General features: G+C 35.5%; 1 protein-coding gene, 3 long non-coding RNA genes and 1 pseudogene across 8 annotated transcripts; 2 read left to right on the top strand and 3 right to left on the bottom strand.

Moving 5' to 3' along the window:
* Positions 1 to 49,739: 49,739 nt before the first annotated feature.
* NUDT12 (nudix hydrolase 12) lies at positions 49,740 to 65,032 on the bottom strand. Of its 3 annotated transcripts, none has more exons than XM_001504597.5 (7): positions 64,630 to 65,032; positions 61,608 to 61,814; positions 60,203 to 60,789; positions 57,024 to 57,191; positions 55,518 to 55,631; positions 53,116 to 53,315; positions 49,740 to 52,130 (listed from the first exon to the last, which is right to left on the bottom strand). In XM_001504597.5, the coding sequence occupies exons 2-7, from the start codon at positions 61,811 to 61,813 to the stop codon at positions 52,020 to 52,022; spliced, it is 1,386 nt and encodes a 461-aa protein (XP_001504647.1). In that variant the 5' UTR covers position 61,814; positions 64,630 to 65,032; the 3' UTR covers positions 49,740 to 52,019. The 3 variants fall into 3 exon arrangements, with proteins under 3 accessions (XP_001504647.1, XP_005599574.1, XP_005599573.1); XM_005599517.4 differs by having other exon boundaries at positions 61,608 to 61,818; positions 64,695 to 64,826; XM_005599516.4 differs by having other exon boundaries at positions 61,608 to 61,818; positions 64,630 to 64,761.
* On the top strand, positions 64,769 to 849,138 carry LOC111767863 (uncharacterized). Of its 3 annotated transcripts, XR_011425154.1 has the most exons (7): positions 64,796 to 64,880; positions 143,399 to 143,498; positions 144,278 to 144,344; positions 296,549 to 296,648; positions 530,822 to 530,896; positions 604,208 to 604,287; positions 843,189 to 847,107. It is a non-coding gene; the product is annotated as an uncharacterized lncRNA (long non-coding RNA). The 3 variants fall into 3 exon arrangements; XR_011425153.1 differs by lacking the exon at positions 144,278 to 144,344 and having other exon boundaries at positions 64,769 to 64,880; positions 843,189 to 849,138; XR_011425155.1 differs by lacking the exons at positions 64,796 to 64,880; positions 143,399 to 143,498; positions 144,278 to 144,344 and adding an exon at positions 280,635 to 280,747.
* LOC138917324 (dematin pseudogene) lies at positions 349,686 to 350,718 on the bottom strand (annotated as a pseudogene).
* LOC138917325 (uncharacterized) lies at positions 417,538 to 420,609 on the top strand. The gene is made up of 2 exons (XR_011425156.1): positions 417,538 to 419,849; positions 420,023 to 420,609. It is a non-coding gene; the product is annotated as an uncharacterized lncRNA (long non-coding RNA).
* LOC111767861 (uncharacterized) lies at positions 672,701 to 682,614 on the bottom strand. Its single transcript, XR_002799763.2, has 2 exons — positions 682,532 to 682,614; positions 672,701 to 676,655 (listed from the first exon to the last, which is right to left on the bottom strand). It is a non-coding gene; the product is annotated as an uncharacterized lncRNA (long non-coding RNA).
* Positions 849,139 to 949,782: the final 100,644 nt, after the last annotated feature.

Genomic DNA, 949,782 nt, shown 5'->3' with positions numbered 1-949,782 from the left:
TTGTTACCCCAGGAAGAAACTCCATAACCAGTGGCACTCTCTATTTCCCAACCCCTCAGCTCTAGGTAACCATTAACCTATTTTCTGTCTCTATGGACTCGCCTATAGTGAACATTGCATATGTATGAAATCATACAATATGTGATCCTTTGTGTTTCGCTTCATTCACTTAGCAAAATATTTTCAAGATTCATCCACATTGTAGCATGTACTACATTCCTTTAAATTGCCAAATACACATTTTATTGTAAGGATATAGTACATTTTGTTTATCCATTCATTAGTGGATGGGAATTTGCGTTGCTTCCACTTTTTGGACAAATAATGCTGCCATGAAAATTTATGTACAAGTGTTTTTGTGGACATATGTTTTTATTTGTCTTTAGTATATACCTGGGAGTGGAATTGCTGAGTCAAATGGGAAGTCCATGTTTCACTTTTTGAGGAATGGTCAGACTGTTTTCCAAAGTAGCTACACCATTTTACACTCCCATCAGCAACGCATGAATGTCCTGGATTTCTCCAAATTCTTGCCAGTATTTGTTGTTTCTGACTTTTTGGTTGCAGCCATCCTTGTGGGTATGGAGTGGTATCTCATTGTGGTTTTCATTTGCATTTCTCTGATGACTGCTGAAGTTGAACTTTTTTTTATGTGCTTATTGGCTCTTTGTGTATCTTCTTTGGAAAAATGTCTACTCAAATCCTTTGCTCATTTAAAGTTGAGTTATTTATCTTTGTATGATTGAGTTATGAAAGTGAAAATGATTCTTGTTTGTAGAGGGATTCTTTCTGTAGTGTAACCCTTCTTGATAGTCCATTTTTTTGGTTTTAGCTTTAATTACAGAGGGTACTCACTACATTCCTCTATTTTGTAATGCAACTTACAAATGTTCCCTTTATCTGCTGATTACAGTGGGAGTTTGAGGCATTAGGACTTCTTGGAGGAGGCAGATATTTCAAGGTGACCCTGAAATATACCACACAGACAGTTGCCCTTCTGGAGACTGCTCTTGGGAGCAGATGGAAGTGTTATGTGCTACATTGTACAGGAAAGATTGAGGTGGTAGGAAAACAAGACCATGATTTTTTAAGTTGTTTCCTCAAAATGATACTTGACTGCACAGTTCTGTGTTTATTATAAAGAGCTGAATGCTGAGCTACTCCATCCTTTCACGCATATTTACATATAATGCAGAATCTGAAAACCTTATAATTAAAAAAGGGTCCTTTTCATTTTAAAAGAATTATACTATAACAGTAGCATTTTAAATTCTAGAGCTTCCAGAAAGATGGGTCTGTCCATAATTTCCTCTATGGCTTGCCCTTCCCTAAATGTATAGTTTTCTTTTCAAGTTTGCTTGGTATCAAAGTTGGAACATCTGTTTCTTTTGTATATGCCAACAGATCTCACAAGCATTTAGACTTTCATAGAAAATGTTCATGCAAATGTCAGCCGGGTGTGGGCAATTAGTTATGTAAGCTACAAGCAAGCTCCCTCTCTGTATACTTATGGATAATCATTTCCATCCCACCTACAGGTCTCCCTGCTTTATCTTTTTATCTCCAGTGTGTAATTAAGCCTCTCTAGTGCATCCAGAACAATGTTTCGTGGTGTGAATGAGATTCTCAGAAGTGCTGAAAATATATGTAATTTTAAAGTCCCTCAACCCCTCATTTAGTAGATTTGACCAGACAATGGATTTCAGAGGTTGCTCTTCAGCATTGAGGAATACATTTAAAAAAAAGAGAAGTAGACTCAGCAGCTACATGAATCTCTGCCAGGGCAGCACTTTCTGATGTTGAATAAAATCCTAGGTTAACTATGTATTGTACCATTTCTGCAACAGTAGAGATGCTTCAGCTTTTCCTATTACAAAACCTCAGGGCCTCCTAGATACAAAGTCATTTGCAATGGGAACATTTTGATTTGTTTCACATTTGAATAGATGAGATACAGTTAACTATCTCAGTGGAATAGTTGCAAAGGTATCAGAAATTAAAGAAATCATAACATTTTATTCAACTGCATTTAGTTACTCAATCTAGAAAGAGAGGCATGAAAAGTGTGTCAAGGTTTTGGATATTCTGCAAAAATCTGCTGAATTTATAAAGTCAGTTCTGTTTGATTTTTAAAGGGTAGTCATTTTTATTTTTCTCACGAATTCTTGTATTTCTTTGTTTAAGACCAATCTTATGAAGTCAGAGGTAGAAAGAGGAGACTAGGGAAACGGGAAAGAGGACAGGGAGAGAGAAAATAGAGAGAGGAGGAGAGGGGAGAGGAGAAAGTGCAGTGGGAAGGTGTGAAAAATCCATGAATACATTCCCCATGAATAAACATTTATTTCCTTAAAGCCAGATGTCTTTTAAAAACGTAACAAAAAAGTCAGAAGCCACTTTATGATAACAAGTGGCCTGTCTGTGTGTCTATACAGAAATAACTAAGCCCACAATTGCTTTTTGTTCATGTTAATTTGAAGAACACTAGAGGCCAAGTAAGATTGATGCTGGACAAAATCTGCAATCTTTCTCTTTTGTCACCTGATTTCTATTGCCACCTTCCTCTTCTGTTCTTTCCCTACTTGTTTGGGGTCCACTCTTGTACCCTCAAATCCCACCAACATTTGGGTAAACTCTCCCTCTTTCCTAAACCCAATTAAGGGAATTATTTGCTTAAGAGTCATTTACATATTTGATTAGCTGATTAAACTGTAATTGAAATTATTCACATCAAAGTAAAAATATATCCAAGCATTTACATTTTAATATCTAATTATAGAATAAAAGGCTTTTTCCCTGGAGGAAAGAATTTTCAGCTTAATAACTTGGTCCTTTGCTTCCTTATAAATCTTTTAGAATTGAAATTTTTTTTACCAAAAAAACCCCAAAAACAAACCCAAAACCAACTAGTCTACTAGAATTTTAATTAGGATTACATCTATAAATCAATTTAAGGAAGATTTGACATCTTTAAATATTAAGATTTACAAATGACGCACATGTTTTTCCTGTCGTTAATTTAGGTATTCTTTAATTTCTTTCTATATTTTGTCATTTTCAAAGTAGTATTCATCATATCTTTATTAGAATAATTCCTAACAATTTGCTTTTTTTTTTTCCTTCCCAAGGCCTTTCTGTTCCATATCCTAAGTGGAAATCTTAGATCTACACTGCTCAGATATACCTTCAAGAGAAGCTGCTGTGAGGATTGCAATAGAGTGAAAGCCTTCAACTGCCACACTTTATGATCATCTCACCTCAGATTGAGGCTACATTCTCCCCATGAAGTCACTGCTTCCAGCCAGTGACTGGATTTGGAGGGAGTACTGCAGCCAGGCCATTTCTGGTCAATGCAGGACTTCTCTAATGGACACCCGGTGCTCTGGGGCTTCCTATCAGACTGCCTCAGGATTTCTCAGAGCTACACTGCAGTTTGGGTTCTTCCTACCCAATCCCGCTTCCTTCCCTCTCTCCTTTCACAGGTCCCAGACCTACACTGTGGTCTGATGGCTCTTCTGCCTGCTTATGCTCTCTTTCCTTGGTCTCTTATAGTGATTTCCTCCAATCTTCTGCACATCTATTTTTCTATTGGTGTCTATTTCTCAGACTCTAGGAACTAAGAAAAAAGAATTCCTTTTATTACCTGAAAAAATTTGGCACCTGTTCCTAGTTTACTAATATTTTTGCAAGTCATAAGAAGGTGGAAGGACTGGCCTTCAATTGGAAAAGAAGGAACAGGTAAACATTTGAGTACATTTGAAGGTGTAGAGGTGGGATTTCTGATGAATAGAAAATAGAGATGGCAACTAGTGAAGAAGATAATTCGTGCTTGCACACCTGAGGCAGACTCAAGCTAGGAGAGGAGAGAAACTCTAGATTGGATAAGAATTCAGAAATTTTGTTTATTATACTATACTACCCTGTAATTCTATTATTGTTGCACTGTCCCAGACTTTTAATGACAAAACAATAGTGCTTTCATTGTCTAAGAGAGACCTCAAAAAATTAGAATTCATCCCAGAACTCACCCAGAGCAGAGAAAAATGGGTCTGCAAGCTTGACTTAATGGAGAGTATTGAGAAAAAGTAATTTTACATAATACCCTGACTGAATCCTGCTCAATCATAAACAGATATCTGAGACAATGTCAGTTCAACTGTATAGCTAAGAAGAGTTGATGTGATTTTTAGTCTATTGAATATTTTTCTTAACACTTGAGAATAAACTAGGTCAAATCAAGTCATGAAAAATTCAAAGGCAATTCTTTGATAAGAATAATAGGATTTTTAAAGAACATGACTAGATGGAAGTAATATTTCATCAAGAAGAGACAAAACACCACTTTTATGTACACTATGTGATGTTTTGTTCGTCTGTGTGATATTGTTTATCACTCACTGGGTGCAGTGTCATTGTGTCGGTATGACTCGAGGCTGAGAGGTTGTACAATTCCTTGAGGTCCTTTCACATCTTCTCCATCTCTTCTCCATTACGTGGCAGCTTGGGGAAGGTAAAGAAGCATTACACCACCCTCAGGTCCAGGGTGGGCCCCGGTTTCCTAGTAACTCAGTGCCATTTGCCTTGCATTTGGCTTAAATGAAACAGCTCACAGTGTCCCCAGGGACATGGAAACATGAGGACATTTGAGGATGGAAGTCAGCCCTCTCCCTCTTTAGGACTCTGATATGTGATGGGAAAGCTAGAACTGCTGAGATTGTTTTGGATCCAAATGGGAAGCTCGTAACACCAAGAAAGTCTAGGTCAAGGAGCTAGAAGAAATCATGCCTTTGATGAAATAATCGAGCTGTGGAAACAAATCAAACACCTGTGCTATCTCAGAACCTCTAACTTTTGTGAGTCAATCAATCCCCCTTGTTACTTAAACCATTTTGAGTCAGATTTCTTATTAGTTGCAACAGAGAGTCCTAACTGATGTAAGTCATAGGGAAAGAACTCTAGTTCCAGAGGTAGAAATTCTGAGATCTGAATCACAGAGTTGCCATGATTTAGCTGTACAACCTTAGACAAGTTGTTTAACCAGTTTAAGCCTTAAGAGATTCATCCATCAAAGGGGAGTGATAATATCAAGTTTCAAGTTGTGTTGTATAGATTACATGGGAGAACATATATAAAGCCTTGCTTATAATAGGTATTCAATGAATGTTTCTTTCCTCTCTGTGACATCACATGGCTTTTATATTTAAAGTAAATTTAATTTCTACTTGATATTATAAATAAGTAAGCAAATTTCTTTCTTCAAAAACATCAATGAGTGTGAAGTAGATATCCAGGTTACTTACTACTTAGATATTCCCCTCATGCTTAAAGAGACTAAACCTCCACGTTACACAAAATCTGCGCCATTGATCACCTGGTGTAAGTGATAACCTGCAAGAAGAATTTTCCTTAGAACAGGTCCAGAAATGTATAACTTCACTTCCTTGCTGCACCAGGAGTATCCCACAGTCTATCTAGGTACTCAGTATTTCTTTCCTCTATGCCCAGGCACTTGAGAATTGATTAGAAAATTCCATTCACGTAAAAAGTTGGTGGTTCTTTGGGCACACTGTTTCCTATCCACTGTCACCCAAGACCATGAAATGCTGGGCTAGGAGGCAGTAATTACATCTGCTGCAGCTGTCACCCCTTTGGCCCTTACCAGAGCCGAGTAGTCTCCACTTCTTTACGCTATGAGAGCAGACTCCCAATGGAATCACAGAACATGCAACGGAGGAACACTTGAATGATGACAAACAAAGGAAAATGACTGTGACCCTGGATGATAATGGTGCCAGAGAAGGGATTAGGGCACCAGAGCAAAGCAGGAGGGGTTATAGTCCTTCTGAGTGGTACTTCTCCCTTCCTCTCTGCCTCATGCTGCCCCAGTCTACAGGTACCGAGGGCTCTTGCAGTCACTCAACAAGCATTTTGGGGGCGTCAACTCTGTTGCTTTTGGGACACTGCACAAAGTATTGAAGATAAAATGATGGATAAGATACAGTTTCTGTCCTTGGGGAACTCACAGTCCAGAGGGGGATTACAAAGTAATTCAGAAACCTCCTCGTGGCCCTGGCCTCCCTCTGTGATAACCTTATTAGGCCTCCCCTAATGCACCATGCTGGGTGTGGATGTCTTTATCTGATATTCCACCAACCTTAGTGTTCTTGCTTCAAGGTTTTTCAGAACATTGATCTCACATTATTCTCATGTTACAGATCAGAGAGCAAAGGATCTAACTTTCATTAGGCACCTACTAATTCCCAATTTGCTTGTTAGGAAATAAGGAAATCTGAGAAGCTGTAAGGAAACAATTTAGAGGGAATGGAACTCCTCCTGGAAACTATGAAATCCTAATAAATTGGCAGCTGTCTATTCATTCAGAAGACCCGTCTTATCTCCAGAATTTGAGCCCTATTTCCATAGGTGAGGGTAGGGCTCTTCTTCTTCGGAAGACCAATGCCCTGCATATACCAGAGGAGTACATTCTAACAGGAAAGCATGGTCTTGTAAAAAATATTTGATCATGATGTAGGCACTTATCAATCAACATAAGTTTTTGAAATACTGAGATTTAGAAATTGCTTCTATTGTGTATGTGTGCTCTACAGGACTATGATATTGAGGGCTTTTTAGTATAGTGTGCAAGACTTGAGATAGCTGTTCTGGTCTGAATTAATGCCTCTAGAGTGAGACAACTTACTAGCATCCACTTCAGTTACCACGATTGGTTTGGAGAATTGAATTCGGAATCCCCAGGGATAATCGCCAGTTCCTTTGAATAGCCTCACAGTTCGTTCACGAACTAAAGAGAAAGCAAAGAAGACACATTTTTGAGTTAATCTTTAGATACCACAAATATAATTATAAAAGTAGCTAGTATTTATTGCTTGTTTATTACATGCCAGGCCTAATAAAAATGTTTTAATCACTTTACAAATATTATCTAATTGAATCTTCACAACAGCGTATTCTTTTTTGGAGAGGAGAAAACTGAAGCACAGGGAGGTTAAACAACTCGCCTGAGTCACGTGGTGAGTACCTTGGGGTGGTGCTTAGTACCCCAAGGCAGCATGACTCCCAAAGTCAGCTGAGCTTTACAGGTCTGAGTCACTCACATCCGAAAACAATGGGACATTTATTATAAGGTTATATAGGGAAATAAGTAAACAGAATCCTCAGCCGTACGTTTAGGTCTTACAGGAACCCAGGAGAGCCTGAACAACTGAGCTCTGAGAAAAAACAGGAACAGTTGAGCCTTGCAGAAATTGTAACTATAAGGACGTACTGGATTGAAAGTGGAGAGTTCCAGAGACTTCACAATAAGAATTCACGGGTTTTTATATTAGTCTAGCTATCTTTAATTAATGTGGCCCAGCTATTTCTCAGTTTGCTTTTCCATGTGTCTTCTTCCTTTTCCTCCTGGTACCTTCACACAGTCTTTTCTGTAGATATATGCATAGATACATGTGTGGGGGAGTGTGTATGTATGTATGTGTGTGTGTATTTCTTTCTCATAGCTTCTGCTTACTGGTAAGTTTGGCTTATTCATAACTTCAGCTCACTCATGGCTCTCTTGACTTTTCTATACCTCAAGATATTTTAACTTCTATGCCCACTACTAAGGGCATGTTCCCAGTTTGAATTCCTGAAAGAGAATCTCACAGGTTGAAACCATCTCTGCTTATAACTCTTTGGGCTATTATTCTTCAGAGGTGAGAAAAGAGCAGGATTTCAAGGCAGAAAACATGTCTCGGCAAGACTGTTCCTTTTTGTGGAAGGACAATTTCCATAAAGGGAGATGCAGACATCAGAGGCATTTTGTCTTTTACAGTATATTTACATCACCTTTTTTATTTAGAAACAAATATGAATCATACTAGAGTACAAAAATGAAATAAAACATCTGAAGTGCTTCGGTGATCCCAGGAGGATCCATTTTTAAATGCTGACAAAGTCATCCAATGAAGAATTATAACAAAAGGCTTCAAAATATTTAGTATTTGGTTGTATTTAAGGTCAAGTTCACCAGAGAAAAGTACTAACCTGGGAGAATTAATCTTCTCCCAACAATTAGATTGGCATACTTTCTTGGTCGAATTTTTTCTTCTATATGTTAATGAATATCTAAAAGTGGTAAAGAATAAATCACAGTAAAGTATAATGATAAACTTCCTGAGCTCCAGAAGTGAATTCTTCGTAATAGGGCTACTATTACGTCTCTGAGAAAAAAATCAGGTAATTACTTATAAAATAAGAATTCTGATCTATTAATAAGGGTAGAGTAAATTAACACCTTAAAATTACAATTTAATAGAATCTCTTTTCATTAAAAAATAAGAATACATTAGAATTTATGGGTAATATATTTTACTAGTTTTCAACTTTTCTTTTATATTTTTATATATCACTTCTCATTTCTCAGATAGATTCAGATCTTCTCCAGGTTGGAGATCAAGGGCATTTCTTCTTTACAGGGTTACATCCTCTTTAAGTCCACCTTCAAAGGCTGTTACAGAATGCCTAATGGAGGCAAAATATGGATAGAACTAGAAGCAATGAAGAAGTCAAAGGAACTCTTGAGAACTTAAAATGATAGAAAGCAATTGCATTTTGAGTGGGGAAAGACCTTAGTCCAGCTTCCCTCTTGATGAGAAATCTCTTCCTCGCCATCTCTGACAGATGATCTGGGGGGGTCCCTGATCTTTGGAGAGATATTATTGTAAGTTTACATTATATTTTGCAGACTTTGTAAGATTTGCCATTATTTCATTAAATTTTCTTCCAGCTGTTCTGAGGTATATCAGTCTTCTTTATAAAGTTTTCTATAAGTTACAAAGACAGAAAAAGACTAGGCAATCTGTCCAAAGATGCTTGGATGTGACCATGTCTTTGGTCAGCTAGGGAACAAAAGTATCTGATAAAAACAAGGAAACAAGCATCTCTGTCTTGAACCATCCAGTGTAGCCTAATAGCAAAAGTCATTCATTCACACACATTTACTGAGTCCCTAGATGTGCCTAGATCTATGTGCCTAGACATTTTCCTACGTACTAGGACTGTAGTGTGAAGACGGAAAAGAGACTTTTTCTCATGGAGTTTACGTGCTAGACATTGGCTGCCAAAATCGTCAAACAATGAAAGAGAGGAAGGATAAAGTCCCTTCATGTGGATTCTTGAAGGAACGTATGCCTTTCCTAAACGTCTGAAGAAAACACACTCTTTTTCTGCTGTTGAAAAGACTATCAGAAAAGCCTACCAAAGCTGCCAGAAAGGTATTATTGTATTCCAGCCAGAAAATTCTGTGCTCTGCTCTATTCTATGCTTCTGGGAAGATCTCTGTCATTTGTTAATACAATTCCCCTTTTGGCAGTCATTTTCTATGACTGTTTGGACTGCCGCTTACTGGATCTCAGTGTAATTTAAGGGACAGAACTGGGAAATTCAAAGACACAGAGGTGAAGATATTAACAGTCTGCAAAAGGGTGGTAGCTAATCAGGGCAAAAAAAGAAAATCAGAAATCTTATTTCTGACCTCTGTGGAAATCAGTTCTAACATCTCCACTTGTCAAAACTTCTTGCTCCCTCTAGGTTACTCTCTTGATACTATCTTCTGCTTTTGACAGATTGATTATCCAACAGATATTTGTTTAATGGAGTATTTTTACTGTGTTGATTCAAATCAAATCATGTTTGTTGTTTTGTTTTCCTATTACATGAGACTGTTAAGATAGCTATTACTTTCAAGGCTGTGGTGGTTATTGTTTTTTTTTCAGTCAGGAAAATTGAATGTCAACAATGTGTATGAAAGTATAAACAATTTAATAAAGCCTCTAAGTGGTGAGCTCAACTGTAGTGCTCTCCTGTGGGAGAAGAGACAATCAAAATGTTTTGCAACATGTTCCCCTCCCATTCTGAAGACAATTTTCTCATATTTTAAGATTTATAGTCCTGGTTTCCCTTGCCACTGTCTGGTGGATAATCTATGAGTGCCACACAGCTGCTGAGAAGCCACAAATGAATGTCATTGTCTTTTCAGAGACTGTGTGGGCACATCGTCAAGTAATTTATGCCCCCAAATAACACTTCCTTGGAATCATCTTGTTAGATGTAAAGGTTCAAATGAAGGGTAAATATTTCCATAAATATAATACGACTCAGACATTGAAAATATCCTAAAAGTTTCTTGTAACTCCAGCAATACTCTTTTGTAGAGATGCAAACTTTTGTTTACCTATTTCTCCAACTTATAGAAGAGCTCTTTTAGGAGATTAAGGATTAGATTTTGTTTTTAAAGTGTAAAATTTATTCTCACAAAATACATGCTGGTAGATATAAATTAGTATTAAAATATCTTTAAAATGTCATTAGGTTAATAAAGATATTTTTCAGTTTAAAAATTATTCATTTGCCTCCAACTCACCTGTCCTCTCAGTCTTCATCTTCTTATATCGATCTCTCAATATCATATAGTTGAGAACATATGCCTCTGGTATACATAACACTTCAAGTCTTAATAACAATAAGAAAGAACAACTAGCACATTCTTGAACTGACGTTCAGTCCAATAAATAGTATCACGAAACTCACTTGCAATATTTAAACATGTTTTTGTGTGTATATATATACATATATATAAAATATGTGTGCATATGTGTGCACGCATGTTATGTGTGTGTATGTATACATATATATGTGATATACAGCAAAATTGAACAAATGTTCTCTTTTTTGTTTTAACCAAAGCGAATAATAGTGAAATCAACCAAATGCTTGTTCTTTGATAACAATAAACTGTTGCAGAAATGGTGATAATTGTGCTTTCCTATGGATAGTATACATCAGGTGTTCGCCAAGGTACTGTGAGGGAGGAATTGCATTTTATTCATCTGATGTTCTCAGCTGCCTGTCACAAACGGTCAATAAATATTTATCAATTTAGTACATATAGTATATAATAATAATTGTTTATAATTTATATAAAATATGTATGAATTGCACAGATATATATGTGAATAAATATTTAATATTCAGCCAAAAGTTTCATAAAATGCAGAAAAATAAGGGTGAGAGAATTAGTCAAGATGGAAAGAAATAGCCCATTATAATTTTCATGTATATAATTTCATTTTTTATAAGACTGTAAGATAGGCAGAGAGATAATAACAGTAAATACTAAGTGACTTTTCTAAGGTCACATAGCTGGTAAACTACTGAACAGTACTGAAATCCAGGCTTTTTTATTCATTCATTCCATAGCATGCATTGGCTTCCTATGATGAAGCAGGTACTGTCCTAGGTGCTTGGAACACATCCATGAACCAATAGACAGAGACCCTAACCCTAAAAATCGTACTTTTAGCCTAATGTCCTTTTCTTACACCATCCCATTACTCAAATAAAAGTTAAATAGAAAAAATTTTGTTTTTTTTTAAAAAAGCTTATTCCTAGATCCTCATCATCTATTTTACGTTTCAAAAGTTCCACTCTGAATTCTTTAAGTTTTAGATTCAGAGTCCCATGCTTACTTTTCAGTGAATGGTTAAGCTTAATCCATTCATATTATGATGTGACTCTAAATCTGCAAAACACAAACTTTGTATTGTCTTATGCATGTGTACAGGAACTCATTTAGATTTACAACTTTTCTTCATTAAAATCCTTCAATGTTGACGATTTCATATTTATAAGAAAAAATTAAGAAAGGCTCTATTTTACTCTACAGATAAGACAAATGATGATCGTATATTTAACAATTAATCTTGTCCATATAAATGGGATTAAGATAAAAATAAGTACATTTTGACGCCTGTACTGAAAATGTTAAGTAGCCCTTTGTGGAATCTGTCATACTCATACCTGTCACTTCTCTCTGTATATCTTTACAACTTCCTCTAGTGCCTGAACCATAGTAGGCATGAAGTTTCTTAATGAGTGATTGTATAATTAATTTAAAACATTATTTTCAACCTGAATCTTTGCTTGCTTGAGTTAAATTGCCTACTATTCATCAAGGTCATTTATTTATATCAATAAAACAGAAGTTTACAAAAGCTCTACACCTTAAATTTTGTAGCAAAGATTGTAGTGAAATAATAATTTCACATGCTGAAACTTGTAATTCAGGTTTTTTTTAATCATTAAGTTGTATCTGCATTGGAGAAATATACATAGTTTTAGTAAACTAAAGATTAATCTCATAAAAAACATTATGAAACCATTAGAATACTATGAAGTTTGAAAAAAACATAAAAATACTTACACGATTAAATGAAAGTATAATTATTAAATAATTATATTATTACATGTAAAAAGCAGGTTATAAAATCTTATATAACAAACTATATGCATGATAATATCAAATGCATATTTCACATATATTTAAAAACAGGATTAGACCTACGTATAATAAAAGACAATGCAGAAACAACAAAATGGTTATATTTCAGTATTGGAACAATAAATGATAAGTGGTTACTTGTTTATATTCTCCAGTGCATTTTAAAAAAATAGTAAGTATTTTTTACTCATAGAATGAAAAAGACTTTTGACACTTCCTATATTAATCTTTATTCTAACTTTGAAATTACTATTCTATGTTTGAATGAGCTCTTAAGACAGAGCTCTGTCTTTCAGATTCTTTTACAATATTAAGAAATACATTATACATGTGTATATATGGGAACATTTCTTCCAAACGCTCCACCCAGTGTGTAAGTTTGCCAATCAGAGACTTGCCTGGAGCCTGGCTACAGGTTCTCTAAGGCATATTGGTTTTACCATAATTGCAGAGTCCTTACCAGCTACTGGTCGGGGTTTTTTACTAAGACATCTGGGACTGTCCTCAGGATTCCCATCATCCCCTCGAAAAACCCATGCAGCTGAATGGAAATTCTCCGTGTAGAATCCTTTTTCTTCAATATCAACTCGAAAGCCAAAATCCACAGAACAGCCATCTTCTGAGGTGACTGAGAAGCAGAAAAGGTGATAACATGAATTATGCTCTGGAAAGAACGAAGACACAGACATGCTGATGGTCAGGGTGAGAAAGCAGCCCCATGTGTGTAGGGGCGAAGTCTACACCAAAGGCAGAGTGTCATTCTTGAAAATAGGTAGCTAAGTTTGTTAGACAATTCTCTTAGGAAGAACTTATGCAGTCTTAAAATACCATAAATAAAACAGACATGGTGGAGGGCCTATGCTGTGGGCGTCAGGACACTAGAGACGGCACTATGAATCCTTTTGTTGGAAAAACATGGAAAAAATAATTGTTTTTAAAACTTGTATGTTAGTGTTTAGGGGTCAAGAGGAAGGCACGTAAGACAGAACTACCTTTAGAATCCCTTCCCAAATTCCCATCACAAGGAAAAAAAAATCACTATTGTCTTTCTGTGCTTCAAAGAAGGTACTCCGAAAACATACTGTACATTTCTAGAAAACTCACTATGGTCCTACATGTAGAATAAAACATACAGAGAGGCAAATAAAGTTTTATTCATAGCAGTTTAGGGTTTTCTGTGTATTTGGTAGTCTCCTAGATAGTGTGGAAGGCTGTGCCAGTTAAGGAAATGAGACTGCATTTCTGTATTAGCTTCCAAGCATTTCTTTATGGTCCTGTTTAGGCAGCTGAAACCTGAATAAAGTAAAAGTCACTCCCGAAGTCTTTTAGTCTTTCAAAGGTGCAGAATTAGGAAGCACTATTTCATAACCAAAATACAATTTCAAGAAAAGCACAAATCTTTTACTTGCATTTTTCAACTATCATGAAGAGGGTAGAGTTCACAGACCACAGAATGCTTCTTGGAACAACAACGACAAAACCCCTGTCTTTCAATTTCTTCTCACATACTACAGTTGCTCCCATCCTTTCTCTCAAAAATTGTAGGTAAACCCTTTTCCTTCCCTCCCTCACCCTGTCCAGCAGTGATCAGCTGGACATCTGCTGCAGGTCAGTCAGTTATATAAAGCCCTGGGCAGGATGGTTCTTCTGCTCTCACCGATTTTCTCTGAGAATTATTCCTAGTGGTCCTTGTCCTCACCCCTACATTTCCACTGCTGCTCTCCTAGGACTGGGCTGAAAAGCATAAATGTTAGCCATTGTCCTGACACAAGATAGATGCAACAAAAGGTTTCCAGCTCATACATTTATTTAACTTGTGTAGAAATGGTTAGAGATGGTATGTTGACAAAGCATGCAATAGCACAGTCTCTTGCAGGCGGACAAGAATAAACTCCAAATATCTTTAATACCTGTTCTTGTAGTTTTTATTTTGTATACAAATGAGATTTCTTTAGTCAGTTGCTACTAATCCACAGTTTAAACAGTTTCAGGTGCATTCGCTGATTTATTACTCATTTATTGAGTTAAATTAATTTAAAATAATTGTTCTGTCATAAGCAAGATGTAGTTTTAGGCACAATGGCATAGAAAGATGAGTTAAATACCGGACTCGTGATGAAGTAAGAGAACTCAGAGGAAGGAAAGAGTGATTCTAGCCGTAGGTAAGATTAAAGGAAGACTATCATTAGACTGGACCTTGAGGAGCAGGCAAAATTTCCACGGGAAGAAGAAGTTGTGGATTGGTAGATAAACATGATGTAGACAAATGGCTTGCCGTGGGGAAGGAGGTACTGGAAATAGTAAACCACATTGATTGAATAAATACAATTATGTGAAAATAAAGGGGATGACTTATGAGAATATTACAAAATGATAAAGTTGGAATGTAAATGGTATTAGAATTTTATGGAACATCTCGTTTATTGCAATAAAAATGATGAAAACTTCAGAATAGAATACTTTAACTCAGGATATAGGATGCCTTCTTCCATGCATCATATTTCAAAATCCCTTAAGTATTTTTGCATTCATTTTTTGAATAAGTCTGAGTATGACAATTGACTTTAAATGGTAGGGAAACTAAACCAAAAAAATTATAATAACTTATAGAGCTTTCAGCCTAAATCAAAACTGCTTCCTACATACTACTTGCTAAAGTTACAGGAGCCATAAAGGATTTTAAAGTATTAAAGTATCTTCCTTTTTTGATTTATTTCCTATAACGTTGGCCTCAAATATTCAGTTACATTTTAATATTTATGAATATAATGTACACAGATTCCAGGGCCTGCAGAATTATCTTTATCTTTTTTCCTGAGCAGTAGCTGTCCTTGTTGGATATGTAACCATCCCCCTATCATGCAAAGGTCTGAGGGCGGGCCTTTAAATTAGAGTGATCTTTGTTTTTATCAGCATGCGTGAGGCTATTAAAACAGCTCACTTATTTACAAACAGATTTGATTATGTGGATGAGCAGTTCTCTGCTCATTCAGTTACCAAGACAGAGCTAATCAACATACTCTTTACATAAACTGAGACATAAAATGTGTGTTAAAATCCAATGAAGCAGCAAGTCACACACCTGCTGCAGCTTTGAGCTTCTAGAATTCTCCACAACTGCCCCCGTGGAACTTTGAGCCAAATAGAAAACAAATCCAAATGCGTCTTTGTCACCAAAACTTTGCACAAAATTTGGCTTGGTAGATGAGCCTTTTAATAAATGAAACTTCAAAACAGAACAAGCTCTTAAATATGCTTGGTATTACTGAAAATGCATTTGCACTTCTTTGCTTTTGAAAAATGTAAATACTTCCCCTTTTTTGACTTTAGAATCAAAAAGATAAAATACTCAGCTCAGTTTCAGGTGTCTGTAGAGACATTTTCATATCTCTTTCATTCAACTGTATTATTTGAGAACAAAAAAAGGTCGTATCTAATGAAGTGAGACTGCGTTTGGACTTTCCCAGAGAGACCAGGATCAGATTTGAATGGTCCAACCAGAGATTGCGAGGTATGGTGTTCAAGAGCATAGACTCTGGGTCAGGCTGTCTGGGTTTGAAACCCATCTCCACTGCTGATTATAGCTAAGTGACATTGGGCAAGTCACTTATCCTCTCCGAGGCTCAGATTCCTCATTTGGTAAAGTGAGGATGAAAATATGCTATTCAAATCATAGTATTGTTGGGAGATTTAAGAAGCTAATATATTATCTAGGTTAGCATAGTAAGCACAACTGTTGGCTCTTATCATTAGGAACCAGAGTGCTTTTGCCTGCCTGCCTGCCTTTTTCTCTTTCTCTCTCTCTGTCTCTCTCCAAATCCCCCTTTCTTATTTCCTTGCAAACCAATATTTGGAAAATACATTTCCATAATAATTTTTATAGCTGAATGAAATAAGAGAAATGCTATCAAGTATCCTCACCCAATTAGACCCAAATTCTTGCCACATCTGTTTGTGATACAGGAGCCATTCGAGATTATAAAAATCAGAGCTCCATTTTGCAGGCCCTTCTGACTTCAGTTTACAGGCTTCAAGTTATTTACCTGGTGTGCCTTAGTCAGCATCCCCCAAAGCCTAGATGGATTGATCAACTGTGTCCACATCCATAAATATGTCATTCCTAATGTCTTTTCCAGTTATTATGTAGGAAGTCAGAGATGAGTGAGATTAACAGACTGAGAAACACCAGCTGTAACGATGCTCGATAAAGCTGTCAGGTTTTAAGTCATGGATTAGTAGCATATCCTGACTCTATAAATGAGATAAAATTTAAACCACACATTAAACAATGCTAGCTCCAGTAGCTCTTAGAGAATTGCAGTCTCTTCTGAAAAGTTTCAGAAGAAATACAACATGCCTTCTAAGTGTCTGTGACTGAAAATAAAATGGCAGACAGTTCAATTCCCTCATGTCTGATGTGAAACAAATTGTTAGTATGTTTTCATTCAAAACAGAATTCACTCCAAATAAAACACAATCATTGTTTTAATTAAAATTATTATGGCCTGAATTTGAATTTATATAAATTATACAGCTGATTCCTGTGTTTTTTCGAGTGGGTACTGGTAATGTTTAACAAGTGACTCTCCAAAAGGAAAAAAAACCCCTGATTTGTAGTGTTTGCCTGTTTCCATAGTATAAATATTTCCACCATGGACAACTTCAAGCTACCAACCTGATGTTACTGAATTGCAGTTAGAAAAAAAATGTGCACAGTTAGCTATAGTGAACCATTGCGAGCTGATTCCAGCACACCTATGGCTGCTTCTTTTTATCACGCAATGCAGAGCAGACATCAATGTGTAAGAGCAGTAGCAGTGGAGGATTCGTCCATAAAACAAAGGAGGAAATAGACTTGGACTAGAAGGGTCCGGGGAGCTGAAAGACACAACGAACTAAAAGGATTTGGTCCTTTCGTATTAGCAGAAACTGAAAACTAGAGAAAACAGTCCCTTTCTCTCTGGCATATGAAGATTATCTGTGGCTAATCAAACTAACCAAAGTCTCCATTCAATGTAATTTCTTAGTTTAGAGCAATCACAAATTGTTCCAGGTAATAGTGGAAGCTATCGCTATGTGTTATAAATTTGTATTAATACATGTCAAGTTTTTGTTTCTGTTTTTCTCATTTATAACCAAATTGGTTTTCCCTCAGCTTCCTCCTTCTTAGCTTTTAAGATGGGTAGATTCTGATTACTGAAGTGTTAGTTGCTTATTGAACACCTTGATAATTTTGGTTATACTGATTTAGAGGTAGGAACAGCAGTTGAATTTTCTGCTATAACAGAGAGGTTTTTCAAGGGTCCAAGGAAAAACTCAGAAAGGAGAAAATAGAACTCGATGAATATGGGTAGTAAATGAGGGAAGCAATGCTATAAAAGGGCCTCCTTGGGTGACGACAGGGCAACATAGGGACCTTCAAAGTAGAGTGGTATCTAGAGGGGATTTCAAGTTGTTTGTGGCAGGGTATGTGACATAAACCTTCCCCTCTGTCTCTCTTTTGATGTCTTCAGGAGATTCTGTCTTTCTCACTATTGCTTTTGTATGAGTGTATTCCTTGGGGGACCTGGAAGGTTAGGGTCAGTGGAACTTGTACCTGATTTACACGCATAATACCAGATTTGTATTCTTAGGTGAAAAGAAATAAAATTTCCAAAGACTGCGAGTTTATCAAACAAAAGACCAAGAAAAACATGAATGTCAGTTCAAGAATACTACTGTCTAGGAAATCCAATTTAGAGGAACCATCTTAGTGAAATTTTGGCAATTTATTCATCTCAAGACTAGGGAAGATTCGAGCACACTGAGAACAAAGCCTTTATCCTCTTTTACAGCTGAGGACCAAAACCACCTACTCCCATATATCTTACTGTCTAAATTAACATGACCTCATTCCACAGTCTTTATTAACACAACTTTACTCTCCAGAGACTCTTGACCAGGCAAATACCTTTATTGTTCATTACAGGAACTTACCTCCAAACACCATTGACTCTTCAATAGAAAGCGCCAACAGACAGTTCATTTCCTTAGTCTCTTTGAAACCCTCAAAATCCTCACCTTGCCATTTGTGTAAGTCCTAACCTGTTAAGTCATGATCCTTATTCAGTCCTAATCCAGTCCTAGCTCTCACACTGGAAAACCTGCTTTAAACCAAATTTTTAATACTCAATAAAATTGGACTTTGCCTTTCCCCCTCTGAAGCACCACCACAGCTCTGTTGAGGGAGTGTCCTCCCTTATCTCTGTAAGCAATAAACAGTTCTGTCTTATCAATATATATTGTTGCTGGTATTTGATCATTATAATATGAGAACAGAGCACTGGTGTATCATAAGGTTGTGGCATGAAATAGATGGCATGCTCAAATGAGTAATTAGAGGAGAGTTTAATAAAAACACTATTTACAGTATGGACAGAACTTAAGAAAATCAAGTGTGATAGAGTGGGATCAAGACCAGTCCATCTAAGATTAAAACAATAAGGGAAAGAAGCAGGTATCAGTTACCAGAACCCAGAGCCGGAGAAGGCAGCCTAGAGAGGGCTGCTTTACAGGAGTGTAGCTGTAGGGACACAACCAGCCCTTGACACACCACAGGGAGAGATCTGGGGCAATAATACCAGGACCTCAGTCTCCTTTCTCCCTCCAGACTTCTGTTCATCTTTCCTATTTGTTAAACCCGAGAGGCCAGGGGGCAAATTAGACCCTTGATGTAGTCCACAGAGGTGAGACTCCTGGGGCAGAGAGTAAGGTGGGGAAGGGTGGAAAAGGAAGCTAGAGGGGCAAACGGAAGCTATTTGCAGACGTGGGTTCAAGAGAGTAGAGTAAGCACAAACCCAGTCTCCCATTTTGATAAGAATGCTAGAAAATATATATGTGGATAGGTCCCAATTCCTGCAGCGTCTTTTATTTCATGAACACTGTGATAAGTTCAATTACATATACATAGAAGCAGGAATAGAGCTGAAATTTTCTGCATAATAAAGGAGAGAGGCATTTTCAAAGTCAAGAGGAAAATCAGGAAGGAGATAGAGGGTATGTGCATGTAGTATAGTGTGTGTTTTAAGATCTACAGATGTGTGTGAAAGCGCGAAGGGAATTCTCAGTACTCCGGTGACTACAAAATACCTGAAATCCAGAATCAAGCTGTAAGCCACAGAGTGAAATCACAGTAGAGGATAAGTATGAGAAAGTTTTTTTTTTCTTTTCTACTGAAACATATCTGACACAAAATTGTGTAAATTTATGGTGCACAGCGTGTTAATTTGATATTTATATGCTGTAATATGACTGCCATTGTAGTGATAATTAGTACCTCTATCACGTTACATAATTACCCTTTCTTTTTAGTGGTTGGAATAATTAAGTTCTAGTCTCTTAGCAAGTTTGATGATTATAATACAATATTGTTCTCCGTATTCACTGTAGGGTGCATTTTATCTCCAGGACTTATTTCCTACTTGTTGCAAGTTGGTACCCTTTAACAACATATGTCCTAGCTCCCTACTCCCCATGCCCTTGTAACTACCATTTTACTCTCTGTTTGTATGAGTCTGGCTTTTCTAGCTTCCACATCTAAGTGATATGATGCAGTACTTGTCTTTCTCTGTCTGACTTATCCATGAGAAAGTTTTGATGCAGGATGGTAGGAGCATCAAGAATGAGAACCCAGGAGATAGAGAGGCCCCAGGTGTAAACAACAGGGTGATCACCTGGAGGACCATGGCAGAAACAGCAGGTTGTTTGATGTCTTCACACCCCTCACTTTGAACTCCACTATGAGTTAAGCAGCAGCAATGATTGTACCTGCCTCTAGCCAAGAAAAAAAAGATTGAGGATGGAGGACACCCAGATGGGATATGGAATATCCTGTGCAGTGGTAAGTCATTTACTGCAACCTGAAGCATTCTTACCCTGAATCCAGCAAAAACCTTAGTGGATGCTTCATTACCTGCCCAGGTAGGGTGCTCCATTGGAGGCATCAGGTGAACAGGGAATTTGAAGCAAAGAATGAGCACCCAGTCAAGAATCAAAGCATTTGGGAAAAGCAAACACTGTGGAAGAAGGACAACAAACTCACCACGTGTGAAATGTGCACTGAGGAAACAGTTGACACAGCAATTAGATTAAAACTTTATATAATACACTTAATGTTCTCAGAGGTACAAAAAATAAAGTTCGATAAAAAAGAACCACTTAGGGATCTTTGAAATTAAAAATAGAATTGATGGCATAAAAAAGTTAAAAAAAATAGGCTAAAGAGAAGGAAGCGTTTAGATGTAGAATGAATTGCTGAGCTGAAAGAGCTAAAGAATTCTCTCAGAATGTAGCACAAATTGATGAACAGATGCAAAGTACAAAGAGAAAGTTAAGACATACGGAGGATAGATCCAAAATTTAAATGTCTGTCTAAAAGGGGTGCCAGCAGGAGACAATAGAAGAGGAGAAAGGAAAGCAATATTTGAAGAAATCGTATCTGAGAACTTACGAGACTTTAAGAAAGATATGAATCATCAGCATGTAATAGCCCGTGGGATGCCAAACGTGAAAATATATTTAAAATGTACACACTGAGATACATAATAGAAAAATTTTAGAATACCAAGAATAAAGAGGAAATCCTAGGAGCTAACAGAGACAAAAGTTGGATTAATTGGATTAATAACAAAAGTTGTAGAATGAGGTTGTATTCAGACCTCTCATCAGCGCCACTGGTTACAGGAAGATCACGAATCGATAATTTTCTTTCTTCAATAATTTGAACCTAAAATTCTATACCAAACTATGCCAAACTATCATTCAGAATTAAGAGAGAAGTGAATACATTTCCAGATATATAAGGACTCAGTTGACCTCCAAAGAATCTCTCTGAAAAAATTATTAGAGGATTACTATAGTAAGAAGAAAAAGAAAAAAAATCTTCTTGGGAGTAATTGGTGGAAAAAGCAACAATGAGGAAAAATTAATGAAATATACTAAGTATTGATTATTAGAATATTTTTTTAAAACTCTGAGCCAAATTCTAGATTATATCAATACAGAAACTGATAAGGGGAAGGGAGAATAGGAGTGGAAGAAAATGAACATTATAACAAAATGTGAAATAGTGGGAATATTTTGTTGGAAGTCTAATATAAGAAAAGTATTCTCCAGGGAGGTATTTCAAAAGTCCATGATCAATACAGCACTAATAAAACAACCCTATACAGTAGTATATAAATAAACGAGAATAAAAATGTAAGATTCCAGATTCTGAGTCCATGCTGCCACATAGGACGAAGCAACTGGAGGAATTAGACATTCAAGGGACAAGAATGAAAACTATAGGACAAAATGGAAGATTTAAACTGTGTTCTTCACTCTTCTCATTATTGTAAGACTGCTGTGGTGGGTAATATAGTACAGTATTTAATTATTTAGATTACTTACAATTTGCCCACACATTTATAGCTACATTCAATCCCTAATCTGTGCCAGCTCTCTAACTCACTCTGGATAAATTATACTACTGCTTTCATGAATTGTACTGTGTCATTCCATCAGCTTGTCTGCAGGACATAACCTAGGACACTCTCTATTGTCTCTATCATAAAGACATCATTCCCTGAATCACAACTCTTTTGGGTTCCTGGACCCAATTCCAACATGTGTTGTGGGGAAGTTTCCCTACACCAACAACAAGCAATTCTCTGGATGCTAGCTGGGTGCCTACAATTCAATTCAATTCTCATACTACCTAGAGATAGCATCAGATTCCACAGTTTAAGAGTTGGGTCCTACAAGACTGTCTCTCTTCCTCCCATGTCAGACGACAGTCTGAAGTCCGGGTGCTTCTAACCTGTGCTTCTGACTGACTCTACAGACTGGAGCTTCCACCAACCCCCTCTGACTCTGAATGCCAATCGAATGTCCAGGTTGTTACTCGTACTTCTGATCTACTGGCTAGGTTCCAAGGACCCTCTCCTTGGGTTCGTTCGATTAATTTGCTAGCGCGGCTCACAGAACTCAGAGAAACATTTTACCTACTAGATCATTGGTTTATCATACAAACATTTAACTCAGGAGCTGCTAGATGGAAGAGATGCATGGGGTGAGCTATAGGGAAAGGGCATGGAGCGTCCATGCCCTCTCCTAGCACAGCACTCTCCCCCAAATCTCCACATGTTCACCAACCCAGCTCTCTGAACCCCAACCACTTGGGTTTTTACGGAGGCTTCATTACATAGGCATGATTGATTAAATCACTGGCCACTGACGATTGATTCAACCTCTTTCCCCTCCCTCCTCCCTTGGAGATGGGGCTGAAAATTCCAACCCTTGAATCACCCAGCTGGTTCTCCTGGCAATCAGCCTCACCCTAGGTTACCTAGGGGCTTTCCAAAAGTAACCTCATTAACATAAGAAAAGACACCTTTGCTGCTCTCATCACAGGAAATTCAGAGGCTTTTAGGCGCTGTGAGCCAGGAACCCATAGATGAAGACCAAATAGATATTTCTTATAAATCACAATACCACAACTACACTTTCTTTTTCTCTTTTTCTCTTTTTTGCTCAGGATTCAATATCAATGCTTTTCCTGAACAACCGGTTTGTTTTTGTAAATAATATGCAAATTACAGATGTCTATTAATCGAGTGTCTCCTAAAAACTTCAGCTGTTAGAATTTTAGGGCCAGATTAGTGATGGTATGTGCTAATGTCCCCCTCTATTTTTTTTCACCCATATTATCCCTTCAGTTGGATTTCCTCACTGATGACTTACCTTCCATTCTCAGTTGATTGATTGTGGGACTGAGGTATAATCTGATTTAATAACACCCCTTCAACAGCAAGAGCAACACTATCTCACTAAAGTACACATCCATAACACTTTCTCACTTCAGAAATGCTAAAACAAAAAGAAAATTCTTTCTCATAATCAAACATATTAATCTTATCTTTTCACATTATACATTATTTTTGTAAGCCAACTCAAATTCTTTGAAGTAGGACACAAATTTAATTCAGCAAAGAACCCTATAGTTGGTTATTTCAGTTTCTGAAGAGAACAGTAGCCGTAGTAGACATTGCATGTTTTGAAGGAGGTAATTTACCAAGTTGGGATTCCTTAGTGGATAATAAAGAGTTGATTATCCCCAAAATATCTTTCATATAAAAGAATATAATCACCATATTGCCATGTTTAAACAACAGGTTTTATATTCTGGAGATAAGAGGGAGGAGACCTGGTTAAGCTTCAGTAAATTGTTGCCTTTGCTCTGGGTTTTGGAAAAGAGGGTGATTGTGTGATTGTCTACTCACCGGATCCTTCAGTAATGTTGCTGGCAAATGAACTTCCCCCTGCTGAGCTGCATCTTTTCCCATCTTTGAATTGCTGCCTCCTCCTGGCCCACTGGTCTATTGCTTCTTCTTGAGAACCATCACTGGACCTCGTACCTCCTGGAACCAATTCCTGGGATAACTTGCGGAGGCTGTTTATTTCCCAATTCCAATCTAGGTTAAACCACATTGAGTACGAGAGTGAGACAACATTTCAAGATAGAATTTCAAACATTTCAGCCTCTGAAACAGAATCACGGTAGACTAGAACTAGAATAATTTCATTCAACTCCTTCATGCTTCACTTTCTAAGCTTGTATTACTTTAAAAACATGAGTCACATAGGTTGAAAAATAGATTTGCATAGGGAAGCGGGGGATCACCATGCATTGCCTCAATTGAATTCAATTCAACAGATATTCCTTGGGCACCAGCAGTATGCCTGATACTATATTAGTTAGTGTGGAGGAGCAAAGTGCAAATAAATTGTTAAATATGTCCCCTGAATTCTCAGTAAGAAGACAAGATATTATTGTCTGAATTATTATCTGACAATAAGTTTATTATTGAATTCAAGTCCTTTACAGTTTGACTTCTATTAATCACAAAAATACAAATTTCATGATAATTTTCTTGCTGCACGTGTTGGTTTAAAATGCAAAAAGAGAAAAAAAAAGCCAAAATGCATGAAGGCTTCACTATTTTGATATTTGAATAAATAACAACTTGAAATACTTTATATACTTCCAAACTGCTGATTCTGTCATTATAAGCTGTGAGACCGTGTATTAATTAGAAGAAAGAAAATTACAAATAAACTAATTGCAATACAAGAAAACTTAAAAAATAACTGATAGAGTGAAGTAAAAGAAAACCCAAATAGCAGAGTACATAATACCTAGAACGTAATTTGATAGGTTAGAATTGGTTAAGATTTTACTTGCTTTTCCTTTTTGATACTATACAAAAGGCAAGCAATATCAATTTAAAAAGAGACCAAATCTTAACCTTTACTTTTATTCTATTCCCAGGAGCAAATGAGTTTTTCAATGAAATTTGGTCTTTGTAAATTAAAATCTAATTTATCAGTATCACAGTTTGCTCTCAGAACTATTTAAATAATAAATGAGATATATCCATGAATAAGTTATCTTCCTTATTTTTATATATAATTATTAATGATCCATTTGCATAACAATTTAAATCACTTGTCAGGGCCAAAGACACAGGAAGGGGGAATAGTCATTATCCAATTCCTCTGATTTTCCATAACTGCTGTTGACTCCTGCCTCTTCCCTAGGAAGTAAGAGGGTGACAGAAAAATAACATTCATTCTATAATATTTACTGTTCACTTTCGATATACTAATTTTCACTGTGCTGGTTACTGGGGCTACAGCTATGAACAAGATGACTTTTTGCCCTCCGGAATTTGACAGAGTGGTGGAACTCTTAAAAAATGCTACAGAACTGGCCTCTGGCCCTTTTCTCCAATTCTTACTCTCTTTCCACTATTTGCTGAGATTGAGAGTCTAGGTTGACTCTGAAGGTATTTATGAGAAGTATTTTTTTAATGTCAAATATTTTACATTTTATGTTTAAAAACAATTCTTTTCGGAAATTTCTGGAGACAAAAAGAAGCCCTTTGAGCCTAGGAAAGTGTGTGTGATGGAAAAATGACCCTGTGATACGGTGGGAAAAGTTTTCCTCCAGGAACTTACGTACTCAAATGAGAAAGTATGTGCCCTATGGTACGTAGAGAAGTGTGACTTGAGAACCACTGTGTTATCCACTGAGCACAAAGCATCTCTCCCATTGTCTTACTTGGTATTTGTAGAATCTCAGGTTTGCAAAAATATAGAAGCTAATTAGGTTCAACCACGCTCTACATGCTTAAAACACTACGAGATTTTTATCAAGTAGTCATTCAATCTAAGCTTGAACACTTCCCAGACTCAAGTTTACTACTTATTGACTACCTGAAATAGCATAATCCTTGAATACTTCAAGCTGATAGAAAATTTTTACTTGGTGAAGTGAATTTATATCTCAATAACCTTCATTAACGTGTGAGCCTCTCCCTCATTCCATGGATACCCAAAAGACGTTATCGAGCTTGTCTAGGAATCAGGCAATTTTCTTGAGGCTGGAATAGAGACACTCAAGTATCTTGAAGGACTCCATATAAATACACACTGTCATTTTGTAGGGACAATACGCTCATCCATTAAAAAACATTGTAATCTTTTATCAAGCATGAGCGTGAAAGTAGAAATCTACCACTGTGAAAGCAAAAGGGGGCCCTGGGAAGTGAGCTGGAGACCAAGGAGGAGATGATACAGATCTGGGAGGAGCACTGCTGGAAGAAAGCACGGACACTCCAGCTGGAACCTGGACCCTGGACCTTGGACTTGCTCATCTACTGAGAAATGTCGAAATGGGCAGGAGTGTGGAAAGTTCCCAATTTCACTAGAAGTCAGCTTGTTGGAAATTATCTCAACAGTTGTATTTTTCCATAAGAAAGGAACGATTTTTTAATTCATTTTTTTATCCCTAGTGCTTGGCATAGACCTTGGGGCCACAAATCTCAGAGCTGCAGCCTTCTACACCTTTTTGCCTTGGTGTGGGCTTTTGGAGTCACTCCTTCCTTAGGGGCACAGGGAAATGAAATATCTTAGACACTGCACTTAAGTTTTGTGTCATATTACATATAAAGGGCTATGTAATTATAAATATTTCTATGCCATGTAAAATATCATTTAATCTTTCTCATTATCTGTCTTTCTCTCAGAGTAGCCTAGTTTCGGTTTCCTCATTAAAATTTTTTATGATATAAAATTTCTGGTCCTTTGGCAGAGAAATTAAAGATATATTTCAATCCACTTACAGCTAAATAAATGAGGCCCTGAGAAAACTCCTTACCCAAGAATGTACAGACCTGACCTAGTAGGGGAAGAACGCAGAATTTAGTTTTAAGAGGTTCAGACTGGTATCCTTTCCTTTACACCGCTGGCTCTCGTACCTCCTGCCACATGCCCATCCTCACCCTTCTTGCTTATCTAGTTCAGAGGTCATAGATTGTTTAGTCTTCATTGTGTATTAAAAGTCATATAGTCTAGAGATTTATATATATGAAGTATCCAGATCTCTCGCTATCTTGAAAAATCAGAAGGCCTGGCTGCAGTGGACCTGCATACTCATTCCCCCAGGACAGTGCTCCCTCTAGTTCACTAATGCTCTATTATAATTTCTCACAGGCAGCCTGCTTTGCTCATTTACATTACCTGCCCGGCCCCTGTAGGCAGTCCAGATTGTGACCTCTAATCTAGATAATTCCCAAGCACACACACAGGTGGAAGGAACTACGTAAATGTTACAGTCAGTGCTCATGTCAGGGATTCCTAGTCTGAGGTGCATGGACAGACTTTGAGGAGCTTGGGGATCCCTTTGAGGATATAGGCATATGCCTATATCAAATTTATAATTTGAACCAGTACAAAGATGTCTCAGTTCCTCAAAGCAATCTACACCCTGAAAAGATGACAAAAATCCTGGTCTGAGGTATCAGTAGTATAATGACAACGGTATTGAATAAAGAATAAAAACACGCATAGCTCTAGGAGAGTCAAACCCATGCAAACATTTATAGATTCAAATATCTTTCAAGACAAACATTTTAACTTCTGAGCCATTTTCCAGTTTTTGTATTGGAACAGAGTTTTCCACAAAGAAACCTGATGTGACTTCCCTGAATTCATTCTTTCATTTGACAAAAATTCGTTGAGTGCCCACTCTACAGAACAGGCACTGTTCTGGTGATGTGGCTATAGTAATGATCATCGAGAAAAACCCCATGCCCTCAGGACTACATTCTAGTGGAAGAAGATGGAACAAATAGAGTAGTAAAATATAATGCATATTAGAAGATGAAAAGTACTATGTATAAAAGTAAAACATGGGAAAAGGGATAGAGTAAGCCTTGGCTGGAATGGAGAGGCTCAGATTGCAATTTTAAATTGAGTGGTCTGAGAAGGCTCACTGATAAGATGCCAAGTGAGCAAATACTTGAAGGAATGAGAGTGAACCATGTTGATATAGAGGGGAAGAGGAGTCCAGGTAGTGGGAACAGCCCAAGCAAAAAATCTGATGTGGAATCTTGCCTGGAAGGTTCTAGCAACTCAGGAAGTCAATGTGGTTGGACCAGAATGATCAGGGGAAGAGGAGTAAAGAGGTGAGGGAAAGAGTTGTGGGAAGAGCCTTCTGATGAACCATGATAATACAGGTAACTGGTAGCTGGAATTGTTCATCAAAGGGGACAATTTCAAAGCCTGCTGAAGTGCAATATCAGCTTTGGGAGGATTCGGACGTGAATTATTGATTTTCTTAAGCAAATATGCCTTGCTGGAAGAGGCAGTCCAGGGAACAGCATGTCCTTGGGGGAAGGAGAGGCAGCCTGGGAGGGATATTCATCCAGGTGAGCGCATGTCTGCTCTGGAAGACACAGCGCTCTTGCTGCAGGTCTGCCTCTTGCAGACTTAGATAATTATGGACTGAAGCAAATGTTGGGATTAATGCCATTGATCCTGGTACCTGGAGGTATGTTGACATTAGGAAGCAGTTGCTGTGACTGATGGATCTTTGCTTTAGGGTGTTCATCTTAAGCAGGTGGCTGTATAGCTTTTGCATTGTTTTAAGGCATTAATTCTCTATAAATTTCATATTTTATGCCAACACTTACGTAATTGATTCTGCTTTTTGTATATTATTTCTATTTGCAAATTTTACTGTTTCTATTAAAAAATTAGGTATAGAACAACAACAAAGAAAAGATATCTTCTTGATTAGGTTTCATCATTCCAAATCTCATTTCTGGACACGTTAGAAATGTTACTGGCAGTTTGGAAGAAAGTTTTTACTTGTTCAAGATGTATTTTAATATGCAATATGGGATAATGCTAACATTATATGTAAATCATTTTGGACTTATTGAGGAAGAACAACAAGGGACCTCTATGAAGTGACTGAAATGATATCACGTAGATCCAAGATTGAAGGCAGATAGGCAGTATTAGGTACTTAGGAAAGAGCTTCCATCTTAGCCCTCTTGAGGTCTGGAGAGCTTCTGGGTTCTGTCAATAGTCTGAGGAGGGCCAACCAATGCACAAGGGAGGTCAGAGGTCTGCTTGAGGTCAGAGAGCCCATGCGAGGCTCAGGCAGGATTAGCCTTGGCCATTTCTGTTTTCTGTCGTTTGCTTTAATTATTATTCCACATGGCCTCCCGAAACATGGCCACCATGTTTCTGCAATACCTCAGCAAGGCTGAAAACCACAATTTTATCATAAACATATTCTTCCTATTCTTCTAAACATGCTTAGCTTGCAAGAAGGAAAGAAATGGTGGATTATTTAAGAGTGGCAATAGGCTAATGTTTCCTACAAAATTGATTTGGCAATATATCAACCTTTTAAAGAGAAATTGATTTTTTTTTTACTTTATATTAAACTGCAGGCTTGGCGAGTTAGTTATGCACTATTTATGGGTGGGGTAGGTGATAATGGAGAGAAGCAGGCTGATATATGCTTGCCCATATTCATCTAACTCTAAAATACTCAATACACCTTTGGCAATGAAAAAAAAATCCCAAGCAATAAAAAAAAGCCCTCACATTAAGACTTTCCAAAGCTGAAACGTGTAAAAATAATGAAAGTTAAAGATTCTCTATAGCTCACTATACCTTTCAAAGCCTTCTGCTTCTGAGGCGAGAGCAATATGTCTATTTGGTGATAGGAAGTTTCCTTTGGGTCATTTTTATCTCCTTCAGAATTTGGCTTTGTTGATGCAATCCTTTGGTTCTCTGCAGCCTCCTGTTTAAAACTGGTTAGTGCAAGGCTTATTTCATCTTGGTTACCATATTGGTCTGCATCATTGGTCAGTGTTTTCTCTGTAAGAAACAGGTTATCTGTAGCACACACTGCAGCGCTGAACTCAGCAGGGTTCAGAAAGTCCACTTGAGAACAGACTTCATCATGATTCTCATCGGATAGGTCTTCAAAATCTCTGTGGCATGCATTCTTTACCATTGGCATTATCTGGAATTTGTCTTTTTCAACATTTCCCAGAGAGCTGGGTGGCTCCTTAGGGTTTTTCATTCCCATGGGACAATTAGAGTAAACTGTGTCTTTATCATTTTGAATAATTAATCTCTGCTCTAACTCATAAGTTATTAAGGTCATGACTGGCACTTTTGTTTTGCTGGTGGCTGCTGTCTCTGGATAACTTGCCTGGGGCTCTGTATGACCCCATTCCTCAGTGCTGTGGCTATCATGATTGAGTGGGCTGCCAGCAGAGTGGCTGCGAGAGGATGCAGGGCTGAGAGTTGCACACGGTGGACTCTTCATTTCCAATAGTTGCGGTGCTTTTGCACAAGAGTCAGTGTGTAAAGTGGCCTTGTTAGAGTCTCTGTCAGTCACCTCAACACGCTCCTCCTCATAACCTTTCAAATATTCAGCACAGTGCTTAAAGGACAATGTGTCCCTAGGAGTTTCCTTAGGTTCTGAGTGTCTGGTGGCCCAGTGGGATGGGCTGAGTGAGGTGGAAGACTTCAGAGCATTTTGACTGGAAGGAAAAGATGAAGAATTTGAGTTCTCACAGCAATGTGCAGATGGCATTTTGCTGCCTTTGCAATAAACGTTGGCTGCCTTGTCTCCCATGAGCTGCACACTCAGAGAAGATGAACAAAAGGAGGAGCCTTTGCCGTCTTGAACTGGGACGATGTCAGTAATGGTATTCGGCAAATTATTTATTCCTTCTGTGCTTTGCTGTATATATGAGTCTGATGTAATATTTTCTGGTATATCAAAGATGAGTTTTTTCTCTCTATCCATATCCTTGGAATCCTCAAAAGGAATTTTACTTAAGTCTGTATCAATTAAACTTGTGGTCTTCAGGGTATCTTGTGAAGTAGGAAGAATGTTGCTGAGAATAGCCTCAGAATCAGAGAAGTGTTTCTTTTTGGGGGTGTTCTGACTAATTTTAAAGTCGTTCTGGTGAGAGATGGCAGATTCTACCTCACAGTCATCCCAGACTGAAGATAGTGTGTCTGGCTTATTCTTCTCCCCCTCAGGGGTTGAGCATAAAGAAACCGCAACTGTATCAACATTTTCCTCCTTCTGGACAGCAAACACAAAAGGAGGAGAGACATGCAAACTGTCTGAACTCTGACGCTTGTTTTCAAGCTGCCACTTTTCAGGGTGCCTAATATCTGACTGTGCAGAAAACCTGGAACATTCTTTAGTAGTATGATCGGAGGAAATGTTTCTGCATTTAGCTATTTTCCCCCTTCTTTTAGAATGAATTATATTAATTAATATATTCTGTTTCTTACTCACATATTTCACTTTAATTTCTTTTCCTACAATACTTACTTTCAGGGAGGGGCTCTCAGTTCTGGCAATTTCTCCTTTGGATTTAGATGGCACCTCAGCTTTTAGTTCTTCTACCCGCATATTCTTGTATTTAGAAGAGCAGCTTCTAGAAACAGAGCATCTCTGAATGTGTCTGACAGAGTAACGCTGGTAACATTTTGGACATCTCTTTTTTGTTGGGAACTGCGTTCCTGTTTTACAGAAAAATTTATTCTTGATTTCTATTTGCACATTGAAAGCCCCACATTTCACTTCTGTAATAATTTTGCCTTTTGCTGGTTTAAAGGCTTCTACTGTGTTTGAGAAATCCTGCAGTGTAATTTTTCCTGATAACGATTCTTCACAGTCATTAAACATGACCACTGGTAAGACTTTCTCTAGTTGATGAGAAATAGATGAAGAAGGATCATCATTCTCCTTCTCCCTATTTATTTTGCTGTCAGCTGGAAGTTGTTTCTTATCTTTAGGGAGAAAAGGGGAATAATGCTTTCCATTCATAGAAGCAGATGTACGCTCATCTCTATTTTCCTTAGATTTCCCTAACGTCCCGGTCTGATGAAACACAGGCTTCGAGGTGTCTCCTTTTACTTCTTTTTCAAGATCTTTTATATTTTTTTGGCATGCTTGATTAGCAGGCTGACGTTCACCTAAAGAAGCAAAAAAAAAAAAGTTTTCTGTGTTCATTTAGAGAGCAGATGTTTCAAATTCTAGGATGAAATTTAATGCATATCCTTTGTAAGTATTTTGAGTATGTTCTTCACTCATTTCTAGTATGTCAAGGTATTCTCCATAAAAAGTCATTTCTACTAAATATTTTAAATAATTGTCTTAGAACGCAGAATATCACCTGGTAGTTTTAGGAAGTAAGAATCTAATTAAATTTTACTCTGAAACAGAGTCTTCCAAAATGGATGTAATCAAAATTTCAGAGCAAATTTATGTAAATATATTTTAAGAGACTTCTCGATAAAAAGCCATGACAAGGTATTTGAGCACTGCATTATAACACAGCAGGCTAAGTCAATCTTGATCTAACTAGAGATGGTACAACAAATAAAGATATGGGTAAAGAGGATAGAACAGACCTCAGTATGGCTTCCTGAGAGTCTTTTAAACAGGTCCAATAGTTTCCTTTGCCCAGGCTAAGGGCTTTTTATAGGGCAGAGAAGGTGTCCTAGTGTTGCCAGATCCTCTCATTTTTCAGGAGAGAACTAGAGTCAAGATTTATTATATTGTGAAATCTCCTAATTTGTAAAGATTGGCTCACATTTTAAAAAACCTCTATAGATGGAAGCCAGCATATTTAGGGACCAGCTTTGGCCCAAGCACTGCCAGCTTGTACCCTTTACTCCTCTGGTTTATAATGTTGGAATATTTTGCTTGAGAAATTCGTGAACTTAAGCACGAGGTACCAAATCTTGTGTAAAAAATAGTGGACAAAATATAAAGATCTCAAATGATGTTTTAAACTACATCTGAAAGAGAGTTTTTGGAAAGGAAAAGAAAGAAGAATGGGCAACAAATAAATAATGATGCCATGGAAATCCATGAACCAGGTGTCCAAAAGGATATTTTTAATAAGTTGATAAGCTAAAAATTGGAAAAGATTATTTATAATTATTTTAAATTTTCTTAATTTAAATATAAAAATATTTATATATATTTATGTATTTTTAATATAAAATACTTAAATAAATACCTCTATAAAGAGTAAATAAATAAATTCTCTTCAACCAGAAAAATTAAAACATGCTACCAAAATTTGGCTAGAGGTGGCATAAAAATATGGGGTGCAGAAAAATAATTGCTGTTCAGAATCAAATAAAGCATCATAGGTTTAGGAATTATTACTTCCCAACTTCAGGAGAGGTATACAGACTTCTGATCTATAGTTCTGATCTGATCTGAAGTTCCTTGGAGAGTCTACTCCTTCCCATTTGTCTCGCTTCTAATCTGAGGGAATGGCTTTCCTCATGGGAAGTACTGAAACGGTTTCCAGCGGGCCTGGTCACAGTCTGAGAGCTGGAATGTGGAAGTCATGGGAGAAAACACATGGAGACATCTCTCTCTAAAGCTCATTTACAATACAGTATGTACATTACAGAAGTTTATAAACTGATAGGCTGCCTTCCAGAAGTGCAGATTACAATTTATTCTTAAAATAACATCCCTGGGCTGGCCTGATGGCATAGTGATTAAGTTCAAGTGCTCCGCTTCGCTGGCCTGGGATTTGCAGGTTTGGATCCTCGGCGCCGAACTAGCACCACTCATCAAGCCACACTGTCGGGGCATCCCACGTAAAATAGAGGAAGATTGCCACAGATGTCAGCTCAGCAACAATCTTCCTCAAACAAAAAGAGGAAGATTGGCAACAGATGTTAGCTCAGGGCCAATATTCCTCACAAAAATTAAAAAAAAAAAATAGCATCCCCATGCCAAGAACAGTTCAGTTTATAGCCATTTTCAATTTTATAATTTTACAGTTTATAGCCTCTTTCAATTGACTACACTACAATTTCTGAAAGTAAGAAGATATAAGTGAGATAGTTACATAATAATGCATTGATAACAGATTCTAAGAATAGGAGTCTTAATAGCCTTTGCCTGAATATGTGAATATTTAAATTTTTATTATTCACAATACATATCATTAATAATTAATGCAGAAGCGTATATAAAATAACAATTAACCAAACTTCTAAATTACTCTATAATATTTATATGCATTTATCTTCCTACTTTTATAGACATTCCTGTAATAAACTACAAAGTACATAAGCTGGGTAATTCATTTTATACATACTTATAAAAACAATGAATTGGACTTACAAACCATGGGATCCAAGATTTTCCATTTTTTATAGACTTTTCTTCTTTTCCTCCTCATTTTGGGGATCTGAGGGTCTGCAGCTTTCACTGTCCTTTGAAAGCATCAAATTTGAAATTATTTTCCACTTAGAATTTAGGCTTGGTAAAATTAGTAACTCAATGCATTTGCCAACTTGATAGCATAGGGTCCTTCTCTGGTATCCCACAGTGTTTTCCTTTGAATACAATTTTATTATCATAATTATGTTTTCCTTTCCCATTTAATTCCGCTCCAACTATTTAGTGCATTATTATATACCGGGTGAACATTCAAATACACATTTTTTCCATACGTGTAGACATTTAAAATGCAGGCCATAAAATCATATTCTGTTTAGTTGATTACTTTTATATTCCAATTTTTCTTAGCCTAATAGAAATATCTAATTTTTTTGAGAAGTTGACCTAAATTCAATATCATCACATTTGTAGCCCTACTAAATTAAGTAGGGTAGGAACATGGTTTGCCCTCACTACATTCATCATATACACTATATTTAAATATTTTAAGATCGAATGCACACTATATATTATTTGCAGAAGAATCAATTATTTGTAGATCAAATTAATTCTTTACCTTTATTGTGAAATAAAGGGGCATTTTCCCTGTTGATGTCTTAACTAACAGAAAATATTGGGGGAGATATTTAGGGAGAAGGCAGCCCTGTAACTCCCCATATATCCCCTCAAGGAGACACCCACCTGTGCTTAGAGCTAAGCCTGATTCAATTGCTTTATTTTTAGAGGATTAAACTGTCTGCAAAGAGGTTGGCCCTGTGGCCCAGTGGTTAAGTTCACGCGCTCTGCTTCGGGGCCCAGGGTTTCACCCGTTCGGATCCTGGCGCGGACCTAGCGCTACTCATCAGGCCACACTGAGGCAGCGTCCCACATGCCACAACTAGAAGGACCCACAACTAAAAATATACAACTATGTACTGGGGGGGCTTTGGGGAAAAAAGGGAAAAATAAAGTAAAATCTTTGAAAAGAAAAAACTGTCTGCAAAGATGCAAAGAGAAATAGCTTCCCACCGAAGCCATCATTTTGAGTGTATTTGGCCAGGCTGTGCCTTTGGATACCTCAGCAAAGAAGCTCAACTTTTATCTGTTTTACACGTAACTCCGATAAAATGGGGCTGCTTTGTGGCCAGTTTTGGAAAAAATTTATTTAAACTCTTCTTAACTCATCTTTCTCCTCAAAATCCCCTATATCATAGCATGTGCTCATTTCAAACCCCTTTATCTCCATGAACTCTCAGTTTCATAACTTTCCGAAAATTCTTGTTCCTTAGGCCACCTTTCTTATATAGAGCAATTGACACTCCTTTGGCATCTTCCAATTCTCCTTTCTATTCTCTCCCCCAATAGGCACAATTAAGTTTCTATGGCTGACTAAGCAAGCAATAATCCTTTCTTCTTAGAAGACCAATGTGGGGGTGGGGTTGGGGAGAGGATTACAAACACATAATTAAAATCTTTCTATTTTTTAATCCCTGTCTTACACATATTGGATTTTCTAATTTAAAAAATGCTTCAAAAGCACTTTACTAGGTTATTGATTATTTCTCTACGGTCCCAGATAGTTTCAACAGCAAAATGTAGCCTGCTGCACTGAGTGTAGTGGACAGTACTCTGGGCTTTGACTCAGATCTGAGCTGTGGTCTGGCTCTCCTGCTTACTAGGAAGGTTGTGTAAGGCTGAGTTTCCTTTGCCTTTAGGATGGAAATGATCACAAATTCCGCCTTACAGAGTTGTCTTCAAGAAACACACCGGTATTTTATTATAAATGGTTCTAGTCAAATGACAGCTATCATTCTTAACCTTGTATTAGAGCATATATGCATATCTGTTAGAATACACACATAATTAGAGTCGAATAGTGCCTGACATTGGGAGAATATCCATCACATCAGAGCTGCAAGTGAGTGCTTACAAAAAGTTGATCAAACCGTAAACTCTTTTTTTATGCTGAAGAAGATTTACCCTGAGCTAACATCTGTGCCAAACTTCCTCTATTTTGTATGTGGTTGGCGGCAACATGTCTTGAAGGAGTTGTCTATATATTCTGACTCTACTTTCTCTCCTCATATCCTTTTTGAAACCCACTCCAAACAATCTATTTTCTATATCATTCCACTGAGAGCACTCTTGCCCCAGTCACTCGTGACATCCATATTGCCAAAGCCAATAGTCACTTCTTTGTAGTCATCTTATTCAACTTTCAGCAGATAATGACACAAATGATCACTCCATTCCTCTTGAAACTATTCCTTCCTTTCAATTCCATAGTGTCACAGTCTCTCCAGATCTTTGTCTTGCTCCACTGGCCATTCCCTCTTAGATGCTTTTTCTGGATCTTCCCTTGCTCAATCTCTAATAATTGGCATCTCCAGAGTTCCTTTTGCTTCTTCATCAACTCTCTCTCTAGGAAATCTCACTTATTTCCAGGGATTTTAAATAATCTATGCAGCTGATTCTAAAATTCATAATTTCACTCCTGACTTCCCCCTCACCCCTAAAGTCCAGACTTAAATATTCAACTACCAAATTGAGATATCTACTTGGATGTCCAACTGGAATTTCAAATCATTGTCCCCAAGTGACTCTTGATGTCCTCTGCCTTCTCTAATTCTTTACTCCTCCGAATCTTTCCAATCTCAATCAACAGCTTCAACACCCGCCCAGCTCAAATCAAACATCTAGAAATCATTCTTGACTTTTCTCTTTAACTTACTTTTCTCATCAAACCCATGAGCAAGTTTGCCCTTCTCTATTTCTAAGTATCTCATCCTTAATAGGTCCATTCATTTTCTTCTCCATTGCTACCACTGCACTCTAAGCTTCCCCCTCTCTGTGTATACATATGTGTATATGTATATATATGTAGTCCAGATTTTAAAAATACATGTTACATACAAATTACATATATATTCATAATAACTATATATACTTTAAATGTAAAATATATATTTTTAAAATCTAGACTACTGCAATAGCTTTCTAACTGTTCTTCTTACTTCTATATTTATATTCTTTATTTACATTGCAGCCAGATTTTTGAAATATGTAAATTAAACCATGTCATATCATTGATTAAAATCCTCTAATGGCTTCTCATTCCACTTTGAAAAAAATTCTAAGTACTTTAGTTTTTTTTTTTACACATGTGCATAAAGTATAATTTTATCTACAAGTAAAATACATCACCACTAGACCTTGGGATATACATTAAGGTACCCATTCCACTACAGGTTTCCTGGATTTATGTTTTTCATAAATGTTTATTTGTTCTGTGCAAAATTGGCAATAAAGTCCAGGAAACTTACCATGATTGCTATTATATATCAGCTGAATCCTATCACATTTGAGACCTTTATATTGGATTTCACAGATCTTTTTCTAACTGGACTTTGACTCATTACTATAATTCACATAAGAATGATGAAACTGTAAACAGGAAATGCTAACAATATCTTTCCACGGCAGAATTACATAGTGACATCATTATTCTAAGAAAACTTTTAGACCGTAAAGATTTTTTTAAAAGGCATTGTTGGAAAATTTTACTGGTGCTACTTTTCTGACAAATTACTTAAGAATTATCTATTGTACTGCTAAACTGAGACGTTTCCCTTGCAACATTCAAAGGGAATGTTCTATTACCAAGAAGAAGAGAGAAATTCATAAAAGGCTGGATAATGATCACTATTAAAATTCTAGAAGGAGACTAAATATGTAATAAGTTCAAAAGGTTAAATGCTTAACTTCCAGGTAGCAGACTGTCTAATACTCTTTTTAATGCCCACTGCCTCCAGTTTTTTTGTAGAATTTGAAAGCAATCTTAGCGTATTTCTTATGACTACATTTTCTTGATTTTAACACAAAGCCCATGTTCTCTGTACTAAATGTTTAAAGGAAATTTATACATGTAAAACAAGTTATGAAAAGTTCACGTTTAAAAATATTCAAATAGAAGAAAACTCTAAAATTTCTATTTACTTTTGAAAGTATGTTTAAAGTGTACCAACTTGTCTTCTACTGTCATTCTTGATTTTGAATAGCATGGATTTTAAACTATATTCTTTTGTTCGTAGGTTTAAAAAAATATGTAAAGCATAGGAAGAGTTATGCTGGAAAACAGCTGTTTCAATCATGCCCATATATCACTTGAGACTTGCACTCAACTTCTATGCAGCTGCAAGATGAAACTTTACAAACTGGGTTGCTGGGCAGTAGTTCTTAAGGAATAGTTTGCTAAAGAGCTTTAGTTAAGACCATTTAAATGTGTCTCAGTGCTATTTTAAGTTGTTGTTCACAGTTTTACTTCCTTCTCTCTGTTGAAAACATTGAAGAGTAAATGTATTTATAGACATTCAAACGGATAAAATATTAGGATCTATTAGGGCAAAATTTTACAATAGAAACATCCAAATTTCACATCCAATGAACCCAACTTTTCCTTTCCCCAAACATACAATGGGCAGGTTGCTGAAGCTCATAGAGAGTATTCATGTCACGTGCAAAAGAGACTTGGTGATAATTGGAGCATAAATCTGTTAAGGTCTTGAGTTCAGAAGAATAGATATAAAAGAACCTCCATAATAATATAATTATCTTTAAACATAAGGTTTGTTGGAATGCCATCCCCATGTTTGACCCATAATTGATCAAACATAATTTAGTGGATGAGGGTAATCCTTGGAGAGCAAGAAGCTCACCCTATACAAGCTAAATCAGAATCTCTGTAGAAATGAAATGAAAATAGCAAAGAGCATTGTGTGGAATTTATTAGTGTTATTATTACTATTATTATTAATGTTTTAAAAACTGGCTAAGGAAAAATTTATATTAGTGAACCAAAAAAAATTGAGCTCAGTATTTAATAAAGTTTGATACATTAAGTGATACCAGTAAAGGAAGGGAAGGATGAACTAAAAATGAAAATCCCTTACACTTCCAACAGTGACTACCCTCTGTTTGACTGAGGATAGACAGGTATGAGGTCATCTAACTAAGTCCCTCACTTCTCCTTAGAGGAAACAGAGATGCAGAGAATTGCCCAAGGAACCGTAGTGCTGAGATGCTGCTTCACTTCTTTCTCCACCATGGCAAGACTCTGAGAGGGAAGAATTTTTTTTTTTTTTTTTTTTAAAGATTTTATTTTTTCCTTTTTCTCCCCCAAGCCCCCCGGTACATAGTTGTGTATTCTCCGTCGTGGGTTCTTCTAGTTGTGGCATGTGGGACGCTGCCTCAGCGTGGTCTGATGAGCAGTGCCATGTCCGCGCCCAGGATTCGAACTGACGAAACACTGGGCCGCCTGCAGCAGAGCGCGCGAACCTAACCACTCGGCCACGGGGCCAGCCCCTGGGGAAGAATTTTTTACTTAAGATTTTTGAAAGATTGTTATTGCTTTACTGTGTTCAGGGTAGAGACTTTTTCCTGACATGCTTCAGGAACTCTCCCTTTTGTCTTTCACTTTCTTAGAGAATGATTCTGGTGAAAGGAGTTGAATTATAACTGGGAAAATCCAGTAGATAGACGTAGCCTTAAGAATTTGGTGCTCTGTGATGTGGGGCTCAAGGTTCTGAGCTGGATTTAATGTAAAAATGTAAATATAATGTAAACTTCAAGGAGTTCACAGTTTAGCACAGAGATTCTCAAACTTGAGAGTGCTAAAGAATCACTGAGCAACTTGCTAAAAATGTAGATTTGGGGCCTCATTTTAGAAATTCAGATTCTGAGGTGGGGCCCAGGAATATGCACTTCTAATAAGCACCCATCCTCCCACTCCCTTATACCCACACCATGTAATTATCATTCAGAAACTCTGTTGGAGAGGATACAACTGCATAGGTGGAATGGAACCTCGTTCAGAAAAGATTTTAGGTTAGGGCAGTCCTGAGGAAACTTGTAAAGAATTCATTTTCACTTTATTCTACCTCATTTCCCTCCTCTCCCAATTGGTATACACTAAGATTTCAATTTTTTATTTTAAGCACAGATTCTCTTCCTTTCTATATCAGCAAGTATCTAGGAAGAAAACTCCTTAAGAGATCACTTTTTATTTTCTCTCAGCCTGGTGTAAAGAGGATCTACCCAAATTGGGTCCTAAGTCCATCTTAGGTGTTAACTCCCCAATATCCTTCTTTCATCTTGTGCTAACCATGACTTGTGATAAAAATCTAGCAAGTTGGATTACCAGGCCAGGGCCACTACGGTAAGAAGATGTCATGTTTTATTTTTGATTGCTTGTCTCCCATGTTCATGTCTGGCTTCTCAAAGTCAAAGAGTTCCTATATTTTGGTTTTGACTTCACCTCTAAGAGCTGAAATGGTTGGCAAGCACATGGGAGATTACAGCATAGTGGAAGTATTCAGAAGGCGTGTGCTTGGCAGGGTGAATGAGGCACCTGGACCTTTATCTTCCTATTTATGATGGTGCATCCATCAGCTCATCTCCTTAGAGCTCCAGTATTTGTAGGGCATTGTTCTTTATGAAGCATCTCTAGTGAGAATATCTTCCTGGGAATGAACCAGACTCCTGGCTGCTCCATAGATAACCTGACTTGAGCTAACAGAGCTTCAAAGAAAATTTACTTTGGGGCCCAGCAAAGGTAGATAAAACACCCTGGTGTATATAGCCTTAGATTATCCGAGGCTCCTGAGGAATTACTGGACACGTGGGCCAAAATGTAGGACCCACAAAGGCAAAGATTTTGTCTGTCTTATACTTTGATGTGTATCTATTCCATATGTGAGGAAGAACATAGTAGTTAATAAACATTTGTTGCATGAATGAACGAATACAACTTGTTCTGTGGTTTCTCAACGTCAGTCATTTGTCTACTACCTTCATGATTTTTGCTGCTCCTGTGAAATATCTGTGCTGTTGCTTGCTTTAGTTTTTTGATTCATTATTTACTTTAGCTTCATGTTAGACAATAATATTTGTGAAATTCTGGGTTGTAACTAATTCACATTAAAGCAAAAACAAATAACTAATAAAATAAAATATCATCATCTTGTACCACGCAGAACCATTTTGTGTACCAGCAGTGGTAGGTGTCTCACTTTAGAAGGTATAGTCATACTCTATGTGCTTTTATCATGACATTATTAGACTAGAAATCCCTGAAGAAGTCTATTTTGTTTTGCTTCATTTCCTCTTTGGCTTTAGAATGACTAGTAGAGTGTAAGTTTAGCTAATCCCACATGCAGAATGATGCATGAATTAAATATCACTATATGAGTAGGAATCACCCTATTCAACTATAATTAGAATCCTAGCTACTCTTAAGTCTTTTTTCAATTGCTAAGTCTGAGAAATCTTTAATTATGGTTTTCTCCTACTCTGACCTTGACTGGCCCAGGGACTTTCGGAATCTATCTTGAGAAACCCATTTCCATTCACTCAGTCCCATGTGACCCTTTACATTATTCCTCTTTGGCTAATTATACTGTCTGCAACTAGACAAGAGGTGATGACTTCATTTCAACACATATATTTTGAATAATAAAAAGTTTTCTAAGAAGGTGTATGTCCATTAAGATGAAGAAAGAGGAAAAATAAAGCATATATGTGCACTTAAATATGTCATTAGTTACCTTGTAAAAGCTAGCAAAACAATAGGCACAACAAGCTAATTGAATAGATCTCAGGGACTACATTTTCTCTGCTCAAGACTTTCCCTACATATTAATTAAATGAATAATGCCTTTGAGTTTTCTAATGAGGAATGCTGTCTCCTTTTTCTCTTACTGAAGTGGAGCCACACTACTTCAATAACTACGTTACAGAAGAGCTATGCTTCTCTGAAGACTTAATAATCGCTGAATTATCACCTGTCGATGGGCTTAAATGACATCCTCTTAATTTTGAAGCATTCAACCTTAAACCTCAGTTTGAAGTAGTATTTGAATATACTGTCTTGATTTTCATACAGAAACTTCTGTGTGTAATTCCCCCAAAACATGACATCCCTGTGATTCTTTCAATGAGGCTGTGTCTTATTCTCCAGCGGCAGATCTCATCAATTCTGCTGACACCAGAGAGGTTTTGATTGCTCAAAATAGAACTTGCATAACATCTTTATTCCTTTCCATCCTAGAACCAAGGAATACTGATAGATAACTACACTGCTAAATTCTAAACAGTAAGAAAAATCTAAAATAAATATTTAAAATAAACACTCAAAATACTTCCAACCCCTTAAGCAAAGCTGTGCAAAGCAAACAATGACCGTAGGTTAACCCTACTTCTTCAAGTCAGACAGAAGAAAGTAACAAACATGTTATTTCAAATGTTTCAGTAGAAATGTTATCATCAGCTACTTATTAAGGGCCAACTTTTTATTCTTAGCAATAGTTAGGGCACTCTGGGCAACGTGAAATCTCATTACTTGTTTAGAATTAATAATTCAAGTTAACTTGAATTACCTTGAAATAATTTGTGTTACTTTTGAAAAAAATAATTTGGTAAGAATATTAATGCTGGGGGCTGGCCCCGTGGCCGAGTGGTTAAGTTCGCGCGCTCCGCTGCAGGCGGCCCAGTGTTTCGTCGGTTCGAATCCTGGGCGCGGACATGGCACTGCTCGTCAGACCACGCTGAGGCAGCGTCCCACATGCCACAACTAGAGGAACCCACAACGAAGAATACACAACTATGTACCGGGGGGCTTTGGGGAGAAAAAGGGGAAAAAAAAAATAATATTAATGTAAACAAGATATAAGGGTTTCAAAGAGACTTCAATCCTAAGATTTAGAGGAGATATCTTCTCCAATAATTTTAGAATCACCATTATTGAATATTTTCTACATTCGCTTATTCACTAAATACATTTCTCTATCTTAATCCAAACTAACGCCTGTTTTTGAAAGCAATAAAAAGGGATTTATTTTAAAATGCTCTATGTTTGATATTTTCTGCTGACCTTCCTTTTACATAACTTGAGCTACTGACTATGCTGTATTTTTGCCCATTGTCATAAAAGTGTGTAAATTGCAATCTGGCCAATGATGAGGGAAAGAAAAATTATGCTTAGAATTAATCTGCCAGGTTAATTTAATCACTTTATGACTGGGTTTATATTGGGCAGATGACCAATGCTAACATTCCCTTCTATCTCTCAGATTCACTGAGTTCTGGGCAGTCTCATGAGATGTGGGTAATATGGTACATTTTGCATTGTGAGTGCATATCTTCACAAGTCAGATTACATTTGTAATTTTCAGTCTGCTTTCTGCAAAAATAATCAGGAACTAGTCAATGAAAGAGGCATGACAGCTGATGAGAGAGCTGATAATTTGACCCATCACAGTTAAACTACTGGTGTGTCATTTTAAAGACTTATTTGAAAATTTGGTTATTGAATGATTCTCTCCCCAGAGGAAAGATACCAAAAATACCTAATGTGCATCCTAATTATAAGTTAATCACATGGTTACTACAGATTTCTTTGAGAAGTTAAATAGCTTCACATTAAAAAAAGTGAATTGCTGGCAACTAAGGAAAAATCTAAAAAAAACGTAAACAACAAAGATTTATTTTTCAGTTTACTTTCTAAATACAGGATTTTAGGATACTTATTCAACATTATGGTAATCTGACACTAGAATAAAAGCACTGTGGGAGACTGGAATTGGCCACCCCAAGACTTGTCTCTTTGGCATGAGAATTATTTTGGGCTGGTTACTTTCAGAAACTGTAGACAGGAAAGAAACTGAAAAGCAGAATTTACTTACCGTTTGTTAAGAGTCATTTACATTGTAAAGGAAATCTCCATCTGTAAAGGTGTCTCCCTGTCTGTACAGGAAGAAGGGGGATGACCTTATCTCTAGAAATTCTTATCAATGCAGAAGGCAAGGACTTAAATCTGCATAATAACCTGACCCCTGTTTACTGTACTTGTCTGGTAATCTCCTGTAACTGGCTGCCCCCACCCCCAACATGCTCCTTTGCCTTTAGCTGAAGATGACATTTAAGGTGGTGGCTTCGGCCATTTTGGTGAGTTGCTCAGGTTGCCCGAGCCCCTCCCATGTATACATGTTATAAAGCTTAGTTTAATTTTCTCCTGTTATTCTGTCTCATGTGAATTTAATTCATTCTCCAGCCGGAAGAACCCAGAGCAGGTAGAGGAAATGTCTTCCTCCCCTATGGCAGTAACATTTAAATTCTGGGAGGAGAAAAGGAGATTAAAAATTAGTATTTAAATTATAAGTGAAAGTGAGGAAGGTAAGAAGGAGTGGCTGAATTCTTAACTGCTAGAGGAATCTTGGCTTGTACATATCTATTGCCATCAAAATCTTGGAACATATTATTTAAAGAACAGCTGACAGTGCAATTGCGAATACACTATATTGCAAAGTTTGATTTGGGACAACTTACAAAAAAGGTATCAGCCAGACTATTTTGTCTATAAAATTGGTCTAAATCTTGGAGTAATTGCAATCTTGTTACAGAAAAAATTTTAGTCCTCAATGTCTTCTTTCTTGAGATCAGATCATAATGTTTTGGGTGATTAATATATTTAAAAAAAAATTAAATATAAACATTCATGTAAGTAAAATTAAATATAAAATTAAGAAGAAATATTCTACTAACTAAACCAGATGAGAAAATCATTTTGAGGATTAGTAAATTTAATGCTACAAAGGAAACAAAGCAGAATATAGGAATTCAAAACAAGGACTACAGCTTTGAAATGAAACTGACCCTCCTTGAATTCAGAATGAATTCCAATTATGCTTAGAAGCCTAGCTTGTCAATTGCATTTTCCTTGCTTTCCAAATGCACAATTTATTTCAAATAACCAAATTAGGATACGGATGGTGGCTATTCAAATGTGCATATGATGTCTTTCTTAGCATAAATAAAAGAGGCCTAAATGCATTGACCATTTAGAATTTTTTTGGATGTATCCATTCTCTCTATCTGGTAACAGAGAAAGTTACAAACAGCTGTTGAATTTTTGACGGGGAAAAAAATACGCTGTTCAATTTTATACATATGTAACATTCAAATAATTTCCACTTTGCTATTATCCTTTGCCAAGCAACTAATTTAGGACAGCAAGGATTAAAATAGAGAATACTGCATTCAAAACAGCAAAAAAAAAGCCCCCCAAAACCAGAAAACATATAATCAGCTCACCTGCATAGAGCCTTCATAAATTCCTCAGCTCTGAAGGAGACAGGGATAAAATGCAAATATGTATTTTGAAAGGCAAGAAAATGAAGTAAAGACTTGAATACTTCCTCTTGTTCTATTTGGGATTTATCTGGGTTGTCTAAATCCAAAATCTGATTAGCATATTTAATCTCATGCAGTGTCAGGAACGATCTACCATCCTTTAATCAGTTTATTATCTGTTTTAACCAGTCCTAACAGTCTGTTTATATCCAAATATACTTTCAGTGAACAATCATGCACTGTGTGCTTCTGTGGCTTAGGAGCTTGGATTGGGGCATCTATGAAACACAGCCATGATGTTCATGCGGTGCAGATGAAGTGGAAGAGACCCAAACAAAAATGAAAACTTAAATGATCTAGTTTGGCTTTTTATCAGGTAATTCATTTATCTTTGTGTGGTAGATACAGGGGCAGAAGCAGTGTGGTGTATGGTGTGGTGGAAGTTATACACTTTGATTAGGAAGATTTACAGAGTCCCATTTCCACATCCTATGTTGACCTTGGGAAAATCACTTAACTTCTCTTAGACTCAAGGTGCTCACTTGTAAAACTGGGATAAATAATATAGGCCATGATTTAGAATTTTTAAAATCCTATGAAATACGTAAATGAGTATACAGTTTAAAAGTACAGTTTAGAATCTTTAAATAAATGGTAGGTTTCCATTTAAACCAGAAGCATATGATATTGGTCATAATTATTCAGGTGATCCTCAATGAATGTTATTAATGCATAACAAAATTTAAAGGTTTGTCTGTAGTTTTTTGTAAGAACACAAATTATGGTATATGAGGGGTTAGAAGAAAGGAAAGTGATGAGAGTTGAAAGTGGAGAGGCAAAGTGCTATGCTAAGTAAATTGGACTTTATCTTTTGTCCAAAGGGGAGTCTTTTCAAAGAATTTTAAGTAAGGGAAAAGACTAGATAAGATTATTCCTTGGCTGCAGTGTGAAGAATGAATTGAGAGTAAAACTTAAAGTAGGAAGACCAATTTAGGAAGCTGACATGGAAACCAGGTGAGTGGCCTGAAGTAGGATGGTGGCAGTGGAGAGAGACAGAAAGGTAGATAGAGATAGGAAGATAGAAATACTGAGACTCAAGAAGTATTAAGAAGTAAACAAGTAAAAGGGATAGAATTTGGAGATGGCTTTCGGGGGGATAGGGTGAGGGACAAAGTAGACAAATTAAGGATAATAAAACCCGAAGTTCCATGTTGGGCAATTGTTAAGACTACTGAAGTACGGATATAGAAGCAGGAACATGATTGGGAGAAAAGATAATTTAATTTTACACATGTAGTATTCGGGATTCTCTGAGACGTCCAAGTAGGTATGTTTAACAGACAACTGGAGATAGAATAGGGAACAGAATAGTAGTGAAGGTCCTACAGAAATGTGCAGAGTAATGAGAAGGTTTCCAACCTGAAAAATGACCAAAATTGAAGGGATTGAAAGAGGAAATTGAGACTGGAAGTGCTTTTGCCAATGTAGCATTATTAAGAAACTTCTACAAGATAGCTCTGGTTTAAGCGGAAAGATGAAAAGATTTGGAGTGAAATACTTGGGTTCAAGCTTTGGCTTTCCTATTTATAAACAAAGTGACTTTGAGAAAGTTAACCCCTCTTAGCCAACTGTAAAATGGGGATAATGATATTAATATGCATTTCATAGGATTGTTTAAGGATAAAATGAAATAATAATTGTCAACATTCTATATATAAAGTCCTGTGTAAATATTATTAGTATTATGAGAATAAGCTAACCAAAGAGTTATTTCCTTAGGAGCTTGATGTAAATAGGTATCCATACATAATTCTCAGAAATATATTGCAAAGAACAGGAAAAAATCTTTTACAAAGTCCAGAAATCTAAATTTGAATTAAATTTATAATTAGTACTGATGTTAGATGTATTGAACAAGGAGAACGCATATACTCTTTTCATGGTGTAAAACAAAACAAAGCATTTTATGTGATAAATATATCATAATAGAAGGAAAAATATGTTTATTATTCATGAGGATGTATGAAATGGGTAGGAACTAAAGAAAAAGATCAGTATGAGAAACCTGGTAATTTGTATAAAATGAGTATTCTTCTGAAACAATCATTATTAGATACCTCTACAGCCATGAAGACTTTGAGGTATACATAGATACGGGCAATGTTTTCTCCTGTCATCCTTGACAGTGCCTCCCAGAACACGCAGAGTTCTACTGGCTTCCCACTCACGGCTACATTCCTGCTGAAGCCCTGACTACGTCAGGACCAACACAGCCCGAGGTCTGAATTCGTGCACATGGTTGAGGCATCTTTTCTTTGGAGTTCCAAATCCTCCAAACTTTCTGGCACCAGAGTAGGCAAACTTGTTTCATAAATACAAGTAAATCCAGCAAAAAAGCAAAATAACTCTTAGCAAGTAAAGCTGTTGGATAAATGGCATTTTAAATAGTTTTTGCCTCCACTGACAGAGACGACTACAGCTCACTGCTATCTGAAAGCAGTAATAAATATTTACAAGGTACTCTACCGAGGCATTCAAAATATCACACTGCTCCAAATAGACTACAATTCTAGGCTAGAGTAAAATGGGCAGGATAAGAAGTAAACAAAAATAAACTTCAGACTAGATCACTTGTCCACTGACTGTTCCAAAATAGATAACGAGTACCATTTTCAACTTCTACTCCCGGTTGGACCTTCCACATTACTAAAAATGAAACTACCTCACAAGTTAAGTGGTTAGAAGAATGATCTTAATCCACAGAGGTGAGAAACGAAGAGTTGGTTTGGGACAGTTCCCAAGAGCCCAGGAATGGAGAGCCAGGACATTTTTTCATTCTTTATGCTGCAGCTTGTCTCTTATCAGACTTCTAGTTAGAAAGAAAAATATTTCCATTAGCAGAGAGGCTTTTTTTCTTTTTTTTAACTTAAAATCTGTTTTAAAATTTCACAGCCACCCCCACTATTCTATAGAGCATCCTTAAAACGGGAATTGTGAAAAGGAGAAATATCCATTGTCCAATGTGATAGTGCTGTCTGCTTAGCAATAAATGTAGTATTCTTGAAGGAATAAAGAAAAGTTGAAAGGGCTACTTACACCAATGAGTACAATTATATGTGGATATCCTTCAGTGAAAATAGAATGAGGAATGTGCCTTTAGCCCAATTAATATGTCCAAATGTTCATTTTTATAGTTGAAATCGTTGTCCCCAAACACTAAGATAATTTAGGCTGCTGAATACCATTTTTCCTATACCATCCTTATTACTCAAATAACTTTTCTTTCGACCATTTCCACTTTGGACAGATAAAATGAATTATTTGAAAACCTATAAACTGCACTCCCTCCTTCAGAAGGGATGCTGTTTTGAACGCTGAGTGTCCCGGGAAGAAAAAGGACAAGGTGTAGTGCAGAAAAAAAATCACTTTCAGCACTGAGTTTATTTTCACAAGCAACGCCCTTCCAGTTCTCTCCTAACCAACGAGACTCTTTTTGAAGAGGTGGGATTTTGGCAACATCATTATCTCCATCTCCTCAAAATACACCCTGTGTCTGTGTTCCTCACCAGCCCCGCTGGTATCAAAGGTCCCAAGCAGTTGGCCCTCTTAGTGAGCAACCTCGCCCATCTGCACTGAAGCCAAACTCTCCTGCCCTCCTTTTCCAAACATTTGCAAGTGCTTCTGCTTTGCCTCAAGACCTAGATCTTTTACATTTGTAAACAGGTACTAATTTTGCACTTTGGATTACTTTGTCCTACATATTTTGCTGCTAGAGAAGACTGGCCCTTTTAAGTGCAGCACATACATAATTTCACTCAACACCCACATCTCCCACCTTGCACACATATATCCAGAACCCAACAACTGGTTCTCACCCGTAATAAAATCTGCATTGGGGAAATTTTATTCTAAATAATTAATGGATTTATTTTATAGAATATTTTCACCTAATATTTTGCTATATACATATCAGCAACACAGTTCTAAGACCAGCTGTCTACTGTTGTTATATGAGATTTGACTGAGTTTATTTGGCTTATTAATGAACTTATACTTTCTCCCTCCATCTCATGGTCTCACCCTCTGTTATTCCATTCTTTTCTATCTTCACCCAAATCCCTAAGCTGATCTTTGAAGGAGTCATTCAACATTTTTCCAGCCAAATGAAATATGTGGGCTTCTAATTCTTCCAGTCCTTCCATGAACAGAAAACAAGCAAAAAATTCAAAATGCAAAGATTGGTAATATTAGACAAGTAATAAGAATACACATTAGACTAGATATATAAGTTTAAATCTGAAGATAAAAAATTTATTGACTACATATACGTATGCGTATATATGTCTGTGTGTGTGTGTATATACATACACATATATATGCCTGTATGTGTGTATGTATGTATACATACACAGATATATATACGACCCATAAGAGATTTAAATAAAAAATTTAAGTCTTCCAAATATATTTGGCAACTTTTAAAAAGGCTTTCGTACTTTTTGCTTACATGCTATTAATTCTAAACAGGCAACGATGATTAAAATTTAGCTTTTTCCATTTTTCAGAAGGTATTTGTCAAAACATATTAAAAAACACACAATACACAAAACAGAAATAGATAAATATTTTAATGTATTGTTACCTTCATTTCCATTAGAATACATTCATGACACTTGAACTTCTACCATTTCTTGGCTAATCCTTCTATTTACATGTAGCTATTCACCTCTCAGAGGTTAGCAATTTAAGAATAATTATTAAAACAATAATTTATTTAGATACTGATTTTCCCTGAGTACAGGACTAAATACCCAGAACTAAATTTATAACTACACTTTGTTGATATTTTATATTTTACTTTGCTATCCTAACATCATGGAAACCTGGAATTTTATGATGTAATCTTAGAATCTGTAAGTATTAAAAGTACATTTCGGGGGGCCAGCCCAGTGGCGTAGCAGTTAAGTTCGTGCATTCCACTTTGGTGGCCCGGGGTTTGCTGGTTCGGATTCTGGGTGTGGACTTACATACCGCTTATCAAGCCATGCTGTGGCAGGCATCCTGCAAATAGAGTAGAGTAAGATGGGCACAGATGTCAGCTCAGGGCCAATCTTCCTAAGCAAGAGGAGGATTGGCTGCGGCTGTTAGCTCAGGGCTAACCTTCCTCAAAAAAAAAAAAAAAGTACATTTGGAGTAAAACTGAACCTCAAGTCATTATACCTTATAATAATCAAGGTATGTAATTTTCTATATACCTATGTAGTTCAAATTTTATTATGTATCTAAACGTCCTGTGTAAATCTTAATTTTGTCTAAAGTGCTGTTATCAATCACTAAGAAAATCATTATTCATTAATAAAATGAAGTTTTATTTAAGAAAGTTACCTTATTAAATTAAATGAATTTTAGTACTTAAAATTTTAATTAACAATAATTAGTAAATTAAATTTATTTTTCTTATCATCCCTTATTTTAATTTATTCTATGTATACTTTTAGTAATAGTTTCTATTTCCTATTAGAGGGAGAATCCTGGCCTGGGTTTATAATTAAGTTACTTAATTGTAATAACAATTAATTGTAATAACAATTTTAAGTTGTAACCGTGTAACTTCATCAATTAATTAATCAATTGATTCACTTTAACAGATTGAATTAAGTAAATTCAACTTTCAGGATTTCCTTTTCCTTATCAATAAAAGAAGGGCAGTGAACTGCGTATATTATCTAAGGTCTCTTCCAGTTCTAACATACAATAGTAAAGAGCCAAATTATACAAATTTACATACTTATAGACTCTTTTCAAAAAAATTTCAAAACGGTCTTGTAAAATATCACAGTTCGACGTTGCAAAATTGTAAACTATTACAATTACTTTCTCTAGAATCTTACTGACTCAGTTCTAAGATACATTTATTCTATAAAGCCTTCTTAAAATGTCTTGAAATAAGGCCAAAAATAAGATTCTGTATTTGAGTTTAACAAGTATTATTAGTAATGATGATTATACGATTTTTTGCTGATGCAGATATACCCCTTATCACAAAATGACCTAAAGCCAGTGTTTTTATTAAATATGTAACTCTATCTGGAATTTACTTAATATCTGACCTTTGAGGAGAATTCTTTTCAAAATGTTTTAATTTCAGTGAAAAAGCAGAGAATCCTGATTTGTCTTAAGAACAACTTTGAGTACAACTAACAGATAAATAGACATATTAATTACTTTTAGGCTTAAGGAGGTAGCCCCAGACGTATGCTCTCTTTCCACGAGGGCATGGTATTCTGATCACTAGTAGAGTTGTTAAAATAGAACATTCTCAACACTGATCAAAACAGACTAGTAGCAACATTGTAAGAGTACCACCAATAGAACACTGGAACCAAGAGAAAAAGGTGGACTACAATGGGAAGATGAGCAAAAATCAGCTACTGACAACTGAAAGGACCTTTATGATAATGAAAAGACTAAAAATAAAGCTCAAAATTCATTCAAATAATTTTGTCTCATTTCTCAAAAAAGAACTTATTGATTGGTCTAATGCTTAAAAGAGGTGCTAAAATTTAGGTTTGTTCCCATTTTTAGAACATGCCTCTTTACAATATGATTCCTCTTATTAGAAATATGGTTTTGTGAGATAAAATTGTAGAGCATGACCAAAAGAAAAATGTTTGAAAAAGATTAAGATTTAACAAAATCTGAGGCAATGCTGTAATTTATAAAAAATATGAATTCTGTGGTTAAGATGGAAAGCACGCTTTGAAAATATTTCAAAAACCCAATATGATATTTTGTGTTGTGACATTCTAAAGAGCACTGAACACTTCTAATCTCACTTGAGGAATAAATGGTATTAGAAATCAGTTAATACTCAAAGTCTGGTTATTTGACTTAGAGGTTGGGGTTCATTCCAATCCAGTGTTTGATTAACTGATGGGCAATAGCTCGGCTGGGCGGCACGAAGAATGCCTGCTGCTTCCCTTTGGTCAGAACATCCACAACCTAAAATATATCATAATAAAACGTATTAGGATTTCAACACTGTCATACTTAAATATTAAATACTATGTCTATGCTTCCACAATTCAGCGAACAAGTGATGACTTTTACAGTGAATAACAACAGTAGAAAGTGACAACATCCATATTCAACATGCAAAATTTAGCACAATATTTTTAGTGGCTTCAATGAGCTGGTGATTCAATTTTTAAAATATTCCAGAAAGGCATATTCTCTTTTGAATATAAGGCTATGAAAAAGCAAAGTATATGTTCCACACTTATTTTCAGAGTGAAGTCATCTTCTGGGACAGGTTCTCTTTTGTAAAATTCTGAAAAAAAAATCTCATTTCTACTTTTTGAGGTAGAACATAAAAGAAAACTAATCTTGTTTAGGCAAAGTCAGAAAGGATTTCATGTCTTCCACTACTGTAGTGTATCCATTTGTTTTTTATAAAATACTTTGGGTCATGCAAAACACAGACAAGTAATTTATCTTTCATTATATTACTTAAGGGAGACATTTTCACAAGTTCTTTTGAGTATTTCTTTGTTATACAGTTTGTCATTCTTGTCCTTAAGTACATTTTAAAATGAACAAGAACTTTTCAAAAAATTTTAAGCATTTTTACTGATATTTTTGGAGATCTACTTGTTTAATGCTATAAACTAATATACAAAATATCTAAGAATAATATTCCTGTTTCTCATTTATGAAATAATGTTTACCTCTTTTAAGACCACTGAAAGCTATCATTAATCTGAAGGAACAGCATTTGCAATTAGAAAATGGCAGAGAATCGCCATTACTAGAAAACTCTCACAGAATGGAGTTAACATAGGACACACCAATTACATTGTAATCCATGCATGATGAGAGGGCCATAGCCATTCATTCAACTTGTTGAAAACACGCATCCTTGCTGCATGCCCAAACCAATACAGTCAGAGAACAATCAATAGAAGAAGGAAATTAAATTGAACTTTACCTGTTCTCTAGTGAACCAGCGGGCGTCCTCTATTTCATTCTTGTCAACTTTAATTTCTGTAGACACTGCCACAGCTAAGCAACCAATCATTAAGGAGGAGGGCATTGGCCATGGTTGACAAGAGACATACTGAACATGGCCAACTTTGACTCCACTTTCCTCTTCTACCTCTCTCCGAACAGCATCTTCTATTGTCTCCCCTAATCAAACAGGGCAAAAGAACAAGTAGCTGGTGAACATGGCCTGGACATTTTGTGTTCTGAATGGTTCACAGATTTAGAAATCACTTTGGACAGAAACCCAATTCAAAGAATCAGAAAGCAAAAGCCTAAAACTAGATTGGAATTCAAGAAAACATTATTTCTTCAAGTATATGACAACATACAGAATCAAAATGCCAAGAAAGTTTTCATTTCTTAAAGATCTAGTTACATTTAAAAAATTATGACATCTAAAACTATCCAGAACCTACTACTGGCTGAACACTACGCAAACACTTTATATATTATCTCATTTATGTATTATCACTAGTTATAAATGATCACTACATGATTTTTATAACTGGTTAGCCTTTTTCTTACTAAAATCTTAAAACTTTTCTTATGTTGTCAAATAACTCTTTTCAAAAGAGTTAAAAATCATATAACACTAAAAGTTTAAAAATCACATGAAACACTTCTTTCTAAATGATTATTTTCCTCTAGATGACTGTTGACTGAGCTATGATAAAATAAAGTGATGCTTAGAATGTACTTTATATTTCTGATTTGTTGAAATTGAGAATTAGAACAGAGGAAATATTTTCTAAGTTAAGTTTATCTGGCAGGTTAGAAATATTTTGCTATTTAAACATAGCTATTTCAAATAGATTGATATATTTCCTATATTAAAATTAACAACTTAGGTTCATCAAAAAAAAATACAGCGAAAAGGCAAGTCACAGACTAGCATAAGATATTTGTAAGACCATAACTAAAGATTAGAATACAATACATATTAAAGAAAGTCTTAAAATCAGTAAGAAAAAATGATAATCAAAACAAAAGTAAGCAAATATAAACATGTAAAATTCAGAGAAAAAGAAAATTGGATGCTCCATCAGCAGGGAAATGAAAATGAAAACTACGATGACATACTATTTCATACCCATCAGAATGGCAAATTAAAACTAGTCTAAAAATCCTAATGTGGTGAAGATGTGGAATAACAGAACATTTCATGTACTGCTAGAAGTAGTGTAAATTGGCAGGGGCACTTCAGAGAGCAACTTGGAATATCTAGGAAAGGTTAAGATGCTCATATCCTATGAGCTACAATTCCCTCAGGCATATGCCCTAGATAACTATTGCAAATGTGCACAAGGAGTAGTATAAGAATACTCTTTGCAGTGTTGTCTGTAATATTAACAGCTTTGAAATAAACTAAATGTCCAACAGCAGAATGGATAAATGAATTACAGAATATTCATAAATGGAATGCTTCACAGTAGTTAAAAAAAAACGACCTAGAGCACCTAGAGGTAGCACAGTGATTAAGAGCATGGACTCAGAGCCAAATCACCCACGTCTGAATCCTTGCCCTATTAGTCACCAGGTGTTTTATCTTAGATAAGTTATTCAGCCACTGTGCGTTAGTGCCCTACCTGTAAAACTGCTGTAATAGCAGCTACTTTATAAAGCTGTGTGAGGATCATATGATTTAATACATGGAAAGCCTCTGGAACAGAGTGTGGCACTACATATGTTTACTATTATTATTTATAATGTGGATTAATATTGGCAGTTGAGATTGAACATGTATTAATTAGATAGATTCATTCATGTTCTTCACAAATATTTACTAAACTCCTACTACATGTGAAGCACTGCTCTAAGGGCTTGGCATACAGCAATGAATAAAACAAAGTCCCTGCGCTTATGGAACTTCTTTTCTGGCACCAGCAGATAATAAAGAAATAAGTACATAGACACATAAATTGGTAACATACATACACACGTCTCACATCAGGTAGTGATGAGTGCTGTAGGGCAAAATCAGGCAGGACAACAGGGACTGTGAATGCAGCGCACGGGGCTAACTAATGCATTTGGGGCTATCGGGGAAGGCCTCTTTCAAGAGGTGAGTTGAGTCTAGTACAGAAGGAAGTGAGGTACAAATCATGCAGATACCTTGGGTAAGAGCAATATATGAAAGACATATGAAAGAGCAAATACTGAATTTTTAAAACAAAATTATTCCACTAGTAAAAACAAAAATTCTATCATTTAAAACACACAGAAAATATTTTAAAATATTCCAGTTTTATAACATGATAATTTATCACAGATGATTTCTCAAATGCTAACTAAAATTTTTATTTGGAAATTATAAATTATTATAAAAATTATTAAGACAAGGCTTACCAGGTTCAATAAATCCAGCAAGGCAAGTAAACATGCCTGGGGGAAATCTTTTCTGCCTGCCTAAAAGACATTTGGTCCCATCTGGATGAATAACTTGCATGATTACAACTGGATCTGTTAAAAAAATAAAAGATGTATGAATGACAGAAAAAAATAATTTAGACTCATTGTGTAAAGTCACTGTCTAGTAGGATAATAAAAAGGTGTACCTCTGCAAGAAGACGACTTTTGTCTAGTTACAAGAGATTGTTTCTTTTGGCCTGATGATAGAGTATTTCACGGAAATTGCATAGAATACTGTCATTAAACTAAAGGAAGATCATTCTTGTCCTGCTTCTTGTCTTAATAGCAACATTTATTGTGTACTTATGGTATGCTAGGCATATTCTTATTTTTTAATTAGAAAAGAGTTTGAGTAGGTAACATATGGCACAGAAAAAATTCGAAGTTTACCATTGTAAATGTAGTGAAATTTCCCTCTCCCTTCCATCCCAATCCTTAACAAAAAGTTTTTAAAAGCTAATGTGGCTCTATGATTAAGTTTAAGCCATTAAAAAATAAAATTTAGAGGCTGGCCCCATGGCTGAATGGTTAAGTTCACACACTCCACCTCGGCGGCCCAGGGTTTTGCCAGTTTGGATCCTGGGCATGGAGGCGGTACCGCTCATCAAGCCATGCTGAGGCAGCGTCCCACATAGCCCAACCAGAAGGACCTACAACTAGAATATACAACTATGTACTGGGGGACTTTGGGGAGAAGAAAAAGGAAAGAAAAAAAAAGAAGATTGGCAACAGATGTTAGCTCAAGTGCCAATCTTTAAAAAGTAAATAAATAAATAAATAAGTAAAATTTAAATTAAATAACAATTCATCTCTCTAGAAGTCACTAATCTAGCAAATTCTCCTCACCATGTCATGATTGAAAACCAGGAATCAAATGTAAAAGGTTCCTGAGCAGCAAAAAAGCATGTCACTAAGCTGGGCAGTATACTCCCAGGAGGTCTCCTCAGGTGTTGCTGAATCTATGTATTCTTTTTTTCACACAGTTTTAAAGGGCTAGGTTATCAGATTTCCAAACCCACAGCCGACTCAAAGCAGCAATTAGAAGGAGGAAAGAAGGCATGGGCAGACACCTACAGTAATGAGAAGCCAGCTCCAGGCTGCACTGCTTTGCTGATGCCTCAAACAGGCACTGAATTGTTGGGGCACTTTTTCAGTGCGCACTAAGCGGACCCAGACTGGTGGGCTTTTGAAATCACGTATCGCAACACATCAAATTCATACTGATTAACCCAGAGTCAAGAAATGGCGAATTATGTACAATGTCCTTTACTTAAAAGTCATGAAAGTACGTCACACTTTAATACTTACAGTCTTAATGGTTAAATTAAACATGGTTTAAAAAAAAGGTAAACCCTTCAACAACTCAAAATCTTGTCTTTCCAGAATGTCTTATTCCCTAAGATTTCAGATGGCTGAGATTTCACTGTGAAAGAAAAGGCTTACCAACTCTCGGATATGATGTATTGTGAACGCCATGGAGGCTGGGGCAATTTTCTTTCAAGCATGCTCTTTTATAGCCACCTTCTTGAATTTTAGTTGCACTTCCACAGGTTGGGCAGAACTTATATCGACTGTGCCAGGCAAGAACAGATCTCGCTTGAGCCACAACCCCTTTAAGAGAAGCACAAAAAGTTTTAATTCTGTGAAAAATTGTAAACAAATTAATACATAAGTAAAATATTCTTAAGTCATAATAAGACATACACTGTATTTTCTGAATCGCTGTGTCATGAAGGGATTTAGTATTTCTATTTTTATGATGTGTATATTTCTTTTAAAGTGAAATATTTAATTCTACAGATAAATGAAAATTATATTTAACTTTAAATATAACTGTCATATAAGACAGATAAGTAACATCCATCTTACACACTATATTGGGTCAGGCTTTTACTATAGGTGATTTTTAAATTTTGGCTATACAAGGTTCTAGTGTATGGTGACTTTACAATAGTGACTTTTATAAAAATACATTTCAAAGGGAGTTCCTAACTTAGACTTGGACTATAAAAGAAATACTACTAGGAAACTGTAGGAACCCATCTCTGTTTTCCTTGGTGACTAAGCCAAGTCACCATGGACCATATCCTGTTGAAAACTAGAAACTGAATCGAGTATTAAAAAAATACTGTATTTGGGGCCTGGCCCCGTGGCTGAGTGGTTAAGTTTGCGCGGTCTGCTGCAGCGGCCCAGGGTTTCGCTGGTTTGAATCCTGGGTGCAGACATGGCACCGCTCGTCAGGCCACGCTGAGGCGGTGTCCCACATGCCACAACTAGAAGGACCTGCCACTAAGATATACAACTATGTACCAGGAAAAAAAGGAAAAAAAGAAAAAAAAAAAGATTGGCAACAGTTGTTAGCTCAGGTGCCAATCTTTAAAAAAAAAAAAAAAATACAACATTCACGGTTAACTTTGTTTATGAAAAAAATGCCTAACAGAATAAATCTTGGAATATAGACACTTTGGCTAGAGCCTTGACTCTGCTACTTCAAAAACGAATACGGCCTAACCAGAAATATTACAATTGAGGCAACAAGACTAGAAATGCTACATTCCAAATGCCTGACAAACCTGCTCTCCCTAAAATACTTTATTTGGTTTAAAGATTTTCCAAATAAACAAAATAATAATAAACAATAAGAACAAAAGCAACGTTTTAAACTGGGAAAAATGAAACTAATAAACCATAAATAAAAACAAATTTAACACTGAAATTCAGTGAACCACAGGCAACATTAAATATCTGCCTGCTGTGTTACCTTGTAATATGTAATTTACAGGAAGGTATCTACATTATTTGAGTATCATTACAATAAGAAAAGCTAACATTTATTGAGTCCTTACTATGTGACGAGCACCACGCAAAGATCTTTCTATACATTATCTTATTTAATGTTTAGAGCAACCCTATGATGTAGGTACTATTATTATCCTCATTTTCGGGAGGAGACAACTCAGACACAGAGAGGTTAAGTAATAGTGTGAGGTTACACACCAAGTGAGTAAAAGAGCCTGTTTCCTTTCTAGTGAAAAAAACAAAAAAGATATCCTTTCGATCTTAAAATTATAAAGAAACAAATTTTTTTTAAAAAGTGCGATGTTTTCTTCACAGATGTGAAGAATAAAACCACCACCCCAGACTATGGGAGGAGGTCTAAGTAGTCTCTGGAAGGGCCTCCGCGTCACCCAAGGGAAGGTGGACGCTGACAAGAGATCCCTTCCTCACCTCCTGTTAACCCTTCAATCTACATAACCCAGCTTCTGTTCCTTCCACTCCACTGACACGCCTCTTGTCCAATTCATCAACAGCTTCATATTACCAAAACCAAAGATTCTTTTAAAAAGAACCTTTGTCTTCATCTTGCTCAAATTCTCACCAGCATTCAACACATTGGGCCACTACCTCCAAGAAATACTGTGCTCTCTTGGTTTCCATGAGCACACTCTCCTGTTTTCCTCCTGCCTTATGGCCACACTGTCAACATCACCTTTGACAGCTCCTCCGCTTCTACCTCATCTCTAAATTTAGGGGCATTCAGGTATGATTGTGAGGCTCCCTTTCTTGCTTGCTCTCAACTCTAAGTAATCTCAGCAGTTTCCTGGGATTTAAATATCACTTTTGTGTTGATGACTCCCATACGGTATCTCCAGTTCAGACCTCTCTGTGTTCCAGATTCTAATATCCCTCTCTAACATGCCCAAAACTAAAATCTTGATTTATTTACTTCAAGTCTGTCCTGCTTCTCTTGTTTTACCCATTTTCCCATATTATCTTATCAAGAAATAGTATCACTATCTAACAAATTACTACAGTCTCAAACCTAGCAGTCATCTTGATTTCTTCCTTTAGTTTTATATACCCCATACCCAAGTACTGCCGATTTTCTCTCCAAAATATGTCTTGAATGTACGCCCTTCTCTCCATTTCTACTATTATCAGTTTAATTCTGATCAGAGTCCAAATTACTATCTTCTCTCTTATAACAGTCTCAATCTACTGATTAAGCCCTATCAGTTCTACCTCCAGAACATCTCCAACTCTCCCTTTCTCTCCACCCCACTAATCCAGGCCATTGCAATCTCTTACCGTAATCTGTAACCCTTAACAAGACTCTTGACTTCCACACTTAATTACCTACAATTCATGATCTACAAAGCAGCCAGAGCGAGCGCTTTTGTCTTTGATTTTTTTTAAAAAAATAGGTCAGGGTACAACATTTAAATGGAATTTAGAAGAAAACCCCTGATTTCTTACCATGGCATTTAAGGCCCCAGATGAAATGACTAACCAGCAACAGAAAACAAAACAGTCAAGGTCTTTGCCATCAAGCTCAGCACACAGCAGGTACTCAATGATTATTCACCGAAGAATCAAATGAAATCAGCATGCATAAGGGTTAATTCTGGGGAAACTAATCTTGGCTGATTAAAACTGCTGTAACTGCCCAGGAGACTAGTTTTCTAGGGTGAGAACTTAAGGAAGTTTCTAATGAAGATAGCCTAATTTCATGGCTTACTGGAAAAAGCGTGCTTCCTAGAAACTGCAGATACATATTAACTCCAACCAAGTTTCAAAAACCAGATTATCATCAATACAAGTAAACAGTGTTCACTTCTTACCAGCTTCTTTTTCTTTCAATTGCAGAAGAGCTGGCATTGGAGGATGAAGAAAATAGCAATTTTCATTTCTTTGCTTAAATTCTTCGGCAGCAACAGGATCTATAGCTAGAGCAAACCAGGCAACCAACCCATCTTCTCCTCCTGGGACTTCCCCAACATAATTAAGTAACTCTTTCTTCATTTCAAGTTCTACTCCAAGGAAAATCAAGGTGATGTTCTCGGGTTGAGCCAAATAATCCTTTATATCTGTGTAGTTCAGCTGACAAAGCCTGACTTCCGGCTGCTGGGAACTTTCTTTATTGCCACCTAAAGTGACCAAGGGATTTAAATCCGAGAAAAGGATATAAACTGTGGCTGGATGGCTTTCTTTAGCTAGTAGCCAGTCAGAATTATTTCTTTTTTCACTTTTGCGGTCCAGTAGCGTCCTGCTAAAATAATTCTCACATTCTTCCACGTCATTGGTTAGGAACCAAGGCCTCTTCCCACCTTTAGCATTAGCTAGTAAGTTAGCTATATGCTTATAACCCCAAAATTTAGCAATATCCAGTGCAGTCTGCCTTGATTTATTGACAATGGATCTGTCGCACCTACAGTTGGAAGGAAAAATAAAATAGGAAACAAAACGTTTTCTTCAGTATTTATTATAAGAAAATACTTCCAGATGCACATTATAGCCCCTCTATTTAATGATTACATAGATTTATTTTTTCTTTTTTTATTTTCTTTAAAGATTGGCACCTGAGCTAAAAACTGTTGTCAATCTGTTTTTTTTTCTTCTTCTTCTCCCCAAAGCCCCCAGTACATAGTTGTGTATTCTAGTTGTGAGTGCCTCTGGTTGTGCTATGTGGGACACCACCTCAGCATGACCTGATGAGCTGTGCCAGGTCGGCGCCCAGGATTCAAAAGGCTAAAGCAGAGCTCGGGAACTTAAGCACTCGGCCACAGGGCCAGCCCCGATTTATTTTCTTTTAGTACATAATTTACTAATGAGTAGGTTAAAAAAATAATCACAAATGATGAAAAGTTAGAGATAGTGGATATTTAAAATTCCTGGAGAATTATAAAATAAAAAACCAGTAAGTTTTATGTTCTATAAGATATTAAAATCTTACAGGAGATTCTTGGTAGGTAGAGTGCATAGATTTACATTTTCTATTTGGAAGAAAAATATTAGACTAACTCATAAACTTGCTTTGCTATTGAGTATGAAGGATTAATTCCTCAATAAAAATAACTCAAAGTTTTTAGTTAGAAATTATCCTACATTTTTATATAACAAACTGATCAATGAGTTATTTATAACTCCAATGATATAAATACAGCTACAAGAAAAATTTAAACGGACATATGTAATTCAGAAATTAAACCACACAACCCTTCAGGTGGTACAGCCTAAAATATTTACCCTTTCTCAAGTAGAAATTGGACAACATGTGGGTGCCCATTCCTTGCAGCATACATTAAAGCCGTCCAGCCATTTTCAGAAGTTTCATTGAGAAGAGATGGAGAAAGACTTAGTATTCCTGTTAACCTGGCAATATCTCCTTCTGCAGCTGAACAGTGAAATTGGGAAATTATTTCTTGCTTTGGACTTCCTTTAATAGAAGACATTCTTCCTTAAAAAAGGAAAATACAAAAAAACTCAACTGTGGTTGTTTTTTGTATCAATGACTGAACATTACCTGAGTGCTGATATAATTAGAGTAACAGTTATGGTTTCTCAAGCAATATACTCTTCGAAAGGCAATTAGTAGTCAATTGTAATAAGAGCATACATTTCAAAATTGTTATCAGTTGAGAATTTTAAACATAATTCAACATGGGGGATGTACAAAATAATGTATAAAGAGTTTTGGTAATACAGATGGAGGGCTGGATCCCTGGGAGAGGGAGTTAGGTAAAAGGCATTACAAAGAAGGGGTATTTGAGGTAGACCAGAAGGACTTCCATATGGACCAGAGACATGAGAGGGGTTAAGGCACAAAGAAGTGAAGGCAAAAGTTTTTAGCAGATGACAAGCAGTATTCTCTTAGATCCTGTGGTACCAGAAACAGGTCCCTGCCCTCAGGCAAATTATGATCTTATAGCTAATTATTCAAAAACTAAGTTTCACATAAAAACAATAGATTGCTTTACCTTGTACAACTAATTCTGCAATCTATCTGGGATTGACTTTTGTTCACAATGTGAAGCAGGGGTCAAGACACATCTTTATCCCATTGGACAATCCATATGATTTCGTACCATTCTTGAAATTAGTTTGTGTCCCATTGCACTGCGGTATTATTCTTGTCATAAATCAGATGACTATATATTTTGGATCTATTATTGGACAATGCTCTACTGGTCTCTTCATCTATTCTTGAATCACAGGTTTTTAAACCCTTAACTTTCTTTGTCTGCGTTGCCACTCTGTTGTTTTAGTAAGAAAAAAAATACAGAAAATAATTGTCCCATATCTCTTAATAAATGTTGCCTAATCATGAACTGAATGCGGTAGGGCACAAACTGAGCTGTTCTTTCGTGGAAATGGTTCATGTTTCAGTTGTCTATGAACTTCTCAAAGTACTTTTTTGAAGGTATGAATTTTTTTCTAAGAAATGCTATTAAGAAAAGATTTGGAATTCTAAAGGTTTTTACCATTGTAAGTAATAAGCTATTTAGGCTAAAATGAAAGAAAGGTTATAATCCATAATATTTGACAGCTGTTATCTCTAGGGTTCTGACACTGCAATTTGGCTCATCAATTTTATAGCAGGAGTAGTATGAACAAAATTTAGGGAAAAAGTGGGTGAAAGAGATTAACTTTCTTATTTGTATCTATTCACTTTCCCTGTTTGTATCTTTCTGCTACTTGTAAATAGGTGAAAACCACCCACGGGAAAGGAAATACTTGGATAAAATCTAATACTGAAAATTGGTTTACAACTTAAATTAGTTAAGAGTGACTTCTATATTAGAAAACACTTTTTAATTTCTTTTGATTTATTCTAGAATTTACCTCAGCCCTCTCTTCATACCTTCACTACTCTCTTCAGATTTCTAAAGGCTTTAAAAACATTATAACGAACAAAAGCTACAACTTTTCAGGACTTTTGTAGCACTGCTGTATACTGACTCATGTACGGTCTCCCTTTCCAGTGGCCTTTCCCTTAAATTTATTTTCCACAAAATCTTATCATACAGGGTCTTCAGCTAGGCTTACTTTAAGCAATATTTCACTGTCTCATGTTCTGAAGTCATGGTCACTTCCTCACCCTCCAGTGGGGAAGGCCACTCCAGGTGACTGCAAAACTGTCCTCCAAAAATACAGTCCCATTCAGTAGCCCCCGTGCAATGCTTATGCATACAGTGTTCTCAGGAGAAAGGAAGCGGAAGACCTACACTTCTCCCCTTAGCTTTCTCAGCAGAAAAGCCATGTAGAAACAGATCATTACTCATTCCAGAGAAGCATATGCAGTCTTAAATCTAGCTCTACTGCTTGATGTACTTTTTCATTTCTCACTGACAGGTCCTCACGTAGGTGAGGATTTGAAGGCGGGATGGGGTGATTCAGTTAGCTAAATGCTGCCCTTGCTTTCCAATAAGAGTATGGACTATTCCGAGACGTCTAAATGACCTTAGAATCTTAGGTTTAAAGGGTACTAGATTTTAACCAAATCAGTATCCACTTTTACCAATGTGTAACCTGGGGCACGTGACTTGTCCGTGGCTCAAGAGGGACAGGGCAGACCTCACAAATGGCTCTGTCACTGAGGTCACGGACTATTATTTAATGAATCCACTTCCTTGGCACAAGATGGCCATTTAACCAATCAGCGTCATCCATGCACGGTCCCTCGAAATGCTCAAGTGCCTTGAGATAGTTTGTTTTCTTGCCACTATTGTGGTAGTCCTTTTTTATTTTTTCTGGTAAGGAGGATTGGCCCTGAGCTAACATCCGTTGCCAATCTTCCTCTTTTTGCTCCAGGAAGATTGTCCCTGACCTAACATCTGTGCCAATCCTCCTCTATCTTCTATGTGGGACGCCACAGCGTGGCTTGACGAGCGGTGTCACGGCCACCCACGGGATGCGAACTCTTGAACCACGGCCACGCAAGCCGAGCGCGCGAACTTAGCTAAGCCACCGGGCTGGCCGCACAGGAGTCCTCCTTTTAAGGTGACCACACCAAAGTAGCACTTCCTTTCCTTCATCTCAAAGAAAGGGCTGGAAACGCCACCAGCAGCACGATCTGCTGCTCCCTCCACCCCTCCCGGGAGTTCGGCCCCTCGGCCACCGCTCCCGCGCCTGCACCTGCACCGAGCGCGAGGTTGCGCCACACCACCCAGCAGGGCCGGACAGCGCGGGGACAAAAGAGCACTGACAACTGGTCACCGGCCCCAGACAGGCACCTGAGGCCGACCAAGTCGCTGCTGCTGCTACTAACCCAAAAGTGACCCGAGCAGAGGAAACCACGAAGCAGTCGAAGCACTGTGAAAACCCCACACTCACTCTTCCCGGCGCCGGATGAAGCCTTCCTGACTTCCGGCAGAGGGCTGGTGTCCTCGCAGGGTTTTATGGGAGATGTAGTTTGAAGGTCACAGGGCGCGCGCGACCGGAGAAGGGGTGGGGCTTGGGGTTGAAGACCTTCGGAGCCCGGGCAGGAGGTCCCTGCTACGAAGGACCGGCTTGCTGGCGGTGAGTGGAGGGCTAGTTTTCCTTCTGGGTGAGATGGAGATGTGTAGAGTGTGGTGCTGAAGATGGAAAACTGTAGGTCTTTGGAAACAGTTTTAAGTTTTCTAGTTTTTCACACCCAGCCCCCCAACTTTCTCTCAGGTCAAGTCCGATACAATGGAGTGTTCTAAGCATTCTTTCATGTTGAATAAACCTGGAATGTTGGCTGGACCAAGTCATTCCAGTATGTGATCTTAAACAAGTTTTTGGCTTCTGAACCTCAATCTCTAGTGTGAAAAATGGTACCATGTATTGATGCCTACCTCATTCAGTAGTCCTTTCAAAAGTTTGTAAAGTAGTCTTCCTTATCTGCAGTTTCCTTTCCACGGTTTCAGTTACCTGTGGTCGTCCATAGTCCAAAAATATTAAATAGAAAATTCCAGAAATAAACAATTCATAAGTTTAAAATTGCAGGCTTTTGGGCAGCCCGTGATGAAGTCTCACGCTGTCCTTCTGGCCGGGAATGTGGATCATCCCTTTTATCCAGCATTTCCATGCTGCATACACTACCTGCCTAGTTAGTTACTTAGTAGCCATGTGGGTTATTCCAGGCATCGGATCGACTTCCAGGTATCACAGTACTTGTCTTCAAATAACCCTTATTTCATTTAATAATAGCCCCAAAGTGCAAGAGTAGTGATGCTGGCATTTCAGATATGCCAAAGAAAAGCTGTAAAGTACTTTCAGCTTTACCTCACCTGGAGGTTAAAGTTCTGGACTTAATAAGGAATGAAAAAAAATCTTATGCTGAGGTTGCTACCATCTGTGGTAACTTTTATTACAGTATACTGTTGTAATTCTTTTATTTTATTATTAGTAGTCATTAATCTCTTACTGTGCCTCATTTATAAATTAAACTTTGTCATAGGTATGTATGTATAGGAAAAAACATTTTATGTATAGGGTTCAGTGCTATCCTAGATTTAAGGCATCCGCTGGGGATCTGGAACGTATCCCTGCAGATAAGGGGGAACTATGTACCAAGCCCACCCCACCTCCCTGGATTGTTGTGAGGTTTCAAGGGGATGATTCATGCAGAGCTCTCAGGACAGTGCGCAGTCTAGGCTAGTACCCACATGTGTTGTGGCTGTTGTCTTTTTATTTCATTTCCTGCACTCTCGTGCTCCAAAACCTGCAGAAGTTATGTGAGCCTGAGATTTCAAAGCAAGGTGTTGTCAGTCTTCTAATGTCCAGATTTTTTTTTTTTTTACTAAACTGCCTCTTGGGCAATCAGCGACAATTAAGGAGTTTATTCAGGTTGACCGTTGCTTCCTGCCCAGATTTTAGGCGTTGAAAGCTGCTGCTTCTCACAGTGAAGTTGTGTATACCCTTCGACATTGTACTTTCAAAACTGCTTTTTCTAGCTTTGTCTCATGCTTCCTTCTGTGAGTAGTTGCCTTCAGTCTTTAATGATTTCAGTGATCAGGAGGTAAGAAATACTAAATTTTAGTTAACTCACTTGGAATACCCAATCTGTGTATTCAAACATAAAGTAAATAGATTAGTATAATGAACACTCCTATATTAATCATCTAGCATAAACAATTATTAATATATAGTCTTCCTCCCAGCCCTTTGGATTTTTTTAAGTAAATTCCAGACACCATATTATTTTATTGATAAATATTTAAGAATAAGCTTTTAGGAATTATGAATATATATCTGTAATATATAAGTTTTAAGTTTATTTTATTTTATTTTTTTGAGGAAGATTAGCCCTCAGCTAACTACTGCCAATCCTCCTTTTTTTGCTGAGGAAGACTGGCCCTGAGCTAAGCTAACATCCGTGCCCATCTTCCTCTACTCTATATGTGGGATGCCTACCACAGCATGGCTTTTGTCAAGCAGTGCCACATCCGCACCCGGGATCCGAAGCAGCGAACCCTGGGCTGCTGAAAAGTGGAACGTGCGAACTTGACCGCTGAGCTACCGGGCCGGCCCCATCTGTAATATAAAAGTTTTATAATATATATAATATATTATAAAATATATAAATGTCAATATAATATAATATAAAACTTCTTTTAAAAAGAATGCAACTACAGTATCATTAATACCACTAAAATTTTAACAATAATTCTGTTATATCATAAAAGAGACATTCAATATCAGATTTAATTGTCTCGTAAATTTTATTTTATGTTTTACAGTTGATTTGCTCAGATTGGGACCTAAACAAAGTCTCGGCATTACATTTCTTGTTTTTTACTCTATAGGTTCTTTTCTGATTTTTCTTGCCATTTATTTGTTAAAAAACAATGATCATTTGCACTGTAGAATTTTCCACATTCTGAATTTTGCATAGGAATTGTATTCCTATGGTGTCTTTTCCCTGTATTTCTTGTAAACTGGTAGTTAAATCTACAGGATTATTCAAATTGTTTTTTTTTATCTTTTGGCAAAAAGACTTCATGTGTGTTATTATTTATTACCTATTGTATTACATTGAGGTATACACTGTCTGATTGTCTCTCTTCTTGTCATATAATAATTGGTTATCGGGTTCGGATAATGTCAACCTGGTAAAGTTTGTGATAAACATCATAAATTTTCCCATCAACTTTTCACCTAATAGTTTTAGCAGCCACTAATGATTATTGTCTGTGTCTGTTGTTTCATTTAGAGTTGCAAAATGGTGATATTCTAATTTGATCATTCATTCTACATTTACTAACAGAAATTCTTTTATAATAAAGAATTATCTGTACAGTTTATACATGAAGAGTAGGATAAATGTGCAGTTTTTCTTTTTAAATTAAGGTGTACTTTTTTTTGGTGAGCAAGATTGGCCCTGAGATAACATCTGTTGCCAATCTTCCTCTCTTTTTTTCTTCCTCCCCGAAGCCCCAGTACATAGTTGTATATCACAGTTGCAAGTCCTTCTAGTTCCTCTATGTGGGATGCTGCTACAGCATGGCTTGATGAGTGGTGTGTAGGCCTGCACCCAGGATCCAAACCAGTGAACCCCCGGCTTCCGAAGTGGAGAGTGTGAACTTAACCATTATGCCACTGGGCCGGCTTCAGATTTTTCTCTTTTATTTCCTAGTTTTTAGAATAATGAGTTAGTTCTCTGATAGCCTTCAAGATTAAAGTATATTTGTGAGTTCATGGATGTTAACATTTTTAATATATTTCATGTCATTGAAGATATTATTTAAAAAATATTTTTATAATATTTATTTTTATAATTTATATATTTATATATTTATAATATTTATAAATATTTTATAAATATTTATAATATTTATAAATATTTTATAAATATTTATAATATTTATAATATTTATTTTGCTGCTTAAATTATTTCTTCTTTGGCCAGTGGGAACCCCCTCAAGTGGGCTCCTGAGTTCTTTTGACCAAGCTACTGTAGTGTTTAATAGTTTACTTCCTTTATGGCATGAGAAAATATTTTAGACAAATCTTGTAAATATTCTGCACAGAACTGGAATCAGCCTTTTCACCAAGGAGCCTTGGTTCCTTTTAGTAAGAAGTGGTATTTAGATACCATAGTCTTTGTACTCAGGGTGCTCATTGCTAATGGGTTACTGAGTATTTCTCTGCATGTAATCCTCTCCTAGGAAAATTGAACAGGTACAGAGACTATTCAATAGGAGATTACATTCCAAGGACAATAATGGTGCCAACATAGATATTAATACCATAATGTTTTCATTTTATTATTTTTCCATTTAGAAACTTAAAGATTCCTCAATCCTACAAGAAAAAGTTAAAACTCTTTAGCCTAGTATTAGATACCTTCCTTAATATAGACCCAACATATATTTTTAGCTATAGTTTCCCAAGAATATCTTATATAAACTGTGTCTCTGATCTAGCCAAACTGGCTTATAACTGACCTAGGATATCTTTTATGCTTTCCTACCTCAATACTTACGCTCATGGCACTTTTCCTAACTTAAATGCCTTCCCTTAACCAAATACTACCCATCTCTCAAGGCCCAGCTCATGTCCCTCTTCTACTGGGTCTTATAGATCACTCCTGTCCATATGATTATCAGTTTACCACTAGTATCCCATTGTTCTTGCCACTTCAGTGTATTCTGGCCCTTCTTCCAATTGCTAGCAACTGTATTTCTTTGTCCGAGGCCTTTTTCTTGTCACCAGATCCCCTTTGCTCTCCTGCTCAGCAGACCAGCAGTGTCAGACAATTAATATTCCTGGGAGCAGCTAATGACTGGCATGAATTGGTATATAAATACCTAAGCCTTTCTCACCCTTTCACTACACTGGTACACTCTTCTAGATTGGCTGCCATATTTCCCTAGTGGGAGTAGCTTCTTTTTATCTACTGGGACATTTGATTAATAATTAACCTTCTATTGCCTGCCTTCCCTTCCTGGCTCATTTCCTCCTCCCCTGCCTTTGTTTTCTCCTAGATAACCAATTGCATGTGAATCCTTGTCTCAAGATTTTCTTATGGGCAAACCTTAACTAAGACAAGGGTTTTTTCCTTCCTTTCAATTCATAACCTCTATTATATAGTAGTTAGCCTCCACTGCATAGCTTGGGAGAATCATTAACCATTATCAAATAAATAAATCCCTATTACTACTTATTCTAGAACACACCATATTCTATTGTGTGTATGAGAATCAAATGTTATTGCAAATCAATGCATGGAATTTGGATTGATTGCCCTTGAGTTGAATAACTTGGAATTCAGATTTGAAAACACCATTTCTTGTCTGCTCATCCGTAGCATCATTTTACAAAATTTATCCTTCACTATTACCAGCCCTCTAAGACCTCTTGGACTTCCTGTTGTACTCTTTAGTTTTAGCTACTCTGGAAAGTTACTCTCTACCTTTTTAGGTGCCCTGCACATGAACGTTGTGTATAACAACATAGATATTTCTTAAGGCAGAAATATGCCAATGGTGTCCTGCAAATTTAGTGAATACCCATCCAGTCATTTTTCCCTCAACCAGATAGAAACTTGATTCTGTGGACAATATATAAATAAAAGTTTCTGTAGATAATTTTACATGGTAATTAATCTTATACTATGTGGAGACATATCTTATTGTTGCTACACATTGCTTTTAAATTGTTTATTAATTAACATTTCTTATATTTTTGCCTTTTTCTCTAATAGATTGTAATTTTCGTAAGTGAAGAGAGTCTGATTTAAAAAAAATCTTCTACAATAATAGCTGCTTTTCTTTTACATGTAAGGCACTTACTAAAAGTTGGTGTTGATAATGATGAAGTATGCTGGGAAGTATGCTTTAACTCTGCACACTTCAGAGGTAGATTCAATAAAAGTGAGGGTGTCTTGCTTGAACTCTATATAAGGTCCTTGATTTAAGATAATTTCACATGTAACTGCAGATGGGGCGTTTCTAATTTGCATACATCAAACACAGATTCTGCGTTCTTGAATACACCAAGTTTGCTCTGGACTTTGAACTAACTGTTCCTTCCTTTAAAAATACTCTTCCCTTAGATTTTCTAGTTGCAAGCTCCTTCTTGCCATTCATGTGTCACTCAAATGTCACCTTTTTAGAGGGCTTCCCTGGTCACGCAGTTTACGGTAGCTCTTCTACTCATATTTTCTTATTTCTGGCATTCTTGTTTTTGATATTTCTTGTTTCTGATGTTTATTTATTATATTTTCCTATTGGAATGTATACTACATGAGAAGGTCCTTGTTTATCTCATTTACTACTGTTTTCCCAAGACCTGGAATTTTGATTGGCTTATAGAAAATATTCAGTGAATATTTACTGATGTTAAATAAATGACGGTTTTCATATTTAGTCAAATATATTTTTGATGTTGCTACCATACTTTGATAATTAGAACTTCTCAAATAACATAAGCAGGCATGCATCTGACCTTCTGTGGGTTATGTTTATTTGTGTGTTTACAGAATTTAGGAAAATAATATCTGGTTGTTCCCTTCAAGGAGCTATTGTCTAATGAAGTAAAATAGATGATAAACAATCATATGTTCCATGATAGAGTGAAAGCAAAGTGGAGAGCACGTGGGTACCCAAGCTATACCTACAGGACAGGTTTAGAAAAGATATAGTGGAGGCTTAAAGTGCTTAACCGTGTCTTATTCTCCCCTCCTTCCAGATCTTCTGGGAAGGGGATATGGACCAGGCTCTTCCCAGCTGTGCATGGTCTTGTGACTAGTTCTAGCTGACACACTGGACAGAAGTGGTGCTCTTCTGGGCCAGGGCAGTTACGAGATGGTACATTGCCCTCCGGATCTTTATTACCCTGTTATGGCAATCTGGGTATGCTTTTTTTAATTACCGTGTTATTACAATCTGGGTATGGTCTGTTAAGATGACCAAGTTACAAGGAGATAGGACTGGCATTTGCCCTTGGGAGGGAGCTGCTGTGGAGAGCTGCCAGACTTGCAGTGGACTTTGTATGAGTGAGAAATAACTTTTTGGTCTTTTTCTTGTCACCAGAGCCCACTTTGCATTAGATACATTTTGATGTAAACCTCTGAGATTTTGGGGCTAAATTGCTAATTCACCATAACAGTATATTCTGAGTCACACAGAAAACAGTGAGGAGGTGACCCCTGAACTGAGTTTTGAAGGTCTGGGAACAATGAAAGGACAAACTCTGTTTGTCATGGGCTCTTCCTTTCCCTTTTGCCGTGGTAGAGCCTGGTACCTTAAAAGAGTAGGAACAAACTTAGAGATAAAAGTAGGTTAGTACTCCAGATTCTAATAAGGTAGTAGAGTCTACTAAGTTTCAGATATGTCAGAAAAGCACACCATAAAATCCTGATATTCAAGGGCCCTAGTAGACAGAGTACAGACAGTGTTCTGTTAGCAATCCCCAAATTGTCTGATTCAAGGCCTCTTGTGCTCACTCTGCTTTTGCAAATACATTTCCCATTACTGAAAATGACCATGTAATAGCAGTTGGCAGAGATGACCAAAATAAAACACTTTATTTACCCTTTGAGATGTGTACACCCAGAAATGCTTTTAATCTTTAAATGCACTTATTTATGATTTTTATGGGTACCAAGCCACTTTTGTTGGGTTTAATGGTAATTTCATCTGTCTTAGGATTTTCAAAAACAATTTTCAGAGTTTTTCACTCTTGAAAGTATATGGAAATGACTGTATTTTTCAAACAAACATCAATTTAGTTTATGTATTTTATAAAGAATTCCCAAACAGCAGTTTGTTCTTATTTACAAATCATCTCTCCCGTTTTGCCGTACGGGTTGTGTTTTATGAAGCAGCAAACATGGTGAGAGGAGGAGTCTGTCTGATCAGAGGCAGAATTAACATTGCTTGAAAGAGCAGCATTCTTTCTGTATTCTCAAGTTAATTGATGCAATAATTTAATCATTGAGCCGCTGCTCACATTTCATGTTTAAGTCACTTAAGGGTGATTTTTTTTTTTCTTTTTTAGAATGTCCAGGCTGATGAGGATTTCAGTGGATTTGTAGCATTTAAAAATGTCCTCAAAACTGCAGCGTGCTCTCTGTCAGATTCTGTATTCAGTTTTAGTTTAGTTATTTTGAAGCTATCAGATGAAAAAAAGTCTAGATTTAATATTCTGCAACAGGTTTTCCTATCACCATGCTAAAGCCCAGAGGAGCACAATGTATCTTTTTAGTCTTAGTCTTCTATTTTTCCTTAGGATATTTTTGACCCCAGATACTTTTTCCTTTAAATTTGACTGAGCTGTGATCATGGCTGTGACCTCTAGCCTTGAAAGAAGAGGAGTTATGCCTCTCAGGAGCGATGCCTCGGGCACTTTGCAAGTCAGCTGGCAGGGATTATTTCCCAGGCTGTGAAGCGATGACCTTCTGCAGAGAGTGAATGTCTGCAGTGCACATACGTTCCTTCAGCCGTGATTGAGAGCCTTAGGTTTGTTACCTGTTCTATGAATCAGAGTCCATTCTGTCTCTATAGAGGACGGGTAATTTAGTGCTGTATTTAAAGCCACATGTTATGTGCTCACATGTCAGTTAATTTACTGTTGGAGGTGAATATATTCTGTTTTTGAGCCCCATATAGGGTTAGTTCAGAAGTAAATCTGGAATTTTTAGAATGAAACACTGGGATGACTTTACGATGATTAGAGGGCACCTTAGCTGTTATTTCTAAACGAAGTACCCTAACAGTGCTCTGTCAGCTGTCCCCAACTTGTCTGATTTCAATATCCCAGAGAGTATTTCTGTTGCCTCCTAAGCTATCATTACAACAATAATATAATGCTGATTGCTACGATATTCTCAGAATATGTTAAAAAGAGGAATGAAATTTAGGATGATTAATAAACATTTTTTGAATCTGTGGGATGGCATTTTGTTTTTATTCTCTGAACTGAACTGTCAATCTGAATCCAGTAAACTTCTCGAGTTTTGAAAAATTACAAGAATATTCCATCTCTCTCTTTTTATTCCAGAGTATTTATACATTTTCAAAGATAAAAACTGATTTTCAGCATTAGATGTGATGATTTTTTAACATTAATGTTATAAATGCTTTACATATTTCAAGTTCTTGTGAAAAATCCTTGAGAATCCATTTAACTGCCACTATACTGTCTAGCCAGGTCCAATATAAATCTGACCGACAGAATTGTGGGAAAGCTAGAGTAATTTAAGTGAGGAGCTATGCCACTGAAGGCCATGTGAAATACTTAGAAAGCCATGATAAGGAACTATTACAGAATGCCACTAGGGATATCTCATATAATATTCCATTTTGTTATAGTTAAAAAGTTATCTGCTCTGGGTGAAAACGTTTCCAATTTAAATCATGGGGAACTTTCCTGGCAACAGGACCATCAATGTGATACTTATGTAGGACCAGGCACTTTGATCTGAAATAAAATTTGAACAGAATTCATTCATTCATTCAAAAATAAATAAGGAGTTCTTAAAATATTGATGGAGAATAGTATTTGAAGGTACTAATCAACTTTTATTATCAAATGTTCCTTTTCCAGAGTTTAAACTTCATGAAGGTCCATTGTGCAAAATATATCTAATTTGGTTAAATCCAACTGTTTAAACTCCAATAGGTAAAACATAACTTACCTAAGTTGTATCTCACCATTCATTCTCCTTTGCTTGGTTTCCAGTTTTCTTAGCAAAGGAAATCTGTACTATATTAAGATGCAGATTTATTTAGAAGTCTCTGGCCCACCGAATCTGGTAAAACAGAAACACGATACTATCTGTTCCATCACCAGTATAATGGCATGGGATAATCACATACTGATCTTGGCATCTTAGCTTATCAGCCGGTACCCTCTCTCCCATCTTCCGTGATCAAGATTTTAATTTAGCTTACCTGGGAGAAACTAGAGTGATTATAGCTGGGAGAGTGATTATATTGCTTTTCAAATGTTGGTCCTAGTCATGAAATCAGATTATAATTTCATCTTTGAGTTTTAATGATCTCAAAGAGGATAATTGTACATTATAACTTGATTTGTAAGCCTATTTTTGGAAGGATGTATAAATTATCTTTGTGAAATTGTGTAGGACCAAAATGTAATAAATGATGTAAGTCAAACTGATTTATAGTTTATAATCTTTTTTCCTTACAAGCAGCCTCTACCTCCTCCTTAGATTCCCACTGTGCCGCCATTATTGTTTAAGACCTTCTCGCTGGGATTACTACAGTGGCTTCATAACTGCTTTACTTGTCTCAGATCTCATCTTCTAATTTACCTCCTAGCATATAGCCAGAGTGATCTTTTAAAATCCATTGTTCTTCGTTTGCTTAAAATTCTTTATTATTGTGCATCACCTTCAGGATAATATAGAATATGAGGTTCTTTCTCTTTTTTTAATGGCAATACTATTAATTAAAAATTTTGGAGGACGTATATTCAGTATATATTCATTTATAAATTATACACATGTACAGGGTTTAAAATACTAAAATATTATGTATATTATATAATATGTATAAAAATATAATTTTGAAAAAGGGAGGTAGTAAGTATAATTGTAAAAGAAGTTCTAATATTTTCTTCCCGTATTCTTGTATTTGTCTTATGCAGCCTTTGGTGTATACACTCAACTTTGAAGAACTCTATCACCCCCCTATTTGCTACATACCCTAGACCCATAACTAAATACTTACAGGAGCTGTGGCATGTTAACTCCTATTTCTTCTATTAGAAGTACCTACCTCATTCCACCCCCTCAGCCAGGCAGCCTCTTCTTGAGTTATTCCTACTTGATTTTCAAAACTATGTTCATATGTCACCATCTCAGGGAAATCAAATTATATCCCTTTTCTGCTTCCAGAGCACTCAGATAAACTTTTCTCATTCTATTTTATAGTATAGATATTTATTTTTTTTCCTGTTGCTCAAAAGATTAGGAGCTCCTTTGGGGAACAACTATCTTGTTCATCTTTGCATCCTTAGAGGCAACCATAATGTCTAACATGTGTTATGCCCTCAATAGAAGTTAAATGAATTCATGAATGAATCAGGAAGGAAGGGAGGAAGGGAGGGAGGGAGAAAGAGAGAGAGAGGACAGGAGGGAGGAATTAGCAGCTGTGTTCAAGATAAAACAGTCTGTTACTGGTAGAGGAGATTTTAATCCACATCTCCATGGCTCCCTTATGGTCAATGGTAAATATTAAGAGAAGGTAATTTTGCATTATTTTTAGATGAGAAATTCTGTTTATTATATATCACTATCAAATATAAATATTGCTATGTAAATGTTCTCTGTTTTTCTCTAGGTCTTAAATAGTCACCTGGTAACCTTTTCCTACTGAAAGCTTCATTTCTGTCCTTTAGAAAAAAATATTCTTTTATGTAATGCCATAGTACCAGTAGAGGTATATAAAATATTGAAGTGCTTAAAGTTTCTTTTGAAATGAGTGTGAGGATAGAGCGAATCATAGGAAGCAGGTTATGGATAAGGATAATGTATTTTGATGATATTCAAATTCATTCAGCAAAGACCAAATAAGTCAGAGCAGATTTGCTGGTTCATCAGTTGTGCTTCTTCTGCATCCTTATTAGTAAACTGTAACACATTTTACAAAGACCCATCATTTCCCACAGGGCACAGCTCTAGGTTAAGCCTAAAAAGCAACTTTCATTATAGATTGTTCAGTGAAAGTGGAGTGAAGCAATTACAGTATCTCTCTGAAGAGGTGTATTGGCCAAACACTCTCTTTTGGAATAGTGCATTATACTGGATTAGTTATTTAATACTTTGGCTATTATTAAAACTTGGAAATGTGCGTAGAGTGCCCTCTTGGGCTTATTGATATTGTTAGAAAAGCAACAGATATATTCTGGCGGGGGGACAAAAAGATCCTCACCAAGCCTCTTAAAAGCTAAAATGTAGTAATTTCTCAATTGTTTTAGCTTTATGTAGTTTACGGTGCCTAGGAAAGTTGTTTTGAGAATTTACAGAAACTGATATTTATCCATTTGACTCACTGTAGTAATCGTTATTCTGTGACACACTGATATAACCAAATTTCTGTTCTGTTGATGACTTGTCTTTGAGCAAATTTAAATGTAAAAATATGGAGGCTCTTCTTTTATATTTACTCTGTCTGAATTTTCTCATTTGAAAAATTGGAATAAAATGCATAAGGTCTCCTTTTTTTGTAATGGACCAATCATAAAATCCGGGCTCATTTTAAGCAAATTAGTTCTTCTAAGGATAGTCTCCTTGGAAACAGTTGACTCTTTTCTCCTAGAAGTAATAATTGATTTTTGTCACCTTTCTTTGATATTGGGATTAGGATATTTTCTTTTTTATTCCTTTAAATTTAAAAGCTCTGAGTTATTTGAATATGTCAAATTTAAGTTATTAATCGAATCTTGTGATTCTTTCTTGAAGGTTTTGAATATAATTCAAATTTGGAAAAACATTTTTTCCAACTGTTGAATGATTTCTCAAATCAAAGGTTGAAATTTCTCTTTTTAAATGGCCTATCTTTATAAAAGTAATAGCTTCCAATAAATTGTCATTAGCATTCAAATCTCAATCTAAGATGTGTTTCTTTCACTAAGTATTTGCAGAGAGTTGTTATACATTTACACAGGTTATTCCATGGACCTGTTTTTTTTCTTCACATTGTTATCTTTACATATTCATTCTTACAAAGATATGATAGGTACCTGCTAGATATACAATTTGGGGTGTCTTCTTGTGGAGTACTGCGCTGTATCTAAGATCTGTTCTAGATGTTATAGCTGTTATTTGTAGTGTTACAGTTACTATACATTTATTTGTTCCTGATCTTGGGTTTGCCAACTTTACCTTTTCATTACCAAGGGCATAACCTAGCTCACAGATTAAAATTTCTCAGCCCTGTTATCGGAACAAAAATGAACTTCTCAAAGTTGACTCATCAATAACAATGAAATAAATAAATTGTAGCATTGGAAGTAATGGATTTAGATAAACAACATCTATATTAGTTGATGTATTTACATGATTTCTACCAATATGAAACTTCAGTAATTCAAGTGAATGGGATTATTTAAAAGACATACTTAATACGTACTAATGAAATAGTAGTTTATTATTTTCTTGGCACAGCTACATTTAATTTATTCCCCAAATTCTTTTTGCTTCACTCATATCAGTATGATAACATTTGGTTGACATGGAATTTTAATACTGCCTTCCTGTGTTCAAAACCTGACTCTGCTACTTCAGAGCTGTGTGACTTTGGGCAAGTTATTGATCTGTGCCTCAGTTTTCTTATCTGAATAGTGGACTAATAGAATAGAACTAATAGAACTTCCTCCTGGAATTAAAGGATTAATTGAGTGAATACATGTAAAAATATTGGCATATGTGATTTAAAACACATTGGGGTTATTTCTTAATATCTTTGTTGTTAAAGCCATTAAACTATTTTTGTTCTTAAATGGAGACTTTATCAAATGACCACTTAGAATAAAAAAGTGAATTGCATGAGAAAATTATCTCATTAATACAATTTATTGTGGTTCTAATGATGGGGTTAGTGGAGAAGAAGAAGTAATCTCCAACATTACAGGATTCTTCAGCAATTTAATCTTCATACTAAGGTTTGTGGAAACTACATGTAATCATCTATTTTGCTTCTTCTATTGTGACCAGTGGCCCTTTTTTTTAGGTTAGGGGTGGCATTATATCATTATTTGGTTTCTACTCTACGCAGTAGGCATAGATTATTATCCTCATTTTTTTTAAGCCTCTCTTGTGGCTTAGAGAGATTGAATAACTTCCCTAAGGTCACACAGCTAATCTTACTGGCAGAATGTATAGAATTAGCCTCATATTTAATCTTATGTTTTTTTGATAACTATTTCCAGTTTTCAAAACTCTCTATTAAATTCTGACATATATTTTTCGGAAAAAGATACTTGAAACAAAAACAAACTTAATATCTGGATCACATAAGACTTAAGGCCATTGGTGTATAAAATGATCAAGAAAATAGGAGTGGTGTTAACAACTGATTTTGGTTTGTACTATTTGGAAGAATGAAAACCCTTGATATGAGGTTGTTTTCATAATATAGAAGTAGAATATAAAATTTCTTAAGAACTTTTTCTCAATTGATATATTGTTTTGAGAAGTCTTATATTCAGTTTTTAGTAAAGTACAGATGCTAAAATTAGAATATCTTTGAAATATATTTTAAGAGGAAATATGTCTTTTAGATAAATCTGTTACCAATTCTTAGAAACATGAAGGAAGTAGTAAATCCATCCTTTGGTAAGTAAAATGTATAAAGATCCTTAAAATCATCAACAGTGGGATAGCTTGAAAACTAGAAGAACTTATTTGAAATAGAAGCTAATTAGCAATATAAACAAACTTGAGAATTAAATATTTACTTTCTTCGCCATTGGCTTTATTTATAATGAGAATCTATTTGAGATCTGTACCAGTCAGCTTTTGCCAGGTTATATCATGGTACCAACCAACTCTTAAATTTCAGTGACTTATAACAATATAGGTTTATTTTTTGTTCATGTTACAAGTCTATTGCAGGTTGAAATGTAACGCATCCTCACGTTATTGTAGCACCTCACTTTGCTGTTCTTTCTTATGTGGTCAGAGAGAAAGGAAAGCCTCTGTGAAACTGCAAGATGGCATTCAAGTTCCTGCTTGGCAATGGCCTAAGTCACTTGGGCTTACTTTGGATTGGCCAAAGCAAGTCATATGGCCAAGCCTGAAATTGTGTGGTAGGAAATATGTTTCTTTCATAAAGTCACTAGAGAGGAAGATAAGGAGGAGGAGTGAATATTTTGAAGAAACAAAACAATTTATCACAGGTGCCATCATAATTCCTAGGTGTGAACTCTGCTCAAGATAAATATTGCAGTTTTCTGTGGAGGATGCTTAGCTCTAAAATTGTATTTCATGAGCAATATCTACATCTTTCAGTTTTTTTTTTAATGTGGGCTGGGGTTCTAATTTTGTTGTTGTTGTTGTATCAAAAATTTCCTTGCATCTTCTGTGCCAACATATTGTTGGAGTCAAGGCTTTAGGCTTTAAGAAACCATCTCACAGCAAACTAGTGTGAGTGCAACTAGGGAAGGGGACTATATGAAAATATGAGGCTATCATGGAGCCCTTGGGCAGGAAGTGCTGCTGGGCTCCTGTGGGACTGGAAAGCTGACAGGCATTACTCCATCTCTCTCTTTCTGTGTTTTCTTCTCTTTTTCTGTACATGTCTTTCCTTATTTTCTCTTTGCATATGGGCAATTCTCTTGTTTTTCCATGCATTTTGTACTCAATGGCAGCCCCATAGCTCTTGAGCATACGTGTTGCCACTTCAAAAAACATCAGAAACTGGACTATCCTTTCTGAATCTCAATTCTGGACTCCCAGTGGAGAGAAGTCCTGCCAGTAGGCTCTGACCGGCTGGGGTCATGGAATTGATATCTCTGTGGGTAGGGGAGGTGGGAAGGGAAACCACAGAAAGAGGGTTGGACAGACAACGCAAAAGCTGTCTGTTATGCAAATGTTAGATTTCTTGGTAAAAAATAAGCAGCTTTAAAATGATTTTTTTCTTTTTAATAATAAAATCCTTATGAATATGTTTTAAAGAAGTTCTCAGTTTTGATTTTTTTACTGTCTGATGGACAGAGAAATGGAAGCACACTGATAAAGCTTTCAAGGCAACTAACAGGTCAGTTTTGAAGCTGTTAAATTGTAAAAGAAAAAAGTATTGGGTGTATTCATATTCTTTTATACACTTTGTTCCTGCCTTACCCGAGAGGCAGTGTGAGGTCAGTGCTCCAACTACATGACTAGCTGTCTCCCATAAGACCCACCGCCACTGTCTATCATGCTTCTCTAGAATGGGGAGAAAAAAGAAAGCCTCAATATTCTTTAAAAAAAGCATTTCAACCTTTCTTTAAAGACTTTAAAATGCATATTAAATTTGTCTTCTATAATTTCAATGTTCTCTTAAATTCTGTGAAGTTTGGTTGCACTGGTAAAGCAGATTAAATGTCAGTGCATATATTTTTTTCTCCAAATTTTTATTTAGAAAGTTTGTAAACCTAAGAAAGGTAGAAAGGATAGAAAAATTATTTCCCATATAACCTTCAACTGGATTCACCAATTTTTGCCACAGTTGCTTACATCTCCTTACATGTTTGTTGATGTCTTCCTTCATTTATTAGACATGGTTTACTCAATTAAAAAGGAAATCACTTAATTTCTCCTGGAAGAACCTAATCACTTTCACTTTTTTTTGGTGTTGCTTCCCCCCCTTTATGTCATCTAAATAATGCTCTTGTAAAAAATATACCTCAATCAAATATGAATAACCAAAAAGGCTCAGGGGCCTTTTCAGTCACCTATTGTGCTCCTCTTTTATAGTAAGAGGCTGTACTACGATATGGATATAACTTTACCTGTTGCCAGAAAAAAACGTTATCAGTGGCTTGCGTACAAATTGTCTTTAAAATCTGTGTTGATGCTTGTTTTCTAGACCAATTTGCTCATGCTATTCTATTTATTTTTACTTCTATTTCTATATGCTGAAAAATGATTTAGAGTAAACAGCAGGTGGCAGTGCTAGCAAAGGTTGTGACTTTTGGTATGCAATCAGCTTGGATAGGACTGTATCTTTCAAATCTACATGAGTAATACAATTAGTAAGGAACCTTTAAATAGAAACCTATATTTATTGCCAATTAATTTTATTTCAAGAATTATTTTAGGAATCAGTTGAAAATTGTAAGATAAATGTATTTAAAAATACTGGTTTAGAGATTGAATTTGGTTTTAATTGTGGGACCAAATAACTGGGAAAAGCCAGCTTGTTTTTGCTTATTCTATAACAAGAAAGAAAGTCAACACTTACAGTAGAAAGATTAGGTAATTTGAATCCTGTTAAAATTTGCAGGAAAGATGTCACAGCAACATCATTTATTTCTATTGATGAAAAGGTGGTTAGTTTGAAATTCTGTGGCTAACTTCAGGAAAGCTTTTATAAAGCTAAAATACTCTGGTTCAACAGGGTAGCAAATTTTAGAAAGCCTAAATTGCTCTGGGCATTTGTGGAAATAATTTAAAATATCCTTTTTAGTTATAATTTGTTTCATAGACCATAATTTTGTTGCTTTTCTCTTCTTTCATTTTAAAGAAAAGGAACCTAAAAAATAATTTTTTGTTTTCATTGTGGTATTCTATTTGGTTTTTCACAATTTTTGTGTCATTTTACTAGAAACAATGAAGACTTGAGGATGATGTATCAAAAACTGTTTAATGCTTCTTGGATTTTAATAGATCTATGTGTGTATTTGAATAACTTACATATTGCTTATTTAAACATTCATATGTTTATGTGTTCATGTGTCATCTAGGCATTAGCCAACAGCTGATTAATTTATTTCTGTTATTAATCTAATTTAACTTATTAAGAACTCGGAACACTTAAAATTACAATAGAATTGAGAAATCATGTAGTTTAATGGAGTCATTGCTCAGATGAAGAAACTGGGGCCCAAGAGATTCATTGAAGGAGACTTTAGTGGTAGGGAAAGATCTTGTTACATTGGTTCCTGCTTCTCAGGCAGACGTAGGAGCAACTCAGTTGCAAATTATTTTATTTACTTACATTCTCTAGACTCCTGCATTTCTTTTTGCTGGGGTGGTGGGGGACTGTCATCCACTAGGTCCTATATTTTATTTTGAAGAAAATGATTTTAGCAAATATTCCGTCTCCTCCAAGAAGCACATATTTTAGCCACTTAATTGACTGAATAGTTGACTTCATGACCCCATTTGCTTGGTGTGTAATTATAATTAGACGAGTCTTTCTGAACTCTAGTTTCAGTGCTTTTTGAGAAATATCCTATGTAGTGACAGCTATTATTATCCCTACATTTTAAGACTAAGTGAAAAAAAATGACAAAATATTTAAATTGCGTTAAGATAAAAGAGTAAGTCATCAGGAGATTTGAGTAGGACAAAAGGACTCTTAGGTATAATCGCTGGATCCCCAAGGACCAGTTTCTTTCCATGAAAAATAAACAGAACCAAACTTTAAATTTTTCTCCCAAGATTACGTTAAAACTAGGAAATGAGATGAAAAGATTCTGTACATTGTGTGTGGGATAAATCATTTTGAAATAGAAACACATTATCTATTCTCAATAAAATATCAATGATTTATTGAAGTTATTAGTTGTCAACCACAATTTTTTGTACTTTTGAAGTTTAGTTATGATTCAATTCTTATTACCCCTTTTAAAACCCAGTATTTATGTACCTTTTTTTTTAAGGTTAGGCAAATCACTGTTTCTTGAAAATTCTCCGGTCAAGTGCATAGCCTAGTGAAAGTGCCTTAAAAATAGAACTTTATCAAGTTTGGCCTGTGGTAATCTATGTTTTAAATTACAGCACAACTCATTCCAAATCAATATAATGAATTGATTTGTAAACGTTTCAGGCAGGACTGCTTTCTTTGGATTTTGTCTATTGAATGTGCACTGCAGTTAAAGCATCTTTTTTTTCCTGCATAATTAAGTCTATGTTCTTGGTCTTTCACTGAGTTTAAACTGAGTTTGAAATGTATGTTAAGGCAAAATTATGCATATCCATTATTCTTAGTTTTATAAATCTTGAAGCATTTTTCTCCCTTTTGTGAGAAATAGAAAATAAAGGCAAATGGCCTGAACTTCAGTTCTCAGTTCTTAGGAGATTTTATTTCTGTAAAAATATTGAACTTACCGCCCCAAAATACCTAAATTGCCTGAATGCACAGTAAAATTCTTTATTTTTGTAGCCATCATTATGTTTAAATTATGGTATATGAGAAAGAATAAGGAGGAACAAGATAGTGGTTTAAATTTTGAGAACTCTGAAAAGATTTTGAGTTAATATATAAATGGAAAGAGCTATAGGGAAAGATCAATTCAACTAACAGTTATTGAGCACGTGCAACAGTGGTTTCTATGTTCCAGGCACTGGGTTAGTCACTTTATAGCTATATTTCGGTTTCAAACAATCCTGAAAGGTGTTTTATTCCTCATTTGCATATAAGGAAACTGGAAATTTAAGTGATTGACCCTAGGATTAAAACACAGGTCTCCACAATGATGTTTTAGACTCCAGAAGCATCATGTTTATTTGGCACCTACTAGTTTTCAGGTACTAGGGATATAAAAATGAATCAATTCAGTTTCTGCCTTCAAGAAAGTCATGCGGTGGTCTATTGGAAAAGATAGCCATTCAAACAAGTAATTTATATTACCGTATGCTAAGTCCCAATACATAATGATGTACTACAGTAAGGAAGGGAGTTATTTCTGATGGAGGGAGCTAAATGTATAATCACTGAGATATGAAAAGTTATAGCGCTGAAGAAATGAAAAGTAGTGTCCTGTGGCTGATTTTTAAGGATTTGGAATTTTAGGCTAAGTAGTTTAGGACCCCTGGGTTACTCTGCTTTCAAACAACCCCGTTGCTGGTGTCCTAAATGGTTGTTGGTGCTAGTGGATTTAATTGCTTTATATCTTTGAGTGTGCAATTAAATGATCAGACTTTTGTGGGACACATGAGACTTCTGTAGGACAGGGTACATTTGAACACAAGTTTTTACAATGCTGATTAACAGAGCATATTCAGGTTTTTGTTTTTGTTTTTTTTTTTAAAGATTTTATTTTTTCCTTTTTCTCCCCAAAGCCCCCTGGTACATAGTTGTGTATTCTTCATTGTGGGTTCCTCTAGTTGTGGCATGTGGGACGCTGCCTCAGCGTGGTCTGACGAGCAGTGCCATGTCCGCGCCCAGGATTCGAACCGACGAAACACTGGGCCGCCTGCAGCGGAGCGCGCGAACTTAACCACTCGGCCACGGGGCCAGCCCCCATATTCAGGTTTTTGAAAAATGCACGTACTTATAAAGTAGACTCCAGTTGTCAATGATTGTTATTGTGAAAGAGTGCATACAACAGAAGCTATTGGTAGTGTTCATTTGGCAACTTCATATCAGATTTTTCAGTGTTTATGTAATACGAACAAGGTATTTTAAACGATATGTATGATTGCATTGTAAGAGAGATGACTTGCAGGATTTTAGATTCTTTCAAAGTATAATTGTAAATAAAGAATATTTTGGGGGCTGACAAAAGCCTTAATTTTCTGAAGTATATAGTTGCTGTCAGCACATCTGCCACACTGATTGAATTACATATAGGAAACCTATGGATTGATACCTTGCAGGCTTTGGTAATCTTTTTGTAAGTGCTGTTATCTACTCTGAGAGATAATTACATTTTTCAGATGGACCACCCAAAGTTTTATTTTTTAAATTTCATTTGTAACCTGGGAATTGATACAAGCTTTAAATATTTGGAGCATTAGCCTATATAATATCTGACTTCAGATTGCTGAAATTGTATTTTCCATCTCTGCAAATGTTATTTAGTTATGGGATTTCTTGCAATCTTGGTTAGTGCTCTTTTATGCCCTTATTAACAGTAGTTATGTTTTGAAACCAAAGTTATTGATTTATAGATATATGTATAGGTTCTGAAGTACTTTTATGACAAAAATATGAATGTATGTAAGTTAGGAATTTAAAATCATATAATGCTCAAATTATACTTCTCTTCATGTTAAAAATATCTTAAAATGTGTAGCAGTCACCCTGGAAAGAAAAAAAATATGGAAAGGTAACAATTCTTCTCTTAGACACTTTACCCAGTAGTTCTTCTACCAGATGTACAGTTGGAATAGTTGTTTCTCTTCACCACAAAGCAGATATCCTTATCGCTGGCGGCAACACGAATTCAGAAATAAAGCTAATCACTAAAACTTTTCACATTTTTCCTAAATGTTTTCTAAACATGAAACTATGACAAATATGAAGACGGAGATTTTAAGTCAGGAAAGGAATAAGTAGTCCTTTTTATTGAGGGTGTCAAATTAAATATAGAAAGGTAACAGTTGATCACTAGTTTTTTTTAAGATCTCTAGGTTTAAAGGACCTTAATGTTTCTGAGACACATATGAGTCAATTAAACTATGAAGTGTGTGTGTGTGTGTGTGTGTTTAGTCTTGCTATTGCCACTTCTTAATGAAGGGCGCCACGTTTCTGCTGTTATTTTTAGGATATTGTCCTAAGTTAGAAGTCATTTTCATGCTTTGTATAAACAGACCCTAACAGATTCTAAGTTGATTTCATAATGTCAGTATCAGGAAATAAGAACTGTGATACCTAATGATGGGCTTACTGTTGAATTGTTTTGTCCCGAGGAGGCAGAATCTTAAATTCTTATCAGCTTAATGTGTTAGACAGAATTGGAAAGTATGGAGTGTTTCCTAATTATTATCCTAGTACCTCAACTCTATATACTTCTGTTTTCTCAACAGTGTGAAGAATTGTGAGCTTCAATTAATATTTGGGATTATGAAATCACAGATTTAAAGGTGTAAAGTGTGTAAATGTCATTATTCTAATAAAAATTCAAATTTACAAGATGAAACCTTTGAGTAGCCTTAAATAAATTATTCCCAATAAAGCAAATCCTAAGATGACCATAAGGGGGTGCAAAGGTATTGTAGAAAAGATCAAACCCAATTCCTAGAATGAGAAGTGACTGAGAGAAGTGTATCTTTGTAACCATGAAATATTTAACATTTCAGAAAACATTCAAAGCTTCCAGAACATTTCGTTAGTCATGACATGAGTGTATGCTCAACTGAGTATAAGCTCACTTTTCTTGATTTATTCTGAATGAACAAGTTGTTACTATGCTGTTTTTTCAAAAGCTTAAATAGGATCAAATGAGTAAATCAGTTTTAAAAGGGGGATGTAATTGTGGTTGCTACTATTGAAACAACTGAATATAGGATTTTTTAAATCATAAATTACCATTTTAGAGAAATCTAGATTCCAAGTTTTATACTATCTGTAAAGATGGATTTTTGATTAGGGAAAGGAAGTTAATTCTTAGAACAAGAGGCTTTGGGAAAATTTGAGAAAGAAAGACAAAAATACTATGAAATGTCTTCTAAATATAAAACACAAAGTTCCTATCTATTTCTTAATTTGGATCTTAAAATTATTTTCTACTGTAGAGGATGTAATTTTGTGGAACATATCTGTAGGCTGATTCTAGTGGATTATTTGTTCTTTTGCAAATTTTAAGAAACAAACCCTTTCTAAACAAAACAAGTAACCTAAAATTAAATTTAAACATTAATAGGTTAATTGACAGAAAGAATAAGCAACATGCCTCTTACAGAGCAGTTATTACAAATTTTCATTGCATGGTCTTAGCTGGACAATTAGATGAGATCAAATTTTTTTCAAAGTAATATCTTTAGTTTGTGTTTTGTGATAACCTTAGAAGAAATTGAGAACTGTATCTCCTGTTATAACTGAGAAGAAATAAAAATAAAAGATTCTTAGACATTTAGTTTTAAGGCTATATCTGAAAGAACTGCTTTAGAAATAATCTCTTTGGTGATTTCATGTTAGCTTTTCAAAATAAAATCAGCTTTTGAAGTGAAATCTTACAGGAGGTGTTAAGTCAGTGGAAACATTTTTTGTTGTTGTTTTAGGATGTCAGCTACTAAGAGATGCTCCAAAGCTCACAGCATTCCTCATCTTTTTCCCCCTTAAGATCTTAGAACAATAGGAGGCCCCTAAAAGGCACCATCTTCCTTTCTTTGTGATGACCATCCTCCACAAGAACTGAATTAAGGGAAGATGTGGTAACATGGTCTTTTACATTGCTGAGTATGTAGGAATCAGATTCTTGGAATTTGCTCATCTAGGCAGATATCTAGATTTTAGCCCTAGCTATCTAATAGTAGCAGCATCTCTATTTATACTTCTACAGATTTTTATTACAGGCAAAATTTTGTAAAGAGTTTTTGGAGTGATAAAATGACAATCATTGAATGCCGTAGACTTATTTATGAATGTTAGAAATTATCATTGAGGTCTGGGGCTAATCGGGCTCATTCTCCAACCTCGCAGTTTCTAGTTAAGATCAAGAAGGTGGTCAATTTAGAGAAGAAAATTAATGCCGTTGCTGAACTCTCAAAAATGTATTTCAGTAATGATTGGGAAGACCTGCTAAGATTCATACCCATCTGAAGAATTAACGAAAGACAACATGAACCTCAGCTGTACAAAATAAGCCAATAGGATTCTAGACATAGGTAATTATACTTTGAATAAAAAAGAAAACAAAGATAGTAATCCATATTTTTCATACCTGAAGGAGAGAAAGGTCTATGCATATTGTGAGGGGCAGTACCTAGTCATCTCACAAAAACCTAAAGGAGAGAAGAAACAAATATTTTAGCCCTAGTCCATTTATTTAGCATTCAGTTACTATATGCGAGGCATTGGCCTACCTTTTGCTATTTTAAGATTAATCAGTTCTTAATACTTGGAGTTTTAAAGAGATGAATTTATCTTTCCCTTAGATTCTATGTCTACTCAGAAGACATCAGATATCCTAGTACTTTTAATGAACATTCCAGTCACCCTGCAGTAATTTCTGGACGGTACAGACTTGGATATAAGTGAATTGTGAAAAGCAGTTATGCCTTCTAATTTAGTGTTGATATGGGTCTTTTGTGGCTCATTATACTGCATTGGTATTCTTCATAGTAGACAATTAATTTTGTAGCACAACTGGACAGAGTTGGTGCTACTTTGATGTTTAATGTCAGGGTGGCAGAGAGTTACATTTAAAAAAGAACAATTGGCATATTGGAAATAGTGTGTAGAAGGAATTGTTTTATATTGTAAGTATAGCTAATGTTTCATTCTTTTCCCCCCTTTCTCATAAGGCGCTAAGGACAGCAAAAGGTTTTTAAATTCATTCCTCAACCTGTGGTAAGAACTCCATGCTATCCTTCAAAGACAGTTTGATATTTATCTTCTTTTAAAGGTCTCAAGGGAAGGAAAATCTATAAGCTACCTTGGTGACCCGTCTTAGTGTGGAACAGCCCTCATACATTTATACAAGAAAGAACGAAAAAAATTCCAGTTTGACATAAAAAATCATCATTCATAATGGGTTACTCTGAGAATGAGGGGACAACTGCATATTTCTTCTCTTCTGTTGTGGAGGAGATGAATGACCTCTCACAGCTTAACTTTACCCTGTGTTCTGCCTGAAAATCAGCATGATCCTGGGAATGTTAAATGCAAGGAGATCAAGAACAGCTCTCAAGCAATGTAGGTAATTTTGGGAAAATGAGAGGTTGAGGGAAACTCCTGGATATTCATCCTCCCCTTCTTCCACTTTTTTTTTTCTTAATTCATAGCTTTCTTTCTGTCTGTCCTCTGGTCACATCTCTTTCTCCCAGCTCATTTTCTCCTAAGCTCCTTTCAGTGAACACAAGCTTAGGTCATGACAGGTCATGACATTCAGGTACAGAACTCTCTGAGGCACCGTAACAGAAAGAAGGTTAAAAAAAACAAAGCTGACAAAGTGAATGAGGCTGGGCTGGACCTAAAATCTAGAATGTTCTTCTCAACTCTAACTCAGAGGCTAATGCCCCGGGGGTAGAGTGGACTGGTGGTGGGTGAAGGGAATATATATTGAAGAAGCATGGAAAATAGACTCCTGGCCCTCTGTAACATTACGGTCCTGCTCTGTTAGGTCTCAGATAATCTATGTTCCCCTGGCGACACACATCATAATTTGGAACTTTAAAGAAGACAAGAAAAAGCAACCAAAGCAGGAATTATATTTTAATAAGATGATCATTTTGGACTACTCCCTCCAGAGATGATCTATTCAGAAGTTTTGTGGATATGATGCTATTTTAATGAAATCCTCCCACATGAGAAATGCATCATATTACACGTAATCAAACTGAAAATGTTTCCATTGGATATTACATCAGTGTTCCGTGATCTGCTCTGATTCCAGATGAAATTTAGGGTGTTGACTACAGACTATGAAGTCCAAACTTACTTTGATCCTGATTGCTTTATTCTTTCCTGTGGTGGTACATTGTAAATTTAGCCTTCTGGGGCATTCTAGCTGCTAGTTTTCAGATTACATGGATGGAAATTAGAGAATAAAACTCGTTTTAGATGCATGTGTCCTTGCTTAGGGAATTAGCTCTCTTTGCCGAGGAGAGAAAGGGGCAGAGTGAACTTAAAAATATTGTAAACAGCATCTATTGACATTGGGCTTCCTTTGAGAAGGAAGTTTTATTTCAAAATGCTAAATATTTAAATTATTTAAAATAACTAATTGCTTTGAAATCTCAAGTATTGTTTTGCATGTATAATCTTGGACTTAAGTTGTATGGAGTTAAATTTATGTTATAAAATAATGCAATTCTGGCTTAGGGCTAGAGGTGTGTTATAGCCTGAATGTTTGTATCCCCTCTAAATTCGTACATTGAGGCCCTAGCCCTGAATGTGATGGTATTTGGAGGTGGGGTCTTTGGAAAGTAATTAGGTTAGATGAGTTCATAAGGGTGGGGCTATTATGATGGATTACTGTCCTTCTAAGAGGAAGAGAGACTGGAGCTCTTTCTCTCTCTCTGCCATGTGAGATATCATCAAGAAGGCAGCTTCCTACAAGCCAGAAAGAGGGCTCTCACCAGGAACCAAACCTGCCAGCACCTTGATCTTGGACTTCTTAGCCTCCACAACTTTGAGAAGTAAATGTCTGTTATTTAAGCCACCCAGTTTATGGTATTCTGTTTTAGCAGCCTGAGTTGACTAAGACAGGATGGGAATATCAAAATGATTCTAAGATGTAAAATATTACTCCCTTACCTTATTTAATTGTTGAATCTTCTAGCTACCTTTAATAAATCCCTTGCTGCCACATACTTACCCTGGTGGCTTCAGAAAGTATCCATTCCTCAAATCTGTGTTTTGCAATTTTGCCTGTTTTCCATTATACAGTCAAAATTTTATGTCATTTATTTATTGATACTTCCCCCTCCCTCATTACTCATATTCAAATCATCACCAATTCTCACACCAATCCCCAAATACATTTTGATTCTAACCTTTTTATTGTATCTACCCCAGTCCAATGTACCATAATCTCTTGCCTTGATGATTGTAGAAGTCTCCTATTTGGACCTCTACTTTCACTCTAGCTCTGCTCCAATAAATTTTATTCACAGTGGTCAGCATCATATCTTTTTTAAATTAATAGATTTATTTTTTAAAGCAATTACACCTTTATAGAAAAATTGAATGGAAAGTACAGAGAGTTTCCGTAAACCTCCCTGACTCCAACAGTTTCCTCTATTATTAACATCTTGCATTTTTGTGCTACACTTGTTGCAATTGATGAGCCATAGTTGATACATTATTAATAACTAAAATCCATAGTTTATATTGAGGTTCACTGTTTGTGTTATACATTCTATAGGTTTTGGTGAATGTATAATGACGTGTATCTACCATTAGAGTATCATACAGAGCAGTGTCACTGCTCTAAAAATCCTCTGTGTTCTGCTAATTCATGCCTCCCTCCCCCTACTCTCTGGCAACCACTGATCTCACACCCCTCTCCATTCACTAACCTGAGAATGAAAGTCTGATATTTTAACACATTGTTTTGTAATTTATCTGTTTATACTATTAACAATATCAGAATTGATTTGTTTTACATCATAAACTCCTAGAGAAGTGGGTTTTTTTTCTTTTAGATTAAACTATTTTGAGGATTTGAAGGAGACTCACCCTGTAATCACTGATATCCATGTATCATATAGTTTCATGGAAAATTTCCGTGGCTTCATGGGCACTCTGAAGCGATGCTCAGAACCCCTGTCCTAAAGAGAGAGCGATTTCTGCCTAGTTCTTGGTATCATGTGGAATAAAGGACTAATTAAATATCCTTCAATAGTAACTAAAATTAATGTGCAAAAACTAAAAGTTTACACCATCCTCCTGTCTGGGGAAAACAAAAATAGTAGAAAGAAAGCTCTGATGGTTATAAAGAAACAGATTTTAGAACAAATTTGATGCACGTATTTTTTTCTCTGGTGTCTAGGGGTTATTCTGCCAGAGGTTTGAGTTTTTAAGATTGCTCAAACACTCATAGGTTGTAAAAAGTAGTTCTCATTCTGTGTTAGTGAAAGCTGTTTCAGTCTGTGCTGCTTCTCATTTGCAGTTTTTCTCTTTTTCCCTATCACTGTTCTAATTCCTTTAACCTATTCAGTTTTTCTAATAAATTATTCCTTCTCCAAATATGAGATTATGTTTGTAAAAAGAATAATATTTACTGCTAAGATACTTGAATTCATTGGAATAGTAGGACTGCAGATCTAAGAAAACCCTTATATGATAAACGCTAATTTCCGTTTCTTGCCCCTCTCCACCATGACCCCAACAGGGTCCACAGCAGATTGGTGAGAGGTTCAGAGCTCCATTGCCCCTCCCACAGCCAATTCCAATTCTCTTTTTAGACTTTGCAAAGGAGGCATGAGGGCTCCATGGACTCCTGGATTTCAGTAAGACCTCCCAGCTCTGTGTGTTCCCGATAAGTCTGCCTCCCTAACACAGGCTTAAGGGAAGGAAGCCCAGAGAGCTCAGACCTCTTGCTGGTAAGACAATCACTCTTCATTCACCTCATTGCTACACCTACTGGAGACAATAACCTTCAAAAAATGCCATATTTAGAACTGCTATGTTAGAACTGCTTACCCTTCTTTTTTTTTTGCTGAGAAAGGTTTGCCCTGAGCTAACATCTGTGCCAGTCTTCCTCTATTTTGTATGTGGGTCGCTGCCACAGCATGGCTGCCAACCAGTGGTGTAAGTCCATGCTTGGGAACCGAACCCAGACTGGTGAAGCAGAGCACACCAAACTTAACTATTAGGCCACGGGGCCAGCTCCTCTGCTTACCCTTCTAAAAAAATCGTTGGGACAAATCCTGTTATGCTTTACAATCCTGTTAATCTAAGTCACCTTCAGAAGCTCCCAAATCTCAGTTTATAGATTATCACCAGGGCTCATGCTGCATAAGCCTCAGATATCCCCTAATATGACCACGTCATTTGTTCCCACTCCATACTCCAGACTCTTTCACTGTGCTCTTATAGTTTGTCATCAAAATCTGAAATCTTTGATGTCTTTAACTCTTACCTTATCATTCCCTTCACCCTTTTTCTTTAGCTGAAACCTGGTCTCCTTGAGGATATTGATTCTCTTCTAGTTCTCTCTGCTGTTGGCTGTTTGTATATCTCAGATCCCATGTATAATGCGGCCTGGAGATGAGATAGGTGTCCTCATTCTGTTTCATTGTCCCTTCTAGACCACTGTATTTCCCCGCTCCCTCCAAAAGACACGATCCTCTGAAGTATATCTTTTCTTGCTAATATACAAACCTCCCCCCTCATTCTTTGAAGATTTGAGCATTTAGATCACTCTCTTCATTCTTGGTGACTTCAGTATTCATGTGGATTTTCACACTCAACACCTCCAAACTCTTTGACCTCACTTTCCCTGACCACACTATTGTCCATGTCATTTTCTGTACTTTTTCATTAACAAGAGTTGCCCCATCTTCAAAATACTGACTCCAAGCATTCCACTGTTCAACCACTTGTATTAGTTTACTGTTGCTGCTATAATGATCTTAGTGGCTTAAATAACACAGTGTTTTATCTTACAGTTCTGGAGGTAAGAAGTCCAAAATGGGTCTTACAGGCTAAAATTAGGATATCAGCAGAGCAGCGTTCCTTCTGGAGTCTTTAGGGGAGAATATGTTTCCTTGTCTTTTCCAGATTCTAGAGGCTGTCTCTTTCTTGGCTTGTGACTCCTTTCCTTTTCCAAACCAGAAGCATAGCATCTTCAAATCTCTCTCTGACTTTGACCCTCTGTTTCTATCATCACATCTCCTTTCTCTGTCTCTGATTCTCCTGCATTCCAGTTGTTTTAAGGGCCCTCATGATTATATTGGGCCCACCTGGATAATCCAGATGAGTCTGTTTTCAATGGAAATAGGTAATAACTAACATCTGTCAAATATATGAAACATAAATCAAATTGTGTCTACTTCAACATCGGAGCATTCTTCCCTATTGTCAGTCAGAAGTGTAGAATAGTAATTTGAATGTTGGAATCCAAACAAAAAAGTAGAATGGTTAAAGAAATCATAAAATAGGGAAAAGGATGAGTTTCTTCTTTACAGCGTGTTATAAAGAATCAAACAAATTTTTGTTTGAAAAAAAATTCTTTTGCATCCTGTCTGAGTTCAAGTGGATTGAAAAACTGAAAGCGTGATAAGATATTCCCTTTTGAAGGATGTGATGAAATTTGGTTCTGTTAACAATGGTTAGAGAAATGCTGCTAAACAAGAAAAGAGTTTACTTGAAGTCTCAGAATGAAAGATGCAACAGATATTCACTGTTCCTCTTTTCTGATAATAGACACATGTTTTCTTTTCGGGACTGTCCCCTCTCCTATTTGCAGTCCATGTGATTCAGATAGGTCTGATCGCTCTTCCAGCTCCAGAAGACTTCACAAGGATCAGGCTTGAAAGATCACTGTATTCCTTATTCCTGGCCACAGTCACTGGTACAGGGATGAGCTCGACCCAAACTGTCTTGCTCAATATTAATGCCAGGACTTCAGCTGGAACTCTTGGAACGAAGTGTGCATTTTAGCTGGGGTTGATTGACTTGGTAGAACAGAAGACTGTGGCTGCCAGTGGTCATCTTGCTGGAGACAGGCCAACTCACTGAAAATCAATACTACAAAAACTAATTTTCTGAAATTAAATTTCCCAAATGAAAATTAGCTGTTTGACAAATCTACCAGTTTAACAAAATCTTATTTCTTTTAACTACTTACAAAGATTACCATAATTTATTCTTGGTGGAATGCTTTTAAAAACTTTTGAAGATTCTTAGTTTTTATTTCTCTTTATATGAACATTTTTAAAGAATGTTATAGTTTGTGAATTCTAAGGATTATGGGGTGATTTGTTCTTCTTAAAATATTTATTTCCTATTTAGAAAATAATATTTCATCAATAACAGCATTTCATGTGAATTTTTTTCAATTCCTGTTTACTTCAAATGTTTTTAATGTCATTTTTTGTATCATCAACATTTTAGCATTGTTAAGATTCCTTTGTCAATTTTCCATTGTGGTGTTTAAACCTTATAAGTTAAGGTTTCTAAAAAGTGATATAAAATTTAATATTTGGTGTGATTTTTCCTCTTGCTTTCTAGCTACTTTTAGTTTTAAACATGTCATTTTTTAGATTTTTAGCCAATTTCTATTTTGATCCTCCAAATTTTTATATTTTTGTTTTACATGTGCCAAATATGACATAGTAGTCATATGGTACATTACAGTAAAAATAGTATTTGCTTCTTAGTATCCTAATTTCCCTAGCACTGCTTTGAATAACTTTATCATTTTAAGTCAAATCTCTTAGCAAATTATTTACAAGTTCATATCTTCAATTGTTTATTATGAGAAGCCAGAATAACTTTTCATGTCTTTTGAATGATTTTTTATGTCATATTCCCGCTACCTTTAGGCATTTTTAGCTTTCTTGTACCAATGCCTGAGATGGCATATGAGCTTACTTTATTTCTAGCAATTGTTTACAAAATTTCAGCAAAGAAATTGTCGTTAGACAAGTTTATTTTCACAGAACTGATTTTGGAAAAAGATTTTTGGTGAAAAGACCTAAAAATCCTCTTTCTGCCACAGAGGAGAGACTTGTTAAAAATGAATTTAATGCAGAACTGAGAGATCGAGACAGATTGCTGACAACATCATTTGAACACCTGGATCCTACTGTGCTTAAACATAGAGGTTGATATTGGGTATCAGGGATGCAAACTGTGAGCTAGAGATTAGCATATAGAAAGTATACTGGGATCAACACCTGTGGAAGAGAAGTGAGGGAAACTGATTGGGCAGAGGGAGAAGCTGGGTTGTGTTGCAGTCTCAACAAGGACTACAGACAATCTCACCCTTTCTGGTGACTGGAATGACTTGATCCAGCTCAACTCTTTTCCTAGCATCACGATACCAGGAAACTGAATTGTGATCAGAAGGTTGCATGGGAAACATTTAATGAGAACAAGAGGAAGTAAAGCTTTAGGAATCCTGCACAGTGGAAGACTTCTCTCTGGTGACTGTTCATGTCTCTTCGAGATGGGTCTTTCTCCTAAGGAATGTGTTGCACAGAATCGCAGTACCAGTTCTACCTCTGACATCCCCATATTTCTAGTTTCATTATTCATTATAAGTTTTTCATAACAAAATTTAATTTCTCTTATTTTCTAATTCTTCTAGAAGTTCATTACCAGAACCTCCATGAATTACAGTTTCCATGTAGCTTTTATTGCCTTTGACTATTAAACTAAACTTATGTTATCTCAAGGATAAATGAGTGTAGAAACATTTTTATTGCACAGGAATTAGCTGTTTGTGGGAGAGGGATCTTCAAATAGGGCTGTACTTGTATCTCACATAAAGTGGGGCCTGTTTTCACTTGCCTTGAAGCCCAAGTCTGCATGGTATCGGATACCAAGACACTTCCATGTTTCTCTGAAAATCTTGAAGAATATAGGTCCTTATAATAGGTTTGTGAAGGAGATACAGAGAAATTTTACACAATGCGTCACAGAGGAAACTTCCGAATATTTTCTGAGTACACCTCTCCAACTGCCCAAACTTTCTCATACACTTAACTATTGTTTATTGAGTGGTTATTCAGTTCCAGACACTATGCTAGGTGCTGTGGAAACAGTGGTAAACAAGACAGAAAAATTTCTTGAGTATTTGGAACTTACTAGAATTAGGGGAGAGAAGAGACAATAAACAAGTAAACATGATACAAGACAAACAAAAGCATTTCAATTAGTGATAAGTAATATGCAAAAAATAGAATAAAGTAATGAATAGAGAGTGGAAAGAGGGAGCCACTTTAGATCGTGTGATCAGAAAAGGCCTCCCTGGGTGGCATTTGAGCTAAAAACTGAATAATGAGAGATTTGGCTATGTAAAAGGTCATGGGAAAGAGAATTCTAGGCAAAGGAAATAAGTAAGAGATGATGGTGGAGGGGTAGGTAGGAGCCTAATCATACATGCCATAATAAACAATAATAAGATGCTTGTCAGGGGGCAAAGGAAGAGGCAGGGAGACAGGATAGCCATTGTAGTAAGCCAGGAGAGAGGATGGTGGCTCAAATTTGTGGGCTATCAGAGAGGATGGTGAGAAGAGGTAGAATTAAGATATATTTTGAAGACGCAATTATAGAACTTGTTGGTAATTGACATAATGCTAGGGAAGGTAGTAGTGAGGAAAAGAGAAGAATCAGGGATGATACATTTCCTTCTTTCTATCTTCAAGCAATCTCCTGGTAAGATGGTGGTCTTTTGCCTTCTCCATGTCTGCCCCTGTCATGTTTAGTAATGGACCCCCATCCGGGTGCCCTCTTCAGAGACACTCTTTGGAAAGAAAAGTTCATCTTTTGCTCTGCCTGCCTTATTTTTGTGAAGCAGGCCTATTAGAATTTTGATGACTATATGTTTCCATCTTGAAAATACCATGTTATATTTGCCTGCCTTTGTTCTTGCTGTTACTCCTTGCTATAGACTGAATGTTTGTGTCCACCCAAAATTCATATGTTAAATCCTAACACCCATTGTGATGGTATTTTGAGTTGAGGCCTTTGGGAGGTGATTAGGTCATGAGAGTGGAACCTGCATGAATGGGATTAGTGCCCTTGTGAAAGAGATCCCAGAGAGCTCCCTGGACCCTTCCACCATCTGAGGACCCAGCAAGAAGACGGCTATCTGTGAACCAGGGAGCAGGCTCTCACCAGACACCAAATCTTCCAGCTCCTTAATCTTGGGCTTCTTACCATCCAGAACTGTGAGAAATAAATGTTTGTTGTTTGAGCCACTCAGTCTATAGTATTTTTGTTATAACATCCTGAATGGACTAAGACTCTCCTGCCTTAAATTGTTTGACCTGTATCTCTGGCCTTCTCCAACCCTCTCCAAGCTCTGGAAAGACAATTTTATCCTTCAAATATTAACTTCTTTCTTTAGTTTTCCCCACTTTCACTAGAGGAATTAATTTGTGCTTCTAAATATTTTTCTATCTAATTCTAATATTTTATTAGAGCACTTTCCACATTATATTTTCATTGTTTAAATTTTTCTCTCTCCTGTTAGAATGCGAGCTCTTTAAAGGTATGAAAAATGCCATTTTTTCATCCTTGTGTTCTTAACACGGAACCTGGCACATTATAGTCTCTGATTAAATGTTTGATCAATTAAAGACACAAGAATTACTTCTTGTTCTGTTTCAATCAATTTTACTTGTAACTACTTACTGAAATAATAAAAAATATTATCAAATAGCACTAAAGTGCCATTCTTTACCAAAGCAGTTATTTTATGTTTAATGTTCATTTAAAGGGATATTTAAAAATTTGCATTATGTATTTCCAGCCTCCAAATTTCTTTGCCTTACTATATTCAATGGATGGCTCAAAAAGTTAAACTTTGTGTACTGTGTGGAAACAGGTAGATATTAATTGACTTCTAGCCTTTTGCCCTGGTCCTACTAATATCAGTTCTTAAAAGCTTCAGCCCTGTGGTATTTGATGGAAACTTGTTAACATTACAATTGCAGTGTTGCGGCATGAACTCTTCTTAAGGGTGTAAGAGTGGAACAGTTGGGCTTTTTTCCAGGAACATCTTGTTTCTAAAAATCAACTGGTCCTCTGTTGCCTTAAGTCCGTAGGTAGAGATGCTGATGGTGAGAGTGATGTTATGGGTGAAGGGTGACCAGAGATTTTAGATTCAGATTCATCTCCTGAAGACATGTATATTTTTTCTGACTTTGGAAGATGTATCTGTTCTTGCTTTTAAGCAAAAGCACTGGAGGAGAGAAACAATTTGATGATTCAAATTAAAAAGGGGAAAGGCACTAGTGTGTGTCATGTTTTGGCAGTAAGGAACGGAAGGATAAATACACCTTGCACATTTTCCAAGCTGGTAATTGTGCTAACTTGAAGTTGAACTGAGAGAAAGCGTTAATTGATAGAATATGTTTAAAAAGCAATAAATTGTTAGCAGGGCCAAATAAGCATTTTTTTATGTTAATCGTTGAAGGGAAGCCAAAATAATTATATTTTTGACCAAGACTAGAGCTGAGAATTGTGCCACTATCACCAGCATCTAAAGAAATGTGTAAATTGTAGTATGTCTGTGATTATATTTGAGTCTCAAGCAGCTTACCATTGATACATATTGGAAATAGCATGATATTAGCTCAGCTCATCTTAACGTGAAAATCTCTTAACAAAACTTCCTCTCCAGCCTGGTTTCTTTGCAGCAAAAGTCCTCAAAAGAGTTATCTGCACTTCCAGTCTCCAATTCCTCTCTTTGTATTTCTCTACATTCAGTCTTCTCAGGCTTTTGCCATTCCACATCCCACCAAAATTGCTCTCATCAAGGTCAACAAAGACCCTCAAACTGCTAACGCCAATTCTCAGTCCTCATCTTACTCAACCTATTAGCAGCGTTCTACACAAGTCGATAATTCCTTTTTCCTGAAAATTCTTTCTTCACTTAGCTCCCAGGACACCACACTCTCCCGGATTTCTTTCTACATTACTACTGTCTCTTCTTTCTCTCCTCACTTTTGGTTTGTCTTATTTATCCTGACCTTTCAGTGTTGCTTTGGCCCGGGTCTCAGACTTTGGACCCCTTCTCTCTCTCTCTTTACTACATTGGTGATCTCATTGGCCTCATGGCTTAAATCTCATCCATATCTTGACAGTTACCAAATTTATATCTTTGGCCTAGACCTCTCCCCTGTTTGCAGAATCATATATCCAGCTGACTATTTGACAGCTCCGTTTAGATGTCTAATAGATATTTCAAAATTAATATGTGCAAAAAAGGATTCTTACTCTTGTACTCCCCCAAATTTGCTTCACTCACAGTCTCCCCCATATTAGTTAATGATGACACCCCTTTTCTAATTGTTCAGCTCTCACAGCTTATATCCAATCTGTCAGAATATGCATTGACTCTACCTTCTAAGTAAAACCAGAATTTTGCCACTGCTCACAATATTCTTTGCTACTAACTGGGTCCAACCTACTACCATCCCTCATTGGAATTGTTGTAATGGTTTCCTAACTGGTCTCTCGTGTTCCATACCTGCCCCACTTCAGTATCTTCTCAAATAACAATCTGAATAGTCTTGTTAAAATGTAACCCAGATTATATCACTCTTCCACTCAAAACCCACCAAGGGCCCTCTATTCTTTTCAGAGTCAAAGCAAAAGCACTTACAGTATATTATGTATTAGTCAATAGAGATGAGTAATTGTGACAGAGACTTTATGACCCACAAAGCCTAAAATTTTTACTATCTGGCTTTTTACCTAAAAGTGTTTGCCAACCCCTGTACTACAGAGTTGCTGTCACCCTATCTGCTTTAGGTATGGCTATTTTACATCAAGCTGATATTCAGAAAATATTTTCCTATTTCCTATGACACTATTAAAACTCGTGGGCTGTCTTAAGAGTTGCAGATTAAGCTAATTCTTGAACAGACTCCTGAGGTTTAATATCATTTTCAAAAATCATACATTGTTTTGATTTCTAGGCACATATCTTCATTTCCTAGAAGTATTGTTTTTCAGAATAAAGTTATTTCCTTAAGTACGTGAATTCAATAAAGGTTTATTTTTAATATATATTTTGGAAGTGTAACATTTTCTTTGCACATTCTCTATTGCCCTCCTTTTCTAACAAGCAATTATTCCTTCTTTCCCCCCGACCTCAGTTTCACTGATTCACCCGCCCATGTGGCAATTTAAAATAGTGCCAAGGAAAGATGCTTGTCCCTGTCTTGAATCTGTCAAGCTGTTAACTAGTTTCTTCTCAGGTGTCTGCTGAAGATCAAGCAGGTTTTCAACAAATGTGTTTCAGGGACTATTTGGCTAGTTTTTCATCATCATTTTCAGCTACAAAAGTGTCCGGACAAGAGGAGGTAGTATTTTTGCTCTTTGTGCTCTAAATATTATTTTACCAAATTGTCATCTTTACACATATTACTAACTTCACATTTATTTGGCACAGGCAGCAGGGCCCACAGAATAATTTATGATCTAAAGGCAGCCCATAATAGCAGAATTTCTGCTGGTGCTTAGAAATTAATTCAGAAATCACTGTCTGTAGCGTAATGATTTACCATTGTTTTTGAACCATGTTGTGGAACCTAAGAATATTAATTAAGAATTACGGCATAAGGCCAAATGGAATCTGGTGAAGTTTCATATTGCAGTAAAACAGCCTGTTATCAAAGTATTTTAAATATAATAAACATTTTCACATTTTCAGATCAAGTTGTGAGTGATAGTACGTAATGTACTCTGAGGGTTTGATTCACACCAAAGCTACATAATTAGTCTACAATTTGGATAGTCTAATAGATGAATATGTTCCCTTTTTATGAATTTTTTAGAAATTAAGAAGAATAATTCACCAAGTTAGAAGCACTTGAATGGATTTAAAATTGAAGTGAGATTTAAAAGGAAGATTTTATAAATCAGGTCAAGAGTGGTGGTTTTTAAAAGTTGGATTGAGTTGAAAAACATTGGTAAACAATTGAAAATAGATCAGAATGAGGAAGTGAAGATTCATAGGATGTTTGAAAAATATGGTTTGTCTCAGGTACAGTGCATCACTGAAGGCTCAAAAACTTTCTCCCCAGGCAGTTATCAGAAAATCCCTACTGGAAGTGATGATGCTGATGAGAATGGTCATTAACATTTTACAGCACTTTCCAGTCGATAATGCCGTTTCTCAAAATGAAGCTCATTTGATTTTCACAAGGTCTCTATAAGGTATCTTCATTTCCCGAACTCCTTTATTTATCATTGCCTATACTTCTATCAGTGGTTGTTTATTAGGGATGTATGTCCAAGCCACCTGGGATGCTAATTCAGGAAGTGGGTCTGGGATTAGGCCAGACTCCTTTTCTAATCTTCTCCATTTTAACACGCACCACCAGGATCAGCTTGTATGAAACATTTTATATGCTGTTTTGCATATATTTGTGTTCAAGTTTGGTTTTCCCAGCTAGGTAACAGTTATTAAATGAATAATAGGGCTAATCAAAACAAAACAGATCTGTAAAATAGGATTCTTAGAAAGTAAAACTTGATATTAAAATTTTACAAAAAACTTCCATTTGTCCAGAGTTTAATTCAATTCAGTTAATTTGACAACTTTTAAAAAAGTACTATGTATTAAGTGTTGCAAAGCTTCCAAGCTGAGTAAAACATGGTCCTTGTCCTCAAAGAACTGGCAATGTGAAATGTGAGATAAAAAAAGCAGAATCTAATCACAAAAGGAAATTCTTAGGTTAATTGAGAATTATTACAGTTACCATAAAGAGGCTATCAGTGGCTGAAGAAGTAAGAATGCAGTATAATATACCTGATACCCAAAACCCACTGTATGACTTACAATATCCTTTGGATGCCTATTGAAGAAGTATGAGCTCTCCCTCTCCTCTAATGTGCTAGAAATCTGGAGAGCCTGTCTTTTGTGGGAGAGAACCAGACACACTAAATATGGGAAAATAAAATAGCATCCAAGGACAGTGCAGATTGCAAAGAAGGGAAGGCCTGAGGCAGGTTTAAGTAGCCAATTCGGGGACAGAAAACTAGAAAAACAAGTTAATAGAAAATGGGAGAAAACTGGGGATTAATTCTGGATCTCAGAATCGTATGGCTTTGCTCAGGTTTCTGTGTAGTCCCAGGAAATGTTTGCAGGCAATATTCTATGTGCATATAAAGGGGCTGTGACAGATGGACAACTCAGAAATAACTGCAAAAATATTAGGGAATGTTATAGTTATTTGGATGCATAATAAATAAAGTTAGTTTTCTACATAGAGAAAGAAATTCCTGAAGTGCAAACTGTACTTCAGTGTCAAAATTCTTTCTCTTTCTTTTCTTAGTAATTAATTCAGGAGGGGTAGATACTGTACAGCTGTGTATCACTAAGACCCACATGATGATATTGTCTACTTTTACCATCTAACAAAAGCTTGTCAAGCAATTTTTTTTTCCTAGTGAAGAAATCTCTGTCAGCTTTGCTAAAACATAGATTTACTGTCTCGCGTTGTTCTTTCAGGCTTTCACTTTATAAGGCTACATGTGTTTTCAATCCTAACAGGAAACCGTTTTTGTTATTATCTTTCTGGATAAGTGGCTCCCTTTACTTTCACTTATGGCCTGAGGTGGATTGGGCCAACATTAGACTTGTGCTCTTTTGAGGCAAATACAATTTGTAGAGAAAGGTGGAATCATAGCTTGATGGCGAATGACTAGATAGGCAGTGTGCTTTTGAAAGTGGTTAGCCTTTCTGCTATATGTAATGGGTATCAGGATTGATCCTTTCAGTCCGTAGTTAGTGAGTATTTGTTATAGACCAGGTAGTATTTTAGATGTTAGCCGTATAGTGGTGAACAAGACAGGCCAGGATTCCAAGCTAAACGAGTTGGTTAAACAGGTCAACAGGCACATGAACAAGGTAATGATAATTGCTAAAAGAAAACAGTACAAACTGATGGGGGAAAAGTGATGTGGGGTGGAGTCAGGTGGTAGCTCAGGCTGACTGGTCAGGGAGTCTCTCCAAGGAGGAGACATTTAAGAATTGAATGACAAGGACAGTGGCATGTGAGAAAGGTCTGGGGGTCTGAATGTTCCCAGCACAGGGAACCAAACTACAGTAAATCAACAGCTGGATAGAAGGAACAAGACTATGCATATGAAGAAACTGGTTGGGCATTTCCCAGCGTTGACTCTGTAGAGATGTCCATGTGAGCCATCTTTAACAAAGGTCTGTGAGCCGTTAACTAAGTCTTATTACCTGACAGTCTTACCACTATCTCTCGAAAATGTTACCCTTAACTCTGAAAACAAAGACAATTGTCGACTGTCAAAAGCCAAATAAATAATTAATATTGTTCTTACATTTATACCCTTTTCATTTTCTAGGACAAAAAAAACTCTAGTGGCAAGTGAGGGCACTGCTTATTAAATCCCAAGGAAACAATAAAGACCACTGCTAATCTGGCACTTTTTAGGAGTCATCCCCAAAATTAAGAATCCTAGTAGCAGTTGTTATGTTTGCAGTTCTTTCTTTGCACTCTTTGGCAGTTAGGTAAAGAACAGAAATGTCATCTTATCCATTGCAGATTCTGAGCATACCCTGATAGATGAGAAGCCTTAAGGTAAAAAACGTTCAGATCTGGTATTGTGGCTTATATAGATGAAATTGAGGGCACTGGGTACTAACCAAGAATTTAAGTGCAGTATAGAAATATGTATTAATCCAGTCATCAATTCTTTATTTAAAAAATAAATGAGTTATTATCTGTGAGACACTTTGTCAGATTTATGTACATACATGTGTGTGTGTGTATATACATATGTAATTTTAAATATATATAATTTCTCGCACACATACACCCAATTCTTTTTAGTTCTTTCCACTTTGCAAAGCAGTATTGCCCTAGTTTGATAGATGAGGAAACTGAAGTTCAAACCTCTTAAATGACTTGAACATGTTGATAGCACAAAACTAGGATTTGAGCACAGCTATTTCTGACTCCAAAGCCCATCCTTTTTCATTATGCCATGCTGGATTTGGAAATTTTGATAAAAATGAGGACTTTTATTTATTTATTTGTTTTTTCTGCTAACCAGATGAAAAGTATAAATAAGTTACAAGGGGAGAAAATTTGTTTAATCTACTTAGACAACAAGCAATTTTCCAGACCTCTGGAAATGTTTAGTCACATAAAATTGACACCCAGAAAGCAAAACAATTTTGTAATATATAAAATTATATTTTATGTTATTGAAGAATTGCCAAGTAGTTAATGGAAAGTTTATTAATCTTGTATAATTATTGTAGAATGTAAAATTAATGAATGTTTATGAGCACCCCCAATATTTCAGGATGTACTGAGCAAAATTCTTTATAACTCTTGTCTCCTTTAATCCTGCTCCATTTTACAGACAAGGAACCTGAAGTAAAGAGAATTTAAGTAACTTATGCAAGTGAGAGAGCTGGACTCTCATGGCTCATAAGCACAAACCTGCCATATTACTCTCACCTCCAGCAAGTTTGCAGTTTGAAAGTATCAACATTTTTTTATAAATAAAAAGAATAATTATGATCTTTCACTCTTTCAGATAGGACTTCTTTTTACCTGGGTCTAAGTAGTGAGATTTATCCTGGATGTGATAAAATCTAGAGTCTTCTTTTGCATATGTAAACTTTGATAAACCTTATATATCACTTTTTACCCCTTTCCCAGGAAATTTTGGAAGATTTCAGGCCATTAGTATCATTTATAGTTAACTGAAGCTTATTATGAAGAAGTCTTGAAGATTAAATGCTTTTCTTATTATTTGTCATCCAACCTACTGTGTATTGTACTGGAGCAAAGTATTAGCAGTTGGGGGATAATCGAACCACTGGTTGTTTGACAAAGACAAATTCCTGTACAAGGACTTGCAGTTTAGAATGAACTTCATCTCTAATACTGCTGCTGATTGATTTATCAGTGGGATGGGCTTCCCATTCACAGTGCAGCAGAATAAGTCCTCTGGTGGGGATGGTGGTAGCCACAGTTTTGAAACTGTGAGATAATTCATCACTGTGATTTAAACTTTCAAAATTATTAATTTTCATTTCTACGACTGGAAATGTTTTACTTTAATTAAAAACTTTCAGTCCCCAGCAGATCTCGTATGCCTAGATTCGCTAATCTATGTATGTACTCAGTTCATGACTTTAAATTTCGTCCATTATTGCAACTTGTATCCTCAGCGTCTAGATCAGTGGTCACCAAGAAAGCTAGCCACTAAATGTGACTGACTTAGTATAACTCACATAGCATGTCATAACAACGTGAGTCAGCATATCACTTTCAGATACAGGTAGCACGTTAAAAAGAAATTTCCCAAACAAGTCTCATGAACTAAGAAATCAATGTTTTTTTTGGGAAGAAATATTTGGATAAGGAAACAAAGCCACAGTAATCAACACTGGTTTTATTTAAGTAAAATGAATGCCCCATTATATAGAAAGAATATTTTCAATCTTGTCCAAGAGGTAAATGAGAAATGGTGTTTCACTGTCAAGTTGTATCTTGCACATTTGATGGAAAATTACTGAAGAGAAGCAGTCATATTTCAGTCTCAAACCTTTTAGAAAGTGAGAGCAGTTTCTCCCCCTGGAATTGTTATTGTGAAAAAACAGGCTAGCTTGTACCTCGGGGGTGCTTGATTTCAAGTCCAAGTTTGTACTGGACCTTCAGCAAGGTGTTGGACTGTAAGAGGATGTGGTGGTTTGATAGAAGGTAGTTTATAAGTCTGATCCTTAAAAGCCCATGACATTCTATGGAGAATTCTGTTCTGATTTCTCTCTGGTAAGAAGTGTATGGGGATCATTGTTAGACACTCCAAGTTATTAATAAACAAAATAAATATGAGACAATTACTACCTAATGGAAACATTTCCTGAGCGTCTCTGGTATGGGGTATCTTTGGCATGTTTAAATTTGTTGGCAAAAAAAAAAAAAGGAAAAATCTATCATAGATATATTGACACTCATGATAAGTTTGGCAGAGTATAATCATACTTAATTATCTTGGAGTATAGCTACTCTAGTCATATTGTTTTCAGAAATAAGATAAGAGTAAGACCAATTATAATAAGAAGACCCAAGGTTCCTGGGATTTTTTTTTTTCCACTGGTTAAGATTTCAGGGAAATCTCAATTTATCTGATTTAATGTCTGTGAGAAAGTAGTTTCCAGCCTACAACTAGTTCTAAGACAGACTTTTTGTTGCTTTACAAAATTCTCAGTCTTTTGCAATCTCTAATTACTGCGTTGCTGACATGAGAATGAAGATCTATAGTGATCACAGCATATGTCCTAGGCATGCTTACTTTGGCAGACCCTGATCCTTACTATATCAAATTTTAATTCTAATGCACCTATTTGAATGCAACATGTGAAACTGATTTTTTGATGTAAAACTTTAAGATAATTTTATTTTAAAAGAATAAATTATTTCTTTTGTTCTTGAGATTTTTTTTTTTTATATTTGTATATGTTTTGGGGAGGAATTGACATACATTTTTGTGGACATTATTTGAAATTTTTTTTTTTAACTTTTGGAGCCAATGCATATAATTTTGGGGGAGGGGAGGCACCCTGGGAAAACTCATAGATCCTAGGTTTTGTGTTTGTAATACCTAATGTAAAAAAAATGCGCCGATTTTGCAATGCTGGTTTAAACTATTGCAGTTCTCTGCAGAGATCTAAGACAGCCATTGCAAAGCTAGTTTCATGGTTCTTATGGCAAAGTTGAGAAGTGTTTGCTTCCACTTTTGTAGGAAGTAATCTTGAAATGCTTGGGCTTCTTGAGACAAAATGCTGTCACCTTGAGGATAGTGTAACTGACAGAATCACTGTTGCAAATCCCAGGTGAAACTGCTACTCAATATGGAACAAGTATTGCTCGAATACCAGTTTTTCAATCTAACAGATAAAATGATCATTGGTTAGTGACACACACACAAACACGTACAAATATATAACCTTTTTAAGATGACCATATTGTATACCTTTATTAAAAGGAGATGGAAGCCCGCCCTACCCCCACCTACACTGTAGACTCTGCAGATTAGAAAAAAAAAGGTTGAACCTTGTGGATCAAAGATGAGGCAGGAGATATAAAATGGATTAAAGTTAAAATGAAGATAAATTCCTGAAAGCAAACAAAGGCATGAGAAAATGCAAAAAGCTTTCAAGGTTAAATAGAGTGATAATCTCAAAAGCCAAATGAATTTAAAGTTCTATTCGGTTTTATCACAACCTTTCACAAATAAGACCTTAAAGAGATTCCTGGGTAAATATGATGAGCTGCTGCAGTAGTTCACTGCAGGAATACCATATCTGCCATCTAATTGCCTCTTTCTTACAGTGTTTCCCCTGTGTAAAACAGTCTCAGCTTGAGAACATTTTAATGAATTATTGATATTTGGGTCATCTCAATACAACGTGTGTTCAAATCATTGGCTCTGTCAAATGTAGGCACCATTTGTTAATTCGAGAAAGAATATTTAACTTGTCTGAAAGTGGTTAACACCCAAGCAGAGAGTTCTGTGCCAGTGTGGCTGGGTTTTGTGTTTAATGTCTCCATAGAAGAGCATGTTTTACTGTGGCATTAGCTGAAGGTTTTCTTTTTCTTCCCATTAATCTTTTCCTGCCTACTTGGTGAGGGCTTTTAGATCACTGATGACCTGGTCACTCAGGGACTTGCCAGCCAGCAGTTGACCAGTATGTGTCTTTTGTTTTGTATTCCGGGTGATCTGGTGGGTCATCAGGTTAGTGCCCAACTGTATTAGAAATCATAGCTGTAGGTAAAATCACAGTGAGCCTTTAAAGGCCTATAAAATGGGTGAAAAGCCATTTGATCACATGTAATGTTTAGGAAATACCCTGACAGAAGTTTGGCTGTTTGAAAAATGACAAGTACATATACTACAACTAACCCTGGCCACTGACCCATATTTTATGTCGATGCTGAGTATTTCCAGTTTACAGCAATGCTGAATTTGATTTTTTACAACCTAGAATAATTGGGAAGGGGATTACAATAAAGGTAGTAAAGAACATCTTCATTTGACTGCTGACATTTTTTGGAAGGTCACACAGTTCTTGTGGTTTCAGAAATAAAGTATGTATTGTGCTGGCATTGTTTGACTATTTTCTAGTAGAAAATATACCATGTGGGAAATAGTTAAAGAATATTGTGGATAAGAAAAATATCATATCTGAAGTTAGAGTTTGTGAAAACTACAATGAGTAATTTAATTATTCAAGAGCTGAGAACATGAACCCTGTTTTCAAGTGGAATGCAGAGTTATTAACATGAAGAATGAAGGAAAGTAATTCGTGTTAAAATGATAGTTAAAGTTCAGGACAGCAGAAATTCAAGGAAGACAGGCTATTTAGGCATCTCATTATTTGTGAGAAATGCCTAAACCTTTGAAAATAGAACACTGAAGTGAAGATGTAAATCTAGAGAAGATATGAGTAGATATGGGGTCCATGATTATCTTTTTGATATGGGGGTTGAGCCAGACAGTTGGTAGGTAATGGTGACTGCTAGCCCATGGTGGAGCCAGGTGGGAAGCAGTGTGGCCAGACGACTGGATAAGTCTTGCTCTGAGTAAAACACGATAGAGACTTACTGTGGGTGGGAAAGGGGAGGGAGAGCTCAGATAAGATTGTCAATAACAACAATAATACTGAATTCTGGATCATTTAGAAGTGGCGTGGGTTTGGGCTTATGAAATTCTGGATAATTTACAACAGTGTTTCCCAGAGACCTACTTGGTTGCCTGGAGGTACTTGAGAGAATTTTGGAAGGTATGGGCACAGAATTAAAAAACGCTGAGCCACATACAAAGAGAGGCACTCTCTTTGCAATTTTTTTTTCTAATTAGAATAAGAAGGAAAAAAAAAGCCTCAGTGTGGTGCTAATGTGTCCTTAATAGCTCACTAACACTTGGTGATCTCCCTGTTTAATAATTGGAAAGCATGCTTTGGCAAACAACGGCATCTAGCTAGAAGTTTGTGAATTTTTTTTATTACATACGATACTGATTTTTCATTCACAATAGAGGTAGAAAATTTTTTAAAGTAAACTCATTTAAGTAAAAATAATGACTCCATTTAAACTAAGATATTACATATATAAGAGTCTAGGTGTTATAGAGATAAGATACAAGTCATGATGTGCAAATGAGGGCAGTTTGGTCAACATTGGTGTAGAGAGATGCTTCAGGCCCTCTATTATTTCTGAGAGATTCTGGAATGTTTGGCAAAGCAGCACAAGCCAAAGCTTTCCTGTGTACTTCTACCTTCTTAGTGATCAGAAGAACTCTATTCCTTGGGAAGGGATATAAAACTCCTCTTGTCCAACACTAGGGAAAACAATCACATAGTTACAGTGGAAGCTTGGATACACCATTGCTGAAATAAAAAGGAAACTTAAAACTATTTTCACCTTCAGACACTCATACTTTGTGTATGTACAAATTAGCTTGCAATAGTAATGTTTATAATAAGAAAATGGAGAAAACAATGGCTTTTCTATTGACTTTTTTTAACATATGCATTTAAAAATAGAATATATTTGGTAATAGTTTAAGAAAATAATAGCTAAAATTTAGAGTCTTAAACAAAAATCATAGTCTTGAATAAATCATAGCATAAGCATTTGTCAAAAATATTCCATCGAGGGGGCAGTGATTATTGAGTGATCTGGGCTGGTATCTAAGAATCCAGAAATGGGATGTGTTTGGCAGGAGTTAGTTTCCGTGGTCTGACTCTTGTTTGCACTTTTCTTACCAGACCAGGGTCATCTAAGAAATTAACACTCAGCAAGTTATATGACTTTTCAGCAAGTAGCTAACTCATAAATTTTGAAGTTGCCACTTAAGTAGACAGTGAATGTAAATGGATTATTTTATGGAGACTTTGAGGCCTCTAATAACTTTCTGTAAAGATTCTTTGATATATTAAGAGAGCTTTTTGCACAGTTGATTTATTTACTGCATGCTCTTATCCTCTGCACCATGAGCATTAAAAAAATGCCATGGGTGCTAACTAAATCTAGAAGTGGCTGTGTTGAGTATGGTATGGAAAAAAAACTGAGTTGGATGACAAACATATAAGAATATTAAAACGAAATATTTCTATATTCACTGGGCTCTGCTGGTAACAGATTGATTGAAAGCGGATCTCAACAGGTTATAAAGTAGTATTAGCTATTTTCAGGTCCACCTCCAACCCTGAAATTGCTTTCTCTTCTATACACTTTGCTTTTTTTTCCTCCTAAACATTCTTTACCCATTTTTTTCTGTATTTCAGTTAGTGGTATATGCATCTGTCTTTTTTGATAGGTTTTTAAGCTCTGTATCTTATATACCTTATTCAACTCCCAAGATGTTACTGATAGTAGCCTTTCAATCAATGCTTTTTGAATTAAATCTTGAAAGCTGCTTAGCCTGCATCAGGAAATGAGCAGACTGCCTAGAGCCTGAGATGCCATTCTAGTTTTTCTTCTTGCTACCTGAGCAGCAGTGACCTTGGAAAAATTACTCAATCTCCATAAGACTTAGTTTCTCCACCTGTAAATTGGGGCAATAATAGTACCCGTCTCTTAGAGTTACTGTAAAGATTGCATGAAATAATTTATGTCAAGACTTAGAACAATGCCTAGAGCCATATATATATAGGAAGGGAGTCAATACATTTTAGATATTTAATTTTGATGATGATATCCCAGTACTTTTTTCAGAGACTACTTAAAAGAATTATAGATTGCGCTAGTGGAAAGAAAACTGTACCGAAATCCAGGAATCTAATTTCCATCTTATTTCTATTGGTATTTGTGTAAACTTAGCCTGACCAAGAAGATTTCCTCAGCTTGTTTCCTCATTTATAAATAAAGATATTTGGGCTTGATGTCTCTAAAACTCCTTCCAGTTTAAAAGTTTTATGACTGTTATTCTGTTTGTTCTGAATGGAAGGGAATTTAAAAAATACAAGTTGATAAATTAACTTTTAGGGGGATATTGCATAATCTATATATGATAGATTGTACTTGATTGAAAGTTGAAAAATACTAAAGTCTTATTGAGATCACTATAATTAAATGTTTTTAATCTATATAAATCTCATTTAAATAAGTGAAAGTAAGGTGCATGCTTATTTTATATAATTTAACATTTTTATCTGCTTAGCAAAAGTTGAAGCTGAACAAATGATTTATCAGATGAAGTTATTAAACCAGATATTAGTACAACTGAATACAATGCCATACAAATTTAATGGATGTGTCATTTTCCCAGACAGTTTAGCTAATGCTTTGGTGCCTTCTTTGGATCCATTATGGTTCTGTCTGGATGATTGCTGAATAGTTGAGTTGTTCTTTTGGAGTTCTTGCCTTGACTCAGGTTCCAAGGAAAATTGACATTTAAATCTTGGTGACTGGAAAGTGGAAATGACTCATTCCACTGGGTTGTCCCTGAAACCCTAGATTAGAAGAGATTACCTTGGATCTTTCCTGGTTCTGAATCACATCACATGACTGATTAAATATTCTTTTTATTCCAAATACCTAGCAACTATAACCCTCTTCTTTCCCTTCTAGAGGTGGAATTTTTAAATGATAACATGTAGTGCTGTCATTCCTTCGACCCCATTTATCTTCCAACCCATTGCAATCTGATTTCTCCCTTGCCAATTCATTGAAACTCCTTTGGCAAAGGATAACAACTTCAAAAATGTTAAGTCCCACAGATATTTTTATCCTTTTTTTCTTTACTGTATTCTTTAGACACTATTGCTACATTCTTCTTCTCTAAACTTTCTTTAAGCAAGTATATTTCTATTGTTCTGTGTCATCATTCTTACCTTGTTTTCCTTTCTCACTGATTGGTCCTTATTTGAGACTTTTCATTGTCTTTTGTCCCTTAATTTTATTGTTTCTCACATACTCAACTCAAAAGATTCTGTGAGCTCTACATTCAAAACATATTCAGAATCCTGCCGTTTCTTATTAACACTGTAAACTACCATCATTCTCTCATGAATTGATGGTACAGCCTCCTAAAAAAGAACAGCCTCTGTTTTTGCCCCATAGAGTAGATTTTCTAGACGATAGCCATAGCAGGTTTTTTACAACATGAATCATATTACTTTTCCAATCTAAACTTCTGCTGGCTTTCGATATTATTCAAAGTAAAAGTCCATATAATGAAGTCTATGGCCATAAAGGCTCTACTTGATCTGGCCCCTTGTTATCTCTCTAACATCACTTCCTTCCACTCTCTCCAGTGTTCTTTATTCATACTGACCCCTTGTTGTTCCTCAAACAATCCAAGCACATTCTTAATTCAAGGCCTTTGCGTTTGCTGTTTCTTCTTCCTGAAAAGCTCTGTCCTGAGATTCATATTACTCACTTTATCACTTAGTTTAGATCTCTGCTGAAAAAGTACCTTAAAAGTGAAGCACTTCCTGACCATGCTAAATAAAATAACAGTGCTCTCCCTCCTCCTTCCTTACTTGATTTTTCTCCATTGTGATTATCTTCATCTTATTATACTATTGATGGCTGCCGAATATTTAGTCTTGACTTTTCTACTAAGCTTTCTGATAATCATTTCTACTTAATAGTCCCACAGACGCCTTGAATGCACATGTCCAAAATTCAGGCACATATTATGTGCTAGAAATATCCAACTTCTTGTAACCTGAACAAAACTTTTGGCATCATGCTTCTATGCAATTACACATACTATTTTCACACCTGTAACCCTCTCTTCACCTGCTAATTCCTACTTGTGCTGCAAGATCAGACTTCATTTCTTCTTGTAGCCTTCTATTAGCATGATTCCCACTCTTAGAGTGGTTAATTGTTCCTCCTCTCTGTTTCGGTAAAACTTTGAGCTTATCTTTAACCACTGTATGTGTTGAATTATAACAATATCATCCCTTTAATTATCTTTTTCCTGTAATAAACTGCAATCTCCTTAAGGAAAGAGATTGTGTTCTACATATCTTTCTATTCCTAGTGCTTTAATATTGCCAGCATAGAAGGCACTTAAGGAATGTTTGTTAAACTGATCAGAGCCAATGTTCCTTAGGGGATGACAGAATGTTAGTCTAGTAGCTGAAGAGGGCAGAAGAGAGGAGAATAGGGAGAAAGGAACTTTGTGACCTAACCAGATTTGTTACCAAGATTAATCTTTATGCAGCTCCAAAAAATTGAGGGCTTGGGGACTGGAGTAGGGCAAAGGAGTGGAATAGGACTGACATGAAACTTCTACCACTGGCTACAGATGCGTTTGAAGAGAGGAAAGATAATAAAGATAGGACAACAGAGACTTATTCCCTTAGCAGTTTCACAGTACAGTGCCAGGTAGTTGACCCAGCTTTTGCAGTCCTGTTGGGTTGTGGCAGAGGGATAAATTACACAACAGTGAATTCTTAGACCTAGAGACATCTTTCTAACAGAACAAAAATAGAGAACAATCTCATGTTCCAGAAAAACTCTATGAATAAACAGTATGAATACCAAACTTAGTATATTTTCAATATATAGATAATTGGATAATAGATTTCCTTTGATTCATGGCTGTTTCCTTATCCTTTTCTGCCTAATGACAAATAAAAAGATGTCTCTTTGAGGCTTAGAATAGATAATTCAGTGGTTGATGTTTCTATAGCTAGTAATTACAGATTCAAAATAGAAATCTGCTTCTGACTCCAAATATTTGCCTTTTCTTTAATTTCTTGCTTCTTCAGAAAGAAGTGAGTCCAAAGACATGAATTCAAGTGCTGGCTTCCTTCTTACTATGAGTTACTTAACTTTTCTTGGACTCAGTTTTCTGTTCCTTGAAATGAGTGTAACAATAGTTGTTCTACCTAGCTCCCAGGGTTGTTTGAGGTTTCAATGAAAACACAAGTGCTTTATGGAGATACTGTTTTTAAGACCACCATAAATATAGGAGACTATCTTATTGGTATAAAGTCAACTTCATTTAAAATTATATTATTTGATTTTTGGTGTATTACAATTACAAATAATATTTAATTTATTCAAGTTAATGTTATTTTGTTATTGTTACTTCCTGAACAACTAATATGCTTGATAAATTGATTATGACTAAATTGGAGCCTTTCTCTAAGACAGTGTCCTCAGAATCCACACTCAAAAGCCAATTAGAGATGAGCACATGTTTTCTTGTTTCTGCTGACGGCTTACACCTCCTGAATGAATTCCAAGAAGGAATCATGTTATATTGATTTCCTCTTTATAGCAGGTTGGTGTATAGTCAAGTTGGAATGTATGTGTGATTGTATGAATTAATAATATTTGTTAGAGGAAGCAGATATATCTTTATAATAAGTACTTTGCAAAAGATTTTTTTGTGGAAAATTGTTTTAAGGTCCTGACTAGGATATTAAGTGAATATTTCATATGGTCATTCATTTATTCATTCAGTAAATATGTATTGAGTGCCTATTAAGTGCCAATGTTCCAGGCAACTGAAAATATCAATGAATAAAACAGATAGAGATTCTAGCTCCTGAGGACTTTTTTTCAGTAGGGGGAGACAGACATTAAACAATAAATATAATAAATGAGCATATTACATTGTATCCTAGAAGGTGAAAATTACTTTGGGGAAAAGAAGTAGAGCAGGGTAACAGGGATCCAGAGGCTGAACTTATTCATTCATTCAGCTAATTAATGAGTATTTACTAAGTACAACTACAAATAAGGTAATTTCATACTGTACTAGCAGTACTTAGAGAAATCCAAAATCTAGCTTGAAAAAAATCAGCAAAGGTCATGATGTTATGGGGAAATGAGGCTAACTGACAGATTGCCAGTGGGTGTGTGAATTATTCCGACATGCAAGTAACATAATTTGACGTTATCTAGTAAATTTAAAATGCACAAATATTTCACCCACTTCTGTGAATCTATCAGTTATAAGGATGGAAAAGGAAAAGTATCAGTGTCTAAGGATGTATAAGGACGTTTATTCCAGCATTATTTGTTGTTGCAAAAGAAGAGGAGGAAAGGAGGTGATTGGGTACCAGAGACCTCAGGCCATAGCACAGCTGAATCAGAAGATGAGCAAGCAACTCAGTATTACCACACATTTACTGATAACCACGTCCATGAAATTTCATGGATAACACCGGAGAAAACAGACTTAAAGAACAAGTAGAATTCTAAGTAAGTATAATTGATATCCTTAAAGAGATAAAAGAAGCTAATGCAGCCATAAAACAGTCACATGGTGAAGAGAAAAAACAAACAATTAATCAATTAGAGATCATCAAAATAAAAAGCCCAATAAATGGGCTAAATAGTAGAATAATCATAGATGAAGATTTAATTAGTGATTGAGATGACTGAACAAAGGCATTCACCTAGAATTCAGCAGAAAAGATGAAAAGATGAAAAGTATAAAAAAAAATTCACGTAGGTTAAAAAATTTCTATATCCATTTTAAGTATTTCCAGGAGGAGAAAACATTGCATGACAGTACCTGTGTACCTGTATACTCTCAGATATTGGTTATTATTAATTTAAAAATATTTTGCAAATCCAATACGTTAAAAATTATTAATGATATTTAATATGCATTTATATGACAACTGGTGAGGTTGAGCATCATTTTCTCTATGGAGTAGATACATGCATATTTATGTATGTATGTATGTGTATTTTTTTGTCTATTATCTATTCATGACCTTTGACTTTTTTCTATTAAATTAGTGCTTTTTCTTGTGATACATAAATCTTTCTATGTAAGGGCTAATTATTCTTTGCCAGTCATATAAACTGCAATATATTATCTTAGTCTGTTATTTAAAAAAATTAGTTGTGATATATTTTGTCTTTGAGAAGACTTTTTTCCTATTTATTCATATACGTCAATATTTTCTTTTGCGTTTTCTGGATCTTATGACTATCTTAAGAAGTATTCCCTTTTGCCTAACCTTTCAAACTAAACTATGTTTCATTTGACTCCTTTATAGTTTTCTTTTTCAGCTTTCGATCTTATTTGATCTTTATTTAGATCTTATTTAGATCAATTTGAAATTTATGTTTAGTTAGCATATGAATCAGATATTCAATTCTTTTCTCATATTAGGCATGTGTGTATGTGCATGAGTATAAAAATGTGAGTTGTCTATTTGGTTCCATTGATCTCTTTACTTATTTCTCTGTTAGTACCATACTATTTTAGTTACCAAAGCTTTATATGTATAATTGGTAGAGAAAATGAATCCATATTGTTCTTCTTTTCCAAACTTATCTTTGCTATTCTTCTATATTTACTCTCTCTAGAAAAACTTTTGAATCTACTTGTCAAGTTTCTATATGAAGTGTGCCTTTTTGTTTTAAAATAAAACACATCCATAAAACCACAAAAAAAGAATATGTAGCTTAATGAATTAATATAACGTGAACACCATTGTAGCTGTCACCTGAGTTAGGAAATGGAATTTTGCCTACCATCCTAGAATCCATCCATGTGCCCTATCCCAGTTCGAATGGCCCCAGTAGTAGCCACTATTTTGATTTTTATGCTAATCACTTCTTTGAATTTCTTTATTAGTTTATCACCTGCATCCCTAACCGTCTTGCACATTGTTTGAATATTGGCTGTGCCTTTTTTATCTTTAAATATACAGTTTCTCCCTGTATCTATTTTTTCTTTGGAATTGATTTGTTGAAGAACCTTGATCATTTAACCTACAGAGTTTCCAAGTCTCGATTTGTAATTTCATACTCATAGTGCTATACTATTCAACATATTCTTCTGTCCTCTGACTTCTTGCAAATTGGCAGCTGGTTCCAAAGACTTAATAGGTTTGATCCCTTTTGCAAACCTGTTGGTGATGGTGGCTTTTTATCAGGAGACACAAAATATCTGGTTTTCTCTCAATTCCTCTCTCTCTCTCACTTTCTCTCTCTGCATCTCTTATCATAATGTTAGCAACCATTCATGCTAATGCCTTGATCAATCAATTCATGAGGGGTCAGAAAATGGTGATATTCTAAGTCTGGTATTTTATTCTCATTTGTCAGCTGGAATATTTTTATGAAGAGATACTTCTCCTCATCTATTTTGTGCTTATCCAGTGGTACAATTCATATAAGGAAGACAGAAGAGACACTTAATTATTTCCCTTAATTTACCAGTTTCCAAGATTTTGAATTGATTTCCAATCATCCTCTGGAGGCCCATTGGCTTTTTTGCCGTATCATTATGAACTCATAGATTTAAATGTGTTTTAGACTCATAGATAACAGAGAACAAATTGGTGGTTGCCAAAGGGAAGTGGGGTAGGGGGAAAGGCAAAATAGGTGAAGGGGATAAGAGGTATAAACTTCCAGTCATAAAATAAATAAGCCATAAGGATGTAATGTACAGCATAGGGAATATAGTCAACAATATTGTAATAACTTTGTATGATGACAGATGGTTACTAGTTTTATCAGAGTGATTATTTGTAATGTAAATAAATGTCAAATCACTATGTTGTACACCTGAAAGTAATAGAATATCGTATGTCAACTATACATCAATTAAAAAAATGTGTTTTGGTATGTTTCAGTCCGTTGGCATTATTATCTTATTGGAGCTCAAATTTCTCATTTTTGCCAGTGGGAGCCTCTTCCATTTGGCTCCTAAGTGTTTTGACAGGACTGTAGTAGTTTTTGATTGCTTACTTTCTCTCTGGTATGACAAGATTTTCCAGGTTTATCTTATATATTTCCTGTCTCAATCCTAGAATCGGCCTTTTCCCAAGAAACCAAACCCTGGATTATTTAGTGAAAAGTTAGATTTCAAGATTAAAATCTGGATGTTAGGGATGCTTATTTGTCTTGCACTGGTTATTGTTTCTAGGCATTTTAATAAAATTAAATATGTAGGTAGAGGTGAGAACACGTAAAATATATATCTTTAAATATATATATATCCAAAGATAATATCCTTCATGAGTTTATATTGATATTTTCAAATCAATTTAAGTACTACAGGATTTTTACTTACCCTCCCCTCAAGGACATAGGGAGATGATAGAATTAGAATTATGCCATAATTTCTTATTTTATTTATTCCAAATTACACATACAGCAGTCTTAGAATGACAATACTAATATGACCACTATCAATATGATTATGGACATAGTTATAAGTGATTTTTGCATATGCTATCCTCATTCCTTGCTCATTTTATTAGTGGTTGTACTATATCTAGAAGGTCTGAGTATATAAAAATTACATACTATATTCTTTTCGTTTTAACTTAATGCACTTAGTTTTAGTTCTAAGTGTAGTTATAAACATAATGCTCACCATCAGTGCTTATGTTGATATTTCTCTAGTCATTTTGGTTGTCAGAATTCTTCCCCTAGTAGATTCCTCAGGAAGTGCTCATGAGAGTGTTCTTGAATTCTTGAATGTTGATAATAGTTTTGTCTTATGCCCTTTATATTTGAAAGTCAGTTTTGCTGTATATGAAATCCTTGACACACATATTCTGTCATTGAGATTCTCAAATATATTATTCCATTTTTTTCTGGCATAAAGCATTGCTGTCAAAGTCTGATGGTAATCTATTTTCCTTATAAGATAAATACCTTAAAAATATGCCCCCAATTTCTTTTTCCTTTAAAATACAGTCATTTTACTAGACTATACTTTAGATATAGTGGTTCTGAGTCTCAATTGTCAGGTACATGTGTGCTCTTTTAATATACAGTTTCAAAATTTTAATTCAAGAAGGTTTTCTTGAATGCTAGTTTTTAGTATTTGTTCTAGCCCCTTGCTTTTTATTTATTTATTTATTTTTACTTCAGGGACTCCTGCGATCTATATCTTGAATTGTCTTTCCAAGGCAATATCTTGAGTATTTTATCTCTTAAATGTTTGTCACTTCCTTCCTTCTAAGCAATTTTTGTCTTTTCTTTTTCAAAATTTCTAAGGTATAATTTACATAAAGTAAAATTCACCCATTTTAGTGTACGGTCCCATGGATTTTAAGAAATGCATAAAGTCTTGTAAGTGTCACCACAACCAAGATATAGAAATAGTTCCAGCACTTTCATTCCCCAAATTCTTCTGACTCCTCTGTAGTTGAGAATTTCCCCCACACCAATCCCTGGCAGCTACTGATTTATTTTCTGTCTCTATAGTTTTGCATTTACAAGAATGTTATATAAATGGAATCATATAGTATGTAGCTTTTTGAATTCTTTCACTTAGTGAAATACATTTAAGATGCATCCATGTCATTGCATTTATCATAGTTTGTTCTTTTATTGCTGATTGCTGAGTAATCTTCCAGCATGTGGTTGTACTACATTTTGCTTCTTCATTCCTCATTTGAGAGGCATTTGGGTTGTTTCTAGTTTTAGGTAATTATGAATAAACCTGCTATAATAATTTGTGTATGGGGTTTTTGTGTGAACTAAGTTTTTATTTCACTTGAGTAAATATATAGGAATGGGATTGCTAGTTGATATGGTGAGTGATGTTGAGAAAGGCATCTGCAACTAGAAAGAATGAAGCTGATGTGAGGAAGGAGGAAGAGCTGAGTAACCTCATGGTGTTAAGTTCTTCGTCTTATTTTTTCCTAAGATCCAGATGCTTCTTTGTTTTTCCCATAACTTTATGTCCAGTTATTTTTTGGATTCCATAAAATAAACTAATGTCCTTTGGATAATTCATTTTTGTTCCTTTAGGTAGTTCTAAATAGATTTCTGATATGTGCAACCAAAGTAAGACTTGTATTATAGCAGCCTTTAATTGAGCCCTTAGAGGGAGCTAGCCACTGTGCTAAACCCTTAAAATGCATTTTACAATTTATGTGCTGGGATTATCCAGCCTTGTACATTGGTTGCAATGAAAATTTAACTCATTGTTATGAAAAAGAGAAAAGAGGAAAAATGAGAATAAATAACCTTGTGTGGAACTGATGTGTTTGCTAAAGGGTTATAAACATGCTGTCAAGCATGCCAATGCATTTCTTGTTTTGGAGAAATATACTTTTCATTACAAATGACTTTATTGTTTAATACAGGCATTTTAATGTTGACAAGTTAAGTCTACTTCGCACAAAAGAATAAGCCACATTGCTATGAATTCACACATGCAAATGTAGATTGCTTCCTTAGTGTATATATTAATAAATAAAATATTCATGAACTGAAGCCTTAAAATGAGAGATTTAACACCACAATGGCTGAAGCACTTTGCTATTTCCATTAGTTCTAACAATATTCAGCTTTCTGGTTCCCTTTGGAACAGATTTTTAAAATATAAATGATATAAAAGACCCCCAAATATGACCATAACCTTTGTTGAATAATTTGAGATATTTTGCTAACCCTTACATTTTGGGATGAATGCTCTCTTTTCTTGAATCGTTTTATAGGGACACATATAGCTACCATATGAGTGGTCCAGATGCAATGTGCTGCTGGAGTTGAGAAGTGGGAGAGGTCAATTTCTGGGGTGGAGGCATAGGGAAGGCTTTGTGGAGAAGGTGGTACTGGAATGGGGCCTTATAAGTTATTTGTGTCCAGAGATGATTGACACTAATAGGAATCATTAAATTAATATGTATGTAATGTACTAAACTGGAGTTCAGGTAAAAAATTCACCGTCAAAAAAGTAATTAAATTTCTTTTTCACAGTATTTTGAACATATAGTTGAAATCAGTAAATCCATATGGCTAAATTCGTGACTAATTATTAAAAGAAAATCATCCCTTCTTTGGTTCTATCTCCTGTCATTGCTATTGGAGAAGGCAATTTCTAGAATAAAATTATTCTATTATCTAATTCATGATGGAATATTTTTATTATATTTAGCCCAAATTCTATATTGTATCTTTATTTGTAGTTGATTGACATGAATTCTAGCAAGAGAATTATTATAAAATTTTCATAATCTCCTGGAAAAATAATAGGTCATTAAAGATGAACGTTATTTATTCATTAGAGATCAAAAACAATGTGGTCACTCAGTAAAATATACTTGTAGACTTAAAAATGACTCAAATGGCTTTTTAGGGTAATAAAACAATCCTAAATGCCATAAAATCTCAAAATTTTCAAATCAATTTTTGAAAATCTCAATTGAAAATCTCAATTTTCAAAACAGGAAAAATCATCATGGCACTTAAAAGCAATAGAAAAAATAATATATAGCCTATTTGTAATTGATTACAGTGAGACCTCTGACATTTCTGTGTACTGAGGGGCTGGTTCATGGAGTCATTGCTAAGCAGGGAAGTGTTGCTGCTTATGAAACATTTAAGAAATAATGGTTCATATTTGGCGTAAATTCTGAATTAATCTCTTGAGTACTTATCTGCTATATAGCATTATCTATACTGATGTGCTGATACATAGGGATCACTATAGAAACTTGTGAATAGAAGTTTTCTAAATGTTTACAAGATTTGATTGCCTTAATGCAAAAGAAACCCCAAACATTTGCTAACAATGTTTGTATGTGCTTTAGTAAATGGGGTATTATATATGTGGTACCGTGTTAACTATCACAGAAATGAATTTAATCCACTCTGCAAATTGTATTTAGTAGCGCAATAGACCACATGCTTTGAAATGATGTGCAATCATTGATTGATTCCCTTAGTCTTCAGATACATCAATAGGACATGTGGTGGTCCCAGACTCTGGGCAGGTCAGCCTCTTCCACTTTATCCAGCACACAATGTAAATTCCAGTTTTTATATATGCCATGCCAATAAAAAGGTTGGGAAACCCTGAAAGCAGCATTTATGGAGTAGCAATTATGTGGAAGATATTGGCCTAAGGACTAAAAGTGATTTAAAAACAAATAACAAGATACTTTATGCTTTTAAAGTGTTTAAAATCCAATGTAAGAGGGATATGTGTTGAATTTTTAAAAAGTCACAAACTCAGATTTGTTGTTTCTGTTTAAATGAACTTGCATGTTTTCCAAGCCCCCATTTCTACCATGATGAAGAACAATCTTGCCAAATCAAGGTAACTTCCAGTTTAAAGCTGTATCTTCTGGAAAAACTTAGGCAACTTCAAGGCTCCTTTCCTGCTCCTCTTCCCTAGAATGATCTAGGTTCTTGGGTGCTTCCATATCTTCCTGACATTTGAGGGAGAGAATATGTCTGGGATTCCTATCTGCTGGGTTCACTGCTAGAATAACTTGCCATCTGTTCTCTCAGTGTCGGCAAAGTGCAGTGATTATTTTGGGAAGCTCAATCTGTGCTGTAAGACCACCCCCCCCCCCCTCCTCATCCTCTTAACCTTCAGGGATGCCATATCTTAATTTTCACCTTACCTCTGTGACTCACTTTGGCAGGAGAGTTTTTTCGGATTCTCTCTATATCACACAAGATTCAAAGAAGGATGGTGGAGTGGGCATGAATCTCAAGATACTTCTCTGTCTAGATCAGCCCTGTTGTAATTTATACTCAAAAGCAGTGGCTCTATGTTGGCGAGCATCACACTACTAGGCTGCCTCTCTCCAAAATCCAGACAAGAAATGGAGCTTTTTCTGCTTTCATAGTCTCATAAAAGTTTGATGGTTTCTACAGACTTCACTTCTCTGGGTTTTAAATCTTCAGTGGGAAAAGGAAGAGCAAGGTATCACAGTTTAACAGTTGCTTATAGTTTCCCTCCCCCAAGCCTCTCCAAGCTCTCTCTCTCACTCCACACATGCACACACACACAAAGGTTCTGGACAACTGGACTTACATAAGCATATTCCTCCCAATGCCCAAAAGTGGTTTATAGTCTAAACTGGTATGTTTCACATTTTCTTGGTAGAAACCCTTTGTGAGAAATACATTTTCTACCAACCCCAGAAATTACATGTTTACCTTACTCTTACTAATTACATTGCATTCTATTCTATTTCATTGAAAAAAGAAAAAGCTAGTCTACACCTAGGATATTGGTTTTATGACCTAATTTTTGGGCCTTGACCCGCAATTTGAAAAGCAATGCTATAAACCTTTGCTCTGAGTCCCTCCTTGCTCTTGATAAACAAAGCCAGATTTTTAGAATTCTGGTAGACATCTTCCCTTTTCAAGTGTCTGGGTCTTGCAAATGGAAAGAGCTTTGACCTTCAGGCCAATATCTATGCTATATGCTTAAAAAATCCATTTGAATTATTTATTTTGGTCTATATCCCACTCTCCACCTTTGAGAAGTATTTCTGAGTCTATGGGCAGGGAATAGTAAGAAAAATGAGGGGAAGAATCTACAAATTTTATCCTACTACATATAAATCAGGACAGAGAACCACAGAATCTTAAAACACCACAGAAACTTAGATTAATTGTCCCAACCAAGCAGTTCACAGAGGACTCTAATATTCAGGGGGATTATCTAACTTGTCCAAGGCCACTGAACTTTTTAGAGCCCAAACTCAAACCCTTGGCTCTTGGCTGTCAGGTCACCATTCTTTCTACTTAACACTATTCAGCCTCTCCTTAAAATTAGAAAATTGGTTAAATGAAAGTACATATAAAGTACTAACATGGAGTGGGGACTGATTTGCACCGTTTGCTTAATAATTGTTAGCTCTTTTTTCTCTTCTTGACCTTAATGGGTCTGAGGTTGTAGCATTTGCTGTGTCTGATGCAATTCCTAATTTTCTATATCCTCTCTCTCTTTCTCTGGTTTCTTTCACAATTAGGGTGCTGAGGGAAATGTGGAGAATACTGCTTATATTTTTGTGGGGTCACTTTTAAGCCTTGGCATTAGGGAGGCTGACAACTCATGTGCCATAAGACAAACTTTTGGGAATTAAACTGATTGTCACTTGCTCTTTGGTTGACTTACTCAGTAGTATAAAACCATCCTCCACTTCAACTCTTCTTAAAGAAAACATATTTCATACACTGACATAACATATCTGGACAGTTCTGATGATCTACATCAGGGATCAGCAAAAAGAGGTTTGTTAAAAAAATATGAATCTAGAAAAAGCACGTCAACAACCCTTTTTGAAAGTGATTTATCAATATGTGTCAAAGATCTTTGAAATACAAGCCAGTGTTTATCTCAGAGTTACGTCTAATAACAAAATACTATACTGGCTACAACTTAAATATCAGAAGTAGTAAATGATTAAGTAGATTGTGGTACTTGTGCAAAATAAATTATTATATAACTCTGAAATATGAGATTGGTGATCAGTGTCCGTGATGATAGGGAATGTTTGTGTTTTAAAAGGTTTTATGAAGACATATAAAATTGCATCCTCAGTATGAGATTACCTATGTAAAAACAATTGTACAGAAAAAGATTAGAAGGCAATAGATCAAGATATAATAGTGGTTATCTTTGGAAGATGGACTTACAGTGATTGTACTTTTTCTTTTCCCTTCTGAATCTTAATTTTTTCTTCAATTATCATTCATTACACATACTTAGAAAAAAACAAATAATTTAAAAGAACTATTTCACAAATATGAAATATTGGTTTAAAATGTTGGAAGCAGAAAAAAATCTCAGATTTTAGCTTTTAAGGTTTTTAGGTTGTGTTTGATTATAATGTTCAAAGAAGCTTCATGAGTTGGGGCATCAGTGCAGTTTTTCAGATGGAACGTCCTGAGATGTAACATCAGTGAATCGCAGCCACTGTTAGTAACATGCAATATGAAAAGAGAAGATGTTGAATGGAAAGAATGTCAATCTTTAAACAACAGGTGGAGTTATTATTTAGCATTTTGAGCGGGCTGGAGTGTTTATCTCCTGCTGCTATTTATAATTTAGGACTTTTGTTATTTGATCCAGAATACAGGAACAACTTGAAAAGAGGAGAAATGAATAGCTTCTCTACCTCCTCTCTGAGGAAGTTACCTGCAATCAATCCTGCTAGAATGAGCAGCAGCTACAAATGGGTCTGCTTTCTTGAATTCACCGGCTGTACCCACAATCCATGCTGCAGTAGTTGAAGCAATCTTCGTTTCAAGATATTGATTTCCTATGGAATTGTCATTTGAAATGATGGATCTACAGTTGGGTTGGGACCTGGAGGAAAGATGGTTGTGTTTGTGTTGCTGGCTTGAATCTTGACAGGCTTTGTCCTCCACACAAAGGACAAAAGGAAAGAAAAGAAATTATTGAAGTTGGGAGAAAGATTAAAGAAAATGCTTTAATCATCTTCCAGTTTTATAGGCCAATTTTGAATACTTAGGATGGGGTTATTTATGAGTCCATCATTTCACAGTAGTTGAATATTTTTGATTGTTCCTAAAGCCAAAGTAGTAAGACTTACGGTTGTGTACTTTTCAACAGGGATTCAAAAAGTTTTACTTTTTGGCTAGTGTATTCATTTTTAGTAATTTTCCATTTCTCAGAGGAGTTCTGAAGTCTGATCTTTGGATCACAGTGCTAACAGTCCTTTCCTCATAGGTCAGATTTCCTGTAACCTTCTATTTAAGAAGGCCCTGATTCCTGATTGTTTCCTTCTGTCCTGAGTTATTGCACCTCACTCCCTTCTTCCCACCCTCCCTTCTGTTATCTTCTTTTATGTAATATGAATTTCATGTAATATGAATCTTCTTTGATGTAATATGTCATTGCTTTTTTCTGCCACACTTTGAGGCAAGTTATTCCATTCTTTCTTTTATTCTTTTGTCATTTGTCTTTCCTTTATGTTTTATTTTTTACTTCCGAAACAACCCAATCTCAGTGGTTTGGGGTTCATTAATCAGACTGATTATTTGTTTGACATGAATCCCTTTCCTGTTATTCTAGATAGGCCCAAATATATTAATTTATCCTTTTATTTTCTTAGATTTTAGAGAATAGTTCATGCTGCAAACTGTGTACATGAGATTGTATATGCTCATGTATTAAAGTGTGTGATATACAAAAACATTAAGTTCATGCAGCAATTAATGAATACCTATCATTAATGAAGGCAGTATTCTTCATAAATAAATTTTACAACAACGAAAACTTAGCTTTATTATTAGATCATACATTCTAAACCATTTTCTACTGAAAAATTTCTCTAAAAAAATCTCTAATTTCTCTACCTACATGAAGTATAATAAACCAAATTAACTCACTTATAAGTGGATGGAACATCATCAGTGTATACTATATAATAGATACTCTTAGGAGTTTTTGGGTCATTGGGTCATTATCTCCTTGGGCTAAATGACCACTGTGATTCTTTGTTGTAGCATTTAATATATATAGTGATTTTTTGATATTGCATTATATATATTTATTTTATATATATATCTTTAATTAACTGACTTTTCTGGCTATCGTAAATATGTACTTCCTCTCGTCTCAGATTTTCTGCTTTTAATCTGTTATGGAGTAGAAAAATCATATCTGTATTTAACAGAATTCTGTCTGAAGTAGGAATAGTCACTAGGTGGTATCTGAAAACACAGATTTTGTAATGTAATAGTGTGAGCTTTTAGTACACAGCTTTTGACCTCTATTTTTGCTGTCTTGAGCTCTTTAGTAAGACACTTTATTTCCTGATTCTTGTTAGGATTGAAGAAATTTGAAGTTGTTGGGCAAGTGTGATGTTGAAATATTTGACTGTGTCTAAACAATGTCCATATTAATGGGTAGATCGACTATCAAAATGTTGTGAGGATTAAATGTATCCTATATAGGAGCATTTGATATATGATGATCACATAGTGTGTGTGTGCGTATGTGTGTATGTGTGTGTGAGAGAGAAAAAGAAAGAGAGAGAGAGAGAAACCATTCTCCCAGGAAGGAATTGACTAAAAAGAGGTGGCTTAAAACTTGTTTGGTACCCATCTCTAGCATATTTCACCAATATGATTCACAATTTCCAGCACTACTGTCAGGCAAACACTGTCTCACCTTTATCTTTGTTTTGTTTAGGACACATTCCCTACATTGCTTTTATTTAGAGAATATATTTAGCTTAAATGATGGACTAGGATATGTATATGTGGATGAATGTAAGGTGAAGTAGAGCATAAATACATCCAATTGGAGCTGTGATTCTTCTGATTCCAGTATTAAACTGAATTTCTAGAACACTAAAAAAAAGGAGAATTCATTTGGCAGATGCTTGCTGATGATAACCTGTTATCAGAGCAAAATCTTATTGAGTAATTAAAACCGTACTTTCAAACTAGAGTAATCCTTCCAATTTGGGCACAAACACATACTAGTGCTCATTTTAGACTTCAAACCAGTAAAACCTTAATTAATCAGAAGTCAATACATTAAGAACATAAATCGAATAGGTTTCAATAGTAAAATAATTTCTACTCTATAATAAAAAAATAAAAGCCTAATATATTTTTTAAAGATTCTTCAGTAACAAGTCAAATTTAAAAAAGAAAAGGATTGTTTTTTGGGAAACTCTCCTAAAAACTAGGAGAAAAGCTAGGGTTCTTCATCGTTCCATTTCTGGTGGAGTACTGTTAACTGACTTTTTACTGTAACAGTATTTTTAAGGAAGAAATCTTTACTCCTTCAGTACAGTAGGCCTGTATGCATCCTTTAAATTCTTACAAATCAAATTCTGATTAGACATACTTAAAAAAATGTGTCTGATATGCATTTTCTATATAAATGGAAGGATTTTTATGTTAGTCTTTTTTGTGCATGTGCATTATTAATGGGAAATCAATGTTGTTTGTAAAACCATTTTACTTAGATCATCACGTTTATTTTAACAAAGTAAGTAGATTCTATTTGATGTTCAGTGAAACAGGCTAAATTATGTTGCCGGATATTTATCATAAATACATACCATTTCTCACTCATCATTGTTTAGACAAACATGCATTTCTGACATTTATCTATCTTATTTACCAGTCATTGCTATTTATATTAGTAGTCAATGCTATTTCCTATTTAACTTTGGTATGATCACTATGCAAGTATAATTTTGAGCTCAGCCACCTGTTTACACATTTTGTCATGTGGCAAACAAAACCCTTTCTAGAGTAGGTATTTCAAGGGAGAGAGGCAATAGTATAAGTGAGACATTTGGCAATCTTAACCCTAAAGCAGACTTAAATAGATTTTTACATACTGTTAGCCTGCATAAATTCCTGAGGATGCCTCTTGGTAGGCAGTATAATTGAGATGCTGGTGAGTATGAATGGAGTAGCAGGTCCATTATTGATAACGCTGAATCTAAGCTCTTAACTTATAAATATTGAAAATGTGTTAACATGTATTGATGTTTGATCATGAACTCAGGGGCAGTGAATACATAAAGAAGGCACTGAATACATAATAAATGAAGGAGCTACAACTCTGCTGTTACATTTATGATGTACTTTCATATGGACTTTTTCCTTTTTTAACTTGGAGAGTGTTCTTTCTTGTCAAATTTTTGGAAAAGAACTATGAAATTTTCTAGTGCATGGGTTTGCAAACTTCAACGGTTTACAGAAAAATCTGATAGTAAGCTTCTCAGTGAGTGTGGTGTGTGAGGGATTCTAGTGATCAAAGTTTAGTCTTATTACCCATGTTATTTGCCAGGTTAACATCAGGAATCCATTTTGGACATTGATTTCAATGAGCTGTTAGATGAATGTCATTTCAGTGAATGATCTAAATCTGGATAAAGCCCCCAAGTCAAATGTTTTGTCTCTTATTTAGCAATAAAAGATGTATGAAAAGAATAATTTCCTTTGAGAAGATAAAATCTTTGTGGTGGTAGGCTCTGGTATAAAATAGTCATCTTTTCCTGAATTAATAATAATCTGAAAGTATAAAGGAGGTGAAATTTTAGTAAGCAAAAATAATTAAGAATATATATTTGCCAATAAAAACTTATATCTAGTACCTTTTTTATGGGTGGGCTGAGGGAAAAGCTATTAGATCAAGCTTTTGGTGGTAGGATGAGAGTTTTGACCAAGGTTTTGTCTTCCTATCATTGAAAAGAGTTCTCTGAGTATGTGTTTCTAACAATATGGGTAATCAGAAATTTGGAAAAGAAAAGAAAAGGCTAGTCATGCAGGATGTCAGGAAAGGGCATGAGCAAGCATAAGACAAAAAGAATACACACAAAAAAGACCCCTAATGGGATGAATACCCAGCTTGTCACAAAAATGCTTAATGATGGAGTAAAGATAAATTTGTCAGTTTCTCATATGTTGAATATTCATAATATAGTCTATGCAGCTGTATCTTAGAATGCCATTTCCTTTTTTTTTTTTTAAACATAAAGCAGATTATTCTACTAGTTTATTCTCAGGAACTGCATTGTGTACCTTACGTGCTTAAGTGAACTATTGTAAGACAGCACTTTAAATGGTATTTTGTTATTCTCAGTATGTTCTTTTAATTGAGGTCACATTGGTTTATAAAATTGGTGATAAATTTCATTTGTACATTATTATTTTTCTGTCACCATATGTATGTGCCCCTTTACCCCTTATGCCCACCCCCCCCCCCCAACCCCCTTCCCCTCTGGTAACCAGTAGTCTGATCTCTTTGTCCGTGTATTTGTTTATCTTCCACATATGAGTGAAATCATACAGTGTTTGACTTTCTCTGTCTGGCTTATCTTGCTTAACATAATACCCTCAAATTCCATTGATGTTGTTGCAAATGGGATGATTTTTGTCTTTTTTCATGACTGAGTAGTAGTCCATTGTATATATATACCACATCTTCTTTATCCATTCATCAGTCGATGGGAACTTGGGTTGCTTCCACATCTTAGCTATTCTGAATAATGCTACGAAGAACATAGGGGTGCATAAGTCTCTTTGAACTGTTGATTTCAAGTTCTTTGGAGAAATACCCAGTAGTGGAATAGCTGGGTCGTATGGTATTTCGATTTTTAATTGTTTGAGAAATCTCCATACTGTTTTCAATAGCTGCTGCCCCAATTTGTATTCCCACCAGCAGTGTATGAGGGGTCCCTTTTCTCCACCACTTTTTCAACATTTGTTATTTTTTGTCTTGGTGATTATAGCCATTCTAACAGGTATAAGGTTTTATCTCAACGTAGTTTTGAGTTACATTTCCCTGATGACTGGTGATGTTGGACATCTTTCATTTGCCTGTGGCTATCTGTATATCTTCTTTGGAAAAATGTGTGTTCAGATCCTCAGCCCATTTTTTGATTCGGTTGTTTGTTTTTCTGTTGTTGAGTTGTGTGAATTCTTTTATATATTTTGGAGCTTAACCCTTTGTCAGATACATGATTTGTAAATATTTTCTTCCACTTGCTGGATTGTCTTTTCATTTTGTTCATGGTTCCTTTGCCTTGCCAAAGCTTTTTAGTTTGATGATGTCCCATTTGTTTATTTTTTCATTTGTTTCCCTTGCCTGAGTAGACATGGTATTTGAAAAGATCCTTCTAAGACTGATGTCAAAGAGCGTACTGCCTATATTTTCTTCCAGGAGCTTTATGGTTTCCAAGTCTTACATTCAAGTCTTTAATCCATTTTGAGTTAATTTTTGTGTATAGTGAAAGATAATGATCTAGTTTCATTCTTTTGCAAGTGGCTTTACAGTGTTCCCAACAGTATTTATTGAAGAGACTTTCCTTTCTTGGCTCTGAATTTTCCTCTTAGGACCACTTTTGCTGCATCCCATATGAGTGGGTCTGGTGTATTTTCATTTTCATTTGTCTCCATATATTCTTTGATTTCTCCTTTAATTTCTTCAATGATCCATTTGTTTGTTCAGTAGCCTGTTGTTTAGTCCACTTATTTGTGACTTTCCCAGCTTTTTTATTGTAGTTGATTTCTAGTTTCATAGCATTGTGGTCAGAAAAGGTGCTTGATATGATTTCGGTCCTCTTAAACTTATTGAGGCTTGCCCTGTTTCCCAAGATATGGTCTATCTTTGAGAATGTTCCATGTGCACTTGAGAAGAATGTGCAGTCTGCTAATTTGGGCTGGAGTGTTCTATTTATATCTATTAAGTCCATCTGGTCCAGTTTTTTGTTTAGTTTCACTGTTTCCTTGTTGACTTTCTGTCTGGTTGATCTATCCATTGATGAAAGTGGGCTGTTAAGTTCCCCTACTATTGTTGTGTTGCTATTAATGTCTCTTTTTAGGTCAATTAGTAGTTGCTTTATGTACTTTGGTGCCCCTGTGTTAGGTGCATATATATTTAGAAGTGTTATGTCATCATGGTGGAGTTTCCCTTTATCATTATATACTTCCCCTCTTTGTCTCTCATTGTCTTTTTTATCTTGAAGTCTACTTTGTCTGAGATAAGTATGGCAACATTTGCTTTCTTTTGTTTGCCATTAGCTGGCAGTATCACCTTCCATCCCTTCACTCTAAGCCTGTGTTTGTCTTTAGAGCTGAGATGTGTTTCCTGGAGGCAGCATATTGTTGTGTCTTATTTTTTAATCCATCCAGCCACTCTGTGTCTTTTGACTGGGGAATTCAATACATTTACATTTAGAGTGATTATTGATATATGAGGGCTAAATCCTGGGATTTTGTCTCTTGTTATTTGGTTGTTCTATATGTCTCTTGTTTCTCATCCTGTGTATTTCAGACTGCCAATTTAGTTTGGCGGCTCTCTATGATGGTTTTCTCATTATCATTTGTGTCTCTGCTCTGATTTTTTGTTTAGTGGTTACCATGAGGTTTGTGTAAAAGATCTTATAGATGAGATAGTCCATTTTCTGGTAGCCTCTTTTCCCCTTAGTCTAAGCAGTTTCCATACCTTTCCTCTTTCCCTTCTAAGTTGTTGTTACAACTTATTCCATTTTGTGTTAGGAGTTTGTGGTTAAAATGAAGTGATTATATTTATTTTTTATGTTTTCCTTCCCTTTATCTTTAGAGTTATAATTAAGTGTTTGTTAATCGGTTCTGATAGAGAGTTGCAATTTTCTGATTTTGTCTGCCTATTTAGTTCATTGCTCAAGGCTTTGTAACACCTTAGTTTTTTTTTTTTTCCCAGGTATCAGAGCCTCCTTGATCATGTCTTATAGGGTGGATCTTCTGCTGATGACCTCCCTTAACTTTTGTTTATCTGGGAAAGTTTTTGTTTCCCCATCATATTGGAAGGATATTTTTGTTGGATATAGTGTTCTTGGCTGAAAGTTTTTGCCTTTCAGATTTTTGAAAATGTCATTCTACTCTCTCCTAGCCTGTAAAGTTTCTGCTGAGAAATCTGCTGAAAATCTGATAGGTGCTCCTTTGTAGGTTATTTTCTTCTGTCTTGCCACCCTTAATATTTTTTGTTTTTTATTGCCTTTTGCAGTTTTACTAATACATGACTTGGAGAAGGTCTTTTTACATTGATGTAGTTAGGAGTTTTATTGGCTTCATTTACATGTAGTTCCAGCTCCTTCTCCAAATTTGGGAAATTCTCAGCTGTTATTTCTTTGAAGAAGCTCTCTGCTCCTTTCTCCCTCCCTTCTCCTCCTAGAATACCTATAGTCCTTATGCTGCATTTCTTAATTGATTTGGCTATTTCTCTGAAAATTTCTTCATTTCTTTTTAATCTTAGTTCTTCCTCCTCCTCCATCTGAAGCATTTCTATATTCCTGTCCTCTAGGTTGCTAATTCTATCCTCCATAAATCAGCTCTGTTATTTAAGGACTCCAGATTTTTCTTTATCTCATTCATTGTATTTTTCATCTCCAACTTTTCTGACTGGTTTTTCTTTATTGTTTCAATCTCTGTTGTGAAGAATTCCCTCCATATTAATTTTGATCCTGATTTCATTGAATTGTCTTTCTGAGTTCTCCTGTAACTCATTGAGTTTTTTTTTATGATAGCTATTTTGAATTTTCTGTCATTTAGATTGCAGAATTCTGTGCCTTCAGGATTGATTTCTGGGTGTTTGTCTTTTTCCTTCTGGTCTGAAGTATTAATATATTTCTTAATAGTACTTGATGGAGTGGATTTGTGTCATCGCATAGTGATAGTATCTGGTCACGGGTTCCACCTGCTGCCACTGAGATGGGGAGCAGAACTGTATATTCTGAGCCTGCCATGATCCCTGTCAGCTGTGCCTGTCCAAGCCTGGGCCACTCCTTGAGACAGCAGTGGTCCTCTGGGCTCTCCCACTGAATTGGAAAGCAATCACTTGGGGGCTCAGGACTGCCACCGCCTACTCCCACAGTCCCGCCAAGATACACAGCCCCTTTGGGGCTGCAGTGGTACTATGGGCATTTTTGGCAGCTGGAAGCTCATTTTCCTGGGTGTGCAGATCCACTGCTGTCTCCTACTAGGTTGCACCAGCTGTTGTGCTTGTTGAGTGAGGTGTCCCCACTGGGTCTGAGCCAGAGCCACTCCCTGGGACCATGGTGGGAATGTGGGCTCTCCCACTGGTCCAGAGAGCAGTCGCATGGGGGCTCAGGGCTGCTGCTGTCTGCTCCCACAGTCCTGCCAAGACGTGCTACCTTTTTCAGGACTGCAGTGGTTCTATGGGTGTTTGTGACAGTTTGAAGCTCACTTGCCTTGGTGTGTAGATCTGCCACTGTCTACTCCTAGGTCATACCAGCCAGTGTGCTTGGTGGGCGGGGCCTCCTCGCTGGGTCTGAGCCTGAGCTGCTCCCTGTGGACTGTGTGGCACTGTGGGCTCTCCCATCAGGTGGAGAAGTGATCACATGGGGGCTTAGGGCTGCTGTCACCTGTTCCCGCAGTTGCACCAAGGCTTGCTCCCACCCTTGAGGCTGCAGCTGTGCTGAGTGCTCCAGCCAGGAGAGCATTTGCATGCATGCACAGGGCTGCTGGGAGGCTGGAGAGTGCTCATCTATCTACCACCTCTCCGGGGGACAGTCCATCTACCTTCATATGTATAGCTGTGCGGGTCTCTCAGATTCCTGGTGTGCTCTGTGGGCATCCTCCACTGATGAATGAGTGTCCATTTAGTTGTAGTTAGAAGTGGGAGAGACAAAGGGAACAGCTCACTCTGCCATGTTGCTGACATCCTCAGTACTTTTTGTTTCCTACCTTGTGATCAGATTTATGGTACATAGGTTATGTATTTTTTTTTGAAATAAGCAAAATATTATATGAAAATGGGCATTTCTCTAGTTGGTACTCAGGCATTCTGATTGATATTAAGTGTTAAATAAAACTGATGCCATATTTAAAGCATATATGCACATATACATTGAGGTATGAACATTATTCATGATCACTTATTATTAAGGAAAATGATCTTAATTATTTGTCTAGTATGTTTCATAGGTTAATGCAAACTCTAATCATATCCCCTTAGACTCAATCACATGTGTGATTCGAGTTTTACAAAGCTGTAACTTGGAAGTAATATTTATATCTTATTGGAGTTTGTCATCTTATATCTCAAACTATTTTAAATCATCATTTTAAACTTTTAAAGTAATTATTAAAAATATAAAAAAGATTTATGTAATACCTGCCTCCAGAAATGAATTTAAGATGAAACTCATGACGCTTAAGCATAGAGGCCCCACCAGCACAGGTTCCTTTCAATCTCAGCATATTCTTCTCCCTGGATGTAGAGAGGAAATGTGGATTATGCTCTAGGTGGTGTTCCTGGGACTGTGAATGATTCTTGGTCACCAACATGTCCATGTCTACTCACGTTCCTGGTGAAAACCTGACCCTGATGGATCTTATTGTTCACCCAGACCTTAACTTTGACTCTGAAGGAGAAGATCTGAACAAATGTTATTCTCTCCCTGCCTGGACTGGAACTCTAAAGGTCTTGATTTTTGGTCACTTGTTCCCTCCCCCAATCAGGACCAGGTCACAAGGGGCAGAGAAGACCTGGCCAACTCCATTGGGTAAGTCCAAGGAGGACACAGCCAAGTCTATGGAGTAAGGCATACCCTGTGAGATCAGAGTGCTCAGATTCTCCAAGAGCTTGCCCACAGTGACCATAAAACTCCATAAAACTGTGGTTTATAGTGAACATAAAACAATATAGTAAATGTAAAACAACATAAAAAAACATACAAAACCCCCTGTGTGCTGAAGCTGGAAAAATCCTTCTAAGCTGTCAGTAACACAAAACAAATATCTATCAACCATTCCAGAGGAAAGACTGAATTATCTTTTTATTTAAAATGATATTCAAATCATTGCATAAAGAAGCAGAGAGAATGAACTAAAAAATGTAAGGAAAAAACTATTATAGAAGCATTATAGAAATAGTAATTAATGATAAAAATGATATGTTATTTTCTTGGATTTTGTTATGTTCATGGTATTTTTCAGCTTTTTAAAACTTTGAAATTTGTTATGACTCCCTTCCTCATTCTAAATATCTACTCACTTTCACATCTACTTTTGTAGATTAAATTTCCATTAAATTCCATTAAATTTCCATTGACTATATAGGTAATGATGACTTTTTCTACTAATATTTGTCACATACAAGTACATAGTTACTATCAACTATTTTTCACTTACTTATCATGCCATTAGTAGTGGGTTGAATGATGGCCTCCAAAAAGATATGTCCATGTTCTAATCCCTAATATCTGTGAATGCTACCTTATTTGGAAAATGGGTTTTTGCAACTGTAGTTAAGTTGATGATCTTGAAATGAGGCCATCCTCAATTTTCCAGATAGGCCCTAAATCCAATGACAAGAGAAACACGGAGAAGACAGAGGAAAGAGGAGGAGGCAATGTGACCATGGAGCAGACCACGGAGGAGGGGTGATGGGTACATAAGCCAAGGAAGGCCAGTAGCCACCAAAAGTTGGAAAAGGCAAAGAACCTAATCTCCCCTAAAGCCTTCAGAAGGAGACTGGCCATACTGACACTTTGATTTTGGACTTCCAGTTCTCAGAACTGGGAGAGAATAAACTTCTGTTGTTTTACGCCACCTGATTTGTGGTAATTTGTTACAGCAGCCACAGAAGATGAATACGCCTCTCACTTTATCACAAACGTCTTGTAATGTTATCATCAACGCACATTTTATTGTAGCAAAAACAAATGACCAGAAATTAGGTAAAGGAGGTGGCAATGGGGGCCAAGAGGAAGAAACAGAAGAAAAAATTTTGAAGACAGAGCAAAATTAGAAATTTATATTCATGAAACAGACAATTCAGATACGGTTTTCCTCTTCCTTTTGAATTTTGTCTGATATTGCGGTTTATTTTTTTCTATCTGTAGTGGGGAGAGAGTTAAAGAATAGACTTTATCAACCCTTGGTTGTGAATTAGAAAACAGGCAAGGATCACTACGGCAGTTCCAGGACCACAGTCGCAGAAGTTAAGAAGAGACAGTAACAAATCTTTTGAAACTTTTTAATTCCACAAGGATACAAATTATGTTTTAGCCTTATCAATAATCACCTAAGACTCATCTTTTTCTTAAATACAGGCTCAAAAGTATATCATTATAATAAGAGACTGTGAATTTTCTTTTGTCCTAGGTGGAGTATATTAATGCTACTGTTTACCTGAGTATATAAAGATCTTGTTTTTGTTCTTTTACATTGTATTTTAGAAAAATATTCACTTAAGTTAACTAACTTAAGTATGTTTTTACTTCTTTAGTTATACAAATGTTTTAATATAAACATACATAAGATGTAAATACTCATAACCTAATAGGTGAACAAGTTTTTTCATTAAATAGGGACAGTGATCTATACTTAAGAATTAAAGTAGTGTGACTATTAGAAAAGAGATATCAGTCATTTAAATGCATCTTAGGAAATATACTGAACTAATGTATATAGAAAGATTGTTTCAATTTCATCCAAGAAAATAATTCAACCTTTTATATTTAACAATGGCTTGCTATTTTGATGTTTCCATCTATTAAATTTTCATCTATCATCTTTGGAAAGTGTAGTCATTTTTCTTAAAAATTGATAAGCAACTCATGAATTGCATCTATTGAAAATCAGACTCATTGTTCTTTGTAAGAATAGAGATTATGTTCAATGTTATATTTAAAAAATCAGATTAAGTAGGAAGGATTGCTTTTTCTATCTTGTTTTGTGTTAGAGGACATTTTTTCTAAGGGGAATTTAATGTATTTTATAAATATTGGCCCAGTTTATATTGGTAGTCTCTGTCCATTGGAAAGACAGGTGGGAGATAAGGGGTTCTTTTCTTTTAGATTAATCTCCCCTTTTGCCCCATCCCAGTCTATCCTCTGAATCCAATTCTACTTATAAAAACTATAAATTGCTTCTCATTGTCCTCAAGGTAAGTGTGAGTTAACATTCATACATAAGGGTTAATTGACTCCTGCTACTGCCTCCCCTCTCCATCCTCTATCATTTTATATTCAAATTATACCGAACTTTAAGCCATGCTATTCTACATCTCTGTACATTTTTACAAGTATGGAGGGATTCTAAGTGAGATGCAAACATAATTTAATTTGTTTGGAAAACTGGTGAATTGGGCACTTTTTCTGTTCATTCAGAGCACTTTTGGAAGAACTTATCCTGAGGGAAAAAGAAAGATGAGTGTATTGTAATAAGTGAACCTTGGCCACAGAAGTGAAGAGCCAACCTTGAGTTCGACATGTTGCCCATCACTTGTTCAGCTCTCTCTTGGGCACATATCTGAAACCTGTTGGGCGCATGTCTGAAAGCTATGGAGACTAAGTAGGAGAGAGAGATAAAAATAGTTGTAAAGCACAGTTTCCCTGAAATCTATGTAAAACATTAGGACCCCAGCATCATTGCTTTGTGAATCTTCTCCCTGAGTGGAACAAAACAGAACTCCTACTGGGCTTTGCCATAGAACTCCCTAAACCTTGGATTATAAGAAGGTCCAGTGATAGCCTCCTGGGAAGTGTTGTTCCTGGGGTAGTATACTCTCTGCATCTGTTGATGCCAAAGAGACGATTCTAGGAACATACCTTTTCGTAAGTCCACATAAGGCACTTTGTGGGATCTCAGAAATATCTAGTTGTGGTGGTGTTGGTGTTGGAATTGGCAGGAAATGGACATTCTGAATTAATTTGTTGTTATGTGCTGTCAAGTTGGCTTTGACTCCTGGCAACGCTATGAATAAGTGATGTCCACGATGTGCTGTCCTCAACAGTTCTACTTCTTTAAACTCTTGCCTGTGGCTTCCTTTATGGAGTCAGTCCATCTCGTATTTTGTCTTCCTCTCTTCCTGCTGCCTTCCACTTTTCCCAGCATTACTGTCTTTTCCAAAGAATCCTGCCTTCTTTTAATGTGCCCAAAGGAGGACAGCCTCAGTTATATCATTTTTGCCTCCAGCGATAGCTGAGGCTTAATTTGCTCTAGGACCCACTTGTTCATGTTTCTGGCAGCCCAGGGTATCCATAGAGCTCTCTTCCAACACCATATTTCAAATGAATCCATTTTTTTTCCCATCAGCCTCCTTCACTGTCCAGGCTGCACACACGTGCATAGTAATTGGGAATACGAGAGTGTGGATAATCTCAACCTTTGTCTCTAATGACACTTCCTTACACTTGATGATCTTTCCTAATTCCTTCATTGCTGCCTTCCAAGTCTCCATCTTCTCTTGATTTCTTGGCTGCAGTATCCATTTAAGTTGATGACTGAACCAAGGAAAACAAAATCTTTAACAATTTCAATGTCTTCATAGTCCATGTTAAAGCTGTGTAGTTCTGTGGTCCTGATTTTTGTCTTCTTGATGTTCAAATGCGGTCCTGCTTTGGCACTTTCATCTTTCACTTTTGTCAGAAACTATTTCAAGTCATTGCTGCTTTCTGCTAGTAGGATGGTGTCATCTGCATATCTTAGATTGTTGATATTTCTTTCACCAGTTTTGACTCCTCCTTCTTCTGAGTCTAGCTCAGTTTTTTGTGTGATATGTTCTACGTACAGATTAAAGAGATAGAGAGATAAAATGCATGCTTGTCTGACACCTTTGGCTGGAGGAAACCAGTCTGTCTCTGCATATTCTGTCCTGACAGTGGCTTCTTGTCCACATCGCAGGTTACGCATCAAGACAATCAAGTGCTGAGGTCCGCCCATTTCTTTGGGAGCAGCCCGGAGCTTTTCATGATCCACGCAGTCAAAGGCTTTGCTGTAGTCTATAAAACAGGCTAACTTTCTTCTGAAATTCTTTGGAGCACTCCAGTAGCCAATGAATAATCACAATTAGATCTTGTGAGCCTCTCCCGTTTTGAAATCCACCCTGGACATCAGGCTTTTCTTGCTCCATATAAGTGACAAATAAAAATGGCAAGCAATAGGATATATTGGAGAATATGAGGAAGCCATTTGGTATAAACCTAGTTTGGCTTGACCTTGTCTTTCCAAAAGGGCCTGTGGCCGTTGAGCATGCATTGTATATCTGCTTTAGATTTTCCCTATGGCAAGAACAAAGGCCCTTGAGGTAAAGGTGCAATTTCCCTGCCCCTCCCAATCTTGGAGTCTCCTTAAGGATTAAGCATCTTTCCTTAGGCTAGGAACTGATTGCTGCACTCACCTGTGACCGCCCAGCTCCAGACAATAGACTTGCCTCCTGCTATGCCCACCAAGATAGCAGACCCACTACCTGCTGTGTCCATCAAGTGCTGTGCCGACAGGGCAATCTTGTGACTGTTGTGGGAGGGACATTTCAATCATATGTGAAACACCCTGTTTGGGGGTATATAACCACTCTGTACACCCCACTTCTTCGGTGCCCTTTCTTCCTTTGGGAAGAAAGGCCCCGGGCCATGGTCCTCAGATTTCAGCTCAGAATAAACTCACCCAAATTTTCATTTACAGATTGGTTATGGATTATTTTCGTCGACATAAGGTAAAACCCTGTGTTGCAGCATCTTGAGCATCTCTTTACTTAGCATGGGAAATCAGAGCAATGGTCCTATAGTTACTGCACTCCTTGGCATCTCCTTTCTTAAGAATTGGGATGTATATTGAACATTTCTAGTCTGTAGGCCATTGTTTTGTTTTTCATATTTATTGGCATATTCTTGTTAGGATTTTGACAAATTCAGTCTCTGTGGCTTCAAATAATTCTTTCAATACCCCATCTACTCCTGATAACTTATTTCTTCCCAGTATTTTCAGGGCAGCTTTCGTTTCACTTTCTAGAATTGTGGGTCTTCCTCATAGGAATCTTCTTCAAAGCAATGTCATCCTTTTGTCTCTTCTGTATAGATCTTCAGAATGCTGTTTCCCCCTTCCCTTTATTTTCTCTATCAGATCAGATAGTGTGCTTCTCTCTTGGTCGTCCAGCATTCCTAATCTAAGTTAAAATTTCCCTTTGATTTCTTAAATCTTCTGAAAGAAACTTCTTGTTCCTTCTTTTTCATTGTTTTCTTTTATCTCTTTGATTGGCTATTATAGTGGTTCTCTTTATCTCTACATGATAGTTGTGGAAAAACTGTGTTCAGAATTCTAACCTTACTTTTGTCACTTTTTACTTTTGCTTTTCATCTGTCCTTAGCAATTTTTGGTGTTTCTTCTGTCATCCATCTCAATTTTTCTTTTCTTTTTACTTCAGGCGTTGTCTTTCACATTCTTCCTTAATATTTCTGGGTTTCAGTTCATAGTTCTTCTGGTTCTTGGTCAATTAAATTTAACAATACAAATCTGCTTTTTACGTGAACTTTATATTCATTGGGAATTTTGTTTATGTTATATTTTGGCACTACAGTTCTTTTAGTGCTCTTCTTCAACTTTACTCTGATATTTGATATTAACAGTTTGTGGTCAGCACCACAATCTGCTCCTGGTCTTGTTTTGGCAGAGGGAATGCAGCTTCTCCATCTCCTGCATTAATGAATGGAATCTGAATTAATAGATTGAGAAGAGTTGCTAGAAAATTGAAACTGTTACTATAAATGTGACTTTTTATCAGTCAAGGTCCAGTCAGAAGACAGAAATCAAATTGATATTTTGAACAGGGCACTTTAATATAAATAATTATTACTTAGGCAAAAGGTGGTAAAGGGTAAAAGAAAACTTGAAGGTGCAACAGAGGTAGCAATTGCAGAAGACAGCTACCCTCTCTGTGACTGTGGGGTAAGTGGACCAGGAAGGAATTTAGGAATTTAGAGGAAGACCTCCTTAAGACTGAGATTAGACCTTAGCGGCGAGGGCATAGCTGCCCCAAGAATACACGGTTTGCCCCTGGAGTGAAGTACCCTGGTGCCTCCTCACAGGACCCTGAGACTGGCCTAGAGGTAGTGAATGCTGCAGAGAACTCTGTGGCAGTTGCTGTGCCCCAAGATTATCCCAGTCTCCTCCCTGCCACGTCTAAGCAGAAAAAAAGCGGAAGAAAAACTGTCACTTCGTCTTCTAGAGTTCCAGCCCCCTTAGCGCCCCCTATTGGCCAGCTGGCAAAAGAGACATAGTTTTTAGAGTCCTGGCTTTAGGATCTTAAAGTAGAGAAGGAAGTGGGGGTGTTTGGAACTAAGAGGCAATAGACGAATAACTGGTATACACTCATTTTTCCCGGAGACTGATGCCTGAGGAAAGAGAGGCACACATTTGGTCCAGGTCATTCCCAAATTCTACAATTTTATAAGGTCACCTTTCATACAATATCTGAATCCATGTTGCAGAACTTCTGTTTCTTCCCCAAGTACTTCAGACAATTCCTGTGGAGAGTTTATTATTTTCCCTGTTACCAGGCATTTCTTCTATTGCACGGTTGCATTGGTTCTCTAAGAGATCACCTCAGGTCATCTAATATCCTTTGTCTATACTTCTACAGTTTTCTCTGGACCACTTCTCTTCCCAAATAGACACATTTACTTCCTAGGGCACAGTTTACTCAAGACTGTTGTATTTAACAGACTTCACTGGAGACTTGGGTCTTTGAGGGGGGCCAAGAAATAGCACCTTATTCCCCACCCAGGTTATAAATAAACTGAGAAATAAGATAAAGGAGTCTCAGATGGAGGCAAAAATAAAGGTTAAGGTGGAGGTCATGGGCCTGTTAACAGACCCACAGAATTGAGCAGAATTTCCCACTACTAACAGATTGAGTGTTATCAGGCCTGGCATCCCCCATGGAAGCCTGACCAAGTTGAACTTTTGTCATGAAGGAGCTCTTCCAGTGGAGGACAAGTCGGAGAAGTGCTAAGCATTCTGGTTTATTCTTTGTAAACCTACCTATTTCAGGGAAGTCACTCTATCTGTGTCTCTGTGAGTAGAGACAGCAAAAGGCCAGAAATGTCACACTATTTCACCTCCTACATCACAGAAGAAAGTGTCAAGAGTAGGGAAAAAACACTCTTACCTATAACATATAGGTGAGAACAGGTTCTAACTTATAACTAGTATGAGACAGGATTGTACCGGATCCATTAACTACTGCCTTCAGAGGGCTACCCATTGGTTATCTCTTTTCAGCCTGTTCTGCTGCCATTTTGCATCAGATGGACTTAGCTGTTTCATATGCCCTTTTCCCATTTGCCCCACCATGTTCCAGGGTCTTCATGTGAGGTTGGCAGACAAGACAAAGGAAACAAACAAACAAACAAACAAATCAGTTAACATATAGTCTTCTTTTTTTCCCTTAAATATTTGTTTTGGGCAAAAAAAATTGTTTCTCAGTTCTCAAAGTAAAATGAAGAGCACAGTCTCTTCTTATGACTGGGTCTTTCAGAGAGAACTAGTAAAGTAAAAAAAAATTATCCCTCCTTTTCTTTCCTCCCACATATACCCTTAGACCTAAAAAGGGAGAAGAGGGGCAAAACTTTCACCACTCCACGTGCAGGTGACAGAGATGAAGCTATGGCAGGAGAGAAGGGTGGTTCTCATCAGTTCTTGCAAAGGAAGCAGTTCCATCAGCAGGTTGTAGCAGAAACAACAGCCACAGAATAGAAGTGAGCCCGTATTTTGTTATCTCTTGCTGTCCTGGAGAGAGGATCAGAGCAGGTATCATTTTGTGATCCTAACTAGGCATAATTAGGGCTCTTTTGGAGAGTGGCCTGGTGCTCAAGGGCTAAGAGATTCATGTACAAAAATAACCAATCCTCTCAAATCACATCACTAGCCAAATCATAATATAATAATTAATAAAAAGCATTTATGCCTAAATTCAGGCTACCCTACTATTAAAATTTTTCTTTATCTTATTTATAAATTAGGACCTACAGTCATCAACTGGTTTAGAGGAGAGTGTCTTGAAAAAAGAAAAACAGGTAAATGATGGAGGCCCTGGATGCAAAGGTACATTTTTTTTAGGGAATACTAGCAAATACTCTAAAGAAGAACTTTCTTCATAGTCACCATTTTACTATATATATATATCTATATATCTCCTCATTCTTATTAAATTGGGCATTCCAGGATATAACTTTGCTCCATCTTTATACAAAAAAAGCTCATGAAAATTCCTTCCCACCAAACAGAAGAATGTTATCGTTGGTGGTAATATCAGGACTCTAATTTAGTAACTTTGGAATCGTAAAACTTCATTGGATTTTGTTTTTAATTTATTTCTCTCTTTCTCTTTCTTTTAAAGGCTTCAGAGATCTCCGATCCTTTGGAGATTCCAGTGTCTTCCTTGCTTACACATTCCCTCTCACCTCTGTAGACAGAAAGCTTCTGAAGCACGTGTAGAGGTCAGTAGCAGATCAATTCTAACCCAGTCTTCTTTGAAAGCAAGTCCTGGAGGGCTCTTCATTGTACATGGGGTTTGTTTTGTTTTTAATTACCCAGATCAGATGTCACTTCATTCAGAAAAGGCTTTCCCACCCACCTCACTCAAGCTCCATATGGATTTGGTGATAATCTCCTCTGGGCTACCTCCATATTTTGCATGTGCTTCTGTTCCTGCAGTTGTCCACTGTCTCCCTATTAAGAGTTTCTCATGAGTTCTGGTATTCCAAGTGCCTAACACTATGCCTGGCACATATTAGGTACTTAATAAATTGTTGAATGAGTAGATACATTGAATGCTACTTTAAGGCCAGGACTATTTCTTCAAACATTACCTCAGTTAGGAAGTAGACATTTCCCCTCTTTAATAATCTTTATCTACTTTAGCTCCTATATTCCCCTTCTCAGATAGTCAAACCTTGATTTCCTCTTCTCAGTAGGCCCTATTCTGGAGCTGGTTTTGTTTTCTCCTTTCAGCTTCCTCTTGTTCCAAACTTAATTATTCGATATCCTAATCAATACAGTTTTGCTAAGTGAATGAATCTTACCTGATATACTCATTTATGTTGTTATATTAATGGCTAAATATATGTATCTTCCACTTCTATTTAAATGTTACCAAATTATGAAATTTCACTAGAAATTAAGTTTTTTAACTCAAAGATTTAACTCTATCATGGGAGGATTTTAGTCCCTGTGGTGGGCTTGCAGATCAGATTTTTGATGAGGGGATATTTTTCAGGTGTCCTCCCAAATCACATCTCCTAACTTCCTACAGTGACAGTCCTTCCAGAACTACCTCCAAACAAGTAAGTTGCTTTGGGCTCTAAGGGTACTCCAGGATAGGTAATGGCTCTCTGAAGAGAGGCCCATATGCTCCATTTTTGTCTCCTAACTCACTTCACTACTCCCATCTACATATGAGAATCCTTACATTTATCATGGAATATCACTGAACAGGAAAAGATTAGTGGTAACGGTTGCTGGAAAAGCCAGTCCAAAGCAATCATCAAGAAAGACTGCACTTTATGTTCTTTTTTGTTTTGCTTTATAATAACCCACAAAAAAATCAAACTAAAGTGAGGAAAGAATCTTGGCATAATACATTGTAGGCTGAGATCTACTGGTTTCACGCAGATTTCAGCTTTGTGCACTGAAAGAAGTAATTGGTTAAGAACTCTGTAGGCCTGCAGCAGTTATTGCCTCCCATTAAACAGTAGTACAGTTAACTAACTTATTCGCTAGTGGTTCAGTAAAACTGGGAATACAAATATGTGTCTATAAACCTACAAAACTTTCTCATCATTACTCTGTTGTGTTCACTAACTAGCTCTGAATTCCACCAATGCTCTGAGTGGTAAACACAACCTTTTTATTCTTTCATTTTATCGAAGGAGGAAACTAGCAAACACTGGTTAGAGAAATAGGGTCACCCTAGGAAAGTGGCAGTGCCATGTTGGGACAAGGCTTTTACAACTATTTAGTCCCTCTCTTCTGAAGAAAAGGAAGGAAAATCAGAAGCTCCATGTTCAAGTTCAAACACCAAAAGTTTTGCAAGGGGATCAAATATGTGATGAAGAGAAAGATTTTGAGACTATTACTGCCTTTTAAATAAAGAAAAATAAGTGAAAAAAAAGCTAAGATCTACTGGTTTCACACAGAAATCAGCTTTGTGCCCTGGAAGAAGTAATTGGTGGAGGAGAACTCTAGAGCCCTGAGGCACTTATTGCATTCCCATTAAATAACAGTACAGTTAACTAACATTAATTAGTGGGGTTTTCTTGAGTCCAAATTTTTATCTGTTAAACCTTGATTAAATTTAACAGAGCAAACACAGTCTTTTAACACTTGACCCACGTGAATGGAAGAGAACTTAGCATCAAATGACTAGGGGATGAGAATAACCACCCAGGCTTGTGAGCATCCCTTTGTAGGCAGATCTCACCATTGGGGTCTCCCGCCCCTCAGTCTGTGTATTGCTCTGGCGAGGACCAAGGTGAACCTCCACATTCTGTTATGCCTGAGATCCCACTGGTCAGAATTTCTTCCTCCTTAGTACATTTTTATGGCCCTAGTTTCTCTATTTTTATCCAGATTCCAGCAACTAGGTCCTTGAAGAACTTTTTCTGGAATTGATCATATTCTTTCTGTTTTAATGGCATACAAAACAGAAAAATTTTCCTCTTAGAAATTGCCTGACTCAATCTTATCACTCTGCACATTAGGCAATTGGAGAAGTTAAGCGGTTTTCTGTTTACATAGGTTGCTGAGACCAGAAGCCAGGTTTTGACTGAGATGGACCAGAGCCAGCACTTTTGTCTGCCTCTTGGTCCATTCATCTTTCCTTTACATCTTGCATTTTCTGACTAAAACCTGGAGTAAGTGGCTCCCTTGGTATCTGAGAATGCAGAAATCATTGAGATGCTCTTGGAAGTCTTTAGAGCTTACTTCCTTGGCAAAGGGAAAAATGAAGCTAAGTCTGATTGCTTATTTTTAAGTATTTACTAAATGGATTCTTGGCTGTGGGCATTGAAAAATATAAAACCATAATGGAGACCATAGCACACAACTTGGCATATTATATATTTATTTGAAAAAGAAAACAATGAAATTATTTACAAAGCTCAGAATAGCTATATTTGCTTAGCTGCAACTTGGAAGTGTTGCTAAAATTTGAGAGCATTTAAAAAATTTTCAACACATATTAAACAGGAACCAACAAAGTGTCAGGCACTGTGTTAAGTGCCTAAGATGCAATGATAAACTATGGACATGAGTCCTGCCTTCATTGCACTTACTGTCTAGTGAGGGATATAGGTAAGTAAGTGGGTAAGTAAGATATAGTGTGAAAATGAGCATCATAGGTGAAGTACAAGGCATGTGAGTACTTAGCAAGGGCATCTCTGGGGAGTCTGGCAAGTTTTGCTGGTAAAAGTGATATTTAAGCTGAGAAGTAAGGGATGAAGAGAAGTTAACCCAGTAAAAACAGGAGTTGGGTGGGGATGGATAAGTGTTGTAGGTAGAGGGAGTAGCAATTGGAAAAGTTCCAAATTAAAAGAGAAAATAATTTTTCAGGAACTGAGAGAAGTTCAGAATTGCTAAAATATGCCTCCTATAAACTTTCCTGTGCTATTTCTTTCTTTTTTAAAAAATTGTTTTATTGAGGTCATATTAGTTTGTAATATTGTGTAATTTCAGCTGTACATTGTTATATATCGGTTTCAATATAGACTGCATTGTGCTCCCACCAATAGTTTAGTTTTTATCCGTCACCATAAATATGTGCCCCTTTACTCCTTTCGTCTTCCCCTCTACTCGCTTCCCTCTCTGGTCAACCACTAATCTGTTCTCCTTATCCATGTATTTGTTTATCTTCCACAAATGAGTGAAATCACATGGTGTTTGTCTTTCTCTGTCTGGCTTATTTTGCCTAATGTAATATCCTCAGGTCCATCCAGGTTGTTGCAAATGGGACAATTTTGTCTGTTTTTATGGCTGAGTAGTATTCCATTGTGTGTGTGTGTGTGTATATATATATATATATATATATATATATATACCACATCTCCTTTGTCCATTCATCAGTCGATGGGCACGTGGGTTGCTTCCACATCTTGTCTATTGTGAATAATGCTGAAATGAACATAAGGGTGCATAAATCTCGATGTATTGTTGATTTCATGTTCTTTGGAAAAATACCCAGTGCTGGGATAGCTGGATTGTATGGTATTTCTATTTTTAACTTTTGAGAAATCTTCATACTATTTTCCATGGTGGCTGCCCAGTTTACATTCCCACCAGCAGTGTATGAGGGTTCCCTTTTCTCCATGTCCTCTTCAACATTTGTTATTTTTTGTCTTGTTAATTGCAGCCATTCTGACAGGTGTAAGGTGATATCTCATTGTAGTTTTGATTTGCATTTCCATAATAATTAGTGATGTTGAACATCTTTTCATGTGCCTGTTGGCCATCTGTATATCTTTTTGGGAAAATATCTCTTTGGATCCTCTGCCCATTTTTTTATCAGGTTGTTTGTTTTTTTGTTGTTGAGTTGTTTGATTTCTTTATATATTTTGGAAACTAACCCCTTGTCAGATAGACGATTTGCAAATATTTTCTCCAAGTTGGTGGGTTGTCTTTTCATTTTGTTCATGGTTTCCTTTGTTTTGCAGAAGCTTTTTAGTCTGGTGTAGTCTCATGTGTTTATTTTTTCTTTTGTTTCCCTTGCCTGAGTAGACGTGATATCTGAAAAGATTCTGCTAAGACTGATGTCGGAGTATCCTGCCTATATTTTCTTCTAGGAGTTTTATAGTTTCAGGTCTTACATTCAAGACTTTAATCTATTTTGAGTTAGTTTTTGTGGATGGTATAAGATAATGGTCTACTTTTGTTCTTTTGGAAGTAGCTTTACAGTTTTCCCAACAGCATTTATTGAAGAGACTTTCCTTTCTCCATTGTATGTTTTTGGCTCCTCTGTTGAAGATTAGTTGTCCATAGATGTGTGGTTTTATTTCTGGGCTTTCAATTCTGTTCTGTTGATCTGTGTGTCTGTTTATGTGCCAGTACCATGCTGTTTTGATTGCTGTAGCTTTGTAGTATATTTTGAAGTCAGGGATTGGGATGCCTCTGGCTTTGTTCTTTTTACTCGGGATTGCTTTGGCTATTTGGGGTCTTTTGTTGTTCCATATAAATTTTAGAATTCACTGTTCTAGAAATTCATTAGGATTCTGATTGGGATTGCATTGAATCTGCAGATTGCTGTAGGTAATGTGGACATTTTAACTATGTTTGTTTTTCCAATCTGTGAGCAAGGAATGTTTTTTCGTTTCTTTATGTCTTCTTTGATTTATTTCCATGATATCTTATAGTTTTCAGCTCTTTCATCTCTTGGTTAAATTTATTCCTAGATATTTTATTCTTTTTGTTGTGATTGTAAATGGGTTTGTATTCTTGACTTCTCTTTCTGCTAGTTCACTATTATTGTATAGAAATGCCACTGATTTTTGTAGGTTGATTTTGTACTCTGCAACTTTGCTGTAGTTGTTGATTATTTCTTATAGAATTCTGATGGATTCTTTAGGGTTTTCTATATGGAGAATCATGGTGTCCATGAACAGCTGAGTTTTACTTCTTCCTTTCCAGTTTGGATACATTTGATTTCTTTTTCTTGCCTAATTGCTCTGGCCAAAATCTCCAGTACTATGTTGAATAAGAGTGGTGAGAGTGGGCACCCTTGTCTTGTTCCTGTTCTCAGAGAGATGGCTTTCAGTTTTTCACCATTAAATATGATTTTGGCTGTGAATTTGTCATATATGGCCTTTCTTATGTTGAGTTACTTTCCTTCTATACCCATTTTATTGAGAGTTTTTATCATAAATGGCTGTTGGATCTTGTCAAATGCTTTCTCTGCATCTATTGAGATGATCATGTGATTCTCATTTTGTTAATGTGGTCTATCACATTGATCGATTTGCAGATGTTGAACCATCCCTGTGTCCACAGTATAAATCCCACTTGATCATGGTGTATGATCCTTTTAATGTATTTGGTTTGCCAATATTTTGTTGAGGATTTTTGCATCTATGTTCATCAGTGACATTGGCCTGTAATTTTCCTTCTTTGTGTTGTTCTTGCTGATTTTGGTATGGGGGTAATATTGGCCTCATAGAATGAGTTAGGAAGCATTTCGTCTTCTTCAACTTTTTGGAATAGTTTGGGAAGGATATATATTAAATCTTCTTTGAATGTTTGGTAGAATTCTCCAGAGAAACCATCTGGTCCAGGACTTTTGTTTTTTAGGGGGTTTTTGATTACTGTTTTAATTTCTTTACTTGTGACTGGTCTATTCAGATTATCTATTTTTTCTTGATTCAGTTTTGGAAGGTTGTATGAATCTAAGAATATATCCATTTCTTCTAGGTTTTCCAATTTGTTGACATAGTTTTTCACCATATTCTCTTATAGACCTTTGTATTTCTGTGGTATCCATTGTAATTTCTCCTCTTTCATTTCTAATTTTATCTATTTGAGCCTTTTCTCTCTTTTCTTAGTGAGTCAGGCTAAGGTTTTGTCAATTTTGTTTATCTTCTTGGAGAACCAGTTCTTAGTTTCATTGATCCTTTCTACTGTTTTTTACTTCTCTATTTCATTTATTTCTGTGCTAATTTTTATTTTTCTCCTTCTTCTGACTTTGGGCTTTGTTCTTTTCCTAGTTCTGTTAGGTGTAGATTAAGATTTCTTACTTGAGATTTTTGTTTGTTTGTTGAGGTAGGCCTGAATGGCTATAAATTTTCCTCTTAGTACCACTTTTGCTGTATCCCATTAGAGTTGGTATGTTTTGTTTTCATTTTCATTTGTTTACAGGTACTTTTTGATTTCTCCTTTGACTTCTTCATTGATCCATTGGTTGTTCAGTAGCGTGTTGTTTAGTCCACGTATTCGTGATTTCCCAGTTTTTTTTATTGTAGTTGATTTCTAGTTTCATAGCATTGTGGTCTTAGAAGGTGCTTGATATGATTTAAATCTTCTTAAATTTATTGAGGCTTGCCCTGTTTCCCACCATATGGTCTATCTTTGAGAATGTTCCATATGCACTTGAGAAGAATGTGTATTTTGCTGTTTTTGGATGAAATGTTCTATATATACCTATTAAGTCTATCTGGTCTGTTATTTCACTTAAGGTTGTGGTTTCCTTGTTGACTTTCTATCTGGCTGATCTATCCATTGATGCAAGTGGAGTGTTGAAGTTCCCTACTATTGTTGTGTTGCTGTCAGTTTCTCCTTTTAGTTCTGTTAGTACTTACTTTATATACTTTGTTACTCCTTTGTTAAATTCATATATATTCATAAGTGTTATATCCTCCTGGTGAAATGTCCCTTTTATCATTATATAATGCCTCTCTTTTTCTCTCATTGTCCTTTTTTATCTTGAAGTCTGTTTGTCTAAGTATGGCAACACCTACTTTCTTTTGCTTGCCATTCGCTTGGAGTATCGTCTTCCATCTCTTCACTCTGAGCCCATGTTTGTCTTTAGAGCTGATTCTTGGGTCTTTTTTTTTAATCTGTCCAGCCAACCTGTGCCTTTTGATTGGAGAATTCAATCCATTTACATTTATGGTGATTATTAATATATGAGGGCTTGATACTGCCATTTTTTTCTCTTGTTTTCCAGTTCTATATTTACATTGTTTCTCTTGCTTTGTATTTCTGAGTGCCTTTTCAGTTTGGTGGTTTTTTGAGTTTTCTCTTTTTTAGTGAATTGTGGCTCTGCTCTGATTTTTTGTTTATTGGTTACTGTGAGGTTTGTATGAAAGATCTTGTAGATGAGATAGTTCATTTTCTGATATCCTCTTATCTCCATTAGCCTAAGCAGGTTCCATTCCTTTCCTCTTCTCCTTCTGAATTATTGTTTTCACAAATTATTCTGTTTTGTGTAGTGTTTGTGGCTAAATTGAAGTGTTTATAGCTTTTTTGATGCTTTATTTCCCTTTATCTTATATGTTATAATTAAGTGTTTGCTAACTTATTCTGATATAGAGCTGCAATTTTCTGATTTTTTTCTGTCTGTTTGTCTCGTTGCTCAAAGCTTTGTAAACTTTTGTGTTTTTGTTTCATCATTTCTTGTAAGGGAGGTCTAGTGGCAATGAACTCCTTCAGCATTTGTTTATCTGGGAAAGCTTTTATTTCTCTATCATATCTGAAGGATAGTTTTTCTGGATAGAGTATTCTTGGCTGAAAGTTTTTGTCTTTCAGAATTTTGAGTACATCATTGCATTCTCTCCTAGGTTGTAAGGTTTCTGCTGAGGAATCCACTGAAAGCATCAGAGGAGTTCCTTTGTAGATTATTTTCTTCTGTCTTGCTGCCCTTAATATTTTTTCTTTGTCATTGACTTTTGCTAGTTTTACTATTATATGCCTTGGAGAAGGTGTTTTTGCGTTGATGTAGTTAGGCGTTCTATTGGCTTCATGTACTTGTAAGTCCAGTTCTTTGCCCAGGTTTGGGAAGTTCTCAGCTATTAGTTTTCTGAAAAAGCTCTCTACTCCTTACTCCATCCTTTCTCTTCTGGAATACCTGTAATCCTTAGATTGCTTTTCCTAATTGAGTTGGATATTTCTCAAAGAATTTCTTCATTTTTTAAAAAATCTTAGTTTTCTCTCTTCCTCCACCTGAAGCATTTCTATATTTCTATCCTCTAATTCACTAATTCTGTTCTCCCTAATATCAGGTGTAATTTTTATGGTTTCTAGATTATTTTTTGTCTCATTAATTGTGTTCTTCATATCTAGAATTTTTGTTTGTTTTTTAAAGCTTCAATCTCTTTGGTGAAGTGTTTCTTCTGCTCATGGATTTTATTCCTGAGCTCATTTAACTATCTTCCTGAGTTTTCTTGTAACTTTGTTGATCCTCTTTATGACAACTAGTTTGAATTCTCTGTCATTTAGATTGTAAACTTCCATGACTTCAAGATTGGTTTCTGGAGACTTGTCATTTTACTTCTGCTCTGAAGTGTTACTGTAGGTTTTCATGGCGTTTAATGAACTGATCCTTTGCTGGAGCATTTGTGGTAGTATCAAGTTGCAGATTCCATCTGCGACTGCTGGGGGTGGGATAGGAGCTGTGTTTTCTGACCCCACCCTCCCTGTTTGGTCTAGTTTTGCCAGTACGGCTGCACTGAATTTGCATGGCCTGGCTGCACTCACTTGGTGGGTTGCACTCATGGGTGGGGCCTTGGCACTCAGTGGGCAGGTCAGGTCGTGTGCCACAGATGGGGCCTCTGTGCTCTGTGGATGGGCTGCTCTTATGTGGGTAGGGCAGCTGTGCTTGGCAGGGAACTGGCTGAGCTGCTGCACTAGGTGGGAGGGGCAGTTTCTTTCATGTAGGCCAGTGCTGCACTTGGGCTTGTGGGCAGTTTGGCTGAGGTACAGCACTAGGTGGAAAGGGTGTCTATGTGGGGGCTGAGCCACTGCTACTAGGTGGGAGCATTCCTATGGGTGGCACCGCTGTGTCACAGTGGGCGGTCTTTCAGGCCAGGCTACCACTCCAAAAGTGTACATGTGCAGGCTGGGCTCCCTCCGCTTCCACTTAACATTCACGCTGGGCTACTATGTGAGGCTCTTAGACCTATAGCTCTGCCACTGGGGAGGGGAAGGGGTGCACTCACCTAGTTCCACTGCTTCCTGGGGTTTCAGTCCACCCACCTTCAGATGTATGTGTGGATCTCTCAGGCATCCTGTTGTTCTGTATGGAATCCTCTGTTTGTTAATAAATGTCTGTTTACTTTAACTTGAGGGGAGAGACAAAGGGAACAGCTCACTTCGCCATGGTGCTGATGTCACTCCTTCCTGTGGATATTTCAATGGTAAACCTGCAACATTATTTTTTCTAGGGCACATATTGTTTAGCAAATGAGTGCTTTTTCTAGACCTGGAAATTTAGGAAATAATTTTGACTCCTTTTTATTTTTTAAAGAAGGAGAAGAATACTAATCAAACATATTGATTATTATTCCACTCGATGTGTGTGACTGCATGTGGGAGTGTTGCACCTAGGAGGATATACCATGCTTTTACATAACTTGAAGTCTGTGAATCATGAAAAATGGATAACTTCTGTTTCCTGCATTGCTGGCGGTTGTCACTTGTAACTTAGAATGCAAACGTTGTGCTCAAAAGCCTTGTGTGACTTGTCATATACAGTTGTTAATGTGTTCCCAACTCCTGGCTCTCCTAAACTTTATTTTGTATATTTTATACCTTTCTTGTTTACATACAGCATCTCAAAATCGTACTTTAATGCATGGAAGTTTCTGAGAATTCTGTCACACTGGACAATTGTACTTGACGACTGAAAGAGTAATGAAAGACACATAGGAAATGATTGTTACTAACTTATGCCTATTTGAAGTAAACTGATGATGAAAAATCTTCCTGTTTACATTTCTCTGCACTGAAACATCTTGCTCCCTTCCAGAACAGCTGATGCTTATGTATTAGGTCATTCAATATTAAAGTGAATCTGAAGATTCCTAATGCACAAATATGTTCTAATAATATATAATAATTGTTGGCAATTATAATCATCAGCATTATTAACAATATTAATAGCTAAAATTTGTGTCATGTTACTTTATATCAATACTGTGCTAAATGTTTCATGTTTGTTATTTCATTTAATCTGCATCACATTCTTATGAAGCATTATCAGCATTATTGTTTTCTGTCTCTTACAGTTAAGGAAATTGAGGCATAAAGAGGTTATATACCTTGCCCCAAATCACAGAACTAATTCATGGGGAGGAAGAATTTGAATCTAGGTTGTCTGTCTTCACAGCTCACTGTGTACCTGATAGACTCTATCACTGAAGATAGTGGTGTCATAAAAGTCTGCAAAAAGAGTAAATTAGCAGCATGCTCAAGAAACCAGTTGTGTTTAGTTTAAAGGATGACATTAGTTTAAAGGATAAGTTTCTTTGGCATGATGAACTATCTTCTTATGGGTATTTTCAGGATATTTAGTAGGTTAAAATTAACTTGCAGTTCTTGTGGATGCTAATAAGCTGCCCTGTTTACCTTTAAGCTGAACTTTACAAACGGTATTGTACCTTTATAACCTTGACATTTATTAGGGCTTGAAAAGTGCTGTTCACTCCTTGAGAAAAGAGAGTAAATGTAGTCCTAGTTAGAGTCCTTTGAAAAAAAAATCAATGCTATATGTGTGCATTGTTTGAGTGGTTTTTTATGGTATACCAAGCACTTTTGGATTACTTTATTTTGTTCTTACAGCTCTCTAAGAGGGATAGGATAGGTATTATTGCCTCATTGTGCTGATTAGGAAATGATTCTCAGTGAGTGAGGGATGAACAAGAACCAGGACATGGAACTCTATGATCTTCTCTATAAGCAATTTGGAAGAAAAATAGATTGAGGAAATTTCATAGGGAATAATATGTAAGGATATAAAGTCAGCTCCCCATAGGGTAAGCTGGAATGTGACATTGCCTTTTGACTGCTTAACATTGCCAAATGTGACTTGGTTGATAACCTCATTGCAGACAGTGAAATTCCTGATTATCACAACTTATAAATATGGCACATGGCTTCTTTGCTGGCCCCTATTTTTGTGTCAGTGGAAGATGGGGTGCTTTACGGACTTTACTTCTCCTCCTTTGCCCTACACTGATGCTACCACAGAGGGAGGACCGATGTTTCTAGAGAGTGGCTTTATAAACCCTAAGGAAAACTTGGGAAGCTCCTTCATTTCTTGCAGAGAAAACACATTGACTGTCTTGGCAAGGATTTAAAAAGAATTTGTTATTTTGGTAAATAAAGCTAAAGTAAATTTTCTTTTTTAGAACCCATTGTAAACTCCATTCCACCAACTTGCCCACATATTCAAATTCTTGCTAAAATTTGTATTCAAAGAATCTGTGCTATGTTTTAGAAAATTTGGCTCTTGGACAAAATTTTCCATGTTGCATTATAGAAATAAGAATGAGAGAAATGGCAAAATAATTGAGTTGAAAGTGTAGGTTTTTGTAAATAATGGTTAAGAACTGGAAGCAAAGACATATTGACGGAGGTCGTGGTAATAGCACCAAGAAGCCAACAATGTTAGCCTAAAGCAAATATCTGAGGTGCCAGGGCATAGAGGTATGAGGACAAGTAGGGTTCAATGAAAAAGCAAAAATCAATGTATTTTAGCCAAGCAGATGCCAACTTGATAATATCTTTTTGATTAAAATAGTGTTAACAGTGGTTTTACAATGATCACACCTTATGGGAACTTTGTGATCTTTAAATGTGATAAAAAAGAATTTCCTTAAAGAAATACTTCATTGTTGGGCAACTACCTGTAGTCAGAATCCTGGGGAGAAAAATTGCCTGTTGTCTTGACTAAAACATCTAGCTTGATGCAGACCAGGAAGGCACTGCAATCCTAACAACCTGAAGAAAGTAAAATGACATGAAGGCTGATGGACTGATCTAAGGCTCCTTTAGAAAGAGAGATTGAGGTCCACTCAGGGCAAAGACTTCATGACTCTGGTAAGGCGGTCCAGTCTCTCTGCTTCAGAAATGTGGACCTTAATCAAATCTGTTATAAATGGGTTTAGCTCAACTCTAGTTTATGTAGTTACCCTTAGCACTATCTAGCAGGGGCCTGCCACAGACTAGCTCTGTGACCTTGGACTAATACTTAACCTCACTGGATCTTTTTCTATAGCACAATCAATACACTTCCTGTTCTTTTCCAGTCTTCACAGGATGCCTGGGAACAAATAACATAGTAAATGTCCTGTTGTTTTGAGTTTTTCAGAGGAAAGACACATTGTGTACTAGAAATTATTGCTATTATTAAAGTTAATGAATATTATTAGTGGTACATTGGGATAAACAACACTGGCAGTCAAGATTTGAGTAGCTCTTAGCTAAAAATCAAAAAAGAGTTCAGCTTAAATGTTATGTGGGTTCCACTGGAGCAAATACAAGGTTCAGGTATAATAAATTTTTTCTAGGAAGTGTGTTGAACCATAGGTTTATTTAGGACCCCCAAAAACATTTTCTTAGATGTTTTTTTAAATTGGAGTTGGAAGGTGCTCACGTACCAGATAAGATCTGTTAGATGAGATTTACTCAATTCATTGATGGCTCACTGGCTTCAATTTTTGATTCTGCTCCATGCATGTACCCTCTCACCTTCTAGCTTCCTCCATACATAACTATGAAAAAATTATAAAAGCAGTTCATTGAACAGTCTCAACTCAGCAACATACAAACCTGTAGTGCTCAGTTTTTTCCAATATCTTATGAGCAGTTTTTTTCTGTTCCACTACCCATTGATAAAGCTGGGGAGTAAAGCTTGATCTTTATAGTAGTAGTATCTCAAGACATTCAGGTAACTTTTTCAGGTCCTGTTAATATTTATTATGGTCAATTTCTACCTTTAGTGAAGGGGTAGTGGCCTGTATTCTCTTTCACCTGCGTTTGCTGAAGCCTGGAGTATAGGTAAGGATCAACTATTCATATGAGAGACTGCATGCTATTTGTGAGAAATTTGGGGCACCACTACGGCTGGCCATTGCCTCTTCTCCATCTAACACCAGCTGTCTCATAAGATTTGGTGCAGCTGGTCTCCAAATGCTGGCGGCTTGGTTTGGCACTTGAGATGGGCTTTGGTACCTTGGAGGAATTCTCTCTATAGCCCCCTAACTTCAGAAATTCTATGGGGACAGTTCTGCCTCTTTTTCCTCAACACCTCTAACAGATGGGCCCTGTGTGGGCTTCTGTGGGGACCACCCAGCCTTGCCTGAGATTACTTCTGCAACCTGCTCTAGGCCCTTACAAAGTTTCAGAGCCCCTGTCATAGAGGCTCAGCTCAGGAAAAATTGAAGAGAGCAATCTTTGCCCTATTGCCAATTGTTTGCAAGTCCTGGTGCTCATCAAACAGCCAACTGTATAATGAGCTGCCTGTGAGATGTCTACCTACTTCCACAAAGGAGAGAAGGGAAAGCAGGAAATGTGAATGCCCTACAAATGCTCTCCTTCTATTTTTTTCTCCATGGAAGCCTCCATAGCCTTTTTATTTTTTGGTGGCAAAATTTTGGTTTCATTGGGCAATCCTAATGCCAGGTAATTGATATAGAGATTCCTCCACATCCCTATATGATTCTTGAGTGGATCTGAATCTTTTAGAAATGAGTTTTAAGAGCTGTTTTCATCTGTACTGTTTAATTAGACGAAACAACATAAATATTTCATGGTAAATGAAATCTTTGTCCTATTATAAAAGATGCCAAGACAGAAAAAGTCTAGGCTAATCAATTCTGAATTATATGTATATGTATATGTGTGTATGTTTGTGTTCCTTACCACAAATCGGAAATGTAGACATTGTTTTTCACTTTACTGATGTGAAACCTGAGTCTCAGAGAAGTTGTCGCATACCTAATAAAAGGCAAAGGAGATGTTCAAGCTGAGATTTGGCTAACTTCAAATTCTATATTCTTTCTGCTAGAGAAAACTACCTCTTAGGCTGCCATTTTCTTGGTTGGCCGGCATTTAAACTCTATTTCTAAATATGAGAATTGCCTTTTCCTTATGCGTCTCAGAAAGGGTATATCCACCTCCCATTATAGAGAGTGAAAATATTAGATACTCACTTTCCTAGCCTCCCTTGCAGCTAAGACAAGGACATGTGACCTAAGTGCTACCAAGTCAGATGTGCTCATCCCAGAATAGGGGGTGCTTTGAGGAGTTCTCTCTTGTCTGCAGTAGCAGTTGCATTCCTGGGTTGAATCTCAGTGGTAGCCGGAGCAGTGCTGCTGGTGGCTGTGTCCAGTGTTCAGGGCTAGCAATCCTGGGAGTGCAAGGTGCAAAGTTCAGTGCCCTGAGATGAGAGCCATGGTGTTCTGATCCACCAGGCCAGCAGCCATATTTGAGGCATTATTCGTGGCTGTGTAGGCGTGCCTTTGCTTCTCCATCTTTTCCAATGAGTCCGAGATCTGTCTAGTATTCTTTTCATAAATCTGTTTTTGTTTAAATCAGCCAGGGTTGTTTTCATTTTGTTGCAGGTTCCAATCAACAGCCTTTTGAATCATTTTAATCATTTTTCTTCTATGTTTGATTTGTCTTTCTGGGTTTGGGTCTATGGAGTTTGTCAGAGACCTTGGTAATATTACTGTTGGATATGTTTTTCAAAGTGCTGTCCATTGTTTTCTTACAAACTGTGATTTTTAGGATTTAAAGAATATGATTGCTGCAACATACCTGGCAATATGCAAGAGCGTAAATGAGTTTCTTGTAACTTAACTGGCGTGGACTTTGAAACTTGTGAAAAGAGATGCAAAATAAACATTTCAAGTGGTTAATTTAGGGAAGTGATGCCCTTCAGTTGCCATCTGCCTAGCAACACCTGCTCAGTTCAAGAGTTAACTCACGTGAAGCCTTTCTGCTCTCTCCATTCCTTCTCCCTTTCCTAACTGACCAATCTCTTTTTTGAGTTTACCTTTACATTCTGCTTTAGCACTTTATTTTATCTCTCTTTGTTTCTTTCCTTTTTGTTTTTGTTGTTGGTAAGCTCATTCCTAACACACATGTACACACATATTAGATTCAATGGCTTCTTAAGGGCAGATACTTCATTTTCAGTGTTCTCATCAAAATCAAGCCCAATGCCTGGAACAGAGTCGGAAATCAGTGAATATTTATTTAAAGAAAATAATGAATACTGTAAATTCTGGTATGGTTAATTTCCCTTAAATTTCACCTTTGCTTAAGTCAAATTTTCAAGAGAGGTTTCGCTACGTGATTTATGTAATTTTTCATTAAACATTCATGATTTATTTGGCTTTTTCCAAGACCGCTAGTTCCTTCTTAACGCCATCCTTTCCTCATTCTGTCCCACCACCCACCCCTTTCATGTAAACCCACATATAACTCCTACACAACAAGGTGGCCCGGGATTCATGACTATTGTTTTAACTTTAAAAATCTCCTCTGAAAAACCATGGTATTAATGTCAGCACATTTTAAACTACCTCACATTTTCGCTTTCTCTGGCCTCATTCCTTTGTGGCTACTTTCAATCCATTAAGACTTAGGAGAAGGTTTTTGATTGCTTAGTGACACATGGTTTGTGTTGGTTATATTCAACATTTTAAGTATAATTTGGGAAACAGAGAAGTTTAGATTGGACTTAGACATGCCTTTAACTTTATATGCTTAGAGCCTACCTCCTAAAGTTCTGAGGTACAGTCATTATCCTAGTCTACAGTGTAAAACTCTATTTGTGTTATCTGTCTCAGATTTCTGAATTTCATGCTGCGAAATATGGGGGTTCCATTTTGTAGCACTCCCTTTCTAGAACCTACTCTTTATTTTCAAAGAGAACAAGGATTATAGTGGAAGAAAAGAATGAGGATAATAATGGCTCCATTTTTACAAGCACCCTGTCAGGTTTTTGTGATGTAACCTCTGTCAATTTAAGTAAAGGCAGGTGAGAAAGACCCAGGGGCTCCAGCCACACAAGGCTGCCCTACATGTCCCTACTGTTCTATCTAACCCTAACTCTCTCCTAGTCTTTTCAAAAGGAGAAAAGAAAAGGACATGAATAGTTCCTGTCTGTTGTACTGCAGACTAGATAGAATATATCAAAGAGAAAATTATACGTCTGGGATTTGGAAAACATTCATTATAACTGATCATAGAACAAATTGACATGGACTGGTGCAATGTGCTGGCCTTACGGTAGATTTAAATATGTAGAACAAAGGCAAGGACAAGCAGTAGTGTGACCTTGATTTCCAGTCAATTTCTTTAAATATCCTTTTAAGATTTATACTACATTTTGGGCTTAAAAAACATACTAGCTGAGATCCTTCTCTAAAAAGAAACTATGTTAAGTGTCACATTGTATAAAAAGATACCTTCAAGGGACTTTTAGTTTAGTAAGGGAAGAGGTGTCAAAGAAATATAGCAAATTATAATACAATGTAAGATATAATAGCAATCATCTTATAGTGAGTAATTACCCTGTGCCTTAAACTGTTCTAGTTGCCATACCAATAGGACCTCATTTAATTTTCATGACAAACCCATTATTATCTGCACTTTACAAAGAAGGAAACCGAGGCACAGAGGTTAGGTAACTTGCCCAAGGCCACACAGTGCATGAATGATGGAACAGAATTCAAACCCAGATAGTTTGGCTGCAGAGCAGGTGTACTCATGAACCTACTGATTTAGATAGTAATAAGAGATGGTATAAGGCAGTGTGCATTAAGTGAGTGTGCATTCAGAGGTGGCAAAATGATGGCTTGGCCTAAATCTGTCCCTTAGGTATTTGGGCCATACTCTGCCTGCATGTTGTTTAGAAAAGTTTCTGTGTATTTTTAAAAATTTTTAATTGATTGCCAGTACTTAAAAACTGAGGGATTTTACATAAATATTCAGATTCTGGCTTTCCTGATAACTCAGAAGATTTGGATATCTTTTCCTCATTCTTATGAGGAACATTGCCTGCAGCTGAGTAGCTGCTGTTCACTTTAAAAGTGGCATCATTCTTCAGTTTGACTTAGTCCCCACCACTCCCTTTTATATTCCCACACTAATGTTGTGTGCCAGCTGCCGTTTGTCATCCTGCTTTCATAGTTTGTCTTTTGTGTGTGTGTGGTAGAGTTAGGAGGAAAATTATTTCTTGTACTTATGTCAATATCATGTGTGAGCAAGATGAGAAACATACATAAGTACCAAGCATTTACACTTATTCACTCACTCCTGTTACCTGTTGGGTTTGTAAACCCGAGGCTGTAAACTCTGTAGGCTATAAGACAAGGCTCACTCGGATAGGAAAACTGCTAAAAATGAAAATGGAATTTACTTGAGTCTTAGAGAGTGGACAGGATTTTTATAGGCAGAATAAAGTGTGTTATGGAAGGTAGGAAGGTTAAATGGGTAAAAGTCAAACTGCAATTCGTATAAAAAATAAACTCAGTAGCAAAACAAGCATTACTCAGTTTTTGACTGGAGTGATTTGTGATGGGTTTGGTGGCTTCTGAGGTTGAAATGAATGGAATGCATAAACAAATCTGAGTATGTTTTAATGGAAGGACCAATCATGTCTTCTCTTTCTCTCTACCTTTTGTCTCTAAGACAGACAGACACACATGTGCATACACACACGTGCACACACACACCACGCATACTCAGATATACACACATACACACAAACATACAAATATGCACACATACATATGCTCGCACACATACACATGTACACACAATTTTTCCCTTTGAATTGTTCAATGGCTTTAGGTGACAGGATGAGACATAATGTTGATGCAATTGCCACAGTAAATGAATTACTAGGCTATAATTGCATCAAAAGTTTCAGGTAACAGCATTAGAGGTGTTATTTTCCTTCAGGTAGACTCTTACGGCATCCACAGGATCACAGAACCTGTAGGGACTAAGGGATGAGCCATGCATGCCTTACAGATAGAATCAGCAGGTGACCATGTCCATGTGGTTACCAGCCAGTCCAGGTCTGGCTTTCCAAATTCCCTGGCAAGGCCTTCTTTGTCATCTTCTCTCCGCTAGCCCTGAGTGCAGCCTCCCCCAACCCTGTTCCAGATGGAAAAAGGAAAGTATTAAAAGATATGCTTTTAAATAGGTTATTACCTGGCATCTTTCAGGATAATAAAGAACAATTTCAGTACTGTGCTTGAGCGCATTTGACTGAAGGCCCTTCATGCACAGTGAGCCTCACTGAGCATCAGTTAGCTACACTTCACTGTACTAGAGATAGTTCTCAAGGCAGGAGTCCATTCCAGTTTATCTTATGCCAAGAAAATGAGTATTTCCTAAACTCCAGAGGCACAATTTCCTTTTTTTATATATTCTATCTTGAAAGAAAATATCGCTTCCAAACAAAAAGCAAATATTTAAATCTCCCCCTCACTTTTCCCCATCCCTATCTTTAAAAGATTAGATATCAGAGCAAAATAATTTGTGATAACTGTACAAATTCTTAAAATATACCCTGGCTAAGCTACTTCTGTTCAATACATAAAATATTTCTTATAAACTGCTTGAAGCAAAATAGGAATTTCACAGGTATTAAGTCTGTTTTTCTCTCTTCACGTAACTGCTGATTTCACACGTGTAGATTTGGGGCCCATGAATGACAAAAATTACTGTCCTGCAGGTGCATAATAATAAATAAACATTAAAGGTTAAAAGTATATTCAGGGCACATACAAAACCAAGATTTTAGAACCAAGAAGTGTCATAGCATTTGCTGCAGTGGAAAGGACAGAGACTTTTTGTTTTTTTGTCCTGTGGACGCTAGTTTCCATCTGTAAGGGACCCCCTTCCTTGCCCCCTCCTTCCCTCCTTCCTTTCTTTCTTTCTTCATTTGTCCCTTCTTTTCTTTGTAAATTGAACACCTACTCTATGCCAGTTTCTGTTTTTAACACCAGAAGTTTAGTTTCTTGTAGTTCTGGAGTTTAGAAGCCCAAGATCAAGGTATTGGAAGGTTTAGTTTCTGCTGAGGGCTTTCTCCTTGGCTGACAAGACAGGTGTCTTCTTGCTGTGTGCTCACATGGTCTTTCCTCTGTGAACATGTGTCACTGGTGACTCCTCCTTTTCTTCTAAGGACACCAGTCTTATTGGATTAGGGCACCAACCTTATAATCTCGTTTAACCTTAATTACTTCTTAAAGGCTCTATCTCCAAATACAGCCACATCTAAGGTACGGGGGGTTAGGACTTCAACATATGAACAGGGGTGGGGGAGGAAACACAATTCAATCCATATCACACCCTAATACAAGGTCTCTATTTTGGAGTGGCGTATAGTATAATAGAGGGAGAAAGAGAAGGAAACAAAAGTATGAATCCCTTGACCAAGGATAAATCACTTTACCTCTTAACTTCTCAGCGTTTTTTCTGTAAATAATGGATTGGGTAAATAATATTTAGGATTCCTTTCAGCTCTGATAGTTTATGATTTCAAGTCTGTGTCTTAACACAGACCTGAAACACAGGGTGAAATAAATAGGGAGAATGGGAAGGGAGCAAGACTTGGCAGTGGGGAGAGTAGCAACTGAATGGTAACTTCTCCTTCCCCAGAGGTCGCTGGTCTGACCATGATCATTTCCCTTCAGTTTTCTTAGAATGGTTCCCCATCTCCCATGTATTTCAGTTGGTGATTTTTATTAGTCAGTCACCCACCCACTTTGAATTCTGAAAGAGTAAACTAACATTTAATAAATTCTAAAAACAACCAAACAAGCAAAAACCTCTCTCCTTGGAGTTGGACATTTTGTTGCCTGAATTTAGGCACTGCATGCCTGAAAGAATTCCAAAAACATGTGCCACCAATCAATAATGTAATTTCCCGCACACCATAATGTTGAATGAATGCAAAGGAAACCCTTAGTGTTGCATATTCAGTGACATGTATATGGCTTGTTTTCATAAATTGTGATTCTTCTTTTTGAAAATGAATTTCCCTTTTTCCTTTTACCTTTTATCCAGTGTGAAGTAATTTAAAAATCCATTAACACATATTGCCATGTTAATTGGATGATATTCTTCAAGGTCAAGAAACTATCAATAGATATCGAATAGTGACTATAAATAAACTCATCACAGTAATTAGATTTGTCAATTAAAATTGGGAACAGATAACTCTTTATGACTGGATTAAAGGTGGATCACTTTGGGAAAATAATTTTGCTCAACATAATAGACGAAGATTGGATGGTGATTTCATATGCAAGTTTGACCCCATGAACAAAATAAGCTAATTTTTTAAATATCAGCAGATTTAGAAACTCCTGGAAGTGTGGATATTGCTGAATTTTTTCTAAAAATATTAAAAAAAAATTAAAACCAAGGGAAAACTCCAACATAATATTTACCACGAAGACACTCTAATAACAAGATCTAACATTTATTAAGAACTTAGTCTGTGCCAGCCTACGTACTAAAATTTTAATGCATTATTTCCTTTATTCCTCATAAAAACCAAATGAGGTATGTAATTATCTTCTTTCTGCAGGTGAAACTTTTCCAAGGTCATTCATACTACTAATAAGTGCCAGAGCTGGATTAAAATTTAGGTCCATCTGACTCCAAGCCCAACACTCTTGTCACCTCTCTGCATGTGCATGACTAGATAAATATTTTAGTTAGTTTCACTTTGTTCATTATTCTCTCTGAGTGAGAAGGTTTCTGGTGAAGAAAAATGTTAACTCTTGGTGTTTTTAGCTTTAGTAAATTTGGAAAAGTTATTCTGAAAATTACATCACATAATGTATTGCATAGTACTTCACTTTTTGATCTGGAAATTCTACAGTTTATAGAAGTTTGTGGCCACTACTTGCATTAGATTTTGTTGCTGACACAGAGCTATATGTTTTTCCACGTGTTCTCTGTTTATCAGGGGTCCAAATTGCATAGTAACTTTAACATCACTGGTCTGGGGATGTCAAGTGTTCCATGCATGGAAGAGAGGTGTGACTGTCAATTCTTGCTGCTGCTAATCTGATATATTCACTCAGCAAATAATCACTGAATGCCAATCATGTGCCAACACCTGGTCTAGATGCTGCCAAAATTCACTGGACTCAAAGAATTTATTTTCTGGGGGTGGAAAGGAAGAACCAGCATGTAATCTCAGATCTGTCTGACCCCAAAGTGCACACTTTACCAGTAAGCTATTCTGCCTTTTCATATCTGTTGGATCGCTTTTTCTTTTTCACATAAAACAAACACATTTGGCGTATGCGGGGTGAATTTTTGAGGGGTGTGTAGAATAGGAGGGTAACAGATGAGAGTAACACACTAAGCTCTGTCTAAGTTTATTAAAGTGTCACAGTAACTCCTGACATCTGAGAGCATGATACAGTAAGGCGTGGTTCATACTTTCTGATTGTTGCCAAAAAATGTCTGGAGTTTGTGATGTGCCAGTTCGCCAAGGGAAGTAGCCCCCAGGAACTTCTGTGGTGAGTGAGGGTTCATTAGAGAGTAGCTGTCAATGCTGAAAAGCAATTTGAGTGCCTAATTTGTATTTATTATTTTAATAAGTATTGTTATTGACTATTCACTATATTTTAGGCTCTAGATAATAGACATAAGCAAAGATTTGGGGGAACTTCACAATGGGGCGTATATAGAAAATATCAAATATTTTGACCTGGTTAAAATATTGATTGGAAGTGTAACTGAAAATAAGGCTGAAGAGAATAGAATGTGTGCTGTGCTGAATGACTTTTGATCTCATGGCAAGAAATGTGAACTTTCTTCCATGCTTCTCAAACTGGGGAACAGACATCTCAGGGAATATGGATTGTTGTTAAGTGGTACAGAGGCCAATATGTAATACCAAACTTTTCTTGATTACCCTGAGGAAAAAGACCTAAAATTAAAAATACTAAACATGGATAAATTACAAGGAAGCGTGCAAAGTCTATATGCATTTTTAATTTTTATTGGAATATAATATACATAGGGAAAGTGAACATATGTGTAGTGATGGTAAATTTTCACTGAAGACAACCAATATCCCATCAAGAAATAGAAATCACCAGCACCCCCAAACCCCTGTGCACCTTTCCAATCTCTACCTCCTTCCACTAAGAGTAAGCATTGTCTCTTGACTTCTAAAAGCACAGATTACTTTCATCTGTTTCTGAGCTTTATAGACATGGAAACATATAGTGTGTGCTTTTCGTGTCTGGCTTCTTTCACTCTCCTTGCTGTAAAGTGTTCATTGTGTGAATGTACTACATTTTGTTTATACATTCTGCTCTTGATGAGCATTTGGGTAGTTGATGGTTTTTGACTGCTACGAAGAGGTATGATATGACATAAAACTCTGTCTTTTCATGAACATAGGCGTGTATTTCTAAGAGCAAGTTGCTGGGTCATAGTTTGTATATGTTTAGCTTTAAAAGACGCAGTTTTCCAAAGTGGTTGTGCAATTTATACTCACACTAGCGGTATATTAGAGTTTTGGTTACTCCAGATTCTTGATAAAATTTTCCATCTTTTTAATTTTAGTCATTCTAGTGATTATGTAGTGATACTTGATTGTGATTTTAGTTTGCATTTCCCTAATGAAAAATTTTCACAATTTTTTTGTTACTTATATATTCTCTTTGGTTAAGTGTTCACTTTTTGTCCACTTTTTAATTAGATTTGCCTGTTTTTGTTTTTTTTCTTACTGATTTGTAGAAGTTCATTATATATTCTAGATACTAGCCCTTTGTCAAATATCTATATTGCAAATATCTTCTCTCAGACCATGTGGTGACATATATATATATTTATTACGTATTTAGCTAATACGTAAGACTTGAGTGAAATTCTGCTCACAAGAGGTCACTTTGGGTTATGCCATAGTCAAAGGGCATAACTTAGGTATTTGCTCTACTACCACATAAGAATACAGGTCCCTAGCCCTGTCCTGGCCTCCAGTGCCCTATCCTTGATGTGAGAACCAGAAAGGTTTGAGAAGCAATGAACCATGCTAGATCCGTAATGTTTGCTAATACACATCATTGCCTCAGGAATATTACAGAATTTAGGATGAAGAGTTATATTTAATAGATATCAGAAGATTAAATTAGTATTTGTAAAGATGAGTTGCATGTGTAATTGAATTAAATGTCATATTTTAGGAAACTTAGGTAGTTCTCACTAAAAGGAAGAAATAGTTTTTAGAAAACTGTGTCCTTTTTGTTAGTAGGCACATGACATGTTTGTACAGTTATGAGCAGCATAACGATGTTTCACTCAATGATGAACTGTATATACAATGGTGGTCCCATAAGATTAGTACCATATAGCCTACGTGTGTAGTAGGCTATACCATCTAGGTTTGTGTAAGTACACTCTATGATCACACGACGATGAAATCGCCTAATGACACATTTCTCAAAATGTATCCCCATTGTTGAGCAATGCATGACTGTAATCCTAGAATGACAGCATCAATACTGTTATGCTGATCCCAGCCATGAAAGTTGTGTAATATGTTGGCCCACATCTGTTTGTACACAGCGTAAGTACCTTTCTCTTTGTTACTCTCCTTCACTGTTTATGTAAATATATGTATCAGTTAGGAATGCATTCTGCTATAAATAGCAGTTTAAACCCATGAGGGCTTATTGGTTTCATGAAAGAAAAAATTTGGGAGTGAGGAGTCCAGAGCTGGTACAGCAGCTCAAGGAAGTCATCACTCTGCTCTCTTTAGTGTGTAGGGCTTTGTCCTCATACTTACTGACTCAGGGTCACAAGATGGCTGCTGAACCTACAGGGAGAGAATATGTTTTCCGGAGGAAGAAGCCAGAGAGCAAAAGAACTAGTAGGCTACTTCCTAGCAGGCTTTGCCTTTGTATTGAAAATCTCTAGGGGCTTCTGCCTACTTCTTACGGCCTGAGCTCTTATGTATCACCACATCTGGCTCCAAAACAAGCTGAAAAATGGAATGTTTTGGTTTTCTAGCTGCAACAGTAAGGAAGTCAAGAACAAAGAGGCCTGTGAAAGGGACATAGTCCACAGAATAGGCCACAGAACCTTCTCATCGCTCCCTTTTTCTTTACATATTTTCTTTTAAGTGTTTGCTATCATTATGAAAGTATTGGAGGCTTGTTAAGAATATTTGAGAAACAGCAAAGAACAAAAAATTGTCTGTCATTTTAACATCCTAAACTGGTCACTGTAAATATTTTGGCTGGCATCTTCTAGTCACTTCAGAAAGCAACTTCGGGGTGCTCAGCATACTCATTGGTGTTGGGGAAGTCAGTGCTCACAGGCATTCTCAGTGGACAGAGGTAGGTAATACACACACACATGCACACATGATACATTTATATTTATTTCTACATGTACATATATATTATGAAATCAGTGAATCCTCATTGATATACTTAATTCCAATCCCACATCATTCCAGTTGTCTTTTTTCCCATGTTTGTTAGCCCTTTCTATACAGTGAGAAACTTGGTTCCTTTTATCCTAGCCATAGTTACTTATTTGATCAATCTCTCTGTAACCAGTCTGCTGTCTTACCACTTTCTTCTCCCACCCCTCTGGATACCTTCCTAACTCTACTCAGCCTCCTATACCATGTGCCAGGTGACCTCCTCTTCCTGCTTGAGCTCAGACGGCTATGCTAGGCTTCCCATCTGCTCCCACTCCCTTCCTGCTTCCTAGAGGATGCCCCTTCCCAGCCGTAATTGCTCCATCTTCTTACTGGCCCAACAGACCTCCATGCTGGCACGCTCCCTGCTTGGCCCTATCTGTTAGTTTTTGGACTGAATTTTATAGGAAAAGAAACTATCCTGGGTTTTCTCCTACCTAGCACATCTCAGGTTTGAGCAAAAAATTCTAGGGCGGTTCACCTCCACGTGATGGTATCTTAATTGGTTATACTGATTCCTAACAAAGTCTAGCAGTCATCTTTATGCTACATGAGTCTCTTCATCCTCATTCAGACAGAGCTAGAATTCCCTTCCAAGGACTTTGGTTTTGTGCCAACCGGGTGACACATGGGCTCTGGCCCCCATTCTCTTCCCACACAGTCCTTCTCCCTCTTCCCATTCTGCCACCCAAACATGATACAACTCCAGCCCTTACAACTTTTAAGCAAGATAAGAAGCTGCTTGTTTCCCTTACCATCCAGTCATCCACCCATTGAATAAATATTTACTTTTACTGAGTACCTATTATGTGACAGGTGCTGTTCTAGGTGCTAGAATTCAGCAGTCAACAAAGTAAAAGCCCTGACTCATTAAGTTTACATTCTCATTTAAATTTTAGCAAGTAAATATACAGCATGTGGGATGTTGTTTAGGGCTGAGGAGAAAAACAAAGGAAAGCCAGGGGTATAGGGACCGATGGGGGAAGCTCACTGTTCTGTTTAGGCTGGTCAGGGAAGACTTTACTGAAAACCTAGTATTTGATCAGAGACCTCAAGAAAGTAAATAAATAAATAAACAACAACAAAACAAAGCTGTTTCTATATGGTAAAGAAGTTCTTGGCATAGAGATAGTATTTAAAGCCACAAGAATGAAAAGAACAACAGGGAATTGCACTCCAAATTTTAAAGGTCAGGGCAGTGAGGAGAGACTAAGAAGGAATCTCTAGCGATACAGGAAACCAAGATAAAGTGGCATCCTAGAAACCAGTTAGAGAAAGTGTTTTAGAAATGAGGAAGTGTTAACTGTGTAAAATGATACTGAAAGGCTGAGTAAAACAAGGTCTGAGAATTGACGATTCCATTTAGCTACATAAAAGGTATACTTTATGAGAGTGTTTCAAGGTCATCAAGTGGGCTCAAAGATTAATGGGGTATACAGTATGTATGGAACAGCCCTTTCGAGGAGTTTTGCTCTGAAGAAGAGCAAATAAATGGAGTAAAGGGAATTTTGGGGTTTTGTTATTATTATTATTTGTTTTTAAGATAGGAGAAAGCTTATATGTGTATTCATTGGAATGATTTGGTAAAAAGCAAGAAATGGGGGCTGGCCCAGTGGCGCAGCGGTTAAGTTCGCACGTTCTGCTTCGGCAGCCCAGGGTTCGCCGGTTCGGATCCTGGGTGCGGACATGGCACTGCTTGGCACGCCATGCTGTGGTAGGCATCCCACATATAAAGTAGAGGAAGATGGGCACGGATGTTACCTCAGGGCCAGGCTTCCTCAGCAAAAAAGAGGACAACTGGCAGTGGTTAGCTCAGAGCTAATCTTCCTCAAAAAAAAAAAAAAAAAAAGCAAGAAATGATGATGCAAGAGAGAAAAGATTTGCTAGAGCAATGTCCTGGATTAGGCCAGAGAGGATAGGGTCTTAAGAGAAATGGTGGGGGTGGGGGAGAGATGGAAGTTGTTGCCACAACTAGACGCATTTCATCCATAGTGAAGGATGAAAGATAGAGTTCATGTGTATAGATGCAGAGGGTTGAATGATGTGATGATAGGAAGATAGAAACATTCTCTTGTGATTACTTCTGTGAAATAATAGTTTTCTGTGAAATAAGAAACAAACTTATAGCTTAAAATGAAAAAAGGAAGGAGGAAGTGCTAAAGGTTTGAGGAGAAAAAAGACTGACTCTCTCTCCTGTCTACTAAACAACCTATACCAACCACCCCCTGGCCCATGTTAATAGAAAAGCATAGGGAACTATGCACTGTTTGCTAATTATCCACACCACTGCTCCCTTACATAATCAAGAGTTGACTGTATGTTCCAGAAAGACTGGCAAAGGACTGGCTTATTACTTTCACCTTGAAGATAGTTTTCAAAAATAACTCAGCTCACAAATATGTTATATACTCTCTCTCCCTCCCCATCCCAATCATTTCCTAATTATAACCATATCACTTTAGTGCTTTCTCTGACTTTACTCCGGACATAAGCGTCCTTCTAAAACAAATACAAAGTTCCTCACACATGCATTCATTTGGGAATCAAGAGGAGAGGAAAATTACTCGCTGTCCTTTAGTCCTTCCAATTCATTTTCTTTAACTCTCATCTTTATCTCCTTAGTCCCTTAACCCTTTTAATTTAAGTAGTGGTCTGATAACTATGCCATCAAATTTTAAAGACTGGAAATATATTAGAAAATGTAAATGATACCATAACATATAACCTGCAGTAGTGAAGTGAGTAATTGTTATTTTCATGATATCATATTGAGATACAACAATAAAGCAGTTTACATCTGTGACTGTTTCCAACATGCGAACTAAGAAGCGTGTTCCTGCTTATCTGGGGAAGAGGAATGAAAGAACGAGGAGGATTGAGGGAGCTGTCCTTGGGTGTTTCTGAAACCTCTAAACTTAGGAGGTGTATCATGTTTGGGTGGCAGAATGGGAAGAGGCAGAAGGACTGTGTGGGAAGAGAATGGGGGCCAGAGCCCATGTGTCACCCAGTTGGCACAAAACCAAAGTCCTTGGAAGGGAATTCTAGCTCTGTCTGAGTGAGGATGAAGTGATTCATGTAGCATAAAGATGGCTGCTAGACTTTGTTAGGCATCAGTATAACCAATTAAGATACCATCACAGGGAGGTGAACCGCCCTAGAATTTTTTGCTCAAACCTGAGATGTGCTAGATAGGAGAAACCCCAGAACTGACTAGCTCCATGAATTCTTGAAGTCTATGTGTCACAAACTATAACTGCTTCAATAATGTGTTGTTTTTTTTAAGATAGGGGACTAATGTTCTTTTCTGAAGAAATGTTTTTGGCTTACAAAGAGAGGCAACAGAAAAAAAATAACACATTATGTATATGAAAATCACCAGCTGCAATGTGATGAAAATAAGGCAATGAGATTTTTAAATTAAAAATATTCTAATTTCAAACCTCCTGTCTCCTACTATTAAAGAAGTTCTCTAAGGCAACAAGATATAGCTATAAATGCTCGAAATCTCTTTTAATCTTAACTCTACTGCAGAACTAATGGAATAGCAAAATAGAGAATTACTTATGTTCTCATTACTTCTGTTTCTTTATTTGTATATTGAGGATGCTGGACAGGAGTAGAGTTAGCAAATATATTTCATCCTCTGTGCCAACTGTGATCGATTGGTAAGGGCAGCCTAGAGTGCTGTGTGGATAAGCATTAGAGACCACACCTAGGCTCAGAAAAAAGAAAGCTGAAATTGATTGGTGCTGTCTGCCTTGGGTTTAGGAAAGATGAATGGCAGCATGTGTGCATTGTATCTTTGCTATGCTCTACTATACAGCCTCGAAGATATTTTTCAGTTCTAAAATTCTATGATTGAGAATGCCTAGAATGTTCTGTATAGTCTTTGCAATAAAGGCAATGGTAAGATTTTATATGTAAGATATTAAAACATTATTTTTAGTGTACATTTTTGGAGAATCTGAATATGTTTGATAACCATTTCTTCTAAAGGTACTGGGATTTGTGTATTACTTATATTATTTTTACATTGTGTGCTGAGTACAACATGATAAATGTGTACAAACAACATATAGAAATAGTGATATTTTGCCATAAAAAATTCAAGTTAGCATTGATGAATATAATTCACCTAGATCAGGTTTTAGTTTAATTTAAAATTATCTTGCAGTTTTACCCACTGGCTTTGCCTCATAATAAACCCATGGGAAATACTATTTTAGCATCCAGGAGATGAAGCATTTCCAATCTTTCTAAATTACTATAGAAACTTCTAGAGCTGAGTGATGCTGTCTAGGGTAAAATATAAGGGTGACACATAAGGGAGAATATTTAGAGATAATTTAGCTTTAAACTTGGAAGCTTTATTATGGTGCAAACATGGTATGCTTCAATTTTATTTCTTAGATCATTTCTTCCCTGTCCCCCACCCCCAAGATGTCATATAAAAGAAATTGGAAATCTTGGGTCAAGTATATGGATCTGATGTAATTTAATCTATTTTTCAAAGAAAGTAACAAAGTATGTTACAATTATGTAACTGGCTGAAAAATACCCTTCTGCTTGGAATATTTTTAGTGCCAGTAACCTAAGTGATCACAGGAAAGAATGTCAGTTTGTAGAAGTAAGCATGTGTTCTTCATGTAACTGTTAAATGTGTCTTACTCATCTTCAAACCTGGCACTCTAGTTCTTACAATTTTTTAATGGAAATAATTTAATAGGACTTTCAATAAATGTCCTTTGAAATACATTATTCCATGTATAATCCTGGAGTTATTTGGGGTGTTTGGATGATCTTAACTCATTTTCTCAAATTTCTGATCTTTAATATATAGTCAAGGGATTTTTTTTTTTTAGAACGGGAAAAGGACATTTAGAAATCATCTAATTCAATCCTCTCATTTTCCTTTCCTCCTCTTTCTTTTACTTTATATTTGATATGATTTCTATATTCATCTTGGTCATTTGCTTTTATTTTCGTTTTCCCATCTGTCTGGTCTTTCTCTTATTATTTTAGAACAAATACATTGAAACGAGCCAGATCCTGCTTTCTAGCTGAAGCTTAGTGTCAGCCAAACACCTGGTTCAAAGTGATATGTCTGTTAAATTAATGGAACAGTAGTTTGCTTTCACACCCTGACTAAATTGTCTGATTTTAGTCCGGACTGAGTTGATGGTTTTCCACTCAGACTATCCGCTTTAGTCCTTTTAGTGAGCTGATTTGATTGAGTTTGTTTTGCCTGCATCAGCTGTAGTCTCTAATTGCCTCAAGGTGTCTATGGTGTGCAAGCAGCTCAAGGGCTGGAGTTTTTTGTTTTCTGTTTTTTACAAAGCAGTCATCTCCCGCTGGCATGGTCCACACTGTGTTCATCTTTCTTTCAGCTTCTCGGACAGTGCTTTTTACCCAGTAGGCTCTCAGTATTTGGATTGTTAATCTCTCTATATTGTTTTAAACCATTTACTTGAAGTATAGGTTAAGAGATTTTACCATAAATTAGGACCTCACCTATATGGTTCTGATATGAATTCCTCTGGAGTCTTAATTGAATCACTGATTGTTCTCCTCAGCTTTTTCAAAGTCTTCCCAAACTTTGGCCATCTTTGAAGACCTCATGTCATGGGGACTTCATCTGGTATTTGAAATTCTTTTGAGAGTTGCAAATACCCCATTCTTCATTTTTAAAATTTACTGAAACAGAAAAATAATTTTTTTTTTAAAGATTTTATTTTTTCCTTTTTCTCCCCAAAGCCCCCCAGTACATAGTTGTATATTCTTCGTTGTGGGTCCTTCTAGTTGTGGCATGTGGGACGCTGCCTCAGCGTGGTTTGATGAGCAGTGCCATGTCCGCGCCCAGGATTCGAACCAACGAAACACTGGGCCGCCTGCAGCGGAGCGCGCGAACTTAACCACTCGGCCACGGGGCCAGCCCCCAGAAAAATTATTTTTTCATTGAGTATTACTCGTATGCTTATAGATGGAAATTTCTGAAAAAAGGGTACCTTAGGCAGATGTAGCTAATTAAACCCCAAATCTCCTTTTGTCAATGATGAACAACTACAGAGGAAAGACGAGAATGGTGGTATTTAAGAACACTGAACATGCAGAAGTGGGAATCTTGTAGTCACCATAGAAAATTCAAAACTAGATGTAGACAAGCCTCTTCATTTTGCATGTGAGGAAATGAAGTCGAAGAAAGATCAAGTGAGTTGTTCAAGATGCACACTTGTTAGTGACTGAAGGATCCTCAGACTCCTTTTCCAGGGCTGTTTTGATTCCACTGTCCTGGGAGGTAAATGATAAAGTTTCTCAGATGTTCACACTTCTCCATCTTTATGCCTGCGCTTTCTTCTGTCTAGAGTAAATCATAAATGACCAGGGCCCTGTAAACCTTTCCTGAAACAATTGTAAGAGAACTAGTGAAAAGTGCTGCTGAGCTGGGGGTAATTAAGTGTGGGAGACTGGGTAAGGGTGAGTAGTAAGTGGTTAAACATGGAATACTTCATACATCATGTTTATCTAATATTGTCAAAGTTTTTTTAAAAAAAACACCAAGTTGCTTGGGCTTTTACAGCGAAGGCTAACCATCCCATACCCATCATCACTCCCCAGCAATTGTTTTCTTCCTTATTCTGTTATACAGAAGTGCATTCCAATTTAGGGTACTTTAACTGTCAGAAATATCAGAAAGAGCTTTTGCACTTTAAGCAATCTTCCCAAACCCCTCTCCAGTAGACACATAGTGAGAGCAATTTTGAAGCAATCCCCGCTTTGCCTTCCTGTTGCCCTTTCACCCCAGATGTAGCTTTCAGCTAATTAGCTCTTCCTGACATCATGATGAGAGTTATACGGTGCTCTACCTACAGAGGTAAATTGGGGGAGGTCACACAACTCTATCCTTGCTGGGATTTATTTAAAAACCATATTTTGTTTAGTTACTTGACACCTAACATTTCAGTTGCCCAAGTGCTCACAATTTCAAGGTTCCAATGAACTGAAACTTACCATTTTAACTTTAGGTCAGCTTCCTTACTCTGTTTCTGCCTCTTATCCTTAGGTATCACCAGCCCCAAGTTGTAATGAAATCCTTTTTTATTTTGCTTTTTAAAAATTTGAAGAAATATTGAATGTCAGGGTAGAATCACTGGACTTATTTCTATGGGCACGTTACTTAAAGATTAAAAGGCAATGAAAGAACAATGACTCCCTCAATATTTTTAGCATACAGTGTGCTTTGGAAGGCAGCAAATAAGAGGGCTGTGCTCTGCTAGACCTTCAGAGAGGAATGAAGCCAATTAATGTACAATTACCGGCAGCCGTGCTTTATTTGAAGGGTCTTTTACAGTGAAACTTTTTAACAGGATAATTGTAGACATCTGCTTCATGTACCTTAGCAGCGACATAGCCAGTATTTGTTAAGATCTTCTGAGCTTTTACAGCTTTACACAAAAGGACATATTGGCAATTCCGTTTTCTATATAATAGGTAGACTATGCAAAATACTGAGCTAGAATTCAGCATTGTTGTAGAAATGCTCAATGTCACCAGAGCGATTGACTTGTTCCACCTGGCTTTCAGACATTTGGAGAAGCAGAACATATGTACCTTAATTGCAAAATGTAGGCTTAATGAACGTGCACGCGTTATGTTATACCAAATGCAACAATTGACATGATGGCAAGCTACTTAAGAACATGTCACAATGTTTGGTTTTTAAGAGGTTTGCCTTTGGCAATGTTTCAGAGAAGAGTATGTTCCTTATATTTGCAGTCCTGAGAGCCAATAATAAAGCGTTCAGCATATGAAGCTGGTATTTATTTTAAATTGCTATGTCAATATTTTTGTTTAAAAGCAGGTTTGATTCCCTGTGTGGACTTTGTTGAAGCCTTCTATCACTGCATTTTATTTTAGTTTGATTTAGCTTCTTTTCCCCCTGATTTTGTGTTTTGCAGAATGGCTTGCATGAAAGCCTTCTGATTGGGTTGGGGGAATAAAGTTGCTATGTGAATTTCAAAGCCCAGAAAATGTAAAAAGGAGCAAACACTTGCTGAAGGCATCAGAGAAGTGACTGCAATCAAGCAGTGTTGGTTCTGTGACCTTGAAGCTTTCCAGAATAGCTACTACATTTGGAAAAATGGAAGGCTTGGATTCAAATGCCTCAAGATGACCTCATCACCAGCAGCCCCCTTCCTCCTACTGAGATATCTCTAGGCTTTATGCCAATGTTTAGTCCGTTAGTAGGAATCCAGAAAATCAAGCTTTTGTTTTCAAAAATACAAAATAAAGGCAGCCATTATGAAATATTGCATAACTGATTTAATCCTAATGTGATGTCAAAACACATTTCCCCAGCAGTTGAGAGAATGCTTTATCTACCAGAGATACAATTGCTTTGTGGTTCCAGCTGCTCTTCCAATAAATTGTTGGGCAGTGCTGTTCATGAACTCTCACAATTCTCCATCCCAGGCACATTTCTGTGGGGTAATTAAAACGGCCTTTTTATAACAGCGGTATGAAACAGTATGCATCATCTGTACACACTGAGCTGAAAAAATATTGTATTCATAAATTAAATTGGACATTTTGAAAGGTTAACGCAAAACGCTACTTTGCTGTTGGTAATCAATAAGGAAGAAAGGATTTCAGGTAATTAAAATCTGTGAAGTGAACATTTCTCATTTGGAACCTATTAAAAAGAATATAAGCAGACAGAGGCAAGAGATAAATATGGAAAACAAGTGCTTCAAAATTTTTGTTATATGTTGGCAAGAGAATGTAACAGCATATATTCTGAGGTCTGAAATAATATAATGTTATTACAGATAATATAACAAATTATACAGTCTATGTAATGTACATTACTTAATTTAAGCATTAGGTTGAGATTTTAAAATATGACTATTCTGTATTTTGGGCTCCATTTAGCTATTGTGTAGGTCTTCCTTACTCAAAGTTTGACCCAGCATGCAGCATGGGTGCTTGTTAGAAATGCAGAATTTAAGGCCCATCCCTGACCAACTGAAGAAGAATCTGCAATTTAACGGGATCTCCAGGTGATTTCTGTGCACATTAAAGTTTGAGAACATGGCTTTGGGTGATTATCCAATAGTAAGGTGGGTTTCTTCTTAAAAATTCATGTTCATATTTTTAGGTCCAAATCGGTAGTGTTTTCTTGGCTAAATATGAGGATCATAACTGACTCTACAGAGATTATTCTAGAGCACCTGACTTCCCACAATGTTCCAACTAAGGAAAACACTCACTGAGAGTGGAGCCAGACCCCATGCCCAGCATAACTTGCCTCTGGGCCCTTGTTGACACAACTTTTCTTTCTGTCTAATGGCAATGATCTTTCTTCTTTCTTTGCCATTTGCCTTTCAAAATTTGATCTCTGGTTTCATTATAGTTCCCTTTACTTAGACTTTAGAAATCACCTCAGTGGAATGTTTCTGATTCCTTTGTTGGAATATTCTTAGCTCTTTAGAATTTTTCCAGAATTCTGACCCTGGCTGTAGATTCTAGACTTTGAAATATATGAATTCTTGACCTTCTGTGATGATTAATTTTCTGTGTCAGCTTGACTGGGCTAAGGGTTACCAGATAGCTGGTAAAATATTACTTCTGGGTGTGTCTGTGAGGGTGCTTCTGGAAGAGATTAGCACTTGGTTCAGTGCACTGAGTAAAGCAGATGGCCTTCCCCAATGTGGTGGACATTGTCCAGGCCACTGAGGGCCCAAGTAGAGCAAAAACGCAGAGGAAGGGTGAATTCACTTTCTCTTCTTGAGCTGAGACATCTATCTACTCCTGCTGGTGGACATCAGACATCAGCTCCTTGTTCTTGGGCTTTGGGACTCAGACTGGGACTTACACTGTCAGCACCCCCTGACTCAGGTGAGTCAGTCCTTAGATTGATTTCCTTCCTGTGATTCCTGCTACCCTCATTTAACCTTCTCAAGCAAACAGCTTCTGCTAGATACAGTATGCTAGAATAAAAAAATTATTTTGCTTTCTCTTCAGTTTTCATATAGCTCTTAGAACACTGAAGTAGCATATACTTCATTTTAGTTTTGATATGGAGTTGCAAAGATATATTGTTTTTATGATAGAAGAAACTTTTTTTTTAAGGATTAAAATATATGGTTGTGGCTTCTGGAATATATATATATATATATATATATATATATATATATAATTATTTTTTCCAATAAAGAGTAAGGCCCTGTGCTGTGCACTGTGCAGTGTAAGAATGAATTATAAAAGACATGGTCTAGAGCACCTGGTGCATATAACTGTAATATAGGGAGTCCAGTATATAAGTGCTATGAAAATAGAAGTGACAAGAAGGGCATGAGGTGCTCAGAGTAGAAAGAAATCACAAATCACATCTGGCTGATATTCAGGGAGAAGCTCAAAGAAGAGGCAGTATCTGAATAGAACTGAAATGGGAGAGGGAAATGGTATTCCAAGTCCAGGGCATAGTAAGGGCACAGATGCTAAAACAGATTTATATAAGATGTACCCAGAACCATAATGGACATTTAGGTGAAGCTGAATATATGTGAAAGCAAATGGTGGGAGACAGAGGAATCTGAACACAATGTGCTAAGCATATGAACTGGATCTCTGGAAGGAGCATAATTGTTAGTGACAAAAATGGGAGAAAAGTAGTGTGGTAGAGAGAAAGGACACAAAGTTCAGCAACTTTGTGCCTGAATGCCTGACTACTAAAGACTGGCTATGAAAAGGTCACACTTAGCAATGAAGGAATGTATATGAAAGCTTTGTCAGTCTGAGTAAGATTTCTCATCCAGAAGCAAAAGGGATATATTAGAAATTAATGGCACTGTCAAGAGTTGGGCAGCCACATAGTTCATAGACAAAATAATACATGTGTCATGTGTTTGCCAAATAGATTGGAAATCCAGTAAACCCACTGATCAAATTTGCAGCTCAGGACAGAAGAAACAAAGTGATTGGTTCTCATGAATTAGAAAAGAACAGGTGAGACAGGTGAATGGAGAATAGGTGATGGAGGAAGCACTGACCCAGGACTTAAGACAGGAACTACAGTATAAATTCTTTTTTTTTTAAATTTTATTTTATAAATTCTGTCCTAATTCACTGTGGGACTTTTGTCAAGTCACTTCAACTTCCTGAGTGTCAGCGTCCTCATCTGTAAAATGAGAGCAACGTCTAGTCCTGGCCAATGTGGATACATTTTGCCTAATTTTCTAGTTCTTTTGAAAATCACAATGAACAAACAAATTTCTGTTGGGAGACTGTGCCAACCTATGCAATAAGGTGGGCAATTTAAGTTTCTTTCTGAATATCAAGATAATAAAAATTTTGTTGAATCTACATTCCAGATCTTGATCCACATGGAACCATTGTTGGATACTCAGGTAGTAGTAGCAGAAGTACAGAGTTTGAGAAGAAGTACCTGTGAGCCTAAGACCCATGTTCACTGCCATTTGACCACTGGACTGCTGGAGGAATCAGAGGAAGGCAGGGATTGGAAGCTATGACTGCCAACATCCCAAGGTGGTTCTGTAGAATAGGACATGACGTTGGGCCTTCAACAAAAATATTCCACCCCTAGTTTATGCCTGAGTCTGTGATGCTTAAACTTCAAGTTGTATGTTTTTGGGGTTCATCATTGTGGAAGATCTTGCAACAATTTGTTTTGTTCCTGCATGTGACACAGTCAGTTTATCCATGCAGGGAATGTCTGCCAATCAAGTAATATATCTCAATGGAATATTTAAAAAATTCTGGTGGCTGTAATCGTTTCTCATGTCAATTGTCTGCACAGTCTATCCTGGAAAGAAAACTGCAAAAATAGAAAAAGGCATATTTTCAGAAAATTTTTCACAATTAATGCCAAGTGAATAAAATTCCTGGATGTTAAATGTCAGGGAAAAGACAATGCTAACTTGACCGCCTTTAATTTTCATATGGAAGCTTGTGAAGTTTGGATAGGATAAAGAGAAAAGCACCTTTTATTCCCAAAGGCTTTTTAAACCTGCCTTTAGTAGGCACTGTGTGTCTTCTTTTTGTAATCTCAGGTTTTATAGTCTCCTTTATCAATTGTGAGAGGTGAGGAAGGCTAGTTTATATCTTTCAGAAGGGACACCTAGGTCAACAGGTTGAAAGAACTTTGAAAGTTATTTGTATCTTTGCCAGTCGCTGCATTGTGTGAGAATCACAGTAGCTAGTGTGTAAACTACCTTTGAATAAGAGGCAGAAAATGGAATTTATCAGGGGACAATGCCCTTTGTTTAGAAGGAGCAACAAAAGATGAATAAAAGGACACAGTCAGTCTTCTGTGTTTAGTGTCCCATTTCTCCAGATAAAAAACGGGATAATATTCAATCTTGATCGTGCACAGAGGCCTTTGGTACTTTAAGGAGATGGAGGAAGAAGGGAAATGAAAAAGAAATAAAGCAACCAATATGTTCTTGAACTGTGACTTCTAGCAGCTGCATTTGAAAAACAACCATTAGATTTTGTGGGTATATCTGTGAGGCTTATCCATTATGTGTGCAAACACAATCTGATTAGTATTTGTTATAAGCTCGTCTTGTCTGCTTTTATTACAGACATCACCTTCAGATGTGGGGCCACTGCCGCTATTAAATCAGGAATATTTAGCTATTATTTGTAATAAATGTCAGCAGGGCTGAACTGAAGCCAGCAGGAAATGTTCAGGGCAGAAAACACACTGACATTCATTCATGCAAATTTGTACCACTGGTAGAATTAATCATAAAGAGGGAGGGTAGAGCATACTATGCATTTATATTACTGGTTTGGCAAATTCTCCTTCTTCCCGAATATGAGAGTTATAATGAACAGAAAGCAATCTGCTGACAAATAGTCCCATGTGAAGTGCAGGCAGCAAGATTAACTTTCCAAAGCAGGCATGTCTGGGTTTATGGTGGACCACCTCTCCTTCTCTCCACACCACCCATTCCCTCTGAGGCAGCTTTGTGGTGTCCTTTTTCTTCTTTAAAAGACATCTAGATTCAGCATGCACATAACTCTTACCTCTTAAAATCACAGGGACACTCTAAGGAACATTGCATGCATATTGCTGAGTGTTGGACCAGACTTACCTTATTATAAATCAGGGTGCTTATGTTACAGTGGGAAGATATGGTGATAGGAACTGGGCTGTTGACTATTAGGAAATTGTAGTTTACCAAAAAGGAGAGAATTTAAATCCTTTTTAATCTGCCTCTGTGTACAGTGAGGTGAAACAAGCCATACAACTGAATAATTTAATCTCCTCACAGAAGATTGTGATCACCATTATCAAACATTGCTATTGCTTGCAGTGAACGTCAAGGACTGTCATTTAATTCTATGAGTAAAGTTAACACCAGAAAAGAATTAGAGCACTTATTTTTTAAGGAAGGTGAGAAAAATACCAGATGAAAGCATGCTTTTAAATTTTTCTCATTTTCTCATGGCATGAAATTATCATTCACTGGGAAACAAAAACTGCTGAAAGCAGCTGACATAAAAATTATAGGTGACTTCAAAGACATTAATTATTCTTATAGTGTTTTAGTCCTATGATTTGAATAAAAAACATGGAAAACGAGATAAAAATATGCTTGATAAAGTTAACACAAAAATGCTTTTAAAAATTGTATACTGATATTGATCAAAATTAAGAAAGAGTCTTCTAAAATGTTTCATATTATCATGGAAGTCAGTTCAAAGTAATACTTTTCTAAAACTGTCATTTTTCCCCACTGCTTTGAATCATGCACATATTTATAGAATGCATATAAGCTAAAGCACTTTTCTTACTAATTCTAATCCCTGATCTGATCATATTTCTTGCATTATTTTTCTTAGTGCAGGTTTTAGGAGAGAGCTTGTCCAAGTCAACTGGAAAGGGACATTTCTGTTGATTAAGCGAAAGATGTACTGACTAAGTATAGTAACTGAATTGAATAACTTATGCTAGAATTAGGGAGATCAGTAGTGGCATCAGGGTGAGGGGTAGAATGTGTTTTCACCTGTGGGATGTCTGCAATACTAATGGAGAAAACCAGAAAAGCTGATGAAGCATTGCCGCTTCATGACTTTTCAAAGCTGAGCTACTTTCTTTCACAATGTCCTTATGGTATAATTATTGATTCCTTGTCTCATTCTACAGAGAATTTGTAGGAATTATGAAAACATATTAAAAACGTAAGTGGATAAAAGAGGTATAAATTAATGGCAACAGTTAACATCTATTTTTAAGGAAAGTCAAGATAAGGGGAATTTTACGTTACAGATACACAGACTATTTGGCCTTATATAGTTTCTAAAGCTGAGTCAAGATTTTGGCTGTGGGCTTCCTGGTGGCCAAAGAGAAAGAGCAATATGATTTTTATGTGATTAGAATTGTTAGAAGGAAGAGGAAGTATTAGTAATATGACGCAGGCAGACTCTGGTGGCCCTGTGATTCGTGCCTCCTGGTATTCATGCCCTTGTATAAATCCTTCCTTTTGAGTATGGGCAGGATCCGAGACTTCTAACTAAGAGTATAGCAAAGGTGACAGGACATGCATGATTTTGTGTGAATGATTACATCACATAAGATTATACCACTCATCTTGCTAGAACTCTCAAATTCTCTCCCTTGCTGGCTTTGAAAAAGCAAGATGCCATATTTTGAGGCGTCATATGGGGAAAGGCAATGGCAAGGGGAAGGTAGCCTCCAGCAGATAGCCAGCAAGGACTAAGGCCCTGATTCTGGCAGCACAAGGAACTGAACGCTTCCAACAATCACACAAGTGGATTATTTCCCTTTCAAGCCTCAGATGAGACTGCAGCCCTGGCTGACACCTGTCTTGAAGCCCTATGAGCCTCTGAAATAGAAGACCCAGCTAAGTCATTCCTGGACTCTTCACCCACTCCTGAAATCGTGAAATAAGTGTGTCTTGTTAAGAGCAGTCAGTTTGTGATAATATTGTTGTGGAGCAATTGATAACTTGTGCATAAATATAAGGAGAAATTTTCTTCAGTTTCTCTGCTGAGTCCTAAAACCATTCTTCATTTTTAATTTATCTTTGAGATCCAAGAATTTTTTTTTCTCCCACATCAAAATGCCTGCCTCCCTTCCTCCTCTTACAAGCTTGATCCCTTTGTTCTCTAAAGACGGTTACTTTGTTTCCCTATGTCTTCTCCCTTTTCCATCTTGAGATGGTTCTCTTCTCTCTACCCTCAAAGAAAAATGAATGTCCTATCTCAGGAGAGATTACTTATTGTTTCCTCTTCCTTGTTCTAAAAGATTTTGATGCTGCTTTAAAAAATAAGCATAGTACGATTTATATAGTGAAAGTATTACAAAGATTTTTATAAGGGAGATAATAAAATAGAAAACATTTATTATGTGTCAGGCTGTGTTTTAAGTGCATACATGTTACATCATTTTACATTAATAAAAATCATTGTTTTTCATGAAAGAATTGAAACACACAGAGGTTAAATAACTTTCTTAAGGTCACACATTTGTTAGGTGCAAATTGGAATCTAATTCCAAGGTATTTGGTTTCAGAATCTGTACATTTAACAACTATGCTTTCTGGCCTCTTAAAGGCCATTAATAGGAGAAGACAGCTATTAGAGTGGGTGTGATTGGATATGAACTGAGTCTAAGTTTCCTGGTGGTACTTGCAAAAGATGAAATGTGCTGTCATTTAATTTTCATTGTGTAAGAATACATTTATGGAATGAGCAATGAGTCAACCTCCATATCATAAAAGGAGATTCAAAGAGTTATTTTTGAAGCCACCTCTAGCTTCCCAGTTGGACATATTGCCCAAATCACCTCCTCATCAGGAGGCTCATTTCAGTGCCAATTGATCTGAACTTTATTTAAGAAGGCAGCATTTTCCTTCGCCTTGATTATTTTCCTTGAAACTTCAAGTTTAAGCAACATGACCAACTGATGTGTCTTTCAGAATAAATCACCTTTGGCTTCCTGTAGCCATTCTCTACCTTTCCTTCCTTGATTATGGAAGTTTTGTATAGTATGATGGTTAATTTTATGTTTCAACTTGACTGGGCTTCAGTGCTCAGACATGTGGTCAAACATTATTCTGGATGTTTCTGTGAGGGGATGAGATTAATATTTCAATCTATGGACTTTGAATAAAGCAGATTGCCCTCCCTAATGTGGGTGGGCCTTATCCAATCAATTGAGGGCCTGAATAGAATAAAATACCTCACCTCAGCAAGAGGGAATTCTGCCAGCAGAAAGCCTTTGGACTTGATCTGCAGTATCAGCTCTTCCTGAATCTCCATCTTGGGCCCATCCTGCAGATTTTGGAATTGCCAGCCTCCATAATCATGTGAGCCTATTCCTTAAATAAATCTCTTTCTACATGCACATGCACACACAGACACATACATTCCTAATGGTTCTGTTTGTCAGGAGAACCCTAACTAATATAGTAGTCATGTGCTTCAGGGGAGGTTGGTCCTCCTTTCAGCCATAGGAGATGAAAATGAAATGTTAGAGGAATTCCACAGGGGACATTTTGGGAAATGTTTCCTCAATGATAAAAGGATATACAAAGAGGAAACCCTCTCTTTTATTACTCTGAACTTAATTGGCTGGTGATACACCAGGACCAATGCTGGTCAGTTTGGGATGAGAGGAGAGGGTAGCCAAAGAAACCAAGGCAATATGCTTAGGATGGCAAAGCAGGAAGCTGAGAGATTCTAGTTGCTTGAGATATCATTGAGCTGCTGCATTAACCAACCTAAGAACCCTGAGTTCAGAACTTATTGACATGCAAGATAATAAATATCTATATTGTTTAATCAGTTCTAGTGGGGTACTAATTTTATTTGCTGCTAAAAATGTACTAATGGAGAGGCTGGCCTGGTGGCGTAATGGTTAAGTTCACACACTCCGCTTTGGTGGCCTGGGGTTCAGAGGTTCAGATGCCGGGCATAGACCTAGTACTGCTTGTCAAGCCATGCTGTGGTGGCGTCCCAAATAAAATAGAGGAAGGAGGTTCGGACCCCAGGCATGGACCTAGCACTGCTTGTCAAGTCACGCTGTGGTGGCGTCCCAAATAAAATAGAGGAAGATTGGCTCAGATGTTAGCTCAGCAACAATCTTCCTCGGCAAAAAGAGGAGGATTGGCAACACATGTTAGCTCAGGGCCAATCTTCCTCACACACACACACAAAACTATGTGCTAATGGATGTTGTTGACCACAATGTAAGTCTTTAGAGAGTTGAACAAATTGACTCTGTGTAATTATTAGATATTGATTACCAAATTGAGTTCAACTTCATAAGAATACAGGGTCCAGGCAGTTAATATATTTGGTTGAATAATAGGGAGTGGTGGGGACTGTGAGGTACCCAAAGAAAGTATAATATGCTGAAAGGGGCAGCTGCTCAGCTCCTATGAATCGCTACCACTTGAAAATGCAATCCTGGTAGGTTTTTCGAATTTTTGAGAGAATCTGAAAATCTGCATTTTTTTCTTTGAAATCTCCCAATTTTTGAATGTTTATAATTAATTTAATTTATAAAAAATAAAACATGAGTGGGCCAAACAATTAAGCTTAGCCTGCCAGAGTCCATTGATAAGCTTGTAGTTTGCAATTTCTGACATAAAAAGTGGGAAGCCAGGGGCTGGCCCTGTGGCCAAGTGGTTAAGTTCACGCTCTCCGCTGCAGGCGGCCCAGTGTTTCATTGGTTCGAATCCTGGGCGTGGACATGGCACTGCTCATCAAACCACGCTAAGGCAGCGTCCCACATGCCACAACTAGAAGGACCCACAACGAAGAATATACAACTATGTACCGCGGGGCTTTGGGGAGGAAAAAAATAAAATCTTTAAAAAAAATGTGGGAAGCCAAATATAATGGTTTCTTGTTTCATTTTATGGTATTGTATTTAATGTTTACCTCTCCTTCCTTGTACTACATAGGTAGCAGGACTAATGATCTCTTAAGGTTGTTCCTGGATAGTGATAATAAGACCACATTACCTGAATACAAGAGAATGCTTATCTTCTCATTTGCTTTAATTTAAAGCATTGTAAAGCAATTATGATATAAAGTTTAAAAGACAGAAAGAATGTAGAACTCATTTTCTTCTACTATCACTTAAATTGATGATATCTATTCATCAAGACACCATTTCCTCTACAGATATTTTCTTTTCCTATTTTCAGTTTGTTTTGGAACATGATTGCTGAATTAACAACACAGTCCATCTAAATTTTAAATTCCAATCAGATGAATACACAAGAATTCCTATGCAGGGTCCAAAATCATTTACTTGACACTGGGAAAATTATTTAAGCTGTTGAAAGCTATTTTTTCCCTTCAGCAAAATATGAAAGTTGAGACTGAAAATCAGTAACATTCTTTTCAATTTTAAGATATAATGATTCTTAGTTTATGGCCATAGCACACAAATTACATTTTTGGAAGAGCTGATGATAGTGTCTTTGTAACATTATTCTCTAGATCAAGAATATTACCTTTTAAATAACTTTGTAATGGGGTCAATCTGTGAATCTACCTAAACCCTTAAACTTTTTCAGAGTTCCAATTTGAATAGCATTTTGAGGATAATGAGTTCCATGTGTTCTGTAATCAACAGATAATGAGGTACTTCTTTTATTTGTTCCCAAGTATGGATTTTAAAAATAAACCACAAACAAAAAAATATTTACATAACTTGTTCGCATAGGTGGGACTATATCACCCATTCATAATTTCTTTGCGTAACTAAAAAAACCTCATTAAGCCTCTAAAAGTATAATAAAATGAATGTAGTGATGTTGCTGTTATTCACTGCAGTGATGAGAAAAAAATCACAGCCACAACATCATGCCAGCATGGTATCATTTATCAAAAGATGACTTACACTTTCTCATTGGGCCAGCCCTGTGGCCAAGTGGTTAAAGTTCCATGTGCTCAGCTTTGGTTGCCCAGGTTTGCAGGTTCAGATCCCAGGCGGGGGACCTGCTCCACTCATCAGCCATGCTTTGAAGCCATCCCTCATACAAAAAGCAGAGGAAGACTGGCAGACTGGCACAGATGTTAGCTCAGAGCTAATCTTACTCAAGCGGAAAAAAAAAAAAAAAAAGAGGAAGATTGACAATGGATGTTATCTCAGGGTGAATCTTTCTCACCCAAAAAAAAAGAGGTAACTTACACTTTCTCAAGGTGACAGATTCCCCAAGCACACTCCAAAGGCATTCTGAATTTTCCTTTTAATTTGCTTGTATCTCTTTTCAGGCTCCTGGCTAATTATGCCAAATTCTATGTATCAATCTTCTATGTGAATAGAACAAATATATGTTAAATAGAATAGAAGTTTCATATTGAATGTGTACGCAGAATTCAATAACAAATATGACCTAACTCCTTAGGGAAGGAGAATGAAACCGAGATGCTTCCAACATTGAACCTCTGTGTTCACAATGAATTGAAATAATCGAGTCTTCATCAGATATAGAGTTCTCACTTGCTTGAGAAAATTCTTATTATGTAGAGACTTTGTTGCCCTCCACTTGACATTCTACGTGTTTAATGACCATTCATGGAAAATAGAATTTTTAAGGAAACATTGCTCCAAGTTGGTTTATTTTGAGGTTGAAATATTTTAAAATGTTATCCTCTTTTGAAGTTACCTTTTGCTTTATACAGGATTAGGTGATTTTTAGAGGTCCTGAAAACGGTAGCAGTAGGAGTTTTTGTGTTTGTTAAATCTAAGTTAAAAGCTCCCACATTTGATTCCTCAGTTGGCAATTCTAAACTAGAGCATTTATGTTTGTTAAAAATTGATTTGTTTGTAAAAATTGATAACATGGCTAAAGAGTTGATTTATTTTTGTTTGTCCTCAACCATTCTAATGAAAAGGAATGACTGTGAAGTGCTTTTGTGAAATTCTTATAGTGCATCCACTTAATATTTTTGGCAGCTGTGATTTTCAGGTTATTTGAATATGACCTAGTGATCCCATATGACCGTGATCTCAGGTCCTTAAATCTCCTCCAGTCGAGGTAGGAAATATGTCAGAACTCATTAAGAGGTTACTTGCACACTATATTGATTTTTATAAATTGCTTTTGAAATTATAGTGGGCAGCATGACATGCATAATTGTCACTGAGATCAGGTAACATTTGGATGAAATTAATACATTTTGCTAGTAGTTATCGTCACAGCTGTTCTCTGATTCTGTGCCATGAGTAACTGTCCTTTGGTAAATTATTTAAAATACAAATCTTTGCCTTCGTTCTAATTGAAGGTATATGTTGAGTAAATTGTGCTCATTGTTATGTTATAGATGTGTTCTTGATGCCTAACAAACTGTGATCTTTCCCAGGCATTGCTGGAGAATCTGACCTGTGTAGATGATGGAACTCTGCTCCCTGATTTGACTGTTTAGGAAACAGGGGAAAATGTTAGTAATTAAAAAGAGGAGCAGAAGCTGAAAGATGTCGTGAGATAGAATTAGAACCTTGAGTGATGATCACAAGCCAGAGTTCTGAGGGGGCAGAACTGTGAGTAAGCAGAAGTTATGAAGAGGAGAAAAGATTGCATATCTGTCTCTAGTTGCATGAATGGCAACCGTGAAGCATGTCATTGGCAAGTAACCAAGTGAAGGTAATGCCAGAACACTAGTGTAAAGATTCTACCGTGTTACAAAGTTTCTATCCTTCTGGGAGGTAGATTGTCCTGGGTTTCGGTAGCCATGTATCCTTACTTCTTGTTCTTCAAGTTCACTTCTTGTTATATGAGATAAGTCAAGTTTGTCTCTATTTCTTGACATACAATGAAAATTATTCATTTTTTTTCCCAGCAGCAGAACCAATTCTTTAAGTGAAATATTTTTTAGGTCCCTAATATTTTAAAGCCTGATGGGGAGCTAAAGTGCCTCTCACGCTCTTCCCTTTGTTTTCCCTCTTCCCTATTGTCACCTGCTGAGACAGTTCTGTAGATTCTAGTTCCCTCTTCCAATAGTTTAAAACCAGCTAATCTGGACTAAAGACAGAGGTAAATCCATAAACAAGTGATGAAAGGAACAGGGTGACCCAGATAAGCAGAAGCATTTATTTCTGTGGGTTTGGATCATTATTCTATCGTGATTCCAGTCATAATTCTTTGGCTGTGGGACCTCTTCTCTTACTCTCATTCCTCCCATGATCTCACAAAATATCACAAAATTGTGTTCAGATATAAGCTTGATAGCTCCAGCCTCAACCACATTCCTGAACTCTGGACTCCTCTGTCCAACTGCCTACCAGTTATGCCCTTTGTGTGGCTAATAGTGAGCTCATAAAGTAGTGGGAAAAATGAAGTTATTACACAAAGCAGTTGTGTAATTATACTTAAGAGAAACTATGTTCTAGCAGCAGGTAATGTAAATATGTTGGATCTGGTAATTTGACTAAAGCAAAGTCTCATCAGACATTATGTTAAATTAATATTAATTTTACTTTATTGCTTTTATAGCTTCAATCATATTTAATTCATATGTTTCTGCTTTTATATTTATGTAAGGAGTTTATATCTGGATTTATGTTTTAAATATTTAAATTACCATAAACACAATAGAAATTATTACTGGTAATGTACAATGCTTTCTTTTCCTTTAAAATAAAAAGTGTCTGAGAGAACTACTGACTGATACCATTTTTATTTGCTGTTAACATTATTTATGTTCTTCACAGAGTGGCCTTTTATCTGCAAGTATCCTAATAGCAAAATGATTTTTTTTAATTAGACACTTTTATAATGGGAGCTGTATATTTTTGCTAAATGAAGCAAGATAAATTGATGAGGCCTTTTTTGATGTGTCAAAGTGGAAAAGCACTATTTAAACCAATTGAAGTATACAAAGATATTCCTTACATCCACTCTATTTTTAACTCTTACTATGTCTTTGAAGGTAAAGGTTATGATTAGAGTGTTTGTTGGGAGTCATTTAGTAACACGAATAAAAAGCTAAAAGGTTAATTTTTGAGAAAGCATCAAATGTCAAAGCTTCAAAATATGTCGATTTGCTAAAAATATTTGGTTTACTTACTGCTGGATTTTCTTTTAGGAATATATGCTTTTGTTGATACCAAGAGACATATTAGTTTACCTTTCTTTCCCCCTCCCTCTAATAATTGTTGTTTATGGCAAAAGGGTGGAAATTATGTGTAATTGGAGAAAGCTAAAAGTGAAGTAGAGAGGAACCAAGGAAATTATAAAATAAAATAGAATTTCATTGAGACTGATGAAAAAAATAAAACTTCCTCCGCAACTAGTGTTGCCTTTATCACCTGCGAGATTAGTAAAATAATCTCCAAAATTAAACTCAGAAGAAGTGTTTCTGCTGTTGCATTTTATGTAATTGTGGGGAGGTTGTTTATGGACAAATAAGACTTCTTAAGCAGCAGCTGTGTGTAAGAGACTATGAACAACACTTCATACCTTATTTTACTCTCACAAAAGTCTTCAAGGTCTGTGTTATTACCCTTGTTGTGCAGACTATGAAGCAGAGGTGCCAAGTAGTTAAATAATGTGCCCTGAGTCAGACAATGTGTAGTGGACTTAGGTTTCAAACTCAGATTTTTCTGGCTTCCAAATTCATGCTGTTGCCCTTGCATCTCTTTGATAAAAAGGAGAAAGATGTGTAAATCAATATACTAGTCGGCTGTTATTTCTAACACTAGTGTTAATCTTACTACTAGACTGGACTCCTTCCTTCATTTCTCCAGGCTAAAGCATTCGATCCCATTGGGTCATGATTATCAACACCAAAAGGCAATTCCAATATTCACTTTTGGGATCCCTGTGAACTCTCCAGTTATCGAAAAAAGATGATGATATGTGTCCCTTAAATGATTAAGTGGGAATTGGAGAACATAATATTTCCCCCTGCAGCCATTTATCACTGGCTTCCTAGAAACTTAGGGTCAAATTTAGTACACATTTGTTGTAACTAGTTCATATTCCTGGTTAAAAAAAATGCTTTCTCATCTTTGAAAAGTTTTTTATTTCTCTTCTGACATCTATTTTTATTGTTCTGTACTCATATGTACATTTTTTGGTAATATTCTTACAATTTAGACTGTCTCTAATTCCTTTTTAGAACATATATTCTCTTTCCAATGAATAATATAGCACTATCTTGTGTCAAATAAAAATAAAGGATAATTTAGTTATTGAATCTATGAGACCAACGAGAATTATGACTAGAGAAATAATTTATTGAGTGTGTTAGTGAAATTTATCATTGTCTTACCATACTTCCTATGTAACAATACTGCCTTTCAAAAAGTTGCCTGCAAGGGATCACCTTTGTAAACTTTCTTTGGAATATTACTTTCTAGCTGCTTTAAAAATGTAAAATGGCAAACCACAGAATTGTGTATGTTTAAAAGTTGATCTTTACAACTAAGAGGAAATAGTGGCTTTTGACTTAGTTATTCATTCCACACAGCAGTGGACGGGTGGTTATTGTACAACACCGAACATTCTGGGGCGAGATTTGCTGTAATAACACAAACCAACAGGTTTAAACCTCAGAAATGACCTTTTAAAGGGCAGGCATTCAATTTTGACAAAAATGATCAACAGCAGGCTGGAGGGTAAAATATAAAAATTTTAAACTCTACAATTAGGCTGCTTATTTAAAAACACAGGATGAGAGGCACAGATGGTTCATAGTAACAAAAGCAAACAAATAAAAGGCTAAAAACAGAAGTATAACATTAGCAATGGCAAGAGATGAACTACTTTAACCGACTGGCTCTAAAATATGTATCTCTTCATCAATCAGTGTTTATTGGGCATTGGAGGTAAAGTACAGTGTAAGTCTTTGCTTTAAAGAAATTTACCAGCTAATAAAGGTGATAGAACTTACATCAGTTATATAAATCTATGTGCAAATGAAATTTCACCCTATAAAATTATTTGTACAGAGATATTAAACAAGTTTTGAAAAAATAAAAAAAATCTCATGCATGAATAGATACAAATACAGAAGTAAATTGCTACGCTTCTGTATGTTCCAAGAGCTACACTCTGTCAATCCATTCTTCTGGCAAATTATATAAAACTAAAGTATGGAAAAGTGATACTTGTTTCTGAGAGTAATCACTACATTCAAATGATCAAAATTAGAGTCAGATAACACTTATGAACCATCTACTGTCTGCATGATACTTCGTTAAAAGCTACGTGGGAGTGAGAAGATGGTGGTTTGGATGGGGGCATATTCATAAGAAATAATAAGAATGGTCTTTATCTTTTTTGAGTGGAGTGGTTTGAGATTGTAGATATGGCTGGGATAAAAATAGAAGTGAAAGTGACTGTTAGTGTTGTGTTTCATAAACTAGTCCTCATTCCCTTTTCCACCCTTGCTTCATGGTCTTGTTCCTCCTTTCTGTTTTTAAAAATCCGTCTTCTTTTCTTGTATTTCCCAGATGCTTACACAGTGAGCCCAAAGTGGTTTGAGTGGAGGAAGTATATGGTTGGATTGCTTATGGAGCAGCATTTCAGTTTTTCTTTTCTCTTGGCCGCAATTCTTGACTCGGTTCTTAGTCACAGTGGATCTGCCTTTGAAACTGTTTTTGGCTTTGTGTGGAAAGCGGAATTTGATTCTTGTGCTTGTCTAAAGGCTTGGAATTCTTGATTTTTCCTAATTTGAGAGTGTGAGCAAGGGAAGAGAAGAGGCCTCCTCAAATGCCAACTAACACTAAACTTTGGTTTTATGAATGCCCTAGGCATTTGATTGTTGTCCTTCATACTTTCTGTGACAGCATGTAAGGCTGTCAATAGGAAGCTAATCTATTTGATCTCTTGAATAAAGTGAACGGTTTTAAGGACACCTGCTTATATGGAACACTATTCTGTATCAAATTGCTTTTATTAACTATTTTATAGATTGAAAAACTGAGTAGCACAGAAAGTTTAGTGACTTTCCAGCACTGCTCAGCAAGTCATTGTCAAGATAATGTAGACTTCTGAAACTGAATGTAAAGCCTAACGATCGGGTAATTGTGTATGTGCATTTTTTTGCCTAGACCTCTTATGGGCTCCATTATATTTTCTGTGGTTGCTTGTTTCTTTCAGCTGGCCACACTTCAAAAGCACCAGCTCTCAGAAGCAGTATCTCTGGGAGTGGCACCATTGGCAGAATCTGGCTCATCATTGACCTGGAGACCCCGGCTCTGTATAGCAGCCCATCCAGGCAAACGTGCCTGTGGTTGACCCACAAAATGCACTCACTCTGTGAGGGGCAATATTCATCTGATTGAATGACTTGAATGGGCCAGGGTTAGTTATGTCTGCACAGAAATCTACGCTGTATTTTTCTTTTTCAAAGCTATGAACTCCACTTGTCAGAATAAAGAATTTTTTTTTTTTTGCAAGATTTCTCTCTGTCTCTGACTTCTCACGTTTCTTCTCTGCTACATTAGCCCTGAATGAGCTGTAAATGGGATAATGTGGAGCATGGGAAGGATAAGATGTTCAATGGGGACAAGGCAGGGAGGGCAATCCTTTTCATAGTTGATCTTCTAATGACTTGTTCAGTCTTCCAGGTGGCCAGCCCCGTCATCAGTACTAGCACTTTAGACAGTGTATCCTTCCAGCTGCTAGTATCTTTGTCATACCTACTGTTGCATTCAGTGCCACTCTGACAGGGCAATGTTGGCAGAATTTTTCTAACCTCAGGTACAAAAGCAAAGAAAAACAGTTAAATGATAAATGGATCAGAGCCATTTCTTATCTCCCCTTGGAAGGAAATACATTTTTTTTTTCTTTTTCCTCAGACAAATGAGGGTGAATTAAGACAGGCTTGTTGTGGGTAAAGAGATGAATCAAAGAATTTCCTTATGTTTCAATCAATACTAAGTGCTTTGACATATGTTTTCCACTGGGAGGGAGGAACTGGGGTTGTCATAGAGTAATTAGAAGCTGGTGCGCTGAGCATTGTATATGCCCTTCAACCAAATACCACAGGTAGTTAAGCCTTTTTGTGTGTCTCTGTGGCAGGGATCCTCCTTTCTGGCGGTGATGGAGAAGTGTCTGCAGATGTTTTCTGCAGATGTCTCCCAGTGGGGACTCCCTCTTACTGACTGCTTTTTCTTGTCACCTGCTTCCTTTCTTCATTCCCATATCTATCCATTTCCTCACAGTGAACTTTTTGCTGCTATGCTTGTGTGTCTCACACCTGCATCCTACATCCCTTGACTCTGACTTAGCTCTGTCCCTTCTTCCTTACATCTGCAACCTGGCAAGAAGGCCACCTGTTCTTTTCCAGATCTCTTGTCAAAACTCACTTTTGGGAGACATTTTCAGTACATTACCACAATAAGTGCATTTCTAAAGATTAACAGTTGGATATTCAAAAGAAGGAAAAATGTATACATACACAAACACGTAATAAAAATAGTGTCTTATCTCTAATTTAAATTATCCATTAAATGTGAACTATATGCTACATTTAATGCATTCATTTATTTAATATTCACTGACTAAAAGGGCCCACAAGGCTAGATTTAGGAAGAAATTTGCCTGACCTGCAATGAAATAGTACATGGAAAACTAAATAAATAGGTTACTAAAGATCAAAAGTTGGTCCATCAAGGGGCTGGCCCCGTGGCCGAGTGGTTAAGTTCGCTCATTCCACTGCAGGCGGCCCAGTGTTTCGTTGGTTCGAATCCTGGGCGCGGACATGGCACTGCTCATCAAGCCACGGTGAGGCAGCGTCCCACATGCCACAACTAGAAGGACCCACAACGAAGAATATACAACTATGTACGGGGGGCTTTGGGGAGAAAAAGGAAAAAATAAAATCTTAAAAAAAAAAAAAAAGTTGGTCCATCAATATTGAAGCTATATTTTTTGTCAACTAATATGATTACCATTAGACACATTACTATTATACTAGAATAGTATAGCAAGAATAGAAAAGTCTAATAAAAACTGTTAAACAGAGAAGGTATCTTGTCAATGATTGGTGTTTTAAAAGTTCTATGCAAAGATAATATATACGGTATTTTAAATTTGTTTAAATCCCCTGAAAAATTATTTTCCTTTTACTTCTTTGTGCTTCTAGTATTTCTGCTTTAGGTTTTTCTGCAAAACTTCTTGTTTTCCCATTCATTGTTCTCATAATAATGCTAACCTCTATCCCTATACTCATACACTTTCAGTCGAATTGTACAGGCCCAGAGTTTTAAATAAATTTTTTAGAAGTTGTAATTTTTATTAGTTCTTGTAGTCAATGATAATCTGGATAAGTATTATATATTGTCTTTATTCTTTTAGTAGATGACGTATAGTTAAGACTGATAAAGAACCTTGGGGCATGTTTATCTGTAATTGTTTGCATATCCTATCTTTCCATCTCTCTAACTAGTTTTGGAGCCTAAAAAGATGGGAAAAATATAGAGCTTGCTAAAGACAAGAGAAGCACACACTGTGCTGGAACACAAGAATTTGTACAGATGTGGAGAATGTGTTCCAGTCTAGTTCTCACAATTGAGAATCGATTCTTTAAAAAAAAAAAAGGCAATCCAAAAGTGTGTCATCAGCTTCTTAGTGGAAGCAGAGAAGATGAAATGGAAGGAGTAGAATAGAGGATAAAAATAAGTGCCAAACTTGGAAGCATTGAAAGAATTCCCTAAGGGTATTTTTTCTTTCTGTTAATTCTCATTTTTGTTGGGAGAATTTATCTTCTTAAAAGCAATAAACTGATCCTTTTGGCTCTAATTTCTATCCTGGGTAAAATTTACAACCATGAATGAAAATCAGAATTGTTTAGAAATATTCCAAGTGAGGAAGAGTTCTTTTGGTACTTGTATTTTTCTGTTAGGATGTGTTTGGGGAATGTCTGAATTTACGAATATCCTGTGGATATCCTGTGGATATCTAACCATTTTCTTTGCCATGATATTTGACAGTATGTTTCTGAAGATATCTGTAAACCTGCCTTTTTGATACCTAAGGACAGAGAGAAGCAAAGATGATTTATAATAATGTTCTGTACCCAGGGTTTTTTATTTTGGACAAATACTTAACTACATAATTGGGTGACTTCATTTAGGGAGGAGAAATTAGCGCATTTTATAAAAAAAAAATATTCCAAGGGCAAAGTTTTAATGAAAATTCATTAAAACATTTTAAAAAGTACTTTAAAACATGTTTTTTAAAAAAGGTACTTTAAAAGTCCTTTGGTGGAAATGTGCTCATTTTCAGACACAGAAGCCTCTCTGGCGTCATTACATGAACACTAAAGGACCATCAGAGACACTCAAACTACCAAGGGGAGCAGAGACTTGAGCTGAATAAAGTGAATAAGTTTCTCCACTGTAGAGTAAATTTTTCTTTTAATCAGAACTTTTTCTGCTTTCTTAGCTAGTAAAACAAAGTTTCAAAGTTTGTCTCTCCCATGAGTTCCTTTACATGGGTTCCCCTCAACCCCCTTTCATTCTTTCACTCTAAGGGAATAGTAACTATATACTTTCATATATCAGTAGTTTTCCACATTTATGCTCAAAACCAGCTTTGGATATGACACAATAAAAGAATAAATATTGATGAACATATATTAGCATATATCATTACAGCTCAGATGGAAAATAATCATTGTGTAATGTGTCATTGTGATAAATATTTTCCTCTAAATATTTTCCTCAACATATTTTCACAGGAAAAGAAACCAACTGTATAATTATTTGCAGAAAAGGAAGGAAAGAAGGACTCTAGATATGAAGAAGGATTTACTTGGAGTGAATAGTCAGGGGACTCTAGTCAAAGATCACTTTATGATTCAATAATGTTTGAACAATAATTCAATAATGATTGAACAGGATAGTGCAAAATGGGAAGGATTAACACAAATGGCCTGTAACCCATTTCTCTCATGATAACTGATTATCAGAATATCAGAAAAGTTGATTCTTTCCCAGTGAAAGGAGGCAAGCAACCCAGTTCAATATCATTGTAAATATGCTGGTAACTCTCCTGATATTGCTAGTGGGAGAGTCCTTATCTATGGAATGCGCATAGTACGATTGCTGATGGTAAACAAATCTAGAATCTGTGGATTTATGAGACATCCTCTCTAGGATCGCATCTATTATGATGGGCCAGAAAGTTTGTCAGATACACAAAGGAAGGGTTTGTAGAACCATGTGGGATATCCCAGAACTCTCCCCTCGTTGTCTTTGCCTCTTGATTCTGGGTAAGATCTCTGATTCATGTGAGTCTGATTTGACAATCTAAACCTTTATGTTAGCTCAAAAATAGCTTCCAGTTATTAAATAACTAAATTGGACAGCATACAGTAATTTTACATACATTATCTCATTGGATTGTCACAAGAACCAAATCATTGCCCTCATTTTACAGAGGACATAACTGAAGCTCAAAGGTTACTAATTTGCCTTAAATTACACAAGTTAGTAAGTGGTAGAGCCTGGCACCATCCTAGGCCCCCCTGGGGGCAAATGAAAATATAAAACCTGGTCTCTGTTTTCCCACAGTAATGCTCCATGCTCCATGCAAATGGTGTTCCTTGTTCCTGCAAATAACACATCATACTTTTACTAAAAATAAGCACGAGTCTGAGGGTTGCAGCAGTAGAGGAAAGTCTATTTAAATCTGTATATAAAAAGTCTTGTTAAGGAGGGGATTTAACTGAAGAGGAGACTGAGAAGACTTTGTAATTTCAGGGAATTTGAGGGAATCTGAAGATTGAGTTAACTAGGATAAAGGCTAACAAAAGAGCAGCCAACTTGACTTATATTCTGAGATGTGTGAGGGGCTAGAAGTGTTTAAATGGATGTTAGAAATCATTTCATGGCATCTACTCTGTAGCGATGTAATTATCAGTCTACAAAATCAGGTGTGCTGGAAATGTAACTTTACTTTTTATTACTTATTTTAGCCTCCTCCAAGCCTCCTTTTTACTGGGTAATAGAAATCTAAGTCAATACACAGGTCTCATCCTTTCCCTAAAGTGAGTCTAAGTACTAGGGGTCTTTGAAGAGCCCAGGCAGTGTATTGAGATTGCAGCGTGCTTTGGTGCTTGATATCCGCTGAGCTGTACATCATCTCATTGAGTCCGTGGTCTTTGCATCTTTTTTCATGTCCTTGCTGTACCTGTGTCATCTCTTGATTTTGGCTAATAGGCCCCTTAGGTCTGCTGAGTCCCCATTCTATGTTTGTTTTTTTCCTGCATCATCCTGGTGGACAGCAGAAACTGCAGGGTTGTTTGAGGCCCATTCTCCTCAACTCACCATGCAGCCTCTGCTCCCGTGTCATGTCTGGTGTGCAGAAAAATTCTGAGTTCTTCTCACCTCTCTGGGGTCTACTGGGAAGTGAAGTAGTTTCCCTGTAATCTGGAATTCCCCACAACTCTTTGGAATTGTTTCCCCCCCTCTAATCTATCTATCTGGTCCCAGATAAGGGCATGATTAGTGCACAGGTGACTTTTTTAGGGACACTTCAGTGTCTAAGCTCTCTTTGCTTCTCCTCTTTGATGGAAATAGAAAGCTTTACTTTTATCTTCTATATTCTTTATATCCTTGAAGCCCCCTACACTTTAGGTTTTTGACACTTAGAAGCTTATTCTATGTTCTTCTGTATTTTTAAACTTTTCATAGATGTCAAGCGTTTAACTGCCCAAATGGGAGAAATTTTAAGAAGTAACATGAAATAGAAGAAATGTCATAATCACTTAGTATTCTCTCACCACCTCTCCTGTACAGATGAGAAATAAGAGCTGTGGAGATGAAAAAAAGGAGTGAAATCAAGAACAGAGCCAAGACTAGTAGGCAGGTAGTTCAACTTTTCTTCCTTCCGTGATGCCATAGACTCACTTAAACTCCAAGGACAAGAGAGAAATGTTATAGCAACGCTAACAATAATGGCTAACTTTTATTTATGGCTTACTCTGTTGGGAACTCCTCTAATAAGTATTTATGAACTATCTCATGGGATGCTCACAACAGCTCCAGGAGGTATATATATTTTCTTCATTTTACAGATGAGGGAACTGAGGTGCAAAGAGAAACAGTGATGTGCACAACGAGAGGCAATAACTGCTACTTGCTATGATATTACACTACACTGGTTAGATAGACGATGTGGTTCTACTAGTTATATGTTGCTTCCTAACAAATTTCTCTGAAACTTAACAGGTAAAAATCAATAAACATCTTACACAGTTTCTGTTTGTTAGAGATTTGAGAGCAACGCAGCGTGGTGGTTCTGGCTAAGGGTTTTTCATCAAATTGCAGTTATGGTGTAGTCTTGGTCTACAGTCACCTGAAGGCTTGACTGGGACTGATGAATCTGCTTCCAGGGGGGGTCAGTCACATGCCTGGTAAGTCTGTTCTGGCTGCTGGCGGGAGGCCTCGGTTCTTTGCCACATGGACTTCTCCACAGAGCCGCCTGAGTTTCCTCATGACATGGTGGTTGGCTTCCAGAGAGAGTGATGAGAGGGGGAGAGGAGGAGAGAGGGAGAGAGAAGCTGCAAAACCTTTTGTGCCCTAGACTTGGAAGTCGCTCTCTATTAACTTCTGTCATATTTGTTTGTTAATTTGTTAATTTCATTTCACTTGTTAGAAGTGAATCACTCATTCCAGCTCATATTCAGGGGCAGGGCAATTAGTCTCTACCTTTTGAGGGGAGGAGTGTCAAATAATGTGTAGGCATATTTTAAAATCACCACAATGGGCATTCCACATTCATCATGAATATTGTCATTTAGTCCAATGTGACTTCTAACTTGCTTTTTACAAATATGTGTAAACAAATATTCTCATCATAAGGAAACACATCCAAGCCCTTATTAGGAAGAATGTTTTATGTACGATTGAATCTGCTCAGAGCTTGTGCTAGTATTATGGTATAAATAAAACAATCATAGCTTTAATGTTTACTTTCTTGTACTTAGGAAGCAAATTTTTAATTTATAAAGATAACTGATTTTCTATGCTTTTATTTGTTGCTATCTTTGATGTGTTTTCCATTTTTCCCCTTGGTATCTTGAAGTCAGTCTCTTGGTACATTCATCATCCTTGAGTTATATTCCTAGGTAAGATGCGGTTTATAGGCTACAGCTCTGCACATGTGGGTTCAAATCCCAGCCTCATCACTTATGAGTTTTGTGATCTTGGATATGTTAATAGTTTAAGTTTCAACTTCCTCATCTGTAAAATGGGGCTAATAATAGTGCACATGTCATATAGTTGTGATGATTAAATGACATAATTCCATGTAAATTTTTCAGCACAGTGCTTAATATATAAATGTTCAATATAGTTTTTTTGTGTTGTTATTTTTCTAATTATGTCGTAACAGAACTTGCTTGATACCTGCCAAAAGGAACACTGAAATTGCTTTTTTAAAAAAAAATATTTGACTAACAAATGATGAGACCACCAATATCTTTCTCATGGGTGTCACAGTATTTAAAAAGTGCCCCTCTTTACAAATGAAGCTTTAAACCAATCATTATCAAGTATCTGATTTTCAATAATTTATCCATATTCCCATAGGATCAGACCAAATGACTTAATTGATTCCAGTATTTCCTTTTAAGGTCAGTTGGTTAATGACAGCAAAACACTTAATTGTGGTAGAGTCACAGGTCAAACTTCCCAGCTCACTCCAGTTTTACTGAGACTTTGCCTTTTGTTTCCTCTTTTCAGCCTTGTTCTTTGTTAAGTCAGATCTCAGATGACAGTGTTGTCAATCACTGTGGCAACACTTACTCTATATGCCCAATAATATGCTTAGAAAATCATGTACATTCTTTCATGATATGGTTCTGTAGCTGTTTTCATTGTACATGATAAGCAAAGAAATATGCAAGTCTCTGTGCTGAGAAGTGGAATATTCCAAGACATGGAATTGACTCTCTTTCTTAAATTCAGGAACTATTCAAAGTTCTTAATTCTCAGGCTTTTTAAGACTACAATTCGAATGAATCTCAGGAAAAGTAAATAATTTAGTTATCTGAATTCATATAAGTGTGCACTATCCTCTCATTATGAACATCATCACTGTTTAGTGATAACATTGGAATATTCTGTTTTATGGAAAGTAATGAATCATTTGGCTATCTATGAAGGCAGGCCATGATAGATGTGATAGTCCACAGAAGATTCTGTCAGGTAATTTGACTTCAATTTACCTAGACTAGCCCAGTTCAATGCTTAAAACTGTGTATCTCTTCCACATATAAATGGGTATTATTGTACAAGGTAGGCTATGCAACTTTTTTCCATACAGCTTATTTTTCCAGGGAAAGCAGTGAGAGGGAAGAAGACTTTTAAAAACTTTTTCTTTTGGTTGTTTAATAGAAACTGTTAATTCTGGTTGTGCATCAGAATCATCTATGGGGCTTTAAAAAAATCCAGATGTCAAGGCTTCACCATAGACTTAATGAGTTAGAAAAATAAGGATGGGGAACAGAGATGTACAAATTTAAAAATCTCCATCAGTAATTTTAATGCATTCTTAGATTTAACAGTCATCACATATGCTGAAATTTTGTTGGGAAAATATATCAGCAGTCATTTTGCAATTTTATTTTTACTAAAAGCATAGATTAGGATTTGATACAATATTCAGTACACAGTAAACAAGCTGTGTCATGGGTAGCGATTTTGAACAGAGCTTCAAAGCCAGTGTTGAAGGAAATAAGGCAGTTATAACAGGATACCTCTCTGTTCCTATAACTTGGGTGAGAGGAATTCCTGGGAAAAGCTCTACTTTTAGAGGAAATCTAATAAACCAATTCTGAGCTGCATTTCAATTTTATTTTTGACAAACTGATTAGCAAAGTTTTTTTATGTTCAATTTTATAGACTTCATTGACTTGTCATTCAAAAATAAGGTTGGATATGATTGCATTTTTGTGAGGATTTAAACTTTCTGTTTAAATTAACCTTATACAAAAATAAGGTTGTATATGACTTAATTTTTGTGATAATTTGAATTTTCTGTTTAGAATCTATTGGATTCTATAATATTGCATAGGTCGTTTGCTAATTTCAAGGTTTAAAATCTCAGAATGAATAATCTGTTACATTAATTTTACTTTCATTGTAAATTCCTTGAGGATAGTTACTGGGTTTGCTTACAACTCTGTATCTAGTTATGTTTATTTTGCTCGTTATTTTGTCTCTATCTGCAGTGTTTAGCACAGTGCCTGGAACCTGGCTGGAGGTTAATATCTATTGAATGAGTAAATTCCCTAAATTTGTCCAGTTTTTACTCTGTTACTCTACTTCTTTTGCCTGATAGAAATGTGTGACATGTTTTATTATAGTAGCTTTTTTTTTTTTTTAAATGCCTGCTGTGACCGTGTAGTTACTTCTGGAGCGTGAAGAAACATACCCACTGAGAGCTGAGTTCCCCACTTGCTCCCTTTGCTACTTCATGTGACAACACCTCTCTGAGATGTAGTTTTAAGCATTGCACTTGATATGTTAGTCAGTTTGTGTTCAAGAGCTGGACAAATTCTTTTAAACTGTCACCATCCTGCTCTTCACGATACAATTAGCAATTTTGCACTTATATTTTCTGGTGCCAGGATGCATATATGTTGCTCTGGAAAAACATCTTGCATTACATGAAAGACAGTCTGGGAGAACTAAATGTGTGTGAAGTGAATAATAGTGACAATAAAAATTATTTTTGGAAAGATTCTCTTCAAAAATGAGTTTTCCAACAGAAATGACACTTGTGTTCCTCAGCAGTATTATATTTGTAGCTATAATTTTAAGTGATTTTTTTGTTTTTGAGGAAGATTAGCCTTGAGCTAACATCTGCTGCCAATCCTTCTGTTTTTGCTGAGGAAGACTGGCCCTGAGTTGACATCCATGCCCCTCTTCCTCTACTTTATATGTGGGATGCCTGCCACAGCATGCCTTGCCAAACAGTGCGTAGGTCTGCACCCAGGATCCGAACAGGCAAACCCCAGGCCGCCGAAGCGGAATGTGTGAAGTTAACTCCTGTGCTACCAGGCTGGCCCCAATTTTAACTGATTTTTGCATAGTTTGTCATATTTAATATCATATTTAATTCTAAAACAACCAGAGATAAACTTGAAACTTTATACTTGAAAGATTAAACAATAAAGTATTGTGATTTTTCTTAGGACAGTTAATAGTTTTAATATCTACCATTTACTGAACAATTGCTACGCATCAAAAGCTCTGCTGATTGGTTTATATATATCACCTCATTTAATCCTCACAGCAACCCATAAAAGTCTGTATTGTGAATGGAGTAACTGAGGTGCAGAGTAATGAGCTTAGTAGTCGGTTGAAGACCAGACTATAAATGGCAAAGTAAGTGTCTGAATTTGACCTCAAGTCCATTGGAGTTGAAAGTTCTTGTTTTTCACTACACTAACATGGTCCTGGGGTTTGACTGCAACTTTCAGAACAATGAATTCATTTTCCCCATTATATCATGCTTTGTCTTTATCACAGCTTCTATAGATGCCAAATCAGTGAAGACCACGTAAATGTGCTGGCCACATTTATAAACTGTAAATTTGTTTTAGTTTAACTAAATATAGCATTATAAAACTTATATAGTAATGAGTTGTGTAATGAAGTAAATAAATAAATAATTTGATTGCATTTTATTGTTTTACCGCTTTCTAGCTTGCAAAACAGTAGCTTGACTATTGTTTACATTGAGATGTGTTGTTTTATAAACTATAATTCTCAGAGGACAGATATTCACTCTAACCAAATAGTATCTTTCCTCTAACCTAAGCATTCCATTATTCACAGGTGTATTCTAAAGAAATCCTTTTGTGTTATGGTGATATGAGTAGCTAGTGCATTAGAAAATCCACAGAAGAGCATAGCTGTGGAAAGGCTACATAGGCTGGTTTTGAGAAAATCTCTCTCTTTTTTCTTTTTTTTTACCAGTCCTCACATTTGCTCCTTTCTGTTGCATGGCTGGATTTGCAGGGCTTCTGTAAATGTGCTGTTTCTCTTTGTCCAATTTACTGGCCAGATGACTGTGTCATAAAACCACCATCACCACCACCACTCCTGCTACTAATTAGCACCCCGTTTGTCAGCTTCAGTCTAGTGGTGAGGACTTGAGTGGTTATAAATACTGTAATGCCTTTTCACCTGTGAAAGTAGCTCTTCCAAAGACAAAGAAGAAAGCACAGCAGGCAGGAAGCCTGCATTATTGCCACCTGAGCTGTTTCTTTCTCTGGACAATTTCAAGCTTTAACATGTGTTCTGAACACTACATTTATTAAACTAAATAACAAAATACATTCATCTGTATATAATAGTCCTCCTGGGGGATACAGAATGGGATTTCCCTCTTTTTAAGGAAAGTGAAACACAGTTGACAGAGTCTTGTAGCTGTTTAATGTCAAGAAAAGCAGCCTGGGAAGTAGGAGAGGAACTTATTAACAAAGATTTTTTTCCCCTCTTTGACCGCAGTATGACTGCTGCTGAGGATATGCGTATGTGTGTTCTCCTACAATTTTTAATTACTGGGTTTAATTGTTGGCAGGTGGGTAAGAGTTCTGTTACATGTAATGTTTAATTGTTTATCCTTTGCTCTTTGTTAGAAATTGAATGCATTAGTTTGAAAATGAGACTCAAGAGGTCTGTTGTGGTAATGTGTTCCTTTCCCTGCTAGAGGACAAAATAAACTCAGATTATAAAGTTCTAATTCTTGAAAGGTCAAAAACTTTCCTCACAAATGGAAATCACATGACTACCAATGAACTTATAGGTCACCACTTAACGTTCTTAATAAAAGTAAAAAATGACAGGAAAATATGGCCGTTTTTAGATAGGTATAAAAGATCATTCTGAAAGCAACATAGCATCAATAAATATTCCAACTTTTCTCTCTCCCTTTATCACAGTTATGACTTAGACTTTTCTTTTTCTCTCACTGTCCTCTTTTTCCTCCAAGTCTCCAAAAGACTTCATTTAGATTCTGGATGTACTGTCTCTATTCACAAGGTTCTCACTTAGCACTCTCATGCCCTAAACCCTCAATCATCTCTAGATCCTAACCTCTAGCAGGCTGCAGAGCTCAAAGGAAGTGGCTTGGCTTTTAGTAAAGGGACTGGAGGAGTGGAAAAGTCTAAAGGGTTTCAGAGGAGTAAGAATAAACTGGTTATAGGTGTATAGAGGAAGTCCAGTGAAAGATGTGATTCTAGGTTATGAATGGTGGTGAAGTGGTGAAAGTAGTGGAAGATAGCACTTAAATGGGAGCAGAAGGCTAGGAGAGAAGTGTGGAGCATAGGCCTTATGCAAGATGAGAAATAAGATATTTGGTGAACACTGGAAGAAAACATACTCTGAGGATGTTGGTGAAGTATTTGAAATGAGGGAAAGAAGGAAAAGGATGTTCAGTATTGATTGGTCTTGTACCTACATTAATGATGTCCTTAGTGTGCCCCAGGTGACTATCACATGATCCACAGATACACTGTTTCTCATTGTGACTCACATATGATCATACATTTATGGCACATACATGACTGTTGGCTCACCTGTTCAGTATATAAGTGACAAATGGGAGCTTGACCCTTTGTAAAAGCATACCTGTGGTGTGAAATGCAACAGAAATATTGAGTGGTATGAATTGCTACTTTCAGTTTGACAAAAACAGTCTTTTATTTAGCCAAGTTAGGCAAGTGGTATAAGAACTTCTAACTATGGGTTTTATGAATCCGATGGAGAGATCAAGTTCGCCTGCAATAGACTTATTTATATCGGTGATTTGGATTGCTAACCTGTTGTAAAATGGCTTTTTGTTGTTGTTGTTGTTATTTATAGATGCAGGAAAAATCTTAGATCATCTACCCAGACCTTTCTCTTTTAGACCAACACTAACCATTAATTCACATTCTCACATAGTTCCTCCTGTTCAGTTTGAAATGACTCACACTCATTCTTTTGGTATCTACCTTCAGATCTTTAAAGAGCATCTGTGTATTGTACTTCAATTTAAGACATTATTTATTGAATTTTCGTTAAGAATAGTGAGGAATTAGTCCTATTTCACCTACTTTACATGTACATTTCCCTCCCTCCATACTCCCAAAATATTATAGTATAAGTTTGGGCAGATCAAAATTAAGTATAATAAAGTAAATGCTATTCATAACTGAGCCACATAGTATACTCTTATTACTCTTCCTTTCTTATACAAAAGTGGGAAGGAGAAAGCTGAGAATATTGAGTGAACAGCACTCTTGACTATCCTAAGTGGGTTTGGAATTCTAAGTTAAAGAGAATTATATCAGAAATTTGAAGGCATTGTCCTACTAAATTTGCTTTCCATTATTTCTTCGAGGTTGTCCAAAGCTCTTTAAATACTTGATACTTTGTTTATTACTTTTTCCTCCTCTCTGGAAGCCTATGGAATCTTCTCTTTATCTCCTGCATTCTGAACTTTCACAGTGATGTGTTTCAATTAGCAGGTCCCATTTCAACTGGAAATTCATATTCTTCATTTCAGGAAAAATTGCTTGATATATTTCTGTAATGATTTTCTCCCTTCTGATCTTCCGAAATTCCTATTATTTGGGTAGTAATGATAGTTTTTTGAGGTTTTCCTTACCTAATATGATTTGTTTCTTTCAAGGTGATGTAAAAAATATATGATATTGGGGCTGCCTGGTTGGTGTAGTGGTTAAGTTTGCACACTCCGCTTTGGCAGCCCGGAGTTTGCTGGTTCGGATCCCAGGCATGGACGTGTGCACTGCTCATCATGCCATGCTGTGGTGGTGTCCCAAATACAAAATAGAGGAAGATTGCCAGAGTTGTTAGCTCAGTGACAATCTTCCTCAAGCAAAAAGAGGAAGATTAGCAACGGATGGTTAGCTCAGGGACAATCTTCCTCACACACACACAAAGATATTACTCTCCTTCATGTTAAAGACTTCCCTGAGTCTGTTCACAACAGAAATGTCTGTTCACATTTCAAGGCACTAAAATGCTGATTGGAAATTCTGAATATTTAGATGGGGCTCATCAATTTTACACCTTACTCTAAGATGGCCAGACTGGGCTGGTTTCTCCAGGAACCCCTAAAACCAATATCTTTAGGTCTTTCCGCATGGGATGACCAGACTCCCAAGATAGGTATCATCCAACCCCCTTCCTGGAGGGTGTCGCCCTGGCTGCTACTATTCTGGGACCTAGATGAGAGAGGATTCCTGGAGGTGAGGAGTAGAGCAGAATTTTGTATTCACTTATTGCTCCCGTTTTCCCCATATAGTCTTGCTTTCAACCGGGCCTGTATACTCTGGGCCCAAAGATTCTTTTTTTTAACCTTCTGTGAAAATAAACTTTCAATCTTTTGCAGGGATGGGGAAAGGCAGTCCTTTGGCTACACAGAGTGGGAGAGAGGGAAGGTGTCTGTGGGCTCTACCTGCTTCTAATACAGATTTTCAACTGCCCTTTCTTTCTTTAGTTCTTCCTTCACCCCACTTTGAGAGGTAACTAACTAGGGGCTCCAATTCTGACTTTTTGTAGGTTTTTCATGTAATTGTTTCTTTCCTTTCTCTGTGGCCAGTTTAGGATTCAGGTTTCTCATAACTCAATTACAACTTATCCATCTACATTCCAGCTTCAAAATGTTGTTGCTGCTGTCTTCTCTCTTTGTATTTCTTTGTTTTTTCCTTCTGAGTTTATGCCTTTAAATTCACTTTATTATCCATTTAATGGGGTTTAAGGAGGGAGCAAGAGGAAAAGCAAGTAATCAATCTGAGAGCTTTACTTAAGTTGAACATTGTTCTTTTAATAGTACTATTCCTTTTTGAAATGCTTATTTTTCTCTCAATTGGGCCTATATTTGATATATTGTTCCTAGAATATTCATGTAAACATTCCCTCCTACACTGGACAGTAAGGACAAAAATCTCAAAAAAGTTGCAAATGCAGCTGAACCTCTATATAACTCTGCTTATGGAATGTCCACTTAACCTGAAACTTTTACTCTGGATATATGTGTTTTATATGTTTTGACCCACTACATTGTTTGGAATGGCATTAAAAGGCAAGGTGAGTTGGTTTTAAGACGGCTGTGACAAAGCTAAGAAATCTAACACAATTCTTCTCATATACAAAAACAAGCATGCTGAAGTGTTAATTGCCAAGAACTCAAGAAGAAAAATAGTTTAGATCTTCAACATTGTGGCATGAGTAGCACCCATAGGATACACAAATAAGTAATAACACGTTATTTTTGAAATGAGATTTTATTTAACGAATGCCAACAAAAATTTAATCTCTGTATTTCATTGAAGAAATGTTTCATCCACTTGAATACATAAGGTGTTTTTTTCCTTCTTAGTTTGTGGCTCTAAAAATATTTACAGATGTTAGAACAACTACCAGTGTAATAAATTATGACACACACTAATTAGAATTGCAGTGAGTATTTAAAAGGGAAAAGAATGTACAAATACCTTTAAGGTATTAAATTGCTCAAAAAAGGTCTTCTTCTTATCCCCAAATGCATGTAGAACTTCATGAAATGCTTCCTAAAGTTATTGTCTATTTGGTTACCTTGGAGAGAAACTTGTGAGTAATTAAAACAAGGCATTTCCTATTTCTCTGCAAGATATTTCTCCATCATGGCTGGTGTTATTAAATAGCTCATGCTTGTGTGTGATGTGTGTGTGTGAGAATTAATGATACTTGAGAGATTAGAGACTGTTCAAAGACATAAAAGAAACAAACTCTCAGGAATTGATCTTAAAACAGCCAGGAAACTCTTGATACTGATGTTTTCAAGAATTACTTTCAGCATTTTAGAGTTCTGAGCCAATATATCTACACAGAAAAACAATCAGTCTCTGAATTTGGTTCTCTGTGGCCATACCCTCAGTCTACTTCATTCAAGAGAATAAAATGTTTCTTTGTTGATCCAGATGGATTAATAGGAGTTACCTAGAGCAGCATTCTGCTTAAGACAATCTCAATATGAAAAGAGCTTGATTTAATTTTTCAGAAGTTTTTCTATTTAGTAATGCCTGTTTTTGTGAAGAAGATTGTCCCTGAGCTAACACCTGTGCCAATCTTCCTCCATTTCTCTTGTATGTGGGACACTACCACAGCATGGCCTGATGAGTAGTGTGTAGGTCCATGCCTGGGATCTGAACCTGGGAGTCACAGGTCTCTGAAGTGGAGCACATGAACTTAACCACTACACCGCCAGGCTGGCCCCATGTAATGCCTTTTTATGCATGGATGGAATCCAGTTAGGACTCCAGAAAAGATTTGATGTACAATATTTGGAATATAGTGGGGACTGAGACAGACAAGCAATTATTCCCTCACTTATCAAGGAATCATTTACCTAGCACATCCTCTGTATGGGTCACGATAGAGAACCAAGAAGTGAAAAAGTTAGGCTTGTAGGTTGCTGACATACATGCCCACGTACTAAAGCTCATGAGCTATATTCATAGAAAAGCTCCTTAGATCCTTTTATAGCAATTGTTCAAGTTTCTATTATAAAAATCCAATAGGTTATTTTCTGATTACCCTGTCTCTACTGTTTCAAAAATATTTTAAAAGAAGGGGATAGGGAGGTAGAGAGCTAGATGTAGGCCAGCTGAGAGGACGCTGACAGTCCGCAGATGAGGGAGGATAAAGGCTGAGAAACCTCTGTGATCCCTGAGGGCAGCACTGTACACCGCAGAGTACTGATGGTTATATGATAACAATAACAATGGTAATGGTGATGATGGTAGTCATTGGAATGGCTTTAATTTCTGAGGGGTTTCTATGCTCTAGGATTTGCTTTATGTAAACTTTCATACTTGATCCTTAAGATAAATCTATGGAATATGTATTATTGTTTTCCCCACATTGTAAATGATGTAACAGAGGTACAGAGAAGTTAAGTCATTTACATAAGGTCACACAGTTAAATGAGGCAGAGACAGGATGTGCACCCTTACAGCTATGTTATATTCTACTAAATGGCTTTCATTTGAGGGCTCTGAGTCATCAAGAAAATATTAAATTGTGTTCAGCATTTTTGGTTAAGAAGGTAGAGAATACTGTAGCATGATTAAAGGGATAAGTGTCAGTTTTCTAGAAGAAGACTCATTCTCTTTTATCTAAATGCAAGTGTATGTAAGGGAGAACTAAACAAGGCCTGGTGACAAACTGCTCAAGGATAGGGAGGAAAAGGTTGATGTGTATTTATTATGGCTCTAGTCAAATCAGAGGGGTCTGATGAATAACATTGGGGATGCCTGAGACAAGGGTGGATACTGCTGCATAGCTATCAGGGGCTGTTATTGAGGATTTATTTGAGGATAGCAAAGACTTACAAAATTGTGCAAGGGAGTTGTTTGTAAAAGGAAAAACAATCTTGTAAGCATAGATGAATTGGAATAAAATTCAAATGTAGGAAGAAAGATGGAACAATGTAATCTCTACCATTGAGTACAGACAGTGACACTATTTCTTCGTTCTCCTGTGAATGCATAATGTCTTGAGTAATTAAAGAAAAAAATAGTCGATGTACCCTATCAGCTGTACCCTATCAGTCTCCATCGTGAGGGTGGGTTTGCTTATGACTAGAAAAACGCATAAAGTAGTGCTATCTCAGCTTCAAAAGTAGGACTAATCTTCTTTGACATAATCGACTTTTATCAAGTTCAAAAATAATCAGTGACTTATTAGATGAAACTTGGTGCATGTGAATCAAGATGTTCCTGATTGTTAACAACTCAGATGACAGACGTGTTAAGTTGAACAGATCATGAAAAATTAGAAAAGTCAACAAAAGCTAGAATTAAGTCAACCAGGAGTGACTACTTGCAAATATATTAATGACCAAAAATTAACAATACATGTATAATTTGAAAAAGCGTGGCTTGGAAGAAATGTGGCTGCAGATTACTTGACAGAGAGTACTATAAAGAGAAATAAGAATCCTAAACCTAAACCTGAACTATATACATGAGTTTATACCCTACAAGATTATTAAAAGTTGTTAATTTAGTTCTATTTCTGATGGTTTCATTGATGAAGTTAAACCAGAATTGGAAAAAGACCCTAGTCAAATGTTCAAATAAATACCAAAATCATGATTGAACTAGAAACACAAAAGAGCAATGTTAAAATTCTTAAGTATTTGAACTTCCTAAAACATTTTTTAAAAGTTTAGTATGCGTCTTTTTCATGACAATAATTTAAATGATGATTTTAAAAAATGATTTAGTCTTCCAGAATGGAATATAGAAAACTTAAAGTCAGCTCTTAAAGGTAGTTGCATGTTCCATTTTTTTAACATGTTGTAGGATGACATTTAGACAACCTTTCTTTCATATTTCATACATTTTCCTCACTGTGTTGCTATGTACTTTCCCTTTATATGCTATGTTATGGTAGAGACTATTGGTTTTAATGCTCTCAAGTTGAATTTTGGTAAGTTATCTTCATAAATAGGCCAAATTCATAAAAGACTTGATTTATACATTTTCTAAACAACATATGACATTATGTAATTACATCTTAAGTAACTTAATACATAAACAGTGTGATTCTATAGAGTCTTTAGTAACACAAAATACCAGAAAACAATACCATAAAATTTCATTGAAATCTATAGTTTAGTTTGGTTCTAAGTGTCTTAAGCCCAGAATTCATTTTATGGTAAATAGACTTGAGATATTATTTTTGAGAGAAATTTAGACATACTTAATGGTATCCTAAATAGTATCCAAAGTTTGAAAACAGGTACTTGAATTTTGAGAGATGTCGAAGTAAGTAATAACATACAATATTTATACCCACACTTATACACAAATCCCATCATCTCATACTACTTATTTTGTGACAAATGATTTATTTGTACTGGGCATGTTTATCATGTACAACTCTGACAAAAACTATACAAAGTAGGAAGTGATTAGAGGAGCAGTTTCTGTTTTTTTCTTTGAAGAATTTTTAGGAGGAAGTAGGGTGATAGTACATAGAAAGGTTCCTGTTATTTTTGGTAAAGTTGGATCTGAAAACAAATGTATATGCTGGATTTAGAACATATATACGTTGAACATTTGGATTTAGAAATAACATAGATTATGTCCTTATCATAGATGATAATAGAGTTATTAGAGTTGTAGTTCTCAGTTTCGTTTAATCCGTGCTCATCCTTCTTTCCATATCCCCTATTTATAGTGATAAAATTCTTCCTCTGGTCCCCTAGATTCTGATACCCTTCTTTCTCCTCCAATCTAGCTTGAGAAACACTAATTTAGAACGTGACTCTGAAAACAGTGACTGAGTTTTTGTTTTGGGAACCACCTTTCCCTCTTTTAGTCTATACTGTTTGATTGAGCTGATTCCAATTTAACCTAGAGAATCGGGAGTGGCTCATATGGATTTTTTTTTATACCTGGCTGCAGTTCAGAGATTATTACATGAAGAAAGTAGGTACATAAGATTCAATTCCAGGAAGACATTTGGCATGAACTAGTATGAAGAAATCCTTTTTATTTATTTGTTTGTTTATTTATTTATTTAGTGGGATTGCTTTCTGTGAGGATAATGCAAGGCTGGAAATGTCAGTACTTACAATACAGAGAGGTCATGCTTAAAATACAGCCATCACAAAGCAAAGCTGTGCCAAGAGATAGAAAATGATGGAATACTGATCATATTGTTTGAGCCTCTAGGTCCAACTATGCCTGAAGCTAGCATTTCCTCTGAAATTTTCAGTCCTAGATAATAGCAAATTAATGCCTTCCTTTTTTTTTCTTTGCTTTCATGAATTGAGTTGGCTTTCTGTCCGTTCTAAGCAAAAGCATCTTGACGAATACAGAAATGACTCGTGGAGATATGCATATTCCACTAATTAATTCTTTACCTGTCTATTTGTCACATACATATAAAATGCAATATAATTTTCCTCCAGCTTGTTACCTCTTATCCACAAGCTCTCAAGAACCATGGATACTGATTATATATTCAGTAACCATGTTATAAATTATTCTTGGAGCACAAACAATTATTTTCTTCAGATTGGCTGCTAACAATCCTGTCCTCTTAAACCAGTGTAGTTAGCTTGTTATCTTGTTTACCTGCAGCCCCTTTATCATTGAAACTGACACTATTCTTTTGTGCTCAGTTTATATTTCACCTCTTAATTCATGGTATAGCTGTGGCTTGGATATTTTGTTCCCTGTTCTCTCTGTTTAATGCAACTGGGTTTCTGTTTTTGAGGCGTTATGTGACTTTAGCTCCCTTTCCTTTCTCATGTTTGCTATATCCCTCACAACTAACCCTTACCTTACACCTTTGTCACAGCTGCTCTTTAGGTGGTCCCCTCCCTCCTTTTTCTTTTTCTGTCCACCAGTCTTAGAGTATCTTTCAGGAGATACATGTATGAAAGGAGTTTTGTAGACTAGATATGTTTGGATTTCCTAGTACAGTGTGTCAGCACATAGTAGGCATTCAATAAATGTTTATTGAATTGGTATAAACTTACCTTACTAATACAGCATTCTGGAGTTCTAAGAAAATTAATGCTGTTTTATAGCTGCCTGATTTATGCCCAGAGAGCAGATTAGACAGCGAGATAAGTGAGTTTATTAATCTTACCTTCAACATATAGTTAATTTTGATGATGTCTCTTAATCACTTGCTGCTTTTTGGAAGGTACTAGCAGGCCTGTCTCTCTTTTTAGTGAGGTTAAGTCTTCCTACAAATGCTCTAATTGCTGAGCAATGAGACTTCAAATGGTGGTAAGCAATAGTTTATCTTTCAGTACAAGTTCGTTATTATTTCATCCATTTTTTTAAAGGTTATCAGACCCCAGGGTGATTATTAGGAACAAAAGGTGGCTGTACCTTTGGCGTTGTAACATTGCTGCACTCTGTGTCTGCGATCCTCTCCCACGCCCGTTGACCAGGTTCTGCCCTCACGGAGACCTCTAATGGCCCAGCCCCTCACTTCCCTCAGCCAGAATTCCCTCTGACTGTGCTTGCATTCTGGCTTGATTAGAACTTTTATCAGTCACCTTTCTACAGTTCTAATGCCCTAGATTGCCTTGTACCTTTAACCTATAGTCAGATCTGTTGTGTCTGGATCAACCCCTGACCAATTTATCCTTTTTTATGCTCCCAGGCTATAGAATATCTATAGAGAGTCACTAGAATCTGTTGATTTGACTCACTGTGGCCTCTAATTTACTTTTTAACTCACTGTGAATAGCAAGATATGTTATTCATATATCAGTTTTCTAGTAATAGTTTTTCTAAATTTCTGATTGCTTCAAGCCTTTAATCTCATTTCACCAGCCCCGATCTTGTCAGATAATCTTACCCACTGTTTCACAAAAAGGATAGAGGCTGTAACTTTCATCACAACTTTGCCCATCTTCCTTCTGCACTACTTACAAGTACCCTTCATTGATATTCATCTTTTTTCCTTGCTTTCTTTCATGTCTGAGGAAGATTTGCACTATAGGGCTAGTCATAATCCATTTGCTCCCCAAAGACCCTGCTCACTCATTATTTTCTTGATCCACAGCATCCTCAATCTTTCCATCTCCAAACTTTTCTTCCCTGAAACCTGTAAAATGTACAAAGTTCTCACGTCCCTTTCACCATTGCCAAAATTTTGGATTCAGAATTAAGAACCATTGTCTCTTCATAATTATGTACTCTAACTTGAAGCCACTGTTTATTTAGCTTTGCTGTCTTTATTCTACTGAAATCCTTTCCTTAAATTCACTGACAGGATCCTAATTGCCAAATCCAATAATTTTTTCTCCATTTTTACTCTCTGAACATTTGACATTGTTATCTTGTCATTAAAATTCTTTCTCGCTTTGCTACAACATCCTGAGAATCTCATTTTTCTTAGCAGTAGACTCTTCCTGCAACTCCTTGCTCCCATATCTACTTTGTTTTCACCTTACATCTGCTTGGAGACCTTATAAAGTGTTATGAGGGTCATCTTGTACAATACTGCTTGATTATGACACGATGATGCTTGAAAACCAGGATAAACACCACAGCTTGGCAGTCAAGGGCAGCAATCTTGGTCTCACTTACCTTTCCTACCTATCTTAGCTGCTACCCCATCCCAACAGGGATCCTATGCTCCATCCAAACTAATTTGCTCACTTTGCTAAAATAGTTTCCATGCTTAAAATGCCTTCTCTTCTTTTCACCACCTAAAGTTTCTACGACTGGGAAAAGATACTCTTGGAAGCTACCACAAAGCTTTTGCTAAAATTTTCAAGCATCTGTGAAGAACAGAAGCATTAACTCATTCCTGCGTGCTTTGAAAGATCTCCTTCCTTTGATGGGGAAAGCTAACATTCAATGACTTCTAGATGAGATACCCACAGTATATTGGTCTATGCTGTTGAATAGTGTGCTTTGACTGAGCTAGGTTTAGGGATCGCCTGAATGAAAAGCTAGTCTCTGCTCAAAAGGCCTTACAGCTAGCCTGTACATTAAGGCATTAAGCCTACGTTTTGCTCATATCTGAAAGCTTTAACTGGTTTGAATGTGGTTCCCTTTTTTTTTTTTTTTAAATTAAAGTACTCCTACTCATGGGAGCCAAGTAGATGTTTATTAGTATTCTTAAAATCATGGAAAGTTCTTCTTTTTTACCAAAATCAGAGATGCTTTTGGCTCAATATATGAAATTTAATTATTTTCCGTGATGTATTGCCACTTATCCAACTCTAGAATATAGAAAAATCCACTTTAGTGAGTTTATAATTACTTTATGACTTATTTACTAAATCAAAATCATGTCCCTTCTTATTTATAGGTTTTCAACAAAAGAATCCTGTATGCTGAAAAGAATATATCTTAGATATATGTTTACTATATTGTCTGATGAAAACACAAGCAAACACAGAATCCCTCAAATGAAGAACGTTTACCCAAATGCATTACCCTCTTTCTCCATCTTTAATAGATTATTATTTGTTTCAGGTGTTTGCTAGGTTAAATATGTAATATTACATCATGGCATCATAATCATGGAGAAATAGTAACACTCACTTTTTGTGTGTAGCAGACACCAGACATTTGTTATAAATGCCAGTGGCTTGCAAACTTTGGTTTACAATATGTATGCACTGTCGTTTATGAGTTCCTCCAAATATTGTATAGTTTACAATCATCACTAAAATGACTGCAGTGAATAGCAAGACAAATTTAATTTTTTTCCTTATAATTCAGCTACACTTCTTTGTGAAGAATCTTTCTTAATTTATCTGCTGGCTTCAAATGGTTTAAAATACTATTTTTGATACTATCGTATTTTATATACAATAAAGCAGCTGTCAAATTTTCTTGCATCTTCAGGCTACACGAGGATATAAAGAATATATGTTGTATATATAGGATATATTATATGTGCACAGAAGTTGCTTTCTCTTATATTACTCTTAAGGAAATTGTTGAGATTAGTTTTAAATGAACTACATCTTCCCAAGGAATAGTTTTATAATCCTAGTTTATTTTGTAACAATATATTAAGACACTTTCCATAATAACCCAGAAAGAAACAAAGCTTGAAGAGTTATAGAATGGATCCTACAGAATCTGAAGTATGAGTTCTTCTTACTTCATACTGTTTTGAGGCTGATGTGCAGTAGTGTATGAGTCACAAAACTTCTTCATGGTTTGGCTTCTTTAGCCCCTCCGGAGTGAGATATTTGTGGGGATAGTGAAGTCACATCTGCCACCAAAATCTTCCACTGGTGTCCATTCTAAGATTGCGAATAGTTGTTATTATGGTTGGAGTTGGATTTGGAAGACATATGCATTTTTTTGGCTTTTATTAAGTCTAAAGTTCCAATACTTATGCCTTCTTTATCAGCCAGTAGTCCTCTGGGGTGTAAATTTGACTTCAAAAATAGTTTGGTGCAGGAGTGAGGCAAAGCCTTTATGTACTGCCATAGTGACTCTTGCCTGGGCGTCTCTGTCTCACCAGAGATCTGATTGCCTGCCTCGCATCCTACAAAAAAACACTTTTTTATTTATTTTCAACTGAGAGTCAATTTCCCTTGATATGGAGCTCCTTTGGACAACAAGTCCTCTGACCTGAGCCCTAATGTCATTTCTTATACGTTAGGGATCTAATGAGACATTTCTACTATATTTGAGAAATCCCTAGAACATAAAATCTTTGACTTTACTATTTCTCCTGATAGGAACATAATGAGAATACATGATTGAAAAGGCTGATCTAGTCTTTGAAATGTCTAAATATATACAGAGGGGAGATAAGAAAATGGTTTTCAGGGCACATTCTCCACTCTCCTTTGTGCACTTAACCAACTCAGAATAGCTGACACTCACAGAACATGCTGTCCTCTGCCCAGGACCTGCTAAACACGCAGGGCTAACAGGCAACTAACCTGCTCTACTGTCTGGTGTGTTTGTACAGTTCCACTACCAGTTGGCTTATATGCTTACTACAGTGTAGTCCCAAACCGATTGTGTCAATTATTAATATCATTATGTAATTTACTTGATAATCTATGAGTTAATGTAGTGTGAGTGTGAAAAGAGAGTTGTTTCCATGATTACTAATTAGAATGTTCTGGAAAGGCTTGATAAAGGTGAATTACTAAAAATACTATGTTTGCTGTCAAATTAGGTGTGACCAAGCCAAATATAAAAATTTGGAAGAAAAGTTATTAAAGTGTAGAGATTTGTTTTTTGATAGCAGTTTAAAATTCTTGCTTAAAAGACACTAAGTAGAAATTGTATATAATAATTTATATGTATGGTTAGTGAAAGAATGAAAATGGAGAATTACAATCGACAGATACATACATTTGTGAAGAAAAGACCTTGTCCTACCTCAAAAATATTATTTAATGAGTATGCTTTATTTTTCACATAAAAGATTTAAGATACTATGTACATTTCCTTTGATTTCCTACTTTTGCAATTATCTGACTAATCACTGTTCTAGATAACACAAGACCCTATCTACTGTAAACACTTTAGTCCAAGTAATTGTCTTTTGCTGCTTATTTTAAATAAGAATCCCCAAATCCCCACAGTAGGAAGCAGGTTTCTTGCTTGGTCGAGTTGAATTTCCTTAGCTTACTATGCTCCTCTGAATTTAGCTTCTAGTGCCTTGCCAGCATCTTCTCCCACCTCTTTCCCATATATCTGAAAGTATAGCCACAACTGACTTTTCACTAATCATGTCATAGACTTTATACCCCTGATCACACTGCTTGGTATTCCATCAGCCTCCCACCCAGCTGATCCATCAGCTTTGTTCACTAGCAAAGTCCTCCTGAAATATTCACCTCCTCTGTGTCATCATCCCAGCAGGGAACTTCCTTAGTCTTACAGGAGGACTCTGTTTTAGCATTTATCACTCATGTTGCAACATGATTTTTTTATGCAGCATTTGTCTCAACCAGAGTCTAAGCTCCTTAAAGGGTGAGAAACCATGTATTGATTGTTTCTGTATGCCCAAATCCTAGCAAATACTAGGTATTCAGTAAATGTGTGTAGAATGAAGTAACAAAGAGATAGAATTTGTTTCAAATTGAACTAAAACTAGAATCTTCAGAGAATAAAGTCTCCCTCAGAAGATAGTGAAGTCACTTGTCTTTCCAATTTAAGCTACCTTTTCTCTCTCTCACTCTCTTTTTTTTTTTTTTTACCACATTCTTGAATTTATTGTCTCAACTTCTATACCTCTCATTAATCCTAAACCGATTGTATTTCAATTTCAGCCCCCACAAATTTATGGGAGATTTTTAAGAAGATGGTAAACAACTACTGACAGGGAATTCTAGAAGGAATTAAACTATCAGATGGTGGGGTTTGACCAGATTAAATTTAAGGCTCCCTCTTGCCCTGATATTCTGTGAGTTATCTTTCAGCAGGTATTAGTTCCCTCACAAATTTATGGTGCCCTTCACATTTCACCATATGGGCTGTCATCTATTCTACTCTGTAACCATGACTTTCTTATGGAACCTCTCTTTCATCATCTAATTAGTGAAAAACAAGAGAAAGTGGGTGAAGTGCCCACTTACCATGCTACTTGCCTCTTAACAAATCCGTAGCCAAGGGGATGGGCTCTGCAGAATTGGAACTTTGTCCTGGCAGATGGCTGGGCTTATTTACATATCTCCACATGGTACTCTCTGTTGTCTGAGATTAGCAGAATGATAAAACTCTGTGTGTGTGTGTGTGTGTGTGTGTGTGTGTGTGTGTGTATGAGAGAGAGAGACAGAGAGAGAGAGAGCGCACTACAAATAATAAGGAACAAAATGTAGTAAATCAAACATCTATAAAGTCAAACAGGACAGAGGCTAGAAACAGACGAACACTTTCAAAACTTAAAGGGTATGTGGGCTAGAAACACAGTTATATCTTTTAACTGCGCAAAATTGCATTTCATTTCAAGTTCTTGTCAAACAAAGCTACATATATCAGACACTTAAAAGAAAAACTGACATTAGCACCAGCTGTTGGATGAAGGCATGTGACCATCTTCCTTAAGTTTAGCTGTTAGCATTGTCTGTAGCCTGCAGTTAGCTGTGACTGATTCAAGTTTATGTCCTTGAATTAGAGAGTGAAGCACTCTGGTAGGTAAAATTAATTGATGAAATTTAGGTATATGATTTAATGCACCAAAAATGAGTCACATGGAAGACAGAAATTAATATATATTCATAACAAAATTACCCCTTGGCTCATTGACAGCAGGGAGCAAAATAATTCTGGGATCGAAAGGAATTCAGGTTAGAGCTAAGGGACTTAGCCAGTTGCACAATTACCTTGTGGCCTGAAGGGGCCAGTGTCTTGCCCTAGGCAACGCTATCACTCTCAAGTATTCCAAAGCCCTAAACAATTCACTCAATTCCCTTCCAAAATTGTATGCATAGATGATAATCCAGGGGAACTGGGGAGCTCCAGATGCCCTGTTATTAATATTTAGCATACAATATTTCATTCATAAAGTAATGACTTTGGTTCCTTGGAACCTTAGCAGTGAACTAAAACAAATGTGACTACACTTTATAATAAGTGACAAATCTCTCCTTGCTCCCTTTTGGTAGTCATTGTGATATCATTAATCAGGGCTGAACTCCTGATAATAAATCTTGATGTTCCTGAGAATGCGAAAATGCATTATTCCTCTGTTGTCCAGTATTTTGTATGCCACACTCTTTGTTAAAAACAACTAGAAGGTTCTAGGAAAAGCGTTTAGTTTCAATTCAGCTATTCAACTATTTCATTTTTGAGACTATCATGATTACCTTGGGATCTCATTAAGAACTGTGAAAATTGCTTTGTCATTTGTCTACTGTCCCTGAAAGGGAAATAAAATTCTTTCTTTTTGATTTCAAACTTGTAGTCTAGGATTGTTTGTTTTTTAAATCTATGTATTATGAATATGCATATTTGCCTGTTCTAGTATCCATTGCAGATGATGGACATAAAAAGGGAGAAAAAAAATTATGTCCATTTGATCCACTTCCTAATGGCAACATTATCCATCTGTTCTTAATAGTCTGTAATCAGCCCTATTTATTTTTGATTTTTTTTCCTAAAAGAAATTGACAAAGACAAAATAAAAGATTCATTTAGGATTTGAAAAAAGTAGCTTTCTCATCATGAATCTCTACTAGATCAAATTTGTACCATGTCACAGATCACATCATGAAAGCAATATCAAAATTAAAATAATACTCATACAATCTGCAATCAAAGCAGGAACAGTTGGCATTTGATGTCTCACACTCATGTTTTCCAAATGTGTTTTTAAAATTAAAGTAATAGTAATATCTACTTACTAAAAAAGTAAGATGTGTTTATGAAATAAGGCTTAAAATGAGTTTTCTCCTCTACCACAACGCAGATCCTGTTCCTAGAGGAATTACATTTAACTCTTTCAACTGTTTTATTCCTGATATTCACTCTATATTTCCAGATTAAATGGTTTTAATGTGTATATTCTTTTTCTTCTCATATTGTCCCAACACAGCTCACAATGATTAAATTAATATTCAGTTTTTTTCATTAATGATTATATAAATAATCTTAACTGATGTGTCAAGTAGCACACTTGTATACTCTACTCACTTTTCCATTGTTGTACACTTTTTTGGTTTTCCTAGAATTGAAAGTTGCCTCACTTTTTTTCATCTTCTTTTGAATTGTCACTAATTTCTTCCAAATTCTTTATTGGAACTGCGAAACACTTCCTGGCACCTTTTTCTGCATGGTAAAATATATCAAATAATGTATCAGTTTCTTTTTTATTTTTAAATCAGGAGACATCTGAGTTGGAGCCCTCCCAGGCTTGCTGTATGTACATTGTGACTTGTACCGCACAACTCCAGGATATGCATTTACACAGGCTATGATGTGAATAGCAGACCGTACCCCCACTCTAACCAAGTTGTACAATGTAGTAGCCATGAGCTCTCTTGTACACCTTATCTATGTGTTACAAACTTCTCCAGTCGTTGTTCTCCAGGCCTGATGCACAACTGTTGTCCTGGGTCTTCTCTTTACCATTATAATGAATAATCCCTTCATCTCTCTCTGTGCTCTGTTTCCTGTTTCCTAGATTTTAGACTTTCTTCATTCTTGGTTTTCTACCTCGTTTTAGTGGAGTTCTTCTCTAGTAGATTTCAGGAAAGCATCCAAAGGATGTAAAGCTTGCATGTTTAACAATATTTCACAATTGCTTGATACTTTGCTTGGTTATAAAATTGTAGTTTGAAATGTTTTCCTCAGAATTTTAATGCATTTCCCCCACTGATGTTGAGGGTTGCTGTGTCATGGTGTGTCTCGATCCTTTGTGTATAATCTTTTTGTTTTTTTGAAAGCTCTTTCCCCACGGTTTTAGAATTGTATGGTAGTGTGCCTTAGTGAGGGTTTTTCAATTCATTGTTCATAGTATTCAGTAGTCCCTTTCAATGTGGTAACTAACCTTCAGTTGTGGGAAATATTATTTCTTATGTAGCTTTTTCCTGCCTTTTTTGTTCTTTTTACCTAGAACACTTGTTAGATAAGTATTTGACTTCTTGTTCTGACCTTGTTTTCTTGTCTTTTGTTCCTATTTTCCAACTCTCTTTTTTTGGTATTTTTTAAAATTCCTCTTCCCACAAGGAACACTCAATTAAATCTTTCAGACTTTCTGTTAAAATTTGTATTTTAGTTATTCTATTCTAACATTTCCATGTTCTCTTTCTGTTCTTTATATCCCATTTTAAAAAACTAGACCATTTTTTGTTTTGAGGATGAAGTAGCTTCTCAAATAATGTTTTTTAAATCTCATTACATTGTCTCTGTTTTGCCAAGTTCCTTTTACCTGTTGTCTCTTTTTCAGGGTGGGATCTCTTTCCAAATCTCTGCGTTCTTGGCAACCATTCAAATTTAGGAGTGAGAACTAACAAATCTGATGGGAAACTTTATGGTGTGTCTGTGGAGTAGGTGACATTTATAAAAAGTGAGTCTAACAGAGATCCAGAAGATTCATTGTGGGACCCTTGAATGTCTTATTGGCCTTTTCTCTGATCGTTTTCTCCAGAGATTAATTCATTCTGCTTCTAGAGTGTCTGGCTGCTAGCATAATGAGAGTTTAAGTGGGAGAGAGTGCTGGAAACCCATTGTTCAGTACATAGAATTTAAGTTTACTCTCCTTAACCCTGCCTTCCCCATATTTTTAGCCTCTCTGGTCAATTTATTTAAAGACTAAAGCTCTCCATCTCTTTCCAAAGATAGTAATTTCCTGATTGTCTAAGGGTAGGAATCTGGGCCTGAGGAGAAGATTGTCTAAAGGGAGAGTTGTTCTGATACACACTTCTGGCTTTTAGTCTGCCAATCACCAAATTCTCCTCTTGCAGAGGCTTTCCTGAGGCTATCCAGAATTTTTCAGCATAAACTGGCTTCATCTCACTGGTGGGCCCCACTGCATATGCTGACATTTTCATATTCTCCACACAATTAAATATGTTACAACTCATTCACTTCCTTTCCATATCCTAACATTTGTTGACATATATTGCCCACTGTTGTTTCCTCATTTTATTTTCCTTTCAGTTTAAAATTCTTTATTATCTTGTTATCATCATTTGGTTGGGGTTCAGAAGAGAGTAAACATAAATATATATGTAAAATCTGCCATGTTGAACAGGAAATTCTTGAATAGAATTTTCTGTATCAAAGAAATTGCTGTACTGAAAATACCTCTGTAGTTATATAGAGAGTATTTTCACTGTGCTAAAAATCCTCTGTGCTATTCATCTGTCCCCTTCTAAACCCCTGGTAACCACTGATCTTTTTACAGATATTACAGAATATCACACAATTGGAGTCATACAATTTGTAGCCTTGTCAGATTGACTTCTTTCACTTAATAATATGCATTTAAGCTTCCTTCATATCTTTTCATGGCTTGATAGCTCATTTCTTTTTAGCACTGAATAATTTTCCATTGTCTGGATGGACCAAAGTTTATTTATCCATTCACTACTGAGGGGCATCTTGATTGCCAGGATTGCCAAGGGAAAGTGGTTGTGAGGAAAAATAACCCAGAAGGGAGTTATTGGAGCATGCTCAGTTCCTTCTCCTAAACTCATCAGTTTGATAAAGTAGTGGCAATGGCCACATAGTGTTGTAAACTTGGAAGTCTATGGAAATGTGAGGAATGAGACAGAAAATTATCCCTTAATAGTTTTTACTGAAGGCAGGAACAAGACAGTGATTCCCACATTATACCCATTGTTCGGTATTGTATTGGAGGTCCTGGACAATGGACTAAGCTTTGATGAATGCATTTTGATAAATACGTTTATCAAAAATAAATGAAGTTTAAGGAACTGAAAGAAAGAGACAAAGTTAATTTCTTATTTACAGATAATATAATAATTTAAATGCAAAATCAGGAAAAATATATAAGGTGTTAGAAGCATTGGGAGAATTCCACAAAGTTGCTGGATATAACATCAACATTTGAAAAAAATGGAAGAAAATTATAAAAAGGCATAAAAGAAACTTGAAAAATGGAGAAATGTATTATGTTTATTGATGAAAATACGAATTTTATAAAGGTGACAATTTTCTTTCAAATCACTGTATACATTCAATGCAGTTCCAGTTGCAATTTGAAAATAATTTTTTCTATGGAAATTTACAAACTGATTTAAAAATACATGTGGGAGAGTAATGGCCCAATGATAGTTCAATAAGGAAATATAATAATATGGAGATTGGTTGATAAAACAGACCAGGAACTCAGAAGCAGATTCATTGTTAAATGGAAGCTTGATGTACTTAACATGAAATAGAGGAGGAAGGGCAGATTACTGAATAAATGATGTTAATACAATTGGCTTCCATGTGAAAAAGAAACATTACTACACCATAAACAAAAATATATAAGTTATAGAAATAATGTAAAACAAAATTTTAAAGCAATTAGAAGAGTTGGGAGGTTGGTGTCAAGATGGTGGCTTAGGTGGACTCTCAACTTACCTCCTCCCACAAGCACAACCAAGTTACAACAATTCTTGGAATGATTACCCCTGAGAGAGAACTGAAAACTGGATAAAAAGAACCCCTGCAACAAGGGACAGTCCTGACTGAGGTGGAAGAGGCAGAAATTCCTTTCTGGCGAGAAAGAAAAAGCCACCTTCATGAGCCACAAAGCTTCACAGCCAGCCAGGAGCAATCCTAAAGTGTGCAGCCTTCCCTGGAGGAGCAGGGGACCGCAGGGTGGGGGGAACACTACCACTATAATCATCCTTTGGACTCAGCACAACTGAGACGAGTGTCATAATATCTGGCTTTGCTGGCTATTAACTATAATGGGGAGTACCCCTAGAAAAGCTATCAGACATAAGGGGCAAAAAGCCAGCTCTTAAAGGGCCCTTGCACAAATTCACCCATTTCAGGAATGCAACATAAAATAACAAGAAAGAAAAGTGCACAGTCCTTTGATGAAATGAGACTCCTTTGATAGGCTCTGAGTATTTGTGAGTGGTGAGACTTCTCCAGGGACTAAGACATTGGCGGCAGCCATTGTTGTGACTTAGTAGGGGCCTGCTGACACAGATGCTGGCAGATGCCATTGGAGTTCTTCCCCTCACCTGTTATCCCAAGGTCTGCCCCACACTAGGGCTGATTTAATACAGCTCAGCCAAGACAGGCAGCCCACTCTAGGGACTGGCCTCACCCAACAACAAGCCTTTGGGCAAGTTATCGGCCTGCATAGACTGGGTGCCTGGATCCTCTGCAAGCAGGTGAGTGAGTCTGCCTCTGTGGGGCAGGGCATGTGTAAGGAGTGGGTGGAGTGTTTCAGGCGTTGATGGAGTGTGTGGAGAGCCTTTGCAGTGAGGTGCCTGGGTCCACTTCAGGGGGTCAGGATGTGTGCATGGGCCAGGACTGTGTTGACAGTGTGTATGCACCTGTGGGCCCTGGGGCTTATCAGCAGCAGAAGATCTGTACTTCTCAAACAGCCACATAGGGGAATATCCCCACCTACCAAAACCTAAAACAATTGGGTGCTTCCATGGCTGGGGCCAGCCCCATTCAGCAGCAGTCCTGAGAGAGCTGACAACAGCCTTTCAGGCCAGAGGACTACAGCGATTGTAAACCTCTGAGCGTAGCAACCAGCCACGCTAGGGACATACTTACTTAACAGAAAAACTGCAATAGGAATGTGCTATTAGATCTTGCAGGCAACTGTGCTGGGGCTCCTCAAACCTGATAAAGTGACTGAAGGGTCCGTAGCAGCCACACACAGCTAAGTATTACAACCAGCTGGCCAGGGGGACAGCCTGGCCTCCCTGGGCACCTGCAGCATGAGCAACCCTGCCACAACAGAAGGACACGTGTAGCCTATGCAGGAGTCACTCCTGGAACATTTGGAATTAGTGACTAAAGGGATGCACACTGCTGGGCTTCATAAGGCATCTTATACATAAGGCCACTTCTCCAACATCACAAGACATAGCTGACCCACCTAATACATAGATAGAAGCACAAAGAAAGAGGAAAAGTGAGAAGGCAAAGGAATGCGTTCCAAGCAAGGGAACAGGACAAAACCCCAGACAAAGAACTAAATGAAACAGAAATAAACAATCTACCTGACAAAGCATTCAAGGAAAAAGTCATAAGGATGCTCACTGATCTTGGGAGAAGAATGGATCAACACAGTGAGAGTATCAACAAAGAACTGGAAAATATATTTAAACAAACAATGAGAAATGAAGAATACCATACTGGAAATGAAAAATTCACGAGAGGGACTCAATACAGAGTAGATAATACAGAATAACAGATCAGCGAGCTGGATGAAAGACTAGAGGAAATCACCCAAGCTGAACAGATAAAAGAAAAAAGAATTAAAAATAACAGGAACAGTTTAAGGGAACTCTGAGACAAGATCAAGCACACTAACATTTGTATTATAGGTGTCCCAGAAAGAGAAGAGAGAAAAAAAGGGGCAGAGAATCTATTTGAAGAAATAATTCCTGAAAACTTTCCTAACCTAAGGAAGGAAAGAGACATCGAAGTACAGGAAGCACAAGAGCACCCAACAAGATAAACCTAAAGAGGCCCACACCAAGATACATTATAATTAAAATGTTCAAAATTAAAGACAGAGAATCCTAAAAGCTGCAAGGGAAAGGCAACAAGTGACATACAAAGGAAACCCCATAAGGCTATCAGCTGACTTCTCAGCAGAAACCTTACAGGCTAGAAGGGAGTGGCATGATATATTCAAGTGTTGAAAGGAAAAAATCTACAGCTGAGATTGCTCTACCCAAGGAAGTTATCATTCAGAATGACAGGAGAGATAAAGAGTTTCCCAGACATAAAAATTAAATAAGTTTAGGGGGCCGGCCTGGTGGCACAGCGGTTAAGTTCGCACGTTCCGCTTCTCGGCGGCCCGGGGTTCGCTGGTTCGGATCCCGGGTGCGGACATGGCACTGCTTGGCAGCCATGCTGTGGTAGGCGTCCCACATATAAACTAGAGGAGGATGGGCACGGATGTTAGCTCAGAGCCAGGCTTCCTCAGCAAAAAGAGGAGGACTGGCAGTAGTTAGCTGAGAGCTAATCTTCCTCAAAACAAAACAAAACAAAACAAAACAAAAACTGTTAGAACTAATAAATTCAGTAAAAAAAAAAAATTTAAATAAGTTTATCACCAAGAAACCAGTTTTAAAATAAATACTAAGGAGCCTTATTTAAGTGGGAAAGAGAAGACCACAAATAGGAATAAGAAAATTATTGGGGAAAAAAAGGCAATAAAATCACTGGTAAATGCAAAAATTCAGTAAAGGTAGCACATCAACCACCTATGAAGATAACATGAAGGACAAAAGAAAAAATTACTAAAATTACCTATTTCAATGATAAGAGGGTAATGGATACACACACACACACAAAGAGGTTAGATATGATAACCAAAAATGTAAAATCTGGGAGGAGGCAAGTAAAGGAGTGGAGCTTTTAGAAAGAAGTCAAACTAAAGATACGATCAACTCAATATAGATTGCTATATATGTAGATTATTGTGTATGAAGCCCATGGTAATCACAAACCAAAAATCTATAATAAATACACAAATAATTATGAGAAAGGAACCCAAACAAAATACTAAAGGAAGCCTTCAAACCACAAGGGAAGAGAGCAAGAGAAGAAGAAAAGAACAGAGAAGAACTATTAAAACACCCAGAAAAAAAGTAACAAAATGGCAATAAGTACATATTTATCAATAGCTACTTTAAATATCAATGGACTAAATGCTCCAATCAAAAGGCCAATACGGTAGCCAATTGGATGAAAAAACAAGACCCATTTATATATACTGCATACAAGAGACACACTTCAGACCTAAAGACACAAACGGAAAGTGAAGGGATGGTAAAAGATACTCCATGTACCTGGCAGAGAAAAGAAAGCTGGGGTAGCAAACCTTATATCAGACAAAATAGACTTTAAAACAAAAACTGTAACAAGAGACAAAGAAGGCCACTACATAATGATAAAGGGAAGATTCCAGCAACAGGATATAACCTTGTAAATATCTATGCACCCAACATAGGAGCACATACTTATATAAAGCAATTATTAACAGACATGAAAGGAGAAATAGATGGTAACATAACAATAGTAGGGGACTTTAACACTCCACTTACACCAATGGATAGATTGTCCAAACAGGAGATCTTAAATGACACATTAGACCAGATGGACTTAGTAGATATATAAAGAACATTGCATCCAAAAACCACAGAATACACATTCTTTTCAAATGCACATGGAGCATTCTCCAGGATTGATCACAGATTAGGCCACAAAACAAGTATCAATACATTTAAGAAGATTGAAATAATACCAAGCATCTTTTCTGACCATAAAGGTATGAAAGTAGAAATCAACTACAGGAAGAAAATCAGGAAAGCCACTAATATGTGGAGATTACACAAAATTCTACTGAACAATGATTGGGTCAATGAAGAAATCAAAGGAGAAATCAAACAATACCTGGAGACAAATGAAAATGAAAATATGACATGCCAGTATGTCTAGGTTATAGCAAAAGGGTCTAAGAGGGAAGTTTACAGAAATACAGGCCTACTTCAACAAACAAGAAAATTCCCAAGTAAGCAATCTAACAGTGCACCTAAAAGAACTGGAAATAAAGAACAAACAAAGCCAAAATCAGTAGAAGTAAGGAAATAATAAAAATCAGAGCAGAAGTAAATGAAATAGAGACTAAAAAAAAAACATAGGAAAAAATCAATGAAACCAAGAGCTGGTTCTTTGAAAAGATAAACAAAATTGACATACCTTTAGCTAGGCTAACTGAGAAAAAAAGAGAGAAAGCTCAAATAAATGTAATCAGAAATGAAAGAGGAGAAATTGCAATGGACACCTCAGAAATACAAAAGATTACAGGAGAATACCATAAAAAGCTATATGCCAACAAATTGGATAAGCTTGAAGAAATGGATAAATTCTTAGAATCATCCAACCTTCCAAAACTGAATCAAGAAGAAATAGAGAATTTGAATAGACAAATCACCAGTAAGGAGATTGAAACAGTAATCAAAAACTTCCCAAGAAATAAAAGTCCAGGACCAGATGGTTTCCCTGGTGAATTCTACCAAACATTCAAAGAGTCAATACCTATCCTTCTCAAACTCTTCCAAAAAATTGAAGAGGAGAGGAAGCTTCCCAACTTATTCTAGGAAGCCAACAATGATACCCTGATACCAAAAACAGACAAGGACAACACAAAAAAAGAAAATTACAGGCCACTATCACTGATGAACATTGATGCAAAAATCTTGAACCAAATACTAGCAAATTGAATATAACAATACATTAAAAAGATCATACACCATGATCACGTGGGATTTATTTCAGGGATTCACAGATGGTTCAACATTCGCAAATCAATCGACGTGATACACCACATTAACAAAATGAATAAAAATCACATGATCATCTCACTAAATGCAGAGAAAGCATTTGACAAGATGTAGCATCCATTTATGCTAAAGACTCTGAACAAAATGAGTATAGAAGGAAAATACCTCAACGTAATACAGGCTATATATGACAAACCCATAGCTAATATCATTCTCAATGGAGAAAAACTGAAAGCTATCCCTCTAAAAACAGAAACCAGACAAAGATGCCCACTTTCATCATTCTTATTTAACATAGTATTAGAAGTCTTAGCCAGAGAAATCAGGCAAGAAAAAGAAATAAAGGGATCCAAATTGGAAAGGGAAAGTGAAACTGTCACTATTTGCGGATGACATGATTTTATACATAGAAAACCCTAAAGAATCCACTAAAAAGCTTTTAGAAATAATAAATGAATACTGTCATGTTGCAGGATACAAAATCAACATACAAAAATCAGTTGCATTTCTATACACGAACAACGAAGTAGCAGAAAGAGAAATTAAAAATACGATCTCATTTACAATTGCAACAAAAAGAATAAAATACCTAGCAATGGACTTAATCAAAGAGGTGAAAGATCTGTACAAAGAGGTGAAAGATCTGTACACTGAAAGCTATAAAACACTGTTGAAAGAAATTGAAGAAGACACAAAGAAATGGCAAGATATTCTGTGCTCTTGGGTTGGAAGAATTAACATAGTTAAAATGTCCATACTTCCTAAAGCAAGCTTTATTCCATGCAATCCCTATCAAAGTTCCAACACTTTTCACAAAAATAGAACAAAAATCCTAAAATTTATATGGAATAACAAAAGACCCCCAATAGCCAAAGAAGTCCTGAGAACAAAGAACAAAGCTGGAGGTATCACACTCCCTGATTTCAAAATATACTACAAAGCTATAGTAACCAAAACAGCATGGTATTGGCACAGAAACAGACACAAAGAGCAGTGGAACAGAATCAAGAGCCCAGAAATAAACCCATACGTCTATGGACTAATTTTCGACAAGGGAGCTAAGATGGAGAAAGGAAAGTCTCTTCAATAAATGATATTGGGAAAACTTGACAGCCACATGCAAAAGAATGAAAGTAGACCATTATCTTACACCATACACAAAAATTCACTCAAAATGGATTACATACTTGAATGTAAGACCTAGAACCACTAAACTTCTAAAAGAAAACATAGGCAGTACATTCTTCAACATCAGTCTTAGCAGCATATTTTCAAGTACCACGTCTGACGAGGCAAGGGAAACAATAGAAAAAATAAACAAATGGGACTACTTCAAACTAAAAAGCTTCTCCACAGCAAAAGAAGCCATCAGCAAAACGAAAAGACAACCTAACAGTTGGGAGAATGTATCTGCAAACCATATATCTCATAAAGGGTTAATATCCAAAATATACAAAGAACTAATACATCTCAACAACAAAAAAACTAACAACTCAATTAAAAAATAAGCAAACGATCTGAACAGACATTTAGCCAAAGAAGATATACAGATGGCCAACAGGCACATAAAAATATGTTCAACGTCATTAACTATCAGGGAAATGCAAATCAAAACTACAATGAGATATCACCTCATTCTGGTCAGAATGTCTATAATTAATAAGATAGGAAACAACAAGTGTTGGAGAGGATGTGGAGAGAAGGGAACACTCATACACTGCTGGTGGGAGTGCAAACTATGCAGACACTATGGAAAACAGTATGGAGGTTCCTCAAAAAATTAAGAATTGATCTACCATATCATCCAGCTATTCTACTGCTGGGTATTTATCCAAAGAACATGAAAACACGAATTCATAAAGATACCTGTACCCCTATGTTCATTGCAGCATCATTCACAATAGCCAAGACTTGGAAGCAACCTCGGCGCCCATCAAGAGACGAATGGATAAAGAAAATGTGGTACATATACACAATGTACTACTACTCAGCCGTAAGAAATGATGAAATCTGGCCATTTGTGACAACATGGATGGACCTTGAGGTTATTTTGCTGAGTGAAATTAGTTACAGGGAGAAAGTCAAATACCATATGACCTCACTCATAAGTAGAAGAGAAAAACAATGACAAACAAACATAGAAACAGAGATTGGCTTGATGGTTACCAGAGGGTAAGGTGGGGCAGGAGGAGGGTGAAAGGGGTGCTGAGGCACATGTGTGTGGTGATGGATTGTAATCAGTCTTTTGGTGGTGAAAATGATGTAATCTGCACAGAAATTGAAATATATAACGATGTACACCTGAAACATATAATGTTATAAACCAATATTACAGCAATAAATAAAATAAAAAAAGATGAAAAAAGAGACTATGGGAGGATATTGTTATCTTTTTTGTAGGAAAATATTTCTTAAACAAGACATTTAAAATCATCAAACAGAGGAAACTTGATAAGTATGTCTATTTCTAAATTTTAATATTCTGAGAATACGTTTTCAACATATATGACAAAAGATTACGATCAAAGTTTTATGGATTTTAGTGGGAACCTGAATCCCTTGAAAATTGTACAAAATTGCACAATTGTGTTCACAGGCATCCATATAGTGTTTTTTCAGTCTATAAAATGGGTGTGTGACACCCAAAATTAATTATAACAATCACTATTTTAGGCAACCTATGCTAAACTATGTGCACGCGCGCACATACACACACTCAGGAGAGCAAGAGAGAAGACTTTAACATATTTGCTTCCCCAATACTAACGTTTTTGACACTTGTCTTGGCTCTTCCACTGCCCTTGGTTTTCAGACATTTATACCAGTCTCCTTCTCATGAAGAATTGATTGTTTTTAAAGGTGTAGCTGTTAATGATAGTCTAGGAAAGACATCCATTTCCCTCAGTTTTGCACCAGGGTTATAGTGAGGTCAATCCCTCTGAGAATCAGAAATTAGGAGCAGCTGCTATACCTAATAGCCTGAGTACTCTACCTAGATCTGGGGAAGGATCCCTGGGAAGAAGAAAGAATTGGTTCCCAGGGGCATTTGGAGTGAGCTTTATTCTCCAGGGTTGTCACATTTAGCAAATAAAAATACAGAAAGCTCAGTTAAATTCAAATTTCTTATGAAATTCAAAAACAATGAATACTTTTTAGTATAAGTGTATCTATGAAATATTTTTAACATACTTATCCTAAAACCTTGTGATTTATCTGAAATTCAGATTTGACTGGTGTGATGCATTTTATTGAGCAACCCTATTCTTCTCTGGTGCGAAGGTTCTCAGCATTGCCCACACCTAAGTAACTTGGGTAAGACTCAGGTCTCCATTTTATAAAATGTAAATAGGAATTTTATTAATATTGTTCACTGATCCATAAAATGCCTCAACCCTGGATGCCTATGTTAGATTTATTGCAAAAGACCAAAATCACTCATCATTCGTTGTTTACTTTCCCAGATGATTCCAAACCAAAAAAAAAAAAGGGCATGATTTAGTTCACCAAGATTACCAAGAGTATTCAAATCATTTAAAAGTATAATTTGAATCGTTTCTAAAATACCAAGAACCATAGATTCACAGATTTTCTTTGAGAATTTCTTCTCGAAGAGATTCTCTTTTCTCACCTTTAGTCCTCACATCCCCACACATCCATGCTATTATTATCTACAAGTCTGTTGTTTGACTTTCAAGTTTTATATTCCAAATACATTTTAGGTGTGCATTATGCAGAACATCAGGGAACTAATACATAAAAGCAAAGCTTACGAAGATCTAGTCAAAATTAAAGAATTTAAACAGACAATACATTTCAAGCACAAGAAATTTAAGGTTCCTTCCAAATTTATGATCTTTGATCCAAGGCATTTTAGAACATTGACTCAAATTATAATTTATAAGTGATTAGATTGTTTTTGGCAATCTTGGTGTTCTACAGCGGTTTTATGTTTTCAAATCATCTCTGAGGGTGAACTTATGAATAACGAATAATTTAGATCTTTTGAATTTAATTACTGCAGGAGTCCAGGGTGGATGTATTTTCTGGGCCAATGAGAAATATGAATAATACAGTGGCTTGAGGTGAATTCTAGTAATTATCATTTCGCAATTCAAAGTATAAATTTAAGAATAGATGTTGTGGTAGATAGAATAATGGTTCGCCAGAGATGCCTGTGTCCTAATACATGGAAACTTTGAATATGTCATGTTACATGGCAAGGAGGAATTAAGGGTACAGAGGGAGTAAAAGTTGAGAATCAGTTAACCTTAAAATAAAGAGATTACCTTGGATTATCTAGTGGGCCCGATGTAATCACAGGACTCCTTTAAACTTTAAGAAAGAAGCAGAAAGGGATTCAGAGTTATAGAGAGATTTGAAAATGCTATGCTGTTGGGTTTAAAGATGGAGAAAGAGGCTGTAAGTCAAGTAATGGAGGCAGCCTATAGAAGCTAGAGAAGGAAAGGAAATGGATTCTCCCCTAAAGCCTCCAAAAAGAATACACCCCACTCAGTGTCCTGGTTTTAGCCCTATGAGACCTTTTTTGGTTTCTGACCTCCAGAACTTAAAGATAATAAATTTGTGCTCTTTGAAGCCATTATGTTTCTGTTTATTTTCTACGGCGGTAGTAGGGAACCAACACAGACATATAATTCATATAACACAAAAGATTTTCAGTTCTTAGGCTAAAGCTTCTCTCTTCTAAGGTAGTGCAGTGGATTGGTATGTTTACTTTTTAGCCACCATTTATTGGGGCTTACTCTATGTGAGTACTTTGCTAAATGCTTTACATATTTCGCATATTTCATTTTTTCCCCAACCAATTAGGTCAGTTATTATTATGCTCTTTTCATGGATAAAGATACTGAGCCTCAGAGAGGTGAATTAATTTGCCCATCTTTGAAAAGTGAAATAGATCTATCTGAATTTAAAAGCTCTTAAGTATTATATTATACTTCATCTTCATTAGTGCAAATAGCTGATGTGTGAAATGCACATATTTAAGACAAGTAAGTACATTTTTTAGGGAGAAGGAATAAACTATTCTCAAGGGTAGGAAGATAATAGAAGAACTTTGGGTTAAGAAAAGTTTGCCTATATCATTTATAATATTATAATCTGAGTAGACATTTCTAAAGAGACATTTTACATGATTCCTGGCATGCTAGTACTGAAAGAGAGAGATGTTTTACATGGGTTGAAATTGTGACTTTTCTTGCTTCAGGCTAATGTTGGCATTTTGTTATACATTTAAAAAAATTGATATTAATTCAAGTTGTGACCTTATGTTGTACTTTTGGTTTTGATAAAAATATGAGTCATGAACATGACCCTGGATATAAGATTGTTGGGGGAGAAATCGATGAATGATCTAAGCAGTTCACAGACGTAACCCGTATACTGGCCTAAATGAAACGAAACTTACTTTTGCCCAGCCTTAACTATATTATCAGGGCTTGCTAATGGAACAAAAGATGTGGGAGAATCTGCTTTGCTAGTTAATTCTAAAATTCTTTGATACTGTTTTTTTTTAATTTGTTTTATTCCATTCAAATTCATTTTAAAACAATCAGAAACCATGAATAGAATGTCTTCTATGTTATTCTTTGCCTTATCTCCTATTTGAATGTAATTCCTTGAGTTCTGGGGATATGTCTCACCAACACTTTATTCCTAGACAGAGAACATAGTGGACTCATGGTTAATGATAAATAAGTGTATGCAGTAATCAGATAAAGTTTATGTTACTTGTAACTGATATTTCAGAAAGTGTTCAGATTCTGGGGAAAAAAAAGAATTGACTGAAAAATAAGAAAGGCAGTTAAATTGCTCTGATAGACATCTTTTTTTTTTCTTTTTACTTTTCTCTTTTTTAAATTAAATATTGTGACATTTTATTTCTCTTTCTTATATCAAAACTGATGTTTTGTATCTGATAGGTGATGTCTCTAGCTGTACCAGAGATTTCAAGAACCTTTTGTTTTCCAATTGTGAAGCCCAAATGTGTTTCTTCCATTTCACTGAAAGAAAATCTGAGCCAATCTGGCTGAAGCAAACTGGCTCACCTTACTGAAAAGTCTAGGGTACAGATGAATTCACTGGCTGAAACATTATCATGAGAATTTGACTTTCATCTTTTAGCTCTGTTTCTACTGTGTTGGCTTGATTCCTCCAGGAGCATCAAATTCATATTGTCATAAAATCACTTTCAGGAGAACGAGAACCTGCTTCCTAGGTTTGAGTTCTGTTGCCATAACTGGTTTAATGTGGATCTTGTGCCCTCCCAGAACCAATCCGGTGGTTGAGCAGTGGAAATCCTAATTAGCTAAGCATAAGTTATGCATTTCATTTGTGAGGATAGACACAGCCTCAATAGATCCAGATGGAATGAGAGCACAGGCATAATTACCACAAAAAGTGGGGATGGATGCTGGGTTACAAAACCAACAAAGCATCACTAGGTCTCATTTTCCTTGACCTTGCTTTACAACCAAAGTGTGAGGAAAACAGTTACACTTAGTTATTTTGACAAATGGTACTGGGCACTCTCTTTACCTGGTTAAGATGAGTTGAGTTGAGTGTTTCCACTGAGGACTGTGGAAGTGACTTGACCTTTGTAAGAGTAAAAGTAACACCAGTGACATCAACTCAGATGAAACTTATTCTCCATAAACAAGTGTGAAGTTGCTGAACAGTGCCTATTCTAAAAGCAGATTACAATGAAAGATGACACACAGAAGAATTAAAGTAGCTGTTAATTTTAGATTCTTGCTAGTTTTAGTTACAATAAAGAATTTAATTAACTTTGGTTAGGTAGATAGCAGAAGAGAACATCTGCTTTCTTGATCTACAGGGAGTTGAAATCAAAGTTTTGAGCCATTAAAATAGAAGGGTTGGGAATCCCGATTGAACTTTATAGCAGATGAACAAATGCAAGAATATTACTTTTCTAAAACTACCTAGGTGACTAGCTCGAGTTTTTTTGGACTAGTTTAATGGCAGAGTGGGTTTGTAATTAATCGGGTGAAACCCTAAACATGTTCAGCTTTATATAAAAGTGCCATGTCTTTTAAAATTATGAGTAACCTTCTTAGAAAAATATTTGAGGGAATCAAGTTTAGAATTTAGGTGACCAAGTATATTTACTCACTGAAGTGAACTTTTAATCAATTTCTTTTAAATGACAATGTGATTAGGATCCAGGGAAATGAATCTCATTTACCACTCACATTATCCTACTAATTGAAGTCAAATGAGTAAGACTCATGCACCGCCTTTGGTGCTCTGATGTGTATAGTTCTCTGCTTTGGTTTCTAATCCACAGAACTCATTGATGTGGCACTATGATGTGCTGAGAGCTCAGCTAGCTAACAGAAAAGTGGTACACAACGTATAAGACACTCCTCTGAAATCCAGTTTGATGAAAGATAGTGTTTAAGGCTTCCTGAGTGAATTACAGCCTGGCAAGATACTGTTATAAAAGCAGTGAAACCATTAGCATAGACAGTAGAGATGCTAGGCTGGAATGCTTTTATATGCCAATTTAATGTTTGTGATTATGTTACACAGATTCAGTCCTTCATAAACCCATTTCTATGGCAACAGGGAAATGTTGAAAGCCCACAGCATATAACTAAGACTTTTAAAAATTCTGACTAGTCTAAAGAATATGTTATCTTCTTTTAATGCACAAATTTGAGAAATTGAAAATTACTGAATAACACATGAAGCAGAAGATCTGACATCTTATAGTTAAGCCTGCTGAAAGCCTTATTTGATAGCTTATTAAATGCAGCTGGTATATTTAAAAGTAAGACTAGAGGGGAAAAAAAGAGATGAGTCTGTAAAATGCTTTTAGACCAAATAAGCCTTGAGCACTTTGGTGATAGTAAGGAAATGCTGCCAATATTCCTGCTGGAATTTACTTTTAGGATTCCCTTACAGTTTTTGAATGGGATATTGTGAGATGCAGCACAGAGATTTCACTAACAAATAAATAAACAGAAGATAACCCATGGAAACTTTTAATAATCTGATAGCCTTGTAAACGCTTTCTTCAGAAATTAACTTTGGGGACTTTGGCATTTATTTTTTTATAACAAGGGTGAATCGATTATTGAATGGTTGAAAGCACACAATGCATATTGATCTGTTCATGCATAGCCACTTTCTCCCAGCAGGCCTCTTGCTGCCTGCAACATATTTTTAAATAGGATTACCACTCATTAAATTACAATGACCTGAAGCAATGGTCAACGAAAATGAAATTGCCTTGGTTCATCATGGTTTGGAGCATTGCCATGGACTCTCAGTGGCTTGCTTTCCCTGGTGGAAGTCAACCTGAAGAATATACATGGATGACTGCTTCAATGTCTAGAATTTCACCAAGCAAAACCCTAAATTTTGTGCCTATGACTGAAACCTAAATATGGCCAAAGTTTTATATCAAAATAACAAATAGTTTTGAGGAATCTTTATTAAAAAGATACATATTTTTAATCAAATTGCTGATATTTTGCGTAGCCATCTATGGGCTACTGATGCAAATGATTAGAGTTTAATTTTACTCAATATTGGAATGCTGATGAATACAAGACCAGTATTCTTGCTATAAAAATAGAGCCTATTTTGTAATATAGACTATATAAGGCAATCTTTTATAAAACAAAGTAACTGTCTTCCTTGATTTTATAAGCTAAGGGAAATTTTTTCCTTTTATTTATTTATTTTTTAAATGGCAGAGGAAGTGTATAGGCAATCACCTTAAAAGAATGGCCCAGGATATTAATGGAAGTATCTGGATTAGATGATCATAGCAGGATAAGAAGAGGTATAATGTGAACATATTAAAATTTTCCCAAAAGTTACATATTATTCATGTAATCATTCTTGACCATTGGAAAGAAAGTTTATAAGGGCTTTATTTCTCTCTTCCTGTCTACATGTTATTATCTATGATTTAACCTATATTTACACTTCACAGTCTATCTCATGATTTCTACCTTCTTAATCCATTTGCTGATATGTGGGCACTTGGTATATGTATCAAATCTTTCTCTGAGAAATCCAAGGCCCAGGTTATGATAAAAATTTTGAGGGTCCAAGACCCTCATTCAGATGTCTTGTAACTCCATATCTGTCAGGCCTCCCCATTATACATTTTTATGCATTGAGGATTTACTCTTGGTAGAAAGATCATGTAATCTCTTCATTTCTTCTGAGAAATTGAGCAAGTTCCAAAAGCTCCTGTGATAAAGTCTCAGGACCATAAGGTCACTCACAAGGTCTGAATTTGCTTTCCTTTTGGGTATAATGTAATGTAGCTACTGTTTATACTTCCAGAACCACATTTAGTTCCAGGTGTTCTGTCTCTCTGAAGTTCCATTTCTTGCCTGAAGTCTTCATTCTGGTGTGACTCTGACTCCTTTATGCCTAGTTGAACTATTTTGACTCCTTGGAGACTCGGCAACTTCGCTATTTGGTTAAGCCCCTGGGGCTCTGGACTGGAATGGCTACCACCTTAGAGTTCTTTGATACCACACTGGTAACCTTACTTATCCAGGCATGGTCTTAGTGTTTGCATATTGTCTCTGTATCCATACTATTTGTTTACACTCAGAATGAGCCTCACTTTCTTCTGGGAGATCCATAATGGGACCTTTACCTCCCCACTGACTATTCTATATAGAGTGGCAACATCTCTCTCCACTGCTTCCAGTATTCCCTACTATGTTACTTTTCTTTGATTTCCTCTATAGCACTTCTCATTTGACGCACTATACACCTAACTCTATATTTACTTATTGTTGGTTTCCTTCCACCTGAGTTCCTTTAAGAGAGACTTTGTTAACTGTGGTTTCTTTTGTGCCTAGAACGTCACCTGATGTAAGTGCTAAGTAAATATTAGTTGAGTGACTGATAAATAGCGTGAAGAGCAGAGTTCTGAGGGTTAACAACCCCATCACAGTCTCATCTATGCCGTTAGGAACATTCCTCGACAATGAGATTGCCCTCAACTGTGATTCATTGATCTTTGAAGAAGCTATAAAAATGGGAGACCAAACTGCATTCTTGAAATTTATAAAAATGTTGTCTTATGATAAATTTAGCTTTTCATGGTGTACTTGTTGACCTCTTCTGATAATTTAGATCTGGATAAATAGATATTTTCTGTCTTCCAAAGAAACAAGAAAAGGTGGACGGTGAAAACTGATTTCTAAGGAGAAGGATATTGTCCTTTTGGAGAGTAATGTGAGCTAACATAGGTCAGTAAGAGTCTGTGTAATAGTTTTGCTTTATTCCTAATGCTAAACTAAGCTATTTAGTACAACACTATTGTTCAATAGCGCAACTATTGTTTGGGCACAAAATATCAATGGGTTTTGACCTTGATAGTGTAATTTTTGGAGAACTTAGAGGTATTTTCACCATAAGTCCCAGTTAGAAACCACCCCCTGATGGTGGGTCCCTTACAGACTCTCTGTTGAGGAAATAAATAACATGGACACTTATGAGAAAGAACTATCACCACAAAAAGTAGATCATTGCTCAATCAGGATGAATTTAAGGATGGGAATTTAAAATGCAACAAGTAATGTCAGTTGTTTAGGAATAGTTGGTCAAATGAAACATTCAGTCTCACTTGAACGATTTTAGATTATGTCATGATTTCATCTCAAAAATTAAATATTGCCAACCCCTGTGAATTTTAAAGTCTAGTAAATAAACCAAAATTAATAAATAAGAGGATAACTAAGCTGATTAAAGTATAAAAAGATGTTAGAAAGTGAAAGTTTACTTGGGGATGTGAACAGATGGAGGCTCCAGAAAACACTTGGAATTGACGATCCTTCCTCTATGCTGCTTGTCATTTCATTCTAGAAATTATACTGCTGCTCTTCTTGGAATTCTTCCCTCCCTGATTTTCTTATCCAAATCTTATCCATATGGAGGGTTTTTTCCCCCAGGAAAACTTCTCTGTCAGAATTTACACTGAGAAATCTTTTCTGTAAAATATGGGAGACGTTATATTTACATATCACACCTCTAAACCGTGGTTGTGTCATTCCTCAGTAGGATTTTAAGAAACTATGGGGCAAGGACCACGGCGGCTTTTCTTCCTCCTCTTTTTCTCCTTCTCCTCCTCTACCTTCTCCTCCTCCTCCTCAATTTTATTCTCCTTCCTCTATTTCATTTGACTGCTGGCCCAATGATAGATTTGAGTATGTTTTTTATTTTAAGATGCTTAATACAGTTTGGGAACATGTGGTACAGTTGAAAGGTTTGGAGTGAGACAGACTTGGCTTTTAATTAATTTTCTGCCACTTACTAGTTCTTTGACCTTTGGCTAGTTTCTTCTCTTTATTTTTCAGTGACCTCTTTTAAATGAGTTACCTTTTAGTGTCATTGTGAAAATTAAACTTGATAACATACTCAACCTGTCTGACATATAGAATGTACTCAACCATGTCCTATCTCTTCTTCTTGTCTTTATTTTACTCATTTGACTTTGTGATAACCCTAATTATTTGTTTGGGTCATGAAAACTTGTATGGAGATTCTAAATGAGAATTTTCTGTCTGATCAGAAAAACATCTCTAGGTGCCACCTAGAGGTGTTTGAGGAAGTAGAAGATAAAAAGAAACATTTAGTCAAGGAAATGGTCATTTGAGGGGTATCAAGTAATTTTCTTTTTTTCCAGTTTCCTAACTTTTCTTTCTTCCTCTCTTCCTTCCATCTTTCCTTCATTCTTGCCTTGCCTCCTTTCAAAAGCATAACATCTATATCTAGAAAAAAAAAAAGCAATTTAACGCTTTAATATAGTGATTTATAAAGCAGATATAGGACTACAAGTGTAATTCAATTTTATGACATCTCAGACAAAAAAAAAAGTATTCATCACTTCAGTCCTTCCTTTAGTTTGACAAACAGGAGTCAGTATGCACATAAGAAATTCTTTTAATTGAAAAAGTATATTCTCCAGAAATTCTGGGCTGTGAATTTGAGACTATCCCTGCCTCTGATTAGGAGCATCTTGCTATCATCTCAAATTTTTATCTAATTCTCATAGTTCAACTTGATGTTTTTTTCCTATGTTTCCCACTGATGATCTATGTTTCTGATAATGTACAATATTAACTTCAATTTTCCTAAACTGAATCTAGTTTTATTTCTTGCCCATATTTCTTTTCAGTTGGGTCCATTTGTCCAGCTTCTCTGTCCTTACTGAAATTTATAACGTCGTCCAATTTATTATGAACTGAAAATTTCATAGTCTTTCTTCCAAACCATTACTGATGGTGTTAAATGAGACAGATTTGTTCTCAGTCCTTCAATCACTTCTCCAGTGGGCTCTATTTTCGCTATTATTTACCTTTGTTTGTAGCCCTGAAGTTTTTATTCTGTTATAATATTTTTATGGATGTCCATTTAAATTAATTTTTGAGTAAAATTTTATGATACACAAAGTATTACCAGGTTCAGAATGAATTGTCTATAGTACTTCCTTTACTATTTTTTCTTTTTCTTAACTGAGTTAATGATAGGTTACAATCTTGTGTGATTTCTGTTGTACATTAATGTTTGTCATTCTTGTTGTAGGTGCACCATTTCACCCTTTGTGCCCACCCCACACCCCACCTTTCCCCTGGTAGCAACTAATCTGTTCTCTTTGTCCACATTTTTAAATTCCTCATGTGAGTGGGGTCATACAGAGATTATCCTTCTCTAACTGGCTTATTTCACTTAACAAAATTCCCTCAAGGCCCATCCATGTTGTTGCAAATGGGATGATTTTGTTCTGTTTTGCAGCTGAGTAGTATTCCATTGTATATATATACCACATCTTCTTTATCCATTCATCTGTTGATGGGCATTTAGGTTGCTTCCATGTCTTGGCTATTGTAAATAATGCTGCAGTGAACATTGGGGTGCATAGGACTTTTGGAATTGCTGACTTCTAGCTCTTTGGATAGATACCCAGTAGTGGAATGGCTGGATCATATGGTAGTTCTATTTTTAATTTTTTGAGGCATCTCCATACTGTTTTCCATAGTGGCTGCACCAGTTTGCATTCCCACCAGCAGTGTATGAGGGTTCCATTCTCTCCACAACCTCTCCAACATTTGTTGCTATTAGATTTAGATATTTTTGTCATTCTAATGGGTGTAAGGTGATATCTTAGTGTAGTTTTGATTTGCATTTCCCTGATGATCAGCGATGATGAGCATCTTTTCATGTGCCTATTGGCCATCCATATATCTTCTTTGGAGAAATGTCTGTTCATGTCTCCAGCCCATTTTTTGATCGGGTTGTTTGAGTTTTTGTTGTTGAGTTGTGAGAGCTCTTTATATATTATGGATATTAAGCCTTTGTCAGATATATGACTTGCAAATATTTTTTCCCAGTTAGTGGGTTGTTTTTTGTTTGTTTCAATCCTGTTTTCATTTGTCTTGAAGAAGCTCTTTAGTCTGATGAAGTCCCATTTGTTTATTCTTTCTATTGTTTCCCTTCTCTGAGAAGACATGGTGTCTGAAAAGGTCCTTTTAATACTGATACCAAAGAGTGTACTGCCTATGTTTTCTTCTAGAAGCCTTATGGTTTCAGGTCTCACCCTTAGGTCTTTGATCCATTTTGAGTTTATTTTGGTGAATGGTGAAAAAGATGGTCAATTTTCATTCTTTTACATATGGCTTTCCAGTTTTCCCAGCACCATTTGTTGAAAAGACTTTCTTTTCTCCATTGTATGCCCTCAGCTCCTTTGTTGAAGATAAGCTGTCCATAGATGTGTGGTTTTATTTCTGGGCTTTCAATTCTGTTCCATTGATCTGTGCACCGGTTTTTGTACCAGTACTATGCTGTTTTGATTACTGTAGCTTTGTAGTATGTTTTGAAGTCAGGGATTGTGATGCCTCCTATTTTGTTCTTTTTTCTCAGGATTCCTTTAGCAATTCGGGGTCTTTTGTTGCCCCATATGAATTTTAGGATTCTTTGTTCTAATTCTGTAAAGAATGTCATTGGGATTCTGATTGGGATAGCTTTGAATCTGTAGATTGCTTTAGGTAGAATGGACATTTTAACTATGTTTATTCTTCCAATCCATGTACATGGACTGTCTTCCCATCTCCTTATGTCGTCATCCAATTCTCTCAGAAAGGCCTTGTAATTTTCATTATATAGGTCCTTCACTTCCTTAGTTAAATTTACCCCAAGGTATTTTATTCTTTTTGTTGCGATTGTGAATGGTATTGTGTTCTTGAGTTCTTTTTCTGTTAGTTCGTTATTAGAGTATAGAAATGCTACTGATTTATGCAAATTGATTTTATACCCTGCAACTTTGCTGTAGTTGTTGATTACTTCTAACAGTTTTCCAATGGATTCTTTGGGGTTTTCTATATATAAGATCATGTCGTCTGCAAACAGCGAGAGTTTCACTTCTTCCCTCCCTATTCTATGCCCACTTTGTTCAGAGTTTTTATCATAAATGGTTGTTGGGTCTTGTCAAATGCTTTCTCTGCATCTATTGAGATGATCATGTGGTTTTTATTCCTCAGTTTGTTGATGTGCTGTATCACATTGATTGATTTGCGGATGTTGAACCATCCCTGTGTCCCTGGTATCAATCCCACTTGATCATGATGTATGATCCTTTTGATGAATTGCTGAATTCTGGTTGCCAAAATTTTGTTTAGAATTTTTGCATCTATGTTCATCAGTGATATTGGCCTGTAGTTCTCTTTTTTTGTGGTGTCCTTGTCAGGCTTTGGTATCAGTGTGATGTTGGCCTCATAGAATGTGTTAGCAAGTGTTCCATCCTCCCTAATTTTTTGGAATAGCTTGAAAAGTATAGGTATTAAATCCTCTCTGAAAGTTTGGTAGAATTCCCCAGGGAAGCCATCTGGTCCTGGGGTTTTATTCTCTGGGATGTTTTTGATTGCTGTTTCAATCTCTTTCCTTGTGATTGGTCTGTTCAAATTGTCTGCTTCTTCTTGAGTGAGCTTTGGAAGATTGTAGGAGTCCAAGAATTTATCCATTTCCTCTAGGTTATCCATTCTGTTGGCATATAGTTTTTCATAGTATTCTCTTATAATCCATTGTATTTCTGCAGAGTCTGTTGTTATTTCTCCTCTTTCATTTCTGATTTTGTTTATTTGAGCTTTCTCCCTTTTCTTCTTTGTAAGTCTGGCTAGGGTTTTGTCAATTTTATTTATCTTCTCAAAGAACCAGCTCTTTGTTTCATTGATCCTTTCTACCGCCTTTTTTATTTCTGCTCTGATTTTTATTATTTCTCTCCTTCTGCTGACTTTGGCCTTTATTTGTTCTTTGTCTAGTTCAGTTAGGTGTTGTTTAAGATTGCTTATTTGGGATTTTTCTTGTTTGTTAAGATGTGCCTGTATTGCAATGAATTTTCCCCTTAATACGGCTTTTGCTGTATCCCATATGAGTTGGTATGGCATGTTATCATTTTCATTGGTTTCCAGGTATTTTTTGATTTCTTCTTTAATTTATTCAATGATCCATTGCTGTTCAGTAGTGTATTGTTTAGTCTCCACATCTTTATGCCTTTCTCAGCTTTTTTCTTGTAATTAATTTCTAGCCTTATAGCATTGTGATCAGAGAAGATGCTTGTTATTATTTCAATCTTTTTAAATTTCTAGAGGCTTGCCTTGTTTCCCAACATATGGTCTATCCTTGAGAATGTGCCATGTGCACTTGAGAAGAACGTGTAATCTGCTGTTTTAGGATGAAGTGGTCTGTATATGTCTATTAAGTCCAATTGTTTTAGTTTTTCGTTTAGCTCCACTATTTCCTTATTGATTTTCTGTCTGGATGATCTGTCCTTTGATGTGAGTTGGGGTGTTGAGGTCCCCTACTATTACTGTGTTGTTTTTAACATCTTCTTTTAGGTCTGTTAATAGTTGCTTTATGAACCTTGGTGCTCCTGTGTTGGGTGCATAGATATTTATAAGTGTTATTTCTTCTTGATGAAGTGTCCCTTTGATAATTATATATTGTCCCTGTGTGTCTCTCTTTACCTGTCTTATTTTGAAATCCACTTTGTCTGATATAAGAATTGCAACACCTGCTTTTTTTCCCTTACTATTAGCTTGAAGAATTGTCCTCCACCCCTTCACTCTGAGCCTGTGTTTGTCCTTGGGGCTGAGGTGTGTTTCCTGGAGGCAAGAAATTGTTGGATCTTGTTCTTTAATCCATTTTGCCACTCTGTGTCTTTTTATTCGAGAGTTCAATCCATTTACATTGAGAGTGATTATTGATGCATGTGGACTTAAAGGTGTCAATCTGTTGCTCATTATCTGGCTTTCCTGCTTTTCTCTTCCTGTGTGCTTTATCCTATCCATTTGATACTGCAATTCCTTATGCTGGGTTTCTTAGATTTTTGCTTATTTATGTTTTGTGTCTCTGTTCTGTTTTTCAGTTTAGTGTCTACCCTGAAGTTTGTATTTAGAATCTCCTGTATAATATAGTGTATTCTCTGGTGGTCTCTTGCTTACTTGGCCTAGACTAATTTAGTCCCTTTGCTCTTCCCCTCCTAAATTATCATTTTCACTTCTTGTTCCAACTTGTGTTATGAGTTTGTAGTTAGAGTGATAAGATTGTCTTTGCTTTGGTAGTTTCCTTACCTTTATCCTAATGCTGTAGTTGAATATTTGCTATCCTATTCTGGTTCTATTTATCTGTCTCCCTACTCTGTTGTTTGTGACCCCTTTCTCCCTTTTTTCTTTTTTCAGGTATGAGAGCCTTCTTGAGGATTTCGTGTAGTGGAGGACTTTTGGTTACAAATTCCCTTAACTTTTATTTGTCTGGAAAAGATTTAATTTCTCCCTCATATCTGAAGGATATTCTTGCTGGATAGAGTATTCTTGGCTGAAGATTTTTATCTTTTAAAGCTTTGAATATGTCACTCCATTCTCTCCTAGCTTGTAAGGTTTCTGCAGAGAAATCCGCTGAAAGTCTGATAGGAGTTCCTTTGTAGGTAATTCTCTTTTGTCTTGCAGCCTTGAGTATTCTTTCTTTGTCATTCATTTTTGCCATTTGTAGTACTATAACCCTTGCAATAGGTCTTTTTACATTGACAAATCTAGGAGATCTGAAATCTTCCTCTACACACATTTCTCCCTCAATCCCTAGATTTGGCAAGTTCTCTTCTATAATTTCATTAAGCACACATTCTGCTCCATTTTCCTTTTCCATGTTCTTGGAAATTCCTATGATCCTTAAATTCTTTCTCCTCATTGAATCTGATAGCTCTCTAATGCTTTCCTCATTCCTTTTAATCCTTAGTTCTCTTTCTTCCTCTCTCTGGAGCCATTCAGCCTGTCTATCTTCGACTATGCTAATTTGCTCTTCTATGGAGTCTGCCCGGGCATTCAGGGAATCCATATTCTGTTTTATCTGGTACATTGCATTTTTCACCTCTAGTAATTCTGTTTGATTCTTCTTTATAATTTCAATCTCTTTTGTGAAGTAACTCCAGAACTTGGCTTGTTTCTCTATCTTTCTCTCTACCTCATTGAGTTTTTTTATTATAGCTGCTCTGAACTCATTTTCATTCAGTTTACCTAATTCCAAGTCCTCAGGACTTAATTCTATGTTTTTATTGTTTTCCTTCTGGTCTGGGGCTTTTGTAAATTGCTAGATGGTAGAGGAGCGATTTTTTTGCATGGTGGTAGAATTCGGTTGCAGTTACAGTCTGTTGCCACTAGATGGGGGTCGAGTGCCCCGTGTTCTGATCTCTCCGCCTTCGAGCAAGATGGCGACACCCAGTGCGCTTTCCGGGGTGGGGGCAGGGGCTGTTTCTCTCATGCACCGATCTGGATTCGATCAGTTCTGTTCTCTGGTCTCCCGGGCCCTGTGTTTATGGGGTCCCTGCTCATGGAAGCTTTCCACCATCAGCGGGTTTCCACTGTAGCAGCGGCGGGAGTCCTAGATGATCCCCTGGTCGCGCGGCCCCTCCCCCGCTCCTTCCCGGACCAGCGGGGCAATCCTGGTTTCCAGGGGATGGAGCAATGTTCTCTCCTACCCCGTTCCAGCTCCTGTGAGGTGAGCAGCAGGGGCTCCTTCCTCTGTCTTTTGATACTGTAGGTCTCTGAGTCCTGGCATTAAGTTCATTAGCTGAAATTCAGGGTTTTTTTCAGTCCTTTATGGTACTTTGGAGGGGAGAGAGTCTCGGGTCAGCTCACCCCGCCATTTTGCTCTGCCTCCTCCCTTTACTATTTTTTCAAACCAAAAATAAAATATGAAGAAATTACAGTTTTCTCTTGTAATGTTGCTTTTGTCTTTTAAATTGTTTTTAAAGATCTTTTCAGTATTTCTCTTGCTTTTAATTTCATCATTCTGGAATTGAAAAGTTTTGTGCACTAGATAGTATGGATAGATTTAGCCTGGCTATTTGCTTTGTTTCAATGTTGAACGATATGTTTAATACCATCTTTCTTGGGAAAAGTTTATTTGGTTAATTTTTATAACTATTTTATTATAAGAGAGAAAGCCCTGTACTTATGGGACTCTAAAATAACCTTGGGTAATTTAGAAATGGTGTTTCTAATTACTAAACTTTTCCTAAATTTGATGATAATACTTATTTCTAAACTTTTCTCATATTCATATAAACAGATTTGTGGTTACTATTGATCCCATGACCTAATTTTTCTCTCTGGGCCATTCTTTTCTTTCTTGGAAAGAACATGTATTTTCAAAATACCTAAGGAGCAGATTAAATTTTAAAAAATATTTCCAATGTTAAAATTTTTGTTGCACCTGCAGTCACTTTTATTTGGCCAACCATTTGGAATAATTTTGCCTAAAGCAAGTGCCCTTTTATAACTTTCTTACTGGTACTTAAAAAAATATTGCCATCTGAAACTGGCATCCTTCCCTCAGACTTAATGTGTACACTTAAGAGTCATTGTAAAATCCCCACTTAAAGTGTTTTGGGGACTGTTTCCCACACAAACAAGTTCTAATGGAAGAGAAAATATCTAGGAGAGGAGTATACACAGGAAAAATTTAAATATACAGATAGTAACTAACCTTAGTCTCACTCTATGAGTGTACTTATAATTTTATTGTGGCATCGTGGGTTTTAATTACTGTTTGCCTTTGCTATTATTGATTATTTTTTAATTTGGCTTCTTTTGGTACCAATTTAAGGAAATGTTTTTTAAGAAGTAAAGCACTTTTGGGATATTGTGATCTTTAATAATACAAACAATTATTCAATCAGAGACTACTTTGAATTTCTTAATTCTAGGTGTAAATGGGCGCTTGCCTGTATTTAAGGAAATTTCTATTTCCACTGCTCAGAAGTAGTCCAAGTAAGACTATTTTACGCAAAATTTAAAATTAAACCTGGTTTTCTTTAAGGCTCCTCACTTCTACTTAAATCATGCCTTTTGAATGTTTAACAATTTAGTAACCAGGTACTGGGAGTGTTAATGTCTTGTATTTAGTAGATCTGGCAAAGACTCCCGATGGCTCCAAAACTTTCCTTCATGCAAGAATAAAACTTTGCTATATTATGTTCCTTTGGTTCCCTGAACCTAGCTAGAATAGATTGAGTTAAATTATATGATCTAATTTATGTGAATGTGTAAACTAGCCAATATGTTGTAAACATTTCCCCAAATAGTCCTTCCTTTGTTGTACCAATAGGAAGAATTTCAGAAAGTGTGACCTAACAGTAGAAGAGGTAAATTTGGTCTTTTTGATATAAATCATGTTTCCCACATCATAATGCATCTTTATCTGCCTATTTTTCCCACAAGCAAAATCAGTTCTGTTGAATAGACTTCAGAGTTAGGGGCTCATCTGGGTTAACTGAACCTGATCATGTTTATCTCATGAGGTTTTAATTGGTTCAATATAAGTGTGATGCATTATGCATTCAGTCCCAAATTAGTGATGATCTATCAATGGAGTACAATACAGTTATTGATTGCTTTGATCACATTTTAACATACTAGCAACTCAGTAACTATTTCTAAAATTTTAAAATTTAAAACAATATATTTTTGAATAGGTAACTGTTTATACAACTCAAACATTCAAAAACTGTAAAATGATAGATAGCAAAAGTTTCCCTTAAACCAATGTTTCTCAGCCACCTAATTTTTCTCTATACAGGCAACATAATAAAGTTTTCCCTTTACTTATAGCCTTACAGAAACATTGTATGCATATATAAATAAGTACATACACACATACACATCCTTGTTTATTTTTTTAAATGAATAGTAGAATATTGCAGTAATATATATCAGAGATGATTATTTCATATTAGTACATAGATTTTGGTTGTCCTTGTACTATGGATGCAATGTATAGATACGTCACAGTTTTAGTGCCTCTATTAATGGATATTTAGATTTTTCCCATAGTTACTCTGGTACAAACAATCCTACACTGAATAACCCTGTATATAAAAGTTATTTGCACCCATCTAAGTTAAAATCAGTAACTGTCAAATTAATAATGTTTGACTCTGATGTAATAATATTTGGTGCCTTGCCTTATTCAATTTAGGTAAGTTCAATTTCCCTTTTATTGAGTCAAATTTATAAGCGTTTTCAATTAAAACATTTTGTCACTGAAAACAAAGGAAAGTTATACTTTTTCTGAACTATCCTTTAAAGAATGAAGTGTTAAATGGTTGATTTAGTTAAATTTAAGAAAAAGGAAAACTCATTCAGTGTTGGATTTTGCCTATTCAACTAGTGTAACAAAAATATTGGAAAGAGAGTTTTCCAGGACAATTTTCATAGTAAACCAAAGAATCCATGGAGGGGAAAGAAGTTTTTCTTAGTTTTAAATCCATTTACAGTAGTTAGGAATCTGGACATGGCAAAGTTTTTGGTTTTCTTGCTGCCCAGGCATGGTGTTTACTATAAGAAAGAAAAGCAGGCACTTATTTGGTGCTGATTACATTATGGATACAGGGACAAAATCACAACATCTCTTTTCCTATAATCACATTTTTACCTCCTCATGCAGTGCACCCCTGTGCCTTGTTGGCAATTGTACTCAATGGGAAGTCACACATCATATAGCTCCAGTAAGGGAAGAAATTAGTTTCTTGCAATATGTGTCCTTTCAGATGACACTGGGTGTTTCTTGCTGAAGTTGTGTAAACTAAATAAATAAAAAGTCAGAAAAGAAACTTTAAACAGAATTCAGTGCAGAGAGTGTCTGGCATGATGGGTACAGATCTGCATGCCAGAGGTAATGGAATCATAACGACTTTAGTAAATTCTCATGTCTCAGTTTATTTAACATTTAATAGCAATTCAAGGAAGAAAGCTCTAGAATAAAATTATGTATACTAACTCTGCACTTTGCATTAATTTTCAGTTTGGCTCAGCTGAACAATAGGATGTGGCAGTGCATTCATTTGCCTTATGAGTTCAACATTGTCTTCCCCCACCCCATCCCCTGCCCACATGTCACTGGAAATATTTTGCAGCTGTGTGACTTTCCCCTTGTAAGACTCTGTCTGAATTTCTTCTCTAAAGTCAATTTTATCTTGGGTTCTTGGAACTGTTACTTTGCCGGTTATTTTTTCAGCTTCTCAGATATTTAATCTTCTTTTCATTTTTGTCTTGACAGTTATTATTAGGTATTTTCAAGCTCTCTCTCCTATCTATGACTTTGTTTCACGTCTTACTATTTGGACTGTGATTTGCTTGACTGTTCTGCTGCTTCCTTAATACAATTAGTGTCTGTATATAAGGGGAAATTACTGCACTTATGTATTTAATTTGTCAAGTTGGATTAACAAGCAGATTAGAGATATGATTAGAGCAAAAACAAAGAAGGGAAACCATTCAAAATTTATTTGAAGTCATGGATATTTCACAAATAAATGTAAAAGTAGTCATAATTAGAAGAATCAGAATTTTTGTTGGAATTTCTTACACATTTTATGACAGTATTGTTTTTATTTGGAATTACATCTGAGGGACCATGAAGTCTCTTAGGACACTTAGGATCTTTAATAATTTTACTCTGATCCTACTCCTGCATTCTCCCAACCAGTATTTCCTCTTCTCAAGTTCCCAGATACTAGAAAAGAGAAAAGCTATGTTTTCCTTTCCAACGTCTACCTTACCCTTTTTATGAGCAGGCTGTTGTGTCTAGGCAGAAAAAGAAGTCATCATTTCAAAATCTTGATCTATTTTAGAGGTTGGCAAATGATGGCCCATGAGTCAAATTCAGTTCACCACCTGTTTTTGTATGGCCTGCCCAGTAAGAAGGGTTTTACACTTTTTAATGGTATAAAAGAAATCAAAAGATGAATAATATTTCATGTCAAAAATTATATGGAATTGGGAGACTTCTATTTTAAGGAAGATGGAGTAAATGGGCTTTTAAGTATTCCCCCTGCTAAATATATCTAAAAAACATTACATTTAAAACAAACAGACTCTCAAAGGTAGAGAGAAAAAGGCAGACCAACTATGGCCATCAGGACCCAAGAAACAAAACTGTGATGAGTTTCTTCAGTTATCTTTTTGTATCATATAGCCTAAACTTGTAGCTGAAGGGGCCAGGAGCCTGGAAGTGTCAATGGTCAGGCACCACCACCAACAAAACCCTGATCTCTCTAGCTGGAACACCAGGAAAGGGGCAGCCTAGCAAGACAGAAAACTTTTAGACAATAATTACTGTACTCCAGCCAATGTCACAGAAAAAAACTCTAGACCAATTCTCAACTCCGCCGTCAAAGGCCAAGTAGGGAACCCTTGCTAGTCTGTAATGAGGCACCCCAACCTCCCTTCTTGGGTGGTGTCAGAGAAGGTTGAATAGGGAGCCAGGACCTTCATCCCTGCCTGGCAGTGGTGGGTCCCCACTTCCATCCCTCTAGCATCTGTGGAGACCATGTGGGGACTGCATGCTTAGCCAGTAATAATGAGGTGATCCTTCTCCTTTCCACTGGGGTGGTGTCAGGCGAGGCTTAGTGGACATTCTGGACTTACAGCAGTGTCCAGGTGTAATGAGGTTACCCCACCAACTCATGGTGTCAGTGGAAGCACTCCTGCTCCTCCCAGCCAGTGTAGTGTTGGTGGAGGCCTGGTAGGGAGCTAGAACTCCCACCTCTGCCAGCAGTATGAAGGAGGCCCTCCTGCCCTCAAGTGTCAGTGGATGTCAAGTGGAGAACCTGGACTTCTACCATCACCTCACAGTAATGAGGTGGTAGTGCCCCACTGCCTTTGCTGGAGCATTGTCAGGAAAAGACCAGCTAAAAATAGAAGGTTTAAATAGCAGCCAGAATCTCATAACATAATATAGTCAAGCACCACATAATGACGTTTTGGTCAACAGTGGACTGTGTATAAGACAGTGTTCCCATGAGATTATAATGGAGCTGAAGAATTCCTATTGCCTAGTGATGTTACAGCCATTGTAACATCATAGTGCCATGCATTACTTGTGTTTGTGGTGATACTGGTGTAAAAAAACCTACTGTACTGCCAGTTTTATAAAAGTATAGCACATACAGTTACGTACAGTACATAATACTTGATAGTGATAACTATGTTACTGGTTTATGAATTTACTATACTATTTATCATTATTTTAGAGTGTCCTCTTTCTACTTATTAAAAAAAGTTTACTGTAAAACAATATGCAATGTTATTCTGGCAGAAGCCTCATGTATCTCATGCTTAAGTTTTTTTTTTTTAAAGATTTTTTTATTTTTCCTTTTTCTTCCCAAAGCCCCCGGTACATAGTTGTATATTCTTCGTTGTGGGTCCTTCTAGTTGTGGCATGTGGGATGCTGCCTCAGCGTGGTTTGATGAGCAGTACCATGTCCGTGCCCAGGATTCGAACCAACGAAACACTGGGCCGCCTGCAGCGGAGCTCGCGAACTTAACCACTCGGCCACAGGGCCAGCCCTTGTGCTTAAGTTTTTTGATTGCATCATTTTCTCTTGTGCTTGATTTAATCTCATGTTGTTTTGTTCATCATAGCCCCTAAGCATACACAATCCACTGCTAATATTGCTCATAAGAGACCACATTGAGTGATTGACCTGGAAACAAAATTAAAAGTGATTAAGGACTGCAAAGTTGGAAAATCAGTGATGATTATTATTGCTTGCCAGTCAGTCATGTCGCATTCCACCATAGCTATGATCTTGAAGAATAAGAACAAAGTGATGGAAACTGTTAAAGGATCTGCTTCATTGAAGGCAATGTGACTAATGAAAATTTGAGAAGGGTCTATATCAGACATGGAGAAACTTCTAATGACCTGGATTGAAGACCAGACACAGAAGCATATCCCAGCCAAAATCACAGCCAAAGCAAAAATTTGTTTGCAATGTTGAAAGAAAAGGCTGGATCTGACTATGATAAATTTACTGCTATCTCTGGGTAGTTTAAACGATTCAAGAATTGTTATTCATTACATAATGTCAAATTGAGTGGTGAGTCTGTGAGTGCTGATGTGAAGACAGCTGAAGAATTTTTGGAAACTCAAGATAAGCTGATTGTGGAGAAAAATTACTTGACAGAGAAAATATTCAATATGGATGAAGCCTCCTTATGCTGGAAACAGATACTTGAAAGGACTTTCATTCATGAGGAGGCCAAGTCAATGCCAGGTTTCAAGGCTTTTAAGGACAGGATAACAGTCTTTCTTGGGGCAATGTTGCAGACTACAAGTTGAAACTCCTTGTGAGCTGGCATGGTGAGAACCCTAGGGCCTTCAAGCATATCATTAAGCACACACTGCCAGTGTACTACAGGAGCAATAAGAAGTCATGGCTCACCCAGCTCTTCCAAGATGTCCTCGTGAATTGCTGTGCCAGAGTAATGGAGAAGTACTGTTTGGAGAATAACATAGGTGTAAAGATTTTACTTATTGTTAATGAAGCTCCCAGGCATCCTCCTTTTACTGATGATCTTCATTACAATATTAAAGAGGTGTTTTCCCCTCCAAATACCACCTCTTTGATCCAACCCATGGATCAAGGGGTTATAGCAGCTTTTAAGGCCTACTACCTGAGGAGAACCTTTGCCCAGGCTATTGCTGCAGTTGAGGAAAATACTGACGTCATTCTGGAAGAATTACGACATCGATGACTGCATCAAGACCTTTGCTTGGGCTTGAGGTGATGTCACCAAGGAATGTATGAATGACATCTGGAAGAAGACACTCAAGAGGTTTGTCCATGACTTCAAAGGATTTGCCAAGGATAAGGGGGTTGTAAAAATCAACAAGGCTGTGGTTGAGATGGCAAACAACTTTAACTTGGGTGTGGAATAGGATGACACTGAGGAGCTCCTAGAGGTGGTTCCTGGGGAATTGACTAATAGGAGTTGTTGGAATTGGAACAGGAACACATAGTTGAAGAAGAGGCATGAGAAAAGGACACTGTAGGAGAAGAAAAAGAAGAAGCAGCTGCAAGAAAATTCACAGTTAAGGGTTTAGCAGAAGTTTTTGCAGACCTCAAGAAGCTCTTTAAAAAGTTTGAAAACATGGATCCCAACTCTGAAAGGTTTTCATTAGTAGAGAGAAATGTTCATGGTGCATTATCTGCTTACAAACAAATCTATGATTAAAAAAAGCAAGAAACCGAGCAAATACCATAGTCATATTTCTGGAAAGAGTGACACCTCCTCAAGAAGAGCTACAGGCAGGTCCTTCAGGAGGTATTCCAGAAGAAGCATTGTTATCATAGGAGATGACAGCTCCATATGTGTTATTTCCCCTGAAGTGGGACAAGATGTGTAAGTGGAAGACAGTTATATTTATGATCCTGACCCTGTGTAGGCCTAGGATAATGTGTGTGGTTGTGTCTCAGTTCTTTAACAAAAAAGTTTAAAAAGTAAAAAAAAAAATTAAAAATTTTAAAAATTGATAAAAGCTTATAAAATAAGAATATGTAGAAAGAAAATACTTTTGTACAGCTATACAATGTTTGTGTTTTAAGCTAAATGTTACTACAACAGTCAAAAAGTTAAAAAGACATTTAAAAATTTATAAAATAAAAAAATAACAGTAAGCTAAAGTTACTTTATTGTTGAAGAAAGAAAAAATTTTTTTTTGAGGAAGATTAGCTCTGAGCTAACTGCTGCCAAACCTCCTCTTTTTTTTTTTTTTTTTTTTTTTTGCTGAGGAAGACTGGCCCTGAGCTAACATCCATGCCCATCTTCCTCTACTTTGTACGTGGGATGCCTACCACAGCATGGCTTTTGCCAAGCAGTGCCATGTCCACACCTGGGATATGAACCAGCAAACCCCTGGCCGCCAAGAAGCAGAATGTGCACACTTAACTGCTGCGCCACTGGGCCGGCTCCAAGAAAATTTTTTAAATAAATTTAGTGTAGCCTAAGAGCAGTGGTTCTAAAGTCTACAGTAGTGTACAGTAAAATCCTAGGCCTTCCAATTTACTCACCACTCTCTCACTGACTCATCTAGAGCAACTTCCAGTCCTCAAGCTCCATTCTTGGTAACTGCCCTATATGGGTGTACCATTTTTTATCTTTTATACATATTTTTACTGTACCTTTTCTATGTTTAGATATGTTTAGATGTACAAATACTTACCATTGTGTTACAGTTGACTGCAGTATTCAGTACGGTAACATGCTGTACAGGTTTGTAGCCTAGGAGCAATAGGCTATACCATATAGCCTAGGTGTGTACTAGGCTACGTTTGTATAAGTAAACCACATGATGTTCACACAATGATGACATTGCCTAACAATATGTTTCTCGGAACATATCTCCATCTTTAAGTTGACATGTGATTGTACTGAAAACGTCCAGTTTCCAATTGAAAATCTCAATTTGAATGAAGAAAGACAATTAATAGATACCAATACTAAGATGACAAAAATCTTAGAATTATCTGACAAAGACTTTAAAGCAATCATCATAAAATTGCTTTGATGATCAATTACACAGTTGAAATAAATGAAAAAAGTCTCAACAATGAAATAGAAATTCTCAGCAAAGAAATAAAAGATATAAAGAAACAAATGCAAATTTTAGGACTAAAAAATACAATCATTGACATAAAAACTCAATGGGAGGACTCAACAGCATAATAGAAGGATCAGAGGGAAAAAAATCAGTAAACTTAAAGATAGAACAATAAAAATTACCCAATCTGAACAACAGAGGTAAAATTGAAAAAAAGAAAAGGAGCCTCAGGGACATGTGAGACTATAACAAAAGATCTAACACTCATGTCATTGGAGTCCCTTCAGAAAGAGAGGAAAAAGAGGGTGGGGCTGAAAAAGTGTTCAGAGAAATAATGGCTGGAAACTTCCTAAATGTGTTAAAAGTCAGTCAAGAAGTTGTTCAAACTCCAAACTCAAAGAAATCCACACTGACATATTATAGTCAAATTTCTGAAAATGAAAAGCAAAGAAAAAATCTTGAAAGCAATGAGAGAGAAATGACTCCCTAATAATAGGGACAAAAATTCAAATGACAGTATATTTCTCATGAGAAACCATGGAGGCCAGAAAGAAATAGCACACATTTTTAAAATCCTAAAAGAAAAGGACTATCAATCTAGAATTCTATATCTGGTGAAAATATCCTTCCAAAATAAAGAAGAAATCGAGACATTCTCAAATGAAAGAAAATTAGGATTATTTGTCACCAGCAGACCCACTCTAAAAGAATGGCTAAAGAAAACTCTCTAAACAGAAAAGAAATAATAATAGAAGGGAACTTGGAACATCAGGAAGGAATAAACAACATGACAAGAGCAAAAACATGGTTGAATACTGTGAGTTTTCCTTCTCCTCCTTAGATTTCCAAATTATGTTTGATGGTTAAAGCTAACATTATAAAACTGCCTGATATGGTCCTACAAGTGCATATAGAAAATACTTAAGGCAATTGTATTATAAATGAGGGAAGATGGAAGAAAAGGGAGATAAAATTTCACTCAAACTGCTAAAATGTTAACACCAGTAGACTGTGGTAATTTATTTGAATATAATGTAATACATAGAACTACTACTTAAAAAACAATATAAAGGATATACTGAGAAACACTATAGAAAAATCAAAATTGAATTTTAAAATAATGTTCAAGTAACCCATAGTAAGAGAGGAAAAAGAATGAACAAACAGAAACCCCATCTCCCCAAAATCGCAAACTTAAACCTAACATATCAATAATTACATTAAATGTAAATGGTCTAGGTATAGCAATTAGAAGACAGAGATTTGCACAGTGGGTTAAAAAAAACTTGGTCCTATTTTTATATTGTTTACAAAAATTCACTTCAAATATAACAAAATATTTAGATTGATATTTATAGATCATGTGAACATTAGTACATTAGTATCAGATATATTACAATCCTAAATGTGTATGCACCAAACAACAAAGCTACAAAATATATGAAGCAGAAACTGATTGAATTTAAAGAAGAAATAGACCAATCCATAGTTCTAGTCGGAGACTTCAACACCCTTGCATTAGTTTCCTAAGGATTCCATAACAAAGTGCTACACACTTGGCGGTTTAAAACAACAGAAATTTATCTTCTCTCAATGCTGGAAGCCGGAAGTCTGAAATCAAGGTGTTTGAATTGTTGTTTTTCTCTGGAGGCTCTAAGGGAGAGTCTGTTCCCTGCCTCTCTCTTAGCTTCTACTGGTTGCCAGAAATTCTTGGGATTGGTTAAGTTATAGATGTACCACTCCAATCTCCGCTCCTGTTTTCACATAGCCTTCTGTTCTGTGTCTCACATCTCTCCCTGTCTTTCTCTAATAAGGACCTCTGTCATTGAATTTAGGGCCAATCCTAAATTCAGGACGCTCTCATCTCAAGATCCTCAATTTAATTACATCTGCAAAGACCCTTTTTTTCAAATAAGGTCAAATTTACCACTTCTTGGTGAAGATGTCTTTTTTGAGGCCACTATTTAACCCATTACAGCTCCCATATCGGGTACTGACAGAGAAAATAGACAGAAAATTGGCAAGGATAAAATTACTCAGCAACACTATCAACCAATAAGATATAACCAACGTTTATACAACAATACACCAAACAACAGCAGAATGCACATTCTTTTCAAGTGTCCACAGAATATGTACCAAGATAGACCACTTTCTGGCTGTAAAACAAAGCTCAACAAATTTAGAAAGATTGAAATCACACAGAATTTGTTTTTTAATCATAATAGAATCAAACCAGACATTAATATCAGAAAGATAACAGGAAAATCTCCAAACACTTGGAAACACATACAGTTCTAGGTAATTTATGGGTCAAGAAGAAAGAATCAAGGGAAATTAAAAAAGAAAACATTGAATTAAATTAATATTAAAATACAACAAACATCTGTGGAACACAGCTAAAGCAGCTCTGAGAAGGATATTTGTAACACTACATGCTTAAATTAGATAAGCAGAAAAGTCTTAAATCAATAATCAAAGATTCCATGTCAAGAACTTAGAGTAAGAAGACCAAATTAAACCCAAAGCAAGAAGAAGAAAGGAAATAATAAAAATAAGTGCAGAAATCAAGAAAATTGAAAACAGAAAAACAAAGAGAATATTGATGAAACAAAAAGCTGGCTCTTTGAAAAGATCAATAAAATTGACAGACCTCTAGCAACACTGACAAAAGAAAAAGAGAGTAGAAAAAACCTTATCATTCTCAGGAGTGAAATATGGCTATCACTACAGACACTTCAGATATCAAGAAGATAATGAAGGGATACTACAATTATATACACATGAATTTGAAAACTTAGATGATTCTTCATTCCTCAAAAAGCACAAACTGGGGCCGGTCCCATTGCATATGGGTTAAGATCACATGCTCCACTTTGGCGGCCCTGGGTCTGCTGGTTCTGATCAGGGTTTATGGGTTTGGATCTCGGGCATGGACCTATGCACTGCTTGTCAAGCCATGCTGTGGCAGGTGTCCCACATATAAAATAGAGGAAGACGGGCACAGACATTAGCTCAGGGCTAATTTTCCTCAAAAAAACAAAAAAAAAGCACAAACTTCTGTGACTCACCCAATATGAAATAGAACATTTGAATATCCCTATAAATATTAAGAAAATTAAATTTGTAATTTAAAAACTCCTGAAATAAAATCTCTAAGCCCAGGTGCTTTCACTGGAGAATGCTACCAAAAGTTTAAAGAATTAATGCCATTTCTACACAATCTCATTCAGAAACGGAAGAGGGGGAACATTTTTTAATTCAGTTTGTGAAGCTGGTAGTACCTTGACACTAAAACCAAAGGCAGTTCAAAGGAAGGAAAGAAATAAAACTATAGAATAATAACCATACCATGGAATATTACTGAGTAATAAAAAGGAACAAATGTGATACATGCAAAAATTTGGATGAATCTCCAGAAAATTATGCTGAATAAAAAGAGCCAATCCCAAAAGTTGTATGATTCCACTTGTATAGCATTCTTGAAATGACACAATTGTAGAAATTCAGAATAGATTAGTGGTTGCTAGGAGTTAAGAAGAGGGGAGGGGAAAAGTGGATGTGGCTATAAAAGGACAATGGGGGCTTCTTTATGGTGATGGAGATGTTGTGTATCTGACTAGATGGATATCAATACCCTGGTTGTTATATTGTACTATAGTTTTACAAGATGTTACCATTGGGAAAATAGGGTTACAGGTATATAGGGTCTATCTGTATTATTGCTTACAACTTCAGCAAATCTACAATTATCTCAAAATAAAACATTAAAAAAATTATAGGAAATTCAATTTCAGTGTCCATAAATAATTTTTTATTGGTACACAGTCATGTTCATTTGTTTACACATTGTTTATATGCACTTTTGTGCTAAAACAGCACAGTTGATTAGTTGTGACAGAAATTTTATGGCCTATAAAGTCTCAAATATTTACTATCTGGGTCTGTATAGAAAATGTTTACTGAACCCTGATCTATGTGATGAACTTTGCTCATCTCTGCTTCAGCAGCTGTCTTTTTTGCCAAGATTTCTTAACATTTTTTTGGTGGCTCAGTCCTGCTCCAGAATTGTCAGCTGATCCTGTCTTCAGGCTGAGAATTTAATGAGCTCTTGGCCTTTTGGTCAATGTTCTGCAGTCAACTTTACTCTAGTCCAGTCCAGAGCTCACCTTGTACTGTATGTCTGGAAACTCATCTTTTCCTTTATTCTTGAGGACAAGCCTTTAAATTGTGTCCCGTTTCCAGTAGGTGATTGCTGCGTGTCTACTTCAAGAATGTTTGTTTGTTTTTGAAACATAGACAGTCCTGTGTTTTAGGTTTGTTCATTCAACAAATATTTACTAAGTGATTATTATGTCAGGCGCTAGAAATTCAGGATCAACAAGGCAGATGATTTTAACTCTCATATAACTTAAATTCTACCAGAAGAAACAGGCAACATACAAGTAAACAAATAAACAAACAAGATAATTTAAGATAATAAAAAATGTTCTGAAGAAAATAAACCAGTATGAAAAGATAGCAAGGAGTGGTATGGGTGTTTGGGCTTAGACTAGGCAGGCAGTGATGTTCTGTCTGAGGAGGGGACTGTTTCACTATGCCCGCTACAGAAAAGTAGAGCCAGCAAGAGTAGATCTTGGGGAAGAACACCCCAAGCCTTTTTGATCACAATTACCAAAAGCCTAAGATGCCATTTGCACAAAAGCTTATAAAGCTTAGCTTGTTTGAGCAACGGAAATGTGACCAGTGTGGCTGATGTGCAGTGGGTGGTGTATGAGATGAATTTGGAGAGGCAGCAAAGGCCTGATTAGCTGGGGCCCTATAACCATGATTACAATAAACTTGTATTTTACCACAAATACAGAAAAGCCATTGGGAGATTTTAAGGAAAAGAATAACGTGAACTGATTTATGTTTTAAAAAGATCATGTTGACTGCTTTATGAAGAATGGAGATGTTGAAGCAAAGAAATAAGTTAAATCACTCGTGATAATTTGGGCAAGAGATAATGATGTCTGCCTATATCTCTTCAAATTGAATGAATTAAAAGTGCATGTTAAGCTAATAAAGGCAAGGAAAGATGGAGGAATGAAAGTAAGCATTAGAAATGGTTAATTATTTCAAAAGTTCTCCATGGGAGCAAGAACGTAAATAATGGAGTCTTGGCTTCTTGGTCATTTGATCAGTTGAGGACTGAGAATCCTGGGAAATCAAAAGGAAAGAAAGATTGACAGTATCATCAAATATTAAGGATCACTTCCAGAGTAGCGTGGTGTGGTACACCTAGTGTGGTATAGTAGTCAGCGTTCTCCAGAGAAAGAAAACCAATAAGATGTGTGTATAAATAATATATTTATTATTGTTTCTTTATATATATTTTATATATTTATATAAATTAAACATATGTAAATATAAACATTTATATTTATATATTGTTATTTAGAATATCTTTATTATATATAATATATATATCTCCATATATATACATATATGGAGAGAGAGATTTAATTTTAAAAAGGGGCATACACAATTGTGGAGGCTGGCAAGTTCAAAATCTGCAGGGTAAGCAGTCCAGAAGGCTGGAAAACTCAGGAAGAGTTAATGTTGCAGCTCAAGTCCAAAGTTAGGCTGCAGGCAGAATTCTTTCTTCCTCAGGAGAGGTCAGTTTTTGTCTTAGTGCCTTCAACTGATTGAGTGAGGTCCACCCAAATTATAAAGAGTAATCTGCTTTACTCAAGGTCTACTGATTTAAATGATAATCTCTTTTTTAAAAAAATACCTTCACAGCAACATCCAGATGCTTTTGACTGAATATCTGTGTACTGTGGCCTAACCAAGTGGACACATAAGATTAAGCATCATATCTAGGGAAGTTGGATTCTAGATAACACAGCCCTGAAGAGACCATGTAGGCCAAAGCATAGAAATCTCAGCAGTAATAGGTGGAGACAGATGACTAATGACCGGAGGGACACACCTTGACTTTGGGGCTGCACAAGTATTGTCATAACCCTTGTTGAGGGTGTGCTTAGAGCCTTTGAGATAATAACCAAGATTAGATTTATCAGCTGCCTGGAGACATGAAGGCTTACAGTTGGATTTAAGTTGATTCTAAGAAAATAAAGAAAGGTGGTTTATTTTCCATACTCAAGTTTGTGGACTAAGTATTAAACATGGTGCAGAATGCCAGAGAGGGTAAAACTAGTTCACGGGTTAGGTTTTAATTTTTTGAGGAAACACCCATTTAAGAATTCAAAAGGCATAGGTAATAACCTCTTTTATTTGTGCTGCCAGAATTAGGGTGTGTGGGGGGCAGGGGCGGGTCTCTCATTGGGAATTCTAGTCAACTTTAGTTCCTGTTTCTCCTCTGAGACTTAGAGCACTTGAGAGGCAGAAAGTTAACAAAGACTACTCTCAGAGTCTTTTATGATTAATTTTCCGAGTTCTCATTATAACAAATATGCATCGATCATCTCTTATTCCTAAAACACTCGGCTAAGTGCTCAGGGCAACACAAAGATATAATTTCTGCGCTTGAAGGAATTAACACTGTAGGTGGAGGTGAATAAGCAGGCCGTGTAGTTATTGGCTACTTTGACTTGTAGGTCAGATCAGTAGGGGTTACAATTCCCCACTTAAACTAATTACCAGCTGTATGTCCTTGGGCGAGTAACTTACTCTCTTTTGAGACCATTTTCTGATCTGTAAAATGGTAATAATACAATGAATTCACAAGTTACACTTGAGTTACTTTCTAAAATAAAAGGTAAGATGATAATCTCATATAATCAATATGATGCTTGAAAATATCCCATTACTTATGAAATACTGCATTCACAGTTTTGTATCTATATAACTATCTAGTATCTCTTATGCACTAAAATTTGACAATCGCTAAACTGGACTAAATGAAAAAATAAAAGAAAAGTCTGTAAGCAAATGTCTGGGCATTCAACCACTTTTCTCTTAAAATGGCTATCAATCTCCAGTGAAAAGGGGACAGTTAGATAGAGAATTATTAAAGTTTCTATTTGCTTAAATGATTTTTTCCATATTGAGTCTTTTTAATTATATGTGTGTGCTTATAGATTTGTTTTTATTGTGAGGATTAAATTGAATAGTGCAATAGCTACATTTTTTTAAGGGGGTGAGGGAGAGAAGGTTTTCTGGGAATATGTTCTAGAGCAAGTCTAATTGCAACTCCAGTGTTATAGGATTATTGTGCAGAGTAAATAACATGCTTAGAGAAATCACCTATCATCACACCTCACACAGGACAAATGCTCAAATGGTAACTCTTTTTGGTTATTTTAATTGATTTATATGTTGTAGATGTAATTTGGTCATGACAAGATTGGTTGGACTAGGTTATGTTTATAGCTTCTTTCGGCCTTAAATTCTATGATGGTAAATATTTTTAAAACGTAATACATGATCAATTTTGACACTGTCACAACTCTTTAGAGTATTCTGAAAAAGGAAAAAATAATGCCTGGTTTGGAAGTCAGGAAAGGCCTCTTAGAAGGGGGAGTGTTTGAGAGGGTGCCTTGAAGAACTAGTGAATTTTTGATGGATAAAGAGTGATTTTGGTAACCACCTTTGGTTGAATATACAACAGCCACTCCTCTCCCCACTCTAACTCTTCCTCACTCCCTTCCTGGCAGAGCCCTGACTCCCAAAACAGACCAAAGGCTCGCTTTTCCGGCTTTCCTTGCAGCTAGGCATAGGCATGTGATACAGTCCCGGCCAGTGAGCAGCAAGTGGTGTCTACTCTGTAGAATCTAGATCTTTTCTCCCTGGTTATCAGAGAGAAAGGAGGGAGAAAGTAAGCGAGAGAGAAGGAAAGACTACATTTCCCCATAAGCACAAAAGAATAGAAAATATTTATATAATGCTATGTGCCAGATCCTATTTTAAGGTTTCTACAGTTTTTCATATTAGAATATTAAATTCTCACTTTACATATATTTAGGCATTAAATCCTAGATACTATTTTTATCTGTATGTTAGAGATGAAAAAACTAAAGCTCAGAGAACTTATGTACATTCTGAAGGTTGCAAAGCACAAGTAGATTTTGCACTCAAGTAGTCTAACTCCAGCAGCTGTGGTCTTGACTATTATGTTATGTAATAAATCCCAACAGATTGGTGATGATACAATTGAAAGAAAGAAAACATTGGCTCCTTGGAAATTGTTATAACAGAAAATTAACCAAAATGTGAAACTGAGTTCCTCTGCATTTGTATAATTTTGGAATATTTAAGGTCTTTATTGTTTAACTCATGGTTAGGTGGGTTTTCTATTACTTGCAAGTAACAGAAGATAATCTATGGATCTCTTAGTTGGTACTGGTGGTAGTGTTGGAGTGGGAAATGAACATTTCAGGCAGGGAGAACAGCATGAACAAATTCAAGGATTACTTGGGTTTAGGAGATAGCTATTAAGGTCCGTTTGCTGGACCAGAGTCCACATGATGGAGTTTTAGGCAAGGAATCTGGAAATGGGGGATGAGTCCTGAGGTAACAGTGTCTAATTCCAGTTTTCACGAATTTCAGGCAGCATTGGGAGTTTTGTTTTTAAGGTCATTAAACTTGGGAGCAATAAATTTAGAACATTGCTTTAGGAAAAGCAACCAAATCATTCAAAACGTCTCTCTTCGAGGGGTATGAATGAAGTGGCAATTGCATTTCACAAACGTGGCTAGAAACAAATTTGTATGGCATCTGTAATTAAAGAGTTATCTCTGGCCTTGAATTCTAGTTATATCTTTTGCAACCCCCTAAGAAAAATCTAGGCCAGTAATATGTGCTGACCATTATGTTTGTGTAGAGATGTTTTATTTCTCACTATTATCTCTTTAATCTATTGAAAAATGTTTTAGAGCAAAATTACTTCCATTATCAAGTCCTCAAATCCTTTTTCTTAGAAACCATGTAATGTACTGCTTTGTAATCACCTGTCTAATGAAACACTACAGCAAAGGCTCTAAATCAAACCTCAGCTTCACTTCAGTCTCCCATTTTGCAGGGACTGAAGGAAGGAGCACATGTATCACCGAGATTGACTGTTTTCTTTTTAACATTGCCTCTATTCTCCTGATATTAAAAATTCTCCTAATGCCAGAGGCAGTGTGGTATAAGGAAAAAAGTATCGGTTTTGATTTAAACAAAACTAATTTCAAATCTAGCTCTAACGTATCTATTTGAGGTCTTTGGCTAAGTTCTACTCAGGCACTCCAAGCCTCAGTTTTCTTATCCATAAAATGGAAATAACAGTTCTTCCCCTGTAGGGGTGTCGTGAGGAATAAATGAGACAATGTAAGTGTTCAATAAATGCTAGACTTCTTTCCCTCTTTTCTGACTCCTAAAGAATAAGCCAAGGTAATTATTAAGATATTTTGGAAAATAGCCTGGTGATCTAAAATATTACTTAGGACTATTCAGAAAAAAATATTTTATACTATGTTCAATATTGAGTGGTTGCTTCTTTTGGAACTCTGTATTTTATTTCTTTAAGATTCTTATATTACATTGATTTGCAGAGAGCTTAACCCATAACTTTTGTTTCTAAAAAATCACTTTCTGCTGTACTCATCTGCTGCCTGTTTATGTTATCAACGAGACAGTCACTATCATATGGTAGCAAAATGGAAAACCAAATGAAACATGGTGGGCTTTCATTGTGTTCATCTGTACTGATTAGTTTTTTGAAAAGCAAAAAAGATTTTATCTTGGGTTCTTAAGCAAATTCTTGCTAAATTTGAATTTATGTCCACAGATTGATAGTATCAGATTTTCACTTTGTTTTGACATAAAGCAACCATGACATTTAACAGTGACCCATCTGCAAAAGGATGATAAAGAAATCAGGCAGTTGATAAATGAAAATCAGTCACTAAGTCAAATGTAAATCTGATTTACTCTGATACTCACCTTTGGTTTGATTTTCATGGGTATCTCTTTTCTGGAAATTCCAAATGTATCTACTGAAAGCAGATGCTTTAATGGTTCTGAACTTAGGGATACTCTGAGCACAGAAGTTCAGAAACAGGGGAGACCCACAGACCCACAGGACCAAACCCACAGGTATAAGATCAATGAATCTAAATGTACCCAGGACAAATTTTCTCAGTAATATTATATTTTCATAGGACCAATAACTTCTAAAAGGAGCAACAAAACTAAAATAATCCTTGGAAATTTAAAGCAGTGTTGCAATTTCCTGCTAAATAAGTGTTGATTTAATTTTGACATTGAGTATCTAAAATTGGTTTCACCATGTGTCATTCAGCACTGAATTTATCAGAGGGAGGTTTAAATAAAATTGCTGGTAAATGTAGTATCAGTACAGTAGTGGTGATGGGAGGAAAGTAATAAAAACTCATATATTTCAGACTTTTAAAAATTATGTGGCACAGTTACATTGCATATTCTGGGTAGTGGGCTTATCCTCCTTGTATCTTCCCCTAAATCCAAGGGGATTGTAGATGCAGTATCAAGATATAAAGGAAGCCTCTGAAAAGCATTTTAGATGCAGCAAATAATGGGGCTGGAAAGGGATTGTCTGATCCAACCTACTCTTTTAACAGAAGCAGATACTGAGGCCCTTTAGTGACTTATGTTGAATGACAACAATGCTAAGTGGTATAAAGATTGTACAAATTAGAGAAGCAATCACTGTCATCAAATTATTTACATGTGAACATCAATTATAGGGAGAAACTTGAAGGTGGTGGTCTTTCAGATGTACTTGACACAGAAAAAAGAAAATATAAGAAGATAAAGAGAAGAGAGATGGCAAATAAGCACGTGAAAAGAGGCTTCACATCATGTGTCATCAGAAAAATGAAAATTTAAACAACCATGAAATACCACTATTCACCTATTAGAATGCCCAAAATTCGGAACACTGATAACACCAAATGCTGGCAAGGATGTGGAGCAACAGAAACTCTCTTCATTTCTGGTGGGAATGCAAAATGGTACAGCCGCTTTGGAAGACAGTTTGGCAATTTCTTACAAAGCTGATCGTACACTTACCATGTGATCCAATAGTTGTACTCCTTGGTATTTCCCCAAAGGAGTTAAAAACTTATATCCACACAAAAATGTGCACATGAATGTTTATAGCAGCTTTATTCATAATTACCAAAACTTGGAAGCAACCACAAGTCCTTCAGTAGGTGAAGGGATAAATAAACTGTGGTACCTCTGGACAATGGAAAATTATTCAGCTCTAAAAAGGAGTGAGCTATCAAGCCATGACAAGACATAGAGGAATCTTAAATGAATATTACTAAGTGAAAGAAGACAATATGAAAAGGCTACATGCTATATAATTCCAACTATATGACATTCTGGAAAAGGTAAAACTATGGATACAGTAAAATCCAGATTGCCAGGGGTTGGAGGAGGGGAGAGGAAGGAGGGGTAAGTAGGTGGAACACAAAGAATTTCTAGGGCAGTGAAAATACTCTGTATGATACCATAATGATGGATATATCATTATACATTTGTCCAAACCCATAGAATGTACAGCACCAAGAATGAACCCCAATGTAAACTTTGGACTCTGGGTAATAATGATGTATCAATATAGGTTCATCAGTTCTAACAAATGTACCACTCTGGTGGGGAATGTTGATAATGGGCGAGGCTATGCATATATAGGGGCAGGAGATATAAGGAAAATCTCTGTACCTTCCTCTCCATTTTGCTGTGAATCTAAAACTGCTCTAAAAAAGTAGTCTGTGAAAAAAAGAGGAGGATATAAAAGTTTGAGAGAGATAGTCAGAGGTTAGTCTGATCCAGATTATCTCAGTGAAGTTTGTGATAAGCTCAGCCTAATTCAAAGGTGTCATTATTTTCACTCCTATAATTTGTCAAAGAAAAATTGCACCAGACAAGTTAAACTGGCAAGGAACACTTTATTCAAGACTATCATAATAGGGATCAAGGTTATTACAATAGAGGAGAGATTGAACTCAATTCTGCTGAAACAAAGGTGGAAGAGGTTTTAAGCACTAAGATGAATTAGTGAAATAGTACTGGAGGACATTGCTCAACGCGATTGAACCATCTGTGTTTGCTAACTCCTCCTTATCAAAGTTAGGCTCCTACCTTCCCGTGAAGACTCAGAGATAGGGGTACTATCTTTCTTGATGATTACATCTCAAATTGATGGTTCCCATGTGCTAGAGGAAAACATTCTTGGGTTGTGGGAGGCTCGGGGAAGATTTATGACTTAAAGGGGCAAAGAAAGAATTTACAATTGCAAGTCTTCTGAAGAAAACGCTATAAGAAAAGGGAAATCAGGGCATATGTTTAGGAAGACCCTTGTCTAAAGTGTAATCAAGCTGAGGGGAATGTTAAGGATGTCTTGGTCTCATTCCACTATTTTCTCAGTAACCTTTTGTCTATATTCACACATGACTTTTACAATTGGCTAGACGAGTCATGTAATCCTCATAAAATGGTATCACCATCATTTGCAATGAAGAATTGGATGCTCAGGGATGTACATGTTTACCTAAGGTCTCACAATAAGGACTTGAAGGAAATTGCATTAAGTTTTTGACTCTTAGTTTAGTACTTATCCTATTGTGTTAGCTTATTTCTTTAAAATAACTAATATTTGGGTACTAATTACGATTTCTGTAGTACTTTCATTATCCAATTTGCGTATCTCGCTGAGACAGAGGTAGAGAGGCTGTAATTATCTTCAATTATAAATGAGGTAATTGAAACTCTGAGAAATTAAGTGACTTTCCAAATAATGGGATTGGAATCCAGATCTCCTGATCCAATTAGCTAATTAATTAAACACGTATTTAGACAAATGTCCAATATGTGTTCAAGTTCTATGTCAAGAGCTAGAGATTCAAAAAGCAGCAAGCTCTCTGCCCTCATGGAGCTTGCATCTTAATGAGCAAAGACAGAATGAAAAGAAAGAAATAGGAGAATGAGATAATGACAGGCAGCAATGAGGGCATTGAGAGAAAGCGTAACCTGTCAGGGTGGGTAGTGTTCACATCTTTGGTTGAGATGTTTGTGGAAGACTGCTCTGAGAGTGAACACTTGAGCTGACAACTGGCATAATAACATACCTAACAGAGGGAACAGAAATTATTCAAGCCTAGAAAGGGGAAATAATCAGCAAAACAGTATTGGAAGTGTCAGACACTTCCAAGTCCTTTATAAATATGAACTCATATTAATACTCACAGTATCCTCTTGAGGTAGCTACTATCTTTATTCCAAAGTTATAAATGGAGGAACTCTCCCTTATTGCACAGAGAAGTTAAGTAAGTTGGCCAACATCACATAGTGGGGAAGTGGCAGAGCCAGGGCTGCAATTTACGCTATGGCAGTCTATGTCCTTAATGTACTATGTACTGCTGGCTGCTGGAGGTGAGGGGGAAGGCTGGTGTGGCTGAAACATAATGAGAAGGTAGGAGTATAGACAACGGGGAGGTCAAAGAGGGGCATGGAGATCAGACCTTTCAGGGCTTCTGAGTCACTGGAAGGAGCTGGGATTTTATTCTACAAACTATGGGAGTTCAGTCGAGTGTTTCCAGCAGAGAAGTCATGAGATCTGACTTACGTACATCACATCACATCAAACATTAGAGATTTCTTCTCCCTAATGTTTGATATTCAAATTCAGGAACCATGCCTGAAGCTAGCCACCATCAGCTCTCTATCTCCAGAAACAGGTGAGGGGAGAGAGGAAAATGATATGGTTGGGAAGAGCTGGGGCTGAAGCTGTAACATACATTTGTATGGAAACCCTCTAGTGAAACACTGTAGTATATGATACAGTACCAACATTGACAGATTTCTGTGTCCTGCCAACATGGGAGAGCCCCATGGGATACAAATACTGCAAGTGGTCATTTCATGGGAATGCACATGCAACAACCCCTTGTCACTGGTAGCATCATTATGGATATTTTTTCAACTGCACATTTATACCTTGTTATTTAAAGTTGTTGGTATGTTGATCTGCAAATTTGTGACTCTTTGAAGAGATCACGTTTATTGTTAGTGTGTCAAAGACAGCATATCAAGGTCAAAATGTAAATGAAAATAACCAACATCCTGCACAGGAGATTCAGGAGGAAAGTTGCAATTCTTTCTAAACTCTGAGCACATGGAGCTTTGGTCAATACTTGATATGTACTTGGGAAAGAATGTGATGAATGTGTTGAAAGCTAATGGGAATAAAAAAACAAAATGTACATGATGCACGATCTTAAAACTGAAGGTTTTTAAAAAATTTTTTCATCAGTTTGCATTATAGATTTTACAATCCTTTTATCATCTTCAGAATAGAAAAACTTGTACAGAGATTTAGTGACTTTGAAGTCAAGCAAATTAGTTGATGAATGGAGATCATATAAGAATATCTTTCCTAATGGAAATGGCTGAGATGAATAAAGACCCTTAAGATCAAAACAGTAAAGAGATTAAGCCAATTGAGTTCCAATCAGCATGCTTTTCTGTAGGCGGAAGAGTATTTTCAGCAGTGTTCAATGAGGGATTTTTTAAATGATATCTGAGTGATGAAGTGACTATGATACTATTACAATATGGGAAGAAAAGCTGATGGCACTTCTCTCCCTCATTATTTGCAGCACTTCCTTCAGTACGGTTGGTGGTCTTATTACAGGCAGAAGGGCCCACTCAGCATATCCAGTGTTAGGTATTTCCTACTTATGAAGTTGCATCTGGGAAAGATTGAAGATGAATGCATTGAGAGCTCTGAGTGTCACAGGATGAAGCTCACATGAATACCAGCGTGAGCACATTTATTTCTGGGAGTAAATCTTCTTTTCTCTTTCTTCCTGGACTTTGGTAGGATATCTTCTCATGTCCTTACTTAACAAATCCGGCTCCTAGGTTGTCTGTTTGGTAAATGCTCTCAGAATCTCCAATGTGCCAGACCCATGCAGCTGTTCTTGTTTGATTGTCGATTTAACTATGAAATATTCCTCCTGACATTTGCTTCCGAGGGTAGCTTTGGCAGGGTCGTTAAGGAGAGAGGGCGATTCGATGTCAGTTAAAATGCATCAACATTTTAATTGTTTTAGTTCATTTTCTGTTCAAATAGCTCTTGAAACTTTGCCCACGAGTCTTTGTGTAGAAATTCTGGGCTTTTATTCTGCCCTGGGGGTTCTTGGTGCTAAGGTACATCCATTTGGCTTTGCTTCTTGTTGGTGTGATTTCATGTTTATAACTTATTGTTTTTCCCCTTTGTAATAAGGCACAGGACAAGATACTAGGGAGGAAAGGAGAATAATTACCATTACCATTCATGAGGAAACAGAAATATGACAAAACTATCTTGTTTCCTTGGAGCACTGGGGGCAAACTGCCATGATCTGGAAGCATTTTGTGAATTTGCAAAGATCTTCAAGACCAACTGTAGTTTACCATGTTAATTTCTTATTGATTTTTAGTGATTTCCAATTCTTGAGGCTTAGCTTAGCATGCACTTCTAGGCTTTTTAATTACATCTGTATATAGAAGTCCAAAGTGTTGTTGGAACTTTTATAAATTGTTTTAAGATTTAGGAGAGAGAAAAAGACAGAAGCACTTTATCTTTTTATTTGGTAGTCATTTTTCTTATGGAGATTGAAGTGAATACAAAGGAGAATTTTACTCCTTTGTTAGAATATTTCAAGTGTTTTAAAACCTCTTCATAAGACTAGGCTTTGATGTCATTCCACTATAAGTGGTAGAGCATGACATTTTTCATTACTGAGTGTTAAACTTAATAAAATAAGAAAACGTTAAAATTTTATCTTGTTTCAGGAGGAATGTATATATTTTCCATTTAATTTTCTGTACTGATAATTTAGTTACTAAGAGGTCCATAAATTCTCCTTTTATAAACTAGAAAATTATAGGATGATTTACTGAGAGCAATACATATGGAATAAAATTTAGAGGTTTTACAATGTCTGCTTTTCAGTGAGAAACGTGGTTTAACATCTTCCACCTGGATGTTTTGCTTCCTGTATCAATAAGGCATGTCTCATCTTGTTCCCACTCTCATCATCTTCCCCTGGGATTAATTCAGAACCTCCCTGACTTGTCTTTTCACCTTCCTTCTCACACACCATCAACTAGCTAACCATACATTTTAGTTGAAAGCCTGCTGCACTTTCGTAAAGGCTTGGCTCTGAGTCTGGTTTATGCCACTGAATAACGTTGTGATTTGGGGTGAATTATTTTGATGATAATCTCTTCTCTACATGCCTCACAGAGTTTTGTGATAGGAACATGAGATAAGATTCATTGAGGTGCTTTATTTTTTTTCAGGGAGATTAGCCCTGAGCTAACTTCCGTGCTCATCTTCCTCTACTTTATATGTGGGATGTCTGCCACAGCATGGCTTGATAAGTGGTGCATAGGTCCGCGACCAGGATCAGAACCAGCAAACCCCAGGCTGCTGAACCTGAGCGCATGAACTTAACTGCTATGCCACGGGGCAGGCCTCCACTGAGGTGCTTTTTTTTTTTTTTTTAAAGATTTTTTATTTTTTCCTTTTTCTCCCCAAAGCCCCTCTGGTACATAGTTGTATATTCTTCATTGTGGGTTCTTCTAGTTGTGGTATGTGGGACGCTGCCTCAGCGTGGCTCGATGAGCAGTGCCATGTCCGCGTCCAGGATTCGAACCAACCAAACACTGGGCCGCCTGCAGCGGAGCACGGGAACCCAACCACTCAGCCACCAGGCCAGCCCCCACTGAGGTGCTTTTTAATGATAAAGTGCCATAGAAGTAAAAGGCATCATTATTCCTGAAGTACAGCCCATATCATGTCATTACTTTGCTCTAAAATCTTCAATCGTCCTCCATTGCTTAAATAATCAATTCAGACTTTTCCTGTCACTCAAGGACTCCAATCTCCCACCTTAATATAGCTCCTACTTACCTTTCCAATCCTGTTTCCCTCCTCTCTCTTTCGTGTACTTTTGATTCCAACGATGTTTCCCAAATTCTGAGCTTTTATATATATATGTTAATTCCTCTACATAGAATTTTCTTCCTCAGATATTCAAATTGTTGTCCATTCATGAAGTCCTTCATGACTCCATTCTCCTACCTAGAGAAGCAATCCCTCATGTATCTGAAAAACAATATCTGTTTTTCTTTGTTTCATCACTTTCTGCCTTATTGTGGGTAGGCCTTATTGCCTGTGCTATATATTCCTGAAGGGGTTCTTCATACCCCAAAATGCCTAGAACATCTCATTGCACATTCTAGTTGCTCTATACATACTTGCTGAATAACTATGAAAGAGCCTATTGTTTTTCTTTTTTAAAACATTTTTCAACCTTATTGAGGTATAACTGATAAAATTGTGAGATATCTAATGTGTATAGTGTGACGATTTGATATACATATGCATTGCGAAAGGATTCCCCCCACTGAGTTAATTAACCCATCCGTCACCTCACATATTTACTCTTTTTGTGGGTGAGAGAACATTTAAATTCCATTCTCTTAGCAAATGTCAATTATACAGTAGTGTTATCAACTATAGTCACCATGTTATACAATAGATCTCTTAGAATAGATTCTCTTATTTCATTAAGGAATCTAATACTGATACTGAAGTGTTACAGCATTCCTAAAGGACAGTCAAAATGAAGGGAGCAGTCAGATTCACTAAATGGAACATTTTCTACAAGTTATCTCTATATTTCTTGTATATGGATGTTCCAGTTACTATACTCGTATAATAAAACACCTCAAAACTTAGTAGCACAAAACTTCATTTATTATGTCCCCAGATTCCGTGGGTGAGGGATTTTTTCAGGGCATAGTGGGCTGACTTGTCTCTGCTCCATAAAGTCTAGGGCCTCAGCTGGAAGACTTGAAGGCTGGCGGCTAGAATTATTCGAAGGTTTCTCTGGGCATCTTTCTGTCTCTAGTCTCTCTGTGTGATCTTGCCAGCTTGGTGGCTTCAGGGTAGCTGGAGTTCTTACAAATTGGCAGAGGGCTCCCAAGGCTCATGCCTAGAAAAAGAGAGGAAAAGCCAGCAAAAGCGGAATTGCGTTTTTTGACTCGTCTCAGAAGTCACACAGAGTCTCTTCTTGTATTCTGTTTGTCAAGGTAATCACAGAATCCTACTCAGTTTCAAGGGGAGGGGAAATAGCCCACACGTCTTAGTGGGAGAGTGGCAAGGATCTGAAAGAGCTTGTGGGACTAGAAATCTTGCCATGGTCATTTTGGGAAAATACTGTATTGCATGTCTTAAAATTTCAACTTAAACTATGGTTTAGGATTATAAAATTTAACATAAACTATAGTACTAAGTCTTGGTTTGGGAGTCTATTTCAGATACTGCTATTCTAGTTTTGCTACTTTTTTGGAGGAATTTGGAACTTTTTAGTTCTTCTTGGTAAGTTGTTCCAGCGTTGCTCATGTGCTTGAGACCAAAAAACAAAATTAAATGGATGTATTTAAACAAGTATATGCTCCTAAAGTAATTTCCCCAGAAGTAATGACCATGTAGAAATAATTAGAATCTCAATCATGTTAAAGCTCGTTTCTTTATGCTGACCTGGTTCAGCAGATGCTAACCAGCCTTAGGAGGACTATTCTAATTTCAGCACACAATATCCAGAAATGAAGTGAACTCGAAAGACTTCTTGACCTTCAAAAATGGCATTATGCCCTTTCTAGTATTGAGGAGGGGGAAATTCCCTGTTCTACCCTTCTTGTGTTCTTGTGGGTGGACTAATAATAAAATTGACGCGAGATCAGAATAACATGAGAAAAACCCAATTTAATACGTATGTATCAGAGATCATAAAAATGATGCTGCCCGAGAAGGGCAAAGTAGGCTGCTTTTATATCGTTTTATACAAAGAAACAGTAAATTTGTGAAGACAGACGGGACAAAGAAACTTAGATTTTGGGGTACGTAGTAAGAGAGGAATTGAAGCGGATTTTAGGCTTGAGGTAGTAAATTAGTGAAAGTAACAGGATTTGTTTACACAGCTTCTCAGCCCTGAATTCCTTACTCTGGTGATAAGAATGTCTATCTCCTGGTGTAGGGAAGGTACATTTCATGTGGGAGACTTATTTCCTGCTTTCAGGGGGAACAGAAAGAGGAGGATCGAAATGCCTTCTTTTACCTTGACTGCTTCTCAAGTAACTTTAATTCAAATAATTAATATGCCATTGTGGGATATTGTGGGGTAGCCAACCCTAAGCTCCAATACTAGCAAAGCCTTTTATTTCTAAAATGTGTGCTACTTTCAGCAGACCTGACTCGTTAATGCCTATCTCCTTTCCGTGTTGTTCTGGATGGCCAAAGCATCATTATTGAGAACCTACTTTGTACGGGGCACACTTTTTTCCTAATTGCCTTGCATAGAGATGAGTGTTTTTTCAAGGCTGAAGGCTTTGGATGTGATAAAGACTGCTATTGAGCTAATCAGAGCATATGTGGAGAGGGTAAGGGGGTCAATGATTTTCTAAGAAGAACAGAGCCTTTTTCCTTTCTCTTTTTCTCTTTTCAAATGCAGATCTATTTTATCAACTTTAACATTTTCTTGCTGTTATTTTCTTTATTCCCCTCTGTATATTCAGTTTCTCTTTCACAGTAATGCCCCTTAAAAACACACACATATGCACATACACTTTAATTTTAAGAAAGAATAAAATCAGTATTTTCATGATAATCTGCTCTCTTTTAGAAAATGATTCTTTTGCATCATTATGAATATTGCAATCAGTTGATGTATTTCTGCTAAACCACTCTAAATTTATACTCTACAGAGCTTAAAGCAGAGAATATATACTTTGTTGTTCAACTTTATGCTTCCAGAAGAGTCATGCTTCTAGACTATGTCATGATCTAACCTTTAGGGCATGACGATAAACTTTTTTTTAGTAGACTTTACTGATATATGACACCTTAAATCTATACTTTACGTGCCATTTAATTAATCATGACAGTTGTTTTGCTGCATTTTGATTTAACTTATACTTTTGCCCTGAGATAATTCATGTAATAGGTGCCATTCAGAAAAGCAGAGTACCTACCTGCATAATTCTTTATGTATTTCTTTTTTATATACATTAAGAGAGCTAAAGTGCAAAATGGAAATGAACTTCTTGCTTCAATAATGGATATTTTAGTCTTTGTCCTTGGGGAGATAAGAATGCTGATGATATAGCTTCATGAATTGCAGGTCTTAGTGTTGGCATTAGTTGGAGTGAAGAAACTCAAATACCTCATTTATGATTCACTCTCCTTACCCTCACCCATCTTTCTGTGGCCCAGTCACACCTGTAAAGAGATGTCTGTCAGGCATAGGGTGCAATATTAATTGCCAGTATTCTGTGCTTTCTCCAATGATTCAGCTAACCATTGGTGTTTCTAGTAATAAAATAGAAAAAAAAATAAAGAGGAAAGAGGGACAATTTGAGAATGAATAAAGGGAACATGGCCACGTGTGAGGCAAGAGCAAAAATTAGATTAGACATACAGAAACAATTCCTTTCTGATTTGTTAAATAATATAATTTGAATATGTGAAAAAGGAAATTTCAGCCAAAGGAAATAGCATGGGCAAATGGACCAAACTGAGTTAAGATTGTAGGGTTAGAATTTAATTTTTTGCAGTTTTTACTGCACAAAATTGGAGTTCTCTGCCCAATATGCATAAAAAAACCCAATTAACTATGGCATCATTCTTTGTGGGGAGAAATCAGCTTTTATTCTGCAAGATTGATCTGCAGGGAGATGGGGGGCCTGTGCCCTCGGATCTGTACCCCCAATTCAGGATTTGGGACAAAATTTAAGAATTTAGGGAGAATAGGCTGGCATGTGGAAACACTGGTGGGACAGATTTTGATTGATGGGTTTCGGGCATTTATGGTAAGATTTTAAACAATTATGACAGGCTTCTAAACATTTATGATGAGGTGCTAAACATTTATGATAGGGTTCTAAGCATTTTTGTATGAGGTGAGGAAGGAATTTTAACACTGGATCTTCCTGAATGAGGGACCCCTTCCTTCTGATAAGAGTTGGACTTTCATGTTCCGGTCATGTCCCAGTCCTTGGGTCCCGCAGCGGGGATGATCTTTAGTTCTGAGGCCATTTCAGGTCATGATTTCTTTTTTTGCGCATGCCCTGGTTAAATGACTTTGCTGGTTTTCTGAAAGACAATCCTTAATCACTTTGTTCGTAAGAGATGGGGTCTGTTCGGATTGACTCTAAATGGGCCTGTGGTCACGCAATCTTCTATTTCTCATAATGTTTATTTCCTTTTAGAATCTGTGGCTATGAAGATATATGTATTTTTTCTTCGAATGTTTTGAAATGTTTTTCTGAAGTCTAGGCTATACCAAACCCTCAGTTATTTTTTATGAACTAAGTGTCTTAGTAACTTCCTATATTCAATAGTAATAATGCCAACAATATATTGAATATCTACTCTGGACCAGAAATGCTGCTGACAAGAAATTTTTCACATATTGAGGAATATAAGGTAGCTATTCTGGTTTAAACCTGATTTGGCTTGAACTAAAGAAGCCTGACTTATGGACTATTAAAGATATATTGTACATCTGCTTTAACTGTTAAAGTAAAGAATTCATTAAACATTATCTCAAAGTAAAAGAATGAACTCTTTGAAGATAAGGATGCATACTTCCTTTCCGATCCAACCTGTATCAGTAAGCTCAGTATCACTAACCTCAGTATCAGTACTCCTGAGGATAAGTTTCCTTTCCTGAACATCAGAGTCATGTCAATCTGCTAATCTGTGACTGAATATCTCTTTGAAACTTTGATGAATATGTATCCTTGGCATGTTTGATGCATGTTCTTTGTTCTAAAAAGGTATAAAACTGTACTGAAAACCATGCTTCTCCAGAATGCCTTCTTTCTTTGTGGAGACTGCCTTCCTGGATTTTAGTCCTCAGCCAGGCTCAAGTAAAATTCACCTTATTGCTTATCTATGGAATGGTTATTGGTTATTTGCATTGACACTGCCATATATATGTGAAAAGTCGATGAAGGGGAGCAAAATATACTACCCCCACATATGCCTCTTTGGTATAAGGATTATGTTAGGCTGATTATTTTTAAGAAATAGCAGGGACCGGCTCTGTGGTTGAGTGGTTAAGTTCGAGCGCTCCGCTGTGGTGGCCCAGGGTTCGGATCCTGGGCACGGACATGGCACTGCTCGTCAGGCCCCGTTGAGGCAGCGTCCCACATCCCACAACTAGAAGGACCTGCGACTAAGATATACAACTGTGTACGGGGGGGGGGGGGGGGGGGGGTTGGGGAGATAAAGCAGAAAAAAAGAAAAACAAACAAACAAACAAAAAGATTGGCAACAGTTGTTAGCCCAGGTGACAATCTTAGAAAAAAAAAAGAAAAGAAAAGAAATAGCAGATGTAGAAAAAGCTCTGAAAACTGGGTAAGGAAGTTACCCTTTTGAAGAGAAATTTACATTTATGAGGGAAATCTCCATATGGAAGGGTGTCTCCCTCTTCTCAGGAAGTAAAAGATGACTCAATCTCTAGAAACTCTTATCAATGTAGGAGACAATGACTTAAACCTGCATAACAACCTTACCCTTGTTAACCTCCCATAACTGGCCTCCCTCCAGCCCAACATCTTCTTTTGTCTTCAAATGGAGATAGTATTTAAGGTGGTGGCTTTGGTCATTACAAGGAGTTACTCAGTTTTCCTGGGTATCTTCCATGTATACAGGAGGGATACATGTTATTAAACTTCTGTTTGTTTTTCTCCCATTAATCTATCTTTTATTACAGGGGGTTCTCAGCCAAGAACCTAGAATGGGTAGAGGGAAAATTATTTTTTCTACCCCACATAGATCATTTTTATTTCATTATACATATGGTAAAAGTGAGATTCATGAAGTTTGCCAAGAATTACATTTTTTCTAATTGGTAGACCCAAAACCACATCTTCATAAAAAGTCTGTTCTTTCCTTACTATTATATTAGTTCTGTCTGTCAGAATTAAGTCCTAACATTTAGAATGATCGTTCTTGTTGTGGTTTCCATTTAACAAGAGATAAAATTATCTGTGAGTCTGGCCAAATTTTAAGGAGAATTTCCACTTTAAGTAGAAAAAGACTTGAGCTTGTGTCAGGATATTTGAAGTTGTTTAATGCTATTATGATTTTCCTTTGGTTTAGTTTTCTCATCTCCATTAGAAAAATATCATCCATATCATTTACCCCACTGACTAGTGTATAGTGAACAGGTCCTTTCAGAAGAATAAATTACAGATCAGAAGTTTATATTATAAGCAAAAAAAATCAGGAAAAAGGAATTTAATTGTCACCTTAATATCATTCATAGCAAACATGTATAACCTAGAAGCTTCCTGCTGTCTCTATTTTCTGCCTTCAGTAACCCTGTTTGCATTTAACACTGGCCCAGTCCTCCCACTCTCACCACTCAGCTATCAAAATCCCTCTCATCACCGAAGACCTAGTTCAAATGCACCCTTGTTTCCCAAGCTTTCCCTAATACCTTTCTTCCTTCCCGAAATGAGGGAAGAATCTATTTCCTGTTTTTCTGTAACATGTTGCTTGACTCTTACAGCAGAGTCACAAGTTGTAGTTGATCAATTATTAGTTATTTGCAAAAGTCTCTTACTTGTCTTTTAAGAATGACCCTAGTGTCCTCCAAAAAAATTTAGCTTACTTCTTCATCCTTAATAACATCTCAAAAAGAGAAAACATGGGTGAACCAAAAGAAACATTACCACTTCTGTGTGACTTCTTTTTTGTCCTATGTACTCTGAATTATGTTCCTGTTGATGTGGAAAAAGCAATTAGCCTCTTAGCATTTTTAGCATGTGCTTAGTACACCAGCAGAAGAATATTTTGGAGAAAAATTATTAATTGAAATTTTAAAACATAATACAGGTAGTCAATATGGGGGAAAAATCCACCTCTGGATAATTCTCTATACCAAGTTCGTAATTTAGTATTACTTGTGAGTTATGCATGGATAGGGGTGAGGGGAGAAGTAAGGGCTAGAAATGAGACCTTTAGGTCTCTGAAGATATTAATTCCTCCCTGATTTGCACTTGTGGGTTCACAGATTTCCATTCAGTTTATCTCATTGCTGTACTCCTCACTTTCTCTCCTATTAGATTGTCAGTGTGGCTTTTCTCCTCCCTCTACCCCATGAACAAAATAAATTCTTTGGTTACATCATTCACTGGATCCATGTCCTATGACACTGTATTTGTTTGCATATGTTAGTATTCACAGCTCACTCCATTCAGTACCAGTGTGCAGGGCAGTTGGACATTGTTTAGTTCTCTAGCACAGAACTGAAGTGGCCTTGTGGCTGAGACAGACACGTAGAATGACCTGGTAAGTAGCTTGTGGATATTCATGCAGGAAGGCAAGTCCTTTGGGGGCTCCCTCTGTTCACCTTAGTGTGGGGCTGGGCTTGCTGTTTGAATCTTGGGACACAATAGGCCACAATACAGTTATTCTTTTAAAAGTACTGGCATTTAATTCAATTGTATTTCTGAGAAAGACTGATAGGTATTTCTGTTTCTATAATATTAGTTTTAATTTTCATTTTAGTGAGGAAAATGCCTTAAATAGCTTAATTTGAGACACACAAAAATTAAGTGAGCAGGAACAGAGCTTGAAAGGAAGGTGGAGAGCTGCTGTATTGGGTCTTTGTTCTTTGGAACATTGCCAGACTGCTTATGTGTGTGAGAGAGGATGTGTTAGGGTCCCATGATGCCTATTAAGGCTTTCTAAGTAACAACTGAGCTTCACTGGGCACTGAGTGCTTGAGGTAGATAAATGGCTGATGCTCAGATTCAAATGCTACTCCTGCCTGAAGGCCCTATTTTTTGAAATACTGGTAGCTTATAAATTCACTGAATGCAAGGGAACAAAAGTGACTGTTATTCACCAATTAAATTCTTTCCTCCCAGTGCAGGAATCAATCCTGTACTTTAGTCAGTGGGGGAGATAAAACTCTAGGACAGCAACAAGCTGTGGTGGCAGAAGGAAAGGCAATGAGTGTTTAGAGGCAAGAGCCATGCTTGGCTAAAACAGCGGAGGAAAATGGACTCAAATTGGCATTAGGTGTTCACTCAAGGGCATGTATCCTCTGTCCTTGGCATAAGCTGATAGAATCAAAATAGACCACATGGGGCTAAGGGCTGACTTGAAAAGTCAGTTCAAGCAGCTTGGTTGCCTCCCAGAGATGTGGAGGAGCATTCTGCGGTCACATCCCAAGGGTGGACAGAAAGCAGTACTCAGTTCTTACTTTGCTTGCAGTGACTATTAGAGAAAAGTCCAGGAGATGATTGTTGGAGTAATAAAACCAGCATATCGTGGGTGACTGGGGACCGGGTGACTGGGATTATTGTCTACTGAATGCAAAGTACATTAGAATGGATAACCCAAGGCAGTGACTGTAACTGAGATTGAACTGGAAAACTTACAAGGGTGGTAACTGATATTCATTACCTATAGCACCAGAAGAGAACACATGTGTAAGTTAAATGAGCTAATGTAGGCCAGACCTTTGATCAGAGCATCTATATTTCAAAAATGGTGTTGATGGACAATTATGTCTTTCATGGATACTTATTAATAATTGGTGGTGGAATAGAATTCTTTTCTTGTTCATTAGTGGAAAAGCAACACAGGAGTGCTACAATAGTGAATTGGCTGTAGAATTTTTCCCGTGTTCAGCTCTCCTTTCCTAATGGATCCCTGCCTTATGGAAACATGGACTGTGATTTATCCCTGCTGTGGAACATGGTGGCTCCAGGTCCTTCATTGTAGCTGAGCAATCTCTGATGGTCTTGTCACACTCAATTTCCTTGCTATGGATTCGTGGGTCTTTCTGGGTCAGCAGTAGAAAAAAAGCAATCCCAGAAATTCCTCCTTTTAAAATAGTATTCTTAGGATAATCCAGTGTTTTCACTATTTTACATCAAAGACCATTGCAAGAATAGCTCACAGGATTGTAGCCTTGAAGAAGCATGGGGCTGGAGCTTCAGAGGCCCCCAGCTTACCTTGTGTTCTTTTTTGTAGGGCTCTGAATAAGCCATACACAGGGAAGATCACAGTGGTAACTCCAGCTTAGTGATCACAATTTTCTACTTTGTATTTTAGAAAAGTTTTACTTCTCAAAGGGCCTAGATCAGTAAGCCCTTTAGATCAGACTTGGACTGAGTTTTCGAAACTTCATTTAACCACAGAAATTTAAAGCTACCTATGATCGTGGCGTGCATTATCCCAAACTGAATTATTTTATGTGTTGTGCCTCTGTGCACGACTAAAATGCACACGTCCACACACATTTATCCATATATATGTATATGTTTAAGAGGATGTTTATTCATTGAAGGTAGTTTTGGTGACCACTTTTCAGGATATACAGGTGGCAAAGTCACAGTCATGCTTTATCCTCTGAAGTAGGGTGGGTAGCCCTATTGTGTCTAATTGCACTTTGGAGGAAATCACTTTATTACATAAGATATCAGGTTATGAGCAAGGACTTGAAGGAATAAGAGGCAGGAAATGGTGCATTGATGAAAGAAAGGAGAGAAGAGGATGGTAAGGAAGTGTGTCTTACCTTGGGGGTAGTACTTATGTGACCTGAGAGATGGCGTCATGGATGGTGGGCATGGAATTCAGGAAACCCATCTCTTAAAAATTATATGTAGCCTTAAATGATCTATTTTGCTGTTAGTCATCTATCCTTAATATTGAAGGGGAGTAGAATTTGCTGTCCCAAACTGTTTCTTAGGCATAAGGACTATCTTGAGCTGGTAATTTTTTTTTTTTTTTAGAAGAGCTGGTAATTTTTAAGAAACAGCAGATGCAAGAGAAGCTCTGAAAACTGAGTAGAAGTTACCCTTTTGTAGGAGAAATTTACATTATTAAGGAAAATCTCCATTAGTAAGGGTGTTTCCTTTACAAACAGAAGAGGAGGATTAGTAAATCTCTCCCAAAGCTCCCACCAACATCTTCTTTTGTCTTTAGCTGGAGATGGTATTTAAAGCAGTGGCTTGGGCCATTTCAGGGAGTTACTTAGTCCTCCTGGGTCTCTCCCATGTGTACAGGAGGTATACATGTTATTAAACTTCTGTTTGTTTTTATCCTGTTAGTCTGTCTTTTATTACAGCGGAGTCTCAGCCAAGAACCTACAAGGGTAGAAGGGAAATTATTTTTCCTCCCCATTAGTATATTTTTTATTCATTGCATTGGAAATTGAAAGTCCATCACTTCTCCCTTTATGTTTTTTTTTTTTTTTGGTGAGTCATCCCATTGTCTTGCTTTCCTTACTTAGCATGAAACAGAATAATAACCAAAATAACAGCATGAACAAAAATAATCACTCTTCTGTTTGCATTTTTTACTTCCTTCCATTTTGCTTGTTTGTTGCCTTTTTAAGTGTTCTTCTGAAAAAAGATTTGCACACAGGAGGCATAGAAATGTGAAACTGGCCACATCAGGAGTGACAGAGTTAAGCCTGTTTCTTATGCTTCTAAGCATAATGGCAAATGACTGACTTGTATTTTTTTATATATTTATATTTTTTTTTTGGTGAGGAAGATGGGCCCTGAGCTAACATCTGTTGCCAATCTTCCTCTTTTTGCTGGAGGAAGATTGTCGCTGAGCTAACATCTGTGCCAATCTTCCTTTATTTTGTATGTGGGATGCTGTCACAGCATGGCTTGATGAGTGGTGTGCAGGTCCGTGCCCAGGATCTGAACCAGTGAACCCTGGGCCACTGAAATGGAGTGTAGGTAGGAGCTCAACCACTACACCACCAGACAGCTCTCAGTAGAATATTTTTAAACTTCTCCTTGTGCCATTCTCTGCTAGGCATCTGACCGTGCTTTTCTCAAGGCAGAATAGTTTTGAAAACCAGACATTTTCATAATGTCTTTCCTGTTGTTCCTTTGTTCTTTGAGTTGTACCAAACTAATTGCTTTAGAAAGTTATTTCCCAAATTCCTCCCACAGGTAGCATTTAAGTAAATAAGGCTCTTCAAAGTTAGAATCAGAGACTTGATCCTATTGGCATATATCCTATCCTGGAACATCAAAGAACAAGGCTAGAGACTCTGAAGAAATGTAACATCAAAAACTTCTCCTTACACTATCCCTTTTGTTAATGTGCATTCTGATTAGAAAGGAATTGAGAAGGAACCAGGAAAAAGGCAATATTGCTGCTAAGGAAGTCTTAGGGAAATGTGTTCCTTCACAGATGGGTTTGGATTAGGACATTGATTCTTGAGGGACTTACATCAGACTATCAATAAACTCTCTTAAGATCCTTCCATCCAAAGTCACTCTCCTATCTTCTTTAATGGTGTATATACCAATAAACTGTTCCTTGAGAATGTGAAAGAAGTTGCTGGTATAACTTTTTTTTGAGACATTTTGTAATTTTTTTCACAATTCTGTTTTTTTTCTATGGCTTTTGGTTTCTTCAGGTTTTCTACTTCTACTTGAACTAGATTTTGTAACTATCTTCCCAGAAAGGAGTACATCTCATTGATGCTTTCAAATTTATCACCACAGAATTGTACATACATAATTAAAAAATCTTCTCTGTTGTTACTTGCATAAGTCCTTTGACAATTAATCATTAATTCGGTAAATCATTTCAGGTGGATCCCCCGGGCTCTGTTTTCACTCTGAAGATTTTGCTGAGATTTTTCCATTAATTTCTAATTACAACACTAGAATTAAGTTTCTTTTTATGAGCTTTCTTGTACTATATATGGCAGTTATAATTTTGACACCCTTATTATCTCACTTGGATTTCTGTGTCTGGGTGCTGTGTGGGCACAGTATCTTTTCCTCATTCAGAGTTCTAAATTTGCCCTTGGCAGTGAGCTGTCTCCATTTTATGATCTGCTGATCTATGAGCTATGTCTCTCCTTTGTCTGTTGTTGTAAACAAACCTGAGATGACTGGGAGTATTTCTCTAGTGAATCAGTAGTCTGCTTAACATTCTACAGTTTTGAGCATGACAATATAAGAGGCTCATAAATACCCTAGTTGTCTCGCCTCATCACTGACTTTCAGGAAATCGTACTTTCATATCTTTACTTTGGAATGAAAACTTGGAGGTCTTCTGAGAAATCTGAAAACAATTTCATTGAAAGATAGGGGAATTCTTTGTATTAGCCAGTTATGGAGGTGAAATATTTTTTACTCTTTTGGCTATTGACCTTCATTGGATGTGAGATTTAATTCCCTCTATCTCCCCACTGCATATGGTAAATGATTAGGAATCAGTGATTCCCATCAACTGAGGAAAATGGCAGGACAAATATATCATCTAGAGGTGAGAGCATTTGTTTTTTAAGTGTAATGATTGATTTGCCATAAGCCACCTGTATTCCTCTGCCTGTTTTTCCTTATTACCGAAGTCATGGATCTGCCAAGGAGCCCATCTCTCTATGGACATGGCATAGAGTTTTTCTCTCTTCCAATTAGTGATTAAAAACCTACTGATTGCTTTCATTTGAATCATTCTCTGGTATAGAACCATAATCATATGATCTCTCTGTTTAAGACTGATCTACTCGAAAGTAACTCTAGCTGTTGTTGCATGTTTTATTTTATTTGTAGCCTTTCTCACTAGCTGAAATCACGTTTATTTATATTTAATTTATTTGTATTTATTCTACTGAAATAAAAGCTATATCAGACCAGAAACTTGTCTATCTTACTCTCTACCATGTCTCTGTTGCCTATACTAGTGCCAGGCATTCAGGAGTAAATCTTTCCAAATTTTCTGATATAGTTGCCCTTCTTTTTTTGGTGTGGATTAATATTTATATTTTAAATTGAACTGTCTCATTTATATGTATGTTAATGTTATAAGCTATCTCAAATCTTTTTAAAAAATATAGTAGAGTATAAATAAATAATACATAAGAGACAAACCAGCATAATGTATTTGCAGTTATGGTTTGAGTTTTCTTAAATTATGTTGTTATTTTAAAAAATGTTGAGAGAGAGAGGAAATAGATACTCTCTGCACTGTTGATGAGCCTGTGAATTGATATAACTTTTTGAAGGGCAATTTGGCAGTATCTAGCATAATATAAAAAGCATATACCTTTTGACATAGTGATATCAATGTTATCAATGTTTATCAATGTTACAAATTCTTATAAATATAGTCAGGCCAGTGCACAAAGATTTTTGTAAATGAATATTTATTTCGATGGTTTTAGTAACAAGCAAGACAAAAACAAAAACTCCTCAAAATTTTGGGAAAAAATCTAATAACTAAGAATTATTGAAAGTGATTGTGAGGCATCATATGATATAACACTATGAACCTGTTAATAAGAAAAAGTTCTGTAAACTCTGACTTGAAAAAGTGCCCAAGACACATAAAACAAACAAATTGAAGAACAATACGGTAGTGTAATCTCACTTCTTAAAGGTTTCTATTTTCATATGTGCATAACAATAATTTTTAAAAATACCAGTAACATTACCAAAGTACCTAGGTTTTGTATTCTAAGATTATTAAGTATCAGTTTGTCAGAACCAATTAAGAAGATATGAACAGTGTGATGACTTGACTTTGGGTGAGTATATCACAGAATTGTGGACATTTCCAGGTGAGGATCTGAGAAATCATCTAGTATAGTGAATAGGAGTGTTACTGAACCAAAGTGTATTCCCTCCTGGCAAGTTAAATGAGACTCTCCATCAGAAGTAGTTGTCTCATAAAGTAAAGTATATTTGCAGCAAATAGGAGACCATTTGGAATCATTTCGAAAGTCAAGGCGCCCCCAAACAAGGGAAAGCAGGGACATTTATTTCGGATGGGGAATGAATATTCAAAAAGGGAGAGGTGAATATTCGCTTGCGCAGGCTCAGTTGGAAAACATGCTTCCACGTATACTGCAGGTTATGGTAATAAGGCCTAAGCGCCTCCTGGAGAAGAGATCTTAGCATTAAAAATAAAGGCAGAGACCATAGGTGTAGCTGTTGTGCTGAGGCTTGGTTTGGTTCAGGGTGGTTGGTGACTGCATCTCCTTAACATAACAAAAGAAAAAAAAAACAATTTGGAAAAACAATTAAATGCTTTCAAACCCACCCTTGAGTTCCTTGGGACAATTAGTCAGTGACAGAAGCATGACCTAAACAGGTGACAGCACTGCAGACCTTTGAGCTTGATTGCTATGTGATTTAGGATTGCTACTTAAATTCTCTGAGCTCCACTTTCCTACTGTATAAATTGAGATAATAGGAATGGTTGATGTGCATTGAGGGCTTGTTATGTGCTTGGATATTTTATCTTATTTAAACCCCACACCACCAAGTCCATAAGGAAAGTAATATTATTTCTATCTTACAGATGAAGAAACTGAGGCATAGACAAATTAAGTAACTTGTCCAAATTGTATAGTTAAGCAAGTCTTAGCCTTGGCATTCCAACCCCAGCAGACTGACTGCACCCTTGCCACTACACCAACACTCCGTATAGTTCCCCGTCCATGCTAAGAGCTATTTTGTTACAAAAATGGATACTGTGTATAACCATCATAGCAGAATGCCTGACATGTGGTAAGCTCCCATTAAATGTAGTTATTATTTTTTTATTCCATGGATAATTGTACTATGTTCTGAGGGGGGCCAGAGAGCAGAGGACTGAACAGCCAAACCTTTGTTTAATATATTGGAATTTGACCTCAGATTTAATTAAATGTATGGCTGCAAAAGTAAAATTGTACAAAGCAGTGATTTATATGTTAAACTGAAAAAAAATTGACACCCAGGCAGGTTAAGTTTTCTCCCCATGATCAACCAGCTAGTTAAAGGCAGAATTTTTCCTTCATTTTCCTTTCCTTCCTTCCTTCCTCCTTCCCTCCCTGCTTCTTTCCTTACTTCCTTATTTCCTTCTTCCTTATCTTTTTCCCTCCACCTCCCGTCTTCCTTTCTTTCTTTTAGTATGTAGGGAATGTTGACTTGGCATGTACTTGCAATAGGAGTATATACTACCTTTAAAATTAAAATCTAAACACCTAAATTCATGAACTCTTATTGAAGCTGCTGTAAGTTTGGTGAACCAGTAAAAATAGCAACATGATTTGGAGTGTGGTCATAGACAGCTGAAGGGAGGAATCTGAGGGTGGAGAAGAAGTCACTATATAGCTGCCAACTAGATGACTGGACACCTGCAATATGTGTGGGTGCCAAATAAACTCAGATAGAATCCTGGTACTCAGGAGTGGAAGATAAAACAAATCAATTAGAAATGTGCAATTTAGAGAACATTATATATTGATGGTAAACTTAGAGTTGATGGTAGCAAGTGAGATGGCAATGTGCCACAGTTATCATATCTGACATTAGAGGGAGGTTAGCAGAGCTGTCTGCACAAATTTAAAGATGGAAGGTCATGGCTAGTGGGGATGTGATCTGACAGCAGTCCTGTACTAATATAGGCTATTATATAAAAAAGCAACTCTGAAAACTCATAATAGTTCTTAAACTTTGCCCAATAGCAGAGATAAATGACTTCATAGTACTCAGGAATCCAGTCCCGGCATGCTTCAAAAATGCTTTAAGAATTCTCCAGCATGAGGGACAGTGGTAAGCCCAGAATGTGGGGTGGGCAGTGAAGTGACTATCCTACAGTAGTGTTGGGTGGGAGCAATTCAACTGTATTTCCTAATTCTTATGAACCAGATGGATAATTGGGCACAGAGCTCACGTGCTGGTATCATAGGCTTAAATGATGCTTTTACTTCAATTGTGGTCTTATGAATCTTCAAAACCTTGATGTTTTACTTTGCCTGCAGTTTTCCATGGGGTAAACCTTGGCATAGGATCATTTGATATTTTTGTAATGTTAGTACTACTTCTGCTAGGTATGTATATTTAGCAACATTGTTAACTTTTACATTATGTATTTTCTCTACATCTTTGTAGGATACATTCTGAGTTTTTAAGGTATATTTTTGGTTGGCATTAAATTGTTGTCAAAAGCATTATCAAACTTCCATCCCAATTCTTATTAAAAATATACAAGGTAGTAACAATTCAGTTTGCTTTTCTAACGGAAAAAAAATTTTTAAATGCCTAATTTGTAATTGAATAATCTCCAAATTGATGAGATCAGGAGGGAGAACATATTATTGCTTATTTAGTGCAGTTGAGAACACTGATGAACTTAGTCTGTGAGCTGTTACTCAGGTATTGAAAGTAAACCTTTCCAAACACCAAGATAAAATTTGCATTAGAAGTCTGTTTTATTGCAAACTAAATTTCTATGCAACTTTTCTTTTATTTCAAAATGGCATAGTAATTAGCTCAGCTGATGGTGTAAAGTCTTGCCACACATTTTTCTTAAGTGAATTAATTTTTGAGTTCTGTAAGAATACACGAATGCTTGTAACATTTTTTTCAGCACTTCAGAATTGAAATAACACCAAAATAATTTTTTAAATGTTACAAAATAAAATCCAGTCTAGCCATAAGTGTGTCATGATAGAAATTTTACAGTTTCACTCTGTTGTACATGAGGATTTCTAATAAAGAGCGTGACAAAGTGTCTGTTACCCAGGTGGGACTGAGTATTGTTTCTGAACAAAACGTCTCTCCTCTGGGGTCTCAAAGTCTAAAGATATAAGGGTCTAAAGGTATCATTTCACCTGATGAAAAGTAAAAATAAAGTAATTGAAGCTAAAAGCTGGGCAAATGAAGCAGGATGGCTTTTGTTTAAAATAAAACTAATATGTGAAACAAGTAGCAAACATAAAGATGGACGGACCCGAGAATAGAATCCTCTCTCAAATTAAACCCGTTTACCTAAATTTGAGTATCAACCATGTTGACATCATGGAGAAGTGTCAAGAGAGCTGACATTCTTAGAAGACATAACATCACCTGTAACCTTTAGAGAAAGCCGCTTTCTGAAAGCCCTAAAGGCAGAGTGGTCCGACTGGCATTTGTATAGTGTGGTGGGAGATGTTAAAATAGCAACACACGGAACCCTTTCTAGCAATTTTTATGCCATGGACAGTGAGGCTTTTGGAAAGAAATCTATACGTAGTGATTTGTCACCACTCATGTAAAGTGGAATAACTTCAGCTGGTTTTTTTTTTTTTTTATTTTTCCAGATCAGAAAGTGCTATACCCAAAGTGAATAATAAATCAAATTTGAATCTTTTCGTCTTGATATACACATCTCTGAGGATATTATTTTTAAAGCTAACATTTATTCCTTCGTTTTCCACAGAACTGAAGTCCAATTTTATAACTTTGCAAATTTTTTCAATCACTTCCTTTGGTGTAACAATTACAAGTGCAACATATTTGTAATAAAACTGTCAACCATGGTTCAATTCAAAATGTATCATGGGGAAGTCAGACTTCTGAAGTGGGAAAAGTCTGGTACTTTTCTTTGAGAAGCAGTGAAGGTAAACTCACAGGACACTTAAAAATCAAATAGCAGTTTCCCAATCTCAAGGAAGTTTGAAATCAACTTTTCATAATTACAAACCAAATATTAAAGGTACTTCTAAACTATTGTTTCCACCTTTTAGAGCCAATATTGGTGTACAGCTTCTTTTCTTCAGCTGAAACAAAATTAAGTTACTGCATATTTGGGAAATAGAAGAATATCAACTAATATTTAACCCTAAATCAGCTACATTTTTACCGTGAATGGGCCTTTTGTGATCATTGTGACTCTAATGGTTTTTGTGTATGTTTGTGAAGTGTGTAAGTGACGTTAGCTATCTTGCCACCATCCAAAGAATCTCGGGAAGATTTGTAAGTCCTCTACCCTATGTATACTTGATAATTCTGACTATACTCTACAATTATTTACTGAGACTATCCTCTTGAGTTTATACATCAGAGATTTAACCTCATTGCCCAAGTTTCCACATTTGTTTACATGATTTAAGATTTCAATTATTCATAATTGAGTGTGTGATGATTCGTTGTGTTCATCTTGTTTAATACTTTCATCCCAACAATAGTTTATAATTTAGATTGAGTAGATATTATCTCTGAGGTTTTGGTTTTCTCACAGTCAACATTTTGTGTTATAAGAGGAAAGCAGTCTGAAATTACTGACAACGTTTCTTTACTTAAACTAGCAAAATATTTTATTTGGATACTGATAAGGTTCAATAAATATGAAGAATTTTGGATATAGCAATTCAAGAATACATTTCTGGCTAGGGTTGAAACCATAGTTTACTTAATATACATAGATATGAGTTTAGTGTTTGAATGCTATCTCATAAAATAAGCTTCTGTTTGTAATTTTCATATTTACATCTTCTCCTCCTAAATTACATTTTAATTCCTAAAGGGCAGAGATCTTATTTCATGCATGTTTGAATCCTTCTTAAAACAGGGTTTTTTTTTAATGTAGTAGGCATTCAATTGCTAAAGTAAAACTCCACTTTTCTAATAACTCTGAAGATTTACTAAATCATGATACGAGTGTTTCGGTAGGGTATTGGGAGTTGCTGAGTTGAAATGTCAGGATATTATAAGATTAATTGTAATGACCTCATGCCTTCTAAAGCAGCCCGGCGGTAGGCATGCCAGGGAGTAGAAACCCTATGTAGAAATTTCCCTGGGTGAACAGGACGTCCATGGAGAATAAGTTTAATTACTGATTCTTCCTTGTCTCTTCTATCAGTCTAAACCTCTGAGTTATATATAATTTATTATGCAGATATATCATCTGGGAAGCTTTCCAGATTCATCTTTAAGATTCAAACTTTCTAATCTGTGGTTCTTTAGGTCATCCTCTTACATTAGAAATAAGACCAGTAGCAGTACATTAATACCAAAAGATAGAATGAAAATTCTCTTATATTGAAATCCTTTAGGAATCATATTGGAAATTTGTTGTGAGTGGAGAGTATAAAAATGTTGTGTTTTCTATTTCTGGCTAAAGTTTTAGTAAAGTAAATTTATTTACTGCTGTTAAGTCTATAATTTAATTTTGATAGAGGATTCTATTTACTGATAACAGCATAATGTTTTGAAAACATTTACTAAATCAAGTTAAGTATTTACACAAGTGACGTGTTCAACATCAAAAATAAAAATGACATACTAGGGCATTCTTTATCCTCAAGTTGGAATAATGTAGAACGTCATCTCATTCTTAGATAATGGTGACACAAATCTGATCCTTTTAGTTTTCTTGGCAGAAGAAAAAAATGTATGCTGGAATTCACACATTAGTGAAGTCACATTTCTGAGATAAGATTGTACAACAAAGAACAGCCTTTACTTAAGATATTTTAGACAGTGCCTTTTTCCTACAGGTTAGACACACACACACACACACACACCGCCTTAGAAAATACATGTTGATCCTATGGCAAACTTTTAATTCACCAAGTTACTTGCTTTGTGAAGTTAATTGTGACCAATCTGTGTGAAAGAGAGAAAGTTATTTTTCATAACTGACTTTGAGACAGCTATATCAACTCTTTCTTTTTTGGCATTGAAATAAGACATAAAATTCAGTGAGAGCCAACTGGTCTGCTCTGCTTTGATGTTTCCTACTCTAGATCTCAGTCTTTTGAACCCTAAACTTTTGACCTGACCACTAGTTCTGATATATATGGGACATATTTCATGCATTCTTGGTTGCATTTCAATAATTCTAACTATTACAAACAATGCAGCTTTCCTTCAATAGAAGGGGACTTTTAACCAAAAGCAAATTGTTTGGTCAACAAAATACTTTGTTAGAAAATAAATATTCCTAGTTCCAAAGTTTTTTCAGAAATTTTTTTTACTCTTTCGAATTTCATATTCCTCTTTTATTCATTTATTGTTACCTTGTACTCTTTTCAATACTAAGATGTTGTAGTACTGAAATGTAACGTACACTACAAATGGCCTAGTTGGAAAAATCTATTAGAAAAACAGTAAATACATATATGGCATATTTAGAAAAAGATCCTGAAGAATGTGACTTGTGTATGTATGTGCATACTTGTGTATGTATATACAAGGTGGTAACATAAATTGACTCTGGATAAGTTAGAGGAATTATGGGGTTTAGTTATAGACTTTTGCTTATCTGGATTTCTTGATTTCTCTTGAATGAGCCTGCATTGCTTTTGTAAAGTGAAATCTCCTTCCATTTCTTATGCCTCAGGAGAAAGAAGGTCTAGTCCTTGACTTTGCAGGACACCTAAAATGAGAAATGAAAGTCAGAACTGAGTCTGAGAAGGAGATGGAAAATGCCACAGGAAAAATGCCAGTGGGCAAGTTACACAAATGTGAGCACATATGAGCACACTGTGTGTGTGTGTGAAAATTCTGTACACACACACAATTTTCTTTTCTCAGATATTATTCTGGTCACATATTAAACAAAACAGTGCTTGGAGAAAAAGATTCAGCTAATAATACTCAAATGCTCTATAAATATTCACAATTGTCTGCAAGCTGGATGCTGATCCATCCTGCCTAGTAGTTTATTCCCCCTGTGACTCTTTTTCAGTGCAAAGAAAAAGATACTTGACTGAGCAGACAGGATCAGCATGATGCAAGTACTGGTAGGAGTTGCATAAAGGAATATCGCTTTGAGAACAAAGTCAAACCTCATTTCAATTTCAAAATATTTTTAAACATTCTGTAATTTTGGTCAGTATGTGGTTTCATATTTGCAGTTATAAAGTGTTATATTTTTGCATAAATTGCAGACTCAACACTTAGTGAGCTTTTGGCTGGCGTAAAAACATCGACGACATTTTAGAAAGCTTGTGTGTGTGTATAAAGGACAGTCACATATAAGGGATGAGTTCCTGAAGACCTAGCATAATTCAAAATTATCGTAATTCAAGAAAATTTTCCTGAAGAATGAATGTAAACAGTGGATGCCTTCTTCAAATGCATAAATCTTCAAATTTCTAGCGTATTTTAAAAATTCTTTTTTTCTCAGCATTTTCTGTAAATTATTCACAGTGATCTCTCCAATGATGACATTATGGAGAATCACAGTGGTTCAGTCATAGTTTGTATCATTTCAAAGTCCATTCAGAAGACAGAATCTGCAGAGTGATTTGAACAAGGAAAGTTATAATAAAGAATTATTAACTATAACTATTGAGCAGGCAATGAAACATATATTTGGAGCCAATGGGCAATAAGTTGATAACAAGCGCAGCCTATAACAAGGGATTGTAGTTGCTAGGGGTTGCGGGTAATAAGAAAATTCTAAAGAATATAGTATTAGTAGCTATAAAGAGCAGCCCCTACCTCTAGGAATGAGAGCACCCAAGGAAGAGTTGCCTCTCCAAGACTGAGATGCAGACCTTGATGGAGATGGCATGGCTATGGTTCACTGGATGGGAGAGAAATCTTTGTATTGCTGCACTGGTAGAACTTGCTAGAAATATGCTCTCTACAACGTGCCAGAAATCCACCTCTGAGGGTGCTGGGGAAAGGTCTTTACCATGAGGTGTCTCTCTAGAAGGCCTTCAACTACAAAACTGCCTGAAGTGGATGACTGGGGAAGCTGCTGGCCTCTGGGTGCTGCTACTACCACACACATACATGACAGGAGCCAGGTGCCATGGAGGCTACTGTGCTGCTGGTGTAGCTGTGGTACTGGAGAAACTGCCTGTGCAGCAGGAACCTGTCCAGGAGCACACCAGAACTAGTAAGGAAAGCACTTTTCTCGTGCAATGTCCTTCTAGTACCCTCTTGATAAAGCTTAATATCATGCCACCTAGCAAAGAAAAAAACACTTAAAGCGTCCTTCTCTTTTTTCATTGAGCAAGTAGTGAAGGATGTATTTGGAGCCAATGGGCAATAAATTGATAACAAGCACAGCCTTTATCTTAATATTTTATTGCCTCTAAATTTTACTATCATATTATTGATTTCCTGATTTTTCCTCCCTAGCAGTCTGTGCCATTATGGGCACTTAATCATTTGAAAAATAAAGACTATAAAAAGATTTTAAATTACACTGATGGTGAACATTAAAATAATGGCATGCTATGCACTCAAAATAACTTACGAAAGTGTTTAAGCACATAAAAATGTGTTGCTCTCATAATAGGAATATATACCAATTTAAATGAATTTATTTGAATTTATAACTCAGCTCACCATCATCTTAGAAATGAAGCAATTCTTGATGTGTTTAATTTTTTGATGTTCATATTTTATATTTTGCATAAAATGAGATTCATAAATATATTTTTATCATGTTATTTCAAATTTCTTAAGTCAAATTTATAGAAACTGATCTTGCTAAGTATATCCCCCACTGCATGGTTAAACCATTATCTTTCTCTTTGCTATTGGGAGAACAGACAGAAGAGTATAGCGTGATCACCCTAAACCTATCACCACTATAAAGGAAAAAATTTGTTCAATTTTCCCAGTGATGATTTAGTGATTTTCCAACACCTTAAAATTGTCATTCAACTTGTGCTTGACTCATTCTCACTTGCTTAGTTAAAATTATATTTGGGGGGACTTTCCTCAGCTTCTTAAGCCATTTTACTTTTCAGAGTTTCACATTAATTTTAGAGAATAGTAGTTTGGTGTTCTGGGCCTAGAGCCAGCACTGTATATCCAAACCTCTAATCTGAATTAGTCACTCTGTGAAATTATGCATGTCATTTAACCCTTCTCTTTAGTTTCTCAACCTCTGAAGAGGAGGCACTGTTTTCCCTGATGGTGCTGAAACTGATATTATTATATTTTAAAACGTCTTCAAATCTATAAAAAATAGGCTTAGGTCTGTTTTATAAGCATTTTTCTTCAAGCTGAGTTTTTTCTTTCTGTAAAACCAGTGCTAATACTACAAGGAGAAAATCATTTTCCAAGATGGATACTCGGTTGACATTCCTGGCTTATGAAAGACAATGATTTCATGTAAGCGAGTGCCAGGTATGCCTTTGGGCTTTATATTAATTTGTGAAACATTCCTTTCATTATGTTTCCTGTTCAAAAATTATGCACATTTGAATCAAAGCCCAATGACAGTGTCTAGTCACTGAAAAATATTTATTTCTCCTTGGAAATCTTACCTGCTTAATTACCCAATCTTTTGGGAACACAGCCAAAGCCTAGAGTGAGTCTTTTGTTGTAGGAAGAAAAGAGAAAAATAATTTTGTGCTAAGGGGAAACATCTCTCTTACAGCTCTTACGGACCATCTTGTCACGTTTGGAGTTGCTCTGCTAGGCTGCCGTTGTCATCTGGTTTCGTGTCATTAGAGTTCACATGATATGATTACCCTAAGGTAAAGAACTCTTTTCCTTTACCACCCTTCTTTTTTCTTCTGCTCTCTCATATTTGTGTCCAGCTTGCTCTGGCTTGTTCATATTCTGGGAGTAATGGGGTGAAGTTAATATAAGACAGTTAACTCTCAATTACTCAGAGGCTAATTATCCAGTCTATTGATTGCACAGTCCAGCCTCTGCTTTTCCTGCCTTTTAAAGGGTGGTTGACTGCCCATTAGCACTTAAACCAGACAAGAGTAGGAGGTGGAGAAGGAAAGTGATCAAATTCAAATCTATCTATTTTGCAGCTTATTAGCGCTAGTTCGGAGCTTAGGTGAATGGCAAAAATGTGGTTATATATACCTGTATATTTAATTTAGTCTTGCTTTTCCTTGTCATCTCTTACCATGGATAATTGAGTTGGCTTCATTACCTTATGTTCATATAGTTAATTCTCAGAAGTTGGGTTTTTTATTCTCTTGGAGCAGTGGCTTAATTGGTACTTAAGGTATATGAGGGAGTTATGGATAAGCTAGATAAACTTCATTTGTCAAATATGGACACCAAGACACAGAGTGTTCAAACTGAAGAAGGGCACTTCAAGCTGAGGATGGGCCACAGTGATTTTTTTCACTTTTTGGTCTGAGTTCACAAATGTACAGATATGATAGAACCATCTAATGGTAATTCCTCTTAGCCAATGGTTCCCTATAGTGATCTGTGAATCTGGTATAATGCAGCCATGAGGAGTTAGGGTTTCAGGTTTGGCTTGTGGTTTCTTTCTCAGTTGTGCTACTTCTGGCTGATTGAGCTTGATATGCAAATATATTTCACTTAGCAGAATGTATGTAATGTAGTAAGCATTCAATAATGGGTCTTTGTAATTCAAATTGTAGTGATAATAGTTGTAGTGGTAATAGTACAACTAATAATAAAGTCTCTGAGTTATTTTTAATATTTCAAGAAGAATAAATGAAACCATACATTTACCTGTGGCAAGACCATGTAGGTTATTAATTAATGCAGGCTTATGTAGTAATTTAATCTCAAATTATGGTTTTATGAAAGGTTATCCTTAGTGCAAGTCCCTTATTTTATGACTACAAAAACACAGGCCCAAAGAGTACAACTGTTTTCCCAAGTTCACCCAACACGTTAAGGGCAGAAATGCCAGTGGAATAAAGATGTAGGACTGGTGGCTTTTAACTCGCCCTTTTCCTCCCAATTGTTCTGATGTTAGATCACCAATGATTTGATTCCTAGAATCAATAAGTGACCTCCATTTACCTTTTACTCACTGTCCTGCTCAGTCCTCATTGCCTGTGTTCTTAATTTCCTGACTAGAAATGGGACAAAAGAATAACTTTTATGAACAAAGAAACCTGGGAGAAATTATGACAGCAGCAAATCCTTAGGGTAGTAGTAAAGCAAAATGCAATGGAATAACAGTGAAAGTGTGTCACCTCTAAGGCAAGGCTTTTAGAAAATAGATATGCCCTTTCCATATGTTTCTTTTTCTACCAACTGGGTACAGAGGACTATGAAGTCCTAGAAGTATTATAAGATGGGTGGATCCTGGGCCCCTGAATCATTACACAGAAGGAAGCAACTCTCTAGACAAGAATGTCTGCATTCAACTACAAAGTTCCATCATAAAAGCTAATGGCATTTTGGGGGTATGCTAGTACTGCTACAAATAATATCTGCACTATTTTTTCACAATAAATGTGATAAAGTGACAATCTGTGAACCATAATACCTATGTACATAAGTTTTATATTTTGTTATAAAAAGAAAACTTAGTTTGGCATAAATACTTATTGTTTATTTTATTGACGAGGTTTCTAGTAGTTATTTGATAAGGCATATGTATTAATGGTTTCAGTAATGCTGAAATACAAATTTACATTCTTCCCAAATAATCTTTGGTAATGGAAAACAAAACAAATTATATTTCAAATTATTGGACTAAAAACAATAATGAGCAGAGCATGCAGAAGAGCACATACTAAGTGTGCAAGAATGCTTGAAGTCAAAGCAACAGTAATCTAGCACACTTTTTAATAAGTATAGTACTTTTTATTCTACAAAGCAAAAAGCCGTCAATGCTATGAAATTATGTGAATTCTATAACTAGTATTTCTTTTTCATAGTGAAATCAAATTTGTAGTTTCTTCTTTTCTCTATCATTTCACCAGGGTCTCAAAACCATGTTAATGTTTACAGTTCCTCCTAGAACCACCCACTGTTTAATCATCATATATTCACACACAGAGATGTGAGCACATTTTAAAAGAAAAACTCCTATGATACCCCAGATCCCATAACCCAGATCCCCATGCATTCGTCTTCAATGCTTTAGCTAAAACCTACTACCAGAGCTTTCTTCATGCCCCTGTCTTCCTGCCAGTCTCATTTCCTCCCTATCATGCTACTTTTTAACTCAGAGAGTCTTTAAGATCCTTTAAGAGATTCTTTAATAAACAGTGGCTCCTTTCCCAGAATTATCACTGTTAGAGGACTGAGGTCTGAAAGAAGCAGAGTCTCTGGGTCGAGGACCTATGGGTGCTCCTGCTCGAGTAAAAGTTAAATCATCAGGCTAGATTGGGGTTGATAAACCAGTTGTTAGCAGGGCAGCTTCCAGATTCCATGGCTATAAATGTGAACAATTGTGCCAGCCACTCTACCCAGTATAATCTGAGATGAGATTCCACTTTCTCTCAGACTCAGTTGCTGCATGCCTCTCACAGTGCAGGCATATCACAACACTGAGAAGGATCAAAGCAAATATTTTTCATATAAAATACCTCTCACATTTCATCTAGTACTCAACTAAAAGACAGTAATGTGCTTTAAGACTGGAGGGAAAAAAGCAACCTTGGGTCAATGTTGAACTTACTGAAAAGATATCATTGAGCAAAATTGTTGATGGTCGATTCTACATGATTTTTACTGTGTAAACAGATTTCAGAATCTAAGTTCTGAGTAAGATGTGAGAATTATGGTCCAATAGGATTGGAAGAAACAGATGATGCCTGCATGTTGCTTCCTTAGGCACAGAGCCCTTAGCGGGGCATGTTTTTCCCCTTTCTTCCTGTCTCCCTCCCTCCCCGCTTCCCTCACTCACTCTATTCCTTCCTTCCTTTTCTTTTTCAATGAGAGCAGCTGCATCAGGTTTGTGGAAACATGAGAATAAGTGTGTGGGCCTTCCCCTTGTTGGTTACTTCTATACACATTTTCCTTCCATTCCTCTGATACAACTGAATCAAGCTTGCCTTCTGAACTTATTCTGAGAAGTGGCTGGTACAAATGTTTGGGAAAACAAAAAGACCTGCCTGACCTTCTTTCAAGAATCTATCTTATTGCCACTCTCAGCTTTACCCTTTGTGCTTGAATGATATCTTTTACCTTTCCCCCTCTCTAACAGGGGCTGGTTTTTATATCTCACAAATGGAAATTTGGATTAAAATGCAGATATCTCAGGGAAAGTCAGCTATTTAACTGAGAATCATTTGTGCTGGGAGTTGAAAATTGCTGTAAGCCTTTGACCTGAAACAGAGGAGAGAGAGTTTGAGGTAGTGTGTATGTGTGTGTGTGTGTGTGTGTGTGGCGAGGGGGAGAGTGGGTGGGATGGGTTCTTGGAGGTTAGGGAGAATTCACAACTCAGGAGGAATAGAGACCACAGAAAGAAGCTGGGCTTAGATTTCCTACTTCATCTTTTTGCTCAAGGCCAGCTCTGTTCCTATTCAACTAATGTGGATGCAAATAAAAGAGAGAGGCATTGAAAATATGCTACTGGCACAAGCTACTTTTCCATATTCTTTTGTAATGTGGATCTCTATCAAGTTTCAGGTCTAATGAGAAATTGCCTCTTTGCAACTATGGAATTTGTACCAATGTTTTGGAATAATCTTGCTGAGAATACAGAAAGAATACAAGCAATAGGACAGACTGTTGCAAATCAACTCATCTGAGTTTTTGTTGTGGGCAGGAGAGGCAATCATACTCCATTCCTGCTGACAGAACTCTGGCTCAGAAATAATTATTGGCAACATCCCTTTTCTATACCAAATACAATGAATAATTTTTTTTTTCAGTATAAATGCCATAATAAACTTCCTCTGTGAGGAATGAACAGAGATGAATGAAGCTTGGCGTTCCCTGGTTTATACTCGGAGAATAGCTATTCATTGTGTTTTATTCTCATGCTACAAAGTAAAATATGCAAGTTTATCTTTTAAAATCACTCAGGAAATGACAGTGAGTTGCAAAAGAGACACAAGAATATGGAAGGGAGAAAACAGAGGACACACTCATTAATAGAAATGTCTTGTCTCCCCCACAGGAAATGAAGCTAAAATATATTAAATTTCTCCTGAACATCAATCTGTATTATTGATCAATAATTCAATGTCTCATCTGTTCATGTTTTTAATCCTCAATGCAAATTCTGGTGGTTTTGATATCCAGTTTGAATCTGTTATCATTGGGCTAATGCAGTGGAAGACATTGTTGCGCCCTGCCCAAGGCTCTAACAAGCCTCTATTCCCTGGTTTTCCATTAAAGGACTAAAAACCATGAGCGTCTTTTTTTTGTTTTGTTTTATAGAAGAATCTGTAATGGGAAAAATGACTATTCTGGAAGAAACAGTTAATATATTCAATGCTTTATTCAATTAGACCTACTGTTTCCTGATGGCCACCAACGGTGTTCAGCAGCAATCTCTAAAATTAACATCTAAGGCACAAAAGTCCCCCAACGAATAATTTCCACAACAAAAACAAAAAAAAATTAGCGAAGAAGCAAAATGTGAACTGAGGAAATTCTTAAGTTTTGAGACTAATGTGTCAGGAGGTGTTTCCAGTTTCAATCTTACTGGATTAGAAAAGTACAAAGTTGCACAGGTGGTACACTATCCAAACTGAACTTTAGACCCTACTTATTTCTTTCTCTAAAATGCGGTACAAAGTGGACTCATCTTTATTACAGTCTTTAAATAATTATTAAGCTTAATTGTGCCAGTTCATAGAAATTTTAAAATTAGCAAGTGGTGCTTATCTCTCTGCAGTGCTTAGTGTTAATAAAACATCCCGCTCCATAAACACATTTCACATCATATTTGTCCATGATTATTTCATTGTTTTTCCAAGTACAGATGCCAAGAGACAAAGTGTTGCCGAATTCCTGTAATTACCAGCATTTCCCTCGATTTGGGTCCATGAAGTATGTAGTCAATCTCTATTGTCTTCTGCCTTCATTTTGAATCTGTCCCCAGTGCAGGAATGTCAAAAACACCATTTAGCTACACAGCCTGCTCAATTTAAAAAAAGGAAAATCACATTCAAGCTACTAATTAAGAGAAGAAGAGAAGTGAGCTGTGAATAAAAAGAACTGCCTTCTGAAAGGCTTTAAAGAGAAACTTGCAACTGTGCTGCATTCAGAAAAGGAATGATTTTTAGTTAGCGAAGCTAAATTCTAATGCAGCAGTTAGAGGCAGGAGTTCACTAAATCCTAAATATTTTAAGAGCAGTTGAGTGAATGAGAATTCAGGGAATGTCCATTTCTTTAATACCTGTAAAGTGGAGCTTAATTAATTGATTTTTTCCCCCAATTATCAGACACTTCTTTTTCTGGAAGCTGCTTCCATCCCTTTAAGATCATTTTGACAATTTTGTTAAATGTGCATTCCTTTGAAAAAAATACACTGATGTCCTATTAGGCACAGATATTTGGCAAAACTGTCAATGGAGTTGTCTCCTCAATAGAATAATTCTTCCAAATGATTTATTTCAACAGCTGTTCAGAAATATTTAGAATAAACTGTTTTTGGACCACCATAGACATAAGGGTAAATGATTTAGACAGGCGGGTAAATAGCAAACGGTAAAAAAATTCTTCCATTTAATGTTGTAATCTAGAACTGCTCCTATAAGACGGAGGTTAAATGGCAGTTGTAGATATAGAAGTAGAATCTAAGTAGGCTCTATGACCGGATCTATTTTGAGCATAGGGAATGTGTCATATGTTACTCTCTCAAAATTAATTCTTCATTACTTTAATGCTCTATATATTGATTGATCAAACATATGAAAAGATCAATGTATTCAGCCATACTGTACTGATTTTCATCTGTCTGGGTAAACTGTGCAGGAGGAATACAGTTCCATTAAACTATTTGGACGTTGTATGCCTCTTTATGTTCCCCGAGATGCTTTGAACATGGTAGTCTAGACAATTGTTCTTGTTTCCACTGTTATTATTCCAGAAATGAGAAACCCATTAAAGTCAGTCAATATTTCACCATGTGTAGGGTCACTTTTTCTACCTTAGGACCTAGGTCTGGGGGCACTTACATAGGTAGGCCACTAGATGCTGCTAGTATTCTTTCCATTGCTCAGTATTCTTCAAAGATGACTTTCCCTTCCAGGATGAGAGTCATCAGACATTGAAGTCTGCCTTCTCAAATTGGAACCATTTGGCTTCCACCTCTAGGAATGACTTGGTTCTTATCTTCAACTAGTCCTTACCTCGCACAAGAGAAATTTAAGGAGGTCCAATTTTTGAGGTTTATCATCAAATGTCCTTGCAGAGTATTATCCCAAGACCTAGTCCTTACCCGATTTCTGTGTTTTCCTCTATACCTACATTTCAGCCTTGGACCTCACGCAGTGCCCCTGAACAAGTGGATTCTTGACAGTCTCCATTCGCCCTTCTACCTTCACCCCCAGAATACTGAGTTTTACTTCTCAACTTGATTTTGACAGCTGGGTCTTTGCCACCTTCTAAGAAAATTGCCTTGCCATCTGAATCTTCTGGTTGTTAAAATACATGTTATATGCATAAATTCAAAGTTAGTTCAGATGCAAGGGTAATATAGCTTCATTGTGGTGACCAAACGATTATAAAGTTTCATCTGGTAATGTGGCTAGATGACAGAGTGTTTCTTTCTTTTCTGTATCCACTTCTTCTCGCCATCTCTCTCTACCCACCTACTTAATAGAGTAAAATAGATGAAGATAATGTTCTTCGATATAGGGGATTGTTCTTTGCCCGAGGTTATGGAAGTAGCCCCCTTTGCTATCATAACATCAAAATTTTGGATCTTATTTGAGTGAGTCATGTTGCCTAAAAATTAAAACTTTAATGTGTTGCTTATAAAGCAATATTATTTTCTAAAATAGTAACATTATTTGAGATTACTTTAGTAAATCATAAATTTATGTTTTTGAAACTTCAAAATGAAATTTAAATAAAGACAACTTCAAAACTTTAATTATCCATGCTGTTGTATGATATTTCTGTTATAAAAATATCTAGAACTTTTAACTATGTACCAGTACTCTACCAAAGCCTTTATAAGCAGTATCTCTTTTAAGCCACATAAACTTATTAGTAGGTACAAGTATTCACTCTACTTTTCAGATGAGAAAACTATAGCACAGAGAGGTTGTATACCTTTCCCACTGTCTCACAGTTGATGAGTAGTGGGGTGTGAATTCAAATGTAGGTTTGATATCAGAGTTCAGCCTATTAATCAATGTAATACACACCTCTTACTGTACTTTGTTTTATCTAATCAAATTTGGAAGAATTAGAATAGGTGCTAATCCTTCATGTAAATATATTTCTGTGAAAAAATATAAATTATGAAAAATAAGCTTTTTTGAATTATTTGCTTTAAATATATACTTACCCTTTACATACTGGGAGTCATGCTCTTACTCAGTCTCGTCTCACACATTTTCAGTGGTACTACTTGGTATGAAATGTCTATGGAGTTCATAAAGCAAAGGTTTGTCTTTAAGGTAAGGTTAGTATTGGGTTGGAAACAATTTTTTTCTCATGGATTTCTGAGTTCTTCAGGGATCTGGATTCCCTTGAAGAGACCGGTGGAGACCCTATCAGACAGATTGTCCATGTTTTGCTTGTGACACTGTCTATCATTTGGAAGAAACACGTGGATTCATTTTGTTCAATGTGATTTCGAAAGGGCAAGTTTGGTATAGACAGCATTGAAAAATGATTGAATGTAGTAATATAACAATTATTCTTACCTAGTTCAGTTAAGAGGGAAAATAATTCAGATGCTCGTAGCTCAAAAAATAATGACAACTTTGAAACCTACTTCACAGCTCTGCAACAATTCCACAGGCTATGAAAAGGATAGGAACATATGCTCCTGCAACAAATACTGAGCTTTATTGGATGAAAATGAATTGGTTAGTATCATTGATTGAGGAAAGAAGACTCAGATGCAAATCTTCCCTCAAGAAAATCTTTTTAGTGAAAGAGACAAAACATAGAATATGAGGCAGAAAAACGCTAGGCACCAAGATAAATAACATACTATGGAGGTCAAAGGAAGAAGACATATCTTCTGCCTGAGATAATTTTGCAAAATATACTAGGGTTAGTTCCTTAAGTATTTAACACGCATGTACCCTAATTACCAATAGGTCTCACAGAGAAAACATATTGTACATAGCATCCAATATCATAAAAGATTAAAGCCTATGGTGGTCTATTCAGTTGCTTTTAAGTGTTTCTGTCTGATTTGGTGAAATCTGAGGCCGATTTCTTAACTGTATCTTAATCAGTGTAACTTGAAGGTCCATAATAGATCTCAAGTAAGAAAACTAGGCTCTATGCTTAGACTTAATATTAACTAGTCATGATAACTTTGTTAATGATCTTTGTGTCTCATTATTTTATTTCTAAATGTGGGATACAGTTATTCCTCAGTATCTCAGAGAGAAAATTGTGACACCCTCTAGGTAAAAGCTAAAATGAATTAATCACATGGGAAGAAATTCTACCAAGGGAGATTGTTCAGGAAATGGATGGAATGGAAATAAGAAAAGTAAGATGATTAAAACAAAAAGATGAAATAGACAGAAGGAAGGGGCAGAATAAAAGCTGTTCCCAGAAAAATTAAGGAAAGTGAAAACCTAGAGTTTCTTAAGAGTGGAGGACAGATCCCATCTTTCAATGGACAATCCATCAGGATGACCAATGGAAGATCTGAAAATTCCGACATGGGTATTATGTTTTGGAACCTTGATTATAAAGTCAAGAGGATGACCCTGGGAGAATTGTTTTTAGTGGTTCAAGTACCAAATATGGAAAACCATAGTTTTAGTCAAAATGACATGAATATTACTTTCAAATTGATACCTGGAAAGTTTTTTTAAAGCATCAATTATCTGAAGGACTACTCCTAAGCAAGCAAAGAAAGAAAGAAAAAAACTATTAAATAGTTTCAAAAATTAAATCATTTCTAGGCATCCTTCACTCATTATAAAGATACTAAAATTCTTTAAGTTATCTAAATTTTAAAAATGGCTGGATTTCAAATGTGCAAGACCTAACTACCGCCTATAGAGTGAGACTATTCCATTTTAAAATAAAAGGGCCAAGGAAGAAGTTAATTTATATATTGAGACAAAGTATTTCAAAAATAAGTTATGTATGTCTTAGAAAGAAACTGGTTACAGTATAACAAAAGTATTGTCGGAGAATACTTACAGTAGGTGTAAATCCATTTCATAAAAAGCAAACAAAAAATATTCTTGGTATTGGCAAAAATTTGATGAAAGGAAGTAATATTTGGGTTCTAGTTGTTGCCACCTAGCTGTGTAATCATGACCAAGTTCTCTTATCCCTTTGGATAAAGGTGAAGAGACAAGAGGATCATTGACTTCAAAATTTGATTAGAAAGCTTCATACTGAAAAAATGTCCTCCAAATGGAGGGAAGATAGGTTGAAAATATAGGAGAAGTACTGCTGAAGTTTGCTATTACTTTTTAAAAACAACTTTGTTGAGATGTAATCCACATATACAATTCACCAATTCAAATTATACAATGGGATGTTTTTTAGTATAGTCATAAATTTATGCAACCATCCCCACAATCAATTTTAGAAGATTTTCCAAAAAGAAACCCCATACCTGTTAGTAATCACTAATCACTCTCTATTTTCCAGCAACTGTCCCCTTCAATGCCATCCCTAGGTGACCATTATTATGTATTTCCATTGATTTGCTTATTTTGGATATTTCATATAAATGAAATCCTACAATTTATGATCTGTTGTGACTGACTTCTTTCACCTATAATGCTTTCAATGTTCACCCATGCTGCAGCATGTATGACTATTTTATTATTTATTCATTCACTAGTTGATGGATGTTTGGGTAATTTCTACTCTTTGGGTATTATGAATAAGGCTGCTATGAACATTTCTGTCCAACTTTTTGAGTAGAAATATGTTTTTATTTCCATAATTTTTTTATATCAGAATTTTTTAATATCTGAGTAGCTTACGGTGAATAGACAGATTAAAAAGTATGACAAAGACAATAAAGGATAAAAACATTTTGCCTTTAAGTTTGTTAAGAGCATCTTCTTTACTACATTGTCCTTGAGGAAAATAGTTTCTCCAGAATAAAATTTGTAAAGATGTGAGGTAGCTATGAATGTAAAAGTTTTTTTGAGCTACTCAAATGAAAGGTAGGATATTAATCTAAGCTTTTTGGTATTATTATTGTGACTTTGGACTAGAAGATGATGTTGAAACTGCATTCTATCATAAAGGAAGAGATAGCTAGTATAATTAAAAAGTGTTTTGTCAATAGGGTCAAGCTTCTACTTATGATTCCAGAGCATTTGAGTTTGGCATCCCTTGATAGTTTATATTGTAGAGGGTGTATTGTTGTACATCTGGCCTCGTGTCTTTTAGGGAAGTTTACTCTCCATAACACCAGGTGGATTTTCAGTATGTGAGACATCCCTTTGGAACAAATTAACTGGGAGTAGAAAGGTGTAGGTATATATATTCTTGGGACTGAGTGATTAGTGAAAATATACATGGTAGTGATGAATATAAATAAAAAATTATTAGGAAAATAAGCAGCTGTCCTCTATTTAGATGTAGTAAACATATTTGTTAGAAAAAGAAAAGAAAACATCATTTATATAACTAAGGAAATAATAAACGGCTAATAAATTTGTGACTTTTAAAGTCAAGCAAACAAATAACTAAACATTCTAATTCCAATATATGTATTAACATAAAAATCCAATTTGAATTTGAAGCTAGGTGCTAAAATGTTTGAAAAATCTCTGAAGTGAGTTCTTTTTTAAACCTTGTTTGGAGGAAAATATTGGCCTTATCTTTCCATGCTTCTTGCAGATCTACGCTCTGGTCTCAAATGATAATAATCACACAAAATTTGTAAGCATACTGAGAAGAGCTGCCCAGAGAAGTCTTAATAAACCAGTAAGCACATGGGTAGCACCATGATGAGAAAATTAAGCCAAACTCTGAAAGGCACTCTCTTGTAGTACAATTTGAAATGTTTAAATTTGCTTTCTATGGGATTAGATTTTTAACTTTAAAAATTGATACTCGTTTAGAGAGATATTATCTCAGGGTACATGATATCCCGATACCCATATTCCTATCTGACTATCAGCTTTTGTATTTATATTTATCCTCCCAATGGTATAGTTCAGTTTTGTACTCCCATCGAGATCTTTTGTGCAAGCCTCTGTACAGCATTTAAGTATTTCTTCAAAAATAAAGCAGATAAATTTACTCTAGTTCTTCGAGTTCTAAGCATAAGATGGCTTGTCATTGGTCTTCCCTTGTCAACCCCTGTCAGACATAGAAACCATTTAGATAGTGTTGATTAAGCTTCTTAGCAGTTCATTTTCTTTCATTTTTGGGGGTTGACATTGGGAGTGAGCTTGTTTAAAGCCAAACAGTAAGGAATTCATGAAATGATACAATTTAATGGGTTTTAGAGCATCTGTAGACGATTTATGTGTAATAAAAAGCAATAAATAGAAGTTTACGTACTGGTTTTTTTTTTAAATTGTGTAAAAACGAGTATCGAATCTTATTTCTTATATTTTTTGATTTTAGTTTTTTGTTTTGATTGCCTGATCACTTACGTTTACTTTCTAGTGGTATAACTAACTTGTTCCATATGCATTAGTACGATGACAATCACAGCTAAAATTTCTAGCTAGTGTTTACTACAAGCTGGGCACTGTTCCTGGTACTTTCACATATGTTATAACAATTCTCATCATTAAAACAAATTATGGTGGAGATAGATTTTTTTATCTAAGGAAGTGAAGGTGCGGAAAAGTTAAGTAATTTGCCCAAGATCACCATACAAGAATGTCAGAGATTAGATTTCAACTTAAACTGTCTGATTTCAGAGTTACATTTTTTAAAATGCTGCATCTGATTTTGTGTGTGTTAATATTATAAGCAGTCTCAAAGTTTTTTCATGGGTAGACATGAGTGGTGTAGGAAGGAGCCCTAAATATAGATTCACTTTTTGCCACATTTATATGTGTGTGTAATACACTCTTTCCTTAAGAGTATTTGCCCATTTAAAAAATGATAAAGCATTAAAGTCACCTATAAACTAGATAATTATTCTGATTTTACCTGAGATAGAGGAAACCTCTAAAGGAACATATATTGCCCAATTCAGGTCTTGCCAGTACCAAAGTTGGATCTGGGAACAAATGTAGGGTTCCCAGTCTTGTTCATCACATGGCACTTGCCTCTAGGAATTAAATACAACATCCTCTAAATCTGTCAAATCTAAATATGAATCTCTAGCCATGTTGTTCAAATCCTCTAGAAAAATAATAACCTCCATGGTGTAGAGAAAGCAAAGATGTATCATTTTGTTTAAAAATAGGTATTATGATATTTTAAATAGCATATAATATAATGTCAACATCTTTGAAGGAATAAGCAAAAATAAGTCAAGCTAATTTGCTAAATTCTCCATGGTGCTTCAGTATCAATGTCCTTCAAGTACATTTTTTCATAGCAACTCCTTCTAAAGAAAATGTCTTTCATAACTTCAATGTGTAGAGTAAAATTAAATATCACCCTTCTTAATATGAATTTCCTTTTAAATTAATACGGAGCATTTAGTTTTGTTCATGTGAACTTCATAAAGGAAGCCTTATTATAATCACAATGTTTTATTATTTTTCTTCACTTGAAATTCCGATTCCATTTTGTTTTCTTTTATCCTGTGTCAGGATGCAGTGCCTTCAGCAATGACGAGAGGAACATGGCAAAGGGCTAAATTACATTGTCCGCTGCTGTGTTTGCCTGTCTGATGGCTCAGGTTAATGAGGACCCCTTTAGGTAACCGAGGACGCCTAGCAATAAGGTTTGGCAATTATATAAATTCAACAGAATCAGTGTCAAACCATGATTATAAAACAGTGCTGTTTTTTTTACCCTCCAAGGCATTTTCCTCTGTGTTTATGGAAAAATGACTTTTGATGTAGTGTGATAGACCACTGGGTATTGACGCCTTTTAAAAATATCTACTTTAAAACAGAAAGACACCAGGCTATGACAAAACAACAAGGAAGAGAAAACAAGAAAACAGGTTGATTTAGTCACTTCCCTGTGTATCTATTTAGGGACGTTTCAAGATGACTTTTTAAAATTCAGTAACTAGGAATAAATCATATATATAAGGTATACGATGAGTGAATATTTACACTAGAGCAGGTAATGAAGCACTCCAAGAGAGCAGAGCTGTGGATAGTTTTCTCAGTTGTGATTTGGGATTTAGTGATGGTGCTGTAGGAAACACTTTTCTGTGGGACTGGGTTTACCAGTCTGGGGTTTCTCAGGGAATCCTGTTCAAGGCATGTTTATGCCATCAGAGACTTCATCAGTGTGCTGAGTGTGCAACCATTTGCTGTACATTAAAACAGTGCAATGAAGACAGATGGTCAAGTTTCTCAACAATATCCATACCATGGAAAGCAGTGTTCTTTTAACCAAAAAAAAAAAAAAAAGGATAAAAACATGGTGTTTTTATTAAAATGATTGGAATATAAGACAAAGGGATTATGCCTTGAAATAGTGTTTTGAAGTGTTCTAGCAAAATGTTACTACTCAAATGCAATTAAGTGGCTGCTGTAGTAATTATTTCATCTATAGTTATTTTCTCTCTCTCTCTTTCTCCCTCTCTCAGTATGCTTTCAGTACTCTGCTCTTTCACACAGCAGGCAGTTGAGATGCAAGAACTTTGTGCAAAGCACTTTGAATTTGATTCTGATGGCCTTGGTGGCCAGAAACTTTTTTGCCTTTTTAGGAGACGGAAGCTATAAGTTGCTAATCACAAATATGAATGAACATTGCTTGCCCAAACTAACAAAGTAACAAACAAATGAGTAAATGAAGTATTTTAATCTCGTATAAACCAGATTACATGCTTTTTAAGGATGGGAAGATCCAGAGTTTGGCAGTTTATCTGAATAACAAATATCAATTAGGAATATTTAATGAATAATACATATGAATATTTAAAATATACAATGTCTGTAGAGGTAGCTGGCAAGTGTTTCTGGTATGTGTGAAGCTACTCAAAATTGGGCTGTTGAAAAATATTCTTTATAGCTACATCTTTATTAAAAATGCAGAAGTGCTTACAATGTTATTTGAACAACTTGCCAACACATAAGTCATGTGGCAAAGCTTAGATGTGGTAAAAACATGATGGATTAGAAAGAGACTTTACATCTTTTAAAAAGAAAGATGTTCAATTGCATTGTCAAAGGAACTATACTTATTTGAATTAACGGCTGCTGACTTTTGCCTGGGGTTTTTTCCAGTTGTCAACAGAAAGGATAAACATAATCCTCAGTTGTTCTCCCTGCATCTGCAAAGCACTCAGGCCAAGTCCAGGTAAACAGCACAGAGTCAAGGGGAAGGAAACCTTGAAATCCTTTCCCCTTTCCTTCAAAGCAAAATTAATGCCATGTTAATTGAAATGGTTTCATTTTGTTCAGAGTATTTCTTGAAAATTCAGGCACTGGAAATGTTCACTGTTCTATTTTAGTTGAAAATGGATTTTAAAAATATTTTAAATGGTATTATTATTGATCTCTGGAAAATACCAGCTGAGCACACTGACCTAAAAAACAAATGCAACAAAATCCTGGGCTTATCCATTGAGATTTCAGAACACAATGATGGCGAATCTTCTCTCATATGGGCTATGGGACTCTCAGAAACATCCAGATTCCTTGATCACTCTTTTTGGATTGCCTTGAGGAAGCAAACTTCAGGAGCAAGAGTTTTATCTTTCTAACAGTGTAGTACCTGATCACAGAAAGATAATGTAACAGTGATCAGCACACAACTTTCATTGGAATCAATTTTCATTCGTAAAATGGAAAAGTATAAGGTTCTTTCTAACAAGTATTCTAACCACTGGAGAGAACCAAATCTCTGAAGGTTCGGTCCTACTCATAAATCTGGTATATTTGTAAATTTTGGAAGAAAATGGATGGAAAAGCTCTCTTAGGGAGTGTAAGAATAAATTTCTCTGGTTCATTTTTCTTTTGTACGACTCAGACTGAAGAAATTTCCCCTTACTTTTCCCCTCCCTTCCTTTCTTGCTGCCTCCTTCCCTCCCTTGTTCCCTCACTCCCTCCCTCCCTTCCTTTCTTCCTTCCATCCTTCTTCCAGATCCTTTCTCAGACCCCTCCTTTTGTTTCTCTTTGCTCCCTCCCTTCCTCCCTTGTTTTCATTTTACTTTTATTTTTATTTTTGGTCTCAGGTGCTTATTAAAATCAATGAAAACAACGAAAACATATGTTTGAATTAAGATGCTTATTGGTTTTCTTAAATTAAAAGTTCCGAGATATGCTGACTTCCGCTGACAGTTAATCAAAGACCACCCTGAGTAGCTAGTTTCTATTTCTGTGCTTTACCTTCTACAGAGTCAACTTCATCTTAATTCAGGCTTCCTTTTTTTCTGATAGTTTTCATGGGAGATCAGGGCAAACTTTTTCCCTGAAACTCATCTTTTCTCATAGCCAAAACTAGACTTGACCCAAACCGGAAGTTGTTGTTTAGCCAAGCAGGTGGAATTTTTGATCTGCTTAAGTCAAGGAATTTCAGTTTGGGTTCAATACCACCACAACTGCACGACCTAAAATGGAGGAGAAGTGATTCATTAAAAACAATCTACATGCTATACTCAATCTCTAGGCCATTTCACCTGGTTCTGGGACTTTAATTTAATCAAACACCAGTGACTACATTATAAATATTATAATATATAGTACATTATATAAGGTGTAATAACCAGCCAATTAGACAAATGACTCATATATAAAATTTCCAGTGTGGGGTACTCCTCTTAGCTCTGTTTTTTTGTGCATCCAATTTCCTGCTCAGTACCTCTACTTTGATGTCTACCAGGCCCTTATGACTTAGCATGTCTCAAATCAAACTCTTGATTTCCATCCCTGCCCATTATTTTCCCCTTCTACTTTCCTATCAGTAAAAATTGACCCAATCAGCACAACAATTTTGGAGTCATCCTTAAGTATTCTATTTTCTTTACACTTCAAATCTGTTTGACTCCGTACGCGTTATGTATCCTGTCTCCTCCTCCTTCCACCACCACTACTACTCTCAGAAAGCCACCGGCACCTCACTTCTGTAATAACTCCTGACTCTTCTTGGGGCTTCAACTCTCACTCCTTCATTTTACTCTACTCACTAAAAAACAGAGTGATGTTTTAAAGACCTTAGTCAGATCTTGTCAGAAACACTAATGGCCTCTCATCACACTTGGAATAAATTCCACAGTCCTTAGTATGATGTAAAAGGTCCTTCATAACCTGGCCCTTGAATATCTCGCTGCCTTCATTGTTTCCCCACTTAATATCTCTCCTTTAGTCACATGGCTTTTTGGCAGTTTCTCAAAAGTAATAAGGACCTTTACTGTTCTGAGCCTCTTCAATTGCTCTTCTCTTAGCTGGAAATACTCTTCCCTAAGGTCATAGCTCAGCTTAATTCCTCATTTTTTTCCCCATGTCTCAACTAAAATTTCACCTTCTCAAAGAAAAGTTTTCTGACCTTCCCAATGCCATCAAAAATTCCTTCCTTTCCTGTCATTTTTCTCTATTTCCCTACCCTACTTTATTTTTAAAAATATTTTTTCAACAGGAACATTACATTGAAAAGATCTATGCACCCTCATGTTTACTGCAGCATTATTTACAATAGCCAAGATATTGAAATAACCTAAATGTCCATCAATGGACAAACGGATTTAAAAAATGTGGTATATATACACAATGGAATATTATTCAGCCATAAAAAAGAATTAAATCTTGCCATTTGTGATAACATGGATGGACCTTGAGGGCATTATGTAAGAGAAATAAGTCAGACAGAGAAAGACAAGTAATGTATAATCTCACGTATATGTGGAATCAAAAAGAAAAAAAACAGCAAAAAAACAAGTTCATAGATACAGAGAACAGATTGGTGGTTGCCAGAGGTGGGGGGTGGGAGGTGGGTGAAATAGGTGAAAGGAATCAAAAGGGACAAACTTCCAGTTACAAAATAAATAAGTTCTGTGGATGTAATGTACACCATGGCAGCTATAGTTAATAATACTATATTGCATATTTGAAAGTTGTTAAGAGAGTAAATCATAGAATTTCCCATCACAAGAAAAAAAAGTTCTGCAACTATGTATGGCTATGGATGTTAACTGGACTTACTGTGGTGAACATTTCACAGTATATACAAATATCAAATCATTATGTTGTACACCTGACGCTAATATAATGTATGTCAATTATACCTCAATAAAAAAGACATACACAGCCAAAAAAATAGTAATAACTTTTAACTTTTCTTCAAAGTGCTACTTAATATTGTATGTGTATGCATAACTATCTTATATCATATCATATTATTTATCATACTTGCTTGTAACCTCCATGAGTGCAGGGACTCTGCTTTGTTCACTGCTGTAGCCACAGTGCCTAAAACACTGGTTAGAACATAATTAGTGCTCAATAAATATATGTTAGATGAAAGTCTGTAATGGCGCTTTTTAACTAAATTCCAATAGGGGCTGAAATTTGAAACAGCAGTGCCTGAAAATTATTTTCTAATGTTTATTTTTCTGACATGAGTCTTTTGACTAAAAGGGATTGTAACTCATTTTGGGTGCTGCTATTCATTCCTTTTCTTTTCTTTAGTTTTCGTGTATGTGTGTTTGAAGAGATTGAGAGCCTGCCTTTAGCTGTTTTGGTATTTGAGTGCATAAGAACCATCAATGAGTAGAAGAAAATAAGAAATTATGTATTGGGGAGATTATTTATAATGGTTAATTATCTGTTTTTCTGTTAAAGATAAATCCTTTTTCTTCTTTTGGTGAAGTAATAATTACTGAGCAGAAATAGTCTGCCTAAATCGTGCATCTTAAAGTCCTAGAGTTTGCAGTCATGTTAGTACATTATTTTTTCTGGACATCTATGTTTTGTATGAGAAGTAGTGGGCTAATGCATTTTGTACTTCAGCTATTCTGCCTTTCCCTTTTGCTGTGATGCAAAACATGACTGAGAGTCTGTGGGACTTGTCATGTGCTTTGAAACAGAAATACATGTGTGGGAAACCATTTTAAGAAGGCTTTATTGTATGTCATTTATTTATTATGTTATAATTTACAAATTGGACCCCATCTGCTGAAACTTGATAAAGGATAATTAACTGCAGGCACAGTTCAGACTTGGGGATCCTTTCATCTACCATTAGAAAAAGAACTTGCATGGACACCATTAATTATATAGATTCCAAAGCATGGTTGAAACACGACATTATCTCTTTTAAGCCTGATGGTATTAAATTATCTTATGATGTACACAAATAAATACATGATCTAGGAAAAAAAGTTTTATATCATATTTCTCTTTCTTCTTACTTTGGGAACACAATCTTTTGGATGATTACAAATTTATTAAAAGAAATAAACTAATGTTTTCTGTTTGATGGTTTTTTATTATTTTTTCCTCTTTCAAGAGTTTAGAGTATTGTGGATTTGGATGAAGAACTAGAAATAAAGTCTTTCTGAAGTTCTTCCAAATCCTTTAAGTTAGACTATACAAGATTTGTTGAAACTGCCTTTTATATTTATATCCCAATATGTAGCACATAGTAGATTCTCAAATTTTTCTTATATGAATAATATCTGATAGTGTTAAAATTAACAAATAGGTATGGATTGCTCATTCAACCTGGAACTTCAAAGCACCATAACTATAATCTCAGTAATGTTATTTATCATGTTACTGAAAATATCTTTAGTTTTTGGTTACTGTACTGAATAACACCTACATTATGTGAAATGTTTGAATATATTAATCTAAAGTGTACACCTCAACTAATTTTTATATATGTATACACTTATATAACCACCACTCAGAACATAATATAGGACATTTCCAGCACCATGGAAGATACCCTCATGCCTCTCCCCACCCCCTCAAAATGAGATAACTGCTATTGTGACTTATATTACTGTATTACTGTTATGGGCCGAATTGTGTTCCTGTAAAATTCATATGTTGAAGGCCTAACCTCCAGTACCTCAGAGTGTAACTGTATTTGGAGAAAAGACCTTTAAAGAGGTGATTAGGGTAAAAGGAGGTCATATGGGTGCTCCTTAATTCAAGATGACTAGTGTTCTTTTTTTTTTTTTTTTTTTATTAATGTTATGATAGATTACAAGCTTGTGAGACTTCAGTTGTACATTTTTGTTAGTCATGTTGTGGGTACACCACTTCCCCCTTCGTACCCTCCCCCCACCCCCCCTTTTCCCTGGTAACCACCGATCAGATCTCCTTCTCAATATACTAATTTCCACCTATGAGTGGAGTCATATAGAGATCGTCTTTCTCTGACTGACTTATTTCGCTTAACATAATGCCCTCGAGGTCCATCCACGTTGTTGTGAATGGGCCAATTTCATCTTTTTTTATGGCTGAGTAGTATTCCATTGTGTATATATACCACATCTTCTTTATCCAAAGATGACTAGTGTTCTTATAAGAATAAAACATTAGGACACAGATAACACTGACAGAGGGACCAGCACGTGAGGACACAGTGAGAAGGTGTCCCCTGTAAGCTAAAGAGAGAGGCCTCAGAAGGAACCAAACCTGCTGACATTGTGATCTTGGACTTCTTGCCCCCAGAACTGTAAAAAAAATAAATTTCTGCTGTTCAGTCCACTAAGTCTGTGGTATTTGCAAGCCTTGACAAAGTAATACAATTATCATTGATTAATTTTCTCTATTTTTGAATATCACATAAATGAAATCATACTCATTTTGTGTCTGACTTCTTTCACTCAACATAATGTGTTGAGATCCATCAATGCTGTGCCTATCAGTAAACTGTGCATTTTTATAGTTGAGTAATATTCCACTGCATGAATCCATTCTCTTGTGATAGACAGTTGGAATTATTTTTTCCAGTTTTGGACAATTACAAATATCTGCAATGAACAGTTATGTATATATATTTTATCTTGTGGATATATGCTTTTATTTCTGTACTATAAATATCTAGGAGTAGAATACCTAAGGGAAGTATATGTTTAATTTTCAAATAAATTGATAAGCAATTTAACAAAGTTGTACCACCTTACACTCATTGGCAATGTGTAAGAGTTAATTTGCTCCACATTCTTGCCAAAACTTGTCTTATCAGTCTTTTGAATTTTAGCCTATCTAGTGGGTATGTAGTAGGAGGTAAACAATTGTGATTTTAATTTGCATTTCCCTCCTGATTACTATTGATGTTGAGCATCTTTTCATATTCTTTTTGGTCATTTGATATTCTCTTTTTAAAAATGCCTTTTCAAGTCTTTGGCTCATTTTAAAAATTGAGTTGTTTTTATTTACATTCCTACATTCATTTGTAGGAATTCTATATATACGCATGATACAATTCCTGTCAGATATATGAATTACATCTATCTTCTTACAGTCTGCATGTATCTTTATGAGATCAATTTTAAGTTGGAAAAAGTGATGAAATGTTTATCCCTCTGATACCAATTGCTGTCAAGGATATAGAGCAATAGAAATTCTCATATACTGCTAATGGAAGTGTAAATTTTTCTAACCATTTTGGAAATAATTTGTTATTAAGAGCTAAATTTGACTATTTGCAAACCATGTGGCTTAGCATTCTAATATTAGGTGTACAGTCAATAAAAAATGCTTGCTTGTGTACCAAAAGACGTGCACAAGAAATGTTCATAGAAATATTATCTATAATAGTAAAAAACTGAAAACAAACCAAACATCATAGGTAGAAAAGATAAATTGTGGTATATTTGTACATTGAAACATTAAACAGCAATGAAAATAAATGAACCACAGCTACATGTAATAATATGAATGAAACTAACAAACATAATATTGAGTGAAATAGATTACACAAGAATGAAAAATAATGATTCCGTTAGTAGAAGATTAAAATATATGCTAAACTAAACTATGGTGTTAGCAATCAGAAAGTAGTAACCTTTTATATTAATTATAACACAACAAAACAAATTACTTAAAAACTTAGTGCCTTAAAAGAACAATAAATATTAATTATCTCAGTGTCTGTGAGTCAAGAATTCTGGATCAGCTTAGTTGGGTGATTCTGCCTCCAGGTCTCTCACGAAGTTTCAGTCTACATGCCGGAGCTTCAATCATCGGAAGACTTGTCTGCAGCTGGTGAATACACTTAAAAATGGCTCACTCACATGGATTTGTTGAGATCTTAGTTCCTCACTGGCTTTGCCAACAGGCCTTAATTCTTCTCAGAGGTACGAGCCTCTCCGTAGTGCTGCTTGAGTGTTCTCATGGCATGGCAGTTGGCTTCCTCCAGAGTGAGTGATCTAAGAGCCCATGTAAGGACGAAGCATAATGCCTTCTGTAATCTAGTTCCCAAAGTCACACACTGCCACTTCTGTCATATTCCATTTGTTAGAAGCAAGTCATTAAGTCCAGTCCACTCTTAAGAGGAAGAGAATTGAGCTTCACCTTTTGAAGGGAGGATTATCAAAGAATTCACTGAAATATTTTAAAACTGTAATGCCTTTGGAGAGAAGGGAGGAGATAGCTATTGGGAGGAACATAGAATGAGGGATTTATAGTATTCTCTATTTCTTGATTGAGTATTGTTTACATTGGAACATTTTCTTTGTAATAATTCATTGTGCTCTACATTTTTCTAAATTTGTATGTATGTTATATTCAATAAAAGAGTTAAAATCTTTAACGCAAATTTTGATCATCTTTCACTAGAATATTAGCCCTTTGAAGAGATACTCTAAAAAAGATACACAGGATAAAAAATATTGTGTGTAAACAGACTAATTAATCACGTAGATGTGCTATTTCTCTGTTGTAGCAACTGTTGTACAATAAGTTGATATTTCCTAGGTCCACGAGAGCACCAAATATACTGGCATAAGTTATCACAATATATGATGGCTCAGGGCACCTCTAGTTCTTAGATTTTATGAAGGCACTTACTTTTTTTCCCTGCTCAATTCCAGTTACAAGATCAAGTCAATATTTCTTAAAATTCTAGTTATATTGGCTTCCCCAATAGATCTATCTGCCCAAGATTCCTCAGGATAAGGATATCCTGCAGAGAATGTGAGTTCTATAGTCCTGGCAAAAGGAGCAGATAAGGAAGAGACACTTGGGTGTAGAATATATGGGAAGGGGCATCTCAACCAATTCACTGACCATTCTTGAAGTCGGTCCGGGTCCCCCCAGTCCCCCTGAAACAGGGCTAACACACATATTTTAGAGACCTGAGGTTAAAGACTGTCTCCTTAAGGTTCATCCACTGCTTCTTCAAACCTCTGGAATTGCTTCCATGATAATGAATTCTGGTTCTACTGATATGTGACATTATGAAAGTGACAGGGGACACTTGAAAATTATGACAGAGTGTGCTTTGGAGAGGTCTCACTTTCTTTATGTAAAAGCCACCAGGTTCACTCTTTATATTATTCTAAACTGAAATGAAAATTAATATATGGTAATCAGAGTTCACCTCATGAGAATACTTATCTTGAGAATACCACTTTTATCTAAGTGTTCATTAGCAAAGGTAATAAATCTAATATTCTCTCCCAAATAATCATGCATTAAAAAACTATTCCTGAACCGGGATACAAATGTGCATCATCTGAATTAACTAAAGAACAATTTTAAAGAATCTTAAAGATCAATTTTAAGCAGGTGCTAAGATTATATTAACTATTTTTTACTTGCTACAAAAGAGAGCAATCTCTATCAATCAAGACTCATACACTTCATTTAGAATTTTTGACATTTGTAGATATAAATAGAGCATGTGAACAAGAGTAGGACATTTAGGTGACTCTTTTGGCAGAGTTCTGAAGGATGGGGTTATGCACACTAATAATATGATTATCAAAATTGTTTCTGATGATATATAGTATTGAAAAATGGGTCTGATGATTTTTGGTCTGCACTCCACCTAAGGGAAATGGAAATAGATGAAAAGATGTACAGCAGTTAAAAAGATCAGGATACTGAAAGAGCAGTTATCATTATTACAGTAAATTTGGTCTGGAACATTTGAAGATGAGCCTGAGCACTTGGTTGATAACCATTGCCCTGAAGAAACCTACAAATGATTTCCCTTGGAAGTAGGCTAAGGAAGATAATTCCAAAAGGATCTGCTTGATTATAGTTAATAAGCTTTTTAGCCTGTAATGATGTCCATGCACATGGAATGAACAAATTGCTGAAGTAGACTTCTGAATTCAGTGGGTCCCAAGGATTCTTAGGTAAAAATGGTCCTTTGTTTGTGTCTCTTAACAATGCAGGTCCATATGTGCAGGTCCATTTGTATGTGCAAATTGGGATGTACATGTATGCTCTTTTTAGAGAATACAAATTCTCACTTGCATGTACATTTGGCTATTTGCATTGATGTCTGTGAAATTAGATATTATCCAATAGGAATGGCATAGTAATTCTCATTTCATTTACATTTTATGGTTTTGTACCATGTGTGTCACTTCATGTGTAGCACTCATGACTCAGAAACTGCTCCATTTTAAGCCTGTGTTTGTGAGTATATATGTGTTTGTAGGTTTCTATTTTAAGGATATAAAGGTTGATTATATTCACCTGAACCGTATTATTGAAGTTTGGGTAGGATAGCCTAGGTCAGGGAACTGTATTAGGCAAATGCCATGGTAATTAAAGACAGAGGAGAGGAGGGTTTTGGAGCGGGACAGTTTGGCTTTGAATCCTGGTTACAATACTTACTAGCTATTTGGCTTTATCCCTATTTTCTTCATCTGTAAAATGTGAATAATGATGATAATAGCACCTACTTCATAGGATGTTTTTAAGATTAAATGAAATAACGGATGAAAAGCACCTAGCATGTTACTTGAAACACACTAAACCGTGAATAGCCAGCAGATATTGTAATTCTTTCTAGATCAGTAAACTTCATGAAAGGGATCATGATGGGAGTAGAACTGCCTTCAATTATATTTCCAACCCAACCAGCTGCCTCACCATCATGTGCCACGGGCCACAAGAGCAAAGAGATTACAGATGGCCTGGAACAAGCCATTCCTTCTGCCTGAGAAATAATTTAGAATGAATTTTGAGATTCAGTCTTCAAAATTCATCAAAATTCTGTCTTTTTAATAGGCAGAATTAGAAGTCTGAAAGAGGAATGGCACATTAAGGCTTCAAAATTTGGTATTCCAGGGCAGTTTGGAAGAACTTATCTAAGATAGACATACATGCCAGGGTTGAAGAATCAAAATGAAGCATAGAGTTATTTAGAGAACATTTACAATTCCAAAAGGCAATCTAGGTAATTCATAGCACATAGTGGCAGCTTTATAAGACATCATCATCAATAAATATCTATAAGCATCTGCTAGGGCCAAAGACCATACCTGGCACTAGAAATGACTGAATGATCACTTAACTCCAAGTTTCACTTTGGTTCTGGAGACATGGTCATGCATTGGTACATAGGGCAGTGTTCATGATGGGAAATTAACATAGTAAGATTTTATTGTGACTACGGAAAAACATGCCACATATGGTTTCAGATTTTTGATGGAGCAACTGAAAATATGATTATGTTCAAATATGTCATATTAATCAACATGACTTTATTTAATGTATGAGCTCTTCCAATAAATTTTTAAAGACTTGAAAACAACACTTTTTTTGATGCTTTTTCTTTTATCACTTTATACTATTCAGTTTTGTGATAACTTTACAACCACCATAATAAGCATATGCATGCACACACACATAGGTGAAACCATGGGAATTCTCCCAGAAAAATATTTAAAGATCCCAACTTTATTTCAGGGCACAGCAGGATAATTTAGAGCAGACTGAGTATTAATGAGTAATCCAATTGTGCCAAGTGAGACTCTAAACTCTATCTTTCCAGTGAACGTAATAATATAATATATTTATAGTAGTATATATAACAATATATTGATATAATTCATTTTAGCATGGAAAGAATAGAATAAGAATGGAAAGTTTGGACTCACTCATATATTGTGTTTGGCTCGTTAGCAACTAAGTGTATACCTTGTTAGGTAACTCTACATATTTCAGCATTGAATGCTACGCAAATGACAAAATTACCTTTTATTTTCAGAAAGGAGCTCTTAATTACTACCTTTGTTACATCTATCTTTAATAAAAATGTTCCATTTTTTTTTGTAGAAGAGAAATCAACAGAGAAACACTTTAGACTGAGAGCTTCTCAAACTTTGTATAGACACATCATGGGGATCCATTCTTTTAAAATGCAGATTATGATTCATTAGGTTTGGGGAGGGAACTGAAAATTTGTATTTCCAACAAGCTCCAAGTTGACACCTTTGCTTGTAGTTCATGCACCACATTTTGAGTAGTAAAGCCTGAGCTTTACTTAAAAGTAAAGTGCCTTACTTTTTTGGAAGTACCTTAAATCTAGGGAAAAATGTGCCTTGGTCATTATTGGGATCTGTTTGCTTTGAGTTCCAGAACTACGAGGAAAGACATTCTAATCATCTTCTATAAACCTATGAGAGCAAATTCTCTATTCCAGAATATTCCTTGTTTTATGTAAGACTTCTTTCAGACTCCCTAACTTGTGTCAATAGTGAAGCCACATTTTTGATTTTGTTGTAAAATTAGGAGGATAAGCTTATCAGAAGCTTCATTTTGGCAACAAAAGCTGAAATGTTTACCCATTGCAAATTAACATAGAAGTTTGTGTTTTCAATATTGGATCTTCCTGCCTATTATTTTATTGCCTCATTTAGTATGTATGGGGTTAAAATTTTGAAAGAATATCAGACTTACTTTACCTTTTATATAGTTCTTTTTCCTTTACATCCTGGAACATTTCTCCCCATAGAACTAGTTTGAGTGGGCTGAGGTCCACTGAAAGAAGCATACAAAATAATCTAAAGGGAATAAAGAGTCAAATTCTTGGCTTTTGAACTCCCAGGAAGACTTTTATAAATCTATTGCAAATTCAATCGTCTGAAAGTCAAAGCTCTTTTCAGTTGGAATGGGTAGAATTTATTCAGAGAGAACAGTTTTGTTTTGTTTTGTTTGAATTCCAAAAGATGGGCTCTGAATATCAAGAGCAAAACCTGGAGGACTCAGGGCACAGAGTTTACACAATAAACCACAGACTAGGGAAGAATATATGAATGACATGAAAGCATTGTGCCCACTCAAATAGAGCCAGTTTTGATCAGTGGTTGAGAGAAGAAGATCAGAGGGAATGTGACTAGAACTCAGAGGTTGCCTGGAATCATGGTCTGGGTGGTGGGGGTAGGGAGTGGGGCTGGGCAGTATATAAAATCACATATATGTTTAGGGGAACCTGGGGATAGAAGAGACATGTGCCCTGCTGTATGGGTCGGTGAGACTACAAACCTGTCTGGGAAGGCCTGTGTCTAGTATGTTGTTGGAGAGACAGAGCAGCAAAAGCTGAGAAGAATAGCTCTCACACTTGGCCTTGTGGACTCTCTCAAAGTCCTGTCCTCTTAAGATGGGGAAGGAGATTTTACAATAAAGAAGGCTGGGTCAAGATGAGGAGTAGATACGTGCTTGGACTAGGTAAAGGTAGGATCCAGGCCATGAGCAGAAAACATCAGCATCTTATGAAGGAGACTAGATGAGATGAGTTACATACAACGTGGAGAATGAAGAGTCCTGGGGCAGAAGCCCAACAATACAAAAGGCCTTTGAGAACATAGATTGCCTGCGGTAAGAGAGGAAAGGGAAGTCAGATGGGGATGATAGTTGTAGAAGAATCCTAAGGAGTCACTGCAAGTGACTGAGTTGTATTAAACAGAAATCAAGGTTTAAACTAGAAGTGACTCTGCTTAACTTGAATGGCAAAGACTGAGTTATCTTGTCGTCATTGGGAATTGAGGAACTGAGGTTAATGAGCTAAATTAAGCTTAACAATGTAATAATAAAGTTATAATTTATCAACCTGAGTTCTGTGCCTATGTCAATTTATAATCTCTATACCAAGATGATGATAATGATAATGCCAGCCCTGCTAACTTCAATTTTAAATAGTAGGAAAAAAATACAATCCTGTAGAATTGTAGAGTAGGTATCAACCTCAGGGATAATCATGTACTGTCACCCCCCTTCTTACAATCTTTGAACACTTCTCGTTCTTAGAATAAAGCCCCAAATCCCGTGGCCTGAGAGACGCACCGGATCTTGCTCCTTGCCAGCTCTGCAGTCTCATCTTTCTCTGTCTGCCCGGTGGCTCTCTTTGTTCCAACTACACATTCTTTTTGGTTTCTCAAACTTGACCTGCACTTTCCCACCTCAGGCCTTTTTCAGATGTTATTCTCTCTGCTTGTAAGACTCTCCCCTCCAACCGTAGGTCAAGTTGCCTTGTGAAATGCTTCCATGTCAAGCTGTACTGCTTCTTTATAGTACTTATCATAGTGAAATAGATTTTAGTTGTTACTGTGGGTAATGTCAGTCTTCCCTTATAGGCTGTAGGTTTCAGTGGTCCAGAGACCATGTCTGTCTTATTCACTGATGTAGCCCCAGTGTATAGCACAGGTCTTACATGTGGTACTCATTAATCCTTGAGGAGTGAGCAAGCGAATGAATGAATGATATGATTCGATACTCTCATTTTACGCACGAAGATGTGTAAATGTGACTGAACTTTCCAGAGATGCTTAAATATAATCAAAGACGTTTTATTAAATCTTGGGGAGAGGATGGGAGGAAAATTTTCTCTAATCCTTAAAGATACTAAAAATAAATTCAAGAATGTCCTCTAGTTTAAGAAATCATTACCCCATCCCCTACTGTCCCAGCCTTTTTGGTATATTTTATGTTTATTGGTAAAACCTGCTCTTAAAAGAATCATTGGTCATATTTTTATTGCTCAGATAAAATGTTGTGGCTAGACCGTCACACGTTTTATTTATTAAAAGCAAATTGGTCTCTTTGGCTACCTCATTAAGTTTTGTGGAGTTTCTTTTAAAGATGAATACCCGCCAGACCAACAATTGGCCTCCATAGGTGTTTTTTCCCCATGTTAGCCAGAAAGCCACATAAAACTTTGAAAAGATGTTTGCTATACCTGCAATAGTGAAGAAGCAATAAAGACCAACGAAACAGTCATAAATATCACTAGATAAATAAAAGAGTCTCAGCTTGTATTCTCTTATACAGGGTGACACAATTTTAAATTGCACTAAATTGGTACAAATTTGGCAATCTTAGCTTTGATATGCTTCCAGTCTTAAAATTGTATAGACTGTAGACTTGAGGGGCATTCACACTAGGTTTGAATGAAATGTATTTACAGCACAGTAGGAGAACAGTTTTATTTTATTCCTGGTTTTCTCTATGCTTCTTGGTGTGGAAGCTGTGGAACCAACTAAATCATATCAATATTTAGCATCTCTTTTTTAAAATGACAAACTTTAGAAAAATAATTCAATATCAAGGTAAATAACCATAGCTTTGGCTGCCCAGGTATGTTGTAAACACTACTGAGGAAAGGAAATATTTCTCTTAAGAAAACTGCATGAATGTCAGACAACTATTTTTTTCATAAGGCCTTATAAATAATAACTAATATTGTGCTAGGACAATAGAGGATTTTCTCAATCTCCTCTGGGTGCCAGGTAGAATACTGGCTGTTAGCTCGCATTTATGACAAAGTATTATTTTTCTGCTAAAACAGATGGATTTTGAATTGACATTTTGACATCACAGGAAAATACATACTGTCCTTTCAAATACTCCTCTCAGATACATCAGGAAAGCAACTATTAAGTGAAATGTATGACAGCAGGACTTCATTCTACTTTTCTTATTCGAGTGTTTATTTGTTTGAATTGGCTATGGATAGGTTCCTAAGGATTTGAACTGTGTCAGAAATGATTTGATTTAAATCAAACAGGAAGCATAGACATGCCTTGTCACCACTCCTCAAATGACTCTTTTTGGTGGGGGGCCATCTTCATGGACAAAATGTAATAAGTTCAGAAAAGCTTTCCTGGGCATTGTCTCATTTGTAAGATATATTTAAGACTGGAAAATAACATAGGAATATTGACCAGATACAGATATTAGCAAGAAAATTTCTACTCCTGTGAATGTGACTATGGGAGTATTTAGAGACCAGTATGTGACAGCTTGAAAATAGCATATAAGTATTACCAGATAGAGATATTACCAGAATAATTTCTATATCTGTAAATGTAGATTTAGAGATATGTTAGAGTTATGATTACAGAAATATTTACTTGGGGAAATTATCACAGTGAGGATTTAATTTTAACTGTGTGTGTGTGGAGGCGTACGTAAAGTAAGACATTGACTATTGCATTTTATAAGGTAGAGTTATTATGTACGGGGGAATATTTGAATCTATTTTATTGTTCATAGGAAGACTTCCTGTTACTCTTCATGTGCAGACTTCTTCAAGTTTTCACGGATTTGAAAGGTTAGATTTGTTTCTTGAGCCACTTAATAAGTTCATTCCTCTGGATTTATTTTCCATTCAGATATGATATTGTTTCCAATATAAAGATACAACTCCAGCATTTTGACAACCCACTTGAGGACATTCCTTCTGGTCATGCCTGCCTTATACACATTTACCCCCTGCCCATATGAGCCATTTTAGTAAGCTGTAGATAGTTGTACTTTTTTCTTCAATTTCTCTGAAATCCTTTTCAATCATTTTGATGAAAGCTGTCAGTCCTTATTTGTTTTACCTTTCAAAAGGACTCAAAAGGCAATGCATTTTCACTTGCATATCTAATCCTTTTTTTCTAGTCTTAAATTATTACTAGCAGTACACTTTGCTACTCCAACATGAACTTAAGACTTTAAAGCAGTACTATTTTGTTGAGACTATAGTAAATGATATTATAGGCACAAGTAGTATTATTATTAATATTTCCAGTAATATTGCAGACATTTAGTTATGATTTTTTTCTCAATAACTTAATTTGTAAAGCTGGTTAAAAATTATATTTAGTTTATATTAGCATTATCCTTTAAAAATCATGTTTCTAAATATTGTGGTTAATACTTTAGTAAAACAGTGTTTCAAGGTCCCCTTTCCTTTATGTGAAACCAGTACCATCAGCAAAGGGGAAGTCTGGGCTTTAATTCTCTTCTTAGACTTCTCCTTGTTTGGATGATCCAGTTTTCTCTATAGTGATCACAGTGAATCACATGAAAATGAATATGCCAATGTAAGTTTGAATATTTTTTAATTACCTATTGATATAATTTAGACCTCAAATCCATATCAACTTCATAGCTTCGTTAAAAGGTAGATGTTGTCAAGCAATTATTTTGAACTCCTAAAATATGCCAGGCACAAGTACTATGTCATTTCACTCTTACAGATGAGGAGGACTCCATACATATGAGGACATTGGTGCTCGGCAAGGTTGAATAACTGTCCAGGGTTGCACCTCTGAAAATGACAGAAGTGGGAGTCAAATTTGGATCTTTCTGATTGCAAAGATGGTGATCCACTGAACTACTGGATTAATTTCTTTCATGTTTGCTTTCCTTACCTATAATACTAAAGAAGTTTTTTCAGATTAGTTGGTAATGAACCCAAGGATGCATGCTGAATCTTAGATTTTAAAGTTTCCAATGCCAAAATTTTTTTCTCCTCTTCAACTGTTTTTTTAAAATGATTTAATTGTAGAAATAGTTTGATTGAAACAAAAAAATTTGAGATCAGAGACTTAACAGTAATGCATTTCAAAATTTAAGTTTTTCCCCTATCATATGCAACTCTCTCTCAATAAGCCATGGTATTTGGGGATAGCAATTAGAAGACCTCAGGTTCTCAAGTTTCAATCATATTTTACAAGGTTATTAAGGTTTTAAATATTTTACTAACACTTTAACTGTTCAGGTTACTTCTACCACTGGTAAGGAGTAAAAGTGAATGGCTATCTTGTGCGATGCCATGGTTACTTTGTCCTTTCTTTCAAGTGCCATTTAGAGTTTAGAGTTTGCCCCGAATTTCAGATGATGATTGACAATGAGGTAATTATTACTATTTGCAGAGTTTCCTCAAGATATGTGGTAAAGATGGTGAAAAAGGAACACATGTTAAATGATTTGCTAATACATAGGTGGGACGATCCAACCCAGACTCGTATCACAGAGTGATAAAGGCCAATGAATGTGAAAGGTAAAATAGTCTTCTTTTGGTTGAGAAGAATGAAGTCTAAAGGAATAATTAATGGATAGCAGAGCCAAGGCAAAAACCTGTTTCTCCACAGAGCTGGTCAATGAAGGGGCCTTGACTGAACTCAGGCCACTTGAGTCTACATCCCATCCTTCCATGCAGCCCCAGGGATCTAGATCTCCCTCAAATAGGCCAGAGAAGGGTTTTTAGAGGAGGTCTGGGTCCTACATGTCCTTTCAGAGGACTCTGGGTCTTTTTGGCAGAGGTTGGGTAAGAATTGCTCCCTGGGATTGAACTCACATGGTGTCCCCCACAGTTGCAGAATAAGCTGCCTTGGCAAACATTGAACCCCCCACCGGCTGCTGCCCCATCCAATAGTTTGTGTTACTGCTGCTGGACTACTGGCTGAGGCTGCCAGTCCAGGACTGTTGTGTAAGCTTGCTGAAGCTCTACATAGACAGGTTCAAGTTCCTCCTCTGGTGAGTCCCTCTCCTCCCCCGGGGTCAGCCAAGGCTCGTCTGTGGTCCATGCCATTCTTGGTCAGGAACTAGGCTGAGTGCGTTACCTCCTATCCTATATCCATGGATAAGCCATTTCCCAGCAAAACCGGGAGAGGGGTTGATTTTCCCATCTTACCCCCATGAGGAAACCGAGGCTCAAAGAGGCTAAAGAACTTCTTCAAGATCACAGAGCTCTAAGGAGGGCTAATAATAACAACAGGAATAATAATGCTAATAAGCTAACGTGTTTGGCAGTTAATGTGTGTCAAACATCATCTCATTGAATGCTCACAGTTCTAGGAAGTAGATACTATTTGCCCCCATTTTGCAAACGAGAAAACTGAGGCTCAGAGAAGTGGAGTAATGTGTGGAAATCACATAGCTAGTGAGTAGGGATGGCAGAAAAATGAACTAATGTTTATGGGACACTTAGTGTGTACCAAGTACCTTGCTATTTAATTCTCACATCCTTACTGGGAGAACAGTTGCAATTATCTCAATTTTATAGGTGAAGAAAATGGGACTTAGAGCAATTATTTGATGAAGGTTGCACAATTAATAAATATAAATATAAAAATAGTAACAACAATAATAATAATAAGCTAACGTGTCTTGAGCACTTATACTGTGTGTGGTGTATTATGTTACATTCTCTGGCTCAGAGAGTGTAGGAACTTGCACAACATCACACAGCCAGGAGTGGAAGAGCAGGATTTGAATTCAGATCTCTAGAGAGGGAGATCCCTCTGTGGGAGGGGAAGTTGCTAAACGCTGAGGCCCTTCAACTCGGAGGACGTCCGCTACTGGGAGGGCTTCCTGCAAGGCGTGGGCATTCGCAGGGTGGCATCCTTACCTGCAGTTTCGGTTGCATCAAGGACAGCATGAGCTCCATGCCAAGCGCAGCTCCCACAGCGCAGCTCAGCGGCCCAAGATGCCGGCCTTCCACCTCTACCGGCCGACATCGCGCACGACCCGCGGGCCCTGGTGTCTGACGACAGCACAACAACAATGACGATGGGTACGAAGACAAGGAGGCCAGGGGATCCCTGGGCAGGGGCAAAGAGTCTGAAGACAGCTATCTGCAGAGGCCATGGAAGGGGGGGTGACCCTGCACCTCCAGCCTCAGAATCTCACTCACGCTCCTAGGACCCCATTTCCAGGCCCTCTCTCCACCCCCTGGCGGGGCCATCACTCCCAGTGGGTCTCGGTATGCGCCCTCCTGGCTCTGATCCCTGCAGTACCGAGAATGTCCTGCCGGGGGCGAGAGAAGAGGATCCTGAAGTCCTTGGTCAGTGTCCTGGTGCTGGGCAGGCGTTCTGCTTTGTCTCACTAGCCCTGGGGCATTGGCCCCAGGACACCCGCAACCCCCCAGCTTTCTGGGAGCCGAGGGAGGGATGAGGAGTGGGTACACTTCCTGGCCAACTGACCATAATTCCCAAACCCCTGAGACCTGTTAGTCCTATTTTACAGATTGGGAAACTGAGGCTCAAAAGAGCAGAAGGGACTCAAAACATTTTTGTTTCTGTCCTCTGACTTTTTATATCATATTTTCTACTCCAATATAGTTTGTTTTTATATCTTTTAAATCACTACAGAGAGACTGTAGTTTAAAATGTATTTATTTGAATAAATGGAGAATCTTTTGTATGCACTGAGTCTTTTGTATATAGTAGGTATTCAATAACTATTTGCTATTTGAACATTTTAATTAGAAATAAAATGGGAAAGAATATCTTTATACTATTTCAGAGAATCCACCTGTCCTGTTGATAAAAGGATTTAAACCACAGGACTATCCAAAAAGGGGTAAGATAATAAACCCCACGGTAGGAAGAAAGAGTGTGCTAAGTATAAGGACCCTCATACTATAAGATTTAGGATCCTGATGGACAGAGAAAGTGGATTTAAGAGGACGTGAAAGCAAATGTGCCTATTCAGCTGCTGATCAGAAAATGACAGATGGATCCACTGAGAAGGCTGAAAAGGCACACCAGAAGAAGAAAACAATACTATTATTTAAGATAATGGAGACATTCCTCACAGCTCGTTCCCGGGAAAACCAGCAGCAAGTTTATCCCCTGATTGAGGCACTGAATACTTTTCAATCAAAGCACAATGAGTTGACCTAATAAAAGTTTTCAGAGCAAAAGTAAAGAAAAATAGAAGGCATTATAGGCAGCAAGCATTTCCCCTTTGTACAGTTTGTGGTGCGTTTGAGCGATTACGTTAGCCGTCTGAGGTGGTGTTTCTCAAAGTGTGGTGGGGGTATTCTGAGAGACCCTTTCAGGGATTCGTTGAGGTCAGAACTATTTTCATAATAATACAAAGATGTTATTTACTTTTACGACTTTTATTCTCTTGTAGGTACACAATAAAAATTTTCTAGAGGTTATATAAAGTGTGATATCACAACAGATTGAATGCAGAAGCAGATATGTGAATGTAGCTGTCTTCTATTTACTGAAGATACTAAAGAGATTTCCAAAATTACAAAACAATACCACTCTGCTACTTTTTTGTTTCATTTAGAAGTATAGTTATTTTTCACTAAAAATCCATGTTATTTATGTTAACATATGATGAGTTTATTACTTTTTGCTTGAAAGGAATTAATAAATATTTAACAAATTTCTCAGCTTTAATTTCAAATATGATATATATTGATAGATAAAATCAATATCAATGAAAGCTCTTAGGGCCCTCAATGATTTTTAAAGCTATAGAGAGATCCTGAAACTAAAGAGTTTGAGAACCTCTGGCTTCAGGGGTATGAGAATGTCTCCTCTAAAAACTGCCCATTTATGGTAGAGACTGCAAACGTTTACCATGTCCATTTCCCTTCTCCTTCTGGAAGCGTAGGGGGAGTATACTTCCTCACATCTCTGTGATTGAGGAACCTATGAGACTAGTTCTAACAACATGTTGTGGGTGGCAATGACGTGTTTCATTGTCTGTCACAACATTTGATGGGTGATAGGAGATTTTTTAAGAACTCTCTTTTCCTGCTATTGTGACCCTGGAGACATGTGTTGACATAAAGGTGCCAAAGATTCAAGCAGCCTGCCTGGAATACTGAGCCAACCCTAGGAGGAGAGCCGCTCTGGAGCACCATCTGGACTGGCAGTAGACCTGGCATAAGCTAGAAAAAAATGTTCAGTAGTAAATTCCTGAGACTTGACGGCTGTTTGCTACTCTTGCATAGACTAGCCGCTCCTGACTTGTATCTTATTTTTCACAGGAAAGCCAGCAGACAATTTTAGGGCATTATTACACTGAGAGCTAAGGGAAAGTCCTCATACTATTAGAATAAAAGGTGATTCAGAGTAGCTGTTCAAAATTGTCATTTATTATTTTTGTGATGCTTTAGAGGTAATTATGCAAAGAAGGTGACATCAGGCTCTGTGTACCTAATATGGATAATATGTAGGTCCTTACTCTTAAGGAAAATGTGCCCTAAATGCTGTTCTTTTATGTTAGGTGCTTTGGGAAACTCGGAGCTCAAATGTAATAATCATTTACATTTACAGAAAGCAATGTTCTCCTACGTATTTGTTAACTCATTGAATAGTAGTTATTAAATGATCACTCTGTGGTATGTACTTGGCTGGGGATAATACAGTGACAAAGACAGTCTTCAATGTCACCAGTTAACCTACAGGCAGGAAATGGCAGAAAGGCAAAGGGCAAAATCTGCATACCAACTGAATTGGCGCATTTTCAGGAGCTTTCCAGGAAGTCCCTTCAAGGATTTAGGCTTACGTCTTATTGGCCACTCTTAGCTATGAGGAAGGCTGGAAATTGTAGGGTTTTTTGTTAGGCACATTGACACCCTGAAGAAAACTGGTCAATAAGGTGGAAGAGTAGACAGATACTGAGTAGGCAGCCAGGCATATTTTCCACACTTACCCTTTGTCCTTTTGATGATCTCTCCACCTCGGTTGTGCCAGAAAATATGGACTCTCATTCACTGCTAAGGCATGAATTCCTCAGTTCCCAGTGCTCTAGAATATCACTGAATCACCCAACACCCTGGTACACGTGGCTGCCTCAGGTCCAGTGGCATTCGCTTCTCATATGTTACTTTTGAGGCTAGGACATCATTGAAAACTGCCTGTGGACCCATCTGCAGAGATGCACCGTATAGTCATTCTCCGCCCCCAGACTCTGCTCTGGGAGCCAAGCCCAAGTCCCCTTTGCTCTTGGACCCACAGATCTCTGTTCTCTACCCCTTCTCAGCTCCCATGATAGAAGAGTTTCTAACAGCAGGTAACCCATTTTCCTTCATGTTGTAAACCTAGTCAAACCTAAAAATCCTCTCCATCCTTTGGAAGTAGGAGGACTCAGGGACTATTTTTTCTTTCTACTCTGATGCATCTCTCCCTGAAGCAACATTTTACAGCACCAAGTACCTATCTTAATAAAAGAGAGGGAGAAGAAAATATAAGTTAATATCATAAAGTGTCATTCTGCCACATAAGTGATTGGGTTTTCAATATAACATTGTAAGGTTTCTGGTATGTGTATGCACAGTGTGCTATGGGAAGCCCTGGGAATCACTTCCAGGGGGTCTCAGGACTTCCTGCAAAAGGTGGTGTCTAAACTGAAAAATCAGTAGAATCTATACAGTTGAAAATAAAAGAGGGAGAGAGAGGGAGAGGAAGGGAGAGAATGAAAAGTGTTCTAGAGAAAGGAAATAGCACATGTAGAGACAAGAAAAAGTATGAAGGGGTCAGGGGATTGTCAGTAGTTCAGTACATGGCTTGAAAGTACAATGTGAAATAGAGAGTGATGGTGATGGAGAAGGGGTGAGAAGAAAACAGCTCATTTGGATTTTAGCCATGGGGAACCTGAGCAACCCTAAAGACTATGTTTTAGTAAGATCTCTCTGGCTGTAGTATGAAAAATGGATTCAAGCTGTGTAAGACTGGAACTAGGGAGACCTTTTAGAGATCTGTTGTAATTATTTTGGCAGGAGATAATGTCAGGCTGACCTAATGTCATAGCAGTGGGAAGGAAATAATTGAATGAATTGGAGAGTTATAATGTATATAGAATAATAGCAACATCAAAAATCAACCTCTGTCTTTGGATTGGTGGTTGAGTGTGTGTTGGTTACTTTCTCTGAAGACAAAAGACAGAGGAAGAGGATCAAATTCTATGACGCAGCTCTCCTGTCTAAAACCCCTCCCCATTTCCTGCTCTATTTGTTTTTAGAACTTATCAATATCTGTTATATTTGATTTTTTCCTGGTCTGTACATCCACACTAGAATATAAACTCCTTGTGGGAAAACATTTGTAAAAGTTCTGTTCTCTGTTGTATCCCCGACTTTTAGAAAAATGTCAAGCACATAGTGGCTATTGAAAAAAATATTGGATAAATGACTGAGTGACTGATTGATTGACTACCTAAATGAGTAAGAATGGGCCAATAGTAAAATAAATATGCTCAGTATTTGAACTTGCTGGACATGAGTTGCCTTTTGGCATTCATTTGGGGTTGTCCAGTAGACATTAGAGATGTAGGTTTGGAGTTCAAATGATATCTCTGATGTAGAAATAGAACTTTGAGAGGTCCTAAAAATATAGAAAGCCTTTGAAATAATGAGAGAGAATGAGATGTCCATCCTGTAATTCAGCTCTCAATTAAAGAAAATATCCTATTGTAGATATTCTTCTTTGCAGCTACTTTTGCTCCTGACAGAAATTTCCTTTATTCATCAATGAGACCATGAAAGACTTATCTTTGTAGTCACCTTCCCTAAACTTCACTCCTTCAATCTTTTCCTCACCAGGAATGTGGTCCCTTCATTGAGATGTATCGATTCTGATATTTCATTTTATATCTTACATATCATCTTCTATCTCATGGGTTATGTTATTTAGGTGCCTCAGGGACCTTATAAAATTTGATGACTGATAATTAAGAAGTTGCTAGAAGCAAATAATACTTATCTCACACGCTTTTCAGTCTTACATAAATGCTCTTGAAAAAAGTTATACTCACCTATTTTCCTAATACGTCTCATTTTCTTTCTTTCAAATTATTTCTCTTTACATTTTTTAAATGACCCACATCTAAATGATTTTTCTCAGGAGAAAGAGTTTAAGATATCAGACAAATATTTCCTTTTTTCTCTCTCTTTTGAGGTGGAGCTGGCTTCTAATTTGCCACCGATTGTAATAATAGGGAATTCAAAAATCTACCCACCAATCAGAGACAGAGCCAAATTTTGTGAATGAGTCCCAGAAAATAGAGTTTGATGGGAGCTCTCAGTAGTAGTTGTTTTGGGGATGGCTTAATTTTTTTTCTTTGGAGTAAATTTAAGAGGAGTCCTTAGATGTGGGAGAAGTAATGACGCTCAGAAAAGTGGCTAGAAACAGGCCATATGGCAGAGGAACCGGTGGGGGCTAGGAATCACTAATGTGTTATTTTTGCTGCAGGCAACAGGATGCACTACAGGGATCTTAGGAGACTCAGGACAGAATCATGAAGTGGAGGATGCTAAATTGACTGACTTTAGTGACTGCAAGAAGTATCTCCAAGTTTTACATGACAATTAGACTAATAGTTTTCTTATAGCTTTTAGTTAATTGATCCTATTTCTATGTAAGAACTTACAACAACTTGAAGGTTGGGGATGTGAAAAAGGGAACTGTCTGCCTAGAATTATTTTTCTCAAGAAACTATGCCAAGTTATGCTGAGATTCCTTAAAAGCGACCCAGCCTCCTGTGGTAGGCATCTGTTCACGCAGTGTGAGGGATGGCTATACGGCTGTTATAAAATTGTTGTGGTCAGTGTATAAATGACTCTGGAAACATGAATGAAACCATTGATAACTTGGCTTTGCCATATAAATTGTAACATTTGTGAAGGGGACTATACATTATTTTAAAAAATATTATTCATCATGTATCGCATTGCCCTGTCCACATAAATGGGATTAAAAAAATACTGATCATTTATTACCTACACAAATAACTTGAAATCATGCTTTAATACATGTTTTGGTTTTTTTTAATAGAAATTTAGCATTTGCTGTATGCAGGGTGTTCATTTTTAGCTTTTAATTACCTAAGTTGGAAGTCTTATAAGTAAAACATTGAAGTATAGATAATTCATCCAGAAAATTATCAGTAGAGTTTTAAGTGGAACCAAGGATTTCATATTATCATTCTTTGTATTGGATAATAGAAATGATTCTTAAAATCTTTTTTCCTTGTGGATAGAGTAAGCCCTTTAAGGAATCAATTATTCCTCAATTGTAAAATGAATGGTTTTCTTCTCCTTATATCTCAAAAACTCTTAGAGATCAGCAGATATTCATTAAATGAAAGCCTTGGGGACGGAACACGGATCCACCCATTTGTAGTACAGTTCCAAGATAGTTATCTGCAGCTCTGAGCAAGGGTGGCTATATCCCACACCTTACCCTCCTCCTTCATCCACAAGCACAAGAAATTCTGACAAATTAAAAAGCTTTTAAAGTAACAATTTAATCTTCTTACCCCTTTGGGGGATAATGATAAAATAATTATTGCCCATAGAAACAACACCAGCTCTTCATTGAAAATCTATTAAGAAATTGCAAAAGGAGTCTAATTAAATACCATCTATTTCCTTGCAGTTTAAAAGTCGCTATAAGTTCCAAAGGCAGATTGTTCTTTAACCCTCCTTCCAAAAAGAATTGTTTTTATCCCTAGCACCAATCCCTAGCACTGGTGAAAAACATGATTTTAGATTCAAGCCCATTTCCTACCTCAGGTTTAACATGTAAAGTCACGATTTTAATAGAATAATTCATTTTGGAGAGGTAGGCAGCCAAGCAATCATGTTAGCTACTGCTATTTATTAATAATAAATGTAAAACACTGAGAGAAAATATACATTCTTAAGTTAAACAGACAATGTGGCTTCGAGAATTACAACACGAAATCTTTCAGCTGTTTCTTGAAAACATCGGAGCATCGAGTTCAATATTGATTGAAAAAGATCTGTAAGCACAGACATGGAATACACAATGATTCTCTTTGTGTAGTCTACACAGTGAATGCGTTTTATGTCAGTGTATGTGCATGTATAGCACAAGGAATCTTTCTCTGGGAAAGTGTGACTTGTGGTTAAGGACTTGCTCAAGAGAGCTAAATTACTTTCAAGTACCTGGCTCTCAGTAATGCCATGTGATTTAATGCTGCTTCTCCTGATCCATTCACTTCTATGTGACAGAAACTTCCAAGGAAGGTCAGTGGTATATCTAAGAGATTTTGACAGCTGAATTATGGTTTCAAACAGGTTTGGCTTTTACACTACCTTAGAAAATGAAATAGCTTTTGATTTATAGTCATTTTACATTAATATGCATTTCTCTCTTGCATTTCACTTGAAATTAGGCAGGCCAGGTTTATACATTCCACATTACTTCTTGAAGTGCCTACTGAATTACATATTTTAAACAAATCATTCTGACTAGGTTGACATCAGGTGCAAACAATGAGAGAGAATAAGTAAGAGGCTCTGAATTTCCCTAGCTATTAATAGCAACATTAAAGGCATTGAGACCTCTGTATGACATGCAAGTCAAGGTATATTTCTCTGTTAATGATCTTGTACCTAGCAGAAATAAAAACGGCACCAGATTAGAGGTTCTACAACATCTGTCATGAGATTTCTTTTCTAAGTTATGAATAATTTGGGAAATAAATTTTCAGGTTTCTAGCTCTTTGATGATAGGAAACTTAATCCCACATTTTATAAACACATCAATAGGAGAAGAGAATGCATTTTTTTCTACCTGCTAAAATGTACTATTTCCATTTCTAGATGGTCTTATGATTTTCTTTACTTCCATAACTATTGATGACTTACTGGATAGAAACTTCACACCCCTCTGCATTCTCTTTCACTCTACTTTGGGTTATTTTCAAGGGCACTCTAACTCAGGCTTTGGAGGGACAGAAAGAGTGTCAAGTCATAGTCCTAAGTCTTACGACTGTGCTTGACTGCAACTTTTTGAGCTTGAAGATATGCTATTCTGGATTCTCTTAAGTCTAGGTTTTTGAGTGACAAAAGTAGTGTATTTTATGACACAGGAAGACTCTATTTGCCTCACTGTATGGAAAAGTGGATCTAATATCATTAATTCAATGATTGATTTAACAAATATTTGTCATGTGCCAATTATCCACCAGATATTGTTTTAGAAATTGAGAATACAAAGATGACTACAACAATGTCCATGCCTTTACAATGCTAACTTTTTACTACCGAATTAATATATTATCAGCATTATATATTGAAATTGACTCTGAACACTTGAATTTCTATTACCTGATGAAATCTCACAATTTCTCATCCATAAAAGGAAGGGGATATTAGGAGAGAAAGAATAGTTATATGTGTGAATAATGGTAGATGAAAGGGAGGGAAAAGGTCCGTGGGAGGCAATGATGCTGAGGCACTCACTCATGCTTCACTTGTCATGAATGGCTTGTCTTTGGTGCAGGGACACTTTTCTTATATTCTAGTGAGATAGTGACTCATTACTCTGTAAATCAAATGCTTCCCCAATGCCTGATATATTTATCTGAATTGTGGAATAAAGCATTTTTTTATAGTATTCAGAACGCTGGGTGTGAAGAAACAGTTTTAAAGAAGACAGAATTATATGGTTTTACAAAGGAAAAAGACAGAGACTCCATAATAATAATAATAATAATAATAATAAGATGATCTGTAATGAAATTTGATCTATTTTAAAAGTCTCATGGAAGTATTCTCACAATCACTTGAAAATATTTAAATGCAACCAAGTTCTTTATTAAAAGAAAGTTTAAACGACTTCAGAGCTTTAGAAGCTTTGGCCCTTAGAGACGACTCAACCAGGAGCTCCGATCCCCACGGTGGGAAGTCTTTCCTCTTTATTAATGTAGATTTTTATGCCTGAATGCACAAAGCAGTTTGTGCTGTTGGACTGATTGTCTTCCCACTATTCTTGTCTCTTCAGCCAAGACTCCTTTAAAGATTAGGTCTATGCATTGTTAATTGAAGCCTGACTGATGCTTGCAGATCAATCTGTACTTCTCCATAGGTTGCTGTCTTCATTATCATCATTCATTGATATTTACTACTACCTCGCATTCTTCCCTAAACATTACTCTGTGCCTGCCGTGTGCTGTGTTTGAATCAACAAGTTGTAAGTAAGAAAAGCTCTTTGACGTTGAGGAGTTCACAGTTTAGTGCACTTACTCTTAACTATAGATGAGCATTGGACTCAACTGAGGACTTTTGAAAAGCACATATTCTCATCCCTCACCAAGTCTGAGTTGGCAATTATATCAGTGCCATAAAAACTTTCTCCATGTGATTCTATTGCGTATCTGCAGTTCATACCCTTGGAAATGGAAAAGATGGCCTTGACAACAGATAAGTATAAAAGAATGCCACAGCTATCATTGTCTGGGTCCAACAATTAGTGCATTTACAGATGGGAGAGTGCCTGGCTCTATGTGGGTGGGTCACCTTGTTGAGGAAATGGTATTTGAGTTTAAACATGGTTGGAATAGGATGGATGAAGCAGGTAGAGAAGGTCAATGTATACAAAATGCATAAAGGCATGAAATAACTAATATTATAACAATTTTCTACTATGTAAAAAATGTATAATAAATACATACATTACCTTCACTTATATTCAAAAATTGTTAAGATTCCAAAGTAGCCTTTTGAAAAAATGAAGAACAAAGAAAAACCATAACCAAAACCAAACCACATCAAACAACAACAAACGTTTAGCTTCTTCTTAATGTAAATATCTGGGAAATAAGGCATTTGATGTTCTAGTTATGCTGTTTTTGACGCAGAAATAATATGCCTATTAAACATTTAATGTTCCCCTACCTAAAATAATCTTACTGCATTTCGGAAACAATGGTCTAGTTTATCTGTCCAGCCCCTTCTAATTCTAAAAGTCTGATTCTGCGGCCAGCCCCACGGCCGAGAGATTAAGTTCTGCTCTCTGCTTCTGTGGCCAGGGGTGTGCCGGTTCGGATCCTGGGCATGAACCTACACACCACCGCTCATCAAGCTGTGCCGGCATCCCATATAGAAAAACTAGAAGGACCTACAACTAGAATATACAACTATGTGGGGCCAGCCCTGTGGCCGAGTGGTTAAGTTCGTGCGCTCCGCTTTGGAGGCCCAGGGTTTCACCAGGTTGAATTCTGGGTGTGGACATGGCACCACTCATCAAGCGATGCTGAGATGGCGTCCCACATAGCACAACCAGAAGGACCTACAACTAGGATGTACAACTGTGTACTGGGGGATTTTGGGAAGAAGAAGTAGAAGAAGAAAAAAAGATTTGCAACAGATGTTAGGTCAGGTGCCAATCTATAAAAAAAAAAAGAAAAAAGAAAATTTTTTAAAAAAGACTATACAACTATGTACTGGGGCTTTGGGGGGAAAAAAGAGGAAGATTGGCAACAGGTGTTAGTTCAGGGCTAATCTTCCTCACAAAAAATAAATAAAGTCTGATTCTGTGTCTGTGTCTGTGTTTTGTTAACAAATTAAAATAAACGTAAGATTTGTTCTGTAGAGCTACATCTATTTTTAAGATAATACTTTATGAAAACCTCTCTTTCTCATTGCAATCCCAATTTGTGAGAATTTGTTACCATATTTCTTTGGGAAATCGGGATATATTCTAGTTCTGAGCTGCTCATTTACTCACTATGAGGACTTACGGTAATACGGAGGGAGGAAGAGGAAGCCTGTCAAGAAAGGTATTTGAGGCCCAAGATACAGCAGTATGTTTGCCATTAAAAGTTTGAAAACTGGCAACTCTGGCAAAGAAGGGCAAGAGATAATGTTCAAGATGACACATTTTGTCTGACCCCAAAGGTAAATGTCAAAGGTAGACAATATATCAGCTTTCGTATCATTTTTTGGAACCATATGTTGCTTATATTCGGGAGCATGCTGGATATTGTCCAGATGCAGTCCTGTGTTCTGTATTGACTTGTCCTTGATTTTAATTATGAAATAGGCACTATTAGAGCACTGATAATCTCACAAAATAAAGAGTTTAGACTAAAATCCTTCTCAGTTACCCTTCTAAGACATATGTCTCATAACTGTATGTAATATCCTTTAGAAATCATGCTAAACTATCATCTCAGTTTATAAATAAAATGAGTTAAATTTTTTGGAATTATTCAGACTTCTTCATTGATATTCACTATATAATCTAAGAATATATTTCTCAAACAACACACAACACACATAAAAGGAAATGTTCATGTTACAGAAGATTTATCTGTGTTAAGATAGTTATTAATTCAGGAAATATAGAAGTTGTTGGAAGCACTGAGGTGGAATTTAGAGTTTTGCTCAATAGTAAGCATTATTTTATTAGTCATCACCTTGAATTGAAAGCATCTGAATCTACTTTTGGTGGCTTATTTTTGTTCAAGACAGATAGTGCTTTATTAATGCAGGCATGTGAAACTTCTGCAACATTACGTTACTAGGGTTTAATGTTTGTGGGTGTCAGATCAGAACTATTAAATGCAAATTTCTCTCAGGGTTCCTGCAGTCAGGAATGATTTTCAGGATAAGTATGCTAGCTTGAAGCACGATAAAATCATTTCTGAGGTGATTTCTCTTCTCTTGCTTAGAGCAGGACAGACTGACTCTACCTAAGTTAGACTTGTGCGGACTCATCAGACCTCTAAATGTAAAGTTTGATGTGTGGCCCTAGAAAGAAAAAATAAATTGTCAGTCACCACAGGCGCTCAGACTGCTGCTGATAAGCAAAAGATATTCATAAATGCTATCACTTTAGGGGAGCGCTTGTCCCAGATTTCCAGTGTGCCCTCTGCTGTCTAGATTTTGGGACATTTTAATAATGTATACATTTCTTATATGTTAACAGGCATATTTGCATTAAAGTTTAGCACTTAGAATTGTTATTGTTATTATTTTGGTTTCCTTCAAAATCAATACTAGGAATTTTGGCTTGAAATGGACAGTTTTTATATTTTGATTGCCTATTGTCAATTTCCATTTCTTACCAATACCCTGATTTTCTTTAGAAAAATGATCTCTCTCCCATTGTATTTAGTCTGGAAGAGGGAGTTAATAATATTTTATTATTTTTTGGCTAACTGAAGTTGAAAGCATCCCCACATCTCCACACTCAGGTACAATCAAGGGGTACATGTCAAACCTAGGTTTAGCCGAATTGATTCTCTCTTCTAGGATTATAAATCTTGAGTAAAAGAAACAGGATGGAAGAAATAGCTGGAGGTTGTTTATTCCTGCAATTTTTCCCTTACATAAAAAGCAGCTCCAATCTGGGTTCTTGCTCTGATTCTAATCCTGGTTCTCCACAACTTCGTCCACTTGGCAACTCCCTGATATCCTTCTAATACATTTCTTTTTGTTTAATTTATCTAGAATGGGTTTCTGTTGTTTGCAAACAACTCTAATATAGGACGCATTGAAGTTAAGTTACTTCATTAAATAACATCGGCAACTTCAGCAAGGAAATGAATATGACTTTTAAGGTTCCAGTCCAGACTTTAGCTGGTGTCTAGAGACTATCAATTAACTTCTACCTTTTTTGAACCTTTTTTAAACTTTGAAGAGTCCTTTTGCTCTTGACCTTCAGAAGTGAACAATTCTAATAAAATATTAAAAGATATGGACCTGATTTATTTTAGTGGAATGAAAATGAAAGGAGAGAGGGTTTTTTTAGCTTGACAATATCGATGTCTACTTTTCTCTAATTTTAATGCAGAAGCTGTCAGTGTACATTAGAGACAACTCAGTAAATCTTTACAGAGACGAGACATTGAAAAATATTCTCCTGATTAGCCATTTCCCGCTTGAGACTAGAACTACACTACACATGATATACAATATGTCTCAACCAAAATGGGAAATATAGCTAATTACCATTTTAGTCATACACATCAGGGATTGCAAAAAAAAAAAGGTAGGCAAATATAGCCTGTTTCTAATTATCCAGGGAGAGAAACTTTCGCTTGTGAATTATACATTTTCATACATCTTATTCCTCTCTTTGTTACTCTTCTCTGTTTCTGTCTCTCTGTCTGTGCATCTGTGTCTATGTGTGTATTATCGCCTATTTGAGAATTTCTGTTGCTCGTTTGCAATAAAACCAGAATGAATCAGGAAAGGACTTATAGCCCACAGTACTCTTGTAAAGGGTAGATGGAAAGCAATTGCTTCTATTGAAATCATCGCCGTTTTACTCAATTTCCCTGATATAAATAAGCTAGAGAGCTGTTTAAATATTCCAATGATTTTCAGTGTAGTGAGAGAGTTTGGTCTTGGTTACAGTGCAACTGTTTACTCTCTGTATGACCTTGGAAACACGTTGCTTAACTTTTCTCAGGACTTGCTCTTTATGCTGTATAATGAAGTGCTTGGATTAAGTGATATCTAAGGACATTTTCCTCTAAAATGAGAACGGTAGATATTATTACAAGTGATTGTCAACATATGCATCCCTAGCATCAGTTTCCTCAGCAGAGCGAAGTCAAACTCTGGTAACTAATCTAATTTTCCATGGAAAAAAGCCAACAATAAAGATTGTGTGTAATTCGCTATATTTCCCCTGTGTTAGTTTTAGGCTCTGATAGGGAGTCTCTTCACGCAATGCAATCTTTACTTAAAATATCCCATGGACAGGATGACTCATCTAGTTTTAAAATTAGGTCTTACTGGCCAAAACATGGTATTTGAATCACATCCTCTGAGTTTTAGCTTGAAATTGAAGGCTTAGTGCTCGCTATTGCTTTTGAGTGGTTTACTAGCGTGGATAGAAGACGTTTATGCTCTGTCTATATGAGGAAAGTATTTTACAACATAGAGCACTGTATGGTTTATCTCTCAATTTTTAAAAAGTATTTTTTCTATTTATCTAAGAATAAGTTTAGCAAATATTTATTGAGTGCCAGGCATGGTAGTGGAAGACGAGGGTACAAAATAAACTAATTGCTATATTATGCAATAGTGAGCTACAACAGTCTACTTGCTGAATATACCTTTCGAATTTTCACCTTCTTTTCCTCTCTGTACCCACGAATTAAATTCAAGATAATTTTTAGTTCCTTGATTCTTCAATTTTCTGTTTTTCTCTCCTGGCTTTATTTTCTTCTGCATTTCATCTTGAACCCTTGAAACTTCTTTTTCCAATAACCTCAAGAGCTTTGTTTCCATATCTTTCTATACCCGCACTTTGAGGCCCAATCATGAACCTAGGTTATCTATCTACTATGTCCAGACAATTGGGCACTGCTAAAGGAAATCACATAACTATGGAAGGATGGGAGAATGCAGATTTATGGTTTCTGGCTTCAGTAGGGTACTTAAATCTTCCTGGAAATCTTTTAAGCTTTTCATCAGTCTCTCTTCCATGTATTATTATTCTAAGCTCCCACAACTGTTCTCAAATTCCCTAACCTGTTCCTATCCTTTGACTCCCAGAAGTTGACTGTGCCTTGGAATTCACAGAGAAAACAGACTAGACTAGGAGGACTCTTCTAGTTTCTCAACCTGTCATCTGCAACATGTCTATATCCACTCTAGCCTTTGTGCCTCTCTTCTCAGAGGAAGCATTCTTTCTGTTAGAAAAACAAACAAAAAAATCCCTTCTACTTTGCCATGGATCCTATCATCCCCACTTCCTCAGGGGCTTCAATCCATGTATCATGGCTGAATCTTATAACTTCAATATTTCTTTCTGTACTCACTCATTTCAACAAGTTTCCATCTCTCTAACCTAAAACAGTTAATAAACCCAGAACTCATTTCAATCTTGTAGATTCTTCCAGGCATCACATTATATTGTTCTGTCCATTAACAACCAAGCTTATTGAAAAAATATCCCTCACCTCCTACACATGCCACTTTCACATAGCTCACTGTAATTAGTATGCCACCCTTGGAAATCAATAGAACTACTTTTGCCAAAATTGCCAAAAACTTCTAATTGCAAAACTGAATGCATAATTTATAGTTCTTATATAATCAATTTCTGAGTAGTATTTGATAATGGAGCTGACTACTTAATTTTCTTCCCATTGAAAGGCTTTCTTCTCTTGGCTTCTTTGTTTTCCTTCCACTTTTCTGAGCTGTGTTTCTTAGCCTCCTTTTTGGACCTATATCCTCCCCCATACTCTATGTTTCTTTGTTTTCCTTGGTTTCATCTGAATCTCTATTATCTTCTCAAAATATATTGGGTAACAAAGGTGTGGATTCTGCCAGATTTTCTGTCACCTCAAGGTTACCATCAATTGCTTCTATGGTCTCCTCTGCATCAGAAAGAAGCTGGGAACCACGTTTCTGAGAAGATTCATAGCTATTACAAGAAAATATAAACTGATGAGTCCACAACCCATCTCAATCTCAAGCACAGACTTGCTCTCATGCATTATAGCGTATCTCCAACAGTTCTAAGATAGGTTTGCCCAGTGGCATATCAAATTCAACTTGTACAAGACTGAACTCATAATTTCTATGTCCTAAATCAATTTTTTTCATTTTACTCCCTTGATAAATGGCATTATTTTCACATGGTTTCATGAGTCAAAAATTGGGAGTCATCCTATGTTATTCCAGCTTTCCTGATTCCTACTGTTCACTAAATCCTGTCAATTCCTAAATCCCTCTTCAATGAATTCTGCTCTCCCTGTACTCACAGACTCTACCTTAGCTCTTCTTATCATAATTCTCAACTGTATTATTTTAATAGTCTTATAACTAATGTTTCTGTGTCTTATTTAGCTTCTATTAATTATTAAAGATGTGATTGTTTACACTCTTGCGTGAAATCTTCAAATTGTTCTTCATTACCTTCAAGATAGAACTTAAACTATTTTCATGTAAAAAAAAAATGCCATATATTGGTCTTATCCCATCTCTCCCATGTCATTTCCTACATGAAGCTCCTGTTCGGACCATACCTTAATGCATGTTCTTTGAGTTTTCTATAGCTTTGCACTATGATGACTTAACCCTCCCCTTCTTTGCTTCAAGAATTACTAAAGGCATTTTGATGCCTCTCAGCAGTCCACTCCCAACCAGAATTTTGAATTCTTTTGTGCCCTCCTCCCACCTTGTTCTTATCTTCCAACATATCACTAATTATGCAGTATCATACATATATTTTAATTGTTAGGTAACTATCTAGTTTATGAGAATGTGAGATCTTTGAAGACAAGGACTGTATCTTTTGCTGAGTACCTAGAACCTTGATAGTGCCTACTGGACATAGTTAATACAGGATAAAAGATTGATTAATGAATTAATTCTAGTGGCTCCAAAGTCCAACTAGAATACATATTTATAAAAATACTTTACAAATGTATGAGAAAAGTGAGATTTTAAAGGTGAGCACAGTTGGTCAGTTCATGATATGATGCTCTGATTTTTAACTATTGTCTATCATAAACTTTATAAACACAAACCTTCTCTAATCTTTGATAGTATGTACCCATATCAGAATGATGTGAACAAGTTTGTTGATGATTAACGAGTTCAATGGAAAAAATGTAGCTTACAGTGCTGGGATAGTATCATTTCTTTGTCTGGTCAGGTAGTCAAGTTTCCCACAGAAGGAGCTAGGAAGATATTTATTCTTAGCTTTTTCAGCCTGGAATGGCTCATTCAAGTTATCTCTTAAATCTCCATTCTGCTAATGACCACAAGTAATAAAAACTGTTCCACAAAACTCCCCCAGTCTGCGATATTGCCTTTCCTGTCCACTAACTTTATTCTGTGTCTGGATTGATCTGATTTGCCGTTTGGATTCAGTCTAGTGTTGTTGCTGCAAACTTGGACAATAAATATCGTGGTTCTAAATCCCAGTTACACAGCCTCAGACTTCCTTTCGGAGTAAGCCTTCCTTGGTTAATCTAGACCAGTGTTTCCCACTATAGCTGTAGACTAGAAGTATCTGTGTGTGCAGAACACAGATTAGGACTTTCCAGCCTAGACCAATAGAGAAATCCCTGGGTGTAGGGCTTGAGCATGGACATTTTTAAAAAGCCAGGCGTGAGTATTATTGACAGAGACCCTATGGGCTAACACAGTGACACTTTCATGTTCTAAAAGCTGACTAAAAGCCACCATCCTCTGTTCTTTGGAATAGAGAGCTAAGAAGAGTCTGTAACTCAGTGTAGAGGTATAGGTTTTGATCGAGGCAATGTTCTACTAGAGGAATTCTCAGATAAGGTAGAGGAAAATAGGTTTTAGAATGGCACAATAAATAATTCACAAAAATAACAAGATCACTGATTCAGTTTAACTGTGTTCCAAGACAAATTAGATTTTTAAAAATCTTGCCTAAAACCTTTGTTTTGGAGTCATAGGTTTCTAATAATATATAAACTTTAAATTTTTCTCCTACATTGAGTACAGGATCCTTCCAAGATTTTTAGTTTCCAGAGTCTCAATTAAATTCTTTTCCAATTTAAATTTTAAGTTTCATCCAATTGAACTTCAATCTATTCTTACTTTATTTTTTGTTACCAAACCATTAAAAAGCTGTTAGGAACATATACTCAATGATTTCCATTAATGTTATCAGTACGATAAAAATTTGTTTCCAACATTTTTGTTTCTGGGGAGCTCTGAAAGCTGGAAAGCTAAATCTCTGAACACATTGTTTTTATTTGCAGGACAAAAATGAAATAGGTTTACTTTGAAATTAGAAATTGCTAATCCTATTTCCTAGAGTTGTTAACAGTGAGTCACTGTTTACAATTGGATTATCCACTGAACCAAGGGCCGCGTACCATGTGCGATGGAAATTGAAAAAGCCTGTATGACTAGCTGCCATTGATTTTATGTTACTGCACAATGGTAAATGTGCCATCTCTTTAACACTACACTCTATAGCTCTATTAAAGTGCACTCTTACGATTAGAAGCACATGAAAGTAAATCATTTGATGATGAGAAAATTAAAAATACAATAATTAATGAGACTGACTTAACTTTTGGCTGCCTCAATAATAATTATTATTTTTTCTAAGTATTTTATAAAAATGTGGAAGTATTATCAAAGTCATCACATTATGCTGGGAGACAACTCTTCTTTTTATCTTGTTTCTGTCACTCAATAACATGGAACCTGAGCTGATCTTCTGGTTCTCACATTAGGAAGGAGATGTCTTCAGTCCCCTTATATAACAATGTATTACTCCTGGTAGAGCAGAGAACCAGAATCTATCTATCTATCTGTATATATAATGGCATCAGTACAATAAAAAATTTGTTTCCAAGTTCATCTTTCACTCTCTGTATCTATACGTATATACATACAGAGAGAGAGAGAGATTTATTATAAGGAATTGAAGAATTGGCTCACACAATTTTGTAGGCCAGCAAGTCCCAAGATTTGTAGATAATTTAGCAAGCTGGAGACCCAGGAGAGCTGACGAAGTGGTTCCAGGCCAAAGACCAGCAGGCTGAAGACTTAGGAAGAGTTAATGTTTCAGTTGAAGCCTGAAGGCACAAAAAAAGCTTCCTTCCTAGTTTTTGCCTTATCTGAGTACCATTTGTATTTGGAGTCTCTCTCTTTCTACATACACACATTTCAAATCCACTTTCTTTTCCCTGCGTTTTACTTTTACTTAAATATTGGCAATAATAGAATGCTCCTGTAATAATAGTTATATATATTTTTGGGGGGGTTGGGGGGCTGTGATGAAATGCAACCTTTAATTCCATGCAGAGTCCTCTTCCCCAGCATTATTACACACACAGCGGAAAGGGATGTCAGGTCTGAACAGGAACAAAATCCAGACCTGGGCAAAAAAAAAAAATATGTATATATATATGTGTATATATATATATATACACACATACATATGTAATTATATACATGTATGTATTTGCAGATAAGAAAAGCTAGGAGTGTGATTAAGGTAGGGCAGAGAGTTAGGTGAGGAAAGTGTGAATCAGGGAGAGGGTGCCCAGTAAATTATATTCTTTAGAGAGTGGAGGGGGATGCGTGTGTATGGGTGGGACATGGTAGGCAGGATACTCAGAAATGTCCCTGTAGCCTGGCCTCTTGATCCCATCCAAGGGAGTCTGAAGGCCTGGGTTCTTCCCAGGACCTGGGGTGGTGCTAGAAAGTAGAACTCTAGCTGACTTTGCCCGGAGGCTGATGGTGGGCTGGGTTTGTATAGGTGACATCTCCTCTCCAAGCCAAGGCTTCTGTGGAAGCCACAAGGCTGGAGCAAGGGGCTTTGAAGCTCAGGGTGGGGGCTCACAAGTAAAGGACAAGTGGAGCTAGAGGGCAGGGTGACCTTGCTAGAGTCATAGAAGCAGGAGGTACAGGCACAGGGGAAACTGTCAAAGATGAGGCAAAGAAGAGTGTTTGGGTGTATACAGGGACCTGGAGCTTTCCCTGCCTGGCTGCTTCCCACCCTCACCTTCCTCCTACTAGGGCCAAGGGTTGGACCCAGCCATTGATCAAGACAGCTGATAGGCCTGACCACTAAATGTCATGTTCATTTTTCTTCAGTCTCTTCTGGGGACCTTCATGTGGGGGTAGGGGCAGGAAGAGGATACAAACATTAACCCTGTCTGTGCTGGAGTCCAGGCTGGGTTTGCCCTGTGCAGTGAGGACCAGGAGTGAGAGAAGGAACACCACTCCACCCCCCATTATGGGGAAGAAAGTCCATGTCCCACAACCCCAGGGCTGCAGAGGTTTTGGTTCCCCCTCGACCCGGGGCATAGAGCCTGCCCCACCACTGACCCACTTCCTTGCTCCCCCACAAGATGACTGCTCCCAGCTGGCCATTGGAAGAGCATGCTTTGGGGTCAATGACCCCAGCTCCAGAGCCCTGAAGCAGCAGGGGTGACGGTCAGTCATGGAGAAGGTGAGGGCAATCAGTAGAGAGAGGCCTTTTCCTTGAGTTTATTCTGCTTCCACAGAGCCAGCCTGCTAAACTCTTCAGGAGACATGGAAAATACCCTTGGGAAGTCCTTGGCTGACAGATGCCACTCAGGCTTCATCAGATCCACACCTGGAGGCAACTTGGTTCACTCCTTATTGGTCACCACCGGCATTTTATAGGGACGGATTTGCAGGCCTGGGCTTACATTCTTATTCTCCATGGGCTAAAGTCTGTGGACTGTAGCCGCCTCAGGGTGGTCCTACAATAGGTGAGGAGAGAACACTTAGATCTTCCAGGGTACAAGAAAGTAAGAAAGGGTCTCTGGTCCTTTCCTTCAGATAGGCAATGACTTTTCCATCTTTTATTTCAAGATCATCGTTCCCAAGTTGGAAATCACCTTACTGAGTTCTTCTCTCTGACGCTTGCTGAGAGCCTCCATCTCCTCTCTGGAGTCATCATCTTCCTCCTCCTCCTCTTCTTCCTCTGCCTCCCTCTGAGATGCCTTCTGCTTTCTCCATTCTGTCTCCACAAGGGCCAGTGGCAGGGGCATGGTCAGTAGCCAGTTTTCATCTTGGCTGGCTGCTTGGGGTTGGGAGATGGGCCACAGGGATCTTAACTGCCTTGATGATGAAGTCCTCAATGAAGTGCTTGCTCTGGGGGCTGCCTCACATAGACTCTCTCTGCTTGTAGATGGATGGTTTCTTATAGATGTTGGAATCTGGGCAGATGCTCTTAGGATGGTGGAAATGGGGCAGGTTGGTCTCGGGAGTCCCAGTGCTTCTTTCGGCTGAAGCCTGAGAGATGGTACCAGGGGACTGGCTCTCTTCTTACGCCTCTGGGGATGGTGGGGAGTTGTGGATTTGGGTGATAGCTAGCATTTGGCTTCCAGGAAACTCCATGTGTTCCAGGAGGGACTAGGTAAAGTGGCATTTGTAGATCGTGAGGTTAAGCCAGTAGATGTCCAGGATGGCCTTGTCCTGGGGGATGGCAGCCAAGTCCTTGTAGCTCAGCACCTGATTGTCCATGGAGTTTGTGTGTTAGCTCTGTTTTTCCAACTGACAGTAAAATAACTGCATAACTAGTAAAAATTTTTTAAATGTCCATCTGTGTACCATGTAAAGTAAGCCAGGTTACCACCAGTGGTTTGAGAAAAATTAAGTGTAAGTTATTTTTAAAGAACTCTAATATCGGACACAACATGAACAGTTTAAAGTAACTGTTTTTAAAATGTGTTTAGTTTTGTAAATGCCTACAAAGTAGGCTATATGTGGGGTTTTGTAAACTAGATACTACACAATAAGAACAACGGGTTATAAATTTGATTTTATAATACTAACATTGTTATTTATGTCCAAATAGATGCACATTTATGCATTCATAAATAAACTTAACATAATATGTGATATTAATATATTATGTGAATTAGACAACATGCACCAAAATTAAGAATTTTAAAGGATGGTATACAAACACAAATAGAAATAGATATGTAATCAGTCTTCTCTACAACTCAGTCGTTAGTCTTGAGCACAACATACTGCTTATACTCCATTGGGTAAAATCTGGGAATCAGCATCAGAATTTGATTGCTTAGCAGAATCAGTGATTTCACATTTTTTAAAGACTCCATTTTCAGCCTTGATCTCTGAGATGAAGTCGTTTATTTTATTACGTCCCCTCCACAATTTCCAGTTATTTGAGTACTTTTATTTAGTGCGGCATAGTGGTAGCAGAGCATAACAATGGATTGTGAAACTGGGAGAACCTCTGCTGAAAGACCAATACACACAGATTTTGGTATACTAATTAGTGGTATTCAAAATTGTTAAACATAGATGTATTTTTCTGGGAAAGCTATAGGCAAAAAAGAAAAGAAAACAAAAAGACATAGATAGCTGAGTTGGCAAAGAGGTACTCTGCAGACTGCCGACTCGTTATACATTACTTCACAGTTGTTCACTATGGGCTTAAGGGCAAATGGGGCGCCTTCAGTTTTTGCTTACGAAGACAAAGGGAAAATCTTCCCTTTTTAGAGGATGTTTTAAGTAGGATGTGGCTTATAAAAGCATCTTATTAAAATGGCATTCTCCCTGTGGACATGTGTATTAAGAACCAGTTCACCCAGCCTAAAATCAATTACCTCTGCCTGTGGCAATGAAATCTGTGTGAAACATAAGCTCAGAGGTAGTTAGCATTCCACTGAAGGTTGCTGCTTCCGTCCAAGAGAGCAGTACCCAATTTAATCAATTCTCTGAGTGTTAAACCTCAGATAGTAAACAACTTAGATTATAACCTGTGTAATTATTAAGTATAACAAGACACTGTGTTTTGACTAGCTAATTCACAAAGTAATCAGTGGTTAACTAGAAAGTTCTGATTGTTTAATACTTACTTGAACTTTTATTCAGAAGTAGCACAAAGCAAGTTTGAATATTAACTTATTCCCGTGAGTTTGGACTTGCCCTCTTCGTATATGTTCTGCACATTGCAGTCAAAGTTTTCTTTCTAAAGAAAAACTTAGGCCATTCTACTGCTTAGCATGTTCATCTGCTCTCCCATGCTCTCTTGGCAGAATTCAGACACCTTTATATGGCTTAGTAGGCCCTTCGTGATCTGACCGCTCTTTACTTCTGTAGCCTCATCTTTTATCCCTGCACCTCTCCATCTCCTCTCCTTTTCTTCCACTGGAATTCTACACTCTGGTCATTCTGAATTTCTTTTTATTTCTTCAAACACAATACAATCTCTCACTTCTGGGCATTAATTAATACAGGCTGTTGCCTCTGTCAGGAACTTTCTTCTGCTTTTTGTTTAACTCATTTCGGTTTCAACATAGATAGCAATTCCCTGGACAGCTTTCCCTGACTCGCCAAGACTGGATTAGCTGTCTTTCTGTATTGTTCCATAATGCTCTGTTTTATACCTATCATAGGTTTATTCATGCTGAACTTACTGGTTTATTTAATAGTGTCTATTTTCCACACTATTGTATTCCTAGAGGCTAGGTGTTAAGCAGGTAGTAGTTGCTCAAAAAATGATTATTGAATGATTGCATGATTAAACTCTTAGTCAAAAATATAAAGGTGTTTCTCAATCTCTTAGTTGACACAGAAATGATTCTCAACACACCCCAGAAATTTGATTCACTTCCATCAGAAGCAATGGCTTACTCTGAATGGTTTTAATGGCAAATGGGAGGCATAGGAAGATCTCGATGATATGAGGAGTGTGTGAAGGTGTATTTGAAAAGTCCCTGGGTGAGTCTGATGTGTGGCCCTGCCGCAATATGGGTTCTAGATTAGATTCAGTAATTGAAAGTTTTTACACCAAAACTTTGGAAAATGGGGAAAAAAAGACCTTATCATTTGGATTTACAAAAAAAGAAGAAAATGGCTAACCAGTTACCGGTGCCTCCCAACCTGGTTTTAAAATATCATTTTTTACCTGGGAATTCTTATACTTTCCATTAGTGTGAGATCTGAGGGTACTACTGTTAATGGCTCCTCCAAGAACATGACTTAGCTATGTCAGACCCTGCTAAGGTTTCTGTTTCATAGGACTGTGGAGGTGTTTGTAGGTCCCAAGGTTCACCCAAATAGCATGAGTTTTAAACTACAAGTAGAAATCTTTTTTTTTTTTTAAAGATTTTTTTTATTTATTTATTTATTTATTTTTTTTCCTTTTTCTCCCCAAAGCCCCCCGTACATAGTTGTATATTCTTCTTTGTGGGTCCTTCCAGTTGTGGCATGTGGGATGCTGCCTCAGCGTGGTCTGATGAGCAGTGCCATGTCCGCGCCCAGGATTCGAACCAACGAAACACTGGGCCGCCTGCAGCGGAGCGCGCGAACTTAACCACTCGGCCACGGGGCCAGCCCCTACAAGTAGAAATCTTATCTGTAAGCAGCTACGTATCTTTTTCTAGCTACACTCCATTAAAAGATTTGGCCTGGGCTGGCACTGTGGCCAAGTGGTTAAGTTCGCATGCTCTGCTTCGGTGGCCCAGGGTTTTGCCAGTTCGGATCCTGGGTGCTCACCTAGTGTCGCTCATCAGGCCATGCTGAGGGGGCGTCCCACATAGCACAACTGGAAGGACCTGCAACTAGAATATACAACGATGTACTGGGGGACTTTGTGGAGAAGAAGAAGAAGAAAAAAAATGGCAACAGATGTTAGCTCAGGTGCCAATCTTTAAAAAAAAAAGGTTTGGCCAATGTATTCATATCAGAAAATGAAATGTTAGGATATTAGAAAGTAAAATGTTTAAAATAAAACAAATGGTGGCTTTTGGAATCAAAAGCTTTTAGGGATAAAATAAAGGAGGAAGCTTCAGAATTTTTATACATAAGTAAGAAATTAGCAGCTACTTAATCCTAGACAGAATTTGCTAAAGTATTTGGGGAAACATATGGGAAAAAATGGTTTTAATGAACAATTTAAAAATTTCTTGCTCCTTGTATCTTAGATAAAGAGTACCTTTATGTAGAAGAATTTGCTATTTGAGAACAAATCATTGACGAAAAATGAATTAGTTAATTACTGGTATAGAGACAAGAGACTTAACTCCTGGAAGAACAAACTTGACTCCTATCACTAGCAAAGTAGAATCATACATTATAAAAAGTTATATATGACAAAGGCCAAAAAGTTTGGCAATACTCCATGTTATCAGAGGTATGGGGAGAAACATACTCTCATACACAGCTTGTGGGTATGCACCAATAACCTTAAAGACATTTAAATCTTTTGGTATTAAAATTTTGCATCCAGAATTTATTGTAAAGATACAAGTAAATTGATGCTAAAGATGCACGTACAGAAACGTTACTGTAACTCCAATATGTTGAAACTGTTGGAAGCAGGGAATTAGTCTGTTTTATGCAAAGTATCTAGAACAGTGTCTGGCACATGGTAGGTATTTAATAAATATTTGTCTTTGTCATACTTGTTTGTAATAATAATAAAAAGCAATTTAAATGTGTAACAACATAGAAATGGTTACATAAGTTAGGGTACATTCAATAAGTAAAATTTTATCCAGTTATTTAAATGAAAGATATGAAAAGAAGGGTATTATGTAGGGACTTTCATTATATATTAAATATATACGCATATACATAATTTAAAAAGCAGATAACATGATGCTTAGGATGGTCTTATTTTTGTAAATATTTCTTTTAAAATGGCATACACTAAAATGTTAACCATGGTGAGATATCATGTAATATTCATTATATTTTCTTATGTTATATTGCTCTGTATTACTTGTCAAATAAAATAATAAAATGAATTAGTAAAAGTTCATGTTGATAATTCACAGATTACAGAACACATTTCATACTCATTAATATGGCTAAACGCTTTTATGATCTTATTCTCATTGTCCTTTGTATCTTAATCAACTACTTTCTCTTCATGTATACTTTCTTCCAAATAGACTGAGTTCCTAAGCTATACGATAACTCACTTAATTATGGCTATTTAATGTTACTTAAAATATTCTCTTTTTCTGAAAATGCTTTATCTTTTATCTCTGTTGAAATCCTTTCATTTGTCCAAGATGCGTCTCAATAATGTCTTCTATTTTTGAAGACATAATTTTTAATTTAAGTTTTTATTCTTCCATTTATTTTATATCTCTTATGGCATTTAACTCCTTATATATTATATTTGTGTTTTTTCTGAACATGTAATTTCCACTCATAGAATAAATATTTGATGATATGGAATAGTGTCTTATTATTTACACTGCATAATGTATAGCAAAACATCTTGACTAGAGCAGAAGATTTTTTGAATTACTGAACTGAGATGTCTTCATAAAAAGCTCAATTACAGTCTTACTTATATAGAAAGAAAAAAGGAAGAAAAAATAATGTTTATAAAATAGCTTAAAATTCTGAAGGGAAATTTCAAAATATTTTTCAAGTTTTTATTTTACCTGCTGAAGAGAGTTTGTGTATATATTTTAAAATTTAACTAGTTCATGGGGCCGGCTCCACGGCCAAGTGATGTTCGCGCGCTCCGCTGCGGTGGCCCAAGGTTCGGATCCTGGGCGCGGACATGGCACCGCTCGTCAGGCCACGTTGAGGCAGCGTCCCACATCCCACAACTAGAAGGACCTGCAACTAAGATATACAACTGTGTACAGGGGGGGTTTGGGGAGATAAAGCAGAAAAAAAAAAAAAAAAAAGATGGGCAACAGTTGTTAGCCCAGGTGCCAATCTTTATAAAAAAAAAAAATTTAACTAGTTCAAATGTAGAGCATTAGAATGAGGAATTTTTTTTAAAAAACCACTGTTTTAGTCATTCTAGGTCATTGTTTTGTTTCATTTTACAATAATTAATGTATGACAATGATCTTATCAGATCACACATGCAGGAGTCAGAGCAAATGTAATTTTGAAGTTAGCCCAAGTTAGAGATTTGGAACTGATATATGCCCACAGAAGTTTTTGTGATTTTCTCTAACTTAGAAATACCTGAAATCTTTCCAAGCTGATCCGTTTGAGAATTTAAGACCAGAAAGTTTAGATAAGCATCTTAGGAATTATGACTATGCTTTCTCAAATGTGGCAGGTGTGCCACACTCCATTTTGGCTTTCATACAGAATCTTAATCCATGCAGGAAGTATGCCACTTTATCTGTCTCAGTCATTAGTTCTACTGACACCACTAAGTTGGGAGATCCGAACGCAATCACGGATAGCACACACCTGTTTAATACTTAATAGCTCTTGTCATGGCGGTCATTTAAAAATAGGGTGGTTCTAAATGCATCCCTATTTCCTGGGCAGGTCGTTGTCGGGTCAGCAGATTTCTCCACTGAGACAACTTGTCTGACCTTGCTTCTGTGTCCATTGTGTCCTTCCACTTCTCCATTCAGCTGTGAGTTGCCCATTGCCTCAGCTGGGCCTTCAAAGCACTCTGAACTTACCGTTCCCAGATGCTCCGGGACTGGCTGTTTTTATTTCTAATTTTTCTAAGAATGGCCATGTAGATATGTGTTAGGCTTGGGTTCATGAAGGAGTCAAAGCAAAGCAGCCTGCTCCACAGTTAAAAATAGGGAAGTCTTACAATGAGTTGCCCCAACTCTCTGAGCTGGGGATAAACAGGGCTGATCTATTTTGGAAGCTTTTTTGCTCAGATCTCATTGCAGTGCTTAAGAGGCTACCCCAGCTGTCCTCAGGTATGTACAGGAGAGTTAACTACAGCCTAGGGAAAGGGTTGAGCACAGCTGCCCTATAGAGATCAGACCTTTTTCTTTATCATCAAAAGCAACAATAACTGTAACCACCACAACAAAAAAAGGGTATTTTCTCTTTTTAACTTATACCACAATGCATGTCTTGTCAGGTTTGCATATTTGCCTAGAGAACATTGCTAAAATGCTCTCAGCCCAGTTTTTGATGTTGCTCATGTTATTATGCTATAATGTCACGGATGTGATCATGGATATTTAGAGAATAAAGTTGAATTGTATTTTAATTTGCCTTTTTTCTTTGCTTTCAAAGCTCAAGTATTTTAGCAGTTTAGGAAAATGTTTCAGAGTTTTTTTTTTTTTTTTTTTCCCAGATTAAGACAATGTGTGCCTGTAGCATTCATCATTTAAGAGAATGGTGTTTTTCTCTTTCAGACCCCAATTTCCACTCATTATTAGAGAGCTGAATTCTAAATCAAAAATTGTGGAGAAGAGATGTGCAACCTGAATAAAACATTTCCAGAAGGGCCTGAATAATGGTCCTGAATAAAGAGAACTGAAATGTTCTTGAATTGTAATTGGAAAAAACTCAAGTGTGTATACTAAGTAGCACGTGTACTAAGAAGAGCTTAGTTATTATTCTTAGTGCTATTTAACATTTATGGGGCCCCGATAGTATTTTTAGTTCTGAATTGAACACAAGTGGTCTGGTAAGTGATCCCCCATCGCAATTACCCACGTGGAGACTCACCTGTAATCCTTCTCTGTGCAGAGAGGGGCAGCACTGGTGAGCAACCCCAGAGGGAGTGGACTGTTAGTGCAGCAGTGTAATCTGACTCACAGCAAAATAAGATAATTAGTTCAGACAAATATGGCCTTTGAAAATATCATTTGACACCTTTTTTCCCTGATCTGATTCCATTGAGGCTGAACATTCAGAAGTTAGCAAACGCATTTGTTGGACTCATACAAGAATGCTGAGAAACTGCAGAAGGTGGTAAAGGTAGATTGAAGAGGACTAAAGATTACGGTCAATTTCTTACCTCAAGGATTTTATGCTCCAAAGATAAGTAGCAGAATGTCTTTTCTTCTTTGTCTCATATCAACAGTATAGAATCAACAGTAATGGCTACTGCTTCTGATACTTAATTCTGAAAAAGCATGATAGAAAAATTTCTGAAGTAATGAATATTACAGTCTGGAGGAAATTAAAAATAAGAGAACATAATCCTATGATAATTAAATGTTAGATGGAATTGAGAAAGGTGTATATGTGAGCCACGACAGAATTTGTAGGAATAAACATGATTCTATGTGTAAATTTTTGTGTTAGTGGCTTTATATGCACAAGGGTAAAAAATGGTCCCACCGCTAAGAAGAAACTAAACATCCACCAATAATGATAATACAGGGGACACTTCGAATTCTAAGTTAAGAAGTATACACTTTATTCTCTTGGCATTAGGGAGCTGTTCAAAATTTTTCAGCAGGTGAATGACATGTCCAGAATTGAGTTTTATGAAGACTAACCTGATGGCATTTTCAGGATTGATTAGCATGAAGCCTGTATTGTGACAGAACAGATTGTGGTAATGCAAGTCTGAAATATGGTGGTGGCAATGAGAATAGAAAGGAAGAAATTGATTTGAAAGATCCATGACAGTGGGACTATGGGACTTGATTATTAAATATGGGACCTGAAGTAGGGAGACGTCAGAGATGACTATAGACACTTTGAGCCTGGATGAGAGATCAAGTATGGAAGGAAAAAAAATGTCCTGTCAGTGGCTTACTATTATCTCCTGGATCCTGTGAGTCGTGTAATCAACTGCATTCTAAAAATCTTGGGTCCAAATCCATGTTCCACAGCTACTAAGCACACCATGTCATCCTGGCATCTATGTTTTTCACAGTGATCTATTGCCAACCATAGTTATTACATTACAGAAAAAAATAGTGTGTGGCAAAACTATAGGCGACTAGACCAAGAGAATGCAAAAATAATTGCATTTAATGTATTTAAAAAAATTAAACCTCAGCCGGCCGATGGCACAGTGGTTGGGTTCGCACATTCTGCTTCAGTGACCCAGGGTTGGCCGGTTTGGATCCAAGGTGCAGACATATGCACTGCTTGTCAAGCCATGCTGTGGCAGGCGTCCCATATATAAAGTAGAGGAAGATTGGCATGAATGTTAGCTCAGGGCTGGTCTTCCTCAGCAAAAAGAGGAGGATTGGCAACAGATGTTAGCTCAGGGCTAATCTTCCTCAAAAAGAAAAAAAATTAAACCTCAGTAAATAAAAGTTCTAGTAAAAATTCACTTCCAAAATAGACTAGATCAATCTAAGTTAGAAATTTGCTTTAAATGTATCCATCCCATTGAAAGCAAAGCACTAGTTACACACACACGCACACACACTCTAGTAGGTGTCTTTTCTCTGGAATCACTTTTAGTTGTTGAGGAAATATTGCTGAAGTGGTGTAGTCTGCTGAGGCAGATTCTCCTAGAAGTTTTATATTACACAAAGTGCATTTCTTTTTAAAGTTTTCAAACCGCCCCTTACTGACTTGAAATTTAATGCATCTTACACTTACATTCTCCGTTGCATTTTTAGCAAGTTTCAGCCAAATGCTTGTGTAACTGCTTGGCATGTTCACAAATTACCAGGATCCTGAAGGACGTATATTTCTATTCTTCTGTCCACATATTGAGAACATGGGTTTAAATAGATGCCTTATAGTATCCCCTAGACTCACTCAAATGGTCCAGAAAAATGGGGAAGTAATAATTCCAGTAGACTCTCTTGCTTAAGGGAATTGGAACTATTCTATGTAGCAGTATATGCATGCAGTTTAAAAATTTTATGCAAATATATATAACCATTCTACAGAAAAATAAAAGCATTATTGCCAAAGCCACAGTTAATAAGACATTACTGGACTAACTTCATTCATGACTTCAGATATTTTCCAACTTTATTTTCCTCTGTTTTGAATTTCTCATCTTTATTTAAAACTTTATTTTCTTTTATAGTATGTATTTTCGTAATTCTCATGTATCATTTAGCTGACATTCTCAAGTTGTCTTGGTGTCATAGAGGCACGTAAATCCAGAAGATAAATGTCACTATCTTCATGGAAAGTAAGAAAATCTTACTCCAATTTTTTTTGAGAGTTTCCAAAGACTTAGCATTAAAATACACATTTACTGTTGTTTTTGAGTAAAGGCAGCATTCACAGGAATTTAAGAGATAAAGCTCAAAATTTCAAAGGGATGTTAGATTTGGAGGAGCAGGCAGCTTTATACTCTGCCCATGATTCCTGGAAGACATGCTCACAAAGCGATGTACAGCATAGTGACAAGGACTTCAGATACTGGCATCAGACAAATCTAGTTTGAGTTCTGACTCCATTATTAACTAGCTGGGAGGTTAACTTATTTAATTTCTCTAAACCTTAGCTTCATTGTCTGTAAAATGGGGGAGTTATAATATTTACTTCGCAGGGTTGTTACAAAGATATTGTATGTAAAATACTTAGTAAGAGCCTGTCTCACAGGCCAGTGTTAATTCATAACTGCTATGAGTATTATATGGAAGTCATAAAAGATGCCTATTTGATATTGCAAATTTTAAAACACCTTCCTAGGACACCTCACAAGTTGGACAGTTGTTTTTCTCTTCACCGCTCTGTCAACCTTGTGCCGTTTCCTCCATTACCACATGCATTTCTACATTGTCATTGCGATTTAATAATTTGCTTGTCTTTGTTACTCCAAGGAAAGTGTGGGCTTCCTGAATGCTTGTTCTGGAAATGGATATGGATCGCTCACTGTACACTAACTGGGGCTAGGTGTATGTAAATGTATAGCTAAACATAAAATTAAAATATTGTGAATCACAAATTTTATTCGTTTATTTTCATCTCGGCAGAAAACCAAAATATTAACTTGATAAAGTTACTTATATTGAGTTTTAGTCACATTTAAGTAATAACCAAATTTTAGTGAGAATATAAAGCCAGATTACACAAATACCTCTAGTTCATGGTATACTGTGTGCAGAGCAGAACAGTTGGTAACTCTGGAAAGACAAATGGAAGGGCTGGATCACTTAGGAGATTAAATTCCCGTTTTAAGTGAATAAAAAAATGCAAAAGTTTCAAATAGATCATGGTCCAATTAAACATTCATTTTTCAATTCACCATATGATTTCATGGGCAAACAGCTGATAACATCCAAATATCATTCAACTTCCTTGATGGACCTGATTTATTATTTTGAGATTAGATACAAATTAGTTTGAAACAAAAATGGTGCCTTATTGAACTTTGTTCCTCAGATGCCTATAGACGCAGGTATTATTTTCAATGTAAAGATAAATTGCAGAAATAATTTTGAAGATTGAGGCCAATCTTTTCTTCCTTACCCCTGAGTTTCTTTCTCTGTGATATAAAATAGCAACATACATAGCCTTCTTATATACTTAATGACATTTCAGCCAATTATCCGTTTCCTTCTAAGCCCCAAATCAGGCATGATGTAAAAATAACTTGGGTAAAATTTAATACAATAAAACAAACCACATACAAGGTAGACTTTTAAACAAATTAGAAAATGTCACGCTAAGGCCAATTCTCCTTAGGCAAATATATGGATAGAGATGATTGTGTTAGTAATTTAGGAATAATGTCCACCTTATTTTAGTCCGAGTTGTCTTGGTAAATTGAAGCATGTAAATTTAAGTTTTTTGCCTGTTTAACATGGAGAGTGATCCTGGGGATTGCTTGAAGACATCCCCTTCAACATAGCCTTAATTTTGGAAGTGTTGAGTGGGCAGGAACAAAGACATTTAAAGCCACCACTTCCAAATTCTCCTTGTCAAAGATCATTGGGAAGTGATAATGAATGCTTGGCTCATTAAGATTGAAGTATTTGAGACATTTTAGAATTTCCTATACATGGAAAGATTTGGGGCAGTCTTTCGTTCTTAGGTGAGTGTGAGGTTGTCTGAGGGGCTGTGTGCTTCTGAGATTGGGACTCTTTGAGCCTGAATTCTCAAAATACGGTGAGTAAACCACTGCTAGGACACGAGGTAATTATCGGTGGTAGAAGAGCAAACACTTTTTAATTTTAATAGCTGAGATTTTTAAAATATGGGATAAGAAAATATAGCTAACAAAATAAGCGAGAGATTTCATGAGATAACTGGAATTAGTGTGAAATGAAGTAGCTAGTGTCTATAGCAAATACCTGTATTCTTTTTCATGGTACATTGGCATGTCTTACAAGGATATGGCCAAAATTATGAAGATATTATACAAAGGACTGAACTTTGGGAAACACTGTCCTTAAAGGGAAAAATTAGGTAAATTATTCATTTTTCATTGTTTGTCTTATTGCAGTGATGGATAATGAACATTTTGTTGCTTTCACCACCAATGAACAAGAGTGACTGCATTAAATTACTTTCTTCCAATGGAGAAAACATAACCGATTTTGTATGCACTGTCTACTAATGCATTTCTTTCTTTCCCTTACTTTGGTTTAAGGTAACACAAGAATTGGTTTTAATTTGTACATTGTGAAGAAAGTTAATCAGTTTTAAATAGGATTCTTATTCCAGGTTACAAAATTTGAGTACCCAGAGAACACATGCTAGGTAAACCTGTTTGCACATTTATTCTTTCAATTGTACGTTCAACAAATATTTATTAGATTTCTATTTTCCCTTTCAGTTAACTATAAAACATTTATTATAATATTCATTTTTTAAAATTCTGGCCTGATTTTTCTTGATATCAAGGAAAAGAGAGCCACCCACAATTATTATTTAAAATTATCTTAGATTTTTGTGGGGTTTTTTTCATAAGAATCTAATGCAGTGTTTTCCAAATTGTGGGTCATGCACCATCTGAAGAAAAGTCTCCTGAGATACCTTCCAAAATATAAGTTCTCCAGGGATGGGGTCTGGGAGTCCACAATTTTAACAAGTTTTTAGGTGATTTCTATTTGTTCTTCTAAGATTGGGAGCCACTCAAGAAGAGAATAGGAACTGAGTCTAGCATTTGTGCAGAATTCCACATATAGATGGATATTGAACATACTCCTTAAATAATTAATAAATACAGTTCTATAATTTGAGGAATAGCTAATTCCTTTTATTCTTGTTTCATTCTCAACTCACCTCCTTTCCATCTGCTTTCTCCTTCTTGCTTCTACCTCCTCCCAGGGAAACTCGCATAGGTCCCCAATTCCTTATGTAAGACTACTTTGAACAAGTTGATTCCTCCACTACTGTATCTTCATATAGTCTTGGAGACCACCCAAGGGCAATGGTTCAATTTCATTTCATTTTCAAAAATGCTTGAGAAGTGAACAACGCGCACACACATGCCCTAAATATGGAAGCTGAAAACGAAAGTGTCTATTTTCACAGAATGCCACAGCTTGAGTATCTGCCCAGGCTTTATGATATTTTCATTGATTCATTTAATTCATTTTCTATTTTCTGTTGAGCTCATCAAAAATTGCCAGAGCAATTGTCAGTTTCAGGGTAATTTTATTGCTACTTTTAGCTGTACTCTAGCGAGGAAAAAAAACAAAGGGAAAGTTAAACACATCTTGTTCTAATGCAGAGATGAATAGCACTGAAAGAGTCCCAGTGTGGCACTTCTGGCATCGGTCAACGAAGCTGAAAAGCGACGTGGGACAAACAAGGAAAAATGGGGGGGAAAATGTTCCCATAAATTCAAAATTAAGTTCCTCCTTCAATTTCCGTGAAGCAAACTCCCTGTGGTGAACATCTGGCAGGCCATTAACTTTTGTTACTTTATTTTATTAAAAAATCTTAAGGTGAGAGAAATTTCTCCATTTGGAGACCTGATTTAGCATTGAGGCTCAAGTCCCAGCCATCGTGTTGTCATTGCACAGTACCCATAATCCAGCCGAGCATATTGCCCTCACAACCCTTACTAAGTTTTCCGCCAAAGGTTGCAGTTCTTTGTCATTTTTAAAAATCATTAATCCTGATAGGTTTTTTTTTTAAATAAATAAATCAGCTGATCAGTGGCCTGTATCTGCTGGAGAAAAAGTGACTGCAAGATTCTTCATACTTGATAGCTTCTCACTTGCATTTTTTTTTACTGTATTATTTTCTACAGGCGCTTGAACATCAAAACTATTTACATAGAGCTTTTTCAGTGATCCATCAGAAGGATGTGAACTGTTGATTGCACCATTTTCTTTATTTGCACAGCTGCTATAACCTTCAAACTAAATCATTTTCTTACTGTGTCTTCCCTTTCTCTTCTCTTTCTCTTTCTTCTCCTTTGTGAGCTAACCGTCACTTTCCAAAGTAAATGTTTCATATTCTAGCATCAAAACTATTCGTGTACATTCATTTCCAAGCCATAAAATTGAGTATTAGGTTATTTTCTGTAAAAAATGCGCGGTAAATGTTAGAGAAACAAATGAAAATGATTTACTTTTTGTTAAATTTAATATAATTTATGAACTTACATCTTTATATTTCTTTGATAACATGTATGCATCTATCTGTCATGGCTCTATCTATCTTAATTATTTAACATGTGGTTTTTAACCTAAGCCACTTTTAAGTCAAAAACATTTATTCAGTTTTATGAATGATTCTAATAATTTTTTCTAAAATAATACATAAATATAGTTTCTGTTTATTATAATTTATTTGTCTCTAAACATTCGTACAATAATTAGAACAAGCTTTCAACCAACTCTGAATTGTTTGTGAGTAAAAACTTTTAAATGTTCTTCTACTTTTAGTCTTACAAAACCTTTTGTGATAATAGGCATGCAGTAAAACTTCAATATTAACTCCTGAAACAATTCCAATGGCTTTTTTTTCAACTAATAACAATTTTTTTGGTGATAATATTATTTTTGAGAAGTAAAAGATTAAGTAAAGGAGCTCAATCTTGAGTTTTATTTATGGAGTATAGTATAACTGCATGGTGAATTACATTAAAAAACAAAAAAGTTGGTTGTTATATATTTTTCCCCAATTATTTCAGCTTAAGTAAATATCTACATCTGTACCTATCAACGTATAAAATGCTGTGCTGTTTGCAAAGTGAATTTTATAGAATTCCTTTGCATTCGACAGTAAATCTGCAAGTTGAGTTAGAGTAGATATAATTACAGAAATGAGAAGTCAAGCAGGAAAGATATGATTTTGAATAGGGAAAACTGCAGTACAGATTTCAAGGGATTTTATAAAAGTTTGTATAAAGAGTAAGTGCAAAGTTCTGTGATTCTAAATGTGTTGCTCTTCCTAAAATAATGGGATTCATTATATTTCTTGAGAATTTTTAATTTCATTGCCATTTTTAAACACATATACAAAGGAGGGTATAAAAATTCAAACAGACAATTTCAGATGTATAAGTGAGTCCTATAACTCATTGAGAGAAATATAGGACCTGTAAAGAATTTCATGTCTCTATTGCTTTTTACTTATATAAGTAATACAGAAACACTTTATAAATTATACCAAAATCCCAAAGTATATAGAATTAAAACAAGAAAGGCTAGTTTTGACCTCTCAGCAGCAAATTCCATTTCCTCCCCCTGATGTAAAAATGTTATTTCCTTATCTGGTTACTACTGCTTGATTTTTTCTTTCACTTAAAATGCGTCTAGAAGTTCTTTTCATATGATTTATCGTGTTCTTTTTAATTACCTCAGAGTTTTCCATAGTAGCAATATGATATAATTTTATTTACAGTTCCTTCATTGTTAAGCAATTTGTCAATATTTTTGCTATTAACAAATTGTGCTCCAATGAACCTCTTTTTCCGTATGTCTGTGTACACAAGTGAGTATTTCTAACAGTCATCTTTCTAGAAGCAGAATTAATGGTTCACCATCATGCTTACTTTTGAGTCTGATAGATCCTACTGCTGTACCCTTTCCTATCAACAACCTGTAAGTGACTATTTGTCTCCACCAGTGCCAAACCAGATATAAATGATTATAATTATTTCTACTAATTGTTACATTATTGTTTTAATTTCCATTTCCTTGATTACATATAGTGCTGATCAGCTTTTCAAATATTTACTTTTTTTCCAGGGAATTGCCTATCTCTTTGTTTTGACCATTTTTCTATAAAGTTTTTTTCTTGATATGTAGATGTACTTTATATTATCTAGTTGAAATCTAAACATAAAGAAGACAGAAGAGTGGGGTAACTTCTCAGCCCTGTGTTCATCTGCAAAGTGAGGACAATAAAAGCTCCTTCCTTCTAGTAAGGGCCGAATAGCTGTTACTTGTTTTTATTAACTTGCTATGACTATCTAAATCTATAGTGCTCTTTCTAAAGAAGTCTATTAAGACTCTTTATGGAGTAGAAGAGTACAAATAGGGTAGACAAATTCCAAAAGTATTAATTATATGTATTTCTGTTACCTAATTTGCAGATCCCTAAGGGGTCTGTAGGCCCTTGTCAAATATTATGTGGAAACTCATCGTCTAATTCATTTAATCAATCCCAACAAAGGGACTTTGCTCAGGCCTCCTCTCCAAATATGTATCTATCTGATTCATCTAAATTTACTTCTTGTATTGAATAATTTAATCAGATAATTGCTGACCTTTGATAAATTTATTATTTGTAATTATAACTAATATACCTAGAAGATTTACAGGAATTCATTTTCAAATGTAATTGCTAGACTATTTCAGGTTACCAATAAGTTTCATGAAGTTCCAATGCTGTCTATTTTCTCCGAGTCTCTTTGTATTTTGAGTTCTGTTGTTTATATGGGTGTGTAGGTTTATATGTCTATTTGCATATTTTATCAAACAGAAAGAGATTAGTTAGAGAAATGGAGGAGAGATGAACCCAAATCTGATCAGAAGACATACCTTGTACTAGAAGAACAAGAATCTAATTCTAGTGTCTATGCAGACAGGTGATTTTCTTTTGTGAAAGAATATGTAAAGATCTTTTCCCTTACAATTTTCTCATTATTGTAATTCCCTAAAATTCCTAATGATCTCAAAAGACTCTTGCATACTGTTATCACCTGGCTTTTTAAATCTTCCTTTAAGTTGCTTATGCTATTGCTCTTGTATTTCAAAACTTGCTTCTTACCCACTTGATCTACTAATTGGGGTTTTACCTTGTGAGGTGCTTTGAGCTGCTTTTTCTTGCCAGCGGACTCTGTTCTCTCAACGTGCTTCTTTTCACCACCCTCTGCCTTTTCAGCTTTCAGTTTATATCATCTCTCTCATCCCTGTTTTCTTCAGCTGCATTGAGCTTGTTTTATTTTGTGTGGGTAGACAAAAAATGCCCTCATGACAAGAAATGTCACCGCTAATCTTATTTTCCGTTTCTAGTGTGTATTTTATTAATTTTTTTTTTCGTTTCTTAACCTACATACTGACACAGTGCCAGGCTTATTTCAAGATTTTTAACTCGGTCAACACCAACTGGCATGTGTTAAACTAGGAGAAAAAAAGAAATCAAACAGAATAGGAATTACCGGAAATCTACTGCACTTTCTGGATGAAGAACTTGGGTAATTGAATTGTTACAAAGCCACAAGGTGTAGAGAAAGGAATACAAAATGCCCAAGATAAAACTGAGGAGAATTATTGAGTCTGTTAAATTAGATTTGAATAATTTGCTCCTGTGATAGAACCTTTTCCTATAGGAGAGCATCATATGACTGAACCTGAAATAAAATTACCGTCAGACCTAAAGCTCATTGACAACACAGCAGCGCTGCCAGATATGTAGCACATTAACCAAGTGCCTGGTTATGACCGACCATCAGTATCAGGGAACAAACATATTGCATATGTATTAGGTTAAGAATAGCTTTTTTCTTTTTCTATATGTGTGAATAAGAATGAGCAAGTGGAACGATTTAAAGTTTTTCTGTTTCTGACATTTTACTAAATGTATCGAGGGTAGCCTGGAATTTTAAAATCTCTTGTAAATTTATTTTCTGTATTTCCATTACAGGCTAACTCCTCACACATTTTGGTGTAAACCTTTGTTTAAATAAACCTACACATGTGGGTGTGTGCCATAAGGTGAATAGAAGAAAAAGATAGTATCAAATAGGACGATTTTGCTTCAGAAAGAACTATTGATTTATAATGATGAAAAATGAAATTAAATATTAAATACAATGAGAAATACTACTTTAAGCTGCATCACAACAGCATATTGAAATTATCTTTTCCAAAGGCAGAAGTCATCCCAGCATAATACCAGTGTTTCTGAAAAATTGTTTATACCTCATAAGCTTTCAAACTAATCTTGTCTTATTTGTGACACTTGCTCATTCAAGTGCTTTAACGTAATCTTGAAGGGCCAGGTCCCTTGTTTCAGCTATAAGGATAGGTTTACTGGTCTTCCATAAGAATAGCAATTTGGGGTTAGGTTCTGAGATCTTACATCCTAAAAAGGAAAAAAGAATAAAGTTCGAATTTTCATTTTTTCTATAATAGTATGATGCCCTAAAAAATGAACAAAACTGAGAGCTGGGATGAAATTTAAGTGTAGTCTTATATAATATGGATAGATTTTTATCCATCCATAGAAGATCCATATCTCATCAGAAATATGTTCCCATTTCCTTATATTTCAGTGTAATTTGACTACTTCCACTTCAAAGCCACAGTTGCCTGATGGATTTTTGCTAGCTGTGTCTTGTGAAAGAGGAGAATTTATACTAAAGCCATCCCGATTTCCCTGCATTTCTTGAGGATTAGCAATTACTAGTAGATAAATGATACCCATGGAAAGCTAAGAGCACATTGAACTTATGAAGTGATTGTTTTTTCACAGGGATAGGCTTGGCATCAAAGGCCTGCTGTATCTGCTCCGTGCTTGCCCTTTATTAGTGTAATCAAGAAAGGCTCACGCCCAAAATAGTCAGTGATGAGTCAAGTCCTCCAATTCAGATGCACTGTTGGAGATGAAGGTGAAAACCCCTGCTTGCTCAGGGCTCTGGGCGCCAGCGTTCCTGTCACTGCCCTGTACTTTTCCACATGTTAAAAATGTACATTTGGAATGACATTGCACATGACTGGTGAACAGGATAACAATGTCAATATAAAGGATATATAATAGCTTGACCCATATATTTTATGACATATATTTTATGACAAAGTTGGGAGAACAACAGTGGCTAAGGAATTTTCAGTATTCAGCATTTATTTCATGCTGAATACTGAAAAACATAGGACATTTTCTTAAACATTATATTACAGAGGTAGGGATTCAGGACACTTTTGAACTGTTCAAAAGTCTTGTTGACAGGGAGCAAAAAGGTGGCATTTTAATACACAAATATTTTTCATTTTATTCAAATTGGTAAATGTTGCCTATTCCTTTTTGACTGACAATGATATTGCCTCTTAGATGACTGATGATGTCTCCCTTCTAGAAGCTCACATTATAATAACATAATATTTATATCAGACCGTACAATTTACAAAAACCTTCACATTCACCATCCACTTAGGGTGCCTTTTATTGTGTGTGCCATGCATTTTATTCCTTAATGTTTAAGCACTAAAAGGAAGATAGATTATCTAAAGTAGTCTACTATTCCCCAACCTGTTTCTAACTGTTTTTTGTAAGCCAAATTAGTGATCCCATGAAAAACTCCAAAGCTAGAAACTGTAAAGAAAATAAAAAAGACTAATCAATTTGATACCTAATAAATTTTATGTTTCTGAATGGGAGAATATAAAATCCACACAGAATAATGATGTGATGGCCTAGTATTTTTGAATTTAAATTTATATTTTTTAAAACATTTTCCTTGTCCTAATGAAACATTCTTCATTTAGACAGCTAAACATTCAGTGTCTTTGCTTTAGGAAAAAAGTGAGGCCACACAAAGTACATTAATTCTTGATATTTGCTATTAAAATTGCCAATTCAAATTAAAAGCCAAGAATTCTTGTTCCTCTCTAGATCCTACACTCCAACAAGACAAATAGAATTGGAAGAGAAATAATTATGCCACAAGAGAATAAATGGATAGGTAGATACGTAGAGAGGGTGGATTCCTGAAGAAGGGGTATTTGGAGCCACTACTTGTCAGGAATAGGCCTGGGTAAAGCATTGATGGTTCTGGGCAATTTGGGGGCATAGATGACCTGTCCTTCCCTTTCTGCATAAAGTCAGAGAGTATCTGAGGCAGGGACATTTTATTCAGTCCTGATAAATGTTAAAATACTATCTACATAAAATCAAATTAAGGGCTTGACATTTTGGTGTTAATTTAAATGTTGAAAAATCAAGTGAAACTAAAATTAAAAAAAAAAAATTGTCACATGCCCTGGGCTGAAAGAATTACCAGTTAGTTGTAATTAAATGTCTAATGCTACTTACATGTAATTACTGTGATGTAACTAAGAAGGCATGATATAAAATAATGCATAATTTTGATGATAAGTTATTTAAGGTAGTATCTTAGTCTTAGTTTTAATGAGTTTGACTATCAGTTGCATAGTAACTAGGCTTCATATTTCTGAATTTTATCTCATGGCTTATTTTGTAGATTTTATTCTCATATTCTGAGTGCAGTCTTTCAACTGTTTCAAATATTTTCGTACTTTTGCTAGAGTTATGCTTTTGTTGAACTGCATTTAAAAAGTGCGTATTCAAATAAACTTCCCTCTTTTAATTGTCCCATATAATGATTTTTCTATAAAAGATAGCATTTTAAAACAGGGTGGCTATTACTACCATGTCCAATTTCTTTTAATTCAGCTTGGTTGATGATAGCATAATTTTGAGTTTCGTGAGCATACCAGTTGGTTTATTTCAGTTGGAGGCTAAATTTACAGTAACTTATGAAAACTCAAAGAAATTGACATCATTCAATTACTTGACTCTCCCAACAGCCACATCTTCCTCATGAGAATGGATTTGTGTATGGTAAGAGCTGAAACACCTGCAAGTGGACCCGGAAAGACCTTGGGTAATGGATAAATACATGCAGAAGCCTGAGTGATCTTGTAAAAATGCAAATGCAATCATATTATTTCCCTCTTAAAGCATATTAAGCCTTCTTGTGGCATTTAAAATAAAGTTGAAAATAAATTCTCACCATTATCTACAAAGCCTAGCATGATCTGGTCCCTGCCTACATCTCAAACTTCACTTGATGTCTCTCTGTCTCCTTCTGCAACTTTATTGACCTTTTTCAGTTCCTCCAGTGTCTCATGCGCTTTTCTGCCTTAGAGTCTTTGTATGTACTGCTGCCCACGCCTGAAGACTTTTCTCCCTAACCTCTTCAATCTGGCTAACTCTTACTCATCTTTCAAGTCTCAACTTGAAATATCATTTCTTCTGTGAAAGCTCTTCTGACACTCCAGACAGAATTAGGTTATTGCTCCCGAATAGTACTTTTTTGTGGCTTTTCTCTATCAAGTAGCTCATGTCTTGACACATTAAGGGCATTCAAAGACTGCTTATTGACTGAGGGATCTTTGGATTTCTGGAGTCTCTCTGATTATGCTTCTTAAGTATCAATACATCTTTATGTGAGAATTACTGAGATCCCTGCTTGCTATTTCACTACCTCATCATACTTCTTACCCGGGTGACTGTAAGCTTCCATTCCAAATTAGTGTTGAGGTTCAAGAACACTTGAACTCCTAATTTATTGCTCTAATCTTCAAAACTGAAATTCCAAGTATTTAATATTTTCCTTCTTCCCCCGATCTCCATCATAAGGACCAATCAGCATAGACAGAGCTGGGAAAGAGAAGTTGATCAGAGGAGCTCAGACATTCCTCTAAAAAACTCCACTTTTATGGCCCTCAGAGATTAGGCAACAGAGCATGCTCACCTGAGCCATCAGATACAGGACCTACTTCCTAATGTTTTATGTCCTGATGTAAATGGGTGAGAAAGTATGAAGACAGACAGGAGTAGATTAATTAGTCTGTAAATCTACCTAGAAGCTCCATGGAAGCATTACACCATGTGTATTTATATCTATCAGTGGGGAAAAACCCTGCAATATTCATAGTTTGTTTTCCTTATTCTATTTTCTAGTTTACATTTTTTTTCTCTTGCCTAATTCATTGAGCCATGGGAGTCCCCACGGATCAGTTAGCTAAGCAACAGTCTGGAAACTCAGGTGCTCTGTAGCCCATCCCCTGCTGGGTTTTTAATTTGCTGTGTAACCTTGAACATGCCTCTTAATATCTCTGTGCTTCAATGTCAGGATCTGTAAAAGAGAGGAAAAAAGTATTAAACTTCAGGCATATTTGTGAGGAAAAACTAGTAAATGTGGTTGAAAAGGACTTTGAGAATATAAAGTCCTAACCATAAGCAAAAGAGGAAATCAGCCAAACCCTAGAACAACTGAGAATGGCCTTAAATGTACTTAGCTGTTGATGGAGAGGTTTAGGTTTGATGTGAGGAAAATTTTCCTGACAGCGAATTGTTAAAATAAGCTACCTTTTTGGCTTATAATATTTTCCTGCTGTTTCACATTTTCTTATGTCAATGCCAATCTCCCATCAAGGTATATATGGAAGCTATAAAATAGAAATCATGCCATAACTATAACCAGTTATGTGAGATATGGCCAGGCTTTGAGTAAGCAGCCTTCATTAGCGGTCAATTTTTATTTATAGCTTGTATAATTACTAGGCTGATATGAGGCAGAATTTGTCAAGCAAATAATGTTCTTTGGTGGCTTTAGAATTTTACTGATTAAAGTATTATTCTTCCTGAGAATATTTACTTCTTAATCAAATAGTCAACCTAGAGAGTGCAAATTGTAGAAATTCAGACACTTGAGAACAAGGGAAGGGTATTTCATTTATTTACTTTTTAGGCAAAAAGTCCTTGGGGCTAGAGGAACCCCATCCTAAGTGGTCCTTTGTTTTCTTCTTATTTTCAAATTTATTACCAGATCTCTTTAACCTCTTCCTTGAGTAGGTGGTAAGGAATTTGTATCTGACAAGGGATGACTTTCAGGAGGAAAAGATTAAAATAGTGATTTAGGAATCAAAATGTGTGCATGAAATATTGTTTAAAGGTATTTTTAAATATTTTCCTTTAGAGGTCACATAATGAATTCATAGAAGCCCACTGGTTTCCAGATGCTAATATTGTTCACTACTTTTTTGTATTGGAACATCAGTCTCCTGTATGTGGGCATGATCAAAGACCCCATCTTTGAAATCGAACAATGTTTTTGCAATGGTACTTGAGCAAGACTAAGATGTTGCTAATGATACTGACAGTTTCAATTAGATATAAAATCTAATGTAAAAATTCTGTTGCATTATCATATGGTTAAGAGGTTGCTTTGCATTCTTGAAGATTGTCCCAGATATATCAATAAACTGTGATGGATGTGCATAATATTTTCATCAGTGTATCAGAAGTAAATCTTAGGGTTCTTATAGAGAAGAATGTAGCTTGAACCTTGTGAGATCACTTTGGTTTATCCATGGCTTTTCAATTGCAATACTCAGTAGTTTATTTCAAGTTTCAGTTCCTAACTTGTCCTTCCTTGATGAAGATCTCTCAAAGAAATTAGAAACGTGGTTCTCAATAACTCAGTACACTTGCAAACTTTCTTAATTGAAATCTAAACTTCTAGGCACATAGCTTTTAATTGTGACTGCATGCTGTATTTAATTGTTTAATTGTTGAAAATATAGTGCAGGCCTTCCTTAACATATATTTCACAAACAACCTTCTGTTTCTAAGCTATGGTCATGGCTTAATTGGATACCAAATTATCTATCACTCTTGGCCTTGAAGTTTTTTGTTGAAGTGATCCTGTTCTTTCTGTTTTCAGTTTCCAAATCTATAAAAGGCAATAATGATAATTGCTTTCCTTTGTATTACTGGATTATTAACACATCCTTAATTAATATGCAATACAATATGTAGTATTAATAACATCTTAGAGAACATTGAGTTTTGCATATGATCACAGTAAGTCATTTTCCAAGAGGATTATACAAACATTTGACTTTAAAAGTAGAGGTTAAAATGAGGGATTCTTAATGGAAGAATGAGAGAAGAGCAGAGCTAATGCAGGCAGAAGCTATATTCTACTTAGAAAACCAGGAACAAAATTTATAGTGCACTCTTTAAATAATATATTAGTTTGACTCCTGCTGTGCTATTATGTTTTCATATATTTAGTGTGAACTTTGAGACTCATTTACATTTGGACCAAGTTAGTTTTATCTGCTTCTATACCATGTGAAGTTGCTGCTACTTTTAGGACAGGAAGGAGAAGCAATAACTTATACACATTAGTTCTCTGAGACTAGTTGAGTCTTATGGACTTATCTCAGAACGTTTGCTTTGTATAGTGTGCAAAGCAATATTCAATACTTTAAGACTGCCTCATGTGGCATTCATTCTATTGGCCATTAATAATATTAATATTTCTGTAATTCATATGATTGCTAAAGTTGAAATTATGTGTTCTGCTATAATGGAAAGTGAAGGACTGACTATTATTTCCTGAAATAAAATCTATTGGCTAAAAATAAACAGCTAAATAAATATCTTGCCTTCAAATTTAATCCATAGGAAAACTCTTTTCCTAAGACCTGTTTTACACATACCTCTCAGTACATCAAGATATTTTTTCTTTTTTCTTTCTTGGTGAGGATTGACTAGTTAATGTTTACAAAGTATTTTGAAGGTATAAAGTGCTACACAAGTGCTAAGCCCAATAACAAGTATTTTGTACTGAATCTGAGAGCTGACTTGTGCAGCATCCAGCTTTGTGAGTGAATAGAGCAAAGATGATTAAAATCAACATCATTTGTAATTTAAAATACTGTGAACAACAAAGAAGATCCAACTATGGCTTTCGTTTTGGCAGGCTGCAAATATAGATTGCTGAACAGTGGTAGTCTGTCAATATAAAGCATTTAACACTTCACTAAGCAACTTGAGAGTTTTCTACCTTAGGAAGAAAAAATGTATTTGAAATCAGATTTGGTGTAACATTAGGAAAACTTATCAGTGGGGTGAATGTTCAGAAAAAGGAGACCTTCTCCATGAAGCCTCCCCCTCCCCCATCCTGAATGTGCAGAGGGATAATGCCAGAAATCAATTGCACAGAAACAAAGGGCTTAGTATTCATAAAGAAAGATTGAGAATAGATACAAGATTGACAGCCACTCATGCTGGGAGTAGCTTTGGAACACAGTTGGGCAGTTTCCACAATCTAGTTTCACCAAATATTTTTTTATTAAAGTAATAAATGTTGATTGAGTCCACAAAATAGTCTCAGAACTTTGGGAAACACTTTTATTTATTATATTTTTTTAATGCTAGTCTAAAAAATAATTTAATTCTGCTCTTAAGGGATATAAAATGAGTAAGACACAAATAATGAACTCACAGAACTAACAGTCAGAGAAGTAAAATAAAATGTCTAAGTAAATACCTATACTACAAAAGAGAAAGTGAAAGTTACATGATTAAGATATTGATTTCATATTTTGGGAATTCAGAGGAAGAAATTTTGCATCCATTAGGGGAAATCAAAAACTACTTTTAATTAACGTAATATAGTTCTGCCAATACTATCTATCTACCTATCTATCATCTATCTATTGAATTGTTTCAGAAAGAAGGATTTAAGGTAACAACAACAATTTAAAAAGATTAATTTGGTTCATTAATTCTACAAGTATTTATCCTGATTCTTATATTTAAAAACAAAGGTCTTAGGGGTCGGCCCTGTAGCCTAGTGGCTCTGCTTCCGCAGCCCCGGGTTTTGCTGGTTCAGATCCTAGGCGCGGACATGGCATTGCTCATCAGGCCACATTGAGGCGGGTCCCACATGCCACAACTAGAAGGACCCACAACTAAAATATACAACTGTGTACCGGGGGGCTTTGGGGAGAAAAAAGGAAAAATAAAATCTTTAAAAAAAAGGTCTTAGAAAATGCATTAGTTTGTTAATAGATTAAGGCTGTGTATGTATGGTTCATAGATTAATTTACTTTATGGTTTTCTGTTGTAAAACATTACCAAGACTAGTGTGTTTAAGGACAATCCATACATATTTTTCCTCAAAAGTTGCAACAAGATGCATTCCCATATGCTTACCTATGTTTTGGGCAGATAGTTTAAAATCATTATTCTTCAATCTTTCTATTGGCCAAAGGACCTTCTCAGTGACAAAATTGGAGATACAAGCTGACCAAAATGTGAAGGGAACTAGACACTATAATAGTAGTAAAACAGTATTTTTATTATCATTCCAATCTCTCCTACTGTTGATCTTATTCTTTAGCTTGTAAGCCTCATATACTTAGGGCCCTCATATTACTTCTAAATCTCCTGTCATCCATACTTTTGGGCCCACATCACTCACCTCTTTCCTTTGTCTTAATAGCGTTTCTTATATATTTCTTCTAATATCGCACTCATTGAGAAGTATTTGAAAAATTTAGAAGTATAAGGATATTAACAAAATCTTTCATGATCTTATCACCCAGAGATAATCATTTTTTAATATTTTGATGTATATGCTTCAAACCATTTTTTCCAACTCTAAATCATTTAAAAAGTTTGTACAATATTATATAAACACATATTTAGCCTTATGTCATCAAATTTCTAGAGATTTCTTCCTGAAGATGGTAGTGGTGACTTTTCACCATCCCTTAAATCCCAAGAAATAGGAAATACCAAGTTTATGTAAATCTACTCAAGGATGGAAAGAAGTTAATTTATAAAACCCCAAACCAAAATATTGTGTTTACACAAAGTCAACACTACTATTTGCCTGAAATATTTGAGTACGGAATCTGTATGCATTCATCAACCAACATTTGTTGAATGCTCATTGCATCTGTGAGGAGCATTATATTCTAGAATGGAATGGGATGCGATGGCATGACAGGAGTATTGCCCTATCAAGCCCTATCTGTGCCATTGTGGAACTGTTTCTGTACATGTCAGAGTTTTCACTAAATGCTGGGCTTCTTGAGGTTAGGGCAACTTAATTCATTTTTGGATCACTAACACAGTACTAGCAGAAAACATAACACATATTGGGTGGTTAATGAAGGGCTCTTGAAGTGAATAACAGGGCTATACTAGATAACTTTAAGATAACCTAAAGTCTGTTTTTGATGACTGGTTACTAGGCTATATATGAATCACTCATAACTAAAAAAATAACTGTTAATGCTGGTCCCTCACATATGTCCACTCCTTATTCTGACAGTCAATGTGCTTTATATATATATTGTCTGATATCACTTTCACACTCCTATGGAATAAGGACCCTTATTTTCACAATTTTACAATAACTGAGGATCAGAATCTTAGTAATTTTCCCAAGTTCATGTAGTAAGTGAGGAAAAGTACGTGAACCCAGTTCCGACAGCAGAGTAACCACTACGCTAGACTGCCTCACAGCTGGAACCAACTGGAAGAAGACACCAAGGATAAGAGAACTAGAACTTCAAGAACTTAAAACCACCACAGTTCAAAAGTGATCTGAAAATGTCCTTAAGTTCATTTGCAGCTTCCCCCCCCCCACCCCCCAAGAATTGTACATGCTATTCATGACGAAATAACTAAGTTTTAAGTAGAGGGAAGGCAGACTAGGACTTTTCCTGGTATGGTATTCATTTCTCAATGCTGCATTTTAAAAAGGGAAGTTTCAAACTGGGATTTATCCCAAAAAAGAGTGAAGAAACTAAAAGCCATTTCACTTAAGAGTTACAGTAACAGGGATTTAAGAGCTTGGAGAAGAAAAGAATGTGTGTATGACTTTGAAGGAAGGTAATTTGAAGGACATAGAGTTTGCAGTGAAGTTTGGGGATGTTGACAGGAATATAATCCTACTCGAAATAGTCCAGATTGGAGGGTGGATTTGTGGAAGTCTGAATGGAATTTATTCCATGTGACTATAGAGCTCAGACTTAAGAACAATGGATGAAAATTCTTAGGAGATCAAATCTAACTCTTTATGTGTATCATTTTAACAATTACAGCTGCGTCTCCCACTAGAGGGCAGGCGACTGTGCCTTTGATCTAAATTTTATCCTGGTGCCTGGCAGCATGCCTGACTTGTAGTCAGCTTTCAATGCTGGTTTACTAGATACATGAGTGGGTGTTCAAACAAACAGTATAAAAGGCTAGATGATGAGGTAGTGCATTCTCATTAATGGCAGGTTCATTCACAGTCCTGATGGAAACTGTCTGATATGCGTGGAACGATTCCTAAAGAGCCTGGTATGAGAAAAGCCTGGCATTGGGCAAAGTGCGGAAGCTCTGCTGCTAAAACCTGGCGGCCAGGTTAGAGTGAAGCTGCAAGGTGGACGCTGAGCTATGGATTCCTGTTCAGAGGCCACATGAGTCCCAGTGCTTGGGGTGGGGCTGAGGCTGCAGATCTGCACTAAGAGCTTCCAGCTGTCAGGGAATAAGCGGGCCATTTACATGAGTAAGTCTTAGACAACTTTGATATAAAAGATTTTAGGATTTTGATGAGTTAAGATTACTTCTACACTTGGAAAAATAAAATTGCAGATCTTTTCATAAACTGTTAGTAATTACTAAAAAGAAATCATTTCCAGAAATAGTGTGTTCGAATCAGTGATTCTTAAATATGACAGCGTGACTCCCAACTGAGAGCATTAATTCTGATTTAGGAGTGGGATGAAATTATTTCGAAGTTAACTTTTCTCTTTTAAAAGAAATTAATCAGCCCCCTCTTTCCCTCCTCCCCACACCAATAAAATATAATTATACAGTTTTTTAAAGTTTTAGATGTTCTCTGATATATTGAAATATTTCTTCTCTTATATTTATGAAATATCCAATATTGAAGCAATCAGTTTAAAAATGAATATTTAATTAACTTTTGTTTACATTATGGTAAATGACAATCTGATTGTTTTCATTTTAATTATTTGATTGAATCATCTAGTAGGTTTTTTTTTTGCTTGGAGTCTAGGGGACTTTTTAATGTTTTTAAAGTGGAAGAAAAAATTCTATCCACTCTAAATATCAATTCTCCTCCTCTTCTTATTAATAAGAACCCCAAAGTTTAGCTGACTACCTTGCTGCCTAGCTCGAAAACTAGATTTCCTCTTCTAATTGTTGTGGCCTTATAACTAAGTTTTGACAAATGAGACTTAAGTGTTATATGCAACTTTCAAGAAATATCCTCAAAGGGAATGAGGTTTTTATGCTATTCCTTTTCCTTTTTTCCTCTAATGTGGACATGATGACTACAGCACAAGCAGCCATCCTGTGAAATGACGCAGCGCACTGAGGATGGTAGAGTATCAGGAAGCTACGAAACAGCACCAGGCTGCCTAAATCTGTTACTGAATGAGAGTATATGTTCATCTTGTTTGTCATCTTTTGTTGGTGTTGTTATTGTTATTGCTGTTGCTACTGTTATATGTAGCTGAACTTAATACTGATATAGCAGAAGATTTAACTGTCAAGGCACGCACACACATTCACCCACACACCCACTCTCGCATTCGTGCAGGACTGTGGTAGTTGATTTGTGTTGGAGCTGCTCAGTAACCTTTACAGTTGTGACAGTGATTAAAGTTTACCAAATACCTTTGGCAATTTGAACTGTCACAAATTGACACCGATGACTGATGGATTTTTAGATCTTGCCTTCTGGGGAAGAGGAAAGCCGCCCCTTAAAGCCCTCTCCAAACACAGTACTTTCTAAGGTGTTGAAATATGTGTTTGGAAAACAAATCAGACATGGAAAACAGAATTTAGAAAACTATAAGGATAAGGTTTTTTTTAGTTAACTAAAATACCTTCTTGGCACCTTGAAGTCTAAAATATCAAAAGGTTTGTGATAAATATCATTCCATTTAAAAGCACTGCATTTTAGGCTCTTCACTGAAGTCATGTGGAGTGGGGTAGGGTGCGTTGAGTCCCAGCTTCTTGCTTCTGCCTTGGGGTCTGGTGCCTCTTTATCCCATGGCTTTGCTCTGGACTGGACTACAATTAGTTAAGTGAAATCTTGCTGAGTACCGTTCACGAAACCCAGAGCCGAAGGCTCCCTCCTCGCCTTTGGGTGTCAAGGGCATTGAGCTGGTATTTTGATTTGAGGACATGTTTATTCCCTTATTCATGCTGCTCATGATGAGGCTGCTAAATGTACACCTATATTAAGAATTCCTGCTGTTGGCGTAGGTGTACAAAATAGAGTCCAAATCATGCATAAATGCTCTACAGGGAAATTGGGCAAAGTCTGTGAAACTTTTTTTTTTAAAGCCCTAGTAATGTTTTAAGAACATCTTTAGTAGAGCATCTAAATTACATTTCTGTTTAAGTCTTATTTTAAACACTAGTTCATCTGAGGCAAGAGGAATGTCTAAAGATTTTTGTGACTCAAAGAAGAGGCGTGAAAGAAAATAATTGAAAAAACACTTTACACCAAAAGTAATTCTAGCTAATTGTTCTCAAAAGCCATGTGCTAAAAATAACATCTCAAAGAGTTGTTTGCAGAGATTTGCAATTCACCATTGTGCGAAAGTTACTCATAAATGTACTGTTACCATGTATGTGTAATACCAGTCTGTCCTTGTAAACATTCATCTACACAGATGGGCCATATAGTAGAGAGAGAAAGTGGGTTTTGCAATTTTATTTTAGCTAGTTCTGATGTGGGACTAGGGAGCATAGTTCAAAGAAACTAACTTGTTTTTCTCCTCACAAATAAAGAGGTCCTGTGTCATGTGTATATATATATATAAATATATATATTTCTTACTCACTCATTCTTACTCTTTTAACTTGTCAAGTCTGGTACACATATATAAATGTGCCTATATCATAAGTGTAAGCTTGATGGATTTTTGAAACTGAAAATATCCAGGGAACTAGGACTTATATTAAGTAAAAGAAAATTACCAACTTTCCAGATACCAAATCTTGTTCTCAGTCACAAGCTTACCACAAGGGTCACTAGTGTCCTGACTTCTAATAGCATAGGTGGGTTTTGCCTTTTTTTAAATTTATTTTTTAATTAATTAAATTTTTTTTTTGAGGAAGATTAGCCCTGAGCTAACATCTGCAGCTAATCCTCTTCTTTTTGCTGAGGAAGACTGATGCTGAGCTAACATCTGTGCCCATCCTGCTCTGCTCTATATATGGGACACCTGCTGCAGCATGGCTCGACAAGTGGTAGGTAGGTCTGCACCCAGGATCTGAACCTGGGAACCCTAGGCGGCTGAAGCAGAACGTGCAAACTTAACCAGTGTGACCAGGCTGGCCCCATTTTTGTTCTCTCTTGAATGCTCTTTGTCCCGCTGTTGAAATCCAAGGCGCTGTTCAGGGCCCAGCTCTGGGAAGTCTCCCCCACTGCTCACCTGTCCCTCAGATTCCATTTAGGCTCCCTCCTCTGCTAAATCATCGTACTTTCATAGCATTGTGCTTTGTTTATGCCTTTATAGCACTCACTGAGAATTCTATTTGGTGCACTTTCAAGGAAATTAGGAAGGACTGCTCGCCTGCTAAAGTGATCTCACCATCTGGCTTCTATTGCCTGAAGTTTTACAATTAAAACCAGAAGCAGATTTGCCATGAAGCTAACAAAGTTTCAGCTTCAGTGCCCTTCATTTGAACAGGCCCCTGTGGGTGCTGGGAATTGTAGAATGTTCTGGGTGGACAACCTAGGCAGGTTGCTACCAGGAAGCACGTCTAGATAATCTTACTTGTAAATTTTCTAAAGAGACCTAAAAACACAAATATACATATATCTTTAAGTCTTCAATATTTTGTTGGCATTTCTTTGCTCAGGTTAGAAATCAGTCCTGTTCTCAGCCAAAACTTGAAGGCAGCAGCTCAGTGTGTCTGCAAATGTCAGCGGTGTTATGAATCCTTTTCTGATTTTGTAGTTGAGGTCCAGGAATTGGCACCTTTCTCCTGTTTCCTGTCATTGACTGGCCTATTCTAGTGACTAAGCCCCTTTCTTGCTTCCCTATGTGGGAGTGCCTGCCTCGAATGTCTGTCAGGGAATACGATCTCAGAGCTCTAGAAAAGGACATACTGCTAAGGAATGCTTTGACTCAAGCCACTAGGAAGTCTAGACACTGGATTGGTTAAACATACACACAGCAACAGCAAAATAACAACAACAATGGCCAAAAAAAGTTGCTATCACAAGCATGGGAAGTAGCATGAGTGGAACAAGCAAAGTGGAAATGAAGGACAGTAAGGGAGCTGACTTGTTGAGAATCAGGTAGAAGAGGAGAGTAGAAAATGGCTCTCAGAATGGGCCCTGGGACATTGGAGGCCTTGATAGCTAAGAATGAGAGTTAACCATTTATCATGGCTTGCCCTTACAGTATCAGAGATTATTTCTGATTTTTCTTCCTTAAGTTAACTGTTACATATTGCTTTGAGATATTCTAAATCATATTAAAAAGTTAGCATCCACTTATGGATAATGGTGGAAGTATGTAAGATTCAAAGTATCTTGATAGTACATGAATAAAATTATCAGTACATTTCTGTTTGTTATGGTTGTAGACGATTTTATTACATCTTTGTTCTCTCCCTCTGCGAATTTTTATGCTTTAAGCATTTGGTTATTTTTTAATTAGGGGAAAACAAAATATTACTGTTAAAAAGTGTTTAGAGAAAAGTCTACAAAAATAAACACTCAAAAAATGGACTCAAAAGACATATGACAATTTATTTACAATGATTAGATTGTTGAAATATGTGGATTTTAAAAACATTATTTATTATTATTATTATTTTACTTTGTGTCAGGTGATTTATTCAAGTTTTCATATCCTGATAAAAATTTTGAATTAGGAAAAATGAGCAATTCCCTTATAGTATAATAATTTCCTTATAGAAGGAAAATAAATATTCTGAAACATTAAGAATGATTATCTTTAGATGGTGAATATTTCCTTCTTTTGACATTTTCTTTGAATAATTTCTATAATTGAAACTGTTAGTTTAATTTTAGCTAAAATAAATCAACATATTAATATCTAAATATTGTATAATATAGCTTTTGTGAATAACTATTTTTATAAGAACAATTATCTTTACAGAAAGCTACATTACATTGTTACTTACCATATGTTCTAAATAAATAGCTAGCATGTTTCATTTAGTGCATATCTTTTTGACAATATCTACTTTGAACATCTCATAAAATTTTTTGTAATATTGGATGATTTCATTGCTTGATGCAGTAAGCATCAAGTCAAGATAAGTTAAGAATTGAACAGCCATTCATTTTCTCCGCAATAGTATTTCAAAGTTCTTTTATTTTAATACTGGCAATGTGATAATAAATGAAAATATTTTTAAGACTGATTTTATCAATAGTCACTCTAGCACAAGTGATTAAATAGAAAACCATAGTCTGTAGTTACTAAATGATAGTTTTATTCCCTTCAAAATAGTTATTCATCTTGGTTGACTGCTCTAGTAGAATTTTGTTTAAGACTCTAAAACTTGTATTAGAAGGCAGATGTGACTTAGTCTTGCTTTAAATTCTTATTAATATAGTACACAAAGAAAGGACAACTAGTCAAAGAACCAAAAGGTATACAACTTAATCCTAAAAGTGCTATCACTTCAAAGTGAATTACAGCACTATATGGAAAAAGGCTTGCATTGCTATTTAAGTTCATCCATTCATTTCAACGGGATTAAAATAAATGATGCACTTACCTCACATGGCATTGAAATTCGTGGTGATGGAAGGAAAGGGTGAACTTCAGAGATGCAATGTGCAAGATTTGAGATTTGATGGAGGGATTTACTTCTCAAATTGTCATTGCCATTGATTGGATTATACTAATCAATGAGCAAGAATTGACTGAAATGAGAAGCTGTGCCTAAAACTGGTAAATCTATATTTCATATTTTACTTTTGCCTTTTGAAAGACAGGGCAATTTTGATCAGTCGCTGAGATAACATTATAAATGAAACTCCTAAACTTATATTCTGCGTCCTTATCTAAACTCATTTCAAAAGCACATCTAAATTTTCTTTGAAGTCTAATTATTAATTTGGAAATATTTGTCTAAAATAACATTTTAGAATGCTAGATTTTAATCATGCCTTGATCCTTCTGGCCTTGTGAATTCATCTTTGTAGGTTTACATTTTTAACTTTTGACATCACATTCTGCTTTTGTTTATTTTTATTTTGAGCTATTTTTTCAATCATTAGTATGATTATCTGGGTCATCAATCTTACTTAATCAATGAAACTTTATATTATACAAAAGTGTCTGACCAATTAGATGAAATTAATCAAAACTACTGTATGGAATAACCAAATTTAGTGATCAGTTGGCAGTTGTTTTCATTTTTCCAATAATCAGTTTAAGTGAATTAATTTCTTTTTAGAAAATACATACATGACCACTAATCGTGATTACTTTGAGGTTGCACGGACTACAACTTATGGCAGCTATGATAGCAAAAACTATTCTTGAAAAACACCTTGTTGTTTTTATAGCTTCTTTTTAAGGTGATGAAAAAGTTTTAGAAATAGATAATTATGATGGTTGCACAACATTGTGAATGTAATGAATGTCACTGATTTGGACACTTAAAAGTGGTTAAAATGGCATATTTTATGCTATATATCTTTTATTACAATAAAAATTTTAAAAGAAAGATAAGAAAAATTAAATTGTGTGTGTTTTATAATCAAAAGTAACATTTTTGAAATGTTAGGTTTGGGACAAAGGACTGTACCACTATATTTCAACAGGCTGGTGCAGATGATTCAGGTTTTTCATTGGAAATTTTAGAAAAGAAATAGTTTGTGAGGTGCTCTCATCAGAAACGCTGTACCTGATTCAGCGTGGTTAAATGTGAACTTGACTTTCAGAGTTCACTGAGTGAAATCTATGGCGTTTTCAATTGGTAATGTTTTGAAATTGTCCATCTGATTTAGTCAGCTCGGGGTTTTAGAACTATCCCTTTCCTCTGTGGAGGTTGATGCAGTTGGCAACTTGATCCTTTTATTGCTATTCTCCACCCCCCCAACTCTCCACAGCAACCAAGTGCTGCATAGAGACATGTGGGGAACCCAAGAGTGTGACTCTCACATCCTCTTAAAATTCTGTCTTTCTGTTTGGACTAGTCATCCCAATCCTCAAAACCATCCCTGAGAAACGGGAAGGGAATAGCTTAGGGTGAGAAAAGTGAGATATTTCAAAATTTTGCCAAAAACAGCAAGGCTGGAAAATCCTTGGCAAAACAGAAGAACTGGCTACTTTAACACCTTTCTCATTCCTGGGATCCCCTGTTAACTGCGGTGCTACTGTCCCCAAAGGTTCTGTTTTTGCAGGTGGAGAAGCAGTTGGAGCAGCAGCACCTTCTCTCCAACTCAAACATTCTTTTCCAGGCCCTCTGTGGAGCGGCCTGCTCCAGTGAGCACAGCGTTCAGCTATCAAATCCCGGAAGGCCCATTAGACCTTAACCAAATGACAGCCTGTAAAGTTCTTTGGAGTGAAGAATTAGGTTGAGCTGTTAACCTTCCCCATGCAAAGGACAACAAAGAAATTCTAGTAAGAGGTAAAAGGACAGACACTCAATTTACTGTTTAACTATTAAATTCTCATCCCTCACTCGTGGAAAAAAATATGTTCACTCTTCACAGCCATTTTCCTTTGGCAATTGGCATAGGAGGCTACCTGCAGCAGCAGCCTCCTTGCATCTCTGCCATTTATTATCCCAGTCCTGCTTGCTGCCTACTCCACTCAAGCACCTTATATAAAGTGATACCACTTAAGCTGAAGTGCTAAAATCTGCCCGCCCTAAATGGGATATGGAAATGCGGGAATATTAGCCCTTAAACAGTAGGCTAGAATTTCTTTCATCCATCTATCCCTAAGGCAAACTGGGTTTTAAAGCCAAAATCACAGGTTGGCTTTTGCTTTGTAAATCAGCAGTTGGATGTGTAATTGGGATTTTTTTTTTAAATGTCAAAATGACTCTTGGGTGTTGATCTGGCAAGTGGAAATAGCATAGAAAGGCTGTATAAGTAGTTTTAGAATGGCAGTTAAAATCTCATAATCTGACTTTAACAATTGATTTTGCTCCAAATTTCCATATTGGTATTATTCAGCTTTTGGCTGAGGGTCTGGAAATGGAACTTTTCCCAGTCAAACTCGGACTAAGCCTAGTATGGGATTTATCGTGTTCATAGTTTGGGTAGGTAGACTTTATACATCTAATTTACAGACCAGCTTATAGAAACAGGAGATGAAAAGACCATTTCATTTATTCCTCTGGTGGGGTGGAACATTTTCTTCCATTATGTTTTCCAATTTACTTTTGAAATTTATGGAGCTTAAGAAAAGTACCATTCCATTATCTAATAGTTCTTGCTAATAGGCAGTTTCCTTAAATACCCAGCCTAAATTTTCCATTGCTCATCTGACTTCAAATCTTCCAACCATTTTCCAATCTTATGGATTTTATAACTTAATGTTTCCTAAATCCTTAGTTAATAGCCATTCTGAAGATTGTGATTTTAAGAAATGCATATTAAGTGATTTTGCTCCCTCAGAAATTCTGTAAACTACTGATTGAATGTGTGGAACATTTAAGCCTTATCTCTAAAAGAGTAAAAACTTTATTCACAAACTATTGCTCTGGATAGCAAAAGATGAACCCGTTTCTTCTGCCTTGCTAAGAGAATTTTTTTACTTAGCTTGATGCTGTCAAAGTATCTTTAAGAAAGAATAAAATGTGAATTGATCATGCTTGTGGTTATTTTCTGAGATTGAGCCAAGAATGGTATATATGGAAGGACACAATACATTTAACAGAACTGGAGAGCGGCAATTTCTTTCAATCACTAGTAACCTGTGGGGTGTTCAGTCATTGACCTACCAGCAAAAGGCTACATCTTTCATTACCAGTTCCCTGATATATTTGAACCTTTTAGTTCACTCACATTTCAACTTTTATATTAGGTATTGAAAAGCCATCCTTACTAGACTTGTCAATTTAGCTGTTATGTGGATAAAAATTCTTGCAAATATTTTCTGCATGTTTCTCTTTATTTAATTCCAGTTATTTGATAATAATAGCTAATATATATAGATTACTTAATGTGTACCCAGTATTATTTGAAGTGCTTTATCTGAATTAATTTGTCTAGCCTTGACAGAAATCTTATTTGTTAGGTATGTTTATTATGCCCATTTCACAGGTAAAGGAAGTGAGGTACTGGTTAATTCATCTGCCTAAGGTTTCACCACTACAATGAACCAGGATTAGTTTTTACGTATTCAGTCTCTAAAAGCCCATGCTTTTAACATAACTCTACAATGTTTAAGATGTGAATATTTCTACCATTAAAGAATACTTCCCAACAGCACTTACAGAGCAGTCCTGCCAAAATCATTCAACCTCAATTTGATCAAACCTCTCTATCCATTTTCTAATTTACAGGAAATGTAGATGATAGAGAAAAGTGTTGAGGAAGCACAGAGACGTTGTCAGCAAAATCTAGACTATGGGAAACTGGATAGTACAAGGAATCTAGTTTTTTCAATAAGTAAATTGCAAGGAAGTGAGAGACTACCTGTGAGAGGAATGAAAACCTATAAATTAAAAAAGACAAGAGAATCTATACTCCCATGTTCACTGCCGCGTTGTTCACAATAGCCAAGAGGTGAAAACTGCCTCACTGGCCATCATTGGATGAATGGATAAAGAAAAATTAGTATATTTGTACAATAGAATATTGTTCAGCCTTAAAAAAGATGGCAGGAAATTCAGCCATTTGCAACAACGTAGATGAACCTGGAGAACTTTATGCTAAGTGAAATAAGCCAGACAGAAGGACAAACATTTTATGATGCTACCTATATGAGGAATTTAAAGTTGTCAAACTCATATAAGCAGAAGGTAGATTGGTGGTTGCCAGGGGCTGGGGAGGAGGAGGACACAAGGAGATACAAGTCAAGGGGTGCAAAGTTTCAGTTACGTACGATGAATAAGTCCTAGAGATCGACTACAGCACAGAGCCTGTAGTTAATGATACTGTATTTTATGCTTAAAAATCTGCTAAGAGAGTAGGTCTTATGTTAAGTGTTCTTATCACAAAAAACAAAATAAGTTAAAAAATAAACAAAGGAGAAGGGAACTTTTGGCAGTGATGGAATATGTTTATGATATGGATTATAGTGATGATTTCATGGATATAAACTTATCTCCAAACTTGTACAGTTGCTTACATTAAATATATGTAGCTTTTTGTATGTTAATCGCCTCAATAAAGTGATTTTTAAAAAAGTAGGAGGTTTAGTAAATTTAAGCCATCAGTAACAATTAGCATTAATATACTTGAAAAAAAGGAAAGAGAGAGAAAGACTTAAACACATATCATCCGGTAACAATGTGTAGATTTTATTTGGACCCTTATACAAGAAAAAATGTTTAATTAAGACATTTATGAGAAAATAAGAAATTTGATCACCGGAGATTTGATGATATTAAGAAATCATTGTAAAAATTTTTAAAAAGTAATTGTAATGTTGTGGATATGTTTTTTAAAAAGGAATCTTTATTATAGATATGATATCTATAATAATATATGTAATTATGTATAATAGTATATGTAATGTATAATATAATATATAATAATATAAAATAATATATGTAATATTTAAGAATAAAATTATATGAGGTCCAGGATTTCCAAAATAATAGTGAATAGGACAATTGGGTGAGGGCATAGAAGATGCATTATTGGCCATGGATTGAAAATAATTGACATTATGTGATAATAATATGCAGGTTTATTCTATTTTGGATCCCTTTTGTAAATTTGAAATTTTTAAAAATTATATGTAAAAACAACAGAAAAAGAATAATTAATAGTAATCTTTTCAATTATTTGGAAAAATTATGTGATTTATAACAATATATGAAATAAGTTACTACATAGAAGTGAGCCAAAGGTTTCAGATGTTTATGGTTTTATGTTATGAGCTGCCAATTCTCATATTTGAATTAGCTTATGTTTTCTTTCACGAAGAACCTTGCAAAGCATCATTGTGACTTTAAGGGTAAGACTATAGTAGGAAAATTTATTTTCAGAAGGAGCTGACAGCAAATAAAAAGATTGCAGAAATCCTTCAGAGCAGAGTATGATCAGATTTACTATAAGTGGTACTCATTTACCAAAAGTGATTAAATTATAGTCAGGATGTACCCTGAAGTACCCACTTCAGTAGACAGACTGGAATAAATTTGGGAAATATAGAACATTGCACTATCACTATGCTTTATCTTTCAGAAACTACTCTTACGTTTTCATGATAGTGGAATACACTATCTGTGTTTTCATTGCATATTTCCTTGGTGCTTAGAACATGAAACTTATTGCAAAGAAAGAGCCTATTTTTCTTCAGAAAAATAGATCAGACTTAAAGAAAAGGCACTATATGCACTGTGAATTTTTTTCTATAGATATTGGAAAATAAACGTCGTAAGAAAGATAATCCTTGACTTAAAAAAAAAAGGTGGTACAATCATAAAAGTTAGAAAATGCCACAAGTGGGAATAGCATGAGCCACAACAGGAGTGCGAACTTTTGTTGGTAATGCATGGCTGACTTCCTTCAAGCAAGCATAACTATATGCTTTGGGAAAACCATGCACTAGTGGTATTTTCCTTCAGAAATGACAGAAATAACTGCTCTTAAAATTAACTATTCAAAGTAAAACATCCAAAATATATAATCTGTCAAAAATCATAACTTGGCCTTTAGATACCCAGAAGGAAACCATTATGAATTTATGGGTCCAGAGCCATAAATATATATAGCATCTGCAGTCTACTATGCGTGTGAGAACTACTTCATCTCCTAGATTAAGGTTACATTTATTGCATTTCAGTACAGTTAAGCAGAGTACTTCAAAACCTCATTTTACTTCCGTTTCCCTTCTCCACCATAAGTTATCAGCACTAGTAACAGTGGACGGTTTGAAAGGTGTGCACCTCCTGTCCCCCCTGCTGATCTCTGTTCTCTGTGATAGAAATTGCAAGTTTGCATTTCCATTCAACAGCCTGAAGGAGAGGGGAATCAGTTTGCGACTAAACCGCGTGCCTGACAAAACGTTCTGTCGCATGGCACAGCACAGCCCTGCAGCCGCCAACAATCATGCAGTGAGCTGCAAGGTTACACACCCCGCCAGTTCATGTCAGTTCTTTCAATAGGTTTTGTGCATTAGCACATGATATGCCATTTTTTTCGATAACATGACAACATTTTAGTGAAATCCTTTTTCAGGAAAATAGTGAATACCTCCAATTGTCTGTTATATTTTCAACTAAAGATTCCACTTATTTTTTAGATATTCATGAACAGAAGTCTTTTTACGGAAATATACCCAAATTTCGAGGAAATTCAATGTTTGCTGATTGTATTTGATGTGTAAAGGATTTTTTTTAGTATGCTTTTTAAAACAAATAATTTTCTTTACAATATTCTGGGCACTGTTTTATGTGGTATATTTACCTTAAAGAGATAAGGTAAATTATTATGAACTTTTGTTATTTGCTTTGGACACAAAGATACTTTGCTATTAATAGTAAAGGATGACTTGAAGTTAAAAATGATTAATTAATTTATATTTGGACAATTTGATTCCCAAGAAAATCATCTTTCATTATCTGTACATAATATCTGAGAATGTACAGTTAGTAATTACGTTATGCAATCAAAACGTTTATGATTATTTTATTTATCCTCAGTGACACCTGTAAACTTGCAAAAATGAAAGGATGAAACAATTGGGTGAAGATTTCTGTCCTACCTTAAAATTGTTCCAAAATGAGAATATACTGTGAACTGAATGAGGGATGAGAGATGGTATCATTGCCTGTATCATTTTACACAATGTCCTGATTTCATGTCTCCGTCGTAAACCCTAAAAACTGGAAAAAGCAATAATTTGTCACTTTTTAGTTTTTCTCAGTTCTTAAGTTCCCTTGAAAAGCTGATTCCACTTGAAGTGTTTCTGCACCTGCCAAACAGATATTTTGCTTCACAATCAACCATTGGCTCATCCAGAGTGACCATATTTCCTTCCTGGTTTACAACTTTGCTAGCTGTGTTACTATTATTGGCACTCATTTTCCTTCTAAAATAGCCTTGGTTAGAAAACACATCATATGGTCAGTCTAGTCCACATCTGTGTACGTAACTAGTTCAAAAATTCTATTTGGCTTTAGAATCCTGCCCTATATGAAATGAATCTTATGCAATTACCATCTGAGATGTGATGTGTGATGGGGTTCAGGACAAGCTTCCCCAAAATATGGCACTTTGGTGCATTGACTATTTTCAGCTGAAGGAGTTTGAGACAACAGCAGAAGCAGGAAGCTCACTCTGCCCTTTCTCATGCCCCAATCCCTTGAAGCAGGTTAGAAAACCCTCATGTGAGAGGGGCCCTCCCTATTCCAGGAGGTAAGGAGTATCCTTATTTCCCAAGACAAAAGGATACTGAGAAGAATCCGAACAAATGGGCCTTGCTAAGTTTCCCCCTGTTTACTACACTTACTTCCTCCCCTATATTTGCCATGTCTTCTATGAATGGCAAGAATCAGCTAAGAAATGGTGAAAATTTAAAGGCCTTTAAATAGCTGTGATTTTTTTTTTATCAGATTAGAAAATATGAATCAGAAATTACTACATCAAACATTTGTATTGTATTAACTTTGGAGAAAAAGTAGAATATAAAGAATTATAAAAAATGCATTTGGACAATGATACATTGAGACAGGTAAGCGTATGGACAGGAGTTTCTCAAAAATGAAAATACATAAGCCTGACAAATATTTCAACAAATATTTGCCCTGAAGCAGTCTGTTCAGCAGGACCACTGATGCAAAATGCTAATGGTAGATACAATTTAAAGTATTACAATGTATTTACTATGCAAATTATATTGGAAAGTTAACAGTATGCATATATATTTTTTAAATGGGTCAAGTACAGCACCTTAATTGATCAATTGGGAAATCAGCTTATGACATTTAGATTCACCCCTGACCTCATGTAAAAGAGGAGATGTTTCCTATGCACTTTTTTAAGGACATTGGATTGGCATCAGTTATCTCTGGGGAAACTGAAAACTCTGAACTGACGCTTTAGAGGATAAAGAGCCCTTTAGGCACCTCTAAAGTGTGTTTTAGTAAACCATGCAGGTTGATGCAATAGTATCCCGAATGTAACTTTCAAAATGAAGTATGGGTAATAATTAGGTAAAATGTTATTTTGAGATTTTTATTCCCAAATGGATCATTGCTTTCATATTCTAAATTCCAGTGCCCTTGTAGGTCCAATCAAGATGCTCAGTTGATGAATTCCAAGTAAACAGACTGCCCTGGGACCCAGAGAAAATTGTACCTGGTAATGATAGTTCTGAATTGGACAGAAAGAATACTCATAAATTATAGCAGAGGAACATATATTTGACAATGTGACATTTATTCTCCAAATGTAAAGAACATGAAGCCTGAGAATCAGGGGTACTATGATAATGCAGAGTGCCTTTGTTTTCTTTTCTTCAAGTGTCATTTTAAACTGTCCATCCCTTCATTTTCTCCCCCACAATCCCTTCGTTCTTAATAATGAGTAAAAATCCAACTAGTGGTAGTAAATTTTAATTTATTAACATTATTTTCTGGTTATTATCTGTAACTTTGAAGTGCAGGATGATGCAAACCATTCTCTGATTGCCAGGCCCTCCTTCCAAAGTAGAACTATTAGAACAATCAATGCTATTGTTTGACTAAGGGCTCTGGAGAGGGAATTGCATAAACACATTTGATTTTAATATGTACATTAGCACCCAATTATATACGGGCTTATGTTGAACCAACACATTGTCATGATGCACTTCAGCTCTTTTATGTAGGGACTTTTGTGTGTTGTTTTACGTGTCTTTTGTCATATGCATGTGTTGGCAGATGTTTTCTGTACTGTGGAAGGATACCACACAAAACATGGCAGAAAGTGAATTACTTGTGTGGTGTTTACATTTATCCGATAAATTGTATGGCAATAATTGTGTTGTACCTTTAACATTTCTGTGTTGTGAATTATATATACCTCTTATTTGTGGGTCATTCCAAAAACAAGAAGAAAGGGTAATCACTAACAGAGTATTGTTAATCTTAACTAAGAAAAAGTTAAAGAACTCCATCTATGATGTATAATAATATGAATAAGAATAGAATATAGAGTCCAAAGGTATTTTAGCAATATTTTGTAGATATAATTGACTGTGGGCTTTGTCAGTTTGATATGATGAGAAACAAAATATTTGTTTTTCTTTGCAACAAATAGAAAGCTAAAATCGCATATAGAAGTTTTCTCTGTCTATCTAAAGATGAATTCCTTTCAGTATTTTCTTTTTTGTGAATATCAAATAATTGTGAATAAGTATTTCCCTGCTCCCTCTGCCATGCTCTCCTTGTTTCAAATGAAACCTTCTGTGTTTGAAGGTCTTTTATTTTCCATCCATTGGCATTCTAACTCAGTACTCAGACAGATCAACCTCTCTAATTTCTATACAATAATTTTCTCTGGAAGAGACACCAGTAGTGCTAACACTCCTCTCACTGACCTAGCAAGTATTGGTAGTTCTTAGTCACTATCCAGAAACAGTCTCTGCCACATAACCCGCATATAAAATTAGTGTCCAGCTCATGGGACAAAAGGTGATGCTAAAAGTATATTTGTATTATTACAGGACTGCCTATTGGTCAAATCTTTCTGAGCATTGCGGGTTTCCAGATTTGTTTGTCTTCTGATTTAGTGGGTTTCAGTATCATATATTTGAGTTAAACAAATACTTCTCTAATTCACATATTCTATATTTGTCAAGAAGTTCAAATAAATTGATAATTAAACTGCTCCTCATTCTCTGTACCTCTAGAGGGACAATAGCTAGAGAAACAATTATCATGCTTTCAAAGTCAGTTTATACAGATCTTTTTTCTTAATTATATGAGGAATCAAAATGTGATCTTTTTGTCCTAGAGATGATATTTCGTGTCTTTAAAATAAATAACTGAGAGAAAATTGCTAAGAATATGGTTTTGCCACAGTTCACACACTTCCTGCTAGCCAAGCCACTTTCTTTGACGTAGGTATCCATCTTCTGTTCACTGTGTGAGAGGACAGGGACTAGATGTAGCTTTGCTTCCAACAGGTGTTATGACAGAATTTTTCAAACCAATGTTCTCTTTGTGGGACACAACTTTCAAAATTTGTTCTAGTCTTTCTGTTTGCCCTTCTTGTTGAAAACTGTACCCCCAGAAAAAAACTTTCCTTCAACTTCTTGACTTTTAAATTATTGGTGCTTAGTTAAGGATGGCCTTTGGGTGTTACCAAGACTGGGAACAAACTTGGTGAAATAGAATATAAAAAATTATAAAAAAATTAAATGAAGGGAGTGCTAGGAGCATGATGTAGAGCAAATAAGAACTTTTCATCCCAAAGAGATTGTTTTAGTTTGCAGTTAGGTGATTTTGGTCCTGGAAAACACGATCAGATATAAATAGGATGCTTCCGTTTTCATTGAGAGTAAAGAATGCACATTAAACATGATCTTTCTTTTATATGAACCTATGTCTTTAATTTTCTTATTTCAGAGAAGCAAAATGTAACACATCTTTCCATTTCAGCGTAAATTTTGGTCTACTGGAATATTTATTTGCCATCTGATAGAGAGGGAAAACTTTCCAGGTGCTGTCTTATGAAGAGGGCATCACTATAGACAATTTTTGCCTCTTATCACTATACATTCTCAAAGACAAAGTATAAGCATCTGTGTTAAACAAATACTGCTCATGTTGAAATATTCTATATCTGGCAGGCAATTTAAATTTAAATTGAATTGTTCCTTATGCAATATCACAGTGCCACAGGTTTATTGTTTTAATGGTCACACCTATACAAATGTGTGTGTGTGTGCATATGTATTGTATTTGATGAGGAAATGATGTTTATAGGATACTTCAATTGATATGATATTGACAATGTCTTTGTGTGTAATATTTTTCAGTATTTAATGTCTATATCTAAATTTTATGTTGTAAAATAATTTTATGTTTGAATATCAATTAGATGAAGCATAACCAGTAAATTTCCATTTAGAGCAAATTGTCCATAAAACTTTCTTTTAGGCGAAGCTTTGTTTTAATTTGCTTTAAGCATCCTTTTTAAAACTACAAATTAATATGAGCAAATAAATTCCCAGAATTTGAGTTGAATTATTATAGTACTGAATTCTGGTATAGTACTGGATTAGGAAAAAAACCAACACAGTGCTAAATGGTATCTTACATAATGTACAAATTTTACTTTTTTATTTTTAGAAAGTGCTAAGTCTCTTGTTCTTTGAAATTTCTTATAAAAAAGGAAATGTGTATTATCTTTTATTCAAATGGTTGTAAATAAAATAAATGGTTAGCTTGACCTTAACAACTTTAACTCCTGTATTAACTTTGTACATACCTGAGAATTATAGGCACAGCTGAGTAAATTACAGGAAGAAGCATTAGAAAAACAAGAACAACAGGTGACGATTTGGTCAGGGTGCCAAAATCCTAGATTATTAATTTATTTATCTATGCTTTTCCATTTTACAGTTTTCCTCTTGATATTGGATACTGTACTCGTTCCCTGTTGCTCATTTTAATGAACACTTAACCATATGAAATATTTGTTCATTTCAAGGGAATTCCCTCTGGTTTCAAAAAAAGAATGTAGAAGCCATTTGAGAGCTTAATTAGGGAGATTTGGAACCTCTATGCTTGTTCAATCAATTTTATCACAAGTAAAAGCAGTTTAACTATTCCCTTTGTCTATACAATCATTTGCAACCCAGCAGAAAAATTGCATTCCCTCCACAGTAAGCTTAACCAAGCAGGATAGTCAGTTGGAGTGAGGTCACACTGGAAAATGTTTTTAAAAGGGTTTCTAAATCCTTTAAAAATTTCAGTTAAGTTTTAATGAGCATTGCAGAAGAGTTAGATCCCCAGGGGGCAAATCAATTTTGAGTGTTACACTGCCTGTTCCTTTAGCCTCTGAAGTACCACCTTAACTGACTTCTCCGTGGTTATGTTGAGCCAGATATTCAGGATGAAAGAATGCAAATATACGGCCTGTGAATTTCGCCCTCACCCAGGGGTCACCAAATCCTTCAGCCATTTTATTTTTTCAAGTGGTGAGAGGGATGGAATGGATGGAACAAAGTATCGGCTATTTCAGCACTAAGAGAAGCATGAGGTTTAAGGTGGGCCCTGGAGGGTTTGGGAGCCTGCCTTGGGATATGCTTAGTGATTTTTTCCCCCCTTGGTCTAGATCAGCTCCTGATACACAGTAAGTTTAAAATTCAGTCTGGGTCCCACTGAGGTTTAATGTGACTACTGAAGGATGAAGGAAAACTGCCTAATGAAGCTCAGAGCTCATGTTTACTTTTCCTTTTTCTCTCACACGTGTGTTGTTTTAGGGATATTTAGACTCTCATAACGTGGGAGGTGTAGGATCCTCCCCTACACACTGCACAATATATTATATCTTCATATATTACCTCAAACACACTGACACCATGCATCTCCTAAAAGGGCATTATGCTCCAGAGTGTACTTCTCTGGAAGTATTTACTACGTTCTGCTGTCTCCCTGCAGTAAGGAAATTATATATTAAAGATTAACTGAGCATATCATTTCCTCTCTCTAGGCTGCCATGAAGTACGTCTACAGACTGCTGCTCAGTTTTGCAGCTTACCCCTGTGAAAGAAAATTTCTGAGGCTAGATGAGTATATGTTCTTCATTCCATCTATGAATAAATATTTAGCTTTCTACGAATGCTAAATAATGCACTGTACTGAGCCCTCCTTCTAGAAGATATTTTATTACTACATTTACCTGTTATCTTTTCCAACTTTTGCTTAAAGGTCCTCTTCTCAATGAGGTGAGGCCTACATGACCATCCTGTTTAAATTTTCGACCTATACCACACCTTACTCTTTATTTTCCAACCTTGCTCCAGTTTTTTTCACATGGCATATCTTACCACCTAACGCACTATGTCCTTTTTCTTATATGGTCTGTCTTTCCCCACTATAATACATGCTGCATATGGGCTGGGAGTTTTGTCTGTTTTGTTCACTAATGTATCCCAGATACCTAGAACAGAGCCTGGCACAAAGAGAGGCCGAATAAATGATATATTATGTAAATGTATTTAGCAAATATTATTAATAAAAATATAGTTTTAGATACATAAATAAATATAAATCAATCTAAAGTGAGCCCATGTAATATTGTATTTGCTTTTTTCATAGCTGCATTTCACACGATTTATTATTTACATCAAACCTAAGGGTAGCTGTTATTCCCATTTTATTGAAGAGGAAACAGAGAGCTTAAATAACTTGTTTGAAGTCATGTGGTTTGTAAGAGGTCAAGATGGAATTTAGGACCATTTGTATCTGACTTCAGTGTACATATTCTTTATACTTTCCACAGGACTTTAATTATCTTTGATAGGACTTTAATTATCTTTGATATATCTGAGAGGAGGCCTTGAATAATATATGTAATCATAATAGTGTATTTGAATCTTGAATTCCAAATGGAGTCTTATTGATTAGAAACTTGCTTTTTTCTATCTGAATTTGTTTTGGATATTTCAATTCCTCTACAGTAGAGTAAATAATCCCCAAGTTTGGATAGCTCAGTTCTTCTTAAAAATGGAATCTAATCACGAGCCAAAATTCAAAGCTGAGTTTAAATCTGTTGGCTCCTTAGCATTTATTTGACTTTGACCTTTATATAATCCTCAGACTTCTGATGCTAAGTGGCACTAAGGATGACTGGCATCTTATTCTTATACTGAGCTATTTTGTAAACATTTTGTAGCTGCTTCATAAGAAATTGCTTGCAAGAATAAGGAGCATAAACAACAAAAACCATAGCCAATTTCATGTAATTTTCCCTGGGTGAGTTATTTTAAATGTCTTTAGAGTGAGGGTATAATTTCTTTTAGACTTTTTGATTGGATTCATCCTCCAGTTTGGAAGCACAATAAAGATCACAAGCTATTTAAAATCTCATCAATGGAGGAAAAAAAAATTAAAAAGTTGATTTTTTAAATGTTAATATTTCAATGCATTTTTACATCAGACAGGATAGGTTAGATTATGCTGAGGTAACAACCTGAAAATCTGAGTGGTTTACAAGAAAACTTAATTTTCCCTTGTGCTGTACATCCATCACTGGTCAGTTCCTGTTCTGCTCTTTCCTATTCACTCCAGGACTTAGGCTGGTGGGTCAGCCTCTATCGAGAACATTCCCACTGGCTGTTCCTGAGAGAAGAGGAGACTTGGCAACTCACATGCTGGCTCTTAAAACTTTTGCTCGCAAATGACACTTCATGGGCCTAAACAAAGCACGTGACCATGTCTGAATTCAAGAGGGCAAGGAAGGAACCAGGAGTCACACGCCACAACCTGACGGCAATGGGGGAGGGGTGCATAATAATTTTGAAGGGAGGTGAAACGGAATAACTTTAAACATTAATAAGATCTACTTAAATTATCTTTTAATATTTAACTCACTGAGTTTTTAAAAAATTGTTTCCATCTCAGACTAATATGAGAATCTTTTCCTTTGATTTTTGCTGTGTCTTAAACATAGCTAGACAGACTGTATTGTGCTTATATACACACTTATATAGCACTCCAAGATTACCAGTGCTTTCCATTGACCGTCAAATTAGGTCAAAGCGACATTCCTTACTACGCTTTTTGGAAGAAACTATCTTTATAATGAGAAATAGTCTGTGCTCTGAAAATTCATTCATCTGAATAGCCCCACCCTAGGCTGGCTCTCCCAGTCTTCAGTTTCACCTTGCATGTTTACACATCCATGTTTGTTGGCATACCTCTGCTAAACTGACATAATCTGTGTCAACCATGCTATCCGAACTATAGAGCATTTTACGTAATGAGAGCACAGCTGGCACAGTGGGTTGATTCTGTGTACTCTGAACATATGGCTTAGAGAAGGCCAGAGAAGCTCGGATCAGGAAACTCGATTCCAATTAGGAGAGATGTATTAGAGTCCATAGTCCTGTGAAGGAAAATATTGTTTTATAAATATAGGCTTCATTAAGCACCTGTCTGCACAATTTACGAAGGTTATTCAAGTTTAAAGTAAGAATAGCAATGAGGGATTGTGCTTCAGTTTGAATATCAAAATTTATTTTGACTAAAGTCAGGACTAAAAAGTGAAATGAAATATAAACCTCTTTGTGCACCTCTTACTACTGGCAATCTGAAGGTTGACTTCAGTATCCATTTGAGTTTCCAAATCACTAACAGGCAAATATTTTTCCTTTTTGTCCAAAGAGACATTTGAGCAGCTTTTGTCCTCTTGCAAGAGATATTCAAACAGTAAGGATTGCATTCCTATTCCAATTTACTATTCCCCAAGAAGGGGTGAGGGGTAGGAGGGACAGGGAGAGGGATAAGGATGCCCAATGCCCTATGGGTTTAAGGCCTTTCTTAGCCCCATCATGGTCAGATGGCTTCTTGCATTGCATCTTTTATCTCAGGCATTATTGGCTGCCTTAGGCTTTGGGGTACTTTTCTCTTCTTTTTTTTGGTGAGGAAGATTGGCCCTGAGCTAATATTTGTTGCCAATCCTCCACTTTTTGCTTGAGGAAGTTTGTTGCTAAGCTAACATCTGTGCCAACCTTCCTTTGTTTTATGTGAGGTGCTGCCACAGCATGGCTTGATGAGCGGTGCTAGGTCCACGTCTGGGATCCGAACCTGTGAACCCTAGGCCACTGAAGTGGAGCTTGTGAACTCATCCACTATGCCACAGGGCTGGCCTTTTGCGTACTTTGTAGGCAAACCTTTTCCTCAGTGTCAGAGTTGGGTACTATAGTTCTGTCAGTTGCTTCCAAAGGCTTTCCCTTATTAGTCTTGAACTCCCAGCATCCTTAGCAGAAAGCTATTCCAAGGGATTACTAGTCAATAATCATGTGGCCCCTTTTGAGAAGTAGCAAGCAATAATCTTGGGGGTACTCTTCCCCTCCTTCATCAATTAGTTACTTTATCCATCAGTTCTACCATCTAGAGTCCCTCTTGAGACACTAAATTATTGAGCATTATTCCTTCAGGTGGCAGCTCCTTAGGAAACACTTTTTGATCACCTAGAATTGCCTGGTGAAATTAGTTAGATTTTGAAACATAGCATGAGATTCCTGTATTCCTTCCATAGCCCATTAGTTTAAGCTGATTTCTAACACTACATTAGTGTATACTGAATATGGGAGCTAATTGCTTCCTCTCTTCAGTGGCTCCCCTTAGAGATATGAGATTTAGAAATATGTGGTTTTGTGCATGGAACTTGTTGGGTGCTCAAGGAATGGTTCTGAATTTCCTGCAGCTTATGAGGAGCCAACAATGTGTTCCAGTGATTTTCCAGGTATTCTCCATTTACCCCTCTAGATCCATCATTCTCTACCTTGTTCTATGCTCTGGAAAGTTATGATTTTGGACTGCCTCAATAGATATACTTGCCCTCTGGCTTCCAGTTTGGCTAAGTAAGGCACTGGTGGGAGATTGGAGGGTAAAAGGAGAGTGAAACAGGGACATTTATTCCCACAGCTCCCACCTTACTGCCTTCTTTTACAGTGGCTGCTCCTTCAGTCCTAAAGGGTGTAATTAATGGCTCTCCATGTCGCAAGCCCTGGTATTCTGCCCCATCCCTACTTGGTTTACTTTAACACTACCCACATGTTTGTAAATAGCCGCTTAGGTAAATTCTCCTCCATCAACACTTTTGATATGATATCTCTTTCCTTCCATGACTTTGACTGATACAAGGGAAGTTTACTGACACAAGGGAATTGTAATCACATAATTACAATTATGAATAACCAACCCAACCAATTATACACCTCCATCACGTATGGTGGATTCCTAAGATGTTGTTTCCTGCAATTTGTGGATGCAATTGATGCTGCTTAGTTGTATTTCATGAACCTTTATCCTACAGTTGGTTCTTGGTTTCCTGAGATAAAACATCTCCCTTCCCTCACTACATAATCTTCCAATTTTGAAGACATTATGTTCCCGGGTTTGGAATCCAACAGCGTTGGGACACTAATCTTCCGTACACATTGAGCAGATGTATCTCTTTGTTTTCAGGAGAGTTGGGGAAAAATTATTAGCATGTGAGAATGGTGATCTAGTTCTCTGATTTTGTAACTCTGAGCAAGACTTTTAACATGTCTAGATTTTAATTTCCGCTTATGTGAAGAGAGGATGCTGGGCCAAACAAGTGCTTCTTTCCATGACTACTATTTCATCCCTTTATGTAGCCTCATCTATATGCCAGGCACTCAGAAGATTCCTTATGGCGTGTTAAAAATTTAGAGCAACTCAATGGAGTATGGTGCTAGAAAGTGTCATTTTTGCTCTGAAATTATTTTCCCTGATTCTAGTATTTCCTGACTTGGGATCCATCATCCTTTGGAAGGTCCATGGATGATCTTTAGGCAAGCTGTATTGTTTCCTTGAAATTGTAGGTTAAAAAACCATGTCTGTGCACATTTTTCTGGAGTGAGTGTCCATGTTTTTCACCAGATTCTCAAAGGACTAATGACTTCCTTTCCCACAAAAAATTGAGGAACCCTGTCCTTTTCCTTTTCCTCACCCTTACTCCTTGAAGACATGGGGATGTTAAACTTCCAGGCTGCCAAATACATAATTTATATAGAGCCTACTGCCATCATAAATGCTTTTATCATGTACCATGAGCCATCTTCTTTTCACAGGTTTTCACATTTCTTTAAGATCTACTGATGGATTTTCAGATCAACCTTTGACTTATACATATGAGAAAGAGGGTTTTTGTCTCTGTGACTTTCCTTTTAGCTATAAACAGCAGGCACATATAAGGACTCTGTTCGTGTAAAGAGAAGAAGCGGATTTCTGTCACAGAAAAAATCAGATTAGGAGCCTTATTTTAAAACGAAGTGTCGATGTTCTTTTTCTCAGTGTTTTTCTTTCTCTGAAGCACTAACTTCTCATACGGAATTCTCACTGAAGTTTCTGTCTGAATCATACTGCTCTATCAAGCCTTTGGTTTTCCTTTCATTGATTTTTTTTCTCCTGTTTTCCCTCATAAAAGGCATCAGCTCACACCTACATGATAGTAAATGAAGTAACTCATCAGTATTTTCCTACAGGTTCAAACTCTAGAGGAGGCAGAAAATTACGTTGTCTATGAGTGATGTTTGTGTTTCCAAAGTATCTGCCTCTCTCTTCTATATATTTCAATCCAGTTTCCATCCTCAATATTCATCCAAAACACTCTAGTTAGTTTAACCAATGATTCTCTCTCTCTCCCCACCTATTTACTTATCTACCTGATGATCATCTTTCTTTCTTTATCTTTCTTTCCCTCCTTCCTTCTTTCTCTCTCCCTCTTTCTTTTTCTCTCTCTTCCTCTCTCCCTTCTTCCCTTCCTTCCTTCTCCCTCCCTCCCTTCATCTCTTACATCCATCTATCTATCTATCTATCTATCTATCATCATCATCTATTTTTCTATCATCTGTCTATTTGCCTGTCTATCTCTGTTTATCAACACATATAGAATCTTCAGACAGTGTTCCAGGTCCTTTACAAGAATTAATTCACACTTTATAAGAATTACCTTATTTTATCCTCAAAACCTGCAATTCTCAAACTTCTTTGTCAGAGGCCCTTTATACTCTTAAATTATTAAATATCTCAAGAGCTTTTGCATATGTAGTCTTTATCTATTGGTGTTTTTCATATTTTAAAATAAAATTGAGACAGTTTAAATATTTATTTACTTATTAGTTAACAACAATGATAAAGTCATTGCAAGCTAACGTAAATAATATTTTCTATGAAAAATAAAAACACAACAAAAACAGTGTAGTGAAAAAGTACTACTCTTTTATATTTTTCAAATCTTTTTAATGCCTACTTTAATAGAAGACAGCTAGACCCTCATATCTTCTTTTGCATTCAATCTGTTGGGACACGGTTTTTGCAGGAAGCATATGAAGCAATTCCAGCCTGATTTAGATGTCTAGTTGGAAAATGGAGGACTATTTTAATAACCTAAAGGTTACTTCAATGTTGAGTCCAAAATCATGTCAATAAATTTTTCATAGTCTGTTACATTTGAATCCACTGGAGTATTTTGCACATCAAATGGATATTTTCACCCATGTAGAATCTTGGAACATCATGCATTAGTCATTTGGAAAATGTTGGTTCGCTGAGACATGCAGGTCTTGGCAGTATTTACACATTTCATTATATAATATGAAAGATCAAACAGTATTAAAGTTAATGTTTTTTACTGGTTTATCAATAACATTCTTAAAAGAAATTGGCTTTTTTTTGTTTAACTACAAGTGAGTCGTGGAGAGGAATACAATGATAATAATACATTTTAGTGCTACTACCGTGGTTTGTGCAAGTCAACACAGTGAAAAATAATAAATAATGTTTTAACATTATTATGTAAGTAGTTCTGACCTCACAAATATCCTGAAAGGGTCTCTGGAATCCCCTCATGTCCACGGAGCACACTTTGATAAGTACTGTTCAAAACAGCCCTTTGAATAAGGTTATCATTATCCCCATTTTACAAATGAGAAAACTGAGGCAAAGAGAGTTCATGTGGCTTACTCTAGGACCCACTAGTAAATGAAGGAGGTGGGATTCCAACTGGGGTAATCTGCTACCAAATCCATGCCCGTAACCTCCATTTTGATAAGTCAGAGAACACTTTTCAGCCCTCACCTTGCTTGACCTATGTCATTTGTCAACACTGTCCTTTCTTCTCTCAACAACTTTCTTATCTCTGCTTCCACAGCATCATCCTCTCTTAGTTCTGTATCACTTAGGCAACTCTTTTGCAGCCTGCTTTGCAGTTTAATTCTGTAACCATCCTTTCTCAAGCTGGAGTACCTTAAAGGTTCATCTTTCCTCTCCTCTCTTCCTCAGTTTAAACTCTCTCTAGGCAATATTCATGCGCATGCTCAATCACCATTGATATGCAGATGACTCAGAGATTTGTATCTCCAACTCTGATTTCTCATCTGTGAAACACTTTTTATTTTTAACTCATTTTACATGATTTCTTGTCTCAAACACATTCTAAACCCAAAAGACCAGAAGTAGAACTAGGGATCCTCTTCCCACCTGTGACCCCAGCCAAAAGCTGCTTCTTTTCCGTCTCCTATTTAATGAATGTTATTGCCATCTATCCAGTTGTGAGACAGGACCCTAAGAGTTATCCTTTTTCCCCCTCACCCCCACTCCTTTAACATCCCCACCATGGACCAAGCTGCCATTATATCTTATGTGGCTACTAACAATGGTCTCCCTCCTACCCATTCTCTCCACAGTATGGACAGGGTATCATGCAAGTTCACACCTGTTTATTTTTTGCTAAAAAATTTTAGGGACTCTTCATTGCCTTTAGGATAAAGTCCAACACTTTAAGATGGCCTAGGAATAGGATAGCGATGGGTCTGTAGTTACTTAGTAACTGGTAACCCAAGTAAGCTTTTTCTTATTAGTAAGAACTCATTTCACTTTTAAAAGTGTCTTGGTTTGGGTGATTAACCTGCATGGCCACCCTAGGTGTGAAGATCCTGCCTGATCTGGCCTGTGATCTCATCATACACGTATAAAGCTCTCTCTTACTCTGAACTTCACCATAAACTTCTTTCTTCAAGTCCATGAGTTACAAACATTTTTATCCACTTACTCACTATCATATCTTCAGATTTCATCTCAGTCTTCACATTTTAGGCTAGGCTTCCAGATCCTACCTGATTCAGCCCTATAGCACAATAAATACTCTTTTTGTAGCCCTTGTGTCATTTGCAGTGGGTAATTTTGTGATAAATTTCCATATCCCATTTTAGACTATAAGCTCTGTGGGGACAGCTAATGTGTCCTTTTAGCTCATCGTTGTTTCCTGAGTGTCTTTCAATATTTAGATAGAGTGGGCATTCACTATAACTTTTTTGAAGATTCTCAATGCCTGAGATAATAATTCATATTTTTCTTAACCTCTGTGAAAAAAATTAATATTTAACTATTTTGGGGCACTCTTTTAAAATGCAAATATGAATAGCTTCAAGCAATGTTAAGATCTTCTTTTTCTTAGTTCATCAGAGAACTTTTTTCTCTCCATAGGAAGAGCCAAAGGAATGAAATTGGAGTAAAGGCAAGAGAAAGATCACTCAAGAATAGGAGAGTGGCAGGAGTTAAGTGTGTGTGTGTGTGTGTGTGTGTGTGTGTTTGTAGTTTGTGGTTGGAAGGAAGCTGATAACTCTTACTGTGCAGCCTTGCGAGGTATAGCCTTAAGTGAGCTGCAGAAGCCGAGGCAATTTTACAGTTTAATCACTGGTGAAAAATATTCTGATATAGGCAAGCTAATAGACTTTTGTTGTTTTTCTATTTTTCCGTGGTGAGAGGATTCAGATTGGCTCACCAGTGCCTCCAGCACCATGAAATTTGTTGCAGCTCACTGAAGAAGCAGTGAGGGAAAATGGTGCAGTTGTATGCCAAGTAGAGAAAGTAGTCAGAGAGGTCACTGTAGCTTTGTTTAATGAGCACATGGAGGACACAACCTCTGCCCCCAAGTCATCAGAATTTGCCAGAAGTTCAATATTGATATAATACCCTGAGACACAGGTAATTTGATAATGACCTCTGTTATAAATGCCTTCAAGAAAGCTTCCTTAAAAGGGGTCACTCTAGGATCATGCTCAATTTGATAGATGTTCTCACATATTTCAGTCCATTGTATGCCAGTGGATCGAAAAGTATAAACTCCAATTTTATTGGCAGGGACTGTTTTTTAAGCTAAAATTATGAAAATATCAAATGACCTCTGATCTCCTGGACAGCAGGAAACACTTCGCATTGCTTTGCTGACCCACAAAGTGGCACAAGACTCCTATAATTACATGATTCAAAGCTCCTCCTAAGCTGCTCTGCTTCTACCTTGAAGGCAGATGATGTAATAACCACATGTCAAAGCATCTGAGAATATATCGAAGGCCTCCGGTATTTAGTTTATTTAGCTCCAAGGCGTGGTGTGTAATCTATTTCCTTGAAAGGTACCAGACACATTTGAAGTACAGTTTTGTGTTGTGAATTTTCTGTGGCTTAATGGTAGTTTTGTTTAGCAGTTTGTAGAAATCTTCCTGATGACTAGTATTCAGTCATCAAGACAATGACTAACAGTGTTAGATTTTTTTATAAAAGAAATGAAAAAGAAACAACAAAACTTGTTATCAGTCATCAGAATTTTCTTTCCTCATTATTTTCTTTAAGTACATTTGGTTATTATTTCCCTGTAACTTGCAGTTTTAATTTAGTCTTAGGTAACAATATATAGAGGAGGAAAACTTTTACCTCTGTAGTCTGTCTGTTATTAAATGTGTAGCAATGATTGTTCCTTCAAATCTAGAAACTAAGCAAAGAAATCAATTTTAATTAATGCAGATCTCATCCTAAATTCATTATTAACTTACTCTGTGATTTAAGTCAAATGCTAAACTTCCCTTACTTTATATTTTTGTTTTGTATGCAAAGTTATCAAAATAAATCTATGCTCTAAAATTAAAGACTAGAAATAAATAAGATAATGTACACGTAAAAACTCAAAAACTTGATAGTTTTGAAACTGTTTGCTCAAATTTTATAAATGTTATATTTTTTCACTTAGAATATAAATTAAATGCCACATAAGAACATTTTTTGAAGTGGGTGATTCATTTTGAAGTTTGAATTGTATTATTATACATTGGTCAATACATTTTAAAATAAATGTTCTGTTAATATCTGTTTGATAAGTGTTTATTAAACACTCGTAATGTTGAGAGTCATAATTAAAACTATACATTTTTAACAACCAATATTCACTAAATACACATTTTGACATTCCTTTATTATAGAATGTGACACACTGAATTGTTGTTCTTTCTTTAAGTGTCTCTCCTCACATCAAGTATAAGAACATCTATTGGAAAACCATTGTGATTTATTTAGATTGTGTCTACTGAATAAGCACAGTTTCTGGTCCATGGCCAGAACTCGATAATAGCTTGTTGAATGATTACAGTATCTGCAATTTGCATGTAATCATAAGGGAGTAAACTTACAAGAGAGGGAATTGACCACTCAAGACCCAAATTCAAACAGGTAACCCAAACACAAATATGTCAGCAAAGAAGGTTGCTGACATGCTATAGAATTAGAAATTGTACATTGCTTTTGCCTCTCTAGTGTTTATGGGTGTGTTTGTAGGGAAAGGGGGGCTGTCAGCGTGAGAGGGGACAGGGACAACAGAGATGAACATACCATAGGGTGAGAAATTCCAGATAGACTTAATGGGGAAACATCATCCTGAAGGTTTGTTAATTAATTCAACAAATATGTATTAAGTGCTTGCTACAGGTACTGTTTTAAATTACAAGGAATGTAGCAGTGGACAAAACAGAGCCTTTACTCAGTGCTCACATTCTAGTTAATGAGAAAAGATTTGGAGGATAAAAGGACTTCATTTTTTTAGAGAAAACAGGAAGATTTTCATTGTAAAGACAACATTTTTTTTTTTCCTTTTTCTCCCCAAAGCTCCCCAGTACATAGTTGTATATTCTTTGTTGTGGGTCCTTCTGATTGTAGCATGTGGGATGCTGCCTCAGCGTGGTTTGATGAGCAGTTCCATGTCCGTGCCCAGGATTCGAACCAACGAAACACTGGGCCGCCTGCAGCGGAGAGCACGGACTTAACCACTCGGCCACGGGGCCAGCCCCCCATTGTAAAGACAACATTTTAAGTCATCCCTGAAGAAAGAGATGTCCAGAGAAGAGATTCCATGATTTCCACCCAATTCTCTCAATCCTTAATAGATCTATCAGGAAAGAAATTATTCCTATTGGCTTATATAACCCTCACACACTGCATTTTTTAGCATTTCCTCAGAGTCTGTCTTTAGTGGGTATGGAGATAAAAGAAGGATAAACACTGGGATGAAATTATGGTCAGGAGAGGAGTTTTTAACAGGAGAGAAGAAAAGGAAAAAAAGGCATGTAAAAATATATTTAGATTTATTTCCTGAGCAAGAGGAAATGAGAAAAGATTTTTATGAAAACAGCATCCCTACTAAGATTTCATGTGATTATAATCAGATCTAGATATTAATTTTTACACTCTCTCATATTTCTTTAGGGCATTTCACTCAATGTGGTGAAGAGATATTCTTTAATCAACCTTTCTTGCTTACTTCTCTGTAAAGTTGAACATGTCATAATATTCTTTACCATTTAAAGGTATATTTCCTTGACCATCTTTTGTAATTTTTACCTATTTTTCTTCTTATATGTAATCCCCAAAATATCCCATGGGTATCAATTTTGCAGAAAATTGTTCTGTTTCTTTCTCTCTATTATCTTGTGCTTATTAAAAGTAATCTTTCTTTTTTTAGACACTAGAAGTTGCACATTTTTATATTAGAGGACTCCCAGGATTTCATTGGAGGGGTTCTTGAAGCTATCGCTTTATAAAACTCTATCTTGACATATAATTGAAGAAAAGACATTTGCTCATTTCAAAACTTGGGAGCTCATGGAGAATGCAGGAGGGCTTCCCCTTCCCCAGTTGATGCCACCAATATATAACACAGCTCTCAGTAATGCAGCTATCTTGACCATTCTACTTTCCATATCATTTGACATAGGGAAAAAAATCATTTCCCTGTGCCACTTATAATTTTATTGCTTTGAGTTTCTGATTTTCTCTTTTGTTTTAAATGTATTTGGACAAGCTAACACATTCTAAGACAAAATTTCATTCTAAGACAATGTAAAAATATGTAAATAATCACTATGACTGTTTTTATTTCTCCTTGTACTTCCAAATTCACTTATTGGTTTCCATGTACTCTGGGTTCAATTTAAAATTCTTGCTACTGCCTAAAAACCTAATCTTCTCTCTGCATAGACTCATTTTATGACGGCAAAAACATTTCTGTAGGTAGATTTATTAATTCACTGAAAATTGTGTAGTTTAACATCTCCAGACTGTGCAAATTTAGGGACTTAGATATTCTTCAACTCAAGTACAGTTGATTAAACCTAAGGATTTAGTAGTTAATACAAGTTACACATTTGCACAGTCATTCCTAATGTTTATAAAGGTGTAGGGTTTTTATAACATTTGCGCTGCTATACTTGTCAATCAACTTTAGCCAGTCTTGGTTTGATAAGACCAGACAGGTGGTTAGGGTATGTATAGAGGCGTGAACCTGGGAAAAGCAGTTAAATGTATTTGGTCACACAAGTGTGTAGAAAGATAAAGAGGAATGCAGAGAGAGGGTCAAGAGTGGGTTCCCTAGTGACCATCAAATTTATTGGACATCTTTCTTTCACTTTAAAAATATTTAGGACTATTAGTTTGAGTCTTCATTTTCTCCATAGACCTGCACATTTTAACTGGAGTATTTTCACCAGTTGTAGTCTACTTTGCCCTTTTTTAAAAAGTGGCTTCCTATGTGGTCATTTAAATTGTAATCTCTAAAGCCACTTAATCAAGTCTTACCTATAAAATGGAGTGTGCACCCTCACCACAGTACGTTCACATTGGCACTGGAAAAGTAAAATCTTAATTTTCAGAGTTATGGAGTTGAAAGTCTACTACCACAAAATGTGCATGATGACATTTACACAGCCTCAATGACACGACACTTTAGAATGAGAGCTCCAGGTCTCTTGACTGTGGCCCACCTGCAAGTCATTATAGACCGTAATATGTTTCTCAAGGCCTGACCATATTATTTATAGAGCTTGACCAGCCTGTCAGAGAATAATAGCAGCATTTTATACTTCTGCTGTGCCCTACATCTTAATGTTCCTTACCAACATGAATAAATTCTTATATCACTTCTGTGCGGTATTGGATAAATATTATGACATCAAGTTTTACAGATGGGGAAGTAGAAAATGAAGCACAGATGTTAAATAATTTTCTCAATCCCAAGTCACTATGTAGCACTTTTCTACAAGCCATATAAATAATAACAAGGATCAAACTGATGTATAGGGAAGTAGAGTTGGTAGAGGGGAGCGGGGCTCATTTAAGCCAATTGAATATGGAAAAGCCACAGTGGGAGTAGTTAAGCTAAGAAGGCAATTGAAAAAAAAAAGAGGGATTAAGTCACTATGATTTATTTATAGTTTCTATCCTACTAACTTCCAAAAAGGATTTGAAATTGGAAAATTAGGATGTCTCGTCTCCCCTAAGGTATTTCTACAAGAAAAAAAGAATGAGAACAGACACTAGGAAGTAAATTGCGTAGATTCCTAATGAGGGATTATTGCTCAGTTGGTCTAATTGTACTCTCTGGTAATGAGTTTGTAGACGGACTAAGGGAAGAATTGGTTGAGAATTCGTGTTTATTATATCTTTAGCACCGGAACTCTCATCTTCATTCATTTCCCCCCCGAATCTCTATCCACATCTGCTCATCGCTGGTCACTTCCTCACTCCCCACACAAAAAATATGTATATCTATATCTAATCTATCTATATATGTGTTTATAATATATATTTATAATTTATATATTGAATATAAATGGTATGTATTATCTAGATAATACATACCATTATTTCCATCTTAATATTTTTATTTTCTCAGGAACTCAGATTAAATCAAGGCTATCTCTGCATATAGATTCCACATGATTAAACAATTATTTGAATAGTTATGTCTTTAATATCTGTCTCCCACAATAGACTCCATGACAGCAGGAACCATTTGTCAGGTTTCCGTGTCTACTTCTGTCTCTGGTACATACCACAGGGTCTGGCATATAGTAGGTGCTGAAAAAAAAAATTCATGAAAGAGTAATTGGATGAATGACAGAGCGAAGCAATTATATAATGCATTTGAATGGATCTTGATCAGAGCCTAAGGAAATCCCTAAGACTGGAGTAATGACTAGTTCAGAGAGAAAACTGTTCCCCTGCGATTTCAAAAGCTTACTGTCTCTCAAAAGGATAAAGCATAATGTGCCAGTGAAATATACAAGACATTGGTGGAAAGTAACTTCAGAACAAGAAAGTAAAAGGGCTTTAACTTTTTTACCTGTGAGGCTTCAAGTGAATGGTATGAACAATTTGATGGAACCATTTGAAAGCAAGCTCTTAAATTGAATAAATACAGCATTTACCATCATCCTGAGAAAAAATTAAATGGGAGAATTCACAGTTACTAATTTTTCTAGTAAGTGGGCATAGCTATTGCACAACAGAAGAATAAAGGTGCACTGAATTACGAAGACCGCATTTGGTTCTATTAAAATGCTACAAAGAGTTTCTTGATTACTCTAAAATATCATGGATATTTTCTCAATTACTTTGCTTTAGGCAGAGGAGATTCACTGGCAGTCAAGATCCTGGAGCTAATGGAGGCTACATTCAATCAAATGGAACCACCAGACAGTCCACACATAAACAAGTACTAGATATATGATCATTTTACATTGTGATAATTTTTACAAAGAAAATTACATATTATGGCATATTACATAATTGCATTACATAAATGTCATGTTATAGAGTAAAGGTGGAAGTGAATGGCTTTTTTCAATACAGTTGTCTGAAATAGTTTTTTGGAGGACATTGCATTTCAACTGCAGCTGGAGGGATAAAAAAGGAATTGGAAACATTAAGAGCTGGAGGAAGAACATCCTGGGGTGGAAGGTCGGGTGATGGCTGTGAGCAACAAATGCAAAGGACCTCAGGTGGGCAAGATCCTGGCATGGTAAGTTTGAGGAAGAGAAAAGGGGGTCAATGTTGTTGCAAACATAGCTATAGAGAGTGGACTATTATAAAAAGAGGCTGGAGATATAAGTAAGGTCTTACTTAGGCCTTGCTTCTAAAAGTGTGGTCCATGGAAGGCTGTTAAGCAGTGAACTTACATGGTCTAATTTACTTTTATAAAGGATAGCTCTGGCTCTTATGGGGAAATTGGAATGTATAAAGACCATAGGGGAGGTAGAGAGGTAAGAGGTTCTTGCAGAAGTCTGAGTGACATGGTGAGGAGGAGTAGGAAGCTGGAATTAGAGGTGGAGGTGTATATAAGTGAATATCGGTAAAACTAGGGAAGTACTAATTGGATGATTGTGCAAGAAAAATGTTTAAAGTAAGGGATGTCCCATAGACATTTGGCCTAAGCAATAGATTGATGGTAGTATCATCTACTAAGATGGGAAAAGACTATGAAAGGAACAGATTTGGGAGTTATAACCAAGAGTTTGAAATTGGACATCCAAAAATGTCAAGTTGGCTTTTTGTTAAATCAGGATTTCCTAGTAGATAACTGTACTGGAGATATATCTTATTTAAAGCTACTGGATTATATGAGAATCCCTAGAGGTGAAAAGAGAGGAATACGCCAGATCTAGGCCCTGAAACACAGTAGCATGTAAAGATTTTATAAGGCCTTGTAATTCAAAGTACATTCGGTGGACCTACAGCATCAACATCACCTGGAATTTTACTAGAATTCTGAAATTGCCAGACTTACTGATTTATAATCTGAATTTTTACAATAAGTTCTGTTATATTATAATCAACAAAGAAAACTAAAATGGTATAAGAATCAAAGAACAGGAATAACTGGGAACATGTAGTATTGGACATATCAAAGGAGGAAAGTTTTTTAGGCATGTAGGAGTAGTCAAAGCTAAGAAATGCCCCTGATAGGTCAGATAAGGTAAGGATAGAGAATTATCCTTTGAATTTCATCCCAACTTATTTTCTTACAGAACCAGTCCTACATTTATCCACATTATTATTAATCTTCATCAGCATAAAATATGCTCTATTGGTTCCCAATAAGTCCTATCTTTATCTTACGCTTGCCTCTAGTACTAACTCATTTTCCTTCTTTTTCAGAAAAACTTCTCAAGGGACCTGATAAAATTATTGTCTGTGTGTCTTCATTTCGTATTTTCTCTTCAACAAATCCCAACCTGGTTTGTCTCCTTATTATACCAATTAGAGAAGGCAGTTATTTTACAACTGGACTGTTCAATGCTTTTCTCTGAGAATTCCTAGATATTTTCTTTGAGTATAAAAACTACTTTATTTTAAAATATTTTGCTTAAATAACTATCACTAAATAGGCCAATTTTATATTCATTTCCACATACCAGTCTTATCTGGGACTAAATGAATGGTGCATCTATATAAGAAGTAGCATCAAAATGAGTTGAAATAATCACCTCCATGGTAAAGTGGATAAAATTAATACTGCACCAAGGGATCTGTCAAGATAAATAGAAAGAGGAAATTGAAGATGTTGACAGCTATATCTATCTGGGTCATGTGTTGATGGGGAATTTAGCAGAAGAAGAAAGCTAGAGTGTGTAAAAAATAGTCTTCATCATTAGGTGAAAAGCTGCCAAAACTAAGAAGAAAGGAAAAAACAAATGTGCTATATAATTCTACCATCCTGTCTCCAGCTGTGCAAGTGCCACATGTCTGAGAGATGCCACTAAATGCTGGTTGAGCACTCTTGCAAAAAGGTGTAATCTTTAAGAAACTCAAGGTGCAATAGAACAGAAAATGCACTTGGCTTTACTGACATGTTATACATGGGCTACAGTCATAATGTGGCCGTTATAGTTACAGGGCAGGTGATGAAGATTCAGTTAAGTTTAGTTCTTTTCTTCAAGTCACAGAGCTAGACACTGTTCTAGATATCAAGATTTATAAGTCTATGCCATCAAGTAAACAGCAAAGAAAAGATACGTTTATCAAAACATTACTAGAGACAGCAGCAAATGCAAATTCCCAACAGGAAGTACAGATAACGTGCTGGTGTGTTGGGGACGAAGGTGATTAAGGGAAGGAATAATCAAATTAAGTTGTGGGGATGAGAAGCGATCTCATGAATAAGAAATCTGCATTTGCTGTGCATCTCCAACACTGCTCATAGAACCTGCCACATACACACACATACAATATAGGTTGAGTGCCTAACTGAATGAGGTAGTTTAGGAAGATTTAAGAAAGGGTCTAAATGCGTAAAGGGGAGAAGATATGTGAATCAAGGTACCAAAGTAGAAAATAATAGAGGTACTCTGGAGAGTGTATGGTTCTGCTCTTTTTGATGTCCTGCCATGTTCTTCTAGACAAGCCACATTCCCCAGTGTGCAAGGTGTGCTTATCCAAAGGAAGGGGCCTTTTTCTTCTCACAGAGGCAGTCATGTGCTCAAGCCCAGACTTGTGCCTTCAGGGTTATATCTTCCCAGAGTTGGTGTCTTTTTCTAATTTGCACAAATATGTTATATAGGCTAGGATGGCTTTGTATAAGAAGGTAGTGGGGAATTAATCTGGAAAGATAAATTAGGGCCATATGGCAGAGGATCCTGAATATTTCTGGAAGGGATCTGTTCTTAATTCAGGAGGCAGTGTGTAACTAATCAAAGAGCATTTTTCAACAGAGAAGGGTCATGTTTGGAGCTGTAAATCAGACCTTAAAGCAATTGGAATGAGAAGAAATGGGAGTAGTAAGACCAGTTAGAGGAGCAGGTCGCAGAGCTTTGCCTAATATAAGAAGACTGCATTTCATGGATTACCTCACAGAGATTGTAATAACTATATGATGAATGAGTTTGGCCAAATGAGGAAGCACATCTGCATTAGTAGACATGGGAAATCAATGTCTATGACTAATAGAAAAAATAACTTCTACATATGTACATGTTACATGAGCAAGATAAAATTTGCGTAATTAAACACATGTATTTATAGGATATATTTTACATGCCAGGAACTGGCCAACTTGGATATTAGGGGTAGAAAGATGAAGAAACATAATTACTGCTATGGTGAATGACAACAATTAACACACTTATAAAAAATAGCTTCTCTTGGTGTTTCTAGAATCTAGTTATTTTAAGTTATTTTAAGCTAAATGTTTTTATATTGATGACAAGGTAAGAATATCTTTTATCATATTCCATTCTTCCTAGTTTTCACTGTTATTTTACTCTTCTTTCATTTTTACATGAGAAAATCAATTTCACTCAAAATTGTATGACAAAGACTTCTTGTAAGACTTATATTACACCTAAGTAAATAAATGATTAACCTTTAAATCTCATGTATAAACATAAGAAAGATTCAAGAATATGTTACTCCTGATTCATAGGCTGAATACCTTTATTCTTTAGCCTACCACATTCTTAATGGAAACATCAAATGAAAGGAGATACATATTTGAGATATGTCGGTCACTACTTTTTATGTTGAACAGGTATCATAAGTTATTTTTTGTTCTAATATTATTTTTAATTAGTTTATTTCCATTATATCTGGATAACCTATGTTGGTACCAGAAACAAAGTTAGAATCGGATTCAAGATAAGGAATCGGGATGATGAGAGCTTAGGTCAGGGTGAGGCTAGATTGGGCCATAATTCAAATTTATGGGGCAGGAGAGATTGTTAGATAGTTTCCATTTGTCCCTCCCAGTTTGCTCTCCACTCTTTCCCACTCTGCTCTCAAAGCCCAGAGTCCCACCCATGTGGATCACAACAGTGGGCTTTCTGGCTTCCAGTAGGGTGCAGCCAATGGGAAGAGTATTTATTCTCCTGAATTCCTCTTTGCAGGATCATCTTGGGTTGGCTGTATTCCTCGTTGAGGTTCACTGATCTTCCAACAATGACCTTCTCCACTGACTTTCCCCTTCTGTATTCTGGGTAACCATTTCTTCTTCTTGTTCCTTTGGGCCTACTAGGGCTTATCATAATTCTGCTTTCACTCGCCTGGCATTATTCCATGATCTCCTGTGGTGTTCCGAAACTTTGTAAATAATATCTTTATTAAACTCTCTTCAAATTATCCTAATGTGAGATTGACATCTGTTTCCTTTTGGGAACACTGATTCAAGGGACAACAATAGAGCTGGAGATTGGGGCAATACATGCAGCATTAAGTGGAGGGTACATCCGGATATTGCCTAGAGGGCAACATTCAGATATTAAGGTTGAGAACACTCAGCTAGGCAGAGGAACGTCCCTGGAGAACAAAAATTAGAGATTAGAGAAAATAGGCAGGTCTAAAATTTTGGAAAACCATCAGAAAATAAGAATTAAAAGATCAAGGCAAAACATACAGTAAGACAGATATGACATCAGAGAAAAGGAGGAACTTTACATTAAAGGCAACTACTTTACTCCCCGTTTATCTGAACAAATGCAGAGACAAGGACACTTGTGTATCCATGGCTGGTTGAGCTGCTGATTGGAAGCACATAGCTAAGGTATTGAAGATACAGCAACAATTTTCTTTTACTGGCAAATCAAGCAATGACTTTCTCCACTCTTTCAACATAATGAGTTTTAGAGGCATATATGCTGATTTCCCCAAGATTTCCTCTAATTCTTCTAGCAAGTCTGAATCTTTGGTTTTTGTAGTAATCTAAGGACAAGATAGGTAAATCATAGCAAATGAGACTCATAAGAATTATTCAAATGGTGTAGTAGGCAGAATGATAACTCCCAAAGATATCTACATCATAATCCCCAGACCTGTGACTATGTTACCTTACATGGCAAATGGGTTTTGTAGATGCGATATAGTTAGGACCTTGAGATGTGGAGGTTATTCTGGATTATCTGTTTGGCTCAGTGTATTCACATGTTTCTCTAAGAGCAGAGGATCTTTCCTGGTTATGGTCAGAAAACAGGATGAGGCAAAGAGAGAAAGATTCAGAGAGATGTGATGTTTCTGGCTTTGATGATGAAGAAAGCAGCCCACCGGCCAAGGAACTGGGCAACATCTAGAAGTTGGAAAAGGCAAGGCAACAGATTCTCCCCTAGAACCAACAGTAAGAAATACAGCTCTGCCAAAACTGATTTTAGCGTGGTAAGACCAATTCTGGACTTATGGAACCACAGATGCTATATTTGTTTGTGTTGTTTTAAGCTAAGAAGTTTGGGAGAATTTGTTAAAACAGCAATAGAAAACTCATACCATGATGGCTTTATAGAGTATGGAACTTGGAAATTTTGGATAAAGAAATGAAACACAACAGAAAACCCCAGCTGTCATAGTACAAACTTGATAAGGGCAAGTGCCTATCAAGAAAGACCTTATGCCGGTGAAAAAAAGCTGATAAGAAAAGCATGTCAATAGGTTAATAGTCAGTTTTGCCAATTGACTGACTATATAAAAGGTCAATAAATTATGCATAGAAAGTTTTATATTATTCATAAATTCAAGAATATCCACGTTTTTCGCATATGTGAGACATAATAATAGAGATAAGGATAAGAAGGAACTTATAGCCACACAAGGCTCACTACTGCCACCTGAAGTCACTAAAATGTCCTCTCTCCTGCCCCGTTCTGTACACTCTTAACTGCTGCATAGCATACCTGTTTACATTTATCTTTTTTTGGTGAGGAAGATTCGACCTGAGCTAACATCTGTGCCAGTCTTCCTCTACTTTGTATGTAGGATGCCTCCACAGCACAGCTGAGGATGGAGTAGGTCCGTGTTTGGGATCCAAACCCGTGAACCTGGGCTGCTGAAGTCGAGTGGACAGAACTTCAACCACTCGGCCATGGAGCTGGAGCCGGCCTCAACATTTCTTAACTGCCATTGCCAGGAGTGAACAATCCCATTTAGTATGCTGTTCCCAGCAATGAAACTGAGGTCAGTGTTGGCAATGATTATGGAGATAATGGATTTTATTCACACCATTTTAATATTGATTTTTCAAAAATTGTCATGAATTTAACTTCCTTCTACTTTAGAGAAGAAATAAAATGTTATGACACCTATTTTACCCATTTCAAGAGGAGTGGCTAGAAGAATCTTGATATGCTATGGGGAATGATTGTCATATAATGACCCATAGGTTCTCTATAGCCAATTAATTTCAGGGATGATGGTAGAGTTGGAGAATAGGGTTCTCTCATTTAGGGCTAGAGAACAAGGTCTTCACACTTATAGGAAGGAAAGGATAAGATATGTTAATAAAATAATTCCATGTATGTAGGTTCAACAGGTTCATTTCAACAGGTCATAACCTAATTTCAAAAGCAGGTATACCAGAAGAGAAACAATTTTGAAACTTTTTCTAAAAGCATTCAATATTTTAAAAAAATTGATGCTTTAGATTTTATGATGAGTATGCATTAAAAAAACAGAAGTCAGATGGATAATTCAATGAATGTAGATTTTTTTCCCACATTGTTGTGTTTCAGTACAATTCACAGCTGTATAAATAATGCCATTTATAAACAGAACTCAGGCAAATTCAATTCTGTTTCTATTAATGCAGAATGTGCTAAAATTTTCCACTTTTGTTTGCCTAAAGAACATGTATGTCTTGGCACACAAAAGCTCTCCTGTTTTCATATAATTGTAAAAAAAGGTTAAACACCCACCTTGAAATCCTAAGGGCACCAAGCAGTCATCCTTTCAAAGAGGTCTATATTTTCAGACATGACGTGTATTACTGATTGTGGAACAAAATCCACTGTATAATTTCTGTGGTTGTCTAAAACTGACAAAGCAGCTGGGAGAAAAAAACTAACCGGTTGCTATTTCCCTAGATTTTCTTTCATTTCCCTCTGAGGAATTTGTTTTCAGAGCATACACAGCACAGTCCAAAAGGGGAGGCTTTTTTGAATGAAACATGTTCTTTCTTAAGCAAGTTCTAACATGGTCTAAATGTGAAGCTTTAGAATCTGATGATACCTACTCCATGGAGGCCTGACAGTAAGTCATGTAATACATCGATGAGTTTATGGGTTTCTCGGTTAGTAATTCCAGATGGCGTGTCTGTGTTCCGGCTGTGCACTCTGTGTAAATCATCTCACTCACAATCAACAGATATCCAGAAGCACTTTAATTGAAAACATTTATTTTTACCAGTTATTTATAGCTTTCAATAGAATCTCATTCAAGAAAACAGAGCCCTTGTTTTTCATATAGCTGAGCTCTTTTTCTGGAGAGCAGATTGTGGCAGAGTGTGTGCTGCCTGAAACAATGTTTTTCCTGAGATTCTTGTATGTTCAATATATTTGTGGCTTAGTCTTAAGAAATGTCTGCTATCGAATCTTCTGCCCCTCTCAACACCATCTTCTCGCCAACTCTTATTTTGGACGAGAAAGTACTTCAAAAGAAAAGCACGTTTGCCACAGTTGAAAAATGATTGCTGTTAATGCCAGGCTCTTGGTATCAGCTCTTCAAACCATCATCATTAATCTTAATTAGAAAACTAAAGCAGAGGTTTTTACCATTTGCAATTAATATAGGACCTAGATTTGGATTCAGATTCCAAACTGAACTCAGTGTCTGCCTGTGTTGGAAAGCGTGTTTTATACCTGCCAGTACCAATATTGTTTTAGTAACCGGGGAAAGAGCAGTGCCTTGACTGACATCAGAATAATCTGTGTCGACCATATGCATTAATCTTATTTAGAAAGTCAAGCTGAACTTTGTCAAAGAAAGGTCTAAGAAAAAAAAAGAAGTTTACTTCAAGGCTATACATAATATGAAAAACACCAACCTTCATTTTACAATTTCTCCCACAAGAGAGGAAGCAGATTTGGCCATTTGTAATGAAGGCCTTGTTTTTTGCTTTTCCTTGTATTATTCCACATTCTTTGGAGGAAACATATGATGCCTGAGCTCTTCACGGGAAAACCAGGAGATCTACTCATCATGCCCCTGTGTTGCAATGAGATAAAAAAAAACCGTTTCATATAAACTAGTAGAGAAAATATCTCTAAATTCTCAGAGACATTACCTCCAACTTGGTAAGCATTTCAAGTGGCTTTTAATTTTAATTGAATTTATGTGAATTTACTAAATATGGAAATATCTCTAAAGAGATGTTGGCCTAGACCATTTATTATCTTAGAACCACTGTTTATCTCACCTTCAAAGTGAACCTTTTAATACCTATGGACTATTCTTTCCTTTTCTAAAGGTCTGTGAGTGGGTTGTGCGTTTCAGGACTTCTCAGAAGCATAGTGGCTGGATGAAAACTGAGCTATGGTCCTTGAAACTTAAATGAAAATTGTCTCATATTTAGAAGATTTTATTTTCAAAAATTTTACCAACTATTGTAATAAACTGATATTTGTATCCATGTAAATAAATATATATGTGTTGGTATTTATGTGTGTATAACTATCAGCTTATCAAAGCACGTGTATGTGGGCATGTGTGTATATACATTATGTCATTTGTGTTTTACACATTTTCAAATGCGAAAAAAGGATAAGAAAAGGTATACAGTAATGGTCAAATCAGGACCAAAATTCCTAGTATCTAATATTTACAAAATTGATAAATAACCTGTCTTTCAGTTTTAATACACCCAAATGAACAATGCTAATGACCAATATTTGAGTATTTTTATTTAGTTTTATTTGGCTGGGAAAGAGAAGTGTGACTGCTAAACATTTTCATAAAAAGGCTTAGAAATTTCTGATGCTGATCTCGTATTGTCTCTGTTTAACCAAACTTTTTGCATCTTGATCTTAATAAATAAAGAAACAAAGCATTAATATGGTTGAAGCTGGATGTTGGATATATGGAAATTCATTATAGTAATTTATGTGTTTTGGTCATATTTGAAAATATTCATAATGAAACGTTCTTTTTTGTTATGTTTATACAACAAGTAAATGTAACTGGTATTCATTTATTTTAAAGATTGGCACCTGAGCTAACTCTGTTGCCAATCTTCCTTTATTTTTTCTTCTTCTTCTTCTCCCCAAAGGCCCCCAGTATATAGTTGTATATTCTAGTTGTGAGTGCCTCCGGTTGTGCTATATAAGACGCCACCTCAGCATGGCCTGATGAGCGGTGCCATGTCCACTCCCAGGATCCGAACCTGTGAAACCCTGGGCCACTAAGGCAGAGCACGCAAACTTAACCACTCTGCCATGGGGTCGGCCCCTAAAACATTCTTTTAAAAAATGCAACATTAACACAGTCAATCAACATTGACAAAAAAGTAAAATTAAATAGAAAGTCAAACATGACATCTACCTCTATTGATTTCAAAATATACCCCAAATATAAACCTTTCCTCAAAGCACACCCTTCTTACCACTCTTTTGGACCCAGAAACTTATTCCAACTTAACAGAGCTGAACTTCACCCACCGCTAAGCACCTTCGTAGTATCAGCATTAAGGGAGGTTGGCAACTGTGAAGAATTTTGCTCTTTTAAAGAGTATTCACTCTTGCCTTGTCAATTTCACCATGGGAATGGTGTTTCTCACAGAGTTTTATATAATATGGTTTTATGTGTGCATACAAGTGACTTTTCAATGTTAGACATTCACCACCAGAATTCTATTAAAATAGTGCTATTTTGGCTTGGAAAGATGTCAGATGAATTAACATGGGGATCATTTATGTAGACAATATTCATTATTCTTATTTAGAAAGTGATATTTTCTGATGGCCATGAAAGGGTTTTATTTTGTTTCTGAATTCTCAGTTGGCAACTAAATCAAAAACCCATTTCCAATAACTGCCAGCATATAGCTCACATATTCCTACACTTCATTTTCTTCAGCTATCCTATAAAGTGTAATTGTGATAAAGCTGCAGAATAATCTTCTCTTGCAAAGGGCATCAGTAAACACCTAGTTTGTGTTTTCTTATCACTCTATGTTTCTCACTAAATACAGCATTGTCTTTATCTTCTAATCTCTAGTTATAATCTGAGGGGAATTGTGCTAGTAAACATGATGTATTGGGAAATGTCTTTAAAATCTGTAGTCTAGTGAATAACTCTAGCAGCAGGCAAACACTTTGCAATAAATTTGAAAATACTTTAACTGTGCAGCTCATTATTGTCTGCTTTCAGTTTGTCTTTAGGCTCACGATCTGTAAGGTTTAAAATAGAAAAAAAGAATGCCTCGGAAGAAATCTTGGCAATTCCAGAGGTAATCTCTGTTCTGCATTTAGTACCATATGTCGAAAGACACTAATGCCAAATTGCCTATTGTGGCAAGTTGTATGTTTTTCTTACTTGTTGGGATTCCCTTTCGAATCAACACTATTTTGATTTTTTTGGTTGGGTTAAGGGAGAGATCCAATTGGTTAAAATAGAGAATGAAGTTGAAATAGTATTACATTTTGAAGATATGAACTAACTAGCCCAATATTTCTTGAAATACACATTAGTAAATTGGTTCACAAGCTTAGTTACTCTTTCACTTAAGATCTTTCAGCACACAGTGACTCTGGACCAAGATACAAATGGCAGCTTTTCATATTGAACAAAATGGAGTGACATTCATTTTGATATCTATCTATCAGTTTACTAATTCTGCCTGATCTAGTGTTATGGTTTGGAAATGTTTCAGAATTTGGGGTAAAAACCAGGTATCTAGAAAATATAATTTTAATTAAATTAATAAAAAATTAATTTTGAGTTAAAGGTAAAATGCCTACAACAGTCCTAAGCAAATTTTTAACATTTGATGGCACTCTGAAAAATAATTGCTATTAATTTGGGGAAAATATCTTTGTATGGAGTCTAAATATTGATACTGACACCTGGATAAAATGTAAAAAATAACATGAAGAAAAATAAAATAATTATTTCCATATAATTTTCCTATAAATATATGTCTAGACATAGCAGCAGCTTTGAAACAAGTGGGACCAAAATCTAAAATTAAGTAAGAGAATTGTATTGTCAAAGTAATGCATATATAATTGTTTTAAGTTAAAATAATACTCAGCATCTTTTAGAGTTTTAAATCTCAGGAGATAGATGTGTTAAGTCTTGCAATATTTTCATTGTATGCTTTTTCCATACACCACTAGAGGCCACACAACTCCAAAAATAAATGAATGATTACATGGACTGCTAATCAAAGCATAGAAGAAAATAGAAAGTGAAGAGGAAAGATTACCATTGCCAGCATGGGCAGATTTTATATGCAGGGATTTTCCTGGAAGAATTTAGATGGTTCTTGTGAAGCCACCAATACATGTGCATGTTTTCCTTCCTTCTCTATCTGCAACATATTCTTATGTTTCACATCCTTTACACACACCCCCACACAGAAAATATATGAGACACGTAACTGCACATAGCAAGTAGAGCTTTGAAATAGATATACCTCTGAACCTTCTGAATTATCTACTAGGAAATTGAATTAGATAAAAATATGTACCACATTATAATTTAGAGTGCTAAATATTTGCATGCTTTCTTTTTATATTAGGTTAAAGAGAGATTTTAAATAAGTGTTTACCTTTGTGACAAAAATACAACCATTCTCTGTGTCAAATTTTACATTATGCCACAAGCATATTTTTATAATAAAGAGGTAGAGACCCACAGAGACAAGATGGCTTCCTCCTCCAAAAGCACACCTCCTCCCAGATGATCTGAGAATAGCATGGGAATACATGTTTCACTGCGAGTAAACAGACCAGTCTTCTGGATCTCTTCTTACATCCGAAGTACAATTAGATGTAGCATTTTCAGCCTGGCTTCTAAATGTTTTCTCTGCCAGCCGGCAGCTTTGAGCAGACTTAACCAATTAGCTCAGTTCTCTGGTTCTTGGCTAGACTTGACTCATAGGAAGCCTCATACTATCTCAGCGGAAGTTTAAACTGTGACCTTTCTAGTGAGTAAGCAGTGTCTAGGCTCTGGGAATTTCTTTTGTGAAACACCAGTAGCACCTGTGCTAATTTTTATGGAAGACATAACAATGTTACCAAGCATTTCTGTAAGTGCCTTTAACTGTGGGCATCTCTGACTGTTTTCCTGATGAGTAAACATAATTTTTTCTTCTTTCTCAGATAGAGAAAGAATAGTTGAGCGAGGTTAAATGGCATTGTGACAGCGAACTAATATCTAAGGCAAAGGGTCTCCAGATTTGAAAACTACAACCGTTCATATTGACAATACATAAATGGTGTTATATCAAAATTAATAGAAAAAATTCCTTTGGGCCTCTCTCATATCCGGAACAGTATGAAGACAGCTCAGGGGATATATAGAAACGTAAGGCATAGTTCTTCCTCCTAAGAAAATAGCAATCTATATATAAATCTAAAAATATATCTTTAATAGAAATCTAACTACATGCCATTTGAAGAGATACATCTGGTCAAAGGTACAGGATTATCACAAGCAAAATAAGAAAGCAGAGGTGCAATAAGATTCTTGAGGAAGAATTCAAAGCAAGAAATGTTAAACAAACAAAAATGTTTACTTTATACCAGTACAAGTGACTACAATCTTTGATGAAACTAAAAAATATTAATATTTTCTCTCTACACAAGATAGTTTCATGACACACAAAGATGTTATAAACACAATGAAATATAAATAAAGAACGTTGATGAGATTCTTTGAAACATTACCAATGTTTGAAAAATCAAATGAGTTAAAATTGAAGAGATATATGGGCTACTTGAGGTAATATAAATAATTTTAGGTTATGTAAATATCCTTGATATTTTATATTACATTATATAATTATATATTATTTTTAATTATATATAAATACATATTTACATATGTATAAATTATATGTAATTTATCTGTGGACATCTGCCTTCTTCTAATAATTAATATATTTTGTATTATATTATATATTATTTATAACATAAATTTTATAGCTATAGTTATATTTTAGAGGAAAAAAGTCTGTCATCAATAAAAGCATAGAGAAAGGATCAATAAATTCCAAAATTCAAATATTATATCTTTGCTTTAACCACATTAAAAATAACTATAAACACTTTAAATATTAACTCATAGCATTCATAAAAATTATTATGCAGAGTAACTCTTACATGAAGGCATATAACTGAAGAAATATTTGATATCTATATATGGGAGCACTTAATATTTTAAATATGTCAATGCTACCTAAATCCAGATTCAATGTTGCTCAAACAAGCTTCTTCTTAAATTGATAAACTGTTTTTAAAATTTATGCAGAAGAATAAAGGGCCAAGAATACTCAAACCTCCCCAGCAAAAGAAAATAAAGAAAAGCAGCAGATTCAAAAGGCTATTATAAAACAAAAATATTCAGACTATGTGGGAGTGATTCAGGGTAATGCAATTGCCAACAGAATGGGATAGAAGATTATGAAAAAGACCCCTACTTCTGAGAAACTTTGCTTTATGATAGATGAGGCATGGCAAGTTATTGAGCAAAGGGAGTGACTACTACATAAGAGGACTTGGAAACCGTAGATTTCTCATACAAGAAACAAGACAATAATCATGAGTACAAGGTTGACAAATTTGACTACATAAAAATCAAGAACTTTAGTGTATGAAAACGGATTTTAGAGAAAGTGAAAAGACAAAACACAAACTGGGGGCATAAGATATTTGCAACAATGGAGTACTAATTTCCAAATATATGAGAACGCTTAAGAGCAATCAATAAACAAGTAAACAGAATTGAAAAAATACTCAGATATGAACAGGTATTTTGCAAGAAAAGTAATACAAAAGGCTAAAAGAGAAGTGATGTGCTGAACTTCATTAGTAATCACAAAAATACAAATAAGATCACTATGAGTTACTATTTTAGATCCATTCAATAGGTAGAAGTTAAGTCTGACTATGCTGAGTTTTATAGATAATATAGGTCGCTGGGGTCGATTACGATGACGAGACTATAAATTGGATAATCAGTATGGAAAACAATTTGGCATTAGCTTGTAAAAGTGATTCTTCACTTCCTCTTTGATCCAATAGTTCAACTCCTCAGTAGTTACCGAAGAGAAACTCTTTCAAAAGTGGACCAGGAAACATGTATAATTAAGGTTCGAATAAGCATTTTTTTGTAATAAAGAAACTCTGAAACATCATAAATCCCATAAATAAGGTAAATAGGTAAATCAATTTTATTACAATCACACAATGGAATATTCTGCATCAGGAAAAATAAATGAATGATATACCATGGGTGATCTTATTACAATAGCATTGAATGAGAAGACCACATGCAGTATGATGACCTTTATATAAAGTTCAAAAAAAGGCCAAATAAACTGATATCTTTAATATATAAAAAGGCTTTCTAGTAACAGACAATGGATGTGAAAAGATAGTTAACAAGAAATGTGACTGGAAAATAAAAAATATATATATATATTTAAATACTTAGTCAAGCAAAGGGTGTAGTTAGATAAACACTGTTTTCACTTTTTATGGAAGAATAAATGAAGACAATCTCCCTGAAAAGCAGTGTATTAATATATAAAGAAACCTTAAAATGCTGTCATTCTTTGAAGTAGTAATTCTTACAATCAGTTCCTAGACATAATCAGTGATACAAAGATTTATATAGAGATATTTGTCACAATATGATCAACAGTAGTCAAAATTAGCAAAAAATGAAATGTAAATGATTGCAATTAAATAAATTATAGTATATAAATAACTGGATATTAGGCAATCATTAAAATTATGTTTTAAACTTTTTAGAATAATCAGTTCATTATTTTATACAAACTAATACCTAAACATTATTTTAAGAAGCAAGCAGAAGAACTAGGCAAAATAACTAAAATATATCTCCAACCAGAAATAACACATAAGGAGAATATCATTCCTAGTATCTCTCTACATATATTTACTTATATAAAAATAAATGAATATTTATTATATGTATTATATATGTATATATTATACACACAGATTCTCCTAGTTCATTAATTTTCAGGAGTATCTCTGTATTGCCGTTGTGTGTGAAGAGCAAAAGAAGACTGTTTATAATATTTTTACATCACAATATATTCCCCTTAGATCTGTAGATAATTTATTCACTGGTGTCTGAAATTTGTTTCGGAAAAACTGAAGGCCAATATGACTAGGTCCACTTTTAACCCCCATTGGTGTCTTATTTTCTGCAGGGATCCTAAAGAATTTTTTATTTTTCAAGTTCAACGGTATAATCACAATCTGTTTGAATGTCTCTTATTCTATGCTGCATTATTAAAGAATGCAGTGTGCTATTTTAATATTCATATGTACTGCTTTTATTACTCTGTTTGTTTCATTTGTTGCAGCTCATCTACTTCTTTCCAAGTAGTCGTCTCACTTATATCAAAACTATGAATTTTAGGCATGGCTCGTCCATTCCACAATGTTTCCAGTTTAGTTTTTAGTTCTGTAAGATTTATTTTGGTTCTCTTAACTGTAATATTCCTGGTTTTTCTTGACTGTGAGGCACTTTCAAAGAGTTGTTGCTTTTCTTTCTTTTCCTTTTTCTTGCTTTTTAGATTGGGCTCTTGGACATTTTAAAAAATGTGATGTACATTTCTTTTATCTGTTTCTGTGGTATGCTTGCTTACTTGCTATGTATTTTCTTTTCATCTTGCTCTGCCAAAACATTTGTCTGCTGTTAATTTCGTGTGGATTAATTCTTGACTCCGTGACTATGATATCTGAAACCTACCTTCCTTCCCTTGTCCAACTACAGTTTGTGACTTGAGATGGTTCACTTTGGAAAAAGAGCTTTGCTGGAACTATAGGTAGCCTTTGTTAGATATCCTGGGCATTTCTTAGACGTTTTAGTTTATGTGAAATGATAGGACCTAGAGTTTCCGGTACTTAGCTAGAGGAAATATCATGATCCCTTAGCAGAAGATTGGGTGCCTCAAATCATTCTCTCCAGTTCATCATGTAGCACTTGAAAATGGCTGGGGGCTTTCATTCTGTAGGGTTTGAGCCCCTGCTTTTCCTAGACTGCCTGCTCAGCATGTTTATTAATTTATCTTCAAATTGGTGGATATTGGTGAGACTTTCGGAGATTTTCTTGACTCACATTCTTTCCTGAAATGACTTCCAGGTGTTACAACACAAACATTGCTGTAGCAGAATTCTTTCCTTGGTCAAGATTTTTCAAAGATTATGACATGAAATTTTACTTCTAACTTGGTTTGCTTGTAGCTGTTGAGGTTTCTGTTTGATTATTTCTATTTTTTTCATTTTATCTAATATTGAGGGATCTAGATTTTGTGATACTGCTTGCTACCTGGAATTCTCCTTTTAAAATATTACATTTCTGGGAAAAAGGATAGACAATCATGTAAACCATTTTCTAAAAGAAACAAATACTTAGAAAAATCACTGTAAAATAATGAGCAATTTCTTTTATTAGGACTTTAGTGGTTATTGTATTCTTTGTTCTTTAATTTTCTCTGACTTTCAAATTTATTCTTCTGAATATTTGCTACTTTGATTGTCCAAGGAAAAAAATGCATTATTTTGGAAAAATACAAAAAGCCCTCAATCACATAAGAACTAAATTAAAAAATAATTATTTGCATTTTGCAGGATTCAATTACGTTTTTAAGTTTGCATGTAAAATGTTGACTGGTAGAACTTTGTTTATGAAGTCTATTAAATATATAATATAAAGGAAGTTTAAACACAATAATATGAAAATATGGAAAATTCTGAGGGACAGAGGAAAGTTTAGCCTCAAATGAGTTTCATAAAATCAAAATTTATTTAATTATATATCTAGCACTCATTCCATAGGAAACCAATTCTATTTAATGCCGCTTATTTCCTGTGTCTCTGTACTTGAGGATATTGGTGTGAGTCCTTATCTTGCAGCACTAGGTTTCTTTAGCAACTGTGATTATCAGACTTCTGCTTTCCAGAGACCAGGCCTATTTCAAAAGCAATTTTGGAATTGTCAGAACATTGCCCACATTTTGTTTTTTCAAGTTTCAAAAATGAAACGAAGATACGACTAACATCTCTTTTCACCATCTTAAAGAAAAGATTGCATACACTCAAATAATCCCAAATAACTACAGGCTCTGAAAGACAAGAGCTATTTTCCACATTTGGTTCCCTTCACTCAAAAAAGTTTGAAACAGGACACTTTGGGGATCTCCCCCAAAATTTAGAGGGTTAAATTTTCAGCATTCAAAAGTGAAATACTAGTTTAAGATGAAAATGATGCTTTTATTAAGTTTTGGAATCATGACTGCTTAAAAAGCTTATAGTTTTGTCACAAGCTACTGGATTGTAGAATAACTAACTACAGTAAGAAATATGGGGCTCTGGGATACATTGTTCCAAGGTGAGGTATATTATATATAACACACCATTCTCCAGATTAGAGGGGAGAGGTGTATATCTCGACTTAATTTGAAACATCCTTTTCCCCTAGAAAAGATGATTCACAAAGCCCTCCTGGGGAGCGCACATTCACAGTTCAAGATACGAAATAGACTAGTCACAGAAACAATGAAGAACTGAACCAGCTGCAGCCAAATCACTTCAATTCATTACAAAATAAAAGTTAGGTCTGGACTATTTCATTTTAGATTGCTTTTTGCAACCTCATAATCTCTTTAATGGAAGTAATTTGTTAATAAAACAGTGGTAATGAAACAGAAGTATCTGTTTACAGCAGTCCCCTATATTTCTTGTGCTTATGCCTGCTTTCATTCTTCATAGAGAAAGGTACACAATTTGGTCTGGTATACATCAGTAATAGAAAACCACTTACAGGAGGATAGGAAAGACATCATCAGTAGAGTGTAATGTCTGTATCTGGGATCATTATTGCCCCCTTTGGAGTGTTTTCTCAACCTTAAAGGCAATAGATCTTGAAACAAGCTAAAAGCTACAATAAAAACATATTTTATCTTTAGTCCTTTAAACAATATCTCTTTGATCTAAATGGGCTCTCAGCTTCCACAACTACCGCTTAAGTTTTTCTTATTTCTTGACTTGGGAACCTACATTCTAGTCTGAACCAATAGTAAAATTCTAGAAACAAAATTCTCTTTCAAAGATACATGAATTATTTTCCTTTTTATATCTATGGAAGTTTATTTTTTCTTGTTTTACCATACTCATTGATAAAATATTAGAGTTTTTTCTATAATCTGCATAAAATATTGAGAATCCTTGATGAAAATATCAAGAAAAAAATCATAATCCTCCAAATCAAAAATAACAATAATAAAATTAGTCATTAAAAATTAATATTTTTTGTAATATGTGAATTACATGATGTGACCAATTATTTGTTTTGAAAAAGGGATTTCTTATTTTAGTTAAATTTAATAGATAAATTTCAAATAGAGTATTTTTAAAGACATTCATTATTTAAAATATATTTTGCATTTGGTCAATTTTCTCAATATATATAACAACACAGAACACTGTATGAGAGGAAACAATATCTAAAATGCAATTCTTCAAGTGTATCATAAGCAAAAAACCTGTTATAACACAATTTATGTCACAATATCTTTGTTATGTCTTGCATAAAAATCTGAAATCTTTAAAATTTAGTAGGCAAATACAACAGAGGGGTGGTAAAAGCTTTATCCAGTATATCAAAACAAATTGTATTAATACTGGGGGTGGAGGAGAGAGGTCTTTTGATTTAAACCAGTTAAAGGGTTATTTTAAAAGATCGATAGATGTTTATTTTTTAAAATCACATTTCTGAACTAAAAATCATGTGGGAATTTTAAATCTCAGCATAATTCCCAAATCAAGGATTTTCTGTATCGTAGGACATGTCCAACCTGCCAGTGGACATGTATATTGTGTTGCATCTATCGGCCATGATTCCATGAGGCAATTCCCAATTCCCAACAGCTGGTGACATTACATAACCCTTTCCAGTCAGTTTCTTCATAAGTCAAATAGGAATAATGATAATTCTCACTATAGATTGATTTTTATGGTTAAAGGACATCATGCATCAGAGTACAGAATCTGAAATAGAGTAAGCATCCATTTAACATTAGCTTATCAGTGGTAGATTTCCAAGAGGGAGTGAACTCACCATTTTACAATGGCGTTTGTTGGGCTGTATTAGTGGAGTGAAACTCAGATTAAGGGAAGGGGGATTTTATGTGCCTATTAGAATTATCTTTCCTGAGACTAGCTCTATCAGATTTTAAAACAACCTGTGAAGTTGGGGTACTTCAAAAAAGTCATTCAATTCATAAGTATTGCACCTTATGTAATTTCCAGTCTCCAGCACTTAAAATGTCATAGACACAGACACAGAACTATACCCATGGGAAGGGAGAGGACACTTCCATTAAATACTGGAATGTTCTTATGAACCTTCTGCAGAATCTGCCAAATGCATGTGAGTGGCTTTACCTCTTCAAATCATCTCCTGTTGCGGAGAGCTCAAAGCAAGATCAGCTACATACTTTGTGGGCCTCAGTACAAAATCAAGATGTAGGACCCTTTGTTCAAATACCAGGAAACAAGTCCTAGTAAAGGTATTAAAATATAAAATCTCTTTCTCCTGTGCTCTTTCTCAACCTAAAATATGTATTTTTTAAATTCGCTATTTAGTGGCAGGCTCTGTGGGCATGAGGATACCTGGAGGGCCACTGCAGACATTCACAGGTGCCTGGAGACCCTGTCTCGTGACTGTGCTTGCATGGCCCACCAGCTGCGGGGTCCCCACGTGCTGCCAGGAGCCGGACCAACACGCTGAATCTCATGAAGAACAGGGAAGTCAAGCCAGGCCCCAATCAAGATGGACTGACAACTCCAAAGTGCATTGTGACTTCTGCCCTGGGAAGCACTACCTACCTTGATTGAGGTGGGTGGGAGGCTACGAGTGTCCTGCGGAATGTGCCAAGGTGGTGGCTGCCAGCCTAGGGAGGAACGGTCGCCACCAGGCTGAGCGCGCCTGACCCCCAACTTCCAGGCGGTCCTGACCAGATCCCAGCTGGTGACGGGAGAGCAGCTCCTGCCCCTGGGCAGGGGAGGGGAGAGAGAGGCCAAGAACTGGTCCAGCGAGGCGGAGGGAGATGGGACTGCGAGTGAGCAGCGGTTCTAAGTCCCTGGGGGTATGCTCACCTGCAAAACACTAACTCAAAGAAAGTTATTAAGAATTTCAAAACAGCGACCTAAGTCTCATTCAAGCGAAATAAGTGCCGGGCCTTTGTGCTCACAAAGCCCGCTGCCGCTGTTGTGGTTGCAAACTGAAGACTGGCCTGGCCCAGATGGCTCAGAGAATGAAATCTGCGCTCCTGGGCATCTGAGCAGGGGCTATTCTTAGTTGTTAGGACGTACCTCCCTGGAGCATTAAGTGTTGGGGTAATGGTATTTCGTTTCAATGTGGAAAATGCCTGTTTTTAAAAGAAAATTTATAGTTATGAATCAAAATCAAGCAATATCCTTTGAATGAGGAGTCTCTGGAGTAGACTCTCTTTGGAGCTCTATACCAGCCTGACAGCGACCTGGCTTCCCAGGCAGTCTAACACCGCTTTCTGGATCCACGCACAGGAAGATTTGTGGTTGTTACCCAGGTGATTTTTCTGCCTGCGTTCCCACTGCCCTCATTGACTAATGGGACTCAATGCTTTTCCTCCTGTTTCTGTAGATAGCTTATTAGGGCTCTCTGTGTGATTTAATTAAACAAGGTGCTCCCTTGCATTCAGAGACAAAGTTGGAAAATACTTTTTGAAATGGAAACAATTAGGAATACCATAAAATATGTGAAATTAGGTGGGAAGAGCTCAAGGCCGCTGTTTCTATTACTTTTCTCTCCAGAGGAGTCTGCTCATTCTCGCACCCATACACACTTCATACTGGAAGTGAAAATAGAAATGCATCTTCCACTTTTGACCAAAAGGCATGCTCCATAAAAGCTTAGGACATCGCTTTGTCACTTCCCATCCGCTCTTAGCCAAGGCTTTCCATATAGTCTTCTGAGAATTTGGGAGCTAATGTGGGGTCTTCCTCTCCCCTTCAGGTCTCTCAAGTTAAACTGGGAACCTCAAGAACTGTTTGCAGGATGAACGCAGAACGTTAGCCATTTGATTTTCATGGTGAAAGCATTGTCTTCACTCCACTTCAGCGGCAACCTCAGATCAGACTCGAGAGCTAGTCATCAGTGACAGCTTTTTCGGTTGTGAAATCTGAGCCGGTTGCTCCTCTCTCACACGGCTTCCAGTTTCTTTGGCTTTCTCACCAGCTGGCTCTCTCTGCATTGGCTCTTCCATGCCCCTCACAATTCTCAGTCCCTTGCCTTTTTTTCCTGAAGCTGCTAAACCCTACTGTGTTCCCTTTCTTCCTTTTACACTTTCAACTCCTTGAGCTGTCTTCTTAATCTTACCTGTTTTCTCTTCCATCACAGCCACTTTGCAAAATGTCAACTTTGATTCCGTTCATGCCATCCTTCTCTGTTTCTATGCCTTGTAACTGGCATAATGAAGGAGAAAAAAAACCCTGACTCTATGATCGAATTTCACTTCAGATTTATAGTTTCAAGTCTTCACCTGAAGACTTCATTCATCCCCAGGATTTATTGTTTAGACACCCCCAGCTTTTTCATCCATCCCCTGCATATATATGCTCACATTTTCTGAGGTGACTGGCATCATTGATTACCCCTATCTTCTTGGTTCTACCTTAAACCCTTGCTATTCGTCCTTGTTTTGTTTTGTTTTCTTTTCTTTTTTGTTCCGTGACCACTACTACTTTGTCCCTTTCATAAGCTTCTCATTATTTTTTCTCTTTCAATATGGGAGAATTTAGGATATCATCTTTTACCCTTCTTCTCTTCTTTCAGTTTCTAGGTGAAAATATCTAAACACGTGAGTTTTGGGCTCTTGCCTCTGACTAAGATGGAGTAATAGGGATGGAATTTACCCTCTTGCCTAGACAACTAAACATATGGATAAAATCTATGAAACAATCACTTTCTAAACATTGGGCATCAGGCAATGAAAGGTAGTGAACCATAAAGGACAGGAAGCAAGTGAAATAGGCACTGATTGACATAGTTTACTGCCTTCAAGGAGTTTCCAGATCATAGTTCAGTAAAGGGGTACCCAGGAAGTGTCCAGCAGACTCACTGAGTTGAGGCAATAGAGCCTAGAATCTGGGGACACTGAGACAACTCGAGTTCACACGTGAGAGTACCAGAGGGGACAGGTGCAGAGAGAGAGAACAGAGGAGATTTGCAGAGGGCCCTCTTCCAGTCTTCAGAAGAATAGTGATTGGCAGATGTTTTCAAGGGAACTGCTTGAGGGAGGGAAAAGAGTCACCCTAAAGGATTAGAAGAAACAGTAGCTAGAGCTCACACAGGGCTGGGAAGAGTATCTGCTCCCCAGCCAGACTGGACAGCCTCATAATGTGTGTAATGCTGAGTGGAGAGCTCAGAAAGGTCTTGTCTCAGTAGTGGGATTATCATCCATGAGTAAATGCTGCTTTGGTTCCACTTAACAAGTCTTAAGAGGAAAAACCTGAAAATCTAATCATTTACAAATGAGTTAACTGTGTCCCAGAGCAAAGCTCAAGAATAATTATAAAAATACAAAAATACATTCTACTGAATAGGGTAAATTTCACAATGTATGGCATATAATAAAAAAAATAGGGGCCGGCTCCGTGGCCGAGTGGTTAAGTTCCCGTGCTCCGCTGCGGGGGCCCAGGGTTTGGATCCTGGGCGTGGACATGGCACCGCTCGTCAGGCCACATTGAAGCGGCATCCCACATCCCACAACTAGAAGGACCTGCAACTAAGATATACAACTATGTATGGGGGAGTTTGAGGAGATAAAGCAGAAAAAAAAAGAAGATTGGCAACAGTTGTTAGCTCAGGTGCCAATCTTTAAAAAAAAAAAAATAGTAAGGCATGCAAAGAAGCAGAAAAATACAACCTATAAAAATGAGAAAAGCCGTTAAATCAAAAGCAATCCATAACTGATACAGATGTTAGAATAAAGAAATGGACATTAAAATACTTATTTTAACTGTATTCCATATATTATAAAAGATAGAAGAGAGATTGATCATGTTGAATAGAGAAATGGAAAATATAAACAAGACCCAAATGGAACTTCTAGAAATAAAAACTACAATGTCTGAGAAAGAAAATCACTAGAAGGGATTAATGAGAGATTAGATATTAGAGAGGATGATATGAGTAAATGCAAATTTATAAAAACTCCCCACCAGGAGGAAGTGTTCTATACAAATGAATAGTAGCTATTAATAAATTATCAATCTAGCTTAAAGTAAGTTTTTAAAAATATTTCTTATATGTTCCATTTCCCAAGAAATTGAATATCATTCAGGAATTGAAAAACCAAGCAAAAGAAGAAAATTAAACAAAGAAACAAGCAAACAAAAAGATCTTGACGACGTTCTTAACTTGTATAGTTGAGGATCGGACCCCTGCTAACTCTATACATTAGTTTCTTTCTTAATTAACTAGTCAGTTAATTAATTAATATCACACATTTACTGGGCACTTTAATGTTCTCAGCTTTGTGCTGAGATGCAAAGATAAGCCTAATCTGATGGATAGACCTTCCATCATCAACCCCAAATATCTTCTGTTTTCTAGTGATCTTAACAACAAAACCTGGCCATTTCCTCTGATTCCTATGTTTAACCACCAAAGTACAAATATTCTATTGTGTAAGTTTAGCTATGATTGTGTAAACTTGCTGATTTCTTCTGGGGAATGGTACTGAAAGGACATAATTTAAAAATTATATAAACTGTTACAATATTTCTATATTTATCTAGAAATTTTACATTTAACAGGAAAAACAGGCATGGAATGAAGAAAAATTTATGTATTTGATTTGATTGTTAAATAATGCAATGTATAATTTGATTAATTTCAATGGTGTTTATTTTTTACTATGATAGTCACTGAATTTCACTTTAGGGGGCTAATTTATTCTTGTAAAATAAATATTATAGGAGGCTATATTTCCCCTCTTCAAATCATTCTTGGTTTGTGTATTCAATTAGCAAGACAAGCAATTACTGCTGTTTGAATCTGGCAACTAGCCACTATTTTTTTTTTTTTTTTTTTAAACCTTTTATTTTGAAGTAATTTCGACATTTCAGAAAGTCACAAAAAACTTACAAAGAATTCTTATACTCATTACCAATTTCTAACATTTTGCCACATTTGCTTCATCTTTCTCTCTCTCTCCCGCTCTGTTTCTTTCTCTATACATAAGGTTTTTTATGTAACCATGTGAAAATAGGTTGTATACATCATGCCCTTTTATTTCTTAATACTTCAATGTGTATTTCCAAGAAGAGAATTTTCTTATACAACCAGAGTAAAGAACTTCAGAATATGTAACATTGATACAATACTTTTTATCCAAGTCAATATTCCAATTTCATCAATTATCCCAATAACGTCCTTTGACAAGATTTTTCTTTCCTGGTGCAGGATCAAGTACCGCATTTAGTTTTCATATTTCTTTAGTCTCCTTTAACTTCTAACAGCTCTTCAGCTTTCCTTTGTCTCCTATGACGTTGACATTTTAAAAAATTAGGGCCAGTTATTTTATAGAATTTCCCTCAGTTTGGGTTTGTCTGATGTTTCCTCATAGTTAGATTCAGCTTTTGCATTTTTGGCCAGAATTCTAGTCAAGTGATTTTGTGTCCTTCTCAGGGTATCATATATGGAGGTACACAATGTTTGTTGGTGATATTAATTTTTATCACTTGATTAAGTACTGTCCCATTTCTCCACTGCATAATTTCTATTTTCCCTGTTATAACTGCTAAGCAATTTCTGGGGAGATACTTTGAGACTGTAAATATCCTGTTTCTCATCAAACTTGGACAGCCAATTTTGATAGGATTAAAATGTAAAATCCATGAGGCCGGCCCAGTGGTGTGGTGGTTAGGTTCACATGCTCCTCTTCAGTGGCCTGGGGTTTGCAGGTTCAGATCCAGGACGCAGACCTACACAACACTCATCAAGCCATGCTGTGGCAGTGTCCCACATATGAAATAGAGGAAGATTGCCACAGATGTTAGCTCAAGGACAATCTTCCTCAAGCAAAAAAAATATATAAGTAAATAAATAAAATAAAATAAAATGTAAAACCCAGCTCTTTGGCATTCAGGGAGAATGCATTACTCTCGGAAGCTGAGTGTTTCAGACAGACAAGGGCTATGGAGCATCTATGTGGGCTTCTCAGAGATGTGGTGGCTGGTTTCCTCACACCTGCTGGGTTCCGGATAGACTGAGGTTGTGGGTGGCTGCGCTCCTCATCTGTGACACCAAGTTCCACCTCCACAGGGTGTGAAATAATACATTCCTAGAAGCTGAACTAAAAACCAGAAGTATGAGTCAAGGTGGTTCTTAATGGTCTAGACAGCACCGTGGAAAGACGTATACAAGGAAATCAGGTCCGTCCGTATGCAAAGCTATGCGTGGGACGTTTATCTCTGGTTCCCTCCATCAGTGTGCCTACGAGCCTCATCTCCACCTCAATCCCATCCCTCCTCTCTTCTCTAGCTCCAGTGCTGTTGAATGAGTATCCACTTAAAAGGTGGACATGAAAGGAGTTCTTTTGGACCAGAGAGCCTAAAGCCAGGTGTGGACAAGTGGGTTGGGGATAAAGAACAATGTGAGTGAAAACAATGAAGCCCAGCCAGGCAATTCAAAGAGACTGCCAACGACTGTTCTTGAGTCACAAAGAGAGACGACCTAGATGCCCAACCTTAGACCCCAGCCATTCTTGTTCCCACAAGGGAATTAACTAGCCACTATTTTTAATTGAAATGGAATTTTGCAAAATAAAGAGCATGAAGTTAAATGAGGAAGTGGTGTTGATGTGTTAACAGGAGTGAGCTATAAGGTACGGCAACTATATATTTTAACATGTTAAAAATTTTCCAAATTAGCAGTTGGTAAAATTGCTATGAATGTTACACCACGTTAATCTATTTCTTGGAGAAACTTGAAGAATATGCACTTATAAAGATGCTTTTTAAAAGAGATAAAGGCATCATAACAATATCACAGGAGAGCAGGGACTTGGTTTAAGTAGAAATAACAATCCTTCAGAGTTAGGTTGACCTGGATGACCCCATCTTGGACACCATATAGGTGAGTGGGCTTGACTGAGTACCATAGACACTATGAATCTTCAGTTCTCCCATCTCTAAAAACTCAATACCAATTTTACATTACGGATTTTTTGAGTGTGTATGAAGGTTAGATGAGATAATGTCTGGAAAACACCAATTTCTGTGTCTTGGCACGTAGGTATTCAGTAAATGGTACATTCTATTTTTTATGTTTGTTTATTGGGGGCATGTAGACAGAAATACACAGAAAAGCTGATAACTTGTATAAAGAACTTTTATATTCTACTGAAGTCATCTATTAATATGTATCAGTATTCAAATCTAGCAATATATTCTCTCAATTTGTTTCATATCAATTCTCCTTCTGCTCAGTTTTGTTCTGAATTTATCTAGAATGAATCTAAATTCAGTATCAAATCTTGCCAAGTCTCTGAAGCCTACTTTGACCTCTGAAATTTAAGTAGACATGTATTGCTTTCTACCAAACCTATGGACTATACAAAAAAAGATTATTGATCACATAATCAAAGTAATCAAAGTCAATTAATTATTGTCATTAATTAATTCATCTATTTTTTCAACAAATAATTATTCCTATAACTACTACAAGCCAGGAATAATTTTTGGCACTGGGGGTATAATCTATCTAGTGGGATGATTTTGAACCCTGGTCTCACATTAGAATCATTGGGAACGCATAAAATACCAACCCCTGGGATCTATACTCAGGGATTCTGATTTAACTAATTTGTGTGAAGATCAAATGTTTTTAAGACCTCCCCTTGGCGACCATATATTTAAAGTAGTGATTCTCAATCTTGTGAACAATTATAATCACCTGGGGAGCTTTAGGAACATAATATCTGCGTCCCCTCCCAGAGAATTTGATATAATTGGCAATTTTAATATGCGGACAAAGTTGAGAAGCACTGATTAGGAAAAGAGCAAAAGAAGTTACAGATGTGTTGAGTACTACAAAAAAGCGGCTAAAGTTACTGAGATTAGGGGTGCCTAGTCTGGATGTCAGGGAAGACTTTTCTGCGAAAGTGGCAATTAAACTAAGAATTGAAGCATGGGTAGGCAGTAGGCATTGATGATATGAACCCAGGAATAGGGAGAGTTCTACGGGGGGAATAATGTGTTCAGAGGCCCTGAGGATGCAGAGAAGAGCGAGGCATGGAAAGCAGGGGAAAAAGTGGTATGAATTGAAGCAGACATGGTAGGTTGCTAGATTCGATCAGAAAAGAGTTGTAATCAGTTTTCCATTTTGATAAAGTTACTCTATCCATAATTTGGCTAATGGGTTAGAGGAGACCATAATGGCTGTAGATCCATCAGGAAGCTCTCACGATATTCCGAGAGAGATAATCATGAGTTAGTCTAAGTGGTGATGAAGAAGGAGATGGAATAAGGTAAATGGATTTAAGAGATAGAAGCATTAGGGTCTGCTAATTGATTTAATTAAAATCAGGGGAGAAGAGGAAGAAGTCAAGAATGACACAAGTTTCTGGATTGTGTAACAGTGGCATGTGATGCCATTTGAAGGGAAAGTAATGAGTGAAAATGGATTTGAAAGGAAAGATCATGCTTTGATTTTGTTAGGGTTAGGTTTAAAATCTAAAATCTCAAAGTAAAAATACTTTTAAAAAATCAATGCAAACATATTTGTTGAAGAAGCTTCTCTAATTCTTTGTGAAATGACTAGAGTTTCTACTTAAAGAAAAAAATGCTAATGGGAAATACTATAGTTTTCTCTGACTTTTGCTTGCATTCCATTCTCTTTTTGTCATATTAAGTAGATAGCAGTATAGTAAACGTTAGCAAGCTAAATTTATCTACTTTTTCGATAAATTGGATAATATTATATGTAGGTAATATTTTGAAATCCTAATTGGTGTATTTTTTATTCTTGTTCATTCCTGGGAGTTTCTCTTTCCCTTCCTACGTTTTTCCTGCAACATATTGTTTTGTTTGTTTTGCTTTATTGAGGTGTAATTGACAAATAAAATTGTAAGATATTTAAAGTGTACAACGTGATGATTTGATATAGGTATACGTGTTTGAAAGGATCACCCACGTCATGTTAATTAACACATCCATCATCTCACTTATCTACTTTTTTTTTTTGGTGAGAACATTTAAGTTTTGGTCTTTTAGCAAATTGCAATTATGCAATACAGTGTAATCAACTATAGTCATCGTGGTAAACATATTCTCAGCCCAAAGTCACATTTTGAATCAGTAATGCTCACTGCTTAAGGCAGATTTATCATAGAACAAAGAAACATTGCTCAAATTTGATTGGAAAATCAGAGATTTTTACACTCATAGTATAGCAATGATAACGAATTCACCAGCTTATAATTGCTCAAATTAGGTATTCTAAAGATCATTTTTTTAAAACCTTTCTTTTCTATATTAATGGATTGAACCTCATGAATTTTGAGTATAGAATTTATAAAACGAACCAATAATAAGGTGAATGCAGGGTGCTAATGCAAAAGCAATTGTCCTGGGCTTGGAGATCAACTATAGGAAATTAAGAGGAGAGACTCAAGTATGCAGTCTGGTGTTTACCTGGGGAAGACCCTTTGCCATATGACTATCTCTGAGTCAAAATCCTTTGGGGGATGGGGGAGGGTGCTGATAGAACTACTTGAATAGACTTGGGGGAATCCCTGAACAAAGGCTGTGTACCTTATTTCCCAAGGTATAGTCCAAGTCTGTTAATGAAGACTTGTACCAAGTCATCTAAGTCTATGAGCCTGAGGAAAGTCTCACAGAGAATACACCTGTCAGTATGGCTTAAGGAAAGAAGCCAGGGCACCTGACTCTCCGTGGAAGAGATCTTGTAGTACTAGGATGGAGGAGAGTGGTGACCAGAAGAAATTAGATTTAGGGATGATAATGGACAGCAGCAAAAGATACTAACTCGTCAACCAGAAAGTATTGTAGTGGCATGTCTTTGTTTTAATTTATTATTAATTTAATTAATGTAATTTGTTTCTATTGAATTATATATATACATAAAAGTGCACTAATCTTAAGTGCACAGCTCAATGAATTTTACATATGTATATCTCTGGGTAATAACTGCTTGGATCATTACATTTCCTCCACTCTAGAATGTTCCCATGTGACTTTTCTAATCAATAATCTGCACCGCCAAATAATTGCTAGATTGACATCTTTCATCAACAGATAGTTTTGCCTGTTCTGGAAATTCCTATAAATAAAACTGTACAGTAAGTTCTCTTTTGTGTCACACTTCTTTTCCTGAGAATATTTGTGAGATGTATCCATGTTTTGATGTATACTCACTTTTGCTTCTCAATTTCTATGTAATTAATTCTGTAAATACACTACAATTTATTTATTTTTATTTTCCTCTTGATAGCCTTTTGGATTATTTCCTGGTGTTCAGGCCCCATGCATAATCTCCTTCCCTGGAGCGTGAGCTGGACTTAGTGATTTGCTTCTAATGAATAGAATATGCCACAGGTGATGTGATGTCACTTTTATGACTAGGTTGTAAATGACTGATTCTTATGTCTTTCTGGTGTTCTCTCTTTATTGCCTTATTGTTGCGCATGCTTTGATAAAGCAAACTGCCACTTGATAAAGATCTGGAATAGCCTTCGGCCAACAGTCAGTAAGGAAGTAAAGGCTTCAGTCCCACAGGCAGTTAGGAACTGAAAACAAGTGAAAATACCCACCTTTTGAGTTTGGAAGAAGATCATCAACAGTTGAACCTTCATATGATACCAGAGCCATGGTTGACACATTGATTGTAGTCTTGCAGGAGACCTGGAAACAGAGGGCCCAGCCAAGCTGTGCCCAGCTTTTGGATACATGGAAACTGTGCAATAGTAACTATGTGTTGTTTTAAGCCTGTACGTTTTGGGGGTAATTTGTTATGCAGCAAAAGAAAACTAGTTGAGTTGGGCATATTGTTTTATAACTGTTAGGTTGTTTAATAATGTTGTTCAAATCCTTACTGAAACAAGTGAACAACTGGACCAAATACATGAAAATAGGTTTCTCAAGACTTTGGACATCGGACAATCACTTACAGTGATATTTGAGAGACAGGAAACCAACGGGGTAAACTTGCGATTGCCCAGTTTACTGCCTTAAGAGTTTTCAGGCTACAGTAGAAGGAGGGGAAACTCACATGGTGTCCACAGACTACCATATTTGAGGAGTCAGGGCAAACATTCTGGGGAGAGCAAGACAGCTAAAGTCCTCAGAGCAGAATATCCAAGAGGAGAAAGGAACAGAGAAAGACAATTCTGGAATTTGCAGCGATTGAGTATTCAGCAGATATATCAAAAAATGCACGTGATAAAACTACGCTAAGTCAGGGAAAGGACCACTGGAAAAGAATAGAGGGAGTGGTATTCTGAGCTTTCCTAGGGCCAAGAAGAGTGCCTGTTTCTAAGTCTGACTGTGAACATCATAATTCAAAGGGCATTGATTAGAATACTCAGAAAGGTCTTGCTTCTCATCAATAATTAGTGTTAGACTAAATACTGCTCTAGTCCCACCTAACAAGTTTCCAAGTAATTTAACTGTGTCTTAGAAGAAAGCCTGAGAATATTTATAGAAATTATAGAGGAGCTTATATATATACATATATATAAAGAGAGAGAGAAAGAGATAGAGAGGGGCGTGTGTGTGTGTGTATTTGTGTGTGTGTATGTGTGTATTTTAGCCAAAATCCAATGAGGTAGAATTCACAATGTCTATCATCTAATAAAAAATTTTGAAGCATATGAAAAAACCCGAAACAGAGATATGTGGTTATGAAGAGGAAAAAAACCAATCTAAACCTACCCAAAACTGACACAGATATTAGAAATGGCATACAAGTACTAAAGCAGTTATTATAACTCTATTCCATATATTCAAAAAGACAAAAGAAGGAAAGATTGGACATTTTATGTAGAGATGTGTGTTAAAAAATACATAAGTAAAAAATACTGATGGAATTAATGGCATATTAGATATGGAAGAAAAAATATTAGTGAATTTGAAGACCTAGTAGTGGAAACTATTCAAAATGGAATACAGTGGGATAATGGGGGAAAAAAAGAACTGATCACAAGAGACCTGTAGGATTACAAGTGGCCTAATATATGTGTTTTGGAGAGAACAAAAACCGAAACTTTTTCATCATCACTTTATCCCCATCATCAGGCACAGTGCCTAGCATATGGTAGGGCTCAATAAATATTTCTTAAGTGAATGAGTTAACAGTTAAAGTGAATCAGAAATTGTGAACCTTATTTTTTGTTAAAATTTACTGATTCAAAGTAAATAAAAATATTTTTATTAGGCAAGTAAAAGAAAACCAAAATGCATTTTCTAGAAAATAATATTTCATGTATATATACACATACATATATATTATTGTTTAAACAAATTTGTAGATCAATATTTTGAATCTCTATGAATTAAATCTAAAAGTTTATAGATGCACACACAAACACACACACTCTGTTTCCATATGTTGACCAGTGAAAAGAGGGAGAAAATAATATACAGAGAGGAGAAAAGAAAGGATTCATATTTGAGCAGCAGATACAGATGTAGACACAACACAAACATGCAAGCACCTACACGAGAAATGTGCATTCATGGAATAGAGACAAATTTATTTGTTACATGAATGCGATAAGAATAGGAAATTTGAAGACAAGTATGAAATGGATCTCACCTAATATTCTTGTGAGTGCTTGACTTGCATAGCACTTATTAAAAGTCCTTGTGGTCTCTACCCTATAGCAGTCTTATGCAACTGTTCATTTTATTCAAAAGTCTGTACAGAGAGTGCTTCCCTTTAATATAGAATCCCTTTAGGAGATATTTAAAAGGACTCCCCAGAGATTCCTTTTATAAACTCATAAAAGACCTACTACATTATTTATCAGAGTCTTCTAATCTGAGGCTTCTGCTAATTGAAATTAGAGGGGGAGGGAGCTAGATTACAAAGTCTCTAATGCTTTCAAAGAGGTGGAACATAACTCCCTTTTTCTTAAGCATGGGCTGCCTATAGGATTTCCTTCCAAAGAATACAGTATGGAAAGTGGGAAAAGAATGGCATTACAGGGGCCAGCCCTGTGGCCTAATGGTTAAGATTGATGCACTCTACTTTGGCGGCTCGGGTTCAGTTCCCAGGTGTGGAACTACACCACTTGTCAGGGGCCATGCTGTGGTGGTGACCTACATACAAAATAGAGAAAGATTGGCATAGGTTTTAGCTCAGGGCAAATCTTCCTCAGGCAAAAAGAGGAAGATTGACAACAGATGTTAGTTTAAGGTGATCTTCCTCATCAAAAAAAAAAAAAAAAGAATGACTTTACAGTGGAAAAACTGACAAACACCACCTCAGCCAGGTGATAGGGGTTAACATCAGTGGTGATAAGTCATGTTGAAATATGTACCCTTAAAATGATGTGATAGAAAGGCACACTACCTCTATGTTTATCCTCCCCAAAACCTACAATCCCAGGGTAATCATGAGAAAAACCATCAAACGAATCCAAATTGAGGGACATTTTATAAAATCCGTGACTGGTCACTCCTCAAAACTGTCAAGGTCATCAAAAACAAGGAAAAGCCTGAGAAAGTGTCAAAGCCTAGCGGAACCTAAGGAGATGTGAGGACTGAGTGTAATGTAGTATCCTGAATGAGATCCTGGAATAAAAGAGGATATTAGGTAAAAACTAAGGAAATCTGAATAAAATAGAAGTTTGATAACATTTAATAATCATGGTTCATTGATTGTGACAAATGTACCATACTAATGTAAGATACTAATAATAACAAACTAGAAGTAGGATATATACGAACTATATGTACTATCTTTGTAACTTTTCTGTAAATCAAAATCGATTCTAAAATAATGTTTTTCAAAAGAGTAAAGTAGAAAACATGAATACTATACTTAGTACCTAAAAGAGGAATAAACATAATATATAAGAGTCTATAAGAGCAAATTTTAAATGGATAAATTCTAGGAAGCTTGAGATTCTCTATTTTTACATTTTAAAAATTTGACTATTTTTAAAGTTTAATCTTCTATTCAGTTTACCTAATATTTGATTTGCAAGCACATTGACTCATTTCCTACAGTTTGGGTATTTCCCAATAATTAAGGACCTTAGGACTACAGAACAGGTTAGGTGAGGTATAAATTTTGTACTGGCTTTACCGTTTTATGCATTAATAATTATTTATTGAAAACATTCTATTTCAAACACTGGTGATTACACTGGATGTTCAGAAGTGAATAAGACAAATATATGCCCTGCCTTCAAGAATCTCACAGTCTATGAGAGGGATCAACACATAAACCATTAAATACAGTGCAGTGTGATATGTGCCAGGAAGGAACACAAGGAGTGCCTGAGCATTCTGGGCTTCTCAGCACAAGTCTTTCAAAAGCCCTGATGACCCTTGTTTCTTCCTTCATTAAGGTGTGGAGTCACTATTACTCAAAATCCTGCTGTTTTTCAAAGCCACTGATGTTTCAGCATCCTTCTTTTCTTATTCCATAGTGATTTTTTTTTTGCCTAATAAAGTCATAGAATATTAATGTTGAGACAATAAAAGGGAAATTCAAGTTCATCTGTTATATCTCCCTAACTCATTCATGAGTCCACGTGGAGTGATCTGAATCAAAGTTCATCCATGCTATGCTTTGGGGTTGTGAAGCTCAACATATTTCAGAGTAGCCTAGTCCATTGTAACAATCCCATTATTCAAAATTTTCTTTTACGGGAACTCTTAATTTTGCTTCTAGCCATTTTTTATTTATTACAGACCTTCATTTGTTTCTTCCAACCTTAACGTAGAGCACATTAATAAAAGCGTGTGTGTAATTTAAACTTTTAATTACTTTGCAGGTATACAGGGCAGAATCAACTTACAAACATCAGTGAAAACATATTTTATGCAATGTTAATGTGTCACGAGTTTAACAGCTATCATTTTAGTGCCATATCATTAAATATTATTTCCCAACTTGTGGGGAGTATATTTCAGTTAATGTTACTAGTTCATAAAAAATTTTAAGACTGTCTCCGACTCATTTTAAAAATGTAATTCTGATCAATAAAAAAGTGCTTTTAAATGGCATCATAAAGAGTAATCTAATAGAACTAGGTTAAAGCAAATGAAATTGTTAAGAAATTTGTTGTTATCTGAAAAATTCATTGAAGAATATTCGTGGGTTTTAAGCACATCATTAGGAAGCATTATCATTAGGGATGTATATGGAGAGGTACATTTACAGCATATATTTAACTATCAAAGAAGGTAGAATCAAAAATAATTAAGTAATTCAGGAATAATATATTTCTCTTGATTGTTGCATCTACTACAAAAAGAAAAGAATGAAACCAATAATGTATTGAGCTTTCCTTAGTATTAAATAGAACATTAATGAGAATATTAGCAAAAAGAAATAGTGTGAAAACTACATATTTCTTCAAATAATGTTTGCAGTTAGTGTTCATAATGTCTATAAAGTTATTCAATTTTAATATTCCACAATGAGTGTTAAATTCTCTGCATTTAAAGAATAAGTGCACACCTTCTGCAAGATTAAAAAATAAAGTATGCTGTTCTTAATTTGACATAATGCTTGTTCCCAATTTTGACGAGCCAGCCCTCTATATTCTCTCAAGTGTTCTACTCCCTTGGTATATATAGAATCAAAGAATGCCGGAGGTGGACAGTAAAGTACTACGAATTCTACTATGTACTTCTACTAATACAAGTTAGAATTACTTCTTTCTCTTTTCTTATTACTATCGTGCCAAATTCCTGTATGTTTTGAGCTTCACAAATCTTTTGTCACATAAGTGATTACTTTGTCTGGATCTCCAAAACTATGCTCAATTTAGTTGCAATTGTCTTTAACATGACTGTAGACATTGACTCTCATCTAAATTTATTCTTGTTGGCCTTACATTATTCTCTGTAGGGGATACATCTATGTATCTGTATGTATCTATATATTCCTACAGATATACATATGTCCTATGTATACTTATAGATATATCTCCTACAGTGAATCATATTGTCATGGTTAATTTTATGTGTCAACTTGAGTGAGTCATGGGGTCCACAGATATTTGACTAAACACTATTTCTGGGTGTGTCTGTGAGGGGGTTTTAGAGGGAGATTAACGTTTGAATCAGTGAAGCAGATGGCCCTCTCCAGTGTGGGTGGAGATCATACAGTCCTTTGCTGTGCTGAACAGAACAAAAGGTGGAGGAAGAGAGAATTCCTTCCTATCTGCCTCACTGGTTGAGCTGGGATTTAGGTCTACTGCCTTTGGATTGAGATTTACGCCATCAGCTCCCCTGCTTCTCAGGCCTTTGCCCTCAGACTGAATTATACCAACAGCTTGAATTACACCACCTGCTCTCCTGGGTCTCCAGCTTGCAGATGGCTGATGGTGGAGCTTTTCAGCCTCCATAGTCGTGTGAGCCAATTCCTTATATTAAATATATATAAATATGAATATAGAAGATGTTTTCAATATTTTTCAATATTTGAAATATTATAATATTCCTCATTTTATATATATAAATGTATTAAAATATATATATATCCTATTGTTTCTGTTTCTTTTGAGAACCCTAATACGAGTATGTACGTTATGGATAAATCATATCTATTCTAATCTGTTTATCATAATATATGTTATGATATCTATCATAATATTTCCATCTATCTATCTGTCTATCTATCTATCTATCTATCTATCCATCCATCTATCCATCCTATCTCTCTGCAGGCTTCCAGGGAAGTTTCACAGTAAATTAGGTCAGTGATTTGCATCAAAGTTTTGCAGCTATACATGTTTAGGTAAGGCCTCATGCAACAGTCTGTATATGTTGAAATCTCTAAGTTTGGAAATAAGCAAACAAAAAAAGAAAGGAAAAAAGTGAAAAGAAAGGAAAATTATTGAAATCACTTGCATAAAGATGTCATAAGTTTTTTAAGTGTACAGAAAAATTCCATTAATTTTAGTGAAAATAAATACATGTAAATTATTTTAAGTAACTAATTTTTCCTACCAGGGAGATTTGATTTTCTAATAAGACAAGAAATGACATGAGATTTCTTTCAGATTGTTTCCTAAAGACATTCTAATATACTCTTTTAGTCAAAAAGATCAATCATATTCCATCTATCATCAGGAATAATACGGGGAACAACCCAAAAAACACTCTAATACTGTTATTTAGTTTTTGATTGGCTGTAGCAAAAAGTAAGAAACACTATGAAAGCTCTCAAGCTCTACAAAAATCTGTAGGAACCATGACATCAAGGGTAACCTAGAACCTCAAGTTCACCAGGACTCTCCTCCCCATCCTCTTCCTGTTTCCCTCCATATGAGGGAAGACGACCATCGTTACCCACTCCATATGGTTGGGAAGACGACCATTGTTACCCACTCCCAAGTTAGCAGTTTTCCCAGAGAAGACATCTTCTCTTTCCCAATCTTTTCAGATCAGTCCTGGGCTCTGAACAGTGCCTGCTGCTCTCATAGCGATCCCTGTGTCTAGGAGAAATGCGCTAATTTGTGTTGATCAACCCATAATCAATATTTTTACCCTGAAACTAGAGAATTGGGGAATAAGTTTATAATCAGAAATAGAAGGATGAGGAAAGATATATTAGGTGGCCAAAAAAAGATGATAGATACTACACTGTATTATAAATAGTAATATACTGAATGTGGTGTGTCTAAATCTGTATTGCTAAGTATGATTCCGGATAACATGTTTTAATAAGTGCAAAATAGAGCTTGGATTAAAAAGCAATACTGTAGTGTAGGATGTTTATTGTATTAAAAATCAGGGGTCCTAGATCCTGGGTTAGTCCCTTGATACTCATAAGGCCTTGGACAAGTCACCCACCAACATGTTGAATTTTATTTTTCTTATTTCTGAAATGAGCATTTAACTAATATAAACACTAAATTTTCTTCTTCAAAATGTCTTTTAAAATAATACGTATGATTCAGAGAAGACTAAATAAAAGGGGAGAAATGTTTAAGACCTAAATCATTTATCTATCTATCATCTATCTACCATACTCTTGAATATTACAGCATTTAAAGTGTTTTCTGCCTTCTCTGTAATTCTTCAATGACATTTAAGGAGGGCAGAGGCTAGTGAACATTTGTATATGTGAAAGTCTAAAGACTTAGTCAAATCATATGTTAAATTTCCTTAATAAATAATTTTATTTCTTACTCTAACTGTTATAGCCTTGGGACTTGAGCTAGAGTTGTGCAATTTTACTATGCTGAATTCAAATTTTGCTACTATGTAGAGTTTTGAATAAAATCTTGATTCACCTCAAACTCTACAAGATTACTCTGAACCATACAAAGTACCTCTGATCAATAAAGGAGCACTAACCTGACTTGCCATGTAATACGCAACCTCCATTTCCAAATTTGCTAAATGTACAGAAGCCATCCATGTTAGGAGGACTGAGTGGTCTTCAGTCTTTCTTTGTCCCTAGTATTGATTTATATATGTGCTAGGAAGGAGGAAAAGGTATATTTGGTATGCTCCTCAGTTCCTGTCCCCAAAATTTTATCTTACCAAATGCCTAGATGCCAACTCTTCCTTTATGCCTGAATGACAGCTGTGGCTAGACAGTTTACCTAGATGCTACAACTTGTACAAATATCTAGAAATGCAGAACTAGAAATATTATAAGGATTAGATACCTAGTGATATGGTATGTGAGGGACAGAGAGTCTAGGGCCAAACTTCTACTTTCCAAAACCTCCAAAATGCCTTAAGTATCCAATAAGGAGAAGAGATGGGAAGGGTAGGTAAGCTCATCAATAATCATCACAGGGGCTGGCCTGGTGGTGCAGTGTTTAAGTTCGCACATTCTGCTTTGGTGGCTCTGGGTTTGCTGGTTCACATCCTGGGTGTGGACCTGCGCACTGCTTGTCAGGCCACATATAAAGTAGAGGAAGATGGGCATGGATGTTAGCTCAGGGCCAGTCTTCCTTAGCAAAAAAAAAAAGAGGAGGATTGCTGGCAGATGTTAGCTGAGGGCTAAACTTCCTCAAAAAAAAAAAATCATCATCATCACAGAATGACTCTTCTATGCATTCATAAGAATACTACAAGGATAATGCCATCAGTGTCATTTGTTGTATTTTGAAATGACAACTCAGGACCATTTTTCTTCCTTTTATCCTGTGAGAAAATACAGTGATATTTTCTTCAAACAAAAGCCCTACAGCTGGCTTAACCTGCACTTAGATGATTGTGTACTGATATAATGGTTTCACAATTTGGTATTTATTTCCCAGTCACAATTAATTTAATGACAAGAAAAGTTATACTCGTATTACAATTATTTAATAGATACGTTAAACTATAGAGTATATAAGATCTTTAAAGTCACTGTCTTTTTCTCAGGAACAGCTAGTACAATGAAAAATACATATAACAGAAGAAAGCCCAGCCATTGGACTCACAGGTTTTAAATCATGGCTGTATCATTTTCTGGCTCTTTGATGTAAGGAAGTTACCTACCTTTGTGAATGTACACTTTTTAATCTGTATAATAAACATAGCATAATGACATCCTATTGTGTTAAGAATGTAATATACTGTCTAGAATGCTAACTTTCTTCTTTCCCTTTCTAGTTCTCTCATAGAGGACCCAACTATCTTTTACTGATTTACTCCCAAATAATTTATTAATTATTATTTTAAAATCAGCGAAAAGTGTTTCTTGTAAATGTTTGTATGCAGTCTTTCTATTGAGGAGTATTATTTTATAATTTTCCAAGCATCAATAAAATTATGGCCCTAAAAGGATGGTGTAAATCCTGGTAAACTTAAGCTTAATTTCTTATAATTAAGAACTCATGAGGTGAAAATGTCCTTATGAAATTGCCTAAGACTGTGTACATCTGAAACCAAGCTTCTCAATGGAATTGCATGTGTGACTGAGAACAGGAGGTAATTGGTGAGTGGTACTTCAGTTCTTTCTATATTTTACTATTATCATAAAGAACATTTCTCAGTTCTTTATGCTTCATTTTGGCTAAAATTAGCATGCTCACTCATGCCTCAGAAATTCTCTGTGTTGTCCCTTGGGGCGAAAGAGATAGAATTATGTGATATGTGTAAACAGGGATTAATTTAATCTTCAGTAAATCCACACTTTGCAGTGTGAGTGAGGTTTGCAGAGGATTATAAATACAATGAAGTTAGATACAGTTTGACATCTTGTTTTTTGAGGCTCACACTTTTTGAAAGCTGAAAAAATCTCTTATTAATTTTTGGTATGCAAAATCATGCAGAAAAAAATCTAAATCAATTGAGCAACAAGTCAAGTTTACTTTGGATTGAATGTTAAAAAAATCTCTTACCTATTGGAATAGGAATGAAGTTTGATTTGATTCTAAAAGGCATCTCTATCTTCTTTGCAAAATGGCAATTGTCTTGCCTAGAGACCTACATTGAAACAATGCTTGTAACTTGGGACATCACGTTCATTTTGATTCCCAGCATTGTCCGTCACTTGAGTGTGCAGTGTTTATTTCGTGGCAGCGCATGAACTCTAAAGCAGATAAGTTTAGTGGTGGGGGTGCGTGGGGGGAGACTGGAGAAAGAAGCCTAACGTACATCATGTGGCTAGCAATGATATAACAGGACATCACAAGCCATCATACTCATCCTAGGTTTAAGCCTTAGCTATTTCCTTGGTTAAAAAAATAGTTTGGGGAGATTGGACTTTATCCAAAATCAATTTACAACTCTCAAGTTTTTTTAAAGCCTTCAGAGAGGAAGACATGAATTTGACACCTCTATTAGAGCTAAACTTCCAAGAATATCAGGAATCGACATTTCAGTTTATTAAAGAGTAAAAAAAATCCAATCAATGCCACATCAAGGTTTGGGATGGAATAGAGTAAGTTGGGGATTTCCTTTCAGAAGGCTAATAGTAGGGTAGTGGTAACTCATGGGAAGGTGACAGGTATAAGAAACTGGATTATATAAAAGAACAGAAGATATAATTAAAACAATAGAGCTTGTACTTGTTTTCAATATCTCTGAGGTGAAAGAGTAGAGACACTTAAAGTCATTAAAAGTCTTGACTAGATAAAGCATAGAGGAAAGGACTGTGGGCCATGAAGGGTTATGGCTTCCACAGAGCCAGAATATCAGAAAGAGAAGCAGTACTACATGTGCAGTATAAACGGATTCAGTTGTCTTGTGACTATGACCATGAGCTGTCTGCGATTAGAATCAAAACTATCCTATCACAGCTGGAGCTATTAGAATGATCTTGGGTGGGATTTAGAATGGGGACAAAATCTAAATTTGAATCTCGAGGCTGTCTTTCAAATTATAGAAAGTCCTTAGAGACTTGCTTCCAATAGAAAATTGTACAAACTAAAAAAGAAAACATGAGTTTGACTACCTGTGTGCTAAAAAGATAACACTCAATCAGTTTTTAGGTATAAAGGAACAAATTGAATGGTTCTTGAATGATCCTATAAGAATCTAAAGCTCTAAATAGCAGAATGTGGTTTATGAAAAATTTTCGGAAAAGAACATTTTCATGTATGCGAAGTTTTATTTTCTTATTTTTATTTTATTTTATTTGGTGAGGAAGATTGGCCCTGAGCTAACATCTGTTACCAGTCTTCCTCTTTTTGCTTGAGGAAGATTGTCGCTGAGCTAACATCTGTGCCAATCTTCTATTTTGTATGTGGGATGAACCACAGCAAGGCTTGATGAGTGGTACATAGGTCTGTGCCTGAGATCTGAACCTGCGAACCCTGGGCCACTGAAGTGGAGCTTGCCACCTTAACCACTACGCCATCAGGCCAGCCCTATATGCACTTTTAAAAAAGAAATTTAAGAAAGATATTTAGGGCATAGATTGAATAAAGAGTTACAAACTTTGTCATGATCCTAAAAAACTCATTTGGTTCCAGTAATTTAAAGAGATTCTCTGTATGGTTTAATAAAAACATTTTCCGTAATTAGTCACCATTTAACCTTTACTATATCCTACATATCTCATTCTTTATATCTATAAAAACTAATATCATACCTATCTGGTTATTTTGGCTTTATTCTAAATGGATTTTTTTTTCCTTTTATTTTATAGCTGTCCTAAATTTGGGACCATTATTCTCTTGATTTCATTGCTTTGGCAGGTGCTGTGCCTGGGTTTTGGCTACCCAGCTTTGTTCTGCTTGGATTCTCAGAGGCAGGAAAAGAATATATAGTGTAATGGCTAAAATGCAGGCCAGGCACCTGCTGTCAAATAAAATCAACGTGGAATAAATCACCCTTGCCTGTAAGTCAAAATTTTAACGTCCCCTTGGCTGTCTGCAGAGCTTAGCATAGCACCTGAGACATCATTATGGGGATGCTTTTGTCAAAGAGCACCACTGCCCTTTGATATCAGACGCCAAAGCATTTATGCCATATCTGGGCTTGGGAAGACTTTCTTTGGACACTGGTTGGTATGATCATGGCAGAGCTTATTTTATTATTATTTGCCTCTCACACATTTTTTCACATTTTCTGCCAAGTGTAATGAGAGATTTTTAGCTATGCAAATTACCCTTATATGGAGATTTTTAAAATAAGTATTATATTTTGCTAAGTAGATTTCATGAAAGTCATCCAGATCATAAAATCAGAAAAAAATGTATGAGTCAGGTTGCAAAAATATAGTCATTTCAAAATGTAATTTTTGCCTCAGTAGACTTGTATCCCTTATATTGAAGCACTTAAAATAATATAGTGATAATTATTCAATTTTGGTTTATACCATTTGGGCACCTACTATGTGTAAAGCCCTTATCTAGACATAGTGAGATTTGTGATGATGGGTAGGCATCAACCCTACCCTTTAGAAATTTGTAATACAATGTGATCAAGAAAAATAATATATTCATACCCATATGCATATTTAAAGGCAAATAATATAAGTGATATAATATAGAGGGTCTCAAAGTTTATTCCTTGGATCAGCAGTATCAGCATCACCTGGAAGCTTGTTGGAAATGCACATTCTCAGGTTGCATCTCAAACCTACTAATTCAGAAACCGGAGCTTGAAGCCCAGAAATCTGTGTTCTAAGAAGCCCTCAAGATGATTCTGATGCATGATCCAGTTTGAGATTCACTGTGCACTATATTTATAAACAAAATATTCGGGAAGTGAGACAGAGAGGGTTGTTCTTTTTTTATTGAAGGGAAAATATCTTGGGAAGGTAATTCTAAGCCAGACTTTCAAGCGAAAGTAAAGGAAGAAAGATTTATTGAATTACCTCCTTTGTACCGGAACATTCATTTAAATATTACAGCAATCTATGAGGTTACTTTCACTTTACAGAAGAGGAAATGATCACAGATTAGTGAAACTGCCCAAGGTCACATACCTAACTCCTGACCAAGACAAGAATTGAAACTAGATATATTCAGATCTCAGTGAGAAGGATATATAAGAAAGAAAACCTTACTCAAATATAGATAGTTTCATCATCCTCATAGGGACTGTGGTAGGCAGAATTCTAATATGGCCCCCAAGATTCCCATCCTCTGCTATAAACACATCTTCTCTCAATTATTCAATCAAACAATATCTAGACACTGCTATAAAAGGATTTTAGAGATGTAACTAAGATCCAGATCAGTGGACTTTAAGACAGAGACATTATCTGGGTGGGCTTGACCTAGTCACATGAGACCTTTAAGTCTGAGTCAAGAGGTCAGTGAAAGATGAAATCAGGGATTTGAAGCATGAGAAGGACTCAGTGCAGCCTTGCTGGTTTGATAATGAAGGGGGCCATGTGGCAAGGGATGCAGGTGGTCTCTAGTAGCTGGGAGTGGCCCCTAGTTGACAGCTAGCAAGAAACGGGAAACTCATTCATATAGTCACAAAGAAATGAATCCTACCCACAGCCAGTTAGATTGGAAGAGCACCCTGAGCCTTGGATGGGAAGCGCAGCCTCAGCGGAAACTGATTTTGGCCTGGTAAGACCCTGAGCAGAGGGCCCACCTAAACTGTACCTGGACTCCTGACCCCAACAAAGCACAAGCTAATAAATTTGTGTTGCTTTAGCCCACAGAGCTTGTGGTAATTCATGAAATAATAGAAAATTAATACATATTTTGGTATCAGAAGTGGTGTGCTGCTATAAAAAACACCTAAAAATATGGGGAGTGCACACTTGGAACTGGACCATATGGAGAGGATGGAAGAATTTTGAGAAGGATGGTAGAGGGAGTGTAGATTTCCTTGAACAGACTGTTAGAAAAATATGGACATTAAAGACATTGATGGTGAGGGCCCTGAAGGAAACAAAGAGCACGATAAAGAAAGCCTAAATAGCTTTGGACAGATTGCGAGTAGAAATCTGGGCTTTAGGGATACTGACCCTGAGGGCTCAGAAGGAAGTAATGAATGTGTTATTGGAAACTGGTAGAAGAGGATCCTTGTTATGTAGTGGCAGAATGCTTAGCAAAACTGTATTCTACAGCTATGTGGAAAGAAGAACTTTTAGGCAGTAAACTTGAGTGTATAGCTAAGGACGTTGCAAGCAAAATATCGAAGGTTCTGACTGATGTCTTCTTGCTGCTTATTGTAAAATGTGAGGGGAGAGACAAACTGAGGAAAAAATGGTTAAACAAAAATAAACAAGGACTTGATGATTTGGGAAATTATCAGCTTATCCATATGGCAAAAGTTTATAAGATTAAGTTATTGCTTCCAAAATATGGCATAGAGTAAAAGCCAAGGGTGTGGCTATACAATCTTTTATAAACCCTTAGAAAGATAAAAGTCAATCACAAAAAGGATCTTTTCAAAGATTAAGATCTTTGAAAAGATCTGTGGCTCACAGATCTTCTCAAACAAATCAGAGCACTGCTAGGAAGCTTAAGAGAGCTGTCCCTCAGCTATCTCAGCAGGAGCAAGAAAAAAAGTATAATCTCCAAAAGATTTGTAGTTGTGACTTTTGTCTAATGGAGTGAAACTCAATGCAATTCACAGAAGATCGATATGTTTCTTGAGAAAATTATGTCAACAGTAAGATTTCCAGGTTGGATTGTAGAGGGCAGAGAGAGAGAGAACGAAATGAAAAAAGGCTGTCATACACCCCAAATTCTACTGTTGGGAAGCAGGCTGATAAAACTATTTAGCTGCTAACACTTTCTACGTTTAATGACTAAGGAAGGATAACTCGGAAGGTGCAACCCAGAGCCAGAGGATAGAGCTGAGAGTCATGAAGGATTCTTCTTAGGCCTTGAAAACTAATCAGGCAGCTCTGGCTGGCTTTTGCCTGACTGGATCTCAAAATTGCTTTGGCCCAATGACTCCTTTTTACCTTGCATTTTCCTCCTTTTTGAAATATGTCTGTAACTTTTATCCTACACCAGTTCCACCATTATAGGTTGTGAGTGCACATAACTTGGGCAAATAACTTTACCTTTAGCTTCACAGGTCCACAGATGGAAAGTAATTGTGACCCAAGATGGATTGTAACTAGGAACCTCATCAGCCCTCATTTAGATGATTTAGGTAATGAGATTTAGATTTAGATGATGAAATTTTAGACTTGAGCCAATGCTTGAATGGAGTGAGGTTCTTGGGAAGCTTAGAAAAGGGTGAATGTACTTTGCATTTGGGAAGGACAGGAGTCTTTGGGGGCTAGAGGACAGACTTTGCTAGGCAGAATTTTAAGATAGTCCCCAAGATTTCTGATCCTTGATGTACACACACTTTTACTAGTTATTCGATCAAACTCTGATCTAGCTACTGCTGTGAATGGGGTTTTTCAGAAGAAATCAAGATCTCAAATCAGTTTTCTTCTAAAGTACATGACAAAAAAGTATTTTTTTAAAAGTAGATTGTTTGTTGAATTAGAGTTGTAATGAATAATAGAGCCAAATAATTGATATAAATTGGCCACTATTCTCCTGAACTAAATATTATTTACTTTCTTTCATGAAGTTCCAAATTATCACATAAATAACCTCACTTCAAGAGAATCCTTTAATTTGTCATATGAAAAGATAATCATTGCCTCTGATTATTCTTTTGTCTGAATAATCTGCTTTAATCTTCCATTTATTTATAGGTCATCTTCATTAATCCCAAATACTTTGTTTTTTAATTTTTTCTCTTTTCTGTTCCTTTTTGTTTTGTGTAGTCCTTGGAATGCACTTTGAGTACAGAATTATTTTAACTTAAGAATATCTATTTTTTGAAAATATTTTTATGGTTCCTCAGATTCTAGCTTTAAAAAGTTTATTGTATACCTATATTTATTTATTAAGGAAAACAATTTCGATATTTTATTTTAGGTTATCTTTTAGCCTCAGAATTTTTGTGTTCATTGGAACAGAGATATATTTCTTGTTTCCCTTATATTTGCAGTAGTCAGTGCTAGTCCAAGAGCTCTCAAATAATAAAAATTTGACCTTTCTGGGTATTACAGAGATACAGTCCATATCCATTTCATACATAAATCTAGTGCCAGCCAAAGAATAAGAGCTTATTGTCCTGAATTTAACCGTCAAATCTGTCACCACATGAATTGGTGACCAGATTTTTTCTGCTGAGAGATCCATCAGTGGAATGGACTATCAATTTAAATTTGACTGAATTTAAGCCAGATGACCTTTATGAAAGCCTGATGGAGGCTATTAGGGCGGGAAACAGGAGAGTAGCGTAGAACTTCGACAGCCACATTATATACAATGGCTGATTTCAACCACTTTATTTAAATACCACATTTCAGATTGATTTAGGTGCCCTAGAATGTATACCTGGCAACTTCACTTTAGCAAAAGTATGGTGCTCAAAATTACAAGGTGACATTTATTTTCCAAATGAAACCCACCTGAAAAGGGTTATCATTTCAAGGTAAACTTCACTTCTTCCTTTGAATTCTCTCTGTGAAGTTAAAGTAATTTAAACCTCGTTTAATATTGTTGGTAACAATAGACTTGATTCTATTTGAGTGTGTGATCCCTCAATGTGAAATACAGTTGATTTTCTGTGCAATATGAATGAGGTACTGACAGTTTCTGATGTAGGAAAAAGTTCAATGTTGAGAGAAATAGAGAGAGGGAGAAAGGGAGAGAGAGAAAAACTGTAAGATAATTTAATTATTAAATATTTCTTCTTAACCAAGTTCATTAGCTAAAATAGAACTAATAGCTATTGATATTCTAAACTTATCCAGAATCTTACCAAATGGACATTTTCTAAATGGTATGAGTTTTACCTCCACAATTAATGTTCTTTGCTTTGGACAAACCATTACCTTATTATTACTGTTGGTGGATATAATGTATACACAGGTACATATATATGCACATGCGTTCTATTTATCATGTAGACTCTGAAACAGCCCTAGAAATGTCAGCAGACCTCCTGGAGGCAGGAAGTGAGACTCATTTCAATTTCAAACTACATTAATTCTGAATGAAATCAAGCCTATTCTTACATTTGTTATGGCAACCTGGCCCAAGTAAAAAATTGCAGATTTTTAATAAGTGCATTTCCATTGGTTTCCTTCCATTCCCACAAACTCATAAATCAATTCCTGTCTGTCAGCCATTACAAATTTGTCAGTTCTTATGAGTAAAAGTGACAGCCAAACACTATTTAAATCTATAAACTTATATCTCTGTTAGTGAGCTAAATAAACACAAGTTGGCCTCAATGATGCCCTCTTTGTTTTTTAGAGTTTACTTTTTTCCAGCTCATTTAAACTATCTCAAGCAACAGAACAAGACTTTACCCAAATAGAATATATTCCAGATATCAGCAGAGTATATATTTCTTTGAACGATCTAGGAAAGAGTAAAATTAAATTAAAAATTACAATAAAGTGAGAAAGGCAAGATATTTTATCCAAAGTTTCTTTTTAAAGGAAAAAAAATGATACATGTGAACTATATTGTAGAAACAAATAACTATTAGTATCTTTGAAACTTACACTTCAGATCCTTAACACCTTTGCATACACATGGTAAACATTAATTTCTGGGTAATAAAAATGTGATTTAATACCACATCTCCAACTTACGCATATTCCAAAGTCTCAGCAGACTAATTAGAAGTATCACATTTTATGGAATGAGCATTCCTCCTGATTTTCTTGGCATCTAACTACTCAGTAAAATTTAAATAAAGGATGTATGTCGACAGCAGAGAGAAAGGTGGAGAAAATGCTAAATAGAACTGCAATCAGGCTAATAAGGTGGATGTTTTGGGTCTATAAGTTTCGCACCAACAAAAGTTTTTTGGAAGGGTCACAGTGAGAAAGCAGTGATATTCAGACAAGTAAGATATTCGAACATTACAGAATTTATAACAATATCCAAGGCAGTCACTTCTCAGGCCAGCTGAATAGATGTTAAGAAACAGTCAACCATACTAATTTGTGCCTATTATTTCTTACTGCCAGTCATGTAGCTCTGTAATTGAAATGCTCAGTAACAGTTTTCCACCTAAATTTTAATGATGCCCTTTATAATTCTCTTTTTAATGCAGTTCCTGAACTTTAGAAAGGTTCTTCATTGCCAAATGTCAGTTCATTGTGTAGTGCTGCATTGGAAAACCTCTTGCTTTAAAAAAGAGAAAGTAGTATCATTCATTATATCTGTTGAAAATCGCATTGTCCGGTCATGTGCTAAAATTGTTGATCGAGGTTCTCTTACCAAAAAAAAATAGAGAAAAGATCACTTAAAATTAACAATGTGTTTTCTAATTTTAAAAAAAAAGCCAAAATGAGAAGAATATTTTTAAAAGAATATTCCCAATTAGTCCATTAAATGTCACAAACTGTCGTAAACAATTTTGTAGTTACTTAATTAGAAAATTCTAGTAAAGAATTATTGTCATAGCATTTACCTTAAAAAAATTACCCCATAAAATTCACTGATTGTCACTTTCCACCAAATTCAAACCCTCTAGGAAAGAATTTTCTCGTTGCCCATTCTGATCTATTGTGCAAACTCATGTGGAACTGGAATTCCTGAGATATACAAGTTAATAGTTTAATTTTAATTTCATAAGCGACCAGTAGAATTTTTCAGAGTAAATAAATTATTTTTATTAATTTTCCTATTATTTTAAAACCTGATGGCAAGTGGACAGTTGGGACAGTTGGCAAATGGGTTCTGCACTGAGCAAATATAGTTTAAACCTAGCTGGAGAGACTGAATAATGTTCATCTTTGGGACATCTGGACATTGATTAAAATTAAGATCCCTAGCCAGCACGGTGGCATAGTGCTTAATTTCACGTACTCTGCTTTGGTGGCCCAGAGTTCACAGGGTCAGATCCTGGGCACAGACCTACACACAGCTCATCAAGCCATGCTGTGGAGGTGTCCTACATACAAAATAGAGGACGATTGGCACAGATGTTAGCTCAGTGGCAATCTTCCTCAAGCAAAAAGAGGAGGATTGGCAACAGTAATTAGCTCAGGGCCAATACCAAAAAAAAGAAAAAAAGATTAAGATCCCTAAAAATAGGAGGTCATTTATCATTTTAAGGAAAAGGTTTAATATGATGTATTCTGTTTATACCTATTTAACAGTTGTGTCTATTTACAAACTTACTGAACAAAGGTACATTTGTCCCTTCTTGGGATTTGCAGCTTTAGAAAGATTAGGAATTTTAGATTTGCTTTTCTTGTGGAGCTCTGTCAGAAGTCATTTATGGGCAAATTATTCTGATTAGGAATAGATCGTTCCTTAGGACTGCCATAAAATAAATCTAAATGTCTCAGCTGTGTTTCTGGTCCAGCAACACCCTCATTAAAGAAACGCCACACAATTGCTATGTTGGCTGCCTTGATTTTAAACACCAGTCTAGGCTGCATGTAAAAGAGAATAAATTGCCTTCTTATTCCTCTAAAGGTCCGTAGTGCTTGTAATTTAGCATTGAGAGGCACTCTGAGAACAATGTCCAGAAGCATAAACTACTTCTCCCATAAGAGTATGATACCTGTGAAACAGATGTCATTAACTACAATTCCCAATTTTTCATGTTTGATAGGCAAAGCCAAATATTTTAAGAATTATGTAACCATTCTTAATAGGTAATAAGTGAAAATACTCCCAAGTTAAATTTCTTTTCCAAGTTTCAGAGGACTTCATTATCCTTAGTAAAACTAATAATCATGATGTGAGAGGAAAAGAAAGAACCTGAATGTGAAAGCTCGAGACATTAAAAAAATTAAGATTTCAGTGGGCCTTCAGTCATGTCATAGATCAACTGTAGTGCTCTTCTGTGGTGCTGATTCCAGAATATGGGCTCTGTAGCTTATGTTTTAACTGAGACAGTCCCTTAGGGTTTGAAAACGTGAGAAACTGGCCTGTCAGAATGCAGGCTGCTTAGAGGTAAATGTTCACTATCAAATTTGCCCTTATTTTTTAAATGTGGCTTTTGGGGTTGTTGTTTACCACTTATTATGATATCTCCAACTGTCATTTTGCTGACCTGCTTTGAAAATGTGGAAAATTATATATGTCTCAGAGCTAAGGGAAAATACCAGAAGTGAGTGAAATAATGTCCTTTGTCATAAAATTCCATTATGAAAAATGAGCAAATATTAATCGATTTTAATTACCTATGCACATACCATGCATTCACATGATAAAGGGCAGAAAATGAACAAAGTGCCTGTGCACGATAATAAGATAATTTTACAAGTTATTTGCAGTTGGTATAAAGTTTTATGTTAGTAAATTGGCCTGACTGACTTTATCCTCTTTATCAGAATGACAGAATCACTGGACTGAGTCAGACCTTTGGGAATACTTTTACCATTTTGATTCTTTGTTCAGAAGGGGAAGAAAATCTTCAGTTCAGTCCGAAAGACATTTAATGAGTGCCTACTCTGTTGCAGACACCATATGGGACCTTGAGGTCCACAATAAAGAAAATAGAGTTTCTAATGCAGGCTTACTTAGAGTCAAGAAGAACGTACACATTTATCTATATGATTGCATGTGCAACTCTTATGGACTTTCCATCTAAGAACAATAACAACAAAAATCTACAAAGGTTATGCCAAACATAAAACCATTGGCAGTTTCCACATGAACATTTCCTTTTCTTTCTCCCATCCTCTCTTCACTATAACTTTCTCACTACATAAATAAAATTACTTAAAATTTTTCCAGTCGAGAAACGGAAGCAATAAAAATTAGGTAATTCATCTGGCCTCTCCAGAACCCTTTAGCAGGTGTGGGAGAAGGAACCCAGGCCTCTGGCTTTTTATTGAATGGAAGAATCAAAATTAGAAGACTGTGCCCTGAATTTGGCTCCAATGCCTCCTGTTTCTGTAAGCTGGATGGCTTTGGAGAAGTCACTTAGATTTGTCGCACCTTAACCAATTCACCTGTAAAATGGCCTGTAATACCTTTCATTCCCACCTTACAAGGTCGAAATGATGAATAAATCAAATAATATATACGAGCAAACACAAGTAGATACCTTCAATTTTGTAACTGGTAGATTTTAATATAAAATATCCCCCTGGATATTAAATATTTCTCTTATTAAATAATGCCATAATTCTGAATGGTCAAAAAATGGGAACAAAATAAAGTTATTAATTTTAATAGATTTAGTTAAAATATTTTCACTTATGCATATTCTCAAGAACCAATGTTCTGGTTTTTTTAAAAAAAAAGTTTATAAGCTCAGTCAATCCTTAAAACACGCTGATTTATACTTTGAGGACTTTTAAAAAAATTGTCAAATGTTGATCTTTTGAAGATTCTACCGACATGATTAGTAGTCATTCTACAACCTGATTAGCAAAGTATGGGCTCCAGCAATGGAAGTAAAGCCTGCAAATGGAAGGGTCTTTGAAAGGAGCTTTAGCGCCAAAGCATTGTTGGTGTTGTCATAGAACATGAAAATTGAAGGGAAGCCAAAATGTTTAATTCCAAAGCTGGAGAGCGTATTCTAATCACTGGATTTAATTCAGTTGTCACTGTAGCTATTACATGAAAAAGATTTATACCACCAAGGTGATAAATATATAAATGAGAGTTGCTTGGCAGATTAATGGAAGAATTACATTTACAGAAAACTGAATTCTTACGGTTTTAGAGGTAGCAAACTTTGAAGGTCTGGGCCAATACATATTTGCTAAATTATCTCAAATGATTTGCCTTGTAGAAACTTTCATTTCTTCTTCCAACTGAATGTGATTAATTTAGAATCCGTTTTATCTTTCTAGATAGGAAACAGGGTTCATCTATCCTGAAAGTCAAGATGCAGCTTCTAGACACTTTTTGATAGTTTTGAATGAAGCAGTGGGAGTTGCTGCATTTGCCTGTCCCTCGAAAAGGCTTCACAAAACAGCTGAAGACAAACTGCCATCAGTGAGTCAAAGAACTTTCACAAAGAACTTATGAGGGTATGGAGCAAAGGGTCAACTCGTATTTGACTTATGAATCCTGTTTGGGAAATACCAGAGGAGTGAGTTCACGTGAAAACTCCTACCTTGAGCTTTTCTTCCAAGATGTGTCAATGGGTATTTTTAGACAATAAATAGAAAGAAAAAGAAAGATCAGAAAAGGTCATATTTGCTTTGGATTGGGAGATTGTGCTTTTATCAGAAGAGACGAATTCTGACAGAAATTTAAAAAACAACAGAAAAGATTTCTGGTTTGACAGCACAGTTCCTGCACTGTAGGTTGCAGTGTCTGAGTAAGGGTGATTTGATGACAGGGAGGAATTACTGGTCAGGACATTTGGTTAGAGGTTGCAAATGGCAGGTGTGGTAAAGGTGGCAGCTGAATATTAATTGCTCACAGGATTGTATCCGGCTGGTTCTTTCAAATGTAAGGTTTAAGCCACAAGAGGACTTTCAAGGACTATATCTTTTGTTCTCTGCATTCAAAGCCACACAGTCATCTTGAAAATTCTTCAGGGTGGTGAATGCTGCTTCCTGTTCTCATATGCCCAGAACTTCTAGCCAAATTTATTTATCTGTTTTCTATTTTTTTGAATTAAAATTTCAGTGCCAATAAACAGCAACAGTAATAAGGAATCAAACACTTTCTTTTAAATTCTTTTTGGATTTTTATCTATTTGGTTTATTTTATACCTTGTACCACAGTGTAGTGAGATAGAAAAAACAGATTTTAGAGTCATAAAAGCAGACTTAGAATCTTTGCTCTAACACTGAAAAGCCCTTAGATTTTCTGAAGATCATAAAGTCTAAGTTTTAGTTTCCTCATCTATGAAATGGGAATAATAGTGTTAAGTGCATCTTAGGAGAGTTGTGTTAAATAAAATAGAATTTGTGAATTTTCTGGACCGTTGCCTCACAAACAAAAATTGCCCAGTGAGTGTTCAATTCTCTTCTTAAAGCAGGAATTAGAAACATTTCTGATTTTAACTACCTAATTATTTATTATGTTTGCTCACTGTTCCATGGGTGTAAGAGAAGCATCCTGTGTCTCTTTCTTCTCTCTCTTCTATTCAGCCATTTGAAAGTGATCTATTAAAATCTAATGTGTGTCTTTTTAAGGATGACAGTTTTGTGTCCTACTTGTTCTCTCCTTCATTATCTACTTATTTTTTAATGGACACAAAAGAAATTGTTTATTATGCTATTTGTTCTAATATGTATAGAATTTATTTGACAAACTTCCTAATGCTGCTTAAAAAGGTAACAGCTGTAGGCAGCAGACTTCCATCTCACATTTTCGTTTTACAACATCACAGTGCAGCATATGCGCTCTCCCACAGTGTGGCAAACTTGTCAACAGTTCACCGAAGAGCAGATACATTCCTCATGGTAGAAGAAAAACAATTAATCCTGGCAATGAAACAACTATAATTTCACTGTTTTTTGTTTTTTACAGTGAGCTTTAAATGTTATTTTATTTTCTGATTAACCCAGTGAGGGCAATTCAGGATTTTGTCTCCATTTTTCAAGTAATATGAGTGCATATTATAAAAGGCCCAACTTTAGGAATTTGTTAAAATCCAGATATAATGTTGAATCTTTTTAGCACTAAATGAAAATCAGATATTAGTGATGAGGAGGCAACGTCATCAGTGATAAAACCATGGGCTTATAGAGTAAAACAAAACCTTAAGTTGTAAGTATAATATCACTAGCTGATTCATCTTGGGGAAGTGATTTGACATCTCTAGGGCTGAGGCTCCTCATCCGTAAAGTGGATAATGACAATAGTACCCACCTTATAAGGTTGGCTTACCGATTAAATGAGATAAAGCTTGGAAGCACTTAGCACAGTCTCTGCCAGAAGCACTCAATAGACATGTCTTGCTTTTATTAGGATAATGTAATGATAACCAATATATTTTTTTTCCATATAAACATATTTGGAACAGGATGGGCATTAATCCAGTAAAGTATTCAGTTGGTATTAAAGACCCTAACGGTGCCATCTGCCTTTTTGGTAGTGAGAAGGTGACTGGCCCTTCAATTATGATACAAGATATCGGGAATCTGCGGGTTCAGGTGGAGGGCAGAACCGTCAATTATCTGCTATCTGGCTTCTGTCAAAATTCAAGGTGATATAAAGTACCGCCTATAAAGCATTATTGTCAAAGAAGCAGACAAACAAACCATCAAAACTTGAATCTGATCAAGCCTTGAGAATTATCCTATATTGTAGTTTTTTATATACACATGTTATTTTAAAATATACAGCGTTTTAAGCTTGTTTGTCTATAAGTAATGAAATTTGAAGTGATTTGGATTTTCTAAAGTCTATGGAAGGTGTAATAATATCTGATACGGCAGTAGAGGGGGTGCAAGGAATAAAAAGATGGGCAGAGTTAAGAGCGATTAAAGAGAGGGGTTGCTAGGACACAGTTTTGAGTTTCAGGCACTATGAGAGACAGGAGCTGATCAGGTTTTCCCAGATGCATAGAAAGGATTACTCCAAGTTTGATGGTTCCATAGAAGGAAGAGTAAATGTGGAAGCAGCATTATCACCCTTGTATTTCATTATCACCCTTGTATTACTTCTCTGCGGTTCTGGAAAAATACATGCCTGACTACAATCCCTGGCTGCAGGGTTTGTCTATGCATGTTTTGAAAATGATTGTAGCTATTTTATATTATCAGGCCTCTAAATTATACTCTTCACAAAAGTTGCTCAACTTATTTTCCTCATCCTTTCCTCTTGTCTTGGCTGTAGGAATTATGAATCCATGGTTTTTGTGGCCATCTTATGCATTTTGAGTATCCATTTTATTTCCTTTTCCGACAACAAAATTATTTCTCTTTTATGGAAAAAATGTCTCTACCATTGTACCACTTGTTTTCCTCCCACAAAATTCAACCAAAACCAAAGCCCTATTATGGTCTTAAATATTAACAATTCATTAATGAGATGAATTTAGAAATGGAATTTGCTGAGATAGAGTAGAAGTCTGCATGGAAAAGGAAAATCGCCTTTATAATGGAGAATTTTGTGGTAAAGAAAAACTAATAAAAAGTATTGTAAAATGTTCTTTGCTAGTAAGAAGGACAATTTAAACAGTTGGCCCTCCAGTAAGAGTGAGTAAATTACTAATGCCTCATGCATGTAAATTAATTCTTTTTGAGTACCGTTTAGTTCATTTGAAAATAATTTACTTTAGATACCTAATATAGCTGGTATACCTTAATTGCAATAAATTTTGAATGAGAATAAAAATGAGTTACAGCGGATTTACTTGGCAGTTTCTCTCCTTTCATTATGTAAAAAAAAAAAGGGAAAACATTTAAGGGAAAACTTAGTCTATGTTTACAGTTGTAAGGTTTCCATTTGGTTAGTTTAAATGCCTTGACGTTTTTTGACTAATGTTGAATTTTTCCTTCAAATACAATCTCGGTGTCTGAAATTTTCTGATATAATATGAATTGACCTTGGACCTTACGGATATTAAACAAACAAGATGGAGTGGAATAAAAGAACCAGCACCTTTGAAGAATCTAAGACTGAAGCATCTGAGTAAGCCTAGAAAAAGAAAGAAAGAAAGAGGGAGGGAGGGAAGCAATAAACTATTTGATCAGTAGCTAGAACTGTCGTTTCACTAAAGATAGAAATTTTATTTGATGAAACTTTACCTATTTGGGTTAGGACATTTTTCTTTTAAGGGGAAAAGAAAGTAATTAAAATGTCTGGATTTAATTTTGATCTCCATGAAAGATCTACCTGATGATATGAATGTGCCAGGAACTGGAGAAGGAAATATGAATGTGTAGAATTTTCAACCTAGTCAGATATGTACTTCATACTTCAGAAAAGTAAATTCTGGTGAGTCAAAAAGTATAGCTATTGTCCAACAACATGGAAATAGAAAGCCACAGTAATTCTAAAATTTAAATTCAACCTCTTTAGTTAGGAATCTCAAAAGTTGATATCTTTAGAATTAAAGCAGTGAAAGATACCAGTATAGTTATACAGGACATTTGGAAGCGCTTAATGAAAAAAATGAATACATAATCTTAAATTCCTGTCATGTTTTTGACTATCAAAGTTTAGGCAGGAATAGACAAGTCCATTAAGAAAAAACATATTTCATAGTATTTCTTATATTCACGTTTTGATATTGTGGAGCTATATACAAAGACTGATGATGGCAGTCATTATTATTGAAAATAAATTTTAGAACCTATGGTAGCTAACAAACATCACATTCGCAAGCTTTCTCTTCTTTTATCTTCTTGTAGCAAGTACCATCTTATTCTCACAGTATAAAAATAGGTTCCATGGGGCTTCAATCTCTGATCCACTGAGACCAAAAACCTTGTATTCAGTTATCTCTCTCTCTCTCTTTTTATTTTGTGAGGAAGATTGTTGCTGAGCTAACATCTGTGCCAATCTTCTTCTATTTTATGTGGGATGCTGCCACCGCTTGGCCTGATGAGTGGTATGTAGGTGAACACCTAGGATCCAAACTTGCAAGTCCAAGGCTGCCGAAGTGGGGTGCGCAAATTTAACCACAATGCCACTGGCCTGCCCCTATCTCTCTCATTTTGAATCAATTCCTATTTCCAGATTAAATGACACAATATACCTAATAGGCAAAACTATCAAGATGGATTTAGTAAAGAGCCTACAATTCAGATACAACTCAAATACTAATCATTAAAATATGGGTTTATTATGTATTATAGACCCAGAAAATAATAATTTTTTAAGCAGACCACTATAAACAGAAATTCCAAACTATCTCTGGTCCCTAGTCTCCAAAAATGGTCCCCAATGAACTACATATCCCAGTGTGCCCCCTTGTAGTACCCTTTCTCTGAATCTGGGGTGTCCTATCATTTGCATTAGCATAGGATATGGAAGAAATGATGGTCTACCAGCTCTGGGTCATGCCTTTAAGAGGATGGGCAACACCCATTTCTTTGCTCTTGGAGGAGATAAGCCACCATGGAAGAAGTCTGGTGACCCTCCTGGAGAGACCATCTGCAGAGGCTATGTCAATAGGAGAAGCCCTGAGACTTCGAAGACAGGAGGAGAGCCCAGATATGCTGGCATTTCAATTGAACATACAGATGATTCCAGTCTCAGCTGCCATCTGACTGAGACTACGTGAGTCCCCAAGTGACAGCAGCACAATTACTCTGATGAACCCAGTCAAGCCACCACACTTTAAGAAGTAGTCAGGCAGCTGTCTTAAATAATTACTTTTTGAGGCAGCTTTTGCAGAGATAATCAAAACAGAAATTGGCATTAGGAATGGTTCCATGGAAACAGAGCCTCAAAAATGGGAATCTGTAAGTAGCTCTCTTATCTAATTAGATTTAAAGGCATCCATGATCCTGGGCAGCACTACTAGCCCATGGCATGCAGTGGCAAAACAGTAATTTAAATTATCACATGTAGTCACCTGTAATAATTAAATGCCTATAAAAGGAAAGTTTTATGGAAACAAGGAGTAACTGCCATAAAAATGTAAGGGTAAGTAAGGAATGTAATGGAGGTGGTTGGTTGCTTCTAAATGCTCTGGAAAATTGGAGAAAGAAAATTATAAGCTCAGGGCTTTAAATTCTCAACTCAACGTCTTAGTAAGTGATCAGATAACATCCATAACTGCTCTAAACAGAACTTTTATTTCCTGGTCAAGATTTCTGAAAACCAAACTATAACCAATAATCCAGTTATTATTTTGTACCTCAGGACCAAGCTCAGTATTGTGCACAATGGTCACCAAACAAACATTGAGTGAATAAATGAACACTTGAGAAGAAAGGCATGGTTCAAAACAATAAATAAGGTAAAAACTTAAGAGAAGTAATGTTTATCGATAAATACACTCTGACTTCATCTTAAGGAAAACGAGGAGAAAACATTTGGCTCCTTTCATATAAGACTTTAAAAATTATAGTTTTGATTTTTTGATTTGAAGAGACCTATGGGAAACATATCTTTTTTATATAATGGTTTTGGTATTACTTTTTGGTTTCTCACCTGTTAAACCTATTCTTAATCTATTAAAGATTAACTTTAATTAAATATATTTTGGGGGGAAGTGTATTCTAAATTCAAATGGTTAGTTTTAAAATCCACTTCCAGTCATGGTAATTTAATTATATTTTAAAAAGGAGGAAAAATTCATTACAGAATCACTTTCTGATTTCTTACTTGAAAATGATTCCTCGAATCAATTTTTTGGGTGATCATTTTTAAATAACAAGTAGCTCACATTTGTGACCTGACATGAAAAGCATGACAGTCGGTACTTTTAGCTACACTTTTACAGAAACCGGGCTCACCATCATCCTGGTGGAAGGACTGGATTTCTGTTTTTATTAACTCTCCCTCAAAAGACAGACACTTGGCTATTTACTTCCACTTCCACTTTTGGGGTGTGTCATTGTTGCTTCTGGGTAACATAAACGGCCTGTTCAGCTTAAATTTACCAAACTTTTAGAATGCAATTTAGTATCTGCTGAAGCCTTAAGGTAAACACACATGCCAGACAATATTTCTTACTGGAATATTCCCCATCCACCTACGTTATGAAGAGTGATCTTCGTAGAGGTAGTTGCCCTCCATTCTCTAAATTGTTTTTAAATTTCCTCGTGGCTGGTTTAAGTCAATAGAGCAGCGTAGCGCACCTTTTGAAAAATCTCCTGTCTCACTTCTCAATACTCTCCATTTTTTTTTTTTTTTTCATTTTAAGCAAGGGAACTCGCCATCATATACTGTATAGTTATCTGTGATCTATTGGTCCAACTCTGCTGGATTAATGCCAGATTTCAACACTTAGCTCCCCACTGGCAAACTACTTTCCCACCAGTGGTTAAAAAATGATCAGTTTTACACTTAAGCACACACATTGACATCTCCCGTCTTGAATTCCTCTGAAAAAGAAGAAAAATAGATAGAGAAGTCTACCATAGCAGCCCCCTCTGGCAGGGATTCGAAAGTAAAAGAGCATTTCCAATTTCAGTCAAAACCAACTGGTTCAGAAAAGTTCAGGTACTTCAGAAGTTAACAGAGGTCTCCCTTTGGTCCCATCAGGATTGATATTCCTCTCTGCCCAGTTTGCTTTTACTCAGTTCAGCTGTTTTGTTATTACTTATAGAAAATGTTGCCTCAGCTGGAAAGCAGAATCATATCAGAAACCATTTTTAGAGGAGTTTAATGATGATATTTCAGCGGGACAAAAGGAAAAGAGTGCCCCCTCAGGATTTCTTTAAAATCCATAAAGCCAGGTTTTGAAAAGAACACGATTGGAATGCAGCAAGAAGCCTATCCTTAACAATTCCTGTTCATTGAATTGCTTCCTGGTTGTTCTTTAAATGGCAACCCTTCATAGTATAGGGCATCTTTACGTACTGGAGAATTGGCAGCCTTCTCATGACACGGAAACTGTTGGTTTCACACAAAGAATCGAAATAAAATATTTTCTCTCCTTCCCGTTTTCGGATGAAATTTTAAGCTTTGGTTAAGAGATTTTTGTTTTTCTTCTCAAAGGCAAATGGGATAAGAAATCCTGAAATTAAAAAAAAAGTTAATTGTATTAAAAAAAGTTAATAGTTTACATTTTTGAAATTGAATTTTTTGTGTGCTTTTCTTCATTTCTTATGCAAATAGAATTGTTAGGTTACTGTAGGTTCTTCATGAGTAATCACCATACAACAGACTAAAAATACCACATTATTTTTATGAGAGTTGAATAAAATCCAAAAGTTTTCTTAGGTATTTATGAAGGATATCTAAACAGAGAAATTGGTGCTTACAAAAAAAAAATCACAGTAAAACCAGAAACGGTAACCACAAAACAACAAGCAGGCAAAAGTAAAGAATGGTGTTGAGGCGCATGTTGTCCTATATGAAACAGACTTCTACAGGAACATATGGGCTGAGGAAGTTAGATGGACTTCAAGAAATAGGTGTTCCTGAAGTAGTTGTTAGAAGAAATAAACATATAGAATCCATGCAGAAGCCATGTCTTAACTTTCTAACTCTTTAGAGTAAAGAAATGGGCATTTCTATAAAGTCAGTGTAAGCAAACAACCCTAGAAGTCCTTAATTTGAGTTAAAGGAGATGAACATATTTAAAGGAAATGAGATAGAAGAAGAAACTGAAAGAGGCTAAGTGGAATGAGAAAAGAAAGGAGAAATACAAGATTACTATGTCTTTACAGATAAAGGAGATGACAACATTGGGGAGGAGGAAGTCATCAACAGTTAAAACTGTAGTGCAGAGTTCAAGGAGAGTGCTAACTGTTGAGTGGCTAAAAGACAAGGACTGAAAAAAATCAATGAACTTTGTATCAAGGAGATTTTCGTTGACCTCACAATAATTTTTGTGGAGTGATGATGGAAGCTTGAAGAGATGAATGAAAACTCAGGGGCAGTATATAGATACTGTTTTGTAAGAATTTTAACTGGGAAACAAGGGACGAATAATGGGATAGCAATCAGAAGTAACCATAGCAGAGGATCATGTTTGTGTGTGTGTGTGTTTTGACATAACTGGTGTTTCATAATATTAAACAAAAAGCTCCTTCCTATCTGGATTAGAATAATATGAAAATGAGACAGAATTGTCATTGAAAATGCTAAAGAGGACATATTTTGAAATAATATTCCTCAAGAATTGGGAGAGAATGTAATAAAGTGTACTAGTAGAGGAGTGAGTTTTAGAGAGGAGAAAGAGGTTGCCTCTCACTCTGAGATCACAGGGATAGATGAGCCAAAAAATAGAAAAAGTTCAAATATAGATGAGGATAAATATCTGAATACACAAGAAATAATCTTGATCAGTTTAATGGAGATTGCAAGTAAAAATGGAGAGAAGAGGTTGGAGATTGACAAGAGATCAGAAAGTTGAGATAGTACTTACAGGCTCTGAACTAGAATGCGTGAGGCCTAACAAAGATTGGAACAAAACTGTAGTTTTGTAGTCTGAACATTCATAAAGCTAAGTCTTCATTTCTGTAAATGAAGAAAATAGTCACGTCTCTATATTGTGTCAGTCTTTTTATGTTATTTATTATTTTAGGTTAAATGAGTTGAAGGTCTCAGAGTGGAAATAGTACCAAAATGATTGCTATATCATTGGTATTGTCAATCAGTAAATGCTACTTATATATTAATTAGAATACCATGCTTCACATAGGAAATGGCTCTTGAATGCTGGATCTCTGGAGCCTATAATATTCCACTCGTAACTAATTTTGTAGATGAGACCTCCAGTGATGTCTTTAAGACCATACTGTGTTGTAACTACTTTCATTGTTCATGCAGAGGATTGGCCCCTCTTTTGATTAACTCTTCATTTATAAATAACTAAAATTACCAGTATAATATTTTCACTAGCTTGTTGTATAAATGCAGCTACATCTCTCTTATTTCTTAATACTCATTTATTATTGTAATATTCCTTTTATTAAGAAGAATCTCCGTATCTTGTCTTTGGAGGCTTCCTCCAAAGAGGAAGGAATAGGTCAGGAATCTAGGACATACTCAGGGTTTCCTTGCTCCTGAGTGCTTTGCTGCTTCTATCAAACACAGGAAAGAGAGAGCAACAGAGACAGAGAGAGATGGAGAGACAGAAAGACAACCAGAGAACTCAACTGCCTGGTTATTCCACATTTTCTACACTTCATGTGCAAACACCAAGGTCACTGGGGAGAAAGTCTTAGAATAACTAGAGGAAAACTGCTTTTATAGTACAAAAGAAGAATGTGCAGATGTAAAAAGGGAAAATAATGTCTCAGTACTATTTCACTCATATGGTCACTGTGAAAGTGATATGGCTTAATACCCGTAAACCAGTTAGAACAATCCTGGCACCTGGGAAGCATGCAATATATATAAATTTTGGTGATGTACTGGTTACTTTTAGTACTTGAGGCGCTGCATATACCTTCCATCTAGAAAATATTGCTCTTCATTTTTTTGACTTTGGCAAAAAATGAAATTACACATATGCACACATACCAAAAAATAAATTTAAGAAATGTTCCTCTAGGGGCCAGCCTGGTGGCATGGTCGTTCAGTTTGTGTGCTCTGCTTCAGCAGCCTGAGGTTGTGTGTTCAGATCCAGATGTGGACCTGTAGACTGCTCATCAAATCATGCTGTGGAGGTGTCCCACATAGAAAATAGAGGAGGATTGCACAGATGTTAGCTCAAGGACAATCTTCCTCAAGCAAAAAGAGGAAAATTGGCAATGGATCTTAGCTCAGGGCCAATCTTCCTCACCAAAAAAGAAAAAAAAAATCGTTCCTCCAGATTATTCAGCCTTCTTAGATTTTTCTGCTATCCATCATGAGGATAGGAAAGAGCTGAGAAGAGGCACAAAATGGCCTCAAAAGAAGCACAAGTCCAGATGTGAGCTTTTTTTTTCTCTAATGGGTATTAAAATGGAAAGAAAAACCACCCTAAATACTTGCTTTTTTAAAAGTAGTTTTACCATTTTTATTCAAAAGTACAATAGCTGCTATAGCAATTAAGCAATTTTTGTTTTCTCCTTGTCACTGAAGCTTTTCTTTAAGAGTAGTAAAATTTCAGGTAACATTAACTGTAGAATCAGACTATAATGCTGCACCTTGGATAAGTTATACTGTTGTTTAAGACACACTTAAAGAAAATGAACTAAATATTATATTTTTACAATGACTAGAATATCTCAGAATATATATGCATATATACACACATAATATATACACACATATTTATACATAAGAAAAATAATAAGTGACATTATGTCATACCAACTTTCTCTTATTTTATTCTACATTCTTGAATATTGGTCATTCATATTTCTTTATATGTCAAATAACAAGCACATTCAATTAACCAACAGTAATGGACTGCTGCTATTCTAAATTCTAAATATAAACTTGCTTTACATAAAACCCCTCAGAAGCATAAGGGACTTTTTAAAAACTCTACATAGTATTATGATTTTCCATTATTATTTTGAATGTGAAACAGAAATTTCAAATATTAGACTATTAAGGTGAAAAATAATATTAGGTGGCAAAGATTAAATTGAAAGGAACGGCATTCCCTGTGGAAGTTGCAAATTTGCCTCTGAAATGAGAAAGATGCTTGTTAAATCACTTCTCTTGCTTCTTAAAATACATCTGTTCTATGAGAAGTCACTTGTAAAGTGTCTTGACATGGTAATCAGTTTATTAGCGTTTTCAGAGGAGGCTGGGAAGTGTCCTCTCTAACTGGGCAGCGTGTGTTCTGCTCCAACCCTATGACTGAGGAAGAAGCAGAGGGGACCTGCCTGACTCTGACACGGGAACTCCTGGCTCCACACCTGCACTTTAGTAAAGGCGCTGCTGGGTAATTGCATGCACCTTTGAACAGAGTTTTCAGTTCTTCAAGCAATCTACATAAAGTGAAATTCTACTGTAGAGATCACTGATCTACAAAACTTAAAATGTATATTTCAGAAAATGTAATAATTTAATGACATTTGCCCAAGACAACTAGTTGACACCTATCATTAAGTTCCGCACATCAGACTTAAAAAATATCTGAGTATAAATGTATTAATCAGAAAACTATGGAGGCTCTGTTGGATCCTCAGAGACTTAGATTGTCTTTCAACATGACCAGTGACTAGACTTCCATTTGCTCATTTGTTGTTTCAATAAAGAATTATTGAATACCGGTCTGCAGATCTATCCACAGGGTAAGTTAAAAATAGCATGTTACCTACTCTCAAGGAAACTAAAATTTATTAAGAAATATAACACATATAAGGAGATCTTCTACAGAAGGTAAAATAAAACACAAATGGCTTTGTTTTTTCTTTGTGAGGACTTGCTTTTCAGAGGTACACAGAAAATGTAATATAAGTCCAAGGAAAGAGGGATCAATTCTAGTGGGGTCTAACAATTATTTGATCCACTTTGAAGAATTTCTTTTTCTATAAGGAGTAATTGATCAGAGAAGGTTGTGTCTATATTGCTCATAATTACTTGCAATTTTCAGCACCTATTTCTCAGTAATCTTGCAGCATTTATGACATATGAATTCAGAAAACCCCAGGCAGTTGTGTCCTCTCAAATAGAGATAAGGAGACTGTTGGGATGTCAATCTTCTCTTCCAACCTGCCTTAAGTATGACAGGCCGCAAATCACTCTGGGAAGGAAGAAATGAAAGTCTATATGTCAGCTGTGGTTTTTCCCCTCAGAGTTTGAAGATGAAGAAATCTTCTTAAACTATGTGTTAATGTGTAGTAATTGATATATCTAGATCAGCTTAGATGCTGTCAGTCTCATTATATATGTATGTATATATATATATATATATATATATATATATATATATATAAATTTAACAGCTTAGAAACAAGCATTTGCCTCCTGGCTTGGGAGCAGAAACAGAAATTTGCATCATTTCCTACCACTTTGTATACATAGGTGAAGACCACTGTTAAAGCATTTCTAGGCGCTGGTTTATTTTTCCTAGTAGACATATTAAGTACATGTGACACTTAATTTAATAAAATAAATTAATAAATTAATAAAATAAAATCTTCTTAGGTTTGGTTTCTCAGGAACTATTTTGGTAGTTTTTAATGGGAAAAACTTGTGAGACAACTGAGATCTACTACATTGATTAAAACAGCATGCCTATGACATTCCTTCTCATTCAAATCCATAGATACTTTAGGAACCTTCTTAAAGCATTTGGAACCAAGTCCATACTGCTGTTTCCTATGAATCCAGCAGGTTCTCTCTCTTTTTAATTTTAAATCAATTTTTAACATTTATTTATAATTTATTTTCTTTTTCTATAGAGCTATAATACAGATACCATAGAATTCACTCAAGTTTACAGTTCAGTGCTTTTTAGTATATGCACAAGGTTATGCACCATTACCACTATTTAATTCCTGATGATTTTTCACTCCAAAACGAAGCTCCAAATAGCCATTGTCAGCACTCCCCATTCCCAACTCCCCACAAACCCTGGCAACCACTAATCTACTTTCTGTCTCTATGAATTTTCCCATTCTGGACATTTCATTAATTGGATCGTATGGCCTTCGAATCAAATTAATTCTATTGAAAATGTGGCCTATTCTGTCTGATTTCTTTGACTTAGCATAATGTGTTCAAGATTTACTCATATTGTAACATGTGTAAGTGCTTCATTCCTTTTTGGGTGAATAATTTTCCATTGTATAGATTATGCCACAGTGTATTGGTCAGCATTCTGCAGAGAACTAGAACCACAGAACCAATAGGTATGTCTATTGGTATATATACATGTACATCGTGTGTGGTGTACATGATATATGCATATATATCACTGGAGCCTCTGCTCATTTAGCTTAGTGGTCAGCTAATGTTTGAAGAGAGAATTTATTAAACACCTGAAACAGATAATTGTCTCTGTCTTTGCTGAGAGTGGCCCCGTGTGGCATGTTTTCAACACCCACTTAGGCAGTTAAAATCTCTGCCTTAACCTTCACTTACTGCTGGAACAGAGCCTCAAGGTCATCCAGAGGTGAGATATTAGGATCTTCTCACTTCTTTCCTGAGCATGTGCAGCATCCTTGGCATGTGCACAACTCTGTGAATGCACATGGCCTTCGAGATATCCAGGAATATGTGGGAACTTTTCAAAAACCCTATGGACATCTCATTCTATAGGTTTTCCTTTTAAGGCTGTTGGTTAGTCTTTTGTTTGTCCCAATTCTTGTCAACTACACCAGGGAGCTGCAAAGTTAAACAATTACCTGTAATTTTTTCAACATACCCCAGGAGAAAGGCTTTTCATATTGGATGAGCTCCGAGTGAGGTCAAATAAAAACGGTTTTGCAAGTGAGGTCTTCTAGGGGATCACCAGACAGGTCAAATGCTGACAGTTCTCTGGAAATGGAGCTTTGGAAGAGCTCCAACACTGTTCTGCCACTGTGTTGGCTGCCACTTTGCTGGTCTTCACTGTGACTGCAGCCTAGTGGTTTTCAAGGCTATCACCAAGATAAGGTATTGGGATTGTAATTAGGACAAGTTAAGATGCCATAGTTCACTATTCTTACTGAGATTCAGCTGTATTTCTTGAATAAACAGTCCAAGAATTATCACAAGTCTTTGGCTTATTTCCAGAGTACTTAAAATGTTGATTCTGACAATTTTGGGTGCATCTCTAATTACTTATATGTAGAAGGAAGTTTTTGGAGATTCTTACTCTGCCAGCTTCACTAATGTCATCTGGTTCTCTTGAGAATATGTTTACTTGGAAAGTAACTTTATTTCTCCCTTTATGATGCAGTGACAGATTTTAATTATTTTTAGAGTCAAACTGTTTCTTTAGCAGGAGGTGCCATGTGCAAACAGGACCTAGGCCGTTGTTAACTGTCATCATTCCTGACAATATAATTGGTTTAGCAATCTTTACAACAGGGCTCCATCAGCATTATGAGATAAAAACAATCAAAGTAAATGTCTATGAAACAAGAGAGCAGTCTTTTAATAACTTATAATTGGATATCATATACAAATAATCTAGAAAATTAACGTCAATTAGGAAAGTATGGGCTCTAAGACATTGTTAGAAACCAGATTCTACACTGCTATACATACTCTGAAATGTGATAGGAATGCACTACTCATGTTATTTTGAAGTGTGACAGACATTTTTGCTACCTTTGTGGTGTTGGAAGTAGTTCAAATGTAAAAGTACCCTTTTGAAGACGTGGGTTGAATTCTGAAATAATGATTGCTTTATATGTATCAATTAAAATTTCCCACTTGGAAAATAGAAGATTGCTATCTCAAGTAGACGGTTTCAAGAAAATCAAAATCAGTGGCCTAGAAAAGATATTTGTTTATTTATCTATTTTCAAGATTGGTACCTGAGCTAACAACTGTTGCCAATCTTCTTTTTATTTTCCTGCTTTTTTTCTCCCCAAATCCCCCCAGTACATAGTTGTATATTTTAATTGTGGGTCCTTCTAGTTGTGGTGTGTGGGATGCTGCCTCAACATGGCCTAATTAGTGGTGCCATGTCCACGCCCAGGATCCGAACCCTGGGGTCACCGAAGCAGAGCTTGCGAACTTAACCACTTGGCCACGGGGCCAGCTCTGAGAAAAGACATTTAAATAAAACACAGAGTACCTGGCTGGAAAATTTGGAGGTAGAGTTAGTATAATTCAAAAGACAAAGTAGCATTTTTTAAATGCTTATTGTAGCAAATCTAATAAATATGTTTGTCGTGCTATGAAGAAAACAAGTTTAAACAATTCACTTAAAAATTAAAAATAATACGCTCATGGTATAGTGGTTAATTTTGGTGCACTACACTTTGGTGGTCCAGGTTCACGGGTTTGGATCACAGGCACGGACCTACACCTCATCAGCCATGCTGTGGGGTGACCCAGTTATAAAGTGGAGGAAGATTGGCACAGATGTTAGCTCAGGGCTAATCTTCCTCAAGCGAAAAAAAAAAAAGAGAAAGAAAAAAATTCCCACCAGGTGATTCTTCATGGAGTGTCTAGAAAGGGGTCATATTGTGTGACAATTTCAATACTTGTGTATTCAAAAGTGGTATGCTAAATTTTGAGAATGAAAGTAGAGACAAAGTGATTAAGCTTCATCTGAGGATTGTGGCTAGGAAGACAACAATTTCTTTTTTTCAAATAACTCAAGGCTCACCAAGTCATGCATATTTTTAGCTGATTAACTTTATGTTCTGTTCCACTTGCCCAATAGTCCCACAGGCAATCTCTAAAGCCCCTAAACTAGTTGTCATGCAAAAGCTCATTAGTCAGTTGGCTCTTTGGAACTTGGAATACTTTTTTCCATAAAAATAGTGTTATAAATGACCATTTGGTCTTAAACCAGATCACAATTTCTAAAAATAAAATATGTGGTCAATATACAGTAATGGTGATAAAGGCTTGGGATTTGAGACCTAAGGCCAGTGGATTTGATGTAAAAGAGGAATAGTTTCCTGTGCTACTTGTGGGGTCCTGGCCAATCTTGGAAAAATTTAAAAGGAAAATAAAAGTTTTTTTGTTTTTCTTTTTAAAGATTTTATTTTTCTCCTTTTTCACCCCAAAGTCCCCCAGTACATAGTTGTATATTCTTTGTTGTGGGTCCTTCTAGTTGTGGCATGTGGGACGCTGCCTCAGCATGGTTTGATGAGCAGTGCCATGTCCGCGCCCAGGATTCAAACCAACGAAACACTGGGCCACCTGCAGTGGAGTGTGCAAACTTAACCACTTGGCCCACGGGGCCAGCCCCCTAAAAGTTTGTTTTTTAACACATACTTACCTTCATTTTAGTCCTCCCTTTTAACTGCATCTTAATGTCTGTTTTCACAACTTTTCAGAATCCTCAGTAGTATAATTTATCAAAGCTAACCTACTAGCTGTACGTCAAATGTATTAATTTTTCCTGTACCAAAATCCCGTTCTACTAGCTGTTATCTAAAAGCAATCAGACATGGTCATTCTCACCAAGTTATGATTGATAGTTACAGTTTTGCAATGGTAAATGTGAGAAGGATGGCTGTCCAGTCTGATTCTCTGTTAGCTTGAATCTGTGCTGTGTCACCAGGTGTATGATGTTAGGCAGGGTTTTTTCCCGTGGCTGAATTTCTCCATCTGTAAAGATCAAAAAATAATATTTACTCCATACTGCCTTATCTCATTGAGAGTAATAAATGCTATACCATACCATGTCACCACACTGTGCCTAAAATAGAGTAGATATCAATAAATATGAACTTTTACTCTAAATAAAAGTCTTTATGAAATCCCATAATACCCAAGTACAATTAAATGAAAGTAAGAGGATGGCTAGAAGAAATTTTTGATTAAGAGATAGCAAACTCAGAGTCTCTTTGCCTGGGAGTGTCTCTTCCAAGCCTTTTATAGACTCTTTGCTTTCTTCAACACTGAGCCAGAATTTGGCTCTCCTTAGTGCTTTATTTGGTTATTTTAACAGTAGGTTCCTGCATTAGTTTCCTAAGCTGCTATAACAAATTTCCACAAGCTTAGTGGCTTAAAACAATACAAATTTGTTATCTTACAATTCTGGTGGTCAGAAGTCTAAAACTGGGTTTTATAGACTAAAATCAAAATGTGGGTAGAGCTCCTTTCTTTCTGGAGGCTCTGCGAGAACATCTTTGATTCTAGAAGCTGTCTATATTCCTTGGCTCAAGACAATCTTCCAGCAATGACATCACTCTAATGTCAGCTTCCCTCGCTCCCATCTCCTTATTCTTTTTCTTTTTTTTTTGAGGAAGATTATCTGTGAACTAACTACTGCCAATCCTCCTCTTTTTTGCTGAGCAAGACTGGCACTGAGCTAACATCCATGCCCATCTTCCTTTACTTTATACGTGGGATGCCTACCACAGCATGGCTTTTGCCAATGTCCGCAATAGGGATCCGAACCTGCGAACCCCAGGCCGCTGAAGCGGAACGTGCGAACTTAACCGCTGTGCCACCAGACTGGCCCCCAGCTCCTTATTCTGACTTTGACCTTTTTGCTTCCCTCTAATAAGGACCCTTGTGATTATATTGGGCCCACCTGGATAATTTGGCTAGTCTCCCCATTTCTAGATCCTTAAATTAACCACATCTGCAAAGTTCTTTTTGCCAAGTAAGGTAACATATTCACAGCTTCAAGGAACTAGGATGCGGACATCTTTGTCGGCCCATTTCTCTCTCTACCACCGTTCCATTAGAGCAGATAAGGAGAAAACAGTGACTGAAGCCTTCCGTAAGTATATTTTTTTATGTGCAACAGATTTACTAATATCCCTTACACACTGACTCTAGGTTTTTTCAGTATATTATGTTGTTGCCCTCAATAACCTCTGCAGTGCATATGGCTGCTCCTGTTTCTTATAGGTGAGGAAACAGAGCTGAGAGGTTAAATCACTTAGTGCCTCAAAGCTCGTTAGTGGGGAAACATATTCAAACTAAAGTGCTTTGTTTTTGTACTCCAAAGCCTTTCCTTTCTCCCTGTTAGTAATTAATCTTAACTGATTTTTCAGCCATACCCTACAAACAACAGTTCTTCATTTCAGACTGTCCTGGTTTGTCTATCTGTGCAGGTGGAGATAATCCAGTAAAATAGGGCAACAGAGAATTATTTGAAGACTATATTTGGAGTGAGGGAGACTGTGTAAGCTCCACACCAGTAATGGAGTAACCTTGAATGAATAATGCACTTACCGTCCCGGGTCCTCCCACTTCAATACATGTGAATGATTAAAAAATATTTTCAGTACTCTAAGAGAGCAGGGACTATACCTATCTTACTCAAATATATATGCCTGTGGCCTAGCACAGTAGAGGCTCAATAAGGATTTGTTGAATTAGTATCTTCTATCTACATCATAGGCCATGGCATAATATATTTCTAAGTAATATGAAACATTTAATGACAAGTCTTGTAGCCTATACATACTGCTATCTCCATTTCACATTGAAATGCCCTAAAGAGTGTATTATTACCTAAATCTTGGCAGTTCAGCTGATTGTCCAACTATATTTCTATAAAGAATTGAAAATTTGAATGATTAATTATGTGTTTAGAGAATCATGTGAAAATAAAAAGCAAATGTGTTTTAGTGAAGTTGAAAAGTGTGTTAGGAAGAAATAGGAAGTGGGGAAAGATGTGAATGAAAGATGAAGAGAATTCCCAAGAGAAAGTCCTTGCTAATATACTGTAACGTTGATAAAAGTAATCAGGAATAGATAGGAGGGTTATAATAGGAAGAGCCTGGGTAATATTTGGGAGACAGGAAAAAACGGCTCAGAAATGTAGTTTGAATTTTGCCTTAAATCTGTTATACTGATTGATTTTCTGGAGGAGACAGGTACTTTGTGTTTTTAAAAATGAATTTCACATTTACACTATTTCTGAAGTAGTCATAGTAACATTTTCATATAAAAGATATATGCTACCGAATCACATTAACCGTACATTATTCATACATGAGAACATGTTCTTGTTCAAGTCAACTGTCTAACTGAGCCTTTTGTACTTGTGAATTCCATTATGAGAATGCAACAGTCTATCTTTTGGGGAAAGGAGCAGAAAAAAATAATTTTTCACAACCCTAAGGTGAAATAGGTTGTTTTTCATGAGAACAATGTGTTTAAACACACTATTCCCAACCCATTTTGCCCAGGTGTTAGCCTCAACAGCAGGCAGCTGGGGGCAAGATGAGAAAAGTTGAAGCCTTGCTTCTCCCCGGAAGAGTCCTGGGCTGGCACCTGGGCAGAGTGGAAGCCCTGTGTCCTTGGCTGCAGCCATCTGGAGTGGAGTCTCTGCTTCGCTGTGCTGGGAGAGTGGAGGGAGGCAGAGGTCTTAATTCAAATACCAGAGTCTCACTTTTCTTAGCACATTTTCGTAGATTTTCTTGACTAGATGTATCTGCATTTTCTTTTTGCCCTTAGAAACCTTTCCAGAGGCTTTAAATGGTTGTTTTATAAAAATAGTTTTCAGCAGTTCCACCTTAGAGTGGGTCAGCCAAGCTCCTCATACTGGAAATCAATACCCCCTCCACGTAACTTTTGAATATTTTTTTTAATTTTGAATTACAAATATAACACAAGTTCCTTATAAAACATCCTGACAATATAGACCTTTGTAAAGTAACAAAATTAAACTTCCTTCCAGCCAGTTCCACTCCTAGGATAAATCACTGTCAAGTTAAAATTAATATTAAGTTTTAAAATGACGTAAGATAAACTCTACAAAGGCAGATATCCTTTGTAAAAGGGAGGTGACACAGTTGTTTTAGCCCTTCTCACATAGTTCCAGGACTTTCCAGTAGTCTAGACTGGGCCCCAAGCTGTGCACAAGACTGCACCTGTGCTACTTATCTCTAGCTCTGACTTATTTTTATAAATTTTAATTAAATCCAAGGGTCAGTTCTCAGTACTCATCTTACCTGATCGGCAAACAGTGTTTGACAGAGTAGAACACTTTTTTCCTGGAAAAATCTTTCTGCTTCCCTTCTGACGCCCAAATCACCTGATTTTCCTTCTACTTTTGTGGATGCTCCTTCTTAGTCAACCTTGTTGGTTGCTACTCATTTCTCTGTAAACTTTAGAGTTCTGAGAGTTAGACCTTTGGATCTCTTTTTTGTCTACACTTCATCATTTTCTGATTTTCAATCTGCCTCATGCCTTTAAATGCTGTCCATACACTCATGATTCCCAAATGGGCCTTGACAGACCTCTTCCTAGACTCCAAATGCATAAAGCCAAGCCTCATCCTCTTAGTTGTCTAATGGGGGCCTCAAAATTCACGTATTCAAAACTGAGTTCCTGAAATCATGCTTCACTTCTACTTGCTTTTCTCACAGCCTCCTTCATCTCAGGAAATGGTAACATCATTCTTCAGTTACTCAGGTCAAAAGTCGTGGACTTATCTCTTTCTGTCATTTCCCATATTCAGTTCTTTAGCAAATGCTGTTGCCTCATCTCAAAATTATATCCAGATTGGTGACCACATCTCATTACTGCTATTGCCAGCATTGTGGTACAAGCTGCCATTGTTTCTCTTATCCTATAGACTTTTGTATAATTAGGCTCCCAAAGGTGAACAAATGACATACTCATATATGATAATTAAGGAGTTTATTTACAAAGAAGTTTTACAAAAGTGTAAATGTTAAAAAAACCAACAACAGAACCAGAGCCAGTGGCAGCTAGATTATTTTCATTCTTGAGCCTGGAAGAATAATGTTATGGGTAGAGTCATGTCCCCCCAAAAGATGTTGAAGTCCTAACCTCCATTACCTATTTCTGTGACCTTATTTGGAATAGGGTCGTTGCAGATGATTAAGTTACGATGAGGTCATTAGGGTGGGCTCTACTCCAATGTGACTGATATCATTATAAAAAGGGGAAATTTGGACCCACAGTTGATATGTCCAGAATGAAGACAATGTGAAGATATACCACTTATAAATCAAGGAACACCTGAGGGCACGAGAAATTAGGACAGAGGTATGGAACAGATTTTCCTTTACAGCCCTCAGATAAGACTAACCCTGCTAACACCTTGATTTTAGACTTCTGGCCTCTGAACTGTGAGACAATAAATTCTCTTATTTAAGTCACTCAGTTTGTGATACTTTGTTACTGCAGCCCTAGGAAACTAATGCAAATGAGGAGAACAAGAAGAACCCAGAAATTTAGAGGGTCCTGTAAATTTAGCAAATTTTAAAGGATCAGTGACCTTTCGTTGAGTAATATAACCAGCCATAGGCAAACTCGGGGATAAAAACAAGGAAATACCTGACCTAACCCACCTTCCTCTCTCTGATCTCCTCCCAGGTTTTCCTGGGAGCTTGGCTGATATAGTGTACACAGATGAGCTTCCCAGAGCAGAGAAAAGGGTGAAGAGGGTGGAGAGTACATCCGGAGGGACAGAAGGAAGCTATCTGGGACACTTCCCAACTAGTCTCCCCTCCCCTTCTCTTTCCCTCCCGCTACCTACTCTCAACACAGCAGCTGGAGTGTCACTCCTCTGCTGAAAACCCTCACACTAATAGAAAAGTCCTTATGAAGACCTCTAAGGTCACACATGTGCAGCTGACCATTGCCTCTTACCTCACCTCCCAGTGCTCTCTCCCATGCTCACTCTGTCCCAGCCAACCTGGCCTCCTCGCTTTAGGTTGGCTCTTCCCACCATCTGAAATGCTCCTTCTCCCCACATCTGCATGACTTCCATTCCCGCTTCCTTCAAGTCTTTACTCAGTAGCGCCTCCTCAGATCACTCTATTTAACATTTTAAACCCCTCTTCTCCAAACTCATTTCCTATTCCCCTTCTCCTTAGGGTTTATCACTATCTAAAAATCTATATGTTTTACTTATTTATCCTGTTTATTGTCTGCCTCCTCCAATAGCCTGTACGCCCTTCAGGGAAGGGGTGTTTGTCTATTTCGTTCACTGCTGACCTCCCAGTGTCTAAAATAGTGCCTGGTAGGAAGCTCTAATGCATATATGTTGAATGAATGAATAATATTTTATATTTTTATATTTTATGTTTTCCTATCATATGAACTTCATCTTCTCTAGTAACTGTAGTGGTTTTTTTTAAGTCTAATATTTCTACCATTAATTTTTCTGGTATGAGGAGATCCAGTAGGACAGATGGCTTTGTTGTAGCTCGTGTTTAATGGCTTGCTGTAATGAACACAGAATCCCCCAATCCACATATATGCACAGATTCCATATATGGGATCTTTCTGATAAGTCCACAACATTCCTTGATAATAAGCAATGCAATTTCAAAGCAATTTTGTATACTCTTTTAAGTTGGGGAACCATTTTGTCTTTGGTCTATCTTTCTTTCCACTCCATCCTTTTCAATGTACTAAACCATGTTCCTAAAATGTGAGCAATGATGGCAGTCAGTTTTTAGTGTTTTGTTCAAAACTATTTTGAAAAATTTGGTCAGGGACAAACATTGCATTTCAGCACACATTTCTTTTGGAAGAAGAAAATGTAAACAGCTAGTACCGCCAAATTGCACTGTCAACTCCGTGTATACATATAAAGAAGAAATAATGCTGTTTTTATTGCTATTCTCTTTGTAGATCTGATACGATAGATCCTAGGTAAACATGTTATTACTAAAAGCCTACAGGATTTCACTGCTTGAAATACCCCTATTCTTTTTCCTGGATTTTGGACCCCAGGATAGATTATTATTCCGATTTTGTGGCTAATCATCCTTGCTGTTTCTTTTTCCCTCCCAGTGTGCTCATTGGCCTCTGACTTTTTTATTCTAATACAAATCACTGTCGTGGTTTAGAGTCACTGCCTCTAAAACGTAGACCCTTGTAAGCCTCTCATGGAGCGTCTGTACCAACATTCAGGCTTTCAAAGGGTGGCACTGTATGTTCTTTTTCACAGAAAGAGAATCTCAATTAGAAAATGCAAAGGAAACAGCATCTATAGCTTTTAAGTAAATGTTTTGATGGCTTAAAGTTTACAAAGATTTGAAATTTTCAATGAATTCCAGAAAATCTTCTACGTAATGTGGTAATCATACAGAAAAAAAATCCTCTCTTTTTTGGGACAAGAGTTGGCTCCTTTGAACAACATCATAAAGGTTAGTAGGTCATGGAATGCTCCTGTTCTTAAGCTAACCTGCTTTGATAACATATTAGTGCTCATAACAGTGTTTTATGCAAGGCACCCTTCTCTGAAGATGAGAAGGATGTTTTGAACTTTTTTCTTCTCTTTCAACTTTTCTTCTTTCCCTGACACTAGCCTCCACCAGCCCACTGCAATTCTGAATTGTTTCTCTCTGCGTATCTGTAAAATCTCCTTTCTTTCCTTCATTCTGAATAACCATAAATTCCAAGTATGTGTTTTGCATACTTCCTCTGCACATTACCCTTGTGTGTGGTTTTTTTTTTTTAAAGAATTGAATTAAAAATTTTTCTCAGTTCATCTATAAACTTGAAAGCAATCTAGTTAAAATTAAATGAGAGATACTTGGCCCTCAGCATCCTGGTTTAGGGAAGACAGGGTGGAGTGCTCAGAATGTTATTTAAATTGAAGTCTGAGATAAGATCATTTTCTATGGTCTCCAAGGCACAGATGGAAGCACAGTCACATATTGAAAACCTTTCCTAGGGCTGTGACCTTGAATGTCTCTTCAAAAAATGAAACAACTAATTTAAAAATGAAATGCAAATGTGATTTGTGATTTTTGTGCCATATATCCATGCATCGTTCAGAAAAAAATCTCATTTAATTGAACTCAACTTTTTGTAATGAAAATAAACAGGTATAAATATAGGCATAGCTTTTGAATACACTAAGTTCTTTTAAAGTGCGTTGTTGGAGTGTACAGATCCTAAGGGTAACATAGGGAAGAACAGAGAAGTTCTCACTTAAAACACTCACTTAAAATCAACAAACAAATGAAAAAACAAACAGGAAAGAGCCCTACTTAAAATACAATAGATCCAAACAAATTCATTTTAAAGTAGCTTTCATAGGAAGGAGGCCAGATGTTTATCACTTATTTGCCAGCTTCAAAGGCAGGACTTGCAGCTTCAGCCTGGCTCAGCTGAGGTCCTGTGTATGAGGAAATGGGCATGATTGTTCATTGCAAGGCTCAGTGGCAACTGAAGTCTTAAAGGTACACGTTTATAACGTTCAGAGCACTTTCAGGTGTCAGTTGGCACGTGCTTGACGAACAAATTCAGCAAAGAAGCCCCAGCTAGTCTGTAGTCATACTAACTACAAAATAAACAATTAATATCAGAGTGTATATAGTCACATATTCAAGAAGGAACTTTAATCCTGTGAAATCCCTTATTATGCTGCTCTCAAGCATGGTTTGGGGTGACAGGTGCCATAAGTCAGCCTCTTGACTAACAGTAAAGGATTGTAAGAAGAGAATGAACAGAACAAGCTTAGAAAGAACTGTAGAGGCAAAGGAACGGTGGGTGGTGTCAGAGAGACAGCTGTAGGGAAACCCTCTTGAAATGTGAAACTTTCAAGCTATTCTCATAATTGAGAAAGCATAGAGAATACTATAGTATACTTTAAAAAGAAATCTATTGCCATAAAATTGTGAGTGATACCACACATTTACTATTGAAATAGATATCTCTCAGTGTGGATGTATCATACCTTTCATTTTGCAAGATTACAAGAAAAAGGGAAAATGAAGTATACTGATACATCATCACCTGTACAGCATTCGTGTTTAAAAGTTTGTAAAATAAAGTTAAACATAGCACTTTAGACAATTTAAGGTGAAGCTTATCCTTTTTCTCTGTGAAATCATATCCAAAACGTGCCAAAATATATGGGAAACCATATAGGAATGAGGCAAATTGTTTTCCTATATTTCTTTCTAGTAACTAATATACATACCACTTAATGGCAGTTAATGTAGCAGAGAAAACAAAACACTCAGCACTTGAATATTAAAACTCTCCAAGCCTCAGGGTTCTCATCTAAAAGTTAGAATAATAAGCCAGCTTCATAAAGATCCTATGAGGCTTAAAAGAGATAACAGATATAAAGTTAAAGTGTTTGGTGCAGTTATTAGCACATTCCAAGTGACCAGTAAATGAGAAATGCTATTATTATGTGAGAGCATGTTAGATTTTAAATTTCAACTTAGATGTCAAATTATAATAGATAAAAATCCCATAGGGAAGTACCAGATTGAAACACACGTTTTCAAAGGATATAAAGGAATACTCCTTGGACAGCTCTAAAATTCACAAGGAGAAGATAAAAGGGCCAAGGAAAGGGAGATTTGTGAAGAGATTTTTTTTTGGATATAGTCCTGAAGTGCTTTGAGTCTCACTCACTCCTCCTTAAGGGATAGGCCGAGATGCTCACTTCTAATTTCAACCCTTGCATGCACTAAACTCAAGAAGGCAAGTCTAAGAGCTTGGTATGTACCCGAAGAAATTTGGGAGTACTTTGGTTGGGTTGTCCGACACATGTATGAAGTATCTAATGGCTGACAGCCTAAAGCCACAGTGTACAGAGAGCTACTGCTGTCTCCGGAAGCCAGTGACCAACCTGCTCATGGTGGATAAAGATGCAACATCTCCAGGAATCAGTTGTGCAGTACCCAGTAGGAATATAGGTATGTATTAGAAGGGATCTTATCCAAAATGGCCTCTACCAGAGTGTGCAGGGTCCCCCATAGCAAGTCTGTGATAGGTGGATCTAGAGAAAACCTGAAGTGGATGTGAGCAGCCAGCCAAAGTGGCCAGCCAAAGCAAAAGGGTAGGGTAAGAGGAGTCCATCAGGGGAATTTCTTGAGACTCTACTAAAATGCCTGCAAGAGAAAAACTCAGCCTTAAATACTAGCCATTCCCACAGTTGTAAAATGCTGTCATGATAAGAGTGAAGTGGGAACTTTAGATATCCATTCCCTCCTCCTTTTCTCTGTTCCACTTCCAAGGAGCCAGAAACCATGCATATCAGTTAGAATAGGTGAGTTTTTGTTGCGTTAACAAACAAATCCTAATCTCATTGGCCTAAAACAAAAAGTTTAATTTCTCACTTATGTCACATGCTCTTTGCAAGGCAAAAGTCACCCTTAATGTAGTCACTTGGGGACCCAGATTGATGAAGCTCTATCTTCACGAATATTGCAAATTATACTTAAAAGAGACTCAGGAAGACGTCACATCCTCTCCAGAACAAGATTGGCAACACTTTCACTCGTGATTTGTCTGAGACTAGATTGGACGGCTCGCCTAAATCACAACATGCCAAGAAGAGCAATACTACTTCATGTATTGAAGATCGAGCAGGAAAAATTCTTGATCAACATCACTAACAACTACCATAACCTGCCCTTCTAGCTAAAAGTGAAAATTTGTATATTCTTTCATTCACAGTCACAATATACCACCTCCTTCTGAACAGATACCCTCTCAAAGTCTTACCCGTTTCTGGCATGTAACTTTAAATTTAGGATTCCTGGGTGATGACTAATAGTCTGTGCATCAGATTTGATGTGTTTTCTCTTGACTTGGAGGTGAATGAAGACAGGTTTTCAGTTATCCACACAACCAAAATACAACAGTGGAATGGGGACAGAATAACCACGTAAACAATCACATTTGGAAAGTTCTGATCTACAGCAAATTTAAAAACAGATGTTTTAAAGGCTCCCCATCCTGATGTTGGGGAATGGCTTAGGGTCTGATTTTGTTCCCCTGCCTCCCTACCAAGTACCAAGTACCTCTCTTGTTCTCTGTGGCCCCTAGTAGAACCTCTCTCTATTCCTTTTCCAGTAACCTCTGCCAACATCTGAAATATGCATTGGACAATACATTCTTCTTGGAGTTAAGAAGATTTCTCAGCATGGTGGGGGACACAGGTCATTTTAAGTCTTGAATATTCACAGTTTCTTTTAGATCAAACTGATTGTTCTTTTGGCAGTAGCACTCTCTAAATGACTTAGGAAACTTCTAGTGATGAGAATCTATTCCATGTGACTCCAGTCATCTCTATGTTGCAGCAGTCACATCTTCCGTTCTATTCTAGATATATCTCTCTTAGATTTGCTGCATTTCTAGCTTTCTCCCACCCCTGATTCTTCCTGTCTCCAGAATTAATTCCAGATACTTTGAACTTTTCATACATCTGTGGGAAATCCACATCATTGGTCTCATATCCTTGAACCATCTTGTCCAATTCAAAGTAATTGGACACCACAGTTTTAACTGAATATTTTCGCTAAGACTAATTAAACTTTATTTGGAGATTTTAATAATGCTTGTGACGACTATGCTCTTGATTTGATTCTTGCTACAAGGCTAAATTTGAATCAACATTTACTGCTCAAAGGCTTTCTTAGTTTAATTTTCTTACTAGTAGGTGATGAAAAGCAGATGCATCTTTCAACCCTGAAAGTTCCCAAATTTCAGGCCTCTCTTAATACCTTTTCATTCCTGTTGAAAAACCAGCTAATTCTTTCCTGACAAATATCGTCCTTATAGTAACTTGCCAAACCCAGCCATCAGCAACCAACACACATCAATAATGTTCTGTTTTTCAACCTCTCTCATTCAAGTTACAAATTTGTTAAGTAAATAAGTTTCTAGTTATCAGTAACTTAATTGCCATTTCCAAAGTCCAATATCAGTTTCTCCATTGCTTGCCACCTAGCCCCTAGCCCGGCACCACATGCTTTAGATGTGTGTGTGTGGATGTGTGTGTTTCGTTATCGCAGCACTCTATTTCCAGTCAGAGAGGTTAGGTTATCCTGGTGTAACAGTAACTGCAAAATCTCGCTGGTGTAGAAGAACAGTTTACTTCTTGCCATATTTACATTTTCCTTATTAGTTAGTGAGATGAGAGGGTGGGAACAGAGTGTCTTCTCAGAAGAGACCCAGAGGAATCACTGTCTTGACTGTAGTTGCTCATTGTATCCAAAGGAAAGAGAGATTTGCATCAATCATTAAATCATGTAAATAACTCATGCCCCATTCCCACTTGCAACTTATTGACCAGAACTATTGATAGTTTCACCTGGCTACACAGGGACTAAGAGTGCAATTCCACCATGTGCATCCAGGTGGAAAGAAATACTGGAAAACAGCACTAATGACTAAGGTGACAAGGTTGTCAGCAGACTTGGGGAAAAGAGAGATCCTGCTATCCACCTACCAAGCAACAAGTAGCCTGCTGGAAGTTGGCCCTACCTGGGGAAGGAAGGAAGATTTAACTGTAAATCGTGTTCAGAGTTTTGGTTGCAGAATTATTTGTTCATCTTAAGTCTCAGTTGTGATTGTTTTGTGGCACTGGGTGACATAGGACTATTTATTATCTAATACAAGAAAATCATGGGTCTTTCTAGGGCTTTCATCCAATGGCTCCACTGGATAAATTTTAAAGTGACAGTGGGAGACATAAACAAATTTACATTTTGATTACAAGAGTTGTGTCTGTTGAACATATCAGTTGCCATTGCTGTGACGAATTCCACCATCATCAGCAGCTGTACTAATGTTTATGAATGATTTGGATTGATAAGCATATTGGGTTAATCTTTCCTAACTGTCATCTGTCAATATTCCATAGACAATAAGGAAAATTTCCCCCAGAATAAGTCTTTGTATAGCAAAACTCTTGCCTATCTCTTTGAAAGTACTATAAAACAGTTCATTTTAAAATTTTCTCCCCTCAACAGTCTGTCTCAGTTAGGGTCCTTTGGTTGCATCACTATGAGGCGACTCTGGCTAAATGAAAGAAACGCGAACTTACTGAGTGGACATGAGGTAGCTCACAGAGTTCAAGGGAGGGCTATGGAATGAGATTCAAAATAAGAAAAAGAAGCTTTAAAGTCTCAAGGACATTAATTACTAGGCAATTTCAGCATTGTTAGGATGGATAAACAAATTCCAAGTATTTTTCTTGCTTTTGTCACTCTCCTCATGGTTCAAATTCTGAGGGAGAGGGTTGCTTGGCTAAGCGTAGTTAGATTACTTACTCATTCTTTACTGTATCTCAAAAGTGGAAAGAATGATCTAGTTTCGATAGAAGAAGCTTCTTGATTTGTTTTTTTTTTTTCTTCTCTTAGGGGCAGAGCACCATATTTTCCTATTCCTCCAGATTTTTCAGAATGGGATAGAAATATTCTTCGTCCCCAAAATAAAGGGTACCATTAGGATCAGTGACAGTGGTTGCTTGGTAACCAAAAAACAAAATAAAAATGCATATAACCAGTTTGCTTTTGTTATATGAAGATAGAGTGCTTGAGGAGCATAATTTTAATAAACATTTTTTTTCTTAATGATAAAGGCAGCTTTTTAAGGAAAATATTTGGGGAAGAAGTTTTGGGCTAATATCACTTTTCCTACATCAATAATCTATAAGCAATAAGGTGCAAAAAGGGCATGTTTGAAAAATGATAAAATTAGCTCATCCAGATCTCTTGATTTTTGGCCCTTTGTTATTATACTCTGCATTGAAAACCAAAGTGAGTAGCAGCTAAAAGTTTCAGGGCTCAGCAAAGCCGTGTCTTTGGCAAAATTTCTTTTTCTGTCCCCAGATTTAGTCATCCTCTCAATGGCTGATAACCTGAAGTAATTTTCTCAATGCAAATGAACTGATTAATTTGAGCCTTTCCCTGACACTGACTATTAATTCTTATGGAGGCCAGGCCCCGAGGTTGGCGGTGTGATGGTAGTGGAGGGGGTGAATTATGACCATGCTGATTTCTTGGAGCCTCCTACAACATGGTGAAGGATTATACAAAGGCTTGTCATTACAAATAAGCTAGTACAAAACAAAGATGTAATATTCATTAGAGCCATAATGTGAGTATTATAGCTAATATGGTAGTATAGGGGAAGTTCCAGAAGAGGAAGGAAAACTATGTTTTCTGTTTGCATGAAAGACAGCAGGAGTAAGTTACTTTGACATGCATTGTGTGTTCATGTTTTCTGTGCATTTTCTATTTCTGTGCATACAAAATTAAACCTTTGACTGGATAGCAGTTGGCAATGGTTCATTTTTATTCACCACTGTCCATAACTGGATTGAATAATTACAATTTGTCCTACCATCTGAGACTCTCCCTGACATTTGGCTGCCTCTGCCCTGCTGCTCATTTATGCTTAAATTTGTACCTGCTCATTAACTGATTTGTCCTAAAAATAACTTTGAAAGTCTCAGATCCTGTGCTGTTAGCAGTTAGCCTACATAGCTAAGGTCATAAATTCAGCCTCTGGCTGGAGTGCAAAAAGCTGACTCTGCTCTCATTTTTAAGGCTAATGTATATTTGAAGGAATGTATATTTGAAACTGCTTCTAATTAGCTCTAAAAACTATAAAACACTGAAGGCTATCATGAAGGATGTGTCGTCTTGTACCGTGGTGTTTGTTACTTCATTCCAGACTTCAGAATTCAATTATGGCATCTCTCTTAGACGTGCAGTGAAAACTGCCGTCTCTTATCTTTCCCACAAAACCTTAAGCCAAAACACTACTCAGTTTTGTGGTTAAATAATTCCAAGCAGAAGTTTTGCACTGATCAATAGAAATAAACATATCAATCTGCTTCACATTGTTCTCATTCTAGATATTTCAGGATCACTGCAGTTTGGAGTGCTAGAACTTACTTGGTAACATTTGCATTTCATCTTTGAGTTAAATATGCACAAGTTTGGCTAAAGTAATTCTTCACTCTCCTAACAAAAGGCATTCTACAAATAATTCCATGTTATGTAAAGATTCTAAGAAACGATTCTTGTTTCCAGGATTCCATGTGAGGACATATGGGTAATTTGTCCTGTGAGGCTGAGGAAAAACAATTTAATTTACATTTTGATGCAAATTAATTAGGTATTTGATGCAACGAATAAAATGAAAATAGGCTGATTAGTAAAATCAAACCTTGTGGTGGGTGGGTGCATAGGGGAAATGGAAATTTGAAGTATTAGAGTTTAAAATTAAGTTATTGGTCAAATATTTAAGATAAGTCTTCATTTATTGATTTTGCACTTAAGGTTACCTTGCACAATTGTTTGTTTTAAAAACATCCTGTATTCTAATCTACCTGAGAACAGGCACCTTAAACTACTTCTTTTCTTATATCTAGCACAAAACTTGGCATACATAATGAGCTAGATAAAAATGCTTATTAATGGTATTGATATATAACACAATTTTTAATAAAATATCATCTTAAAAATTTACAATACTTTTAGTATTTTGTCTCTTTTTATCTTCCCAGAAATTATTTATATGAAAAAAGGTGACATAAATGATGTACAATAAATTTTCTTCCTGAGTCTGAGGAAGAAATTCAGGAATTTTCTTTCTGAACCTCAGTTGCCTCATGTTAAAAGACATCTCAAGCAGAGACTATAACTATTTTTATTTTTTATCTATTATTACTATGAAAATAAATAATATAAATTTAAATGTCACAGAAAGACATAGAGTGAAAAATCAACTTTTACACTTAGTACACACCCTGTCCCCTTCTACTGACTAGTTGTAATAATAATATCTTGTGTCTTTTCAGAAATTTTCCATATATAAATGTGCATATATGGCTATAATTATTGTAGGACTCTAAAATAAAAATCTATACATATATAGTATCTATAAGGTGTAATATAACATATTACAAAGGGAACATATAACTCTCTTAAAATATTTTGTAATATGAATTTTTGATTCAATACCATGACTGGGAGATCTGTCTCAATTCATATAAATGTAGTAACCTCTGACTAGAATTCTTTTGTATGAAAATATAATAATTTCACCTACCTAGTCCCTATAGATGAATATTTATGTCGATTCTCACTTTTAGCTATCACATACGATGTTTCAGCATGCATCCTTGTATGCACATCTTTTGAGTAAATCGTAATAGTATATTTCTGTTATAAAATCATAGAAATGGAATTTTTATGTATAAGAATGGGTGAAATTAAAATTTTATTAAGTATTTCCTTACTTTCCTTTATGGAGTTTACTAGTCATGTTTTCATTTATGAATTGTTTTTTGAGTCAATTGAGGCAATTTATATTTTCCTAAAAAATCTATTTTATCCAGATTTTCAATCTAATATGAATACATTTTAGCCAAGGATTTTTTAAATAATTATTTTATTTCCCAATGTATCCATTTTTCCATTTTTAAATTAGCATTTCTGTTTCTTTTGCATTCTCTCATGGTTAGGTTAACTGGTAGATTTTTTTTTTCGAAAAGTTTCTCTTTTCCTTTTCCAATTTATTATTCTTTCATTTTCCAATTTATTAGTGTCTGTTTTTAAAAATTAAATTATCCCAGCTTTCCTTACATTTGTTTTTTTTCTAGCTTCTTCACATGAATACTTAATCTCTTAAGGTTATGCGTTTGTTCTGAAATGAATTTTATTTCTCATTTTTAATCTACCAGCATCCCACAGAGAAAGACAGTAAAATCAGTTTGTTTATATTTCTTCATTTTCTCCTAATTCACCCACTACTCCTTTCCCATAAACTTTGTTTTCCAATTTTGCGATACTCTTATTTCTATATCCTTAGGATTTGTAACATAAGTACAAATGTAAATAACTATAATTCTGTAATAATTATAATTCCCACAATTTCTTAACATAGTTAAATATATTTTTCTGTTTTTAGTTATCTTTGACACTCATTCCCATTTCATTCAACACGGCTTCTACATTATTTTCTGATTAAATTCATTCCATCATCTAAAGTTTTTGTATGAAAGAGTCTAAAAGGACACTGTTACTTTTTGCTTGCCTGGTGTACCTTACATTTTTATTTACTAATACTTCCTTGGTTTTCCTCCTTTTGGAAATCAACCTGTCCTGTACTTATGGTTTAGGCAAGGCTGGCTTTAACCTCTAGTTCCAGATATATCCCACTTATGACCAAAAGAGATGACCGCATTTTTTTAGCCACACTAATTGATTCAACAAGGGACATGAACCAAGATAGAGTGAGATTCAGTCCTTGAATAATTACTGAAGTCACGGGGAACAATATGCTGTTTTTGCTGAGACTTTGAGTACTAAGTCCGTAGCCACCTTTGCCACCATGAGGAAGATATTGCCTAAGAATAAAGACAGTACAGAGGAAAGCAAAGTTGTAGGTGGAGAAAGAAATAATATCCTGATGTGATTATTTGTGCCCCTGGACTCAGTTCTGGTTCAATCACTTGTACTCTCCAGTGATATTAATGCAGGGTCAACTCTCACCAACTTTTCTTGCCAATTCTACTGTGTGTCCTGGACCTTTATCACCAAGCAGTACATTTATTGATATGCCTTTCCCCGTTTATTGAGAATGAGAATTCTTTATGACTCACAGTGAATTTAGTATTTTGCAGTTTTTTTCCTCTAGTACATACCGACTGTCCAGTTTCCTTACTCAGCCCGCCTACCTTGCCACAAATATCATGTGACGTAGGCTAACACATGCTCCTGTAGCCCACATGCTACCAGAATTTCTTATTCCAAGCACAAGACCACTGGTTAGGACCTCCAAGACTGTACTCGTTACATAAGAATATGTATATATATATATATATTTGGCAGGTATTTTTCACAGTTTTGGTTTGTAGTTTTCCCTATTTTCTAGTTTTACTGAATATGCCATTTCTTCTTCAGTTTACATACTAGTTTGGCTAGATTCAAAGAGGGAGGTAGAACTGAAATGCCCAGAGGATATTCTTGGATCCCTTCTAGCATTAATATCCATGATATGACACAAATGTTTTTTGAAATCATGCAGATATAACATAGGGTTGTTTGCTTATTTTTTCCCCTTTTCAGTCCTTTCTTGATTAAATGATTCTTACCATTATTCCCATAGCATTTTGTATATGTTTATCATAATCCTTTATTCGATAATTATTGATCAGACACTAGTCAATTTGTTTCATATATTTCATATTGTGACATAACGCTTACCCTTCTGTCTCTCCTAATAAAATGTAATTTCTAGGAGAAAGGAACTGTTCATTTATTTTTTAACCTTTAGTGCCTAACACAATTCTTGGTACATATTAAGCATACAAATAATTATTGCTGAATAAGTGGATAAGTAGACAAACTCTTAGAAATGAGGAGAGGATCTTATAATAACTTGCCATCCAAGAAACTATATTAATTAATTGCCTCAGGGAGTATATTAAATCAATTTAGAAATTGGCAACAAGATTCGATATGTATTTCTGTGTATTTAAGGATTCTTTTTAAAAACATGGCCACTATCCATATGGTATTTGATATAATTAATGATAATTGCTTAATAGTATAAAATATCCAATCTGTGTTCAATGTTTTTCTGACCATCTTTTTGATTCATTCACTTATTTTTGGTATGGTTGGTAGTTTAAAATAAGATAATCAACTTTATTTTGGAAGGATATTTCCCAAAGTGTAGAGTTATAGGCAGATATATTCTTCCCTCACTACAGAAATATAATATCATTGATTTCTGGCTTATATTGCTTCTTTTGAGCTGTTAGTCTCATTATTACACCCCTTTTCTCTCTTTTGCTTTTAAGATTTTTTGTCTTTGGTTTTCAATAGTTTATTGAAAGCTGTATGAGTGTAGTTTCTGGTTTGAGATTTGTAATGCTTTTTGAATCTGCAGCTTCAAGTCTTTCACCAGTTTTAGAAAGAAAACCATGTTTACCTTTTTTTTTTTGAGGAAGATTAGCCCTGAGCTAACTACTGCCAGTCCTCCTCTTTTTTGCTGAGGAAGACTGGCCCCTAGCTAACATCCATGCCCATCTTCCTCTACTTTATATGTGGGATGCCTACCACAGCATGGCGTGCCAAGCAGTGCCATGTCCGTCCGCACCCGGGATCCGAACCAGGGAACCCCGGGCCACCTAGAAGCAGAACGTGTGAACTTAACAACTACATCACTGGGCCAGCCCCAACATTTACTTTTCTAATGTGGATTTTTCCCCTTTTCTATTTCTGAAACTGAAATTACATGCATATTAGAAATTTCCACTATATAGCTATAGAGCTCTTTAGTGAATTTTTCTATATATTTTTTTCTTTCTCTGCTTCATTCTGGATATTCTCTTTTCACCTGTTTGCCAACTCACTAATTCTCTTTTCAGATGAATCTAACCTGCTATTAAAATTATCAACTGAATTATGTGTTTTAGTATTTTTATTCTATAATTTCAATTTGAATATGTTTTATCCTTTCTTGTCCTCTTTTGAAATTTTTGATCTTTTATTTTATTTTCTAGAATTTATTGACACAGTAATAGTAAAATCTATATTTGACATCTTCATTATCTAAGTGACCCAAGAGCTCTTTATATTCTCTCTTTTACTTTTTCATGCGTTTTGAGTTGTGTGCTTTTGTTAGCACCTATGCCTGATTATTTTTTATCAAATTACAGGTGAAAATTCATAAATTACAAACATTTCACAGTATGAAAAATTGTAAAAGTCACTTGAGACATGAGATATGTTATCTTCTTCCAGAAAGGATTACACATTTCTCCCATGAGGCCAAGGGTACCCAAATAGCACAGACTACCTTACGCAATAAGAGATTGAGATGATTCAAAGCTGGCCCACTGTCCTTCCAAGGGCTAATTCCACTTTTCCTTTAATCCTAGTATGTAAGCATGCGCAAATCATGGCAGGTTTGTCAGGGTCTCAATCCTTGGCACTTAACTACATTTGTTTTTTTCCTATTCCTGTGAATCTTTGGAAAGCTCTGCTCAGTTTCTAAGCCCCTTAGTCATCTCTACCATAGTATGGAATCCGTAGACACTTTTCTGTAAAACAAATCCTTAAATACTAAGTTCATTTCTGGGTTTTCTTGTCCCGGAAATACGTTCTATAATTCCTCACTATGTTACTCAACACATTTAAAAAATTTTTAATGTTTTCTAGCTTTTTCAGTTGTCCTCAGCTGAAAGGTTAATCTGAATTACCTAGTTGTTACCAGAAACAGAAATTCTAATTTTGCTTTGTACTTTCTTAATTTTGAATTTATGTGTGTTTTGACACATTCTAGAAAGAAATATTGATCAAACTGATTTTATAGTTTAAAAGGTCTCTCAATAGGTTGAAAAAGTAATGCATCCTCCCAGTTCTCTTGGACAATAATTTTTTAAGCCATACCATATTGACAGAAGCATAATATATTGATTACAGCTATTATATTCCTGAGTGGCTTTCCTGCCATTCCACATTTCATCATTGGAATAAGTTTCTAAAGAACAATTTTTATGTTGTCATTCTCAGTTTAAAAACTTTCAAAAACATCTCACTGTGTAAACGTGTATGATTTCTTTGTATTAAGACACATGATCTTCCATAATGTGACCCTAGGCTACTTTTCCAGTCTTAGCTCCATCAATTATCTGTATTCTCTATTACAATTAAAATCAATTTATTATTTTATTCTTGAATAGGGCCTCATATATTTCTGTTTTCTGCTTTTACTCAGATGTTTTCTTCTTTCCAGACTCTCCTGTTTCCAAACTACCTGCTAAAACCTTATCCATTTGTAATGACCTGCTTAACAGCTACCTCTTTGTGAAGATCTTCCCGATTATCCTTTCTTTAAAGTTGGCCTTATCCCATCTTAAATGCTGTATTATTCATTGTACAAAATACTTATGGACTGTTGCTTTCTATCATTTGTATCTTACATCTTGTCTTCAATTTCAAACCTCTTGAAGGCCGAAATATCTGTTGTATTTGCATGTTATTTAAAAGGCAGTGTATTGAATGGTATAAGCTTTTTCAGAAACAATTATGGAATACATATTTAAAAACAAAATAATAATGCATGAACACAGGTGTGATGGGGTTGAAATTATTTCTTTCAAAGTTAGGCGAAGAAACTTTCCCTACAAAGCTATGTGATAGTATTTATCAGGCTTAAGTATGGCGTATTAACTATGGCATTTATAATAATTAATTATAAATTATTATAAATTTATAATAATTTCATACATAATATAATTATTAATATAATAATTTTATAATACTTTAGTGCTGTATTTTATATTAAAAATCAATATGTTGTGGTATATATGTTAAATTTTGCATGAAATTTAGAGATTAAAGAATGAGAACTCAAAAACTATTCAAACTACTATCAGCTTTCTGGGAAAAATTGGAGTCTTCCGGGTTTCCTCACAGTAGGATACTATAGAAAGAAAACTTTTGAAAATAATTGGATTAAGGGAAGTGACACAGGGAGAGAAAAATTTAGGAACCCAAGGAACCTAATACACAGTAAACATTCGAAAAGTACTCAGTAAAAGAGACACTAGCAAAATTCTACATCTACAAATTCCAGCATAAGAATTCACTAATCAAAGAATATCAAACTAATGGCAAATTATGTCTCAAAGAATTGAAAAGTTTTATAAAACTTTGTAGCTATAAAACTAGGCTAATACATTTCCTAGCAGTTAAGAGATCTATATACCACCACTGTATTGTTTTGAAAAAACAGCAATAAGTTATGTTTATAACATAATCCCCATGGTTTTAAATAATATAATTTTAATTACATATGTACTCATTCTAAATCTATTATTATAATTAAAGATTTATTTAGTTATGAAACCAGAAATTTTCTCTATTGTTTCACTCTAGGACAGCCATGCAAGAAATCCTGCGACCAATAAGCAGATTATGTTTCGTTTTAGACAAGCCCTGAATCATTCTAGGTAAAGAGTAAAAAGGGACTCGTTTTTCAATTTTGTTCTTCCTGCTAGTTAGAAGGTATCCGAAATATTTTTAATTGATTATATCTTTTTCTCCGGCTTGAGGCTAATGAAAGTTTTTCTAAATATTTGTTCATTAGGCATTACCAATCTCAAAACATTCAGTAGCCACCACACACTGGCATGGCCAAACCAGTCTCTTCATTGTCCTTCCAACCTACCATTTGCATTTCCTTCCCTCAGTGTTTATGCTTACTTTCTCATCCAACAGACCTTTTTCATCTTTTCTCACAGGCTTTACAAATCCTAAGATTTCTCTTGAAAGTCTGTGTGGACAAAAGAATCCCTCTGTTTGAATTCCGAGAACCTATTTTGTGAAGACCACTTATGAGTCAAATACTGTGTACCAACTGCAGTTTTTGCAATTTCAGAATGTTCAGTCTTGCTGTGAAACTTACTGATTACTTGGAGAATTAACTAATCTTCCCTATGCGGTATTTGTTTTACGTATTTAAACTGTATACTCTAAACCTATGGGGAGAAATCATGCCTTAAACTAATATGCAGATAATAGTTACTCAAAAAGAAGATATTTATACATTTCAATTTAATAAATATTCATTGATCATTTATTTCAGGCAGGATTTTTTGGGAGATTATCAAGACCCTGCTTCCGTCTTCCAGGGTCGTAAGGTCTAGAGAAATTTGCAAATGAGATAAGGCATACATTAAGTATAATTTTAAGATAATTTTTCTGTAAGTGATGTATAACAAAATATAGGGGGGCCCAAGAAGGGGGCTTCTATTTTGTTTGGTGTATTATGAAGAGACTTAAAAGTAGCTTTTAAGACTAAATAAGTTTTTAAGATGTAAATATGTGATTAAGTATTCTAGGTTAAAGAAACAGCAGAAATAGTTATACACAAGAAAGTATAGGCTATGTTTGAGGAAAAAATTGTAGGTGGGAAAAACATAGATAAGATCTTCAGGTGATCTCTATAAATAATGAGAGATTAGATTGAACATTTAAGTGAAAATTAAGTAGAGATCTGAATGAGGAGACTACTGAATATTATATTGAGGAGTTTTGCTTAAATTTTATAGACAAAAGGGAAACATGAAGATTGTAAACAAGGAAGTGATGCTGTTTGAGTAATGATTTAAAGAGATTAATTTGGCAGCATTGGGTAAAATACATTGAATGAGTTTTTAAATAATTAGAGTTAGGTAGAAATTATTGGAAACAAATATCATAGACCATTTTGGACAAAGGCTAATGAAGGCCTTAAATAGGTGCTTACAACCGCAAAGGATGGAAGATGAGTGTCAGCAGATGCTTCATCTACTGAATGAATAAAACATGGCAATATGAAGGTATGAGGATGCTGCAGAGGGAGAAATCAAAGTTTTCAATACTTGTTTAATGGAAGATTTGGTGTCATTAAGTCAAGGAAAAAGTCAGGGGAAAACGGTCAGGTAATAGTGGGTGATGAGAACACCTTGACCAGTGGGGTTCTCAATATTTCCTGCACATTTGAATCACCTAGGATGCTTTAAAAACTGCTGATGACTAAATTGCACCCACTGAGATTCTGATGTAATGCATGTGGAGTGTGTTATGGGCACAGAAATCTTTGAAAACTTCCTAGGAAACCCTGGTATTAAGCTTGGGAAGTTTCGGTCTAGATTTTGACCACTTAACAGTGCAGTTCACAAACCAGGAACATCCACATTATCTGGAAACATGATAGTTTCCACCACAGCACCTGAATTAGAATCTGTAGTTTAAATACTTCAGTAGCCGATTTGTATGCATATTAAATTTTCAGTAGCGCTTACTTCGATTGTGCTAGAATCGTCTTAGGTGCTTTTAAAAACAACCACCTGTAGATTGCACTCCCAGAAATTCTGATTTAATTAGTATGGGGTAAGGCCAGGGCACAGATACTGTTTTAAAAACTCCCCAGAAGATACAGACGTGAGCCAGGTTTGAGAGCTACAGGTACAAAGTGATGTTACCTGTACATCCAAAAGTCTGATTCCCAGGGGAGTTTTCTCTTTTCTTCATTGCTTGTAACAGCATTAAAATGTAACTAGAAGGAGAATGAGAAATGCTTTTGCTCTCTAAATGTATTGCAAGATAGGCGGTTGGTTAATGAGAATCTACAGAAATATTCTACGTGACTAGAATTTTAGATTTATTTGGAGAAATTTGGAGCAAGATTGAAGAATAAAACTGTACAAAACATCTCTCTCAGAAAGCAGTTTAAATATCCATATCATCAATGTACAATAATCTATTCAGAGTTACGGTAAACTTTTTAGGCATCTCTGATTTTTCTTTCTGAACTGATCCCGATAGCTACCCTGTTTTGAGGGACTTTATAATGACAGTCAATGTGAATTGTTGCCACACTCAATTTGCAAGGGCAGAGTTTCAAGCTAGAATAATTGCCTATTCCACTCCAGAGATGGGATGCTGACTGCTTCATTACCAGCTGGATGAACCAGGGCATGAGCAATTTCAGACAATGTGAACCGTGCTCCTTTACACTACCTGTGGGTGCTAGTTCCCAAATCTACTTACTCTCCCCAAGTGACAACAGACATGTTTTGCTTGCTGAAAGGTGCTCTTGATGGGACTAAAAGAGTTGTGCAAATGCACCTGTGCTCTGCTTTCACATCATTCTACAGAGTGAACCACTAACCATGTTGGAATAAGCAGATAGACTTGCATTGCAGAATCAGTGATTTGGTTTCCTTCATTATTACTTTTTTTCTGTCTAACTTTATCTCACTTCTAAGGCAAAAGAAAGTACTATTGTGTAATCTACTATTAAGTACATTACATAGTAATATTGGCATACATCATGCCAATAAATATAAGTAGGGAGATTTAATTCACAATTTTGTACATTGCTTTGAATCCAAGAAGTTCTATAGAAAAGCCCATAAGCCTTAGCAAGTAACTGCTTTTAAAAAGCATTTGCATTTAGAACTTTGCATAGTTGATATAAACTATTATGAGACCCATTCTAAGGCACAACATTTTTTTTTTCTTGCTCAATTTAAGATATTTATAATATGCCAAATGTACAACTTAAATAACTAAACTTCATTTAATATCAATAATAGTTTCATTTTGAGTTAGAGGAAACATTGCTTGCGTCAGAAGCCTGTATCAAACTTGTATTAGTGAATTATCAGCTACAATTTTAAGCCACAACCAGGCGCATACAACATTTATTTTCAACATAAGTAGTTTCTGGTACAATGGAAACCACGATGGAAATATTTGTAGAGTGGAATTAAAATAAATATACTCAATTTATTTGTTCTTTTATTAATCTTGAATTAGTTGAAATTTATTCTAACTATGTATCTATCTCTTCATCTTTCTATGATACTTGCAAAAAATATATATATGCATACATGGGAATAAATTATAAAAAATAATTTTTTTTTTTAAAGATTTTATTTTTTCCTTTTTCTCCCCAAAGACCCCCAGTACATAGTTGTATATTCTTTGTTGTGGGTCCTTCTAGTTGTGGCACGTGGGACGCTGCCTCAGCGTGGTTTGATGAGCAGTGCCATGTCCGTGCCCAGGATTCGAACCAACGAAACACTGGGCCGCCTGTAGCGGAGCGCGCGGACTTAACCACTCGGCCACGGGGCCAGCCCCCTAAAAAATAATTTTTAATAAATTGTGTGCCCACCCCCAACATTAGAAATATAACATTGTCGATTACTCTGGAGTCTCCTGGGTGTCTTCCTCATCACTCATCTTTATCCTGCTCAGACATAAAGTTTCTTGAATTTCTTGTAATATTTTTAATAGGTATATTTTGTTATAATTCACATAACATGCAATTCACTCATTTAAGGTAAACAATTCAATTGTTTTTAGTACATTCACAGATATGTTCCACTATCACCACAGTCAAATTTAGAAGATTTTCATCTCCCAAAAAGAAACCCCATGTTGAGTAGTAGTCACTCCCTATCCCACAACCCCAGCCCTAGATAACCACTAATCTGCTTTTGGTTTCTATAGATTTTTCCTATTCTGGATGTGTCAAATAAATGGAATCATAGGCTATGTGATCTTTTGTAACTGACTTTTTTCACTGAGCATAATGATTTCAAATTTCATCCATGTTGAAAAATGTATCAATACTTCACTCATCTTTATGGCCAAATAATATTTCATTGTATGAGGATACCACATTTTGTTTATCCATTCTTCAACTGATAGACATTTAAGTTATTTCTACTTTTTGGCTAATATGAATAATGCTGTTATAAATATTTGTGTACAAGTTTCTGTGTGGATATGTATTTTCATTTTCCTTGGGCTTATACCCAGGAGTGGAATTGCTGTGTCAAATGGTAGCTCCATGTTTAATCATTTGAGGAACTGCCAAACTGTTTTCCAAAGTGGCTGCACTATGTTACATTCCCAACAGTAGTGTATGAGGATTCAGATTTCTCAATGTCCTCGTCAACATTTGATAGTCTCTGACTTTTTGATCCTAACCATCCTACTGGGTGTGAAGTGTTGTCTCATTGTGGTTTTGATTTGCATTTCCTTGATGACTAATGATTTTGAGTATCTTTTCTTGTGCATATTGGCCATTTATATATCTTCTTTGAAGAAATGTCTATTCATCTCTTTTGCCCATTTTTAATTGGATTAGTTCACTTTTTACTGTTGAGTTGTAAGAGTTTTTATACATTCTTGATAAAAATCTTTTATCAGATTCGTGATTTGCAACTGTATCCTTCCAATCTCTGGGTTGTCTTTACAAATTCTTTATGGTGTCTGTTGAAGCAAAAAAGTGCTTGTTATTGTTATTTGCCTTTTCATTTGTTTGGTGACTGGCTGGATTATTGTAGTGAAGCTTGTTTTCTTGCCACAGGGAGGCTCAGGCTTGGTTATGCCCAAAGTCATCCTAGGATGACATTGGTTTTGGTAATGCACTTTTCCTCTCTTTCCCTAACCCCACCCACACGGCTAGTGCCACGAATTGCTGCCTATTGCTCGGTTTATTTCAAGAATGTTCTGGGGCATAAACTGCTGTGCAAATGATTCCAAACAAATTGTGGGTCCTTTGAAGAAACAGTGTCTGAGGTCACTGTTGGATATTTGTTTTGATTCTCAGAGGGTTCCTTTTAGCTGACTTATTCTCCAGTTATCTCCTGGAAACCACTCGCTCTACCATTTAACCTCTATCTTGAATCTCCTCTGAATTGTCTTTCATCACAGCCTCCAGTGCTTTTGAGGGTGTCCCTTGCCTTTACATCCTCCATGCTTTGTTGCAAATGACAACACAAATTTACTCTCCTACATTTCCTAAAGCCAGAGGTCCGAAATTAGTTTCACTGGGCCCAAATGAAGATTTTCTCAGGATTATGCTTCCTCTGAAGACTCTAGAGGACATTATGTTTCCTGTCTTTTCCAGTTTCTATAGCGGCATCTTTTGGCTCATGGGTTCTTCCTCCATCTTCAAATCCAGTGGTGTAGTATCTTCTCTCTCTGACTCTGCTTCTCTGTACTTCCTTCACATGACTTTCTCTGTATCACATCTTTTTTTTGCTCCAGTCTTATAAGGACACTTGTGATTGCATTTAGAGCCCAGCTGGGTAATCGGGAAAATCTCCCCATTTTAATTTAATCACATCTTCAAAGTCACTTTTTACCATATGTGTTAACATTCACAAGTTCCAGAGATTAGGTCATGATAATTTTGGAGAGGCCATTATTCAGCCTACCATCATAAGTATCCTTCCATCCAATCTCTAAGACTCTCTCAGACGGGGAGAAGAGAAAATGAGCTCTTTGCCCTATGTATGGAGTAAATCCATAATTCTCTATCCTTCATCTAGAGAGTGAATCTGTAACTCATGGAGGGCATCTTTTCCATCTGGTTGTCATTGCATTGTTCTGCGGTGCTGCTGGGCATTGGGGACAAACACTGAGCTATTGAGTTGGATGTTGATATTGCTGTGAGCATGATAAAAATCTGTCTGTGATCCAAAAACCTCACATGCATAAGCTTAAAAGTCACATTATTTATCTTGATGGAAATGCCTACATAATCTGCATGCAGGAAAAAAAGGTAAAACATATGTGGTTAGAGCTGTTTTTAAATAGAGTATTTTTAAAGATTTCTATAAAACAGTTATGCTGCCTTGGGTTGGACTTTGTTTCATAGTCCTGATGCTTCGTCAGTTCACAGATATTTTGTAAGAGTGCTCATGTTGTACAGTGGAACAAAATACCAAAAAACTAAGTATAATGAGGTCTCTGTATTAAGTATTCATTTTTCATAATTTATGAACCCACTAATATTTTCCATGTGTGTGTACCTGGGTGTGTGTATGTGCATATGTATATGTATGTATACCTTTTATATGATATATATTTCATAGATGATGTATATAAGCTAACACATATAAGATATTATATGTAACATACCATATATGTAGCATACCTTCTAAGAAATAGAAAAAACGTTAACCTTAATTTTTATGAAATTAGGGAATTTTTATATCTTGAAAGTTTCAGCACCTTGAAATTTATATTACCCTGGTTTATTTTTCCATCAGTGCTTAGAATCATCTTTACTCCTGGAGGAAATCTTTAAATGTGTTTATGAAAACTCTCATAGTAAGACTCAGGCAACACATCTTTTCACTAGGGAGTTATACAATATCCATTCATACATTCATCCCTTAGCTGTTTAAAAATATATATTGAGAGATAACGAATCACTAATACATCTATTTTCATTCTTCAAATAAATGGGTTTAAATATGAAGGCAGAAAGTTGTGTTTGTGAAGTATTGAATAATTCAAAAAATTTTGACAAATAGACTATAACCTTGAAAACGCACAAATACAGCTAGGTCTGTCCATTTCCTATGGTAGGCATATACACATTTTTGCTTCCAAATTTAGCTAAAAATATTTTTATTCTAAGAGCACCCTTTGGAATTTGAAGCTGACCCACTGGTGATTTGTTTTTCTTTTTTGTAAACATCTAATGATACCTCATCTTGGCAAAAAGCTTTAGGGAAAAGTAATATGAAATTGGGTGAAAAAACAAGATGAAACTAATGAAATAAGATAAAAACTAAAGTACTATTTTAGCTCTTAGAATGGTCTACATTGTGTGCAGAAGTGAGGATGTAATTGAAGTGATATCAGGAACAAGTTTTACCTAAGTGATCTCTGAATGAAGAACTTCAGAATTATTTTAAATTTGGCTATACTTTCTTTTTCTTTGTGATTTTTGTAAAATCAATTATCCATTAAATCAAGTAAATAATTTATTTTCTACACTACAACATAATCATTTGGAATCCACATTAGCAATACATGGTTTTCATTGCCTACTTGGCAGGAATTGTGCCATATTAACAAAAGAATGGTTGTCAAATAAAACGTTTGATAAACTTTTATATGCCTAGTAGGAATATGCTGTAAAGTTTGGGGTTATTGCCTCCTATAATATTTTATACATTACCTATTATTAAGTTCTGTCTGTTTTTTCTTTCTTTTCTTTTTTTTTTTTTTGTACAACAGTTAAATGACATTGAGCTAACCAGTTTATTCTTTAGGCATTGTATCTGATAAACAAATTAGACTCTGATTTTTAAAAACCTACATAGCAGTAAAATAATATGATTTCACAATAAAAACATAGGTGAGACAGGGGCCAGCCCCATGGCCAAGTGGCTAAAGTTTTGCCTGCTCCACTTGGCTGCCCCAGGGTTTGTGGGTTCGGGTCCCAGGTGTGGACATACACTCTCCTCATCAGGCCATGCTGTGGTGGCATCCCACATGCAAAATAGAGGAGGTTTGGCAACGGATGTTAGCTTAGGGCAAGTCTTCCTCACACACACACACACACAAACACAAACATAGATGGGATAATAGTCAACAAAGAAATTAAATATAATAAATTAAAGTTTGCATCTTTATGGGTTCAAGTTAATGTTTAGAGTTCATTATTTTAAGGATTTAAATTAAAGTTATGGAATTTTCAGGGATTTAAAATTAGCAGAAATAAAAGCATTTATGAACTGGATGTACCTACAAGTTGGTATTTATAATCTCTCAAAGTTCATTGTAAATATATCAATCAAAGACATCCTAATCAGTTAGTGTCAATCAGGTCCCGCCACATTCTGTCAAAATTGGTTCAATCATGGTAAATAAAATCCATTCGATTAAACTAAATTTAGTTCCTACTTTTATTTGTATAGCTCATATATTAAATTCTGAAGAAGTTTTCTTCCAAACATCTTATATATATATGGCATTTTATCCTTTAACTCAATTTAGTTTTTATAGTATATAGTGGGTTTTAGTAGGAATTAGAGAGAAGGAAGTACAAGTTATGGGGCACATACTGCATTCACATATTACTCATGGTCCTACCTTTTCAAAGCTCTCTCACTTATTCCTTAAAATAATTTTATGAGGTTTGTATTGCTATATCACTTTTGTAAAAGAACAAAAAGGTTCAATGAACTTTAGCAGATTTCTGGAAATTAGAGACTATGACTGATTGAGCCAGAATTAAAGCTCAGATATGGTCACTAGTCAAATGCTCCTGGGCTGAAAGCCATTAAGTGTGCTTTAACATATTTGTCATCATATGATTATATTTAAAATTATACCATATTTTACTACTTCTAATCATATAACATTCAATCAAAATATATTGATGAAAATATATATTAATAACCTGAAAAGGTGCCATCCTAGAAAGAATTGAAGATCCAAAAAAAAGATGTGAAGGCTGTTGTCCACTTAAAATACTCAAATCAATCAAGGACAATTAGAATTAACTTTTGTCTCCAATTGGGTTTTGGTTCAAATGTCAATTATAGTGTGTGTTAGGAAACCAGAAAGGATGTTATGATTAATACTCAAATAAGTAATGCCAATTCAATTGAAATGTGAATGGCTATGCAACATTAATTGGATTTATGTTTTATGTATAAAATTAAAATATTGGTAAAATTATATTTCATTGTAATAAAAGGTAGCTCTCAGAGATGCATCTCCAACATATTCATAAAGTTTCAAGAATGTATCTGAATCATACCTAATGCATAATAAATTACAAAAATAAGTAAGCTTGAAGAGTAACTGAACCAGAACCTGTCTGAATCGAGATGTTTTGGTATCATACTGCTGCCATGTCCTTTAGCACATTATAATATTTCTATGATTATTGTTGCGATCATGACTCTCCTTTTCTTCTTTTTGTATATCTAAACTCAACGAATAATAGGTAGCCAGAATAAAGAATCCTTGAACAATGTATTTCAGGTTTCATGTTCGTCCATACCTCAGGAATTAAGCCATAGCAGAGATTATCTCTGACTTATTTTAGAAACATGTTCTATTGCCTACCCACCATTTAGAGATACATATAACAATACATCTCTTTCCAAATAAGATCATTTGAAAACATATACAGTGGCACATGTCTATTTTCAAAATCGTCATTCAATAATTAATTAGCTTTTTAAGAAAAATGTTGCTTAAGGAATACAGCTTCATCTGAATCCTATTTCTTAAAATAGCCTTGCTATTGTGCCAGATGGAGAGAGATAACACATATGATATTTTTGTGGTGTCATACTAACACCTCAATGTGTTTTCACAATATTGTAAAGCTTGCCCTACTAGGAGGCAATAATAAATAACAGAAAAATCGAGAGTAATAATGATTAGAAAAGAAAGTTCTATATAGAGACCTTTCTTAATTTATATATGTTAAACTATATGTAAATTATGTGTTAAATAAATTCGTATTTTAATTATATTTATAATTTAAGGAGGAGTTAGGATTTATTTAAGGAATCACTACAGAATCCCTGGGTACAGCAGCCAGTAATGTTTGTTCCTATAAAAAGGGATATTAACTCATCATATATTATTGTAGTTAACATAGTAAACTCCATTATTTTGTGACAAATGTGATATATTGTAATGGTCTCTGAGTGCCTCAAAAGTGAATACTGCATCAAAATAATTTTTAAATTTGCATTCATTCAAATATAAATTATTGTGCTATATATGATTGGCCTATTTTTGGAGTAGGTGTGTATTTCTGTATTTAGCTTGAATTTAATATTGGCAATAAAACATGATCTTGTAGTGGAAGTTGACAATAAATATCCTCTGTTGCCAACTAGATTTTGACATACAATTAAGGAGAGCCTCACAGTGTAATTTTCTCATAGATCAATAACATTAGATTCTCAGCACAATTCTGCCTCTGCTGATATAAATGAAGGCCTCATTTTAAATTAGTTCAGCTAAAATGGGATTACTCTAGTAATGTTAGATAAAATATCTTTCCTTAGCCAATGTTGAGGACTTCGCATAAGAAAGGATAAATATTTAAGTAATAATTTAGTCATGGATTTTTTGAAATTATTAAAGTTATGACACAGATGGTTTATTGTACACAAAAAGGATAACTTTATAACACGTAAGTAGAATGTTGGAAGTTGTCGTTCATTGACAAGGATATGCATGATAAATCCAACTTTTTTTCCGCATAAAATTCATCTTTATATCTAAAAACATCTGGGGATAAGGCATGAGGAAAGGATAGAACGGTATCTATTGTAACAATATCTTCTATTTCTTTAATTTTATGTCTCTACATTGTCACCAAATTCTAACCCTTTGAATCATATTTTACCTATCTATTTTATGCTTTTCCCCTCAGAATCCACTTCATCACTTTATTCATTCAGGTTCAGAGAGCAAAAAGGGACAATTTGGTCACAAAATGGAGCCTTTTCAATTGGGTTATGTGACAAGAACTTGGTGTCTTTATAGAAAAATGTACATTATACAAAAAGTGTAACCATCAGTCATCAGTCCCAGAAGAACACTTCCTAAGAACAATTTGATGAAATATTTCTTGCTGTGGAGGTCTTAGTCCTACCAAGAAATTAGTAATATGCATTCTTTTAAATTTATTCTTATTTGAAGTGAGAATTAATTTCCAAAAATGTCCCTTATTTCACTGGGACTGTAAACTTCTTGAAAGCAGTTGTGTATAATTTGTTTTGCATTCTCTTACCTTAAGCACAATACATTGCAGGTAAGTGTTAGATCACTTAATATATTTCTTAATGATTTGTCTACTTTAATACATTAAACATTAAATATATTAATTTGGAACTTCGTATTTTCTTTGTCAGGTGGAGATGATTATTCTATTCAAAAATTTTAAAGCATAGAGTGTTATTAGTCACCTTGAAACACGAGGCGTTTTAGTTAAAAAAAATATACTAACCTTGGCTTAGAGCTCCAATTTTGAATTAGTGTAGAAAATAAATATTGGATCAGCTTTTAGCCTGTAAGTCATGCACCATTACTGCAATGGAATGCATCAGATTATACACTAAAAAAATGCCTCAGAGACCATTTATGGTAAAGGATCAGTTATTTTGTTTTTTTAAGTTTCCGATCAATTATGTAAAATACAGTAAAATCTGAAATGGTAGAAAAATAAATTTAAAGATCAAAGACGTATGGCATACAATCTACAATTCCTTGTTACTGTATTTCACAGACATTTTTAAGTTGCTATAAAATTTCCTAAGTGCTTACTCTCTATTTATGTGCTTATTTCATCATGGACTGGGAACAGGCAGTTAACAGATGGCCACCAATCTTTTGACCACACTTTGGGAAGCACTGTACTAGACTGCTTATCTTCTGTTTCTAGCTCTGTCATAGCCTTAGGTTCCTCAGCTGTAAAAATATGTGTTGTAGGTAAAAATACTTAATAATTTTTGAGTGTGTAACACATTTCAGGCACTGTTCTAGACACTTTACCTAGAGTAAACATTTAGTTCTCAAAACAACCATATGAGAGAGAGAGAGGTGAAATGGAGCCAAAGAGGATGCTCAGTACACTGATGAAGGTTTCGTGTTAGGTTGTAGAGCTGATTTAAATCTAAGAGTTCTGATTCCAGAATCCACACCCTTAGCCACCATGCTGTACAAACTTTCGGGTTGATTTCTCATGTCTCTTGAGGCCTTTGATGATGATATACTTTCCACTTTATTAATTAATACTAGAACACTGAAGTTACATTCACATTTTTAATTGCATGCAAGAGGACTCATATTTTAATAGTCTGTACAAAAATGTTTAGTGACTAGTCAAAGTCTGGTTGTCAAGGCCATAAGAAATGCTCATTCAATTGAGCAGTGAGTCTTGTTAAAACTATGGAAGTTGTGAAATCAGTTTATTTTTCCTTTCTTCTGAATCTTCTTATGTGTCACCTGTAATGCTGCTTGAATCAGACATTTGATCACCATTTATGTTCTTCTGTTAAACTGAATGGAAAGCTTCGTGGAAGATTGGCAGGCTTGCATAATGGACGATTTTGACATTGGCACAGTGTTGCAACAGAAGCGAACTCGCAACTCCTCTATCCTATGATTATTAAAGCAGAATTCAGTGCCAGACTCGGCTGGGGTTTCAGAGCTTTTTGCTTCATCAACTACTGATACCCTAAGAAACTCAAGCCATCTCTTTCTCTTCCAAGAATGTGGCCCCTTTGGTCAGATAGTTTAGGAATGTATAGTAGTCATCCTTCCATATGAAAAAGGCTTCTTTTTTATTTGTAAGGGCTATTAGGAGGAAAATATATATATAAAGATATGTATATGTATATCCTTTACTGAAAATAAAGGAGACTTATTAAGTCTTAAGTGTGTGTGTTTTATATTTTTCTCTTCACAGATGGGCTTTGTTGTGATATTTTCCTTAGATTACCAATACTAAGCATATTATTTATATTATTTTTCTCAGTAATATGAAAGACCTTGAGGGAGAATGTGAATTCCGCACAATCCTACTCAAAATCAGCATTAGAAAATAATTCCTGGATAAATGTCACAATTCTCTGTCTTCAGTGCAGCCTCTGGAATCAAATGGGCAGGTCTTGTTCCTGCTCCATTTGCTTGGTGACTCTGGCACTTCGTATAAATGTTCAATATGTTGCTTCATCTGTTAAATAGGTATGAGAAATAATTGAGATGATACTTAGTAAGTAATTAACTCTGCCTAGGACATAGTCAACATTCAATAAAGATTAGCTGCCTTCATCATGATCATGATCACAGACAGAAAGAAGCCTGGACAAATAAAATAGATTATGGAGGCAGCTTTGTATTTCTTTATGCAAATGACAAAATATAAGGAAAGAAGGAGGACAAAGGAAGATTGGAGTGTGGGAGAATGTATTGTTTCAAAGTAGACTAACATAATCTGAAATACTAAAGACAGGAAGACTCGTGGAAGAACTCTGTGGCACGTTCAGTAATCCATCACATAGCCTAGGGACCTGGGTATTGAATGTCTTTGTTAAGTCTCCCCACTGTTTGAAGTACCTAGAGTTGCCCAGTTTCGACTCAAAAGGAGTTAGGCTTTTGACTCAAAGTGTTATGAAATATGCCCCCAAAAGAGAGAAATCCAATGGAGATAATTGTAAATCAATTGAATAGTTAAGCTTAACTGCGCCAAAATGAGTAAAACAAATGAGGCTCCAGGCTGGGGGAGCTTCATACTGCTGTTGGCCTCATTTTTCTTCTTTGTTATACTTATCGTAAATTAAAATTATTTGGGTACCGTTTTTTATCTAGTATCCTCGAATGTCCATGAGTGTAACAAGCCTATGTGTTTAGTTTGCTTTTATATAGAGAACACTTAATGTAGTGATGCTCACGTAGTAAGCCCTCAATACAAATTTGTTAATTAGAAGGAAGACCAACAATTAATAACAAAGACAGTAAAACTTGAGGCACATCTAACTTTACATTTGTCACACAAAATAAAGGCAAAATAAAATGGACAGCCCCTCAACCATGCAGCAGTTTTATGATATCCCTTCCCTCCTTAATGGAACTATCACTTGATTTAACCTGTACTATATGAAAGTGTAGGGGGCAGAGAGTCAAGATTGTCATTAGGTGGTGTCCCACTAATTCTGCCCCATTTCTGCCACAGTCACCTTGGTGGTGCTTCTTAATTTTAGCACTTCTCTAATGCCTCACACCTGATAGCTCTTATATAATTGAGGTCTGTCTCCACGTTCTATTCCTGGTCACTTAGGAAGTAGGAAGATCTTTTGTACCCAAAATAAAACTTATAAAGTAAAGGGTCTATAAACATCCTACCAAGATGTGTATCTGGATGGTGAAAAAAGCCTCCTTCCTTGTAGAAGTGATCACTCTCTTGCTCTTTTGTAGACCCATAGCAATGAAATGCAGCAACTTTTAGAAAACGTCTTTTAGCGGTATGGTAGGAGATTCTTACTAGTAAGATAGTGTATGAGATTTCTGCACAGATGGATTGAAAAGAAGCAGTAATTTGCAAATTCACAAGCATATAATTCAAGCTGTTTTTAAAATTATTTGATTAAATGGAAAATAATTGCTTTGGAAATAGTTATCAAGTAATAAGTCCTTTTGATTTTCTCCATTACTTTAGAAGCTGACGTAAAGAGGCACAATATACTCAGGAGAGCACTTTTTGATTCCAGATTGATTCCATTGTGTTTGATTAGCAGCTGCTATTACAAGGAGTCCAAGTTAGAGTAATGGCCCAGGGAGTGTAGTCTATAAAGCGTCACCTCCTAGAGAAAGTAAACAATAGTCAAGGGAAATATTTCATTCCTCAGAGTCTAAGCAAACTGTGGAGAAACCACCATGAATGGCGAGAATCCAGCAGAAATCTGAGAGAATAACGGTGCTGGGAAACAGAGGGTCCTTAGAAATGAAAGAAGTTGGTTACTAAACAGTTTAGTCTATGTTAGTTACTAGGGATTGGATCCAGTACAGTAGGTCTTATATATATTTGAATTATTTCCCCAGATCAAAATATGTTTGAAATATTCATATACATATATATGTAAATATGTGTAAGACACACACAATATTCTTATAAAGAATCTCTCTGTAAGACCTGTAAAGTATAGAATTAATTAATGAGAAATACAAAATTTTAAAATTTCATATATATGGATATGTAAAAAATTCTTTGACAAAATTTAATTTCCTACATTTATACACATTTCAATCTACCTCATTGACATTCATAAAAACCTTTTTGGAGGATTCTTAAAGTATTATTATATATTATAAAAAATCACAGGATCAGGGTAAGAAAGAATTGAGTTCCTAGAACATCAGCCTGAGTTTACTGATTAGTGTATATCTTGGTGATTTCAGTGATAACATGAATATAGATATCCTACTTAAAAGGGCTATTGTGTCAACGGAAAGATTATGCAAGGTGCCTGTCTTAGTCCTTTCAGGCTGCGAAAACAAAATACCACAGACTGGGTAGCTTATAAATGCAGAATTTATTTCTCACAGTTCTGAAACTGGGAAGTCAAAGATCAAAGTGCTGGTAAATTTAGTGTCTAATGAGGGCCCACTTCCTGGTTCATGGATGGTTGGTCATCTTTTCGTTGTGTCCTCACATGGTAGAAGGGAAGAAGGTATTTTATAAGGACTCCACCGTTGTGACCTAATCACCTCCCAGAGGCCCCACTTCCAAATACCATCACATTGAGGATTAGGTTTCAATATATGAATTTCGGGGAGACACAAAGTCTATGGCAGTGCCCAACAGAGAAACAGCTAATAGGGGATACTCAAAAAACTTATACCCTTTCCCTGCCTCATTGTTAATAATGCCACTCTATAAAATATAAGCATTTTAATGGTGTGTATTTTTCAAGTACATTGCTTCTGATGATCTTATATACAGAGGAAAAGAGCATATGTAGTAAGAAAGGAAGAAGAAATAGTTCACCTATTGTGGCTGTCCCTCTGAGCCAAATATTTTAAGCAGGTGGCTCATGATTGTGAGGTTGCACTCAACTAATGGCTCCAACGTGCTGATATTAGTCAACAGGTTGTTGATTAAGCAGCTTGCATGTGCACTAAAGGCCCACTTGATATTTGTCGTGTAAGTTTAGGATTCCAGTTTCTATCTTTCCTTCATAACAAATCATCTATTTTTTTTTTTTTTATGGAGAGATGACCTTAAGATCATCCAAAGGTAAGTTTGATATTTTCTTCCAATAGTGATTTAATAATAGCTTGTGAACTTAGAAAGTTGAGAACCCAACAAGTTGCATTGTCTAATACAAAAGAGACTGTTTGATCTAAACAAGATAAGCATTGACAGGCAGCTAATCCAGATTTTAGAGAAATTTAGCACTGATCTGAGAAATATCTGATTTTTAAGGGCATTAATACCTAAAGACCCCACCAAAACAAATGAACTTTAAAATGTCCTCTTGAGTACTGTGTTTGAATGAACTTACCTGTAGGATATGACTTGATGTTTTTAGCTTTAAGTTGGGGAGCCTCAGTAAGCTGTTGTTATAGCCAGGAAGGTTTATCTGCTGCTTAACTCTACATCTAGGTCAAGACAATAAAATCGCATCAGTATAAAGAAGAACATCTGTGTTCTTATTTTTTATAAAATGCAAATAATCAAATAGACTAGTTGTTTATTAGGTTGCTGACAAAGAACTTGAAAAGAGGGATGCTAGAACATAACACAGTTCAATACAGTTTATAATTTGTAGTCATGTTAAACAGTTCTTGAAGACCTGTTAGCAGCTTGGATTATATAACAATTTATTAATAAATATATCTTTAAAGGACTACAGACAAGGATAGTCAATGATATGGTTGTAGTTTTTCATTTGTTTTACAAGTGAAATGATATAGAATGAAAATGATAGCTCCAACTATTGTAAATTTACCAGACATTATGCTAAGTTCTTTATGGATATTATTCATTTAGCATTCAACACATCTTTTTAAGAGATGTTGGGTACTATTACTATTTTATAAAAAATGAAACTTAAGCTTAGATAACAAAATGGATTTATCATAGTCTCACAGCCATTAAGTGGCAGAACTATATGCAAACTCAGTGCCAGTGTCTTTGGAGTCTTAGGACTAACATTGCTTGCTCCTCCTGATGAATATCATCTTATTCTTCACCTTTCCCACTTTTACTGGCTTGAAAACTGAGAACTAAATAACTCCTTCAATCACATCATGAATCAGACAACTTACATCTAAATGCCTTTATGATTAGAGCCAAACCTTTCTCATTTTTGAAAGAGTATATCATTCTTTTGACCCTGAGACATTTATGTCAGTTGCCATGAAAACATTTTTTGACAGTAAAATCAATTATACTCTGAAAAATTTTTAAATGTTAGTGACAGAAATGCTATCAATCCGACATTTACAAAAACAGAAAAAGAATACTCCCTATATATAATATTCTAGGAAGTTATCTCTGCCCTGGAAAACGAAAATACTTTTGTAGGAATTAAGAATTAAGTGAGCCTAAAAAAGATTTAGGGAAAAGTAAATTAGGTTTCTATTTTAGTTTGTACCAGTTAAGGTGCTATGAACAATGCAAGTAACATCTTAATAAGTAATTACAATGGAACTTCGTAGGCTAAAGGTGTTTTCTATAAATAATGTGCTGAGATCAATTAGCATCCCTAATGAAATATATAGAGTAACTCTGAATGGCATAAATTGAACTGTGCAAAAGCAGGGAAATGTAAATTTTCTGGGAGAGATTTAATACATTTACTTTGGAACTATTCCAAAGCTTTCACCTCCTGTGAGCAACAGCTAAAGTCATGTCAGATAGAATCAAATTAGATATATTGTCTTTAATTGGGTTTTTCTTTATAGGAAAGGCTTTAGAAGAATGAACTTCTATAAATCTATATATTGTTAAAGTTCCGACTAGAGCGGCTTGTGCCAAAATTTACATTAGGGACAATTAGAAAAGAAGAATGAGTATTGGAACAGAATGAAGGTGAGAATATTTGTGTAAAAACAGCCAAGTCTTTAATAGGAGCCATGAATTAAGAGAAAAATTGCCAAGGGTCTAGATCTACCTGCATAAAAAAACTCAGGATTTTTCAATTTTCCCCTTCATGAATTTCGGAAGTGAGAGAAAGAGTTCAGATCTATGATACCTCGCTGAAAGACCATAAGCAAACATGTCCATAGAACCATAATATACAGTATCTACTCTTAGAGCTATGGAAATAGACAATAAACCATACAGTTGGCTTTAGGGGGAAGTCGGAGAAGGAGGAAAAACAGAGAAGCAAGAGGAGAAGAGGGAGGGAGGAGATGGGAGAAGTCAGGGAAATGAGAGGAGGTAGACAGGGAAAGAAGGAGGTGGATGAGGGGGAGAATGAGGAGATGTTGGTCAAAGGGTACCAATTTCCAGTTATAAGATGAGTAAGTTCTGGGGATCTAACGTACAGCATAGTGATTATAGTTAATAAGACTGTATTATATACTTGAAAGTTGCTAAGAGAATAGATCTTAAGTTTTCTCACCACAAAAAAGAAACAGTAATTACGCGATGTGAGGGAGGTGTTAGTTAAAACTAAGTTAGTAATCATTTTGCAGTATATGTTTATCAAATCAACACGTCATACACCTTAAACTTGTACAATGTTATATGTCAGTTATATCTCAATAAACCTGGGGAAAAAGTGTACATTTTCAATTCCAGGCAAAGGATTTTGGTTGGTTCTGTTAGGTCACGTAAACTGAGTGTTCGGATTTAATAGAATGAGTCTAGTGACTCCTCTTTGGCAGAAGAGGAAGAGCCGTAATTGACAATCTTGCCAGAGGGAGAGGTGGGTCCCAAAAATAACATGACAGAGTTAGAAGAAGTTCAGGCAAAAATATGGTTACCATATTCCAGTATATGAATGTTCTAATTCTTACCCTAAAATTATTTCATGTCTAAATCATTTTTTCTTGCCCTCCTCTATCCAACTTATACCATAATTTTTGTTGATGGTTTAAATTATATTTAATTGCATCCTCTTATGTGTTCTTTCTTTCTGCATTTTTATTTATCTATATTTTAGGAAACAGTTCATTTCTCCGCATCTTTGTTTTTTGATTAGGCACCTCTATTTCAGTAAAATCCCTAACTATGTCTGATATTAGCATTGGTTAGAAATGCCACTTTTTTGTGGAGGAACTACTTTTATTAAAATCAAAAGGATCCTAGAGATAGTAGGGACAAATTTCCATCATTCAATTCTTTCTTTTCACAGCTGACCTGCCCTTCCTGCCACTGATCGTTCTTCTTTGAAGTTGTCTCCATGTATACCAGGCATCAGATCCTTTAGCTTCTTTCTTTCTTTTTTCTTTCATTCTTTAGTGAGTAGTGGATTGACAGTAGGTTTTATTGGAAGTATTATAGGCTGAACATTAAAAGACTTACTGAAGGGGCCCTTTGGATTGTCCCTAACCAAGTTTCTCATTCTCTACCAGTGCTCACTACATACTCTTTGGGACATTCAGGGTATAACTCACACCACATATTTAATGAAACTTGCATACACAATGAGCTGTTGCCTTAAGTAATATTTATTTTACTCTGAGATGTTCCTGGGAAGAAAACCTCTTCAGCTGTTAAAGTAAAACCCTGTAACTGTGAAGGTGTATTGTGATTCCACATAACTTTCCTATTTATAGTTTTTATTTAGTTAAGAACGTCACAGTAACTTATGGGGTTTTTGGAAATAGCCACTCATCAAAATGAACAATATTCCTGCTGGAGGGGCAATAAAGAATGCTGATTTATTTTTTAATAACAAATGTGGAGTCAGCTGTCAAGTAACTATATTAATGACAGAGATAGAGCATTAAAAATTCACAGCATTATTTGACAAATAATTGAAAGTTGTTCTTGACTATTCCACTACGAAAAGCAAAATTGAATGGCTTGAATTGCATGTTTTTTGGTTCTTCTGAATTTCACTGTGTTAATGAAGGGAGAAATGGGCAAAAGTCATTTACCAGAAGGGAGGAAAAGTCAATGGCCTGGATAATTTACAAACTGTATAATCAGTTCTCGAATAATAGGATAGAAGCGAAAATAGTATTTGTGTTAAGTAATAGAGCGAGAAGGTACATTTTATAGGATGGTATTTACTTCATAACCTTTGTCAATTTTACTAATTGCCTTTAAAGTTAATCACATTGGACCTATATAAAAGTGTAGTCATAATTTTTCAAGGCAGTGCACATATAAGAGAAGGAACTCTGGCATGGGAAGTCCTGAATTCTAGTGCCAGTGAACACGAATATGATATTTTACTTTGGCTACTTCAAGTAAACTTAAGCTATTGACCACCCATTCTGTGTAAGTCATTCTGGTAACTACCAAAGTTAGGCACACATACAATTAAATTATATCTCTAGAGGAATGTATAAGTTGTTTTAGGGAAAAAAGACTTGTGTAAAAATAAATCTAATACAAGTTACTATAAAACAGAGTACTAAGGAACAATAAAAATTGCTAATTGCTAATTACTTATTAGAAGGAAAGCAGTCAGTTCTTCATGGAAGAAGCAGTATTTGAAATGTCCCTTATGGGAAGGGTTCCAAAAGTTAGGGATCATGAAGAGGGACAATAAAAGGCAAATTAAATAATGGTAATAGAGTAACAGAGGAAGAAATCAGAAAGCATGCTCAAGGATTAGCATAAATTTCAACTTAAATATAAAAAACATGAAGTCAAGTAAAGAAATGAAATTTGGAAGGAAAAATAAAACAACTGAAGCCAATTTATGCAGGGCTTTTAATATCATGGACTTTAATGGGAGATAACTTGATATTGTGGAAAAAAGTGCTGCCTTTAAGGTTAGAACTTGACTCCATCTTGGATTTGTAGCTCATCAGCTGTATAAATAACCTAACTTCTTTTGTCTCAATTTGCTCATCTGTAGAATTGCAATAATGCTTCTTGGGTTAGCATGAAGCCTGGAAACTATGCATGTAAGGCATCTACAACATTGTCTGTACCTGATGGGTATTATCTACTCTGCAGAATATAGGGAGTCATGATCTAGATTGCTATAGAAAAGTACAGGGGTTCAATACAAAAATGCTTTGCATAAAGTGGCGATGTTGGAACTGGAGAGACCAGACAAGATGTTACAACAATAGTTCAGGCAATAGATAAATGTGTTAATGTGAATGAGACAGCTGATAGGGGAACAGTTTTGTAAACTAGGGGAAAATTTGAAGCTGAAAGCATCAGTTGGACAATTTCCCACTGCTCATCCAGGAGAAATTTTGTGGAAAGGTGAAAATCACCCTGTGCCACACTTGAAATTACATAGGTAAATCTAAGAGTGCTCTTTTCATGGTATTACAGGACACTTTTGGAAAAAAACATAACAGTTCCTGAAATTAAAATGAGGCTTCTGAACAATCTAAGTGGAAGATATAGAGGATGAACATCACTTTTGTATTTATGGGAGAAGACACTGAAATTTGTTTAAATAACTGGTTGTGAAATTACGAAAATAATTAAAAGTTGGAGAAATAAAACATTACATTAACTACTTTTTATTTTAAGAAACTATGACTTGCCTAAGCACTAAAGTAACCCCTAAACTAATAAAAGAAGACCATTTATAATAATTCGTAACAAAAACTAGGATTGACAACCAACATGTTGATCAAGTCTTCGCTAACTACAACAGTAGACCTAAATTAAAATAGTGGTCCTGATGCTGATGACAACAATAGAAACAACAAAATAATAGAATAGTAACAGTAATAAAAAGAATGGCCAATATTTATTGATTATTCACTGTGTAATAAGGAATTATAATGGGATGATAATATTAATCACCCCAGTTTATAGGAGAGGAAACTCACTCCTAGAGAAGTTAAGTAACATTACATGATCATACTACTAGAAAATGGAAGTATGTTTCACTCTGTTTTCTCTTAATATCTCATTTCCTGCCACTCACAGCAGAACACAAGTTTCACACACCATTATTTGCAGGTCTCGAGTGAGGACAAATCAGTCAGAATGAAGGCTAAGAAAAAGATAATTCGTCTAACTCTTTTATGCCTGTCTCTATGCAAGAGGCCAGCCCTGGTGGTCTAGTGGTTGAGATTTGACATGCTTACTGCTGTGACCCAGGTTCATTTCCTAGTCAGAGAACTACACCAACCATCTATAGGTTGTCATACTGTGGTGCTTGCATGTTGCTGTGATGATGAAAGCCATGCAACTGGTATTTCAAACACCAGTAGGGTCGCCTGTGGTGGACAGGTTTCATTGGAGCTTCGAGACTAAAACAGACTAGGAAGAAGGAATTGGACACCACTTAAAAAAAATTGGCCATGAAAACCCTGTAGGGCCGCCGGTGGCACAGTGGTTAAGTGCACACATTCCACTTGAGCTGCCCGGGGTTCGCCAGTTCGGATCCCTGGGTGGGGACATGGCACTGCTTGTCAAGCTATGCTGTGGTAGGCGTCCCACATATAAAGTAGAGGAAGATGGGTATGAATGTTAGCTCAGGGCCAGTCTTCCTCAGCGAAAAGAGGAAGATTGGCAGCAGTTAGCTCAGGGCTAATCTTCCTCAAACAAACAAACAAAAACCCTGTGAATAGCAGTGGAGCATTGTCTGATACAGTGCCAGAAGGTGAGAGGTTGGTAAACAAAAGACCTATCAGGGTTCTGCTCTCTGTACACAGGGTCACTATGAGTTGGAATCGACTGGATGGCACTAACAACATAACTATGCCAGAGACCAGGTAATGTCCAAGACCGTTGAACTGGTAAACCGTTCTTCTGTTATCTAAGAGCTCAGGAACTTCCTAACATCTTTTTATAATGCTCTCAGTACACCATTAATAACTCTTCTTTTATCCCTCTGGGTAAATATAATAACCAGTACTACAATTCTGTTGAAGATAGAATAATAGGAAGGAGAAACGATAGGAAAAAAACTAACAGGAAATATTAGTTTTATTATTTTCTATGTAAAAAATCAACAGTAAGAAAAAATATGAGTTATTCAAATCTCCAAAATTGTACAGATAAGGGAGCAAAGAAAGTGAAACTAGAACAGCAAAATTAAAAATTAAAACAGTATTCTTATTTAGAAACGCAAATAAAAATGGCATCAGATTTTCTATCCTGATTATTAAGCCTTGGAGATAATTGAGCAACTTCTACAGATGTTTTTGAGGGTTGAAATGTGTCACTAAAGATGTCTGTATCCAGTAAGGGTGTCATTTGGGAAAGCAGCAGAGAGATATCCCAATGTACATAAGAAATCAGGAAAAAAAAAAAGCCTAATAAAGGAAAAATTCAGATCTTAAAAAAAAAAAACCCAAGAAATCAGAAAGTAGAATGCTCCTCTACTTGTCCAAAAATAAAATATTGAAAAGTGATTAATGAGCCCTCAGAGATCAGTGAAAATAATTAATGTAAGAATAGGAAAGCCATTATATTTTTAAAAAGAAGAGAGAGACAGAATCATGGCCAGTAGCATAAAACTAAGTCCAAATTACTGATAAAAACATGAGTTTAAGTTTAACAGAAATGTAAAAAATTAACAAAATTTATTTTCAAAATTATAAAGATAGATATGCTAGATGAGAAAAGAGGTGTCTATTTTATCTTTTTATGAGGGAAGTATGTTCAATTTTAAGATTTAAATGAAGTGGACAAATTTCTCTAGAAAATATGACTACCAAATAGGAAGAGAGACACAATATTAGCAGTCTATAACTATCAAAGACCTAAATAGTCACAGAAAGAAAATGTGAGACCAAGAAGGCCTCAGAAATATATTTGACAAAGCATTTAAGAAGAAAATAAAGAAAATTCTACACAGATTCTTCTGCAGAATAGAGAAGTGGGAAAATTTCTAACTAATTTTTGTGACACCAGTGTAACTTTGACGCTAGCTTGATGAGAACATTGCAATTCAGAAAAATCATAAGCCAGTTTCACTAAACACAGATGCAAAATCCTTAACATATTAACTCATCAAATGTATAAAAAGGATATTGAGGTGTCACAACTTGTGTTTTCTTAGGAATACAATGTTAAATTTAACATTTGTAAATGAATTAACATGTTTTACCACGTTGGCAGAAAAAAGAAAAAGCTAATTAAATCTCCTCAATAGTTCCATAAAAAGCGTTTGATAAAATTATTATCTATTCTTTATAGACATTTGCCAAACTAGAAATAGAAGTTAATCTGATAAAAATTAACTACAAAGAAAACAACCTTAATTAAACAATATGCTGCTAAATGTTACACTTGTGTGCAGAATTTTGAAAGCTCTCCCTCTCATATTCTAAATGAGAAAAGAGAATTCCCATTGCCACTACTTTTATTAAATATTTTACTAGAGGATCTAGGTGGTATAATAAGGCAAGAAAAAAATAATAAATGGTAGAACAAAAAGGAACAAATAAGAGTGTCATTCACAGTAAATATAATTGTGTATAGTGAAAATTCAAAAGAATCTATAGATGTTATTATATGTCAGTACAACTAAACTATTTCACAGAGGCATTATTTAAAAAAATGTAATCAGACAAAACAGTTAAAAATACGTTTTTTTCAAAATTTTATGATTTACAACAGCATTTGTAAAATAAAATACTTGGAAATATGTCTAATGAAAGGTGTGCAAAAACTCTGTATAGAAGATTTCAATAAATGAAAGGATCTGATATGTCCATGTGTTACATGGTCAGTTTTCCTTGAATTGGTCTACAGATTAAACTCAATCCAATCAAATTTGCAGCAATGTGGACCCATATGTAAACTGGCAAACTGACTGAATTGAAGGAAATACAAAGGACCAAGAATATAAAAGCACTCTTCAAGAAGAAAAATAAAATTATGGACATATACCACCAGATATGATGATTTATTATAAAGCTACAATATTCACACAGAGTAGTATTGACACAGAATAATCAAATATAAGAATGGAACACAATTGAGAGTCCAGAATATAACTAATGCTTGATTTTTGACAAGACAGCATTGCAGAACAATGGGTGAAACTTAATCTGCTCGATCAAATGCATTATGACAATTGGATACCCATATAGCACATAATAAATAGGAACAATGTCTTCCCTATACCATTCCCTAAATAAATGCCATGCAGGTTGCAGTTATAAAATGTAGTTCTAAAAGGTAAAAACCGGAATGTTTCTAGAAAATAATATAAGAGAATGTCTTCATGATCTTTGGGTAAGCAAAGTTTTCTCAAACATGACACAAAAACACTAAATATAAAGGAAAAATTTGGTAAATTATGCCACATTAAATATAAGAACTCTGTTTATCAAAAGACACTACTAAGAGAGTGAATAGCTAGCCAAGGATTGGTTATTTGCAATACATATCACCAAGAGAGAGTTTATACCAAGCACGTATAAAGAATTCCTACAACAAGAAAACATAGATAATCCAAGAGAATTATTATTTTGCAATTTGAACAGGACCATCACAGAGATATCCAAATGACTAATAAATATGTGAGAAATTTCTCAACTTCTTTCATTAGAATGAAAATTAACAATATAAGGGAATAACACTTTTCATGATAGATATAATTTAAAAAACAAAAATGGACTGAGAGTTATGTAAACATGCCCTGGTGGGAGAATACACTGTTAAGAACCCCTCTGGCATAGTAGTTGATATTGTCTACTAAAACTGATACGCATACCCTATGACCCAGTAATTCCATACCAAGTTATCAAGGTATACACCTGACAGAATTTCAGGCAATATACCAAAAGACATGCACGAGAAAATTCGTGACATAATACCACAAAATACACCACCACCAGTGGGAAGCAACCTAGGTTAAATCTCCATCAATAACAGAAGAATGGATATATAAATTGTGGTAAATTCATTCAGTGGAATACTAAATAACACCAAAATTGAACCAACTATATCTGCTACAACAGTATAAATTAATGTAACTGACACAAAGTTGAGCCAAAGGAGCCAGACATAAAGTCGTACATGCCATCTTGGTCTCATTTATATACAGTGCAAAATAGGCAAAACCAGCCTATGGGGTTAGAAGTCAGGAGTGATTGCTTTTACAGAGAAGGAAGGAAATGGGGAGGATGCAGAAGAGAGCTTCTGAAGTACTGATGCAGTTTCATTGATTGACTTAGGTGGTAGCTACACAGGTTTCTGTGCTTTGTGATCATAAATTGAGCTATATTCCTATTTTTGTGCACTGTTCTGAGTGAACAATGTCCTTCAAAAAGTGTTAATAAAATGGCAACCAAAATGATGACTTATAACATTTCTAATTTTCTTTCCTTGCTAAATTATTAATCTTGTAATAGCAAATTTAAAATGAATGTTGCCCTTCTGCTCTATTGTCTTTTTGAAAATGGGATAGGTAAAAGAAATAATGTTGCTCAGAGAGCACACAAGTCCACGAAATTATGAATAAAAGGCTAAATATTCAAGGCATAGAAGTTATAGTTAGAAGAATGAACAATAGTAGGGAAAGTGGGGTTAAAGAGAAGTTTCTCTATTTAAAAATTTGCATAAGGAAAGTATCTTACTCTTTCTTCAAAGAAAATATGCTTTCTGGAAGAAAATACACTCAAAGTATATTTTCTATCTCCTCACTTCCTCCTTCTTAGAACTCATTTTTTATAAACCTTGACTCTTGTGACATTCAGATAGTTCTAATAAATTTGATTTCATTTGGCAAGATAAATTGCCCTTCTAACTGGAGAAATCATCCTCTACTCTGAGTTAATACCTGGTAGGATTTAGCTAGTGGGTTAATGTTTAAATGCTGCTGGAGGTGATCTAATGCCTTAAACCCTTTAGGATCTTTTCTCTGATTGTCACCTTTTAACTTAGTTTTCTAGCTGTTTTAAGTTTGGTAGAAGAAATAACTGGGAAAAAAATACACTGTTTGAAGGGGTGAAGATAATTCTAAGATATGTAGTTATCCATTACATGATTAAGACTGTTGCCAGGCCTAATTCTATAAAGAAGTTTAAGTGATACCTATTTGCTTCAAATTGAAAAGGTCTTCCTACTCAGAAACACTCCCACACTTTGGAGTAACACAGCCAAACTCCCAAGAATATGAAATTTATTCCATTAAGTTAAAGATTTTTTTTCTAGGAATTTCTGTCATTTTTATACATTTCTTTCAGGGGTAAGATATTAAGCCATGATTTGTCATGTTTAGCAGGGATTTATTCATTAGATTATTGTATTAGTTTTCTGCAGCTGCTGTAACAAATTACCACAACCTGGTGGTGTAAAACAGCAGAAATGTATTCTCTCAGAGTTCTGGAGGCCAGAAATCTGAAATCAAGATGGCGGCAGGCTGCGCTTCCTTAGGAGGCTCTAAAACACAATCCATTCCTTGCCTCTTCCACCTTCTGGTGGCTGCTGACATTCTTGTGTTTGTGATGGAATCATTCTAAACTCAGCCCCCATTTGTGAGTGGTGTTGAATCTCCCGCTGCTTCTCTCTTATAAGGATTCTTGCCATGGTCTTTAAAGCCCACCCAGGTAATCTACGATAATCTCCCCATGTCAAGATCTTTCACTTAATCACCCCTGAAAAAGCACTTCTTTATAAAAAATAAGATTTACAGGTTCTAGAGATTAGAACATGATACCTTTGAGAGGCTGTTGTTCAGTTTCTACGCCTATTAGAGATTCCCAGCCTAATGTAAGGAAGCAAAACATAAGCAGCTACGTTTTGATAGGAAAAGTGAGGAAATGGTTCAAAGAGCAGAATACCTTTTGATGGGTGGTGGTTGAGCATTCAGATCATGGAAAGAGGGAAAAGAAATATCCTAAAATGGGATATATGACAATGGTATAGTACTAATTCAGCATTTAATACAAGTCTGGCACTGCCTTTGAAACAGAAGATATGAGATTTTTTGCAGAAGGAATTAGAGAAAGAGAGAAACCACTTTGTTCTGGTCATAGTTCTGCACTTTTCCTGATTCTAGTGAAATAGTAGAAAAATAGAGTGGGTATAAGTAATTGACATGTATGCTAGAACTAACCACTGTATAATATAGCATAATTTGAAAATGGATACTTGAGAATTTTAAATTTGGCTATGGACCAGTAATACATTATACTGGTATGGTAGGAGGTATTTCCATGCAAATTTATGATTCTAGTTTGCTGTTTTATTGGGGAACTCAGGCAGCTTTCATTTGCATCTGTACTTGTGTCTAACATTTTAAATATGGTGTATCTAGTCCAATAGAGCCAGCTGCCTTCAGTATTATAACAGAAATATTTAGTGCAAATACTGTTCATATGAAAAATGTGAATATATAATATATATAAACAGAAACATCACACTCATGAAACTTACAGGATGGTTTCTTGCCAATCTAATGGCCATCGGCATGGCCTTTCTACTTATTATAAAGTAAAATTTCAAGAGGCGACTACTGGAAAATGACTGTGCTACTTGGGCTATCAGTTTTGGACATTTTGAAACACAGTCATTTCCTTTTTGTTGTTGTCATTCCTTTGATGAACAGTTTGCCTTATTGTCTCTTAATGGTTGTGATATAACAGTCATCAACCCAGCCTTCCAGTTTTCTTACCTGCTGTGCAATGAAAAAAGATGAGCCAGGCTTCACAGAGTTATAGAGTTTGAGACAGGGATGATGATTTCCCACTACAGTCCTCATTTGGTTGCTAAGACATTAGAAAATATGGTATTTCACAGAACTTAAACCTATCTTAGAATGACAACCACGACCTGTGTAATTTACTAGAATCAACTTTCCAAGCATAATGATATCAGTTCTTTAAATTTATGAGACAATTTATGATAAGGATATTTCTTTTTAAGGAGCTGAACAGTAAAATGTGGATGATGAGATGCGATTCATACTTTTTTATATATTTGTTCATGACCTTTTGCCAGACGTGTTTTAGTAGCCTCCCAACCGGTCTCTGTGTCTACAATTTTTTACTTATCATGTGTATCTATCAATCTGCTCTTAGAGTAATGTTTCTAAACCTACACACATATATCCCAAATGCAGAATTAAACATTGATTTATTATTCAACAAATTATTGAGGACATAAAGAGAATTAAAACACAGTCCTTGAAGGTGCTCACCATTTTGACTTATGTACACAGGAAATGCACATAAGTAGTTATAATACAAGATTGAAAGTGAAAAGTATGATGAGAAAGGTAAAAATAAATTCTAGGGAGTTTAGAAGAGGAAGAGATTATTTCCTAATATGGAGGAAAATATGAAGCTGTGGAGGAATGACTTCTTAAGCTTGGACATGACATCAGGGTGTTACTTGCACACAAAGAGTTAGGAGGTACAGAGCACAGCTAAGAAATTTCAACTTGATTCTTTAGATAATTTTTAATCATTGGAAGATTTTAAGTGGAAGAATTCCATGATGTTTCTCTTTAATAAGATAACATTTTTGAAAATATGGCAAGTGGACAAAGAGGGAGGATATGAAGGAGGAACTAAGGAAGGTAGTAAATGATGAGGTATTAAAGGAAGGTGTTTAAATGATGAGTATCTACATAAAGGAATTATCCATTAAAATGGAGATTTTTTTAAAAGTACAATTTACTGAAAATGCAGCTTTAAGAGTAATTTCGCCTCAACTCTTAAATGTCTTATGCAATTATCATGCCCAATCATATAGAATTCTGGAAACACAATTTTATCCATCTTGTTATATTTACAGTGATATTTTGACTTCCCCTATGGATTGGAGATTGGCTTCCTGGCAACTGCTGGACAGGCTTGACATTTAAAACAGGTATAGTTATGAAATAGTATGTTCTGTTTGGTTTCAGTCATGCGTTGCTTAATGATGGTGATATGTTCTGAGAAATGCATTGTCAGGAGATTTCATTGTCGTGTGAACATCAGAGAGTGTACTTACACAAAACTAGATGGTTAAGCCTACTACACACCTAGGTTATATGGTACTGATTTTATGGGACCACCCTCGTATATGAGGTCTGTTGTTGACTGAAATGTTATGTGGCGCATGACAATATTTGAGTTTTAAACGCTTGATAGTGGAGACAATACAGGTAGGGAATTCAAAAGAGGCTACAGGAGGAGATATGACTTTAAAAGTCATCAGAATGTTGATAGTTAAAACCATGTTAACTGATGTGTTGTTGGTAAGAAAAGAGAAGATAAAGTATAGAGAACTGTGATGAGACTAAAAGAACCTGGGAATGCTAAGGTTTAAGAGATGGAAAAAGGAAGAGCAATTGGGGAATAAAACTGTAAAACACTAGCCTGAGTTATAGAAGAGATTAGAAAGATTGTGTAAGGGAAGACAGGAAAAGATGAACATTATAAGAGGGTGGTGGTAAACAGTGTGAGAAGGTGAAGAGAGATTTTTGGATAAAGACACAGAGGAGGACATCAAATCTAATAATTAGGAGAACTTCGTGAGCAATTTCAGTAGAATTGCTTATTTAAGACACATTGGAAGGGTTGAGGGGAGTCAAAGAATGGGGATCAATTGGTGGAGACTTCTCTTTCAAAGTTTGAAAGTGAATAAAAGAAACGATGTATATTTTTTAGTAGGGACAGAATTTAGAGAGAGTTTATTCAACCATGAGATTAGCTTTTGTTTATAGGATCTGGAGAAGGAATCAGAGGAGAGGGGTTGATAAAGGAGTGAGAAAGAGAAAGGACCACTGATGGAATGATGTCTTCAAAGAAGCAAAATAACTGTATGGGAGAAGGGAGGGGGAGACCAAGAAAACTGGGGGGGGGGGGGGGGGCGGATTTGATGTGGAAATCAAGAGAAGGCCTACATCAAGAAACAGGAAGATTAATATTAAAGGAGTTTGTTACGCATCTCTAGATTCTTTTAGTTAGAGAACAGTTGATGCCAATAATTAGAGGTAGATGAGAGATGGTTATTTCTCTGCAACCTTACTTTCAAGTTATCATCAAGACTTAGACCACGTTCTGCCACACATATAAATGTTTATTAGCGAACAGACACAAAAGTAGTACAAGCTATTTAGTAATTTTAGTAAATTTTCAGCTTTCTGTTGTTTAAGGTGTTGAATTAAAATTTGCAAGACAGTTTCATTGTAGACATACATAAAGATATTCTAAAATAAGCATTCTTTTAAGTTCATATTCACAACTAAATTGTCCAACTGTATAGCTGGGCACAGGACTATTAACAATTAGTGCTACAGTATTTCTATGATCTCAATAAGTTAGTTTAAAATAATTCAACAAAGGCAAATGTGATATTATGTATATACTATATAGTTTCCATTTCATCTCTAGTTACAGTCAGTTTTCCTAACCCATATTCCATGAGTGATCGGCTAGAATTATGTTTCGTAAGAGGGAATTTTAGGAGCCTCTGTTATCTCTATTAACATTTTGTTTTTTTTAAATTAAGAGTGAATGTCAGAAATTGATTTTCATTGTTGGAAATAGTGGCCTGTTACCAATCATGTTGAAGGTTGGACTGTCAACAAGCATAGTAAATTGGAATAGATAGTTAGAGGAATTCAAGACATGCCGCATTGGTTACTCCGCATCCAAGTATGACCAGGTTGTAAGAATTCTAGTCTAGTACCTGAAGCTTGATTCTTAAATGTGCCTGTGTGCCTGTTGGGTTAGGAGAATTTTTGGCCCCCTGATGCCTCCTATAAAGCGTGTTTATACCAGAAGAATTCTGCTTCTGGAATGTTGTCATATCTGACTCTGGGGAACCTTTCATACAAAGATTTGATCAGAGAACATAAAAGGATAGAGAACTGGAAAGTAATATACCTGACAGAATAGGTACTATAAATTGTTTGTGCCTGCTTGCTGATGAGTGTTTAATAAATGTTTGAATATGTGATGGAATTTGCTTTGAGACATGCTTTCATTATAACATAGTTGGTAAGTTGTGGTAGAATATCTAAATCTTTGCCCTCTTCAAAATTCGCCAGGGTCAGCATGAGGCATGACCTGGTTAGCATAGGTGAGTTTGCTATAGAGATCATCCCTGTTTTGTAAGGTTGAAAAGTATCTCTAAAACATTTCAGCCACTCTACTATGTTGACTCCCACTAGTTGCACTACTAACAACCCATTTCTGTAGGCCACTATGTTATTCAGCAAAGTCTCTCATGTTGAAAGGAGCTCAAAGTGACTGAAGCTCTTCTTGGGCTACTTCAGTATAAAAGACTTTCTGATAAGAAGGATAACTGGCAATATTTATTGTGTGAATTCCTGATTAATGGAGATAACTGTGCCTAGAATTTAATTTAAATGTAAATAATTAATATGTACATAATTTTATGCTGCCTATGCTGAAATATTTTAAAGTGAATCACAGGTATCTTAACAATACCCTGCCTTTTAAGTGAGATGTCCATAAACAGTATAGCCTTACATGATTACATAAAAATCTAGATAGGTCGAAGTGGATTCCTAGATCCTTTCCTTTCATAGAACTGATACTGAGAAGTTTGACAGCATCAGTAGACACTGACTAGTAACAGTGGTTCTCAGAGAGGTTGGTCCCACTCTCTCAGGAGGCATTTGGAAATATGAGAGGGGCCTTTTTAAGTTATTAAGATGAATGTCATAATGACTGAAGAATGCTACTGGGAGACTAAATTCCACAATGTCTAAGGAACATTGTCTAAAGAACACAAGGAAGAATCATCGCACCCAAAATGCCAGTTGCGTTCCTGTTGGAGAAAACTACCAGACTAAGCAATGTCATTTCTCCCATGCTTATGTTATGGATTTTAGCACATTATAATTACTATTTCTTGTGTTTCTGTCTCCCTCATCTGGATAATTTCAGGGGGAACTGTCATTTTAATCTTCATGTGTTGAGAACTCTTACAGTGTTTGGCAAACAATAGGTTTTAAATAAATGTTTGTGGTCAAATAAACAGCATGCATGTGGTCTAAAGTATTCAGCATTTTGTCCTAAAGTAGGAAATCCTGAAGTTTTCTTCTTGAAGCCTACTTAATCATTTAGAAGCAATTGGGATAGGCAACATATATACCTTTAGATAGTTAAAGAATAAAAAAGTTGAATTTAATTTTACATCTGGTAGAAATTGTCTAATTGGTGTAATTCTGGTTAAGAGTAGAGACACACAATGAAGGAAAGGCTTTCTTAGATAAGTTAGAGTCAAATGTCTCTTAAAAGAATCCAAAGGATTTTTTCGTTATTTGTTCCTCTGATACTAAGTAAAACAAGTTTCAGCACAAATAAGAAAGATAAATCTCCACTTGCAGTTTCTAACAATATATTTCTGAATTTATTTTTTTCATGACTTTCCAAAATGTAGGCCTCTGATGCTAAGTTTTGATCCAAATTTTATTTGAAAACAATTATAAGTGTTGGGACATATACAGTTCTCTTGTTAAGGATCACACTACCTCCTAAATATATTTTATAATTCTATTAGACTATTAAAACTTTATTTTGTGTTGTGTGTACAAATCTTTGTTCTTTGATGTATTCAATAAAATATCCAAGTTTATGTGAACCCATTAATTAAAATCTTATAGTTCCTCACCAGTCTCTAAGACTGAATTATAAATCACAAGAATGCCTTGCTGCTATACTGCAGAAGACAAAGCCAGCCACTACTAGACTGAATTTCACTGCTTTCCTGGGTCGTTTGGTATTTCTTTTTTAGTGCATGATGTTGAGGTGAAAATTGGTTTTCTTTTTCCAGTTCTATTGTAAGTGTGTTTATATGTGTGTGTATGTGTGTTTTTCTTTTCAAAAAATATTTTTGATTTCCATCTTCAGTGTCAAAGTCAACAAAATAAAATAGAGTTGTGACTAGAATTTTTTGCATGCTAATAATAATTGAACCTTTGGGCCTTATAGATTTTACCTAATCTGTAGCACCTCAGCAGATTCAGGGTTAAAGGGTTATTTTTAGGAAATCTATCCATTAGATCATTAATCTATAATTATAGGTTATCTCCGGGGTGTGGAATAAAAATTGGTGGGAAGGGATAATTTTAAGAATGTATATAGCCTGGGAGAAAGTTTGAAGGAGTGCATGGCAGTGATGAGTTGAAGCAGAGGAATACATCATTTGAACAGCGTGTCTGCAGGGCAAACATATCCTCATATTGGATTCAACACTCCGGCATTTGCTTGAAGGTACTGTGCTTGCAACTTTCTATTATATCTCACTGCCAGTGATGCAGAGAAGAATAGCTTTAACCTAACTTAAATTCTGAATTCTTTCCTGAATATAACTGGGATCTACCAGATCCTGGGCTAGGAGATCACTGAATTTCAAATCCCCCCTCTGCCTTCATAAGTTCAAGTTCTCATTCACAATGTTAGAATGCATAGGAGTATGAATTGTTTCTTCTTCAAGTAAAATGATGGCAATACAATGCACATAGAATCCTTTTTTATGTAGTTATGCTCTCTAGAGAGAAGGAGGAAAAAGATCTCTAGTTATGTTTACCCTAAAAACCTGTCAAATAAACAAGTGAGCTTACTGGTAATGTAGAAAACAAGCAAAGAAAACATGTGGACCGTATTTGGAGGGAGTACTTTTTCAGACAGGTCATGCAAAGTTGTCTTATTTCTTGACATCATCACAGAATTGTACACCAATCTGCCATTACCACAAAGAAATTCTAGTTTAGAATATCTCTTTTTGAGTAAGTTTCTTGACCAATATCTAATATTCTTCTGATTTCATTCTTCACTAGGACTGGTTAATAAAATACAGACAAATTTCATATATTCTTGGCAAAGTCTTGAACTCCAACATCCAATCAGACAATGTCTTTAACAACAGTCACAATTTGGCTTCTGTCTAGGTAATCTGAGTTAGTACTGGGGGAAAAATGTCTGTAACAGAGAGGTAAACCAAAGTCCTGAACAGAATTAAAATGTAATACTTGAGCTTATTTTTTATTTGTCCAGGACATAGTTTGATTGTTTTTTTTTCTCATTTATAAAGGCTGTACTGGGCCAGCCTGGTGGCATAGTGGTTAAGTTTGTGTGTCTGCTTCAGCGGCCCAGGATTCGCCGGTTTGGATCCCGGGTGCAGTCCTAGTACGGCTTGTCAAGCCATGCTATGGCAGGAGTCCCACATATAAAGTAGAGGAAGACGGGCACAGATGTTAGCTCAGGGCCAATCTTCCTCAGCAAAAGAAGAGGATTTCTGGCAGATGTTAGCTCAGGGCTAATCTTCCTCCAAAAAAATAATAAATAAAATAATAAAGGCTGTACAAAGCCCTCAATGAAACAATTAGGATTGATTTAGTTTAAATACACACTATTATTTGGTTGGTGAGAATGGAATGTACTACATCCAAGTGATATTGGTGTGGCACTTGGATATGGTTTTCGTGAGGTAAACACCTGTCTGCAAGGAGCTGGTGAAGTGAGGCAGCCAGCTCATGTCATATCAATCCTTGGAATAGTTATCAGATGCCATTGACATTTAGCTACTGCGGTGACTTGGATTAAATAGAAATGGCATTGAAACCTTGCTTGAAGGCTAGGTATGTCATTCCCAATAGGTTGATTCATTGAATCTCATTCTTTGTTCTACCTTTGAAAAGTGATATTCTTGTAATGGAATTTGTTGGTGGAGTTGTTTATTTTTTAGTGAGTACAATTCCTTGATTTTGTTTCTTTTCATGATCTACTACTAATATTGTCTAATTCATTTTCAAAAGAAGAAAAATGCAAACTTATCATTTATGAAAACTTTTAGCTTCCCTTGCTTGCAAGTTACAGATATCTTAATATTTCCTTTTTTTTCTTTTAAAAGATTGGTACCTAAGCTAACATCTGTTGCCAACCTTTTTTTTTTTTTCTAGTTGTGGGTCCCTCTGGTTGTGCTATGTGGGACACCACCTCAGCATGGCCTGATGAGCGGTGCCATGTCCGTGCCCAGGATCCAAACCAGCAAAACCCTGGGCCACCGAAGTGGAACACACGAACTTAACCACTCAGCCATGGGGAGACCCCTTAATATTTCTTTTACAATAAATAGAATAATATATTTATCTCATTAATAAGAGATCTTTCTAATCTGTTGCTCTGCTAATCATTACTCCTTATTTAATTTTTCATAATTTATTTTTAAATGTATTATATTTTTATTAGATATTACTATCTCAACTATCTGCAGAGACCTGATGATAAAAATGTTTGAATTGGGTATATTCTAAGACAAAATAACTTGTTAGGGTCTATGAATAATCTAATATATTACACACGCAGCCTAATTATATTTAAATCTCCAAATATTTCAACTTTATGTTTGCCAAATAAAACACTTCTGTGGGACATATTTGACTAGTAGACTGGCACTTTTTAACACTTGATCTCGATATTTCCAAAAATAAATGCAATGTCTAATTTATCAGATGTTTTCCTTCTCTGCGTGTGTGTACATGTGTGTTACATGTATGATGTGTTACATCATGCAAATGTCATGTTTTTCGTCTTAAAGCAACAGCTAATATTTTTACTACTTTTGCTGAATATATGTTTACAAAATTATTGTTGCCTAAACAGTCAGTGGTACTTGATTTTGTTTAGTTTTCCCTCCTATTCTTTATGGTTCTACTTGAAATTATTCATATTTTCTTTTGTTTTTCATTTCTAGTTTCATTTTTTTAGAATAAATTTCTAAAAGTGGAATTCTTGCATCAAAAGATGTGATTGTTTTCAAAACTCTGGAAACATTTTGACAAATTACCCTCCAATCCATGGTATGTGCGAATAGCCATTTCAGTACCCCCTTGCCAAGTTTTGTGTTCAAGCTTTCTCACTTATAGCATTAAGATAATAATATTATCTCATATTAACAATATTAATTACCTCAGTTTCCTCATTCATAAAATGAAGATAATATTGCCTTACAATAACCATGTTATCACACAGAGTTGTTGTGTTAAATGAGTTAAATGTGAAGTAGTTAGAACAATGCCATGCACATTTTTGCTATTATTATTTGCAAATTTAGTGGGTAAAAATAGATTTTTATTTTATTTATTATTTAATTTTTAGAGGGATTCAGGATACATTTTCATATGTGTATTAGACATTTTTGTTTCTTCTTTGGTAATTGTCTATTCATTTTTTTAGCACAACTTTCTAATAGATGTTTGCTTACTCTTGTTTATTTTTATGTGCTCCTTATGAATGTTAATCCTGTATGTGTTCTAAATGTTTCAAATATTTCCTTAATTTTTTTCGTTTTTTATATGTGAATGTTTAAATTTTTTTTGTTGAGTCAGATAACCAATCTTTTTGTGTGTATTATTCCTTTTATTTTATTTTTATTTATTTTATTTAGGAAGTGTATTAGTTTCCTGTGGCTGCTACAACAAATTACCACAAAGGTGTCTTAAAATAACATTTTTAAGTGTTAAATTTTTGAGTGTTATTAATTATAAGCACAATGTTGTATGGCAGATTCTAGGAATTTTTCATCATGCATTCCTGGAAACTTATAACCATTAAACATCAACTCGCTATTTCCCCCTCCACCCAGCCACTGGCAACCACCATTCAACTTTCTGCTTTGATAAGTTTGATTGCATTAGACACCTCAATAAGTGGAATCATGCACTATTTGTCCTTCTGTAAATGCTTTTTTCACTTAGCATAATGTCCTCCAGGTTCATCCATGTTGTAGCATATGACAGGATTCCCTTCTTTTTATGGCTGAATGGTATTCTACCATTTATACTACATTCTCCTACCTGTTTTGATACAGCTGGTTTTGTGTTCTTCTGGGGTGTAGGAACCTTATAACTGATATCCGTATTTCTCATAAAGGGAAATAGTCCTTATATTGTTGTGTTGTCCTCAGTGTCTCCATGGGTTCTCCTATATTGCTGGTGTCACTCCTTCTTTCTTCTTTTGCATGAATTACACAATCAATATTTATGAACATTATAGCAATTTGATTCCACATATATGCACAAAGTGAGAAAGAAAGAAGTATTTTAAATGAACAATTCAAAATTTAGATGATTAACATCCAAGATGTATTTATTCTCTCTCTTTTACCTCAGCTATCTCTCCATCAATCTTTCATTTCTTCATGCAGAAATCCTCAACCACAACTAATTATTTAAAGTAAAACATAACAAGATGCAAATAAAAACAACAAAATAAATTTAATCTTCCCTTGCATTGTTTCCTCTGAAGTTTAAATCTTTATCATTCTTTTTTTATTTAGTCAAACTTTAAAAGATTTTAAATTCTATTTTTATACTCTCCCGTCCCATCAACTCTTGAGCCCATTAACCCATTGAGGACTATCTGCAAACTGTTATTGCAGTATTTTGTATTGTAAAAATGTCCCCTTTCAATTTGTTTATGTATTTAGCTTTTCTTGAGTCCTTCTTGATCTTTCTAGTGTTATTAGACTGTATTAATACCTTCAATTTCAACAGGCATTCATGGCGCTAGTCTTGTCTTTCTGATAAAGGCTGTTTCATTTTTCCCAACTCCTACTTGTTGGTGTTTCAGTTCTTTTTCACCCTCCTATTTTTACTGGGCAATCCCCTTTGTTTGTTTCTTAGCTTTACCATTGCCTACATGATAAAGACTCATATTTTTGTCTCTTGTGCCACAAATTTCTCCTGGATGCTTCCACCTTGATATCGCAAGGTACAACAAACTCAGTATGTACAAAATCAAAATCATTACCTTTACTCCTTATCTGCTCTTTCCAAATAATTTCTAATAATTTATATTCATCTCTTCCCCAAACTGAAAATCTCTCAGAACATCTTTAGTTTCTATCACTTATTCCCTAGAGTTGATCAGTCACCAAACCATGTTGATTAGAACTATTAGGTTCCTTTTAGAACTTTCACCATCTGTTATTCCCACCACCATTCGGTATCTTTCCCTATAATCCATTCTCTATTATTCTGGTAAAGTAATCTTCCTAAAATCCAAATTTTATTGTCTTAGTCATCCCCTGAGCACCTCTGCCCCCACTCATGCACACCTTTCTTGGTCACTTTGCCTATATTAGTATCACACAGGTAAATCTAAGGTCCTTAGAATGATACATGAGGCCCCTTTTCAATATTTTGACTTAACCTTCCAGCCCTATGTCCCCTGCTTGTCAGGGCACACGCTATGCTCTGTGTACAAGCTGCAGTTTCCATTACCCGCTATGGCCCCCTGCTTTCTTTCACATCTCTTTACTATTTCCCTCTGATTGGAATGTTCTACTTGAGATTCTTGGCCAAGGAAAGTAAAGAGATAATTTTTCTACTTGATTGTATAATTATATCCTCACTTGTTACAGAAATAATTTTAAGCTGTTTTTATAAAATGTGATTCCCTGAGAGGCTGTGAAAATCTAAGAAGTCCTTCAATGAGTTCCCCCTGAATTCATGCACTTGTATAATTCTCTCCCCTTGACTGTGGCCTGTACTTATTGACTAATTCAGAGGAACAATATCTGGCAGAATTGAAGAGACGCTATTTCCAAGATTAGATTAAAAATACGTTAGCTTCAGTCTTGAGTCCTCTCTTGAGCTCTCTCACTCTCCTTTGAATTGTTTGCCTGGGGAAAGCCAGCTGCTATATTATGAAGCACAGAAGGATTACGAACTTGGAAAGAAGCATATACAGTTAGGGGGATTTCAGCCTTTATTAAGCCCATAACCTCTGCTCCTATTCCCCTTTTCAGTCTAACAGACAGCTTGAAGATCTTGCCACAGGTCCTGAGGACCAAGACGCCTGGGTATTGTCAGCATCCCTGAATTGATCATGTCCGAGGCCCAGTAGAACTCCTAACCCAAGAATTAGTTCTTTAAATTCCTAACTAACACTATCCAACACTGAAGCTTCAAGACATCTCAAAAAACTCCTTCAAGTGTCCAATGATCTCTCTGGGGTTGGTGTCCAGTCAGAAGTTGGGAGGTAGTCCTTTTCTCCTCCATTTAGACTGTCCCTGACACAAACCCTGAAGACACTTGTTGAAGTTTAAATGTGTCACATTTCATACCAGTTGAAACATCTTGCAGAGGTATTGACAGAGAAAGGGTTCTGAGTCCCTTTTTGCAGAGAGAAAGGAAGGCAGTGGCTGAAGTCCTTGGCCAAGGCCTCAAAGCTGGCTTGTGGGATTCCCCACCTTGCTGTTTCAAAATGTGTATATACATTCCTTCACCTCTCAGCACACCTACTCCAGAGGCCACAATTTTTCAGCCTCTTTGCCTTTTTACTCCTATATTTGGCATTTCTTTTCCATCCACAAAAGAAGTAAAATTCCTGTATATCACACAGTGTTCACTTTTCCTTCCCTGCATATAAGGTGCTGTGTCAGCCTTTTATTGCCGGGTGATTCTCAAACATTTTTAATAAGCTCAGATTTTGCTTTATAGGATAAACATAAAACATGCCAATTTTGTTTTTAAAAGCCATTCATTCTATCTTCTCTTTCTCCTCCTTTTTCCAAATTCATATTTTGATGTGAGACCGATAACAGGTACAGCTATGTCCAAAGGTGGGTTGGAGGACAAGCATAGATTACCTGTTGGGCATCTGTTGCTTCCCTTACTCTATCTGTCAACTTTCCTTCATCCAACTTGGCTGAGGTGAGCAACTCTTCCTCTCAGCAAAGGTTTCCCCTGGCGTGTGAAATTCAGAGGGATCCCTGAGGCATTAGACACCACATGAACTGCAAATCAGGAACCTCATGGCAGCCAGTAGGAAGGGGTGCTCCTCTCCACCCACCACCACCATCAAGCCAAGTCTGCCACACCTGGACCAGATTTCCAGTTTTTAATATAAATAAAGTTGGACCAATGGATGCTTTAAAAATCCATCATGTTACTATAGTTGCTTTCAGCTTTTGGCTAAGAACTAAGTCTAGTTTATTTTCCTCTTACTAGTGAACATAAATTAGCTCAGTCTTCCTGTGTATGTGTGTCTCAAAAATATATTGTTTTAAAATTATCTTTATATAGGAAAAATATATTTTCTACTCTTTGGTTATGTAGCCCAATTACACGGAAAAATATTAGAGAACCTTTTATTATGTCAAGATGCTTCTCTATATAGCCAATAAGAATATAAAAATCTGCAATGAAATACAAAAGGTAAAAAGGTAAATTGCCTTTTTTTGCATCTTAAAATCTCTAAAGAAAATTGAAGTGTCCATAAATCCTTATGAGCAGTGCATTTCACACACACAGAAAAACAACCAAGGAATGCATGATGCTGTTAACAAAGAAAAGTCTTTCAACATTTGTGTATTTGCAGTACTGCAGTAGTTCCCCCTTATCCGTGGGGGATACGTTCCAGGACCCCCAGTGGATCCCTGAAACTTTGGATAGTACCAACCTGATATATACTATGTTTTTTCCTATACATACATACCTATGATAAACTTTAATTTATAAATTAGGCACTTCAAGAGATTAACAACAGTAATAATAAAGTAGAACAATTATAACAATATACTGCAATAAAAATTACCACAGATCTTAGCAACCTCAGCATACGATTTCTTCTCTTTTCTTATTAAGTTGAAAACTTTCACCTTTTCACTTAAAGGAAGCACTTTATGGCCTCTGTTTTTTCGGCATAATTGGTTGCCAGCATCACAACTCTTGACCTTTGGGACCATTATTAAGTAAAATAAGGGGTATGTGAATACAAGCACTGCAATTCTGTGACAGTCCATCTGATAACCAACACATCTACTAAGTGACTAACGGGTGGGTAGTATACACAGCGTGGATACACTGGACCAAAGGATGATACATTTCCTGGGCAGGACCGAACGAGATGGTATGAGATTTCATCACACTACTCAGAATGGCATACAATTTAAAACTTACAAATAGTTTATTTCTGGAATTTTCCATTTAAAATTTTTGGACTGTAGTTGACCATGGGTAATTGAAACTATGGAAAGCGAAACTGGAGATAAAGGGTAACTACTGTACTTAAGGGGAGAGACATCTGAGATTTTTATCTTTGGATAATTCTTTTGTCAATTGTTTGATATAATGTAACAATTATTCATGACATGATGCTGTTGAAATGGATTCATTAGACAAATAATAGCCTACACTTCTGCTTCTCCATTATAATCCATAATCCATGACTTATATTTATCCTTCAGATGAAAAATTTATTCAGGGATACAGAAGAGGCACAAAGTGCTTTCTTGAATGAGATGTAGTGTAGAGCAGCATCCAAGAAGAGCAGCAGGTACCCTCCCACCAAAATTACTTTCTGATCAGCCTCTATTATCTACAAAGACACCGTAATGGAGGCAAATTTTTTTTGTCTTATCGATGAAGTAGAGATTGGTGTCAGGACAATACTCTTTTTTCCTGACCTGAAATTTCCTGCAGGAAATTTCCCTTTCCTTCCTTCTATAGGCATTGTTAGGTATCCTCTATATTCCACCTTAACAGGAAGCATCATTTCTTTCTTATTTCCCAACTCCCGAATTAGCACATTTTCACCACAGTTGGTCAAGTTATTTTTGCTACGTCAGACATTTGCCTATCAACTCAGAATGCTTACCAGAGCATAAATTGTGCACCCTATCTGGCCCAAATCAATTTTATGTATGCAAATATTAGAGAGATGAAAACAAAACAAAGCAGAACTGACAAACAAAACAGTAGGAGAATAGGATATAACTACAGTAGGTGCATTAATTGTTAGGACTGATAATGCATTAGGAAAGTACAATAAACCAAATCTAGGGTATAACAACCATTCTTTCTGTCATCTGTTTTCCAAGCCTTAGTATAATTTTTCCATAGCCTATTCTTAATCATTGGTGGACTGTACACTACTCTAAATGACTGGAAATCATATGATACAGATTATGTAGAATATATGTGAATACTACATTCTATAAGTTGCCTTGTTTTCGTCTTCATTTTCAGTGTAAAAATATGTTACAAAGTGGAAAATTCTTTTTTAGTATGTAGCTAGTTATTTTTTCCATTTTTGAGAGAGTGTGAGAGGGTTTTTGTACTGAATCACTAGCGAAATAAAATTCAAAATATATTCATGCCTTTGAAGTTAGTCTTTTCAAAGTAAAATGGGAAGTTTTGAACTGATTTTGGTAGACTGTTATTGCCGAGTTTCATTTTCCAATTCTAACCATATAGTGCCCATCACCAGCCCTATTAGCTTGCAGATGACTATGCCATCTTCAGTCATAAATTTAGAGGAATATTGGATAGAAGTTGTGCGAAACAGAAAAGAATGAAGATGTAGAGTAGATCTGATGGTAATATTCATTGGTGCAACATAGGAAAATATAATGCTTGCCTTATTGCCACGTTTTCTTCTGACCAGAGCTTTTCCTTTGTTTACTGTTGTTACGATATTCACAGTAAGCTTTTCCATAATGATACAGACTTGCGTGGATGTACTGGATCTCTTCCATTTGTACCTCAGATCTTCTTCCCCTTTAGGATGTAGACCGTGTGAACTACATCAATGGGCTTCTTTGCCCTCCAGTTTCTTGTGTGGTTCGACTAATCAGAGGAACCACTGGGCTATGGGGGGCTGGAAAGGAAGGGAGAAGACTGGCTTGAGGTAATTATTTTCCTGTTTCTCTTCCTGGTAGTTCATCTTTTTTCCTTTGCTGTTTCCCTCTGCTGAGCCGTAGGTTGTAGCCGGCAATCCACCCCCTAAAGCTATCTTATTTTCCTAGATGTTGTGAAAGATTCCTGTTCTTATTTTCTCCTGGAGTACTCCATTGTCCTCTGTAGGTCTCCTTAATCCCTTCCCACAAATAAATCATTATTATTTAAAACTCCTCAAAGCATCCAGTTTCAGTGCACCATATTTCTTGCTGGGAACTTGATTTATACATTGAGTGAGGAGAATGGACATTGCTTCTGAAAGAAGTTTTGTTTATAGACTTGAAACATTAGTAGAGTGCTTGAAGTCATGCTATAAGCTATATTAGTACTTAATCTAAGGAAAGAATTATGAGAGATATTTCTTCTGTTCTTTTAAGAATATTCACGGAAATTAATTTACTATGGGGGGAACTAGAGAACTATATTAACACATAGTTCCCAATACATGTACAGACACATATACATATATAAACATATATGTCCATCTATATTTGTGAAACTGCTTTTGAAACTTAATATCAATTAACCAATTGCTATTTTATTTTTCTTTTATCCTTCATCTTTTATACTGCAGAGCTTCTCTCTGGAACCCAAAGTACAGCCAATTTTCTGTTCATCTGAAAATAATCCATCTCCTTAGCTCTAAGACCTTGAGCTCAAAGAGAATACATTATTTGAGAAAAAAAAAAAATGAAACAAAGAAGAGAAATTAAATCTCTCCCTGCCCTTCATGGCTTCTAACTTCAGCTTCCAGTTTTTTTCCCAAAATAACTTCAACATCTAGCAAATTGACAGGAGTTCTCAGTAGCTGAGGCAATGGTGGCTATTAATTGAGGTAATTCAACTTCTCGCTTAAAACACAATAAGAGGGGCCGGGCCAGTGGCACAGCGGTTAAGTGCGCACCTTCCCCTTCGGTGGCCTGGGGTTCGCTGGTTCGGATCCCGGGTGCGGACATGGCACCGCTTGGCACGCCATGCTGTGGCAGGCATCCCACGTATAAAGTAGAGGATGATGGGCAAGGATGTTAGCTCAGGGCCAGCCTTCCTCAGCAAAAAGAGGAGGATTGGCAGCAGTTAACTCAGGGCTAATCTTCCTCAAAAAAAAAAAAAAAAAAAACCACTAAGAAAAAACAGAACAAAGACAATTAGGGAAATTGGATCTAAAATTAATCCCAAATCCTCATCAGAAATGAAAGATCATTTAATAGGTGAAAATAGAGCTTGCAGGGATAAGATTTCTGAGGGCACGTTACATGTAAAGCTATGGCCCTGGGGGTGGGGGTGCAAAGAGAACAGAAAGGGAAGGGCCTCCTTTGGAAGAATCGTGATGAAAGGAAAAAGAATAAGTGGGAAAAGTCAGGATAATTCAGGGCAAAAGATATTTAAAAAAAATCAAAAGGCACACAACCTGTCTCCCATTTCTTCACTCCTCCTTAAGAAAAATCTAGTGAAAACCTTATTTTGTAACAGAGACAGAAGTCGGTGATTTTGAACCAAGATTCTTAGGAAACACAAATCGCCAGTCCTGCCCACAAAGACGCAGCAAATCAAACAGTCCTCTTCTTTGAAAACCGTGACAAACTTTAAATAAAAATGTGACACTATACAATTCAGCTGGCAAAAGTTTTCCCCGAAGAAACAAAACGGTGGTGAGGCAGAAGAAAACTGCAACATGACACTTGAAATTTAATTAACTATCTTAAACCAAACATTTGTGGACATGAAACATTGTCTTGAATCAGAAGTTCAAAATATAAAACATTATGTCAAAAAAAGCGAGAAGAAATAAAGCAATTGATTGAACCAAGGAAAGAAATGAAAGGACTGATAAAATCTGGTTATACAAGCTGACCAGGGAAGAATAAATTTGAAGAAAACATAAAATATAATACAGAGAGATAGATGTGTAGGCAGGTGAAAGAAAGAGAGAAGGCAGAAAGGAAGGAAGGAAGGGAGAGAGGGAAAGAGAGAGAAAGAAACTAATAAAACAAATGGATAAAATGTTAACAACAGGTGCATCTTGGTAAAGGGTACATGGTGTTATCTGTACTATTTTTGTTTTTGCAACCTTTTTAAAATTTGAGATTATTACCAAGTACAAAATTTAATACGCATATCACATTGGAGAGTTATAAGAAAGACGTAAGACACTGCCCTTTAGAACTCGTAATCAAGGGGGTTAGAGCCACGGAAAATTTTAACTATAACACTTTCAATCCTTGAATATCATTCTTTACCCAGTCACAAGTTCTCTTCTGTTAACAATTAATATTCTTTCACATAGTTTTAAAATAGTGATCTTTCAGTAAACGTACTCCTTCAAGAATATAGCCATTGATACTTTTACTTTAAAAATCCCTATTCTCAGAGCCAGCCCCATGGCTGAGTGGTTAATTTCAAGTGCTCAGCTTCTTCAGCCCAGGGTTTAGCCGATTGGGATCCTGGGCACAGACGTGGCACCACTCGTCAGGCCATGCTGAGGTGGCATCACTCATGGCACAACCAGAAGGACCTGGAGTTAGAATATACAACTATGTACTGGGGGGTCTTTGGGGAGAAGAAGAAGAAGAAAAAATCCCATTCTCCATTGTGAATTATCTATTTATATATTTTGTCTGTTTGATTGTTGGTTTGACTTGAATGTTTATAAGTGATTTGTAAATATTTTTATATGTCAAAAATGGTTTTAAAAAGAAAAAATTATAAGGGTTATGGAATAAAAGCAGGATTAGAAAAACAAGGAAATTTAAAAGATATAAAAATAATAAAAGTCAGAGAGAAATGTTTAGAATGGAAGACAGGAAAAGAAGAAATCATATGTTTAATAGGAATTTTTAAGCAAGCAAAACAAAACAGACATATTCTGATTGTGAATAAAATGGTTTGTTATTCTGCAACTGCGGTAACCTGCTTACTTTGCATTGAATAGAACTTAGTGTCACAGCTACACCTAGCTCCAAGGGAGGACAGACGACGCTGTTTTCCTTCTAAGCATTTTTGTACCAAGCTGAGCACGGGGAGTGCAGTGACCAAGAAGAAAATGGCAAATAGATCCAAATAAATGGAAAACAAATACCATCTGATAGTGTATGATTAAATTAGATTAAAAGTGTATCTTTGTAGTCCCAGAACAAGCAGCAAAACCTTCTACCCCACTTGCTGTTTGACTTGCAGTCTGGAGACAGTGCTTATCTCTTTCAGCTCTAATGTAAAAATATATAGAAGACTTTTTAATTTATTCAGCAGTCTACTATTGCAATACAATGTAGATTGTTCAAATTAAGCTTGACTGGGCAGATAATCTTTGAAAACTCCCTCCCCTTGTCTATATAACTTTATGATTTCTCTTTCAATCTTTTAAACTTAAAGGTTTAAGGGGACAAAATTACTCTGCCTTGAACCTGCAAGTGATAACTTCTAGCAGATAGGGTACCCATCAATGTCATTGATGTCTTTTAAAAGAGTGAAAATGTTGACCTGTGTTCCCATGAATGTTCCTCCAGCCATCCAGCTTCATGTGAAGAAAATATACTTCCAACCTGTATATTGCTTCTGATAAAACAGCAAACCTCCAGGGCTCTGGGGGGTTTAGTTGATACAACAGTTCTTTAAAGATGTTCCTGAGGAGAGACCATTCGGATCATCTGTCTTGATATCACCTGTTATCCATTTCTATTCTGATTCTTCACATTCTTTGACATTTTGTTATGTCTACGGGGAAAATGCACATTTCAGGTAAATTTACAATTTTTAGTCCATTTTCTAAGCATAGAGATGTACCCTAATTAAGCAATTGAATTTATGGAAATCAAAAAAATACAGCAAGTTTCAGTTCTTTTGCTAAATATATATTTTAGTGTTTTATCCTTAACGCATAGTAAGAACTTCACCACCATGAAAATATCTACAAATTAAAAAATGGAAATGCAGGCAGTAAGAAATGTTTGAAACCTCTGCTATAAATTTGTATGCCAGTGAGTAATAATAATATTGTATAGAACAGACTTATGAATTCTGAAGTAATTTTTCAATTCTTAAGAAACACTTTTCCCATTACTGTAACTGTTTTATTTTACTCTGTTGAATTTGAGAGCGGAACACTTTTGCTACTTAGTAATTAACAGATAAAATCTGTTATAATATGTCATTATAGATCATGGCCAAATAAAAAGCAAGCACCAGATGGTGTGCTTTATGTTAAGCTACAGTGCACATGCATTAGGACTTCTTTTTCTCTCCCAGGAAAATTGCAATTTATTTTAGAGACATCCTTTACACTACGGAAGCTGTGGAGCAAGAAGCTGTTTTTACTAGCATAGAATCCACAAAAAGTGTGGCATCATCTCCAGCTTTACTGCTCTGTGAAGAAACAATACAATGCTTCATTATTTTCCCTTCTTGTTCCTCTCCACCCCCCTTCTCCTCTTCTCTTTATCATATGGACTGTTGACATGGGACAACTGAAGCTAAATTATAGTAAGCCTGATTTTCTAGCCATTGTTAATAAAAATATTAGAAGATTTAACAATTACGGAAATTCTTTATTAGCCTTTCTTTTATTGACATTCTGTTATATTCTGAGGGAAATTATGCCCCATCCCCATCCCCCAACAATGATGTGGCTCTTAAAATTTGCCTCCCATTGTGCTCTCATTGATACCCAGGCTCTTTTTGTGGTCTCTAAGCCACATGCTGAGGCCCTTCTTATCACATTGCTTTATCTTAAGCACTCTTCCCTTTGTCCACTGCTGCCCAGCACTACTGACTTCCTTTCTCATCCTCAGACAGGGTCAGCTGTCTCCTACATTAGGGTTTTCACACTCGACATTTCCCTCTGCTTTCTCATCTCCTCACATGTCTGGTTCCTTCTTATTCTTTGATATCACTTTAAATATCAGGGAGGTCACACCCTTACCCATCTCTGATCCTGACAGTGAAATTTTTGGCCTTGATTTACTTTAGTCATGTGTTTATGTTCTGTTAAGCTATTGTCTATTTTCCTCCCTAGATTTAAAATTCAGAATGGCAGGGACTACATAATCTTTATTCACTAATATATACCCAGGTCCTTTGTGCATCTGAAATTCAGTAGATATATACTAATTATAAATAACTAAAATAAAAAAATGTAAGAAAATGATAACTATTTGACATACCATCAAGTAAACTTTATATACAGTCAGTACTTAACTATCAATAGAAAAATAACTACAGCTACTTTGGAAATAATTCAAATTGAATGGGAGTGTCTTCCCCACTCCCCAAGTCCTTGGCCATTAACAGATGCAACAGAAGCCTATGTGAAGAGTTATGGGGCTTTGCATTTGCAGAAATGTTTCATCTGGTGAGAGCTGATTAACTTAATGCAATTTAGTGAACCACAGTTTGCTATCTTTACCAAGAACTGAATGGAGTAATTATTTAAAATTTATCAGAATGGATTTAGGTTAAAGATGTTACTGAAGTTGGAGAGCTATTGAGTAAAGGATTTTTATTTTCTTTTCAAGATGTTTTTAAAAGCACTAATAGCTATGTAAGTAACAAGTGTTTTATAAGTAGGAAAAGAGTGGTTTTATCACCTCTGAAATTTTGGGGGTGGACATTATTAAACAAATTAAAGTAAGTAAGCTAGTAGAGTAGAATTTTTATCTCCCCTTCTCCATTTGAAAGGCCGTCTTAATTTCTGTCTTGTTTGGACACAGGTTTTTATCATTTAGTTTCACTGAGTAAATTAAATCGAGCAATAGTAAGGGAAATGTTAAAAACAAATTCAGGGAAACAAAAGTATTTATATATACTTTACTTTCAATTTGGGAGTTGTATAGTCTGCAAGGGCTGCCATAACAAAATACCACAGACTGCATGGCTTAAACAGAATTAGTTTTCCCAGAGTTCTGGATGCTGGAAGTCCAGGATCAAGGTGCTGGAGGGATTGGTTTCTTATGAGGCCACTCTCCTTGGCTTGCAAGCAGTCACCTTCTCACTGTGTCCTCACTTGGCCTTTTCTCTGTGCAAGTACACTTCTGGTGTCTCTTCCTCTTCTTATAAGGACCTATTGATTAGGGCTCCACCCTTATGACTTCATTTAATCTTAGTTATCTTCGTAGTGGTGCAATCTCCAAATACAGTCACAGTGGGGGTTAGTTTCAACGTATGGATTTTGGAGGACACAATTCAATCCATAATAGGAGTGTTTACACACTGTGCTTTCCGATCACTCATTCAGAAATATGAGATGCTACTTAAAACATGCTACTTAAATAAAAATATAAGCATGACATCTCAGAGACCCATTTACCTGTAAAGTCCCCATGATGCTAGTCAAGTAATTGAAACTTACAGAAGGGGCAGTAAAATCCAGAAATGAGACATGTAAAGAATATAAGGACTAATGTGAAATCCTTTTGTACTGTTCTTTATCTACTGTTTCACAAAGTACGTTCAGATGAATATTAGTCTCCACTGATTTGCCTTTAAAGAGGTATTCCTTCTTCAAGTAAGTTTGACAAGTGCTGCATACAAAATGCTCTTTGTAAATATTCACGATGCTCTGTGCTCTAAGGAATGCACCAACTTGGCAGAAAGTTTCATATTTACCTAGGTGACTATTTTCACTTCTTGTTAAAATATGCGAATCCCAGAGATATTTCTGCGTAAAATGCACTGAAAAAACCCCTCAACTTGAAGTGCCTTTGCTCTAAAGCACAGTAAACAGATATAGATCTGCCACATTAAATGTTAATCTACTTGCTGACTTACCTGCGCTATAGGGAAGTATGCTCAAACTTTCTAACTCTTTATTGTATGGTGGCTATTTTAGAGCTATTGTCTGTGGGGAATTTTAAATGTGCAAACCTTTCTATAACTCCACTTTAAAAAGTAAAATGAAAAAGGAAAGTTTAATACCATAGAATGAATAGAAGTGTCAGAATAGAGATTCACTATTTATTGTGAATTATCTTGCTTTTATTGGCTGCAGTCAAGCTTTTGAGGTTAAATAAACAGTTTTCTGAGATTGACTGAGTATGCTTCATTTGTACATAAACATGCTCAAGAACCATAACGATATCAGAGGTTTCAGAGTATTGTATACATTGAACAAATGCACACATTGTATCTGTAGATATTATTTATTCAACATTTGTCATGCATTTCAATGACTAAAAATCGCATGTGCATAGAAAGCACTTCCCTCAGAATCAGCAGTCGGAGATTCTTGTCTTCTTCCGAGAAGAGGCCTGGCAAGAGAAAGGAGTATCTGAAGCGTTCAATGCCATTCAAGTTCAGATACTGAATAAACCTGCTGTCAGTCAAAAGTCAGATATATTAGAAAAAAAACAGCTTGTAAGTAAACATCAGTTCAGTTAGGTTGGAAAAAAATGAAAAACCAAAAGCACAATGGACTAACGTAGCTGCAGAGTGCTTTTGGCCTACTCTGCCTCAGAGGTCAGAGAAGAGAGTTTTGGTGGGGAAGTGGAAGATGCTTTCTGTTCTTTGACCTGTTATCCCTAGCTGTCTAGAACGCTTTATGCTAACCCCTGGAAAAAAAGCTTTAGTTTTTTTGTTTGGTATTTTGTAGATAACTTGAAACTCTATTAAACAGATTCTTATGTGGTACAAAGATTATACTTTCTTTCAGCCCTCAGTATTGAGTTTTTAACACGTGGACTTATTGCAAAAACTTTAATGGATAATACAATAAAAATTGGTAAAAGGTAAAAAAAAATCACTAATATGTGTTTAATAATGGAAAGGTAATTTTTAAATGTCAGAGAAATCAAAATTAACTGTCTCGTGATCAGTTTTGTGTATTTGTAATTTGCCATTTCTATTTTCTCTATTTAAGGAGTTTTGTCTTTTTTAACTTAGTGAATTGTACATTAAGTAAGACAATATATGGAGACGGAAAAGAGAGAAAATATTTTCAACTTACATCTAAGCACTTTGAATAGCATCGCTAAAAGTTATGGAGCACTGTCTTATTTTTTTTTAATTTTGTACTTTAATGTTTTAGCATTCAAAAAAAGATCCAGAGCGTAAATATGAAAGAATTCTTGTTCATTCCATGACAACCATCTGGATACTACCTCTGTGACCGAGAAATAAATATCTATAGACAGGGCATCCTGGCTGTAACAGTTAATTTGTACATAAACATTAATTATTTTATTAATTCTTTTTTTCAGAAATGATCACACTTTATTGGACTTTCCTTAGTGTAAGTTGCAATTAAAACATTAAAAATACGTCATGTAATTTATTTCTCTAATGTATACTGTGTAGGGCTTCCTACGTCTCCTAATATAAAAGCAATTAAACCATGTTTTTTATCATTTTGTGATTTTCTGCCAACTTTACCTCTATCCTCAAAAGTAGTAATAACCAGGGCGTCCCACTGGCACAGCGGTTAAGAGTGCACGCTCCCCTTCAGTGGCCCGGGGTTCGCCGGTTCACATCCTGGGTGCGGACATGGCGCTGCTTGGCACGCCATGCTGTGGTAGGCGTCCCACATATAAAGTAGAGGAAAGTGGGCATGGATGTTAGCTCAGGGCCAGTCTTCCTCAGTGAAAAGTGGAGGATTGGCAGCAGTTATCTCAGGGCTAATCTTCCTCAAAAAAAAAAGTAGTAATAACCAATTCAATAAGTTACTTGTAGATTCTCAAAATAGAAGATTTTTACAGGAATTTTTTTATTCATCAGAATGACTGATCCTTCAATTATTCATTCATTCAATAAATATTTACTATGTACTTGAGAACCGTTATTTTCCTTATAGACCCAAAATATTGTTCCAATACTTGTATTTCTATTTGAACATATTCAGTGGAAATTTATCATCTGCAAAAACCAATTATAATTTAAAAATTATTATAGTTCTTACTATATTTAAGCTGAGTTTTTCATAGCAAGTGGCAAAAGAAAATAGATATTTTTCCCTATAATAATACCTGAAAAAATATTCAAAAGTACATTTTGCTATAAAACGTTCCTCTAGTTAAAATGGTTTACATCTTTACTTCTATAATATTTTGAAAGAAAACACAGATCAATTAGCTGTTATCTTTCTGAAGATTGTAATCAAATTTTGCTTTTTCCTTGATAACCATTATCTTAAGTATTAATATTCTGGTAGATAAAGAATGTTTTTGAAAAAAATTTTTTTTTTTCCGTATAATAAGCTATCTTACTAACTCCCCACAGGAGATACTTTTATTTTTAATACATTAATGCACATACATTACATCTATAATGCTACAGGTTTTTACCACCATGTTCATGGGCCTAGGGATTATATACATAAAATATATTGTACCATCTATGCATACATATATTCTAGGTGGATGATTAAACTGAATTTCTAGGATTCATATAATCAAGTATAAAGATAAACATACTAACTAACAAAGCTGTTTTTGCTTGAACCCTCTGAGTTAGAGAAGATGAAAAATACTTCCAATATTTGCACATTTTAAAAAGAGCTCTCAAATGAATTTTAAAAAGAACACCTTGGAATATTTAATTGAATACCTTATCAAAATGTGACCTCTGAATTGGTCACACTGACTTTGAACACATCATCAGTTCTTTCAAGAATGGCCTTAGGGATTTAATGCATTTTAAGTGAGTCGCCAACATCTATGATGAAGTCCTTAGATTTGCATGTTTCCAAACTTCTTTTTTGCCATTTACCTAAGACTATCAGACTCTAGGGGGTCTCCTTGCTGTAGAGAAATTTATATTAGCAAACTAAGTTATAAATTTTAAGTTGGTGATGGGTGTAGGGATAAGGAGGGAGATGAAAGCAATATTTGTCCTGAATAAGGCCACCAAACATCTCCATAGAATGGTTTTTTTTTGCCAAAGGACACATTAGAATATTGTCTGATGAACAACAAATTAGCACAAAAGAATTGAACTTGGTTTTGGAATGTAAGCATCAAGTTTTGGGAGCTGAATTTTTTGCTTTGGTAGCTGAAATTTTTGCTTTACTCTATGAAAAGCTCCTGAATGAAAAGAGCATATCATTTCAAATGTGCAACTTACTGTCTAGGCCAGCCGAGATTCGTCACTGGTTCTGTGGATTTATCCTCAGTGCCTTTATTTGTAAAATAATAATAATAATAACAACAACACTGATAATCCCTGCCTCAAAGCATTCTGTGAGGAAGATATGAGTTACACTCTTCCTGTAAAGTGTCACGTGTATAAAATTTGTTAATTATTTAAATGAGTAAAATAAAATAGATTTTTTTATCATATCGAAAATGAGAACCATGGTAAGTGTAGAAAAAATATTTTAAACTGAAATTTTCTAATTCATCCCTATTCAGTAGAGCTTTCTGTGATGATGGAAATATTCTATATCCTTTATGTTCAATATGGTACCCACTAGCTCCATGTGGCTACTGAGCACTTGTAACAAGGCTAGTGTGACTGAGAAATTATTTTAATTTCATTTAATTTAAATTTAAACCTAAATAGCCACATGTAGCTAGAGACTACTTTATTGGACATTGTAGAGCTAACTTTTAAAAATGTATATATTCCTCAATGGGGGAGATTCTGAGAAGAAGGATGTAGTGGTAAGGATGCTGAATATTTCTAAACACCTCTTAGAAACAATGAGAGCAAGTAGGGTAGCAAAACGACAGTCCTGTAAACAAAAATCTACAAAAAAAAACAATGAGGTGACAAAGAATCTCCAAGAATCTCAATATGTGATTAAATAGGGACAAACTAGTGACAGCTACACGACCTGTCCAATATCAACCATGACACGTGAAATAAATGGGCCAAGAGATGGACTTGAGAACTCCAAAACAACCAACAGTTACGCAAAGGAAAACATGGAGGAATAATTTAAGAACAGCTAAAAGTAGGAAGACTTTGCTCACTCTGGGAGTAGGAGAACACAGGGGGTCCACCGTAATATCTCACTGATGGAATGGTGGAATAGTCTAGGCCCCATGAACATTAAAACTACAAGCCAAGGCTAACTTCTAGAATGATCCTCATGTTGAGGAGAAACTGAAGTAGAATCTAAATTTAGCAAACCATAGCCAATAGAGACAAAGGAAGGAGAAAGTCCAGATGAAAGTGAGGAAAGGGGACAAATCTTAGCAATTCGTATTAATAGGAGTCAGAATTACCCATTTTGCTCATTTTAATGCACATTTCTTTTTATTATTCAGTCTGTTTCCCTAGATGCCAAATATTTAACCTCAGATTTTTCCAACCTCAACAGTCAATGTTTGCTTGGATATAGACTACATTTTTCCATCACCACAAACATTTCAATGAACAAATCATATTTTCAGGGTACAATCGGTAGAGAATACCAGATTCTTCCAAAGAATTGGTGCACAACGAATAGGCATAATTGAAAGGAGTTATTTTCAGATATAACCTACCCATGCTCTGACTCAGTGATTTTTCACTGATTAAGAAACAAAAGGTGTAGTTTTCAATGTTTTAGAAGGTTCCTGTTCCCAATAAGAAATTTTTAAAATTAAAAAAAATGTTAAATACAGCAAGATACAGAACAAAAAATTAATTTATTTTAATGAATTTATTATATGTCTAAAGAATATGTTGATAACTGTCACATAAGTCACTAAACAGGACTTTGCCTGCCACCCTGAGAGGTGACAGCCTGAATCACAAGCTAAGCCAAAATCGCTCCCCTGCCTACTTCTCAACATTCTTATCTGCAAAATGGACACAATTGTCCTCACATCTAGAGAGACTTTTTAGATCTTCTTAATTTCTCTTAAGACTGCATATAAACAAATATATAAATATAATACAATAATTTATTTAGACATTTTACATTATATGTCTAAATTGTGTGTATGTATATTGTTTACATATAAAACATATACGTATATATATGTATATGCAAGTGTGTATGTGTGTGTATATACTTCTGCTGCTAAAATGGAGTGTACAGTTGACTTTCAGATGTAGATTTTTTGTGTTTAGGAATCCTGATGAATTCATCTATTAATTTTTATAGGTAATATATAAATTCTTTTATATTTTCCACAACACAATTTCGTCATCTGAGAATAATAACAGTTTCATATTTTTGTTGTTGTTTTTTGCTTTCTAGCATTATATATCTGGTCCTTTTTCTTGCCTAATTGTATAGGTTGGAGCATTTATTTCAATGTTGAATTGCAAATGCCGACACTAGATTTCCTTTAGGAAAGAGAAAAAGATTTCAACATTTAAAAATTGAAGCTAATATTTTCTATGTTTTAAAAATTTTTTTTGGTAGATACTGTTTAAAATTAAGAAAGATGACATTTTAGTGTATAAAAATTTTATTCATAAAGAGATAGTGAGTTGTCTTCGTTAAAAATGATTCACATTACCATATGTTTTTCTCCTTCTTATCTAGCTTTGTTTGAATTATACTCAATTTATAAAATTAAAGTACCTTTGATTTCTGGAATCAGCCCAACTGCAATACGATGTAATATGTGTTTTACATATTGTTGAATGTGATGTGCTAATATTTGGTTTAAGAATTCTGGGTTCATGTACAGGAGAGCCATTTATATAGTTTTCCTTTCCTTTAATGTCTCTGTCAGGTTTTGTTATCAAGGCAATGAGGGCCTCATAAAACAATTGAGATCCATCTGCATTTATTCCTTTCTCTTGAAGAATTTGTGTCAGATCTCTCTTATCTTTTCCTTCAGCATCTGGTACAGTCTGCCGCTGGAGCTGTCTGGCTGGATGTTTCTGTGTGGGAGAGATTTTAATTACAAACTCTGGTTCTTTAAAGCGTTACTTAGATTTTCTATTTCTTCCTGTGCCGTTTGGAAATTGAACTTTGCTGCTATTTTTTTCATTTCATCTAATAGTTTCAAATGTATTGGTATAAAGCAGTTAATAATATCTTCTTAGATTCTTTTTTAATATCCACAAATTTTCTAATGCTGTTCCCTTTTACTGTGTCCTTTTGAAATTGGTATTACAAGTTCTGGTTTTAAAAATTATCCTTACCAAAGTTTTAACAATTTTACAGATCTTTACAAAGGCACAAAGACAAAAAGTAATTTATCGTGACCCTCTCCTTTGAAAGTTTTTTAAAAATATATTTTATTAATTTTTGCTTTTGTTTATATTTAGGTCTTCTAATTTTTTTGAGTTATATTTGCTCTCATTTTTCTATCTCACAGGGATGGATGATAATATAATTGATTGGAAACTTTTTGTCTAATTAAAAACATTTAGGATCCAATTTCTGTCTTAATACAGCTCTAGCTGCATTCCACAAGTTTTGATATATCATATTATGATTACTATTTCATTAATTATTTTCCATTTTCATTTGAATTTACACTTTGAGCTATGAATAATTAAGCAATGATTTCCTGATTACCAAGCATAGAATTATTTACTAATAATCTTTTCTTTTTACTGATTTATAGCTTAATTTTTCTGTGATATTTACTGATTCAAGTCTTTGGATTTGGAAAGATATCCTTTATGTCTCAGAATGTTGGTAATTGTGGTAATTTTGTGTGCAATTGAAAGGAATGTACATTTTCTGTCTGGTTGTCTTATTCCTAAAAAAATGTGCTAACATCTCCTACATTGATACAAATTTGTCTTTTCTCCTTTGAATTCTGATTCTTTTGATTCAAATATTTCTCACTAACTTGTCCTTCTTTTTCTTTAGTAATGCATTTGACCACAATGTTTACTTTTCCTAATGTTCGTATAGTGGCACCAAATTTTCTTTTGTTAATGTATTCACAGGATATACTTTTTCATTCTCTTTCAACTCGATTCAGCAATATTGTTTCTATCTCAGACAGTTAACGTTACTTATAGTTATCCTTATATGTGCTCTTCTTAAATTGCTCTTTATTTCTTTCTATGTCTACAATGTTCTGCTTGAGAAAAATTCTCAATATTTAGTGCTGGTGTGCTAATGATAAATTACCTCAGTTTTTGTTCTGAAATTTCTTTCAACCTCTTTTTTGGATGGTATTTTTGCTGCATATAGAATTCTAAATTGGCAATTTGTTGGATATAGAATTCCAATTGGAAATTATTTTCTTTCGGCATATTGAGTATATCATTCTCCTGTCTTCTGCCTTCTCTTGGTTCTGTTGGGAATTCAACTTTCAGTCTTATTGTTGCTCTTTTGGCATGACTTTTTTTTTCCTCTGACTACTTTTATGATATTTTCTTTGTCTTAGGTTTTCAGTTGTTTTACCATGAAGCGCCTGGGTATGGTTTTCTTTGTATGGTTTTCTTCTCATGATTTTTAGGACTTCTTGAATATATGGGTTGGTGTCTTCCATCAGTTTTGCCATTTTCCCTGCTGTTATCTCTTCAACCGTTGCTTCTGCCTCATTCTCTTTCTTATCTCCTGAGGTGCTGATTGCACATTTGTTACACTTCTCACCGTATCCTGTGTTTCTGTTATGGGATTTACTTTATTTTTCATCCTTTTGTCTCTCTGTTTTTCATTCTGGATATTATTTTGTCATGATTTGTCTTTTAATTCTAATTCTCTTCTCAGCTGTGTCTAATCTTCTATAAACAATTCTATTTTATTCTTAATTGCAATTCCTATATTTTTCAGTTATCAAATTTTCATTTGTTTCTTTTTTCTTATTTTATAGTACCTTTATGAAATTCTTAATGTATACTATATGTGGTTTAGTATATGTATACTATATGTGGTATGGTTGTTTTAAAGTCTATGGCAGACATCTTGATCTTCTGTATCCAGGTGGTTTCTTTATATGCTCTGTTTCGTGATTTACAGTCACATAGTTTAATTTCCTTAGGTGTTGGAAATTTTAAATAAAAATTTAAAGGTTATTTGAAATTCTCAATTATCTTCCTCTGATCATGGCTGAGATTGGCCACAAGAAATCCCAGATCACCATAATCCAATTAAAATATTTGAGGTAAATTGAAACCGGATTTTTATCTTAGGGAAGAATGCTTTATTTCTTGTTTAACCTTACTCCTAGGATTTAACACTTCAGCTTCCCAGCCAAAGCCTGTGGAATGAATAAGGCTTTGTCCAATTCTCCCCACTACTTATTCTCATGTGTTCTGTTCAAAATTGTTTTCAGGTTGTTAACCTGCCAGCCACCTGCTATGCGTAGCCAAGTATCTGTGGGAGAAAGGCAGAACTAAATCCTGGTTGCATGTGTGTGCATCCCTACTCTCATAGATCTTTGCCTCACAATTTCTTACTGCTTTGGAAGATGTTCATTGCCTTCACTTATATACATGTATACGTATGTGCACATACATGTATGCATATACATATGTGTGTATGTGTACACGCACACACATACCTATTAGAGATATATAAATGATACAAAGATATTGTTTCTTTATAAGGAATGATTATTCTAAACCACTAGCCCACTACTCTAACTTTGCAGAAAGTGGAATCTCATCATGTTCCAACACATATTAAATATTTCATTTTTCAATATTTAATTTTTCAATCAATGACTAGTGTCAAGTAAGATCTCGAGCCTCCCTAATAAAGCATAATTTCACTTTCTTCCATTTCCTCCTCCCTTTTCCCTGCTACTACCCACCAAGGAAGTTTGATCAAAATTTTTTAAATGGTATATACTAAAATAAACACTTTTACAGATTGATCATAAACATAGTGGATTTGGGCTACTTGGATCAACAGAGAAGAGAGTCCCTTTTGTAGTCTCTGCCGTATTTCAAAAGTGTTCTCTTGTTTGTTTTGAATTGAGCCTTCCTTCTATAATCCAATTCTATCTGTTCGTGATCTTTCAGGAGTTTTTCATGATTTCTGGTTCACTGAGAATACTTCTTCCTGTTTTGCAGACAAATCATGGAATTGTTTTAAATATAGGGTTTTTTTTTTTTTTCCTGAATGTGAGGGGTGATTATAACTTATACCCATCATGAACTAGAACATTCTCAGTGTTTAAATTACAGCAAATTTTTTTGTTTATTTGTTTGTTTGGTTTTTTAGTCACCATTTACTCAGAGCCTAGAGAAGCTGGAACATTCACACTATTTTAATTACTGCTTTGCATATAAAATGTATTTTTGACCAAAGAGGGGCCTCCTTTTAAACATAGAGTTATTTTCACACATTGAGTAGAAGAATTGGTTATTCTGTACTTGTGAAATACAGAGTGGATTTGTTTATTATATTAAGTAGATGTGTGCATCTGGAATGTTTAGTCTCCCATTTATCCTATAGCACACCTCAATTTCTCCCTTCACTCAGACTATATAGACAATATTGCTATTTCCACATAAATATTATTTAGATGTAAGGTTTGATAAATGCTTTAGGGACTCATTATAACAATCTGTCTAAATCCTAAGGATGTAACCCTGAGATTTACAAATGCTTACTAGTCAAGAGTATAGAATTATTAATATTACAAAGTACCATTTTGACTTTTTGCACATTTAGGACAAAAGTAAAATCTTCCAAGTTTTTTGTAAACTTTTGATCATTTTAATTTTCATATAATCTACTAAATACAACTTGAATTAGTTGTGACTTAAAAAACAACATGATAAGAACCCCAAAGAAAAAGAAAGACTCCCACAAAGAGAATCCCAACTTTTGGTGTAAGAATACACTGTATACATGGTGAACAAAAATGTATGAAAACAATTTTGTTAATCAATTTGAGTGTTAATACAGGAAAACAAGATAGAAAAATATATATAAAGTAATGCTTTGACTGTGGTGGTTATCACAAACGTGTTGTCATTTGGCAGAAGACATGTTTAAATGAGAATATTTTAGCTATCTTGCAGGTAAATGAGGTAAAAAACTGTTTACCATGAAATTATCAACTGTGTTACTGAATCTTATTACACATTTTGGCCTTTGATGTCACTTTTTATATAGGTGATCATAACCACAAACTTTTTGAAAACATCTTATCATATAGATATTGTTCATTATTTTCTATTTTTATGTAATGCATTTTTGTGATTGATTTCCAAAAATGCTATTGCAGTAATTATTTTTCAAGAAATTAGAATTATTTTGACACTGTATTCACCAAGATTGGCGGTTAAGAAGTGTGTCTTTTAAGTTACTCAACTTGAATAGTCAAACATGTACTCAGATGAGATATCAGCCTCATTATTTTACCTCTTATGATTACACAATTTTATAGAGAGACACATCAATACACCTTATTAACTAAAATGCAAAAACATTCTAGGAAGAAAGTTGTATAATACAGTAGTAATTTTTCTACTTTTTAAAAAAAATTAGAGAAATCACTTACTACACAAAATCAATATTACTGAATTGCTATTAAATCCTCTAGGCTATAAAAATGGAGGCACTAAATCCTAAAATACATTATATTGATATATATTTACATTAATGTTGTACATGATATATTATTATTGTAAAATATTTCCAAATATATTTTCTGAAAGAATGAGGGAAAGTATAGCCACGGCCTCTGTAGCCCACTTCCAAGCTTGAGAGTGGCTCAGAACACAGGTCTTCCGGACGTAGGCTCACAAGCCGGCAGACTTCACAATACCACTGCTGACTGCAGTGTGACAGGCTGACCTTCAAAAATTAATTGGAAGTTGCACCACATTAAAGATGTGTTGACTGCTTTAATAGGTATTGTGAGACAGAGAAGCATCTATCAGCCTCCAACTCTAATGATTCTGAGTGGGTTGGTTAATGAGATATAAACCCAGCAGGCAATTCAGAGAAGCAAAAATGATAGTCCTGATGGCAAGAGGAAACATTATTTTTCCTTATCTTACTCAATTTTCCAACTAAGTAGTCTAGGTATAGATTATTTCTCTAAATGTATTTTACAGTTGTGCTAAAAATGTTTTCTTGTTTCCAGTAAATAGTCACTCATTTTGCCAGTGGCATATATTTTTCACCTTTGTTGTCTTGCTACAGAATTTCATGCTTAATGGTATTTTTAAAACAATTATTTCAATGAATACTCTATTTAAATGTAAGCTACCAGAGGCTAAGAAATGTCAGATTGGTTTGTCTACTTTTTTTGAAATGTCATTCTAAGAGAGGTTCTGAACTGGAGAACTTAAGGGTAAATAATCTATATATGCATTTCTGAAAATGAAAGCATGAGTATTATCTGGACTTTAAACTGGGGACAATATTTACTCCATATCTCTAATACCCTTCTATAATTATCTGTTTAAGTAGATGTTATTAGGTTGCTGGCTTTTTTACATAACATTCGGAGCAAACCTTGAATTATCATTCTAACCACCAGTGCTGGATATTGTGTGCTTTTTTGGGCATGTAAGAATCTCATTGTGCTCATTAAAGTCCTGACCAAAATAATTTCAACAGGTACAGAGCTCTAGCTATAGCCCACTTTATTTAGCTATAATTGTTCCTCTGTGATTTGAACTTATTCTTAACATTTCTAAATCAATATTTGAATAGATGTAGAGAGCTAAATGTAGAATATTTGCGTTTGCTTCATGAAAACCAAAGTGTTCAATAAAAATGCTACTGTACTTTGTTTTCTTCTTCATAATGCTCTCTATCATGAGAATTTAGATTCTAACTTTTGTTGACAAGTACATTGTGGAATTAAAAAACTGGAGGTTTTTAAAGTGTTTCTTGACACAGCAGGTTTTCAAATTTATAGTATGTAATTTGTTTACAATTCAGAGCAGTACACATATGCATAAGATGGAAATGTACTCAAATGCACCGGGTTTACCTGTACCTTTTAGGTAATTATAAGGAACATGGAAGCTTCCACATGATACGATGGATTGAGGGAAGAGGCACATACAAAAAGCGTCTCTGTTTCAAATCACAGAGCTTCTCTCTAGCTTTGTGACATTTTGAAACTAGTGGAAAAAAAACACATTTTGAATCCAGTGGTGTCTAAAGTGTATTCTATATGAATGCATCACATGGGGAATTCTGGTTGATTAGCGGAGCATGCCAGTTTCAAACAATGGAAGCATGGATGCGCCTATTATTTTGCATGGCAGATTCATGTGTATTTATGTATAATTTTTTCCAACTTTCAGATCTTTGAAGTCAAGTAAAAACATGATCATAAATTCTATTTTTGTGAGTTGGCTAGTTTGACTCTAGGCAGCAGAATAAACAGGCTCAATTCTCTTGATTATATAAGATCTGTCAAAACATTATAAAAAATACAATCAGTAAGCAAACAAGATAATTTAGAATGGATGGGGATTTTCAAGTAACATTTTTTGTGTGTGAACTGGAAGTAAATTGGTGTATGGAATCTGTGAATCCACACTGTGATGATGCATTTACAATTGCTGAGGATGTCATATGGCAGTTCCACAGCCTTAATTGGTTTGGATTGGAGAAGAGGGAAGAAAGACAATGCTTAGCCAATCAACAAGAGTCCTTAGGGCAGTCTTCATCAAAGTTACCATCATCTCTTTCTGAACATCAGACTTAAGTCCTTATGCATATATGAGATGGTTCTGTTTAATATAATCTATTAAGATCTTGGGGTTTCCTTTACCTTTTTAATCTGGGAGGATTCATCTTTATGATAAATATAGTGAGAGTGCTTTGCTGAAGGTGGTCAATGTTCTGAGGCATTAACTTTTTTCGTGAAATAAGCAAACATTTGAATTCTTCCCATGCCATGTGTTTGCTTCTTATTTTTATGGCAGTTGCTTTTTAAGAGTTTCTTTTTAACTGTTGTTTTTCTTCTTTTATATCCTGGAGGGAAGGAGAAAACAAGCTTGTATTTTTCTTTCAGCTTGGAAAGAGAAAAAGTATTCCCTCCAAACAAAAATATTGACAGTCAAGAGGTCCAGAGAAGATCAGTAAGCCGGAGCCGTGAAAGACATAAATAAGACTTTTTTTTGGCCCAAGGGATATAAGCAGATATATGCAGTACGTGCTACATACTCAGTTTTATTTTCCTGGGGGTGACATTTCTTAAGGTGACTGACAGAATTGTTTTGTTTTTTTCATCAGCTCTTTTATTATCAGTTAGTTGTATTCACGCAGATGCTCCACTGTGTGAGGTCTCATTGTGAAAACAGCAATAGTGGTATGATTATCTGGGGAACTTATTAACAAGAAGAGGGGCATTACAAGAATTTCTTGATGAATTATTTTTGTCTTGCTTAAAGAAAATGTTTTTACAAATTGACAACCAATAGAGATGTGGGCACATGGTTGAAGAGTATTTACTTGGAGTTTATTTAATAAAGACTAATGAACAAACGAAAACCCAGAAAGGACAAAGTAATTTGGGAACAACTTAAATGATGTGATGATTGCTCCAGAGTCACTTAATACCAAAAAATACAATCACCGTATAAATGAAAACTAAACAATTGGTAACTGCGGTCCTCTTATTTATTTTTAAATGTTTAAGATTAGAGGCAAAGACTGAAAGGAAATAGGGTCTGGTACTGCTGGAGGGGATGAGAAATTCAACCTTCTTATCTGAGGCTTTTAGTGTCTATTGTAAGAGTGGAGAAGAATTCTCTTGGAAGAGAGACGCCTTTAGTTCAACGTCCGTTCATTGACTCAGTCACTCAAAAAAGCTGAATGTTTGACAGGCCCTGGAGATACAAAAGTAAAAAGTCAATATAGCTTTTGCCCTCCAATAGCTTTCAGTCTAGTTGGGAGAAATAATTATCTATAATAAAATGTGGAAATACTGAAAAAAATGTACAATGTGCTGTGGGAATACAGATGTCATATTTGACCTTGTGTCCTCAATGTGGTGCCTGAAATGAAGGAAGCAGTGAATAAACTTTAGCATTACTGGATTCAAGGAGAAAGAAAAGAAAAAGAGGCCCTTTTTGTTGCTCACTGCTTTATTTTTCTTATCACTCATATTTTATCATTTCGATTATTACAATATTTTCTGAAATATCTGGGAATTAGGCATTATCAGTGGAGAATGAGGGTAGAGAAACTTCTATGACTCACTTTTAAAATAGTGGACACAGAAGAAAATGTTCTTATTGAGATTATATACTGAGCAGAAAAATAAATAAATGTTGACTCCTTAGGAGAAATGTACATGTAAACAAGAAATGAATGAATTTATTCATGATAATTGCCAAAAATATCTCTATACCTTAAAAACAACATTATGTGTAGGATTTTCATATACGATTTTATATCTATATCCATGTAGTTATTGATTTATTTGATAAGCTATCATTGATTTGCAAAATCCTGAATGAATTCTAAGATTTCATTCAAAAGAATAATGAAAGAAGAAAATGAAGGTTTCTTTGCTTTTTTAAATATTGGCACCTGAGCTAACATCTCTTGCCAATCTTTTTTTTTCTTCTTCTTCTCCTCAAAGCCCCCCAGTATATAGTTGTATATTCTAGTTGTAGGTCCTTCTGGTTGTGCTATGTGGGACGCCGCCTCAGCATGGCCTGATGAGCAGTACCAGGTCCACCCCCAGGATCGAAACCAGAGAAACCCTGGGCCACCAAAGCAGAGCCTGGGAATTTAACCACTCGGCCCTGGGGCCAGCCCAGAAGATTTGTTTTTTTATACTGAGCTTTAGTAAAAGTCTGATAAAAGAGAATCAAGGTCAGATTTATGGTCATTTCACCACTAACATCTTGTCATAGCATCTTCAAATGATACTTACATATGTATAAATAGACATCTTTGTAAATATTTGAAAATTATTAAATCTCTATATTTACAAGTTATATCGAAATGGCATGTCAAAAATAAAATGCAGGGACTAGTTCCTTGGTAAAAGAACAATCAGAACTAGTAGCTGATAACTTTTTGAGAAAACTATAAAAACAAGAGGTGGAATAAAAAGCCGTATTTTATAAAACAAAACAAATAAAAAATACTTCATTTTTCTAATAATAAAACTTCAAAGTAGGAAAAATAAACTTTAGGAGAAAACTCAAATCACTAGCCTAAAAAAAGATATATAGAGGTATATATTGTAATATTTTGAAGTACTTTATCTTCCAAAATCTACTTATTTGGATATATGTGTTTTTATATTATTTTGATATTTTATTCAGTTTTATCTGCTTACATTACAGCAGTTTCCCATATCATTAAGTATTCTCACAAAGTATTTTCATAGATGCATAAAATTTCAGTGAAAAGAAACTGTAGTTTACTGAAATTTGGCACATTTTCTAATGTTTTAATGACTTGTCTGGTTGTCCACTTCATCTCCCCCTCATATATCAGCAGAGTCTGTATTGTCTGGCTCTAATGGTGAAATTTACTAGTTAAACGTTTTTCTTGATAGACCCAGGGCTTTTCTAATGAGAGTAGAAGTCGGGAAGAACAGAAAATCCAGGGGGAAATAGACAAGGAAGAAAGGTGGAGCTGTCACCGGAGTAGCACCATTTTAGACTGCAATGGTTGATGTATTGGTCGAATCGAGTTTAATGAGAATACTGACTTTTATTGTATACCTGCTTCATATCATCTGCTTTATATACATCAGCTCATTTCATCTTCTCAGTAATCCAGTGATACAAGTATAATAGTTACCCACCTTTTGTGGCTGAAGAAGCTGAAACTCGCAGTCTTGGAACCCAAGCTCTCTGACTCCAAAGCCTGCACTGTTGGCTCTAAGTTCTTCTATCAAGATATCTGGCTATGCTTGTGTTCAAGGAGCAGCGGAAACAAGTTCAGAAATCAGTGGTTCCTGCCCAAGTTTCCATTTGGGGCTGCTGGTTTATATTGACATCATAAATCCTGGGATGGAAGTAATTTTGAAAGGTCACCTAATCCATTCACCCTGTCTTAAACTTTTCTGACAGATGAGGAGCTACCTTAATTCTCTACCCCTTCAAAAGAAAGTACAGCTTCCTTCTGTCCCTTATTCCTGGATTTAACAACTCCTAGTGCAGGAAATCTCATCTTTTTTTATAGCATAAATCCCACTCGATGCTGTTTAAGCTTGTTGCCTTTTGCTCTGCTTCTTGAGAACACATAGTGATGTCTAAATAACAGAATTTCCTATACTTAAAGATGGATACTAAAAATCTCTTTTTCAAACTATGTAATTCATGTGCTTTTAACTTTTCTTAAGAACAGTTATTTTTCAACAACGTTAGTTGTCTTTTATTTTTCTTCATGTTAGAGTTCTTTTCCTTCTGTTTGTATTAATAGGCCCAGATGAGTGAGTTCTAGAGGGGTTTTGACCTTGGTTTTACTGGCTTTTCTAGGAGACTTTTGTTTAAATCCCTTTAAAAAATTCCACAGCTGCTCTGTGGTCTTCATCAACAATGTCAAAACACTGAGAGCATCTTCTTGCATTTTGCGTGTGTGTGTGTGTGTGTGTGTGTGTGTGTGTGTGTGTGTGATTCTCATTCGATTGCTTGCTTTCTTTTAAAGACTTAATCAAATGTGGTTATAGCTATAGCCACTCTTGGTGGGTAAGGAAGTTCTCCAATGCAATCGCTCTCCTAGCTGGATACTTATTGGCTAATGATGTCTTTTGAAAGTCTGCTTACTGTCTCGTTTTTTATCTCCAGCCCTGTCCGTAGTCCCATTTGATTCACATTGTGCAGCTAATAGAGCTTCATCTCTGTTCAATGTTTCCATCTTAAATTTAAATGGGATTAATGCAGTGAAAAGTTCTTCTTAAATGAGTAGGTTAATAATCTGGAAATTATGGCTTCCCAAATAAGGCATCCCCAAAGCCCCTTACTTCATTTTTTAGGACTACTTTTTTGCCTGTCTTTAGATTTCCAAATCATTAATATAATGTTCACGTGATTAATAATTCTAAATATGATTTATCTTCTTTGTGCTTTACTTTGAAAACAGTGGAGACCATCTTCTCAATTGATTCAACAGCTGTAGATCTTTCTAGAGGTCACATTGCAAGATGGCATTTGTCATCAATCATGGTTTTAATTAAAAGTCGGGTTCTAGCTGAGTAAATTTTCTCCTCTGCTGTTAATTTCTCAAATAATTCTACCCTTGTCTTTTTCCTCTTAAAATATAATAAAATAGTAATACAGTTTATTACATATTTTGTTTTTTATATTTCTTGGCACTGCTTAGTATTCTTAGAAAAAATAAGTATGAGCATTAAAACTACAGCCAGAGGTAAACTTGATTATATGCACAGTACCAATCACTGTAATGTGCAGAATATTCTGAGAATTTACATACAAATTTGCTGCTTAATTTTTATCCAAAAATACGCTACCTTGCATTTCTACTATTTCTCGTAAAACAAAACGAGACAAAAGCCCAAACCGCAAACTGCCATTTACTCATTTAAAAATACCAAGAAATGTAGTACTATGTAAATATATAAACAGCAACAAGATTTAAAAAAAAACTGTGTATGATGATAAAAACTATTCTATGGAAAATTAACTAAGGTAGTATTTTTACAATAGTAGCTCCACTTTTCCAGACAATCATGTATGCGATCCCCCTATGAAATCTGAAAACGCATACTGTAAATCCATGCCTTCACAGAAACCTAGATAATCTGACCCGCTTAAGAGACTACCACAGATTTCTGGAAAACCAGGATATTGATCAAGTTGTCTTTAAGTATAGGCTTAGACTGGATTCACTCTACAAATATGTGAATTTCGAAATCACGTATTATCTCAAATATTTGAGAAGTAGTAAAATAATTTGAGACCTACATCAATGGGTTTAAACCACTTGAAAAAACTATATAACTATTTGAGATATGCGTAATATAAAAAATTTAAATATTTTATGAAGTTATCCATTTTTCACGAGTCAACTTGTCAATCTTCGATTACATGAAATTACATTTTTTTGAAATCGTATATGTCCAGTCGATCACCATGTTCTATTTGGGCTGCTATAACAAAATAACACAAAATGTGTAGTTTGTAAACAACAGAAATTTGTTTCTTACAGCTCTGGAGGCTGGAAGTCCAAGATCAGGGTGCCAGCGTGGTTGAGTTCTGGTGAAAGCACTCTTAAGGGTTGCAGACTACTGACTTCATGCCAAAATTGTGGAAAGGGCAAGGGAGCTCTCTTTTACCTCTTTTATAAGAGAATTAATCCCATTTGTGAGGGTTCTACCCTTATGACCTAATAAACTCCCATAGGCCCCACCTCCTTATACCATCCCCTTGGGCATTAGGTTTTCAACATATGAATTTTGGGAGTAATGCAAACATTCAGACTGTAGCATCCATTTTTTAAACTTACAGTTATGTGTTTAAAGACAAGACTGTACCTAAACAAATCATGTTTTATATAAAGCTTCATAGGAATCCTAAAGAAAGTTAACAGCAATAGCTCCATCAAGCAACACATCAAAATGATTATGAAAAATATATGATATTCTAGTTTATATCACCATATTCAAACTTTTGCTGAAGTTTTAGATCAGCAACAAGTAGTTGTATTTTGTTTTTTCAGTTCAATGGTAGTTCACTCAGATTATAAATCCTACCATAAAGAAGTATGAAAATGTAAAGAAGGAAAAATGCTAAAATATTATAGAAGATTCTTTACTTTATATCCCAATAATAGATCATTTTAGGATTTAATCAGTAGATGAAATTTAAATCTCTATTAGTGAATAGCACTTATTCTGATGAAATATTTGAATTAAGATTAGCCAATTCAGAATCAATACATTGTCAATCCATTTTGTTTGCCAATAATTTCCTTAAAAGCATTCAAATAGCAGTATTCTTTTGAATTGGCACAACAAACCCAGCATAATTTTTCTCTTGTTTGATGTAACTCAGTCTGTATTGTTTTTATATGAGAAAAGCCTGTAAGAATTTCTTTTACTGGTACTACACTATGTCTGTGTATACAAAAGACTTGATATTTCCAAATATTTTAATTATTCTTAACAGATTCAGTTTCTCACATAATTTTCATATCTAATTACTTTTTCTTTGTTCAATAAATTATTACAATAACAATAATTTTTTCTTTTTTTAAGATTTATGGAATAAAAATTCAGAATGTTTCAATTATCTTTGGGTCAAATTTGTTAGTATTGCCTAATGCCAGTAAAAGATGAATTGCAAATTAGATGACTTTGAGTCTCATCAGTATTCAAAGTTTAGATGATGAGACATTTAATAAACAGGTCTGATGACTCCTGTATAAAAACCCATTTAAAGGGAAATAGTGATATCACAAAGAGTCAGTACTGATGGATGAGTGCACTGGAAAAGCGCAGTAAATGGAGATCAACAAGATCCATTTCCAAATTAGATTTTTCAGTTCAACCATATGAGACCAAGCTGGTGCCATATGAGGAAATGGTCCACACAAGGGGAAAAATGTGATTATGACATTTCTCATTGAATCACAATAACACAACTATTATCCTCACCTCATTTCACCTTGCACAATCCAGTGACTGGTATAGGGAGAAGTAATTTTCACATGTTTTTCATACATGAAAAATGGAAAATATAATGAAGGATTTACACTAAAAAGGAAACAAAATAATGAGTTTTTCTCAACAATTTGAAAAATGTTGCTATTCGTAATTTGTTTAGGAAATCATTTTTTAAAAAGGTAAAATAGCAAGCAAGATGGAAAGACGACCTACAATTCTAATCTATAATTCAGGTGTTAACATCAGGAGAGAATAGAAAGATTTCCTCGAATTGTGCCTTATTTGCTATTTATAAAGAAAACAATTGATGTTATTCTGAAGTTTAGTTTAACTTTGCTACCAATAACACAGATTCTGAAACTCTGTGTGGATCCAAACTATTTTGAATTCGGTCTAAAGGATATGGGTGAAGTTTTAAGCTAGATGTTGCTAATTTTACTCATGCCTAGAAAGGACCACATGACATATTTTAGAAGTGTCTTGGTCTTAGAACTGAAGTAAATTCCAACTTTCTTGGAAATTCAGTCTCTCAATGCCCTATATTAATCATTCTTACTATAGCTTGATAGTTATACTGAGCACAGATTTCTGTTTCCATGAATACAGAAAAAAATATAAAACAAGCAAGAGGCTTTCAGTGGAATGTAAATCAATACTTTGGCAAAAATATAACCTGTTAACTTTTCTCTATTCCTACCCAAACCCCAGGCTAATAGCACTTCAATATTTCAAGCATTAAGTAAATCTTCTATAACAAAACCATACTTTTGAAACCAAACATATGTCTGGTTTTGATTTGTGATTCCCACATAAGCATAGAACATAAACTACTTCCCATTGCTATGGCTTTACCACAAGCATGCTTTCTCTAGTCTGTGAGTATAAAATATGAAACAGGCTCTTTTCATAACGGAGGAAATCAGCTAAAAAAAAGTCACTGTGGCTTGGAAACTTCACCTTTTTTAACCCACAACCACATACAAGAAGGCCACTTTTTTTCTCCCAAAGGATGCCTCAAATCAATGCTTGTGCCTGTCATTTTATTCTTTTTCCCTTAAAGAATCAAAGTAAAATTTCCTTGTGATGAGTGGGCCTTAAACATTACTCTTATTGGTCATATTTTCTTCAATTATATTAAAAACTGAATCCATTTTGTAAAAACATGGAGATCCCAAATTATTACTTAAACTTTATTTAAAACAAGTCCTGTCCCACATCATTTCTTCTATTTAATAAAATTTATTAACAAACACTGGGAAAATTATTTTGCCTACGTTAACAACTCAGTTAACCTTCTAAATCTCATTTAATTGGAAACCTCTTAGCCATCATGGCACTACCAAAAATAGTATTTGTCTTTTCTAATTTTATTTTGTTATGGTTCTATTATTCAGTGAAAAATTTACTCAGAGTCTATACCTACTAAATCTCCATGTCGCTGATGCTATTGAGTCTCTGCTAGACCGTGCCAAGTGAGTCAGTGTGGTAACGTGGCCTTCAGACTAAAACACAGCAAGGAACCAGCAGAAAACCTGTAACTGCTCAGAAGACTCTGAGCACGTCGTTTGATTCCTGTGTATCCAAGTCTACAGAAAATGTTACAACAATCTCTTTATTTAAAAAAAAACCTTTTAGACAGAAACAACCTTCCCACATGATATTGTTTTTATAGAAATCAAACAGTATAATCAAATATATTTAGTTTATAAAAAACTTGAGATGTTCTGATTGAGCATAGAAGTAAGAACTTGTGGGCAGCATCCATGCAATTTCTACCCAATCCATTATGTAGAGCGGGTTGAGTCGGTCTAATGTGTTGTGTCTTACATATTTTCTATCAGTATTCTGCACTTGAGACACAGAAATACTAATAAAGTTTTCTCAAAGAAGTCATTTAATGCTTTCCAGCTATGTGTAGGACATACCCATGGGGACACACTAGGAAACCCTTCTCTTGCTGAGTTTATGGGCTTTGGCAGGTGGATTTTTGTTTTTCAGGTTGTGATGGGAATTTCCACTTGACTGTATTATTAAGGAGAAAACAGCATAATTTTCTATAAAGAATAACTTTAATTTTGAAACTTTCTCCATAGAAACACAAAAACAAAGGGAAAAAACACCTGTGCTAGAATCTTGCAACCAAGTGTCTTGTACGAAAACTGTTAGAAACACTGTAATGTAAAAATAAGTGAATTTGGTTGATAACCATTTTCGTGCACTCCAAATCATGATATATGCTTTTGCCACTTTCTACTTATGAGTTATCCTTAATGTAATTTTTAAAAATTTTTCGTGCCCTTGTATGTCAACATAAATGTAAGTGTTAGAGAATCTTGATAATACTTGATCTACTGTTATTTTCCTTCAGTGGCCATGGTTTGTTCTTAAACCTCTTCTCTGCAGGAGGTAAGGATGTCAACCTGAGTACCAAGTTGGATGTCACATCAGCAGACTGATTGGTGTCTTTTCTCTGAAGCATTAAGACCCTGTTTGTTTGATGGCAAAGCAGGGCTTTCTCACCATGTTCATACTTGCTGTTCATTTTGTTTTGCCAGTTTATGTGATTAAGCTCCATTATGAGGATTTTCGGGTCACCCACAGTTAAATGCTATTCCAGCTGATAGGCACTTTGATCAGCTTGTCTCACAACTTTTCTTTGAAAATTGCATGTTCCCTTTCAAAAGATTTCTCAGCAAAAATGGTTTTAAATTAAGTCATCAAAGAAAAAATAATGCATAGAGGCCAATTAATACACTCACTGATGTGGCTTGTGCTTCCTCTTCTTTCTTTTATCCTGACCCATGCAGTTAAGTTACAGGACAAGTATTTAATATGCGACTAAGGAAAAAGAGAAGAGAAATCCACAGTCTAAGATTGCCCTGGCACTGGCCTCAGAAATTATTTTCAGCATGATTCAGTGGCATGAGAACACCATGCCACGTGTTGTACTGTTGTTATTGTTGAAATGTGTGAATTTTATTCTGTAATCTGTTGATGGATGCAGTCTGTGCATGTGCCATTGATTTAGTTATGAATATAATGCATAGGGACCGCAAAACAAAGGTTACATTTTTATGTTCGTGATGAGGGTATTTTGAGGAGAAAACTTTCTTAAGGTTTGATGTGTAAATGTGTTTCACTTAGATTGTAGGCTTATATTATTAGACAACATTTACACTTTGCATTTTTTTGAAAATTTCATGTAAAACATGGGTATAATAAAGTGAACCACTAATGCTATACTAGGTGGAATCTTCACTTTTACCCTTCTGATTAATCCACAATGCTAAAATACTGTCATTTTACTGATAATTTTTAGCTTACAGAGAGATTTCACTTTTGTCCCTGCTATTTGCAAAGATCTGCTAATATTATTTATTTCTCTTAAAGGTGTGTGCATGGATGTGTATCCTCATAGTTATAATTACATGCTTTCTTACTCTTTATTCTCTTTTGTTATATCACCATCGTTACACTTTAAATAATAGTTCAAGTTATCAAATACCCCAAGGGCACTGATATTCTTTCAATGAGTTCAGGATATATTTCCAACTTAAAACCCACTTGTAATGAATTCCACACCTGCGTAGCTGAAAGGCATTTTATGTATCAGGATCTCTAGGGCTTCTCACGTCTGGAGATTATAATGCAGCAATTAAAGCAAGGTTTGTAGTAGCATTCTCATTACCTGAACAGAACTCCATCTTCTGAAATTGACAGAAAATGTTTAATTCCAGGCATTTAAGGACACTGTCTGGAACATTTGATTTAATAAAGGGGAAACCATAGAGTGGGTCATGTTACTTTCAAAGAGATTAAAGAATGTATAATGACAGAGAAACTCAGGGAACTTATAACAAGGAAAGAAGGTGGGAGACTCTTACATGGAGCTTTCAAAAGACTGTGCAGTGTTAAGCTGGCATGTGAGAAAAGAGATTAACTGATGGGACTGACAGCATGAAGCTGCCAGAAAACTAACCATGTTATTTCCTGATCCTAGTACTACCCATCAATGTCAAATTATAAGTTATAACATCCTAAGAGAGACAAGGGGATTACAAAATATTAAAATGAAGATACTGAGAAAAAAATACCTATTAACGCTTGATTTTGTTACTATCCATACAAGGAAAAAAAAATAAGTAATGCCTTTCTAAATTCATGGGTTGCAGAAACAGAGGTTGCCAATGCTTATTATTATTATATCTAAGATATTATTATGTACCTCAATATGCGGTTGCAATTTAAAACTCTGGTGCCTAAACGGGTGAAACTGGCACTTTACAGCATTTGTCAAAGAATCTAAAACTAAGGTAACTAATAATAAAAGAAAATAATTGTGTATCACTTTATAGTGCTCTCACATCAGATATCTCGTTTATGCCTAATAATAAGTCTTTTAGTAGTTAAGTCAGGTAGTCTTATTGTATCCATTTCTTATCGCAAAGAAGCTGAGGCTTTTTGCTACTAAGTGTCTTCCTAAGGTTATCAATTAGTTATGAAAGCAGGTCTCAAATATGTCTTCCCATTTTCAGTTCTGTCTGCTTTCCTTTACACTATGCTCCTATTTCAGTAGACTCTTAAATGATATTATTTGTAAGCATCTAAAGCCAGACACATTTGATAACCATTTTGTTTAAGGCTGTACTCATGTGAAACTGAGTATGAAAGGTCACTCTAATATGTTCAGTTTTTTGTGGTTCACATTTATTCCTTATGTAAAATGGCACATATGCTACATAAAATAAAGACAGATCATCAAAATCAGGTTCTAATGAGAAGTAAGTTAAAAGTCAATTGTCAGGCTTCTGGTTTAAAATAGGCTAGCTCTTAAATCAAACCCTCATTACCCACCAAAAGACCTGTGAATAGATAAAAAAGATAACTATTCACAGGATCAAAAGAAACTAAACTTGACAGGCAAGTAATTATCAGAATCTGGAGGACTTTCTAGAAGATGGAATTTCAGATACTGTGCTTTTAATAAAAACAATTAGTGTTAGAGATTCTGTTTCCATATAGGATATAAAAAGTCACAATGGTATATTGTTCCAATCTAACAATCAGAATCTAGATCATCTACAAAATTCATAGCTAGAGCATCTATATTAATATCAGACAAGCTAAATTTCAGAATATAAAAAAATACTGGTCATGGAAAGAATAATTTCATAATGATGAATGGGTCAACTCACAAAGAAGACATACAAATCCTGAATGTGCTTATACCTAAAAACAGAGCTTCAAAGTACATGAGGAAATATATGATAGAATTGAAAAGAAAACAGAGAACCTAAAATGACAGTTGGAGACTTGAATACTACTCTCTCAGAAAGTGGACAGTAAATCAATAATGTCATAAAAGAACTGGCCAACAGTGTCTGCCAAGTAAGCCAGACTTCCATTCAAGAACAGCCAAATACATGTTATTTAAAAATATACATAAGGGTGATGTCAGCCTCATGACAGAATGAGCTCTTCCCTTAGACTCTTCTCCCTAGGAAATAATGAAAAGGAAATTCATAAACCAACATAGGACATTCACACAACACAAAAGAAGTCTGAGAGACCCACACAGCCATGCATCTGAACATGGAGGTGCTAGACCCCTGGAGGAAGAGGACGGAGGTAAGAGAATCTCCTTTCCCTCCCCTAAAAGCAATGACCCAGGTTGGAGGACCATGGATGGCTCTGAGAAGAGGGGGGAGGAGTGGCCCTCTGTGAGAACACCTTCACACTCCATGTTGCCTCACAGCCCATGGGAAAGCCCCACACAGAAGTGGCTAGGCTATTACAGAGGTGTCTTCATTAAGCTAGCACCCCAGGAGAACAGATAGCAAGGGCAGAGTGAGAATGCATGCAGGATAGTGCAGGCTAAAGAAAGTGCCCCAACCCCACCAGTCAGCCAGAGTACTGGTGCATATGATAGAAAAGCAGCAGCTGTGAGTGAGACGAGGTTGCAGCAGGTTCAGAATACACAGCTTTTGACCCCCACCCAGTGGTGGCAGGTAGAAGCTGTGACCAAATCCTATTACTATACAGAGGCACTAATCCACATCATCAAACAGTATGAAAATATATATTAATACTCCAGGTCAGAAGTAAAATGACAAGCACCCAGCAATCAATCCTTAAGGCACAGAAATTTATAATCTAAATGACAGAGAATTCAAAATAGCTATCATAAAAAACTCAATGAGTTACAAGAAAATTCAGATAAATAGTTCAATGACATCAGGAACTTCTTCACAAGAGAGATTGAAACTATAAAGAAAAAACCAACAGAATTGTTGGAGATGAAAACACAATAGATGAGATAAAGAAAAATCTGGACTCCCTGAATGAGAGAGCAGATATTATGGAGGAGAGAATCAGCAGCCTAAAGGATAGAAATATAGAAATGCTTCAGATGGAGGGGGAGGGAGAACTAAGACTAAAAAAAAATGATGGAATTCTGTGAGAAATATCCAACTTAATTAGGAAAAGCAACATAAGGATTATAGATATTCCAGAGGGAGAAGAGAAGGAGAATGGAACAGAAACCTTATTCAAATAAATAATGGCTGAGAACTTCCCAAACCGTGAAAAGGAGCTGGAAATACAAGTGAAAGAAACTAATAGATCTCCTAGTTACAGCAATGTAAAAAGACATTCTCCAAGGCAGATAGGTGTAAAGCTGGCAAAAGCCAAGGACAAAGAAAAAATATTAAGGGCAGCAAGGTGGAAGAAAATAACTTACAAAGGAACCCCTGTCAGGCTTTTAGCACATTTCTCAGCAGAAACCTTACAGGCTAGGAGAGAGTGGAATGATGTATTCAAAATACTGAAAGACAAAAACTTTCAGCCAAGAATACTCCATCCAGTGAAAATATCCTTCAGATATGATAGAGAAATAAAAACTTTCCCAGATAAGCAAAACCTAAGGGAGTTCATTGCCACAAGACCTCCCCGCCCCAGCACCAAGAAATGCTCAGGAATGGCTTCATACCTCGAGAAAAATAAAGGGTTTACAAAGCTTTGAGCAAGGGGATAAATAGGTAGACAAAATCAGAAAATTACAGCTCTCTATCAGAACAGGTTAGCAAACACTTAGTTATAACATTAAAGATAGAGGGAAGGAAAACATCAAAAATAAATATAATCTCATCATTTTAACCACAAACTCACAATACAAGATTGAACAAGTTATGACCATAATTACTTAGAAGGGGAGGAGGAAGTGGATGGAATTGGTTTAGTCTAAGGAAATAAGAGGCTATCAGAAAATGGACTATCTCATCCACCACATTTTTTATACAAAGATCATGCTAATCATTAAACAAACAATCAGGACAGAGATACAACTGATAAATACAGAGAAAACTAAGAAAATTCTCATAGATGACTACCAAACTGAATTGGTAGTCCAAAATACACAGACGAGAAACAAGGGAAATGCAAAAGAACCAGAGAACCAGTGATAAAATGGCAGCAGTAAGCCCTCATCTATCAATAATCACTCTAAATGCAAATGGATTGAATTCTCCAATCAAAAGACACAGGATGGATTCTAAAAGAAGACCAAACAATATGCTGCCTCCAGGAAACACAACTCTAAAGACAAACACAGGCTCAGAGTGAAGGGATGGAAGAAGATACTCCAAGCTAATGGCAAAGAAAAAAGAGCAGGTGTTGCCATACTTACATCAGACAAAGTGGACTTCAAGAGAAAACAGATAATGAGAGATAGAGGGGCAGTATAGGATGATAAAAGGGACACTCTACCAAGAAGACATAACACTTATAAAGATTGATGCATCCAACACAGGAACACAAAGTACATAAAGCAGCTACTAACAAACCTAAAAGGAGATATTAACAACAACACAATAATAGTAAGGGGCCTTAATACCCCACTTGTATCAAGGGATACATCATCCAGACAGAAAGTCAACAAGGAAATTATGGATTTAAATGAAAAACCAGACCAGAAGGAGTTAATAGATATATATAGAACATTCCATCCCAAAGCAACAGAATACACATTCTTCTCAAGTGCACACAGAACATTCTCAAGGATAGACCATAAGTTGGGAAACAAGGCAACTCTCAACAAATTTAAGAAGATTGAAATCATATCAAGTACCTTTTCTGACCATAATGCTATGAAACTACAATAATCAACTACAAGAAAAAGCTGGGAAAGTGACAAATGTGTGGAGACTAAACAACTTGCTACTGAATTTCCAACAGATCATTGAAGAAATTAAAGGAGAAATTAAAAAATATCAGGAGACAAGTGAGAATGAAAGTACACCATACCAACTTATATGGGATGCAGCAAAAGTGATCCTAAGAGGGAAATTTGTCACAACACAGGCTCACCTTAACAAACAAACAAACAAATCTCAAATAAGCTTCTTAAACTACACCTAACAGAATTATAAAAAGAAGAGCAAACAAAGCCCAAAGTCAGCAGAAGGAGGGAAATAATAAAAATTAGAGCAGAAATAAATGAAATTCAACCCAAAAAACGTAGAAAGGATCAATGAAACAAAGAGCTGGTTCTTTGAGAAGATAAACAAAATTAACAAACTCTTAGCCAGACTCACTAAGACAAAAAGAGAGAAGGCTCAAGTAAATAAAATTAGAAATGAAAGGGGAGAAATTACAACAGATACCACAGAAATACAAAGGATTATAAGAGAATACTATGAAAAACTATAAGCCCACGAATTGGACAATCTTGAAGAAATGGATAAATTCTTAGACTCATACAACCTCCAAAACTGAACCAAGAAGAAATAGAGAATCTGAATAGACCAATCACATGTAAAGAGATTGAAACAGTAATCAAAAATCTCCCCAAAATTAAAATTCCAGGACCAGATGGCTTCTCTGGAGAATTCTACCAAACATTCAAAGAAGATTTAATATATATCCTTCCCAAACTATTCTAGAAAATTGAGGATGATGGAACACTTCCTAACACATTCTATGAGGCCAACATCACCCTGATACCAAAGCCAGACAAAGACAACACAAAGAAGGTAAATTACAGGCCAATATCACTGATGAAGATAGATGCAGAAATCATTAACAAAATGTTGGCAAACTGAATACAGCAATATATTAAAAAGATCATATGCCATGATCAAGTGGGACTTATACCATGGAGACAGGGATGGTTCAACATCTGCAAATCAATAAATGTGATACACCACATTAACAAAATGATGAATAAAAACAACATGATTATCTCAATAGGTTCAGAGAAAGCACCTGACAAAATCCAACATCCATTTATGATAAAAACTCTCAAAAAATGGGTATAGAAGGAAAGTACTTTAACATAATAAAGGCCATATATGACAAACCCACAGCCAACATCATATACAACAGGGAAAAACTGAAAGCCATCCCTCTGAGAGCAAGAACAAGACAAGTGTGCCTACTCTCACCACTTTTATTCAACATAGTACTGGAGGTTTTGGCCAGAGCAATTAGGCAAGAAAAAGAAATAAAAGGAGTCCAAATAGGCAATGAAGAAGTGACCTCTCACTGTTTGCAGATGATATGATTTTATATATAGAAAACCCTAAAGAATCCATCAGGAACCTATTAGAAATAATCAACGACTACTGCAAAATTGCAGGGTACAAAGTCAACTTACAAAAATCAGTTGCATTTCTATACGCTAATAATGAACTAACAAAAAGAGAACTCAAGAATACAATCCCTTGTACAATCTCAACAAAAAGAATAAAATATCTAGGAATAAACTTAACCAAGGATGTGTAAGACCTATACAATGATAAGTATAAGACATTATTAAAAGAAATTGATGATGACATAAAGAAATAGAAAGATATTCCATGCACACGGATTAGAAGAATAAATATAGTTAAAATATCCATACTATCAAAAGCAATCTACAGATTCAATGCAGTTCCAATGACATTCTTCACGTAAATAGAACAAAGAATCCTAAAATTCATATTGGACAATAAATAGCTAAAGCAATCCTGAGAAAAAAGAACAAAGCTGGAGGCATCACAATCCCTGACTTCAAAATATACTACAAAGCTATAGTAATCAAAACAGCATGGTACTGGCACAAAGACAGACACTCAGATCAATGGACCAAAATTGAAAGCCCAGAAATAAAGCTACACATCTATGGACAGCTAATCTTCACAAAGGAGCTAAGAACATACAATGGAGAAAGGAAAGCCTCTTCAATAAATGATGTTGGGAAAACTGGACAGCCACATGCAAAAGAATGAAAGTAGACCATTATCTTTTGCCATACACAAAAATTAACACAACATGGATCAAAGACTTGAAGGTAAGACCTGAAACCATAAAATTCCTAGAAGAAAATCTAGACAGTACACTCTTTGACATGGGTCCTAGAAGGATATTTTTGAATACCGTGTCTACTTGGACAAAGGAAACAAAAGAAAAAATAAACAAATGGGACTTCATCAGACTAAAGAGCTTCTGCAAGGCAAAGGAAACAAGGAAAAAAAATGAAAAGACAACCCACCAACTGGGAGAAAATATTTGCAAATCATTTATCTGAAAAGGGGTTAATCTCCAAAATAAATAAAGAACTCCCACAACTGAACAACAAAAAAACAAACAACTGATCAAAAAATGGGCAGAGGATATGAACATTTTTCCAAAGAAGATATACAGATGGCCAATAGGCACATGAAATGATGTTCAACATCACTAATCATCATGGAAATGCAAATCAAAACTACACTGAGATATCATCTTAACACTGTTAGAATGGTTAGAATGACGAAGACAAAAATAACAAATGTTGGAGAGGATGTGGAGAAAAGGGAACGTTCATACACTGCTGGTGAGGATTAAAACTGGTGCAGCCATTATGGAAAACAGTATAGAGATTTCTCGAAAAGTTAAAAATAGAAATGCCATATGGCCCAGCTATCCCACTACTGGGTATTTATCCAAAGAACTTGAAATCAACAATTCAAAGAGACTTATGTACCCCTACATTCATTGCAACGTTATTCACTATAGCCAAGAAGTGGAAACAATCCAAGTGTCCATCGACTATGATTGGATAAAGAAGACGTGGTGTATATATATATTCAACGGAATACTACTCAGCCATTGAAAAAGACAAAAATCATCCCATTCGCAACAACATTGATGGACCTTGAGGGTATTACATTAAGCGAAATAAGCCAGAGAGAGAAAGACAAACACTATATGATTCCACTCATATATAGAAGATAAACTAGCACATGGACAAAGAGAAGAGTTTAGTGGTTATCAGAGGGCAAGGGGGTTGGGGAGTGGGCACAAGGGGTGAAGGGGCACATTTATATGGCGACTGACAAATAATAATGTACAAGTGAAATTTCACAATGTTACAGAATATTATGACCTTAATAAAAAAATACATAAAACATTAATCTATATATATCATATTCCAGGCCACAAAACAAATAATAAATTTAAAAGAATAGGAATAATTCAAAGTATGTTCATAGATTGTAACGGAATTAAACTAGTTATCAATAACAGAATGATATCTCGAAAATCACTAAGAATTGGGAAGTTATACAGTATAATTGCAAATACCCTGTGGACCAAATGAAGTCTCAAGGAAATTTTAGAAGTATTTTGAACTGCATTAAAAAAGAAGAAATAATTTCAAAATTTGTGGAAGGCAACTAAAGCACTGATGAAAGTGAAATTGGTAGCATTAAATGCTTATATGAAGAGAAGAAAGATCTCAAACTAATAATGTAAATATCCACCTTAAGAAACTGGAAAAAGCAAATGGAAACCAATGTAAATAGTAAATAGAAATGGAGCAAAATGGCACAAACGTTTCTGAACGCACCACCGTGAGCAATGATCTGGATGGGTGGGACTTGGTGCAGAATATTGAGTGACATGAGGACTAAATGAGGAGTAAAATGGAGATTATGAGTAATAAATGTTAAAGTTCTCCTCCAAGCTAAAGAACTTGAGTTTTTCACAACTGTTTTATCTCCATTGACATCAATTGTGGACATTGTAAATAATATATGTAAGCTTCAGGTGTCCATATTTCTTCTCCTGTTCTGTTGCATGTTATTGGTACATGGTAATCAATTGTAGATGGAGCATAATGGAAAGCCATCCACACAATAATAATCACATCTAACACTAATATAGCGCTCACTCTGTGCCATGGCTGTTTTCAATGCTTCCTGCATATTATGACATTTAATTATCCTAACAATCCTGAACGATTGTTGTTATCACCACTTTGCATATGAAAAACCTGAGGCACAGAGAGGATTTAAGTAATTTTCAGGAGATCCCAGAGCTAGTAAGTAGCACTGTAGGATTTCTCCTCAGGCAGTTTTTATCATTATGCTGTAAAACAAGAGTTGTGATGCTTTGAAGTTGTTCGTAAGTATTTTTTCCACATAATTTTTCTCTCCATCTATGCTTGAGAGCTAAACCTATTTAAGTTGTGGCAAAAATACACAATGGTGGTCTGACACTGAGCTCATTGACTAGTACAGCAGCAGTTGGCTGAGAGCAGGCCTTCTCATTTGGAACAGGATGTGAACCACTGATTATCTGGGGGATCCAAATTACTTGGATTTCAAAATTTTTCTAAATAGATTCAATTTTGTTTCCACATTTTCATGTTTTCCTTTTTAAACTGGCATTCACATTTCTAATTTTTAAATTCTCCTCCAAAAGTTTTAGTAAAATCTGGTTTATAAAACCCCATAAATAATACTTAAAACTAGTTTAATTCCACAGAATATAAGCTGCAATGATAGATGGCATCTGCAAAGTACTTTATTTTGATGTCTTGTTTTCTTTTTTAAAATGCATTTTCCATGTAACTTTGCTTTTCATTGCACAGCCAGATTGTGTGTTACATCAAATTATTGTTTCAACTACCAGTTACTTACTATTTGAAAATTTACAATTATTCGGAAATTGTAGTACATTACGTGTAAAGTTGGTGTTTTGTGTAAATTTGGACATGGTATTAAAACGTTTAAAGAGCAGAGAATCAACTGAAGATTTGGATTTGGAATAAGTACAATTAATAGTAATAAAGTGCACATGCAAATATATTTATGTATTTTGGAAATATTTTGGAACAATCTTATTAACTATTTTCCAAAGCTACTTGAAATATGATTAAATTTGGCATAAGTCCACGGTTTTCTGAGCAGTTACTATTTAGGAGCATCAATAGTTGGTGACTTTGCCTTAAGCTGTTAACTTTGAAAATGACCCTTCAAGCTAGATGTGATTGATATGGCTGACATTAATGTATTAATATTGTTAGTGTAACATTTATCAAAGTTACTGTAATCAAAAGGCAGCCAACTATTAGAAACTGCAAGAGAGTGGTCTTATAAGTTATGTGTAAGCATGTCTTGCTCTGTGTAAGAATTTGTTGTATATATTTCAAGAATAAGGTGATTAAAGTATTGTGACTAGAACAGAGTTAATAAGTACAAATTGTTTGATATTACAGAAACTGATTTCAAATGAAGATATTGGCTAGTTACCCCTAATTTGCACTCACTCAAGTTCCTATTGAAATATTCATGAAATTATGTAAGGAATGTTTTCAAACTACAATGCAACCAAAAACTAGGATTAATATCTGATAATCTTGCAGGTTCCCAGAACTATTTAGTAATTTCCACAATGAAAACACAAATAGCACTTTGTAACTGAACAAGGGGGAAACACAGGCAAAGATTTACCTCAACATATGTTTCTTGTCATGTAAGTTACAATTATGACATATTATAAAAGACGTAAAAGGGCCAAAAAGAAAGAGAATGAGTAAATACATTATGACACATCTATATGACAGAATCTAATGCAGTCATTAAAGTGGTGATTTTGAAGAATAATTTGGGATAGTGTAAATAGAAACAATATGCATAACAAGTCAAATTTTCTACATTGTTAACAAATATATGCGCATAGAAATAAATGATAGAAGATGTATTAGAATATTAGTGGTTATTTTAGTTCACTAGTGGTTTTATGACCTTTATATCTTTCATAACTCTGCAAATATTCTATGTATACTTTCATTATTTCTTATAGGTATGATAAGCATAAAACACAGGGTAAATGTCATGCTTTAATGTAATAAGTTTTGAATCCAGTGTTAAATTGTTTCTATGTCTCTGTCCATGGGTTTCATAAAGAATATTTTCTGCATAAATAAATATGTTTATATCCACAGGGTATCGTATGTTCCTCTTGGAAATATATACCTCTTCTTGGTACAGGTTCATATTTGTTTTTATTTTACCTCTTTTGTCAGACTGCTACTGACGTCTAAATACTGAGAAAAACAGTAGAATAATATCTTACTTTTCCTAATAGAGGAGAATATTGGAGTAAAACCAAAATAACGATGGCATAGTTTTATACCCAAGGTTTGCAAATTAGCCTGACATTTAGAAACTGAAAGCTAAAATAAATTGCCCCACAATTTTTAAATGGCTATTTATAAAATCATTTTTCTCGAAACTATTTATATAAGGACGTGAAAAATCAAACAAAATAAGAGGATATATAGCCCCTTCCTGAATGTGAGTAACATATTAGTGCATAGTTTAATTAGGTTTAATAGGAAGTTTCTGTTATTTCTCCAGAGTATAATAGGCAAAGGGTATTTTTCACTTGGCTGCTGTGAAAAACTATTGTTTGAAGATTTATTCTCCACATAGCAAAGCAAAAAGACAAGATTACTTGAAGGACTTCCCAATTCTCCTCGTTGCAGTGTTATTGGGCAAGGTGACGTCACATGCCCCTAAAGAATCATAATCAGCAGTGTTTACAAAATAAATTAAGAAAAGCTGCCACAGCTATTATAACTGAGACGACCGACTTTCTTCTTTTTGAGAAACTAATAAGCTTATTTACTCCATAGAAAAACATAATGGAAATTTTCACACAAGAATATATCTTGTGAAACATACTGTGCTTTTTAGCATATGGTTCAAAAAGCTCAGAGTGAGGACTTGGCCTTCTTCATTTTAAATCATTGCGGTAAAAGTGAGCAGAGAGACACTGGGGCAGAGGGGTGGCAACCAATGCAGTTTAGAAAAAAAGAATTTTAATTCCCTTGTTTCATGCCGATTTTCGGCGACTAGAAGTCAGGGTCCATGAGAGGGTTATACTGTATAGCACACAGAAGGATCATGGGAGTTAAAGCTTTTTGTAGGAATATCTACAATGTCCTACAAAAAAGCGTTTGTTCTTTGTTTTAAAAGACTAGTTCATAATCACCCAGTTTTGAAGTCCGATTGTTCCTGGTCTCCTGCCATATGAATTTTGATGGGATTACAGACTACCATTCTGAAATTTTAGGAGCTTTAATCTCCTTATCTATAAACACAAAGGCTATTACCAGACGTAAGCTAGGGGCACAACGGAAATTAATTTTCTTTCTTCCTTCTCTTATCTGTTCCTCTTTTCTTTGATTGCTTCCTTTTCACCATTTTGGTGGCCAATCAGCTGATTACTAGATCCAAGAAACCTAGATCATCAAATAAAGTTCTCTTGGAAAGATTTTATAATAGAAAGAAAAGTCCCTGCTGGATCTTTAAACTATATTAACATGCTACAGACATGTAGATGGCAACCATAAACAATCCCCCGGCTACGATTGAATGGCCTCTCAAGCACTTGGATCTGAGTCAATCATGGTTTTCAAGGAGTCTAAGAAATTCCAGCAGTGTTTTAGATCTGACTGACAGGTTAGCTTGTTTATAAAATAATTTGTAAGCAGTTAGAATTTTTTAAACCTTGCACTTTGAAACATTCTTTTTTAAATCAAAATATAGTAGCAGAAAAAGTAATAAAATTTGATATTGAGTGAATAAAAAATGAAACTAAAGTGGCTCCTGATAACAGTTATTTTCACTATATCTTTGGAAGTTCAATATTATTCAGTACACTGGAACAAGGTTTCCAGGTCAGGACTATTGAGCCTGGTGTCTAACAACATGAATCTGTAACTACTGGAAAGCTTATGAAATAAGTACTATAGATTGAATAAAAAAAGGAATCTTTTATTGTGTATCTATCATAGCCACGTGCTTTACATCTGAATTTTTAGATCTTGACATTGAGGCTCAAGAGATGTATGTGTGTATATGTGCGTGCACATGTGCGTGCATATGTATATATGTATCTATACCTATCTCAGGTCACATATTCAGGAGGTGGCAAAAATATGTGAGAATATACTCTTATTCCCTCCCTACGTCAAACCTTTTCTTACTTCTAGTCTGATATTTTTCCAATATTGATTTCTTTATGTCAAGAAAGAGAGAGACTGGGAGAAATGGAAACTAAAAAGCAGCAAAGGTAAATCTTCTGTGGTGGTGTAATCGGAATGATAATGATGTCTAGTCAAGGGGTAAACGGAAATGAGAGCAGTGTAGAAAAAAGTGACTTTCTCCCCTCAGCATGACCATAATCACCAAATCAAAGCCAGGAAGGAATTTCAAAGTGAAAACTTTTACCTATTGCCAGAGAAAACAACAAAAAAAGGAAAATAATGAAAACGTTGATTTATTTTTTCTTTTGATTTGTTCTTTGGTATTCTTTGTTGATGACTAAGGTTACTGAAAGAAAGAAGATATATTTTATTGTGCTTAAATTCTGTTCAATGTGAAAATTTAAATATTTTAAAATCAGTGACCTAGGGAGAAAAAAAATACTTGTGACCTTTGTCAGTCAATCTTTCTAGTGCAAAGTATGGACACCAATTTCATATATATATTTGCATTTTGTATATTTGAATTTTCATATAAAACATGAATTTTCAAATGTCTAAGTCAGTCTCTGAAGTAAGTAATGGACTGGCTTTCTCAAAGAATTTATTCTTTTAAAGTATTATGGAAGGTGGTATCCTATGGATACTATTCTACGAATTTTTGTTTAGTGCTCACAAAATGAGGTAGATATATAAAATATTTGTATATATTATATATGTATTTATTTATTATATATGTTTAATTATCTGAAGGAGAATTTCATTTGTAATGCAATGCTTCCATTTCAATTTAATTTTAAACTATTTAGTAAAATACTTAAATAAATTGACACACTTTTACATTAAATCACTTAAATATGTTATTGGAATAATTTAATCTTTCCTAGCATAGGGTTGAGAATCAACAGCGAATTAATGTCTACCTGAACTTCTGTTATGTAAAAGCCAATTCGCCTAGAGCACATATTCAGTTGATTGGTATTGAAAATTGTTAGAATATTTAATAACGCACGGTGCTGAGGTAGCAGGGGAATGTCCCCGAAGACTGAAAAAACTAGTATAATGTGCAGGGAGAAAATAATGTTTCTCAAAGTACAGATAGATAAAATAATAGAAAGATTGGAATGCATACAAGATGAGAGGACAGATAAATTGACAAATGGGTAGGTAAATATATATATGTCATATATATTCTAAAACTACAATTCTTAAAATACTAAATTACTGTATGTAAATATGCAGTAATTTCCAAAGCCAAAATTTTATCATTATATAGGAGAATACGTATTGGGATTTTTTTATATTTGAAATGAAATAATGACCTTACTTCTAAAGAATAGACAATAGAAATGTGGACTTGTAGTGATATATATTTAAAACTACAATTACAAAATATTTTCATATTAGTCAAAATATTGTTACCTTCTTTTCCCCAAAGTGAGACAATGTCTATGGCAGTCTTTTAATCTTACCAATTGATTAAAATATTCATTAAGACTCGTAATAGAATACATTCACTACAAATGTCTACTTCACTATGTTAGTCTCCGGTGACTATTTAGAAAGTCTCCTGTTTTGTCATCCTCCGGGGCCTCTGTGTAGCAATCCAAATTGCTGCCCATTTTCTCTTCGCAAAATTTCTCCTTCCTTTGTGTGTGATACACCACCCTTGTGTGCTGTTTTTCTTTTATTCTGACCAATCCCCTTAATTAATTTCCTTCCCCTTTTCCTTTCTTACAAACCCTAAAATATAGATTTCATTTAAGTTTCATCCCTAGGCAACTTCGCATGAAAGTTTTTCCTTGCTCCACCCATCTTTTCATCCATCCATCAATGCCTGATTCATTCAGAACCTACACTTAGTTAGATGTTAGAGATATGGATATAATTTAGATGTAATTCCTTCCTCATTCTAGAGAAGGGGAAAAATTATATATATAAAAAAAGCCAATTAAATGTTCATGATACCTGCTTGATATAAAACCGTGTATGCAAAGTGCCAGGCGCTAAGAGGGAAGTGATTCTACCAGGAAGGTAAAAGGATACATAGATTAAATATATATATATATATACACACACATACATACATATATTTTATATGCGCTGATTACTGAAGGGCAGTTATTTGTTATCCAAGTGGTCAAGAAGGGCTGGAAATTCCAATGAAAATTGAATGAGGAAGAAATGACAGCATTTGGGAATATCTAACAGTTCAATAAAACTGGAGTGACGAGAAAAGAGTCAGGATGCAAGGAATAGTATGGAAAGGTAGGCAGGGTCCAGGAAGGGAATGTAAGATCTTACATAGGATTTGAAAGAGGTTAGCTTTTATCCTATAGCAAACAGGGTGCCAATAATTATTTTAATTATGCAAAAATCACTTTGACAGCATTGAGAAAGAGAAGTCTGTGGAGGGGGTGAGAAGGTGGGAAGGATTTGATAAGTAACTTATAAGACAGCAGGGATGTAGATAAAGGGCATGGTTTGATGAAAATCCAAAGATGTAAAATATACAGAAATTGGTCAAGAAAGCCTCGATTTGGAGGTGGGATGGCTAAGGAAAAGGGAGTATTCTAGAATGATTCTTAGGGTATTTTTGTTGTTTGTGTATAATTATTTTAGTAAAAGGATGGTGTTCTTCAGTACAATTCTCAAAATTGAGAAAGAAACAGAGGAGTGAGGAAAGAAAGAGAGGAAGTTCTGTTTAGGACACATTGTGCTGAAGAAGCTTAAAGACATAAAGGCAGAGAAGTGAAAAAAAGTGGAAGTACTTGGAGCCTACTTCAGGTAATAGATGTGCTTAGAATAGATGTACTTATCTGCAACTTTTCAGCATGTTGAAACAGAAAGCAGATGGATTTGCCTAAAGTTCATTAATAGAATGGAATTTATATTGAGAAATAATTGGACAAATGCACAAAATATAAATGTATAAAAGAACTTGATTGATGCATTCATATAATAATGAAGAAAGACAATATTGGAATTATTTGCAAAAGTTAAAAAGTATTAATAAGAGAGGATGAGTATAATGTATTAGATGAAAAAAGCAAGTTTATATATTATGTATGGTATAATACCACTTTTGTAAATATGTGTATTAATAGAAAAAAACCTGGAAAATATCATCATCCATTTAATATTATGATCTTGAATCAGTGGAATTATGAATAATTGTAGTGTTTAATTTATATATTTTGCAATTGGTTTAATACTATAATATGTATGTATTGGAATCAACCATATATAATTGCCATATTTGTAGGTCAAAAATAGTCAAATATCGGCAAGTTCAACCTAATATTGTCTCTATAATAATAATTTAAAAATGATAAATGCAGTTCAATTTTTGAAGAGAGAGCATGTGAGTAAGAGAACCACCCCAGCTTAGGATAGAATATTAAGTCATATTAATATTTGAACAAGTAGATCATGGAATAAAAACTTGTACAATTGAGAAGAAGTCAGAATTATAAATGAAATCTAGTGAGCCCAGTATCATGGAAAGCTAGGAAGGAGAGATGTAATACCTTTAAGCTGTAATAATTTGTATATTCCCAGGACAGACTTTTTTTTCTTATTGTAGATCCATGTATCCACCAGCCTACTAGATATCTCCTTGTGGATGTTTTGCGTGTACCTCAAAATCAACATGTCAAAAAAATTCATTAAGTTTTCATCCTCCACCTAATCTTCAAAATTGCTTCCTTTCCTTAATTTTACATTTCCATTGATGACATGACGTGTATTCCTTTAGCAAATTAGAAATCTTAATGATATTGTTTACTTCTCTAGCTCCCAATGTGCACAGCATATTCAGTTGAGCTTAAGTTCTTCTGACTTCACCTCGTTCATATCTCTCCCATCTGTCTCATCCGTTGTCCATATTCTTCCACTGCCCTTGTTCAGGTCATATTTTTCACGCGGACGGTTGGAAGAGCCTCTTGACTCTTCTCTTTGCTTTTCAGCTCTTTCCCTATCAGTTAATTTTCTACACTACAACCAATTCTCTCTCTTTCTTTTTCAAGTCAAAACTCTGAAGCAAAATTCTGGCCACGCTGAGCTTTATTTTCTATTGCTATTCTCAAAACAACTTCTGCTTCAGGCACCAGCAAACAACTATGAATTTCTCTTAGAATCCCCCTCTTCCTTCTAAAGACTTGACGCAACACTTTATTCCTACCTCCATTATGGAATCTATCTCTTTCTACGTTATAAAACTGTGGTGAGAAGGAGTTACATCCTAGTCTTCCTTTTTTATGATTCTTAACACAGAGCCTTGCACATAGTAAGCATTTGCCAAAGGAACAAATAAGTAAATTATTTACCTACTAAGTTGGTGTTCAAGACTGACATCTTCTTATCTAAAACTATGAAGGAATAATTTAGTGTAAAAATCATTAGGTTAAAACAGATATAATATTGCAGAATGTGTGTGCTTATTAAGCTGGAAGAAAGTTTTGCTTCCACTTAAAATTTTTGGAATATATTTTATATAGTCACCTAAGTAAAAAATCTACAATGTATTAATAACTATTTAGGAAATTGAGACAGTGTTCCTGTCATAGGGAAATTTTATTTAAAGGAAAAAATTAGAAAAAAGGATTTCTTAATGTAGTCTCTTACAAGGTCTTAGAATAACCTAAACTGGCATTAATACAATTCTATGGGAAAATGTTGTTGTAATAAAAAAAAAAGCAAACCTAGTTATTTATACTTTGTAGACTACTCTCACACAAACCAACCTTGAATTTTAAATAGGCCATTAAGCCCTTAAGCTTGCCCAAGATTTGCTAATCCTGTATACAAATATACTACTATCTTTGCCACTCTCCTTAAGTCCTGCATCCTGGGCAAGTTAGACCAGGTTGTTTTTGGAATAAAGAGGATGAGGTTCAAAGTCTGAGAGAAAGCTGGAGAAAATTCTACTGCCTCAAGAAGGAAAATAAATTTGTTAGTTTTAAGAAAGTATTTTTAGATATTTGGACTGATTAAGAAAATCATTTAGTAAATAAACTAAAATCAAGACTCAAGGAGAGGGGTAGGTTTGGAATAGAGAGATTTTTAAAATGCCATTCTTTATATCCAATTTCTATAGTTTAAATTCTTATTATATTATTCCTGGTCTATTACAATAGCCTCTTGGCTGCTACTTGATCCAAGTGTTTGATCTTCCCCATTAACCTTGAAACATTCATTGATTGTCTTTGTAATAATGGTTCTCCAGGACATAAATTCTAGAAACATAAGTTTAGGAATCAAAATTCTTTCTGATATGACAGTGATTAAGCTTTCCAACATTTCCATAACATACCAACTGTATAAGTTAGAGCTAAGTTTTATTTAGGAAAAACGGAGGCTCAAAATATCAGTGACTGAAAGAAAACTGAATTCTATTTATCTTTCACCTGCAATTCTCAAGGCAAGTAATCAGATGATTACATAGCAGCTTTGCTACATAATGTCCTCAGGGACCTGACCTCTTTCCAGCTCTATTTTTTGCCATCCCTAAAGTTTGGCCTTCATCTTCATAATCCAAAATGAAGCTCAAGTGTTGATGTCTGTGTTCTAAGTAGAATTGGGGGAAAGCAGAAATGAAGAAGAAAAGAGGAGATGCTGTTGTACAACGTTTCTACTTCTGTCCCTGTAGCTATGTATCAGTCATAAGAACATAGCCAATTTAAAAGAAACTTAGAATTGAGTCTTCATTCTAAGTGTACATGGACAACACTATAAGTCAATGACTATGTATGGAAGGGAAAATGAGTATTGGGGTGAGAAACAGACAATTCCTTTATACTATCCCATCTCTACTCTGTTCTCTTGACTCCACGTCTATACATATTAACTCTTTTAAGTGGAGACAATTTTCCTGGAGGGCATCAAAGATCAAGCCAAATATGTAGGCAGCAAATTGCCAATCTTTCTGTAATACAAACCTTCACAAAAACTTACTTTCCTCCTGGTCCAGGATTTCTTCCAAGTATTGTTGTTGCCTGCTAGAATAGATAAGACTAAATAGTTTATGAAAACTTTTTTTAAGCATATCTACAGGAAATAGAACATATTTATAGGGCCTAGGATGCTCTTAAGAATTCAGTATCTGTTCATCCTTTTATTCACTATGCAATCATTCCTCACATGATTTCATTGATGTCCTCTACTTAAATCCTTTAGAAATTCCACTTGAGAATTCCTGCTCAGGTGGAGTTAGCTGAAGTGAATATAGCTCTAGTCTATTCCTAATTAATAGTTATGTCATTTTCCTGTACTTGTTATTAACATAAAAATCAGACTTGAATTCCAACTGAGATCTTAGTTCATCTCACTTTTCTTCTCCTTTTTTGTTTTTTTTGCTGAGGAAGATTTGCTCTGAGTTAACATCTGTTGCCAACCTTCCTCTTTTTGCTGAGGAAGATTCACCCTGAACTAACATCTGTTACCAATCTTCCTCTTTTTGTATGTGAGTTGACACCACAGCATGGCCACTGAGAAATGAGTAGTATAGGTCTGCTCCTGGGGACCAAACCTGGGCTGCTGAAGTGTAGCATGCTGAACTTAACCACTGGGCCACTTGGGCCAGCCCTCACCTCACTCTTCTGATCATAAGAATAAAAACAGTCAGGAGCTTCTTCCTGTTGATTGTGCTCAGACCTTCAAAAATGTTCCTGAACGGTCTGGAGTACTCTGATTTGGCATACTCTCTTTCTATCAACATAGTGAATAGCATACAGATCCACATTATTATACAGTAGCAAACTTTCTAAAGAAATGTATTTTATGTACTCAATCATTATTGATATACTATAATAATGTACTTTATTATTATAGATTTTCTTTGTGATCATTATTATCAAATACAGTGCAGTCATTTTGTTCCTGCTGAATGCAAGCATGTTCTGCACTTTCTTATTTGTTTTCATTGTACTAGTGAGGTATTAAAGCTCGTGGCTAGGAGTGAGGCAATGTAGCAAGCCTTCCTGGACTCCCTCATCCTCTGCACAGTTTAGATAGGCTACCAAAACTTCTCTGTGGTGCAGTTTCCTCATCTGTAAAAGAGACTTTAGTAGTATCTATACCATAGCATTGCTAAGTACATTAAATCAGTTTTTAGAACATGAACACTTGATAAATCTTAGCTATTATTATGCCCTCTGCCTACAATTATCTTACCCTAACTAACTAATCACATATATCTCCATTTAGAATTAATTTATTCTATGCTAATCTCACATAGTGCTTTGCCAAAGCTCTATTAAGCGACTTATCAGAGTCCACCATTTATCAAGGTTACTGTGCGTGTATCTGTGGTCTTGATGAGGTTGTGAGCTCTTATAGAGCAGGCTTTGTTTCTCCATCTGTGATTTACCTCTAACACTTTGCATTCATAGTAGTGATTTAATATATGTTTGTTTAATTACATTCAACATTTAGAAGAAAGGGATACAAATGTAACACCCAAAGCATTGTTTGGCTTTTCAAAATTCTTTCTTGATTCAGAAATTTAATTTGTGATATAAGAAGTTACATTTCAGACCGTGGACAATTACTTATATTCTTTTTTGGTGTCCTTTGCCTTCTTCACAATAGCAAACTCTTAACAGATATCTGTTGATTGATCAACTTATGGAGATTTCATTTTAAATTATCCTGTGTGCTCTGCAGACTTTGGAGAATAGTCATCATTTTATGGTCAGCCCAAATGTGTCTTCTCTGTGGAGTCTTCTCTCATCAGCCCTCAAATATTTTGTTGCTTTGTTCTTGAGTCTCTCATAATATTTTTTTATTCATTCTCTGTAAGCATTTGTGTCAAAATACTACGTTTTTATTATTTCATGTCCTATAATCCTGCATAATATAACTGAAAGTTTGTTGAGAACATGAATAAGTGTGTGTTCAATATCCTATATTTTCTTTCCAGTGTTTATTGAATTACATAATGAGAATTCCTTGTCAGCATAATGATCCCAAAATGCTGCATGATTATCAAGGTAGTTAAATAGAATTAAACGGTTCATTGGCTCACTATAGCAGTAAATAAACAAATACTTGAGAAAGACGTTTAATGAGACTGAAAGGCAATGGGATGTTTGTGTTTAGGGGTCCAACCTCTGCAACCAGATTGCCTGCATTCACATCCTGCCTCTTTTGTTGGATATGACCTTGGCTCAGTTATTAATCTCTCTGTGTCTCAGCTTCTTTATCTGCAAAGTAGAGACAATTGTCCTCAACTCTTAGGGTTGTTGGGAGGATCAAATGAGTTAATAAATGTAAAACTTGACAGTTATGTCTGCCACACGGTAAGCACTATTTAAGTATTTTCCATAGCATACTAACAAGACCATTCAGTAAATTACGGCACCCCATTTCCTGAGTATTTCAGTTAATGAATATTTAACCATACAGAATTGTTCACCTGCGTTTTCTGTGTTGGCATGTATGTATTGCTGGCATTGGAAAGAGAATTGTAATGGATATTGAAGTCGCTAGAAAGGAAAGATGAGGACAGTGAGTGCAAGGAGAGAATAGAAAATGTGGGTCAGCAGAAGAACTGGATCTGCAGAACAAAAACTCTCATACACAACTACCCATATCCAGGAAGGAATCGAAGCCAGGTGGCAGCTGATGTGGCATTTGGAATGTGATAGCACAACTCAGTTGCAGTTGACTAGTCTCTTCCTCTTAAATAACATCATGCATTTTAATGGTTTCATACTGAATGTTTAATGGCACATTTTATAAGTTGAAGCTGCCGTCTTCTCAATTTCATTTGTCATTTGGATGCCAGAAGCCCAACACTTCCTTTCACATAATTCCCCTGAGAAAGCAGCCTTATTGGAAAGTACTTGTTTTCCTCTGTTCACATGAATATATATATTAAATTTCAAAGGAATAATTTTCCTTGCCACCATATTGGCAAGTTCCACCCTATGATTTCAACAATAGGATTTTATGTTAGTTTTGGTACTTTACTTTTTCTAGATCTGAATTTGAAAGCCTTCTCACAACTCACTTTCGGATCTTTAAGAAATGTTATATTTTTATGGTATTTTTCTCTTTTATTGCTTTCTCCCCTAAGTAATATGTAATTAAACATAGGTTAAAGAAAAGCATTCTGTTTTCTTGTGATTTTTTTTTCTGCTTTAGATTGGCCTTCTGCAGCAAAGAATATCAATTCTAATTTCAGTGTGCTATTTGCCTTCACATTTTTCCTTGCTACATTTCTAGTACTCTCTTTATATTTTTTTCTTTAAAGATTGATATGTAAAAGGACAATTGACAGAATCAAATTGTTAGGTTATTTTTACAAAGCTAGTTACATTACTCAACTAACAACTAAAAACTTGGAGCATTTAGTTATCCATCTTTCCAAAGAGAACTCAAAGAAGACCTGACAATTTCTTTATCATGTATTTTTTTAACTATGATGAAATTGCACTACACAGTCACTTCTCCACTGTTAAATAAGAACTGTGGACTGGAGCCTTACTTGCAACATACATGATTCCCTGGATTCTCCATTAATCACTACTATTATTTGTAGCATCCTTAATTCTAGCAGTTGAAAAATAAGGCATCTCGTGTATTGGAGCCTGTGATTGGGCAATGAAGATAAAATTAATTTTCCTCTATTTTAATTTGCCAGTTGCCCAATCTCAGGCTTTTTCAGTACTCTTTCACATAAAATTTTAAGGAGACCATTGCTCTTGTTTTGCCTCCCGGTTTCCCATCCCTTAGGAAGCAATTCTCTGTCCCCGTGACAATTTTGCAGTTCTTGTCAATACCTGCTTAACCTGAGTCTAGGTGCCCCATGGTCTACTCTGCTAGCTAAATTAATGGATATCAGTGGCTGAACATGGCTTAAAGAAAAAAGAGATGCATATGTTACATTAGTTTACCTTCGTTACTCCAAGAAATATAGACCTTCTGCTTTCTGTTCTGAAAAATAGAGTATATTTTCTAGATTGTTTGGAGGATTTTATGAGACTTTGTAAAAGTGCTTCATATACAGTAAATTTATAAAAAATAAAATTTAACTGCTCTATTTCATAATCTGTACTTGATGGGAAACAAGTAATAAACATCAACCCTTTATTTAATTAGCACTGCTATGCCCTCTTTCAAGGAAATTCCTTGAGTTTCCAGCATTCCAAAGAGGCTCTTTTGTGAGCCACACATTTGAGTAGTTTAGAAGTCCTCAGGCACGTTCTGCTGGAGTTCCAAACCCTCTTTGCCTAAAATCTTGCCTGCTCTGTAGCCCTCTTGGCAGGCTAATGGCAAGCCAGTCTTAGGGGTCATCAACAGTATCCACTGGGTCCACAGGAAATTGCATGGCCTTATTGAGCCAAAGATGGAGAGAATAGGCTGCATCACTACAGACCTTCTCAGTAGAAACACTTTTTTTACTTCTCTTTTATTCAATTTCCTCCTACCCAAATAGGAACAAAGGGGAGAACAGCAACATCTAAGTATAAAACGAGATAAACAATGCCAGCCTCCTCTTCCAGCAGGTAGCCCCAATTTCTACGAGTGCTTCCTATGGATTTCCCTTTTCCTCAGGTTTTTCCCCTGTCAGGTGCTTAGCTCCACCCTTTTAGATGCTTCTTCCCCAGCAGATCAGTATTTTCTACAGATCTCAAAAGCAAAAAGCACTTAGTCAGGACTTAGTCAGGATCACTGTCCATGAAGGTCCCATTTCTACATGTTTCCCAGATGTTTGCTCATGCAGACCATGGGGTGGGTGTTTTGTCGTCAGTACAGTGTGCTAAATCACTTCTTACCAAACCCTGCAGGAGATGTCTTTCTTCCCTTCCTCTTCCAAATGTGGGGATATACTTGGCATCTGATGTTTTCAGCTTCGGAGGCTATAGCTAAAATTCTGAGATATCAGAAAATGTCCTTTCAAAAATCTTGTTGTTACTATTACTGAAGGAATTTCAGGCAAGAATGTAAACTAGGACAGAGGAGTTTGTGGGTATACTTCAAGCAGGCTTCTCAGACAAGTTGCAACTCTGCCCCTTGATGAGGGTGACCCTGGCTGTGATTTATAAGTGCTAAGACAATCATGTGTTGCTTAATGACAGGGATATGGTCTGAGAAATGTGCCAGTAGGCAGTTTTGTCATTATATGAACATCATAGAGTGCACTTACACAAACCTGGATGGTATAGCCTCTTACACACCTAGGCTATATAGAACTAATCTTATGGGATCACTGTTGCATATGCAGTCCGTCGTTGACCAAAACATCCTTATATGGCTTGTGACCATAATAATAATAGTAATGAAAAGATGATGATAATGTAATATTTATAGAAGTCTTATTCTTTTCCAGGAACTGTTTTAAATGTTTTGAAGGAATTTGTTTAATCTCCACAGTAACTCTCTGAGGAAGTACTATTAAAATTATTTTACACTTGAATAATGTGAGACAGAGAGAAGTTAAGTAACTTCCTCAAAATCTTACAGCTAAGAAACAGTAGAATCAGTCCTTGAATCCAGGAAGTTTGGTTCTGAAACCTCCTATCTTAACCTCTTACCTCTTACTAAGAGGTAATATATTATTACCTCATACTAAGTAAAATATAATTAAAATAATAACACCTTTATATTGATCAGTATGTTCACTTTTTAATGAAATTATCTATATTATTTATAATTGATAAAAATGTAATTATACTCACACATATATTTTTGCATCAAATATTTAGATAATATTAGCTGGTTATCTTTGAAAATATATATATATCATAAACTTACAAACCTAACCCTTAATAATGAAAGATATTTGTAAAAAAGCTGCAGCATTTTAGACAAAATTTAGTAATGGTTATTGAATGTATTAATTTAGGTATGCAGATTTAAAAATAAAAAGATTATGAGTACAAATCTTATCTTCTTGCGACATCTGGCATCTGTGTTTTACTTAACTATGTTACAAATGTTGTCCCTCTACTCAGCTAAAACATTTCTCTTCTTTCCGTTCAGTAACTGAAAAAGCTCTAGCATATTTTCATATGGCAAATCCTTAACACAAAAACACTTTTTTGATCTATTCCAGTTTTATTTCTTTCTCTCTAATGTTTTAATCCATTTATAAATACAATAGGTGGGCAATCAGTCAGTGTGGTGGCAAACAGAATTAATATTTGGGCAATCGTTTGAAATAAATACTTCACTGAGCACAAATATTCTAAATTAATAAAACTAATCTGATCTCTATGCCCACAACATCCTTAAAGAAACATATACCCATATTGAAATATACCAGATGATCCCTCCCAAAATAGGGATTATCATTAGATTTAGCCTATTCTATTAAAAAATATAGTTCATTATAAAAGATTAATTAAGCTAAAGAAGAGGAAAATTTTATTGAAGTCTTTCCTGAGATATAGACACTTTTTTTTGGCTTGTTTTTTAAAAGCCTGAGCAGGTATATGCAGAGTAATTTTCCTAGCTCGTAAAATTCATTACCCAGGAGTATTTTACTAGCATAAATTATTGCATGGTTTATTTATTGGAAGCCAAACTCTTTGGGTGACTTTGGTTGTCTTGCTACAATTAGTGATTCTTATTAAAAACACCAAAATAATACATCAATCAGGAGGGATAAAGAAAAGAAAAAAAATAACTTTGATACACTGGTTTTCTTTGTAAAAGTTCAAATTTGTGGAAGTCTGAGGTTTCTCTTGCTAACGTCATGTTTTGGTTATCCATTGCTGTGTAACAAGCTACCCTGAAACCACATGGCTTAAAGCAACCATTTCATTTTGCTAATGACTTTTAGGTCAGAAATTTGGGAAGAATTTGGCTGGGTGCTTAGTCTCTGATGGATGTAGCTTAGTTGAGGTGTCTGGTCCTAGAGAATCTACTTCCAAGTGTGACTCCTCCATGGTCTTTGGTCTTTTTCTCTCAGTTTCTAGAAAGATAAATTGTTCTTTAAGTCTCCTCCTGTGGATTAGTATTCCCAGAGCATGGAAACCTCGGGATATTTGGATTTCTTACAGTCTGGCTCCAGACCCTCAGACACCAACGTGAAATGTGCCAGTCCTCTGAATTCCTAAGCCAGAATATGGCATCGTGCCCCTTCTACTACATTCTATTGGTCAAAGCAGTCTCGATCCAGCACAGACTCAAGGAGAGGGGGGAAAAAACAGATCCCCACCTCTTTACGGGAATAGAGTCAATGGATTTGTGGCAATCTTTAATTTGAGATATATGGTTGTTATAAGGACATTTCTGAAATATTTCTGACTTCGTTTTGCTTCCTGTGTTTCAAACCAGTGCTGCATTGTTTAACATATGGCTTACCATGCACTTTCTAGTAAGAAAACTTCGAAGAGCTCAATCCCCAAGTGCCAGTACAAACACTAGCCTGGCAAAAAGTCACCTGAATTCCTCTCTGATGCACAGAACCTAAGCTGCATGGACTTGTTTTCCCAACACAGAAAACATTATAGTCAATAAGGGATTTGAATTTAGATATTTACCCAGCTTCTCTGAATCCTGGGCTCTTTTTGGCCTCAATCATCTGCCAGGAATTCTGCTGTTTTTCTTACACTTTGGTTCCTCACCTCCCCTAAGCTAATATGTGCTTCCTGGCAAATTAGAAGCATTCTGGACTGGAGCAGAGATTGTGGCTTGAGGGTAAAATTAACTCTACCAACTGAATAGGTTCCCCTGTTCATCAAAATGTGCAGTTGGAGGTTTAAAACATATATATATATATATATATATATATATATAGGCTTGGCTGTGAGTTAAAAAAAGGAAATAGAAGCTAAGTGAAGAGTTTTCAGGTATGAGGGACCCCAAACACTCTTTACTTTTATGTACCACTTAAGTCTGTGGTCATTCCTGCATTGTGCCTTTGTAGCACTATTTGAAATGCATACTCTCTACTCTCATTTTTCAGCTCTTATGTATGTTGAATATTCTTACTGAGGGCTATAGTAAGCTATCATTATTCTTTTTGTATTTAAGTATTCACTCCTTTAGTCTTAACTGCTCAAATATCATTCATGGCCCATGATCCATCTAAGGGCAATAGTAAAATAGCGTGTGCTAGTGAATATCATAGCATACCATCCATCAGATGGTTCTTGAAAGCTACATGAGACAGAATGTGTTTATGGATATGGATATATATATATATAATATTCATTATATTTTTATGTATTGCTACTCTACATTACAATATTCCAAAGAAAATTGCATTCTACATGATTTGCTTGGCCAGTGCACGCTTTTCTCTCCTGTGGCATTGGTGTGTTGTGCCTTTTATGGATGTTGTCAACCTGTGCTAATTGAAATGTTTATAAAATGCTGATTCTGAAATATTACAGCTTAGCAGTTCAATAGCTCTTTAATGGGCCCTCTGTTTTATTAATGAAATGATTTATAGAAATATTTAATCTCACTGATTTACCATTAGCATTAATGAGTCTAGTTATTAAGCACTCTATTTCCAAAGGCTATGAAAACAGGCCTGGCAAGTGTGTAGTATTTTGCGATGAGTTATTTCTGCTGAGATAGAATCAATGCTGTGGGAAGCTTATTTCTCAAGTGGAACAGCATTATTTATGAACATGCAACTTGATGACTCTTTCTGTAATTTTCATACCGTTGCTTTCTTATTTACAAGAAATTTAATACCAATTATGAAAATCATCCCACAGATCTTTTAAAGACATTTAGATGTTATATAAATATATTTTTCATATTAATTAAACTAAACTCTGACAGTAAACCATTTAAAAACACTTAAACTGATCCTTGCAGAATACACAGGTTTATTCTTTAGAGAAACCACGTTTGTAGTTCCTATTGTCTATAGTAAATATTTGAGATGACTATTACTATTTCCACAGAGAGTCGTCTTCAAATAACAAACCGAACCCCACAAAACACATTTGTACCCACTTAAGACAGGTATTTTTTCTTTTTGTGTGTTTAAATATTTCATATTTTATGGGAAGAATTTAGTTAAATATCTTAAATATATTTATGTGACATCTGTTCAATATGTGACATCACATTTTCAGTCTCTAAAATAGATGGATGTTGAGAATTTTTTCCCTTTTGACAATATTAAACAAAACTATTTAATTGCCTGTCATGGATATTAAAAAAAAGATTTCTTGGATTTCACCTTAAAGCATTGATACTCTTAGAAATGTTAGCGCCTCTTTAAGACTTCAGTGGCTATTTTGGGTTACAAATCTGTTGAAATAAATGAAATTGGGGAGAGGGAGAGTAAGCATATGTCTTTAGTTATAAGCCATCAAGAATGAGGTCCGAAACTATTCAAAAGCTCAAGATGGCATCAAATGGCTTTGCTACTATTACTCTCTCCTTCCAGCTTGTAATGTTGATGTATGATATGTCGTAATAAGGAACCGGTATGATGCAGTGACATAAAATACTAACATTATGTGGTTTAGCCCACTGAAATGGTATATTTCCTCTTTCCTTGTTCTATTTCCTCCTTGGAGCAGAATTTGTCTTTGTATTATTTGGCAGCATGTGGATATGATTTATGTTAGAGAGTTTGGTGATTAACCATAAACTTGGGGATTTTATGAAAATCCCCCTTTTATCAACTAAGCAAAATGTCCTTAACTTTTTTCTACAAGTAAATTAGTGGTAGCCCATGATTTTATGGCAAAATTTAATTTCAAGGTTTTTATTCATATTTAGAAAGGAATTTAGAAGAGAAAGATCTGATTCTTTGGCCACAGTTCAAAGAAATGAGATACAATTCAGGTAATTTATGGAGAAGACAATGTACATCTTCAAATTTGATTTTGCTTTTAGTTATTCTAAGCTACTCAAATTAATGGAGCAGTATAGGTTTACAAAATTGATCTCTTGCTAGCATTGTAAAATGAATTCTTCAAAAGAAAGATGGTTGCATATATAGTTTCAAATTTATCTGAAGCAATCAAAAAGGCTCAAGACTTTTAAATTGCCAATAAGTTATTTTGCAAAGCAATCACAGTCTACCCAACATTCTTAGGGGCCTTTTGTGATAAAAGAAAAGAATGAACATAATTCCTTTTCGTAAGACATTTATAAATTTTTAGGAGGACTTTTAAGAAAATTTGAAACCTGAAAAAATATGAATTAGCAAAAAGGCTTTGAGAATCCATAGTGAGGGAAAGATCTGTAAAACAGTAGAAAAATTGACAGAAATTAGACAGACTTTGAATAATGTAGTCAGAATTTTTAGACAAAATCCAAATTATAGAAAGTAAGACATTTACTGGTGTAATTATTTTTAAGGAAATTCTTGACTTTTACTTCTCTCTTTTTTGCCTACACAGAATGTCGTTAAGAGTGCACACAGCACTGCATACAAAATAAAGCTAAATTAAAAAAAAAATAACATGAAAATAGAATAAGTAGTAGTAATTTAAGATCACATTGTTGGCTTTTTTTTAAATCAAAGAAAGAAAAGAAGTTTAGATCTATGACTTCTTATCTATGATTCTAAAATTTATAGAGCTTTATAAAGGAAAGCTCTTTCATAACTTATTTTGTTATAAATCTTGACCTGAGCCAATACAAGTCTATTTAAAAGCTTTGTTTATTTCACTTAATGTGAATGTTCATAAATTTTGTTGATGAAACATTAAGATGTTATGTAATAAATAGTAAACATACCTTACTAGGTTTCTGAAATTATAATGAATCCAAATTCTGACATATTTGCCCCAAGAGTTTCATTCAGGATAATTTCAATATAGTTCAAATTTAATGCCTTATGTTAAGAAAAATCTCGCCTTTAGAATCTCTGTTCTCAACATCGTTTTTTTATTGTCTATAAGGGGCTGTGATTGTGAACCTGGACATCATGACACAGGTTAAAAGCTGGAGAAGACTGATTAGTCAGCCCACGTCTCCTAAGGTACATGTTTTCTTTTAAAGGAAATAAAATGTAGTGTTTTAGAGCATGGGCCTTAGAGGCTGACTGACTTGGGTTTGGCTATCAATGCCTTACTAGCTATGTGACTTTGGGCAAGTCATTTTGACCTTCTAAATCTCTGAATCCTTTCTGTGAAATAGGAATGGAAATAAAATTGTATATCTTGTAGAACTGATATAAAAGCAATGAAATATTGCATGGAGAGAATTTAGGCCAGTGCCTTATTCTTATATGCATTTAATAAATAGCTATCATCATAATAAATAAATCTAGTTTAAAATCAAAACATGGAGGGGGGATTAAAAAAAGGGTTATTTGAATCCATTCAGGATGAATAGGACTGTAATGCGGGATAACCTCTAAAACTATTTTCTAAGAGATTTTTCTATGATGGTATTCCGAAACAAAAATCTGACCTTTCTTCCACCGTTTAACCTGTTCTAATCATGCTTCAAACTTTAAACACGTCTTAAATTAACTCATTTTGGGAGGCACAGAGGGTGATATGATGACCGATCTATACCGGTGAATAGGATTGCTAGTTGCAGAGGATTCGGAACACACACTCATAACGGTTTCCAATCCACATCTCCAAAGACCACAAACTCCCCCAAATTCCTGATGGTGTTTAAACTAAGTTACAGTGAAAGTAGTTGATTCTTGTTACAACTTGTCACAATTCTCAGTGAGAAAAATCAAGTGAAAACTAAAAGAAACAAATCACTTGCTGAGTAATTTATTCATAGATAATTTGAGCCTAGAAAGACCATATAGAATTAGATAATGTAATACAGCCATCATTTTACTTTATAAATGAGAGAACAAGAGTCGAATAGGCTAGTTCGTTTGCCTAATATGACGCAGGTAATAAGTAGCAGAAATAAGCCTAGAATTAGTTTTCTAAACTAGTTTTCTACCCTTTCCATAGTAAAACTTGGAAGTGTATTATTACAAAAAAAATGTGTAGATTAGAGACTCTTCCACATGAGCAGAAAGACAATGGGTCATTATGAGAATAAAATAAATATTATTGTCTGATATTTTGGACAATTTTTTATTGTAGCTCTGTAATGGAATATTTCTTTGCGTGTAAGTGTATTCATCATGCTAGAACCCACTAGCAGTGCTTTCACGTGGAAACACTTTACATTTGGTCTACTGGCTTTGTGTCTCAGCCTGCTTTTATCACTCAAGAGACAAAAAATATTTTATAGTAGAAAATATACTGCATTAACATCAAAATACAGATTCTTATATTGAATGAAATGGGAAATGGGAAATTTTTAAAGTATAAGACTAATAAATATTGCTAGGCTAAGACACGTAGTATTAGGAATTATGAAAAATGTCAAATCTGTATTTGTTTAATTGATAAGAAGATATATTTATTTGTAATTATTTTATAATTTCATTTATTTGCAGTAAATTTGCATACAGATGTTACTTTTAAAATAGATTTGATGTGTTTTTGTTATTAGTGAATTCCAAGGAAGATTTGATGTACACACACACACACATAATTGTGAAAGTAATTTTAGTTGTATACCTATTTTTCCTATGATGTTAATGTTAGATTATTAAATATATTCATATTGTCTTGTTAGTGGTTCAGAGGACTCTAGAGGAAATTGAGGGTCAGAATGTTTGTGTCACATTTATTCCACTTTCTAGATGTGGGACTTCAACCAAATTAAATAATATTCTTAAACCACAGTTTTCTCTAAAATGAGAATAATATAATACCTACCTCTTAGGATTGCTGTGGGGATCAAATGCGACAGGGCATAAAAAGATAAGTGCTCAATATGTAGTAAATATTATTCCTGTCAATATCAACTGAAATATGTAAATACTCCAAGTTATATCAGCTGGAATTTAAAATGAATTGAATTTTTGTTTGTGAGTGCAAATTTACCATTTCTGGTGGATAATTTGAGAAAATATATCAAATGCCTTAAAATTTTTTTATATCATTTAACTTCAAGGAATTTACTAAGTTTAAGTTTGTTTATATTAAATTATTTGGTACAGGAAAGGATTTTATAAAAGGCTATTATGAAAGCATTGTTTATAAAATTAAAATGACATATGGAATGTACTATTTTGAAGCAACTGAAAATTTCTCAAAGTACTTGTGAAAGAACAAACAAAATATTCATATTCACTGGATTATGTCTAATTATAGGAATTTACTCCAAATATTTATCAAAGAACTGCACTAATACTTATAAAAATGTTAATTGGAGCACTTTTATAATTAAAAAGGAGGGGTTATAAAAATGTCCCCAAATAGAGAATTGTTCATTATGTTCATACCATATAGTATTATGGAGTCACTGAGAAGTTTTTATAGAAGAATATTTAAAGATATAGGAAATTTTCACATATTGTTAATTGGGGCAAAGCAAATTATAAAACTATCACAATTCTTGTCATAAATATATGTCTACATAACATATTTTCATAAATTTTATGAATGTTTTTTGTTCCTGACAATATTGAGAACTAATGCTATTGAAAACTCCTGACTGCCTTCCTCATAATCATTTTTAAGGAAAATATAGTAATAGAAAACATCAATTTGAAATAGTGAACCAAAGCAAAGCAAACCAAACTGTGGGAAACCCCTGGCAAATCTGAATGCTGTCTTGAACCTATGTGTGTGTGTGTACGTGTGTGTGTGCATGTGTGTGTGCAGGGAAGGAGGTGGTGTCTGAAGCCTGGGGTGGAGTTTGACTAGAGGATCTGGTCGCATAAATGATTTTTAAGGTCTGATTTGTCCTGGTGACACTGATCACTTGCTCCTTCACAAGGTCATTAGGACAGCGTAGGCACCTGTTGTGATAAAACCTCGCTGAGGAATTACTGCCCTGGGCACTCTGTCCTCCACCTCAGCCCTCCAAAAATTTACAGTTGGTAGATTACAACCTAGGCAGGCTGCCTTTTCCAATGGAGCTATTTTTTGAAGATCTAAAGATTCTGAAACCCTGTCTGATGCATTTGCCTGGTAGAGTTGCCCCAAAACGAAAAGAGCAAGGGTGATTTTGTCTCACTGGGGTTCTGCACCCTAGGGCACATGACCACCCCTCTCCTAATATTCTTTGGCATTTTTTTATTGCACATGACCAGATAGAATAGGTGATACTCCGAGTAGAAAATGAGCTTACAGCCTAAAATAAATAAAGGGGGAAGTAGAAGAAAGGAGCATTTTCTCCATATTTAAATAGTGCTTTTCCCTGCTTGCTGCATTATGGGTGATTTTTGTTTTCATGATAATTTTTTCAGTATTTTCTACATTTTCAGCAAAAAATCAAAACATGACTGCCTAGTTCATATTATCAGAATAACAAAGACAAATATTATTTTAAGCAAGATTTAATTTCATCATCTAGAGGATTCAGAGAATTCCACATTTGTGGCAACATGCACAAAGTATTACCAATCAGGGAAGCTCCACTTGTCAACTGAGAACGGTGATGTCCAGGTTTTTTACCCAGCATTGGTCAATAATCATGACTGACCACCCACCTGGTTGACCTTAGTTATTCAAATCTCCAGTCCCTCCAGACATCAAATTGATACTGCATGGCCTGAGGCTCCTGTGATAAATCACATTGTTAGTATAAAAGATCCTGGCATGGCCCAAGGTCCCAGGTAAACAAGGACACTCTTAGTATATAGGATATTCCAAGGGCTACAGTTACCTCCCAGGAGCTGGTCAAGGCCCAGACCTTTCTTTTGAATGTACAGGATTTGGACAACCCAGGTTTACTGACTTAATCTTTTCTTGTGCACATGTAAATCTTGCTTTGCTTGACTTGTGTTGCCAGAAAGGGATGGATAAGAGGATGGATGAAGGGATGGATCAGATTACACTCAATGTTAGTTGAATTGTTTGTACCAATAAACAAAATCCAAAAGGTTTAACTTTCAATACTACCTGAGAGGCAATATGTAAGAAAAAGAGGACAGATCTTCGATACAAAGTGCCTAGGTTTATATATGTGTTCTACTACCCTCCCAGCTGTGTGGTATTTTATAAACACCGTAACTAGTTGCCTCGATTTTATTGTGTGTAAAAGTGAGGATATTATTATAGCTAATTCACAGGCTTATTATAAGGATCAATGGAATTAATACACGTACAAAACTTCAAATTGCGTTTGGCAAGTAGCGATAATGTGAAAAATGTCAGCTTGTTTTATTATTAACCAAATGCTGATACATGCTTTTGTCATTTGAAAGAGTCCTGTACCTGCTGCCACTGATCATTTTATTTATTTACCATCTTATTCAGTTGACAAAGAAGTGATGTGGATGAATATATGGATTTCTACACTTCTGAGAAATTTTTGCTCTCTAATAAAATTCTACACTTTCTTCATTTAGAGAAATCACCACCCTCTTAGCCCAAGTGGAAAGAACTGATATATATTTCTCCATCACTGGCATCCATTTCACTTCTGATTTTCCATGTTCTGTCAGATAGAAATAATTTGATCAAATATAGATGAAATGAGTTTATCCTAAGTGTAGAGAAAACCCATTGAGTGAAAGAACTACGGGGTAAGCTCTTCAGTAGATTATTAGCTGGAAGGGTCAACTGCAGCTATCTTCAGGCTTTGTTATTTTTCTCTTTAAGATTTATTTTCACAAGGGAGAGGGAGTCTGGTTAATATTGGTCATGTGCCCACTCTTTAGCCAGGAGAAGGCAAGAAAACTTGAAGGACAGCCCACCTATTCTCCATCTATCACAGGAGGGTAGATGCCCTTAAAGAAAATTGAGGCACAGTTAACACAAGAGGAGATGGGATGCTATGCGTGTACACAATGCTCTTCACAGCAGTAAATGATATTATCCAAAAGTAAAGGCCATTAAAAATGTAATGTAGTGGCCAGGTACTCAAGTATCCAATGGCCTAGTTTAAGCCATAGTTAGATTTTAGAGAACCAGAGGAGACAATTTCAAGCTCTTTTGATACTATATCTCTTTCAGTAAGGGTGTGATACCTAGAGTTGAGGCCTTATCTCAATTTTAAGTGTATTAAAGTTGAAAAAATTTTATGTGTGTATAACTCTACTCATTAGTTTTACATTACAAATCATGTACAAAATGTAAATTAAACAGGATGATATAAAAAAATAGAAATAGAAATTTTAATATTTTCTTTCTATCCTACCAAGAGTGCCTCTCCTGTGTTGAAGACCGATTTAAGGACTGAATGTACAATACATCAGCTATCTTATGTGAATGCTATTTCTTCCCATCAAAATTGGATAGCATCGAACAGTCACAAACTGGAGATGCGCCTGAAGAGCAAGTACTTTTCATTGTAGCTTGATGGCAGGTGAATGTTCGGCGGTAAGGGAGCAACAATCGAGCTACTGCATCTTTGCTGTACAAGGGGGATGCTGCTAGGGCATTTGTCTTTAGTCCTGGGAGCTGCTCCTCAGTACCTTTACGATGATCCCTCTAGTGATCCTCTAAAATGTCACTTAAGGGTGAAAGGACACTTTCTTTCCCAGAATGCAGAATCATTTGGTGTAGCTTCTGCCTCCTCTAAATAGCCTCTTCTCTTGCGTTAACAGATCTGCAAGTTACCACTGTCAACAGAAACAATGTGCTCTTTCCTTCAGACAGGGGAATTGAACAGCCCCTGTGCATCAGGTACAGTCGCTCTAGTTTAGCAGTTAGCATAAGGGTCGTCCTTTTGAAAAGAATGTACAAATTTGGCACAGCTTCAGTTTCCTGAGGTTCTCAGTAATCTGACCTCTGAATAAGTTTTCTTACATAAAATGCGAAATGCTGTCCTTGCTATTAGAGATTAGTGAGGAGTTAAGTGGATAATCTTAGATTTTGCAGGATTTTGAACTGCTGGCAATAGCTTTGATGTGGTAATCCACAATACAGACAAAATACTTTTTGCTAGATATATTTTTAATATGTCCAGAGATATATGATTTTACAGTTTTAGTAGTTCATGAATAAACATCTGGTAATTACTGTTAATATACCAAACAAATGCCATGAACTCCACCCCCGTTCTTTTTTTAAGATGTCAATAGAATATTTAGATATTAAAATATTTTAAATTATGTAAAGAATATTCCAAAAGATTAAAACAGCATATGTCTTCATGAAATAGATGTACAGGAAATGGATATATGCTTTTTAGTATCCAGTGCAAATAATAGATCATTTCACCAATATATTTTGGAAAAATCTAGTATTTTTGACTGTCTTTTAAATGACAAAACAATGTTGTCACACGGTTCAATCAAATTCATTAGTAAAATTTTGTCAGTAAAGGCTTTCTGCCAGAACTTCTAAATGGACATATTCTGTCATATCAGGTATTATGAAATTATTCAGGGTTCTTAATTTATGTTGACCAAAGTTTTGAAATCAAAAATTCAAAATGTGTTTTGTGCTTAAAATAACTGTTTAACATGTATAAAATAATACAAACTTACTATTTCTTCAAGAATTGTGAAAGGATAAAATTACAATTCAGATTCTACCTAAATTAACATAAATTCTAATCAGTACAGTTAAGTATTATGGGGTAATAGCCCTGTCTGATGTAATAAAAAGGCGGCCATGCTTTTTTTTATGCAATGTGTTAAATCAGCTTTAAGGCGATACATAATTCATCGTTTTTACTTTTTTTAAATCTATAAAATAAAGATATTTGTGATAAAAAAAAAGAAATACAAGCCTACTACTCTGCCTCAGTAAGAATATGCAGTAAGCTTTTGAGATCTGTTGTCACATCACTGACTATCCAGTGACAATGGATAAGATCAAATAAAATCGATGTACATGATACTATTCTTGTATTTTTCTGTGTACATTTCATAGCTTCTAATACTCTTTCTTTATAATCCTCAGATAAAAGATTGAGTTGTTATTAAAAGGATTGTTGTTACTTTCCTGAGATGAAATAGGTGGCCTACAGATGCATGACAATTATAGCAGCATGAGCATGAGGGACTTAGCAATGTGGAGCGTATTCCAGTGACAATCTTTTAAGGAATTCCCTGGGAGTAGATGCCTCAAGAAAAAAAATTGCAGTAAGAAAAATGAACAAGAATTTTATAGCTTTTATATGTGACCTTTAAAGAGCAAATAGTGAAGATTTTTTAACCAATTGAAAACACAAAATAAATTGTGACGATTTAAAGCTATTCTCCAAAAGCCTTTCTTGAATTAATTAGATGTCTGATTTTATCATATAATTTCTCACAGTGGTCAATAATCTCTAGCTCATTTGTCTGTCCTCCCTGCTGGAGTATCAGCGTACACAGGGCAGGTTTCATCGCTAATTCAGCATCACATATTCCCAATCACAATCACAGTGCCTGGGCACTCATTACATATTTATAGAATGAATTGAATGGGAAATATATTAGTATTATAGTTGAACAAGGGTATATGTGTGTAAATTTGAGTATGAGTACCTTTTTTGTTTTCTCTACAAATGATTCTTTTGGAAAATTATGCTCAGGCTGTTTGGTGTGGTTTAACGTTCTTTTGCTTAAGAACATATGAAAAGTAGGTTTGAAACTGGCAGCAGTAAAAGTCATTCTTACTTTGTATTATAAATGGAAAGGAAGAGTTTTTGATTATTTTTTGTGATGATGATGTGACTGCTTATTCCTAACAGTTGTAGTGAACTGGAAAAACAGAAACGAACAAAAAACGAAGCATGGGACCATTAAAAAAATTTGACAATTTGATAACTTACACTATCTTAATCACCTAGGAAAAGATTTCTGTTATATATTTGGAAATCTACTGGCCTTTTGTATACTGTGGCTTATACTTTAAATATAAATTTTCTTGCTAGAATTTGAAACTATATTCACAAAAATGTTAGCGAATGAATGTATAAGAATGAGGGGACTTATATTATTATGTAGCGATATTAGGGTACAGCGAAAAATTATTTCTGACTATCTTGCTTAAATGATTTCAGAACATTATCTACAATATTTTAACAATCTTTAAGATTGTTTACTTTTATAAGTATTTACACATTTTCAATGATTCTATACCCCTGTATCAAACTTTAGTATAAAGTATGCGTACTCTAATATTAATTGAGATATCATTTTGAGAGTAAACGACAACATGAAATTAAATCTATAACCAAATGAAATGTATTTAAATCTGCATTCTGTTTGGATTATCTAATTCTACTTATTATAGCTTGTTAAATATTGTTGTAAGCTCAAGTGATTTGTTCTTTGTTTTTGAACTTTCATAACTATCAGTAATATAATTTTCTTTAATTAGAAAAAGTTCTACGTAACAAGAAAAAAATCTTCCCTTTAGTAGTGAGATGAGGTACAAATTTATCTTTTATTTTAAGAACGTGAAATTTGGCTTAGTTTCTTAGTCCTAATAATTTCGCTGAAAGCAGCTACGTTTTTATAAGACCCTGGACCCATAACAGATAAATTAATGTGAGTGGAATATTTCCCCCAATTTAATATATCAGTACCTCTCCACTTGAAATACTGAAATTCAAATATTTATTTCCCAAAACTTGTTCCAACCATCTTCTTTCTTTTCCTTAATTAAGTTAATTTTGATGCTCCCTCTACAGACTTTGGTTCAACAATAATAATTTAAACTGAATTCGTGACAAAGAGATTAATTTTTTTGAATATTTGATCCCCCAAGCAATAATTTCATAGATATAATTGCCACGAGCCACACCTATGCTTTTATTACATTAAAGTTAATTTTATATCATTAGGCCAAGTAAATTAATTCTCTAAATTAAAGAGCTTACAATTCCCATATAATGTAGAATACTGTTCATACATGGCTGTAAAGATCTACGTGGCCATAGAGTTTTAAAGCTGGAAAAGATCTCAGAGATTGTATAGTCTATACTTTTTAGTTGAAAAAAATTGTGGTTCAAGAATTATAAATGGCTAACGGAACCAGAGCAATGTCTCATTTCTAGTACAGTGTTCATTCTTCCATCCTACATGTGTTTAATATGCTACCATATTTCTGATACTCTATGTTCAGCTAAGCTTTGATTTTCAATCCCCAATTGTATCTCAGTAGATTCTACTCAGATGCTCCACTGTTAACATAGACTAAGGACATAAAGAATGAAACTTGTCTTCTTACACTTCCATATCTCTGTTAATGGCACTTTATTGAAATATTGAAATAACCTTTTACTCTCCTCTGCTACAAAATTGTTCACCAGGTAATATAGGAGCCTGCAATATGTAGCAGGAATAATTTTAGGTACTTTACATGGATCATCTGATTATTTCTCAAATGAATCTATAAAAAAGGAGTAATATTCTTTCCACTTGAAAAAGGGGAAGTGATATTAGAAAATGGAACTTGCTCATATCGCTTAGTTTTTGTTAGTGCCTTTGAGTCAATTCTGACTCCTAGTGACCCTGTGTACTGCAGAGCAGAACCCTGCTCTGTCTTTTTGTGTCATCCTCTTACCTTCCAGCACTATATTAGACAATGTTCTGCTGCTATTCATTGGGTTTTCACTGCCAATTTTTTCAGACGTGTGCAGCCAGTTCTTTCCTCCTAGTCTGTCTTATTTTGGAAGCTCCAGCGAAATCTGTCCACCATGGGTGAGCCTACTAGTGTTTGAAATACCTGTGGCATAGCTTTCAGCCTCACAGCCATATGCAGCCACCACAGTATGACAATGGACAGATGGGTGGTGTGGGTTTCTGACCAGGAAAGGAACCCAGGCCAGGGTGGTAAGAGCAACAAATCTTAACCACTAGACCACCAGAGTCACATAGTAAGTTACAAGTTTACCCCAGGTTTCAGTGGAGACCATCTGACCACTATAATAATTGCCCCACTAGAAATTTCACTTAAAATTTCTTGCTTTATCTTCCTTTCATTTCATTCTGCTACAATGCCTTGATTCCACATTTGAGTATTATTAGATGCCTATGGAGGAAGATGGCTGGAAAAGGATATTTAGAGTAAAGAGATTGTAGATATAATGGCAGTTTGTTCAGGTGATAGATGAATAGGGAGCAAAGTGGATTGCATTTTTTAAAAGCTGGCAACCTCAAATTTAAAGTAGGAGTGAAATTAAATCAATGTGGATTTTGTACTCTCTTGAAGATGTACTCTTTTCTGGAATATCCATTTTACAGCCTCTAAGACTTGGCTGGTTTCCTTTATGATTATTTGTTTTCTTTATATACAAAATACTCGTTGACCTTTTTTTTTCCTGAAATAATCCTCTCAACTAAGATAGTTCATTGACTATTTTATTCAATATTTCTAATAGTCAACTAACTGAACTTTTTACACCCAATTGAAATTCTAGATAAAACCGTAGGGCACATACTTATTCAGGGAACTTGTATATAGATTATTTGACAAGTCTAAAAATAGACAAACCAACATGTTGATTTCAACCATCATCTAGTAATGATGTACAATGCAAGCATTAAAATTTATCTTATAAAAAGTCCTGGCATTAGACCAAAGCTAAAATATAAATGTCCCTGGAATATTAATGCTTTGCTAATATGGGACTATAACTTACTGTAGAAAGTTCTGTGTGGGGAGTTCTTTGTTTAATAAAGGCCAATTATTATTATTATTATTATTATTATTATTAAGCAAATCTCAAAATGGCCCACTCTGATAGGTGCCTTAATTCTAGTCCTTCTTGGGTCCTGCCCATAGCAGGAGACTTGAGGAGACTTCAACATGGCTGAGAATGGGAAAGGAAGGCTCCCAGGGGCAATACCTACCACAGAGAGGACTTTGTTTGGGCAAGGGACAAGTTTATCAACTAGAAACACACAGTTGTTTTTCCCCTAGGAGGTGATATTATAGTATCATTATACCATTTTGTGTTCTATATTTTGGTTCCCTTATGAATTAAGTTGGATTTTATGAATAATCTTGGTAGTTCTAAGTGAGTTGTAAGCCATGTTTTGGATCTGTTCCTGGGTGGGAATTTTTTCATTTTTGGAGTATTACTCATGATAACAATAATTTTATATATAAAATTTGGTCCATTCTCAAGGAATTCCTGAAATTACAATCCAAATTTATCATGAAACTAGATAATCTGCATCTAAAAAGGAATTCTATCTAAAATAACTCCAATTTTTCAAATTCAGAATATTTTTAACTAAATCAATTATTTAAAAATATATATAGGCTGAAGATTAATAAATGAGTGGATGTGATTTTATAGTATAGGTAGTAATCAAAAGATTTCCCATATATGGAGGTTTTCAAATATAATACTATATAGTTGTTAGTAGATTTAAAAAATCCTAATGGGCCTATTGTGTCTACTAAGTATAAGTAATCATTTAATATTTACTTTATATCTTTTAAGATTGTTATAACCACATACTGAATAGTCTTATTCTCTTTTTAATTGAAAGATTTAATAAGATCATCTGTCAAGCCTCCATTCGTATATTCAATTTCAATATGCAATCACCATGACAAATATGTAGCTATTTTCCTTTTCTCTTTCACTAAAAATGTTGTTACGCATATATTTTGATACCCGTTCTCCTTCTCTGGATCACTTCGGTTTCTGCATACAGACAGCACCATTTTCAGGTGAAATGCACACAGGAAGCATGCCAACCAATCTAGAACTTGGACGACTCAGTTTCAAAAATCAAAGATCCAACCACTTGACTTGACAAAGACTCTGTGTTGGCTGTCACTCACAAGAAGGCTTTTATCTTTCTACTAGACCAATTCCTAAGGGTTTGAAAATATACGAAAATGTGGTCCTGCTTTTGGTGGCTTATTAATACCTGTACACTAGTGGACCAAAGCCATCATTGTAGGTTGCGAGAATTTTTAAGACACTTAAAATGCAAATGTTTCTTTTATTTTGGTGAGCAATATTCCTCCTAAAATAGTATTTAAACTATAAACCTTACAACTAATGAAGATGGCTTTGAAATCAATGTAAAATATTTCCCTTTTAACATAAAGAAATAAATTAATATGGTGAAAAAGTAAAGAAGCAGTCTTTGGATACATTTTGCTCTTTTCTTCTGACATGTATTCCTGAGATTCCTGAATTAGGTACGGGGACTGCTATAACATTTTTTAATTCAATATTCCTATTAGTAAAATAGAATGTACTTTTCCTCAGGATACCAGTTTCCCTGGGCTGCAGTAACAAAGTACCACAAACTGGTGGTTTACAACAATAGACATTTTTTCTACCATAGTTCAAGAGGCCAGAAGTCAGAAATCAAGATGTCAGCAGGGTTGCTTCCTTCTGGAGCCTCTGAGTAAGAATCTGTTCCATGACTTTCTCCTAGCTTCCAGTGGTTACTGACAATCCTTGACATTAGTTGGCTTATAGTTGCATCACTCCAGTCTCTGCCTCTGTTTGTCACATAGCCTTCCTCTCTGTGTGTCTCTATGTGTCTGTCCTCTTTTTATAAGGACATTAGTCCTTAGATTTAGGGCCTACCTTAATCCAGTAGGACTTCATCTTAACTTGACTACATCTGCTAAGATCTTATTTCCAAATAAGATCACATTCTGAGGTTCTAGGTGGACATAAATTTGGGGAGGACACTATTTCACCCACTACACTCAGGCTTTGTATCAGAGAATTTTGTCACTATTGATGGTATAATCCACATAGAACTTGGTGCTCAATGAATTAAATATGTTATTCTCTATCCTGGGTTGTACCAGTAATTCACCTAATTTTGGAGCATCAATGTTCTCTTTATGAATATGGAATATAGAAATTTCCTTATACATTGTAAGTATTAATTAGATCATGCAAAATAGGAATTTATAAATATTTGAATTAAGGAAGTTAATAACTTAATATCAACAGAATAAGAATAATTCTCATATCTGCTAGTAATCTGTTATATGATCTTGGGCAAGTCACTTGCCCATCTAAAAATTACATTTTACCTGCATGAAGTAAAGAAGTTGAACTAGAATCATAGATCAAAAACTAGACGCTGGCCCAGTGGCATAGTAGTTAAGTTTGCCTGCTCTGCTTTGGCGGCCTGGGGTTCATGGGTTTGAATCCCAGACCTTGACCTACACACTGCTCATCAAGCCATGTTGGGGCAGCATCCCATGTAAAATAAAGGAAGATATGCATGGATGTTAGCTCAGGGATAATCTTCCTTAAGCAAAAAGGGGAAGATTGGCAACAGATGTTAGCTAAGGGCCAATCTTCCTCAGGAAAAACAAAACAAAATAATAGCTTATGGATCAGTTTGATCTATATACATGTTTTTTTTTTTTGGCTAGCAGAATAATTTAAAACAATTTGATTTCCTTTATGCAAGATTTGCATTCTCCAGTTAATCATAGTCCTTATCATTTCTTAAAGTGTTATATTGGCTACTTCATATTTAGAACCTTCATGACCCTTGAATGCATCTGAGTTTGTGGCCCTGAAGTTTTCTAACTGTATAATCGCATGATTCCTAAATCATAGATTACTTTTAAAATTATAAAGTCACATTCTGTGACTAGTTTATCACATTTGAAAGTGTTATAAATTCATTTGACTCCTTAAAGCACAGCTATTTAATAGGTATAAAATACTATTATGCTGCAATCTCTTTCTTACTGCTTGAAGTACCACTGTGTATTAAGTGGACATCTGCATTTAGCTTTTCATTATGACTTCTAGATTATTTCTTTGAGAGGTTAAAACTAATTCAGCTCCTATCAGTGGATAGGAGTAGTCACAATTGCCTCTGCCCAAGGACACTCATGTAAATCAAATGTTAATTTCATCTCGGCAAGGTGCCATTAAAACAGCTATAAGCTGTCTGCCCACATTTCAGCTTTGTGAAGACAACATGCATTTAAATACTCTCTTTTATATCCTTGGCCTTCTGCTCACTAGAGAAATTTCTGTACAGGAACATTTTTACTGCCAATGTCTGTCCATCTTCTCTCTCTTCTAGTAATATCCAGTCCTGGGAAAAGTCTTAATTGGTGCTGACATACAGACCGGTACTTTGATATCTATATTCTAAATGCTAATATAATTGACTGCCTTACTTACAAATGGGTTTTACATATAAAATTAATCTAAGATGTAGAATTCTTCTTTAAGCAGGTAATGAATCCTGCATGCCACAAAAGATGCGTGGGGTTTAGCAGAAGAGACAAATGGTTATAAAACTATTTGTTAAATTATAGTTGTAGTAAGTGCTATGACAAAAATTATGTTAATCATGAGAAGACCTTTTCCAGCTAGAAGGTTCAAAAGAAGCCTCTATGAAAAAGAACAATAATTGTTTAAAATTTGATTTAAATAGAGTATACCTGCCGAGTGCAGGGATGAAGAATCTGAGAGTCACTCTCGCTATCCCAGACCTCTCTGCTTCACGGACCTCTTGATTGCCTACATCCTTGAAAATGTTGGTAAAGCTTGACACTAGATAAGAAATTAGGTAAGATCATACTGATCACGATGTCTGTCTTCTAACTTCCTGATGGAATAAAACCACCTCCTTTCCGGAAGAAAAGATCATAATCCAGAATCTCGACAATATTTTATATACAATGTCCAATGTTCAAACAAAATTATCAGGTATGATAGGAAGCAGAAAGGCATGATGGGAAAAAACCAAAGGAGGAAAAAATAAGGAAAATTTGAAACAGATCCAGAGGAAGTATATGTATGCACATTACACAATAATAACATTCAAATAAAGGTGTTGAATATATTCGAGAAAATATATGACAAATGAAATATTTTACAAGAGAACTAGGAAAATAAAATACTGAAATTCGGTGAGCACCACATGGGCTTTACAACAGAAGAGGAAGAAGAGAAGAGATGATTAGTGACTGGAACATGTATCAGTAAGAGTTACCCAGACTGCAGCAAGGAGGACAAAAAGATAGAAACGAGAGGAAAGAACAGAAAAAATGTAGAATTCATCGACAAAAGTACACACACACATACAACAATCTTGGCAAATGTAAATAAAGGAGGAAGAAAACTGGGCACATCATAATAAAGTGGATGAAAACTGAAGATAAAGAGGAAATCATAAAGGCAGCCAAAGAAAAAACAAAGTAACTTTAAAGATGCAATAGAAAATATGACTGGATTTTTTTGCCGCAAAGTAAAAGTAGAGGGAAGTGGGATATCTTTCAGACTTCTAGAAAAGAAGGTAAACACTAGCATAGAATTCTGTGGTGAGTGAAAAATTCTTTCAAAATTGAGGCAAAAGAGAAACATTTTCTGACAAATTCTGATAGAATTTGTCACAACCAACTAGTACTAAATGCAATACTAAAGAATATGCCTCAGGTAGAAGGAAGATGTTCCTAGAAAGAAGCATGAAAATGCAGAATGAGATAAACAGCCTTGCAAAAGGTAAACAGGAAGATTAATTAAACAAAAACATTGGTATCATGAAAGAGTAGTGTTAACATTTTATGAAATTTAAAATATATGTGCAATCAAGTCTGTTTATTTCCTGCAAAAGGACAAATAGTGAATAGATGTAAGAAGTTCTGAGATATTTGTATTGTTTTAGAAATGGTGAAGTTCTAATTCAGACTAGATGCTAATATGTCAAGGATGTAGGTTGTGATCTCTTGGCGAACCACTGAAAGAATAATAAACTATAACTAAAATCTAATAGATTGGAAAGATGAAAAAATATTAATCCAAAAGAAGCCAAGATAGAACACTGAACAAAGAACAGCTGGGATAAACAAAAAACAAATAGTAAACGATAGCGGTAAAATCAGTAATTACAACAACATAAGTGCACTAAATATAATAAAAAACCAAATATTATTAGCTCTCTAAAAACTAACATACTACTTAAAATAAAATAAAAAATTCACTGAATATGAGCACACAGAAAGTCTAGGTGTGTGGAAAATCCACAAATACTTAGATATTAAGCAATACATTTCCAAATAACCTGAGTCAAAGTAGAAATTATCATTTGAATTAAACATATATATGTATGCATAAGTAGCATATATAATACATATACGTATGTATATGTGTAACTTAGTGTTCACATATTATGACACATCCAAATTAATGAAATGAACTAATACCTTACTTGAAGAAAATTTTTATTATTAAGCAGTTTTGTTGGAAACAACAATGATGAAAATCAATGATCTAAATTTATTTCTTAATAAGTTACAGAAGAGAGCTAATAAATCACCCCACCAAAACAGAAGGAAACATTAAAGATAAATGTGAAAATGAGTGAAATAGAAAACATATGTACGATGTAGAAAATCAACAATACTAAAGCTGTTTTTTTGAAAAAATTAATAAAACAGATAAACCCATAGAAGAATAAAGGAGATGTCACTATGAGGCCACAGATACCAAAAAGAAAAAAAAAGTTATATTAATTAACTAGAATTTAGATGAAATGGAAAACTCTTAGACAAAACTTCCCAAAACAGACATAAGCAGGAATACAAATTTATATGGTCATATACTTATTAAAGCTATGGAATACATAATAGAAAACGTTCACACAAATAAAAACGAATTTTTCAGTGGAGATTTCCCAACATAAAAACCTAAACTCAGATGACTTTTTCAGTGGATTCATATAAGGAAGAAATAATGCTAATTTAGAAAAAAAAAAAAAAGGAAAAAGAGGGAGCATTTTATAAACATTTTATAAGCATTTTAAGATAGAATACTTGCACTGAATTTATAGCCGACATCCTGCTATATAAGATTTCCTCTAAGATGGAGATTGAGACCAGAATGTTCCTAGACTCCAGTACTGTGGAACATGCTCCAGAGAGCTTGGTAACATTACAGAGCAGGACGAGATTCAAGGCTGAGAAGCCAACTAGAAGTCTCTAAAAGTGATCTTTCTAAAAAGAAAAAATGCCAGCTTGATTAAATAATTTGCTTATTTAAAACCTTTCAGTGGATAAAAGTTAAGCTCCTCAGCCTGCTCTACAAAGCCCTTCATGATCTGGGAATTATTTACCTCTCTTCACCCTCTAATCAAGCCCTCATTGTCTATAACATAGCCATGCATACTGAGGAGGGAGCTAAAGCAGCTGGAGTGTGATCCACTTCTCCTATGATTATCTGGTACATTGCCAGTGAAAAGTAAAGAAGGCAGACAAACCAGTCTAATCTTCTTGTCAACATGATTACTGGACCTCCAGGTAAATGGTCAAATAATATTTATAAAGAGGAGGGCTTTTATTCATGAAATGTTCTTAACAAGATGTCCTTGTTTAAACATTACTTATAGTAATTAAAACCCAGAATCTATGGTTTTATGACTCATGCTCCCTGGAAAAGGTCATATAAGCTGCAGTATAAAATGACGATTTTTCATAAACTAACCTCTCCCCATGATGTGAGTTAAGAACCTAAGTAATTCACGTAGTGACTTTGTCTACACTGGGTCAGAAAGTACATTTCCAGTGCAGGGATGGAGAATTTGGGGAGCTGTCATCAATCTTCCTGACCTCTCTGCTTGATTGAGTCTCTTGATAGCTTATGTCCTTAAAAGTGTTGATAAACCTTGGTAATGACTAAGATCTCTCATTCACGTAAGAACGATTTTACAAACCAATCCATTATGTTAGTTTACAGCCCTTTACTCCTTCTTTGCAGATGAAGTTCCTAACACTTGGGATATATTATGGACACAGAAGATAAGACCTCTGCTATTCTTTTATTAGATCTTTAAGCTAGAGGAGGTGAATGAAGATAAAAAAGTAAACTAGAAAAGAATCATTAAGATGATTTCAAATAGTGTCAAATATTAGAAGACAGAGTGTCCGTGGCAAGGAATACATTAGATAGGGAGGACAGTGAATGGACATTTTAAATGACGATTTCTGAGCAAAGACATCAATAATTTGTATGTGAGATACTTAAAATGATCTGAGTAAGGGATGGGAGAGGCAAGAATTAAAGGAGAGTTGGCAAAGCTCTCTGATGAATTGAATATGGAGGTGAAAGAGAGAACTCAAGACTAATTCTTTCATTTTGGATTAAGTAATTGAGTAAATGGTAAGATTATTAATTGAAATGAGTAGATTTAAAGAGGAACAAGTTTGGGAGGTGAGATTGAAGGAGAATCACAAGTTATTTGACCTTAAGTTTGAGATTCCTAACCATCCATATGAAAGGAGACCTCGAGTAAGAAGTTGGATATATGTGTCTGGAGCTCAAGGGAGAATTCTAATCTGGAGGTTATTAATTTAATAGTAATCAGGATATAGATACTATTTAAAGCAGTGGGGCTGGATAAAATTAACTGGGCAGAATGTTTAGATGAACAAGAGAAAATGACCAAAGTACTGGGTCACTCAAATATTTAAAATACGGAAGAAAGAAAAAGCTGGAAAAGGAATCCAGGAAGGATTGTTTTTTGAGATAGGAAAAAAAACCAAGAGTTTAGGGTATGCTAGAAGATAGATAAGATAAGAAACATGTTTTGAGAGGGAGGGAGATAAAATATGGCAAGTTGCTGAAAATTTAAAATGTGGACAATGAATCGTTGAACTTGGCAAATTGAATACTAGTGACATTGCAGAGTGGTTTTAAGAGAGTCCTGAGGAAAAATGCTTGGAATGTGATCAAGAGAAAATGGGAGGTGAGACTGAGAAGGTATTAAATATTATATATTTCTTTAGCTGTAAAGGGCTGCAGAGAAGTGAGGTAGCAGCTGGGGAGAGCACTTGCATTATGTGTATATGTTAATAGAAATAACACATCCAAATGGGAATATTGTTAGCGGATTAGAGAAGGTGAACATTAGAAGAACAAAGAACCCTCTATTCAGACTAACTGGAGTGAGATCCAGGATACAAGTTAGAGTTTAGACCTGGAGAGAGAAGGGACTGCTTGTCAATTTTAACCAGAGAAAAATTAAATATAAGGAGAACTATAGATGCACACTTGTTGGTAGGAAAATAATGTAGATATCTTCCTATCACCTTCATTTTCTAAGATAATCAGGAAATAAACTCATCATTTGAGAGGAACAAGTAGATTAGGGGTATTGAAAGCTTAACAGAAGAAAAGACATTAAAAAAAAGTTTCGTTTAGACAGAATATTTCCTGGAAAAGTCAACTAGTATTGCCACGGAAATGGCAGAGAGTCATTTGGAACTAACTTCCCTCCTTAAGCATGCCGTGCTCTCTTTTGCAACCATATCTATTAACCATTATCCTTAAAATATTAAGGACCAAATCTGGCTCTTCTGTGCCTTGTGTAGCACAATGTCTAGCCCCCAGAAATCAGTGAAGGGTATTTTGAATAAATATATAGACTGAACTATTTGCCCTGCTTCAATTTGAAGTTTGGCTGCATATCTGCAAATCGTTTTTCATGAATGATTGTATTTTCCTTTCCTAATGAGGAATTAATAACTGTATGCTTTCCTTCTAGAATGCTAAAGAGGAGCTCTTTCCTGTCCTTTCAACCAACATAGGCCTCAAAGTATATTAGTCTTAATCCATACAGTGTTTATAATTTTTTTTTGTAAGTTTGAATGCTTTTGGATGAACATACAGTCTCTTTCACAAATTCTGACCAGTCCTTATTTCTTTATAACAGTCCTGCTTCATTCATTTACGTCACCTCTATGGCCCTTGTAGGTGTTTGAGATTCTTGATATAATTTAGTAATTTCAGTTTAGATGATACTTACATTTTGCCTAACTGAAAAGAGTATCTGAAACATAGTGGGCACAAAATAAATATTAATTGTAAATAGCGTCCATTTGATTTTCTTTATTTTTCTTACAGGTAAAGAAAACTCTGATAGAATATACTACTACTTGAATTCCAGATGCGTAGAGATATGTGTTTAAGTTTAAAATATCTTGTGTCATAGTGCACAATGCTTAAATGCTTGACATGTTTTATTTTTAAACTACAATTTCTAATATATGTAACTCCCAGTTAAAGACTTTGACATATTAAATATGCATTAGAGATGCGTTATTAATTCTAGTTTGCTTCTAATAAGAACATATTTTTAAATCCTTTCAATGTACTTAAAATTCCATAAGCTAGAATAACTTGCATTTTCAACATTTGTTGCGTTTAGCTTTTCCCAACTTTATTTTACTCAATTAGGCTTTAACCAGGTTCTATCTTGCTGCTTTCTACTCCGAGTCCAAAATATTACATATGTAAAATAGCCTAGTAGAAAAAAAACCTAGTCTATATAGTTCAATATATGCTGCTATACAGTTATGTGTCCTGATAGACTTGTTCAACTAATACAGTAATTTTTCAACACCCATCCCAACAATGTATCACAAAATACATTAGATAAGGTAAAAGGAGGTGAAAGGTGAAAATGAAGACTGAAAGAAGGCAGTAGGTTTTAATTTGACTTCACACTTGTTTTAATTTGAACTCAGTGCTTTCAAGGTATTATTTTAGCTGCCTTTTATATGGTTAAACATTTCTGTTTTCAAGCTAGCTTTTTAATGTGCGAAATCAAAGGTTTTTTGGTCGTAAAATTATTCTCTAATTAATTGATGGAAAAAAATGAATGAAATGATTTAAGCCAATATGAAATTTTATGAAATTTCACTAATTATTGCAATAACTTTGGAGTAAAATAAAATTATCCATGCAGTAGGCAATGAATTTATATTTAGTATCACCATGACTTCACAGGTGTTAAATTAGCCACAAAGGAACTCTTGGGAGCAATCCAAACAATAAAAATGGACAGGAATGCTATTTTAAAAGGAACATGAAGCCAAATATCTGGTATATAACCCTGATTCAGTCCACAATAATGTCTCAGTATTTCGCTGCTATTTTTGTAGATAGGAACTATATTTTTGCCTCTATTCTTAGTTCTCTTTCTCAAAGAAAGCTGAATTTTAGAAGTGGGCTAGGTCTTTTTTTTTCCTTTCTTTCTTTCTCTCTTATAAAAACCAAACTATTTTTAGGCTTCAGGTATTCGTATCATTAAACTCGTGTGACAAAGCATATTTTGAAAGGGAACATGACTGATAAAATGGTTTTCAAACTGTGAGTATGTGAGTTTTTCTTTAATTCTGGAATAATACAACAATCAGGTCTAAAAAACCTTCTCAAAGTGGCTGCCTGCCAGGCTTCAGCTCACAGCCCCTTAAAGATGTCCCTTGATAGTCAGGGCTCGCTGCCTGCCATAACATTGGGGCTCTTGGCAAAAGACTCTCCCAGTTTATGGGGCTTTGGGTGTCACAGCCTTGGGCTCTGTTGGAATAGTAGTTGAGCATCTGCCATGCCAGAAAGCCCAGGATTTTCACTGGCAACAGTATGTCCCTGCCTAGGCAAGCACTGTGGGGTTCAGGAGTGCCAGAAGACTCCCACAAAGCTATAGGCAGGGACGTCAGTTGCCAGGCTGACAGTTGTGACTGCCAGCATCAAGCAGTTGATGTTAAGACATGACTGCAAAGATACCTTGTGAAAATCCATGAGAGCATCTGCGTCTGAAACATCTTCGCACCATCAAGTAAACTTTACATAACCTCTGGGTCGTCAATAGCCTGAGAAGCCCTAGAGAAATCAAAGTACTAGGGATTAAGGTTGAGGATAGACTAGTTCTATACCAGAGCACACCTGAATTTCTGTTATATCATTCCTGTAATATTAGCTACTACTACTGAACATACATCAAATGTCAGACACTGTGTTAAATGCTTTACATACATTACATTTCTTTTTGTTTTGCTGAGGAAGATTCATCCTGAGCTAACATCCGTGCCAACCTTCCTCTAATTTTTAGTGTATGGGCCGACAGCACAGCATGACCACTAACAGAGTGGTGCAGGTCCACCTGGAACCGAATTCAGGCCACTGAAGCAGAGTGTGCTGAACTTAACCACTAAGCCACCAGCCTGGCCCACATACATTGCATTTTGTGGTCTTCACAACAGGTTCCTATGCAGGGAAATACAATACTCAATTTAAAAGTTGTGAAATTGACACCGACAGGTTAAGACATTTGCTCAGGGTCAAGCTTAGTAGGGAGGAGGGCTGGAATTTAAATGCAGATTTTTCTGATACCAGAGCCTCTGTGCCATCCTGCTTTCCTAGTGGCTTTGCAGTTTTTATTTTAATTCTCAGGACTCATAAGAACAGAGAAAATCTAGGCTTATAAGACTTTCTATATTGTTCAAGAATACAAGATCCAGGTTTATTAAGGGGACTTGGACTAGATTAGTTATGATAAAATCTTTAATAATTCTTTGAACATCAAGGATGTTGGGCTTGTATTACACAGGATTATTTTTTAACTCTTTCACTGAATTTCTGCTTAACTTTGGATAAGCCTTTCGATGCCTCTATATCGTATGTGTCAGGATTAGACTTTGGAAAAATCAATTACTTAAAAGAGGAATTTAGAAGAACATGGTGCAATCAAATATGTCTGACCACTGGTTTTAAAAATTGACGTGAAAAAAAAATTGGAATCAACATTATGTTTGCATAATACTATTTACCCATGAAAAGTATTTACTATATAAAACATGGGTACAGCCTATATCATGAACACATACAGCTAATTTTCACTATTATAGATGTCAACTGGCAGGTATTAAGAGAGACACATGACTGAGAAGCTCTGTTATAACACAGACACATAGACAGAATCACACCATGGCCCAGGGAAATTTCTTGTTTTCAATCCTGGAATACTCAGTTAAATAAAGTAGATATTTTTGAGAAGTTCATTTTATTCTGGAAGAGATTATTTACAAGGATATGATACTTCATCATTTGTTCATTGGTTGGTCCAAATGTTGTCTATTATACTACATCTTTATTCATTTATCAAATTATAGTAAATGAAATGTAAAAAAGGAACATGCAGGTAGCAAACAAAAAGTGCTGTCACCTGTTCACCCAAAAGAGTAAATGCTTCCCTTTTCAGATGTTAATTACATCCACGGTATGATGTTTATGGAGAAGGAAAAACATAGCTATAATAAATATTTGCCTGTTTCAAGACATTAAAAAAATCAGGATTCTATATTCTGATATCCTCCATAATCAGTTGTTAATGGAATGATGGCAGGAAACTATAAAGTAAAGGCAACAAATGTTTTATTCAGAGGATGATTTGTCTAATCTTTTCATCTTGTGATGAGTAATTAAGAGAGCATGTGCATACCACTAAGAAAGAAAAATCCTGAGAAAAGATGTAAAATAGCATACAGCCTCTCTTTTCTTTACTCTCCTATACCATGTTATTTCCAATTATTTCTAAGTTCTGTGCCTTTTGCACACATTTCTTATCTGCTTTAAACTCTCCCTCCCCTCCAGTTAAGTTAACTCTTTCATATCCTTACCTGAAGCATCATATCCTTGGAGAAGTGGTCCCTGCTGCCCCCAGGCCACAAGCTGTGTCTTACATGTTGTCATAGAGCTGTGATAATTTCCTTCAGAACCCTTATGGAGTCTATAACTGGATATTCATTGATGTGGTTGATTGTCTCTCTTACTAGTCTGAGACAATAAGGACCATGACTATTTATTTCTCTCCGTTTTGTTCCTATCTCTAGCACACTGACTGGCACATAGTTGTCAATCAATCATCCTTGACTGAATTAATAAATTAATGATTTAAAGTTTAAATTGGATGTCTATTTTAAAAGTCAAAGAAAAACTATCCAAATACTAGAGACAGGTTGTATACTCATAATTTTAAATATATTTTTTCTCTCTTTCTGGAGTATTATATTTATCTTTAAAGATTCTGATTAAATATCATCAATACTACTCCTTTGTGAAATACTTTTTCACTGTCCAAGAAATTTGAGTCACTCTTTCCCAAGATCTTATGCTTTTGCTCACCCCTGTTATGCTTCTGCCGTCTACCTTGAGAAATAGTCACTGGTCTCGGAATGAGAGACATGTAGAAAAGACCTGAACCCAATCTATATCTTGAAGCTGAGCCACCCCAAGCAACACAAGAGCAAGGACAGTAACCACGTGCTTTTATAAAACCACTGACAGTTTAGGGTTGCTTATTAAACATTATTGCAGAAATAGCTGACTATTAGAGCTATGAACACTTTAACCAAATCGCATCACCAATAGGTCAAGGTAATCAGATTTGGTTTGTAGCGATACTAATAGATGTGAATAATTATTTGCCCATATTTCACAGTCATAGAAAATATTTTGCTGTATATGGATATGTTCTAAAGTCATTTTAAAATGGTGAGAACAAATATAAAAGCTGGAAACTTCTTGAACATTGGATGGCTTTCCTTTCTCTCTCAACGTAACTTCAAAAACTATTTACCCAATCCCTTCCCCTAAACCCAAGAGTCAAAAAGAAAGCACTATTTTTACAAGATTCCATAGTTTATTTTAGTAATAAGTTATAGACCATGACAGACATTCAGAATTATTAGTCACTTATTCAAGTCTATTTTATATCACATGTTATCCAAGGTTCTATATGATCTAAGTTTTGCATAACAGACGGATTCTTCCTCTGACTAATCCAACTAACTCTTTCTCTGCATAAAAAGTAAATTGAATCTGAGACAAAAGGTGCCATATAAAATAGTTTCAATGGGGTGTAACTAGTAAAAAGATTCTAATGGCCATTGATAGCAAAAATGGTTTTGCTAAGTAAGATCTGGGTTCTTGGTGGGTTTTAAGTAGCCATAATATTATGAAAAAGCATAAGGCCACATTGATGTGGGTGAAATGACAGCGGAGGAATCTCCAAGAAGTGATCACATTACCACACACTCTGGCTTACTTGGCATGGGGAGTGTTCTTCCACTTCTCTGGTCTTTGGGTTCCTAGCTGGGAGCCTGTAGCCATCAGCACTCACAAAAATATAGGCCGTGCTAAGGATCTTTCACCTCAGATATCTATGACTTGTTTATTCTGCTATAGTTTTTTATTCATTTATTCATTTCTCATAGGCTTGGCACATCAGCAGTTTGATTACTAGCCACTGTATTGTGCCATATATCTGTCACATTAATATTTCTTTTCAACAGTGGGCAGATGTGAAAAGGGATTAGGACTTCTTTCATCACAGTGTGTTTGAGGATGTGACGGTCTGATTCTCCTATTACTATCATCAACCTAAGATGGAGGAAAGATTGAATTGAAGTAAGGGTAGCCATATCCTTCCATAATCAAAGCTCAGTTGCTAGGAAAAGATCTTCAAAATCAAACCACTTTTGTTTTCAATTTTCTTGTTTATTATATGAGGAAGTGGGATTATAAACTTTCCTTAAGCCAATTTTCAGCTCCACCATTCCCCAAAGCCAATCAAATTTTAGCTCAGATTTTTAAAATAGAGACTACATAGCTAAGGAATTTGGATTTTATTGCCTTGTTGTGTCAAATTCTTAGAGGTATCTAAATGATTAGGAGAGTCATCAGTGTAAACAATTTTATAGTAGTAACCAGATTTAAGAAAAATTGTGGTTGAAATGACCAGACTGACTATTAATTGGGTAATTACACACAGAAGTAATGACTGATTTATAGGGCTAAACTATATTTCAAAAAGTAACATAGTACATTCTTATGCTTCTGGAAATGGAGAGACATATACTTAAACCCAAGTAGGCACATATCTATTCAGTATGTGCTACATAAATTCAGTGCTAGACAGAATGATTGTCTTGGAATTTCTGAGATGATATAAAGAAATTGTAATTGATGTGAACATTTTAGTGAAAAGTGGGTTATGCTCCTACAAAGGAATTAGTGACAGAATCATTTTGCCAGTTCAGCTCATACCCCTATAATGATTGCAGGAATAGTTAGCCTTAAATCCCTACAATGATTACAAGACTGTCCAGTAGTGAATAGTAGGTAGAATGGGTGAGCTGTTAAAACATTTTCCTCCCTGTTTTGTTTACATCTTACAGACTATGAAAATTTTAAATTTATTCTCAGCATCATTGCATAACATGATGAAATTAGCATGCTTTCTTTGAGAAAACTTGAGCTTTATGCACTCATTACAAGACTTCATCTCTCTGAGGACACATAGTGGACATGTTAGAGTACAACCATATGCCTCTTACTATGGAAAAACTAAAATGCTCCTGTGATATTGTGCTTCATAAGAAATATATATATTTGGTCTTTGTCCCCTTTTCTGGTACAGAGCTCCTAAAACCCTTGGAATTTCCTAAGTGATAAGAGCCACAAAGATGTCTTTTGTTATGTTAATTAGATGACCTAGAAAGCACCTAAGGATGAGGGCTGGTTGCCCTGTGATAGAGTATTGGAACTTTCAGTCCCACCCTCCTGACCTCTGGTGAGGGGAAAGGGGCTGGAGGTGCAATCAATTGCCAATGGCCAATGATTTAATCAGTTATGCCTTTGTAATGAGGCCTCCATAAAAACCAAAAAGGACAGCGTTTGGAGAGCTTCCAGGTTGGCATACATGTGGAGATTGGGGGAGAGTGGTATGCCTGGAGAGGGCATGGAAGCTCCTTGCCCCTTCTCACATACCTTGCCCTGTGCATCTCTTCTATATCCTTTTATAATAAACCAGTGATCTAGTAAGTATGTTTCTCTGAGTTCTATGAGCTGCACCAGGAAATTAATCAAACCCAAGGAGAGTGTCATGAGAACCTCCAACCTTTAGACAGCCAGTCAGAATCACAGGTGGCAACCTAGACTTGCCACTGGCATTTGAAGAGGAGGGGAAAGGGACGGTTTTGTAGGACTGAACACTCAACCTGTGTAATTTGATGCTATCTCCAGGTAGATAGGAGGACACCTAGTTGGTGTTTGGAGAACTGCTTCTTGGTGTGGAGAAACCTCCCTGCCTGCCCCAACATCAGAATTTGGTGGGCAGAACGCAGAGTCCCCTTACTCATAAAATACCCACTTTCTTCTTGCTGCCAATAGACTACTGTGTCTAAAAGTTGCTTGTAGTTCTTTTACAATATTTAAGCGTCCTCTCTCTGGTGACGATGGATATGATCCCATATTAAAACTGAGCAAATTTTGAGTCAACTTTGTTTCTGCTCCAGGACTTTGATTTTTACAAATAACATGAAATCCAAATTTAAAGTGCTGAGAACGATTGGTCAAAGGATTTTTGACTACCCCTTAATTTTCTCTCCATTCCTGTGCTCTGCCATGTTTAAATATCACCCACACTCTTTTCATCCCTCTACGGAAGGCAGGATTACTTCCAGCTCTCTCTCTCTCTCCCTCACACTTCTCCTTAGTCTGTTAGAAAATTCTGTTGGCTACTTCTTCAAAATATAACCCATATGATTATTCTTCCTTACTGCTTTTTTCCTGATGCTCTCTCACTGGGACTATGGTAATATCCTCGTAACTAGTTTCCTGCTCTCCCTCTTCTCCTCCACTGTTTAACAGCCACACGGAAACCAGATCATGAACTGTAACGTAAGACAGCTCATGCCTTTTTGTTCAAGACCTTATAGTGGCTCACATTTTTCTCAGATTAAGTGCCAGAGTCCTTCTAATGGCCCATAGAGCCCCCACGATCTGCTCAGAACTCTTGAAAGCAGGCAGTTTTGTCTGTTCCATTCACTGACGTATCCTTAGTGCCTTAAACAGAATGTGCGCAAGGTAAGTTCTAAGGGAATATTGATGTATGAATAATGTCTGAGTAGGTACTGAATCCCTGATTTGTCTTGGATCACTAGGACAAGTGGCTGACATAGAGACTTCCAGTGGGGGGAGTTGTTCAGACTTCCTTTATTACTTCACTTAGAGTGCAAATGATGGGCCTATGAGGATAGACAGTCTGAGCATTCTTGCATCATTGAAGTTGGTGTTAATAGTGATGACTAATTCCTATTTTGTTAGCTCCTTTGGGACACTGAGGCCCAGGTATCTCAATTTTCTAATAGAAGCCTGATAGAGCAGGTAAACACAGTTTCTGGACAAAGAGAAACTTTTTATAGGAATTTGGAAACTTGAAGTATTCTATATTTGCAATATATATTGCAATTGGGAGGGAAACATAGTATTTGATATAATTTGCATAATAGTCACCGGTGATTAAATAACGTCCCATCCCTTCTTTTTTTTTTTTTTTCAAGGAAAAGGACTAAATAATCGACACAAGGTGTCTTCAGGGTCATAAAAGTCTATTTGATGTAGCCATCACATAACACATCCAAAATTTCTCTGCTTCATTTTTCTTCACCTGAAATCTATAAACTGGCCTATTATGAATAATAATATTTCCATGTTTGAACTCTATTCATTATCAAGAACTCTAAAAATGGCACAGGTAACGACTTAAATGATAAGATTTTTATGTTTTAAAAGCTTTCAAGAAATTACTGAAAACATCAATCTGGTAATATGCTTAAATTAAAGCACACTTTCAAAGACTTGGCCAACCAACTTCTTTTTTCATAAATCAACTAAAAGATTAGTTCTAGAGTAAGTTGTCCTATAGAAAGGCTTAAATTCATTAGAATCAAATACTTTGTTCAATCTATCCAAACATCTTCAAAAGTGAATTCACTGATCAAATTTACCCTTGCTCTTTTTATAATTTTGATTTTCTTATGGCAAGTGTTATCCCTTGATACCAAGCTGAGGAAATAGAATATATGGTAAATAGAGTGTAACATTTAGAAAACAAATTAATGATATTTTAAATACCTCAGCAAGATACTATCTCTAAATTACTCTTAGGGAGTGACTAGACAGTGGGGAAATTAAAAAAAAATGAAATTATATGAGAGTCAATTTTACAATGTAAAATTATCTAGAGTGGGAAAATATTTTCCTTAAGAGCAAAAATAAATACACCCTTTGCCTAAATAAAGAACATCCTTTGACTGAACTTATTTTTGCCAATATTTAAGTTGAGTAGTTGAGTTTTAAATTGCATCACACATATCATCTTTTGCATCATAATGGTTATACTCTAGTATGTATTAGTTCTCAGCTTAAAACCTCAAATGACGTGCAGACTACATGAGTTACCGTTATGCTTTCTCATAACACTGTATACAGTACAATAAAAAGGGTGCTGTGCCTTCATGCTTTAATATTTTCTAGGAGTGGATTCCTATGTTCTTCCTTCTCACTCTGTTTCACTTGTGCTTTTCTACTTTGTTCTGTAAGAGCATAGTCTCTCAGATTTTAAGTGAGCTCCTCGGTGAATTTAAGAGAGAATGCGTCACAAGCTCTCTTCCTTGGAAGTATTTGCAGAGTTATGATCTAAATTATTGGGAGTATATGGTGAAAATCTAACTCTAGTAAATCTAGTCTCATCCTTCGTAAATCTAGTCTCATCCTTTGTATTCATAATGGAGCAAAATCGGAGACATATAAGCCGACAATAGTGTGAAAATATAAATACTTAAAATGAAAGAATCATACACAAAGAACCTCTTTGAATGTTTTTTTAGAACATAATTTTCTTCTCTTTCCACAAAGTCAATTTTCTAGTGCCATTTTCACAGCAAAAATTGCCTTTACCAAAACACGAACACTTTATATTTGCGTAGAATTTCATCTCTTAAATTTAAATGTTTCTTTTAACTGCTTGATTGTTCTACCCATTTTCACAGTGTATTTAAGTATATGGATTACTTATTTATAAAGCCTAGATGCTATTTTTATAATCTATGAATATGTGAAACATCTAAACTTATTATTTTTTTATTTGACATGTTAGTTTTAAGCAAACACACACACACAATTCCTTTACATTTTATTAAGTTCTTCCTTTTTTTTTTGGTGAGGAAGATTGGCCCTGAGCTAACATCTGTTGCCAATCTTCCTCTTTTTGCTTGTGGAAGATTGTTGCTGAGCTAACATCCATGCCAATCTTCCTCCATTTTATGTGGGATGCAGCCACAGCATGACCTGACGAGTGGCGCTAGGTCTGTGCCCAGGATCCGAACCCGAAAACCCAGATCTCCTGATTGGAGTGCATGAACTTAACCACTATGCCACTGGGTCAGCCCCCAGTTCTTCCATTTTTGACTAAGTTTTTCTAATGTATTTTCAATGTTTCTATGACTGTTAGTAACGACAAATGCAATGTCATGGGCAGATCACTTTTACATGCATCTTGGCATAATTTGTTCAACTGCATCCATATGTTTTTTCATTTCACTATTTTAAAAAATATTTCCCAATCTCAACTATGTGCTAAAAAAATGTGCCAGATGCTGTGTTTACAGTCATAAACAAGACAGCTCAGGTTTCTGCCCTCACAGATTGGCTTCTAATTTGTATGAAAGACGTAGAATAAACAATTACATACATGAAGAATAATAAGTGTTATGATGGAAAAAGTATACAATGTTATCAGAAAACCTGAGTAACTCATCTAGACTACAGGACATTTGAGGTTTTAGGCTGAGACCTAAAATACTCTAGAGTATGACTGTTATGAGTTAATAGATGACGTTTATTTTATTCACTTAGCCTGTCCCAGCACCAAGTATACCACATATCTGACAGATAGTAGGCAGTCAAAAAACATGGAGTAAATTACAAATGAGTAAAAGAGTTTGGCGGACGAAGAGGTTTGGCAGTGAGATAGGTGCAAGGTTAGGGAGAGAACAGCAAATATGAAGGACTGAATATGAAAGAATATAGACAAAACTTTCACTGGTACCAGGTGAAGAATGAAGAGGTGAAGTTGGAGAGGTAGATGATGAGAACCCAGATTCTCAAGGGTTTGTGAGACAATTAGAGCACATTGAACACATTGAAATGATCTAAAGATTCACGTCATTACATCATCAAATTGTATTTCAGCAAAATCACTGGCTGCTCAGGGAGGATAGCTTGCAGGGGCCAAATATGGTAGAAGAGATGATTTAAAACACTGTAAAGGTCATCTAGCTGAGATCGAATGGTACCTCAGTCTAGTAAATAAGCAGGAATTTTTGAGAAATATGGGCATATTCCTGAAATACTTAGTTTATAGATATGATTGACTTTAGTTATTGATTAGATGTGATAAATGTGAGAAAAGGTGGCATCAAGGAGGATTCCTAGCTGCTTAGAGAACTAAGATAACAGTGGTAGTTTGGGGAAAAACAGACCCACACATGAAGAAGCTGAGACACCTGTGTGGTATCCATGTGAAAGCATCCAGTTGACAAATGGAAGTAAGTGGTACGAAGGTGATATCAGTTTCCTCCTCCATAAAGTGAAAACATATGTCTCCAAGATATGAAGGGTAGAGTTTATCTAGGGATTTGCAACGTCTAATTTATAGGGAAGTAATTGGCTGTTTTAGTTGAGAAGTCATTTCTGAGGATTTTGCTCTCAAAGAGGTTGGGAAGTTTAAGCTGTTGGTACAATAATGGCTGAAAATTTGGATCATGGAATCAAAAATAGATAGCCAAGGAAGTGAAGGCAAGGGGAAATGGAGAAATGAACTGAAATCCACCTGAGTCGAAAATAGCATTTAGGAGTAATTGAACCAATGATTTGGAGGAAGCATTGCTATTATTCTAGGTTAATTAAGAAACAGAGTGTAGGTTTAAAGTTTTTTTTAGAAATTAAGAGTAACGTATGACCCTGTGAAGGTAGCCACGGAGAACTGTACTGGTGCCATGCATGTGACTCACTTTCTTAGAAGTAAACAGGGTGCAAGATAAGTCTTGCTACATTGTTTATCTTTTCTTTCTAAACAGCAAAATAAAGGAGTGGATTAATCAACATTTTGGGCCAACACTGTTCAAAAGTTAAAGTAGGTGAGAAATGACAGATGTCCAACATCTCTTCTTGGACTCATATGACATCTAGGCCAGTTTGAGAGCAAGTGGAGGACTATTTTAAAGTAGAAATTTTTCTTTTAGAACAAATACAATTCCTGCATGTTGTATGATGCGCAATAATTATAAATATTTCCACATTTGGCTTAATCCTGAACCAAAAAGAAAAAAAGATTATGGGGCTTTCTTGGCTTGATCAATCACAGACTTATTTTTATTTAGATAATAAGACATTCTACTATATTGTCTATCCAAGAAAAAAAAGCAATTGACAAAGGTATTTTGTGATCTACAGATATAAGATGTATCATTGAAATATGAGGGAACCAAAAATACCTATTCTGTGATAAAATTAAATGGGGGCTATTTCACTTCCTATCCAATTTTGCTTTTGACAAATAGGCAGAATCAGTTTAAATAGACACCATTGTCATCTCTATCTGTTTGGTTCTAGACAAATCCCTTGCTGAGATGAATGATTTCTATCTCCTTTAAAAAGATAGGAGTTATAGGACAAATGTTTACATTCAGTAACTTCAGGTGGTTGAATATTATGTAGAAATTTACTTAATTTTCTTCAAAATAAGCAAAAGTTCAGGAATGTAAATGCCTATTTTGCTAGGGAGATAATTGACTATTTTGTTGAGAAACCAATTCCAAGGATTTAGTTACTGTGAGAATGAAGATTCTGAAACAAAGGAGATATGGAAAAAACCTGCTTAGCATTGTCAAAACACGATGAATTGTACAAATGCACAGTCTATTGGGGAAATAAGGAGTGATTTTCTGGCAACGTCCATGGGGATCTGAGCATACTATGCTAAATTATTCCTCATTATCACTTTCAGTATAGCACATGAGCCTTTCAAATTTTATATGGCATAGACCAAAATAAATGAAGACAGGGAGAGGCCAATATATGATACTTCTAGATAAACTTAGGCAAGAAGAAATCTATTTTATTCCATTTTGAAATATATATAAACATTTATACACACATATATATACACATATATATTTACCTGTCTTTGAAACACCGCGTGTTCTTGTAGTCGTAAAGAAAAGGTTGAATTAGCAGTCCAAGCATTGTCTTTACACTATTATGTCTAAAAAATGTGTCTTCAAGCTTCAGATCATCCCTTCTGTAAGACAATAGTCCTCATTGTTAACCTGACACGTGATTTAACAATATTATGTACATGCCATTTTCTCCTTTTACTTTTGACTAAATAGAATCATGATGTCAAAACTGTGCAACCCAATATGATAACCCCTAACAAGATTTGGCTTTTTAAATTTAGATTAATTAAAATCAGCTATAATTAAAAATTCAGTTCCTCGGGGCCAGCCTGGTGGTGTAGCGATTATGTTCGCACGCTCTCTCGGCGGCCCAGGGATTGTGGGTTCGGATCCTGGGTGCAGACCTATGCACGGCTTGTCAAGCCATGATGTGGCAGGCGTCCCACATATAAAGTTGAGGAAGATGGTCACAAATGTTAGCTCAGGGCCACTCTCCCTCAGCAAAAAAGAGGAGGATTGGCAGTGGATGTTAGCTCAGGGCTAATCTTCCTCAAAAAAAAAAAAATCAGTTCCTCAATCACACTAGCCAAATTTCAAATGCTCCATAGCCACATCTGGCTAAAAGCCATATTTTAGAACATCTTCATCAGTCTGGAAAGTTATGGACAATGTTGTCATAGAAAGAATTAAACTGAAAACACTCCTGTATTAAGCGATATGATCACTCCTAAGCAAATAGATTATTGTATTTTTATGCTGTTTTCCAATAAAGAGGCAACATGAATTAAGAGAAGTTACATTGGTGGTTGGAAATTCAGAATGAATTTTCACAAGGACAAAAACAAAGGTTACAGATGTACATTAGATTCTCAGTTGAATCCACTAAGTCTGTCTAAGTCTAACAGTCACTGAACCATATTAACATCAATAGGAGGACTCTCGAGTCCCCCTGGGCCTTACAGGCTTTTTGGCAGAAGTTTGTAAGGAGCACTGAGACTGTATAGCCTCACTGGCAAATCTCTAAATTTAAAGCTATTTATACAAGGAAGCAGTAAATAATCCAATATATAATTCAGTCTAATTAGATTTATGGATTTATTTACTAAGCTTAAGAATAACTACTAGAAATGAAATTCCCCCAAGGCTCAATGATTACGGTAGATCATATTTCCAAAGATAGGCACCAATATCCACTGTCTCTGCTTTTTTGTACTGTGACCTTTGCTCTCCCTATCTAAGGTGGATTCTGTTTTCCCCACCCTTGAAATTGAGCTGTCTAGGTTGGCCAACCTTCCAGATTTGCCCAGGAATGCCCTGGTTTTATCACTGAAAGTCCTAGGCCCCAGGAACACCTTGGCCCCAGGCAAAGAGGAATGGTTGATGAGCCTAGCTATTCCCATGACTCCTTTTGACCAATAGAATGCAGCATAAGCAAGTATCTGGAACTTCTGAGGCTGAGTTTTAAGAGATCTATGACTTCTGCCTTCACTACTTGGAACACTCTTTCTTAGACCTAGTCACCATGCTGTGAGGAAAATAAAGAAGCCGTATTAGGAGGCCCTCATGGAGAAGAACAAAGGCTGCAGACCAACAGCTTCAGTTCTCCCAACCAGCAGCGAGTCTAAACTGACAGCCTTGTAAATGAGGCCATTTGGGAAATTTCAGCCATTACTGTGCCCCAGATGACACCACATTTAGTAAAAAGAACAGCTTGGTCCACCCACAGAATTGTGAGAGATAATTAATGGTGGTGGTTGTTTTAAATCTTCAAATTTTGGGATGATTTATTATGTAGCAATGGATAAATGAAACAATGAGTGACAAAAGGTCAGTGAGTACTCAGAAGTAAGTGTCTAAACACTGAATACTCTTGGTGGTAGGAACAGCACTGGGCTTGCAATCACTGTGCTGATTTTAGCCCCCCATCCCCATTTGCTTGCTGAGGGATTTTGAACAAATCACTTAACTCTTATCTCCTCATCAATAGACTGGAGGTACAATACCTTACACGATTTTGGGAATTGTCAAATAAGATGATGCATATGAAAAAACTTTAAAGCGCAAAATACTACACAAATACAAGACAATGTTGCTATGTCAATTCTAAGTGAACAAATCAGTTATCCTGTTATTAAACTTTAACTATAACAATAGGCTTGTTTAGAATGTGAATCTTATTAAAGAGGGGCAGTTTAGATAGAGGTGAAAATTGCAATTTGTTTCCATAATAGCTTATTAGTAACATCTTTTGACTTCTATCCCAATAGGGAGGAAAAGCAACAAATCCTATTTTTAGCTTAGCCAAGTACACTGAAGTACTTTGTACAATATCAAGAAATATCCTTTCATGTTCACTGAGAATTCATAAAATTATTTTAGACCTCATGAGACTCCTCCACATTACATTTCACTGTGGATCTTTCGTTTTGCTATTTTAAAGTTTCAAAGTTTACTTAGCTCTTACCATTAAATTCTCATTAGTTTTCTGTTTTTTGTTCATCTTCTCTGTGATATGAGTAATGTAAAGAGGATAACTCAGATAAAGTAACCCACAGCTTCTCGCTCCTGTGATACAGAAAAAAAGTGATTCCCTTGGCAGAAGGGTCTTTGAGAGAATAGCAGAAAAGGGAGTGCTGTGTGTTAAAAAGACTTAATGAACATGAGATCTGAAATCAGTTGTTTTTTCTTCCTTTGGTCATGAAAACTTTTTCTTATGGTTCTATCTGGTTAATATGCAGAAATACTGAATCATAAAAAAATTTAATTAAAAATTCAATAAGCCTTTGGGAAAAGATTAACCTTCTAACTTTAGGTCTTCCTATAGAAATGATAAAAACAGATCACAAGAAAGCCATAATATTTTGCATGTCAGAGTGCATTTCAGAGCATGAAGAAATAACGCTGAATTTTTACCAGACAAAACTATTTTTTATCTTTTTCATGGTTAGTGTAATGCTGGAACGTTTTTCAACTTGTTGTAGAAGATCCATTAAATTATACTGCTGAAATTGATGGAGAAAAATTACACACGTGGGGTCTTTAACAGGTTTTGTGTCTAACAGCTTTGACACTACCCCACTGATTTTTGTCCCTATCCTGATGGGTAGCCTTGAGAGTGTCTGTTGTGTGGAGTCTAATGCCGCAGCAATTAAATTCCCACAGGAAGCAGCAGCTTTAGAAGATGTGATTAGATTGCAGACACTGATGCTTGTTTGGATTTTGAGAATGCATCATCGATCAGGGCTACTGATTTCAGCAACTGCTCCAGCTGAGGAAAGGTGTGGGCTCAGCTTCTGGCCTTATATTTAACTTCGGGGGAAATGAAGTCTTCCCCTGCCTGTCAAGCCTTTACTCTGATATGTGGCAATGCCTTTAGCAGATAATCCCCCAAATGTCAAATAACCTTTATTTCCCAGAGGTCATGTTGATCTTTTTCTTCTCATTCTGACCTCAGAACAGGCCTATTCATTTTACATCTGACATCAGACCAGGAAAAAACAGAGTAAGTTTTAGCTTTTTTCCAGGGTGTGTTGGGTTGCTTTTCTTGTTGTTGTTACTATGCCTCCCCCAATGGAATGTGTTTCGTGTGTGTTATTATCAATAGTTAGTCATGTCAAAGAAATTCTAAGTACTTGATTTAAGTTCACTGATTTTTAGAAACAAAGGAAAACATCATCGATATTAGGTAGTCTCCAAACGAGACTAAATAACTGGCAAGCTTGTAGTTAACAGGCAAGACTTTCTGCAGCCACCATTTTGAAGCAGACTCCTCTCTCCCATAATTACCAGCGCCCTAAATCCCATAAAATATTCTTCAATGGCGCTGCACATCTGAAAATGAAGTTGAGTCCACTTATAATATTGAATGCATGATGTTTTTATTCACACAAAACTGTCCCCTAATATAAGTGCCTCTATGAATTAGTCACCATATATTGAGATATAATTCGCAGAGTAACATATACAATGACTATGCATACAATTTGAATTGTGGAACCAAGTGATCATCTGACCAATCATATAAGTAAAGTTAATCGGTACTATTGAAAATCTCCTAGCTTTCTTCTAAAAGACTCTCAAAAGTATTCTTTTACTTCAACTGCCAAACTATCTATCCTAAGGTTGATGTGTGTCTCAATATTATTTCAACCTTATTGTGGAAACAGAAACACAAAAAAATTAAAAACTCCTTTTTTTGTTCACTCCATAATAAAGAACGTTGGAGAAAAGTACCAGTTTGATAAGCTAGCTCTTCCTAAAATATTTATATTGCATTGAAATATATATTCTTCCTTACATGAAAATTGCCTCTCAAAAAACAGAAAGGGCAATGTCCTTGAAAAATGAGGATAATACAGTGATCAAGTGTATATGTTCTTGACCCATACAGATATAGCTCCAATAGCTGGCTCCACTATCAAGTTCTGTGATTTTAGGAAATATACATAATCTTGTTAATCCTCAATTACCTGAACTGCAAATGGATATTATAATACCTCACAGGGTTGTTGTGAGGATATAATTACATAATGCACATAAATCATATAACTTGAATGAATGGTACATAGTAGGAGGCTAGTAAATATTAGTGACTGCTAAACTAGTTGTTGAAGTATAGTTTATAAGAAATCATATCTTTAAATATTATTACTTCATTATAAAAACTAATCCTTGGTCAGCCATTCATAACTGTTTTCTTGGCTGCCAACTATGAGTTGGCAATATACTGGGTGCTTAGATTACAAATTAAATTAAGACAAATTAGGAACAAAGGATTTGAAGTGGGACAAAGAAGAATGATACACACACACAGATATATACACACAGAGCAATGGAGAGCTTCGCTAGGTATTGTGACAACATCAAAGAAAGACACCAAAAGTGACATGGACCCCTAGCCCTTCCTAGATAAGTGATGACAAGGTATGTCACAGAGGATGAGTAGTTATGGATGAAGGAGACAGAGTTGAAAGTATGTTCAAGACAGAGATGCTGTTGGGGTGCAGCTGTTAAGTTCACATATTCTGCTTCAGCAGCCTGGGGTTCGCCAGTTTGGATCCCAGGTACGGACCTACTCACTGCTTGGCAAGCCATTCTGTGGCAGGTGTCCCACATATAAAGTAGAGGAAGATGGGCACAGATGTTAGCTCAAGGCCAGTCTTCCTCAGCAAAAACGGAGGAGGATTGGTGGCAGATGTTAGCTCAGGGCTAATCTTCCTCAAAAAAGATTGAAAAAAAAAAGGCAGAGATGCTGTTAGCATGATCACATGCACAGAGGTGAGATATAGCATAGTGTGGGTCTGTAACTAAAAGCAGGAGACGAAGAGTGCAATGGATTAGAACTGGAGAGGCAGGCAAGGGCCAGCCACTGAGGACCTTGAATGTTCTGTTAAGATGCTCTGATAACATTTTATGGTTGATGGGTAGCTGGTAAGTAGCAGAAAGATGTAGTCAAACTTTGCATTTTAAATAGATCATTCTAGCAACAATGGAATGGATGCATTTAAAAGGGCCTCTGAGACCAATTTAGTCTGGGTTCTTAATCATTGTAGTAGAACATGATTTAGGTCAAGAACTAGAGTCAAATAAAGAGGTTAAATTGATATGTCAGGCCCAGTTTTGAAGGGAGCTGATACAGATACTCCCTTCTCTCGCAGCACACATACCATGACTGCTCCACCTACCTCACATGCTCTTACTACTTCACCACAAACCACCTCCATAATTAACTGGTTCCAAAGATGCTGCTGCAAGAAAATTGTCTTTTTTTAAAACAATTTCTCCAACTCTCTTGAAGTGCACTGATATTGCTATATTTAAACCTGAAACATCTGGGCAGGAGGACTGTGCTGCAGTTAGAGAGAACTGCTCTGCTTTCAGAGTGGGGAGGGTTTCCTCTGTATGGTCTCTGTTGCAGAAATGGAATCCTTTGCAGCTACAGCTGACTTCAGGGAGGAGATATGAAGAGTAAAAGAAGATGAGAATGTTTCACTTCTGCTGGTTGATAAATCAGGTTTAGAAGATAAAAGGCACATTTCTATAGAACAGGCAACACCCAGAGCCAATCAGTGGAATGTTAACTATGTGGAAACATCTGCTAAAATTCCAGCTAATGCTGGCAAGGTATTTTTTTTTTAATGTGGGAAAGTCAAGCCAGAAAGAAGGGAGACATCTTGTTTTTGGAGGTGGGGGCAGTTGTTGTGAAATAGAATTTAATGTGGCTCCGATGATGTGCATGTGAGATGTGCCTGGCCAGGCTGGCCGGGCTCGCGTGGTTTACACAATAAATATGTCCGAGGGGCCTGCTCTCCATGGCCTGAAGCACCCACACCAGCGGTTCCTTCCAGCTTCCAGGTTCCAGCTTCATGGGGCCCATTGCCACCTTCTTCTCACCGCATTTGGCCTCCATTTCCCGCCAACACTCCTTGCTCTTCTTCCCAGTCCACCACCTGGTGCTCAAGTCTCCGGGCCTTCCCAGATAGTATTGTCCACCCATCTACTGTCAGCTGATATTCTGAGAATATTGCTTACTATCATGTCACATGCGCACAAACATAAAGAAGCATGAAATTTGTAAACAATGAAAGTCCCAACTAGAGAAGAAAGGGGCTAAGGATTCTGTGTAATAAGAGAAAAAAAAGAAAAGAATGAAAGAATTAGGATGAGGTGAGTTGATAATGGAAATCATTAAGGTTGGCCTGATACTGAAAATGAGACTCATTCATCAAAAACACATAGAAAAGTCATTTTAGCATGTGGTCAAGAAGCTTTCATAGGTATAATATTAAATTTTGATCAATGCTGAACATTTATTTTTTCAACCACTCAGTATAGTTTCCAGTGGTATTTGTCATATGTAACAATGAACAGAATGTTTTGAAATGAGACAGAGCTTAACGACCTCAGGATTAATGATCTCAGGATTCTATGAGACCTTTACCTCCTGGATTTAAGAGAAAAGTCAAGGCATAAAATGCATGTATAAAATTATATACACAATCCTGAAATAGTGACAAAGTGAACTGTGTGATATTCTGGAATATTTTGTCTGTTATTAAAAGGATATTCAATAGTACTATAGGCATCACTTGTGGTGATGATTTGATTATGCCAAACTGAGTAATTTTTTCCATAGTGTCATTCATCCAATAAACAATAGTTAAAAAGATGCTACAATATCACATACATACAGACACACTCATATACACACATAACGTTTATATAAACATCTTTATATACATATATACACATTACATATGTACACACATACATATATATGTGTATTCAATATATATATTTATTCATACTCAAATGTTCGTTTTACATATATATGTACATCCTCATATACATACACATATTCAAGGATATTGGCAGTTTTTTCAAATAGCAAGTATTTTCAAATGAGGGTATTCTGTAAAAAACAACATTTTCAAAGAAATGTTTGGGGACTTCCTAATAGAATGAAAAGGAAACAATGGCACATTCAAACAGCTGGTCTGTATCTCATGAAATGGGAGCATTGATATTATTCAGATACAGTAGTAGATACGGCTCCCTCAAGTTTAGGTGAAGCAGTAGAAGGCAGTGAAGAATTTATTAACAAATAAAACTATTAAATAGTATGCGTCTGCAAACCTAGGATGATTTCTTTATGTTGACTACTCTAGTAAATTTTGCAAAAAGCAAAATTAATTTTTCTTTCTGGGCATGTGGAGACAAGTCATTCAAATAAATGATTTGAAACCAAAAAAACAATGACTGATGGAGATCCTACCTCTTATCTTATTGTGACTTTTTCTGTATTGTTTTCTTTTTATTTTACTGACATTTTAGGTGATATTAATTTCCATTTAAATGTAATAATATTTTAAAAATATAGGTCATGGTATGCATCAAAGATGAAAGAAAGAGAGAAAGAAAGAAAGGAGGGAGGAAGGAGAAGCAAGAAAGGAGAGACAGAAATTGAAAAGAAAAGAAAAAAGGAAGAGATTTAAAAAAATATGAAAATGACATTTTCCAATAAATGACATTTAATTGCAATGCACATGTTTTCATGTAAGTACTGTATCACAGAAAAAAATACTGTAAGCTTAAGTACAATCTCAAGATTGTCAGGAGAACTGATTAATTTTGCTCTCATTCCCATTTTCTCAACAATCTTTGTCTTCAGAGTGGATAAATGCAGTGTCACTCTGAGTTCGCTTGGCAATCTTAAAATTGTCACAAGAATGGATTGGGTGCCGTTTTCTCTTCTTGTTACAATCTTTGTCATGAGCTCTCACAGACCTTTTAATGCTTGATATGCTCTCATTCTCATTACATATTCTCATTCCCATAACAAAGATTATAATGAAAGAAGAAAATGTCATAAAATTAATCCATTCTCATAACAGTCTGTAACGAGGGCAGAAAATTGAGCAAAATTAATCCGTTCTCATAACAATCTGAAGATTGTAATGAGAACAGAAAATGGCATGAAATTTATCCTTCTTGTGACAATCTTTAAATTGTACCAGGGCAGGAATGGGATACAAGATTAACAAGCCCTCGGGACAAAGGCTCTAACTAGAACTGAAAATCATACGAAATTAATTTGGGGGTGTGTATGTGTGCATGTGTGTTTGACAAAGGCCTGAAAGCCTGAAATTATAATGCCTGGTTCCATTGGGATGTCACATTAAAATCAGTAACTATGTTAACGTGCCTTAAAATACTGGAGTCTGACACCTTTGGTAAGATGGTAAATTAAAACAAATATGGATGTTCACTCTTCAGGTAGACCCCGAGGGCAAAACTGTTTCAGAAAGTAGGATAGTAAAGAAAGTGGAATTTGTTACTGAGTTGATGAATTCATGAATAACCCATTCGTTATCCAATAACTTTAATTTTAAAATCTTCTTTAAAAACGAAAATGCAGTACATTTAGTCTAATGCAGAGCAATAGTTGTGTGACCATGAATCTCAATACGTTTGTATGCACAATTAACCCATGTATTTGTGTGTGTGTAAACTACAGCTTACCATATTGTGGCTCATTTCCATTAGCAAACATAGGTCAAATCTCAAGGTTTTTGGTTTACACTAAATTTTTTTTATAGTTTTCCCAGTGTATAATTTCTTCACTTTAAACATAATGAATTGAATTTATGATTGCCTTTCAAAATGTTTTAATTTCGAATATCCTCAATTTCTAAAAGGGAACTAAGGCCAGGCAACACTTGTGCAGAGTTGCAAAGCTATTCAAGCAGAACATGAACAGCTTTTTATTTGCCCTTATAATTGAAGTATAAACAATGCAATGAATTAATGTGCTAATTATTCTTACTTATAAGGGCACACATATTTGTTCATAGAATGAATTTTAAAAATACTTGTTTAGCACTTATGTTAAAACATCCACCATAAGTGGATTTATGGATGTATGCACACTTTATAGCAATTATAAACTTTTTTCCATAACTACAGGGCTTATTACAAACAAATAATAATTTCAACTGCTTAAACAATAGCCTATCGTTTTAAAGATATATATTAGGAGCTAATAATAAATGGCAATAATATTAAATACCTTAAAAAGTTGTATTTTTATACATCAGAATGAAAAGCCACATTTATATTGCTGTTTTCCCTCTTTTAAGACTCTGTACCTCCAGTGACATTTCAGAAAATTGCAAGTATGTCAGTGAAATTACAATAGATTATTGGGATGCAAACCTATTTTGTGGTATTTTCCTGATACTTTAAAAGGAAATATCTATTTGAAAAACCTCAGTGTTATATATAATTATATTGCTAGTTGAGAATGCATTATTGAACATCAACTGTCTTAAACATAAAAGATTTCAATAAATTGGAGGTATTGTTAGCATGTTTAAAAAATAGTCATATTTTAAGTTATAACTATTAGGTTTTTCATATCTGGAGACTAGGTTTGAATGATTTGCTAACCAGTAGCTTCTACTGTTTCTTTTGACAAAAGCGACATACAACTGTAACTACAATTAAGAGTGGTTTTTGATAAAAATAAAATCAGAGTCTAGGTCAAAATAAGTAAATCTGGACATGGTCATGGCTCCATATTTCGAGAAACACGCAAGGCCTGGAATTAAATTGCCACCCATTTTTCTACATCCAGAGGGAAGATAAATATAGTGATTCATACCACTTATGAAACCTTCAGAAAGTAAACCTTTTGCTTCATGGAAAAATGAGAAATTTGGGAGGTTGCACTTTTCATCATCAACAAAAGCTATTTTTGCAGACCAAAGAAGAAATGAAAAACTTTTCATTTATTTGGCCGTTCCTGGAAAGGTTGTAAAAGGTCCTATCGTGAAAGACGAAAAGGAAGAGCTGTTCATAGAAAGCTTTTAAAGAACAAACATCATAAGCACAGATTCATATGGTAGGTGGAATATTGTAGGAAGGTACAGGGGGCAAAAGCACCAGGATATGGTCCCAGAAAGAGGAGCCTCTTCTCTGTACTTTTTCCATTGTTCCCACCTTTTATATACTTAGCTATAGGTATGTTCCAATTTAATGTGCTATTCTGCGTGGAAATCCAAGTTTTCAAAAAAAAATAAATCAGTGGAAGTTCTCTTAAAAATTAGTTTTACTAAATAGTACACTATGGGACAGCTTTACAAAGTATAGTCATATAATTCCGGTATGATATGTGCCATTATCAAAATGTTTTCATTTTGGAGGTAGGGTCCTCCAAATTGTACTGGTATAGTGCTCCAAAGTCTGAATTTTATTGATAGAATTACCAAACAACAATACATCTTATTAGAAAGTCAAAATAAGCAAAACAGAAGATTTTTCCTAATATTATAGCACAATTATTAAAACATTTGTGTGTGAAATATACGGAGAGTTTTGTGTTTTTACCAGTCATATGAAAATTCCTTTGCAGTGAGAGAAACACCTAGGGACTGTGGTGATCAGAGCGGCAGATGAAAGGGAGCTTTGGAGAGGAAAAAGGGACCTGATAGTACAGGAGGGAGTGGAAGGCGGGGCACTGTGCAAGGAAAGGGTGGACAGAGAATACAAAACCTCCCAATGTCAGGGATGTTAAAGAAGGATTTGTAGACTTGATCAAATTGTTTTGTCTGTATATAGGATAAAAATATTTTCGTCTATGTCATTTACAAAATATTAAACAATTTATATATTTCTCACTAATCCACTTGCATAAGTAGAATTTTGTTTTGGAGTTTGAAGGACAGAATAAAGTGATATTGATGAGACTAAGTTATACATAAGGAATGGAAAAGAGTTAATATTCAAAGGAAAAATAAAGTAGTATTCAGTATGCAGCTAGTGGATAGAAATTTTGCTAAAATAGAGACAATTAGACTTGGAATGTAGCTGTATTTCTTTATTAAGGATTATCCCTCCAAACTTGTCAGTTTTGGAGTACAGGTATGATACAAGATAATGAATAGATTGTTTACTAGGTGGTGTTGAGAAATTTCCATCCAGTTTTTGAAGGACCTCTTACCATTGAAGTTGCTCCAGCTTCTACATTTCCTAGGCATAAGAAACCATTGCTCCATCCTAAGAAGACCCTGACAGATGAGTCCATGCTCTCCCACCAGCAATGGAAGAGGTCATTGTCTCCAGCCTTAGATATTCCTTGTACATCACTGGTGTTAATTCTATGCTGTGGAAGCTATGTTCCCCAAGAAACACAGTCTCTGTTCTCTATTCTAGAGCTATGAATGAGTTTGTCCATCTGCCTCTCATTTTACTTTTGATGGTGATTTTCTGTCTGTAATTGTCTTCATGTATAACAGTGATGTTTCTCAGGCACCTAATCTACTAAGGGTTGGGCTCTAAGCTGAAAAACTGTCTTCTGATTCCTACGTTATTTCGGCATTTCTCTATGTTTTCCACACCATTTTGCCTACCATTTCAGATTACTTGATGATAGTGGCAGAGGTTTCTGTTGAGTTCCTTTAGTTCATGCTATTCTGTAACAGATTTTTTAAAATTTTTCCTATTTATCAACCATCTTCCTTGAATTATATTTAGGTTTTATGCTCCTCTGTGAATTTTCAAACTGGGATATATAAGCTTTATTATTTATATATTAAATCCCTACACTAAAATTAAATACTGAATATGAATCAAAACCAATTGAAAAGATGTAGTTGTACATTCCCCCCCAATAAAACCCAGCCAGTAAAACGACGGCTGTGTATTTCTTTAGCAATACTGAAATCATAAGGTGTTCTGCTCTGCGTCTTAAATCGTGTACGTAATTTCACCAGGATTTCACTGAGGATGTGCCGCATTGCACTGATACTTCCTTTTAATAAGAATGAGACAGGTGGCGCGCTGAGTCCAGCAAGGTGAATGGAGAGAAAGTGCTTTGTTTAGACATAGCAGAAAAATACCACTGTATATGTAGGCATTTATTTAGCCTTTATTTCAGGCATTTTAGCAATTGTAGCCTATCACTTCTGACAGCTGTTTCTTACAACCAAAGGTTGTCTTGAAAAGTAGTCCTGAGTCCTAATAGTTCTGAGACTTCGTATAATGCTTTATAAGAGATAAGAAAATAAGCATGGGGACCAAAACTGAAGTTAGGGAGGAGAAAGGCTCAGTAGGACAGAGGTGGGTCACACTTTAAAAGAAAAAAGATCAAGAGGGATCACTTTTATTTCAGTCTCCAGATGTTTTCAGTTTCTACCATAAAGCCAAAGGTGTTTTCTTTGTCTGTCTTTTTTTTCTTATTCGTAGAATATAAATTGATTTTTGTGGTGGGTAGTTTTAAAGTAATTGGACTAAATAACATTTTTAAGGATATTTCTACTAATAGTCAATAAAATTTCTTTTTCTTGCAGAACTGTGTTGAATATTATAAAATCTTTATCTAGAAGTTTATTTTAAAATCTGTTAATTGACAAATTAATTATTAAAACAAATGTGATGTATATAAAGGAAATATGCAAACAATAATATAATATGTTCTTTTATTTACTTTTTAAAATACTTTTGGGGTAATAAAAGGAATTATTTGTTCCATTCAGCTATGATTTCCCTGCAGTCAGTAAGTAATTTGCTATCCTTTCTTCTTCGTACAATGGAAGGCTAGTCCATTTCAGAGTCGGCTCCACCAATGAAATTGAGGGGTTGAAGGAGAGAGAGAAGCAGTAATAACTTGCACCTAGAGAGTATAATTTCTATGCTATCTTGCCAAGACATCTGTGATCTCTTCTAAGTGGGGGGCTTAGACATTCCACATTAGACATAAAATAACTAAAATATTTAGGTGAGCACAAATTACCTGAAGTGGTAGTTTATTGTTTTCTATCTTGATTTGTACGATTTGAGAATTGTACAAAAAGGATATGGAACCATGACTAATGTTGGCAATTTATTCAGCTGATCTCATTTATTTTTAATGCATACCCAGAAGGTTTCATATTTCCAATGTTACCTTTATTATTGTTTCCTTTTGGGTAGTTCAGGGCTCCTCTTCCTCCAAAAATTGTCATTGTATAGCAGAGGAACCGTCGTTGGGTTACCTCTTCATTTCCGGCATGTCCCTCTTATCCAAAAGCTGCCTCTCTGCTACAGTCCATACATGAAAGCGAAAGGCAGTGATGAAGACTGTGTATGTCCAGAATTTGGTCAACACGTGGAGGCAATTTCCCTCTGTTCTGTTTCTGAACAAACGGAGACATTTTATTGAAACATTATATGTTATATTTTAAGAATATTCCTAAAGTATAAATGGTATTGAATCAATGCTAAAACACTTTGGCATTAATGCATTAAATGTGACACTGAATTACATAAATTAATACACTTAGTTTTTATGGAGAAGGATCTTGGGAGCATGCGCTTCAACATATATGTGTATTTTTCCTTTCTACTTTAATATTTCTTCAGTTTGACAGCTGTTGATCATTTTTTAAGAAAATAGAGCTTCACTAATAAACTAATGTTTTAATGTTTAACTCATGTACTTATGAACTGAGGATCAATGAAAGAATTAGAGAAAAAATTATTTGTGATTGCCGAAATTATTGCTTAGCTTAATCATGTAAACTAGTTAATTTATACTGAATATATGATATTCCTGCAAAGGAATATCATAATGATAAGCTGCAAAATATCTCATTCGTTATTTTACTTCCATTACACAATCAAAAAACATATCTTTAAGATGGAAATTTTATTTTAGCTTTTCTTGTAAAGTCTTCTCTTTAACTATACATGTTCCTATTTAGCCTTCTTGTTGTAGTTCATACCAACAAATTTTTTTTATTAAAAATGAGTATTTAAAATTATACAAATAATATATGTAAATATATTTGAAATTAAAAGATATATAGATAGAGTAAAAATTATTTGTGTTGGTCAGAGATTCCATCAAAATTTTATTCACTCATGTACATACACATGCATATATATGGTATTATATTAAACATATTTTTCTTAATTTTCTCATTTAATATGGACAAAAATAAGGTTTGAATATGATAGCAATATATGGAAAAATTTCTTTAAGTTTTTTTTTTGTATGGGTTACTGTTCTAGTTACTATTGCTGCATAAAATTTGACTCCAAAACTTAAGGGTTTAAAGCAACAACAATCATTTTATTATTTCTCACAGTTTCTGTGGGTCAGGAATTTGGAAATGTACTGGCAGCAGAGTCTGCCTTCAGATCTCTCTTGAAATTCAGTCAGATGGTGGATGGAGCTGGAACAGCAGGTGACTGGAGAAAGTAGGGGCTTTGCTGGACATCTCTTTTTTATGTAGTGTCAAGGTTTGTTCATGGGATCTCTCCAGGTGGATTAATGTGGCCGTCATCCCAGTACGCTCTAGGAAGGCAGTTACACTGCTTACATGACAGCTCAGAGCTCCAGAGCTAGTGTTCACGTGAGCAAGGCAGAAGCTGAATCACCTTTTATGATCTAGTGTTGGAAGTCATATAACATCATTTCCATCCTATCCTTCTTGGTGAAACAGTCACAAATATATTTGTCCTGTCTGGGGTTAGGGTAATCATCCATCCTGGTTGGCCTGGAGACTGTCCCAGTGTTAGTACTAAAATCCCACATCCTGGGAAACCCCAGGACAGTTCAACACCCTACTCTTAGTTACCAGAAATATTTGTTTAATAAATTCCTTTGGAAAAGTTCATCAATCTTTTATTTTATGGTTATTGATTTTAGGGTTCAGCATAGTAAACCTTTACCTACATTAAACCATGAAATCTCCAACATTATATTCTAGAAGACCGATTGTCTCATTTTTCACAATTTGGCTTTTAATCTATCTTTGATTAATTTTTGTGTTATGGTATGAAGGAGGAGTTAAGATTTTTCTTCCATATAATTTATTGAAAAGATCATTTTCCCCCTAACAAAGTGTAGTGGTGTATTTGCTTCAAATCAAATTTTATTTCTATAGGTTTTTTTTGCTGCATGATTTCCACTCTCATAATTAGTGAGAATGTCTTGAACTATGATAGTGAATATCTTTCAGCTTTGTGCTCTTTTCTTCAATATCGTTTTGATTATTTTAGATCCTTTGCATTTCCATGTAGATTTTATAATGTGCTTGTCAATTAAAAAAAGAAAGGTTCCTAGGATTGTGTTGAAACTATATGTCAATTTAGAGAGAATGGACATTGCATAGGTACCCAGTTTCTCAATCTCCTAACGTGGTTTTGATGTGCATTGATTTAGGTATTGAGTTTCTCTTAGTAATTCTCTGTACTTTTTCAAAGTCTTGCTTACTTTTCTTTATATGATTTTCAGATATTTGATATTTATATTTTTGTGGATAAGTGTGGATGATTTTTCTTTGCTTTTTGTACATATATTGATTTTTTGTATGCATGTGTGTTATATCTATATGATTTTTTGTATGTTGATCTTCTGTCTTGAAACCTTCCTAAATTTACTTATCATTATCAATATCTTACATTTAGATTTTTTTAATTCTCTATGTAAAATTTTTGTCATGTGAAAAGGAAACGGATTTAGTTTCTTTTTTCAATCGTAATTATTGTTATTTTTTTCTTATGTGATTTAAATAGCTAGAACCTACGGTAAAATTTGAATGGTGGTGCTAGTAGTGGATATAATTTTTGACCTTAGTGAGAAAGCATTCAACCCTTCATCTTTCAGTGTAGTGTTAGATAGAGATACTTTTGGTAGATTCTCTTAGTCATATTTCAAAAGTTCTCTTCTGTCCCCAGTTTCATGAGAGCATAATGGTGTCAAATTTTAGCAAATAATTTTTCTGGCTCTTTTGGTTTTATCCTTTATTCTGTTAATATGATGAATTCTAAGGAATGATTTTCCATAAATAAATCCCCCTTTATTATCAGATATATTTGATATATCACCTAAATTTGCTCACATCTTTTTTTAGAATTTTTGTGACAATGTCTATGGGAATATCTTGTCTCCAATTTTCCTTCCTTCTGATGTTTTCGTCTGGTTTTGATATCAGTGTTATGCTGGTTACATAAAATGAGGTAGAAAGTGTTGCTTGTTTTCTATTCTATGGGAGATTTTCGAGAACATTTGATACTATTTCTTTCTTATACAGTTTGAAGAATGCATCACTGGAACCTTATGACCCAGTTCTTTTCCTTTTGACAAGAATTATATATATGAATTAAATTTCTCTTCCATGTATAGGATTATTCAGATTTTTATATTTATTTTTTATTATTATTGGTAAATTGGATTTGCAAGAAATTTGTCTATTTCATTAAAAATTTTAAATTATTGGTATAAAGTTGTATATAATGGTCTGTTATTATATTTTTAGTATTTATAATAAGCATGGAGATGTCCCTATTTCCATTCTTGATACTGGTAATTTGTATATTCTCATTTATTCTTGATTTCTTCTGCTAGGTGTTTATCAATTTTATTATTCTTTCCAAAGATCCTCTATTTGGCTATATTGTTTTTTTCTATTGTAGATGTTTTTGCTGTTTGATATTTCCTGATTTTTAAAAATTATTTCCTCTTTTTTATTTTGACTTTAATTTGCTGGTTCTTTTTTTCTAACTGCTTGAGTTGGAAGCTTAGATAATTTGTTTTTAACTTTCTTCTTTTATAACACATGCTTGTGAAGCTATAAATTTCCATATGAACGTTGCTCTAGGTACATTACACAAGTTTTGATATGTTGTATTTTCATTATCATTCAGTTCAAATTTTTTCTTAATTTATATTGCTTACTTTTTTTTTTGGTTCATTAGAAGTAGTTTTTTAAATTTCCAAACACCTGCAGAAAGATATAGTAGTTATCAGTCTACTAGTGTGTTCTACATTGCACAATTTTATTTCTTTTTAACTGCTGAGAGTTTCTTTTTGGTTCAAGTTAAGATCTACTTTGGCAAATGTTCTATATGCGCTTTAAAAGAAATTTTTTTCTATAAATATAGGCATCATATATGATGTTCTATAAGCATCTATCAGAATAAGTTAGTAAATTATATTATTCACATCTTCCTTAGTGATATTTTTCATCTGCGAGATCTCTGGTACTGAGCAATAAGTGTTTTTTAAAATCTCCACTCAAGACTATTGATTTCTTTCTCTCTCTTTCTAAATTCTGTTTTCTTTATGCATTTGAAACTGTATGTTTTCACGCGTATCAAAATAAGATTTGTATGTCTTCATATTGAATTAAGCCATTTAGCACTAGGAAATATTTTCTTTATACCCCATGAACTTTTTGCCTTAATGAGTTTATCTGATATTAATGTTAGTAATTCCCACTTTCATTTCCATATTGTTCACATGGTAAATATTTTTTCAACCATTTGCTTTCAACTTAATTATGCCCTCATATTTAGAGTGGGGTGTGGTGTGTGTGTATAGTTTATTTTATCCAATCTGATGATTTTTGTTTTTTTAATAGGAGTTTTTATGCCATTTTATTCACTGTAGTTGCTAATTGAGCTGTGTTTAAGTCTATCATATTGCTACTCTTTTGAATTTGTCCCATCTGTTCTTTCTTTCATCAATCTTTTTTTTTCTTTTACTTAATCATTTTTAAAATTGCTTACTATTTTATCATCTTTTAGCTTTTGGTTGTACCTACTTTTATTGTTCTGTTAATTGTTACTCTGGAGATTACAATACTCATTTTTTCATTTATTAAAAACTACATTAAAAAATATATGAGCCACTTCCCAATGATGTCCATTTTTAAAATAGTTTTCTTCTTCTTTTTTTTGTTTTTTTTTTTGGTTGCTTTATACTGAGAGAATAAGCCTGGTACCAGCTTCTAGATCATGACTGGAACTGCAAGTTGTGTTGGTAAAAGTTAAGCAGGATTTTCTTCTTCATCCATGTGGAAATGGCAAGATTAGTAGCTTTACCCAGGATGTAGATTGCAATCAGACACGAGGAGTTCCTTTCCATGTGTGGAAGGTATCTGTTGGTTCAGTTGCTTCATTCCCTGTCAAGCAGCAGTAAGTTCAATTCTTCTCCTCACAGAGTTTTAGACTTTGCCTTAAAAGTTTAAACTTTAATTCCCTTCCAAGCATTATAAGAAATGCTGTCAAAGTTTTTCACTGGCTCTGCACCTGCATGTTCTCTTGTGAGCAAAATATTTCAGATACATGAAGGTCAGCCTCCAGTGACCCAACACGATCCCCTCCTCATACCATGTTAGAATAATCCACCTCTTTATTGATTTGTTGTTTTAGGTGGGCTTCTCTTTTTAGCTTTACATAATTATGATACAAACATACTGCAAATATGAACACATCAGCTGTGTGTTTTAGAATAGACGATAGAATAAAATCAAACATTCTGTTCAGCTCCTGCATTTTACAGCACTGCAACACAGTTAATTTATCAAGAAACAAGAATGAACCTTAGAGACTATTTATGTCGTTTCTGATATAGAAGGATTCTATTATACAGATCCTGTTCATCTAACATAGAGTTGTGCTTTCATTTGTTTGTTTTAATTTTCAAATAAAATAACTGAGAGGCTACTGTGAAAATTCTATGTCAGTCTAGGCATGAAATCTCTGATTCTCATGAACCTTAAATTAGAGGATTCAGAATCTCTGAGAGGCAAAAAATCTGTAGAAATTAGAATTTGAACACTAAACACTTAATAGAAAGTATGCCAATAACAGATCAAATAAACATAGAACGTTTTATTACAATTCACAGTTTTAGTGGCTCCATAGAACTTATTTCTGAACTTATGTTTTCTAAACTTATGTTTAAGTTAGTAAGCCAAATCTGCAGCTGTTACTTTTAGAAATGAGGGGATTTGTCTTCTGGTTCATTCAGTTATTGGTAATTATATGACAGTTTTAAAGAATACATTTCATTTTCTTTTCTATGCCTGAACTTTGGGGCATTAATTAATAAGATTTTACACTTGACTTGATTTCCAAGAGGGAAATATGCATAATATAATAATACTTCTTCTAAAATTGTGCAGTTTTCCAAAAACTAATTGTAAATATTAAAAAGGGAAATTACCATATGTGTGATACTTTAATGACATTACTTGCCTAGTCTTCGAAGTCCTCCTACAAGAGATATTTACATTATTTTGTAGGGTCAGGAAATACTACAAAGTCTGGTAAGAATTACTAAAATACTATAATAGGGAAATATTACTCCCATTTATAAATTTTGGGGACTGTGACTAAATTCCCTGGGTGCTGGTTTATAAACAATACTAATTAGTATTATACAGATTTTTAAATGTATAACTCCAAATCAGGTAAATTTATCTTTTTAGGGACCAGGCTGACCAAAGACAGACAGATATTGTTCCATGCTTCATATGAAACTTAATATTTACGAGTAAAATATAATGTCTAATTTCCCTTATGTGAAAACTCTCACATGGTATGCTTAGTGCTGGCCTGCTGTTCAAAAAGCGTTGCTTTTGTTTTGTTTTGTTTTGTTTTTCTATGATCCAGTTGTTCTTAAGCATAGTAAATATAACAGTGACATAAGATACTTTTTCAAAATGTATGTCCCTGATCTTCTATCTCAGAGATTTCAAATACCAAGTCTAGAGTGGGGCTCAGAAACATGCATTGTCATAATGGAACTCTTATTCAAGTGGTTCAAGGATAACCTTTGGTACATACTACTTCAAGTGCCCTTGTAAGTGCTCTGTGGCATTGGGGTTGTTACCTAATAATTTTGAGACTCATTTCCCACATATTAGTAGATGCTATAATTGATTTAGCTCATCTTTTAGATAGACTTCTAGGTATAAGGTAGTGATAGCAATATTATCTATTTCTGTATTCAACGTCAATCAGGAATCAGAGGACCCAGAATGAAATAATAAGCTTACTTGTGTATAATACTTTATACATTTGTGATGTTTTATACATTCTTTTCTTAATTGTTGCTCACATACACTCGCACACACACAGAAAACCAACCAAACCAAAAAACACTGTACACATGAGAACACTGAGTATAAGAAAGAATTAATGACTTTTAAATTGAGAGTACAAAAGGACCCAGGGGGAACCTGAACCCAAGCCCATTGATTCTGGGTTCATTGCTCTTCTGCTTACACTGCAGTGCATATCTGTCATCACAGCTGATTAAATCATCAAAGAGTTGACTCACCCATTCAGCTAATATTTGCTGAGTGCTAATTATGAAACAGACAATATACTAAATATGATATTACAACAGTTAATGAAGCAAACAAAAAATCCTTGCTTTTATGAAGCTTACATTCTACAGTGGAGAGAAAAGAATGCATGGAAGGTGTAAGCCTTGTGTATGTTGGTGAGGCCATAAGGTAAAAATATGCCTGGCGTATATGAGAAAAACACAGAAAGTCAATGCGATTGTAAGTAATGAGAAAAGAGGAGAGAAATAGGAGATAAGGTTAAAAATCTTGGGTAGCCTTGTAGACCATAAGTTGGACTTTGGCTTTAAACATTAGTAAGATAGAAAGTTATTAATATTTTCTGATCAAAGGAGTTCTCCGATCCAACTTACATTGTACCAGGCTGATTTTGTTGCTTTTTTGAGATTAGTATGAAAGATATAAGTGCATAAGTAGGAAAAAAAAAACCTAGAAAGTTATTGAAATAAGATAAATAAGTAACATGAGCCAACTTGGTAGCTGTGGAGGTGGCAAGAACATATCAGATTTTCTATTACAGGGGTAGAAACAATATTTGCTAACAGATTGGATATTGGGTTTGAGAGAAAGAGAGATGTGAGGAATGACTCCAAGATCTTTCTCCTGAATATCTAGAAAGATGGATTGACATTTTACTGAGATGAGGACAACTGTGAAGAGCACGTTTTTCTGGAGGAAGACCAATAGGTCAGCTTGGACTTTTAAAGTTCGAGATGCCTAATACACATTCAATTGTGTATACTAATTAAGGAGATGAATTCAAGGGCCTAGAGTTTGGTAAAGATTCAGATTGAAGTAATAAATTTGGGAGTCCTCAGCATATACATGAAATTACATCCATCGGACTGGATGAGGTCATCGATGGAGTAGACACAAAGAAAATGAAGAGATCCCAAGACAGAAATTGAGGATGTCAGAAAGAACCTAAAAGACGATTGAGAAGTATCTAGTAATGTAGGAGTGAAACCAGTTTAATATGTTATCCTGGATACCAAGTGAAGAAAATGCTTTGAGGAAAAGAACATGATCCACTGTCAAATGCTCCATATCGTAGGCAGAATTTACCATTCAATTTATCAATGTGAAAGTCTGTGGTGACCTTGGTAAGAGCAGGTTTCAAAGAGTGAAAGAAGATATGGTATAAAAAGTCTGATTGAAGTGGGTTCAAGAAAGAGTGGGAGAGAAAGAATTTTAGACAGTAGATTTAATAAACTTTTTCAAAGAGTTTAGTTTTAGATGGAAGAACAGAAAATGAATAGTGCATTAAGAGGAAAGCAATGTTCAGAAAGGGTTTATTTAAGATGGAAGAAATGGAAAATTGGTTGTATGCTAGTGGAAAAGAAGCAACATAAAGAGAAAAAAGTACGACGAAAGGGTGAGAGGAGAGAATTACTAGATTATTTTCCTGAGAAGGATGGGGCCTAGTGCACAGAGGGAGGTGATGGCCTTACTTAAAAGGACAGGCAGTTTATTCCTGGTAACAAGGGGGAGAGGAGAGTCTATGGCCTTAGATACAGGTAGGGTAAGGAAGCAATAATGTTCTGGGAGTTTGTGGATTTTCTCTTCTTGTTTTGTCTATTTTTTCAGTGAAATCCGCAGTAAGGTTATAAAGTGATCGCGAAGATGAGGGAGGAGGTGTTGGACATTCAAACTGAGAAGAGAAAGTAGGAGAGTGGGATTGTGAATGGATTACAAAAATTGTAACAAAAGGGAAATGGAAAACAAGAATTGTAGTAGGATTACTCGGATCACTAGGAGCTTTGGTGTGGATAGTGAATTTAAACTGAAACCAGTCAGCATCAGTGAGGTAAGGTGTGGTTCACCTTTTGTATGCAATGGTTCAAATCTTAGTTCCATTCTCTAGGTCTTTACTCTACTTGTATGAGTCTTTCTCACGCATCTATCAGGTCTCATACACATATAGTCTGGGAGGAGTTCAGCCAAAAATTCACAACTCCCAGCTTTTGCTACCTTGCTTTTGGTCTTTCCTGGGCATGTGTGATTAAGGCTTGAGGGTTCATGCATAGACTTAGGGGAATATTATCTTGGGTTATCTCTCCTCTATGTGACATTCTACAGCCTGGAGGGTCCCCCTTACACCTATGTCCAACAGATGGGGTTTTTATCAAAGTTTTATCTGCATGAGCCTCTTTTTCCATGATAGTCTGTGAGTAGGACCACACTCAAGGCAATGCCACAAGAAGGAAAAAAATAAAACCGGAAACTCAGTCCCTCTGTGCTTCACTTCTCTAAGGTTTAACTCTCCTCCATGGGTCTTCCTTACTTTTCAGACTCCTTCATTAGTAATTTTTGTTTTTGTATTTTATCCAGAGTATTACTTTTTTTAAAAATTTAATTTAATTAATTAATTTTTTCATTTTGGAGAAGAAGATTGGTCCTGACCTAACATCTGTTGCCAATCTTTCTCTTTTTGCTTGAGGAGGATTGTCCCTGAGCTAACATCAGTGCCAATCTTCCTCTACTTTGTATATGGGATGCCACCACAGCATGGCCCAATGAACAGTGTGTAGGTCTGTGCCTGGGATCCGAACCTGTGAAGCCTGGGCCACCGAAGCAGAGTGTGTGAATTTAAGCACTACACCACCAGGCTGGCCCTCAGAGTTTTACTTTTAATCAGGATGAGTTATGGGCTACAGTGTGCTTATATTGCCAAGTTGAACCTGGAATCTCCCAACCTTATCTTTTGAATAGAAATAATATAAAACTTTGTAGACTCTGCTCTAACTAGTTTTTCTATGATGTGAACAGGTTTGAGGAAAAAAATGTATAGAGCAAAAAAAGATAAATAGAGTGGAGATACAGAAGAGGCCAAATGGACAGAGAAGATACTTGCTTCTTAATTTCTTATAAACTTAAAATAATAGATCCATTCTTCTCTGAGGATCAGCCATATTCCTGCCCTTCTGTTTCATGAAGATTTCTTATATTCTTATAAAATATTACCTTCTTTGTACTTAATTGTGCTCAGAATGGATTCTCTTATTTGTAACCTATAATCAGGTTACAAATTTTGATGTAGGATATAGAGATTTTAAAAATTATTCATTTTAAATTCCAGATTTCAAACACTTCCCAAAGAGAAGAAACTCTGAGATGCATCAAGTACAGACAGAATACTCAAGGACACATTCTTGGACCATAGCTCTAGGGCTTGAAGCCTGATGAGAGAAGAAAAAATCTTGGAAAGCTGATTTTTGTTGAGTAGATTCTCATTTGTATCTCTTTTAAATTGTCTTCCAATGTTCAAGATACTGAGTCATTTTAATTTGAATTTAGCATCTTGCAGTTCAGTTCCTGCATTGTGCAGGTAGAATAAATGAGAGCCGTACAATCAAACTTAACACAAGGTTGAAATTTTTCTCTCTTGTGAGAGCTCTTTTTTTCCACCAAAATGTCCAGAGAGATTGTAATCTTTCATGCTGTTTCTCTGGATTTCCCAAAAGACATGAAACATTTCAATGTTAAGCACTTTATGAAGGAGGCTTGTGCTTAACATATGCAAACCTAAAACATAACTTTGTTCTCTCATAGATACTAGACTCAAGCTTTAGAGCCAATTTTAAACTTGAAAACTTTGCTAGCCCAAAAGACAGCTTCTCCTAAGCACTCTGGTTTTGCTTTCTCTTCTTTGTTGACATCTGAAAACTTCTCTTTTTCTAACTGAACTGTATATTTCTTTTCTTTACTTTTTTCTAATTTATCCTGCTCTTTTCTTATTAGTACATAGACTGTCAACATATCGAAATCATTTGGATTCATTTGATACTTTCCTTGAATATTCTATGAAAAATTTACGTGTCTAGTTCCAAAATAAACACAGTGTGGAGTAAAACCATGTTATGGGACAAACTCCTGTCTTAAAAATCAGCATGCTCCCTTTTTTGAGCTGGGGGTCTTAGATAGTTCCCCTGGCTTGGCAGTCTCATCTTGGGAACTAGTTCAGCTAGTAGTCCATGGGAACTCTTTAGCACAATGAGGTCATGAAAATAAATCTTAAAGTTATTTTGCTAAGTCCCCATGGTGCTATAAAAAGTGGTGTGGGTTTCTTTTTTTTTTTTTGTCTTTATCTTTTTGTTCTTGAAAAAAATGGGATTCAATTATCTTAATGTCACCTTTGAAATAAAATTCAAGTGTTGGTTGAGTCTTGATAATATTGATTAATTTTGAACACATCAGAATGAGGAAAAATGACAAATGTGAACCATTATCTGATATTCTTAGCACCTAGATAATGGGCCGATGTGTAACTCTCACTTATTAACTCTACTCCTGTTTTCTGGGACACATAATAGATCGAGGTTCTTCAAATATTTGAAATCAGATATCTCCATTTGTCTCTCCCTTGACTTGCAAGAATGCCAATGAAAACTTTTGTCGGTGACACCAAGATGTTCAATCTTATTTTTTATTAGCATGCAGTCATTACAAGATTTTTAAATCACCAAAACCTACTGTAAACAAATTTTAACGATTAGCGCTTTAAAAATGTCTTTCAGCTGCTGTTGGTGATACTTCCCTCGTTGAAGAGTCTAATCTCCCCTTATTAATAGTGAATCTCCCCAATTTGGCTGCTCTAGGCAGATTGCACTTTCTGGAGACAAGATGTAAGTTTGGAAAAGTCAAAGGCAAAAGTCACATCTGTTGGGGAATAAAGCCAAGACCTGATATGGGCAGAATAGTGCGAAAGTGATAAATAGCTAAGGACAAGCCTGGGCACTTAGAGAGTGCTCACTCAGTGCATCATAGCTAGGCTTATTATCATTGAATCAAATAGTTCTGCATTACAATAGACAATGCTTTAATATTTATAAAGTGATTTCATATATAGCAGTTAACTTGCTACATGCAACAAAGGCTGAGTATTCCTACCTTTACTGTACTAGGAAGAGGCCTTGCTGTTTCTTTTCATTTTACCACATGACCTTCAGAACGGAAAAAGACCTGGATAACAAACAGTTTTCCCATTCACAAACTTGTTTTATGACTCCTATCAAGGATGGAACTTATCTTGGTGTAACCAGCCAGGGAGAGCAGCAGGGAGCAGGCAACAGGGAGCCCCTGTTTCAGAAAAAGAACCCCAGAGGGAGGAAGGGGATGGTGGGGGGAGGGGAAGAGAGAGAGAGAGGAAGTATTGAGAGATTCCTTTGCTGGCAACCAGAGTGGCTTTCTTCTGGTGCATAACATTTTAAAGGGAGAGCAAGAATTGCCATAGCTTCTTCCCAGCATAGGCAGCCTGAGGCCACATTCAGGTATTCATTGAAGTATGATGTTATTAGTAAGTCATTGGTGAATGGAAATTATTGTTGGAATACATGGGATCCTTAATAAACATTCTAGGTGGGCTGAGGGGTACTTCACAGTATATGTGAATTTCCAGGTAAAGTTGCAGTTCTACTTTCTGGGAAGACTTCAAGTGCCCAAAGCTAAAACCTGTCTATTTGTTCAAGGTGAGGAATTATCTTCGGTGCTGATCCTGGCCTTCCTCCATGTTCATTGGTTTCTTAGATCGATACTGTTTGGGACCAAAACAAAATAAAACAACAAACAAAAAAAACCCCTCAACTTTCTTCTTGTGGTTCTTGCTTCCCCGCTTTGCGCTGCTTACCTCCTCTCTACCCTCCACTGCCCTCAGCTCTGGAAACTTTTAGTAGAGGAAATCTCTAGATTCTGATCTAGGTATCATAGGACCTGCATAAAGGTCTGTGTTCTCTTTGGTTTTACTCTAAAGCAAGTTCATCTGCGTTTCAATTGGCATTTTTCTTAATTTAGAACAGCTGGTATTCTCTATACTTTATTGATTCATTCTGCTTTTACTTGTTTATAATTATTAAAATGAATTATTGTTTCTTTATAACATAATACATAGGTTAATACAACTTCTATGTGTACTGATAGCTAATGTACGGAAATGCAACTGCAATAACCAGCTTTTTATAAAATTATAACTACACTCTCAAATAGAATATGATGCACAGTGCTTACTGTTTTGTTTTTACTTATGTAGATCATTGAGAATTTTCCAAAACAAAGCACTTGTAAGTTTAGCTTTTAAAAGACAGCCTTGCATTTCATGGTTTCGATGTACGTAAACAAAAAGGATTCCTATAGTTAAGTACACTGCTTCCAGGATTTTACAATAGTGAATAATGATATAATGATGTTTGTACATATATCTCTGCACCTAGTAAAAGCATGTATGTGTGATAAATATTTGAAGAAGAATTACTAGGTCAAAGGTCAGATGCCTTTTAAATTTAATTAATTGCCCAGTTGCCCCGTCAAAGCCAGAGACTTCTCTCACCTGTAGTGGGCGCCAGTGCCTATTTCTTGATGTCCTTATTGTGTGTTACAACTTTGTAGTAGTTAATCTGATAGGGAAAGTTATATTCTAACATGATTCTAATATGACTTTCATTAATTATGTCTAATACTTTTTCATGAATGTATGTCTTGTGTACAAATCCCCATTCTGTGCTTTTACCCATTTGGGTTTTTGGTGGTTGCTCTTTTTCTCTTATAAATTCATATCATGTTTCTATGGTAAATAAGTAGCTCTATGTCTATCACATTTGCTGCAAATATTTTATATTCTTCCTTTGATCAGAGCATTTTCACTATGGAGGGATTTTTGTGGCATAAAAGTTCTATTTTAATGTTATCATATTTATCATAGGAAGCAGACAAAAACTACTTCCTTGCTCCAGCTTCCACCACGGTGTCTCAATTTAATACATTTTATATTTGAGGGTTCCATATGAGATTTTGTTTGAAAACAGTATTTATCTTTGTAAAACATTAAACAAAACCTGAAACTCTAATGCTTTTTATTAATTTAGTCACACCTTAACCTGATATTAAAGTTTCTCTGCCATATGACCACAGACTATAGAGTCTCTCATTAAGAGAAATCTATATCACAAATCAGAACCATATTTCCTGTTTCTTTTTCATGGTCATTATTTCTTGCTTTTATTCTATTTCTTTCTGCCAGGAATGTCTTCAAGTCTTATTTTTATAAAATCCTACCAGATTCCCTTTTTGAAAGGCATTATAAGAGGAAACAATATGGGAATTCAACAAAGATTTGTTATTCTGAATTGTCTTCGACTGCTGTTGTAGACTTATTGGGTAGACTGGAGTCAAAGAGCTTGGTTTGTATCCTAACTCCATTACCTAAAGCAGTATGAATTTTCATCAAACTGAGTCAACTTTCTGAGACTGTAATATTTTTTATTTTCAATTTCTTTATCTACAAAACAGATATTTTACAAGAGTACTGCCAGGTTCATGTGAGATTAAGTTAAATAATTTCGAAATGAATAATCTTAGTTAAAGCCCTTTCATGTTACAAATTTCCAACAGTCTCAATTAATATTATTCTCTCTTGAATATAAAATTGGAATGGATAAGTATTCAAATGGGTTAGAGTTTCTATTTTTTTGCATAATTAAACTCATATTTCTTTAACAGTTGGTTAATTGAAATTGACTTGAAATTTTGTAAGCATATGTTGTTCTCAGTCATTAATAAAGTTTAATAGGTCATTCAAGGACAGAATCCTTTCTGTCCCCTAAATGTTCCACTCTATTAAGTTATATTCAGAAACAAAAAGCTGGCACTCAAGTCTGTTAATTAGCTACATGGATCTAGTAACTGTAATCTGAAAATATTTAAAAATTTTCAGGCTATCTAGACTTTAAATCTAAAATTACAAACACTTGAGATTGTCTATGATATGTCCAATTAATGGGCTTTCTATATTATAGCTCATGGGGCTAAATTTGTGGTAAACATATATTGAGTAAAAAATAAAGGTGATTCTAGAGCTTCACTTCTAGATTCAAAATTTAATATTTATCTTCCTCTCCCATCCACCCAAAATCTCTTTCTAAGGAATCAGAATATACTCATTCGTGCAAGAGCAAAATTTTATAGTAGTCCCCATCTCCTGTCTCACCCAACCATCACCAAATCCTGTCAATTCCACTTCCTAAGTGAATCTGCCTTCCATTCTCTCTCTATCCAGCTACTATCTTGAGTTTTCATCATCTTTTTCATCTGGATGATTACAATAACTTCCTAATTGATGTAATTATCTCTAACTTTTTTCCCTCTTACCTGTTCTTCACATTGCCACTAAAAATACACATTGAATCATGTCTCATTCTTTTCTTATACACCCACATTGACTTCCTATTCCCTATGTTCATATAACATCCATATTTCTCTGTAAGATCTACAAGGCTACTCATAATCTTGCCACAGCATATCTTTCCAGTTTCACCATTATAAACAGCAAATCCTCCTAGCAATCAGATTATTTGTTATATATTACTTTGGCTGACCTATTTAGTTGGAATTTCCTTTCCCCACTTCTTAGCCTGACAAAACCCTACTCCTCCATTGCAACACACATAATGTCACTTCCTATGTGAACATTTCACTAGCCAACTCCATGGTTACAATGACTTCCTCCTTTCTTTGTGGATCCCCCACATATCAACATTATTGGTATTTCTGTATTTGAGTTGTAGTTGCTTATTATTTATTTTTACATCAAATTTGGGTCTTTCTGAGATCAGACATCATGTGTTTTCCATAGCTGTACCTTTTAGTCCTTGACACATATCTGGCAGTCCATGAATATTTATTGTTGTCTGGACGGAGGAATAATGAAAAAGAGAGCTCAAATGATCTGTGAAGAAAGAGAAGGAGCTAGGGCATGTGAAACGGTATTCTTCACAGTGTAGTATTTTTTATTATTCTCCCACAGCACTCTTGCTATTTGCAATAAGTCTCATCACTCATGGGTTGTTATTACTAAGGTCCTCACAGAAGAAATATTATTCCATTTCTGGCTGCTCTCTGCAGCACTTATACATCGTTATTTCCCCACGGGCTTCATGTCCTTCAGTTTTTTCACACTCCTTTTTCCTTCAGTAGTATCTGTGATGAAGGACTGATGCCAAGTAATCAACTTGACTTCTTTTGGAAAAAAAATCCCAGTCCGAACTGATGGTTTATTTTATAGACAAAAGCATCCCTCCATATTCTCAGCAAAACCTTCGAAACATTTCAGCACAATGTGGTAGGATATGCCAATTGATGAAATGCCAAAGCTCTATAATGGAAAAATAAGAAAAGGATCAAAATTCTTTTCACCTAAGAAATTGCTATTAGTTCAAGTAGCACTTAACTAGTGAAATGAGTATGCCCTGGAGCAGAAATTTCATCTTTGGCAGCTGCAATACCTGAGACCCACTGACTGTCCTTTGTTCCTGCTTATTCAGAGAGACTCATTTTCTAGGAAGGATGATTCAATTTGGATTAAATTCCTCTTCTTTTTTTTTTTACCGTAAAATGAGGCATTGGGTGAATCATATAGGATTCTCTCACTTATAAATTCCTCATTATTTAATGTAATGTCAGTTTAGCTTACTGGCAGCACCTTTTGTGTTCTGCCACCCAGTTTTATTCTATCAGAGTGCATTTTTATGGCATAGAATAGAGAGGAAGTGAAGCTGGGCATGAGGTTGAAGAGGCAAAACCGATGAGGTCGGCAGATGGTAACGATCCTTCTGTTATATTGTCAGGAATAAGATGCAAAAAAAAGGTACCTTAATGTGTCAGTATACAAGAAAAATAAAATGAGATAAGATATCCTGAGTTGAGGAAGGCATTGCAGCACTTAATATTCGACAGCAGAAAGGTTTCTGATAACTCTTTTTGTAAGAAAAATTGGGTAAAATATGTACATCTTCTGTCTACTTCCACTTGAGTAGAACGTGATGCGTTCTGAAAGACAGAGAAGAGACTAGTCCCACTTAATACATAGATTTTGTGGCACTGGATCAATGACATCCCCTCGATGTGCCTACCACTGAGAAGGGGTGGTTCTTTTGTTTATTAGCCATCCAGTGGTTGGCTTATTTGTAGGATTGTCAAATTTAGCAAATAAAAATAAAGACACTGAGTTAAATTTGATTTCCTGATGAAAAATAATTTTAAGTACAATGTATTCTATGCCATATACTAAAATATTCATTTTTTATTAGAAATTTCAACTTAACTGGACATTCTATATTTTATCTAGCAATCCTTTAGTAGGATATTAGATGTTTCTTAGATAGGCATAGATTTTCTCTTGATGTGGAAACATTCTGTAACACAAGATGAGCAAAGAATATCAGACATACTAAGTATAGAGCGTAGTTTCCTCCAAAAATGAGAGGTCTTTAACTAGAAAAAAATATTGTCAATTGTGTCTTGGTCTTCTTGAGCCTCAGTATATGGAGATAGAAAGGCTAGTATAAGACTGGTCACTTTTGGATGCATGTGTACCCCCAAACCCCCAAATAACCCACCTGAGCCTCTGCCCTGAAGGATCTCTTGTATGGAAACCAGGAGACATATGCAAGGACATTTATTGCAGTGTTTTGCAAGGATAAAAAATTGGAAACAGCTGGTTTGTCCATCAATGGGAAAAGAAATACAAACATATGGTCCATTCTTTGATTTTAAGTATAAGGGTAATGTGATAAATGTGTGGGCTCTGGATCCGGACAGCCTGGGTTCAAATTCCAGCTCTATGTTTATTACCTATGTAGCATTGCACAAGTTACTTAACTTCTCTGTGCTCCATTTGGATCATCTGTAAAATAACAATATTGCAAAATTTAAATAAAATATATAACGTAAAATGAATTATAACAAAAAATATAAAAATAATAAAGGTCTCCATAGGTTTGAGTGAAGGTACAGTGAATTAACACACATGAATTATTTAACACAATGATTGACACCTAGCTCACCTAGAAAACCAGGAAATGTTCAGTAAATATTAGCTTCTATCAGAATGAAATACTATATAATAGTAAAATAAATGAACAGAATAATATGGACAATTAAGTAGCATTTATTGAGACCAAAACAGACAAAATATCACTATGAATTATCTGATGCTTATATATGTAATGAATATGTGAAGGAATATATTGAATGACAAATACAAAATTGTGATGGTAGATGTCCTTGAGATGAGAAGGAAGAAGAGGTCTAGGGAATAGAATAAAGTTATTTTTAAAGTTGTAATTATTTTACTTAGAAAACATTAGGGAAAATCACAAAATGTTAGTGTTTGCTAATTCTTGGTTTTTGGAGGTTTGTTATTATGTCCTCTGTAGTTTGCTGTATTTATTCAAACAAATTAAAAAGTAGACAGTGGATAGAGACAAAGACGTAGTCTATGGAAGTTCTTTGCTAAAATCTTACTTTTTATGTGAAACCTGCTGAATTCATGTGCAGATGTCATACTGATGATCTTTATCAAATAATTTAAGAGGTCTAACATTTATTGAAAGTCTAAAATATGCCAGGTGCATTTTAAACATGACCATGATGTGAAGTGGATTTGACTATTCCAACTTCAGAGATGCGGCTCAGAAGAGTAACTTGATTGTCAAGCTAGGGGTGCTAGAGCTGGGAATCATGTCTCTGTCTGCCTTACTTTAACACTTGTTCTCTTTTCATTCCTCTTAATGCTACTCAGTTCTACAAATATATCTCTATCCCGGTTATAATAGATTGTTAATATACTTTTAGAAATTTTATTCTCTTATATTTAGAACTGTTGAAATTGTATATGTTCTTCATGATTTAAATGTATATATATTTCAGTTCTCTCTAAGCTATTAGCAAATTTTTCAAATGACCTGTCAGGTAATCAGGGGTAAGACACGTAATTTAAAGCATAGAGTGAGTGAGTAATTCATCTTAGCATTGAATTTGGGATTAGGATCTTTCCAGCATGTGGTATTTGAGTCTAAGAGCAATACCACAGGAAGTCCTATTTTTAAATAGGAAAAAAAAAATTGAACTGTATTCTTTTTTTTTCTTAAAGATTGGCACCTGGGCTAACAACTGTTGCCAATCTTTTTTTTTTTTTTTTTAAGGATTGGCACCTGGGCTAAGCGGAGCACGCGAACTTAACCACTCGGCCATGGAGCCGGCCCATGAACTGTATTCTATAGTTATATTTTCTACAAATGTTAAGTTAGTTGTAGTCTTCAGCGTTTGTTTCTGAGCTAGGTGCTTCGGGTATTGCAGAAAAATGTTCTGATTAATGAAGACTCTGTTTAGTATGTGACACAATCTATATGTGCACTGTATACAACCATAGAATGCAAAAAATGAGGCTTATTCTTGAGGTCTAGGTGCAGAATTTTAAAAATGTTTAAAAATGTTTTATTTAGATATAGGCAGAGTTTCCATTCGTTATCACATACAAAGCACACACCTATAAAATTTAATGTTGACAACAAAATAAATTTATCATATTTCATAAACAGATTCTAAATGCATAATCTTCAGATAGAATAGAATAGGAGATGATGATGAAATGCATCTAAATCTGTAGTGTTTAAGATGGGGGGAACTACTTATATAATTATTTGAGAAAAAGGAAAAGAAAAAGACAGCAATGTCTAATCCCTTGGTTGGTTTCGAATGATGGAGATAAATTGAAATTAATAATGTAGTGAGTAATGGATAATGTTTTCTCACATGCATTATTTTGGAGTGCTTTCCAAAAAGCTTGTAACAGTGAGTTAAACTTTTAGAATAGGACAGTTCCAAGAAGAACTGAAAAGATAAGTAAATTTTAGCGTAGTGAATTTGTTTTATATTTTTAAAAGTGTCACATTCTCTCCTCAAATAAAATTCTAAGAGATACCTTTGAGATATTTCTTTTTCTAGGCTTACTTTTTAGTGAAAAAAATGATGGGATTTCTTTTATAATACAGTGCCTAAAATATTTTCAAGGGACTTGAAGTTGTTAGACAAGTATGATTTACTTTTTAATCTACATTAAAACCTATGTTTATACATGAGTAGTGTAAATGTGAGTGAGCCAAATAACATTGTTTGTGTAAAAAGTACAGGCATACCTTGGAGATACTGTGGTTTGGTTCCAAACCACCACAATAAAGTGAATATTGCAATAAAGTGAGGCACAGAATACTTTTGGTTTCCCAGTTCATATAAAAATTATGTTTACACTATACTGTAGTCTAGTAAGTGTGCAATAACATTATGTTTTTTAAAACAATGTACATATCTTAATTAAGAATACTTTATTGCTAAAAAATGCTAACCATCATCTGAGCCTTCAGCAAGTCATAATCTTTCTGCTGGTGGAGGATCTCACCTCAATGTTGATGGCTGCTGACTGATCAGGGTGGTGGTTACTGAAGGTTGGGGCAGCTGCGGCAATTTCTAAAAATAAGACAACAATGTAGTTTGCTGCATCAGTTGACGCTTCCTTTCTCAATCGATTTCTGTGTAGTATGTGATGCTGTTTGATAGCATTTTACTCATAGTAGAACTTCCTTTAAAATTAGAGTCAGTCCTCTCAAATCCTGCCTCTGCTTTATCCACTAAGTTTAAGTAATATTCTAAATCCTTTGTTGTCATTTCAACAGTCTTAACGAGGAGAAGATTCTCTCTCAAGAAACCACTTTCTTTGCTCATCCGTAAGAAGCAACTCCCTATCTGTCAAGGTTTTATCATGAGATTGCAGCAAATTGGTCACATTTCCAAGCTCCACTTCTAGTTCTCTTAATGTTTCTACCACATCTGCAATTACTTCATCCACTGAAGTCTTGAACCTCTCAAAATCACCCATGAGGGTTGGAATCAACTTCCAAACTCCTGTTAATATGGCTATTTTGACCTCTTTCCATGAACTGTGATTGTTCTTAATGGTATCTAGAATGGTGAATCCTTTCCAGAGGGTTTTAAATTGACTTGGCCTAGACCCATCAGAAGAATCACTGTCTATGGCAGCTATAGCCTTACAAAATGTATTCCTTAAGTAATGAGACTTGAAAATCAAAATTACTCCTTGGCCATGGACTGCAGAATGGATGTTGTGTTAGCAGGCATGAAAATATTAATCTCATTGTACATCTCCATCGAAGCTCTTGGGTTACCAGGTGCATTGTCAATGAGCAGTAATATTTTGAACAGAATCTTTTCTTCTGAGAAGTAGGTCTCAAAAGTGGGCTTAGAATATTCAGTAAACCATGTTGTAAACAGATGTGCTGTCATCCAGGCCTTGTTCCGTTTATAGAGCACACGCAGAGCAGATTTAGTATAATTCTTAAGGGCCCTAGGATTTTTGGAAAGGTAAATGAGCATTGGTTTCAATTTAAAGTCACCAGCTTCATTAGTCTCTAACAAGAGAGTCAGCTTGTCCTTTGAAACTTTGAAGCTTGACGTTGACTTTCCCTCGCTAGCTATGAAAGTCCTAGATGACATCTTCCAACATAAGACTCTTTCTTCTATGTTGAAAATCTGTTTAGTGTAGCCACCTTCATTAATGATCTCAGCTAGATCTTCTGGATAACTTGCTGCAGCTTCTCCATCAGCACTTGCTGCTTCACTTTGCACTTTTATGTTATGGAGATGGCTTCTTTCTTTAGACCTCATGAACCAACCTCTGCTAGCTGCAAACTTTTCTTCTGCAGCTTCCTCTCCTCTCTCAGCCTTCATAGAACTAAAGAGAATTAGGGCCTTGTTCTGAATTAGGCTTTGGCTTAAGGGAATATTGTGGCTGGTTTGATCTTCTATCCAGATCACTAAAACTTTCTCTTTACCAGCAATAAGGCTGTTTCACTTCTTGTCATTCATGTGTTCATTGGAGTAGCACTTTTAATTTACTTCAAGAACTTTTCTTTTGCATTCACAACTCAGCTGACCTGTTTGGTGCAAGAGGCCCAGCTTTTGGCTTATCTTGGCTTTTGACATGCCTTCCTCACTAAGCTTATCCATTTCTAGCTTTTGATTTAATGTGAGAGACATCTGACTTTTCCTTTCACTTGAACACTGAGAGGCCATTGTGGGGTTATTAATTGGCCTAATTTCAATATTGTATCTCAGGGGAAAGAGAGACCCAAGGAGTGGGAGAGAGATGGGAGAATGGTCAGTCAGTGGAGCAGTCGGAACACACACAACATTTATTAAGTTTTCCACCTTATATGGGCATGGTTCATGGTGCCCCAAAACAATTACAATGGTAACATCAAAGATCACTGATCGCAGATGACCATGACAAATATAATAACAATGAAATTTTGAAATATTGTGAGAACTACCAAAATGTGACACAGAGACATGAAATGAAGAAGTACTGTTGGAAAAATGGTGCTTATAGGTTTGCTCCATGCAGGATTGCTACAAACCTTCAGTTTGTGAAAAATGCAAACATCAGCAAAGCGCAATAAAGTGAAGCATAAATAAAATGAGGTATGCCTCTAAAAGAATGATTATGTGCCACTTATAAATACTTTAAAAAAATTTTTTTACATGAGTGAAAATCCCGCATCATTCCAGACTCATAGTACATGATAGTTGTAGATTAGCTAAATTAAAGTAAATTACTTGTTGACAGCTTTTTAAGAAAATTATTTAAACTAATGTTTAGTTTATGCATCATTATAACTGAAAGAATGGGATTAAACTTAATTCTGATAAATTACTTACATAAAACTCACAAAGTTCAATATCAAATTATTAAATAGATTGAATGAAAAGTAAAATAAAATATTAGCACATGTGTATTGTTTGATGTGAAGAAAATTGGCAATTATCTATCAATTTATTTCATTTCTTACAATCTGTCAAAAAATAGTTTCTTATAATTCACTTGAAGTACAAGAAAACTCAGTGATGAAAGTTTTCATTTATCTGAAGTTATTTAGTATAGCTTTAAAAGTGAAATTATGGCTAGTTGCCCTAAAAATAATGAGATGAAAATAAAATTTAAAAAAACACCTGGGTAAGAGTTAACTAATTGGGGACTGTTTAGTCCCCATTTTTCTTTACATTATCCTTATGCATTTCTAAATTTTGATTTGAAAAGTCAGAGATAATATCCTTACACAGTAAAAGTAAGGAAGGAAAAGTAAAATTTTCCATTGTTTATTTGTATAAACTATTTTAAAATACCATTTAAATATAATTTATACTTTATTTCTGTGAGAAATCATTAACCATTAGTTTTCCCTTCTACAATTATCACTTTTTCTTTTGTAAAGTTTATTAATGTTAAAATATAGTGTAGATCATTACATATGAATATTTGTATTATATCTGCTGTTCATCTGCCTTCATATCCATGAATGACTATTAATATACTAAGAGAAAACAATAGAACACTGAAAAATATAATCCTTTTCCATTTGATTCCAATCTATAACTTCAAAATGATAGTAGCTGAAGAAAATGGCCCCTGTCTCTTAATGACCAATACCAAATTAAATTAATGCTAACTAGAAAATATTACATAGACTGTATCCTTATACTTTAAATATACATTATATTAAAACGACAGTTTTTGCATAGAATTTTTGGTACTATGCAAGTTCAATATACAATGTTTTAATATGTTCAATTACAACACAAATAATGATATAATTTCTGTACCAGAGCATAAAGTATGTATGCAAAATTGCATAAAATAAAAATTTTAAAGTAAAATTATGGATGAAAATGCAAGAAACCTAAAGTCAATGAGAAGTAAAAATAAAATTATGTGACCATAACATTTCGCATAATCTTGATTATCTTCACAAATTTTCTACAAAATCCCCAGTAGAAAAATTTATGAGGGCAGGCATTTTATCTGTCTTTTAATTCCTTACTATATCTCCAGCGTCTAGTACAGAACTGACCCATAGCAGACACTCAATAAGTGTTTGTTAATGAATAAAAGAAATATACCAATTAGAGCTTTTCTAATCTTATATCTGTTCAAATTCATACATACAAAATGGCTTTAAGTTTAGACAGAGAGCGCACAGGAGAATAGTTTTTAAAATCTTCATATACCTATTGGTAGACTGGTTTTATAAAATTTTGAGAAAGTTTAATGATTCTCTTTGCGTGAAACTATATGTTTTAGATTTATTAATTGTTTTGCTTAAAAACTTCCTGAGCATAGTTAAAAGAAGGATCAATTTTTTTAAACTTGTCCATCTATTTTGACTGTGTGAAACTGTACAATGTATGCCTCAATTGGGAGGGTCCTTTAATAGATGCTTGGTAGTGAAGCATTATCATTTAATTTAATGAAATTATAGTGTGGGCTAGTAAGTAACCTATTTAATTAAAATTCTAAATTAATTCCATTAATGAAATATATCTGTGCACAGTGTCCCTGTACTTATTCTATGATGGTTCGTTATCATTCTTTTACCAGCTTTGTGAATTATTGAATTTGGCTAATTAAATTTCATGTTATGAAGTATACTAGTAAGTATAGAGAACATTGCATCTTCTTTTTTCAGAGATAATTTCTTGATTATTTGTTTAGAGCCTGCTTAGCAAATACACAAGCATCACAAAATTTTGTTTGCTTTCAGAAACAAACATTCAACACAATCAAAATATAACCTAGAAAATGAATTTCAATCAAAGAGCTTGATTCATATTGCGATAAAATCTAACTGACCTCTAATTCACTGTCTGTTCCTTTTAATGGAATACAAATTTATTACCAGAAGATCAGGGACCACATTAACAACTATACTCATTACTGTGATAATAACCCAAAAGTGTGATTTGCAAGGAAAAGTGGAGTGTAGGTGGAAAATATTCCTGGATAATGTCTCTTCACAGTGATTAGGATTGCAATTTAGTATCTTTATATTAATTTCAGGAATTCTAAATGGAGAACTTTTAACATTTAAAAATAGTTTTCTCTTAATTTTGCTCTTTTGCAAGTCTCTAAAATATGTACAGCAGATCACAAATTCAGAAGATTTTCAATTCATTCTAAAACAGCCTTTTCAGTATTTTTATTCCTGATATTCTCTCATCAGAGTGTAGGGAAAAATCAGCATAAAGTTAGAATGAGCTGATGCTGATGTGTTATGGGTTCTCTCTCATCAATTAACTCTTATGCATAATGGTTCAAACAGTCACCATTCTCTACTAATTATGGTTTAGGAATAAATTTCCCCTTCTAAGCCTACGTTTGAACTAAGATTCTAATGGTTGTACCTTATAAGTCATGAAAACAATAGAATAAAATAAAATAAATCTAACTGAGGAAATTCAAGTAAATATTGCCATTTAATATCAAAATGATATACAATGGACACTTTTAAACCTTTGCATTAAAGAGGAAGTTGCAGAAAGGATCATTTAGTTCAATTGTACTGATGGTGTTTTTTGAGTTTGCCAGATAGCTGTTGGTTTTGAACATTCATTTTATTTCTGTCTTACATCCATTTTGTGCTAAGTGAACAGTATTTTCAACTGCACTAATATATCAAAGTTATTGATTCTTTCAAAGTGAGTTGCATAAATGTTTCACTTCAAAGCATTTTAATACATACATAATACTTCTCAGTCTCCACGTCATGAATAACTAGTGATCTTTATGGTGCTTGCTCCCATATTGCTTTCACTTCACAATTAGGTGCAATTCCAGAGGGGGCTCCTGTGAGTGTGTATGGCCCAATTTTTGGGAAATATACACACAATTAAAGTCAGGGCTACCTCTCTGTCATCCAACGTATAGAGAGATGCATTAAAACTAACAAAGCGATAAAAGGCGCCTGAAATTGAAGCAGTTTAAGAAATGACAGTTTAATGAAAGCAGTGTAAAAATACTATCACTCTGATGGAAAACATCTGTCCTCCACGAATCTTGAATGATGGAAGGTTGTGCGGCTCTTGAGGCATGTGTTGCCAGCCTATGGTTATATCAACAGCAGGTCAGACGTGGCCTGTCTCCTTTAATATCATAGTTATGACTGTCCAAATATATACCATTCCAGCCAATACTTTGTCTTCAGCATTGCAATACGTTGCTTTCAAGTCCATTTCTTTTCACTGTTTGTTGGGCCTTTTCAATGGAGTGTGGGACTAACGCTGCTGAACTATAAGGAGGAAGAAAACAAATATATCATTGAAAGCAGTTTGTAAAGCAAAAAAAAGTTTATAAATATTATAATCTAGTTATTACAATAATCAAAAAGAGACATGTTCTGCTACTCTGCTTTAAGATTTTATTAAATTATGGTTGGAATCAACTATTCCTGATTTCTTTTTTTTTATTGTCACAGTCTTCACCCTCCCCACCATCAAATCATTTTCTCTGGATAGCAAAAATTTCTATGGGCAGGTAAAGGTTTACAACAACAGTGCCTTAAAGATCATCATTGTGTGATGAGAGGGTTAATATGTTTCTCCATGGCACCTGAATTACTACACAGACTTTCACAAGAACGAGAAGAAAAGTTTATTTACATTCCAAATTGGCACTAAACAAGTGGATTAGTCTCATGCCCCAAATCTGGAAGAAAATGGAAGCTAATAACTTTCATTTAAAATTCATTATTCTTTTCCTTGTCTCTCATTCATCAACAAGTAATTTTTGAAATGAAATTTTGCAGGTGAAAAGCCTATAATGTGGAGTAAATAATTTCCCTGGAGATAAGAAAAAAAAAATGAATTGCTTCTCACCTGCAAAAGTAGTTAATCTAGGTGCTATTCAGACATGCTAAATGTTTAAATGGGAGTTTAAAATAAATGTGAAAATTTTAGTTCTTCAAGTTCATCTCTCCATTTATTCCATTGATGGAAATGTTTTTCCATTTATTTTCCCCTAGGATGAATTTATTAGATCTATCATGGAAATTTTAATCATTTATTCAGTCTTATCTACGACATATCCAGAATTACATTCCACTAAGTGTTTCTGAGTTCGGGGGTGGAATGGAGCAGTACAGGAATATACAAGTGTAGTTGCTATGTACAAAATATGACTTCCCTCTTTGTGTGTCTCTTAGTACTTATTTTTTTTAGCAGAGCATAAAAACTGGTACTATAATTTGCATGGGTTTAGGGTATTAGTCTCTGTTCTGTGATCCACACTTCAGTGTTATCACAGCAAAACCTTCCCTATGCAGGCCCTAGCAAGCCTACAAGGTGCCCGGATAACTGGGCTATCCATAGACTGCACCAAATCTTTTCTAGTTCCCTCAGGAACTCTCATATTTGTGAAAGCTTTATTCCAGAGAGGAGTTCACTGGAGTTTTCTAGATTATATACAATAGTGATTTACACATTGAAATTGTTTGATGAAATAGTTATTTGGAGACTTCTCAATATTCTTTTGTAGTAAAAATGATTTTTGTATAACTCACTATCCTTACAATAAGTGTACTAACCCAAGTGTGAAACTAGGTCAAATTTCTTATCTACACATTTTAATTAACTTCTGTAATCCTTCCCAATCCTATATTTTCCAAACCAAATCTAGCTTAATATTGAGGTACAAATTACCCTTCGTATTTAGGAGAGAAGATTCTATGCAAAGTTTAAATAGAAAAATATATAATAATTTTTTCTGACACACACTATTAAAGTAATTTTTTATCCATTACTCTTCCATTTCCAATGATATTTGAATTTTCATGATGTATCAGGAAGGAAAACTTAACTAGATGCTAAATATCTTTAACAATGCTCTTTAATATCTGACTTTTCGGTCAGGGCGGTTTGTAGTATTTGTCAATTCAAGTAAAACGAATTTTCTGAAAGCATGTCAATCAGTAATAGAATATATTCAGTTTATAAATAAGCTATTAGTTTTATAAAGCTCTATTTAAACATAAATTGTAGTAAAGAAAAATCTAAGAACTGGTCAATAAGTGATATGTTACGGATGCCATTTCAGTATGATAATACTAAATATAAAAAATGATAGTTAAATATATCCTAAAATCCTATTATTCTATCTCTGCTTCCATTATATTAAGATTTCCATCGAAATTATTCTTATATATTTCATTTCTCTTACGTCTCTGAGTAAAATTTTCGGTTCTTTCTTCTGCTGGTAAAATGTTGTGAGGCGATCTGCCACCTGACCTTACCATTTAGCATTCCCTTTTACATAATTAAAGATTCAAAATTTCAAGCAAACTCAATATATCATTTTTCCTTCTAAGAACCTGTAGTTTAGATTTAGACTTTTCACTAATGTTGGTCTCCTCTGTGACAATCTCTCTTTGAGTCTTCTTTCCATAGGCTGGAAAATAGAGAAGTGTTTTACACAAATCCCCTGTCTTCACACAGAGGGAGTATTGGCATAGAGTGTGTAGTTTTAGTTCAATACACCTGGCTTAGAATCCTAGCTCTCGCCATGGTGTGAGGGCAGGGTCTAATATTCAGTAGATTCTCATTAGTTTCAATTCTTTTACTCCACCACATCCACTTTATCCCCTTTCATTATTTGCAGGGTTAAGATAAAGTCTTAGAGAGGTCCACGTATAACAAATAATCCATCATGGCATTGAGATTTCACCACAGTCAGAATAAAAAACTCAAAGGCATGACCAATGCAAATTTAATTTTCACTGTATCATTAATACAAGCAAAAAGAAGTATCGCTTTCCACTTCCTATTTTGTTTTGTAACCCTAAAAGTTACAATATTTGGTTAATATTTGAAGTTTCAGCCGTTACGCTAACAGTCATAGTAATAGCCTGCTTCTTAAGGTTATTATGGTATTAACTTTCACAGTCCTCTCTGAGACCACTGACTAAGTACACAATTTCCTGTGCATTATTATGCTTTGTTTGCAAGGGCCAGATGCTCTATGGGGCATCCTCTGCTTAACCTAGGGAGATTAAGACAGTGAACATCACATTGCATATTGCCAATCTAGAATCACTTAGACCCATCAATTATTTACAGCAAACACACACAGAAACATACCCACGTGAGATTCTAAAGCAGAAGCTCTCATCAACTTGAGTTGCCTTCCAGTATACTCCCTGAAGCAAAGACAGGAGCCCAAATACAGGGAAGGAAAAGCACATTAGGCCCCTGAAAGGCCATAATAACAGTTGCAAGGACATTTGAATTTGTTTAAATTAGTGTTTAAATCTTTCACGATAATGTTTTAAACTCCAGTTTTTTGTTTGTTTTTTTAAAGATCGGCACCTGAGCTAACAACTGTTGCCAATCTTTTTTCTTTTTTTTCCTGCTTTATCTCCCCAAATCCCCCTGGTATATAGTTGTATATATTAGTTGCACGTCCTTCTAGTTGTGGCATGTGGGACGCTGCCTCAACGTGGCCTGACAAGCAGTGCCACGTCCGCACCCAGAATCCGTACCGGTGAAACCCTAGGCCGCCACAGCAGAGCACGCAGACTTAACCGCTTGGCCACCGGGCCAGCCCCTAAACCCCAGTTTTAAAAGTAACTTCTAAGTCATATTTCACAACAAATAATCATGTTACTAACATTACCAGCCATCCAAAGAAAAGTGTGAATAGAAATTAAATTAAAAATACAGGTTAGAATAATTTCTGTTGCATTTGGACCTTAAACTAAGGTATTTTACTGCTGAGAAATTATTTTTAATGCTTGTGCTTACTATTGGGGAACAATTACTATGGTTTTAAATTTATGGGACTTTTTTAAAATTTCACTCTCTATATAGATTCTTTAAAAACAAAAATATGACAGCACACAGTTCCTGATATTATATTTTTTCTTTCAATAAATTATTTAACAGCATCCAGTCATGAAACATTATGTTATCCTTTCCAGTTCCTTTAAACAAAGTCAAATAAACCTGGAGATTTTAGTGACTAGAAGGAAATTTTAGTCAATTATTCGAACCAATCCCACATATTATGGCAGGAAAATGTTGCTTATTAAAGATACATTAGATTCCTTCTTAATCTATCTGGTTACATTTTCCTAAATAATTAATAGCCCCACACTGTTTTGGAGGTTTGTAAGTCCCTCTTAATCAATTATCCTCTTTACATGTAGTTATCTATTATTTTTGGAGCTTTTCCTCCACCCTGGAAAATATTATGGCATCTGGTGCATAACCATTCCATGAACAACCTGGATTAAACTCCACATCTCTCGAGCCAATAGCTGTTTGTCTTGTCAAAATTTCAGATTTTCTCTAACCAATATAATTCTATGTAAATGTTACTACTCTCATTCAAAATCTAATTTTAAGTGCATTTTAAGCCACATGATTTATTTGTTTTTTGGTCTACTTCTCAGCCTTGGCATTGTGTAAAGGAGTAAAGCACCTCACAAAAGCTACATGATTAAATGCTTGCAACCAATTTGTTGGTGTGGAGTTCATGCGTTTTTCATACTCAGGCTTTACTTTGTAGGACTGTTACGTTTCTGTAAACATAGTGGTTATTTACAGGTGAGATGCACCATTATCAAAATTTGGTTATCTTACCACCTAGTGATTTTACCTAATCATTCATAAAAATACGCTTGAGTCACACTCTTGAATGCATTCTGCCAAAGGAGAAAATTCACTTTCTATATTAGAGAGAGAAAGCAGAGTGTGAAATACAGCTATATCTCCCTCTTCCTATTACTCAACTCCGTAGCACAAGCATTGGACTGAGATCAGAAAAAGATAGAGTTACTGTTCTTTCAGACTGGGTCTGTGTGTGTGTCTGAACACACATGCGCCTATAAAACTAGTCTTTCTCTGTAGAAGAATGTATTTGTTTCAGCATTTTTGATAGTATTTCATAAACGTTTACCAGGTATCAAATTTAAGTAGTCAAAAAAAATTTGGTGTTACTCATTTGATTTGGTTTAATAAATCAGTTTGGGCCTGCCTGTTTGAGAGGAAAAGAGAATAAGCACAAGAGTGAGAACTAGAGTGAGAGTCAGAGGGAAAGAGAAAGAGAGAATAAGTAACTGTGCGCAAAACATTTACACTGAAACTGGGTATAATTTTTTATGTGCAATAGAATGTAAAAATTGTCTCAGTGATATTATTGCATATTCCATCTAGAAATATTTTTAATGAATGATGCAGTTAAAAATATCTTTGGGCAAAAGACCCAGAACACCCAACATAATATTGAAGTAGAAGAACAAAAATGAAGGATTGACTCTACGCAACTTCAAGACTTACTATCAAGCTACAGAAATTAAGACAGTGTGATACTGATGAAAGAACAGACAAACAGATCAATGGAACAGAATAGAGAGCCCAGAACTAAACTCACATAAATATAGTCAATTGATCTTTGACAAAGATGCAAATGCAAAGATAGTCTCTTCAACAAATGGAGATGGCAGACCTGGACATTCACATGCAAGAAAAAAAATGAATCTAGATGCAGACCTTACACCCTTCACAAAAATTAACTCAAAACGGATTGTAGATCTAAATAGAAAATGCAGAACTATATAACTCCTACAAGGTAACATAGGAGAAAGCCTAGATGACCTTGGGTATGATGATGAGTTTTTGAATACAATCCCAAAGACACAATTCATGAAAAAAGAATTGGTAAGCTGGACTTCATTAAAATTTAAAAAACGTTCTGCTCTGCAAAAGACAATGTTAAGAGAAAAAAAGGAGAAGGGGTGGAGCAAAATGGCGGGGTGAGCTGACCCGGGATTCTCTCCCCTCCAAAATACAACAAAGGATTGGAAAAACTGAATTTCAGAGAATAAATCTAATGCCAACACGTTAGAGACCTACAATACCAAGAAGGCAGAGAACATAAACCTTGCTCATGACCTTGGAGGTGCTGGAATGGGTAGGAGAGAACGTGCTCCCTCCCCTAGAGTCTGCATCCCTGCTGCGCAGTCCGGGAAGGAGCGGGGGAGGGGCCGCAAGACTGGGGGATCATCCAGGACTCCTGCCGCTTGTTCAGTGGAAACCCCCTAACGGGGGAAAGCTTCTGTGCGCCGAGACGCCATAAACCCAGGGCCTCGGGAGACCAGAGAACAAAACTGACCTGAATCCAGATCGGCACCCGAGAATAGCAGCCCCTCCCTGACGGAGAAGTGCACTGGGAGCCGCCATCTTGCCCGAAGGCGGAGAGCGCAGAACACGTGGCTCTCGACCCCCATCTAGTGGCGACAGGCTGTAACTGCAACCGAATTCTACCACCATGTGAAAAAACTGCTCCTCTACCATCCAGCAATTTATAAAAGCCCCAGACCAGAAGGAAAACAATAAAAACATAGAATTAAGTCCTGAGGACTTGGAATTAGGTAAACTAAGTGATAATGAGTTCAGAGCAGCTATAATCAAAAAACTCAATGAGATAGAGAGAAAGATAGAGAAACAAGCCAATGAGTTCTGGAGTTACTTCACTAAAGAGATTGAAATTATAAAGTAGAATCAAACAGAATTACTAGAGATGAAAAATACAATGGACCAGATAAAACAGAATACAGATTCCCTGAATGCCCGTGTAGACACCATAGAAGAGCAAATTAACATAAGTGAAGACAGACAGGCTGAATGCTCCAGACAGAGGAAGAAAGAGAACTAAGAATTTAAAAAAGTGAGGAAAATCTCTGAGAGATAGTGGATTCAATGAGGAGTAAGAACTTAAGGATCATAGGAATTCCCGAGAACATGGAAAAGGAAAATGGAGCAGAAAGTGTGCTTAACAAAATTATTGAAGAGAACTTCCCAAATCTAGGGATTGACGGAGAAATGTGTGTAGAAGCAGCTTTCAGATCTCCTAGATTTGTCAATGTAAAAAGACCTACTGCAAGGCACATAGTAGTACAATTGGAAAGAAGGAAAGATAAAGAAAGAATACTCAGGGAAGTAAGAAAAAAGAAGAGAATAACCTACAAAGGAACTCCTATCAGACTTTCAGTGGATTTCTCTACAGAAACCTTAGAAGCTAGGAGAGAGTGGAGTGACATATTCAAAGCTTTAAAAGATAAAAATCTTCAGCCAAGAATACTCTATCCAGCAAGAATTTCCTTCAGATGTGAGGGAGAAATTAAATCTTTTCCAGACAAACAAAAGTTAAGGTAATTTGTAACTAAAAGCCCTCCACTACAAGAAATCCTTAAGAAGGCTCTAGTACCTGAAAAAAGAAAAAAGGGAGAAAGGGGTCACAATCCACAGACTAGGGAGACTGATGGATAGAACCAGAACAGGATAGCAAATATTCAACTATAGCATTAGGGTAAAGGTAAGGAAACTACCAAAGCAAGGACGATCTTATCACTCTAACTACAAATTCATAACACGAGTTGGAATAAGAAATGAAAATAATTATTTAGGAGGGGAAGAGCAAAGGGTCTAAATCAGTATTGGCCAAGTAAGTAAGAGACCACCAGAGAATAGACTATATTATACACAAGATTCTAAATACAAACTTCAGGGTAGACACTAAAATAAAATACAGAACAGAGTCACAAATCATAAATAAGGAAAAATCTAAGATACCCAGCATAAGAAATTGCAGTATTAAATGGGTAGGCTAAAGCACACAGGAAAAGAAATGCAGGAAAACAAGATAATGAGTGACAGATTGACAATATTAAGTCCACATGCATCAATAATCACTCTCAATGTAAATGGATTGAACGCTCCAATAAAAAGACACAGAGTGGCAAAATGGATTAAAGAACAAGATCCAACAATTTGTCGCCTCCGGGAAACACACCTCAGCCCCAAGGACAAACACAGGCTCAGAGTGAAGGGGTGGAGGACAATACTTCAAGCTAATAGCAAGCAAAAAAAGGCAAGTGTTGCAATTCTTATATCAGACAAAATAAGACAGGTAAAGAGAGACACAGAGGGACAATATATGATGATCAAAGGGACACTTCATCAAGAAGAAATAACGCTTATAAATATCTATGCACCCAACACAGGAGCACCACGATTCATAAAGCAACTATTAACAGACCTAAAGGAAGATGTCAAAAACAACACAATAATAGTAGGGGACCTCAACACCCCACTCACATCAATGGACAGATCATCCAGACAGAAAATCAACAAGGAAATAGTGGAGCTAAATGAAAAACTAAAACAATTGGACTTAATAGACATATATAGATCACTTCACCCTAAAACAGCTGAATACACCTTCTTCTCAAGTGCACATGGAACATTCTCAAGTATAGACCATATGTTGGGAAACAAGGCAAGCCTCTACAAATTTAAAAAAAAATTGAAATAATAACAAGCATCTTCTCTGATCATAATGCTATAAGGCTAGAAATTAATTACAAGAAAAAAGCTGAAAAAGGCACAAAGATGTGGAGACTAAACAACACACTACTGAACAAGCAATGGATCATTGAAGAAATTAAAGAAGAAATAAAAAAATACCAGGAAACAAATGAAAATGATAGCATGCCATACCAACTCATATGGGATACAGCAAAAGCTGTATTAAGAGGAAAATTCATCGCAATACAGGCACATCTTAACAAACAAGAAAAATCCCAAATAAGCAATCTTAAACTACACCTAACTAAACTAGAGAAAAAAGAACAAATAAAGCCCAAAGTCAGCAGAAGGAGAGAAATAATAAAAATCAAAGCAGAAATAAATACTACTGAAACGAAAAAGGCAGTAGAAAGGATCAATGAAACAAAGAGCTGTTTTTTTGAGAAGATAAATAAAATTGACAAACCACTAGCCAGACTTACAAAGAAGAAAAGGGAGAAAGCTCAAATAAACAAAATCAGAAACGAAAGAGGAGAAATAACAACAGACTCTGCAGAAATACAACTGATTATAAGAGAATACTATGAAAAACTATATGCCAACAGAATGGATAACCTAGAGGAAATGGATAAATTCTTGGACTCCTACAATCTCCCAAAGCTCACTCAAGAAGAGGCAGACAATTTGAACAACCAATCACAAGGAAAGAGATTGAAACAGCAATCAAGAACATCCCAAAGAATAAAACCCCAGGACCAGATGGCTTTCCTGGGGAATTCTACCAAACTTTCAGAGAGGATTTAATACCTATCATTTTCAAGCTATTCCAAAAAATTAGGGAAGATGGAACACTTCCTAACACATTCTATGAGGCCAACATCACGCTGATACCAAAACCTGACAAGGACACCACGAAAAAAGAGAACTACAGGCCAATATCACTGATGAACATAGATGCAAAAATTCTAAACAAAATTTTGGCCACCAGAATTCAGCAATTCATCAAAAGTATCATACATCATGATCAGGTGGGATTCATACCAGGGACACAGGGATGGTTCAACATCCACAAATCAATCAACGTGATACACCACATCAACGAACTGAGGAATAAAAACCACATGATAATTTCAATAGATGCAGAGAAGGCATTTGACAAGCTCCAACACCCATTTATGATAAAAACTCTGAACAAAATGGGCATAGAAGGAAACTACCTCAACATAATAAAGGCCGTATATGACAAACCCATAGCCAACATCATACTCAATGGGCAAAAACTGAACGCCATCCCCCTGAAAACAGGAATGAGACAAGGATGCCCTCTATCACCACTCTTATTTAACATAGTACTGGGGGTCCTGGCCAGCGCAATCAGGCAAGAAAAAGGAATAAAAGGAATCCAAATAGGGAGGGAAGAAGTGAAACTCTCGCTGTTTGCAGATGACATGATCTTATATATATAGAAAACCCCAAAGAATCCATTGGAAAACTCTTAGAAGTAATCAACAACTACAGCAAAGTTGCAGGGTACAAAATCAATTTGCATAAATCAGTAGCATTTCTATACTCTAATAACGAACTAACAGAAAAAGAACTCAAGAACACAATAGCATTCACAATCACAACAAAAAGAATAAAATACCTTGGGGTAAATTTAACTAAGGAAGTGAAGGACCTATATAATGAAAATTACAAGGCCTTTCTGAGAGAATTGGATGACGACATAAGGAGATGGAAAGACATTCCATGTACATGGATTGGAAGAATAAACATAGTTAGAATGTCCGTTCTACCTAAAGCAATCTACAGATTTAACGCCATCCCAATCAGAATCCCAATGACATTCTTTACAGAGTTAGAACAAAGAATCCTAAAATTCATACGGGGCAACAAAAGACCCCGAATTGCTAAAGCAATCCTGAGAAAAAAGAACAAAACGGAAGCCATCACAATCCCTGACTTCAAAACTTGCTACAAAGCTACAGTAATCAAAACAGCATGGTACTAGTACAAAAACAGGTGCACAGATCAATGGAACAGAATTGAAAGCCCAGAAATAAAACCACACATCTATGGACAGCTTATCTTTGACAAAGGAGCTGAGGGCATACAATGGAGAAAAGAAAGTCTTTTCAACAAATGGTGCTGGGAAAACTGGAAAGCCGCATGTAAAAGAATGAAAATTGACCATTCTTTTTCACCATTCACCAAAATAAACTCAAAATGGATTAAAGACCTAAAGGTGAGACCTGAAACCATAAGGCTTCTGGAAGAAAACGTAGGCAGTACACTCTTTAGCATCAGTATTAAAAGGATCTTTTCAGACACCATGCCTTCTCAGAGAAGGGAAACAATAGAAAGAATAAACAAATGGGACTTCATCAGACTAAAGAGCTTCTTCAAGGCAAATGAAAACAGGATTGAAACAAAAAAAACAACCCACTAACTGGAAAAAATATTTGCAAGTCATATATCTGACAAAGGCTTAATATCCATAATATATAAAGAACTCTCACAACTCAACAACAAAAAATCAAACAACCCAATCAAAAAATGGGCTGGAGACATGAACAGACATTTCTCCAAAGAAGATATACGGATGGCCAATAGGCACATGAAAAGATGCTCATCATCGTTGATCATCAGGGAAATGCAAATCAAAACTACACTAAGATATCACCTTACACCCATTAGAATGACAGAAATATCTAAAACTATTAGTAAAAAATGTTGGAGAGGTTGTGGAGAAAAAGGAACCCTCATACGCTGCTGGTAGGAATGCAAACTGGTGCAGCCACTATAGAAAACAGTATGGAGATGCGTCAAAAAATTAAAAATAGAACTACCATACGATCCAGCCATCCCGCTACTGGGTATTTATCCAAAGAGCTTGAAGTCAGCAATCCCAAAAGTCCTATGCACCCCAATGTTCATTGCAGCATTATTTACAATAGCCAAGACATGAAGCAACCTAAGTGCCCATCAACAGATGAATGGATAAAGAAGTTGTGGTATATATATATACAATGGAATACTACTCAGCTGCAAAACAGAACAAAATCATTCCATTTGCAATAACGTGGATGGACCTTGAGAGAATTATGTTAAGTGAAATAAGCCAGCTAGAGAAGGATAATCTGCGTATGACTCCACTCATATGAGGAATTTAAAAATGTGGACTAAGAACAGTTTAGTGGATACCAGGGGAAAAGTGGGGTGGGGGGTGGGCACACAGGGTGAAGTGGTGCACCTACAACACGAATGACAAAAATTAATGTACAATTGAAATTTCACAAGATTGTAAACTATCATTAACTCAATAAAAAAAAAAGACAAAGTTAAGAGACTGAGAAGACAAGCCACAGAGTGGGAGAAAATATTTGCAAAAGACACATCTGATAAAGGTCTGTGGTCCAAAATATACAAAGAACTCTTAAAAACTCACTAAGAAAACAAACAAGCTGATTAAAAAATAAGCCAAAGACCTTAAAAAACACTGCTGTAGATTGAACGGGTCCCTCAAAATTCATATGTTGAAACCTAATCCCCAGTGTGATGGTATTTGGAGATGGGGCTTTTGGAAGATGATTAGGCCATGATGGCAGAGACCACATGAGTGGGATTAGTGCCCTTGTAAGAGGACATCCTCCTCCATCCTACCATGTGACACAGTGAGAAGACAACTGTCTGTTAACCAGCAAATGGGCCCTCACTAGACATCAAATCTTCTAGTGCCTTGATCTTGGACTTCCCAGTGTCCAAAATTGTGAGAAATAAACGTTTGTTGTTTAAGCAACCCAGTCTATAGTATTTATCCTGTAACAACTTGACCAATTTAAGAGAGAAATTCAACAACAAAAGATACAGAGATGGAAAATCAGCATATGAAAAGATGCTGCACATCGTATGTTATCAGGGAAATACAATTTAAAACAACAATGAAATACTACTGCACACCAATTCGAATGACTCAAACCCAGAACACTGAGAACACTGAATGCGGGGGGTGAGGTGGAGAAACAGGAACACTCTTTCATTACTGGTGAGATTGTAAAATGGTGTAGAAGAGAGCTTGGTAGTTTTTAATAAAACTAAGCATACTCTTACCATGCCATCCAACAATCACATTCCTTTATATTTACCCAAAGGAGTTTAAAACTTATGTTCACATAAAAACCTGCACACAGCTTTATTCATAATTGCCAAAACTTGGAAGTCACCAAAATGTCCTCAAGCAGATGAATAAACAAACTGTGGTACAACCAGACAATGAAATTTTATTCAGCTCTAAAAAGAAATAAGCTTTCAAACCATAAAAAGACATGGAGGAAGCTTAAATGTATATTACTAACTGAAAGAAACCAATCTGAAAAGGATACATACTTTATGATCCCGACTATATGGCATTCTGGAGAAGGCAAAACTATGGAGACAGTGAGAAGACCAGTGGTTGCCACGGATTGGATTAGGGGGATGGATGAACAGGCAGAGCACAGAAGACTTAGGACCATGAAAATACTCTATATGATACTATAACTATATCATAGTTATAGATATATAACATGTATAGATAAATAACATGTATACTATGATGGATACATGTTATTATACATTTGTCCAAACCCACAGAATGTACAAGACCAAAAGTGAACTGCAATGTAAACTGTGGACATTGGGTGATTATCATGTGTCAGTGTTGGTTCATCAGTTGTAACAAATGAACCCTCTGATGGGGGATGTTGATAATGGGGGGAATATGCATGTGTGAGGTCGGTGGGTACAGCCATCCCTCAGTATCCAAGGGGGATTGGATACTAAAATCCGTAGATGCTCAAGTCTCTTATATAAAATGGCATAGTATTTGCGTATAACCTAAACACATCCTCCCATATACTTTAAATTATCTCTATATTACTTATAATACCTAATGAAATGTAAATGCTATGTAAACAGTTGTTATACTGTGTTGTTTACAGAAGGAAAAGAAAGTCTGTACTTGTTCAGTATAGATCCAACCAGTATAGGTCTTTTTATCCACAGTTGGTTGAATCTGTAGAAGTGGAATTCGTGAATATGGAACCCACAGATACAGAACCTACAGATATGGAGGGCTGACTGTATGAGGGAAATCTCCCTCAATTTTGCTGTGAACCTTAAACTGCTCTAAAAAATAGTCTTAATAAAACATTTTTAAAAAATCATGAAGAACAAAATTTGGGATATGCTTATGTTTAAAATATTGTCTTCAATGGCAGATCATATAGGTATGTCACCAAAATTCTAATTTAGTAATACAAGAATTTTAGAAAGTAGAATTATTTTCTGGAAAATGCTGTAATCTTGTTATCCACCAATTTATGCACATAGCTTTATTATAGTGTATGTAGCTCTTAAAGAGCAACAGAAAGTGCTAATTTATTTGGAATCATATCAATTTAGATTTTGCTTTTTAATGATATGTGTCTGCATACGTGTGTGCATGTGTGAAATGAGGTGCTCTTTTTATTTTATTTATTTATTTATTTTTTTGGAAGATTAGCCCTGAGCTAACATCTACTGCCAGTCCTCGTCTTTTTGTTGAGGAAGACTGGCCCTGAGCTAACATCCTTGCCCATCTTTCTCTACTTTGTATATGGGACGCCTACCACAGCATGGCTTAAGTGGTGCCATGTCTGCACCCAGGATCCAAACTGGCGAACCCCGGGCCACTGAAGCAGAACGTGTGAACATAACCACTGCACCACCAGGCTAGCCCCTCTTTTTATTTTTAGAGGACCATAAATTAATAAATTTTGGACTTTTAAAATTCACATGTTTAGGTATTTGAACTTTGGATGTACTACTATATATTACATATAAATATCTTACAGATGGTAATAAGGATGGCTATAGTAGTTAATGTTTATTGCCTACACAACACACATTCTTTTATGGTGTCCAAAGCATTCTCTTGAAAGAGATGCTGCATTATTCCCATTTTGAAGATGAAGAAATTGAGACACAGAAAGAATATCACCCAGGTTGCAAGTGGCAAACTTGGATTTGACCCCAAGTATTATGAGCACCCCATGCTCTTCACAAGGAGGCCACCCTGCCACTAGATTTCAAGTGAGTGTTTCACGTGACACACATTTGGAATCATCCCTAAAAGCTAACAGATGTTTAGAGTCTCATCATTTTTCTCCTGGGACAAAACCTCTGTGTAGCACAAAACAGTACCCAGCACCACTTTTGTGTTTACATCTGTGATTTCAGTTACCTTAGTTCTCTAAGGAAACACTTTCAACCATCTTAGTCTTACAATAGTGTCCTTCTAATCAGTATTTGATAACAGATGTAACAAGAGAGTTGCAGTAATAAATTTTGAACTAATCATATGTACTAGAGTTGGATATGCTATACACTTTTCACTCAAAGTACTATCAAAATTACCTCAATTTTATGATTACAGTTCTCCTGAGTCTTATCTATTTACACATAGGATATTAATCATATTTTGGTCTAGCAGTTGTTACATATTTTTTCTACATTTGAATTTAAAAGTAGTTAAATTATGTGAACACTTTTTAAAAATGACATCAAGCCCATAAAGACTATATAACAATATAGAAAAATATATACTAATAGTGGAAACCCAGGACACACACTGTATAAAATTTATGTTATATCTATTGAAAATAGATAAGATTATGAATAACTATTAGAAGTGAAAATCAATAAAATTAGTAAGGTCGAATTTATCAAAAATTTCTATTATGCATTGTGCTTTTGGTGTTATGTCTAAAACTCAACACCAAACCCGAGGTCATATAGACTTTCTCTAGTTTTGTTCTAACATTTTTTTTTATTTTACATATAAATCTATAATTCGCTTTGATTTAATTTTTGTGAAAGACGTAAAGTCTTTATCCTCTTCTTTTTTTTTGCTGGTGGATGTTCAGTTGTTCCGCCACCATTTGTTGTAAAGTTTCTCCTTGCTCCTTTGCATCTTTTTCAAAAATCACTTGTTTATATTTGTGTGGGTCTATTTCTAGGCTTTCAATGTTGCTCCATTGATCTAGGTGTCTATTCATTGGTCATACCACACCATCTTGATTACTGTACATTTACAGTAAAACTTTAAGTCAGGTCGTGTGAGACCTCTAATATTTTCTTGTTCAATATTGTGTTGGCTATGCTAGGTATTTTGCCTTTCCATATAAACTTTAAAATTAATTTGTCATAGTTACAAAATAGCTAACTGGGGTTTTGTTCAAGAGTGCGTTGAATCAATAGATTAAGACTTCGCATCCTAACAATATTGAGTCTTCCAATTCATGAATTCAAATATCGATCCATTTATTTATATATTCTTTAATTTTCCTTAGCATTAATTTTTAGTAATTAGGCAGACATTAGGTAAAAAATAAGGAAATGTCAATAAAATTTGGACTTTATTTGAAAACAGTATGTCAATATTGGTTCATTAATTGTGACCAATGTAGCATTATAATGGAAGATGTTAATAACAGGGGAAACTGGATGTGGGTTATATCGGAACACGCTATACTAAATTTGCCATTTTTCTGTATCTCTAAAACTATGCTGGAATTAAAAGTTTATAGAAATAAAGAGACGGTTGTCTGAGTAACTGCACTGGGGTAATTTTTTCTATAAGTGTTTAAAGCTATTATCATCATACTTGCATTATTCAAAATGATTTTACGATTATAGTTTGGAAAGTAATTATAAATTTTCCATTTCTTACTCCCTATTCTTAAAAAATATAGCTAATTTATACATAAAGAAATCTGTTATGGCACCTATCTACTATGTGATAATATTAAATGTTAAATGTTTAGACAAATGAATAATAACATGTATCCGTCATTATGGTATCATATAAAGTATTTTCATGGCCCTAAATGTTATATCCTTACCTCATTAGCCTGAAGTACTAGAAAAACCTACTAAAAAATTACAGAAGTACTAGTAATAATTTATAAACCAGGAAAATTGGGATCAATAATATGTAAGCATCTTCTGAAAGCAAACATAACTATTATTCTATTATTGTTAAATGGTAAATTACTATTAAGCCATCTTTTTCCAATTTTAAGTATAACTTCAGTACTTGTATTACAAATTGTCATCTACAAGTATCCTAAGAGAATAAGTTTGCTAAATATAGTAAAAGTGTGCAGAGCTCTTCTGGGAGGTAGAATAGTTTCCCGTGGCTGCAGTAACAGCAGAACTTATTCTCTCACAGTTCTGAAGGCTAGAGGTTCAACATCAGTTTCAAGGGCGGAAATCAACATATCAGTAGGGCTGCACTCTTTCTCCAAACATATAGCAGACAATTTGTTCCTTACCTCTTCCAGCTTCGAGTGGCTGTCAACATTCCTTTGCTTGTGGTCATATCACTTCAATCTGTGTCTTTGTGATCACGTTGCCTTCTCTTCTGTGTGTCTGTTTCTTTCTTATAAGGACACTTGTAATTGGATTTAGCACCATCCAGATAATCCAGGATGACTTTCCTATGTCAAGATCCTTAAACTCATCTGCAAAGACTTTTTCTCTTTATAAGGTATCATTTAAGGTTCTGGGAGTAAGAGCCTGATATCTTTGGGTGGTCAATATTCAGCCTCTACAGAGGGTGAGGAGGACTGTTTTCATTGTGCACACTTATTTAACAAAATAAAGATGTGCTAGTGGTTCCATAAAGTGTTAAACAGTGAAAATTAAGATTTGCATAATTTCCCAGGGGATATTTAGGAGATCTAGCATTGTGCTTTGATTTTTTTTTTTTTACTGCTTAAAACAAATGTATGTTTGCTTTGTGTTTCAATGGTATATTTTTAGACTATCCATATGAAATCATTCTAGTTTGCCTTTATGTGTTTCTGTGGGTTTCATTGTTTATTAATATGACTAATTACACTCTGGACAAATTTAGAGACATTGGAGAAACAGGGAGCCCTAGAAAGGAGAACTCTCAAGTACAATTTGATTTAACTTTGTTTGGCCCCCAATTTAAGGGACCACACTTCTAGGATATCCAGCAGCTCAACAAAAACATCTGAGAATCTGCACGATAAATCCGTCTCTGTCTATGGTCCTAAGAAGGCCATGACCTTGGGCAATGGGAAAGCGTGTGAACGTGTATTTTGGTAAGGAGTGGAGAAGGTGAGATGGAGGGATAGGAAGCTCTGCTCCTACTAACAAATGGGGCTTATTTATGTCAGATATATAATTAAATCATAGACTTACTGAATAATAGCACAAAAGAGACCTTAGAGCTCACCTAATCAAACTCCTTCATTTTATTAATAAAGAAATGACTCTACAGATGTGAATACTTACCTTATATCACCTCAATAATTAATAATAGGGCAAAAATTAAAACCCAGAGTTTATGCCATTTTTTTCTATTTTTATTCCAAAGAAATAAGAAATAATTCTGAGAGATTGCATCATTTTCTTTAGATCACACAACTAGTAAGCTACAAATGGAGAACAATCCAGATTCTTTGTAAAAATCATGCCCAGGCATGTCTAGAAAACTCTGTATCTTTCCCCTGTCCTACTACCCTTAGATATGTTTAGTGATAATTTTACTTTGAATATAATACAATGGCTCATTTTGTATTATATTTGTTTTATTTAATTATCTACTTCCCTTTCAAGACTTGAGTACTTTATTGGATTTTACTCATTCTTAATCCTCAGCACTTGAGTGACATTTAAGTCCTCCCTTCTCACTTTCCTTCTCCATTTACACGTGTATGCATTTGTGAATATCACAAAAAAGAATTAAATTTAACGTTCAGTTTTCACTACAACTTTCTCAGTCTCAGAATGGCTGCTGTCTGCTAAATTCAACTTTCCCACAGGCAACCTAAAAGAAGGAAGTACAAATTAACCTTTGAAATACAAACACGGACACTCATACACACACATACACATATATATAACAAATATATATATATGCATATATGTATATATTTCTGCATACATGTACATGTGTGTACATTAACAATGATTAAGAGCCTCAAAAAATATCTTGAGAAATTATGATGTTCATGAGGCATTAATATTAAAAAAAGAAAGAGAGAAAAGGAAAAAGCATGAATTAAGAGACTATTTGTGCTGGTTTATATATAACTACTGTACTAGTTTTCTTTTGTTACTGTAAATTACCAGAAATTTAGTGGCCTAAAATAAAACACATTTATTATCTTATACTTCTATAGGTCAGAAATTTGATACAGGTCTCATTGGTCTGAAATCAAGGTGTAACCAAGTTTATGTTCCTTTCTGGAGGCTCAAGGGGAAAATCCATTTCGTTGTCTTTTCTAGAAGCTACCCATATTCCTTAGCTGCTGGGTCACTTCCATTCTCAAAACCAGCAATCACCAGTTGAGTCCTTTTCACATTACATCCCTCTGACCCTGATTCTTCTTTTGCCTCTACTTTTACTTTTGAAGACCCTTGTGATTACATTGGGCCCAACTTGATATTCTAAAATAACCTTTCTATTTCAAGAGAAATTGATTAGCTACCTTAATTCCCCTTCGCCAGGTCACCTAACATATTCCCAGGTTCCGCGGATTTTGTCATCACATTGTTGAGACCGTTATTCCTCTTAACAAATCTATCATGCTTCAATTTCCTGAAAGTTACTCTCAGTAGCATTAGGTGTCATTTACATTGATGTACAAATCGTCAATAAAATGTTGGAGGTATATTGTGCTAGTGATTATTTCCAAAAGACTATGGCAGTCATTAAAGGCTGACAATATATATCTCTGATAGATTACATAAAACAACTCATTCTCTTATAATGATGAGTTTTAAAATTGTTAACCCAAATTTTTGGATGATAATGGATCCTGTACATTATATCACAATATTTGAGGAAATATTTATAAATCTATATCATCAAATATTTTGTCTACTATAATTTAAAATGGTTTAAATTTAACTTTTACTTATTTGACAGGTGGAGTTTTTTGAAATTTAGACAAAGAGTAAGAATACTAATAAAGTATATATCTTGATCCATAATATATTCCCCAATACTTTATGATTGCATTCAGTAAGTATAATTCATAATTTACTCTTCATACTTATTATCTGTCATAATATTGCTCTTTCTACTTTGACTTATAGCTTCTTGTTATCATTATCAATGCCACAAAACACCCAATTGTATTCAAGATCATTTGTAACGTCTAAAATGATTTGATATCTTAAAGAATATATATTTCTCTCAATTTTTATATCAAAATGTGCACATAAGTGGTAAAAATCAACATTGTCAAATAAGAACTTTAAATATACACCTATACTTTCATTTTTTTTAATGTAAGAGCTGGGTAGTTTAAAAGATAAAATTTTATCAAAATTTTCTTTTTTGTTAATTTATTGATCTTAGTATGGTTCTCAAATTGAATTTTTAGAACTTTAAACTATATATTCCTGCCTATTACCCAATAAATATTTAAAAGCTGAAATGAAATTTGTTACAAAGTAAGTGTAGCTAGTTGTAAGATACTGTTTGTGATGGAATATCTCTTTGCAATGTTCTTATAGAAAAAAGACATGAAAATTGATCTATTTCAGCATATCATTGTTATTTTAATCCAGACTTTGCTGATTCAAACCTATTGAATCAAAGTGAGATCATTCAATGAATTACTTCTATTAATAGCATCCATTACATGATTCAGGCAAAAGAAGTGGTTAAAATATTTCCACAAATACCATAATTTTCGTGTACAATTCTTGCTAAGTGGAGCATGTCAAAATTATTTTTCTCCCATAAATTAAGGAAAGCGTGAGGCATCCTTAGTCTTTAGAAACTAAGGTTACCATAAAAAGCTTCTTTCCGTAAAGAATCTCACTTTTCTTAATTCTCCAGGTTATAATCTTAAAAACATAGCTACAAGTTAAAACTTTTTTTTATGATCAGAATATTTCAAAACTCATTTTTAACTTTCTAAAAATCAATCTTAATGATTAGAACTTTGATCAATGATCTTTGAAGACTATAACAGCTCATGAAGTACAATTTATCTTAAATTAAAATGCTCCCTTATTTGACAAGACAATGCAATGCTCTGTCATACCATGAATTATATGGGTATACTTGTCATTATAAATTTTCTGGCAATGGTAATAAAGAAATCTATCATTCATTTCATTGCGGGAGAGAATCATCGTTTCTTATTCATACGAATATAGCATTTCCATTACTTCTTACAAAAACCTTGGCAATGCTTCAAAATGAGTGTTATTACAAAATATTCTATTACAGCATGGTAAATATATGACTTCTTTTCCATTATGTTCACAACTCTCCAAAGAGGACTTACTTTGATTATGCTGATCTACTGTCAGTGAGAAAAACCGACTTTCAGCTTTTGCCTTGCTGAAAGAATGAATGGCTTTTTCCTGGAAGTCCTCCCATACACCACATTGCATTGTCACATTGCAGACTTTGTACTGACTTCTCATTGTTTTCACTTTAGCACTTGAATATAAAGCTTCTTTGGAAAGGCATCAACTGCCTAGACACATGGTAACATGTTTAGAAGTCAGAGATAATAATTAATATATATTAAATATTTTAGTAAAAATAAAAATCTGAAACTCATTTTTAATTACTCACAAGAAAGAATCATAAAAGTAATTTCACTTAGTGAAGAGTTTATGTTCTCTATTGCTAACGGTAGTAACGATGAGTATTGCTCAGCAAATGCTTGACAGTGTTCACAAACATACAATATCGATGAATGTTGGAATAATATGGTTTAAAGGTTTTTCTAAACCTAATTAAAATTGTTATTAATTATGAAAAACAAAGATCACAAAAAGCTCTCTGCCTATAGCAGCCATTACTGATAACTGATTTAAGTGCATTTATATTGATAGTATAAAAGTTCATTGTATTAATATTATATACACTTAATTTCATTACTGAGTGTTTAATGGATCTATCAAGGTACACAAAATATGTTATAACAAAAAAGGCAATAGTTTTGCTTTCTGTGTGTGTGTTAGAGAGGGAATAGGGTGACAAAATACAAACAGTGATTATGAAAGTATTTGAGTATGTACCCTTTGTGTAAGAATCATAAAATCTCTAATGTATGATTTCTCAACTATATATTGATCATCTACTTTGTAGTATGCATGGGGATAAAGTGATAACTAAGATATCCAATAGGTTCTTGAAGCTCACCATTTAGTTTTTCTCATCTTGCAGTTTTTATTCTTAAATTCCCTTATTTCCACATCTTCCTCTTTTACTCTCTGACTAAACTTTTCTTGATCTTCGAGATAATCTTTAGTAATTGGGTTCCCCTCCCCCATCACTCAATCTTTTAGACATCTATACACTGCAGAATGTCCACATCAATTTTCTGAGCTGGGAGACATAAGTAGCTATTTTTTCTGTTCCACACAAGTAACACCAAAAATTGTACCATACTTTCCAGTTTGATAATCCTCAATCTTGAGTCATTTCCATCATCAACTTGCTCCATTCTCATAAATTATTAACTCCACATTTCTTTGAGAATGACTTCATCCTCTTGGTTCCTTTTTTAGAAATGGAATTAAACAGTTTATTCTATATACAGAAAAGCAAGACCAGCATTGTGTCAGCTTCCTGCATCCCTAGTCCCACAGAATGACACTGAATCGGATAAGCCAGATGATAAATGAGCAGTGGGTCATTTTATCGTTGAATAGTCAGCTCTAGATTACAGCCAAGCAGTTTTATACTCAAATGAGGGATGTGACAGAAAGGTAAGGGAATTGGAAGGGAAATATCCTGGTGGCATCCTTCCACAAGATAGCCTCTGTGAGACAGGGAGGTGACATATATTGCTGCCACCATGTGCCAAGGATGATCATGAGACATTACATCCAGACTTGGATCAGAAGATGGTTAAGCCCTGACTACGTCTGGCTTATGTAGAGATGTGCAAGGTTGCCTGGCCTCCACCATGGATCTATTCTCCTATACTCACACAACAGTTGCTACTCTTTATTTTCAATTTTCAGGCCAAGGTTAGGCTTTCATTATTTCCTGCCTATTCCTTGTACTGTTTCTCTAGTGATTCCCATAACAAAAAATTCCTTCTGATTTGAAACCACTCTTCCTGTTGACCCTAGGGCTAGCTGTGTAGAGATAAAATCTAAGAATAAAATTAGTCTGATCAAAATCTATTTAATGGTATTACATTGCTTTTGGAATAAAATAATACATTGAAAAATTTTTAAGGGTTTCAGAATCTCACCCCAAACAACATTTCTAATCATTTCCAAACAAGTATATTACTCCAGTTAATCTGACTAATTCACCATTTCCTGAGGATTCACTGTAACTTGGTACTTTTATTCAGACCACTTTGCATGCCTACAGCAGTTCTGCATGCCAGTATTCTCTCCAACAACAAATATCTATCGCAAATGATTCCTTCTTTGAATATTAAAGCTAAACTTTCCCATTTTTGACCTTCCAAATGTCTAGTTATATTCTTTATATGATATATTACTGCTAGCTTACCTTATTGATATTTTCACATATACGACATAAGTTTTTACCTTATACAATATAGGAAACATGTTACATTTTGTTCTTCTTGTTCGTAGCATATAGCTTATACTCAATAAAAATGTGGTTAGTGAATTCCAAGAGATTTACCATCAGTTCTAAATTCAGGCAACATTTGCCACCTTTGTTAGTTGAACTCCTTCCATAGATGGTTTTATAATCAAGAAAATGGTTTGTGTTAGATAACCAACTTACAGGGAAATATTATGTATGATCGAATTAACTGTATATTATAACCAACCTTGCTTCGTAATTACTAATTCACCCATAATTTACACCTCTTTTCTTCATTCAAAGTAGATAAGAACAGAAATAGTGCTTTATTGCTTATTGGGATTCCTAAATTGCTATGGTTTGAAGCTAGAGCATTGATGGACCCAGTTCATATACGTACAACTAGTATTTTATTGACTCTTCTTTTACCTGCGTTCTAATGAGGAATTCTAAACTTCGCTGAGGTTCCCCAGAGCCAATAGTGTTTATTGCAAAATGCTCTCTGGAAGTTGGGAGGAGGAAAAAGGAGAAATAGATAAGGAAAAAGCAATAGATAGGGAATAGGATGCATTGTTGATCAGTTGCCCTGCTGGGCAACTAGGAATCTTTTATGATGAGGAACCTCTCAGGAGCCATGTGGAATGCACTTCAGAATGGTTCCTCTGAAAGCTGAGAGGCTAGGACGTTTATCCACTGACTCACATCCTTCCTTGGTTAGAGACTACAGTGGGAGTGTTAGCACTTTCAAAGTTCTGGAGACAGGCTGAGCAAGCTCCCAGGAACTCTAAGGCCCAGAAGCAGAAAGCCAAGAAGTGCTGCAGCTGTAGTGGGAAGGATGTTTACAGTCACAAGAATTATTCATAATAGCTTTGGCTAAAGTCAGAGGTAACATAAGGAGATTTGCTATGGTTACCAATAGTGTGGCAACACCAAAAGGACCTCTAGATAGTTTGAGGAGTTCCTAAAGGATGTTTTATGTGTATTTCCAAGATGCATCAGTTACCTGGTAGTACCCAATTTCTTAAAAATTCTACTTTAGCCTCACAGTATGTTACTAGTCTGATAAATGGGCACTGCTGGGTTCACGAGGCACTGAGTCACTTCAGCTACACCCTGAGGTTAAAATTCCCTTTGTTAGGCACTTATTGTGTTGGCTTATTGTTGAGCTCATGAAGAACTATTGCTTGACATTGCCCATATTTCCACAAGGTGTCATATAATTTCTAACAAATCACCATGGCCAACGGCACTAGTAACCGACTTGTCTTTGGTAGTGTCTACCAAAATACCGAAGTAAATTTGTGTCCCTATAGAATTGGAAAAAAGTCTTTTTTTTTGCCTTCCTTAGTGGTACTCCTCCCCCACATGGCTACTAAAATATGGCTGCTTTTATGATGTTGTGAATGTTAGCTCCAAGAGGGAAAGTATTTTCCTCTTGGTTCACTGCTGTATTCCCAGCATGTAGAAAAGTGCCTGGTATATATTAGACACTATTTTTGAATGAATGAATGAATGTCTTACATAATTTTTAGTGAAATAGCCCCTTTACATTTTTGGTCACAACCCTGTTTCTCCTGTTAGATCTAGATATTAATCCATGTTGGTGGAAGGGGGAGGAGAAATGGGTGTGTCAAGACATTAATGTGAATGATATACATAGTAACATTTAAGCTCTAAAATTTTCTACCCCTTCACTTGCACTAAAATGAAAACAGTTTATCCCTCTTTTCATAAGAAGAAGTGTCTTCCTAGAGATTTCACCTTTGCACAACTAGATTAATCATAGGTGGGCTGTCGCACTAATTGGCAGACATATCACATGTCTGAATTCCAGTGGTGGTGACTAGTGGGTGCAAGCCAAATCCGCTGCATCTCAGTTACATTTGATGTTTATTTATTGCGATGTGGCTCTGCTGTTTTATATTTTTTTTAAAAAAATACTGCCTTTTTAGAGAAAAACTTTCAAATACCTTCTCCATAAATTATTTCATCTTACTACAAATGGAATCACGCATTTTAAGTGCTTTAGGGACCATTGCAACCTTCGAAATTTTCTGCATGAGGAAACATAGTCCCAAAGAGAGAGTTCATTTTTCCAAGGACACATCACTGGGAAATAAGATGATCCAGTTTCTAAGTTCCAACTTACTGCTTTTGTACTTCTTCATATTTTCCCTTAAATTCTTGAAATTTAAAGAAAATGTAAACAATAAATAAGTCTTATTTAATAAGAAATATCCATTGATAAATCTATATGGATAGATAGTCTAAAAACTACCTTAAAAGAAAAATTTAGGAGAATATGAATTCCACATACTAAGAGCGGGATAATATAAAATACTATTTGCTACTTTAGAAGTTTAGTTTTTCTTTGAAATATTTCTATCTCCATGCTTTTTGTTAAAATTTAATTTAAAAATTATGGAAATGGAGAACAGAGTAGTGATTGCCAGTGATTAGAGACATGCTGGAGAGGAAGGAGGTGGCTATAGCTATAAAAGGACAATAAAATAAATCTTGGCAGCCATGAAACTGTTCTGTATCTTGACTGTAATGGAGAACTCCTGGCTGTAATAATATGCCGTCATTTTGCAAGACATTGTCATGATTAGAAACTGAGTAAAGGACGCACGGGATTGCTCTTTATCTTGTTAAAACTTCATGTGGATCTGCAATTATCTCAAAATAAAATTTTAATTAAAAAATTGTGAATTTATCAAACATGGTAACAATTTAGAGTTTTATCACTTTGAGACTATGCTGTAATAGAAATAACTTAAAATGGTATCCAGAGTATTAAAGTTATATGTATAAAATGTTTGGGAAAAATATTGAATTTATTTATGGAGGTAAGGACAGTTTATAGTGAAATACGTACTTTGATTTGTTGGGATGGTGTACTATGTTATAATAGGAGGCCTGATATTCTTAATATAGTTTGAGATTTCCTATTTTCCTTTTCCATTTACCTATAGCATTAACGTAAATCATGTGATCCTCCTTTTAGTCTTTCTGTGTCACTTCTTAGGTCTGTGTATATTTCAGTTGCTTTGGTGTGCATATAAATAGTAATATCACTTCAAATTCTTTTTCTTTTTTCTTTTGCTCTAAATTCAGGCCAAGAAAAACAAAGAAATTAGGTTAATATTTCTGTGCTATATCTGTGTTGTAATTTAGTTCTTAATATTAAAACATCACTCCTGGCATTCATATAATGCTGTTGGAACATTAGAACCTCCTCCAGGCCTAAATGACCCCTTCTGTAAAATGGGGGTTCAGAGATGGGTGATCTCTATCACCCCTTCTTAATTGAAATGCTATGGCTCTCTAAGTTAAGCTCTTGTATAATTTCTCAAACGCATCAGGCTTCCCAAATAGAGTGGAAGCTGCCAAAGTGCACCAAACAGACACGCGTCACACATGAGTGGTAAGAAACCCTCCTGGATGAGGTTTAGTTGGAGAGACGAGGAAGCACATTTAAAAAACCCCTCACATGCCCAAATGATGTAATTATCCAAATTGTAGGCTATCTGTGGTATCCTGGCAGCAATTACTGTGGGTTATGACATGATATTTATATTTTCATAGAGAATTAGGAAACACATCCCAGAATTGCATAGCTAACCCTTTTACTTGTTTATTTATGTATCTATTTATTATGTCCAAATATAAAAGTGGAAATATTACTTACTATTTGACTATGTTTTGTTTTTAAGACTGAACATTTTCGTCATCATATGTGGAGGGAGAAAGAAGCATGTAGAACAATATCTTCATTCAGAAGCTAGAAATAATTATTTTCTGATGGGAAAAAGAGGTTCATTATGAAGCAAGGAGATGTGCGATAAATTTTGAAAAAGGAGTTCTCATTCATATTCTTAAACTGTAAAATCCCTTTGCCACCTTCTTTATTGAAAATGACTTTGAAAATCCGCTCAGGCTCTGGCCACTTTGACTTTGAAAATCCGCTCAGGCTCTGGCCACTTCACATCAGGTCTTTTCCATGTCAAGTACTTACCTACTGAAATGACTACTTTTTCTTTCCTTATTATTTTTTTTTTCTCTTTCGTGTGTCTCGTGTCCAAAGTGCTTTGGCTCTTTAGAAAGCTTCATATACTGTAACTACCCAACTTATGCTCTCCCCAGTTCAACCATTTTAAGCATAACAAGACAGAATAAAGCTTCCTCAGGTTTAGATATTTTTTTTTTTCTGCCAAGAATACTATTTATTCCAGATATATCACCCTTAGAATAACTTCCTCCCTAGGCAGAGATAATCTACAAGGCATAGAGATCAATATCAAGTATCTCAATTCAGAAGTGAATGATGTCAGTAAGCCTTAAAACATAAACAAAATGAGGTAACCTAAAGGTAATGAAAAGACTGAAGAAATTGTTAATGAAAAATTTAAAGAAATTATATATTATTTACTCGGAACAATTTTTTTTACTTAACTAATTATTTTTTGTGTTTGGTTCTGTGGATGATCACAAATGTTTAAAAAGGCAAGATAGCTACAATCACAGAAACACCTCAATTTACTGATTGGAGAACGAACAGTTGATTTTTTTAAATAACTTAAAATAGTAAGTATGGCAATATCATTAAGCACTTTTGAAAAAGAGACTGACTTCTTGTTTCATTTTGTCTTTAAACAACCACATTCTTATAGAAAGCCTGACTCTGTGAGGGTAAGATTGTCCAAAGTGTGAATAATAATTACGTTGTCCAAATATACTTTATTTAAAACTTTTTATTATTTTGCCATTTAAAATATTTCCAAGTGTCTGGCCATCATTTTATTGGTCTGATGAAATTAAATTTCAAACAGCAAAACTTTGTAATAGAAAGGAACAATGTCATGAAAAGTATTCTTGAATCAAAAAAAAAGTTCTTATATTTATAACACTAAAATAGGGAAAGCTGCAAACTCAGCTTGATTTTGTAATTAAATTTAAGTTTTACTGGATGTCAAATATTACAAACTTGGTTCGTCTGGAAAAGTAGCCCTATTTACTAACTGCTTATTCATTGAGTTAAACATGAAAATTTTAAACTCCTTTCTTCCTCTAAGATTATTACCTGTGGTAATGTAATTTGGGAAAGCCTCCTGATAGCATGAACTTTGAGAGCGCCTACTTACAGAGCAGATTAATTACAGAAAAAAAGAGGCAACATTTTCCAGATATGGAGCTGTAGGTAGTCTAACCATATTCACAGCTGAAAATTAATATTATCTAGAACTCACACTGATATAATCACATTGAACTTGCCACTCCAAGTATGGTGTAAAAGATTTGCATACTTTCATGAATAGAAGATACAGGAAATCTTTGTTAGTCATCATAGAATTTAGTAGCTAAAAAAATTTAAAAACATAAATAGGAAATTTTTTAACTCGGCAAATTGTTAAAAAAAATGTTTTGAACATTATGTTTTCTTAGAGCAAAGGTGACATTTAATATAGATTCTTAAGTATTTTGAGCCACTTCCAGAATTCCTCAGTTTGATCAAGTTTTTACCACCTGACAAAATACCATGGTCCCTGATCAAATTAAGCATGTCTGCGATAGACATCCTCAGTGCAAATGAGAGATATTCCCAATGATCAACTCCTGATTTGTTTGATTTTTCTTTTTCATATACCTTCCTCCATCTTACTTCCTTCTAATACAACTCTCTGAATAAATGTGTTGTTATGACCTGGAATTGCTGTGGCACTCCAGACCCTATATTCTTATTGTTTCCTTGATTGAACCATGAATGGAACTTTACTCTGCAACAACTATCTGACTAGACAACTAACCAGGTGATCCTCAGGCTTATATTCAAGTTATCTGATTTTGAAATAGGAACACTCATACAGTAGTTAATGGAATAATAAGCACGGTGAAGTTGTACTTCCATGCTTCCTGGCCCAATAACTTTTTCTCAGACCCATTATTGAATTTACAGTCTTTCCTGGCTGCCATGAAAGAGAACCTACATATTCAAACAATCTAAAATAGCAACTATTTGCCCTGAAAATGAAAAAATAATCTTGTATGCTTACTTCTGACTAATCTTAGCTCCTATTCTGCTGAGGCCATGCCTAGATTGAAGGGTGGATGTGTTCCATGAGCTATGCATCCTCATTCATCCTCATTTGATTTTTCGCAGGTGCTCTCTCTCACACCTGAGCATTTTCCTGTGGTTCAGGAACAGTCAGGGAGAATGACTACCAAATGGGAACTTGAAAATAAAATTGGCTTTAAACTATTACCTGTCCTCTTTCATGTGTAATGTCTTCTTTCATGTCCTAATGTTGTCATTGCCACAGAGGAAAAAGCAAAGTACCCATGTGCACGTCTGAAATAAGACTTCAAGGCAAAGAACTAAAAATTAAATAGATCAATGAAAGGAAAGACACCTTGGACAAGGTCATTTAGATTTGACTAAATATATTAAATTGTTTAATACTATTTTGTGGAATTTAACTTATTAAAGTCATTCCTTTGATCATCACATTTAAGAAGTAAAAAATATGCCACGAATACAGTACTTTTAACAAAATAATATTAAATCAGAAGGCAGAAAAACTTTCAAGTCTAATTGGCCACTAGTAAAGCTTGTTCTCTCATTGTAAATGATGTATTTCCTCTAACTTTCTACCTAGCTCCTACGTGCAAGACACTTTATTGCTCTTTAAGTGCCATACAAAGGGACAACATTATCTCTATCATACTAGAAAACTAGAAACAGCCATTAACTTCTGCTTGATTTCCACCCCTACAATTCAACTCTTATTCATGAATATTTCTTGATTTTTTCCCCCTTTATTTTGTTCCCTAGTTACTGGCTTAGTTCCCACTCCAATTATTTATCAGTTGAATAACTGATATACCTTTCTAATAAATAACAGTATCCTTATTTCTACTCTCTTGCTTTCAGTTCAGCCACACTTCCATTGTCAGCATGGTCTTTCACATATATAAATGCTATTCAGATTAAAAATCTCACTGGCTTGCAATAGCTTCAAAATAAAACCCTTTATTTTGGCTCCAAAGGTTTCTGTGGTTTGATGTCTGCGTATATCACTCAGTCATGCCTCTCTCAAAGCTTTCCTTTGCAATTCATGGCTCAGTTATATTAAACATTTGAAAATGGCCTAATAATGGGAGCTAATGTGTGGCTCCTTCTTGGTGTTACCCTGAGTATCTAGAACAATGCATTCCTTTTCTTATCCTAGAAAATTCCTACTCATTCTTTATGACTTCAGTTTTGTCAGGAAATGATTCCATCATTCCAGGCTTCAGGTGCTTCTCTGATTAGTTCCACAAGAGCCCTGCACAAACTTTTTCCTGTAATTTAGTCACACTAAAATAGTATTGTCTGTTTACTGTCAGTTGTTTGAAGGTATCTGCTGTGTCTCAGGGCTTAGCATAATCTTTAGCATATAGCAGGCACTCATCAAAGTGTAACAATCAACTAGAAAATAAACTTCTTCAGGGAAGTCACTATACACATCTCAGTCTTGATGAATTTCTTATATATGTATAGTGCCTGGCCTAGACAGGTGCTCATTAATCTTTATTGAGTGAAGGCATGAATGAATGAATGAATGAATGAGCAAACTTTATTTATTCCATTTGTTGTATATTTTTCTGGATCCCTGTGTTAGGATGTCTCTGACCAAACTTTTTCTACAATTTATTTTAAATTTTAATACATATCAGCATAGGATATTTAATTTAACTATCCTGTAGTTTTAAATAGATATCAGGTCTTCATGCACACAAAAATGATATCAATTATAGCAGCAGAAAAACATTTATAACTCATAAAAATTATTATATTAGGACTTTTTCTTCCACAGTTGTTACACATTAATACCTTTTGTATGTGTTGCTTTGGTCAGGCTAATACACTCACATAAACAGACATATGGTAGCTGCTGAATTTCCAAATTTTTCTATTTGTCTCTGTTTTGCATGTATTTGAAATAATAAAACTTAACATCACTACATGTCATAATAGAGAAGCCAAACTCTTTAGAGTTGTATTATTTTTATACAATTGAAAGAGTATTTAATATTAATTATTAGATTTGAGGCTTATTTATGCAAAAATTTAATACTAAAGTACAGTTTTCTTGATATCACCTAATTCTATGCTTCCTCGTCCTAGTTGCTAGTTATCATTGAGTTTAGGATTGCAAGGTAATTAAAATATTAAACAGAGCAAAAGTGAGATAGAAAATATCTAATCCTGCCAAAAGTAACAATTAAATATTCTGAAGATAAACTGAACTATTTGAGTTATCCATGTCTTTGCAAAACATTGAGTAGTTGGAAAATCTATAGTAGCCACAAGCTATTGGTCAACTCTCTTAATCATTTTCTTAGATATTACCTGCAAGCAAGGGGAAACTGAGGCAGACCATAATGGGACAGTTGTTTTCACTGTCTTACCTACATTCTTGTCTCTCTTTTCAGGGCACCAGTTCCCTGTTTCTCTCTGTATATGATTTTAAATATAGTTCTCACGCCAGAGATGGCTGTGAGACCCAGGCTTAATGTAATAAGTAATTCTTCATTGATAAGAATGTGAACTCATTTGGTCCAATAAGAAAGAGTTAATCCTAGGACATGTGTTGGCTATATCCTAGAAGAATTTAATTTTTTACTGTCTTAATGTTGTGAGCCTGAGAGCTGAAGCTAAGGATAGATGAAGTGGATAGGATTGGAGTAGACCACACAAAGTGCAGAATGTTGTCTGTATAGAGAAAGCCAGAGCTGAAAGATGGAGACAGACAAATCTGAGACCTGACTCAAGCCATGCTTGAAGCCAGAATTACTCATGAGTTATAATTTATGTTAACCAGTAAGTTACCCTTTTTTGGCTTTAGCCAGCTCAAGTTGGGTTTCATTTCACTTGTCACTGAAAATATCTTGCCCTTTATAACACCTAAATAATAAAAGTCTTTGCTTAGTCAAATTTCCATAAAGAGGTTTATTTATTCTAGCCTATTCTATCTAAGTGTTTAAGTATATATATTTTTATCTAAAGATGTACTTTAACTCAGGATTTATGAAAGCACTGTTGTGGTTATTTTGTCTGTCTCATCTTCCTGATTGGACATCACTGTATCCATTTCACAGATAAGAAAATTGAGGTCAGACAGGTTAAGTAATTTATCCACCACCATGCAGCTGTTAAGTGATGAACTAAGATTCTAAGACAGACTGTGTGAACCCAGAGAGCATGCCTTCTTAACTGTAATGAAATAGTTCTAATACAAGTTCATATATGATAAGTCCAAATGAGTAAGTAGAATAGAGACAGGTGCGTAGAGCAGAAATATAAGGAAGGGAGAAATGACTGTCCATTGAAGCAGCTGCCAAGTTGTTTCCATCTTGGACACCCTGAACAGCCAGACCAATTTTGAGTTGGATCTGAAGGCTCAAGTTGGCTTTTAGAGAAATAAGCAGGCTGGTTAGGAAGACAAAGTTTGAAACCACTTTCTTTATCTATCTTAGAATAGAGTTTAACCTGTTGAACCATTCCTGACTGAAGTCCAAACCTTCTCTTTATTCTTAAACCAACCCCAACACTCCATGGCCGCTCTGGGCAGAAGGGTTTTCACAGACTGTCTATCACTTCAATCTCCAGAGCTGCAGCCAGCTTGGCCTTAGAGGGCCACACCTCAGTGCGGCTGGGAAATGTGGGTTACCACAATATTTCCCAGAAGAGTGTTTACCAAAGATTGTTCTGTAGAAAAAAACGTCCTTGGAGGAAAAGGTCTGAGGAATCTGGGAGATAGTGCATAGGACATATTTGTTTTGGAAAGTATAATATACGTTAATAAATTAAAGGCTCCGAGAAGTACTTCAACCAGATTCATTTAGCACTGTTTTTTCCTAAATAAATTTAGCAATAATATTTTTCCTATGCAACATTGATTAGCATTTTATGCTAAAAAACACTTACATAACCATCAATATGAATTCTTAAATCATAACGCTTTTATCATTTCTTGACATTTATTTCCCAGTAAAATCATAAGCTCACACTCAGATAAGCAAAAGAATAAAAGTACAAATATGAAATTACAGCATTTTAACATTCCTATTTAGTGCTATGAAGTGCTTTTGATTGCATTTAACAAAACTTGCACATTCTGTCATTTAAACTCTAATTTGATCAATGCATACCTATATCAAGTATCTGTATAAATATCTGTATTTGTTTTTAAGGTCACATAGTTGTCCTTCCAAACGTCTGTTACAGAGATATACACAATTGTTTATCAGGATATGTATATCTGAGGAGTATCCATCTTTCTGACAAAATAGCTTCATTCAGAGTTCTAAGTTTTCCAAGCAGCAAGAACCCTGAATACATATAATTAGAACAGTGTGAAAAGCTAAGCTCACTTATACTCCTCAGTGTGAGTTATATGCAGACCTTCTCAGGTTTCATTTTCACGAGCTCCATTCCGTTCAGCTACTGTATCAAAAGAGGATTAAAACCTGAAAGATACTGAGTGGAACAAACCTGTGCTGAGGGAGCTCTCTGAGCACCAACACTTGAGAATATTTGTCCCTGATAAAAATGATTGTCAGATTTTCTACAAACCTTGAGCCTGGAAGTGATGGAAACTCGCGTTTACTTCTAATTGGAAAAAAAGGCGAGATAAAAATGGGCTTTTCTATTTGAATTTACTTTAACTTTGGGCAATTTAAATTATACTATCCTGTGCTTTGTGGCTGATTACTTTACATATGAAGAAAGGAAATGTTAAAGATGCTACAAGAATCCTATAATTTCTAGTAATTATTGTAAAGTCAATAAATAGGTGCATTTTGATTAACTTTTTGTAAACATAATTCTAAAAATGCAAATATCTCATAATGTGTTGTGATTACAATTATATCATATCTCCCCATTCTTATAGGGTCACTTTTAAACCCTGAGGGTACTCAAGGGCATGCTGCCTCTCTAATAAAATAAAACCTACATTTTCAGACATTTAACACTGGAAGGAGTATTTCCAGAAATAAAGTAGCAGGAACAAGTGGCACTACCTCTGTCAATCTGGATTTTATCTTCCCTTGAGGTCTTTCATTTGTTTTCCCGGCCATTAACAAGAGACTGCTTGGACCACAGCTCACCCCTTAACTGTCTCCCCCAGTAATACACAAATACTGCTTTGTTTAGTAGGAGACATCTGAAACTTCTGAAAGACTTTATTAAAGACAATAAAGAAAGAAACAGGCATTAGGCAAAAAATCATATATCTATAAAATAGTAGGAATTCCAAAATAGAGTTTTGGAATTTATTACGCTTCCTCCCTAGATATATAAGGGCCACCCACGTTCAAGTTAATCTCTACTAAACATTTCTATGGTAGGCTTCCAGTTGTGATAGGAACTGGAGTTGTCTTGCCCAGATTCTTTCCGTTTAATTCTGAGCCTCCCTTCACATCTAGGATGCTATCCTGACATGTGCTAATCGGGAATTACTTTCTAGCTATCTTGACGCATTCATGATTGTGTAAGATTGTATTATTCTATTCCTCTTCTCAAATATTGCTGTTCTCCTTGTGAAAGAAGAACATTTCCCCACCCTGTTGATGTCAGGTCTGGTCATGTGAACCTGTGACTTGTAGTGTCCCTTCCTGTGAGGATAACTGGCCCACTCCAGTTATATCAGTCTTGTCTGTGTGACTTTCTTAGGCCAATGAAACATGAACAGAAGGGATATCTGCCACTTCTGAGTAGGGTATTTAAGAGGCATCAATTCCTTTCATCCTTTTTGTTTCTTTCAACAATAATCCAGATAAGATTATTCCATAGCTCTTGGTCCCAGAGTGAAAAACGTGCAGCTGACTGATAATAAATATGTAATGTGAGAGAGAAAACAAAATCATATATTATTGAATTCCATTAAAATGTTCAGGGTCATTTCTTACCACAGCATAATTTACCATAATCTGACTAATATAACGATCAAGAAAAGGGAGGCAGTTTCCACTCTGGAGGCTATCAGCTTGGACTTTTACAATATATTTTACATTTCCATTTTAAGAAGCTTTTGTGCTGTTTCTTCTTCTTAATATTAAAAGAATGATAATAACTTTCTTTTATGCTAGGTAAGTTTGGTATAATAATAAATGAGAAAGTACATTTTAAAATGCTCTTTACGTTCTACAGTCCTGAATGAGGTTATAATCGTCATAAGAATAACTGTAGGTCAAAAGAAATACTAGTTTTTACATGATAACACATTGATTTCACAATTGAACCAGTAAGTTTTGTTTATAGAAGGCAAACCACCCACTGAAGGAACTAACAGACCATTCTGAGGGGTATCAGCTTAGTAACAGAAATGAAAAGCCCACTGTCTGTCCTGAACATCCTGGCGAGGCATTTTAGGAATCACCCTGCTTGAACTGGTCAGCCCATTTAGAGCAAGGTGAGGCTTCCCGCTGATACATCTGATTGCTCTTTGGTAGTTGATGCAGATGCAAAGCTGCCTGTGGTTATTGGGCATGCCCAGCTCTGACAGCGTTTTTAATCCTCTGTACACGATAAGAGAAAGGCAATGGCAGCAGTAAGGAGATAGTGGTTTCACCACAGGGATTGAACCTAAAAGTCAGAAAACCTAGGACAAATATAATTCAAGTTGGTTTTACTTCCACCATCAACCCCTATCGCCAAAATGAATCAGGCCTGTCCCGGCCTTCTAGCATCTTTCATTCCCGATCCTTTTGATGAATGAAAGGGTCTTCCTTCAGGTTGACATGTTCCACTCTGAGGACTTCCACACTACTCTTTTTCCAGCCTGCTCAGTATTCTAACTCCACAAGACATACACACACATATATACGCACACACACATACACAAACACACCTTTCTAAGTCACTCTGTTTTCAGTATGGAATTATGAAGCAAACTATTTTAAAGACATTTCTACTTGAGAAATAAATACGAATCTCTTATATTTCTTTATTTGTGATAGAATTATTTAGATAATAGAGCAGAAATGACTGAGGAGATGTTCAGTCAGAAATAAGTTGCGATAGCCTTTATGCTTAAATCCTGCAGTTGCAATAAAAAAATAATGCATACATTTATACAACATCTATTTTTCAGCATAATGTACTACATATTTCCAATACATATTTTCCAAATTTATTAATATTTACTTTATATACATCCTCTAAAATAAAAGTTAAAAAACCCAAAGGAATATTGGTAGCCATTGAATATTATCATTTAGATCAATGGATTAAAATCTTGAAGTTGAAGGAAAAATGAGACTAATGTGGTTTCTGCTTTTATCAGCATGAAAATAACATATTGCAGAGTTTGAAAAATTTCAGTGTCTCTTATTAGTATTTGTGGATTGCCTCACTGCAAAATTGCTTCGTGTTTCTGATAAAGGCCAGGATGCCTTACAGTAATTCAGGCTTGACTTTAACACTTTGCTCAGTCTTTATTGATTAAAATCTGTTGATTTCTTTTAAATAAAACTAAAATATTACTCTCATTAAAAATTAATGCACTCTAGAGAGAAAATCTAGTTTAAAGGATAAATTGTACTCAGAATTATTCTAATGTCTGTTGTATTAGAAATAAAGCCAATAGCAAACATCACATTATAATCTGTCCCCTTTCAAAATTTATAAGCAGTTAACATAATTGTATTTTTAAATTTAGTGTTTATCATCTCATGCATCATCTTAAATATGATGCTTCTTTTCCTCAAATAATACTTATAAAAACACCTATGGGACATATATTTTCATTTAGATGGCTAAGGCTTATAAATTATATTAGTCTGAGGTTTAATTTTGATAATTAAGGCATAAAAAATGAAAACGTGCTATTTTCCTCAAAGACCCACTTCAGGAAAGATCATAAAAATGTACCAGACAAAAATAAGTACTCAAGCTTAGGCTTTACAGAACTTAAAATATACATGATTTTCTCAGACCATTAAACAAAACTAATGTTTTCATTGATTATGGAGCAGAGTCTAATGAAACCGATTTAATTTGCCAATAGCCTGTAACCAATCAATTTCTTCATTCAGGTAGTTCTATGCGGGTCTGTGTGTGCGTGTGTGTGTGTGCATTTAAGAGATACGGGAACAAGATTTCTAAGAAACTATTCAGGAAACTGTAGGTTCTTACTAGCTTTTTATTTATGTTTATTTGTCTTAAGGGGGCAGCAAAGGCACACAAAGCCTCTGATAGTATTGCATTCATCTGCTGTGTCCTGAACTAAAATTAAATGCAAGCATTTTTGTGATAATAGAAGTTAAAGACAATGTGGTGATGTTTTTCATTTCAGGTCTTTATGAAAACAAAGTCCAGTGTTTTAGTAGGATGTTAGAAAGCTAAACAATTATCGACAAAAAGCATAATGTCTGTTACAATATTGTACATTAATTGAAGTTAAAGATGATGTCGTCTTCTAGAAAAGCTTAAATTATTTTAAAACTACTGTTTAATAAAGCAAGACACCATTTATAATATTTCAAAATTGTAAATAACCTATGTTTTTAATAACAGACAAAAATAAAATAATATTTGGTATTTCCATATGTTAGTATATTATACATCCATTAATTATGTTATTTTTCAATAATAATTAGTTAAAATAAGAATTAGCATTATATGTTAGGAAAAATGCAGAATGTAAGAGAACATATTCAATATGATACCTCTTTTGGTAAAATATATTTTATATTTAACAATTCACTAGAAGAAAAATATTTTATTTTGTTGGATACAGAAATATTTGGCCTGAGAATATATACAAATGTTTTAAAGAACATAACTTGAGCTGCAGTTTCATAAAATGGTATTAATTTTTCAAAAAATAAACAGAACTTGAGTCGTTGATTTGTTCCGACTTACCAGATACATGCTGCTCATTCATTTTGTGTTTTCAACAAACATCTATGAACATCCGCTATGCACTGTATGCTGTTCCAGGTGAGGGGGATATGCCACTGAGAAACGCATCCCTCCAACAGCTCATAGTCATTGATAGAGAGAAACACACAAACGTAACAGAGTGGGAAAGTATAGAACACTTAGAATAACCTTAGAATAGGAATCACAAGGAGCTCTAGAACCATATAGAAGATCCTGGGAAAGTAGCTTCCCAGAAGTAACAGTTGAGAAGATGAGAAAGATTAGCAGGAGTTACAGAGCAGAAGAGAACAGGATAAGGAAGAGGGAACACTTGTGAAGGCCACAGAGGGAGGACATGCTGTGACTGGAGAATAGGAGCAGGGTGTGTACGTCTAGGTCAACAGGGTAAGCAGGGGATGGGTAAGAGCAGCTGGACAAGAGGTCCCTGTAAACCTTAACAATACTGTTGGACTTTACCTAAAGGCAAATTGGGAGCTATAAATCTTTAACCAGTCAAATGGCATGATCAGATTTGAAATTCAGATTGGTCATTCTGGTTATAGAGTATAAAATGGTTGGGAGGGAGACCAGCATGAAACAAGGAGACTTGTTTCAGTGACAAAAGTATTGCAGTAATTTAAGTCAAAGATTATGTCCAGACTATAGTTATTACAGTGCAGGAATTCAAAATGGAAGACCCACACATAATCAAGGAATTAAGACATTGAATCATCCTTGAGTGAACTGACTAAACTGAGTTTCATTACCTGTAAAGCCAGGAACAGGCTCTGGGATTCAGTGACCCCACATAGGTCCTCTCACTCTGTTTGAGGCTAGCTGAACAGACTGCTAGATTTCTTTTCTTCTTTTCTTTTTAAAATCCAACACTGACTCTTTTTAATGCTACAGAGCAGAGGTTAGGTCAGGGATTCTTTTTTCTCGCTGATGTTACCTTCACAGGGTGATTCAGTGAAGCCGGCTGGCCTGATGCAGGCCTCTTTAGACGCCTTCACCTGCTAATAACAGAGAGCTGCAGAATTCTCAGTTGAGCACATAAAGAGTGAACTTGCTCAAAAGGTGTCACTGGTCACTTGCACGTGCTGTTGCCATTTACCCCTTCTTCAGCTAGAGCTGATGGATAGTCTTCCTCAACTGGCTTCATATAGATGACAGCAACCTGGGTTGAAGATCTTCTGAGGAAGGGCAAATACAGTGTTAGCACTTCCTGAGTTTCAGTTTTGAACTTTATAAAATGTGCTAACTGACCCTAGACCAATTGCATTGGAGAAACATGGGAGCTAGAAGGAATCATACATTGCAAATATTGCAGCATGTCCATTAAATTGACTTAGCTGCACATTGGTGGTCTGTGTATATCTGCTGCAGTAGAGGACCACTTAACTGGAGATGAGTTGTTTCATTCTGTTATTGCTGTGACATGAAATAGTTTTCTAAGATGTTTGACATCTTTTAGACCTGCACTGAGAATGGGTTCTTAAAATTCAAAGAAATATCATCCTACTTTCCACCAAATAAAAGAAATAGGAATAATAGGAATAAAGAATTCTCAGTAAAGACAAAGAATTAATAGAGAAATAGATCAATTTTAAAATGCACTTTACGTTTGCCACCAACAGAGTAGTTTCTTATGTGTTTTTATTCAGCAATATATAAATATTGCCTTTCACATTGTGCTGTACATAACTGGTGGTGCCGGGATAATAACAGAACGTTACTTCAGTTGTTAATCCTCCAACAAAGAGAATGTGACTTAGTGATCAATGGCAATTACATTAGAATTGCAACATATGGTAAATTGAATCTTTTTGTACAGTGGCATTTAGTTGTTTGGGACCATGTACCAAATTAATGGGAACATCAGGTAAATTTAACATCTTTACTGCTTTAATTGATCCTAAAGTAGGTAATTATGTTATCCATAAAGTCAATTTGTCCTTTTTCCATTATTTATGATGTGCAGTTGTACACCAGGCATACACTGATCACAGCGCGAAGGCAACATATATGGTTGGAGCCTGCTCCTAACGCAGTGCAAAACGTGAAGAAGGAATACGCTGGAAGTTGCTCTGTAGCACGTTTTAGTATTTCACTAAAGGATTTTTTTACTACTTCTGGTTTAGTTGCAACATGGGTGGAGTAAATATATAGCATTAGATTAATCTTTTAAAATTTATAATAACTGGAGAATAACATAAAGAGTTTTTCTTTTGGATTGTTTTGTTTTAAAGTCATCCAGACTCTTCTGAGTCTTTAATATCCCAAGATCCATGTTGGTAAACTCAAAGCTTTTGCATAGTTAATAGTTGCTGAAATCTTTTGACTTCCCCCTTGGAAGGAGAGGCAATCTTTTCAACTGTCCCTTCGGCAGCAGTTCTCAACTCCAGCAGCACATCTGGATTACCTGTGGAGAGAAAAACAAGCCCCAATTTCCAGACTGTACCCCTAAAGATTCTGATTTCATTGGTCTGGGAGTGGGTCAGGGCTGAGGTATTTTTATAGTCTCCCCAAATTATTCTAATACACAATGAGAGATGGCAACCAGAACTCTAAATATGGGTCCTACTACAACAGGAAAAGATAAAACATTCAATTTATTGTATGTGACAGTAAAATTAGGATTTATTGGGGGAAAAAGGTGTAAGACTTGCTAACATTTGGAAACAGATTCAAATTGAGCAAGATGTGCAGTTAGCAAAATACTGAGGAATAACATTATTTAAAATCTTATAAAAGTTTTGACAAAGTTTCCATTTTGCAACTGAAAAAATAAAACAAAAGGATAAAATTTGGATCACTGAAAAGGCAACTATGACAAGGTAGTGCTTGTACTTCTCCATTCTAGTACTTGGTGTTTACATATTCAGATGCCTAAGAGAAGCATTCTCTGCTTGCAACTGGCAAATAATACTGACATTCACTGAGTACTTTCTATAGGAGGTATATTTCACAGATTAACTTCTTTACCTCTCAGAGCAATGCTAAGAAGTGGGTATTATTACTGTTTCAATGCTGCAGAGCAGAAACTGAAGCACAGAGAGGTTCAATGACATGGACAAGTCCATGAAGCTACTAAGTGTCACTGAGTATATCTGGCCCAATTGGACTCCAGAGTACACATTCCTGATGCCTCTACCAGCCTCTGCATTATAGATGAATGATCTAGGTAAGTTACACAATGGTCACATAGCCAAGGCCTGGATCTAACATGAAGGAGGAGGAATTTACTCTGCTCTCTGTCTTGCAAGTCTGCCTCTTCTTTTCTGTGTGCATCTTGCAATGATCTTGCCGTATATCTAACCCAGAGAACAGAGCGCCTCCCTGGCTGCCTGCCCTTGCAGAAGCCTATGGTGGTCCCTGGAAGAAACAGAGATGAAAAGATAGCCATTGAAAAACCCATAGTCTATTTTTCCATCTTAGTGGGAAATATAAAATATTCTTTGATATTTGCCTATCTGTTAGTGCCGTCAAGTTGATTCCAACTCCTAGTGACCCTGTGTAAAGCAGAGCCGAGCCCTGCCTGGTCTTTTTGCACCATCTTTTCATAGTATATCAGGCAGGCCCCATTGCTACTCATAGGGTTTTCATGATCAATTTTTTCAGAAGTAGGGGGCCAGGTCCTTTTTCCTAGTCTGTCTAGTCTGGAAGCTCGGCTGAAAACTGTCCACCACGGGGGACTCTGCTCGTATTTGAAATACCTTTGGCATAGCTTTCAGCATCACAGCTACACGCAGCTGCCATGGTATGACAATCGACAGGTAGTGTAGTTCCCTGACCGGAAGATGAACCTGCAGGCCATGGCGATGAAAGTGTTGAACCTTAACCTCTAGACCACCGGCTGGTTCATTTGCCTACCTCGATGATAATATATCTTCCTACGAGAATTCTTGACATTACAAGAATTCATAGTCATGGTAAAATTAATTCTCTGTTTACAAAGTTGTAGATACGGAAGGTGAACTAGCAGTCACAAGAAAACAAAAGTTTTACTAAAATTTTTAACATTGTTTTTATCTACCCTTTGGTTTCTACGTAAGAAAAGTAGAAGAGATTTAATCTCTGAATTCCAGCCATTTAAAATTAGGAACAGAGGTCAAATTCACACACATGCAGGCCACAAGTAAAATCTAAGAATATGTAAAGCATGCGTTATACTCTAGTGTTTATAGCAAAAGTTATAATGCAAATAGAAAAGTTAGTCATGGAAAAAGGAAGATGGTAGAGGCATTCTTTCTATTTTGTGTAAAAAACAAAAAGGCAATAAGAGAAGTGTGGACTTAGATACCGAGTGAAGATGAATTTGGATAAGGACATCTAGTTTGAGTGTTACATGGGTCTAAAATACTTTGAACTTAAGAGATGGATGGACGGAAACACTAAGGAAGATATTTTCACTTGGGACCCAAATAAAACAAACAGGAGAGACACAGACAGAACAAAGACAGACAGAGAAAGATAAGGAAACAAAGAGTGAAAGATAGAGATAAATAAATCAGAGTCTGCCCATGTAGCTGAATCCGAAAGGAACTACTGTGAAGACAGTGCAGGAATAACTAGATTAGGGAAACTGGCTTAGCCTGTGACTTCTAACACTGGAGAAAGTATCAGTGATGTCGTAATTGCTGCCAGTTCTCCTAACCTGTGCAGGAGGATTAGAGGAACCCATGGGAAAAGGCAAGAGAGTGCTTTCACTGAACTTTGAGATTCTTGGATGAAAGGTGCAATAACTTCAAATGGAAGAGTTTGAGTTTCTCAGGATATCGGATGGTGTTATAATCAAGGAAAGCTATTTAAAGCAGATGTACACACTTCAGGGAGGATATCAGATGCAGTTCCTACGGATGCAGTAAATACAAACAGGCCAAACTGCTTCCCTTTCCTTTCTGTATTTTCTGAAGTAATCATGCTATTTTCCATTCACAGAACTTTTGTTTTTTATCTCTAAGCTCTTTACCACATAATATCAAAAGAGGATTATATATTTATAATGAAAAGTAAATTTCCTAAGTGCTTGTGAGATTGTCTTTCTTTTTTCATATTTGTTCAATCAACCACCATAATATGTTTAGGAAAAAGTTAGGAAACAACAGTATTTATTAAAATCTGGCTGCTTCACTTTTTATCATTTCTTACAACATCATCTTGTGGATTTAATTCACAGGCAGTAAGTTGTATTCAAAAGTTGAAATAAAGTTAAATGACCAGTTAAAGCTGCTTTATAAAGTACATTAAAATCTTCAATCAAAATTGTCGTAAAATAATACCTAATATCTGATAACATGGAAAAATATTCATGATATATTTTATATAAAAATTGTAAGTTAAAAACATATAATAATGTTCTTTAAAAAAGGATTATACATTATATGTATAAATGATGAGAGAGAGATCTGAAAAACTACACCATAATGTTAATGTTATTCATCTCTGGATGGTGAAGTTAGGAGTTTATGGGAGATTTTTACTTCTTTTTATGTATCAGTGATTTCAAATTATATACAATAAACGTTTAATATGATAAAAAGTTTAGCTTTTAAATGACATCAGATGAATGATTGAATTCCCTTTAGGAAAGGAATAGGAAGTTGCTGATGGATATAAGAAACTTTGTAAAAGATGTGGGTTTGCGTGTTTATCTCCTTTGAGGATTAAATTACCACATTACTCAAACTTTATATATTTGTAAATGACTACATAAAAATATATATAAAATATGCTGTTAAAAGCAGAACTATTTTTTTAATAGTCACACTTTAATCTCTTCACTGTAATTTTCTGCCAGCATGATGAAAGCCGATCATGTCCTTGGGTACATACACAATAGAGCAGTTTCCAGACTATAGAGATGGATTTCAAGCTACCTCTGACCAGTAGTTTTCTTAAATGTGAGTTGCATTATTCTTAGCTCCAAAAATCCTTTGATCTTTTTTATGATGGGATGAGGAGGAAACTAACAATGTTTCTATTCAAGAACTTTTCGGAAAAAGTACCTTGACTAATATTTCCCTTTTCATTTACCTGCAAAAGTCTAAACCTAAAAGCATTTTGGTAAGCAGAAGTCTTTTTAATCATTTAACTTATATTTATTGCAAAGTGAAATTTTCAAAAGGGGTTATATATGTATTTCCTTTTTATTAAGCAAAGTAAAAAATATTGGTTAAATAAAAATTTGGTTTGTTGCCATGGAAGCATTACAGTAGCTGTGAATAAAACTTGCCTTAAGAAAAAATGACAAAAGCAATAAAAAACCAGTTGCAAAATGTGAAACTAGATTGATGTTTTCTGGCAATGTCTACAGAGTATTTTAAAAAAAAAGCAGTGATTTTAGCCAACCTCGTCTGTCCAGCAGAGACTCAAATAAGTTTTAAAAAAATCGGGGCAAAACATCACCAATTTAGTCAAAACAGTCAATCTTCTAGCCCCAAGAGGACACAACCTAAATGTGCCTATTTAAAGATCAAACATATACTAAGACAGTTTGGAACTTTGATCTTCACATGACTGTGGAGTTTCAAGTAGCACTCTAGGGCCCTGTGTTTTCATCGCCACTCTACTTTTCTACCAACCTATGTTGTCTGTTGAACTGTGAATGCGGGGATGCGTGCTTGAGAAGACTACAGCAATTATGTGGGAAGCCCAGGGCAAGGACAGCTCTGGGGGAAACACATGTTCTATTTTATATACAAGTGATTTTCCAACATAGAGATGGATGTTTTAAAATGCTCGTGCTCAGTTGAAGAACATTCGAAGTACAGATTTTTGTTTTTAAAGGAATCTTTTTAGAGGCATCAAATCAAATGAAACGTAGTAAGAGATCATTAACTAGAATGTTTAGGATTTTATTTTTTCTGCATTAGTTGTAGTCATAAGATTAGATATTGATCATAAAGTCTTTTTCACCACATAATATATACAAATTAGCTCTTTAAATAATTGTTATCCCACAGATACAGAGAAAATAATAACTTATTAATCCCACAGTATATTAAAGTACAGAATAGTATAGTATAAAGTATAGGTAGTCCTTTTAGAATAATTTTCTGGTCTATTTGACCTCAATTTATACTCTCATATCAATAATGACCTACTCAATTTATATTTGTTAATGTTAAACCTTTTACTTTTTGGTCATATCTATTTAGTATTTCCTTCTACCGTCAAGGTGATTTTCAGACTTAAACAGCCAAACTAGTGAGGGTAATAGCGAAATGATGCTTACGACAAGCAAGCAAGTTTTTAAGTTAGCTTTTAACTGCTTCAAATAAACATTGGATTAGTCCCGTCTCATTTTTATGGTGCAATCTTATAGAGGCAGCTGATTAATCACTCAGTCAAATTTACTAAGTCTTGGAAAAATGCAGAAGATAACTAAATTCATGGAAGGAAAAGGTGATGCACTACAGATTTATTAAAATATAGACCATTAGCTTGGCCTCATTGATAGAGAGCATTCAGAGATGTATTATTTTGGGAACACTTAAAACAAAAACAATCACTCTTCAGTGGGAGCCATCATAGATTCAATATGAATACGTTTTTCAGGCTCTCCTCATCAAAAGCATATTCAGAACTCAATAAGTCATTTGGGAAAGTCTTCCGTAATCCTCTTGTAAGATGGAAAAATGAGTTGAATGACATTCATGATAATTTGAAGTAGTTTACTAGTGATCTGCCTATTAGTTTCATTTCACTCTGAAAGTGAGTTTTGAGGGAAACATATCTCCTGATTGTGTACATCACTTGATCTATTCAAATTTTCATTAATTTTTTCAGAGAGAAGTGAGGTAGGTTTTATGTTATTGAATTTGTACAGGATATATTAAAAAAGGAATCTTCATTGATAATTTGGGTAATTGAACCAGAATCAAAGGAATTTGATCAGCTGAAGTTATATGCTTATCATCTCTCAAGATAAGGTTTAACTGAGATAAGTAGAAAACCCTAAGCTTCAACAAACAAGCAGTTAAAAAGTCAACGCAGGTAAAAGACAGGTGATTATGGTTAATAGCGGGTGTGCAGAAGTCTGTGGTCTATCTGCCAAAATTTGTTTTGAAACAATCGATACCTATCCCAAATACAGCTGGGTCAACTTGTGGTCAGTTCAAGCATGATTTCACATTCAAAAGAAACAAGACTCAAATCTAATAAAAACATTACAACGCAATATGCATCCTTACTGAAGTCTCTCAAAGGTATTAAACATAGTAAATTTTTATTCACCCCCAAATCATTTATCATAGCAGCTCTTTTCTAAATACATCTCTTCTATTCTCCCTCACGATTAACTCCCCTAATACATTGTTATTGAACTTTGACCTTCTCCTTGAGAATCTCACCTCTTTTGTGTCTTAGCTTGAACATCACCATGCTAGAGGACATTTCCTAACACCTGTCTAAACCCAGTGCAGTCCCATTTCCCCTGCCCCCCACAAAAGCAAACAACTTGTCCTTTTCTATTTATTCATGGCATTGATCACTTCTAACATATTTTTCACCTACCCACCCTAGAATATAACCTCCATAAATATTGGTTGAAAGACTGTTTGTTAACTCTTCTGCTCCAAAATCCTTATATGCATTCTTTGAAGAATTCATTTTACCCCTGTAATGTAAGACCTGAACTTCAATACATACTAGACTACTCAGCAGCCTTCATTTTCCATACGTGCACACTGATTGTACTCGGCCTTCAAAGTCATGGCCTCTTACAAACGGGAGAGAAGAAAGAGAGTTTCATGGAAGGAAATGATTTTACCTCCTTTGCTTCCCCAATAAGGTCACCTCTTCCCTCCTCTGCTGCTTAAATTTCCTAAAATGACCTTAAAACTTTTTAATCAAAATCTCCATTTTTCCCTTGACACTTACTTGAAAGAGTTCCCTTGAGTTTTCACTTAAGCAAAAAGAGTTTAGGACCAACACATTGCAATATGTTAGGGAATTGGTTAAATTTTATGTATTTGTTCAAAACTTATTTAGAATTCTTTCTGTGCAGGGCACCATGCTGGAAGAGTTATAGCTACACTGTTAGTTATTATAATAATTACTTTCGTAATTCTGATTGTAATAATAATAATGTATTGGGCAAGAGACGTCTTCATGAGCATTTCTGAGTATGCATTGGGCCCATATCTTTGAAATTTAAGTAACGAATCAAACATGTTCATGAATTATAAAATACATATTGATTTAAGATAAACCTGAAATGTTTTCATAGTCATGTAGGAATTTTACCTTCTTTCTCATAAAGTAGTGATGCTTTGGAATATTAAACAAAAAATATTTCAGGTTTATGTCCTTTTAATTAGGTGTAACATTTCTATTTGGTTCAAGAGTTATCTGATAAAATCTAAGAGCAGAATTGAAAACCAGCTCCACAGAGAATGAGAAACAGAAGAATTATCTCTCTATATTTTGTCTCCTTTTTATCCCTATTGGATTTCATCAGTTTTCTCTCTTATTGGATTAGGTTTCTCTAGTACTTGGCCCACATGGACACACAGAAGTTGAGCAACCACTTCTCGTTTCATGTATTATAGATGCAGCAACATTGAGAAAATAATCAATGTTCTTGCAATTCCAAATTTCAGTGAAGAAACTGACCAGTTCACTTGGGCTTAACTAATGATTCTGAGGACTACAGAGAACCACTAAATAAATGAGGCTATCATTAAAGGGTTTATTCCAAACTAGGTAGGTACCGCAAATTGCCCAAATCCTAGACTTTTGACTTCTAAGACATAGCAATAATAGTGTCTTTAAAGTAGTATCTTAAAAGGAATTCCATTACTTTCTTCATTTCTCCTATTTCTCTGAAAAATGAAGAAATCTGTTCTTAGATGACCACATTGATAATAGGGTGAAAATCAAGAAAAATGGTGAAGATCAAATATGGCAGAATAATCTCTTCACCTATCCTAATCCTTTTTGGCCAGCTTTAGGGACGAGAAAGTACAAAGACAGCAATAGAATCAGCAAGCTTCAATGCCAAGTCATGGTACCAATTCACAAAAGCTGCCTCTCCACCTTATCCTCCAAGGTATGTTTTATTCAATGATACCACCTGGCAGCAATGGTGAGCTAACGTATTTTCATGAACTACAGCAATGAGGAAAATGACAGGTTTGTGCAGTGCCCAGATCTATGTGAACTTTCTGAAATAACACACTTCTGTTCTCCAAAACTCAAATCCTTTTCATGATGGATCTGGTTCCTGTTCTTTGCTCAACTCATCTCAAAAATCACTCCAGTTAGACCCTCTCTTATGTAATGCAACCAACATGAAGGGGAGATGCATGGTAGCAACCACGATTGAATTTTCTGGCAGTTGTGATGGGTCAAGGGTAAGGCAGATTTAATTTGATTGTACAAAATAAATCTAACTGCTTTAGTAAATAAGTTTAGTAAATAAGTTGGACTCAGTTGGGTGCACACTGAGCTTGTTCTTTTGGTGTGTTCTTCTAGGCACTCTGGATGATCTCAGGCAAAGCCCAGGGTTTTCCTAGTCACTCTCAGGTATTATGCAGACCACCAGACACTACAGTCCCTTACTTTTCAAACTACTGTGGACACATGCTGAAGTATGCTGGAATCAACTCATGCTGGCTCTAGAGTCATTTGCTAAATGTTTAGGAATTCTGTGAGCCAGTTGTTAAACTGTTGGTCTCCTGAAATTGTTCATGGTGGGTATTTTTATATCACAGATACCATCAAACACTACAAATCTGTGCATATCTATTTATTTATTTTCTAGAGACCTGGTTTACCAGAAGTACAAAACTACACGTAAAGCTTCCAAAAGCTAACTTGAAGCAGCTTGACTGAGTTTAAGGAGAAACAGTGACTCTCTTCTCCCCTCCTCCCTGAGGGAGGTACACAGAACACTGATCACTTTCCTTAGAGTAGTTCCTTATCTTTTTTTTGGGGGGGGGGGGTGAGGAAGATTGGCCCTGAACTAACCTAACATCTGTTGCCAATCTTCCTCTTTCTTTTCCACTTGAGGAAGATTGTCACTGAGCTAACAACTTGCCAGTCTTCCTCTATTTTGTATGTGGGACACTGCCACAGCATGGCTTGATGAGCTGTACATAGATCTGTGCCCAGGATCCAAACCCATGAACCCTGGGCTACTGAAGCAGAGTGCGTGAACTTAACCACCATGCCCCTGGGCTGGCCCCGCTTTCGCTGGTCTTAGAACAATAGAAAGTGTCACATTTAGCATCCTTAGATATAAAAAATATTGAGACTACTTGCATTTTAGCTGCTTGTATATTCCATGTACTCATCACAGCAGATCCACACTACAAGAAATTTCTAAGTCATCAAATTTACCCAGGCACCCCAATACTTCCCAGATATCTTAGTAAAATATCTTAATTGTCTTGATCCTCTACTCTCTGCCACAAGGATTTTAGATCTTTCCCAATTTTCTCAAACTTTTTATTATATTATTATACCAGTTACACCATTATATTATTATATATCAGAGAAAACAGGAGTTATAAAGTAGTAATTTCTTTTCTCATCCATGCTCTGACCCCCAACACATACTAACATTGAAATATATTCTCTCCTCCAACCCTCCTGTTAGGATAGAGAAAGTATATCTTTTTACCTAAAGCCAATTCTTTTGTCTATATTCTTACAGATCCCTCTGTTATAATCTTCCAAACTCTTGCAAATTCTGCAGAGTGAGCTCCTCCTTCTCTCTCCCCATATTAGGAATCCTTTTAGTCCTCATTTTGTAACCACATTGGCCTTCTCCAAATATACCATAATGCTATATTTCATCAATAGTGTTCTTTTTTCACATGAATTTTTTCAGATTCTGAAATCAGCATATATTTTACAATAAGGGCATATCGCAATAGAATCATAGTATTTTATCTTTTTTAATGTTTCTTAAAATAGTGGGATATCTTAACATCTAAGTCACCATAGAATTGATGAAAATGTTATTTCTAGCAAAAGCCTTTGCTCATGTTCCTTTTCCCCTCATTCTCATTTCTCGTCTAGCTCTTATCATCCTTCATGATTCAGTTTAAGTATGTTTCTCCCAATCATTTCAAATACCTATATCGTAAATATGAGTTAAATTAAAGTAATTAAATTAAATACATAGATTGTATCATATAAATAAGCGCATGGTGTGCTGGAGAGAACCCAGGAGCACAAAGCAGGGGAACTAGATTTAGTCTGAACTCTAAGACCTGCACATTGTGCAAACTTGACTGACTTACATCACCTTAGAGAACCTGGCTAGTTCAATCTTCTCTTTTTTTTTGTTTTTTTCGCTTGAGGAAGATTAGCCCTGAGCTAACATTGGTGCCAATCTTCCTCTGTTTTATATGTTGGATGTCTCCACAGCATGGCTGACAAGTGGAGTGGGTCCACACCTGGGATCTGAATGTGCAAAGCTGGGCAACTGAAGTGGAGAACGCTTAACCCAAACATTATGCCATAGGGTCAGCCACTAAACCTGATTTTTTAAAGGGCAAGAAGGACTAGGTGGCTCACCAAGGACACCAGGTACTTTGTGACAGAGAGCAGAACCTTAGATCAGAGATTGGCAAACTTTTTCTGCGAAGGACCAGACAGTAAATATTTTAGGCTTTGTGGGTCATATAGTCTCTGTTGCATCTACTCAACAGATTAAAAGAATCTGTAGAATTAAGGCAATTGAAGACACTATACATGAATGAACCTGGCTCTATTCCAACAACAGTTTCTTTACATGAATCAGTGGCACGTTCAATTTGAACCACAGAATGTAGTTTGCCAACCCCTGCTGTACCAAATAAGACAGAGAGCCAGTATCCTCTGTGTTATACCCACAATAGCTTGTTTTGTAGATGAGACTAAAAGGACTGGGGATATAGTCACTCAAGGCAAGAAAGGAGGAAAGTAAGAGGGGGAAATGCGGTACATGTGGTTTTGTGTTGGCTTCTTGGGTGGTTATCTTAAAATACATGCAAATTAAATGGATTTTCAACAAGAATTTGCAGAAAGACAGATTAAAGTTATATATATAAATTCACACACTTATATGTCAGCAATAAAAAGCTATTAGCATTTTGAAATTCAATACCTTGCATACTGAAACCTTCTGAAATGAATAGAACCTCCTGTGATTTTAAAAGAAAAGAAATGTTGTTCCAAACCATTTCAAAGAGCAGAAAGCCAGGCAAAAAAAAAAAAAGGGAAAAAAAAGCGCTTCAAAGATAGTAGGTTTGTTTTATGGGGAAAAACTAAGATAAATTCTTATTTACAGAGGCTAACTTTTACGCATCAACTTCCCACAGCGTGATTCGCCTTCTTTCTTTCTGCATGTCAGTTGCTGATACTTGAACGGGATAGATGGGATTAGGTTATTCTAACTGAATAACAAACAGTCGTGGTAATGGAATCAGGAGCAGTTCCACTGGATATGAAGACAGGAAATAGAATGAGAACTCTTAGTCATCTTTTTTCAGAAACTGGGTCCTAGGCCTTGACCCACTAGAGATGTAAAGTGACAGAATAAGATTAAGCCAGTGAAGACTCATGGATGAAGTTTTCATGCATACATGACTACCGAGAAAAGAATAAAGTGTAAGAAATAATCTTGAAGGATGTGAGGCACCTGAGCTCCACACTGAGAAGAGGTTGTTTCACAGCAAAACGAATACAGCTCCCACTTGCTAGGCGGGTGTTGACATTCTATGTGATAGGTTGTGTCAAAGACAATCTACGGGGGAGGCTGTCTACCTGCAGAAGGTCATGGAGTTAAACTGTCCACCACGCTGACTCGGCACAGTGGCATTTATCACAACACACAGGTTTCTTCTACCGCGAACAGAACCTTCTCAGGCGTGAGAAGAAACCTGGCATTTTCTGCTACCTGCAGGCTTATGCTTTTTGAAGCCAGGAAGGGCATCTGTAAAAGTTGGCTGCCTGCATGGCAGACCATGCAAAATGCCAAGGAGAGTGATTTATGTCCCATTTGCTGAGACTAAAGAGGAAATCACCCAGATTTTAGTAATGAAAGGTCAGGACAGTGAAACATTGTCATTATAATACTTTCAAAAAAACCTAGGGCAAAAGACACACAGTTATTTCCACAATTTACAAATTTTCACTTGGTGTGGCACTCGTATCTCTAAGTCCTAAATTGTAATAGCTATTTAAGTGCAATATCCCTTTTTTTCTTTAAAACATTAATCTCAGTGCTTCAATTTGTTTCTCAAGGGTAAAACGGTAGACTGCTTTTCTTTCCTTTAACCCATCCCTATTTTGTTAAGTAAAATCATTAATTACATAAAGTATTTTTTAATGAGATGATTAGAATGCAGTCAGACACAGCATGGATAATCACAGGACTTAAGAATCATAAAGTTTTAAAGTTGGAAAAAATATGAAGATAATTCAGCCGTCAAACGTTTTTGTTTACGAAAGTGTGAACGCGTGCCTTGAAAGTTAGACTAATTGTTGAAATAAAAAGCAAATAATAGAAATGATTGACTTTTTCTATATTGCTTCTAATTTTCATAACATTTACCAACACAGATGAGGGAAATATATAGTGAAAGGCTGGTGATGAGTCCATTTTTATCTAGTTTGAGTTTGAAGGGCAATCTGGTTCTTTACTTGTCCATGTATTCTGGGATTATTTCTTGACACCTGCTTGAACGGCACCATGCTCGGCCCCATGAAAGACTAAAACAAATAAGACGTAGACCCTGTCCTTTTAAGAAAAGAGCTTCTGAAGCTTTGGTAATTCTCGCAAAAGTCACCCATCAAGTATGGTCATTTGAATAATGTATGTGTTTATCATTATTCTATTTTTGCAGTTTCTGAACACATTTACAAGAGAAAAGGATAAAGGGAGCGTCTCTCATTGTGCCGTACAGTCTAATGGACAAGAGAACACATATAATCATACACATGAATGCATTTTAATTCTTAAGTGGATGCTCTTCTCTAGCTGGAAGAACAGAAGAAGAAAGGAAACAAAATGATATCTAAATTTATATTCACTTATTCACTGATTCAAGTAGACCCACACAAGATTTGTGGGGTTTTTTCCATGAATAGGTAGAATGAAAACAACAGAATTGTCATGATTTAGCCTAAATAAAAACAGGGGAATGATCAGAACCTAATTTCATTTCGTTTCAGTTTAGGCATAACATAGCCGTTTAAAATTATTAAATAAAAATAGAAGTCATTTTCACATGAATTAGTTTTGATTATTAAGTATGCTACATGTCTCATTACTTCAGTTAACAAAGTATATCCAAAACGCATATCCTTTTAGCAGCTCCTTTTTTTTTTCCAGGAAAAAAAATGTAAAGGACACAAATATTGAAGTGAAAATAACAACAAAATAGCTCACACGTCCTTCACATTGCGATCTAGCTCATCTTATTTGACAACAATTTTATATTTAAATTGCAGTGACCAGAACTACAAAAGCAGTTTGTTTTTCTGATTCTTTCAAACTATTCTGCAAGCAGGACACTTTCAAAGCTGTTAGATAGTATATTTTTCTTATTCTGGATGCCGAAAACCTACGTTTTTCTCACTGAAAAACTACTCTATATATTTTTGATGTAGATGCAAATTCACAGGAAAAAGAATGAGTATCAAGTTATAAATCAAGAAAGTAGTTTGAATATAATGGTAGGAAGAGTGAGTCGTTTATTCTTTCCAGGCTCCAGTTTTCTTGTATTTAAACTGAGAGGATCAGACTGTCTCTAAGGTTTAAATGCAGTTCTAACTTGGGTTTTAGGATTTACTATACTAGCTTTCCTTGCTATTGCTCTGTGTTTTCCTGTAATTCATTCAACATTTACCCAAATTGAAGTTGTACCCCAGGACTAAAAACACTTCCATTGTTAATAACAACAGTGCGTCTGTGAATGCCCATAGATTTCTGTCAGGACTCTAAGCTAAAAATTGGAAAGACACAATTACAAGTTGGAGAAAAATACATAAATACGTAAGAGAAGAGGAAATGTTAGGAAAGCCACAATGAATTATTTTATGATCCTCAAGTGACATCCTATAGAAGGAAAATGAGGAAGATAGAGGGGAGAGAAAGAGAGAAGGAGAGAGAATTTACATCTTAACCCCCAAAATCTCTTTAAGGATTTTTTCAAAATTGGAAAAGGAAAGAAAAAATAAAATGATTTTTAAAATCTCCAAATTAATATAGCATTCATATTTATGTGTTTTTCTAGCACACTTGACCATATAAATATCCACCTGACTTACAAAGAAAAACATTTAAGTATTGTGGTGGAACCCTAAATTAATTCATGGAAGAAAAGAAAAAGTAAAGGGGCTTCCCATTTCAGCTCCAGGGGAGGGTGGTGCTCCCATCCTTAAAACGAGAAAAGCTGGACAAACTGAAAGTTGATGACTTTTCTTGGACCCTTGGAGAACTGAGGTCATAAGTCAGACTATCACCCTGAATTCTAGAGGGACAAGTGCAACCAGGTACTCAGAGCTGAGACACGCTTACCTGGAGCAGAAGCTGAATGAACCATAAACCGGTAGGAACACACAAATGGTAATGTTGATGAATTGCTGGAGGTTTAATGGGGATAGCCTGAGAGTGAAAAACTTCAAGTTGTCAATTCAGACGCCAAAGTACATTTAATTGGATTTCAATACTTAAGTAAATGGATGGCAGATGGTGGGAGGCAGTGTTTTCACGTTGGAATGGGAAATTGCAGACAAGCTGAGGAAGAAGGCTACAGTGATGCACATGGTACCCTCACATAAGGGTTGCATCAGCTTTTGCTTAGATCAATATTTAGAGTTTATATTTTGAAGGATTGAAATAGTGGTTTTCTTAAATAAGCCAAAGGCATTATTTGGTTATTCTTTTTCTCCTTTCCTTTGTTCATTTTACTTTCTCCTTCCCTTCTTTTTGATTGCGTGATATTTTTAACTTTTTTTCTTCTATTAGCTTTGAAATTATCCATTCTTCTTATTAGTCCTTTTCTCCTCCTTCCCCTTTGATCTGCCTCCCCTTTCTTACTTTTCCTCCTCTTTCTTCTCCTCCTCCTCCTGTGCATCCCCCTTCTTCTTAATATTTTTACAATAAATGTTCTCTTGTATTTTCCACATATTTCCTTTTTTTCTTTTATTTGGTGAGGAAGATTGGCCCTTAGCTAACATCTGTTACCATCTTCCTCTATTTTATATGCGGGATGCCTGCCACAGCATGGATTGATGAGCAGTGTGTAGGTCTGTGCCTGGGATCCAAACTTGCGAAGCCTGGCCTGCTGAAGTGGAGCACGCAAACTTAACCACTATGCCACCAAGTGGGACCCTTTACTCTTTTTTTCTTTTTAAATTAAGACTTTATTTTTTGGAGCAGTTTTAAGTTCACAGCAAAATTAAAAGGAAGGTACAAATATTTCCCATATACTCTCTACCCCCACACATGCATAGCCTGACCCATTATCAACATCACCCACTAGAGTGTTATTTTGCTACAATTGATAAACCTGCGGGGACACATCATAATCATCCAAAGCCCATAGTTTACACTGAGGTCCACGTTTGATGTTCATTCTATCGTTTGAACAAATGAATAGATGTGTATTCATCATGATGGTATCATACGGAGTATTTTTACCACCCTAAAAATCCTCTGTGCTCCACCTATTCACCCCTTCCTCCCCAACAAACCCTGGCAACTGCTGATCTTTTTACTGTCTCCATAGCGAGGCTTTTTCCAAAATGTCATATAGTTGGAATCATGCACTATGCAGCCTTTTCAGATTGGCTTCTTTCACCTAGTAATATGCATTTAAGCTTCTTTTGTGTCTTCTCATGGCTTGATAGCTCATTCCTTTTTAGCACTGAATAATATTCCTTATCTGGATGTACCAGTTTATTTATCTGTTCACCTGCTGAAGGACATCTTGGTCACTCCAAGTTTTGGCAATTATGAATAAAGCTGCTATAAACATCCATATGTAGGCTTTTATGTGGATATAAGTTTTCAACTCCCTTGGGTAAATATTAAGGAGCCCAATTGCTACATCATATGGTAAGAGTATGTTTAGTTTTATAGGAAACCACCAAACCCTCCTCCAATGTGTTTGTACTATTTTGCATTTTCACAAGCCATGAGGGAGAGTTCCTGTTGCTCCGTATCTTCTCCAGCATTTGGTGGTGTCAGTGTTCTGGTCTCTTGTCATTTTAATTGGTAGTTAGTAGTATTTTATTGTTGTTTTAATTTGTATTTCCCTGATGACATATGATGTGAGCATCTTTTCATATGCTTGTTTGCCATTTGTATATCTTCTTTGTTGAGGTGTCTGTTAAGGTCTTCAGCCCATGTTTTAGTGGGTTGTTTGTTTTCTTGTTCCCATGGAGAGCTCTTTCCTTGTGAGTTCTAAACCTCCAAATGCTCCGCCTTCTTTTCTCTGGTTTCATACATAATTTTAGTTTTTTCAACATTTACAGTATCTAAATAAATATGGGGAGGAGTTTTTAAACTGTTATCAAATGGCCATCAAGAAACAATCATTAGGGTTTGTCAGACAGTAAAATTAAAAACCTGAAACACTCCACCTATAGAGTATAAAAAAAAGTGATGATTAAACTTAAATTGATAATGTTTGCAACCTCAGGGTACGCTTTAAATTAAAGTGGGGAATAAAGGAGACATGTGAGTTGCAGTAAAGTAAATGAGGGAAAGAATGGAAAGGGCAAAATTGTGAGGTAAAAAAGGACAGTCGGGGAGGAACAGATGATAAATGAAACACTTGGAAGATGCTTATTTGGGAAAATTATTCTTGCGACACCTTGGTGTCCACTAGGCTGTGGGCTGAGTGCCGTCACTTAACTTTGAAATTATAATTATTTGAATATTCTGTATTTATAGTTATTAAACACCTCTTCATCTTTAAACTTTCAAAATTTTGTTCTGAAGAGTATGATCTACTGTGTCTAGCCAGAGGAAAATTTTTGAAAAGTGTAGCATGAAAAGATTAGAGCAATATTGCCCTTAATGTAGGAAAATTGAAATTATAACAATATTTGAGTCTGGTAGTAGGGATTCCTTCTTCCTGCAATAAATACTTCATTAATACCAATGAGACAACGTTGTTATTATTCAAGAAAAGAAAATAATTAGTTTATGTGTACCTTTCATGTTCTTCATGTTCTTCAAATGCAAGTCCCTTGTAGATTTCCATATAAAACTATTGGTCAACTTTTTAGGGAAGTAATTTTATTTCAGTGGGAAGCCATCTAATACCATGTTAAGTATTAAAGTCAAATCTCATTTTACTCTTTATGTCCATGGCCACAACTCCTCACTTAATTATATATAAACTGATTAAATAATTTATGCTGTGTAATCCTTTTTGCATGTAAAAGATTGCTTATGCCTTTCTTTCTTCGTTCCCTTCATCTCTGATAGGAATACAGTCTTTTTGGAACATTTACTGTGGAGCAGGTGGGGCAATTGAGATGAATTATTATGTCTGAATTATCCCTTCACCTTGATGGAAACCTGGTTGCCTCTATCCTATTGGCTAAGTTCATTTTTTCTTAATAACAACTACTTCATGTAGAGTGTTTTTATTTTGATAATGTGTTTTAACATGGGATTCCAATACTGCTTAGTAGAATAAATTTAAACTTTGGCCCCAAACCAAAATTTCAGGAAGTATTGTTTATATTTTTGAAAGTAGATATTGGAAGAGTACCAGGAAAGGAAAACTTTTTCATGTATTCCTTAATCATGTGGATAACTTCTTTCAGAGATGCCAGAACATCTTTAAATTTTGAAGTTGAACATGAAAAACAACTTGACAGGCATTTTAGACAAATAGTAATTTGAATGCCAGACTTAATTAGTCATCTGTTAGTTATGTAATCCTGAGCGTGTTACCAGTGCTCTCTGTGTCTCAATTTTTCAACCTGTAATGTGGGCATAGTAAAGACTACTTGATGGAGCTCTCTGAAGTTGTTGCAGGGTAATGTAGGCAAAGTGCTTCTAGCTCCTGATGTAATCAATAAATGTAGTAGTTCTCTCTGCACATGATTGAAATACAAAAGCTTCTTGTAAGGCAATATGAAAAGCCTAAAGTAGTCTAATGACTCAGAGGCTATTCCAATCTGTTCTCTGACCAAATCATTATTTTAATGATTAAAGTTATACAAATATAACCAATTTTGAGCAGTTTCAATACAGTGCACAATAAAAAAGAAACAATTGCCCCAATCGTTGTATTTCACTGTGCATTGTGGAACCCCAATTTTTCATAGATTCCATGTTTCCATGTTCAGTTATAATAGTCAATATGGTTTAAAATCCTAAACTCAAAGTTGATTTATCTCATCTCCTCCCCTCACCTGTGTACAGACTTGAACCTTGGTTCAAGGAACCTGCACGGTAATGCCATAATCTACTCTTCCCTCCTTTTCCTATTGCAGAATTTTGGTATGAAAAAATATGTGTGGTACGGTGGTTGGGAGTCGGCCTCTGGGATTAACACGTCCCTCACCATATAGGCTCCAGCTCAGCCATTCTCAAAGGGCAGGAGGCACCATCTAGTAACCGTTATAGAATTACAGGCACTTTTTATGAGTTATCCCAGTGACTGTAGGGCACCTCTGGAAGTTGTCAGAGAGATTGTGGATATCCTGCCTTGCATGGAATACTCTTTCACAATAAAAAAATTATCCTGTGTGACTGTTGATTTGGCCTAATACCACTACAGATATATTATCAGTAGTACTTTAGCACAAAATAACATTGAATAGTTTTTACAAGTGGTGAATTAAAGTTCTAATGATTTAGAAGAAGGTTGTTGCAGAAGGGAAAATTTAAATACTAGAAAAATATTCATCATATTATTGATAAATTATTTATTTTGTACATGCTGCCTCCTCAATGTGTAATTGCATATACTGGAATATTGGTACTGAGTCAATAATTTCACCTTTGTTTAATATTTTTTCGCTATTATTAGTGATACATCATAGGTATACTACAGTGTCCCTTGAAGTTTTATTGATAATATTCATAAAGAAAATTATGACCTGCAAAGTAGTTTTGAAAATCTAACAACTATAGTGGCAACGTCTGAATATTATTTACTACTTATTTTCAAGATATTATTAAAATTCTTTCATGTTGAATATTTAATTTTCTTGACATTTTTCTTCATTTAAGTAGAATTCCAATTCACAATAGCACAATAAAGTATTATAAAGTATTCTCAGAGGTGCCCAGTTAACCAATGGAAAACTCAAGCACTCTTTCCATAGCAAATTGTGAGGTATATCAGTTTAAGAGCTGCTCTCTCATTCCCTCTCTCTCTCTAATCTACCTTATGTCTAGTTTTCTCCTCCCTCTCCAACCAGTACCCACCCCAGCTGGACTCAAAGGCAAAACAAATATTCTACTTAAACCCACATTTAACCTTTAGGAATGATTCTCATAAAACTATTCTCATTTGGCTTCCATTAAAGCACTCTTCTACTTTTCCCATTTAGAAGGAAAGGAATTTTCATTCATAAAGAATATTGTACTTTCCAGCAGCCTGGAGACAACCTCTCATCTTATCGTCCTCCTTCTCTTCATTCTTCTGTTTTCAATATTTTAGCCAAGAGCTGTGAGTAGGAGGAGGTTATTTATTATGGTTATGGTAGGGCCCACTCTTCGGTCCCTTAATAAGGCTTGAATGAGAATATCTGGCCCCAGTTATGGGTAGCTTTCTTTAAAATGTAGATACCACGTCCTTGGTTTTCTTTTACCTTAATACTCTAATACAAATCCCAGGGAAACAGAAATTCCCAATCAATATCATATTATTCAAACAATATGACATCTTGTTACATGTTCCTGATTTACGAAAATCTTCTGATTGACTGGAGTTTCATTCTTGGAAAAGGTGTTCCAAATTTCTTCCAACTCTATGATTACATAGATAGAGAGAATGGTACAAATCAATTTTGAAGAAATAACAACAACAAACATATGTATTTAGGTAAAATGACATGCTGATGACAAATTGCTAGGAGCTGAGGACTTAGTGTATAGGCTCCAGCAAATATTTTCTCCTTAAAGAACAAGTTATATAAGTAATTTGAACATACAAGGTGAAACTACTATAAAGAAAAACAAAACAAAATGATGATTGTTTCCATTTTACTTTCTTTAGATAAATATAATATCTTGTGCTTCTTATTTTAACTTTTCATTTTATTTAATATGCAAGTCTTGTGTTAAAACAGAGTCATCTCATTTCATGTGAAAGAATTTTTGAAGGGCTGTCTTCCATTCTACTGAGACACAAGCTTCCAGTATTAACACGGGAAGCTTCGGTTGATATCAGCAGATATCATTGTGCAGAGAATAAAGACACTCCATTCAATGCACTCAAGTTCAGTTTATAGCTGACGGACCACAATGCATCACTACTGTCAGAAGCCATCAGTTGTAGAATGGGTCAATTTGAATGAAATAATGAACTTTGGCTTAAGTAAAATGGCAAATATTAAGTAACAGATGGCAAAGATATTAGTCATTTCTATCACATCCATTTAGATGACAAGTGGAAACAAAAGGAATTTGTGATTATAAACGAATAAGATGATATATTAGTTATAAATCTTTTGTTTCCAAGTGACAGAAAACCGATGTATTATTGGTTAAGCGTAAGATTGTCTGCGAGATAGGGAAAATGCAAAATAACAATTGCCTAATAAGATAAAAGCTTATTTATCTTTCATGGAAACATAAGTTGTCCAGAGGTAGGGTAGTGGCCCCAGAGTTATCAGAGAAACAGACTCTTTTTAACGTTTTGCATTATCACACTCAGTGCGTGACGTCCACTTTGTGTGTCTAGATGACCATTTGAAGCCCCACTTATTGTGCCCACCTTGTCTCCAGCAAAAGAGAGAAAGAAGGAGTGATAGGAAACTCCATTTTTAAAATGCGCAATTTCTGAAGTTGCATATCTTATATTGCCTTGCAGTCGATTGGTTAGAACTTGATTACGTGGTTACATCCAGCTTCAAGGAAACCTGGGAAATTTGTCCTTTTGTCTAGTAACAATTCTATATACTTCTTCTACTACTGAGGAAGGGAGGGAAAATAACTGTTGGGGAGTTATTTGACACTCCCAACCTACATTAGCTTAAGTAACAATGGAAATGTTACAAAAATGAGATATTTACAAGATCTAAGAACTGAGTGGAAGTAGATATTCCAAAGCCATCCAGACTTTCTTTCTCTTGTCTCTTTCTCTCCCTGTGTGTATGCTTCATGCTTTCTCTGGCTTTCCAGTCTATATTATACCAAACATTACTGCTGTCAGCACTGAGGCTTTACGACTTTCCAGTTTATTCCCTGTAATATTTGACTCTGTTTCTCACCTCCAATTTCAAAATTCCCTGAAGCCGTTTTTATTAGTTCAGCTTGGGTCAGCCACCAATTCTTGGACCAATCAACTGGTGATCAGTGAAGCAAATTATATAAAACAGATATTCTCTTATTAATCATTAGTGGGGAAGGGAGCAGCTCTCAGAATAAAGAAGTGATTGGCTAAAATAAACAATGAATTCTGGTCATATGTAATTTACTTATATATGTAATAATAATGATAATCATACTTTAAAAGAAAATCTCCTGGTAGGCAAGCTCTCAGAACTATTGTGGTCTCCAATAGAAAAGATCTCTTGTTTTCTTTCTAATTCATAACTCACGATGGCAGTTGGTTTTTCAATTTTAGTCCTAGTCATTTATGATTTCAAATGGTGCAATATTTTGAAGTGTCTTGCATTGGACCATCTGAATACGAAACATCTGGTCTTCACTTTGATGTGAAAAAAAGTCACCTGAATCTATGTGATATAAACTAATTTGATAAATTCTAAGTTACTCCTAATTAGCTAAATAGTTTATTTTGTCACAATGGACTTTTTTTGCATGATTTATCCTCTTGAATCAGCAGGTAGAGAGTGCTATTACCAATAGCCTGAGCATGTTTTGTATGTCAAACCTATCCACAAGTGTCTGAAACCTGAAACCTATATTTCTTGTGTTCTGTTGACCTTATAGCCAAGAGTTTTGCTCATTACATTCCTGGGACAAAAGTGAATTAGCCTCACAAAGTAGGCCATTTTCTTAAGACTTTATCAATAGCAAATTGATTTAAGTAAACTAAAGCTACTAGCTTTGGACTTCATTCTGAAGTTCAGGGAAAACAGAAAAAGAATACTTTTTTTCCTATATCAAACAGGAATTTTGAGTCGTCTTATTTAATGCACTGTCTAGTGCATAATAAGAACTCCAGTGGACAGGATAGAATAAGAATCCCAGTGAGCAGTATGAATACCAGGAATTTATTCCTATTGCTCACTGTGGTCTGCCTTTCAGTATTCTATCCTACTTAGAAGAAGATATTATGTTCTGTAGCTACAAATACGTGGGGCAAGAGGGGCTTCAAAACACTTTTAAATCACTGAAGCGTACAACTACAATCACTCAGACATAAAAGTATATCATATAATACTTACATTGATGGTATATAGATGATCTTTTTGCTCTTCACCATGTGCCAGGATTCCAACAAGTATTTTACCAATGTTGCCACATTAACCCATTAGGAGGTAGTGCTCACCATCGTTTGTGGAAAAGAATGGAATGAATTAACTTAATTAACGTGTCCAAAGTCACAAACAGATAAATAACAGTAGAGCCACAATTGGGACCAGATATAAGTAGTTTAAACTCTTGTGCTCCAAATTACATGGTTTTATCAGCTAACAATGCCTCTAAGCTGTGTAAATTTATTAATAATACTATTCTATTTTCTCTGTAAAGTGACCATATTATTGGAGGTTTGTGACAATCCTGAATTCTGGCCCAGTTTCCCATTGCGCTTATGTAATAGATTTATTTTCATAGGTCAATTTATTCAACAAACATTTATTAAGTGACTTTTATATTCAAGAACTACCCGAGGTGGTGTGAATATAGTGATGAACAAAACAAAACACGTTGAGTCACTTTTAGACCTTGTCTTAATAGAACTTATATGAGATAACGGAAGACTAATACTGCCTTAATTGAATACATACTTTATTAGGCATTAGAAATAGTGGTAAATAAGACATACAAAATTCTTGACCTCATGGGGCTTGTAATCTATGAGATTATATTAATATTTTAATAGACATCTGTGACCAAGTGAATTTTAACACATGACTTCACAGTTAGGTGAAAAGTGTGGGCCTGTGCAAGAATAGTACTCCGTTTAGAAGGGTGTGAGCAAGAGTGGGGACTGTTGGGTGACAATGTCAGAAAGACAGGGAGGGACAAATCATATAGGCCTTGTCGAGGAAGAGAGTTTGGTTATTCTGGGTGACATGTGAAACACTCGGAAGGTTTTGAGCAGGAAAGGGGCATAAGTTGACTTATGTTCTTAAAAGATTACTTTGGGCAGCTGGGTGAATATGCTAGAGGAGGACAAGAATGGGGCGGGAGATGCAAGGAGCAGACTTTTGTAATGCTATATGCAATTTACAGACTGAATCGTGAAGACGTTTCATAAAAGCCAGCTACTAATTGGTATTTTTAATACTAAAAACAGAAACCAAACTATAAAAATAAAACTGTGGGAATATAAGCATCCAAAAATGTTACTAACTTAAACATGTAATTGTTTTTCTTTCTTCTTGCTTTCTTGCTTTTTTTCTTGCTTTCGTCTTTCTTTCCAATAAGGAAGTCAGGAGCATTTTGCAGCCTTCATAGATTCAGGGTCCATTTATTATAACTCACCAATAATGCAATTCTTTTTAAATGTAAAACAGGTAGGCTGTGTAATGAACTTCAAACAATTAAGTATAAATCGATCATTTTCCTAGAGAACCAACTTGAGAAATATTAATCTTTGTAGGAACATTAATCAGCTTTGCTAATAAAAATATTATACCACTAATATAAGAATTTTCTTCAAAGATGAAGTGTAGGGAGTTTCATAAAATAGCCAAATTAATATTTCCCTCTACTGAAATGTCTGATCTGTTCAAGACTTTAACTAAAGGGACTTAACACAAAATATGGTGCCCGACGCAGAGAATCATGCCCTTTCATTTGCTTACAACTCACTATTTAATCCCAAAGAGGCAAGAGCTCTTAATTAAAGACAAAGATGGATACGCTGTGGTGCAAAGTTGTTTTCATTTCTGAATGAGCTCACTCGTGAAACTGATTTCCTCAATAGCAGGGCCAGGTGGAGAGATGGAGGTCACCTCTGTGTAGCAGCATGCTCCTCCCAGATCGATAGGAAGCCAGCAATGCTGTCTTCCTTAGTGACCAGATGGGCCAAGTCCTGCAGAATAGTCCACAGCCATTATTCTGTGCATCAGGCTGTGCAATTGATTTCAAGATAACAGACAAGAGGGAAAGGGCTGTCAGGCTTGACTGCCTCCTGTCAATGCGGGAGCCCTGAAACAGTGTAATTCAGAAAATTTTTGTCAATTTGGGTGAGCCTGGGTGGAATTCTGACAGGGCGATTCTTTATTTGTCATGCAGTTTGAAGGTGCAGTGGGAGTCTGTTCTGTGGTGCCTGAGCAGGGACTGGCCTGGCTGGAACAGTACGTCATGATGCATGGCTCAATTTCACAGGCAAGCCCCATGGAGGATTTCGTTTCCTGGGTAGGAGAGAATAAAAAAGGTGGAAATGAAGGGTAGAGTTTATTTTTCAAAGCCTATTTAAGATATTCCGTTTCTCTCAATTCCTGCCTTGTCTTTATGTTGTAAACGTATTTTCCTGTCAGTTTCTAAATTTCAATTATCTACAGATTATGAAATTCCCTCTCTGCTTGTAATCAAATCAGTAATGTGGGAAATGGAGAAAGTAATGTCTCAGGAACAAGGAAACATGCTCTAAGTGTCGCTACAGTTATATTTTGACTTAGATTGGGCAAATCGGGTTACAATAATTGTGTCATGTATGGATGGATTTAAAATCGTGCATCAGGCTGTGCTAAATCATGTGAAAAGCGTTTGAATGAAAACATTAATTACATCTCATAGGTAAACATCAAAGAGACTAGACAAGTCATGCTTTTGTTTTGTTTAATACTAGAGATGTCAGAGCTACTTGACTACAAATTCCCTGGGGCCCTTTTGTTTTGTCATATTTCATCTGTCGTACAATTTCATGAACATTTAGATTGTTGCTCTATGGTTTAGAAACAATGATAATGTCAAAATGGCTTTTTCCCAAGCTCTTACTAAAACTTTAAAATAGGAACTTAGGGGCCCACTGGAATGAAAGGTAACATTCTGTTCAATAAATACTGAGAGCTCGGGTGCCTACAGAATAGAAGTAAATTCCAATAATAAAAGATAAGCCAGGCAAAAGTCACAGTCTCTTAAGCAATAGAAGAATTAAGAGAGGTTTCTGAAATGAAATGGATTTTCTATTTGGAATAGCAAAAAAATGAAATGAAACTAAACCAAACCAAAAACAAACAAAACATGTAAGTGTAATGGAGTTTTATGGTTTTAGTTTAAGGTATAGTTTTTAAATAGCTCTGTGCAATGTTGTTATAGCGCTAAAAATAAAAAAAAGGAATGTAAAAGACGCGATCTTGTCTTCAAGGAGCTCACATTCTAGTGGAAGTTTTCATTTAGCAAATATCTTGAGCACCTACTAGAGAGAGACGTTAAGCTACCCTGGCAATTTATTGGTATTTCTGAAAATTATTTTGAATCTGAGACATTAGGAAGATGTTTGGTGATATGTCATAAGAAACTTAATTTTCTCTTTTGGTTTTAAAAAACATATGTTCGTAATTTATTTGGTTACAGTATTTACCGTTCTTTTCCATAAATGGTTGAAAAATAATTATAAATGATTCACAAGTTGTAGTATATTTTAAATCCTAATTATTAATGATTCATATTTTATAATGTATAAGTACATGTTACAGCCCCAAGAGAACTTTCATTTGGGATTCACTAAGAGGATAAAGTCAATTTTGAAAATAATGTCTAAATGTCAGCTATAATAAAATCTTAGTAAACTGATGTGCTAAGTAAAATAACCAGATTACACCTGCTTATTTGCAGATAGGCCAATAAGATCCACAGATCCCTTTCCTGTTCGTTTGTTAAATTTGGTCTTATCAAGGTAGAGTGTTAAATTTGGTGAAATGCTTTTCTGCATTTAATGAAATAGTCATATGACTTTGTCGAGATGTATTATCTACTTATTTATTGTTGGATTAGATTTTCTAATATTTGATTAAAGATTTTTGAGTCTATTTCCATGAGAGATGTTGACCAGTAGCTATCTTTTCTTGTAACGTCTACATCTAGTTAGGGTATCAAGTTAATGTTGGTCTCATAAAATAAGTTGGAAAGTGGTTCCTACTCTATGTTCTGGAAGGTTTTGTGTAGGTTTGGCATTATTTCCTCTTTCATGTTGATAGACTTCAATAGAAAAGCCATTCGGACTCAGAATCTCCTTTGCGAGAATATTCTAACTTGCAAACTCAATTTTTGTAAACCATATAGGGCAATTCAGCTTTTCTATTTTCTTCTTGTGACAATTTTTGACAATTTGCGTTTTCCAAGAAATTTGTGCTTTTCATGTAAGGAGTTGAATTTATCACCAAATTGTTCACAATACGGTCTTTTTACACTATAACAGCTGAAGGATTTGTAGTGATTGCTGCTCTTAAATTTTTGACAATGTCCTTTGTTTTTATCAGTCTAGCTAAAATGTTATAAATTTTGTTGCTTTTTACAATGAACCAGATTTTGGTTTCATTTTTTCTCCCTATCGCTTTTCAGTTTTCCATTTTATTGATTTATGCTCTTAGCTTTATTATTTCCTTCATTCTACTTGCTTTGGGTTTTTCATTTGATCCTTTTATTCTAGAGTCTCGCGGTGAAAGCTTAGGCCATTGATTTTAGACCTTTCTTCTTTTCAAACATAGACATTGAAAGCTGTAAATTATCCTCTAAGTACTATTTAAGCTGTAACACACAAATGTGATATCTTATGACTTCATTTCGTTTAGTGCAAAATGTTTTCTAATGTTTCAGAATTTTCCTCTGTGAAATGTATTATTCTCAAAAATGTTGGTTAATTCCCAAATATTTATGGATAATTCACATGTGATTTTGTTTCTGATTTCTAATTTGTATTCATTTTGATAAGGCAACATGTTGTATTATTTCGGATTTATAAAATATGTTATCTGACCGAACACATAGTATACTTTGGTAAATGTTGCTTATGCACTTGAATAGAATGTGATTCTGCTGTTGTTGCATGTGATGGTTTTCAAATGTCAAGTAGATCAAACTGTTGATATTGTTGTTTGGGTCTTTTATGCGTTTACTGATTATCGGTCAACTTGTTCCAGTGATGAGAGATTTTGGGTTGTCCAAAAATAATAGTAAATTTGTCAATTTCTCCTTTCAGTTCTCTCAATTTTTTCTTCGCACATTGTGTAGCTCTATTATTTGGTGTATACATATTTAGTATTTTTACTTAATTTTATGAATTTATCCTTTTATCATTAATTAATAATCTTTTGAATCCTGATATTATTTCTCGACCTCTACTTCTCTGATATAAGTATAGCCAATTTGAATTTCTCATGATTAGGGTGTGCACAGAATTTTTTTTCCCATTGTTAAAATTCAACCTTTCCACTTTTTATCTTAAAATGCATTTAGATAGATACCATATGGTTGGCTTTTTTATTATTTAAAAGAATTATGACAAAAATCTCCTTTGTTTCCCTTCCCTCAGGCATCACAATCCTACAGCCAGTAGTCAATGTCCAATGTTATTTTATAAATTTTGCCCATTTATCTATTTTTTTTATGATGAGAGGGCAAGTCTCCTACTAGTTACTTCAGCATGTGATTTTATTTTTGAAATAAGTTCTTAAAGTGTATGATATATTTTTGTTTTTTCATCAGTAATAAAATTATAATAGTTACATAATAATATTCAAAAAGATTTCCTCTCTGTTCTCAGGAAACTTATAGCTTCAAATTATATGCATATTTTTGTTTCAAAGAATTACGACATAGTCATCAATAAAAACTTTCAAGTGAAAAATATTAGGGAAAATATTTTGTGGGTCAGGTGGACCAGAAATATGAACTCACGGATTAAAAAAAGAATGAAGTAAGATTCTAATTGTTAAGGAGAAACATTTTAAGAAGTGTGAGAGTGAATTTAAAATCACTAGGCATTTCGATTTTAGTGGATATGCATCAAAGTCTTACATAACCGTTTTATTTGGTGATAGTAATATGTACAACATCCTGAAAATTGCATCATTTTCATGTATTTAGACTTAGGATGACTTTTTAAAACATCACTTTAAATGTGCTGGGATTGCATTGATTTTCATCATTCTTTTAAGGATCTATGAACAAAAGAAAGTTGAAGACCACTGTGTATCGCAAATGTTTTTAACAATTAACATTAAGGTATCTTGGTGAAGAATATTTCAGGTAACAAGTGAGATGTAATCAAAGGCAAAAATAAAGAATGTGTCTCATATGTTCAGGGAACTGGGAGAAGCCCCAGGGTTCTGGAATGAAATCATTTATTGTGGGGCAATAGAAGTAAAAACAAATAGATATTGATTACACATACATATATATCACACAAGCATATATATATAGCCATTTATAGAGGATTTTAGACTTTACTATGTGATAAAGTGGGTGCTACCATGGGTCTTTGAGCAACCAAAATGACAGGATAGAGTATTGTCTGCATGAAGTCTAATCTAGTAGCAATATGCAAAAATGAATGGTGGTGGGAAGAAGGGTGGGTAGGAGACTATCGCTATTATATAAGCATAAGGCACTAAGGATCTGGGTGGATGGCCAGATGGTAAATGAAATGAGGGTTTTGAGTTTAAAAATAGCGATTATACAAAAGTAGCAACTATATATTTAAAACCAAGATTTTGGATTCCTCCTTAGAAAGTGTTTTTATGAATGAAAATATCTAGCAGAATTCTATAACCAAATAACTTTTGAATATTTAGAGGAGAAAAACAAATTGATTTTACTAGTTCAGCTGTCACTGAAATTAAATTTTACTGTTTATTTACTTTTGTCCCTTCATATATTATGCTGAAAATATTTTGTTAGCCTAACTCAGGACACACTCATTTTTCTCAGGTGGTCCTGGTTTGTCTGGCCCTTGTAATGCTTGAGGAATCAAGAACAGGTTTGGTAGGCCCATAGCTTTCTGAACATGTGTATTTAATCACTCAGGCTCCATTTTTCCCTCATGTTTCAGCAGTTGTCAATAGTAGAGTTGACATTAAAATAAGGTTTCTCTGCGTGGGGTACTTAAATGTTTCAACTAAAATGAATTAAAGCAAAATCTGAACTAATATGGTGATCACAGCAGCATTGATCCTCTAAGACAATTGTTAAACTTATCTCAACACAAAATTTACTCTCTTAAAATGATAATAAAATATTATTTATGACAATTCTTTGGGTTGATTTGTCAGTTCTGCTGCTTTACTCCTTCATTTCTGCTGGTGCTCTGGCATGATAGTAAGTTCTAAAACATACTCACTTACATGGCTGAAAGCTGATCCCCCTTACTAGCTGAGAGCTCAGTTGGTGTTGACAGCAAAGGGCTTGAGTGCTCCAACATTTGCATACCTCTGGGTAGCTGCTTGGACTTCCTCACAACATAGTGATATCAGGGAAATTGAACTTGTTACAAGGTAGCTGGCTTTCAAGACTCCAAAAGCAGAAACTGCTCAGCCTTCCTAAGTTTTAGTCCTCGAACTGGAAGAGTGTTGGTACTGCTGCATTGTATTGGTAAAAGCATATCATAGGACCAGCCCAAAGTCAAGAAGGGTCTATACAAGCGTGAATACCAGGATATGATTCAGTGATGGTAACAATAGATGCAATCTGATACAATAATGTTCTATCAAAAATGGCTCATCGCTGTTTTCTTTTTTCAATGAGTTTTCTAGCTTTATTTTTAACCCTAAAAGATCATACTTTATTTTGCCGTCAATACTATTATTATAAGTTGGCTAAGAAGACCAGCCCATGGCACAGTGGTTAAGTTTGGCGTGCTCCACTTTGGCGGCCTGGGTTCATGGGTTCAGATCCCATCCGTGGACCTATGCCACTCATCAGCCATGCTGAGGCAGTGACTCACATACAAACTAGAGGAAGATTGGCACAGATATTAGTTGAGGGCTGATCTTCCTCAAGCAAAAAAGGAGGAAGAATTGCAACAGATGTTGTCTCAGGGTGTAACTTCCTCACCAAAAAATAAAAAAATAAAAAGAATAATAATTTGGCTAAGCCTGATTTTCTAGAAATGCCTAAACTGCAAAGTTTTTCCTAGAAATTTCTATTGCATAGAATATCATAAATACAACAGACTCTAAATATAAATAAATTAATGTTTTTATGCGATTTACATACAAATCCTTTAAAAATAATATTGATGTCAGGGCCAACCCGGTGGCACAGTGGTTCAATTCTGCTTTGGTGGCCCAGGGTTCACCAGTTTGGATCCCGGGTACAGACCTATGCACTGCTTGTCAAGCCATGCTGTGGCAGGCATCCCCCATATAAAATAGAGGAAGATGGGCCCAGATGTTAGCTCAGGGCCAATCTTTCTCAGCAAAAGGAGGAGGATTGGCGGGATGTTAGCTCAGGGCTAGTCTTCCTCAAAAAAAACATTAATAATAATAATATTGATATCACTTTCCATTAAACATGTCATTTTCATAAAAAACGTTATAAATCATATGCTAGTATACGTTTCATTGTAGAGAGAAACTCATTCATCACATTGTGATATGTGTGTGTATTTGTGTATACATATATATATATATCTCTATATCATTGTGATATCACAGAATTATATAAATAAAAGTGAAAATCTAATTAGTACTGTTTAAAATAAACATTCTCATTTTCCTTCAATTCATGGAAAGAATGTTATAAGAAATTCCTTAAAAAAAAAAAAAAGAAAACTCGTAGTCCTTTATAAGGGCTCTCAGAATTATTATTTAGATTTTGTTATTTTTTTGTATTTATTTTACCTCTTTGTGAAAGGAAAAGTAATTAATATGGATAATAAATCAAGACACAAACACTCTAAAATTATCAGTACAAGTGTCTATATTTTTCTATTTATTAATCTCTACTATCATAAAAGCAAATAAGCTATCTTCACCGAACAACAAAGGCTAGAGAGTACAGACATGGCAGTCAGTCTTTTATTTTTGTATTCAATGCAGTCATATCCAAGGGACCTGGATTTTTGTATCTGCATAATATCACGTACAGACAGTGAATGCAAATGCTGCCAACAAATAGTTTACAAAGTTAAGTATATCTTGAGAGTTTTTCTTTGTTTGATTGAGGGTTTTTCAGTTTACTAAGACAAAAATTGCTTCCAGCACTTGAAATGTGATCGCATTGTTTAGATACAGATCCTCAAGTGTCCTGAATCACAGATATGTATCTTAAATGTCAGTGGGGACTGTCTGTGTTAATCCATCCTTTTTCAGACAAACATGCCCTTGGCAGTTCTACTCAGGATTCAGTGATGCTGTTTAATTGACAATTTAAAATTTGCAACATGCAATGCCTCTATTCCTAATCCCCAAACCATATTTATGTCTCTTGTAAGTCATAAGCAGGCCAAGGACACTGAGGTCTTTAAGTTTCAAGAGCCTGTGGGATCTGGAATGTATATCAGCCTGTACATATGTAACCTGCTGAGAAATAGCAGTGGTGCAGAAAAATATGGTTCTATTTCTTGATCAGTATAAGTTAAATAGTTCTTTATTTCCTCCCTTTCATTATGTATTTCTAGCTCAGTGCTGTGAAACCCACTGACAGTAAATCCCTGGAAACTAGGGTGTGAGAGAAGAATTTGTTTACTTGTAGGGAAATTGCAATTACCCCCTACAGTTTTTTGGGATACAATTTGCAGACCACTCGTATCAAGTGTATTTTTTACCAAGGACAAATTTTTGTATTTGTTAGTGATGAAATTTAACAGTTTTTCTTAATATGCAAGGGGAGACAGTTTCTGACTGGGGGAGGTTGCTGTTATGTTAGTGAATAAAAAAGATAAAATAACTATAACCATTCATAGTATCTTATGTTGCTAAGACTTAGTAAGATTAAATGAAGAAAGGGGCAATTCACAAAGATAGTGAATAATTAAAAATAAGCAAAGGCATGGTTATGGTCCCAGGTTTCATACATAAGCATTACTAAAGGTTAGTCTTTCCGAAGATTTCACGACACTTTTATGGTAACACTGGGATAAAGGGTTTTTTTTAATTTTCGTTTTTTATTTCTTTGTAAGAATTATGTAAAAGAGATACGGGTACCTACTTGCATTGTGTGGTCCATTTTTGTTTCTATCTGTCAGACACATAAAAATGGAAATCTCAAACAAATGATAGCAAGGAAATTGATTTTTAAGGAAGTATTCATTATCTAAAAATTTAGAAGAAAAAAGAAGTAAAATTTTAGAAGGAAAAAGTAGTGGAAATTTTAGCAATTGAGTGTTTAAAATCATTTTTCATATAATTTTTAATCGTTATGATTTGTAGATAACACAATATTGCACAAGCAGAAAACTCTATAGTGTAATAGATAAAGCAAAGTAATATATGATGAGAGTCATATATTATAAACTGAGAACTTTAAGAAATTTTAAGAACTTTGAGTATTTAAATATAACTAAAATGACTCCAATAACTTTTTAGTCTGAAAAATGGATATATAATAGGGAAGGAGACTTGCCTTAACAGTTTTGAAGGTTTTTGGGAAGAGCAAGTGAGATATTTAATTAGAGAAAAATTTTAAAAAGTTAAAAACAGATTGACAGTCCATTTCTGGGATGACAGAGTAGCTGGTACTAGATATGACCTTCTAAAATTTAACAAAATATTGTAAAAGTAGACAAAATATATGAGGCATCTCTTTTTGGGCATCGCACAAAAGGCATCATAGGACTTTAGTCGTCTGAAGTGAAACATGTGAGATAAGCCCCAAGTTCACTCAGCTTTTTGCCTGGGAGCACTTTCCTGACTGTGGCACAGGCAAGTGGAGCCTAACAGAATGTGATGATCTCTCTGAGGTGAGGAGGCATAGAGAGAATCTCTGGGATACAAAGCAGCTGGAATTCATGGGCAGGATCCTGAAGAGAAAAAAGCTGCTGAGGAAGTGAGATTAGCTAGAAATTTGTGAAGGGCTCAGCATTGATTTCTGGGCTGTACATTCACGGGGGAGAGTCTGCAAAGTTGAGAAGAGAATAACTGCTACTGGGATAAAAAATGAATCAAGATCCCTAAAGTATACTACTGCTACAAGTCATTGGAGTTTTAGCCTACCCAGAATGAGGACACCTTTTGAACAAAGGGACATTCAGTTGAGATCACATCTTAAAAATAAAAAGCGTGTCCTAGGGGCCTGCCCAGTGGCATAGTGGTTAAGTTCACATGCTCCGCTTTGGTGGCCCAGGGTTTGCAGGTTCAGATCCTGGGTGCAGACCTAGCACTGCTGTCAAGCCATGCTGTGGTGGCATCACACATAAAATGAGGAAGATTAGCAGACATTAGCTCAGTGACAATTTTCCTCAAGCAAAAAAAAGGAAGATTGGCAACAGATGCTAGCTTAGGGTCAATCTTCCTCACAAAACACAAAAAATCAAACATGCCCTAGGCTAAGGCCATACTATAGAATTAGATAAAGACTGCAGCATACTTTCTCTAGAAAAAAAATAATATCGAGACTAACAGGGTAAAGAAAATCTACCAATAATTCAAATGCCTGTCAGTGCAAAAGTCAACACTTTTCAGAGAAAGGTAACAGAAGCTAAAGTCTCTATGATGTATCGACAATGCCCAGCATGCAATCAAAATCTACTTGACTTATAAAATAGGATACTGATATTATTTGAAGTTGGACAACTTGAGAGATGCCATTTTAGGGAGAATTACCTCACATTTCTTTATGTTCAATTTCAGTTCTTTTCAGTCCTATGAAACAGGAAATACATATTCTGGTTGAAGCTGGATTATGCTACTTTAAAGGATTGTTAGGCAACAAGAAAACAGGTTCTTCTATATTCTGTAATCTGGAGGGGGTCTTGCCAGCCCCTCCTAATGGAAGTAAGAATTACTTAAGAATTATGATAATTTCATTGTGATATTTTAGATATTTTCTATAATATAAAGGAGAAACTTTCCTTTAAGAAATTTTTACCTATAGAACATGAGGTGAAAGATGCTTTGTTACTGATATCATCAGCATCAACACATCAACAGTTATCAACTATGGCAAAACCTTAGAATCATATCAAGTCAAAACACATCAAAAGTGATTACTTTTAGTAATTCTGCTTAGTTATTATATTTACTATAAAGAAAGTAGAAACGTGTGTGATGGTTAATTTTATATGTCAACTTGGTGAGTCCATGGAGCCCAGATATTTAGTAAAACGTTATTCTGGATGTTTCTGTGAGGGTGGTTTTGGATGAGATTTACATTTCAATCTGTGGACTTTGAGTGAAACAGATCACCTCTCATCATGTGGATGGATTTCAACCAATCAACTGAAGGCCTGAATACAACAAAAGACCGACCTCTCCCAAGCAAGAGAGAATTCTCGAGCAAACCGTCTTTGGACTTCATCTGTAACGTTGGCTCTTCCTGGTTTACCAGCAGACTGCCTTTGGGCTCGTACTGCAACTTTCTTGAGGCTCCAGTCAGCTAGCCTCCTCCATCAGATTTTTAACTAATCATAATCACGTGAGCCAATTCCTTGAAATAAATCTTTTTCTATATATGTACACGTCCTCTCTTTTCTGTTTCTCTGGAGAACCCTGACTAATACAATATGTAATTATGAAATTCAATAACATAATATGTGCATTGAAAGAATTTACATAAACATAATTACTTTCAGTAGAATTAAAATCATGAGCCTTAAAATTAAGACAGTTGACACACTCACTTGAATGAAAGATAAAGTAGAAAGCTGCAATATATTTTTAATTCTGATAACCAATTTTAAAATTAAATTTAGGTATAAGCTGTAATTTAGCAAAGTTACTTATATATGAATTATATAATAAATTTTGCATTTAAAAAAAATTATATATTACTTGATTTTCTCTCCTTGTTAGGTACTTTAAGGATTTGTACCCTGTGTTTTCTTCTCTCTGGCATCACAATTGCATATTAGAAAAATAGATATTCTTTAAAATTCTCCTAATGTCTTAACAGAGAGATGATGAAATTGTGAATAGGTAAGATTGTATATAAGAATTATCTTTTGATATTTTAATATATTGGCTTTGAAAACCTATTGATTTGAGAGAAACAACTTCTACATAATTGGGTAGATATCATTTTAGTGCTTTTACATAGCTTATTTATCCTAGTGTATATCAGAATAACGCTTCCATAGAAACTAAAATGAATAAATATCACTTGATTTGTGTATTTTTAAGAACTGTGTCTTAAAATCATATTCTTATGAATACATTTATTCATGGAATATTAATAACTGGTTCTACAGGACTTCAATTTCTATGAAGACGTGTGCTCAGATGGTCTGATTTTGATATATAGCAAAAATAATCATTTCCTAATGATTATAGCCTATGTGAATAATATAAAAATACAAGAAAATGTATGTGGTTTAGAAATATAAGTTAAAAAATAGAATGAATTGCTGAAATGTGAAGGGAAATTAAAATTATTCAGTTAAAGCCAATGGCAATGTGTCCTTCAAATAGCATAAAAATTTGAAAAGTGCCTCAAAACAGCAATAAATTTTTCTACCCAAAGGAAAGAGAAGGCTAGATTTGAGTTTAAGTAAACTTAAAATACAGACTATATCAGATAAAATGGCTTGCGCTCATTTGCGAATTTGGGAACTTCTCAAGGGCACAGGGACGATTCTTGACAAGCTTGTTTTATGTGTTTCTTGAGACATTTGGAATTCTTTTAACAACATGGCAGGCATTTTAAGGCTTCAAAATGCTGTCCTGTGTAATAGGCTCAGGAGGTAGGAGGTAGGAATGACTTATATAACGCTTCTGGTTCATATTTCATCCAAATTTATCAAGTATCCCATTTTGGTCACTGAAGATTCATCAAGCACCTATTTATTTCAAGCTGAGGGGTTTTTTTAGTTTTACTTTTTAAAATACTTTGTGCCTAGATATTCCTTAATATGAGTTAATGATTAAAACCTTAATACTGCTAATAACTATAAATTATTAAGTCCTTACTACATGCTATGAGCTTCACTAAATGCTTTATATACATTATTCATTTAATACTTATAACTCCCGAGGTAGTTACTATCATCGTCTGTATATAAGAACACAAAGGCTTAGATAAGGCACTTGACTTGCCTAATATTATGTTGCAAATTAAAGAATGTAAGCATTCTATTTATAAGTCAGCCTCTTATCATTCTCAAAATGTAAACTTTTTTTAAAATTAAGAATTAAAAAACCTACCTAATAGTATTTATTATACATATCACTTGTGTTTTCTATTCCATTTTTAGACTATTGTCATGATTACATTACCAAACTGTGGTCACCAGCATAATTTTGAAATGGTATAAAAATAAAATCATTACCTTTATAATTTTTAATTTTTCATACAATTTTTATAGATATGTTCAATTCATCATAGATACTCAGAAGTCAGAAATTTACCACAGTTCCTCATTGCACACAGTTACATCAGAAAGAGACATCTGGTGAAAGATTAGAAGGGTGGTACATACAGTTTGAAAATCAAATGTAAAGCTTAAATTCAAGATGTCTTAGTTTGATGAAATAGAGATCATGCTCAGAGTGAGAGATACTGAGGATATAATTTATTTTACTTAAAGAATAGGCAATTTTCCTTCCTGTAAGTTTTCTGAATATATTAACTGTACTTAATTCTATATACAGTCTATAGCCAGTGATGTCTGTTACATAAATATTTTATAAGATTAAAAAGATTCTTTTGATGGCAGGACACAACACAATGACATTCGTACAGATGAAAGACAGAACTCATTGTTCTTACGGATCCAAACTAGAAGTCTTCCAGGCAAGGTCACGCAGTGGGTTGCACCCAGGGACAAGGTGAATTGTAGGGGCAGCTTATGGACAGCAAGGGAGGTAAAGTCAGCTAGCTTTCGCAGTTCCCTGTGGATTGGCCAATGTGAATAGTTTCTCAGGCTCCAGGGCATGGGGACTGTCCCTGGTTGTCTGGAACATGACCGCTGGGAAATGAGGGCTAGTGCATAGTGTCTCTGGAGTGTGGGAGCCAGATAAGAGAAGTGTTAGGTTTAGACTCAATCAGCTGCTCAAGAAGAGGAACTGACCAGTCTCAAACCAGGACCTTAAAACTGGGTCAAGACAGTATTGGAAAAGAACAAAACCAAACCAAAACTATACTATAATTGGCCCTTTGATCTCTTAACATTAGTTTTGAGCTTGATTATTTGGGGTTTTGAGTGGCCCGAATAGTAGAGGAGACACTTAGAGAGTATGGCATCATAATTTGCCCTAAACAGCATAGAAAATATTTTATTATGAGAGTAAATGGAGGAAAACAAGTCAAAGTCTAAGAAGCCCTTGTAGGCCCATAACCAAGTTTCCCGTTACATTGCATTAGGCAAGAAAACAGATCAGGAATTTCAAAGTTTCTAACAATATCTTGGTATAATTGTAAAGTGTGCTAAACGTATGAGTTATATTTGTTACTACAGTAATCTTGGTGTATTCCTCGGGTCAAGGTCCAGCAGTTATGTTGTTGGAGAGTCTGAGCTGATAGTTTAATAAGGTACGTTAGTAGTATTTGTTCATAACCAAGGGGAAGGGGTGGTTGTGGTGAGCATAGTGGGAGACAAATGGCAGGAGTTCATGGTAGAAATCTGGGTAGGGGCAGTAAGAGAAGATGCTGAAGAGTGAGAGTCTTCTTCCCAGAGAGTCAAAGGGTGGCCAATACTAAACAGGTTCCCCTGGGGAAAGCAATAATCTCCATTAAGTTTTTGAATGGTACGGATAGTACTGACTTCTATCAGATTTCCTTTCAGGCTTGAGAGTGTAGGGGTATACATTTTGGCAGAGAACGAGGAGTATAAGAGGATCAAGGCCTAAGTAAATAGCGAGTTCATGACAGAATCTCTAATATCAAAGGAAGAAAAGCAATAAATGTTCCATGTCCGACTTGTCCTAGGAGTGCCATAGGAGAGGCAATTTGTAGGCGTTGCTGGGGCAGTGGTCTCAGTGTCTGGGGTGAAATTGACTCTGGTGCAAGGGGTGAAGTCATGTCTAATAGGGAGGTCTTGGGCTGGGTCAATGTCCTCTGAAGAGATGTTATCTCCTGGATGATGAAGAGGTGAGCTCCTGGGCCAGGGCAATGCCATTTGGGACATGGGACTGGAGAATCTTTCTCCAATGGATATCCACTTGGGTTGATGTGGGTCGTGTTTTTGTGTTTCTACAGAATTATAATAAGGCTGAGCCATTTGTGGAAATTGAAGGCAACTTTGGGCCTGGGAACTTGACTTACAAATATCTTGTAAGTCAAAGGGCTTTGTGGTGCCTGGCTCATCTGGGGCAGATGGCCATGGGATGATCTATGGTTAACTGGTGCCAGGAGAGAATGTGCCCTCCATCTGGCTTCCAGTCTTTGTGAAATTGGAACAGGAGCAACAAAAATGATAGGGCAGTGCATTATTAAAGGACCTCATATATAATGAGTACTTATATACAGAGGCAAGACATCCCCCTCTTTAAATATAGGAAAGGGTAATGGGAAGGCTTTGTTAAAGTTGATGTCAGCTAGCTACCTGAAGCCAGGGTTTTTGGTTTCTGTCTCTGATAACTCACAGCATGGTCCTTTTAGAGATTAGAGAAGAAAGAGGAAGCAGGGCTGGGGGCGAGGTGGCGTGACTCATAGATAGCTATTTCCTCCCTGTCCAACTCCCCAAGATTGGGGTTTGCACTTAGAGAGCTACAAGGCTTGTATTATTTAAGCAACTGGAAACTTCCACAGATGTTCTTGAGTACAGGGATAAGATACTTCTCCCTTGCCCCAGAGGCCCCTTTTTGATTAAGCATTGGGCTCCTGGCCTCCAAGGGTGCAAACCACCTCCCCGTGAGGGTCAAGGTACATGAAGTTTGCTGATGATAATAGCAATGTATGCAGCAGCAAGAAGACAGGGAGGCTGCTACTCCCACCAGAGCAACACTGACAAGCTGATCAGGATACCATTTCTCTACTGTTGGGCATCCCATCCAACACTTGCCTTCAACCCGAAACACACAGACAAACCAGAGTTCTGCCTCTAAATAATTATAGAGAAATACCAAAGCCGAAGAAGCACTGGTGCCCTGGAATAGGCCTCTGCCAAACACAGGCTGTGACCTGAAACACACCAGAATGTCCATCTTAAGGTGTAACTCAAGTGGTCTACCACTTCTATTGCTTTAAGGTGGGCTTCACTTAAGCCAGTATCCAGCCCAGGAAGTTTAGCTAATTAACACGATTCATTTTGAGCATTCCCGCACCCAAGAAATTTGGATAAGGAGAAGCATGGCACCCATCTGTAGACACAGCAGCAAGCAACAAGGCTTTATTAAGTTTGCTGGAGTTCCGTCTCGAGCTGTTCATGTGGTGATTTGGAACCAATCAGTAAGGCAAGAGCAGTCCTCCCGTGAAGCTATCCAAGAGTCAGTGGTCATGGCCATGCCATCCTGCTCACAAATCCAGTCGTTTTATAAGATTTAAAGATTTTTTTGATGGTGGGACACAACACAATGAATGAGACTCAAATGGATCAAAGGCAAAACTCTGTTACTTATAGCTCCAAATGAGAGAAGACTGCCAGGCAAGGCCACATGGGGGTCTCCACCCAGGACAGGATAACAGCAAGCTGGAGCTGTAGGGGGCAACTTATGTACAGCAAGGGGGATGGGGCTAGCTAGATTTCCCAGGATCTCTCAGATTGGCTAACTTTAATAATTTCTTTTGGTCTCTGGGGTATAGGGGCTCACCCTAGTTGTCTGGACCTAGTTCACATGGCCCCAGGGTAATTAAGGCTTGTGCATGGTGGCCCAAGAGTGTGAGAGCCCGATATAAGGTTGGATGGGGTTTTAACTGCTCAAGAAGAGAAACTGGCCAGATTCTAGTCAGGTCTCAAAATTGGGTCAAGACAGCATTAAAACAAACAAACAAACAAAAATCTATATTACAATATGTTACATTACTTGATAAATTTTAAGTGATTTTATTCTAGGAAAGGCTGACTGATGAAGCACGCCCCAAAGTAAGTATCATTAATAAAGCGCATGATTTGGTAAAAATATATATAGGTGAACTTGCTCCTTCAGTCTACTGAATCTTCAAAGTCCACATGGCCCTTATCTATATGTTCATTCACTCCAAGAAAAAACAAATTGGCAGTTGATTTTCAATGCAGAACTAATGTATGTGAAACTCAGATAAGACATGTTAACAAGTGGATACTGGGCATAGAAAATGCTGCAACAGGAAGTGGCTTAGAGATAACTTAGCCATATATTCTTATTTTCACAAAAAAAGAAAATATGGCACAGATAGTTATTATGAAACTTATACAAAGTCACAGGGTTTATAAATGTCATAGTCAGGATTTGAAACTGGCTCCCTTGGTCTCCAGACTTGTCCTCATTTATACTCTATTAGACACTATTCTTCAAGCTTTGTGAGCCAAGATTCTTTAATCAAACTAGTTAATTTTAAGCAAATTTATAATTTCTGGAAATTGGATATTATTCATCTTCATCAAAGTGCAATTTCCTGACCTTATTCTCAGATTTTGTTTTTTCACCTGGGGAAGATTTGCCTTGAGCTAATATCTGTTGCTAGTCTTTCTCCTTTTTGCTTGAGGAAGATTCACCTTGAGCTAACATCTGTGCCAATCTTCCACAAGTTTGTATATGAGTCACCACCACAGGATGGCCACCAACGAGTGGGTATATGTTCATGCCTAGGAACTGAACCCAGGCTGCTGAAGCAGAGTGCACTGAACTTAGCCACTAGATTTTTATTAAAGACATTAAAAGCCTTGAAAAGTGTCAAATAATAAAATCATGTCATCAAACTGCTATTTTTGGACGTAAATATAATACAATCCTATACATACAGATTGCACTTAATTTTATTGAGGAAAACTAAGAAAATAGAAGCATCTTTGTGGGTTTTATGACTTAGCTTGGCAGAGTCAGTTTATCAACATTAAGCAATTTCAATCAGTTTAAGGTTGTACTTATATATCCTATGCACATCATTTTATGCTACACTTTATCTGTCCAAATAGATGCTTTTAAAAACATGTTTTTTACTTTAAAGTTCCTAGGCCATGAGTGTGTGTTTAAAATATTTTATAAAAGCCAGTATAACTTCTACTCAAGCCACTTTCAATATCTATCTTCCCTCTTAATATCTTTAGTATCAGAAATAATAGCATTTCAACGACCTCTTTCCTTTTCCTTCTATCCTGTCCAATTGATCTGTGTGTTACTGATTGCTTTGTAGTAGACCAGCGTGAGTTACTACTCCTAAACAATATGATTCCACTCAAAATGATGCCTTTGGGCTACCAATCACAGGCAAAGCACAGCATGAGGGTTGTAATACAAGATTGTGAACTCTACCCATGATCCACAAGGACGTGCTTTTTCTGTGTATCTTAGTAATTTCCCGTAAAAATTGGCTTCAAAGAATATTCTCATATTTTAAAACTCCAAAAATTTTAAATGGAAACTTCTATAACAACTTTTCTTAAATTCTCTGTTGAACTGCTGAAGAGCTGCCATTGGCTATTTAATTAGCAAAACAAAGAAGGATTCTCCATAGGTTTTCTTTTTGTATATATTTTAGTTCAATAACATATCTCTGAATATAAAAGAGCTGAATAGATGGTTGTACTGCTTATTTTTTTTGTTTATTTGATTTTTACCTCAAGAATAAAGCTTTCTGAGTAAATTAACTTTGATAAAAATTAGAGTTCTAAGGTCATTTTGTTAACCTTCAATTCATTGGTAGCTATCTAAAGTTTGACTCTGATTATAACAAAATATAGGGATACTGTAACAATGAAGGAGACTGAAGAGACAGGGTAAGATCAAAGAAATTTTCATCTCTTCAACAGTATTTACGATTTTCTTAAGAACAAAATAAATTGTCATATTCTGTATTTTCTGTTTGGTGATAGGCAGTCTTTGGCTAATTTTTAAAATATTGCTTACTCAAATCAATGGAACAGAATAGAGCCCAGAAATAAACCATGCATATACAGTCAACTAATCTTCCACAAAGGTGCCAAGAAAATAGAATGGGGAAAGAATAATCTCTTCAATTAATGGAGTTGGGAAAATTGGATATTCACATGCAAAAGAATGAAATTTAACCCTTATCTTAAACTATATACAAAAACCAACTCAAACTAGATTATAGGCTTAAACATAAGACCTGAAACCATAAAACTCCTAGAAGAAAACATAAGGAAAATTTCCTTGACGTTGATCTTGACAAAGATTTTTTGGACCTGCCACCAAAGCACAGGTAACAAGCAAAAATAAGTAAGTGGAACTACCTCAAACCAAGAGCAAAAGAAGCAACCAACAGAGTAAAAAGACAAACTAAAGAACGGGAGAAAACATTTGAAAACCATATATCTGATAAAAAGTTAATAACCAAAATATATAATGGACTCATGTAACTCAATAGCAAAAAAATAACCTGACTAAAAAGTAAGCAAGGGACCTGAAGAGACATTTCTCTAAAGAAGACATACAAATGGCCAATAGGCATATGAAAACAGGTTCAACATCACTAATCACCAGGGAAATGCAAATCAAAACCACAGTGACATATCATCACACATCTGTTAGGATGGCTATTATTAAAAAGTCAAAAGATAACAAGTGTTGGTGATGGTGTCGAGAAAAAGGGACCCTTATATACAATTGGGGGAAATATAAATTGATACAGCTGTTATCAAAAACAGTATAGAGGCTTCTCAAAAGATTAAAAATAGAACTACTATAAGATCCAGTGATCCGCTTCTGGATATATATCCAAAGGATATAAAATGACTTTCTCAAAGAGCTACCTGCACCCCCATGTTCATTACAGTGTCATTCACAGAACAAAGATATGAAACAACTTAAGTGTTTGTCAATGGAAAAATGGACAAAGAAAATGTGATATGTATGTATACATATGTGTATATATATATATATATATGTATGCATATACATAGAGAGAGAGAGAAACAGAGAATGGAACATTATTCAGCCTTAAAAAGGAAATCCTGCCATTTGTGACACTTGTAGATGAACCTGTAGAACATTTTGCTGAGGGAAATAAGCTGGACACAGAAAGACATATACTACATGATCTCACTTATCTGGGGAATCTAAAAGTTTCAAACTCAAGTAACAGAGTAAAATGGTAGTTACTAGTGGCTGGGGAGTTGGGGAAATGGGGAGATGTTGGTCAAAAGGAACAAACTTTCAATTATAAGATGAATAAATTCTCGGGACCTAATGTACAGCATGGTGATTATAGTTAATAATAACGTATTGTATACTTGAAAATTGCTAAGATAGTAGATCTCAAGTGTTCTCACCACACATACAGAAAGTGGTAACTAGATGAGACGACGGATATGGTAATTAGCTTGATTGTGGTAATCATTTCACAATGTGTATGTATATCAAAACATCACATTGTACACCTTAAATATAATAATTTCTATTTGTCAATCATACTGCAATAAAGCTAGAAAAATATTGTTCATTGGAAATACGCTTTATTTAATATAAAATTCCTAGGTGAGGATTTTCAAGTTCCTAATTGGAGACAGCAACTTTATTCAAATTCATTTTTCTCTCTCCTGCAGTATAAGGTACCCCTTCTAATATAAGAATATTGAAATATTATTCAGCCTCTTTTCTCAATGAAGAAATACGACAGCAAAAGTCTTGATGAACAAACACATGTTCAGTTTGGGCTACAGTGTCTAGTCTAGAAAACGCCCAGGGTCAGAGAAGCTGGATGGCAATAGCACGGTCAGTACCTAATTCTTTTCAGGGCATTGGCTGTTGAATGGAAAAACAAGAAAAGACATTTTACAAGTACTTCTTCATGATTTTAACAGTTCTGGTGCAGCTGGAACTCCAGAATGACAAAAAGAATATGGAGCGACATTGAAGCCAGATCTACTCAGCCAAATTAACCATAGAACTCCTTTGGATACTTTATCCAGTGAATATTTATGGCATAGGGAGAGGAATACAGCAACCAAGCGCTTCAGGTTTAAAAGTATATATTCTCAGCAAGCTTTTTAGTTATTACATTTTCCGGGTTGACAAACCTTCTCTCTAATTACTTGGCTAATTCAACACAATTCTTTTTTGTTTTATTGTGTGGTCTGCTATTATAAACACATGTAAAAGCAGTTTACCATGAATTCACTTGGTGGGAGCCAGCAGGAGTGAGGGGGGAAATTATTCTCCTTAAACACAAGGTTAAAGCGTGAAGCCTGGAGCACTGTTTTCCTAAAACTAATTTATCAACTTCCAAGGGTTTTCCCCTGGCTATACCTAAGCAAAGCTCTAAAGACGTGCCTGGTATAGTACCTTTTTATGTGGTTTTGTTCTATTTGCATGAAAGTACGGCTATCACTCATTAAATTGTAATTTTTCCAGCAATTTTATATTTGTTATAATTGTGTTTATTTTTATAATTTTTTCGAGTCATTAAGTATCATATCACCTGTGAAATAGACTCCTGTGTAATTTTGGCCTGAACCAGAAGCAGATGATAAGGGAGGATGATATAGTATGAAGAACACTAAATTAAGAGTTGAAAAACTGGGTATTATCCCTAATTTTTTCAGTAGATACTTTTGGCTTTGTGATTTAGGTCTTGAGGATTTAATTTGCACTTATATAAAGTGAGGCTGCATGACTAAAGTATTTCTAAATTTTTTTTCAGCATTAATATGTTATGAAGCAATGAACCCGCTCTTGTTTCCATATGTCACTCTTGGAGCTCAATTGGGAAACTTTATCAAGAATATATTCCATCTGCACCTTTCAGTTCTGGTGACTGGGCAGTGTGGGAGGTAGAATAAGACGTCCATGTCCCAATCCCAAAACCTGTGCCTAGGTTTTGTTACAGGGGAAATGCAATGAAGTTTGTAGACGGAATTAAGATTGCTAATCAACTGACTAATAAAATAGGGAAATTATCCTGGATTATCTGGGAGGGCCCGGTCTAATCGCATTAAAAGTAGAGAGCTCTTAAAAGTAGAAAAGGAAGACAGGAGAGTATATCACAGAGATGAAACTAAAAAAGGAGGAGTGAGTCTAAGCATGAGAGGTACTCAAATAAAGTAGAGACTCTTGTGTTAACCTCCGCTTAACTCGTTTACTTGATTAACTAAAGTTCTGTGCTTCCTCTTCTTTTAGCATCTGCATTGTTTATTTATCAACAGATCTGTTTCAGTCTGCAGATCCTGAACTCTACAGTCAAAGAATATGCTTTGGCCCTCATATGAAAAAATTAAGACATTCATGTATATTGATATGTTTTAGATTAAAACAAAATTAACCTATGTTTTCAATTAACAGACTGGGATGCAATTTATTATGATCACATGAGTATATAAATGTAAATGGTGTAATGACATGTATTGGCAGATATTGGGGTATACGGAAGGGTGGTCTAATCTAGACTGAGTGGTAAGGAACCTATTCTCTGAAAAAACTATGTAAAATGTAATATCTAAAGGATAAGTTCATGATGCAAAGGGCTTGAGGATTATAAAATGTATTGCACTATTGCAATAGTGTTATCATATTATTTGCTTTTATTTATTTAAAACCACTTCATTTCTACCATGTTCAAATACTATGGTAGGCCCTGAAAATATAAAAATGAGTAAGACGCAATCTCTAACACTTTGGGAATTCATCCTCTCATGAGCCATTTGCCACAGAATAGCAGTAATCAAATTTGTCTCTATCACCCTCACAATTCTATCCCTCATTTTATGTTCTTTCTCTTGGATGGGGGAAAATTGCAAATACTTGTTTCATTATCAAATGATACAGTGATTTCCTGAGTATTTTATTATTTACAGTTTTCTAGTCTTCTCTGGTGCTCAGAGGGCATTGAACATTTTTGGCAAGGTTTTAGCACTGTTTTAGCCAGGTCACTCATCATTGGTACCATAATGGCTGAACAGAAGTAGAGCACTCTCTTTGCAGCTGATTTTTTTCAGGTGTGCTCTTTAAAGCAGCCCTAATGGGCAGACAGTTCACTGCATCTCTAGCTGTTGGCATATGGCATCCAGGAGGACACGGCAGCCCAGACAGCCCATCAGATTAACCATGTAATAGACCCAGAAGCTGCTTTAAAGCTGTAAAACAAAATTGCTTATGGAGTCTGCCAGCACGCCAGATGCTGCTATTGGAAGAAATATCTTCCAGTGCTTAGCATCTGGGTCTCATGGTTGCCAGAAAAAAAGAGAAAAAGAATTGGCAATTCACTACCAATGAGATTGCTTTTGCAAGATAAGAATTTTTATATTTTTTAAAATGTCAAATGCATTATGTAGCAGCAAATGTTAAAATTAGGTATCGCCTATGTAGGCCACTGTTAACCTACATTCTCCATACAATCCTTAGGCAGCTGGATGAATATTGTCTAAATAAATAAGAACACTCAGAATCTGGAATTTGAATGTGAATTTTCAGTCTGTTTCCAATCTGCTTATTTTATTGATATTTTGCATAATAACATTCTTGCCAACTGAATATAAATTTTATATTTAAACAAGGTACGAAATAATGTTTTCACATTAGCACATGCTAGTTTGTTTTCTGACTGCCAATTATATAATTGAATATTATAACTAAAGATATAACTCCCAAATATCAATCAACTGTTTTTCAGTAGAATTGCTTTTCTAAGCCAAATAAACTATGGATTTGACTAATTTAATTTAAAGCCAATTAGATTTAGTCTTTAAGCCCAAACACAAGGTGAGTCATTTCTTGTCAGTTATATAATTTATCAGTACTGCCTACACTCTGAAGAAAAACACCCAATATATTTCGGTTTCTTAAAATCGATATTTGATGTCCAAAAAAGAAAAAAAAAACTTGTGTTAACTCTCTGATGATAAACACTAGCATGTTTTACTTGACTCAGATGACTCTTTCTATATACCACTCAAAACAAAGTCATTGAACATAGATATTGAATATGAGAGACCACCTGAAACTACGATTTTTTATGCTCCAACATTTAACACCTTAATATATAGTGACGCCAAAAGCCCATTAATTCTCTAATTTGGCCATAATGGCTAATTATACAGTCTAACTTTGTCAGAGAGCTACCAGTGTAAAATGTTTTTAAATCCAAACACCTGATTTAATACCGCCAATACATTCAATAGCCAACTCCAGTAAATACGAATATATTGTAACATTTAGTTGATAATATAACATAGAACAGTAATAATTAAACTATGCTGATTTGGATATTTTACTATGCAGACTTAGATTATTTTGGAGATTGAAAATACTACTTACCTCTGAAAAATAGTGGTGAAAATCTTTTGTCAATTTTCTGGGGGAAAAATAAATAACAAGGGAGAATTTTATTGAGAATTTTATCAGATATTTTTCCACTAAAATTTTCTTAAGTGCTTTAACTGTAACAATTAGACATTTATTGTTGAAAATTTTGGAGAACCATGTGGCAGTATGTATCCAATTTAAAAGTGAATTAGATGCCCTTAGATGCAAGAATTATATTCAAGCCATCTAAACTCTGCATATGTTTTCATGTTGGCAAATTATATATATATATACACACACATATACATATACATATATATGTGTATATGTGTGTGTATATATGTGAATGTGTGTGTGTGTGTGTGTGTGTAAGGATAAGCATTTGTTATAGTAAAAAAAGAAATGATCTAAATATTTATCAATGGAGGACAGGTTAATAAGTTAAATTAATTACATGATATGGGACATTGTATTCTGGATAAAAAGAATAAGATAGATTTCTTTGTAATGGCACAAGAAAAGCATTAAGTTAAAGTACTGAGCAGAAAATGCAATGTTCACAAATTTTCTAGAGTATAATCTGACTTGATTAACTACTAAAAATCTAAACCTAAATATCCAGGTTTATATAATTATTTGTATGACAATGTCTCTAGGGAAGGCAGTACCATAAGGAGAGATGCTGAGAGCCTATATCCTTCATTCAATGTATTTCTATATTACTCCATTATTCAGAATAAGCATATATTCACATGCTATTAGTGTAACTATGATAGGTGGTTTTTAAACATGAATTTTAAAGTATAAGCCTACGTATCAATTTCCTTCTTTTGCCCATTTACTTATTGGCTAAACATTTCCTCTACCCCTGCCACCTCAGAAACTCCATGCTAGACGTGCATACACATGGCCTGCAGCATCATGAAGTCTGGATAGAATGACAATGAGGAAGTCCATCACCAAAAAAATAGCCAAAAAATGCTACAGAGGAAGGCATTAGAACCTGCTGGCACAATGGGAAAATGATTAATGCTGCTTAAATGAATTAAGGAAAGCTTTCCAGAAGAATAGATTGTGAGATAAGTCTTAGGGATATATAGAAATTATGCCAGGCAGTTAGAAGGGATAATTAATATAGAAGGTCAACCAAGTAGAGAGGAAAATCAGCTAAATGACTGTAAGGGGAAAAACACCAAAGCACCACTCAGGGTTTGAATAATGAGATTAGTGATGATGCCCAGGGATTAACCTGAAGAGGCCAGTTACAAAGATCTTGTAGGTCATGCCAAGGACTTATCTCAGTCATCCTATAAATAATAGAGTTTCGTTAGAAGTTTTACAATTAAAAAGAAACAATCAAATATGCGTTTTTAGAAACGTGACTGTCTTGACAGTTTTAAAAATAGAGTAGATTAGAATAGATAAGAATAGATAAGAAGGCTGACGTCAAGGATATCATTTGGGAGGATATTACAATATTCATGTCAATAGACATTATATGTGTGTGCCTGTCTGTGTTTGTGTGTACGTGTTTGTGTCAATTTCATGTCTTGTTTATGAATAAATATATATATGAATAATGCTTTAATTTATGTATTTATTAAACTTTATGTGCTAACTTTACATATATACATGATTCATATACATACATATATAACAAAGGTGAAATGGGTACCAAATTTTGAATGTTGGAATTAAAATTGAAATGACCTTGCTTGACTGTTCCAATGCATAACATCAGAAAAAGACTATCTGATCTGAAAAATGAAAGATGTTTAGAAAAAGAAGAATCAGAACAACCTATGCAAATGATAAGATAAAATAAAAAAAAAGATAAAACCTAAATATTGAATTCCTTGTAATGAATGCAAAAGTAGACTGGTACCTGGCAAACAAAGTACGAGTACATTTAAAAACTGAACCTGATGTCTCCATAAAGATAAAATTGTATATTGTTAGAAATTTCCCTAGTACCTAGTATCTGATTGCTAAGATAGGGTTCTTTCTCAGCTTAATATGTAATGAAGAATGTCTCTCTCTATCTTGATTTTTTATTTTTATTTTCCCATTGTTTATACTCATGACTTAATGACTTATTGTAAGATTTGTTCTTTTCTTTCTACTATTACAGGTGATTGTGATAAAACTTGCTATCATTTACTTAGAATCCCTTTGTGTCAGGCAGCCACTGTAGTAAGAACTATGGGGGTAAATATTGTTATTTCCATTGTGCAGATGAGGGCGTCAAAACTTAGAGAGCTGAAGAGATGAGCCAAAAGTCACAGTTTACTGGGCAACCAAGATAGAGTGTAAGCCAATATCAACATGATTCTAGACCATTGTTGTTTCCACTACACAGTGTGAAGTGGTTTAAAGCAAATTGAATTGTGTGTCATCATAAGTTTTCATGACAAAAGTTGGTCTATTAACTACATGCACATTCAGTCAAAAAAAGTTTGGTGTGGCTGTTTAAATTGTTAGGTTTTAGGATTGAAAGCTTTCATTCTGACACAGATTTAATCTGCTAGATTAGAGTAATGGGCCTGATATATATAGGTGAAATGATTAATGTAGTATTTCTTGGCTGTAGCAAGACTTTTGTACTACACTACTTACATATCAATAAATTTGTTAAAATACAGCTCGGATCACCAAACTGTTAGCCAAAAGCATTACTAAATACTGTCTATGTTAAGAATAGTATATGAGAGCATAATTGGGTGAATTTAAAAATAAAAAAGAGCTTTGTTATATCAGGAAATAAATGAACCACTCAGGAATCTTCAAAGTACCCTTTTTGCATAAAAGCTTGAAAATGTATGAAACATAAGAATAAGTGCATCAATCATCTCATTGTACCACATATCTAGTTATTCATTTGTGCGTTAACATGTATTATTTAGGCAATATATATAATATTATAGCTGTGAATCATTATATATGTACATGTATACTCACAAATATAATTAGCTCTTTCAAAAAATTACTATAACCTTTATATTTTAAAAAGTTATAAAATGTATGTTGTATAGTTTAAATGTCCATACTACCTAAAGCCATTTACAGATTCAATGTAATCCCAATGACATTCTTCATGGAAATAGAACAAAGAATCCTAAAATTCATATGGGATAGCAAAAGACCCCAAATAGCTAAAGCAATCCTGAGAAAAAGGAACAAAGCTGGAGGTATCACAATCCTTGGCTTCAAAATATGCTACAAACCTATAGTAATCAAAACAGCATGGTACTTGTACAAAAACAGGCACAGAGATCAATGGAACAGAATTGAAAGCCCAGAAATAAAACCACACATCTATGGACAGCTAATCTTCAACAAAGGAGCTAAGAATATACAATGAAGAAAGGAAATTCTCTTCAATAAATGGTATTGGGAAAATTGGACAGCCACATGTAAAAGAATGAAAGTAGACTGTTATCTTACACCATACACAAAAATTAACTCAAAATGGATTAAAGACTTGAAGATAAGACATGAAACCATAAAACTCCTAGAAGAAAATACAGGTAGTACACACTTCGACATTGATCTTAGAAGGATGTTTTTGAATCCCGTGTCTACTCAGGCAAGGGAAACAGACAGACAACATAAACAATTGAGACTTCACCAGACTAAAGAGCTTCTGCAAGGCAAAGGAAACCAGGCATAAAACAAAAAGATAGGAGCTGGCCCGGTGGCACAGCAGTTAAGTTAGCACGTTCCGCTTCAGTGGCCTGGGGTTCACCGGTTCGGATCCTGGGTGTGGACATGGCACTGCTTGGCAAGCCATGCTGTGGCAGGCATCCCACATATAAAGTGGAGAAAGATGGGCATGGATAGTAGCTCAGGGCCAGGTTTCCTCAGCAAAAAGCGGAGGATTGGCGGCAGGTGTTAGCTCAGGGCTAATCTTCCTCAAAAAAAAAAAAAAAAATCCTATAAATAAGAAAAAAAAAGATAACCCATCAGCTGGGAGAAAATATTTGCAAATCATATATCCAACAAGGAGTTAATCTCCAAAATATATAAAGAACTCATACAACTCAACAACAAGAAAACAAACAACTAATGAAAAATGGGCAGAGGATATGAACAGACATTTTTCCAAAGAAGTTATACAGATGGCCAACAGGCGCATGAAAAGATGTTCAACATCACTAATCATCAGGGAAATGCAAATTCAAACTACAATGAGATATCACCTTACACCTGTTAGAATGGCTATAACTACCAAGACAAAAAACAACAAATGTTGGAGAAGATGTGGAGAAAAAGGAACCCTCATACACTGGTAGGAATGCAAAAGGGTGCAGCCACTATATAGAGATTTCTCAAAAAATTAAAAATAGCAATACCATACAACCCAGCTATTCCACTACTCGATATTTATCCAAAGAACTTGAAATCAAAAATTCAAAGAGATTTATGCATTCCTATGTTCATTGCATCATTACTCACAATAACCAAGACATGGAAGCAACCCAAATGTCCATCAACTGATGAATGAATAAAGAAGATGTGGTATATATATGCAATGGGATACTACTCAGCCATAAAAAAGAGAAAATCATCCCATTTGCAACAACAGGGATGGACCTTGTGGGTATTATGTTAAGCCAAATAAGCCAGACAGAGAAAGAGAAACACCATATGATTTCACTCATCTGTGGAAGATAAACAAATACATGGATAAGGAGAACAGATTAGTGGCCACCAGAGGGCGAGGGAGTTAGGTGGTGGGCATAAGGGGTAAAGGGGCAAGTATATACGGTGACTGACAAATAATAATGTACAACTGAAATTTCACAATGTTATAAACAATTATGACCTCAATAAAGTAAAAAGAAACAAAAGTATGTAGTAGTAGACAGAATAATAATTCCCCCAAAGATGTATGCCCAGAATCTTTGACTATGTTACCTTCTTGGCAAAAGAGACTTGGCAAATGTGATTGAGAATTTTGAAATGAAAAGATTATCTTGAATTATCCAGCTTGTCTAATGTATTCACAATGGTCCAGATAAGGGGAAAAGCAAGAAAATAGTCAGAGAGGTAGATGCGACAAGGGTAGCAGAGGAGAGAGAGAGATTAAGATTTGAGGATGCCACCCTGTGGCTTTAAAATAGAAGAAGAAGCCGTGAACCAAAGAATGCAGGTAGACTCTAGAAGCTGGAAAAGGCAAGGAAATGTCTCCCTTAGAGGCTCCAGAAGGAAAGCAGCCTTGCTGCCACCTTGTCTTTAGGACTTCTGAACTCCAGAACTGCAAGATAATGAATATGTGTTGTTTTAAGTCATTAAGTGTGTGTTAATTTGTTACAACAGCAATAGGAAATGAAAACACATGTATATCACTGTGCACATAGTGGACATTACCAAGGTCTTGGAGAAAACAAGAAAAAAAGAAAGGTAGGAAGTAGGGGGAAAGGAAGATGGAAGGAAGAAAAGTAGAAATTGAATTAGAAAGTTAGACAAAGATGGGTTACCAGTGAATCAATATCATCTGGCAGATTGAAAAAACAAGTGGTTGTTTAACAGTAAACTCTAACCTAGGGAATTAGAGGAAAAAAATTTCTATTATACTACAGATGACACTTAGGTATATATGCTGAAAAATACAGCTATTTATAGGAATTTGAGTTTTAACAATATTGTGGCTAATTAGACAACTGAGAAGAAAAAAATTGATAACAATTACTACAACACTGTAAAGACAATAAATTATGGAAATACAAGACAATAAACAGTTGTAGTTTTTATGAACATATCACACATATGATCATGATATCACAATGGCTATCAAAGTATTAATTTTAAATGAAATTTTCAAAGTTGGTTTAGCTCACTAAGTAAATTATTTTTGGTGTGTGTGGGGAGGTATATGAAATATCTTTATTCCTTTCTGACACTGTCTCTACCAACTACTCTACAAGGTAATAATGAAAACCATACATTTTGATTAGGTGTTAAATGTATAGGGAATAAGCCACTTAAAATCTATTAGACATACATAAACCTCATTTTCAATTATAAAGATAACTCATACACAGAAAAGAGACACCTCTCTCAAAGAGTGAGATATTTAAAAACAAAATAACAATGAATTTAGCTGGTAAGTGAGATACATTTATTTAAATTATTAATGAAAACATTTTTGGATTAAAGAAAGTAAATGTAACATAAAACATATGAAAATACTCAGAATTATAGTAAAATATAATTTTACCCAGCAATGGTATGCTCACTACCCAAAATTGTTTGAAGTTAGATTGCATTTGTCTGAATGAAGGGTGGGGGCATAAATGGCCTCTTAAAGACCTTCACCTGTTTGGAAGAAAAGATCAAGAAGACTCTTCTCCAGCATATGTTTGTGTGTGTGTGTGTGTGTGTGAGTGTTTGTGTGTGTGTATTTGCATGCAAGGCAACGTGGAAAATCCAAAAGCATAAAGAATGTTCTAGAGCAAAGAGGAATAGCCTACATTTTGATTAACACATTAAAAAAATACACTGTTTCTCTTCAAGTGTATCCACTTAAGTTGAAGCTACCTCTCTGAAAGAAGAAACAATTAAATGATGAGAAGACAGCCTTATTTCAGTACATTCCTGTGAAGGAAAACTGCTGTGTAGTTTGATTTCAGTGCTTAAAAGTCCTTCTTCCTTCTTACCGCATCCAAATAAATCGTACTAACAGTTTCGCTGAACCCTTAAACAGAAGAAAATATACGCATTTATCCTATATGGTTGCCTTAGTTATATTAGTTTTGGTGAATTAATGTATTGGTTAATTATTATACTGGTATCTTAAATGCACACTGTGATATAAGCGACTTATATTATCTGTTTTCCCAAAAGTCAATTTTGAAAGTAAAGGATAGGGACGAAAGCATCAAGAAAACCAAGTTCCTGAAAGGATAAGATGACTCAGAGAAAACATTAAGAATGACAAAGTTTATAAGAAGGCACTGACATTTGAGGATATGAAACAACAACAAAAACCACAAACGATTTTTCTTTCTGGAAAGATAAAGGTCAATAAGGTAAATGAAAGAAATATCTCAAGACACGAAGGGTATACATTCTGTTATTTAATCTTGGAATTCGAAGGCACTTCTCGAAACTTGAAAAAGATTGCTTTAATTTCCAACAAACGAAGTAGTATCTACTACAAAAACAGTCAACTAAAACAACTAATACATGTTCACCTATAGAATACAGAATACATTCAAACCACCTTTCCTCCCAACCTAATAAATCCAAAAGAAACAATAAATTATAAAAATACTTCATCTGCTTTTTTATGCTTCTTTGCTAACCAGATTTTTTTCTTCGTTTCCAGAATAATTTTGGTCTTTACAAATTGAAGAAGCTTTGTTGGGTGATTCCTGGTGGATCAGCTTTAGCCTCTGCCACAGTTGACCTAGCATCTCTGTCAGACACACTCCACTTTGTTAGGAATTTCATGGGTTTGCTATACCTCTTGTACATTTTACAGATACTCTTGCATCTCAGAAATATTTACCACACACCTACTATGTGCCAGACTTATCTGTCTTTGTCTCTTAATACAGAGGTGGTTCTTTTATTCATCTCATGAGTAGTAGTATAAAATATCGTGTGTGCCCTCATATCATGTTTTATTAATTTATTGTTGATGCTCTTTTTGTGAAAAGTGTATTTAATGAAAAGCTGTCAGACATAACTTGTTTATCCTGCTGACACCAAACTTCCTGTGTCATTTAGCAAATTTCCTACTGACCCTTCCATAGGATTAGTTTGGATGCCTAGAAGGTGACCCAGTCACTTTATTGGACTTCATTTGGGTTCTTTTCTACTTTTATTCTCTACATTTTCCTCAGATAAATGTATCCATCCTATGGGTCTCATGTCCATCCATATGTTGATGACTCTCAAGTCAATGTCTCCCACCCAGAACTACCTTCCAAATTTCACATCCGAGCACTTACTGGACATTTCCACTTGAATATTGTCCTGGAACCGCAAGTTCAACATCTGATGCACTGGACCCAAAGTATTCATTTTATACCAAGCTGTATTCCCAAAGTTACTTTATGTTGAAATTAATATGGCAAGCCAGAACCTTAAAAAGTGTCATTTTCTACTCTTCAATGACTCTCACGTCTCATAGATGATTTTTTCAAACTACTGTCACTCATCTTCCTATTTATCCCTAAATTCATTCCTTTCACTCCATTCTCACTGCTGAATCCTTGGTTTGGACAATGGTAATTTATCGTAGGTTTCACTCCTAAATAAAGTCTGTCTGACTTTTCGGTCTCCAGTGCCACTTCACTCCAACATGCTTTCTAAATTCTCTTGTAATTTTTTACAAAATATCACGTATCTCATTATTATATTCCTTTGTTAAAAAAAAACTCAATGACTCTCCAATTATCTAGAATGTAATCTATTCTCCTGAGTATGATACACAAGGATTCCATGTTATTTGGCTGTGTCTGAATATGTCATACAAAGGAGAATATTTCTCACGTCATTTGAGGTGATTTCTGTCTCACTCTCCAGCATTATTCTACACAGTGTTAAGCATCACATACTCTAACCATACTATATTTCTCATCTATGCTTTTGTGCATATATCTTCTATCCTCTGGAAATACCACATTCTTCCATCATCTTATATTCTTGGCAAACACACTCGAAGCCCTAGTCCCTGTGTTCCTCTTCTGTCAACCTTCCACATCCACCTAAAGTAGAGGTGATGACTTTCTCCTTGTACCATTTCAGAACCAAATAATTATAACGTTTATTGTAGTCCTTCGTGATCCTTCTAACTCAAGATTTCTCAATCTCAGCACTGTTGACATTTGGGCCAGACTATTTTTTGTTTTAGGTGGCCTTCCCTGTCCTTTGTGAGATGTTTAGCAGCACCTGGCCTCTAACCAATAGCACCCTATCTCAATTATGACAAAAGAAAATCTCTCCTGAGAACTACTGTTCCAAATATATATGTTTTTCTGACTTATGCCTTGCCACATCTGTTGGCACTTAATACTGTGCCTGGCACAAAACAACATAGATACTTGCATTTTGAATAAATGAAAATAAATAAATATCTTAATATGTCCTTGAATAAATTTGCCAATGGAAACTTCAGGATGCATATTGTTTGCCTACTATTTTTTTTTAATTGTAGAATGATTAGAACTTACACTTGCCTTGGTTGTGTTAGGACAGAGTCAAGAAGCGAAGTTTCACTGACCATCAAACAGTCCTTGTGTTGATTCGTATGTTCATTCATCTATGAATTCATTCAGTGGGTAAGTGAGTATCTATGAGAGTTGTATACTTGAGCTTGGTGCTGGCGGCCCAGAAATGAAGAATATTCAAGTAGAGCTCAAGCTCCAAAGCAGGGTATAGACATATGGAGAAATAATTTCAATGTAATGTGATCAGTGCTCTGCTACATACATGTACAGAGTTCAAGTTGATTTTCAGCACAACCTTCCCTGGTCTTCAGGGCAGTCTATTCAGCCCTAACCCCTACAAGTTTGATCTAGCCAGCTGTTCTTGCATATTATATATTTCAAACTGAAATATCCCACTTGGAAGCACAATATTCTTTGCCTTTATTTTCCCACTTTGATGAGAAGATGCCTTCCTGACTGAAGTTGCTTGACCTTGCCAGTTGCTTGAGGTCCTTAGTCGTAAAGGGTTATAGATGCACACTCTGGTGGAAAGAGGATGAATTTGAGAATGACATTGACCTAGGTTTGGACAAGACAAACCATAAAATGAGAGTCAATTCTAAAGTATGTTAACCACTTTGTACACTGTATATTCCATGTGAATAATATTCCTGAAATTCCTTTGAATAATTAATGGTACCGTGTGGATAAGCGTATTTTAGTCATCCAATTGTTTAATGATCAGGTCATGCAGGGTTGGTGTGTGCATGTGTGTATGTATGTGTGTGTGTATTTACATATATGCATACTAACATACAGATATTTTTATTTATTTCATCTATCACACAGAACTTTTGATTAATTAGACCACTTCTTTCTCTGATTAGGTAATATCAAAGAAGGTGGCATTGTGTTATGGTAGAATTAACAGGTATATGTGTGAGCAGAAGGGTTCTAAGCTATGTATGTTACATGGATAACTCATTACAACCTGAAAAACCACAAAACTACTTTATTAGGGAAGATTTTTGAGTCTTATCCAAGTAATTAGTCCAATTTCATAATTATTTTTCTGAGTGTATAATAGCAGAATGATATAAATGAGGAGAGTGGTATAAATTAAAGCAGGATTTAAAAAGTGAATAATAAAAAAGATGGAACACAGAAAGGAAAAAAATATGTTAATTCTCTTCAGAGGAAATCAGAAAAGGCTTCATGGAACTCATAGCATTTTAAATAGGCCTTGAAAGATGAGGATAATTTAGGAGGTTATTAAGTATATATTTCTTGAAAGAAGGGGATTTGTGAGGGAAGAAAAACATTGTGAGAAAAAGCATGGAGATGAGCAATTATGGAACATATAAAGTTCATGCTAATCGGTAAGTCATTATTTAGTAAATATTTCTCAACCCGAGAAATTAAACCCAAATACCAAAGCATAATGGGCAGATTTTTCAGACTGAGGAAACTCTTACAGATTTGAACTGAGGTCACAAGTTGGTAGCCAAAAACAAAATAATATATTATGTGTATATACCTTTGAAGTGTTTAAAAATATTAGCCAATTTGAGTGTCAAATCTCTCATAAAATTCCAAAATTCTAACTAATCAGAACATCTGGAAACACTAGGCTTTATAAACTTAAAACCTGCTACAGCATTTGTCATCTTGGAAGCAGTCTGCCTTTCTCTTCATTCACTAAATGACAGGACTTTGTGACTGTCAGGGGAAAACCCTCTGTACCTTTACCCCACACTCTGCCCTGGAGCTTCTAAGTCCAGGGATGGGAGGCACACCCTGGGGTCTGAACACTCAACCGTGTTTTTCTTCCTTCCAAGCCTCTCTGTTTTCTACTCTTTCCTCTGAGAAGTATGATGTAATGAAACATCCCCTTGGGGCAAAATCTATCTCTGCTTTCTCTCAGATAAGGGTGAGAGAGCTCTACCCCAAGAAACACTGCCTCTCCCCTCGAAACTTCTAGATTCTTCAGGAACCCAAATGGTATTTTTCTTCTTGCTCCTAGTCTTGCAGCAAACATCTTTTGCTTTAAATACATTTAAGTATCAATAATGCATTTACCAAATGCTAGAATGATGAAATTTTAAAAGGTGAAAAAATCAGTAAGGCTTTTAAAGGGCTTTAGGTTAGGATATAGTAACTTGGTCTCAAATGAAATCAAGTTAAACAATCTTATCAGATATATTTTACTATTCATTTATATTAATTGTTCCAATTACAAGATTTCCCTTATATTTAATTCATATTTGTTACGGTATATCATGGTTTTTCTGTATACCAGAGACCACCATCAACAATGCAAGGAATATATCTCTGTACAAAATGTGCATATGTTAAATGGCACTCAAGTCAGGAATATTGAATATGAGATTCCTTTGTCTTTATGCTTTGCATTTTAGAATGCCACAAATCTTGCTAAAATTTAGTAATAAAAAAACCCCTAGAATATGGATATTTATGGAGAAAAGGACTAAAGTTGAAAGAGCAATATATTATTTGGGATAACTAATATGACACTGGCTGTTGGGAGCATTATGAATTATATTTTAATTATTGAATATTAGTCAACAACATGGGACTCTCTTATATGCATGTCCAAACATACTCTAAGAATTGTGATTAACTCCCTGTTACATCTCCAAGACATCTTGCTTGAAAAGATGCTGTGATTGATTACAAGTCTGCAAACCAATATCCTCCTGCATCAAAATTCAAGTGCATTATCGTAGCACAGAGGGTGTTATGGCAGATGTCATCCAACTGCTTCATAGCTGCATGATCGATGATGCGAATGGTGATTGATGCTATTGACATGCCATGGCACCTAAAACAGAGTGTGTCTGTGCATGTCTCGGGGGAGGGGGGTGTTCATATTTGGATTAGAAAATGAAGGTGAAATTATAAGACTTGGAAAATAGTTGGCCACAGAAAAGGGGTGAAGTACATAGTGAATGTAACAGCTGTTTTTGCAAAGGAAGAATATAGTAGCAGCAAAAACAATACAGAAGAGTGCTGGGAGAATAAAAAAAGAGGGAGAGTGTTTGTTTCATGAAGCAGAAAATGTATGTGGCTTTCCCTTTCCAATTGTGTTTATATTTTACTTAGTTTCATTACAAGTTTAAGAGTGGGAGTGAAAAGCAGTGTTGAGTGTAAATGTTCTTTTGTTTAACAGAAATGACATTTTTATCTGTCACACTTCACCAGCGGAGGAATGAGGAAAAGAGCAGGGAGATATTGAAGGACTTAAGGTTAAAAGGTAAATTGCATCTTGTGTAACAATTTTGAAACAAATCTTAGGTAAAATATCTGATTTTCAGCTGTAAAATGTACAGGTAGAGAAAGAAAGAAATCAGAAGTCCGTTGATAGTAATCTTCTATATGCAGTTTTAAAAAGCTTATTTTGAAACATTTTTAAAATGGGAACAAATTAGCTCCTGCAAAAAAAGGCCTTTTTGGAAAGATTCATTAAACAGTGAATATATATATAAATGTAAGTAATTTTATGCCAGACTCATGAGGAGGGAAACCTGATACACATTATTGAAAAGAGATGAGGGAAGAGGAACATGATCCCAAGACATATTATGCGGAGCAGGATGCTAAGTGCAAATGAAGTTACTACTTAGACATGAAGTATTATTGATTATATTCCTCCCAGTGCTTTTTTCAATTGGGAAGCAGCCACTCACTCTATTCCTATGGTGATATAAAAATATTCATCCTTCTTTTTGCATTCATCTAGAAACCTTAAACATAAGAGCACAAATATTGTACAAAATGTCATATTGCAAATTAGATAATGTAGCTAATTTTTGCATATAAAAACCAAGCTCACGAAATTTTGAAAAAACATCATGCATTTTTTAGTTTATTTTTATGAACGTTTATAGAGTTTTTAAAATTACACAAGCAATATCTAAGATAAATAGGCAAGTGTTCACTTGTCATGTTCCAGGCCCTGTTCTAAGCATGGTATACATAAATTCCAAGCCCAGATTACACACATACACACCCCCACTAATTTAATACCTACAATGACCATATGAGATCAATATAAATGTTATCTCTGATTTACCAATGAGGAAAACGAAGAAAAGAAAAGGTGAGCAAATTGTCTAATGTTACACAAGAAGTTTGTGGCTGAATGGAGATTGCTACTGTTAAGAGAGAAACTGAGGCAAGTCAAAATTTTTAAAAGTTTATTCGAACAAACGTTGATTTGAATTGGGCAGCGCCAAACCAAAAGCGGTTAGGAGCCCTTCACTAACAGGAGGTAGGAGGAAGGTCTTTGTAGAGAAGATATGGAAGCAAAGCAAGGAAATTGGTGATAACTTCACTGGTTACCTTATTTAGGAAAGCCTAGTTGGCTGTTTGTGATTGGTTGTTCTTAAGTTTCATTTTTCTTATATTCCAGGCATTGATTCTGGCTTAGGTTTTGCTTTGTTTACGTAGGCTACCAAGACACTGGAGCCGCCTCATCTAATAGCCTCCTCCTTTAATTATTTTAACCTTCCTGAGGTGGTCTAGCTTGTGAGGCAGCCCTCTGAAGTGCATGTTCAATGCAGACGGTTTGTGATTACAGGAAAACCCAAAGAAAATTATTAGTATTATTCTAAAGACCACCACTTGTGCTTATTATGAAATCATGTATAATATTTTTTAAACATTCTAGATTCTTAACTTGGAGGCTATAGACAGGCTTAAAAACTCTAAAATGCTGTGTTTGTGTGATTTTTTTCTTTTCTTTTGCGGAGTTTCCAAATCTTTCCTCTAATTCTCAAAGGGAAATTTGACCAAAAAATGTATAAAATAATTGATCTAATCCAAAGTCCTAATTTTACCTGTGAGAACAATGAGATCTGGAACTGTTGCTAGATCTATGAAAGAGTGGTCCACTTCTGCTGACCTTGGCCAGTATGCAGCCCTCTGCTGGACGGAAGAGTCAGTGCTGCCTGAGAAAAGAGCAGAGGGCTCCGAGGAAGCAAGAACAACGAACAGACGCCTGAGGAAGAAACCACCAGGAACTCAGACTTTCACTGGCTGCCTAGGTATCTGCTTTGCTATCATTTCACTCCTCCTGTTGTATTATTCCAGCCCTCACTCCAGAAATTGATTTTACTTTTTGATATTCACGATTTTGAAACTGGACCTGTCAAATACGCACTGCCAAAACTTATTTTGCAAAATTCTGCTCTAATAGTTTTATATACTTGCATAGTCATCTCCTCTCATTTTTCATTAACAATGAAAGCAAACTTGTAACCAATATACGTATATTTTTGTATTGGAAGAAGGATAGTGATGAGACCCTAATTTGTAAATAAATTTATAAAATGCTAAGATGCTAAATATACTGCCTTAAGTTTGGGAGACGGCCTTGAAAATTTTAATTGTGAGAAGCTGAATTTCTTATTGACTAAATTTAACAACCTGAAGTCCTTGTAGAAAGGTAGATTTTGGTGCAGAATATAGACAACCTTAATCCAGACAAGGATCTAATACTTCAGCAGCCAATCCTGAAAAGATTATTCAGGATGCAATCCAGTGCTGTTGGGAACAGTGTACATCACTGAAGATAAACCCAGAATAAATAACATGCTTGATGCTTCTACTTCCTTAAAATCAACATAAAAACCTTGCAAGCTATTTCATGCCAGGTTTGACAGGTGGCGATAATGTTTGAGGAGTCATAGGATATACTGCAGAGATAGCAATGAATGGTGGGGCATTTGAGGCGTGCTTGGGTAGACAGCGAAACAAACCCGAAGAAGTTAAATCGAACTGTTTCATAACACACCGCTTTGCTGAGCTGCCTTTAAACTGCCTTGAAATATTTTCCACTTTCGGAAAGTTTCAGAGATCAGCAATGCATAAAATGGCATTCAGATGAAAAGATGGATGGTAATTGTACAAAATTAAAGGAGTTTGAAGAGAATAAAAATCTCTGCATCTCAAAGTGAAGATTTCATCTTTGTCTGTGACCTTACTACCTTTGTGGTATTACCGTAATACTTCAAACTTGTAATTTCTACTAATTACAGGTTTTCACTTTGTGTCTTTGTACATTTAGAGTCTTCATCTGTCAATACTCATATCAAAGAGTTTTTTTATGCTGATTCTTTTTGGCATATAAAGTCTGATAAGAAGTGTCATTTTAGGGTTGGCCTGGTGGCGCAGCGGTTAGGTTTGCACTTTCCATTTCAGTGCCCGGGTTAGCCGGTTTGGATCCCGGGTAAGGATATGGCACAACTTGGCAAGCCATGCTGTGGCAGGCGTCCCACATGTAAAAGAGAGGAAGATGGGCACGAGCGTTAGCTCAGGGCCAGTCTTCCCCAACAAAACAGAGGAGGATTGGCAGCAGATGTTAGCTCAGGACCAGTCTTCCTTAAAAAAGAAGTGTCATTTTTGTGTTACACTAAACTGTGCAGTGGATAGAATTGTGACGATCAGAATAAAGATACCACTTTATGAAGTAGTTTGTGTGTTAGCTATTAAGCAGAGGAACATCCTCAGTGCTCAGAATGTGCTTCCTAAATTGAGTTCGAAAATTTGACAGAAAAAATATTTCCAGTGAATTCTCTCTAAAAAAGAGAAAGAAAGCCATAAATCAGAAGGATAATCTGTACCAATCACAAAATAGGAGGTTATATAAAACTTTCTTACTTTTCAGAGCAAGGAAAACTTATTTTTAACTAACGTCCTCAGCTTATTTGAGAGTAAAATTGATAAAGGTGCTTCTATCCTTGCTCCTAGGAATAATTTTAAAGTCAAGTGAGATGTACTTGTCTGCTTCCTTGTCGAATACTACCTACGACTTTTGGAAAAATTCCTGTATCACTTTATTTCTTCAATTCAATATAAAATTGATATACATTTGTTGAGTTTCTACTAAAAGTCAGAACTGATGCTCAATGCAAGGTTTTCCCAACCATAGGTAAGTCATGGCCCAGTCCTAGGACCCTTAGGCAATTTGTAGTTCAGTTAAGAAAGGTTTAAACGGAAGTTTTTTTTTTTAATGTACACCAAAATTAGAACATAAAATTGAGGCAATTCAGTCTTTTCTAGATATCTAAACTTGTAGATAAGTTGACTGTGGTTTAGACAAGGGACACCTTGTTCTTTAGAGAAGGTGGAAAAGTCCAGAGTCACAGACTAAAGACACAGTTGAAAACTGGATGAAGAATTTGGTGATTTAGCTTATCATCACATTCAAAAAGAGAACATGCTACAATAATATTATTTGAAAGGTCTTCTCTTATTATATAATAGAGACTGTAAACATGGATATTCATTGTGTCGCTTCTTTTAAGTAGTTTTATGAACATAATTTTCCTCATTTGCAAGTGAGATATTTTGAAATTCCTTGTCTCTCAAATTATATAAATATGCGTAATTTTCTCCTTATGGAACAGCAATAATGTCAAAACTTTAAGCCAATACATAGAACTTTATTTTAGTTTTAATTTTACACAACAATTTCTGTGGGAACGTTCAATCTTGTGTCCTTAAAAATTATATTTTTAGTCAAGAATAAAGGATACAAAACAATATAAAATGAATGAAAGCATTATGGAAAACAATTATGTGTTTCTGCATTTAAAAAGATAGTGCAATCAACAAACGTGTACATTTCACATTTCATATTCAAAATACTTTACCATTTCATTTTTATTGAATATTTTAAACATTTCTTGTTGAAAGTTTTCAATAAACAAAGGTCTTAATTCTACAAATTAAGAAGTTATTGGGGAAAATATGAATGATTTATAGTTTTAGTTCTATCCTGAAAGTTCTCATATTTATTCTTTTTGTATGACTCTTCTATCTGGAATAAGACCCGTTATAAATATAGATGTTTGTGAATTGTTCTTTTATTTTAATTTTCTATGTAATGAATATAAATGCACTTTAAATGCATTTTTCTTGTTATGCAGGCAATTTGCTCTTTCTGTCTTATGAATTGAAAAGCCTATGAAAATGTAGTATAATAATTATTGGAATGCATTCAAGTCCATTGCCCCTTCACTCCTCAAGAAATACTCTAAAACAACTGTCATTGAAACAGTGTGCTAAGTCATATAAATGGAGCTAATTGTTTCCTATTATCACCACAGTAAATATCTTTACAAAGTGAGAGCAGTCAAGTATAAATACTGCACAGCGGAATGTTTATAAAATATTTTTAAATCTATAAATGCAGCTTTGTGCAAAAGATGAATGTTGAGACTAGTTTATCCAGTAAGTGAAGGTTTTAAATATTTCTGTTGCAAATGAATTGGTCTGAATATTTCTTATTTCTATGTAACTAGATTTCATGGTTAAAGCAGAAAATATGGAAGATGACATGTTAGCAAGCATGGCAAAACAAATTCTCCTTCCATTGAGTAGCATCCAATATTACAATCAAACAACATGGAGTAAAGCTGTGGATTTCACCCTGTAAATCATGATTAAGTTTGAGTGTGATCCTTTAATGATGTTAAGTAATGAATTTTCTTCTGATGTTCAAGCAGTAAGACAGGTCCCTGTGGTGGGAACATATGTCTGTCTTTAAAACTGCTTATTTGAAATGGTACCTCTTCAAATGTTCTCATTATAAACAACCTTTGATAATGACTCCATGTTTTCCTTCCAACAATATTGTTTTCTAAAATGAATTTACTCTCTGTTTATGAAGTCGGTGACAGTCCCTAGAGATGGCTTCTTAGGCACTAAATTCATTTTAGAAATTAATAATGTTAGAAGGAAAACATAGAACTATTATAAAAGGCTGAACGGAAGCTCCCACGCAGTCCTGAAGACAGAAGAGAAAGCAATCTTAGATCTTGGCTTCTCTCCTCACACTGGTGATAAGGGTGCCAATAAGTGCTGATTATGATGGTGGTTTTTATGAGGCAGACACCTGTTAAGTAGGAACTGGACTGTGACCATCAACTCATTTCCCACACATCACTAAACAGCTATCCGTTTGTAACAACTTTTGGCCAATGTTCATTTCTAAGCCAGTAGTTCTAATATGGCCCAGGTTGGTATTGCACTATTTAAGTTCCCCACGTATGAGAATGAAATGAAATTAAAATGTTCTCTTTTGAGCAGAAATACAATATAATGTGACACATTATTATAAAATTAAAAATAATTTTGACTAAAATATTACTCTCATCTATAAGTACAAGAAATATATATGTATATAACACTTATATTAAATACACACGTACTTGATGTTGTAGCTATGTTTGTGTGTAATTTTATGACGAGCCTTACATGAATACATCACAGCATTGCTGCAGACTACCTTAATATTGAGTAGTGCTGCTATGCACATACACACTCCATAGAGTTTCTATGTAGTATTTCTAAGGCACACCTCCAGACATATTAATACTTTAGTAAAATATCTTCGCTGGCATCTTATTTCTTAGCATGGCAATCAAAGCCCTCCCTAGTCTGCCCAGTCTGTTTTTCTAGGCTTTGCTGATATCGCCATCCTTCCCCACACCTTTTGTTCCAGTTATATCACATTGATCCTTACTTCATCACAGGCCCTGCACTTTCCCAAACTCTGTAACTTTTCTCATAATATTCTCATCAGCTAAAAGTTTTCCACCTATAAGCTGGCTTAGAAAAATTCTATTAATTTCCCCAAGTCCTATTCAGTGTTGTCTTCTCCATATGTTCTTCCTCTGTCCTTTTATTGAGAATTGATATCTCCGTTAGCATTCACATAGTAATTTATACCTCTCTCATATCACTGGTCAACTGTGTGAATGTTTTACTCTCAAATGATTATATTTGTTCGAATGTTTATATTGCTAACTAGACTATAAATTCCATGAATTCTGGGGCTATACCCTTAACAGTTGGTTGACTAGAGACAACGCCATGTTCTGACATCTTGGGAGCAAAGGTGGGGTGAGAGTGATATGGAAGCAGAACAGTAAATAGAACCTAGACAGTCAGTTGGTAAGAGAGAAAGCTCTCAAGAAATACTTTTTATTATATTCTCTACTTTCCTGATGGTTTGCCCTGCTTCCTTGAAAATATTTTTCATCTCTCTTTTAACTCAATACTTATGTCAAGTATTACACTTTAAAAAATGTTGTTGAAAAGGTGTCACTTTTGAAGACTTTCCTCAGGTGGAAAGTCCACTGTCTCCTCTCCCACTCTATGTACATTTGATGCCCGTACCATACAAATATGATAATAGAGACTCAGAGATGCTTGATGATGTGCTGTGTTTCAATAAGTAAGTCTAACATCTTGATGAAAATAAAATCTGCTGTGAGTTTCACATTTATGAACTGAGACACCATCTGACAACTGGACAGCAATATGCAAATAGACTTGCTGTGATTTTAAGCAGCTTTCCCAGTAATTCAGATGTGCACAGTGCAGAAAGTCTCCTGTGCTTTCCACACATGTCCAATGTAATTGTTCTAAATCTGATATGAACCTGTCCCCTTGTCCCAATGCTAAAAATAGTACTGTGGGAACTAAATTGGGCTGGGAGGAAGAGACTGAGCCTACCAAGTTTTTCAGGACATTTTCAGAACATCCCAATGGTTTTTCTCTATCCTTCTAATTTGGAACTGACATTGGTGTTAAGACCCTAGTGGATCAGATCCAGCCCAGACAACCCTGGTTTTGTGTATGTAGAAATGAAATGAGCTTTGGGTGATAGCTAATCACCTTAATAACAATTTCAGCATCTGCTCAGTCTTACTGCTCTTACTAACCTTGGTGGGATTCCTACTTTGCATCCCAGTCTCCCAGCATGTAGATCCTTATCATATAACCCAACTCCCTGTATTGTACCAACTAGGTGGTTTCCAACTGTTGAACCCCATTTCTTCCTTTTACACTACTAAATTCACTCTACCCATGTGGATATTCTCTTTTGCCTACTCTATGACATTTATGGAGTTTAGCAATCTTACCATCCATTGCTTGGCTGTTCAACCTGAGTTGTTTACCTCTGCACCTCACATAGTGGTTTGATTCTTAATTGTTGTTCTCCAGCACTTTACTTGCTTTAATTATATATATATATATATATATATATATATATATATATATATAATTAAACAGGCCATTCATCATTTACTCATTTCATGAGTCTCTGTCTTAATGCTTATCTTCCTCCTTGTTCACCCTCTATTGCCTGTCTTAAATGTTATCAGTATCTGCTAGAAGACAACTGATAACTAATATGCCCACTATTAAGAGGTATGCTTCCTTTTCAAATATAATTAAGCTTAATAGGACCTGGAAAAATGTGTAAATGGGGAGTATCTCAGGTCTCACCCCCTCCTTTTAATTTTCAGATCCCAAGTTGAATTAGCAAGAGAGTAACAGACTTTAGTAATGGACTACACTTACTCTGCTAACTAGACTGCCTGAAGTGCCTACAGGCCCTTCGTGGGAAGAGGTTCTGCGAGAGGCCGTGTTTTGTAGCACCACACTTTCTATCTTAAGTCACAGATGTTTGGATCTGCATTGTGCACCTTACCCAAGGTCAGCAAATCTATAGACTCAGAAGTCACCTGTAGTTTGCCCTAGTTTGAAAAGATGAAGAGAACCAATCAAATTCTCTCACATGCAATATGAAGCTGGAGAACAAGTCAGTCGGCAGTAGAAACTGAGCATGAAAGGATGGCATGAGATAGAATTACATCTGAAGAAAGGTTGAATTTATGAAGAGGCAGAAACCATGAGGGAAATTAGACAAAGTTATGAAGTAGGGAAAATTTATACAGTAAAGAAAATGAGAATAAGGGACTGGAGAATGGAAGAGACCCAGGGTCAACGTGTGACATTAATGGGCAGAGCATTAGCGGGGAGGCCTCAAACTTCTTGCTGTTGAAGTTTCTGGAACTATAATGAATCCTTCCAGTTTTAAAAAAGAATCTTCTCCTCATGAGACCTGGTGTGTTTCTTTCTCATGGCTTTGCACTGGACCCCTACTTTTCTCTTTCCCACATGTACATTGACAATATGAACATTTTTATAAGTATTTTTTAATTAAATTTCCCAATGCTTGAAATATCTTCAGTGAGTCTCTGTTCTTTGCAACCAGAAGTGCCAAAATACAAGAGGAAGTTCATTTTTTTCCCACCATCTGTACGTGTCCCATCAAAAGTAATAAATATCAAGGGTTGAATCACTCTTAAAACAGGAGGGTTTTCTTCTTGTTCGAATGCTTTTGTAATTTTAATTTATTGACCTCAACTCATATAAACATACAATTTTGAAAGTAGTTATTATGATAGAGTTACATATAAATATCTATATAGGAGTAAATGATAGTCTTTACTTAGATTAGCTAAAAAAGATAAATAAAACCTTGTATTGTTGAAGGATAACATCCCATTCTTATAAATATAAATTTTATGCAATAGTATTTTTTAATTTGTTCTCTAACTTGAACTAAACGTCACACAATTTAGTGAGATGTGATTAGGAGACCTCATTCATCTTTTGTGAACCATTGTGTTAGGCAGTCACTAGGCTGGTGTCAGTGCTCACCACCTCCTGGTATTCCTGCTCTTTTGCAATGTCCTCCCCTTCAGTCGGGTCTAGGATTATTGACTTGCTTCTAACAAATAGGAATGACAGCAGTGATGGAATGTTACATCTTAGATTAGGTTACTAGGAGACTGTGGCTTCCATTTTGTATGTCCACTCTTGCTCTCTTATGTACTAGCTCAGGAAGAAGGTACTTGCTATCTTGTAAGCTGACCTAGAAAGGCCACAACAACAGGCACAAGTTGAGGCCCTCAATTCACCAGCTCACAAGGGATTGAATCCCACCAACAACTATGTGAGTTTGGGAGCAGATCCCACCCCTTACCCCGACCCCCATCAAGCCTTCCTTTGAGAACCAGCCTGGCTGGTACCTTGACCACAGCCTTATGAAGAATCTTGAAGCAGAGGCCCCCAACTAGGCCATGCTGGGATTCATAACCCATAGAAACTGTAAAATCATAAATGCGTGTTGATTTATGCCACTAAACGTTGGGACTGTTTTTTTTTTTATCAGCAATAGATGAGTAATACTGCCATCCAAAATAGTTAGTTTTTATTGTTGAAAATTATGAAGATGAACACACATTTCCAGTTGTCAAAAAAAATTAAATGCCATTCTGTCATTTCTAGGCAAATAATAAAGGAGAAGTTCTCTCTTGTCTCATCTGTCATTGCTATATACCCTGACAATCATCAAATTTAAAATCTATAGATAAATTTTTTGTTATAATTCTTTGCTGGATTAATAATGTTTATTGTAACATATTATGATTGATTAATAGCAATCCACTGTATCTATACTGGTTTTCCTAATTTTATTTTTTGTATTTACTATTATGACTCAAACTTTTAGTGGAAAACATCAACATACCTTTTTGTCTGTTACACTTTAGCTTCACCGATTTTCTACAGAGCATCTTTTTATATGCTTATCATCTTTGAAGTCAGATCAATGCAAAGGTTCTTCTCTAAGTTTGTAAAACTTTAAATATGGTAGCTCTCTTCTGTGATACACATTCTTCCACATTTTCTTCTTTTGTGGGTTCTTTCTTCATGCCTGCTTTACTTATCTATGGTTCTTAAACAAGTCACTTCAAAACTTAGTGGCAAAAATAAGAACCATTTATTTGCCCATGATTCTGAAATATGGGCAGGGCTCATTATTCTTCCAGATGGTTGGCTGGGGTCACTCATGCAGTGCATTTATTTGGAAGTTTGACTAGAGCTGAAATATCCAACATGCCTTAGTTCACATGAAAGGTACTTCAGCTGCCATGCCTGGAACAGCTATGGGCTGTCCAGGCAATTCTTTTTTTTCTCCACGTGGTTTCTACAACAGAATAGCCTGACCTTTTTACATGGTACCCCAAGAGATTGAAAGGCAAAGCTGCCAGGCCTTTTTAGGGCAAGGCGTGAAACTAACTCAGTGCCAATTTCACTACATTCTGCTGATAAAAATAAACCTCCAGGCAAACTCAGAATTTGACAGAGGAAACAGACAAGATCTCTTGATGGGAGAAGTGGCATCTTCGTACAGGAATGGAAAAGTTGATGGTAGTCATCTTTGAGAATTATATGTCACAGTGCCCAGGAGATTTCAGCTTTAGCTACGTCGTGCCTGTTTCTGGTTGTAATTTCCAGGAAGAAAGAAGACTTGGTAATGAGCAAAGCTTGCTGAACTTAAAAAATATATATACGGTCAGGCATTGCTTAACAACAGGTATGTGTTCTGAGAGACGTGGCATTAGGCAATTTCATCATTGTACAAACATCATAGAGTATACTGAAGGAGAACAAAATTAGCCGTCTCAAAATGTGTCTCTTTAACACGAAGATTATTTTAGGCTGATTATTTTTAAGAAACAAAAGACTCAAAGTTTTTCTTGTTACCTCCTCCTTAACTGCCTAAAAGAATTCAGATAGAAAATCTGTCTCAAGAAGTGAGCTATCACCTTAGCCTGATTGTTGGGCTCCCCTCTGTGTTCTTCTGTTTCTGTGGCCAAACTCCTGTTTTCCAAACGTTTGCTCCTTTTCACCTACCTGTGAACTGCCTTTCTTTCCTTTGAAGTCCCTGACTCTGCCTATCCTCAACATCTTCTTTTGTCTTTAGTTGAGGATGGTATTTAAGTGACAACTTTGGCCATTTTGGTGAGTTACTCGGTTTTCCTGGGTTTCTCCCATGTGTTCATGTTATTAAACTTTTGTTTTTCTCCTATTAATCTGTCTCATGTCAATTTAATTCTTAAACCAGACAGAAGAATCTAGAAGGACAGAGAAAAATTTCTTCCTCCCCTATAGTACTTACATAAACCCTGCCACATACCTAGGCTATATGGTACTAATCTTATGGGACCACTGTTGCATATGTGGCTTGTCGTTGACCAAAACGTCGTTATGCAGCACATGACTGTATATTAACAAAATCAACTGAAAATCAACATTTCCAAGCTCTGCAGATTTGAAATTATAACTTTAAGACCATAAATTCTAGGAAAGGTGGAAGAGACTGAAACATTTTTAGAAGGAACAAGGGATGTTAAAGTCCCAAAATAAACACTATCTGAGCGGCAGAGGAGTCAGCAGAAACTTTAAAGTTTTGTGGAAAAAAACGATGAAAGGAAAGTATTGGGAAAAAAAAAGTCGGTAAAGATAATCTTTAAAGAGTTAGAACAGTGCCTGGCTCTATAGTTTAAACAACTGAGAAGAGAGGCAGTTTCCCTGTCAAAAGACATTAATAAAAGAAATAGCCACATGATACGTTCTAGAGATTTATGGTCCACATTGTGATTTTTTTGAGCCCCTGTTGCTTCCAGAAGTATGGTATTCGCATTGTTAAAAATACAGGGGAAGTGAGATAAACTGTGCTTGTAATCTTAAAATTTTAGCTTGCTTTAAAATATGAAATCTTATCTTATTTTTGGAGGAGGATTGAGGAGGTTGCTATCAGTGAGTAAAGTAAATGGAAGGACTTACATAAGGTATTTGAAATAGGATCTAACGTGCACATTGAAGTTCAGGGAATTTGTGGACTCCTGGTATCAAACAAATAACAAACAACACTGTCCAGAAACTGAATTAAGGGGACACTCCTAAATAATTAGAATGGTATCCAAAACCTATACTATTTTTGCAGTATTTATTTTATAAATTAATTGCAATTGCACTATCTTTAATCAACTAGTACGCAATTCAATTCCAGAATGATTTATATTAAACAATTTTCTAAGGAATGATACTAAAATGTTGGATTGATTTGTATACTTTTTAACGTTTTAATTGAGGTATAGTTACATACCTTAAAATGCACACATTTAAAGTGTATAATCCAATGGTTTTTAGTGTATTCACAAAGTTGTGGCAACCATTACTACAATTTAATTATAGAACATTTACATCACCCCCGAAATAATTCTGGGACGCATTAGCAGTCATTCTCCATTGCTACCCACCACTCACACTCAAGTCTAGGCAGCTACTAATTTTCTGTCTCTATAAATTTGCTTTCTAGACATTTCCAAAAATGTTATCATACATTATATTGTCTTTGTGAGTAGATTCTTAAACCTAATATAATGTTTTCAAAATTCATCCATACTTTAAGATGTATGAATACTTTGTTCTTCTTTATTCTTCTATTGTATGGATATATCACATTCGTTTTATCCATTCAACAGATGATAGATATTTAAATTGTTTCTGCTTTTTGGCTATTATGAATAATGCTGCCATGACAACTCATGTACAACTTTATATATAGACATATATTTTCGCTTCTATTGCCTATACATAGGAATGAAATTGCTGGGTCATATGGTAACTCTATGTTTAACATTTGTGAGGAGCTGCCAAAACTGTTTTCCAAAGAGGCTTCACTATTTTATATTTCGCCAGCAATGAATGAAGATTCTAAGTTTTCTACATCCTCTTGCTATTGTCTGTCTTTTTTATTATAACCATTCTCTCATGGAACTTAAAGGATATCTCATTGTGGTTTTGATTTTAATTTCCCTAATGACAAATAATCTTGAGCATCTTTTCTTGTACTTATTGGCCATTTGTATATCTTCTTTGGAGAAATGAAATGTCTTTTCAGATTCTCTGCCCAGTTATTAATTGGGTTATTTGTCTTCTTACCATTGCCTTATAAGTGGTCTTTAGATATTCTGGAGACAAATCTCTTCAGATGTATGATTTGAAATACTAGCATTCTGTGGGTTATCTTCTAACTTTCCTGATGGGATTGTTTTCAACATAAACATTTTAAAATTAGAGCTTGCCAATTTTGTTGATATTTTTAAGCAATGTTACTTTGTTTTATTGATATTCTTTATTTTTTTTCTATTCTCTAGTTTATATCCACCACTCTGTATTATCGCCTTTCTTACGCTTGCTTTGAGTTTAGTTTTCTCATCTTTTTCTAATTCCTTAAGGTCTAACTTCTTTGGCTGCATTGAGTACATTTTGATACGTTGTGTTTTTATTTTCATTCATCTCAAAATATTTTCTAATTCATTCAACTTCAAGTGTTTTCTGATTTCCCATGTAATTTTTTTGTTCAGCATTAGTTATTTAGGAGTTTGTGTTGATGAATTTTCACCTGTTTGTAAATGTTCTAAATTTCCTTCTGCTGTTGAATTATAATTCAATTACATTGCATTTGGAAATATACTTTGTATGATCTCAAATTTTTTAAATGTATTGAAGCTTGTTTTATGGCCTAGCATATAATCCTTGCTGTAGAATGTTCTTTGGCACCTAAGAAGAATGTGTATTCTACTTCTATTGAGTGAAGTGTTCTATACATACTTATTGCTGGTTGATTTATAGTGTTTTCAAGTCTTATATTTCTTTGTTGATCTTCTGCCTATTTTTTCTTTTTCGTTATTGAAAGTGGGTGTATTGAAGTCTCTAACAATTACTGTTCAATTTTCCATTTCTCTCTTTAATTATTAGTTTTTGTTTCATATATTTTGGGATTCTGTGTTTATATGCATAATTCAAAATTAATTAAAATAAAAACACAAAATACCTAAAGGTACGCAATACAGTTAAAGAAGTGCTCAGAAAGAAGTTTATAAATAAAAATATCAAGCCTATTATACTGATAAAAATGTAGTGACTATTTGGTTTGATTTAGGATGTTTGTTCAAAATATGTTAGCTGAATACACTACAGTTTTGTTTTTTTTTTCACTGCGTCTAAATAATATACACCAGATTCGGGTTTTAAAATTATCTCAACTGGTAAGTTTTCAAATTCCACCAGTTGAGTTACCTTTTCTAAAACAAATTGTTCAAACATTATTTACACTGAACAGATTTTTTATTAATTTTCAATCTCTTATCTGTTTTAAGGTGCTTGTTTGAACTTGTTTGAACATAGTCCACAACTGTGTCTATCACACTTGAACAAATGGATCAACACATCCCTATGCGACTGAGTCACTGTATTAACACTACAAGTTTCTACCATGGCTAAAGTACACCTGCCTCTGTTTAAGGGGTAGTCATCTACCCCTTAAACTATAAAAAATAATCATATTATTTTAATAAATATTTAAGAACTATTAAAAGAAAGCCATAAATGTCTAATAAAAACCACTTTGACAAGATAATTTATATCAGTGAATGTACGCTTAAAAATAAATTATTTTGAAAATCTAATAAAACCAAGAGAAAGTCAATCATTAAAATAGAGGCTGCATACTAGATAGCATAAACAGAAAGCAATGATGAAGTAAGCTCAGAGGGGATTTATACTGAGCTAAACTCTGAGAGGGTGATAAGATAGATCAAAACAGTGAGCCTAGAATGAGTTTTTGCATGTGTGAGAGGAAAAAAAATAAGTATAGATTCTAGCCACATAAAACTGTCAGCTTGAAAATATACTGCTTGCATGGTCAATCACTTGGATAGCATTACTCTATGATATATTAAATTTAGAAGCTATCTCTTATGGCTTTTGAAGTATGACAAACAAAACATTGCAATAATCTTCCTTTTTGTGATATGTTCAGTGGAAGAAAACCACAACAAAATTCATCCAGACTTAATACTGGTTTTAGATAGATATATAATTTTTTTCTTCTTTTGATAATTTTTTATACACTGTAAAGTCTTCCTAAATAATAGAATCTTATGTTATTTATGGTTTGAGACTACACATAGCTGTCCGAGTCTATATAAAATTAGGAGCAGTAGAAATGAATTCAACTCCTGGTCCAAAATCCTACAGTTTAAGTTTTTATTTTAGAGATAACCAGTTAAGAAAACACAGTTGAAATAACAAGGCAATATGAATCATATTTTCACATTTCTTTTTGTTTCTCAAGTTCTGTTTGCAGGAGCAAACTGTATAGGAAATATTAGTATGTCAATTTTGTCAATTGATATTTCCTTTCATATTCCTTAAATGATAGGACTTTATACTAGCTTTTGAAGCAGTCAAATCTTAAAAATTTTAATTAACTAGTGGAGAAAATATTAGACACATTATTTTGTTTTCATAGTATGTCTCTTAGTTCGGTTAGAAATTTTGAAAATGAACAGCCTGAATATTTGAAATGGACAGAAGGGAAGTGAATAGGAAAACCTGTGAAGGAAAATAGTAAATACTGTGGTCTACCAAATACGTGAATTATACTTGAACAGTTTACCAGAGACGCGGCAAAGATTCATGTGGTGCTGAAATTTCATTTTTATCTTCATTGTATGAACTGAAATGCTCTCTGCATATAAATAGCTCTGTAGTTTCTTTTTGATAGCCACAGTCACTTTGTGACTCTAAAAATTAACTCTATGTACAACGAGAAAATACCAATTCCTAACCAGGAACAGAGAAATACTGTTTCTTTTATTCCTTTCCTTTTTCCTCCACACATTGGCGAAACCTGTGAAGTACAGGTAATGGATAGAGAGTAGCTTTGCGATTGCCATATATATGATCTTGATCTGAAATTGAGAGACAAGGATCACACTCAGACTGATATTCCACAATGTGAGATGCTCATTTTAGTTTTGATTATGAATTTTGTAACCAGTACTATTTGGCATGCATGCTTTATTTCAAGTTTCCTCAGCAAATAATCTCCTTTTTTCCCAATGATTTTCAGTGTTGAGGGGAACCACTTTCAGAGAACAATTTGTGGTTAATGCCTTTCCGTGGGTAAAACCCCACTGAGAAGTGCTCTAGCTAACTCGCTCTGGGTTGTGTTCCAACTTAGTTTAAGGGACTTTAGGGGACACACTCCTGCTGATTCTACTGTTCCTTCCTGTCTTCCTTTTTTTTGTAATCTTGACCCAAAAACTATTTTAAGTGATGTCTGATTTGGCTTCCTGTGGTTCTCAAATGTTCACTGACAAAGGATTATTGAAAGAATATGTGACTCTCCCTTTCTTTTCTTGAATTCAGAGTTTCTGATGTTGATATTAATGTGAAAGGGTCATCCACAAAGAGACAAAGAACACTAATGTTGTAAGGCTTCTCAGCTCTTCTCCTTTATCTCAGCTGGGGGACTCGAAACCATTGGGATCAAATATCTTCTATCACCTCCTTAAAAACATCAGCATCTGTGTCATCATTGGCCTGCAGGCTATGAGGATTATTCCTAAAGTATTTCTCTCTCTGTATATAGTCCATCAATTGAAAGCTATAGAACCATGGGATTTTAGGTCTAAAGGGCACTTTGAAGGTCAAATAGTCCAACCCCTTTACTTTATAGAGTGAGGAAATTGAAACCTACAGTGAGCAGGTTATTCGTCCACGGGCGTGGACAAAGATACAGAAATGGACGGGGAAGTAGAATCTCCGTCTACAGCAAGGTAACTCCATACTGCGCGTGTATTAGTGCTATGTTTTCTCTTGTTTCTTTAATGCCTACCTTATCAAACCTTGCTCAGATCCTAGGGAATCTTCTGATATGATAACTGAGTTGAAGAGATAAGAGATTTTAACATTAAGGACTCACAACATAGAGTTTTAAATTACAGAAAACCTAAATATGTCAAAATTGTTTGTTTTTTCTAAACATGTCATATTACCAATCTAATTTCCATATTAAGTAAAAAATAGTAGTGGCTTTTATCCAAAAGAATAACAAACCGTCTTTAGTGAAAATAAAGGACAGCCTTAGGTAGATCACAGTAGGAATGATGAATATGGACTCTCAATGAAGAATATCTCACAATTGGATTCATAATCAATCTAGTTTACCAAAGAAGCTTAGACTGAAAAATCATCCTGAGGACTGCTGAGAAAGAAAAAAAAAATCAACATCTTCAATTACATAGTTCTTTAAGGTCTAGATTAACTTGAAAGAAAAAAAAAATCAACATCTTCAATTACATAGTTCTTTAAGGTCTAGATTAACTTGAAAGCTAAATGACTCAACATGAATTGTATAAGTAATGCCTTTTGGCAAATTATACTTTAATGAGGACTTCTATGTTACTTTTGTAAAAGTAACTCAATAAATTCTTCCCACTGGAGTAATAGCTCATTTCAAATCAAGAGAGACCAGAAGTTAAGGGAGAATGTGGTTTACTTGTGGTGATATGACACAAATATGTCTATTCTAAAGAAGAGGGAAGGATAAAAATCTTCTTTTTATTTTGAGATAGAATAGAAAAGATTAAAAAAACTAAAGATGAAGACTGGGCAGTAAACTGTTTTCCTAAATGTATTCAAAGGGATGCAAAGGCCCTTAGAAACACCTTGTCCAAACGTCCTCCAAATGAAGATGGAAGGAACAGTCATTTAGTCTTGGCTTAAATGCTTCCCATTAGGGTGAGTCTACTTCTTTATCAAGTAGTCTCTACAATTCTTTGCTAGGCTTTTATATCTTCTTCCATAGATTGAGTGAAAATCTGCATCCATGTATCTCCTTCAAACATATACCTTGCCCTTTTCTATAAATTTTAGGTTAAATTTCCAAAAGAATATCTTTAGTGTTAAGTCTAAGTTCCATTTGTCTATGATAATGAATGAATTGATAATATTCAGTATTCATAGCCAAAAAGAGAGAAATTTTTCATCCTTACTGAACAATACACATCTGTATCACCACTTTTATTTATTTCCTCTATTCATTTCAAAAGCTTTATGATTTTTATAGCTTTATGAGACTAAGTTCTAAAAGAGAAGCAAGTCAAAATAGCATATTCACATATAATCAAATTATGTCTTTATTTTAATTGATATATTCATAGAGAAAAGAGTATTCTCATTGATTGCCTTGGCTTATATAAAGAATCCTGAAGAGCTGTATTTTTTAAACTACAAAATTATTGCTTGCCAGCAATTGTTTAGTGTGAAATAAACCAATTTTTAAAATTTCATATTGAAAAATGTTTGGTTGTGTGTATTTGGTTTTCTAATTTACTTACTATACAATAATTAAGTATTATAAACATTTAAAACTTTATGTTGTTTCAAAAGTTGTTCAAAATGATACGATGCAAGGGCAGTTTACCGAATATTCTAGATCACATGCATTTCTATGAAACCCCATGTTCGAATTTTCAAATGTGTGTGAAGGGGCAGAAAGTCATATGGATGATGTTAATGCTTTGATCAATTTGGAACCTTTCTGTGAAAAGTGATGGCCAGTTCAAGTCTCCAAGCTTTTCTACCAATCACTGCCATTGTCTGAAATTATAGAAGGTCAAAAACTTGAATACTAAAACCTGGATATTTGGGGTAAGGATGCATGCAAATGGTGCCAAGATCAGAAGCAATGTTCTCAAGTATACTAGTTCAAGTCCCTTTGAGTCTTTTCCTAGCCAGGGAGAAGAGAACTCTCTTAACTCTGAAATCCACTAGCCATTATGGTTGTTAAAATTTGGACTACATAAAACTCCCCTGGGGTGCTTGTTTAAAAAGCAAAATCCATGACCCTTCTTAGGGCTGACATCTTGGGTATGAGATCTGTGCAGTAGTACAGTAATCTTTTTTACTGCTACTTGGTTAGACTATTCTCAGCTGTCTCTTTGTCATTTTATTAATAAACAAATATTTTCTAAAAAGATACCATATGGAAGATATTCAAACACTGTAAGAGGCCTAAAGTATTTCACATGTCTTACCTTGATGAACTTTGCAATCTTATATGATCAGCGCTATATCCATGTAAACACAATAATACAAGGGTACAGTATATTTCACAGGAATCAAATGAGTACAATAAGATTAAACTTAGACAAAATATATTGTAGTCCAATGCAACTGTCATGACCTATTTTTGTGTAGTATCTATGAAAGTTACAGCACTAAAGCTAAGTCATAACTGTGAACATAAAACATTTCTCCCAATTATTCATAATTAAAGAACTATTGAGTGCATATATACAGATTCATGTTTGTAAAACAAGGTTTTCTGGGAGACTTTTAGTGGCACAAATGTTTTTCTAAGTGAAATCTTACGTGTAAACTCACTATATTAAACAGTTATTGGCAGCATTATTCTCTTGAAAAAAGAGCAGAAGAGCTGGGCTCCAATCACCAGGCTTCAACCCACCTTCCTGTCTACAGCCTGGAGGGGACAATTTGAGAAGGAGAAGATGTTGGGTTTCCAAATAATATAATCATTAGATGGTCATTCTCCCCAAAAATCCTTCTTACGAGATTTAAAATACACATACTATCTGTCAATTTAAGTTAAATTAAATTATATTAATAGTCAGTGTTACAGTCAGTTATGTTAAAATCCCTGTTTAGATATCGGCCTACATATGGTTAGTCAAGGAAGATGAAAACAAGTTTTTGTGTAAAGGCATGCTGTCAATGAATAGCCCAAACCAAGGACCTCAGTCAGTTTCTACAGTCCTGAGAAAACTGTGCTATTTTATTTGGGACTATATTCATGGAAACAGAATGTGGAGCAAATGTAGCTTACCTTTCATAAATCTTTAGTTTCACAGGTTTTCTCTCTTGAACCAAGACTGCAATTGCCATGAGTATAATTTGATCAGTATAACCAACTAGTCCTAAAGTTGTGATGTGATTTTGTGAGGTTTCCTGACATCCTGTGGCAGTATTTTCTCTTTCTGCATGTGGAATGTAACTAAATTACACCACAGAGGGTTTTTGAGTAACGGTTTATGCAAATGAGCATGTTTCTTATATATTACGCTCCATAATAATAGCAATCATTGGAGCTTAAAATTAAGAAATTGTGATAAGGAGAAGTTTTACCTTCTGATAATTTAATATAACATTTTTCATATTGTATGTCAACATAGAGGTTTACTGCAAAATGTATATATATCTCTCTCTCTATTTTTTTTTAATTTACTGCCTCTATTGTATATACATCCCTTGTTTGTGCTAAAAATCTAAAAAGGATTTTAGAGCCAATTTGCTGAAAAAGCTTAACATGGCATTTTGTGAAGAGGATGGAAGATAAAGTTCATGGGGGGGAAAATTGGTCATGAATATCTGAGATGATCTGAGGTAATAAAAACATTGACGAATCCATTATGGTGCTCCCCGTCCTGTGAAGGAGAGCTGGATGGTGCACCCGCAATTCCATTACTAGTATTGAAAACGAAGGTACTGACCTTGTCAACAGTGGACATACACATTTTTCCTTGTTCAACAGGAATCAAATATTTAGACTGTGATGTCCAGGACTATTTCAGAGAGAATAAGACTTCAGTAGTTCTCATTAATCATTCTCTTACCTCCTAGATCACGAACTGTGTCCATGCATGTAATCATGATTACATGAGCTTACATATTGCTTACTAGAGCCTACCCAGATATGTGCATATACAAGGTATCCACCTCAAATACATCACTAAAGGAAAACTATTATTAAAAAAATAAATGCTTTCACTGCTGTTCTTGTAAAAAAAAAAGCCTATAATGACATTCGTCAAAATAAACTAATAATGAAAATGATCTAATTATAGTTCAAGTTGATATGATCCTCTTGCAACTTTAATATCCCCAAACACATCTTTGATGGTTATTTTCAAAATCAGCAAAGAATTCCTATGTAAGAAATGTTTTACACACTCCCAATTCTTCATCTTAACCTCTGTTTTTCTCTTTGTCTTCTACAACACATTCATTCAATCATTCTAAAATTCTAAAAAACAATTCTAATTCTAAAAACAATTTTTGACCAAAGATGAGCTGTTTCAAAAACTCATATCCTTTAAATTTTTGTCATGCTCCTTCCCTATGTTCCATGGAACAAATGTATGAGAGAGGAAATCTTAAAGAGGTGCTGTTCACTGTTAACTGGCACACAAGTATATCCAGTAAATAAAAATCCAGAAATGCCTGTGAGGCACTAAAGAGACGTATTGCTTTGAGCAAAAATGACATGCCAGATTTTTCTTATAATATGAAACAGCTTGACAGCATTCAACTCTCTCCCCTCTTTCATGACCCTGATAATTTTTCCTGGCACCATTTGACTCTACTAAGTATGTATTTACTCTGTAACTATCCACAGCAAAGGAATATGGGTAGCAATATTGTTGATACATGATGAAGTACAAGACATTCTCACTTGCCCTTTCCCAGTTGTGCTGGCACTTGCTGACAGTTGTAAAAACTTGTTGTTGTCATAAGCAGAGACAACTTCAAAGGCACACAGGGAACAGATGTATGCTATAATAATAACAAGGTGCCACTTTAAAAAAAATACTTTTCAGCTTAGGGCTACATTGAAACCTTCAGGTACAGTTCATGAAACTCATAATGTGGGAGAGTGAGTACTGGTGGTGTCTTTGAGAGTCTCTAGGGAAAAAGACTCTGAGATATTGTTATCATTATCACCATCTTGCTAACTGAATCACAGTTAGTGCCTTGGTTATTACACCTAAGGGAGTGACTTACTACCCTCTAGGTTGAAATAAAGGGCAAAATGAGATCCATCCATTGTAGGAAGGTGGAACAAATTCAGGACACACAAAGGAAAAGCCATTCTATTCAATCTCAATCTTTTAAAAGTAGAGAACGAAATTAATATGAATATGCAATCCTCAGTTTGGCCATATAAATTAACTGAGCATACGTTTTAACTAAACTGAATACAGATGGAAATCTTTGTACAGATAGATACAGTCTTCCTTCTAAAATATACACGTCTTGTTTTTACAGAAATGCAAAAACAAAAAGAAAATAAAACAGGCAAGAAGATTTCATACAAAAGCAAAACTGCACTTGAAAATGGAAGAATGTTAATATAGAACAGACTGCATCATTTTTTATCTCTCAGTCAGTTATGTTGTAAAATTGTAAGATGCTGTTGAAGTAATTCAATCAAATAAAGTAAAAGTAATATTGATGAAAACCGCTTTCATTTTTATGGACTCATAAACAGTAGAGTGTAAATGTGTAGACTTCTTTCCCAACCCTGTGGATAGAACTGAGTGTGCTAACTTTAAATATCTGGAAAGGAAATATAAATTGTATGTTATACCTGAACCGGCAATATAAAATGGCCGCTGTGTTTTGATGATGAGAAGTCAAGCCCTTTGACAAGGCCCGATTTTGCTCAGGGATTGTCTTTTTTATTCCTTTCATTGATGTGAGTAATGCTTTTTTTATTTGTTTCCTATTGTGATCCCACTTTATTTTAAAAGAGTTAAGTGCCTTGTTTGTTTGCCAAAGTTCACTGTGGAATAGGCAGATGAAACCAATGACTCCTCCAAGTCAATTCTGGCCTTGGGATTCTGTATTATTTGCCAAATTTCCATGTCTGAGAAATGGATAAAAGATGAAAATGCCACTGGGGCAGTTTTCTTAATCACTTTCCAAATAAGTCTTAATGATTAGGACTTTTAAAACACTTGAAATATGTTTAAAAATAATTAAACTGGGATACCTTATAAGAAAGAGTAGAGGGTATTGGGATGAGCGCTTTTGACTGGAGCGGTGCCCATTGGACTCTTACGTGTGACCCCCCGGAAACAACAGCGGCTGTGCTTGATCATTTACTCAGCACTGGAGGCAATAATCAAGTTGCTCAAATCAATTACACCATCGAAGAGTGATGGCAGGGAGCAGACACTTTATCAGCAAACCTGCGTATTTTGTATCAGTTTGCCTTTTTTTATTTTTAGACATAAATCTTTAACATGGAGTTTGTGTTCAGACAACATTCTCTCTCCCTTCCAGGTGTTGACAACACAATAGGATTTGTGGGTTTTGGGCACCTGAGGGAAAAGTTGTAATATGAGTAAAAATTGATATTATTACATTATAAAAAGACATACTTTAAAAAAAAATCTCTTCACTTCAGAGTAGCAGAGTACTCAGGAGGACAGTTTAGGAGAAAAGTATCTCATTTTATCAAATCATATTTCATATTATATATGGGTATTAATATATGATAGGAAAGTTGATCAATTTCATAATGCATAATTATGTAAATGTGTATTTTCTATATTAGTATAGATGTTATTAGCAGGCAATAGTAGTTCTGCTTTTTACTGTTAGGGCCTGTCAAGTTGATTTCAACTCCCAGCAACCCTTCCTACAGCAGAGCGGAACTCTGCCCCGTCTTTCTGCGCCATCCTCTCACCTTCCAGTGCTCTATCAGCCCACGCTCTGCTGCTATTCGTAGGGTTTTCGTGACCAATTTTTTCAGAAGTGGGTGGCCAAGTCCTTCTTCCTAATGTTAGGCTGGAAGACTCTGCTGAAGCTTGTTCACCATAGGTGACCCTGCTGGTATTTGAAATACCAGTGGCATAGCTTTCAGCATCACAGCGATATGCAGCCGCCACAGTATGACAACCCACAGATGAGTGGTGCGGTTCCTCGACTGGGAGATGAACCTGGCTGCAGCAGTGAGAGCGCTAATTCTTGACCACCAGACCACCAGGGCTGGCTAATTCTATTTTACAGCTCTTCATATCAGATCAAGAATGCTGGATTTTGACTCATGTCAGATGAGAAACAGAGCAGTTTTTTTCTGTTGATTTTCTCAGTAAACACATACTTTCTGTTTTGAAAGCTGTCAAACTGAACTTAACACCAAATTGTTTAGATAACCTATTTCCCAATATCAATTCAGACTAATATTTTTACTGTATTTTGTTTAATACTGACTAAATACAAACTTCTGAATGATATGGATAAAGCATAAAGGAGATGTGAAATTTACTGATTGCAATATGAATTTAGCTCTCAATGAGCATGTCCTCAAGAAATACAAAACTTAGTGTTGGAACACAGACTATCTCTATTTTCTCATCTCTAACTTATTTCAAATTGATAGACAATGATGCCAAAACCATAAATAGTTTGTGTAGTGAAATATAGTTGAATTGCATAGTGAATAGAAGCATGATTGATGGATTTTATTATATAAAATGTGGTACAGTTTTGCTCTTATAGTTGTTTCACTTGAAGGCCATCACAAAATAGTAAATATTGGAAGACCTGAAACAATACTAAATGTTTGTCTCTAGTTGATAATTATACATTTAGCTGAACTTGATGCAAATTATCTTTCCTCTGAGTAACCAAGTATACGGCATCGAGGATCACTTACGTTTAAAAAAGTGACAAATTGGAATGATCGTTTAAGTTTGATAAATTTATAACATGTTGAGGTCAAAGGCCGTCTGACTGAATATGAATCTACTAACCATGGCAGATTCACTGCACCCACTTAAAAACCTTATAATATAGTAGATTTTGTCATTTGCTTAAAAATTTAGTAGTAAAATGTGTATTTTGTGTGTGTATGTATATGTATATAAATAACCATAATAGGCTATTTGAAATGTCTATGCAATTTCAAAACTTATTACCATTTGTAATATTTATTTTTATATCATTTTACTTGATTTCACTATATTGTGCTATTGTGCGTTTTTTATAGGTATTAAAGGCCTAATCCTTGCTTTGTCTTCTGCTTTGTACATGAAATAGCTATATTGGGTAATTTGTATATATTTGTTCTTCTGATGCCATGTAGTTGCTTGCTAAAATTACACATTTAATGTTTGCTTGAGCCATTAAGTTTTGTGAATGCTATCTTGTTGAAAGTCATTATTACAATAAGTGGATATTATCCTATCATTTCCATCCCTGAATGGAGGATATCATTATGAGAATTTTCCAATGGATGCTCTAAAGAAAAAGTTTGATTATTTTTGTTTGAAGGAAGTGCAAAGGGATTTGCATTGCCAAGTGACGGATATCACTGATGTATAAAATTGTGTCTTGCTTTTGCTTTATTTGAGATCTTATTTTTATCTCAAAACAAAAGCAATTTTCAAAAGTAAAGTAAGAAATATATCTACATTAATAGATATGTGTTGTGATTAGTAAACCATTCAAAAGCCAATGACTTTATTTCCTAATGCCCAAGGATAAAGAAAGCAACAAAGTATATGCTGGTAATTTCAATAATCTTGCATTCAAAAGGCTGGAAGCTTGAAAGCCAGAATCTAACATGATTCTACACATTATCAAGAGACATTGCACATTTATCTTTAGTTCAAAAGTAATGTTAATGCTCTTTGTTTTGAAAGTCTTAAGTTTACATGGGTATTTATGTGCTATATTCTACAATATAGTCAAATGTTTAAATTGTGAGATGTCAATTAGCAGTGTCCTCTTAAACAGAAAATTCAGGTTTAACTGAACTGACATTTTCAATCGTCACTTTTCTTGGATGATCTCACAAGTATTTAAGGTGAAAGCTCTATGCACAACCCTTGTGCCCTGGTGGGTCAAAAACTAAGTGAAATACCTACCATATGTTTTAATTTGGGTTGTGGGCAGAGCAAAAACAGCCTCCTGGATCAATATTTCCCGGAATTTAATCATTGGGACAATTTCTCTGCAGAATTTCAATAAGTATTTACACACACATACACACACACGCGTGCACACACAGTTTTATGGTCAAATACATTGGCAAACTCTTGGTTAAACAATGGCAAATGAGTCTCTTTACAGCAAGAATTTTCAGATACTCTTGTGAAATAATTTAAGCTGTCTGAATCCGAGAGATATATATATTAGGTAAGGGATTTCAAAATGAATTGGCCATAGAAACCATTTTTCATGGAATATCACACAGGAATATAATTCTCTGGAATTCTTTAAAGAAATAATATAAAGATTTTTTTTTTATTGTCACTAAATCTAACTGGTATTTTGAAATTATGTTTTACTTAAACACTCACTAATATTGATCACTTTTTTCCAATTCAGTATCAGCTTCTAGGACATTGTACTTCCCTTGCCATTTGTATTCCTCCATTTACAGGAGAAAACAAATATGACCATTTTTTTTAGACAATCCACCAAAAAGCTAACTCGTTATCAGGTTTTCCTCCTGTTACCATAACTCTGCCTCATGATATGAGGTGAAGCTCTTTTCTCTTTCTCTTTCAAAATGGAAGAAAATGAGCTTTTTTCAAGTGTGATGTCTAGCATAATGTGAGGAGAGGCACTTTGTTGGGCCATGGAGTCCAATTTGGGATTACAAAGGTCCCGCAGAGTGCACATGCTCCTGGCGAAACTCCCTCTTCCCAGCTCTGATATTACTCACGTGATTGAAGGTGGGGGATCTGAGAACCCCCCACGCATATGGAGAAGCCACTACTTCTTCTGATCCCCAACCTTCCCTGTCCCAGAAGTACAAACTTTCTGAAAGATCGCTCCATAGAAGACTCTATCTAGAACTGATGATCACATCCCCATAAGAAATCATCAAAATTAATCCACATACTCTCTGTGGCCTCATTTATGTCAGCACCCTAAGTAGTTCATGCCGCTCTGTCCTTCCTTAATCATCTGGATCCTTACAGACACAAGACTGAAGATCCACTGAAGAGACACAGTCTTTCCCAATGGAAACTCAGTGTGACCACTGAATAGAGAAAATCTCCATGTGTCTCAACGTTCCTTACACTTCTTGTTCTAATGGAAATCTAGATATTACCTAAGGATACCAATTCCTCAGCAGCATTCTCTAGTAGTCTTTCACTTACACCCCAAGTAGCAAAAGGTCCTGGAGTTAGGATAAGTTTTCATCCCACCTCAAAATAAACAAACAAATGAATAACACCCTGTTTAAAATGTATCAGGAGGATACGTGAATGTTTTCCCTAATAGGTGTAAACACCTACTGAACATATCATGGATGTTTTATCACCTTTCTTCTCCGAGTACTCATAACATGCAAAAACACACAATTAATCTGTCTGATCTCACTCTCAATATGACCACAAGGCTTAAGAGTTCTCAAGACACAAACTACACTTCCCTAGAGGGTGTACCTTCTCCGTCTCTTCCCTTTGCCAACCATCCTTCCCCTGCCCCACCCCAACCAACGCTCTCAGCAGAAGGCAGAATTACATTTGGTTTCAGGTTACAGAAAAAGTTAGATACAGTGGACTGATTTTCTCAATATCTTTCCTCTCTTGACGACCACTCAATTTGACTCTACTGAAACCACTCTTGTCAATGTCACCAATGACCTCCACATTGAGGTATTCAGTGGCCAATTCTCACTATCTTATCTCAGTTTATCTTATCTTATCTGACATTTGATGCAGAAACATAGGATAAAATTGATGACTCTTTCTTGAAGCCCTTTGTTCACCCAGCTACTGTGACACACATTTGTCTGTGTTTTTCTACCTCAGTGGCCATTCCTTCTCTATTAGATAATCCTTCTTTTCCCAGTTCTAAAAGTTGTAATACCCCAACTTTAAGTTAAAGAATCTTTTATCTTCTATATCACAACTATATCAACATGACTTTAGTTATGATATATAAAATGATGACACACAAATTTATGATTCCAGTTTCAACATTGTCCCTGAAATACAGACTTCCATATTCAATTAACATTGGTATTTCTCCTTGGATCTTACTAGGAACCTCAAACACAAAATAACCTAAACTAAACTTTTGATTATCCAAACCCACTCCTCCTGTGGTGTACTGCATTGCAGTAAATGATACAGTCATTCACCCAGCTGTTGAAGCCAAAAACCTCAGAGTTATCCTTTACCTCTCTTTTATACTCATCCTCTATGTTGATCATTAGAAAATACTTTGGTTCTACCTTCAAAACATATCCAGAATCTGACCACTTCTCATCTCATCTCCCCCCACTGTCAGTCTCATCCAGGTTGCATTATTTCTTGCTGTTATTTTACAATAAAGTCTTTGCTTGTGTCCATGCTTCTATTCTTACTCTTTTCATTATATTTGTTATATAGTCTTTTAAAACATGAGTCAGATCATGTTTTTTCCCAGCTCTAATATCCTTCATTGGCTTCTTACTGGGTGATTGTATCAACAAGTGCGAATAATAAGTATATGTTGATAGGCACACCAGACACAGACATAATTTAGCCAAGTTAAACAAGATTTGCTTACCTAAATGCTTCATAGAGAAGTCAGTAGAGTCAGGATTCACAGTAGAGAGATTAGAATCATAGTACAAGAGATCTAACTGTGAGCTTTAGGGTCAGAGAAATCTTCACCAAGTTGAAAGTTTAAAATCTTAGTGAATGAGTTACAGTCATAACACACCTCCTGGAAGTTTAACAATCTCCCATCAAGCTCACATCTACAAGAAGTTGGAGCAGTCCAACATATAATCTCGTATAATCTCTGTTTATTCACCTGGGCCAGAGTTGTCATTCAATCTTAGAGATAGAAATGTATTTGCTAAGGGACAGTATATAATCCTCCAGGATAAACAAAATTGTCATGTCTCATCTTCATGCTTTTTATCTAACATCCTAGTCTATCTTTCCTTAATTAAGGGTTGAGGAATTGAACTTGATTGTTATTCCAAACCTTTCTGCCACCATACTCTAGAACTTATCTAGCACTTACCATCACACTTAAAATAGACTCTAAATTCTTTTCTAGTGCCTATAAAATCCCATTCAATCTAGCCCCTGGCTCCCTCTCCAAACACATTTATTACCGTCTTCGTCTTCACATTTTCTTAGTGCATATCAGGCGCCCTGTCTGACTTCCTTACCCTCAAACACACTGTGAACTCCCTGGTTTCAGAACTTTGTACATTGTAGTCTCTCTACTATAATGCTCTTCCTCCAGAAATCCACATAGCTTGCCCCTTTGCAACTCACTTCATTGAGTTTTGGCTCAATGTCAGTTCCTCAGAGAAACCTTCTCTTACCACCTATCTGAAAGGTCACCCCACTTCCCTCTATGCTATACTGCTTTCAGTTTTCTTCATCGGACTTATCAGTCTCTGAGATTTTTTTCTTGTTTATTTGTTTGTTGTTTTTGTTGGATGAATTAAAAATGATTTATGTAATTAAATGTGTGTATGTATTTACCTGAAATGTCAATATATGAAAAACATTTAATAACAAATCTCTATTAAGCTTTTAGTTTAATTGGGAAAGCTGATAGGTTTTCTGTTGTTTCACTTCATGTTCTAACGAGTATCACAATTAAGCATTGCTTTAATTAAAAAGTAGTTTTAACGTATGTAACCAAAGTTATTTACCCTGCCAGCTTATTCTGACATGTTAGTAATTTCAAATTCATTCATGTAAAATGAAAATCGGCGTTATATTTAATGAAATCAAAAGGTTATTGGGCTTGAAAAGCTCAAAATAAATGAAAGCATTCCTAAGTACTAAGAGAATAAGGACTCTTAAGAAGGAAATGTATGTTTTTTTCCTGATACCTGTGTTTTCAACTGAAGTGCATTTCTTCCTCTTTCTCACCTTTAGGGAATCAAAAATGAGAACTCAACAGGAAAGAAAAGTGTGATAATGTAGGTTGTTTGCTCTTGAAAACTTATTAAATTCTGAGAGAAAACAAGATTCAAAATAATTGAAAATGCTCATTTTCAATTTGTCTTGTTTCTACTAGCGGATGTTATTGTTGACAAAGTAAAATGTGAAATTAACAAATAATATGTACTTTTTACCTATAAATCACTGTCTTATACAAGTAGTATCCTCTTTCTCTCTCTCTCTCTACACACACAGATGTGTGTTTAACAAATATAATGTGTATACAAAATAACAGTTTTCTGAATTTCCAAAAAATGTACCATGGTGGAATTACAAATAAATTCCTTGAGCATGGAGCATAGTTTTTGAAAGCCTTTGTTCCAAGGAACAAGGTTATGTTTTGGACTGACTAAAGAGCCTGCTGTTGATGACCTCAGTGAATGACTAGGTAGTACTGTGTATTTGATGTTATGACAGATCACTGGCGTGTTAAACGTCAAATGGGGATAATCTTTCTTTTTTTTCTTTTTGGTGTTTTCTCCCTGAGAATAATTGTGTGCATCTACTGTTACTTCTCTTTCTAACTGGAACACTGACAATTCTCAGACGAGACTAATTCTACTGTGTATATGAGGCTGGTTTCACCTTTTCCAATTGGTTAAGACTGTCCCTACTTCATTAAAAAAATACCATATCTTCAGTTCTAATACTTGACAAGTCAAAGCCATTTTATTAATCTTCTTCATCCCACTGCACTTCCACTAGATTTGTTTTCCTATCCTAATGTAGGTAATGGCCTTACAAAACAAAAACATACTTCTTTATGCACCATAACTCGTGGATGTGGACAAAATTTACTTTTACTTTCTCTGGTTAAATAAACTATAAAAGTTGTTCCCAAGTAGAGCATTCTTTCTTTCTTGCTCTGAAAGTATCTAATTCAATATGGAGAAAAATTTGAATTAAGCGCTAAAGTAAATTTTCTTTGGTTAATATGCTTTAAAGAAACTGTCAGAACAAAGTAAATTAGGAATAGAAATATTAAATATACTGAGCCATATAGATTCATATTTATTTATTAAAACACCATTATTTTCTTATCTAAGATGAGAGAATTTATAAGAACCATATAAGCTGTCTGGCAAAAATGTGTTTTATTTAATAGATAAACTGTTAAAGTAGTACTATTTGCTTCCTTCTTCTTATCCAATTATTTGCATGATTTCCTGGCATATTCTTCCCAAATGCAAATAAAAGAACATGATTGCTTTAGTCTGAAGATGCGCAGAGGCATTAGTGTCACTTCAGGCTGTCTCAGGTCCCACAACATTAGCCCAAGAATGGGAGCAACGTATCCTTGAGTTTTCCCTTCACTTGTAAAGATAGAAAACCAATTTTGTTATTGAGCTAAAGAAATTCACAAGAGATTGCTGTAAAACACATTATGCTAATAAATTCTTTAAATAATGCATCTTTTTGTTGTATATATTCTCTTTGGAGAGATGAATATTAGGCCTTCTCATTTCATCCTCCATGTCTCTTGAGTTCTTTATTTTTAATCTCTTGTGTTGTATTCTGGGTAATTTCTTTAGATAGTTCTCCATTTCCTCAAATATCTATCTTTAATATTGTCTAATATACCATTTAGCATGTCTACCACTCATCCTAATAAGCAAAGCCATTTGTAAACCCATTTTCACATGCATTACGCATCTTTCCGCCTCCCCCGTTCAGTTACGCACTATCTTTAAAAGTGTATATATATACCCTTTTTAATACACTTTTTGCTGGTTTGTTTACTAACATTTTGTTTAGGGTTTTGACATCTATGTAGAAAATGAGATTGGCCAGTAACTGTCCTTCTTCATGCCGTCATTGCATAGATTTGGTATCAAGAGTGGGAAATCTTCCCTCATTTGGAATACTGGCATGCCATGTTTCTTGAGTACGTACTCAGATGCTTTTATAAGTATATGATTGCTTGAATTTTCACCGAGTGAACAAATCCAAATTGCCACCATCAAAGAAATAGAATGTTACCAGCATCTAGAACTACTCATATTCCGTTCCTAGATCTTACATGCCCTCTTCCTCAGGGATAACCACTATTCTGACCTACAACAACATAGACTAGTTGTGTCAGCTTTGGTTTTGGTTTCTTTCTTTAACTTCATAGGAATTAACTCTTCAGTATCTGATGCGTTTAACTCAACATTAGGTTTGTAATATTCATTCTTGTTGTGTTTAAAAATAGTTTCTTTTCATAGCTCAGTAAGAATGTATCCTATGAGTATGTCACAACTTTATTCTGCTGTTGATAGGCACTTGAATTTTTCCATTTCTGACTAATATGAATAATCCTGATATAAATAATCTTTCACATGCCTTTTGTGTGCACATATATTTCTGTTGGATATATATGAGGAAGGAATTGCTGGATCATAGATTCTGCCAAATAATTTTCCAAAGTAGTTGAACCAATTTAAAATCCAATAGATAGATTCTAGGTACTAATTCAATGTATTTAACCTTAAGTATTCTACTCATATTTACATTTCTTCTTTTTCTAAATAAACAACAGTTTTGGGAAACTACTGTTTTGACTAAGCTTTCATACTATTAGCATCAAGTTTTCCCTTATTTTATATTTCTTCATTCATTTTTCCTTTTGTCCCCCTTAATCCATCATTCCGGAGTCCTGCTTGTTTTGTTAGTCTTTTCAAATAACCAGCATTTGGTTTTGTTGATTCTATTTTAACTTTGAGCCCTATTTCTTTCATGTCTGCTCATATTTTTTATTGTTTCTTCCCTGCTGCTTTCTTTAATTTAAATCGATTGTTTTGACTTTGTTGGATACATTTTATTAGCTTTCTTATGGCGTAAATCACCTCCAATAAATTGCACATATTAAAATTATACAATTTTATACTTTTTAGAAATAATAAATATTTCAATTTAGCATATATTTAGATTTACAGAAAAGCTTCAAATATATCATAGAGAACTCCCATACACCCCATATCCAGGTTCCTCTTTTTACATCCTACATTAGTATGGCACATTTGTCACAATTAATGAGCTGATATTGGTACATTAGTATTAATAAAAATCTATGCTTTCTTAAGATTTCCATATCTTTACCCAACGTCCTTTTTCTATTTCAGGACTCCATTCAGGATACCAAGTTACATTTAAACTTCATATTTATCTCCTTAGACTCCTCTTGTCTGTGATAATTTCTCACACTTTCTTGTCATTAATGACCTTGAGAATTTTGAGGCGTGCTGGTCGGGTATTTTGTATAATGTCCATCAATTGCGATTTCTCTGATGGTTTGATCATGATTATACCGAGGTTGTGTGTTTCAGGGAGCAAGATCACAGAGATGAATTGTCATTTCCATCACATCATTTCAAGGTACATACTATCAACATGACTGAATTACTGTTTCTTTTTCATTGTATTTTTGGTTTTTTGTTTCTTTTTTTATTGTGGTAAAATATGCATAACAAAATTTACTATTATTATAATTTTTCCAGCTTTATTGAGGTGAGATTTACAAATAAAAATTCTATATGTTTAGCTTATACAATGTGATTTTTTATAAGGTCTACAAATGTGGTGATTTAATATATTGTCAAGTGCTTACCACAATCAATTTAATTAACACATCCATTACTTCACATAAATTGTGAGTATACAATATAGTATTATTAACTATAATCACCACACTGTACATTAGATCCCCAGGACCTATTCATTTTATAGCGGAAAATTTGTATACTTTGAACAACATCTTTCTATTGCTCCAACACCCCAGCCCTCTGGCAACAAATGTTCTACAGTCTGGTTCTGTCAGTTTGACTTTAGATTTCACATATAAGTGAGATCATTTAGTATTGTCTTTCTGTGTCTGGCTTATTTTACTTAGCATAATATCTTTCAGGTTCATCCATGGTGTCACGAATAGCAGAATTTCCTTCTTTTTAAAACTGAATAATACTCCATTGTATATAACATTTTCTTTATCCATTCATCCATCAATGGACAGTTCATTTGTTTCCATATCTTTGCTACTGTAAATAATGCTGCAATGAACATGGGAGTGCGAATATTGTTTCAAGATAGTGATTTCAATTCTTTTAGATATGTACTTAGAAGTGGAATTGCTAGATCATCTGATAGTTTTATTTTTAATTTTTTAGGAAACTCCATCCTGTTTTCCATAATAGCTGTATAAATTTACCATTCTCACCAACAGTGTACAAGGTTTCCCTTTTCTCTACACTCTTGGCAACACTTGTTATTGCTTGTCTTTTTGATAATAACTATCCTAACAGGTGTGAAGTGACATCTCATTGTAGTTTTGATTTGCATTTCACTAAAAATTATTGATGTCGATCACCTTTTCATATACTTGTTGACCTTTTGTATCTTCGTTGGTGAAATGTCTATTCAAGACCTTTGCCCAGCTTTTCATTGGGTTATTTGTTCTTTTTGCTATTGAGTTTTATGGGTTCTTTATATATGTTGGATATTAACCTCTTATCAGATAATATGGTTTACAAATATTATCTCCCATTCTGTTGGCTGCCTTTTCATTTTGTTGATTGTTTCTTTTGCTGTACAGAAGCTTTTTAGTTTTAGTCCTACTTGCTTGTTTTTGCTTTTGTTGCTTGTGCTTTTGGTGTCATAGCCAAAAAATCATTGCCAAGGCCAATGTCAAGGTACTTTTTCTCTATGTTTTCTTCTAGGAGTTTTATGGTTTCAGGTTTTACAAGTCTTTAATCCATTTTGAGTTAATTTTGCGAGTAGTGTAAGATAGGTGTCTAGTTTCATTCTTTTGCATGAGAATATCCAGTTTTCCCAACATCGCTTATTGAAGATCCTTTGCCCATTGTGGGTTCTTGTCAAAAATTAGTTGAATATAGGGGGCTGGCCCCGTGGCCGAGTGGTTAAGTTCATGCGCTCTGCTGCAGGCGGCCCAGTGTTTCGTTGGTTCAAATCCTGGGCGCGGACATGGCACTGCTCATCAAGCCACGCTGAGGCAGCATCCCGCATGCCACAACTAGAAGGACCCACAACGAAGAATATACAACTATGTACCGGGGGGCTTTGGGGAGAAAAAGGAAAAAAATAAAATCTTTAAAAAAAAAATTAGTTGAATATATACACATAGGTTTATTTCTGGACTCTATTCTGTTCCATTGATCTGTTTTTATTTTTATTTTTATTTTTATTTCTTAAAGATTGGCACCTGGGCTAACAGCTGTTGCCAATCTTCTTTTTTTTTTTTTCCCCAAAGATTGGCACCTGGGCTAACAACTGTTGCCAATCTTTTTTTTTTTCCTGCTTGATCTCCTCAAACCGCCCCCCCCCCCCATACACGGTTGTATATCTTAGTTGCATGTCCTTCTAGTTGTGGGATGTGGGACACTGCCTCAACATGGCCTGACGAGCGGTGCCACGTCCGTGTCCAGGATCCAAACCCTGGGCCACCGCAGTGGAGCGTGTGAACTTAACCACTCGGCCACAGAGCCAGCCCCTATATGTCTGTTTTTATGCCAATACCATATTATTTTGATTACTATTGTTTTATAATACAGTTTGAAATCATGACGTGTGATGCCTCTAGCTTTATTCTTTCTCAAGATTGCTTTAGCTATTCAGGTTTTTTGTGGTTCCACATGAATTTAAAGACTATTGTTTCTATTTTTGTGAAAAAAGCCATTGGAATTTTGATAAGTATTGCACTGAATCTGTAGATTGCTTTGGGTAGTATTGGCATTTTAACAACATTATTTCTTCCATCCCATAAATGTGGAATACTTCCCACTTATTTATGTCATCTTCAATTTCTTTCATCAATGTTATAGAGTTTTCAGTGTACAGAACTTTCATCTCCTTGGTTAAATTTTTTCCTAGGTATTTTATTCTTTTTGATGCTATCGTATATAGAACTATTTTCTTAATTTCTTTTTGGGATAGTTCATTATCAGTGTATAGAAATACAACTGATTTTTGTATATTGATTTTGGATCCTGCAATTTACTGAATTTGTTTGTTAGTTCTAACAACTTTTTGTGGAGTCTTTAGGTTTTCTTCATAAAAGATCATGTTATCTACAAAGAGAGACAATTTAACTTCTTCTTTTTGGATTTGGATGCCTTTTATTTCTTTTTCTTGCCTAACTGCTCTGGCTAGGACTTTCAATAATATGTTGAATAGAAGTGGTAAGCACAGGCATCCTTGACTTCTTCCTGATCTTAGGGGAAAAGCTTTCAACTTTTCACCTTTAAGTATGATGTTAACTGTGGGCTTGTCATATATGGCCTTGTCATATACAGCCTTTATGATATGTTATATATGGTTGAGGTACATTCCTTCTATTCCTAATTTGTTGAGAGTTTTTATCATAAATGGATGTTGTATTTTGTCAAGTGCTTCTTCTGCATCTATAGACATGATCATATGGTTTTTATCCTTTATTCTATTAATGTGGTGTATCACACTTATTGATTTGTGTGTTGAACTATCCTTATATTCTAGGAATAATCCCCCTTTTTTAAGAGGTATAATCCATTTGATACACTGTTGAATTCAGTTTCCTCATATTTTATTGCAGATTTTTGCATCAATATTTATAAGAGATACTGGTTTTTAGTTTTCTTTTCTTGTAGTGTCTTTGGCTAGCTTTGATATCAGGGTGATACTGACCTCATAGAATGAGTTGGAAGTGTTCCCTCCTCATTAATTTTCTTTGGCAGAATTTGAAGAGGATTGGCTTCTTTAAATGTTTAGTAGAATTCTCCAGTAAAGTACTAGAATTTTGTTCCCTTTAATTTCACAAACTAAAGTTTTATAGATTTGTTTAGTTAGTTATATTCTAGATGTAGTCTGTGCAATAACATAGACATTAGCCAATTATGACTATTTAAATTTAAATTAGTTAAAATTAAATAAGATTTGAAATTTGGTTCCTCAGTCCAACTAGTCATATTTCAAGTCTCAATTGCTGCACTGGGCTTGTGGGTATTATTATGGAGAGTGCAAATACAGAACTTTTCCGTCATCTCATAAACTTCTATTGGACAATATTATTCTAGACCTTAATGGTTAATTAGATAAACTTTCTTTTTACTCACAGTATCTCGATAAGACTTTTTCCGAAGATTCCACTGGCCACATAAGATCAGTCTGTATGTTGGATGCATTACCTGTAAAAGTGCATTTCTGTTTTTTATACCCTTTTAGGCTCTCTTCCCCCAAGCAACTCAGGAACTTTGACTTTAGGCGTCTTCGCTGGCTACATCCTTACCACTTTCTAAGGCAGAACAGTGTTGTAGCTATGGATTCAGTATGTGGGACAAAGTAAGACTCTTTGGTATTCCGTGACTTTGAAGGGAACTATGAAACTCAATAAAATTATGTGTTAACATAAAAAAGATACCATTCATATACATTTCTTTGCCATTGTCCCTCAATTTGCTCCTTCTATACATGAGCTTTCTTTAGACTGCTTATGATAAAAGTTTAAAAGCTTTGATTCTGGAGGTACAGTCCTGTTTTAGTGATAAAAATAAGCCTTAATATTTTTTTTCCTTTGCTTTATCTGTTTTTATGTGGGTGGCAGATAAATTCCAGAATTCCTACGAGATGTTCTAATGGAATAGCAGGTTGAACTGCCAGCAGTGTCAGTATTGCAAGATAAAAACATAATGCCATAAATCTATATATCAAATGTTGTGTTGCAAATGAAACACTATCTACTACATGTAAAATCAGCTTCTCAGCCCTATCTTTGAGCTGTTTTTCTTTGATTCCACAATGTCAGCAAATGGCTTAGGTAATCCACTCCTTTCCCCCTTGAGCCTGTATGGACAAATTATTTCAGCCTTGTCTTATGAAAAAGATATTGAGTCATTGGTTGTAAAGAGAAAAATTCTAATTAAAACTTGAAAAAGTGTTTGTCACTCTGACTCATAGAACACAGCCTTGTGTCTGAGTTGTCTTGAATCGACCAGAATGAGCCAAGGATTGGTGATTTTAGAGGTCAAAAGGGATATAAATGCATAGGACCTGAGCGCTTTCAAATCACTAAAGGCGTTTCAGATAATTTCAAATTTATTATGGATTACGAAGCCATAATCATTGGCTCTGAAATTTGATTGTTTAAGGAGTCACTTACAGTATCATAAACATGCTAACATCACAGGAGAATTCTAATGCAGTAGCCTTTGGAGAAATGGACAACTGGGTCTGCCTGATTTAGTATATCCCACTGTGATTTGGATTTATAGCTTGCTTTTTTATCCCTTTAAATTAAATGAATAAAATAAAAAGAAAAAATAAAGGTCCATGCCTACAAAGTTAAGATACCACTTGCAGATGAAAGAGTCACCGTTTGGTCCCCTAACCTTGCTTTGTGTTTCAAAATCTTTCTTTTTCCCTAAACAGACTTTGACTAACAGATAAGGTTCATAACTTAACAATGCCAGACCTGAAAAAATATCTATTACAAAAGAATGACAACAAAAGTAAAACCTGTCACTGAAAGCAATAAAAAGAGTAGTGGAAAAAAGTGTTCAGGTGCAGGGGCGTAGGAGGTTGGGAGAAAGCTTCAGAAGGGAGGCTTTTGGTCCTTCAAGTCTAAAAGCTTTGTGAAGTTAAAAAGGCAGGAGATAAATGTTAAACCTCACAAAATAAAGATGCTAAAGGATAGCTCAATGGACCAGGATGGAAATTAAAATATAAGAACTGAAAGAAGCAAACACAGCAACAGGTATCAAAGTAAAAAGAGAGAAGACCACCAGAATGAGGAATTAAGAAAATCAGGTTATGCCATGACAAAATCAGTTGTCATGCCAACGTCGCTACATTTAGGTATTTCTCTAGGAACAGTAACTAGCCATGGAGACCTTAGAAATCCCCTTGAGGCATCTAAGTCCAAAATTATATTTCTGTAGGTCTTAATCTTTTTTGAGCTATGGATTCTTTCTAGAGTCCGATGAAATCATGTACCCCCTTTCCTGAAAAATGAACTAGGCTCACATACACACATCGACTCCTAATTCCTATTCTGTATTAATACCTCCTGCAGCATCTGTGGTTTGTCTTCCACTCTTTGCTATTCTAATTCCAGTGAGCAACATTTCATTGTTATATGTAGCAGCCTTTTCTCTTGACAGATATCTATTGGCAGTAAATAATTTATTACTCTGTGTGTAAGTATGCTGCATGTACACCAAACTGGTAGCTCTAGGTTGGCTATCTTGAACAGCACAGAACAAATCTCTTGCACATGGAAGTCCTTTTCATATTACAGAGTGAAACTTGTGCTCCTTGTCCTTGTTTCTCTAGACTAAATTCTTCACATCTTTCAACTAGTTAAAATGACATTTTTCTAGAAAAGAAAAATCCGGATTGTTAAACTTACAAATTTAGCACCTTTCAAATCCCAGATAAAAACAATAATTCTAATCTAACTTACTATTATTGTTCTTCCTAAAAATTCTACTTTATACAAATTGGTCTCTCTCTATGCTGTAGACATTCCTACCTTAATGCTTATGTGCTTAGCCCTGCCTGGAACGAATGCTAACTTCCTGCCTCTTCAAATCCTACCCATTCTTCATAATAGTGGTAACCTGTATTTAGTGCTTTGTGTGTGAAATGTCTCATTTTACATGTGTTATAATATTTAACTTGACAATACAATTTTTCAATAATATTATTATTACCAGTTTCACAGACAGGGAGTGTGATGTACAGTATGTTTAAGGCACTTAAAGTGATAGATCCACTTAATTTCACTTTAACTATCTCATTGGCCTCAAAACCTCATTCATATGCTACCTCAGAAAATAAAATGTTTTGTAGTCATCTGATATTTCTTTGGGGGCAATAACCAAGGACGGAAGATCTCTAACTAAGCTAAATCTATGGGACACCACTGGAAAATTCATCTAGGGTGTTGCTATATTAAAATGGAGCACTCATAGATGGAATGCGGAAAAAACAGCCAAGACTTTAGAACTTGGGGTTTTATAATCATATGCTAGAAAGAGGAGAACTAGGTACAGAATGAATTAACAAATGAGCAAGATTCACAACTACAAGGATGTTGGAATAAAACAAATGAGTAAAGAAAGGCCTCAGAACAAAAGCACATATACAAAACCAGCTGCACTTTCATTTTTGAGTCAGCATGCTCAAAAGATAAATGCCAAGTTGTGCAGAATAATAAAACTAAATTATCTGCTTGTGTTATTGACTAGCATCTATTCGTAGGTTGGGCATTTATTAAAAGTGCTTCTAATAAATTATAATGAAGCTCATATGACCAAGCTTAGAGTCAATATGGAAGTGGACATCAGAAAGGCAGGATACCCAGGGGCATGATTTTTTGGGAAACAATAATGTAGTAATCTTCCACAACCTGTTCTCTGGATCCAATGATTAAAGACTTTTCCATATGCAAAATACACTCACACTCTCCCAAGTCCCCCAGAATGTCTTATTTCCTCAGGATGTTCAATGAAATGGGATTTTGCTGTGAATTTGGTGGTGTCAAGAAGTAGGAATTGCTTAAAATTGAGTATCCTAATGTTATCCAGACAAATAGAAGGCTAGCATGAAAGAGAATGAGAGAAGACTAGAGAAGAAAGAAAATCAACCTTGATATCTAGGGACTGACCTGAGACTAACATTGAAGCCATGTTATTGTCAGGAGCTGGCCTAGTATTCTCAGCTAGGTTGTGGTATTCTTCGGTGAAAATAACCTCACAGGACACCAACACAAGATAAAGCCACTTTGAAACCATGATGAAATGAAACCCAAAAAAATAGCATTACAGGACTTTGTCTAAGCACAGACAAAAGCAAGATCATTGTGGAAAACACAAAAAATAGTGAATAGCCCTTCTGACTAAAATTAACATCCACTAATTACTTACCAATTACAGCTTTAGCCTCCCTCTAGTATTTCCTCCTTCTGGATAATATTAAGATAGCCAGTCTTAAAATTATTCCTACTTCCTGAAAGAATCAAATTCAGAGCAAAACACCATTGGAATCCTCCCCCAAATCACAGAATGCAAGCCCAAATCAGACGGTAAGTCCTTTCTAACATCTTTTTATTGAGATGCCCAATGGTTCCCTATAGTGTGCACTCTCCCTCAATGCAATGAGTCATAAACCCAACTGGTTCCATCAAAGGTGTATCCTGGTGGTCTTTGATTGGAGAACATTGGCAGTATATCATGCCTGAATTCCATGATCTGCTCATCTTCATCAAGTCCGGATAAAGATGAGGCTTCTCAACTGCAAGTACTCTTGATCTTGAGATCTCAAAACCAAAAATAAACAAACAGACAAGCACCCACTCTATCATGTTTAGGCAAAGGTAGGATAACCACCGTTGCTTGCGTTCTTTCAAAAAAGAAAAGAGTTGTGGGCCGCCCCACGGTGTAGCAGTTAAGTTCCTGCACTCTGCTTGGGCAGCCTAAGGATCATTGGTTTGGATCCTGGGCACCAACCTACCCACCGCTTATCGAGCCATGTTGTGGCAGGCATCCCACATATAAAATAAAGGAAGATGGGCACAGATGTTAGCTCAGGGCCAGTTTTCCTCAGCAAAAAGAGGAGGATTGATGGCAGATGTTAGCTCAGGGGTAATTGTCCTCAAAAAAGAAAAAAAGGAAAGGAGTGGGAGACCTTAGCAAACACTTGTGATTCTGAAATCTAACCACACATACACTATCAGGGCCTTATTCTAGGGGCAGAGAATGTTACTTGGCTAGTATCTATTTCTGCTTCCTGGGAGTGGTTCCTAATCCCTTACTCTCTCCTGTAACTGATCCCACCCTCTGGATGTTTGGCTCTGCACTCTAAGATGTATTTCCTTTTCCTTAAGAAATGAGTATATTTGAAGCTGAATAGATTTTGTAGTCTAATCTCTGTAAATAGTTCTAGGTCCAGAAGCTTCTTTTCATTTTGATTTGTTTTTGATTCTTTTTGTCCAAGCTCATACAACTATCTTAAAAAGTTCTCAGTTTCCTATGAATCTAATCATGGCTTATTCCATGCTCCAAAAACCATATCCGTAGTTCTCTTTGGGCTTGTTAGACTTTCACAGAGCAATATCTACAAAATTATTAGTTGTTTTTTGTTTCCTTGCTTAAAGTTCATATATTCAGATGTTAATTTCAAATTTCTAAGGTCTTAACAAAGTTATCTTGCAGCAACACGCTTGAATAATCCTTACTCTAAAGCCATTTCTTTGAGAATCTTTTGTTTTTGTCAGGTGGAATGGGTTTGAGAAAAAGTTTTATTTTTTTGACTCAATAATTCTTATATGTTCTATATTTCTTCTAAACTCTATTTGAAAACTAAACAGTTCTTTCTTCACTTTCTCTCTCTCTTCCTGTACCTCTCTCTCTCCCTTCCTGTGCAGCTAAAAGAAGCCAACTGACTCTTTACATATTCTCCTATTACTTTACCACTATAAAACAGCTTCCCATCCTTCTAGCCTCCGATGGTAGTTTCCTCACTGTCTTTTCAATTTTCATTAACAGTTTGTTTACCATTCCTCCCCCCTCCACCCAATGCCCACTCACAAATTCAATGCCATATATTTAATGTTTTTGTTTGTGAAGGGTTGTATCCCATTCTGTAAACCTATAAATTCTAAAAGAATTTAGATTCCAATTTTTTTTTCAGCTACCTATGCTTAAACCAACCATTTATTTGCTCACTTTTCTGCCCTTTGGGCTGAGCTCAATTGGAGAGTTTATTTGCTGATTTAATCTGAGGTCACTTTGAACAGGTTCAGTCATCTAGACACATTCTTAGACCTGAGTGATCTAAGGAGGCCAGAGCCTCGTGGCTGGAGGTTAGTTGGGGCTATGGGTCAGATTACCTTAGTTCTCCTCCGTGTGGTCTTTTCTGAAGAATAGCGCATGTTTTTTACACAGTGGTGGCAATGTTTGGAGTAAACAGCCACCAGTGCAGAAGTGCTTATCAAGCCTCAGCTGGTATCATTTTTGCTGAGGTCCAGCGGCCAAAGCAAATCACAGGGCCAAGCCCATGTGAGAAGCAGATACCAAGAGACATGATACATTAACAGACACTAATGTGATAATCTACAAATTCTTATCTATAGATATTTGGACAATGGGTAGTAATATTTTTTGTGAATTTTAAATCTTACCCACAAGGAGATTATATTAGCTCTATGATAAAAAAAAGTCAGGTAATAATGAAAAATGAATTGTCTTTCCTATGCAATCATGTTGTTCTAGGACAGAAGCAATCCTTTATACTACAAAACATTTAAAATTATACTTTACAATATATATTGTTAAAACGTACAATTTGATTTATAGCTTATAATAACAATAAAGGCAAATTTCCAATATTGTGCTGGTAACATTTAATAGTGTTCTTATTTATTTTTGCTCTCTTTACCTAAGGCTGTAGTAGTGTGCTAACATATCACAAGAATGTTTATAAATAGAAAATGCATTTTAATTTCAATTTTGCTTAAATGGTGTACTTATGGAGAAGAGTTAACACAGATATTTAGGAAAATTCTTGCTTGATCATGTTATTCAGTACTTATATGATACTTAGCTGATATGTTTCAAAATATAATTCACATCTTCATTCAAGTTTACTTTATTTTCTGTCTCTCAAGAACATGATTTCTCCATTAAACACTCTCCAAGAAATCCATGATGCATAACAATTTTAAGGCAACACATTGCCAATGTGCTATAACTGTCTAATATTTTTACAACAACTCGGTTGGCTTCAACTAGAAAGATGCCATTTTTTAATGGAATAACAAATAACACAAAATCTTTATGCTTTCAGGTGCTTAGCAGAAGAGTAGGGAGCATAAAATCTATGTACTCTTCTGTATCTTCGCATAATACAAATATTTCTAGCCATATAAAAATCTGGTAAATTACCAAATCCCTTTTGTAAGCATGGCAAATGAAATATTTTAATGGTTCCCCTCTTGCGCCTCCATTCAATAGAGAGATAACTTTTGAAGTCAGACTTTTTTATGTTTATTTCACCATTCCTGTTGACATTAATAAAGTCACTCTTTGTTCAAGCTAACCATCTCCATCTCTTTCTACAGGCTCTTGTTCAGACAAAGTGAACATAGATAATAGTTTGCAGAGAAAAAACATACAAGCCTATGAATAAAAAGAGAATGAAATAGATTGTTTCTTGATGTCTGATACATAGGCTCACTTATCAATTATAACTATAAATCCTCCACAATTTTATTTGGCTTATTTGTTGCTGACAGAGATAGCCACTGGTAGGAAATCAGAAAACAGGTAAGAAAAGGAGATAAGACAAAATTAGTGATTTATCCTTTTTCTTGTTGTGTGCACATGATCATTGATGAGGAAATGTATCATTGTCTGGTTCATGGATATGAGGGGAATGTGGTACTATATTCCTTATTTACTTATTTCTAAATATGTGAATGTATACAGATATATAGTTTCAGAAAAGGGGAAAGAAGTGGGCAGAATATAAATACCTTACAGCAGTATCCTTTTGTGAGTTAACGAAGAATGTATGAACATACAATCAGTTCTAGGAACTGAAATGTCATGTGGAAGTTTCACTAGCTATTATATGCGGACACTTGTTTTGTTTTTTGTTGTATCCTTTGTAAAGAAAACAATAGAGCCTAAGGGAGAATAGTGGTGATTGACAATAAAAAAGGACACAAGACATATGGCTTACACAAAGAATAGTGTCCACTTAAAAAATAGGCCCGTGCCATGGAGACAGTATACTGAGCATGATGATGTGGTGAAACAGTAAACCCTGAACTCTTGCCACCAAACAGGAATGGGGATTATATTACATAAGATGTATCATGGATTTATATTATTGTTCCTAAGAGAAATTTATTCTCAGGATGATCACATTTAGGGACTTAACCTTCCTGAAAATATAAAACAGACAATTACTCTTCACAAAACTGCCACAGAAGAAAACACAGGGGTAGAATCGCATGCTCAGATTTAATGGCAAGAGAGCTTGAAAGAGGAAGCAAGTAGGGTAGAATGCAGCCATCTGCAGGGTAGAAGGAAAAGTAGGCAGAGAGCAATGCGGCAAAATCGCCCTTTCACAGTTTTTTAGGGACTTGCATCAACTTTACGAATTGTGTATGAAATCAAATGAATACATAAAATATTACCAAAGGATTCCAGCTCAAGATGTTGGAAAGAGCACAGATTATTTCCCTCCCCCTCGTCCTGATCCCATTTAGCTCAGAAAAAAAAAAAAAAACAAACAAACAACCCACTTTACCATTAAAAAACTACGATAATGAAGGAGGAGAAAAAAAAGGAGGCGGAATAGAAGGAAGAGGAGGCTATTGCAAGGCTGATAAAGCACTAAGAAAAGGAAGATTTTCATGGATCTCTGAAAGACCCAAAGCAGATGGGATAATATCAATAAGACAGAGCAGGGAAAACTCATACAAAAACACTCAAGGAAAACAGCTACAGCAGAGATGGAAACTAGAATACTTGACAGAACCCAACAGAACCCAGCATCAAATTTAGGATTGGAGGAAGCAGATAGAGGAGAGGACGGTGAAGCAGAAATCATGGACAGAAATTGTCAGACTACCGTAAGAACTGCTGGATCAGTCAAAACTTCCCCTTCTTCCATGAATGCAAGGCTGCTGGCTGCAACATTTGCCTTCCACTAGAGTTCAAAGAAAGGATGAGTAAGAGTGGGAGATTTGCCTGGAAAGGACACATAGTATGGGTTTTGGACTTGGGTGAAAGAAAGGACAGATTCCAACATTACTGTGGAATACCACAGGAAGTCCAGGAGTGAATAAACTGAACATCTATCCACAGAAAAAAAGGAAAAAAAAAACACATCATTTTTGGCTAAAACTAAGTAATTAAGAAATCATTATTTTCTCTATCTTTACATTAGGATTCCAAGTCTCAAGCTAAAGGAGGATGACTCTATTTTGAAAGTAATTCTTTTCCTTTTGGCAAGCAAAACAGTCTCGTTTACACAATGATCCCTGAGTAACTTCTTGACCGAGAGGCGTTGGTATTAGGTCTGGAGCTGTCTAATTATTTATTCTTCCAAGACCAGCGATAAGACAAAGATAATAAAATAAAGTGGATAAAAGAATCATGAATTGAAATAAATTTTCTGGCTTATAAATTGAGCTTCTTTACTTTAAATAATCTATTTCATATTTGTTAATCCTCCCGCTTAATTCCGTCTAGAGTGGGAAATAGTGGGTGTGGGTGAGTTAAGCTAAAGTGCAGGCAGGAGAATCTGAGCAGGAAGGTTTTGGAAGTTTTAACAGCTTGTTCATAATACTGGAAATTCTTAGAACAGAAGTTACATCATTTTTAAAGGCTAACATGAATGATTCTGCCTCCCTCTTCTACTTGCTCCTACTCAAAGCCATAGATAATCACAAACGGAATAAACAAGAATATATGTTTATAACGCAATCTAGAATCTGTTATTACAATGGCACAAACAGTGCTAATCAGATGAAATCATATGACCTAAAAAAATAAAGAAAATCACACAGACTTTTCCTTTCTCCATCCTTCTCCTACACAAACAACTACAGCAATATATAGAAAAGGATAAAAATAGAGATTGGTGTCCAGAGACTCCAAGTTGACTCTACCCTGTCCAAATTTACAAGTAAATTGTAAACTTTCAACTTTCCTTTAAACTGGGTTGACTTTGCAAGATTATGTTATGATTTTGCCATCCATTTTTTATTTTTAATTATGTTTCACATATTTAATTAGATTAACTCATATACTACAAAATCGATTCTTTTAAAGTATACTATTCAATGTTTTTAGTATACTCACAGAGTTGTACAACCATTGGCAAAATCTGTTTAGAAAGTTTTTATCAGCCCAAAAAGAAACCCCATAGCCAATAGCAGTCTTTCCCCATTCCAACTCATTTCCTAGCCCTACATTTACCTTCTGTCTCTATGGATTTGTTTATTTTTGACATGTCATATAAATTGAGTCAATTAACATGTCATCTTCTTGGGCTGGCTACTTTTATTTAGCATAATGTTTTCAAGGTTCATCCACACTGTAGTCTGTACCAGAACTTCATTCCCTTTTGCTGCTGAATAATGCACCATTTTGTTTATCCACTCATCAGTTGATGGACATTGGGGTTGTTTCTCTTTTTGACTGTTATAAATAATGCAGCTCTGAACATTAGAGTACAAGTTTTTGTGTAGACACGTGTTTTCAATTTTCTTGGGTATATACGTAAGAGTGGAATTTTGGGTCATATGGTAATTCTGTTTAACATCTTGTGGGACTGCCAACTTGATGGACTGCAAAGTGACTGCACCATTTTTCATTCCAATTTCTCCACATCCTCACCAATGCGTGTTATCTGTCTTTTTGATTATAGCCATCCTAAAGCCAATGATGTTGAGCATCTTTTCATGCACTTATTGGCTATTTGCATATCTTTTTGGAAAAAATGTCCTTTTACATCCTTTGCCCATTGTTTACTTGGATTGTTTGTCTTTTTAATATGAGTTGTAAGAGTTCTTTATCTATTTTGGATCCCAGTCCCTTATCAGATATATGATTTGTAAATATTTTCTCCCACTCTGTGGGTTGTCTTTCTACTTTCTTGATTTGTAGCATGAAAGTTTTAAATTTTATGTAGTCCAATTTATCTGATTTTTCTTTTGTCTCTTGTGCTTTTGATGTCCTTAGTTTTTAAATTCCTTTTGTGTACCAGACACTGTGCTGTGAGGCATTGTATCTAAAGATGACTCAGAATAGCATTTGGCCTCAAGGATTTCATAGACTAGTGAGGATGATGTTTAAAGAAATTGATGATATATGGTACATGTGTATATTATATAAACTCTCCCAGACAGAAAATAAAAAATAACAGAAAAGGAAAATACATCATTTTCCTTAATTTATTATTTTTATTTTTATTGCCTCTTCTTTTTTTTACTAACTTGAAATTTTAAAAATATGCTCTGAAGTCTTCATTTACTTATTCCTTCAACAAATATTTGTTGAGTGCTACCAGTGTGATAGGTGTTATTATATTACATTTGGGAGGTGTCAGTGAATACAATAGAAAACTTTCCTTTTCTTTATGAAGCTTGCATTTTAGTAGAGAGAGAGGTGAAGGCAAACCAACAAAAAAATATAAAAACTAAGTAAATCATATACTACTTTAGGAAGTGCTATGGGGAAAAACACAGAGAGAGAGAGGTTAAAGGAATTAAGAGTTCCTGGGATTAAAGGGAAGGAAGATGGGCAGTTCCAGTATGAAAAGGATTGATGTCATAAATATCTTTGAGAGGGAGGAATTTAAGCAAAGATTTAGAAGAGATGGAGGAGTTGGCCAGAAAGCGTATCTGAGGGAGAGACAGAAGGAAAACCTGAAGCAAAGGCCTTAAGATGAGAACCTTTGGGGAGTTTTTAAGAAACAGAAAAAAAAAAAGACCAGAGAGAATGGAGTGAAATGAGCAAGGAGAAATACAGAAGGAGAAACAGTCCCAGAGTTAATGGAGACAAATCATAAAGAGCCTTGTAGCTCATTGAAAGATGTAGCTTCTTTGAGTGACATGCATAGCCACTGCGGACTTCTGAACAGAGAAGTGACAGGAACTGACTTGTGTTCTAAAAGGATCACTTTCACTGATTTGTTGATCACAAACGGGAGGTAACGAAGGCTGCAGGTCAAATAAGAGCGTGATGGGAAGCAAGGAGACATGTTAGAAGAAATCTATCAAAGAGAAGGAATTAACCAACTCAGGCAAATGATTCAATGCTGAGAAGTTATGAGGACTAAAATTTGATCGTTGATTTTAGCAAACTAACGGTCATTAAGGACCTTGTCAAGAGCAGCTGCCATTGAATGGTAGAGAGGGAAAGACTGATTGGAGTGGGTTTCAGAGATAGTGAAGGAGAGAAACCAGAAAGCTGTAAGTATAGAAAACTCTTTCAATAAGTTGTTTGTAAAGGAAAGCAAGAAGTGGAACAATAAGTAGAATCATAAATGGGGTCAAAGGAAGGTTTATTTATGACTTGAAAAACTAAGCATTTATAGAAGTTCATGGATTGACACAAAAGTGTTATAAATGAGACTAGAAATTATTTTTTTTCTTTTAACCAAAAATACTGACTTATTGGATATTTAATTTTTGTTTGTTTTATTCCATGCAACATCCTTTTTTCCATTTCTTGATAATATCAACCTTTTACTGTGATGTTTTCATCTTCTCATGTCTTACTTACTAAGGCAGTGAAAATATTCTTTTCCTCTCTCAAGGAGGAATGCTGATTTTCTTTTTCCTGAAAAACTGTCTAGATTTTAATTCACAATATCGTGTCCCTGCTGAGTCTTAAAGAAAGAAAGAAAGAAAAAATTCTAAATGAAATTCTAAGAATCAGTAATCAGGCAATTGAAATCAATTTTTCAGAATGCATAAAAGGGAAGCCATCAATGTACTTTGCAACTCTTGCAGACTCCAGACTGATATTGATTTCTTTATTGATTTTCTTAATATTTTCTGGGGAATATTATGTGTGCATAGTAAGGTATTGGCGTTTTAATACCTTTCTTTGGGGAAAAAAATGCATGAAAGTTTTTGTTAAAAAGAAATGCTAAATAATTGCACATCACCTTCAATATAAACAGATAAAGGAAAAGTTGGCTGCTTTTGTTTATTGCATCTGACGTGTCTCCTGAGGCTTAGTTTCCCAGCATCATTTTAAAAAGGCAAGTGTCTCCAAATTATTTACCTCTTTCCAAGACTTTACAATGAGAACTTCCAGGCACCTGCCCCTTCTATTGAAATCTGATCATGATATGCTAAAATGTCAACAAAGTCATTTAATCATGCAAGACCATGCATTTTTTAAATAACGATTCTTTTTAGGGCCGTTAGCATAATGTTTAGACTCATCTCAGAACTGTTTTGAAGTATATTAGACTAGAAACAGAAAAGCGACAGTGGATCCTACTCTTCACAGCTCTATTCTCTGTGTCCTCTTCTTGGGCTTAAAGATCATTAATAATGACAAATAAAAACCAAGAACTAGGCTGTCATGCTCTATTTATGAAAAATCTCCTTAGCACTAACATATTTTCAAACTCTTAAAAAAGTTTTTTTCTCATATTGCCATTGTTTCCAGATGGTAAATAGTAATAACATTTGTGAATATAAATAATAACAAAGACTTTTTCAAAGACCAGTGGATTGAATGTGGTTAATTCACTATATTATCATAAATTTTCAGGAAAACTATGATTGAAGGTGTCATTTTAGTGATCAAAACATAATGTTTAGGTAAAGTAACTTTTCCCAAACATTGCAAACAATGTTTATAGAGTGTCATTTTACAAGTCAACATATAAAAGCTTATATAAAAATCAATGTATCTTAACTAAACTAGAAAAATTATCAGATAGCTATTAGACATTGACCTAAAATGAGCACTTCCTCATTTTTAAAAATACAACTTTAACAGAAATAGGGTATAGGTATATAATTAAATGTTAAGAAAAGTCCTCTTCATAGATCTATTTCAAATTTCAACCAAATAATGCTTGCAGATGACAAGGTAGATATATCATAAAGCAGTTTATCAGTAATTTCTCATATAGAAAACAATTTTTAAAAATCGTGAAGTAAATGTGATGTTTTTAAAGTAGGTAGAAATGTGTAATTGTCATTTATTCTTTAAAATAGAAGGCTACCCTATTATTCCAGACAAGACAGAAAATGCTGGGACGATAATCACCCTGGCTTCAGAGGTATCCTTCATCAAATGCGAAGGTGAACATGACTTGTCCCTAATAGAAATAAAAATATAAGACTTCTCAAAAACAAAATCAAAGAAAACAACAACAAACCTCAGTCAGGGTCATTTCCTCAAGCAGTCATTTAGAAAATAGACCTTATTTTTATCTGTTGTCATTAAAGAACATACTGAAGTAATGATAGAATATTGTTCAACTAAAACATGTTGTAATTGCTATGTTACATTCTTTGTAAAATCTATTTCTAAATTGAGAAGAAAAGTGAATGATATTGCTGGGCATTTTACTTTCTCATTCCTAATATGTTCACACAAAAAAAATATGTTGTGCAAATAATGAGAAACAGTGGCTTAGAAATAGGAGAGGTTTCATATGTCCCAAAATAGTACTTACATTTCTCACTCCTATAACTCTTAAGTTATAAATGTTTTCTAAAATGTTTTTTGTTAACTTTTGGCATTATACATAAATATTAACTTATTTTATATTTAAATATTGAGACAATTCATTCAGTTCAAGTTGAATGTTCAGATTATTGTAATGCCAGAGTTCATATATGACTACTAAATTAAAAGACTTCTTACTCTATAGAAGAAATGAGAACCTATCCGAACATTGTGTTACTCCCACAGAGAAAATAAATGATGGAATAGTACTTGAACTTGCACCAAACAATACTTACGTAATTAAAATGATGTATTTTGGTTTAGTTTTCAACATGTAAAATCAGCTAATTAGAAAACACAGAACATGCAATTACCATTACAGAGAAAAAAGTAAATATGGAAACCTCAACAAGATTTTATTTTCACTTTTGTAAAATGTTCGTGGAAAAACCTTGGAATGTAGAAGAAAAGCAGAAAGAAGAACAAGAAATGGAAGGGGGAATGTCTTCATCTTCAGTACAGCAGAGGCACGTACTAACTGACCAATCATGAAGAGATGTGAAAACATAGTGTTTAGAGTTATAGAGGGGAGTAACAGAAGGCCTAAAAGAAAAGTTGGTAAAAGAGGCTGCCTCTGGAGATTTGGATGAGTGTTCAAAAAAGATAGGACTTTTAATTTCAAGCTTTTGGGTATTATTTTAACTACAGAAAGGAGTGGATTAGACTAAGTCATAAACTATGTGAGGGTAGGCATTTTCACGTGGATTCTCTGTGTCCACACAATTCTTAGCACAAGTAGGCCCTCAATACATAAGTCTTGAGCAAAATAATTTTGGAAAAATTTCCATCATTTAATATTAGCTGTAGGTTCTAAATCTGTCTCAGTCACTTGCTGTTTGTAAGGTTTTGAACAAGTTGCTGGAATCTCTATTTAGATATTGTCTATGGGTGATTTTGTGCAACAACAGTAAAGTTGAGAACTTGTGGGAGACAAGTGGCTTACAAAACCTAAAATATTTACTACCTGATTACTTACAGAAAAAGTTTGCTGACCTCTGCCCTAGAGCAAGGTAAAAAATGAGACAAAGTTCAGTTCATATCTCTCCAGGCACATGTGAATAGGGCAGCTGTGCACCTTTGCACAGATGCTAATTTGTCACAGACCTGGTTCAGGCCTCAGGGTGGACCACAGGATCCCAGGCTACATGGCATCCGTAATTAGCACACACAAGTCTCCCTGCAGATAGACCAAAATTTCAGGTCACATGAAAATATGCTTTCATGGGACCAGTGGGAGTGAGGAGGATCCTACCTCCCTGTGATTTGCAGGTGACTCAGATGGAAAGAGGCATAGTGAAGAGTTTGGGGGGGTGCTCTCCTGATCCTGGGAACTTTAACTATCGCTGGGCTTAGAATCTGGGATGCTTCAAACAGTCACGTGGAGGGTAGAGGTAGTCATTGACAAAGACTTAAGATTGTGTGGTGTATGGAAATAGCTTCATGGTTTTGGATAAATCATGTAGAAGCAATGAAATACCGTAAGTAAAATAAACAGAAAAATAGTGTCAGGTGATTAAATGGTAAACGAATCCAAAAATTAAAAGTAAAAGACAATGAGATTTACCTCCTAAATGTCACATAGACAAAAGACTTGGAAATTTTGGTGTAAATTAAATGTCCATGTGGACTTGCAGATTTTCTGTAGCAGATGGGAAGGAGTTATAGTGACCACACCAATGCTTTAGCTCTACCGGAAGTAGGATATGTACATCTATTTTTAATCACTTGAGAAAAACAATAAAACTTTTATTTCAGTTGGACTAATAAGAAAGCAATATATGTAACCAAACAATGGTACTCACGATGTAAAACAAGGAATTCCAAATTTTGAAGACATTAGTATATTAAAGATGTCTTCCAACAAACTAGCTTGTGTCACACTAGCTCATTGATTTTCAGTGGATGCATTAAATAAAATATATTACAGTGCCCCCGAAGGGCATTATAGTCATTGGAGAACACAGAAGAGAATGATGTTTCAAATACTTCTGCATTCTAAAACTCAGCATATAAAATTGATTAAAACAGTAGAGAGTTTTATAACTCTCTGATCCTGGACCTGATTGCTTCTCCAGTCTCATCATCCTTCACTCTCTTCTCCTCCCATTTTTTCAGTCCAAATCACTTAAAGTTTCAGCTATCTCCTGTGCGATCCTGTGCACCCCTCTGTTATACCACATAGTAAATGCACTGAGCAGGCATTGTTAACTTATTTATTTCTGGGACCTCTTGCCTTCTCCAAGTCCAAAGTCATAGCAATAACCCAGCAGCTGCTTGAAAGTTGATGGTTAAATATATAGTTTAATTAATCAACCAACAACAACAGCGAAACTCACCCTCAAATTATCCCTTCACATATTCACTCATTATATATCCTACAATTTAACTGTGCTTTGAGACTAAAGGAGATAGGGAAGTAACAGAAACCATACTTCCTTTTTGTATGGAAGCTAATCATTTCCAAAGTATTTAAACACAGATATTATATTTAATCCTCACACCAGCGATAATGATAGGATAGATAGGGAATTATCATCTTCTGTTTTAAAAATGTGGAAACCGTAAACCAGTGAGGCCAAATAACTTGTCCAAGATCACAAAACTAGAAAGTGCTAGCACTGGGACTAAAGCCAAGGTCTCTGGCTTTTCTTCCGACACTCTTTCTATTATGTGTGGATATACACCAAGCTGAACTGAATACTGTGGGAGAGAATGCTTGTAGCTGGATAATTTGTGCTTTGAGATTCGCTTCTCGTTTAATAACAGCATGATTGCTGGAGAGAAAGACATGGTGAAGTGGGTAGGTGCTACAGGAGAAGGGCAGACTTAATGACTGTGATTCCAGGGGGCACAGTCCTTGTGCTGAAACTCTCGTTTCCCTGGATGATGACATTACAAGTTTATTCAGCTGAGAAAGCAATGGCCTTGGGAAACTCCTCTAAAGGGATATGTTGAGTTTCATTCACTTCACCACATAATTAATACTCTATTATGAAATCAAGTATGAAGTTTCTGAAATCAAGTCTGAAGTTGCTGAAACTTTGCAAAGCAATCCGATTAGTGTTAATTCTGTTTCTGCTTGGTGCATTTCTTATTCATTTTCCTATTTCTACAATTCCTAGAAGGATGATTTTTTTTTTTCTGTGAACTGAAAGTGTTTACAGAACATCTTATTTTAAAGAAGTCACAGATGCAGCTATGTGCAAGTGAAAAATGTATCACACTATCAACTTTTGTCAGCAAGAAGACATAAGCCATTTAAAAAAAAAAAAAAGGCAGAGGAATAAGGATCAGGCAAACAGAACCTGGAAGTGATCAGCATAAAATTCTGTGAACATTCTGAATGGATTTTAAAACAGTGATAAAACAACGTGGCCTATAGGAACTCAGCTAGACTGAGACAAAGAATACCTATATTTTGTTTCCAAGGCTATCGCTTTCCTCACTTTATGACTCTTAAGTACTTTGTCTTCATTATCTGTATTAGAGCATTGTTGAGCAAATGGGAAGCCAATTGGGCATATATACAAAAATGTGACTAACCTAACAAGGGATTGGGGTGGGTGACGTTAGTCTGTTACTCTGGAATTACATAATGGAGATGTCTGCTGCAAAGCTCTGATCAATGCTTGGAACTTATCTACTTTGCTTTTCAGACGCCTGCAGTCACTCCACTTCTATAATATCTAACAAGATGAAGCCAACTAGCTATGAGCTTGTCATCCATGGAGAGAGGCCAGTGGTCCTCCACAAAGAAGCAGGTTATAATCAAAAAGTCCAGACTCTGGGGACAGATAAACTGAGCATGATTCCACCTTGCTCCCTTTTTAGTCCCCTTTACCTCAGTTTAGTGACTATTCCCTCAGAGCCTTGGTTTTCCCACTGTAATAATAATATTAACAATAACAATGTTAATCTTTAACATATTTTGAGCACTTAACTGTGTGTCAGGCATTATTCTAATTTTTTGGACTGTTGTTCAATTTAAGTATAACAGCAACTCTTTGAGGCAGGTCCTATTATGATCATATTGTATAGATGAGGAAACTGATGCAGTTAGCTTACGTAAATCATCTGAGTCACAGTACTAGTAAGTGGTAGGGACAGGATTTATACTCAATTAGTCACCCTCAAGGACCTATATGCTCAAATACTACACCACACTGCATTTTGTTAATCTCTGACTTTCTTTATCTGCAAAATAGGTATAATAAAATCTCCACCTCTTTTATGAAGATTAAATGATTCAATAACTGGAAAGTATTTAGAACAATGCCTGGCCCATAGTGAGACCTTATAAATGTTTGTTAAATAAAATAAATGAAATAAACTTGCCCAAGCACAGAGTTGGCAATTGGAAAAGGAATTCTCACCCACTTAGTGTAAATCTAGAACCCTCACTCTCCACCACTACAACATTCTGCCTCCTGGCATTGCCTTTACTTATAACAGCCTTGCACAGATGAATGAGATTATAAATAGTATCTGTAAATTTCTGGTTCTTAGGAAGTAGTTAATAAATAATAGCATTTATTGTTCATCATCACAATTGTCATATTAGACTTGAGAGAGGATTGTTTTGATTACTTACAATAACAGTATTAATTGAGTCTTTACTGAACACCAGAGACACCACTAACACTCTTCATATGTATGAACATATGTGATCCTCATCGACTGCACAAAGAAGTTACTGACTATCATAATAAACTAAGGAAGCCACAGAGAATTTAATAAACTTGTCTAAGTTTCCTAAGTTTGTGAGTATGAGAGCAAGGATATGAATCCAGAAACTCTGGACACAAGTTTTACTCTTTTATCCACTTCTCTACAGCAGTATTTCACTCTTGCGGGATGCATTCAGACAACAAAATTTGGTAGAAAAACTCTAAACTATGAATTTGAAATTTGATTCTGCCATCATATGACTCTGTAACTTTAAACATGACAGCCTTTTTTCATCACTCTTGTTTATAAAATAAAGTCACTGAACGAGATCACAAAGTTGTCACTTATTTATTTTTCATTTATTCATGCAACAAATACAGACTGAATATCTGCCATGTGCTAGGCACGATGCTCAATGCTAAATTTCACCTCACCAAGACATCTACTCAGAGAATCCTCACTTTTGTTAGACCAATGGGTCAAAAACCCTCCTTTTAAGAATGTGTGTTGATAGTAAAACTGCCTTGGGATCTGATAGGTGGCTGCTATGTCTTCAAAACATTATTATCAGTGGACACTGCTGTTGCCATCATTATTGCTACCACTGGGAGTAGACTGGAGACTGCAGACTATCCACATAGAATTAAAACGAAGAAAAAAACTCTCCTACTTTCTTCTCCATGTACTGTTCCTGAGAACATGATTCTTTAACACATTCTGGGAAAAAAAATTAGATGGACATGGTTATAGACTCACAATTCAATGACTTCTTGTTTGTGCTAGTCTGATAATACTTGCCTTTCTATTCATTTACAACGTACTCCTGTAAGCATGGAGTCAGTGACATCTGTGAGTTCTCCTAAAATTGAGACATTTTTGGCTTTATGTTATGGCATCTTTCTATCTCAGATTTGCTTATAATTTGTTTTAGATATGGGTCTTCAGTAGTTCAGTGATAAAATAAGGAGTGTATGTGCATGCTGGAATGTTTGAACTAGAGCAGACTTAAGAAGTGTGATAAGGATTGTGCTACCTCTCATTGACAAAACTTTTGTGGCATTCTTTCTCATCAGATTAAGAATTATTTAATATGCATTAAAGAAAGGATAGAGAAAATATCTGACTAAATGTTGTGATGATGTGACAAATTCCGAAGCGATTAGATGTAGACATTCATTGCTTTATTAAATTTCTATTTGATTTATTTTTAACAAAGATTTAGCATGTCAGCCAGATGGTATTCTAGACCCTGGTATTTAATTGTGACCAAAAAAAAACACAATCCAGACTTTTATAAAGCTTACAATATAGTAAAGAATAAATATATTCAATAATAGCACTAATAAATATGTAGTCACACGTATAATATGTAGTATGAGGAAAGACACATGGAGCAATGAGAGCAAATGCAAATGTAAGATTGACCTGTACTGGGATGTTGGAGCATGAATCAGGGGTGGCTTCTCTGAAAACATTTGAGGAGTTATAGAGAGGCAACCAAATTCTTTCTCCATTTGACAACCTTTTAAATATTTTAAAATCATTATAGTGCCTATCATGCCTATTATTCTCAACTTCAAATTAAATAAATCTAGGTCTTTGAACTTGTCTCTCTGGAAGCACGGGAAATAAAGTCTAGAGCCCAATAATCTACATTCTAGTGTAGTCTGACATATGCATCTTTGGACTCTCACTGATATTCTTCCATCAACAATCCAAGATTGTATTCACTCTTGGGATAACCACATCATATCGTTGACACACTGAACTAATCATCAACTGATATTTATCAGTCAGGTTCAATCAGTGAAAGAGAACCAGTAGGAGACATATATTAAGAGATTTATTGCAAAATATTGGCTTACTTGGTTGTGGGGGCTGCTAGGCAAGTCCAAAATTCCTAGGGCAGATCTTCAGGAAGGGCAGTCTGGAACTCTAGGGCCCTGGCTGATGCCGTTGTCCACAGGCAGACTTCTTTTCTCAGGGAAGCTTCTGCCCTGATTTTAACACCTCTCAATTGACTGAATTAAGCCCACACAAATTGTTTAGCATAATCTCTCTTACTTAAATTGAACTGATTATGGACTTTAATCCATATCTAAAAAATACTTTTCCAGCAACGTCTACATTAGTGTTTCATTCAATAATTGTGGACTGTAGCCCAGCCAAGTTGACACATTTCATCACATCATGTTGGCAATTTTTTTTCCCCTGGGGAAGATTCACCCTTAGGTAACATCCATTGTCAATCCTATTCTTTTTTTTCGCTTGAGGAAGATTAGCCCTGAGCTAACATCTGTGCCAGTCTTCCTCTACTTTGCATGTGGGATGCCTCCACAGCATGGCTGACGAGTGGAGTAGGTCTGCACCCAGGATCCAAGGCTGCAAACCCAGGCTACCAAAGCAGAGTGTGCGGAACTTTAAACATTCGGACACCAGGCCATCCCCCGGTGTCAGCAATTTTTACCAGGAAGTGCTAGTAACTTTTTCTCAGTCTTGTACTTGTTACATTAGCTCTTTAAAGTCAAACAAAAACTACATTGTAGAGTCTTGTTTAGAGGCAGATGCAGGTTTTTCAGAAGCTTACATAATTTTAGAGTCTCCTTTACAAACAAATACAAAATTACAAGTACAAAAGTAGATAGAGGGTTTTATAAAGTGCCAATGTAACTGAGAGGCCCCAAGGCTCAAGGTTCACTAACTTCATACCATAGCTACCTCTACTTTATATTTACCCTGTAGCATTTCATAATAAAATTATCTCAGCCTGTTAAGACTGTTGGCATCCTGGTTCTGTCACTCAACATTTTTACTATTCTTTCAGCTCTGTATTGTTATCTGATAACTTGATATTTTTTTCTTCATCTTTACCCAAATCAGTGAAAAAATGAATAGGATTAAGCTAAGGGAGAGATGCTAGAGGAAAGCACTGGAACCCTCCTTCTTAAAAGACCCTGCACTCTTTGAACATCTGTGTGCAAACAGTTGTAAATTCACTAGATTTTACTAAAATTCTGCAAATATTTCACCACTTTTCTTTCTTTCATGTATATTTCTATTTATGCAAATACTAAGCTCTGATTTATCCTTCTTTCTTTTCCATCCTAGATGAATCAGACAGCAATGAATGGGGAAATAGTTGTTCAGAGTTGGGAGGATTATAGTTGATTTTCCTTAATTTTTTTTCCATTATATAGATTTTTAAGCAAACTCAGATCTCTAAGTGCAAAGTATAATAATTGCATATAAGGGGGCAATGATATGGAATACTTTGGAAAGGTTGGCCTTCAGACTTAGCTGCTGAAATTAATGAGTCAGTCAGTGACAATGTGCATGTTTTGGTAAGGAGTCATATTTTCACTAAATTCTTTGTTTATAATTCTTTTCCATGTGAAACCTACTTATTCTAAGATCACATTATCACATACTCTTGAATTTCCGTTGTTCAAAATCCCATGGAATATAGTCTATAAATAAATGCTTTAAAGAGAATTGTGGGGCTCGCCCAGTGGCACAGCCGTTAAGTGTGCCTGTTCCGCTTCGGCAGCCCGGGGTTTGCCAGTTCACATCCCGGGTGTGGACATGGCACCACTTGGCAAGCCATGCTGTGGTAGGCATCCCACATATAAAGTAGAGGAAGATGGGCACGGATGTTAGCTCAGGGCCAGTCTTCCTCAGCAAAAAGAAGAGGTTTGGTGGCAGATGTTAGCTCAGGACTAATCTTCCTCAAAAAAAAAAGAGAAGTATGAATCAAAATGTTAGAATTTCGTAGCCAGAACAGTCTAATATTGATGTAAAATATTAGATTAATTCAAGAAAAGATGACTTCCAGTTAATGAGTCATATTTATTCCTCCAAGGAAACAAAGATTTATTCATTGTCCTCCACCTTTCTGACCATGAGACAATAGAAACAACAATAATCTCATGGGATCAAAGTCATGTGGCATAGTCTTAAGACTACAACCCAACCAAATAATATAAAACATAAAGAAACACACAAACACTTTCCTGCTGGTTCAAACAAGGCCTAGATGAACAAAGTTGATGTGTATCCAAGCAACGATCAATCCCGCCATCAGAGCGTTTAATGATGAGGGACAAGACATTTCTGAATGATTTTTTCCTTACAGGAAAAGTTAAAGGTCAAGTTAGACCACACCTTATGAAGCTTGAAGACAGGTTCTCATTTGTTTCTTTTTTAAAAGAAATGCGCTCACAAATGAAAATGTTGTCATAGGCTTTTAAATGATTGCAAATTTAAAAATCTAACTTCCTACAGTAAGCTGATGGAGGTCCTTCATAAAGTATAACATGTGCTCATATTCTTTCTTAAGACATGTTTAGACAAATTAAATCAGGTTGAAGTGAAAGTGAAGGCCAGTTCTTTAGAAGGGAAGAGACCAGAAAAGAGAAGCTTAAGGATCTGATATACAAAGAAGAGTATCTCTCATGGTGATAATTTGTGTTTGGTCATCTATTTCTTACTTATTCCAAGAAGATATGAGATGGTCTATCTCATATCTTTATGTGTTTAACATTGTTTCACGCGTTTTATCAGGAAAAAAAAAAAATGCTGGTTCCCAAGTTGATGTGTATGTTGGAGTATGAATAGAGTTTTTTTCCACACAATACTAGCCCTCCAACAACCAGAGTGGATGACCTTCAAAAATCTTCCCAAGAGATATTGATATGGAACATTTCCACCTCCATCACTAACAAGGGACTAGAGTTAATGGATGTTACCCTCTGGCACCCTAACCCTTATTTAGTTTTGTGATACTTGTAGCCAAAAGGAAAACATATTGCATCTGCAAACTGATTTCAAAGACATACGTTTACTAAATTTAAGTGTTAAATGAGTTTGTATCTAAGGGATATTATATAAAATAATGGATCTTATGTTTAACTATGGTTTTGTCACAGATACAAACACACTTTCATAGAAAGCACATATAATGTGTAAAAAATTTTAGGCTAAAATCTCAGTTGTACGAGGCATATAACTTTTTTTTGCGATAACTAAACTAATATCTATTTTGGGGCTGCCCTTATACTATGACAAAATTAAATCTCAGCTAATTCAATTCTAATTTCATTTCTGGGTAGTTGTGCTTAATATTCTTTGGAGTTATGTAATGACATAACTTTCTTGGGTTATGGGGTATAAATAACCATTGTCATCATATATGAAAACTAACATTCTCAGAGCTGGCCCAGTGGCATAGTGGTTAATTTCACATGCTCCACTTTGGCAGCTCGGGGTTCGCAGGTTCAGATCCTGGGTACTAACCTACACACTGCTCATCAAGCCATGCTGTGGTGGTGTCCCACATACAAAATAGAGGAAGATTGGCACAGATGTTAGCTCAGTGGCAATCTTCCTCCAGCAAAAAGAGGAAGATTGGCAACAGATGTTAGCTCAGGACCAATCTTCCTCACCAAAAAACAATCAAAAAACTAACATTCTCTGGGATGTATATCCTCCCTTCTTGCTCCCCATTGTCAATTCATTCTGGAAACTTTGATGTTGTTTCCTGGTTGACTTCAAGGCAGACTGAAGTCTGGCTGTCTCCACTACTTCGGAGCCCCTTTTGGTAGTCCTTTATGGCTGTGAAAAACTCAGTATGGCTGTCTCTAAGGCATTTTGCCCCTTTTGTGCTAGTCCAGGAAAAGGAAAAGGCTTTCTACTCCTCAAGAGGTTTCACTTTTCTCACTCCCATGTCAGAGTGAGTGGAAGCTCTGGGATGCTAATTCAGGCTTATAGGCCATTTCTGTAGGACTCAAGAAGGTGCTGTAAGGTTGAATTCATTTTTTAGGCATTATGTGGGAAGTGGGGCACAATTTTTCTCTGCTTTTCAATTCTTTAATCTATCTGGGATGTCCATTGTATCTTTTCTACAATATCTACACATTTCTACCTTTCTATTAAACCTTACTTTTTCTGGTATGAGTTTCAAAATTCAAAAGTCAAAAATTGACCCTTTTGTATCTCGCTGCCTTTCTTTTACGATATTCCTACCATAAAGCAAAGGATATCATAAGTGTTATATCTTCAAATAGGAAAGGGCACTGATGAATAGGAAATACCAGCAGAAAACATCAGTGAACAGCTTCAAATAAAATCTCCCATTTGTGTACTGGATCTTCAATGAAGACAGTAAGCATGCCATTAAATAATAGCTGGGATTGTGTAGACTCTTCTTGGACCTTCCCACATCAGATTCTCCTCCATGGACCTTTTGGGGAGTCACTACTGCTCATAAGCAGACCGGGACCTAAGATGACTGAAATGCAACCTCTTCACACAATATGCACAAACGAAAGAAACCTTCAGGAAAATTGCCTTTCAACTGGCAGAAGGGACTCTCGGAATATTGACATATAAAAAAGAAGTCAACTTATTGTCAAGAAGAGGGGTTTATTGATTTCTATATGAAAGCTATCAACCATTCTATCAATCTATATATTGATTTCCAAAACTATTGCTCTATCACAAATAAATTGGCATTGATCTCATGCAAATTTTAAACTTCTAAGTAAGGTTCCCATATTAGGTAAATTTATCCCCTCTAGTTTTAGGCCACATACTTTATGTTGAGGAAGCTGTGCTTAATTTAGAAGTAAGAATTCTTTGAACATGCAAAGTAAGGTATTCCCCAACTCCTCCCAGCAGAATTTGACCCACTATTTGACAAATCATTTCTTTTAGGGCACTATAAGCTAGGCTCCTATTAGAATTATAGGAGTTTTAGAATTGGAAAGGGGACCTAAAAATTATCTTCTCCTATGTTCTCTTAGTCTGTTTGGGCTGCTAACAAAATACCACAGACTGTGTAATTTATAAACAGAAGAAATTGATTGCTCACAATTCTGGAGGTGGAAGGTCCAGGATTAGGATGCCAGCAACGTCCAGTGAGGGCCCTTTTCTGGGTTGCAGATGTTGCCTTGTGTCCTCACATGATGGGAGGATGTAGGGAGCTCTGTGGGGTCTCTTTTGTAAGAACACTAATCCCATTCATAAGGGCTCCACCCTCACAACCTAGTCACCTCCCAAAGGCCCCATCTGCTAGTACCATGGCCTTTGAGGGTTAGGATTTCAACATATGAATTTTGGGGGGGACACAGACAATCAGCCCATAGCTTTCTCTTTTTATAAATCAGGAAGCCATGGCTCAAAGTGGTGACTTTTCCAAGAAAATTTATTTAGATATTCTTTCATTCAACACATATTTATTAAGTATTAGTGACAAACCAGGTACTGTGCCAAACCCGAGGCCAGATCCCCAGGTCTTCTCACTGTAGAGTGTGATACAGTTTGGTGTGTGGCAAAGGAGATTATAGGAAGAACCCAGTCATTTTCACCTTAAGTGTTCATTTTACAAAGAATAATTCATTTTTTAAAAATACAGATCAAATAGAGAGAGATACAAAAACTTGGGCTAAATGTCTTTCAGTAAGACAATCCTCCTTAGAGAAAGGAAAGGGCAAAAGGGGGAAAAATAGGCTCAGGAAAAAGGTTTCTTTCTGTGACACAGAAACAAGGACTTGAAAATTATTCTTAATTAGAGATGTTGCTTAGGTGACAGAAAGATAAGTGACCACTTCTTTTGCTTTCAGGTTGTTTTTTTCTACTCTGAACACACAGGCTATGCTGTGCAGCTGGCTAAAATTTTAGGACCTGATTAGAAGTCACATTTTAAAATGTCTTATCTAGTTGAAATGAATAAATTCATTTGTTTTGGGGGAAAAAAGCAACTTTAGGGGCCTTTGCCTCACTTCTACTGACCTGAGTGAGTGACACATGGAAATGTTCTCCGTAGAGGATATGGAAAAGAAAATTCCAGAATAATGACTTTATTATACTTGTTTAATTGTATTTTTCTGACTCCAAAAATAACATCAATCTAAAAGTAGATTTTTTTAAAAGTTAGATAAACAAAAATAAGGAAATATAATAGAAATTGCTCTTAATTCTATCACTGAGTAATAAACCACATTTATATTATATTGTATCATATATATACTGTTAATATTTTTCTACAACCCACTCATTTTAAAATCTCTGAGGTTATACTATAAATACTTTTAGTAAATTCTTTCACATTACTTTATATTATCAATATTTATGTTATTAAGTACTTTTCTACAATTCTTTAATGTCTAAATAATATTCCATTATATTCACCTACTAAGTTTCATTTAATCTATTCCTTTAGTTGCATTTTCAGGTTATATCAAACTTTTCTATTTTATTTGTTAAGGACAAAATCATTGAGACAATTTTAGAAGCACAGGATCATAACTTTTTTTAGTCTTTTTGGCAAAGCATTTTTCACTTTATTTTTCTCTATTCTCTAAAATTATCTTTACTATCAATTTACAGAATATCATTTATTCATTAAAAGGAATAATGGTAGTATCTCTTTCTCTTTTAAATTAGTAGCAACTAATTGGAAAATTTCGTCAAGAAAATTGCCTGGATGTTTTTCCTTTTCTTTAGAAGCAGAAGTGTAATTTTGGTTTTAGTCTTTGCCTCTAACTAGCAATTATTAAGAATTACTGAAAGCATTTGTATTTCATGGAAACATTTGCTAAGCTGACCCTAAAGTGGATATATGGAAATTTATGGCATTCCTCTTTAGTGCTCCTAGAATACTAGTGTTTTGCTTCCAACATAACATATTAACTTTAGCAATTTATTCCTTACACTCCAAAATACTTGCATTTTTATGTGTAAAGGGACAATGATTGCATCAAAAATAAATTCTGATTCAATCACCTGAAAAAAAATACCTGTCTAGCGAAGCAAAGAGTTCATTTTGTAAACGAAAATGAAAAACACATCAATCATGACATGTCAGTAAGAGCAGAAAGAGAAACAAAGGAAAGAGAAGAAAGAAACATGGAGACCTCCAGCATCAGCTCTGTGCCGTTTTATCCAAGTTCTTCATATGAAACCACATAGGTCACTATGCAGACCATGGGCAGGGTAAGTGCAGAGGGTGGGACTTGTTGAATGTTCAGATTGGAATACTGCATGCTTTGAGTTATGTGTTAAACTCCAGAACTATTTTTTTTACGAAAAAGATTCACTGTTAGCCTTCAAGTTTTGCTTAAGTTTGTCAAACTAAATAAAATAAAAATAAAGGTAAATTATTTTATTTAGAACCTTAGAGGTACATATATTTGTTAAGTGTTTGGAAATAGTTATTTATGACAATCATAAGACATTTTAATATATTATCAAGAGATAAGATGAGAAAAGAATTAGTTCTAGAAATTTAGATGTGGGAGAAACATAATGATAAATTCTTTTGGTAAGCAGAAAATTAAACCAACTTTATATAATTGCCTGACAAATTTACTTATTGGGAATTAAGCTGGAGGATTAACAAATATGAAATAGATTACCTAAAGCAAAGAAGCTCAATATTTAATCCAGTAAATGTATTTCAGTTCATGGAAATGTATTTTGGTTCATGGGTCTTTTCGTCTGTTTTATTTAATTCTTTTCTTCTTATATTTGGCCTTCAGTTTTGCGTGGAAGGACAAATGACTGTCATCTTTACAACCAACAATGATGCTTTTCAGACAAAAAAAGTAATCCAAGTGTCCTATTTAAATTACTGGATGTTAACAACTTATTCTAATTAGGCGATCAGAGTAAATCTTCACGTGGTTTATTGCTCCAAAGAAATGTAGTGTCCGATCAGCGTTTTCAAGTCATTTTACTCTGCAGAAATGTGGGTTGCAAACACATCAAGAGACTATATAGTCCAACATTGTCAAAAACAATGGAAGCCCATATTCGTTTTAGTTATAAGTGTTCGAAAGTTTAGTATTTCAATAGTCATTCCAATTTTCACCTCAGTTACCTGAAGGATAAGAAATAAAAAGCTCCCAAAATATAAGGTGGAATCAGTGATAAAAACTTAGTCTTTTATACACTAACGGAAATCACACACTAAGTGCATTGTGTTGGATTTCATTGTGTGAGATTCAGGTTGTTTGAGTATGACGCTGTAAATTCAGTGTGTTTGATTTTTTCCCCCAAAATAAAATCCGTTTCTAAAAGGAGGGAGGGACGATAACTATGTTCTGAGGCCACTAGGCAACCTTTCCCTCTGCACAGCAGCCTGGGACTCTGCAGAGCACTCTTGGAGCAGAGAAGAGCACTTGATGAAGGAAGCTGAGCAGAGGCAAGGGCGTGTGGTGCAGAAAAGGCGATGTTCCGTATAATAAAATAAAGGAAAGCTCTCCAAGAGAGGCAGCCACTCAGTGACCCATTTGGAGGGAAATTTTAGTTACAGTAATTGAAAAGTTCATGCAGAAAGAGAGAGGTTTGATTTTAGGAAGTTGAACCTCCCAAACTGCTAAAGCAAAATGAAAAGCATCTCTCAGATGAGGCGCGCTATTATTATCAAACCACAGATACTGACTAAAATTATGTTGTTAGAATCAGTGCTAAGATGGTGATGCTAAGTGATATTCTCAAGTATTTTAATAAAGCAAACATGTCTTCTAAAAGTTCTGGCCCTGAACTTATCCTTGAGAGGAACATGCACGGGGTGTAGAACCTCTTTCAGTCTAATCACGTTTCTGCATTAATAGCATGTGGCTTTATTTTCTGTTACTATATACACTCACAGGTCATTATTAGCTTTTAGGCAGGCATGAAAGGAAAAAAGATCATTTTCATTTTGTTAATGTCTATTAAAAGAAATAATAAAAAATCCACTTTTTTTTTCTTCCCATAAACACTTGATTTTTGAAATAGTAAAAATATATAAATCTCCATTTGCATATTCTGGTTTGTAATCATTTTGATTTCTTTCTTTCTTTTTTTTTTCAGTGAGGAAGATTGGCCTTGAGCTAACATCTGTTGCCAATGATCTTCTTTTTGCTTGAGGAAGATTGTCACTGAGATAACATCTGTGCCAATCCTCCTCTGTTTTGTATGTGGGATGCCACCACAGCATGGCTTGATGAGTGGTACGTAGGTCTGCACTTGGGATCTGAACATGTGAACCCCAGACCACCAAAGCAGAGTGCGAGAACTTAACCACTATGCCACCAGGCTGGCCCCTGATTGTTTTTGAACTAGTAGAAGCTGGAATTGTGAAAAGTAATGCATTTTAGAACTACAGTTCTACTGTTTTGGCTATAGTTCAGTAAAATTAATGTGCAAAATGATTTGAAACATTGAAATATCCATGTTGCTTTTTGCTAGTTAGAATGTCCCTTGCTCCATCTCCAGGTGAATGTATCTTTTATTTTTGTTGGTGTGGATGGTCTGAAACCCTCCACATAAAATAAATACTTGTCTTTGTCAGTTTGAGCTACTGTAACAAATGACCATAGACTGGGTGACTTAAACAATAATCATTAATTTCTCACAGCTCTGGAGGCTGGATTAAATAATGTGATATTAGGATTCATAATAAGAATACATATACTTGGGCCTTAGTCCACAGTTCTTGGCATACAGCTCCTAAAATCCTTGTAATTTCTTAAATGATAAGATCCATGGGAATATCTTTTGTTATAATATTTGGTCTTTTGTCCTCAGTTCCTGAAATAGCTCTATAGCAATAAAGGTAAAAGGAATGTCTTTTGTTATTCATAACAAAGCCCCTTTCAACCACACCCGAGTTTATGTTAATGCGTTGATCTTTTGAAAGCCCCAGATAACTACAGGATGGGGGCTGGTTGTCAGGGGAAGCAATGATGTGATTAGAGGTTGGAACTTTCAGCTCCCCTCATTTTCCCCTCCCACTCTGGAGCGGGGAGGGGCTGAAGATGGAGCTAATCACTAATGGTCAATCATTTCATCAATTATGGCTACAAACCGAAGGCTCCATAAAAATCCCTGAAGTACAGGGTTCAAAGAGCTTCCAGATTGGTGAACACGTGGAGGTACCAGAGAGAGCAGGAAGTTCTGCATCCCTTCCCCCATACCTTGCTGGGTACATCTCTTCCATCTGGCTTTTGTTGAATTGTATCTTTTTATAATAAATCAGCAATCTAGTAAGCAGACTGTTTTCCTGACTCCTGTGAGCTATTCTAGCAAATTATGGAATCGGAAGAGGGGTTTGTGGTAACTTCCAATTTCTAATTGGTCGGTGAAAAGCACAGGTAACAACCTGGTCTTGCAATTGGCATCTGAAGTGGGGGAGGAAGTCTTGTTGGATTGAGCTCTTAACCTTTGGTATCTGATGCTAACTCCCCATAGACAGTATCAGAATTGAATTGAATTCCAGGACACCCAGCTGGTGTTGGAAAATTGCTTGGTGTGGGGGAAAAACCCACACATTTGATGTCAAAAGGGAAGTGTCAGGAGAGTTGTGAGTGAGAATGTAGCACAGTAGAGCAAAAGAAGCATTTTTTCCTTTCAAATAAATAAATGTATAAAGCTAAAATTTACAAATTCTAAAGGGAAATGTAAGAAAATTTCTTTATGGCCTTTGAATGAGAAATAATTTCTTAGAAAAGACAGGAAAAAAACCTAGAAATAGTAAAATCTGTGTTCCATACTTTCACTATTACTGTTTTAAAATGCTACTTGATTGTTACTTGACTTAGAATGATTTTGAAAGGTCGGCTACTGGAAATTTTTTTGTTTGTGAGTCATTTGAAATTTTTGTCTGGTTGCCTTGAGGATTTAATTTTTAACTTGGAAATCTAATTTTTTTTTTCTAAGATATATTTCTCATTCATCATTCTGAGTTAATTTTTCCAGGTATCCAGTAAGTTTGTTCAATGTGTAGATTCAGGACTTTGTCTATCTCTGAAATATTTTCTTGGATTATAGTTTTAGATAGTCTCTTTCATTGCTTTGTTTTTCAGCTTCAGGGACTCTACTAATACAAATATTGTTCCTTTTTTGTCTGTCTTCCATTTCTACTACTTTCTCTCCTACCATGTTTATTCTTTCTTTATGCCATTTACATGTTTTTGGTTGATTTCTTACCATTCTTCAAAGTTCCTTAGTAAATTTTCATCTGTATCTATTCTCTCCTGGGCACCTTGTAATTTTTTTCTTTATTTCTGAGTAAATTTGTTTTCTTCTTCCATTATTTTTCAGAGTTCAATCAACTCTTTTAATTACTCCCGGTTTTCTTGTACATTACTATTCATAGTTTCTAAAATTATGATTCAAGGCAGATTTAACATATCCTTAAATGCTTGTTTCAGTATATTTAATTCTTTTTGGAGTATTGAATTACAGTTTACTTCTGCTTTAGTCTTACTTTTTAGAGAGAAATTTTCCCCGGTTGATTTTGTGAAATTTTGTCTTCTGATTTACTGTAATGGTTGTCAACAGACTCTTCCTTTGTTTACTTTTATGGTATTGGGCTATTTTCCAGATTTCTAGTTTAATGGCATCCTTTTCTGCTAGTCTATCAAAGTCCAAGCATATAAGAAGGTTTTTGTTTCTATGTTTTGCTGGTAGCAAAGTAGTGGTGAGTCTCAAGATTCTTGCAGTTCTCTTTTATCTTTCAGGATCCTAAAATTTCCACTTTTTCTTTTGCTCTTTACCACTCAGTTGCCAAAATGTGCTTATTCCTTCTTTTTTTGCCTTTTGTCTCATCAGGAGCTATGTCTTTGGAATTTTGTCCATTTAAATCAGGCTTGCCCTTTTAACCAAGTCTATACCTTTAAGTAGCCTGCCTGGCCTCTTATATGGTGTCTGGTCCATTAAATTCTCCTTAATTTGAAGCCCCTTCCCTTAGTCCGTTCTCTTGTCGCCTCAATTCCTTATTTTGTATTTTCGGATTTATGATGGATTTAATCTTTCTTTATATTTCCCCAATTCGCCCTCAGTCCTTTTGACTGGTATCCTCTCGCTGTCTTCCGTGTATATTTTTCCTGGCGTGACTTTGTTTACCACAAAGCATAGTTGTATAGTAGGGGTGTGGTGGGGGCATGCAGAACCAGAGACAGATTTTTTTTTTTGCTCTCTTTTAGTCACAGCTATTTTTTCAGTTTTAGCATTCTCTATCTTCAAGTAATGCTATTGGTATGGTTCGTCATAGAATTTTCATAGCTGTGAAATATTTTGTATCTTTGAGGAAGGAAATTTGGGGAAGTTGATTACTAGAGGTCTGTCACTGTCTTCTTCTACTATAAGGTTCACATTTTCTCAAGTGGTTACATACTAAAATTGTACAGATAATTTGGATGCTTTCCTTCCTCCCCCCTCTTGACCTCATTAAAAATTTAAATGCCACTCAACTACAACAACCTATCAACATATTTTAATATCTTTCATGACACTCACAATAGTTTGGAAGTAATTATTTTGGCTTCAAATAAGATCATAATTGTAATCCATCATCCCACACTTCAATAATTATTGAATCTGCATAGAAGATTGTCTCATGTGCACACTAATTGTCTCTAAGTATGAGAAGTTTATAATTCAATAGCTAGACATATTCCAAGTTCTTAATAATAGATCTTTGTACATATGTACTTTAAATGAAAAAAAAATCAAATGATGAATTGTTAAGATTTTTCCCTTATGTAACTTTCAAATTGTTCTTAGGATAATTACTTAATAGAGCAAAAGTGCAACTCATTATTCTTATCGTGTAGTTCTTCCTTCCATAAACTTCCTCAGGTGGTATGAATGACAATCACACTTCTACTTGCTTTGAACTCTGAGTCAATATAATTACCTTACGAGAAGTTCTGCTCTTTTAAGTTCTTCCCCATGTTCTCACTTATCTGAGTTGTTGTTGCAGAGGCTCTGAATGTTCACCAGTGCCCAACTTGTCCTGTTTTTCTTGGAGCCCTGCCAAGCTCCATTTTACAGTCTCCATTGCAGTTCAGTGTAGATCTGTGACTGAGCTATGGTCAATGAATGTGAGTAAAATGATTAGCATGGCTTTCAGACCTGGTCTTTTGAAACATCCTAGTCACTATCCTTTCCTTTCCCCCAGATACTGGCCTAATGTAATGAACTCAAACAACATAGATGAAGAAATGTGGGCTCCTGAATGAGTCCAAAAAGCATGGCATGCTCCCCCATCCTAGTATGGATAAAAGATAACCTTTTACAATGGAACCTTCTGGAATTTTAATTATTATGGCATTATGTAAGCTATTGCCAGCTAATTCAAGGGCAATTATCATCTGGGATTGAAACTTGCTATGCTTCTACCACCGCCTCTGTCACCAGCATCACCTCTAAGATAGTAATTAGCATGCATAAATTCTTGTTGAATGGATAAGCATTTTTCCTACCAATGAAGTTACTATTGCTAGTGTTCTGTTTCTACTGAAATGAAAGTTCAATTTTTTTTCCTAGGAATACTTGAGTCTACTGAGATATTCTGCCCTTGAAGCCATTACAATTTATTTTAGGTCTTCAAAATTAACTTTCACTTTGTTTCACAGCTTCCTTCATCATGAAACTTGGAACAACATCCTGGGACTGAGCCAGAGAGTATATCACTGTAACATCTGTCTATGATATATTCCAAATTACTCCATTGTAGACACAGTGAGACTCCACCCAGGTCCCTGTTTAAGGAAGGATTTATTTCCATCTGTGGGAATCCTATCACCAGAAAACCTCTAGGTATTAGCTCCTTCAGGGGTTGCCTCAGCTTCAGAGAGCTGCCTTGCCCAAGATCACGCCCTCCTTGGAGTAGCCTGAATTTGGTTGATGAGTGAAGTGGAGTGTAAAGATCTGAGCATTTCAACCAGATGCAGAACACTCTGAAGAGCAATATCCCCTTCAGAGCTTTCCATTGTTTTGAGTGAGGTTTTGTTAGACCTGTATCATCATAGAATTATTCTACTTACTTCTGATCCCACCTTAGTTTTCCACAGATGTTGATTCAAATAAACATCTTATACTTCAAACTCCATTATAATGTATCTTTCCAGAGTACCCAACTCACTATACCTGACCACATATTATGATTTTTCTTCAAAGTTAAGCAGGTTTAAGAATTCTCTCCTATATTCAAAGCCTCGTGGAGGTCTTCTCTGCTATCCCTAATTGCCTGTGGCAAGATTTCTTACTAGGTTCTGAATGTGATATCTACTATGATTTAATTGACAAAAAATGATTGGATAGCTGAACAAAGCAAACCAACCAGATAAGTAATAATGACAACAATAACAAAATAGAAGAGTAGCCAGGCTGATAAAGGAAACTAAAAAAAAAAAAAATAGAGAAAGAGGGCAATAGAAAAATCAGAAGGAACAGGCAGAGTTGGCCTAAGCAAGTGTTATTTATAACTTTATAATTATATATATATTATAAGCAAGTGTTGGTTATATTGTAATGACATCTATAAAAAAACAAAATAACCTTCAGTCCTATATAAAACAATATGCAAAAACATAGATTTTGTGAGAGCAACTGCATTCCACAATGGCTGCTTTTAAAAAAAATTGTTTTATTAAAAATGAGACCCGCTTCCCCCTCCCAAGGACTCCCAAACAAAATAAAACCCAATAACATCAAGGCAAATGAATACAAGAACCAATGAGTAAATACATTTAAAACAAATCAACCTACAAACGAATAAACCCACTCATGTCCTGTTGTCATAACAATTCTACAACGTCCCGGGGGTCTCAATCAATATTGAGATTGAATGTTCCTGGAAGCAGTGCATTTGTACCCACTACTGTTGCTCTGCAGTGGCACTTGAAGGATCACTTGTCGTGGGCACAGGAATAACAACTGGAGTGCAACAACAATATTAAGGCAATATATCCTATAGCACTCAGCAGCTGAACTGATAATAATTGGTTAAGTAAACTAGATACTAAATCAAAAAGAATGGAAACAAGACAAAATAATATGTGAAAATCGGAAGTCTGAGAGAGCAAAGTGCAAATCCGAAAGCAGGTTTAGGGTTGCATTTTATGAAATGGGGAGTATTCACTGCTAGTTTTAAAAATACTCACACTATTTTGAAAGTAACTTAAAGACATCGATTCGAAACAAGTGCCTGGATATGTCATAATGATTATGTATTCAGTTGAGGAAGATTTTGATTCAGTGACCAAAAATATAACATTAAAATAGTCAATCTGCAAGTTTGATATTACACACACAACTAAGGTTTTTTTCTGAAAAATGTCCCATTATGCATAGAAATTCCAAAGTATCTGCAGATTTCTGAAATGGATGTGTTAAGACTCAATTTCAGTTCCTAAAGAAAGTCTTGTTGACAGAGCAGAAAAGGCATGAGATGTGCTTAAGAAAGTGGAAACGGTTGTTCTGCGAACAATTGAAACATCTACTGCCCTAATTGTTGATCTTTTTCTTAAAACAGTTGTTTGTAGTAGAATTGAAATTTATTTCATTTAGTTAAAGGATGGAAACTCCTTTCTATTTCCCACAATATCCAACTGAAGAAAATAATGTCCAGAGATTTCACATGCTTTTTCAGTGGCAATTAATGGGTGACAGAGTTGTTAGCAACAGGATGTATGTTGTCTAGCTTTCTACACCAGCTAGTTCCCTTCCAATTCTCTGTGAATACAAATTCACTTACTGAACAAGTATTATATTACTCATAAAATGGATATATTGGTAAATCTCTGACAGGCTGTAGTACCCTACATTAGGGGCTAAATGAAAGAAGGGGGAGCGTCTTATCACAGTAAAGAGCAAGAAATGAAAAAGATTTCCACTCTCTTGTTGAGTGCTACAAGTAAGAAAGACTTGAAAGTAGAAATTAGCAGTCCCCTGCCTTCCAGTGACAACTATCCATTGTCTGGAAGTGACCACCAACTCATATACCCCACTACTGTGTGACAAAATCTATGGCAAATGCTTGCAATGGGATCATGGAGAAAGGACATGAATCCTTTTCTCATATCTGGACAAAATTTGATACTATTATCAGGCTGTAAATATTTACTACACATTATAAATCTTAATTATGCAGCCATAAATATTATGGCACAAAAAGCTTTAGCATATTTCAGTATTTATTTGCTTTTAAGAAAATTTCAGTACACATTTTGTTTAGATTAAATTCAATCTAATTAAGAAATAAGAGTAATTGTATATTTTACATAATATATTATGTTATCTGTAATACAACATGTAAAATATAGATCACATTTGGTAATGAAAATAAATTAAGTCCAAAGCACTTTAAAGACACTCCCCAAATGTCATTTTTAGAAAAATAGCAGGGGTATGAGGCCAGTCAGTGGTGTACTTGAAATTTATCAGTTTAATTAAGTTTAACCACATGTTACTTTTTGCCAAATGGAATGAATTAAATTCTTTTGTATGTTTTATGGAAAAAAATTTATGCCTCACCTAAACCTTTGTCTTTCATCTTAAACTATCCTATTTTTTGTAACTGATTCAGCAAATATATTTACACATGAGATGTTCCTCATACAGCTCTCCAAACTTTGTTCTTCAGTGAAATATTTTTTTTTTTCTCTTGCTCAACAGTATGATGAAATGATCATATGGGAACTGCCATATTTTGCATATCCCAGTCCTCTCCCAGCATTGATTAAACCAAAAATGGAACAATGGTACCATTTCCATCCCCATTAGTCCAGGTAATTTATTTAAGGATAGGTTCTCAGGATTAGTCAATATTCTTGAAAGAAACAGAACCAATAGGGTATAGGCTAGAGGCGGAGGGAGGAACCAAGGTTGCAATTCAAGTCAAAAGGCCATCTGCTGGCAGAATTCCTTCTTTTTCCAGATAGGTCAGTCTTTGTTTTATTAAGGCCTTCAAATGATTGGATGAGGCCCATTCACATTATGGAGGGCAATCTGTTCTACTCAAAGTCCACCAATTTAAGTGTTAATCTCATCCAAAAGACACAGAAACATCCAGAACAATGTTTGACCAAATACTAAGCACTGAGGCCCAGCCAAGTTACACATAAAATTAACCATCATAGGTACTTTTGTGAGGCTAGACTTGTCATTGGACATAGGTCTTAGAGTAGTACTCTCAATGCATCTTACATGTCCAGAATGAGAGATGTTAGTCTGAAAATTTCCAGCTGCTACACTATCCAGTTGCTTGGATAAAGGTATTCAGAGACCCCCTCCTCCCAAAAGAAATGATAGGTTAAAAAAGTAAAGATCAAAACTGGAAAAGGATCAAAAGTTCAGTGCTATAAAACCCTATCTGAGTCTGAAAGCCCATGAACCAGGAGCACTGATGTCCTAGGGTAGGAAAAGGTGGATGTCATGTCTTGGTTCAAAGAGAGAGAGCAAATTCACGCTTCCTCCACTTTTTTGTTCTATACAGGCCCTCCAGGAATTGGATGATGCCCACTCACACTGATGAGGGCAACAGTCTTTACTCAGTCTATTGACTCAAATGCAAATCTCTTCTGGAAACACCCTCACAGACACACCCAGAAATAATGTTTTATCAGCTATCTAGGAATCCCTTAGCCCAGTCAAGTTGACACATAAAACCAAAAATCACATCAGTCAAATCATGCTAATAAGAAAAGTATGGCAATAGTTAAAGCAGGAATTCTCAGTTCCTTTTAAATGGAGCCCATTTAAAAGAAAATATTCTCAGTTAATGAGCGTCATTGATTTAAGTTATTTTAATTAAAATATTAACTTTATTTAAATTATAAATTTTAACATAAGTACAGATTCCTTATGCTTATAGCTATACATCATAACAAAAATACAAAAATAAATACAAATAAAGCTATAAAATAATAAAAACTGAAATTAACATTAACCCAATGGGATGAACAATGATTAACTGAGTATTCTAGTCACACTATGATCACTTTGCCTGCTGTGACAGAGGTTTTATGTTACTTTGGTAGGTGTATTAGTTTGCTAGGGCCTCCACAACAAAGAACCACAAACTGGGTGTTTTAAACAATAGAAAGTTATCTTGCACTTCTGGAGGCCAGAAGTCCAAGACCAATGTGTCGATAGGGTTGGTTCCTTCTCAGAGCTGTGAAGAAGAATGTGCTCCATGCCTGTCCCCTAGCTTCTGTTAGTTTGCTGGCAATCTTGGGCGTTCCTTGGGTTGTAGCTCTCTGCCTTCATTTTCATGTGGTGTTTTCATTATGTGTGTCTCTGTCCGAATTTCCCCCTTTTGGAAGGATATTAGTCATATTAAAGTAGGGCCCACCCAAATGACTTCATCTTCATTAATTACATCTTCAATGAATCTATTTCCAAATAAGGTCACATTCTGAGATACTGAGAGTTAGGACTTCAACGTATAAATTTTGGGAGGACTCAATTCAACTCGTAAAAGCATGTCTCTATTAGTTTGGGCCACGTGAATAAAAGCTCCCACTTTTCTCTATTTGAATTTCTCTGAAACCTCCATTCACACAATATACCATGACTTTTTTCTTATTTACTTTTTAAAATTTGTACTTCTTGGTGTGATTTATCACTTAGTCACCAAAACCATGAGGAAGCAAACAAGTTCAAAGTCACCATCCAGATTCAAAATAAGCTTAAGCTATGTTTAAGTAAGATGATAAAAGATGTTTTTCAAAAACATTAAAATTTGTGGAAATTCACACGTAAACTCTCAGTTGAGAAATACAGGTTTAATGTGTGTAGCAGATGCTTTGAGTTCCCACCCAAATCTCCTTGGCACTCACAATCCTGACAGCTTCTTACTGCAAACACCTGTGACTCTGTCTGGAGGCATTCTTTGGCTATAAAAATATTCTCAGTCTGTGGGCAAGGGTCAAGGCAGAGGGCAAACAATTTAATGCCCCCATGAGTAGTATACAGCCAGTTGATGGATGGGGTTGATGGCTGGGAATCGCACTTTGGGTAGAATAACTTGGAAGCATTTCCCCGTGGGATTGAGCTTCAGTAACTCACAGTGGTCTCCTGCTTATTTATGCACCTGTATTGACTTCCTTTCCTTCTCTGTCTCAGATTCCTGCTCTGCTACTAGTGCTTCTTGAGAAGACCTACCTAGCAAACTGGTTAGACCCATAGCTAGGTTTGCTTCTGTGGGAAACCAGCACAAAATATGTTAGCTATAGCTAGATGTATACATTTTAATAAAGACAATGTTGAACGATCTCAGCTAAAGGAACGATTTTGCTGTAGAGGAGCTACACCTTTTCAGTGAAAGTCCTGTGAGTCCCACTTCTAAAATATCTCTCATATTCCAAAGTAGCTCTCGCATCCAGTCCTCCTCCCATTCCCATGCCTCTTTTAGTATTGCAACATCTTGCACTTAGATTATTTGCATAGCTTCAAGAAATATCACTCTAACTCCACTCTCCCCTTTTCCATACATACTCCAAAATAGCATCCCAATTAGCTCTATTAAAGATCTCATTCCCCAGCATGCTTCACCATATACCATTTGTTCTAATCGCAAAGAACCACTGGAACTTCCTCCAAAATGAGTGATCCTTTCATGTGTCTCTACCTCTACCATGCTTTTCCTTCTGCCTGGAATGATCTAGAAATTCTCTGGGGGAATTTCTGCCAGCATTTCTAGCCTCTGTAAAGGACACTTTCCTTATTCTCTGGCATCTTTCTATCCTGACTCACATAGATAGGATTCTTATTGGTGGTATAATTTGTACCATTATTAATGCACATCAGAATATTGTAATTATTTTCACATGCTTTTTTATTTCATCTGTTAAACACTCAACACTTTGAGGAAAATCATAGTCATCTCAATGTTTCCTGTGCCAGGTTAATAGGTGTTCAGTAAAATATTATTCAATAAATGAATATACATTATAGTAATGTTCAAGACTCCATGTTTGGCCTAGAATTTGGGTCAATATGGTGAAGTACTTTACTGAAGATTCGCTGGCAAAACACGATATTAGGGTCAGAAGTCAACTAAAAATGCATCCCCCATTCCTGACCTCGAATTACACATTTCTGCTGTAGTCTCTGACTTGTATGCAACAAGAGGAGCTAGGCTTCTTTGTCATTTCCTTAGTTCGGACTAAGAAAGTGTGATTCTTAGTCTGAGAAGTAATGATGAAACGATGGGGAATGGCATTAGAGCATTACCTGGAGGAGAGAAGGTGGGTGTAGGGGAACAGAAAGAAAACTACAATGTAGCTAGACATACACACTCAGACTCAGGAAGAGAAGGGAGACACACACTACTTCCAGCCATATTGCTTCACCCAGCCTATTTCACCATCTGCTGGAGTAGCTCTCCCCGTTTCTAGAGAGGGAATCAGAACAGACAGCTGCTGTAAAGAGCCTTTCATCCTGGACACAGCCTCCTTGAAGCCAATCCAAAACTGACAGCTTTGACTCGGGTTTGCTACTGCTAAATTGCAAACAAGCACATCAGTTATTACAGGCTCCTGGAGGTAGAGCAGTGTACTCTGGTTACTTCATAGCAGTGATGGTTTGTGGTTTGTATTCAAGGAAAATTAGGGAAGAGAGGAAGCTACCTTAGCAGACGCACCAGCCCTCATGAAGAACTAAACCTTTTTCACTTTGCTGGAGATGCAATAGCTGACCCAATCTTTTTCACTCTGTATTTTCATAATAATCAGGCTAATTGAAAGTTCTCATCCTTTGCCTCTTCCCTAAATATCAATATTTTCCAAAGATCTTCCTCTTTCATTTTCCCAGCGTTCTTTGCTTATTTCTATACTAACCCACCTATGACTTTCTTTAGTGTCAGGCATATGTAAATAACACACATATGTTCCAGACTTTATTCTTGGCTCTAAAAATGATTTTATTTTTTAAATATATTTAAAAATAATTCAGTGTTGAAATCATTCCATCATTCCTCTGTCCTAACAAAATTTTTGTCAATGTTTGAAAGTTCCTTATAATCTTTTTACATATGCCTGTACATTTTACGTAGCTTTAAATAATAATGTGTTTACAATTTGTAACACAATTTTCATTTGACAATATATTATATAGATATACTGTTTAAAAACTTCATAAATTATTTTATAACAACATGGTATTCCATTAAGAGAACAATCATAATCTAATTGACTATTCCTTTATTGTTGGGTACATTGACTGCATGAGAAGTTTCATGTAACATTTTAAGAAACTATTTTCATAGTTAGGGTTTATATCTTGCTTTTATTTTTGCATAGGAAAACATCTCATAATCAGGATTAAAAGTAAGGAGGAATAGCATCAAAATGTGTGAATTTTTAGCTTCTGATAAATATTCCATAAGAGTTGTGAGATACATATCCTTTTTTGGTTGTAATTTTGATCTTGTGATGTATAATTATATATATATTTTTTAATTATTAAGGGAAATAAAATTTCGTTAGTGTTTTCAATTAGGTTTACTTGATTCATTTGAACAAGTTAGGATATTTGCATGTTTTGTTTACCAGGTAGCTTTCTATGTTTGCGAATTGGTCTTTCATATGATTTGACTATACTTGTTGGCAGACTTATATTTTTAATTCAGTATTAAATGTGCTCACCTAGATGCACTTTAATTCATTTTGATGTGCTTTTTTTTAACTCTTCACATAATTGTGATCATATTATATATATTTTCATTTAATACTTTTTCAATGTTGACATGAACAAATTCATGTTATTATAAAGTCATAAATACAATAAAATAACTATAATAATAATAACAAATAGCTATAAAATGGTTAGCCACATAATTATCTTTGTCCACTGGCTGTATTAAAATATTGCCATACTACACTGGTGAACTAAGTCTTACAATGTCTCACCGTTTCACTGTGTTAAATTTGTCTTAAGTACAGAGATAAGGGAAGGATGGAAAAGACAGTGAGAGGTATTTACTACTCACATCAGTCCTTTTAGGAGGATGTAGATGCAGTTTCCTTGGCATGACACCCTCCTTCATGCATATGTATTACACTATCATATTGACAAATAGCAACATATGTTCCTATAATATTAAGTAAAACACTGCATGATATTAAGGGATCAGAAGCACCACAGATGCTAACAAAGATCATCTGAATATTACATAGCTTCTTCCCCAATTGTACCAACTTTTGTGTAAGCAATTGTACCTGGAAAATCACAGCCGTATTCAAATTACAGTTCATAATTCGTCTCCTTTAAAAATTGAGAACACCACCTGTTTTCATTCTGCTTTTTTAAAAAAAAGGTTTGATAGGATTAGGAAACACATCTCGTCTTTGTTTTTAGCTGGCCCATTTTGAAAATTGGGGTCATGGATGATGGCTTCCTGAGTGGGGCAGCAAAAGCAATGGTAATGGAGAAACATTAAAAAGATTCAGATGTGTGGTTCTGAGCAGCATTTGCAAATGTGTGAGTGCATTGACATGCTTGATTATGCAAAAGCTGAGCTGTGCAAATCATAATAATAAGCTTTCTCATTAGATTTCCTGCATTTCTGCTTCTTGATCAGCCAGAAATATGGCCAAGTGTTCCCGTTCTTTTGAAATTTCCCATTTACACTTGTTTCAACTGCTCAGAGAAAAATAGGGAAAATAGAGCAATGAAATAAGATTTTAATTAAAGGAGAAAATGGAAAATGTTCAAATTTCATAAAACTCAAAAGACTTGTGTGCTTTGGTTATAGTCAGCTTGCAAACAAAATTTTACTTGGCACTCATAAAAGTTAAATCAGTTCATAAGTCAATAACTAAAGTAAAGAATGTAGTCCAATGATGTTAAAAGTAAACCTAAAAATGATAATTTAAGAAGGCTAATTGAATCATTTATTTCAGAAAGAAAGGTTTTGTTCACAAAGTCAGTGCCATCCAGAATAAAGTATAATAATAGTAATAATAGAGAATTATTTGAAAGGAATGACAAAACTAAAAACATTTTGCAGTTTTCAAAGATATGTCCAGATATTCAAAACTGTTTTACCAGTTCAAAATGTTTTATTTCCATTTTTAATGGAAATACATACATGTAATTAGTAGTTACTTATGGGGATACTAAAAATAAAATTAGGAACTCATTTAACACGACCAATGACTAGTTTTTACCCTTGTGATACATCAGGATCCTCCTTGTAGACCAAAGTGCATTAAAATGATTTTGTGTTAACAATAATGTGGTTTGTATGGCTTCCCAATTTAATATCACCTAAGACAGTGACCAGAAGAAGCTGCAAAGATTCTTGGTCTAAGTTATAGGCACTGGCACTACATATTCTACAAATGAAACCATTTTTGCTTGCTGTAGATAAAAGCAGAGGTATGTTTCCCATCAGGTATGTGGAGGTAAATGCTAATTTGCTTGATTGTCTTATTACATTGGAAATTATGTTGTATATAGTATTTATTCCAGTGTTATAGTGACAGAGAATCAGAATAGGAGTCATGGGCAGGAAGTAATTTAAAGATCAGTTTTGAACCCTAAAATTCCACTCCACTATGGTTACAACAACCTCTGAACTTCCCAGGCTCAAGCAAACAGCAATTCCTAAGGTCTTGTCCTCACTACTCATCCGAGATCAAGACCAAACACATACCATAGGGAGATGGGGACCTCCAGTTGGAAAAATATGATTGGACTCTAGGTTGCAAGCCCAATGATCTCCTTTAACCTACTTCTGTACCCCAAGTTAGTTCACCCCAGCCACTCACATATTTCAAACTTAGTTGTGTGAATATGGAGACAAGTAGGACATTCTGTTATTTTGTAAATCTGAGTCCATGGTGTCATGTAGTTTGCATCTTCCATGCCCTAAATATATATTCCACTTTTCTGTATACTCTGCTCACTGCATTTTATTGTTATTCACTGAACTCTTACAATGGGCATATGTGGAACCACACAGGAATCTACTCAGGAAAAGATCACACAACCCATTTTTTGGAGTTCAGTATATCTCAGCACTACACTTCCCATACTGCCCACTTGTCCTTCATAATGCTCTGAATTTCACACACTTTTAGATAGAAAGACTGATAGTCTCACTTTGTTATCAGTCAGGCATATGGTTAAAAAAGGACTTTGGTCCAAGCACCTTACATCTTAACTTTACAGAAGCATTCCACTGGAGTCTTTCTACTTCCTTCCCTCCATGATCTATACTGTTTCCAAATTCTCCAGAGTGTAGACAAGTTTTCCTTACAACCAATATACTTCCCCCAGCCCCACCACTTCAATCCCTCTGAACCTTGCTGTCCCCGCCTCAACACACAAGTGTATTATTAATCCTCCCTATGACTTCCAGCTTGCTCTTTCTTGGTCTGCATTTACTAAGTGTTCACTATGAGAATCTAACCAAAATCCCCATAAGGGCTCAGTGACATTTAGCTTCAAAATAAGTCAAATAATCAAAATTATATGATTAAGATTTTAAGAGCTTAGACCTCAGCACTTTTGGATATCTCACTAAATTAATAACCCACATTATGATTTTTTCAACAGTAAGAGTCAAGAAGAAATTAACTTATTTCAATAGTTAAAAGTAATATACAATTTATACTTGGCATTTTATAGAGAAAAACATTTAGATTTGAATAATTTATGTCATAGATATGCAGAAAGCACTCTACACAAAGTAAATAATGAGGAATTACTGAATTATACTAGGAGTTATCTACCCCTGACCACTGCCCACTCTGTACCTACCTTCCTCTCCCCAGAAGGTCAATACCTGGATCATGTTCCTTGTCCAGCCCTATGACCAGACACACTCACCACCTCATTTCTCTAGCAATATTCTGCAAATTCCTTTCTTATCTTATAAGCTTTATTGAGATTCCAATGACTAGCTATGGTGTTATTTGTGGATCTGTTTTCATAGAGTGTTCAAGGTATACAGTTCTTTAAGCCAAAGTTGCGATTTAATGAGAAATTGCTTACCCAACAATCAACCAAGGTTTTGGTTTTTTTCTTTCTCCCAGACTTGATCCACTCAAAATTATAAGCACCATGAAAGCAGATACTTAGTTAACAATACTGTATTATATATTTGGAAATAGCTAAGAGAGTAGATTTTAAAAGTTTGCACCACAAAAATAATTGTAACTCTGTGAGGTAATATGTATGTTAATGAACCTTATTTTGGTAATGATTTCACAATATGTACATACATCAAATCATTGTGTTGTACACCTTAAACTAACACAATATTATATGTCAATTATACCTTAATAAAGCTGGGAAAAAAGCAGATTTTGGGGGGGTGGTATTTTGCCCACTATTATACACTCAAGGCTGACTACTACAGAGTGTGGCAAATAGAAGGCAGTCAGTATTTTCAGAAAAAGTTAGTAAGTTAAGGAATGAATATCAGAGTCTTTACTCCATCATGCAGATAACTTTTTATGCAAAAAGCAACATTGTCCAATGAATATATTTTATATAAATTGATAATGCTAAACACTATATATAGAAAGTGGCTTACAGATCCATATTTATTTAAAAATCAAAGAAAAAACATTTCATTTTGTTTTTAGGTGAGGTTATGTAATTCATTGCTTTAATAAAGTGTTAGTAAACTATTGAAAATCTATAAGACTTTTCCAAAGCACCCCTCTTAACTCTATATCATCTTCTCTTAGCTCTTAACATATCTTCTTTCATCAGTCAATCTAGTAACATAATTTTTACTCAGCTCCAGATAATTCTTTGGTGGGGAAAGACATTTTTTCTCTTTGTTAAATTGTAGGAAATCGTTTCCATGTGGTATCTCTTACTAGAGGCTTTGGTCAAAGAGGGAGTTATTCAACAACACTCTGACCTTTGACTCCTCCAAAAGATGCATCAGAAATATTCATAAATCCTGGAAATAAATATTTACAGGCATTCTCTCTCAAGTCTTAAAACTGATGCTAGTCACTCCCAATTAGGTCTTAAGGATCTCATGAATGAAAAATTCTAATCTCTTACAGTTACTTATTTCTTATTTTCAAAAATTTTAAAAATTTTGATATTCTATTAAAAACAGAGGGTTGTCCGGGAACAACATCTGGGACTGCTTAACTAATCTAATTTTCTTAAGTTATTTTACTAATATTCAGTCGATTAAGAAATGGTGGTGCTCTTCACGCTGCAAGTCAATGTGATCATTTGCAAGCTGCTATATTTTCTTGATTTAATATTTTTTAAAATGAGAGACCAATGAGGCCAATTAATATTAGCTCTACAAACAATTAATTTTACATTAAAAATAAATGGCTTCAATTGATCACAGTTCTCATCTGCGAGAACGCAGTGCTAATTTGGGAATGACAGGGAGCATAGCCATGTGAAGAAGATCACGAACTAGATTTGAGTTGTACTTTAAAGAAAACTCTTTGGATTAGTGAAGAATGTTGATAAAATGTCGCAGTGAGCAATGAAAAAAATGTCTTCATAAATGCTTGGATGCTAAGATTAACCTGTGCCATAATGTACACAAAGAATAAATGATCAAAGATACCTTGAATCACATGAGAAACACATTTATGAAGGAAAGGTGACTACTCTCTGCTGTTGAGAGAGAGCACTTGGAAATTTTCAAATTGTGACACAATCCTACAAGTTATATAGAAGCTCGAATTTACTTTTAACAAGTTACGGTATTTCCTAAGTTCTATTTTAATAATAAATAATTTGTACTTACAAAAGCAATAGTTCAATTTGAAATAAGCAGCATGCAGAGAATCTATAAAGCATTTCAAGATATGGTGCTGGCACAACTAGATATACATAAACAAAAAATTAACATAAAATGCGTCATAGACTTAAATGGAAAATGGAAACATTTTGAAGAAAACACGGGAGAAATATCTATGTGAGCTTGGATTTGGTGATAAGTTTTTGACACAATACCAAAAGCAAAACTTTTTATGAAAGAAAAAATTGATAAATTGGACTTTATTAAACTAAAAACTTCTGGTTCACAAAAGATACCATTAAGAGTGTAAAAGATAAGACACATACTAAGAGAAAATATTTGAAAAACATATATCTGATAAAGTCCTTTCATCCAATATGTTTAAAGAAATGCTAAAACTGAACAATAATAAAATAGCAACTCAATTTCAAAAATGGACAAAAGATCTGAACAGATAACTCACCAAAGGAGATAAACAGATGGCAAATAAGCTTACGAAAAGATGCTCAATGGCATGTTATTGGGAAAATGCCAGTTAAAACAATGAATTAACACCATATACCAATTAAAATGGCTGAAATCTAAAAAACTGACAATACCAACTTTTGTTGATAATTCAGGGACAGGAATTTTCATTTATTGTTGATGGGAATGCAAAATGGAACAGCCACTTTGGAAGGAAGTTCAGTGGTTTCATACAAAATGAAACATAGTCTTTACCATATCATTCCACAATCGTACACCTCGGTATTGATTTGAAAATTTATATCCAAACAGAAATCTGCACACAAATGTTTATAGCAGCTTTATTTAAACTCACCATAAACTGGAAATAATCAAGATGTATTTCAGTTGGTGAACGGATAAAGAACTCTGTTACAGCCGTAACGTAGACTACTATTCAACATTAACAAGAAATGAGCTATTAAGCCATGGAAAAATTTTGAGGAATCTTAAGTATATATTTGTAAGCTTAAAAAAAAAAGTCTGAAAAGGCTGCATACTGTATGAGGCCATTTATATGACATTCTGGAAAAGACAGAGATATACAGATGATAAATGGATCTGTGGTTGCCAGGAATTCGGGGTAGGGGGTTTGTATAAGTCAAGTACAGGATTTTATAGGCTGATGAAACTACTCTGTATGATAATGTAATGTTGAATATATGAAACTATGAATTTGTCAAAACCCATTTGTTTTCTTTACAACAGAAAGAATGAATATTACTATGTGCAAATTAAAAATAAATCTTGTAGGAATTGAGAGGATCCAGCATGGAAGGTAGAATGTGACCAAGCAGTCTTAACTGTATTATAAATGTAGCAGACAGCCTCGCTGAAGGAGAATGGGGACAGGGCACTAGCCTAAGTAACTTGGGAAATGAGTGGAGTCCATAGGACTAGGGCAAAAGTAACTTTACATAAGTATTGGACTCTAGTTGATAAAGTTATTTCCCAAGGGAATATTGTTTAAAAGTCTGAAACTACTATGCAGGTATACTGTAATTGTATAATTAAATAAACAGGCAGAGGTAGTGAGAGTCAGGTTTCCCTTTGCTGGAATGGGAGGTTGCAGATAAGCAAGGGGAGAAGCAAAGATAATCCATGTGGCAATGGAATAGATTTGCAGAAATAAGTACAGACTCATTTTTAGTTGTGTATATCTTACTCATATCTCGTATGAAAGAAGACTATACCAGGAGAAAACAATTTTTCTTTCCTCAAGGTTATAGAGAGCTACTAAAGAATTTTGAAAAGAAGAGTGAGATAACATATTTTAAAGAACTTAGAATAATGTCTGACACAGAGTAAGCATTAACTAATATAAATATTTGCTATCATTAGAAAGGTCAATTTTGCAGTAGAGTTTTGAAAAGGAGAGAGATGATACATCTCTTTATCTTTTAATGCAAATTAAATTAATTTAAGCAAGGTGTATTTCAGTCCATATTCGTATCATTAGAAAAGTGCATAGAGAGGTCACATGAGGTTAAGTCAAGTACGTGATAGAGCCAGAATGAGACATATGAATGTCTTATTTTCCTTTCTAAGTGCAAATCACACATCTCCTATTTTCAGTAGCATATCACAAAATCAGGAAATGAAGGGTTGATGAGAGTTTGCCTAGTTATTTTTGTTTTTTTAGATTATGCCAAATTTATTCCTGTTTAATATCAAGAAGAAAGAATAAACATTGAGTGTCTAATGTGTAAAGGAAATTATTCTGGTAGCTGAGGTTGCAAAAGCTCTGCAATATTCTTCCCATCGTGGAGAAGTTCATCATCTCTTTGGGAATATAAGCAGAGACATATTATCATGATGATGAAGATACTCAGAAGTTCTCTGGAATTCAAATCTTTTATTTTACTGACTAAGGAACTATGACTCTGAGAGCAAAATCACGAGCACAATGCCCAACATCTTGGTGCTGGACCTGGATCAAATCAGGTCTTCTGATTCTTGGTTTTTTACTGTTTCTTCTACTTTATTTCATTCTTTCTCTAGTAGATTGTCATATACAAATTATTTCATTTTAAAAATAAGTATATGTTATATATTGTTGAAGGAAATAATTCCTCAGATTTCTGTGAAGATGAATTTCTTTTGCTCTTCCCCATGAAGTTGAGATAAACTACCTGATAGCCAAACACAAAAGAGAAATGGATACATGTGGCTCAGTGTCATCTTCCCTTCCTTTCTCAAGCTGTGGATGTCCACGGGAAGCATACCCTCTCTGACCACTATTCGATGATGTTTAGAGGCAGCTGCCTCACTGAGGCCAAGAGACTGATTATTCAGGGTTGCTGGTAACTGCTGGGTTATGCAATTCATAGGATTTTTGGAATGTTTTGCATTTGGCCACAAATAGACAATGTGTAGCATTTGAAGAGCAAATAAAACTAATCATTAAAATCAATGAGATAGACGAAAAAGCTAGAGCATGTTAGGATGAAAATATATCCATATGCTGCATAATGGGGTTTTTCCCCCCTAGTATTTTCAATAACCTAGCCCTCTCAATGGAGAGAGTCAGTTACCAGGGGGCAGTCATCTTTAGTCTACAGTCCATGATGGGATCTTAGTTGGGAGAGTTAGTCTAATTTTTCTTTCCAGACTTATCAGCTGTGAAGCAGTGAACTTGGTAAGTTTGTCTGCATGGCCGACTAAAATTTTCCTTTGGTGGGTTGTTCCTGCAGAAACCAAGCAGATCCGTTTAGATCTCACATTATGACATCCCATTCAAATTAAACTTTTATCAGTAATAAAAGCGATATTTTGATTTCTTAATGTCTTTTTGTCTTGAGCAGAGATGTAGCTGCTGTTTACCGGGCATTTTAAAACTCCCAAAATCTTTGTCATGGATACCTGGAGAAATGTGTATAAAATATAATTTACCCTGTGCTTGATTACAAAGTATACAAAATAATAGAATGTAGAAAATAGTAAAGTAAGAAGAAATGATTGCCTTTAAAATCATCACATAATCCTTTGAATGTATGTGTACATTAAACAAGAAATAAAATTGACTAAACAATATATTCGTACTATTTTCAAAATCGTCAATTTTAAAATCTGCTTAATTTTGAATACAGATGCATCAGAATATATAGTAAGTCTTTAAAATTTTTAACACATTTTAATATTAAAAAGTCTGTTACAGACAACATAGAAATACCTAAATCCTTATCAGATATTTCTGACAATTTTCATAGAATAGATATTTAAAAGTTAAGTATCTTGAAAAAATCACATTTTTTGTCACAAATGTACTATTTATAGGCAAAAATGAGAGTAGAATTTGTTTTTTAGGGATTGGTTGATTGTTTATTTGTGCCAGGGACTGGAAGGGAGCACACTTAGGGTGGGGAGATCGTGCAGACCTGAGCTGTCCAACACATTAGTCACTAGCCACATATGGCAATTTAAACTTAAATTCAAAATTTGGTTCTTCAGTTGCACTAGCCACATTTTAAGTTCTCAAAAGCCCCACACATGGTTAGTGGCTACCATATTGGACAGCGCAGATCTAGAAATTTCCATCATCACTGAAGCTTCTATTGGACAGAGGTGATTTAGAAGACTCTTGAGGTACACTATCTATGGTGGAGACGAGGAGGATCTAAGCTGAAACAATGGCGATGACATGGAGAGGAGGAATCTCTCTGAGACACTTGACGTAATGCAGAGTAATGAGAAGGGGGATGCATTTAGGGTGTCTTCTAGGTTTCTCCCTGAGCTAAATGGGTAGATGGTAGAACCATTCACCAAAAAACTAACTAAAGGAGAAGGAGCAGGATTTGAGAAAAGAGTATGAAATCAGATTTGTACCCAGTGAGCGAGAGGCAACCCTGGAATAGATAGTGGTCTGAGAGGGGCTGCTGGATCTCAGAACATGATCTGTGGGTAGTATGGTAAAGACAGAATTCCAAGGAAGGAGCAGGAGCCATGGATAGGGCCTGGAGCCTTGCACTTGGGTGAGGGTTCTGCATGAGATGATCAGAGACTAGCATCAGGGCCTGGGGAGACCTGGCAGTTTGGGCAGGATTTTCAAACTGTGAGTCTTGAAATAAACAGAATAAGTCTCCACCAGCATTAAAAAATAATATAGAAAACATTAATATGCTTTTCATATAATTTGAGTAAAGATATTTTCCTGAAGCTTTTGTTATGAATACATTTACTCACATGTATGTATACTGGGTTTCAAGGTAAAACACATTTCTGGGTTGTGGTCTAATTAGTTTGAATGTCACTGATTTATAAAATGAGCACCACAGACTATAGCTACACATGAACTGGGACAGTGTCCTTTTTCTCATCACCCTGAATCCTAGCACATAGTAGACACTCAGTAAAGACATACTTCGTGAAGGATGAATCAATGGGCCAGAGAAGTAAGAGGAACCCAGGCTAAGAGTGACTCAGAAACTAAAGAAGGATAAGAGAGAAGAGAGAAATAACTCAGTGTCAGATGTCAGTGATTTGGTAATACTGAGAGCATGGATGACCTTATCTCTGCAATTTCTGTGGATTTGCAGGAGCAGAAGTCAGACTGCAGAAGTAAATGGGAGGTGAGGAAGTGGAGATGAGACAAATGACAGCAGAGCTTGAGAGACAGTTGTTTTGTATTGAAAACATGACAGTTCAATATTTGCCCAGAAGAGACTGTACAGGAAAAGCATACTCTAGAACTGTGCTGTCCAATATCAAAACCATTAGCCACATATGACTATTTAAATTAGAATTAATTAAAGTAAAAGTGTACTTCCTTAATAATACTAGCTCCATTTCAAATACTCAATGGCTACATGCGGCTAGTGGCTATATGGTATTACCCAGAGCTGGTAGAGAACATTCCCATCATTGCAGAAGGGTCTACTGGACAGTGATGCTCTAGAAAATAGTTTTAATTTGTATGTCTGTGCTGGCTTTAATAAAACACGCTTCCATAAAACAGTGCCCCCCAACATCCTCCTACCCAAAATGTTATCTACATCCAGCAGAAAAAGTGTTGGGGGATTATATTATAGTCTATACATATGAGATCACATTTGGTTCAGCGAGTGAGAGTCAACCCTGGGAGAGGCCAGTAGAAGCATCGGGAAGCTTGGGATGTGACCTAGGGGCAGCTTGGGCATTACAGAGTGCCTGGTGTATTTTAAATACTCTACAATATTTGATATTAAAAAACCATATAAATCAATACACTCAAGGAGGATGAGACCATTGGAATTAGTGATCAGGAGATGATGTGTGGCTTTGCAGAGAGCAATTGCAGTGCAAGGGCAAGAGCTGAAGCCCTGCTGCTATGAGCTTGAGGAGTGAGTGTAACTGAGAGTAACTAAGGCAGCCAATACAGATGCTATGAAAAAAAGTGTTAATCCAAAGGAATAGACAACAACATCAAATATGTTCATTTAGCAATTATTTAGAACATGTGAAGGAAAAAAATGAAACTTTTAATATTTTTTGAATTCTTTGCTGTATACTCATCAATTACTCTTAGATCATTTAAACTCCAGGTCTATTGTGCATTAATTGCTCATCACATAAACCATCTTCTGGGGTAATGCTTATACACCAAGAAAATAAAAAAAAAACTAAATCATAACTGTAAAATGTCGGTAGCATATAAATTATTTATATTTGGTATTACTAAAAATAAAGGTCATCTAGACCCTATTTTATAAACCATAAGGAAATAAAGAAAGTAGATATTTCCTCTCTTATTCCTGGCCTATCTATTTTAAATGCTTCAGTTAATAATTATTTAATAGAAACTGTATAATTCACAGGGTTAGATAATAAAAGAAACTGGAATTACAGCAATTTTGCATCGCAAAACCACAGGCTGACACTTAAAGCCCTGAAAATCAGGAAACCAGAACCATTACTGGGAAAACAGGTAAAATGCACTGCTTGTGTTTGCTTAATGAGAGGATAAAGCTCTCACCATTATAAAGGTGAGGGTTTTTTAATTTAATTGAGGGTTTCCTTTTCTGGCTTTCCAGAAAGTCAAGCATTTTCTTCTTCTGCAACAACTGGAATTTGTTATCTTCTTGTCACCATTTCGTTCATCATTTCACTTTGACTGCATAAACTATTTTACATTGTGTCATTTGCCTGAGACTTTCCCCTTCCCATAGGAATAATAATTGGAACTGAGATTATTTTTAAAGTTAAAGAGAAAACTGGAGGCAAAGATAGGGTATGACTCCTAGGACATCATACTCTTCTTTCTTCCTCCCTTCCATGGGTGCTTAATGAACTGTAGAGAACCACCGTCTTGTGGAAGAGAAGCGATGAACAACCTCAGTAGTCTCAAAACTAATGACTACAGAAAAGACAACGTGCTCTGCCATATTGTAACCATGTCATTCTCACAATGAATGAATTGCTGTTGATACACTGTAAAATTTTGCTGTATACAAATTATTTTTGGCCTCAAAGGATATATACTTTTCTCCATTTTCCTGGAAAATCAGCATCTAATTATTTTTCCATGAAACCATACCTTCTGTTTCTTTGGTTTAAAATCTCTACCTACCAAAGTCAAAATTTACCATTCTGTACAGTAATCACAACAACAAACATTTTCCTCAATGTTTACACAGTGATTTACAAATTTTGCATATGCATTCAAAACTTGTTGGGTTTTTAAAAAAATTCTTCTTTGCTTCCTTATAGATTTCCACTAGTTGGTGGAAAATATCTCAAAAGGGTATTTTAAAATAAGTTAATGAGAAATTTAAAAGTTCTTTTATTGCTGATTTTTTTTGCCATCAGCACATAAGTTGTTCCCGTGTGTCATCCACAGATATGAGAAATCATCCCTTACCCTTATTGTTTATTACTATCTTCCAATATTTCATCATTGTTCTAACTTAATCATTGCTAAACTGCTGGGCTTTACATATTTACACCTTTTAAACTTCTCCTCAGCAGGTTTTTCAACCCTTTTATCATCCCCTTTTTGGAGCCAGGCTCCCTTGATTATCAGATAATGCCAGGATTGAAGCTGAACATACATATTTACAGTTAATTCTGACAGTAATGTATTTAGGAAAAATATTTTTTCTTTAATAAATATAATCTTACTGCCTTCCATAGTTAATTTAAATAAAGACATTTATTTTATTATTATTTTGGACTTTTATTCAATGTTAGTAGTTTCTTTTTTGAATTTCTCAGTTTGTGACAAGATGTATGCCTTTTGGTTGCTTGTATTTTTAATACACCTAGCTCTCTTTTGTTAGTTGATATGGTAGGAGAGGAAGAACTATTCCTCTAGCCCCTAGGCTCTTCTGTCTGGCCTAAGATTTAAACTGACCTGAGACAGAATAATAGGAGAAAATCCAACAAATTTAATAATATGTATACATGGGAGAAACTCAAGAAAACTGAGTAACTCATCAAAACGGCTGAAGCCACCACCTTAAATACCATCTTCAGCTAAAGACAAAGGAGGATGTTGGGGATAGTGGTTTGAGCCTTCAAAAGGGAGGGAGACAATTCACATGAAGATAAAAAAGCAAATGTTTGGTAAACAAATGTTTGCCATGACATTCAGAAACAATGAGACATGGAGAGGACTTTGATGAAATGGGACTTGCTAGGTTCCTCCCTGTCTACTACACCTAGTTTATATTATTATCTATGGTGATAGCTCCTTTCTTTTTTTTTTACACACAAAGATAAATTTCATAACAGATAATCTAATTTTGCTTAATTGGAACTGCTTCTGAAGGAGGCCTTCTATCTTAAATTCTTATAGGTAGTTGGGGGAAGGCTGAAGTTTCTTCCTGAGTCTTTTGTTCTTAAAAACAATCAAGCCAAAGAGACACATTTTGGGGTGACAAATTATGATCCCCCACTATACGTATACTTTTTTAATTGTAAAGTGTATTGGATGGATGAGACTAGTGTTCAATAGGAATGCAGGCAGCATGGGATCATTTGTTGATGCTGTTGGTTGAGGCAATTGTTTGAAGAGAGCACTTGGTTGTGAAATTCACTTATTTAGTTAGTTTTACTTCCTGCCTGATTACTGACTTTGACGAAATACATGACTCAGTTGGAAATTGTATTTCTTTTAGAATCAAAGTTGGATGAAGGCTGGTGCTGGCCTGGTGGTGTAGCAGTTAAGTTCCCATGCTCTACTTTGGCAGCCCAGGGTTCGCCAGGTTGGATTCTGGGTGTGGACCTAAGCACTGCTTATCAAGCCATGCTGTGGCAGGCGTCCCACATATAAAATAGAGGAAGATGGGCACAGATGTTAGGTCAGGGCCAATCTTCTGCAGCAAAAAGAGGAGGATTGGCAGCAGATGTTAGCTCAGGGCTAAACCTCCTCAAAAAAAACAGTTGGGTAAAAGCTTAATATCAAACTTTCTGTTACTTCACAAATTCATTACAATGTATGACTTGAAGTTTCCTCCACTATATACCGGAAATTAGAAAAAAAAATGCCTTTTATCTTAACAGAATCCATGAGGAAATTTTTTTCTGTTCTCAGTGCCAGGAAAAGATGTGGTATTTCTTTTCAACTTTTCTTTTTTAACGGAAATCAAATAATATAAATAAACTTATCCCACACTTCGGTTTGACTGCTCAGCAGCTCATAGCCAAATTTTCAGTTCAACTACACAATAATATGAATTCTTATTTATGCATTATCACCAGCATTACCCAAAATATTACCCTATGTGAACCATTTATTTTATCTTCACTTTTATCTTAATTTATTTACTTTGTTTCTGTCTTTTAATATGCATTAGTAAAAAGCCACTTCAAAATCTTGGAATGAGGCAAGGATTAAGTAAATTAATAGACTAAAATCTCATGGCATACATAGTGTAGATTACATGACTTAAATTATATAAAGTACTAAACACAGTGCCTTATACAGATGAAGACTCCATTAATATTTTTCCCTTTCTTCTTCCTTGTATTTCCCACTGAGGCTGAAAGGGCAGTCTTGTTCTTTTTATTATTCAATTGTCTCAAAAACAATTATGCACCTCAATATCATTGTGATTTCTATTCTGCTTGGAGCTTTGATAATTTGGCTCAAAGACTCTCTTATAAAACCTGGGTGAATTCATTACCCTCCTTATAAGCTCTACCATTATCTTCTTGTAGACACCTAAATTTAACCAGCACAATTCTTGGTTAAAACACTGATCTCCATATTGTGAGGAAGATGTCTCAGAAGAGTGAGGCAGGGAGAGAGTAGGGAGCCATCTATGAGATAATAGAAAGAGTATGAGCTGGTATGGATAAAACGCATATGCAAAATGAGAGATGTTCTTTGTTAAGACACCAGCCTTTACTACATGACTCCAAACCCAGTTTAGTAGCACTAGGGAATTCTGTTTATTAGGAAGACTGGTGTTAAAGTTTGAAGCCAACAGCAAGTGAGTTCTCGATATTTTTGGTCATGAGTTCTTTTCCATTTGTGAAACATAGGAATTAGGACGATAAAAATTTTTTTAAAAAATCGCCTTGTCTTTAGTGGTAAAGTTAATATTGAAGAATAGATTTAGCATGAGAAGCAACTATTCTACTAGTTCTTCCTGGCTCCCAGGTCTAGGCCTTAAAACAGCTCATCTGAGGATTAATTTGAGTATTAGCACAGTCACACTTACTCAGCCTTGGTGCAAACATCACAGTTGTCCAATGTGGAGAGAGGAAAGTGAGAGGCTAAGTCCCTCACACTTATTGTCTTCTAATATATATTAAATACATCTAATTCAGAAATGAAATTTAACCCCCATTCAGGTACTCCATAATGAGGGAGAATAAGTAAATAGGCAACAGGATAAGAGTATTTAGGCCAGAACCTTACTTTATTAAAATCAGAAGAATGGGGACATAGAGGGTCGTGTGTGATGATTGTAAGGTACATATTGCCGAAAAATCAGAGTACAGGGGAAAAAGCAGATGGGGAGATTAAGAAACTCATCCATGCATGAGAGGCTGACCCTTAGGATGGGTAATCCAGACTTGGGTGATCATACTCCACAATGGAGTCAACACAAGTTTTAGGCAGGGTATCCCAATAACGAGCATCATCATCTCCACCATCTGCCCAGAGCTGCTCAAAAATTACACACCTTTTTCCTTAATCAATGATACATAAGCCCAGTAGAGTATGAGTCTGTTGGTTTAACCTATTTATAGCTGAAGTTTAGGGGATCTACAAGCTACTAACATTTTTACTAACCAGTCTTGAATTAAACTGTCAGAGACCTGAATCAATATTGTTGTCTCTAATGGCGTGTTCTAGATAACGAGCTCGTTCACTCACATAAGTACCTTCAGTGAGTAACTGGTGTTATGTAGAGGAAAGGCTCTTCTGATTCTCCGTTTCCTTTGTACTTGTTGCTGTTGCCCTAACCCAGACTCCCACTACAAAATGCTCTGAACTGGCACTTCTATATCAAGTCCCTCAAGTCCCCATGATTTCTTCTACCTTCATCAGTGATCTTTCTAAAACCACAATTGAATTCTCCTTCATGAAAGTGAAAGTTCATGTCCTACTAAGGACTGTGCCAGTCCTTTTCATTTTAGTGTGCTTGGTGCTGAAAACATGGCTTGGCACATATTAGCACTCAATAAATATTTGTTGATTAAATGAATGAATGGCCATGTTATCATCTATTTTTTAAAAATCTAAACTTCTAAACCGCTCCAATGTATGCACCTGTGCAAATTTTTTACAAGGTACTCAATGTGCTTGATGATTTGATCCCAACTTATTGTTCCATGCGTTTGTTCATTCTTTTACTCATGTGCTGGGTTATGTTTTGTGCGCAGGGATATGGCAGTGAGCAAAAGAGACACATTCTCTGCCCTTGAAGAGCTTATATTCTTGTGAAGAGCAGACAAGAAAAAAATAATAAAACTATAACATGCTAGGAGGTGACGCATGCAAGTCAATAGAACTGAGTAAGAATATTGCCGGTCAGATAAGACCTCTTAAATAATGAGGCATTTGAGAAAAGACATGAAGGAAATGAAGAAGTAAATCATGTGAATATCACAGGGGAAATTGTTCCAGACAATAAGTCTGAGGAGGGTGTGTGCTGGACCTTCTGTGACATTCTAGATATTTTCGCTTTAACTGTGGGTAAAATAGAACCAATGGAGAGTTTCCTTGAGAGGACAGATGTGGTCTGGCCTTTTTTGAGGAATTACTCTGGTTGGCTGCTGAGTTGAGAAATAACGTGGATCAGCACAGGGTGACAGGTGGGGAGATATTTTTAAGAATCTATCTTAGGAAAATTCTTAAAATTTGACAAGTGGAAAAAGATGTACATATAAGATTATACATCATATTCATTGTTTTACTGTTTATCATAGCCCAAATTAGAAAAACAAAACTAAATGTCCAACAATAGAGAAATACGTGTAATTGAATACAAATCAGTCAATAAACACAAGATGAAACTTTTTGTGTGTTGATATACAAAGATGTTGTGACAATGTAACTAAATAAGAAAAATTATAAAGAAAACTGTAAACATGATCCCAGAGAAAAAAACAACTGGACAGCCTGTAAATTAAGTTACCAAAGTACTTTTGCTCTGGCAGAATGAAATTAAAGAATATTTTACTTACTTTTAAAACATTCTTCCACATAATCTGAGGTTTATTATATGCATTTAATTATAATAATTAATGTTATTCTATATGTATTGAATGCCAGATATACATTGCATCTTTTGATAAGTACTTGTGATGATGCAAAAATGAAGAAGATGTGTTCCCCATTTTCAAGGAGCTTAGAAATGAATGATTCTTTTACTATAAATGATTTACCAACAAACGTAATGAATCTAAATCAGATTCTATCACCTCCTCACTTACAATTTCCTTAATGTTAATATGGCCCCCAAATATTGTTCTTCAAAATTACTGTACGCTTTTGACAGTTCTTCAGCATCATTTAATCAATAAGTCTTATTTAGGGGCCACCTGGTGGTGCAGTGGTTAAATTCTCACGTTCCGCTTTCAGCGGCCTGGGGTTCGCGGGTTCGGATCCCGGGTGAGGACATGGCATCGCCTGGCAAAAGCCATGCTGTGGTAGGCATCCCACGTATAAAATAGAGGAAGATGGACATGGATGTTAGCTCAGGGCCAGTCTTCCTCAGCAAAAAGAGGAGGATTGGCAGCAGTTAGCTCAGGGCTAATCTTCCTCAAAAAAATAAAAATAAATAGATAAATAAATCTTATTTATACTTCCTTCACAGTCCTTCTATAGTGACCTCCTCTATCTTTATGCAGGCCAAGTTTATTCTTCATCCCATCACTGAAACTTTTAGTATTATTTCAATTTCATTATTTTCTGTAATCATGTTCAAATAGAGTTCAACAGTTGGTGATTTCCACTTCCTCTTGTTCAGTATGTGTTGATGTTTGTTAATGTCGTGTCTACAGTCATCAGTGGCTCACTTTCATCCATTTTGCATCAATAAATATTTGTTGCCTGAATTTTCTAGTGACTGAATGAGGAGAGTGTTCTGCAGTCTTTTGATTTATGCTTTCAGGCTCTATCTACACCTCCAGGTTTTGTTTCTCGCACTTCTGACAAACATTATGAATACATTAAACTCAATTGTTTTGCACACTCTACAGCCACAATTATGCTGCATTTGAGGCTTAAGACACTGTAATTGTTTTTGGTCCCCAGTCTCATTACCTTCTTACCCTTCTCAACCTCCGAATGTATGCACCATCTGTCAATTCATAAGTACTTTCCAACAGAATCCAAAGCAGCATCCCAATATTCTCTTTCATCCGTCTCAGCAATTACATTTGTCAATTTGGGGAACTGTAATAATTTTAAGTCGTATACAATCATCGTGAATTTAACAAGTAGATCAAGGAGCCAAAGGCTACTAGGTTTGCCCCTCTTCCTAATTTGTATTATTCACTTGCAAAATTCAATTTAATCTGTTGTATTTCCCCACACATTTAAAATGAAATCTTCTTAATAACCTGTTTTCCTTGCTATGCTTCTTAGCTTGCTTTGGATGCACGTTTGATGTGAGCCAAGGCATCAGCTGCTTTTCAGAAATTAAATCATTAGTCCCATTGTTTTATTTTCATCTCATGTTTTTACCCAATTACGTATTTTGCAAAGTTAATTTCACCTTATTAATGTGTTCAATATAATCTGTGCAAATGATATGAGATTTTCACATCTCCAGCAAGTCCTCTCCTCATCCCTCCGGGAATCCCTGAGATGAGGGCAGAGAAGTCAAACCTCCCACCTTTTGCCCTCTGGGCACAACTTTCTTCCTCAGGAGGGTATTGAACAGATTCGTTGGAGGCCTTCGTATGTTCCCTTGTTTCTCCTCCTAGAAATAAGGGACATAATTCATCCAGGCTTGGTGCTTTGTCAACTTTTAACAGCTCTAATTGCCTAATTATCTGCTCGGGTGCAATTATGGAACCTCCATACTGAGCTTGTTTGCAGGAGTATGAACACTGCTATGTTGCTTGAGTTTGCTTCTTAAACGAGGCACAGAGAATTTATCTATGATGGTAGCCATTTGACACCACATTGTTCCTTGCTTTTGGGAAAAGTATGTGTCTCACTACAGTGAATACACGGTAGAATTGATTAATCAAAATTTTTATTATTGATTAGCCTCTAATTTGAGAGTTTCCATCTTTATTTTGATGTAGTGAACTTGCTTGAGCTTTGGCAATGTGCCCCTGACTTTCTCACAATGTTCTGTGAATAGCCCATCTGTGAATAAATTGGTGTGAATCACCTTGCCCACACTTGAAAAAGAAGTAAAAGTACACTCTTCAAATACACTGTTTAGCAAGCAGTTTTTAGCACTATGTATTCAAATGGACAATGATTGAATTTGTCCCTTTAATTTGTATCTGACTTTCATTTAAACCTTATTTTCAAATTTGGCTAAGTTCATTGCTACAAAAACTCTAACTTATCAAAAATTATTGTTGATAGCATCATTTCTCAAGGTCACACAGCTACAGGTTGCATAAAAAGTGCCTTCTGATTAGGGAGATGAAAATAAAGTTCTTATTTCTCCCAAAAGTGTAATTGACTAGAATGAATCCTAGATACCATACCATTCCAATCATTCATTTGGTCTGGGTCTTCTTGATTGGGGGAGAGTTTTCAGGTTGGATGCCATTCTTTGGATAATTATACGCCCTTATAATATTGTATAATATTTAATTAAATTAAATTCTACAGAGGTATTGTTTCCTAACTCTTCTTTAACCACACTTTGACAACTCACAAACTCAGCACATTTTTACACATACAGCATCTATTTAGCAAATATATTTTGGGTATTAAATGTATGATAGAAAGCAGTAAAACAAGAGGGGAAAAAGGAATACATTTATTTTCACGAAAAGTCTAGTTCAAAATGCATAGTTAGGACTGATGATAATGTGAGAAGGAAATCCCTTCCTTACATTTTGTAATGGCTTATGTTTTTTTCAAAGTGCTTTACAGCCATTAACCAATTCAATCCAATTTTATACTATGTACCTTTGCAACTGCCAAGTACATGAGAGTAGAATCAGATAGGGAGCTATGCTGGACCCAGGCAAATGTGCCTCTACCTACTTGACGGTGTAAAATTCTGACTGTGTAACTAGGGTAACCCTATGGTATTATCAGGACTTCCTTGGTGGTTATATTAGTTTTCTCTTGTTGCATAACCAATTACTGCAAACTCAGCAGTCAAAACAACACCCATTTTTCATTTCACTGTTTCCATGGATCAGGAGTCTTAGTTTGGCGTATCTAGGTCCTCTGCTCAGAGTCTCACGGGGCTGCAGTCAAGATGTGGCCCTTCCTGAAGTGTGGAGCACTTATTCAAACTCACCTATTTTTTGGCAGAGTTCAGTTCCTTGTGGCTATAGGACTGAGGCCCTCAACTCCTAGAGGCTCCCTGCAGTGTTGTTCCATGTGGCCTTCTCCATAGGTAATTCACATCACAGCTGTTTGCTCCTTCAAGGCCAGCAGAAACAAGAAGAGTCTCTTCCTTGAGAGAAGATCTGGATCATCTTTTAAAGGACTCACCTGATTAGATCAATTGATCCAGGATATTCTCCCTTCTCATTAGCTCAAAGTCAACAAATTAGAGAATTTAATTACATCTGCAAAATCCCTTCACCTTTGCCATATTCTATCGGTTGGAAGTAAGTCACAGATTCTGCCTGCATTCAAAGAAAGGAGATTGTACAAAGGTATGGATACCAGGGAATACAAATCACAGGGACCATCTTAGAATTCTGTCTACACAGGGGATTAGAGCTGAGCCATTTCTCTGTTCACCTTGATTTCCAATCATTACTCCTCATCATTTTCTACCCATTGCTTTCAACAGCTAGTAAGTCTAGTTTAAGGCACTGAATGCTTTCTTTAAGCAAGATGTGATGGGTTCTCTGGGGATACAAAGATGAAAAGATCCCAATCCACATTTTAAAGGAAATTAGTTAATGAAGAAGGGAGTAAACACCTTCAAAATTTAATGCAAATCAAACTGTGCTCCATTATCGATGCTCAACAATAAATAATGTGGCAATTATGAGGAGGGAGGTGATATTGGACCAAACAATATGTGGATCACTTCATAAATTACCCATGGCCATTGACATATAGACGGTTGCTACTTTAATTTCCTGTTACTAAACAGAACAGGAGACAAAGCATAGACTAAAAACACAGTATCCATCTTCAGTGAATAGACAATAGAAGGAAGAAGATTTTAGTTTCTTTATTAGTTACTTTGTTTAAAGTAAGAAAGAACTGCCCATTAGAACTGTCTGTAAATGGAAAGGCACATAGTGAGGAGCAATAAATTTTATTTCTTGAAATTCATCGTAGGGTTGAATCCCCCTTCCTCAGGAGTGATGAACAAAGAGATTCCTTATTGGAGGTGTATTTCAATTTGCTACTCATAAAGTTCTTTCCCACACGTTTTATGAATTTGATATTGTAAAAAAAATCTGTTCTAATTATTTTTTGCTATACTGTACCTTTAAATTATATTTTCATTTTATTCTAATACTCCTCCAAATTTAAAAGACTAATCTTATTTTTCTATCTAGGCAAATGGATCTATAAGCACTCAAAGCATGCACATTTCAAAAAATAAACAATTATAAGAACTGAGATATGGAATCATAGGTTAAGAAGGGGCTTTCGAAGTAATTTATGAAAACAGTGCAGTCTTTCAGTCAGATTATATTTCTTACCTTACTCTTCAACATCTTGGAATTTCTTCAGGAAATTTTTCAACTTAAAAGATACATATTTAGCCTTAAATAAATTAAAATAACAAAATTAAATAAAGGATAATTTTGGAAATGGGTAAATATTTTTAACTATAAGAATTAGAAATTATATATAAATAACTATCTAATATAAGCAGTGAGCCAATTTAGAACGTATTCTACCTTCTTATTTGTTGGTGCTTCCTTGACTTACAAAACTCTTAATATCTGAAAAATGAATGTCCATGCCTATTCTTCACTTTAGGTCATGATATGAGGGGAAATGCCGCAGAGAATGGATCCTACAGCTGCCCCCTCCAGCATTTATGAGTTAAACATGTACTAAATATGGAACAGAACTCTTAGCACCCCTTGCTTTAATTTATTTTTTTCAATGTCATGCTGCTTGTAATTTTGAATAACTGCTTTTACCTGCTGTGAGGAACAGTAACCACTGAGCATTGTGTTTTTGCTCAAATCCTATTTGTTGTTATGGAAACAGCATCTCTATTAAGCTTCCTGCTGCACAACAGTTGTAGAAAATGTTACTTAAAATGTTCACCAGCAAAGGAAAGGGGGAAAGTGAATTCAAACAATACCTGACTATTTCTGTTATATGACATGAAGATGTTTGAAATACAAAATGTAAATAACGATGACTGGGCAACTTCATTGTACCAAATCAGTGCATTGAATAAGAAAGGGACTATTGTGTAGGTATGCAAATTAAAAGATAAAAAGTAGAATGGGTTATTCAATTTTATAGAGTTCAAAATGGTTTTGAGTTTATAGAATAAGAGGTTTTTTGATTTGATGGTTTCATGAGAGATGAAACACAGAGTTCACCTAGGTAGAAAGCTCAATTAAATTGTCTATTATTCTATAGAATATTCTTCCTCCACAAAATATTTAAGCAACACAATTATGTGTCATTCATCTATTTCAAAATGTGACAACAGACTTTTCTTAATTTAGTTATATAATTATACATTTGATGGTAATGCGTATGACTGTACATCAGTCATTTTTATACATTTGTATTTATAGTCAAATGGACTTTGTTGGCTACACTTTAGTATTTCAGCCCTGTATAATATTTAAATGAGAAAGATAAATGTAAAATAAAAGCTCAATTCCCATCACACAAAACTTTTACCCCTCCATCCCTTGAGCCTGTGGACAAATTCTAAGAACAAAACATGTTTACACAACATAATTGAGTGTCAATGTCATTTCTAACAGAGAAAGCACACAAAGCTCCATGGGTTGAAGTTGTATTAAAGTTCTGTGTCAATATGCACAAAATGGAAGCCACCAATCCTTTGCCATTTACAATTTCTACTGCAGAAAATGTGCCAAGGCCTTAACAGACGTCATTAAGCTTCTTATAAATCTTGTGAGACTGGTAAACTGGAAATTGTCCCCATTTTACAGATGAAAAAAACAAATGCCCAGATAGAAATAACTTCCACAAGGTCACAAAGTGGGGAGCGACAGAGCTGAGATTTTGTCTATGGTCTTTTTTTCTCTTAAAACATTCCTCTAAGTACATTTAAGGCAACATTTTCTATACAAGAGATAATTATCTAAGACTATCTTTTTAGCCTAACTTTTTTGGGGGGGTGGGGACTGAATTATTCAGAAAATGGCTTCAGCCTTTACTGCATTTGTCACGTATATTATTTCTATATCTATAAAAGGCACAGAACTAGCCTGATCCACTCCTTGATTTAATTGCAACAATGTAGAGATTTTCAAACATTAAACAGAATTTAATAAAATGAAGCTTTGACTCTCTTTTTTGTTTAAATAGCTACTCTTTTTTTCTAGGTCTGCATGCAAATATTTGCATGCATTGTGTATAGTGTGTATGTATATTTGTGAATAAGATTGTTTAAGGGAGCAACTAGGATCAGAAACAATAAAAAAAGCAGAAACAAAGAAAACTTGCATTTCTAAATCCCACAGACATATTGTTCCTGATATGAACAGCAGCACCTATCAACTGGAATACTAAGTATTATGAGCTATGCCATTCAATCTGGAATAGAACACTAAAACTTTTAGTTACCCACCCTTTAAAATATTTTATAGGGCATTTCATCTCAGATTTTTAACAGATAAAATAATTATAAAATTGTATAGCATTTTAAAGTAGAGCATTTCCAATTATTTCACTTCTATAATTCATTGGCAAGTTTTTATTAGTAAGCCTACTGAATATACTTGGACTTTACAAAAAGTCCACTTGTTTGTAGTGACGATGTTGAATTTGGTCTCACTGAAATTATGGCCATCTCTTTGCATGAAAAAAAGTACAAATTCTTCAGAAATAGTACACAAAACTATAACTTTTATGATCATTAGAAAGTGATTCTAAATGATACCTGAAACAAAAGTGCCCTGCTGAGTAAATATGCTGAAACTATACTCCAGAATAAAATATGTCTGGTTTCTTATACACCCATACCATTTGTAGAAGGAGCATACAGAGCAAATCAGCACTAAATGGAAGGGGTGTAAAAATGGGAGAGGAAAACAGGAACTCTTTGTGTTCTTACTGTTCATTGTTACCTCTAAAATCTCTATAGAATTACATTTAGAAAGCTGGTTACAACACGATTTATATTTGTTTAAGCAGCAACAACAATAACAATAAGAGGTGAAGTGAAGGAAACACATATGATGGACGTCTGCCCCCACCAGACCCCTCTGCAGGGCTGCAGGACTTCTTCCTCAGCTCCCGGGAATTCTGCTGGATGGCCACCCTGCAGCACTCTAGCCTAGGCAAGAAAGAGTTGCCTAATCCAAGGTCATGATCCCCTCCCAGGGGAACCTGAGTCTAATAACTGGTCAATGCAGGAGTACAAAGACCCAGTCCCCAAGCTGCAACGAAGGACTACTCCAAAGGCCATGACAGCTTCAGAGTTCCGCATGGGGTTGGTTGAGGTCATGGTTGAAACTGCATCACAGCCCAACTTCTCTAGAATCTATTACCCCAGAAATCTAACCCGCAACAAGAGCTAACATTTATTAAGCTTTCAATATATATTAGTTATTTTTCTAAATGTTTTAGCTGCACTAATTCATATATTCTTCTCCACACAAATATCATCTGATTTTCAAGGTGAGAAAATTAAAGTGCAGAGAAATTAAATAACTTGGAGATCATGCAGCTACAAAGATGTAGTTTGGGTACCCAAAAGTCTGATTTCAGAACATAGACTCCTAAACACTGGATTATACCAAATCTTAGTTTGTGAAGTTTATTACACTCCACATATTTCAATTTCATGTGCATTCACTAAATACACGGTGCTGAATTATAAGTGGTGAAAGACGGCCATATAGCAAATACACTTTTTGTAACAAAGTAAAGTACATTAGGGAAAGCATTCAACATTATGTCTTAAAAAAAATGAGCAATTTTATGGCAAGTCTACATTTAACCAAATAAAAGTAACACTTTCAATATAATCAAGTATCAATGTGGCTAGCAAAATTGGGTGGAAGTCAGGGATCACTGTAGAATTCTTGAGAAAAGCTTCATAGGATAAAACTGATAATGTCTTTGAATGATGAGTAGGATTCGAATAGAGAGGAGAGAGGCAGGAGGGATTTCTGATGTGGGAAACAATGCTGGCAAGTAGAATCCAAGTTTCAGAGATTTGGATTTTACGCATGATGCTGCCTTTTAATGTTAGACATAGAAGAGGAGTAAACACACATACACATATATGCATACAGGGGCACCACATACAAGGACAGATGTATAGCCAACTAGAGTACAAGCATGTTAAATTGTGCGTTATCACCTACGTGGAAGAACATATGTGACCAAATATGTTAGAGCACAGGTATGTTATGTTATGTCATATGCATGATGTTATAACAATGGAGAGGTTGTCACCTAAAGAAAGAGCCTGGATATAGCAAATATTTACAAATGCCTCGCTATATTTTTCTCTTCTTATTTTCTATAATGAATTATGTAGCCAGCAAAAGCAACAGGGAAAACACATTACTTTAAGTCTTTTTTATGGTTTAATTTATTTAATATTTTGAACACATTATTAGCCTTTGTTTGTCTACTGATGTGATGATAAGTAACAATCCCAGAAATATTCTATTTTTTCTATCATACAAGTGATATTTGATATACAATATATCCATTTATATAAGTTCATCTGTACATGCTCTACTAATTTGTAAATTTCAATGTATTACTGTTGTATACATGGAAACATGTCTATTTTTTTCTCCTAAAGAAACCATTTTTAAAGTAAAGTTTCAAAATGAATAACCATCAGTATAATTTAGAAAACATGTCTTAATTGTCTTCCCAGAGCAACACTTTCTTGTGATTTTTAATATAGGGTAAACAAAGTTAGAAGGTCTGTATTCAATAAATATTTATAGGTCTCCTCGATTACTAACATGAATGGGGCAGGGGGTGGAATGCAATTTTTCCCACACTAATTTGAACACAGGAACTTTAATTATTTGATTTTCTGTGGATTTGTGTTCTGTGGAATGCAATTGGGGACCCTCAGTTTTAATTCCTATTTGATTATCTGTCATGCTTGTTTAAAAATATATAAATTTTTTGTGTGTACGTTTTGAAAGAGGGGTGGTTTGATAAACAAAATTCTGCTTTGTTCATTATCTGGGTTGGCTACATGCATACGCCACCACCGCCCACCACACACATGCACACGTAAAAATGGATTTTGGTTTAGCTTGGAGTCAGCAATTTGTTCCGTTTTTATTCATTGATTCATAGTTTTTATTGGTTCTGTCTTCGTTTTTACTGAGTCGAAATTATCATTATATAAGATTTTACATGGAGAAAATCAAATAACATTCCCTCCCTATTGCTGCTAAGTAATCAACATTTAACAGCTTCTGGGTGTAAATCAAGTGACACCAGCATCTAAAATTCCGTCTTCCTATTCTTGACCTGAACTGCTCATACAGTTTTCTACAGATCGCTACCCCCACTTCCTGGAACTTGTTACAAACACCCTATTGTTCACCTCACCTCACTAATGCCTTCTGAATCAGCATGGAGGGGAGCCTAAGTCTCTGTATTTTAATCATCTATCCAAGGAACTCTTATGCCCATTGAAATTTGAGAAAACGGACTTGAACCTAATCTAAGTGTTCTGAGAGGCAACAAAGGGAGTGGAAAAGCTAGGTTGGGGGTATGGGCGGGATGGGACGGGAGGAACAGTTCTTCCTCCAGGGCTTATTTCTGAATAGGTGGCATTTTTAGACCATGAGAGAGCCAGAGAAAATGCTAGGGCGAAGGAGCTGCTCTTTTTTCTGCTTGCTACCTCCTCCATCTGATTTCCTGTTCTGCCTGGCCACCAGTAGCGAAGTAGAACAACTGAGTTGATGCTATGAAGGAGGCATGTGACTTGAAACAAAACTCATTAGTCCCTGCAGCAGTAATAATGATAGTTTATTTTTAGTTATAATTATTACTTTATTACTCCTTTATCTGCTTTCTGCCTCCTTTTTTTTACCCTCTGTTTTTATGTTGTAGTAACTTTTCAATATGTACATGTGAGAGGGAGGAAGATGGATAAAAAGAGATACATTTAATAAGCTGGATTCAACCCAACTGCATGCCTTCACGTCCCATGCACACTTTCAAGCTTCAATTACATGTATTTAATGTGCGTGCTAAGGACATAATCCTGTATTTATAAACAAGCACAATTTTTTTTTCCTCTATTTCTATAGACTTAATCTAAATTAATTGGATTAAATTAAGTTAATTAATTTAATAAGCCCTACTGTTCTGAGCAAAGCCTAAGACCTTTTATTTAAATCATCTATAATGGCCTCAAACGTACCCTTCAAAAGGGACCTTTTTCTTTTTGAGGCCTGGATGCCAGCCATGGATGCAATATAAGTTAATGCCAAGAGAGATCAGTTAAGTGCGGTTATTAAGGAGACTATGATTGATGGAGTTTGTAGCTGGTAATGTGATTCCCCTTTGGCTGCTCAGTGAACATAGGCAACAGATCAATATCTCATCTGCATGAGATTACAGCCACTTTTGACAATAGCAGAGAGAAGAGGTTAAAAAAAAAAGACTAACATATTTGGCTGAGAATCATGATGGCTATTCTAGTTTAAAAAGTAATGCAAATAAATAACTCCATTCTTAGAGAAAAATGATCTGATAGGAATGTTTTTGTTGAGGTGGTTTTTGTTCAGCATTGATCAGATTGATGGATTTTTTTTACCCCTCTCTTGTTCATTTTTTTCTGTTTTAAAACAGATAGATCTTTAACACGAGCGTTCGGAAAACTATGTCTACACACCAAAAGAAATCACAGCAGGCTTGACAAAAACTTTAACATTTTTCCATCTAGAATGATCCAAAGTGTTTGAATCATTTAGAAAGCTTGAAAGCATATCAAGACTGTAGAAATTGTTTTAACTACTTTTGCGTTGATGGGGTGAATTATGCTATGAATCTCACCCTGCGTAAGTCTATCTTCCCCTTCACTGGTGCTCTCTTTCTCTTCCATTGTTCGATGAACCCCTCAGAACCATAGCACACCCCATCCCATCCTGACATCGGAACCTAGGGTGACTCATCTATTCTTTGATCCTACTCTGGACCTTTCCTAGATTGCTGGAAAGCAAGACCTTAACATTTATCCTTCCCTAGCCTGTGTCAAATTGCTTTTAACCTACAGAGTACTGTCATTTTCCAACTGATTACTCCCCGTCAACAGTAGTGTCCCGCTGTTGCTGCTTCTGTTCTGCCATGGATCTGAAGGATAACCAAGAGAGTCTGCAGTACCAGGGTCTGAGACAAAAGGAAGCTGAAGTGGTGGAACACAGAAAGGATCAGATGCTCTTAGAAATCTGTTCCCAAGCCCTTGAACTGATGAGGCTTTGTATACAGTGATTTAAAATCTTCTGTTAAAAATAAGTGAGATTTTTATTTAGATTAGATTTTAAGTATTGCCTTTCAAACTAATTTCCAAAGGTGGCAAATGATTCCTCTTCGTGAAAATTGTATTGTCTTCTTCTTGTGCTGTAGGATTGTCTGCCCTTAAACACGCTTAAATTTTTATTCGGTTTTATTCAATTCTGTGGGCTATTTATTTTGATGTCATAAGCTCCTAAAGTCCTGGCAAAACAAGTAGAATTGAAAAGAAGGGATTATAAAGGTGTAAAGCTTAAAAGAAATAAGGTTCAAAACAAACTCAGAAAATCCATTTCTGGCATAAGCTCTACTTACTAATATGGGATAATTTTCATACTGAGCTTTTAAAATAGCATAACGTTTTAAGTTAAAATCACATGAAATGATATGATTTTTAAGATTTTCTTTGAAAACTGATTTTTATATACATATATTCGTATTAATATATATAGGGATAGATACATACATATAGATAGACATAGATAGATATCCATATTCATACAAAAAAATTTAGTGACCCAGCACTAAACAGGACTTGCAAATTGTGCTGTGTCTTCTAGAAATCTAACTCAGACTGAGATTTGCAAATTGAGATTTAGGATTGCTTACTGAGTGCTGTCCTTGAATATTAATTGTATGCATGCAAATGTACCTTGCTGCGGAAAAAAATCAAACAATTGAACAATTACCTACTGTTTGAGGCTGACCAGCTAGTTTTGATAGGCTTTAACAAAAACAGTTCAAAATTAATCTTGCGTTTCTGTGTTTCACTGCTAAGGTTTTAGTTATGCTTTTTCGTCTTTTATTTTAATGGAATGGGAGGAGGATCATAGCATAATGGGGTCCACATGTATTTTGAAAATTCTCTGAGGAGTAAAATCATTTGTAACCTATAAGGCATCCATCTAAAGCAAGTGAAAATGAGCACACTTGTCAAGAATTAGAGAACTGAATGTTCTTTTAAAATTGTTCTTTCGTAAGCACAGGAGTTTTGCTTTTAAGAACTTTTTTCTAGTCTCAGTTCTGAGGATTGTGTTCCACTTTCTAATTTAGACTCAGGGAACCTAATGAACAATTCCATTGATAGGGCTTTTTAAACTTTGATTCCGGGAGTTTATATTCTTTTATATTTGACTGACCTAATCCTCTGAGCTGACCCTCTAGTTTTAAAAGCATTTCTCATGAGAAATTAAACACCTATTGATTTTAACTCTTTTCTTTAGGAAAAGGGCTTCTAAGAAAAACTTGTCCTCTTTAATGTGGAAAAATAAAGAACAGAAAGTATTGAATCAAAGTTTTTGGCACAAATTACAGCGGTTGTATTTCGACCGTACTCTAATACGGTCCTTCCAGGTGTCAGGAGTCAAATTCTGTAGCTAGTGTCTACCATGGAGATGTAAACATATATCAACTTTTTGTTATTGCTGTTTCTTAATTTCTACTGAATTCTACTAAAACCAGACTGAAGGTATATGACATTATGGTTCCAAATAGCAAGCATTGTATATTACGACGACTCCTTTCTAAACTAAACTTTGAAATAATATGTATTTTATTCTCTGAGAGTCAACCCAGGGTTGTTTAGCAGTTGTATGATTCCTATTTTCTCCACAAATCTTGCAGTAAGCTTTGAGCAAAAAGCTGTGCAAATCTGACTTCAGAATGCTTACATTCTGTCAATACCCTGGGTATATATTTCTTCCTTTCACTCTGGTCACTTGATCAATTTTGAAAGAGATATATTTAGTAAGAATATTTGCAAACAGTTGAACCTTTTCAGTTTCAAGAACTACTGCAGGACGTGCATTAACTCTGCCTTTATATGTTAATATTACCCATCTTCCCATATCTATTACCTCTCCCCATCATGCGGGTTCACCTTAAATCTCTAAGAAAATTTAACCTCTGCTTTCAGAAAGCGACTTTATTCTGTCCTGCAATGCGCATTCCCATAAAAACCACACCACCAGATAAGCTGAAGAAGAGAACTTTAACCTTAGAGTTTCCCCGGCCAACCGGGAAACGTTGTAAGCAGCTCTTCCTGGCTATCCTCCCTCTCCCACAGGGTGTGCTGGCATCAGTGGCTGTGAAGGACCCAACTTCATAGGTCAGTACTTGGCTTGGAGGCTCTAGTAGAGCTTCTCAAACCATCTGTAGTGAAGCAACACTTTGTTTTTCTCATCTCAGAAACCAATATTTTTGTGAGATAAAATAAAAATGGATTACTAGAAAAATGTTCACATACTTGGATGTCACAGAAATGTCAAATTGCTACAAAGGTTTCTAAATGCTATGAAAGTCACTCCTCTAGGAAGGCTGGTACGGGCTGCAATGTCGTGTCATGATGTGGAGTGCACCCTACTGGCAGGCTACTGAGGGCCCTCCCTATCGTTTGGAGAAGTGTGGAAAGATGTGTTTTGCAATGTTGTCTGTATTACAGCGACGAATGGAGACATAATAAGTGATTCCTTTTTAGCCGTACAGGGGTCCGAGAAGATTATTGCTCCTTTTGTGTTTAGTTCTCATTTCTTCAGGAGGTATAATAAAGCAAAGATAATGATGATGATAATAATGATAATAACAGTAAGCAGAAGAAAGAAAAGGAGAAAGAGAGAGAAGAGGAGGAGGCGGAGGCGGCTGCCAGTGCTGGCACAAGCTCCTATTGGTTCCACTCCTGTCACGTAACTCCAGAAAAACCGCTGCAGGGTTAATTAAAGTGACGATAGCACTTTATTCTTGTTGCACTGAGAATATTGCTTTCTCATTTGTCCTGTAGAAACCCCTAAAAACCTGAATGGAGACAACTAAGGCAAATATTGAGACATCAATCCATTAGCAATTTTCACAGTACTGGCTTCAAGAGTTTAAGACAGATCAGAATCCTGGCAAAGTTCTTTGGCCAGTCTTTTATAAAAATCTGCTTTAGGGCATACTTATTACTCTGGACTACCTTTTTAGTTTGCTCAAGAGTGACAAAGTGTAGTCATGACAACCTTGATAAGGTTACTGTCTACAAATTCCTCAAACTCAACTAAGGTAAATGCAAAACCACTGTCAGAAATGATAGTATCTGGCAATCTGTATTTTACAAATAACTAGCACAGAACTGTGATGGTCAGGGATAACTGTGAAATGGAATTCAGAGCATTCAAACAGTTTTGGGGAATCACCGTCAGTAACTTCTTGGTGCTATAAGGTTCATCCTCAACACCCCAGAGGACTGCCATTTTTTAACATGACTTCAATTTGTGTAAGCAAATGTTGCTTTTTCAAAAAACCCCAGTAGAATCCAGGAGAGCAAAACAAGATTAAACCTCTAGCCTTGTTTTGAGGACAAGTGACTCACACATGGCAGTCTATCGGGTCGAATTCCAAGTACTCTGATAGAACAAACTTAGAAGGAAGTTTCATTTCCTGGTTCTTACCTGCTTCTTAGAAACCTAATATATTGAGGCAGTATGCCACTGCCTGAAATTTCCCAAAGCTTATTCTATGTTTAGCCTATTATTAGAGTTTTATTAAATTATGATAAATTTTCTGGCTTTATGAGATCTTTTGTTAAATTACCAGGGCAGGGATAATTATTTGAAAATCTTAACATTATACTTGTTTTCATTGACTGGTGATCATTTATTTGATACAGCATAATTAGTGATAAATTACTGATTTTTCACTGATAAAAATTACTGATACTAATGGCTATATTTTCAAGAAAATTATCCAAAAAGAAGAAAGAAAGATTTTATTTGAATAGTTTTATTTAAAAGCATTATTCATCATTCCCCTAGGGATGGTTAAGCATATAGACTCTAGAATCAGTCAAACCTGAATGTTAATACAATCTTTGCTACTTCTTAGCAATTTAACCCTGGGCAAGATATCCTACACCACTTGCCTTGGTTTGCTCATATTTAAATTGGAATAATAATACTACTTGTATCAAACAGCTTCAATGAAGATTAAATGAGATATTCCAACAGTGCTTTGCATATTACCTAACATATAATTAAGGAACAATACAAATTGGTTTCATTAAACTTCATATTATTGGTTTTGGTATGTTTGTAGTTCTACAGAGATTTTTATATTATTAATTTTCATTACTGGCAAAATTGATATAGTCCATCAGCTGTGAGTGAGCATATTATTTCCATAGAAACCTAAGGGATTTGTTCTGGTAATATCTTTTCAGAACAAAAAATAGATTCCTATTCCTTGCTTTCATGTTTATTGGTACAAAGATTTGATCCAAATTTAACTGCGCTAGTTTTCCTTCTCATAAGACCATGTTCATAAGCTCTTGAAAACTTGTTGTCATAGAAGTGATACTTAGAAATAACACTTAGAAGTTGTGATCAAATCCTTCGGAAGGAGCTAATACACCACCCCTTCCTGACAGAATCTAACATTTTCTCCAGGTGGCAGCCACTGTGTTACTGACAGTGATAGCAATTGCGTAATGTTCATCATTTCGAAGAACAGTTCTGAGAAACAGCTTTAAGAGAAATTGTATGATAAAGTAGCTTTCCTGATTATTTATAGACGACAAAGTTGGCATATCTTCAGTTTAGGGTCATTCATTTGTGCTGTTGAAAATACAGCAGGTTCTAGAAACATCTAACCCTGGACCTTTTGAGGAAGACAGAATTGCTAGAATTCATTTTTTGATGTGCTTTATGGCTTAGTGGTTAATAGAGAGACTCAAGAGCCAGATTTACTGGTTTACATAATCCTAGTCTCATGTAATCCCAAATCATGTATTCCAAAATTGCCCCAAATTTATTATTCATGCAGGTGGCTCAGCTCCCCAAGTAAGCAGCAGTGTTTTCTGCCTTAGTTTTCAGCAGTAGTTAAGAAATCTCTGAACTATTACAAATGAAGTTCAAATCCCAACTGTGCTGCTTACCTGCTATGTGAGCTTGAGCGAGTTTAACTTCTCAGGGTCTCTGTTTTCTCATCTGTAAAATAACAGTAAGAGTTCCTACTTCATAGGGGTGTTTGAGGATCGAGCAAGTCAACACATGGAAAGAGAAAGCACCATGAGCTACTATTATCAAAATCAAGGTATCATGTAATTTGGAATATTTTAATAGTTACTAAGCTAAGTTCTCAATTTCTTTTATACAAAATATTCTTAAGACAGTCTTTTCCCCTGGCAGAGCATGTACCACACATCCTTGAAATTAGAGTAGATGTGCATTGCCTAGTCCTGGAAATTAAAGCAGACCATTTATTTATTTCTACAAGCTAAGCAGAGCAATTATACAAGCCAAGTTACATGTAATCTGATCTAAAGATGTTTTATAAATAATCTTACATTTAAACTTGCATGATCACAACATTGTGGAGAACTTCTTACTCTAACATACATAAATATTATCAATAGAACCCGCTCTTTAATTTCCGAATCTGAGTTTTATTGCTTGAATCTTTTACTTGGATGCCTGCAAAAGTCAGTTTTTCAGCAAAAGTTGCTATTTAAGAATCCTTTTTGAGAATTACACGGTAAAGCAATCCCAAATTATGTATTCAAAAATCTTCCCAAATTTTATTGTTCAGGCAGGTGGCTCAGCTCTCCAATTTAATGTTCAGCAATGTTTTCAGCATTGCTTAAATCTCTGAACTATCACAAACGAGGCTAGGGAGAAGTGTGTTTACAGTCATCACACACGTTTATTAAAGATCTTTGTCTTGGGTGAGTCAGGGAGAGGGAGAAATTTTCCTATGGCACAAATGCAGGCAATACATGGTCCCATAATATCATCCTCTACTTTACTAGCTTCAAAATTAATGAAAGTTGCTGGGCATACAAATACAAGGAAGCAAGTAAAATGATGTCAAATTGAAATAAACTCCAAGCCCTTTTGGTTACTGGTAAATGCTAATATTTCATGGGAAACTTTCTTTAGTTTCTACTCATAGTTCTTAGAAAGACAATTACCTTATATGTTGCGGTCCAGCTTTCTTTTTAAAAGCAAGCTTATCCTCATCAGTAAAAGATTTTGATTTGAGTTGAAGAATTAGGTAATTTACATTTTCATTACTAATTTTCAATTTGACCAAAGCTACCTTGAATCAATTTTTTTAAAGTTCTATAATATACAGAAATAATAAAATCAAAGTCAACACGCACATGCACATGAAGATACATCTTGAAGGAGAAACCTACTCTGATATCATTTAGGCTTTGGTCACACAGAGGTTATTCTGGTCGTTTCTGATATGGAAGTAGGAATGAGGGGATGAGGAGAGAGAATGTAAGAAAAAATGATGTGAGCGTGTATTAGAGCAAAATAATTCAAAGATGAATCACTAGATTCATTTCACATCAAATACTCTGATAGAAAATAATCATGGTATTTTAGTTTTAGTTCCAAATGTTTAGGATATTTAGATTATACGTGACTTTTATTCAGTTTTTCACATTTTGCTTGTTAAAGCGAATGGAGAAGATACTGTAATTCCGTGCTTATCAGAAATTCAGTGCTTTCTTGGTTTGGAATCTCCACATATAATAACTAAAAAAAGTATCATTAATCCCTTTCTATATTTATTTATGTCCATGCTGGAAACAGAAAAAATCGTCTTATAGCATCAAAGTACACTGTGGTTTTTAGCACATTATATTTGACGGAAACTGAGTCTTGAACAATTGGTTCTCATATTTGACATCCCATTGCATAAATAGCTTTGCCTGGTAACTAATACAATTGTACTTACATTCCATTTCCATTCACTTTATATATCCTGGGTCTGAGTGATAATCTGTTTTTCTGCATAAAAAGAATGTGCAAGCTATTTGAAGTGTGAATTGTTAACCTTGATGAACAATTTTAGTGATTGTAAAAAGCATCTTAGAGAAAAATGTCAGCGAAAATGGGGAAAATGGTAAACACATTTAAGGGCTTAGTAGTAACTCATTAAATGATCTGGGCTCTATAAAAACATTCTTTTGTATCCACAATTCAGCTATAGCAGCAAATAAATATAGCCAGACTTAAATGAGTATTTCGGCCTCTCAGACATATCATAGTTATAATAAACATATATTCGTTTGAGATAAGACTAAAGTAACATAGAATTTTATACCTGCTTCTCAGAAGATAATGTGTAGGGATATTGAGGGGGAAAGAAGGAAAAGAAGAATCAAAACACAAAATCTGAAAAAAGTGGTAGATGGGTCACACAGCATAAATCACCCAAGCTCCCAAAATTGATTTAATAGATACCTTGGGTCTATCAAATAGATGTGAGTAAGAGACAGAGAGAACTAATCTGTGTGATGCGGAAGTTCTAAATCATTTTGATCTTGGCTTACGTGTCTACAAAATGTGAATAAAGATAATGCCTATATCATGGGATTATTATAAGGATTGCACGAGCTAATGTATAAAAAATGATTACCTTGCTTACTGAAGCATAATAAATATGTAAGATAGATGCATATCTTTTTCCCAGACCACACCAGAGTAGATGGATCATAGTAACAATCACAAAAAGACATCTGTGGCTCTGCCACCAGCAGGACAGTCATCAGAATTCCAAACTCTGAATACTTTTTCTCTTGTTCAAGGGTTTTCTCATGTGTTTGAAAACTGACAGCCTTTGGTTAACACTTGGAATGCCTCTAGGCAGGTCTCTAAACAGCTGTTGCTGATGTCCCTCACAAAATTCTCAAATATGCTACCACATCCTTACCTATTCCCATGTCCCTGTCAGTTTCCATATCCTTACCTGCTCCCATGTCCCTGTCAGTTTTATGCCGCTCCCCACCCAATCTACCCTCTTTTAAGAGTTACCATGAAATAAGAGGAAACCCTCATCCATCTGCATCTAAACAGTTGTATTCAGGCCACAAAAGCATGTACACTCTAATCTTCTGTTGCTTCTCTGATAATAAAACTCTTTGATACATCTAATTTGATTAGAGCCTCTCTTATCTAAAAACATGACATAGATGTCTGAGAATGGGCCAAAATCATGACTGCCAGTAGAGGTATATGAAAGATGAACCATGTGTAGTTTTCTGTAATCAAACTTCTCCCTGTTTCTTGCTCTTCAGTGAAGCTTTAGAGCCCATCACATCCACTCCTTTACAATGAGTTTCCTCCCCTTCATGTATTTGGCCTGAGAGTTTAAGTACAGATTGTTTGGAACGAGGAGTCCCAATTTAGAGAGTGGCCATTGCTCTCAAGTGTCCAGTCATTGTCCACACAGTGACGACTTCTTCCCACCCTCGGCAATTACAATCTCAGCACACTTAAAAATTTACACTGTGACTCTTGCTCAAAATTCCCATTACAGAGTAATTATTAATTAATCAAATTTTGGAGATTAAAAACTAAAATATATACAACATTAATCTGCATGAATAAAGGTGGATTTTATATATATATATATATATATATATATATATATATCTAAGGCGGGATTATTGTTGGATAAAGGAAGGAGGGAAGAGGAATTAAGGAGAAAGGACCTGAGTAGTGAGACATGAGGGACTGATAATCTGAAAGGAAGTGGAGGAATCTAGTGGTCTCAATGGTACTGAAGAACAAAGGAGATGGGATTAAGAATATAAAATAGAAAACCGCAGCTGATATATCAGAATACCATCAGTTTTGATGTCAGTAAATGGCAAGCCTGAGAAGAACAAGATCAAGAATACTGTAAAATATATAGCACATAGTGTATATTGCATACTTCATAAATGTAAAAATGAATAAATAACGTCTGTATCATTTAGGAGTGCTTTTGCCTCCTGGTTTCAGAAACTTGACTCAGAGGTTTAGAAAGATCCAGTATTGCTGCGTGTCAATGGATGGATGCCTGTTTGCAGTTCCAGGAGTGGTCTTCATATCCAGAACAAAAAGAAGATGAGCAGTATCAGCATATCCTGGCTTTTTATCACATTCTCCCAAATCTCCTGGCTGACTTGCACACACTCACATGCGCCTAAGCGCTTGCTCACATGTGCGTATGTGCACACGTTGTAGTTATCATTGTTGCTGCTTTTGTTGTTATCTCTTTATATGTATTTATTTACTTTTGTGAGATATGTCACAGTCCTATTCCTAGCTGCAAGGGAGTTTTAGCAATGTAGCAGTTCGGTTTCCAGCCTTATCGTGTTGGTTAACAAAGAAGGAGTGTAGGGATAAATGTTGGGTGACAGGACAATGTCTGCCATAGATGCCAACTATTTAGACTATTAACTCCGCAATAAACAAGTGAGTTTCCAAAAATGGTAATACTCTAAGGCCTGTCAATGTGATTTCAAAGACAAATAATGTGTAAAAATATAAAGGTTTCCCTATCTTTGAATCTGAATTTCAATGTCTACCCTTTATTTCGAGAAGTTTGTCCAAGTTGGTGAATCCCAGAGATTGTAAAATTTTCTGGATAATAAGAACACGCAAACATAATAGTCATTAAATAATAGAAACCTGTTGAGCTCATTTATGGCATAAATGTGAAGATTCAATTTCCTTTAATATGCGTATTCTGTATCTTGAATGAAAAATATATGCTTCCTATTTAGCATTTGCTATCAATTGTTTTCTGAGATATTAAATTTAAAAAATTGAGTTTAAAGTGGAATGTCTTCTAGAGCTGCTATACTCTTCTTTGGAGTCACTCAGAAAGGGCTTACATTTTACAACAAAATGATTTAACTTAAGTAAGACCTTGCCGTATCTGGTTAGTACTCTGTTATGATTCAACTGTAATCACAGGAATACAAATACTCCTGACCTTTTTGTCTTTATTATTCCTGAAAAGGAGTGAAAGAGAAGTACCTTGAAGTACCGAAATATTTATGTTAACGAACCTTTTATCTCAAAACTTCTCTTCAGATATCATCAAGACCTGAGTTTCTCCTCTAATTTTGATCATGGCTAAAGAAAAAGTTTGTGAGGTGGCTTATAATGTCTTCCATACTCTCCAAGCCCTTGACTTGCTCTGCTTTGTTTGGCTCCACCACAATGGGATAGACGTTGCTTTTTCATTTTCATTGGGCAGCCATTTTGAAGTTAAGGAAGATAACCAAAAGTGGGAGCAAATATTCTATTTAGCACATTGGTGACTTGGAGTATAAATTGCATTTGCAATCACCAAAAACTTACAGAAAAGTGAGACAAATTGCACAATAAATTTCATCATCAATTATAACAAGGTGAATGTTTGAAACACTAATTGCTCTCTTTTCTGTAGAATTATCAACAAATAATTAGAAAAGTAGTTTTCTTCTCCTTTTTAACTGAAGGCAGAGTTTCCAGATGAAATACAGGGTGGCCAGTTATATTTGAATATGAATTTCAGATCAATAACAGGTTATTTTTTAATATAAGTATTTATAAAATATTGTGTGAGATATACTAAAAAAAAATCAATCTTTGCTGATCTGAAAGTCAAATTTAACTGGACATCTGTGTTGTTATTTGCTAAATCTGGCAACCTCACTCACAGGGAGACTCAGCCTTTTCTTCTCTCCCCGGGATCCATAGGCCCAGAGGCAAAAGTAGATATTGGAAGTTAATAGCTGTTTTGACTCCCATTCATAGCAGAGAATTACAGCTTATTATTTTAGATGGAGGAAGAATATTTTTATTTTCTCCAATGGTACTGGATATGTATGATCCAAATAGTGGGAATCAGGAAAAAGTATTCCCTGAGGTGGAGTGTGAGGGCAAGAATGCCAACAATCAGTGAGCTCTACGCATCTGCTGTTGCTAACCTGGGTATACGGTTTGTGGCTTCCTCTTGTGTCACTCACCATCATAAACATACTAGCCTGAGTAGAGATTGAGCCATGAGAATGCATCAGAGAAAGCCACAGCACCGGGAGATTAATTCCCAAGAACAGCCCTGGGTAATCAGCTAAGAGAAACTTGAAATCCCTAATATAATTGGATAGCTCTGCAGAGGAAAAAGGTGTCATGAAAAATTACCCATTTACCTTCCTGCCAACCTCGGCTAGTGGAATCTCAGAGCCTTCCCTTATCATATTTAGATAAATGCTGATGCTTGACAGCTCAAGCACCTAAGGGAAAAATTTTATCTTTTTTGTAAAAAGTAAGGGGAGACGTGCATGCAAATTGCATTTGTTAAACTATGGTTTGATACCAACTCCTAGGAAGGCAGAGCATTCCCCACTGGAAGCTACTACATTTGGGAAACCATTTGGCCATACCCTTCAAGTGGACAGAGTCTTTACAAAAGGTTGACAATGACTGTGCATCTAAACCACACTAATTGGAGTCAAGAAAAAAATCTACTTAGAAAATAGAAGTTAATCCTGAATATTCTATTTTAATAGACATTATTTTTGAATAAGACTACATAACATATATTTTTTCTCTTCAGTATATTAGGATACCAAGTAAAATTTTTATATTATCAAAAATCTGTATGCAATTCAATATCTACCATAATGATATCTGATTATTAAAACCTGTTCAAAAATTCCCAAAGATGTTCAAAGTTAAGGTAATACATCACATATGTCATTACACTTTTTGTTTTAGTCTATTTTATTTTATGGTCCACTTATACACCCTCTTTTCATATGTGTGTGTGGGTTGCTGTGGGAGATATTAATTTAGTCAGGAGCCTCATGAGTTAAGTGAGGTAGGTGAGAACTTCAATGTACTGTTACCTAAGCTTGTTAGGTATCTCTTGAGGAAGCATATGGTTCTACAAAACCGGATTCTTGTATTACAACACTTAGTTCGCATCCTCTGAGGGAATTTTAATAAAATTGATTTTAGGTTCTTTGGAAATAACTGATATGTTGCTCTGCATTACAGTATGTTTCAAACATAGTCCCACTGAGATATCTCCTGCCACATTCTTCCCAAATGTACTTCTAGTGTAGACTTGGTCCTTTGCATTTATAACAGCCTTGGGTAAATATGCAGGTTGCAGGAATTAGCAAGCCTCATGTTCATCTTTTAACAATGCATCAGTGAGTCACTTCTGAGACTGATTTAAATGCGTTTGAATGTTCAATCCAATATGAATGTGAAGACATTTAAATAAATGCAGTGTGTTTATCTGAATCTGAGATCGTGCGGTACATGTTTATCTGACTGGGTGATGTGCAATCAATCAAATAAATGCACTGAGTAGATTTATGTCATCCCGTGATAGCACATTCAAATAAATGTCTCTAACATTTACAGCAATGGGAAAATGTAAACTAGTAAGGATGTTTTCTTTCATTTTTTTTTACAAAGCATAAATATGATATAATTTCTTAACTTCAGTAATAAATATGTTGTGTAATGACTGTATGAGACTGGTTTAATTCATTAATCAAAGGCAAAACATTTTATTTGGGTCTAATTATTGTGTGGTTTCAACAACTACCCTTCCCAAATGAACCTGTCACAGGAACGTTGGTCAGTTAATTTTGGTCATTATAACCATCGATGACAATCTCTGAACAAATTCGGCTATGGAAAAGAATATTGATTCTGGAAAGAAGAACTGTCAGTTACCTGACCACAAGGAAGTAGATTAAAACCCAAATTTACTATCTTTTTTTAAAGATACTTTTAGTAGCCACAGTTAATACAAAGGAGAATATGACAAATATTCCTGCAGAAATATATATACCAACTCAGAGCCAGCCCTGATGGCCTAGCGGTTAAAGTTCGGCACTCTCACCACTTCAGTGGCCTGGGTTCATTTCCCAGTCGCAGAACCACACCACCTGTCTGTCAGTAGCCATGCTGTGGTATTAGCTCACAGAGAAAAACTAGAAGGACTTAACAACTTGAATATATGACCATGCATTGGAGCTTTGGGGAGGGGAAAAAGAAAAAAAGAAATATATAACCGACTCAAATGATGGTTGAACGTTTGTTTTATTTCTTCAAAATAAACAGCCAAAGACAACACAAAAATTATATCAAATAACCTTAATTTTTATGAAAATCATTTTAAAACAAATATTCGATTCTGATGGATGTCTGCAGCCTTATTTTAGTATTTTCTGTTAAGAAAATGAGATGGATTTTTTTGTTTTTGGTTTTGTTTTCTTCTGTGTGAAATGAGAAAAATGAGGAATTTTGTCAGGTAGTCCATTGCATGGCTAGAGTTAGGGGACTTGATGATTCTGAAGGGACAACTAAAATCTTGCCTGGGTGGCTTTGTTCCTAAGAGCAAGGAATGCTACATCTGGCAGAACTGGACAATGACACAGCCAGAATTGGCCCCCAAACTAAGCTGAATTCATTTCTGCCAATGATCCTCTGTTACAGTGGTCATAGGTAATGCATTATTTTCAAGACGAATATGGTAACTTCCAACAGTGTTGAGGTATCTGTCTCTTTACACACATAGGCACACAGGCACACACAATACACATATCCTTATTCTCACCCATATTCTTAAGTTAACGTGGTTAGCCTCTTTGTATCAGGATTCTTCTGTATCCATCTTCTTTCTCTTCCAGAGGCACTGAAAAGTATAAGTTCGCCTGGGCATTAAGATGAAGTAACACTCATTAAAATGCATGTGCACATGGGCACTTGCTGTATTTGTTTTGCTCATTGTTCTGTCCTGTACCCAGCACAGTGCCTGGGACATAGTGGGCAGCAAATGTTTGTTGAATGATATAATGGATTTATTTATCCACAATTCATGTGATTGGCAAAGCTGGAGTAACATAGTGGTAAAATTTACTGGAAATTGACTCTTGGTACACTAGAAAACAGTTCTGGATCCGCCTCTGAAACTCACTAGTTTATGGCTTTGGATACGTTTCTTAGCTTCTCTGGGCCACACTTTCTGTATCTATGCATAAAAAATATTGAGCCAGATGATAACTAAGATCTTTTCTGATCTAATACTTGATGATTTGTTTGGTCTCATCTGAGAATTTTATGTTGCCATCAAATTAATTTTATTGACAATAGTTTATTAATTCTCAAAATTTCACCATACATTTGTGACCACAAACTACAATCTGTAGCTACATAGAGACTGCCAATTCTCTATTATTATCTAATTTTGTTAAACCTGAAATTAGAATATAAAGTTTATTAATATTCTACTAGTCTTTTAATTTATATATACCCTTTTACAATTATTTTTTTTGTATCTAATTGGAAATATCATTAATAACCTTAAGAAATTAACTATCCATGTTCTGAGCTTTGTGTTTTATTGTCAATAACATTTTTAATTGCCCACAGCCCAGTTCCTTTTAGCTTTAGTCCATGTTTTGCCAGGTAATATGTCTTTTAAGCTTATGATAATTTACAGAGCTAGATGCACATTATGAACAGTTAATAAATTGGTATTTCTTATTTCAAAAGTCAATTTTTTTCCCATTTAAATTGTATGATCATGCTATATTATGGAAAATTATACAAGATCTCATACATTTAGATATTTTTATCTATGGTTCATTTCTTTATTGGTATTTAAACTAGATTTCCTCAAATTCCACTAGTTTAAAGTTTATGACAGGTATGAATACTGTTCTGACTGCATAATGCTCTTTTACGAATTACTATGTTCATTATCTGCTAACACAGTATTTTTCTTCTAAAATATTTTTGTATGTACATATGTGTATGTGTGTGTATATATTTATCATGCTATATCACATTATGCTCAGCCCTTATAACTTTATACATTTCTCCAAACCTTTCATATGCAAAGTCAAAATAATAAATATTAAAATAACTGAAAATAATGCATAAAGTACTTGGTAGTATATATTTTTAAAGTGTAGATTACATACATTTTTAAATAATTTATGAACTATCTATAACGTAACAATATTTTGAGCTTTCCCCAAAACTTCACAAGCTTATACTGCGCAATAAATTTGGAGACTGGGAAATATCCCAAGTCCATTTAAATATTGGAAATTAGATAACATGTACTTGCTTTTCACTATGGGTCCTGATTGTTTTTCAAGTTGTAGTGACAGATTATGCTGAGTCATCCATACTTTTCTGCTTTTTTACAGCACATTTTGGTGAACTGACAGCTGAGGTTAGAGAATATTGTTAACTTCTGTTCATGCTTGCATGCCATTGGTTAACAGGAATCTTCAGAAGTATATGGTACACATTATGCATTTAAATTTCACACATAACCATTTTTCAAATAAGCATAATATAGGAGTGTCTTCCTTTTATCTCTCAGGAAACCTCCCTTTCCTCAGGGAAATGAAACCCATTCAAAGACCTACCATATGTGAATTCATACTACAGATAGTTTTTACCATATGTGCTATAAGACCAACACTCTAAGATACTTTCAGCTTTGACTCTGAGTTTCCTGTCCTTTGTCAGTTTAGACTAAGCTCTTCACATTACTGTGAATTGAATGTAACTCATGTGAATTATATACTGAAGGTAATACTTTAAAATAAGTGGAGGGTAATTATTCATTCATTTTGTATTCATTGAGGTAGCATTAATCATAGTGACTCTATTTTGGATTCATATGGAATATAGTCTATAATTCCAAAGAATTCAACTATATAGCTTGTCTGTATTCCTAAACTATGTAGTAACTACGCTTTGTCAAGCAAAAAGTCATTTTGATGCTATCACAAGGAAATATTTTATTCCTATGTTGAGTTTATTATGTGATAATACATTGGCTACACATAAATAAACTATTCACCTCAGTCCTGTAACCAATATTCTTTAGACTTGAGCAGCAACTAATGGTAAATAGAGAAACAAGAGAAGTAGAAAAAGATCGATGCTGACCTCAGATAATTTTCTTTTTCCAGTTATTTTGGGGTCAATGGCAGCTTGAGAATTTTACTAATCTCGGAAGTCAAGCCAATTCTAATTAAAAAAACAAATCATATTAGCTTTTAACAGTGAACTACGTCAGGTTTGAACAAAGAATTTATTTTAAACCATTTAAGAAGATTTGCAGGTATAACTTTAGTAAGAATTTGATTATCCTTATAATTTTAGCAACCACCAAATGATAGAAAAATTGTGCAGTTTGCTTACAGAAAACAACTCTTACCTTCTACAATTTCCCCATTTGTTAAATTCAAAGTTTTGTTTATGCCATACTATCCTTACAGAGGAGATTTTAACATCAACCATGAATGAATTGATTCGAATTGCACTGGCATTGAATTCTTATGTAGAAATTCAAGAGGTGGATTAGAGAACAATTGTTATCCAAAGATAGTTTTCTGCAAAGTTCTTTTGAATTATGCATAAATGACATTTGGATTCTGCTGTTTGAAGTTTATAATTTGGATAGCTTCTTAAATATTAATGAGTTGTTTGGGAAGTTTTACCAAACAGATAATGACCAGCCAGACCAACTGGATAAGGATCCGGAGAAATATGTGAGGTACTTAAACTTTTTGACTTGATATTTTCTGTCCACTGGAATATCCATGTTATTTACTGCATTATATTTAGTGACTGCATGGAAGTGTATTGAAAAGTCATTCTCAGGTCTTTTAAATGTCATATATAAATGCAGAGTAATTGAATGTAATGATTTATCCAGAAATAAATGTGTTCCAGCAAAAGATTTTGATCTGTTTGGGAACTGATTCATGTAAATCAAAATTATAAACTAAAACACTAGGGAAACAATGTAACAACTCATGAACTATCCAAAATATACTGAAAAGAGAAGGAAGTGAAAGGGGAAAGGTAAGAAATCTGCTGACTAACGTGGCTTCAAACTGTTACTCTGTCTCCACAGCCCATAAAAAAGAGAGAATGCCATACTTAATGCAGAGACAATGTTTAGCTATAAACCTAACAATTATAGAGGTCTTTTAACAATTATTTTTATTACTTTGTCTAAGGAAAAGTCAAAGTTTAACAATTCTGGAATTGTTGAAAGTTCTGAATTCTACTATACTTCTTAAAATTATGATTTAACAACTTAGCTATAATTCAAGGAGGATGGTTTTACCCATTTTCAAAAAGATTCTATAAGAGTTAGAATAGTTATAATGTAACTTCAGATATTTGCATTATGACTGAATCAGTTAATTTCTACTATGTAATAACCCTCCCAAAATTTGATGGCTTAAAACAATAACCATTTAACTAACAATACCACAGGAAGACAATTTGGTCTGGGCTCAACTTAATTTTTCTGGTCTTGATTGGCTTTCTCTAGGTGTCTGCACTTATCTGCCAGATCAGCTGTGGCCTGGCTTCTCTAGGTTGGCTTTGGCTGGGATGGTTTATGTCCGATCCAGCAGGGGAACCCAGGCCTGTTATCAAGGTAGTTCATCAGGATTTCAAGAGAAAGAATATCGTGAAGCCTTGGCTTAGAACTAGATCATTATCACTTCCACTTCATTCTTACTGGTCAAAACAATTCACAAACCACTCTGGATTCCAGGAGTAGAGAAATGGATTCTACTTCTTGATGAGAGGAGCTTCAAAGTTACATGGCAATGAGAGCACACACAATGTGGTGTGGATACTTATGACATTTCTGCCATGACATGATAAATAGTCATCTCTTTCCTATTTTCATGTTTAGAAAGTCACCAGGTTGACTGAAAACTGCTGCTAGAAGCTTTCTTGAAGACATAGGTTAGCTTAGAGTCTAATATCTTTCACTTGTCTTGAGGACATTTTATCCTTTTACTTTATTCATAATATTTATATGGTTGGAGGTGTCAGGGAATGCTATTGAGAGGATGTTAGATGAAGCCAAGCTACTCTGAAAATGGCTTATTCCATTTTTGATTTCCATTTAAGCCATTTCAGTGGGTATATTGAACTTGGGTTCTATGGTTTAGTGGATGTGTTTTTTTCCCCTCCTGGGGTTAATGTTACAACCCTGTCTGTACAAAAGGCAACTATATTGTTTGAAGACATAGCATATAATAAATGTTGAGAAAAGACATTTTGAAAATAAACACTGTGGTTGTCTGATTGCTTATCTAATGGTAGTTGATGAGATATTATGTTCGTGGCTACCGTTAGTATTTTATGGGTAATAAAATACTAAACTGGTATAAGAAACTATAGATTTGTAATGTTTATATGACTCAGTAGTAGAAAAATAGCATATAAAATTTAATGCATGCAAAAAAACTTTCCAAGAAAAAAAATCTACACTGGTCTTCCAACATGATGTGATGCGAGGTAACAATTACAACCCAGGAAAGGATCACATGTCACATGGTTGATAATGCCCAATGAATTCTGGCCTCATCGTGAAAGGTATTAGAGGAAATTTAGACAATATGATCTTCTCCTGAGAGAAAACATATTTTGCATCCAGGTGCACTCTGGAAGAATAGTCATCCTGGTAAATGAGGCAGTTTAGAGAAGAGGAACAAAAATTATCAGATTAGGGAAGAGGACCTTAACTGACAGTAGACTAGAATTATTAAAGCTTTTCAATCTGGAATGATTAACTCCAAGTTGGTGTCTAAGGAAGCCTAGGAAATCGTGAAAGTAACAGATACAATTTCCACCAAATTCTGAAATATCAGAACTTTGGAGTCACCTTTAAGAATTACTTCTCTCTTAGTATACTGACTTCGTTACTCTCATTCTGTTAAATTTTCTCAAGATCTAAAGATGAATCCATTAAAAATGGTTAAGTATGGATTAGGCACTCAATATTTCAAAAGTAGCAGGTGATAATACTCTAAAACCCATAATCCAAATGAAATGTTTATGCTCTTCCACTAACCCCTAAAAATTACCAAGCCTCACTTATTATTATTATCTTTGTAGGGCTGAACTGTTATAAATCCTCTAAACATAATGCTTTCACCTTATGGGGGAAGAAAATAAGGTCTAGAGAAGTTGAATGACTTTCTTCCAATCACACAAGTAGTTGGTGATTCTGATTTGAAACTAAGGTCCCAGACCTGTACATTTAATATTTACTTGACCCTTAAGTCTGACCCAAACTTTCACTTGCCTGCTAACCTTTGCTAATGGATTGTTTCAAGGGTACCTTGCAGGTAATCTTGTGATTCTTTAACCCTATATTAAAATTGCACTTTCTAACTTCTTTATTTTTGTTAATGGAGGGTTATTTCCTAAGTAACCAGGTAGGAAGCCTGAAATCACTTCTTTCTATTTTTTCTTATCTACCCTTTCCATCAGAAACTACGTTATCCATATATAAAGTTAACAAATATTTATTTCTAAACTATCATGTCCCAGAACTATGTTCAGCTCTTAATAGGAACAAAACAATCCCCAGGATTTATGGGCTCAATAGCCTCATATGCCTTTTCACTCAGTTTCTGCCTTTTCATCAACTCTGCCACCAGTCTAGATTATTGTATTACCCGCCATATAGTTTCTCTCTCCAGTATTTCTCTTTTCCAAATAAATACTTTGGCAATAATGTCAATGATTTTACTTTCCACGTCAAGGTCTTCACTGATCCTCCATACATTCAAATCCTATCCCAACGCCTGTTCATATTTCTTATAATTTAATTGCTTTTGCAATTTGAATCAAATCTATCAGTTTTAACTTCAATTTCCCTAAGTTTATTAATAGAACCATTTATTGAACATTTCCTATGGGTAAAACTCAGTGCTAATTATGCTGAAGAAGACAAATATGAGACATGGTGTCTGAAATACAAATGTTAACACTTTAGTAGAGACTAAGAATCTTACGTAGATATTATCAATACCGTTAAAACCATGAGGAGAATACTCACAAAATTCAAATGGTAGAGAGGCTAACTTTGGCTGAAGAGTTCCAGAACGAAGGATTTCATGGACATTTTTAACTTAACCCTTCAATTATGTTCCCTAATACTTCTAGTTATTGTCCATCCAGACTTTAATCTTAGAAAATTTCATTCCTGAAAATGCAATATTTCTGGATAATATAATGTGTTTATAGAACTTTTAGTGGATATTTAGTGAAACTATAATGGAAAGCATTTTTAACTGTTACCTAATGATCTCATATAAAGATCCACATAATACACTCTACCTTGAATTTTGTACCAAAAAAAGACTGATGGCAGTCACCTACAATGTCCCTCTGCTTGATAACTTGGCTCCTTAAAGGAACTTCACATTGAGCATAGTTTGGGCCCCAGATAACCATAATTTCTGGGGCTTCTCTCAGTCAAACTACCCTGCTCAAGCATGAGGGCCAGCTTTGCCTCCAAAGCTGATTTCTCCTTATGGTTGTTTCATCTTGACTCAGGACCAGGCCAGAATACTGCAGTGTTTACATTGGAAGGAGCAGTGGAAAGGCTTGTCTATGTAGTGGTGGAGGGCTGCTGCAGTCCAGCGAAATTTTGTTTTTCACTCTACACCCTATTATCCTCTTTAAATTTTTACCACAGAATGTATTATTTTTATAATTGAAAGAAATAAATCTCTTTGGAAAGATTCACAAGTTTCACAGTACTGAGATTACGGTCATATTTTCCTTTAGCACTTGGAGTCATTCTTTTACTGATTCCCACCATGACTAATTTCCTTCACAATCATTCTAAAATAATTATCTTCTGTTCTATTCATCTGGTTAAAAACTTTGTTGCTCTCAAGTGTATGGCTTATCATTAGTAAACCACTTGCAAACTCTTTTGCGTCATATTCCTCAAGTTTTAGAACTGTAGAGGAGGAAGAAATATTCCTCTATCCTCTAGGTTCTTCTGGCTGGTCTAAGAATTAAATTGACGTGAAAAAGAATAACAGGAGAAAATCAAACAAACTTAATCAAATATACACGTGGGAGAAACCCAGGAAAACTGAGTCACTCTCCAAAATGGCTGAAGCCACCACCTTAAAATACCATCTTTAGTTAAAGACAAATGAGGATGTTAAAGGTAGTGGTTTGGCGCTTCAAAGGGGAGGAAGGCAACACATGGAGATGGAAAAGCAAATCTTTGGTAAACAAATGTTTGCCATACCTTGTGAAGACAATGGGACATGAGGAGGACTTTGATTAAATGGGCCTTGTTAGGTTCCTCCCTGTCTGCCATATCTAGTTTATTTTATATTATAGTTCTCTATGGTGATAGCTCCTTCCTGAATGAGGCCTTCTATCTTAAATCTTTTTAGGCAGTTAGGGGAAAGGTCAAAGTTTCTTTTTGAGTCTTTTGTTCATAAAAATAATCAAGCCAAGGAGACACATTTGGGAGCGGCAAGTTCTGATCCCATACAGAACAATTAACTTGTGAATAATTATAGATAATGGTTTCTTTACTTTTTTATTGAATTCTAAGGTTATCAAAAACTTGGATAGGAGGAATATTATTAGTACTGATTGCTCTTTTTTAAGTAGAATTTTTAGCTCAAAACATTATTCATAAATAGTCAGATGACAACAATTTAAGAAATGTGAGGGAAAAAGCTAAGTTTCTATCTAAGTCTGTTACTCGTTACACTGAAAAAATTAATGCATGCATTTGTTGTTTCTGTTTTCTCATATTATTGACATTATCTTATAATTTATATTTGTGGAAATTTTATCTATTTCTTAAGATCTCACTCACAAGCCACTTCTTTCTTGAAGAATCTCTTGATAAATTTCTAACAATCAGTTGAGGCTAACATACAACACAAAAAATCTGTGGCTTCCGACCACAAAAGCTTATTTTTCATATTTTATGTCCACTGTTGGTCAGCTACAACTCTGCTCTATGACAAAGCAGCCTATATCAGAGATCCCGCCAGTCTTTTAGAAGAGTTAGAAGAGAACCATGGTAAACCCAAACTAGCTGAGATTTAGCTTGGAAGTTATTAATTCACTTCCACTCCCAAGTCATTAACTGAAGCAATTCATATGACCCACTCTGAAGTGAACAGGATGGAGATGTACCATAAGTCACATGGCAAAGCATGATGTCAACAGAATAGAGAAGTATAGTCTGCAACCAGGTAGGGACAGAAAATATTTTGACCAGTAATACAATCCACAGCATTGACCATTGTAATAGAGGTAGGAGACGAAAACAATTCACGGTTCTTGAATTTTCCTTCTGTGTTCTTATCAACTTTCCCATTGTTTCCTAGAATGATATAAATCTTATTGGATATATGTCTTTTTTCATTCCACACACTTCCATTCTTCACCTCTCCTTCCCAGTTCTATTTTTCAAAATTCTACCCACTTTACAGAGTTTCAATCACAATCCCATACTTCTTTGGAGGTTTCCTTGATATAGCCAACTTATATTTGACCCATTTCTTATTTGAACCAATGTATATTGATTTTTTGGCACTAGCTTTATTTAACTCTTCACAGTGATTTTGCAAATGTATGTTAATGTATTTTCTCCCAAGTCAAACATATGATAAGGTACTTGACAAGACTGGAGACTTGATATATTTTTCTTCATTATGTAGGAGAAACTCTGAGCATTTAGGCTGTAATTCTGACTGCTGCCACTACAGCTAGATTCCCAAAAGGCCCTTTCTTTTCAGGATAGAATGTGAACAAATCTGGTATTTGTAAAAGTGGGTATGGCTTTTGATTTTGTATTCACTTCTGCCAGTGTGTCCTTGGTGTATACAGAAATCCATGTCAGCCCCTGTTTTTCTCAAATGTTTACTGAATGTGTTAATAGATAACCTTGGGATTAAGAAAAAGAATACTGACCTCTAATTAGAGATCTAGTGTATTATTAAAATAATATACATTGTGTGAATGGAGGTACTTGCTTCCACCCTCTTTTGTGAAAAGAATAATATTTGCTTATCATTGGACAAAAGGTAAGAATAACTCCCAGGGAGTAAATGTTATAGAAAACACTGAAGAGAGTTACATAAGGAAAATGATGGCCATCAGAGTAAAATACTTCATAAAATCAAGTAGGGAGAGGCCTGTGAAGCATCTATTTGACCAGGAGTTAGAAATTGAAAATACAGAGAAAGGTGCCTGCTGTCTAAATATTTAATAAGATGATATATCAACACCCCATTCTGAGAAGTAAGGTTGAAGCTATTTCAAAAATTGCAGACCCTTTCCATGGCCATTGAATCAACTTCATATCATACAGTTTGTTATTCTTATAATTAAATACCAAGAAGAAGACAAGTTATATTTCTTGGAAAGACAAAGAGTAGATGAAAGAGTTTGAAGACATTATCTAGTATTTTACCATTTTCATGAGTAGTTCTTATTAAAAAGTTAAATTACAGTAATGATCTTAATGAAGCCAAATCAGCATAAATGAAATATCCATTTATCTGTTGTACAGTGTGATCAATTAACCTTAACATTAGATTGAATTTTCTGGTACAGTACAGTCAGAATTCTGGTCATATTATTAAGTGCTTAAAAATATATATGTTTGCTTTCAGGAAATAAACTTGACATTTTGGACTTAGAGTGAAAGGAGAAAATGGGGACTAGATGGATGAGAGATAAAGCATGCAGAAAATCAATCAAGAGGAAAGTTGCTTGACATCTGTCAGAAAAGAAATTTCAAAGAAGTTAAAGGCTAAAGCAAGGTAGTAAAGGACACAAGCTCAGTTTAACAACTTTAGCTTTGAAAAAAATGATGAATTGTTTGAAGTACGCATAGTAAAGTACTGCAGTGGACTTTCTATCCCACAGCACTTCAGAACTTGACTTTCCTTTGGCAAGCTGGACTTACCCCAATAGTCTTTCTCATTGTTTGGTTGGGGGTGATGTCAGTCACATGTCAGTTTCTATATCTGGCCTAGCCAATCAGAACATCCCCTCCCTTAAACAGAAGGATGGAATCTGGGATAGATGCCTAATTAAGACAGCCTAATGAGAGCCATGCTATTCAATTTTCTTGAAACAATCAGAAGAGTGGAATTGTCTTTTGCCTAGAAATGTTAGCTGACTGTCTGGAGATGTAGTCGTCACCATTTACTACTATATTGCAGAAGACTGTTGAGAATGGAGCCAGCAGAGAGGCAAGAAGGCTAAGAGGTGGACAGACACATCACAACAACTCTATTAGCCGTGTGCTAATATTGCTATTTTATAGAAGGAGAAATTGAAGCTCAGGTACTTCGTTTTCCAAGTCATTCAATCAGTAGCATAAAGTGGCTGAGTCAGGATACAGACAAAGGACTGTGTAATTCTAGATCCTGGGCACTTTTCACAACATAAGCCTGAATTTTATACATGTTCTCTCACTTGATTTACTCAGAAACTCTTGGAGCTTACAGGGCATGTTACAACCCATCTAGAAATGAGAAAGCATGTAGGGCAAATTTTAAATGTACAAAATAATGGAAGAAATAAGAAACATTATTGAGACATATACTCATATTCTGATTACCAAAAAGAAAAAAAACTATTTCTTCTGCATCATACCCTTATTAATTTATTTTTAAAATATTATCAATACCTAAAAACAACAAATTCTGTGATAACCTCAAAGTCAAACGATGCATGGCTATTTTCTGTAAGTAGTTTATAGTTCAGAAGACATGTTACAAAAGTAATATGAAACAGCTTCCATATTATGAATCAAGCCAACAAATGTAGTTAAATGTGTCAGGAATTTTGAGGAAAAAATATAAGGTGATAGAATGATTTACTTCAAATCAACTCTTATCCAATCATAGTGCCTCAAACACTGACAAGAACTGCAGTTTAAAATGAGCATCTGGGCGACGGTGGGAAAAGGAAAGATCTCTGTGCCTTCGAAGAATGAAAGAGTGAATTGAGCATTAGATTTTGAATTCATAGAGGAAAGATCGAATGACTGATTCACTTCTTAAGAGTGTTTAGCAGAGTATTTATGTTCAGTTTTACTCAGTAGATAGTAACTCTTTATGTAATTACTGGGTCTGATTTTCACTAAATTGAGGAAATTTACATTCTAAAGACAAAATAGTTTCTGACTAGCCTTTAAGTTCCAGAAGATCAGAGGCCCTGTCTTTCTTCTTTTTCCTTATCATGATATTGGTTGGTCTTAGATTTAGCTGCATAAAAGAGATGGAAGTTTATCTCTCACGTAAAAGTAGTCTAGAGAACTAGAAGGAAGCAGTCAGTCCAGGGTTGGTATGCAGGCACGGAGAAGCATAAAATGCCCTGGGGTAAAAGGGGCCTCTTCCCATCTGAAATCAGTCCCACACCCTCCCACTTAGATATCGATGGCCAGAACTTAGAGAAAAGACTACACATCTAGTTGCAAGGAAGGCTAGAAAATGTAGTCTTTTGTTCCAGGCTATAGTGAGCCCCCCCAGCCCCCCACCAAATTCTGTTACTAAAGAGAAAAAGAAAAGCAACTAGTCTTCAGTCTTTGCGAAAATTACCTTCTCTAAAGTGCCTAGGATATACAGGTCCTCATTTTAACTGTTCTCCCAAAGTTCTTTCACCCCTCTGATCTCTGCACTTGGGGCCCTCTCTCAGGATACATTTCCTCCCTTGCCTTGCTCCATGTGGGCATGCCCTTCCACAGCTCTAAAATGGGAATGAGAGAAATTGGCTTTCGATGCATTAGCCTTTGTTACAAACCCAGTCTTGGATGAAACACAAAGGGGGTTTTGTAAAAATCACTGATGCCGAGCCACAGTGCTCCTTGACAGTAACTAAAAGGTAAACTGAATAGACATCGTTTTTATTATTTAAATCGTATTGTCATTCTTGAGTAAGGCAGCTGGTTCCTTGTAAAGAAAGGTTATGAAAGGTCCTCAAAACTGTCTTTAATAATACATTCAGACATTCTCTTCTGCTTTTGACCTTGATTTTTCATTTCTGAGGAGGTCTAAAGGATGCATTAGCTATGTGCACAAAGGCTTTTCTTTCCCTTTTATGCTTAATGGTTTTCCTTCGTGAAGAGTGCTGAAGGGGTAGCTAGTAAAGCCCAATATGTCTTAAATCAAAAAGCTCTTCATTTACCTTTCTAAATCACTCATTTTATTAATTTCATTCATAAATGAACTATATATTAAAAGTAGCTATGATTCTAAGCTGGGCTGAGTCCTGAGAACACACATACAAACATACACACACTTACACATATCATGTTCCAGCTCTGTACAGAGCAAGCATTATAAATGGAAGAGAAAACATAAAATAAGTAAATCCAGACTTACATATATTTTTACAAATTGTGATAGCTCTATAAAGAAAGAGTTCTTTAAAAAAGAACACTATGAGGGAGACATTGGATTTCAGAGGCAGCCTCTCATTGAGGAAATGGCACTTGAGCCATGGTCTGGAGGACGGACAGGAAGAGTTATCTAGGTGAGGAATGAGAGGGAGATATGTCTTCCGGGCAAGGGGACGTGGGTATACAAATGCATCCATGTCACGGAAAGGGAGCAATAGCATGTATCCATTTATTCCACTGACATTAAAGAGCGCCAGCTCCAGGCAGGTGGCATATCAAGAAAGTAAAATATTTGATTGTGGCTGGCCTCGAAATGTTTACAGTCAAGAGGGAAGAAAGAGCTCTTATAAAGGAGTGTGATTGCAGCAGCATACACAACTGCTAGAATTATTTCCAACTAATAATAGCCAGAAAGAAAGAATTATTGTCTAATTCTCTTACAGGTGCGAAGGAAGAAGCTTGATAGAGAAGCTGACTCTGGAGCTGTGGGACCATGAATTTCTAACTCATGGGCATCCTGTTTCTATGTCTTGTTATCTTCTGTAGGGTTTATGAGTCTTTATTAAACACTTATACTATGCACAGATTTGTGTTACTAGCTGAGGAGAAACCAAGAAGCCTTAGAATCAGTCATTTTAAAATTAGGAATGCTGGTCTTAGGAGTTGTCTAACAGACTGAGGCTTTTTTTCTTAGTTTATAGTTTCCTCTATTTGAATTTCATTTTTAAATCATTCTATGTTCGAGCTCAATTTTTCTTAAGGAGAGAGAAAAACAGAAAGTTCAAACAGAGATTTGATATTAGAATTCTGATATTTCCAAAAAATTTATGAAGAAAATCAAATAGAAAAATTATGGCTATGTCTGGATAATGCAAAACACATCAGCCATATAGTTAAATTCAATTAAAAAAATTACTAGTACAATTAATAAAATAAATCAAGTAATTTGGCATTATATTTGGACAGATAAAAATATCATTGATACTTTTCTTTATTTTAATTTCCTATACCGATCTTGATGAGAAAGAATGGCTAAGAAGAACTTTTTGATAATCTCTAAAAGGCCTGGCGGATACCTTGTATAAAAGAACACTGGACAATGTAGGATCCATTCCTGCCTACGGAAAGCTTACAGGGTTCATAATATACATTAAAAGTCCATTCCTATAGAAGGGGCCACAGGAGGAAAAGCCCAGCATTAGCTGATAGTCACCACATTTCAAGAGGCAAAAAACATATCAAAAACTATAAAGCTTTTTTCTTTAAAGTCTTAGAAAACAATCTCCCCCCGAACTCCTTACAAGTTTAAAAATAAAAGGACTAAACACAGTCCTGAAACATTGTCAATGATCCATTCTCAAAAGGAATATTTTTTTCAGCATTTCAAAGAAAAGAACATTGTAAAGGTCCGAAATGTTATTTTTAATATCTCTCAATCCTTGACTGGTGTGAAGCAGAATGAGTCAATCCAAAAGTGATGATGTGGACTGGGTAAATAATCAACCTTATCAATTGGAATTCTGTAAGTGGCAAATGACTGACAAATTCAAAATGATTTTAGCAAAAAAGAGAATTTATTAGGTCATACTACCAGAAAGGCAGTTATATGACCTAATGGGTTAGCCAGCTTCGGGCAAGAAGACAGGAGCTCAGTGAGACCATCAGGCCCAGTTGCTCTGTCTCCATCTCTGTTTTCCACTTTATCTGAACAGGCTCTACTCTTAGGCAGAGTACCAAGTTACACATCATGGTAACATAGAGCAACTGCTCCTACCTCTTCTCAGGTCTAACCCAGTAGAACTATGTACTTGCATACCCACAATGGGCACACGCCCGTCACAGATTCTATTTTGGCTGTGGCCAAAAATATAGGATATGCTGATTGATCTGGGTCTATATCATATGGCCACTCCTGTAGTTGCTGGCATAACCTCACCAGAAATGTATGATCTGGGATTGGGTAGGGAGAAATGCACAGAAGAATATATAGACCGTTGCTAGAAGAATGGAAATGGTACAATAGAAGCGAAAAATAATAATTACTCGCTACAACTTTTTAATCAATTTTCTGGGAATATTTGTGCTATAGACTGAATGTTTCTGTTCCCCTAAAATTCGTATGTTGAAACTGTAATTGCCAGTGTGATGATATTGGGGGGTGGGGCCTTTGGGAAGTATTTAGAGTTAGACTAGCTCACGAGGATGGAGCCCTCGTGATGGGATTAATAACTTTATAAAAAAAGGATGGGAAAGATCTTGACTCCTCCCACCACATGAGAAAACCGGTAGGAGGGCTCTCCCTAGAATCAGACCAAGGCATCCTGATCTTGGACTTCCCAGCCTCCAGAGCTGTGAGCAACAACTGTTTGTTGTTTAAGTCAACAAGTCAATGGTATTTTTGAGTAGCAGCCAGAATTGACTAAAATAATTTTGCTACTTTAATGTTATAATGTGTAACTTTAATTAATAGAATGTTCACAGTATCCTGTGCTTGATGACTCCTTAGTCATTTCTTTATTATTATTATGTTATTGTTCCAAGTTTCAAAAATAATAAAACTCTAAATAAAATCACAATATATATGTATTTAAAACACTGATTCCTGAGTGTATAAAAACACAATAACGAAATGGACAGATCTATGAACTTAAATATCTCAAATATTCATGAAATTTGAAAATTATCTTTAACTAGGAAAGAAGAAAACCTTCTTGCCTCCCCCTATTACTTTGTGGGCAAGCTAATCTGCTTTCCTTTTTAATTTAAATGTAAATATATACTGAGCTGCTCTCCGTTTTGAGTATGCTAACTTTAAATTATTCGAAGGGAGAGTAGGAGAGGAAGAAATGAAGGATAAAAGGAAAGAAAAGGAGGAAGTAACAAAGGAAGGAAAACAGGAAGGAAGAAAAAGAAAGAAAGAATGCTTTTCATTCCCAGTGAAATATAATCAGCTAAAGCATTGTTTATTTATGCTTATGGGGGTAACTTAATCAAGTATTATTAATCAAATTAATTTATTTTTGGTCTTTCTTTCAAATTGTTCTGTTAACTAAGGAAATTTCTCTGTGTGAAATTAAAAAAGCACTATTGAAGAACAAAACAAACAAGCATGCAGACATCTGAGCCTCTCTTTCCTTGCTGGCTGTCAGTCATTTTTCCCCCTAAATGCAGAAGCACAGCAGAATTGATCATGAGACAACTGAAGCACACAACTTCCCAACCAATCCTGAGTGTGAGCTGCAGGAGATGACCGCGGGATGGTGTTATCTGGTCGAGTTTCATGTTTTCTCTCTGTCGTCCACCGTTTAGTTAAATAATTTCCTTTTTGTCCTCCCTAGGTGGAGAAAAAGTTTGTTTCAATGAGAAATTATTTCAGTGTATCCTAACCTAAGAGTGGAAAGATTCAGCCCATCCTATAGCATTCAAAGATATCTTGGAAAATTTAGATAAAGAAGTGGAGTAAAAATGTGCGTTAGATATGTAGAGATGTGCTTAGGCAAAACTGGCTCAAAGATGTGCTTGGATTACCTTTAGTTTTCTTCACTCCAGGATACATTCTAGTGTCACATCAAATTGCACGCCTTATTTTTTAAATCAATAATAGTATTTTATGTGTAATGTGTGAAGACAGAGATAGAAATATTTTTATAATTATTTCTCCATGAAGTTCTATGTTGCTTATCTTAAATTTAAATAAGATGTTTCCATAGGATTTAGCCTCATATTCTTACTTTCATTGAAATTATTTCCAAAGGCGGCTAAAACAGATCAATAAGAAATTAAAATAAAGCAACATGTTGGAACATTTTACTAAACATTTAATTTACTACGTTTCATTCAAAGTTATGTAAAAACTCAGAAGATTTACTTCAAATTTTGTGTGTTAAAAAAGTCTTTATTTTATAACTCTGTATAAAGTAGGAATTATTTTTTCATCCACAACAGTTAAAGTAGGGTGGAATTTAGAAACAACCAGAATGTTTGGAAGGGACTAGACTGCCTTTGTAAACTGCTCCTTCTCCCTTTTGGGAAAGGTCAGAGTAGAACAGCGAGCTCTGCGTGCCCCTGGCCTCTGGACCATGAGGCCAAAGGAGCATGTTTGATGCTTGCTGAGGGAGGGCTCATGCACACACCGCCACAGACCCCCAAAACGAAATCATCTGCCCTGCCTTTACCTCCCTGACTTGAATTTCCCCCATTTTTCATGAACATAAATTAGGTTAATCAGATGGTATAGTACTGATGGATAGTCATAGTTAACCTATATGCGTGTCAAGTAGAACCAGATGGATTCTCCTGCTAGTCACTTCTTTTCACCTGACCAGCACAAATCAGTATGGAAATCAACTAATCATCAACGGGATGGCCTGGAACAACAAAGTTAGTCTCAAAGGAAGAACCTGGTCAAATTACATTGCATTGTAATGTAGTTCTGGGGCAAATTCTCTATTATATTTCTGTAGGGCCTCTCCCTCTTCACTCATTTCAAGGCTATACTTTTTACTTTCTTACGTCATCCTGCAGAAGTCAGTTTTCTAAGTCTAAAAAAAAGAAAGTCTTTCTTATAGTTTAAAAAGCAGACCTAATTGCTATCTTAAACCATTCATCATTTGCTGTTAAAAAGGAAGGGGAGGAGACATGTATCTTTAATGCCTTTAATATTTGAAAATCTTCTGAAACCGGGACCGATTGATGAAGTTGTAAACCACGATAGGTGCGCCCTCAGCTTAATACTGTTTTCTGCCCTCGTTCCTTTTTACTCATAGGACTCTTTAGGATAAAAACATCCCCATTCTCAGATTCCTGTTGTTTATCAAGGTATTTATGGTTTAAGAGTGTGTTTACAGTTAATCAGTCTGACCTTTACTCAATTGAACCCTTTCTTCACGTAAAACAACCAAATGAATATTCTTTAGGAGCTCATTTTAAAATGCTTTTCCTACTAGTTATGATTTCAAGCAGAAGAACAAAAAATGCCAACTCTGATAAGTGAATTGCCTTTCAAAATAACCTAAGGCCCAAGGCCAATTTTAGGGCTTTTTCTCATTTTCTTTCCAGGGTGACTGCCAATTTCACATTAATCACAAAGTATCTCTCTATCCTCTTTTCTCCACCTTTTTTCAGCCAAGAAGATTATCTTTCTCCAGGATGTGCTAATCAACTTTATGATTTTCTTTTTCCAGGCTTCTCATTGCGCCAAGAGGTGCTTTGTTTCTGTTGTAAATTAAATAGACCAGTCCATATCCTCTAGAGGGCCTTTACATTGGCCAGCAGATCGTGTGACCTGCCTGTAGGAGCTGCATGTCTCCTGTTCACATCGATGTGTAACCCCCTCTCAGAGAGTTTGGCAACCTTTGCAGTTTTTAGAATCTTCCGTCTGACCGGACTCCTTCTAGACAACATGAGCTTCTCCCAAGCTTCCATAAAACACGAATGGTTTGACACTAAACTTTCAGCAGAACAGTAATCAATGTGTAGTTTGTTTTTCCTTCTTTCTTCGTGTTCCCCCGGAAAACTATGACTAAAATTACCTTTGTCTTATGGTATAGGGAGTATTAGAATTAAATAAGCAGGATATTTCCTTTCACAACTTATCTGGTTGGGACTTAATGCAAACAAAAGTATTCTTCTGTACTTTAGGGGAAGGTTAGATGATTAGGTTAAGAAAACAGAAGACCCAACTTTACAAAAGAGGTTTAAGAACTTCACAGCTTACAAAATTAATTTACAGCTTAAAAATGAGTAAGCATGATTTTCTCTAGTGCTTCCTGCTCTCATGTACATAGCTGAAATGCCATAGCACAGCTGAGCACGGTTGGCAGACCCGAGGCGCTCAGTTTGAAAGCACAATTTTCTCTTAATGCTTAAGGATCACTTTGCAATTGCTGTGATTAATTGAAACAATACATTTAAATGTTGCCGAGCTGCCACTAGTTTATTAAAGGAGGCAATTTGCTCCCAGAGCCTCTTTATTCCGTGTAACACTGCACTGCTTTACTCTGGTCCCCAGACGGATGGGCAAGGTTGCAGGTACCAAGTCACATTCCACAATGTATAATTCCACATAGAAATGTATCACAATAACTGTTTCGTCTTTACTGTCACCACTTTCGTGATTATGAGGACATTACGTTTAGAGTAGGGCAATTTAGGTTTGTGTTAGCCAGAGCTGATGATCATCTCTCACCCCTGACCTTCAGGTTAATGAGAAGTTTCTCGGGGTAATTGTCCTCTCTTAAGACAGCCCTGTGCTATGTAATCTTTATTGCTGTAAAATGACATTTAAAGTTTGTTTTACATGAGCAAGTAGGAGAACATTATTTCTGCAGTGAGCAATAATTATCTGCCTCCTAGCTGAAAATACATGCTGTGGATAAATTGTGTTCATCTGGTAGCCTTTGTTTGTAAGACAAGTTAATTAAAAGAGGAATGTTGAAAAATATGTTTGCCCACTGAGTGCTGATGGAGTAATAATATTACTTTACAGGAAAACATTACACGCAAAACAACTTTGCTTTTGTTCTGAAGTTATGAAAGAAAATGAGGTAAATGAAAGGTTCCCGCAAGCAAAAATTTGATCACGATAAAAAAGAACAGATGAGGCAAAATATCTATTTATTCTAATCAAGTAATAAAAGTCTAAAATTCTCTGTACCCAGGTGGCGTTTGTACTGTTTAGCCTAGACGAGAAATATTGAACCTAACAACATGGCCTTATTAAAATAGCCAAGTAATTCTCTATACTTAATAGTGGTTGGCTGGGCTGTTAGTGGGATCAGTGTCTTTACTGAAAATGTATTAACTGTTTAAGCACATAATATAGTTATCCCCCACTTGCCTTGCAAAAGCATGCTTATTATTACATATTAAAAGCTGATTTGTTATTTTTGTGACGAGACCAATAACTCAAAGTGGACTTTATTTGGGATTTGCTCGGAAAAAGTCACTAATTTTTACTAGAGAAATTTGCCCTTCTAAAAAGCATCCTAACATTAAATGTGTATATCCAATCATTGAAATCTGGGGTCAGTGTTTACACTTTGTACAAAAGAAATTTTAAACTAATTTTTTCCTTTAAAAATTTTCAGCAACTCCTTTCATTTGTTTATTTTAACAATAACTAATGTGACAGCAGATTTCATCAACAAAATTTGTTAGCCATATCCCTATCTCAAGAATGGAGAGAAATACTTTCTAAGATCGGGTCTCTCTATAGTAAATCAACATTTTCACTGAATTGGGGCTTTTCTCTATGCTGTTTCAACTGGCACAGCAATGTGTATGATATTGCGTCAAAACCCCTGGCTTTCCTAGGAGAAGCAAAAGTGACATACGATTAGGGTGGGTTAATGACTCCCATTTAGTCTGTTTCGTGCACAAGCCTGTTTATATAATCAATAATTTAAGGTAAGTTCATGCTTTACAGTTGCATCTTTCGATCTTTAGCATTAGGAAATGGAGGTCAAAGGGATGCGGTCCATTGATAAAGCTTCCCCCAAGGTGACCATGTTTATGCTCAGTGACTGAATTATTTTAAAGAAATCTATGGAGAGTCTTCATTTCCTACTCAGGTTATTTGAGGATCTGATGAAAGATATATAAAGCTTCTCCCAAAAAATGACCAATCACATGATTTTGCATACAATTTCAGGAGATTAATGGACAACTTGAAGCTCATGGATTCATGAATCCAAGGTTGAGAACATCTGAAAGCAGGTCTTCCCAAATTATGACATCATTTCCGTTTTAAATTTCCTAACATCCCTATTCAAAATATCTTTCTTTCTTTAAAATTATCCCTTAAATACCCGGGTGATCATCAGGCATTTGTACTATTTTCATTCACTGAGGCAAAACGTTGGATTCCTGTCAGGGGGACTGTCTATTTTGAGAATAAGTCTTTCCCAAGTTCAGCTCTAGGTTGAAATACAAAATGTGAAGGTATGAAATATCACCCCTTCCTCGTCTTTCCCCACTCATTTCTTCTCTATCACTTTCTAATTTATCCATTTCTATTGACAACTCTTGTTCATTCTATTTTTCCATCAAGCTACTCTCAGAAAGGAAATTCATGAATGATAGAACTTTATTCCTTCACAAACCTTCCTCTTAGCTTTTAGATGAGGAACTTTGAAGTGACTTTCATGAGGTCTGCTCAAAGTCTCTGGGGGAAGACAAGCAGAGTCAGGACAAGAATCCAACATCACTAAACTCACTGATGAGGCTTACAATGTTTCATTTTCATTTTTAACCTAGGAAATTCATTTCCCTAGTGGAATAGAACTGTAGTAATGGGATATTGGCCAGGTAACCAGGATAATGTAGGCTCCATATGTGGAAAAGATGGCAACTGACATTTATGTTGTTCCATTTATTCTCTGGGTTCTACTGGGAGATTCCCACGCTTAATGATATTTTATGTAAATATGTGTGCTTCTAGTTTCATTACTTAGAGACGGCCCTGTTTCCACCCTGAACTCGTAAACATATGCCAAAATACTATATGTAATCTCTTTGTAGGCTGCTTCACATTTACTTGGGAATGGCAAGGCATACATATTACTCTATTAATAAATAAACAAATGTACACATGCATAAACATGTGAATAAATGAATGTATACTTTTATACAGTCATACATACAAACTCACACATGCATGCATACATAAAAAGGAAGTTGTGGAATTTTAAAAAAGGAGAAGGGAGACATTAAATATCAAAAAGTATCTGTTGGAAGAAAAATTAGAATATAATTAGAAAATAAAATAGACGAAGCAGAATTGAATGGTCCATTGCAAAGCAAAATTTCTCTTATGTGTAAATGTGGTCATTAGTATACAAAAATATGCAATATTTTTAAATAAGTGGTAGAAAGGAATATTTTGACAAGAAGATAGAAAAAATAACATTTAAACAAATGATCCATTGTCTTCCAATTATTTGTTCCTGTGTAAAGCACTACTCCAAAGTTTAGTGGTTTAAAACTATTTTATTTTGTACGTGATTTTGTGGGTCAGATATTGGGAAAGGACTCAGCTGCACAGTTTGTCTCTCATCCAGGTAGCAGCAGCTGAGACAGTTGGGGCTGGAGGATCCACTTCCAAAATCACTTCACATTGTTAGGTTTTTATATCTCCATTTTTTGATTGATGTTTATAGGCAACATGAGATTTCCAGATCAGAGAACAGACTGATTCCTTACTCACACAATGATCCTACAGCTAGCTTGCTGTATCCCAACGACACGCCGGATGACACAGTGAGGGTGAGGTATAATCTGAGTGTAGAGGGGATTGTACCAAAGGAGAGGAACCTTGAAATTAGGGATTATTGGAGTTTACAGAAACAGCTGGCACAGCTACCTTTCCTCCCCTCTGCCGAGATGGAGACAGAGACAGTGAGTGAGAGAGAGAAAAACAAAAATCTCTGTGAGGAGAGGAGAAGGTCTCTAGGTCCATTACCATTTGCAATCTAAAGAAATGACCCTGGGGAGTATATTTCTAAATCTCTCTGGAGGTCTCTTTCTTTAGGATTGCTCCCTGCTGCCCCCCACCCCACCGCAGACCCCTCACCTAGTAATGTTTGCTTATAAGCCCTGACTGAGTAGAACTGTGAAAATACTAACATTGTTTCCCAGCACATGTATCTGCCACCTTAATTCTCCTTGGCCTATTGCTCACTTTTATTCTCTCTCTCTATAGCATCTTATCTTCCAGGGCTTTTCCATGGTCTTCTCAGAATATGGATTCTCAGGGAAGCCGTAATTCTTGTAGGGTAGCTGGCTTCCAAGAGGCAGGAAGCAGAAACTGGCACAGTGTCACTTCTGCTTGTTCTATTGATCAAAGCAGTCACAGGGCCTGCCCGGCCCTGTCAAGGAGGTGGAGAAATAGTCTGCAGCCCTTTATGGGGTGGTGGAGGAAGGTGACAGGGTCACATCGTAGAAGACAAAGAGATATATCATTGAGGCCATCTTTGGAAAACACAATCTGCCACATACCAAAAAGACATTTTGAAAGAATGAAATCACTACAACAAAGAAATACTATAATTGGATAGATAAACCCCACTATGCAAATAAATGAATGCCTAATTCTGGTCAGGATATACCCTGCTGAATATCCTGATTTATTCGTAAGGTTCCTTAGACTGAGGTATTGAACAGATGTTCCGGGGCACAGGATATTTGACTAGTCCTTGCAGCAGTCGATCTGGTTTAAGAAGGACTGAGAGTCTGAGCACACTATGAGTTCAGCTTCTTCCCCAACTCACAGTGAGTCCAACCAGGCTCCTTGGACCTAGGAGCTCGATTTTAGTTGTAGGTAAGCTTGGGACTTAGAGATTTTCTTGGACTGCTTATAGACCTTCCATTTCAGTGTACTTCCCAGCCAGTCTGCATTCTTCAGGGTATTGACAAGTCTCTGGAGTCTTACAACCATTATAGGATGCTGACAATAAAACCTGAGACTGGTGCCCTCTTATTCCAATATCTACCTTCCAACTCTGGAGGTGAATTACTGTTCTTCTTCCAGCTTTTTGAAGATACTTGCTGAGATCTGCAAATGCTATTTCATTTTTTCTCCTTTTCAAGTTTTAAAATAATAATAGCCAATCTTTATTAAGTTACAAGTAGAACGCAAAGGAAAGACATTGGGGATGGGAAGAGGGTCAAAAGACAATAGTCCTTGTTCTGTCTCTATAAGCTAAACAAGTCACTCAAAATCTCTGGTCTTACTGTTGTCACATAGGCATGTTGGATTAGATTATCATCAGTACATCCCTGAAAAGGCACTCGCTCTAAACACCTGATGTGTTCTGAGGAAAGCAGCCATCAACAGTTCTGTCTTCTCGAAGTTGTTTTATCTCATGCATAAAATATATGTTAAGCAACTCAATGCTATGTTGCACGCACAGGCTAAAATTTTTGGAAGGTGTGGGGCCTGCAGCATTTTTATAAGCACTATTGCCTTCAATTCTTACTCCAGCTCTGTGAAGTACTATCGTTACTCATTTTAAAGATTAGAAAACTGAAGCATATAGAGATGTTACAACATCCATGTACACACAGCACATAAATAGGACCTGAGATCTAAAGGCAGACAGTGCAAATACAGAGCCTGCCCTCTTAACCACCGTGCTGTATTGGGTAGGGAAAGACACCATATATATAGACTAACAATAAAGTGGCAATATCGCATAGAGGTTGAGGGCATAGACTCAGGAGCCAAATGTCTGAATATACATTCTGGCTTCCTCTATGTGACCTTGGGCAACTTATTTGATTAGTCCATGCCTCAGTTTCTTCATCAGTGTGATAGAATAATCACAGTATCTCCCTCATATAACTGGTGTTATGATTAAATGAACACATTAGTGTAAAGTTCTTAGAACTGCTCATGTTATATAGTAAACTATGATAAGCATTATAAAAGTCTTGGCTATCGTTGTCATTGTTTCTGTTGGGAGTAGATGCAATCATGTCTCTCCTAAGAAATGTGACTAGCAGGTGCCCACCATGGTGGATGATTGAAGCTCAGCTTTCATTGTGAACAATGCTGAGATATTCCTTTGGTTATCCGTGGGGCTATGGTTACATCCCACTCTGTGAACCACTGGGATCCACCCTGACTGCACATGTGCTGGGATAGTTTCCCTTGCTTTCCTGTATCCAGATGTGACCCTTACAATAAACTCCCTCTGTGGGCCCTAGTTCTGGGTGTCTCTTTTGTGCAACCTACTGGAGACTGCTTTAATCATCTAATAACGCCGCCATAGATATTCTAATTTAGCATAAACACATAAATTAAATATATGTCTATACGTATGTGAGTACACACACACATGCTTCATTTCTACAAGCACTTCAGCATTTTTCATTACACTGCTCACATTTTACTTTTTCTCTTACTCCGTTCTTTCCAGAGCTCTGCTACTCTCCCTTAAATGTTTCTTTATATTTCAATTGCTATTATTCAACTCTCACTTCATGAAAGGTGAATTTTGAAATCTGAAATTATGAGATTAAAGTGGATTTATGTCCAGTGATAAAACTGATTGAGACCCAAAATATGAGCTCACAAACCATTATATTTTCATCCATTCATTACACACTTCTTCAGTTTATCTGTCATTAAAAATCAAATATGATGTCAGCCTTAAGAAAGCATCTAATTTTGTTTCCTAACAAAGTATAATGCATAGACTGTGATTTATTTTTCACTGACATTACTATGTTGGTGTGAGTTGTTGATAAGCTAATTTAAAATGGTAGACAAGATCAAGGCTTGCCCTTAGGCTGATTTATCATAGTTCATATATTTGCTAACAGGCTGGCAAGTGAAGCCTTTGAAAATATAATGAATTTACAATGTCTACCCATTATATCACACCAGGTGATTAGTTAACCTATTCCTTGTATATTTGTATTCTTTTAGATTGAGTTTCAGCCGTAAATGAATAGAGTTGTATTACATCAATAGAATAAATTCCGAATGTTCAAATGTTTAACCATTCTGAAAATAAATGCAATCATATGCCACAATTTATTTTACTGTTAGCTTACTGCAATACCTTGCAGTTGATTTGTAAATTAATTACAAATTGTCAAAAAAAACCCACATAATGTTAGAGCTGGAAGGGAATCTTAGAAACGATGCTGTCCAACTTCATTTTACAGATAGAAAAATGAAATGGCAAGAGATGGGAAATAACTTACTCAATGTAACAGAGCTAGTTTGAAACAGAGCTTGGACTGAGCCTCCCTGACACTTTTATTTCATAAAGTCTTTTCATTAGATACCACATCATATCATCCTGAAATTATGATATTTGCTTTTAATCTATGAATAATAATTGTTAGTAACTGAATACATTTTCTAGGAGAAGACATTTTTACAAGTGCTTAACAAATTAAACGATGCTTTATATTCATTGCTATTTGGTACCAAAAAGAAAGATACATACACTAGGGTGATAAAAATACCCGTAACTGTTCAGAGAATAGATGTAACACTCACATGGGAAAGTTTTAAGAGGCCAACTCTTATTATTCATTGTGTGTCATAGAAAGCTTACATAATAAAGGATTGAATATAGTTCATAGGAATAAATCTAAAAATTATATGATTTACTCATACGAAAAAAATTTTAGATAGTTGTTATAAATTCAGTTTAACACGTAGTTTAACTACCCAACATACCATGTTTCAGTCATGCTAGAGAAATCTTGAATTATTTTTCATCATATTTTTATACATGTAAGAAGTATTCCCCTAAAATTATTTCTTTCTCAACAATTTCTTTGGAGATATATGTCCATGAAGATTTAATTAAGGAAAAACAAATCTTTGGGTCAGATATTCAACTGTTTTAGCCATCTGAACTCTTCCTATTTTACTGAACTTGAGCTGTGATGCTCTTGGTAATGCTAACCTGAAGACGTTTGCCTTAAACCTTGGCCTAAGTCCAGTATATCTCCTAAAAAGAGACCTAGAAATATGAATTGCAAATTGAGCATTATATGGTTTCCCTTTGTGGAATTATATGAGGCTGAGAAATCAAATCCACACTGGAGGTCCAAGTTCTCAAAACAAACTTTAATATTTCATACTTCAGTTTAATTTCTAGAAGACGTATCTTTCTAAGAGGAAAAATACATTAAAAAGTCTCCCTTAAAAATCTTTCAAGGGGGCTGGCCCCATGGTGTAGTGGTTAAGTTCACGAGCTCTACTTCAGAGGCCCAGGGTTGGCTGGTTCGGATCCCAGGCACAGACCTATGCACTGCTTATCAAGTCATGCTGTGGCAGGGGTCCCAAATATCAGTAGAGGAAGATGGACATGGATGTTGGTTCAGGGCCAATCTTCCTCAGCAAGAAGAGGAGGATTGGTGGCTCAGGGCTGATCTTCCTCAAAAAAAAAAAAAAAAAGAATCTTTCAAGATTTGAAACAATGAGCAGTTCTGTAACAGACAATAATTTGAGAAGATAAAGAATAATTCATCAGAAGATTGGTTACTAAATTTTCCTTGATATATGCTTATACTTTTAAAATTTTAAATTATGCTTTGATCATTAACTATAGATTTTATTAATTTCAAATGCAGATCAGCTTGAAATATACATATATATAACATGTATATTTCATATTTATATTGTATGTATATATATTTTAACTCCAAGTGTGATTTTTTTCTCTCCATGCTAGCTACATCCCAAACAATGAAAATTGTAACCATGTGAAAAGAATACATTAAGGATATTTATATGCGAGATATCTTGTTCAAATTTTGGTGGAATATTACAGAATTCAAATGCAAGCAAAACATAGCTGAGATGGCATATAATTATGTAATTTACACAACTGAGTATGTCATATTTTACAAAACAATGATACTTTTCACAGAATTTCTACAGTTTATATCATTCTATTGTGAGAGTAGATTAAGGTCCTGTCAGCAAAACCAGACAAGAAGGGGTAAATGAAGAAGTAAGTAGGTCACTATAGATGATTGAATAAATGAACAGAGAGGAAGGGAAGATGCAAGGTGGATATGAATACTTCAGACCTGGGTTGATGATGGAAGTAAAAGAAAGAGGAAAATTAGGAAGACAAGATGGAATGGAGGTAAAGCTGTATTTCTTAAAGCAGTTTATCTGAGAAGAAAAGTGACGCCAAGCAATGGGTGCTTAAGACATGGTACTAAAGCAATTTCATTTTTGTCTCAATCTACCTTTATTTCAGGATGTTTTAAAATCTTTCCTGGCTTTTTTGACAATTCAGAAGCATGGAGATGCTGCCTTTTTAAAAAAGATGACAGCTATGTTGAGATACAATTCATAAAACATACAATTCACTCATCTAAAGCGTACAACTCAATAATTTGTTAATATAGTCACAGAATTGTGTAACCATGTTCAATTTTAGAACATTTTTATCTCCCCAAAAAGAAACCCTTCACATATAAGCACTTGCTCTCCATTTCCCACAACACCTCAGTCATAGATAATCACCAATCTATTTAATGCCACTATAAATTTGCCTATTCTGAACATTTCGTATAATGGAATCATGCAATATATAGTCTTTTCTTTCAGTTAACAATGTTTTCAAGGTTCATCCATGCTGTAGAATGTTTCAGTACTTCACCAATTTTTATTCCTAAATAATATGAAATTGCATGGAAATACCACATATGATTTATCCATTCATCAGTCAATGTACATTTAAGTTGTTTCTACTTTTTTAGCAGCATGAATAATCTGCCATGAGCATTTGGTAGAAGATTTTATGTGGATATATTTTAACTTCTCTTGGATATATACCTATCAGTGGAATTCCTGGCTCATATGGTATCTCTATGTTCAACATTTGGAGGAACTGTCGCACTATTTTCCAAAGCAGCTACATCATTTTTTATTTCCGCCACAGTGTATGAGAATTCCAACTTCTGCATATCCTGTCAGCGCTTGTTATTGTCTTTTTAATTATGGCCATCCTACTTAATATGAAGTGGTATCTCATGGTGATATTAATTTCCATCTCCCTTGTGGCTAAGGCTATTAAGTATCTTTAATATCCTTATTGGCATTTTTTTATACCTACTTTGAAGAAATGTTTATTTAGATCCTTTAACCATTTTAAATTGGGTTATTTGTCTTTTTATTGTTGAGTAGTAAGCATTCTTTGTATATTATGGATACAAGTCCCTTATCAGACATGTGATTTGTGAACGTTTTCTCCAATTCTATGAGTTGTCTTTTCACTTTATTGTTAGTGTTCTTTGAAGCATGAAAGTTCTAAATTTTGATGAAGCACAATTTATCCATTTTTTGTTGTTGTTACTTTTATCTTTGGTGTCACAGCTAAGAATCACTTGCCAAATCTAGGTCATTAAGGTCTACTCTTAAAAGGTTACCCTTCTAGGAGTTTTATGGCTTTAGGCCACACATTTATATCTTTGATCAATTTTGACCAAATTTTTGTTCAATGTCCTAGCACCATTTGTTGGGGCATCAATTATGTCCCCACTTAATTATCTCAATATCCTTGTCAAAAAATCAACTGACCATAAGTGTGAGAGTTTATTTCTATTCCATTTGTCTATATATCTATTTTTATGCCAGTACCAAACATAATTACTGTAGCTTTGTAGTAAGTCTTGAAATTGGGACATGTAAGCCCTCTGACTTTGTTCTTTTTCAAGATTGTTTGGATATTTTGGTGCCCTTGAATTTCCATATAAATTTAAGAGCCAGTTTGTCAATTTCTGCAAATAAATTAGCTAGGATTTTGATAGAGATGGTGTTAAGTCCGAAGATCATTTGGGAGTATTGCCATCTTAACAATATTGTCTTGTGGTCCGTGAAGATGGAATGCCTTTTCATATATTTACATCTTTAATTTCTTTCAACAATGTTTTGCAGATTTCATGGTATGAATTTTGCCCTAGTCTAATTTTGTTAAATTTATTCTTGTGTTTTATTTTTTATGCTATTATACAGGGGAATTGTTTTCTTAATTTCATTTTCATGTTGTTCATTGCAAGTTTAGAGAAATAAAATTGATTTTTGTATATTGATCTTATGTCATGCAACTTTGCTGAGCTTATTTATTAGTTCTAATAGTTCTTTAGTTAAATCCTTAAGATTTTCCATATACAAGATCATGCCATCTGCAAATAGAGGTAGTTTCACTTTTTCTTTGCCAGTCTGGATACAGATTATTTCATGTTATACCTAACTGTCCAGGATAGAAATCTCCAATACAATGTTGAACAGAGGTAGTGAGGGCAGATGTTTTGTCTTATTCCTGATCTTAAAGTGAAAGCATTCAGTCTTTCACCATTAAGTATGCTGCTAGTTGTAGGTTTTACTAGACACACTCTATCAGGTTGTTTGTAGTGCTGGATTTAGGTTGAGTATTTTGTTGAGGATTTTTGGTTTTATATTTACAGGAGATAATATTTTATAATTTTCTTTCCTTTTGATGTCTTTGTCTGGTTTGGATATCAGTTTAATACTGGCCTCACTAAACAAGTTGGGAAGTGTTCCTTCCTCTTCTATTTTTTGCAAGCATGTATAAAGAATTGGTATCAACGTCTCTTTAAATGTTTGGTAGAATTCAGCATGGAAGCAATACGGACCTTGGCTTTTCCTTGTAGAAGCTTTTGATTACAAATTCGATCTGTTCATTTCTTAAAAGTCTATTCAGACTGTCTATTTCTTCTTGAGTCCATTTCAGTAGTTTGTGTAGCTCTAGAAATTTGCACATTTTTCTCTTTGTTATCTAGTTTTTTGTCTACATTTCTTCATATTATTCCTTTATAATCCCTTTTATCTCTATAAGGTCAGTAGAAATGACTCCTCTTTTATTCTTCATTTTTGTAATTTGAGTCTCCCCTCTCTTTTGCCTTGTCAGTGCACCTAAAGATTTATCAATTTTGTTGATTTATGTTTAATGTTTTATTCATATTGTTTAATTTACTTCAGCTATTTCACTTTTTGTTTCCTATATGCTTCATGCCCCTTTTGTCTCTTTTCCCTGTTTGTTTTTTCTTTTTTTTCATAAATGGAATATTTTGTAAAGTAAAATTTTAATGCTTTTAATGATTTTTTCACTACATATTTTCAGTCACTTTCTTATTTACTGCTCATGGGCTTGTAATGTATATCTTTACTTATGAGAAAGTGTTTCAGATTTTTACTTAATTCCAATGAGATATAAAATGTTAATCCTCTCATTTAGTTCTATTCTATCTTCCATATTACACACACACACACACACACATTACAGTTATAATTATTGCTTTATGTAATTTGATGTCTATTAAAGAAACTGAGAAAAAAGGAGAACAAGTATATATATTCATGGAGACTGTTATATTAATCTTCTTCTGTTCCATTTCTGGTTCTCTTTATTTGTTCCTCTTGACTCAAATTACCACCTGATGTCATATCCTTACTCCAGTACATCTTTGTCTGTACTCACATCCTTTGTGTTCTTATTATCAAATATGTTGCATTTCTATATGTGATAGGCCCAACAATACATAAACATATGTGTATAAACATTTATGTAATTGTTTTTAAATCAAGTCAGAGAAAAAGGAAAAATGCATATTACACTGTCCTTTATGCTCTTTGTGTGTATGTGTGTATGGGCATGTGTATGTGAGCATGCACATATTTAAACTGCTATGTGGGGTGTCTTGCTTTTAGCCTGAAGAATTTCCTTTAGATTTCTTGTAAGACAGGTCAGGCTGCTAGCAATGAATTCTCCCAGTTTCTTTTTTTCTCTTTATTCTGGGAAAACTAATTTTGTCTTCATTGTTTAAGATAATTTTTCTGAAGATAAGATTCTTGTTCAACACCAAAGGCAGAAGTAACAAAAGCAAAACCAAACAAGTGGGGCTACATCAAACTAAATAACTTCTAAACAGCCAAAAAACAATCAATAAAATGAAAAGACAACCTACAGAATGGGAGAAAATTTTTGCAAACTCTATATCTGATAAAGGATTAACATCCGAAATATATAAGCAATTCATCAGCTCAATATCAAAAAACAACATATAATCCAATTAAAAAATGGGCAAAGGATTTGAATAGATATTTTCCAAGGGAAACATACAAATGGTCAACAGGTATGTCAAAAGATGCTCAACATCACTAATCATCAGGGAAATGCAAATCAAAACCACAATGAGATATCATCTCATACCTGTTAGAATGGCTATTATCAAAAAGATAAGAGGCCTGGAGTGATGTTACCATCATGGCGGAGTGAGCTCTTCCCTTAATCTCTCCCCTCTAAGATGCAACCAAAAGGACATTCATAAACCAACAGAGGACATTCACAGAACACAATAGATGTCTGAGAGATCCTCACAGCCATACATCTGAAGGTGGGGGTGCTGGACCCACTAGGAGGCAGTGGAAGGAGGTAAGGGGATTGCCTCTCCCTCCCATGAGGCAGCAGCCTAGGAGCGGGACCCCAAGCAACTGGCACATAGGTCACACTTTCCTATTTCTTTGTATGTCTTATAAATTTTTGTGAAATCTAGACTTTTTTTGGTGACGTATTGTAGCAGCTCTGGATACGGATTCCCTCCCATCGCCTCCAGGGCTTGTTTATTGTTGTTTAATTGTTTATTTTTTTAGTGACTTGGCTAGGCTATTTTGGTCGTGCCTATTTCCTCTGCGGTACGAAGCCTCTGATGTTGTTTCTCACGAAGCTCAGCTTTAGGTATGTACACAGTCCCCCTAGAATGACAGTGGCTTTAGCAGGGCTTTCTTTGCCTCTTTCTCTGATTTCTCTATTAAGCTGTGTGACTTGTTTGGTATCACACCAAGCTCAGTTTCCTCTAATTTGTGGATGATTGTGCTATTGTTTTCAAAAATAGGGGGCTGGCCCCCATGGCCTAGTCATGAAGTTCTGCATGCTCTGCTTCAGTGACCTGAGTTCAGTGCTCAGGTGTGGACCTACACCACCTGTTGGTGGCCATGTTGGGGTGGCGACCCATATACAAATAGAGGAAGACTGGCAAGAGATGTTAAGTCAGATCAAATCTTCCTCAGTAAAAAAAAAAAAAAAAGCATGGAGAGTAAATAACCCTTCAGTCTGAAGTAATTAAATAATTTAGGCTTCTTTGAAGGGATAGTTTATGAGACCAGTCTTTGAGGTTTATTTTGATGCCAGGAGTGCTCTTTTTAGCTCTCTTTTTCCTTGGTGTACTGTGGTAAACTAGCTGGCATATGATTTAGCTGCTGCTTCTCAATGAACTATCAGCCTCCTCTTTTTAACTACTTACCATCAAAATCTCCACTGTTTCAATCATACCTTACACTTGAAATTCCCCACACTCTGTTTTAAATAAAGTCAGTTCCTTTCAGGAGATCTCTAAAGCTCTATTTTATGGAATACCTTATCCTCTTGTTAAAATCCCCAATGCTACCGCTTGGAGTAGCTTATAAGGGGCCAGTAGCTTGTTTTTCATTACAAATAGGGTGCTGGATAGAGATGGTAGTCTCTGGTCTTGGCTTGCCTCTGCTGGTATGTTACCTCTGTCCCACAAGTAAGCTGGGGAAAAAACAATCAGGTCTCCAATATTTTTGGCCTGTTGCTCCTAGGGTAAGCTCTTTGCCCTATGAGTGGGAGGTGGGTAGAAAAAGTGAGCCTCTGATTTCTTAGCCACACTGGTCAGTATTTTAGCCTTTGCAACTTAAAACTTGGAGGAGGAGGTGCTGTGACAAATGCTGGCAGCCTATACTTCCTAATGAGATACTGTATTCCTTGACGGGGACCTAAGAGGTAAGGAAGCCCCAGGTTTTGTCCACATCTGCCCTGAGTAGAGCTTCTGACACACTGAGATGGGGGATGGGACAGGAAGATGGTCAAGGCTCAAGGGCCATAGTCTTTCATTATTTTACAGAGATTTAATAGATTTCTTTCATTTTTTTTTTTTTTCATTTTCTGTATGGTACTTTGATGATAATTCCAGATACTTTAAATGGTAATTTCTTTCTTTTTAAAATTTTCACCAGCATAGCTTTGCTGGAGAGTGGATAGGGTCCTTACTCTGCCATTCTAGAGCTTGGGAGAAACTTGAATGGAGATGATATTTCACATAATAAGGATAGTGAATATTTATAAGTTCAACAGATATACTATAAAACCTACTATATGCTGGAAATAAAGTCGTTAACCTGACAAATATGGTCTTTGCTTTCATGGATCCTATCTCTATTGGGATTATTGCTGTTAAGACTGATATTAAACATTAAAAATAAATGACAAGTATATAGAGAAATTGAATAATAAGAATAAAAAGCAATAAAGAAAATGACAGTATAAAATATCATTATAGGATACTGTGATAGAAAGAGAACGGATTGGCAGGGGGCGAGAATACTTTACATGGAGTGACTTGGGAGGGCCTTACTGAGCGTGTGGTATTAGAGCTGAGATTAGATGATGAGAAGGAGCCAAACATGGGAACAACCCAGGGGAAATTATTCCAGATAGAAGAAGATGCCAAAGTGAGGTTTTCGGTAATAAGTGTAGCTAATGATTTCATATTTTCAGTCTTGTCATAAACCCTACTCTAACTGCTTTATTTACACATTAACCCACATTAAACCACACAAGAATCTTATTAAATACGTATTGTACGACCTCTATTTTACAAATAACAACACTGAGGCAAGTAAATGGCAGAACTGAGTCTTGAATACAGAAAGTCTGAGTCCAGCAACCTTGCTTTTGAGCACCTACAACACCGTCTTTCTTGAAGTCCAGATATTACAAGGTGTTACTTAACACCTAACTGGCAACCTTAGAGCGAGGAGTCTCATTGAAGCTTTGAGAGTGAAATCTGATTTGCTGGAAAGAAGGCCTGAGTTTCAGCTATTATTTTGAGCTTTGAGTAAAATGAAGACAAAAAGAGTAATAGTCCAAGTGGTTAATGAGGCCAAGGGAAAGCCTCACTTTGTTTTGCTTTTGTTGTTACTGTTCTTTAAAGGTTAATAATAATCCAAGCAAAAAGCTACTAGAGAAGGAGAAATTAAATATGCAGGAGTAAGTGTAAATAATTGAACAAGGTCCCAATGGTAGAAGGAATTGGGATCCAAAGCATGAGAAAAGTATTAAAGAGGAGTTGGGCTTTGGGGAACTATTTTTTGTACTAAAAGTGCTACTCTTTGTAAAGCTTAGCGGTTGAAAGATTTCTCAAGCTAGTAAGAGAATGAAATTTAAAGCTCAGAAGGAACATGGAACCAGATGAAGAGATAAAAAGAAAGATGAATACATTGACTTTCTATCAAATACCAGTGTTGCCAAATGCCAATGGAGTCCACAAATTCAATTAATATGAGTTATTAAGTGTTTTTCAAATAAACTAAAACCCCAGATACATTTTCACGTGATCTAAAATAAAAACATTTCTAGAAGCTGTTTTAAAGTTTTATTTATGTAATCAATGCATTATATGTGTGTTAATGGGACAGTCATTTTACTTTCAGGTTAAGAGAAGAGATAAAAACCTTAGAGATAAAGCAGATGTACAGAAGTAAGTAATAAAAAAAATCAAACAAATCATAGCCACACTTGGATTAGCTTATGTACCTGAGGGGAAAAATGTAGGCCATAATGAGATTCAATAATAGTTCAATTACAGTAGATCTTGTGAATTGCCAGTTAGGGGCTTGAAAACAAATATATCAAGTTCAAAAATAGTTTCTGAGAGTCAGTTGAAGGCACTGACAAGCAATTATATATCTACATAGAAATCCAAAATCAAATAAAGTTGGCTTAGTTATCCATATAGAAGCTAATTGACCAGATGTATTCCGAAATAAGACAATCTCATATTTGCATCATAGAAGTAAATGAAATTGTTAAACCAATTTCATCCAAATAAAGAGGGAGAATAAAATGAAATTTGCAAACATTAAGATAAAATTCAATAGCTGACATGAAGCATTTGTGAAAATGTGAAGAGCTCGTTGAAAACTAAGGAAAATATATTGCCTTAAATGTCCTTCAAAAAGTCTTTAAAATGACTTATATCAACTAAAAGCAACATAACAGTTCATAGTAACAAAGAGGTTGTATCTATTCAATACATAAAAATATGTTACAGTAATGTATTTTTTGTTGTTATTAGCGCTGGGAAGTGGATTCTGACTCCTAGTGACCCTGTGTACTGCAGAGTGGAACCCTGCCTGGTCTTTTCACAGCACCCTCTCACTTCTAGTGCTGTATCAGGCAATGCTCTTCTGCTATTCACAGGGTTTTCACGGCCAATTTTTTCAGAAGTGGGTAGCCAGGTCCTTCTTCCTAGTCTGTCTTAGTCTTGAAGCTCTGCTGACAGCTGTCCACCGTGGGTGACCCTATTGGTATTTGAAATATCAATGGTGTAGCTTTCAGCATCACAGCATCATGCAGCCACAGTATGACAACTGACACTTAGGTGGTGTGGTTCCCTGACTGGGAAGCAAACCGTGCCCAGTGGTGAGAGTGCCGAATCACAACCACTAGGCCACCAATGGTAATATATACTCTATCCTAAAATGAAAAAAGTGATGTGATATTCTAAGATCTCGTGAATTGCCAGTTAGGGGCAATGAAGGTACTCAGTGCTTTTTCACTATCACCTTTATTCAATGATTTTTTTCTTCTTCTTATTTTCCATACCAATGATGTGAGAATTGAACTAAAAGAGAAATTTCTTGCTTATATTGTGAAGTTTGCAAGTTTGATCTTCAAAAACCAATGGTTTTGTCATGTTTCCCTGTTTTATTTGTTATATTGTCCAAAGAAAAACTGTCAACATATTAAATTTTATCCTGTTTTCTTGTCCTTTGTGAAAAAAACTCCTATCAACTTTACAATTGTTTTTCAATAGTAAACAACCAGCTAAAAAAGTCAATCCCTGCTATGGGCTGGGTATCTGTGGGAGGGTCCCCAAAGGGGCATGCAGAATATAGAAGGAAGACCCAGTTTCTTTGCTATCTAGCTCAAAAGACATATCATCAAACTAGGGGTCAGGTGAAACATTCAGAAGTTGTTTGTGAAGTTCTCATTCAGGCTTTTCACTACAGTGAATTGATAATTCTGGGGAGGAGAGGCAGGTGAAAATGAATGCTGCATAGGAAATATGAAAACACAAGGAGAAGAGTAGGAGTAAAAAAGTGAGGATTATCTGGCGATCAATTAACAGTTTTAGGGTAGCTTTCCTTATCAGTAAACAAGATTGGGAGGCACAAGTCACTTAAACTCAGCCTGAAGTCAGATGTGTTTAAAAGAGGGGTAGTTACAGCACGGGTAAAGGGATAAAGGAGGAAATTATGTGATATGGGAGTTTTATGCTAAAGTTATCCCTGCACACTTGGATGAAATGGTGCAAATTTCTCAAGACTTTGCCACTTCATGGGTAAATAAGATTATACATCCTTCTGCAGCACTGTGACAGGATTGCCACAGCTGAACCTGAATCCAGGCTATCGTAACCAGGAAGGTCAAATAGATTTCAAGGCTTCAGACTCAACCAATGTTCAGCCTGTGGTCCATAAATAAAGTTTATTGCTTGCCTTTAGTTACTTTAGTATTATTTTAACAGTTAAGAAGCTACTTTTTGACAACATTCAAGATGTATGCAAATCTATAGCTAAAAGAACATGTGTTGCAGCATTGTTTCTTCTAAAAAAATGGGAAATACATTTTCATCGTTTGTTGCTGTATGTATTATGACCTCAATAAAATGGAATATTATTTAATAATTGAAATGAAATTACACATAAATGTTGGTTGACATGGAAACACTTTCATATATTATTGACTAAAGCTAGGTGCAAAATAACTGCATCCATGAAAATATATTTTCACTGCCTTCTCTACCTATTCTCACTACCCTCTCCACCACAGGTGATCTAAAATTTTAATGTGTCTTTTTTACTGTTCTCTTATGTAATGGATATTGCTGTTGTTGTACAGGTGTTGTTAATTTACATAATTCTTATTGTGCTATTACCCTACTTTGTGCATAGACATTATGTTCTTTTCAAGATAAATCTATGTTTCCCTATGTAAATACGATCTTTGCTTTTTCCTAAATATTGGTTAGGTAATTCATTTGACACATTTGTCTTATATTGTCCTTGTGAGTGAATCTCCAGCTAATCCTCAATGGATGTGTAGCATGATCAAGACATAAAACTTTGTTGTGTAAACCAACGGCTTTGATTATTTTTAATACTGACGTGTAATGTGACCTATGCAGACTAATTCATTTGATTTTGAAATTAAAGTACACTAACATCATAAAATGAGCTGAGTTGCTTATATTCTGTTTTTACTTTCTCAAAGAACTTTGCAAGTCGTGAACTGTTCCTTAAAATTTTGATATGAGTTGGCTGTACCTATATTGGAGCTCATTTTATTGTCTAATTAATTTATTTAATACTTACTAATCTATTAATATCTTTATATTTTTGCTGTAATTTTTGTTCCTACTTTTCCAAGGTGAATATGTTCCTTTCATTAAATAACAAAATTTACTTTACAATCAGTTATGAAAGGAATCTGTCTTGTTCTCTTCATCCCCATTTTGGAGTAATAAGGACAGATGGACCTGTCTTGGGTAGTTATTCTTTCCACAGATTTTTAACTGGAATCATTTTTACCTTTCATCCCTGTGTTGAAGTAGAAAACATCCTCTGTATGGCATAGTTGAGGAAGAACAAGACAGCAATAAAATTTTTATAGAGTAGTTATGTTATGCCAAGCAATACTCTAAGGGTTGCATGTTTAAGACTGCAGACTCTGGAGTCTGATTTTTGTCACATTTTTTAATCCTGGGTTTGTCACTATCCATTTGTGTGATCTGGAGCAAAATATTTAATCTCTGTGGGCCTCAAGTGCATAATGTATAAAATTATAGTAACAATAATGCATATCTCATTAGACTATATGGGGGTGGAATATATAACTTCAGTGGTTTTCCATCTTTTTCTTACCATAGTCTTAAAAAAAAGAGTTAAAAAAAGAGAACCCTAATATGTGAGAGGCAAAACTAGAACTATTCTTTTTGAAATGGGCCTGGGGCTCGCTAACTTATCCTCTCTTACCTGTCTTCTACACTCCACTCCAAAACAGGTAGCCCAAGAAGTACCTCTTTAGAAACATAGGCATTCAAAGAACAGAATTTAAAAAAGAACTGTGTAGTATTTTTTATCAGGAACGAATCCTTGGGCTACATTGTAATTCCGCCTTAAGTAGAAGTTGGCAGTGTTATGAGGACGAGGTGAAGAAGTGGGAAGCGATCACATGTCTTTTCTTTCTTTTTTAACATCACCACAATAAACATTCAACTTACTGTAAGCAAGTCACTCTACCATGTTTTGGGCGTGCAACTGATGAATAACTAGGCACGGAAAGCATGGGGATAGTGTCTCTCTGTGTTGCTTCTGAGTAAGAAGAAACTTGTCTTTGATGACAGACAAACCTGGGATCAGATCCTGGCCCCACCACTTACCAGCTGAAAACTATATAAAAGTTAGGTAATTTCTCTGAGACTGAGTTTATTTGTTTATTAACTTTATAAAATAGCATACCTTGTAAGACTACTTTGAAGAATTCTGATGATATTTTTAAAATTTCAAGTTGTCTTTAATTTTAGTTGTGTAAGAAATACACTGCCACTCCTATTTATTACATTTCAATTTTCAAACCATATGCTCCTGATATAGATCATATATTGCTACTAATAATGATAATTAGAGCTGGTCTTTATTGATTCAGATATGCCTTTTAGGACTTTCCATACAGTGTTAGGAATTTACTATTTCTCTTAGGGGTGTTATACAATTAGCTTCCAGGAACAGCACACGGTGCTTATAGCAGTCCCCAACTATATCAATGTTAATCAATAAATCCTATATACTATTTTGTTTTGGGAGACCTGAGTTTGGCTACTATCTGTTTTGACCACTACCAATATGTAGACTTTCTTTTGCCCATTACTCATCCTGATCTTTATCTTCTACCTGAATATACTTTCGCCTAAATCCAGTAAGAATCATCACTATGCGTCATGCCTGGTTCAGATAAGCTGGCACCCTGAACCTCACAAGAAATTGACAATGCTTGAAGGCACAAATTTAAAAAATATATTATTATATGACCATATTATAGGATTACACGTGCTAGGATGACTTTCCTATATCATGATCGATTCATCCTAAATCATGTAAATGGATAAGTCAGCGAAAAACTCATCGTGAAAACATATTCCATAAGCCTGTGCTAAATGACTGAAAAGTAGAGCTATAGAAAAATATCTACCTTTTATGATAAAGATGATTAAGAAATATGTAAAATTTTAGTCCCATTTCTACATCTTCTTCTCCAAGTTTTACAATTAGTATAAAATATATTATGAAACCTAAAGAAGTATACACACCTTTATATTAGGTTTTAATTTTCTATGTATTTTATATCCATGTGAGAGAGTAGGTATGCATAGATTGCTGTGTGTGTGTGTGCACATGCCTGAGATGTTCTTGTAATTTTGGGGGAGTTCTCTCACGTACGTTTTTCATTCATATGTTTCATTTGTGTATGTCCAAAACTATCATAAAAATGAATTAAAAATCAAATAAAGTGAATTGATTCATGCCTTTGAAGAAGGCAATACTTTCACCTTGACAACCCAGTGGAATTTCTGTTTGATATTTTTATTTATTAGTTCTGCTGTGAAGCCTACGCATGTGTACCTTAAAGACAAAATAAAATAAAACAAACACAACTCCACAAGTGACTCAGGTACACAGCCACAACTAAGAAGATCCTTAAATCAAATTGTTAGCTGTCACAAGTCCTTCTTACCATCTCTCGGAAAATCTGATTCTACACGGCTTTGGAATCATATCTATCTCACTGTGCAGCATCAATGTTTCAAAGTAAAGCTAATGAAAAGTTTCCTCTCTGAGAAAAGAGTGCTCCTTGTGACCTTCAAAATCTTATAAATCATGAGTTTTTTAACTTGTTTCTTAATGTGGTAACTGGGAGAGAGGATACTTGATAACTGTGGTAGGTATTAGCGCTATCCATCAACTATTTCCTTTTCTCTCTCTTCCTAGGTGAATGGTAGGATTGAGCTTCCCTGCTACCCTTAAATGTGATTCTGTGACTTATCCAGCCAATGATCCATGAGAAGTGAAGCGTGCCATTTTTAAGCAGGAACTCTGAAGTGTCAGTGCATTTACAGCGTGGTCTGTTTTTTCCTTCTACAGTGGTGAGCTGCATGTTCTAGATAGTAGCTACTCTGTCAGCCTTAGGCCCAGACTGAAAACATGATGACAGAGAGCAGAGAGAGCTCTGCAGCTGGCCTGAAATGGACATGAGCATATCTGAAAAATAAATCATTGTTTTTAATCTCTCGAGCTTTTTGAAGTTATAGCTGCAGCATAACTTAGCGTATCCTGACTGAAGCAAAAATTAAAGTATTAAACTAGTAGTCATGGAAGCAAACCATATTTTAGCATAACCATAACGAGTGTTACAATTGTATATAACAGTTATTTTCATTTTGAAATTCTTATCTTGTCCCACTTACATGTTAAATTCTTTACATGTATCAGATTTAATCCTCACAATGACTTTAAGAAACATGTCGTACATCAGTCCTGTTTTTACATCAGAAGAAACATAGGCTCATGGAGGAAATGGAGGCTCACCTTCCCCCAATATCATACAGCTCACAAGTGACAGAGACATCTCACAGGCAGACTTCTCTATTATAAAGCTCATACCTTTATATATTCTGATATATTATCTCTTGCATGCTGTGAAAAGTAAACAAAGAAAATTAACTAACCAAACATCAAATAATCACTAAATAAATTACTGTTTTATCCACATGTACAGAGGAACTACATGAGTGAGAGGGGAGAAAGTGGAAGATGATAGATGATACCAAAATGAGTAAGACATTGTCTCATAATGGCCAAGTTGAAGATCTCAGCACAGTATGGAGAGGAAATTGGATCGAGAGGCATGTGTACACTCCAACAGTAAACAGGAAGTGACAGCACTACTGAAGGAAGAGACTGAATCTGAGGTGACCTAAATCAGAGAAGGCTGGCCACAGAAGTGACGAAAACTATGGTTGTATATTGTGTGAACTTACGGACTGCCAGGATCCCAGAGTACGAAATGGTCAAGTGAGCAATCATAAGCATTCACATAAGTGATGTTTTATAATTGTTGCTGTTAAGAGTCAAATTTGGAGACAGTATTTCCAATGATCCCTGGAATGGATCTGCGCTGTGGAAAGAGTGATAAACCAGTAAAGGTAATTTGCGTCTTTTTCTACTTCTGAAGTTCTGTAACAAGACTTAAGAATTCCTTTTAGTTGTTTCTTATGTTTTATCAATAGCTATATAAATTACTAAGAATATGTGTGGTGAGTAATTTTAAAAATAGGCTTTGAGTAAGTATCATATTTAAAATTAACAGAAAATTTCTAAAAATTAGATGAGGAATTTAGACAAAGTCTGACACTGGGTGTGATGGACATTTCAGGCAACATATTTGAAAGCAGAGTATATTTCTTAGGATGTGGTTCTAAAGGTTGCAAATGTTAAAAACTGAGAGCATCAAAACGTTGTTGTATTTGTTTGGGTCCTCTGGAAACCAGATGGCAAGACATGATTGTATGTGCATTTTTGTCTGTGTTTCAGACACTTTGTATTGACCAAGTTCAAGGTGCAGTGAAGTACTCTTTCTTTTTATATGCTGATTTTTAAAATATTTTTTAAACTTAGAAATGCTCTATCGGTTCTCTAGTATAGTATAGTTACTACAGTATAGTTGGCAAAACAAATACAACGATTTTAGATTTTTTTTAGTTCAAAGCACAGAATTGTAATGAACAAAGAATCAAAATTATGAAACTTTTTCTCAACTATTTTTGCTCAATATATTTAAACAATTAGAGATTTATCAAGTGTATGCTTTATTCCAAACAAAACAAGGATTATGGAAATGCACAGTTAAATAGCCAAATGTTTATTTAGAGATGATTTTCTTGAATCTCTTTTAAATAGGGAACAATTATACTTAAATTGTTATGCTTTTCTTTCATAAACCTCCTCATCTTCTGTTTGAATCTGTAATGATGTGAGATATTATCATATTAAAGGAAACACTGTGGAATGTTATGAAAAGCTTTAGAGTTAAAAATTAAAGCTAAACTTCTTTATTTTACCTTTTTGGCTAAAGACTTTTGTTGTTATTGTTTATAATTGGACTCACACAGTCTCATCAGTTTTAGGTGGTTGAGCATTTATTACTTAATAGTTTTCATTTTCTTTGCTATTTGTCTTTTATGTCATTGATGGAGGTCAAGATCATGACTTCACTGAGAGAGGCCACTAGGCCCCTAAGCCAAATTTCCGAATGGCTTGCATGTGAGTTCACGCCCCTTTTTTCATGAACTCTTAGGAGTTATTGAATTTTCAAATTCATCATAGACTGCTGAATTCCAGCATGTAAATGGCTGAAAGTGTTAGTTTTAAATTCCTGGTCCAGTCAGTAGTGACTAGGGAGGTCAGGGTCACAACACAAAGCATGGAGACACGGGTACAAGCTATGCTCGTGTTGACTCTGGAAAACTGACTCTGGGAGTGATGGCATTTGGACCGCCATGAAGTGGCTCGACAAAAGCAATACAAAGCAACTATTCTTATTTCCTGCCTTTAAAACAAAGGTTTTGTTTTTTTTTTTCCATTGCACGACCCATGCATTTTTATCTAACATAAAATGTAGTCATGGATTCTCTGCTCACTTTATTCCTAGTACTATTTCTGGCTCATTTAGGATTTCCAATACCTGCCTTCAGATCACGATATATACTCCACAGCTTCTCTCCTTGAGCTCTGTGGATCTATCCATATCAAACTAATTTTAGGTTGTTTGAAGATGATGCAACTCTCAGAGATAATGTCCTATCATAAACCCGGCTAAGCTGGCCTAAATTATTTCACAACACTAGTTGCTGAGAAATGAAAGTGCTAAGCTTACATCTGTGTATTTATGAACAGCTCTTTTTCTGGGTGACTACCTAATTTTGTCTAAAACAGAAAAGGTATCCAGGTTCTTTCAAGGCAATTTAGGTTTCTGATTTCTGTAAGCACTACAGCCAAAATTTCCACGAGGATAACAACTCCTTTGAATTCAACTGTCCATTAAAATACAGTGCAATGCCTATTTTTGCTTTCATATAATTTATTATACTTAAACCCTGTGTCAAGAATTAAATTAGAATAAACATAATTCACTTTGATCTCAGTATGACATTCCTTGCTTTCTGCATATTGCATAACCTGTCATAAGAGCTGCAAACTCTATTAAACTTAAATATTATCAACATTTTTAGCCTATTGTGCCCTTCCAACATTTTCAGATATGTGCCACCAATCAATGCATTTCAAACATTTTTTTCATACTCTGCAAAGTGTTAACATGCTAATATATTTAGTCTATTCTTGTCCTTCACATGTCCTGACATTTTTAACTACTTAAAATAGCATTTTCATCTTAAGGTCTTTATACAGAATTTTATATCCAATACATCTCTTACACATTGCCAATATTCTTAAGTATTTGAAAATGAGTTTCTTCTATCTCCTTTACAAGCATGCCAGAAAGTATCCCAGAAAAATATGAATGATCTAAAATCGTGTAGGTCTTCACATTCTGTAACATTGATCCTTCTTTAAAAATTCTCTCCATATGCTTCTCCATGAAATTTTACACAATACCAAAATATTTATTTTCATATGCATTTGAGAAAGCCTACGCATGTCATATTCTTTATATAAATTTGACAATAATTATAATTTATTCATCACTTTACGCTTTATACAGTGCTTCCAAATAAATCATGTCATTAAAGTAGGCATTTGTATCATTCTCCATTTTAAGGAGAGATACAAGGGGCAAAATGAATTGTTCCAAACCATGTAGCTAGAAAGTAATAGACTCCAACTCTAGACTTCTACCTTCAAATGATCTGAATAGCCTACCATTTTGACTCTAATTTCCCATTGTTGAACTTAACAATAAATCATAATTTAAAAGACAATATAATTTGGATTACATTGTGATATGGTGCTGCCTTAAATCACTTAACAATTTTGCAATGATACATGCAAAGGGACAGAGGCAGAATGTGACCCCTGAGATCCCACTTTCAGGAATGATATAATGAAAACCATATCACATTTATACTCTGTTCAATTATGTAGCAGTTGATGAGATAAAAGTTGCCCAAATATCTGATTGGGCACCAAGTTCTATTAGTTCTAATTCTTTCTAGCTCATCCCATTCTAAACAAGAAAAGTAAATGAACCCTTACCTGCTGTCAGCCATCACCAAATCGTTTTATCTCACATAGATGCCTGTTTACTCACTTTTTTTGTTGTTCTATATTTTCTACTAGAATATAAAGTTAATGGGGATATAACACCTGTCCATTAAACTGACCATGGCAGATAGAAGAAACTCAAGAAATATTTGTCAAATGACTCAACAGAGATATTTCATGGATCAAAGAGTCATCTTTTTGTAATAATTCTACTTGTGTTGATAGTTAAGTGTGAAGGTTGGTAATGCTAGAATGGATAATCTTTTGAAGATATGGATTGTCTTCCAAAGATCTTTTAAAGGTAGGCTAGAGTATCACAGATGACTTTTGACTATTCTGGGCCTGGAGAGATAATTGTGATTTTTTTTTTAAGTGAGGAAGATTGGCCCTGGGCTAACATCTGTTGCCAATCTTTCTCTTTTTGCTTGAGGAAGATTGTCCCTGAACTAACGTCTGTGCCCATCTTCCTCTATTTTGTATGTGGGATGCTGTCACAGCATGGCTTGATGAGCAGTGTGTAGGTCCATGCCTGGGATCCAAACCTGTGAACCCCAGGCCTCTGAAGCAGAGTGTGCAAGGTTAACCACTGTGCCACTCGGCTGGCCCCAAACAAATAGAAAATTTATGAATATCTTATTTCTTTGTTTGTCTTTCTTCTTTCAGCAATATTTCTTTGGCTGCCTGTAGTTAAAACTTACCATTAGTGTAAATAGTCTGCAAAGATAAAAAGGAACACATTTAACCAAGTTAAAAAAAAAAAAAGATCCTAAAGCACTTCAGAGATGTCCATTGATATGCAAAAAATTATTGATGCTAATTACTAATATTTGTATAATAATAAATACTTAATAATCTCTAGTTATCTACAGGGTAAGTCAAAGTGGCAGTATTGCAACATACGTGGAAGCAATGGTATTATTTCAGCTTGTATTTATATGGAATCTGGTTTTGGAAGTTAAATAAAACATGTATGTATTCCTCTGGTGCCAAAGCCAGTATTTTTTAAACAATTCTAAATCCGGAATATTAAAATATGTTGACTCCTCATGTTGATAACATGTAATTAGTAACACTCCAATTAAAGATTAATATCTTAAGGGAACTAATTAGAATATAAATATGCTGGAATTAAATATAGGCTCTTTTTCATTCTGCCTCCTTTACTACAATATAACTAGGAAAAATCGTCTAAGACTTCAGTTGGAATCCCAGCATATTTTTAGGATATCTTCTTTATTTGCATTAACAGAACTTTATAGCCTCAGTGAATGCCTGCCTCTCTTTGCCTAAAGTCCTAACTGCAAAACAACTTTGAATGACTAATAATTGGGTACCGATTTACACTGATCAGCTCACCAAGGACTTTTCATACCTGTGGTTAACTTTCCAAGATCCTCAACAAATAAAATCCAAAGAAAAAGATCAGTCAAAATGGTCTGGTTGAAAGTCAGCACAGCCTGATCTGCAAGGCTTGCTGAATTCATATGTGGAAGAGCTATTGAGGTCAATTGTACTGAAGAATCCAGGGGCTAAGACAAGTGAGTAGCGTTATCTAGAGCTGACGAATTTTTCCTCCTTTCAGGGACAGAATTTTTAACTCTCATTCTTTAGACTCCTAGAGTCATTGCCCACTTCAGCCCTATTCTTTGTTACTTTCCCCCTTATCTACCTTTCTCTCTCAGTGCTTCCATTTTCATAAATTGTGGTTGATAAAAAGGTTATTATGATACTACCTGCCTTACATAAGTTGAGGACCAAATGAAAGCACTTTCAATTAATATTTTTACACGCTAGCATATCATTTTTTCATTCTATGATCTTTCATATTCTTTTTTGGCTTTAAGTCAGGACTGCCGCTCCATTTACTTACTAGGGTCCACTTACTTACTAGTCCATTTACTTAACAGCCACTTACTGGTGTCCAAGAGCTCTCCTTGCAAGAAGACTGAAAGTTCAGTTCTTCCCCCATGTGTTTCATAGATCTCCAGGGAGTGTTTTCCTGTTCAAAATCTATCCTGGTCCAGCTTAGCACCTTTAACTCTGAGCCATACCAACTTCAAATGACATGTTATCACTCTCTGAGTTACTCAGCCCAATTGTAAACAGAGCTCCCTGTTTATTTCCCTAAATACCAGAGTATAGTGTTGAAGAAAACCTCACCTGAAGGGCCAGGAAGAAAAAATGGTGGGGGCTGGCCCAGTGGACCAGCAGGTAAGTGCACACTTTCCACTTTGGCGGCCCATGGTTCACCGGTTTCTTCATCGTCTTCTTATAGCTGCAATTATATTACTCTATTAGTGAGATCAAACATTTTCATTTCATTGTTTATTTGAATTTCTTCTTTTTCTTTAACTTTGCTTTAAATACTAAATATTATTAAGATAAGCAAAAGCACTGCTTGGCAAGCCATGTTGTGGTAGGTGTCCCACATATAAAGTAGAGGAAAATGGGCAAGGATGTTAGCTCAGGGCCAGTCTTCCTCAGCAAAAAGAGGAGGATTGGTGGCAGATGTTAGCTCAGGGCTAATCTTCCTCAAAAAAAATAAAGAATGGTAAAAATAGTAGTATATCATTGCTTTAAAATCAACAGCTCTAGCTTTTCACAAATGTTTCTTATTAGCCATTTTTCTGTTTAGCTGGTTTCTTACACACAGACGCCTTTCCCACATGTGGAAGCCCCGTCAGAAGAGGCAAAATCATTTGACATTATAATAATCTTCACCCAGGGAGTTGAAATACTTTTATATATGATAGAGATTCATTCCCCCAATCTGACTCAAACTCTTCTTTTCAGAAAGGAACAGAGGCTATGCCTTGTATAAGCACTGTGTCTGGTAAAGTGTGTTCTCCAAACAATAGAATTCTCAAAGGAGAATAGTGCTTTGTTGACATGGCATTTTGTCCCCACTACACTAGCGTCTTTCAGTATAAGTGAATATTCATTCAAATTTTAAAGACATTAAATCAGAATACTACCATAAAATGAAGGTTAAAAGGTCTGAGTAATTAAAACAAATAAAAATGACATAAACTCTCACCAAACATCTACTTTAAATGAAAGTAATTGAAAGTGTTTCAGTGACTTCTCATCTCCCTTGAGAAAATGTTTACCAAGTGGATATATGGACCTATAAAGTATTTTCTCGTTTTGTTTCAAGTTCATTTGTGGTGCCAATTATTTGTCAACGTGAGGTAAAAGTCTGTTCCAGCCCAATCAGTGAAATTCTGAGCCAGAAATAGTCATGAACTTACTCATTAGTTAAATCACTGTCAAATAAATATACAGGTAAAGCAGGACTAGTATGAGGAATAGGCGTATTTACAAAAATTGTTTTCAAGAGGATTATGGATGTCTTGTTTCATAAGAATCCCATGCCTCGCTTTGGACTTCCTAAGGTAAACCCTTCTCCCAACTCCATTTGTGGCAAAGTATTCTAAGTGGATTTATTCTGTGGTAAAGAGTTGAACACAAAGAGACTGCTGAAATAGAAAGCTTTTGCAAAGCAGGTACTGCAATCTACCTTTTTGTTATGAGCTGGAAAACCACTGAAAGCATGCACACAAGTACTTTGTTTTCATCCTACTCAAGATGGAGTAATCTAACAATTTGTTTTCAAATTCTGTGCTTATGAAGAGAAATGGACAGGCGCCCTTAACTGTTCCACATGAAAGCAAATGCCATACTAGATGAAGCATATGAATTGTAGCGACTGGAAATCATGAAAAAAACCAGCAAGGAATTGAGACACTTTATTTTTAATTCAATATATAAAATGTTTAGTCATGGATTAGTTAGATTCATTAAACACTTTTCAATTTGCATTAAACTATAAACAAAGCTATTGCAAACTCAGTCGTCTATTTAATTAAAAACCTTAAGTCCAGGCCAAAGAGTAACTAGTCCTAACTATTACTATTAATTGAATACACCTGAGGGATCTGTTGGCCATGATTCCCTTTGGTCATCGCCTTACAAAATTGGCCATGTCTAAAAGTACTTATAATCATGCTCTCAGCAAATAATTTCTGAAGTTCTGCTTTGGGCTAGGCACAGTGAGGTTGCTTGCTTACTGAAATCTTAACAGGGAAATAACATGTACTTTTAATTACTTATGTAAATCATTATGCAAAGCACATAGACCTGGATGGTAAAATTAAACAGACAAAGAAGATTTTATTCAAGAATATTGCAATAAAGGAGACAGGTTAGAACTCAGTCTGAGCTCAACCCCACTAAAAAAGTCTAGAGAATTTTTAAGAGCTGGGATGGGGGAAAGTTAGGCCACCTCTGCTTGCTAATTGGCCCTACCCAAAGAATACTGGCAAGAAGATTTTGAAAAGATTTACATCTCAATAAGAATTTACAGTTACAAGTTTTCTAAGGCAAATGCTCTAAGAAAAGGGAGATCAAGGGTCTAGAGTCGGGAAGAAACCTGCATGAAGTTTAGTCAAGAAGGAGAACATTAAGGTCATCTTGGTCAGTGGAGAAAAAAATCCACTCTTTCTAAACTGAATTCAAATGATTAATGCAAATTACATAGATGATCTTAACTAAAGACTCTGTGCTTAAACCATGTGTTTGTTCACTTTGATTTACTTTCAAGTGTCTATTCATCTCTGCCAGCAGTAGAAACCTAAAAATGGCAGTTCTGCTTGTCATAGGAAAGGATATCAAAATGAACAAATACTTATATTGCTTAGGTCACACTACAAATGTGAAGATTCCAGAAAATACATTTTGGCTTATTACAGTGCTTCAGTTCAGTACAGCTTTGTAGACTGGAACCACAGAAGACATTGAAAACAAGTATTTTCATCTCCTACTCTTTAAAACATACCCTTCTGTTTTTTGATGAAAGAAAGATACAGAAATATATTTATTATGGCCCATGTTGATGTTTAGCATTATTGTAGGATATATTTAAGATAAGAATCCTCATAAAAGACTTTTAGGTATAGAGCAAGTTAGAGAACACTAACTTACTTAAAACAATTTTATTAAAATATTCATTATACATACATGCAGTTTCCTTTTGAGAGAAATGTTGGGACATATATCTCATTATAAGACATCTATCTCATAAATGAGATACCAACAAAAACGACCAGATATTCTAAAAAAGAACAATATTAAGTCTTTAGGACTACATTAGTAAAATTCCATTGTGAGAAGTCCTCTAAGATCAGTGAAATAGTCTAAAGAGTGAAAATAATGCTTTTTTTGTAACTGCCCTAATATCATCAGAGTGACTCTCATTGTTTCTCAAATAAAATAATTGAAGCAATTTATCCTCAAGACAAGTGCTATATAACTCTATCTGTTATTGCTGTTGTGAGTGCAGTCAAAAGTGCTATAGCACAGTTTGAACAGAACAGAGCAGATGGAGAAGAATTGTTGCTTCTTTTAGTAGTTGTGGAAACCTTGCCTGCCAAATGACAGTGACAAATGGCCAACTACCTATTAGGCTGTGAGCTTCTTGTGGGTAAGTGATGTTTTATTTCATATTGTGCACATGTGAGGTGCTATTAAGCATTTAAACATATACTGAACACATAAGTAAGCAAATGTACTTTGTGTTTGGATCTTGGCAGTTTCAGTACAAAAAAGGGAAATTCATCAATACATATCCATTTAATTCCTATGAACAGAGGACATTTTTAAACTAAGGCCATTTGAAGGTGTTTTTTTCTCATAATCATGGAGTTACCATATAATTTATCGTCCAAGTTTAGGACACTTTTGTTCAGGAAAAAAATACTAAACAGGACAGGACCCTCAGTCATTTACTGGAGTTTCTATCACCCTACCTATTTAACAGATGAGGAAACTGAGGTTTATTTATTGGAAAAGCTTGACTCTGCATGAGGTGTCTTATAAGAAAATAAATAGCCAAGATTCATTAGGGAATGTGTTTCCCATCCAGATTTTGATAAACTTTGTGGAATGTTCGTTTCCCAATCCCTTCCCCCAAACTTCAAAGGCCCTCTGGACACCATTCTGGATGTTGGGGTGTCAATGGGAATCTCATTTGTGATCACTGGAAGCTTCTCTAGCCTAAGGCTTTGTAATGCCACAATTGAATTAATTGAAAATAACCAAGCACATTTTAAATAATGAAAATTATACGCAATTTACAAGCCAGTAGATTTAAACATCAAGATGTGTGTTAGAAACTACGTATATATTGCAATAGGGTTCCACTGTTAACCTTCCATTGCTCCAATGGTAACTTTCCTATTCTCCAGGAACAGTAAACATTGTAGCTAGGCAATTGTTTTCATTTTAAGAAAATTCTTTTTGTGCTTGTTCTAAATTCCTTTTCTCCTGGTGTAGGTTTAGCTTATTGTTTTCCATGCTGTATGCTGTTAGGGGCCTGCTATGTTTTATCTGGAGGTGGCTTTTGGCCTTGCAGAAAAGTAGGCTCACAGTTGCAAAAGGTTCACACTTCAGGCATAAAAAAACTTTATTGTTTATATTTTTCTATTTCTATTCTTAATTTCTGAGAAGTTATACAGATCCTCTGTGTCCAATATAGTCAACAATATCTACTACAGAATTTTGCTATCTCTGGGTGTTGTATAGCATGGGGCAGCTTTTATTTTGTCCTCCTGCTCACCCTCCTCCTGCTGAAATTATGAGGAGAATTGTGGAGAAAGTACATTTCAGAAGAAATCAGCACCAACAATGGATCATCCATTGGAGAAACCATAGCTGTCATCTTACTTAATATATTGTACCAATAAGTGCATTCCTTGCCTACATAACATCAGCACATTAATGTTGAAACATTATGTGCCAGAAATTATATGGTTATAAATGCAAAATTTCCTAGTTTTAAAATGTATTTAGCCCTTTATTAACATAATAGAATCTCTCTTCTCTGTTCTATGCTTTACTGACACGTGGTAGAAACCATCCTCTTCTATTTAAAAACATATTGGCAAAGATCCATTCCGCATGGAATTCTGGCTTCTGGTAGGGACTTTCTGGTAAGCTTCTATGCTTACTAAAAAATAGTTAATAAATACACTTTTGTATTTCCAATTCAATATATAGTTATTGTCTAATTAAAAAAAAAACTATTTCATGTTTTAACTGCTTTTGCTTTTTTAAAAAAAATTACTCAACCAACCACACAAGTTCCAATCACATCAGATTAGATAAATTAAGGCAATAAATTAAAAGGCTCAATTAGTTTAAGGCTATGAGGAATGTATGAAGTTATTTCTGAAAATGGTTATTGTGTTTAAATTAAAAAATTTTAAGACATTTTATT

The sequence above is a fragment of the Equus caballus genome, chromosome 14 (assembly GCF_041296265.1).
Source record: "Equus caballus isolate H_3958 breed thoroughbred chromosome 14, TB-T2T, whole genome shotgun sequence".
Taxonomy (NCBI): domain Eukaryota; kingdom Metazoa; phylum Chordata; class Mammalia; order Perissodactyla; family Equidae; genus Equus; species Equus caballus.
The sequence above is the reverse complement of the archived record's forward strand: the minus strand, read 5'-3'. Positions and strand labels throughout refer to the sequence as shown.

Coding starts and splice junctions, on each gene's coding strand:
- NUDT12 (XM_001504597.5), bottom strand. CDS start 61,813: ATGTCTTCTATTAAAGGAAGTCCAAAGCAAGAAATAATTTCCCAATTT. Junction 60,790..61,607: donor CAATTTCTACTTGAGAAAGG/GTAAATATTTTA, acceptor TTCCAACTGTAG/GTGCGACAGATCCATTGTCA. Junction 55,632..57,023: donor TACATCATATCCGAGAGTTG/GTAAGCCTTTTC, acceptor TTTTTTTAACAG/ATCCAGTTGTAATCATGCAA.